At 35.7% G+C, this 1153433-nt stretch overlaps 5 protein-coding genes and 1 long non-coding RNA gene across 7 annotated transcripts; 2 read left to right on the top strand and 4 right to left on the bottom strand.

Moving 5' to 3' along the window:
• Positions 1 to 105705: 105705 nt before the first annotated feature.
• LOC141480810 (uncharacterized) lies at positions 105706 to 107021 on the bottom strand. Its single transcript, XM_074171302.1, has 3 exons — positions 106686 to 107021; positions 106405 to 106626; positions 105706 to 106345 (listed from the first exon to the last, which is right to left on the bottom strand). Exons 1-3 carry the CDS (start codon positions 106854 to 106856, stop codon positions 106118 to 106120), a joined length of 621 nt encoding a protein of 206 aa, XP_074027403.1. The 5' UTR covers positions 106857 to 107021; the 3' UTR covers positions 105706 to 106117.
• Positions 107022 to 167269: 60248 nt separating this feature from the next.
• On the bottom strand, positions 167270 to 168196 carry LOC141480853 (uncharacterized). Its single transcript, XM_074171573.1, has one exon. It carries the CDS (start codon positions 168194 to 168196, stop codon positions 167270 to 167272), a length of 927 nt encoding a protein of 308 aa, XP_074027674.1.
• Positions 168197 to 205485: 37289 nt separating this feature from the next.
• Positions 205486 to 1046968, bottom strand: side-VI (sidestep VI). 2 transcript variants are annotated; one of them, XM_074171295.1, is made up of 16 exons: positions 1046643 to 1046968; positions 718136 to 718186; positions 479669 to 479801; positions 390677 to 390882; positions 361448 to 361558; positions 343439 to 343645; positions 328791 to 328954; positions 318589 to 318733; positions 314511 to 314641; positions 260396 to 260555; positions 249575 to 249958; positions 247213 to 247425; positions 237848 to 238108; positions 230808 to 230974; positions 222477 to 222512; positions 209807 to 209927 (listed from the first exon to the last, which is right to left on the bottom strand). In XM_074171295.1, exons 1-15 carry the CDS (start codon positions 1046707 to 1046709, stop codon positions 222480 to 222482), a joined length of 2433 nt encoding a protein of 810 aa, XP_074027396.1. In that variant the 5' UTR covers positions 1046710 to 1046968; the 3' UTR covers positions 209807 to 209927; positions 222477 to 222479. The 2 variants fall into 2 exon arrangements, with proteins under 2 accessions (XP_074027395.1, XP_074027396.1); XM_074171294.1 differs by lacking the exon at positions 222477 to 222512 and having other exon boundaries at positions 205486 to 209927.
• LOC141480807 (uncharacterized) lies at positions 426102 to 427802 on the top strand. The gene is made up of 3 exons (XM_074171293.1): positions 426102 to 426472; positions 426538 to 426608; positions 426910 to 427802. The coding sequence occupies exons 1-3, from the start codon at positions 426321 to 426323 to the stop codon at positions 426996 to 426998; spliced, it is 312 nt and encodes a 103-aa protein (XP_074027394.1). The 5' UTR covers positions 426102 to 426320; the 3' UTR covers positions 426999 to 427802.
• On the bottom strand, positions 774975 to 776653 carry LOC141480806 (uncharacterized). Its single transcript, XM_074171292.1, has 2 exons — positions 776112 to 776653; positions 774975 to 776052 (listed from the first exon to the last, which is right to left on the bottom strand). Exons 1-2 carry the CDS (start codon positions 776280 to 776282, stop codon positions 775126 to 775128), a joined length of 1098 nt encoding a protein of 365 aa, XP_074027393.1. The 5' UTR covers positions 776283 to 776653; the 3' UTR covers positions 774975 to 775125.
• Positions 1046969 to 1132582: 85614 nt separating the features above from the next.
• LOC141480805 (uncharacterized) lies at positions 1132583 to 1133807 on the top strand. The gene is made up of 3 exons (XR_012464571.1): positions 1132583 to 1133371; positions 1133453 to 1133576; positions 1133672 to 1133807. It is a non-coding gene; the product is annotated as an uncharacterized lncRNA (long non-coding RNA).
• The last annotated feature ends 19626 nt before the right edge of the window (positions 1133808 to 1153433 follow it).

The raw sequence follows: 1153433 nt of genomic DNA, 5'->3' as shown, positions 1-1153433 counted from the left end.
CAGAAACACGTGTCCGCGGTTTGAACCACTTTTGGAATGTTGTTTCCACTAATTGTTTCATTTTGGATTTTTATATCAAACCCACTCGATTAAATATCTCTTTGTATTCATATCCTGGACCCGGATGTCACGCAGGTAGCTATAGCTGCCTACGTGGTCATGTTAGATGTAGCCTGAAAATTCTAGATCTTCTAACTGGAACCACAAATGTGCGGTTGGCTCCTGTTGTTGACTCCGTGCATATGTGTTGTTTCCTGCTTTCGGCAAACAAGTGTTGCCCATTTTTACACTTGGCTGCACCGCGCTGATGAGGCCAATAGCCAGAAACACGTGTCCGCGGTTTGCCCCACTTTTGGAGTGTTGTGTCCACTAATTGTTTTATTTTCGATGTTTATATCATACCCACTCGATTAAATATCTCTTTTTATATATGTATATATAAATATATATATATATATATATATATATATATATATATATATATATATATATATATATATATATATATATATATATATATATACGACAACTGGTCGTGCTGTCATCCTCTAGGCACTATTCAATCTGAACGTGTTATCCTGTTATTGTGTGTCTTGGGAATTAACGAAATAAATCAAAAACTATTTTTCAGCATTGAGGAAGAAAACAACTCAAAACTTAACTACCTGGACATAACCAACGGATATAACCACAACAAAACACAATTTCAAATGACAATATACAGGAAACCTACACAAACAAGTTCCACCATACCCGCAAGTTCAAACCATCCACCATCACAAAAAATGGCTGCATATAACGCATTCATATATAGAATGTTAAGGATGCCACTCAGCAAGGAAGCCCGGAACAAAGAACGAAAAATCCCATACCAAATAGCGAACAAAAACGGTTACACCCAAAAGACAATAGATGAATTCGAATACAGAATCAAACAAAAGATACAGAACAAGGATCAAGCCAACCCAACAGACAAAACAACATAACGATGGACAGCATTTACGTACATTGGACACCAAACTAAAAAACTAACAAACATCTTCAAGCCATTGAACATCAACATCATATACAAGCCAAACACGAAAATAACACAAAAAATAAACATCTATGAAAAAGAAGAAAACAAAAACCAAAACGTGATATACAGTATACAATGCTCGTACTGCAACAAATTCTATATCGGCCAAACCAAGAAATAACTGATCCAAAGGTACGATGAACACAAAAAGGCATACATAAACCCAATAGTATATAAATCAAACCTCGCAACACACGCCATACAGAACAAACATAACTTTCCCCCACCAGAGAACATAAAACTCATAAAACAAGTCAATAACGGAAACCGCATGGACATTTGGGAAAACTTAAACATCCATAAATTTAACAGTCAAAAATCACTTATCGAGGAACAAGTACAAATAAAAACACAAGAAGACCTTACATTCAATATATTAAACAAAACAATATACACTCCTAGAAACAATAAACCTAGAGAAAATTTAACACAAAGAATAGTACCTGATGTAATCCAAATACAGGCAAATTCACCTAAATGTCATTAGTGATCAGTTTTCCACAAATTGAAAAATGTTCAATGCTGTGAAATTGAGAAATTTTCATGAAAATATAACAATCATATCGTTTCATTTCCTGTTGTTCAGTTCATCCATAACAAATTGAAATTCAGGGCGCCTATGAACCAGCCCAGAAGGTTCGTTACGTTGTTTGTAATCTACAGTCGTGATGTATTCAATATCATTTGTCAAGAGAATCGAAGCTATAATAATTATGTTGACTGATCGAAATATACATCACTAAATTATATCCTACTGTTGATCAAGATACTCTAATATTAGTTGCGCTGTAATATATGTCACTCCTTCCAAATGGCTGACGTTGGAATAAGGATTTTGATTTGCTGACGATTTTTCCAGTTTGAATATTAATGATGAACTTTCTCATCAACCGTGTAGTGGGATTTTAATAATAAGGAAACAAGTGGAATCCAATATTTTATTGAACGGTTTTTTCGAAAATGATTCACAAAGAACAAGCTCATGAATTTAAAATATGCTCAGTGATTTTTGTCACGCTTGAATGGATGAAAGCAGGAGCAAACTGACGAAACGTACTTAATAAATGATTTGATTATGCGTGAAAGCTATTTTCCGGGTTTTTTGGTCGTGTTCGGCAGGTTTTCGTGCCTGACGCTTCGTCTACTACTGCGGTAGACATTATTAAAGGCAATGTGGTAAAGGTAGCAGTGCCTGAGTTGGTGTTCAGCTACAGCTGTCGGCAGATAATCCGCAGATATACCGTTTCTTGACTTTGGTGGCAATGCCTTTAAAAATTTGGAGGCCCTTTATTTGTGTCGTAGATACTTACTTATGTTTTTGTTGTATTGGGTAGATAGATAGGTAGAATTTATTAAGTCTTTGTGCTACATTACATAGATGGGATACGTCAAATGAAATCTTGATAGTAAATACAATAAAAAGTAAATACAAATAGTATAATATTCATATACATACATATATATATATATATATATATATATATATATATATATATATATATATATATATATAGTACATAATAAAAAATAATAAAATAAAATAAAAAATATTGTAAAGAATATTAAATATTTACGACTTCAAGTAAAAATTCATCAAGTGTATAAAAACAATTTGTCTATCAAAAATGACTAGAGTTTTTGTTTGAAGGCAATTGGTGGCAGTGTCTTCACACTGTTTGGCAATTTGTTATAAATATTCGTTCCAACACACACAGGAGACTTTTCATATTTTGTATAGAGGTGTTTTCGAGTTGTGAGCATATAGTTTCTTCTAGTACTATATTTATATACTTTCGATCGTAGGTCGGAGTGCCTTTTATTTACATGGAAATATGTCATCAGTTTCAAAATGAATATGCTTGCCACAGTTGATATTTCATTCTCTTCAAATATTCCTCTACACGACTTTTTGTAATCAAGGTTAGAAATTAATCGTAGCAGTGCCTTTTGTTTTACGAATATTCTGTCAATTTCAGTGGCTAATCCCCAGACAGCAATGTTGCAACATACTATGGAGTGGAATTTTGCGTAATAAACCGTTAGTAGAGATTTGGTATCTAGTTTACTTTTCAGTGATTTTATTAGGTAATAAGATTGGTTCAGTTTCTTAGATGTAAACTCTATGTGTTCTCTCCATGTGAAAAAGGAATTAATCATTATTCCTAAAACCTTTGTACAAGTTATTGATCTCAGAGATTCTTTGAGAAAATTTAAGGTGAAGTTATTTCGAGAAGAATATGCAAATTCAATACAAACAGTCTTATTGACATTAACAATCAATCTGTTTTCAAAACACCACTCACTGAACCCTTGCAGTACATTGTTGACTTGGGTATTCATTTCATCTGGTGTTTTGCTCGATAAGATGATAGACGTATCACCTGCATAAAGGTACACATTACCATAACTTATATTATCAGGAAGATCATTAACGTACATTAAAAATATCAGTGGACCAAGAATAGTACCCTGGAGTGTTCCTGATGTAACAGAATACTCGTCAGATAATGTATTATTCTGTTTCACTTTGAAATATCTATTAGTTAAGAAGGACACGATGAGCCTATTGATATTGCCTCTGATACCAATGTTGAAGAGTTTTTTAGAAATTATTTCAATACTCAGAGTATCGAAAGCTCCACCCAAGTCGAAAGAAAGCCCCACAACGACTTTTTTCTCATTGATTGAATCATGGATTTGTTGAAACAATTTGAGTGTTGCAGATTCCGTTGAATGATGTTTTCGAAAGCCATGTTGGCACTTGGTCATCAAGTCGGATCTTTCCAGGTAGTCATTTATCCTGCGCGATATAATCTTTTCAAAGATTTTAGAGAAGACGCTGATAATCGATATGGGGCGATGATTCTCTATGTTAGTGCAATCGCCACTTTTCAATATCGGAATCAATAGTGCGATTTTAAGAAGATCAGGATAGCCTCCAAAAGAAATACATAAGTTTATTAGGTGTGCAATTGATTCACATATAATATCAATACATTCTTTGACAAGTTCGATAGAAACCTCATCATACCCTGTACTTTTTTTATTAGATAGCGATTCCACCATATTTTTTACGTCTACCCCTGTGACTGGTAAGAAAAACATTGTTGTGTTGACATTTGGCATTGTAGTTCCCATCCCTAGATGACCTCCTTTGAAATGGATTTTAATTTTTTCATCTATGATATTCGAGAAATATTCTCCGAATGTATCTGCGACTTTTAGTTCATCAGTAATTGAATTATTATCATGATTTATAGAAATACTTTTGGTTTCATTAATTGTAGAGGGCTGTTTAATGATATGCCAAAGTGTTTTACTTTTGCTGCTGGATTCATTGACTCTTTTCATAAAATGATTGATTTTCTCCTGACGAATCTCATTTTCAACGGCTTTATTATTTATTTTATATGCATTGTTACAAATTTCAGAGTTTTCGTGTTTCCCCAAATGACTCAAGTACTTGAGGTCATCAATTCTGCGCCTCAATGATGAAAAAAGATTAATTTTTTTCATTGATCTGCTTTTGTCGTTTATATTTTGAAACTTCGGGAAATGCTGTCTCTAAGCACCAGTGAAAATGTTCCCAAAAACTACCAAAAGCTTCGTTCATATTGGCAAAGTTGACATATGCAAATTTATTGAGGAATTCCATATTACCTTTAAGAAGCGACTCAAATTCAGCTTTGGAGAGTTCATTAAATTTTCGAAATTCACGTTTTTCGTTAGATTTGATAGTATTTGTAGATGAATTGTTTACGTCTTTTGTCCAGGTAACTGTTTGTGAATAATGATCTGATATACCTAGATCAAAATTACCAAGATGCAAACTAGTCCTACAAGTGTTTGTCAGAACATAATCTATACTACTGATAGTTTCATGATTGCCTAAAGTTCCGATTCTTGTTGGTTCATCAAAAAGAGATATCAATCCATAAGTTTCGATTATGTCTTACAGCATAAATGTATCAACATTTATCGTTGAACTGTCGATATTGAAGTTACCACATATAAACACATTTTCAAACTTCTCCGTAACTATGTTCAATAGAGAGGATAGTTGCACGAGAAATAAGTTGACAATACTGTTTGGTGATCTATATAAATATATTATGGCAGTGTCCTTGCCAAATGAAATGGCAGAACATTCAAATGTCAACTCAATTGATAGGTTACATATGTAGTCTAAATTTTGACATTGTCTAAAAACCTCATTTTTTACGAGAATAGCCGTTCCTCCATGCTTATGGGTACTTCTACAGAATTTACTATCCACTTGATAGCCTTCAATTTCGATGTATTGCTTTCCATCTGCCCAATGTTCACTGAGACAGAAAGGTTGCCTTCATGTCATTCATCAGTTGCTCAATAAAATTAATTATGTTTGATATACACTGTACATTCCAATTTAAGATTTTTATATTGGAGTTATCCCTCGTGTCAAGTGATGTGAAAGTTTTCATGAAAAATCATTATTTACATTTTTCTCACAACGTTCAGTGAAAGTTTCAGACCTCTCTTCAGTTATAGGAGAATTGGACTTTACATATTGTGTGGTAGACGTTACAGATTTTTTTTACAGAAAATGAGGTACAATAGTTGTTTTCAATATACTGAATCAAACCCTTTCCTAGCAGTAACTTTCCTTTATGTTTCAATCCAAACCCATTAAATTTATAACAGTTTCTATAAATAACAGTATTGCATTCGAAAATCGGACACCGATTCAATTCCAGAGTATATATTTTTTGAAAAAGTTCCAGATTCTTTCCATAAATATATTCAATATTTTGTTTGTAGAGGTTCTGTGATAATGAGAGGTTGAGTATGCTTAATTTTCTACAAAAAATCGGTAATAAATTCTTTGTTGCATCGGTTAGGCCATCGAGTATATATAAAAATAATAATTCATGATTTTGAGTAGATTTCATTATGTGATCTATTTAATTTTTCAATGAAAATTGGTAAGATACAGTGGATAGTTGAATGATACTTCGGAAAATACTTCCGAAGTCGTCAAATAGTTCGCGATAACTTAAAAAATCTAATTATGTTATAATAGTTTTTAATCCTTTGATATAATGCTTATTTGAATCAATCTTAGGAAGGATAAAATGAATAGTGATAATATTTCAGAATCGAATAAATATTTCCAAAATTTTCACGTACACATCTTAAGCAAATATAGGCTTTCATTTGCTCAAGATGTAGAAGTTAAAATTTTAAAGATATTCATTTCACCACATATTTTTTTTTATTTTGGGAGTTGGGATAGAATATTTTTTAAAATTACCTCGTTAATAAAACTAGTTTTTCAAAAATATTCATTTCGAAGTTGAACAAGAGTCCCACTGGAAATTCTCGAAGAAATATCGATAAAATTATAAAATTTAGAAAATTAAAATTTATTTTGTAATACCCACATATGATGACGATTCTGATAGGTTACATAATAATTATTATAATATGACAATATTTATTGTGGAGTTTTCAGCTCCTGGCGAGACGATTATTGAAGAGGGGAAAAATGAATAAAATATTGAGATTCTATTCGAACTCCACAGACTCTATCCAGACCACTCTGTCAAGATAGTTGTTTCGATTATTGGAACTATTAGTGAAATGAAACCCTCTCTACTCTCGAATCTCATGATTATGTCGGCTTGCCGCACTGAGGCAAAAATCTTACTCGGATAAATGGAGAAGGCTGTCATTTTTGGTTCACTGCGCTTGCTCAGGGCAAATGAGCGTTTACGCCATGTGGTGGGGAGTGGTTGTTGGTTGATAATGCTGGCGCACCGCCGTATATGTATCGGGGCTTCGAAGAATAGGGTCCGACCAGCACATTAGGTAAAACAAATGAAATTATTTTTCATTACAGGAACAAAGTACCATATCACCAGTACCATGTTATAAATCTTGAATGAATAGTCCATATTTACTCTGTGTGAGTTTTCATCAAAATAATAATTTTGTCACAGTTGTGCATTACAATCCTTATATTATATATTGAGTTAACATAAACAATATATGAAAGTAAATAATTGCATATAATTGATATAATGAATGTAATATTCATAAATGAAATGAAATTAAAATAAATGAAGAAAAGAACATTAGATATAGATAGTAAGTTATAAAAAGTAAGTTATAAATATCAATTATATTTTTAATCAATCAACTGATGCATTTTTTCCCTAGGAGTTGGTTAAATGCATTTTTAAGTTTAGACTCGAATAAAGCAATAGACTTGAGAAGTTTGAAATAGCAGGGGATGACCCCATATAACTTCGGTGAAAAGTAAGTGAAACTTGTTTGCTCGATAGTTTTGTATATACGTAGTATTTGAAAAGAGACCATCCTATATGGCATATTATGGATGTGGATGAAGGTATCCTTTTCTCTGAGCTGACCCATTTGAAAGAATTTGATTGCCTCTCTTTGATTCATCCTGTTCATAGTATTCACCTTCTCATTTGACATTGTGGTACAATCATCAGAGTCAGTTTGTTATTCCTCCAAATTCTTGTCTTGGTATCAATGAGATAGGTTATGTCGACTTTTTATGAGCAACAGACACAAAGGAATGGAAGATACAAATCGATATTGTTTCCTATTTCATTTTCACAATTCGAATGGATATTCAAGAACGCAAATCTCATATTCTTGATGATGGTACATCATCACATCATATTCCAGAGAAACGTGAAAGTATATGGAATTCCATTTGTTGATGGCATCTATTCAATTTTGCAAACTGTGATCTTTTTGTTGGAAATTTACTGTTATAATCAACCTTGAGCTAAGATCGAGTGAATAATGAACGCCGTGGCTCTCTACAATCACATTGAAACAATATATACATGTTCCACAGCGAGGCTCCTACCATCAATATTTCAAGAAATTGGCATGTGAGCATTCACAACCCTCGAATGAAGTGAACTTGACACACTTTCTCGAAAGGAAAGCCCAACCTCGCGCTCAGCACCAAATATATAGAGCTCCGATTCGCACGCGATGAAAGGCATTTCCTGCTATTTTCTCCACACCTGGTCTTTGCCAGTGTAATAGGATTCCAATTCTGGAAGTGCTTATAAGATCGTTTGAGCCGACATGGAAATGCAATCTCGACGACTCTTGCGTCTTTGATATGCGATATTTCGCATATGTCTACATATATTTCACGCTGTCATAATTCCTTATATTTACTCAATTTCGATGTTCAACATTGTCATGCTCAGATAGTTATGGAGAAGGAGAGTATATATTCAAAACACAACTCAACGAACCTTACTCTTCAGAAATTCATATTGTTATTGGAATACCCAACACGTGCAAGGTTACGCGGAGAATGATGAGAAAGACAAAAAAAAGACGCTGTTAAATCATAACAACAGAAGATGAAAATGTGACAAGAGAAAAACTAATAACTGGAAATCATCTAATACTTACGAATATCAACAAAGAACAAGGTCGCGAAGCAATGTGCAATGAGCAGCGGACTTACTCAGATTATAAATGAACCAATCAGGATTCCTGATCGTGATGCAAAATATACTAGTCTTCTGGATCTATATCTAACAACCAATCCACAAATTCACACAGTCACCGTGAGATCTCCATTGGTCACAAATTCATTTAAGTGTTGAGTGAATCGCTGATAAATGTTAGGGAACAATCTGAGCCTCGCAAAGTTTTGGATTACAGATCAGCTAAATGGGAGGATCTTCAAGGCCATTTCCGAAATTTCTCCTAGCTAGTTGTTTGTTTCAGCTCTAAAGATTCATCTATTTGTGATTCTGAAGTCACGGAAGTTATTTTATCATCGATGGGTGCATATATTCTTTTTCCAATGAAACGAACTTTTAACGGCAAACCTTGGTTCAAAAAATATTGCAATAAAGCAGTCGCCTTCAAAAATCTGGACTACTGGCAGTGGCGCAAAAATTCCAGTGCAGAAAACCGAACCAGATTTGTGAATGCTGCAACAGCTGCAAACTTAGGATAAATGGAAGCAAAGAACTTCACAATCAGAGAATTAGGGATGAACTACTTGCCAATCCCAACGGGTCTAGGCCTTCTGGTCAGTAGCTAAAGCTGGTAATCAAAACTTCACAAAATCCACAATTCCATCACGAATACAAGCGGATGGTTCAATTTTACCAACAGCCATAGTAAAAGCAAATCTGCTAGCTGAATAATTTGTGTCCCACTCCACAGTCGATTTTCTAGGAAAAGTACCAACAACTATTCCCACACTAGAATCTACAATGCTGGAAATTACTTTTTGACAACGTCTAGTCAAGCGAATTCTAAAACAGCTCAATATCAACAAGGCGTCTGGTCCTGATGAAGTGCCTGTCTTAAAAGAAAGGAGTTTTTCTTTCTGGTTGGAAGAATTCTCGCGTTCAGCCTATTCCCAAAAAGGTCAAGAAAAATTTTCCAAATATCTATAGATCAGTCGCTTTGCTATCAGTGATATCAAAAATCACGAAGAAAACCGTAAATCACCATATCCTTGAATATTTGGAAGGCATCAACGTATTTGAAATAACGCATTCGACAAACATGGAGAGTCAAAAGCTGTAGTGCTTGAAATTTCTATGGCTTTTGACCGTGTGTGGCATAAGGGTTAGCTGTCCAAACTTCGAAGCTTATCGGATCATTTTTGTGTATGGTTCCTCCTCAACTTCCTGAAAGAGCGTTCCCTGCAAGTGGTCGTAGACGGATATCTCTCGAATAATTTTACCATCAACGCTGGTGTTCCTCAGAGATCTTCATTGTCTCCAACCCTATTTCTATTGTATATCAACGACTTATTGGGTAAAAACAGGAATCCAATATATTGCTTAGCTGACGACAGCACACTCGTTTCGTCATTCCATTTGGATTCCAGGACATTGGTGGAGGATGCACATCTTCACCGGTTGAAGGAAGTTGGATATCTTAATGAGGATAGAGAAGTAATTTCGAATTGAGGTGAAAGTAACCAGGTTCCGTTCAATACCACAATAACCCAGGCATAGGTTTTTTCCAAGAGTGTGAATTTCTCCGAGTCGGATATAATAATGTCAGGTCTGACCATTCCACTTTCTGCTTCGATAAGTTTGTTGAGTTGAAATTGACACCAATATGTCTTGGCACAATCTTGTCGCTGGAATTGCTAAAGGCGCTTCTCAAAAGCTTGAAACAGTGTTCCGAACCAGAAAACTGTATACACTTCAGCAACTTTTGATGCTTCATAAAGCTCAGATCTGACCTTTTGTTTGGAGTATTGTTCTCATGTATGAAACTCCGCCTCTGAACATACCTACCCCGAAGCTGCTGTATTCCATCCAGAGAAGAGCCATCCACCTGATTGAAGCGAGAACATCAAAACCGGATAGTCTGGAATATCGAAGAAAGATTCCCAAACAGCAAAGTTGTTTTATAATTTCATGGTGTTGCAACAGTTTTATTTTATTAGTATTTTATAATTACTTCCAAAATGCTAATTGATTGTATTAGATGATCGGTGAACACAATACAGTTGTAGGCAATAAAAGTGTTTTATAAATTTGTCATAGAAACGTTTATGAAATAAAATTAAAAAACCATTATAAAATAGTCAAGAGATTATCACAGAAACGTTTTCACAACTAACTTATTAAACTTATTTTCCTTTAAAAGTGAATTGTTATGTAGCAGTTTTATAACACTTTTCTGCGAGATTTTTATGATAGTTATAAAACTATTTCAAGATTATTTTATAACTGTTTCCTGTAGCTTTAATGAAATTATTTTATTAAAATGCTTTCAGACACAATTTTATTTTCATTACCATATTGTCACTTCAATGATGATTTCCCAACTATTTTATAGTATGGTATATTTACTACAATTCCAAAACACTAACATAACTGTTATAAAATCAAATTGCTTTTGCTAATATATATTTGCTGCCACCAAGAATAAAATGCAGCATTTAAGAACAACCAGCTGACATCGATTCCTAATCACAGCTTTGGAAAATTCTTCAAAATTTCAGTTGTATTTAGTAAGAATATTTTTGTTAAGTTATTCAAGTTGGGCACCATCGATGTCGTGATGGAAATTAGTTCTTCAGCAACTTCTAAATATTTGATTTTTATTGAATATAGGTACCCCATAAGTGAATTCAATATTTTCAAGGCATTGGGTTTTGTAACTCAACCTTATTATTCACAATTTGAAAGACTGTAAAATACAAAGGGTTTGCACTTTCAAGTTTCAGTTTTTAGTTATCTATTTAGGAAACCTGGATATTTTGTTCTGACTGAAACAGTTTCGTGTTACAACTTTAAATGATGACAAATTCAGGTACAGCAAGGTATGCTTCACAGACAGTATTCAGAATAACTAATAACTACTGTCATATAGACGGTGTCCCATAAAAGATACATAACTCTGGCTTTTTCACACTTTTTAACTTGTTTGAATGAAACTAACCCTGCTTGCTTTTTGGGTTGCATAGAATTGATAATTTTTTTCTTGTTCTGTATCGTCATTCTTCAGCATTCGTTATAATAGTTCTTCTTCAGCAATTTGGTAGGTCATCAAATGACTTTGTTCAAGTTTATACCTCATTGTAAACCAACTGGCTTCGGGCATATAATTGTGGTTTCGTATTAGCTTATCAGCATCAATTTTTGGCCATGACAATTGGTTATTATTTACCCATGACGACGGAACTATGGTGAACATATATATCTAAAACGTAGATAAAATGACTCAAATCCAGCTTCTAAAAAACAAAACTATCAACTAAAAATATAGGCCTAAATTATCAAATATCTGGTCAATTATTGAAGCTAATTAAAAGATATATTCTGACATCAAAAACTTACCCGTTATTTCCACTAAACGCACGACAAATTAAATATCAACAATATTTAATCCCCGTTCATATAGGTTATGTCTAATATAACATGTATTTAGCATTGGACAACGAATATTTATCATAAAAAAGGTAAAATGTGATAAATATAAGTAATTTATATTATAAGAGTCACCAAAGTGTCATTTATCAGCAAATATGTTGCCAACTAACTTATAAATAATCACAATAGTTGTGTAGCGACAACAGCGGAGCACACAGCGGAGCAGAAAGGCTAACAAATATTAATAGGGCCGTATTCTCAGTATTCTGTGTAAAAAAACCATCAAAATAACGGGATGCTTAGTTGTGTTTCGAAAAAATATTTCATACAGAAATGAGTTGTTAGGGTTGGATGGGAGTTCAGTTTTAGCAGCTAAACCATACAAGGTGATTCACGGAATTTAATTCATTTGGGAGTATCTAGGTTTCCGATAATTTTGTGATTTGAGCGTATGCGTTCGCGTTCAAATTCCATTGTATAGGTTCGCTACCCGCTTTCTATAATTAATTCGTGACTGTGTTCGTATCCATAGGTATTCGTTAGTGTAAATGGCTTTGATGTTGGGATGTTGACTAATTGACGTATGATTAATTTTTGTGGTGGGTTCGAATACTCTATTTGTAACAAATATTTTTTTATAATTTTTTGTTTAGTGTAAGAAGGAATAATGGTTGGTTTAAGTTAGTTTGGTTTTATTTCAGTTATTTCAGAAAATCCATCTATTAAAAAATATACGGTCGGAAATCTTAATAGTGGGTCTAGAACGGTTTGGTGTTGGGAGAAAACTCCAGTAATATGAGGTAACACTCTTACAAAATACTTCCATATTTTCAATACATTGTAACTTACGGCCAGAAAAATATTGAAAACTCATTTTTATAAGTTATAATCGATTGATACATTTTGTCAATAACTAATAATCAGTTTCTGTTGTTACTGTATTCAATTCTAATTCATCCTTAATTTTAGACACTATGATATGCATATATTAGTGTATTAATTTATACTTTCAATTTGATAATAATTCCATTGTGTGGATACTGTAATGGATTTTTCTGTTTGTATCCCGAATATGTAAATAAAAATAAATAATAACTTACTGGCGGCCATTTTGAACATTTATTGGAGGGTATATGATAGTTTTAGATTCAGTTCAAGATGCTTCAAATAGACGAAGAAATGACTTGATGTTCCATAAAAAAACTTTCTGGAAGCTTTTTGAGTCGCCCTGTATATTGGAAATACTGAGAAAACACTTTAAATTATCCCACCTAACCTAGTGCTTCAATTTTTTCTTGCGAAAATCAGGAAAAGGTTATGATACTGGTTAAAACCCGTCGTTTAGCTTTTATAATCGATAAAAGAAACTTTTTAGCCAAAACATCAAAGACAGATAATATTCATCCAAAGTATATGTGAGAAATCTTTCATTCATACTAGCACTTTTGTAGAAACGTAAAGCTTTAAAAGTAGTCCGACTCTGACCCAATACCATCACTCCCAGAACTAAGTGTTTCTCAACAGTTTTATTGGGGTAACATAGTAGCTAAAATACGTTGAAATGCTTGCTACTGATACCAATTCATTTTATAGAACGACGCCATTTCTAATGATAGCGATCCGGGATACTGAAATTAGATACTGAAATTAAAATATCACATATAGTGATATTTACAGCTGAAAAGTACATAAATATTATAACATTATATTATTTAGAATAAAGTGAGTTAAGTTTGCGACTAGAAAATTAATACGTCGACAGAGTGAATTTTTGTATAATTCATAATTTTACCGAAAACATTTATAAATGAGTGGCGCCCTTAAATTTTGCTAATAATAGGCTATATATTTGTCAATAAAATTTCATTTGCAGTAAAAATATCAATCTTCGAAACACGAACAATGTCTCTAACAGTTTTATGAGTGCAGAAGTGAAATTTTAAAATGGCTTCAACCTTTCTATTTGTTAGTTTTCAGTTGGTGACATATCCATTACATTTTCCTAGTGTCCAATACAAAATTACTTCTTGCGTCTTCAAGAAAACATTTTTAACACTTTTTTATTTTATTGTTATTGTTTTCGGCTGTATTATATTTTATAACGCCTACTTGGAACTACTAAAAAACTCTTATAAAATTGTCTTCTGATTATTTTTTAAGTATCGCTTAAATATGTTGCGAAAGTGCAGTAAGGAAAGTCTTTACAAAACTACTTTTTAAGAGCGTTAGACAAATTTTATAGTAACTGCCAAAATGTTTATAAAACTGTTTTGTAGTGTTTGTAAAAGGCCTTACAAAATATTGATAATAACTATAATGTTTCATAAAACGGTGCCAATTTCCTATTTATAGCAGTTTTGTGAACATATTGAAAACATTTCTGGGAGAAATGCAGTTTTATAATTTGTTTCTCCGAAACGTTTCCGCAACTATTATAAAATACGAAATTGCTAGTTGGGTTGGAAATTTGTCTCTCTTCTATAGATACTTTCACGGAAAGTATTCAAGTGACTTGGCACATTCGATTCTACCAAGAGCGGTACATATCAGAAAGACGCGACGGACTGGGGCTGCTATCAATTTGAGGTTCAACTCAGTACACCTCGAACTTCACTTTTAGAGAAGTTTTCCATTTGGAGAACTTCGTTCATGTGAAATAAACTTCCTGAGAACGTTTTTCCAAAAGGATTTAATCTTCAGCAATTCAAATCCAATGTAAATCACTACTTTCGCACAGGCACCGCTCTTAGAGTACTTGTTTTGTCTGTCAAAAAATGGCTAATTGAATATTCTACTGAAATGATGGCCAAAGAATCTTCCAGAAATAATAAAACAAAAATTCGAGAAAATAAAACATGAAAACTATCTAAATAATAACCTGAAGATTATCAAAATATCGGAAAAGCCCTCTTAGACACTAACGCCAGTAACTAAAGGCTTTACAAAAATATGAGGCAGATATATCAGAAAAATCAATTTTGCCTTTGTCTAAAGTTGAAGATCGTTTGTAAATCAGATTGAAGTAGATAATTTGATCGACCAATATGCCTCTAGTTTTGAAGCAAGGTCAATATATGTCTGAGAACTTTATATTACTAACTGCGATATGAATGAGAAGCGGAGATCTTAGCTTAGAGCTAGCACTGTGAGAATAAGTTATTGAACGTATAATTCGGGCAAATATGTTTCTTCACAATAAACGAAATAACTGAGCAGAACTGGAATACGTTAAAAAGAAGGTGGGGCCCACAAAATAATCATCAAAAAAGCGAGGAGTAGTTGATACTTTAAGGCATCAGTTTTAGATGATCAGAGCCTCAAGATATCACGACCCTAAAAAGAAAAGCTGGAGCCTGTTGGGCTGAGTAGATGATATATAGTCAGTGATATAAACAGACACAGGAGTCCATAGATCGTCTCTTCAAAATAGTCTCGAAAAACTTGTGCACCCATGTGGAAACTTTTATTAGCTAACGACTAACGAGGTCTTACCTTTTAGCGTGTGATTCCTTTATGTATATATTGTAAATAGAGTTTTTGTTAGAATCATAACCTGAGTAGGCAATGCGTGATTTCGATTTTGTTTTTTTTTCAATCATTTTCAATCCAAGAATTAAGTTTGTATGAGAAAAATACTATTGAGATTACCGGTCACTTGATTCACCTGGAACTTTGGTTATTAAGTTTTCTATAAATCATATAGGTATGGGTGAATATATTTGGGAAACCCAAAATCTGAATTCCTAGTTTAAGTCAAAATACCGAAACGTTTCAAATAATAAAGAAAATTGGACCATTGAGAAGAACTTGATTTGTTCCGTAGTTCATATGAAAACATTCTCCCTTAATAAATTACAGACAATTACTGTTGATTGTGAATTTCATCATAATAATTTTATATATATCATTGTTTCATGAAATATTTTTGAAAACGAAGAAGACATTGTCTTATGTAACCCGCAATGCGTGATTTTGTCTCATAATAATTCGGTGGGTTTTTCCGACTGGTACTTTTTTCAACTAATTACCGTAACGTAGTTAGTGGGATTCTGAACTGGACACGGAATCTGAAATTACCCAAATTAGGACAAACACGAAAGGTTTAGTTTACTTTTTACCTCACCTAGAGCGCGTGATAATGCAGGATCGGTGTTCCGTTTTTGTTCTCAGAAATTATTTTCAGTGTCAAGATACTTTCCAAAACTTTCACTCATTTGTTGTCTGTAAATCTTGCTGTATTAGTTCCATTCAATGTGCCAGCACGAGACACTAGGGGGACTTTGCTTTCCAATATCCCTTTGAACTTCCTAACTTCCAAAGCACCTCTTGGTATTATACTTCAATTAGCTGACAAATTAAACCAGCCGGAGTATATCTCAGAATAAATTTCACAAACTAGTTTTGAACCATATGATACATAATGAGCAGTAAACCTCTCCTATTAACTCAGGTTAGGTTATGTTAGCCCCAAAGTGAGTGAGTCTATTCGACCCTCCACCGCAAACCGCAAGGATTCATTGTGACCTCACCTATTCAGACTCGACCAAATAAATCCAGCTTCTTAACGAAGCAGATTAGTTTGTATGATGAGTGGACTTTCAGGTCAGATGGTAAGAGTACGGCTCAGCCGAACTCTAAAAACCTGATTCTGTCCCCAGCTGTGCATCCACAAAGTAAGTGCTCTTATATTTCATAATTTTTCAGGCATAAGCGACATACATTGTATTCCGACACTCCGAGTCTCTGAATATGATGATTCAAATGACGGTGACCGTTGAGAAGGTCTGTTAGACATCCTAGTTCATTCCTACTGTAGTCTGTAGTCTACTGAAGATTCTGCCAGAAGTCCATGAAGCCTAAAGCAATGCCAATGACAGATTCTGGTTCGATGAAGCTGCTTGCAGCACCATCCTTTGCGAATCAGCAGCCTCATTGCCTTCCAGGCCAGTTTGGTCAGGAATCCAAACCAGAGACAATCCATTAAGTCTTCCTATCGAGTAGAGTCACTTTTGGCAATTTTCTACCAATTTAGACGTTGCTCGATAGGAGCCAAGAGCTTCCAACGCTGATTGACTGTCCAAGAATATATTTATTGATTCGTGTATGAGGTTGGATTCTTCCAGTGTCTCCGCACACAATTGAATAGCGTAAATTTCTGTTTGAGATACAGTAGCAAAGGTTCCTAGGTAGGTTGACATTTCTGTGCTGGGTCTGTAACTGAAAAAACCTTAACCAGAACCGAAAGGTGTTTTTGATCCATCTGTAAACCAACAACTATCTGCTCTCAATATTTCCTTCATAAGGCAGTTCGTAGTTGACAGTTGGAGGCATAAAGTCAGAGGTCATTCCCAGAATGCTGTGACTCCAACCAACAGTCTGTTGCACTCTGCATTGAATTGATTTGTGCAATTGGCAAAGTGAGCAAGTCTATATGTAGTCATCTAGCATCTCTCCCCAGAAAAATGTGAAGAGAAGGTAGATCTAGAAGGATCTACATGGCCACTGACGGTGTGGTACTGATGCCACCACTGATGGCCAGACAAACCTGTCTCTCCAATTAACTTATTATGATTTCCAACGTCACATCCTTACTTATCGCAAGTTTGTTGGGACCCACTGCAGTTTTGAGACTGCAGTTTATGAGACGTTCATGTAAAGTACGTTCATTTTGTTTTCGAGTCTTTCCATGTTTTTGTAAGGCCTGTTTGAACGAATGAATCAATGAATTACATTATACAGGAATTAAATGCCTGATTATTCCTCGTTAATGATTTCCAGCGTTTGTAATTTCACTATTGCATGTGCGAGTGACACTTCTGAACCTGTTTATATGTCACAGGCTGTAAATATGGCCTAAGCCCCTGAAAACGCTGACCAGATACCTGGACTTGTGTGGTTGAAGATTTGTTGTGTATACGTGGCCTGCTGCTTATTCCGATTTCAGTTTAACAAGTGCGTTGTGCATTGATTACTGAGACTTCGAGAAAAGTTGAAAATGAGTCCGTTCCTGTGTGTATTATGACGAAGACGAAGTGAACATATTATACTTCTTGACTATGCATATGTTGGGTGAAATAAAATATATTATGACGATTATTGTTACGTATCACGCAACAAAGTTGAGGTTCACCTATAGAAAATGATGTTTTTCCTTTAGGAATGTGATTAACGTAGACATTCACTTTTTCAATGTCCCCAATTATGTCCAATAATAGTGACTATAATTTATTCTAATACTCATTGGTTGTATTGAATGATTGATATTTGAGTTCACTGAAACGTGATATTTATAATTTATTGGCTCCCCAGCCAGTTCATTTATTTATCTATTCCAGAACTTGAGATGCACTGTTTTGAACCTTTGGTGTTGTAATTAATATTTCTGGAGTTTTATTCCAACACCAAACGGTTATTTTCAACACGTGTTTCAATCACCAAGTGATCATCTCAAGAGGGAGATTGATCTTTCTCTGATCTTTCTGATAAAACTCCAGTAATACTCAGACCAAGAACTGATTATATGTTTTTTATATACCTACAAACATATCTCAACACTCTGCGATGAATTCATTTGATCATAATCTAAAACAAATAAATTGGAATCTGCAGTGGTTCTTTGCACTTCACATTTGGGGAGCTATTATTATACAGGGTGTAACTGAATAAGTGTGAAACATTTAAGGAGATGATTACTCATCGAAAAAAAGATCTTTCATATAAAGAAACTTCATTGGAGCATCCTTTGTTAAGATACATTGTTTAGGGTGAAACAGGCTATGGGAAATGAATTTTCAAATGTTAAATAAATAATAAGACAAAAAGTTACATTGGAAATACATTTTAGGGGTTGCATTTTCCACCCCTTACAACCATGGGGTAAAGCAAATAAATTTCTGGCTAAGTGTCTTTTTGGTAGTACAAAACGTCAGTAACGATGAGATTGGAACCTTCAGTGTAGAAGTTGAATAACTTTTTTCGATATCAATTGCCCTAACACCAAACTGATATTTTTGCACTCGACGAGCGTTTCGCCAACAAAGTTAGCATCCTCAGGAGAAGAAAATTGATACCTAGTCTAGTCTGGTTGATCCTTATGGGTCCACCACCAATGTTCAACGGAGAATGTATCGTTTTCGAAATACAGATTGTTGAAATTTTTCAAAACATGGTAGGTTTTTGCCATAAGTTTTTTGCAATTTTAGTTATTTTCATCAAACATATCATAGGAAAAAGTTGTTTATTCTGACGAGATTCACCACATACTTAGTATTTGTAATGTTCTCAGCAGCTTCATTTAGCGCCCTAGGCGCTAAGTAATATGCATCGATATAGTAAATTGTAAATACCTCCAGCGTTGTTGGGAAAGTGTACCTTTTTCACTTGGAAAAGGTGTGGGATTGAGGTTTTTTCATGAAAAGTACCAAAAGTTTACTGTCAAAGAAGTTAGGGCAATTTGAAATAAATAATGACAGCCTACGCAGCGCCCTCTAGATGTTACATGAAAATCAATACGAAATTATGATTTCCTACGTCAAAAAAACCGGGGTATCGAATTTCGTGCGAATAACTTATTTTTTGCAAGAGTTATTTTCAAAAAGCGAACAAAAAATTCAATTTCAACACCCCATATCTCTGAAATGAAGCATGAAGCATCAGATATAAGTTCATAAAATTGTCTCCGCAATACGTCACTTGAATAAGTTAACGTACTTATGTTACACCCTGTATATCTGTTCGGTCTATATGCGCACTGGCCCCATGCAGTGCAGGTATACAGGATTATTGGTAGTAATACGGTCTTTATAACCAGCAACTTCACTCTTGGAGTCCCATGTTGCTTTTGCGGGCTATAATTGAATAAAGGTTTTATCTGGTGTGGATCCATAGGCTCTGGTCTGGTATTTATGTCCCTGGACGAGTGGAAAAGCGAACAGCTAGTGGAGCGCGGGTGGAGTTGGTAGTGAGAACAGAGGTGTTACTTATAACAATCGACGGTGCGATATATCAATTGTTATTTTACTTTATATAGAGCTATACCATTGAAAAAGATTTGTCTAGTTGGAGTTGATGAGTTGGTTGGTTTTCTGAGATATCTTGACTATCTGCCGTGATCATCTTGTAAGATGGGAGTCAAGAAGTTTGGGTATTTTCTGTTAATAGTCTCCACTGTCCAGACTTGAAATGACCTTCAACTTTCGAAGAGTTGGCATTGATGATCGATTTCGGCGACTTAGCGTACTGGACAATATAATTATGCAGATTTCCTTTTCATCTCATCCGTTACATCTTATAGCGACATCAATGGATCAACAGAGCAAGAAATTGGGAAGCGCTACGTCCTAGATGAAATACTCCAGTTCCATCCAGCCACTAGTGCTAGACACGGTCTATTTGTACTGAATGAGAAACTGATTTTCAGTCCAATACAACCTATTACCACACACGAGTTCATAGGGAAAAATCGATATCTATAAGCAATTCAACAATTCGATAAAAACAGATGGTTAACAAGACAGTAGCACACCTTCTCAGAAAGGTAAACCAATTGGAACTACCTAGTACGAGTGTACCAATCAAGAGATAGCATAGGGCTTCAGTCCACCGTTAATGAGACTTTGGGTTACTACCTTAATCATTGCAAACACTGAGTATGCCTGCTGCAATAGCAAATGACACTACATGTATCTTTTGACCATGTTCATCTTTCTGAGTAATGATTGTTTGGGAAAGACATGAATGGACACGAGTTAATTCCGATAAACTACTGGAATGTTTTGTTACTTCTGCTCAAATATCAAGAATACCCTTCAATGCATCGTTACAACACGTAGAGTTGTTCGTTACATATCACTTACATTCAATATCCACGATTCAAAATCAAAAGGTACTCAAACAATCACTAAAACAACACAATTGAACACAACACCACTAGAAGGGAAACACCAAAAAGGAATAACAGAATCTCCAGTGGTACTGGGCTGATGGGGAATACAGCCTATTCGGAATTATTATCAGTTTCAAAAATTATTATATTTTGAATAGCCATAATGAAGGAGGGTAACTGAGAATGAAAAGTATTTCATTCGGTTCTTTGGCACTCAGTATTATAACTAAGGGCTATTTTCGATGAGTGAAAGGATAATAATGACAAATTCAAATGAGACGAATTATTGATGTTTTGAAAAAGTGATGCTGAACGTTTTGGTCAAATAATTGAATTTTTGTTGATGTCAACTCAGCGTGTGTCAGCAAGAACCCCATTTGAAGAGTCATTTCATCTTTGAAGTAATTATTTTGAAATTATGAAGATTTCTGTTTCAATTTCAAATTGAAATGAAGAAAATAAGAGAAATGAATCTTATAGACAACAAAAATATTGACAGCCGTTGAATATTTTCAAATAATTTGTGTACCAAATACACAAAGATGTTTTCATTTCTTTCTGATGTTGAAGTTTCAACAGTTTTTGAAATCATTTGTATGCAAGTATCACTATCTCCATCGATATTGTTTCAGGTTACCATGATTGGGCTAACAATTTATAGTTTAACGTTGCGGCGCCAAACAAATACGCCCCATAATAATCGGTCATTTCTCACATACTTCCGCTCTGCGCACATTTCTCAAGAAGTAGGTACCTATTTAGGATGCATCGATGCATCCAACGTCATGCAATCTACATGCAGTTATTCCTCAACAACACGATTGACGATAAATCTTTCAAGAAAATTATAATGTAGGGTGCGTACATCAAGTGCAAAAGTAATTTGTGTTTAGCATGTTGATGTTAATGAAGGATTCTGAATGAAATTATATCGCTAATAATGTTGGGTAGTTTCGTTATCGTCGTCATGCGAGTAACATGAAACATTCCTATTTATAATTGCTCAGTACTGATTCGAAACTAATTGAAGTACCCAATATATTCGCCATTAAAGTAGGAGAGTGGTCTGAAAGTTTTCGACCTAACAAAGATTCGTATTTTTTTTATTTTTCAACATACTCTCCTTTCAACTCTACACAGCTCTCCCAATGATACCACTATGTCTGTAACCCCCTCAGATAGTAAGTACTCGACGTTATTTTTTCCGCTGTCCTTCTAGTGTAATTTTTAGCCGGAAAAAGCTGGTTTCCCCTTTGCAGTCCACTGTTTGTACTGTATTTTTGTTTCGGGCGTATAATGGTGTATTCAAGTTTCTTCCACAGCAATTATTCGGCCCGAAAACTCGGATTCATTACGCATGAACTGCGCCAATAGAGCGTGAGCAACCGCGGCACCCAACGTGCGGACAGTTTTCTCACGCCTACATGTTGTTCGATATACAATTGTTTTATCTTCCGTATTCGAGTCACACACAAATTAAAAGAAATGCGAAGATAGTCCAGATAAATGTTTATTGCGACTGTTCGATACAAAGTTTTAACTTATACTACACATTTCTAAAACTACAATATCAACCTGATGATTTGGTCAACTTAGTATGGTTGGAGAACATTTTAGGGATGAAAGAACGTCATTGGTCAGAGATCTAATAGGTCTAACCAATAGATGAGGAGATTCACGAATACCAACCTTCAGTTCCTACAGCTCAAAGTATTTGCTACTGAAGCCGATTGTGAAGGCTGATTAAAGTGTAAAGAAATAGTACAGGACCAGACTTAATCTCACGGGCAATCTATTGTATTTGCCCCAAGAGGGCAAATACAATAGGATAACTCAACAATTCTACTAATTACAAATATTTCATGAGGTTTGTGATGGATTGCAGTGCAGTGCAACGAGGTGAACTGATCATTAATGGGTCCTTAAGAATTTAGAGGGATAACAATTTTAGGTATACACTCCAATAGAAATTTGAATACTGAGAATTTCTCATACTAACAATTTTAAGGCATGGGATTTTATGAATCAATCCTGTTGAAAGCGCAATATGAGGAAAATAATAAAACATGGATTGTTACAAACATGTTCTTTTGGCATGTTCATAACCTCTGCTATGTCTCTCACTTCAATTGGACAGTCATCTAGCACCATATTGTGAGCTTTGCCGATGTTTTCGTCGGTAATTGCAGTTTTTGTACACTCCAAATGTTCATTGTCTCCCAAGATTTTAAGGCCACGTTTAAATTCAGCTGCCCAAAATTTCACTGTGATAAATGATGGTACAGAGTCCATATAAACAGAATCCAACTCATCTTTAATTTATGTAGACGTAAATTTCAAAAACAGATATTCGATGACAGATCGATACTTAATTTCGTTCATTTTCATGAAAACATTCACATCAACTCAAACGACTGTTGCATAACAACTACGCGTTCAAAATAGCTGAAACCTTGGTGAGTAAAGTGGCCTACACACGTTACGATTTTTCGTACTGCATGTTTAACTGCAAATCGTAAAGAAAATCGTACGACATGCATTCCAACCATTTTTCATCCACACCTAACGACATATCGTACTGCCGAAGTTCAGATTTTATAGTTCAAAAGTGTTGGTTAAAAAGTTGTTTTGCAAGTATGTCTTCAAAAATTTCAAAAAGAAAAGCTGCTGTCCTTTTAGCTACGGTATTAATGGTAGGTGATGACGATGAACAACGAGAAGTTAAGAAAAAAAAATGGTGTAGAAAGTGGTTAATGGACAAAAAGAAATATTCTCATATGAATTTATTACAAATGTTGCAACAAGGAGAGTCTTGTGATTTTAAGAATTATTTAAGAATGGATTCTGATACTTATACGTCTTTAATGGGTTTAGTTTGCAATAAAATAACAAAACAAAACACAATCATGAGAAAGGCAATTTCTGCTGAAGAAAGATTGGTCGCTACATTAAGATATTTAGCAGCAGGATGTTCTTGTGAAGACTTTAAGTTCAGAACAGGTATTTCACCTCAAGCCCTAAGTGAGATTATATCTGAGACGTGCAAAGCTATATATCATGCACTGAAAAATGATTATTTGAAGGTAAGTATAATGAAAGAAATTCTAAATTTAAAAATTTTATATTTTACAAAATATCGTACGAACCTAAAAAAACATTATTAAAACTGAGAAAGGAAAAAAATTCTCGTCAAACTTAAAGCGAATACTTAAAATCAGGAAATAATTCAGCTTCAAAAAACAGTATAGGTACCTATTTAATAATTATCTTCTTCACAATTTGCACTATGCGGCTGAAGTGAAATATATACTGATAGATTTGATGTCAACATGTTTAACCTATCTTTAGTGATTTCATGAGGGGGTAAATCTGATTGACCGCTAATTTCTGAATACTGTTGCGATAGAAATGTTGATTCTATAGGAGTATATTTGTTATTCGTTTGACGTTGCAGCACATTCTTTGAAGGAAACTTTAGTGTGCAGTCTAATTAAAGTTTTCCCTGTGCGCCTTAAAATATGATGTGCGACCACAACTTTTCCGCAATGAGTCTCTGCTGATCATCCAATTTTTTAAATTGAAATGCAAATCTTTTTCCCGTTATATTAAACTCGTCATCTACATTTTCTTCACCGGACAAAACTTTATGAGCAGCATCATAGAGAGCCATTTTTTTTCTTCCCAGACATTATTATTTTTCTTTGTTGCAGTCCTCTTTCGGGAAACATTTTGTGGTGTTACTGAGGTAGTTGTTTGAATTCGGGACTTCAATGAGCTTTGTGAAATCTCATCAGTGGTACTGATAGGTGACAATATCTAGTTTCCTTCAGTGTAACAGTTACTCTGGAAGAAGAAATAGAAAAATTAGTAATTTATCAATAGTAAGGAATATATGAATGTAAAAATGAAAATACAAAAAATATTACGATATATTTTACATTTATTTCGCGTGTGTATATCTATGTAGCAGAAAAAAATCAGTTAGCCCTGTCTAGTTTGCATTAGTTTCATAATGGACATATTTTAGGTTCCATCAACAGAAGCTGAATGGAAAGAAGTCAGCAATGGATTCCAGAATCTTTGGCAATTTAATAACTGCTTGAGCACAATTGATGGAAAACATATAAATATAACAAAACCAGCCAACAGTGGATCATATTTCTATAACTATAAGGGAACATATAGTGTAGTTCTATTTGCTGTAGTAAATGCAAATCATGAATGTATATACGTCCATACTGGAACAAATGGTCGAGTCTCGGATGGAGGAATATGGTCCCAAACAAGTATATGTAAGCGTTTACTCGCAAAGAAGCTGAACATACCAAGCCCCACCAAATTTCCAGGAACAGATGATAAGGTACCATATGTTTTCATTGGGGATGAAGCATTTCCACTGATGGAAAATTTAATGAAACCGTACTCCCAAAAAAACATATCTTATGATGAAAAAATATTTAATTATCGTTTATGCCGAGCTCGCAGAGTTGTGGAAAATGTTTTTGGAATATTGGCTTCACGATTTCGGATATTTCTACAGCCTAGCAACTTGAGCACAGAAAATATTGATAATATAATATTGGCATGTTGTGCTTTGCATAATTTTTTGAGAAAGACATCTAAAAACAATTACATATCCGAAAAATGTGTTGATCGTGGTGATTTTACCAATAGTAGTCTAATACCGGGACAATGGAGGCAGCAAAGTAGTAGTGGCATGAGCAATTTGGAAAAAACAAAAACTACAAACTCAAATGTCCTCACAAAAACTGTAAGAGAAACTTACAAAACATTTTTTAATACTGTTACTAGAGTTTCTTTTCAAGATTGTATGGTGAAATAATAACCAAATAAATGTATGTTATAGCAATAATTAGTGGCATAATATGCTAATAAAAAATCATATTAATTACCATATCTGTTTCTCTGTTCAAATTTGATGCTTCGTCGTCGTAGTTTGATACTCCTTTTCGTCCTGTTTCACTTTCTCTAGTGAAAAGTAATAAATCATAGTACCAAAGAGAAGGCTCATAAATATCATCGGTCCCGGATCCAGTGCGTTCCGATTCATCAACCTATAATAGGTAGTTATGAATTATATAAACAAAAATTATGAAAAATTTTATATTGAACTATCATAAACTATCTTGACTTAAATACATATAAAATATCTTACCTTCTTAGGTTCACGTCTAAAAGATGTTCTTATGTTGTTTATTTTCTTTCTAATCACTTCTTGAGATTGGTTTGGAAACAACTCTTTGAATTTTGCAAATAAAACATCGTAACTTGAATTTCTTTTTATCTTATTTGCGTAATCTTTTGATTTCACATCCCACAGGCATCTGTTTTCTTTATATACAGCAATAAACTCTTCCCAGGAGATCTTATTTTTTATATACATTATAAACAATATAAAATCGTAACTACCGCAGCAATAAGCTCCACACGTTCCAACTTGTTTACAACCCCACCTCATACACGACCGTTGTTACGATATTTTATGGAAGCTCCGTACTGCGAACGATTCGACGACTGCATACTGCAAAACATCCAGTTTGCCTACACACGTTACGATTTATCGTTACTACGGCAGTACCGATGCATATCGTACTGCAAGCAGTATGAAAAATCGTAACGTGTGTAGGCCGTTTAAATGTCAACAGATGAATAACGAAATTCACTAGCTTTCATTTACGAGGGCCGTTATCTCCATGTGGAGGTCGTAAACTTTTCAGACTCCTCTCGTAAAGATGGAGGAATGGGAATAAATCGGTTTACTTCATCAACATCAGTAGTTACCTAGGTTAGGTTAGCTTAGGTCCAAAGTGAGTGGGTCTACTCGACCATCTACCGCAACCCGCAAGGGTATATTGTGGCTCACACCTATTCATACTCGCCAAATAAACCCAACTCTCCAACGAATCCGATTAGTTTCTCTGGTGAGTGGCCTTTCAGGTCAGATGGTGAGAGTACGGCTCTGTCAAACTCTAAAAACCTGATTCAATCCCCAGGGAGGCAGGTACAAAGTATATGCTCTGCTGTTTCATCGTTGATGAGGAAGTTGGATAGTCAAGGAGCAAGATTCCCACCTTTATACCCGCGATAACCTTCCCATATGATGGTTTTTGCACGTCAGCTACACCTGACGATGCGTCAGATTCAACCGTACAGGGCTTTTTCGTCTCTGGTTTTGGTGAATCATCACTTGTGCGCAAATGTTTGCTGACCTGCTCATGGGAAGTTTGTTCCTCCACCTGAGACAGATTCTGCATACACCGCCCAAGAATTTGGTGCAAGGCGGTTTCATAAGGTACCCCGCTCTTGAGGAGACGACTCAGTCGTTTCCTGGCTGCTGCACCAACCTTTCTTTAGGTTCAATTATTGGATCAGGGAGGTCAGTTGGAGTCGTAAGCTCGACATCCATCTCCTCTATAGATTCAGCGTCAGCAAGAATTTTCAAGTTTACTCTGTCCATGAAAGTCCCACGAGTAACTAGGGAAAGAAGGTCAATCACGGCAAGCTCTGCATTACCGTGACAAGGCGATGCTACGACGAGAGGGCGCCCGGTATCTCGAAGTTTCCGTAGAGACAGCTCATAGGCTCAGTGTCATTCATCCTTTCGGCATAGATACACACAGTTATGGATACATTCAGTTAGGGAATAACAGAACCACAAGTGATTCTGTTATTCCCATATCCAGTGGGACTACGTGGAAACAGGCATCCGATGGCCGGTTTGCTCCCACATCCCAAGCCAAGGCACTCGCCAGAAACAACATGCAGTGAAAGATCAACGGGGACAGCCAACTTGAGTTACTAAGGCTTTTTTCAAGTATCTGTATTACCTACATTTCCAAATATTAACCTACATATTTTCTCAATCTATATCTTTTGGGAAAAATCGAGCAAAAAACAGTTGGCATTTCGGGCTCCAGCAAGTATAACCAATTCCAAAAACTGAGCAATTTATCAATTGTCCTTTATCAAAGTGGAAAATTCATAATGTTTCAAAATCGACATTATTTACGTAAATTTTGTTGGTTAATAATGTTGTAATCCAAATAATTTATTCAAATCAGTTTAGAATCATGCAATTCACCATGACCATTCAGTAATTTCAAAACTATTGATTTCTCTGAGTTGAATACCAGCAAAATTTCAACAAATGAGAAAGTATGACTTTGTTCAAATTCAGTCACTAATTCCATATAATGCATAGAGCCACAAAAGTGTATGAAAATCACCACAGAGTCACTGTTCTGACCCACGATTGTTTTCTCGCGAGTCACGTGAATAATTACTGTACACAAGAATTTTTTATCGACTTTTCTGGGTATTTTTAACCTTCCACAATCTGAAAAATATAAAGATTATAATGGAGAACTTTATACAAGTGTAGAAAATGCAAACTTTTCAGTTTTCCCCGATAAGTTACTGCGTAAAATCAAAGTATTTCTCAAAGAGGAAAATGTTCTATTTATCGGTATTCAACAATTTTGCCTATCAAAAATATTGCTAAGAAATAATACTCATCCTTATGTTCCGGGGGCCAAAATCTGCCTCCGTCTTCAGAAATGGACACAAAATTTAAAGATATTTGCAGTTATTCCGTTTGATTATTTATTCCTCAACTTCTTCGAAAAATGTCAAAGTCGATAAAAACTGATTTTCCTCCACAAAAAATGACTTTCGTTGAATACCTACACAAGATTTATATTGAATTTTGTGATGAGATGAGTAACTGCCAAGTTGTACAGTAGAAAAGACAAGATTCATTCTGACTGTACTCTTACAAGGTTCAAAACGTTATGTAATTCCATAAGACAGTGGTGTTCATTTTAGCTAGCTAGTTAGGGCGTATGTCCGATTAGTCATTATAGGGAGGGAAAGATGATCAGATAAACTAATTGGTGGGAAAAGGGCATAAGAGCGGGTGAGTTCCAAGACAAGCGGCACAAGAAACAATAGTTTACAATATTTGCCTGGAAACAGGCCTAAATATACGGACTGATTGAGAAGAGATATTCGTGAATATTAAATTTCATGACGCTAATTGGATTAAAAAAGATTCAGACAATTGAAGGACCAACCGGGAAACCAATGCTGGGAAACCCATCATAATAATGCAGAAATAAACAACTCAAACAGAGTTCTATTACAATACTTTAATAAACTAAGCTGCCTTGCTGTATAAATTCAAGGGCTGGCAACTTCAGGCTAACTACTAGAAATTACAGAATCACAAACTAGTCCTTTGAAAATGATAAATTGGATGGCAGAGGCTTGAGTCAGAACAGTTACAACTTTTTAGATATTCAAAGGTAATGAAATAAAATATTTTTCATTCGCTTATAAGTACTTTTCATTTCTCTCTAGCATATTTTTTGTGAGGATTCCTGCATCATTTGGCGGCACCAACAAACTCAATTAAAATACCGACTGCTCTTCAGAATCTCATTTTCATTCGTTATCAAAGAACGCTGATGAAAACAAAGAAGAGTCAGGGAGTTAAAGAAATTATCTCTTTTCTATATAACATGTATTCATGAAAAGAGAAATTTTAAGTCACATAGCGTTTGGTCTTTTTGAAATCTGAGATACGAGTTTGATGTACAGTTCGAACATAAAACATCAAGATCAGACAACATTTAGGTAAAAATACATAATTTTCAGTTTTTTTTTATAAGAAAGACAATAGTGATGCATCACTTATCGTTGAAAGGATGCTACCAACTTTCATTTTCAAACAGAAGAGAAAGTCTTGTGATGAGTTTATCAATTTTTATCCAATTTCTCTTGATTTTTGTGAATCGGATTACCAGCTTTCGAGTATCTGATTGATTCCGCCGTTACTTGATAAAGATCCATAGTAATTTTATAAACTGAAACGGCACTATTTGATCTCCACAAACTTGTGTTTGGGTTTGGGTAGTTTATGAAAAAGTTTTATATTAGTTTTGTGAATTTAGAAACAAACGATAAATATCATAATTTCAAGAAAGAAGAATTCTAAACCCACTTCAGTTCATTCATATAAATGATTGAATTTATCACCATTCAGTTCCTAACAATAATGGAAAGTTCATTCACAAATTTATTATGGCTTGTTTCCAGGACAATTTCGTAAGGAGCACCTCTTTTTCTAGCCATGAGCTCACAGTTTTGTGACGCGAAATATAGATTTCACTATTTCACTATTCCTCATAAAAACATATAGGTGTCATATCAGGTAATGCAGTGGCTCACTCTAAGGAATCACGATTCTAAGAAATCATCCACTGGTTTTAATGATCGGCATTTATACTAAAACCGATAATGATTGAGAGTAGAAGTAAGCCCAGTTGACAGCAAATTGGGGGCGTGCATATTAATTTTTGAGAGGGTTAAGAATGAAAAATTCTTAGTACAATTAGTTATAATATTCATACACATTTTTTATTTATTTCATTAAAACTTTGCAATATCGTAATTTACCTAATCGTTGTAGTCATTAGGTGGGCCTTATGAAAACGGAGTAATAGTCGTGGTAATTATAGTAGGTACCAAATAAATCAACAATATTGATAAAAAACACAATATATATATATATATATATATATATATATATATATATATATATATATATATATATATATATATATATATATATATATATATATATATATATATATATAAAACTTTTTTTCACTATTGGGTTGCAGCAATTGATAAGTGAACTCTTTATAACTATTCTCAAGCTTTCGAGTAACTTAAACTCATCGTCAGGGGTACTAGAAAGTACAAATTACAAATTTTTGATAATAGAATATAATATAAATGTAAATGTACAGATTTTCGTCTAATCTTCAACCTCAGATTCGTCATTGTTGCTACCGCTATCATCAAAGTGAATTATGATTGGTTCAATATTGTGTTCAATACGGTTGTCTACGTCCCACATTTTTTGCTCCTCTTTTAAAACATGCTGCATGCATTTCTTCCAGTCTTCTGCAGAAACAGTTCGAATAGCTTCTTGTAGGTGATGTTGCACGTTCACTAATTTAAATGTTCTGTTTTCTCGTGCCACATTAATTCGCCCAGATTAATTCTATTGGGTTCAATTCGCAGTGGTATGGTGGTAACCTTAAAACTGTAATTCCACGACTTAACGCCATTTCATCCACTGCGAATTTTTTATATTTGTCTGTGTGTAATTTTGTTAGCTGAAGTAGTTTTGCCTTTAAACTATCTTTGTTATATTGGATGTTCTTATTAATTAACCATTCTTGAATTGCTGCTTTTTTCCATGATTGTTTCGGTAATGGTTCTGAATGTCGACTATGGTATGGGGCATTGTCCATGACGATGACAGACCCAAGTTCCACAAGTTGAATGATGCCTTCAAACCATTTTTCAAACACCTCCGCATTCATCTCTTCATGATAGTCGCCTGTTTTCTTAGATTTAAATATCAATTCACCATTTGGTAAAAATCCACTGTCGCTTCCTATATGCGTAACTATCAGACGACTACCTTTTCCAGATGGCTGTTTTAACCCAACTGACAAACCTACAATAAAGGCTTGTCGTGCACTTGTTATATTACCATCCTGCCATACTTTTCTGACCGTATGTCCTTGGTTAACCCATGTCTCGTCCATGAAGTACAATTTTTTTTGAGCTTCCGAAATTCGTCAATTTTTCTTAGATAATTTTTTCTCCATGCTATTATTTCTTGACGTTCAATAAGAATGCTTTTCCTGTCAACTTTTCCGTAGGTAAATTTCATTTCGTGTACAAGTTTCCTAAAAGATTCTTTACCCATTTTTGGGACCAATTCATGATCGCTAAGTGCCTCCAGAACTGTTTGTAGTGTGTGCAGCTCATTTCTGAAAAAGAAACTGTGAATAGTTCTGCGTATACTGGTTTTGGCTTCTTCATCAACTATGATTTTTTTTCGTCCGCTACTAGTTTTTGACGTTTGTAGGTCCCCATGAATTTCTGCCTCTCTTAGTATTTTGTAAATCGATGATTTTGGTACACCGGTATAATCAGAGCACATATCAACTAATTCATCTTTTGTAATTGTGGAACTTGATGATGTAGAAATGCCCGGTTGGTTATTAGGTACACACGTAGAATTACAGCACATATGCACAAAGTCATCTTTTGGTGGCTGATGATATATTTCAAGACAGTGAAATACTCGCAGTACAATTTGTTTTTCTCTTACTGACCGAGACTCCGACCGTTTTACCTTTTTCGACGTGGAAGGCCCGATCATGTCTCCCATTTTTTGAGTAGTTTGAGTACGGTGTAGAAATATAATTATGTAACGCTTAAACACTTATTAGCACTATTATTTTCACCAATTATTATCACAACACGTCGATTGCTGACTAACTTAACTGTAAAACGTACAATTCACGCTTTATAATTCACAAACCAATGATACGCTCATGGCTGCAAGTACATTAGTGAGGACTGCAACGATGAGATGGAAGTTACGGTAAAGTGACAAAGACAGAAATATCGTTGCGTACAGCGTTGCAACCAGTTGTAATAAATATCTAACACTATGCAGAAAATAATGAATTTTAACTGATCAGTAATCAGGAAATGTATAAGTATTACTCATTACAATCTCATTACTGATTTTTGTCATAAATAATACCTTTTAATCGTACTACTATTGTGTATTATCTATAATTTGCCACAACCTACAACTCTACTGCTTACTATATTTTGATTCTGCTATAAACTGATAACGTAAAATTTAGATATGACAACGCGCTTTACTCTCAATCGTTATTGGTTTTACTATAGTCACTTTGAAGGCGGGTTGGTTGTCCTTGTTTATATTTCACTGCCTGAACTACTGTGCATGCTGTTTATGACGAGTGCATTGGGTTGAGATGTGGGGGTTGAGCAAACCAGCCATCGGATGCCTGCTTTCAAGTAGTCCCGCTGGATACGAGCTGAACTTATCAGCTGTCTCTACGGAACCTACCTTGTCACGGTAATGCGGAGCTCTGCTGTGATTGACCTTTGATTGACTGATTGATTTTTATGAACAGAGTAAACTTAAAAATTCTTTTTTGACGCTGAGTCTACAGAGGGGAAGGATGTCGAGTTCACGACTCCAACTGACCTCCCTGTAAATTTAGATCAGGAGCGAGAGCTTTTCAACTCCTAATCCATTAACTGAAACTAAAAAATGTTTGGTGGTGCAGCCAGGAAACGATTGAGTCGTCTCTTCAAGAGCGGGGTAACTTATGAAACCGCCTTGCCCCAAATTCTTGCGCGGCGTACGCAGAATCTGTCTCAGGTGGAGGAACAAACCCCCATGAGCAGGTTAGCAAACGTTTACGCCCAAGTGATGATTCACCGAAACCAGAGGCGAAAAAGCCCTACACGGTTGAATCTAAGGCATCGTCAGGTATAGCGAAAATCCTTATATGGAAAGGTTGTCGCGGGTATCAAGGTGGGAATCTTGCACCCTGACTACCCGACTACCTCATTAACGATGAAACAGAACAGCATATACTTTGTGCCTGCCCTGCTGGGGACCGTATCAGGTTATTAGAGTTCGGCAGAGCCGTACTCTTAAGTAACATCTGACCTGAAAGACTACTTACCATACAAACTAATCGGCTTCGTTAAGAAGCTGGGTTTATTTGGTCGAGTGTGAATAGGTGATAGGTATGATCCACAATAAACCCTTGCGGGTTGCGAATAGACCCATTCACTTTGGACCTAACCTAACCTAACCGAACCTAACCTAACGTAATCTTACTTACCTAACTTACCTAACCTAACCTAACCTTACCTAACCTCACCTCACCTAACCTAACCCAACCTAACCTAACCTAGTCACTTTGAAACCAGCTCGTCAATATAAAGAGATAGCTCATCTTGCCGAAACTAATATTAGTTGAAAACTTATTCGAGTTCATAAATTTTCCAAATCGGTAGACAGGCAAACGTGATACTTCAGATGAACCGACTAGATCACCTGATATGACGCCTCTTGATGTGTTGAGAAAATACGTGATATCTCGAGTTTACGATACATAGATGCAATTCAGACTTAATTATTATCAGGGATTGAATGTAAACAGTTTTGAGTAAATTTGTTCACGAATTATGATATTTATAGTTTATTTGCGGATTCTCAAAACGGATTTAAACTGGTAATTACACTGGAATGGCTAGTGATGTAACACTTTCGTCTTGCCAATCAGAAGCTACTGAAAATTGAACCTTTCTACGTAAATTTTATTCGAAATCAGTTGTGAAGGAGATTTGCAGAATAATTGGCTATTCTCGAAGACAGTTGTAGCAGATGAAATTTGAACAATCCGGCAATATATTTAATCACGATGAAAATTCAGGTTGTGTAATTCATTATTCGAATAAATAGTATATTGTACAACAAATGAGAAAAACGACATATTTCTCACGAGGGCAAATCAAGCGAGTGAGAAAGATGTCATTTTCTCAAACATTGTACACTGTAATTTTCCTACGGTTGCGTTGCTTTCAAGTGATGAAAACTAAAATACATAAATAATAATACTTGTATGTCATTAACCCATTTTTGTATTTTATTTAAAATAGTAATTAACGGTTATATTTGAACAATTTTGTAGAAAAATTCCTGGTAGGTCGTTTTGTTTCAAAATGTTTTCGATAATTGAAATATTAGCTGCGGTCGAAGTTGAAGTTGATACTGACCTCCGCAGATGACCTTCGGAAACAGTGGCCAGTATATAATTCAGGAATCGGTAATTGCAAAAATTTTGCTATTTCTTTCGCCATGGTGCCAAATTCATTTATCCCCACAGGCTGTTTGGTACATTTGCTATTTTTGTAATTCAAAAAAACATGTTTCATTTGTGCATAGTAGAAGCTTCACTTATTTTTTGTTAATTTGGTCAAATTCTCATGTTACTGTGAAATTTCTAGGAACCTCAGTTTCGGTATGGGGTAATTTTATTTAAAGGCCGAATTTTCGAAGGCTGCTAGAGCAGCCTGAAATCAAAACAAAACATTCATTTTTCGATAACAATTTGAAAAATTTCAATTCATACCTTTATCAGCAAATACTTTTCATCAGGTGCATTTATTAAAAATTGTTGAATTTCTTCAGAAGTTAATGTTTTTGACTGTTTTGGAGCATATTTTTTAGATTTGCTTTTTAAAAATGTACGTAGTTACGTATTTTGATATATCAACACAGTTTATAATAATTAAGGTTTAAGGTACTCCTCAGCATCGAGTACTGAGACAATAATGTTGATGATTTCAATCTTCTTGACAACTCTCTATAAACTAACAAGGAATTTACGGGACAAGAATTTACCTTGGTTTTCATTTTCCAGTCCATAAAGTTTCTGTAAGCGATTTCATATTTTTCTCTTAAGGTGCTTGGTAGCAAATTATTGCAAACATCTATTGCTTTCTGAACAATTTCTGGAGGTGTATTTTCCAACTCTAAATCTTCGTATTCCATTATATCCAATATTTAATAATTCTAAACTGTTTATACTACAACAATCAACAATTAAAGTTTTTTCTTTGGGTCAGTTGACAGCAATAATTATGCAGTGCTTCGGTTTTGTTGTTATGGAAACGCCGACAATGGGCTACTTGGATATTGCACGCGAATCATCGGCGTAGTGTTGTCAACATGGAGAACGTGTCACATCAATCTGATATGTAACAATTCATAATTGACTTGGGTTATCGTGATAACAGTGAGAAAATATTTCTCACTGCAATGGCGGATATTTCTCACTGCGTGAGAAATCTTTCGTTTTGAACATATGAAAGCGATGTATAGCATCCGTACAAAAACATAATTACTTTATTCAAAGAGGAAAACTCAAATTGATTCTAGATACAACAGTTCATCATTGTCTTGTTTTTACTAATCACCTACCTTTCAGTTATTTGCAATGCATCACGTTTCATTTGAACGAGGTGTCCGATTGTCCTTATCGATTTCGGCATATCTTTTGTAAACTTTCAACCACCTGAAGTGTGAATGTGGTTTCTGACTTGCAGCTGGGATTTATCAGCAAATCAAGAACACTCTTGTGGACAGAATAACACTAGAAAGGCTCGGATTTTTTGAATCACTTAGTGTTTGCTGCACGAATGTGACATGTTTATGGTATATCAGTGGATTTATAGTGTTTTTGTACTTTTGAACTGAATACGATTCGTTCCATTTCCAAGAAATTTCTTTTTACTTCACTGTTTGGGTTGGTACGATCAGACCGAGTCGTTTTGAGAAATAAGAAGAACGTCTCTGTTTTCACTTCGTCATCAAAACTGATGTACTATCTGGGCTGAGAAGTCTCGAGCCTAACATATAGATGGTGCTAGTCGTATTGCATTTACCGCTTTTTCAGTTAACCTTCAGAAGTAACTATTGAAATTTCATTATATTCTACTCATGAGTTTGAGAGTTATTGTTGGAAGTACATAAATCGATGTGTACCAGAATACCCAGGAATCATAGAAGATGAGAAAGCTGGCAAGTGGGAACTAGCAGGTGAAAAATATATTTGGTAAAATATTTATTAATAGGATACTTGAATCGAACAGGTTGATATAATGGAGAATTGAGCCGCATTATTTAAGGAAATGAGGCATTGGAGCACTAGAGATGAGGAAATTGGTGTTTGTGAAATAGCAAGCAAAAAAACCTGCATGAAGAGACGCAGAGTAGTTATAATCTATCCATTTCCAATTGGAACGGCAATAAAAATAAGAGCACTACGAGGGGTGTTCATAGTCACTGCTCAGCAAATGGGCACTGGTATATACTACCAGTGCTTTTATGTTCAAAGCGTCCCTGGTACAGTCATAAACATTTCTGGCCTGTGGCCCCTAGTCGCCCAGATAGTTAGTAAACGTGCTATCAAATGTAGTTGAGAAATAAAGGCTCGGCTAGCTGGACTGGCTGAATACTAATTATTTGTCCGTTTCACAATATTTCTTCATCAGTACCGTGTGTTCATGGGGTTAGGTGAGGTAGTGAGTGGTTTTGCAAACTGATTTTTGAAAACTTTTTCTAGAGATCAATTACCCTAACACCATACTGATATGTTGCACTCGACGCGCGTTTCGCTAGCAAGGTTATTATCTTCAGGAGAAGCAAAGTGATACTGGATCTGAATACAAGGGTTAGCTGTTTATGTGCCTGAAGTTTTTTGGTCCGATGTGGACTTTGTTTGTTGAATGATATCATCCTAATTGATTTTTCGGTAATGAACTAGTGGAACCACTACCTGCAAATTAATTTGGCAACAACAGATTGAAAAGCGGACAAATTAATTTGCAGGTAGTGGTTCCACTAGTTTATTACTGAAAAATCAATTAGGATAATCATCATTTAATAAACAAAGTCCACATTGGACCAAAAAACTTCAGGTTTATAAACAGCTAACCTTGTCATTAGATTCAGTATCAATTTGCTTCTACTGAAGCTGTTAACATTGTTAGCGAAACGAGCGTCGAGGGCAAAAATATCAGTTTGGTGTTAGGGTAATTGATCTTCAGAAAATATTTTCAATTTTCACACCAAAGGTTTAAACCGATTTTTGTGAAAATCTTAGTGTTTTTAGGCACTTTCATCAATATGGCTTTCTGGAGACTTTTTGAAACAAATGATAACATTATGTGTGAGGAATCTGTCAATCGACGGGGATCCGGAATTTGAAAATATGGAATTACATGTTCAAGTTCAGCGAGTAATTTCAAATATTCATGAATGCTTGAAAAAGGAAAACTGTCACACTTCACAGAATGCTATTGTGAATAGAATATGCGAGTTAACGAAACTATCTCGTTTGTTGGCAGTTCTTCGAGTCATTAAAGTAGGGGATGTCATTGACCATGCAATGAAACAAAAACAAAGGAATAAAAAATTCGCAAACGTTGATGGTGCTACAAAAGATGTGATTCGGCGATCAATTATCATGTTAGTCATGTCGATGTTTTATGTTGGTCAAACTGGGAAAACGTTCAAATCCTGCTTGAAGGAACATAGAAATACTTTCCGGAACTGAAAAATCAATTCCACACATGCCACTCATTTGCAGAGGGCATGAGTTCAACTAATAATTCAAGACCTTCCATTACCAGAAGAAATGAGTATGGAGATTAACAAATTCAAAAACTCCCAATATCTTATGAACGATCGAACTGAACTGAAACGTTCTCTATTATTGAATTCGTCCATTTCCAGGTAAGGAAAGTTGAGTATATTTCCGTTACATCGAAAATTTAATTTATTCACATGGTAAATTAATTCATACCCGACATTTTCAGGTAGTTTCATTCATTAGAAAATAGGCATGAAAGTAGGTAATATGTAAGAGTATAAAATAAAAATAACTTTTATTTTACGCTTGAGAAAGATATTGTATAGCAAAACATGTGTCGCAGTTTTTATAAAACCCTATATAGTGAAAATCATGCAATAAAGTGTATTGATTAGTTTTGGAGCGAATATTGAAAATGCAATAAATAACCAATAAAAAACTTGTACAAACAAGAACAAGAATATTCGATGAAATTGTTGACATTCGAGTCATGTGAAATTCAAAGATGAAAATAAGCATATGAAGCTGTAGTGTTTTTCAGATTATAAAAAAAAATGAATGGCTTTCGTTATTGAAATTTCCAAGTGGTGGATTAGTGATTGATTTTCATGTGGTTTTTCTAATAGAATAAGTTATTAATTAAATCGTGATAATGTTGATAAATCAGTTTTAAGTGATTTAACTTAATACAATATTCCACCTTCCACAATCTTTTATAATGGATAATGCAGAAGGCCTAACTTTCAATTTATTATAACGAATGACTGGCTATCCTTTCCGTTGGTTATTTATAATTATCAACCAATTCGATAGTTTTGATTGGATGATCTGATAAAACAAAACTAATTGTAATATATTTCACGAGATGAAAACAAAGTTAGAACATTACTCGAATGATACAACAATTTTCAAAAATACCTTCTGACAACCCCATTGTCACCAAGTTCATTAAATGAAAGAACTGGGGATGAGCTGCTTGCCAATTCCAAAAGATCTAGATCCTTCTGGTCAGTAGCTGAATCTGCTAATCCACAATTCCACTACTAACACAAGCAGATGGTTCAATTGCAACAGCAGCAATAGAAAAAGCAAATCTACAAGCTGAACCATTTGTGTCCCATTTCTCAGTGGATTTTCAGGGAAAGGTACCAACCACTATTGGCACATTAGAATCCACAATGCCGAAAATTACTTTTCGGCAGCGTCTAGTCAGGCGAATTTTGAAACAGCTTAATATCAACAAGGCGTCTAGTCCTGATGAAGTGCCCGTCATCGTACTTAAAAAGTGCGCAAATGAACTCGCATCTGTATTTTGCACACTTCTCAACCTGTCTTACAAGAAAGGGGTATTTCTTCCTTCTTGGAAAATTGCTCGCGTTCAGCTTTTTCCAAAAAAGGCAACAAAAATCTTCCAAATAACTAATAGACAAGTCGCTTTCATATCGCAGTGATATCAAAAATCATGGAGGAAGTCGAAAACCTCCATATCCTCAAATATTTGGGAGGCTTCAACACCTTGAGCGATCTTCAATATGGCTTTCGTAAACAAAGATCAACAGGTGACCTCATATCACATGTTACACATATTTGGAATAACGCGCTTCATATTCTCGACAGTGTGTGTCATGAGGGTTTGCTGGCCAATCTCCGATGCTATGATTCGCTCTTTAGCTTTCTGAAAGAACGTTTCCTGCAAGTGTCCGTCGATGAATATCTCTTGAATACTTTCACTATCAACGCTGGTGTTCTTCAGGGATACATATTGTCTGCAACCCTCTTTTTACTATATATCAACGACTTATTGGAAGAAATCAAGAATCCACATTTCATGTGGAATCATGTGGCTACAGAAGCACATCTTCACAGGCAGCCGGAGGTTGCCGTGAAGAGGATCTCGTAGTGATTGCGAATTGGGGTGAAAGTAATTAGGTTCAATTCAATGCACAAACCTAGGCATCGATTTTCTTCAAGAAGATGAATGTCTCTGAAGCGGATATAGTAATGTAAATTCAGACAATTCCGCTTTCAGCTTCGATGAGTTTGTTGGGTGTTGAAATGGACACCAATATTTCTTGGCACAATAATGTCGCTGGAATTTCGAAGGCTGCTTCACATAAGCTCGGAACACTGTTCCGAACCAGAAAATTATAAACATCTCATCATCTTTAGATGATTTAGAAAGCTCAGATCAGACCTTCTTTAAAGTATTGTTGTCATGTATGGAGCTCTGCCCCCAAACATACCCTGAAGTTGCTGGATTCCACCCAGAAAAAAACCATCCGCCTGATTGGAGACGCTCACACATGCAACCTTGATAGCCTGGAACGTCGAAAACAGGTTGGACATTTGTCTCTCTTCTATAGATACTTTCACGGGAAGTGTTCAAGTAACTTGTCACATTTGATTTCACCAAGAGCAGTACATATCAGAAATACACGACGGACTGTGGCTGCTCATCGTTTTGAGGTTCAACTCAGTACACCTCGAACTTCACTGTTTAAGAACTCCTTCATCCGGAGAGCTGTATTGAACTTCCTGGAAACGTTTTTTCGAATAGATTTAATATCCATCGTTTAAACTCCAATGTGAATCGCTACTGTCGCAGAGGCAACGCTCTGAGATCGCCTTAAGGATTTTCCTGTAGTGCTTGTGTTTTGACTCTCTTGTAGTTGATGATCACGTATTTTTTTAATTCTAAAATGTACTTCCCTTCACCATTCTTCTGATTGAATGAATCAATCATCGTTGCCAAACGTCGAGCTCTTGCGTTTATTTATACATATCACAGGAGTAAAGAGTGTCGTTTCTCTACGACATCCTGTTCCGTTTTTTACCGTTTCCATCAGATACCTTCCATTTATCTGTCTTGAGAAGGACGTTCCACTTCGACAAGGAATAATTGACGGATTCGAGGTACAAAGTGAATTCCTAACGTGAATGATTCTTTGACGATGGTATCTGAAAGTGGAGCGTAGCTGCAGCGGTATGACATAATATCTTCGTGGATCTGAGATTTTTGAAAGACCGTGCTTTTGAATGATTACTTTCGGTAAAGAAATTGAAGAGTATTCATTATTTTTGTAGTCAATGGATTTGAAATGATTGAATTAATGGAGACAGAAAAATTAAAAAATATCTCCAAATAACAAAAAACACAAAGAGTGTGTAAATCGTTGATTTAAGAATGTTGTGGCATTTTGACTGTCATTTTCATAACATTCCACTATTGGTTGAAAGGAATGTTGACAGAATAGACTGAACAAAATCCACTTAAAAATTATGTTCGACTGAATTTTCGTTGGTATGATACAGTTTCACATGATTATTACCTGTAGCACTCATAAAAAAACATATCAAAATAGCAAGCATTAGAAGACACGGAACATGAAAATAACCGATTGAAATACATAATCTTGATATGCGACCTCTGGAAATTCTACCCAAAACTACTATTTTCGTTTTTCTATTACTTACAAAAAACATCATTATTCAAAAAACGGGGTAGAAAAAAGAAAGAATATCGTTGATTCAATAATTTTCTAACATTAGGAATATCATTTTCATAACATTACATGTACTGCTGGTTGAATGAAATATTGATACTTGACTCAACAAAATCCACTGAAAAACTATGTTCCGGTGAATTATTTCATCATGTCAAACATGTGAGATTTCAGTGAATTTTCATAATAATAAAGTCGCAGAAGATAATTATATAGCACTCATATGGAATAATGTAATATACCTAAATAACAAGCAGTGGAAGACACGGGACATAAAGAAAACTGGCTAAAACATTCATAACTTTGATGTGCGACCTCTGGACCAGAACTACTATCTCCGTTTCTCTATCACTTCCAAGAAACAACATTTTTCAAAATAGAGGGTAGAAAGAAGAAAGAATATCGTTGATTCAATAATTTTCTAACATTTTGAATGTCTTTTTCATAACATTCTATCGTTGGTTGGAAGAAATATTGATAAATTGATATTTGACTAACAAAATCCACTGAAAATCTAGGTATGTTCCAATGAGAATTTTCATCAAGTCAAACATGTGAGATTTCAGTAAATTTTAATTGGTATAATACAGTCTCACAAGATAATTACATGTAGCACTTATATGAAATAATGTGACATATCAAAATAGTAGGCTTTGGAACACTATAAACACTATAAACACCGATTAAAATACATAACCTTGATATGCGACCTGTGGAGACTACTATCTCCGTTTTTCTATCACTTCCATGAAACATCATTATTCAAAATAAGAAATAGAAACAATATCGTTGATTAAATAATTTTCTAGAATTTTCAAATGTCATTTTTATAACATTACACTGTTGGTTGAATGAAATATTGATATACGACTCAACAAAATTCACTGAAAAACTATGTTCGAGTGAACATATCAAAATAGCAAGCAGTGGAAGACACGGAACATAAAGAAAACCGGTTAAAATATATAACCTTGATATGCGACCTCTGGAGACTCCAACCAGAACTACTATTTCCGTTTTTTATCACTTCCAAGAAACGTCATTGTTCAATATAGGGGAAACAAAGAATGAAGAATAGCGAACGAAAATGTTACTAGATTTTATAATGATGGAGAAAATTTCACTTCTTTTACGATAACATATTTTAAAAACTTCAGATTGATTTGAAAATAATTTCAAGGTATGTACCAACTTGAAAAAATTTTTAATCGTATCAGAACGGGCATCACTTTCATCTGACTCATCAGGTGGGTTCTTTATTGAAAACGCATCCTTTCAATACAGTCGTCGTCTGGAAAATAACAACGTGAACTTATATAGGGACCAAATTTGAATTCTCAGAAGAAGAATACTCAATTATTTCGGTATGGAGAAAATTCAATTCTATTTCCATTTCTCAAAGTGATGTTAAGCCAAGTGAATTTTATCGAGTTAACAATTTTTATTCCCTTTGCGAGAGTTCTTCGATACAATTAGTGCGGAATAATGTAACATTTATCGATTTGAGTAGCTTCTAAATTGAATCATTCAATTTAGATGCAAAAAGCTTTTATCATTTCGTAAAGGGTGCTTCACTGACCTACATCAACTTTGTTCTCAAGTATGATGAATTCGATACTTAGGTTGAATAACACAATACAACAAAAAAATATTTTTTGAATGTTTCCTACACTAAATTAGTCAATTTCTACTAATTTTGGGGTGATAAAAACGAAAATAACAATGAAAAATTTTTATTAGCTCTGGTTTTTGAGATACACAGTACTTAATCTTAAAGAGTAGTTATACTATACATGAAAAGTGAAAGTACATAAAACAATATTGTTATGTTTCTTTTAGAATATTTTAAGTACAAAATTATTTAAAAAAACATTATTCTTAGTGTTTTGACAAATAAAAGAAGTTTGTACCACCAAATTTCAATTAAGTCCATCCGATTCATTGTAAGATCGCTGTCGTTTAGCTTGTCTTTTATAAAACACTTCTGGAGCATCCCTACACACAGACCAGCAGTAGTCTGCAAGCATTGCTTCATTCCAACGGCCCTGATATCTCTGTTCCATTAAGGCAATGTCTTGATGGAATCTTTCTCCATGTTCGTCACTCACAGCTCCACAGTTTTGTGGGAAGAAATTAAGATGAGAGTGAAGAAAATGAATTTTTAAGGACATGTTGCATCCAAGTTGGTGGTAAGCTTGAAGAAGCTCTTTAACCAATGCTGTGAAGTTATCATCTCTTTTGTTACCTAAAAACCCATGTACAACCCCCTTAAAGGCTTCCCAGGCTCTTTTATCATTTCCTGCTAAAATCATGTCAAAAGCAGGATCATTTACGATTTCACGGATTTGAGGCCCAATAAAGATGCCTTCCTTGACTTTAGCATCACTCAACCTGGGAAACTTTGCTCTCAAGTACTTAAAAGCTTGTCCTTCCTGGTCCATGGCCTTCACAAAGTTTTTCATTAGTCCCAACTTGATATGTAATGGGGGAAGGAGATCATCCTTAGGATCTACAAGAGGCTCGTAAACTACATTTTTCTCATTAGGGTTTAGGTCTCGTGTAGGCCAGTTCATTTTTTTATAGTGAGATTTTCTATCCCGACTGTCACACAGACACAAAAAACAACAGTACTTGGTGAACCCTAATTGCATTCCTAGGAGTATAGCAATGACTTTCAGATCACCACAGATGTGCCACTTGTGTTGTTCATATTTGATTGATTGGAGAAGTGTTTTCATATTTATATACGTTTCCTTCATGTGAACTGCATGACCTATAGGAATAGAGGGTAGCTGATTTCCATTATGCAGAAGTACAGCTCTTAAGCTTAGTTTTGAAGAGTCTATAAACAGTCTCCATTCAGATGGAGTGTGATCCAAATTCAAGCTGTCCATCAAACCATTAACATCAGAACAAACTACGAGGTTTTCTTTTTTCTCAAAAAAAGGAAGCAAATCTTTTTGACGCTGTCTGTACTGAGATATTTTCACATCATGTTTTAGAAGATTCCACTGTTGTAGTCTTGACCCTAACAGCTCAGCCTTTTCCTTAGACAAGCGAAGATCTCTTATAAGGTCACTCAATTCTGCTTGACTAATTCTGTGCGGATTACTAGACCTATCGCTTACCTCAAAATCAGGGTCATAGGATGTAGAAGGATGGGTTGCTCCTTCTAAACAGTCTTCATCACCTTCCTCTAAAATTTCATAGTTTTGGGGTGGAGAAGGGACTGGCAAATTGTCTGAGTGTGGTACAGGCCGAAGAGCAGATGGGAGATTAGGGTATTTAACCGTTCCTCTTTTCTTCATAGATAAACCTTGCTTAATGGGAGGAGTTAAGCAGAAATAACAGTCGTCTGTATGATTGGTAGGCTCACGCCAAACCATAGGTACTGCAAAAGCCATTGCCCGGTTTTTATTTTTCAGCCACTCTCGCAATATGACGGAACAAGAATTACAGCATATATGAGGAGCCCATGATTTATCTTGGTCCCCAACTTTCACACCAAAATAATGTTCATAGGCTGTCTTAACGATAGGTGTCATTTTACGTTTCTGAGCCTTAAATGTTATTTCACCACATATATAGTAAAAGCTATCGACAGAATTCACACACTTTCGAGGCATTTCAGATCAGCACTTAAATTGATTAAAAAATCAACTTCACACGATAATTTCAATAGCAACCACGTGCGTAAAATTGACAAACTCACATAGGTTATGTTTACTACTTAAGGACAGCTGATGAGAGGGGTGTTATGTAAACAAACATGTGTACCAACTGTTGGTGATGAAATATTTCATTTGTTGAAAACTCAATATACATATATATAATATAATGATACTATATCTTGAAAACAAGAGCTAATATATAATTTTTATGGTCACTTTCGGTTTTAACACGTGGAAATACATTAAAATCATCTAATTTCAACCCCGAAACAAAAACTTTGTTGTGTTGTGTAATTAGGAGTTCTCATAGTTATTAATGCAACTCATTCATTACTCTTACCGAACAATCGTTAGTTTCAGAGATCAAAACGTTTATGCAGACTGTATGAAGGAGACATACATACGTATGGGAAAATTAATATTTAATATTTACGCAGTAGGTTATGATAAATTTCTGCTGGACAACAACTCTTTCAATAACAACTCGCTTAGCCATATCAAATCTGAGGCTCGAATTGATATGGGCGTCCCTCAGGGCTCTGTATTGCCTGTGTTATGAATTTTTCAAGGTAAATACTCAAATTATATTTCTATTCTGATGTCATTTATGTCAATTACTTCTTAAATTAATAAAAGAAAGAGAAGTAGAAATTTCTGATATATGTTTTTATTGAAAAATATTACAAACATTTATAACTGCGGAAATGTGAAGAAATTGAATGAAGATTACAAGAGCTACAATTATATTCTTCTACATCGTCTTCTTCTGACCGGTATTGTATTTCAAAGTCCTCTTCTTTATCGTCTCCAACGACAGTGTTACGTGATTTTTGTCTTTTCTTAGTAAGCTATGGAACAGTTTAGGTGTATGCACCGAATAACATTTCAGTGGAGTCGGGTGAGAGTCTTATCATTATTATCAGACAAGAAATGCATGAGAGAACGTCAAGTGATTTTCAATAAAATAAAACATACACCTCTCTCAAAACTGAAATCACTGAATCCAATTGGCTTACTTGCCAAACTATAGGTTAGTTGGAATAAAAAAATAGATGAAGGGTATAAATAGGTCTCTATAATAGCAGTAAATATATTATAATAAAAATCATACAAAATTTAGAGCTGTCTTATGTTGGATAGAAGATAAATAGAAGTCGTTCTTCCTAGTTCCAAAAAATAGTATCTAACACTTTTATTCCTCGGGAGAATTGGAAATACAAGTCGAAATGGTAACATGAAACGCCTAAAAAGCCATTGAAAGTGTTACAGTCTGATCGAGACAAAACGTGGTATAAAACGGAATATGATTTTCGACAACTCACCTCATATGCAAAAACCCGACGCAACTCTGAGACGTTGAATACTACTATATCATAGACTTATCCTCTATTATTAAAGAGAATCCGACGATATCCAAAAAAATACTGTACCCCAAAATGAAATTCGCCGATTTGAAATGAAAATAGTGATGAATCCGTTAATAACGATATGTAATGGGCACTATTCATCCAATCTATCCAAAATCTATCCAGTGACTGTTCCGTCGACCGAAACATACGATACGGTTTTCTCCGTAGCTACTTTTTTTCCATGAGATTCGCAGACCCAGGCCACAATTGAAATCGTTCATTTCAACACATTTCAACACACATGGTCATGTGTGAGGATATTCAATATACCCTTTTATTTCAAAACATTTTAGAATTTGAATAAAACCACGTAACAACAGTTGTCGCCAGGTCTTCCACGATTTTGAAGTCAAAGGTTATGTCTTCATTGACGTCGCTCTGATATGGTAATTTAAACTTGCCCAATAGATTAGATTACCGGGAAGCTGGTCCATGGCCTGATTTACTTCGACCTTTTTAGATCTATCGTGATGCTCCTTGGTTGTTAGAGCTCATTGTTTAGCTTGATCTCTTTGATGAGACTCCATAGCCTTGACACCAACCCCTTCATATAGCTAGCAGCCTCTGGTTTCTCTTCCCCGCATCTTGCGTGTCTCAGCCTTGCTATCTCTTCGCATTTACAGAGTACATGCAGTGCGGTTTCTTCCTCTTCTTGACAGATTCTGCATTAGGTTACTTTTGTCAGACCCATGTTGCTCATATGTTTCCTGAGTCGGCTTTGTCCTGTTAGTAGACTCACCACTACCCTTATAACCTTACGGTTGTGATTTAGCAGGTCTACCGTGAATCTGGGCGATGGCTTCTTTATGAACTCTTTAGCCTGCATCATTCCTGGGAGCTTATTCCACAAATCTATCGATTAAGCATGCATTCATGAAATTATGCATGTCGTTATAGATGCTTTCGCTACCCCGCAGAAGGGTTCTGGAGGGGTTGCCCATTACACTGGACAGAAGCTAAAGGGCACTGTAACTCCGATTTTCTGCTTCCACATCGCGAACCACAACCACTCTTGCAGTTGCAGAATATTGTGTTGAGTAATTTCTCTGAAGCAGTTGCTGAAGTTGTCGTGATAGGTTCCAGAAATTCGTGTTAAGTATTGTCAAACACCATTCCTGGGATTTCAAATCATGCCCAAACCAATTTTGAACTTGATAATGAACACGATTGAAATGTTGGTGCGCTATTACAATTTTTGGTGGAATATTTGATGAATGCAAATGATTGATACTGTTCAGAGATTTTGAAGCATCACAGATTTCCAACTAGATTGGAATTTCATTCACAAAAAATCTTTGAACCGGACAATAAAATATATCCCTACTGGCTATAAATAGAAAGTTTTGTACTTCATAAGAGGGCTCCTGATTTCCAGGTGAAAAATATGTACTCAATAATAATAACAATAATAATAATAGACTTCATTTTTAGTCAATATCACCTAATCGGCGAAGTTTAGCTGTAGCTACTCTTACACTTAACCTAATATGTATTTTAAGAAGAAACAGTAACTGGATAAAAAAATATAGATTGTGTGACGGAACAAATTATTAGAAGTATACAACGAGCAATACAGTTGAAAATTAAAATTTACTTTTTCTGATCACATATTGGATTTTGCGTTTGGTTTCTTTTAGGATGTGAATTTCAAGAATTGCAAGAAATCTTTAATAATCGTGCTGTGAAAAAATACAGCAAGAAAGGAAAATGATTTTCTGAACATGGATGACGTATGACAAGGGATGTGTAGGTTTTGGTTATTTCGAAGGTTGAAATAATGGAGTTCTAGACTGCTAGAAAAGACTCGATTAATCGAAACCATTGGTTTCGTGTAGCCAAAGTTGATCGTTTTGGCCAGAAGTCCGTCATGCCAGACTCTATGAAACTCCTTGGAGACGTCTAAGAATATCGCTCCGGTGTAGTATTCTTTGCATAGGTTGAAGCCTTCCTTGGCAAAGTCTACTACCCTCAGGACTTTCAGCTCTGTCGAGTGTTCTGATCTGAAACCGAACTGTTCGTGTGGTAGTAATCCTAGTTCGTTGGTTTGATTCTCTGAACTTTTTAGGATGATACGTTCTGCCAGTTTGCTCAAGGAAGGGATTAGGCTGATTGGCCTGTGGTTATCCGGGAATAGGTCGTTCTTCTTTGGCTTCGGGATATGGATAACCTTTGCCTACTTGAACGGGTACAGGAAGTGCTGGGCACTGATATTGATACCCAACCAAAGTTGGCACGAGCTTGGGAAAATTGTTCAAATTTACGTATTCTCAAGATGAAGGGAACCTGAAGATGTTGCACATGTTGTATTTCATATTGAGCCGAATCTAAGAAAAGACCATAAACAGGGTCTTCATAATTGATGATTGGAAAGAATTATTGGGCAACCAACTCATTGCCCACCCACACAAGAGCAGGATACATTCATTTTCGTGATGAGTTGATATAAATGATATTCGATTTGTTGAAATTTCCTTTGATTTCATAAAATACTATGGGAACGAAATAACAAACTTGGCATCTGCTAATTTCACCATACATTTAAGACAATTTTGAGGATTTTTCTTTTTCACCTGGAAAAATGTCTGTGAATTCATTTGTATGTATGTAGCTTAGAGAATAATCGTTTTTACTATTCACATGAAATTGTATTTCTATGAAACAACAATATTGTTCGATTCGAATTTTCCGGTACGCCAATGTTTGAAATGGAGAGCAAAGGCAAAATATAAATTTGCACAGCAAATATCTTCAGACCTCTCAGTCAGTAATAATAAACTTTCCCGTCGGAAGTGGTACAATATGATAAAATGTGAAGATGCGGTGGTTTGTCTTTCCAATTTTAATTACATCTATGCTTTCTATATTCAGAGGTCGAGTCTACTGGGAAATTGAGAAGTCAAATAAACGAAACTAAGAGGAAACTGTGGCATCATGTTTTCTTCTCCAGAATAAACAATCTGCTGGAGTTTCGAAATGCACGCTGCCATCAGTGGTTTGGAATAAATTTGCATACATAATTGATCTTTATAACCCTTAAGCTTAATGACCCAACTTTTTCAATGAATTAATAATTCGCTTTTTGAGATTCGATATGCCCTGCGTTTTGAAATATTGCTTAAGAAAAAAATACATTTGAGTAGGTCTTGATGAAATTGTATACTTTTATACATGAAACTATGTTTATGTTTCCAAAGAATATATATGAATTCTTTTCTGATAAACATAAGCTTTTGACAAAAGTCAAAACTTTGCTACTACTAACTGAGAAATGACTGGATCTCACCTTTGAACATGCGATATCTTTCAATAATCAGACGATATATGCGGAACAAATATTTTTCAAAACATTCAGAAGTGAGTTGAGATTAAATCTGCGTCTAATACGTCGATATAAAAACATCAAATAGCTTTATATCACTAACAAACTAGCTGCCAATCGAAATGATTGTATAATTTTCTAAACTATTTTCTAATCAGCTCTTTCAAAATTAGTTATTTTTTATACTTAGCACAACATCAACACTGTGGTCACCTTGTAAAAGCCAAACACGTCTTCATTTTCAGTCATATTAACTGCCAAATCTGGCGTCAGCATTTGAACACATCGCCTTTTGACCTACAGAATCAATTTGTTACATTTTCTTCAGACGCCATTTTCCATTCCATTCAGATCTCACTTCGCCCTAGGATATCTTTTTCTATATATTTTCGATAAATTGACTTTGAGGAAGTGGACGATTATCTGATAGAAAAACATGTTTTTAGAGCTCTTCGAGGAGAAAATTACAGGGAGGTTGACAAAATTCATCAGTATAACGTTTCCAATTTCTTTTTCAATGTTACTTTCTCACACAGACTATCAGTGAAGTTAGTGCATTTTTACAGCTCAGCCATATTTCCATAACCAACACTAATGATACAAATAGTAAGAAAAAAATCAACGCTGGATAGAAGGATTGACAGGCATCACAAACGTTCAATTCGAAGCACACAAGTTATGGAAATACATTAATGGGAGAAGAAGGACATGTTTCGCAATTAATTAGTGTTGATACTCAGACACTGTATTACTGCTTTTGATACGCCTCTCATTTTTGATGAGTTGATGATTCGGAAGTGATTTTCATCAGCATGTTTTTCTGACGCATCACATGTCGTGTTTAATTAGAAATAAGAAACACTTCATTGTGAGATTTTCAATAAAAAGTTTTGGGAAAACGCAACATGTGATTCGCTATATAATGGCTTTTTCGGGCGTGTCTTCACTAACTAAAATCTACATATTCAATATTTCATATATGTTTTCGAATTTGAAGTATCTGAATTTTCAGTACCTTAATTTTACCTATCCAATCAAAGTTAAATGTCTACCTGAGTTGCAGAATGAGTCAATAAACATAAACATTAGAAAAGAAGATAAAGTGTAAAACCTTAATTAAATAAACAACCTGTGATGGATGAAATTATATGAGCTTGTGTATCAGTTACTAACCAGTTTGCACATTTGGAAAAATATATCGTAACGGGGAGTTATTTGATCATTCAGTGAATGGCTAGCATTCTTTGATCTACATATTTATTAGCATTCTGAAAGATTCATACTTTTCTCTTCTGAATGTAATACGTCATAGTCATGAATGAACACATATCCGCCTTCAATTCTTTGGGAAAACTTCTACCCGTTTGGCCAATATAAAGTTTTGGGCATGAGCCACAAGTCAACTCATATACTCCTGATCTATCAGACCCTGAAGTCTTGTCTTTATTGTTTCAAATAAATTTGCTTGAACTATTGTTTGTTCTGTAAGCCAAGCATCATTTTGTTAATAATGAGCGGTATTATTCTGCCCTTCTTAATAGCAACGCGGTATCTGCAAAAAAATCGGAAACCGAGTTATTTGTAAAGAAGGGTTCATGAGGTGTTTTACTATCACTCTACTAAGTATAAAAGCGGATCTAAAGCTATATTCAGTAGAAGTGTATATTTTAAATGACGTATGTGTCAATTTGTGAGGGATTGCTCAATCAAAAAGCGGTAAATGCACCTTCCTTAGTCATAAAGCGGTATATGCGCGAGCGCCCGGTGCAGATTCCGCGTTTTGTCTATGTACGCTGCGAATGCCGCGTTATTGCTTAGGAACGCTAATAAGTATTCGCGCCGTATAAAGGTCACAAGTTATTTCTTTCTAACTTTTATGATGTATTAGGTTATGTTGTAGAAGTATATTGAACCCGAATGATCTCATGCATGTAAGTGGAAACAACGAGTCTAGTAGTTCCTCAAATTATATATTGCACGAATTACAACCTCTGAGAGAACCAGATGAAGAAGGGTTCATGAAAATAACTAGATCTGCCACTATTTCGAATCCGAAAGTGATATCATAGCTCAACAACGCATCTGTAGCTGAACCGAAAAATAAAATTTTACCCACCAACGCCACAATGATCAGCCGTGATGAAATTTTTGGTAAGAATAGAAAGAATGTGAATGATTGTCTCAAAAATTTGATGATTAATTTTATAGATACCGCAATGGAACTTTCCCACATTCAAAAAGCAGTAACTTGCGATAGGGAAAATGCTATACCCTCGAGAACAGTTGCAAGTCGGGAATATAGAGACTTCAGATTTACCCAGTAATAATGGTGAACTTTTATGATTTTTCAGATTGCCTTCTTATGCATAATCAAATTCATTTCAGCTGGAACTTACACAAAATCTGGCACTATACGTAAACGAAAAATGTTTGAAACGGATTTAAAAACCAGAAAATCAATTGGAATGCAAAAACTAGCTGCAAATCATATGGTTTTTCCAGAATGTAACCAGATTTATAAGACAAAATGCTCCTCTTTGATATCTGAACAAGCGAGAAAAAACTTTAACCGTGAATACTGGAAAATATCCAGAAAAGAGCAAAAAACACACCTATTAAATAGCTGTCGTCGTTTCAAACCCAATCGTCGTTTGAACGAAAATTCAAGGAAACAGAACACCTTCAACTATTTCCTCAACAATGAAAGCGGTGATTCTGTTGAAGTATGCAACACATTTTTCCTCACAACTTTTGGATACAAAAAAAGTAATGACAGAGTTTTGAATATTACCCTGTCAAAAAACCGAAAAGGTCAGTTTGTAGCACTTCCTCACGGAAACCAAGGAAGAGCATCCAATAGAAAAATAGACGATACAGATATCAATGCTCATATTGAGTCCTTCAACCCCTGTATATCTCATTACCGCAAAAAACACGCTCCAAATCTCTCTGTCTCTGTTTAAAATCTGCAGATACAGAGATTATTGGTAGGTTCACCAAGATATGAAAATGTCCTATAGCGATCGCTATCATGAAGTTGGGAACCTGGTCCATGAATTGTTTTCGTAGTTTTTTGAAAAAAAATGGAGTCGGTAATATCTGCCTTGTAACTGCTGATACGTTTTTTGAAAATGTTTAGGTAAAATCCCACAATAATGTGTTTCTTCATCAACTGTTGGTCGATTCCATAACATACTGAAACAAACCATGTCAGATGGTTTTGTTTTAATCAATGACTCATATGTGACCCTGTTTACAACACGAACAATCACGAACGTTACCACCTAGCAACTAATTACATGATCATGTAATATTCGATAACAAGATTCATTACTATAACGTAATGATAACAAGCGAATAAGCTAGAGAAATGTGAAGGAATATAAATCCAAGTGAAGATTTGAGTAGGCACAGCTGTTGTAAGTTGCTCTCTGTGCCTTTATGCAACTTGAAATAGAGGGTTATTTCTAACCTTAGCTACATTATTCTGATTAGAGAAAACAGGGTTTCAGGATTTGCATATTGTTTTCTTATTGTAGTGCTGAAAATACCACTCTGATTCTCAACAAGATGCTTTAAAATCTTTCCTTTGTGTAACATTTTAGACTTGACGAAACTAATACCATTAATCATTGATGTAAGAGAAACTCAACAATCCTAAGTAAACCGATTTCAGATTGATTTTTCGTTTTACGAAATATGATGTTATGAAAAATCACTATACATTTGTTATGTGGTAAAAAACTATTGTATCTGTAGACAATTCATCGGAACTAGTTAGGCATCAAAAGTTAACAAAGGATGAGTACAATGATATATTGATGAGAATGCACAGCAAAATTGTCTCAACCTGAGAGGAGGCGCAGGTCGTGAACTTGTTAGTCAATTTTCAAAACTTGGGAGGCATAGGTCGTCAATTTGAAGGGATAATACAGATCTCTGAATCTGAAGATAAGACATAGGTTGCCTTCATCAAAGAGGAAGTTGAATAACGGAAATGGTACCAAAAACGATGATAAGAATAAATATTCATCCTGATGAACTTGAAATTAACATCAAATGTAGAATGCTAAAAAAAAAGATTTGAGATTGTGAATTTACCGTGTTTGTTGGGCCTGAATCAGGAAGGATTCTACATATGATTAATGGATGAAAGAAAAAATAGGTAACGGTTTATTCCTTTTTTTTATTAGAGACCGTTACAATTTGAATATATCAAAGTACAAGTAGCGTTATTCAGGCAAACTGTGACGTCATCATACCAGCCAGGTTGCCTCTCATCTCTCCATATGAGGCAAAGAGATCACGCAGTCAATACACCAAATTGTCACGTGGTGTCCTGTCACCGAGCGGTGAACCAATCGGAGTGTACCAAATTGTCACGTGGCATCCTCAAATTGTCACTCAACTTGCCACCTAATCAGAGCACACGCTCTGATCATGGCGGGAGATTTGAATTTTCTGTGGACACAAATGAATCAAACAGACGACCAGGTGTATACCTCAACGAGACAGACCACCCAGTCACGTGACGCGTTTTCCTCAACTTGTCACTTTTTCCGGCTCTCCACACCTTTGTGATGTCTCAGCACACGGCATTGGGGAATTAATAAATGAACTTGTTATGGTTTGACGAGTGCCACTATACTAATGAGAAATGGTGTGAGCCATACCATTCAGGAAGCAAATACTCAATTAGTTGTGAAACTAAAAGAGAACTGGCTGTACTTGCTCATGTCTAGTTTTCGATATGTAGAAAAATGAAACGGAAAAATCCAATGAAACGAAAGTTCATCTTGATGATCAAGTAATACCGACCAAGTTGAGCTTTTACGTTGTGTCACTGAAATGATAATAATTCTTAACGTGATTTTCGAGGCTGCATTTGGTTAGAAATCTGTTGAACACTTATCTGAAAGACAAAAACAATATTCATTTATTCTCTGATTTTTGTTAAATTCTATTATATACTGATGGAACAGGTACATGTAAGAACTTAACAAAAAATAAATGATGATTGCACAAAGAAACTTTCTCTCAGTTATCTGAAAGGTGCGATTTTGTTCCATCCTTTTTATAAAAGAGGACGTATGCTTCTCCACTCACAAGCGATTTTTGTGAAATTGGTGACACGTGTGAATCGTTGTATTTGTGCCACGTGGCAGATTACGGGTGTCTGCAGTAAGCTGTATAATGCCCTCTGTTAGTAGTCTCACTGTGATTTAAAAGTGCATATAGATTATAACAACAAGTAGTCACATTTTCTGCTGCAAAATTGTCCATATCCAATCCTTGTCGAGGAAATTCGACGACATCATCTTTTCAAATGTATTACTAAAATATGGGGAAACTTGTGAATTGATAGGGACTTTGTACATTTTCTCTTTCCTTCCATTTTGAACACGTCGGTTTTTCATTTCCATCCAAAGTTTCTTCTCTTGTGAATTAATCCAAGCGTGCCACAAACTCAATTGGTCGGTTTTTTGTGGTATTGGGAGAGACAAATCCCAGAAAGGATCACAGGTTACTGATGTGTATCCACAGTGTGTGCATTTCATCGTGGATTTCAATTGACCTACGAAATTATCTACAATCTTAGGGTTATGCATCTTCAAATATTTGAGCCATGACTCTTGTGCATTTCCGCTGTCGCTCAATTTTTTGTCAATCTCCGTTACATTTGGTTTAGGTTTCTAATCAATTATATTAAAGTCCTCATGTAAACCTTCTAGAAGATACCGAAGAAACTCCTGGGCACCTTGAGGGGAATCACCTATGATCGAGGAGCAAACTTTAAATGAGATTTTTTTAGGAGGCTGTATTTACTACTCTATCGAATGAATCTTCTGATTCATCCTTATTCAAATATTCCAATAACCATCTCGTATTTGATAAACATTGGATTACGCTATTCATAAAACAGGTGTGACCAATATTTTTCAAACCATTTAGCCCAAGGATTTGACTGAAGAATGCATCACTGAACAATTCGAAATATCTTTGAAACCCATATAAGAATTTTGCTGAGAGAAAATCATTTTTTCATTTGTTTTTGTTTCAATTCCATAAAGTGGTTTGTTATTACCTCTCTTATCTTCATAAAATTGGTTTTCAGGAAACATGTGAATTTCATCAAGTTTTTTGAAATCAGGAAAAGTACTGAAAAATGAAGCAGCATTTCCTCTTTGGATGGCTATGCTGATTTTTTGAATTAGAGAATTCGTGGGTTTCATGGGTTACATTTTTTCCAATTTCATTGATGAAAGATAAGGCTTCAGAGCCAAAAACACCAAAAGTTTCAACAGCTATTGGGCGAAAGATATAATTAATTCTCAAATTCTGATATTTCCGTAGTTTGGAACTTTCTCCTAAAGAGGCAGCATCACCAGCTTTCGCAGAAGTAGCAGGAAGATGGCAATTTGCTAATGTATCTATACAAGTATGAATGAATTAAAATTTTTCCCATACACAATTATCACCCAGAATACTGAACAACTGTTCAAACATTCTTTGAAAGTCTTTTTCGTGGAGGTGTTGATGGAAGTTCATGAACTTATAAGACAGTTGGGAGAAAAACTGTCCAATTTTCGATTTATCGAAATTGAATGAAAAACTGCCATACTGCCATCAAATGAATTTGTGAATTACTTGGTACGTCCTCGATATCATATGAAAAGAGTATTGCAACAAAATTGTTCAGTCTCCGATGAATCTTATCGAAGTCAGCGAGGCGTAAGAGAAAGGCTACCGAAAACTGAACTGAAAACAGTAATCTCAAGACTCATACTGTCACAAAGAAACCTGATGATGCTAGTGGGCTAATTTTCCAAATGTACTCAGAATCTTCGATCAAAACATTCACAAGTACAAGATATTCACCATCAGTTTTCGCATTTTTTTCTACAAAAGATTATTCGTAGTTGAAAGTCCTTTTTGAGTCTTCATTTGACTTACTTGTGAAGCACTGTTGAACCTTTGGTGTAGCAATGAATATTACTTGAGTTTCATCCTAACAACAAACTATTATTTCAATACTTCGATACGCGTTTCGATCACCAATTGGTCAACTTCAAGAAGAAGATTAACCTGAATATACATACAATGTTGTCCTTATTTATACCATAGATACCTCTGCTGGGTACCTGCGTCTTAATTGTCTTAAATTAAACTTGCAATGTTGCCTCATATACTACTCTTAAATTGATTTTACAATGTGCTGAATCTGATGATTGAAATATCATTTCAACAAGCTATATAGTATACTTCTAGGTATTGGTTATACCTGAATATTATTATGTTCACTTATTCCTACACTCTCAGAGGCATCTAGATACCTGTGTTGTTAACTTGTACAACTAATCTCAAACTGTAGTCTATAGGATGGTTTTGTTGCAAACTATGATGGGAGACTGCTGATTTTTCTGGTCTTCAATATTTTAGGTGTGCAAAGTCCTCCTTATATCTTATTTCAATAGATCTTTTAGTCTGTCCATGATATTTTGCATCGCAGTCCTCACATTCAATTTCGTAAATTCCATACTTTTCTGAATTCTCGACTTTGGCATTTGGATTTCGTGAAAGGCTTTTCAGTGTATGATTTGTTTTAAATACCTCCTTCATACCTAGATCCTTGGAAATTTTTCCAAAGTCATTTATGTATTGGTGGTATGGAACTGAGATATATTTATCATGGTTTTTGTCTTTTCTAAAAGTCGAGATTTTGTTCATTGTTTACCTAAACTTTTTCTTCCTCATAATAATTATCTGCAATACTCCTCGAAAAACCGTTACTGACTGACTCACACCGTTACTGACTCTCACACATGTACTAGAAAATTCAACCCAGCACGTTTGTGCTGTCCACACTGATGTGAACTGTCAGGATTATACCTCTCGGTATTTGTTTTCTTCCTGAATACATCGTATTATAGCTTTCCACATTGGCCCGTTAATACCTAAACGTCAAAAAATGGAACTTGTCCTTTATTTTCTAACTCATAAGTGAAAATATGTTATTTGAAAAAGAAACAAAGTTCTCGATATTCGATAACAGAAAATCCCAAATACATCATTCACATACCTCAGCCATATCCAAGGGAATTACTTTGACTTTTATTTGGTTTCCATTTCGAATTTGCTCATGAACAGATTTGTCACCTTTTACCTGGAAACGGTTTTGCTTCAAACACAAATTAGTCAAAGAAAATAATTCATCAATTTCGTTATTATTGAAATTTTTTTCATCCAGTAATTCCCTGAGGTATTGAAAGGTTTATGGAATTGTGACGTAAGGAAATGAAGAACTAATATCAAAGGAAATCAAAATCCTATCTTCTTGCAGAACGATGTTTTTTGTACTTTATATGAACTCTAAGTAGTTTGTGATACTAAAACCTGGTTCCGAAACACGTCTCTAGGTGTTGAAATGGCGGTTTGCTGTTGATATAAAACTCCACTAATATTCATTTGACTTGATGGAATTTGATTTAATTTTTTTTCTCACCAAATGGATCACTCCATAAGTAAATTATCTTTTCTGTTATATACTTTTGGAAAATGTTAATCAAAATAATGTGATGATTTTTCTAAAATATATTCTGAAACATGAGTTGTCAAGTTGTAATTGTTCAATTAGTAGATGCAACGTAGACCACGCAATCAAGATACTTGAATACTCGGTATTCGGGTTATATTCTGGTTCAATAAGTTAATATAACTTTGATTGAAACTCTGACATACTATAAAGTCACTTCAATGATAGAGCCACCTCAAAGCAGGGAGAGTTGTCTAGTGTATATCCAACGGACCATTTAGTCTAAGGTTTATTGCGTTTGAAACTTCGTGAAGTTAGGTAACACATGTTACATCTACTTTAAAATTAATTTATATCTTGAACTGCACTGCGCCTCTCAACCGATATAAATAGACGGTAGTTTGCAAACTTATGCGGCTTTCTAACTAATCGTTCGGTTTTGAAAATGATTTGCTTTATACAGGACAGGCTTCCTAATGTTTTCATGTTTGAGGTGAAATCCCTTCTCGTTAAACATTTTTTTCTGTAGGTATACACAGAAGAAACGTCTGTTTTTCGTTTTCAAAAAAATAAATATCATCATAATGTTTCCACAATACGTTTCTTTCAGTGCAATGAGTCCTTACTGCAGTATTTATAAATACCCTAGGATGAAATTAAATGTTAGCACTGCGATGCAAAATATTTCGGACAGACAAAAAGATCTATCAAAATAAGATATAAGAAACACTCAAAATTAGGAATACCTGAAAAATCAGCAGTCGCCCATCATATTTAGCAACAAAACCATTTCATAAACTTTAGTTCATTAGGATTAGTTAGAAAATTAACAAAAACAGGTATCTAGATGCCTATGAGACTCTAGAAATGGGTAAACATAATAATATCATGGACAATGATGGTGAACCAATACTTAATAGTATACTGTATAGCTTGTTGAAATGATATTTGAATTATTAGATTTACCTGACTATTACATAAGGACACATTGTAAAATTAATTCAAGACTAGTAGATGAGGCACTATTGGGAACTTAATTCAAGAAACTTCAGACGCAGTTACCTACAGAAGGTATCTATGGTATGAATAAGGATAACATTGTAAGTATGTTCAGTGTGATCTTCCTCTTGAAAATGACCACTTGGTTATCAAAACACGTATCGAGGTGTTGAAATAACGGTTTGGTGTTGGGAAAAAGTTCCAGTAATATTCATGTCTCAAGAGTTAATAAATATGTAAAGTTTGAGAATGGCGAGAGTGACATCAACATCATAAAAAGTATACAAAAAAAATTTATTTTTTTCTACATTTCCTGACTCAGACAGAAATTCGTCTTGCACAGGAATAATCAAAGAAGTGGTTCCAAAATAACTCACAGCGTTCAACAATATCCACATGCACTAAATTGCAGTCATATACAATGTTCTCAAATACATACTTTGAATTCAGAAATTCAGGATAATCACAGATACACACATACACACACAGACACATGTCATTCAATTTCGTTACCAATCCTTACTTTATTTATATTATACTCAACCTTGTTATGCGAACTTGCGGTAAACAACATGGGAAAAATAAAGTTCAATACGTCCCAACCTTACGACCTACCTAGCGAAGCGAACGATAAGTAACCTAGTCCACATATCTTTATAACAATAATGACAATAATAATAATAATCCAACAACATTGAAGACCTTCTTTTGTCAAATCGCGTGACTTTCGCTTTCAACAGGTCGAGTGAGCTGAAGTCGGAAACTGAGGGATTCATCATGGCCTGCCAGGTGTCATCAACACTCCAGTCTACTACAGTCACGTGATAGGTATAGAGATTCCTGGCACAAGGTGCAGGGCCTGCCGCGAGGCGTCCGAAAACTGATGTATTTGCTGTCAGCATATGAGGTCTCGCCCACTATACATCGACATAACGCGACCCTGAGAGTGCTTTATCAACCCATACGGCACTCCTACGGTATTGACGAGATACCGGTGTTGCTCCACGCTTCTGAGGATATTGAGTTCGTTGTGAGGAACGAGAAGTGTCGAATTAATTGGAACTATTGGTTTTTCATTATCTGACTCATACAAGCTTATGAGCGTGATGTAGTCCTTCTCGCGGGTTCTTCAGCTCCTGGCGAGACGAATTTCGTCCAAAAAGACAAGAAGAAACGGATAAAATATCTAGATTTCCTCTTCTAACTCCGCAGACCACTGGGTCGAAATGGTTTTTCTGATTATTAGAGTCCTTGGTGGCATGATGCCTTCTCTCAAATCTCAAAATCATACCTTTTGCCGCACTTGCCGCACATGTTCTTTCAAATTCGAGGTGTAACATAATTTTTTGTTAATTTTATTGTATCATTCATATTGCTTCTTGACTGGATGTTTTAGTAAAGAAAACCATTTTTGCTTGCATTATCTTCTCAAGTATGTTTGATGCACATCATAAATATATAATGGAATCTCAAGTCACAAACTTCCGAAGTTCTCTAGCTTCAACAAAAGTAGAAGCATCCTCATTTGAATATAGGTTATTATTTTTGAGAGAACTCATAATAACAAAATTTCCTTAACTACATTGAAAGGGAGTTTTAACTTGTTCGATAGTGTAACTAACTATCTCTTTTCGAACACAGAAACGTAACGAAGTATCACCGAAATCGAGGTGAATCGTGATGATCTGATCAGAAATATTGAGATTCATTCATTACAGTGAACAAGGACATTTTTCAACTAGCAAGTAAGCATCCCTTTTATGTTTATTAGTTATTAGTAACTACGGCGCAAGAAGAAAGTGAACACTTTGTGTTCACTGACATTTCTGTCACCAGTATGATACAAAACAATCACCCTTTCCATACACCAGAACTCCAACACTTTTCTTGACGAGCATTTCACCAATAAAATTGGCGTCTTCAGGAGATGAATTAGATAGACACTGAGTTGGCGCGAGACAAGAGTGTTGGATTATTTCATCAGTTCGGACTTCCATTGTCTAGTATATATAAATTGATTTGAAATCCCTGACAAAACTTAAAAATATTAACCAAAATTAACAATTTTACTAAACCCGTTGTTAGTTGTTGCATAGATTTTATAGCTGAAACTATCTCGTCTTTATTTCTAAAGTTGGCAAATAACGAATCAGCAGCTTCTAAAAACGCCTGTTTTATCATTTCCCCGTCTTCATAAGGTTTCTTTTTTTGTGCAATTATCTGGGACACACGGTACGATGCTTCAGTTGCAGCCTTATTTTTGTCGACTGTTTCAGTTTCTCCTTTCTGGCGGCAGAATGTAGTGGGAATGATTTTTCAAAATTAGAATGTACAGTTTTATGATGTCTCTCAATGTTTCCTTTTTTAGCAACGGAGACCGAAGTATTACATAACAAACACACATTTTTATCTTTAACTTCTGTAAAAAAGTATTGTTGAATGAATTGAATGAAAGTGGTATGTCTTTACCTTCTCACAACTGCTTGCCATAATATTATTTTTGTTGTTCTCTACTAACCCAACCGCTGGACGTTGGTTACGCGTTCAGTTTTGAACTAAGCGCAATGTCGCCGCGCCGTGCGTATTTATCCCGTTCAAAGCAATCCAGATCGTTCTCGAACACTAACGTGCTGGTCCGGCTGGTCGGTTCTAGCCGATTCTTGCTTGATGGCGTCAGCGGCAGATCGCTCACCGCAACGTTGCCGCTGTTTATGTTCGATATTATGACAATTAGATTTTTTTGTGGAATTTTCGGAAGCTTCTCTGATTTTTGCAGTTTGTATTTTTTAAATTAAGCTATGAAGATGAGGCTCCTTGTGATAAAGATGGTGTATCATATGGTCGATCAGTTACTGATGATCCCATGAACTCATGTTCTTGAGAGATATTCTCGTTAAAAGGCCAAATACCAGACACTTCAAAACCGGATTGGATGTTTATTGGTGTGAATGCTGAAGGGTTGGCTATTCCCGATATTTCGGCCACATCATAAATGGAAATGAGTTTTCCAGGGTGGCAACGAATCCAGTCGCATGCATGCTGTATTATAATATGTCTTGTATGACCCCAATACGCTTCGGTCCAGAGGCTGGAACTTGCGACTTGTGTGGGGAGGTAGCGTAAGCATAACTATTTCATTTTCTTTTGCAAAATTTATCGCCTCGATGGTTATATGGCTCTCGTGATTATCTAGGATTAGAAGCACCTTATTATTTAAAAAACAGTTCACATGTGCAACAAAGTGGTGAAGATACTGCATAAAATTGTTTTGTTGGACTAGCCGCTAGGGTGAGCAGAACCAATGGCACCAGGAGGCGCACCTTTAATAATGAAGTCCATATTATCAACTCTCGGAAATATATATAAGGGTGGCATACTGTTTCCTATGGCACTTACGCATGCAATAAGAGTAACATTAATGGCTCTCTCCCCTGAAATTGCGCTTCCAACCTGCTTCACTCCTTTACAGGCTAAAATCTTATCTGAAATCGAAAACAAAATTAATACTAGACTGAAAATTTTCTAAAGATTCCAAAAACGAGAATGTATGAAAACTACGTAAAATGTACCTGGCTCATGAACGTTTGTGTTTCCGCTTTCATCCAAATTGTAGATTTTATCAGCGGTAAACTGGTATTTTTCTATACACCCCTTAAGCTTCTCAAAAAATGTAGAAACATTGTGTTTGTTGAAGCTAGTAGACCGGGCCAAGCTTGTTGCTTGTGGTTTCCTTAAGCTTATTGTCTTTCTGCGTTTCACAAAATCCAAATACCACTGTTTTCCTGCCCGACCTTTGTTTTCCCAGGAAGCAGGAATAGATTTATTGTTTATCTTTGCAAAATCGTAGGCAAGAATCTGAAGATCTCGACGAGTAAGGCGCCATAATGCATATGAGATGCTGCAACAATATACTCGCATAAGTTTTTTTTTCAGCGTCCAAAAAATTATTTGGATAGCACAATTTTTAAAAGATTCGTAAGGCACATTTTGCCTTACGAATCATGGAAACTTCATGGAAACTGAAACAATACATTCTTAGAATTATAAAAAAGAAACAAATCAACACAGGGCTTGCACCTTGGGCCATGGTCCAATGTATAAGACAAATCAAGTCCAAGGTACAAGCCTCTTTACTTTAACAAAGAATTATCTATTTAACCTACAAAAAGTGAAAACAAATTGATGAATATTATGAAAATGATTTGTCTACATACATTACTTTAACATAAGGCATGCGACAATTTAATTCATGTACTGTAAACATTATTAGAAAACATTAAAACCCCGTCAAAATACTTACTTTCATAGGTAAGTAGAACGTGAACTCGCTCAGAAGACGAACCGTTTAACATAGATTACTGAAGTCACGCCTTTGGTGGTGGATAATATCGACTGTCAAGCAAAATTGACTGAGATTCACGCGGAACTTTTGAAATTTCAACAATGATCCAAGGTACAAGGTGGCTCAAAGTACAAGCTTCTCCCCTGATTATTGACCCACATATTCTGCAAAAACTGAATTTCAATGTACCTAGACCAACCTCTAGAGTGGTTAATCCTTTTTTACTGCCAACATTACGTAGAAATATTCTGAAACGTTCACCTCTGCATAACATGTGTGTTAAATGCAATTCTGCAAGTTGTCCACTCGACATTTTTCACTGTATCCTCTCTGAGATTGGGTCTTTTTACTTCAGCTAATTCTATATGTATTTTTTTTTATCTTATAACTTATTGTAATTGTATGGTATTGTGATTTGACCCATATCCCTGTTCTGTAATTGGGTGTAACCTGTAGAACAATGTATAAATAAATAAATAAATAAAAATCACCTGTCGATGTACAACAGTTCTGTTTCCATTCAATTCAATTTCAATTCAATTTCATTTGGAATATGTTAATATACAATTTATTAATATTATGGTTAGGACCACTAGGAGTTTGAGGAAAGCAGCCTAAGCGCAGGTGGCTTAGGCTGTCTCCCCGTGGAAGTACTTAAAAAATATATCAGGCACAAAAGTAGCAAAAGATTAAATAACTGTTGCAGTTGTATTAGTGAATAGACAGAGGAAGCTGGTATATTTTATGAGAATAAGTACCTATAATTATCTATACATCTAGGTTTACATAATATTGGAAATAGGTACACATACACTGGAAGACACATTGGAAGATTAGAAAATGTACTGAGTGATATTTCTGGGTTATTGGGTATGTTTGAATAAACTGTTTATACGGGTATTATTTACAATTATAAATTCTTTTGTATTTTTTTTATACTTTAAAAATGTAGTATTCATCTTTATTTCAAGGGGAAGCAAGTTATACAGTTTTGGAGCGAAATAGTAAACTGAACGTTGGGTATGACTTTTTTTGTAAAGGGGTATATCAATGGATAAATTATGTACATTTCTGGTGTACTTTGTATTTGCCTTAGAATAATTGATATTGTTTGAGTATATCCATATAAGACACTGGTGTGCATACAAACTTCTTATATCAAGCATATTAGTTTCAGAATAGAGTTTTTCTCTATGAAATTGTCTGTTTTTTTTTCAACATTATTTTTAAAACTGTATTCTGGAGTACCTGTACAATATTTAGCACATTCTCAAACATTCCACCCCACACTGTGATACAATATCGTATAACTGACTCAACAAGAGATTTGTAAACGATAATTAAGCTTTTTTTGTGAGTATATCCCTGAGTTCATACATTTTATAGCTAAGATGTCTAAGTCTTTTTACTATATATTGCAAATGTTCATCCCATCTCAGATGTTGGTCCATTACAACTCCTAAATACTTTAGTTTAGTTACTTTTTCAATATATGAACATTCACAAATGGTTTCAGGTTGGTGGTTGCTCAGAAGAGTGAAAGTAATAAATTTCGATTTTTCAACATTAAGGTTGAGAAGATTGTTACTTAACCAAATTTGTATTTTACCCAAACACTCTTCTGCTACTTTATATACCTGTTGCCATGTATCACCTGTACAGATAATTGCAGTATCGTCAGCATATGATATGAGGTGCCCTTTGAAATTATTTATGCGACTTAAACTATTAATATATGCTAAAAATAGTATTGGGCCTGAAACGGTACCTTGAGGTACGCCACTAGAGATTTTAGCCAGTTCACTAACATTGTTACCTATTTTGACCCGTTGGGTTCTACAAGAAAGATAATCTGTAAAAACATTATTTGCTGGTCCTTGTATTCCATATAAATTCAGTTTATTCAAGAGTGCTTCATGAGAAATTGTATCAAAGGCCTTGGCCAAATCAAGAAAAATTGCAAGACACTTTTTTGAATTGTCTAAGGCATCCGATGCTTGCTTAAATAAATCTAAAACAGCTAGTTCAGTATTACTTCCATTAATGAATCCATACTGCCTTTCTGTTAATACCTCATTTTTTTGAAAAAATTCCAGTAGGCGAATTTTGAGGGCATGCTCCAATATCTTCGCAAAATTATCTATTACAGAAATTGGTCGATAGTTGCTGGGATTGGATTTATCACCAGATTTAAAAACGGGAGTGACTATGGAATATTTCCATTGCAGTGGTATTTTGCCAGTTTTGAATATTAAATTGATTATATAGACAAGGGATCGTTCACACTAGTTGAAAAATTATTTCATACATGTATTTTGGGGACATTGTGAATTATCTAAGCCATCCCTCCCCATGCTATGACACAGGACTGAGTGCTGAGTAAGTCTAAATTAATGAATTGAAATAGTTTACAAATATTGTTATTAATTTCCAGAACCTGTTATATGAAGCTCTAGCTGATTAAATTAATTCAACAACTTCAACTCTAGTGACAAGTGAAACATCCCCAGCAGTGTTGGATAACAGTAACAGATGTTGGAAGTGCAATATAAAGTTGTAAGTATAGCAACTTCCGGTCCGCGCACGTTCTCACCGGAAGAGAGACTTTCAGTTTATCCTATCTGTCAACATACTTTAACCTTCGTCCTGGAAAAGCGGCTTCATGCGGAAAACGTGATCAGTCAACATAAGTGAATTTTATCTCGTGTCGACCGGGCCTATAATAAGCCCAGCACTCCTCAAATTGCATGCTTGTAACTCAATCTCTTGTTGACACTGAAAATTCCGAACTCAATTAGAGAATTCCATCAGGGAGTGCTTTGATCTTTGATAAATATGAAGTGGTGAGTGGAAATGATCGAGGAAGACAGAAGGAGAAGTTTCTTTGATGGGGAGAACGAATTCCAGATTTCACGGTGTGATCTTATCGTTTATTAGGAAATAGGAAGTGGGGAGGATTGAATATTTGATCTGGGAAGAAAATATTAATGTGATCCGGTGAGAGTGGTAAATAGTGGTTTTCTCAATTGATTGATGAATACATTGTGAAATACATGAAAGCGCATGAGATGGTTCTTTCCAATTTCATTAATTTTCCTTACTTTATGAGATATCTTTCCAGAGAAACTTTTTTAAGGGTATTGATATCTACTCATACGTTATAGAACATAATACATGGACACTTTGAATGAATGATAAAATATGCAATACTCCTGATGGAAGGTACGTAACGTGAGGAGAATTATGTATACCTCTTTACATCCATAGTATAGTGTCTATTATACGGGGCTTTTCATGATGAGCGTTAATTAGCCGTTTCTGACAAACTATTTAACGGATCAGCCTGAAAATTTCACAGTATGCATAAATCAATATGACCTACACCAAACATGAACTTTTATAAATGCTGATAATCTTGAACTCACTTGCACTAAAATAATCAAATTTGAAATGAAGTGGTGTGATACTATGAGGATCTTCACTCCGAGTCATATTTTCATTTGCCTCATACAGGGCCTTCAAAAAAATGCAGATACTTTGATCTCATGAAAAAATGAGTGGAACTCAATTTTTTCAAATAGAACACCCTGTATATTTCAACATTTTTGAGCTCTACATCCAATTTCAGATTGACTTTGTTCAGATAATACTATTTCTATTTTGAACCGTTTTCGAGATAAACTGTTACAAACGGAAACTGACGTGGGTTTCTTGCTCGTTTTTTTGAATCCATCACTTATTTTGGATATTCATTTTTTTTATACTTAGTAATATTTCTTCTTGATCCAGTTTTTTTAACTGTTTCAGATCAGTCAATTCGAAATTGATATGTACCTACCTTAGAAAAAGTTACAATTTGTATACATTGAGGTATTGGTCTCTAACGTACAACAGTACACATTATTATTTTTCAATAGTGTGCTTTGGAAAAATAAATGAACCAATTATTTAACGTCAGACTTCCGTTGGTGGTTTTGACTGATTGTGATAGCTACCAATTATAATTGAATAATGTCAAGATTAGGTTACAGAAAATTTCTTGAATTTAATAATAATTTATGGTGAGTGCAATAGAATTGCAAGTGTAACATGCCGAGTATTTCAAGAAAGATATCCACAACTTCCGAAGCCAAATAATAATGTGATAAATCTACTACTAAAAACTGTAGGTTGAATGGAACCTTCCGTCCAAAAATCATTTGTAAGAAAACTAAAGTGGATGATGATGACAATGGTATAACAGTTTTGAGATACTTTCATGCATTTCCAAATGCTTCTCTGCACGAGGCTGAAAGGGAGATAGGTATACCCTACGTGACAATTGGTCGAATTCTTAATAAGCATAAATGGCATCCTTATAAGTTCAACTGTGTCCAACATTTGAAAGAGACTGATTCACCTCGTAGAGTGGAATTCTTTGAATGGTTACTTGTCAAGACTCAAGAGGATGAACATTTCCTTGACAATATCATATGGACAGATGAGGCCAAGTTCACAAAAAATGCAGTTTTCAATAGACACAACAGTCATTATTGGGCCCAGAAAATCCCCATGTTGTCCACCAAAGGGGTTTTCAAGACAGATGGCAATTCAATGTATTTTGTGCCATAAAGAATGAGTCAATTTTTTATATCGAGTTTTATGATGATAATTTGTATACATCAAAATATGAAGATTCACTGAGGAATAGAATTCAAATTATTTTAAATAATAGACCAGGAAGAGAACGTGTTTGGTACCAAATGGATGGTGCTCCACCCCATAATTCTCATTCAGTCAGCGAAGCTTTAACCAAAATCTTCGAAGACAGATGGGTTGGTAATAATGGACCTTTTCGTTGGCCTCCTAGAACACCAGATGGCAATCCATTAGATTATTTCGTGTGGGGTTTCATTAAAAATATGGTTTACTCTACTCCAGTAACAAGAATAGAAGATATGAAATCGAGAGTTACAACTGCTTTCAATAGTTTGACTCCAGACTTGATCAGAAGCGCTACACATGACAATCTTTTGAAAAGATTACATGTTTTTTTAAGTAGAGGTGGAGATGTGTTTGAACATATTCTGAAATACACTGACGAATAAATTAACTCATTAATTTAGCGTTAATGAAACTATTGTTTGAAGAGAAGTTTCATTCGATGGTTGAGGAGTATTTTAATAATTATCTTTCCATTGTATTATCTGTGACTAATTGGGAAACAGCAAACAAAATCTGTTTTACAAAAATGAGTCATGAACAAGGAAACCATCTCAATTTCCATTTGAAACAGTTTATCTCGAAAACGGTTCAAAATAGAAATAGTATTATCTGAACAAAGTTAATCTAAAATTGGATGTAGAGCTCAGAAATGTTGAAATATACAGGGTGTTCCATTTGAAAAAATTGAGTTCCACTCATTTTTTCATGAGATCAAAGTATCTGCATTTTTTTGAAGACCCTGTATGAGGCGAATGGAAATATGACCCGGAGTGAAGATCCTCATAGTATCACTCCACTCCATTTCAAATTTGATCGTTTCAGTGCAAGAGAGTTCAAGATTATCAGCATTTATAAAAGTTCAAATTTGGTAAAAAAAATATCGAAATTAATTTATATCTTCCAAACGGTAATAGATTGGTTTAGGAAAATAGTATATGAATTTGTTGACAAAGTGATAATGAATCATAATATGATATTATATACGGGGTGTTTCATTCGGAAAATCAAAGAAGCCGCTACTTTATAGTAGAAGCGATAACGCCGCTTCGTCTAAAATATTTCAGGCGTGTAGGTCATATTGACTTATGCATACTGTGGGATTTTCAGGTTGATCCGTTGAATAGTTTGCCAGAAACGGCTAATTAACGCTCATCATGAAAAGCCCTGTATATCTATTATATATTCTTCAAATATGGACAAGGGAATTATATCAATTTTAATATGCTGATGATGCACCCTATATAACTATTGAATCCCACGAAAACAACGAGGCACAAATTCTCAACCAAGTAGAAAAATCATAAAAAACTGGTTCAATTATAATTATTTATTCCTTACTGATTAAAAAACACAGATTCTTGTGAGCACTACTTCCCCATCTGAGTACCACGTTAATCTTTTAGGGCTAATACTGGAAAACAAACTAAATTTTCTTCTCATGTTAAGCATCAGACAGACATGCAGACAGACAAACATTTTCATTGATCATAAAATCACTAATTTACATCGGGTTGACAGGTCATAAAACTTAAAAATTAAATTGAAAAATAACATTGCAACAGTAATAATATGTCATATAGGACAACATAGTATTGGAGGTTATTATTATAATAAATGGTAAATGTTTAAAGTGTATGAAATTTGATAGAATAAAAAGAGTTCATCAGCTCATCTCAGTTCATATTGCAAAGAGAGGAAAATTCCTGAATGTTATAAAATGTAATCGTGATCAAAAACGACTTAAGACTATTTTTTCACAAACTACACCTAAACGATTTGATCTCCACAAACGTTATTGAAAAAATATATCACAACATGTTTCGCTAAACATTAGCTTTTTCAAGTTTTCAAGGATCAAATCGTTTAGGTGAAGTTCGTGAAATTACTATGGATCTTCATCAAGTAACGGCTGAATCAATCAGAAAAAAAAGACTTGAGACTATGTTTGAATCTGGCCAGGCTTGTTATAGTTTTCAAATCGTTTGGTGAATTGTTGAAGTACTGCATACCAGCGTATGCAGAGTATTTCACCTTTTGCAATCTGAAATGATTTTTTTGTCGTGTTTGGTAGCCATGCATGTCGCTATTAAGCTCAAAGTTATTTTTATTCTTGTGAACATATGTTAATAGTTTATATAAATAGATACCTGTGAAAGGTAATAATTGCTTTGTTCTGAATAATTATCGGCAGGACTCACGATAGTCTAGTCTGAACATAGCACGGATTATTTTTTTTTGTGCCAGAAAAACTCTGTTACTGGAAGTTGCTAGCCCATAGACTGAGATGTTGTAAATAATGGTCGAGTAGACGAGGGCAAAGTAGACTGCGATTAGCCCTTCTTCGTTCAGGCAGCTTTTCAGGTTATTTATGGCAAAGTATTGTTTATTTAATTCAGAGCAAATGCTGTTAATGTATTCGTCCCAGCTGAGAGTTTCATCTAGAACTGTGCCTAAAAAATTGCACCCAGAAGGGCAATAGGCACAGAAAATGTGTGGTAGAGGTCGCTCGACGGTTACCTATCAAACGTTGAAAAGGAAACTTTCCTCCTAACATGAGTTCTAGGAAAGAGGTCAAGTGCCTGCTCACTGCTGGAGGCTAGTGAGTTTTCACCTCCATTGGCGTTGACGTCTTAGGGGCAGTGCTTCTCTAGCGGGACGCGATGCGTTAATCCATTCATGGGTACATGCAGCCTCTCATTGCGACACTGGGCAGTTCCCGCTATCTTGTGATTCCTGCCTGCTTCTGTATAGTTTCAAGCGTTTAAGGTTTCGTGGCTTGAGGTCCATCCAACGGGAACTAGTATCCGAGTCTAGTCTTGGAGGTCACCTAGGCAGACGATTGAGGTATCGGGTCCGGATTGACGAAGCTACTAGTATCCGAGCTTAGGATTTCGACCTACCACTTCTAAGCCATATGCCTACTCGATTTGGTAGGTTGTCAGGGGCAGGTGTGCGGCGTTGGCACGCTCTGGCGAAAGTCGAGCTTAGTTGGGGTGGTTGGTTCTGAGTCGAAGACAACTGATGGTCCTGCGTTTCAGTTTGATAGAAGTCTTGTGTGTAAGAGGGATGCCCCAGGTTTGGTTGCTGGAGCTGAAACTCAATGGGGCCAGATTAGTGTGGATGAAGGGGAGGTCCCCGAAGGATTTTCCGCAAATCCACCCCGCCCACACGCGACCGCAGCAATACTCACTACTATAATACCTACAAGGAAAAAGTAAAATCTGCCCTCCATTATTCAGACTTAAAAAAAACAGAGAACTCCTATAGATCTGTCAGTATGAAATATTATACTGTTTTATCACAACAATTCAAAAATAACAGCATTGTTTTCACTCCATAGATGATTATCTGGATCATGTAGTTACGATTTGCATGTGAGTAGGTATTTCTCTTTCTCATTGGGATTACTACACTTTTCTTTGGTTTCAACATGTCCATACTTCTAGTCTTTGATTATAATAGGTACCTTGTTATTTGCATATTCAACATATGAGGCGTATTTTACACTATTTCATTTTATTTATCTTACGTGATCCATATCACTATTTGGACGAATGTATGCATGTCTAATCGTTTACATGAAATAAATATTTTCACTTCTATCTCTTCATTTCGGCTTGCTGGTACTTTTCAGTATACACTACTTTTCATCGGCCGTGCATAGTCCTGAACGAATAACAATTATTATTGAGCATAAAGATATCCACCAATTGAATTATAAATAGAGCAAACTGTGTGAAATACGTATGTTATCTTCAGATGCACGTAAATAAGCCCAATTTGGGATAAAATATAATAACAATGAATCCTGCTGGAAGGACGTCCTATCTTCATTTTGTCTTTATCTTCATAGACCTTCTACTGGAATTATATCGATAGTCAACTAAAGTTCGTCTCTAAGAAACGCCTGAGCTTTTTTCGACTGATCTTTTGTATATCATACTTTCATATTCCAAGGTGATATTTGTCTAATTTTCTGCTGTGAACAGCACGAATTTATGAGAAAAACTTCTATGATATAACAATAATGAAAATGCTGATACCATCTCCATGAATTTTTCAAACTTTGCTGCAATTTGAATAATATTAAACAATATTTCATTCAACAGTTTTCTGTATAACCTTGATCAGTTTTGCAAAATTGACATTACCATAGTTTCAATGGTTCTTCCTATTTCCTGTATAATCAATGAGATTTCTTCTTCTGTATAGTTGCATAAATAGTTTTAATGCAAGAGCACTTGACTGGTGAACTGAATATTTCAGAATTGAATAGAACCCAAACTGAGCTTGTCCTATTTTCATGAATATTCGTCTTGAACCTGAACCAAATGACTATGAGATATTTCTCAACAAACCCCGATCTAGATATGAAACTCTTATTTAGATGACTTACAATTACCACTCACATTTCGACTGTATATTTTTTCGAAACGAAGGGCGATATATCAAGTGTGTTGATTATTTAACTCCTATTGCACCGAAAGTCGAAGAATTGACTGTAAGCCTTCTTAGGAAAATATTAGAGAAATATTGTTCAGATTATTTGAGATTTTCCAATGAAACTGTATATATATATATATATATATATATATATATATATATATATATATATATATATATATATATATATATATATATATATATATATATATATATATATACAATGAATGATGATCAATTCAAGATAATATCATCAGAGCGTACTTTCAAAACGAACTTTAATAGGTTTCCTGATCATTACCAGACTGAAGATTTCAATTTATATTTTTGTCGGTCGTTATTTTTCAATTTGGATAATTGGTATTCTTTCTGTCTCACATACATACATCAAAATTTCAAATATATTCGGAACGAGTTATTGTGCTGTCACTTATCCGCCATGATTTCGCGATGAACGCAACAAAGTCGACTTAAATGACTGTGAGCACGGTAGGTCTTGTAGCTCATTTTGTCTCCACCGTATCAGCAGAGAAACTTCAGCTGCCAGCTCGGCAGGTACTAATGGTGGTACTAATGACGCATTACTGAAACAGACTGAACGGAACGCATAGAATACACTACTATTTTCTGGAATACGTCTGGAGAATTGTTGAGTGTACATATTAACTGGACAGAAAGTGATGAATCAGAGGTAAGCACAGTGAAGAATGTAAAATGTAGCCTTATTTCATCAATCTCGATATTAGTTCATGTAATATAATTTTGGTTTGAATGTCTTCAACAAGCAAGAGTTTTTTAATGTAAAATAAAATAACGTTGAAAAAACTTTCAAAACAAACTTTTATTCAAGTGCCCTAAAAAGATCAAAATAAAATTTTATATTACACTAATTTGTAATTGAAATTTTGTAATTAGGTAGGCACATACTAAACTTGTGAGTAATTCACTTGTAAGTAATTCATAATGTTTGTAATTGAATAATAGTGCCGTGAATGCTTAAAATGTGAAACTTTAACCTTGAATAACTTTTTTGCACACATAGGATTTATCGGGTTTGAAATTTATTGCAGTACCTAGTTGATCTGTCAGAATATTTCTTAATTTGAATTTCATTTCATCGCGACAAGCTTTCACTATATTATAATTTCAGTTCTGTAAAGTCATAAAAGATTGTGGTTAATGTGATTCAAAATTTTATTTGATCTCTCAAGGGCACATAAATAAAAGCTTGTTTCGAAATTTTTTCTATCATTATTTTATTTTATATTTTTTAGTTTCAATCGACATTTATCGATCAATATGAATGTACATCTATAAAACGTAGAGTCCTTCAACAGAAAAACTCAAGGAACGGGAAAACTATTATTAGGATAAATTATTATTCTATAGAAGTAGGTAGGTACCTACTCCTCCGGCATACCTTATAGAAGAATTAGCTTGTTATATTTCTTAGACTATTCATTTCATTGATGGTGTCATTATTACGTGGCCAAGTCCCAGTTAATTTCGAACAGTCTAATATTTTTCACAATGCAAATGAATATGGGTTCTTACAACCATTTACTGCACCATTTATTTACTTCTTTTTAGTCAGGAAGTAGGTATTTGAAGGTAAAAGCTTGATTTAATTTTTTTTCTAGAAATATTTTTTTTTATTGAAGCCAACTCTGGATGTGGCATCTATTTCATGGTGGGCCTGCTAACTGCCTATCCTAAATAAATGCGTATACAAAATTTCGTGTCCTTGCTATTTACCGCTGAGGCGATCTCTCGTACGGAGCCGATCCTTGCAGCAGCATCAGGTCACATTTATGATTAACATGCATTGTCATGGGTTTCGAACCATCATGCAAAATTGCAGGTCAATGGAATACCGGGAAGTGGGTCAAATTAAACTTACAGGATTTGTTAACATACATACAAGTCGAGTTGAATGAAAGCTTTTGATGTTTGTCTATTCATTTCATTGATGGCGTCATTATTACTTGGCCGAGTCCTAGTTAATTTCGAACAGTCTAATATTTTTTTACAATGCAAATAAACATGGGTTCTTACAACCTCCTACACCATTTATTATCTTCTTTTTAGTGTTAGGAAGTAGGTATTTGAAGGTAAAAGCTTGATTCAGTTTATATCTGTAAATCTTTTTTTTATTGAAGCCAACCCTGGATGTGGCATCTATTGCATGGTGGGCCTGCCAACTGCCTATCATAAACAAATGCGTATACAAAATTTCGTGTCCCTGCTATTTACCGCTGAGGAGATCTCTCGTACGGAGCCGATCCTGGCAGCAGCATCAGGTCACGCCATTGTCATCGGTTTCGGACCAGCATGCAAAATTTCAGGTCAATCGAATACCTTGAAGTGGGTCAAATTAAACTTGCAAGTTTTGTTAACATACATACAACTCAAGTTAAATAAAAGCTTTTAATCTTAGTCTATTCATTTCATTGATGGCGTCTTTATTACATGGCCGAGTCCTAGTTAATTTCGAACAGTCTGATATTTTTTTACAATGCAAATAAATATGGGTTCTTACAACCTCCTACACCATTTATTGTCTTTTTTTCCGAGTTGGGAAGTTGGGAGTTGTCATCGGTTCTGGACCAGCATGCAAAATTTTAGGTCAATCGGATACCGGGAAGTGGGTCAAATTAAACTTGCAAGATTTGTTAACATACATACAGGTCAAGTTGAATAAAATAAAAAAAAAATAACTGAACTTGGTAATACTCAAAGAGAACACTCTGTAAAAATATATTTTCATGATTTTTGTGATTTTTATCAAATATTTTCAGTCAGTAACGACTCTTCTTCCCATTGCCATTTACTCTAGTGTTACTTCTTTACACGATCTACATATTTTTGTAAGCAGATAATTTTTAAATTGATTTCTTTCTTTCTTTTGTTGAAAGATACTTACAATTTTCGCATGAAGATCGAGAGGTAGAAAGCATCTTTTCCAATAACATACATACTTCAAAGAAAGTTTCATTCTAATCGGAAATTTATCGACATATCCGTATTGAAGTAAACGAATAAAAAGTCTCCTGGGGCAAAGTTGTGGAAACCGAATTATGAGGGGAAATACTTCATTAAGAAAACAAATTCAAATTTGAAAGCTTGTTTCATGAGTTAACTTCATTCAAGACCATCTAATTTCTCAGGGGAATTCTACGATCGCATTTTCTTTGGATCTACACTCGGATTCCGAATCAATTCGCCTTTTTGTGAGAGATTTGTTACTTTCTGATTACCAAACAGAAATTTTATACCTCATGATACCATCATTGGCTCTGCTCATTTTGCTAGTGGAAAGGAGAAAGTGGGAATATAAAAATCAGACAATAAGAAATCCAATTGAATATTTCATTCAATATGTGATGAACTGATCGATACGTGATGAAAACCTATGATAAACATATTCAATATAAGTATTTTCACATAGTGTTCCAAATCACATATAGTTTTTTCAGATGTGTTCGAAAGTAGTATTGATGGATATTCATCATAGTACATTGAATACCATTATATTTCGATTGTCGATAAATACGCCTGTGACAGTTGTTAAAACATGACGAAGTTTTTTTTAACTATAATATAGTTTGAAGTATCACAATAAGTTTCATGGAATACATTTTGTAACAGGATTGATTCATGAACACTTATTCAACCATCGAATGCAAGAAGCAATAAGTTACGATCAATATTTTTCTAAGTTCTTGCCTGAATCAAAAAACATTTTTTTCAAGCGGCACTGTGTATAAAAAATTAAGAAGCATAATTCAATAGCAAATAAATCAATATTCAATAATCATTGAAAAATTCAGAGACTAATATGTTAGGAACAATTCAACTCAATTTTTTTTGGCAATATTAATTGTAATGCACTATTTGGAACCTTTGGTGTAGTGATGAATATTACTGGATTTTTATCCCAACACCAAACCATTGAAACCTCTGCTAGGTACCTGCGTCTCCATTACCTTAAAATAAATTTTTTCTAAAGTAGCGTGTTGAAAATATTTTTAAGACTAATGTTAAAAGTGGACTCATTTCTCCGAAATTCAACTATTTATAGGTCATTCGAGTGCTTTCACCTATCCCTCTTCCCTCCTTCCGCTTCACTGATTTAAGCGAGAGATGACCGTTTGGCGGGAGTTGGTCGTTTTTCGCTCGATTAGAGGTTTTCATATGTTACTAAATGCGTTGTTGGACAACATATACGCGGCTTCTTTGACTTTTTTTATAAACCAGTGTCCCTCTTTGTGGATTATTTCAGCTTGAGACCACCTGATATTATGTTGATGAGTCCAAACATGTTCTGCTATTCCGGATTTGCTTGCAATTTCATGGGCATTACCAATTAATTCTTGAAGTGAAGAGGACGATGCTGTAATGCTGAAGCTAGCTGTTGGGATTATTCTTTGAGCAAAATCCTTTTTATATGAAACAGATTCATCGAAGTAACCCTCAGCTACTGTTGTAGACGTCCATCCTCCGTGCTTCTTAATATCCGTTATATTTGCTCCTGATACTGCTGGCATAGAAGCAGAAGAACTTCTGAAACAGTTTCCTGTATATTCATTTGGTTCCGGAAGGTTCAGAAACTCAGCAATGGTACTTCCCAAACGTGTTTATACAAACTGGGCTTTCACTGCATTTATAATTTTAGTATTTTAGAAAAAAACGTTGATGATTGATAACAAAATGGCGTAATGCCCTTTGTTTTTATGTATTTATTAAAATAGTCAATGTTTTTTCCAACAATACAAAAAGCACGACCTATTTTGATTTTTTATTCGGAATTGGAACAATCAATGACTTATTCATCAATTGAATGTCTATTAATAAATGTCACAGCTCCTCACGCCGGCATGCTTCATATATTCCGAAAATAGTAGCAACTTTCATCGTCAAATATTTTTCATCTGGCGCCTGAATAATAAACCTCTGGACTTGTTGAAATGTAAGAGTTTTTGATTATTTGGGTCTATATCTTTCATTTTCCGCTTTGAGAATGCTATTATCTTGAAATATTTGCTTGTAAAGATGCGTATTCACCACAAAAGCGAGCACGAGCGAACATGAGCGAACACGAGCAAACATATACAAATGCTCGCTCATGCTCGCGTGCTCGCTTTTTTTGTGAATACGCACCTTTAGATTTTAATTTTGTGAACTCCATTCTTGGAATATATAGTGCGGAAAGCGTGAATTCAGTTTCATTTTATTTGTTGAGTGGGATTTAACTGGGTTGCTAATGATCAAAGTAGAATATTTAGTTGCGTATTCACCAAAAAAGCGAGCACGAGTGAGCATGAGCGAGAATTCGTGTATATTTGCTCGACTTCAGTCATGTTCGCTCATGCTCGCTTTTTTTGGTGTATACGCACCTTAACAACAACAATTTTAACGAGCTCACTCGACTTCATTATTGAAAAAAACACAGTTGACGAGTTCCATATTTTTTATTTATCTTCTAGATAGGCTGAGAAGACGGTTTCGCTGAAATTTCCTTCGACGTTTTTAAGTCTACACCAGCTGAGAAAATTAGAATATGCGATGTCGTACAGCTGAGCCGTAACGTTACTTTTTGTCTTATCATTTGTTTACCATTTCAAAATGTATTTCCAATAGCCTGTTTCATTCTAAACAAAAAATGTCTCTCGTGTTTTTTGCATAAAATAAACCAGTTCGCAGCAAAAAAATATTTTACGAACAACTACAGAGAAACATCGTCATAAATGCGAACTGTATTCATTGTTATTCTCTAGTTAGTACCTGCATTAAACGGCAATGAACAAAACTAATACATTGATAACAAAACACACAACATGTAGAAATCATAGTAAATGTTCAATATGTCTACCTTCAGACATTACGCATGCGTCTAGACGTCGGAGCATTGAGCCACGTATTCGCTCAAATATTCCTGGATTCTCTCTCATTACCCTGCACGCATCGATGATGCGGTTTCTTGAGTCCTCTACATCGTGAACAGGAGTACGATAAACCAAATGCTGTAAATGGCCCCAAATAGAGAAATCGAGAGGATTTAGATCCGGGGATCGAGCGGGCCAGTTCTGTGGTCCTCTTTGACCTATCCACTGATTTGCATATGTTTCAGTTGAACACTGACGTGCTACTTGACTAAAATGGGCGGGAGCCCCATAATGTATGAAAAACATATTTCTTCTGACACCCAAAGGAACTCCCTCCAGCAGTACTGGATGCACTTCTCTTAAAAATTGTACGTATCCCTCACCATTTAATCAAGGAGGTAGAAAATATGGCCCAATTAAATCATCTCCAATAACTTCGAGCCACACGTTAAGAGAAAACTGTTCTTGGTGGTTAGTTTCGACAATAGCGTGAGGGTTTTCATCAGCCCATATGTGGTAATTATGAAAATTAATAATGTTGTCCCGAGAAAAACTACATTCATCTGTGAATTCTATCGTCTTCAGAAAGTCACAATTTGTTCTAATCATTTCCATCATCCAATTGCAAAATTCAAGACGGTTCGGAAAGTCTCGCGGTAGCAGTGCCTGTACTCGTTGCAGATGGTAAGGGTATAAGAGTTGTTCCTTCAAAATTCGAAATACCGTCATATAATCAACATTTATCTGGAAAGCAATCTTTCTAGTAATGGTAATAGGTTGTTCACCAATCAAATTAAGTCCTGCTTCCTCAAGCTCTGGTGTTCGTACTTCTCGATGGCGACCACAATCCTGCGTTCTTTTGTCAAATGAACCATATTCTCGTAATCGTTGATGAAGTCGAGCAAATATTCTATGTGAAGGATGCTGCCGTTGAGGATACATTTCAGCATATCTTCTAGAAGCTTCTAACCCATTCTCCTGCGACAGACCGTAAAAGTAATGCTTATCAGCCATTTCCTCATTTGTGTATGCCATTTTAATAACAAGTGAATTATTAAAGTAACAAATTAAGAACAGAACAACAACACACAATTAGTATTAATTCAATTTTGAAAATTCACAAACTGACAGAGTCATACCAATTTAATTGTCACTATCGCTAATAGCGACCTACTAGATAGATTAGTTTCGTATTTTCGCATTTATGACGATGTATCTCTGTAGTTGTTCCTAAAATAATTTTTTGCTGTGAACTGGTTTATTTTGGGCAAAAAACCCAGGAGACATTTTTTGTTAAGAATGATACATGCTATCGGAAATGAATTTTTGAATGGTAAACAAATAATAAGACGAAAAGTTACATTGAAAATACATTTCAGGGGTTGCGTTTTCCACTTCTTACAACCATGGGGTAAACCAAATGAATTTCTGGCTAAGTGTCTTTTTGGTAGTACAAAACGTCAGGTTAATTTAAATATCGTAACTTTTTTAGTGAAAAAATTGTTAGGTATATAAATTTTATGTACCCCCTTCAAGGGGCTGTATCTTAACAAGGGATGCTCCAATGAAATTTCTTCATACGAAAGATCCTATCTTTTTTTCGATGAGGAATCACGTCCCTAAATGTTTTACACTTATTTAGTTACACTCCGTATTCTAGGAGGCTGATATTCAGTTTGTGGTTTCATTTTATGTCGTAGATTTGCAATAAGAAAGGATTTTTGAATATTCCGACTGGGGCGCCAGCCGCAGGGGGAAAGAGGCGCGTTCATGAAATGAAGTAACCTTTTCATCACTGTTTCTACATGTGAATTTATATTCAGTATCAACATGTTATACCCGTGTTAGGAATCACACGTTAAAAGGTAAGACCTCGTTAATCCTTAGCTCGCACAAGTTTCGACTTCTGAGGGTTGTCGTTCGTAGGGGTGCGACAGCTGGTTAACGGAAAAACAGATTTAAAACAGATTTTAAACATTGCTCCCATGCAGAGCCGGCGCGTGTTACTAGTAATATCATATACAAAATGATTTCTCATAACTGAATATTTGAGTTAAATTTGGAATGCTCTTTCTCAGTTACTATTCACTACTATATTCAAATCAACGTGATATTATTTGCTTGATATGAGTTGTTTGAATGAATATCACACTGGTTGATTCATTCATTATCTATGATCATTGCAAAAAGCTTTTGTTTCATAATGAACTTATTTTTTATATCGGAGCTCAACTCAATTTATATCGGTAATGTTGCCCAAAAGGACATATTGCAATCAGCAATCTCAGCAATTGAAAAATAATAGTGAGGTTTCAATTACATTTTTGGGTTTGATTGGGTTTATATAAAGTGTGAAGGAAAAGAATGGAAATCTTTTAAAATTTTCCAGGTCTGGTGATGAAAAAATAAACGTTAAATTCAGTGGCGGCGCAATATCGAAATATAATTGGGCAAGGTACATTTCGCGAGGCCCTCTGGTGAAGCAAGAAGAAGGGTTTATAAACTACAAAAATCGAATAAAACAATTTTTTATTCATTGAGGAACACCAAATCTTCTACTTGTGTACTTTTTTGGAACATTAAACAACAAAATTGAAAATAAAAAAAGCGACTCAAAAGTGTTAAAAAAATAATGTCTGGGTCGCCGTATTAACACCTCAGTCAAAGTCACTGACACTGTTATTTACTCACTTTGATTAAAGAAACAAGAATTTTCTTTTTTTGCTGAACCAGATTCCAATTTTCTTGCTTTATCTCTATCTCTTTTAGTGCCTAAGCCTGACATGATTGATAAATTAGAAAGAATGCGTCAATATTGTGTCCGTAACCTGTTAACAAAATAATAATAACATTTAATGGTAATTGTCTCTCAACTTATTGTTAAGAATTGGACTAATAAGTTTAAATAAAAGTTGGATGAATATAATACATATTAATATTACTTTCTATATAATACCTACTTCAATATTTCACGCAATATATGTCCAATACAATATAATACACACAACGAAAAAAAAAGGTGGATTCTAGTAATTCCAGTGAAATAAATTATATTTAGATATACTTTTCAATCATGTAATGTTTTGTAAAGAAAACTATAAAAAATATGAGTGGAAGTATAATGAATACTTTTTACCTTATTTTTGATAAATAAAATGAACACAGATGCTATTATTTTTCTTCACGACACAATCTGAATTTCTACTTATAAAACACTTGTTATCGTTTTGAAACTATGTATACTATTAGAAATTATGCTATGGGAACATAGAGGGATATTGCGTCTGCCTGTAATACTTTTATTGGTTTTCTATTAAGGGGAAGTCCCGAAGTTTCTGACCGGGGGAATCCCCGCGATTGCCTCTAAACGCCAGGCATTGTTGCCAAACTAAATAAAAACGAATGATTAAAAACGACAAGGATGAGAATTTTTCAGATAATCATTTTGTGATTCAACGTAGTGCATCAGAAAAAGGAATATTTTCAGGAATTTTTCATTCATATGCTTTCGTGCGCCGGAGAGTTATACCTTTAGGCTGGGAATGTTCTAATGTATTATATATGAATGAACCATGAGGTGTACTTTTTGATTTTCCATACTTTTTTAAAATCATTTTCGGCTTTGAGCCGCGAGGCCCTTTGCACCGCGAGGCCGCCTCTGGTTAAATTAGATTCGACGTGAATCCCATTTTCAAGTTGATTTCAAGGTCGGCTCTATTTTTGACACATTCATCGAAAAAATAAACGAAGTAATCCACGACCAAATATGTATCCAGGTTTGAGGTTGACAAAACCCTTAGGAGCCAAATGAAGGTCAAAGTATTTTTTCGTTATGTAACAGGCGTGGAAAACAGCCTAAAAATTTACCTCAAAATAAATGGATAGGAAAACCCACTTGAAAAATGCACTCTAGAGAGAGACTTGAGAAAACTGACTATTATGCCATATTTTTATTTTTATATGAAGTGTATAGTAACATTAGACGGGAGATTACAGCAGCAGTCTTTTGCGATTTCTCCAAAGCATTTGATGTGTTAATCACGAAATTCTGCTCAGGAAACTTTATCACTATGGTATTGAAAGTATAAGTCATAGATGGTTTGCTTCTTATCTATCGGGTAGAAGTCAAAGGATTGAATATACAACAGTATCTGATGTTTCTAACATATCTATAGGAGTACCACAAGGATCAGTACTGGGACCTACCCTATTTCTACTCTATATCATTGACTTGACTACCGTTGATATTGAGGGTAAATTTACTTTATTCGCCGACGACACTAAAATATCATGGCGCAATACCAACAAAAATGATCTATATAATGCTAGTTGCTCTGATATTTCCAAACTTTCAGATTGGTGTAAGGCAGATTTATTAGCTTTCAATGTCCCAAAAACCAAAGTTTTATCCTTTAATTGCATTCTTGATAATAGTCCTCTAGCTTCGAATTCGAATGTGACTGAGAACACGTCATGCAACAAATTTCTAGGGTTATTAATTGATAATAAATTGAAATTTGAGGACCACATAATATCTCTTAACAAAAAACTTTCATCTGGATATTATGCTGTGAAAATAACTTCTAAAGAACTAGGACTAACTGCAGCTACAACTGTCTATTATTCATTAGTAGAATCACATCTACGATATGGGATCCCTTTCTGGTGGGTAAGTAATCAAACTCGACTCGAGTCGATTTTTATTCTGCCAGATTTCTCTGTAGAGCCAGGCGGCGAGATTCTTGTAGGCCCTTGTTTGTAGCAAACAAAATTTCATCACTGTATGCTCTATTCATTTTAGAAACAGTTTGTTTAGTGCATAAACATAGAACAGAACTTCCCTCTATTGTCTCTCATTACACCACACGCCAGACCCTAAAGTCTTCCCATACTTCAATTAAAAATTTTATATTGTATAATGGTCCCAAGATGTATAATCATCTTCCAAACTACCTAAAATGCGTAGTAATCTGTACTGAATTTCGAAAATCTACAAAGGATTTTCTTAGCGAGAGGCCCTATTATTGTTTGCAAGAATTTCATGACGATACCTTTTAATCATATTTTATACACATTTCTCTCTATACATTATTTTTTTATTATTATTTTTGTGTTTGTATATATGTATATATATAGTTATATATCCATATAGATATGTTATTGTGTTAATATTTGTTTATATTGCATATATATTGTATATAATCCAATGTTTTTCAGAAAATGCGACTTTCAAAATTTGTATTTTTATATTTATGGTAGGACTCTAGATATTTTTATCAATCTACTAGCTTATATTCTGATTTCATGCACTTGACTATGTTTTTTCTTTCTCAAAATGTTCACCAAATCTTTGTCAATCAGAACTTTTTTTTGGACAATGAAGCATATTTATTATTAACATTAACCTACTGTGTAGGGTGTTGAGACTGGCCTGAACGAATTGTTCCTTTAGATGATTTGATTTATAGCCAGTCTTCAAGTATGCCCACTGACTATACGTGAAAGATTTTTTTCCTTTTACGAGGAATTGGGCAAATTTGGATATGCAGTTGGTTACCTCGTTCACAGGCAGATGGAGCGACGACAAACCTGTTGTTTGTTGTAGTCTTCAGCTTAGTTCGAGGAATGATACTCTGACGGAATTCGATTTTCAATTATCGGAAATCATCGACTTTATGTTGATGATATACACTACCTTGCACTGACGAGTGGCCAAACAGCCCGAAACCGGTCTGCAAGTGTGTTCCAATAATTGAAAATCTATTGCGGCAGTTGTATTGCCAACAGCATATGCAGGAATAACTTCTGTGAAGAATCCTGCACTGACACCTGTCGGATATAATCCAACGCCCTTCGTGGTATTAGCCAGGGGAGTAGTTGTTTTCTGATAGGTGTCAGTCCATTAACCTACTGTGTAGGGTGTTGAGACTGGCCTGAACGAATTGTTCCTTTAGATGATTTGATTTATAGCCAGTCTTCAAGTATGCCCACTGACTATACGTGAAAGATTTTTTTCCTTTTACGAGGAATTGGGCAAATTTGGATATGCAGTTGGTTACCTCGTTCACAGGCAGATGGAGCGACGACAAACCTGTTGTTTGTTGTAGTCTTCAGCTTAGTTCGAGGAATGATACTCTGACGGAATTCGATTTTCAATTATCGGAAATCATCGACTTTATGTTGATGATATACACTACCTTGCACTGACGAGTGGCCAAACAGCCCGAAACCGGTCTGCAAGTGTGTTCCAATAATTGAAAATCTATTGCGGCAGTTGTATTGCCAACAGCATATGCAGGAATAACTTCTGTGAAGAATCCTGCACTGACACCTGTCGGATATAATCCAACGCCCTTCGTGGTATTAGCCAGGGGAGTAGTTGTTTTCTGATAGGTGTCAGTCCATTAACCTACTGTGTAGGGTGTTGAGACTGGCCTGAACGAATTGTTCCTTTAGATGATTTGATTTATAGCCAGTCTTCAAGTATGCCCACTGACTATACGTGAAATATTTATTATTATTATTATTATTATTATCATGAGAAAGCACCAAGAAATGAAGAGAACATGTCCACGTCGTTGATCCTGCTCAGGATATAGGTAGGATTGAGGGCCACGTCAACCCTAGACCCTAATTTTCATTTTTTGGCAATATTTTCACTGTTCTCGATACCGGTATCAAAAACAGTTGGGTTATTGTTGTTGAGTTGATCTTAAAATGACCTTGGAGGAGAAGGTCAAGGTCAAGGACCATTAGAATCCTTCATTTTCCCAGGATGCAACCTTTTGTTTTTTGCCATAGGTTCGTTTACTGTTCATGCAAACTGTTTACATACTTTATTGTTGGCAAATTTTGAATACGGCATGCCACGGACTTTTTTGGTGTTGTTTTAATCAAACATTATATTGTTGTCAATATGGGGTGGTCTAAGTTGATGGTTTCTTTCATGCTTGTACAGATTTTCTATTGGAATAGTATACAGGCTCATGATAATACTCAATTAATTAACTGAAAATTGATTTTTTCCATGTAATACGCTTTAGTTATTTCTGACGAACCCTTACAGGAGCGCCTCTGGGTAGGAGTCCAGATGTCTAGTGAAAAATTCTTCGTCTCCTCTGAAAGTTTTCGAATATTTTCCAATTTTATCGAGTTGGTGTCAAACAACATATTCAGCTCAAACAGCAATGGCCGATGCCAAGCACGTTTCATACAGTGAGATATCGGATAATTTTATTCAATAAATCTACCAGAAGAACGAATGGTGTAGTTAAATATTGAAATATGTTAGTTTCTGGACAAATTTATTGAACTCCATGAAAAGTTCTAATCTAGTTGGAATATTTTTATACTTTCATATATTTTCGGATATTTCATGACATGCGTCCACGTTGGAAGGATTATGATTGATAATTGAGTTAGAAAAGTGAAACTAAAAGGATACATTGTGAAAAATATAAATCAAGTGACATTGATTGAAGAGGACATGGAAATGGATCATAAAACTGGATGTAGTTGTAGAAATCGTTGCCACAAAATTATATCACACGAAATGGAACTGAAAACAGTTATTTTTGCTGATTACGGTGCTGTGTATTGAACCATTCAAAGGAAATTTACACGGGCAAATTATGGATTTTCAATTTCCCTAAATAAAATTACGAATCAAATTGAGTTGAAAATTATGGAAAAATAAAGAATTAAGGTAAACTAGAAATTTATTTGTGAAATTATAAAGAATTCACCTGAAATGGAAAAATTGAGAAATTTTGCCTTTTACAACTTTACAACACTGTTAGACTTCTGGACACATTTAGTAATTTGTCATTCATACATAGTCGACCTATTTTGAAACCTCTTCTGCTTTATCCTTCTGCCTCTTCTGCCTATTCAAAAATTTTGGGGTGATTATTATCTTCGTTTGGGAATGGAAGTGGTAGATTCACGAATATTGCAGAAAAATGTCCCCATTCGCCCTGTCAGGGCGTTCTGATTTCTCGAATATTTGACGCAATGTCTGTTTTCGGCTCTATTTCATTTTCATTTGATCATCCTATATAACGATTTGTACCTAGTACCAATTACGTTGTTCCAATTATCAGCTTTGGTTTTTGAATTGTAACGAAATTTGGTACACTTTGTGTTAGTTAGATTTTTGGAATTTCTTCAATTTTTTGAAAAATACCTGAACATCAATACGACAGAAATGTTTGGAGTGTGACTGTTCAACATCGTTGAAAATTTTATATTCAGGCACTGTAAAATGGCGTATTCATTCATTCATGCAGCATTTATATGTAAATTTTCTGAAAAATATTCTTATCAACATATATTCAAATCAGCTTATTATTTCTCCCTAAACTCCCTTACGTAACAGTATCATCACATAAATTCTGATAATGCTTTTTCCGAGTTAGCTTATTTTCGGAAAACTTATTTTCAGTTCTGTTATGTACATTATTTCTGATTGAAATGGGCGGTGTGATGGATTTAGAACATAAAATCTAACATATTCGGGACTGGCGGGACTATTTACAGGAAATTTGCATGAAAGAGCGAAGAGGCTGTTTTCGCAAATTTTCCGAATGACTGGAGAATTCTGATGATATATAATCATGACTTAGCCTTTATATGCGGCCATTTGCATATTTAAAACAGTCGTGTATAAGAGATGGGTTCTACAGGCCATCTTACCTCAGCGGTACTCACTAGAAAAGAAAAATTACCTATATTTTGTATTTTCTATTGCGTTATAACTTTGTAATAACGATACATATTCATAGTAGGTATGTCGATGCCAACTAAAATGAGTCAGCGCAGAAACGTAAAATCGTTCTGTGTTTGAGACTTCGCCCACTGAAGTCATATTTCGCTTCGTCAGTTGCACCACAGCCAGAAGTAAATAGTCTTGAGTCAGGTTCTTGAAGATGTTCCTTCTGTCATAATAACGTTAGGAGATGATTCAAGCGACGACAGTGACTCTCCTTCATTTTTTGAGAAAATGTAATTCAATGAATATAATAAGCATAGGGGAGAGTGGGGTCAGTTGTAACGCGGGTCAATTGTAACACAGCTCAAAATGAATGCCTAAATAGATTCAAACATCCCGCCAACGCCACTGACCGATCCGTCAGTATGCTTCTACCTACTAAAGTTATTTTATTTCGACAAAAATTGGATATTGGAAGTAAATTTGGGACTTCAACTTTAAAAGTGGACAAAACATTTAATCGGCGGTATTCGTAAAAGATTTTCAAGGAGTTGCGGAACGTGAGTATAGAGCACAGGTATGTTGAAACAAATTGACGTTAGGTTTGAATAAAATTATGTTATTTCGAGATTTTTACAATAATTGTGTCCGCGGTTTTCCACACTTTTGGAGTGTTGTGTCCACTAATTGTTTCATTTTTGATTTTTATATCATACCCAATCGATAAAATCTCTCTTTATATATATATATATATATATATATATATATATATATATATATATATATATATATATATATATATATATATATATATATAAATAAATATATATATATATATATATATATAAATATATATATATATATATATATATATATATATATATATATATATATATATATACATATATATATATATATATATATATATATATATATATATATATATATATATATATATATATATATATATATATATATATATATATATATATATATATATATATATATAGAAAAAGACAAACCTCTAGGGGTCCAACAGATGACCAAATGAAAGCAGCTATGGTTCTCGTAAGTGATAATGGTTTAAGTGTCAGGGAAGCTGCTAGATCATTAAGTATTTGTCATGTTACTTTGCATAGATATGCCAAAAAGATAAAACACGCAGGTATTGATCCAACGATGGGTTATCATCCACATAATAAGGTGTTAAATGAAGGAGATGAAGCTGTATTTTGCGAATATATACGCAGAAGTGCTGATTCTTATTTTGGTTTAACTCCTAGAGATATTCGATCACTTCTATACCAATTTGTTGTAAAGAAAAACTGCCACAATATTTCTCTTAAATGGCATGAAACCAAAATAGGTTCCAAAGACTGGTTTACCAATTTTATGAAAAAAAAATCCCACATTATCAATAAGAGCGCCTGAAGCAACAAGCCATGCCAGGGCAATTAACTTTAACAAAGGAAATGTGTACAAATTTTTTGATAATTTGTCAAATGTTATGGACAAACACCATTTCGAATCTCGAAACATATATAATGTTGATGAAACTGGGGTAACAACTGTGCAAAGGCCAAAAAAGGTAGTTGCTATGAAAGGCTGCAAACAGGTTGGTTCTATAACATCAGGAGAGAGAGGAACGTTAATTACTGTTTGTAAAGCCGTTAATGCACTGGAAAATTCAATTCCACCACTTTTCATTTTCCCAAGAAAGAAGTATAAATCTTTTTTTTAAGCGCCCCACCAGGTTCTATTGCAGCAGCGAATGGTAGTGGTTGGATGGATAATGAAACATTATTATACTTCATTAAACATTTTTCTAAGTTTTCCAAACCTCCTTTTACTAGTTTTAGATGACCAGGATTCTCATATTTACCTACCAAAGATCGACTATTGCAGGGAAAACGGGATAATGTTATTATCTTACCCCTCGCATACTTCCCATAAACTTCATCCATTAGATAGGAGCGTTTATGGGCCATTTAAGAGTTACCTAAATACTGCTATGGATGCTTGGTTGAAAAATCATCCTGGACAAACGATGACCATATACGATCTGCCAGGAATTGTAGCAAAATCACTGCCATTTGCCACAACACCTAACAATATTCGAAGCGGATTTAGAATATGTGGTATATATCCATTCAACAGAAATGTTTTTGACGAATCCGAAATTGCTCCTTGTTCAGTAACTGATCGGCCTCTAAATAGTAACGTTTCAACCCAAGAAATGGAAGCAGTAGCTTCAAGTTCAACAGCTGATATTGTTCTCACAAAAACATTTCAAAATCTGAACTGTGTAATATAGAATTGGCCATTTCCCAAGCAGGTGATAATCAGATCCTTGATAAACCAAACTTTGACGCGCACGTGAAAGCGTCCACTTCGAGGAATAGTCTGGCTCTAGATATGTCAGAAGTCGATGATGAACCCCTAGCTTCCACTTCGAAAGAAATTCAAGTGTTTAATACATCCAAGGATATATTGCTGGAAATTAGACCATATCCTAAAGCTGATTTTACCAAAAAAATCATTAAAGGTAGAAAAAAACACAAATCAGCTATTTTAACAAAAACGCCAGAAAAACAAGCTCTAGAAGAAGAATTGGCTGAAAGAAATGAATCTAAGGCACGTAAAGTAAAGAGAAACAAAGCAAACAATAAGCAAATAGAAACTTCATCCGAGGACGAAGATGACGCGTTTTGTCTCTACTCTCTGAAACCATACAGTCATGACAATAATGGAGAAGTTTGGATTGAATGCATAGATTGTAAATCATGGTGTCATGAAGAGTGTGCAGACAATGTAGATGATTTATTTTTATTGTTCAAATTGTAAAGATTAGTTGTTAGTTTTATTGTATTGTTATCAAAATATCACCAAGTTCAGTTACTTTTTTACATACATTTAACCTACTGTTTTACCTGAACATATGTTTTTTTTGTATTTTTTATTGACATTTTCTATTGCGTTACAATTTTCCCTGAAGCTGTTACAACTGACCCCCTTATGGGTACAATTGTAACATTTGACACAAATACATAATAGACCATTGTTATTAAATTCAAAAAGTGTTTGATTTCAGTTAAATACATATTTTAACCTCAATAAAGAATGCTTATTTTATCAGTAGAGCTTCGTTTGATCAAAATATAATATTTAATTTGCGAGCAAACTCGTACGTTGTCAAAATTGTTACAATTGACCCCACTCTCCCCTACAATTTTTAAAAATTCATCATAATTTGTATTGTTCCTAATGTTATTTCATTCTTACATTGTATTTTATTGTTTTATGTATCTTCTATAAACGTAAATAAATATAGGGCGTTCCATAAGAAAACATATAACATTATGGTGTCACCACATAATTACTATTTTCGAACAGTCAAGCGGCTTTGTAAGCTGTTGGCGCCTACCGAGCAACGTCTAAATTAGTAGCAAATTGCCAAAAACGACCCTCCTCAATAGGAAGACTCAACAGATTGTCTCTGGTTTAGATTCCTGGCCATACTGGCCTGGAAGGCAATGAAGCTGCTAACTCTCTTGCAAAGGAAGGTGCTGCAAGCAGCTTCATTAGACCAAAACCTGTCATTGGCATCGCTTTGGGCTTTTCCGAACAAACATTGAACACCTGATAGCAAGAAGATTTATGGACTTCTGGCAGAATTTTCCAGGATAGGTTTACTCTAAGATGTCTATTCACCCTTCGGAGCTTGATACCAAATAGTTGTTGGACTATAATAGGAATAAAACACGATGTCTATTAGGCCTTCTTACAGGTCACTGTCATTTGAATTAGCATATGCAGAGACTCGGACTGTCGGAAGACAGTGTGTGTGTCGCCTCTGTTTGGAAAATGATGAAGCAGCAGCGCACATACTTTGTGCCTGTCCCACTGAGGACCGAATCAGGTTTTTAGAGTTTGTCAGAGCCGTACTGTTACCATCTGACCTGAAAGACGTCCCACCATACAAACTAATTGGCCTTGTTGAGAAGCTGGGTTTATTTGGTCGACTGTGAATAGGTGTGCGCCACAATAAACCCTTGTGGGTTGCGATGGAAGGTCGAATAGACCCACTCACTTCTGACTCAACCTAACCTAACCTAGTGGTTCCTAAGTCTATTGTGCGACTGACAGATCTGACAGATATCCCAGACACGCCCGAGAAAGCCATCGTATGGCGAAACACGTGTTGCGTTTTTGTAAAACTATCTAGTGAAAATCACACAATAAAGTGTTTTTAGAATACACTATATATAATTATCTAAAAATATTAGATCTCATTCATTATTGAGCTCTGTTTGCCTCTACTCTTTACATGAAAAACAAGGAGAGTAATTTTCTATACTGATTGGTTTTATATTCAGATACTTTCGAGATGATCAGTTTAAGTATCAGTCAAACTTCTGGGGTCACTATATATATCGAATAATTTGAAAATTTTGAATGGTTTTTAATAGTTTCGTTAATGATCAACTTCCTTATCGAAAACATTTCCTGAATTTTTCTCTGTGGTCGAATCAGATTCAGTTTTACAAGTTAGTTTTCAAACGATTGCTATATGAATTTCTTAGGACTGGAAGTGTAGTTTTTGGAAAAGCAAATAGATCAAAACCCGTCATTGTAAATAAAGAAAATGAATACATCATTATAGCATCAATCATAGAAAACTCTCATACCAGTAAACGTGAGATCGAGAAAGATACAGGGATAAGCAGACGGAGCATTTGTAGGGTAATCAAAAATAACAAATTTCACCCGTACCGTATTCAGATGCACCAGGAATTGAATGAAATAGCCTTCCATCGACGAAACGAATTTTGTCTGAGTTTAGTGAAGATGAAAATTTTTTGGATTCCACTTTATTTTCTGATAAATCTACTTTTCATAATAAGGGCTCAGTGAGCAGACACAACTTACATTGTTATAGTGATGTGAATCCTCATTTTTTCCGCACTCTGGATTAACAGAATAGATGATCTGTTAACGTGTGGGAAGAAATAATCAATTTTTTTTTAATTTCACACGATGCCTGAGCTTCTAGATAATGTGTTGCTAAATATCAGACAACGAATGTGGTTACAATTGGATGGAGCTCCGACATATTTCAAATTCAGTATCATACGGTTTTCGAATATGTGCTCTCCCGAATAGATGGATTCGTAGAGGAGGACCACGAAATTGGCCAGCTAGATCACCAGATTTGACTCGATTTTTTCTATGGAAATACTTGAATAGTGAAGTTTACGATACTACTCCAACCACACTGGAAAATAGGAAGGAGAAAATAAGTTCTGCTTTTAGAAGAGTTTTGCCTCATATGTTATTAAATGTTGAGCAGTCTTCCGTATAGAGATTGGATCTTTGTATTCAACAGGATGGTTGTATTTTTGAGAACCAATTTCGAATTGAATACATTTGAGTTCCATATTTTGTTGTTGTTTCAGTTAAATAATAAAACAATGTATAGTCTGTTCAATGAACAGCTGTCAGAATAGGAATGTGAATGATAACTTCATTTCAGTGGGAAGTAAATATTTTCGAAGAAGTGAAGTATAACAACTGTTAATGAGAATTCTGTGAGCGAATCAAATAAATGTCGTTTCAAAGCTATCTTGATTTAATGAATGCATTGAAATTTGAAAAAGACACTATCATGAAAACCATTTAGGTAAAGTATAGGGAACTCCAAAATGGAATGAAAGATATTTGAATTTTATATTGTTCAGACCGAAAAAATACAAGGTGTTCTATTTGAAATAACTAAGTTATTTTTGTCCGAAATTATAATAAAGTAACGATGATTCTTGAACATCTTGTATAATATTGAGAACCGGTATTTTTCGAAATCAATAGTCCAAAACCTCTTTTATGAACCATGAACCATGAACCAACAAGAGTTACTAATAATAGTAGTACATTGATTGATTATGTCTTTAGCTCCTCAGCCTTAAACCAATGTTCAGTCCATGAAATTCCTAAGATTACAGATCATAATATCATCACTGTTACAATTAAATCCTGTCAGCTGCAGAAATCTGGCACTTTGAAATTATATAGGGATTTTAGTGAAACAAAACTTTTCTTTTTAAATGAAAAATTAATGAATTGCAACTGGAACTTGAACTTGAATGATACCGATACAATATATGCTAACCTTGTTAAGAACGTAAGTGAACAAGTTAATATTATTAGTCCATTAAAATCATACAAACAATATCAAAGCCAATTGCTTTGGTATGATCATGAAGTTTTTGTTGCAGCAAGGAATAGAGATGAAGCTTACAAAAAATTTAAAAATTGTAGAACTATGATTGGTGAACAGCTCAATTGGGCTATTTATAAAAGTTATAGAATCGAAGTGGTTAATCTGCTGAAAATGAAAAAAGCTAACTACTACAAACGGAAGATTTATGATTGTTCGCATGATCCAAACAAAATGTGGAAATCTTTGAAAACACTTATTGAACCCAATAATAGTCCCCTTCCTGATGTTATTGTATTTGACGCACAGAGAGTGATGTTAGACCAAGATAAAGCTGAAAGCTTCAATAATTTTTTTATTGAAAGTATTCTTTGATATTGAAGCAACAATTTCGGCTTCTGTACAATGGTCATGTGAAAATCTTGAAGTGATTGGATGCAATTTGTCCGATTTCAAACGTTTGTCACTCAAGGAATTGAAGTCAATTATTTCATGTTTGGATAACAAGTGTAACACTAATATAATGAATAACAAGGTTCTCAAGAGTATCTTTTCGGTACTAGGTCACGTACTTCTTGTCAATACTTCTCTGATAAATGGGCACTTTCCAGATCAATTAAAAATTAGTACAGTTGTTCCTGTGCCCAAAGTTTACAATGCAAATGAAGCCTTTAACTTCCGTCCCATAAACACTCTGCCTCCTTTAGAAAAAGTATTAGAGTTAGCTGCTTATAACCAAATATGCACATATATCGAAGACAACAACCTTTTGATGGAGTATCAATCAGGTTTTAGATCGCAACACTCATGTGGAACTGCTCTTCAACTCACCTTGTCTAAATGGAAACTGTCAATTGATGACAATAAATATGTAATAGCAGTATTTTTGCATTTCAAAAGAGCGTTCGAAACTATAGATATATCTATTTTGCTATCAAAATTAGAGACTATGGAATAACTGGTAGGGTGTTGCTATGGTTCAGAAGTTATTTACTCAACAGATCTCAATGTACTGAAATGAACAACGTCCTATCAAGCCAAAAAGCAATTGATACCGGGGTCCCCCAAGGGAGTGTACTTGGCCCTGTATTATCCATACTTCATTTGAATGACATGAATTTTATTAGTGACTGTGAATTCATCAACCTCTTTGCAGATGATACTCTCATTGCAGCAAGCGACTCTGATATTCGGGGAGCCATCAGATTTGGTGAGTTATAAGCCAGCTTTGTTCTGGCATAGGGTACAAACAAATTATTATTTTGACGAGTATTCACATTGCGGATACATCTATTCATCAGGAAGATTTCATTGTCATTTTTAAAAACATGTAAATACAGTTCAAATATAAACAAACAAGGCAAAGTTCGAATATTAAAATTAACGAACACATTTTTGCAGGAATCCCTAGTTGACAATCCTGTTATGATTCTCAGTATTCTTTTTTGCACTAGGAATACCTCATTCCAACGTGACGATAATCCCCAGAAACATAGGCCATATCTGAGTCTGGACTCAACTTGAGCATAATACAGTGTCAGCAACTGACTAATATTTAACACTTGTCTTAAATTTCTGAGCTGAAATGTTATCGAATTCAACTACTTCATTAAAGATTCAGAATGATTATGCCAACCTAAACATTGGTCGATATGAAGTCCCAGGAATTTGGTATTTTCGGTGCCTATCGTTACAGACTCTCCCTTCTCATTAATCTTGAAACTGATTAGTGTATAATATTTCTGTCTGTTATGGAAACGGATCAGAACAGTTTTATCAACATTCTTGAATAACTTATTTGCCGCAAACCATGAATTTAAGTTTCGAAAAACTTTAGCAAATTTCTCTTCCAGGTCAGAATCAGACCTATCCGAGACGATAATAGAAGTCTCATCAGCGTACATTATTACTTTTTCTTCCGTTATTGAGTTTGCCAAATCATTTATATAAAACAGAAACAGTATTGGGCCTAATATGGATCCTTGTGGCACCCCAAAGTCCGTAGAAATCATATTAGATCTCATTTTATCAACTTCCACAAACTGTTTTCTATGAGAGAGGTAATCTGATAACCAAGGCAGCGGAAGACCCGTATGCCATACTTGTACAGTTTATCCTTTAGACTTTGATGATCTACACAGTCGAATGCTCTGCTGAGATCACAAAATATCCCAACAGGGCAATCTCCTGCATCGAACCATTTGATTATTTCGTTACAGGATGAATGTATTGCTGTTATGTTTGATTTCTTATTTAAAAATCCATCTTGATTTCTGGCAAAGACGTTATTATTATCACAGAACAACTATATGACATCTTAAAGGTAGGTAATAAACAAAATGAATATTCTACAACATAATTCCTTTTGTCCTTTTCAGAGATTGGTGAGGCATTATTACGGTCCACATATGAAAAACATGAACACCCGGTTATCTAAATGATGTGAATTTATCCTTTGAATAAGAAATATTAGTATAACCCGCTTTAGTTCATGATTAGTCACTGTAAGATGAATATGGTTCAAGTTGACCAAGTGAAACATAAGCTACACCTTAAAAGAAATAGCATTTGATAAGGATAGAATAATGCATGGCAAAAGAAAATGCTATAATGAAATCGATCTTATATTGAATAATATAAGTTGAAACATAATCCCGCCAAAGATGAAATAAAATATAAATTTCTTTACTTTCTGCTACAAGAGATTGCAATTTCTAGCGATCCCAGCTGGAATCTTGCAGAGTTGAATAAATATTTTATTACTATCACTGAGAGAATGAGGTCCCTGAAATATTCTCAGTTAGGGCCCATTGGCGCTGGCAATATAAAAAGCAGTATGTGACATGACAATCTACGTAAAAATCCTGGAAACTTTTCTCTTATTTGCACGTATAAGTCGACGAATAGTCGCCATATCCTTAAATGACGTATGCTAAAAACGTGACGTTATTTCCCGAAGACAATGACAAATGATTGGACGTATTTCAACTTTCTCTCGGAAAACATTGTACAGATCCAGCGGTGGGTCAAACTTGAATTCGAAGGGATCACCATAATACACGTTGTCATTAGTTAACTGGATGAAATTCTTATTAGGACATTTTCATTCTCAAGTCGATCTGGTGCTAGAACAATTAGTTGTTCTCATAGTAAAAGTTGGGCAAACTAATTATAGAAATCTAGTCACTGCTGACATCAGTGAAATAAACGAATCCGATTATATTTCATCAGTTCGGACTTCCATTGTCTAATATGATATGAATTGATTTGAAATCTCTGAAAGAATCTGTAAAGAAATTAAAAAGATTAGCTGAAAGAACATCCGAATATGTAATGGGAAATATGTTAATGGCGAATAAAAGTACCCACTCTATTGATCTTGATAAATCTTTCATAATATTTTCAATATGTCACTGATACAGGAATTGTTTGAATGAGAATTATCTGAATATATGATATTTTTTTTTTAGTGACTATTCGGCATCCAATGCCTGGAAAGATAGATATGAAATCTAAGGATTTGAGAAATTGAAGCAAAATTAATGGAACATTGTCATCAAAATATCACAAATATTCGTATGAGTTATTAATTATAATTATTGTAATTTTGTACTTATGATGCACTGTTTGGAACCTTTGGTGTAGTAATGAATATTACTGGAGTTTTTTCCGAACACCAAATCGTTACGATTGGTGTACGATTTGGGGTTGGGAAAAAACTCCAGTAATATTCATTGTAATTTCGTTCAAATAATATTTGACTGAGCTCAGTTGTTAATCCAAATTCGAAACATTCATATTGAATGGAATGATGAATTAATGCACTTTGTGCTTTGAAATTAACTATGACCAAATCGTTACGATTGGTGTACGATTTGGTGTTGGGAAAAAACTCCAGTAATGTTCATTGTAATTTCGTTCAAATAATATTTGACTGAGCTCAGTTGTTAATCCAAATTCGAAACATTCATATTGAATGAAATGATGAATTAATGCACTTTGTGCTTTGAAATTAACTATGACCAAATCGTTACGATTGGTGTACGATTTGGTGTTGGGAAAAAACTCCAGTAATGTTCATTGTAATTTCGTTCAAATAATATTTGACTGAGCTCAGTTGTTAATCCAAATTCGAAACATTCATATTGAATGGAATGATGAATTAATGCACTTTGTGCTTTGAAATTAACTATGACAGATAATTCATTCCACAATCTTTACCGTAGATGTAAAGAAAACCGTTCCATAGAAAACCATACCTGAAATGTACAAGAATATGTGTATGCTCCCTGTATATTATATATAACAGCTCCTGAAACGACTATTTTTTCCAACTCCTTTTACCTATCCATATAGTTTTGGCCTTTCCTTCCCAAACTGAACATCATCAATTAGGTTTCGTCGTAATCTTGCGAAAATATCTCTGAAAGGTGATCTTCTCTCTGCATAACTCTCGTGATACAAATTGCTTGCTGCTTCTGCATTTTCCCCGGTTCGTATAAAACATACTATCATTTACCATTTTTCATAATTCTCATACTTCATTGCGAATGTGTTTGAAAATTGAACAAAAACCACTCATTGAAGAGCATATTTATTGCTTAAATCAAAATTTGACAGTAAAGATTTGCATCGTCCGAATCGTCCACAATCTACTTGATCAAAGTGTGCGTTTCAAAGTATACATGAAAAACCCACGCACCACTGAATTCTACGTGAAAAAGTTCTTTGGAAATTTTTGCATAAAATGAAAACATTTTCGACAGGAAAAAGTTGCAGCAACTTTTCGAAAATGCACATTTTCGAAAAGCATGCTGATGTGACTCAGAAACGATGATAGATATCTATATGCCGTTTTTAGCATTAGGTTTGTGATAAAATTTGACTTCCAGACATAGCCATTGGTTTTCATCTATCTGGTTTGAAAACAGGGATTTCCCTTTGAAAGTTGGCCCAGTCTGTACTCGAAACCCTCGTTATTGAATTGAATCAGATATCATTCACAAGATTGCTACACAATATGGAGTATGGAAAAAAAATCAATTTTCATGGAACACTGTCATCCTCAATGGTGGGCATCGATGTTTCGGAGTAAGACACTTGTCTTACTGCCTCTTCAGTACCAATGTGGATAACATTTCAAGATGAAACATTCAATTCATTCATAAAATTCCACATATCTTGTGGACGAATAATTTTCACACAAAAATAAATGTCGATATTCTATGTAGATATGGAAACTCGGTATTATTTCAATAACCCACTGAAACCTTATGGATAATCTGTGGGGTGAGCAGCGGAGCGTAAACACGACTTTTTTGAGAAGTTTTCCCCCTATTTACATTTCCCAACAACAGTACGTTTTCAGAATCTTCTGCCTATTTATGAATAACGTATTTGGCCCCATAATACCGAATTCAAAAACAGTCCCTTCATATAGCAGTAAACAATAGAGACTTTATTCGACAAAAAATTACTGTGTTATACTCAAGAAGAGAAATGCGCAATATTACAACCTAAGTGAAAAGGCATCAGGCAAGTGAAAAGCAAGTTTCCAAGGGACTGAACAAAAAATTTGCCACTTCAGAAATGTCGGCACTTCAGTCGACAAAGAAATATTAGATGGCTGGTACACAGGGGTCGTAAGTCATGGCCTTAATCCGTACATTCATAATATTTAGACAGGCAGAATGGCATCATGACTGGTGGGAGTTTTTTATGATATCTGTCGGCTCAAGTTTGAATTTGTACGTGTGAGAGAACAATGGAGTTTGATCTAGTAATGAGGACGAAGAACGAAATAGATAGCTCATTTATAATGGATGTTTCTCAATATCCTCACATTTCCATGCGTTCGAAAGAGTATCACAATCACAATCACAAAATTGGAATATAACAATCCCGATCTGTAATTCAGTTGCAATTCTCTACAACAAATTCATGAGAAAGTGAAAGAATAAGCTTCAATGAAGTTACAATTTTTCTAGGATTTGATTATGAAAACTTCCGGGAGGTTTCAAATGATTTTTATTTGTACTGAAATGAACAAAAAATCATCATTGATGCGGTTTGTACTAGATGAAAATTCCAGTTGTCACCTTTGCACAATACTTAAGATACCTCAATGATATTTTTTCAAAAATTCCACTATCTAAAGAAATAATTATGGTACTGAGAGCCATCACTGCCTTTTGGGTCCCTAGTGATGCATACATGAGTATTTTGAAACGAAAATCGATCTTTTTCGACTTTCATATCATCTACGGATAATTTGGAAGTTTTCTCATAGAGGCAATCTTTGCAGAAGCTTTTTGTTAGCCAGCGAGTGAAATTATGTCTCCTCAATGGATTGCAGGAGCTTGAAGTAAAACTAAACAACGTCTCACAATTTGATGCAAAGTTATATAGTAATCATCATAGTCAATCATAAGTTTACAGCCAATTTACTGCTGTAATGCCATAGGCAGTTCTTTGTTAATTTTTGGTCTCTAAATGCGAAAATGATAGTAAAACTTTCCTAACACGTGAGATTTTTGAGTTATGATTCCAAATTTGCTTTTCCCCTGAATTGGGAAATTGTTTTAAATCTAGCAACACATCGGCTCTGCCCAGTATTCGAATCTGCTTCCGTTGTATATAAGACTTGTAACGTCGCTTCCGATACTCAAAGTTTCCAGATAATACCAGAAATACAGAACCGCTATAAAAGTAGCAGGTTGACAACCGGATCATCAATATTGGTTTGACACGAGTAGTGGTGATTTAGTATTAGAGGAGCGGGGTGAGCTAACATACGAAAATTAAGAGTATTCAATTAGTGTTATCTTTGTGAATGAAATAATTTGACTCACGTAAACGCAGTATCATATATTTGAACTCGACGTACGCAACAGTACAAAAATATCCAAAGTACAGAAACGTGGCTGCGTTAATCCCACAGATATTTTTGCTATATATGTGGTCAGTTGACTCCTAAATCTCAGAAACGCCAATTGATCAAATGACCAAAGTAGCCTACCATTAGTATTTTGGATAGGTTGTTGGTGATCAAGATCGGGATTGGGCTCCTCACGTATGTTGTCAAACCTGTGAGCAAATCTGAGTTACTGGTTGAATAGCAAACGCTCTTCTATGCCTTTTGCATTCCCAATAATTTGGCGAGAAACAACAAATCATTATTACGACGGTTACTTTTGCATGACGAACGTGTCTGGTTCTTCAAGAAAGTGCAAACACAAAATTGTATATCCGGATATTCCTTCTGCAAGAAGGTCGTTTCTGTAAGGAGAAGAATTACCGGTTCCAATACCCTTCGGAACGGAAGGAAGATTTGGAAATGTATGATGACCAGGCAGCTTCCCATGATGTGCCAAAAAAAGACGGTCCTTATTTTCCCAATAGTGAAGGGACCTCCACTTGTCCAAAGAGAATGCTGAACAATGGAATTGACTAGCCCATAAAACCAAAAATCACAATATTTTGGGATCCGTAACCATGAGCTCTTCTCGTTTTTTACTATGCAGGTAAAACGTGTGTTTGTGTGAATCCAAATGGTGCGATGGAAAAATTAGGATTTGCACATAACATGGACGGATGTCGTTTGTTTATAGATTCGTCTGGAACAAGTTTGAAAGTCGTTCTATTCTATAATGGTAACAAAAGACCTTCTATTCCTCTTGCACATTTAATTGCATGAAGGAATCATACGATAGTATGTCACTTATTGTAAATGCAATAAATAATAATACGTATAAGTGGAAAATATCTGGTGACCAAAAAGTTATAGGACTATTACTAGGTCTTCAGGGCGGATTTACGAAGTTTTGCTGTTTTGTTTGCCTTTGGACCAGTAGAGCAACACAGAGCTATTGTCAAGTAAAAGGAACAACGAGATAGGTTCCACCAAGACATACTGACAATGGAGCAACGGTACCAAGGCTGATGAGATGCAGCAATGATGGGGGATTATTGTTGGTTCCTTATGAGTGAAAACAGTAAAACATATAAACGAAAGTCTACATTTTCAAAAAGTTTGGGCCTATCAATATAACATCGAGTGGTCCCAAGCTGAGATCATACACAGGGGGGAACATTGGTTCAGGCGGAAATTCAAAGAAGATGCATACATGTTGTCCAACAATGTATGCAGCCAAGCTAGCGTAGAGATATGCAACATATGGAAACCCATAATCAAGCGAAAAATGGCCATTTCACGCTAAACCGGTGAAGCGGAAAGAGGAAAGCGGAGATAAGTGAAAAGGCGGAGTTCATCTTGAGCACCTGGAGTGCACAAAGATGGTCTTCCACTCAACCTTTGGACAAACAGAAGAAAGAACAAAAGATCGCAGATAACTAATGAAAATTGAGTGAAACTATAGATATATGTGCTGATTCAAATAATCGCTTTCTAGATATTAGAGGATTTCATAAACTCAAGGAGAGAAAGGAGGAGAGTTTCATATTCTTGAAATCATTTGGAATAGCATTGTAAGTGGTCGATACATTATAGTAAAAACTTCTCTCAAGCAAGGATGATTTATGGATTGGTGGTGTTATAGTACCTTTCGATCTTATATTAAGATTGTGAACGTCAGTGCGTAACACAATCTTTCTATAAACGTAGGAGGAAGTTTGGGTAGTGATAATTCTGTGATATAAGGTGGAGCAGTGAAGTTTTCGGCGAGATTTCATTTTTAGCCACCCGGCTTCTCGTAGCTTATGACTGATGGGTTGACGCCTACGAATACCATAGATGAAACGGAGACAATAGTTTTTGATTTTCTGGATTTTTTGCATTGATGTTGCCGTAAGGCAAGAGCTATAGACTGTATCGCAATAAGTAAAAGTAGAAAGAACTAGAGACTCGCGAAGCATTTTTTTTAAATTCAAATTCAAAGTGGCTCGAGATCCAAGCAAAATTTTTAGTTTCCAGATACTTTTACGAATTCATTCCGATATATGCTTTTCGAATCGTAAGGAGTATTCTATCCAGGAATGTTATTGATAGTAACACAAACACTTTATTGGTGAAGAAGTCTGTCATTTCGCCTCCCGAACAGCATTGCCTTAGATTTGTTTGGATTCAATGAGAGAGAATGATCTTTGGATATTTTGAAAATTCTATCAAGGTCTTCGTTGATTTTCTGACAACCATTCACTATGTCTGATGGGTGGAAAGAATACATCACCTGAGTATCATCCGCATACATTTGTAGATAACAATGCGAGACAACAATTTTGAAAAATGCTGTGAAAATTACATAGAGAATTGGTCCCAAAATGGATCCCTGTGGAACCCCACATGTCAGTTCTCTTGTTTGAGAAACCCTAGTATTGCGTACAACTCGTTGCTTTCTACCACTTAGATAGCTATCAAAAAACAAAACAGATTCTCCTGAGAGTCCAATATATCTTAGAATATGTTTCAGTGCAGAATGATTTAGGGTATCGAAAGCATTCGAATAGTCTAGGAGAACTAGAACAGCAATCATTCCCGAGTCGGTTGCCTGGAAGATACGATCTGTCACATTCAGAAGGACTGTCGCGCAGCTATGTCCTTTTCTGAATCCAGATTGAGTATCCGGCAAAATATGATATGTTTTCAAGAATTCCACAAGTTGACTTTTTATACTTCTAATAATTTTGAGACAAAGGGTAAAATGCTGATTTGGTCTCAGGCTCACTGAGATCACTGACCACCTCACATTTCGGTAATGGGATCACATTAGCCAATTTCCACTGAGTTGGATATACTGAATAGTCAATGCAGAAGTTCAAGAGGTGAGAGATATATTCAATTATGAATGGACAACATAATATGATGAATCTTATGTTGAGGCCGTCAGCACCTGCAGCCGTTGTTTTTACTGCCAGTAAATACTTGAAAATGTTGTTATTCTCGATTCTGCTAAAACTCCAACTTACATCGGGACCAACAAGTCGACCACTGTAGTACTGTTCAAATTCCGAGCCTTTACCGGCAGTGGGAACTGAGTTTAGGAAAAAATCATTTATGTCATTTACATCTGAAAGATGATCTGGAATATCGTTCTTCTTTTTCTTAATATATATGTTGAGTTTTTTTAAGGTGTCCCATGCATTATTAGTATGCCTGCTTATGTCAAAACTCAAATAGGCTATTTTCTCCCTCTCTACTGATTTATTAGTGAAATTTCTAAGGTTTTTGTATTCTTCAAAATCGCGAATGTTCTTGGTTCGTTTGAATTTTTTAAGTTTTTTATCGCGTTCTCTCATGATAATTTTAATATTGCCGGTAATCCACGGTTTATGTTGTTTCCTAATGAAAGCTGTTTTGAAAGGCGCATGTAATTCCAGTAAGGTGTTCATGTTCTCGTTAAAAAAAGTTACTTTTTTGTCAATGGTATCCAAGCCATAAATATGGTGCCACGGAATTGACTGTAAATCAGTATATAATTGATCTTCATCAATATTTTTGAAGTCTCTGTACTTAATAATTTTGTTGCTTTCACTTTCACCAATCAGGTTGAGGGTAAAATGAACCAAATCATGGTCAGATATGTGTGGAACATGAAGAGAACTACAATTTGTAACTTGGCATTGATCTGAAACAATTATCAGGTCTAAAATAGAAGAGGTGTTCTGAGATATTCTTGTAGGAAAGTTAACTATCTGCTTCAACCCAGTACTCATAAATAATTCATTCAACTTCCGAACAGAAAAACTATTGAAATTTGCTAAATCCACATTGAAATCGCCCATACAGATTATTTCATCAAATTGAGGTACGACTGATATCAAACTGTTTTCAAATTCATTGAGAAAATTTGTCAGGTCAATTTAGGCGACTCATAAATACAACCCACCGCAAAACTCATGTTTTGCAACCTCACACTCACCCACAAATCCTCAATGTTGTCATTGTTGGTGAGGTTAGAAAATTTGAGAGTGTTCATTAAATAAATAGCCAACCCTCCTCCTCTGGTCCCTCCGCTCCTATCCCTTCGCACGAAATTGTACCAGGTAAACAAATATCTATAGTACGACAATTATTGTTCAGCCAAGTTTCACTGAGAGTGATGATATCAAAATCATTTGACAAAAATAAAGTTACGAAATCATTATAATGAGCGACCAATGATCTTATATTCAGATGGCAAAGATTTATTTTCATATTTCCGACCAACTTACATGCCAAAAAGGCCTATGGGAGGAAAAAAGCATATATATACATCGATATCTAATATACCAAAAATGAACTCAAAGGAAACCTATCAATCAATTATAATTATAGCAACAATAAATAGTATACAATCAATAACTTCAAATAATAACAAACACGAATAGTTTTCATTTCTTCGACCTCCCAGACGAGGTCTGGGAGGTCAATAGTCATCTCTTTGAGGAATTAGTCCAGTCATCACCCGAAGACGATTGTGGATACTAACAATCAAAACGCCGTGAAGTAACTTGTCTTGAAATGTCCTAATTTTTCATTTTTTTCATTTTTTTTTATTTTTCGTTTAATTGTTCTGTTGACGAAAAATTACATTTTCGAAAATATCTTGTTTATCAAATTTATTTTATATGATGTTACGAACAACCGTTCTTTATTACCGTTAGTGAAAACATGACCACTGAAAATCACAGAAACAGACAAGCAGAGAATTTCATATTGTGAAAGGAAGATAGAGAGGAATTAGGTTTTTTAAAATTTCAACAATCATATTGGATTTTTTTTCAATTAGCTCAAAACAATGATGATCGAAAAATACTAGTATTATTCTGAAAAAGCGTGGGCGCTAGACATACAAAATATATTGCACAAAACGCCCACGCTTTTTTCACAATAATACCAGTATTTTTCGATCGTTATTGTTTTTATTTCTGACCGGGATATTATAAGCTTATATCGTCATAGTTACGCTATCAATAAAGAGGGTCATAACTCCCTTGGAACATTATATATTTTATAATTCCCTCTACTTTTCACAAGTAAAAATAAATAGAAATGAAAACTGAACCATATTTTATTTATTCACGTCATTACAAATAATAAATGTACAATTTTGAAATGTTCCCCGAAAATTACTTCCGCCACTGGAAACAATTTCTTCTTTCGTATGGCTGGAGCTTCTGTTCACTACAGTCAGGTACCTGCCTCTTCTGATGACAAAGTAGACAACATACGCGCCGTTTTATTTCTCAATTCGATGCTATCCTCCAAATACCCCTCCGCCACCGTGGAACTTTTCCAACCTCCGTGTCTTTTTTAGTTAGTCATAGTTGCTCCTGCATTGGCTAGAGCAGTAGCAGAAGTGCGACGAAGGCAATGTCCCGTATAGGAAGATGAGTTTGGCAATCCTAAATACATTGCGATTTTGCTGGGGATTTTCCGAAACATGTTTTTTCCAATTGGCTGAGATGTACATTTATTTTGTCGGAAGCTCAAAAAAATCGTTCAATACCTTTAGGACGCAAAGACATATAAAGTCTTAATAAAGGCAAAGCGGAGAACTCTTTTTCATCCACAACTGTAAATTTCTTCGATACACCAGTTTTACTTTCCGGTACGTTCACTACCATAACGGAATCCCGGTCCTCTATATCCGATATCTTCATATTCAAAAGTACCTGACTTCTGCATCCTCCAAAATAACCCATAATCAAAACAACCTATAACAAAAAAAAAAGGAAATAAATACACACAAAAAGGAAAATAAGAAAAAAATTACCTTATGCAATAAATGAATATCATTAGGAGCGTCCTTTAGGAATCTGATAACATCTTTAGGAGATAAAACAGCAGACTTTTTCGGCTTATAACTCTTACTCTTCCGTTTCAAAAAAGCCTGTAGTTCATTGAACTTGGTGATATCACGTTTCTCATGTATAGTCACCATCGATTTTAGCATTGACCATTTAGTCCATAAAGAATTCGGACTATACGTTTCTGACTGAAACGAATAAACACAATTACTACCAAATCTACCGAAAAACATAGAAAATTCCTTACCAGTTCTTGAAAATATGCCAGAAATACAGTTTCAGTGACATCTTTTGGCATAATATTTTTCCGTGTCAGCCAGTCCAGATATATCTTGTATTCTTTTTGGTATACGGCTTCACTTTTCGATGGAATTAATGATTCTCTTGCTTGTTCAGCTTTTTTCAAAATATCCTCCATTATATTTGGGGTAGAAAACACGTTTTCACCGCAAACACAGCTTGATAACAAAGTTCTGTTTATAAACAAGTAACATAGCAACAACCTAGCAACAAGAAAACTCTACTATAATCAACGGTACCTGATTCAAATATACCGGAAGGTAATGAATTGGTACATTTTTCCGTTTCAAAAATGAACAAAATTTTATTGAAATCGGTCAGAAATAAAATTATCTATGTACCACGAGAATTGATGAGCCTCAATAACCTCAGGCAATTGCTGTCCCTCGGGCCAGAGGCCCTCGGGACGCAAACTTTGCCATCGGTAATTAAGGCCCTCCTAATTCCCTTGATACATAAATAACTATAAGCTTATTTAAAAAAACATATGTTCTTTAAAAGCGTGTTTTTCAGTTTTTTTTAAGTATATTTATTTTTAACTTGTTATTTGGAAGCGCGTGTTTTAGTTTTTTAAACTATATTCATTTATTTTGATATTCTTTTGAACAACCTATCATGAAGGTTATGTACAGCGCCATCTGCCCGCGAATAGATCAATCAATAATGCCAATAATTTTGTCAATACAGATCACGAGCTTGAAAGTTAGAAACAAACACACATACATACAAACAAACATACATGCATACATACAGGTGAAGCTAATAGCGTGAAAATAGCGTTGAGCAGAACACTCATACATAAAATCTAATGCAAAGGGTTTGATTCAACTAACTTTAGGCATAAATCAACTCATTATGACACGTCCATGATTTGGAATTCGATCGACGTCTTATCTACTGTTTACCTTCATCGCAGCGGATTCAAACTACATTTCATCACTGAAATGCTCTCATACAGATCGGGCGCGGGCCTTCTAATTATGAAAGACAACACAATTTATATGCAAAAACACTTTTCCAGAGACCATTTATAAAATAAAAATATGCAAATCTCTGAAAGTAAATATAGCTTTTTAGCAGTCTTGGCTTCATTATTTCATCTCAGACCTTCCCGGCTATAAATCAATTGTTTCATTATCAAAACACACGTTCACATTGCGGGTAGCTGGCAATCAAATTATTATTTAAGTTTCGAGATGGGATCTGGAGATAAGTAGGTGAGATGGCCTCATGATTTATCTTTTTATCGGGTGTTTTGTATTAGTGGGAAACCCACGCAGATACTGGCTTAGTGGCAGATTTGGAATGAAATGTTGAATATTATGCAGTATTTGACACAAGATAATAACTATTATGATGATTAAATTAGAGGAAACCACATTTACATATTTAGAATCTACGGTTTATAATTGTTTCAGATAATTGTCATTATCTGAGAAGATTTAGCAGGTTTGATTATTTCTAATGTTCAGGATTGAAAACAATGTTTATGGCATGCTTAAAAGTATACAGGGTGTCAATTTGAAAACTTTCTACCCTTAATATCTCCCTTCCAGTAAATGATATGAGGAATCGAAAATGTGTGATTGATGACCCGTTTACTTTATGGTAATTCATGATCACTTGAATGAAATGAATAAAAAACACTTTTGTCTTAATACCACTGGTAGATTTTATTTATACGACCGGTTTCGTGATTGACCCCATTATCAAGTATAAAACTTATACGGGTCGTATAATTAAAATCTACCAGTGGTATTTAGACAAAAGTGTTTTTTATTCATTTCATTTAAGGAATCGAAAACACAGCTCAATTTTATTGTCAGGGGGTATTTTCCAGGGCTATTTGTAGCCCTCGTGGTTCAACCCCCAAGAAGGGGTGGATGTTTCCCTTAGAATTTTGAATGACTTTCCTAACAGGCCTTTGAGCCGGCCTGTAACTAAATATCTATTCAAATCATTCATTGCGAGAAATATTTTCAAAAAAGTTAGCGCTGGAGACAGAAACTAATGAATGACCGATTGTATTCTCAATTTGGTACGTATATTTGCTATATTCAGGGTTGAAGTCTATAGTTTGTTAAAAAAACAGTCAGAAAATATTTTCACATATAGTCAGTGGGCATACTTGAAGACTGGCTATAAATCAAATTATCTAAGAACAATTCGTTCAGGCCAGTCTCAACTCTCTACACAGTAGGTTAATGGACTGACACCTATTACTACTACTCCCCTGGGTAATACCACGAAGGGCGTGGTATTACCCAGGGGTGACACTGATAGGTGTCAGTCCATTAACCTACTGTGTAGGGAGTTGAGACTGGCCTGAACGAATTGTTCTTAGATAATTTGATTTATAGCCAGTCTTCCAGTATGCCCACCGACTATATGTGAAAGTTTCCTTTCCTTATACGAGAAATTGGGCAAATTTCGGGTATGCAGTTGGTTACCTCGTTCACAGGCAGATGGGGCGACGACAAACCTGTTGTTTGTTGTATGCTTCAGCTTAGTTCGAGGAATGATACTCTGACGGATTTCGATTTTCAATTATCGGAAATCATCGACTTTATGTTGATGATATACACTACCTTGCACTGACGAGTGGCCAAACAGCCCGAAACCAGTCTGCAAGTGTGTTCCAATATTTGAAAATCTATTGCGGCAGTTGTATCGCCAACAGCATATGCGGGAATAACTTCTGTGAAGAATCCTGCACTGACACCTGTTGGATATAATCCAACGCCCTTCGTGGTACTAGCCAGGGGAGTAGTTGTTTTCTGATGGGTGTCAGTCCATTAACCTACTGTGTAGGGAGTTGAGACTGGCCTGAACGAATTGTTCTTAGATGATTTGAGTCAGAAAATAATTGCGGAATTTGAACTGAATCTGTATATATATTTATGTGAATAATTCAGGTAACTTGAGAAGACGGTATCTATTAAAAAAATCAGGTGAATTATCAATTTCATTTCGCAAAACGCCGTCCTTTCATCGGTCTCTTCAAACTTGGGAACAGAAAGAAGTGGCAGGAGGGCAAGTCTGGTGAATACGGTGGCTAAAGCATGATAACGTTGTTTTTTTGGCCAAAAAACTACGAACAAGCAATGAAAACTGAGCAGATGCCTTATTGTGATGCGAAAGCCAACAACAGATGTTTTCTTCGTATTGATTTTCGCCAGCGGCACACAATTTCAAGATAACTTGGTGTGCTTTTCCATATTTTGGCTCTTCTAGGCTCTTCCATTGGGACGATTGGACTTTGGTCCGATGTGATAACCATATAGTCATGATTCATCATGTGAATTTGGACCGCCGCTGACGTCTTTCAACAACTCCTGGGTGATACTCATACGACGGTTTTTTGTTCAAAATTCAGCAATTTTGGAACGAATTTCGCTGCCACACGATTCCTGCCAAAATTCTCGAAAAAATTGCATGGTTTGAGCCAAACGATTTACCGACATGATTCGACGATTCCCTTCAAAAATTTTCTTCACTTTCTCAACATTTTGAATGATTTTTGATTTGCTGGGGCGTCCAGGGCGAGCGTCATCATTCACATCTTCTTGAACTTTTAAACATTTTTTTTTATCAGAGTACAGTTATCGTATGCCACTGTCAACAGTGGAATACTCAATTCCATTTATTATATAAAATCATACATTGTGCGTGAGTAGTTCGGTCATTCACTATATATTCCTCAATGGTCCCAATAGACAAAATTCGTATTCAAAACGACCATATTGTGTGGGTATTTTGCATTTAACTTAGAACAAATATACCCAACTCGCCATGTTCAGACAAGTCACCCAGAACAAATTTATTTCTTACCTGTTTCAAACTTTTGGATCCGTGCAAAACAATTGGAATAGCGCCGAATTTCTTGTTTGTTACTTTGTGTGTTGCAATCAGTCCCTACCTATTTAGTGGTTCAAGATACTCCGAGTTTCCAGGGTTGTTAGCTCAGATCTAATTACCCATTTCACCACCAAACTCTGAAGTTGTTGGTGCTTTCGGATTTTTTTTCAAAGAGAAAACCATATGATAAAACATTGTATTTCGTATCATGTATCACGAAAATACAGACACTTCACTGAATTATTAATCATTGACAATGAAATGTTCGAAGGCGAAAGTTATGACATTTCTATTGATTTTTTTAAATAATATGAAAAATGTATGTGATTGGAGATGCTTTTCCAATAATCGTCTGTTACTCATTAACGAACGAAAATATTCAGAAACATCAACTTCTGTGAGCTAAGGATTAACGAGCTTAAATCTTTCAACGTGTGATTCCTAGCAGGCTAACCAACTGGCTACTCTTTGACTTGAAAACTCGTTTTTGTATTTCTAATATTTTGTTATTATTTTGAATAGAAATATTCAGATTACAAATTTTTTTCAATGTTTAACCTGAATGGAAACTTCATTTTCAGCCACCCATGTGCTGAAAACAATTTTTGGAAAACCTTCAATAGCATGTTTTCCAGAAACTATCTACTTTGATGAGATGTGGAATTGAAGTAACCTTACTATGGCAATACATTCCAGAATATGTGCAATACTGAAAAAACTATGTCTGAAATTTTTTAGTTTATTTATGAATGTTTATGAATGATGATGTTACTTCTTGTGTCCCATTTGAAATTTGTTTCGAAGATGAAACAAAACTGATGTTTTAGAAAAATTGTTCCTAGGACAATGATATTTTGATGAGGAAGTTTTCAGAAGACATTTTGAAAATAACGATATAATAAATCCAGTATACGAAAAAGTTAGTCGCATTCAAATTCCATGAGGAGAAGAATCATTATTGATTCCTATGACATTCCTAATAGGCCTTTGAGCTGGCCTGTAAAACAATATCGCCTACTATTCAAATCATTCATTGCGAGAGATATTTTCTAAAAAAGTGAGCGCTAGAGACAGAAACTAATGAATGTTCGATTGTATTCTCAATTACTGCGTACAAGTCTTTGATTCAATCATATTTTGTTATTCATACCATTCAACCAAAGTCTACATTATATTTTTATTTTTTCTTGGAATGAGTAAAATTTCTACATAACGTCATCTTTCCATAATAATATTTCATAGTGAACGGAAGTTGATTCTTGTGGAGAAAATAAGAGTTGTTCATCAATTTTTTTCGATTATTTTCATCTTCCATAATATGAAAAATATAAAAGTTGTTAGACACGTGTGGAAATACAAACATTTCAGTTGACTCCGATAAATTACTGCGCAATCCAAAGTATCTTTCACCAAGAAAAATGTTCTATTCTTCAGCAACTTGTCGTATTTAATGATTCTGATTTAGAAAAACATATTTTATATTGTATTAATACCATTAGAATCTTAAAGATATATATATATATATATATATATATATATATATATATATATATATTGAAATAAAATTTTTTTCAGCAAAAGTCTCATATTGTAATTACCTGCCATTACATAATTCTTAAATATATAATAATAATAATGTCTTTCCTTACATTCAAATGAAAATAATCCTTTAAAATATATTTAAAAAATAAAGGCTGAAGTTCAACTCGGCAACGGAGAGTACTAGGTACTCTGTTGTTCTTCCATTTGACCCTGAAAAATATATATACGTACCTATTCATATGATAAGAAAGAAATATGCATAAAAAAGTATACAACAAAATATCTATTCAGTTTTTGTTGAAAGCAGCAGTTTCCAACTATGTGAAAATAATGAATGGAAACCTACTGATCGAAAGGTTTTTGAATTGGGTTTTGAAGGTTTGGACACTTCCTGTTTTGAAATTTGGTGGAATGAAATTATATACAGTGTGTGACAACGAAAATTTAACAGAGCCGTTTTTGAATATAAACAGTAAGATTTTTAAAAAAGCTCGGACACGTCGATTTCTAAATGGAGAGGGACACCTTTCAGACTAATCAGATTGTTTGTAGCCCCGGACGCCCCCTCGGAGGGGTGCGTCCGACGACCATTATTTAGATAGGGAAAGTAGGTCGAGTGGCACTTTGTTTCAAAGGTCTTTTGAATGCCTTTACAACTCTGTTAAAAGAAAATGTTTGTAAGATTAGTTTTCGAGATAATTTGAAGTTAAAATTGCCATGTTAATAATACGTTAGACAGACCACTCGGTAACTTGTATGCCTAAATAAAAACATTTTCTAGCAGTTCTTCCTATCAGTTTTTTGTTAAATAAAATCCCTTTTTTTAAATCAATACCCACTTCTCTTCTTCCAGTTTTCATTAGTACTTCGTTCGATTATGTTGTTTAAATGGGTCGTGTATTGTTATTTGTTTAAAAATGCCTCACACTACTGCTGAAAAAGTTTCAGTTATTGCTTTATTATTTGGCAACGACCAAAATGATAATAGAACATCAATTTTATTCAACGAGCAAAACCCTGCTAAACACCTAAGCAGAAATCACATTCTGGATCTGGTCACAAAATTCAGGGAGACAGGTTCGGTTTTAAATAAGAAAAGAAATGTTCAGAGAAGGGTAGTGAATGACGATAATGCGATTGGAGAGATTGGTCAAGTCATCGCCAATCCCAGGTTAAGTACCAGAGGTTTATCAGCAATGGCCGGAATAAGCCATATGAGCGCATGGAGAATCCTTAAAAACCACAAATTCCATCCTTACAAAATTGAACTTGTTCATAAACTCAACGAAGATGATTTTGACAGAAGACAGGAGTTTTGTGAGGGCATGAGTGAGAGATTAATGCAATACCCGAGCTGCTTTATAACATCTGTTTTTCGGACGAAGGCTCATTTTATTTAAATGGTTGCGTGAACCGCCACAATTGCCGTTATTGGTCGGATGAAAACCTAAGACAATACGCAGAAATACATACCCAACATTCTCAAAGGTTGAATGTCTGCGCCGGAATATTAGGCAATCATATTATAGGTCCATTTTTCATTGATGGAAATTTAACCGGTGATTCTTATTTACAACTTCTTGAAAAGGCAATACAACCTTGTATAGTTGAAATAATTGAACAGGATCCAAGATGTCGAGATGAATTTATCCATTTTCAATAAGACGGTGCACCACCCCATTTTGCCCAGCAGTTTCGAAATTTTTTGAATAATCATTTTGAAGGACAATGGATTGGCAGAAGAGGTCCAATTGAATGGCCAGCACGATCTCCAGATTTAACACCACTGGACTACTTTTTGTGGGGATATTTAAAGTTCATGCTACACAGCCAGCAAATTTGGATGAATTACGTCGTAGAATTATTGATGAATGCCGAGCTCCTGAGATGTTGAATAATGTAAGAGCAAAATTCGAATAAAATCTTTATTGTTGCATGGAGCAAAATGGCGTACATTTTGAACATTTACTCAAAATTTCCTATGTGACACCTTATTAGGTGTTACTTTTTTTGTGTGTGCTTTAAAAACAATTATTGGGATTTATTAACCCTAAAACAGTTTTTTGAACTTTTCTGTGTCATCAGCAGTCAAGGAAATCAGCAGGTTGTATTCGTTGTGCAGGTAAGTTTTTAGTATGATTCACTTTTTTATCAGTAGCATAAAATATCCACTCCTTATAAAGGTTGCCAAAAGGCAACCTTTATAAGGAGGTGCCACTCAATTTTCCTAAAATGTAAGGGTGGTAACCAACCCCATCCCCCGAAAAAATCTCCTCGTAATAAACAAACAATTCTTTTAAACAAGGTGCCACTCGACCTACTTTCCCTATCTAAATAAGGGTCGTCGGACGCACCCCTCCGAGAGGGTGCGTACTACAAAAAATCTGATTAGTCTGAAAGGTGTCCCTCTTCAATTTTTATATTCAAAAACGGCACTGTTAAGTTTTCGTTGTTACACACTGTATTTTGAAAATCTGGTAAGTAAACGATCTCCTGAAGAGTTCAGTCTGAATTGGGGTGGGGACAATATTCCTTGATGTCTAATGTTGACATTATGAACGTCAGTGCGGAATGTTATTTTCTGATGAAGATAGGAAGGTCTTCCTTGTCAACTGAATTTTTGTGTAAACATAAACAATTCAAAGTCTTCTTGTTATTTGTGTTTTGTGACCAATTTTTCCATAGTAATGGTATCTTTCTTTCGCACTACTTAAAAAAATTTCAACCAGAATAGATGCATTTTTATCTTTGAAAAAACTACATGAATACATTTGACACTTGATTAGGACAGTGACAGTTATTGAAATTGTGAAACTGATGTATAAGTAGGCCGCGAGGGTTACGTATTATTCGAAAATAATTACCCCGATAAAATTATACCAGAATGTTGATTTTATGGCTGTCAATTTCATCGTTGTTGGAAAGAAGCATTTTATTGCTGTAAAGATCTGTTTTGATGACCTAGCCTTTATTTATTTCAACATATTTTATCAATTTGAAAGACATAATTGCTCTATCGGTTTGAGGGAAATAATCAACAAAAACCTGTATCCGATGTGTCATTGAACCAAACAAAAAAATGCAATATGCGTTGTTCAAGTTTCAAAATTTACATGGACGTTAATTTTATCGTTTAGATCTAAATGACTCCTGTCTAATACAATCGTATTACTCTGTATATACCATCTTATATACCGTCTCTTTATATGATTGAAATAATTACTGAACGATCAGAGTTAACGAGCTTAAATTGTTTTTTGCATGGTTGAAGAGTCCTGGACCTGAGGTGTATCTTACTAATTTTCTCTGCAACTACTTCGTTTGTCCTAAGTAATCAAACGAAGGACAGTACTGATCAAACACCTAAAACCTCTTTCTGTTTGTTCTTGTGTATAAGGGTTTTATTACCTTGATCCATCTCCTGATTTAGGATAATGAAATAAATGTGCATTCACCGTTTTCGACAACCAAATCCGTTTTCAGTCGTCAATTAATCAGTGTAGGTATTTATTTTATATCTATTTGCTTTATTTTCTTTGTATATCTAAAGCAGATGCTGGAATGTCAATGGAACATTTTTGAATTCAAATTAAACAAAGTGTGTGTAGGATATCATCGAATATTTGATTCGTTTGAAAGACCTATGGATGCCATTATTTGTGTATTATAACATAGTTCAAATGTACGACACGACTTCTCTGGGTGAATTGCATGCGAAACATCCAATTTTCCATGACTCTGGCTCATAAATCACGCTGAATTTGACCGACATCATTGGTTATATTGGCTTCGAGACTCGGTATGGTTTGTGCCTCGTTCGCATAAACCTGCGACTTGGGAAAACCCCAAAAGAAAAAGTATAACGGGGTCAAATCGCACGATCTCGGTGACCAGTCCACATCACCTCCACGTGAGTTGACCATGCCCTCAAAACGCTCCTGCAGAATATCCAATGTAGCATGAGCTGTGTGGCATGTATCGCCATGTTGTTGAAACCACATGTCGTTGGTGCCGGATCATCCAATTCAATCATTGACCTACGGTGCTCGCTATCGATAGTGTTAGCCTGGCTAACATCGTTCTCAAAGAAATATAGACAGATGACGCCGCCAGTTCAGAATCCACACCAAACATCGCTAAAGATGAATTTTTGATGAAAATCAGATTCATGTGCCAACTGCTCCAGATCCTATTGTCTATGGTCGTTCACTTTCGTTCACCTTTAGTTCCTGGATCAGTTGAGTTTCGCATGGGTGCACACTCTCATAGACAGCGGAATTGTTTTCGGCAGATCTTGCGTTTCGTTGACGTATATGCGACATCGATGCTATATCCATCCATTGTGATTTGGGAAAACAACTGAATGAATAACATCTAATTTGACAGATGTATTTTCAAGAAGATGACCGTCATTCATAGTCAAAATTCGAAAGTTTTTATTGGAAGATACTATGGAATACATCCAAGTTTCATAATTTTTATTCTAGTGACTGGAATAAAAATTATGAAACTTGAACACTGATGTATATTCAGTTTTTGTCCCCATCCAAAAGTCTATTAAAGATTTTTCTTTAAACGCATCTTTCATTGAGCTGTCACTTGTAAGGTCGATGAAACACTCTCTTGAGTAATCAGGAAATTTCTCCGAAAATGGATTTCTAATCCACTCATATTTAGAAAAATCTTGATTAAAATATTTATCAAAACTCGTTTGAACGGCTTCCATATGACTAGTGATATCATCAGTCACTTCTGGCTTCAGAGAAATATCATTTTCTTCCAAAACTTTAGCAAGAATAGGGAATGCAGAGAAATCCTTGTCCTGTGCTTGAGAGCGAAACAGAACCAACTTTTTCTTGAAGGATGATATTTTATCGTTGGTAGTGAACACTGTTGTACTCGGCCCTTGAAGTCCCATGTTCAAGATAGTAAGTCTATCAAAAATATCAGCCATTCTTCATCATTGAACAAGTGTTTCATGTCATGATTTTGTTCACTTAAAAACCTAAAGACTTCTGACCTCTGTTCAAATAGACGAGTTAGGATCTTGCCTCGTGACAACCATCTAACCTCGGTATGTAGGAGGAGAGTTTGATATTTTGCACCCATATCTTCACACATCAAAGAGAAAAGCCGTGAATTAAGAGTCCTGGCCTTAATAAAATTAATGACCTTCACGCTATCCGTTAAAACAGACTTAAGGTTGGCAGGCATAACCTTGGAAGCCAAAGCTTCTCGGTGAATAACGCAGTGAGTACTTTGGCATTCTGGAGCAACTTTTTTTATTCTTGCTCCTAATCCACTCAAATGACCCGACATAGCCTTTGCTCCGTCCGTGCACAAACCAACATATTTAAACCAAGATATTTCTGCTTTCATATGTACTCATTTATGACATTAAATATGTCCTCAGCTTTAGTGTTTGATTCAAGAGGTTTGCAAAATAAAAATTCTTCCTTTACTTCACTTTGAATATCAAAACGTATGAATACGAGAAGCTGCGCCATATTTTTTATGTCTGTGCTTTCATCTACTTGCAGTGCAAAATAATTACATTCGCGCAGTTGAAGTAAAAGCTGTTCTTCAATACTCGAAGACATCTCAACAATTCGCCTCTTTACTGTGTCTTTGGACAGCGGAATTTTCTCGATTTCCTTTGCTGCCTTTTCGCCTCATACTGCCTCGACCATATCCTTAGCGAACGGAAGTAAAAGTGTTTCGCCAATTGTATGAGGCTTTCCTTCTTTAGCTATTCTATAACTGGCAAGGTACGATGCTTTGACCAGTTTTTTGTCTGTATTTACAAATTTTGTCATGCAATGATTTTCTCTGTTAGACAATTCAGATTTTCTTTGAAAAAATTCAATAGGTTTGTCAACCAAATCGGGATGCTTACTAGTCTGGTGCCGCTTTAGTAAGGAAGGCTTCATGCTCTGATTTGAAAGTGTTTCTGAACATACAACACATTGTGGAATAGGATTATCGTTAATTTCTGTGCCAGGTTTTACTATAAAATCTAACTGTAAATACGCTGCATCGTACTTACGATTTGGCTGAGGTTTAATCTTCTTCTGACTGTCCTTAGAGGTGGAGGGGTTAGTCGAATATCGCTTCATTATGTCCATTGAAAACTAATGCTGAATTACTACTAAAAACTAAAACTAAACTTCACTTCATGGAACAAAATCGAAAAACAGCTAACATTGGCATCAGAATAAAACTACTGGGTGAGAAAGTAACACAAGAGAACGTGACACCAGCTCATGCCACCGTCAAAACAAAACTGATGGGGTGGGAATGGTGGGATGGTCGTGATCGTGATCATAGGTGGAGGGTGAGGAGTGGGAGAAGGAATTGAGTCACTCGGGTTGTTTGTGTAGCGCCAAGGTCAGCGTCAAACTGCCACTATTCTATGTAAAACACAGGTGGAGGAATTATATTCTTAACGCAGAAATGTTGCATCGTAACTGTGAATTTAATGTTATTCACATTCAACAGTCAATAGTTTTTATTGTGATTATTAATATATGACTGCGTACCACCCGAAATGTCCCCGCGTACCACCGGTGGTACGCCTACCACCGGTTGAGAAACCCTGTTCTAGTCAGTTAGAAATTTCGTTGTCTTACACAGAGATCTCTAACATTGCTTAGTTATCTGAATAATATTTGTTCTATTATTATTTTTGAATAAAAATCAATAAATATCATCTTTAGCATACTCCATCACAACTACTTGATTCACCTATTGATTAGTCGTGTCATAAACAGTTCTGACTTTGAATTGAGCTTTCGCAATTGAGTGCAATTTCTGGGAGTTTTTTTCAAGACAACAGCGTCTCTGGGATTCGACTGACTTGCCAATTCATTGATTTCAACAAGGTCTAGTTGCTGAACTAACAAGAAGCATCGGCAAGAGCTTTATCTGTGAGAAGTCTTACACAATTATTTGTTGGACATGAATAATCCAATGTCGGTTAGGAAACCAATTGTTTTTTGAAAGAACTTTTCAGATTCCTCTAGATTGGGACGTTCTAAAAGAGACATTTGAGAAATATGATTGGATATACATTGTTTTCAATGTGAAATGGTATGACAAGACAAGTGTGCTGTCGTTAGTGAAACAATATATTGAATTCTTTTTTTTCCAGTAAGTCGATATATAATAGAAAAAGAGGTGAAGACAATTTGGATCCTTGGTGAACATCAGCGTTGATGACGAGAGTATTCGAGAGATATTTATCGAAACTTGCAGGAAACGTCCTTTCAGGAAGCTGAATAGTCATACACAGAAATGATCTGACAAGCCATAGCATCGAAGTTTGGCCAGCAAATTCTCATGCCACACACGGTCAAAGTCCTTAGAGATATCAAGCTCATTTCAGGTTAGAGTAGAGGGCTCTCTGTCTGACAACAGGGAGATCCTCGCTGGAGTGCCACGGGGGGCCGTGCTCTCTCCGACGCTGTACTCACTTTACACCAGTGACCTTTCGAGGCATGAAAGTGTGAAGATATCCCTATTCGGCGATGATACGGCTCTCCTCTCGTCTTCCATGGGTCGGGAGCTCGGCGTTGTATACATGCGACGTGTATTGGACGACCTCGAGCGCTGGTACCTCGATTGGAAGATCCGAGTGAACCCGAATAAGACTCAGGCGATAGCATGGGAAGATTGATGTCTTCTCCGGCCAGAAAAGTGAGAATCTCTGGAAGGGAGATTGACTGGCAAGCGCGGGTAAAGTACCTCGGCCTTCTAATAGAGCGTAGGCTCATTTGGAACCCGCACATTATGTGCGTTAAGTCAAAGATCGAGGGTCGTATAGCCAGTCTGTACCCTCTGATCAACAGAAAATCAAAATCGAGTCTAAAGAACAAAATAACCATCTACAATACGATGTTCAAGCCTGTCATCATGTATGCTTCAGGCGTCTGGGGACAAGCGGCTACGTATAATATCTCCATTCTGGAGAGATTGCAAAATGAGTTAATGAGGATAATTGTAAATGCTCCTTGGTTCGTGTGGAATGAAGCCATTCGCAGAGATTTGCAGCTACCTTCCATTCAGCAGTCCAGTCAGTCGAGGAGTCGGCGAGTTTTTGATGGCGCGGAAACTTACGAAAATCCGTTAGTTAGGGAAGCTATAGATCATGCTGTAGACGACCCCTCTCCATATAGAAGGCCCCGACCCTCATGTTCCACGTTAACGGACGAATATATTTTTCATCCATCTCACCCCAGCCAGGTAGGGGTACCCCGTGAAGGGCGGAACTGATGTCTGAGGACTTCATACCACCAATATCCCCTCGTGCATGAACCCATTAGTCCTTCTTCGACAAAAATCAGCTAGAAGAGTAAGGGAGCTGGGCTTCAACCTGAACGAAATGAAGACGTTGGTCGAGTAAATATCAAGCGCAATATCTCTTGATTCACCATGTTTCTTGACTGCGTTATTCCAAATATGAAAGTCATACCACATAAATTTTGACACAGAGTAACAATCACCGTATGCCACTGTGTGTTTAAGTACTCATTTCCACTTCTCACAAAAAATTTGATGCGACTCCATTGATTCCTTTTTTTTCGATAGCAGAAAATTGCCGACCATGCAAAACACATGCGACTTGTATACCTCTCACCAATAAGTGCCCACCAATTCCATCACAATTGGCCATCATTTTCTAACTACATTTTCTTGAATGTTTCATGTTCTATACCAATTCAAGATATCTTGACCATTCGAAGGCTAATCTGTGACTCCACTAGGGTTTCTATTGATCTTGGTGTTGCCTTATGAAATAGAGTCATATATTCTATTCCAGAATTCTATATTCTATTTCATTCCATCCTAATCCCCACCTTCTCAGTGTAAATGCAACCTTACCGTTGTTTTATCTAAGAGATGCACTAAGTGAATACCATCTTTTTCTTTTCATTTTAGCTTTGATTTTGACTGCATAAATTTCAAATCATTTTCATGTTATCTGAAATTTTCCGAATATTCACTCTCATTAAAGTTTAAATTATCGATCGAATTCGAAAAGTTCTTGAAACTGGTGAAAATTTTGAACAGACCAGAAAAGTTGTGAGTTTTTTAAAATGAAGTTAGGCTCAATTGTATGACCGGATTGGTTATGAATATAGGAATCCAAATGAGAAAACTTTATAAAATCTCTGTTCATGTTTCTACAAGAACCTACATCATTATTTCAAGTAATACGTAGCACAAAATTCAATCGTTGTGAATGAATTTTCTTGTCCATTTCCAACATGGAATGCGGTATGATAAATTCATGAAATATAGTGCTTTCGTGAGATTGAGTAATACATCTTTCCCTACCGAATGCGATTTTCAATTGTTTCACTGAATTCTCGAGAAGAAATATCTGCAGTATTTATGATTCTGATAAATTCCACTAATCAATCCACTAGATAACTGAAATCTAACAACAGTCATTTGCACTAATGAAAAGGATATTACTTAGCAAAGAATATATTGAATGTGGATTTTCATTCGCGAGAAAATATCTCGAATGCTATCGGTTTTCATCATATTCAACATGAACGTCTGTGTTTCTGAAGATGGTTTACAGGTAGAGAAACTCGTGCTGCCTTACTGAACAAAAATTATTCTCTGTTGGGTTTTTATCACCTCAAACAATTTGAAAAATCTTGAAATTGTAATGGAGAACTTCGTATACTCATAGGTGTAGAAAAGGCAAACTTTCAAGTTCACCCCGACAACTTATTGCATAAAAAAAATCTTGAATATATAATATATCTATCTATCTATACTAATATAAATGTGACAGTTCTGTGAGGATGTATGGTATGTATGTTTGTGACTTTTTCACGCCTAAACGACTGAACGGATTTAAATGAAACTTCACATAAATACAGCTTATACATCAAAATAGCATATCAAAATAACGTATCCCCAAAATCCCACCAAGGTTTCATGTTATTTTGGTCATAATATAACAATAAGTATTACAGCTACCAGACTGAGTCATGGCCGGTGAAAGAAATTGTATCTGCGTAAAATTTGGGTCGATGTATGACAAAGGAAGTATCAGGAAAAAAAGGAATAGAAACTTCTGTTTGGAATTTTACGTTTACGGCTCCAATAATCTAGCAGACTGCAGGTTTCTACACATCTGCTGCACATCTTGAGGGAGGAGCTTCTCACAGGCCATGACTCAATCCGGCAGCTATAAGTAAGTCGAAAAAATTCTTGTTCTCCGTGAGCTTTCTTGGTGTGCGCTGCCTATGCCGTTAGAGTTACATGAAAATTGATACAATAGTCGTTTTGAGAATTTAATATAGATAACTTTGTCTTTTATACTAAGTTATTTGGCCGAATCATTTGAAAGTTATCACGATGAGATTACCTTGACGCGACGCGATAAGCCATTGTGCGTCGCGTCTACTGTACGACGACGGAAGATGATGCGCGGGGGTAGAGGAGCGCCGTCACTGAGCACGCGATCAGAACGCGGGCAAACTCGTGAGGGCAGACGTCGTTGACGGCTGTGTTAGTTTTGCGAATTTCTTTACAGGTAATATAATTTGATTATATTCATTACTTAGTGCAGTTATCATATTTTTTAGTTATTGTATTTTTAAAGTAAAAATATATATTACTAGCTGTTGTCCGCTCTTACATTGACGTACAGCCGAAGCTACAGAACCTAGAATTTTGAAATATGCAGGTAGGTTATTTGTATAGCGTGAATGAGCATCTAGAAAGGGAATAAGGAATTTTCACCTCCAATAATAAAAATATATTGTTACTATTTGTCACGAAACTTAATGTGACAAACCAAATTCCACGCGGGCGAAACTGCGACAACTAGTCTCATATATACATCATTATTGAACTTCATATCCACTGAGCGCATCACAGACAGATCATTCACTCTCTCTCTCTTTCTCATCCTCTATCTTCTTCTTACTATCTCTTCCTTTCTATACTCGGTTCACTATGTTTGGTTATACAGGAAAAGATATACTATTTAGTTTGCTGGCTACAACACTAGCTTGCTTAGATAGCCGTAACTGTCATTAGAATTGTATGATCTCTAAATTTAATGTATCTTCATTCATTTATTTCATTTTTAGTTTTATTTCAATTTTATTTTATTTTATTTTTTATCCTTTCGTCATAGACGACTATGTATTAATGAACTGAATAAATTTACTTACTTACGTACTTTTACTGAAACTGAAATGTCCTTCAACTTTGAAATCTCGAATAAAAATATTTCAAAGGAAAATCACATGGCTATCATCTTTCTCTTTTGGTTCGATGCCAATATTCTAAATTCATTTATCAACGCGTTTGTCCGTAATAAGGTATAATCTAACCATTGAGTAGTTTTTCCAAATACAAAAATCTAAGGAACTTATTTTGTAATTTTTCGATTCCATTTGAAATTGTGAAATGTTCTCCCAACAGAATTACTGCAGAAAATTCAACCTTAGGTTTCACTAGACTGAAATATTTATTTTTTTATAAAGTTTAGATTGTTGAAAGAATACATTTGTCTCACGAGAAACGTTTTGTATACTGAACTTTTTATAATATACTAGTTTGAAACATCTTACTTCACACATCTGTTTCAAGTACTATGAAAGATACTTCTAACATTCAAAGCGTTTATTTTCCTCTTGACTAATACATGGTTTTCCCAGATTAATGCTCAGATTTATGTTCTTGAAGTTCATTAGCTTTATTGAACACCGCTATAAATTTTCAGACTTTCCACTACACAATAACGGTTAGGTGGTCAATGAGGTTAAATAAAGTGCATTAGAGAAACCGGAAATGGAAAAGTTTAATTCCTGCGATTTGTTTTCTTTCGACGTATAGCCTCTAAGACGCATTTGAGCTTCGTGAATTAATCACCGGCCATTACTCGGAAAGTTTAGAAAATAAAAGAATCCTTCTGTCGGCGTGAATTGACTGAGATTCAGGATTCCCTCCTGAAGGCCGTATTATACACATCTCCGGCAGGACAACCACAATGAGAAGATTACGTATCTTGGCCTCATCATGGCATCTTTCTGTGAAAGTAATTGGTGCAGACTGCAATATTTTAAGACAAGGGTCAATGAGACGATGGTATACTACATTTGGATGGATTGTGACTACTCATGCAAATACCAGTTCAATAGTGAATCTATTTCTATTGGTGAATTTTTTATTTGGATGAGGTGGCGTTTTTCATTTCGATATACATAATATGAAACAGACAAGTCATTGAGCAACATCGTCTATTGAACATCTGTTTAAAAAAATCTGTTCAAAATCTGTTTTTTCGTTAATCAGCTGTCGCACCCCTATGAATGACAACCTTCAGAAGTCGAAACTTGTGTGAGTTCAAGGATAAATGAGGTCTTACCTTTCAACGTGGGATTTCTAACACGGACCCGGACCAGTCGATTTTCACGGGAAACTTTTTGCACCTATTATCATTTTTTCCACTGCCATCCCCAACGGCGTAGAACCCAAACCCCAATTTTTAAGGGTCAAGGGTCAGTTGAAAAATTGTTCATTTCTATTTTGAATGAGTTGGATACAACAGGAACAAGAACAATAGCACCATCTTGGGTATTGCGATCGTTACCACATTGCCTTCGAAAATGTCTACCCGCAGCAGTAGACGAAACTTCAGGAGTGAAAACCTGCAGATCACGGCCAGAAAACCCGAAAAAAGATTCCATACAGTCATCCTCGGCCGTGAAAGTTTATATTCTTCGGTTTTTGTTATTGTTTTCAGACTGATAACAAGTTAATATGAAAGACCTCACAAAGGAGGATGATGAAATTTGCTCACTATCTTACTTACTGAATTCCTACTCCAACATACTACATGAGCTCAAAAGTCTTGGGCCTAACAGAATCATTTGATTTCCAGTTTCATTTCTTGCTAATGATATTTTTCAATTTTTTAATTTTCAGCTTGTGTTTCAATTTTTTTGGTTGTTACTTGTATGTTATTTCTTTGTAATTTCAGTTTTTTGTTTGATGAAATTGTTATTTTTCGGTTAATCCTTTTGATTTCTTTCAGATATTTCAAATCAATTTATATTATATTAGACAATGGAAGTCCGAACGGATGAAATACACCACGAAACATTGTCAACCACCATAAAACAAATGTTTTTGTGAATTGGCTTTGCCTTTGAATAAATAAATGAATAAATAAATGAAAATTTATACAGAATCATCCTACATTGGAATAATTTGTAAGACAATGAATAGTTCGCAAGACTGAGTAGCATTACAATATATTAAAATCTAGGTCTTAACAAACAGCACCTTTATCCATTTCACGGCAAGAAAAGGTTTTGCGTTCCTCCTTCTCCATATTCTATGAAAATAATGTGGTAAACTTCTAAAGGTAGCAAGATAGCAATCAATTTCAAAATAAACTCTATATAGAGATGTGTACCTGGTAGAGGTTTGTTCTCTATTTTATTGATTAGGTCATATGAATTCTGGTTGGAAGTTACAATGGTTCAAGATGATATTGATTAGCCTTTCTGATAATTTCACTGATGTTGCAGTAACGAAGGAAACCACTTGGTCTAATTGGTCTGTTTGTGCAGTTTTATGAGTGAATATAATGTAGTCAGTTGGGGTTCATCAATGTTGATTTAAAAATTTTTCCTTTCAGTAAAAAGTATGTTTGAATTTTTCAAAAAATCTTCCACTTTTCTTTGAAAATAATTAGTTGGATGACGTTTCAGCATTTCAAAGCTTCCTGAATTCAAGAAATCAAGGGTTTCGTTGAAATAGTCGATTCGGTCAATAGCAACCACAGTGTTGCCTCTAGTCAATATAATATCATTTTATCATCATTACTGCGTATTTACTTCACAAGTTTCAATTCATTCGAAAAACTACCTTCTTTCAAAAATTCCGATTTTGTGATATGTAACGCCTGGTGTTTGTTATTAATGCTAATCAATGCCCCTCCTAATGCCATTTCTGTTTCGATGTTAGTACTATTTTCATTTCCAATGTTATATTCGAAACCTCTTTCTATCAACACATTTTCAGTGTCTGTGAACTGAACCTTCGATAAATTCATGAACCTGTCACAAAATTTATGATTCGTGAATTTGTTTCTTATAGGTAAAGGTGGCTTCTTTTCTATTAGTGAATTTAGTTTTTTCTTTTGAATGCAGTACTTTTTATGAATGATTTGATTAACTTGTTCTCTTACCTCAAAATCTAAAATATTGAATTCAATATTATGACACCTATAAAGTAATTCCGTGTCTATTACCTTTAGGTATATATTTGTGTTGTCCCTCTTGCTCCAGTTTGTCCCTCCAGTTTTCGCAATTCTTTCATCCATTTGAAATCTCTTGAAGAAGCTACTATGCTAGAGAAACATGTTGCGATATATTTTTCAAATGAAGTTTGTGAAGATCAAATCGTGAAGTGTAGTTTTTGAAAAAATAAAACCGAAAGACGAAATATACCAACGATGCCACTGAAATTTCCATTTGAACATTCAAAAATCAGAATCCTCCATTCTGAAATTCCTCAGTACATTATTTTAAGACGAATCACAAGCATTACAGGAAAATCCTTACGGCGTTCCCAGAGCGGTGCCTGTGCGAATGTAGCGATTCACATTGGATTTGAATCACTGGAGATTACATCCATTTGGAAAAACATTCTCAGAAAGTTCATCCCACATGAACGCAGTTCTCCAAATGAAAGAGTTCTTGAACAGTAAAGGTCGAAGTGTATTGAGTTGAACCTCGAAACGATGATGAGCAGCCACAGTCCGTCGCGTATTACTGATTTGTACCGTTCTTGGTGAAATCAAATGTGCAAAGTCACTCGAACACCTCCTGTGAAAGTATCTATAAAAGAGAGACAAATCTCCAACCTTTCTTCGATGTTCCAGACTATCAAGGTTGCATGTGATGGTCGCGTCTCCAATCAGGCGGATGGGTCTTCTATATATGGACTTTAGGGTATGTTTGGGGGCAGAGCTCCATACATGAGAACAATACTCCAAAAAAGGTCTGATCTGAGCTCTATAAAGCATCAATTGTTGCTGAGGTGTGTACAGTTTTCTGGTTCGGAACAGTGTTCCAAGCTTTTGAGAAGCAGCCTTTGCAATTCCAGCGACATCATTGTACCAAGACATATTGGTGTCCATTTCAACCCCCAACAAACTTATCGAAGTAGAAAGCGGAATTGTTTTACCTGACATTATTACCGATGCCTGGGTTTTTATGGCACTGAATTGAACCTTGTTACTTTCACCCCAATTCGAAATCACTTCTAGATCCTCCTGCTGCCGTTGGAATCCAGTGGAATGACGAGACAAATGTGCTGTCGTCAGCAAAGCAATATATTGTATTCTTGGTTTTTCAAATAAGTCGTTGATATACGTTAAAGAGAGGGTTGGAGACAATGTGGATCCCTGGGGAACACCAGGTGGTGAAAGTATTCGAGACGGCATACTTATCAACAAAAATGTATGATCATTGAAGAAATTCTTCATTTTCTTTCAGTAAGTCTTTTAGTAGTGTGAAATCAATTATATTGATATTGATATATTGATATATTGAAGTACAGTTTATATATTTACATGTAACATATTGTGTTTTTCAAAAGTCTCAGATCCAGTAACTTGGCCTAGATACGTTTATCTGTTCTGCCATGTACTAGATCTATAGACTTTCTAAAAAAGTGTACATGTTATGATTATAACTAAGCAGTGAGTAGAGAAAAAATTTAGTAGAAAAATTAACATGATAGATTCAATGAATTTTTTTCTTTTTTTAAAAAATAACAAATAATTATATAAGTTGCAAATGGTGAGGATTCCAAACCGTTTCAAGCATGGTCAGTTACAGAGGAGAACAGATAGTTTTTAAAGGTAAGGTTCATCTTAAATTATTATTCATTATATTATAAAATTTGTTTGAAAATTGTAGAATATGTTTTCTTTGTTTCTTTTTTGAATTGTTCTAGTTTTCGAATACATTTTAATTCAATCGGAATGCAGTTGAAGAATTTAGGGCCGAAGAAAAAGAAAGATCTTTGCGTTAAAAATTTTCTGAAAAGTTGTATACTGAGATTCAAATTACTGGTGGATCTGGTTATTCCAGTTTTTCTCTGGTTAGATGTTTCGTGTCTGATGTACATTCTTTTTAAACACTGGTGAGTAAATAACAGTTTTATATTCAAGACCTGTGATTCTTGGTATAGCATGTCAGTGGAATAGCGTTTATTTTTTTTCAGATAACTCATCATGTTTCGGAATTGAAGATTTATTCACTGAAACTTTTCATAACAGATGATGTTTCAATAATTTTTGAAGGAAAACAAAAACACAAATTTGAAAAATTATTGTTCTTTCTATGAATGTTTCAGCTTTCGTAAGAACATAAACACGTTCCATTTCTCATTGTATTTTTTATTGACCATTTTCTCTATCCATTCTCCTTCGTGAGGATTCTGATTGTTCGGTTGTTGAATTCTTCAACGTCCTTAAATCAGATTCTGCATGCATATACGATATTTATTTTTAGAATTTCGAGAAATATCTCTGATATTTCAGTTTCAGGAATGCGTAATCTATATTACGTTGAATAATGTATAGAAATCGAAGGGGAAATACAAGAGAACGTCATAGGATCTGAAAGATACACGAAGCGAAAAAAAGTAGTTGTTTACAGTCTGACAATTTTAAATGAGAAAACTTTGAATGGTATTCTGAATTGATTTATCACTCATGGAGAATGTATGTCAAAAATATCCGATGTCCTCAACAACAAAAACCATCACCAATTCAAGATGAATTTCAAGAAATCTCGAACTGAATAAAAGTGTATGTTTTTTTCAATGAATTTTTTTTTCGAAATTCTAGTTTCAAAACTCATGATTTTTACAGTAATCGTTTGGATTACGTTCTGTAAATTTCCAGAAATTATTTTCTACTCGAAATATTATCGATGAGGAAGTCTTTATATGAAATTGCTCCATATAATGGTAAAACAACAGACGATGAATTGCTAATAGACCGGGAGATGATGGAAGATTTTGGGAAGTCATTTCTCACAGTATGGGGGTTCATATACGTAATAAGTGAAAGAAAAATGATGTTCTTACCGGTATTGCGGGGGACGCAATTTCAGAATAATTAATTGAAATTGCTCGAAAATCCGGAGGTGTCAAACAAGTTCTTTCACTCAATTTCTTCAATGTATCGGTATATTAACAAAACAAAATCCGGCTTCGCTATATGCCATATTGTACTGGGATACACGTAAAGGAAGACCAAGTAGTCGTAGTAAGCGAATATGGAATGAATAAAAAATATTATACGACATAACACGTTATTTTATCATACAAGAATGTATCTACATATGACTTTGAAATTTGGTATTTACTTTACTCACATGTCCAGCTTTCGAAAAGAATTGGTGCCATACTATGAGAAATTGTTCATATAATAATAATAATAATAATAATAATTTATTTTTCCTCACATTAATGTTCTTACTAGTATGAACTATATGATTCAAATTGTAACATTATATGAAGCACTAATTAGATAACAAATGATAACAAATGAACTGAAAAAACCACAAAGTCGAAGACTTTCTGTGGTGTGCGTCTAGCCTATGGTAAATAGTATCGATTAATAGTGCATGAAGCCAATGACAATATATTTCCACCTTCAAATTTAAATTTTATAGTAAATAAGCGTGTTTAATATGCTACTGAAATAGTGGTCACTTCATACAATACTAAAAATTACAGATCAAACAAGTAATTTAACATACAATTTTCCCAACATTAGTAAACAAAAAAGATAATATATATATATATATACACATACAAACATATACATACATATACACATATATACACATACATATATAAGAAATAAGGGCAATAATAAACGTATGATAACACTTCCTATACAGTAATACAAACCTCCACAAGTTCATGAATAGTGAGTCTGTTTGAATCAGTCAAAAATTTTTTCTGTTTCTTCTTGAATCCTCTGTAAGAATGAGTTTCTTTTATTTCGACAGGAATAAAATTGAAAAATTTCGGCACCAAGTACGAAAAGCATCGCTGTCCTATAGATTTTGAAGCTAGCGGTGTTCTGAAATAATTGGACTTTTTTCTTGTTTCGTAGCAATGTTCTACTCTTTTGAAATTAGATTTTTGTTTGAATTCAGAGCAAGATACAACAAAGAAATAATGCTGGCGGATGTCAAGGATTCTAGATTCGGAGTATAACAAATCAGATGAATATCGAGAGGGTTAGTGTAGTAATATTTTCAGAAATGTTTTTTGCAGGATTTCCAACTTTTTAATGTGCTCTTTGAGTGCACTTCCCCACCTTATTATCCTATATATCAACCTGGATTCAACCAATGCATGATAAATCATTCTGAGATGTTTTTCTTCAAGAAATTTGGTGATGTACTTGAATCTGTATAAGATACTTCTCAGAATATTGCATTGTCTCAATATATGTATGTTCCATTTTAGATACTCCTAAATATTTTATAGATTCAGTCTGGTTTATTTTTAAATTATCGCTGATTTTGAGGCTACTGAATGGAGGAGTGGTATTTTCATAAAATTTTACAATTACCTAATTAAATATAATTTCAGTTAATTTCAGGATATAAAAATAACAATAAAAATTAATTGGTGCTCTGGGGCAACTTCATTGATTCCAGTGGCGCATTTGCTTTTCCAGCTGCAGGAAAACCCGGAAAACCTGCAGCACTATATCATCTGAAGATCTTGTTCTGCCAATGTCCTCTCTTTCTCATAAAACGAAATGTAGGGTATCTCCAGAGGCTCCAATGAATTCAATATATTGCCAGAACACTTCGTGACACGACTATCGTCAAAGTTAAACCAGTCCGTTTGGTCTTTGACCAAAGCGTAATAATCTCCAAATTCAACGCCAGAACCACAGTGAACAATAACTGCATGAAGATTATAATAGTAGTTTGCCAGATTGAAGTCTCCATCTATTTCGAACCTTCGAAATATTCTGGTGCTTTCGTCAGAGATTAAGTCTTGTTTGAAGATTTTCAGTGTTATTATTAAACTGATTGATGCCTCAGCTATACCTGTTTCCTTATAACAGTCAGTAAGTTTGGCTCATGTTTGGCAATATAGTCAATCCTCACTTGTTGAAAATTCCATTTTCAGATTATTCAACAATACGCTTTGCACGGACTGGTTATTAGTCACATCAGGAAACGCTAGATGAAGTTCCAGAAATTCACATACGTTTTTGCTACCTCTTGAACATTTACTACAAAGTGAACAAGTGAGGATTTTTCCAGCAAAAGATTTACAAACACAAGACGAGATAGACTGTATGAAATCATTCAATCCAGAGCGGTCAGGATTATTGATTCTACTCTTGTTTTGTCCACGAAGAGTATTCATAAAGAATTCAGAACAATCCTCTTGTTGTCCTAATGGGTATCTAGTGGACTTCAAAGACTCCAGGAAATCGGTTGGAGGGAAAGATGATATATTCCTACGGAACTGCAGCTGCATGAACAGGTGTTTGAGTTTGGTGAATGAGTAGGAATCATTGTCTTTCTTGTTCATTATTAAAACCTTGTTCTTGAATTTTCCGTCATAAACAACACTTGTAAAATGCTATTCATGTAGCAAGTGTTTCCTAAATTATCTATTCCAATTTTCTTCTTATAATTTTCAGGACAACTCTCTACTGATCCGTAAGAAAAAACATGTTTCACATAATCTGCATAGGAACTATTTTTCAAGCTGCGATCGATCCTTCCAAGTGAAGAAGGTTTTCGTAGAGGGATCGATTCGGCTCTTGCTTCATGAAGCTCTTCCATCGAAAGGGAACCAGAACCACGAGGACTGCAACCCATATATAAGTCCACTGACGGCACTGAAAAAAAAGAAGGTGTATCAATCACTTGTGAATTAGCCTTGATAGAAGACTGATAAATACCCACATATCTCGGTTTGTTTTGAAGAGATTTCAGTTCCATACTGAAATTAGGGCAATACATGATCCCATCAAAATTATGTGAAGGAAGAATAGTTCCAAGGACAGAAGCAGCATTACCACGTTGAATAGCAATACTAATTCTTTCTATCAAAAAATAGGTAGAACGGTAATCTTTCGTTGCTTGGCCTATTCTCCTTCCGAGTTCATGAACGAATAACAGAGACTCCGGGCCATAAACACCAAAAGTTTCAACCGCTACAGGATGGAACAGATAGTTACCAAGATTTGAAATTTTTTTCGTTTCAATTTTTCGCCAGACAATGCTGCGGTTCCAGCAGACTTTAAATTTCCGGCTGGATGGGAAGCCGCGACCCTGTCAACGCAAGTGGAGTCCCATACCACAGGTTTACCGTATTTCCATGGTATGAGAGACATACCATCTGATCGTTTACCATCATCTTGACTGGAACCTAAGTGTTCCAGAATTGCAGGACATCCGCTGACAACATAGCTCGTTTCAATATGTCGTTTTTATGTGATGTCGAGTTGTACGCCCTGCAATTCTCCTGCAACTCAAATCATGTGTACCTTTCTCATCAAGTATACTACCGGAAACACAAATATGAGGCACACAAATAGATGTAACCATCCTAAGTCCTACTGCTATTCTGAAAGATTTATCGTCTAATAGTGTTCCAAGAGATGCAACAGGTAAAAAAGCATTCTGCCAAGCACCCGTTTCCTTGATCATTATTGCTTTCAGACGAGCCTCATCGTATACACTTGCAGATTTCAGAAGTTTATCAGTTATAATGTTCAGAAGAGGTCAGTCCCATGCACTGTGTATTTTCATTTAATCTGTACGAGGAGCAATATTAGTTGCGGCATGTCAAAGTGATTCACCTTCAGCATAAGAAACGTCTTGGATATTGATAAATATGGAAGGAAGGATGGAATCGATGAGATCAGAAAGACTTTTGACTGATGACAGGAGAGCTGGTAAAGCTAAGGAAGAAGCCGAACGTAGCCCTAGTCCGCTAAGGTTTACAGGAAGCGTTACTTGTACGTATATCTTCCATTCTATAGACATGGAATTATAACAATTATGTTTCATAAAAAACGGCACTAGACCAAATTTTAGGGTGGAAGAAATAACTTTTCGAATTTTGAGAAATGACACATATTTGTGGGGGTATGGCGGGTATATTGGTTCATCGAAATGGTGATTTTCGTACAAGATTGATAAAAAACAATCGGTAAAAAAATCAACTTGTAAGAAATCTTCTAATATCTCTCGGTCTATAATACAATGTTTCGTGATTATGTGATATGTTGAAATGTTATTTACATGAAAGTCAAGAACAAATAGAAATGAATAATAATTGATAGATATTATTCAGAATTTCCATATTATGAAATTAATAAAACCACTGGGATGCTACTCCCAAAACGTTCCAAGGATTTTTCCGTAGTGTTTGTGTATCTTCATGAAAAGAAAACAAAAAGTTGCATCCATGACGTGATGAATCTCGGCAGTACATGTTCTCTGAGCTTCTCTATTAGCCGAGGTGTATTTGATTTAGGTTTGATCTACCAATGAACGAAAAAATAAATGAAGCGTATGAGAAAACTGCGGAAACTACTCCCCGTACAAAAAATAAATGGAGCTTAATCTACTCTTACCACAATTATTATTCACCATTGTCAATCAGAGCATAAAAAATGCTCGGTCAGTACTATATTTAAATTTTCATTAGTAGGGGCTCGTTTCGTGTTAGCAAAAAGGTGAGCTGAATCTGGCTGGTGGAAGGCCTTAATTATTGATGATCATTTCGAACGCCGTAAGCTCGTTTTAGAAATTCCTATGTAATTATCACCTTTGACAGAAAGCCGCAAACTCTCAACAGAGTATTAACTTTGAGGGTTGAATTCGGTGGGAAGAATGTTCTGCAGTTTTAACAAAATTGTTTAAGAACAAAGAGATATCTCAAAAATCTCATAAGTGTCATAGCCTCCATAATCTCATATTTGTCATTCAATATCGTAGATGGCACTTCCGAAAGAGAAGTCGTCATCCTCAGTTACATTTAGGGTGAGTGTTGATGAGGACAGCTGTCCGTTAAAGTCATGAATCACAGATGAGAAAAGTAATAATTCTAGAGTGTGAAGTTTTCGGGTTCTTCCCAAGTGATAATTTGTATGCTGCTGAGGTTTATATGAATCCAACAAAGGATATAGTGTGGTTTGCTAGTTGCCGAATGAATTTATGCAAGTCTTATTATAATCTCTCTCCAAGATTAAACAGCTTCATAGTAAGGTTTCAAGAAACTCTACATAATAAAACGATTTAGCTTTATAGCAGTATCAGCACAAACTTCGACAGATCTGGTCATCGGAACTGTCGGGAAAGTACAATGTTGCTGCAACAAATAGGTTTGCCGTTCCAATCTTACCCTACTCGTTTGGAGTAGTGAAGTGGACTCGGAGAAAGCTGTATCAACTCGATGTAGCGACTCGTAAAATGATGTATCTTAATAGGAGTTTGCATCCCAAGTCGTCCGTTCCACGGTTGTGCCTCCCGCAACAACAGGGAGGCCCTGGACTTCTGAGTTTGGAGTGTCTACAAGACAGAACAGTACTGGATATAGCCTGTAAAGTCGTCAGGAGTTCGGATCCCCTTCTCTGCATGATTCGCGACCATGAGAGATCAGAAATTGGAGCATTTCTCTTTACGGCAGCTGCCCGAGCAGCTGATGAACTTGATTTAGTTTTCGACACTGAACGAGGTGATCACAACTCTGTCACCGAGTTGGAACCCGTTCAGCAAAAAGCTCATAAAAAAGCCGCAGAGGTAACCTCACTTCTGCGGAAATACAAGGATGAGCCAATGCATGGGGTCTTCATCAATAACATGGAGACCTTGGCTCATCAAAGCGCCTGATTTTCGCTTTCCTCAGGTCGAGTGGGCTGAAGTCGGAAACTGAGGGGTTCATCATGGCTTGCCAGGATAGTGTCTTCAACACCTTAGTCTACCGCAGTCGCGTGATGGGTATAGAGGTTCCTGACACAAGGTGCAGGGCCTGCCGCGAGGCGACCGAGACCCTAATGAATTTCCAGCATAATATGCGGTCTCAGCATATATCCATCGACATAACGCGGCCCTAAGAGTGCTATATTATACCGACTACAACACACTCACGGTATTGACGAGACACCGGTATTTCCCAACGCTCCGTTAAATATTGAATCCGTTGTGGGGCAAGAGAAGTGCCGAATTTATTGGAATTATCGTCCGAAAAAAGAAGGAAAAACGGATGAAATATCGAGATTTTCTCTTCGAACTCCGCAGTCATACCGGCTTGCCGCACTGAGGCAGAAATCTTAGCCGGACAGATGCAGAAGGATGTCATTCTTGGCTCACTGCGCTCGCTCAGGGTACATAATTATTTTCGGACCCAATGATCATTTACCCCACGGTGGGGAGTGGTCGTTGGTTGATAATGCTGGCGCGCCCTCCCGAATGTACCGAGGTTTCGGGGGATAGGGCCTGTCCAGCGCAAACTACGGTTAAAAAATAATAATAATAGTAATAACAATAATCTATTCCCTTGTTAAAAAGTATTTAGTTACAATTATATGATTTCGATTTGTAAAGACGACAAGAAAATCGTTACAGAGTAAAATTTTTCTTGATAATCATTAATAATCTAAAATATAATACATACCTATATATACATTACAGTCTGAATATAAGAACTGTAATTTTGTGTCACTCAAATAATATATATTTTTAATATATCTCTTTTCCAATCTCGTTTACACCCTACAAACAACCGCGGGCTGTTAGTCGTGATATGAAATTATACATCCCCTTTCCAAATTGACTCCACCGCAAATACTTATCTCGTCATGCCCAACCGAAGTAAATTATACACATTTCACCAACTACCTTCAAGTGTGCATTCACAATGAAATTCACGCAGTAATTTTGTCTCAAAATCCAAACAAAAGGACTGTCATTCAAAATGAGAAGATGATGGCAATATCGTGTTGAAAACTTTAAGAACGCCTCAAGATGCGAACAGTTTCTCACTTCGTCAGTTTGATGAGCGTTAATTCATTATGGTGGAAACGTTAGTTGAGGTAGTAAATATATCGCATATCGCATAACTAAGCTGATATTACAATACATAAAGCCAAGAATAACCTGATTTGTTGTTTGTCTCTCATGAAATTCAGTTTCTTACTGATTGTCAGGACATTTTTACAAAAAAATACTCTTTATGAATCACTTCTGCCAATTTTTTGTGGGTTTGAGAGAAATAGACACTTTCCACTTGCAATATTGTGATGAATTCTCATTATCCATTGAAATTAATTCTAGGAGCTCATGAAAAAATATAGAAAAATGGGTAACATTTGAAAGTTTTTTAGATTTTGTTACTTCTATATAACGAATTTAACTTTTCCAAATTGGACAAAATGAGAATAACAAAGATAAAAGGTCAGTTTCAGAAAAATCGGGAGAGTATAAATTATCATACGGGTCATGTCCGATGGTTTATATAGGTCAAACTAAAAGTACGTTTAAAGCCCGCATTATCAATAATAATGATAATAATAAAAATAATGATAATAGTAATGGGGAACTATTCGTTCCCCACCTTCAGGCTCATACAAGCTAATACGCCTGATGTAGTCCTTCTCGACCACCAGACCAAAACGATATTTGTCGTGGAGTTTTCAGCTCCTGGCGAGATGAATATCGTCGAAAAAGAGGAGGAAAAAAGGATAAAATATCAAGATTTTCATTTCGAACTCCGCAGACTCTATCCAGATCACTCTGTCAAGATGCTTGTTCTGATTATTGGAGTCCTTGGTGGAATAATGTCCTCTCTACTCTCGAATCTTAAAAGTATACCGGCCTGCCGCTCTAAGACAGAAATTTTTGCCGTACAAATGCAGAAGTCTGACATTCTTGGCTCACTGTGCTTGCTCAGGGCACATGATTCTCGGAACCAATGATCACTTACCTCACGGTGTGGGGAGTGGTCATGGGTTGATAATGCTGGCGCGCCCTCCCGAATGTATCGGGGCTTCGGGGGATAGGGCCTGACCAGCGCACACTACGGTGAAAAAAAATAATAATAATGATAAATCGGCTTTATTCATTGACATAGATTGTTTGAAGAAGTAAATACAAATATAGATGAAAGGGCGAAGTTCAGCCTAGGCTGTTTTAAAACCTAATCTAGGGGATATAATGTATTATATAGAAATATAAAAATAAATAATTATGTAGTATACACTGGTAAGTGAGTATTTCATGAATCTTTGTGCAACTAAGAAAAAAGCAAAGGTAATAAATTCAAAAGTAAATATTAAAACTCCATTTAGCTTAAATTAGGTAAAATATAAAGCAAAACAAACATTATATTGTTTGATATATTTGTAAATAAAACTACGAGAAAAGCAGGCTGTCGAGTGTTTTAGAATAATAAAAGTGTGACGGTTTCGTGTCCTCGAATTATTCTGAGATTTGAAAGTTTTATATCTTTCATGAATATAATATGGCTTTTTGTAAATGAGGAATTTATGTGTATTGACAAGTAGGTGGAACTGCCAGGTTTTAGCAATAGAACTTGTAAGCGATTTACATTAGTTTATATCAAAGCAGGCTTGTAGATTATATCGCAATATGCTAATGTAGATAATATGAGGGTTTCGCAAAGTTTCAACTTCAATTTGGAGGTCATAATATCTCTACTTTGATAGAGATGACATAAGATACAGTACGAGCTACGACAAAGTGAATTTTTATGTGTGTGAAATCTCAGATCAGCATCTAGTCATAAACCCAAGTTCTTGCTTTCTGTAATTATTTGTAGTAAGTCTTGTCCAAGTTGGATTTCAATTCTTCCTTCAATTTCCCATCTTTTGTGTTTCGGGCCAAAAAGTATCAGCTAAGATTTTTTAGAATTCAATTTCAGGTTATGGGCTATAGATAGATATAGTAACTTTTTTGTATATCGCTGTTGATTTTTTCCATTGCCACCTACCAGTTACTTAGAGGAAATCGATGATATAACTGAGCGTCATCTGCATAATGATGAACTGTGCAATGATCAATTATTTTATGGAAGTCAGATATATATATATAGAGAACAGAACGGGGCCAAGGATAGAGCCCTGAGGTACTCCACAAACAACAGGTAATACACTAGAACACTTTCTATCCAGACATACTCACTGAGTCCGACTTCTAAGGAGCACAAAAATAATTATCAGGAGGGAAAAATAAATTTCACATATGCCACCCATTTAATCACAGAGGGACATGAGTTCAACCACGAATATATGCAGCTCCATTTCCAGAAGGTTCGAAACTCAACCTGTTGGAGAGTATGTAAATAAACAAATTTGAAAACTCCCAACATCTTATGAACGATCAAAATAAAATGGATAAGTCGCCATTATTGAATTGAATACAATACAATGAATAGACATAAACTGATGAAAATAAATAAGAATAATGAATTGAAAAATTATATACATAATATGGAACACATAAGAACATGATGGATTATTGAGTTCATTTTACAGGGGGTTTATTCTCACTTATAAAAGTCATATTGTGTTTTAGTAAGGTAGGCATCACAAATAATTTTTTATTTTTTTTTTTTAGATGCAAATCTTCAAGGTATTACCACCACGTATATAAATGGAGATTTCAAAATCGTGCATCATCCTTAAACTTTCCTAGGAAATAATAATGGGTTACCCAAAAATATTCATTATGAGCTGGCAAAACATTTAACAGAATTCCACATGGAAATGCATGAGCTATTGTAATTGTTGATCCATATTATGTCGATATATATATATATATATATATATATATATATATATATATATATATATATATATATATCTTCAATAATCAGAATGTCACATCCCATTCAAATGCAGATACAAAGTTTCTGGACAGCTCCGGAAGACGAATAATGTTGTCTGAAATGAAATTCATATGTCATTTCATAAGGCCTACTCAGTATATTTCATAAGCCAGCACTTTACAGAATGAATTTTCATGAATGGGATAGTTTGCGGAACGAATTATCGATGGACTTGCTCGAACAAAAATAATAAGGATAACTTTCGAGAAAAGTTCCAAAAAGCATATTGGTTACTGGAGAAAGTGTCTACAAAATTACATGTGAATTAAATCAGTTCCATCAGAACTTTCAAGGACAATATGGCCGAATGCTTTCACATCGAAAACACTAAAAACCAGAAATGGAAAATTCAATTAAGTTTATCAAACATTCGACGTCACGGTTGTTAAAAGCTCGGAAATTAGTTCTTGGAAATGAAGGAATCTCCCAAATTGAGTTGACTACTTGAAACTTTTATAAGGATTGGCCTCATTGAAGCGTATGTCATTTTCTCCTTTCAAAGGCGACAAATAACTAAGGAAAATGTGCTTCATGCAGATAACAGTGAAAGGCCATCTAGTTCTTTATTTCACTTGCAAAAATTTAACTCAAGTCAATGGTGAAACTTAAATAAACTTCAACGCGTTTCCATCTGATGTTAGTCCGTGGGGTGACAGACATTTCAAGTAAAATTCAGGAAAACGCCATTGAGTTCAATTAGGACATTTAACGGATAGAGCTCGACTGAATGCTTCGAAAAAACGGCAGTCAGAATCGTGGAATACTACTTTCTCTACTTGATGATTTTAGAAACTTATGTGGAGGACAATATTTGATGACAAACCATATCATCCGATCATTATGCTCACTTAGAAGTGAGAAACTGAAGCAAGGAATGATTTGCTCTGCATATTTGTTAACATCATTCTTGTGAAAATATAATTCATTAGATGTCACCAAATAGGAGGAAGAGAAGCGATGGGATACACTTTTCTATGAACCCAATCGTATTTCAAACTCAACCTTCCACTACTGGCGCTCATATTTTACAAACCGTTACTGGCTGCGGACTCTGATTCCGCATGCTGAAATATCCCATCTAGGTTAGATTTTTTCTGTGTATTATTGAAATAACACAAAAATATTTCAACGAAATCTTTATTTGGTTAATTTAAAACAAATATCTCATTCTAACATGGATTGGATGATAAATTTAGAAAAAAAAAGTAAAAAATTCAAAGTGATACAAAGTTAATGTTCATAACAATCTGAACAAATACAAATTATATGTTCTAAACACATAAACTTATTATATGATCGACATAAAATTCTTGTTGAACAGTTTTTCTTTCTGTCACAATAGTGGCACCGTCCTAAAATATCTAATTGCGGTTGACCAGATTCTGGAGTCCCAATACCTAATATCTCTTTTATTCTCAGAGATATAGTTTTGGGAATATTTGTTTGCATAACCCGTATATGTAGATAGTTTTCTGCAAGTTCTGATGAAATCATGTGTGAAAACTTGCGCCGCGGCACTTTTTTATCTTGATTCTGTAAATGGTATAGCACCATGGTGTTCACCTCAGATATATTCAATGAAGAATAAAAAACGGCCATCGACGAGTATTCCTCCCGCAGTTGTATGCAGCACATATAGTATCTAGTGTGTCGACACCACCTTTAGAAGAATTATAGTCGATAATCATATCTGGTTTCTCCGTTTCTGAATCAACTTCATCATCATGGGATAAGTAAGACGTTTCTATTTCTCTTCGGTATATAAGAAACAATGGTCATATTTTCATCAGAGCCAAATATACTTGTTCTTCCTGTTGGATTAGAAAATTCTGAGGGAAGTACTCTCTTATTTTTCCTCATGGTTCCCAAAATGTGATGATAGAGTGCGCATAAGTGGTACACTAGATAACCAATTATCACAGGTCAAATTTCCCCTGGAGTATCGAATTGGCTCCACAAGTCGCTGAACAACAGCTGCCGGTGAGTTATCGACAGAATAGGGATCATCTGGCTGTGTTCCAACATACACTTCCAGGTTACAAGTGTAATACAATTTTGAATTTACCATCGCGAATACTTTGAGTCCATATTTATTCGACTTGCTGGGGATATATGGCCGAAATAAACATCTTCCCCTAAATTCTTCTAGTTTTTCGTCAAATGTGACGTTTTCGAAAGGTGTTTACGCCAACTTGCAGCTTGTGACAAAGGATTGAAATATGTCCCTAACTGGAGCCAGACGAATAACTTTTTTTCTCTCGGCGCGAGTAAGCATATTGTCAAACCGCAAATTCTGCAACAAGAACTGGAAACTGGAACTTCGACATTGTAGGACGAAACACTTCTATACCTGTAGCATTATCATTCCACAAATCATCTATACAGAGGCGGCTAGATTTGAGGACTACAGCTAAATAGAGCAGACTTATCAGAGCCTGTACTTCAGCAATGTTGGTTTCTTTGCAGTTTCTCTTCCGCGTATAATTTTCTTCGAAATTTTGAATATGCTGGTTAGTATGCTCGACCTTAGTATTTCCAGACTGAAAAAATATTTCAAAAATATCTTCAAGATTCTTCATAACTTCCTTTGGCCTATGCAAATGTTTAATGATATTTTCTTTTCTGGTTTTAGAACTTGTTGGAATATGTTTTGCCCATTTGGTAATCTTAACTTTGCCAATAAAAAAGGGCATTTGCAAAGGAACTTATTCTGAATCACTATCAATATCTATTGAATCACTATCGGAAGTTTCTTGCCTGGTAGATGAATCTGTCATTTGTTCTCCTACAACGTCCTCCTTCTCATCAATATCAGAATCATCCATTATCATTTCAGTCTCGACCTCATTCTCTTCCAGGCTCTCTATCATGAGTTCGTGAAGCCTTTCCTGCTCTTTTTCGTAAGACGCCATCTGAAAAGTTGGTTAAAACAAGATGTTATACTGAAAAAAAATAATATTTTTACTCTTACTTTGAAAAGTTTTAGACAAACCGAAAATCACAAAATAAATTTATAATTGTTTGAAGCGTGTTAGGTCACTCGCCGCGGACTGTGACTCCGCAAATGAACATAACTTCTGGAGAACTATTACAAAGAATGTCATGTGCTACCCTGTGGTCTATCACGTGGTTAATGAGGAATACTCAAAGCGATGGGATCGGCAAGAGTGGGAGTTGACTGTAAATCGTAAAAATAAGAACGTGCGGAGTACCAGTCCGCGCGCCAGTTGTGGAAGGTTAACGACGATTATTTTCGCCTTCTTCCTCGTGAGATATTCGAAAGCCCAGTCAACCTTAAGCTATACTGATTTATGAATATTATTTTTATTTCATAGGAGATGAAAATGGAACTCTAAAATTCAATTCGTGATGGTGAGTACTCGGTGCTATCTTATTTGTTTCTGTTCTATATGCCTGAAACCAATTATGTAAGATCATGTTATTTCAGGGTATAAGAGGTTCCTGACACAAGGCGTCTGGAACCCTTATGAAATTGCTGTTACTATGTCCAGCATATCCGGCCTCAGCCTATATCCATCGACATAACGTGGTCCTAAGAGTGCTACATTACCACCTACACAACTTTTACGTTATTGACAAGGCACCGGTGTTACCCTACGCTCCGAATTCGTTGTGAGGAACGTTGTGCCGAATTTATTGGAACTATTCGTTTCCTATCCTCAGTTTCATAGAAACTAATAAGCCTGATATAGTCCTTCTTGTCCACCAGAGCAAGACAATATTTGTCGTGGAGTTTTTAGCTCCCAGCGAGACGAATATCTTTCGAAAAGCAAACTTCGCAGACTGTATCCAGATCATTCTGTCAAGATGGTTGGTCTGATTATTGCAGTCCTTGGTGGAATGATGACCTCTCTACTTTCCAATCTAAAATTATTACGGCTGGTCACACTAGCGCAGAAACCTCAACCTGACGAATGCAGAAGACTGTCATTCTTGGCTCACTGCGCCTACTCAAGGCACATGATTCTCGGGCCCAATGAGCACTTACTTCAAGGTGTAGAGAGTGGTCGTTGGTTGATGATTCTGGCGCGTCCTCCTAATTTTATCAGGTCTTTGGGAGATAGGGCCTGACTAGCGCAAATGAAGTGAAAGATACTAACATTTACCTTATGGTAACACAAGGGCAAGTTATTTGTTTTTGGCGACAAGACTGAACTAGATACCTCATAGCGAAAGCTCCTGAGAAGCACGTGTGATGAATCTTGTTGGGTCAAAACTTGGTTTTGTAGTGGGCTACCTTTGGAAGTCTCGTTTATCATTGATATTCGTGGTTCGTGATTTCCATCTTTCCTCAGAGAGGCTGACGCCAGTTAACTTCGTTTCATGCACATGATTTTGAAAATTTGATCAAAAAATCTTTCTTTGAATGATTTCCATTTGATGCTATAACTCTCTGATACAGTTGAGACTGAGTATTTACATATTCATAATCCTGATAGGATGAAATATTTCCTCATGTGATAACATGTGGGATTTCATATTCAATGAATCGGGTTTCCATTGGAATTAGTTTATTTACAAAACATGCGATTTTGATCTGAATTTCAGCTACCATTCTGATCAACCCTAATTGTTTTTTTTGTATTCGACTGATTGACGCAAATTTCATTTTTCTCAAAAATAAAATGCATGCAAAGGCCAATAAAGTTTTGACATTGACCTAACTTTTGTTGAAATTGAAAGAAACTCTAAAAAAACAATATACCGACTGGATAATGTTGTTGTTCACGAGAAACGACCTTTTTGAAAGTTTTCATCTTCAAAATGTAGGTTACATAAAGCTGAAAATAATATATTTATCCTGGTCCGCCGACTATATGAGCGTGTAAAATAACCTAAAGAAAAAACTGGCAATATGGTTGAATATTTTAATAGAAATGAAGCGAGAAAAGCTGAAATTGTTTTTAAATTCAATTTGTGAGTTCACTCAGTATATTGCTGGAAGCATCTAATAGTTTGCATCTTACTAGCGGGATGTTCTTTAAAAATATTCAGTCTAACAAATTTGTTTCCAGTGTTTGCATAAGATGAGAATGGAGTTGGAAGGAAAGCTTTTTCAGTTTAATCCAAATGAGGTGGAAATGAATGGCTAAACAAAAGCGGGAGAGATATTCAGCATACCGGTGAATATTTTGGTAGCTTGGCTAATAGAATATTCATATCCTTCTGAATATTCCCACGTTGTCTTTCTCTGCTTGTCATCATACGGTTCTCTCAAAGAAAAGTGCTTAAATATTCATCACATTCATTCTGACACAATTTGAGTCGACAAACTGAGACTAATCATCATAACTCTTGGAGGAATATTTCCAGAATTATATCGCTATCACTGTGAATCTTCATTTCTTCGTTATCTCTAAACAGATAGCTATACTGAATATTACTGGAGTTTTTTCCCAAACACCAAACCGTTATTTTAAAACCTCGACACGTGTTCCGATCACCGAGTGATCATCTTCAAGAGGAAGATCAAACTAATTCTATTTATGAAGTTTTCCTTATTTATACCAAAAATACCTCTTCTAGGAACCTGCCTCTTGTCTTCCATATTTTAAGTGTGCTAAATATTCCTTATATCTTAGTTCTCGTTTGTCCCTAATATGTTCCATCGCAGACCTTACATTCAATTTCATAAATTCCAGACTTTTCCGAATTTTCGACTTTGTCTTTTTGACTTCCTAAAATGATCTGTAGTGTATGACTTGTTTTGAAAACCACCTTCATACCTAGTCCCCGAAAATTTTTCCAAAGTTCTACGTGCATTGGTGGTATGGATTTGAGATATATTTATCTTGGTTTTTGTCCTTTCTAAAAGTCGAGATTTCGTTCATTCTCAACCTAAACTTCTTCTTTCTTGTTATGCCATCTACAATACCCCTCGAGAAACCGTTAGTGGCTGCCATTTCCTATATTGTAGTTTTTTTTGTGAACCTCTCATGTGTTAGAGAAAAAGTCAAAAAACGATGCACTATAAAATTCAACCCAGCACGTTTGTGTTGGTCAAGAAATGGAAATTGTTCTCCATTTTCTAACTCATACATGGAAATCTATCATTTGAAAAGGAAACAAGGTCCTCAATTTTCGATTTCTTGTTATCGAATATCGCGAAAATATCATCCACATACCTTAGCCATATCCTAGGAAAATATTTTGACTTATATTTAAATTTTTTTTGGTTTCCATTTCGAATCTGCTCATGAACATGTTTGCCAGGTAGCGGGACAAGGGGTTACCCATAGCCATATAACAGGCATCTAGATGCCTATGAGAGTGTAGAAATAAGTAAACATAATAATATTATGTTTGAAGGTGATTGACAATGTTTCGTGATGAATTTCACTAGTTCGGACTTCCATTGTCTACTATATAAAATTATTTGAAATCCCTGAAACAAGAAAAAAGAATAATTGAAAAAGAATAGTTGAAAATAACAATTATATTAAGCAACAATAAACCTGAAATGAAGTTTCAGGGATTTCAAATCATTTTATATAGTAGACAATGGAAGTCCGAACTAGTGAAAATAATAATATTATGAATAACGATGGTGGACCAATACCTAATAGTTTATAATATAGTTTATTGAAATAATATTTTATTCATCAAGTACCTATTACATAAAAAGACATTGCAAAATCAAGTAAATAAGTAAAAATTGATTTTATGTAGTTTATAATATTTCAATCATTAGATACACCCAACTATCACATAAGGACACATTGTAAAATCAATTCAAGACCAGTAGACGAGGCAAATTGTAAAATCAATTTAAGACACTCAAGACGCAGATACCTAGAAGAGGTAGATACCTGTATCTATATATCTATATACCTGTATGGTATGAATAAGGATAGCTTTGTAACTATGATTAGTTTAATTTTCCTCTTGAAGATGATCAATTGGTGATCGAGGTGTTAAAATAACGGTTTGGTGTTGGGAAAAAAACTCCAGTAATATGCATTACCATACCAAGGGTTCCAAACAATGCATCACAAGATAGCTATACTGGGTAGAATAGAATTATATCTGAGAAAATATGTGTTTCTCAGGAAACGCTGGATAGTGAACCAAACAATTGTACGCATTTGATTGCGAAAGAAAGGTCAAAAACGGATTCAGGAGTCAACTGCGGATTCCTGTTGTCTATCCTTTAGAATTGGCTGGACTGTACTCCCGAAGGATAAGTAGCCAGGAACACGTATATGTGGTCTGCACTCATTCCTATATGTGCTTGTCCAGTAGTTCCTTTTCATTTATCAATACCATATAACTCCATATTCATCAATCTTGTATTTTTTTCGAGACCTGGATGTCGCGCAGGTTGCTATAGCTGCACCCGTGACTAAGTTGGTAGTCCTTGTGATCACAAAGTCTTCCGATGATGACACGAATCCGGAATTGGCCCCTGATGGTGGAACCGTATGATTGTTTTCGACCTTTAGTTATAATTTTAAATCTTCATTACGCACGCAAAACATCCATAGGTTGAACTACATACCATTTTTACGGAAATATGCTCTTTCAACCCCAGCAATGATTGGCAAAGAAAAAGGTGTAGTGAAGAGAATCAGGGATAAAAACCTAGGTCTAATATCGTATCAGTGGCTAATTCACCAGGTAGCCTTTTGTGGTGAACTTAGTGCTCCACTGAAAGAAATGAAGTTGAATAATTTCATGAGATCTCATTCTGATTTTCAGTATCGACCTTTTAGCGTATTCTGACTTACTGCAACATAACAATGTTCGTTGGCTAAGTAAAGGTCAAGCTACTGAACGTTTCTGGCTAAATTTACAACATTTTATTGCAAAATTCAAATTTGCAGAAAGGCAGAAAGCACTTTGGGTCCATAATGAACAAGCACAATATGCTGGTTGTGGCTTTTCTAAAAGAATGAATATACAATGTGACTCATTTTTAATGGAAACACCCCCCTAAAAATTGAAGTTGTGAACCGATTTTGATTTTTTTTTGAAATGTCAAGTACTGAAAGGTCTACCTTGGGGCAAAATTTGAAATGTTTATTAAAGATTCAGGGCATACTAGGATATTTTTTCTTAGTCGAAAATCGGGATTTTCCATTAGCAATTTTTTTATTGGAAAAATCACTACACCACTAGATTCAAAGTGCCTCTAAACAGTTCTGACCAGAATTTGATGAAAAAATATTCATTATCAACAAAGTTATGACAACTCAAAAATTCGAAAACTCACACAGCTAACAGTCACAAAAATACCCTATATCAACAGATATAGCCATGAGAATATTTTTTTTATGATTTCAACAATAAAGTGCCGCCAGATGAGAAAAAACAAATAGCGTAAATATTATTAATGAAAATAACGGAATTACATTCAAGTTTTCACGCAAAATAACTCAAACTAAGACCTAATATTTCAATTTGAATCTTAGATGCCATGAAAACGATATTACAGTTTGACACTTGTGAAAGATTTAAGTGTAGTATTGTCAACAATATTCACCTTACAGTTCTTCGAATTATTTTGTGTCATGGCTGCAAGATTGAGCGTAAGAGAGAAAATTGAAATTGTACGACTTTCGGGAGATGACGTTAGAAGTGCTAGAGAGGTTTGTAGAGTATTTAATGAGAGACATCCAGATCGTCCTCGTATTAGCTGTGGTACGTTAAATTAAATAAATAAAATATTCAATGAAACTGGTGCAGTATCAAAAATGATGTTAAAAAGTAATCCTGTACAAAGACGAAACGGAAATGACAGGAATGATCAAATCATTTTAGATTATTTCGGAAATGATCCTAATGCCAGTATAAGGAATGCCACTTCAGATTTGAATATTCCACGAGAAACTATTCGGAGATGTCTCAAGGCCAAAATTTCTACACACTCTTCAAGAAGGCGACGAAGCAAGACGCCTGGAATATTGTTTATGGGCCCAAGGGGAATATTTAAACAAGATAAATTTCCTAAAAAATATTTTATATACCGACAAAGCCACTTTCACTACAAATGGAGTAGTGTCATCACAGAATTGTCACTATTGGGCAGCGGATAATCCTAACTGGGTAAAAAACTGTAAAAGCCAGTATTCCCAAAAAATTAACGTCTGGTGTGGGATATTGAACGAACGAATTATTGGTCCTTTCTTTCTTGAGGAAAACATTAATGCGCAGAGGTTTCTAGAATTTTTAAACACAGAGTTTTGGGATGCTATTCACGAGCTGCCAATCAATGAATGATCAAATTTAATTGTCCAGTTAGATGGGTGTTCAGTTCATCATGCCAGAGCTGTGAGGCAATGGCTTAACGAACATTTTCCAAACCGATGGATAGGCCATGGTAACCCGTTTATAGAGTGGCCACCCAGATCTCCAGACCTCATAGTTTTGGACTTTTTCCTCTGGGAATATCTCACACAAAAGGTTTACAAAAACCGCTCAAGAGATAGGAATGAACTTTGTGCAAAAATTTGACAGATATGTGCAGATATTAGCCCTCAAGAACTAAGGAACGTAATCAGAAACATTCGTAAGCGCTACGACACATGTATCGAAATACATGGTGGATTAGTAGAGGCTACTAGAATATGAGTTAGAATCGATTGTTGCACTAAATCAAAACATTTCAATAATTAGTTATTAGTTACGTTTATTAAAATTTTTTGCTTCATTGTTAGTTGAATTGTGTGAATGTTATTCCGTTATTTTCATTAAAAATATTTACGCTATTTGTTTTTTTTTTTTCATCTGGCGGCACTTTATTGTTGAAATCTTAAAAAAATGATATATTGTGACTGTTAGCTGTGTGAGTTTTCGAATTTTTGAGTTGTCATAACTCTGTTAATAATGAATATATTTCCATGGAAATTTGGTCACACCTATTCAGAGGCACTCTGAATCCAGTGGCGTAGTGATTTCTTCGAAAAAAAAAATCGCTAATAAAAAATCCCGATTTTCGACTAAGAAAAACTATCGTAGTATGCCCTGAAATTTTAATGAACATTTCAAATTTTGTCCCAAGGTAGACCTTTTAGTACTTGACATTTAAAAACAAGAATTATTAAAATCGATTCTCAACTTCAAATTTTAGGGGGGTGTTTCCATTAAAAATGGGTCACACTGTATATTCAAATGCGCTCAGCACAGGATTATAAGGAAATGGAAAATCAATACCTATATGATCTGATATAAAGCGAGACAATTCTTGAAAAATATCTGAGGAAGACTGCAGTGTTTGTGAATTTTCTGGCTAGCTATTGATTTGGCTACTATGTTTGACTCTCTCTCAAAAAATTTTCTGTGAACAAATAAATATCGTTTAAGATTAACGGACGCGTACCTAGAATAAACCGTATAAAAAACTGGCTCAAGACCGTTTATGTAGTTTCTCACATTAATTTTAGGTCTTGTATATTACTGGAGTTTTTTTCCCAACACCAAATCGTTATTTTCAACACTTCGACACGTGTTTCGATCACCAAATGATCATCTTCAAAGAGGAAGATTAAAACTAGAAACTGATGCGAAGCTAACATTATTAATGCTATATAGGTATCCCATACAGGTAAACCAACCTAAATTAATTTTACAATTTTGCCTTATCTATCATTTAACAATATGTTCATATAAAACAATTTTCAGCTATATAAAAATTAGGTCTTGTGTTATATATATAATTAAGAATATGATTTGAAAACAAAATGATACATAGGTAGCACTTAATTATTATCACTTCTTTTTTTCTGGACCTCGTTAAAATTTTCTCACAGTATCTAAAACTAAAACTACTTACTGACTTCTGGTTTCTACACTACCCTTATCATCAGTGGAGCATTTCTTTGCCCCTCAGGGATTCTCTGGGAACCTGTTGTCTCTTGTAAATAAAGTTATAGAATTCAGTAATGTTAAACCCGAAGAAATGAGAGAAAACGATGAATTTTATCCAATTGAACAATTTAATTCCATTAATACAGCACTTTGTTCTCAAATTGATGAACATTTTTGAACAAAAAACTGGATTTATACGCATGACGTTTTAGTTAGCAAGCCTTTCTTGCTCTAACAATTTTATGTTGGCAAGCCTGATGCGCCTTTGAACTATTCTTAATATTCCACATTCACCGATTGAAAATTCCCTAATTTTATTGGTCAATTTATATGTCAAATACTCAATTTGGTATCACTCTGTTTATACAGGATGCTTGTGCTCTAAAATTTTCTACCTAGTTTTTGAATGCTCTGTGATTTTAATTTTTGAAATCATGAGAGTACATGTACATGATCTATTCATTTTCCGACAATTCTTGAAAAAAAATCTGAAGAAGACTGCAGTGTTTGTTAAATTTCTGGCCGATCTTAAGAACGAATTAGCAACAAGATTCCAAGACTTTATAGAGATGGGCAAGCTATCACTGTTTTTTAAATCGCCATTCGTGATTTATAATGATAGATTATTTTCAAGTAGAATATTTTCGTCATGACTGGCTCAATTTAGATATTTCATTAGAATTCCAGTATTCCATCAGAAATAGAAATTTCGGCTTTCTTGAGCACTTTATGGATAATTTTAATGATTTTTCGCTGAAAAATGCATTAGTTTTTGGTTACTTCACATTGCAACTTCCAATATTTGCATTTGACAAATGGGAACTAAATTTCACAAGCTATAACTCTATTAATATTATTTGTATGTTTTTATCAGAAATGATTTTGCCGATGAAATATATATTCCCAAAAATGTAAAAAAAAATCTGTTTGAAATCTGTTTTTCCGCTAATCAGCTGGGACTTAATGATTGAAAAATTGACAATTATCGATACTATAGAAGGAAAAACTCATTTTCAATGAAACTCCATGTTCATTTATACTATCAACTCTAGAAATCACTAAAAATATCAAAATCTTGATTGTGGTTCCAGAAATTGAAGAGAAATTTATTGCCGATTGCTTGAATTTCCGGTTATTTCATTCAACCCTAATTAACGAAATTGCCTACTTATTTATATGGCTTCTAGCTATTTGAACAAATAAGTAAACCATCCCAATAAAAGTAATCTCAAGATTTATGTATTTAAATTTTTTGATTACACAAAGCCATAAATTTCAAACCGCCCTCAAAAAACATAATACGTATAATTGGCGGCATACAAAAACATTTCATCATCAGAAGAAATAAAGTTACATCGTCTCATAAAAAAGGAGTAATGGACGAACGATAGCTTATAATAAAGTGAGTTGTTTACCCCGAAGGCACTGTGATCTATGTTACCATTACAAAAATAACAGGTCTGACAATAAATAACAACTTTGGAGAAGGTCTTCATTATATATTTTTTACGCTCTTTGGTAGTTCGGTTGCTTTGAAATATGATATGTGACAGGAGTTCACATTGAACATGCGATGTTATTTTGCCTCCATTGTGAGGTATTGGATTTCTTGCACCTACTTGGATTCAACACTCGAATTTTTCAATCATAGAACAGATAAGTATATGAAAATATTTTAACAATTTGATATATTTGCTAGGATATTTTGATTTCATTGGAAAACAATTATACTCGAACTTTGAATAACAATTATAATCAAAATGATCTAGTTGGTTACTTAACTGGGGATCATAGAGAATTTGAATTCTATTCACAAGTTTCAATATTCAGGAATTATATTAATAGCTTTCGATTTCATTTATATCCTTCACCCACGACGATATCAAAAACTTCACAACGTAGATTGATGAAAATTTCTAACAATTGCAAATTTTTCATTGTAGTAGGGCTGCCAACTGAAAATTTCTGTCAGAATATTCTGTGTTTCTTCAAAACTGTAGTATAATGATATCTGTAAAGTTCAGGTTTTGATCATTATTAATTATTATTCATAACAGCCGTATCAACCTCGGTATACCCGCAAATATGGTGGTTCAGTCTGCTGCCTACAAGTGATTGGCAAATACTTTAATGTATTTTAATTTTTTGATTACACAAAGCCATAAATTTCAAACCGCCCTCAGAAAACATAATACGTATAATTGGCGGCATACAAAAACATTTCATCATCAGAAGAAATAAAGTTACATCGTCTCATCAAAAAGGAGTAATGGACGAACGATATGTTTGATGAGATCCAATCCTTGTTAACAGGATTTCTGCAATATTTTTCATGTGAGAGTTACATCTGAAAGAGCAGATAGTTGTTGGTTCACAGATGGATCAAAAACACTTTTCGGTTGTAGTGGAAAGAGCTGGATGAAATATGGAGAGGTCGATGGCTAAATGACTGCCCAAACCTATGTTGACTGTGGTAAGTTCACCAGACTCCATTTAAATAAGGTTGGATACGTTGATGAAGGATTCCAGCCTTCAGCCTTCTGAATTGGTTGACCTACAGTCCCATATCATATTGTGATCTTGAAATCTGACGCTATGTGTGGATTAGGAAGATTCAGCGAACCTTCCGCAGAGGTGCAGGCCTTCAAGCCCAGGGGTCTGTACCTTACTAGGAAGGAGAAGCTGATTTCAAGAGCAGCTTGCAAATCGCTGAGGAATTCATTGTCTGTCTAGAAGAAGACATCTCTACGACAATACGATGTCGGAGAGACTACATTTTCTTGAACGAGGGCTGATTGCGTATCTTTAAGCAAAGAAAGACATGACATCAAGATAAAAAGTATCAAAGAAATAGTTGAAAGTAATTGATATTTCTCAAATATAGTCGATGAGTTGATTGAAAAATTTGGAGAGCATCGACATTGATTCCCAACTTTTAAAATAGACAAAGTTTGAAAGTCTATATTCGTTCCACATGAACCAAAATACTACAGAGAATTGTTCGAAATTTTCGAAATGTTTGATATCAAAGTGGTTATCAAAACTGCTTGAAGGTAGGCAGTAAACAAATCTAAATAAATTAACTTAAAATGTTCAAGCCCGTCTCGTTCCTACCTACACAGTATGACGCCTACCAGAAAATATCTAATCCACTGGCTAATACCATGAACGGCATTGGATTATATCCGACAGACCATTCAACCTACTGTGTAGGTATATCCAAGACGGGCTTGAACATTTAAAGTTCATTTCTTTAGATTTGTTTACTGCCTTTTTTCAAGCATAGCCCACTGACTAATAAGAAAGTTTTTCTTCTTTATTCAGAGAAATCGGGCAAACTTCGGATATGCAGTTGGTTCGTACCTCGTCCACAAGATGGAGTGAAATTTTTGATGTTCGCTCCAACTCAAGACGAGGAATGAAATACTCTGAAAGAATTTCGATTTTCAATTATGGAATATCATTGACTTTAGGTCGATGATGGTAACTAGCTTGCACTGACGAGTGGCTTAGGAGCCCGAAACCGATCTGCAAGAGTGCCTGTTCCAAAACTGAAGGTCAACTCTTTCAGTTGTATTGCTAATTGCATATGCAGGAAATTTCCTTTGAAGATTCCTCCACTGACGCCTGTCGGATATAATCCAACGCCGTTTGTAGTATTAGCCAGTGGAGTAGTTGTTTTCTGATAGACATCAGTCCATTCAACCTACTGTGTAGGTAAATCCGAGACGGTCTTGAATATTTTAAGTTCATTGTTTTAAAGAAAAATATAGTTTTGCTGAATATGCTTCAGAATGCCACAGAATAAGTGGGAAATTTTTGGAATCATTCATACCTGTGCATGATATAGGCTTTTAGTAGTGACATAGGTCCCATTCAACTGTATGTTATTTGATTTCTCATGTAATCTGTATCTGTAGAGTAGGGAGGGTGAGTGTAAGCCCACGCACTTAGGCCACATGTGACCCATTGTACATCCTCCCAAGGAGTTGTCCTCCTAGGTCGTCGTCCATCCTGTCCTTTCCAGGAAGGTGGACAGGTCGCTGGGAGACATCTCCTTTATATCGGCAGGTGTAGGCCAAGACTCGCCGAACACACACTCTCTTATTGACGATAACTCCGGGCACTCGCACAGGACATGCCTGACAGTCTCATCTTCCTGTTCACACATCCTGCATAGAGGTGTGTCTACTAGCCCCATATTATGTAGGTGTTTCCTTAGCTGACAGTGGCCAGTCAGAAATCCTACTGTAAGGCGTAGATTTTTCCTGGTCATCGCCAGATATTTCTTCGGCGCCAGCTTCTCAGGGTCGCCCAAGGTGATCCTGGCAAGATTACATCCTTTGATTTCATCCCATCTCTTTAAAGATTGAGCATGGGTGTAACATTTGACTAGTTCCGCAATTGTCGAAGTCATCAGGCCGTGGGTGCCGCTTGGTCCTAAAATTCTTAGTCCAGCCGCTTCCTTGGCTAAAGAGTCGGCAATGCGATTACCTTTACTCTTTTCGTGCCATTTAATCCACCTCAGGATAATGTTATTATCTACCGAGGCTTTGGCTAAATCTTGGTGGCACTCTAGTGCTAGCCCTGAAGTAACACGGTGTCTGTTCAAGGCTAATAGTGCTTGTCTGCTATCAGTGCAGATTGTTATGTTTTTGCCCGAAATTCTTTTCTTGGTTATTTCTTTTGTGGCGATTGAGATACCAGCCAGTTCTATTTGGACCACGCTGGTATTTCTTTCCATTCCCCATTTGATCCTTAGGCTTAGTGATCTGGAGTACACTCCACATCCTGAACCTTCTTTGGTTTTTGAGCCATCTGTATAAATCCGTATTGCATTTGTAGCATCTGACTCTGTGTTCTGCTCAATTTGTATTTTGTAGGGTTTATTAAACACAAACCTGGGTTCAATTGCATCACTTGTTGCCTGCAGCAGAGGTTGCGCAGTAAGCGCTTCCCGCCATAGGCCCAGCCTCAATCGACCCATTCCTACTTCTAGGTTTACACCAGCCGTGTGCAATCGTACCATGGCCATTAACGCAACCTCCTTAACGAACAGATCCAGAGGGGTCAGACCCGTGATTACTTCCATTGCCGCGGTTGGTGTTGTTCTTATGGCTCCTGTGATGTTCAAACAAGCCAGTCGCTGTATTTGTATTTCTCATGTAATAATTACAAAGGAAATATTATATATACGTAGTTGCAATAACACATTTCTTCTGATCTCTTGGTGTTTGCCATTCATGTTGTGATAGAATCAAAGTTTGATGAGAAAAGTGAGCATGGTAAACAAAAAACTATCGCTTTTTGTACAACTAATTCATAATCAACCGATCGTTTGCAACCCGACCATCAGATATATTTTTACATTTGATTTTCGAATCATAACTCGTTCCTTTGTACAAATACAACATTTTTTTCTAGAAAAACAACATAAGAAATTCTCCACCGTATCTACTAAACTTTGTCTTTTACTTCTTTATATTACGACATTTTGCCGCCATCAGTTATATCCGGTTCGGTTCGCGCGACTTCCTCTCCAAAGTGAAATCAGGAAGACCAACAGAAAATCTTCCGAACAAAGCAGTAGAGAAAATTATTTTTCACGTTCACAAGCAGGGAATATCTTTACGATTTCCAATTTCACTTTGTTAGCTCTTTTCTCGAATTAGTCATGACAGGATGTATCGGTTTCATTCTTCCATTCCCTTTTATGTACTTTACTGAATATTCCGAATTTATCACCGAGCTAGATTGATTATTATTTCCCAACTAACTAGAAAGATATCACTTTCGGAAATTGAAGGATGAATGAAAGGATAAATGAAGTACTAGCGGAAAATTTTTCCTTCGGCTTGAATTCGATTTTACATTTATATAGTATTCAGCGACTTCAGTATCGATATAATCCTTAGGAACCCTAACTATAACAGGGGGTCATTGATACCATTGATACCATTGATTAGTGACTTGATTATTTCGTGTGAATTCATGTTCACTGAGGATACAACATAAGAACACACTTTTGTCTATTTTCCAGGATAGTTCTATATTTGTTTACTAGTTTCGGTTATTATACCGTTTTCAAAACTAAGTGGATTACATTCAAATCTGAATAATTTATACCTACATTGTTTATCCTATCATACATAATCTTGAACCTACATTGTCTATACCTGGAACATCGTTGAACACAACGAGGAGAGGACTATTGTTTGGATCAAGTTGTTCGTTGAGGACAATAGAATTGGGATTTTTCTGTCTTTTTCATTTTCATAGATTCCAACAGATTCATCATTTCCCTTTTTCGCATGTGTGGGGGATTTATGAATTATGTTTATCTATTTCATGTTTCGAATAAATAGGGCTTTCACAATGACCATTTCTAATCAAAACCTCCGAAGTGAAATCGCAAACTGTACACATAGCAATTAATAACAAAATACCTATTACTCTAGTTGACAACACTATATAGAAATATCAACGAAAGTCAGTCATGAATGAACTATATTCATTTTGGCTTTCTACTACTCCATCTTGATACAAAAAAAGATGAGGGAATCTTCCAAAGAAAGGAAGGAAGTAATCAATTTGAAAATGAGTAACTCTATACATGGATGTGTAGATCATGCAAAGAAGTAACTTTCTGACACTAACTGAAAGAAAGTCCCCCTGAAACAGCTACTTTCATATAAACATTGAATTACACGAAACAAAAAAATTTTTTCGAAACAAATACATCTTAAAGAGGATGATTAAACTGAAAGATTTTTCTTTCTCTGAGGAAAGAATGAACTGAAAGATTGAACTAGAAGATTAATCTTCCTCTTGAAGATGATAAATTAGTGATCGAAACACGTGTCGAGATGTTAAAATAACGATTCAGTGTTGAGAAAAACTCCAGTAATATTCATTACTTCATCAAAGGCTCGAAACCGTGCATTTCAAGTATGAATGAATAGACTAATAAACACTGTATTTTTTGTCCCATAATTTACATGAGGTTGTCTTCATTATCAACATATCTGCCATGAGCTATTATATGATCCAAGCAGATGTTGACGTTATGACTCTCTCTATTAATGCATGTTATAAACTGACATCCACAGCATGTCTATCTATCTGTATATCTGTTTGTTATAAGATCGAACTATGAAAGATGAATCGTACATCCGGTCTATTTGGGAGATATTAAGTTATAATCTGATGATTATTCGTCTATAACTGTGAAATACTCAACAGTAAAAAATCATTTGTTCGTTTTCGATTTGAATGAATATGAACTCAGTGATAGTGAGAAATTAGCCGTCATAAATTTCGACGTTCTAAACTTTTTATCATTATCAGAAATCATTTGTGTCAAAATATGGTGGAGATCAACACTACTCTCTACGATCTATGTTTCAAAATGTCGTTTTTGGTCCCAGCTAGTGGTTGTGAGAAATTCTAACCTCATTACCTTGGCGAGAGATCGAGGCGAAGAAGGAAACCAACTTTTAATTAAGATCGGGATTCCTTGTTGAGATTTCTTACGATCCAATTCCGCTTTATGCTCCTTTTCAATTTCAGATGTGAGTAAACCCTCGGAGAAAATTATAAGAAGTCCACGTGTGAAAGAACAGAAGCATAAACCAATTTGCTGTACTGCAAAAGTCACATAAGAAATATCTGACAAAGTATTCTAATTTCGATACTGATTCTGAAATAGATTTATTCTCCAAATGCAGGAATATTAATTGCAAATATTACTGACAACTTGAAAAAAAATGAAGATTTGCCATGCAATTGCATCAATCTTCATTCAAACACTCTGCTTTCAGTTGTTAGTATCGATAATCGATTCTGTATGTGCAATAAAATATCATTTTGAACTATTTCACAAACTATTTCTATAACAGATCATTACTACATTGGAACTTTTCAATACAATGGATCAGAAACAATTTTGTGTTTTGATTTTATACTGCTACTTGATGGGAAAAATACCGTTCAAGCAGAGCAATGGATTGAAAAGTATTATGAGGACTCCGCTTCATCAAGAACAATAATTGAACGTTGGTTTGCTGATGATGCAGAAAGCAGTGGACGTCCAAATGAGTCAATTTTGAGTGATCGAAAAGTGAAGTTGCATGGGTAAGCTCACAACGTATAGATATAAAAAAATGTGTTGGCTTAATATTATATGAGCATTCGACTATGAGAAATCTATGTTGCTGCGCGAGCTCACTGTTACCAGAGAACAAGAACGTCTTGATGCTTCTGAGCAGAGTCAAGCCATGGTTGAACATGAACCGAAAGTTCCTCTTCGATATGTAGAAATGTATGAAACATGGATCCATCACTTCACTTCGGAATCGAAACGATTGTCATATGAATGTAGAGAAACTGGTGAACCTCGTTCAAAGCGCCCAAAAGCACAACAATCAACTGGAAAGGTTATGGCTTCAGTATTTTGGGATGTGCCTAGTGTAATATTCATCGACTACCTTGAGAAGGGAAATATTATCAATAGTGTATATTACATACCGTTATTGGGGCATTCGGAGGCCGAAATTGCAAAGAAACGACCGCATATGTCGAAGAAAACAATTGTATTTCATCAAGTCATCGTACCATATCACAAGTCAATCAAAACAATGGCAAAACTACATGAATTGAACTTCTAATTGCTCGTACATCCAAAATATTCGACAGATTTAGTACACAGCTACTACTGGCTGTTCGAAGACCTCAAAAAAGGCTCATCGATAACATATTTCGTATTCAAAAAACAAGCCAAAGAAACCATGGTATGGCAAAACACGAATTGCGTTTTTGTAAAATCGTTCAGTGAAAATCTCACGAAAAATTGTTTTTTGTGAGTTAACGTTGTGTAACGTTAGTTATGGATTTTCATAAAGTATCGGCCAATTCCATCATATATTTTAAGAAATTACGGTTGAATGAAAAAAGTAATCGCTGAAACTGAGGCCAATTTTGAAGCAAAAAATAAATCGTTCTACAAATGTGGTATTAAATATTAGGGCAGCACTGAAATGATTGTGTGGCTCTTGATGAAAGTTACATTGATGATATTTTTGAACATGAAATAATGATAAAAAACTTTCAAAAGACGCTTTTATTCAAGTGCCCCGAAAAGATCAAAATAAAATTTTAAATCACATCAACCACATTTATTTATGACTTCACAGAATTGAAATCATAATAAAAGCTTGTCGCGATAATTTCAATTTGTAATTGAAATTTTGTAATCAGGTAGGCACCTACTGAACTTGTAAGCAATTCATAATATTTGTAATCGAATAAAAGTGCCGTGAATGCTCAAAATGTGGAACTTTACCCTTGAATAACTTTTTCGCACACATAGGATTTATCGGGTTTGAAACTCATTGCAGTACCTAGTTGATCTGTCAGAATGTTTCTTAATTTGAATTTCATCTGACTGAATATGTATAAATTTCTTCTAGGCATCGCGACAATCTTTTATTATATCATAATTTCAGTTCTGTAAAGTATAGTTATAGATCACTACAAAAGTCCATCTATGAAACGGAGAGTTTTATAGATGGTTCAACAGAAAACTTAAGGAACAGGGATACAACAAACTATATTCTATACTCCTCCGGCATACCTTATAGAAAAATTAGCTTGTTATATTTCTTAGTCTATTCATTTCATTGATGGCGTCATTATTACGTGGCCAATTCCCAGTTAATTTGGAACAGTCTAATATTTCTTTACAATGCAAATAAATATGGGTTCTTACAACCTACTACACATTTATTGTCGAGAAGTAGGTATTTAAAGTTGAAAGATTGATTTGATTTTTTTTCTAGAAATATATTTTCTTTATTGAAGTCAACCCTGAATGTGGCATATATTTCATGGTGGGCCAACAACTGTCTATCTTAAACAAATGCGTATACAACATTTCGTGTCCCTGCTAGTTACCGCTGGAGATCTCTCGTACGGAGCCTATCCTGGCAGCTGCAACAGGTAACGTTTATGATCAACATGCATTTTTATCGGTTCTGGACCAGCATGCAAAACTTCAGATCAATCGGATACCGGGAAGTGGGTCAAATTAAACTTGCAAGATTTGTTAACATACATACGAGTCAAGTTAAATAAAAGCTTTTTAAAAAAAAGCGTTTCCATCCTCAGACCCGGGATTTTTCAGCTCATTTGTATATGTTATATATTCATACTCCTATGTTGGTGGGCTGTCTGAAATCTCAAAAACTACAAAAATGTCTGAAATTGACTTATGACAAATAACATTTCGAGCATTCTCAAAGACCGACTAGTTGATGACAACTTTTGATTAGTGTATGTGTATGTATGTCTATTGTTTATACACAGAGTTTCATATGTACAAACAAATATTTTCACACAGCAATTGTTGTTCATGAGGAGAGCTTGCTCATGCGTCTATTTGGTGAAAAAAACAAACATTTTTGTAATTTTTGCCTTTCACTTGGGATTTTCTGCCGGAAGATATACTAGAAGTATCGGAGAAAAAATATTGTTTTGGGTTCAGTTAATTTGAATTTTTTAGATGATGATTTTTTAGGACATATAAATATATTGAAGTTGGTCCACTTACCATAACTGAAATGTAGAATCTCTCATTATTCCCTGCAAATCTAGTACGATTAGGAACGTTATGTAAAACAGGAGCCTTATGAAAAGACAAAAAATGACATGTGAAGTGAAGAAACATAGTAAATTCCTCTACAGTATCGAAGGAAAAATAAATAGGTAAAAGTATTGTTAGTCAGAAGCGTAATAATAGTGCTTCTACCAGTAGAAAAATACGACAGTGGAAGGAAAAACAAAGAAGGCCTGGAACGCAAGAAATTGCAAAAAACACGATTTCTTATTTTCCGCCAAAACTTAGAAATAGTAGACATTGGGGGCTCCGCCAAATTATCGAATGAAGTAAATCAATGAATCGGAAACGATTCTTTCAATTTCCCAATAAAGATGGAAGTGGTTCAAGATTATTTTCAGCTGTAATAAGACCTAATTCGAAGACAAAAAACCTCCTCATGAGCCGGCGCTCACAGCATGTTAGGAATCACACGTTAAAATCTAAGACCTCTTTAGCTCGCACAAGTTTTTCAACTTCTGAGAGTTGTCGTTCGTATGGGGGCGATAGCTGATTAACGGAAAAACATATTCTGAACAGAACAGATAGAATTAAAATGACTTGGAGATTCATGGCGACTGAGACGGGAGCAAGAGGGGCCTCCATGATTGAGGTAAAAGAAAAAGATCACGACACGGGTATAGATAAAACGATCAAATCAATATCACGGATGAATAGTATTAAAGAAATAGTAGGGCAAAAAATAAAAAGAGATCGTATGAGCGAGTGAAGGTGAGAAGAGGAAAGCGGAGAAAACGAAAAAAACGGATTCCACTCAAATCTCCAATCTTTCCTGAATGTTCCAGACTATCATGACTTCAATTGATGCTCGGGTCTTCAATCAGGCAGACAGCTTTTTCTTGGATGGAATCCAGTAGTTACGGGGTATGCTTATGGGCGGAGTTCCATAGATGAGAACAATACTTCAATGAAGGTCTGATCTGAGCTTTATAAAGCATCAAAAGTTGCTGAGGTGTGTATAGTTTACTGGTTAGGATCAGTGTTCCGAGCTTATGAGAAGCTGCCTATGCAATTCCAGCGACATGATTGTGCCAAGACATAATGGTGTCTATTTCAACCCCCAAGAAACTCATCGAAGCAGAAAACGGAATTGTCTGTCCTGACATTATTATATCTGCTTCGGGAACATTTATCTTTTTGAAGAAAACCAATTCCTGGGTGTTCTTCGTGGATTCGAACTGAACCAGATTACTTTCAACCCAATTCGGAATCACCTCTAGATCTCATCACCTCTCCTGCTGCCGGTGAAGATGTGCTGCTCATCTTCGCCACTTTTAGACTTTAGTAGACTTCATTTTGGAAATCCTAATATACAATATATAGTTATGCATATATATGAATAATTTATATACGTATATAATTTTACAGTACGTCATGTATTATAATTTGATATATTTTAATAATAACTTTTTGAATACTTTTAAAGAATTTACATGTGTTATTTCATCAGGCAACTTATTGAGCTTCAAATAACAATGAATTCATTTCACTTTTATAGTTTGTTCGGGATATATAAAATGAATTACATGTCGTTGAGTGGAAGAATAGGGCTTTGCTAAACTCCGCTACGAAAAATAATGACAATTTATTATTATTATTATTATGTTCTTGTGTTATATGAATGAATGTCACTATTTCGAACTGAATATCTGCTAAGATAGGCTGATTGTATCCCACTCGTAATTTTGAATATAAAAATCATGCTCAAATAATACAGTCTTTTATGTACCGGCTGCCACTGTAGAGTATTCAACATAGATTCAATAGAGGTATACTGGTTGCATCTCAAAATAATTCTCATACCTCGATTTTGTAGTTTCTGCAACTGTCCCAATTGATTTTGCTTGAATAGATACATCAGTGAGGCACAGTAGTCAAAGTGTGGCCTTATTACGCAGTTATAACATGTTAGTCTAGCAAAGGTTGATAAAGATTTTGGAACTCTAGAGAAAAAATACATTTTATCACATATTTTTCTTATGGTATATTCAGCATGCTTATTCAAATTCAAATGATTGTGAGGTACTCAATGTCATTAACAGTTTTGAGTTGATTATTGAATATGGTGATATTAACGTCGCGTCGTTAGTATCAATCTTTCTTTGATTCGAATTTGTTGTATCAATCATTGACTTAGATTTGTTGATATTCAATTTGAGTTCATTCACTTGTAGATATAATTTAATGTTCTTTAAAGATATATTGATATTTTGTAGAACTTCTTTTAAAACACAGTTTTCCGTATATACGTGAGATACAAAAAAGTCTCATAAATAGTTTTCGTGGGTTAATATGTTTGAAATAAACCATCAATGAACCTGTCTTGAATGAGTGTGTGATTTACCAAAGTCAAAAGAGTTTCATAAAAAAATATGACGTTATTTGGGTTCAAATCAGGAGGAAGTTATGATGAGATTTGTCACAGAAATTATCCTGCTCAATCGAATGAATTGAGGAAATTTTCGAAACGAATATTCAGGAAAATATCCGAATAAATAAAATCAACTTTCGAAAGAAAGTATATTAATCAAATACCTCTACGTCATTCACAATAAGTGAAACCTATTCCAACCCAAATGACCTCTCAGAACGGAGTTTTTCTTCGTGAACCAAATCTTTACTGTGATTATCCCGAACACAACACTGATGATATCAATTAATTTCGGTTGTAGAAAATGGGAACTGTAATAACAATAAGTGGAGTTCGTCGTCTCGAAAACAAAGCGGCGGCCTAAAAAATGTTGACTATCAGCTAGAGAAAGTGATGAAAACAAAACTGAGCACTGGATTAAATTGAGAGAGTCATTCCTTCTTGGCTGCAGGATATGGTCCGCATTAGTCAAAATGACGACGGTGTAAGCTTAGCTACTATGTACAACCATCTGAACGAAAACGGGGTTCTCGTTTGAGATGGATTGAGATTATCATGTCTATCATGAACTAATCAGTAGTTGCCCTCTCCAGAATTTTCCTTCTCTAACGAAAGCAAACTTTTTGATGATGATATGAAATAGTGGTGTGTGAGAAAACAAAGTACATAACTAATACGACGCGTAGTAGCATCAGTGAATAGTGAACGTTTGAATCTGTTTTGACAACTCACATCATGTCACTATATTATTATTTCAAAACTTCAATTTTTTTATTGATGCACTGATAATCTCTTGACTGGAAGCAATATTCATACTCTCAATATCCGATAGCTTATCTTCGAAATTTTTTCTGACATTCTCAAAGCTCCGTGTACCTGAAATAAGTCAAATGTGGCGAGCGAAAAGGAAAAGTATTTACTTGCTAGTGAAGTATCCATCTACTGAGTAAACCGATGAGAATGAAATGTTGTAATGCCATAAAAAAACAGAGTTTGCAATACACATTACAGTGTTATCCACAATTTCGCGAGCGACTAGATCAAATTTTTCACCACGAACCCGGAATGCAATGCGACTGCAAAATATTGTGAATCAATTCATTGAAGATGAAGAAGAAGTTTTTTCGAGCTACTTCCTGTTCAGGTCCCAAACAAATTCACTGGATTCATAACGATCCTTCTAGATCTACCTCCTCTCCATATTTTTCTGAAAAGAGGGGCTAGATGTACTGCATTCAGACTTGTGTACATTGGCAATTGCACAAATCAATTTAATGCAGAGTGAAACATACACTGTTGCCACTGGAAGTCACAGCATTCTGGAAAGGACCTCTAACTTTATGCCTCCAACTGTCAACTACGCCTTATAAAGTACTAATCCCGAGTAGAGAGGACTGGATTCTCCGGGAGAAGGAAATATTCAGAGTAGATTGTTGTGGGTTAACAGATGGATCGGAAACACCTTTCGGTTCTGGCGCAGGTTTTTTTAGTCGCAGACCCAGAACAAAGATATCTACCTGCCTAGGAACTCATGAGACTGTATTTCAAGCGGAAATTTACGTAATTGAATTGTGTGCGGAGAGATTGGATAAATCCAACACCACACACAAGTCAATGAATATAATCTCGGACAGTCAAGCGACATTGGTAGCTCTTTGCTCCTACCAAGCAACGTTTGAATTGGTAGCAAATTGCCAAAAACGACTCTCCTCGACAGGAAGACTTAACAAATTGTCTCTGGTCTGGATTCCTGACCATACTGACCTAGAAGGCAATGCAGCTGTTGACTCCCTTGCAAAGGAGGGTGCTGCAAGCAGCTTCATCGGACCAGAAATTGTCAATGGAATCACTTCAGGCTTTGCCAAACAAACTTTGAATATCTGGATGACAAAAAGATTCCTGGACTTCTGGTAGAACCTTTCAGGATTCGCTCACTCCAAGACGTTAGACTACAGTAGGAATGAACTACGATGTCTAAGGCCTTCTTACAGGTCTCTGTCATTTGAATCATCATTTGCAGAGACTTGGACTGTCAAAAGGCAGTGTGTCGCCTCTGTTTGGAAAATGATGAAACAGCAGAGCATATACTTCGTGCCTGCCCCGCTGGGGACCGAGTCAGGTTTTTAAAGTTCGGCAGAGCCGTACTCTTACCCTCTCACCATCTGACCTGAAAGACCACTCACCATATAAACTAATCGTCTTCGTTAAGGAGCTGGGTTTATTTGGCCAGTGTGAATAGGTGTGAGCCACAAGAAACCCTTTCGGGTTACGGTGGAGAGTCGAATAGACCCACTTACTTCAGAGTTTTTTTTTCGTATGGGGTGGAAACCTTCATGGGCACCGGCTGCTTATGTTCTATCACATGCCGGTAGTGGCGGACTTTTACCGCCTCAAACCACCCCGTGCCACTTCTGTACTCGGAAATCTCATGATGATATTCATCAAGTACAGACGACGACTGTCTACTCTGGGTTATCCCTATCTCTCTCATGTTTCCTCTTCTCATTTTCCTTTTTCTTCATCACTTGCCGTAAGAAGTAGGCCCAACTTTTCCATTTCCTTTGCTTTTCCACCATGTTTGGTATTAGATTATGTGCGGTGATTCGCACATTCCAATCAGATTCCAGTTTTCTTCTGTCTTCCAACCACCTGTTACAGTAGAAGAGAGTGTGAGCCGGGTCGTTTCTTTGTTGGCATTAAATACATCGCTCATCGGCGGTCTTTTCTATTTTAGATGTGAAGCTGCGGGAGCTTCCGTGGCTGGAAAGAGTGACGAAGTAGTCGACGTCTTTAAAAAGACATTTCATCCAACTTCCTATATCGGGGATCAGTCTCTTTGTCCATTGAGCTGTCATATAATTTTCGTCCCATGTCCTCTACCATTCTCGTATAGTTTCCTGCCACTTCTTCTTTTTTATTCCTGCAGTGGTCTCTTCCCTGTTATTTATCCTTCATCTTTGTTCTTTTACTAAAATATCGACGGGTGGGATACTGGTGATGACACATATAGCCTGCTGGGAGACTGTTCTGTATGCTGAGGCGACCCTCAGTAACATCTCTCTCTCTGTGTCGCCAGAAGCATGTTTTTGTATTTATCTACGGCTGTCACTCGTTCCCAGACTGGAACCGCATACAGAAGTATGGATTGTACAACACCATACAGAAGACGTCTTTTTTGGGTCTTCGGACCCCTGATGTTGAGCAGTAGTTTTGTTAGTGCTGCCGTCTGTCTATCGGCTTTTGCACACGTACGTCTGACATGTTCGTTCCATATGAGTTTGTCGTCAAGCCATAGTATTTGACGTATTTCCTGGGTGTGATCGTAGTGTTTGGATTTGGAATTTGACGTTTCCTGGGTCCTCTATTTTTTGTTTTCTGAGGTGCTATATCCAGTCTACGATCTTTTCAATGGCTAGATTACCGTTACTGATAAGGTTTTCCTTCTTTTTGGATTCCACCACAAGGGCCAGGTCATCCCCGTATGCCATTGTGTATGTATGCCTTTCGGTAGGGTGAGTTTCAGGACACTATATTATCCATAGTACCGGTCCAAGAACTAATCCTTGAGGAACCCTTGCGACATTTTCCGTATCTGCTTTTCTACCAGCAATTTCTTCACTGTTAGATAGCTCTCGATTAGGGCGACCAGAGAGTCTCTCAACAATAAGGTGCCACTTTGCTGTATTGACATCTATCAAGACTACCACTGCCCATGTCTCAGTTCCCTCCTTGAGTTTCTCTACGACCTACTTTATCACCGCGATAGTTGATTTCCCTGATATGAATCCAAATTGATTTGGAGGTAACCCTCGTTTCGTTTCCAGTTCCGCTTCTAATCGACTCTTCAAGGTGTGTTCGTAAAGTTTACCCAGAACATTCAAAAGACAGATCGGTCTGTATTCAATTTTTGCCTCTATTGATCCCCCCTTCGGTATTAGGACCACTTTGCATTCTTCCATCTAGGTGGGAAGGTGCTTTCTGCCATCATTCCATTGAGCACTCTCAAGATCTTCTCTGGAATTGTGTTTACCGACATGCGCATTGCCTCTGGGAAGATCCCATCAGGGCCTGGGGATTTTCTGAGCTCAATTTTCTCACCTGCCCTTTGAATTTTTTCAGATGTAATCGGGGAAGCCTCCTCAGATGGATGATCATCTTAATCGATCTTCTCATAGAATGGAAATAGGTTTTCGACGATTTCCAGTTTTCCTCCAAGGTGTAATTCTTAAGGTGATTTTCTGTGCTTTAGACCCTCCGTTACTATTTTGTAACCTTTTCCCCATGGGTCCTCCTCGAGTCATTCACACAATAGATTCCATTGTTCTTTTTGACCTTCATTAATGGCCCTTCTTAGTGTTCTCCTCGTCTCTTTGTACCGTCGTTCCAATTCCATGATTACGCCCTGTTCTCTTTGCCGGCTACGGGCCCGTGTTAGAACTCTTTTAAACCGATAACATTCCTGCCACAGAGCAGAGATTTGGTCATTCCACCAGCACGATTGTAATCTGCCGCCTTCGGGTGTTTCGTGCTCCATAGCTACTGCTTGTGCTGATCTCATTGCTGTCACAAGTTGGTCCACGTCTTCTATCCCTTCCTCCAATATTTCCAGAGCATTTGTGATGACTCTCTTATCTATATAGTGCACCGGATGCCAATCAGTTTTTGTAGAATGTTTTTCTACGTCTATGATGTAGAAGATATACCTGTGCAGAATCATACTCTCATTCACGGACACTTGCCAGTCGAAGACTTTGGATGCCATTCCTTCCGAAGACAAAGTGACATCTATGTATGAAGCCTGTCTTCCTCTGACGAATGTCGGGGTATTTTCTGTGTTCTGCACTGCTAGGTTCAGAGAATTCATCCACTCGGCAATGTATTCCCCTCTGGATTCGGTATACTCGGAAATCCAGAATGTAGACTTCGCATTGAGATCACCGGCTATAATGAAGTTGGTATTTCTATCGGCTTTCTGCATTACTTCGTCTATATATGCCTTGAATTGCTGGCTGGTAATGTTTTGAGATATGTAGCAGTTGAATAACGCCCATTTGCCGAAGTTCATCTCCGAGTATCCGGCCCCACTAGTGTGTTTCATTATGCCAATCTTTCTGTTCCTGCATAGTGTGGCTGTGTCATTGGTAGCGTCTCTGATCCTAACCATACTCAGATTGTGCTCCTGAACCAGGACAATATCGGCTTTTCTTTCTTCTGCTACCTTCATGAGTAGGTGGTGCGCGTTTCTTCTCCTGGATTATGCTTAGACGGGTTATTTTCTCAGCACGATGGTGGGGGGGCATCCTTATGCTTTGTCACTAAAGATACTTCTGAGGAGTTCTATGGAGTCGATGGTTGCGTCATCATCCGAGCTATCTTGTCTTCTGTTATGTGGTGGTTCCGACTGGGAGTCTTCTACCTCTTCCAGTTCTGTTTCCTCTCTTGTTTCTGACGTGTGTGATGTGGGGGCCTCATTTGGTCACCATCTGCTTCTTCCATGTCCGTCGTTCTTTTTATCAAGTCTCTCATGGAATCCTTTTTTTCCTTTCTCTCAGTCGTGCTCTTTTTAGAGCTTCCTTAAATGCTGGGCATTTATTCGTTCCAAGTCCATGGCCCTCTATCTCGCATACCGGGCAGTATTCCATGTTTTCGCAATCATTTGCGTTATGTTCACTTTGGCCGCAATTTTCCTTTGTATGATTATACGCCTAGCATTTTGTTCATCGGTTGACTCTCAACCTCTTCTCCCCCTGCATCCGACAATTCCAATTCTTATGTCTTTTTCATCTAAGACTGCCTCAGCCATTTGTTGGTGGAGTACCAAAGCGACTCCCTCGTCTTACAAATAGCCTCTATAATCTCTTTTTTGTCGTGTCGGCTGACATGCCTCTCACATGGATAGTTTCGGTGGGTTGTCCCAGTTTTTAGGTCCTTAGCCTTCCGTCTTCTTTCAGTGTAGCACTTTTGGTCTCTAAAGTGCTTGTGTCCTTATCTAGTGTTAAAAGAAGCTTTCCCTCTTTCTTACTTACTTTTCGCCGTCGGGTTGGTTTTCACTTTGTCTTTCACCGTTTCCAGTATTTCTCTATAGCTTATCCCCTTTTCAGTAATGATGACGGCGTAGATTGGTCTGTCATCTTTGGCCTCAGATGTGTTGTTCTCTGTTGTTAATATTTTAAATTTTGTATGGAATTTATGAAAAATAGCTTACTCTTGTACCGTCATATCTTCTTTGTGGTGCATACTTAACTTTCTGTGTTGTATTGTCTCCTCTCTCAATCCTCTCAGCTTCTCCCATATCTCTTCCTCAGTGCCATTGTGAATGATTCTGACAACTTTTCTCTTCGTGCATTCCCCTGAGACCCTTACTGTTGCAGATTGTTCGATGATCTTTATTCCTTCGGTGAGGTTCCGGGAACTTATCCCTAAATTGCCTTTGTATGCTTTCCTCCATTTGGGGGTCTTTCGATTCTACAATGGCCACTTTTACTGTGTCGTTATCTGTGTGTAGAGGATTTCCCACCACCATCTTTGTGTTGGTAAAATACTTTCATTTCATTTCAGGTGTTTCAAGTTACTATATTCTCTGTAGTCCGTTATGGGTTCAAGATGTGTCAAGCTGGGGTCTGTTTCCTTACTATCATTTCCGGTTGCCTCGTAATCCATGTCCAATATTTGTTGCAGTTCTTTTGTCATCATTTGTGTGGTACCTCTTTAATTGTCTGCTATACTTTTAATTTTTTTGAGGTCGTTAGGGTCCTCTCTCAATTCGCGACTAAGGTCCCTTGACGCTAAATCCGGCTGTTTTGTCAATTCGCGCATTTTGTTCAATTGCCATTTAGTTCCCCTTTTTTTATCACTCTGTTCGATCTCCGGAGTTTCTGTGTCTGTCCTAGTTTGGTCTATCTTCCTTTTTTTGATAGACATTCCCTTATCCTCGTCCCAGGTTAGATCTACTGTTGCGACATTTGTATACATGCCTGATGTGTCTTTCCGAAAAGACCACCCTACTGTATTTCAAGATTCATCTATGGACTTGCCAGCCGTTTGGGATGACATTTCAATCTGCCTCGTCGCTTTATCAAGCTTGTTTGTTCGTGAACCCATGATGTTCGCCGAGATACTTCCTGTCGAGTTTTTTCTCGGACTTGTTCTTAGGCCAACCATTTTTGGTATGGTAAGTTTTGTCGGTTTTTTATTTCTTTCCGCCGACTGCGGTTTCATCAAAGCTGGGTTTACTTGTTTTTTATTGGTTTGCATTTGTGTTCCCACGAGCAGCTAGGGAATTATCAGTCAGCCCCTGCAGAGCCCCGCGGGTTGTCCGGTCCGGCGGGCATCGCTCTCGACACACTTACTCACCCCTGAGCCATGCATCCCTTCGGCACGATGGACTTACATCTTAGGATAATACCTTAGACCTAACCTAACCTAACTTTCTCTCTGAGAGTTAAATTCTACTACATTTTCCACGATGATCACAATATTATTGTAAATAGTGACGGCTTTCTTGCTTTTGTTGGTATTGTTGCACTTGCTATTGCGCAACCGAAACGATCCTTTACGACAACAGAGACGTTCAGGACAATGGTTGGACACTGATGAGCCGCCCAGTCACTGCCCAAAGACCCACTAAAAAAGTCTATGGTTATTGTATAATGGTCAGTGGCTGGTGTGAGTCCCTATAACTTTTTGAAACTGTACCAAATCATCACAGCAGAGTCCTACCGTAGGGAAATCGCAGGGAAAGTTTTTTTTATCGATGTCAAATCAATAACTGATCATTCTCAAAGAAGGAGACAACAAAACTGTCCATTCTGTTATGCACATACATTTGATTACTTTGTATTGTGGAAATGGTGTTGAATGGATACTCCTTCCATCTACCGTCGTTATTATCTTCATTATTAATCATTTCTGAAAAATATTTCATGTTCAACATGTGTTTCAGTCAATGCCTTGTATCCACCTTCAACATTAGACAACTCCAGTTTAACGCAAACAGTTTTGACGGCGTCCTATTTCAGTGCAGAGGATTTTGAGGGTTTTCAATGCTTTTTAGTATTCTCCCAACGTGTCCTTCAAACCTCAATATTTTATCTACCGATTGGATTGATGAAAGAGTTACAGAAAATCAGTCGTCAGCATATGTCAGCACACAATTTCAGATATCCATCGTCTAGTTGCCAAACTAGATCTGAAAATTCATTGATATTGTTCTGTACAGACAGTGTCACAATTTTAAATGGAAACTATTGGAGGAATCACCCTGAAAAAAGTCTAATAAATCATCGCTGGCCTTGGTAGAACCCAATTCAATAAACCGAATAAATAACGAACAATCACCATCTGACTCCAGATTAAAAAACGTCATAAATTCAGAAAATGAATTCCCCTCTACGTCCGAGCGCCATACCTCAATGAGAAGAGTTATATATATTTCAAGCATGTCGTGGAGATGATACACTGCAGCCGTAAATCATCGCAGGCCTGGATCTTTCTTAGCCCTCACACGGACTCGTTGAGCTCAGGAGCCCGAGCACGAGCAGGAACTGAATTATCGTGCAGCCTACTGCGATCTACTTTAATGCCTTCTGAGCACCAACAATAAACATGTGCTCGTAAAGATGATGAATTATATGGAATAGTCGTTGGAATTATTAACTTCATTGAACTTTATTGCATCTTTCTCCAAGAAACGTTGACTGCTTTTAATAGGAAACTTCAAACTCAAAATGTGTTTAGAAAAATCTAAACAACTTTTGATTGAAGTGCGATTTCTCAGGAAAGATTAACTATCGTAGAATTAGATTTCGGATTTCTACTCATGCATCATTATTTTTTCAGGATGAAATGATAGATTCTTGTAGAACTCCAATTGTTATCGGGAAAATGTTCTCATGTTCACCAGAAGGTGGAAAAATCTATTGAGATAAGATATTTGTTGACCTTTGAAAATTACAAAAATGTTTATGAGATAAATTCAGAACATAATTGTGTAGGTACGTCAAGACTGAGGTGTAGTAACATAAAAATGTTTATAATATTTGTAAAACTATGTGTGAATAGAAGTAGTGAATTCTGTAAAGATGAGATAATCCTAGAAACTAGGCGTTGTGTGAGGTAGTACGTTAAACAGACAGTACTATATGGTACTCAATATTTAGTGGTTCAATTTTTTTGTAGTGAATGTTATTCAACCACCGGTATGAAGTTATATAGTTCAATTGGCAGATAGACAGTCTGCTTCATTGTTTAAGTGTAGTTCACCCGAGGTAGTCTATACAATTCTTTATTACAGGTATTGTACTTGTGAATTTCACTCTCCGTAGTGTTGGCATTTTTTTTGTGTATCCACAAGATGGCTTCTGTGATATATAGATATATATATATATATCTATATATATATATATATATATATATATATATATATATATATATATATATACATGGAAGTGTTAAAATTTCCATTTTGATAAACAATGGTTTGGCATGTTCCCTTGATCCAGCCTTAGCCATAGTTCCAACCATTTTTTTTATTTATCAATAACCCCATATCAAAATCACTTCAGCTGATAATATTTCTCTGAGATTTCTAAATAAAAATTGACTTCTGGGAATTTTTTTTTGCAATTCCTGAATGTGTTCTTTCCAGTTCAGGTTGGAATCCATGTGAAATCCTAGTATTTTGACTGATGAATCACTTGCTGTATTTTTTCAGAAAGTTATTTCTTCGGTTCTGTATTTATCCAAGAATAAAATATTTGTTGAAATAAGCTTCACCTTATGACAGTGTCTCACCTGAAATTCTATCGATCTCTTCTAAAATCCTGCTTATGATTAAGAAAGTTGAGTCGTATGCGTACATAAATACATCTTCAGTGTCTAAGAAGGTTGGCAGATCATTCATATAGATTATAAACAACAGTGGCCCCAGGACTGTAATGATTGTTTCAATGAGTCGAAGAGCTGGTACATGTATCCGGTATTTATGGAGCTTTTCTAATAGGATGCCATGTGAGAAACTGTCGAAGGCTTTCGACAAGTCGCATAGGATTGCACGTGTATGTATTCCTACGTCTAGATTTTTTGATATCGGGTGAACTATCTCACTAACAGCTTGTGAAGGTAGGTATTGTGGTTTATTTGGATAGGGGGCATTTAGTTACAGTGATTTGTCAACAACATTGACATAATTCAGAATAGGTGAGAAAAAGAAATGATCAGTCGAGGAAGAGCTGTGTATTAGATTTTGACAATTTCTAAAGATGAAGGCAGATTAAGTATTGTATAACTTGTTTGTTCTTTTTTAACAGGCAAAATATTTGAATTCAACAAGGTACTGAATAATATAACTTCTTTCTTCGTGAAAAATACCTTGAATTTACGCAGAAACTTAACCGGGGTAAACTCAAAAGGTTGCCCCTTCTACACGTATCTGAAGCCCCATTACAATTTTTATATTTTTTGTATTGTAGACATGCCCAAAGGATGTCCATGGAAAATTGATTTTCCACCACAAAATCTACTCCCGTTTAATAATCAAAAGATAGTTATGCATCATGTAATCAAATGATTTTGATATGGTGCTCATAGCCGTGAATAATTATAGATTTTCGTTGATTGCTTCTACGATTTTTCTATGACAGAAATACGTGATTTTGTTCTTGCCTATTTTCTCTATAACTATAATATTCATTGGTTATCAATGTGACTTCAATGTTTATTCAAAACATTCAAAGAACTGACATGGGTTCGAATGGGTTCAATTCTTCATCATTTGCGAGTTCAAATCAATCTGGAGAAAAATGTTATATTTATTGAAAAAACAGCATCAAACTGAAGCTGAATAATGAGGAATGAATTTGGCAGCCTTCACGTTTGATCGTATTTATCACCACTGTGGGAGTTTTTCAGCAATATAGTCAATTTCATTAGCATAGAAAACATCAGCCTCCAAAAATATAGCGGTGCGGAAAAAAGAACCAAAATCCTTTTTCATAGCACGTCAACAAAATGAAACTGACCTACATAAAAATGTCAGCCTCCGAAAATATAGCGGTACGGAGAAACACTGATGAAAAAGTAATTTTCATATGTAAACATACCCCTTCTTACCCAGTGGGGGCTCCTCAGTTGGAATATCAAAAAATCCGTCATTATTGCACATCTACAATATGAAACAAACCTACATACAAAATTTCAGCCTCTGGAATTATAGCGGTACAGAGAAACAGTGATGAAAATGTAATTTTTATATGTAAATGCTCCCCTTCTCACCCAGTAGGGGCGTTCCAGTTGAAATATTTGAAAATCCTTTCTTATTGTACATCTACAACATGAAACGAACCTACATACAGAATTTCAGCCTTCGAAAATATAGCAGTACGGAGAAACAGTGATGAAAAAGTAATTTTCATATGTAAACGTACCCCTTCTCACGCAGTGGGGGCTCATCAGTTGGAATATAAAAAAACTCGTCGTTATTGCACATCTTCAACATAAAACAAACCTACAAACCTGAAAATATAGCGGTACGGAGAAAAAGTGATGAAAATGTAATTTTCATATGTAAATGAACCCCTTCTTACACAATGGGGGCGCTCTAGTTGAAATATTGAGGAATTCTTTGTTACTGCACGTCTACAACATAAAATGAATCTACATACAAAGTTTCAGCCTTCGAAAATATAGCGGTACGGGGAAACAGTGATGAAAAGGTAATGTTTATATGTGAATGCGCCTCTTTCCTTCCAAGGGGAAGATCGCCAGTTGAAATACTTGAAAATAATTTCTTAGTGCACATCTACAACGTAAAACGGACACCCACATATAAAATTTCATCCTCCGAAAATATAGCGGTACGGAGAACCAGTGATGAAAAAGTAATTTTTATATGTAAACGTACCCCTTCTTACCCAGTGTGGGCTCATCAGTTGGAATATCAAAAAATCCGTCATTATTGCACATCTTCAACACAAAAAAACCTACATACAAAATTTCAGCCTCTGAAAATATAGCGGTACGGAGGAACAGTGATGAAAATGTAATTTTCATATGTATATGCAACCCTTTCATTGTTAGGGGAGGATCTCCAGAGGAAATATCCGAAAATGGTTTCTTGGTGCATATGTACAACATGAAACGAACCTAAATACAAAATTTCATATTCCGAAAATATAGCGGCACGGAGAAATAGTGATGAACAGGTAATTTCCATATGAAAACGCACCCCTTCTCACCCAGTGGGGCCGCTCCAGTTGGAATATTTGAAAATACTTCCTTATTGCACCTCCTGGGGAGGATCTCCAGTTGAAATATCTGAAAATGATTTCTTGGTGCATATGTACAACATGAAACGAACCTAAATACAGAATTTCAGCCTCCGAAAATATAAAGGTATGGAGAAACAGTGATGAAAAGGTAATTACCAAAGGAGGATCTCCAGTTGAAGAGTTTGAAAATAATTTCTTAGTGTACATCTACAACATAAAACGACCGGAGGCACCGGTTGACCTGAAGTGATGCTGTGACCGCGCGCTCTCCGCCCTCTATCTCGAAAACGGTTCACCGTATAGAAAACTTTTACAAACAAAATTTGTAGAGAATTTTGTATTCTAGAATATTGATAATAAATACAAATAGCAAAAAACCCATAGGAAATGAGATATTTCCAAAAAAAGCGCAAAAAAACGATTTTTGTGACCTTTGACCTTGAAATTTAATAGTTGCTTACACCCTACCATATGTAGGTTTTAAGACAACTTTTAGGGTGTCAATATACAAGTATTTACAGACTTACAGCTGGGTATCTCGAATTCCGAGATTCTCACCTAATTTAAGCTTAAATGACTGGATTATAATGTTGAAATCAAAATGAAAAAACCTAAAATGATTTGAATTCGTAACAAGGAAAAAATTGGAATATGAATTCCTAATATCATGGGCATAGAGTAGCGTTTAATTTTTTGAAAAACTATCGATTGCACTGCCTTCATCTTTCGTTGCTTTGCTGAATTTACTTTGATGGTATTATTTGAGGTAATTCCTGATCTGAACTGAAAAAAGAATCATACTTATCGTTGGATGCGTGGACTCTACATTAGAGATCTCTGGGATCTGTGAACGGGTTTCCTCTGGAAAATAAAAAGTCGTTTGGACAGGTTTGGATGTATTCATCCTTCAGTAAAAAAATACTTTAATATATTGTTGCTTTAATATAGATTGATAACAGGGATGAGGGACCACTTTGTATTTTTGTATTGTTGTTCCAGGTGAGTGATGAGACGTATGGAGCATCCATTTGGTATTTTTCAATTTAATTTTTTTCCTTGATGTATAATTTAACCTTTATATGAATTGTTTTGTTGAAGACAACACCGTTATATTATTAAGATAGAATACGAAGTTGCATACTATAACGTTGTTTGCATTTTTGGGAACTTTATGTCCAGCGAAACACAGAATTTCTACAGACACTGACCTAAAAATGAATTTCTGAAAATATTTATACTGTAGATAGAGTCCAAAGTAAAATTTTTTCAAATCAAACTCATTTTTAGTGACACAGATTACTTTTCTGCGATTATACCCTCCCACTACGACAGCCACCTTTCTATTACCTAACATACAATACGAACTGATGATCATGTATCATTTTGAAGAAACTACCTATAGAAACAAAAAAGAAAATATAAAACCACTACGTCTCATTTCAGTTTGACCATTTCTTACCAGCAAAACTGAACTCCATCACCAATTTGGCCCAAAGAGATAGAAACTGAACATATAACAGTTTCGATTTTTCCAACGGAAATTATAAATTTCTGCTATAACGTAAATATTATTATGGTGGACTAAGTGAGTTATTTGTCTTTCTCAAGATTTTCACAGACCTACAATACATAATAGATGCCATACATTGACATGAATAATTATATTCCCATGTAGTTTTGTTAGTTGATGTACATTTCATCTTCTAGTGAGAGAAAGTCACAACCAGTTGTCCAATAATAAAAAGTTTTCTCCTTGAGAGTTTAACTTTAGTTTCCAGACTTCCTACACGTCTGTAGTTTGATACTTAACCAAAAGATGGCGGCGTACTTCATTTTGAATTAAAATTTCAGTCCTTAGACAACGTTTCAGTAATCTTGGACTCCCCGAAAATTTGCGTTAGCACAATGATATCATCATCAAGTATTTGTTTCATTATTTCGTTCTCAAGTATATGTCCATCATTGTATTCAAAAAGAGCATTTATTCTTTCCTGAATACTAGCAGAATGATACATCAAAAGACACTTCAATTCAGTTTGGAATTTCAGTTTCCTACTAACTTCTATTGATTTTTATAGGTTCTGTTTTCATTTTCTTCCGCTAGAGGTGTTTATCAAAACAATAATGAGAACTTTGTGCATAGACTAAAAGAAGGATGACATGAGTTGGATCAATAAATTTAACTACGACTCCTCCTTCATAGATGGCAGGACATGTACGAAACGGAGCATCACATCCAGAAGTCGAGTGTGATATATAAATATTACTGTGCAAATTTCCGAAAATAATTTATCTGAAAAATTTTTTTATTAAACTTTCACTAGAAGCAAACTATGGCAGATATAACAGACTGTTCTTTATTATGATACACTATCCTGAAATATACGGACATTATGGTGGAAATGAAGCATAACTAAATACATAGAATCAGCTTTCCTACATCAATTCTATAGCAAAGGCTGCTTCTGAAAAGCTTTGAACACTGTTCCGAACCAGAAAACTGTATACACTTCAGCAACTTTTGATGCTTCATAAAGCTCAGATCTGACCTTTTGTTTGGAGTATTGTTCTCATGAATGGATCTCCGCCCACAAACCTACCCTGAAGTTGCTGGATTCCATCCAGAAAAGAGCCATCTGCCTAATTGGAGACGCGCAACCTTGATAGCCTGGAACATCGAAGAAATGTTGGAGATTTGTCTCTCTTCTGTAAATACTTTCACGGAAAGTGTTCAAGTCATTTGGCAAATTTGATTCGACCAAGAGCGGTACATATCAGAAATACGCGACGGACTGTGGCTGCTCATAGTTTTGAGGTACAACTCGGTACACCTCGAACTTCACTGTTTAAGAACACTTTCATCTGGAGAACTGCATTTATGTGGAATAAACTTCCTGAGAACGTTTTTTCAAATGGATTTATTCTTCAGCGATTCAAATCAAATGTGAATCGCTACTTTCGCACAGGCACCGCTATGAAAGCGCCTCAAGATTTTTTCTGTAGTGCTTGTGTTTTGTTTTAAAAAAAATTATTTATAGCGATTCATTGTTTCTTGAAAGATAGTCCCTTGAGTAATCCTGTCATTTAAAAAATTGAGGAGAATGTAAGTATTTCCTACAAATTAGTCAGAATCAGTCGAGTCCTTGAATTACTGAAGAGGAATTCTATGTACAAATTATATATTAATGTAACATGAATGAATGAGTGACATTTTGAAACTACTTCGTGAAGAGTAAATTATTTTATTCAGGCATCCATTCAGATTTCAGGAACTCATTTTCGTAATGAAAATTCTTTGTTATATCATCATTATTCGTGACTGAGAAGAATTGATAACAAACTGATGGTGAAATGAACACATAATGTTCTTTAGGAGAAGTGCAGATATAATTGTGAAAAAAAAAGATTATTCAGTAAAAACCGCTGTTCTACAACAATTTTTCACGTTTTAACCAAATTAACTAAAAGAAATATTGCCCAAAAATAGTATAACATTCATGAAAGATAAATGATTTCTATACAATTATTATGTGACACCTCTAAACTTACTACATTACGAGTAGTAAATGACATGAATGAAATAAAGTAATACCAAGGAAAGCATGTTATTTTTGTCACTATTATTTACAATGATTTATTATTTTCACCTATCCGATTCTGTTTTTATGAGGTAGAATTCCTCCATATTTGTGTGTTAATGAAAAATCATTCGAAAAAAAATAAGATTTATTATGATGTAGGGCTTCATTTAGATGAATAATATCGACAAATATCACTTCATCTCTCATTGACATTCAGATGGACAATGATTATAATTCAAGGGAAATAAAGCATTACTCCTCCTGATACATAACTGAACTTTTTATACTCTATTCGGGAATACGAACGAAGCTGTGCAATATGTAATCCTGTTTCGGTTTTTTCGTCTTTTCTCTCTGATCCTTCTAGCGTATGAAGACTTACCTTTTAGATTTCCAAAATCGGATGAAAATGTATTGATTTTCACGCTTCTTTTTCGTGAGTATTTGAAGTTTAGAAATATACAAGTTTACAGTTTTCTACTTAATCAACCTTGGAATTCATTGAAGATGTCTAGATGGAGTGTATCGTACCTATTGCATTGTTATTTCTGTTTCAATTTGAAATGTAGCTGTGTGCCGAATGGATTATTATGGTTTTACTTTTTACCTAAGCGTGTTCGTTTTCGAACGGAATAGAAAGTTTGATATAAGTATAAATTCCTTGAAATGGTTCAATGTATACCAGTAGCAGCCCAGTTCGAAGTCAACTGATTATTATCTGGAAATACACCGAAATTAGCATCTTTTATGAAATATAAATCCTGAATTTCATTGCTATTTACTACTATCTTATTCCAGAAAATGGAAAACGTAAGTATTGGAAAAAAGAAAAAATATTACCTTTTCAATTTGGAAAAGCAGATTCCGTACAGTTTTCACATACACACATATGAAAAAGCCGAATCGACCAATGATTTTACATGCATTCCGTCAAAATTTGATTGAATGTGTATCTTAATCGGTTTGTGAACTGGATCTGTTGATTTTATTTCTGATCAATGATCATATGGAACTTTCAGTTTGATTTCAGTTGTGTTTCTGCTTGAGTTTTGCTCGTTCCAGCCGTCTGCTGCCATAGAGTGAAAGAATAGTGCTTAACCAACAATGCAAACTGTGCGAATTTTTTTTCTGAACGTCTTTCGAAAAAATAGAGTTAGTGCCAACAATTGATTTTCTCCTGTCATGGAAAGTAGTTTGCTCGAGTTTTCTTACAAACATTCTGTCACAGAACCCTTGAAACTCTGCATTGATTATAAAAAGCGGTTTCTTATTTTTCATATCTATTATTCCATGAATACAGTCCAATTTTCCATTTCAAATTTCAAGCATGCATACCAATATGTTGTTTTTCAAAGGATACTTCATATGGTAATACGTATGAACTCAGCAGGTGATTGATGCACTGCGTCCAATTTTGTAAACTGATTGGAAACTGAGAGTTCCAGGAGTTTCTAACCTTCCTACAGGAAACAAGTTACTCTCATGAATATACGTGGTTTAGCAAAGGTTTCAAGTCTTCCATTCACCAAAAATGGAAGTCAGTTGAACATTTAACTGGTCGACTCGATCCAGATTGAGTTGTGTCAGCATACAAATTATATGCTCGAAATTCGAAGACGTTGAGAAAGAAAGTAATCGGCGTGCTTGTAGAGATGGTAGTCAGTTGGCAGGAGATCTGAGGAGAATGAAGGGTAAAGGAGAATTTCAACGCTCAATTTGTTTAATTTTCAGACAGTGATTAGTGAAACATGCGGACGCGTATTGTCGTGGAGCAGGATTGGACCTCTTCTGCTGCTGACGCAGCAGCTCAACAGATTTTCTCACAATTGCACTCTGCTGTGATGGTTTGACCCTGTTGCAGAAAGTTATAGTGAATCACACCTACCACAGACCACCATAAAGTAACCATGTTCTTTCTATCCAACCACTGTTCGGAACATCTTTTGTTGTCATAGAAAATCCACGCTTTGTCACTCGTGACGATCCGAATCATAGAAGGATCGTTTCGGTTGCGCAAATGCAGATAAGGAAAGACCTCAAAACGTGACAGTTTCTGTTGATCATTTGAATCGGGAGGCACCTGATTTTCTAGGTTAGTGACCTTCTCATTACGTTTGAAACCTTCAAAAACCACATGAGAGCTAACTTTTGGTGTTCTCGTCTACATCAGAGTCCTCAAAGTTTCCTGAATTACTAATGGACGACGAGTCCGCTCCAGGGCTCGTCCTCGAGGCTAAAATATCCGAAACGAAATTTAGCAAACCAACCTCGATTGGCGCAAAACATAAAAATTTGGAAAGAAAATCACAGTGAAAAGAGTACAAAATCCTTCATCGAGCAGCATATACCACGATACATTGAAATAAATATTTCTTGAGATATCGTGCTACGTATACACATGACATCAAAATGGACGAAACTTTTGAAATAACCAAATAATTCCCAGGTTGACAAAGAAATGACGAACAAGAAGACTAAGGCTGAACAGTATGAAAAACAGTATGAATAACGAATTATTAATTGTTGAAAAATTATAGACAGTAGAAGAGGATAGTCAAATCTGAATGAGAGATTATTGTACCAACTCGTGAAAAATAAAGTATCATCAATATGATAATGTTGACTTTTCTCTCTCTAGAATAACCTTCAGAGATACTTCAATATCCGACATGATGAGTAAAATGTAAAGTTTTACAGAAACACCGAACATGATACACATGAAACGTCGAGTTTCATCAAACAATGATGTTGTTTGGAATGAGATGTTACGAGTGATACTGAGATGAAGAAGCTAGATATACCAAAATAACTTGAGTTGTAGAAACTGAAGAGTTGAGCGAGTGCAGTTTTTACAATCATGACAGTTTCCTAAAGACAAAATGGTAAAGGTTTTCGTGGCCAAGGTTTTCACTGTCACTATTTTCCGGGTTTGAAGCGATGTTTTTTTGAATTTTTTCCTGACGTTTCGCTAACGTGAGCAGCTAGCTTTCTCAGAGGTTTCTACCTGCCGTCATACTGTTTGCTATTCTTGAACTTCGTTGAATGGGATTCCATATTCGATTAAGATCCACAACTTCTTCTTTTCTGTTGAAACTATCTGTTTGTTTGTGGATTTCTATTGCCTTTCGTACCAGTAGTCTATAGTATCTCTCGTCTCGGAGCAATGAGTTCCGTATTTTAAAACAGAATCTTGTGATTTCGTTCACTGAGGACGTGTTCTGCCACAGCTGACTTTTTCGTTTGGCCTACTTAGTAGTTTCTTTCATGCTCCTTCAGCTTTGTGATGGTTACATTGTATATCTTCCCACAAAGGCATAGAAAAAAAAAACTGTGAACCCCAATCGAATGCGGAATCCCATTCTAAGAAGATCAAGAATAGCAAACAGCATGAGGGCAGGTAGAAAAGAATCAACAAACGTTATTGATAATTGACCAAGTGCAGGTACAGGTGTTATCACATCACACTAACCGAATCAACCTGAACATGCTTTTCGTGATTTGCCTCAGAGAGGTCCAGGTATTAGCATACTAAACTACCTGAGGAGTGAACATAAATACGTGTTACGCAGCCGTAATATCCAGTCGTCAGGAAAAAACTCCAAAAATCGACGGTCTTGAAACCCGGACATTAGTGACACTAAAATTCTCTCACGGTCTTTTTTTCCGACTTCTGCCTCCCTTGCAAATCTACAACTATTTGTCATACATTCGTTGAGGCGATCGGGCGTATTCAGCTCACTCCAAATTGAAATACTTCAAAACCACGCGATCCCGTAGCTTGCCGATTCATGTAGGTATGCAATCTCCTGTCGCCCCTATTAACGCCACTTCAACAAACTACAAAGAAAGGGAGGCGCCGCCATACACGTCCCTGTTCTGGTCTCTCCCTGTTTCTGGGTTTGATGGGCACTACTGGTTTGAAGCAACACGTTGAGAGGAGAAATGCATCCCGCAACATGAGGCAATCGGATTATTCGATAGCATCACTCTTGACTATCGAATTCACACTCTTTCCTTTGGTTTCAGAATTCCGATGGGGTGCTATCGCTGAAGGGTACTTGAAACAGAGGAATTTCCTGTGACGTCAATCCAGTTATATCAGATCTTTGAGAGAGATGTTTATCAAGGATGGTTGAGTGGTGAAGTGGAGGGTGGGCGGGAGAAAGCTTTGTGATTATTGAAAATATCTGAAAGTTTTGCTTGCTCATAGACAGTTCATGTCACACTTTCAAAATAGAACAAATGATGAGGAATCTACATTTGGATTATGTGGAACTTACTCAGCTATAAGTGCGGCAGAACTGAATATGAGATGAACATTGTAATAATGGATTGTTTTCGGTTTATAAAAATTGAATAGATAGGATAGTTATCAGCTGCAGGTCTGTAGTGTTGTCATATTGAAAATTTTTGTATTATTCCTGACTAATTCAGAAAAATAATTCAGAATATGAGGCTGAGTTGTGTTTACATTCCTCATGACACCATGTTTACATTATTCTAATTTAATCAGCCACTTTGTTTCTTTTCTTAATAACATATTTTCATCAATAAAATTCAGGGATGAGTTAGAAAATAAGGGACAACTTCCATTTCTTGACGTTTTGATAATGAGGAGCCAATATGGAAGGCTAGAATACGATGTATATAGGAAGGAAACAAGCAACGTACAGGTATATTTCTGACAGTTCACATCACTGTTTAAAATCTGTTTAAAATCTGTTTCTCCGTTAACCAGCTGTCGCACCCCTAAGAACGACAACCCTCAGAAGTCTAAACTTGTGCGAGCTAAGGATTAACGAGGTCTTACCTTTTAACGTGTGATTCCTAACACGGGTTGGACGGTAGCAAGTGAAGATCGATCGTTCAGACTAGGGATTGAACCACCGACCAACACGGCAGTCAATTCGAGTGAATGAACAAAGCACCCACGCCGAACCGCTTGGCTACCGACTGACTGTGGTCAGCAAAAACGTGCTGGGCTGAAATAACAGTCAATAACGGTTTCTCAAGGGGCTTTGTAGATGATATAATAAGAAAGAATAACTTCAGGTTAAGAATGAACGAAATCTCGACTTTTGAAACAACGAAAATAACGAAAACCAAAATAAATATATCTCAGTTTCATACCACCAATACAGTTTAGGAAGATTCAAAAGGAACTAGGTACGAAGGTGGTTTTTACAAAAAGTCTACAGAGCCTTTTAGGAAATCCAAAAGACAAAGTCGAGAATTCGAAAAAGTCTGAAATTTACGAAATTTAATGTGAGGATTGTGATGCAAAATATTATGGACAGACAAAAAGATCGATTGAAATGAGATATAAGTATACATAGCACACCTAAAATGTCAGAAAAATCAGCAGTCGCCCATCATATTCTGCAACAAAACTGTTCCATAGATTTCAGTAAGATTAATTGGACATTTAACAAAAACAGGCATCTAGATGCTTACAAGGGTGCAGAAATAAGTAAACATAATGATATTATGAATAACGATGGTGGACCAATACTTTATAGTACACCATATAGCTTGTTGAAATAATTATTAGAATCACCTGACTACTACATGAGGACACATTGTAAAATTAATTTCCTCCAGAGGATCATCACTTGGTGATCGAAACACCTGTCGAGGTGTTGAAATAACGGTTTGATGTTGGAATGAAACTCCAGTAATATTTAACCAGCCACAAATTCAGTTTGTTTTTTATTTGAAAAGTTGCGATAAATGTTTATAGTCTATTAATCTATTAATTGGAATGATATTGGAGAAATCCTTCAGTCCTTTTTTTAGAACCTTTCAGGTAATATCATTAGTAGAGAAGTGATACAGGTAGGTAAGGTCGGTATGTGAATGAATGCTAATGGAACGTGTAATTAAAGTGCATACAAATCCATGAAATGGTAAATAATAACAGGGATGTTACACGGAAGTTGACACTTGTTAGTGGTTCACATAGTATACCAAGAAATGAAAGGAATATATTAATAGCTCAATTCTGAGAAAATAGTTTTTATCATTATTATATTAATATTCTAGATACACGCTGTTGAAATTGAACTTAACTGCTTGTATTGTAGTTATGGACGAGTTTGACCAGATCATTCTTATTTTTATATTGTCTGATATTGCTTTTTTTGAAATATAGATGCCTGACGTCTAGTACACCCAATTCTTCATATAAACGTTCACTTGAAAATTTTGAAATTTTGGATAACATCAGTTTGAAGAAACGCTTTTGAATAACGCTGAGTGGCTGTAGGTAAGTTTCAGATATTTCTCCCCAGTCTAGAAGAGCGTAGCTCAGGTGAATTTCTACTAAACTGTAATATATTTTTCATTCTGTTTCAGATCAAGAATGTCATTTAATTGCTGGAATTTATGGAGAATAAAGCGAAGCTTTTCGAGGACCAAATTCACATGATGATCCCATCGCATATGTGTATCTATCATAATTCCAAGGTATTTGATGGTATTTACAGAAGATACTCGTAGGTTACTTGGCAAAATGAGTAGTTGAAAATTTGGCAAGGTAGTTTCATATGTGGTAAAGGGTGGAGAGAACGTTTTATCAGTCAATATCGTAGTTAGTGATCCGATTAGTAGTTAGTGATCCGATGTCGAAAAATGTTTTTATTAAAGAAATATCTACTTCCACAGAGTTTTTCAGACTGGTCCAGTCTTGTTCTTTATGAAGAAATACCGTATCATCCGCAAAGCTAATTATTTTTCCTTCAGACTGTATTGAAAATTATCCATTAACATAAATCGAGAAAAGAATAGGCCCTAGCACTGTACCCTGAGGCACACCCTAAACTTACTGTCGACTCCATTAATTTTAACACATTGTTGGTAGCTTTTGATAAGTTCTAGACAATGGGGAAAGTTCCTCAATTTGGGTTATTACAGCAAATGCAAGTTTGAACAAAATGAAGTTGAGTTTAATTCATGAGTTTTTCAAATCCACTTCGAAAAGTATTCAAATTGATGTCTCAAATGTTGGGTTTTAATTTTAAAAGGGATTTGTTTCTAATTCACATACTGGCAACATCGCCTATATTAAGTTGAAATAATTTATACGTACCTAGATATTCTACTTTGCCACCAATTGGGGCAAAATATAGATTATAGTTTAATACCACCTCCACAAGCCACATAAACAACAGTTGTTTTGTTAAAAAATGAATATTACTGGAGTTTTTTCCCAACACCAAATCGTTATTTTTACACCTCGACACGTGTTTCGATCACCAAGTGATCATCTTCAAGAGGAAGATCTTCCTCTTGAAGATGTTGGGAAAAAACTCCAGTAATATTCATTACTACACCAAAGGTTCCAAACAGTACATCATAAGTTGTTTTGTTATTTATTTATATAGAGAAAGATAGGTTAGGTGCACAAAATGTCATATGTCACAGAATGCCTCGGAACTCGGAAGATAAGTGAACAGAACAGCACGCCTCTGAAATATGTCATCTTTGTTTGTCTCACACAGGTAACAGATTCATTGTCCTTTATTAGCTATAATCGATGTTGCCAAACAGTGAAATAGAAATGAATCCCTTTAAATGTTGAATGCATTATTTCATTCCTCTTTTTCGAGTATTCAAATATTTTTTTAAAAGAAATGGTTGAAATGATAAGTTTGAAATGCGTTGTTTTAGAGCTCTTTTATGAAAACTACTTGATTTTCGTCAGGAGGAACATTCCTCAATATCCGGTACCCCATTATTTTCTAATAGTTCCACTTGCTAATTTTACTTGCGGGTAATACGAATCAGTATGACCGATATTGCTGGCACTAAAAATATTTTCAAGTTGAAAATCTATCATCCTTTGAGATTTTAGGTGACCATATGAGAAATGTTATGTCGAACAACCCAATCTTTATTGTTTTGCCTTGAAGATTCACTTCGAAAATAGTTAACATTTGTTCATTCTGAATGGCAACTTGAGGGCAGATGCAGATGAGTGTGCAGAAAAAAATATAATAGAAATTGTTTCAATTGAATAGGTACAGTTTAAATATTACTTCACAATTTACACATCACTAACATTAACAGCTAACAGCTGTTCCGGCACCCTGTGTCTGAGGGAGTTATAAACTAACCTAGGTATTTTTTTCCAAGACAAAACACAATCCCTACAGAAAAATCCTTAAGGCGCTCTAAGAGCGGTGCCTGTGCGAAAGAAGCGATTCAGGATGGATGTGAATTACTGGAGATAACATTCATTTGGACAAACGTTCTTAGGACGATGAGCAGTCACAGTCTGTCGCCTAATTCTGATATGTAGGTACCGCTCTTAGTGGAATCAAATGTGCCGAGTCATTTGAACACTTCTCTTGAAATTATTTATACAAGAGGTTCAATTATGGAAAATCCGTTGAGCCCTTTCCTTGAGGAAATCTTCATGGGAAACCTAGTAAAGTCGATCGTTGAACATCCTTTATTCAAATATTTTTTGTAATGGCATAGATATATGGATGACGAAACTATAGACCATTCGCTTTGCCGTCAGTGGTTTTTTGAAAAATCATGAAAAAAACCATAAAATATCATATTGAGCGATCATCAATATTGCTTTCGGGAACAAAGATCAACATTAGATCTTCTATTGTCTACCCATATTTGAAATAACGAGAAACATGGAGAGTCAAGAGCTGTTGCCCTTGATATTTCTAAGGCATTTGACAGTGTGTGGCATGACGGTTTGCTAGCCAAACTTCGTTCGAATCATTTTTGTTTATGAATCTTCAACATCCTCAAAGAACGTTCCCTGCAAGTGGCCGTCGATGGATATATCTTGAATACTTTCACCATCAACGCTGGTATCCCCAGGGATCCACATTGTCTCCAACCCTATATATCAATGACTTATTGGAAAATACCAAGAATCCCATATATCGTTTTGCTGAGGACAGCACACCTGTCTCGTCAGTTCATTTGGATTTGAGGACATCGGCTTCGGATGCACATCTTCACCGCCAGCAGGAGGTTGCATATCTCAATGAAGATTAGGAAGTGATTTCGAATTGGAGTCAAAGGAACCAGGTTCAGTTCAATGCTACAAAAACCCAGTCATCGGTTTTCTCCAAAAAGATGAATATCTCCCACCGCATATAATAATGTCAGGACAGACAATTCCGCTCTCTGCTTCGATGAGTTTGTTGGGTGTTAAAATGGAGTCAAATAAGCCTTGGCACAATTATGTCACTGAAATTGCAAAGGCTACTTCTTAAAACCTTGGAACACTGTTCCGAAGCAGAAAACAGTACACACTTCAAAAAAAAATTATACTTCATGAAGTTCAGATCAGACCATCTGTGGAGTATTATTGGTCTCATACATGGAGCTCCGACCCTAAGCATGTCCTGAAGCTGCTGGATTCCATCTGAAAAAGAGCCACTTTCCTGATTGAAGACGCGAACATCTTTTGAAACCTTGATAGTCTAGATTCTAGAACATCGAAGTAAAGTTGGAGATTTCTGTCTCTTCCATAGATACTTCCACGGGAAGTGTTCAAGTAACTTGACACATTTGATTCTACCAAGAGCGGTACATATCAGAACTGTGTCTGCTAATTGTCTTGAGGTTCAACTCAGTGTACCTCGAAATTCACTGTTCAAGAACTCTTTCATTTGGAGAACTACGTTTTTGTGGAATGAACTTCCTGGATACCTTTTTCCAAATGGAGTTAATCCCCAGCTATTCAAATCCAATGTGAATCGCTACTTTCGCACAGGCACGGTTCTTAGAGTGCCATAAGGATTTTTCTGTAGTGCTTGTGTTTTTTCTGGAAATTTGGGAAATTATAGACTCAAGTAAAATCATTGCATAATTGATGAATCTATCTATATGATATAATTGTAGAACTTTGCCAGGATGGATGTATGTATATATGTTTGTGGCTCTTTACGCCTAAACGACTGAAAGGATTTAGCTCAAACTTTACATAAATACAGCTTATACACGAGAATAACATATAGGATACCATTTACGAAGGTTTTGGTCATGATATAACGATGAGTATGGAGTGAGTCGAAAAAATTTTTGCTCCCTGAGAGCTATCTTGGCTTACGCTGCCTATACCGTTGGAGTTACAGAAGATAATGTATCGTCAGATTGTTTTTCCCAAACAGTTCTGAATGAAAGTCCGCGGTAGCCTATATCTTCTACCTTTTATGTGGTAACCACTTTTCTACAATGCACATTCAAGAATATTTGTCAAATTCTCAATAAAATTGATACAGTTATCGTTTTAAGTATTTAATATAGATGAACTTCGTTTTGTACAGTAATTGATTTTCATGGATCGTATAAAAGTTAGCACGATAAGATTGCTTGACTCAACGCAGTATGCCATTATGCGTCGCATCTTCTATAAGACGACGGAGGATGATGCAAGGGGGTAGAGGGGTGGTCTAAGCAACGATGCGTCAACGCCGAGAATGCGACCCGAACGCGGGCAAACGCATAAGGGCAGAAGTCGTTGACGGTTATGTTGGTTTCGCGAATTTCTTTATAGGTAACATAATTCGAGATTTGAAGCTATTCATAACTCAGTAAAGTTGTTGTATTTTTTCAGTTACTGTATTTTTGAAGTGAAAATATTCATTAGTAGCTGTTGCTCACTTTTATATCAACGTTCAGTCGAAGCTACTGAACCTAGAAACTTGTATAGCGTTAATGAGCAACAAGAAACGGAATAAGGAATTTCCACTTCCAAAGAGGAAAAATAAGGGTTCAAAGATTGTATTGAATTTCGTCAGTTTTGATGTTGAAAACCTGAAGTGTTGGGTTGATGAAAAAATATTGTAACTACTTGTTTGAAGTGGTCTGTCACGAAACTCAATGTGACAAACCAAATTCTACGCGGGCGAAGCCGCGGTCATCAACTAGTAATGTATATATGAGGAGAGACCTAAAGGGGTGACGAAAATATAGTTTCGTTCCGCTTTAACCAATCTGTTACAAATGACGCGGCAGTATGGTGTCACTGGAATAACAAACACGTAATTCGATATGCGGTAAAGCTATCACAAATTATCTCTCGGTTCGTAATCCCTGATAATCTGGTCTTAAAAGCCCCGTATAACTGTCAATTTCTAGAGAATAAAGCCATCACTCCCCTCGAACATAATAATCGCACACTATTCTGATTGACGACATTCATACACAGCCTAGTTGATTATTGCGTGTTCCGCATCGATCAAATGGAAATCCATCTCCAATCTCTATACTACCGACCCGTTTCGAATCGTCACGGTACCGTGGAAATTATCAGAACGCATTCCGATAATTTCCACCCTGCTTTCCTATATCACACCGAGCTGAACACTAATTATACACTCGAATTGAAATTATTAAGCCAGCAACTTTGGAAACTCTGCACCAACTAGCTTGCATATTTGCGCATACAATTATTGGGGTGTTAAGAGCCGTGTTTAACGTGGTTAACAAAAATTTGCATTTCAATTTGGGATTCACGGCAAGAGGGGATGTCGACAGTCATCTTCATGATTGTTTTGATTGAGAGAGTGAGCGGAGGAGATGTTACCAGGTTGGATCCCGGCGCAATGAATGTGCCATATTAGTACAGAAAGGCCTCATTTCTATTTTGTAGTTTGGAGTTAAAAAGTATTCTTCGTTTGGAGTCTCTAAAAATTACAGAGCCATCGCATTGTTGATAACACACTACAAGGCAGTAATTATATGATCTGCTGTTCCATCGTTAATGATGTAGTCGGATAGTCAAGGTGCGAGATTCTCACCTTGATACCCCCGACAACCTTTCCATATGAAGGGTTTTGTTGCACGTTGGCTACACCTGAAGATTCCTCAGATTCAACCGTGCAGGGCTTTTTCGCCTCTGGTTTTGGTGAATCGTCACTTGAGCACAAACGTTTGCTAACCAGCTCGTGGGGGGTTTGTTCCTCCATCTGAGACAGATTGCGCGAACGCCGTTCAAGAATTTGGTGCAAGGCGGTTTCATAAGGTACTCCGTCGGATCGACCAAACGACATTAATTTCTGCTTTTCATTGTGGGAAATAATTTGCGACTGATCTTCCAAGTCGAAGGTGCCTGATGGTTTTACTTCAACTCTCTGCGCGGCATTAGCTGGGTGGGTTGTTTGTTTTTTCGTTGGGTATCTGCCACACGTACCTACTAAGTCGTAGGTCTGCATGGAAGGAAAGGGGCAACCCTGAGCATCTTACAATTCACCTCTCCGGATGGGAAACTTTTTTTTCGAAAAGTTTCAATGAAGTTTAACATCGGCCCTTGTTTGTGCTTTAGATTTAACTCAAGATGATGCGGCCAACTGCGACCCATTGACGTTCAGTGTTTGTCAAATTCAACTTTTTTTTGAAAAAAATGGAATTTAACAAAAAGTTACTTGAAAAAGTTATGTCTTCGGCAATTTTATATCCATATGCCAAATTTTATGCAACTAGGATGAAGTTAACGTTTTGCTTATTTTTGACAGATATCCCCTTTATTTTAAAAAACAAGTTTGGTTAATTGTCATCAATTCATGTATACATTACAAACTCATCATGGAGTTTAACTTTTCTGATACATTTTTACTTATACGGACATTTGTAGAGAGAAATTGAAAATTTGCTATGAAAATTTTAACATGACTGGTGCAAAGTTTCAATCACTTGGCCATTTTCTTAAACAAACCTTTGATTTCGAAAAAGCAGAGGCAACCAAAAAAAAGTGGAAATAATTTCGAAGGTACTATTATTATTATTATGAATTTTAAACAACAATAATATTATAGAAAATACAAATTGGTACAAAAAATTACTTATTGATCTAAATGAGGTTGTCAAACACGTATAGCCTACATTGCGGTATGTCGTCCTCCACGTTCAATACAAATTATGGTCCTTCTACTGACATCTGTAACTGCATTTTTAATAAATCGGGGATTTATATTTGCACAGCACTCGCGAATGGTATTTTCCAGATGTTGTATATCAGTAAATGGTCTACTTCGGTACACTTTTTGTTTCAGGTAACCACACAAGAAAAAGTCTAAAGGCGTCAAGTCGGGTGATTTAAGTGGCCAATAATGTTCCCAGTTACGTCCAATAACTTTGCCTCTGAACGTTTGTTGGAGGGACTGTTTTACAGCAAACGTGTGATGTATTGGTACGCCATCAAGCTGATACCATAGGTCGTATTTAATATTTAAAGGCATATTATCTAAAACTTCACTAACCTCATTGCTCAAAAGGTTGAGATGACCGACGGATGATACATTTTCCCTAAAGAAAAATGGCCCAATTATTTGGTCGTTAAGTATCCCACACCATACATTAGTTTTAAAGGAATACTGATCACCACATTCAACTGTGAAATTGGGATTTTCTTGGGCCCACCATCGGCAATTTTGAGAACTTACTGTTTGTTCCATTTGAAGAGAACGTTGCCTCATCTGTCCATAAAATTTAATACGGAAACTTTTTCTTCTCTCTCTCCTTGAAATCAAAATGAAAACCCCAAACGGACATCAAAATCTTGTTCTTTTAATGTGTTAATAAATTTTGGCTTGCAAGGCCAAAATTTATTCTTCAATAAAATTTTTCTAACACTTTCTCTCTTGTAATCGGTATTTTTTATAATATCGGTTATGTTCGTTTGCCCGTGTTCAATAACTTTCAAACAAATGTTAAGTTGGGCCTCCTCATCATATTCACTTGGAGTGTGCTTTTTCTTAAATTGATTTGCTATGGATCCTGTTTCTCTGAATTTCGACATTATCCTTGACACAGAAGTATGTTGAAAATTGTTTCCTGGATGCCGTTCATTAAAAATGTTAGCTACTTGGTGTATTCTCACCACATATTAAAACTATTTCTATTCTTTCCTGAAGAGACAACATTGTTGCAATAATAACTGTTAAAAATTTGACAAGTAAATCAACAACTTGACACTACTATAGCATGCAGTTCGTTTGTCAAGACCTACTTAAGAATTTTATTTAACGTGATTAAGCATCCTTAGATTATAAATAATCTGTAATTGTAATTTCAACTCTAGTAACTTCATCAATATCAACTTCATTAATATTAACTTCATTTGTTTAAGAAAATGGCGAAGTGATTGAAACTTTGCACCAGTCATGTTAAAATTTATAGCACATTTTTAATTTCTCTCTAAAAATGTCCGTATGAGTAAAAATTTATCAGAAAAGGTAAACTTCACAATGAGTTTGTTATGTATATATGAATTGATGACAATTAACCGAACTTGTTTTTTAAAATAAAGGGGATATCTGTCAAAAATAAGCAAAACGTTAACTTTATCCTAGTTGCATAAAATTTGGCATATGGATATAAAATTGCCGTAGACACAACTTTTTCAAGTAACTTTTTGTTGAATTCTATCTAAAAATACACTTTTTCAATTTTTTTCAAAAAAAAAGTTGAATTCGACAGTTGGTAGTACTGTCATCTTCTAGGCACTCCTCAAACTGTTTGAGGAGTGCCTAGAAGTGCAAATGAGTGCAAATGGAACCTCTGATTTTTGTATAACCTGTGCATGAAGATTTATTTTTTGTTGAATAAATATCTACTTACTACTTGAAATAATGAGAGACCGTTAATCTATCTATACATCATCATTTTCGATACTAAGAAAGAAGAGAATCCGGCCAGTTTCATGATAGTTCTGATATTTTCATGAGACACATGACTTTTTTTTATCAATCACGCATGTAACGAGAACGAAAAATGTATTTCAATAACATCTTGTGCATATTCTCGAATGAGATCTTCCTGAGTCACACGTTTCTCTATTTGTTATACTATCCAGAGGAAAACGTATTTCCATTCTAAATGAGTAGACTTTGACAGTGCATTATCGATTGATACTTCCTTTGTCAGTGAATATACTGTTTCTGATTCACATCTTTTCGAATAAACGTCCTATCGCGAATCTTTGGAAATAAAAAGAAATTGATTTTTGAGACTGTCAGGCTGAAAGGTCCATCGGGAAATTTTATTTACATCAGTATTCGACGAAAATATCTTGTTACCAGAGGTAGAATATCAAATAATGAATAAATGAGTAGGTATCAACTGGGTACCTATAGTTTGAAAGTATATTGGGTGAAAAATTTGTTGAGTGGAATTTCGCGGTTTGTAGTCGTTTTTATTGCACGGATTCGTTTTCCATTTTAGAATACAACGGAAAACAAGACATGATATGAAGTTGAGTGTGAAAGGAACACTAATACTGTATGATGTTACCACATGAGACGTATATTTCAGATAATAATATAGACATTTTATCGATAATAATAATAATAATAATAATGATTTATCATTTACCATAACATAAAATATTCTTTGGATCACATACCGAGGTAAATAAATGGATTATGCTAGGTCTTAAAACCAATTCTTCCACATGAACCAAAATGAGAATAAATAAACATTCTAGCTATAGTTACACCAGTATATAAATAGAAGTCAAATATAATTAAGGAAATATTCTAAAAAAAATCTTGTTTCATTGCTTCCCAAACGAATGCTTTTTTCATTTTTTTGAATGGATGGATTGCCGTAGAGAAATCGGGAGAGAAATCCAGGAGATTGCCGTGAAGAGATATCTGGTAGGTAAATGACGTTTCATAAATTTCTTTATTGTGTGCAGGAATATAAATCATATTTTGTCTCCGAAGACTGACGTTATTCACATCTGTCCTGTATACAATTTTTCTATATAAATATTCAGGATTTTTGAATTTCATTATTTTATAGTTAAAAGTGAGAGCGTGTAATTTGCGTCTGTTATACAAACTCAACTATCCCGCGTCTTTCAGCTTTTGGGAAATTTTTTCTCTCCTCCTAATGTGATACATTATTCGAAGACAACAATTTTGAACTTTTTGGATTCGACGTATATCACTACAATCTATACCTACATGAACCATACACAATGTCACAGTGATTGAAATGGGACAATATCATAGTATCGCTCAACATTTTCTTCACTTCCAAACTCAAATACAGTCTCTGAGATATACCAACTCCAACGACGCGTAGGCCGTTCGAAGTTTTTCCGTAACATGTAATTTGGAATCTATGAGTAAACCTTAATTTTTGCAGCTATCTCTGAGAGTCAGCATATCAGCCCTCAAGATTATCTGCATTTCACTCAAAGCTTCATATTTCTGACTATCTCTACCGAATAATACAGCAGAAGATTTATTAGAAATCGTAACTCATGAATGAAATGTGTGTATTTTCTATAATGTTATCCAATTTGGTACTGAAGAGCCTTAGGGCAAGTGCCTTATGACGGAACATCGATGTATACCATATAAGTGCAAATTGTTATCATTCATTTAAAGTAGAACTCATGTGAATGATATCTGATTTTTATTCCACAACGAATGTTTGAAATACAAACTGAGTAGAGAAAAGTATCTTCTGTATAATTCAGTGTTCATATAGAAGTATTTGTTTCGAAAGAATTATTTTCTTTCGTGTAATTCAATGTTTATATGAAAGTAGCTGTTTCAGGAGGACTTTCTTTCATATTGTGTCTGAAAGTTACTTCTTTGCATGATCTACACATTCATGTATAGAGTTTCAAATTGATTACTTTCTTCCTTTCTTTGGAAGATTCTCTCATCCCTTTTTTGTATCAGGATGGAGTAGTAGAAAGTCAAAAACTTTCTTGCCCAAAAAGTATTCACTCCTAAAAATGTTACCCCTTCAATTCAAATAAGATTTATTAAAACTTATAGATGAAATATTATCATTGGAAAGATTAAGGAGGATTATACAGGTATACGATGTATATACATGTGGTCCCAGTACACTAACTTTCGGAACCCCTTGGTGAATCACTATGCTATTAGCTATTTCGTTCTTTATTTCAATAGTCCACTTGACATTGAAGGAGAAGACCTGAAGGTACTCACTCTGTCTGAAAAAGTAGGTTTTCATATATCATCACTTATATATCCGGAAGCGGTAATATTTCACGAGTGTTCCTGAAATTGCAGACACGACCAGATCGAAATTTTTTAGGAAAATTATCCTCAACCACGCTAGTTAGTGGCGTATCTCGCATAGAATATCTTATATAATGGACATCGGCTTCAAGGTAGACAATCGGACAACGACATAGCAGGCAGTGAACGATCATGATATAGATGGAAGCTAAATTTTCTGGATAAGGTTGAATCGATTGAATTTAACGTTAACGGTGTATTATCATCTGAATCTAATCCTCCTTGATCTTTTTCCTTCTTTCAGGCTGTAGTTTCTTTTTAGGCCTTTGAAGTTAAATAGGTACACGGAGTGTGAAATTTATTTTATCAATGAGCACCGACTCTTTTCTCTGCTCGATGTTCGTTACTATCGAAATGTATATATAGGTTGTCCCAGTCTCTCATAAATGAACCGTTACACACTTTTATAGTGAAAATCATACAATAAACTGGATTAATAGGTTTCAAGTTAGTAACTGTGAGGCGGGTTGGCTGTCCTTGTTCATCTTTCACTGCCTGAATCACTGTGCATGCTGTTTTCGGCGAGTGCATTGACTTGGGATGTGGGGGTTAAGCAAACCGGCCATGGGATGCCTGCTCCCACGTAGCCCCACTAGATACGGAAATGACAGAATCACTTGTGGTTCTGTTATTCCCTAAAAGAATGGCATCCCAACGATGGCATAATTCTAAGGTGTGTGTATCCGTGTCGAAAGGATGAATGACACTGAGCCTATCAGCTGTCCCTACGGAACCTTCGAGATACCGGGCGCCCTCTCGTCGTAGTATCGCCTTGTCACAGTAATGCGGGGCTCTGCCGTGATTGACCTACTTTCCCTAGCTACTCGTGGAACCTTTATGGACAGAGTAAACTCAAAAGTTCTTTCTCACGCTGAGTCTATAGAGGAGATGGGTGTCGAGCTTACGACTCCAACTGACCTCCCTGTAAACTTAGATCAGAAACGAGTCTACAGAGAAGATGAATGTCGAGTTCACGACTCCAACTGATCTTCCTGTAAAATTTAATCCAGGAGCGAGTCTACAGAGGAGATGGATGTCGAGTTTATGACTCCAACTGACCTTCCTGTAAATTTAGTTCAGGAGCGAGTCTACGGTAGTGATGGATGTCGAGTTTACGACTCCAATGGACCTCTCTGTGAATCTAGTTCAGGAGCGAGTCTACAGAAGAGATGGATGTCGAGTTTAAGGCTCCAACTGACCTCCCTGTACATATAATTCAGGGGCGAGTTTACAGAGGAGGTGGATGTCGAGTTTACGACTCCAACTAACCTCTCTGTGAATTTAATTCAGGAGCGAGTCTACAGAGGAGATGGTTGTCGAGTTTACGACTCCAACTGACCTCCCTGTGAATTTAATTCGGGGGCTAGTCTACAGAGGAGATGGATGTCGAGTTAACGACTCCAACTGACCTCCCTCTAAAATTAATTCAGGAGCGAGTCTACAGAGGAGATGGATGTCGAGTTTACGTCTCTAATTGACCTCCCTGTGAATTTAGTTCAGGAGCGAGAGCTACGGAGTACGCAGAATCTGTCTCAGGTGGGGGAACTAACCCCCATGAGCAGGTTAGCAAACATTTGCGCTCAAGTGAGGTCTCACCAAAACCAGAGGCAAAAAGCCCTGCACGGCTGAATCTAAGGCATCGTCAGGTGTAGCTGACGTGCAACTTGACTATCCGACTACCTCATTATCAGAGCATATACTTTGTGCCTGCCCCGCTGGGGACCGAATCAGGTCTTCAGAGTTCGGCAGAGCCGTACTCTTACCATCTGACCTGAAAGACCACTCATCATACAAACTTATCGGCTTCGTTAAGAAGCTGGGTTTATGTGGCTGAGTAAGAATAGGTGTGAGCCACAATAAACCCTTGGCTTCATTCATCAACATGATCTTCATCAAGAGCCACTCAATCATTTCTGCGCCGCTTGAACAGAACGATTCATTTTTTGCTTCAAAATAACCTCTTCATTTGAGCATCGGTGAGTATCTGTTAGAGGTCTGCAAATAGCCAGTAGTGGCAGGCAGCCAAATCTGGCGAATACAGTGGATATAGGAGCAATTCAAAATTCAATTCATGTAGTTTTGCCATTATTTTAATTGACTTGGGACACGGTGCATTGTCTTGATGAAACTATTTTTTTTTTTATATTTGGGGTCGTTTTTTCACAATTTCGGTTTTCAAATGCTTCACTAACGCTATATAATATAATATTTCCCTTTTCGAAGTAGTCAATGAATATTACACCACGCACATCCCAAAATACCGAGGCCGTAACCTTTCCAGCAGATTTTTGTGCTTTTGGGCGGTTTGGACGAGTTTCGTCAGTTGCTCTACACTCAAATGACGATAGTTTCGATTCCGGAGTGGAGTGATATATTCATGTTTCAGCCATCATACATCGACGCAAAAATGTTTGAACATGGCCTAACACTGCTCAGAATCATCAAGATGTTCTTGTTTTTGGTCAACAGTGGGCTCGCGTGGCACGCACTTTGAACATAGCTTTCTCATAGTCAATAGCTCATGCAGTATAAAGTCAACACATTTTTTGAGTACTCTTACAACTCTCTACAGAAAACTCTAACAACTTCACTTTCCGATCATTCAAAATGTTCTTGTGAATTTTTTTATCACTTCTGGTGTTACTGCCTCATTTGGACGTCCACTGCGTTCTGCCTCATCGGTGTCTCTACGACCACGTTTAAGGTCAGTAAACCAACGTTTAATTGTTGTTTCTGATGAAGACGAGTCCTTATAACACTTTCAAGGCATTGCTTTGCTTGAACGGTATTTTTTCCCATCAAGAAGCAGTGTGAAATTATAACACGAAAATGTTTTTGATTCATTGTTTTGAAAACAACAAAATTACTGTCACTCTTACGACAGTAACTCACAATCTCATGAGCAGAATATTATGTAATTTCAACAGCTGAAGGTTAGTACTATCTGAAAAAGTGATGAATACTATAAGACTAGCGCCACCTATGTGTTAGGCCCGAAACTTTTCCGCCCATGCAATTTGTTGGCCATATATCAATAAAATATATTTTGAAAACTTATATTAGTAACACATACCCCAACGTTTCAATGTATTGAATTACGATTGACAAAAATATATGAAATAATTCAAAATCCTGTAAACAAAATTATGACAGGAATTGACTTTCTCAAGAAAACCTCTATTACATGGTTCATCCCATTTCATCTCTGCTATCTATTATTCTGGATCTGACAACATTGCGTGTCTACTTGAAGTTTTCCGCTCCTTGATGCTCTTCTTCAAGCTGAACTCCATTCATTTGAATGCACATGCAATGCCAATGAATTTAAATTTCGTTTTTGCTCGCTTTTCAGTTTTAAATGGAAAATGTTTGAAACTAACGACGAGTCCGTGAATATATCTCAGTAAGAGTTGCAGGCGTCTCGAATGGGTGATGAAAATGCGGATTTTTTCAACAACTCAGTCAAAATATCGATGAAACTAATGCGGATTGGGTTTGTATCTCTGCGATATATTGAAGAAAAAACATATTTTATAGCAAAGAAATTGACGGATGTAGTTGTCATAATGAAGGAAAGGGAATTGAAACTTTATATGTTTTTTACATTTACAAACTTTCAAACATTAAACTAACAATGGTTCATTAAATTGGCCTATATATAGCACCCCTGTAGGTACTTGGCTTGATTGAGTACCTGAATTTACAATTTACAATGCGGATGTACTAATTTGAAAACTGGTGAGTAAACTAAATCGATTTTATCCTTCATCAGGTTACATCCTCCGGTGGTGCCTTTTTCAGAAAATCGACTGTGGAGTGGGATGCAAATTGTTCAGTTTTTGGACCCAAGTCCCATTTGGCACGTTTAATTGACACTCGATATACCCATAAATTGAATATTTCAGTTTACAGAATAATCAAGTTATGCCAAATATCAACAACGCCATTCAGTTAGATTATCTTTTGCGAAATGAGGGAGTTTTTAACAAGATGGGGCTTCTCCTTGTCGAGTGGTACCAATGCGACAGTTCTTGGATGATAACTTTCGGAATTGCTGGATTGAAAGAAGAGGTTCTACAAAAAGCCACCAAGATATCCCGATTTGACTTGGGGATTATTGAAAACAGAAGGCTATGAGTCGCGGCCAAATACCGTAGATGAATTTACGAAAAAAATTACTAGGTGCTGTAGGCTACTATCACCTGAAAATTTTCAGAATGTAAGGGAGGAAACAAAGCTTCTTCATATTATATGTGTGTGGATTGTGCTCTATTCGAACATTCGATGGAGTCAATTTTTTGTTCGGTTTCATTTTCCAGTGAAATTCAATACACACCCAAAACAGTATATTATTTTTTTCTGTAACATTTCTTTTCGTTGATGTGTCAAATCTTTTACAGGATTGAAATAGGTTTCAAATGGAGTGTTTCACGTTTTTCTACTGTCCTAATATCGAATGATTTTCTCAGGATGGCTCGTTTCAATTCATTGTATGTAGGTTCGTATTATGTTGTAGATGTGCAATAGGAAAACATTTTTAAATTTTCCAACTGAGGCACCAGTCGCGGGGAAAAAAAGCTCGTTCATACAATGAAGTTACCTTCACATCACTGTTTGTCCATACCCGTATATTATCGAGGGCTGAAATTTTGTACGTAGGTTCGTTTTATACAGAGTGTTTCAAATTCGATCCTCACCATTGGAATCTCGGAAACTATGAGAGATACGAAGATGGTTGAATTGGGGCAAAGTTGCGCATTTACCTGACTAACAATATACCGTTGAAAAAGTTCTGAAATTCGTAGTATATCCGGAGATATCTGGAAAAAACAGAAATTGCCACGTTTTTCCTGCTACTTAATGATGTTTTCAGATTTGCTACCCGACGTTTGGTCTTCTGTCCTCCATCATCAACAATATTTTTTCTTATGGGCGCTACATTGGATTATTTCAGTTTTGAATAGCACCAAATTATACTTTTTCATTGATGTATCATAAGTTATCATTCTTTTTCGAAAAATTGAAGATATTGAAAAATTTTTTTATCATAATAGGCTTTGACTTTTATGTTTCTAAATGGCTTTCACGAATGAAGAAAAAAGAGATATGATACAAATTTATTACAAATACGATAGAAACAGTGTTAGGACATCGGAAATGTATTTAAACTTGTATCCCGAAAGACGACAACAAAATCGAACAATGTTCAAGTTATTGGATCGAAATTTTACCGAGTTTGGTTCGTTTGAAAAGCCAATGAAAAAATACGGAGACATAATCAACAATCAAAATTTGAAAAATGAGGTTTGTATGAGGTAAGTTAGACATTGTGTCCTCATCAATGAAAATGGAACTTTGAACAAATAACAATAATCAACTCAAATATAAAGATAAAAGTAAATCACAGAAAATGCTCAAAATGCTGGCCTTATTCATGATAACACAACGGTGCCCTTCTTCGAATATTATTCACTGCACGATTGATTTCCCTCCTCCTCAATCTTCCGAACTCTCTAATTATGCTGAGTTGAAGGTTCCCAATATTTTGATGTTTCCTCTGACCATAAACTCTATTTTTCAGTTTACCCCATAAGAATGTATCCATAACACTCAAGTCTGGAGACCTTGCTGGCCACCTCACCGGCCATTATTCCCTATCCATTTGTCACTAAACCTTTCAGTCAGGTAGTGTACGGTGGAGCACCATCATGTTGAAACCAGATGTTGTTATAGTTACCCAAAGGTAGATCACCTAAATAGTCTTCGAAAATTGACATTAAAAATTGGTGATGAGTTTCTCCACTCAGAATTCCGTCAAATGAATGAGGACCCAAAATTCTATCTTTCTAAATTCCTGCTCACACATTAATACCAAATCGCACTTAAGGTCGAATTTTTCGGAAATGCCTGGGGTTGTTTAGGCTCCAAATTTGTTCGTTATTTCGTTTGAATATCCCACAATTCGTAAAAGTCCTTTCATCTGTCTGAATTACATTTTCCAGGCAAACAGGAAAATCACATCTTCTTATTAGCCAATTACAAAATTCTAATCGCCTTTCGGGATCATCTGGATGCAATTTTTGAGATACGTGTAGTTTGTAACATTTTAAACAGCTTTTGTTGAGGTGTCTCCAAACACTTGTATGACAATTAGGCATTTCGGAGGAAATTTCACGTGTAGGTTTCCCCGGGCTCGTGTCATCTGCGAATTATTAATTATTATTGAAAAGGACACAATATCTAAATTACCTCATTATACCTCATTTATTAGCTTCACCTGTATGTATGTATGTATGTATGACTGTTTGTATGCATGTTTGTGTGTAACTCCCAAGATCGGGATCTGTATTGACAGAATTATCGGCATTATTGCTTGATTTATTCGCAGGCAGATGGCGCTGTTCGTAATCTAATTGAAATTTCTAGATCTATTCGTAGGCAGAAGGCGCTGTACGCAACTATCAATTATTGCAATCACATCAAATCAAAATGTACTTTATTGTTGAAGATCTCATTGACAAAGTGCTATTATTCTAAGAAATATAAGATACACAACTTAAAAGATATTGTCAAAAATAAAATATCATTGTCAAAGTGTTATTATTTTGAAGAATATAAGTTATACAAATTGAAAGTAGTATTTGAACATTTGGTGATTTCAGCATTTTGGGGTGAAAAAGTAGTCAGAAAGTTTAAATATATATGCTACATATTGGAATAAATAATAATAATAATAATGAATATTCTCATGCAACACATAAATGTAAGTATGGGAATATAAAAACTATAAAGCAAAAAAATATAAAAGTGAATGGATAGAAGACAACAGTAAGAATCAACTTCGCTTGAGCTATTCGCGGCAGATGGCGCTATACGTAACCTCCTTGATAGGTTGTTCAAAAGAAAATCAAAATAAAAAACATATTTGAAGAATTATAAGCGTTAGCGAAATTTTGTACCATAGATGAAATATTTAAATATTTTCGATTACCCGTGATTCAGTACAGAAAAAAGTTTTGAACGAAATGGAAGATACATTTTAAAATCTAATCCGATTATTTGAAAGCAAACCAGAATATGGATTTCAACAATGAAACATTTATCGTTAATTGTAGACCTAAAAAATTCAGTTACTTATTGAAAAATAAAATTATTCACTGAAAAAATATTTTGAATGAAATTTCAAATCAAAACATCACGACTGAATTGTTTTTTGAAATTATTACTGCAAATTTTCTCTTCATTTCGAAACAAATTTTACAACTGTCCGCCCTCTGTTGGAGACTTACTAAGACCTCAAACCAATGCTCAAACTTTATTATGTTGTTTGAGAGGAATTTTACGTCGTCTTCGCGCACCGTCTGTTGAAGATTTATAATACTAGTGACTAGAACTTGAAAAAAGTAATTTTGACAATAAATTGGACTAAAAAGTGAAAAATAAATATAGTTTGAAAAAACTAAGAAACACGCTTTTGAAAAACATCGAATTAAAAAGTTAAAATTATTTTTTTTAAATAAGCTTAAAACAATAACAAACGACAAATAAATACTAGTATTATTGTAAAAAAGCGTGGGCGCTTTGTGCCATATTTTTGTATATCAAGCGCACGTCGCTTTTCTCACAATAATACTATTATTGTTTTGAGCTTGTTAAAAAAAATATTTTTAACTTTTCAGTTCAATATTCCTCAAAAGCGTGTTTTTCAGTTTCTATAAACTATATTTATTTTTCTCGACATTTCAAATGAACAAAACTTGGTGAGATTTTGATCCAGTAACTTAAACATAGTTCGATGTGGTTGTCGTCTTTCGGGATCCAAGTTTAAATACATTTTCGACGTCTTTACACTGTTTCTATCGTATTTTTTATTAAATTTGTATCATATAACTTTTTTCTTCATTCGTGAAAGCCATTTTTCGAAAAAAATTCAATAACTTGTACAATAACAAAATGCCATTTAGAGTAAGAAATTGAATGTCACATTTAGGATCATCAAAGTCAAAGCCTATTATGATAAAAATTAATATTTTTCGATGTCTCTAATTTTTCGAAAAAGAATGATAACTTATGATACATCATTGAGAAGGTGAAATCTGATTTCATTCAAAACAGGCGATATATATGTCGTCAGAAAAAATAAATTTGATGATGGTGGCCGGAAGACGAGACGTCGGATAGCAAATCTGAAAACACCATTATGTAGCAGGGAAAAAGTGGCAACGTGGAAGTGCAACTTATTTTCGAATCCTTCGAAAAATAAAGCCAGAAAAAAATAAAAACCATTTTCCGAAATTTCTGTTTTTTCCAGATGTTTCCGGATATACTCCGAATTTGAGAATTTTCTCAACGGCATCTTGTTTGTCAGGTGAATGCGCAACTTTGCTCCGATTTAATCATCTTTGTATCTCTCATAGTTTCCGAGATCCCAATGGTGATGATCGAATTTGAAACACCCTGTATTGAAGATGTGCAATAGGAAAGCATATTTGAATATTCCCAGTGGGGCGCCAGCCGCGAAGTAAAAAGAAGAGTTCATGAAACAAAATTATATTTTCATCAATGTCCCTCCATGCTTTCAAATTTCCCGTGGGTAAATTTATATTTAGAATCAGCATTGCACCCGTGCGGAGCCGAGGCGGTTCGCTAGTACACTATATACTTGAACTCAAAATAAAAGACAAACGCAGCATAAACACTTTATTATTATATTATGTTCACAGTTGTTACATAGTTCTTATAGAGTCATAGTTGGAGATTTAAAACACTAAATTTTATAGAATTATTCAATGATTTCCATCACTTCTTTCCTTTCAATGAAAGTTCATGGTCACATATATTGGAAATAACAATATTTGAAGATGTGTATATACATTTTATACATAATTGTGCTAACTACTGTATGTATCAAGACAGACCAGTTACTGTGTGAATCGTTAAATTTGAAATATTACATAATGATTGTTTAGCGATATTTCCATATCAATTATATCAAATACTTGGTAGTGTCAATAACATATACTGACTTCCCTCTATAGTCTACGAGTTTCCAGTGAATTATTTTCACAAGGTAACTGATGTGATTTGACAGCCAACTGATTTATATAATATGTTCTCTCGTTCATCCGGATAAAAAATTATATAATTTTTACAAAAATCTTACACTGACATTTACACTATTATTACTGTTACATGTAAGTTTTGTTAAATATACACTCTTTACTACAGGAACGTTGATCAGAATTTGAAAGCGAACATCGTCAAAGTTCAGACAAAATATTTTTCAGAATTTTGGAAACAAAATGATTGTTGCTGAACAAAAATATCACATGAAAAATGTATTTGAGTTTGGGAAAAGTTTGTATTGGGTAATACCCTTGGAAGATATGTATGCTTATATTTAGGTCATGTCAACGTATGTCTCCAGTATTTATAATTTTACTGAAGGGAAATTTTGAAAAATATTCGGAAGGAAAACGGACATTCATAAAAAATCGAAATGTAAAACAGTGATTGAAAAAACATTGAAGCATCTTCTCGAGTTATCAGTATAGATATGAATATTATTCCACAGATATGTTGAATGATATTTTAGAAGATGATTCCAAAAAGAGTACGAAGATATAATTCAAAAATACGTATATTGTCATTGATTAGTTACACCTATTTTTTTAATATCAGGGGGTATAACCTATTCGTAAATTTTACACTTATTCATCTCTATGTACAAATTCAAACTATGTTTATATAATGTATCACATACAAACGAGTATAAAAATTGGTTTATGACAGATGTTAATAAGTCATGGACTGAAATTTCAGGTGAACTTAGTGATTACATCGAAGGTGCACAAATCAGCTACTTTTGAGTTAACTATTTGAGGTTATATACATATAACTTTCATTTCCAATTCCAAAACCTATGTTACTGAATCATGTTCAAAAGCTTTTCATTTTCATTTACGTACGAATTTCTTGAAGGGATATCGGATTGATCCGAAATGAAAGCACGAACCATATGAATACCTGTTCAACTGTTTCAATTTCACAAATTGTGAATGGAATATGAATATGACCCGAAATTACCGTTAAACGAATCAGAAACCCCAAAATTGAAGCTGTGACTATGATTTTCAGTATTTTTCTGGTAGATGCAGATTCAATATAATGACCCAGGGCAACATAAGAGAATTTTGTATCAAGTGGGCCAAATTGGACATTTCCAAAGAGAAACTCATATTTTCAAAATGGATAAAAGAGAACTGATGGCTGTGCCTGAGGGGAAAATTTTATGGCGAATACAATGGTGGAAACCGCATGTCGATGATTATTATCGTTATCAAGTTATAGCATGTTTTTCGAAAATGTGCATTTTCGAAAAGTTGCTACAACTTTTTCCCTGGCGAAAATTTCTTGTTTCTATACATAATATAATAATAATATGTATTTATTCACTTTCTCAAGATTGTTCACAGTAAATATACATGTACATATAGAAATGAACAGTGAACAAATAAAGTACATCTTACGAGGCAAAATGATATGCCTGTGTGTAAGGAATGAGAATACTGAATCTGACATTGAATGAGATTCATGCTTCTAATTAAGTACTGAGATATAAATTCAAAATAGCTACATTTAAAAAGAATATGAATAAATAAAACCAATAAATCTATTGAAATGAGTACTAGATATAGATAAGAATATAAGTTTAAACTGGACATATTCAAACATAATATGAAGAATCGACATAAACTAATGTATTGAATGGATACTAAGTATGGATAAAAACATAACTTTGAATTGGACACATTTGGACATAATATAAATAAATCAAACAATCAATGGATATAGAGATTTCAATAATGAAGATTCCAGACTACAAACAAATCAATACACAATATATATCCACAATCGTGGAAGTAAGTATTTAAATTTATATTTGTCTATGTATCTCTGCTCGTGGTATATTCTTAACGAATAATTTAATCTTTCTCATAAATTTTTTGAGATTTGTTTCGCATCTTAAATTTTCAGGAAGAAAACTGTAAAGTTTGGTCCTAAATACCGGAAGGATTTCTGCCCAACTGATTTGAGCATTAATGGTATGACGATACTATGATTTCGACGTGTAGCATATTTATGGTGATGAGTAGTAAATTCTTTTTTGTTTTTATGCTGTACAGTAGTAATATTTATAAAAAACAGCTGCCTGAGACCAAATATTCCAGATTTTGAATAAAGTAGATCGCTAGGATAGTCGTAACCTTTCCATAGGATAAATGGTAGTATTTTCAAAGCACTTTTTTACGTATAATTCATTGGTGTAAAAAACTCATTTTTTCAAAAGATATATCGATAGTTATTTTTTTAATGTGACAACCTGTATATTCCTGCATAGTTCAACAGAGTTTGAAATAAACTTTCCGAAAATGTAGCACACTTGATGTTTCATTGAAGTGATCATTGAAATACAGAGCTTTTAGATTTTTTCATGTAGACTTTGAAAGGTAGTTTCTTGTTTCGTCACCTAGGGAAATTTTACCTGTTATAACCCATTTAATTCTTGTTTCGTCAACTGTAAAATATACCTGCTTGAGGTGTTCTTGTTTCGTCACCTGATCTTTGCACCTGTGCTATGTTAGGTAGTTCCAGTTCCAGTAGTTTCGGAGCCTATTCAATTCAAACAAAAAATCAAATCTCTCCTCTTTATAATATTAGTGTGAATTATTGAATAATATAATATTATTGAAAAAGAATTTAGGTTTACGGACTTTTATGGCCCTAGTAGTCCCAGTTGACGAATGCGGAATAAATTATTACCTGCGAAAAGGTCAAAAAGGTACAGGTGACGAAACAAGAAATTTTGGGGCAGGTGACGAATCACGAATTGACGAAATAAGAATGAATTCTTTGAAACGCACACCTTCATCAAGTAGGCTTTGGACGATGCGGCGATAAAACGGAATGCATATCTTTACTGGTAGCTGTAAAATTTTGATTTGAGCAGTAAAGGCGCTCTTCAATTAGTGATTGTCGTTCAATTTTCAAACACATTTTCTGTGAATTATGAGAATTATGAAAAATGGGATATAATAAAAATTCTGTTTTAGACAAAACGGGAAAATGCAGAAGCAGCAAGCAATTTGTATCACGAGAAGTATCCAGAGAGGAGACAACCTTTCAGAGACATTTTCGCAAAATTGCGACACAATCTAATTGATGGTGCTCAATTTGAAAAACAAAGGTTAGAATCATATGAATCAAATAGGGATAAGGAGTTCGAAGACATAGTCGTTTTAGGAGATGTTAAGATAATCCCAAAACGTCAACGCGAAATTTGAAAATATCAACAGTCCCACCAAGAACTGACACTAATTCAAGCCACACAGGACCATAGGAGTTCATCAACAACTCAGAGCAGGAGATTTTGAACGACGCATGGCTTTTTGCCAGTAGTTGCCTGGAAAGTTCTAACCAAGTATATGATTTTTCGTTGAATTGTATTTGGACAGACAAAACTTATGTGAGCATTACCGGTATTTTCAACTATTACAATTCTTATTCTTGGTAACAAGAAAATCCTAATTCTATTGTGGAGCAGAGAAGTCAAGGAAGATTTGGATTCAGTGTGTTGGCAGATGTTTTCAGGGGTGAAATTATCGGCCCGTTTATCTATGATGGAACTCTCACTCTCAGAGGTATTCATAAATTTCAAGGCAGTATATTGAACTCCTTGTTGATGAATTGTCACTAATTGAGCTCAGAAAATATATTTTTACCGGGATGGGGCTTAGCTTCATAATACTGCAATTGTTAGAAACCAAGGACCCAACCATTGGCCGGCAATGTCGCCGGACCCAACATCTATGGACTTTTACCTTTGGGGAAGGTTGGAAGATCTTATTTTTGAATTGCCGACCAATTCTAGTTACGAATTGGAAGCGGCAGTAGAACAAAATTTTGCTTCTCTCACTCCTATTGAAGTAACCCCTTCCGCAAAAAGCCTTTAGAAAAGGTGTCGCCTGTGTGTAGAAGAGCTGGTTTGTTACTCATCCTCATTATTATCATTGTAGAAGTTTAATTTATCAGTAGTAGATATAGTATAGTTCAATTGAAACTATGCGTTTTAATTAATCACTGCTGTGAAAAGCTGAACAATTTCTTTCTGTTTCATCTTTGTGTCGTCAAAAGCTTACTTGATCGAAGTGTGCGTTTCAAAGTCTACATGAAAAAACTTAGAAGTTCTGCATCCCAAAGATGACTCCTGCAAAACATCAAGTGTGCTACTTTATTGGAAATATAGTTTTGAGATCTATTGGAATATGCAGGAATATACAGGTTGTCCCAGTGAAAAAATAGTTTTTCATCATCAAGTTGGTCATGAAATTTGACTTTCAGACACCAGTTTTCATCTGCCCAGTTTGATAACAGGAGTTTTCTTTTAAAAGTGTCCGATTTGGCTCTCTCTTTACGCAACCCTTTGTGTGACTAGATCACAGTTTCAATTTTTTTATAAAGCAAACGTTGTTGTCTATTTCAGGTGACTTGAAACAGTTCATGTTTTTCTTAATTCCACGTATCATATCCAAGATACCATCCTTGCACTATTCAGTTTTCAATAAACCATATTCTGAACTCAGTGGAGTGCATAATGAAATACTCTCCCACTTTGTCCCATAAATAAGCCGAAACCTCTTAATCTTCCGAGACCGTACTCACCAGAGACTCTCTCATACAACACACTCAACTTCAGTATATTCAAAAGAAATATCTCGTAGGACACTTTATACACAACTTTCCTGTTGACAGCCCATCAGTGGCGTCCGGACCGTTACTACTTCTCTGTGGTAGATACCTTTGGAAGGAGGAAAAACTGCAGAAGCAGGTGAAACGATGGGCGAAGGTTTTGTAGCTGGGGGCCTCCGATTGTGGTCAATTTGGGCGTAAATCGTAGGGTCGTCTCTGTTGCGGAGTGTGCCGAACTGGTTACCTCCATTCCTAATAGTGTCGAGAGTGTTGGGGCGAGTTAGTGCAAGTTCGGCATATGTGACTTCGTTGCCAACCTGAAAAAAATTAATATTCCTCTTGAAAAAGGTGTCACTACAATACCAATTATATCATGACCTGAAGATGATTCTCGGTATCTCAAATGTGTAGAGTTGAGTGTTTGAATTATGATAACCACATTTTGAAATAGATGAAAACTCTTGACATGAACACATTTTACTGAAAAGCGAGTGAAAATGTCTCACGAATACAATCTACTGATCTGTTGCCATTTTTGTAAATGTTTCAAATGATTTCGATGTTTCATGATTGGTAGTCAATGGTTTCGGAATGCGGTTCACTTTTTGAGATATTACAATTTGCCATAGAATAACTTTGGAACTACTTGACTCTATGACAAGTTGATGAATTTTAGTCTAAAAAAATACTGTTTTTTCAATCTACTAAAAACAATTTTCTCATACTGTCTCTTGACCAGCTTTTAATCAGAAAGAATAATGAAAATTTGATTAACAAAATACACTTCTGCAGACATTGCTTTTGTTCTGGCGTGAAAAAACTGTTTACGAAAGTCATACTATCCAAACAACAATTCGTTCAGGCTATTCTCAAATAACATACACTGTAGGTTAATGGAATGATACCTATCAGAAAACAACTACTCCCCTGGCTCATACCATGAAGATCGTTGGATTGACAAAAACGACTCTCCTCCATAGGAAGACTCAACAGATTGTCTCTCGTCTGGATTCCTAGCCATACTGGCCTGGAAGGCAATGAGGCTGCTGAAACCCTTGCAAAGGAGGGTGCTGCAAGCAGCTTCATCAGACCAGAACCTGTCATTGGCATCGCTTTAGGCTTTGCCAAACAAAGATTGAACACCTGGATGGCGAGAAGATGTATGGACTCCTGGCAGAAGGATTGGCTCACTCCAAGGCATTTATTCACCCTTCGAACCTTCATACCAATCATTTGTTGAACTACAGTACGGATGAACTACGATGTCTCACAGGTCACTGTCATTTGAATCATCATATGCAGAGACTCAGACTGTCGGAAGACAGTGTGTGTCGCCCCTGTTTGGAAAATGATGAAACAGCAGAGCATATACTTTGTGCCTGCCCCGGTGGGGAATTAGTCAGGTTTTCAGATTTTGGCAGAGCCGTACTCTTACCATCTGACTTGAAATACCACTCACCATACAAACTAATCGGCTTCGTTAAGAAACTAGGTTTATTTGGTCGAGTGTGAAAAGAGGTGAGCCACAATAAACCGTTGAGGGTTGCGGTGGAGGGTCGAATAGACCCACTCATTTTGGAACTAACCTAACCTGATCTACATCCGACCTACAGTGTAGGTAACTTGAGACTGGTCTGAACGAATTGTTCTTTTTGGTAATTTGATTTACAGCCAGTCTTCAAGTATGCCCACTGACTATATGTGAAAATATGATGCACTGTTTGGAACCTTTGGTGGAGTAATGAATATTACTGGAGTTTTTTCCCAACACCAAATCGTTATTTTTAACACCTTTACACGTGTTTCGATCACCAAGTGATCATCTTCAAAGAGGAAGATTAAAACTAAGGACTAGCGCGAGCTAATCCTATTTATGCTATACAGATGGTTTACCTGTATAGCATAAATATGATTAGCTTGCACTAGTCCTTAGTTTTAATCTTTCTCTTTGAAGATGATCAATTGGTGATCGAAACACGTGTCGAGGTATTGAAAATAACGATTTGGTGTTGGGAAAAAAACTCCAGTAATATTATATGTGGAAAGTTTTCTTTACTTATATGAGGAATTGGGCAAATTTCGGATATGCCCATTCAACTTGTGATGTTTTTGAAAGATTAATTCGATACCAGAGTTTCAAAGTTGGTTTTTTAGCAGATTTTTATGATAATGATTCCTTTCAAACTATTAGTATTCATTCCATGCAGAATATTAGTATTATCAGCAGGAGAATAAAAGTATTTATTGTCTTTTTATCATATATATGTACATTGCCAGATGCACCTGATTGATAGATATGCCTCAGTATTGAACTCTGAGGTGTACTCCAGAGACTGTTTTTGATGTTGTAGTTGTATAATTTCTTGTGGTTTATTTTTTGTGGATAGGTACACGGTGAACTTGGGCCAATTATAACAAATTTTTTTTGAAGAAAATGTGTAACAGCATTCAAATAAAATGAAAAAATCTCACAAAAATCACTATAATCAGGAGTAGGATAAACTAATCTGAAAGTAGAACTTATATATATTCACCACACTTTGATATCTGGAAAATGAAGATATTGTAACCATTTTCTTCTAGTTTTCGATTGTTTGATCTGGGGGTATACGAACATATTATTGTACTCCCAGATCAAACAATCAGATATAAAAAAATGTGTAAGTTCGACATATTTTGGTGAAAGAACAGTGACGATTGCATGGTTTTCACAAATAAAACAACGTGAGTGTTGCAGTTAGGCCAAATGTCAGGTTATCAAATTTTTTTTCAATGCCGAAGATGAAGCGAATAAGATGGAGAAATCTGGAGTTCATAAGCTTAAGTGTTCGGAGTGTAATAGTGTATATGTGAGACAATGTGGTCGAAACTTCTCAAAACGGTGTGCTGAACATGAAAGGTCCTTCAGACTAGGTTAAAATGATTCGCATTTCCAAACCAGTCTTCGGAATGCAACCATAAGCTTCTGAATCTGAACGATACGAAAATTTTGCACTATGTGGGGAAGAGTTGGAAACTCAACTATTAGGAATCTTTGGAAATTTATAAATGTAAGCATATTGGATGTAACCTACAAAATGACTAAATTGACCTGTTTAACTCATCAGTTTCGCCAGCTTAGCGTACCCACATTGTCACAGGTAAACAAAACTCAGGTGATAATGTCATTAAGGACCGTCTGTTATTACCGACTCTGGTGGTAAGGGTATAATATGAAGGTGTACATTGTTGACCATTTCATTTTATTGTATTGTATTGTATTGTATTGGAAATGCCCTTGTAGGACGAAACTGCAATAATGGTAGTTACTTTGAGGGTAACTGTCAATGTTTCATAATGACTTCCATTAGTTCGGACTTCCATTATTGAATATTACATAAAATTTGAAATCCGTGAAAGAAGTAATGAAAAGAAGATTTTAAAACAATAGCTGAAAATAACAATTATATTGAACAAAGATACCCTGAAATGAAAGAAATAATAGTGAAATAAAATACAAATCAAAATGGAATGTTGAACGGAAAATTGAAAATTACTCAAAGACGATTGTGGATAACAACAATTAAAACGTCGTGAAGTAACTTGGCTGGAAAACTCTTGATTTTTTTTTTATTTCTTTATGATTTTATTTCTTAATTTTTTCAACAATTAATTGTTTCAATTGTTTCAATTTTACATGTATTTTATTTCACTTTTATTTCATTTCAGGTTTTTTTTGCTCAATATAATAGTTATTTTTAGCTACGCTTTTTAATTCTTCTTTATTATTAGTCTGACCTGATGGAAGTCAACGGTAGTTACAAATACAAATGGTACAAAAACAGAAAATTCCTATTTTTTATGATGATTTCCTACCACGCAGAAATGGCTGCATTCATCAATTTATTAATAATTGAAAGACTGTCAACCCGTATGCGGAGATGCAAGAAAAGTTGAACTTATATTAATCCATATTATCAGTAAGCTGTTTTAATACAGTTAATGTCAGCTACTGGCTTATTAAAAAGTCAACGCTTCTGACTGACAGTGCATTTCAGGTCAATGATAGTGCGCTCCATTATTCACTCTCGAGTGCTCACCTCAGTCATGAAAATGAATGTACTTTCTCCGCTAAACGACCACCTCGCTTAAAAATTTAATCGTTTCCTCTTCAGCCCCGTAGTTGTTTTGCATAAATTTTCACTAAAAGTTTGCCATATTCATTGCATGTACACTTTAAGCGAACCTCATTCATTCTGTATTCATGTTTTTAACGTATTACATCATAACAGTTGCATGACACAGTTCAAAGATTGCGTGGAGTAAATTATTTGATGGTAGAAATGGGATTGTTTCCGATTCGTATCCCGTATGAGGGAAGACTGACTGCCGCGAGACAAATATTTCTTGTAGAAAATAAAATACTTTTCAGTTGAAGTGTTAAAAGCTGATCGAAAATTGGAAACGTCAACCGTTCAAACGTCTATTTTTGGGAAAGCTTTCAGAGAAAAACTCATGGACATGACTAAATGAATGCTCGTAAAGATCAATATACACCACAGGGAAAAATCAGATTCTGGAAACTGAATATTGAAGTAACTGTCGAAACTATTTGAGTAATTTTGTACACTGGAAAATTAAAATGTGACTTGAATCATCCTCAATGTAATTTAGAATTACAGGAAGATTATTTTGAAGTCGAAAGTGACCGTTCTTCATCTTATTGATTGAAAAATTGCTTCAAGCAAATTTCCAGGGTTGTTAGAATATTTTTTTGGGATTTATTTCATCAAAAATATACATAAAACCTATCTATCGATTTGTTTGAAGGTGGTGAATGTTTCATTTTATTGGTTCGGACTTCCATTGTCTACTATGATATAAATTGATTTGAAATCCCTGAAAGAATCTGTAAAAAATTAAAAAAGATTAGCTGAAAAATTACAATTATATCAAGCAAAAAAAACCTGAAATAACAATGAAATAAGCAAAAATAAAGAAAAATTTGAACTATTTACACGAGATAAAAATTAAAAAATTATTAACAAGAAATGAAAATTGAAAGATTCCAAACCAAGTTATTTCACGACGTTTCGATTGTTAGTATCCATAATCTTCGGGTGATAACTGGACTCATTCCTTCGAGATATGACTATAGGTCATTCGAGTGCTTTCACCCAACCCCTATTCCCTCTCACAGCTTCATCGGTTTCAGTGGGAGATGACCGTTTGACGAGAGTTGGTCGTATTCCGCTTGATAAGAGGTATCCATATGTTGCGTATCTCTAGGCTAGCTTGGCTAAATGCGTTGTTGGATAACATATATGCGGCTTCTTCAAATTTTCTCCTAAGCCATTGTTCCTTCTTGTAAATGATTTTTCAGCTTGAGTCCACTTGATGTTTTGTAAATGAGTCCAAACATGCTCTGCTTTTCTGACTTGGTGCTTTCTCCTCGCTGTGTGTGTTTCTTGTGCTCGGCAGTGCGAACTGCCGATGTATGATTCTCCACACTCGCAGGGTATCCGGTAAATGCAATTCTGGGAATCACAGTCCGCGTTTCGTGGCCTGGTTTTCGTGAGGCACTTTCACCGGTTATAGCCAATATATATCTGGAGTGGTTTGAAACTCTGGCAATTGAAGAAGCCCACAAAAAGCCCCGAGTCTGGTTGAAATACGTAGACGACACCTTCATAATATGGAACCATAGAAATACTGAAATAGACGCCTTCCTGAAACACATCAACAGCGTGAGACCTTCCAATAATTTCACAATGGAGAAGGAATTCCATGAAGAATTGCCATTCTCAGACGTATTGGTGAAGAGGACCGACGCTAAATGGGAAACATCTGTATATCGAAAACTCACTCACACGTGACAGTATCTGAACAAGGAATCCAACCACTATCAATCGAATGAGAGAGGAATCATCAATACCGTGTTTTCGGGCTTTTTAATACAAAGTAAGATCTCGGAAAGGAACTAGGCATAATCAAAAATGACCTTCAACGGAATGGTTACTCCAAAGTGATGGTGGAACAGGCTTCAGCTAAAAGACAGCCAGAACTCTACAAGGAAGAGGAGCCGTTCACAACTAGTACTTATACTTCTCTACATCAGAAGATTGTCGGGAAGGATAAGAAGGATTGGGTGCAAGTATAACATGAAAACCTGCTTCAGATCTGGGAACACTATCCGTAGCAGTCTCACGAAATCCAGGCTCCAAACGTGGACAGCTATTCCAAGAATTGCATTTACCGTATACCCTGCGAGTGCGGAGAATCATACATCGGTGAAACTGGAAGGCCATTGAAAGTTCTCATTCCCGAACACAAGAAATACACACAGCGAAAAGAAACCAGCAAACCCGGAAAAGCAGAGCATATTTGGACTCATCAATGTAACAACAAGTGGGCTCAAGCTGAAATCATCCACAAGGAGGAACACTTGCTCAGGAGAAAACATTGGTTCAGGAGAGAATTCAAAGAAGCCGCTTATATGTTGTCCAACAACGCATTTAGCCAGGCTAGCGTAGAGATGCGCAACATGGGAACCTCTAATCAAGCGGAACACGACCAACTCTCGCTAAACGGTCAGCTCCTGCTAAAACCGATGAAGCCGTGAGAGGTAAGAGGGGATGGTGAAAGCACTCGAATGACCTATAGCCTCGGAGGAATGAATCCAGGTATCACCCTGAGACTATTGTGGATACTAACAATCGAAACGTCATGAAGTAACTAGGTTTGCAGTACTTTAATTTTTAATTTTCATTTCTTGTTAATATTTTTTTAATTTTTTTCCCGTGTGAATAGTTCATTTTTTTATTATTTGGTTGTTGCTTGTTTTTTATTCCATTGCAATTTCAGTTTTTTCTCTTAATATAATTGTTTCTTTTCTCAGCTAATCTTTTTAATTTTTCACAGATTCTTTAAGGGAATTCGAATCAATTCATATCATATTAGACAATGAAAGTCCGAACAAATGAAATGTTATCTATCGATGTTCTCATAATCAAATAATTCATAATAGAATGTAACTTCTTTCAGTGATAATAAGAACATTGTGGCATCGGGATCATTTTCAGACGCATTGCAACTGTTGTAAAAGACAATCAACCAAACTTCATAACATTCTCGACCCTAATTTCCTCAATCTTGTAATATATTGATTATATTTTCATACTCCTGTATAGATTCATCCTTTACCAACTGGTTCCTGCGTCCTACTTCCGAAACACCCAGAGCGACTTCTCGAACGTTCAAACTTTTACCATCCATTCTTGTCGAAACTTCCTTACTACATTGCAGGCGATACAAAATTATTCAGAGAATAATTACACGTCAAGTAGAAAAATTTCTATTACATCCCCCTGACAATAACTCAACTGACGACGTCGGACTCGATATACATTTATTTGAAATCGGGTGACCCAACACACTCGCACGTCGATCCCTTGGGACGGTATGAATATTTCAAGAGCACCTTTTCCTAACACACAGAATTTGTCAGTATGAAAAAGTCCCTGAGATCTGATCGATGGAGTTCACAGCAACGGAATACTGTAGTTTTCTAAGAAATTCTTCCTTCGCGAGTTTTTCTATTAGAAGTCACTTATGAAAAATTCACCTCTTCTAGGAATGTTAATATTGATTCGTCTTCAGTATACACTGATATGGGTTTATCGAATGTTTCAAAATCAATTCGTATTGTTGAATAAGTACAAACTAGCCTGAAAGTAAATTACTATCCTATCAGTAAATAGCTCAGACAGTCAAACTCATTGAAGCAATCGGTACTGGAAGCCTGGAAACACTGATAATGATTTCTTGAAAGTGGTTTCATGCTGAATTTCATAAGTTCGGACTTTTATTTTTTCAATATGATTCTACTGTGATTTGGAATTTTGTGGGAATTGATCGATTTCCTCTTGATTGCTGGTTTCCATTTGTTGCATACAGTGCATTTCTTTAATGTGTCCCCTTTTATTTTTTGAACAGGTCAACTGAAAAAATTGCGGTAATGAAATTGATGCATGAGTACTTTATTTTGAAGTGAAATTGATAGATGAAACTCTCAAGATGGCGAGTGGGCGTCATCTGGGAAAAAAATTTGAAAATAAAGGGGGGTCTTGTGACACATCATTTCAAAGTTCCTGACGAATACTTCACAACACTAGGATATGAAGTCAATCTCTTCAATTACTACAAAATGGCGAAACATTTAGTAATTTCTTGAAGACAAACACATTATTATCGATATTTCTAGAAATATTCCTTTTTATCTGCCATATGGCAATTCCAACAATCCTATAATTGGAGTGACACCAACTCAGGAATATTGGGAAACCATATTGTAGGATCTATATTCATTGATCAAAATTCAACAGAACTGTATTTGAATATGCTGGAAACTACTGTTGACTCCTCTCAACACTGAAATCGTCGAAGCGAATCCTAATTAATTCGATATGGATATTGTATTCCAACAAGATGGCGCACCACCACGTTACTCCAGACAAGTAAGAAACTATTTGGATACTACTTTTCGTGGTCGTTGGATTGGCCGTCGAAATCCTACTGAATGAACAGTCCGCTCGCCAGAAATGACACCTTTGGAGTTTTTTTTTTCATGGGGCTAGTTGAAGAAGAAGGTGTATGAAACTGAACCTACTTCAATATTGGATATACGGCGGAGAATAATAGATATTTGTAGAGCTTGACATTGACTCAAAGTCTTCAACTAATACAATGTTGTACCTTAAGACAGCAGGATCTTCTTGTATATACTTGACGAGTAAGTATATCTACAATATTGAAAGAATTAAAGAATTTAAAGTTCAATCTGAAATTAAAATGAATATCATTGAATGTTACTTACTGCAGGTATCGCACTGATGATGGCATAACAGCCGGAAGCGCTTTACAATTTACAAATAATTTTTTTTTTACACGAAATACGATTCCTTTTCTGATTTATCAATCACGTGTATGCAGTTTCAACAAATCTCAAATTAATTTAGGCCACTTGAGACGCAGTTACCCAAAACAGGTACCCATCTATAGTATAAATAGGGATAACTTTGTAAGTATGATTGGTTTGATTTTCCTCTTGAAAATGATCACTTGGTGATCGAAACACGTATAGAGGTGATACAATAGGTGTTGGAAAAAAACTCCAGTAATATAATTCTTGAAGTATATCCATAAAAATCAAATCTTGGTTTATTGTAATTTATTGCACCAATATTGAAATAGTCAGAAGAATTGGACCTTGTCTAGCCAAAATTGTGGTATACCTGGTGAATTATCTATTTGAAATGTATCTCTTTCCGTAAATTTGAAGATTGGAATGGCCACCCCAATCCATAGAAAGGGAGACCCCTGCATGATTAACAATTACATACCTATAACGGTACATTGAATAATCTGTAATGTCAATGAAATATTTGTTCATAGCAAAATGCCTTGTTTTACTAAAAAATATGGTATTATTGGTGAGTACCAAAACTCAGCTATAGTATTTCCAATACCAATTGGAACAGTAAAGAGAAGGAATTCCCGCCTCGACATAGGCGTCGGCATATTATTTTTCAGTGGTAGTTTTTCAGTTACTCATTCTTACAATCATAGCAATTGATCACCCCATGAAAAAGTTATCTAAACTGAATTTTTCCACCATGGGTAATTATGAAAAACTTCGAAATTCAAGGTAGTTGATTTCCGAGTCGAAATCTCTAAAATACAATGAAAACACAAATAATCACACCGAATTCTCGTCAAACATATATTTACAAAATGATAGAGGCCAACAAAATTGCTAGAAAAATCAAAATGTTTCTTCTCTATATTCGGATGAGGTGGAATCATCATCGGGTTGAATAACGATCGGATTTATGGAACTTTGCACATAATATTTGTTCTCTTCTTTTATAACGTGGGCCACACAGTTCTTCCACACATCACTATTGCCTACTTCATTCACCACTCGCTTCATATTGTCAAGCACCACAGCATTTAAAGTCGGTGACTGACTACATTTCCGCAAGTTTTCTTTCATTGTGGCCCAAACCATTTTAATAGGAATGAAGACACAATAGTATGGAGGCAAACGTAAGAGAATATGGCCACGTGTTTCACACATCGAATCAATAATATACTGTAACTAATTAAAGAATTAACTGTCTTGAACAAATTTATTTTTAACAATATTTCACTATCACAACTAATTTATATACAACACTCAGCAACTAACGCTTAATTTATCTTCACAGTGTTCGAATTCTTTCTTTAAACGCACGATTCACTTCTTTGATACAGACTCACTCCCTCTAGGAGCGGGAGGCCGGCTTTATATAGCGGCAACGATCACTGCAGATCTCTCTCGTCGTTTCAGCACTCATCTAGAATTTTCGTTGAGGTTCGTCGATCGCATTCTTTTCGCGGTGAGTCATATGTTTGGTGTCTGAGATAACGGTCAGGGCCGGCTTCAGATTCATTACAATACTTTTTCTGAAATTACGTTGTTTTATGGTCGCCACTAATACCTTTTTCGTTGGAATCTTTTCGGGTATTTCCATGTCATGATTTCGCATGAAATCAACACTATCTGCTTTTTTTGTGTTATTGTTTGGTATTGCAGTCAATAACCGAGAATGAAACGAAGCGTTATCCATAACAATAACCAAGTTTGGAGGAATCTTTGGGAGAAGCTGCTCACTGAACCAGGTTTCGAATAAAGCCGCAGTCATATCTTCGTAGTAATCAGCAGACGAATCTTTAATATTTTTGGCCGACAGAAGCAAAACGTTAGGTACGAAACCACTTTCATTCCCGGCATAAAAAATTATAACACGTTTTCCCCTTGAAGCAGGTGTGTTCAAAGCACAATACTTGGTTTCGTCTACTCAGCCATATTTGACAACATCATGGGTATCAAACCAAGTTTCGTCGAGGTAGATTATATGTCTGATGGATTCTCGGTAGCTTTTCATGCGCCTCAAATGTTCTTGTCGAAGTTGAACAATGCGTGTCGATTCCATTATGACCATTAAATTGTTCATTTTTTTATATTTGAAACCACAAGACAATAAGACACCTCGTAGAGTTTCTAAAGATTTGTAATAGTAATCGGGATAGTCCAGTAATTTATACCAAATCATTTCCAAGGTTGGTACTTCATTTGGGTATATACCACAAATTGTTCGCTGAATCACATCTTTTGGAGCACCATCAACGTTTGCGAATTTTTTATTCCTTTGTTTTCGTTTCATTGCATGGTCAATGACATCACCTATTTCAATGACTCGAAGAACTGTAGAACGAGATATTTTCGTTAACTCGTATATTCTATTCACAATAGCATTCTGTGAAGTGTGACGTTTTCCTTCTTCAAGCATTCATGAATATTTAAAATTACTTGCTTGAACTTGAACATGTAAGTCCTTATTTTCAAATTCCGGATCCCTGACAATTGACACAGATTCCTCACCCGTAATGTCATCATTTGTTTCAAAAGGTCTCCAGCAAGTCATAATATAATGATGAAAGTACCGAAAAACACTGAGGTTTTACAAAAATCGGCTTAAACGATGAGATTGGAACCTTTGTTGTAGAAGTTGAAAACTTTTTCTAGAGATCAATTATCCTGACACCAAACGGATATTTTTGCACTCGACGCGCGTTTCGCTAACAAAGTTAGCATCTTTATGAGGAGCAAATTGTTACTGAATCTGAAGACAAGGGTTAGCTGTTCATATACCTAAAGTATTTTGGTCCGATGTGGACTTTGTTTGTTAAATGATGATTATCCTAATTGATTTTTCGGTAATTAACTAGTGGAACCATTACCTGCAAATAAATTTGTCCGCTTTTTGATCCATTGTTAACAAATTCATTTGCAGGTATTGGTTCCACTAGTTAATTACCGAAAAATCAATTAGAATAATCATCATTTAACAAACAAAGTCCACATCGGACCAAAAAACTGTAGGTATATGAACAGCTAACCCTTGTCTTCAGATTCAGTATCAATTTGATTCTCCTGAAGATGCTAACTTTGTTAGCGAATCGCGCGTCGAGTGCAAAAATATGTATTTGGTGTTAGGGTAATTGATCTCTAGAAAAAGTTTTCAAAAATTGGTTTGCAAAATCACTCATTACCTCACCTAACCCCACGAAAACACGGCACTGATTAAGAAATATTGGGAAACGGACAAAAAAATTAGTATTCAGCCAGTCCAGCTAGTTTTATTCCTCAACTACATTTGATAGCACGTTCACTAACTATCTGGACGACTAGGGGACACAGGCAAGGTATGTTTATGACTGTACCAGGAACCCTTCGAACATAAAAGCACTGGTAGTATATACATTTCCCATTTGCCGGGCAGTGATTTTGAACACCCCTCGTAGTGCTTTTATTTTTATTGCCGTTCCAATTGGGAATAGATAGACTATACTACCCTTTTTGATTTTATTGAAGAATTCAAATCCTAATGAATTATTTTACACTTGTAAAACAAATAGAAAATATCGAAAGCAATATCAGATTTGTAGTTTCGGAGTTAAATTCCTCCATTTGTCAAAAACACTCCGCCGATTCACAAATAGAAAAATTAAAGCGTCCCACTTGCGTCGCACTCGAAACCATTTAAACGATGACCATTAACCAAATTGAGATATACCGCGGTTTGTTCAGAATAAATACAGACAAATAAAAAAGAATCATTAGTATTTCAAGAGCTCCGCCATTTAAAGCGAATAGCATTCTTGTAAATTGCAGTTGACAAAATGATCGAAATGAAATGCAAAAGCGGAGAGAAACTGAGAAAGTGCATTTCAACTGCTTGGCAACGTGAGATCAAAGCTCATAAAAGCCATGCGACACTTACAAATTAAAATATATTTGATAGTGGTGTGTAACGTTCCTGAAAGAAAACATAATTATTCACATATTCATGGAAAATGTTCTGGTGTGTCAATAGTGAAATAACTATACGTTAGAGAATTTTTTTTTGAAGTTCGAATCTCAGAAACATAAATGTGCATCAAAAGCTGATGCGTACTATAAAAGAGAAAAGTTGAATTGCATGTATAACTATGATACAAAAACTTATGTTTTATAAACTGTCACTCCTCAATTCCACGAATTGTTTCAGTCGATTGAGAATTCTCAGATATATACAACTGATTTTTGTAATGGTAGACAGAAAGGAATCGAATGAAGCATATCCAATGAGTTTATCTATATAAAAAACTGAGTGAAAAATCACTTTCCATTTCTCTCAGCTTTCAGTGTTAGCAGTGAATTTGAAGATATCAGAGCCCAAAATTCAAAAATCGTCGTTTCCATATGTCATCGATCTCACCAGTTGTAATAGATCGTGTAACAGATACAACAATTGAACCCTTCCATTTTCAAAAAAAACAAACTTATGTATCACATAATTTTTCACTCACCCAGGAAATTCGAAGAAATCTCTATTCGTATCATTCTATCAATAGAAGTTCTTGGTCGAAAACTTTTGCTACTTTTGAACTTTACAATTCGTTCCGGGTTGAATACGGAAAGAAATATTTTCCAAACAAAAGCAAAATGCTGTCAATCTATTTGGATTTTTGAACCTAATGATCATATATCAGATAACCATTTTGCGATGGTGACATATCATATGGAAATATCAATGCATCGGGTACAGTGCTGAGGCGCAAATCCTTCCCAGAAAAATTATGATGATGTGTATATTTTTAGTATACGTTGCGTGCAGAAGGGCTTTGTCAGATTCATCACTGCTATATTATCAAAGAATATCGAAAGTAAAATGATATTTATGGAGTTTTCAGCTCCAATATTTATTTTCATAATAACAGTTGTTCTGATTCTGAGAATTTCTCAACGGGTATTATTTTAAGCTCACTGCTCCACTTATTTTATTCATTTATTTATTTATTCAAGATTTGGGATACAAACAGGTAAACACCCATAGAAGTATCCACTGACAGCAGTGCTCAAAGAGATACACCATGCCAACAGATACAAGAAAAAATAAAAATAAATGAATTGATACATTTCGTATATACTAACCAATTATTCATTATTTCTGCTATGTGATAAATATATATTCTTCTCATAGTTATTTTGAAGGAACTCAACGTTATAGAGAAAACATTTACGTTACTACAATATTTGTTGAGAGAATCACACATTTTAGTATTAGGGGAGTTTTTGCCCAAATTCATATTGAAATGAGGAACGTGATAGAAAATCATTAATACTAGATTGGGTTAGTCATAACAATTTGTTCTAATTTTACAAATAAAAACTAAGTCGGTTATTATTCTTCGTGTTCTAGAAGCTGTATTTTGTAGCGAGATCGAATTTCGCTAATGCTAAGTGTTACATAAGTCTTCGTTATTTTGAAATGCAAAAACCTTACAAATCTGTTCTGGACTCTCTCTAATCGTGATTTATGTGTATTATAATGTGGGCACCATATGACACATCTGAAATTAGGTTTACTAAAAACGAATGCATAAGTAAATAGATTTGATTGCTGCCTCTTTGTTGTATAATCCAAATGGGGATCGATAGTCATGCTTGTATCAAAATAGATTCCAAGATCTATAACTTGGTCTACTCTATTACTAATATTATTGCCCAGGGAGTATTCAAAATGTATTGGTATGTTGTTTCTGCAAAAAGATATTCATGCACATTCATTAATATTGAGTTATAATTCATTGACGTAACAGTATTCTAAAAAAGCATTGAGATTTTCCTGAATCTTAGAGCAATCTCTAAATGTCGTTACTTTTCTGGAGATTTTCGAATCATCAGCATATAATAGTACTTGTGAATGCTTAAAGCAATCTTTCAAATCATTTATAAATACTAAAAACATTAATGGATCCAAATGTGAACCTTGAGGGACTCCTGAGGTTACCACAAATGTGGAATATGTTTAAAAATTTGGTACCGACATGATTTCTGGCACTTAATTTAGTATACCTTCCTGGACGAAATTTCATTAATTTTTTTTCTCAGCACTGTACCCCAAAAATCAGAACCTTGTGGTGAGTGTGAAATTTTTCTCAGGTGGACTGAAACAGATTCAAAGCGGACAACTTATGATTCGAATAAATGACATTAGATCAAAAACTAGTATTAATTGATAGTGTTGCCTCCAAGACAAGTTATTTTCATCTCTTATATCGTCTTGTTCCGTCTCGAATATGATAAAAGATTTCGCTATTGGAAAATAGAGTTTGGACATCTCGATCAAGATAAGACAGTTCTCACTCGACAAAAGAGGGTGAGAGGAGTCAAGAAAAAAGTAACATCATGAAAAATATCCGCTTCATGTTTTAAGCACAGCTCGTGTGAATAAATTTTATTTTTATTCTAAAGAAATGAATTTTAAACGTTCAAGCCAGTCTCCCAAATACTTACACGATGGTTGAATGGACTGACACGCCTGTCAGAAAACAACTGGCTAATACCACGAAGGGCGTTGGATTATATCCGACAGGCGTCAGTGCAGGAACTTTCACAGAAAATTTTCTTCATATGCAATTGGCAATACAACTGAAAGAGTCGACTTTTAATTTTGGAACGGGTACACTTGAAGACTGATGTCGGGCTCATTAGCCACTCATCAGTGCAAGATAGTGACCATCATCAACCTAAAGTCAATGATATTTCATAATTGGAAATCGGAATTCATTCAGAGTATTTCATTCCTCTTCCTAAGTTGGAGCGAAACAACAAAATGTCACTCCATCTAGTGGACAAGGTACTAACCAACTACATATCCAGATACATCGAAACAACAAAGGCTTCATATGGATACACATTGATTGTTGAATAAAGGTAGATAGTTATCAATTGTAGTAAAGTAAAATACTTGTTTGCTTTTGGATTTTGAAAAATTATCAAGTTTTTGAAATAGTTTCATCTTCAAGGTTTTGATATCAGAGGAATATTTGGCTACTCATGCATTTCAAATGCAATATGGAGAAATACATTCAAAAAAACATCCAGTTCAAGAAAGCAAAAAATCTTCACTGTCAGAAGCAAAAATTTCAATAAGAATCCGTTTTAATTTGTATCAGGTCAGAACGTTCAGAAATGAAGTCAACAATGCACAAAATGAGAGAACTATTTCTATCCCGAATTTCATATACACCCTTCAGGATTTTTGTGGTATTTTATATTTTTCAAGAGAATTTTTCGAAAAATACGAATGAAGCAATTGGACTCAATGGCAGAAAACTATGTTCGAAATGCTCAACATTCGCCACTTATTGAAGAAAAATGGTTTTCAAAGATTCGAAAGTCGACTGAATGAAATGAATGGTCACAAGTAAAGTAGTTATTCAGGGGTTTCTTAGAGTTTTGGATAATAATCATCCGATGGTTTGATAGTTCTGACATTGATTCAGTACGTTTAGTTCACTGTTCCCATTCCCATCTGAATGTATCGCATTTTTGTTACTGCAAGACAACAATATGTCTTCTGCAGAAAAGAAGTAATAATTATGTCGACTTATAGTTTTCAGATAATCCCCTAGAATACTTCAACACTATTGATTCCTGATAAACCCTGATGAACCTGATAAACTCTCTTGCGAGTAATCTGTTAATCAATCATCAACATTACTTTCCATTCTAACATCTGCCTATTTAGTGAAAGTGATTACTTCAATATCTGGAAAGATAGATGTGAGCATATATATGTAGCATATTTGTCATGATTATTGACGTTTTTTAAAGCACTTATTGATGATTACAAAACGGTTTTTCATAACAGCTTTCCCATTTTTCCCATTAAAGCCTGTCATTTCTAGAACTTTCTCCATACGTGCTAGTGTAATAATAGTTCCAGAATTTGATGATTGAGGAGACTAATCATTTTGAAGAGACGAATAGAGTTCGAAAAAGAATGACCTCAATGATTTTTCAACGTTTTTCAAACCATCGTTTCATTGCATTTATTATGTTATTACTTTTCTCAAATTATTCATTGACAGAAATACAATCGGAACTTGGTAAAGTAACTTGAGTAGGCCCTATATTGAAACATACCTTTTCATTATTTTTCTTTAGATAATCAACGTTTCACCCACTGGTACTAATACTTTTCGAAAGAAATTACTGGGATAAAGACCAGCAAGTTTGAGGTGCTTTGATGTGCTTTAGAAAGTGGGCATATAAATTTCACCCTGTTTCATTTTATAAAATACGCTTATGAAGTTGAAGGATATTTTAGATGCTGGGGATATTGTATTGATAACGACTGAAGTATTGATGTGATTTTTTCCAAATTCTTACGAAAACGGTTTGCAAATTTGAACTTTCGAACTGTTTTTGATAGATGAACCACAAATAATTTGCTCCTTCAGAATTTATATATTACCTTTCAATTTTGTTCCACTGTCGCCCACCTATTTGATTACATATGCATGAATCCTGGAAATCTCGTGGGAATAGATCTCTATTACGTAATCATGGTGGTTGTTTTTGTTAGGTACACGAAACCGAGTTTCTCAGAATTTAAATTAATTCTGTCTACCAACGTTAGAGTGAGCTTTGCATACCTTACTATTTGTAACAAGTTTAGTAGTGCAAATCAATCCGCTTAGAAAATTAGAGAGTTATGTTTGATTCATCGTCAAGTTGAGAGAAAACAAAACTCGTTTCCTCCACATTTGCCACTTCAAGGTAATAGATACGATGGGGGACTATTTTCATTTCGGGAACTGGCAACACTGATATCAATAGGTTAATTTTGGCAACACCATAATAAAGTTTGACATTTTTCAGCATAAACGTACTCACAACGTTCTAAATGTTTTGTTTTCAACGAGTCAAAAAAAATCAATTCGATAAAAAAACGTGAATTTCAAGACAAGGTTTTTGTTGGATTATTTTTCACAACTTTCGACGTGGATTATCCCAAAAAGAATAAGTGGATGAACTCAGTTCTTTATATGGCCATGAAGCACAATCAAAAACCACAGTATATCGCTGGTTTAGTGAATTCAATCGTGGTCATAGTTCGGTCGCAGATGAATTCTGTGAAGGTCGTCCAAAATCGGTGGTTGTGCTACAAAACATCGGTGAAGTGCATGAACAGATAATGTATGATCGTCATGTGGTATATTTTGAGATAGAGGTATCCTATCACACAATTGGACGATCTAACATCACGTTCCCTCAACGGTGAGGGCATTCCATTTGGAACGGAGGTGAGATATCTTGGCATTGGCCATGATAAAAAACCCACCTGGAACGCTCACTTGGAAAAAATTTCACACAAAGCCAGACTGTTCCAATGGACATGTCGAAAAATTTATGGTAAATTTTGGGGTTCAGGTCATGAACAAATCTATTGGATTTATGTGATCATTGATCACTTATGGTGCAATTTCCTGGTGGCCAAAGATTTTACAGAAAACGGCCTAGGCCAAGTTCTCTGGCTTACAGAGACAGGCTTGTCTGGCCATCAGTGGTCTCATCAGTACCACACCGTCAGCGGCCATAGATCTACCTCCTCTCCACATTTTTCTGGAGAAAGGCTAGATCTAGATGGACTGCATATAGACATTGCCAACTGCACAAATCAATTTAATGCAGAGTGCAACAGACTGTTGGTTGATACTGGAATCACAGCATTCTGGAAATGACTATTGACTTTATGCCTCCAACTGTCAGCTACGAACTGCCTTATGAAGTACTGTTTCCTAGTAGAGAGGATTGGATTCTCCGGTAGAAGGAAATATTAAGTGCAGATAGTTGTTGGTTCACAGATGGTTTAAAAACACCTTCCGATTATGGTGCAGGTGTTTTCAGTCGCAGGTCCACGACAGAGATATCAACCTGCCTAGGAACCTATGCGACTGTATACTCTCGGACAGTCGAGCCGCGTTGAAAGCTCTTGACTGCCACCGAGCAATGTTCAAATTGGTAGCAAATTGCCGAAAACGACTCTCCTCGATATGATGACTCAACAGGTTGTCTTTGGTATGGATTCCTGATCATACTGGCTTGGAAGACAATGTGGCTGCTCACTCTTTTGCAAAGGAGGGTGCTGCAAGCACCGATTATTTACTATAGATTGAACGATATACCATCATATGCCCCAAATAAAAATACAGTTCAATTAGTGGACTACAAAGAAGGAACTGGTCCTAAAGAAGCAAAAACTGGTTTTACCAGCTAGGAAAGTGATCTCGACTGTTTTTTGACATAGTCATAGGTTATTTCATTCGATTATCTTCAAACATGAGGAATCATTACAGGAGCATACTAAGCAGCATTATTCGAAAAGCTGACGGCAGAATTTGCGGGAAAATGGCCACATTTGTAGAAGAAAATCCTGTTTCACACCTCACCAGTTGCCATGGCTAAAATCTACGAACTACAATTCAAAGTGCTTGACTATGCGCCTAACGTACCAGATCTAGCCCAAGCGACTTCTGTTTATTTTCTCATCTAGAAAGTACACTCGAAGGGCAGACATTTTTGTCAAATGAAGACGAAATCATTTTCGTGAACAATTATTCTGCAGAGAAAAAGCAGAGTACTATTTGGACGGGTTACAGACATGGGATCATCGCTGGAAGGATTGTGTAGAGGTAAAAGGAGACTACAGATATAGAGAAAAAAAAACGATGAAAATGTCTTCCATCTTTGTTAGATTTGAAACGTTTCAGACCACACTCATATTCCCCAGTTTTATGAATAGTTCCCAAAAAGTTGAACAATATTGAGACGTCTGAAGATATTTTTGTATAGCGAAACACGTGTCACGGTTTCAAGTGGAAATCTCACATTTTTCAATACGTTATAGTGGATTTCCATCAAGTATCATGTTCTATCATATTTTAAAATCATATGTGTAATATAGTGTTCCTGAAAGTAACATTATAATTGCCTTTACACAAAAGCAGGGCTGTCCAAGCTACATGCCTTCGCGGGCTAATTGAATTTACACCAGAAGCTGGAGGACTGCAGGAACAAAAAACTGTTTTCAAAAATAAATTCGTGTATTGGTTCATAATTCATCTTTGGCAATCATAACGATATCAACGTCAACATTCGTTTTTGCCAGACGCATTGCATGAAGACATGATTTATCTGACAATGAAGACCTATACTTAGATTTTATAAAGTTCACGGTTGAATACGCACTTTCACATAAATAAGTGCAGCCCATCATCGATCCCATTTTCAAGCCAAAATCTGTTAGTTTGGGAAAACGATCACCAAGGATCTTAAAATAATCCATTCCAATTTCTGTTCTGGCTTGTAAAAGGGCAGAAAGTCACAATACAGGAACATATTTGAAACACACCGTATTTCTTCTTATTCTCAGTCACAACAATTTTTCTTGATTCATCGACATGTATTTCATATTTTTCTTCGTGTAAAATGGTATAATGACGTTCAACATTATATTCTTTACTCACAGACAAAACTTGTATATAAATCATACACTGAATGTTGTCATTATTATTGCAAATAAAATAGTCAAATTCCCACTTCTCATTAAATACACGATGTTCATCACCTAATTTTCGCTTTTTCGTAGACATAATGGAGTTAGTTGATTATATTTCTTAAAACTGCAACTTATTATAATGTGTAAAATTCAAAGCTGTAGGTACACAGTGGCAGTACGAAACTAGTGACAGCACAAGATCAACTAATACGGGTACCAACAAATACTCAGTCTACAAAAACAAAATACTTTCTGGGGATTTCCCCAATAATAGTAAAAGATAGCTTCACTTTCAAAGAATAACATATGAATGGAATGTTAAAAGAATAAAGTTAAATAAATTATGCCAAATATTGATCATATATTTAGACAAAAATTCTATTATCTATACTATTTATGCCCAAAAGTATTTTCTGATTACTATACACTTTAAAATATGCATCACAGCCGGGTTCTGGACAGCCCTGAAAGAATTCAACATAGTGCTTGTATCCGAAAATACGACCCAGATAATCCACAGCAAAAACCAACCACGTGGCAAAACAACCCCGGGGTCTCTGCAGATATCGGAAGGTATGCGAGACTAGGTATACGATAGTTGAACAATTTTAACAACTACTATGATACGGGTCTGCCTTCGTCATCGCCCGCCAAATTCCACTTTCTCGAACTCCAGTCGAAAGTCCTCCCTTCAACTTTGCTCAAAATCGAGAAACTTACGTGTTGCGGTATGTAATTCCTGTCCCGAGCCATGTAGGCCTCTTGAAGTGCTCCGGGGCTTTGCTGGTGCGGGGTGACAGGGGTTGCCGTCTCGTATTCAGCAGGAGCGGTCACTGAATTATTCAGACCCGGAGTTTGCACGGCCGAACCCAACTGGTAGTCGGAATCTGCAAAAAAATTATTAAATCGTCCATTATTAACGTACTCGCTGGAAGGGCGACTTGGGAGAAAATTATTTCAAATCGGACTCTGAAGGCAACGCAGAGTCAGATATAATTGTGAATGGAAATGGCTGTTCAGAGGGACATAAACTGACTTTCCAGTATGAATATAACATTAAAGTGGAAATCTTTAAAATTATAAGGGTTTTTAGTATCATACAGAATTCATATATAAGAACGCTTTTCAATAATAAAGCAATGAATGAAAACTGCGGAAAAAGAAGTATGAATCCTACAATTAATAATAATAATAATAATTGATTCGCTCATAATTTTCAGTAACAATAATAGCAAATGAAATAGAAGACCCTTAAAAGGTGAAAACTCGTGCGTGGGCATGCTATTAAAACATGAGTCTGATCTATAAAATGTAATAATAAAGTAAAAATTCAGAAATATAGGCATTCAAGTTGAATGTACTTTAGAGTTTTCTGTGTCTATGTATTGTCAGGGACCAATTTGTATTAAAATTGTTTTCTAAATTTCTCTTTAAAAAGCTTCGAGAATTAGTTCGGGGAGCTGGTTTAAAATCCATATCTTCTTCAACTCCTTCCTAAATAGAAAACGAAAATTAAGTGTTTATTTCATTTGGGATTTTTCTGTAAATTATCGGCCAGAGATAAGAGAGAAATCTTTGGTTTTTTGTAGTTCAAACTTTTGGTACTCTGGTTGTTTGGTTTTTCAGTCGTTGTTCAGTTTTTCAGTATTTGGGGCAGTTCATACTTGTGTTGGTGATGGTGAGATGCAAGATTAAGGAAGTACATTTGATGGATTGTAAATAGCTCAGATTGTTGGAAGAGTTTATCTGACGGAAATCTGTAACTTTAATTGAGCATTAACTTTATCTGCCATTTTTGTGTCACTTCTAGGCTTTCAATTTTAGTTATTTATGTATCAAGGGAATTAGGAGGGCCTTAATTACCGATGGCAAAGTTTGCGTCCCGAGGGCCTCTGGCCCGAGGGACAGCAATTGCCTGAGGTTATTGAGGCTCATTAATTCCCGTGGTACATAGATAATTTTATTTCTGACCGATTTCAATAAAATTTTGTTCATTTTTGAAACGGAAAAATGTACCAATTCATTACCTTCCCGGTATATTTGAATCAGGTACCGTTGATTATAGTAGAGTTTTCTTGTTGCTAGGTTGTTGCTATGTTATTTTTACTTGTGAAAGGTACAGGGAATTATAAAATCTATAATGTCCCAAGGGAGTTATGACCCTCTTTATTGATAGCGTAACTATGACGATATAAGCTTATAATATCCCGGTCAGAAATGAAATCATTAATTATCCCACCCCAAATAAGTATGCCATAGTTTAAATGTGTTTGGACTAGGCTTGCATAAAGTATGTTCATTTGTTTCGACTTGAATAATTTTTGAATTTTGAATTTTAAATCTGAATTTGAATCTGAATTTTGTCATCAATGATCTCAATTTTCTTGTTACGTATTCAGCGTGTTCCTGACATCTAAGATTTTGGTCTATAATGAGGCCTAGATATTTTATATGTTCTCTCCTTTCGATGTCAATGAAATTGCCGTTTATATTGACTGTGATTTTGATATATGTGGGTGAGTTGTTGTTATGAATTGAAAAGGCAATAAAGTAGGTCTTAGAAAAGTTTACTGTTATTAGCCTACTATTGAACCAAATAAATGAAGTTTCCAATTCCCTTTCGACGATAAATATCACGAAATAGGAGGGCGGTGTCGTCGGCAAAGCTGATGATATTCGCTTCCACATCTATATTGTAGAGACTATTGATTTGAATATTGAATGTAATAGGTCCAAGCACCGTTCCTTGGGGCACTCCACACTCAATAACTTGATCTCTACTGATCTCTACGATAAGTAACTAGTGAGAAGTTTCAATGGTTCACCTCTGAAACCTTTATTTTCTAATTCTCAGTAATTTGTGGTGACAGACTGTCGAATGCCTTTGCCAAGTCAACGAAGACACATAATGAGGTTTCTCCTATATCCAGCCTCAATTTTTTTTTTTGTCAAATGAACCATTGTATATTGTGTTGACTTGGCTTGGCGAAATTCATACTGATTATCCGAGAGTATCTCCAAAAACATTTTCTCAAACTGAAAACATACAAATGTTCATGAGGACTCCTTGATTCCTGGGACAGGATTCAATATCTCAACTATTGGAGAATCCAGAAAACCTATACGTGATTTTTTCAAAAAAGAAGGTGAATGTTCAAATTTCTCGAGCTACGTACATTCGATTAGCAATTTTTCGATTTTTTATGTTGGTACACTAATCCCGAACATATGTTTCAGCTGTTTAGCATGTTTAGTTTGTTGGTGGGAGGCATCAAAGTCAGAAGTGTTTTGACTGTTCCAGGATTTTCTGCTATCGAAAAAAACAGATACAAGAATCTGCATCAAATTACTCTGAGTCGAAAAATGTTCACGAAAGCTCGAGGAGATGCACGCCCTGGACGTCCTGGTCGCACCAGTACATCAAAATTTGATGAAAATGTTCAAAATGTGAAGGAAATTGTTATGGAGAGTCGTCGAATCACTATTTTCAGAGAAGTTGCTGAGAATGTTAGCAGATGAGTTAGTTCATGCCACGCAATTTTTTCAAAAATTTTGGACATGAAGCATGTGGCAGCGTAGTTCGTTCCATAGTTGCTGAATTTTGGCCAAAGAAACTGTCGCATTAGCATCGTTCAGGAACTGTTGAATGACATCAACGACGATACATATTTGCTCAAAAGAGACATTACTGATGACAAATCATGGGTGATTTCATAAACTACAACATGTCGTGATATATTTTTCAAATGAAGTTTGTGGAGATCAAACTATTGTGAGTTGTAGTTTATGAAATTACTATCGATCTTCATCAAGTACGGTCGTACGGTCAATAAGAAGTAATATCCTGAAGTGAAAGCCGCTTGCGAGAAGTCCGCCATTGTGGAAAACCAATTTATGGCTTTCGCATCACGATAATGAACCTGCTCACCCGTCACTGCTTGATCGTGATTTTTTGGACAAAGAACAACACCGTTACTATGAAGCAGCCAATGTATTCACTAGATTTGGTCCCCTGCGACTTTTTTCTGTTCCCGAGATTGAAGAGACTCATGAAAAGACGGTGTATTGTGACGATTGAGGATATACAAACATAATCGCTGGGAGAACTCAAGGACGTACCAAGAAGTGCAGAACTGTTTTGAAGAATGGAAAAAACGCTGGTACAAATTCATTATATCTGATGGATAAATGAATATTTTTTATACAAAATTTATCTCACCTAATTTTTTGAACAGCCCTCGTATGTCAGCCCTTAGCCAACCAAAATCTCTAGTGGAAACCAAAAAATGCTGTGATGTGATGAAGGAAAACAAATCAATGGACTCAATTATTTCTGGTGGATACGAGTTTTGTCCGGAAAAAAAATAAATCATTGAAAGATTCTGCTACCTGATATCTTCAAACATGAAATGAATAACTACTTTCAAGAAAAGTATATCAGATAGATTCGAAATGAAATATTCCGAATGATGTTCAGGTATGTATAGAAAATTTCACAAGATAAAAAATGATAACTTTCTAAATGGAGAAAATGAACTGTAACACAGAACGTACATTATTTTGCAGAGATCAGTTATTTGTTCAATCTTATTTGATACGAGTACTTGATTTGTACAGTCAGAAAAATATTTAGATGAAATGAAAACCTTCACAATTTGAATGAAAAAGGGTATATTTCAAGGGGAGATTAATTTTTGTGAGACAAAGGTTTGGTTCTCTATTTCTTCATCTTCATGCAAAAAAATTGGTAATTTTTCAAATAAATTGATTTCAAAATAAACTATATATGTTCAGGTATAAAGAAAAAATCTGAAAATTCGACAAGATGAAAAATTTTAACTTTCTAAATGAAGCAAATGAACTGTAACACATAACATAAATTATTTTGCAGAAACCAATTATTTGTTCAATCTTATCTGATATGAGCACTTGGTTTATACAGTCAGAAAGATATTTAGATGAAATGAAAACCTTCACAATTTGAATGAGAAAAGGTATGTTTCAAGGGTAGATTGAAAAAAATTGGGAATTTTTTAAAGAAATTGATTTTAAAATGAACTATATACAAAGATGTGTAAATCATGCAGAAGAGTTACTTTCAGATACCAATTGACAAAAAAACCTACTCTCATTTGAACTTTGAATTATACAAAAACACTTTTTTGTATCCAGTTTGCACTCCAAACATACGTCATGTAATCGAAAACGATATTATTCACAGGATTGCTGAAATTCGGGTTTTTTTCTTTCATACACTATATTGTGTAGCAATCCTGTGAATATCATACTCAATTCCTTAACGAATGTTCTAAGTACAAACTGGATGGGAAAAGTTGTATTTTGTATGACTCAATGTTCGTATAAACATAGTTGTTTCGAAAGTATATTTCCTTTTGTGTGAGTCGATGTTTATAATATAAGAGTAGTTGTTTCAGAGGGGCTTTTTCTTTCAGTTTGTGTCTGAAAGTTACTTCTTTGCATGATCTATGGGTACACATATTTGTTGAAAGTACATTTTGAAGTCATTTGCTTTGATCTTTCTTTGCAATATTTCCATACTTTTCCTGTAGAAGTGGAGAGGTAAAAACCAAAACATTTTTTTTAGATTTTGTTCTGCATACCGAACTGTCTCAGCCAAAGGAGTTCACAATTCAATGAGAGTTCCTCTCATTGGATTTCTTATTTAGAAAAGGCAGAGAAAGTACAAGGTTATAGCTAAACTAGTGGCTGGGGAGCACCTAACGGCGAGATCGCAATCCAACTAAAAGGGTGAAAAATTTGACAGATGAACCCCTGATTTTATCCCAAATATCCAAATTTGATCCAATGGGCCATACGCAGAAGTAGTAAATGATCCTACTCAAGTCATTCCCAACAAATAAAGCCTCAGAAAATATTTCTAAATACGGGAATCCCGAAATTTTTCATATGTGGCTGATGAGACGACGCCAAACATATTTCATTTCTCTGTCCTGAATAGAAAACAATCAGAAAATAATATGTGGATATAACATGTTGAACTGGCTACAGATAGCACGTGAGCTCTCATTTCGAATAAGCAATAATGAACGCATGAGTTGATTGAAATATAATTGAGAAAGGAAAAGGGGAAGACCAACCATCACATATGTAAAAATTAGATGGAAAACTGAAAACCTCAACACCTTTTTTTGAAGTAATGAGCAAACCGTTCAATAACAGTTAAGATTGTTTTTTTAAATCTATTTCGAATGATTTTATCAATCCCCAAACATGAAAAAAGTGTTTTTGAATAATTTCAAAATTTTATTTCGATTTCAGAAAGTTTTCACATCAGTTGTGAACATCATAACTGTTATTTTTTGAATTTCACTAGTTCGGACTTCCATTGTCCGAACCATTGAAATGACTAGCTGGAAATAACAATGATATTAAGCAAAATAAACCTGAAATGAAATAATACTTTCACTTATTTTCACCATTTTCCGCTTCACTGGTTCCGTGGGAGATGACCGTTTGGCGGGAGTTGGTCATTTTTCGCTTGATGATGGGTTTCCATGTGTTGCGTATTTTTACGCTGGCTTGGCTAAATACGTTGTTGGACAACATGTAAGCAGCTTCCTTGAATTTTCTCCTAAACCAATGTTCCTCTCTGTGCAAGATCTCAGCTTAGGACCACTCGATGGTCTGCTATTCCTGATTTGCTGGTTTCCCCTCGCTGTGTGTGTTTCTTGTGCTCGGCAATGCGAACATTTAATGGCCTCTTAGTTTCATCAATATAGGATTTTCCGCACTCACAGGGTATCCGGTAAATTGGTTCCAAGTAAAACATCAGAACCTGTTTCAGATCCGGTAACACTATCTGTAGCAGCCTCACGAAAACCAGGCCACCAAACGTGGACTGCGATTCCAAGAATTGCATTTACCGGATACCCTGTGAGTGCGGAAAATCCTATATTGGTGAAACTAAGAGGCCATTGATTGTTCGCATTGCCGAGCACAAGAAACACACACAGCGAGGGGAAACCAGCAAATCAGGAATAGCAGACCATGTTTGGACCCATCAACACAACATCGAGTGATCCCAAGCTGAGATCTTGCACAGAGAGGAACATTGGTTTAGAAGAAAATTCAAGGAAGCCGCTTACATGTTGTCCAATAACGTATTCAGCCAAGCCAGCGTAGAAATACGCAACATATGGAAACCCATCATCAAGCGAAAAATGGCCAACTCCCGCCAAACGGTCATCTCCCACGGAACTAGTGAAGCGGAAAATGGAAAGCAAGGATAAGTGAAAGTACTCGAACGACCTATAAATAGTCATCTCTCGGAGGAATCAGTCCAGTCATCACCCGCAGACGATTGTAGATACTAACAATCGAAACGTCGTGAACTAACGTGACTTGAAATCTCTCAGCTTTTTATTTTTATTTTCTTTTTACATTTCTTCATTTTCATTTATTTTTGTTCATTTGTTCTATTTTATTTCACTATTATTTCTTTTCAGGTTTATTTTGCTTAATATGATTGTTATTTTCAGCTATTCATTTTTAATTCTTCTTTTTTAGTTGTTTCAGGGATTTCAAATCATTTTATATAGTAGACAATGGAAATAGTGAAATTCATCATGAAACATTGTCAATCACCTTCAAAAAAATGTTATTTTTTAATGAAAATCAGTTGTGCGAAATCATAATAATTGAAAGAAAAACTGGACTAATCAATCAAGTAATTCTTAACTATAACGACAAAATACCAAAAATACTACAATCCACCCCACCTTTGTTACTCGGGATGACGTCCGGATTCTTGTCATCCTTCTCGAAGAGGTCTTCAGATTCCGAACGTAGTGGCAGCGTCACTTTCTCTTTGACTGGCAGGAATCCTGGCCTGAGGGCCTGAGAACCTTCCCTCCGGGCCGCTCTGATCTTGAGAGCTCCTAGAATGATGACGGTAACGAGAAGGAGGGCCGTCACGATGCCGACCAGAATTCCAAGGATTGGGGCGATTTCGATTTGATCTCTGGTGCCGAGGGAAAGGACTGGAAACAATGATTTACCAAATAATATATCTCAGAAACATATAGGGTGTTTCAAATTCGATCTAATTCCGATTTTGGTTTGATAACTAGAACATAGTTCGATGTGGTTATCGCCTTTTGAGATACAAGTATGAATAAATTTCCGATGTCCTAACACTGTTTCTATCGTATGTGTAATAAATTTGTATCATATATCTTCTTTCTTCAATTATGAAAGCCATTTTTCGCCAAAAATTCAATGACTCGTGCAATAAAAAAATGTCATTGAGTGTAACAAATTGAAAGTCAAATTTAGAAACATCATAGTCAAAGCCTATTATGGCCGAGACCGGCCTATATCCAGTTCAGTTGTTGAATTCATTCAGGAACTAAACTGAACTTCGCCCTTTATTTTTAAAAATTTTCTGTCGATGTATTTTCTCAATCTTGATTTTATTATTAATTCTTTGAAAATAATAAAGATGACTATTATTTTTTTACAGCGAAGTATGCGCTGATCAGGTCCTATCCCCCGAAGCCCCGATACCAATGACCACTCCCCACAACGAGGTGTCCGAGAATCATGTGCCCTGAGCAAGCGCAGTGAGCCAAGAATGACAGCCTTCTGTATCTGTCCGGCTAAGATTTTTGCCTTAGTGCGGCAGGCCAGTATGATTTTAAGATTCGAGAGTAGAGAGGGCATCATTCCACCAAGAACACCAATAATCAGAACAACCATCTTGACAGAGTGGTCTGGATGGAGTCTGCAGAGTTCGAAGAGAAAATCTCGATATTTTTATCCGTTTCTCCTCCTCTTTTCGGACGATACTCGTCTCGCCAGGAGCTGAGAACTACACGACAAATGAAGACGCTTATTATTATTATTATTATCACTATTTTTCACCGTAGTGTGTGCTGGTCAGGCCCTATCACCCGAAGCTCTAATACATTTGGGATCGCGCGCCAGTATTATCAACCAACGACCACTCCCCACGCAGTGGGGTAAGTGATCATTGGGTCCAAGGATCATATTTCCTAAGCAAGCGCAGAGAGCCAAGAATGACAGCCATCTGCACCTGTCCGGCTAAGGTTTCTGCCATACTGCGGCAAGCCGGTAATATTTGAGAGTAGAGAGGACATCATTCCACCAAGGACTCCAACAATCGGAAAAACCATCTTGACAGAGTAGTCCGGATAGAGTCTGCGGAGTTCAAAGAGTAAATCTCGATATTTTATTCGTTTTCCTCCTCTTTTCGGACGAATATCGAGCTGAAAACTCCACGACAAATATCGTCTCATATGAGCCTGAGGGTGGGGAACGAATAGTTCCAATGAATATGGCACTTCTCGTTTCCCACAACGGATTCAATATCACCCGGAGCGTAGGGCAACACCGATGTCTCGTCAATACCGTAAGAGTGCCGTAGATAGTAATAAAGCACACTTAGGGCTATTAGCATATCCAGCATATGCTGTACATACTGATAGCAAGTGCATTAGGGTTTCGGGCGCCTTGCGGCAGGCCCTGCGCCTTGTGTCAGGAACCTATATACCCATCATGTGACTGCGGTAGACTGAGGTGTTGAAGACACAATCCTGGCAAACCATGGTGAACCCCCTCAGTTTACGACTTCAGCCCACTCGACCTGAGAAAAGCGAAAGTCAGGCACTTTGATAAGCCAAAGTCTTCAATGTTATTGAAGAAGACCCCATGCATTGGCTTATCCTTGTGTTTCCTCAGAAGTAAGGTGATCTCTGCGGCTTTTATTTGAGCTTTTTGCTGAACGGGATCCAACTCGGTGACAGAGTTGTAACTACCTCGTTCAGTGTCGAAAACTAAACCGAGTTCATCAGCTGCTAGAGCAGCTGCCCTGAAGATAAATGCTCCAATTCCTGATCTTTCATGGTCGCGGACCATGCATATAAGGGGATACGAACCCCTGACGACTCTACAGGCTATATCCAGTACCATTCTGTCATGTAAACACTGCAAACTCAAAAGTCAACGACCTCCCTATTGCAGGGGGCAGTTCAACCGTGGAATGGACGATTAGAGATGCAAACTCCTATAGAGATGCATCATTTTTCGGGTCTTCACGTCAAGTTGATACAACTCTTCCCGAGTCCACTTCACCACTCCAAACGAGTAGAGTAAGATTGGAACGGCAAGCATATTTTTTGCAGCAACTTTGTTCATCTCCGACAGTTCCGATGACCAGATCTGTCAAAGTTTGCGCTGATACTTGCCGCGGAGAGAGATCCTAACTGCTGTTACCTTTTGTGAGTGGCGATGTTCCACCCCGAGGTAAGTATACGTCCGGCATCCAAATGTTGTAGGATGCTTCCACCTACGAGTTGCACATCCTCTCCGTAGTCTCCGCATCGTCCTCTTTTGAGATGGATCATTGCACATTTGTATATTCCACATTTCATACTCATAGCATGCGTGTTCTCTTCCACCACCCTCGAGGACTGATGGAGATTCTTTCCTCCAGAGGCATAAAGTTTAGGATCGTCCATATAAAACAAATGGGTGACCTTGTGCCTCCGATTTCCAGGGGTGCCACAGTTATATCCTCGAGTATTTCTGAGAGCAACGGATGATGGCAATAGTGAGATGCAGAAAAGAAGGGGACTGAGGGAATCACCCTGAAATACACCCCTTCTGAAAGTGACCCACCCTGTTTGGACTCTTGCCCGACCAAATGTTATGGTGAAGCGAGTTGGCCAAAGTGGTATCAGTTGTTCATTGCATCTCACTATTTTGTCGGGTACCACAAGGCATCTGAACAAATGCAAGATGAGCTCATGCGATATTGTATCAAATGCCTTACGGTAATCGATCCAGGCCATAGAGAGGTTGAGCTAATATTGTATCGAGTCCTGCGTTACACATCTATCGATGAGCAGATTCTCTTTACATCCAGCGACTCCTCTCTTCAACCCTCTCCGTTCGAACACTTGGTCAACTTCGGTGAGTATTCGTGTGTATAAGATGCTTGTAAACAACTCATAACACGAATTCAAGCGTTATTATTATTGTTATAATTATTATTTTTTTACAGCAGTGGCGCTGGTCAGGCCCTATGTTCCGAAGCCCCGATACATTCGGTAGGGTGCGCCAGCATTATCAACCAACGACTACTCCCCACGCCGTGGGGTAAGTGATCATTGAGGCCGAGAATCATGTACCTTGAGCAAGCGCAGTATGTTGGACATACTGACAGCAAGTACATTAGGATTTCGAACGCCTCGCAGCAGGCCTTGCACGCGATTGCGGTAAATTGAAGTGTTGAATACATCACCCTGGCCGGCCATAATGAATCACTCAGTTTTCGAATTCAGCTCACCCGACCTGAAGAAAGCGAAAGTCGGGCGATTTGATAAGGTCTTTGATGTTGTTGAAGAAGAAGCCATGCATTGTCTTATCCTAGTGTTGTCGCAGAGGTGAAGTGATCTCTATGGCTTTCAAATGAGCCTTTTCCTGAATGGCTTCCAACTTAATGACAGAGTTGTGAACACCTCGTTCAGGATCGAAAACTGAAACGAGTACACCAGCTGGCAGGGCAGCTGCCGTATGGAAAAAATGCTCCAATGCCTGCTCTCTTACGGTCACGGAACATACAGAGGAGAGAATCCGAACTCCTGACGACATAACGAGCTCCATCCAGTACCAATCTGTCATGTAGATACTCCAAACTTAAAAATCCCTACTGTCGGGGGAAGGAAAACTGTGCAACGGACGATCACTTTCTGCAATAGATTTTCTTGTACCAAGATCAACATCTGAAAATAATACCACTTTTTTGTGGAAAAAAACTCAAATCAAATCATAGTTAGAGTCACCGGTGGATTTGTTGTACAGTACTGTAAACCAGCTGCCTATTTTATGTGATATATTTTGTTGTAGTATGTGCGAGCTCAACAATTAATATCTTATCCAATTGTGATTATGAATAATCATCAATGATTCATATTTAATTTTCATTTGATTTTTTGTTTTATATGGAATGCAGTTCTAATCGTAACATAGTGAAGTAGTGCAATAATTTGTACGATAAAATTATTCATTACTGCTCTATAAATATAAATCTGTTGGACAGTAAACGCTTTTATTATTATTATCATTATTACGGATTGAAAATTGAATTTGATTTGGGAATATGGAATAAACCGATTCAATCCTGATTCCACGAATAATAATTATGACTCTTGTTTCAAGAAACTCACATTCCTGATTTTTTATCCATGGTAGGTACAATGGAACGGCTTTTATTATCCCAGTGAAAATGAACAAAAACCTGAATTTTTCAATGTATCGTAAAAGTCAATTGGAACCGATAACAGTAAAATCTCTAATGCTGACGTACCCTAATGGAAACGAATAAAATGGACGGATTTACCTGTTTGTTTTTCTGAAATAGACTACTCAAGAGAGATCAACTAATTTTATATCAGGATTCGAACTTGATGCATATAAGAGGAAAGAAAAACATTTCATATTTCAAGTTGAATTGATATACAATTCCACAATATATAATAATGCTTCTAAGATTAGAAGGACCAGTACGAAAATCATAAAGGAGTGAGTAAAATGAATTAGTCGAAGTTTGGTATTGAACGATTATTGTGTTGAATCTGTGAAGTTTTCGCCGAAAAAGCTTACTTAAACTAGATAATTTTTTCCGGTCCATATGAGAAATTGAAATTGTTGCTGGTTTATCGGAGACGAAACATCATATTGGAATCTCTAAACGCTATCTTGTGTGAAAAGTGACACTGAGAAAGGATTCTTGAATGACATTAGAAAAAAAAACTGAACGAAATTGGCAGTTTTTTTTTTGAAAATCTCCGGAACTGAACCGAATTCCTTTTTTTTAAACTTTATTCAAATGAGCTATGAGAATTTTAAAACCATCATAGAATACAGCGTGTTTCATTTGAAAAAACTGACTTGTGTTTGATTGATGACTTATTTATTTTGTAGAAATTAATGAAGAAAAGAGAATTGGAATATTTTATGTTTTTTTACCACTTTTATTTGTAACTAACGTTACTTCAGTTTCGTCCTATAAGGACATTTCCAAACTTATACATTAGGTTTGATAATAGATTAAATGCCTCACTTATGAATGGGGTAAAAATCTTTTTTCAAAATCAACTGGCAGTTCAAACGAAAGAAAAAAAAAATCAGTTTTATTATATCGGTATAGACAAATTTTCATTCAGTTTAACAAACTATCAATTTTATAGTATAGTATTTTTACTCAATTGATTGTGAAAGAGCTATAGCCTACTCAGAAACAAGTGAAAATTCAAAAATATTGAGAGCAACTTCGTAATAACTTTGGTGCTCGTGTTTATACAGGGTACTCCATATTCGATGGTCTATCAGACGTCTCTACAGAACAAGAAAAAAATGAGAGTTTAAAATTTTGGTTACCAATGTAAATAATTGTGATCTATCGTTTGAAAATATTTTCATCACCGCAATGTTGCCACATCTACATGTAACAGACATCAACTTGTAAATTTCAAATAAAATACTCTATATATTATATCATTTTTGAATTATGCATCAAAATCCAAATTCCTTTTATGGAACATGTTGTATACTCTTTCATCGTTTTTGAAATAATAATTATTTTGTAATTTTTTTGGCGAAAACATGGCATTTTTAATATTTAATATCGCATGAATTAACTGATACTCGAACTCAACTTCTGGTAACGTTGAGATAAGATATGGTGGTTGTTAATTCAGAAAGAAACTCAAATTTTATTTTACACAGATGGAATACCCTGTATATTATTCAATTTTTGAATTGAGCCAACCAACGTGAACAACTTTGATCTACTATATCCTTTACCTACCTCTCACCGTTTATGAGATATGAACTATTATAAAAAAATTGTTTCTATGCAAGCATAAAATTTCCAATACAATAAAAAATCAAGTGCATAATCCACACATCCTTGAAATTTCAGCGTAGGTCTCAGGCCTTCAAAAATTCACTCCTTTAATACATATGGTGAAACTTTTTCTATGTCCAATCATCTACTCGAATATCAAAAGAGTTTCAATAATAATTATAATGATAATAATAATAATAATAATAATAATAATGGGATAAGCCAATGCATGGGGTCTTCTTCAATAATATTGAAGACCTTGGCTTATCAAAGCGCCTGACGTTCGCTTTTCTCAGGTCGAGTGGGCTGAAGTCGGAAACTGAGGGGTTCATCATGGCTTGCCAGGATGGTGTCTTTAACACCTTAGTCTACCGCAGTCGCGTGATGGGTATAGAGGTTCCTGACACAAGGTGCAGGGCCTGCCGCGAGGCGCCCGAGACCCTAATGCACTTGCTATCAGCATGTCCAGCATATGCGGTCTCGGCCTATATCCATAGACATAACGCGGCCCTAAGGGTGCTATATTATCATCTACGGCACTCCTACGGTATTGACGAGACACCGGTGTTGCCCTACGCTCCGGGGGATATTGAATCCGTTGTGGGGAACGAGAAGTGCCGAATTTATTGGAACTATTCGTTCCCCACCCTCAGGCTCATACAAGCTAATAAGCCTGATGTAGTTCTTCTCGACCACCAGATCAAGACGATATTTGTCGTGGAGTTTTCAGCTCCTGGCGAGACGAATATCGTCAGAAAAGAGGAGGAAAAACGGATAAAATATCGAGATTTTCTCTTCGAACTCCGCAGACTCTATCCAGATCACTCTGTCAAGATGGTCGTTCTGATTGTTGGAGTCCTTGGTGGAATGATGTCTTCTCTACTCTCGAATCTCAAAATCATACCGGCTTGCCGCATTAAGGCAGAAATCTTAGCCGCACAGATGCAGAAGGCTGTCATTCTTGGCTCACTGCGTTTGCTCAGGGCACATGATTCTCGGACCCAATGATCACTTACCCCACGGTGTGGGGAGTGGTCATTGGTTGATTATGCTGGCGCGCCCTCCCGAATGTATCGGGGCTTCGGGGGATAGGGCCTGACCAGCGCACACTACGGTGAAAAAAAAAAAAAAAAAAAATAATAATGATATAGGTCTTTATTCCCATAATGATACATTAAATAAACGGGAAAGGCTGAAGATCAGTTGGTTGCACCAAAAGATGCAACCTCTGTTTTTCATCTTAAGCCACATTAATTTTGAATTTCACAACCGAATTTCGGCAAGGAAATTGGTGTGTCATGATCTAAGTCTGATTTTAAAAACAAAATAATGGATTTGACAATAACTTGTTCGAAACTAATCAATACTGTTTTTTGTATGATTTTCACTATAAATGGTTTTACAAAAACCGCTACACGCGATTCGCTATATAATAGCTTCCTAGAGCGTAAAATGTCCGACTGTCATATTGAAGCAGTGACTCCGGTGACTGGTGATATGGAAAATGAAATAAACATTTTAGGATATTATTATGCTCATCCTCATGCATCAGTATCTAGTGCTGTGATTGATTTGGAAATATATCGAATTTCTGTATGGAGAATTTTACAAAAACATAATATGCACGATCATAAATTAATTAGGCTGCAAGCTTTGCATAAAGATGATCCACCAAAACGGGTAGAATTTTACGAAATGGCACTAACATGGACATACGAAGATCCAAACTTTTTGAAAAAAATTATACGGACTGATGAATCACAATTTTAACGTGAGGGAATATTCAATTGTCGAAATAATCACTCCTGAGCAAAGGGATTCCAAAAAAAAATCAGTTTTAATGTTTTTTGTATGCTCATGGATGATAAAGTTTTTATTTGCATATTATGTTGAAAAGTTGAATTTCGAAAAATATTTAGATATTCTGAGATCGACTGTGGGTGATTTTTTGGACAAATTGCCCCTGAACTTGTCTCGGAATTGTTAGTATTAGTTGAATGGAGCTCCTGGACATTGCACACGTGAAGTGAGTAGAGAACTAACCGATATGTTTGAACATCGGTGGATATGTCGTTTGGGTCCTTGGATTTGACCGCTTCAATCACCGGATCTGCCTCCCCTAGATCTTCTCGTCTGTGAAAAAATCAAAGAGAAGGTATATAGAACACCTTTCAATACGAAACAGGAACTGAAAGATTGGGTTAGATGTGTCTTCGAGGAAATCAAGGCGTCGGAAATCCGCAGAGCCACGACTGATCATGTAATAACATCAATCCATCAATGTTCACAAGTAAATGGTCAGCATTTCAAGAACCTGAGCTACTGAATTTTTGTCTTATCAGTGTCAAATGTCAAATAATTGCGAAGCTAGTTTCACAATATTATCTCTTGTTTTCTAGTGTAAAATTATTTTTGTTATCAATTTAATTTTGAAAAGTGTTCGTTCTTGTGTCGAAATAGTAATGTTTGTCATACACCCACTATGAAATTTCATTTATGTATTCCATTAAACCTTTCTGAACTAATGAAAAGTCATTATTCATTATTCGATATGTTCAATAATACATTTTTCCCGAATTTTGTATCTGAAATGTTATACTTGTATAGAAGAAAAAAAATTATAGAATAATTCATACCTCATAAACGGTTAGAGGTATAGGACACAGTTGTATAGGTATAGGACATAGTTGAAGATTGAAATAATATACAGGGTGTTCCATTTGAAAAAAAATTAGTTATGGTCGTTTATCGAAGATACAAATTGAGACATAACAACCACCATATCTTATCTCAATGTTGCCAGAAGTTGAGTTTGATGTATCAGTTAATTTATGCGATATTAAATATTAAACATACCATTGAAAACATGTTTAACAAAAGTAATTTGGATTTTGATGCAGAATTCAAAAATGATATAATATATAAGGTGTTCCATTTGAAATTTCCAAGTTGAAGTCTGTTATATATAGATGTGGCAAAATTTCGGTCATCAAACGATAGATCACCACTATTTACATCGGTAACCAAAATTTAAAACTCTCATCTTTTTTTGTTCTCCAGATACGTCTAATAGATCATCGAATATATAATACCCTGTTTATGCAAAACATTTCATACTAGACTGAATGCACCGTTTTTTCCGGTCACACCCTTTATAAATTCTTATAGAAGCAGCCCTCTCTGCAAAAAAGGAAAGCAAAATAAAGACTCTACCTGTTTGTTTTTCAGCGATGTTCAGCGTGAATCCCTCCAATGAGACCTGTTCGCTCCTTCCTTTGGTGTTGGCCCCGTACACAACCATCTTGAGTGTTTTTCCCGGATCGAGTCCACTCACGATAAATACTGGAAACTTGGCAGAAACGTTCGCCAGCTGAACACCCGTGCTCGAATCGTATACTTCCAGCAGGAAGTATTGGGGCTGGCCTCCTACAACGAGAGAAAAAAGTGAATAACGGAGTTCGGAACTCGTACTTATTCGGCGGTTAAGTGGTGGAACAAATTGGGAATGGCCGAGCTGAAGTTTATGCAGACAGGATGGGTCTGGAGCTGAGGTATCCTTTTTATTTTTATGGGTTTGTTAAGGTGGGATAACTTAATTTGGATGGATTCAATAGGAGTTATCGTAGTGGGGTTGACTACAAAACTTTCAGAAGTGACCAATGGGTGTTATTTTTAAATAGAGGTTATTCAAAAGACAGTAAAATGTATTGGGATGTGACTTACTAGGTCACAAAAAAGCTTTCGACTGATCATGTTCATTAGTGATTGCGTGAGAACGAATGACTATACCTAAAACTAGTTTGATTTTGCAGAGGGATTGAAAAACGAGTACATACTCAAGCTGACGACGTTTACATTGGCATATGAAATTTGCTGTCATTGAAGAAGAAATTATCCACACGTGATGAATTCTAAACTTTTTACTACCACAGATCTATCTGATTAAAATCTGTTTTTCCATTAACCAGCTGTCGCTCAACGACAACCCTCAGAAATTGAAACGAGGTCTTACCTTTCAACGTGTGATTTCGAACACCTAAATATACCACCACTTACAAACGATAGTGGCAATCTCCACAAAATTTTCTAGTAGCATAGAAAGTAGAGTAGGATTTCGAGTCAGAGCCTTTTAAATTTATTACACAGTAGTTTCTGACTTCAATTCTTTCCGTTAATGATTGATTCATGAAATAAAATTGTGTAAATGTTCCATCTGGAAGTTTCGTAATAAACTATATTAAACAATTCCAATTCACGTGCTTGTATACTCATCATTTAGTTGAATGGATGTTTTAATGTAATAGTAAAGATTTCGATGAGAAATTCATATAGAAAACTGAGCGAAAAACAACTGAAGAATAAAAAATCATTGGAAAAAACCGGGAAGAGGATTCGGCAAGTGATTTGAACGGTATTTATTCAATGAATGATTGATTTGAATTCACATCTATTCAAAATATTTCAGAATATGTTCGGAAAATCATAAATTGGGACTATCATTGAAATTATTCATATTTTTTTTCGTTCGGAAGCAGATATGCATGAAGTCGTAATTTTTCCAATTCATGTATGAAGTTGCATCAATTCATTGGATAGTCAGCGACTGCGGTAATATAGTATACACTAAATGGCATTTGAATATTTTTGATGACACTGATATCAGCGAAGTGAGGCAGCAGATACTTCGTGAATTCTATTATTTAGTGTTTCACTGCCAATTTTATATAAAAAACATCACATAGGAGTTCATCACTTCTTCTGGTCTAATTTTTGAGGCACATGACTGAGGGAAGTTTAAAATGGATGCAGAACAAAATCTTCGTTTTTCGGATGAAGGTTAAATAAAACCTACTGAAAAATAATATTTTATTTACTTTTTATTCATTCTAGTGTCGAATGAAATCTAATTAAAATATTATCATTCCGTTGTTACATTAATTTTCAGTATGAAATATTTATTCAAGTTTATAGGTTAGTTACAGACATTGTGATTTTTTCCACATCTCAGTTGTTATTGATGGCGAACGATTCACAAATGTTACCCCAATAATCAATATTATAAATGAAGATTCATTGCAGGAAAACATAGAAAGAAGTCCATACTCAAAGTGATAGATACATAATTGTGTATGTTGTTTATTTAGTCTCCTTCTCCAGAATGTGGGAGCGAGGTGGGCCTAGAAATACTTCTGTGGCTGCTGAAGGTATGGCGCTGATAGCATTGGAGGTAGCCAGGCAGGCTTCTCTCTATAAACCAGAGACCTTTGTATGGACCGTTTGCGTTGAAACTTTGGTCTGAGTTTTGCCATACTTGATTGGAAATGGTTCTGACTAGGGCCAAAATATGCTTCATTTACACTTTCAAGCTCTGTTACATTATTTGTGTTGAATACAATATTATTGAACTCGTGAAAATGATATTGGATGTTTTTTCACATGGAAATACGAGAAATACCTTTAACAAACACATTTGCTCAGAAACCATCTATACATTGAACGAATTCTGATACAATCATTCAAGAAGACTATGGAAAAGGCTCACAATTCATGTAAATTGTGACAGTAACGTACATACCATCAAATCCTTCCGTACACTCCACTTCTAAAGACTCGTTCGTCATATTTACGATAGAACAATTATGTGGAGGATCTGGCTTTCCTGCAGGAATGATATGGTAAATACAAGGCTCCTGTTGTCTGCCTGCTAAGTTATTGGCCCAGCACATCACAGTACCGTAGTCCATTTCGTTAATGGGAGTGTATGTGAGAGTTGAAACGAACCGATGAAGTCCCGACTTGAACCTAGTAGAGGGAACTTCATTTGCTTCAGCTGAGTTGTTGAACAGCCACTTGAAACTATCAGGAGGAGGGTAGGATTCAACCTCACAGAGAACTTTGGCTTTCTCCATCTTGGCAACGCCATAAACACGTTTCTGGTCTGAGCGACATATTGGTTTATCTGCAAAAAAGAAAAAGAGAATATGTTTACTATCTGAATTGTAGTGGAATATTTTAGTGAAAACAATATATGTTGATCTAAAGTGATACTCAATATTCAATGTACCTATATCATTTAAGTTTAGATACAGACATAAAACACATGGATTAGCTATCATATACAAGTGTTGCGGTTTTGTAAACCGTTTTGTAATCATCATAAAATTGATGATGATGAATTGAATGGAAGTATAACTGTGGTGGTTGTCTTTCCTTGCTGGAATCGTTCAACTCTGAAATGGATAACCAGCAGGGCCATTGGTAACACAACAAAAAAAATTTTACACAAATCAACAAACGATAAAAACAAACTTCTATTATAAACATCACAAAGGAAACGGATATATGATAGAGAACAACGATAAATAAAAATATGGTAATGAAGAGTTGAGGCTGTCAATAAAAATAACAGAAGATGAGTGTTTTTTACAGAAAAACAAAGAGTTAAAAAATGAAAAATATTTGAGTTCCACTTCGAAAAGAAGAAGTAAATTTTTTTTTGACTGCTTCACATTCCATCTGATCTCTTACAAACGACACAAGGCATTATTTGTAAACACAATCTTCTTTCTTCAAATCAATCTGCTGAAATTTTGTTATCAAATTAGTTTGATGTTCTGAATATCAACTGTTTCTAATTTCGAAATATCATTGATGAGAAGGGTTTTGAAGTAGCGACCCCATTTAGCTCCATAAGCCAACGCACATTTTCTACTGAAATTTCCTGGTTTTTCGAAATAGCCGTAATTGTTGAAGAAAGAAATAAACTGTTCAGATTGGCTCTACTGAAATGCTGCTGAATGGCAAAATCTTCGAATTCACTTCAGACTTGTATCTCGAACTTGTTTCAACTGTGAGGATCTATCAATCTTCTTGTTGGAAAACCAATAGAGTTCAGATCAGTGACTCCCAAAATGGTCCAGATGGACCCCCAGGGGTCCACGAGAGACTTGACAGGGGTCTACGTTGTTGTGAGTTGACAATTCGTAAGCGGTTATCCAAGAAAATGTATCTGGTTTCGATAATGAAGAACTGAATTGTTGGCTTGCCTTCACTTATAATTGTAGGCAGATGCTATTTTCAGAAGCTCTCGAATGTCACATGTAAAAACTTGCAAATTGTATATTCAGTGCAACGTGTCGAGACTTGCAAAGCACCATCGCTGCCGCCGCCGTCCGCAAGGCTCGCTCAGACGTACAACGAGAACTAAATACAACTTACGTGTGTACTTGCAATCTTTCATGAACTTGTTTGATTCTTTACCAATATAATAATAATAATAATAATAATGTGTCTTTATTCTGTCAATCTAGGATACATATAATCATATGCTTTTGTTGAGCAGGGACCGTACACTGAATCAGCAAAATTCAGGGTAGACAAAACCAACAAGAAATTTTCTTACAAAACCAACAAAAATAATGTTAATAATATTAACATTATTTTTGTTGCTTTTGTAAGAAAATTTCTATTTCCATAAATATTCTTAAGAGTTCCATAAGCCTTTTGAATAAGTTTTTTCACATGTGTTTCGAATTTTGAATTACTTTCGAGAAAAAGTCCCAGACTTTTCGCTTGATCTACAATGGACAGGTCCTTGTAAAGTATTTTTATTTTTATTTTGTCATCAATCTTCTGCCTGACATTTTTTGGCCCAAATATCAGAACATTTGACTTTTTTGGGATGTTACCTAAAAATGATCAGTTGCAGTTTCAACAAAATTATTGATGTTTTTATTAACTAGTGCAGAAGCCTTGTCAACTTCTTCAGGTTTGGGAAAGATATAGATCTGTGTGTCGTCTGCGTATTAATGAGAAGAGCAATTTCCAAGGGAGTTGACGAGCTGGCTGGTATAAATAGAAGAGACAAGTGGACCTAGGATTGAACCTTGTGGCACTCTCGACTTCAGTTCTAGGAAATTCGACTTATAGGCTGCTACTGTCATACTCTGATATCTTCCCCTCAAATAATTATTGAAGAATTCAACACTATCTGCAGATGTTCCTATATGTTTCATGGTTTGATATTCGAACCATCACATTCAATTGCATTGGTTTTTATTTCAATATGGTCTATATTTCATTTCCAACACACCAAATGGGGAGTTCTAAATAAAATAAGTGAGAATTTTGCTTGGTTTCTTGTGCTGTGAATAGATGTCATCCAAAGTTGGATGGAATAACTTTTTTGGTATAAAAACTTCACTTTTTCAACATCCAATCACAGTTCGATCAATTAATTCATCAACTGATCAATTCCCACTTCTTATTCGTAATCTATGATAACAAAAAGTTTGGTAACCTTAAGTTTAGATTTTGGACAGAAAGTGCAAGGGAAAAAAGTTTCATACCTCAATAAAGATCCCAAAATCATTTTGGCTAAAGAGATAATAACCAGTCGAATATAATATATTGTTGTGTCGAATTGGATTCTTATATATCTTGTCATGATCACGATACTGATATCAGAGGCAACTTTCCAAGAAACTAACACCAATTTGAAAATTGTATTAACCAAAGAATATTTGAACGTTTCATAACGTTCGTTAGACGTTAGATTCGAATGTCATTTATGTCACACGAACAAAGTTCATTAGTTCAACATATTTCGAAGCTGTTAAATTTTGATGAAAAAAAATCGGTGTAAGAATACAGAGAGAAGGTTAGAGACTAGTGTCTTTTTTTAAAAAGTTTGTTCGACTCAATAAGCCCGCGTAATTTTACTATTCGTGAGTAGAGAGTCTCTCAACAGGGACTTTCTAACTCTGACAATTGATAATGGCCATCTTGTTAAAGCTACATCTGTCAAATCAGTTGTCATTTATTCAGTCTGTTTTTTCCAAATCAACATTCAAAAACCAGGGCCAATGATGAAATTGTATGAAAATGGATATCGTAGTTGAGCAACGTACTGCACGCTTCGTCAATTTTATCGTCCTACCGAGATGACTATTCGCAGGGTGGTGGATAAATTTGTGTCTACTGGTTCCGTAAACGAGAGATCAACACCCTTACGCCGACGAAACGCAAGATCTGCTGAAAACATCGCGGCTGTCTGTGAGAGTCTGCAGGAGAATCCAAGGCAATCGAGGCACCCGCACAAAATTCAACTGATCAGAAACTGATGGTGAACGACCATTGATGAAGACGTGTGTTCGCTGGCAACTGACCCTGATTCCCATAAAAAATTATCTTTAGCGACGAGACCCATTTCTAAATGAATAGGTACGTAAACAAATGGAATTGCCGAATTTGGAACGATACCAGAAGCGTTCGAAGCTTTTCGAAAAAGTCACTGGTTGATGTGGATTTTGGGCTGGCGGAGTAATCGACGTTGGCCAGGCCATCACTATAGGTCAATGATTACCAACTTCTTCAGGAGTAAATTGGATGGTCTGGACACCAAATACATGTTGTTTCAACAGGACAGCGCAACGTGCCAAACAGCTCATGCCACATTGAATATCCTGCACGTGCAATTTGAGGGCAAGATCATCTCACGTGGAGGTGATGTGAACTGGCCACCGAGATTGTGCGATTTGAACCAGTCATACTTTCCTATTCTTGTTTTCTAAGTCACAGGTGTAAACGAATAAACCACAAACCATGGCTGTCCCCTATGCCAACCAAACTAGAGTGATTATTTAGCTGGTATCTTTTTGGCTGTTTTTGACAGATCACGCGTAAATCGTGTCTTGGTAATTGTCAAACTTATACAGTTTGGTCGCTAATTCAGCCATGAATCGACTCACGAATGAACAACGCTTGCAAATTATTGAATTTTATTATAAAAATTCATGCTTGGTGAAGAAAATGCATCGTGCACTTCTTCCAATCTATGGTCAGTTTCGTCGGCCTACTGAAGGAGCTATTCGGAAGCTTGTGACTAAATTTCGAACCCACTTTACATTATTGGAAATCAAACTACCAATACGCATACATGAAGTGAAAAATATTGCGGCTGTATACACCAGTGTTCGTGATGACCGTGAACTGTCGATTCGGCGCCGTTCACAGCAATTGGACCTCTGTTACTCCACTACGTGGAACATTTTGCGGAAGGATTTGGGTGCAAATCTGGTCGAATGGATACGTTAACAAGCAAAACTGCCACATCTGGAGTGAAGAACAGCCACAAGCATTGCAAGAGCTACTGATGCACCACGAAAAAGTCACTGTTTGTTGTGGATTATGGTTCGGTGGCATCATCGCGCCTTACTTCTCCAAACGCGACAATGCCCGGAACGATACTGTGAATGGCGAGTGCTACCGTGTGATGACTGACGACTTTTTGTTGCCCAAAATGGAAGAATTGGACATGCCTGACAAGTGGTTTCAACAAGACGGTGCGACATGCCACACGGCACGCGAAACAATGGCCCAATTAAGAGCCGCCTTCGGTGAATAGTTTATCTCACGTTTGGGGCCCGTCAATTGGCCGCCTAGATCGTGTGATCTTGTGAAGTCATGTTAAGGCTCATGGATAAACCAGCAATGACTGAAGTTCTGGAAGCCAATATTGAAGCATTTATACGTGAAATATCGGTCGATATGTAGAGAGAGTGTGCCAAAATTGGATCTTGCGCTTGGGCCATCCAAAACGGAACCACGGACACTATTTGCATGAAATCATCTTCAAATATTATTATATATATATTATTGATCTTGCTATCGATTCCAATAAAGGTTTAATAAATTTTTAAATTTTTTTGTGTTGTTTCGAAAATCAAATCCTATACCTCTTTAAAAAATCACCCGTTATTGTTATCGGTTAAATCAACCTGATTTACTCTCCAGAGTCATGGAAAATTGAACTTTTCGGATGCGCCCCACCCACAGGAAACTTGGCGGATATGTTGCATACATAATGGCATCAATAGGTCTTTCAAACGAATAAAAAATGTTGATGATATCTGAGACACAATTTGTTTTATTCAAAATCAAAGATAGAAAGCGGTTGATGAGAGATCCTATACAAAGCAAATTACAGGTTTCCATCTCTCTGGTTTGAATTCATTCATCTTGAACCGCACTTCTCGAAAACTTTCAGAAAAAGGCATCTTCGTGGAATGCTTTTTTGAAATTGCTTTTTTTGGTAGGTTTATCCAACAGTGATATGATCCGAACGTGAAAGATTCACTGCAGAAGATTCACCAAAATCTCCTTGCAGTGTTTGAGTATCCAAAAAAAAATTGAGAGAGTTCCTTCAATCAGCAAGTCCTGAACTACATTTCTCTATTGAAGCCTGGAAATATATCTACTTCATCATCATCCATTAGACTTCAATCGATCTCAGTGACTATTCATTTTTTTGTATGGCATACACTACTAAATTAACCTGTATAAATCCTCATGGAGTCTGTTCTGTAATATGATGCAGACAAATATAATGAAATTACGACAATACAACTCACAGATGAATGAAATGAGAAACTAAGCAATGCAATGTTTTGAAAAGAGCTCTGTTCCATGAAGGAATCTTGATTGTTTGTGTTTTCTTTGTTCATATTCTTTGAAATTTTAATTGCGAAACATCAACAAGGAATGAACAAATCCAGTCTAATTCAAAAATTCCACTGCCGTAACTCTTCTGTAGGAAAGTGAATATATATTCATATTTATTGTATATGAAGTTGAAAAAATTACAAAAAAAAATGATGTTACCATTGTCAATTCATTATAAGAAATCTCTTGGATCTGTACAAAACGACATGTTTATAAAAACTGAATGAAATATTTCGAGTCTAATTACCTGATTATTCTAATCAATGGTTCGTGAATGTAAATAATTATATTGAACCCCTGAATTTACCTATTGATTGTTGCACATATGAAAAATGTGGCTCATCGGAAAGAGTATATTTTCATTATTTATTTCTATAAGATCACCTATATCTCCGAAGATGAGTAAAAACGAATATTTTTTCATTGATCCACGTTTCACTTGCCTCCCCTCCATCGACTTGAAATGAATGGAAATTCGTTCATTCTACACTTGGAGAAGAGCAGACTTCGAAACGTAAAAATTTCGGTTGATCATTTAAGTCATGAGGCACCCACTTTTTGAACTTTCTGAACTCTCCAATGCGTTTTAAACAATCAAAAACCGCATAGGAGCTGATGACTAGTTCTTCAGTCATCCAACGCACTGTTTATAATAGGTCACTCTCCACCAGAGTCCTCAAATCCCCGTCCTAGATTACTGTATGTCAACCTCTACGGGGCTCATCTTCGAGGCAAAAATTCTGAAAGAAAATTTCGCAGACCTGGTTGCTTTCTTTTAGCTGTTTTGGCAGCGCCTTGGTTCAATTTGAATTTTTAGAGCAAATTGGTCAAAAATCGTTCAATATCATATTGTAGTAGGCTGAAAAGAGATTGTTTTTCAATCGGAAATTCACGCTATTGAATCCAACCTCATACACAAGTCAATCAATATATGGTCGGACAGTCAAGCGGCGTTGGAAGGTTTTGGCTCCTACCAAGCAATGTCTAAATTTGGTAGCAAATTGCCAAAAACAACTGTTCTCGACAGGAAGACAAATTTTCTCCGGTCTAGATTCCTGGCCATACTGGCCTGGAAGGCAATGAGGCTGCTGACTCCCTTGCATAAAGGATGTTGTAAGCAGCTTCATCGGACCAGAACCTCTCATTGTCATCGCTTTAGGCTTTGTTAAGGATTGAACGCCCGACTGGCAGGATTGGCTCACTCCAAGGTGTTTATTCACCCTTCGAAGCTCTTGATACCAAAAATTTGTTAGAATACAGTAGAAATGAACTACGATGTAGGTCACGGTCATCTGATCACTTATGGCACAATTGCCTGGTGGCCGAAATCTTTACAAAAAACGGCTCAGGCAAATATCTCTGGCTTACAGAAACATGCTTGTCTGGTCATCAGTGGTGCCATCAGTACCACACCATCAGCAACTATAGAGATTTTTATCAACTACCGTCAAACAAACTAGATCCTTCTAGATCCATCTCCTCTCCACATTTTTCTGGAGGAAGGGGCTAATGGACTGCATATAGACTTGTGCACTTCGCCAATTGCACAAATCAATTCAATGCAGAGTGCAACAGATTGTTGGATGACACTGGAAGTCACAGCATTCTGGAAATTACTTCTGACTGACTCCAACTGTCAACTATAAACTGCCTTATAAAGTATTATTTCCGAGTAGAGAAGACTAGATTCTGCGGGAGAAGGAAATATCAAGAGCAGAAAGTTGTTGATTCACAGATGGATCAAAAACATCTTCCGGTTATGGTGCAGGTGTTTTCAGTCGCAGACCCAGGACAAAGTTATCTACCTGCCTAGGAACTTATGCGACTGTATTCCAAGCGGAAATTTACGCTATTGAATTGTGTCCGGAGATATTGGATGAATCCAACGTCACTCACAAATCAATAAAAATATTTTTGGACAGTCAAATGGCGTTGGAAGCTCCTGGCTCAAAGCGAGAAACGCCTTAATTGGTGGCACATTGCCCAAAACGACTCTCATCGATAGGAAAACTCAACAGATTGTATCTGGTCTAGATTCCTGGCCATACTGGCCTGGAAGGCAATGAAGCTGCTGACTCTCTTGCAAAGGAGGGTGCTGCAAGCGGCTTCATTGGACCAGAACCTGGTTGGAGGCATGAAGTCAGAGGTCATTTCCAGAATGCTGTGACTGACCAACAGTCTGTTGCACTCTGCATTGAATTGATTTGTGCAATTGGCAATGTGCAAAGTCTGTATGCAGTCCATCTAGCATCTTTCTCCAGAAAACTGTGAAGAGGAGGTAGATCTAGAAGGATCTCCATGGCTGCAGACGGTGTGGTACTGATGGCACCATTGATAGCCAGACAAGCCTGTCTCTGTAAGCCAGAGAGCTCCGCTTGGGCCGTTTTCTGTAAAGCCTTCGGCCACCAAGCAATTGCACCATACGTGATCATTGGTCTGACAATCATCATATAAATCCAATAGATTTGTTTGGGACCTAAACCCCAAGTTTTACCACAAATCCTTCGACATGTCAATAGAGACAGTCTGGCTTTATGTGAAACTTTCTCTTAGTCAGCGTTCCAGGTGAGTCTTTTATCCGTTCCAAATGGAATGACCCCAACATTGAGGGTAAGTGGCGTTAGATCGTCCAATTTCCTTCTCTTGGTGAAGGGGATTAACACAGTTTTGCTGTGGTTGACAGACATCTGCTCCCTCGAGCATCAACTTTGAACAACGTCCAACGCGCTTTGGAGAATATTACAAGCTACCCTTCTCGACGTGAACCTTGCCAGGATGACAGGGTCATCTGCATAAGCTTGCAGAGCAACTTTTTTTCTGTCGAGGGCAGACTATCCACCAGGAGCGACTACAGAAGGGAAGATAGTACCCCACCATGCATTCTATACCCTGTCTAGCCAGAGACAATCCTATAGATTTAGGTAGTGCATCGTCAAATGCTCCTTCAATATCAAGAAATACAGCAACCGTAATCTCCTTGTTGTCAAGGGATTGGGAGATTTTCTCAACGAGGTTGTTAAATGCTGAATCTTTCGATTTGCTGGTTTGATAAGCATACTGGTGGTTATTCAGTGGGGATGCATATAATGCTACCCTCCTGATATGTCCGTCCAGTATCCTCTCAAGTCCTTTCAGCAGGAAGGATGTAAGGCTGACTGGTCGTACCCATTTGGGGTGTGGGTCTCTTCGGCCCACTTTAGGTATATATACCACTCTTGCTGCCAACCAATTGGGTGGTATATGGTTCCACGCCAGAAAAGCTATAAACAATTTTGTGAGAATGGGTAAAATTATTTCCAGTCCGTTTTGAAGAAGATCTGAAAATATACCATCCTCTCCGGGAGATTTGAAGGGCTGAAAAGACTTGATAGCCCTTTCAACTGCTGGTGTTGTGATATCCTTTTTTGCGACGTCCCAGTCGTTCTTTTTTGGGCATTTAGTGCCCTCGAAGATGAGCGGTCTGTTGTTATCAAGAGTCTGATTTCCAGGAAAGTGGTTTTCTATCAAAAGCTCCAACATTTCTTTACTAGAGGTCGTGAATTTTCCATCGGGTCGTTTAAGCGACCCAATTTCAGCAGTGGGCTCTCTAGAGAGAATCTTGTGAATTCTCGCGCTGGGAGGTGAATCAGAGACACTCTCACATAACTTCCTCCAAGACTCCCGTTTTGCCTTTCTAATTTTCTTGATGTATGACGTTAAAGTGTTTTATAAAGCTCCCAGTTATCTGACTCTTTAGCTCGATTGAATAGTCGTCGAACTCATTTTCTTTTATTTTCAAGGCTTTTGTTCCACCAAGAAGAATTGCGGTCATCCCTTTTGACCCTCAGTGGACAGTTCTCATGATAGGATGAGATATGGATGAACTGTCGAAACAAGCTAATATAAAGATATCTTTCTTGCATATTAGTTCAACAACCAATCGAAAAAGGAAGAGAACATACAATATCTTCGATTGCTCTAAAATCATTGTTATGTAGATGAAATAATTGTAATAAATTGATGAATGTAGCCGTTGCTACTTGAAGAAAAGAGAATTGAAACCCCCTATGTTTTTACCACTTATATTGTATAAGTTTGAAAATGTCCTTATAGGACTTTTTCAGAATTGAACACTTTTGAAAATGTCCTTATAGGACGAAACTGCAGTAAAGTTAATTGCAAATAAAAGTGGTAAGAAACATAGAAAGTTTCAATTCTATTTTCTTCATTATGGAATAACTCTAATCTTTAAAACTAACATATCAGCTCCATATGTAATAATACCTTCAGTAGGCCTCTCTGAGAATTTATAAGACATGTTCGACCTTGAAAAGCCAGCGCAAAAATCGTGTTTTCTTCTACATCAATCAAAATTTAATCGAAAGTCAATAACTCACGAAGTAATACGGAACCAACGGTTTCATAACATTTGATTGATTATATCTTCAATACATCACATGAAGTTATTGAATAGATTACTTCGGAAGAATTTTTTGTTAATCACAAGTACGTAAGTACAGAAGAACGTTCGTAGACACTTGACTCATCGTTATTAAAGATCCGTTCGACACGTGTCATTTTTCTACTGCATCTAGTTCAACTATCTGATGAAAATCACATCAGATCATTCTCCAGACTATTTAAAAGATATCACTCTCCTTGGATTTTTAAATATCTCATCAAGAACCTCGGACTCCTCAATTGTCTGGGGACCGACACATATATTCTGAAAAGGTATTTTCATGAATATTTCAGTTGATATACTAGTCACCGATGACCAGGGATAACATTTCAACCGAAATTGTATGTTTTACACACACTCCCCTTTTTTTAAAAAAGTTTCTCTGCGGAAAAAATCAATTTATTTCTCCGAGCCTATCCCCGATGTCTAATAAAACCTCCTTCGTGAACTTACACATAATTTTCAGATCCACGACGTTGCTGTCTCCATCTCCTTCTACGTTCGAAGCCACACATGAGTAATTTCCTGCTTGACTCCGGGTCACACCTTGCAAAGCCAATGCTGTCGTGCTCATTATTACACCTCCCTTCTGGTTGGCCTGCATCACTTGACCCTGCAAAAAATTCCATTTATCAAATAAATTGTTTTTTTTGTGATCTCGAGATTGGAGTCTCCGCCAAGGATAAAGCATGATGGTGAGGAATTGTCCCTGTTCATATACTTGTGAGGTGTGATTAGTGAAGTGTGAAGGGATATCCTTTGAATGTCATTTAGTAAAATATTGGGTTTTTCATATAACCGATTGAGGGGGAGGGGTGAAATTGGTGTTTTGGCATTTTCCGATATCAATTAATATTGGAACGAGTGCGCAATGACGTTTGAGTCATTGGACGTGAAAAAGGTGAATATATTATAATAGTATTTATTGGCCATTCAATTTGAAATACACAATAATCTTAGTTAATGACAAATAAATATAGTTCCCACAGAAGGATTAACCTGTGCGTGGGCTGAATGATTTTAATATACAATAGATTATAATGAATGAAATATAAAAATAAAGTTTTTTTCAGTATGAACACAAAAAAAGCACTAAAAGACCACTAGAAAAATTATATACAGATATCACATTGAAATTATACAGTGTCACACATAAAGTCCGCATAAAATGGGATTTTTTTTGTTCATCTCTTCAAGCAACTTCTGATATCTCCATTAGGTTGTGCTTTGGAAATGATGCCAAATGACATGTATATGACCGATCAAGTGATTTTTCCTCCCTATCCAATTTGACATTTTTTCAAAAAAATGTTCAGAAAAGCAGTTATTGCTCGAAATTTCGAAAATCGGTGAAGAGAAAAGATGAGTGTTTTTTCATTTCTCACCCATATACCAATTTTTAGCTCTCTAGTACAAATTTAGTTTTTTTAGAGTTTATCGAAAATTTAACATTTGCCGATTTCTCAACTTTAGCCAAACCTCAACTAAGTTAGTGCTTTATGCCTAACTTATCTTTCCAACGCAATTTCATTACCAATTGCAATTCTGAATACAACTTATTTCGCAAAAATTTGAAACACCAAAAAGTAGAAATAAAGTGAAATATTTATCTGTTTTTAAAAACTGTAACAACTTTGCATCATTTTTGGCATAATTTTTTATGGTGATTTGAATTTTTGCGAAATAAGTTGTATTTAGAATTGCGATTGGTAATAAAAATGCATTGGGAAGATAAGTTAGGCATAAAGCACTAACTTTGTTGAGGTTTGGCAAAATTTGAGAAATCGGCAAATGTCAAATTTTCGAAAAACTGTAAAAAAACTAAATTTGTACTAGAGATTTGAAAATTGGTATATGGGTAGAAAATGAAAAAAACTCATCTTTTCTCATTACCTATTTTCGAAATTTCGAGCAATAATTGCTTTTCTGAACATTTTTTGGAAAAAATGTCAAATTTGACAGGGAAAAAAAATAACTTGATCAGTCATATGCATGTCATTTGGCATCATTTTTAAAGCACAACCTAATGGAGATATCAAAAGTTGCTTGAAAAGATGAACAAAAAAATCCCATTTGATGCGGACTTTATGTGTGACACTGTATATAGTTAATATTAATAAAAACATTTAGGTTATATAATAAAACAATCGCAATAGGTACATTACATCGAACATCACTCAAACATCAATCAAACAAATACCCTATTTTCTAAAAATGAAACGAACGAAGAAACCATGGAGAAGTTGACCTACAGATTTTACAACTCTATTCACATACATCTTCTACAGACATTTATACATTGTAGTAATATGTTTTTTTACATCAACATCTGTGCTCTAGACATACCGGAGATCCAAGCTTTAAGCTCATTTTTGAACACTATAATGCCTACAATAGTTTTGTTACGTGCTGGAATAAGATTATACAGCCGAGGAGCTAAGTAAGTATAACACTTTTGTAAAGTATTTTCCTCTGATTTTGGTACATAGGTTGATTTCCTTTTGTGTAGAGTTGCATAATGGTGTTCAATTTCTCTAAGTTAATGTTTATTTTTGTATTGCATTATAACAGTTTTGAAGAAGTAAAGTTGCCTTATGTACGAAGTCAATGTTTCCTTGAATAGCGCTTCTGTGAGGTAAGTTCTTGTTTTATTTGCTATGATTTTCAGAGGTAATTTTTGAATTTCTTTCAGGATTTCTATGTGAGAATTACTTGCTGTTCCTCAGGCAACTATCCCGTAGGAGAGGTGAGTTTTAAACAAGGTATAGTAGCATGAGCATTTGAGCTATATCTAGGTAGGATATCATGTATTTCAATCTATATGTAACACTACGTAATTTTTTCACCAAATAGTCAATATGTGCCTCCCATTTCAAATCATCATCTATATATTGTTATAAAATGACTCAAAAACAACAATGTGTAGAGATATTCACAACATCATAGAAAAGTTCAGATACAGAAGAACAGAGAGTACATGTATTGAAATTCACCGACTTGGCAGGAAACAAATACAAAAAAGTGAGAAATTTAAATTTCAAAATTTGTGCACCAAATTTCAAGTTTCAAAAACAGGTAACCGACATAGGTTATAAATAAATGTCAGATGAAATCAAATTGACATCTGTTATGAAGAATTGGAAAAAACATAATAAACTAATCGTAATTATTTAGGAATGATGAAAAATTCAAAAATTATTGTTGTGAACCATTTCCTTAGATACGGACATCAAGTGATGATTTTGAAGAATATTTATATTTAGACATAGGTGAGGTTAACCATTTCTATATAACATTTTCAGGTAAAAATGTATCTGAATTTAAGAACGATTGTGAAAATCATAGAATAGATAATTTTTCTAATATTGAAGTTGACTATTTGAAGTTATGAAAATTGAGAAGTGGTAACTAAGGAAAGTAAGAGATTTTCAACTTTTTTGTCAACAAGCGGTTTCTTCTCAAGGCGACGTAGGTGAACGCCACGTGAATTTTCTGTCTCCAGAAATTTAAAAAAATATACAGAAAAGTTATAAATAGAACATAATTGTGTTGTATACGGATAATTAAAAGTTAATATAACATGGACCAATGTGATGAGCCCAGTTTCAGTGAAATTTCCACGAATAAGGCTCTGAAGTTTGGAAAACTCACACCAATATTGAAGAAAAACCAGGTATTTGTCGATTCCACTTCTAGTAAAATATATGCATATATAAAAGAAATTGTCCAATAATGAAATAACAGGACAATCAAAACAAACTTTGAATCCAGAAATTACGTTTGCAAACGAATCACAGTGACCCTGGATAATCAACTGACATTTTACAGACAAAGAGTGCGTTCGGATATTCACAATAAATTAGTTCGGTGTAGGTTTAGAACATTTTTAGAATTAGGTAATTTTCTCGTTTGGTAATTTATATATTTTTGAACTCAACATTTTTAAATTTATTATTGAATTGTTCTACATTTTATGAAATCAGTTGTGTCTTTTTCAAATTTCTTCACAGGAACATTTGCAAGTAAGGTCAAATTTGGGTAAGTAATCGTTGTGTTTGTGCCTGAATCTACCTGAGGTGTTGAGAAAAATCTCTATACACTGAGTTATAGGATTTAAACTCAACATAAAAGTATAGCCGAATCAAAATTTTCATTTGAAAATAACGAAAATAATAATAACTAGAAATATATTTTTTCAAAATCCACATTACCATATTAACATCATATAATAATACCAAGATACTTTATTTTATTTACTGAAGAAATAGTGAGATTCACATTACCATATATTATGAGTAGTGGTTTGAAACTTGGTAAATTGCTAGCATGAGATGTAAAGGTACTGTAAAATGTTTTGGCCATATTATCACTCAGTAGTTCACTTCAAAACCATTGAATTACAGCTTTGAAATTTTCTTCGACTTTTTCTTTCAGACAGCTCCACGTTTCCGATTTGTAAATGACTACTGTATCATCTGTGAAGCTTATTATGACCCCCTTCACTTTCAGCATAAAAATATCGTGTAAGTAGGTATTAAAAAGCATTGGACCCAGGACTGTACCTTGAGGTACACCATATTGTACTATTCGATATTCACTGGAGATAACTATAGAGGAGTTGGTGGGATGTTCCTCTAAATCCAATACTCTCAAGTACCTCTAGAAGTTGATCATGGCTAACTGTATTATACTGCATTATAAGACAGATTATCATAATGATCTATAGGTATTTCTGATAAAAATTGTCATAAATTCCGCTTTCTTTGAGTAGAACTGTAGACATGAAATAATTAGAAATAGTGTAGGAAGATTAATTTTCTTAAGTTTCTTGACTTTAATAAACTACAATGGTCGCCGAAAAAACAAATCAAATCAAATCATGTTTATTTTCAGAGACTCTACATCATGGAAGAAGTTAATTATACTGAAATATAGAAATGTGAACAGTTGAGTTTGAACACTAATACTATTCAATATGGAAGTTGAGAATATGAATACATAATAATATAAAATTGAAAATAAAATTGATAATATAACAATTGAAAATAGGACAATCGAAACTGTCGCAATCAAGTGATCAATATTTCCAAACCATCCTGGAGGTATTCATTGAGGAAATAAAATTAATTGTCGTGTAACAGTTTTTCAATTTTTTTGTAAAGAAATGCAGGTTTGATAGCTGTTCTAGTGAGATAGGCAGATTGTTGAATTATTCGATGGGCTTAATTGGAGGGCCATTTGCTGCTTCCATCAATTTATGGTGGGGAATAATAAAATTATAGTTGAATTTTAAAGCATATCCTGTAGCATTCCAAAGATTATTTTTCAATTGAAATTTTTTGAGATGTGTTTTGACATAAACAACAGAATTGAACATATATCGGGTAATTCTCAAAGGTGGGATTGGGGATTGTATATCATAGTTCAATTTACAACTTTTGACATATTTACTTGCTTTGCCGTATTTTCGGTTTGACTGGAAATGACTCCGATTTCAATGTTTAAGTGGGACATCATATATATTTTTATTTATTTTGATCGAGAATGCCGTGGATCGTGTAAATAGCTTCATTATTCATCAAATAACATGAGAAAACTACAATTTTGAGCATTATAACTCCACATTCTTTTCAAAAATTATTTCACAATCGGAAATATGAATTTTTCCAGTTCTTACGGATAATTTGATGACACACACTATCACACACTAAACACTTTTCTGAAGTATATTAAGAGCCCAAAATCTTTCATAACCTCCACAACGGAAAAGAAAGATTACAAATGAGTGAAAGACATCTGTATACCGAAAACCCACTCTAACCACCATCAATCTACCAGAAAAGGAATCATCAAGACACTGGTAAATCGTGCTTTGGGGCTCAGTTATACCAGGAAAGATTTTCAACAGAATTTCATGTTCTAATGCATATTATTATTCATATTTCACCTATTCATTCCAATTTTATTCGTTATTTCTAATTTTATTGCGACCATTTCAGATTTAGATTTGTTATATAAATAATAACGCTTTTCAGGATAGAAGTTTTTCCTTGAATACTTCCTAAAGTAATTTCATAATTTTCTCACATTAAAGAACATCCTTCATGTAATCCTTTTGCATTTTCAATTCCTATCGGGACCTGCGGAGAATCAATATCAGGGAATTTGGAAAAACTAAAACATATGCAAATTATGTAAAAGTTTAAGTGACAGAAACCACGAAATTTACAGGAAGGAATTGAAGAATTGAAAATTCGATATTGAAGGAGGAGATGAATCTACTCCATTATTGGCTCTAACCCGTGGATTAAAGTTGAGATAGTTTGATCGGATTTCCTCGATCTCCGAACCTGGCAGCTGTATTCATCTGCAGACGAGGTAACCGAGAATAATCGTGAGTAAATCCTGCATAATTCAAACCAGAATTCATTGGTTCTCATTGAAACGAGTTCCGCACACGTTATTATTCCAATTTGGTTCGGCAGTTAATTGGCGGATCGATTAATTGTTAATAGCTCCGGGTTTTCGCATCCACTGTGAAACTATTTCAAGGCTAATTGAATCATTACGTTTGCAAAAACAGGTTCCTGGGCAATTTGATGAATTAATTCGTTACCGATTTTATAGAGTGAATGCAGTTGGTTATAGAATAGGAAAACATTCAAAAATTTTTTCGATCGATATGTTTTGATTATAACTCATTCAGTTTCTTTTCATTTAGTTTCCTTTTTATTTGTTCAATTACATAAATATACATTTTGTAATTGGTTTTATCAAAGCTATTCAGTGGAATGATCACAAAAGGCACTGAGTTTTATTATGAATATTTCTCAATGAATAAACAATATTATTGAACACCAATATTTATTAGTTAAATTAGAAGTTGAAAATAGGGCTAACATACTCAACATATAAATGCATTCAGGAACAATAATATATTGAGAACAAATGTTTTCGTTACCTGTTCATCAGTTATGCTTTTGTAAAGGATGTTTTCAATCTGAAAATTGATATGAAAACCGTGACGTTTTTTTAATGAATATTCCAAATTTTGTTTTTTGAAATTTTGTATACAGTGACGATGAATGATACTATTCACATTCCATCATAACTAAACATAAGTACGGCTTTCTGAATAAATTATGTAATGAAAATGCTGTTATGGACCTTGTTGAGGAGGCTGCCGATGCATTGGACAAGTCGAGGAAATGTTCCACCATATTTTTGGATTTGGTCAAAGCATTTGACACCGTATCCCATAGTCTACTAATAGAAAAATTATATACATATGGAGTGCAAGATAAGACACTAGATGTCTTGCAGAATTATTCAACAAATAGATAACAAAGAGTTAAAATTGATGAACAGTTGAGTACCCCACAATAAGTTACTATTGGCGTTCCTCAGGGAACTGTTCTTGGACCAGTTCTCTTTCTAACTTACATAAACAGTATAACAGAAATAACCGACTTCTGTGGTCACCTCATCTGCTATGCTGATGACACAGCTATTGTATACACAGACGGCCTTCAAAAGATTAAAACATGGCTTGATTATAATCTACTGACTTTGAATGTTAATAAGACAAAATTCATGACAGTTTTTTTGCAAAACACTGATCAGCCACACAGAACAAAACTGAAAATAAAAAGTTTGAGATGCGACTCACATCAACCATGTACATGTGATATAATAGAAAAGACGTCAACTATCAAATACTTGGGTGTTATGCTGGACCATCATTTCAGGTGGGATGAACACATAAGTCAAGTCACATAAAGACTGAGAAATATTATTTTCACCTTCTATAACCTACGAGATATTCTAGAAAGGAAGAATTTGAGAATGTGTTATACATCTTTAGCTGAGTCGGTAATACTCTCCAATTTATTATATAACATATAATATGAAAACTTTTTGTTGTGTTTTCTATAGTCATAAGGATTCATTCAAATTGGGGGAATATGCACAATACAAGCATATTTTATGCTTAGGTGTAATTCTCGACTTTTTAATGAATTCAAAATAGCACATAAAATAGTTATTCATGTAATCTATTATTTAACTGAATTTAACTGAATATTTAATTGAATGTTAACTGAATGAATGAAATGAAATTGGAATTGGCACATTCACTACAATAGTTAGCATCCCCAGTAGGACTAGTACTCTATTATTCCACTTCACAATGGAATAATAGAAAAATCAGAATTTTGCGAAAGTTGTGTATTTGGGCAAAGGAACTGTGGTTATTATTGAGTATTTTGGCGAAGGTATTGTTTTTCCCTCTGTCTTATTTGAGCGTGTGTTTCAGAAAAGTATTGGAAGTGAGAAAATGTGTTCTTTACTTTATGTTTTCAATTCAGGGAATTGAAGTAACGGATCTATTGGTGACTTATAATTATGGATGAAAACATGTCATTTCGTACTGAAAATTGCGTAAAATTTTTACTTCATGAGATATAAAGTAGTGATATTTGAAAATGTTCACTTAATTGTAAATATATTTCGCGACTTTTTAGATTGTTCGATGCAGTCTAATATAATTTAGATATCTTTGGCTCGTGATTTTGATATTTGCAACAAAGCCCTGATAACGTTAAGATTCATTAAAAGATATGTGTGATTGATGACTTGTTTATTTCGTGGTAATTCATGAACACTTTATTGAAATGAATAAAAACGCTTTTGTTTACTTACCACGAGTTGATTGTATTTAAACAATCATGTTTAAAACTCACTTTTACACTTTTACTTTCGATAATGGCTCCAACCTGAAACCAGTCGTATAAATAAAAACAACTGGTAGTAACTAGACAAAAGTGCATTTATTCATTTCATTACAAAAAAAAATTGAACATCTAATGTCAATGTAATCAAAACATTGTTGTTAACATTGGTTGATATCACAGTTGTTATAGGAGTTGTGAGGAAATATTGGAAACAAAGCAAGAACGTTTCAATAAATTTGTTAATCAGAAAATAAACCTACTTTTTCAACATCTCTCACATCACTTCCATTCGTCTAAATTTAAAAGTTCAATTCGAGATAATGTAATGAACTTTTTTTTCATTTCTTCGAGAAACAATACATTATATTCCTTGATTACGATTTGTAACTTATTTTGTATTTGTATTTCCATTTCCATCATATTTTCTGATGTATTGTGTCGTTTGGAATGATATGATATTCTTCAGGTATCGATAAAATGAATGAATAAGATAGTAAAGTTGAGGGAATCAACTGAGAAATCGCTTCAAAAAGATTTAATTTCTTAAAAGCACTCGAGATCAACGTAAGAAAGCAATCCAATAATTTACAGATATTAATACAATCAACCCCACATAGTCTAATCTCGCAGATATTTCTCAGTCATCCAGCATGAGGATCATGCTGAAATTATTCAAGTAGATCACCTGCAGACCGCAGTTTCGAAGTCCCAGGAAAAGTACTTGGGTCATATATCAATGGATTAGTCAGAGAAGTTGTTTGTAATTCAGCGTAGCTTTGAAAATTATTGAAGTATACAAAGTATTCCATTTAGAAAGCAAAATTCTTCATGCATAATTTCACAATTGACTTTTTTTAAATATTTTAAAATCATAAATCTTATATATTTGAAGGCCACAAAAATTTTCAGATAGATAACGCTGATCGTCTAATATATCACTGATTTCGGCAGCTTTTTCTTCGAATAAAATAGGAGCTGAAAACTCTACAACTATTGTGTTAATTATGTGACACCTGTAGATCCGACTGCGGAAACTGAAGTTTTTGAAAGTACATTTACTGGTAGTAACCAACTATGTTCTACTGGAGTTGGATAATTTTAAAAATGCTACCAAAAGTCGATATTCGAAGCCAAAGTAGATATTTATACAATGAAATGAAGGTTTGAGAATACCGAATACCAATTTTAATTGAATTTAATGATGCAAAAAATTTCCACTTCTATTTGTTATATTGAATTTTGAATAAGTAATGAGAAGAAATCTACAACATTTTTATTTTTCAGAATACAGCAAGAGCCGAATCGATACCTTTAAGAAATCGTTCATCACTTGGAAGGATCGATTGCAGCTTGAGAAATGGTTTTTATGCAGATTCTGTGGAACATGTTCTTCCTTACGAATCAGTAGAGAGTTGTCCTGAAAATCTTTATTGAATTGGATTAGATAATTTAGGAAACACTTGCTACATAAATAGCATTTTATAAGTGTTGTTCATGACGAAGAATTCCAAGAACTAGGTTTTAACGATGAACGAGAACGAGAATATTTCCTTCTTATTCACCAAATTCAAACACCTGTTCATGCAGCTGCAGTTTCGTGAGAATATATTATTATCTTTTCCACCAACTAATTTCCTGAAGTCTTTGAAGTCCACTAGATACTCTTTAGGACAATAAGAGGATCGTTGCAAATTTTTGGTGTTCTTGTAGAATACTCTTCGTGAGCAAAAAAATAGAAGAATCAATACTGCTGTGGTTTTGGATTGAATGATTCCATATAGTCTATCTCGTCGTCTTCTGTTTGTAGATCTTCTGCTGGACAATCCCTCACTAGTGTACTTCGTAGTAAATGTTAAAGATATAGCAAAAATGTATGAGTATTTCTGTGACTAGCGTTTCCTACTATGACTAATAACCGTTCCGTACAAAGCTTATTGTTAAATTATATGAAAATGGAAATTTCAACAGGTGATGATCGATTGTATTGCCGAACATGCGCCAAACTGAGTAACTATTATAAGAAAACAAGTATAGCTGAGGCACCAGTCGATATAAACATGACTCAACCTCTGACGAAAGCACCAACCTCTTACAAAGGTTCGAAATAAATGAACAATCCAATCTAGCGAACCACTATCATAATCTGCATACAGTCATTGTTCACTGTGGTTCTGGCGTTAAATCTGGACATTATTACGCCTTGGTCAAAGACGAAACGGACTGGTTTAAGTATGACGAGAGTAGTGTCACGAAGTGTTCTGGCGATGTATTGAATTCATTGGAGCCTCTTGAGACACTTTTCATTTTGTTTTATGAAAGAAAGGACATTGGCAGATCAAGATTTTGAAATGATGTTGTGCTGAAGGTTTTTCCGGGTTTTCCTGCAGCTGAAAAAGCAGATGCGCCACTGGAATCAATGAAGTCGCTTCGGAGCGCCAGTTAATTTTTGATGTTGTTTTATAATTTCATGATTTGTATTCAAGAGGTGTTAAAATGTGTTTTCAGAGAAATATTTCGTGAATAGAAAACAAGTAATGTGCTATATGGAATTCCATTGAATTATGGATTTGTACACGTTTTGCCAGGTTAAACTTGTTGTACACGAGACCTTTCCATTGAAAATGTACCATGATCATCATTAAACAAATTACATTGACATAACGGACATTTTCAGAATACATAAATTGACAAATAAATTACAATTCAATCCACCATGTTGACTTACTATAGAAGAGAAGAGAAGGTTACTTCTTTTCAGTCTCACAAGCCATATTTCAAAGGAAGAAGAAAAACTGTCAAGTTTGCGACGAAAACACCTAAGAGCTCATGTACGTGACAAGGGAAATAACAGTAAGAGTTTGTCACTCACTCCAATTATTACATCTGGCACAGACCCAAGCTAATAATTTCTCGGAAAAGCAATTTGAGCTTTTGTTTGCACTAATCATTTATCATATCTCTGTATCGTGGCGAAGGAAATTGTATAATCCACGATATACAGTAACAACGTCGTTAGTTTCACACACGCTAGAATATTGCTTTCGAGTCTCACACACTGAGAAATCGTGAGCAATATTTGTGTCAGATAACCAAAGCTTTTCGGCTAATTAGCATAAAGTTTGTTGAAAGTTTATTTTCCAATGTGATTCTCACGAGAAAAAGTTTCAATTCCATAAGAAAACAATATTTAGTCAAGTACAAGAATGAAGTGTAAATAGATACATATGTCATATCTTCATTTTTCTATTAATTTTGAAAATTCAAAATGGGCATTCCTTTACAGAACAATCACCTTGGTTGAATTCCCAGTACTTTTCTTCAATCCCCTACTCTAATGGTTTCAGAATCGAATTACCCAAACATCAAATTCAAAGCAGATCATTGCTTCCACTTCTATATTATCACTAATGGCACTTTCTGTTGAAAGCTTCATTCTCTCAGGTTCGTTCTACTGATACATCTCAAATGAATTGAAAATTATTGTTTGAGTATGTTCGAAAAAATATCTCTTGACAGAGATTATCTGTAGAGTAACAAAATACTAGTAGCCTTCCCGATCTAACATACCGAATTTGACATTGATTACTTGATAATACAAACCCTGTAGTGTCGTGAGAAATAGTTGGGAAGGTTTTACTCACCAAAGACCAAGTACTAGGTCCCCTCAAAGTTTTCCATATAATGAAAAATACAGTGTCAATTCCATTCAGACATACCGTGCTTCTGGAAGGTTACATCCGTTGATGAAATATGCAAGATGCAATCCACTCACACAGGACAGTATCTGAAACAGGAATCCAACCACCATCGATTGACCAAGAGGGGAGTCATCAAGACTCTACTAGACCGGGCTTTCAAACTCTGTAATACATAAAAGGTTTCAAAAAGAAACTGGTCATCATCAAAAATGACCTTCAACGCAATGGTTACTCCAAAGTGATGAGGGAACAGGCTTGAGCTAGTAGACATCAAGAGCTCCACGAGGAAGAGAAGCCGCCACAACCATTACTTGTACCTCCCTGCATCAGAGAATTGTCGGAAAGGATGAGATGGATTGGGTCCATGTATATCGTCAGAACCTGCTTCAGATCTGGAAACACTATCCGTAGCAGCCTCACAAAAACCAGGCCACCAAAAGCGGACTGCGATTCCAAGAATTGCATTCACCGGATACCCTGCGAGTGCAGAGAATCATACACCGGTGAAACTAAGAGGCCATTGAAAGTTCGCATTGCAGAGCACAAGAAACACACACAGCGAGGAGAAACCAGCAAATCTGGGATAGCAGAGCATGTGTGGACTCATCAACATAACATCAAGGAGGCTCAAGCTGAAATCATCCACAAGGAAGTACACTGGTTCACGAGAAAATTCAAAGAAGCCGCATAAATGTTGTCCAACGATGCATTTAGCCGAGCTAGTATAGGGATAAACAACATATGGAAACCTCTAATCAAGTGAAACACGACCAACTCATGCCAAACGGTCATCTTCCGCTAAAACCGATGGAGCGGAGAGAGAGAAGAGGGGATAGGTGAAAGCACTCGAATGAGCTATAAATAGTCATCTTTCAGAGCAATTACTTCAGTCATCACCTGCAGTCGATTGTGGATACCATCAATCGAAACGTCGTGAAGTGACTTGGTTTAAAAACTTATAAAGTTTCAATTTCCATTTCTGGTTAATATTTTTTTTATTTCGTCTTTTGTTGATAGTTCAATTTTTTTAAATTTGGTTGTTGCTTGTATCTTATTCCATTGTAATTTTAGTGTTTTTTGCTTGATATAATTGTTATTTTTCAGCTAATCTTTTTTAATTTTTTACAGATTCATTCAGAAATTTCAAATCAATTTATACCATAGTAGACTATACAGATGGCTCAAAAACCAAAGAAGGCTCAGGATGTGGAGTCTACTCCAGATCACTAAGCCTGAGGATTAAGTGTGGAATGGGAAAAAATACCAGCGTGGTCCAAACAGAACTGACTGGTATCTCAATCGCCACAAAAGAAATAACCAAGAAAATAATTTCCAAAAACATAATAAACTGCACTGATAGCAGACAAGCACTATTAGCCTTGAACAGACAGCGTGTTACTTCAGGGTTAGCACTAGAGTGCCACCAAGATTTAGCCAAAGCCTTGGTAGATAATAACATTATCCTAAGGTGGGTTAAAGGGCACGACAGGAGTAAAGGTAATCTAATTGCCGACTCTTCAGCCAAGGAAGCGGCTGGACTAAGGATTTTAGGACCCCGTGGCACCCACGGCCTGATGACTTCGACAATTGCGGAACTAGTCAAATGTTACACCCATGCTCAATCTTTAAAGAGATGGGATGAAATCAAAGGATGTAACCTTGTCAAGATCACCTTGGGCGACCATGGGAAGCTGGCGCCGAAGAAATATCTGGCGATGACCAGGAAAAATCTACGCCTTACAGTAGGATTTCTGACTGGCCACTGTCAGGTAAGGAAACACCTACATAATATGGGGCTAGTGGACACACCTCTATGCAGGATGTGTGAACAGGAAGATGAGACTGTCAGGCATGTCCTGTGCGAGTGCCCGGAGTTATCGTTAATAAGAGAGTGTGTGTGTTCGGCGAGTCTTGGCCTACACCGGCCGATATAAAGGAGATGTCTCCCAGCGGCCTGTCCACCTTCCTGGAAAGGACAGAATGGACGATGACCTAGCAGGACAACTCCTCGGGAGGATGTATAATGGGTCACATGTGGCCTAAGTGCTTGGGCTTACACTCACCCTCCCTACTCTACAGATACAGATACCATAGTAGACTATGAAAGTCCGAAATTATGAAATTCATGATGTTCCTATTGAATTCTCTGATCTATCATTATAAGATTTCATGGATGTTATATATTAATAATAATAATAATCGTCTTCATTATTTCCAAATATATACAAAAAAATAAAAAATACTGATAGATCAAGATCTTCAGATGATGTGGTGCTGCAGGTTTTTCCGGGTTTTCCTGCAGCTGAAAAAGCAAATGCGCCACTGGAATCAATGGAGTCGCCCCGGAGCGCCAATTAATTTTTATTGTTGTTTTCATTTTATTTTCATCGTTGTTAATAAACTGATAACTATCTCAGATATTTTTTAAAATAAAGGAGGAATTCAATTTTTGTTAAGTGTTAGACACCATCAAAAATATTCTTTCACTTGACCCAAAAAACAAAGATGAGTTCTAATTTGATCCAATATGTTAATTACTCATTGCGAATGCATTCCTCAATGAAAATTATCTATTCCAGAATTCAATTGTAGAATGGAAGGGAAAAAAGAAAATTAACTATTATTTCAACTTGGAATTATGTCCTCTGGTGTTCGTCATCATTGATTATTGCCATACACATCGCATATGACTTACGGTGACCTCTATAGATATGTTTACGTACGTACGTACTCGAAAATTGAACCAGATCGATGAAGTGTATCTTCCATCAAAATATAAATGCTTCATGAGTTATTTTATGTGAAATTTCAGAAAAAAAGGATTCATTTTTGACAATGCAGAAAATGAGTATTGAAGTTATCTTTGACTTTTTCAACATTATGTTTTTTTTAAGTTCTGAGGGAATTGAATTGCAAAGGCTATTTAATTGTTAAGTGAACGAGCGTGTGAAAATTATTGTCGCAAACGAAAGAACACTCAATAATCCTCTATTTCTAATATTTATGTTGTGTATATCAGTACGATAAATAATTTCACGATGAAGACACCTTGGTTTTTTATTGACAATAACGTTATAACATAGATTAGCAAAATGTAGCTTCCTTCTGTTCTCCATAGTCAGCCATCTAATTTTGCCTAGTTTATGCGAAATTCTTTGCCGTTTTCGTACTCCGAAAATCAGACGTAGACATGAATTCTGAACTCTCTGAATTTTGTTTTCATATTGTAAAGTTGAATCAAGTCCATACAGAACATCCGTGTGATTGAATAATAACAAAACTAGTGTTTCACTAAGTATCTTTTTTATTTTCATTGAAAAAAATGTCGGTTTCCATGAATCAACTTGATGTCAGAATAAGCATGCTGTTTCAACATTTTGATATGCATTTCTACGCCTAGATTTTTTGTTCCATCAACTAACATTATTTGCTCATGATTCACATCAATATTAATATCCACAGTTGAAGTTTGTATATGACATTCACCTCCAAACGGCATTACTTTAAATATTTTTGTATTGAGAAGCAGGCAGTGATAATTGGCATAACTGGTAAAATTCCTAAAATCCTCTTTTATAACTACATATACATTTTCCAGTTTTTGAGACTTGAAACTATAGTATAGCTGAGTATCGTCAGCGTAGAGTTCCACAATGCAATTTCGGATTTTGGAAAGAATATGTGAACTGTATATGGAGAACAATCACAACACAACAAAAAAATATTTCTTGAATGTTTCCTACACTAAATTAGTCAATTTATACTAATTTTGGGGTGATAAAAACGAAAATAACAATGAAAAATTTTTATTAGCTCTGGTTTTTGAGATACACAGTACTTAATCTTAAAGAGTAGTTATACTATACGTGAAAAGTGAAAGTACATAAAACAATATTGTTATGTTTCTTTTAGAATGTTTTAAGTACAAAATCAATAAAAAAAACATTATTCTTAGTGTTTTGACAAATAAAAGAAGTTTGTACCACCAAATTTCAATTAAGTCCATCCGATTCATTGTAAGATCGCTGTCGTTTAGCTTGTCTTTTATAAAACACTTCTGGAGCATCCCTACACACAGACCAGCAGTAGTCTGCAAGCATTGCTTCATTCCAACGGCCCTGATATCTCTGTTCCATTAAGGCAATGTCTTGATGGAATCTTTCTCCATGTTCGTCACTCACAGCTCCACAGTTTTGTGGGAAGAAATTAAGATGAGAGTGAAGAAAATGAATTTTCAAGGACATGTTGCATCCAAGTTGGTGGTAAGCTTGAAGAAGCTCTTTAACCAATGCTGTGAAGTTATCATCTCTTTTGTTACCTAAAAACCCATGTACAACCCCCTTAAAGGCTTCCCAGGCTCTTTTTTCATTTCCTGTTAAAATCATGTCAAAAGCAGGATCATTTACGATTTCACGGATTTGAGGCCCAATAAAGATACCTTCCTTGACTTTAGCATCACTCAACCTGGGAAACTTTGCTCTCAAGTACTTAAAAGCTTGTCCTTCCTGGTCCATGGCCTTCACAAAGTTTTTCATTAGTCCCAACTCGTAAACTACATTTTTCTCATTAGGGTTTAGGTCTCGTGTAGGCCAGTTCATTTTTTATAGTGAGATTTTCTATCCCGACTGTCCCACAGACACAAAAAACAACAGTACTTGGTGAACCCTAATTGCATTCCTAGGAGTATAGCAATGACTTTCAGATCACCACAGATGTGCCACTTGTGTTGTTCATATTTGATTGATTGGAGAAGTGATTTTATATTTATATACGTTTCCTTCATGTGAACTGCATGACCTATAGGAATAGAGGGTAGCTGATTTCCATTATGCAGAAGTACAGCTTTCAAGCTTAGTTTTGAAGAGTCTTTAAACAGTCTCCAAATTCAAGCAGTGATCCAAATTCAAGCAGTCCATCAAACTATTAACATCAGAACAAACTACGAGGTTTTCTTTTTTCTCAAAAAAAGGAAGCAAATCTTTTAGACGCTGTCTGTACTGAGATATTTTCACATCATGTTTTAGAAGATTCCACTGTTGTAGTCTTGACCCTAACAGCTCAGCCTTTTCCTTAGACAAGCGAAGATCTCTTATAAGGTCACTCAACTCTGCTTGACTAATTCTGTGCGGATCACTAGACCTATCGCCTACCTCAAAATCAGGGTCATAGGATGTAGAAGGATGGGTTGCTCCTTCTAAACAGTCTTCATCACCTTCCTCTAAAATTTCATAGTTTTGGTGTGGAGAAGGGACTGGCAAATTGCTGAGTGTGGTACAGGCCGAAGAGCAGATGGGAGATTAGGGTATTTAACCATTCCTCTTTTCTTCATAGATAAACCTTGCTTAATGGGAGGAGTTAAGCAGAAATAACAGTCGTCTGTATGATTGGTAGGCTCACGCCAAACCATAGGTACTGCAAAAGCCATTGCCCGGTTTTTATTTTCCAGCCACTCTCGCAATATGACGAAACAAGAATTACAACATATATGAGGAGCCCATGATTTATCTTGGTCCCCAACTTACACACCAAAATAATGTTCATAGGCTGTCTTAACGATAGGTGTCATTTTACGTTTCTGAGCCTTAAATGTTATTTCACCACATATATAGCAAAAGCTATCGACAGAATTCACACACTTTCGAGGCATTTCAGATCAGCACTTAAATTAATTTAAAAATCAACTTCACACGATAATTTCAATAGCAACCACGTGCGTACAATTGACAAACTCACATAGGTTATGTTTACTACTTAAGAACAGCTGATGAGAGGGGTGTTATGTAAATAAACATGTGTACCAACTGTTGGTGATGAAATATTTCATTTGTTGAAAACTCAATATACATATATATAATATAATGATACTATATCTTGAAAACAAGAGCTAATATATAATTTTTATGGTCACTTTCGGTTTTAACACGTGGAAATACATTAAAATCATCTAATTTCAACCCCGAAACAAAAACTTTGTTGTGTTGTATAATGGATCCTTGTGGGACCCTAGATCTCAGACATATAATCCGAGCAGACACCATTCATACATACCTGATGTTTTCGATTTTTGAGATAATTTTCTATACCATTATAACGATAACAATTTCTATGACACAAAACATTTTCCCAAAATACCCTTCTTTATCTCACGCTCCAATCAAATTAGGAAGTATCCTCTGAATGGAACATTGTTTCAATATATTGGCCTAATACTGAAGAGCTCTCTGGTATTCCTGTATCAACAGTCGTATATTTGTTCAGCTGTAGGGGATATAGGCGACAGTTGAGTGTCACTAAAAAGGTTGTCCGCAGTTCAATAAAATGTCTTTGTGAGATATACTGCTCCGGAAGCTATTCAATTCCAGAGGCGTATATTACTTCTGGAAAAAGGAAAACTTCCGTTCAATGAGAAATTATGAATGTGTACATTGAATCGTATGTTCTTTCAGGATCTTTATGGAAACTGATTGATCGTCGTTCATATATTTAGAATCCATCAGTTGAATAACAAGTGACAACTTCTGTTGAAGAAAAATTCATATGTGTAGTATGAATCTGTCCAATGGAGAGAATGTGTTAGTTCAACTTCATGGAATGTGCTGCATTATTTATAAGTGATCCCATATTATAAATGAAAGTTTGAAACAATTACCATATAGAAAAACAAAAATTTGATCAACTTCGGAACAACTACGTATAATCATCTAGATTTCGATTATATAACGCTGATGACGGCCATAACGACAATTGTTTGAAGAATAAGTACTTCAAAATTTTTGGCAAATGCAGTGTGTCAACAAAAACTTCATGATTCCCTAACTTTTTGAATTCAATCACTTTTTCTCGTATTTCAAATTTTTAGCGTTGGCATTTTTCAATGTTCGAACAACCAGTTGATTTGCTTTCTCACAAACTATACTTAACGATTCGATTTTCAAAAACTAGTAAATACACGCCCGAAGAAGCCATCGTTTGGCGAAACTTTTTGTGAAACTAAACCGCTTGTTTTAATTATGAGCTGTCAGACAATTTCACGCATATTTTGCATATAGTATGATTTTCAAATCGATTCATTTTTGAACAAAGAATTTTATTGGTTCAACTAGCTGGGCAATATTCTTTATTGCAATAAAACACGTTTTTTTTATGTTTTGAACTGTCAAAATACAATGAATACAGCCTCCTATGTTTGATACTCAATGACGCTGGTTATGAATTCCATACCATTAAAGCGCGCATAACCCACATCATTAAAAACCTAACCTAACTTTCTACCACTTGTAGTTACTCAAAACTTTTGTAAAATTGAAGAATATACTATTTTATATCTTGAAATGGTATTTCCATATAACTACAATTAGTAAAAATTACCAATTTGACGGCCTAAATAATTGCTGCCAAAGCTATGACGCGCTGTGAATCTTTTCCACCATAATTCGGTGTGGTTTTTTTTTACCAAATACCATGCGAGGTCAAATTGATATCCAAAAATTTCTTCTCGCTCATGAATATTTTTAGAGATTTCAAAATATTTATGAACTCGAAAAAGTTTCATGACCTCTAGAGGTATTACTAGTGAAAATTCAACATTTTAGGAACGAACTTCGCTTCCGAAAAAAATGCATGTCATGAACCTACCGATATGCCAATATCCTCAGCAATTCCTCTAATAGTGACGCAGTGATAATGTCGCGGTAGAACGTGAAAAAACAGCATATATACAATTTATTTTGAACAAAAATGACATGGAGAAATCTTGCATATTGAGGTGTTACCACAAAATCATCCTCGCAAACCAACAGCCTGCCAATTGAACTACGTAGACCTGAAGAAATCAATGACTATTTTCTAAACGTGACTGGACATTCAATAGTAAATGATGATACTCTTTCATTCTACAATAATGATAAATTGAACGCTCCTATGACTTTTTCCCTCACCGATATATGTGATGATGATTTTTTGACTGCTATCAAAGAAATACAATCTAATGCTCTAGGTATTGACAATATAAATATCAAGATGATTTATCTAGTGATACACTGTATTGATGGAGTTTAAACATATTTTCAACGAGTTCTTTAGACAGGTTTTTTTCCAGATGTTTGGAAGGTTGCTGATATAATTCCAATTCCGAAAAAGAATGCACACGTTCAGTGACCTACGCCCTATCTAAAATATTCGAGAAAAATGTTTCCCGTCAAATAAGAGCTTTTCTTGAAAAAAATCGAATACTCCCGTACGAGCAGTCTGGATTTCGCAAAAAACACGGAACACAGACTGCCCTCTTGAAAGTAATCGACGATCTTGCGTGATTCAAAGATCAATCAAAAGATCAAAGTAAAGCTTTCGATTTAGTAAATTTCGATTTACTCATAAGCAAGCTCAAGTTCATAGGATTCGATGACATTTCTCTTAAATGGATGACCAGCTATCTCACAGGAGCACAGAGGGTCAAACTGGATGATTACTCATGGTCATCCCTGAAAGAAACAATCTCAGGTGTACCGCAGGGAAGTAATTAAGGACCCTTGATGTTTTCAGTCTTTATATTTGATTACCCCACTTTTTTATCACATTGTCGAGTACATCTATATGCAGATGATATACAGTTATATTTGTCTTCTCATAACACCGATACATTCTTATCACATTGTCAAGTACATCTATACGCAGATGATATACAGTTATATTTGTCTTCTCATAACACCGATACAGAAAGTTGCGTGGCCAATATAAACATAGATTTGCACAAAACATTCCTATACTCGGAGAATCATGGACTGAAAATCAATCCAAATAAAACTTTGGCTTCATGCATAGGGTCTCAAACACAAATAGTAGAAACTCAGTGTAGCTTTAGGCTCACTCTCGATAACACATGCATTGACTGGGTAGACAGTGCCAAAAATCTTGGCGTAACCATAGATAGCTCTTTGTCTTTCCACGAACATGTGACAAACATTTTCAAAGTATCATTCTTCAAACTCAAATCGCTATATGAATTCAAGTATCAGTTATCAGAAGAAATGAAACTCAGGTTACTTGGAACTCTTATTTAACCCCATATCGAGTATTGTTGTTCGGTGTATTACAATTTTTTGCCGCAATATAACAAACAGAAGTTACAACGTATACAAAATGCTTGCATGCGATTCGTATGCTGTATACCATATGGTGAACATGTCACCCCATTTTTGTTCAAAATGAAGGGGCTGAATGTGAGGTACTGAGTCCAATATCTGATAAAAATGTTTTTGTTCAAGTTGCTTCAAACTAAGACACATAGTTATTTATATAGTTTATTAAGCAGGCATTCTGACATACATATGATCAATTTGGGAATTAACTTATTCAAAATACCTAGGCACCGTACTTCCAAATTTCAAGGATGTTTTTCTTATATAGCTCCTTTTTATCTGAATGAAATTTTACCCCTTTTATATCATAGTATTCATCAATTTGAGAAAGAAATAAAATCACAGATGCTTACTGGTCGGTGCTAATTTAAATAATTTCATATTCAATATATGGTAGTGCAATGAAATTGTAAAAGTGACCAAAATAATGTTAAGAATATTAGGCGTTATTAGCAACTATTCAATAATAATAATAATAATCGTCTTTATTGTTACATACAAATATTTAAATAAATTAGAGAGCGAGTTGCTGACATAAAGGCGAAGTTCAACTTAGTTAGCACAAGGTGCTACTGAGTTGTTCTTCTGAGTTTATGTATTATTTTTTCTCTTCTCTATTATTGTTATGATAGTAAATAAGTATGTTCATAATTATTTTCTTATACTCACTGTATAATTTTTGGGAGCGGTGGAAGATAGCCTTTGGCTAACCCTTTCCCTTTCATGTATAAATGTATTTTTATGCATTATAAACGATATTATTATTATTATTTATTTTTTCCGTAATGTGCGTTGGTCAGGCCCTATACCCCGAAGCCCCGATACATTTGGGAGGGTGCGCCAGCTTTATCAACCAATGACCCCTCCTCAAACCGTAGGGTAAGTGATCATTGGGTCCGAGAATCATATGCACTGAGCAAGCGCAGTGAGCCAAGAATGACAGCCTTTTACATCTATGCGGCTGAGACTTCTGCCTTAGTGTGGCAAGCTGGCATGATTTTAAGATTCGAGAGTAGAGAGGACCAATAATCAGAACAACCATCTTGACAGAGTGATCTGCATAGAGTCTGCGGAGTTCGAAGAAAAAATATCGATATTCAATTCGTTTTTCTCCTCTTTCCTTACGATATTCGTCTCGCCAGGAGCTGAAAACTCCACGACAAATATCGTTTTTCAGTGGTGGTCGAGAAGGACCACATCAGGCTTATTAGCTGGTATGAGCCTGAGGGTGGGGAACGAATAGTTCCAATAAATTCGGCACTTCTCGTTCCCCACAACGGATTCTATATCCGCCGGAGGGTAGGGCAACACCGGTGTCTGGTCAATACCGTGAGAGTTCCGTAGATGATAATATAGCATTCTTAGGGCCGCGTTATGTCGATGGATATAGATCGAGATCGCATATGCTGGACATGCTGATAGCAAGTGCATTAGGGTCTCGTGCGCCTCGCGGCAGGCCCTGCCTGCCTGTGTCAGGAACCTCTATACCCATCACGCGACTGCGGTAGACTAAGGTGTTGAAGACACCATCCTGGCAAGCCATGATGAACCCCTCAGTTTTCGACTTAAGCCCACTCAACCTGAGAAAAGCGAAGGTCAGGCGCTTTGATAAGCCAAGGTCTCCAATGTTATTGAAGAAGACCCCATGCATTGGCTTATCGTTGTGTTTCCGCAGAAGTAAGATGATCTCTGCGGCTTTTATCTAAGCTTTTTGCTGAACAGGTTCCAAATCGGTGACAGAGTTGCGGTTACCTCGTTCAGTGTCGAAAACTATACCGAGTTCATCAGCTGCTCGGGCAGCTGCCCTGGAGAGATATACTCCAATTCCTGCTCTCTCATGGTAACGAACCATGCAGAGAAGGGGATCCGAACTCCTTATTATTATTATCATTATCATTATTATCATTTGATGATTCTCCTTAACAATTTTCTTCACTTTCTCAACTTTTCCGTCGCTTGTTGATCTGCTGGGGCTTCCTGGGCGAGCGTCGGCATTCACATCTTCTCGACCTTCTGCGAAAAGCTTGTGTTCCATCAAAGTACAATCATCATATGCCACATTTCAAGTGTTTTGAATACTCAATTCCATTTATTTCACAAAATTTTATACAAATTCTTTGATCCATTTTTCCATTTTTATGCCTCTCACCAATAAACTGAACATGCCTTACAGCTGACACTGTGAACATATATTCAAGGCGAGTTTACCAACAAAAAAAAATTACTGATCGAATGTATGTAGCACGCGAAATTTCGGCATTCACCTCAATTTTTGAACAGCCACGTATATTCATATTCGTTTCTTAGTGAAAACTACGGAAACACAAGGACGTAATCTTAACTGGGAAGGATCTGAGGATGAGTCAGTTGTTTATTATATCCAAGAGGAAACACAACAACGGCATTTAGTAATTACAAGTGAATGTCTGGACGTGTCTGGAGTTCCTGGCATTCCGAAGTTTCAAGAGTAGGTGTGGCAGAACTCGTGCATACCAACTTGTATACACAGCTCTTGACACAGAGAAATGGACACATTCATTCGACGCTATTAAAGCACTATGAGACATCAGGAATTTCATCCAATTGTTTCTTTGTCAGGCCTCAAACAGTGGCGGTGCTTTCGAAAATTTCTGAAATAAATTTGTAGTAGTAGACAGTATCGTGAAACTACTTCAGTTCCTATATCTGAATTCAATTTTTTTGAAATTAGGGAATGAAGCAGTTAAAGCAGACATGTTGAAAATCTGTGACATGTTGAAAATCTGTCTACATTTTGCTATTGGCACTTGATGTGGGCTATCAGAATATGGCCATGAACCTTTTATAAGGTGTAATCTGACTTGGGTCACCCCCATCTTTGAATTTTCAAATACGGACCTGTATTTTTTGGATCGTCGACGTTCACTTCATATTGATGAATTGAATTTTATTTTATATTTCGGGATATTTCGGTAATATTTGATTATAATTGGGTGAATTATTCCCTTTTAAATTACGGCCCTGGAAATTGGTTGACCTAATTGAATGAAAACACAATAGTAACTTTCACGTCTCCCTATGTACCGTAGAGTTTTTAAGGATTCTTTTTTTCATTTTTGGGCACCTATTCATATTTTTTCCATTGCTCTGAATAGATCCCTAAAACACGCAACTTTGCCACAATTTAACCAACACTCTGTTTCTTATCGTTTACGAAATTCCCATGTACAAAAACGAATTTGAATAGCCCTGTGTATTCCAAAATACAGCATTTACTTTTGTTACGTAGTTTCTCTAACATGGAATTTAAATATAACAGTGAATTTCTTGGTGAATTGGAATTATCTACGATTATTTCTATCAAAAAGCTCATAGCATAGTTGGCTTCACATTTTTCGAAATAAATATCATTGTTGGTGCACTTCGTATCATAATCATTATATTCTCGTGATTTCTATACCACCCTGCAATCTCTACTCGAATCGATTTCATTTCTTTTGCTTTGCTTTGATTTGAGAGCATTCCATTCTTTCCCTACAATTGTTACATCTCCTCTTCGTTGAACATGAGGACTTCTGCAAGCGTCCTAGTTTTTCACAAATGCAACGTTCCTCATTAGAAAATTTCGTTTGATAGATGGTTCATTTGAACCATCTATCATCATCTATCGAACTTCTGTAATAACGTTTCTAACATTGAATATCTATCCAGACAATCGTGTTATTCTCTCTGCCATTCCTTTCTGAAATATTTGTTGGCCCTCCCTAAGTTTTCTCAAATAACTTGGCAATTTTGCAATGGAAATTCGATAACAAAATTTTCTTGGAGAGCTAAAACTATAGGGAATCGAAAAACGTATTCACGAATAACGTATGAACGTATTTGAAAAATATAACTTTGGTTGGCCACGTATTTATATACGTATTCATAACTTTAGTTGGCCACGCTTGGCTGAATCACCCAGTATGTGAGAAAATAATTTTATAAAATATTATTTATCGATATCACTGCAAAAAAATTGAGCAGTTCGAAAAATTATTTCTTCGGCTAGCAATGGACCGAGGGAATCTTGTTGACTCACCCTGTATATCAGAGTGCAAATCTAATTGTTTCTTTGTTTTATACAAGTTATTTGTAGGCTTCTTGTAGTTTAATATGAATATGAAATTCAGAGTTTTGTACTGAAGTTTTTTAATTGGTTTCAATGAAGGATTTGTTGCCATCCTTCATACCGATATTAGATATTGAATTTTGGAACATACTAATGGAAAATGTATTGACTTAAGATATTTTAGGGGTAGAACGGTAGGTAGGTAGGTAGGTGAGTGGGTCTATTCGAGACTCCACCGCAACCCACAAGGGTTTATTATGGCTCACACCTATTCACAATCGGCCAAATAAACCCAGCTTTTTGAAGTAGCCGATTAGTTTTTATGGTGAGTGGTCTTTCAGGTCAGATGGTGAGAGTACGGATCTGTCGAAATTAAAAAAACCTGACTTGGTCTCCAGCGGAGTAGGCACAAAGTATATGCTCTGCTGTTTCATCATTTTCCAGACAGAGGCGACACACACTGTCTTCCGACAGTCTGAATCTCTGCATATGATGAATCAAATGACAGTGACTTGTGAAAAGGCATGTTAGACATCGTAGTTCATCCCTACTGTAGTCCAACAACTGTTTGGAATCAAGCTTCGAAGGGTGAATGAACGCCTTGGAGTGAGTCAATCCTGGAAGATTTTGCCAGGAGCCCGTGAATCTTCTTACCATCCAGGTGTTCAGTTTTTGTTTGGCAAAGCCCAAAGCAATGCCAATGACAGTTTCAGGTTCAATGAAGCCGCTTGCAGCACCCTCCTTTGCAAGAAAGTCAGCAGCTTCATTGCCTTCCAGGCCAGTATGGCCAGGAATCCAGACCAGAGACAATCTGTTAAGTCTTCCTATCGTGGAGAGTCGTTTTTGGTAGTTTGCTACCAATTTAGACGTTGCTCGGTAGAAGCCAAGAGCTTCCAACGCCGCTTGACTGTTCGAGAATGTTTTTATTGACTTTTGAGTGAGGTTGGATTTATCCAATATCTCCGCACACAATTCAATAGCGTAAATTTCCGCTTGAAATACAGTCGCATAAGTTCCTAGGCAGGTAGATAACTCTGTCCTGAATCTGCGACCGAGAAGACTGACACCAGAACCGGAACCGGTGTTTTTGATCCATCTGTGAACCAACAACTATCTGCTCTTAATATTTCCTTCTCCCGAAGGATTCAGTCCTCTCTACTCGTCAATGGTACTTTATGAGGGAGTTCGTAGTTGAGAGTTGGAGGCATAAAGTCAGAGGTCATTTCCAGAATGCTGTGACTTTTGTGAGTCATGGACACCCAAAAGTATTTTCAGAAGAATATACCACATATCCAATAAGGAACCCATAAAAACAGTACAGTGAACTTCAATCTTGGAATATATTCCATGAAGAAGGTGATAAAAATCGTAATAAACCCACGAAGAGACTTGAAAGAAATGAACAAGTCAGACGCCTACTTCTGTTTCAAAGAAATATTCTTTCAATGATAATGTCACCGTGAATCAAATATCCTATATATAGAATGCACCATTCTATAGAAAAGATTGAATTATTGGGAATTGAACAATGAGATTTTCTCTAGTTTCAATCTGTGATATCTTGTGATGCATGCAGTGAATTCTACGAGTTATCTGAACCCACTTCCAGTCAAATTAGACCAAAAAATATCAGTAAAGATACCTAGCAGGAAAAGCTTAACATCAATCGGAAATACAGTCATCAAAAAGTTTATCTATTACACGCAATAACTGGCTGTAATACGACATATGCATTTTACAGGAGGGGTAAAATAACAGTTTTCAAAATGTTTGAAAAACAAAATCAAGTTCAATGTGCTGAATTTAAAAAAATAGTGATTCAACTCGACAAGAAATTATCACTAACGGCATTCACTTTTTTTTTTCTATCTACGGAGCTCCTAAAAAACTACCTGCTTATTAATATAGATATGCATGTTTCGTTAAAAATACCAAAAGTAAAAAACAAGTAAAATTACCTTGTCTTCCCCCAACCTCAGTTGCTGCTCATCAACTTTTTTTTCGGGTATATTACCAAGTTCAAGTGTGGCTTGGTTATCAGCTAGACCTTACAGACTGGGATTGGGAGTTGGTTAACAATTCATTAGAACCAGTCTAAACTTTACTACCCCCTGCGCCAGAAAAACTGCTGAACATAATTTTTTGCAACTGCAAAAAGGAGTGCAGTCTAAATATGCTTGCAAAATAGCTGGACTGTTTTGTTCTCTGGCATGTACACATTGTCAAGGCCGGTCGTGCTCTAATATTAAATCACCAACAGTGGAGGATCCGTTTGATTCCAATGAGGCGACATGCGATACATCGCTATTAACGCAGTTTACAAGTACTCAGAATGAAGATGAAGAAAAACAAGATGAACAATAACAAGAAGATCAAGAAGGAGAACAAGAAAAATAATTCAAAAGTTACGACTCGGAAGATTGAATATCACAATTTTTTTTTAACTTAAATTGCTTTCATCTTTTCCATCTCTGCTAATATTCATTATTTTGCAATAGTTTCAAATTGAACAGGATCACAACTGACCCGTGGAATAGGCCTACTGGGGAAACCACGTTGAAAAAACGCACTAAGGCGTGGCGTGGAAACATGTGCATATTATGACGATTACAATTTTGACAACTTTTTCAATCGTTATATCTCAAAAACGGTGGAGCGCAGGAAAAAAGGTATTGATACATTTTTGTAGACAATTTTATGATCTACAATTTTTGTCCACACTATTTTAATGATTAAACTCACCGTTTTGCTGAAAATCATTTCAATATTATTCTCCACTCCAAGCTTTCTCATTCCACTATCTTACATGACTATTCGACACCCTTTTTCGAAAGCCACAGTTCTCTGAGAAATATAAGGGTGAATGAATTTGTAAGTCGTTCCGTTTCCGAGATGAAATCACTTTAGCCTTTTCGACTTCCATCACTCATTTCATTACATTCACCTTGTCCGAGAGCATTCTCGTAATTAAAACAAATTACCAAGTGATTAAAATTAGGGGGACAGTTTTGAAGAACTCAAACGAATGGAACATCTTCCAACTGAGTTTGCCCTTGTACTTCTAGAAGACAGACAACAGAAAGTAATGTGACAAGTTTGTGCCAGCCACTGTTTCAGATTGCGTCATTCCCGAAATTACAGTTGGCAGAACTTCCTTACGGCGAAACTTCGTTTATTAATTGTAGTTTCTGGCCTCTCTTATATGAGTGTGCTGTGGCTTCTTGAAGCTGGGAGATGACGTGAAACATATTTGTAGAAGAATTATTATTACAAGAGTTATAATATAACGAGTTGTACCACTGAGTGCAAACAATGCAGTCGAAATATGGGTACTGAAATTGCATCAGATAAGGACGCACAAGCTGTTTACTGAATAATGTTTTTTTTGAAATGGTGAAAGTTGTATTTAATGATTAATATTGAAATGATAGATATATAGGTGGATAGATATATAGGTGATATTTTCTTTAAATGTATATGTAAATGCCCTATAGTTCTTAAAGTTACTTTGAGTGTTTCACACAAACACTGCCTAGGGCATAACTACGTATCGAAGTAATGCGAGAGCGGTTTCCTGTACGTATTGCTGAGCAACGGGGGAGGGGTTTTAGTTGGTAGGAATCCGGCACAGAGTCTATGAAGATTTTCCCTTCTCCTCCTTCAAAAAAAAAATTGATAGATAGATATAATTTATCTTGCTTCAATGAATGGAAGAAAGTTAAGCTTGTGCTTTAGAGAAAAGGCAATGAACCTCTTGAAGATAATCCTTCGTCATATAGACCGATATGCTTACTGGAATCAGAAGGTGAACTATATAAGCACTTCGTGGTTACACGTCTCAATGAAGAACTGATACGTACCGGAAGACTATCAGATCACCAATTTGTATTTCGAAAAGGAAGACAAACTGTTGACGCGATCAATATGGTAGTAAATACTGCAGCTCAACAAGAACTAGGCGCGTTGATCACTCTAGACGTAAAATATGTCTTCAATAGTGCATTGTGGCAGGTGATACTGGAGTCACATAGGGTAAGGGAATCAATGAGAGCATGATTATCATAATGACATCCTATCTATCGAAAAGGGGGATTCATTCTTCTGGAAACAAAGGAAGCGACAAAACTTGTTAGCATCAATAGCGGCATGCCTCAGTTCTTGACCCTACTTTGTGGAATGTTTCATACGATGGTCTATTTTCGATAAAAATGCTCGACTGAGTCAAACTGTTCGGCTTTGCTGATTATGTGACGATGATCGTTGCAGAAAAAAAAAAGAACTTTCAATAAACACTGCAAATAGAGCACTATTTCTGGTGGCAGACTGGATGGAAAGTATACTTTTTAGTTTAGCTTCAGAAAAAACCGAAGCAGTATTGCTCACTGAAAGGAGAAAACTGAGACCAATTACTTTTGATCTGCGAAGCACAGAGATAGTACTGAGCAAAGCTGTTAAGTATCCTGGGGTATGGCTTGACACGAAATTCATCTTTGCCGAACACGTAACCCAAAGTATCCTCAAGGCAGAAAAAACAGTTTTTGCGCTGGCAAATCTGATGCCCAATGTTGGGGGTCCTAGGTCTACCAAGAGGAAGATTTTGTCTGGAGTAGTACATTCCCAGATTTTGTATGGTTCACCATCATGGCACACAATAACGCAAAACAAAAAATTTGTTCAAAAACTCACCGGCCTACAAAGGAAATTAACAATTAGAACATGTAGTGCATATAGAACTATATCTGCAGAAGCAGCATGTGTTATTACTGGAATTCCACCGAGAGAGCTCCAAGTCATCGAGAGAAAAAAGGAATATGCCGGCATTTCCAAGGGAATCGAATAGCGGTCAATACGGTAGATGGACACACCGATTAATGCCTCCAGTAGAGAGTTGGTTGAATCGAACCTACGGAGAGGTGGATTATTACCTCATCTAAGCACTGTCGGGGCGTGGTTGTTTCTGTAGGTACCTATATAACCGCAGAAGAGCAGAATCTCCAGATTGTCTTTACTGCAATGCGGACGGCAACGTAGAACACACCCTTTTTGTCTATATAAGATGGGCAAATGCGAGACTTCTGTATGCACGTGGAAGAAATACCATATTCAATGCCAAAAATATGATGGCAAGTCTCTTACGTAGCGAAGAGACTTGGAACGAAACCTATAGAACGATAAGACAAATCATCAAAACTAAGGAAAGAGAGCAGGTGACGAGAAACTCGAGTAATAAGCTCAAGAAAACTTGAGATCAGTCGGAGCACAAATCGATGACTAAATGTGATAGTTAGCTGCCAATATAGTCCGTGATAATAACTGTGATATTTGTTCTTAATGTATATGTAAACGTCTTATAGTTTTTAAATCAACTTTTACTGTTTTACTCAAACACTGCCTAGAGCATACGTATAGAAGTAACTCGAGAGCGGTTTCCGGTACGTATTGCTGAGCAACGGGGGAGGGGTTTCAGTCAGTAGGAATCCGGCACAGAGTATATGAAGATTCCCCCTCCTCCTCCTTCTTCAATACAAAAAAGAAGATAGATATAATTCATTCATTCTTAGTGATACATTAAATATTTGGAATACGCAAATGATATATTGACCTGATCTTGACTCCTTAGTTTCACATCAACATTAGCCAATTAGACAAGGTAACAGTCAATACATGATAAAATAATATAATGAATAGTAAATATTCACAACTTCAAGTAAAAATCCGTCCACTGTATAGAAGCCATTCGTCTATAAAAATCATTAAAGTTTTTGTTTGAAGGCAATTGGTGGCAGTGTCTTTAAAATGTTTGACAACTCAATAGAAATACTCGTTCCAACGAACACAGGAGACTTTTCATATTTTAAATAGATATGTTTTCGAGTTGTGAGCATAATGATTCTTCTAGTATTATAATTATGTACTTTCGATCGTAGGTAAAAATGTCTTATATTCTCATGAATGTATGTCAAAAGTTTCAAAATGAATATGCTTGCCACAGTTGATATTTTACTCTCTTCAAATATTTCCCAATTTGACGTTTTAAAATCTGTTTGAAATCTGTTTTTCCGTTAACCAGCTGTCGCACCCCTACGAACGACAACTCTCAGAAGTCTGAACTTGTGCGAGCTAAGGATTAACGAGGTCTTACCTTTTAACGTGTGATTCCTAACACGGGTTGGACGATGGCAAATGGAGATCGATCGTTCAGACTAGGGCTTGAACCACCGACCAATACGGCAGTCAATTCGAGTGAGTGAACAAATCACCCACGCCGAACCGCTTGGCTACCGACCGACCGTGTAATTAAGGTTAAAAATTAACCTCAACAGTGCCTTTTGTTTCGAAAATATCCTGCCAATTTGAGTGGCTAACTCTCAGACAGCAATGTCACAACATTCTATGGAGTGAAATTTTGCTTATTTAGTATACCGTTAGTAGAGAATAGTTAACTTTTTAGTGATTTTAGTAGGTAATACGAACTTTATACAAGTTGTTGAACTCAGAGATTCATAGAGAAAATTTTAAGTGAAGTTATGTAGACTTCGAGGAGAATATGCAAATTCAATACAAACTGTCTCATTTGAATTAACGATTATTTTGTTTTCGAAACACCACAAATTGAATTTTTGCAAAACAATGTTGATTTAGATATTCATTTCACCCGGTGTTCTTCTCGATAAAATGATAGACGTATCATCTGCATAAAGGTACACTTTACCATAACTTATGTCATCAGGAAGATCATTGACATAGAGTAAAAATATCAACGGACCAAGAATACTACCCTGTGGTGTTCCTGTTGTAACAGAATACTCATCAGATGATGTATTGTTTTGTTTCATCTTAAAATATCTGGTATTCAAGAAAGACACAATGAGCCTATTAATATTGCCTCTGATACCAATGTTGAAGAGTTTTTCTGAAATTATTTCAATACTCAGGGTACCTATCAAAAGCTCTACTCAAGTCGAACAGGAGTCCCTCAACTACTTTTTTCTCGTTGATTGAATCGTGGACTTGTTGAATCAATTTGAGTGCTGCTGTTTCCGTTGAATGATGTTTTCGAACGTCATGTTGGCACTTGTTCATCAAGTTTAATATTTTCAAGTAACCATTTATTCTGGGCGATATAATCTATTCAGAAGATTTTAGCGGAGACGCTGATAATCGATATGGGGTGATGATTCCCGTTGTTTGTTCAGTCGCCACCTTTCGATACCGGAATCAATAGTGCGATTTTAAAAAGATCAGGGTAGACTCCAGAAGAAATACATAAGTTTATTACGTACGCAATTGGTTCAGACATAATATCAATACTCTCTTTGACAAGTTCGATAGAAACCTCATCATACCGCATTAGTTGAAAATACTATTCCGACTATCAATTGTTTCAAGAGTTTTGTCCGTTTTCGTATGTTCTTTGCGGGTCCTCAATGTCGGAAAATCCCTTCTTCGACATTATTTATTGATATATGGAAATATGAATGAAAAATTAGAATTGAGGAACTGCTACAAATCATCTCTACAACTTGATTGGTGAACAAAGAGACGATAATATATTGAATGTGATAGGAAGTAGTAGTATTTTTATTGGATTGATTCTACACCAAAGTTTTCAATTGAACCCCAGAAAGTTGGCAGCAAAACTTTTAGTTTGTTCAGTTTCAGCTATTGAGAATGTTTAGTTAGAATTGTTTTGCGTTCTCGGAGAATTTCTACTATCGGAAAAAAATGGATCAGAAATTTCCATTATATTTTGAGTAGAAAATGGAATCATGTTCTCAAAAATACAGAAAATATTGACATTGGCATACAGGGATCGTACTCTGTCAGGAAAATGTTTACAAATGATACAAGCTTTTTACAGAAGTTCGAAAAGATGTCAACGACGACGCTGGCTCTGAACCCCTAGCACATCAAAAACATATGAAGATATTGAGAAAGTAATGAAAATTTACTCCAATAATTCTTTTGGAAACCACGGGACATATTTCGGTGTATCGGCGTGTATTTCCAAAGCTCTAGAATATCAGATATATTCCTCACAGTCGTAGGGGGTTGTAGCCCCCTACGACTCTAAAGTGACACCAGGTCACTATTAGAGAAGCTGCTAAAGATGACAACATACAGAATGGTTCATTACATCTGATTTCTCGAAAATTTTTGGCATGGACCGTGTGCCAGCGAAGTTCGTTCCAAAACTGCTGAATATTGACCAAAAAAACCAGCGCATGAGCGTCACTCAAGAATTGTTGAATGACGTCAACGGTGATCCAGATTTGCTCAAAAGGGCCGTAACTGTTGGCAGTATGGTCGAAACCAAAGTTCAATCGTCCCAATGGAAGAGCCCAGAAGAGCCAAGACCAAAGAAAACACGTCAAGTTCGATCAAATATCTAGGTTTTGGTCACTTTTTCTTTCTTTTACTGTGGTGTAGTGCATCAGGAGAGAAGCTACGAAAAGCGTATTGCTTCTCGCCGCTCGCGAGAAGCAATACGAGAAGGTCAATCAAATTGGGTCGACTGGAAGTTCCAATTGAAGATTCAACTACATGTGTGTGAAGAAATACAAGCTGTGGAAGGTACGTTTCGGAAACCTGAAGAAATAGCTCCAGGGGAATCAGGGGACCAGAAAGCTGCTCATAGTGGACAGTAAGCAGTTTATAATAAGCTAGAGTATACTGCCCAAAATCTAATAGTCTGTAATTTGAGCTCTCAAACAAGACAGTTGGTTATTATGTGTAATTCCGCTCAGGAGATGTGGAATAAGTAACATAGTGTTTTCGAACAACGAACAGAGCAGAGATAGGATCGACTGTTTGATGCATTTTTTGGCGTGAAAGTGAAAGATCCTTCAGATAGTGTGGCAAAGCATATGACAAAATTAGAAAAACTTCAGGTAGAATTACCACATAAAACTTGGAAGGAAGATAGAATAAAATTATCTGAATCACTTTTCATAAATAGAGTTTTAAATACCATGCCTCCTGATTACTTCGTATTCATGACTGCCTGAGAATCTGCTTCTAAATCCCAAAGAAACTCCACTCCAGAAATCCTACAATCAAAAAAATAGGAAATCATGGATTTGTTTTGGTTGTGGACAGAAAGGACATTTGAAAAAAGAATGTAAAAAACAGAGATTTAGGAAGAACAAATGTTAAGAAAGACAGCGCTTTCATAGAATCAACATATCAGTATGATAATATTGAACAGCGTGAAGTATGGATTGCCGATTCCGGAGCAACTCAGCACATGACAATGCATCGAATGGTTTTCTCAATCTGTGTTAGTTGGTAACGGTCACCACATGGAGGCTATAGGAAAGGGGGATATCGATGTTGATATGTGTGTTGATGGAGAGTGATCTCAAAATTACCTAAAAGACGTTTGGTTTGTACCAGAGGTGGAAAGAAATTTGTTTTCTATTTCTTCTGCGCTCGATAAGGGGATGACTTCATCTTTCAACAAATATGGTTGTAGCATATTTGAAAATAATGCCGAAGTGGCATTGGCAGAAAGACAAAATGGTCTTTACTATATGAATATGCGTGTTGTTTCACCTGAAGTTGACGCACAAGCTAACATATCTGTTAATGATAAACTCCAATTGTGGCATGAACGTCTGGGCCACCAAAACAAAAAATATGTTCAGAATTTTTTGAATAAACGTGGAATTCATGTAGAAGTCGATAGTGAGTTATGTGAAGCTTGTATGTTTGGTGAACAACATAGACTGAGCTTCGAAAAACGTAATGAAAGACCCCAGAAAGTAGGTCAAGTGATACATGCTGATGTATGTGGTCCAATGCATGTAACGCCTCATGGAGGTGCCCGCTATTATGTGTTATTCAAGGATGATTTCTCCAAATACAGAACAGTCTATTTTTTGAAGGAAAAGTCCGAAGTGAAGTTCAAGATAAAAATTTTTCTAGTAGTAGCCAGAAGTATGGGCCACACTGTACAAGAATTTTTTACTGATGGTGGACTAGAATTTGATAACCATGACGTGAAAGAATTGTTGGGCAAAGCTGGCCATATACAACAGAGCAAAATTGAGGCGCAGAACGTGAAAATCGCACAATAGTGGAATCTGCCAGAACCATGCTACATGCTGAGAATCTTCCAGAGAAGCTGTGGGCAGAATTAGTAAATACAGCTGTATACATATCGAACAGAAGTGGTCCTACCTCCATTGATGGAAAATCTCCGATTGAGTTGTGGACAGGAAAAGACAGTAATGTAGAACATCTCAAGGTCTTTGGGACTGACTGTTTTGTCCTCATACCCAAGGAGAAGAGAAGAAAATTTGCTAAGAAAAGCATTACAGGATCTTTAGTGGGATATATTGGTAATGAGGATGGTTATCGAATCTGGGTCCCAGAAAAGAATGACGTTATCTTGAGTAGAGATGTCATTTTCAAAAATGAGAACATTGAAATATGTCTGAAAAGTCAACCAGATTATGAAGTTGTCGATCAGCAAACAGAAATTCAATTTAAAAAGAAAGATATCACTGACACTGAAGCACAAAGTAGTACGGAAGAGCTAAGAGAGTCAAGTGATATATCTCCTGTAGGTGACGAACAGATTTGTCAGCAGTGGGAGAAAATTCCAAACGAGAAGGATTGAGAGACAAATCAAAACCATCAAAACCAACTTATTTTGATGCTTACGCTATGATTTCGGAGGCTTATGATGTTCCAGAAAACTATGATCAATATCCATGATTATGGAAAATTGCCATGGATGAAGAAATGAAATCTTCAGAAGAAAATCAAACCTGCGAGAAAGTTGATCTTCCTCCATCAATGAAAACAATCTCAAATCGACGGATTTCCCGAATAAAAGAATCTTCTCAAGGTACATCAACTGAGTTGAAAGCAAGATTAGTTGCAAAGAGATATTCTCAAAAGGCTGGGAAAAATTATGATAAAACTTTCGCTCCTATAGCCAGATTCGACACCATTAGAACAGTTCTTGCAGTGGCAGCCAGAGAAAATATGCATTTATCTCAGTTTGATAAAACGGCATTTCTCAATGGTTTGCTTAACAAAAAAACCTACGTAAAACAACCACATGGTTTCGATGATAGAACTGCTCGAGTTTTCAAATTGCCGAAGCCGATATAATGACAAAACCTTTACCAAAATGTCAGTTTGAATATTTGAGGGATGCACTGGGTGTTGCAGATGAAGAATTTAGTTCAAGGGGAATTGTTGAGGAATGAACAAGAATTTGATCTACATCACCATGTATTAGGTTTTGTTTCATTGATAAAAAAAGTTGTTGATAGAGTTGTCACTGTCCAGTTAGTTGAATTAATTTTTTCTAAGATTTGTATATTTATTTTCATTAAAGTTGTTTACTGTTGAATAATCCTGTGTTCGACCTAACACTCAACGAATCCAACACCCTTTGTGGTGTCAGCCAGGAAAGTAGTTGTTTTCTGATGGGTGTCAGTCCATTAATCTACAGTGTTGGGAGTTGAGACTGGCCTAAACGAATCATTCCTTTACATTATTTTAGTAAACAAGTAATTTTTTCTTGATCAAGTAATGAATAGAGAACAGTAAAAAATATTGATGGTATTTTAATCATGCATATTATTATTTTCAGTTCTGTTAGTTCTGAATGTCTTATTTCATAATGCTGACTGTTTTTATTATTATTCTGTAAAGTTGGAACTATCGGCGTTTTCAACATGAACGTTATGAACAAACATTGCATTTTCAACAATGCTCTAAATTCTACGAAAAAGGATATTCACACTATTTTCAACGAAAAACCATTTTCTCAATAAAAAGTAGACTACTCAAGCTTTCACATTTTATCGAACATTATCGTACTTCTTTTAAATAATGCTGTGAGTTTTTCAGGAAATCTCTGAAGTTTTATGTTTGTTGTTCGCGGAAGTTTCTTCTGGAAAGTTTGAAACTTCATCAGTTCGGTTGGCTACAGGCGCACATTCTTATCGAAGAATTTCCAGTTCAACCTGTTCTTTCATTTGGAATGAATTCGCCAATCAGGTTATAGTGGAACAGCGTGGGAAAAACTCACTTCTACTGGAAGAGAATAATCAAGGAGAAATTCGAAGCTTCCTTCGACAAAATAGTCTCTTCATGGCTGAAAGCACTGGTATTATTGGGTCAGATGAAAGGGAAATTTCACTTTTACTGTATACTGATATGTCAGTAATAAATTGCCAAATATATATATTCTCTGATTCATTTGAGGTAGTTTCCTAACTTCCATATTCTGAAAGATATCAATGAATAACTTCATTCAGGTGTAGATAAGACAACCATTCCGATGAGTTACTGCGTAAATTCAAAGTATTTTATACAAACATTTCTCAATAGATGTTGAAATTTGCACTTGCAACATAGGTAGAAGGTTTTTCTTCACAAATTTTTAACTTTTCAGATTGTGAATGGTGAAAAAAACCCAAAATGAATTTTGTTCAATATTTTTCAGAGATTGAATTGGTTTTAGATGCAGGTGCACTGATGCAGAATAGCCAATGACTCATCAAATGTAATTCTTCCGTGATTCCGTGATTCCATGTTAGGAATCACACGTTAAAAGGTAAGACCTCGTTATTCCTTAGCCCGCACAACTTTCTCAACTCCTGAGAGTTGACGTTCGTATGGGAGCGACAGCTGATTACCGGAAAAACATATTTCAAACAGACAGAAATTCATATTTATTTTCCTCTGCTCATAGAAAATATCAACAAAATGTTTGCTTGAGGAGTTGAATTGTGAAAACCATGCAATAAGATTCTCTTTCAAATGCATATTTTGAAAAATGTCAAACAAATCAGTAGGGTCCAAAAACTATACGTGTCTGTCGTTTGCTGCCGCAAATTCGACTGAAATCTGAAATATGTCTCTATATGAGATCATATAAGACTTATTGTACTGAATAATATTAATGTTACTATTATTTTCAGTGAGTACTACAATAAAATCGATTTCTACAAGCTGCTTTCATTTAACTTCTGATTGAGCAGAAATTTAGATTGGATGACAACGCAAGGTTAGCTAAGTGACGTCATTCTACATCTAACATGACGTACCATCAAGATGTCAGACTGATATGAGTATCTATGTAATGAAAAGGTCTGCTGAAAACAATACGGAAAATAGCACGACGTCACTCCCAATCTGATATGGTGGACGGCGAAAAATAACGCATTAGTTTTTGATGCACCGTCATGATGTGGATATTGGATGAAACCGTTTTTTGAAAAGAGTAAAAACAATGAATTGACGTTCCTCTGGATACAATATGGTAGATCAGTAAACATGGGGGACCAGTTTTTCATGTTCCCCCATTATACTGGAATCGAAGACAAAGGTTTGCTATAGATTATACGAAAAATAAATGGTGTCACTGTAAGTCTGACATGGCGGACTCTTCAAATACAATGTATCCTTTCAAATCACGCCCTGAAGAAAATCACGTCGGCGCCACTGATAGCCATAAACCAATTGTGATGTAGCTTAGAGCGCGCGAATGTTCGATGTTCGCTGCCGTTCTAGATGTGGAGAGAATAATGATACCGGCTTCGATAGAATTCCGAGGAATTTTCCAGCGCCTCCGATTGCCAAATATAAACGCGATCCACTCGCCTATCGAGACAGTCAAGTGGAAATGACAACGCGGTACGCGGAGCGATTTTATAAGGCGATATACATTTGAATACTAGTTGATATTTTAGTTGAAGTATTTGTTGTATTCAAAGTGAAATGAAGTTATGTTTGGGTATTGTTCATTGTAGTCAATTACACTGGTCAACACTGTTTTTGTCACATGAACTTGGTGGTCTTTTTGTTTTTGTTGGCGTACCCTCATTATAAATATATAATTATTTTGTTTCAATTACATCCAGTTGCTTTGTGACAGCCATATATTTATTTCTGATCTTATATACGTGTATTTGTTTGAATAAAGTCATGTCATTTAGGCGGTTGTACAAATATTGCATCACCTAACATACATTTTATTTTTGTTGGGTAAATCGCAAATATGCCACGAAAGTGTTCTAATAACCCCCAACAGATTCTGTTAAGTGTGTAGAGAATTAACTTTTACAAATCAGCATAGAAATCCACCCCATGAATTGAACAGTACTATTTAGACTATTTTGGATTTCCTGTGCAGCATCAAGATGAATCCTGGGTCCCACATGCATGTTGTGTAACGTGTGTGAGACTCCAATTAGGTTGGGCTAAACAAGAACCTAGACATTTGCCATTTGGCAAACATAGTGCCGAAGCCTCCAAATCGACCAGAAAGTCGGGATTTCAGTCCGGAACTTGTTCTAAATTCGTATGAGGAATATGAAGATAGTAACCCAAGTTATGAATCGCAAATTTTGAAAGAACCGCACTAATTGACACAAATTCATTAAAACGATTCATTACGTGTTTTGAATCTATCTTAAAAACAGGCCAAGCTTTTGGGGTCTTTAATTTCTCCTGACACGAAAGTTCCTTATTTTCGACATCGTGACGTCGAAATGAAACCTTACTTTTCTTAACCAAATGATTCAGTTTAGAGTAATACATTTTCCACTGTGATGAATTCATTAAATTTTAAATTTGATCCAAGTCACTGTCGATTGTTCATTGACTCCTCAAAAACTTGTTTGAAAGCAGTGTTGCTGCATAACGGAAACGAACTCCCTTCAGGGTCTGTTGCTCGTGGTTCTGATATGAAAGTGACTTAGGAAAATATAGGATTTCTACTTGAAAAAATTGAATACAGTGAACAAGCTTGGAAAATTTGTAACGATTTCTAAGTTATTTCACTTCTGCTTGGACTATAACTAGGTAACACAATTGTTATGAGCCTTCAGTGAATCCTGATGACATACTTCCACCACCGTTGCACATAAAGCTGGGTCTGATAAAAATGCAAAGATGGCAGTGGATTTTTATATTTGAAAGAGAAATTCCCCAAACTTAGTGACGCAAATACAAGAACTATACAGTGCTAGTCAAAAGTCCCCTCCCCCCCTCGTATCTTTGGAACGGGTATACTTATAATAATGAAATTTGGAGGGTGGAAATAAACGGATGTAAGCTTCTTAACTGGTCATAACAGGTGACGCAATAGTCATAAATGACGTCACAAGGCCACTGTGACCAAAAATTTTAAATGGGACCCTATGGCAAGTGACAGCTCGTTTGAAAGGTATTGAAAATACCTATTCAGTTATACCAATTTTGTTTGGGTTTCGGCTGATTTTGATTGATAAATTGAAGAAATACGAAAATTATTGTTTCGCATTTAATTAATAAAGATTTTAAAGTACGCCTCTGGTTCATTGTCAAAAAGGTTGACTTGTTTGAATTATCTACTTGTCAAAAGTGTTTATACCTTGAAAATTTACCTAAGCTATTGTTTAACGAGACGTTTAAGTGTTTACATAGGCAAAATGGTACGTACTGTAGCCGACAAAGTAGCAGCTATCTTAATAATTGGTGAATGTAGAAACAATTTCCATGCAGCGGAACGACTGTTTAATGAGAGGTACCCCGATCGCCCTATATCGAGGGTTTATTTGAGGGAGCTTCTTCGGAAGTTTGAAGCATCAGGTAGTGTTCAAGATGCCAAACGATCTGGTCGACCAACAATTAGTGATGACAAAAAAATTGACATACTTGGAGAAATGGTAGTGAACCCTACTTCTTCCACAACCCAATTTGCGTCTATCTGTGAAGTCAGTCAAAGGACAGTACATAGGGTGTTGGCTAAAAACAAATTTCATTCATACAAATTAAAAATGGTGCACCAACTTTCAGATGATGACCCCGACCGAAGACTAGAATTCTGTGAAACTATGTCTGATAAAATGAACCAACAACCAGGCTACATACAGACAATTTGTTTTAGTGACGAAAGTACTTTCTTTTTCAATGGAAATGTTAACACTCAAAATGTGAGGTATTGGAGTGACACAAATCCTCACATCTTTCGTGAAAAACATACTCAATTTCCAGAAAAAGTAAATGTTTGGGCAGGTATTTTGGGAAACCACATAGTTGGGCCTCTTTTTCTCAATGCTAACTTAACCGGTGAATTGTATCTGGAGATGTTACAAACTGATATTGAGGCGTTAATTCTTGAAATTCTAGAAGATAATCCAGATGAATTCGACAACTTGGAAATAACGTTTCAACAAGATGGTGCTCCTGCACACTATTACGGTGCAGTAAGACGTTACCTAGATGAAGAATATCGTGGTAGATGGATTGGACGACGAGGTTCGATCGAATGGCCAGCTCGGTCACCGGACCTTACACCATTAGATTTTTTTCTATGGGGGTACTTGAAATCTAAGGTTTACGCTACAGCACCTGACAATATTGCCATTCTGAAACAACGAATTGTTGAAGAATGTAGGACAATTTCCGCTGACACACTGGGACGAGTACGACAAGAGTTTAGCAATAGGATGCATTACTGCCAGGAAGTAGATGGATGACATTTTGAACACTTATTATAAGAACTGGTTCTTAAATCTTTATTAATTAAATGCGAAACTATAATTTTCGTATTTCTTCAATTTATCAATCAAAATCAGCCGAAACCCAAACAAAATTGTTATGACTGAATAGGTATTTTCAATACCTTTCAAACGAGCTGTCACTTGCCATAGGGTCCCATTTAAAATTTTTGGTCACAGTGGCCTTGTGACGTCATTTATGACTATTGCGTCACCTGTTATGACCAGTTAAGAAGCCTACATCCGTTTATTTCCACCCTCCAAATTTCATTATTAGAAGTATACCCGTTCAAAAGATACGAGGGTGGGAGGGGACTTTTGACTAGCACTGTATAATAAAGGATAAGAGATTTGAAAGAAAACTAAATGATCATGTAAGTGTGGTTCAAAATTTCCTAGGAAATCATAAAGCGGAAAACTACAAAGACTTAATACATAAACTTATAATGTCATATAAAGCTTTGGGGTATATTATGTCCTTGAAGTACATATTTTGGACTCTCATCTGGACTTATTTCCCGAAAATTTGGGTGCAGTGACTGACGAACAATGAGGGAGGTTCAATCAGGACATTTCCCTAATGGAGAAGCGTTATCACGGGAAATGGGGGCCAGGAATTATTGCTGGAGACATTGAAGGGTCCTGCCAGAAGCCAAATATTCACGAACATTATAAGTATTTATTGTACAAAAAGCAATAATTTCTCTAAGTGTAAATGATTTTTGTATCTTATAACATATGTCAAAAAATATGATGTGTCAATTTTTTTCATTGATACCTTATTGGTCGGTGGACCTAGTAGATTCAAAATTTAATACAAGTTTTCATGTGACAGAAAATAATTGAAATTTTGTTGACTAGTGTTATTGGTCAACTCCCCGGGAAAAACGTTACATTTGGTGTTGGAAGTGGAAAAATTGACTAGAAATTGTCTGTTTCATGGTGAAAACAAAAAGTATGAAATATGAATTCAGAAGTACGAATATTAGCGATGGAAATGAATCATCAGGACATGAATTCTATACTATACTGATATAAATGTGAAGGTTTGTGAGGATGGATGCATGAATCTATGTTTGGGGCTCTTTCATGCCTTAACGACTGAACGGATTTAGATGAAACTTCACATAAATACAGCTCATACATCAGAATAACATATATGCTATGATTTACGAAGGTTTCGTGTGATTTTGCTCATAATATAACGATAAGTATTGAGTAAGTTGTAAGTGTTCCCTTGGCGGGCGCTATCTATACCTTTGGAGTTACAAGAAGATAATGTACCGTGAGATTGTTTATCTTAAATAAACAATTCATACAATTGTCATTTGAAATGTTTGATATAGAGAAACTCTGTCTTTTACACTGGGTAATTTAGAGAAATCGTTCAAAAGTTATCAAGATAAGATTAACTTGACGCAACACAGTAAGCCATTACGCGTCGCGTCCAGTGTGAGACGACGATGGACGATGCGCGGGGGTAGAGGGACAGTTTAGGCAATGAAGCGTCATCTCCGAACGCGGAGATGAGATGACACGAACGCGGGCAGACGCATAACGGTGGACATCTTTGACGATTGTGTTAGTTTTGCGAATTTTTTTATAGGTAACATAATTCAATTGTCGAAGCTATTTATTACATAGTGCAGTTGGCATATTTTTTCAGTAACTATATTTATAAAGTGAAAATATGAATTACTAGCTGTTGACCGCTCTTATATTAACTTACAGCCGAAGCTACTGAACCTAGAATCTTGAAATATGCAGGTAGGTTCTTTGTATAGCGTAAATAAAGATAAAGAAAGAGAATCAGGCATTTCCACCCACAAAAAGGAGAATAGGGATTCAAAGTTTGTATTGAATTCCACCAGTATTGAAATTGGACACCTAAAGTTTTGGGTTCTTGAGAAAATATTGTAACTATTTGTTAGAAATTATCTTCCACGAAGAAACCTAATGTGAAAAACCCAATTCTACGCTGGCAAAGCCGCGAGTAACAACCAGTCAATAATATGTAGTGAAAAAATGATATGGAACAATAGATTGAATGTCAATAAAATTGAAAAAAATTGTGGTATTGGAAATGAAAAATTAAAAAGAGAAATAGTTGTTACAGAAGAAGTATCATAGTTGCCTTCTGGTAATGAAAACTGTCATCATTTCCATCAGCATATTCATTCATATACAGTATTTCATGTTTTATAATTACTTCTATTTCAACAAGAATTTCAACCTATTTAACGTTGATGAAACGACAAAATAATACTTTTTCAAAAATGTTTCATATTTCGGTTGAAAATTTCGGTTAAACAATATCAGTTTCAATAGATTTGATTTCAACAAAGTGACAAAATTCATATAACTTTTATACTGATTTAAATGAAAAAACATTTTTGATGCTCGAAATTCACATTCAATTCGTTCTGATCGTATTTCGTATTGATGTGCCGGTTTGATGTTGTATTGAATAATTGTGAGCGTGGAATCGTTAGCTATTCTGTACAGTTGCTCCTCCAATTTACTAATCGGGCAATTTGGCTGCGGATTCAAAGGCAGAACGTTTTATCTAATTACTTTTAAGAAATCGAGATTTCCTTATAATATCGTCATTTACGCCAAGCATATTCCAAATGCGAGACTGAATGCTCCCCTCTAATTAACTTAATTAAAAGTGAGATGGTGGTTGCAGAACAATAGACTGGGGAACTGAAATATGCTATTTAAATACCGAACAGGATTGTCTTGCTGGAAGAAGAACGTAAAACTTTCAAGAATAATGTACTTGAATTAAAAGAGAAATTAAGAACAGAATGAAATAGTAATGTGAGAGGGATTTATGAAATAATTTAAGAATTTTTGAGACAATATTTTACTTTTCTGAAATCATTATTTTCGATCATTGGACATGATTTATATATAGATATACTCGTACTGATCTGAGCTACTGACTTTTCTCTAAAAATAATGAAACACCTTTGTGTTGACAATCCACGATGAAAAGGTACTGAAAATACTGAAAATAATCTATGTTCAACTATTTGTACTCTAAGGTAGAACAACTTCTGTAGTAGAATGAATCCGAAACACTATACTGCTCCCAAATATCAGAACTGGTATACTTTTTTTTCATCCACCAAGTTCGCTTCTTCAGGAGATGAAATTGACTGTCGGTCTACTTGTGAAGCTGTGATGTAGTCAAGGTGTTATTCATGTATTCTTAGAAATTTTCCAATTCAATGGGGGAATAATTTGAGAGCCAAATACTCAATTTTTTTCAGTGATCCAATGAATATATTGAGAACGCTTTTGTGATGCACTGTTTGGAGCCTCTGGTGAAGTAATTGATATTACTGGACCTCGACACGTGTTTCGATCACCAAGTAATCATCTTCAAGAGCAAGATCAAACTATTTGATCACCAAGTGATCACCTTCAAGAGGATGATCAAACTGTTTGATCTTCCTCTTCAAATTCAAATATACTTCATTGTCTGAAGAATAAATTCTCATTGACAAAGCCTTGTGCGAAATATAAATAACATAAACATGAAATAACAAAAGTATCACAAAAGTAAAATCACTAAAAGTAAGTGATAACATGAACTGAAAAGAGGCATGTAAATAATAACAAACGTTCAGGATATAAGAACATGGTCAATAAAATTGAATGAATCAATTTTAACTAAATTGAATCAAATCAATAAAATACCGTAGATATCACAGTTAGTCTTCTCAATTGAATTCATCTTAGTAGAATTCTGCTAAGATATAATAAGGTCTCACAGAAAGCAAGTCTTTCAAGTCTTTCTTAAGAGCTCTAAGGTCATTTATGGTTCTCATAGCTTGAGGGAGATGATTGAACATTTGTAAATAATGTTGTAAATAATGGAATCTTTGACTTGGGTCGAAGAAGGCAGCAGAAATTCAAAGCTAAATCTTTGCCTGGTTTGATACATTGGCGGGTCCAAATTGTTAAACAATACCCTATTTTTGAAGAGAAGGCAGATTGTCCCATATATAAATAATGAGACCACATTTAGGTTTCTGTTAATGGCAAAAAGAGGCCGACAAGAGTCCCTAGGCTTGGCTTTGCATATGCATCGTATTGCATGTTTTTGTATTAGTAATACTGATTGGTGGCATGTGGTGGAACATGCACCCCAAAAGAAAATACCATAACGAATATGGGATTTAAAAAGGGAATGATAAACCATTCTAGCTTCTGCAGATCCAAGCTCAAATGCAGTTCCTCGTATTGCATAACATCCAGAAGGAGAGCTTCGAAGTTGATACGTTGTCAATTTGAATATTATTTAGATGTACGGCTGGACTCTGGAAACGATAGGACTCTACTTTTGTTTTTGATAAATTCAAACTCAAGATATTTGAGTTAAACCAGTCTTTCACTTTCGTGATGTCATTCTCAATAAGTTCATACAACGTATGGTTGTTAGGAGCATGCCATAAAATTGTAGTATCATCAGCAAATAAAGTAAATTTTCCTTTGATGTTTATGGACGATAGGTCATTAATGTATATTAAGAATAAAAGTGTGCCCAGTACCGAACCTTGTGGGACGTCGCAAGTAATTTTACCTTCATTTGAGTATGAAGTGGTTTTGACCATCTGGGTGCGATCTGCTAAGTATGACTCAAACCACTTGAGACTTATTCCAGTTGAAGATGATCACTTGGTGATCGAAACACGTGTCAAGATGTTGTAATGATGGTTTGTATTTGGGAAAAAACTCCAGTGATATTCACATTGAAAACGGTTCATTATCGGTATTATTATCGGTATTATTATCAGTATTAACATATTACATGAACTCACATTAGAAATGAATTATGCCAGGTACCTAAGAATGTGAATATATATGGGGTGTTACATTTGAAATGAGGAAGTTGGCACTGATTTCCGGCATAACCGGAAGTGTTGGAAAAAGCTTTTATTTCCATTTGATATGGAAAAAATTTTCATTTGCTAATTTTCAGGATATGAATCCTATTATTTTTCAAAATACGGCTATCAGACGGTCATTGCAATATACCCTGCAAGTAATTGGTGCTCTGAATGTCGATTTTTGCTGAACTCTTTTAATTACTGATTCCAATTGAGCTTGTATTATTGTGTTGGTTGATTCATCTTGCATATACTTGTTTTTATATAATTGTTTTTTCAAGTATAATTTTTGTAAGATTGATTTGAAAAACAGCTTATGTTGATAATCCGCCTGTTCATTACATTTATTTTCATTATTTGTGTAAACATTCAGAAGAATGAAGTCGATTCATTGTTATTATTATTATGTTTCACCGTAGTATGCGCTGTTCAGGCCCTATTCCAGAATCCCCGATTCATTTGGGAGGGCGCGCCAGCATTATCAACCAACGACCACTCCTTACACCGTGGGGTAAGTGATCATTGGGTACGAGAATCATGTGCCCTGAGCAAGCGCAATGAGCCAAGAATGACAGCCTTGTGCATCTGTCCGGCTGAGATTGCTGTCTTAGTGCGGCAAGCCGGTATGATTTTAAGATTCGAGAGTAGAGAGGGCATCATTCCACCAAGGACTCCGATAATCAGAACCAATATCTTGACAAAGTAGTCTGCATAGAGTTCGAAGAGGAAATCTCGATATTTTCTTTCGGAAAATATTCGTCTTGCCAGTTGCTGAAAACTCCACGACAAATATCGTCTTACTCTGGTGGTCTTGCTCTACATCAGGCGTATCAACTTGTATTAGCCTGAGGGTGGAGAACGGATAGTTCTAACAAATTTGGCACTTCTCATTCCCCACAACCGATTCAATATCCCCTGGAGCGTAGGGCAACACCGGTGTCTCTTCAATAACGTGAGGGTGAGGTAGATGGTAATATACTACTCTAAGGGCCGCGTTATGTCGATGGATATAGGCCGAGACCGCCTATGCTGAACATGCTGACAACAAGTGCATTAGGGTCTCGGACGCCTCGCGGCAGGCCCTGCACCTTGTGGTGAAGACACCATCCTAGCAAGCCATGATGGACCCCTCAGTTTCCGACTTCAGCCCACTTGACCTCAGGAAAGCGAAACTCATGCACTTTGATAAGCCAAGGTCTTCACTGTTATTGAAGAATACCCCATGCATTGGCTTATTCTTATGTTTCTCCAAAAGTGAGGTGATATCTGCGGCTTTTATATGATTTTTTTGCTGAACTGGTTCCAACTCGGTGACAGAGTTGTGATTACCTCTCTCACTGTCGAAAACCAAAACCGAGTTCATCAGCAGCTGTTTATTATTATTATATGCATATATGTATACAAATCGAAGATTTTTGGGAAAAAACTATTGAGGCTATGTCGAAGATATTTTTAGGGTTTCTTGGTCTTTGTTTGCGGGTTTTTACTAGGTTTCGTTTACAACTGGGATATACACCATCAAATGCTATCGGTTTTATATTACCATAGATGGGCGTTTCTTCATTCCTTGAATTGGATAATCTGACCAAGATTTGAGTCAGGTTTTCCCTCAACATCCAGTATTTCATTAATTTTAATCGGCTCAACAGATTTGAATCCGGTTTTCCCTTAACAATCAATGTTTCATTCATTTCAGTCGGTGCATGAATCAAGTCAAATAATTAGAAAAAATTATAAAAATACCGTTCAAATGCTTGAAAATCCTTTAAAAACCGAAAACTGAATTTAGCTGAAATTTATTTCCATATAGATATGTTATGAAATATTGCAAATGCATTTTCATGAAGTTTGAAATTTATTATTTCATGAATGACACAGAAACTTGAAAAATGAATGAGTTTTGGGAAAATTCAAACGAATATTCTACTTGCTTCGACTATAATGATCTGTATCATCGAATCTAAGATATCTTTCGCATAAATTATTATGTGAAATATCCATAGAATATTTCGATCAATCGCCAGTGTAATAGTTACGAAGCCATCAAGTCTCAATGCTGTTTCACTTTCCTCCATATAAAGTTCATTACATTAGCTACATTCATTACATTAGCTACATTTTAATACTGGAGTTGAACTGGAGTGGAGTGTCTATCAAACCTATTAAGAGTTTTGAATGGATCAATAAACGAATGAAAAATGTGAGTATACTTTATGATTCTGAAAATAACGAACTGATATTATATTTAAGTTGAATTGTTTTCTAATGTAGAGAGAAAAATAACCATTATATATGCCTGTGGTTACTTTGATCAGTACTTATTCGAAAGTTCAGACACAATTCATTCTGCATGATCCCAGCATCATTTTCAAAAAAATTGAGAGATGATGATAAAACTACGGTTACTGAAATGTTTCTGCTTTTGAAGCTGTCGTCTGTTGCAATTTCTGCCTGACGTTAGAGGTACTTTCAACCTTAACGAAGATTCCAGCCACTTGCGCCAGCGAAAAGACGCACAAAATTCCAACAGACTATGGAAACCACATACAGTTACTGTAACTAGCGTTTTCTACTGCCAATAATGATTTTTTTGATAATATTATAATTGAAAATTATTTCGCGAACAACAATCACAAATGATGTACCCGAGACGGTATCGAAGTTGTACTTCTTTCACTCTGTCCCTAAAATACAAACTATCAAAGAGTGGAGAAATTCACTGGAGTTAACTATAGATGACAATATATCTCAAGGGCCGGAAAGTCCCGGGCCTGAGAAAGGCAACGCATTTTTTTCTGTTCAGAAATGACTTTATGACATCGTGACCATCAAGAGCCACACAATCATTTCAGCTCCGCTCCAACATTCCGTTACCGCTTTTGAGGAACGCTTTTGAATCAAAATATGCTTCGATTCCAGCAATAAGTTCTTCATTCTGGTATGCGAACAGCCACTAGTCGCTGAGGGCCAAATCTGACGAATATGGTGGATGTGGGATCAATTCGAATTTCACAGTGCGTTTTCTTAATGAATTTTTTTTGCCATGTTCTTTGCAATTTCGGCTTTGCACTAAATAAAGTGTTGGAAATGGCTCCCTTCGGCTTCAATACAACCGTCTAGCCACCGCATCATTGAATTTCGCACTCTTCTGAAAATACCATGAATAATAATAATAATCAAGGGTTGCCTTGGAAAACGAACGCAGCATTTCATAAACAACTTGACAGTTGTTGTCAACTTCATAAACTTTTAATTTATAATTGTTATAAAAAGTGTGTTTAGTGGTTATTTTTCGAACCATTTTTGTAAAACATGGTTCAATTTACTAACAGTGAAATGGCATATATGCATTTTTGTTATGGAATGGCTCACAGAAACTCGAATTCCGCAAGACGCATTTACCATGAAAGATTTTCTCAGCGTGAAATGCCTAATAGAAGAACTTTTGTACCTCTCCATGCACGGCTTTCTGAGACAGGCAGCTTTAAAAGATCGACGATTGTCATTGGGAGGTCTGCAGCGATACGAATGGTATTCGGAAAATAGCTGAGGAACTGAATATTACCCTTGTAACAGTGTGGCAGATTTTAAGAGCCCAGCAGCTATATCCCTATCACATGCAACGTGTGCAAGCTCTATTGCCCAGAGATTTGCCTGTAAGACTAGCTTTTTCTAATTGGTTACGCGGTAAAATAAGAATAAATCCAGGTTTTCTAAGTCGATATTGTTTACAGATGGAGCTTGTTTTTCTCGCAATTCAATTATTAACTTCCACAACAATCACATTTGGGATGGAAACAATCCACACGCCTTGATAGAAAATGATTTTCAAGAACAGTTTTCTTTCAATATTTGGGTTGGAATTGTCGGTGACCATCTCATTGGGCCTCACTTCCTTCCACCTAGACTTGATGGAGGAGAATATCGAAGATTTTTAGAATTTGTTCCACCTGGACTTTCAGAAGAAATTCCAGTAATGGAAATATTCCGTATGTGGTACATGCACGATGGTGTTCCACCACACTTTATTGTAGTGGCACGGCAATTTTTGGATGAAAATCACCATAATCGCTGGATTGGGAGAGCAGGCCCACACCCATGGCTACCTCGCTCGCCCGAAATGAGTCCCTTAGATTAATTTCTTTGGGCACACCTTGAAGCGTTGATATACAAAACTGCTATTCATAGTGAAGAGGATGTACGGAATAAAATCATTATTTCATGTGATATAATAAAAAATACGCCAGGTATTTTCAGAAGAGTGCGAAATTCAATGATGCGGCGGCTAGACGGTTGTATTGAAGCCAAAGGACGCCATTTCCAACACCTAATTTAGTGCAATTCGTTCGTCTAGATGTTGATGTTATTTAATATTTGTTGTTATTGTTACATAATTAGTAATGAAAAATTGTAAAAATGATAATTTCTGGAAGAAACATTTGATTCCCCATGTTATTCCTTGTGTGGTCCAGGGATATGCAATTAGGTCGACTTTTTTTCCTAAAAACTAAGCAAGATACGAAAAAATTCAGGAGACAAAAAATTTGTATTTTGAATCGCTCAATCCAAAGAAATGATAAAAATTGCATAAAAGTCAGTGGCGTACATTTTTAAGTCGGTTTTTTGTATTGAAGTGTATAATTTTTAAAATTCTTGCAAAGCGCTTTCGACTTTCGTCATAATCAGTGCTCACCTGAAAGTAAGTGATCTAGTTGAAAAGGGAATTTAGTGATAATTGAAGTTGTAAAATTTTTTAAGGTTAAGAAATTTGGAAAAATAGTTTGAGATTACTTACTTGTCAGGCAACAGGAAGTATCAAATTAGGTAAATTGCACATTTGTAATATTTGACTTATATAAAACAAAATAGGCTTATAGCCAAGAAAATACATTTTTGGATTGAGGCCATGTGGTTCAGTCAAAGTATCATATGAAGAAGGACAACTTGAGACAGAATGTGTCAAGTGTTATGTTAAAACAATTGTACCTACTTGAGGAGTTATCCATCATGGATTTGATTGGATATGTAGATGAAAAATATTGAATAAATTGTATTAATAAAATGTGATTGATTAATAATTCATAATCCTCTTATGAAGGGTAAGGAAATCTCTGTTTAAGTTTACTAGAATATTCGGACAATGATCATTGTTGGAAAGTTTTTCAGAAATCTCCAACTCTTCAAACAAGTCAAGTCTAAGGAAATTTTTATTATCTATTTCATGTGATATTTTGGACATTCTATTGGGACTAAAGTTGTGATTGTGAAATTTCATGTGGTGGCTAAAAACAGATTTGTCGGGTTTTTTTGAATGTTCATTATTACGAGGAAAAAAAGGTCTACAGGTTCTACCAATGTAAGATGTTCTGATGTTCTGATTGTTCGGCATCTTACATTGGTTGAACATGTAGACTTCTTTTTACTCGTATTAATGAACATTTAACAAAACCCGAAAAATCTGCTTTTGGCCACCACATGAAATTTCACAATCACAACTTTAGTCCCAATAGACTTGACTCATTTGAAGAGTTAGAGATTTCTAATGAACTTTCCAACAATTATCATTGTTCGAATACTCTAGTAAACTTAAACAGAGATTTCCTTCCCCTTCATAAGAGGATTATGAATTATCAATTAATCACAGTTTATTAATATAATTTATTCAATATTTTTCCTCTACATATTCAATCAAATCCATAATGGATCCCTCCTCAAGTTGGTACCATTATTTTAACATGACACTTGAAACATTCTGTCTCAAGTTGTCCTTCTTCATATGATTCTTTGCCTGAACCACATGGCCTCAATCCAAAAATGTATTTTCTTGGCTATAAGCCTATTTTGTTTTATATGAGTCAAATATTACAAATGTGCAATTTACTTAATTTGATACTTCCTGTTGCCTGACAAGTAAGTAATCTCAAACAATTTTTTCAAATTTCTTAACCTTAAAAAATTTCACAACTTCAATTATCACTAAATTCCCTTTTCAACTAGATCACTTACTTCCAAGTGAACACTGATGATGACGAAAGTCGAAAGCGCTTTGCAAGAATTTTAAAAATTATACACTTCAATACAAAAAACCTCTTCGATTCATTACCTTTTTTTTATTTTAACACCCTGTATCTTGAAAACGAAGTATTTGCAGACCCATGTTCATATAAATATTCCGCCTCAAAATTACTTAAAGAATCGTCTGTTAAATTTATGGTACATACTTAATTAACACCCTGTATAGTTCTTAAATCTACAATTTCTGTTGGAAAATGTTCAATAATAACTTGAAATATTCTTTTTCTCTTTTTATCAAGCCAGAAGATATTTCAAATTTTTACTGAAGTTCAAAATTTGCGTAAAATTTGCTTATGAAAAAATAAATCAACCAATATTTCCGCTGGGACATGATTTCAATTCATTGAGCAGAGCAGAGTTGGGACGAATAACTATGAACTACTTTTTTTAAGATGAAGCCGAAGATAAAATCATCTTCAGGAAACTACACGTTTTTTTTCAGTAGAAGGTCCGAATTACTTAATTTTTATGGACATGGATAGACAAAACGGTGAATGGTTTTCTACACTGAAAACTTCAGCTTATCAAAGTACCTCATCTTCGTTTTCCTCAGATCGAATGGGTTGAAGTCGATAAAATTTTGGAAACCTCAGTCACATGATGGGTATAGAAGTTCCTGACTCCAGGTGCAGGGCCTGCTGCGAAGAGCCTGACACCATATTGCAGATGCTTGCTATATATTTTTCACATTGAGGGCGCCATTTGATCATTCACGAGATGATCTAAATGGAATGGACAGATATAGTTTTGTTTCGAAAGATATCATGGGATATCATGATGACAACAACATGGGAATACATTTCTGGATATTTAGTTGAATTTATAGCAAGAAAATTAAAATATACTTTTGAATTTTCATCACATATCTTGGGAACATTATTTCAAGTATGAAATTTTTAATATACGCAACTCTTTCTTGATTGACTATTCAATTGTAAGGAGATTCCAGAAGAGACAGAAAATAGCCAAGCTCTATACAGTTCCAAATCAAATTTTCAATTTTGAATTAGTAAACATCCTCGCTCCCCATCAATTATCAACACACAACAAACGGAAACTTTCAAAAGTTGGGCAACCAAAAAATCAACTAACATGGACGAGAATATAGTATTGAGAGTCGGATTCCTAGTCGCTCATTAAAACGAGCTGTTTTCGTTTTCTAGATCATCAAATACCGAACGAAATTAAAATTTGGTTTCTTCATCCGTTTCTTGAAATATGAAAGTGAGTATTATTTCGTTATATGAGGAAAGTTCAATATTTGAAAAAGGATTCATATATTTTTTTTCCTCGCCAGTCACAAAATAAGCCCTGCTCAACAAGCAAATTATTCACCCTCGAGTTGGGAAATCAATATATCCACACACTAATTGGATCTGCCCGAAACTGGCGAAACGAGAAAAAAAGGAAGTGAAAAGACTTACGTTGTGCTTCCATAGAACTTTGTATGCCCAGGGGTTGGCGTTCACTTTGCATTCAAAATAAACATCGTCTCCCTCTTCGATGTCCTCGGGATTCAGGTTGGAGCCCAAGGACAGGTGGAGAATGGGCACATCTGAAAACACAAAAGCTTCAATCCTCTTTCCAGAGATTATCCGCCGTTTTGCGGCAATCACCCCGTGGCTTGATTTTATATTGCTGTTTACGGATGTATGATTGTTCGAAAGCGCCCGGGATTTCGTCTACCAAATGGTCTTTTTACGTTCGACGAGATTGTTTTTTGAATTGTGATTTAATGAAACTGAAAGATAAGGCAGGTTTGAGTTGTTATATATCTTCGAAAGGATGCCACTGATGAAAATGAAAATTATTAATAGACATTTTATGATTCCATCATTGACACTTTTCAAATTCGTCAATCCATCAAATGACATATCTTTGTCAATCATTACATTTTGTGAACAGCTTTTGGGAATATAAGATAATCAAAAGAAAATATAGCTCCAACACAAGTCAAAGAAATGAAGCTGTTTGCAATAAACATCACAGGAGCCATGAGAACAACATCAACTGCGGCAATGAAATTAATCACGGGTCTGACCCCTCTGGATATGTACGTTAAGGAGGTTGCGTTAATGGCCATGGTACGATTGCGCACGGCTGGTGTGAACCTCGAAGTAGGAATGGGTCAACTGAGGCTGGGCCTATGGCGGGAAGCCCTTACTGCGCAACCTCTGTAGCAGGCAACAAGAGATGCAATTGAACCCAGGTTTGTGTTCAATAAACCCTACAAAATACAAATCAAGCAGAACACAGAGTTAGATGCTACAAATGCAATATGGATTCATACAGACGTCTCAAAAACCAAAGAAGGCTCAGGATGTGGAGTGTACTCCAGATCACTAAGCCTAAGGATTGAGTGGGGAATGGGATGAAATACCAGCGTGGTCCAAACAGAACTGGCTGGTATCTCAATCACTACAAAAGAAATAACCAAGAAAGGACTTTCTGGCAAAAACATAGCAATCTGCAATGATAGCAGACAAGCACTATTAGACTTGAACAGACAGCATGTTACCTCAGGGCTAGTACTAGAGTGCCACCAAGATTTAGCTGAAGCCTCGGTAGATAATAACATTGTCCTGAGGTGGGTTAAAGGGCACGACAGGAGTGAAGCTAATCACATTGCCGACTCTTTGGCCAAGGAAGCGGCTGGACTGAGAATTTCAGGACCCAGTGGCACCCACGGCCTGATTACTTCGACAATTGCGGAACTGCTCCATCCTTGAAGAAAGGAGATGGAATCAAAGGATGTAATCTTGACAAGATCACCTTGGGCGACCCTGAGAAGCTGGCGCCGAAGAAATATCTGGCGATGACCAGGAAAAATCTACGCCTTACAGTAGGATTTATGACTGGCCACTGTCAGCTACGGAAACACCTACATAATATGGGGCTAGTGGACACACCTCTATGCAGGATGTGTGAACAGGAAGATGAGACTGTCAGGCATGTCCTGTGCGAGTGCCCGGAGTTATCGTCAATGAGAGAGTGTGTGTTCGGCGAGTCTTGGCCTACACCTGCCGATATAAAGGAGATGTCTCCAGCGACCTGTCCACTTTCCTGAAAAGAACAGTTTGGACGATGACCTAGGAGGACAACTCCTCGAGAGGATGTACAATGGTTCACATGTGGCCTAAGTGCGTGAGCTTAGACTCACCCTCCCTACTCTACAGATACAGATACAGAAAGCTGTTTGCAATTGAGGTCTGGTCCACAAGTGAATGTTTTTGGTGTTGAAAACTATTATAAATTTGATTTTCTTCATTGAATATATAATATATAAAGGGAAATGATAACATGTACAGCTAACCATTCAACTCCGTATTTCCGTGACTTACAACAAACATGGCAGTTCCTAATCCTAATACCCATATCTAGTTGTCATCAAAAGTATAATACATAACATCTCTCCGTTCAAGTTTGATTACTTACATAATTCAAAGTCTTGAAATTTTGATGTTATTTCAATCCTTCTTTTAGACTTTCTAGGGATGGCGGAAATAGAAGTTGAGGGTGATTTTGTTTCCAGCTCTGTTTTACTTTCATCCAGTCATGACACACTTATAATTAGTGTGTTCCGACCTGAAGAATTTACCGTTTCTCAAAAGTGGACTGTCATTTGTCTCATAGGCCCTAGGAGATGTATGAACTTTCTTTATTCCACCTTTCTCCCGAACTTTTTCTCTTCTGTAATAGTCATCATCCTGTTCATTTATAGTAGGCCAAAAGACTTTTGCTCTTCTAGTGTAATAACATTTTGGTTTTTCATGTGCTGATATTCTCTTTCCTTTCAGTGATATTTAGCATCAGCTCACTTTTCAAAATGGGCAGTTTCATTCTGAGTCTGAGTCATTCAGTATAATTTGTGATGAAGATTTGTTTAATTGATTGAGGGGTGTATTTCAGTATTCAATTAGCATCACATAAATATACGTACGCTGTACCTTAGCCTTCCTCAACATGTTTTTCGCAATCTGGATGGCTCGTTCCGCTTAACCTTTTGATTGCGGGTATACTGGAGACCTTATTGTTGATTGTATATCCTATTCTTTGACAAATAAATGAAACTGATTAATAACTATTGAACGGCATACTATCTGAAACCAGTGCTTCTGGTATACCGTTTCTAGCAAATATTTCGTTCAGTCTTCCCTTCCAATTTCTTGATTACTAACCAGTTCAAGAAATGATCTATTACTACAAAATAATTCACACCTATGAATCACAATACATCAGTTGCAATATCCTCTCAAGCTCCATCAGAAACTTCGTATGTTCCTTTTTTTTATTTCATTTCGAAATTTGTTACAAATTTCAAAACTTGCAACTTCATTTTTATACTCTTTGTTATTCTTGGCTGAAATATGCAATGCCTTGTTATTATTTTATTATTTTTTTCGTTCCCTAATGCTTCATGTGAATCCTCCAACATTATAGTCCTCAGATTCGAAGCTACCACTAATTTGTGATCAAGAAACAAAACATTGTACCCAATTGATATTCATTCTCTCATATTCCAGTATGAACTAGCAGGCCTTTTGACATAATGTCTATAACGTGGCAATTCATTTCTTTTGCAGAATTGGATCTTCATTGGTCTGTTTTTGAAAATCCCGTTTCCACTCTTCTGTAATTGCTGACTTTTTGGCAATGAAATTTACGACATTTTGAAGTTCAGGGTCTTCCCTCACTGGATTCAATGAATAAGCCCTCGGCAACGTATCGGCAATATACATGCATTCCCCAATAATGTAGTTTATTTTCAGCATCATCCTCCGTAGTCTATTCGTGAGAGTACCAATTTCTTTTTCAAGAATATTTTCGAGAGATTTGTGGTCTGGTCGACCTTCTGAAGGACGCTGAGTATTGAATTTTTTTTCCATTGTCCGTTCATTTCATAGCCATAAAAGACAGTTATAAATTCCATTTATTGGAATGAAAAACACTATAGATTCCTGGGCTTTCAAATTGGAAAATGGATGTAGTTTTAACTTTCTTCAATAACAACCTCAACATATTCAAAATACCTCATTAAAAACAGCTTTCTGTAGAAAAACATATGAGTATTATGAAATGACTATCACTGATTGGTTTCGTCTGTTTCGTATTGAATTGTAGAGCATTCGCAATAAAAATCGAATCAAACAATTAAGAGTCATATTTGTGAAATTTCGAAAGAAAAATATTTCGATAAACATATTCACGAATAGTTCAAAATCAATACACAATTAAATTTTTTGAATTATTGATAAACCTACTAATTCAATGAAGTAATATCAATGAAAATATTCATCACTGATTTTGAATAATTTCAAAAGACCCCATCGCCCCCAGTTGATATAAAATCACTCGACGTGAAAGGAAAGGAACGACAAAAAAGAGCTCAATTGTTAATAGAACAGAGGAGTTACGAGGAAGGCGTAGCAAACAAAGAAATCCCCTTCGAGACATCTTATAATTAACAATGTAGCGCTTTTTATATTCATTGGAAGAACTTACAGAAAACGTTCAATTTCACGCTATGTTCTTCTACACCGTTCTGGACCAGGTGATTAGATGCTCTGCACGTAAGCGTTCGTCCATTGTCTAGTCTTGTGGGGATGAATGAGATCTTTGACATGGTCGAGTTTCCATCTGGGGAGTCCTGCAAAGAGATTGTAATGATCAAATTACGATATTTTCGTGACATGTATTATGAACATGAGCGACTGACTTTCTAGCTCGTTGATATAACAATGGAAGTGTGTTTTTATGACTATTGAAGAATAACTGTTTCGAGTTGGATGATAAAATCTAGTAGGCAATCTTTTTTCAAACCAAGAACAGTTGAGATACATTATTCAACACTGACGGTGCCCATCAAAGATCAGGGAAGTTGTACTTTAATTAGTTTCATTCACAAATGAACCTTGAGGACTTGCTGACTCCAAAATATGTGTTTCGAATGGTTTTCGGGTTTTGCCATGGCCCTCGTTGGTAATGATATCCAAACGTTTCGACTGCAACTGCGACAGTCATCTTCAGTGTCATGGTCGAAGTACTCTTCTTGATACGTACGTTTGCAGATCATAACCATAGAAGATCATGGCAAAACCGGGAAACTATCCAAAAAATAGTCTCAAACAACTAACTTGATCACTGAACTGACAGTTCATTCAAAAAATATGATTCCTAACAAAATACAAGAAGAAAAACATAGACTCGGAAAGTGGACACTATCACATTAGAAATTTGTGATGTGGCGAAGAAACTGTTCTTTTCAATCTAAACAGCTGAATAAAAGTAGTTGAAAACAAATTTTGTTTCAGTTTGAAGGTGATTGACAATGTTTCATGATGAATTTCATTGGTTTGGACTTTCATTGTTTGATTTATAAAATGGTTTTGAAATCCCTGAAAGAAATAATAAAAAAAGAAGAATTGAAGATGCATAGCTGAAATTAACAATTATATTCATATTCAAAAAAAAAAACAAATCCTGAAATGAAAGTAACTTAAAATACAAGTAAAAATAGAACAGTTGAACAAAAAATGATAATAGAAAGTTAAAAAATTACAAGCCAATTTATTTCACGACGTTTCGATTGTCAGAATCCACAATCGTCTTCGGGTGATGATTGGACTAATTCCTTCGAGAGATGATTATTTATGGATAATTCAAGTACTTTCACTCATCTGCTCTTTCTTTTTTCCGCTTCACCGGTTAAGTGGGAGATTACTGTTTGATGTGAGTTGGCCATTTTTCGCTTGATGATGGATTTCCATATGTGGCGTATTTCTACGCTGGCTTGGCTGAATTTATTGTTTAACAACATGTATGCAACTTCTTTGAATTTCCTTCCATACCAATATTTCTCTCTGTGTATGATCTGAGCTTAGGACCACTCGATGTTATGTTGATGGGTCCAAACATGCTGTGCTATTTCTGATTTGCTGGTTTTCCCTTGCTGTGTGTGTTTCTAGTGCTCAGTAATGCGAATATTCAATGGCCTCTTAGTTTCACCAATATAGGGTTTTTCACACTCACAGGGTATCCAGTGAATGCAATTCTTGGAATCGCAGTCCGCCTTTGGTGGCTTGGTTTTTGTTAGGCAGCTACGGATAGTGTTTCCTCATCAGAAGCAGGTTCTCATATTGTACTTGGATCAAATTCTTTTTACCCTTTTCGATAATCCTTTGATGTAGGAAAGTGCAAGCACTGGTAGTAACGGCTTCTATTTCTTGCGAGGCTCCTGCTGTCTTTTAGCCAGAGTCTGTTCCACCATCGCTTTGGAGTAGCCATTTTGTTGAAGATAATTTTTGATGATGTCAGGTTCCTTCTCGAGACCTTTCTTTGTATTAAAGAGCCTGAAAGCAAGATATAATAGCAATGGTTGGATTTGTGGTTCAGATACTGTCTCGTGTGAATGGGTTTTTGGTATACAGATTTTTCCTACTTAGTGTCGGTCCTCTTCACCAATACGTCTAAGAATACGTCTCCATTCTCCATTGTGAAAATTATGGAAGGTCTTACGATGCTGATCTGTTTCAGGAAGGCGTCCAGTTCAGTTTTTCCATGGTTCCATATTATGAATGAACTCAACATATCTCAACCAGATTCGAAGCTTCTTGTGGGCTTCTTTAATGGCCAGAGTTCCAAATCACTTCATATATATGTTGGCTATGACTAGTGGAAGTGTATATTAAGCAAATTTTTTTTGCTCAATATGAAATTCTTATTTTCAACTATTCATTTTCGATTCTCCTTTTTTTATTAGTTTTGTCAGGAATTTTGAATCATTTTGTATGATATCAGACAATGAAAGTCCGAACTAATGAAATTCAAACTCGGTTTTGTCACAATAATTTGAAATAAGCTTGGTAGAGCACTTTTTGAACTCAGCGCTGAGATACCAAATGACAGATTGCAAATGAAATGTAATAAGTGAAAAAAATTATGTTGAACAGTTTCATTGAAGTAAAAAAGAAACAACATCATCAGATCACTCTCCTCAGTAATCTACGATGTGGATTATTCGAGAAAGTGATAAAATCATTAGGCGTAGTGTAACCTGAGTAAATACGTGAATACAACACCCAACGATTTTATTATTCCATCATCTCATCAATACTGTGGATTGCTGAGGAGAGTGGTATGATGACTGCTACACGGAAACCATCCAAATTATTTTTTAGTTTTCAGTACATTATCTACATCATTATTCACACCTCTTTTTTCGATGAAACCGTTCAACATAATTTTTTTACTCATTTCATTTTCAAACTTTTGGTTTCTAATTTTGATACTCAATTATGGAATTGGCCGCGGTGGTAGTGCGCCCGACTCACGATCGGAAGGCCGTGGGTTCCATTTCCGCCTCGGCCAGATATTTTTCTCGAGAGAATTTATCTGGTTGAGGCTGGGATAATTCTGCAACCGTGTTAGGAATCACACGTTAAAAGGTATGACCTCGTTAGTCCTTAGCTCGCACAAATTTCTCAACTTCTGAGAGTTGTCGTTCGTATGGAAGCGACAGCGTGAATAACGGAAAAACAGGCTGACAGACAGAATTCTCCTCATTGCTCTCTATCTCATGAACCTGCAGAATCTACTCGTCTGTTTTCAGCATTCATACTGTTAACACCGTTGTCAGAACTTATAGAAATTGTAAATTCGAATTCAATAAATCCTTTCAGAGAAAAACTTCAGACAGTCTTTGATTTCATTCATCATGAAATGTCAGAAATCTGTGCAGAACTCATGGCTAACTCCTTGTGGAACACCCTCAAATTCAAAAGAAATTCTTCGGTGGACTTTTCGATGGACTTTTACTCTTGCTGTAAAATTTATTTTTTAAACAGGGATAAATGATCATCATCATTCATCACGGTACAACAAAAATAGTGGTTGGTCAATGCTCTCGAATGCATAACATCGAATCCATGGAAGAGCAAGTATATGGTTTCACGGAGTTTGAAAACATCAAATATTAAAAAAAATATATATTCACCCATTTTTTGAGATAAAACTTGCATATTAATTTTTTCTAAGGATAAAACATAAGCACTACAGGAAAATATTCAAGGCGCACTAACAGCGGTGCCTGTGTGAATGTAGTGATTCACATTGGATTAGAATCGCTTTTCGGAAAAACGTTCTCAGGAAGTTTATCCCACATGAACGCATTTCTCCAAATGGAAGAGTTCTCAAACAGCGAATTTCGAGGTATACTGAGTTGAACTTCGGAACGACGAGCAGCTACAGTCCGTCGCGTATTTCTCATATATACCGCTCTTAGTGGAATCAAATGTGCCAAATCACTTGAACACTTCCCGTGAAAGTATCTATGGAAGAGAGACAAATCTCCAACCTTCTTTCGATGTTCCAGACAATCAAGGTTGCAAGTGATGTTTGCGTCTTTAATCAGGCAGATGGCTCCTTTCTGGATGGAATCCAGCAGTTTCAGGTTATGCTTTGTGGCGGAGCTCCATAGATGAGAACAATATGTCATAGAAGGTCTGATCTGAGCTTTATAAAGCATCAAAATTGTGTATATAGTTTTCTGGTTTGGAGAAGTTTCACTAGCTTTCGAGAAGCAACTTTTGTAATTCCAGCGACATGTTTGTACTAAGACATGTTGGTGTCCATTTCAACCAGAAGCAGAAAATGGAATTGTCTGAACTGACGTAAATGTATCCGGTTCGGAGACATTTATTTTTTGGAGAAAATTTATGGCTGGGATTTTGTGTCATTGAATTGCACCTGGTTAGTTTCACTCCAATTCGAAATCACTTCTAGATCCTCATTAAGATATGCAACCTCCTGCTGCCGGAGAAGATGTGCATCCATCGCCGATGTCCTAGGATCCAAATGGAACGACGAAACAAGTGTGCTGTTGTCAGCAAAGCAATACATTTCATTCTTGGTTTTTCCCAGTAAGTCGTTGATATAAAACAGAGAGGGGTTGTTCCGTTAATAACTGACTATTTAATATTACAACGATGAAAATAAAAACAACAACAATAGAAATTAATTGGCGCTCCGTGGCGACTTCATTGATTCCAGTGGCGCATTTGCTTTTTCAGCTGCAGGAGAACCCGGAAAAACCTGCAGCACCACATCATCTGAAGATTTTGATCTGCCAATGTCCTCTCTCTCATAAAACAAAATGTATGGTGTCTCCAGAGGCTCCAATAGCTTCAATACATCGCCAGAACACTTCGTGACACGACTATCGTCAAACTTAAACCAGTCCCTTTCGTCTTTGACCAAGGCGTAATAATGACCAAATTCAACGCCAGAACCACATTGAACAATGACTGCATGAATATTATAATAGTGGTCTGCTAGATCGAAGTAATCTTCTATTTCGAACCGTCCGTTAACCGGCCGTTACTTGTTGAAGATCCATAGTAATTCCATAAACTACAACTCACGGTTGTATTTTTTTTGAAATTTGAAATTTGAAAACTATATCACGACATGTATCGCTAACAGAGTAGCTTCTTCAACTGTGATTTGAATGCATATTCAAATATTCATATCACTATTGAAGAAGCTACGACATGTTTCTCTAACACAGTAACTTCTTGTACAGTGATTTGAATATTTGAATATGTATTGAAATCACTGTTGAAGAAGCTACTGTGTTAGCGAAACATGTCGTGATATTTTTTTCAAATGAGATTTGTAGAGGTCAAATCGTGAGTTGTAGTTTATGAAAAAATATGTATTACGCAATGGTGAAGCTCATAGAGTTTATTTTTGTCTATCACAACTGGTTTCAATTCATGAAAATAAACTTTAAAACAAAACTTTCTATTGAATTTATAATTTCAATGAATATTGCAATTCAAAAAGTGATCACGTGAATGGTGGTTCGTCAATACTAAAACTATTATTGTTCATCAATAATGGAAATATGAATATTTTTGAATAGCATTGAATATTTCTCTCCTGAAATTTTAATAATAACAAACAATGCTTTCGCAAACATGAATTCATATACAGATACATTATTCGAGAGTGATTGTTATTACGAAGTGTCGCATACGTAGTAGTATATTTTGTATCACAATATTATGATCACAAAGAAAACATTCTGCCACTGTTATGACTATCCGAAGATTCGTTTCGGTTTGTCAATTGGAACAGAAAAAACATCTCCGAAGCGGTTCAAAAAAATATGAAATGATGAATATCTATAGAGTGTATTTCTTTAATGTCCCCCCACTTTAATTTTTTGAACGGGTCGACTCAAAAAATTAAAATTTGGGATAATGAAATCAATGTATGAATACTTCATTTTAAAGAGCAATTGACAGATGTAACTTTCAAAGTGGCGACTGGGCGCCATCTGGAAAAAAAATCAAATAAAAAGGGAGGTTTTGTGATACATCTTTTCAAAGCTCCTGACAAATACTTCAGAACCATAGAATATAAAGTCAATATCTTCAACTACTACGGAATGGCGGAACTTCTAATAATTGCCTCAATACATTGACATTCAATTACATAATATGAGGTAATAAGCTCAAGATCAGTAAGAAGACACTCAAAATGGTTTACTTGAACTTCTTGACCTACGAACAGCCTATCCGATATTTCACACCTAACATTTTTCGAAAACAGTAACGTCAATATCTCTACAAATATTTATGATTCTCTGCCGTATATCCAATATTGAATTAGGTTCAGTTTCGTACATCTCTTGCTTCAGATAGTCCCATAAAAAAGTCCAAAGGTGTCAAATCTGGCGAGCGGACTGGCCATTCTGTAGGACCTAGACGGCCAATCCAACGACCGGGAAAAGTAGTATCCTAATAATTTCTTACTTGTCTGGAGTAATGTGATGGTGATCCATCTTGTTGGAATACAATATCCATATCGAATTCATTTGGATTTGCTTTGATGATTTCAGTGATGAGAAGGTCAACAGTAGTTTCCAGCATATTAATTCACAGTTCCCCTTTTGAATTTTTATCAATAAATAGAGGTTCTACAATATGGTTTCACAATATTCCTTCCCAAATGTGATTTTTTCTAGATATTGAGTATGTGTTTCCCGGAAAATGTGAGGGTTGGTGTCAGTCCAATAATGGGAATTTTGTCTGTGAACATTGTCGTTTGAACAAAATGTATATTCGTCACTAAAACAAATATTGTGGAGATAGGTAGCATGCCTTGCATTGTTTCCGTCATAATTTCGCAGAATTCTGTTCTTCAGTTAATTGGTGTACCATTTTAATTTTGTATGGATGATACTTATTCCTCTCCAAAAGTCTCCAGATAGTAGAAGGAGACACCACAAATATTCGCGACGGAATGAGTTGACTGTTCAGGATTTACTACCATCTCACCAATTATTTGCACTAGCTATTCTTCCGGAATGGACGGATGACCTGGGGGCTTTTTGTTATGTACACTATCGGTAGTTGTGTATTTGGACAAATTATTATTTCATTCTCCCAAATTTAAATTTTTTGGGTTGACCCGTTCAAAGAATAAAAGGGGGGATATTAAAGAAATGCAGTGTATATTGAGAGATTATTGAAAAGCGTACTATTATTACCAATAAAATAACACGATGTGCGATTCATCAGCAAATAACAGTTCATATCAGTTGAGGTTTGGTTTTCGAAAAACCTTTTGAGAAATGTATTTTGCTCGAAACTCTCCGTTTCAAATTACAGGTAGACTGGATATGAAAAGGAAAATTCATCTGAGAATGAAATAATGCAAGTTTCAGAGTTTCGTCTTTTTCATCGGTAATTTAGGCAATAACTCAGAACATTCAGATTCCACAAAAAATGACAAGACCCATGTTTAACCATAGAACAAAAAAGTGTGCCAGTATCAAATGATGGGCAGGCGAAGATCTAAGAATACCCTTCACGCTGTGGTTAATGGAAGATTTGTGAATCCGTTTTTAACGATCTGTTGATTGCAATCGTGAACAATTAATTCATCGTGAAAAATTCTGATTTCCTTGGTAGGGTTCACGTTTTGGTAATATGAATAGCGAAAAGACCATGAGTTCATGAGAAGTGAGACAAATTCTTTTTCAGCAGAAATCTGTACCTATTGGTAGGGAAATTGATGTCAAATCCGAATATATGTATGAAAGTTTTTTCGTTTTATTGGGTATCAGTCTTCTTGAGGGCTAAAGATAGAACACTTCATCTTGTATTCCAAACTTTCGTAAAATTTCATATTCTTTCTCAAGAATATCTCCAACAATTAAAATGGAAGCAAATAATGAATGAAAACAAGTATGAAAGACATTCATCAAAGTTAGATTATTGAGAAAAAATTGGCATTTACAAAACAAATAAAATTTTACAGATGAAATATAGCAAAAAGATAGTTGAGAAGATTGATTCGTCACAGCACCCAATTCAATTGAAATATAATTCTGCTCAATTTTTGCATTTGAAATTTTTCATTCAAACTATTTCGTGTTTCACTAATATGACTATTTCAAGAAACAATATTTTAATTTTGTTGTGTTCCACTGCTGATTTTTTTATTATCATATATGAAAATCCTCATATGAAAATAACAAAACAAAAAATTGCTTTTTGAAATGGTACATATTAGTAAAACTTCACATATAGCATACTTGAAGACTAGCTGTTAATCAAATTATCCAAATGAACAATTCCTTCAGGTCAGTCTCAACACACCTACACTGTAGATTCATGAACTGATACCTAAAAGAAAACAACTAATCCCCTGGTTGATAACACGACGGGCGTTGGATTATATCAAACAGGTGTCAGTGCAGGGTTCTTCACAGAAATAATTCCTGTATATGCTGTTGGCGATACAACTGCCGGTTTCAAATTTTAATTATTGAAACGGGCACACCTGCAGACCGGTTTTGGGCTATTTGGCCTCTCGTAAGTGCAAGGTAATGTCCATCATCAACATGAGATCAATGATTTTTTATAAATAAAAATCGAATTATGTTCAGAGTATCATTTCTCGAACCAGGCTTAAGCGAACGACAAGCAATATATTTGCCATCGCCCCATCTGCCCGTAAACGAGGTAACCAACCGCATATCCGAATCGCCCAATTCCTTGTATAAGGAATAAAACTCCACATATAGTAAGGTGGAATAAGTACTCGAAGACTGGCTTGATCTAATCCAACGCCCTTCGTGATGTTAGCCAATGGAGTAGTTATTATTCGATAGGTGTCAGACCATTAACCAGTGAAGGTGAGGTGAACCTGGCCTGAAAAAATTTAGATGATTTGATATTAGTGAAAGACATATTAGTTTGAATAAAAATCTGGAATACAAAATTTGGGAGAAATTTTCAATTATAATTTCAGTTTTTAATAACTTGCCAAAAACTAAATTGAAATATTTTCTTATTACTCAGTGGGCTATGCTTGAAGACTGGCAGTTAACAAATCTAAAGAAATGAACTTTAAATGTGAAGAAATTTTCTGTGAAGATTTGTGAAGATGTAGCCAGGGAAGTAGTTGTTTTCTGATAGCCGTCAGTCCATTTAAGCTACTGTGTAGGTATATTCGAGACTGGCTTGACCATTTGAAGTACATTTGTTTAGATTTGTTGACTGCCAGTCTTCAAGCATAGCCCACTGACTAATAAGAAGGTTTTTCTTCATCATTCAGGGGAATTGGGCAAATTACGGATATGCAGTTGGTTAGTACCTCGTCCACTAGATGGAGTGACATTTTCTTGTTTCGCTCCAACTGAGGGAGAGGAATGAAATACCCTGAAAGAATTCCGATTCGCAATTATGGAATATCATTGACTTTAGGTCGATGATGGTCACTATCTTGCACTGATGAATGGCCAATGAGCTCGAAACCGGCCTGCAAGTGTGCCCGTTACAAAATTGAAGGTCGACTCTTTCAGTTTTATTGCCAATTGCATATGCAGGAAATTTTCTATGAAGATTCCTGCACTGACGCCTGTCGGATATATTCCAACGCCCTCCGTGGTATTAGTCAGGGAAGTAATTGTTTTCTGATAGGCGTCAGTCCATTCAACCTACTGTGTAGGTATATTCGAGACTGGATCGAACGTTTAAAGTTCATTTCTTTAGATAAATTGAAATAAATATCAGAGAATAATAGATTAGAAATATATTTTTTTGATCACTACAAAAAGTACATGGGAAAAAATATGTTCAATCAATTTTTTCGGCTGCTGTGACAAATCATTCTATTTCATAGATTTTTTGGACTGTCAAATTTTATATGTTCCGTAAATTCCAATTTTTTTCTCATCATTCTAACTTTGATGAGTCTCTTTTATTTTATTCAGTTATCGGTTGCTTCAATTTTTAATATTGTAGACGTAAATGTATTGAAGTAGACGATGTAGATGTATTGATGTAAATCAAGAAAGGTTAATGCAGTCAAGTTGCTGGAAAATAATTCCATGAAAATCAAAAAATAAATAGATAAGTACCACTTTGATCACTCCATATTGATTTCAATTAAGAACCACCGATAAACAGCTGTTTCATCCTATAGGGCATCATCAGTACCGTCAGTATATACATGTATATTTAGCATCAGCTGGAAATTAATCGTACAAAATAATATATATGACTTGTCGAATGATTTCACGATTCTTTCTTTTGAATCATGAATCTACTTAAAATACTGAAGATATACAAGATGAATTGTCTCGCCTGAAAATAATCCGTTGTTTTGATTTTGATCTTTAGAAAGCTCACCGTTTGCGAAATATTATATTTAGGTGGTTGAAGCTCTTTTCCGTCCATAATCCATGATATTTTTGCAGGGGGCCTGGAACCCACTGTTTGGCATGGTATTTCGTACTCTCTATCTGCAGAAAACGGATTATTGCTGCTTAAAATTTCCACCGTCAAAGGACGAACTGAAATAAAAAGTACACATTGTTAATGATGTGAAAATTACAGATCTTGGAAATGTCGAATTCTCAGATTATATAGGAATTCAAGGAATTATAACTAATTTTTCGATAATGTATCAAAATGTCATTCCATAATTTGGTTTCAAGGATTATTTTGCATAAATTCTTTTTCGAAATATCTTTGAAGGAGCGAGAATTGTTAAAGGCTTCTTGAATTTGTACTTTTAATGAATGGTGAAAATTAATCAATGCCAATTTCTGAGAAAGTGAAATTTATGTTTTCATTTCGTGTTCTGATTGATTTCCGAGAAACAATATTGATTTCTTCATGGGGAGAAAAATAACTTTTTCATATGAAATAGATTCGTGTTAATACAAATCGTTTTCTATTTTAAGCGGGAAATATCATTACTCTTTGTGGGTCCATTAATAACAGGTTGTACAGTTAATCGCATTCATCAAATTTATTCCGTAACTAGAAATACAACTACATGCTTCCTACTGCGAATACAATTCATAATTGTTTCAGTTGTTATAACCGCTTTGTTTCGGAAGTGTTTATAAATTGACATTCGAACTATTCAAATCACTATTTAAGAAGTTGTTGAAGATATCGGTATATTAATTTAAGAAAAAATTTGTTTAAAATCTGTTTTTCCGTTAATCAACTGTTGGCTCATGCCATGTGGTTCTTCCGTAAATTTTTGGCATGAAGCGTGTGGCAACGAAGTTCGTTCAAAAATTAACGATTTTTACCAAAAAAAAAAACACAATCAAATGAGTATCGGTCAGGAATTGTTGAACAATGTCAACGGCGATCCTGATTTGCTTGAAAGCGTCATAACTGATGACGCAACATGGGTATATGGTTATGACTTGGAAAACCAAAGTCCAATTGTACCAATGAAAGAGCCAAGACCAAAAAACACGCCAAGTTCGATGGGATGTCAAGGTTTTGCTCACTGTTTTCTCTAACCACCGTCGCGTATAGTGCATCAGGAGTTGTTGCCACATGATCGTACGGACAAGAAGTCTCTTGTAAAAATAATTACAAAAACGTCCGGTATTGTGGAAAAACAATTCATTGTTTCATTGATTCATAGCACCAGCAAAAAGATTAGAGCAAAATAACTATTAGCAAACGACCGTCACGTATCAATGACAATGTTGTTCAATATTGTTTACCCCCCAAAGAGACAAGTGTAGGTATAAGTTCAACGGCTTCAGGAGCTTAGGCCATATTTACTGCCTGTCACAGTTGTCACAGTGCGACTCAGTTCTGGTAGAGACAATGGATAGATGAAGAGTGTCCTCTCTTATCGCATTCCCAACATGCGCTTTTTAAACCGTCTTGTAATAATAAAAGTGTTCAACAAAAGTCGGACGGCTCACTAATGATCCACGAATACTTACGAATATTAGCATTGATCTGAATTCAGAATATAAAAATTCGAGCACACATCCTTGACGCGAAAGTTGGGGGCAGAATATTTGAGTAATCTAAAATGGCCTGACTTCAAAATTATCAAGTATGCATACATTTCTAAAAAAACACCTATTGTCTATGTCTGTGAGATGAACGCTTCGATAAAATGATGTGAGTTCGGTAGTTCTGGAATCTTTGACTATACTGAGTGCTATCCAAGTTCGAAATATGCATACAGAAAATGTCATCTGGTCTGTTTTTCAACAATGACAAAGAAAATAATTCGAATTGCTGAACATCAAAAAAATTTGTACCGAAGATTCAATTATTTTCTTGTTTGAAGTGAGACTTTTGAGCGAGTCAAATGATTTTAAAAATATGTTTGAATGAAATTCATTTCCTAGTTCATCCAATTAGAAGCATTTGGAATAGAAGTACTTCATTCAGATGGAACAATATTTTCTATAGAGATATATTCCATCACTGAATTCAGAAATGAAAGAAATGATGCACGAAGTTAAACCTTCAATGAGATCCTTTTTTTGTAATGATTTTGATGGAATTATTTCGTTGATAACAACTTTTAGAAATGTCCATGAAACTAACGTGGTTATTTGACTCACTCTTGACATCCCTCATTTATTTGGAATGTTTCTGAAGTCAATTGTAGAATGCATGAATGGTCTTGAAATGATGATTTGAAGTTTCTCAAGAAGGGACTCGACGCACTGCTGTCTTGATTGAATCTCTCCTGCACTATCGTGGGATAATAGCCCGAAACTGGTCTGCATGTGATCACTCGCTTGATTTCAGTGAATTCCTGCTGCTAGGCAAACGAGACGCATTTTCGAAAATTTCCTCTGTGAGGAGAGTTGTATACATTCCTAATGTCCATCGTGGTATTTGATGGAGGAGTATTCGATTTTCGGCAGGCATTCACCGGATCCTACGGAGTAGATACGTTGGGAATGGTAAATGTTTCGAATTTCAATTTCTCTGTTCAAGAGTTTGTACTAGGAAAAAAAAATTATCAATCGAAAGTTTTGTACATGCAGTCAAGGTACAATGAGGAAATCTTAGTAGTGGACCAGACTGACGAAAATTAATACCTTAAAACCAGTCTGTAGGTGATCATATGATTTTTTTTTTCAATGAGGTACTATTGTTTGATAAATAACAGGTAGATAAATAACTGTTTTTCGGTTAGTATTCATCAGATCCTATTGTGTTTTGAAGTTGAGAGAGGTGAATGTTTCAGATTTTTATTTTGAAATATTTTTTTCATATTTATGTCTCTCCTCGAAACAGTCATAAGACTGATTTCAATTTCTATAGACAACTGTATTCCTAAAATAATTCTCATCCTCGTCTGAACTACTCCATACCTAATCGAATCGTATTTTCTATAGTCTCATATCACCTAATTTCAATGTCATCAATGATGATCAAATTATGAATTAACAAAAAAAATATGGAAACTCTCATTTCTGGGCAGCAACAACATTTCAATGATATTTTTCTGTTGCTGAAGTTGATTCATTGCTTCTTTTCGTGATGGAAAATGTTGAGCTCGATCATTGGCAGTTCATGGAAAGCAAATTACGTTCTCGTGATGTTAGAGTACTTGTTTTTGTTTCTTCTTCTACTAATTCTGTTGCAGTTCCGGAACCTTTTTCTCAAGTATCATCATTTTTTTAATCTCACAGATTTTTGTATCAATAACTCAATCGTGTAATCTAGGAAAAATTAAATGAATCTCTGTCACCGCATAATATCATCCATTTTCAACTTCGAAATATAGGAATTTGAAGGCAGTGATTTGCAAATTCTAATTGTGAGCAAACGAAAGAAAAATATATAGTTTTCAATGTCGACATATTTGTGAATGATTCACAATTACAGATCACGAACCCGAAATTTCTCAAACCAGAGGAAATGTTATTTATATTCTCAACAAAAAGGTTAGGGTTAGATAATCGTACATTAGAATTCCTGAAACTTTTGTTTTCTCACAAACTGAGAGTGCTTCAATCAAACGTTACAACTTAATGCATTTTTATATAATGTAGAGCTTATTATCAGAGCACCTACTTTCCACAAAGTTGAAAAATTCATGACGCAGTGTCCTGACAGAAGTATGAAGTTTCATAACATACGAAAATAGTTATTTGTCAAGTCAATATTGAATACTAAATATAACAGAGGAACAATATTTGAATCTAGCGATACTCTTGATGTAGAAAAATGAAGAGGAAATTGATATGTAACTGAAATCAAATCTTCAATAATTATCAATTTGAATTTAGATATAACACAGAGATCTTAGGAAATCATTAGAACCTTGTTTACGTGCCTAATCCATATAAAATTTGTGAAAATTGGAAGATCCACTCAGTTAGAATTATACTTCAACAATAGCAATATAAAAACCATAATGAGCAGTAACACGTCTTGATGATGCTATCCGGGATATTACCGAAACGTCTACCTTTGCAGAACTTCTGAAAATTATTGTTATCAGGTGAAATGGGGTAACTATTTCAGGAAACTCGAACCCAAAAAATATACATTATGTACAAAAACTCATTTATAAATAGCCCACCTGCTTTGAAAGTTCTCTGATGTGAGAACTTTCAAGCGAAACAGAGTTATATCGAAAAAATAATTCAACTTTTTATCCACTCCATTTTTCATCCATTATAGCAGAACAGAAAGACAACTCAGCCGAATCGAGGAACACAAAATATTCAAAAACCGGTAAAAAGCCGCGGGTTTAGCCTAATACCCACGTTAATTTAGTTTTAGCAAAATGAAATTACAACTTAAGCCCTTCTGGCACAGCTTTTGTGGAGTGGTCGTCGGACTGCCTAAGATTTGCATATTCATGAGTTAAAGTTAGACCATAACTCGTATGAGAATTGTGATAGTCAGCCACCGTTTGATAGAGGTATTCGAATGAATTTTTTACATTGGGAATGGTTTATTACTTTCTTCATTATAACTTATAACAAGAGGTTTGTGGCTGTATCCTCAATCATTCTCATATGAAATGATAATCTTAAAACCATTATCAGAAAATTTCAAATCGCTGTATATCGTATTTATTCAGAAAGTGCGGCTTGGTAAGTTTATTCTACAAAAACAATGGTCCTCAAATGGGACATATTTTGAAAAGTGAGGAACGAGATGTAGTGACTGTCCACTTCTACATTTTCATGCAACAATGTGATAAACTTCTGGAGGAAGGAAAGAAGTTCAAAATTAACTCCCTACAAAGATTTGAAGATAATGCGATTATTTCTTCTATAGGAAGTTTCCTACATTTGTATATGAAGATGGATGGGTAGAAAGCCAAAAACCTCTTTTTCAATTCTGTGAATATGATACAGTTTTTGATAAGTATATACACTGGAAATTGGAATTTATCGCCCTAAAAAGAAACGTACCTACTATGAAAACATTTTGATGCTGTTCATCATTTTCAAAACGAAAAATGAAACGTTTTTGACGTATACAAAAAATATTTGCCGTATTGCCTTTTACATTCGATTTTTTTCTATTTTAGGGGTGTGAAAAACTCATAAATGACTTTTCACAGCCGTTGTGGACCAAACATTTGAAGTAGCATTGGTCATACTTCAGTGTGATAAATAGTTACTTCATTACTAAAACAATAGGCGGCGTATATTCATTCATTCATTCTGAAGATGATACAAAGCACAATTTCATGCATTCACGATTTCATTCATCTTGTATTGACTATTGAAAAATGTACGTGAAAAGCAAATTATCTGATTTTAATATTTTCAACGCTTTTAACAAACCAAACAAATTATGTCTCTTTGGGAGATTTCACCAGTTGCAATTTGAGCTTTTTTACAAATTAATTCCTGAAAATTCTGGTATAGCAAGGATGGGTTAGGTTAGGTTCAAAGTGAGTGGATCTATTCGACCCTCTACCATAACCCGCAAGGGTTTATTGTAGCTCACACTTATTCACACTCACCAAATAAACATTTTAACATTAGTTTGTATGGTGGGTGGTCTTTCATGTCAAATGGTAAGAATACGGCTCTGCCGAACTCTAAAAACCTGATTCGGTCCCCAGTACGGCAGGCACAAAATATGTGCTCTGCTATCTCATCATTTTTCAAACAGAGGCGATACACTGTCTTCCGACAGTCCGAGTCTCTGCATATGACGATTCAAATGACACTGACCTGTGAGAAGGCCTGTTAGACATCGTAGTTCATCCCTAGTGTAGTCCAGCGACTATTTGGTATCAAGCTTCGAAGGGTTAATAAACGCTTTGGAGTGAGCCTGAAAAATTCTGCCAGAAATTCATAAATCTTCTTGATATCTAGGTGTTCAATCATTGTTTGGCAAAGCCAAAAGCGATGCAAATGATAGGTTCTGGTACGATGAAACTGCTTGCAGCACCCTCCTTTAGAAGGGAGTCAGGTGGTTCCACTTGAGTAGTAGATTGGTCGGCCAACTCACTTATGTCTCGCTTGCGTTATATATATATATATATATATATATATATATATATATATATATATATATATATATATATATATATATATATATATATATATATATATATATAAATTGATAAGTACTTTTTGATCATTTCCATATTGATTTCAAATTATCAATTTAAGAGCCACCGGTAAACAGCTGTTTCAGCCTATTGGGCATCGTCAGTACCGGGCAGGCGGTCCTCGATTGAAGACAAAATGAGAAAAACCAAGAAATACTTGATAAAAATAGCTGCGTAAACGCAAGCGAAACATAAGAGGAACCACCTGAATTGAAATCAATATGGAAATGATCAATATCAACCAACAGTCTGTTGCACTCTGCAATGAATTGATTAGTGTGAAATTGACAATGTGCACAAGTTTATATGTAGTTCATCTAGCCTCTCTCACCAGAAAAATGTGGAGATGAGGTAGATCTAGGAGTATCTCAGTTATAGCAAACCCCACTAAGTTATTCAATTCAATTCAATTTAATTCAGTTTATTGTCCCAAAAACAATAAATGCTTATAATTAGGGACTATAACTAACTTCTAAGTATATGCAGTCAGATATGAAGAAAGTACAAGTTGAGAACGAATTCAAGTGTAATAGAAAATAATGCAAAACATGAAATTCCACAAATTGTTTTTTTTTTGCAATTGATATTATAAATTCTGTAATGGAATAGTGCTTCCCTATTCTCTCTGGAATCAAAATGAATACAATGATTCCATCGTGATATATCAACTTTTTTTCCAAAATTTGTTTGTATTTTGATTTTTGATAGTAATTTGGTTTGTCTTGTGGCACGATTGTAAATATGTCCATTTCAGAGAGAATTCAAATTAGATTTTTTTGTACAATTCCAAATAGAATGAATGAAACAGCTGATTTTGAGTTTATAGAGGGAAGTCAAGTCCAATGAATAGTTTGCTTTATATAACTATAACTACCCCCGAAAAACAGAATTTAGCCATCAACGATGGATACGATATTCGTCATTTTCTCTTTCATTGATCTTAGAGAAAACTGGATTGAACCACTATTTTTGTTCAATCCCACCAACGCCATTTTACTCACAATAAGAAAACTTTTTTTTCTTATGCGCTTTCTCAAGAGATAAGTTACAAATTCATGTGCTCTCTCAAGAGACATATTGCTAATTAATTTTTCCCACCGTAGGAAAAGCAGTGATTCAAAGGCACATTTTATAATTCTCCAAAAATAGTAAGGACAAAACATTACATATAATTCAAAATGTATTTTTGTTACTCAGTGACGGTCAATTCGTGAATTATCAACACAATATTAGTCTAATCAACAAGTTCAAAAACATGAAAAATAGAGATAGAGGTCTTAACAATATGAGCGATAGCTCATTCGATTCGGAATCATCTCTAGAAAAATGTTTCTGATGGATTTTGGTGCAGATGAAAAATTGAAATTGTTATTAACAAAATAAGATAAAAAAATGGTATTCAGTTTTTCGTTAATAACTTACAAAATATTGATATTTGAGCAATTTTGAGAAAAGTTCGTTAAAGAGGAGGAAATTTCCCATAAAAAAGTTTTGACTCACGAAACTCTATCTCCATTATTTATAATTTTAATTTGACGATGAAAATAGGGTTCCGCACGGCTGTTGCGGCATGCGCGCACTGCCGCTAAAGAGAGTTTATCAAAAGAAATAATTTTTTCATTACATAAAATGTCATTTTAAAAATTTGAAAAAAATCTAGTATCTTCTTAACACTTGAATGAATCGAGTCCCGTAGAAAAAAAAGTTTTATCACCATTTTTCAAAAAGTTATTCAATAACACAACAAAGTTTTTGTTTCGGGGTTGAAATTAGATGATTTTAATGTATTTCCACGTGTTAAAACCAAAAGTGACCATAAAAATTATATATTAGATCTTGTTTTCAAGATATAGTATCATTATATTATATATATATATATATATATATATATATATATATATATATATATATATATATATATATATATATATATATATATGTATATTGAGTTTTCAACAAATGAAATATTTCATCACCAACAGTTGGTACACATGTTTGTTTACATAACACCCCTCTCATCAGCTGTACTTAAGTAGTAAACATAACCTGAAACATGATCTGAAATGCCTCGAAAGTGTGTGAATTCTGTCGATAGCTTTTGCTATATATGTGGTAAAATCTCAGAACAACGTGGGGGGAGATTTGAGTTTTCTGTGGACAAATAATTGAAGCACACTGACAATCAGGATCAGGTGTATCCCTTAACGAGACAGACCTCCCAGTCACGTTGCGCGCGTACGTCAGCCCATCTTTTGGCTCAACAGATTTTTGTTTCGCCACAGCCATGACGTCATGAAAAAAGTTTTCGTTGGAGAATTGGACGCAGGTGGTTGCCGTGATAGACTTGATATTAGTCTCGACACCACCGTTAGATATTTAAAGTAATTGCAAACTGTTGATAGTGATGGTTTGTCGTTGGTCATTGCTTTTCGAATCGTTTTTACATTTGAATTGTAATTATGATCCCTGTTCAGTTGATGAAACATATTGTAGCTCTTTTTAGATAGGCAAAATTAATAAATACGAAAAGTTACTGAAATAAAATATTTTCTACATTCAGTCACACTCATTAGAAAACTTTTTTTGAAAATCAAAACAAAACTGTTCATCTCATATCTATTGAAACAGTTGAAGGTAGGAAGTTAATTTCAAGTAATTTGCAATCGACGTATTATATACTACAAAAGTTTTTAATATAGTCTTTGACCCTGTCGCTGTCGCCCTTATACGAACGATAACTCTCAAAAGTCGAAACTTTTGCGAGCTTAGAACTAACGGGGTCTTACCTTTCAACGTGTGATTCGTAACATACTTGAAATCGAATCAACTAAGATGAAAATAGACTTTCGTATTCTTTGAGAACTTGTTATATTGTTATCAAAATACCTAGACAATTCAAACTAGATTATTTGGAGATATGATCACTATTAGTTTTTGTTAGAAAATCATGAACTACATTATTTTTATACGAATATTGGTATTGGATCATTTCCTGGGGTGAAATTTCAGCGATTTCACCAACTGAATGGGTGAAGCATATTGTGCAAAATTTCGTCAGCTCCCTCCCCTCTCAGACTGCACCGTCATGCTAAAAAGAAATCGAAAGTCCACAAATATCTTCAGGATTTTCATAAAACATTCCAGCAAAACAAAAAATGTTGATTACCCTTTTTTTTCGTAATATTCCTCCTAACAATTTGTATAAACATTTTCAATTTTTGTCAGTGTGAGGGAATTTAACACTTCAATTCTGTCTTGTAGTGGTTCTGCAAAATTAAAGAGGGTAATTTTATTCCCACCCCTGGTGAGGTGGGAAGAAAATCAGATTTCTACATCCGGCTGAATTTATAGTTCGACCAGAAGGCCTTCTAGGCAATATGCACGGGAACCATTATTCAAGTTATTAACGGATTTCGTGAGTTCGGAGTTCACTGAAACAGAATCATGCCGCTAGTTTGACTAATTCGCTCCAAATATATACTGCGATTTCTCGGGTGGGATTCAACCCCGAATTTTCCGGTACCTCGTACTTTAAATTGAGTTTTATTTAAGTCAATTTGACTTTGTGATGTATCTCCATGATCTTCGATTCGATTATTTGATGTGGTGAAAGGACTAGTGACTTGATCTTAACGAGAAACTTCAAGTATGGTATTTGAAGGATATATTATGAAATTGCTGCTTTCGTGTATTTTTATTATAAAATAAATCATTAGTTCATCGTGTTAATCTGTAAATTGATGAAAACTAATTTGGTCTATTGAAGTTTCTCAACAAACCCCAAGATAATTTTTATCACAGTTGAACAAGTTCGGAAAAATCTCAAAGTTGAACAACAAAAATATTGGAAACAGGCTAGATTTTATTTTGTATACTTCCATTGAAACTTAGTCGAAAAGAGTCGAATAGGTTTTTCAATCATAGGCAAAATCTGAGTCTGTGACAATCTATTCGAGATGAAAACATCAACTTTGATTCAGTATTGAGGGTACTCTTTTACATATAACTGATATTTTTCTGAAAAACTCGTCTTTGTTGAGAAATATCTAGATGAAAGACGATTCAAAAAACATTCAAGGCTTTGATATATTGCTTTCAGTTTTTGATCATCAAGTAAAAGTCAGTGTTCAACTGAAATATAGAAAATGGTTCTTCAGAATTTCCTTGTCACACTATTTGCAATTAATGTCTTTGAGATAGTTCAAATGAAATCAAATGATATATGTTTGTGAAAAAATGTTTTCGCTTTCTACTTCTCAATCATTATAAAAAAAAATGAATGTGGAATCTTCCAAAGGAAAGAAGAAAGGAAACAATCAATTTCAAATAGGTAACTCTATACAAAGATGTGTAGATTATGCAAAGAAATAACTTTCAGAGACAATTTGAACATTGAATTACACCAAAAAAAAATTCTTTCGAAAGAAATACTTTTTTATGAACACTGAATCATACAAAACACTTTTCTCTATTCGGATTTCATTTACAGGATTGCTACACAATATAGTAAATGAAAGAGGTAAAATTTCCCTTACACTTAACATTGTCATCCTCGCTGGTAGAGATCTTGATGTTTCGCCGCAAAACACTTACTTTATTGGCTCTTCAGCACTAAATCTAGATAACAATTATAAGAAAAAACACTCAATTTAATCATGAAATTATGACATTATGCCAAGAATGAGTTTATTATACTCATGTCACCTATGACATGAGTGTGACAGTGTTCCATGTGAGTGAAAGTTCAGCTCGTTCATTTACTACATTGTGTAGCAATCCTGTGAATGATATCTGATTCAATTCCACAACGAAGGTTTGGAATACAAAATGAATAGATGAAAGTGTTCTTTGTATAATTCAGTATTCATATACAAGTATTTGTTTCGAAAGTATTGTTCTTTCGTGTAATTCACTGTTTATATGAAAATAGCTGTTTCGAAAGGATCTTTATTCCAGTTTGTGTTTGAAAGTTACTTCTTCGCATGATCCTCATAATTTGATTACTTTCTTCCTTTCTTCAGAAGATTCTCGCAATAATTTTTTTGTATAAAGAAGGAGAAGTAGAAAAAAATTGTTTTTTCACAATAATTGATCTCTCCTGAAAATATACCCCATTCAATTTTTGAACGCAAAAGAAAACAGCATATCTTGCCTACTGGATTATACAATGATATAGGAAATTCCTTTTTCGTGAAGTAAATCAGTTTGATCTTCTTCTTGAAGATGATCATTTGATGATCAAAACACGTATCGGAGTGTTAAAATAACGGTTTGGTGTTAGGAAAAAACTACAGTAATATTCATTACTACAGCAAAGGTTCCAAATAGTGCATCACGAGAAAATTAGAATTTTTCATTGACCTTTTTCGGGTCTTTCTACCTTCCACAATCTGAAAGAACTGAAAATTGTAATGAAAAACGTCATACAGATAAACAGGCTAATTTTTCAGTTCATCTTGATATTTTTTTTTGGATTGATTCGGCCTTTACTTGATGAATATTCATGGTAATTTCACAAACTTCATGTAACTATTTGATCTCCACAAACTTCATTTTTCGAATGTAGAGTTTGTGAAGATCAAATCGTTGGGTGTAGTTTGCGAAATCATCTTGTTAACTTACTGCGTATTTTCAAATTGTTACACAGAAAAAAATGTTTCATTTATGAATGTTTGTTGTATTGAATGATTTCGACTATTTGTACTGAGAAATTGTACCGATACTTATCCTAACCGAAATGGAAAATGAATGGCCGCACTTCATTGATTCCCATAACCTTTGGAGGAAAAAAAACAATCCTTCAATTCAAACTCCTCCTACAAATCATGTATGTATGATATTCAGAAATCTCAAGATTTTGATCGAAACTGAGTCAAATGAGACATCTTCAATTCGAATGGAAACGTTATTCTGAATCTCAATGAAATGTAGTCATTTACGTACCCGATTATCATATTCGAACATCGTGATATCAAACAGAAGTTCTTGCTGAAATTCTTTTTTTTTCATGCTTGATGTTTTGTGCTTACATCGATGCATTCAACTAAGAATATTCAAGAGAATAGGCAATCTCCATGAATCCCACTCCACTCAAGAATTTTCTCAGATAAATGACCATTTTTTAAACACGAACTTTGTTATTTTTGAGAAGAACCAACCGAGCAGACAGCAATAGAAAAAAAATAATGAAAAAAATTATGGCTAACGGTCTTAGTGATAATGTACTCTAAACTGAAAAATAATTCGGAAGGTCCTAGGTAGCAGTCATCTCATCACGCTCCTCAGCAAATCACGGTATTGATCAGACGAAAAAATAATACAATCGTTGGGCGTAATGTAACCTGAGTAAGTATGTGAATACTGCGCCCAACGATTCTATTATTTTTTTATCTGAACGATACCGTAGATTGCTGATGAGAGTGGAGTCATGACTGCTACCTAGGACCTTTCGTATTATTTTTCTTGCCATTATGAATTCGCATCTTTTTCAAAGTGTACTACTATTCTAATAGTCATGCCCTGTCATTTGATACCCATACTGTGGAAATGTGTGATTCATCATCTTGTAGTTGTGCAAATCTTGAATTTACATCTTATTATTACTATTCTTGTAGTCAATCACTGTCATTTCATCAGTTCAGAGGTCCATTGTCTAATATGATATAAATTGATTGGAAATACCTGAAAGAATCTATATAAAATTCAAAAGGATCAGCTGAAAAATAACAACTATATTAAGCAAAACAACTGAAATTAAAATGAAATAAAATACAAGCAATAACTAAAAAAATCAAAAAACTATCAACACGAGATGAAAATCAAAACATTTTAAACAAGAAATCAAAATTTAAAAAATTAAAAGGTTCCAAACCAAGTTACTTCACGAGGTTCCGATTGTAAGTATCCACAATCGTCATCTGTTAACGGAGGACATGGGGGCCTCATTCGACAGAGTGTCGGGCCTTCTATATCGTGAGAGGTCGCCCACAGCATGATCCATAGTTTCTCTAACTAACGAATTATCATGAGTTTTTGCGCAATCAAAAACTCGCTGGTTTCTCGACTGGAAGGACTGTCACATGGAGGGCAGCTGCAAATCTCTGCGGATGGCTTAATTCCGCACGAACCATGGAGCATTCTCAATCAATCTTATTAACTTGTTATGTAATATCTCCAGATTGGAGATATTAAAACGGAGCCGCTTGTCCCCAGACGCCAGAAGCATACATGATGACAGGCTTGAACATCGTGTTATACATGATCTGTTGATCAGAGGTTACAGACTAGCTATCCGGTCCTCGATCCTTGTTCTAACAGATATAATGTGTGGGTTCCAAGTGAGCCTGCGGTCTATTATTAAAAGGTCAAGGTACTTTACCCGCGCTTGCCAGTTGATCTCCCTTCCAGAGACCCTCACTTTCCTAGGAGAAGAAGATCTAACTATTTATAGGTAATTCTCTCTCTCCGCTTCACCAGTGTTTTTCCTTGTGGATCATTTCAGCTTGACCCCACTTGATGTTATGTTGATGAGTCCAAACGTGCTCTGCTATTCCTGATTTGCTAGTTTCTTCTCGCTGTGTGTGTTTCTTATGCTCGGCAATGCGAACTTCCAATGGCCTCTTAGTTTCATCGATGTATGATTTTTTAATTTTCATTTCTAGATAATAATCTTTTAATTTTCATCTCGAGTTAATGGTTTTTTAATTTTTTTGTTGTTGCTTTTTGCTTGATATAGTTGTTATTTCTCAGCTAATCCTTTATAATTTTTTATAGATGTTTTTAGGTATTTCAAATGATTAGATAATGAAAGTCCGAACTGATGAAATGCTACACGAAACATTGTCAACTACTACATCTTTTTCAAAGTGTACTTTTATTCTAATAGTCAATACTTGTCGTTTGATACCCATATTGAGGTATTTGTGAAACAATATGTAATTTACCATTTTGTAGCTAGGACCATCTTGGATTAACAATGATATAGAAATTATTTAAATATATTGTCATCAAAACTTAATGCGTGTACCAACTATCTGTTTAATCTGTGAACAGGAAGAAGGTAGAACTTCATTTACTGAATTTGAAAAAAAAGCAAGCAGGAAAGAAAATAAAACAGTTGAATAAAAACAATTCGTCTGTAGAACGAGTGGTTGCTGGTTGCCCTCATGGTATTGATAATAAACAATGTTTTCGTTGAAAAATTAAAATTTATCAATGCAATATTAGGGTCATGTGATATTACTATTGATAAATAAAAACGTTGACAATGAAATTTTGCCATTCTAGGGTTGATACTGTGATCATGGTAACGAGCTTTTTAAAGATTCGAACTCGCTGAAGCGTACTTCGAATAGGGGAAAAAAATTCTGAAAGGCGTTAAAATGGATGAGGAATTCCAACTGTTACGAACTCTTCAAAATCCTTTGAACTGAGTTTACTCACACCACTGGATACTCACAATATATCTCGATTGACGTTGTAGCGGACACCGGTTGACTGATATTGTTGTTCGATGCCTGGCATGTGAATGCTGCATGTTGATCGGACCTCTGCAGTCCGCGGATGATCAGCTTGTTGGATCGAACGTTCGGAAAGCCGTATTGGGTTCCAGTGGATTCGATGAGTCTTCCCTCGCGCCACCACTTTATTACCGGCTCAGGTTTTCCTGCAACAAATTATGGATGTTATATAGCTTTGATGTCACATATACGTTTCCGGACTGGCATGTCCGGTGAAATTATTCACCGGTATGTATGTTGATCAGAGTGAGGATATTTTGACGTTTGTATGTCTATTGGCGTCTATCATGTGGAATTTCGGAATGATGAAATTAGAGACGCAAACTAACCTGAATTATGTTTACTTGTTATGCAGTGAAAGAATGAATGAGCGTATATTTTCTGCAAACCATCATGAAGACAAGATAAATAATATTTCCACCTCCTCGTATGTCTCTGAAACTGTTTCAAATTATTTTGTTCTTCTCCCCACTGATAGAAATGAGATCAAAGAGGTTATCAAAGAGCTGAAAACAAAAAAGTCGACTGGAATCGACAGAACGTGTTCTGAAACACTGAAATCCATCTCTAATATGGAGGAACCTTTGGCATTAATTTTTAACAAATTTATGGAAAATGGTCTCTGATCAACAGCTTTCAAAAAAACCATAATAACCCTATCATTTGAAAAAGGCTATGAGACAGACTTCATCAACTACCGACCCATATCACTCTCTACAAACCTGAAGAAAGTATTCGAAAAGGTCATGCTCCTAATAAGAATAAACAGTACCTATGCATTTCCATTAACTTGTTGGAAGCATTCGACACAGTTGACCACAACCTTTTACTGAGAACACTAAAAAATATTTGTATAAGAAGTGAAGATCTGAACTTGTTCAAGAGCTATCTTGCCAATGGAATTCAGTGTGAAAATTGATGGCATTTTGAGTGATATATAAGAAATTGTAATAGGAGTCCCCCAAATTACAGTTCTGGGTCCACTTCCATTCAACATATATGCTAATGGACTATATTTCATCAGGAGCCGAGGTGAAATATTGGGCTTCGCAGCCATTTTTTACAAGGCAAATAGCTGGGAGCAACTGGAACATGTAGTTGAATCGGATCTGGTCTTGATCAAAAATTGGCTTGAACATCGATTATTGACTGTGAATCTGAAAAAAACTCACTATATACCTTTCAGTTGCAATAATTCCAGCAAACCTTGTTTTTCATAACTGAAAATTGATCCATATGTTATACTTTCCGAAGCTGAAGTGGAATACTTAGTAGAATAATAATAGATCCACATCTTAAATGGGATACTCATATTCAGTATATTTATAATGAGTTGCGTTGCATATTTTTTAAATTTGAATTTTTGGTAACAATATTTACGAACTCTAACCTCAAAATGGTGTACCATGCACTTGTAGCGAGTCACCTGAGCTACGGAATTGCTTGTTGGGAAGGAACCAACCATACGCACCTTCGCCCTCTTGAGGTGCTCCAAAACAGGTTCCTTAAATCAATATTGTCCAAACCGCCTTATTATTCAACTGAAATTCTGTTCAACGGAGGAATGTGGGTGGAAATAGAAATGTAGGAAATAAGCAGTCTTGTGTATGGGCTCCTCAATTCATTCTGTTACTTTAGTAATTATGCAATTAGAATGTATTTTTGACTTCCAAGGTCTGAAAAAATTCACATGAAAAGGTATCATTTTCAGTACTCTTTGGTGAAAAGACTATTGTGTGATGTGACTTGACTCTGATATCAATTTTTTTTTCAATAGCAACGGCAGTCTCGTGATACCTCAATCGATAAGTCTTTCAGTTCTTTATCTAAGAATCATACTATTTTTGAAATTCAGCAAAGTCAATATGAATTTCCAAAGTTATTGAAGCGTCTCTCCAGTTTTACACAAATAACGTTCAAAATATTTAAACTTGGGGTGAAATACAAACGGAGTTTGTATTGAAATTATATTCATCTTTCATTGACAGAATATGAAAACACTAAATGGAGAAAAATGAAAGTCCTTTCAAATCATATATCACAAGATATCGCTTTTTCTCAAAACGACAAGTTGATAATTTCCTTTTGGCGATGAGTGATGTCACACATTGAGTCCACCGAAAGCTATAGTAAACATAATTCCATACTGAAGTTGTAATGGTAATAGCCGAAATATTCGAAGTATTCAAAAAATATTTAGGTAAGGAACAAATGATGCACCTTCTTCTTTTTCAGTGCAGGCAATGGACATATGTCATTCTTGCCTCCCAAATGTTGGCTACAGTCCTCGTGGTTTTGGTTCCCTTTCAGTGGAAAAGAGCTCCATGAAGCAAGAGCCAAATCGATCCCTCTACGGAATACTTCATTATTTGGAAAGATCGATTGCAGCTTGAGCAATGGTTCTGATGCAGATTCTGTCGAACATTATTTTCCTTACGAATCAGTAGAGACAGTTATTCTGAAAATTTTGCCATGAAAATTGGATGAGATAATTTAGGAAACACTTGCTACATGAATAGAATTCCACAAGTCTTGTTCATGACGGACAATTTCAAGAACGAGGTTTTAATGGTGAACGAGAACGGGCATGTTTTCTACTTATTCACCAAACTCAAACACCTGTTCATGCAGCTGCAGTTTCGTAAGAATGTATCATCTTTCGCATCAACCGATTTTCTAGAACCTTTGAAGTCCATTAGATATTCATTAGGACAACAAGAGGATTGTTTCGAATATGACTCCTAATATGACTGATAACCAGTCCGTGCAGAGCGTATTGTTGAATCGTCTGAAAATAGAACTTTTAACGGGTGATGATCAGCTGTATTGCCAAACATGCGCCAAACTAACTGACTGCTATGAGAAAACAAGTATAGCTGAGGCACCAGTCAATCTAATAATAACACTGATGACCTTCAAATATGACTCAACCTCTGACGGAAGCACCAATTTCTAAAGAAGATTCGAAATAAATGAACACTTCAATCGAACATGTGGTTCTGGCGTTGAATTTGGTCATTATTATGCAATAGTCAGAGACGAAACGGATTGGTTCAAGTTTGATGATAGTCGTGTCACAAAAAAATATTCTAGCAATATCTTGAATTTATTGGAGTCTCTGAAGACACTACATTTTATTCTACGAAAGAGGGGACATTGGCAGTTCAAGATCTTTAGATGATTTGGTGCTGCAGGTTTATTCATTTTGATGATTCACCGATGACCGGTAATTTCTAGTTCATAGGTTGTATTTATGTTGATTCCGGTAGTCCGCTTCTCTTGTTGATGCGTTGCTATTGGCCGAAGTGTTATTACCTGTTAATGTACATTGCATTGTACTGTTGCTACGTCAGCATCTTTCAGTATGGAATTACAAATCCGGTTAAACGTTGCCGCCTCTTCTTTTCTGTTGTAGTTTTCTGTATGTTTATGGATTTCTATGGCTTCCCGTACAAGCCGACTGTGATATTCAAGATCGAGGGCAAGTAGTTTCACAACTTCAAACAGTATCGTGTGATCTTCTTTATTAAGCGCGTGTTCCGCTACTGCCGATCTGTCTATTTGACCTAATCTACAGTTTATCCGATGTTCATTCAGCCTTGTACCCATGGATCTTTCGGTGGTACCGATATGAACTTTTCCGCAGGTGCATGGTATAAGATATACCCCTGTATCTGATAGTGAATCTTTTTTGTCTTTCGCAGATCCACGCTCGTGGAGAAAAGTATTGCAGTTCTCAGGTTTGTTTTGGTTGTACTCTACGCCAAAGTTTCCAGTTCTACATTCCATTGCGGAAGCGGCAAAGTGGAAGGGGAAGGATTTTTCGCTGTTCTACTCGACCGTCATTTATCTAAATAATTAAATAACTCATTTGAAAACTTCATGAACTAATAATAATAATAATAACCGACAACAGGGAGATCGAGGACTTTTGAGTTTGGAGTGTCTACATGACAGAATGGTACTGGATACAGCCTGTAAAGTCGTCAGGAGTTCGGATCCCCTTCTCTGCATGGTCCGTGACCATGAGAGAGCAGGAATTGGAGCATTTCTCCTTAGGGCAACTGCTCGAGCAGCTGATGAACTCGGTATAGTTTTCGACTCTGAACGAGGTGACTACAACTCTGTCACCGAGTTGGAACCCGTTCAGCAAAAAGCTCAGATAAAAGCCGCAAAGATCACCTTACTTCTGCGGAGACACAGGGATAAGCCGATGCATGGGGTCTTCTTCAATAACATTGAAGACCTTGGCTTATTAAAGCGCCTGACGTTCGCTTTTCTCAGGTCGAGTGGGCTGAAGTCGGAAACTGAGGGGTTCATCATGGCTTGCCAGGATGGTGTCTTCAACACCTTAGTCTACCGCAGTCGCGTGACGGGTATAGAGGTCCCTGACACAAGGTGCAGGGCCTGCCGCAAGGCGCCCGAGACCCTAATGCACTTGCTATCAGCATGTCCAGCGTACGCGGTCTCGGCCTATATCCATCGACATAACGCGGCCCTAAGAGTGCTATATTACCATCCACGGCACCCTTACGGTATTGACGAGACACCGATGTTGCCCTACGCTCCGGGGGATATTGAATCCGTTGTGGGGAACGAGAAGTGCCGAATTTATTGGAACTAATCGTTCCCCACCCTCAGGCTCATACAAGCTAATAAGCCTGATGTAGTCCTTCTCGACCACCAGACCAAAACGATGTTTGTCGTGGAGTTTTCAGCTTCTGGCGAGACGAATATCGTCAAAAAAGAGGAAGAAAAACGGATAAAATATCGAGATTTTCTCTTCGAACTCCGCAGACTCTATCCAGATCACTCTGTCAAGATGGTCGTTTTGATTATTGGAGTCCTTGGTGGAATAATGTCTTCTCTACTCTAGATTCTCAAAATTATACCGGCTTGCCGCACTAAGGCAGAAATCTTAGCCGCACAGATGCAGAAGGCTGTCATTCTTGGCTCACTGCGTTTGCTCAGGGCACATGATTCTCGGACCCAATGATCACTTACCCCACGGTGTGGGGGAGTGGTCATTGGTTGATTATGCTGGCGCGCCCTCCCGAATGTATCGGGGCTTCGGGGGATAGGGCCTGACCAGCGCACACTACGGTGAAAAAAAAATTATAATAATAAAAAAAAAATAATGATAATACATATGCTTTATTGTTCTTATTGACGAAGCTTTGGTGAACATTTTGAGAAAGGAAAAACATAGTCCAGTGCATGAATACAAAATATAAGCTAGTAGATTGATAAAAATATCATAACATTAAATAGTCGTAAGAAAAGTGCAAAGAATCACCAAAAACTCACAATATACTGCTTTACAGCAGGATTGATGATAAATAGATGTGCTGTTTTCTAAAAATGCTCTGAAACCGTTTCTTAAGAGTGGTCAATAAATATTGAATGAATTTCCTAATGCTCGTTGATAATTTTGACCTTTCCCAATATGTATAAAAATTCATATGCTGAGGTTCCAACTTTGCTCCGGTCACCGTACTGAGGCAAAATGCTTGATGCGCATATATATATATATATATATATATATCTATATATCTATATATATACATATATACCCACACACACCAACCGCTACCTACGAGCAGCATCACACCACCACCCTACCCAGCTACAATCCGTAGCCAACACGTTAATATCCCGCAGTTTCCGCCTAATAGAACCAACAAACAGGGCAACAGAATTGGGGGAGACAACAAAGGCTCTGCGACAAAATGGCTGTGGACAACAATATATCGGTCAGACCAACAGACGTATATCTGCCAGAACCCAGGAGCACAAAAACTCGATAAGAACTAAACAAACCTCCTCTGCCCTCTTTCAACACCATCTACAAACATGTCACAAGATTGATTTTGAGTCCACAAAATAGATAGCACAGGTGCAAAACACAAGAATTCGACAAATCAGGGAAGCTATCGAAATCGAAAAGCAAGGCCTCATCAATAAAAGGGATGACTCACTAAACATCCCAAGGATTTGGAAAACAATAATTAAAAACAACCACAAAGACAACCACAAATTGATAATGAACCATCGCAGGTAGGAGAACCGCCAGAAGCCATTAACAACCCTCAGGTAGGAAAACAGGTAGGAGAACTACCAAAATCCATCAACAACCCTCAGGTGGAAAAACAGGTAACAAATCCATACAACTTACGCAAGCGAAACCGTATAAAAACACCACAAGAAGAACCTAACATCAGTTACACCTCTCGAAGCGAAGCAGTAACTCGTCTTGATAATGCCATCTGAGATGATGGCGAAACGTCGACTATCGAATAGTACACAACGGATGAACACCCGGAAAAACAACACATCATATATATATATATATATATATATATATATATATATATATATATATATATATATATATATATATATATTCATAATGTTATTTAAGTATACACCACCATGTTCGCTGCTAATTACTCTCCAGCACAAATGAATAATATTGCCAAACCCTTCACCACCATTTTACTTTGAATTAAAAGTGAACTCCTTTGAAACAAACCGAATACAAAGTTATTACATGGTATTGTTGAATACCGCAAATAAAAATAACCTTATTCCAGCCGCCTTTGTGAAGGAGAATAAAGCGTCAGTCACCGTATTCCGCTCGAATCTACCCTTATGTCTACTAGGCCGTTTTGCATTCCAAAGAGAACAGAAGTGATTCCCCGTTCCACCCTTTTTTATTTGTTTTTCTATTCTCTGTTACATGTGAAGACCGTTTTGCAAGAGTTTTAGAGCCATTTATCTCCTTCTCTCAACTCAGACCGTGTCGTTTTCCAATAAAAAACATTCAATTTCTTTCTATTGAATCGATAAATATCTCTAATGGAAAAATGGTGGCCGAACTGGAAACGGAGTTTTTTTTCAGATCGTTTGTCGCAGAGTAGGCTTGTTGAGAACGAACAGATACAATTTCAATCCAGCTAAATGATGTCAAGATGACAGTGAACTTCGAACTTCAATATAAAACTGAGAAAATCCAGAGCTGAGGGAAAAAATGTACCTATTTGGAAAAAATCAGAGTTTGAAGAACTTCAATAAATGATGCCTTTCGAATAATGTATTATTGCTATTTGGAAATAATTAGAGTTCACAGAACTTCAATAAAAAATATATTTTCCTGAATATATTATTGCTATTTGAAGTTTCATGAAAATTTCTAGAAACAAGGAAAAAAATGTCGGTTTTCTAAATTCCTTACGAAAACTACGAAGTTACAAAATCAATTCAAAATTTGTTACGGAAATAAACAACGAATCAGTTGACTTGGTATAGACATTAAGGTACATGAAAGAAAAAACAAACCTTTCTTATCAAACATCAGAAAAACCTGAGCGGAAAATAAATATTTTTCATAAACTACACCTTACGAAACATATCGTGATATATTTCGCAAATAAATTTTGTGGAGATCAAATCGTGAGGTCTTGTTTATAAAATTACCATTGATCTTCATCACGCAACGGCTGAATCAATCAGAAAAAAAAGGAAGAGAATTAGATGATGGTGGAATAAAAAATAGAGTTGAAAAAATAGAAAACAAGTTTTCAGCAAAGTCTTCTGCATCTTGTTACCGAAATAGTAGTATTTTGTGGTACTTTTTATCACACCATTTATCTGTTTGACTTCACCATTGGTTCAATACTTATAGTAGGACTCAAGAATTTGATCGTCCTTGCAATTACGTGCTGAATTTTTGGAAAGTAATGTAATTATAGCTCCCAATCAAATATGTATGATTTTCATATTCAGTTTTAGGGGGTGTACATGGAAATTATGGTGAAGTGAAATCAATAACCCGAGTGTTTGCCAATATTTCATGTGAAGCTTCCATAAATTCAGATATTATTCATTACTGAATTATTTTGTAATCAAACGTCATACAAAAAATTGAATAGGAAATTAGGAAAACTTTTCATTTTCGGAAAAGTTACCTATAAATGCAAAGGTGTTGAAGTATTCTCCAGGCTTCATGACATTATTTTTCAGAATGAAAGTGTTTATTTGATTCCTCAAGTGTCCATGATAACCATGATAAATTTCATTAGCTCGGACTTCCATTGTCTGATATTATATAAAATGATTTGAAATCCCTGAAAGAACTAAAAAAGAAGAATTAAAAATGAATAGCTGAAAATAACAATTATATTAAGAAAAAACAACCTGAAATGAAATGATAGTGAATTCAAATACAAGTAAAAATAGAACATTGTAGAAGATTGTTGATATCCACAATTGTCTTCGGGTGGAAGACTGGACTGATTCCTTCGAGAGATAACTATTTATGGGTCATTCACTTATCTCTGCTTTCCTTTTTTCGCTTCATTGGTTTAGTGGGAGACGACTGTTTGGCGGGAGTTGGCCATTTTTCGCTTGATGATGGGTTTCCATATGTTGCGTTTATCTACGCTAACTTGGCTGAATACGTAGTTGTACAACATGTATGCGGCTTCTTTGGATTTTCTCCTAAACCAATGTTTCTCTCTCTGAATGATCTCAGCTTGGGACCACTCGAAGTTATGTTGATGGGTCCAATGTAATATCTTATTTTTTTTATTTGTATTTCTTTAATTTTTGTTCAATTGTTCTATTTTCACTTGTATTTCATTTCACTATCATTTCATTTAAGGTTTTTTTTTCCTAATATAATTGTTATTTTCAGCTATTCATTTTTAACTCTTCTATTTCAGTTCTTTCAGGGATTCCAAATCATTTTGTATAATATCGTACAATGGAAGTCCGAACTAATGAAATTCATCATGAAACATTGCCAATCACCTTCAAACAAACAAACACTTATGATTCGTCGCCTTTCTCGTCATTCAACAATTCTTGAGCTCGTATGACGGTTTTTTGGTCAAAATTCTGCTATTTTGGAACAAAATTCACTTTCACATGCTTTATTTTCATCAGTTATTGATGTGTTGGAGCCTCCAGGATGAGCGTTGTCATTCACATCTTCTCGAGCTTTTCTGAACATCTTATTTCACTTGTAAACATTTTGGACTCAAGGGTACAATCACCGTATGCCACTGTTAACAGTTCAAGTATTTTTGAGTACTCAATTTCGATTTTTACACAAACTTTGATGCAAAGTTTCGGATCCGTTTATTTAGATAGCAGAAAATCGCTGAATACGAAAAAAACTTCTAACTTTTATGCCTCTCACCAACAAACTAAAGGAACTTAGAAGCTGAAACTGTAAAAATATGTTTTGAACGAGTGTGTCTACATAAAAAAATGCATATCAACCTTATTTTTTCAACATCCCACGTACACATCTTTATTTGAAATGGTTGAACCAAGTCGTATAATTATTAGCATTTTAATTACGATAATCACGAAATCAATTCAATATAATTGAAAAAGGAATAATTTTTTTAAGGGTTTGGTGTCAGAGAAAAGTTTTGTTGACTTTCGACCTCTTCATCATCAAACAGAAAATAAAAAACTTTTGAAGAAAGAAAGAAAGTGGTTGAACAAGTTGATGAAACTTTTCAAAAAATATATAGGTCATGCACTGAAGTTTCTTTCAGATGCAAGCTGGAAAAAAAAGATAATTCGAAACAACTAATTTTATACATATGAAATGAGTTATGCGGAAATCAGTTTTATCATTTACTATAAAATCTTAATATATGTAATGGAATTGGAATAGTATTGATAGTGACGTCATAACTTACATGAAAAACTTTCAGTTCGCGTCGTATATTTCCCAGCTTTCTTGTGAAAATATTTTTCATCAGCACTTTTGTATATAATTTTCATATCTTTAAAAAACTACGACTTTATGTCACCGGAAGAGACGCATCCACTCTTATCACAATATTTCCAAAAAAAAAAAAACTTCCATAGGGATAGTTCATTCAATCCCAGTCTTGAGAATTTTATTAAATCTGAAGAGAATCATTTGTTTGCAAAATATTATATTGTTTCTACGAAAAACACTTTTCGTTTTCGACTTTTCCATCATTATACAGGAAATAAAAACTTTCGATATGGACAAGTAGAAAGCCATATAATTTAATAGGTTACCTCAAAAAATGAGCATATATACTTCTGTAGATATGAATCTTTTATTACCAAAAATGATGAAAAAAGAATTTTTCAGAATGTGAAATGATTTACTGAACACACATATCCAATAACAAGAAAAGGATGATTCAAAATTAGTGAATGTAGAGTTAACATAATAAATCTCAGAGCAATGAAGTATATCCAATGTAAAATGACGCAAGATGTAACAACAAAACAGAAAGTAAAAAGGCCCATTAGAGTCACATAACTTATTCACGCTGACGTCCTTGTTTCTCCGGATAAGTCCTGGAGGAGTAAGACACGATGTTCTTCGCCGAAGCGCACAATAAGACCCGGCGAACACGCGGGATTTTCGGATTAAAAGCCAAAACAGCGACGAGAGGCGTAATGGGGCGTGAACCATATTTTACCAACTAAAGACTCGACCTCCGGCTCTTTCAACAAACTGACTCTACTAGAAAATCGGACCATCACTGCGGCTATAAAATTAATGCTCTTTCGACCAGGATTTATGCACTCCGAATGACCGACCTTGATGGACCGAAAACTTCTGAAATGAGATTCGCGAAATTAATTGAGGAACCTTATATTCGTTAGCTCGCTCTCTGTAATAAAACTTAATTCCGAATTGATGTACATACATTGAGCTTGAGGTTTGAAGGGCTTTCAACATACTCATTACAAAACACACAACAATATGAAAGATTTGTTGCTTATGTTTCATGATGAATTTCATTAGTTCGGACTTCCATAGTCTGATAATATATAAAATGAGTTGAAATCCCTGGAAGAACTAATAAAAAAAGAAGAATCAAAAATGAATACGTGAAAACTATTATATTAGACGAAAAAAATCAAAAATGAAATGATAGTGAAATAAAATACAAGTAGAAATAGAACAATTGAACAAGAATAAAAAGAGATTCCAAGCCAAGTTACTTCACGACGTTTCGATTGTTAGTATCCACAATCGTCTTCGGGTGATGACTGGACTAATTCCTCGGAGAGATGACTATGTATGAGTCATTCGGGTATTTTCACTTATCTCCGCTTTCTTTTTTTCCACTTCACCGGTTTAGTGGGAGATGACCGTTTGGTGCGAGTTGGCCATTTTTCGCTCAGTTATAGGTTTTCATATGTTGCGTATCTCTACGCCAGCTTGGCTGAATACATTTTTGGACAACATGATATGCGGCTTCATTGAATTTTCTCCTGAACCAATGTTCCTCTTTGTGTATGATCTCAGCTTGGGACCACTCCGGTTTTTTTTTTATTAATTAACTAGTTTATTTATATAATAATATTTCTGAGAACAGCTTAGTTGAATAACAGGATCAATTTGTTTCAAAACTATTGTTTTTTTTGCCGACGTTTCGAATTCGATTGAATTCTTTTTCAGGCCCGGAAAGTAGTTTCTTCGTGTTAACATTCTACCAGAAAATTGAATCAATAATTCGGCTCTTCAGAACTGGGTCCATTCATTCCAAAAGATCGGCCATGATGACTTTAAAACTTCTAATTTGAGATTCGTAATATTAATTGAGGAACTACAATGCTGTTAGCTTGCTTGATTAACGTGTCGCATGTTCTACATAGAGTAAGACATTCCCGACTCACAACTGTTTCTGAATAATTACAACTTGTTTACGGTCGACAATAGAGATCCTGGAGGAATAGGAAATCGTGATGAGCATAACGTAATAAGTTGTGTAGATATACATCAATGTTCTACATAGGATTAATTTCAGTCGAGTATATCTACGTATTATAGTCCGTTTTGTACATGAACAAAGAAAGTTTATGACGGTTGGTTCATCCGTTTTTCAGTTGTGTGATACCTGCTCTCCTAAAAGAAATTCGCCTTTTGGAACCGCACAATATTTTATTTTAGTTTGCTATCGACGCCTAGAAATAAAATATAGACCACTTAGTTAATACCTGTTCAATGTACCTTTGAGTTCAAACATAAAATGTAATGTATTAGTCGCTCGTCCGCTTGTCCACTAGATGGAGTGATACTTTGAAAGAATTTCGATTTTCATTTATGGGATATCATTGACTTTAGGCCGATGCTCGTTCCAAAATTGAAGGTCGACTCTTTCTGTTGTATCGCCAATTGCATATGCAGGAGTAGTTGTTTTCTGATAGGCTTCAGTCCTGTCAACCTACTGTGTAGGTATATCCGAGACTGGCTTGAACATTTAAAGTTCATTTCTTTAGATTTGTAATGTAATACAACATGTAATACATTATCACTGAAACAGTATGTCGGTTGGCCATAAATCAAGCCATGCCTGTGTACAACTCAAAAGAAATATATAAAAGACAACACCTATAGATGTAAATAGTCGGTTAATCGAAGGAGAAGAGAGTTACTTGTAGTAATTGCATTAGGCTTTAGCGTACTTTTTTGGTCTAAAACAGTTATACAGGCTAACGATGAAAAACATCCAGAAAATGTTATCCAATTTCTATGATTTTTGATTTGCTGTCTAATAATAATAGTAAAGAAGTTGTAATACACACCAGGTTTTCACACTCATGAAGAGGGTGAAAAACTGATTTGTTATCATTTGAATGTTATTGAATTGTAAAAAATAAATCTTTTTCTCGAACTGTTGGAAGACATCACTCGAAGGAAAAGAAATTTTACCTAGGTTTGATTGAATTAGATCCAAAGTGACTGGGTCTGACTCTCCTTTGCAACCTGTGTGAGTTTATTATAGCTCACATCACTCCAAGTTTTGCTAAATGAGGCCAGCTTTTCGAAGAAGCTGAACAGCTCATTTGGTGAGTGATCTTTCAAGTGAGATGGCAATGTAACTCTGACATACTCTAACAACCTGATTCGGTCTCCAATAGGGCAGGCACAAAGTAGAAAAGTACAATTCAGTTTATTTTCCAAACAGAGGTGGCAGCACAATCTTCCAACTTCACAAGTCACTGCAGAAAATGATTCAAACGACAGTGACTTGTACGTAGGCAAGAAGAGACTGAAGTTGGTGTAATTTTCCAGAAGTCTGAAACACTTCTTGCAAATATGAATTTTGGAAGTATACCTGAAGATTGATTCCGATGTGTTATTTTGTATCAATACTCAATACAATGTTATATTTATCACATGTAACTGAAGAACATATATTTCTGATAATCTCAGCCGTCTTGTGAGGTGAGGAAAATTATTTGAATCTATCTATATCTATACTATTATAAATTCAAAAGTTTGTGAGGATGGATGTATGTATCTATGTATGTGGGTTTGTGGCTGAACGCCTTAACGACTGAACGGATTCAGATGAAATTTCACATCAGCTTATACATCAGAATATCATGTGTATGGGTTACAATAATAACATAATATAACGAAGAGTATTGAGTTATGTAGGAATAATTTCTGCTCCCTGAGAGCTATTTGGACTTCCGCTGCCTATACCTTTGGTGTTACATTCGGGTAATGAACCTTAAGGTTATTCATCTTGAATAGTCCTAAATAAAAGTCTGGGATATCATATATCTACCTCTTATGTGGTAGACACTATATGCAAAATACTCCGCCAGAGATACAATTGAATTTGATACTTTTTTAGCAATGCACATTTCAGAATATCTGTCAAATTCTTATAAAAATGATACAATCATCGTTGTAAATATTCAATACAGATAAACTCAGTCTTTTACATTAAGTAATTTGGAAGAATCGTAATTGTCACAATGAGATTAACTTGACGCAAGGTGAGTATGCGTTGCGTTTACTGTAAGACGACAGGCGAAGATGCGTGAGGGAAGGGGGGCGGTCTAAGCAATGAAGCACCATCACAGAGAACGCGACCCAAACGCGGGCAGACGCTTGAGGGCAGACGTCGTTGAAGGTTGTGTTAGTTATCGAAGATATTTATTACTTAGCGCAGTAGGCATATGTTTTCAGTTACTGTATTTTTGAAGTAAAAATATGAATTACTAGTTGTTGCCTGCGGTTATATCAAAGTACAGCCGAAGCTACTGAATCGAGAATCTTGATATATTTAGGTAGGTTCTTTGCAAAGCGAAACTAAGCATAAATGAAGAGAATCAGAAACTTCCACCCCTCAATAGGGAAAATAGGGGTTCAAATTTTGTATTGAATTTCGAAATTTTTTAAGTTGAAAACCTGAAGTTTTGTGTTGATGAAAAAATATTGTAACTATTTGATTGGGAAGGTCTCTCACGAAACATAATGTGACAAACCAAATTCTAGGCGGGCGAAGCCGCGGGCAACAACTAGTTCCACCAAAAATATGTGAGAGCCGTAATTTTTAGGAAAAAAGTTTTTGATATGCTTGATACGTAACCCTGAAATTTCAAAGTTTTTGATATGCTTGATACGTAACCCTGAAATTTCACTGTTCCAAAAGTTATTCTATTGAGGTCGTTGAAAAACTTTCATCAAAGTTGATTCAGAAATTCCTCAATCAATTTCACTTCTCCATCTTTGAATATCGTTTCAAACTACATGAACGTATATCGGCTCATATTTTTCTCGCACGTTTATATAAGGCATATAGTTGATTCATCCAACATGATGAAACTCGTTTTTTTTCTGATTGATTCGGCCATTCCTTGATGAAGATCCATCGATTCGAAATAATGTTTGTATTATGTGGTATATCGTAAATATGGAGAATATGGATATTTATTTCAGTATTCACGTACTCGAGAAATATTTAAAGAAGAAGGAGAACAAGCAAATTGCCATTCAAAATACGTTTTCGGTGATACAGACATATGTTTTAATAATCTGAAAACGCCATCTATGTTCATGTCAAAAAACTTGCCGGAACATTTTAATCGCAGATTTTTATGGTCATCTTTTTTAAGCTCTGTGGAACTCATATAAAAGTTTCGAGATCGCAACTCCGTAGCTGCGTTCTCTCCCAGTTTTTCATTATCTAAAATGCCTGCTGGAAAATTTGTTTCTGATATACACACATGGTCTTCTACCGGTAAATATATTTCGAACAAGTAATCATTCTGCTTAGTGGGATTTTCAGCTTTTTCAACTTAGTGACTTGTTTTGATAATATTGACATGTATTATAGTTTCACATCTTTTTCGACACGGCCATCAACAAAAGTGGGTTTTAACCCCCAATTTCACAATTACCAATATTACTTCTGCAGCTTTCCCTTAAAGATGATAATGAATTATATTTCACTCGAAGATTCTCACGGACAAAATATGATGAGCTGTGGGTTTGATCCCCACAATGATTATTTTTGCAACGTTCCGGTAGTCTTATTTGCCATCTTCTGGTGATGTCTGGTTCTGAACTCTCTGCGCGTCATTCAAAAACGACCTAGTTGTATGCACAAAAGGGGTGAGGCGCAAAGATTATCAACAACATGAAGATCTGTCTTATCACCCCACAAAATCAAAAAATCAATTTGCCAGAATATGGCAAATTGGACTTTGCCGAACCGTCGTGGAAATAATCTCTTTGAGGCTCAAAAATCCAGAACACGAAAGCCGGAAACACGAATTTACGAATTCCGGCTATTTGATAACGAGACTGCGCGCCTAGAGGGCGCCCCAGAGAGGTGGGGAAAAAACGAGTAGTGCGTTAGGTATCTGCAAATCTTCTCTATTCACGTACCAAAACACGTTCCCGTCACTATTATAGAATTTGTGCAGTAGCGGTTTGAAACGAACGTGCTCTTTCTTGTGCCAAAAACCATGTGTGAAGAAAAACAGGAGCAACCTATCAATCTCAAATTTCTCGATAAATTGAAAGAAAAAATCCGACTGAGTGCTATAAATTGTTGCTAGAAGCCTATGGAGACAATTCCCTATTTCGCGCGCCTATTTTTGAGTGGTGTAAGTACTTCAGTGAGGTCTGAGAGAACACTGAAGATGACCTGCGTCCAGGTAGTCCTGTCAAAGTTTCAACTCCAGAAACTGTAACCAAAAAAAAATCAACCAAATTGGGCATGCAGATATGAACGTGGATTTTTCAATACGATGTTGAAATAAAGTGGCAATCGATGCATTGGAAGACGCCTGAATCGCTCAGAATCAAAACAGCAAGGATTTCCAAATTCAAGGCAATGTTGATCGTCTTTTTTCGATATTAACGGTATGGTGATAACTGAATTGGTTCCAGAGGGTCAAACTGTCAACCAGACTTACTATTTGTCAGTTTTGGCAACAGTGCGAAAACGAGTTCGTAAGAAACGGACCGAGTTGTGGAAGAACAACTCGTGGATTTTGCACCAGAACAGCGCACTTGCCGGTAACACGCTAGCTTTGAAGCGATATTTGGACGATAAACGCACTTCAGTGCTCGAACACAAGCCGTTTTCCCCAGATTTAGCACTGTGCGACTTTTTTGTATCCGAAGATAAAATCTGCTTTGTAAGGGACACGATTTGAGCCAATGGAAGCGGTAAAGGCCTAAAGGCCCTCACTGCTTCGGTCAATGGAAAAAAACGTACAGAAACGTATTGAAGGGGAGCATTCGAATTTATAATAATTTTGATTATGAAACCTTTTTTTGTAATCAGTCTCGTTACCATAGAATATGGAGTCCCTCAAGAAACGGTATTGGGGCTTCTCTCATTCAATATCTACTTGAATGATTTGTTCAGGGTCAATTCAGAGGGTACCATTATTAGATTTTATGATGATACAGCTGTAATATATCGCGCTGATACTTGAAAAGAATTGAAAGACAAGGTTGTGGGAGATTTCATGAATATTATAAGTTGATTTAGGAGCAGGTTGCTGACGATCAATACAAAAAAAACTTTCACTCATTTCAACAACTTGCCAAATTTACCTTCGTTAGAATTCTATAATGACTATGACATACTGACTATAAATATGAAAGAACATATAAAATATTTTGGAATGATGATAGATATAAATTTAAGGTGGAATGAGCACGCAGAATATGTTGCGAATGAAATAAGGTTCCTACTGAACAAATTCTGGTTTTCCAAAAAGATTTTTGATATAGCACAGCTACGAACATTATATTTCAGTCTCGTACAGTTACATCAACTAAGTAATAATTGTGTGGGGAGGTATTACTGATAATCATCTCAGGGTTATCAATGTCACTCAAAAATTTCTCATCAAAATTATTGTCAATAGAGTATATACCACCTATACATCTGAAACACTTTTCACAGAATCTAAATTTTTCACATGTAGACATCTATACTCTCTAAGTTTTGCAATGTATCCTAGAAGATATGAAAAAAAAATTGTTTATGGATCATTTGTACAATATAAAATTCAAACAAAAAACCTCTAAGATTCCTAATGTAAGCACATCTCGAAGTCAAAGACTTCTCACATACTTGTGCCCTATTGCCTATGAATGAGTTTCATTTGAAATAAAGTCTATTGAAAGTGATAACAGATAAAAAAACTGAAATTATGGCTATAACTAATGTAACAATAGGTAAGATACATGAAATATTGTTCTTACAAGTAAGAATGTAAATATTCACAAGTATAAATGGAAATAATTTCACAATGCATGATCTACACCTGCTTCATATGTATATTTGAACTATTATTCATATGTTTCAATCCACATTTGTCATTATTGTTCATCATGTTCACCGTATTATGTTCTGTTGCATTCTTTCTGAACAAGGCCTCACCTTATAGAATAGACAGCAACTCTACAAATGTGCAGTCATCAAGGATCATATTAAGAACAGAAAATTGAATGACATATAAACATATAACTTTCAATTACTTTATGTATATGGTGTATGAATGATGAATGTTATGACCGATAGTTTAGATTGTTATGTTGTTTTTTTACTGGTTCATGTTCATGACATTTTTATAACATGACAATAATATAAAATTATAAATTTTTTGCATACCTTCACTCACTATACAGGTCAACGTCATGTCGCCACCTTCTTCATATGGACCAGCTATCGATGGGACCTCTTTTCCCCTCTCATCTATGATTTTGGGTTTCTGGGGAGGAGCTGTAAATAAAAAAAATATGAAAACGAAATTTTTCTTCAATATTCACAAAACATCCATATATTTATATAATGATCTTTGACAGTACTATCAAGAATGGGAAAGAAACATTGATGAAAATACTGACGTCATGATACTGGAGAATCATATCATTAAAAAGAAATGATCTGAGGATTACACCATATCATATGAATTTCAAGACTATATGAATTATGTTCAAAAAATTATTGTTCAAATTTCACGCGCTACGTATATTCGATTACTGATTTTTTCATTTTTTCATGTTGGTATATGGTCACAGTTCAAGCTGTTCAGCATTTTGAATTTGTTGTTGAGAGGCATAAAAGTTGAAAGTGTTTTGCGTGTTCGGCAATTTTTTGCTATCGGTGATTGTAACCTGAGGTAGAAAAATATTACCAAGTGGTACAAGCTTTCATAAGTGGGTTGAAGGTAACGACAGGAGTAAAGGTAATCGCATTGCCGACTCTTTAGCGGCTGGACTGAGAATTTTAGGACCCAGTGGCACCTACTGCCTGATGACTGCGAGAATTGCGGAACTAGTCAAACGTCACTCCCATGCTCAATCCCTAAAGAGATCACCCTGGGCGACCCTGGAAAGCTGGCGCCAAAGAAATCTCTGGCGATGACTGGTCACTGTCAACTCAAGAAACACCTCCATAATATGGGGCTAGTCGACACACCTCTATGCATGATGTGTGAACAGGAGGATGAAACTGTCAGGCATGTCCCATACGAATGTCCGGAGTCATCGTCAATAAGAGAGTCTGTGTTTGGCGAGTCTTGGCCTACACCTGTCGATATACAAGAGATGTCTCCCATTGACCTGTCCACCTTTCTGGAAACGATAGGATGGACGATGACCTAGAAGGACAACTCCTTGGAAGGATGTACAATGCGTCACATGTGGCCTAAATGCTGTGAGCCTACACTCACCCTCCTTACTCTTCAGATACAGATTCAAGCTTTTCATAAAAGGTTGAGGATCGTCGAATCACTATTAGAGTAGTTGCTGAGGATGACTCATTTCTCGCAATTGTTTTGGAAATTTCGAGTTACAACTGGTGACGAATTACGGGTATGGTATTGTTATGGTTATGCTATCGAAACCAATGTCCATTCGTCCCAATGGAAGAACTCAGGAGAGCCAAAACCTAAGAAGTACGTCAAGTTCGATCAAATGTCATGGCTTTTTCACTGTTTCCTTCGATTACCTTGAATCTTGCAAATCGGCTCAGTTCGTAGTTACATCTGGGGTACCACAAGGTTCTAATCTTGGACCTCTTTCATTTTTTATTTTTAATGATAACTTGGCAACCTCTTTGAGTATTCCTAGCCTACTATTTGCAGATGACCTGAAACTTTATTATAAAATCGACAACATTACTGACTGCCAAAGTACACAACATGAATTAGATATGATCAAACTTTAGTGTAATAATCGTCTACAACTGAACGTATTCAAATGTAAAATAATATCATTTGAAACGAAAAAGCGAACTTTAATGTACGATTATTCAATCAACAAATCTACAATCAACGGCGCGGCGTACATGAGATAAAAGATTAGAGCGAAATCTATCACAGGTGAGCATTTTTTGAGATCTGCGAATATCTAGTAGTCGCTGGAAGCCAAATCTGGTGAATACTGTTGATGTGAGCAATTAGAAGTGTTACGTAATATTTGTTTCTTATTATGTAATAGCAAGCAGATCCAAATATATAAATTATCCACGATACAATAATGACCCAATAAAACTCAAAATTTGGCAAATGGATATATTGACATATTTTCACACAGGTTTTGGCAATGTGCAAGGAAAACCGTAACTAATAAATAATAGCCAACCACGGAGGGGGGTCGTGCACGACAGAGAAAACTGGACAGGGTGTTTTAGAAAAAGAAAACTACCCTGCTAACCTCCTGTACAACGAGGGGGAAAACTTATTCTACAGTTAGAAATTTATGAAGAAAAATTTGACCGGAAGACATGATATTGGAAATGTGAAATGTGAAGATATTCGTATAAAAAATAATATATATTCAATTTTCACTCAAAAGGAAAGTCCTTAATGCCGCTATGCGGTACTTAGCCTCGATTCTAAAGGGCCAGTTGTAATACGGCACTATTGCGCTGCTCCATCGAAGAAGAGGATGAAAACCCATATGTCATTTCCTCATTTACTTGTCCCCAAATAACTGTTCATATAATAATATCGGGTTTTAACTGGGTGGTACACAAAGTTATTGAAAAAAAAAGCCTGAAATCAAATTATTGTTGGATTCCTCGTATTATGGGATATATTGTTGTCCTGTGATGACACAAGGAAAAATACTTGAAACCCCACCTCCGATTATCGAACCCTAATAATTCGAAGACGTTTTCATATACAGTTGGAAAAAACTGATATAAATATCCTCCGAAGAGATAAAAGAACGGAATTCTCAACCTTCCAAATCAGCACTATTACGAATCCGTTTCTGTGAACATGTGAATTACAACCGCTAATAGCGTTTACGAAAATCCTTAAGTTACATTCACAGTTCGAGTATCATTGTCAATTTCCAACTGAAACTGATTAAGATACCTTGGTCAAGGACCAACAAAGTTTCTAATTTTTCCGTTAGTGGCAGCAGCTATAGGGTGGTTGTTTATGATCTCGATATGAGCTTTTAGTAGATGGGACAGCGACAATAATTAGGTACCTTTTACGGATAACGTAACAGAAATTCAATTCATATAGTTTTGTCATTGTTTTATTCGACTTGTGACACGATGCGATCGTTTCTTTGCAATTTCGGCCTTCAAACGCTTCAATAACGCTCATGCAATATGAAGCCAAAACTTTCTTTTGATATCTTCACAATGTCAACTAAACCATGCAACTTCATTTTTCGATCATTCAAAACGATTTGGTGGATTTTTTGTTTTCTGGTGTTACCCATTTGGACTCCGCTACGTTCTGCATCATCGGTATCTCTACGACTACGTTTGAAGTCAGCAAACCAACGTTTCATTGTTGTTTCTGATGAAGTGGAGTCCTTTTAACACTTTTCAAGCCATTGATTTGCACTTGAACGGTATTTTTTTTCCATCAAGAAGCAGTGTTAAATTAAAACACGAAATTGTTTTAAAAAATAGTGTCACTATTAGCAAAATAAATCACATACATCTGAGTTGAATATCATGAAATTTCAACAGCTTTCTTTTGAAGGTTAGTACTGACTGGATAAGCGGTGAATGTAATAAAGCGCCATCTATGTGTTCGTCCGACGCTTTTCAGTCCATGCAGTAGAGTATTATTGTAACAGACAAATGATTTGTTCATAAAACATCATAATTATTTGGCACTTATAAATTGATATTCACAACATTTCTAACTTTTCCAATATACTTTTGATGAAAAAAGAATATCAACAAATCATTCCAAGTCACATGTGGAACGCCACTGTTTGTCAGGACTGTCCGGCAAATATATGCCTCTGCGGTAAACCATTTGGAAAGTGGAGGTTTTATCGGAGTGCAGGGAATAGGAAATAAGACTCGTTTTATAAAGCGGTAACCTAAATAAATGGAAACATGGAAGCAATTTCAGTCAAAGTAAGTTCTAGGTCATGTAATGAGTTTTCCCTTCCAATTGAGGGAAAACGAAAATGAAATTTCCTATTCATGCAGAGCGAGATTAGTTTGGTATGAAAGACAATCAATCGAAAGAAATGAAATATTGATCCACTTGCTCATTTGGAATTGGATAAAATTCAGTTCGATTCGTTGGGATATTTGCAGTCGAAGACCTACTTGAGGATATTTCATTGGAATAGATTCTCCAAATGATTATTGAAATAGAAAATTCTGTATTTTCCATGAGCTCCACATTAATTAGAAATGTGATGTTTTTTTTACAAAAAAAATCATTGATTTGAATATATTCATTTATTCAACAGTGCTTTTTATATTCCTTATAAACTCATTTTCAAATCTGGTTCAGTAACAGGGATTGGAACCTCCATAGCTGTTTTAGGGCCTTCACTTCATATGGAGATGATTCCACCAGTTTAGAGTGAATCTATTTCCTTCAATCAATTTTCTCCGTTCTTCAAGACAATAATAATAATAACACATATATTCATTTCTGAAAAATAATCCCAAAAATATAGAAAAACAGAAGTAACGTCAAAAGTAAGATTAGATTTTATCAGACAGTATAGCTCAGGTATTGAGCAATAGTTTATGATTCTATATTCAGTAGATTCTTATGAATTCCCTTTTTGAATTCACCATGTTCATTCATTTGTTTGATGCTATTGGGGAGTTTGTTGAACATTCTCATGCATTGATAGAATGGACTCCTTTCTGTAACAGTTAGTCTATGTTTTGGGTAAACATAGTTAAAATTTCTAGGGTTATATACATTTCATGGTGGACTATTTGTAAAAAGATGTTTGTTTCTAATAAGGATTAACAAGAGTTCCTGTATATAGACCACTATAAGTGTAAGTATTTTAAAACTACTGAATTTGCCTCTACATGATTCTCTTGAGTTCAGTTTCAGCATAGTTATCAAGGCTCTTTTTTGTACAATACAAATTTTTTCTGCATTTCTACCACCTTCATAAAAATTCCCATACCTACAAAGAGATTCAAAATTTGAATGATAGACCATTCAGATTACATCTGAGTCAACATACTAACCAATAACTCTCATTGAATACAACACTGAGTTCAACTTTTGACAGACATTTTGAATATGACTGTTGAAACTCAGCTCTCTATGTGTAGTCATAAGAAATCGCACTCATTTTCTATTTTGAGTGAAATATTCGTCAGCTGAATTAATTGAGATAAGTCAAATCCTGCATGGTTTGTTTTGAAAATTACAGTTTTGGTCTTATTGTCATTCAATAAAAGTGTGTTTCTCCTGAACCACTCATCTGCCTCACAGATGCTTTCTTCCGTTATGGATATCAGACCGGGATAGTCTACTGCATGGACCAGCAAGTTTGTGTCTTCCGCATAATTTGTCATTTTGCAAATTCCCCCACGAATCCCCTTCAGGTTATTTAGAAAAATAGTAAACTTCATTGGGCCAACTGTACTGCCTTGTGGCACCCCAGTATCAATTGATTTTATGTCTGATTCAGTTTTGATTCCTTTCTTGTTGATTAACACCATTTGTTTCTACGGTAATTTAAGTCATTTCAGCGCAGGGCCACGTATGCCATATCATTCCAGCTTTCGTAGAAGAACTGTGTGGTTCAAACAATCAAAAGCTTTTGACAGGTCTAGGAATAATCCCAATGCTGAATCATTGTTCTCAAGTTGTAACAAGATATTTTGAATGAACTGAAAAATTGCTGTGATTTCCCTTTCTTTGTTTGAAGGTGATTGACAATGTTTCATGATGAATTTCACTAGTTCGGACTTCCATTGTCTACTATGTAGAATGATATGAAATCCCTGAAACAACTAAAAAAGGATTGAAAATGAATAGCTGAAAATAACAATTATAGTAACCAAAATAAACCTGAAATGAAATAATAGTGAAATAAAATACAAGTAAAAATAGAACAATTAAATGAATAAAAATGAAGAAATGAGAAAAGAAAATAAAAATAAAAAGTGGAGAGATTTCAAGTCACGTTAGTTCACAACGTTTCGATTGTTAGTATCTACAATCATCTTCGGGTGATGACTGGACTGATTCCTCCGAGACATGACTATTTATAGGTCGTTCAAGTACTTTCACTTATCCCCGCTTTGCATTTTCCGCTTCACTGGTTCCGTGGGAGATGACCGTTTTAGCGGGAGTTGGCCATTTTTCGCTTGATGATGGGTTTCCATATGTTGCGTATTTCTACACTGACTTGGCTGAATACGTTGTTGGGCAACATGTATGCGGCTTCCTTGAATTTTCTCCTGAACCAATGTTTCTCTCTGTGCAAGATCTCAGCTTGGGACCACTCGATGTTGTGTTGGTGGGTCCAAACATGGTCTGCTATTCCTGATTTGCTGGTTTCCACTCGCTGTGTGTGTTTCTTGTGCTCGGCAATGCGAACATTCAATGGCATCTTAGTTTCACCAATATAGGATTTTCCGCACTCACAGGGTATCCGGTAAATGCAATTCTTGGAATCGCAGTCCGCGTTTGGTGGCCTGGTTTTCGTGAAGCTGCTACGGATAGTGTTACCGGATCTGAAGCAGGTTCTGATGTTGTACTTGGAACCAATTCTTTTTATCCTCTCCGATAATCCTCTGATGCAGGGAAGTGCAAGCACTGGTTGTGACAAGCACTGTGGTTCCTTGCGAGGCTCCTGCTGTCTTCTAGCCAAAGTTTTTTCTACCATCGCTTTGGAGTAACCATTCCGTTGAAGATCATTTTTGATGATGTCTAGTTTCTTCTCGAGACCTTCCTTCGTATTACAGAGCCCAAAAGCACGGTCTAATAGAGTCTTGATGATTCCTCTTTTAGTCGATTGATGGTGGTTGGATTCGTAGTTCAGATACTGTCCCGTATGAGTGGGTTTTTGGTATACAGATGTTTCCCACTTAGTGTCAGTCTTCTTCACCAAAACGTCTAAGAATGGCAATTCGTCATGGATCTCCTTCTCCATTGTGAAATTTTACATAGTAGACAATGGAAGTCCGAACTAGTGAAATTCATTTCCCTTTCTGATAATCCATGTTGCCACTTACTAATAAGATCACACTGCCTGAAGAAATTCATCACCCGTTTGCAAAATACAGCTTTAAAAATTTTTGAGAATGAAGACAGTTGACTAATTTATCCAAAGTTTCGTAGTTCAGAGGGATCCTCCTTTTTCAATATGGATTTGACTAATGCTAGCTTGAGTGAGTCAGGTAAAACTCTGTATCTTAGGGAATTGTTCACAATACCTATATACAATCGGATCTATCATTTCTTCTATACATAATTTAATAATTGCAAAGGAAACTCCATCATGTCCACTACTCATCTTACTTTAATTTTTTTTTAACAATTTACAAAATTTTATTTGCATTTGTTGGTGTAAGCAGTATTGATTTGTCATTTGATTTTATTTTGTGTGAACACTTTTCATCCTGTTGTTGCTTCAATGAGTTGGAGACTGCACTTATCAAGAAGTTCTTATAGTCGTTTGCTACAGATTTTGCATCTTTGTCGGACAGAATACCTTCTTGCCTCATATTTCAGTTAATATCACTCATGCAATGCAATATTGCATAATTGCTGAAGATATTGTTTTATAATTTTTTGATAAGTCACCAAAGTGTGTCTTGGCTACATCGATTCATCAATTGTTTGTATGTTTCAAAAGGTTGCACAAAGACATAGCGACAGTAATCCTTCCTCGTTAACGAGTCTGTAAATCACAAAATTGCTGCTTTTACTAGATTGGTCTTAATTCTCTGTTTCGCTACCAGCATTTCGTGAATTGGGAGCAATCCAATCGGTGGAGCACACAAATAACAGATAATCTCAAATAAACAGGACTCCTATTTTACCAGAAGCTGAATGAATCACATGATTGTATTTTCGGAAACACTCCACCAAAAACGGAGTATTTAACTGGTAACTGGTAACGGAGTGTAAAAAAAATCTAATATATGTGCGTTTTGAATGTTACATGCAAGTTCCTTCCATTTATTGGTACTGTTTTCCAGAAAACAGTCACAATATCCGATAAAATAACTTTCAATTCTCATTAATAGTGATGAGGGAAAATCAAATAATTGCATTCAATACATTAGTATTGTGGTGACCTAACAAAAAGATGCATTTCCTTCGAGAAGTTTCGTGAACTTATCTTTTGACTGCCATTTTGATCGTTTACTTCAAAAATCAAAGTGGCTCAGAAATGAAACTTCGAGAAAGTTGATAACATCCGTAAATTACTGATTATTTTATGCGGTGATTCAAAAATGAGCAAATCAATATAAAACGCCTGAACGTAAAAAAATCGAAACAGAAGGAGCTGGAAGCATTAAGAAGATGATCATTTGAAAATTCCAGCAATGTGCATCTTCGTTGATTTATCCAAAGCTTTTGATACCGTCAGTCATACAAAACTACTGAGAAAATTAGAGAACTGCGGAATACGTGGGAAAGCTTACGACATTTTCGAAAGCTTTCTATGTGTCCGAGAACAGAGAGTTAGTATCGATGGAATTATAAATTATCCCAGAATTGTTACTTATGGTGTTCCGCAAGGAACGGTTCTAGGACCAATCCTGTTTACAATATATTTGAATGAACTATTGCAGATACCAAAAAAAGGTAAAATTTTCAGCTTTGCTGACGATACGGCTGTCTTGTATACCGACTCTTCATGGAACCAATTGAAAATGCCTACAGAAAAAGATTTCATTAAGATCGAAAAATGGTTCTGCACAATAAACTCACGATCAATTTCGAAAAAACCAAATATTTGCCTTTCACATCATACTGCAGTACATTACCCAATATGGGACCCCTAAATATAGGAAACAATAATCACATACCTGGAGGCGAGTCAATAAAATATCTAGGTATCCATTTAGAGACACATTTTTGATGGCACCTACATATGAAAGAAATAATCAGAAAGTTAAGAAGTACACTTTCTAAATTCAATAACTTAAAAAACTTTCTTGGCATTCAACATTTGAAAACGTTGTACTTCGCACTTGTCCAATCCCAACTATCCTATGGTATAATAGGTTGGGGAGGAGTAAATGATTGTTATCTTAGGAATCTAAATGTCATAAAGAAATGGATACTGAAGATTATATTTAATAGAAAAAAACTCATCCAACTGCTGCCTTATTTAAAGAAGAGAATGTATGTGATATTCGACAACTTTTTTGTATGAGCATACTCAGTAATGTAAAAAAAAACATCAAAATAAAACCAATCATCCACTTCTACAATACTAGGAAAAAGGCAAACTCTTTAAATGCACCACGATGTGACAAAATCATAGGACAAAGAAATGCAACATATCTCGGACCACGCTTATATCAAATATTACCAGAAAAAATCAAAAATATCAACAGTTCTCACATGTTTGAGAGATAAGTAAAGAAATTCATTCTGAATACCGAAAGAGCTTTCTTTTCTGATTTTGGTAATCAAACTATTTCAAACAGCAATTTAACTTAAGTATTTGTTGAGCAGACGAAAATAACTATGTATTCTGTCTGAAACTACTGTCTCTGTTAATAAGGTTATTGAATAATTCATCATTCATTATCTTTCAATGTTAGATTAAGTATTTATACAGATAATTACAATGTATCCTTATCACGAAGCTATAGATTTCTATGGCTTCTGTGATTATCTTGTTTATCTATGTAATGTATATCAGTGTATGCGATAATAAACATATTATTATTATTATTATTAATTAGAATAGTTCATCACTATGCAGCATTCATATCAACCTATTGAAGTTCTCGGACTGTAGTCCATATAGAAATATGAAATTTTCGTTACTTAAAAAATATTTATAGATTTTTACAGGACAATAAACCTATTAGAAACCTGACGGAATATTGTTCAGTATTATTATTGAATGAAAGATATTTTGATTAACTTCTGCATGTGCCCGATATTGATTTTGTATCTATATATCTCCATTATAGTCTATACGAACTTGTTTGTATGAAGCTTCAATTTTTTTTTCTCTCCATTATTAAACATTGTTCATTTGTATTTACTGTTCATTTGTTTTTGTTTGACCCACTAGAAAGATTCCATCTGAACACCCAGAGATGTTTGATTACACAGAAATTACTCTTTGAGTAACAAAAAAATTCATAAATATCAATGCTGTGAAATTGCACTGACATAACCTGTACCAGTACCGTGTTAAAAGGTAAGACCTCGTTAGTCCTTAGCTCGCACAAGTTTCTCAACTGCTAAAAGTTGTCGTTCGTATGGGGGCGACAGCTGATTAACGGAAAAACAGATTTTTTTCTTCAAACCTAAAAGTGAACTCCTGATCAGAAGATTTATAAGTACATTGCCGTTACTACGTGGTAAGGTGTTTACCACTTTTATTTGTAACTATCGTTACTGCAGTTTCGTCCTATATGAAAATTTCTGAAGTAATACAATAAAACTGAAAATGAATAATGTTAGCCCTTATATATATATATATATATATATATATATATATATATATATATATATATATATATATATATATATATATATATATATATATATATATATATATATAAAACTGAACACCACTGTAGGTAACAACAGATGTACTTAACTCATTTGAATACCTGAATTTTGTTCACCTGTGACAATGTGGGTACGCTTATTTGAAAACCGATAAGCTGGCAAGATCATATCCACAATACTTATACTGATGAATTTACAAGGATTCCAAATAATCGATATATGATGAAATTGATCGAAACGTATTCAAAGAACACTTTATTGTGTGATTTTCAGTAAACAGTTTCACAAAAATGCAACCCGTGTTTCGCCAAACAATGGCGGACGTGTCTTTACTTACGCCTGAAGAAGCCATGCGTTCCAAATAGTTGAGTTCCCAACCTTTGCTTGCGTAGTGGAAAATTTCCTTATAGTTTAGATTCGGGAACTTGTGATTGCATCGGAAGGAATGTTTTTGAAACGTCGTATCATTTTCATCTAGACTGAAAGACCTTTCATGTTCAGCATACTGCCTTGAGAAATTTCGGCCACATTGCCCATAAACAGTATTACACTCCGGACACTTGAGTTCATAAACTCCAGGTTCCTTCATCTAGTCAACTTCATCTTTGGCATCAGAAAGGAAAGTAGATAAGCTGACATGTGGTCTGAATGCCACTTCCACATTGTTTTTTCTGAAAACACCCGCAATTTTCTGTGTTCTTTACCAAAATATGTTAGAATTACAAATTTTTTAATTTCTGATTGTTTGATCGGAAGGTGAAATAATCTGTACTTGAATTTGAGGCTTTGTTTTCTGACCAACTTCTGGATTGTGTCTATGTTGAAACCATTATTACGTCCTATCTGTATAATTGTTTCAATTTCCCTATCTAGATAGTGCTAATAAAAACAACAATGTTCTGAATCGTCACATAGATATTTATAATTCTCCAATCATCAATAATATTAGCAGAAATTTTCCAAATGCCGCTTGATACATCTTTCTACCAACCAATGCAACTTTTTCAGTATTTAAGGAAATGACATTATATACCTAGGTTAGTTTATAACTCGCTCAGAAGATGACACAGCGTGTCGAAACAAGTGTAAGCATTTGATGGTAATGTTGTGTGGAATGTAAACTGTTATTTTCACTCTTCTCATCCAATTAAAATTAATTTACACATATTAGAAGCCGAAACTGTAGAACTTATTCCATTCACCAGTATCTCATTTTTTTTCGTTAACCAGCTATCGCACCCCTACGAACTACAACCGTCAGAAGTAGAAATTTGTTGGAGCTAAGGACTACCGTGGTCTTACCTTTTAACGTATAATTCTTAACACAAGTTGGACGATAGCAAGTGAAAATAGAGCGTTCAGCCTGCGGCTTAAGCTATCGACTCACAAATCGGATGGAATTCTGATATAAAATTATTCCCTGATCAATCATTGCTAATGTTGATTTTCAATAGCTCCTGCAATTTTCAGTGTGTCTAATTATCTTATTCATTTATATATTGCATCTATATAACAATTATTTTTTATATTCCTAATTGTGGAAAAATTATTTTCACCTATATTTGAAAAACTTATTATGTGTTGTATACAATCGACTTTTTTCTTTTGGTTTCTATAACTATTTATTATTGCTTTGTCTACGAGATATTCATCTTTCGACAACAAAGTATACTTTATTATTGTATTGCCGAATTGTATCATTTAATGCTATTAAGGCTGGAAAGCAAGTAATTGAGAGTGGAGTTCCTCAAGGATCAGTTTTGGGCCCGAGTCTATTTCTTATTTATATTAACGACCTCACCTACTTAGACATCAATGGTGAAATTACTATTTTTGCAGATGATACATCGATTCTATGGCACAACAAAAGCTCCTTAGAGCTTAACTACCACATAAGCATAGATATAGAAAAAGTTAAGATTTGGTGTGATTCCAATCTTCTAGCTTTCAATATAAGCAAAACAAATATCATCACATTCAAGTGCGACTTAGATGATGTTTATTTGGACAAGGAACACATCTCCGTTTCAACGGATAATACATTTCTGGGAACTTTGATTGATAATAAATTGAAGTTTGGTAACCATATTACAAAATTATGCAATCGATTAGCTTCAGGTTGTTTTGCGGTTCGTGTCGTTGCTAATAAGTTGAGTTTGGGTATAGCGAAGAACGTATACTACGCACTAATAGAATCACATCTTCTTTATGGAATCTGCTTCTGGGGCGCTTGTGCTCAGTATTTATTTCAAAGAGTATTCTCTCTCCAAAAAAAGGCAATTAGATACCTATGTAGTTCTGTTTACCGTGACTCCTGTCGTCCTTTGTTTATGCAACATGAAGTTCTGACATCGGTTTGTATCTACATTTTGGAAATGGCTTACCTCATACACAAGAAATACCAAGCTATAATTATTTCTGACTCAACCTATAACACTCGCTCCTCTCACTTGATCTCGCTTCCAATTCCCTCCTCAACCTTAACTCGGAACTCTTTAATTTTTGAGGGCAAGAAAATTTTCAATCACCTTCCCCTAACCTTGCGTGTCATCAAAAGCGAAGTCAAGTTCAGAAAATCTGTAAAAACGCTCATAGTTGGGAGGGCCTACTATACCCTGGAAGAACACTTTCAGGATTCTTTTTGCTGAAATCTCTCTTTGGCGGCGGTCAAATAACGTATGCCTAACTCTTTATATATTTAGAGATAGTAATTTCATGTACAAAATGTTTTTTTTCGGCATGTTATTTTATTCATTTATTTGACACATCGTACTTTTGTTGTTCAATTCATTTTGCTTAGTGGTGTAAATCTTGTTGCTTATGTATATGAATTTATGTTCGCTTAGTGTGAAGTGTGTGTGAATTCATGTGTATTTATGATCTCCTAGCTAACTGTATATTTGTGATGTTATCATTGTGACTTTATGCTTTATCATGAGAATTATTATTCTTGGACAATAGAGTATATTTTGATTTGATTTGATTTAATATTATTATTTTTATCGGCCGATTGACTGAGTCGAACCCAGCTACCGAGCGAACGAGAGGTTCCAAGTGTTTGATGATTCCCATACAATTTCACTCATTCTAGGTGGAATATCAAGTCCATATGAGCATTGCTGAATAACTGTCTGTCGAATATTATTCAATACTCCGAGCGGTATTAGCCGGAGAAGTAGTTATTTTCCGGCAGGCATTTACCATATTCTACTGTAGGTATCGGTACGTTGTGAGAGATGAATGATCGAAAACATATTTATTTCCTTACAATTATGAATTTGTTTAACAAAATTGCTTCTTTTTTCAATAATGTCTACCCTATCACTAGCAACATAAAGGGCGTGTCTGTATTCGTAATGACATACCACGCCTATCAAAACATCTTCCGAGAATACATTCACTGAACGTGGTTCTGAGTTAGATTAAATATTTCAGTCCTGCCCTATATTCCCGACTCGGGCTATATCTTTCGGGGTGAGATTTGGGTCGCAGGACTAGGCCCTCAGGGATTTGCGGGAGTAGGTTATTGTTCTATTCAACCGAACGCATTATATTGGTCCTTGCAACGGAGTGACTATAAATTTCGCCTTGACTTTTAGCTGAACTGAGTGAATGTCGATTAGATGAAATCGGCTCTTGAAGGTTTCATTTCGAATTTGAGTTGACATTATTATAAGAAGCGATGAATGTCAGTTTTCTTCTTCTCCAGATGTTCCAGTGTGTTGAATATCACTGCAGAGAATCATACTTTGAGGTGATATTTTCTCCAAAAAAGTATGTACATGCCTTCTGAAGACTTTCATAGGATTGCAGTTAGTTGGCGATAAACACCAACCAAATGATTCAAGTCAGCTTGTGTATTGATTTTTTGCAGAGATTTAGTTATTCAAACTTTAAAAAGATATTTATGGATATTACTGAAACACCAAACCGTTATTTTTAACACCTAGACACGTGTTAATATCACCAAGCGATCATCTTCAGGAGAAAAATTGAATTCAATTTGCATACAATGTTCTTATTAGTCAGTGGGCTATGGCAGTAAACAAATCTAAAGAAATGAACTTCAACCGTTCATCAAGCCAGTCTCGAATATACCTACACGGTAAGTTGAATAGACTGACACCTATCAGAAAACGACTATTCCCCTAGCTAGTACCACGAACGGTGTTGGATTATATTAAACAGGCGTCAGTGCAGGAATCTTCGTAGAAAATTTCCTGCATATGCAATTGGCAATACAACTGAAAGAGTCGACCTTCAATTTTGGAACGGGCATACTTGCAGACCGGTTTAGGGCTCAGTAGCCACTCATCAGTGCAAGATAGTGGCCATGATCGACCTAAAGTCAATGATATTCCATAATTGAAAATCGAAATTCTTTCAGAGTGTTTAATTTCTCTTCCTAAGTTGGAGCGAACAACAAAATGTCACTCCATCTAGTGGACGAGGTACTAACCAACTGCATATTCAAAATTTGCCCGAATCCTCTGAATAAGGAAGAAAAACGTTGTTATTAGTCAGTGGGCTATGCTTGAAGACTGACAGTAAAAAAAATTTAAGAAATGAACTTCAAACGTTCAAGCCAGTCTCGAATATACATAGACAGTAGGTAGAATGGACTGAAGCCTATCAGAAAACAACTACTTCCCGATTTCCAATTATGGAATATAATTGATTTTAGGTCGATGATGGCCACTATCATGCATTGCTGTTTAAAGTTCATTTCTTCAGATTTTTTTACATACGATGTTGTCGTTATTCAAACCATAGATATCTCTACTAGTTACCAGTAAGACAATGCTGTAGATGGTGATAAAGTACTTATAGGGCCGCGTTATGTCGATAGATACAGGCTGAGACCACATTTGCTGGACGTGCTCTTAATGCCTGCTTTCTCATAGTCTAGGACCATGCAGAGCAGGAGATCCAAACTCCTGAGGACTTCACAGGCTCCATCCAGTACCATTCTGTCATATAGACACTCCAAACTCGAAAGATAAAAACCTCCCTCTTAGCTGGGGAATACAACCCTGGAAAGAACAATTTAGGGTGCAAATATTTATGGAGGTGCAACAATTGAGAGTCTTCACGTCGAGACCAAATCTGTTGAAGTTTGTGCTGATACTAGATGCGGAGAGGTTCTTTACCGCTGTTACCTCTTGTGAATGTCAGTTTTCTACCTCAAAGTGGGTATATGTTCCGTCGACATCCAGATGATATAGGACGCTTCCATCTAAGAGTTGCATATCCTTTCCGCAGATCCCGCATCTTCTTTTTTTGAGATGGACCGTTGCACATTTGTATATACCGATTTTCACAGCAATAGGCGTATACCCTTACACCACCTTCAAAGATTGATTATTATCATTATTTCCATCAGAACTGAAGTTGAGAATAATTGCATTACAGTAATTATTTCTATCATCACTATCACTCATTCAGTTGAAGTAACAAAAAAAAAAATCCTGGAACTGGAAAAACATGTTGCCGCATTTTAAACAATTTCAATGAGCCTGGATATATCAGTGAAAAACTAATGCGATAAATGTTATTGAAATCTTTCATCTCACTTTCTCAGTATAAATACCAAGCCATTACGGCTTTGACATACCTCTGAAAGCTTCTAGAAACTCTCCGAAACGATTTTCAAATTTTCAAATTGAGAGTTCCTCTTTCACTCTGAATATTTCATAAGAAAAGTTTTCCTCGACTATGCTCCTCACTTATATGATGACAGATTTACTGCTCCATTTCGGAATTTGTTTGGGGATGCCTGTGCCCCTACATTATTCAGGCGTTTAATTAAAACTTTCAGACTTTTTCAGTTTACAGTCAAAAATTAATAAAGTTGAAGATAATCTTCGGTACTCCCTACTGTAAACATAACTCATGAATAATAATGAGTGGAAAAGTAATACAAAAGTGAAATGAGGAGATACTTGGATAATCTGCGGTGCAGGACTTGCTTAGCAAAAGGAAAGGTTAGGCGGCGGTTGTAGATATAATCAAATTATTTTTGTCCTCAGTTCTGTATCCATTTCCATCAATAACATTGAAGAAGTAGCTGTGAGTGAGATTTTCAATTTCGTTATTCTACAGAGTGTTTATCTTAATTTTCAATTTGAAAAAAAATGTTTTATGCTGAAATAGATTTCTTGAAACATGTACTAAGGGAATATTGACATCTGCCTCTTATATTCTTTTGGATTCGATTTTGTAAGTTGTTGTTTTCAGACCATACTCTATTGCCCAATTTTAATAAACGGGTATATCGAAATAGCGTTTTGTGATGACGAAAAAGAAACTTCTGTAAACAAGTTGGTAAGATAAATTACAGAAATGAGTATGGTATAAGCACAGACTGACTCAAGAGGCCGTGGGAGCACGTGACGAAATTATTATCTGTCAAAGATATTTTCATCTCTCTTCTTGCTTTACTCTCTCTAGCCAAATTAATCAAAGACGCACGTCCCTGCTGACGGGTAGCGGAAGTAAGCACTCGAAATAAGTGCGACGAGAATAAAGTTCAGCATTTCTTATTGAATGCCCACATTCGCCTGTTCATCACTTGGCAACGCTGCGCTGGTTTCATTTGTTTCTCATTGGCGGGGCCAAAGATGGCAGTGGCTGTGTACGTTAAAATTTCCAAACTTATTTTGGGTTTCTCTTGTTTGCAGTTGAGTTTGTTATTCCAAAGAATGTAGCTTTGTAAAAAAGATTAGATTTCTATTTTTCATCAGAATAGGTTTGTGAAAATAGTATATTTGATGCATTTTATGCTTGGCCATACTTCTAGAATAACTATTTATGTAGAGAGTTACAAAAAGTTTAATTTTGTGTAACGAGCGCGAGTAGCGCAAGTTACAAAAAATGAAATCCTTTCGTGTTACATACAATATTTTTTCTAATTTCATTGAAACATTGTTTTCATTATTCTTCAATGATAATGTATTGAATCTACAAATATTTTCACTAATCAAGGATGCTATTCATCACATAACTTGTCACTTTGGCGTCTTCTATACATTCATTTTGCTCCATTTACTTTGAGTGATTTCATAGAGGCAGAAGAGGTAGAGTAATGACTGATTAGAGTTCTGAATGGAAATTTGTTCTTGTGTTGTATGATTTCCGAGTTGGAAATTATGATAAAATCACTGAACCGAGACAAAAATTAGCGAATGAAATAAAATATATTTATAAAAGGCACATTCGGTAATCATTTGCAAAAAATAAAACATGTTGTGATTGTTTACGAGAAGTGAGGCGTTTTGTTTTCGTTAATTCCATAAATATATTTTTTATATCATTCGGTAGCAAGGTTCAATCATTTTTCCTTACTTTTCAACTTGGAAATCACTCAAAGCAAGTACGAATTCTGATTCAAGACAAGATCCAGTAATTTCCTGTCTTTTTTTACATTTCAAAATCACTCGAAACGAGTTGAATAAATTTATAGAAAACGTCAAATCGACAAGTTATGTGATAAACATAATTAATTAGTGGAAATAACCTGTGAGTAATACTCAAAGAGAGTTTCATTGAAAACAATAAAATATATCTAGACTGAGCTAAAAGTAAAATAACTCACATTTCTATGAAACATATATTTTATTGAATTTCATTAGTTCGGAATTCCATTGTCCGATATTATATAAAATTATTTGATATCCCTGAAAGAACTAAAAAAAATGAACAATGGAAGAACAAGAATAAAAATGAATACCTGAAAAAACAATTATATTAGGCAGAAAAAACCTGAAATTAAATAAAAGTAAAATGAAATACAAGAGAAAAGGAAACAAATTGAACAAAAATATTAAAATAAAATTAAAAAGTTAAGAGATTCCGAGCCAAGTTATTTCATGACGTTTCGATTGTTAGTATCAACAATCGTGATTACTGATCGATCCATAAAAAAACGTTCCGCTCAGACCGATCATCAGCTCCAGAGACTCGGCTACGCAAAACTTTTCTAGATTTTTACTCCCCATACAACCATTACAAGGAGAAACATCATCTTCTGTGAAGAATTCAAGGGATTTTGTCGAACTACTAGGGGCAATTGAAGTCACACATGAAGACCAACTAATCATACGGTAGAAAAAGCACTCATACAGAGAAAGCTATCCGAAGACGGGGACCTGAAAGACAGAATGAATTTACCTATAGAAGTAATTATGGAATTGCTAGGATGCTGTGTACGAAACTGTTATTTCCAATTGAAGGATGAATCCTCCACACAAGATGAGGGACTACCAATGAAATCGCCACTTCCACCAGTCATAGCCAACATATATATGGAGTGGTTCGAAACTCTGGCCATTGAAGAAGCCCACAAGAAACCTCGTGTCTGGTTGAAATACGTTGATGACACCTTCATAATATGGAACCATGGGAATACTGAACTAGATGCCTTCCTGAAACACAACAACAGCCTAAGACATTCCATCACTTTCACGATGGAGAAGGAAGCCCACAACGAATTGCCATTCTTAGACGTATTGTTGAATAGGTCCGACACTAAGTGGGAAACATCTGTATACCGAAAACCCACTCACACGGGACAGTATCTGAACCATGAATTCAACCATCATCAATCAACTGAAAGAGGAATCATCAAAACTCCATTAGATCGTGATTTCTGACTTTGTATTACGAAGGAAGGTCTCGAAAAGGAACTAGACATCATCTGAAATGATCTTCAACGAAATGGCTACTCAAAAGCGATGATGGAACAGACTTTTGCTGTTAGGAATCACACGTTGAAAGGTACCACCTCGTTAGTCTTTAGTTCGCACAAGTTTCGACTTCTGAGGGTTGTCGTTCATAGGGTGCGATAGCTGGTTAACGGAAAAACATATTTTGAACAATTGAATAGAACTGGCCGATACTTGATGAAAATCCATATTTAAAAAACTAATAAATAGAGTTTATTCTATGATTTTCACTATAAGGGTTTTACAAAAACTGCGACACGCAGTTATGCAAACAGTTATGCTTGAAGACGCTATTGTATAGCAAAACACGTGTCGCGTTTTTTGTAAAACACTTATAGTGAAAATCATAGAATAAACTCTATTTATTAGTTTTTTATATTTTGAACATATATGTTTTTTATATTCTAAGACATATTATCAAAATGTAGTCACTGAGAAATTCATTTTAATGATACTGGGAATTTTAAATGAAAAATTCAATTGATTTGTTGATTTTCCCTCTTTCTATTGTTCATATCCACTCTGTTGGCCGTCGATTTATTTTGTATTTCCTTATCATTCACTCCCTGTCAATTTTATTGGGATATTTACTCCGGTCACATTCTACTAGAAAATAAAGTATTCCCTTGCCATCATTTTCTCCAGATTGGATAGAATATTTACTTACCCTTGATATAAACGGCCAAGCGACTCAGAGAACCCGAAACTTTTCCTACTCCGGAGAGTGAGTGCCGAAACTTTCTTTTAATTGATCCTTTTACCCGTGAATAAACCGAGTTATCTCCACCCACCAACTTGGATGAACAGTCTCCAGAAGGAATGTGAAAATAATATCTCTTCCGAATATTTGAACAAAATTGAAATTCGAGTCGCATGTTACGGACGGGTATCGCTTACCGGACTTTTTATTTTCCATTAAAAATTTGGATATCATTTGAGGCAGAAGAAGTTGAAGATCATACTGGAATACACTTGGAAATTGAATGAATAATTTCTCCATCTGCATGTATCAGAAAATTATACTGAGTCTCAGATTCCATAGCCATCGTCTGTAATCGGGTAAGTTTGAAATCTATTGGTGAATCACAAAATATGGGATAGGAACCAAATTCCAGTAAACATACAGTCATATGTGTAGAAGAAATTGAGTAGGGTAGACTGTCTAACAGTGAACTGTGTCCCACAATGGATCAGTCAAGTACAACTGCGCAGTTGCTTACATTAAACTCAAAACGATTGCCGTGGTTGAAGTGTCTACCATCGGACTACCATTCAACCTATTAGTATCGCTCGAACATTTGATAGAGTAGGTTCTATAACGGATAAAGTGCTTTGCCCAGGTACGTAAAAAAAAATTCTTTCAATATTTTTGTGTCAGTTAGATAACCACACCTTGTAAACATGATTTTGAGATCTCATATGGATAATAGTTTCATGTAGGACATTATTCCTAATCATCAAATGTTTTTGTACCTTCTGTCCAACAGTGAACTAAGGGTTCGCTGTGTACCACTGGACTTCTGTAATTGTTATTGACGTTTTTATTTTTTTGCAAAATGGCTCGCAGAAAAATGCCTCGTAAAATAGGGGCTCACATAGAAGAAAACATGAGGATAGCTCTTGAGCTCATAGCCAGCGAAGAAACGATTCGAGAGGCAGCTAAACGTAGAGAACTTCCTCACGCAACCCTAAGGAGATATTATTGGAGAACAAAAAATGCACGCGAAGGTCATAATGTCAGGATTCTTCCCAACTATGACGTAAATAAGATTTTTAATGTGGAACAAGAAGAAGCATTGAAGAAATATTTGAAAAATTGTGCTTATCTTTTCTACGGCTTAACAAATAAAGATTATTGCAAATTAGCGTACGAGACGGCAATTATCAATAAAAGACATATTCCAGAGTCCTGCAAAAAAAATAGCAGGTCTCGAATGGCTTCGATCCTTTCGGGATCGTCATCCAGATGTATGTCTTACAAAAAAGGGTTTTTTCTTCTTGTTGGAAGATTGCTCGCGTTCGGCCTATTCTCGAAAAGGGCAAGAAAAATCTTCCAAATAACTATAAACCACTCGATTTGCCATCAGTGATATCAAAAATCATAGAGAAAGTCGTAAACCACCATATCCATAAATGTTTGTAAGGCTTGAACATCTTGAGCGATCATCAATATGACTTCCGGAAACAAAGATCAACAGGCGACGTTCTTTCGTAGTCACCCATATTTAGAATAACGTAATCGATACACATGGAGAATCAAGAGCTGTTGCGCTTTTGACCGTGTGTGGCATGAGAGTTTGCTAGCCAAACTTCGATGCTATGGCTTGTCGGATCATGGATGTGTTATTGATGACTTGTTTACATTATGGTGATACATGATCACTTAAATGAAATTAATAAAAACACTTCTGTCTAAATACCACTGCTAGATTTTATTCATACGAATGGGATGGGTTGACCCCATTATCATTACACTTGACAGTGGGGTCAAAATTATACATTGAATGAGTTAATGTATGAGTTTGAAAATGTCCTTATTGGACTAAACTGGATTAAGTCAGTTACAAATAGAAGTTGTGAAAAACAGAAAGTTTCATTTCCCTTTTCTTCATTATGATTTCCTACCACGTAGTAACGACTACTTCAATCAATTTATTTGAAGATTTAATTGTTGATTGATATCAGTTTACTTGAAAATAGTTTCATAAACCGAAACCGGTCGTAATTAGACAGAAGTTATTTTCCCTATTCAATATGAATATCTACAAAATACAGAATGATCGAACAAATATATTTTTCTGGAGAGAGGGGCTAGATGGACTGCATATAGGCTCGTGCACATTTCCAGTTGCACAAATCAATTCAAAGCAACAGACTGTTGGTTGACAATGGAAGTCACAGCATTCTGTAAATGACCTCTAACTTTATGCCTCCAACTGTCAACTACGAACCGCCTTATAAAGTACTGTTCCCAAGTAGAAAGGACTAGATCCTCCGGTAGAAGGAAATATTAAGAGTAGATAGTTGGTTCACAAATAGATCAAAAACATATTCCGGTTCTGGTGCAGGTGTATTCAGTTGCAGATGCAGGACAGATATATCAACCTGTCTAGGAATTTATGTGAATGTAATTCAAGCGGAAATTTACGCTATTGAATTGTGTGCAAAGAGATTGGAAGAATACTCGGAAAGATTGGAAGAATATTCAAGGACAGTCAAGGGGCCAGTCATGCCCTCAAATCACTCGTGCAGAACATCTAATGTAGAATCTCTTGGCACCTACCGAGCAACGTCTAAATTGGTAGCAAATTGCCAAAAAACTACTCTCCTCGATAGTGAGACTTAACAGATTATCTCTGGTCTGGATTCTTAGCCATACTGCCCTGGAAGGCAATAAGACTGCTGACTCCCTTGCAAAGGAGGGTGCTGCAAGCAGCTTCATCGGATCAGAACCTGTCATTGGCATCGCTTTGAGCTTTGCCAAACAAAGATTGAGGGCCTGGATGGTAAGAAGATTCATGGACTTCTGGCAGAATCTTCCAGGTTTGGCTCACTCCAAGGCGTTGATTCACCCTTCGAAGCTTGATACCAAACAGTTGTTGGACTACAGAAGAGATATCTAACAGACCTTCTACAGGTCCTGTAGACCTGTAGACCTGTGACCTACAGGTCACTGTCATCTGAATCATCATATGCAGAGACTCGGTCTGTCGGAAGATAGTGTGTGTCGCCTCTGTTTAGAAAATTATGAAACAGCAGAGTACATACTTTGTGCCTGCCCTGCTGGGGACCAAATCATATTTTTTAAGTTCGGCAGAGCCGTACTCTCACCATCTGACTTGGAAGACTACTCACCAAACAAATTAATCGGCTTCGTTAAGGAGATGGGTTTATTTGGTCGAGTGTGAGCCACGATAAAACCTTGCGAGTTGCGGTGGAGGTTAAACCTAACCTAACTGGAACGGTAGTGAAGTAATAATAGGCTTCGCGAAAGGAATGCCCAATCGAGATGAGGGAAAGATTTATGGAGAGTAGTCCGTCGAAAAGTCAATTGTTTAATATATTATATTGATGAAATAGTATACTTTGAGTGATTTCAGTAAATTGGAAGCATCATTTTTTAAATCATTTTCGATTTGCTGTACTGTTTTATTTGTAGCTCAGATCTTTCTTGTTTTTTGACGAAGTATGAACTGACTAAAGAAACATTTCAAATATATAGATTGCGTACCGAATTTAATGATTTCTTCGCGTTAATTCATACAATACCCAAAACCAGAGTAATTTACATAGAAGTACAAACTAGTATTATGATTTCAATCCCGTTTGTGAATTTCAAATTAGTAATAATATACGTTTAGGGAAATTTTCCGGGATTTGCATTTGGTGCCCAACGTACCTAACATATTTTCTACGCAATTTTGTTTACTTAGTCTATTTGTTTTCCTTGTTTATGTCCTGGAATTATATTTTCATTGTTGTGTGAAATACGTTCGATTGCTAAGTTGTTTTCAAGAAAAACGTTTCATGTCCGTACTTCTGATAGATTATCTTGAACAAAATAAATATAAGAGTGAATTGGTAATTGTCGGTGCCAAAATATTCATATCAGACTTGGAATGTTAACCGTTGAAACAAACCGAAGGTCCTCCGACAAGAATATTGGAAATGGAAATGTGGAGTTCAAATACAGCATTGGTATCGCTAGTGACAATCACAGCTATAGATAACTGTGTGGAAGCTATTTTTGTGGTTAGTTGGCCACGTCTTTTGGTTTTGAATACTATCGTTTTACTATCACTGCGGCAGACATTATCAAAGGCAATGAAGCAGAATGTTATGGTTTGTCCTCAGAACAAATGTAGGCTCTTTCATTGAGCGTTTCCTATCTTTTAATTTGAACAAAACAAAGTGTGTGTGGAATATCACGTTAGTGAACTCAAATACATTTACCACATTGCGAGTCCTCTCGATAGAACGATTATGGCGACCGTAAATTGGGGAAGCGCGCGGTACATTGGCATAATACAACACCCGTTTTTTTAAGGAGAAAACGCGAGCACTACAGAAAAATCCATATGGCTCTCTCAGAGCGGTGCATGTAAGAAACTAGCGATTCAAATTGGATTTGAATCGGTGGAGATCAAATCTATTTGGAAAAACGTTCTCAGGAAGTTCATTCCACATAAACACAGTTCTCTAGATGAAAGAGTTCTTGGACAGTAAAGTATAAGGTGTACTGAGTTGATCCTCAAAAAAATGAGCAGCCTCAGACCATCGCGTATTTCTGATATGTACCGCTCTTGGTTAAATCAAACGTGCCAAGTCACTTGAACACCTCCCGTGAAAGTATCTATAGAAGAGAAACAAATCTCCAACCTTTCTTCCGGGCTATCAAGATTGCCCAATCAGGCCCATGGCTCTTTTCTGGATGAAATCCAGCAACTTCAGAATATGTTTGGGGGCAGAGCTCCATACATAACAACAATACCCCAAAGATGTTCTGATCTGAGCTTTATAAAGCATCAAAAGTTGCTGAGGTGTGAACAGTTTTCTGCTTCGGAACAGTGTTCCAAGTTGTGCCAAGACATATTGGTGCAGAAAGCGAAATTTTCTGACCCGATATTATTATATCCTGTTCAGAGACATTTATCTTTTTGGAGGTAATAGATTTCATTATTCGCGGCTTTCTTTGAATGCTATATCAGCAAAACAGACTGAACGAATGATAACTAATTTTACAGATGTAGCTTCATATAGATGACCGTTATCATTCGTCGAAGTTCAGAAGTCCAGGTTGAAAGACTTTATTGGTTTGTCTTTTCGGTTTCATTTTTCAGTGTTGCGCGTGGCTTCATTTCTATCGGTTGAATTGAATCAACTTACTCAAACACAATTTGTTGTTTTCTACTTTTTTCTCAGTTGCAGTTGTTTCTTCAGTCTCTTCGTACATATTCCACAAGTTCTGATTTACATCGTGGCTAATTTTGTAGTACCAATGAACACAGACAGGTATTCGATATTTGAAACGAGCAGCGCTCAAGTTGAAAAACCTCCTTTGGAAGGCTTGTTCAGTTCTCAGTCGTCTATGAGATGCGTCAATTTTACTAGGCCGGACGATTTTGGTATGCCGGGGTTCAAACATTCAACTATATGTATTGTCAGTGTCACTATTGGGCCGTGAAAACCTTGAATATTTGTATTGTGATAGCATTTCACAATTGAATTATAGTTATTATAATTAAGGTTTCTGAGACCAGATCTAGACTTATTAGAGCAGTATCAAACTGAAATGCTCATTTTCATTTCAATAAAATGTACAAAAATCAAAATGAGTATTACTTCGAATTTTGAAGCTTGAAGTTTCAGTAACGAAAAATGATAACATTTAGAGTACACCAAACAGATTTTCTTCATCTTTTCTTCCTGCACGAAATAGGTGAATGCAATTGTGAACTCTGACCACATTTTTTGTTGATCATTCCAGAGCACCTGAATAGCTGGATTTTTGATGATCCAGACATCGGATCACTTTCAAAATTCAATGTAGAGCATATTCAGACATTCTTCACCCAACTAAAATATTTTTAACGATGCGATGTTGCCACTTATATTATAAAGTAGTAGCAAATAGAACACCCTGAATTTAATATTATTTTTGAAATCTACAACAATTACCCGACATTTTTTGCTGATATTTTCCTATACTCATCTGTTTCCGTTTTCAAAATATGAAATAATTTCAATTCATCTCTTCGGAAATCATGACCTCTGAAAATGCTGATTCGGATACTTTCCGTTTATCTTTCTACATATCCTGCTGATAATTTCATCACACTGCCCAAAAATAAAGGAAAAATTGATGAGAACTTGGTTCGAATAGTCTTGTTCTATCGTTTTGAAGGTTTTTGGAATACCTGAAGTAATAAAAATGTCAATATTATTGGAAGAATGTCACAACGTTACTGTCAGACAGTAATCATGGCCTACTTGCAAAATACCGAATGGAAATAACTTGACCAGTTAGGTATATGCATGATACATAGACAAAAAGCAAATTGAAACAGCTTTCTGAATTTGTGATAATATACAGTTTCATTTTGAAATAATAATCAACTTCCAGTAACTCTTTCAAGCAAACAAAAAAACTGTATTTTTTTACCACCCTGTATTGAAGTAACAGATATTACGCTGAAATATGGAAATCCTTTAAGTATCACCTAATCCCAAATCAAATTTTGGTACCATAGTATTTCTTAACTCAAAGATAGCATTTTTAGAAGTCATAATTTCCGAAAAAACAAATTGAAATTTGGTTCATTATTAGAACGGTAACAAATAGGTATTGAAAAGAATTGAATGAAGTTGTCATTCATACATTGTTGATTTCAAAAATTATATTATACAGAGTGTAACTGAATAAGTGTAAAACATTCAAGAAGGTGATTCCTAATCGAAAAAAAAAGGATCTTTCATATAAAGAAACTTCATTGCAGCATCCTTTAAAGGGGGTACATGAAATTTGTATGAAACTTTTTTTCACAAGCACGGAAAAAGTTACAATATTGAAATCAACCTGACATTTTGTACTACCAAAAACCACTCAGCCAGTAATTTATTTGGTTTACCCCATGGTTGTAAGGGGTGGAAAACGCAAACCCTAAAACTTATTTCCAATGTAACTTTTGTCTTATCATTTGTTTAACATTTAAAAATTTATTTTCTATAGCCTGTTTCATTCTTAACAAAAGATGTCTGTTGGGTTTTTGCCCAAAATGAACCAGTTCGCAGCAAAAAATTGTTTGAGGAACAACTACAGAGATACATCGTCATAAAATATGCGAACTGGATATATTGTTATTTTGTAGTTAGTACCTGCATTGAACGATTGAAGGGTAATGGACAAAACTAATTTATTAATAACAAAACAAACAACATGTAGAAATCATAGTAAATGTTCAATATGTCTACCTTCAGACATTACGCATGCGTCTAGATATCGGCGCATTGAGCCACGTATTCGCTTAAATATTCCTGGAGTCTCTCTGATCGGTGATGCGATTTCTTAAGTCCTCTACATCGCGAACAGGAGTACGATAAACCAAATACTGTAAATGACCTCAAATAGAGAAATTGAGAGGATTGAGATCCGCGGATCGAGCGGGCCAGTTCTGTGGTCCTTCTCGACCTATCTACTGATTTGCATATGTTTTAGTAAAATGCTGAAGTTCTACTTGACTAAAATGGGCGGGAGCCCCATCATGCATAAAAAACACATCCCTTCTGACGCCCAAAGGAACTTCCTTCAGCAGTACTGGATGCACTTCTCTTAAAAACTAAACGTATGCCTCACCAATTAATCGAGGAGGTAGAAAATGAGGCCCAATTATATCATCCCCAATAACTCCGAGCAACACGTTAAAATTAATAATCTTGTCCCGAGAAAAACATCATTCGTCTGTAAATTCTATCGTTTCTATAAAGTCAAAATTTCTTCTAATCATTTCCAGCATCCAATTGCAAAATTCAAGACGGTTCGGAAAGTCTCACGGTAACAGTGCCTGCACTCGTTGCAGATGATAACGGTATAAGAGTTGTTCCTTTAAAATTCGAAATACCGTCATATGATCATTTAGCTGGAAAGCTATCTTTCTTGTACTGGTAGTAGGTTGTTCTTCAATCAAATTAAGTACTGCTTCCTCAAGATGTGGTGTTCGTACATCTGGATGGCGACCGCAATACTGCGTTCTTTCGTCGAATGAACCATATTCTCGCAATCGTTGATGAAGTCGAGCAAATATTCTATGTGAAGGATGCTGCCGTTGGGGATACATTTCAGAATATCTTCTAGAAGCTTCTAATCCATTCCCCTGCGACAGACCGTAAACGTAATGCATATCAGCCATTTCCACATTTGTGGTATCCTATTTTAATAACAAGTGAATTATTAAAGTAACAAATCAAGACACACAATTAGTATTAATTCAATTTCGAAAATTCACAAACTGATAGCGTCATACAAATTTAATTGTCACTGTCGCTAATAGCGACCTACTAGATAGATTAGTTTCGTATTTTCGCATTTATAACAATGTATCTCTATAGTTGTTCCTGAAATAATTTTTTGCTGCGAACTGATTTATTTTGGGCAAAAAACCTAAGAAACATTTTTCGTTAATAATGAAACAGGCTTTCGGAAATGAATTTTTAAATGGTAAACAAATAATAAGACAAAAAGTTACATCGGAATTAAATTTTTGGGGTGGCGTTTTCCACCCCTTACAACTATGAGGATCACCCTGGGTAACCCTGGAAAGTAGGCACCGAAGAAATATCTGGCGATGACCAGGAAAAACCTACGCTCAACAGTAGGATTTCTAACTGGCCACTGTCAACTGAGGAAACACTTCCATATTATGGGGCTAGTAGACACACCTCTATGCAGGATGTGTGAACAGAAAGATGAAACTGTCAGGCATGTCTTATGCGAGTGTCCGGAGTTACCGTCAATAAGAGAGTGTGTGTTCGGCGAGTCATGGCCTACACCTACCGATATAAAAGAGATGTCTCATAGTGATCTGTCCACCTTCCTGGAAAGGACAGGATGGACGATGACCTAGGAGGACAACTCTTCGGGAGGATGTACATATGTGGCCTAAGTGCTGTGGGCCTACACTCACCCTCCTACTCTACAGATACAGATAGGTATGGAAAAATATCGAATGAAGTTGTCATGTATTTATTGTCGATTACTAAAATGATATTATATACGGGGTGTTCCTTTTGAAAAATTAAAGTTGCTATTACTTTCTAAAGAAAGTGGTAACACCGCATTTTCGAAAATATTTTAGCTGAGTAGAGAAGTACGAATATGTTCTTCATTGGATTTTCAAAGTGATCCGTTGTCTGGTCCACAAGAAACGTTCAATGTGAATCAGCCTGTATATTGGCATCAATAGTTAACCCGTTAAAATAAACTGATATTTGCTGTAGCTACTAGAATGAAAATACACAAGTAAAGGTAATCCCGAAATGTCGAAAGGAAGAGTTAAGGAGGGTACTTATCACGAAAGTTTCTCGTTTTTAAATAGTTTTTTTCTTGTAATGGTCATGGAGAGAAACAACATCAGTTAATTCTGTGAGTGAATACATCGTAATTGATTCTTCCTCGCACATCTTGAAATAAAATAAATCATATCCACTTACCAATAACGGTCAACGTGACTCTAGAATTCTTGGTAGGCGATCTCAAATAATCAACCCTACACCGATATTCACCCTCGTCCTTTTCGCTCACGTTGTCGATACTGAGGGTAGACGGCTCTGTCATCGTCCTGAAAAACGCCCTCGCTTCCAAACCAGGATCCTGCCAATGTTTCGCGAGGCTTGCGTGTCCACCTCTAGTGTCGTAACTGTAACAATAACAAAACTAGAGGGTCGTTCTCGGTTAGGGTACAAGAGGGTGTGATATGAACTGACGTTTGGTATTGTTTTGTTGGAAGGCCAGGGAAGGACTGAAGATTTTTTTTGGTGAACCGTCAGCAAAACATACTTCTGTCTTTACTGTGTCATTATGTATACATTTTTTTTATTCGTGACTGTTTCGGATTGAATAATAATGAACTTTTTTCCATATTTGTCATTTTAACAATTTCATCATTACAGATTATATCATCCTGTACAGAAATTATTTAAATGCTTGTAGTGCATATTTCTGCACGAGAAAAGGTAGTTTGATTTTTGGAGAGTTTCAAACTGTCTGAGGATTTGAAAAGTTTGTTTTTTTTTGTACCTATAAAAACATTGGCGAATAAATAGTATTTGGGTATGTTGAGTAAATTTGAGATGTACTATTTTCATTCTTTATTTTTTACATCATTTATTTTTCGATTTATATGTATACTAGTTGAGACACATTGAGATTAGTGAGAAACCATTTTAAACAATTTGTTACAATATTTTTTATCAACCAAAAACTTCAGGTTTCCAACTTCTGAACTGACGAAATTCAATACAATTTTTAAAATACTATTTGTCCCCCTTAGGCGTGGAAATTCCTGATTCCTTTTCTTGATTCTTATTGGAGCTATACAAAGAACATACCTACGAATTTAAAAATTTTAGGTTCAGTAACATCGGCTGTACGTTAATATAAGAGTACCCACTCATACAAAACTGAATAGCATCAACAAATAACAACTGAAAGGATTAGAATGAAATACATTGGTAATCCTACTAATCCAACTCCTACAAATATAATAAATGCGTAAAGTTTATGAAAATCAATGTATGTGATATACAGTGTCACCATTAAAGTACGCACCATATGGGAAACTTTTTTTTCGAAAAGTTTCAATGAAGTTTAACTTTGGGATTTGTTTGTGCTTTGAATTAAACTTGAGATGATGCGGCCAACTGCGACCCACTGACATTCAATGTTTGTCAAATTCAACTTTTTTTTTGAAAAAAATTGAAAAAGTGCATTTCTTGATCGAATTTAACAAAAAGTTACTTGAAAAAGTTGTGTCAACGGCAACTTTATATCCATATGCCAAATTTTATGCAACTAGGATGAAGTTAACGTTTTGCTTATTTTTGACAGATATCTCCTTTATTTTAAAAAACAAGTTCGGTTAATTGTCATCAATTCATGTATACATAACAAACTCATCATGGAGTTCAATTTTTCTGATAAATTTCCACTTATACGGACATTTTTAGAGAGAAATTGAAAATGTGCTATAAACATTTTAAAAAAATAGCCAAGTGATAGAAACTTTGCACCAGTCATGTTAAAATTTTTATAGCAAATTTTTAATTTCTCTTTAAAAATGTCCGTATAAGTGAAAATGTATCAGAAAAGTTGAACTCCATGATGAGTTTGTTATGTATACATGAATTGATGACAATTAAACGAACTTGTTTTTTAAAATAAAAGGGATATCTGTCAAAAATAAGCAAAATGTTAACTTTATCCTAGTTGCATTCAATTTGGCACATGGATAAAAATTTGCCGTAAATAAAACTTTTTCAAGTAACTTTTTGTTAAATTCGATCTAGAAATGCACTTTTTCAATTTCATTTTTTTTAAGTTGAATTTGATAAACACTGAACGTCAGTGGGTCGTAGTTGGCCGCATCATTTTCAGTTGAATTTGAAGCATAAACAAGTGCCGAAGTTAAACTTCATTGAAATTTTTCGAAAAAAAGTTTCCCATATGGTGCGCACTTTAATGGTGACACTGTATGTATTTACGTTTTTACTTTTCCACGCCTAAAGGTGCGTATTCACAAAAGCGAGCACGAGCGAACAAGAGTGAACGAGCATTCTGCATCAATAATCGTCTGGTGAGTACGGGCTAGCGAGCGAGCGAACGTATGCTTGTTCGCGTTCAGAAAAGATTGAGAAAAGAAAATACTTGTTCGCTGTCGTTAAGTATGAACGAGATTTCAATCTTCAAAACTCGTTTTTTACATGAGTTTACAAAACATAAGCAAACACGAGCAAACATACATGATTGCTCGCTCATGCTCGCTTTTTTGGTGAATACGCACCTTAAGGCTGCACCTATATTGAATCCGTATTTCTCCCGACCCGATATGGGACGATCATCGGACGTTTTAAAGTAGGTGCCTTCATTGGAAAGGGTAGTCCGATACGACAATAAACGATCACTACCGATTACTAACCGACGAGTAATCAAATCATAAGTGTATGTTTTTCAGTCCGATCTTTCATTTCGACGGAGTGGTATAATAATGAATAATAAAATTGATAAAGAGTTTTTTATAATTCTTGTGAGAGATGAGCCTCGTTTATGGGACCAGGATTACCAAAATAGTGATATTAAGCCTAAGCTATGGAAGGTTATTGGGGACCAATTACTGATAAAAGGGCTGATGCATGATCTGAAGTTAGACTGGCCAGTTATGTCGTTATGCCTTCAAGAATATAGTTAAACGTCCTTGAATTTATCCGGGTAGTTTCTTATAAGTAGGGAAGTTTTGAAAAATTCCTCTTCAGATTTATCTTCATTAAACTGATGCACCCATACCTTTTTCTTACGTCTCCTATTAAGGAGAAAATTTTTTTCTTGTATAAGCCAACACAAAAAATTACTCATAATTACCCCCAAAACATAAATTTAACTGTTAACCTATCGGGTCGAACTGAGTCCAGTGTAGGCAGTTACAACGGACTGCATCGGATCGTTGGCGTCTGATGGTCGTCCCACATCGGGTCGGGAGAAATACGGATTCAATATAGGTGCAGCCTTAACAGCTCAACAGATTTAAATGTAAGTTGTACATAGGGTAGGTTCTCACGGTAGCGCGGGTAAAACCTATTCATTGACTGACACCCTTCGAATCTACTGAACCTAGAATCTTGAAATATGCAGGTAGGTTTTTTGTATAGCGTAAATGAGTATCAAGAGAGGAAACTTCCACGCCCAAGGGGACAAAGATTATATTGAATTTTGTCAGTTTTGAAGTTGGAAACATGAAGTTTTGGGTTAATGAAAAACTTCGTTTAAAATGGTCGGTCGAAAAACTTAATGTGACAAACCAAATTCTACGCTGGCGAAGCCGCGGCAACAGGTAGTAATTTATATTTTCACTTCAAATATATAATAGCTGAATAAATATGCCAACTGCACTAAGTAATGAGAGGTCTTTACTTTGAGAGGTCTAAAAATGGATTGAAATCGTGAAGCTGGCCGTGTTACATTGAAGTTGATTTGTTCAAGAATTTAGGACAGTCAACTCTCTCATTCACTAACTTGAATAAATATATGAGCGACGCACATTTTCTGCGATGCTCTAAACTAAAAAGTGTCAAACGTTTATATATGACATAATTACTGATACCTCTCTCAGGGTAAGAACCATCTATTCTGTTCTTTGAACTCTTCCAATGGCTATGTTATGAATCTCATAGAATGGACTCCAGACGATACTTGCATATTCTATCTTCGAACGTTCGTAGGTGAAATACAACAGCTTCATGACTTTAATATTATGAAAGTTTCTGACAGATTCTGAATCTGTGAAATATGTCTACCAAATGTTAATTTATGATCGAATATTACCCCTAGGTCTTTGATATCATTTCATCTCAGCAGATCTGAATCCTGCATTACATACGGGAATTTATAAACTTCTTTTTTTCGACTATAACTCACTACTTCACATTTTCCACATTGGGTTTCAATTTATTATTGCTACAGCAAGCAACAAGAAATTCTAATTGAGATTGAAGATTTACACAATCACCTACTTCCTTAATTAAAGAAAATAATTTCAAGTCATCCGCGAAGCATAACCGCTCACAAGCTAAACTTTACATAAGTAATTAATAAACAATAAAAACAAAAGAGGACCTAGGTTGGATCCCTGAGGCACACCTGAAGAAGCTATGTATGTTCTAGATTTATAACCGTTTTATGAGACGAATTGTTTTCTACATGTCTGATAGGATTGCATCAGCTGACAGGCAGTATTCGAAAAATCAAAACCCATCAGTTTATTGAGCAAGATACCATGATCAGTTGCAGTTTAGTTGAGAGCATATTTTGTTATGAAGCACAATATTATTTTTGTTGTGTGTCGACATTTATGGAAAATGTTATGAATTCACTTCAAGATGTTTCCAGAACAAGCTTGCCATAATTTAGCAATTGTGAGATTTTCATAAGACCCTTCTTAACTTCATCGAATAGATCATGTGAGTTTTCATTAGTGAAGAAAATTGCTGTATCATCAGCGTATGGAGCTAGATTTCCTTGGAAATCTTCAATGTTTTCTATCTAGTTGATATACACAAGAGAAAGAATTGGGCTTCGAACTGTTCTCTGCGGTACACCTGTCGTTATTTCAAATGATGTGCTAAAAATGTGATCAACTTCCATTCTCTGAAGACACAATATAATGTTTTTCGATATGTCATACCTTATCTTCTCATTTTGTTTGAAAAATTGTTAGGACTCGGTATCGAATATGATGAACGAATAACTTTTTCAACAAACAACCAATTGATATCTTTTTTGATACAAATGAATCCCGATAATGAAGTTGAAGAAGAAGAGTGTTCCCATTCATTGTGGAATTGAGCAGCAAGAAACAAAACCCCTTTCCATTCGGCACATACAATATTCCTCATATCGGATCACGGATTTCTGGAATCATTTTCACAAGGCCCAAAATTTAATTTATCTGATGCAGCACCATTAACTGTACGTATGCGGCGAAAAGCGAAGAGAGAAAACGAGCCGTGGAAATTATGTCCGTAAAACATAATGGAATTAATAATCTCGGATGCAGCAGTTACTGAACTGTGGAATCACTTAATTTGAAACATATTCTCCGTCGACATTTCCTGATGTTTTTGTTTAGTGCTCGGTCTGGAAAGTGAGTTTACTCGACTATATTCATGCGGTGTATCGATTATTACTCACGAAATTCAGTTATTCAATTATTGATTTAGTTATGTAGTATCACAGAAGAGAGACATGGCTAATAAATGAGATGTTGAGATGTTTCCATGCAAACAATTTATGTGCAGGAAAATCTAACCATAAAAAGGGTCGCTATATACGAGTACACAACAGATCTCTAGGCCGCAATCTTGCTCACCAAAAGAGTTAGTAATATGTTGAAACTGCGTATAACAACAGTTTTTTGCAAATATATGCTGAACAGTATCGAAATAACTGCAAGTATGACACTCTGGACGATTTCGGCTTATTGTACAGAACACTACATGGGCTGGAAAGTCTAGGGCCTAACACATAGATGTCGCTAGTTTTATTGCATTCACCGCTTCTTCAGTTAATACTAACCCCTAGAAGGAAGCTGTTGAAAGTTCGTGTTATTCTACTGTCAAGTTTGTGAGTTATTGGGCTGAGAGTGACACTACTTCTGTTATTTTCAAAACAATGAGAAACATCAAAGCTTGGATTGCTGACTTCAAACGTAGTCGTAGGTACAGCGATGATGCAGAACGCAGTGGACTTTCAAATGAGGCAGTAACACCAGGAATCATAAAAATAATTCACAAGTGCCAGGCGAGCTCATTGCTGCCAAAAACAAGAACGTGGTGATGATTCCAAGCAGTGTTTGGCCATGTTAGAACAAAACAAACCGGAATTTTTGCGTCGATATGTGACAGTGGATGAAATATGGATTCATCACTTCATTCCGAAATCAAAACAATCGTCATCTGAGTGGAGAGCAACTGGTGAACCTCGTCTAAAGCGTCCGAAAGCACAACAATCAGCTGGAAAGGTTATGGCATTGGTATTTTGGGATATGCGTGGTGTATTCGCCAGATTTGGCTCCCATCGACTACTGGCTGTTCGCAGACCTCTAAAAAATGGTCAACGATAAGAAATTTTGCTCGAATGAAGAGGTTATTGCTAAAACTGAAACCTGTTTCGAAGCAAAATAAAATATAAATTTCATTCCGAAATCAAAACAATCGTCATCTGAGTGGAGAGCAACTGGTGAACCTCGTCTAAAGCGTCCGAAAGCACAACAATCAGCTGGAAAGGTTATGGCATTGGTATTTTGGGATATGCGTGGTGTATTCGCCAGATTTGGCTCCCATCGACTACTGGCTGTTCGCAGACCTCTAAAAAATGGTCAACGATAAGAAATTTTGCTCGAATGAAGAGGTTATTGCTAAAACTGAAACCTGTTTCGAAGCAAAATATAAATCGTTCTACAAAAGTGGTATTGGAATATTAGAGCGGCGTTGGAATGATTGAGTGACTCTTAATGGGGATTATGTTGATGAATAAATCTAAGTTTTAATTTCTAGCCCATGTGTTATGCTCGTCTAGAAGAAGTAGTAACAAATCTCAGAGGCCTCTTAAATACCTCAAAGAAGCAGAGTCGGAGTAGTGTTAATGGGTACAGAGAGCTGAAACGACCTAGAAAGTACTGACGTAATACACATTTATGCAATTATGAAGCCTTCAAAGGAACAAAAACAAAAGATAACACGAAAGTATTGAGGTTACCTCAAGTCCAAAGTAAATGGGTCTATTCGATCCTCCACCCGCAAGGATTGATTGTGGCTCACACTCGACCAAAAAAAACACATCTCCTCAACGAAGCCGATTCTTTTATATGGTGAGTGGTCTTTCAGGTCAGATGGCAGGAGTACGGCTTCAAAATCTTGGTTCGGGCCCCAGCGGGGCAGGCACAAAGTATGTGCTCTGTTGTTCCATCATTTTCCAAACGGAGGCGACACACACTGTCTTCCGACAGTCCGAATCTCTGCATATGATGATTCAAATGACAGTGACCTGTAGGAAGGCCTGTTGGATATCGTAGTTATTCCCTACAGTGGTCCAACAACTGTTTAGTATCAAGCTTCGAAGGGTGAATAAACGACTTGTAGTGAGCCAATCCTGGAATATTCTGCCAGAAGTCCATAAATCTTCTTGCCATCAATTTTTGATTGGCAAATTCTAAAGCAATGCCAATGACAAATTTTGGTCCAATGAAGCTGTTTGCAGCACCCTCTTTCGCAAGGCTAGCATGGCAAGGAATCCAGACCAGAGACAATCTGTTGAGTCTATCTACCGAGGAGAGTAATTTTTGGCAATTTGCTACCAATTTACACGTTGTTCGGTAGGAACCAAGAGCTTCTAACGCCGCTTGACTGTCCGAGAATATTTTAATCAAATTGTGTATGAGGTTGGATTCTTTCAATCTCTCCGCACACGATTCCATAGCGTAAATTTTCGCTTAAAATAGAGTTGCATAGGTTCCTAGGCAGGTTGATATCTCTGTCCTGGGTTTGCGACTGAAAACACCTGCACCGGAACCGAAAGGTGTTTTTATCCATGTGTGAACCAACAACTCTCAGCTCTAAATATTTCCTTCTCCCAGAGGATCCACTTCTCTTTACTCGGGAACTGTTCTTCATAAGACAGTTCGTAGTTGACACTTGAAGGCATAAATTCAGAGATCATTTCCAGAATTATGTGACTTCCAGTGTCAACCAACAGTCTGTTGCACTTTGCATTACATTGAAGTATAGAGACTTCACGAAGTACCACAAATAATCAAACCTATAACAATCATTTTTGGTTAGATGGTCAAAGTTGAAACAGGCGTTCGAAACTAGTAAACTAAAAAACTGCAAATGCTTGTTTATTCGAGAGAAACGATAAGAAATGCATCAACTACATCATAGGAATCAATTAAGTTGTCAATTTTTGACCGAAGGGAAAGACCTTCGGTGAAAATTTAACAAAATATCGGTCATATGATGATGTCTTCGAGAGACATATGCTGATAGATGAGAATAGTTCCAAGGAACGATTGCGTGCATGACGAGATGATCATAGAAATGACGCATAAATTATATATATGATCGTCTTTTCGGAAACGTTTGTTACTGCCTCACACGAGAGGCAGCAAGGGTTTTGTATTTTTACCAGAACTTCGGCATATTATAGGCACTTGTTCTGAATATATTCAGGTACTATTATGACTCCCACTTTGGGGTATGTGTTTGTGGAGTTGCTTCCGAACTTTGTCTGCCGGTGGCACAGCGATACATCCTACTGAATCAATTGCAAGCAGAGCTTGTGACTAGCTGGAATTAATATCGTTTCAACAGGATATTAAGACGGTTTTCTCCATCTGAAATGACGCAGTCGGCACTGATACTGGTTTCACTCATTCAGGCTATCATACACTCATTGAAATTGGGATCAGTTTCATGTTTGAAAATCAGTTATCAAAACTAGTTATAGCTTGTTTCATCAGCATTCAGACTAACATTTTTCATGGGACTTGACTGAAAGAATAGGTAGCACTGAGTGGTCTTCATGGTTCATGGTTCATGGTTGTATCGTTCCTGATTCATTGCAGGAATACATCAGAGGTGAAACCTACTGAAAGATCGATATTCTCAGAAAGTTATCTACGACGGTCATCAAATGATTCTGAGAATACTCGAAAAGAGTGCACCCCTCTGCGAAAATCGGCAGTAAATATGGTTTTACAAAATGTTAACACAGTTTCTAATAACGACTCTGCTCCGATTATTCTTCTTATATGAATTCCAGATACTGGTGTTCAGACTTATTCGTCACGTTTTTCAAGTAACATCTAACTTTGTATTCGATTCATTGAAATAGCTGCTGTTTTCGCGCTTATGAGCTTTTTAATCAACACGCTGAAACGTTTGGAATATTATCGATATTTAACAGATCTCATTTGTTCTATTTCCTCTATTTCAATAAACTTTATTCAGCGAACTGAAATAAAATATTTTCATTTCACGAGAATTTGAATCAAAGCTATATATAACATGAAAATCAGATAAAACAATAACAGGGGTAATTGAATTCATGTGTATCATGTTTCGTGATTTATGTTTGTCGAAATAGAACAAACACATCAATATTGCTATCTGAACATTACACAAGGGATTCAGGTATAAACAGGTTCACGAAAGGGTATCTTTTATAGTGTATGTAGGAAATCCGTCAATGTTTCAAAACTAGTTTCTGATTATTTTTATATATTCTGCTAGGGATTTTTTCCATGGAGAACATGAATTTGAGTTTTCGGGTTTTCCAGACTTTCCAACCGCAAAAAGTTCTCATATATTTGCCTCTTTTTGATATTCATGAAAATCATCTCATAAACTAAAATGGACGTTTCGACCAAACCAACTGAACGGTATTTTGATAGTATTTTTCAAAACAAATATTTAACCTGATTCTTTGAAAAGATATAACCCTCTCATTCAAGAACTGACAGAAAGATGTTAGAGTATAACATCATGACCTTCATTCCTAATGCGGAGAAGAAGAAATATGGTAGTACGTGGCAACAGTGGTATGAAAATAAATGATTACCCTCAATGACTTTCCTTCAAATTCTCTGAAATCCTACGAGAAAAAAGCATGTCAAAAAATAACTATGTTTTACTGAACAAAGCTTCCGTAAGTGGTTAGTTACAGAGCCAAGCTCCGACTACCAAAAAATTCGTTTTCAGTCTTCAACAGCAGTTTTCACTGCAAGACAGATAGCTGTATACCAGAGCCTAGAAATAACAAATTCATGATGAAACACCAGACAACTCAGTTTCGACCCATCATAGGTTTCATCAGTAGTGCTGAGCTGAGTCAAAAATGCATTTCTGGATTCAGCTGTCTTCGAAGGACAAGGAGTGAGGACGATGCCACTTACGAAGAAGTCATCAATGGTATCTACATAGAACTTCATTCTCGAATGTCAAAAATAAACGAGGCTTCCACTTATTCAGGCACACAATATCAAGTAATTAAAGAATGTTGCAGATCCATATTAGCTACTATTCTATCTCTAGAAACCATATACACATTGATGTCAGTTTGATTTTGAACTTCCTTACATTTATTCAAGAAAGACCATTGGTGTTTATAGTGGAACCATCTTCTATATAGAAATTACTTGGGACTTCATACTCACGAGATCAGATTATCAATTAATTGTTATGCTCATGAGTATAAATATAGGTGTTCATCATCTGATTTTTTCATTCGTCCATGACTTCTTGATTTTTCATTGTTAACAGTTTCATTGTTGACAGAAAACTGAGATAAAATGGATCCCTTACTCAAAGTTAATTTTTCTCAGTTGGTCATTCTCTCAACACTAAAGACAAACTGGCTTTGGTAGGCTTGAAACCATACTGAAATAGTTAACACAAAACTAATTTTCCTAATTTGTCAAGGAGTAGTGTTATTGAATCCATTTCATGTAAATTCAAACCTGTCCATTTCGGGCAGGATAATCTTAAATGGTTTCAGTGTTCAACGTCTCCGTATCCATTTGTGTAATATATATATATATATATATATATATATATATATATATATATATATATATATATATATATATATATATATATATATATATCGGTTTGGTGTTGGGATAAAACTCCAGTAATATTCATTACTACACCAACGCTTCCAAACAGTGCATTGAAGTACATTTTGAACCTAGTTGGATGAACTGAGTTCAAAATTAACCCATTATTTTGAATATTACTGGAGTTTTATCCCAACACCAAACCGTTATTTTTAACACCTCGACACGTGTTTCCATCACCAAGTGATCTCCCTCTTGATCTTCCTCTCAATCTTTATCTTCGATCACATCATAAATACGTAAATAGGAAAAAAAGTACAAAACGGGTGTACCAAAAAACATAAGTTTAACTAATTTGAACTTGTCATTTATCCCTCACGCTGAAAATCTAGTAAACACTTTACAGTTCAAAGGATATAGAAGAATATTTAGGCCGAACGAAGAATACTGGATATACAATATTTTACAGAGCAATTGATAGATATGATATTCCAGCCGTGATACAGTCGTTGGAAAACAAGGAAACTGAGGATATATATTGAATAAGTGTCTATGTTGTTAAGAAGTTTGGTCATTTATTGTTGGAAATTTAATTGGGAATATCATTAATAGCCCTTTAAATAAAGGATGTTTCCCCTCAATGCTTAAGTTGGCAAGAATCTCCCGAATCTATAAAAAAGGAACCCCAGAACTACCTCAAAACTTCAGGCAAATATTAATCATGCCTTGCTTTTCAGAAATATTTGAAACTATTCTTCATAATCAACTAGTTAATTACTTCGATAAGAACAAAATCCTGAGTCATCAGCAGTATGGTTTGAGGAAAAATATGTCCATTTTGGAAGCTGTCAAGTCATTAACTCGTGCCATAGAAACCAGTTTTGAAAGGAACGAAAAATTTTTGGGAATCTTCACAGACTTGAGTGCAGCTTTTGATTGTGTTGATCATGATTGAGTACTACGGAATAAGAGGAGTAGTACTCAAGCTAATCAAATCCTACTTGTCCAATCGATTTCAAGTAGTTTGTATTGAAAATCAGAGAAGCACTCCTCAGACAATGAGTAGAAGAATTCCTCAGGGATCAATATTGGGCCCCTTTCTCTGCATTATTTATATTAACGATTTGCCAAATATGTTCACCTCAAATATCGAGACAATTATGTATGCTGATGACATCACATTTGGCATGAGTATCAATAAATGGGAGTGTCCGGCTACAATCCTTAGGGAAGTTATGGAACAAGCAAAAACCTGGTTCTTGATAAACAAGCTCATACTCAATGAAAAAAAAAGTCTCATTTTCGAATCCAGAATATCCTACAAAGTAGAAAACGACCTAGACATGCTGCACACCAAATTTTTGGGTATAGATGTAGACGTCAGGTTACTATGGAACATACAAATATATATACAATTTGCAATAGACTAAATAGTGCAGTATTTGCTATGGGGAAAGTTAAAGAACGTATTAACCAACTCGCTGCAATAACTACTTATTATGCACTGTTCTAATCTATTATTAGATATGGCTTCACTGTCTGGAGCTCGGCAGCTCAGTTTCATTCAAATGTTATATTCGTCATTCAGAAGAGGGCTGTCAGATCTATTATAGGAGCTAATTTTGAAGACTTCTGCAAACCAATCTTTAAGACGTTGAGAATAATGACACTTTATTCTGTGATAATTTTTGTAAAGTTGGTATATGTCAAAGAAAACATTAGTAGTTACTCTGTTATGTCCAATATACACGGTAATAATACTAGAAATGAAGATAATTTGATTATACTTCAAACCCGGTTGCGAAAAATGCACGATACTATTGATATTAAAATGTACAATGCCCTACCTCTCACAGAACGTTCTATGAACGTTACTAAATTCAAAAAACATTAAAAGACATTACTTACAGAAATTCCCTATATGGTATTCCCTGGAACATAGAGCAAAGGTGCCTTGCACGATTGTATTATTATTATTATTATTTTTATTGTACTGTTAAGTATCTTCTGAAAATTTTATACTTTCTTTTTTGAGCATATGTTAATTTTGTGACATGTTCTGAAGCTGTAGCTTTGTTATGAACCAAATGAAAATTTTAATTCAAATTTGACTTGGTGATTTACGTATTAAAATACCGGTTTGGTGTTGAGATGAAACTCCAGTACCTAATATCCACTACTACAGCAAAGATTCCAAAAAGTGCATCACAAGTTCATTATTTTGTACCTAATTGCTTTCTTTCTTCATTCAAAAGTTTTCCACATTACTTTTGTATGAAGATGGAGAAGTAAAATGGCAAAAAACTTTTTTTCACAAAACCTGATTTCGTTTGAAAAATATACCTCTTCCAATTGAAACTTATAAGACTTTCTTGGTATTCGTGCAGCATTGAAAGAAGTTCACTGGTATATAGCAATCTATGAAGAGCATATTATGCACTCAATACCTTAATCTAATCAAAACTTTGATAACCACCAAATCCACCAAACCAACTACCACTTGGGTGTTTGTCTTATTAATATCGTCAAATTGCGATTTAAATTACATGGACTCGCTTCCGAGGATGACCAATATCATTAATTAACACCCTAAGCGTAAACATATATATTTGGGCTGACATCCGACTTGTCATGTCTGTCAAATTATATATCCAGGTGACAACGATATTTGTTTAATTCTAACGTTGGATATTAATCATGTGGTAACACAATGGATTTCTACAGTTGAAGTACTTTGAAATGTAAAGCATGGATAATGTTCGGTATGAAACAAAGTTATTCATCCTGTTTCTTCGATATTGTGTGAAATTATAATAACTTGAAAATCAGAAGAAAGGTGAAAATTGTACACGAAACACGTTTCACTTTGATAATTGAACATGATGAGGAAGTTTGCATCATAAAATTATTGTTGATGAACGAAACGAAAGAAACAAAGGAACTTCCAATATTTGAAATCTAGACAAAAAGTTATTATTCACATCAATGTTTATTTCAGATAGAAAACATTTGAAGAATATTTCAAACAATGTCACTTTCACTCTATCAGCGGGATGAGATTCAACCCCTCGATTTTGAAATTGATAACTTATGCTTTATATTTGAAGCGATAGATATCGAGGAAAAGATTCATAAAGAAAGTCTATCAAAGAAAAACTTCACCATTTTTTTCATTTTTCAAACAAATTTTTGATTGCATTTGAAATGTTTTCATTCACAACTTCATAGCAGGAATGCGATGCTTGTAAATGAAAAATTATTGTAGTTTTTAGAAGTAGAAATGATAAATAATTCATTTTCCATTCAAATATGAAGAAATGAATTTCAAATGTTCAAGCCAGTCTCGGATATACCGACACAGTAGGTTGAATGGACTGACGCCTATCAGAAAACAACTACTCCTCTGGCTGATACCACGAACGACGTTGGATTATATCCGACAGCCGTCAGAGCATGAATCTTCGCAGGAAATTTCCTGCATATGCAATTGGCAATACAACTGAAAGAGTCGTCCTTCAATTTTGGAACGGGCACACTTGCAGAGTGGTTTCAAGTTCCTCAGCCACTCATCAGTGCAAGATAGTGGCCATCATCGACCTAAAGTCAATGATATTCCATAATTGAAAATCGACATTCTTTCAGAGTATTTCATTCCTCGTCCCAAGTTGGAGCGAACAACACAATTGTCACTTCATCTAGTGAACGAGGTACTATCCAACTGCATATCCGAAATGTGTCCGATTTCTCTGAATAAGAAAGACACACTTTCTTAGTAGGCATCTGATAGGCGTCAAAACCCAGAGAGGACACGTTTGAGAGAATTCGAGCACACGGCAAGCGATCTACTTAACGCACTGAACAGGGATGACCCCAGATTCCGAGAGAGGGAGAAACACAGGAGGCCAACGAAGCAGAACCAAAAACCACCCTCGAGAGTCGCTATCAGGCGGCTCCGGTAAGTATGAAAATTTCCAAACCAGACTTCAAATTCATCTCATTTTCAGTTCCAGTGAGAACCAACACTTGCTCGCGACTAAAGACACTTATCTCCGGTTAGTTTTTGGGGACCCCATGCAAAAATTCAGTTAGGAAAGACATGATAAAACTATACAACAGATTAGAAAGTGAAAAAACCTAGAGGCTGACTTTCGACCAAAGAAGATCAGATGTCAATCTTGCTGAAGTGCCCATCAGTAAGTTTAGGGCCGCTCCTCGGAAGCGGTCTTCAAAATTAAATATTTGGGTGTAATTGTAGATAATAGAATGTTTTTTAAGGAACATGCTTCATATATTATTAAAACAATAACATTCAAAATTTATTACTTAAGTAGGCAATCTAAGCACTTAAACCAATGGTCGCTTTTACTTTTGTATAATAGCTTGATTTTACCTCATTTTACTTATTGTGGAACCATGTTGTACTTACTAAACCAAAATGAAATTGGAAGACTTCAGAAACTTCAAAATAGAGGAATGAGAGTAATATTATCTTGTGATAGAAGAACACATATAACATTAATGTTGAATACATTAAAATGTTTATCAGTAAAAAATTACTTTCGTTATTTAGCATTAATATTTATTTTTAAAATTAAAACTGGTGATGTTCCTGTATAACTACATGACAAATTAAAGTATAACTTTGAATATCATGAATACAATACAAGAAGTCGCAATAACTTTCATATACGTCAGACTAGTAATGTCAATTCAAATAATACAGTTTTCATTAAAGGAGTTCAAGCATTCAACGAACTACCGGAGGATATTAAGAATGCTACCTCTCTAAATATATTTAAAAGAAAATTAAAAGTGCACCTTTTAGACCTACAAAGTGTTTAGTATAGGAACCTGCCAATACAGTTTTTTTTTCTTTTTTTTATTTTATTTATTGTGCTGTTTTTATTTATATGTTTCAATATACATGATTTTAAATTTTAAATTTTAATTGTGACATTTAAATTTTTAACCTAGATTAAGACTAATATTGTAACTGTATTAGCTTGTGCTAAATAAACGATACATAATTACTGGAGCCCTAAACCGGTCTGCAAGTGTGCCCGTTCCAAAATTGAAGATCGAATTTTTCAGTTGTATTGCCAATTGCATATGCAGAAAATTTTCTGTGAAGATTCCTGCACTGACTCCTGTCGGATATAATCCAACGCCGTTCGTGGTATTACTCAGAGGAATAGTTCATTTCTGATAGGCGTTAGTCCATTCAACCGACTGTATAATGAAATAAAAGTTTGAAATACCCAATTAAATTTTATTAATAACCCAAATATATGACAAACAATTTGATGAGTATATACAATAAGTAACGAAGTACCCATGAATTTTTTAATACTGATCAGTTTTGAAATTGTTTGGTCTCCAATCAGTTCGATGATACCATTTTATAGTAGTAATGTAATATAATGAAAATAGGAAAATGATTATTTTTTAATCAGATGATACTCATATATAAAATAACTTCAGAGCATACTCAAAACTAGGTGAATCTGACCTCAATAATCTTCACAAGTGGGTATAATGTTATTCGTTCATCTGAATGAAAGCTCAGACGGAATATAGAATCAGAAATGATTAAAATAAACTGGACTAGACAACACATGGGCTCAAAACTGAATGGGCTCAGCAACTGAACATCTCAGCGACTGAAGGGTGTTCAGCAACACGATGATCCGTCGAAATCTGCTGCCTTCCGCATTGAAAAATTGAAATTCGGGAACCAGAAGGCTCCAAAAGTACATCTCAAAACAGAGACCCTTTCAACTCCAGAGGGATTTTAAATCACAATTGGTTTTCAAACGAATGAACAGATGGAATACTGCTTGTGCCTGATAGACATATCATCAAACACCAGAAGTAGAGCAGATTAATACGAGGTCTAATCCTCTCAACAGATATTGCACATGTCTTCATTTTTCCACAATCTCGAAAAAACGGCAATCTTCAAAGCTTTTTTGTTGAACAACAAAAACTTACAAGAACTGTAGAACCTTCAACTTCAGTGTGAAACTTTGCCTACCGCACAAAAGTATAAATATCCGTCTCTCTTCAATACATGACAGAATGAGAGGGCAATGAACATGGCATACTAGTGTAAGGTTGTAAACAGGTGAAGCTCGCAACATTGATTGTACGGGATTGGATGATTTCATGTTGACGCAAGAGCTGATAACGGGACAGAGAATTGTTGTCAACTGGATTGGGTTAAATCATCTAATGTTAATGTACTGACACCTATCAGAAAACAACTACTCCCCTGGCTAATACCACGGAGGGTGTTGGATTATATCGGTCAGGTGTCAGTGCAGGACTCTCCACTGAAGATATTCCTGCATATGCTATTGGCGATACAACTGCCGCAATAGATTTTCAATTATCGGAACACACTTGCAGACCGGTTTCGGGCTGTTTGGCTACTCGTCAGACTCGTCAGTGCACTGACGTATAAAGAGTATTGTCGAGTTTTGAAAATAGTAATATTAATTGGCGAATTTAACTATTTCTTTGGGCAGTTTATTGAAAATCTTCAGACACAAATATTCAGGATATTCCACAGATACAAAAAAAATTCAATGAGGATTGTGAAAATTAGCATGATTACTCGTTTCATAATTAGGGTCTTGGTGGATTCTAGTTAACTTATTTCTATTTGCAAATACGTATAGATACATTTCTGAAATGAAAATCAGTGCTAAAATTTTTGATTCATTGGAAAAATTTGCTTGGAGTATCGTAAATTATTTCCAAAATCGGGAGGCTACTCAAGAATATTTTGTTACCTTGTTCACGTAACAGAATATTCTTGAGATTTCGAAACATAAAACATAATGAGTTTAATTTTGAGATCAAGTTGGTACAATGTTCGTTCCAGTTTGAACCAACGTCAATAGTAATTCCAAGAAATTCAAGGCTCGATCAAGATTTGATCAGTTTTCATTGTTGAAGCTTTGCATTGTTTTTGGTAGTTGTGGAAACGAATTATACATGATTTTTATACCGAACTAACACTGAATATAGTTCACCGAAATGAATGTTTCTATAAGGAAAAACTTTCAGGCAGTATTTCTCCAGAAAGTTCAGTTTCACACTCAATGAATCGGTATAGTTATCTCACTGATTTTCCATCATTACAATCATGAACTCGTTTTCCCTCTGTTCGGAAATGTTATATTCTTTCCGAATCCCTTGGCGAAACAATTCTCTCAAACATCGGGGCCTTTTATTCGGTCACTTTTCTTTGCGAACTTCAGAAACTCCCGATGAAACTTTCACAGAAATTGGATTATATTTTGCAGTAGGTATTACAATTTCTCTAACAATTCTTTGTTGGCAAAAGTTTGCCACAAAGAGTGTTATAGGTATTAAATTGTTTCGCAAAAGTTACGCGGATGAGTTTCGTGAAAAGGCATGATCTGTTTCATCATATCGGACAAGTTAATGGATTCGAAAAGTGGTTTTGTTCCATCATGAATATATTCAAGAGTTCTCGGGCTACTGAAAACTGCTACAGATTCCACAATAAAAATGAGGTTGAAGGAATTGCAGAAGTAACAAGTTTTCGTTGATAGGCGTAGCAAAACGTCTGAAAATAGAGGGTCTTCAATTAAATGATTACTATCTTTAAATTTGACTCAGAGTGTTTGTGAGATATCATCACTATTTTTCATCCATATAAAAAACCTATGGATACCATTATGTGTGAAATATAACAAATGTGGGTGGAGCACATTCGAAATGTCCAATTTTTCATGACTCTGGCGCATAAATCAAGCCGAGTTTGACCAATGGCACAGGTTTTTTTGGCACTGCTTGGGTTCGTGACTTATTGGCATACATAAGAAACATGGTTAAGTCCCACAAGAAAAAGTCTAACAGAGTCAAATCGAACGATCCTAGGTTCAGTTCATATCACCTCTACGTAAGATGGCCAAACCTTCAAATCGCCCGTGCGGAATATCCAATGTGGCATGAGCTGTGTGGCACGTTGTACCGCCTTGCTAAAACCACATATCATTGGTGTAGTGTTCACCGTCGACAATGATGGCCTGGCCAACGTCTTTCTCAAAGAAATATGGACCGATGATATCGCCAGCCCAAAATTCTCACCAGAGAGTGACTTTGTGGGAATGTATTGGTCGCTCTTGGATCTCAGGTGGATTGATATCGTCCCAAATTCTACATTTTTGTTTGTTAATGTACCCATTCATCCAGAAACGGGCCCATCGCTGAAGACTGCTCCGAAGTCAGGCAATACACATCGTTGTCTGTGGTCATTTAACTTCAGTTTCTGGGTCGGTTGAATTATATACGGGTTCAAGCTATGTCACGATGCAAATTTTGCCAAATTGTGGTCTGCGAAAGGTCAAATTATTGTGAGCGACGCATAATTGATTACTTCGGAATCTCCTACACACTCTCACATACATCGGCAATGAAATCTGTAGTATTCAGAAAGTTCCCAGAATGAAACATTTCAATAGGGTTTTGTTTCTGTAGAGTAGGGAGGGTAAGTGCAGCACTTGGGTCACATGTGATCCATTGGACATCCTCCCGAAGAGTTGTCCTTCTAGGTCATCATCCATCCTGTGCTTTTGGGGAAGGTGGACAGGTCACTAGAAGACATTTTCTCTATATTCGCAGGTGCAGTTGTTTTTGTTGTTTCTGTTTTTGTGTTTGTTTCATTCATGGGTGTTCTTCATGGGTTATGAAAGTGCAGCGAGAGTTTGTAAAAACGATGATGCCAAAACGATGAGAACAAAAACAAGACGAATCAAAAAAACTGAATGAAAACAATAGCAAATTTTTTGGATGCTTTTCGTGTAATGCAGCAGAACAAAATCAGAACAGGGACTATCACTTAAATAACTGAAGACATCACGAAAACAATAATAAGTAATAATGGTTGGAATCTACTCACTCCTCATCGTAAAACTGCTTGAAAAACTGTATATTGTGGTCTAACCAAAATTGAGTATATTCTCAAACTGATCCCTGAATTCACCGCGATAGATGAGAGGAAAAACCGCACCCAAATGGGTTGAGCCGTTTTTTCGATTCGGGTATAGACAAACGGATAAACAGTCAGCGACCAATTAAACATTCACCATGAGTACTGGTGGATGGTTGAAATCTACCCAATCCTCATCGTAAAACTGCTTGAATAATTGAATATTATGCTCTAACCCCAATTAAGTATATTCTCAAACTGATCCCTAAATTCATCGACATATTGACCAGCATGCTGCTCAAATCGGCTATTAGATCATTGTAAGCAGCAGAGTTCACGTGGGTTGGGCCTACCTATCGGGCACGTTCCCAGGTGGCGGATAGGGAAACGGCCAGGGGACTGAAGGTCCTATCCGGGAAGTCAATGTGGCCTTACGGACAGGGTCTCTTGACTCCTGTTCCGTGGCAGAAATGAGTACGGTGAGGGGAACTAAAACTTCCCAGAAGTCTTTGCAAAACATGCTACCGTGGACCAGCCTACCCAGTCTGAGCTGTGAGGAATCGTGCCGACAGCTGAATGGCCGCAGGGTGATATGCGGTTACGAAAGATCCCTTTGGAGAAATGGGCGAAACTTCATTATAATCAGCCTACCTTCGGTAATGCGGGGCTCTGCCAGAGGTGACCAACTCTTTCCCTGCTAAGGAAACATACATGAATGAAACAAAAACTAATCTCGAGGCTGAACAGAAGTGCTCACCTCAATCTGAGACGGTGGCTGGGGATGAACAGAAATGTACATCCCAATCTACCAATCTACCGCTTGGAATGAGGCTGGACATAGCAGATCACCTCGTGATGTAATACAAAGGCCAAGTCGTAAGTGCATTTCCGGCGCCGAGGCCAAAAAATGAAAGAGAGCAAAGGAGGCAGGAGTGGCAGCAACTATAAGCGCACCCTCCTCCTTCCCCACTCCACCTCCAACAGGAAAGAAACTTCCTGTGGCGGGCGCCAAGAGATCCGCCCTGAATAAAGGCAAGGAACCGGCTGTCCCTGCAGAAAAGCCCCCTCACTTGTTCACCTCCACGGAGGAAACCCCAAGAAGGTTGAAGAAGCCGCGCAAGGACAGTAATGTTGCTGCACCTTCCGAAACAATCACAAAGGCCACCGTGAGACCCTTCGAGGTTGCCAAAGAGAGTGTGTGTTCGGCGAGTCTAGGCCTACACCTGCCAATATGAAGAAGATGTATCTTAGCCCAGATATGCCCAATGTCCTACATGTAGTACACCTCAAACTCGTCAAATCTTGTCTGAACTCAGAATAAAACGATCTAGTATTGTTGTCCTCCCGTTAGTGTACTGTTGCCTTCTGTGCATGACGTTAAGATATTAGTAGGAAGACTAATAATTGAAAGTGGGAAGAAATTATAATTTCTGGAATTCTCGAAATGGCTGAGTACGGTGTAAACTTCGCAAGGTGAGTAATCATTTTCTGATTTTGGATGAATGTAAAATAATAATTTTCTCGTTTTCACTTAGTTGGAAGGTATATCTAATATCCAACATACAGTTGAAAAATCATGTCATCTTAGTATTTTTGTTCTACGCATGTGAATATATGTGACCTATATTTAGGACAATGGGAACATACTATACCATTATGATTTTTTAGGGGATTTTCTCTGCATGAAGCTTTGGCAACGATAGAAGATGATGACTTGCAAGCAGATACACTAATCCTGTTCCCATCCAATAATGCTTGTGGCAATATCGCCGATGAAGATTCTGGAGAGGAGGACAACATCGAAAAAAGTTTACAATTATGTGAGAGAAGATATTCAGAATAATAATGATTTATTTGAAAAGTCTCAAAGTGAGAATGCAAGCGAACATACCCCTTTTCAGTTATTTTCGCTCTTCTTTGGTGAAACGATTTTTCGAGACATCACTGAAGAAACAAATAGGTATGCATCTCAGAAAAATAGGTCCATTCGGATAGATAGTAGCGAAATGAAAAGTTTCATTGGAGTCCTTATTCTGAGTGGCTATGTTCCACTTCCCAGAAGGAGAATGTTTTGGGAACGAGCACAAGATACTAATAGTACTTTAGTTTCCCAAGCAATATCTAGGAACAAATTTGAATACATTCTCTCAAATATTCATTTTCAGGATAACAATATTTTGGATCAATCAGACAAGTTTGCCAAAATCAGACCTCTCTTTACGTATCTGAAAGGAAAGTTTCTAGAAAATGCTTACATTGAACAGGACCATAGCGTTGATGAAGCTATGGTTCCCTATACTGGCAGACATGGCTGTAAACAGTATATCCACGGAAAGCCAATTCGATATGGTTAAAAGTTATGGGTCGGAACCACTCGACGGGGATATATAAATTGGTTCGAGCCCTATCAAGGTGCTGCTACAAATATCAGCAAAATATATAACGAGTTGGGTGTTGGAACTTCAGTGGTACTCGAATATGCTGATACTATACAATCAAAATGGAAAGATTTGAAATTTCATCTATTTTTCGATAATTTTTTCACGTCTATACCCTTGTTAGAGCATCTTACTTTGAATAAACTATATGGTAGTGGAACAATACGTGAAAATCGTATTCCAAGTAGTATTTTGGGTAGCTTCAAAGTGCTAAAAAAAACTCCACGAGGAACTTATGATTACAATAAAATTACTGATCAAAATATAGTATTTGTCAAGTGGAATGACAATAACATTGTTACATTTACTTCCAATGCGGTTGGAGTGAACCCTTTACACACCACTAGACGATACTCCCAGAAATAAAAAAAGTTTATTCAAGTTGATCAACCTCATGTCGTCCAAATGTATAATAAAAGTATGGGCGGAGTTGATCGTTCTGATCAAAACATAAGTTTATATCGGACATCTGTGAGAGACAAAAAATGGTACTTTCCTTTAGTAACCCATTGCGTAGACATGGCAGAACACGATGCGTGGCAATTATACAAAAACTCTGGAGGAGTTATGGATCAGCTGTTCTTCAGAAGGAGTATTGCCAATACTCTACTCACCCAAAATAAAAAGGAATTCACCTACCAGAGAGGACATTGTTCAAAAAATATGTGTTTGGAGTTGCGCTTTGATCGAATGGACCATTTGGTTATACCCCAAGGAAAATAAACACGATGTGGTTCTTGCCACCAAAAAACTACCACTAGGTGTCGAAAGTGTGACATTGGTTTGCATGTTAGATGTTTTGTAGCCTACCATACTAAATTAATTTTTATTGTCCTAAACATTTGTAGTATAACTTCTGCCCATTGTCCTATATATAGTACACCCTGTAAAAGAAAGAACCTTCCAAAGGAAGGAAGGAAGTAATCAATTTGAAAATAAGTAACGCTATACATGGATGTGTAGATCATGCAAAGAAGTAACTTTCAGATTTGGAAGATTCTCTCATCCATTTTTTTGTATCAGATGAAGTAGTAGAAAGCCAAAAACTTTTTTTCCCAAAAATTAATCACTCCTAAAAATATAACCCCTTTCAACCCTGTAAAACTTTTTTAGATTTTTTCTTTTTTTTTTTTCAAAAACCAAAATTTATATACAGTTTTTTATTCTGAATCAGAAATAATATAGAAATGCCTCGTGATTGGCCCCAAAATTATTTGGGCATATCTGGGTTAGTGACCTGTCCACCTTCCTGGAAAAGACAGGATGGACGATCACCGCGGAGGGGAACTCCTCGGGAGGATGTACAATGGGTCACATGTGGCCTGGTACTACACTCACCCTCCCTACTCTACAGATACAGAAGCAGCAGAGTTGGGATGTCTTCAAAGAAAACAGTACAAGGATCTCAAATGTATTTACTTTGTAGACAAATTTGTTGCTTTCCCCCTGTCAGTACAAGCATCAAAATATTTCTGATACTTATTTACTGTTATGAAGATGAATCTTCAAAAATTAACATTTTTGCTTGCCAAGAAATGACTTCTGTAACAATTCTAGCTCTTAAAATTCAATGTGACGTGTACTTCGAATCTAACTTCTTCGAAAATAGTTTTTGCCTGCTATTGAATGATACGAAAATTGAGTCCGTCTACCACTACAAGGGCAGCATTTTCTCTTTGTGGGGATGGAACTGTAAGGTAAAATTCTTTTTTTAACACGAAATAGATCATAATGATGTATCTATCCTATTTTTCGAATTATATTTGTGAGGAGGCCATTGATGATGGAAAGTTTTCAAGTTGACACCTCACACAATATAAATCGGTCAGCTTCACTAAACAATATGTTTCCATCAGAATGTCACCATTTGAAATCATTTTCAACTTGTTAGGTAACAATCGCGAATGCTCAATTCACTTTCAGAGAATATACCGAAAATTGATTGATTCCAATAGTCAATTGTTCATTCATTTCGGAATGGAAATCGTGCATGTGTGCTAGGTGAAATCATCCTCTAGGGTGGAATGATTTCAAAATGTGAGAGTTGGAGCAGATAATATGTTTCAGTGTTTTTGTGCTTTTTATATGCAAATGAAGGTCGCATAGGCATTATCATTCCAGGCATGGTTTGCAGAAATTATTTCGAATGACGGACCACATTAATTTATTTCACCGCATAAATATTTACAACACGTTTTCACCCTTGTGTTACAAATTTGTCAAAGCTAATCAGATCTGCATTCTTCCCATAAAAAATTCGAGAGTGTCAAAGCAATAATACTTACTATCTCTCAATACTCATTCTGTTCAAACATGGGAAATAGACCAAATTTATGGATACAGGGTGTTTATTAAACATGCGTCAAAAAATTGAGGGACTATTACTTGGACTATTCTGAGGATATTCTTTACTGTGATGAACGTTAACGGATGAATAGCTTTCTCATCCATCCCACCCCAGCCAGGTAGGGGTATCCCATGAAGGGCGGTACTGATGTCTGAGGACTTCATGCCGCCATACCATCAGTCATGTACCCATTGGTCCTTTTCGAGACCAATAATCAGCCGAAAGGGTAAGGGAGCTGGACTCCAAGCCTGAAAGATACGAAGATGATTTTCCACTTCCATGAAGGTTTTGGGATATTTTAATACCTCGTCATTCGCTCAATTCCCGTTCACTGATAAACAACTATACAAGGATATATTCAAACGCGTTAATTATATTCGAACGCATATTCGAATCCCCTAAGGATTCTGTGCTCTGAGGGAATGGTGACATGATCACTTTGGTTCCATGAATGTCTTGTTGTCGGGATTCATTCTTTTTGTGAGACTTTTGGTAGCCATTGGCTAATTTTGGAATTTATATCCAAACCTCTCGGTTTTTCGGATTAACAAGGTAAAACATCTTTTATAAGAATAGAAAATTGTTTTATTCTTGGCATTTGGATGCTGGTAAAACATTCAACTCACATGTTGGATTCACTAGAACGTAATCTTAGTGATTTGAATCTTGACTTATCGGGGCAAAAGTAAACTTAGAGGCCACACGACACCAAAGGTGAGTTGGCATCGTCCTAGACCTCACTTCCAGTGAACCGTTTCCATCTAATATGAAGTATTTCATTTTAGGCCTTCTTTTATCTGGATGCCATTTAGTGATAGGACGCTTTGTTTTGAAGTTACGGAGCAGAAAAAAATTTAGACAGTATCAATTATTTCAATTTAAAAATTATTAACGTAGGGATATAAAGGTATAGCGTACTACACTGGACCTACTAAGTAATGAAAACCCAAACGATTACATTGGTACCTATTAACATTCTCGGACAGTCAAGAGGCCAGTTATGCCCTCAAATCACTCGTGCAGAATATCCAATGTGGAATCTCTTGGTTCCTACCGAACAACATCTGAATTGGTAGCAAATTGCCAAAAACGACTCTCCTCGATAGGAAGACTCAACAGATTGTCTCTGGTCTGGATTCCTAGCCATACTGCCATGGTAGGCAAGACTGCTGACTTCTTTGCAAAGGTGGGTGCTGCAAGCAGCTTCATCGGACCAGAACCGGGATTGGCTCACTCCAAAGTGTTTATACACCCTTCGAAGCTTGATATCAAACAGTTGTTGGACTAGAGTAGGGAAGAACTACGAAGTCTAACAGGCCTTCTCACAGCTCACTGTCATTTGAATCATTATATGCAGAGACTTGGACGTTCAGAACGTTCGGAAGAATAGGTGAGAAGGCCTTCGAATCAAACATAACAACAAAACAAGATAACTTAGCTTCGGACATATTTGAAGGCTATGAGGTTATGTCATCTGCAGATCACTAACTTGGTTGAATGGGACTAGCATGTCAAATCATCTACAAAAACAATTCGTTCAGGCCTACCAGAAAATAACTACCACGAAGGGCGTTGGAGTATATACACTGAATTCATTCCTGCATATGCTTTGGGCGGTACAACTGTCGGAATCGGTTTTCAATTATTGGAACACACTTGTAGACCGGTTTTGGGACGTTTGGCCACTCTCCAGTGCAAGGTAGTGTCTATCATCAACATACAGTCGATGGTTTCCTATAATTGATAATAATCAAATTCCTTCAGATTATCATTTCCCGAACTAGGCTGGAGCAAACGGTAAATAACATATTCATCATTGCTTCAACTGCCTGTTAGCAGGGTGACCAACCGCATATCCGAATTTGTTCATATTCCTTGTATAAAAAACTGTACATCAAATAAATGGGCATACTTAAAGACTGACTATAAATCAAATTATCTACAAAAACATTTCGTTCACGCTAGTCTCAACTTAGCTACACTGAAGGTTGGTGGACTGACATCTATCAGAAAACTACTACTCTCATGGCTAATACCAGGTAGGGCGCTGGATCATATTTGTAAGGGAGTTTGCACCAGATAGTATTGGGAGTATAACAGGAAAGTTAGTGTTTAACATACTCAACATGTATTTAAAAACCATCATGAATTCGGAATAATTATAGAATGGGTCTCATTGTGTCTCATAAATATCAAAAAACCATCACATGACCGATTTTTTATTCCTCCGTTCCAGGGGTTAATTGCACACACGAGAAAGGTCGTGATATAACAAACTAATTTTTTCAATAGTTGATGCAACTTTATTTAATTAACTCATATTATTTGTGAAATTATAAGACAGCAATAAAAATTATTGGGCGCTCCGGGGCGACTTCATTGATTTCAATGGCGCATTTGCTTTTTCAGCTACAGGAAAACCTGGAAAAACCTGCAACACCACATCATCTGAAGATCTTGATCTGCCAATGTCCTCTCTCTCATAAAATGAAATGTAGGGTGTCTTCAGAGGCTACCATAAATTCAATACATCGCCAAAATACTTCGTGACATAACTATAGTCAAACTCAAACCAGCTTTCGATTAGGCTAGCAACATCACCTATTTCCCTGAATACTACTAGATGTATCAAATTGAATTAGAGTACGTGGATATTTCTTCTCCTTTGATTGCAATCATTTAAATTTCTTCATTCTAATGTGGACAAAAAATTTAATAATTCACGTCACTGTCATTTCCCGCAGTATGATAATCCCGAAAATAAGAGAAGGGAAAAAGCGGGTTATCACCCTCATCCGCATATCGTCTGGACTTATTTCATTTTGTAAATTTCGGGAGGTCACCACAAATAAAAATTGATGGTTTTATCAACACAACACACATCCAGTGCTACCCTATCCTTTCTCTCTACATTCCTGTTTACGACCGAAATTCAACCCTAACCCAGTTATTCCGAACTGTCCTGCTTTACCTGCGAATATCCAATTTAACACGCCTTTCCCAAACAATACATCAAGCAGATGCGAAAGAGTTATATTGCGTCCGGTCGACTAGCAGTTATCCACGTGTATCTGCGACCCCTTGAGGGTAATTATCGCAGCTCAGGCCGAAGCCAATTCACGAGACATGGGACAGTGCTACTGACAGAGCTGTGGTGCTTTGAAAGCATTGCATTTCATACTCACTTATTATTCAGAATGTTTGTATTGGTTCTTTGTTCGGTACAGTTTGCCAGTGCGCAGAAATCAAAATTTGCTCTGCTTCATTTAGAACAGTTCTGTTATGTTCACAAAGTCTTTTGGTTATTTATAAACTAATTCGGAACTATTCCAGAACTGTAATTATGGGTGAGAACTTCGGAGAGGCGACTGACTAGAACTTCCACCAACTGGTTCTGCCGTGGTCTCCTTAGATCACAATCTTCAAAAGCTTCAACTGCAGCAGCGGCAGTCATCTTCAGTGGCGTGGTCGAAGTACTCATCTTCACGTATCAACTGGTACCTCACTTCATTTTAGAAAAATAACAAAAAGAATGGTATAAAATCAGTTCAAAATTGCAGATTATAATAGTGTAACGAATCTAAAGCCGCACCGACAAGTACGTCAGCTGACTCATGGATCAAACACATGACATCACCGCGAAAGAATGCCGACGGGAATCGCCGGTAAAATTCTAGTACCGAACCGACTACAGAATTTTAGAGAGGACCGTTACCGATATAAGCACGTCTTCCCGACCCAAGAGGGAAGTTCAGAAAGTGAATCAAGCGGCTAAACAAGGAATTCAAATAGTGAAAATAAATAAGGGGTTAGTTGCTAAGTGTTGTAATGAATAAATTACTTTGTGATTGGTGAAATATTGTTGAAAATGAATTTATTTAACACAGTTAGATCATTAATTTGTCACAATGGTATATTGTAAGTGAGAAAATTATTGTTTTTTGTGAAGGATTCGATTTGTTACTTTTTTTTGGGCATATAATCTCTCACAATCTTTCTTCAGTGGTCGACGTTTCGGGAAACACAATTTGGATTCGAATATTTTGAAGTAAATTTTAGGTTTTGAAAACGGATAAGAATTTTTTCTGGAACGTCGATCATTGAAGAAAGATTGTGGAAGGATATATACCTAAAAAACAGTGAGAAGTTTGGTTCGGTCACTTTGCGTATATGTTTGAAATTTCTTTCCGCGTTATCGTCATAAATTCTTGAGTTCGAAGGGTTCTTCATGTATGACTTTGTCATTATCATTATCTCCATCTAATATTATATTTTATTGTACGCCAAATGTATTGTGATATATGCCTGTAAATAAGTTAGGACTTCATCATCTTTATTTCTCTCCACACATCTCTCTTGAATATACTGAAGCTTCTGTTTTTCGATTTTCTATAATGCATCTAATGCGTTTCGCTATGCAAGTTAGCATTATCAGGAAATGACTGAGAATTATAGTTCATATCATCTTTTCGGAAGGTTCAAAACCTCCCTCGCCACTCGACTCTAATCATGAATGACATGACACGACAACAATGATGTTAAAGGTGTCCCCTCTAAAACGCCAATTTGCTGAATGATCGCGAAATTAATCTTTTCAATGGTAAATTCCAAATTATTCATTTTCAAAATACAGTGAAATCAAAATTCGAGAATGAAATATGTTTACAACTTTGTCGATGATTTTCACTTCTTGCGTTGGTAGATACTCGTTACTGCCACCTAGGAACTAATCACGTATACGAATACTTCAGTTCAACTAAACTGAATGTAGAAGCCTTATTCTCAGAGTTTATATAGAAATCATCAACAAGGGATGTGGCCGAGTTGATGCTCTCCACACATCCAAGGCCATATGACATGGCGCAAGCTTCATGTCATGAATCGAGGAGAGAGTCAAGCGCCAAGGTCGAAAGTCACGTTCAAGGTCATATGACTTGCACATTAGCCTAAGGTCGTCTGACGTCATTCAATGTCGAAGTTGAGTGGTGAGAGAGGTTCAGATCCATCATCAGCACCCTACTTTCGATTATGCTAACTTGGTTAGAGACGACTGAAACTACTAGTTCCAACCAGTAACTAACTTGGTTAGAGATGATACAAGCAGTTAATCGGGTAATCCATCATAGTCATGATAGAAGACGATGAATTCAAACTCAATATAGAAATCTACTAACGAAATAACAATTATACAAAAATTCATAAGTTAATATACGATCTGGTAAATATCCATCAGGAAACCTGCATGGAAGTGTCGGATTTAATCGAAGGTCCATCGTGATATAAGCCAGGAAAATAGCTGTTTCCGCTAAGAATTTAACATATTCTTTCTTCTCTGTAGAAATGTTGGGAGAGGCGAATATCTCGAATTTACATTTCAAAATATTTATTTCATTAGTAAACATTGATTACTTGAAAAATAAACAGCAATACATGTCGTTGGTGAATTATTTCATCTATAAATGACACTTGGTCAAACTACTATATTTATTTTTTTTGTATATCCAAGAAAATAATTTTGAAATCTTTGGAAAAGAGTACGAATATGAATAACAAGAATAATAATTCCCCGAGAGAATTTCTGTGGTGAAATTGGATCCTTTTCATATCAAACTGTATATTACAGCAATGATTAATTTGTTTGAATGAAAAAATCCACCATTCCTGCTCTAGGCTCGGGAATACGTTCATTCATGTGTTCAGATGCTGTGACAAATGTTCCACAAAACAAATAATGAAAACTCCAATTTCGCCCCAGCAATTATTCATTGCAGATTTCGTTGCAGTGCTACAAAATATCGAATGATATTCACGTCAGTAAAATGTTGGAAATGGATTGTGGTGTCCTACTTCTTGGAGGCTGAGGGAATTCAAACGATATTTCTTCGAATGATTAGAAATGTATAGAGCTGTAATGATTTTTGAACTATCAGTGAACTGACTGACTTTTGATGAACATTGTAATTATTATAGTCGAAGTAAATGGTATTGTGCACACTCAAAGTTTTCGGTACCCCCAAAGGCCAAAAAAACCAGTACATAGAAATGAACCGGCTGCGAAATAGTCCATGTGGACTGAAAATTTGGCAGTTTGTATTAGATAATTTTTATTAACCGAGTTTTATGATCGGCTGAAGAGTCACGAAATTAAATTTGAAGTCACGTCATGGTGACGAATAGATATGGGAAATGCGTTGATGGTTATCGCCGTCGTGTTCAGTTCAGGAACTGATCGCGATTTGGGTGTTGAAATTCGACATTGGTGCAGTTATACTAAAAGTTTTTTTTCATTCGTTTGAAATTTGGCATCTATTGACAAGTACTAATAGTGATAACGAGTGTGATAACAACGCAGACTTTTTACAGTGTACTGATTCCAATAGCGATGGTAAACAATGCGAAAAAGAGATATCAGTAAATAAGATTCGGTGGCATTTGAATATTGAAAAACATAGAGTATGTTTCAATGTATATAAGAATCTGAATCACAAGTTTGGTTTTGAGGGAAACAAACTATCACAAGCAATATCAGATTTGACCAAAATTCCTTTCTCACCTTTTTGTTAAATAGTCAAAAATAAACCTTATAATTTTAAGACGCGATGTGATACAGTATTACCAAAACCTTTAGATGTTCACCCAATAAAATCATTGAAAAACACAGTATACGACTGTTACGAAAGCAATGAGATTCCTAAAACTGAATTCATAAGGAAAAAATTGAATGCATAGAACAAATAACTAAATATGAACAAGAACAACGGCAAATTTTCTGATTGGACGAAACTTGTTATGACACTCACGACACAGTTACGAAAGGGTGGACTGAATGGCTCGAGAATGTGTACGCCTAACATGCCTGCAAACAAGGCATCGCGACTAATCATTGTGCATTACGGAGGAAGTGAAGGATGGGTTCCGAATTCTTTGAAATTATGTGGAAAAAACTTGAGGACTGCAATGTTGACTATCATAAGAACTTGGAAGCTGATATTTTCGAGGAAGGCCAACAAGTCAACTTACTGATAAACAGCGCATTATTTGTGAAAAGTAAAGTGACTTTACGCAGTTATTCATTGGGGTGAACTAGAACATTGCCTTCTCCACATCTTTTCGACATTCCCCATTGAAATTTCAATTTTTGATTTTATGACTTGTTTTGGGAAGGTAAACCCTTGGTAATGTTATAATGTGACGCATAACGGCGCCAGTATGTCTAGCTTTCCTTTCTCCTCACTCTAACACATAGCGCTAGCCGTATGTCGGATAAATATTCTCTCCCCTCTCTTCGCATGACTCAGTGTTCAGTGTGCTATCGACATATATTGTTGACAGTGAGTATATAACGTAAAGCTATCAGCACTTTTGAAAGTGATTATGAAAAATCTGATGGAACAAGCAGAAGATGATATCTGAAGGAAAAGATAGTTTGATAATATATTTCGATTTATCTATAACAAGCATTCAAAAAGTCTACCGTCGCCGGGTCTATATTTCGAATTTCTACAGTGCGACCTATTTTTAATGGAAACACCCCTCTAAAATTTGAAGTTGTAAATCGATTTTAATTTTTTTTTTCAAATGTCAAGTACTTAAAAGTTCTACCTTGGGACAAAATTTGAAATGTTCATTGAAGTTTCAGGGCATACTACGATATTTTTTCTTAGTCGAAAATCGGGATTTTTTATTTATTGAAAATATCACTACGCCACTGGATTCAGAGTGCCTCTAAATAGTTTTGACAATTCAAAAATTCGAAAACTCACACAGTTAACAATCACAATATTTCATTTTTTTATGATTTCAACAATAAAGTGCCGCCAGATAAAAAAAATACCGTGAATATTTTTAATGAAAATAACAGAATTACATTCACACAATTCAACTAACAATGAAGCAAACAATTTTAATAAACATAACCAATAACTAATTATTGAAATGTTTCGGTTCAGTGCAACAATTAATTCTAACTCATATTCTAGTAGCCTCTACTAATCCACCATGTATTTCGATACATGTGTCGTAGCGCTTACGAATGTTTCTGATTACATTCCTTAGTTCTTGAGGGCTAATATCTGCACATACCTGTCGAATTCTTGAACAAAGTTCATTTCTATCTGTTGAGCGGTTTTTGTAAACTTTTTGTGTGAGAAGTCCCCAGAGAAAAAAGTCCAAAACTGTGACGTCTGGAGATCTGGATGGCCACTCTATAAACGGACTACCACGGCCTATACATCGGTTTGGAAAATGTTCGTTGAGCCATTGCCTCACAGATCTGGCATAATGAACTGAACACCCATCTAACTGGAAAATTTAATTTGATCGTTCATTGATTGGCAGCTCGTGAATAGCATCCCAAAACTGTGTTTAGAAATTCTAGAAACCTCTGCGCATTAATGTTTTCCTCAAAAAAGAAAGGAACAATAATTCGTTCGTTCAATATCCCACACCAGACTTTGATTTTTTGGGAATACTAGCTTTTACAGTTTATTAGCCAGTTAGGATTATCCGCTGCTCAATAGCGACAATTCTGTGATGACACTACTCCATTTGTAGTGAAAGTGGCTTCGTCGGTATATAAAATATATTTTAGGAAATTTCTTTTGTTTAAATATTCCCCTTGGGCCCATAAACAATATTCCAGGCGTCTTGCTTCGTCACCTTCTTGAAGTGTATGCAAAAATTTTGGCTTGAAAGGTTTGATATTCTTCGCCTTCAGACATCTCCGAATAGTTTCTCGTAGAATATTCAAATCTAAAGTGGCATTCCTTATACTGGCACTAGGATTATTTCCGAAATAATCTCAAATTATTTGATCATTCCTGTCATTCCTGTTTCGTCTTTGTACAGGATTACTTTTCAACATCATTTTTGATACTGCACCAGTTTTATTGAATATTTTATTTATTTTATTTACCGTACCGCAGCTAATATGAGGACGATCTGGAAGTCTCTCATTAAATACTCTACAAACCTCTCTAGCACTTCTAACGTCATCTCTCGAAAGGCGTACAATTTCAATTTTCTCTCTTACGCTCAATCTTGCAGCCATGATACAAAATAATTCGAAGAACTTTAAGGTGAATATTGTTGACAATAGTACACTTAAATCTTTCACAACTAAGATTTACATTGAAATATTAGGTCTTAGTTTTAGTTAATTTGCGTGAAAACTTGAATGTAATTCCGTTATTTTCATTAAAAATATTTACGCTATTTGTTTTTTGTTCATCTGGCGGCACTTCATAGTTGAAATGATAAAAAAAATATTCTCATGGCTATATCTGTTGATATAGGGTGTTTTTTGTAACTGTTAGCTGTGTGAGTTTTCGAATTTTTGAGTTGTCATAACTTTGTTAATAATGAATATTTTTTAATGAAATTTCAGTCACACCTGTTTATAGGAACTCTGAATCCAGTGGCTTAGTGATTTTTTTCAATAAAAAAATCGCTAATGGAAAATCCCGATTTTCAACTAAGAAAAAATATCGTAGTATGCCCTGAAACTTTAATGAACATTTCAAATGTTGTCCCAAGGTAGACCTTTCAGTACTTGACATTTCAAAAAAAAATTATTAAAATCGGTTCACAACTTCAAATTTTAGGGGGGTGTTTCCATTAAAAATGGGTCACACTGTATATATTTTTCTTCTGATTGTGTACTATGAGATTTCCGACAAAGACTGATAAAAAACAAATTATACAAAATGCGAACTCCATTTATTTCTGCAGGGTCACAGTACAATTCGTAACGAATACGTAACGAACTATTGAACGAATATCAACAACTATTCCGAAAAACATCAACTAGACGCACTAAATCATTTCGAAATTTAACGAGGAGGTCACCGATATAAATCATCGGAGATGAGCCAACACCCCGACTGTTCTCAAATAAATAGCCTGCATAAGTCAAGTCAGGGCCAGCAGAAGTAGTGAAGATAACGGCCGAATTATTCCACGCCGTTTTCGCAGTAAGAACAATCCCAAACAGTTGTACCAACTGCATCCTCCATCGTAATCGTAATTATGCAAAATAAACCTACATTTGCATATTTGAGGATGGCTTCGAAGATGTTAAATTTTAACCTACGGAGACCGACTTGTCTGGCGTTGACAATGTTTTGTTCTGGATGATGTTACCTTTGTCAATGTTCTATGTTGTATTCCAAATCAGTAAAATTGACTTTATTTGGGAAGATTACTATCGACAAAACAATGAGTAATTTAAAAATATGTTATTGATATTTCTGCCATCTCAACAACTCTTTATTTGTTCTTTTCATCACACAAAGAAATGCGTTATATTCATTAAAAAGTTTCTCCAATTCAGGGGGTGTTGTCAGAAGACAATCTGAGCAGAAGTTTCTCATTTATGGTTGTTCACCACCCAGGTTTTTGAAGTCTAGGGGGCTTGTGAAAAAAAAGATAAAGATCAGAAGGAAGTGTTCAGTATAACCCACACAGCACTAGATATTCATGGAATATTCCCTGTATATCATAAAACGAACGTATATATTCCAAATATTCATAGAATATTCTTGGAATATATACATGCCTTTAGAATATTCATAGAATATGCTTGAATGAATATGGCAGGATTATTCCCGAAAGAATGTGCATAGAATGTCTATAAATGGATTATTCTCCCTTGAATATTCTAAGAATATTGTCGATCGAATATACCATATGATATATTCTTAGAATATATCCCCACGGTATATTTTGGAATATTCTATACAATGGAATTTTGAATTATCTTATAATAACGTATCCAAAAATTCAATATTATTAAAAACAAAAATATTTGAAGATCTTAATCGAATGCATAACCTAATGTATATAACCCTGATAGTGTTAACCAGTTTTTGAACTCAACGCAAAGATTCTGGATGAATTGCTCCAACAGCAACTGTTGGAAACGACAAAAAAATTTGAATGGGCCAATAAATGAACCAGTTGCATCAATAAATTGATTAATTCTCATCCTATTTGTATTTTTGTATTTGAATTTATTTAATTACAAAGCGAAAAATCCTGGAAACAGAGAAATGGGGAAGTGAATAATTGGAGTAAACGTTTCTCATTGGTCAATTGAAGTGTAGCGCGCGACAGTCGAATAAGCTCTGTGAAAGCGGCTGTCCCTTAATGCATGGTACATTTGCGTTTGCGTTAAATTCGACATTTGATTCAACATGGCGGTTGACGTGGCAGGTTCGCGTGTGTAATGCAAGGTGTGTTGGTGTTATTATCAAAGTATAATTCTGTCACGTTCAGTGTACCATTTATAATTTGGGGTTGTCCAATTTGCAGTACAGCGAATAGTTTGATTTTGGATCTTCAAACAGGAGAGTTGCATCTATTCAGTCTTCAAGAAAAGTAAGTAAAATGCAAAAGAATCGATAGTAAAGTCATGGTGATTAACCTACTATACCTCATTTTAGGTTCGAGGAGAGTTGGTGTGTGGGATTTGTTGGTTTGACTAAGTACAGTTGTGTATCTTCAATAGAGAAAAGTAAGTGAATAACACATTTTTTTGTATCATTTGTTTTCATGATTTTTATCACTCGTTTTCAAGATAGTATCAATTTTCCCAAAAGGAAACAGAGTGGTACCTGGTACAGGCAGGTGCGCCAAGGAACTGAAAACGTAATGATTACTTTTCAACAAGACAATGCAAGTTGCTCTTCAAGTCATAAAATGTTGTAAATGTTCATGAGTAACCTCAGCGAAAAATATCTATTTGATTTTTATTCCAATTTTATTGTGCCACTTTCAAATAGTGATAATGAACGTTGATGTACATTTTGTTCCAGGTATTACTATTGAAACACTGGCTGATGCATTGTTGGACAAATATAAGGAAAACTATTCTGGTGAGCAAAGTTTGAATAACTTTAAGTAAGTGAAACTCATTGAAGAACCCATCATACTACTCATTTTAAATACTTCATTTGTGGGTTTATTTTTCTAAGTGAGAAACCTAACCTAACCTATTTCTTGATGTAATACACTTTTTCTTTTTCAATGAAATGATATATTTATTATTTTTTAATTAGTGCTGATGAATTCACAGAGTTGTTATTTTAGTATATTTTTTAGTATACATTTGTTTGAGAGTAGGAATATCCTAATTTGAATACATTTCTAATATTTGTAATATGACAGTATTCAGGAATATTTTATTCAGTGAATAAATATTTTGAATTAGATTTTTTATTTTTAATATTGGTTGAAACGTCAAATATTTCAGTGTATATTGTTTTTAAAATATATTTGTTTATGAATATTATGTGTTTTATTACTTGTGTGAATCTTGTATCAAAATGCAATATATACATGCCTAATAGCGGTTACTCGTCACATTCTTGGAATATTCCAAATATTCCTAGAATATTCATAAAATATATTTAAAGAATATTCTATGGTGTTTCTCTATTGTATATTCCTACAATAAACTAAGAATATCCTAAATATTTTATGAATATTCCTCGGGTTCTATTCCTGGAATATTCTTAATAGAATATACCTTAGATATTCTAAGAATATTATAAGATATTCCAAGAATATTCCCAAGGAATATTCTTAGAATATATCAAAGGTTCGCCAGGAGCACTTCCAGGGAATATTCTCCAGAAGATATATATATCCATGGCATATTCATAGCATAATACAATATCCTTAAATGTATATTCATAAAATATACCTGGAATATCTATTGCTATGTGGGAATTTATCGATATGAAAATGATGGTAATATATCTGTTGATATATGCATGCAGAATCGAATAGTGAACATATAGTCATAAGTCTCAGTTATTAAAGGTAATCAGGTGCTAAGATTTGATGTCTAAAGGAAGAATACCAGACATATTATTGGTAGATGTGAAATATCTTGTCCATAGGCTTCCCATGTTCACACACACACACACACACATACACTGTCTTCCGACAGTTCGAGTCCCTGCATATGATGATTCAAATGACAGTGACCTGTAAGAGAGCCTGTTAGACATCGTAGTTCATCCCTACTGTAGTCCAACAACTCATCAAGCTTCGAAGAGTGAATGAACGCCTTGGAGTGAGCCAATCCTGGAAGATTCTGCCAGAAGTTCATAAATCTTCTTGCCATCCAGGTTTTAAATCTTTGTTTGGCAAAGCCTAAAGCAATGCCAATGACATGTTCTGGTCTGATGAAGCTACTTGCAGCACCCTCCTTTGTAAGGGAGTCAGCAGCCTCATTGCCTTCCAGGTCAGTATGGCCAGGAATCTAGACCAGAAAAATATGTTAAGTCCTCCTATCAAGAAGAGTCGTCAATAGCGTGAATTTCCGCTTGGAATACAGTCGCAGGGGCTCCTAGGCAGTTTGATATATCTGTCCTAGATCTGCGACTGAAAACACCTGCACCAGAACCGAAAGGTGTTTTTGATCCATTTGTGAACCAAAAACTATCTGCTCTTAATATTCACTTCTCCCAGAGGATTCAGTCCTCTTTATAAGGCAGTTCACAGTTTACAATTGGAGGCATAAAGTCAGAGGTTATTTCCAGAATGCTGTGACTTTCAGTCTCAACCAACAGTCTGTTGCACTCTGTATCAAAATGATTTGTGAAATTGGCAATGTGCACAAGTCTATATGCAGTCGAACTAGCCTCTCTCTTAATAATAATAATAACATTTATTGTGCAAAAACAAGTTTTATACACAAAGAGAAAGGGGTTAGCCGGAGGCTATCTTCCACCCGTTCCATAATTAAGAAAAAAAAGCATACAGTAAGACTATGAGTAACAGTAACAATAGACAAAAAAATAATACAAAAAACTATTATGGAGATAATGTAAAAGATTACAATCATTTTTCAACATCTAAGAAATGAATTTACAAAGTTTTTTTTAAATTGATATATAGACAAATGATTATAAGGTAATAAATTATTCAGATACTTAGGTCCAAAGTAAGAAAAACATCCCTCAAATTTGGTGGTAACATGATATGGAATGGCTAATGTATTTTTTCTTAAATTGATAGAATGAGTATCAGATCGCTTTGTAATTAATCTGAACAAGTAATTAGGAGTTTTGCTTTCCAATAGTTTATATAAGAATACAGATATGAGATAACGAATTCTAAACTCAATATTCAGCTGATCTAATTTCAATAAATATGGAGTTACTTGATCACGGTATAGTTTATGCAGCACACAAATCTCATACAAGCATTTTGTATGCGTTGAAGTTTTTGTTTATTATAGTCTGGCAAGCAGTTGTAATACACTGAGCAGCAATACTCAATATGGAGGTAAATTAATGATTGAACTAATTTCAGTTTTGTTTCTTGAGAGAGTTGGAACTTGAACTTGTATAAGGATTTCAGTTTAAAAAGGCAAGTTTTGTAAATGTGTTTAACGTGCTCGTTGAAAGAGAGAGTGTTATCGAAATATACACCTGAATTTTTTGCTGAATTCACCCAGTCAATCGGTTCATTGTCAAGAAAACGATGGAAATTTGTTCAAACTTCATTTCTTTGTAGATCAGATCCCAAACAGAGGGCTACTGTTCTATTTGGATTTATTCGAAGGCCATTATTTTTGAAAAATAGAAGTGTATTTTCTAAATCTAAGTTCATCCTGGTGATAGCATGGTGAATATTATCAGATTGACTTGACAGATATAATTGAAAATTATCAGCATATAAATGTACGTCGCACTGGGATAACGTGGCAGAAAAGTCAAAGATGAAAAGAGAGAACATTAATGGACCCATTATTGTGATATACCAGAAGAAGTTTCCTGAAGAGATGAGCATAATTGATCATTATCCAGTATAACCCGTTGAGCCCTTCCTGTGAGATAGCTTCTCACCCAAACTAAAGAACTGCATTCAAACCCAATGTATTTTAGTTCAGTCAGCAATAGTTTGAAGTTTACCAGATCGAATGCTTTACTTTGATCAAGAATAATCAAAAATGAGACCATCGATTTGTCCCGAGAAGTAGTGATATCATTGATAACCTTCAACAGAGCAGTGTTGGTACCGTGTTTCTGTCGGAATCCAGATTGCACTTCTGGAAGTATGTTAGCTGTATCCAAATATACTTTGATTTGTTGTGTTATTATTTCACCAAAAATTTTTGAGAATGCCGGCAAAATATTTATTGGACGTAACTCGTTGAAACAGGTGGCTATAGGTATTTTGGAAGTGGGTAAAATATTAGCAATTTTTCAAAGATCAGGAAAAATGCCTTGCCTCAGAGACTCATTAAAAATATATTTTACTTCATCTATGCAATGTGAAATAATAAATGAAATCATTTTAATATTGATATTATCGATACCGAAAGCATTTGATTTCATTTTATTGAAAATTGGGAAATTGTGTGAAAATTCAGAAAATTGTGGTCCAAAACCACAAATCTTTCAACATGTTCATATAGTTAGTCTGGCTTCATGTAAAACTTCTTCCAAGTGAGCGTTTCAAGTGAATTTTTTCTACATTCTATTCAAGATATAGAAAAAAATGTTTGATCAAAGTTGCAGGGAACCTAATAATTCACAATATACATTATGAATACAAATAGCAGAAAACCCATAGTAAAAGAGATATTTGCAATGAATATGAAAAAATCGATTTTTTGTCCGTTGAATTTGGAATATCTTCAGTCGCAAACACCCTACGATAAATAGGGTTTGAGACATATTTCAGGGTGCCAAACTCAAGATTTTTACAAGTTCATAGCTGACTATCTCTTATTCTGAGGGGAAATCCCTGATATTCCTGGTATAATAAAGCTCATTTCCAAGAGCATATCAAGGAAATGAACTGAATTGTAACCCTGAAAAATTGATATATTCTGAAAATGAAGGAAATTAATATATTTTATAAAGTCGTTGCGGAGAAAATGAATGAGACTCAAACTGCTTTTGAATTATTGTGTTGTCAAAACTTTCATACTTCAGCGTAAACCATTATAAACGTCACAGATTTGGCAGCTGAAAGACTGTTTGAAATATTCAGTGTATACGAGAGAAAGGAGGTGTTAGCGGTTTTTAAAACCTTATTTCGGCATTGTACACATCTGTTGTATATTTGATTTTATTTGACGAGTGGGGTAGCATTTTGAACTGAATAACTTCATTATGTAAACATGCTGAATGGTGGAGCATCTAGTGGAGCATCTAGTTTTCACGTTCAGTAGTTTAGTTTACCATAAACATTTTTCAATTTGTTAGATATTCGATCGTATTCCTTTATACTAGATATAACAATAAAAATAATATGTCGTCATCACCCACACCCACAGTATAATTGAAAAGACAAAAAGAGGAAAAGGAGGCTGTTTTCTACTCAGCCTGAAAATAGAAATGAATAAACAATAACAAATAAAGACCATTTGACTGTGATGATAAAATCAAAAAATGTATATTACCTACTGAAGTTTTTCTCAACACCAAACCGATCACTTGGTGATCAAAGCACGTGTCGATGTGTTGAAATAACGGTTTGGTGTTGGGAAAAAACTCCAGTAATATTCATTACTGCACCAAAGGTTCCAAACAGTACATCACAAATCAAAACATGTGTTTATGCAACCGCTGTAAAAAATTCGTGTTTGTATCACCGACATCGGGAACGGACAAGAGACTAGACATTCGAGTAAGTCTATAGTATTTTTTCAAAGTTTTCATTTGTATATGATCGAAACTCACAGGGAAATCGATTATAATGTTTGGGTGCATTATTGGTGCATCCAAACATGATGAGAGTACGAGATATCAAACTTCATGTGTGTTGGTGAGTAGATGAAGTGTTCTAAATTTCTCAACTTTTAACCACTCTGATTCTTGTATGGCTGAGGATATATGGTCATTTTACCGGATACCAAATAAAACACGTACTCAAAGAGTATCCGAATGTCATGAAGAAGGTCCATAAATACTGTTGCAATAATACACTTTCGACACGATCAGTGACTCACATAGTCTATGTTTCAAATTCATGTTGAGCAAATCACGATTTGGAAACAGTTGCTTGAAGACGTTATGAAGTTTGGTTCAGATAACTGACATGTTCAGTGGAGCAAAGTCCTGGATCAAAACACAATCCTTAATTTTTCATCTCGGTCATGGAGGAAAGTATTTCATTCTCGATGCGGACAAAAAAATGGATTCAGTAAGCTCTCTCTTCTTCTTGATCTAAACATCATTATTGCAGATCTATTATGATTGAACTTGAGCCTATGGGCTGTGAAAATGTCTAAGATGGCTTGAGAAACGTAATTCACATATGACAGAGCGGATGAAGAATTGAAATACAGAAATATAACTTAGTGTCGCCGGCTTGGTAATGAACATTGCCTTTTTCACAAACGAATGAAAATCACACATATAGAAGCTCAATAACAAGGGTCTAAGGACAAAACCTTGTGGCACTCCCTTTGATACCCGTAGAGCAATCGATAAAACTCCATCCACAACAACTCTTTGAGTACGATTTTTTAGATAGTTTTCTAAGAGTCAAACTACTTTTCGAGGACACTAAAGTAGACACGTTTGTTACACAATATCTCGTGAACGAAAGTGTTGAAGGCCTTACCAGTAGTAATGAACAGATCAGATTCTACAACTTTGAAGAGGTCAGTAGTTAACAGAAGAGCCATGGTAGTACTATACTGAGGTCTGAATCCTGATTGAACGGTTGTTGTGATATGATTTTCATCGACATAAATATTGATTTTATCATGTATCAGCCCCGTAGAAAATTTTTGAACTCTCTGAATTTTGTTAAGTTGAAGGAGCAATTCCGGATTATTCTTCAGTTGACATGTCAAATGAATTCCGCTAACCCAAAAGGCATCAGAATTACAACTCGCTGACTCTTTCCTGAAAATCAAGTCGACCGTCGTAAACGTCTGTGTTCGACCGTCCTGTGTCTGACTAATGGCGAATTGTTTATTTGCCAAGTTATATCTGGCGAAGAACATCTTCCAATCTCCCGCCATTACTGCTTATAACGATCGTGACCGCGTGTCGGTTATTGCTTTCTTTGGTTCCCAGTTCACTTTTATGTGTTGTATTAGAGAAGTTGTCTAAATGGAGTTTAGAACAGCCAGCGCGGCAGAATCGGTCTGAAATTGATAGCAATCATCGGGCATCGGTGATGCCGAATGGTTTTAGTGGATTCTTCTAATGGTCGTCGGTCTTTATAGTTATCGCCAGGCTGGTTTTGCTTTCACCTTCGCTAACTCCCATTGGCATTTTGGACAGAGTTTGAGATGGTGAGAATTCCATTAATATGAACAGAATTAGGTCGTAAATCTAACTGAAACAAGTTTCCGATCAAAATATTATACAAGTGGCAGTAATTCACGGTAATTTCCTTGGATTGCATAGAAGTTAAGCTTCTGAAATTTCGTGACAAGTAATATTTGGAACATGGAAAATGTGTACTGAAACTTCCTATGGTTTTATACCACTTGTATTTGTAACTAACGTTACTGCAGTTTCTTCGTACAAGGACATTTTCAAACGATCACAATGAACTTGAATTTTCAATAATGTAAATCCTTATATACCTACCTATACATTCCCTGTTGGTAACACCAGACGTTTCTTAATGCCTTCCTGAATTTTGTTTACGTGTGAGAATATGGGTCAATTTGGTTGTTAAATCATATCCACAACCTTCATGTTCCTGGATTTTCAAGGATTCCGAATAACTGAGTTTCCAACCCTTACCTGCAAAGTGCAAAATTTCCGAGTCATTTAGATTCGAAAATTTGTAGTTTAATTCCAAAGAACGTTTAGAAAATGTCGAATCATGTCGACGAGGTAAGTCGAGTACCGGATATTTTCTTCTCTGTGACAATTGATCCTTCTATACTCTGTCCATTCAAGCTACGGAGTGCTCCGAAACATTGTCATGCATAGTGCACGTGATCACCCAGACACGGCTGCTTGTACATAGTCGACCGAACTTCTATGAATATTTTAGTACTATTCAGCTGGGTATAGGAACATATTCCAGGTGGGGTGTAGGGATACAAATTAGCAGTTTCTTCAACCATGTCAGTACTCAACATTTAAAACTTCAAAATACCGTATATGTACACACCACGGGCACTGAAACGTAATCAACCATTCCGACACTGTAATAATAAATTCTGCCAGCCGATTGCAGTTGAATCTGATTGGCCAGCGTGAGGAAACTTGTTTATTCTACCCAGTAGATGACAATGTACGTAGTGATCGTGCTTCGATCACGCATCTATCTTTATTTGTGTTACGTTATTTGTTGGATGGATATAGTTTAGGTATGTCCAAGGCTCAGAGAGTGGAAATGTGTTTGAACTCGTGGAATTATGGCATGATTTAGACAAATCTGAAACATCTTGAACAATTCAAAATCCTTCTTAGCGTGTCAACCGTGCGTCAGAGTTATAGTTATTTTTATTTTATAAAAAAATTCCCACATATCATAGGAAAATATAACATTAAAACAAGAAAAAACCATATATTTTGAAGATATCAGACTTTTGATGCACTGTTTGGAAACTTTGGTGTAGTAATGAATATTACTGGAGTTTTTTCCCAACACCAAATCGCTATTTCCAACACCTCGACACGTGTTTCGATCACCAAGTGATCATCTTCATGAGGAAGATTAAACTAGAAACTATCGCGAAGCTAACGCTATTTATGCTATATAGATATACCCTACAGGTAAACCTTACTGGTGTACCACCCATACTGGTATACCCCCCTGAATTAATTATACAATTTGTTTCGTATCTACCACCCATACATTTCGTACGAAATCGAATGTAGGGACTGCGATGCAAAATATTATGGACAGACAAAAAGATCTATTAAAGTAAGATATCGATCGGGTGTTCAAGAAGAGGCGTTACAAGTCTCATATACAGCGAAAGCAGATTTGAATACTGGGCAGAGCCGCTGTGTTGCCAGATTTCAAACAAGTTCTTCAATTTAGGGTAAAGCAAATTTTGAATGTCGTGTTCATTACATTTTTGTGAAAAAAATCATAACTTGAAAATTTTACGTGGTAAGAAATTTCCACTATTATTTTCGCATTTAGGGACCAAAAATCAAAAAAGAACTGCCTTTGGCATTACAGTTGTAAATTAGCTGTATACTAGTTCCATCTTTCAAGGACTAATTAACATGTTTTTCACTCGAGTTGTATCATTTTTGTCTTGTTGCAGAAATTGACATAGAGGAAGGAAATCCCCGTGAGTTTGTGAGGTATCTCGAAATGGGGATAAACTTCTTATTACTAATAAATATGCTTTTAATCTCCGGTTTAACATCCGGATTAACGTAGCCGTACCACGCCGTTGAAACTAATCAAAGCTTAATCTTCATTAAGCACGCTCTTGTTTGTACATTTTGGAAGTTTACGACTAATTTTCAGGAGTAGCTGAGAGACATTTCCTAGAACATTTCTGAGTATATTTTTTTATTGAGGATTGATTGAACGTCTGAAAACTGTAATCTCTTGAATATTTTAAACTGAACTGAATATATTTGAGTGGGTGGGTTTCTAGTTCCTAATTGATAGTGAGCATAAAATATGCAATATAAAATTTTTGAATTTCATAAAAGAGGTCGTTGGAGCTTTTATAGAGTTATCGAAAGTACATTCAATACTTTCAGGAAGACATTCGTTCTAACATCATGAAATCTGAAATACACATACAACTAAGTATCAGTTCTATATTATGGTTGTAATGACAGACAGGATTCGATGATCATAATTTTGGATTAATTTGAATTAAAAAAGAACAAAGTGAAAATGAAACACACACGTATATATATATATATATATATATATACGATGTGTTGTTTTTCCGGGTCTTCATCCGTTGTGTACTATTCGATAGTCGACGTTTCGCCATCATCCCAGATGGCATTATCAAGACGAGTTACTGCTTTGCTTCGAGTAACTGATGTCAGGTTCTTCTTGTGGTGTTTTTATATGGTTTCGCTTGCGTAAGTTGTATGGATTTGTTACCTGTTTTTCTACCTGAGGGTTGTTGATGGCTTTTGGTAGTTCTCCTACCTGTTTTTCTACCTGAGGGTTGTTAATGGCTTCTGGCGGTTCTCCTACCTGCGATGGTTCGTTATCAATTTGTGGTTGTCTTTGGTGGTTGTTTTTAATTATTGTTTTCCAAATCCTTGGGATGTTTAGTGAGCCATCCCTTTTGTTGATGAAGCCTTGCTTTTCGATTTCGAAAAGCAAGGCCTGAGTCTATGGAAAAATTGAATAAGATAATTCACGCTGTAGTGTGAATACTCTTATGGTTCGTTCATGAACTTTTTTCAGGAGGTTTCGGACAACTAACATGAGCTCAAATGAGAAAAAACAGTATAGAAATCGCATCACAAGGAAAACTCCCGCGTGAGCTTCGGCAGGAAGCGAAACACCATAGACGAAGTCTAGAGCGAAAATCTGTTGCGAGGAGAGCTACCCGTTAACACCAGCGGGGGTGCCTCTCACTATTCAATCCAATCGTGGGACCGTATGGCGGCATGTCTTCTGCCGTCTTGTTAGGCTCAACGAAACAGTCATCCTCTGCCACCGTGGACCAGCCTACCCAAGTGTAACGAATTGCCGACAGCTAGGCTCTGCCAGAGGTGACAAACACTACCCTTGCTACTTGTGGAAACACACATGAATAAAACAAAACAAGAACAGGAACAACAAAAAAAAACAATTGCTGGACAGAAGTACCCCAGCAGTGACTGGGGATGAACAGAAATGTCCACCCCAATCTACCGCTTGGAATGAGGTTGGACATAGCAGATCACCCCCAACAGCGGGAACCGGCTGCCCCTGCAGGAAAGCTCCCTCACTTGAGCACCTACACGGAGGGAACCCCAAGAAGGTTGAAGAAGCCACGCAATGACAGTAATATCGCTGTACCTTCCAAAAGCTTCGCAGAGGCCACCTTAAGGTTGCCAAAGAGAGTGTGTGTTCGGCGAGTCTTGGCCTACATCTGCCAATATAAAGAAGATGTCTTCTAGTGACCTGTTCACCTTCCTGGAAAGGACAGCATGGACGATGACGTAGGAGGACAACTCCTCAGGAGGATGTACAGTGGGTTACATGTGGCCTAAGTGTGAGTCTACACTTACCCTTCCTACTCTACAGATACCAGATACCGGAACAGTCATGATGCTGTCATTCCCTTATTCTCTATACCTATCGCTCTTCCTTTCCTAACCCTACTCTTGTATGTGAGAGAATAACTGTTTTACAAGCGTTTTAGTTTTTTTAGTGTTGTAAACCAAATAGACAAATGAAGAATTTTGGAGTTTGGGTAGCTGTACTTTTTGTAACGCTACTGCCGATGTCTAAACAACGTGAAGCACAGGTATTATGCAACTATTTTAATTAATATTTATCCAATATTATTGTGTATCGAAGTTCATTGCAGGTGTTATTTGTTGGTGATTGGTGTATTACAATGTGAGGATGGGAAAAAAAAAATGATGATACAGTAGACCAAATTTTTCGAAGAAAGTGAATATGGTTAAATCGAAGTTTTGGATCTTGGCTGAAAAACCATTGCGGGTTGCGGTGGAGGGTCGAATAGCTCCACTCACTTTGGACCTAACCTAACCTAATATATTCAAAACTTTCAGAGGTTTACAGATATATTTTCTTTCCAATGTACTCGTGATGTACTTATGATGCACTATTTGGAACCTTTGGTGTAGTAATGAATATTACTGGAGTTTTATCTCAACACCAAACCGTTATTTTCAACACCTCGACACGTGTTTCGATCACCAAGTGATCATCTTCAAGAGTTTAATCTTCCTCTTGAAGATGATCACTTGGTGATCGAAACACGTGTCAAGGTATTGAAAATAAAGATTTGGTGTTGGGAAAAAATTCTAGTGATATTAAAAAAATTTAAATAAGATTTATTTTTCGAATATTTGCAGATTTCAGTGAATCGTTTACCCACAAACATTGATAATGAAATCATAGTCATTGGGTATTTATATTGAAATTTGTTCATTAATTCATTTCGAATGTATTTTGGTACAATAGTTGGAGAGAGGCTTCTTATATTATTCAACAACAATGTGACCGAAAGCAATAAATCTCCTATATGACCACAATTAGTTTACTGCAATCAGGTTCATTCAATTGACTATCACAGGATTCGCCATACATATAACGTGTTGAATGATACAATTAACTCCAACATCCAATACTCCAAAGTGGAGAACGAATTCGAAATGGACTAGAGTATTCATTGCATAGTAACCTATCCAATTTCATCATGAGTGGTTTCATTATAAAATTGAAACAATATTGAGAACTGAGTTGATTTAATTCACTGATGCGATTACTATCATTTCTTTTTTTATTTGTATCTGTTCTAATCGAAGAACAAATATTCGAATGACAAAATTAAGTAGAGTGTTTCGTTTTTAAGAATATTTCTTATCAAATTACATTCAACAGTCATTCTCAATGAACAGTTAAAGTCACATCATATTGTCTATAATTTTGATCATTTAATAGAATATGTTGGTGCATTTTTATGAAATTTTTGGTATTATTATTTAGTAGTATTTCCTTGGAAAAAATTATATGGTTTACACTTTTCTTAAGCCATTTTTTTTCCAACCTTGGTCTACTGTACTAAGCTATAACTAAGCTATATCTGAAACTTTTAAGCTCATATCTATAATTTTTTTCAATCATTTGATTTTGTAACAATAGAAGGTCTGTATTTTTTCGCTATTTATGAATAAATATTATTATTATTATTATTTTCACCAAAGCGTGCGCTGGTCAGGCCCTATTCCCCGAAGCCCCGATACATTCGGGAGGGCGCGCCAGCATTATCAACCAATTACCACTCCTCACACCGTGGGGTAAGTGATCATTGGGTCCGAGAATCATGTGCACTGAGCAAGCGCAGTGAGCAAAGAATGACAGCCTTCTGCATCTGTGCAGCTAAGATTTCTGCCTTAGTGCGGCAAGCTGGTATGATTTTAAGATTCGAGTAGAGATGACATCATTCCACCAAGGACTCCAATAATCAGAACAACCAAAGTGATCTGGATAGGGTCTGCGGAGTTCGAAGAGTATATCTCGTTTCTCCTTCTCTTTTCTGACGGTATTCGTCTCGCCAGGAGCTGAAAACTTCACGACAAATATCGTTTTGCTCTGGTGGTCGAGAAGGACTATATCAGGCTTATCAGCTTGTATGAGCCTGAGGGTGGGGAACGAATAGTTCCAATAAATTCGGCACTTCTCGTTCACCACAACGGATTCAATATCCCCTGGAGCGTAGGGCAACACCGGTGTCTCGTCAATACCGTAAGAGTGCCGTAGATGATAATATAGCACTCTCAGGGCCGCGTTATGTCGATGGATATAGCCCGAGACCGCATATGCTGGACATGCTGATAGCAAGTGCATAAGGGTCTCGGGCGCCTCGCGGCAGGCCCTGCACCTTGTGTCAGGAACCTCTATACTCATCACGCGATTGCGATAGACTAAGGTGTTGGAAACACCATCCTGGCAAGCCATGATGAACCCCTCAGTTTCCGACTTTAGCCCACTCGATCTGAGAAAAGCGAGCATCAGGCGCTTTGATAAGCCAAGGTCCCAATGTTATTGAAGAAGACCCCATGCATTGGCTTATCATTGTGTTTCCGCAGAAGTGAGGTGATTTCTGTGGCTTTTATCTGAGCTTTTTGTTGAACGGGTTCCAACTCGGTGACAGAGTTGTGGTCACCTCGTTCAGAGTCGAAAACTATACCCAGTTCATAAGCTGCTCGGGCAGCTGCCCTAAGTAGAAATGCTCCAATTCCTGCTCTCTCATGGTCACGGACCATGCAGAGAAGGGGATCCGAACTCCTGACGACTTTACAGGCTGCATCCAGTACCATTCTGTCATGTAGACACTCCAAACTCAAAAGTCCACGGCCTCCCTGTAGTCGGGGGAAGTACAACCGTGGGACAGACGATTTGGGATGCAAACTCTTATAGAGATGCATCATCGTCGAGTTGATACAGCTCCTTCCGAGTCCACTTCACTACTCCAAACGGCAAGCATATTTGTGGCAACAACTTTGTTCTTCCCCGATGATCAGATCTGTCGAAGTTTGTGCTGATACTTGCCGCGGAGAGAGTTCTTCACTGCTGTTACCTCTTGTGAGTGGCGTTGTTCCACCCCGGGGTAAGTATACGTCTCTTCGGCATCCAGATGTTGTAGGATGCTTCTATTTACGAGCTGCAATCCTCTCCGTAGTCCCCGCAGCGTCCTCTTTCGAGATGGACCATTGCACATTTGTCTATCCCGAATTTCATACCGATAGCATGCGTATACTCTTCCAGCACCCTCAAGGACTGATGGAGATCCTTCTCTCCAGAGGCATATAGTTTAAGATCATTATTAATATTATCATTATTATTATTATATTCATAGTGATTGAAGTGGATTTATACTCAACAAGAAATATCAGTGCGGATAACAATGTTTCATGATGGTGAAATTTTCACTCCTTCATTCAGTATATTGTGTAGGAATCCTGTGAAGGATTTCTGATTCAATTCCATAATAAATGTTTGGAATACAAACTGAGTAGAGAAAAGTGTTTTTTTATAATTAGGTGTTCATATAAGAGTATTTGTTTCAGAAATATTTTTCTTTCGTGTAATTTAATGTTTATATGAAAGTAACTATTTCAGGAAGGCTTTTTCTTTCAGTTTGTGTCTGAGAGTTACTTTTTTGCATAATCTATACATTTATCAAGAAGTACTTTTTTTTAAATTGATTGTTTCCTTCCTTTCTTTGAAAGATTCCCATATTTTTTGTATCGAGATGGGTTAGTAAAGAGCCTCAAACTTTTTTTTCAAAAATTGATTCCTCCAAAAACTTTCAATTTAAAAAAATAATTTTGCAATAACATTTCTAGAAAATCATATTGCATTATGATGTTCATTCGAATTTTCATATTTTGAGATTATTATTTATTACGCAGTTCGTCATTTCATTCGATAAACATGAATGCTCTTTGCTCGTTTTGATAAATGAAAATTTGTTTTTCACCATTCTATACCAATGAATATTTTTATTGCATTCAAACATTTTCATTTCACCATTGATATAACTAATTAATAAGTTCCAATCACGGTCATATTTGGTGATTATTGTTTATTCATGAAATTGAAAATAATCTAGTGTCTTTTTTTATTGATATTCAGAAATATATAAATTCAGATCCATACAAGTAGTTACCAATAGTGTCGAGATATAGAAGGACATAGTTGACTATTTTGAAACTTCAGTATCTATCCATTACAAAATAGTTCAGAACCTAGGTGTATCACTATTCCTGTGTGTATATAATGTTGCCGGTCAAAAATTTTCCTGAAACCAATAGCAAGATAATAATAATAATAATAATAATAATAATAATAATAATAATAATAATAATAATAATAATAATCTGGCCATCTGGCCAGAGTTTTCAACTTATGGCTGGACGGAGAGCAGCCGATTCCGGATTGGTTTGTCGAGGGGCGGACCGTTCTCATCCCCAAAAGCGGAGATTTGTCGATTCCTAAGAATTACAAACCGATAACATGCTTGAATTCGTGTTATAAGTTGTTTACAAGCATCTTATACACACGAATACTCACCGCAGTTGACCGAGTGTTCGAACGGATATATGAGCAGAGAGGGTCGAAGAGAGGAGTCGCTGGATGTAAAGAGAACCTGCTCATCGATAGATGTGTAACGCAGGACTCGATACAATATAAGCGCAACCTCTCTATGGCCTGGATCGATTACCGTAAGGCATTTGATACAATTTCGCATGAGCTCATCTTGCATTTGCTCAGATGCCTTGCGGTACCCGACAACATAGTGAGATGCATTGAACAACTGATACCACTTTGGCGAACTCGCTTCACCATAACATCTGGTCAAGCAAGAGTCCAAACAGGGTGGGTCACTTTCAGAAGGGGTGTATTTCAGGGTGATTCCCTCAGTCCCCTTCTATTCTGCATCTCACTATTGCCATTATCCGTTGCGCTCAGAAACAATCGAGGGTATAACTGTGGCACCCCCGGAAACCGGAGGCACAAGGTCACCCATCTGTTTTATATGGATGATCTTAAACTTTATGCTTCTAGAGAGAAGGATCTCCATCAGTCCTTGAGAGTGGTGGAAGAGTACACGCATGCTATCGGTATGAAATTCGGGATAGACAAATGTGCAATGGTTCATCTCAAAAGAGGACGATGCGGGGACTACGGAGAGGATGTGCAGCTCGTAGATGGAAGCATCCTACACCATCTGGATGCCGGAGAGACGTATACTTACCTCGGGGTGGAACAACGCCACTCACAAGAGGTAACTGCAGTGATAAACTCTCTCCGCGGCAAGTATCAGCACAAACTTCGACAGATCTGGTCATTGGAGCTGTCGGGGAAGAACAAAGTTGCTGCAACAAATATGCTTGCCGTTCCAATCCTACTCTACTCGTTTGGAGTAGTGAAGTGGACTCGGGAGGAGCTGTATCAACTCGACGTGAGGACTCGAAAAATGATGCATCTCTATAGGAGTTTGCATCCCAAATCGTCCGTTCCACGGTTGTACTTCCCCCGACAACAGGGAGGTCGTGGACTTTTGAGTTTGGAGTGTCTACATGACAGAATGGTACTGGATACAGCCTGTAAAGTCGTCAGGAGTTCGGATCCCCTTCTCTGCATGGTCCGTGACCATGAGAGAGCAGGAATTGGAGCATTTCTCCTTAGGGCAGCTGCTCGAGCAGCTGATGAACTCGGTATAGTTTTCGACTCTGAACGAGGTGACTACAACTCTGTCACCGAGTTGGAACCCGTTCAGCAAAAAGCTCAGATAAAAGCCGCAGAGATCACCTTACTTCTGCGGAGACACAGGGATAAGCCAATGCATGGGGTCTTCTTCAATAATATGGAAGACCTTGGCTTATCAAAGCGCCTGACGTTTGCTTTTCTCAGGTCGAGTGGGCTGAAGTCGGAAACTGAGGGGTTCATCATGGCTTGCCAGGATGGTGTCTTCAACACCTTAGTCTACCGCAGTCGCCTGATGGGTATAGAGGTTCCTGACACAAGGTGCAGGGCTTGCCGCGAGGCGCCCGAGACCCTAATGCACTTGCTATCCGCATGTTCAGCATATGCGGTCTCGGCCTATATCCATCGACATAATGCGGCCCTAAGAGTGCTATATTACCATCTACGGCACTCTTACGGTATTGATGAGACACCGGTGTTGCCCTACGCTCCGGGGGATATTGAATCCGTTGTGGGGAACGAGAAGTGCCGAATTTATTGGAACTATTCGTTCCCCACCCTCAGGCTCATACAAGCTAATAAGCCTGATGTAGTCCTTCTCGACCACCAGACCAAAACGATATTTGTCGTGGAGTTTTCAGCTCCTGGCGAGACGAATATCGTCAGAAGAGAGGAGGAAAAACGGATAAAATATCGAGATTTTCTCTTCGAACTCAGCAGACTCTATCCAGATCACCCTGTCAAGATGGTCGTTCTGATTATTGGAGTCCTTGGTGGAATGATGTCTTCTCTACTCTCGAATCTCAAAATCATACCGGCTTGCCGCACTAAGGCAGAAATCTTAGCCGCACAGATGCAGAAGGCTGTCATTCTTGGCTCCCTGCGTTTGCTAAGGGCACATGATTCTCGGACCCAATGATCACTTACCCCACGGTGTGGGGAGTGGTCATTGGTTGATTATGCTGGCGCGCCCTCCCGAATGTATCGGGGCTTCGGGGGATAGGGCCTGACCAGCGCACACTACGGTGAAAAAATAATAATAATAATAATAATAATGTTCATTTAAAAAAAATATAAAAAGATGAAAGATGAACATATAACAAGCACACAAAGAAACATGAGAAGTCACTGAAGCTCATAGAGCTTGTGCGTGACATTTATTGAGTTTACAAATCTATATAAAAATACAATTTAAAATTATAAAAAAATACAATTTAAAATTAAAAATTTTTTTCTGAATGATTGCGGCTATGATGAAGTGAATGAATACACTTGAAGTAGTTTCTGGATGAATATCGGAATATAACTGCCTGAGTGCTGAAATTATCAAGATCGGTTCAGTGATGTCAATTTTGAGGAATTTGTTTTTATCGGGAAATATGTCAGAATTAGGGAAAATTGAAAACTCGGTTGGATAAAATCAATTTCGAGAAGTTTTCATGAAAATGATAAATTCAGTTCCTTTTTCCTTATAATTCATACAAGTTAATATTTGGTTTGATGTATGTTACTCGTAAGTTAGCGTAGTAGTTTTGAGTCTACGAGATCGTTGAAAACTTTTCTATCTGTACACTTCAACCACTTTTTCACATGGAGTTTGTAGGATGTATACGATTCAACCTTTTTTATATCATCAGGAAGTAGATTTTAAACTTTTGATGCTGAAAATTCCACTGAACTTTGACCGATAGTTTTTCTACATGTCGTTTCATTGATATATCTACTTTTTGTTCTTGTGTTGTGATGATGTTCAATTGATATGATATGATAACTGGGAATATATTAATGCGAGATATAATGTTTTCAAGTTCTCTGTACTCAAAAAGTCAGCGAGATATCTGAATTTGATAAGCAATCCCCTTAACTTACTTTTACATGATTAACATGATCAGAATACTGAATAAATCAGTGCCGCTGTTTACTCCCAGCTTCAAAGAAATTGTATATCATTCCCCAAACATATTTTTTTCTTCATGTATCCAAATGTTGTTAGTACCTACGGAAATATGTATAAGTGAATGTATGAATTTTTCAAGTCCGAATTGATGGAATTTTATCCAAACCAAAAGTACAACAAAACGGAACTCCTCAAGGCGCCAATCTGAGTGCAACACTTTTCTCAATTGCCATAAATGGACTAATTCAAAAATGTCAACTACCAGTTAAAGCAATGCTCTATGCCGATGATTTGGTGGTATATGCAAGGGGGAAAATGTATTATCAATTCGTAACCTTCTTCAGAAAGTACTGGACAATATCAAGCTATGGCACAAGAAAACTGGACTTCAATTCTCAATCGAGAAAACCAAAGTCATCCATTTTTTTTTAAAAAAGAAATTACCTCCACCCTGTTTTGAAACTGAATAATATCCCTATTGAATACATAGAGGAGAAACGCTTCTTAGAAATGACTTTCGATCGCAAAGTAGGTACTGATTTCAACATCTGTATCAAGCTCACTAACACAAAATTTTCATTATAATTAGCGTGAATTAATAGTTTTCATACTATTTTCAATATTTCACACTACCACTGGATTGTAATGTGAATGCTATTCTTTGGGAAAGATGCTACATTGAAATGTAATTCATAAACTCCATGAATATTAGATGAGAAAATGTAAATCTTGTGAAGTTTCCACTGCAAGGATCTATATCATGATACAATGTATCTTCATCGGATCGAATACTTCATGAACTATAGTAAACTTCAGATGAATCACTTACAAGCAAAACATTTTATCCTTCCCAGATTTACCCACCCAACTTCCAGATAGTGTACCAAGAGCACTTTGTTTTAATTGGGTAAAATGAAGGAACATGATCTTGGGTGTTATGGCGCTCTGGAAGGGACTTCCTTAGAGATTATATGCCTTTTCCCTCATCCCTTATACATTACCCTGACCATCAGTTCTCAGCTAAGGGAAAATAATGCATGCAATAGAACATGAAAAATATATTCAATTTGCTATAGGCTATTGATTCATGTGATGGTTTCTTGGAAATATCTGAAAGCATGTGCTACTTGAAGTAGTTGTGGGCCTAGGTTGATAGTATTTTGTGAAAACTCACTCTTGGGAATTTTGTCAAATCCAAACAAAACATTTTTATTCCAATTTCACTAGTTTGGACTTCCATTGTTTACTATATAAAATGATTTGAAATCCCTGAAACAACTAAAAAAAGAGAATTAAAAATTAATAGCTGAAAATAACAATTATATTGAGCAAAAATAACCTGAAATGGAAGAATAGTGAAAAAAAATACAAGTAACAATATAACGATTGAACAAAAAATATAAAATAAAGTATAGAAATTATAGAAAAATAAAATTAAAATAAAAATTAAAAATTAAGAGATTCCAAGCCACGTTAGTTCACGACGTTTTGATTGTTAGTACCTACAGTCGTCTTCGGGTGATGATGAGAGTCATCACACTAATTTTTTCGTTGTACGAAGTTATATATATACATTTTCAAGGATAGCTTTCCAAATTTCTGCTACTTCAGTTGTTCCGTTTGTGTTTACGCAGTTATTTTAATCAAATACTTTTCTTGGTTATTCACATTATTCAATTTAGGACCACCTGCTCGGTACTGACGATTCCCAATAAGCTGAAACAGTTGTCTACCGATGGCTCTTGAATTGAAATCAGTATGGGAATGATAGGAATAGTACTCATCCATTTATATATATTTTGTGTATACATTCAGAGTACATCCTTTTGGGAAGTGAAATTTCCTAAAATAGTGGAGACATTCTTATGATCACAATGGTACAACGTAATTATACAAGAACTGATCTGAAACGAAATCAATTATGATTTTCCAAACTCTTTCAAAATATAATAACGTATCTCATTTATCCCTTTAATTAGTTATCGATTTGAGAAATATACATTGTATGTCATGAAGTTTTTTTTATCAAAATATCTCAGAAGACAAATTGAAATAATGTCAGCAATGAGATCAATGAGAGACTTGACAAAGCGTTTTCTTGTTGATTTATTGAATCGGAAAATCACCAAACTCAAACACTGTTCATGCAGCTACAGTTTCGTAAGAATGTATCATCTTTCCTCACCAACAGATTTTCTGGAGTCTTTGAAGTCCACTAGATACTGGTTAGGACAACGAGAGGATTATTCCGAATTCTTGAGATTTTTATTGAATACTCTTCGTGAGCAAAACAATAGCAGAATCAATACTCCTGACCGCTCTGGATTGAATGATTTCCTACTGTCTATCTCGTCTTGTATTTGTAAAATTTTTGCTTGAAAAATCCTCACTTGTTTACTTTGTAGTAAATGTTCAATAGGTAGCAGAAACTAATGTGAATTTCTGGAACTTCAACCAGCGTTTCCTAATATGACTAATAACCAGTCCGTGCAAAGCTTGTTGTAGAATCATCCGAAAATATAACTTTTAACAGGTGATGATCGACTGTATTGCCAAACGTGCGCCAAACTAACTGACTGTTATAAGGAAACAAGTATAGCTGAGGCACCAGTCAATCTAACAATAACACTGATGATCTTCAAACATGACTCAACCTCTGACGTAAGCACCAAACTCATACTAAGGTTCGAAATAGATGAACACTTCAATCTAGCAGACCACTATTGTAATATTCATGCAGGCATTGTTTATTACGCCTTGGTCGAAAACGAAAGTTTGACGATAGTCGTGTCACGAAGTATTCTGGCGATAATTGAATTTATTGGAGCATCTGGAGACACCTCACATTTTGTTTGATGAGAGACAGGACATTGGCAGATCAAGATCTTCAGATGATGTGGTGCTGCAGGTTTTTCCGGGTTTTCCTACAGCTGAAAAAGCAAATGTGCCACTGGAATCAATGAAGTCGCCCCGGAGAGCCAATTAATGTTTATTGTTGTTTTATAATCTCATGATTTATAATGAAGAATTAAAAACCATTTTTAGTATGTTGATGACATATTCAACTATGTCTGCGAATTGATTACTTTGATCACATCGATCTGTAACCGCCACCCTAAATGATGAAACTTCTCAATAATCTGACACGAAATGAAATACGGAATACCTCACATTCAACCCTAATTAGCATTAACCAATTTGCATCACTCTTGATTTACTATTCGTCTTTCACACTTCCATTCATGAAATAATATGGCACATAAAATGTGCCGCTGATGTGGGATTTGTGCCAGAATTATGTCGGAATCTAGTTTAAATTATCCAAGCAGCGAATACGGGTTCATACTGAATTCGATTAGGTTACAGGATTCAAATTTCATACGGCGTAACTTGCGTCAACGACAGAGTCCACTTGAACTTATCTGCTCGTTATATGACGGGGTAGAATATACTTGGGGAAATATAGAAGAGCCAATTCAGCCCAACATTTCAGCGAAAATGCGAAATGAATGATTCAGTTGGAAAATATTATAAAATATTTTGTAATAATAGGAATCGCATGTTGAAAGTTAAGACCTCGGTAATCATCAGCTTGCACAATTTTTGACTTTCAAGGTTTCTCGTTGGTAGGGAAGGCGACAGGTGATTAACGAAAAAACAGATTTCAACAAATATACTGTATAAAAAAACTTTGCAAAGATAATTATGTGTCGAATGAAGTTTGAGATTAGTCGAGATCATCACAGATATCTATCTGTTTGTTTGAAACGTGTCGATTCAAAATGAATAATTGTTTCACTTAGACGCGTGGTGCATCGGTGTCTTATTATAGCAGGGGAGCCCACAATGCAAAATGGGGATTTACTCGAGCGTCATTGGGACATATTAGGTTGCAAAGCTTAGATGATAAGAAGAAAAAAATGTTATATAATATATACCCTTTCGTCGGTGGGGAGCGCGACATATTTTCTAAGAGTGTGTTAAGTGCAATAAAAAAAAAGTATCATTCAGCAATCTGACGATTTCGATCTGACGCAAACTTGAGGCCATTATTATTATGTGCGAAAAAAATTCGCCATTTTGAAATACTCAAGCGCTTCGTCAGATTAAGATATACACTTTATGTTTTAGACGTGCTCATACTCTGACAATTTTATCAAGAGGGATTCGCTTATTCTGACAAAAACGATATATTTTTTAAGTAGAATACTTGTATTTATAAGAAAATAATTAAAAAAAATGCTTATAAAACTTTAATTTTTATAAGGAATTTATTAATTGATGATGAAAAGAGATATTGAACTTTTTATGTTTTTTACCACTTTTATTTGTAACTAGCGTCACTGCAGTTTCATCCTCTAATGAAATTTTCAAGCTTATACAATATATAAGGACATTTTCAAACTATTAGTATGTATAAGTTTGAAAATGTCCCTATAAGATGAAACTGCAGTAACGTTAGTTACAAATAATAGTGTTTTAAACATAGAAAGTTCAATTTCTCTTTTCTTCATTATGATTTCCTACCACGCAGTAACGGCTACATCCATCAATCAAATTGATCAACATCTTCATCTTCATCACGAACGAGTCTCTGTGATCAGCTGTGATGACGTCATGGCAACAGAATTCAGAGTGGTGACGGAGTAAGAGAGTAATATATAGCGAAAAAAAGAATAGAGAAAAGGGGGATAGAAACTCGGAGAGGGAAATATAGGTATTACACAGCTGCATGCATTAAACTTTATCGACGAATTTTTGTTATTTCGGCTGGCGGAAATCGTCAGATTATATATTTTTCGAGTTTCACTGGTTCGGATTTCCATTGTCTACTATATGAAATGATTTGAAATTCAGGGATTTCAAATTATTTTATATAGTAGACAATGGAAGTCCGAACCAGTGAAACTCATCATGAAACAATCACCTTCAAACAAACGTATATATTTTCGTTATCCTTGAATCATTTCCTTAAAAAAAAAAAATAGCCACGCTCGAAAATGTCGAAATGACGTTATTTTTTTACAACTTTGCTCGCCCTTCCCTTTCTTTACGTCGTTCTCATATTGTCATATTACTGGAATATACACTTTTCAGCAGGTAATTAACTTACTCTACCTTAATCTGACGCTCTCGAGAATTTCCGATGAGCAATTTTTTTTTACTAATCTGATCCTTTATCCCTCACAGGCTCATATTTGGTGGAGATACTTAACCGGGTACAAGGTACCTATTCCCCTGTATATTGATCTGTCGCGCGCAGATTCATTTGAGTATATATATGAATTGAAAGATATTCCAACATCACTTCAATATTTTAACACAAGAACACTCAGTATTCAGAATTCCATCTTTTAATATTTCAAGTTCATAGACATCGAAATTGATCCGATCACAGAATATAAAACAATCTCCAAATACGCAAACTTGGCACAGATTGCATGCTGTGCATTTTACCTCAGTACAGTGACCGGATCAAAGTCGCAATGTCAGCGTATAATTCTTTATAAATATTGAGGAAGGTCAAGATCATCAACAGACAGTATTCAGTATTCATTTTAGTATCGATTAATTATCAGCAATGCAGCACATCTCCTTCTCTTCGATCCTGCTGGGTGGCAGTATAATGTAAGTTTTTTTTTGTTTTAATGTATTATTTTTATTAACATTTCAGTGTGAGTTTATTTTTTCTGTTTCTTCACAATAAATATTTGATTATGTTTCAAATGAGTTCTTTCATCATTTTGGATAAATGAATGAATGGGTGAAACAGCAAATAAAACTCCTCTCGTTAATAGCCAAGCGAGAACTGAGTTGCGACAGTATCACCAAACTTCATCATATCGGAATTATGACGACCAAATATTTTCTATTCACAAATTGTGATGGACTCCATAAAAATGGAAGAGCCGAAAATATGTTTGAATGTGGTTGACTTTGTTTCTTGGGAAATATTCGAGGTTCATTCATCACCCAAAAATGATGTGGGTACTAATAATCGAAACGTTGTGAGGTGGATATATCGAGTGAAAAGTGCACATCCGCTCTTTCCGTGATATAATTCATCACCCTGTGTAGTAATAACATTCATATAAATTTTTCTGTGAGGTGTCGAAAGTTTGATTAATTCGTTAGCAATATCATTATTTTATATACTATATACAACTATTCAATGAGTTGATCGATGCAGCCGTTACTACGTGGTAGGAGACCATCACGATCGATATCTGTTATGGACTTTCCTGATCGAAAGTACCATACTTGTTCATACCTGTAGGGTGTTGCCAATTGCATAAATCAATTCAATGCAGAGTGCAATAGACTGTTGATTGACACTAGAACTCACAGCATTCTGGATATGACCTCTGACTTTATGCCTCCAACTATCCACTACGAACTGCCTTATAAAGTACTATTCCCGAGTAGAGGGATCTAGATCCTCCCGAAGAAGGAAATATTAAGAGCAGATAGTTGTTGCTTCACAGATCGATCGAAAACACCTTTTGGTTCTGGTGCAGGTGTATTCAGTCGCAGACCCAAGTCTGAGATATCGACCTCCTAGGGACCTATGCGACTATTTCAAACGGAAATTCACGCTATTGAATTGTGAGTGGAGGATTGGAAGAATCTTACCTCATAGACAAGTCAATAAAAATCATCTGGGACAGTCAAGCGGCGTTGGAAGCTCTTGGCTCCTACCAAGCAACGTCTAAACTGGTAGCGAATCACCAAAAACGTCTCTCCTCGATAGGAAGACTCAACAGATTGTCTCCGGTCTGGATTCCGGGCCATACTGATCTGAAAGGCAATGGAGCTGCTGATTCTCTTGCAAAGGAGGGTACAGCAAGCAGCTTTTTCGGACCATAACCTGTCATTGGCATCGCTTTAGGCTTTGCCAAACAAAGATTGAGTACCCGGATGACAAGAAGATTTATGGACTTCTGGCAGAATCTTCCAGGATTGGCTCACTCCAAGGCGTTTATTCACCCTTCGAAGCTTGATATCAAACAGTTTTAGGACTACAGTAGGGATGAACTACGATGTCTAACAGGCTTTCTTACAGGTCACTGTCATTTGAATCATAATATGCAGAGACTCGGATTGTCGGAAGATAGTGTGTGTTGCCCCAGTTCAGAAAATGATAAAACAGCAGAGCACATACTTTGTGCCTGCCTGATATTCACTAATTCATGAATAATTTCAAATGGGTGCAGTCATAAAGTTATTGATGGTGGAATAACTTGGCTTGAAATCTTTTAATTTTATTTTTTTTTATTGTTCAATTTTTAATTGTTGCTTGTATTTAATATAATTGTTATTGGCACCAAATTTTTTCAACAGTTCACGTTTGATAACTCAGAGATATTTCGAAATCATTTGCATGTTTATATTCATGAATAACATTCAAGCCAATTGTCAAACATATCAAGTTTCAATTCACTTTTGATCCTTTTAGAGTGAAAATCTATAGATGAAATTATTGGATCAGTGTGCTTTTATGTAACGTAATAGATTATGACAGTTTCTGTTATAAAATTATCAATTTAGTGAGAATTAATAACCCTTTCAAAATTTTTTTTTTTGAAAATCGAGACAAAACTATATTTTACTTACATTGTGAAATACAATGATTCCTTTTGAGAACCTGTCAATAAAACGTACGAATCTCATTATATGAAGAAAATATTTTTTCGTTCTATTGAGGTCCTTCCTCATTACACTCGAGAAAATGTTATACCGAGGAGCGCAAATGAGTTTTCCAGACATTGTTCGTTAGGTGAAAAAGAAAAACTCGACCATTTCCAATCAATTCCTGCCTAAAATCCCTCCAACATAATCCACTTATTTCGCTTTCTCTGCCACTCATTTTTATTTCCGCCATCTAATTCGTTTAGCAAGTTGTGGTGCCTCGTTAGAGATGGAAGTTTTTAGACGTGCTTCTAATTTCCCGCAAAAATTGCGTAGCATCAGCTAGTGTATTAATCAGAGGGGGCTAATTAGCAGTAGTGATGTATGCTGAGAGATAATTTTTGTTTGTTTTCTTAATTGATAAACTCACTTGAATTCTCAAGAAGCTGCATCAAAATATGTAATAAATTGGTGCGGAGGTTGACATGCCCACTTTCGAAAGTATAGTAATGCTGAACTATCAGATAAATATTATTCTGGTTGTATCTATGATCATACGAAATATATTGACAATGAGTGTACAACTTATACAGGCCGTTTCTTTTATCATGTGGTAACATTGGTATATTCTAAACTGTAACAGATACGAAGACAATTCAATAGGCAAAAAGGTAACTGTCATCGGGAACAATAAGAAAATTTACGCCTTTTTCGAGTTATACGAGGAAAACCAGCAACGCAGTTTTTCGTTTTTTTTTTCGAATGGAATTTTTATTTCGGAGAATATAAAAAAATGGAAAAATAAATTGTTATTTTATTCGAAATGTGCACTATGACAATGTAATAATTAATATTCGATGAAACTTTTCGTGTCAACATGGACACCGTCACCTTTTTTTAATAATGACCTGTCGTTTTTATTACAGATATTGATGAAGCACTGAATTTACAATCCAAGAGTATATCACAATTGATATCTTGTAGCGTGTCATTTGGAATAACCATCATCATCAATGACAACAATCAAACAGAAAAACAATTTATTTTATCATGAACTTTCAGGAAAAGTGAAACCAATACGGAAAATCAAAGGTACATGACAATGACAATCTACATTAAATGCTCGAATTGACGGCCTCTTTGTTGAATGCACATGGGTTGTCGGTTCAGACAATTTTTGTGGCAATTTTCTAGCATAAAAGGTGTAATACTAATACACGCATCTCATATTTTTTGTTTGAGATAGTGAAAAGCTGTATTTGGTGTTGAAAAAACTTCATCCTCTTTGTATCCCCAGACAAAAAATCTAAAGCAGTAAGATCTAGGGATCGAGCTGGCCAGTTGATTGGTCCATTGTTTCCAATCCATTTTCTTGGAAATATTGCATTTAAATGTTCCTATTGCTGCATCATGGGGAGGAGCGCCGAAAATATTGTATTTCATGGCGTGGATATTCAGTGACAATTCAACTTTGCTTATCCTGTTGCATGTATATTTGTTCTTTTTCAAAATAGTTCTGATGGATTTTACAGAAATATCTATTTCGTGGACAATTTCTCGTAAAAAACAATCTTGATTAACATAATTTTTGTAACTGGCCAATCCTTAATTGAAAATCAAAGATATTTCCACTGTATACATTCATCTGTAGTAATATTTGCTTACCCATAACATTTATTTGTTTCCTCATACTTTCAGTAACCACACATTTTCCTTTTTGTCAAATGCACAGTAGTCCCTTAATTTTTTTTCTAATCGTCTAAACATTTGTATATACGGACAACGAACATTCGGGTACAGCTGAACGAACATATCTCTTGTCAAAAGAGGATTTCTATTTGATTTTGCATAACTTAATAGCATATCAGTCCTTCCATCATTTGAATACATCTTTGATTAATTTTTCCTGCCATAGATACCAAACAAAGCCTACGCGTTTAAGATGGTTAATGAATTAAGATATTATTTGATCACACTAGATTATTCAACAATCGAATTTTGACGAAAAACTGATATTTTAGTTACTTCCAGGATTGAGAATTAAGAAAATATTAGGTACAAATTATAATTGATTGAGGAGGAATAAGCCTCAAAAGAAAGATTATAACAATAGAAAAATTATAGAAAATCGGAAAAGTACGAATTTTCATTGTGATAGGGTACCTACCGGCGAATTTATTGGGTTGTCAGAACTATATTTTGAAAAAATCGAAACAGAAGCAGTAACGACAGAACCGTGATTTGAAATTGTTGTCAATATCAATATCTGCAATAGGTAAAAAGACAGCTCCGTATTTAAAAAAAATTGATGGTGGCCATGTTGACACGAAATGTTTTATCGAACATTTATTATTATAGAATAACATTTTTTTAAACATTTTTTATATTCTCCGAAATAACAATTCCATTCGAAAAAAACGAAAAACAGCATTTTTGGTTTGGTTTCGAGAAGGCCAAGAGTCCCCGTAAATTTTCTTTGACCATTGTATTGTACCCAATGACAGTAACCTTTTTTCTCATTTAATCGTTCTTCGTGTCTGTTACAGTTTAGAATATAGCAATGTCACCACATGATAAAAAGCGGCCTGTATTATAGCAAGACTTTAATGTAGTCGGGTTGGGACAGTATCCGGTTGGATTGGCTTGAATGGTCCACTCCTGCTGCTAATCGCACTTTGAATGGTGAGACCTCTTTAATCTCTACTTTTCACAAATGAAGACCCTTGAGGGTTGTTATTCGTAAGGAGCAACAGCTGGTTGATGAAAAAACAGATTCAATTCAAGTTATTCAATGTTGGTACAGTTGTTTCGAACGAATATTCACAGTTTCAGCTATTCAATATGTTAAGTTTGTTGATAAAAGGCATGAAAGTCAGGGGTGTTTTGCGTGTTTGGCGATTTTTAGCTATCGAAAAAAAAATGATCAATGAATTTGCATCAAATTTTGTGTTAAAGTTGGATTTTAGTGATCGAAACACTTAAATTGTTGACAGTGGCATATAGTGATCATGCTCTGAGCCAGAAAAATGTTTACTAGTGGTATAAGCTTTCCACAGAAGCTCAACAACCGATGAGAATGTTGAGAAAGTGAAGGAAATTATTATGGAAAATCGTTGAATCACTATTAGGGAAGTTGCTGAGGATGTACTAAAAAGGTATATCAGCACTGATTCGAGAATTGGAAAAAAACTCTGGCAGAAGTGTATCATGTCTTACGGGGATTACTTTGGAGGGGTCAAAATAGAAACTAGTTAGGTTAGATGAATAATCGTTTAGTCTTCTATATACTCATTTCATGTAACAAGACTGGAATGAGAAGTATGTCTGAAGGAAAAACTTTGAATCGAGTATAGATAACAACCACACTCATTTTCATAAACAAGCGACTTAAAAAAAGAATTTCCACGCCTCTAGGACAAACTCATTCCAGTGTTATCATTCAGAGGTGAAAGTGGATTCCTACACAACAGCGCCCCTGGAATTTCATGATAGATATAAAAGGAATTGTTGCGACGAAAATGACGCACCGAGTGAAGGCAATTCTCCCTCAGGGAAATCTGGGGTAGACCGCGTTGTATCAGCTAATCTGCAACAGGCCACATTCTGATGGCTTTCGTTGTTCTTTATCAACGTTACACCACTGACTGGATTCCGCCCGAAATCAAGTTATTATTCATTCCGCTACCTTGGAAAGTGAGTGGAAATTGCTGTCTCGCGCATCATCGTGAATCAGACAATTTTTATCAGGTTTTTGTCAGAAATGCATTGGGATGGAGATGAATTTCCCGAAGCAAGTAATAGGCAAGGTGGATTATTCTGACACAGCGATAATATATAGAAGTCTTGAAGATCATTATCATGATAAGAGCATTATTTATTCATGTTTTTTGCACTATATTGACAAGATGTGGAAATGTGTCTATGTGTTATGAGTTCAAGGAGCGTGGGTTTAACAAATTTGCCAGTCTTAAATTTGTACAATAGTTCAATATTTTCAAGATGCAAAATATATTCTTTCTTATTTCTGAAGGGTAGTAGTTGGTCAGTCTCAATAAGTTATTCTTCTTTTTATTCTCTTTTCATCCCTCTCTTACTACTTCATTCATTCACACACGTTGATAATAATAATAATAACAATATTTATTTTCCATTAGACACAGATAACATGTATTGGAATCGTCAAAGTACACATGACACAGGTTGAGCAACACCGTTGTTATCAGAACAACAACAACAATATTGAAATAAAATAAAATACAGCACAGGTACACTCACATATTACGAATCGTAAAATTCTTGCAAATTAAAAAAAACATTTCTCGATTAAATAATTCTTCAACACGTTACTGAATTTTATTGAGGTTTTTTATATATTTTAGACACCTAGGGAGTGTCACCTCACAAACCACAAGAGGAGACTAAATCATCTGTCGGTAACAAATAAGACAGATGGGTATTCGCGGCTAAGCTAAACAGTGGAGACGGGAGTGGATTAAACAACTTAGCAAATTTCAAATAGATCTTAATGGGCGCCAGGTAAATTTAATCCTCCAGATACCCTAAATAACCCACAATATCAATAACTCACCAATTAATATTGGAAATAAAAGATGAAGATCCCCAATATGATTTATTCAGTAACCCTAACTTACATGGTTTAACCGACAACGCTTCTAAGACAACAATGCGATATTCACACTACTACGCGATGTTCCAATGTCAATACAAGAGCGCGGTGTATATAACCACAAATATAAATAAACAAATTCTATATCAAACAGGTATCAAGAAACAGAAGGACAAACAATTATTTAAATAACTCAGTATATCACAAATATTCGAATAAATCAATTATAACTTGCGTGCTCCTTTTGGGCCACCCGGTATATGGTGTTAGGCTACCCCGTAATTCGACGGAGGTGGATCACCCTGTAGTACAGCGGAGATGGATCACCCTGTAGCACCACCAAGATAGATCACCCTGTAGGGCACAACAAGCTGGACCAGTAATGGATCACCAAATAAGACCCAAGAAGATAAATAAAAAAAACCCTACGAAAGAAAATTCTCAATCAGAATCAGATAAAAACAAGGTGAGATTCAACCCCCATTCAATAGGGTCTAGTTGACTAATCGATACGCCTGGTATATTGGGTGCCCTGTATAACCATATAACCCGTAAAAAAAATCAAGAAAATTGAATGAGTGTTGAGACCTCTCTTTAAAACTAATATTCAGTTGAATTATAACGATGGAATCAAAAATTACTGAAATAATCAAAAACACATTTAATGGTTGAAATCTTACCCTTGCCAAGGGGTTTTCTATACGTTTCTTCGTGTGCGGTGCTCTGCACGAAAGTCATACTGGGACTTGATGAGTGACTAAGGGCCTTCTGTTTCTTATGAATCTAGAGACGAGAAACGAATGTTGTAGAATTGAAGAGATGATATCATAGCTAAGACCACATTAGAGATGCGATAGTAACTCAGATTTCGGAAATCCTTCCACTTGGCACAATGAGTTCGGTAATCACCACAAATCCTCAAAAGAGATTGAGTTTCAGACTGCAAATATCCACACCAAAATGACCAATCAGTCTTCCACTATACAATACTGACTTGTAGAAATAATCCCCGTGAAGGATGGCACAAATACAACTATATATATCTTACAAATCAGTCTGATGGTACACTTGAACTCTCAACCAAGCTCATCGAAGGTCAAGAGACTGCCACATCCGACAGCTAACCAGTTGTTGCCACAGTGCGTCCAATCTACACTACAAGCACCAAGGGGGCGCTATGCACAACATCGTAAATCTATCAATTCCTCCACAGCCACTCGAGACATCATCAACAAGTGCATGACCCATCAAAACTCCTTCTCAAAGCAATGCAACCCTAAAACAACCCTAAAACAACCCTCACCCGTGAACAACTGTAGAACTAGTTCGGTGTAGGTCGTCGGAACGACACTACGAAACTTCGGCAGATGTCGATCAACAGCTGTCTCTTAACCTTGTTATTGAATGTTTACAAAAATATTGACTCCAACCTATTTTCAACTATTTACCGATGCGATGGAATAGAAACATATAAGGTAAGTCGCCACATCATTCCCATTCAGTACGAATATTTGAACATTCATATTAGGCAGAATATTTACCGAAAAAATTCAGAAACCCAGAGCAAACTAATATTGTTTTTCAGGCGATATGGCTCTAATATGTAGTAATCCTTCTGGAAGTGATGAATAACAATTTATGCAAGAAATATTCTTGGAAAGGTATAGAGAATAAGGCAGACAACGGCTGAAAAAAATGATAGGTGAAGGGTTTTCTATGGAACGGAAGATTCCCATTATTATGATGTTAAATGAATAAAATCAACTTGTAACTGAATTACATTGTTAACATCCTCTGAATGAAGATCTTAAAAGGCAAGGTAGTGTTTTGAAAGGTCTTATACGAGCAGTTTTGATCTAGTGCTGAATTGAAACGTAACAGGAGCTTATTGAAAATAGTAAGACCTACCACTGATGAACAATTTAGTGTTGTTTTATATTGACGAAACGGAACGTTTTTGTCTAGTGTCCATATTATGAATACTTCAGGCATGCATCTATAGTTATCCCCAGAAATGATGCATCATCTGAACTGTTGAGTGTTTGATCATTAATTTGAAATTGTACTTTTTCGCTCTGTCTTTGACGATTGTGAAATCTCACCAACTGAGTTTTTTTCAACATTGGGATACAATGAATTGTTTCCGCACCAATTCATATCTGACTTCAGAGTACTTTCACACTTCTCGAACAGAAGATGATCCACATCATCAAGGATGTGTCATCAGCCTACATCGTTACGAATTGATTTGTGATGAAGTTATCGATTTCATTTATTCAAAGAAGGAATGATATAGGACCTAGCACAGATCCTTGTGGTACACCCATCGTAACGTTCGAGCGCTCAGAATCAAAGGTAGTAGCGGTAGACTCGCTATGATATTTCAAGCTAACAAACTGCTGTCTTTTCTTCAGGAACGATCAGACCAGTCATGGGCAACACCTCGTATACTATACGAATAAAGCTTTGACATGAGTTGATATTGATTGACACAGTCGAAAGCCCTGCTGAGGTCACAGAATATGCCAATAGAGCATTCTCCTGATTCCAGAAACATTGTAACTGTTTCGATAAATGAAATTGTTGCAGTGTTTTTAAAAGGTGAAACCTCGTTAATCCTTAGCTCGCACAAGTTTCGAATTCTGAGGGTTCTTGTTCGTAGGGGTGCGACAGCTGATTTACGAAAAAATAGAAAACAGATATTTGAACAGATTTTTTGATTTACTTCTCCTTTTGTTGCAATTTCTTGTTAACTTACTGAATCATCGAAAAATTCACCTATAGTGCCGCAGCCAAATGGTTAAAATAGCCGTTTTATCAAACAGCTAGCTCTTTGACTAAACAACGCCATTTAATCACACGGTTCGCTTTTTAATTGAATATTTGAGACGCTTAAAACGTTCAACTTTACAGCTGATTCAAAAGCCGCCGTCTAATTGAATTATCGCTGAACGTTCACCACCGTGGCCCTAGGTGCATTTTGTTTTCAAGAGCTAGGTATTTACATATAACAAGGAACGTATTAACCTAGAGCTAGAAGAAAATATCAAAACAATTTTCCAGAAGCCTCATCCGGTTCCATTTGCTTCTCGGGGAAAGGTGGAGACAGAATTGTAAAAATTAAGAGAAGATATAATTGAGGAAGTGGACAATTCTAATCGGGGAATGTCATTGGTACCTGTTATGAGGGCAAATGATAGAGACATTTGGATTTGTGCCAATTACAAAATGACGATATGCATATATTTTAAAGATTTCAACCACCCCTTACCTAGAATAGATGAAATTTTTGTAGCTTTACAAGTCATCTTAGTTAATTTGCCATTTAATCAGTTGGCTGAGCGTCGTCTAGCTGTAGCATTGAACGTTGCAGTCAACAAGTCGGCCAAACAATGTATAGCCATGTGATTGAATGGCGTTGTTCAGTCAACGACTATTTTAACCAGTTGGCTGCGACATATACACATTTTTGTCTTTTCTAGTTGTTTCTCAATTTTTTTCGTTTTTCTTTTTTTATTTTTCCCTTTCCTTTTTTTTGTTATGTATACATATGGAAGTCATATTTCACGAGGTCCTATGAATAACAAAATATCATTACAGAGGGTTTTCCTTTTATTTATAATACGTGAAATTATTGAGAGAATTCCGTACCTGAAATTATCAGTATTCAGTTTGAATGGTACTTCCAAATTATTCAGTTCTAATAATTCAAACCTCCTTATGAAATGGGTCTAAGACAATTAAAAGCAGCGCATGAGTTGATTAGGGTCTTTCGTTAAGCGCCTACTATCTGTAATATTGAATGACATAAACTGTGTGTGAGATATCATGGAAATGTTTTATTCATTTGAGAGACTAATTGATGCCATTATGTGTGGAATATAATATCGTTTAAATGTCCACTACGGTTTCACTGGGTTGAGCGCATACCAAACGTCCAATTTTCCATGACTATGGCGCATGAATCAGGCTAAATTTGACCGACAGTATGGATTATGTTGGCTTTGACGACAGCTGTGGTTTGTGTTTTCTTCGCATATACTTGCGAGTTGAGAAAACTCCACAACGAAAAGTCTAACCGGGTCAAATCGTCAATTTACATTACCTGCATGTGAAATGACCAAATCACTCATGCAGAGTATCCAATATGGCATGAGCTGTGTGGAATGTAGCGCCTTCCTGTTGAGACAACATGTTGTTGGTGTCTAGATCATCCAATTCAAGCTAGAAGAAGTTGGTAATCATCGATCTATAGTGCTCGCCGTTGACATTGATGGCCTAGGCAACGTCGATCTCGAAGAAATATGGGCAAGATGACGCCGCCAGCCTAAAATCCAGACCAAACAGTGACTTTTTTTCTGGGTGCATTGGACGCTCTTGGATCTCATGTGTATTGATATCGTTCCAAATTCGACAATTCTGTTTGTTCACGTACCCATTCGTCCAGTAATGGGCCTCGTAGCTGAAGATGAAAATCACCCCTGTTTGTGCATATTCGTGGATCTAGCAAAAAATTTTAATACAGTGTGTCGTCAGAAACTCCTGAAATCCATTGAAAGTGCAGGTTTGAAAGGCAATATATATAAACTGATGAAATATTATCTAGAAAGAAGAAAGCAATGCGTGAAAATTGACGGCAGACTCAGTCACTTTGAAACTGTGGAATTTGGAGTCTCACAAAGTACAATACTGGGCCCTATTTTATCCATCATATACCTAAATGATTCATACAATGCCAAGACAGAAGGCCACTTAATCAGCTTCGCGGATGACACCGCAATTTTCTATTATGGTGAAAATTGGGAACAGATGTTTGGCAGAGTTGAGGAAGATTTTCTCAACAATGGTTCGACTCAAAATTACTCACGATTGATTTCGATAAGACAAAATGTCTTCCGTTTTCAATAATCAAAACCAATTTTCCAGATATTTCACATCCATCAATCACCGACAATAATAACACCTTCACTATACCCATAATCAAAAACATAAAATACTTGGGAGTCTACTTAGATGGTCATATGAAATGGGACACTCACATAAAAAAGCTCCCTTTCAAATTGAGAAGCCTCATAGTAAAATTCAAACTCATCAAGAAATTTCTTGGAGTAAGATACTTGAGAATTTTATACTTCGCACTGGGGAGGTGCCTACAATAATCAAATGAACGGACTCAACGTTCTCCAGAAATGGATAGATAGATAGATAGATAGATAGATTTATTTATTCGTGTATACAATAAAAACATGTCTACATTTATCATTAAACACAAAACAAAACGAATGCTACAGAAAAAACAAAAAAATATATATGAAAAAATAAATAAAAAATCAATACTCACACACATGCACTTCCATTTAGCAAAAATTCTTCCACAGAATAGAAACAATGATAAACTTAATATTTGCGCATTTGATTTTTAAATGTTTTTAAAGCAATGAAATTTTTATGTTTTTGTGGAAGGGCGTTAAACATTTTAAAACCTACATACAAATAAGAATTATGAGATTTGGTTAGTCTGAAGAGTGGAAGACGCAGATCACTACCACCTCTGGTGGTACTGTACCTATGTACATGGCAGTTTGAGGTTACCTCATTCGCCAAAATTTTGCTCCCAACATAAAGGAGGCACTCCAATATATAACAACAACTAATACTAATAATATACTCGAAAGATCGATTATATTCCAGTAATGGAATTTATCAACTAGCAAGTTTTAGATACCAAACAATTATTTTTGAACGTCTTGATAGTGAAGCAGTAAAAAGAAGTAACTATAAATTTTCATGTGCATGTATATATAAGTATACAATTCAGTTCCCAGTGATGTGAAAATAATCAACTCGCTGAGATTATTCTAGAAAGAACTGAAAAATTGGATTTTATATCTTCTTAGATCACTCACCCATCAACTGATCGATATAAAGTATAATTTCTGAAATACTACAATGGGACCAAAAGACTGTTCCATAAAGGTCTTCGTTTTCATTGTAGACTAAGTTTTCTTCAATGAAAAAGTATCGATACTATAAATCTCAAATAGCTTGATTTATATATGTGTATGTGTATATGTATACGATAATTGATCTTTCGTCAACACGTATACACCTTTATTCTTTATTATTTACTATCATTATTTTCTTTCATTGTTCCACGACAAACATATGTTTTTGTGGATTATCACTCATATTTATTCATTTATATTTCATATCATGATATAATACTGTGTAAATTACGTACAAAAATATCATCAAAACCATTTACCTACCTGCTTAAATTATTATGCATTATATAATTAACTGTTATTTGTTCTAGTGAATAAATATATTATTATTACCAACAACAACTCATTTGACTGATATAGCTTCAACAAGATAGCCGTTATCAATTGTTAAAGTTTGGAAGATCCTCTTGAAAGAGCTTATATATGGAAACAGAAATATTTGGAATTTTTATGATAACGTGCAAAATGGTTCAATATCTAAAATGTAAATATGCCGCACACGACTCTACCTCCTATATTAGTCATTGAAATTAGTGTTTTCTCTTCAATGGCCAGTTCCAATTCCTGGTCTTAGCTTTCATCTCGATAACTATTATCTGCTCAAAAAAGTCATCAATATGTGTTTGTCCTTCTTCAGTGTACTAAAAAGAATGAGGTAATAGTTTCATTCTACTTTTCAAGAAGATAAAATCTGATATTTTCTGATAAACCATATCATCAATCATTCTAAAATTTGAGTTGACTGCTTCGGTACGGTAAACGGAATTCATTGAAGCGATCAGGTCGACATACAACTTGACAAGGTGTTTCTCTGGTTGTATTCGCCATCGAAGTACAATAGGATAGCGGTCTCCTGTACAGGAGTGCTAAGCAATTTCCACAATTCATGTCAATCTTAATCAGTTGAAGTAGTCAACATGAAATCCATTTAAAGACGGCAATATCCATGAGTCGGAAGTAGTAAAAAGTTTTCAGCTCCTGTTATGTCTTATCCAATAAACTCGCTTCAGAACCGTAGACGAAATTTCATTATGAAATTTCCGCCATTGACAAACTTTTATTACATCTTGAAACAATGTCAACTGATATCAGTAAACCAATAAAATGGTATGTTTCAAGAAATCCCTTATGAAATTTCTGCTCTGCGGATGGTGACATCCGCTGTAAACGTTCATACTTAAAGCCATAATAAAATTTATGTGGATTTTATTGCTTCCATTATAAGAGAAATTCCGATGTGAATACAGTACAACAAAATTTTCTGAACAAGATATGTGGAAAAACATTGGAACAAACCTTATAATTTTTTATATCCAATGTCAAACTAATATTCCATAAGTACTGGAAAGGGAGTTAACATTAAAGAATATTTTCAACTCTTTATCACGTATCACGTTACCCACTCAAAAGAAATTGGGAAAAAATAACTTGCGAATGAGAAAAACCAGAGCATTAAATTCATTATAAATACTTGATACTCCGAGCTTAACGAAAATAAAAGTTTTGATAACGTCAAATGAAACCAAGTACGAAAATATTTTTTTTTTATCAACCTCATTTCAGTTGATAGACAAAACTCACGGAAGTGAGAATACTTTTCAAGAGCAAACCATTCAATTCACCTCTAATTGTACTCTTTGTAAATTATATACTGTCCTAAATTAATTCCTCGCCAAGAATATCCATTAGATTCAAGCGATATTATACATCCAAACACACCTCGTGAAATTATCGTTATATTATTCACCCTCATTACCACGATCTGGAAAGGTCGTTTCGCTCTAGTCCAGCATTATATTTCTGAAATTAGTGAGTGACCGATAGCAATAGCTGGGAGGAGAAAAAAATAATTACCATTGTAGATGTTCTCTGAGTGTTTGTCTTTCATTTAAGAGCTGACGAAAAATGGATTTGCCAAGAAATCATTGATTTGATATTTTCAGAAAAAGTGGTGTATCATCCTTGACCTCAGCCTTCAACCCTCAACCTTAACACTTATCAATAATCTGCAACTCCCGACCTCACCCTCTCACTAACTCCACTTTTTTCACCAAACATTCCTCAAATCGATGATCCATACCCAAATCATAGACCACACTTGAATCGACTATCCATTGAACCAACGTTGATGATTCATCTCTATTCCCGGCTTCGACAAGTCACAGTTGACAAGTCAGCACTGATGTGATGACAGTTGACAACTTAAGCGTACCGACCGCAGTTAACAACTGATATGTGCACTGATTTAACGACATTCGACATCCCTGGCGGATAGAAAGCTGACAATTGACACGTGTCATCATCACTCAGTAACAATTGGCGCCTGTGGGGCAATATCCCAACAAGTGACAGTTGTCAAGTGACAGATGACAAGTTTCAGATGATAAGTGATACTTGACAAATGATAGATGGCAAGTGAGACCCATTGAAGTGGAGCAGTAATAGGTTTAGGACATAGACTCAATGAGCTTCACTGAGGATTGAGCTCCACTGTCAACTTTAACACCCAACCCTCAATCTCAACCCTCAACTCTCGACCTCATCCTCCCACTTACTCCCTTGTCAACATCAGCCACACCCCACCTTTTTCACCAAACACGCCTCAAATCGAAAATCCATACCCAAATTATAGACCACAATTGAATCAATTATCCATGGAAACAACGTTGATGACTCATCTCTATTCCCGCCTTCGACAAGTCACAGTTGACAAGTCAGTACTAATTTGACGATAGTTGACAACTCAAGCGCGCCGACCGCACTGAATAACTGACAATGGCACTGATTCAACGATATTTAACATCTCTGGCGGAAAAACAACTGACAATTAACAAGTGGCGCAATCTTCCGACAAGTTACAGTTTTATACTTGATACTGGGGTCAAACCCGAAGCTGGTCATATAAATAAAATTTACCAGTGGTATTTAGACAAAAGTGTTTTTTATTCATTTCATTTAGGTAATAAGTATATGACTAGTTATGGATGACAAGTGACAGTTGACAAGTGATAGATGGCAAATGAGTCCCATTAAGGTGGAGCAGTAATGGGATTAGGACGGAGACTCAATGGGAATCACTGAGGATTGAGCTCCATTGTCAACTTTAGCCCCCAACCCTCAACCTCAACCTTCACCATTATTCCTCATCCCTCGATCTCAACCTCTCACTAACTCTCAGCCACACCCTACTTTTTTTACCAAACACATACGAAAATACATACTCAAATCATAGACCACCCTTGAATCGAGTATCCATTGAACCAGCTTCGATGAGTCACAGTTGACAAGTTAGCACTGATTTGACGACAGTTGACAACTTAAGCGTGCCGACCGCAGTTAACAACTAACATGAGCACTGATTTAATGACATTTGGCATTCCTGGCGGATATACAACTGACAATTGACAAGTAACATCATTACTCAGTAACATTTGGCGTCTGTGGCGCAATCTTCCGACAAGTGACAATTGTCAAGTGACATATGAGAAGTGACAGATGCCTAGTTATGGATGACAAGTGACAGTTGACAAGTGATAGATGGCAAGTGAGCCTCGTCAAGGATGAGCAGTTATGGGTGTATGTCGAAAACCTACTGGGCTTCACTGGGGGTTAAGCTCCACTGACAAGTATTTGCCATAGAAGGTCAACTGTTGGTCGCTTTTTGAGTGGCGAATAGAAACTTTTCAGAAAAATACTTATGTCTCTTATAATAATATCGCTGTTCTCATTTCATCAATATATGATTTGTTTTTTCAGAGGAGTGGCACTAAAATCAATGAATTTACTATATATAACATCGAATACCTTTGTATTGGTTCAATATCATCATTTTTGACAACCACCGGTGACAAAAAGTATTTTATGTTGAAGAAAATATTCGTTGAGGGAGAATACAGAATTCAATATTGAAATAGCATTCCATATCGAAGTTTCATTAAAAAAAACATTCATTATGCATTTGTACGGTAATACCGGGAGCGGAACAGTATCAATCGCCTACAGAAATTATTGATTATCTTGCTTGAAGTTCCAGCAAAAAAGACTATATGAATTTATGTTGATATTTTTCTTCTGATAAATTTCCTTGAATATTTGCTATTTTCAAATTGAAGAGATCCGTAATGTGTACTAGAACGAAAGTGAGTCATGAGAAAATATACAGTTCCGCTACTTCTTGTATAGACAAGTTTTCGGTATGGTTCGGTATGAATGATGAAAAATGGGGTTGTATGCAGAAAAGTGAATCCATTATAAACAATGAAAAAATAATTAGATGATAGCCAGCTCCAGACACCGACGCTTAATCAAGAGTCTGCCTTCTACTGAACTCTTTTGTCATATTCTCGCTATGATTCTGACAGGGAAACTGTCTTCCTTAACGGAGGCGAAATTCAATTCTGTCAGTGTAGGAAAGCTCAGCAAAGTAGAAAGAGAGAGAGAGAGAGAAAGACAACACTCAACAATAGGACCGACACCATACATTATTCATACTCCTAAATAAATACACCACGAGATAGATATCATCGTCTAGGCGGATTATTACCCCTCAGCAATTTGCGCTACAACAGCTAGTTGGGATCTATTGTTGTACCTGTATTACTCTATACCAGCTTGGAATTAGTGTCATCGTTATACGTTCCGTAGTTGACACGATCATCAAGGGCATTGTAGTCCTCGCTTTTCCATTCCTGTCTGTTATACAGGAGAAATACAAGAGGTTACTGTCACAATTATAGGGCATAGGAGAAAAGCTCAAATGAACTCAGAATAGTTCAAACGGACGCATTTCGAACGAGTTCATACATAAATTTAATTCTATAGTTGGATGAACAAATGATTGATTGCTATGAGCAAGGAAGAAGATGCACTGAGATACAGAGTTATTCTAATTCGGAATTATGTACGGGGATGTCGCTAGCGATAAAACTATTTTACCGCTTAGTTCATCAAAAAGGTCAAATTGTGGAAAAGTGTCTCATGTTTGGCTACTATTTAATGATGATGAAAGACTTATTATTCAGTTAACTAGTTGAGTGATCCAATAATTTTTCGGATAAAGGGATTGTTTGGGCAACAGGGTAATTTTTTTCTTGAAAAACCAATTGTATTCTTGCCGACGTTTCGAGCTTTCTTCAGGGATCTGAAACAATGAGTTTTCATAAATATACCTTTCACAAAACTCATACGATTGTTATCGTTTCAATTTCACAGGAAATAATGGGTTCTTAATTGAATTACTCACCTAAGAGTAGTTTTTCCATGTTGGAAATAATACTATTTTGAAAACCATTAGACATATCAGATACCTATTCAGAAAATAAAAATGAAAAACAACAAATTTTCGAGTTAACATCAACACAAAACGACATGAAACAAACGAATGGCTTTATCTGTGATTCTGATAAGATGGAGTCTGTTTTTTAATCAATGGCAGAAAGAAAAACAATGAAAAAAATGTGAATTATTCAGGTATTTCACGTATCAAATTGAAATAAGCAGTATTAAGGCCATCTACATCTCTTCTAGTGTTAACACTATCGAATTTGAGGAAAGTATTTTTGATAAATATGGTTAATTATCTAGAACAGTTGGATTATCAAAATCGGAAATGTGTCCATATTCTTTTTCATGTTCAACGAGAGCTGTGGAGTTTTGCATATTCAGTTTCTTAGAGTCTCTCATGTGTTCTGAAACCCCTGTTCTAAGATACCGCCCGCTTCGACCAACATAGCATTTGTGACAGCTTTTACAGTTCAATTTTTCACAATATTGGATTGTATTTCTTGCGGTGTTTCAGTTTTTTGTTTCAAGAAAAAATGCTTTCCAACTGTATTTCAATTTGAAAAAGTTACTTTTATTTCTTCGGTACTAGGTTGCATTCCAAGTCCGGTGTTGTGGATAAACAATACTCGGCTTCTACATAACCCACTTGTCATTGCTTGTTCGTGAGTTTTTGAATAAAAATGATGATGAAGTCATGCTTTAGCCACCGTATAAACCAGATTCGACCCCCTGCGACTTACTCATGTTCCCAAGATTGAAGAGACCCATGGAAGGATGGTGTTTTGCGACGATTGAGGGCATGAAATCTAAACGCTAAGAGACCTCAAGGACATAACAAAAAGTGCATTTCAGGACTGATTCAAAGATAGGAAAAAACGCTAACACAAGTGTATTATATCTGAGGAAGAATGTTTTGAAGAAAATGGAGGAAATGAAAAATCACTTTATTTTCTGAACACCGCATTGAAACAGTTTTATCATCAAATTCTCCGGCGGTATAGAATTTCAAGTTTGAAAACCATTCATTTCCATTTTTAAATTGAACTCGTGTATTTGTTATAGTTTTGAAAACAAATGATTGATATGACTGTCAAAAGAATACACAGAAATTTCTCGGTTGTTTTTTGGAAGGCAATGTGACTTTACTCGTTAAGATCTGAAGATAATGAGAACAGTTACATATAATTATATTTTTCAAGTTGAATCAGAATATTTTCTCATATTTTTCCCAATAAACGAATTTTTGGTGAAGAATCTTTGCCGCCTGGTTCCGTTTTGCGTTTCATCAATGACAGCAACCGATTTTTTGAATGACAATTATTTGATAATCTTCGACATCCGTATGCCGTCCGATAATCTTTTATGGTTTTCAGTTTATGTTCTCGTACATACCGACATGAATTTATATACTTGAAATGGTATTTATATACTTGAAATATAGTTCAATGTATCACGTTGAGCCCCCAATTCTAACCTGTTAGAATGTTAAAACTGAAACCCAATGAAAAGTTGACCACCTTCGCTTTCACCAAATTTATGAAATATTAGGCTACCTTTTGCTAAGATTTGCTTTTTACACGCTTTATATTAGCTTCACCTGTATGTATGTATGTTTAATTGTTTGTAACTCTCAAGTTCGGGATCTGTATTTGACAAAATTATCGACATTATTGCTTGATCTATTCGCGGGAAGATGGCGCTGTACGTAACTTCCTTCATATAATTCGAACTCACTTTACATGGGCTTGGTAGCTGATTTTCAGGCCTCCTCTCCGGAATCAGAAAATATCAATGGTCATTTTTCTAAACAATATACGGCTGATTGATCCCAAAGTTAGGATAAAATAAATATAGTTCAAAAAGACTTGAAAACACGCTTTTATAGCATACGAAACTAAAAAATGAAAAATAAATATAGTTTAAAAAACTAAAAAACACGCTTTTATAATATCAAACTAAAAAGTTGAAAATATTTTTTTTTTAAATAAGCTCAAAACGATAACGAACCAAAAATATTAGTATTATTATAAAAAAAGAGTGGGCGCTTTGTGTCATATTTTTTGCATATCAAGCGCTCGTCGCTTTTTTCACAATGAAACTAGTATTTTTTGTTCGTTATTGTTTTAAACTTATTAAAAAAAATTAACTTTCCAGTTCGATGTTTTTTAAAAGCGTGTTTTTGAGCTTTATAAACTATATTTATTTGCTGTTGATTTTATGCTTCGCACTCCGTTTCCATTTGCTACTTTTCATTTCATCCCAATCGATGGAATCTTTGGAAAGAAATAGTGGAAAAAAATTATTATTGTTTGTCAAATGTGTTAATACTATTGAGGTGGGTCGGTGGCTGGTTGGGTTGGCGAAAGTATTTTGTTCCGCTCATTTAATCGACCGTTATGTGAAACGCTGGTTCGAGCAGCAAAGCTAGATAATTTTTTCTCACTGCCCGTCGTCCAACCCGTGCTAGGTATTGCACGTTGGAAGGTCATACCACGTTAATCTTAAGGTCACACAAGTTTCGACTTTTGAGGGTTGCCGTTCGAAGGAGGGTGGTAGCTGGTTACCAGAGGAACTGATTTGTACAGATGTCATCAGTGATGTTTTTTTGGTATGGAAAATTCTGAATATCCTATGAATCCCAGCTGAATATCAAGAAAATTCTATTTTATGATTAACTGTACAATATTTTTTCATCTGTACTTTGACATTGATTTTTCGCGATGTATCTACTTTATAATAAGAGCTCAAAGAATATATGGGAAGATGAAGCCAACGAAAGGCATTTGCAAGAAATGTTATCACAGTCGGTCAATGTCAAATCCGACCTGGCATGACATCGTAGATTTATATTGCGGTACAACAGGCGGCCGTGTTCGTGATCGGAGAACTTGAAACTCTGATGAAATATTCAGAAGTGGTTTTCTCCCAATATGCTTTTTGATGATTTTGGTAAGAAGACATGTGACTAATTTATTCAATGTTTTTCTTTTTGAGTATTCTCTCAATAACTCACGATATCAAATTGAGGTAATACGCTCTTCTTCGATTTTCATTCAAAATACATATACACAGGGTGTTTATTAATCATTCAGCAAAAATTCAAGGGTCTAATCCTTGGACTATTCTAAGGATATTTTGTCCTTTGCTGATTTTTGATAGGAGCTTTGTTTCGAAGATGCGGAGCGAAAAAAATTTCGACAATAACAATTCATTACCAAAAATTACATGTGATGTTTCTCAATCTACAAGAACTGTTAAAAATGATCATTTTCCGCTCGGATGCAAGAATGCAATCTCCTCCTCATCGACTCCTGAACCCTTTCAAAGACATACAATTCAAGTTGAGTGTCTTCAGCCGTCTGTAGTAATCGGAATGTTGTTGATAGGTACTATCTGAATATGTTACCTATATCATCCTTAGAATAGTCCAAAGAATAGTCTCTTAATTTTTCGCCGCATGTTCAATAAACACCCCATATGATGGAATTGGCCGATACTCGATGGAAATTCATGAAATATTCAAGTGACACTTTATTGTGAGATTTTCACTGGACAGTTCATAAAACCACAACACTATACAATAGCAGTATGAATACTCTCAACAAATACGTTTAACGATTTTTCACAGTTTTGTAAACCGTCCTGTGAAAATCTTACAATAACTCGTTATTTGAATATGCTGACATTTTTACAAGGAGAACAGTTACGAGAAACTATCATTTAAACTTCATTATTACATCACTCATTGATAAGCAAGTCAATTTCTAATCATTTTTATAACGTTCGAATGCAATTTTCCGAAACTATTGATAAATAGTGAAATGGAGTAGCATTGTTAGGAATTTGTGATGCACTGTTTGTCACTTTTGGTGTAGTGATGAATATTACTGGAATTTTTTTTCCAACACCAAACCGTTGTTTCAACACCTCGACACGTGTTTCGATCATCAAGTGATCATCTTCAAAAGGAAGATCAAACAGTTTGATTTTCCTTTTGAAGATGATCACTTGGAGATCGAAACACGTGTTGAAATGGTGAAACCACGGTTTGTTATTGGGAAATACGAACTAGACATCTTCCTGAAGCACATTAACAACGTGAGTCCTTCCATCACTTCAACAATGGAGAAAGAAAGCCACAACGAATTGCCATTCTTAGACGTACTGGTGAAGAGGACCGACACTAAATGAGAAACATCTGTATATCGAAAACTGATTCACACAGGACAACATCTGAACCAGGGATCCAACCACCATCAATCGACTAAAAGAGAAATCACTAAGACTCTTCTAGACCGTGCTTTAATACGAAGGAAGGTCTCGACAAAGAACTAATTATGCATCATCAAAAATGACCTTCAACGCAATGATTACTCCAAAGTGATGGTGAAACAGACTTTAGCTAGAAGACAGCTATAGCTCCACAAGGAAGAGAAGCCGCCACAACCAGCACTTGTACTTTCCTACATCGGAAGATTGTCGAAAAGGATTAGAAGGTTTGTGTACAAGTATAACATCAGAAACTGCTTCAGATCTGGGAACACTATTCGTAGCATCCTCACAAAAACCAGGCCACCAAACCCGGACTGCGATTCCAAGAATTGCATTCACCGGATACCCTGCGAGTGCTGAGAATCATACATCGGTGAAACTAAGAAGCCCTTGAAAGTTCGCATTGCCGAGCATAAGAAATACACACAGCGTGGAGAAACCAGCAAATCAGGAGTAGCAGAGTATGTTTGGGGGCTCCATGAAATCATTCGCAAGGAAGAACTCTGGTTTAGGAGAAAATTCACAGAAGCCGCATATATGTTGTCCAACAACGCATTCAGCCAAGCAGGCGTAGAGATACACAACATATGGAAACCTCTTATCAAGCGGAAAACGACCAACTACTGCTAAACGGTCAGCTTCCACTAAAACCGAGGAAGCGGAGAGAGGGAAGAGGTGATAGATAAAAGCATTCGAATGACCTATGAATAGTCAGATCTCGGAGGAATGAATCTAGTTATCACCCGAAGACGATTTGGATACTATCAATCGAAACGTCTTGAAGTAACTTGGTTTGAAATATTTTGATTTTGGATTTTCATTTCTTGTTAATACTTTTTTAATTTTCATCTGTTCAAAAAAATCTGTTTTAAATCTGTTTTTTCCTTAACCAGCTGTCGCAACCCTACGAACGACAACCCTAAGAAGTCGAAACTTGTGCGAGCTAAGGATTACCAAGGTCTTACCTTTTAACGTGTGATTCCTCACACCTGTTAAAATTTTATTTAAATTTTTCTGTTGTTTGTATTTTAGTTCATTGTAATTTCAGTGTTTTTTGCTTGAAATAATTGTTATTTTTCAGCTGATCTTTTCAATTTTTCACATATTTTTTTAGGGATTTCAAATCAGTTTATATATTATTAAACAATGGAAATCCGAACTCTTGAAATGCACAAAGAAACATTGTCAACCACCTTCAAACAAATCGAATCACGGTAGTATCATGAATGTCCGAACTAATTCATATATTTTTATGAACAACTATCAGACATGAACACAAAATTGTGAATATTTTTCTCTTCACACTGACAGTTGGGATATATCCGAATTCATGGCTATTTACCGTCGATCAGTTCCATCCTTTCCTTCCGCTATTCATCAAAATTCATCGACGACTCCCCACACAAATTCGCCAATATCAACCCGAGCACACCTCAATAATTCAGCTCAACTACATTTTTCCTTACGACCGTCGTAAAAAAGACCATACCATAACAAAATCTTCGTCATTCCCGATGCATATTAGCCGTAATCTCTGATCATAAACCATCACAGCTTCACATGACATACGGGAATATAACGATTTTAAATCCCCGCCACGCAAGATGAATACAGATATGGAAAAAGGACTATTAAATGCCAGACTTATTTTTCATCCAAACTTATTTTTCATAAGGGCGTCGTCGTTTTATTTTCGCGGAATATTTGATTAATGACGTGCTTTCAATTTTTTTCACGCCTCGGTACGCCGGTGTCGTTGAAAAAGTAGGCAGTTTTTTCCACGCATGGTTTCTGTTTGGGATATGCTGAAGTTTATGCCGCGATACGGTCCATTGGGCTTCTATTGGAATATTAGGTTTGAAAAATGAACAAAGCTTCCACAATTAGGTGATAACAAAAGGGATTTCACGATGAGTTTGCAATACAGAATATTTCATTTTTCATCATACCGTTTTTCTGGCGCGAAAGAACCGAAGTCTTTTTCGTCACTTTTTAGATCTTCGCGACATTCGATTCAATGAGGAAAGTGAGTCGAAGAATTCCAGTGTTCTGGCAGTGAAACGCGAAAAAGTGCAAGATACGTCTTTCAAGTTTCTTCACCACACGTAATATCACTAATGCATGTCCCTGATTGAAATTGAAGTGGTTTGAGACGTGAATCAACGACCCAGAAACCTTTTTGTCTGGTATCTTTATATTATTTAGCTTTTATGTCACCACATCTTGTAATTGGTCGTCTGTTTTGCTGTTCTCAACCTACTCAACACTAAATGAAAAACTGACCTCCCAAAAACCTAGAGAGAATATACCTGAAAATATTGGTTGGAGAGATACCTGAATGATTGTATTCTGAAATCTTGAGATTTCAGAATACAATCTGCTTTTTATATTTCAGGATAAGAGAACGAAATCAAATATTAATAATCAAAAATCAGTTTATTGTTTCTCACACTATTCCCTATGAAGATCTATACAATTTTGCATGCGTTTGAACCAATTGTCGAAACACTTTTGCCACTCTGATTAAGGTATCTACAAAACATGCATTCTGAATGCAGCAACCGCTTCTTCAGGTGTCAGAAAACGTTGACCTCTCAATTTTTTTTCACGTACGGGAATGAAAAGAAGTCATTCGGTGCCAAGTCAGGACTATACGGCGGATGACTCATCAAATCGATATTACCGGAGTTTTTTCCCAACACCAAATCGTTATTTTTACACCTCGACACGTGTTTCGATCACCAAGTGATCATCTTCATGAGGAAGATAAAACTAATAACTACTCAAAACTAAAGCTACTTATACTAATCAGGTACATCATACAGGTACGTAATCAGTAATACCACCCATACAAGTGTACCACCCGAAATCAATTTTACAATTGGCCTTTCTATTATTCACAATATGTCCTTATGTATGTTTAAATGTTACAGCTATATATAGAACAATTTTCAGCTATATAAAATTAGTTTCACAATATTGCCTATCTAAATATATTTACAATGTGTCTTTTTGTAGTAATCAGTAAACCCAATAACAAGCTATATAGTATGCTATTTGGTATTGGTCCGTTATCGTTATTCATAATATTATTATGTTTACTTACTTCCACACTCTCATAGGCATCTAGTTGCCTGTTGTTATTAACTTGTCTAACTAATCTTAAAGAACTGAAGTCTATGAAATGATTTTGTTGCAAAATATGATGTGCAACTGCTGATTTTTCAGGTCTTCCATATTTTAAGTGTGTTATATGTTCTTTATATCTCACTTTAATAGATCTTTTTGTCTGTCCATAATATTTTGCATCGCAGTCCTTACATTCAATTTCGTAAATTCCAGACTTTTCCGAATTCTCGACTTTGTTTTTTGGACTTCCCAAAAGGTTCTGCAGAGTATGACTTGTTTCTAAAACCACCTTCATACCTAGTTCCTTGAAAATCTTTCCAAAGTTCTCCGTATACTGGTGGTCATACACTGCAGAACCTTTTGGGAAGTCTAAAAGACAAAGTCGAGAATTCGGAAAAGTCTGGAATTTACGAAATTGAATGTAAGGACCACTTGTATGAGTGGTATTACTGATTACCTACCTGTATGATGTACCTGATTAGTATAAGTAGCTTTAGTTTTGAGTAGTTATTAGTTTTATCTTCCTCTTGAAGATGATCACTTGATGATCGAAACACGTGTCGAGGTATGAAAATAACGATTTGGTGTTGGGAAAAAACTCCGGTAATATTCATTACTACACCAAAGGTTCCAAACAGTATATCACAAGTACATCAAATCGATGTTATGGGTGCTCAAATATGCAGTTGTTTGAGCCGATGTGTAAGAGCTCGCATTGTCGTGGTGAAGAGTGATCCGTTTTCGGCGGTTGGTTTTCCTAATTTATGAGAAGACAACTGGCAAAACAAATGGTTATGTACCATTGACTGTTCTGCGTTGTTCTAGTGATACGGTGTCGACATATCCAGTTTTTCCGAAAAAACAGACGACCATTTGCTTGGAAGTGCTTCGTGCGCGAACAACTTTTGTTGGATTTGGCTCGTTTTGAAACACCCATATAGGCGACTGCTGTTTATTTTCGAGCTCATACGCATAAATCCACGATTCATCACCTGTCACGATGTCATAGAAGTGTTTCGAAGAACCGCGATCGTATTTTTTGAGTATTTCCTTCGGCCAATCGACACGAGCCTTTTTTTGAGCGATTGACAAATTGTGTGGGGTCCAACGCGAACAAATTCTTTTGACAGTCAAATGTTTATGCAATATTGAATGAATGCTGGTCCACTAATGCCTAAGGTTGTCTCAATCTCACGATCGGTCACATGACGATCTTGCAATATCAATTCGCGCACAGCATCAATGGTTTTCGGAAAAACAAGCGATTTTGGATGACCTTACCTAAATTCGTCTTGGAGTGAACTACGATCACGATTGAATTCACCATACAATCGATAAACACTGATCCTTGATGGAGCTTCATCGCCAAAAAATGAATTGAGTTCATCCATACACTGTTGCTGAGTTAATCCACGTCAAAAGTTGTAAAAAATGATCACACGAAAATGTTCACAATTTAATTCCATTTTTGGGCCGAGATTAATCTTTTTAGTTACTGTAAACAACACACATAGCGCGCGTATGTCAAAATTTTCTGAGTACGTATAAACTCAAAAATGTCCAACTTTGCGATAGAGCTGTCATTTGCCAGACTGACTAGGCTCTCCTAGTACCGATTTTCTGGGCACTTTCACCAATGGCGGGTTCGCGCATACTTCTCGCGCGATTTAGGTGACGTGGCTACGTTTTGGCGCTTTTTGTTGAATTTCTCTTGGTGTTTGTGTATTTCTGTGGCTTCTGATATATTGTAACTGACTAATGATTCGACCTTGCTAGCCTCTCGCTATTTTAGAACAGGATTTTGTGTTCCCCGTCGGACAGAGCATGTTTAGCGACTGCAGACTTCTTGGTCTGTCCCAATTAGTAACCCCACTTGTGCTTACTAGGCGAGTATCAATGCTTCGTTTCCTCTAACCGACACAGAAATCACCACATTTGCTTGGAATCCTGCAACCTTCTGCTGATTAGGGTGGATCTCTGCTGTCTTTTGCTGAACTCAGATACTCCTTCATTTTCTTCGTTGGTTTGAAGACGGTGCTAACTTTCTCCTCCTTCAGAATTTTCCGGATTTGATCAGTGACCCGTTCTATGTATGGCAGACAGACAGGTCTTTGGGGTCGATCTTCACTTGTTTCTCTTCTCCTCCCTTCTACGCGTAGCGCGGATTATGTCTTTTCTGTCGTAGCCGGCCGCTTGAAACACAAGGTTTTAGTTCATCGTCGACATACCTTTCTTCACATATTCTCAAAGCTCTGTTTGCTAGGGAATTGCTGACGGTTCGTTTCTGTTTCAGAAGATGGTTGGATCCATTACGTAGGTATCGACCTATGTGTGTTTTCTACTTGTATACCTTATGGTTCTGTTGCCTACCTTTCTTGATGATTATAAAATCAAGAAATGGGATTCGGAGGTTTTCCTCCGAAAGGATGGAAGCTATTTAAGGAGTTCTGAAGTTTTTCTTTTCCATGGCTTCAAACAACGAACGTGTCATTTACTTACCCCAACTGGTGCTTCGGTCCAAAACAGAAACGAACCGTCATAAACACCCTAGTGAACAGAGCTTCGAGAATATGTGAAGAAAGGTACGTCTTCGACCAAATAAAACACCTAACAACTATCCTATAAGCGAACGACTACGACAGAAACGATATAATCCGTGCTATGCGTCCAAGGAAAAATTCTAAAAAAGGAGAAAACTAACACCGTCTTCAAACCAACGAATAAAATATGGTAGTGTCTAAGATCAGCAGAAAATAGTAGAGATCCACTCAACTCAGCGGAAGTTTACAGAATTCCATGTTACTGTAAAGTCTATATCGGTCAGACGAAAAGAAGCATTGGTAGCCGCCTAGCCTAGTAGAGTTGCCGATTGGAACAGACCAAGAAGTCTGCAGTTGCTGAACATGCACTGTCCGATGGAGAACACAATTCCTTTCCGAAAATACAGATAGAAATACACAAACACCAAGAGAACTTCGTCAGAAAGGATGAGAGAACATATCCACCAAAGATCTGGTTAGGTTAGGTCCAAAGTGAGTGGCTCTAATCGACCCTTCACCGCAACACGCGAGGGCTTATTGTGACTCACATTTATTCACTCTCGACCAAATAAACCCAGCTGTTTAACGAAGCCAGTAAGTTTGTATGGTGAGTGATATTTCAGGTAAGGTGGTAAGAGTACTGCTCTGCCGAACTCTAAAATCCTGCCCCCAGTAGGTCAGACACAAAGTATGTGCTCTGTTGTTTCATTATTTCACGAACAGAGGTTACACACAATGTTACAATGAGTTACGGAGACATTTATCTTTCACCCCAATTCGAAGTCACTTCTGAAGACTCATTGAGATATGCAACCTTCTGCTGCTGATGAAGATGTGCATCTGTAGTCGATGTCTTGGAATCTAAATGAAATGACGAGACAAGTGTGCTGTTGTCAGCAAAGCAATATATAGGATTCTTGGTTTTCTCCAATAAATAGGTCGTAAGGAATAAAAAGTTTTGTGGAAATCAGACAAAAGTTATTTTTTTAATCGTTCATTCAATAATCCATAACTTATTTCAGTATCACTTCATTGTGAGATATTCACTGGACAGTTTACAAAACCGTAACATGTGTTTCACTACACACCAACTTCCTCAATCATTTTCATTCCTATGAGGGTGCTCTATAGATTCCTCAAGCTTTTTAATACATATAAATATGCTTGAGGATGTTATTCTATAGATAAACACGTATTGCGGTTTTGTAAACTGTCTAGGGTGTAGTGAAAATCTCACAATAAAGTTTCACTTGAGTATCTGGAAGAACGAAAGATCTATAAAAACTAGATAAAAATACTTTTATTCAACCATTCTGGGTACGATTTATGATCTACCACTTCAGATGGTCAAAAAAGTCTCACCTGTAGATGGGCGTATGTTCATCCTGATACCAAACGACCAGTATGACGGAGTCGTTGGGCGCAGAAGCTGTCAAGTCGCACGGCAGCAGTGCCGTTCCTCTAACAATGGCCTGGACGTGAGCTACAACACCACCTGAAACATAAATTAAACTCTTTTAAAAACGTTAACTTTGCAGCCGCTGTGCATTATTCAATATGAGGCTGATAGCTGAGGCATTAGAGTAATTTATAATGGAAAACGTGGAAATTGGTATATTGGGAAATGAAAGAGCTTTGTTGTTGCAATATATCAGCGATGGAATTTTTGAGAGAACAAATTTGTTTCTAGCGGAGCTTCGCTCTAATTTGAATCGGCTAGGGTGGAAGTAATTTGGGAAACGTCCATTAGGATCTACGCTAGAAACAGAGATCGTTATTCAGAAGGACATGATCAGGCGTTCGGATAAATTTATCCTCAGCATTGATCAGATTGGTACATGGAGTGAATTACCAAAAATTCAACCCAAATTATTAATTCGATAGAGAACAGTGTAACAGGTAATACAGAAGAGAAATACTTGACACGCAACTTCAATTCATCAAAAATACATAACACTAAAGAAAACAATAACAATAATTCATTTTCTGTCGGAGGTTATGGGGCAATTCCAAAAATCCACAATATACCGTAAATATAACAAATAGGATTCTCATATTTGTATGTCAGGGGTAAAACTGATCGAAAACGTATTTAATCATGTGAAGTTATTTGATGAAATAAGATGATCTCTATCATATGCAACTTTTGTAAAGTGTTTGAGATGCTTTTCGAGAAGACATGACATGTTGTCATGTCAGCAACATGTCAACATGGTTTCATGAAAGGACGTTCAACCACCACGAATCTCAATCACTCAATGTATTGCAGAGGGTATTGATTGTCAGTCTCAGACTGGTGTCATCTACACTGATTTTTCTAAAGCGTTCGACAGACTTGACCATAGTATCCTGCTCAACAAGCTTTCGACTTTTGGGTTATCCAATGAATCAATGAACCTCTTCAAATCGTATTTTTACAATCGTAGACAGTATGTCCAACTCAATGGCCTCAAGTCTATCGAATATATAGCCATATCTGGTGTATTACAAGGATCAAATCTAGGACCCCTACTATTCAATATGTTCATTAATGATGATGACTTGGAACTCTATCACAATTTACCATGTTCTAATGATTGCGAACGTCTCGCCCTGAATTTAAATCGCGTTGCTACATGGTGTCCAGAGAATAACCTATCTCTCAACATATCCAAATGTAATGTAATGTCTTGCTCACTGAAAACCAACCTGAATTCACACAACTACGTCATAAACAATCAATAAACATATTGACACTACTCTAACAGCAGCTTATCGCTTGTATGGATCCTTAGTTAGAAATACAAAAGACTTCGAAAAAGCTTCAACATCGAAATTACTTTATTTCACTTTTGTTCGATCTAGGCTGGAATATGCATCTGTCGTGTGGAGTCCCTACTTTCAGGTTCATATATATCAACTAGAAGTCCTACATAGGCGCTTCCTAAAATATATGTCTTTCAAACTTGAAGGCACGTATCCTACTGTAGGAATACTCTATCATGAATTGTAGTAACTCACAATTTTTGTAGTCTCGAGGTAGGGCGTAAATATTATTAACAGCATCACCTGCTGTCAACTGTTACATCTGTTGAATTTTTGGGTTCCTAGACGGTCATCTAGGAATAGTGTCACATTTTATCTCAACACTACGCGTTCAAATATAATGAAAAAATCTCCGATTTATACAATATGCGATACCTCTAATTCTGTTAGTCATGTCCTAGATATATTCAACTGCCAGATTATACAAATCAAAAGACATTTCTTAGCTAACTGACAGTTCTGTTTTTATTTTTTATTTCTATATAGATTCACAAATTATATTATGTAAGTACCATTATATTATGTAAATGCCACTGTTAGTCCCTATTCTGTAATTGGGTTCATCCTGTAGAATAGTGTATGAAATAAATGAATAAATAAATGAAATGAAATTTGAAATCACCAAGTTATCACACATTCTGTGTGACAAATGAAATTCAACAAACCACACAATCATTCAAAAATGTTGACAGGATCTCTGATATATTTTTGTTCATCAGAACTTTGAATTCAAGATTCAGTTCTAACCTGAATATAACAATAATCACACTCAAAGGTTCATATCTGAAAAAAACAACACTTCATGTATAACAAGAAAATCATATTTTCCTACTGGTGCCATTATTCAGATAAGACCCCGAATACGAGTAATAAGGATTTTTGGTTTTATGGTCCGTTATGCTAGAGCAGGAGTTCCCAACCTTTTTTCACTTGCGTACCACTTGACTTTTTGAGAAATATGGGCGTACCACCAGACCTAAATATTTCAATAAACGTAAAATATTTACTCTTCTAAAAATGTTCAAAGGCTTTTTTAAGTAAATTCCTGAGGAAACTTAACATTTAATTTTGATTGTCAAGTTGGCGTGAATTCGGTCAAAATGTTGAAGACAACAAATTTCTAAATTGTCGACGTTTCGAAACTTTATTGTTTCATCTTCAGGACTCTGATTAAAATGGAAATTAACAAAGCAGTTCTGTTAGAAACAAAGTAAATTATGTAATATAATAATCGTTAAAAAATAATAAACGTTTCGAACACTCTACAAAAAACAGCGTTGATGAGTACTTACATTTAGGGCAGCTCTCCGAGTTGAAGGGTGAAGTGAATAATTTCGACATAAAATATAAATACGTACACAGGTTCCTGAAAGGCGGTGACACAAACACGAAGGAATTAACAATCTGACCTGTCTGTAAATCATTCTTTATAATTCAAAAAAACACATGAGAGAAATGAGAATTGTATTTGGAAAAAGTAGTCGGTTAGTGATTCCAAAGCTAGTTATTGTTTGATTTTTTCTATTAGATTGAAATATGAGGTGTATAAGTTTTCAATATCCAACCTTTTGTTAACGCATTTTGTTCCATGTTTAGTTATTTCAATCATTTCGTTCAGGAGTCTTTTTTTTAGTATCGTCTGTTGTCCTATAATACTGACTGACTCAAAATCAAGAGTATGAAGGGACGATTTGCAATGTTCTGCAAGGCTAGAAGGATTCTTCATTGTTTTTAGCGGGTTGTGTATATTTTTACAATCCCTGCTATGTTCAGTAATTCTTTGTTTGAGATACCTGCCTGTTTGATATTTAATGGTTAGATATTTGTTTATTTATAACATGCTTTGGCTGCCTTCTCTCCTAACACGGCCTGAACCATATCCACAACGGCCGGCAGTAAAAGCGCCCCACCTATTGTGTGAGGCTTTCCATCTTTTGCAATTCTTAAACTATCAAGGTATGACGCCTTTATCAAGTCTGTATCAGTATTGACAAACTTCGTCAAACATTGGGTTCCTTTCTTAAAAAAATTTGATTTTCTTTTAAAAAATTCAATGGGTTTTTTAGCACAATCCTTTGAAGTAGAAGAGGACGTTAGAAATTGTTTCATAGTTCACTTTCCTTATACGAAATCAGAATTAATGATTACAACACCCTCAACGAACCTGTAATGCCAAGTGAAAGTAAAAGACAATCCTTGTAAAGACCAACAGGTAAAAAATGAAACACCCTTTGTCTACCAATTATACTATCTGAAGGGTACAGGGGAAAAATCGGCTAAGTCACTTTTTGTTACATTCGATCTAGAGGCATTTTTAAGGTTATATTCACTTTTGTGAGGACATGTGCTGGTAGATTGATGAACTATTAAGGTATGTTGACTTGTCAAAAGGTTTTACGTGTGTACGCTCATGCGTAATAAAAAAAATATGCCCAACGCACTAATTTTTGGAAAATATGATAATGAAACCCTGACTTAGCTTGTTTTCCCCACAATATTACTCGCAGATCGGGCCAATTTCGTCTATATATGCTGATTATTTATCAGGTACGTTAATTCATAAATAATATTATCACACAATTTGTTACAAAGTATATTTAAAGAAATGTTTAATGTGAACAATGTAATTGAATTTATTTTTAGCTTGACGGTGTGGAATATTTTCAAAATAGTCTTGCGCTATGGGCCCACAAAACTTTTTTAGGCACTGGAGGTCAGCATATTTTTCGGCAGATATTGGCAGCATCCCTAAAAGTTGAATATAATGAAAAACAGAATAATTTTTGCAACTATCTTGTTACCTTCGTAACTTGGTTCAGGCAATATGAATTCGTTCCCATTCAGACGTCGCTGCACGCGCTTCTGCTTCTTCTCCGTTAATATAGCTGTTTCCCACATTCCATTGAATGAGCATCGATACCTCATAAGTCGTGGATGTTCCTTTGTAATCTCCAGTTCCCTTATTGGCCGAGTGGGGAAAGGGCATTTTTTCTTTTGATAAAGAGCAGTTAATTGCTGGGACCACTGGCGGAAAATTGTTTGATTTTGTTCATTAATTTTTACGACAACGAATGGTGACGGCTTGCATCTAGATGACTGCAGTAGTTCACACATTTCTTCAAGTGTCTCTACTCTGGCCTTAGTGTTTATAAGGCCCATGTTTTCGTCATTTTCCATGTACGAATGTCCCCTGATCGGAAAGGTAACTTTTACGTAATCAAGACGTTTCTGATACTGAAAGACATGATGTAAAAATCGGAAAACGGTGTAGTTCTTGTTTTGCCCTCCGCACGAATCGCAAAATATTTCTAGTTTCCCAACCTGTGGATCCAGTTGGTTATAGAGGAAGTTGAAGAGTAAAGAACAGATATCATCACTGCCCTTTTTTCCAATACTTTCTGGGTATACGTAAAACACACTTTCGGATGTAGAGAGTGTGTGTGTATATTAAAAAGATATATCGAAAGTTGGCGCTTATAATGAATATCATTTGTTGAAATGTTAGGCAATGGAAATTTTTTTCCAAAGTCCATGCATATGGACTCCCGACTTTTGTCTTTACGGCTGGCGAATTTAGACCTCTCCTTACGGTTGAAAAATTCTTGCGCTCTCGCCTTGTGAACCATATTTTCTGTATTTGAATTACGAATCTCAGTAGATGTTTTTAAGCGTTTTTGTTCGTCTGCAACATTTGTACTAGACAGTTCATGTTCCAGGCTTTTAATTTTTGATAAGTACTGGTCACAAGTACTACACGTGTCAGTTCGTGGGTAACCAAATGAGATATTGAAGTTGCCATTGAATATAGTACGGTAACTTTCGTAAGATATTGTTGAACAATCTGGGTGAAGCTGCTTGAACATTCCAAACATTTTTTTGAGGTTCAAGTCCTCAGGTAAGTAAGTTTTCCTCGAATCGGCCAAACTGTAGTGACTAGTTCGTTCTTTGAATGATGCAATGTGCTGGTTAACGAGCTCAGTTGTTTTCTGCGATAATTTGTTAGGTCTATTAGTATGGCACCCTCTACGATCTTTGGGAGGCACACTAGTATACTTCAAAGCTTTTACAAGATATTCAACCTTACCTTTCGTAATTCCATGCAAAGCAATGAATTCTTGTCTGCAAATAGTTTGCTCTGTGATAGCATTATCAATGGTGTATCTCACTTTGTACGCAACTGCACAATCTCTCAGAGATGCTTCCTCTTCAGGTTTACGAGGCTGTCTTTGTGCAACTGGTAAAATACTCATCAATCCGCATAGATGAGAATTTTGGACGCTAACAGACTGAAGGCTATTGAAATGCTTTATTATATTTTGTTTGGCTACGACTGGAATTATTTCCGCGCACTTAAATCTCTTGCAGTTACATTCTTTCCCGATTTCATGCGTTTGTAAACGTAACTTCTTACTAACCTCTGTCAACCTTCCATGTTTCGGTCTCTTTTTTGAAGTTTTCGGTATATTGGTACTAAATTCAATATCAATGTTATCAGTATTTTCCATTCTTAAATGAATTCAAGGCACTCAAACTAAAGTAATTCAGAATATTATTGAACCCTTTGTTGTTCGAACAGGTTGGAACTCGACTGCCGATCCTGAGTGTCGTATCGCGATACGTAGACGTGACTTAGCCGATTCTTTTTCTGTACCGCATGGACTTAGCCTGTTTTTCCCCTGCATGGGTTATTTTTGGTCGTTTGTTACAGCAGACTAAACCGCTGTTTGATTTACTGAAACGAAAGATCTTTTGATGGGTTACAATCTGCGCGCTCTATCTCAAAATTCGCAAATGACTGACTTAGCCGGTTTTTCCCCTGTACCCTTCATCTGGGGATTCCTAGCTAAAATTCCTCTAAAGTGTTTTATTGTTTTATTACCTAGGAATTATAAAGTCCAATATACTAGAAAAACAAAGATGTCAGGTCGTTCACTGGGTTATGGGTAATTGGTTCTTCTAGCGACCCGTGAGCTGAGTCATGTTTGCTATTAACAGCATGTTGCTCATATCACTAACACGTACTACTTGAAACGTTTCCGTGGTACGCGTATCACTGGTTGGGAACCCCTGTGCTAGAGTATTATCCCGAATTTGAGTAACACGTACCATCTGAAACGTTTCCGCGTACCACTGGTGGTACGCGTACCACTGGTTGGGAACCCCTGTGCTAGAGTATCATCCCGAATTTGAGTAACACGTACCACCTGAAACGTTTCCGCGTACCACTGGTGGTACGCGTACCACTGGTTGGGAACCCCTGTGCTAGAGTATCATCCCGAATTTGAGTAACACGTACCACCTGAAACGTTTCCGCGTACCACTGGTGGTACGCATACCACTGGTTGGGAACCCCTGAGCTAGAGTATTATCCTGAATTTGAGTAACACGTACCACCTGAAACGTTTCCGCGTACCACTGGTGGTACGCGTACCACTGGTTGGGAACCCCTGTGCTAGAGTATTATCCCAAATTTGAGGAACACGTACCACCTGAAACGTTTCCGCGTACCACTGGTTGGGAACCCCTGTGCTAGAGTATTATCCCGAATTTGAGTTATGGGTAACATCTAGCATGTCTATTACTTTCTAAATTCAAACCGATTGTAAATATACATGGACAAAAAAATTGATAGATATTGAGAAATTATCATTTTATGAGCTATTTGATGCTTTTTTATTTTACAGTCAGTCGAGTTTCCAATACAATAACATTGATAACATGAACTGGAGAAAAAACAACCCATGTCTGATGAAAAACAACGCATCGAAATAAAAACAGAAGCACAAAGGTTTCCTGGATATTTTTCTAGAATTAATTCATTCGCTTTCCCTTCGGGATATTATGATAATGATGGCGCCTTTCTTCGAATGAATCTTTATAAAAACTCCATATCGTCTCGGGACTTCTTGGCATTTCATTTCGCACCTCTTTGTGTATCCACCCTTTTAATTGGAGATGTTTACTTTGCAAAAATATTTATTCAGAGGGTCTTTTTCTGGCTGACTTGAATTCCCACTTGAATAGTCTGTAAATATGAAAAATAACTCGAGTTTCGCCTAAGGGATAAAATTTTATGAGAATAATACAGTGGATGATCTTGATGATCTCATTCGTTTTGAGTCCTCTCTAACCCATAATTTTGTTTCATCTCGATTCACAAATGAATTACTGAGGAAAAATTTTACTGCTGAAAGCAACTTCATCACTTTCAACTTCTAGTTTGAGGAAATGTTTTTGTTAGTAACATCTTGATCAATTCCTACAAAACGAAATATCATCTGTTAAAACATAATCTTGGTTCTGAGAAAAATCCCAAATTAAATATTGGATTTTTTTTATGTGAGAAATGTGTGATATATTTATGAGTTTCTACAATTGTTGAAATGAATTCGAGACTTTTTAGTTCCAACGAAATCAAATATACATATAACATTAAAAATTGGAAAATACCTATCACTAATGAAAGAATAAAATAATTCATTAAAACCAAAAAAAATATCAATTTCAATAAAAATTTAAACGAGAAATTCTGTAAGATTCCAGACGCTGAACTCTACGTAACTCTACGCAACCTTATTTAGATAGAAAAATATCGCTTTTCCTGTAGAACAGCAAATAAGGAATTCGCGTTCCCTGGGGTTTCAATACGTCTTCATTTTGCACGGTCTATTGGATTGTATTTCAAAATCATCGTGTTATTGAAAACATCGCTTTCAATCATGAGTATCGCGATTGTTAATTGCGATTGTTTTGAATCATCATCTAAATCATTTGAATCATATTTTGTAGGCTTCAACATCTTGAGCGATCATCAATATGGCTCTCGGAAACAAAGATTAACATGCTACCGTCTATCGTATGACATCCATATTTGGAATAACGCAATCGAGAAACATGGAGAATCGAGAGCTGTTGCGCTTGATGCCTTTGATCGTGTGTAGCATCAAGGTGGCTACACAGACACACCTGCAAGCTTGTCCAGCATGCTTGTTCAATAATTTTGTACAAGCACGCGTGAATGTCTGTAGGGAAATGTAGTACATCAACACAACATCGAGTGGTCCCAAGCTGAGATCTTGCACAGAGAGGAACATTGGTTCAGGAGAAAATTTAAGGAAGCCGCATACATGTTGTCCAACAACGTATTCAGCCAGGCCAGCGTAGATATACGAAACATATGGAAACCCATCATCAAACGAAAAATGACCAAATCCCGCCAAAACGGTCATCTCTCACGGAATCAGTGAAGCGGAAAATGGAAAGTAGAGAAAGTGAAAGTATTTCAACGGCCTATAAAATAGTCATCTCTCGGAGGAATCAGTCCAGTCATCACCCGAAGACGATTGTAGATACCAACAATCGAAACGTCGTGAACTAACGTGACTTGAAATCTCTACACTTTTTTATTTTTTTATTATTTTTTTTTCCTTTAATTTTTATTTATTCAATTATTATATTTTTTACTTGTAGGTTATTTCACTATCATTTCATTTCAGGTTTATTGTTGCTTATTATAATTGTTATTTTCAACTATTCTTTTTTAATTATTCTTTTTTACTTGTTTCAGGGATTTCAAATCATTTTATATAGTAGACAATGGAAGTCTGAACTAGTGAAATACAAGCTTTGTAATTGTACAAGCAGCTTGAGGATTGATTTGATTTTAATTATGCATGCTTGAATTAGGCGCGCCTGCGCAAGCAAAACGGTACGTGTGTACCCAAGAGTTTCAAGTTTGCACAAGTTGGCGTAGGCGTCCATTGTGTTGTGTGGTAATTATCGTGACTGGTTGTATGTAGGTAGAAGTTGAGTTTTCGTCATGAGTAGTGATCTCAAAAAAGGCTAATCGTGAATTACTGGAAGATTTTTTTCGAGCATACCAATATCATCCATGTCTTTGGCACGTTAAATCCAAAGATTATCATAACAAAGCAAAGAGAGATGCAGCATACAATATATTAGTAGAAAAATATAAGTTAATTGATGCTAATGCTGATAAGGATACAGTTGTTAAAAATATAAACTCCTTCCGCACCAACTATGGAAGAGAAAAGAAAAAAGTTGAAGATGCGGATCACTCTGGAATGGGTACAGATGAACGTTATGAGCCCATACTTTGGTACATTTCATACGAGATCAAGAGACACCTAGAAAATCAGTATCTAACTTGAATGAGACAGAGGTGAGTTTTTTTATTTATACATATAAGTAGTAAGTCACATAAATAGAATTAGTCATTAGTTATACATTACATCTTTATTCATTTGTATAAAACGTCAAGACATACTTAACATACAATATTTTATTAATATATAAATTTGTTTTGCCAAAGTACTGCTCCTTCACTGGAAAAGTAATTCATGAATTCTTCTCTAACTTGTTTAGCATTAAATAGCTGATTCACAAATTTATAATTTGAATCTGCTATGGCAAGTAGAACTAAACTATGTATGTCTTTGTTATTAAAAAGAAATGATCCACTGTTGGCTGGAGGAATTATATCGATGTTTTCCATCGAGGCTGCCAAGACAATGAGGAAAATTCCATTTCTTTTCGAAATCCTTTACTATAGCCATCCAGTCGTTTTCAGTTTGTGGAACCTGGAGAAAAAATATAACTACAGAAAAACAGCGATATGTTGTACAAAATAACTCTTTTTCACTTTTGCTACTTATTTTACGTTAAGTGGGCTTATCAATTACCCTACTTTACATCAATTTGCCATTACGTAACGGTTCAGTTCAGCTTGGTTCTATTCACCATTGAAGATGAAGGTCGAATATCTAATTGAAGAAAGCCCGGGGTAGTATTCATCATCCAAGCCTGGATCATTGGTTGGAAAATAAGTTCACCTAAGAGCGCAATCACTCCCCAACTTGGACATTCAGTCGAAGTGATTACGTAGCGAGTATTTTGGATGCTTCGTTCGAACGCCTAGGCCTACCCTGCTACACGGTCACTCTCGACAAGACAACATCCTCCTACGAAGCTGTAACCAGGGTGGAAAACAATAACTATCACAATTGAGCTGTATTGTTATTCATACTGTTTTTCTGGCTAAAACTAAATCAATCAAATCAATCACCTATATAAGGGATCTCCAAACTACGGCCCGCGGGCCAAATCCGGCCCGCCAGTGTCATCAATCCTGCCCGCGACAGCTAATGATTTACTGTCATCAATCTGGCCCGCGACAGCCAATGATTACCTAATTGTTGGTACTATTGCTGTGATAAGTTGAAGAAGAAAACACAGAATGATAATTACTTGGTTTTATTTACTTGCAAGGTAAAACTAAACGACAGAAATGATGAATCACTGAACCATTCTAACACCTTTCCATCAATCTGTAAAAAAAAATATGTTTTTCCGGTAATCAGCTGTCGACATTCTTTGTGTAATTAATCTTGGAAAACGTTTTCTCACACAAGTAAGTAGTACCAAAAACAGAAAACAACCCACGAGCAAATTTATGCAAATTATCAAATTGTTCCAGTGGAAGACTCATGAAATTCCAATAAAGATGAATTTTGATATTTGTTCTTAAGCATATCACTGCACCGTAAATCAATAATTTCCATTTGGACTTCCGGAGCCAGGCTTTCAATGTCAGAATCAAAAGGAATTTGAAAAAGCTCAATTTCATTCACAATGACATCAAAATCTGAAAAACGAGTATCAAAATTCAGGTATCTTCAAAGCACTCAAAGTTTCGATTGCAAAATTGACGGGAAATCCAGTCTCTGTAGTGTGGCTGAATATTTCACATGTTTCAAAATGTGTGAAACATTTTTTACGTAATTGCGATTGAAATAGTATTATTTTTTTCCTGAAGGATTTGATAGTGGTGTATAAATCAGAGATAAGCTGATTTTCTCCTTGCAATCTCAAATTCAGTTCGTTCATATGATTTGTCAAATCGACATAGAAAGCTAACTTCCACATCCATTCACTATTTTCTAAATCGGCAAAAGGGCGCTGCATTTAAAAAAATTTCGATCTCTGCTCAAAGTTCAAAAAAGCGCTTAAGGAATTTTCCGCAACTAAGCCAGCGTACGGCAGTACGATATGGTAAATCATTTTCTCCAATCTGTTGAATAAACTCGCAGAATTGTCGGTGATTCAGCCCAGTGGATCTGATAAAGTTAACAACTGATATGACTGGTTTTAGAATTTCAGACATATACAAACATTTTTCGCACAAGGACTGTTGATGAATGATACAATGTAAGAGTAATGGTTTCGAACCACCATCATTTTCTAAAGCCTTTGACACAAGTGCAAACACTCCTTTATTTTTACCATACATATTTTTTCCTCCATCAGTTGTTATAGATTTCAAATTTCTCCATCAAAAGTTCTTTTTATTAATGGCATTTTCAACTCTCTCAAAAATATCTGCCCCAGTTGTCGTGCCGTGAATACTATCAATATCAAGAAGTTCTTCATACACTTTATAGCTTTTATCTACTCCGCGAATAAAAATCAACATCAACGCTAGAGAAAACCACTCATGATGTCCATTTTTGTTAGACATTTGAGATGATATATTTTTTGAGATGTCTTGCACCCTCCGAGCCACGGTGTTTGCTGAAAAACTGACATTTTTAAATAAATTTACCATTTCGTGGCATACTTCTTCGGCTACTGCAATCAAGCATTCTTTTATCATTTCTCCATCGGTGAATGATTTGCCACGTTTTCCGATTTCAAGAGCCACACAAAAGCTGGCGCGAGTTGCAGACTCTTGTTCAGTATTCGCTTTGGTAAACAAAGATTGCTGCGATTTGAGTCCGCGTTTCAAAGCTTCAAATTTTTCCTTCCGTGAACTTCCTGTATACTTGGAGTAACTTTCAAGATGTTTCGATTCATAGTGTCGTTTAATGTTATAGTCTTTGAGAACAGCTATGGTTTCATTACACATTAATCATAGCGCCTTATTACTGGACTCAATCAGAAAATACTGAATGTTCCATTTTTCTTGGAACGTTCTGTATTCACTGTCGATTTTTCGCTTCTTTTCCATACTAACAAATCACACATAAAAACAATAAGTCAAATCAAAATACTTTTATTGACGGGTGCTCCTTTATTTCACAAGACAGTTTCGCTTCCTTCGCCTTTCCTACGCAGACTAACTCGCAGTTGCACCGCTAGCCTTTTTATATGCAAATATTACTGCCATCTCGAGGTGATCGGAATACACTAGCTAGAACCAGAACTTTCTTGAACCAACGCGGTAATTCCAAATATTTAATTACGCCTAATGCCACCTAGCGGGTAGCTGAAAAAGATAGTACATAGTACCACTACTTGCCACTAGATGTTGTAAAGTGTCACAATACTCAATAATAATTGAAATACAAAAAAAGCGTACGCACTCTGCGACTATCCTAGTGTAGAAATATAGATAATAGCAGAAATTGGCCCTTAGAACAAACTGAAAAAATAATTATGGCCCGAAGGCTTCAGAGTTTGGAGACCCCTGATCTATATCATGTCCTATTATATACTTACTTTTGTGAACTTTTGGTATCGATACCTTGAGGGGACTCCTTAGTTGATATAAACGATATCGATTACCTCTGGCTATTTGTGCGAATAACGTTGAAATAGAGAGCTAGAGCTTGATTAATTTTGTTGTCCTATTTTCACACCGAAACATAACCGAAGTGTACATTTTTAACGTTGGAAATTATACAATTCCCGACAATCACTCATCATAGTGTTTGAATCGTAATCTACCCACTCCTTGAGAGATTTTCTTCGAATACTCAGTGTAATGGAAGTTTGAGAAGGTAGAAAATAGTACGAATAATCATACAATAACACTTTTTTTATTGTTTATTCACCCGCAGCAGAAGGTTGCATATATTAATGAGGAACTAGAAGTGATTTCGAATTGGACTGAATGTAACCAGGTTGATTGACACCAACATATCATTATATAACAGACAACTGGATGAATACCAAACATCATTGACAAGGAAAGCGAAAATTGAAAATGTTTATGGGTTGAAAGTAAACCGTTTGATAGTTAAATATTGAATCAACGACACAACTGAATGAAAATAAATAAACCAAGGCTCAAATGTTGTTTCAGAAATGAAAGGACCGATACCTTTTGAATGAATAGAAAAAGCATACTCCCTTCTTTTGCGAGAGCAAAACTACGAAACTGAAAGCCATAACGTTCTAGTCGATTGACTGAACGACAGTATCTGATTACTTCATGATCACTTGTCTCCGCTGTAACGATTCCACGTAATCGCACCTTCTCTCATAAGTTTATCATATTTCTGATGCTCATCATCAGATACTGAAGCAATCAATATTACACGAAACAACAATATCCTCTGCTACAACCATATAGTCAACAGCAGGGACTTCCGAACTTTGATAATTGATAACGGCCATCTTGTTGAAGGTATAACTGTCAAAGTAGTTGTCATTTATTCAGTCTGTTTTGCCAAATCACCATGGACGAATATACAACACATACCAATGATAATATTATATTATTGAACGAGCGTATAATGATGGCTATTATTCACGAGGTTTACGGCCACGAGCTACAGGCAGTGGCCTAAATCACCGGGTGAATAATAACCATTATATACGAGTAGGATACTATACAGGTCTGATAATTTTTTTTGGAGTTTTGTAACAAAATTCAACACAAAATATCAAAACACTGAGAAATCTACACACACAAATTGTAATGTTGACAGTACTGTCCGACCGAAAGTTCGGTTTCGGTTTCAGTCGAATTTCGTCAAAAAAACGGGTTTTGGTATAGTTTCGGTATCGGCGGCAAACCTGCCGAAACTACGACCGTAACCGAAAATACATTTGGGAGTTTTCGCGCTGTGGTCGGCCATGTTAGGCACGTTGAATTTCAAAAAAGCGACAAAGATATTTTGCCGCGTACACGTACCTAATTATGACGTGACTTACTTTGTGATTTACTTCGTTCATTACATAAATATTAGGTACCTATTGTGATATTAGATAACAATTCAAATAAGTATTTTATGATTAATATTTTTATAAAACCATTAATAATATTTAAAAGAAGAATATACACGTACTCAAATTAACACCTCACCTATTTTGAGTATTTTTAAGGTGCACTTGATATGTTTTCTTAAATAAGGGGTTGTTATCTTGATTTGTTGATTATCAATAAGTAAAGATGTCGAAAATTGCATAACGTTGTGATATGAAGATAAAAAATGAAGACTTACTGATTATATCAATGTATTCTTTATTATTTCCTCAAAACATAATACTTGAAAGGAAGTTTCGGTTTCGGTTTTGGCCGAAACTGGGACCGTTGCCGAAATTCGGTTTCGGTCGTAAAAACCAGTTTCGGTCGTAAAAACCAGTTTCGGTTGGACACTAGTTGAAAGGTTTGAGTCGAAAAATATTGTATGTTGAGAAACAGATATGACACACACAATCAAAGTGGCTGATAGCTTCGTGTAGATGCCTCTTGCCTTCTAACAAGGGTCTCAGGATCGAATCAGGTCTAGGAAAATGTACTATTTGAATTTTTGGTTTCCCCGACAAAATTTTAAAAACGAATTGTTTGTAACAAGACAAGATTATATTATAGCTGAATCAAGGAAGCTTCTCAAAGCAGTGAAAAATGACACATTATCTACTGCCGTGAGTAATGGGTATTATTAAAGTGGAGCAAACAGATGTGTAATGAGTACATGATACAATAGTCATGGATAAAATTGTTTTGGCAATATGAGTGTTCTGTTCGGGCAACGTACCGCGCGCTTGGCCTATTTTATGGTCGCCATAATCGTCCTATCGAGAGAACCATTCGCAATGTGGTGGTCTATACCCGTAGAAAATTCAACTGACCAAGGATCTGAAGGTGAACGACCATAAAGTATGACGTGTGTTCAATGAATGATTAGGATCAGTTGCCAATTCATTGGCAACTGATCCTAATCTCCATTGGAAAATCATCTTCAGCGACGAGGCCTATTTCCGGATGAATGGGTAAGTGAATAAACAAAATTGTCGAATTTGGAACGATATCAATATACATAAGATTCAAGAGCATGAAATGCATCAAGGAAAAGTCACGGTTTGGTGTGCATTTTGAGCTGGGGCGTCATCGGTCTATATTTCTTTGAGAATGAAGTTAGCCAGGCTATAACTGGCGACAGCGAGAACTATAGGTTACCACCTTCTGTCGTCCTGAATTTGAAGATCTGGACACCAATGACATGTGCTTTCAACAGGATGGCGCTAAGTGCCACACAGCTCGTGCCACATTGGATAACCTACACGAGCGATTTGAGGACATTGTCATATCACGTGAAGGTGATTTGAATTGCTCGCCGTTAGATTTTTCCTTGTGGGGTTTTCTTGAGTCACATATTTATTTGAATTAGCCTCAAACCACAGCCGTCCTCAAAGCCAACACAACATATATGTCATCGGTCAAATCATCCTTATTTATGCACCAGAGTCACGGAAAATTGGACGTTTCGCTCCACCTGGAGAAACCGTGGCATCAATGGCATCAAATTTTTTTAAATTTGGAGATATGGAGCGCTCATGGAAAGAAGCATGACAGCTACTAGTTAAAGTTGATTATACAATTGAATGATCTATGCCACTTTTTATTCCATTTCAATCAATAATATGTATGCTTAATTTTCTGCAGAGAATAATGATAAACCTCTTTACAATTCTGCTATTTTCCAAAAAACTTTTCTCCAGTTGTATTTCTGAGTATGAATTATTCAAATAACTAATCGATTGGTGTATTACTCATATATCTACGGTATATCTGGAACGCTTTAGTTCCATCATTATTATCTGCCAAATCAACTGGAAGAACAAACTGTTCAAGCCAGTTTCGAATTACCTACACTGTAGGTAAATCTATCAGTAACCAACTATTCCTGTGGCTTATAACATGAAGGGAGTTGGATTATATCCAACATGCTGTTGGCGATAAAACTGCTGAAATCTATTTTCAATCATAGAAACGGGCACACTTGGAGACCGGTTTCGACCATTTGGCCTCTCAACCTTGAGTTGCTGATATTCCATATTCAAAAATCAATATGTTAGATCCAAAGTGAGTGGGTCTATTCGACCCTCCACCGCAACTCGCAAGGGTTCATTGTGGCTCACACCTATTCACATTCGACCAAATAAACCCAGCTTCTTAACGAAGTCAATTAGTTATTATGATGAGTGGTATTTCAGGTCAGATGGTAAGTGTACGGCTCTGCCGAACTCTAAAAACCTAATTCGGTTCCCAGCGGGGCAGGCACAAAGTATGTGCTCTGCTGTTTCATTATTTTCCAAACAGAGGCGACACACACTGTCTTCCGACAGTTCGAATCTCTGCAAATGATGATTCAAATGACAGTGACCTGTGAAAAGGCTTATTTGACATCGTAGTTCATCTTTACTGTAGTCCAACAACTGTTTGATATCATGCTTCGAAAGGTCAATAAACGCCTTGGAGTGAGCCAATTCTGGAAGATTCTGCCAGTAGTCCATCTTTGTTTAGCAAAGCCTAAAGCAATGACCGGTTCTGAAAAAACTGGCCTGAACAAACTGTCCTTTCAGTCAATTTGATTTACATCCAGTATGCCCACTGAATACATGTGAAAATTATTATATGCATCAATAACAACTTTATCGTTGATGTCATATTCGTTATGTAATCATTCAATGTATTGTTGTTATAATTAATAATACGTGAAAAAAATTGAAAACAGTCACACGTCAAAAGTTTTGAAATTTCAAATAGTATAGGGTAAAATTTCAGAGAAATCGAATGCTTTTTCTGAGATCTTCCGAGAAAAAGACTTTTTTTTCGGCTATACAATTTTTAATATCACTGATAAAAATGTACATGTGATGGATAAAATGCATTTTGAGTAAAATAACAATTTGAACTCGGCCCAGAATACATCATTAATATTATGTCTTATCGTATGATTCAACAGCGACGGAGGAATATGTGGTATCTTTGTTTAAAAGAAGCTTCGAGAGATTCGTCTGACGTTCATTAATCTTGACTAGATTGCGGTAAAGTGATTTGTCATTTGTTTCTGTTGAACGTCGAGTGCAATAAATCATGATACGGTTGATTATTTTTTAACGTTGCAAGACGAAACCCATTTAAGATTTCAGTTGGCTGGTGATAGGAGTGGATTTTTTTTCAAATAGGTGACTATATCAGAGTTGAATTTCGATTGGTCAACTTCGAAAACAGTACATTTCCCAGATAAAAATAAACATAGGTACTACAGGAAGATATTTCATACTTTCAGCAGAATGGCTCCTTCATTATGTTCTTTCCGTTCAAAAATTGAACAAGATACAAAAACGAATATTTCGAAATTGATTTACTGTTGTAACAACAAATTTAACAAAATTAAATAATTTCAGCGATGCACATTTTTTGCATTATTATAATTTCTTGTAAATTTCACTGTAGTGAATTTTCAAAGTGCATTCCTCCTTGTTCAAGATACATTTCAGCATGTTCAACTGTTTCTCTCATTACGTTTCGTGACATTCAGGCTTCTAACTGTCTGTAGAATTTTTTCTACTGACATTTCAAAAGTGGCTGAGGGTGTTGCATAGTAGACTCTTTCTTCAACATATCTCCAAATGAGGAAATCTAGCACAGTCAAATCCGAACAGGACCAGTAGTTGTAGTAACTTGATTATTAAAATGTTCTATTAGGTAATCAAGAACGTTTTTGGTATCATGCGGGAGTGCTCCATCTTGTTGGAAGTAAATTTGCCGTGGAACTGGTAAAGGTAAACTATTGAGATGACCCTTGATGTCATTTTGAAGAACACCCAAGTACCTTTCTCATGTTAACTGATCTTGAAACAATAATCAATTTATACAAAACTTTCTCAGAATTCAGATTGCTTTCGTTAAATGACCTACGTAAAATTATAATTTCCTTGGATAATAAGTGCAGTATACATGAAATCCTCAACTTCAAAATATTGAAACAAGTTTTTGAGACTATCGGTCACGTTATATTGCACCTTATCAACACCTCTCTTGAAACTGGCGAAATACCAGAAAGATTGAAAAGTAGTACTATTGTTCCTATACCCCAAATTCCTCATACTATTAAATGTGAAGAATTCAGGCCAATCAACACTTTACCTCCGATTGAGAAGGTACTTGAAACAGCAGTATATAACCAACTAATAGAATATGTGGAAAAAAACGACATTTTAATCAACAATCAATCGGGTTTTCGCAAATTGCATTCGTGTGAGTCATCAGTGCAACTATCTCTAAACAAATTTAAATCTGAGCTGAATAATAATAAGTTTGTTGTAGTCGTGTTCCTTGACCTCAAAAGAGCATTTGAGACCATTGATAGGTCTATACTACTAGCCATATTGAATATATATATATATATATATATATATATATATATATATATATATATATATATATATATATATATATATATATATATATATATATATATATATATATATATATATGGAATTGAGGGCAAAGTGTATAATTGGTTATCTAATTACTTGACCAACAGAAAACAACGGGTAAGAGTTGAAGACATGTTCTCTTGTGAAATTGACAATTACGTTGGAGTTCCCCAGGGTAGTGTTCTGGGACCCCTTCTATTTATACTATATTTAAACGACATGCCATTGTTTGTCGACTGTGAATTTATGAACTTTTTTGCTGATGATACTAAAAATAAATAATACTCTAGCAAGTGTCAAGAAGTATGTAAAAATTAATAAACTCAAGCTGAATGTGATGAAAAGTAAAGTGATGATAATCACCACCAAGTTTAAATACCGCCAAATAAACTCTAAAACTATAAATCTCAACATTGATGATGACAAAATTGAAATACTGAATTCAACTAAATATCTGGGATTCCAGATAGATAACACTCTATCGTTTGATGAACATTTTGAGTATATTCATAAAAAATTTCAAAGAAATTATTCTTTTTTTCTAGAATTGCCAATAATCTTTCAACGGAGTCAAGTATCACAGTTTACAAGTCAATTGTTCAGCCGCACTTCGACTATTGTTCCTCTATCCTATATCTATTCAATCAGAATAAATTGTCTCAACTCCAAAAACTTCAGAATCGTGGTATGAGAATCATTTTGAAGTGCCGTAGAGATACTCTTATCACTATTATGCTCAATGTTTTAAATTGGCAATCCATTTCCCAAAGACTGCTATACTTCACAATGATCTTCGTATACAAAATATTGAACAATTTAGGACCATCTTATTTTAATCAGTATATTGTCTTTCATCACGATATTCACCACCACTTCACTCGAAACAATAATAACTTATATATCAACAGAATAAAAAACAAAAATACTATGAACTCATTGTTTTTCAAGGGTTTTGATCGGTTCAACAAATTACCTAATGCAATTAAAAATAGCCCATCTCTGAACATGTTCAAAAATGAACTGAAGAAATTTGTTTTAAATGAACAAATATGATATGTATTATGTCTTTGTTACCTATAGCTGTAATTTGTATAATTCCATTCATCTAATGTTCGTTATATATTTCAAATAATTATGTAATTTATCTTTCTACATGTTGCATTGAAATTTTTCGAATGTATAAAGTTGCTCTTTTTGTAGTAATGTCTTTAAAAATATTTTATTGAACTTATGTTTGTCATACATTTAAGTCATTTCTAGATGTAACATAGACCTTTTTTTATTTCTACCATTCTAGTTGATTTGTATAATTTTAGGATATCCTATTAAAATAAAGATCTATCTATCTATCTAAAATGTCCCAATTATTCTGTTTCCAACGATACTAGGCCAGACACTGACGCTGAGCGTTTCTTGAATTACCCTCTCTCATTGCATGTTGATTTTGTTGATGTCAGTAATATGAACTACGTTGATATTTGTCAATTATTTCATTTGATATTTATTCCAGGAGTGACACACTCCTCACTATCCTTTGAAAAATAATTCATATACGTGAAGATATTTTTAGGAATGTTTGAAAACTTGCATAAAAAATCAAACAGAAAATTTAGGAATAACATTTCAAACTGAGAAATGTTACACGTTTGCTCTTCCTTTGTCTGAAAAATCATTGACAGATTTAATTTTTTTTCGAGAATATAATACAAGCACTATATAAAAATCCTTGAGGCTCTCTTAGAACAGTGGCTGGATTTGAATAGCTAGAGTTTAAGTTCATTTGGAGAAACGTTGTCAGGAAGTTTATTCCACATAAACACAGTTCTCCAAATGGAAGAGTTTTTGAACAGTGAAGTTTGAGGTGTACTGAGTTGAACCTCAAAATAATAAGTAACCACAATTCGTTGCGTATTTCTGATATGTACTGCTCTTGGTAAAATCGAATATGTAAAGTCACTTGAACAGTTTCCGTGAGAGTATCTATAGAAGAGAGGCAAGTCTCCAAGTGATATTCGCGTCTCCAATCAGGCGAATGGCTCTTTTCTGGATGAACAGCTTCAGAGTATGCTCAAGGGCGGAGCTCCATACATGAGAACAATACTCCAAAGAAGGTCTGATTTGGCCTTTATCAACATCAAAAATTGCCAAGGTATGTACAGTTTCCTAGTTCGGAACAGTGTTCCGAACTTTTGAGGAGCAGCTTCTGCAATTTCAGTGACATGATTGTGCCATGATATATTTGTGTAAATTTCACTTCCCAACAAACTTAGCGAAGCAGAAAGCGTAATTATCTGTACTGACATGCGGTTCAGAGACATGTCAGACATCAGAAAACCGATGCCTAGATTTTTGTGGCATTGAATTGAACCTGGTTACTTTCACCTCAATTCAAAATCACTTCTAGATCCTTATTGAGATATGCAACCTCCTGCTGCCAGTGAAGATGAGCCTCCGCAGTCGATTTCCTGGAATACAAATAGAGTGACGAGAGGTTGCTGTCGTCAGCATGTCAATAATTTTGATTCTAAGTTTTTTCCAATGAGTCATTAATATACAATGGACAGAGGGTTGAGGACGATATGGATTCAAGAAAAAACTTAGCGTTGATGGTAGAAGTATTCGAGAGATATTCATCGACGGCCACTTACAAACTTATCGAAGCAGAAAGCGGAATTGTCTGTCATGACATAATTATATGCGGTTCGGAGACATTTATCTTTATGGAGAAACCCAATTCTCGGGTTTTTGTGGCATTGGAAACAATATGGATCCCTGGGAATGACCAGCGTTGATGGTAAAACTATTCGAGAGATATCCATCGATGGCCACTTGCAGGGAACGTTCTTTCAGGAAGCTGAAGAGCCATACACAAAAATTATTCGACGAGTCATATCATCGAAGTTTGGCCCGCAAAACCTTATGCCACACACGGTCGAAGGCTTCAGAAATATCAAGTGCGACAGCTCGTTCTCCATGTTTCTCGATTGCATTATTTAAAATATGGGTGACATACAATAGAAGGTCGCCTGTTGATCTTTGAAATCTATGAGAAATGAATATTTGAAGATAAATATATTATGGAATATTCGAAATACTTGAAGCGAATATAATAAATAAAATTTGAGAGAAAATATCTTTGACAACACTTATTTTTTATGCATTGTTGAGTAAATAAAATAATAGGAGGGTTCGTGACTGGATAAAATCCAAAGCAAGCACTGTTCCAGAATTGTAATACTCTTCCCAACGCGAGTTTCAACAACCGATTTGGCGTCTTCAGGAGATGTAGTAGGTAACTTCATATCCTGCTTGTGCTTGTTCTAATTTTTTTACACGACAGAGGTCCCAGTTCTGCCTTTAGTGCACAAAATATTTGATGGATGTAGCCATCACTACGTGAAGAATGAGAAATACTACTACCTATGTTTGTTTGAAGGTGATTGACAATGTTTCGTAGTGTATTTCATTAGTTCGGACTTCTATTGTCTAATATAATATAAATTTTTCAGAAATTCTTTGAGGTATTTCAAATCAATTCATATTATATTAGACAATGGGAGTCCGAACTGATGATAAGACTTCCTATGTTTCTATAGCACTTGGATTTGTCCCCAACGTAACTGAAGTTTCATCCTACAAGAACATTTTCATATGTTTGTATTTGTTTGAAAATGTCTGTATAGGACGAAACTACAGTAACGATAGTTACTAATATAAGTGATATAAAATCGTAAAAAGTTTCAATTATCATTTTTCATGATGATCGCCTACCACGAAGTTTTCAGTTTTACACATAAAATATTCCTTACATGCAAACAATCGAAATGGAAGAGAAAGAGATATGAATTGATAAAAATATAAATGACATGAATAAAGAAAAAGGTGCAAAAATTAATGTGAGAAACCAAGCTACTTCATGACGTTTCGAATGGTAGTACCAACAATCATGGTCTTCTTCTTGATAAACTGTTTGACATGGGCGTCCGTGGTCCAAGTCTGAAATGGATTGAAACCTATTTAACTGGTCGTACACAGGTTGTTAAAGTTAGGCTTCAGACTGGGTCATTTTCCTCTGAATCTCGAAACGTTGTTACAGGTGTGCCCCAAGGTACTGTTTTGGGGCCTACACTATTTATTTTATTTGTTAATGACCTTTCAAAAATTAATCATCCACAGTGCTCTATACAATTTGATGATGACACATCTTTTACTGTCAGTAGTTCAGAATGTGAAACATTGTCGGTAAGAGCAAATGATGCTGTATCCAACATGCAAAATTATTGTTCTAAGAATGGCTTGATTCTAAATAATCTTGAAACCAACACCATTCTCTTAACAATTCAGAAAACTGATTGTAGTGTATTGGTTAGGTCTGAGATTAAAAGTATTGAACAGGTAAATTATACAAAATTTTTAGGAGTTTTTATTGATTCCCAACTCAATTCGAATCATCATGTTGTTTCATACTGAAGAAATTAGCGAAACAATGTTTCGTTATATGGAATCTGCGTAATTTTGTGTCTATTGAAATTCTTAAAAGTTACTATTATGCATATGTTAACTCTGCCCTCAATTACTGTATTATTTGTTTTGGCGACTGCAATAGAATCAGTGACTTATTAATTTTCCAGAAAAAGATTATTAGAACAATTTGTTTTAAAAAACCACTCGATTCCTGTAAACCACTATTTGCAAAGTTGAATATATTAACTGTTACTTGCATGTATATCCTTAATTGCGTAATCTACGTTGAATCAAATTGTTTCAGAACAGAGATGATACATGTCTTCTTTCGGGCTTCACCCTGAGAAAAAACTATAACATTTTGATTCCTAGTCATAAGTTAGCCAAGGTAACTAATGGACCTCATATCATGTCAATAAAACTGTATAACAAGCTCACAATATCCATTAAAAAATAACAAGTGTAAAGCTCTTTGAACAAAAAGTTCGGAAACTATTATGTGAAAAGGTATTTTATTCGCTTGATGAATTTTTTCAGTCTGATTTGGAATTTTAAATTTAAATTTTTGTATCCCTTTTATGGTCTAAATGTTATATAATATGTCTTATAATTATGTTGTTTTATGATTGTGACCTCATTGTAATTGAACTGAGTTATGTGACTTTTTCCATGCCTTCCCTAAGTCTACGGAAATAAAGATTTTTTGATTTTGATTTTTGATTTTGAATCATCATCGGGAGATTACTTCTTTCAAACTATTGTTGAATTTTGTACTCATATTGAATGTAGGAGATGAAATGAGATTCCATTAGATATGAGTGTATCGAATATCTTTATGATGTATTCGTAAAAAAAATTTGAGTATTCGTATATAATTTGGATCCGTTCAATGGAATACCACAAAACCGTACATGATTTGCTCTTTATATGATAAATGTGTTTTCATACTGTCCATTCTATTTCAGTGAAAACCATCAGAGCACATATAAAGTAAGAATTGCTGATCAGTGTCATAAAGTTGAAGACAAATAGGTAAATTTCAAAATCTCCAGTCGAATCAGCAACTTGATGCGATGATAATTCAAATTCAACTGTTTGACGGTTATCAAGTTTCATGGTTCAACATTCGCTTTCGATATCGCTATTTTGAATAAATAATTCAAATATAATTGACTCAAAACTTCTTACTAAAGAGTTTACTTCGAACGTATCTTCGCTAAAACATATACCCTATTCACTATTGAAGGAAATCATATTGTTTCAATATTCACTGATGTTCATTACATTGGATTACTCCTTATATCATCCGCAGAAAATGTTTAAATGTGATCAGCTCCCATTCTTGAAAATGAACTCCGCCGACTGCATTGTACAGAAAAATTCCCAATTCCCACCTACCCAGTAGAGATCAAGCACGCCGTTATAACACAGAAAATATGATTACTGTTATTATTATAGTTATTGTTACTACGTATTTCCTTGCCTCCACAGATCTACACCCGACATATTTCAACAAGATATACTATCGTTTATTTTCACCCTCACGTGTGAAATATGCATGTAGTTGAAATAAAAATTGGCTTTCATGGAGCACAAAAATAAATTGTGTAACGTATTCCCCAATTTTGTATTCGTTTCACGTCTTGAGAATACGAATACACTTTATGCAGAACTCAACATGGAAACTGACGAATATGGATATGAGACAGCTGAAAAACTCAATTGGTTGATGGTAAATGAGCTAATAGATAGAATATGAAATCACGATCTCAGTTCTTGGGTAGCAGGTGAATTTTGAAGATTATTAATTCTTGGCAATATATAAAACAGTTTTAATAATAGTAAGTGGTAAACCTCTTATTGCTCATATAATTATTGTTATTGTTACTAATTTTCATAGACTCCAGTGAATTCAATCTCAATAAATTGGTGGATGTAACCATTACCACGTGGTAGAAGATCATTCTGTGAAATGAAAAATAAAACTTTCTATGAGTTTCATTAGTTTAGACTTCCATTGTCTAATATGATATAGAATGATCTGAAATCCCAGAGAGAATCAATGACATTAAAATGGAAAGCTCAAAGTAACAATTATAATATCAAGCATAAAAACCCTGAAATGAAATAACAATGAAATAAATTAAAAACAACAATTCAAAAAATTCAAAGATTCCAAGCCAAGTTACTTCGCGACGTTTCGACTGGTAATATTCACAACCGTCTTCGGGTGATGACTGGATACTAGAAATTCTAACGTCGTGAAGCAATTTGACTTGAAATATTTTGATTCTCATTTATTTTATTCAATTGTTCAATTTACAATTGTTTTTTGTATTTCATTTTATTGTTATTCCATTTCAGGGTTATTTGCTCAATATAATTGTTACTTTCAGCTATCCATTTTGATTTTATTGATCATAATGAAATTCATCATAAAACTTTGTCAACCACCTTGATATTTATATTCAAATATGTATTTGTATTCAATCAATTAATCAGAATGTACTTCATTGTCGAAGATGAAATCTCATTGACAAAGTTACTATATTAGGAAATATAAAGTTCACAACTTAAGAGATACTGTCGAAAAATATATCTCATTGTCGAAGTGTTACTATTTTAAAGAATATAAGTTATACAAATTGAAAGTAGTACGTGGTACCAGTCGAGGTACCAGTCGAAATGATGGAACTGCAGCATTGTCTGGCGAGAAATAGAAAATAAAACAACGTGGCAATGCTGCTTCGGTCCTTGGAACTATTCCTCCTTCACATAATTTTGATGAGATCATGCATTGCCCTAACTTCAGTACGGAACTGAAATCTTTATGAAACAAGCCGAGATATATGCATATCCATCAGTCTCCTATCAAGCTTAATTCACAAGTGATTGATCCAACTTCTATGACGGAAGTAAGAAACTTTTTAGAAGGTTCAAAATAGATAAACATTCCAAACTAGCAGACCACTTTTATAATATTCATGCAGTCATTGTTCACTGTGGTTCTGGCGTTGAATTTGGTCATTATTACGCCTTGGTCAAAGACGAAACGGACTGGTTTAGGTTTGACGATAGTCGTGTCACGAAGTGTTCTGGCGATGTATTGAATCTATTGGAACCTCTGGAGACACCCTACATTTTGTTATATAAGAGAGAGGACATTGGTAAATCAAGATCTTCAGATGATGTGGTGCTGCAGGTTGTTCCGGAATTTTCTGCAGCTGAAGAAGCAAATATGCCACTGGAATCATTGAAGTCGCCCCGAAGCGCCAATTAATTTTTATTGTTGTTATTATTTTTATCGTTGGTTCAATAAATTTTTACAAATCAATATAATCGGGATTTTGGGTTATGCGTTCAGACATGATCTCACAAAACTGCAGCGTACTATCTGGGTCGTCTTCTGTTAATTGATGCAAAACTTTCAATTCATATATATATGACATTTCTGTTTCCATAATATTTTTTTACAGTGGTCGTAGATACGCCACAATCCGAGGCTACCTTCCTTGTCGTACGTTGCGGAATATTAATAACAGCTGCCAGAACGTCAATTTACGGTACTTCTGAAATGAATTTTCTTCCAGATTCTTTTTCTCTCATTAAGCAGCCGGTCCTTTGAAATTCATTGACCAATTTCCTCAAGTAGGTACGAGATATTGGATTATTTGGGAAGCGCTCATTAAATATTCCTTCTGCTTCATGGTAATTATGCCTAGCTTCAGCGTAAATTGAAATTGCATTGGTTTTTTCTTCTGAAGGACGGAACGAAACATATTATATAAACAAATTATAAAGAAATGTTGGAACTGGAACGAAATGGAGTTGAAATTATTCTGCATTCATTATTTAATTACAGTAGAGTCTCTTCTCTCGCTTTCCCGTCTCTTCTCGCGCTCTCCCGTTTTTCCTTCCCCCCCCTCTCTCTCATGTTTTTTCTCTTTCCCTCCCCCTCCCGTATTTTCTCTTTCTCCCTTCCGTCTTTTCTCTCCCTCCCTTCCTCCCGTCTTTTTTCTCCCTCCCTCCCCCTCCTGTATTTTCTCTCTCTCTTCCTCCCTCCCGTCTTTTCTCTCTCTCTCTCTCTCTCTCCCCCGTCTTTTCTCTCTCTCTCTCGCTCTCTCTCTCTATCTCTATTATACTACTAAATTATAATTTATTTGTTAAATATTTGAAGCATATTTCAAACTCTCGTTAGATTGAAACGGCATAACCGATTTTCACAAACAAAGCGGTTTTTGGTAGAGAATTGGAATGCCTTCAAAACCAGGACTACTTGATCCTTCTTCTCTCAGAAATAAAGTTAATGGTGCCCTCTTGACACCCTGTACATATATTGAAACCCACAGCTTTGACCGGAAACAAGCAAATAAGAGTGGGAAATTCAAATATTAACATTCTTACATTGAAATGCATCAAAATACGAAAAACTGATAACCGATATAGGTTAGAAAAAAATGTCAGATGAAATTAAATTAACATCTGTGATGGAAAAACGAAAAAGGTATGATAAACTAATTGTTATTATTTAGGAATGATGTAAAATTCAAAATTTATTATTGTGAATAACTTCCTTAGAAACCACCTTTATTTGCAACTAACGTTACTGCAGTTTTATCGTACTAGGATATTCCATTGAACATTGTCTTATAGGAAAAAACTGCAGTAATGTTAGTTGTAAAAAAAAGTAATATTAAAACATAGAAAGTTTCAATTCTCATTTTTCATTATTTACTCATGCTACATATAGATGCATATGAAAATAAACCTATTTCGTTGATATTCTCTAATTATTCATGCAATGATTGTAACATTTTTCATGTATATTTTACAAATAGTAGGAATAAATTCCTTTTGATTTGATTTGATGATAACTGAAATATCAATTTGATAACAGATAATCTCATCAAGTGAAAAGTTTTTATATGAAATTACAGATATCTGTTTGTTGAATAGTGAATGCATATTTGTGGAATATCGGGTAAACTGGAATTTTGGCATTCGTTTTGGAAACTGACTCTTGATATAGTGAAGTTCCTGAAGATGAAGTTATACTAGAAGAAGTTACTCTAGAAAGGTAACGTTGAATATGATGATGGAGAGACTGGAACACAGATGAAAAAAGATTCACCTGTAGATGGAAATATCTACTCAGACGATGACTCAGATTGAGATAAAGTGACTTGAATCAAACTGAGAGTTTTTTGACACATAAATATACTATACAGAAGATTATTATTTTCAAAACAAATGATTCAGACTATTTGAAAGATGATAAAGGAAACGAAAGCGATGAAGAACTTGAAGTTGAGAGGTTTGATCTTGAATAGAATATCATTTCCTTCCAAGGATTTTTATGTTACAATTTCTGCTACAGCTTTTCAATTTCTAGTTTCTGCTCATATGTAATATATAATATTTCAATATTTCTCTTCCTTTTCCTACTAAAACAAAATTTCTCCACTGGTACTTTCTCCCTTTCAATTCTCACTGAAGCTTTCTTCACTTTATCGGAGTAATGCTCCTTCTGTCACTCTCCATTGTATATTTTGCTGTGATTCTCGCTTTTGTTTGGTATAAGTATACCATCAGTTGAATGTACAAATTAAATACTTATTGTTAATATTATTTTTTCCTTACCTAGCTGTGAAATACTTTTCTTTAGTCACCTATGCTCCACTTTCACTCAGTAGTAACTTTTAAATGTTTCAAATACGTCATAATTCTAGAAATGTATTTCGAAGCTGACACAAGTGAAGGAAACGTTCCAGCCAACATTAAAGACAGAGATGATATTCTCATCATGCATTGTATAATCCAATTCACACAACTCGAATGAAAAATTGTTATTCACTGATCACTCAAGAAGAACATAGTAGTCGAACACTATCTACAACCAAGAAGGGATTCATGTTGAAAGCGCTCAGAGACAATAAATCCGAACGATCATTCCGAAAGAACCATTCCGTAAACTTATTTTCCACCCTATGAAAGATTTTTATATCCGCGCTCCAACTTTCCAGGATAAAAAATTTCCGAAGTAATAAAATTTCGTAACGCGTAACATTGGCTGCGAGGAAGTGAAGACACGAGAGAAAATTTAATATTTTCTCGAGTGAATATCTCGTAAAGATATTATTACAGAAGGAAGTTGTTCAGGTGAAGGAAAAATCAATCTTCCTCCTGAAGCCCAAAAAACAATTCATAAGGAGTTATTTCCAATTATGGTTTGTTTACAGGTTTTCAACTTTATTGGAATGAAGAGCTTTATGAGGAATTCTCCGTTTCATATTTCTCGGAAAACGTGAATAACAATGAAAGAAAAGAGAACTCTTGGGGGAAAATTATATGAAACTCATACGGTAATGATCAGGAAAAAGGAAACCATTTAATATTTCGGAGGGCATCAGGGGTTGGGGATGGGTCGAGAGATTCTTTGTTCCATATGCGGAATATTACTAGGTGAAGCCAGAAAGTGGCTGGTTGATAGGCGTAGGTGTACTCATTGAATCAATCGCTACAGGATCAATTCCTACCCTGAAAAAGTGGGTGTTTGGTGCATATCGTCTGATCCGTACTAGAATTGAACATTCAAGTTTGTGACTTCGATGATCTTGCAAGTGTTTGACCTTCACGAGTTACTTATATCCCTTATATTTCATATCATGTTGGGACAAACATTATTTCACACGATGCCTTCTTATGTACGGGGGTGGTCTGAAAAGTTTTTGACGTCAACATGAAGATAGCAGCACTGGTAAATTAAACTTAGTTCATTTAGTTGTTTATCTATTGACAGTTACTCACCAAAGTTTCAGCCATTTTGGATGAGCAGTTGTTATGTAACAATGTGAGAGTTTTTATGAAAATGAACAAAATCGAGTATCAAGCTGTCATTTGTTTTTGAAAGGCAATACACCTAAGCAAATCAAAGGTTAGTTGTATTTTGTGTATTGGGACTCTGCGCCATCATTAGGCATGGAGGAATTTTGGGCAGCTGAATTTAAACGTGGTCGTAAGGGCTTGTGAGGCGTTGGACGTTTGAAACGTCCAAAAACTGTAACTACAGGTGGGAACATCGCCAAAGTTCACCAAATGATGCTAAACGACCGGCGAACTGAAGCGAGGAAGATAACAGAGGTTGTGATAATGCTAAATGATTGTGTTTGTCACATTAAATCAACATTCAGGCATGAGAAAGCTGTCCGCGCATTTGGATGTCACGTTTGCACATTTTAGACCAAAAATTTGTTCAGATGAACATTACCAACGCTCCGTTGGCGTAGTTTAGGCAATAAATCTAAGTTTTGGCGCCGGTTAATTACCGTAGATAGAAATCACATGTTGAAAGGTAAGATCTCGTTAGTCCTTATCTCCCACAAGTTTCAACTTATGAGGGTTGCGATAGCTGGTTAATGATGAAACATATTCTAAACATTTTTTTTTAAAACCTGGGTACATCATTATACACGCGAAATAAAAACAGTCCAAACAGTGGACTGCAAAGGGGGCACCGGGTTAAAAAAACAACTGTTTCTTCGGCTGGAAAAGTGATGATGACTGTTTTTGGAATACACATGAAGTTTCTTCAATCCATTATCTTCACAAAGGTAAATCAACACAGGAGCATACCACGCATAATTACTTGACGAGATGAAGGCAGAACTTTCGCAGAAAAAAAATCTCTTCCATCGAAACAACTTACCGCTTCACACATCAGTGGTTGTCAAGGCGGAAATCAGCGAATTACAGTTTGAACTGGTTGACCATCTACCTCACTAACCAGATTTAGCCTCATGTGAATTTTTTTTTGTCTCCTCATCTGAAAATTGTGCTCGTTTGACGAAGATTTTCGTCAAATGGAGAGTCAATCACCTTCGTGAACAATTATTTTGCGGAGAATAACGTCAAGTTCTATTTTGACGGGATACAGAAATGGGAGCATCGCTGGGAGTAGTGTGTGAAGTTGAAAGAAGAGTATTTTGGAAAACAGAAAAAAGAAACTGAAAATATGTCTTGTATCTTTGTCGGAAACTTTACAGACCTCCCTCGTATAACACCACCTTTCGTGAGTTCTTTTTCACTCGTTTGGCAATTGTTTATCATCAATTACCATTGTACCATTGAGTTGTTGAAGAAGAGCCAGTAAAGTGTCGAAAGCTTGAACATAATAAAAGAATATATTTTTCTTGTTTTTTACTGCAATACCTGCTCCAATCCTATGCTGTTTCTCAACTTAGCCAGTCAAACTAAGCTCTCCAACAGCAATACGTATACTTTCATAACAACAGGTATTCCAATATTTTGGTAAGATTCATTATCATCATCAGGAACTAGCTACAAATTTATTATATATGTAAAAAAATGTATAATTGGTACTGAAGGAATAACTTACTGTAAGTGAGGTCAGATGTGTTCGAAATGGTTTTTACTGAACAGCACATGTCAGAAGATAACTTTTTTAATTGATGTATTTGATAATTCCACAGATGAAAACGAAGCACGTGGATGGCATCATGTTACTTTGATGAAATTTGAAGTATGACGGACTGTCAGTCACAGAACTCGAAAATCGTGAAAGGAGAAAATTGAAATTGGAAAATGAAACGCCTAAACAAAAGTGTCATTAGAATTAAATGCTGAATCGAAGATTATCTGATTGGAATAAAATGAAGGTGGTAATGGAAAAACTTCCATTAATATGAGCATGATTCATGTTGTTAGTATACTTCTGAACATTCTGTCAGTTTGCCCTAAAATGTTTAGAAATATCCTTACCTCCATTAGTTTTCCGCACGTCCGCAAAATGTAGTCGTTTTAGAAGCAAATATGATTTTTTATATGTAATCAGTTTGTTACCGATCTGATTAGGTAATATACATGTTTGTATTGATATATGTCTAAAATATACATTCAATGTAACAAATCCTTGAATCGAATAAGTGTTGCCATTTATGTTTCGGGATTTGGCAACCCTAGTGTTGCAATCTGGCAGCTATCAAAAAGTTGGATATTTTTTAGCATATACGTAGGTACTCAGAACGTTTCGACATACCCGCGCTATTTGTGTTGTTTACAGTAACTTAAAAGATTAATTTCGGCCCGAAAATGAAATTGAATCGTGAACATTTCAACGTGGATTAACTCAGCAACATTGCATAGATGAACTCAATTAAATATTTGGCGATGAAGCTCCATCAAGGACCAGTGTTTATCGATGGTATGGTGAATTCAACCGTGATCGTAGTTCACTCCAAGACGAATTCCGTGAAGGTCGTCCAAAATCAGTTGTTGTTCCGAAAACCATTGATACTGTGCGCGAACTGATATTGCAAGATCGTCATGTGACCTATCGTGAGATTAGGACCTTAGGCATCAGTTGAAACATCATACATTCAATATTGCATGAACATTTGACTATCAAAAAAATTTATTCGCGTTGGATCCTACACAATTTGTCAATTGCTCAAAAAAAGGCTCGTGTCGATTGATAGAACAAAATGCGCAAAAAATACGATCGCTTTGCTTCGAAACACGTCTATGACATCGTGGATTTACGCGTACGAGCCCGAAAGTAAACAGCATTGGACTGTGTGGTTGTTTCTAGATGAGCCAAATCCAAATCCAAACAAAAGTTGTTCGCGCACGAAGCACTTTCAAGCAAATGGTCGCCTGTTTTTTCGGAATAACTGGACATGTTGCAACTGTACCACTAGAATAACGCAGAACAGTCAATTTGAGTGGTATACAACCATTTGTTTGCCAGTTGTCTTCCAAGAAATGAGGAAAACCAACCGCCGAAGACGGATCACTCTTCACCACGACAATGCGAGCTCTCACACATCGGTTCAAACAACTGCGATTTGATGAGTCATCCTGACTTGGCACCGAATGACTTCTTTTTATTCCCGCACGTAAAAAACAAACTGAGAGGTCAACGTTTTTCGACAGCTGAAGAAGCGGTTGCTGCATTCAGAATGCATGTTTTGGAGAAACCTCGTGGCAAAAGTGCTTCGACAATTGGTTCAAACGCATGCAAAAGTGTATAGATCTTCATGGAGAATATTTTGAAAAACAATAAAGTGATTTTCAATGATTAATATTTGTTTTTGTTCTCTAATCCCTAAATATAAAAGGAAACCCTACCGAATTTCTTTCCCTATGTTCATATTATTTTGATTCAAATTGGTAGAGTTTTTATACAATTCTTATATATTTTAATATCAAATAAACCAGAATTAATGAATGGAATTGATGAACTGAATATTTCTGATTTTGTTTTAAGTCAATATGTACATTCTGAATGGAAAATTCGGTAGTTTTGCTTCAAAGAGGTACGTTTTGCTATATGTAGAAGATATGTTTTTTCAACCGAATCGAAATTAATATGAATCACTTTTTTGTGTACATTTCGAAGCTTCACTTGTCAAATTCATCAAAATGGATGTTCAGTTAAGGCAACGTACCGCGCTATTCGCCCATGTTACGGTCGTCATAATTGTCCTACCGAGAGGACTGTTTGCAATGTGGTGAATAAATTTGAGTTCACCAGTTCAGTAAACAATCAACCAACGCCCGTATGTCTACGAAAGACAAGATCTGCCACAAACATCGCTGCTATCTGTGAGAGTGTGCAGGAGAATCAAAGGCAGTTGATTTCACGTCACTCACAAGAACTCGGCATTTCACAGGCCTTTCGCAGACCATGTTCAAATGTCTGCCATAGCGGACATTTGGACATGGTCAATGTTTGCTCCACACATACATTATGGCATCAATAGGTCTTCCAAACATATAAAGAAAAATCGATGATATCTCATAAACACTTTATTTCATTCAAATTTAAAAATAGGAAGCACTTAATGAAAGACCCTATATTAGCGCACCTGTCAATTATTCACATAGAACTATTTACCATCAGTTTTTTCTGCATTTCATAGCAGAAAATCACGCCCGGTAGATATCGGACACCTTTCCGCAGTAAATTCTTTTTTAAATTGCTTCCTAGATAAATTCCGCAGATTTGGGTCAGCAAATCCTTCGTGTCCGTTCACGGACAAACGAATGCGGTTGTAACGCCTTGTAAATCACAAAATAGAGAGATTTCAGTTCCGTACAAACCGGCATCTTTCTATTATTCAAGATTACTGTCCTGTGAATTGCTGTTTTCTGAAAAGAGCCATCCATAAAATCATGTGAAGTCACTAACAGTTTCGTGGAAATTGAAATTTGTTTTAGGAAAAAGTGTGAAAGGACTCACATATAAAGCTATCCATAACGATTGAAAGAGTTCTCATTGCGAAAAGTTGAAATGTTTCTCTACTTCCTTTTACATTTCTGTGATTTTTCTGTTCCTTCGTTTTCGAGTTCTGTTCAAAAATCGACTAGAAATCAAATATAGTAAGGAACTGATGAAAGCAGTCAAAGACACATTTATTTTTTCAATAGAAGGCACAATGATAAAATATATCATTTGCAGAGTAGCATACTTTCTAGTTTATTCTTCCATTCAACCCCAAAAACATCCCACTACAAAATCTGTTCGCCAGTATCGATTTGAAGAAAACTGTCTCAATTATGAATAATTTTTTTATCGATTCTTTTATATCGATATTTTTGATCAGAGATATATTTAATTATCTTCATTAGGAAATGTGTTATAATTAGATTTTGCAATTTCAAAGAGGATAATTATGCATTTTGCAAACTTCAAAATCAACAACGTTTCGGTCCTTATGAAATAGCGAATCAATCATAGTTGACTAGATTCATTACTAGCTATCTTCAAGGCCAATTACAGATTAGCAAATTCATAACTTAATAGTTGTGTTTCAATTATATTCAATAGCAGGCAAGCCTGCTATTTGTTCTCATAAGTCTAATGTAATCGCAAAATGAACTACCAAATGGTAGTTCATTTTGAAATATATAGTTTGTAAAGAAGAACAAGAATAAAAACATGGACTTGTCAAGTGTAAACTTGTGCGACCCACCAGATTATTTCGATGCGACAACCAAATTGAAAATTTCATCAAGTGATAACAGAACGACAGTGGTTAGATTACACTGTACTTGTATAGCATGGTTCTGTATGTATAGAGTTACATCTGAAATTAGTTGCTTCATTCCTTTCTTTGGATGATCCCCACATTTTTTTGTATCAAAATGGAATAGTAGAAAGCCATAAACTTAGTCACTCCTAAAAATATAACCCTTTCAATTCAAATGAGATTCTTTTTGTCTGGGACAATGTTGTAATAATAGGTCCATAAATGCTCCTTTCTCATTTATTTATTTTCTGAAATGAATTTTAGCAGCGCTGTCACCAGATGCAGATTTCTCCGCATCAAATTTTGAATATTAAGACAGGTCCGAAAAAGCTGTAGGGTTCGTGCCGATCGCACGAAGGCCGGTCTTTTGGCAACCTAACTACACCGTGTACCTTTTGTAGATGGTTTTCCTTCTAGGTTCCACTCCAGAGGCACGAGACTAATACTTAAGGCTAAAGGCCTTTTAAGTATCCTGAAATGGTGCGGGACTTACTCAAGTAGTGAGCCATTGAATGGTTGGAATGATTCTGCAACCGTGTTAGGAATCACACGTTAAAAGGTAAGACCTCATTAGTCCTTAGCTCGCACAAGTTTCTTAACTTCTGAGAGTTGTTGTTCGTATGAGGGCAGCAGCTGATTAACGGAAAAACATATTTTTTTTAAACAGATTGAAACAACAAGAAGCTTCAGATTAGGCTTATATTACAGAAGAAATAACTGTGTAAGCAAAAATATAACATGAAAATCCAACAAAACAATAAAAAAAAAAGTTCGAAAAGTACGATCAAAATTTTACATGAAAGCACGTCTCAAATAGCTGATTGTCAAACAAAAATTATCTCTTTATCAACTTGTGAAATGTTATATTTCTCCAATAAGGTAGGATTCTAACTTACACGAAAACAATTACTCTATTCGAGTTTTGCGGAAATTCTGAAATTATCATTTGAAATTGTCTGGCTTCAAACCTGTGCGTACTAATCGCTATTACACATGTGAGAGGGGTGTAGTGTAATTTGTTGCCCTTTTTATATCGTCCCAAAGACGCAACAACAATAAGACAATATTTCAAAATTAAAATGGCAATTATTACAAAACTAAAATGGCAATTAGTACAAAATTAAAATGGCATCCTCTCTTTCTCTATACCGACAAAGGGGTTAGTAAAAAAAATACAAATCGACCCACAATACTATGCCGGGTTCTGACCTCTCTCTCTGGTACGGTATCCGTGTAAAATACACAACCGTTGTAAGTGCCACCAAACGCAACAACATAATTAACTCACTACCCGCAATTTACCGGAATTCCACTACCGAAAAAAAAACTTTTTTCGGACAGCCCCTTTTTTCGCGACCCTCTTCCGCAACTGACTTTCGCAACTCCCTTTCGCGACTCTCCCAAATCAACTATCCCAAATCAACTATCGATCGCGAAGGAATCTTTTCGCAACTGACTTTTCAACTGACTTTTCTAACTTCTCTATAGAAATTCACTTTCGCGACCTACTTAACGCAACTCACTTCCGCAACTCCCCCAACTGACCGATCGCCACCGTGCCCATTAATCGACTCCCTAGTATCCTCAAGTCCGAAAATTTGTTCCTAATCCTCCTCCCTTGTACCGTCCCCTAATTGGTCTGATCTTTGTTTATCATTCCCGAATTTTTCCATAACCCTTCCTACTCAAGACCTATATCTTCTTTTTTCAAAATCATTGGTCAATTTGTATTTCAAATAAATTTTCGGACCCACCTATTCAGATATGGCCGAACTTCCTGTCCACGGAGCTGAAATGCAAACTCTTAACTTGCATTTTTCGCGTTCCCAGTATTATGTCTGACCGATAAAAACATAATATTGCCGTCAAGGTTCAACAATCATAACTTAAATTCAACGCTTACTCTGTTGAAAAAGTATTGATACCGAAAAACCGAGTGACCCACCCCGATCTTTATGAATGAAATTATATTTTTCGTTAACTATCGCAATGGCAGTTATTACAATGTCATCGATGGCATAAGTCATTCCGTGACACAAAAATCGTAATTTATAAATGAATTGTGTATTTTTCTCATAATGTTATTAAGATTGATACTGAAAAGTACTGAAGAGAAGTGTCTTACAGCCAAACATCGATGTCTACCAGTGAGGATGACAGTATTCCATGTGAGTGGAATTTTTACCTTTCATTTAGTATACTGTGTAGAAACCCCGTAAATAATATCTGCTTTAATTCCATAATGAATGTTTGGAATAAAAACGGCGTAGAGAAAAGTGTTTTTTGTATAATTAAGTGTACATATAGAAGTATTTGTTTCTAATGAACTGTTTTCGTGTAATTCAATGTTCATATAAAAGTAGCTATTTCAGGAGGGCTTTTCCTTTCAGTTTGTGTCTGAAACTTATTTTTTTGACTGATCTACACATCTATGTACAGAGTTACATCTAAAATTGGTTGCTTCCTTCCTTTCTTTGGAAGATTTCCACATTTTTTCGTGAATCAAGATGTGGTAGTAGAAAGACAAAAACTTCTTTCACAAAAAATTTGTCACTCCTAAAAATATAATCCTTTCAATTCAAACGAGATTCTTTTTGGCTGGGACGATGTCATCAATGGCATAAATAGATCAAAGTCATTCCGTGACACAAAAATCGTAATTTATAAATGAATTTTGTATTTTTTCTTATAATGACATCAAGATTGGTACTGAAGAGCCCTAAAGCAACAGTCTTATGGCGAATCATTGATGTCTACCAGTGAGGAAGACAGTGTTCCATGTAAGTGAAATTTTTACCTTTTATTTGGTTCACTGTGTTGAAACCCCGTGAATGATATCGATTCAATTCCGTAATGAATATTTGGAATACAAACGGCGTAGAGAAAAGTTTTTTTTGTATAATTCAGTGCACATATGGAAGTATTTGTATGGAATGAAATGTTTTTGTGTAATTCAATGTTTATATGAAAGTAGCTGTTTCAGGAGGGCTTTTCCTTCCAGTTTGTGTCTGAAAGTTACTTCTTTGCATGATCTACACATATATGTATAGAGTTACATCTAAAATTGATTGCTTCCTTCCTTTGGAAGATTCCCACATTTTTTTGTGTATTAAGATGAGGTAGTTGAAAGACAAAAACTTTTTTCCCAAAAAATTTGTCACTCCTAAATATATAACCCTTTCAATTCAATTGGAATACATTTTGAAAATTGTGGAAAACCGACAAAAAAACGAAGAGATCAATAAAATGGTGTTTTGAATGAAATGCGTACTTGATCTCTTGATATCATTCAGATAGGTGCTGATAAGATAATGACAAGTTTCTCTGTCCGGAGATTCGAAATCCACCATTGAGTATGGAACACTGTCCCACGTATGTGGAATTTCATTTCGTTATTCTTTCGTATGCTATATTGTGTAGTGTCTCCATGAATAATATCTCAATCTATTCCATAACAAATGTTTGGAGTACAGACTGAATGAAAAGTGATTTTCATATAATTCAATGTCAATATGAAAGTAGTTATTACTAAAGCGCTTTTTCTTACATGTCATTCAATGTTGATATGGAAGTAATTGTTTCGAAAGGACTTTTTTACAATTTATGAAAGTTTTCCACAATTTTAAAAAGACGGAATAGTGAAAATCAAAATGCTTTCTTTCACTCTTTCTAAAAATACCTTTTATGATTTGAACAATAGGAGCAACATGCAACATCATCATTTCGTCACCAATTCTGTTAATTTGTCTTCAAATTATTTCTTCGTGATCCCAAGTTTGATGATTATCAACATCACATTCAATTGCGTCGACTATTTTATTGATTCCCAACTCAAAAGAACTTGAAAGAAAGCGAAGTGTTTCAGTGGTGCCATTTTCTCTGACTCGTCGAGAAGACGAAATCAATGATATATTTCTCCAACAAATCACATTTTTCCGACTTCTAGGAAGCGGAAACTCATTAAACTAAAGTGGGTTCTCTGAATGAGATTGAAATGGTGTAATCCAGGTATGAAAGTCGAATACACCACGTCTCTGACAGCGATCGGTTCTAAGAAAGAGCATTCTGGAAACGCCTTTCAACCGGTTTATGACCTTCTCGTGTCCACCCACCACTTTCCAGGATAAAAGCACAGCAGGATGTGGTGAAAACCACATGTACTGAACGGGTCAGCCTACTGTTTTGATTACTGAAATTCACCGTTCGAAGCAGAAACAGAATTGATCTCATAGTTGAATAAAATTGCTGAGCAGGAACTAGGATATAAAAGTGATCCAGGTAGCAAGTTAAAATGAGGATTTAATCATTTTGACTCAACGTTACTGAAACGTTGTTTGAACTGTTACCGATCGTTTTTCAAAGTTCGTAAATGAGCAATAATTCAACTGCTCATAGTACAGAATATCACTGAATATTCAATCACATAACTATAGTTCGATGAAAATCCATAACATATTCAAGAAACACTTCATTTTGAGATGTTCACTCAACAGTTTTACAAAAACACAACGTGTTTTGCTAAACAATAGCTTCTTCAGGCGTGTCTTTGCTTTACTATAGATATTCAGTGGTTACAACCAGGTTTGTTTGAAGGTGATTGACAATTATGTATTATGTAGAGTAGGGAAGGTGAGTGTAGACTCACAGCACTTAGTCCACATGTGACCCATTGTACATCCTCCCGAGGAGTTGTCCTCCTAGGTCATAGTCCATCCTGTCCTTTCCAGGGAGATGAACAGGTCACTAGGAGAAATCTCCCAGTGACAGGTGTAGGTCAAGACTCGCTGAACACACACTCTCTTTGGCAACCTTGAAGTGTCTCACGTTGACCTCCGTGAAGGTTTCGGAAGCTGCTGCGATATTACTATGGTTGCGCGGCTTCTTCAACCTTCTTGGGGTTCCCTGCGTGGAGGTGGAGCTTTCCTGTAGGGGCAGCCGGTTTCTTGCCTTCATTCAAGGCGGAGCTCTTTGCGCCCTCCGCAGGAAGTGCCCTTGTTGTTGAAGGTGATCTTCTTTATCCAGTCTCATTTCAAGGGGTAGATTGGGGTGGACATTTCTGTTTATCCCCAGCCACCACCTTAGATTGAGGTGAGCACTTCTGTCCAGCATCGGGATTGGTTTTTGTTGTTTCTGTTGTTTCATTCATGTGTGTTCCCTCGAGTAGAAAGGGAAGAGTTGGTCATCTCTGGCAGAGTCTGATTACAATGAGGTTTCGCCCAGTTCGCCAAGGGCGCATATCTCTCTTTCTATCTTCCCTTATACCTTCCTCTCAACTACCGTTCTCCTCGCCCGATCACACTTTTCGTAACGCTCTCGTCACGCATTCACCAGCTTACTACCCAAGTCAAGTGCGCGTTGAAAACTTTCACTTCAAAATGCGACTATTTCAGTTCAACTGAATTGTCATGCCTATGCTGGAGGTAGAAACATTTTTCCTAGTCTCCCGGACAATTCGCTTTTTTCTCACGCACCTCCTCACAAAACATTCAAATGAGTTTCCGTCCCTCCGCCACCTCAAGTGCCGTAAACTCCCTACTTCACACTCGAGACCACGAGTGCTCTAAAATACAAGGAAAGATTTACATTTTCCTAAGTAACGTTGTGTGTAAGTATCGGAAATCGTAACTCTCTTGTTTTATTTCTCTTCGCTGCGCCTCTGCCAGCAGCTTCGGAGGTGAGAATATAAATGGATATACGATCTACGTCATAAAATATATTTGACGGTTCATGGTATAACTAAAATAACTTTGATAAGGCAACTAGTATTATTCCTGAATATAATTTTCAAGTATCGATGAAAATCAAACTGTAATCACGTATATTCGCGGATAAAAATTATTTCCATAGTGATAGTTCTTTGATTCTATTGAGAAGAATATGTTCTGAAGAGTTTTCGTTATATAATAATATCATCTTGGAATTTGCCAACCGATATGCCGACATCCTTAGCAACTTATCTAATAGTGATCCCTTTCGCCTCGGAGGTCAAATACTTAGGTGTGACTTTCGATCACAGGCTCACGTGGAACTTCCACATCCAAAAAACAGCACAGCCAGAATGGCCCTGGTAATCTGCAGGAGAATGTGCGGGAAAATCTAGGAGCTGAACATAAAAATGACACTCTGGTTATATTAGTGGGATCCATGATAACATACTGTGTAATGACTTGGTGGACAAGAACAAAGCAATCGGGTACGGCTAGGCTAATAGGCGGCATACAAAGGCTGGCGTGCCTAAGTGACGCGGGAGCCATGAAAATGACCCCAACTGCAGCAATTGAGGTCCTACTTGGACTTCCACCACTGCACGTCTACATACAAAGAGAAGCTCGACTGGTGATACACAGGCTGATGCAGGGACAAACCCCAATCAGCCAGTCACACGGTGACTGTGCAATGAATTGAAGGCAGATCCAATACTAGGAATGTCCGTGGATAACACAGTTCCGCGGTATAACTTTCAGAAAGATTTCTAAATCATCATACCAAGTAGAGAGGAATGGCAAAAACGGCTCACCGGTAAAAGCGGAAGAAACTTGGTATACATACAGATGGCTCAAACACCCAAGAAGGAGTGTGAGCCGGTATATACGGAGGCAGAGCAAAGACGAGAATCGCATCCAGCCTCGGACATAATGCAACTTGTGTTTCAGGCAGAAGTACCGGCCATCAGACACTGTATAGGGAAAATGAGCAGGCAGAAGGTAACAAATAAAATCATTGCCATTTTCTCTGACAGCAATTAATGTACTCAGCTCATTCCAAGTCTTAAACAGTAAAACAAAAATCTCAAAGTGAAGAACATTATCTTGATTTAAAGAAATCTTGCTCTCCTATATTCATGAAGAAATATTTTTCCAAACTGAGAAACATATTCTCCCAAGATAAATTTAAATCATTGTTACAAATGGACTGAATAAACGCTTCTTTTAAGTAAAAAAAATATTCCGCCAAGACTGTGCATACATTTCAATAGAAATAATCACATCAGCTAAAGAAAAGTGAGTATGCATTCTTTATTCTGAGCAAAATTAATCTCGAAGTAAAACTGTTTTGGGTTTTGGAAGAATATGTTTACTTGGAACATTATTTAAATGTCTCCGTATGAGAAATTAACTGTTTTCCTTTGAAAAGAAGCATTTTTCAATAGAATGCTTTGTATAAACCAAATAAACTCATTTACTTCATCAGAGATGAACTTATGCTTCTGTTTATAAACTGTCCCTCTCATTTGGATGTATTTAGTCACTTGAATCCAAAGTATCTCATCTGTAATATGAACAGCTATAAGTGGTAAGGAAATAAACTAAATAATACATTACATATTATGATTGGTTCATTTGAAGAAATTGCAAATCATAAATATTGTCCTGAAAAAGCATGTGATAAAAAACGAAACGTAATAGAGAACTAAATTATCCGCACACTTTTGAGAGATCATACAGTTATACAAATGACATAAAATAAATGAATATTCAATAAGAAAACATATTCTTGACAAATTGCGAATTAACAAATGAAATAAAATCGAAGCCTATAAACAACATTACAGACAAGAAAATGAATAAATTCATTAGTAATTATACACAAATGAAGTTTTTAAAACTAGATGCCATTCTGGTAAATAACATTAAAAAATCACTATCGTCGATCAAGTTCTGCATTCTGCTTTTGTTTATCCACAATTGCCGAAACATCACTTGGATTCTGAAACGAAAGAAGAAATTAGCACATCATTTTTAGCCACTATTTCAGATATATAGAAAGGTAAAAATATGAAAACAGCAGCCACTTAATCAAAACAATTTTTTTTTCAATAAAACACTCTTTAAGTGGGTTTATTTCGTTAACCAACCAAATTGTTGTTCGCATGCGAATGATAACCCTCAAACTTTTAAACTTGTTTGAGGTCTTATTATTTAACATACGATTTCTAGCAAGTTGAAAGGTGCTCAAACATTATTTGATCAGAAATGAATAATCAATTCAAAAGACGTATCTCAAATCCCTTTGAAGTGGACAGAAGTCTATACAGAAAAATTGCCTTTCAAAATAATAATTCTGGAACCGTTATAGAAATTCAAAGTGTCGTGTAAGTATTATTAGAGGATGAATGAAAAATGTACAATGTTTCATTAAAAAAAATGTAACTCATGATCATACAAACTTAAAGGAATATGATTCGCTATTTAAATAACAGCATTCACTTGTTTTCACGTTTTTGGAAATTCATATTTCATCTCTAGTGAGTTTGGTAATATTTCTACCTATATCTTACATTCCTAAAGGAAATCTATCAAATAATTTCAAGCTGAGTAGGGTATATTCAATTTGTTCCCAATGAATAACGTAAAAACATTTCTGAAGTGATTACAGAAAGCAAAGACGTTTCAGAATTCAACAAATATTTACATGTTGAAATCAGAAAGTGGCTGTCACATATAGAAGTTTTTATACGTACTGGTGCCTATTTTGGTGTTTTTTGTATTATAATTCATTGTCGAAACTATAAGTACCTCTATCTTTCAATAAAAAATGAATTCGGTCTAAGAGAAAATCAAATTTTTTTTAGAGAAAATGCTCTTATTTGAAACAAGATAAAATGTATGTTCAAAACAAGAGATTGACAAATTTGAATCAACGTGGAGGATTTTTCAGTTTGAAATAATATGTGTGAAAAATTACGGATCATTGGTTATAATGTTCGCAAAATGAGGGCAAAATTAAGAGTTGCCGTCAAAGTTTACTACTTTCTCTTCGTTACTACGTATACAACAAGGTACTTACTGATATAGCAGAGTTTTTCCAATTATAATACTTACCCATGAAAATATCTTTCAACTGTGCAAGACCCCAGTCTTGTAAAATCTGTTCCATTATGGTAGATACAAAATAATCGAAAAGAACACTTCCTCCTCAAAATCGCAACACACCAACATCACTTTCCAACACATTCTGGCGAGTACGCGATGCTTACAACGGAATTCCCCGCTCCCCTCTCACTTGAGAGGGTCATAGAAAGACCAGAGCACCACAGTTTTTTTAAAACTGAAATGAATGAAATACTTCTTTAACAGAAATCTTGTTCATTCTATACAAAATTCCTGTTATTTTCAGTCGATCATAATATAGTTTTATATGTAGATTTACAAAACTCTTGTTATTAACGAATTGAGTTATTTGAAGGAATACAGTATTAAATTCAAACAAACACTATGTGTTCAGATCAATTGATATTGCTCTCCATTTGAAACAGTTTGTTTCTCTGTTTGAATAGGTGGTAGACTTTGAGATGATATTATATTTTCTTGATTCAAAATAGTTCATCTTTGCAATAATATAATCAAACGAATGATGTCGTTGAAAGGCCAAGAAATTTGATTTCTTTGTTGAAAAAAGTGTGATTTTCTGGTGGCGATGTTGGCATGAAGAAATAGTTTTTCCAATAGAGATAAGAATTTCAAAGCAACCTATGATCTTCTTTTGAAAAAATACTTTTAACTATGTATCAAGACTAGTGGGAAGCTGTCTGAGAGCACTCAAGGAGCTAAGTACCCAAAATAGGGTTACTATAACTTGGGTACCCGAACATGAGGATCACAAAGGCAATGAGGAGGCCGATGTTCTTGAAGGCGCATCCAAGGCTATGAGTGGCCCAGAACCTTCTGCGGGGTAGGAAAAGCATGTATAAAGACATCCATAAATTCATGGATGCCAGCCGAATCGATAAATTGGTGAAATAAGCTCCCAGGAATGAGACAGGCGAAAACGTTCATGAAGAAACCCTCACCAAGATTCACGGAAGACCTGCTGAAACACAACCGTGAGGTTGTGAGAGCAGTGGTGGGGCTACTAACGGGGCATAGCCGGCTCAGGAAACGTATGAACAACATGGGTCTCACAGAAGAAACCCAATACAGGTTCTGTCAAGACGAGGAAGAAACTGCACTGAATGTGCTCTGTGAATGCGAAGCGATAGCAAGGCTGAGACACGCAAGATGCAGGACAAAAAAACCAGAGGCCGCCAGCTATATGAAGGGGTCATTGTCGAAGTATAGAGTCTCATCAAAGAGATTAAGCTAGACAATGAGCTCTAAGAAGCAAAGAGCTTCACAATAGATCTGGACAGGTCGCAGTGAAGCAAATTATGGGTTAGGTTCCGATAATCCAATCTAACTCATCTAATAGTCATTCGATGATTTTCCATAAAAATTTTCTTCACTCTCTCAATATTTTCATCGGTTTTTGTGAAAAGCCTATACCACTTGTAAGAAATGTTTTGACTCAGAGTACAATCAACGTATGCCACTTTCAACTCTTCAGTGTTTTTGAGCACTCAATTTCAGTTTCACACACAATCTGATGCAAATTTATTGATCCATTTCTATCGATAGCAGAAAATCGCTGAATACGCAAAATACTTCTAACTTGTACCAACATAAAAAAATCACAATGGAATGTTCATCGCTCGCGAAATTGGAACAATTACCCTGTTTTTCGAAGAGTCCACGTATTGATTGGATTCTAATAGTCAAACGTACTCTGAAAACTGAATAGGTATTGATCGATTTCTCCATTCCAAACTACTGAGAAAACTCCACATATGAAGTAAACATAGTGAAACACCCACTATGTTTATTTTCAGCGAATCATTCAGACAGTTTTACTTCACACTCATTCTTATCCAGAATTTATCTAGGATAGATGATGAGCTAAAATACTGTAGCGAAGAATGCGGTTCTTCACATAAATATTATACAACCCTGTTGAAAGGTCCATCAAATACGGTTCTTAAACTTTTATTATATAGACGTTTCATTTACATATTATATGATGTACCTACTATTTTCACAGAAATTCATTTTTGAAGTTCTTCTCTGTCGACGCAGACCTTAATTTTTTTGTGATATTGTGAATCAACATTTTGAAGTTCAGAAATAATCGGACGAATGATTATTCATTTGTAAAGATACGTGATGGAATTGGCTGATGCTTAATGAAAATCTGTCGATAATAAAGTAACACTTTATTATCGACAGTTTACAAAAATCACAACACGTGTTTCGTACTACAATAACTTCTTTAGGCGTATCCATACGAACTGTAAACGAAATTATTTGGAAACATTGATAACTTTCTATACAAAAACTATTATCGGAACAGTTTCTATCGTCTTTTAAATATGCTGGAAATTTATGAGTATTATCGAAATCATATTAAAACACTTTTTATGATACTCAGTTTGTTCTCCAAACATTCGTTTTGTTCAGGAAATAAGTATGTATATGAAAAATGATTCGAAACTTTCTATGTTTTTATACCACTTGTATTTGTAATGAACGTTACTGCAGTTTCGTCCTACGATGACATATTCAAACGAATTCAATGAAGTTTATACAATAAAGTTTATTGTTTTTATTCATTTGAAAACGTTCTTGTAGGACTATACTAGTTTTATTACGAAAACAACAAATTAAACAGGAATATTTTCAAACGAATATAGTAAAAAACATTTTCGAACGGAAATGTACTACAAGGACTTTATCAAGCGAATAGAATGAAGTTTACACAGTGAAATTTATTGTATTCGTTTGAAAATGTTCTTGTAGGACTAAACTACAGTAATGTTTGTTACAAATATAACAAATAAAATTGACATTTTCGAACAAATACAATTAATAAAGGACATGTTTGAACGAAAATGTCCTACAAGGACATTTTCGAACAGACACAAAAAGTTCATAGAATAAAGTTCATTGTATTCATTTGAAAATGTTCTTGTACGACGAAACTACAGTAATGTAGTACAGTAATGTTTGTTACAAATACAATGAATAAAACAGGGACATTTTTAACACATTTTTACAATATTGAATTCGTTTGAAAATGTTCGTGTAGGATGAAACCTCAGTAACGTTTGTTACAAATACAACTAGTAAAATAGAACATTTTCAAACGGATTGTATTTATTTTGAAACGTTCTTGTAGAACGAAATAACAGTAATATTTGTTACAAATACAACGAAAAAAAACAGGGACATTTTCATACGAATCCAATAAAGTTTTTTGTATTAGTTTGAAAATATTTTTGTAGGACTAAACGACAGAAATGTTTCTTACAAATACAACAAATAAAACAGGGAAATTTTCAAACGAATTCAATAAATTTTATTCTTTTCGTTTGTAAATGTCCTTGTTGGACGAAACTGCAGTAACGTTACCAATACAAGTGGTATAAAAACAGACAAATTCAATTATCATTATGATAATATCCTATTATATAGCAACAGCTATAGGGAAGACCTATCCAAAATTATATATCTGAACGGCAATCTATACATATCTGTAATTATACACAATAGAATTGTCAAATCATGTAACTCATCTGAAAAATAACCATATCAAAACAAAAACACTTTCAATTACGGTTTAACCCCGGGCACGGTCCAAAACTGTATACTGTATTCGATTTTGTCTCAACATTCACACCATACACTTAGTGCACAAAAAATCGTCATTATCATCGGAATCATAACCTGAACAACCTCCATTGGCCAAACATCACAGAAAATACACTTTTCCAACCCACATCCATGAGACTTTGATCATATTTCCCAGGGCAGTACAGGCAAAGATCTTCAGTATCTCCAGTTTTACTACAAAAAAACGTTGCCTCTCAACAGAACTGAAGTAGCTTCTTGATCAGCTGAAAAAGTTGGCTTGAATCGTTCTGACCCTTTTTGTGTTGACACTGTTAGGTCATTATTCTGTATATATTCATTAACACGATTTTGTACCGTGTTTTTGGCGCGCTGAAGACTTGAGGTATCCAAGAGTTCCTTCGGTCACGCTCATTACGGCCTTTTTCATTTGTTCGATATCCCAATCATGTTTAGTAGTCGTCATTGAATAATTGCGCAGAATTTTGGATCTGTACACAAAAGAAAAAAGTTAGCATGCCGATGTATAACCGTATACTAAATGATTTTACCCCATACGGTTCTGCCCCAAGGTAACCTCAAACGAACATTTGCTCACCATAACAAACACAGATAAATTCAGATAAAACAAACACTGAATAAAATAGAAGCACAAACAATGATATCTTCAATTGCGGACTTACACTGAAATACACTAACAGTAGGTACACACTTGAAGTGGCTATATTGAAGAAACCGCACCCGAAAATACGATAAAATTGTTCAACTTTGCAACGAACATGGCGGCACCAACACGTTCTCGTCAACAATTGGCTCTCATTGGAAGATCACAACGACAGAAATTTGAGCGCGAAATTCAAACAACCAACAAATACGATTTAACCCCGGTATACGGTTCCCCTGTCTACCAGTCTGATAATTATGTATATTGTGTGAGATACATTCTTCAGATATATTCTACAATTCCGTAGACAAATTAAGAAAGAGTATTTCACCTTGGAAATGTCGAAGTAAACGTGACATTGAAAAATTTATCAACTTTCATGTCGTAGTCACTAAATATTGACATCAATATGTTATAACCCCTCGGCAAGGTAATTTTTGACACAAACACTGGTTACAGTTATATTTTATTTCACGAATGAAACTTTCTACAAAGCCATTGATCAAATAACCCTGGAGCAGAAACTCGAATAAATATTGATGTTTGTGGTGATCGAAAGGGCGTTTGAGTAACTTTCACGAGACTTTGTTCTACACCAATTTTGGGTCTGAATTGATGCGTTGATGTGATGGCAGTCCCAGTTATATTCTTTTCTTCATTTATTTTTTTCCTCATCACTTTCCTTACTCTCTGTATTCCATGAATACAGAGTATCTTGGTATCATCACAAACGAGTGAGACTTGCAAAAACTAGTTGTTGTTTTACTTCAAATTAAGATTTTTATAGCTTTGATTTGGATCACATTCAAACGAAAATCATCTTAATTGGATCGACAGTAATGCATATTGACATGAAAAATTCAAGACTTTTTTGAAAATCTTAAAATATTATCTGAAAAAGAGAAGAATACGCAGGCCGAATATATTCCAAACTGAAGCAGCAGTGTCATGGAATATGATCTCATCAGATTTTCCCGGTACGAGGACGATACATTTTTTTTGTGGCATTTTGCGGAACAAGAATCAGGCAAGGTATTTTGTATATCAACTTTTACAGAATACAATTTGGTTCACCAAAGAAACAAAAACTATACTGAAAGAAAAAGAAAGATGTCGAAAATTGGAATCGCCGTCGGGTTTTTATAATAACAATTTTATGGAATTGAGAAGAAAACTGAAATATATACCACAATAAAATTGAGGAAAATATAAATAATAATATAAAAGAGTTTTGGAATTTTGTGACTACAAAAAAAAAACTAATACAAAATTGAACAGTTTTGTTTATAATAATGAATCTGTTAGTGAAGAAGAAACAGTTAATGCAAATTTTTTCTCGTTAGTTTTTTGTTCATAACCAGTTACATACAATTTGGATGTCAATAGTAATGATAATACAGGTTTATGTAATGAAACATTCACTTTGCAGTCAATAAACTAAACTGATTTCAATGAAGCACTGAGAAAATTGAAACTTAAAAAATCAGCAGGTACAGATGATATACCCGCATACATTCTGTGAGGGTGCGGTGAATGGTTGAAAGTCCCATTGATACACATTTTCAATTCAATTATCAAATCTCATTCATTTCCGACTATGTGGAAAACGTCCATAACAATACCTTTACATAAATTTGGCAATGAAATAGATGTTGAGAACTATAGAGCTATTGCCATCATGTGTGCATCAGCAAAATTATTTGAACACATTTGACTCATGAAGCATGGCATGAAGCATGGTTTCATGAGTCAAAGATCAATTAACACGAACTTATTAGTATTCAGTAATGAATCTTTCAACACTATAGAATATAGATCACAATTGGACACTGTGTTCACAGATTTCCATAAAGCATTCGATCAGGTTCATCATCATGTACTCTTGGAAAAGATAAGCAGATATGGATTGTCAAGCAATTTCTAAGAATTGATAAAAATCATCTACAAGAAAGATAATTCATTGTCAGATACGATGGAAATATATCTGGGAAATTTTTGGCCAATTCGAGTGTTCCTCTAGGTTCGAATTTAGGACCACTTCTATGCATACTCTCCATAAACGATTTACCCTCTCATCTTCAATTTTCAGATTGCTTACTTTTTGCTGACGATTTGAAGTTATTCAAACAAGTGAAAACAGTTCGGGATTGTATTGGGCTCCAGAGGGATATTGATTCTATTATGGAATGGAGTCAGAAGAATAAATTATACTTCAATTTGAAAAAATGTTCGGTGCTCTCAATAACTCGTCTGAAAGAACCAATTACTTTTGCGTATCAAATGAATGGAAAGGTTTTAGAAAGATCTTGGAGTAACTCATAATTCACAATTCTCATTTTCCAGTCATATAAAAAAAAAATGTGAAATTTGCCAATAGAATTCTGGGTTTTGTGATCAGGCGGGCATCATGCTTTTCGAGTGGTATACATACGATTAAGCTACTATATTATTCTTTAGTAAGGCCAAAACTAGAATTTGCTTCTATTATTTGGTACGGGGAATATCGAAAGCGTCTATATGAATTGGAAAAGGTCCAGAACAAATTACTGAGACATTTATACTTGAAACAGTATCATGTGTGGCCTGATTATAATACCATAAGAACATATCAGTTGAGATCGGAACTTAAAATATTATCTCTGGAACAACGAAGGAGCTTGAACTGTATGATATTTCTGCACAAAATAATAAATAATAAAATTAACTCTTCAGAAATTCTTAATGCGATTCCATTCAACATTCCTCCTCGTCGTACACGTTCTACCTTCATGTTCAATATATCAAGAATAGGAAATCTAGCAAGGGCACCACTGGTTTACATTCTCAAATTAGCTAATAATTTCAACACTCTGATTGATTTAGACTGGACCTCACCCCCAGCATTTTATCGTAAAAATGTTCTAGACTGCATATTGGATACAAGTATTTGAGTCTCTTTGAAACATATTGAATACAAGTATTTGAGACTCTTTTTCCACATCTCCACAATTTTGGACTCGGTTCATCTCCTACAATTCTGGGCATTGACTCATAGATAGTAAGTATGATATAGACAATGTTTTTATGTAAATATTTGTAATTAACTTTATTTATCCAAGTAATTAGGCTGAAATATCCTGTTTGGGTAATAAATAAATAAATAAATGTTCATAGCATTCAACAATACCAGTGACGAATCGCCTGAAATCTATCAGTTGGAAGTTTGAATCGAAATTGAAGAATGTTGTAACATCGAAAAAAAAAACGGTTGATCATGATAACAAATTCGAAATTATCAACCAGTGAGAGAGGTTTGACAGGCTCAACTTATTCAATCAAACATTCAAAAATGTCCTCGTGGGGGATACGCGCGACTAGCAGCAATAAAATATAACCCAATAATGAGCACTTATTTATTCACTTCAATATACAGACGTTGTGACTGTTTACATTAGCATAAAAGTTACAATAATGATAGCCGTTAAGGCTGTATGGGACGGTAATAAATTTCGAGGAATGTTCAATGTCACCTAAATCAATTTACTAGAATCTTGATAAAATCAATAACTCAATAACAACATATGTGGAAATTAGTTACCGATTTCATTTCAAAACGATCGTTCAGTAGCGGTGTTTCGTGGGTTGGAAAGTCGCTGTGATATTACGAGGTAGTTTTATGATTGTGCTCAAAATTCCTGATTAATCGGTAATTGATTACAGGTATACTATTCCCATCGGCCAATTCATTTCGAAGTTTTTCCATATATAAAGAATCTTTCCAAAATATAGAAGGCCGAAAAACTCCTCACAATTTTTTCCAGAATTTGACATAAGTACATACTCAACTCTGCAGAATTCTCCAGATACAATATTTTCTTCAAATGTTTCGAGTGAGTGTTGGAGTTCAAGATAAAAAAAATATATTACATGTCATTTATATATGAATGCTACATGAATAGCATTCTACAAGTGGTGTTGTTGATGACGAAGAATTTCAAGAACGAGCTTTTAATGATGAACGAGAACGAGAATGTTTCCTACTTATTCACCAAACTCAAACACCTGTCTATGCAGCTGCAGTTTCGTAAAAATGTATCATCTTTTCCTCCAGTATAGCTGAGGTATCAGTCAATCTAATAATAACACTGATGATCTTCAAACATGACTCAACCTCTGACGGAAGCACCAAACTCTTACGAAGGTTCGAAACAGATGAACACTTCAATCTAGCAGACCATTACTATAATCTTCATGCAGTCATTGTTCACTGTGGCTCTGGCGTTGAATCTGGACATTATTACGCCTCGGTCAAAGACGAAACGGACTGGTTTAAGTTTGACGATAGTCGTGTCACGAAGTATTCTGGCGATGTATTGAATCTATTGGAGCCTCTGGAGACACCCTACATTTCGTTTTATGAGAGAGAACATCAAGATCTTCAGATGATGTGGTGCTGCTGGTTTTCCTGTAGCTGAAAAAGCAAATGCCCCACTGGAATCAATGAAGTCGCGCCGGAGCGCCAATTAATTGTTGTTGTTATATAATTTCATGATTCGAATTTTGAAGACTATCTCGATATTAACGAAAAACTAATAACACTTCAGATACTTGCCATGATTTTCAAACATTCAATAATTCACGAAATTTGTGTCGTGAATATCCCACAAATCCGTCATGATTGAAACAAGACTCTGGCAAACGAAATGATAGGAATGAATGGATTTCTGATTATGTTGAAAATTTTTGTGAAAATTTGACAGTTTTGAAAGGTCTGTTGTCACATCTGAAACTACATTTGTCTTAAAATTTCGGATCCTCAGAAACTTTTATCGAATCAAATTCGTCTAGCTCCTGAAATTGGAATATGGATTGACTTTACTCGTTTCATATGTTTGCTATTTGAACCGATCTTTTCAATCTACTCACGAACACTCCATAGCAATCGAAGTAACAATGTCATCTTTATCAAACCTATGTTCTCTCATTGTCCTCTATGCGATTGCTCCAACTCCTTTCCCAATAATAAAAAAGAAATCTGTTTTTCCGTTAACCAGCTGTCGCACCCCTACGAACGACGACCCTCAGAAGTCGAAACTTGTGCGAGCTAAGGATTAACGAGGTCTTACCTTTTAACGTGTGATTCCTAACACGGATTGGACGATAGCAAGTGAAGATCGATCGTTCAGACTAGGGCTTGAACCACCGACCAACACGGCAGTCAATTCGAGTGAGTGAACAAATCACCCACGCCGAACCGCTTGGCTACCGACCGACCTGATGATCAACGCTCATTGATAATTGACGAACAATACCCTCGGTAGTGAACATTCCACAAATAATTCGGCCCAAAACGATGTGAGATCCCACCTTAAAGCATCGGTTCATCTTCTCGAAGCAGCATACATTGAGTATTTTTTGTTTGAAATTGAAATAATGAATGATTTACATTTCTTGTATCCATAAATGTTATTTCCATTGCCAGCAATGGTTTATTCTGCGGGAAGATTATCGATAACTGAACTCCATCTTGAAAACGGTAGGAGCACTAATATTTCAGCATAGCTATTTGATAACCAAAACACGAATAAGTATGTTGACACCGAATACGTTGATAAACTCATGGCCAGATTTACGTAGAACTATTGACGCAAATAAAAAAATGAAACCCCTCATATGAGAGAGTGAAATACAGAGCTGTAAAAGTTTCTGTTCTGAGCTCCGTCAATATTGGTTTTATAATAAATATCACTATAGTTTCTGTCACATACTCTACAACCAATGAAATGATTTCAATATCCAATTAAGTTTGCTTGTATATTCTGAAAAACCACTGAAAAAAATTCAGTTATACAGACTGCTAATATAGACAGTTACAGGTGATGAATCGTTTCATCCACAACAGAGAGTTACTACAACTGATTCGTTCAAAATCAGCCCTAAGTCACACTTTGATGTGAACTCGAATTTTGGTATGTTCAGTAGAGAGCACTAATATTATAAGTACTCGTATTCATTTTTGAATGTTGCCTCAGTGTGTAACTGCTTATACAAGATGCATAAATATGTGCAATATTCATCCAACAATGTTCAAGTGATATGTTTTCTTTCGATGGAACTGACAGAATAGTTCAGTAATCCCGACTGATGTTGTCCTTTAATTGAATAGTTGAAGACACATTGTGAGAATCTATACTTCTTGAGTCTGAGATGTGCACTCAGAGAAACATTTCAAATATTCCAACTAATGCTTCCCACGTGGAGGCAAAAGTGGAACGATGCTATGGCTTGTAGGATCATTATTGTGTATGACTCTTCAGCTTCCTGAAAAAACATTTCCTGCAAGTGGCCGTCGATGGATATCTCTCGAATACTTCCACTATCAACGCTGGTGTTCCACAGGGATCCATATCGTCTTCAACCCTGTTTTTACTGTATACCAACGACTTATTGGAAAAAACCAAGAATCCAATATATTGCTTTGCTGACGACCGCACACTTGATTGGATTGGATTCCAAGACATCGGTTACGGAGGAACATCTTCACAGGCAGCAGGAGGTTGCATATCCTAATGAGGATATGCTACTGGAAGTTGTTTCGAATTGGAGTTAAAGTAACCAGGTTCCATTCAGTGCCACAAAAACCCATGCATCGGTTTTCTCCAAGAAGACAAATGTCTCCGAACCGGATACAATAATATCAGGTCAGACAATTCCGCTTTCTGCTTCAATAAGTTTGTTAGGTGTTAAAATGGACATTAATATGTCTCGTTACAATCATGTCGCTGAAATTGCGAAGGCTGCTTCTTAAAAGCTTGGAACACTGGCTCCAGAAAAGAGCCATTCGCCTGATTGCAGACGTGAACAGCACGTGCAATTTTGATAGTCTGGAACATCGAAGGAAGGTTGGATATTTTTCTCTCTTCTATCTATACTTTTACAGGAAGTGTTCAAGTGACTTGGTTCATTTGATTCCACCAAGAGCGATACATATCAGAAATACGGAATGTGGCTGCTCAAAGTCTTGCGGTTCAACTTAGTACACCTTGAACTTCACTGTTTAAGAACTGTTCCATCTAGAGAACTGCGTTCATGTAGAATAAACTTCCTGAAAACGTTTTTCCAAATGGATTCAATCTCCAGCTATTCAAATTCATTGTGAATCGCTACTTTCGCACAGGCACCGCTCTGATATCACCTTAAGAATTTTCTTGTAGTGTTTGTGTTTCGTCCTTGAAAACGAAACAAAAATGAAAATTACTCGTTCGTCACTGTTTCTCCGTACCGCTATATTTTTGGATGCTGACATTTTGGATGTAGCTTCTTTTTATGTTGTAGATGTGCAATAGGAAGGGAAAAGGCGCGTTCGTAAAATAAAGTCACGTTTTCATCAAGGTTTCTCCTTGCCCTTAAATTCAGGTGGACAAATTTATATTTAGTGTCAGCATTGCAACCATGCGGAGCAGGGTCGGTTCGCTAATTTCACATATAAAGTTTCGTGAAACGGTGAGCCTGAAGAAACAGTGTTGGTATTCAGCGAACTCGTAATGTGAATGCAATAGAATTCAGTACTATACAACCTACAGTAAACGTATAATCTTCAATGGACTGTAGAGACCATCTTCAGCATTTCAAAGAGAAGTTAATAATGATGTTATGTGGTAGGAAGATTTCAGCAGTATTATCAACGAAAACATTATACTCTGTTCATATGAGCAATGGAGTACTCCAAAATATTATCAAGCATAATGCAAATAATCTCACAGACAAGGCTGCTTGTACAGAGTCGCACTAAGGAATGACCCAATTTTTTGAATATGATGCGGCTGAGTATAGAACAATTTTTCAGGTGGAGTGTAGGGACACAAATTAACAGTTTCTTCATCCGTATCATACGTAACTGACTATCCCGACATTATAAAAATGAATTTCACCAGCCGATTTCAGTTGTATCTGATTGGCCACTGTGAAGAGGCTTGTTTATTTTAACCAATAGATGAAAATCCGCGTGGTCATCATGCTTTGATCACTCATCTATCTTTGTTTGGGTTACTCTGTTTGATGAATAGAGATAGTTCAGGGTATTACGACCTTAATTTTTGTTTGGACCACATAATATTTGAATTTCACTTCGGACTTCCATTGTCTACTATATGAAATGATTTGAAATCCCTGAAACAACTAAACGAGAAGAATTAAAAATGAATAGCTGAAAATAACAATTATATTGAGCAAAATAAACCTGAAATGAAATAATAGTGAAATAAAATACAAGTTAAAATAGAAACAATTGAATAAATAAAACTAAAGGAATAAAAAAAGAAAATGAAAATAAAAAGTGGAGAGATTCCAAGTCACGATAGTTCACAACGTTTCGATTGTTAGTATCTACAATCGTATTCGGGTGATGACTGGACAGATTCCTCCGAGAGATGACCTATAAATATAGGTCGTTCGAGTACTTTCACTTATTCCTTATTTCAATTTTCCGCTTCAGTGGTTCCGTGGAAGATGACCGTTTTGGCGGGAGTTGGCCATTTTTCGCTTGATGATGGGTTTCCATATGTTGCGTATTTCTACGCTGCCTTGACTGAATACGTTGTTGGTCAACATATATGCGGCTTCCTTGAATTTTCTCCCAAACCAATGTTCCTCTCTGTGCAAGATCTCAGCTTGGGACCACTCGATGTTGTGTTGATGGGTCCAAACATGGTCTGCTATTCCTGATTTGCTGGTTTCCCCTCGCTGTGTGTGTTTCTTGTGCTCGGCAATGCGAACATTCAATGGCCTCTTAGTTTCACCAATATAGGATTTTCCGCACTCACAGGGTATCCGGTAAATGCAATTCTTGGAATCGCAGTCCGCGGTCTAATAGAGTCTTGATGATTCCTCTTTTAGTCGATTGATGGTGGTTGGATTCGTGGTACAGATACTGTCCTGTATGAGCGGGTTTTCGGTATACAGATGTTTCCCACTTAGTGTCGGTCCTCTTCACCAAAACGTCTAAGAATGGAAATTCGTTGTGAATTTCCTTCTCCATTGTGAAAGTGATGGAAGGTCTCACGCTGTTGATGTGTTTCAGGAAGGCGTCTAGTTCAGTATTCCCATGGTTCCATATTATGAAGGTGTCGCCAACATATCTCAACCAGACTCGAGGTTCCTTTTGGGTTTCTTCAATGGCCGAACTAGTGAAATTCATCATGAAATATTGTCAATCACCTTCAAACACACATAATATTTGTTGAAACTGAGAAAATATACAAAAATATCCAATAATACTCCAAACGAATGTAAAAATTTTGCGGTATAGATCATTTCACTTCACCTGACAGGAAATTTCATCAGGAGAATTGAAAAAGTGTGATTTTTTTTCCAATAACCAGTTTGGCTTCAGAGCCAAATGCATCTTTATCGGATGTCGTTACCAGGTTGATAGAAATGGTTAATAATTCAATTGATAAAAAAATCCACAGATTCGTATTTTTATCGATCTGGCAAAGGCATTCGACACTGTTGATCATGCTAAACTATTGGTAGATATTGGAATTGGAGGTGTTGCTCATGATCTTTCACAAATCCATCAAAGCAATAGAACACAGTGTATTCACATTGCTGAGTTCGTAGGTGATAACCATCCAATACAATATGATCTGCCACAAGGTATGATCCTAGGACCAAACCTCTATAACCCATATGTAAATGTTGTTTTCATACAGAAGTTAATAATAAGAGTAAGAGGAGTTGATTTTTTCAATTATTTTTTTCAACTAACTTATCCGCAAATGTCAAATCGGTTAACTCTTTTTAAGAGAAAGGAACTTGAAAATCTTCACACTCTCTCTATGAAATATTGTCAAAATCATTCAAATGTGAGAAAATTATGATCATCAGATCCATTGAAAGTAATATTTTTTCCGGTAACAGTGAAAAATTGTAGAAACGATGTTGAAAATTAATTTGACCAGATCGAATAAGAAAATTTAACGGTTTATATATTCCAGAAATAAGAAGTTATCAGATATATTTTCCCTGAATTCAGAATAATTCAGTCGTTGTTTTATCATCATTGATCGAACATCTAGTCGTTGCTTTACTGAGAGTCCGTTTCAAAGCATGAATTTATAATTTTTTTCTGACATTGGCATGTCTTTTCGAGGAACTGTGAGAAAATTGATAACAGCGAATGTTTATAAATGATATATCTGTTGGTGTCTAGGAATTCTACGACTTTCTAAACCGTAGGAATTCAACCTGAAATTTAAATTTTGTTCAATAATTCAAGCTTACGATGTTCGTTTTGTGGATGTCTCATTCGAGATTTTATTGCATCGGATGGCAAACATTCTGTTCCAATGAAAAATGTATTCGACATAAACTAAACCAGTGACGTTCTGCTCCTTACAAATAGGTATGTTCAGAAATGAACATCGATATAAATTTACAAAATTTAATTACAATTAACTGATCAGATGATGACAGAAATAGTTCCAACACACATCTTAATTAGATCTGAATTGACGATATAAAGAGCTAAAACATTCAGACAATGGTAATGTAAGGAGATGAAAGCACTTTTTCTTGTAATTGGAAAACTATTTCGTTTGTCTTTCAACTTTAAAATCGTGAAAAACTCAAGTTGAGTTGAAACTTTTATAACGAGATATTTCTTCAATTGACTGAAACCCAAATCCATCAACACTGGCAATGAGATAACAAATTATTCAAAATTGAAAGATCTCTGCGGTCTTCGAGCTACTCAGATTCGAGGTCGCATAGTTGATTTTCGCCCTGAAAGGGTATATCTCATTTCAATGAAGTTCGTCACCCTCAGTTACTGTTTCAATGGAGTCGAGAGATCCTTAGGAAATACGATCACACTATTTGAAGGAAAGTGAAGGGCTGAGGTGGGTGATATCACCTTGTTATACCACATTTGTGCGATAACCTTTGTGGGTTCAGCAGGCATTGAAATTCATGGAACTTGATACAGATAGTTGCTTCGGAACTTCGTGACAAGAGTGGATGTAGTCACAATTATATCATTCAGATCTGGATAGAAGAGAAATTATCATTTGAGAAGTTTTTCCCTAGCAGGTCAATGATTTGTAGTATCGTTTATGAGAAATTCCATTCTATTCGAAAAAATTAATTGCTATAAAATGAATAGTAAAGATTCCCATATTTCTTTCACTTCAGTTTCAACTTTTCTTTGAATATGGTTGACGATGTTTCATGGTGAATTTCATTAGTTCAAGACTTTTCAATTATTAGTATCCACAATCGTATTCGGGTTATGACTGGACTATTTCATTTGAGCGTTTTCAACTATCCCCTCTTTTCTCTCTCAGCTCCACCGGTTCAGCGGGTGTTGACCGTTTGGCGAAGGTTGACCGTTTTTCGCTTGATTACATGTTTCCAAATTTTGGTAATACTGACTTTCATTTCCCTCTTAGTTTCACCGATATGCGATTTGCCGCACTCAATCCTTGGAATCGCAGTCTGCGTTAAATGGCCTGATTTTCGTGAAGCTGCTACGGATGGTGTTTCCGGATCTGAAGCAGATTCTGATGTTTTATTTGAACTCTATTCTTTTTTCCTTTTCGACTGTCCCCTGACGTGGGAAGTAGAAGCACTGGTTGTGTCAGCTTCCTTGCAAAGCTCTTGCTGTCTTCTAGCCAAAGTATTTTCCACAATCAATTTACAGTAACTATTCCGTTGATTTTTTTAATGATGCCCAGTTCCTTCTCGAGGCCGGCCTTCGTATTACAGAGTCCTAAAACCCGATCTACTAGAGTCTTGATGATTCCTCTTCTGGTTGATTGATGGTGGTTGGATTCGTAATTCAGTTTCAACTGTGGCAGAAGAGAGGTTGATTTTCTGTAAAAGTCATATTTTTAAGAAAATATTGATACACAAAATAGATATTTCAAATCTTCATTTCTCCTACATATCTTCGGATTCGGGTAAATTCCTGTCGGATAACAACTATTCCCCTGGTTAATACCACGCTGGATATTGAATTATATCCGACATACATTCATACAAGATACCCCACAGAGGTAAGGCTTCAGACACGAAGTGATCTCTGTTGGAACAATGAAAATACATTTCTTGTTTGTATGTTTTTCTCACACATCTCCTCAACATCAACTGTCACATTTCACTGCATCTTATTTACTTCAACCTGATATATATTTTACAAGTCTATGCATATATGATTCGTTATTCTATTGTTCTCCTAATAGCTGAATATATAAAAGATTTCGATTTGAACGTTATTTTCAAAACAATGTTTCACAATCATCCGCTAGATTAAGTATAAATTATTTCACTACTTCTTTATTTCGAAAAATCAACTGAACTGTTTTGGATAATTTGGATTGTAGATGTTTTTGTCATGATGGTGACAATGTTTCACAGATACGAAATTAGAAATAAAGTAAAAACGTTGAGCCATAATCATTTCATAAACTACAAACTTCAGTAGCTTTTTCTTCTGAGACATCACAAAACTGTGATATTAGAAGATTTTATCTCACATTGAAGTCTGTTTTTTATTGGAAAAGCAAATCTTTATCTTTTTGATCACCAACTTCATCTGACTACTGTTTTTATTGAATCCTACACCCCACATTTCTTGAATTGTTTCGAACAAAGATCTTAATTCATTGAGCACTGGTAGAGAGAAAACAATAAACCTAAGAACCTGTTTCACAAACTAATAGGAACGGTACGATTGTACTTTGATATTGGTACACCAATATCAATCATGCCCTGAAGGTAATAATGCCGGCCGCCTCTGGTAGCCATAAATCAAATGTGACGTAGATAAGAGCGCACGCGAATGTTCGATGTTCGCTGCCGTTCTAGATGTAGTGAGAATGATGACATCGGCTTCGATGGAATTCCGAGGAATTATCCAGCGCCTTCGAGTGCCAAATATAAACGCGATCCACTCGCCTATCAAGACTGTCAAGTGGAAGTGACAGTGCGTACGCGAAGCGATCCAATCAGGCGACAGACGACTGAATAATAGTGGAAGTTTTAGTGTTATGTAGTAATGAAAGTGACATGAAGTTGCGTCTGATTATTGTTCAGTGTATTCAATTATTGATTAACCCACGGGGATGAACGTAACAATATCTTTAGTTGAGAAGCGGATTCTCTATATATCATCTATATATTTTTGTGAAATTTCCATATTTTGAATTGGTTCAGAACATAAAACGTTTTCCGTTTCACATCGTTACTGACATAATGGAAAATAAGGACATCCAAAGCATACTTGAGTGAAACATCATTACAAAATCGCAAAACGATTCCGCAATATAGAAGTAGTAGATATGCCTGAAAAAAATTGTGAAAAATTTAACTGAGGTGCTACTTGAAACAAGAATTTTCGTCAAGTTTCAGTTGCATCACACAACCGAAGCACACTAAATTGTTTACAAATTTTGATGCAAACTGTTTGAATCTAGATGAATAGATCATTCCATCTTGTGGGTTGGATTTGTATGATTATGTATTTGGAGTTGGCATTACGTCTTTGAAGTCGAATTGTATTTAAACTAATACATTGTCGTCTATTTCTCAAGAAAAGAAGAGAAAACGGTTAGGTAATAATGAAGGGGAACAATAAATAAAGAGAGATATCAAAGGAATTCAATAATATCCTCGAAGTTTCATAAGCTTGATGAAATGTGACACACACTTTCAAAAGTTTTCGCCAAGTGGGGAAAAAGAGCTCCCTTGTGTTTTTCTATCGTGAAACTCATTGTTACAGGGAAGACTAGTGATAAAACTTCGGTAATTATAATTATTCATTTCTCAGCTTGATACGCTATTACAGACACTCAGAACTACGACCACCAGAGCACGGTACTATATATTATGTCTGGTAGGACGGTAGCCACTCGTGTTGACGTGAGTGGTTTGCCCTATTCACTCAATCGACCTCTGTGTGAACCGGAGGTTGGAGCCGCGAGGCCTGACGATCGATTTCTATTTCCTGTCGTCCAACTCGTGTCAGGAATCACACGTTGGAAAGTAAGGCCTCTTTAGTCCTTAGCTCGCACAAATTTCGAATTTTGAGATTTGTCCTTCACAGGGGGGGGGGGCGACAGCTGATTAATAGAAAAACATATTTGGAACATATTTCAAAAATCTTCATTTCAAACTCATCTGGTTTTTACCAACTACCACAACAAGCCATCTGTATATTTGTAATTTGGAGTTCAACTTATCAGAGCTCTGCTGTAATTATCAAGTGACACGGGTTCAAATTTAAAGGGCTGTCATGAAGTCTTTCAATTTCAGCCGCTTCCAAACTTCTACGTTTATGAACAAAAAGTGTAACACGAGAACCTTCTGTGAGTTCTCGAAGGTTTATTGCTGTTTTGTGAAATCATCTGATGCTTTACAAGAATTATCTCTTCAACATTCTCACAAGAACTTGATCTTGCAAACTCTACAAAAACTTTCAATAGTGAATTTCTAAAATTGTTTGTTGCACTGCTCAATTTTTTTCCACTTTCTAATGATTTTTTCAAAAGACATTCCGTGATTGGAAGAGATTTCTTGGCCAACTCATTTGAACGAGGATATTCAGCACTAACTGTGACAAAATTCCAGTTGCAGACAAATTTGCTAAATATTTCACTGCTATATGAAACATTTTCAGTAACAAAAATGTCTGGGGAACCAAACCATGCAGAAATGTGCCCAATTTCAAGAATTACAGCCTGAGCACTTCATTTTTGATTGGTAAAATCTCAAGCCAGTTTGAGTACCTATGCATATATGAATATATCGTATCCTGAATACCCAAAGCGTAAGTGTAGATGAATGAGCAGATTTGTACTGGTAGATCTACCACGACTGAATCCATGTTGCTTATTTATGATTATATGTCTACAATCCTATGATAGCTTTTTGTTATTAGATTACCTTACCATTTGGGTAATTCAGATTGATTGCAAACTGCTCGATAATTTTTAATGTCATTATGTGACCCACAGAATTGAACCATACTAAAAAAGTTGAGGTTTTATATTTTTTTGGGGAACATAGTTGTCCATAACAGAATAAAGAACATTGTAAAAATTTGTAACTGTAATATTTGAATCATCATTCAGTATTTTGTGGCCTTGTAATCACCATTTATGAAGTCATAGAATTATTTATATTTTAGATATTAGTTTGTATCATTTTTCAAATCGAGACAAACGACTGAGTTGATGTAATGTATTTTGAAAAATTGGGTTGGATGGTAGATTTTACAGAAATCGCTAGTTTGCAGCCAATTTCTCTTAAAGAACAATCTTGATTAGAAATATTTTGTTATTGACTACTGTAATGCGAACATTTCCCAAAAGGAAAAATACAAATGTTTATTGTGTTTGGGGGATCTCCTTATGGAAATTATTGGGTAATGCATGAGGTATGCCTATAGTTGAATAACTTTTCAAGAAATGAAAACAATTTACAATAGAACTAATGACAGGATCATAATTAAAAATTATTGTCAGTGATGATGCGTAACCAGGTTGGAACACTGGTTTGAGAGTTGAAGGAAGCTGCAAATATGTCCGACGACGCATTCAGCCTGGCTAACATAGAGATTCGCATCATATGTTAACCTGAAATGAAGCAGAAAACAGTCAACTCCTGCTAATCCGATTAAGCGGAGAGAGGAAAAAGGGGTCAGACGATTGTGGATATTAACAATCGAAACCTCGTGAAGAAACTTTTGAAATCTTTTTTAATTATCTATTATTTTCTTAGTTTTCTGCCTGTTTTCATTTTGTGATTTTATTTGTTCTTTCATAGATTTCGAATCAATGTCGAATCATATTGGATAATAAAAGTCCGAACTGATTAAATTCACTATGAAACATTGTCAACCACCTTCAAACAAATGTAAAAAGCACCATGAAAATATTCAGCTGACGGTTTACAGAAGTATGAAAAACTGCAGGTTGAGTTTTTTCATTGACAGCATATATGAAGGCCATTAACGAAGTTGAAACTATAGTAAAACAGAGGTTTTTAGGGTTTTCAAAAGCTTAATTATGTTTTTTTTCACCAACAACCATTCAATGTTCAAGTCATTAAAAATTGACTCGAATACACATCCAAGATCGATTAATTTCTGAAGGTAGGACCAAAATGTCAACTTTATATCCCCAGTCCTCATTCCACTCGAGTGATAGTGAATGCATTTCCACAAATGTCCTCGAATCACTTCAGGGATGCCACTTGAATTGATATATTGCTGGATATTGCCCAGATCAATAGAACCATTCATTTCAATGGAAATTGAATATTGACCTGGGAGGTAATTCGTCAGTGTGTGTATGAGGCGATCAATCAAATGGAAATACAGTTACATACCACATATTCAATGGATGAGCAGATCATTTCTGGAGTTTTTCAAAATTTCATAATATAATAATGATAATCGTGAAAAATCTGGAGTGTGATCAGTACACATGAGTTTCGAGAATGAATATCCACAACACTTTTGTTTTTGAGAATCCGTGAAAACTCAATACCCTCGAAAAAATACATTTCGAAATCCGTAAATAAAATAGCGTTCAAAATTGCTCTTCACCTTCAACAAGTGAAATCCAAGGAAGAACGATGGAAATCGAGAAGTATGAAATTTATGAAAAAATCTGTGATAACTTCCCTAAAAGGTCAGAGCATGAACAATTTCATTAACCAGTCCAATATTGCCCAATTTACTTCAAATTGGAGAATTATTTCATAAATTTATTATGGGAGGCACAAACTTCTGGATTTATTATAGAGTGATTATGGTCGATTGGTTAGAGACTCTCTTCATATTACCGCTTCTACGAATGCGAGTCCAATTCCTGTTCTGAATGATTTCCACAGACGAACAGTGTTGCAAAAGAAAGGTCATGTAAAGTAGCTTCTCATATTGTTCAGGTTTTTATGTCAACAAAATGATATTGTGGGATATAATATTGGATAGATGATAGTAAATGATCCTGTGGAGATGATTTTGTTTTCGATTTTGTCTTCCTTCATTCTGCATTGTTTTGGATAGCCCATGTGTATCAAACACATTCAATTTCCAGGATATGCATCTACTCCTTACAAGCTACGTTCACAAAGTAAACTGAATTTTAATTTTTCCCAAAAAAAATATTCAACTTCTATTTTGTCTATTTCTAAGTATTCCTTCCCAGATATGAGACTCTTATTCCAGCTTTCTTTACAATCCTCGAAGCAGTTCTGATAAATATGCGTTTTTTGGTGGTATGTCCTTGAGCTATCTCAGCGATTCAGTTTGTATCTGCTCAATCGTCGCAAAACGCCGTCTCTTCGTAGATCTCTTCAATTTTTACAACAGAAAAATGTCGCAGGGTGCCAAAATCGGTGAATACGCTGGATGAGGCATGGTTTTGGTGTTGATTTTGGCCAAAAACTTACGAACAAGCAATGACGATTGAACAGATGTATTATTTTGATGCAAACACTTTGAATTGTTTTTCCACAGTACCGGACGTTCATTACCAGCGAATCTGAATCGCCGTTGACGTCATTCAACAATTCTAGAGCGACGCTCATACAACGGTTTTCTTGGTAAAAATTCAGCAATTTTGAAACGAACTTCGATGAAAAATTATTGACTGCGTGAAAAAAAATATAGGCAACATTCAAATTTATCCTCTCGCACCTGTCCAATTTTCTTGACTTTTTCAATCAGAGAAAGTACATTTCTCTCAGATCTGCCAAAATTCATCTCAAGCATTTTAAGGATTATAGGAATATCACTCGGCGAAATTATTAAGGTTTTCACAGTTTCCCTAGTTCTTCCTTTAAGTGCCTTATCAAGATAAACAAATTTTTCTTCATCTGAGAAACAAAACTGCTCAGAAGATCTTTTGAACTCAGCAATGAAAATAGGCCAATCAGTTAGTTTCCGTGAGAGATATGGAAGGTCGCTTGGTCTTTGTCTCATCAGTGATGTATTTTTTGTATTTGCAGTATTTTCTATACATTTTCTAGCGATGTCAAGAACAATATATTTGTTTCGACCTCCACCAAAGGAGAAAGAATAACATGTAAAATAACGCTGATTGCTTTTTCCACTTGATTCTGATTTATATTTTATGTACTGTTCATCAACGTTCAAACATTTTACAGCATAACTACAATTCCTGGCATCTTCAACCAAATGATTCATGAAATCTGGATCTTAGTACAAATCCTGAAATGGTATAGACTTGGTAACACTCTCTGTTGTACTTTTTTGGATTATTTTATTCTGAATTTCAATTTCTTCTAGAACATTTTCTTTTCTTTTTTCAATAGCTTTCAATCTTTCTTGTGTTTCTTGCTCATCTGATTCTTTCTGCTGTTGATTGAGTTTCAGTTCCAAGTTTAGCTTCAAAATACTTGATTTCGCAGAATTGGCTCTCCTTTTTTTGATTTCATTCCATTAAAGGGATTGTTGGATAAAAACTGAATCTTATACAAATCTTCAGCAATTCACTGGTTTCAGCAGAAATTCTCAATATTGAATTGTCTTAAAACAAGTGATTGATCTGTCAAAATAAAATGATAAACTTATATATAGTGTCTTCAACAATATTGTCGGTGAATGTCGGTGAAAAAATGAAACCTGATGAAGAAACGCATAGTTTGTGATATAAACGTAAAAATATGTTTCACTATATCATCACAAGTACTTCTTCATAATAAATAGATTGAAAATATGTACATTCATCTTTGAAAATAGCTGATATTGATAAATGGGTTATCACATATTTACGCCAACTCATAATGAATTCAATGGATGGATGTTGATGGACATTTTCCATATGAGAATTAATAAATTGTGATCAATTATGAACTAGTTCTATATTGCTCAATGAAACATATCAGATATTCATTATGTACATATTTGAAACCAGGATTCCAGCTATTTGCTGGCATATTCATACAGTTGCTGTAGTGTATTTAGAATACATGTCTTTATTGTCCTAAACGTGAACATCAACAAACCAAAATAAATCCAGTATTCCCCATCATGGAAAAGTATGGCAAAACAATTCGAATCAGCAGAACTATTCAATCCCAAATTACAAAATAAACATGAAGCGTACTTCAGCAACAGGAGTAAAAACTAAATAACCAACTCAGCATCGTCATCCGGAAAATGTATTTCGTAAAATTTACAGTTGATTCAATTTCCTGCAGACATAAAGCAAATAACTGACTTCCACATATTTACGATTGAGTTTGTTATGAGAGTAGAGAAAGTTTTTAATTTCAATTAAATATATTATTGTAATGAAAACATGCTTCTGAGTAAGGTTGTTGTTTGTTATTCTATGTATTTAGCTGTGGTTACTACTAACTAGTGATTAAAAGTCAGCATTTCATCCGTTCGGACTTCCATTGTCTACTATAATATGAATTGGTTTGAAATGCCTGAAAGAATCTATAAAAAAATTTGAAAAGATTAGCTGAAAAATAACAATTATAATAATGAAAAAAAACTGAAATTACAATGAGATAAAATACAAGCAACAATCAAAAAAATGAACTATCAACACGAGATGAAAATTGAAAATCCTTAACAAGAAATCAAAATTAAAAGATTCCAAGCTAAGTTACTTCACGACGTTTCGATTGTCAGTATCCACGATCGTCTTGGGATGATAACTGGACCTATTTATAGGTCATAAGAGTGCTTTCACCTATCCCCTTTTTCCTCTTTCCGCTTCATCGGTTTCAGCGGGAGCTGACGGTTTGGCGGGAGTTGCTCGTGTTCCGCTTGATTATAGGTGTTCATATATTGCGTATCTCCACGCTAGCTTGGCTAAATGCATTGTTGCAATTCTTCTCATCATTTCCGATAATCCTCTGATGTAGAAAAGTGCAAGCACTGGTTGTGACGACTTTTCCTCTTTGAGAGGCTCCTGCTGTTTTTCACCCAAAGTCTGTTCCACCTGGTGTTCAAGTTGCACAAAAATCGATACAGTATGTGGTGCATTCTTCATGAACTGACTTTGGACTAGATAAAAATTATATCTAGCGAACCAAAACTTTCTTTTCCCAAAAATTAATCAATACTAAAAATATACCTATCAATTTAAACAAGATTCCTATGGCAGGAATTCAATCAAATAAGCGAAAGAATGTCATTACATATTGTCATCGATGGCATGAGTGAATTCAACTCACTCGTGACATAAAATCGTGATTTTATGAATGAATTAAGTGTTTCACCATATAATGATATCCAAATTGGTGCTGAAGAGGCAATAAAGTGAGTGTTTCATTCCGGAACATCGGATGTCCATCACTGGGGATGACAGTGTTCCATGTTAGTGAATTTTTACCGCTTTCATATTGTGTAGCGATCCTGTGAACGATATCTGATTCAATTTCATAAGGAATGTTTGGAATACAAACTGAATAGAGAAAAGTGTTTTTTGTATAATTCATTGTTCACATAAAAAGAGTTGTTTCGAAAATATTTTCCTTTCGTGGTGTTCAACGTTTATATAAAAGTAGCTATTTGGAGAGGGTTTTCTCTTTCAGTTTGTGTCTGGAAGTAACATTTTTGCATGATGAACACATATTTGCATGGCGTTGATTTTTTGAAATTCATTACTTTTTTCCCCTCTTCTGGAATATTCCCGCCTTTTTTCATAAATATAGAGGAAATAATCTCACCTAAAATCATATCCATTTCGATTTGAATAAAATTATACTAATCCAAGAAATTCCTCCCCTATAATCTACATCCTTCGATGTTCACATTTGTCACGTGACATGTCCTCTGACACTTCAGCCTCTAAAACTGAGAGAAGGTAGGCACAAAATGCGAAGTCTTATAAATCGGGAACAAATTCTTTTACACATATCACACATGTCGCAACGGTGATTCACATCTAGAATGAAAGAAGGTCGGACATAGGCGTATCTACAGATCCATAGTTTCAAAGAGAATTCGTAAGTCTCATCAAAACTACAAGCAAAAAGCTGTGCCCAGGAAAGTATAATGACTGAAAAAATTATTAAAGATTTTCAGCAAGTCAAACTTTGATATTGACCATCCAGTGAGGAATTGTCCTCGGGCTTAATTTATTTGCAGGGAAAAACCGGAAACAATTGTTTATTCGGCAGTCGATGTCGAAGCTGATAAAACAAAAAGTCGTCATTGACACACTGACGAAACACAAGCACTACCGGAAAATCCTTAAGGCGCTCTACGAGCGGTGCCTCTACGTAAGTAGTGACTCACATTGGATGTGAACCGCTGGAGATTGAATCCATTTGGAAAAACGTTCTCAGGAAGTTTATTCCACATAAACACAGTTCTTCAGATGAAAAATTTCTTCAACAGTTAAGTTCGAGGTGTACCTCAAAACGATGAGCAGTCACAGTCCGTTGCGTATTTCTGATATGTACCGCTCGTTGTAGAATCAAATGCGGCAAGACACCTTCCGTAAAATAATTTATGAAAGAGACAAATCTCCAATCTTTCTTCGATGTTCCAAACTATCAAGGTTGCAAGTGATGTTCTTTAATATCCGTCATTTGAGCCTTCTGTCGATCTCACACATGAATTGTTCGTAGGAGAGTTCTAAATCCTATTCATGTGAGTACTGATGAATGAGTTCATCTCATAGATTCATAGGCAAACATATTTGTTCGTGTTATATTCCACTTAGTCACATCAAAATGTAACTCTATAATTCTTTTGTATGATTTATATATACATAATGCCAAATGCATAACATATTGTAGCGGTTTAAATTTCTGAATTCAGAAGAATCAGTAGAGCCGCCCTGTTGGTTCGTTATTTTATCAGCATATTGCTGGGATGGTGGGTTGTCTAGTAAGCAGGGGTAAATAAAACCGAGGAGATTTTCACGGTAAGTATTTAAAAACGATTCAGATTAGTATCTATCGTAAAGCCAACACAGAAGCAAGGTTCTAGCAAGGAACTGTCCGAAACCTAAAAACATCTAAGGTCAGTCAAATTAATCAATTCAATATTTTCATTTACTATTCTTGAAATATCGGTGTAGAATGCCTTAACACATGTTTTCAAGTTTTTTGGACAAGAATAATAAGATCACCTATGAAAGATTCACGTCGAGCACTGTCAGACCTTTTATTAATTTTTTTGTGTAAAAAATAGCTTTCAAGGCATTTTTATCTGGTAATGGGAGAAATTCTTCGGAAAAGCTATAGTTGCATCATACACATCATTCTTCGAGATATAAGGAGACACTCTAGAAAGTACTAACGGAGAGTATATAAGAAAAAATATCAAAAATGATGATAACCCGTGAGTAGAAGCCCTGATATTGTTGATATATTTTGGAGCGGTCTGAGTACTGAAATCTACAGTTCATTTCTGAAATTAGAGAATAGTTTTGAGCATTTTCCTTTTCTCTGTGCATTTAAGACAGCTGTTGTCGTGAGTAATAATTATCGAATTTGATTGAAGATAATCGAAAAGTAAATTCTGGATAAATTGAGATTCAGGCAGTTAATTTTAACCGCTCATTTGTTCCCTCATTTTTAATTCACGTAAAGGTCTATCTCTGTCAGTTTAATACTCGAATCTTTTGATTCGATATTGTTCCGAAGTAAGAGTTCTCCAGTAGTTAGTAATATCGTGATCAAAACGGCATATAGCGGCGTATTAATATCTTTACTGTGAACACTTTTTTGTATTAAGTATTGGTTCTTTAAACTTGATGAAGATATATTTGCCAGTTTTTTTACATTATTCCGTTGCAAATAACATATGAAAATCTATTTTTGATTTATTACACAGTCGGTAGTGAAGTTCGTAGATATTCAATAATAACAATAATAATTGATTTTATTGCCAGAAAATCACAACATATACATATAGATACCTATACATATGATAACGTGAAAGAAAAGTAGATATATATACATACATTCTCTCTCACCGACGACGAAACACACGTACTCAGTAGAGGTTTCAATTTTGCCATCACACCAAAAACAGTCCCAAATGAGGAAATAATCTCCAGTTTGGAAGCCACCTTACAAGACATGCCACCAGAGACCGCAGAGGATATACGACATGAAGTTGCACATGTCCTAAAAACACGAAAACCACCCAAATCCAACTTACTTCAGAATTTGAAAAATAACAAGAACATCATAATAACACCGGCAGACAAAGGCAATGCGACAGTAGTCATGAATACCACTGACTATCAGAAAAAGATGATGAACATCCTCCAAGACGGTTCTTATAAACCATCAGCCAGAGACCCGACGACATATTTAGAGAAAACCACAAAGGCCAAAATCCAGTCTTTCAAGCTAGGTCGGGAAATCGAGCAGAAAACCATACCTCGGGAAAAGTCCAGCAAATGCCCGAAGTTGTATGGTGTTCCAAAAATTCACAAGACGGACGTTCCACTAAGACCAATAGTGAGTGCCATCAACTCACCGACACAAAAGCTAGAGAAATACTTATCCAAAATCATGCAACCAAAGACGGAGCTGGCAGAATCTTATGTGAGAAACTCAGAGCACTTGGTGGATATCATTAAAAACATCAAACTAAACGACACCGACATCCTTGCCAGCCTAGACATAAAATCCCTCTACCCGAGTATACCCATAAACGAAGCCCTAGCCACCATTAGAACTGATCATAGTTTTCCGCAACATATCACGGATCTAGCAGAGCACTGCCTTAAAAACACCTATTTCATATTTGACAACCAGATCTATAAACAGGTAGAGGGAGCTCCGATGGGTTCCCCCCTATCGCCCGTGATCGCAAACCTGTTCATGATGCACTTCGAGAAAGAAGCACTTAACAACGCCCGCCTCAAACCAACCCTGTGGAAAAGATATATAGACGACATATTCATCATCTGGCTCCACGGAAAACAAGAACTATACCGGTTTGTGACCTAATGAACAACATCCATCCCCGCATCCAGTTCACTACCGAAAGAGAGGAGAACAGGAAAGGTAGCTCCTAGACCTACTCATAACACGAAAACCAACTGGCAACTTGGGTTATACAGTTTACCGAAAACCCACACACACCAACCGCTACCTACAAGCAACATCACACCACCACCCTACCCAGCTACAATCCGTAGCCAACACGTTAATATCCCGCAGTTTCCGCCTAACAGAACCAACAAACAGGGCAACAGAATTGGGGGAGACAACAAAGGCTCTGCGACAAAATGGCTACGGACCAAAGATCATTCAAAAGGCCATCGACAGACAAAGAAGAACCAACAAAACATCCACTAGATCGACAGAAGACTCTCCACACGACAGACAATCTGTGACACTACCTTATATCAAAGGTGTGACCGACAAAATCGGGAGAATACTAAGACGTAAAAACATTCGGACAACCTACAAACCACACAAAACGATATCCAGTTGGCTGTCCAGACCGAAAGAGAGAATTTCCCTAGAAAACCAAGGAGTATATAGCATCACATGCGAGGACTGTGGACAACAATATATCGGTCAGACCAACAGACGTATATCTGCCAGAACCCAGGAGCACAAAAACTCGATAAGAACAAAACAAACCTCCTCTGCCCTCTTTCAACACCATCTACAAAACCCAAGAATACGACAAATCAGGGAAGCTATCGAAATCGAAAAGCAAGGCCTCATCAACAAAAGGGATGACTCACTAAACATCCCAAGGATTTGGAAAACAATAATTAAAAACAACCACCAAAGAAAAACAGGTAACAAACCCATACAACTTACGCAAGCGAAACCATATAAAAACACCACAAGAAGAACCTGACATCAGTTACACCTCTCGAAGCGAAGCAGTAACTCGTCTTGATAATGCCATCTGAGATGATGGCGAAACGTTGACTATCGAATAGTACACAACGGATGAACACCCGGAAAAACAACACATCATATACATACATATATATATATACACATATATATAACATTTACATTTCTGACAAGAGGCAGATTTCGTGCTTTCTCAACATGAGTTGAGAAGCAGCGCTCTTCCACTCAACCTGCAAATTACTTCCAACATAGGGTTATAATGATCACATCTTATCAGATTTCTACTTTAGTAGAAATGAATCCCTGGATAATCAACTAATGAAAAAAGAAAATGAAAATATGAAAAATAAATAAAGTTTTCTAACTATCCTATTGGAAATATTTAAATTTTTTTGTGGCACTTGCAAATATATATCGACACAGACAAGTAATGATAATTATATTGTTCAAAGTTACATGGATGATATCAGCACAGTAATAATTATTCATGAAATTGGAGGTTTAAACCATCAAGTAAAATCAGTTTCAGTTTTTTCCGAAAAGAATAGATTGACATATATTTTATTTCTTTCTATATATCAATTCAATATAAATTCCAAGCTTGAAGCTTCGTTGTTGACTTTTTGGTTATTTCTCCATTCCCTTTTCTGTTGAATCCGTTCAACTGGCACCCCAGGGCTTACTTTTTTCCATCTATTTCGACTGTAAAAAAACATATTTTCCTTACCCACGTCCAGCCCCGACAATAATCGACTAGCCTGGGCCGAACTACTTTTTGTTAATTACAATAAATACCAAGGTAGGTTATAATATGTACGCTACTGAGCCGAGTGAAAATACGAGAGTAAGTAGGATTTTCGATTTCTGAAAACTGTCTTGGATTTTATACCACGAAAACAGACATACGTGAGATGATAAAAATCGGAGATGATGCATGAAATGTACATCGCTTTCGTCAACATACATTTGGTCATACTACTATCAGGAAAAAATTGTGTACCTCTTCCGAATCATTGCAAAAATTCAATTTCGATACTGCTCGGTTCAAAATGGAATTTTGTTCTAATCATGTTCAATAATCTACCTGTCGAATTGAATAGATTGAATATTCCATATTGACTTTTTCATTTGATATTCATGCCCATAGAATTTTCGATTGCCAATTGTTGAGAAGGTTCATACGACTATATGATTTTCTTGCTCGTCAGTAGGAGAAAAAAAATTCGCTAACAGAATATTGTTCTCAGTTATGAAGAGCCATCCGTAACCATCAAATTGAATATATAAAAGGTTAGTCCATGTTGAACAGTTGGTTGAAGGAATCTTCACTTCAACTTGTACTATTGTTGTGATCGGAGTTTATTCACCATTACTTGAGTAACCTTTACTAACTAATAAAACATGATGATAACAATTATACAAAACAACTTTATTCTAATAGATAGCACAAAATAATCATCTCGTGTAGATGAATGAAAAGAAAAAAAATTAACCTAAGTACTCATAATATAAAAATGAACACAACTCCATTTCACCTTCCATTCCTTTACTTCTTGACACACTCTAGAGTACTCGATAAACCACATAAATCAATCTCTCAAATTCCCATAATATTGTAGAATATTTTTATGTTTCGGTACATAATAGCTTCTTCCTCAAGCGATCTCATACTGCCTGAATTCTATCTAATTTTTGCTTCATACAATAACAGTTTGGATCATATGACATTTCACCCAATTGATGACGAAAAATTTCACCTGGGTTCGGGTGAAAACTAATTGAAAATTCATACATCTTAAATGAAAATCTGAAAAACTGATTGGATAGGCATTCAATAAACAATATAATAACCAATACTCACAGTAGAAAACAGCTTCAAAAGAAGCAAAGTATTCAATTTTAGTTGGTTATTCAGTAATTTTTCAAAATTCATATATCTATTAATTTCTAAGCATTCCAAAATATTGAGTGTCAAACTTTCCTCTTTCAACTGCTCGTCTGTTGAAGAATGATTTGCAAATGTCAAAATGGTTTTTACATTTCACAAGCTACTTCTATGTTTTCTTATTCTTCGGGTCTGCGAAAACAAACCATCTACTAGGTATATCGCACTTCTAGAAACAAAAATGAGTGTCATAGGACATGGACATACTTTGGTGAACCCATTTATATCATAGGCAAACCTTACCTGTGGATATTAATTATCAATATAAATAATGAGCAAATAATGTTGTTAGTTGATGAAAGAAAAAATCTAGGCGTAGTTATGAATTCTGACTGGAGGTTCGGAAAGCATCAAAGTGATTAATGGAAACCGACATCTCTTTCCAATAAACATAAAAAAATACTCTGTGAAACACTGGTTTTGTCATTATTCAATCAAGCGGATGCTCTGTATGGACCTGATTCAACTGTACAATATAAAAACAAAATTTAGAGAGTTCAGAACTAATGTTTACGTCTGATTTTTAGACTACGAAGACGGCCAAGAATTTCGCATAAACTAGAAGAAATTAAATGGCTGAATATAAAAAACAGAAGAAAAATACATTTTGTTAGTTTGACAATTACGCTAAGACATAGGTCTTAGCGTTATTGTCAATAAAAACCTGGGCATCTTCATCGTAAAATTATCTATCGCACTGATATACACAACATAAGCATTTGAACTATAGGATTAATGAGTGTTCCTTTTTTTCGACAGAAATTCCTTCTCAATTCCTTCAGAAAAATTGAAAAATTTTCAAACTCATCTTTTGCAATGTCAGAAATAAATACTTCATTTCTGAAATTTCACATAAAACAACATAAGTATTCAGCTTTTGACGGAAGATACAGTTTATTAATCAGGTTGAATTTTCAAGTTTCATTTACTTTCTGAACTGTCGATACTCGTGTTTTGAGGGTACACAGGTACGTGAACATGATTATAGGAGTCATCGTGAATCATATGCAATATATATAGCAATAGTTAATGGCGACGAACACGAAAGGACAAAATTCCAAGTTGAAATAATAGTTAATTTTCTTTTTTCCTCTGATGGTATCTAACACCTAACAAGAATAAACTTTGCCCTTTATTTTCAAAAATATCCAGGATAGTTATCAATATTTTTTGTTCTTTTTTTGTATATATTCATTTGAAAATAATGAAGACGATTTTTTCAACCGTAGTTTGCGCAGATCAGGCCCTATTCCCCGAAGCCCCGATACATTCGGTAGGGCGCGCCAGAATTATCAACCAACGACCACTCCTCACAACATGGGGTGAGTGATCATTGGGTCCGAGAATCATGTGCCCTGAGCAAGCGCAGTGAGACAAGAATGACATCCTTCTGCATCTGTACGGGTAATATTTCTACCTTAGTGCGGCAAGCCTGTATGATTTTGAGATTCGAGAGTAGAGAGGGCATCATTCCACCAAGGACTCCAATAATCAGAACAACCATCTTGACAGAGTGGTCTGAATAGAGTCTGCGGAGTTCGAAGAGAAAATCTCGATATTTTATGCGTTTTTCCCCCTCTTTTCGGACGATATTCTTCTCGCCAGGAGCTGAAAACTCCACGACATGTATCGTTTTGCTCTGGTGATCGAGAAGGACTACATCAGGCTTATCAGCTTGTATGAGCCTGAGGGTGGGGAACGAAGGATTCCAAAATATTCGGCACTTTTCGTTCCCCACAACGGATTCAATATCCCCCTGAGCGTAGGGCAACACAGGTGTCTCGTCAATACCGTAAGAGTGCCGTAGATGGTAATATGTCTACTCTGAGGGCTGCGTTATATCGATGGATAAAGGTTGGCACCGCATATGCTGGACATGCTGATAGCAAGTGCATTAGGGTCTCGGGCGCCTCGCGGCAGGCCCTGTAGCTTGAGTCAGGAACTTCTTAACCATTCACGCGACTGCGGTAGACAAAGGTGTTGAAGACACCATCCTGGCAAGCTATGATGAACCCCTCAGTTTCCGACGTGTTTGCTTTGTAGTAAATGTTCAAGAGGTAGCGAAAACTTATGTGAATTTGTGGAACTTCATCTGGCGTTTCCTAATATGACTAATAACCAGTCCGTGCAAAGCTCATCTTTGAATCATCTGAAAATGTAATTTTTAACAGGTGATGATAGTACAAGTATAGATGAGGCCCCAGTCAATCTAATAATAACACTGATGCTCTTCAAACAAGACTCAACCTCTGACGGAAGCGAGAAACTCTTTCGAAGTTTCGAAATAGATGAACATTTCAATCTAGCAGACCACTACTATAATATTCATGCAGTCATTGTTCACTGTGGTTCTAGCGTTGAATTTGGTCATAATTACACCATGGTCAAAGACGAAACGGACTGGTTTAAGTTTGACAATAGTCGTGTCACGAAGTGTTCTGGCGATGTATTGAATCTATTGAAGCCTCTGGAGACACCCTACATTTTGTTTTATGAGAGAGGACATTGGCAGAGCAAGATCTTCAGATGATGTGGTGCTGCAGGTTTTTCCGGGTTTTCCTGCAGGTGAAAAAGCAAATGTGCCACTGGAATCAATGAAGTCGCCCCGGAGCGCCAATTGATTTTTATTGTTGTCTTTATTTTTATTGTTGTTTTATAATTTAACAATTATCATATTTGTTGGTGATGAATTGTTATTGTCAAAATTATTTTTCACTCTTCATCTTTGAAATAAAGCACTCTATCGAAACTCTTCAGAGGGCAAAATATCCTTAGAAGAGTCCAAGGAGTAATCCCTCAAATTCATGTTGAATATATACCCTGTATACACTCGATTAATTTTTCATATTCTGATAAAGTTAGCATTTCTTCAAATGAATTGATGGATGTTGCCAGTCGTACGTGGTAGGAGACAATGAGAAATAAAACTTTCTACACGTGGGATAAGAACATAAAAAGTTTCTATCTTCATTTTTCATTACCAGTTCATCATTATCAGTTTGAATTCTCCAGTGTCTATAATATCACAAAATTATTGTAAGTCTCGAAGGTTCATGGAAATCTATAAACCTGTCACCTACCTTGAAAATTGTTGATCTTTGTTGAGGTGCTCAAATTATATATATGAAAGTTATGAAAACCTATTCATCATTCATAAGGAACGTGCTATTGATCAATAGACAACGCTTAGTTGTTGCTAGCGACTTCGATCGCGTGGACTTGAGGTTTCCAGAGTATGTGAAAACAACATTTTTCCATGTATTAACCTATTTATGATCCATAAAAAATCGTTTCATAAACTACAAATACAGTTAACCAAAGTTAAAGCTGGATCGTCTGAATAATATATTTTTTTTGAATGTTTGATATGATTCTTTGAATTAACATAACTTTTTGAATTCATGAACCTCTTGAAATAAATCATTGACAGAATATCAGTTTTCCACGTTAGATTTATTACTGAAAACCGCATCTGAATCGGCTGAGCCGTTTTTGAGATTGGCGCACGCAAACTCATGGACATTCAGACAAACATACAGCGTTAACATTTATAACATAGGGTTACTTTCTCCGAGAGTCACAAATTTTGAGTTCAGTATAAAGTAGAGGGTATCTAATTCATCGTTTGATCTGCCAGGAATGATCGCTGTTATCATTTATTATAACAATGAGATCGGTAGAGGAAAACTTCCCGGAGATTAATTAATCTTAAATTAAATATGATATCCGACACTCCATTCATAAGATTAGTTTCAAAGTTTATTGGAAAAGTCTCCTTGGAGTTCGTTGGGTAATATTTCATACACCTTATAGTTACTTTATCAAGAAAATATTGTTTTACACTATCTGATATCTTTTATATTTTTTGATCAGTATCTATTTCATACCTGTTAGAGAAAATAACCTGACTATACTTTTGTTTGAAGGTGATTGACAATGTTTCATGATGAATTTCACTAGTTTGGACTTCCATTGTCTGATATGTAAAATGATTTGAAATCCCCAAAGCAACTGAAAAAGAAATATTAAAAATAAAAATAAATAGCTGAAAAAAAACAATTATATTAGCAAAAATAACGTGAAATGAAATGATAGTGGAATAAAATACAAGTAAAATTAAAGCGTTTGAACAAAAAAATACAAATAAATATAAATGAAAGTTAAGAGATTCCAAGCCACGTTAGTTCACAACGTTTCGATTGTTAGTATCTACAATCTTCTTCGGGTGATGACCGTACAAATAACTCGTATTATTGTATTAGTTCAAGAATGTCCACATAGGACGAAACTGCAGTAACGTTAGTTACAATTAAGAGTGGTAAAAAACATAGAAATTTTCATTTCTCTTTTCGTAATGTATTATTCGATGAAAACATAGTAGTGAGTGCTTTGACATTATTATTTTCAGTTCTGACACACTTTGGTACTCAGGTAAAACAATTTTCTTCCAACATTGACGAATATTTGATCATACGTTATTATTTTCCCAAAATCTGCTCTTTATCCAGTCATTTAAGCTTAAATTAGGTAAGAATTTCGGAATTTGAGATATCCAGCTGTAAGACCGTAAATACTTGTATATTGATACCCTAAAAGTTATCTTGAAACCTACATATGGTAGGGTGTACGCAACTATTAAATTTCAAGGTCAAAGGTCACAAAAATCGGTTTTTTGCGCTTTTTTTTGTAAATATCTCATTTCCTATGGGTTTTTTGCTATTTGTATTCATGATCAATATTGTAGAATACAAAATTCTCTACAAATTTTTTTGAAGAAATTTTTCATATGGTTAACCGTTTTCGAGATAGAGGGCGGAGAGCGTGCGGTCACAGGAGCACTTCAGATTAACGGGTGCCTCCTGTCTCCGGTCGAAAACGCGCAATATATAGTTGATGAACTATCGATATATCAATGATAATAAATATTTGTCAATTTTCATTAACTATTATATTGAATTCCATAATTTTCTCCATGCATTAAATCTATATCTATTCAATAATACTGATAACCGTTTCCTAAAATTAAAAAATAATTAAGGGACGGATATTCAGACTACAATAATAACCTAAAAGCTATGGAGCAGCAGAGAAGAACTGCTGCACTTTCAAAAACGTATGAAGTCTGTTTCGATGAAACAATGGTTGTACCAGTTACTCAATAAAAATTCTTTTCAAATCGAAATAACAAAGACATGCTCATCAATATGTTAATTGAAAATTACAAGCTGCAAATATTACTACTAAACAAGCCAAAGATGATGCGGATGTCCTTATTGTTGAAACTGCAATTGAAGAATCAAAGTCTGAAAAAACTGCAGTTATAATAGGACAAGATATTGATTTCCTTGTCATTTTAATTGGGCGTACACTGTCTTACGGACAGATTTTTTTTTTTTAAAGTTGGGAAAAGAAATGTAAAAACGGAGAAATACCCACAGGAAGTTTTGATAATTATCCTCATTCCAGAAAACATTTTATTTCTGCACCCATTAAGTGTCTGTGACACAACTTCTGCACTTTTTAAAAAGGAAAAAACTCATTTTTAAAAGTTTTTGAGAAACTGAAAAATTTGGATGAACTAGCTGCAGCATCTGAGGAAGAAAATTGTTCGTCTCAGAGATTATTAGAGACTGGAACTCAAACCTTATTGGCAGTCTATAATGCTCCGAAATCTGTGAAAAGTATTAATCATCTTCGTTATATGCATTACGTCAAGTCTACAAAACTAAATAAACCTGTGCAGCTTTCAAATATTCCACCAACAAGTACAGCTGCTCATCGATATTTCAAACGTGTATATTATCAAGTTCAAACTTGGTTAGGGCATGATTTGGAACTCAAAGTACAGGGTTGGGCAATGCGAAACAATTTTCAGGAGCCTATCATGACAATTTTACCACCTGCTCTAGGAGATTTGCCAAATACAATTTTCTGCAACTGCAAGAGTGGTTGTGGTTCGCGATGCTGATGCAGGAAAGCGGGCTTGCAATGCTCTTCAGCTTTTGGCTAATGTAATGGACAAGCTTGTCTCAATGCTCTACCATATCAGAGCGACATTAACGAAGATGGAACCTTTGACCCTGAAATCATGGAAGGACTTCAGACAAATGTCGTTGAAGACGATAATGAAGACCAGTTTTGAATATACCAGTAACTGAAAGACGACGATAGAGAGGAAGAAAATGATTAAAATTATAAATTGTAGTTTTGTACCCCTTTTTTTTTTCACTTTCAATAAAAATAAATGTATTGAATGATATATTTCAATAAAAAGATTATTTCATATTTTATTTGTTTTTTTTATCATGTGAGAAGTTATTAATTAGGTTCAAATTCAAATATAATTCCAATATTTTCATTAACAATTCTGTAATTGCATGGGCAGGTAAGTGTTGTTAAATGAATCAATACTGAATGAAAAGTGGATAAATTAGGAAAAAAATGATAAAATATAATATAATAGTTTGTAAAAATTGACAAATATTTATAATCATCGATTTATCGATAGTTCATCAACTATATATGGCGCGTTTTCGACCGGAAGCACCGGTTGAACTGAAATGATCATGTGACCGCGCGCTCTCCGCCCTCTATCTCGAAAACGGTTCACCGTATGTAAATAAAAAAAAAGAAATTGTGGAAAATTATTATTTCTACAAAATTGATAATGAATACAAATAGCAAAAAACCCATAGGAAATGAGATATTTACAAAAATAGCGCAAAAACCGATTTTTGTGACCTTTGACCTTGAAATTTAATAGTTGCGTACACCCTACCATATGTATGTTTCGAAACATTTTCAGGGTGTCAATATATAAGTATTTACAGACTTACAGCTGGGTATTTCGAATTCCGAGGTGAACTTACTATAATGACTGAACTATCTAGAATGGAAAACTTTTAGGTATCTATTGTGAAATATATGCATTTTCAGCTGAATGAAAAATAAAGTTTCTGAGATAACATCAGCATAGCAATATAGTGAATCTCTGGTCCTCTGTGCTGAGTCATTGATCCATAATAAAAAAAAAACTGTTGGAGTCAGAATGTATCCGAAATCACCAGCGTTGATGGTTAAAATCTATGGAGTCTTATAGAAAACGTCTGTGAGAAAGCTGTAAAACTAATGAAACAAAACAAACTGGCAAGCAATTATATCGGAAATTCATTACTGAATTCTGATGCAAGTCAAGGAAAAATGACATATTGAGCGTCTCTACGGCGCTTTTCATTGACATTATTCAAAAAATGAATCAGTTGGTAGCTGATTGGTTGGTGAGCTTTACTCATAAAAGCATATTCATTGTAATTATATTGAGTTACTCACTTGGTGGTTTGCTTGCAAACTGATGAATCCCTTATATTGATTTCATTTTGTTCTAAAAAACGTACGTACATCTCTGAATATTAATTTCTAAACTGAAAAAACAAATAGATGATTAATACTATATACTGCCAGTCGGAAAAGTCTGAATGAATGAAAATGTATTCTGAAATTGAGTGACTGTGACAGGCTGATGTTTTTTATGTTGATAGATCTCTGTTGATTCGATTTGCTAATTAATCATCATATATCAAAACATACATTGTCGACAATAATATAATGAATGCTCACAATATGATCAGTTTACAATCGAAACCCATCAGAATACGAGTATCATTAGAAATTACACAGTCAGGAGAAAAAAAAAACAAATTTTCATTATGAATGCCTGTTAACTCGCGTCGTAACTTGATGGGTGGCTTGTTTGGTACGCTTTAGGCGAGTGTCAATCATCCGACCTATGCTATAAATTACAAGTCAATACTTAGTTGATGTTCCGCTCATACAAGTGTTGATATCCGACGCTTTCCATATGGATAAATCATCCAATCATATAACTAGAAATGAACTTCCCGCCAGATACAAGAATTTTTCTGGTCTGTTTGTCAAACAACAGCAACTTTACTAGTTGATCAATTTGCATCCTACTTCATATAATCATTATCATCCATCTTATCGTTCATCCCACAATGCCACATATTATGTTTTTGACAGTGTATGATTAAGCGAATACTGAAACAGCTTGACAACAAACAATCCTGATCCTTATGAAGTACTCACCGCCTCATTTGGAAAATGCGCAGATTGTATGTAGACTCTTCAACTTGTGTGGTGAAAAAAAGAATTTTCAAAAAATTACTGTTCGAATTTAAATCATTTCTGTCAGAAAGTATATCATACGAGTAAGCCATCCCTTACTCTTGCATTCTTCAGAAGACATTGGCGTCCGAGGAAATTTACTGAAATAATTCGAAAGTTATCTCTCAAAGAGAAAGCAAGTAGTAAGAATTGACAACATATTGAGTACCGAAGAAAATTCCGAGTATGGTGTACCACAAGGAACCGTTCTAGGTCCAATTCTTTTCAGTATATATAAATGGTTTATTTGCGCTAGAGAGTGGTTGTGATATTATAGAATTTGCTGATAACACAGCCATATTATATGAAGACGAGAGCTGGATTTCTCTTAAGGAAAAAGCAGAAAAAGGCTTTAGTCGTATTAAAACCTGGTTAGAACACAAACTCCTTACAGTAAATTCAGAAAAAACGAATGACATGACATTCACGTGCAACAAATCAAAACACATTCCCTTTAATAATTTAGAGGTCAACATTCAAGGTCCACCCATCAAAATTCAACCAGTAAAAAAAATCAAATATTTGGGTGTCTTCTTTGATTGTCGTTTGAAGTGGAATCACCATATCACGTATATTATTGAAATACTACAGACAATACTATACAGATTCAAATATTTGAAAAATATACTGAAATATGACAAGCTGAAAACTTTGTATTAAGCCTTGGAAGAAAGTCATTTGAGATATGGTATTTTGGGATGGGACGACGCACTAAGAACGCACCTTAAGCCTCTGGAAACCATTCAAAAAGATTTCTGAGAATAATGCTATCAAAAAACAACAGATATCCTTCAAACCAGCTTTTTAATGAAAGCTATATCCTTGATTCAAGGCAATTGTACTATCTGAAAACTGGTTTGATAAATCATACTTCTCGGAATCAGGCACAGCTACCTACTCACCATCACGAAACTCGCCAGAAAAATCAACATATAGTTCCTCATTGCACCTAAAGTATATAATTCTATTCCCAAATTGATAACCGACATCAAAAACATTTTCATTCTCAAGAAAGAATTTGAAAAATACATTCTGAAAATGCCTAGAATAGTGGTCACTGAAATAATCGAAAATTGAAAGCCTTTCAGATACTGATGTATCACTGTTAGCAAACAGGTATATAGATTATTGATAAATTGTATTGAACTGAACTGTTTGAAAGTTTGATATTCGCTAAGTTGGAAATTCTGTTACTGTATTATACTATCTGTTTTCATATTTTTATTTTAAGGAAAATGAAAATTGAACACCATTTTGAATACTATGTCTCACTCTTATCAAGCATTATCAATATATTATATCAAACAGAACTGGTTGAAAGCTAAATAATTTTGGACTGTGTCTTTGTATTGTATTATAGTGTTTGTTTTTTCATTTTATTTTATTTCAAGTATAATAACAAATTATAATAACTGTACATTTTCAATTACATTTACGATTTAATATGTTCATAGTCGCATACCTTTATATGTTATTCATTCTATGTTTTTGTTTAGCTATTTCAATGTATATATGTATATGCCCATCCACACTAAATTTATATCTCGAAAGAAGTATTCACTTACTTATCGAGCATCTCGTTATTTATTTGAACTTTCAATTTGTACTTCTCATTTGTATTTGTATTTGGATCTTAAATGAATAACATATATTATATATTATTATTATATACTATACAGTGTAGTACATTCAAAATGAAGATACCCTTGTATCTTCTTATGCCCTCGATAGAAGAAAAGTAGATCTGCAAGCTTATGTAGATGATCTTGTCCTCTTGGCAGGTCCACGTTGGAAAGGGTAGCTTGTAATATCCTCCAAAGCAAGTTGAACGTTGTTCACAGTTGGTGTCTGTGGGTGCAGATGTCTGTCTACCTTAGCAAAACTGTGAGAATCCCCTTCACCCGAAAAAAAATGAACCATCTGACGCCACTTTCCCTCAATGGTGAGGGAGGTCCCAAACAAATCCATTGGATTCATGTGATGATTGTCAGACTAATGATCACTTATGGTGCAATTGCCTGGTGGCCGAAGGCTTTACAGAAAACGGTCTAGGCGAAGCTCTCTGACTTTCAGAGACAGGCTTGTCTGGCCATCAGTGGTGTCATCAGTACCGCACTGTCAGCGGTCATGTAGGTCCTTTCAGATGTACCTCCTCTTCACATTTTTCTGGAGAGAGAGGCATATATACTTGTGTACATTGCCAATTGCACGAATCAATTCAATGCAGAGTGCAACAGGCTGTTGGTTGACACTGGAAGTCATAGCTCTTGGCTCCTAGCAAGTAACGTCTGAATTGGTAGCAAATTGCACAAAACGACCAAACGACCCTCCTCGATAGGAAGACTTGACAGATTGCCCCTGATAGGGATTTCTGGCCAGACGAGCCTGGAAGGCAATGAGGCTGCTGACTTCCTTGCAAAGGAAGGTGCTGCAAGCAGCTTCATCGGGATTGAACCTGTCATTGGCATCGCTTTAGGATTTGCCAAACAGAGACTGACCATTTGGATGGCAAGATGTATGGACTCCTGGCAGAATCTTCCAGGATTGGCTCAATCCAAGGCGTTTATTCACCCTTCAAAACTTGATACCGAACAGTAGTTGGACTACATTAGGAATGAACTACGATATTTAACAGGCCTTCTTTTAGGTCACTGTCATTTGAATCATCATATACAGAGACTCGGACTGTCGGAAGACAATGTGTGTCGCCTCTGTTTGGAAAATGATGAAACAGCGGAGCACATACTTTGTGCCTGCCTCGCTGGGGACCGTATCAGATTTCAAGAATTCGGTGTAGCCGTACTCTTTCCATCTGACCTGAAAGACCACTCACCATACAAACTAATCGGCTTCGTTTAGGACCTGGGTTAATTTGGTCGAGTGTGGATAGATGTCAGCCACAATAAACTCTCGCGGGTTGCGGTGGAGGGTCGGATAGACCCACTCACTTTGGACGTAACCTAACCAAACCCCTGTATCTTAGTCATTTTGAAAGTAGATATTTGATTTTTGGTACAGTCATTTACATTTATGAGCCGCAATTATGGCAATACTCAGACCGAGTGACAGCTTACTGCGTTTCGCAGAAATCGATTTTGTCACTACATACCAAATTTCAACACAAAATTCATTCAAATTTATTGTTTTGGAATTTCAAATAAAAAGCCACAGAGACATCGGTCGAAATTAAAGAAAAATTATTGAAGTGAATTCAACAATAAATTAAATAAAAACTAGTATTGAAAGTCAGTTCCAAATATTGTCTCTCTCAAATTGCTCGCACTCAATTCTGATACATTTTTCAATTCTTTTTCTGTTATTATTGCCCATCCTCCTGGAATATTCATTTCACGGCCGGCTTGGCGTATTCGCTCACAAAGTTCATGTAGATTTAATAGCTTAGACTTAATGGCTCAGACTCAATGGCTTGGACTTCTCCAGAAGTGGAAACATATTGAATTATGTCAGGAGAGCGAGGAGGCCATTGATCATATGGGCTATTTTCACCAATCTAACTTAATGGAAAATGTTTGTTCAACCACTCTCAAACCATCCTAGTATTATGAACAAAAGCTCCATCCAGGTAAAAGTGCATCTCTCATCGCACACTGAGGGGTAGATTTTTCAATGATTTTCCATGATTTATCATCAAAAAAACTCAAGAGTGGTTCAACGTTCATGATATTTCTGAAGAAAAAAGTGCAATTATACGGACGCCTAAAATGTCACGTCATGCATTAACTTTTTTTACTAGCCCTTATAGTTTATAACCCAGTGGTGATTTTCAGTAGACCAGTATCTGCAATTTCAAGCCGATACTATTCCATTGGTACTGAACGTAGCCTCATCAGTGAAAAAATTTTTTTTCAGGAAATGTCTATCAGCTGAAAAATTTCTTTTGTCCCATAAGCACTAACCTAATCTGTTCGAAATCTGTTTTTCCGTTGATCAGCTGTCGCCCCCATACGAGCGACAACTCTCAGAAGTTGAGAGACTTGTGCGACCTAAGGACTAACGGGGTCTTACCTTTTAACGTGGGATTCCTAACACGGTTTAAATTTGTCACCTTCCTACAATGTGTGCAAGAACGTCGGTTTGAAAAGTTTGATTTTATGACGAACGAGACATCTTCTGATTTTTCTGTACTTAAGTTCAATTGCCCAGACTTTTCATGCAACCTAATATGGGGATTAGCACGATTTGAAGCTAAGATATTATCATGGTACCTTTGAAATCGATGTGTATTGTCAATAACTCAATAATTGTTTGATACACTTTCTGTTTGAGTAAGAAGTTAATTCACGGAGGCTGCCATTCCATGTTGAATACGATTTCCTATTCAATTCTAGAGCAAGTTTTCTGATTCTTTTAGCACCATCACCACATAATCTAATCATTCCAATTTGTTTCATGGCTCAATACGTTCAATGGGTATTTTGTTATGATGTATTTACTTTGAAGTTGACATTTGGAGTATGAGTAATTCATTTGTTCTCATGACACTGTAGCCCAGATTGAAATTTGTTGAAACACAAATCATGAGACTGCTTGAAACATTCGAAATGATGATTTTCCATTTAAAATTGGGCAAATTCGCAACCAATCATATTCAACAGGAAATTGAAAAATTCCTCATAATTGAAGACAGGCTAGTGAGGGAGACTGAATTCGTATAACTTTCATTTGATAAAATTATAATTTTTAGTTTCAATACATTCCTTTCAGTAATTTTGAAACTGACAATTGAGTGCTCGTTTCCTCAGTTTGCGAAGGATAAAAATATGATTTTCTATTGAATCTCTGCTCGATATTATCACGATGAACTTCGTGTATAAAATAAAGCTCAAATTGCAATCTTCATGTCGGAAGCCACTTTCGGCATCCCTCCGAGGAACTGATTTAAATAATTTCAACTTTCATACATACCATCAGATTAGAAATACCATCAATAACGAGAACTATCTTGGGTTCCCCTGGAATATATGCAAATTTGTTACTTAAATATTCACACAGCTACGCCACGTGACTTTGCCATTAGCAGTGCCACACCAGGGAGGTCATCAATATTGCATGAGGTCGAATATTGTACTCGAGATCCCGCAAATTGTTTTTCATTCTCCTCGACCTCGGAATATGGTCTTAATGAATTTTTACCGTGATAAAGATTCGAAACGAGAGGTGGTTTGCACCACAGGTTTTGTGATACCTGACATCAATGAATGAGAATATGCATTGTTTTCGGTTCGAACATACAGCTGGTTTGAATAATTACTTTCAAACTTTATTTTTGTTAGAAAAAATCTCTTGTTCCGTTAACCAGCTGTCGCCCCCCTACGAACAAGAACTCACAAAAGTCGGAACTTATGTGAGCTAAGCACTAACGAGGTCTTACTTTTTAACGTATGATTTCTCACACTTACACTTAATTTTAAACGGCTTTTTGATGAAAAAAAGTACCGTTCAAGCGAAGTAAAGGCTTGCAAAGGCTATGGGGACTCCGCTCCACCAGAAACAGAAAAAGAAACAGTCAAGCGACGTTGGAAGCTTGACCCAGGTGTGAAACAAAATTCAATTCGTTTGCCAGTATCAGAAAAAGATGTGCGTCATTCTACCAATCTCAATTAGGTCAGGATTTGGATTGGAGAAGACAACTATAGGGTTTTATATTCGTTATCAGATAACGAGGGTTGAAAATTAAATGCAACCGTTATTTTTTCTCAAGAATATAATAGTTCATTCCGAAATATATCAGATACTCAGTATGTCTTTCGCAGTGTGTCTCTGTGGCTTTGGTTAGGAAACTGCTGGTTGAATTGATTCAAACTAATATGAGAAGAGCTTTCAATGATATAGATTCTGATCAGAAACTCACCTTTGTGAGTATGGAGCTGTTTCAACTGCTAGTCGCTTCTTAATGAGACAAACGAAAGGATACAGAGATATGAGAGTAATGATCAAGCTCTTCTTTTCTTATATGAGTTCCAAACCTGAATATGGGAAGATAATTTGGTATTTCACTTACAATACTCATATACATCATAATGAACGTGTTCAAAGAACATTTTCGACATTTTTGTCATATCGCATCACAGGAACTTTCTTGTTCATTCTGATCTCCCGATCCTATTTCATATAATATTATTTAATACATGAAAACTATTTTTGCCTTTATATTTCTTTTACATTTCTGTTACATACCTCATGTGTTCCACGCCTACAAAAAATTATTTTCACCTATCACATATGCATAAAACATTTTATTGTTAGAATAGTGAATCAAATTTTGATCTCAGAGTTTCGGAAAATATAATGTATTACAATTTTAACTTGGTGTATAGCATGTGTGATATTAACGGAAGTTTCTCGAACGGACCTCATTATTGAAGACTTTTTATTTTATTGCGATTCCATTTATAATATGACAATTGAATCTGATTTCAGCATTTTCATCATTGCCTTTTCTAAATGGATGTATACGGTAACATGTTAGATATGAATTATAATTTAGGCGTGTTGGCTGTCCTTGTTCATCTTCCACTGCCTGAACCACTGTACATGCTGTTTTTGGCGAGTACATTGGCTTGGGATGTAGGGGTTGAGCAAGCCGGCCATCGTAGCCACGTAGCCCAGCTGGATATGGGAATGAAAGAATCATATGTGATTGTGTTATTCCCTAACGGAATGGCATTCGAACGATAGCTTAATCCTTAGGTGTATGTATCCGTGCCGAGAGTATGAATGATACTGAGCCTACCAGCTATCTATACGGAACCTTCGAGATATCGGGCGCCCTCTCGTCGTAGCATCGCCTTGTCACGGTAATGCGGGGCTCTGCCGTGATTGACCTTCTTTCCCTACCTACTCGTGGGAATTTCATGACGCTGTAAATTTAGATCAGAAGCGAGTCTACAGAGGAGATGGATGTCGAGCTCACGATTCCAACTAACCTCCCTGTAAATTTAGATCAGGAGCGAGAGCTTCTCAACTCTCCACCTCCTGATCCAATAACTGAACTGAAAAAAAGGTTTGGTCGTGCAGCTAGGAAACGGCTGAGTCGTCTCCTCAAGAGTGGGGTACTTTATGAAACCGCCTTGCACCGAATTCTTGAGTGGCGTACACAGAATCTGTCCCAGGTGGAGGAACAGACTCCCCATAAGCAGGTTAGCAAACGTTTGCTCTCAAGTGATGATTCACCAAAACCAGAGGTGAAAAAGCCCTGCACGGTGAAATCTAAGGCATTGTCAAGTGTTGCTGACGTGCAAAAACCCCCATATGGAAAGGTTGTCGCGGGTATCAAGGTGAGAATCTTGCACATAGACTATCTGACTACCTCATCAACGATGAAACAGAAGAGCATATACTTTGTGCCTGCCCCGCTGGGGACCGAATCAGGTTTTTAGTGTTCGGCAGAACCGTACTCTCACCATCTGACCTGAAAGACCACTCATCATACAAACTAATCAGCTCCGTTGAGGAGCTGAGTTTATTTGGTCGATTGTGAATAGGTATGAGTCACAATAAACCCTTGCGGGTTGCGGTGGAGGGTCGAATAGACCCACACACTTTTGACCTAACCTAATCCAGATATGAAGTAAGAGAACTCACTGTTTTGTCAATACTTGATGAAATGAGCGTCGGGAAAAGTTTTGCAGTTCTGTCATGATGAAAGATTTCTACAAAAATGATTCTTCATATTTCCATTTACTAATTTTTTAAATTACCATGAGAAGTGCTCGTAAGGCTTGGCAATATTTACAGTTTGTTAAAAATGTTTTCAGCTGAGGAAGTGTTTTGTCGAATTCAATTGTTTTCTTCACTTTCCGTGAAACTATTCCTAACCCCAAATTTTTCTGTACTGCATAATTTCACTAGCATTTTGGTTCACACTATCCTGTTTCAATAAACTTCACTAATTTTCTTGTTTGATTCAATTTTAAATATATTAGAAAATTTGTCTTGTTATTATTCTTGGACGTTCGTGAACTTTCCACCCGAAAGTAAACTTCTGTGCTATGCTGACACCGCTTCCCTTCCACCATATCACTTCATCTTCCAGGGTCAGCCAGAACTAAATGGCCATTAAAATTCCTAAATGGACGTTTTTTCATTAAGATAAGCGAAATTAAATTATTTGATTGCAGGGTCTTCATGGAAGTCGGGAATGAATCCTATAATTCAAGCGGCATCAAGTGGAAAATGCATGATACTATCAAGATTGCATTCGAGTTCAGTAATTTGTACTAGCGAATATGGAAATGAGGGTTCAGGAAGCGACATGTTATGTTCAATTACAAGAAATACAGTTAATATTACATTTTTCATATGATGAAGTGTAAGATTGAATTAACGTTTTTGCATTCGAGTAAAAACAACTCATTTCATAATTTTGTAACAACTCTCGAAACAACTACTCCTATATGAACATTCAGAATGAGTGTCTCATGTGAATCAAATTTTATATCCCTCATATGAATCCTGTAATTCAAGCGAGTTCAAGTGAAAAATGCATGATACTATCAATATTGCATTCGAGTTCAGTAATTTGTACTAGCGAATATGGACTTCTCCTATCATGAAAAATTACAGTTCACCATTGATGAAGAAGACATATATCGTAGCGTTCCCTTCTTAGATACGAATATTATCAGAAGAGAGGACAACAAATTGATCACTAGCTGGTAAACCAAATCTAGTGCTTCAGGAAGGTTTCTTACACTATGAATCTTTCCACCAAAGACATTTTTCCAACAAAGACAAAAAATAAACTTAGTGCTAGGTATGAAAAACATGTTGATTAAAACAAGTCACATTTCATTACACAATGTCAATCTCAAAAAACTTTTACAACTTGTCACTAACAGTGGTTACCCAGAAAAACTCTTATATAAATTAATCTTCAATAGGTCATCCATAGATATTGATCCTCTCAGGAACCATAAAGATAATTCTAATAATCAGTCAATACAACAGAATCTTTACCTTTCATTACCTCACATTCAATCATTGATTCATAAATTTAAAAACATTTTTTCTAAAATCATTCAACATCAATATAGCATATAAAAATCGACTCACATTGAACAATATTTTTTCAAAATTGAAAGACAAAGATCCAATTTTAGATAATTCAAAAGTAATCTACTGCATACCTTTCACACAATGTGATAAAAAGTATATTGGCCAAACCTGGCCAACCTGTGCTCTAGCTCAACATACGATTGAACTAGACCACAAACCTGATCATGTTAATGTAACTATCTTAGAACATGAATCCAATTCAAAAAAGAGAACTTTCTTTGAAATGACAAAGATTTTCAAAGAACCAAATTCAATCAATTATAGAACTGACATAAATCATCTTAGCACAATTTACTCATATCTACTAAGTCGCCCTCTACAAGGGACTTCTAACAATTGATATAACCCTTCCAAAGATGATATAATATTGGCAACCCCAGATACTTGGTTTTTTTATATTTTTTATTTTTATCTCTCATTGTACGTTGGCAATAAGGTGAAAATAATCACTGTCGATAATTTCATTACTGTCAACTTCACATCATAGCCTCTATGAGAGACCATGATTTAATAAATACGGTGTGTATTTCGAATAATTCAATCGATCATTACATAATATAAAGTTTTCATTTCCATGTTGTTTTTTGCCAAGAGTGTTTGTCGGTTGGGAAATGGTATGTTTACAAATCGCGGCAAGTGAAAGGAAGTGTCACACATTTTACAGTTTGTTAAATGAATATTAAAATGTATCATCAATTCATTGTAGAGTTCCTGATGAAGAGCCAATAAATACTCGAAAGCTAGAACAGAAAAAAGAGTTCACTTATTTTACCATCCCCTTATTGACTTATAAAAGATTCTTCAAAGATATAGATGAATACATAAATACACACATACATATAAAATATTCATTTACTGCACGTTGATATACTCTTTCAAAGAGCATCATAAGGCCAAGTGTGTGTCTTTATCTTTTATATTTTTTAGTTCTTGTCTGAAAGTAGAATAGGGTATGCCGAAATAGTTCAAATCTATTTTGTTTGCATTCCTTACCATTGTTGATAAAGGGCTGTGGAATCCATAGATACGGTAGTGGTGTTTATTATGAAATGTGTCATTTGACCTAGTACCAGAGGTATTAATTTTAAAATCAATGTGGGACAAAAGATCTAGGGAATAAACTTCACCAGCTAGCAACTTGAACAATTCTTCTGTTCACCAGAGTAGTTATATTCAATTGATTGCTTTCTTCTTTATTTTGGGATATTTGTACATTTTTTGTATCAAGGTGGAGTAGTAGAAAGTCAAAAACTTTCTTTCACAAAAATTGATCACTCCTTAAAATATAACCCTTCCAATTTAAACAAGATTTCTTTCGGCTGGGATTCAATCAAATAAGTGAATGAATGTCATTACGATGATATAAGTAGATCAAAGTTATTCCGTGCTATAAAAATCGTAATTTGTGAATGAATGGAATGTTTTTTCTCATGATGTTATTCAGAGTGGTACTGGAAAACATCAAAACAAGTGTTTTGCGGCGATACATGGATATCTACCAGTGAATATGACAGTGTTCCATGTAAGTGAAATTTTTACCTTTCATTCAGTGAAAATCGTGTGATTAATAGCTGACTTAGCTCCATAACGAATATTTGAAACACAAACTGTGTAGAGAAAATTGTTTATTGTATAATTCAGTGTTCATATAAAAGTATTCGAAAGTTTCAATTTTTTTTTCTTCTTTCGTGTAATTCAATGTATATATGAAAGTAGCTGTTTCAGGAGGGTTTTTCCTTTCAGTTTGTGTCTGAAAGTTGCTTCTTTGCATGATCTACACATCTATGTATAGAGTTACTTCTTTTGAAATTGATTGGTTCTTTCCTTTCCTTGGAAGTTTCCCACATTTTTTTGGTAGAAAGCCAAAATCTTTCTATCCAAAATTACTAGTAATTATATTTTTCAATTTGAATTTCCAACATTCTCAACTACGAGTTTCTTGAATTCACATATAGATTCAGTAATAGTAGCAGCATATGTTATGAATTCATGAACAATATTTGTCGTATACAGCAATGTTCATTATCTTCGGGTTACAGATATAATTCACAACATAATCTAGTCGCTACTGAGATATATTCAATCTAATATTGATTTCGGTGAATCGGTACAGTTCCCAAGGCAGACGTTTGAAATTCTCCCAGGATGCTTCGCGCTACACCACTGTAACCAATATCTTGAATTCACTCTCCAGAATTAACAATGAAAAATTGTTCACCGATATAGACCCTCCATTTCAGCTGTCTTTTTCACCTGCTCTATTTCTTTCTCGAGAAAAGAAACACATCAGACTTTATCGGAACGTCTGACCTAGTTGCCGGTTGCCAAATATGATTTACATATTTTTCAAATATGAAACTGCGTTCCGAACTGAGGAGCTCTTTGGAAGTGTTACAGTTCGTGCATCTGGAATGTGTTGCCACCTGAAAATGAACAGAGGGGAATTCTTCCTCTCGATAAAGTTGTGCACATACAAAGGAGCGAATGCCGAGGGTAACTACTAGGCTTATCTCTCACTGATATGTTTCGAAGTTGAAATTTCATAAGATTGTTAGGAAAACCGAAAAAATCTGAGTATGAAGGAATACAAAATTAGATCATATTAGATTGAAAATTTAGATCAGTAATTGAATGAGTTCAAATATGGAAACCTGAAAAATGCTGAAAAAGTGAGCCGAGGCAGAAATACTACCAATTCATTGAAGAGAAAACGAACAAAGCCAAATGCGTGGAACTGAAAGAATATCAATGTGGAACCCAATAGTCCAGGCAGCTTGTGTTTTTTTTGCGGAAAGTTTTGCAAGAGTTTTGAAAATTGGTTCTGAATAGTATTTTGGGCTGCTGAAAACGAATCTGAAGTTTTTAGTTAGCTTTTGGGTTTTTGCGAATAACTCGAAAACTACCCAATTGGTGAAGAAAGGCCATCTATACGAAAAGATAGAGAATAAAGTTTTTTACATCTTATGTCCATGAAGTTTTTTCTACGGTCAACCGTTGAGCCACGGAAGAACGCTAAAAGTGCATTCCTATCTCTTTGAAATTATGGCAACCATTATCTACAATCCTTATGAAGTGATGGCAACTATTATCTACAATCCTTACTGATTTCTCTGTTTGCCCTTTTTCCAAGATGTTCGGGGACTACGAAAATAATTCTAGCCCATCCTGATAAATTACCTCCCTCAAAAAAAATTTGGGATAGAACCAAGTGGAAATAAAATTCAGTCAGCATCTAAGAGTACTTGTAACAAGACATACCGTCTTACCACGTATCACAAAATTCAGTTCATCGTTTGAAACACCGTAGAAACATCTTGTTGCAAGACATACCGCCTTACCTGATATCGTTAACAATACCAATCTCGTCTAAGTTTTGCACCACACATTTATTTTGTTTGAAGGTGGTTGACAATGTTTCATGGTGTATTTCATCAGTTCGGACTTCCATTGCATTGTCTAATATAATATAAATTGATTTGAAAACCCTGAAAAAAACAATTAAAAAATTATTAAGATCAACCGATAATAACAATTTTATTGAATGAAAAACTGAAATTACACAGAAATAACATACGAGCAACAACCAAACAAGTAAAAATTGAAATATTAATGAAAGCTGAAAAAAATAAAAATTATTATCATTAACAGAAATGAAAAATTTAAATATTTCAAACTAAGTTATGTCATGACGTTTCGATTGTTAGTATCCACAATCGTGGATACTAGTTATCACCCGAAGACGATTGTGGATACTAACAATCGAAACGTCGTGATATAGCTTGGTTTGAAATCTTATAATTTTTATTTTTCATTATTTCATCATTTCAAAAATGAAAAATTTAGATCAAAAGATTTCAAACCAAGTTACGTCACGACGTTTCGATTGTTAGTATCCACAATTGTGGACACTAGTTATCACCCGAAGACGATTGTGGATACTAACAATCGAAACGTCGTGACATAACTGGGTCTTTTAATTTTTATTTTTCATTTTTGTTGATATTAATAATTTTTAATTTTTATTTTGTGCAGCTTTCATTATTATTAAATTTTTTGTTTGTTTGGTTGTTGCTTGTATGTTATTTCTTTGTAATTTCAGTTTTTCCTTTGATAAAATTGTTATTTTCGGTTAATCTTATTGATATTCCAATTATTTTTTCAGGGTTTTCAAATCAATTTATATTATATTAAACAATGGAAGTCCGAACTGATGAAATACACATTTATTTTGTTTTTACATGCATTATATTAGCTTCACCTATATGTATGTATGTTTGCTTGCTTGTAACTCCCAAGTTCGGGATCTGTATTGACAAAATTATCGACATTATTATTGCTTGATCTATTCGCGGGCAGATGGCGCTGTATGTAACCTCCTTGATATTTTTTGTTTTATTCGCGGGCAGATGGCGTGGTACGTAATCTACTTGATAGGTTGTTCAGAAAAAGAGTGTTGGCGAAATTTTGTACTACAGATGAAATAAAGTTTTGAAAAAAACGAAAGAAACATTTTAAAATCGTATTCGATTATTTGAAAGCAAACCAGAATATGGATTTCGACAATGAAAAGTTATCGTAAAATGTACACCTAAAAACTTGAGTTACTTAAAAATCGAAAAATTTGAATCGAGGTGCTTGACATAACAAATCAAAATATTGATTTGAGAAATAAATATAGTTCAAAATACTAAAAAACACGCTTCCAAAGAACATTGAACTGAAAAGTTGAGAATATTTTTTTAATGAGCTTAAAACAATGATCGAAAAATACCAGTATTATTTTGAAAAAAGCGTGGGCGCTTTGTGCCATATTTTTTTTATTTCTAGCGCCCACGCTTTTCTCACAATAATACTAGTATTTTTTGTTGTTTTATTGTTTCAAGCATATTTAAAAAAAATATTTTTAACTTTTCAGTTAAATGTTCTTGGAAAGCGTGTTTTCCAGTTTTTCAAACTATATTTATTGCATATTGAGGCTTATATTATAAACTCATAGTAAATAAAATATTGATTGGATATCAATTTATCTGGCCAAAAACTATTGGTGAAAACTAATTACTTTCTTATATTGTAAAATTTGGATTGAATTAATAAATAAAAAACAGAAATATAGGACAATCGTCGAATGCATAGCATGCTCGATTGAAAAATTATGGGTTTCTCTTGATTGAAAATCTGTATCGTTATGAAAAATCTGTATCATAATGGATCTCATTATGAAACGGATCATGGGCACATAATTGTATTATTATAATATGGGTGTAGGGAGACGTTATAAATATTTCTACTTCCATTAACATCGATCAATAACGATATAAAATGTTTTCATTTCAAACAACTGAAATCAATAACACATTTCCCTGTAATGAGTACCTCTTTCAGTAATGCACTCACAAAGAAAACCAATTACCATAGAAATAATACTAATTGGATAATACCTAGCGAGGTTAATCCATTCGACATCTGATTCTATTTTGTTCGGAAAGTATTCCGATTGAAAGCTCGCACTTCAGAACCACTAATCTTGAAACTTGATACTTTTGTGTCATGTCTACTGAAGCATCGACACTTGTTTGGAATCATATAACCATCTGTCGGTTTCCCAAGTCACGGAATCTGTTTCTATAGTTAGGCAAACTCATTCAACGAATTTGCAATCGTCTACAGACATTTTACGTTGCAAAATGTTTCATCAAGAAGGGGACCCTTAGGGACCGTATTAATCTCAGTTTGAGAAAAAAAATACAAAAATTATTATTTTAACAACAAATTTTCATGACTTGATGAGGTCAGTTAGCGTGATAATAGTGATTAAAAAATAATAGTAATAATCTCTATTCATAATTGATGAACGAAAAATACCTGTGCGTTTTTACACGCCCGACAGAAGTGATAACTTCAACCAATCTAAGTTGAACTATTCCATATTAAAATTGGTTCATTTTCAGACAAGACACAAGCACTACAGGAAAATCCTTAAGCCGCTCTCAGAGCAGTGTCTGTACAAGAATACCCATTCACATTGTATTTGAATCGCTGAAGGATAAATCTATTTGGAAAAACGTTATCAGGAAGTTTATTCCACATTCACGCAGTTCTCAAGATGGAAGTGTTCTTGAATAGTGAAGTTTGAGGTGTACTGAGTTGAACCTCAAATCGATGAGCAGGCACAGTCCGTCGCGTATTTCTGATATGTACCGCTCTTGGTGGAATTGAATGTGCCAAATTGTGGCCAAATTGTATCATTTAATGGTAGAGAGTCTGGAAAGCAGTCTGAGAGTGGAGTTCCTCAAGGATCAGTTTTGGGCCCGACTCTATTTCTTATTTATATTAACGACCTCACCACATCAATGGTGAAATTACTATTTTTGCAGATGATACATCGATTCTATGGCACAACAAAAGCTCTTCAGAGCTTAACTACCACATAAGCATAGATATAGAAAAAGTTAAGAATTGGTGTGATTCCAATCTTCTAACTTTCAATATAAGCAAAACAAATATCATAACATTCAAAGGCGACTTAGATGATGTTTATTTGGACAAGGAACAAATCTCCATTTCTACGGATAATAAATTTCTGGGGCTTCTGATTGATAATAAATTGAAGTTTGGTAACCATATTACAAAACTATGCAATCGATTAGCTTCAGGTTGCTTTGCGGTTCGTGTCGTTGCTAATGAGTTGAATTTGGGTATAGCGAAGAACGTATACTACGCACTAATAGAATCTCATCTTCGTTATGGAATCTGCTTCTGGGGCGCTTGTGCTCAGTAATTATTTCAAAGAGTATTCTCTCTCCAAAAAAGGGCAATTAGATACCTATGTAGTTCTGATTACCGTGAATCCTGTCGTCCCTTGTTTATGCAACATGGAGTTCTGACATTGGTTTGTGTGAGTGATATGTTTAGTGTAAATTGATTGAAATATGACGATGTTATTTTGAGAAATAAGTGCGGATGTTCCTCAATCCCTCATTTCAATGGTACGATATGATATGATGGATACGATGTAATTCCCAAATGAATACATTATTTGCCTCAAGTATTTCATGCACATTGAATTGTTTTTCACAACATTCAATTCGAATTGATATCTTAGGAGCTATCGCAAAATTGAAACTATCGTGCGGCTTGACAAACCGATGCAAGGCTTAGTTTTACATAGTGAATAACTTCGAAGATTGAAATAGTATTTTTTGTTTTGATTTGTCTCTGTATAGATGGGTAGCTACCTATTTCAAAATCCAAATTGATATTTGTGAACATACTTTTTTGTGATTGAATCAAAGGGCACCGTTATTAGTAAGAATGAAATGATAAAATTCAAATCATGAAAGAGATCAGCGGAAGTTGCTATCTTTGGTGCACAATGTTCCAGAACATTCCACAACATTAGAGATATTTCGGGATATTCTCGAACGTTCCAGACTATCAGAATATTCCACAACAATCAGAATTTTTTAGAGAAACCATGGAATAGTTTCGAATTCCCTTCTGGAAATTTCTCGAGAGAAAATTTCTAGCTATTATTTCTCAATGAGCACGTCCTCCAGGTTAAAGACGCCACTTTCTCAACGAATATGGGGATAGAGATCTACTTCACTATATGGTTAGATCGTTATGAAACCATAGATTCATAATGATCTGTAATGTTCCAGGATTTTCCTGAAGGTTTCTGACTTATCCCGACCATGCGAAAATATTTTAATATGTTCTGGAATGCTTTCGAATATTCTCGAATTTACATAAGCACCACCTTGGGGTGAAAACGGTCATCTTTTAATGGACAAGCTTATGTCACGGTATGACAGAAAAGAAATTCAGGAATATACATTCATCTTCCCATATGGAGCCGTATCGGCTTTCCATGTTCCTTACATATCGTACCCCAAACTCGTGAAAGTTATTATCTTGGAAATTGTGCAGTGTTCAATGCCATTCGTCTGTATTTCAAAACGAGATCACATCTTCCTGAAACTGCACATTTACTTATTCCGGGACACCTAAACATCGACCATAACCCAGGTGATTCCATTCAGAAAAGTTGTAAACCGGAAGTAAACTCCGAATAAAACTTCCAATAAGTGGCGATAAAGAACGGCATTAGCAGAAACCATGTGCTTCCATTTAATGTGCTGTTAGAAGGCGAATTTGTAGCTTCGACTCAGACTAAATCTGTTCACCATTTATTGGTTGGGAAAATTCATGTTTGTTATACGTTTTCCGTAATTGCCAGGATAAGCAGCCGCTGTGATTTTTTTCTGAAAAATAGCGGTGTCGATAGCCGGCTGCAAAGCCGTATCTACGACGAGCGTTACAACGGACGGTCGGCTCTCCATTTGCATATATTATGGCTTCTATAATGAAAACTAATTTGGAGCATGCGATATGGGAGTGATTTTAATTATGAACGGAAGTGAGTGAATTCGCTCTGAAAGCCGCAATTCCGAACAATATTTAACCAATTCATAATGATTATTTTGTTAATTGGGAGATGACAATCGGTTTCAATTTGGGACCATAATGAATTCAGTACACATCAATCAACTGAACCAATGAAACGGAAGAATAAAAATTGAATAGCTTTCATATCAACTGATATTCTGCTATATGAAAAAGTTTGGCACTCAATGGTTCTGGTGTTTGTTCTTAAATATGATATTCTTCAGGATCACCTTTAATAATTCAATAAATTGTTGAATGAAGCCGTAGCCGTTACTATGTGTTAGGGAATCATCACGAAAAATGAGTAATGAACCTTACTATATGTTCACTTCTGCTGAAAATTTGATTGAGCTGCAACAAAAAAAAAATCAGAATTATACAGAATTGACAATTTGATCCAAGGTGACAAAACCAGCAGGCAGGTATTCGACAAGGATCAAAGTGAATTATTTTTAGACCATTTGCAAACAAAGCAGGTTTTTGAAACAATGAATTCCCGTTAGTCCTCAGCTCGCAGAAATTTCCACTTTTGAGAATTTTCGTTCGTAAGGGTGCGACTGCTGATTAACAGAAAGACGTTTTTTAAATAGTTCAACAATATAAATAATAACGATGCTCCAGAAGCTCCTGAAGAATAGGGGTAGACAAAAAAACTACTCAATCAATCACAAGAATACAATACAAAGCTTTGTTCTGAACATTTTCCTTCAGGAACATATGTTCTTCAAACAAATAATCGATTGAAGTGTAACTCCCATATCTATCATTTCTCTCAGCTGCTAAGTTCCGTCATCATTATATCTATCAAAAAAAACTTCAACGTTGGTGCTATAATTATTATAAAATGTTGTAGACAGATCAGATATAAGGAACACTCAGCACATCTAAAGTATGAAAGAGCAGAAAAATCAGCAGTCGCCCATCTTGTTTTGCAACAAAAAATTTCATAGATTTCAGTTCATCAAGATTAGTTATACAAGTCAACAACAGGCATGTTGATGCCTATGAGAGCTTAGAAATTAGTCAACATAATGAAAGTATTATGAGTAACGATGGCGGACCAATACTTAATGGTTTTTTATATAGCTTATATAAATGATATTAATGAGATTTACCTGATTAGTAGATAAGGCAACATTGTGAAATTGATTTTTAAGACAATAAAGAAGCAGATATATGTGTGGTATAAATAAGGACAACATTGTATGTATATTTAGTTTAATCTTCCTCTTGAATATCGTCACTTGATGATTGTAACACATGTCGAGGTGTTAAAAAAGCGGTTTGCTGTTGGAATAGACTTCCAGAAATATTCTATGATAATTATGTGAATAGCTGATGTCATGTTTTCAAAAAACGCCAGGAAGAAGTGAATGTTCTATATGAATATTAAACATATCGTTCGAATTATACGAAATATCAAGTGCCAAGTTCAGAGTGTTTCTGATTTCAAATTATATGAAAATAACAATATATTAAAGAAGAAATTATAACAAATCATGAAATTATGAAACAAAAACCAAAATTACCACACAGCACAACATCATCTGAAGATCTTGATCCGCCAATGTCCTCTCTTTCATAAAACAAATTGTTGGGTGTCACCAGAGACTCCAGTTAATTCAATGATGACCAGATTCAACGCCAGAACAGTTACTGCATAAGGACTGTAATAGTGGTCTGCTAGATTGAAGTGTTCATTTATTTTGAACCTTCTTGAGAGTTTGGTGCTTCCGTCAGAGGTTGAGTCATGTTTGAAGATCATCAGTGTTATTATTGAGTCGACGGGTGGCTCAGCCATACTTGTTATTTTATAATAGTCAGCTACTTTGGCGCATATTTGGCCATACAGTTAATCATCACCCGTTAAAAGTTTCATTTTCAGATGATTGAACAATATGCTATGCACGGACTGGTTATCAGTCATATTAGGAAACGTTAGTTGAAGTTTAATTTACTTCAAAGTGAATAATTGAGAATTTTTTCCAACAAAAGATCTACAAACAGAAGACGAAGTAGACTGAATAAATCAATCCAGAGCGGTCGTGAGTGTTGATTCTGCTTTTTTTTGCTCACGAACAGTATTCAACAAGAATTCCAAGATTTTGGAGCAATCCTCTTGTCCTAAGGACTATCCAGTGTACTTCAAAGTCTCCAGGAAAAACATCAAAATTGGAACTATTTTTGAGGACTCCCGTTGAATACGTATTAGTTGATGATGAACGTTCAGGTAAACAAGCACTTGAAAATAACTCAATAAATCTTGCTCTCCTACAGTCACACACCATAGGACGGAGACGATCCGAACCCTTGACGAATCCACAGGATGTTTCGAAAATCATTGTGCTATGGATCGGCTTCGATGTCATAAGTGCTTCGATGTCATAAGTCCACTACTGCCTCTTGTCGGGAGACAGACGATTACGCATATAAACTTCTAATCGTTCATTATTATTTTTCACCCTATCAGCATCATTATAACTATGTATATTTTCAAGTGTGGAATGGTATCAGTAATGCTACTCTTACTTCTATGATTCTCTGCACTAATGACAACCTAGTTATTGATCGGTTTTGGTAATTACCGAATTTCCACGTTTGTCGAAAAAACGTATCCGTGAGTTCATGCTTCGAATATAATCCATTCTATCAGAATCGCGTGCCAACATTTGCGTGCCTCAAATGACTTCAAACTGCTTCACAGTCGAGTTGGAATGTTCACAGTTCACCAGTGGCGCAACCATTAATTTGACTGAAAAATGTTCGGCAATCACCCTGCTCATTGATTAACGAATGACTTACCCCATTGTGGGTAATTCGAATAGAAAAAAACCTGAAATTTGGAAAAATCAATATTTCTTATTAGTAAATGACAACCACTTAGGCACTGTCAATTATATTTTGTAATTCATGGCCATCTAGTCTGTTGTATATCAGCTTTCCTCTTTTCAGTATGTTTTCAAACAACAGTCGTTGTAATTACATGACACCGAGCAATTTCCAATGGAAATATCTGCGTTGTTTCACCTCCGAATGATTTTTCAATGAAGGTAGTTGTTTATTATGCAGTGTCTCCATATTTGCGAGCAATAATAAGGCTGGTAAAGTTTCTGTCCTATTGATGTATTTCGAATTTTACGCATGCTTATAGTTTGATTTCCCAAAACTGCAATGGATCAGCTCAGTAACATTGCTTGATGTGGAGGGATTCAAAACGTCATAATGCAAGTCTGTTGAAGAGACTGTAGCCGGTTGGTCACAGTCGTTCTTTATGTGGAACAATGGTTTCAATCCGACGGTCGAACGATCGATTTCAACGGCGTGTTGTCTAATCCGTGCTAAGAATCGCATATCGAAAACAATCCTCAACTTGCACAAGGTACGACTGAACAGGGTTGTAGTTCGTAAGAGAGCGACAATTGTGGATAGTTTCATACCTATGCGAGCATCATAGAGCCAGCTGTCCCGGTAACTGAAGTGCTGACTCTACAATTGGTTTTAATTACCAGAATGTGCCTAAATCTGAAAATATAGGGTTTCTCATCTTCAAATTCAAATGACGGGGTCGAATCGCATAGTCTCGGTGGACAATTCACATCACCTTCTCGTGAGATGACCATCCCCTCATATCGCTTGTGCAGAATATCCAATGTGGCATGAGCTGTATGGCATAAGCGCTACAGAAAAATTCTTAAGGCACTCTAAGAGCGGTTAGAATCGCTGGATATTGCTTCCATTTGGAAAAACGTCCTCAAGAAGTTCATTCCACATAAACCCAGTTCTCCAAATGAAGGAGTTCTCAAACAGTGGAGTTCGACGTGTACTGAGTTAAACCTCAAAACGATGAGCAGCCACAGACCTTCACGTATTTTTGATATGTACCGCACTCTTGCCGGAATCGAATGTGCCAAGTCACTTGAACCCTCTCAAATTTCCAACCTTTCCTCGATGTTCCAGACTATCAAAGTTGCAAGTGATGTTCGCGTCTTCAGTCAGGCGGATGGCTCCCTTCTGGATGGAATCCAGCAGCTTCAGGATATGCTTAGGTACGGAGTACCATACTCCGGAGAAAGTCTGATCTGAGCACCGTTCTGTAGAGAACACATGTCGTTGGTGTCCATCGTTGTCATCGTTGGTCTGGCCAACGTCGTTCTCAAAAAAAATATGGACCGATGAGGCTCTTGGATCTCATGTGGATTTGTATCTTTCCAAATTCGACAACTTTGTTTGTTCATGTACCCATTCCTAAAGAAATGATCCTCATTGCTAAACGTGAGGTCATTTCTAGGGTCACTTGCCAACTGCTTCAGATCACATTCAGCGAATACACATCGTTGTGTATGGTCTTTTACCTCCAGTTCCTAGGTAAGTTGTATTTTGTACGGGCGCAGGACCAAGTCACGATGAGGAATTCGCCAAGTTGTGGTCTGCTAAAGGCCGAGTTTCCATGAGCGACGCGGAATCGACTGCCTTCGATTCTCCTGCAAATTATTACAGACAGCGGCGATGTTTTTGGTACATCTAGGATTTCGTTGACGTACGGGTGTTGGTCAATCGTTCACTGAATCAGTGGACTCGAATTCATTCACATATTATGGTAGGACAATAATGGCGACCATAAAATGGGCGAAGCGCACGGTACGTTGCCCGAGCAGAACACCCATTCTGATTAAACAATTTCATTATTTGCACGTGTTGTTGAATGCCATATCCATCCATATATGGATGGTAGATCTGAGGAGAACCGTCTCTGTGTGTGATAAAGTGTCCGTTAGGTGTGCTGAATAAGGGTGGCGCTAGAATAGAATAGATAAATGAAAAAGATTGAAAGAATTGATGCAATCGAAGTTTCATAATCAATTGTTTGATTATCATTTCTTAATGCTTGATCATTTTAATATTTAGGACGTGATACATTAATCAAATGCGGGAAATATCGTTGCAAAAGAAGAGAACAGAAGTTCTCAAAGAGCAAATTAATAAAAGTATATTTTACAAATGTCACGTTCAAAATAGATGTAGAAATATTAGTAAATATAGATGTAGGAATGTGTTAATGATCAATGAAAACTATATTGCTTACAATTCATTACAATGTATTATAACAGTAAGCACTACAAAATTACAAAAACACGTTTCACCACAGCAATAATTTTGGGTTATATTGACGAAATTTGCTTGGACTACTTAAAAATGTGAGGTCTTGTATATTAAACTGTCACTTACCACTCTATAATAATAATAATAATAATAATAATACGGTATTGACGAGACACCGGTGTTGCCCTACGCTCCGGGGGATATTGAATCCGTTGTGGGGAACGAGAAGTGCCGAATTTATTGGAACTATTCGTTCCCCACCCTCAGGCTCATACAAGCTAATAAGCCTGATGTAGTCCTTCTCGACCACCAGACCAAAACGATATTTGTCGTGGAGTTTTCAGCTCCTGGCGAGACGAATATCGTCAGAAAAGAGGAGGAAAAACGGATAAAATATCGAGATTTTCTCTTCGAACCCGCAGACTCTATCCAGATCACTCTGTCAAGATGGTGGTTCTGATTATTGGAGTCCTTGGTGAAATGATGTCTTCTCTACTCTCGAATCTCAAAATCATACCGGCTTGCTGCACTAAGGCAGAAATCTTAGCCGCACAGATGCAGAAGGCTGTCATTCTTGGCTCACTGCGTTTGCTCAGGGCACATGATTCTCGGACCCAATGATCACTTACCACACGGTGTGGGGAGTGGTCATTGGTTGATTATGCTGGCGCGCCCTCCCGAATGTATCGGGGCTTCGGAGGATAGGGCCTGACCAGCGCACACTACGGTGAAAAAAAAATAATAATAATATGATTTTATTTCCTTGAGACAGTATAGGCTGTATGAAAAAAGTCAAAGGAAGGGTTTCATACAAAGTGCATCAACAAACGAATAGCAAACACCGCATAAAAAACATACAAACGGTAATACACAACACATAATCAAAAGCAAATAAGTACATAAATAAATGAGAATGAAGAAAATTCTCTCAGAAGTGATGTTCTAAAAACTGTTCAATGGAGTAAAAACAATTCTGCACCAGAAAATCTTTCAGATTTCGTTTGAAAATGAAAATTGAGCTACTATTTTTTTCGGGATCGAATTAAATATTTCTGGAGCCCTGAAGTTTGGGGCATTTTGAGTCATTCTAAGTTTTGTTAAAGGCACTATAAATTTATTTTTGTGTCTAGTGTTATACCCATGTTCAGAATCAATCTGGGGGAATGTATCTTATTTCTTATACACATACACAATTCTAAAATATAAAGTGAGGTAAGGTTAATATCTCCAGGTCTTTGCAGGAGATTCGATAGCTCAAACCCAACATTGAACGTATGATACGTTTTTGTGCTATAAAAACACAAGACAATGAGGACGGTGTTGCCCAGAAGCTCAAGCCATATCATAGTCTACTTTCTATCTGTGCATAATAGAGTTGCAACAACTGATCAGGATTCAGAATTTTTTTTTATATTCCTAAATTGAAAGGCAACTGTGTGGAGTTTGGAAACAAGATCCTCACAGTGAGTTTTCCATTTGAGTTGGTTAGCAATATTCAATCCCAGAAATTTCATTCTTGTGACATTCGTGGAGATCATAGGAAAACCAAATGAGATATATTCACAGGTTCTTTGCTGGATATGAAATCTAAGACATTTCGTTTTATCAATATTCAGAAAGAGTCATTGAATATTTTAAATTTTCCAATTCAGCATACATCAATCAGTTAACAACTGTTTATTTCATATCATATCCTGTGCCTGGGCTGGCGCCATTCTGTACGGTTTGAAATGTTATTTACTGCTGAAAGTTGGACACCCATATGAGACGATTCTCCTCTACCTTCCATATATCCTTGTGAATTTAGCAAAACATGAATAAATGATAACTGACTTGACACATACAGTTTCAACAAGGTGGCCGTTATCAATTGTTGCAATTTGGAAGTCCCTGTTGAAAGAAAACACCTGCATATTTTCGACGCCGGGTTTCCCACTATAAAGTGGTAAAACAACATTGACTCCATGAATCTGTTCGCACGAGAATGAGCAAACATCACTTTTGCCCATTACCATACCACACCTTTTTTACTGTCACTGCCACCCCAAACTAATGGACATCAGTCGTCGACTCCGAACAGGAAGACTTGACGAATGTGTTCGGCTCAAATTTCCGCACCTCAAGCAATACAGCGATTTGCGTAATTTAATTTCAGGCTACCACGAAATGAATTAAAGAGAAATTTATTCCAGGCACGTGAATTAATCATATCGGATCTTGATCTACACCGCGGAGGTCCCTGTCGAATGAAAAAGATTATCTGTTTTATCGATTTCGAGTATTCCAGTTCGTGAAATTTCAATGTTTGATGATGAAGCTTTCGAATTCGAATATATCGTTATGATACATAGTGTATTTTCTACAGAATTTTTTTTCAGACATACAAAAAAGTCGCAAATTTGATTTGCAATTCGCTATTTTGAACGGCTCACAATTCCGTACAAACCTCCGAAAATCTAGAAAATATCTGGATATATAAATATATACATGTGTATCTGTATCTGTTGAGTAGGTAGGGTGAGTGTAGACTTACAGTAATTAGGCCACATATGAACCATTGTACATCCTCCCGAACAGTTGTCCTCCTAGGTCATCGTCCATCCTGTCCTTTCCAAATAGGTGGACAGGTCTCTGTGTATCTCCTTTGTATTGGCAGGTGTAGGCCAATACTCGCCGAACACACACTCTTTGGCAACCTTGAAGTGCCTCACGGTGGCATCCGCGAAGGTTTTGGAAGGTGCAGGGATATTACTGTCAGTGCGCGGCATATTCAACCTTCTTGGGGTTTCTCCTGTGGAGGTACACAAGTGAGGGAGCTTTCCTTCAGGGGCAGCCGGTTCTTTGCCTTTATTCAAGGCGGAGTTCTTGGTGCCCGCCGCAGACACACTGGTGGAGGAGGAGGTGATTTGCTAAGTCCAGGCTCATTCCAAGCAGTTGATTTGGGTAGACATTTCTGTTCTTCCCCAGCCACCGCCTCAGATTGAGGTGAGCACTTCTGTCCAGCTTCGAGATTGGTTTTTGTTCTTGTTGTTTCTAATTTCATATTGTTTCATTCATGTGTGTTCTCACGAGTAGCAAGGGAAGAGTTGGCCACCTCTGGCAGAGTCCCGCATTATCAGAGGTAGGCTGATCATAATGAGGTTTCGCCCAGTTCCCCAATGGGATCGTTCGTGACCGCATATCACTCTGCGGCCATTCAGCTGTCGGCATGAATCCTTACACTTCAACTTGGGTAGTCTGGTCCACGGTGGCATGTTTTTCGAAGGCTTTTGGGGAGTTTCAGTTCCTCTCACCCCCACTTATTTCTGCCACTGTCCAGGAATCCGGCGACCCCGCCCGTGAGGCCACATTGGCTTCCCGGACAGGGCCACCAGTCCCCTGGCCATTTCCCCATCCACCACCTGGGGACGCGCCCGATAGGTTACCCAATCCACGGGACATAATGTTGTGTATTTCTTTCTGTTTTATAGTGGGTCAATGAAATATAATTCAATCAGAATTACGTCTAAGGAATCAATACGCGACTGATGAAAACCTTATATGTGATCTATTGATAGAATACAAAAATATAGTCTTCCACAGTTAGAGTCAAGATTGAAGAGAACAAAATCGATTGAATACTGATCCACCATTGAAATTACGTGAGCATTTAACATAAATTCCAGTACCTTTCGTATACTCACAATTCGGTCGGAACAATCAAATCAGTATCAAAGGTTCTACCGGTTAGAAAGTTATTGAAGTGATTGGAAATATGGTAGTCGGTTGGCGAGAGGTCTGGAGAGTATGGTGGGTGGGGCAGTAGTTCGACGCTCGATTCGTTCAATTTTTGGACGGAGATTTGTGAAAGAAGGGAGTTGTCGTGGAGCAGGATTGGACCTCTTCTGTTGACAGTAGGATGTTCAGCAACCAGAATTAGTCTTACGAATAATCTTCTTTAGTTATAATAGATGCCGCCATCGATGATTTTTCATACACTGCTTCACACTATCTCGATAACCTGAGAATGTGGTGCTGTGACATTTTTCTCAGATAGGCTCAAAATGGATGATAGCATCTCACAGCATCTGTATCTTTCATACCTGAGAGTACTCTCCAGATAGAATCAAGGGGTTCAGGTATTGGAAGCGAACTATTTTGCGCCGTAATATGTTTTACCGTAAAAATGGGGTGTTCTATCGCGAGTGGCGGACAGTTTATATCACTTTGGCCAACCCCATTCAGGTGGTAGGTGCATTTTGAGCATTTCCATCAGTCCTGAGGGTTTTATCGTTCTACCTCGAATATTACGGAAGATACGGGGGTGTTTCCATGAGAAGTGAGACACACTGTATACCACGACACAGTAAAATTATTAATAAATGAGATAGAACATAGCAGAATAGCAGAAGGTATTGTAATTCGAACTTTTTGTATCAGGAAAACATTAGTTATCGCTGGAACATCTATCTATTGTAATGACAAATTAAAGATAAAATGTTCATAATGATCATTAAATCCAATATCTACAATATCGAAGATTGCGATTGTATTACGACAATAGAAGGCTAAACAATGCTGATTATAATCATAAATTGCAGAAACCATTACAGTACCAACGTTTTTTCACCTAAATTAGTAATTGACTGTCTGTTAGTACTTTTTCCAATATTTGTACATCATTTTTCCAGAAATAAAGGTAAGAAACCAACATAAAAAATTTGTTGAATGAATTATTACTTTATTCATTTATATATTCCATCATGTTATCTACAAAATACATTATGACACTACCAATGATATGGTTTTTAGTAGAATACAAAATGTGTCAGCTAAGTGTGTCAGTGTAGGCTCGTGCATTGGAGAACAGGGGAGGCTAAAGTCATGAAGACTATATACACAAAGAAAAGCCCGCCGGAGACGCAAAAATTTTTATGTTTTTGCACGCTTTGCATAATACTAAAGTTAGGGCATGGGCATGACAATGCGTGAAAAGTGCATGAGGAGTTATGGACTTTGGACTTTATTTTAGTTTGTAAACCATTTAAATGGCCGGCCATGACCGCAGCCCCATCATAGGTTTTTGCAATTATATTTTGCCTATAATTATAGGTGTCACACATACGAATTGAAAAATTAAACAAATCGTCAGCTGTGCGCCAAGATGAAACATCACATGAAAACCCATAAAACGTTCTATCAAATTACCATCTTTGACAATATCTAAAAAAGATTGAAAGTTGTGATGTACAGGTGATATAGGTAGTTTCATCAATTTCCCATGCAAAAAAAGAAACACTTTCAATCTCCTTGCTTATATTTTCCTTGATAATATATGCCACACGGTCTATAAGTTCATTTTGGATGGTTTTTGTGGTGCCAGAAAAAACGCCACTGTTTCAAAAAGTGCAAAATTGTAAATCATATTTGCCTCATAACATTAAAAGTTCCTTGTAATTGCCGCGATTAATCGAATCTTCGGTTTCATCCTGTCCACGGAAAGCTAATTCTTGTGAACCCAAATAAATCGTAATATCGATAAATCTTTTTGAATTCAACCGATTTTCCCTAACCTGATTATTGGAAGAAATTATGGCCTCTTTTTGAGCTGTATCTGAAGCTGTTGCTAAATTTTGTTTGCTAAACAATTTTAATTCACAGGATGAAAATATATGCTCCTTAGATTTAAAATGTCTTTCTACAGAATAAGGTGAATTTTTTAATTCGGAGTATCCTATTTTAGACCACGTTTGTTATTCGGTTTGTACGGAAAATAAAACACAGGGCCGATAAAAAAGTTTTTCTCGTTTAATAGAGCCGGTTAACCAATCGCATTTATCGTACCAACTGATATTAAATCTCCGATTTTGTCGATTATCTGACGTTTTAATTGAAATCAAATTTGTTTGAGGCCATCCCAGAGTTTTAATAATGTAAAATTTATTATCATAAGATTAAGACTTGAAATTATTTGTCAGCAACCAATCGACTATATCGTCAGATTTTTTAATTCCGTCCAACTCAGCCATAATAAATGAAAAAAAACTTACCGAAACGTGAAAACCTGAAAACACCTTGAAATTGAAAGAAAGCACTTTAAAAACACAATAAAAATATTACCACAAAGCACTGCTTTAATACAATATTGCCGTTGTTATACACAAATAACAAATATTATCAAGAAACACTAAAACGATTCAACGAAATATTTTTCAGTTCCGGTCCGTCTCGGCATCCCGTCAGAATAATTAAATACGTAGTGAGTGATATATTTTTTCGGGCGTATTATGTATTCATACTAAAAATTAATGGTAAAGTAATGATAACCAAGCATTTTTAGAAAAAAAATTTCATAATTATTTGTCAATATCTTTCAATTTATTGCGATGAATAGCCTCAAATTTTATGGGGGAGGCTAAGCCTCCCTTGTCTCTGACGAGCCGCCGCTGAAGTAGATGTATGCGTAAAAAAATATTGTATGCATGAAATATGTAAAGATGAAAAGATAATACACCTATAGATATCGATATAGATATCGAACGCTCGTCGGAGAGTAAAGATGAATAATTTTAATTTATTTTTGGTTATAAACTACATGTTTATCAATTAGAAATTGCGAACCCCAAGTATTCTTTTACCGAATAAAAATTTAAATTCACCAAGAACAGTTTCATCTTCCTTTCAAAAGGAATGAGATCGAGATTCCCTTCATTCACGTGGTAACCTATTGTACATATGCAACTTCAGGGAATTGCGTTATGAGATGGCAAGTTTATATTTAGGAAGCCCCATATGGTCTGATTTCCTGATTGAATAATCGCGGAAATCGTTATTTCTGTCAATTTCAGTTTTCCTTGTATTCATTTCGAGAAGACTATGATAGATATAGATAAAAGGAAGACATAAAGTTCTGAGCTTCTGGAAGAGTTTTTGGCATAAGGCATTATACGAGGCATCAGTCATCAAACGTATAGCATGTTTTTGTAGACAAAAAACTCTAACAAAGTGAGGTGAGTTTCCCCATGAAATAATTCTGTAATTCAAATCAGCGTGGATAAATGCGTGATATGAAGATAGGAGGGTAGAAGAATATAATGAATTTTTGAGACCTCTCAACAGAAAAAGCTGAGTGGATAGTTTTTTCGATAATATATCAATATGGGTTTGCCAACTCAAGTCATCGACAAGGGTCAGACCGAGCAGCTTGACAGATTCCAATCCACATAACTTTTTGTTTTTGGAGAAGATAATTTCGTAGTTCTGTAGAGTTCACTACGTTGGATACGAATTGAAGAAAATATATTTCAAAAAGAAGTAATGATGATCAATATATTGTCACATTGAAGTCAATAGCTACTATATTATTGAGTTTTGTTAGTGAAATCACTCGCTGAGAATCGATTCCTCCGGACTTCCAAAAGTTTAGTGTGACTCTAGTCAAGTTCTTGTACAGGAGTCACATTTATTGATATTTACTCGAGGCCACATGTTAAAAGTTAAAACTACATTTTCTTTCACGGCTGGCGTCAAACCGCTGCGCTGGCGAAAACCATCCAAAACAATACATTCACTTAGCTACATGTGTCTTCCGTAAGACTTCTGACGTTACCTTCTCGTGAAGAGTAGGGAATTTGTCAAACAATAATGAATGTGACCATATTGTCAAGACGGTTTTATGTATTTGTGAAATTCCGTAATGATTAGATTCAAGTCGAGAAACAGTTACCAAGAAAGACAGCGTCATTAATTGAGAAAATTACTGGAGTCTTTCAAACTGGTTTGTTCTTCCTCTTGAAGATGATCACTTGGTGATCGAAATACTTATAGAATAGTTAAAATAATGGTTTCGTGTTCGGAAAAAACTCCAGTAATATTCATTACTACACCTGAGTTTCCAAACAGTCCATCACAAAAATCAATATGTATCCATGAAATTTATCTCATATTTTTCATCTTTCGAACAAAAATGTCAAGAAATTTCAACTACTTACTTCATTGTTTCAATCAATTGATGAATGTAGCCGTTACCACGTGGTAGGAAATCAAAATGAAAAATAAGAACTTGAATTTTTTATGTTTTTTACCACTTTTATTTGTAACTAACGTTACTGCAGTTTTTTTCTATAAGGACATATTCAAACTTATACATTAAATGTATACACTTATACATTGAATGTATACGTTTGAAAATGTCCTCATAGGACGAAACTGGAGAAACGTTAGTTACAAATGAAAGTGGTAAAAAACATAGAAAGTTTCATTTCTCATTTCTTGCTTCATTGTATTTTCAGATACTAACTCACCAACCTCAATACTCTATATACTGTCAGGTCATAATGTATTGGATTCAACATATTGTGAAATATTTTTAAATCAGAATTTTTTCAACTTGTGAGTACATATGGTATTACTATCATTGAGTTCATAAATTAATTTCTATCGGTGGCGTAGAATATGTTGACTGATTAGAAACAATCTAACATCTAATACTAGGAGAGACCATACAGAAATTATTTCGCATATAAACAGCAGAAGACCGGTGTTAATTGTTTCATGACATTGCATATACATTAAATTCCGAAATCTTCATAAAAATTATATTTTTATTAGCATAGGTACATAGCGAATTTTGTATGTAATGAATCGTAACTTTACTTCACTTGAAAACAGAATTTACTTTAAAAATATTTCAAAACGTATCAGAATACGAGCATCACAATATTTGTTAACGATTCAGAGTATGGTCATTATATTTTGTATGAGTATGAGTTTCTGAAAGTGCTAGATAATTTACAATACTGAGTCAGAGATGGCTCGAGTTATATACATTCAATATATAAGTTAGCGAAAGATATAGTTTTATTCATTGGTTTTCACTTGTCTTTCACAATTATAATTTTTTTAGGACCTGTGCGGGAGTAGTGATTCACGTTGAAGATTAATTTTATTTGAAAAAACCTTAGCAGAAAGTTAATTGCACATGAACGTAGTTTTCCAATTGAAAGAGTCCTCAAACAGTGAATTCGAGGTGTACTGAGTTGAAACTCAAAACGATGAGTAGCCACAATCCGTCACGAATCTCTAATATGTATCGCTCTTGGTAGAATCAAATGTGCCACGTTACTTGAACACCTCCCGTGAAAATATCCATGAAAGAGAGACAAATCTTTGGCCTCTATTCGATTTTCCAGACTATCAAGGTTGCAACTGATGTTCGTGTTTCTAATCAGGCTCTTTTCTGCATGAAAACCAGCGGCTTTTCGGTATGCTCAGGATCGGAGCTTCATACATGCAAACAATATTCCAAACCAAAGAAGGTCTGCTCTGAACTTAAAAAGCGTCAAAAGTTGCTGAGGTGTGTACAGTTTTCTGGTTCAGAATAGTGTTTTGAGTTTTTGAAAAGCAGCCTTTACATTTCCAGCGATATGATGATACCAAAACATATTGGTGTCTATTTCAAACGCCAATAAACTCATCGAAGAAGGAAGCAGAATTGTCTGTCCTGGCATTATCTTCTTGGCGAATACTTCTACCCCAATTCCAAATCACCTCTAAATCCTCATTGAGATATGCAACCACCTTCTACCGGAGAAGATGCGCATCCGCAGCCGATGTTCTGGAATTCAAATGGAATGACGAGACAAGTATGCTGTCGTCAGCTAAGCAATATATTGAATTCTTATTTTTTTTCAATGAGTCGATGATGAACAGTGAAAAAAGTGATAATATGGATCCCCTTAGAACACCAATGTTTATGGTAGAAGTATTCGAGAGATATCCATCGACCGACGGTCACTTGTAGGATATCAACAAGCCTGAGCATGAAAGTTTGGCCAGCAAACAGTCATGCCACACACGGTCGAAGTCCTTAGAAAAATTAAACGCAACAGCTATTGACTCCACATGTTTCTCCACATGTTGCGTTATTCCAAATATCGATGACATTCCATAGAAGGTCGCTGGTTGATCTTTATTTGGGGTCCCAGCATTTTCTCTCGTTGACAGGAGAGATCGCTTCGGCGCATTTCAAAGTTAGTCTGAATGAAGAGTGGAAATCATTGCCAGGATATAAAAAATTGACGGGGTATCTGTATCTGTAGAGTAGGGAGGGTGAGTGTAAGCCCACGCACTCAGGCCACATGTGACCCATTGTACATCCTCCCAAAGAGTTGTCCTCCTAGGTCATCGTCCATCCTGTCCTTTCTAGGAAGGTGGACAGGTCGCTAGGAGACATCTCCTTTATATCGGCAGGTGTAGGCCAAGACTCGCCGAATAGATACTTTCTCATTGACAATAACTCCGGGCACTCACACAGGACATGCCTGACAGTCTCATCTTCCTCTTCACACATCCTGCATAGAGGTGTGTCCACTAGCCCCATATTATGGAGGTGTTTCCTTAGTTGACAGTGGCCAGTCAGAAATCCTACTGTAAGGCGTAGATTTTTCCTGGTGATCGCCAGATATTTCTTCGGCGCCAGCTTCCCAGGGTCGCCCAAGGGGATCCTGGCAAGATTACATTCTTTGATTCCATCCCATCTCTTTAAGGATTGAGCATGGGTGTAACATTTGACTAGTTCTGCAATTGTCGAAGTCATCAGACCGTGAGTGCCAATGGGTCCTAAAATTCTTAGGATAACCGCTTCCTTGGCTAAAGAGTCGGCAAAGCGATTACCTTTACTCCTGTCGTGCCCTTTAACCCACCTCAGGATAATGTCATTATCTACCGAGGCTTTGGCTAAATCTTGGTGGCAATCTAGTACTAGCCCTGAGGTAATACGCTGTCTGTTCAAGGCTAATAGTGCTTGTCTGCTATCAGTCCAGATTGTTATGTTTTTGCCAGAAATTTCTTTTTTGGTTATTTCTTTTGTGGCGATTGAGATACCAGCCAGTTCTGTTTGGACCACGCTGGTATTTCTTCCTATTCCCCACTCGATCCTTACGCTTAGTGATTTGGAGTACACTCCACATCCTGAGCCTTCTTTGGTTTTTGAGCCGTCTGCATATATCCGTATTGCATTTGTAGCATCTGACTCTGCGTTCTGCTTAATTTGTATTTTGTAGGGTTTATTAAACACAAACCTGGGTTCAATCGCATCACTTGTTGCCTGCAGCAGAGGTTGCACAGAAAGCGCTCACGTCATAGGCCCAGCCTCAATTGACCCATTCCTTCTTCGAGGTTTACACCAGCCGTGCGTAATCGTAGCATAGCCATTAACGCAACCTCTTTAACGTATAGATCCAGAGGGGTCCAGCGACCCGTGATTAATTTCATTGCCGCGGTTGGTGTTGTTCTCATGACTCCTGTGATGTTTGAACAAGCTAGTTGCTGTATTTGATATACTTTTTGGATGGCCGTTGTTTGTAGAACGTTTGGTCCCCCATGCAATGGCTCCATACGTTAACATAGGACTTATTATTGCAGTGTAGTGTGTTCCTTACACCATGTTTCTATTAATTTGAGCCCATCCTGCGCTCTATCGCACAATGTGTTTACAAATTTGCCAGTCTGCAAGATGACTATGTCATCTGCGTATGTAATTGTGTAGAATTCCATTTTTGTTAAGATGATTAATTAGGGTATCCAGAACTATGTTCCAGAGAAGGGGTGATAAGACCCCTCCCTGTGGAAATCCTCTCATGACCCCTCATTGACGGGGTTTGTTGAGATCCAATTGGGAAACTGTTTTATCTCCAGAGTAATTCGGCCCCCTAGGAGCACCATTATGCAATTCCTCTTTATATTCCCACCCTTGAAACTAGAAATAGCTGCACAACGGCTGCCTAAGCCGTTGAAATTATATCTCACCGGGTGATGCCGGGTGGGACCAGCATCTATCATCTACAATAATTCAAAAACAAAACCTTTCCGTAGTGAAACAACAATCTAACCCGACCTGGATCAATCCGTCACGTATCTTTCAACTGACCAAATATTCATCAGTTATTTTATTTTCAATACATTCTAGGTGGAAAACAAGGCCAGTCGATATTTGTTCCATACTTTAATAGTAGTTGCGTGTGAACCAATTCAGTATTTTGTGTTTCCTACGACGTTAACCGTGTAATTCATAATTTATAAGAACACAAAGAAATTAGAGCTAGGGCGATTCTAATGTTTCCAAAAGTGTTTAAGTGGCATATGGTTTTAGGTATGACATTATAATCGATTCATCAAAAGTTATAGTTCAAAAGTTTTAGTTTACTGTGACTGGAGTGACTAGAATGGCTAATACCAAACTGAATTTTGAATAATATCCGACAGAGATTTATACGAAAGGTTACAGAGGGTATTGAGGGTAGTTTGTAATATCATCCAAAGCACAATGAATGTTGTTCACAGTTGGTGCCTGAGAGAGCAGATGCCTATCTACTCCAGCAAAACTGTAATGATCCCCTTCACCAGAAGGAGAAAAGCAGACGATATAACACCTCTTTCTTTCAATGGTGAGGTCATTCCATTTGGAACGGGTGTGAAATATCTTGGTATCGTCCTGGATTAAAAACTCACCTGGAACGCTCACTTGGAAAAAGTTCCACACAAAGCCAGACTGTCCCTATGAATATGTCGAAGGATTTGTGGTGAAACTTGGGGCTTAGGTCCCAAACAAATCCATTGGATTTATGTGATGATTGTCAGACCAATGATGGTGCAATTGCCTGTTGGCCGAAGGCTTTACAGAAAACGGCCCAGGCAAAGCTCTCTGGCTTACAGAAACAGGCTTGTCTGGCCATCAGTGATGCCATCAGTAGCACACTGTCAGCTGCCATGGAGATCCTTCTAGATCTACCTCCTCTCCACAATTTTCTGAAGAGAGATGCTAGTTCGACTGCATATAGACTTGTGCACATTGCCAATTCCACAAAACAATTTGATGCAGAGTGCAACAGACTGTTGGATGACACTGGAAGTCACAGCATTCTGGAAATGATCTCCGACTTTATGCCTCAACTGTTAACTATGAACTGCCTAACAAAATACTGTTGAATAGAACTGGCCGATATAATTGATGAAAATCCATATTATAAAACTAATTAATACAGTTTATTGTATGATTTTGTGACCCAAGACACAAGTCAATAAAAATATTCACAGTCAAGCGGTGTTGAAAGCTCGTGGCTCCTACTGAACAACAGCTAAATTGGTAGCAAATTGCCAAAAACGGCTCTCCTCGATAGAAAGAATTACCAGATTGTCTCTGGTTTCGATTCCTGGCTAGCTGCATTAGACCAGAACCTGTCATTGGCATCGCTATAAGCTTTGCCAAAAAAAGATTGTACACCTGGATGACAAGAAGATTCATAGTCTTCTGACAGAATCTTTCAGGATTGGCTCACTCCAAGGCAATTATTCACCCTTCGAAGGTTGTTACTAAACAGTTTTTGGAGTATAAAAGAAGTGAAATACAATGTCTAACAGGCCTTCACACAGCTCATTGTCATTTGAATCATCATATGCAGAGGCTCGGACTGTCAGATGACAGTGTATGTCGCCTCTGTTTGGAAAATGATGAAGCAGCAGAGCACATACTCTGTGCCTGCCCTGCTGGAGACCGAATAAGGTTCATAGAGTTTGTCAGAGACGTTTTCTAATCATATGACATGAAAAACCACTCAGCATACAAACTAATCGGCTTCGTTAAGAAGCTGGGTTTATTTGGTTGAGTGTGAACCACAATAAAACCTCGCGGGTTTCAGTGGTTTTTCCTTTTATAATTGCTCCGTTGGCAAACGTCTAGCTCTTTCAAATGTGATTTTCATTAATGAGTTTTAGATTGTTCGTAGGCAATTGTTGGTATTTGTTAATGCTACTCCACACACAACAATACAATATCTAAGTATAGATTCTGCCAAGGAATTATATGAAATCAATATATTTTTTGAGGGAGTATACCCCCAAAGGTGTAGAATTTGATCATGAGAAGTCTCATCCTTTTTATATCTTGGTAAATGTTGGTCAATAACTACGCCCAGATATTTCAAGGACGTTGTTTTTTTTATTTTTGGGCAGTTGAATGTCATATTCTTAGTGCAGTTGGCATGTGTATTCTGAGTTTGTTGGTAGGGGGTTGGTTATCAGACTTTAATTGAAAGCATACAAATTTTGTATTGTTCATATTAAGACTCAGTAGGTTATTGTTGAACCAGATTTCCATCTACTGTAGGATTTCCCCAGCTCGATTATAGATATTGTGTCAACTGTCATCTCTGAATATTAGCGCTGTTCCATCAGCGTAACGAATGATACGGCTATTGAAATGTTGTATTTGGGACATAGCAGTAATGTATAAAAGGGAAATAATTGGGCCCAAAACTGTTCCCTGAGGTACACCAATGGATATATTTGACGACCCACTGAGTTGGTTCCAATTTTACCATTTTGTATCCGTTGGGACAAATAGTCCCGCAATAAGTCCAATGCATGGCCTCGAATTCTGTATGTAGAGAGTTTCTTCAATAGAATCTCATATGAGACTATACAAAAAGCCTTTGCTAAATCAATACAGAGCTCAAGAAGTTCACTTTTTGACAAGAAAGGTGAATTTTAGTGAAAACTTTTTCATATAAAACTATCTTCAAACATTCATCATTATGATCTATCAAAGATTACAGCCCGAGATATAGTGAGTCAACCTCAGAAATTGAAAAGAAAGCATTACGAATATTATAAATTAAAATGATACCAAACGTTTATGATACGTTATCTCATGTCGAAAGTTTTTGTTTTGAAATTTTATTCTGATTTAATTTTCATTAGGCTAACAACTCACCTATTTTGGACGAGAATAAATGGTACTCACCTGAAAAAAAAGAAAGTTATTTTAAAATTTTTTTCTATTTTATTATCTCATTATCATAATGAAATTCAACAATATATCACTATTGGATGTTATATGTTATATGCTATATGGTGTATATCATATGTTATATTTATATGCTATATGTTTGTGACCGTGAACATATACCGTTTTCGGTCCCGAAGTCATAGTTTGAGATAGGAACAAACCTTGTGGATCTGAACAGAAATATTGATCCCATTCAGTTATTTCACACATTCTCCAGCTGAAAACTCATCATGATTTCGAGGCAATGGCGCATGTCCAGCTAACCCATTTAGCAATTTACAAAAAATCTCACATATCTATCGACTCATTTGCCTCTATCTATCCCGCGCGTACATTACATAAAATTAGTGTGTTTTCCAACATGAAACGGATCGATATGTTATATATGTGTCATATTTTATAGGCATGTAACGTGATAACCTTGCTTTCATTTTCTCTTCCTGGATAATTCTGTGAATTCAACGATGACATAATTAATTTGAAAATTATGAAAGTCATATAAACACGCAATACGTATTTTGACACCATGCTATTTTTCCACAAGAAAATTGACTTGAAACTGACTTTTTTGGAGAACATGAGAATCATTTCCTGTCGTAGTGTTGGGGTGCCAGATAGATCATTTATATCATCGACAGCGCATATAACTTACTTTCTAGTGTTGACGCCCCTTTTCGTCATCACAAGGTTCACCATCTTTTGCTAATTATATTTGAGTCTTAAAAAATGTTCCGAACATTGGGACATAAATACAATAATCACCCTGTATATCAGTGGCACGATTTTCGAAGGAATGTAGTGAAACCACCGTGGCACTAAGCAATTAACTAGGCCTAAACAATAAGCAACAACAATTTCAATATGTAGTAATTTCCAATACAATGAACATTTCTGTCGGCATTACGTGTCTAATTGTAACTACAATTTAACTGTGTTTCATTGAAGCGAATCCGAAGGTCGGCTGTTCATTTGAAACTGTGAATTACTTGAATGGCAAAAGGATATTGGACAGTGTTCCACGAAAATCAGACACATCCTTCTTTTCTAATTCTATCAGAAAAAAAATTATTGAATTTCACAACATATACAGGGCTATTCAAATTCGTTTCTGTACATGGGTATCTCGTAAACGAGATATATAGGAAAAACCAAAAAATCCCAAATCATTTTTTTTCCAATATCTTCTTTATTCGCAGACATATTGGCAATCTGTCCATATTTTGCTATCGGCACTTAATGTGGGCTATCAGAATATACTCATGAATCTGTTATACAGGGTGTGGGCCACCCTCATCTTCGAATTTTTAAATACGGACCTGTATTTTTTGTTGTAGTTTTTGTGTCTTCGACGTTCACTTCATACTGAGAAATTAAATTCAAATCTAGAATTTGAGAAGTTTCCATAAAATTTGATTATAATTGTGTAAATTATTATTTTAAATTACGGCCCTGGAAATTAGTTGACTGAGTTGAATGAAAACACAATAGCAACTTTCACGTCTCCCTATGTACAGTAGAGTTTTTCGAGAGTCTTTTTTTGATTTTTAAGTATCTTTCAATATTTTTTTCCATTGCTCTGAGCGTTTTCTACAATGAACTTCGAATAAGAAAACCTTTTATGATTATCTGAAACATATCAACATCGAAAATATATTAAATGTGTTTCAATAAGCAAAAAAAAAATAATAGCAATAATAACATCCGAAACGAATACTATGATTCCTGCATCTGCATCGCGAACCACAACCACTCTTGCAGTTGCAGAAAATTGTATTTAGCAAATCTTCTGGAGTAGGTGGTAAAATTGTCATGATAGGCTCCAGAAAATCGTTTCGCATCGCCCAACCCCATACCTGGGGTTCCAAATTCTGTCCTAACCAAGTTTGAACTTGATAATATACACTGCTGAAATGTTGATGAGCAGCTGCACTTGTTGGTGAAATATTTGAAAGCTGCACAGGTTTATTAAGTTTTGTAGACTTGACGTAATGCATATAACGAAGATGATCGAAAGTTTTCACAGATTTCGGAGCATTATAGACTGCCAATAAGGTTTGAGTTCCACTCTCTAATAAAATCTCTGGGCCGAACAATTTTTTTCCTCAAATGCTGCAGCTAGTTCATCCAAATTTGTCAGTTTCTCAAAAACTTTTAAAAATGACTTTTTTCCTTTTTCAAAAAGCGCAGAAGTTGTGTCACAGCCACTTAATGCGTGCAGAAATAAAATATGTTTTTTAGAATGAGGATAATTATCAAAACTTTTAGTCGAGTAAATCTCCGTTTTTACAATACCTTTCCCAACTTTTTTAAAGAAAATTTCTTGTTCGTAAGACAATGTACGCCCAATTAAAATAACAAGTAAATCAATATCTTGTCCTATTATAACTGCAGTTTTTTTAGACTTTGATTCTTCAATTGCAGTTTCAACAATAAGAACATCCGCATCATCTCTGGCTTGTTTAGTAGTAATATTTGCAGCTTGTAATTTTTCAATTGACATATTAATGAACTTATCTTTGTTATTTCGATTTGATAAGAATTTTTCTTGAGTAACTGGTACAACCATTGTTTCATCGAAACAAACTTCATAAGTTTTTGAAAGTGCAGCAGGTCTCTGCTGCTCCATAGCTTTTACGTTCTTACTGTAGTCTGAATATCCGTCAAATACAACAATTATTTTGGAACTGTAATGCCTTTCTAAATAATTCATGTATTTATCAAAAATAATAGAAAAAGTATCTTCTCTGCTCCATACAATATGAATAGATATAGATTTGATGCATGAAGAAAATAATAGTTGATAAAAATTGACAAATATTCATAATCATTGATTTATCTATAGTTCATCAACTATATATGGCGCGTTTTCGACCGGAGGCACCGGTTGACCTGAAGTGATGCTGTGACCGCGCGCTCTCCGCCCTCTATCTCGAAAACGGTTCACCGTATAAAAAAATTTTTCAAACAAAATTTGTAAAGAATTTTGTACTCTATAATATTGATAATGAATATAAATAGCAAAAAACCCATAGGAAATGAGATATTTTCAAAAAAAGCGCAAAAAACCGATTTTTGTGAACTTTGATCTTGAAATTTAATAGTTGCTCACACCCTACCATATGTAGCTTTTGAGACAACTTTGAGGGTGTCAATATACAAGTATTTACAGACTTACAGCTGGGTATCTCGAATTCCGAGATTCTTACCTAATTTAAGCTCAAATAACTGGATTCACCTTTTTACACAATTATTGATACTGATTAATAACTTCTTCCAGTTGTTTACCAATATTATCGCAAATAACTCAATTTCAACTCTGATACGAGTGCGATTTCTTCGTTTTAATGACTGTCTATTGGATTTTTTTCAAACTCCTTCTATCTTTTCTTCTCAACATAAATGACTAACTTTCAAACGACATCGTGATCCCCATGGAAAATCCCATAATATCTCACCTGATATCATTCAAAAGAGTCATTTCCCCCGTAGAGAGGTGCCTGATTCCCAACAATATCACTATCTAATATCCAATATTATTACAAGGGTACAATGCAGCTTAATGTGCGCTCCACTACGAAATGTATAATTCAAATTCGCTGTATTTGTTCAGGTAAAACAACCCTTTATGATTATGCGAGTTAGTTCTCTCGTTGTAATAATGTGAGTCCTATGTAAGATGCGGAGGTAGCATATGGTGGGTAGATTCAATTTAGAAATGGCTGATGTAAGAAGCAATTTGGATTATTGCTGGAACTACGACTCACCCAATAAGATCATAATGAAGTAACGTAGATGGTTTTCTTTCTGCCGAATGGCCGAGAATCAAAATCGTTACAGTTGATATAATTTTGAGACATTATGTAATTTCGTTTTTTATTCAACTGACTCTCTCCTGTGCATGAAATTTTCACAAATAATGTCCTATCGATTTCATTTTTCTTCATTTATTCGAAGCAAAAATCTTTTCAACTAGATGAAAGTCCATTGGAAAAGTTTATCATATAATTGTGCGTTATTATTCACATATTATTATTCTTCCACTTTGAAGTCATCCCACAGAGAGCAGTGCACTACTGTAATAATTTTTTTTTCTAATTTACCTACATACTTACTACATGGATCAATAAGTCCGGAGACTAACCCAGAGATGGCGCTCTTATTAAACCAGTAACCACGTCTTTCTAGAGTACTAACCTTTGCTTAAAACGTTTCGAAATTTTAAGTCGATCGGACCAGAAACAGCTGAGTTATCGAGGTTAGAGTAAAGTCGTTTTGTAGTTTGTTTAAAAAATGGAAAAAACCGAGTTTCGTGTTCTGATAAAACATTGTTTTTTAATGGGTAAAAACACCGTGCAAGCGAAAGAATGGATTGAAAAATGTTACCCGGACTCTTGTCCATCAAAAGCAACGATTTGTCGGTGGTTTGCCGAGTTTAAACGTGGTCGTACCGACACAAATGACGCAGAACGCTCGGGTAAACCTGTGGAAGCTGTTACACCGGAAAATGTGAGTGAAGTGACAAAAATTGTAATGAAAGATCGTAAAGTGAAGCTCCGTGAGATTGCTGAGATGACACAGATATCATATGGAAGTGTATTTACTATCCTTCATGAAAAATTGAGCATGAAAAAGGTTTTTTCTAAGTGGGTGCCGCGATTGCTTTCGATGGAACAAAAACAGCAACGAGTCGATGATTCAGAAAGCTGTTTATCGCTATTTACTCGCAACAAAAAAGATTTCTTGCGTCGTTACGTGACCATGGACGAAACATGGATACATCACTACACTCCAGAGTCAAAGCGGCAGTCATCTGAGTGGCGCACAGCTGGCGAAAGCCGTCCGAAACGTCCGAAAACGCAGCAGTCAGCTGGCAAAGTGATGGCGTCAGTTTTTTGGGATACGCATGGCGTGATTTTCATTGACTACCTCGAAAAAGGTAAATCGATCAACAGTGATTATTATATTGACTTACTGGTACGTTTGAAGGAGAAAATCGCAAAAAAACGACCGCACATGCAGAGAAAAAAAATCCTTTTTCACCAAGACAATGCAACTTGCCACACGTCGATGAAAACAATGGCAAAATTAAACGAATTGGGCTTTGATCTGCTTCCCCACCCCCCATACTCACCAGATTTAGCCCCCAGTGACTACTGGCTCTTTGCTGATCTTAAAAAAATGCTCCAGGGAAAAAGATTTGGCTCAAATGAGGAGGTCATCGCTGAAACTGAAACTTATTTTGAAGCGAAAGATACATTTTTTTATAAACATGGTATTGAAAAATTGGAAAAGCGTTGGAACCATTGTATCACCCTAAAAGGAGATTATGTTGATGAATAAAAAAAAATTTTGTAAAAAAAATGTTGTTTTCATTGTTAGTCTCGGGATCTATTGATTGTTATATGATGCAGTGGACTGTTAATTCTGTGAATGCTGCCTTTAATGGAACCACTGTTAGTGCCTATCACCCTGAGTATATTTACTTGTATAGTCAGTTTTGAAACTACAATTGAGAGCAGGTGAAATTAAATAAAAGTCATATTTGTAAAAAATCAGAGTTTTTTTTCAAGACAAAACACAAGCACTATAGAAAAATTCTTAAGGGGCTCTCAGAGCGCTGCCTGTGCGAAAGTGGCGATCAACATTGAATTAGAATCGCTAGAGATTGAATCCACTTGGATTCAGAAAGTTCATTCCACATAAACGCAGATCTCCAGATGAAAGTAAAGTTCGAGCTGTACTGTGTTGAACCTCGAAACGACGAGCAGCTCGTCCACAGTTCGTCGCGTATTTCTAAGATGTACCGTTCTTGGTGTAATATGTGCCAAGTCACTTGAACACTTCCCGTGAAAGTATCTGTAGAAGAGAGACAAATCTCCAACCTTTATTCGATGTTCCAGGCTATCAAGGTTGCACGTGATGTTCGCGTCTCCAGTCAGGCGAATAGATCTTTTCCGGATGGAATTCAGCAACTTCAGGGTATGTTTGGGGGCATAGCTCCATACATAAGAACAATACTTCAAAGAAGGTCTGATCTGAGCTTTATGAAGCTCCAAAAATTGCTGAAGTGTGTTCAGTTTTCTGGTTCGGAACAGTGTTCCAAGCTTTTGAGAAGCAGCCTTTGCAATTCCAGCGACGTGATTGTGCCAAGATATATTGGTGTCCATTTTAACTCAAACAAACCTATCGAACCAGAAAGCGAAATTGTCTGACCTAAAATTATCATATCCGGTACAGAGACATTTATCCTATTGAAAAAAAACCGATGCCTGGGTTTTTGTGGCATTGAATCGAACCTGCTTACTTTCACCCCAATTCGAAATCACTTCTGGATCCTCATTGAGATATGCAACGTCCTGCTTCATCTCATTATGAAGTATTCATAATCACGAATAAAAAATGGAATTTTTAACTGGCCACGTTGTTACTTGTTTGAATAGACTGCAAATGACATTGATGCTTCCTTATATAGCCTCCTTCAGAATGAAAGACTAATGACCACATTTGTCTATTCAACAAAATAAAAATATGCAGTACAGAACTGAGAAATATTTATTTTCACATCACCGCTATCCGAAACAGCGATTGAATTTTCATTTGTCGAAATTTATTTTTTATGGATGCGCAATAACTTGTCTTTCCCAAATAAAAAATTCCATCTCCATTTCAATTTCGAAAATTTCTAAGTTCAATGTTATTCGAAAATGTCTGCCTGTTTTCTTTGGGATTTCGAAAGATTTCTCTATTATTCTTGGTGAGTATCATCAAAAAATATGAGTATTCTGAAATGATGATAGTATCTCTATAATATTGGATCGTAACCCAGAAATGACTATTAGTTATTGCCTGAGAATCCCTACTTCAGTTTCGTATAACTCAGTTGTTATTATTTGGAAAACAAAGTTTCCGTTTTATGATTATCACAGTGGTCGTCGCGTTGTTATTCGAGGAACTGGAACAAACGTATCCTCAATAATTGTGTCTCAGCATTAAGAAGCTTATGACGAGGAATCAGGAGTTGCAGAGAAGTTAGCAAATATTGCACTATATCTACACAGAAATCATCTGTATTACTGTGAATCTGTATCAAGTGTATTACTGATTTTGAACGGCTAATCATTATCGAATTTTTGTGATTCACTATTATGTTAGATGTAGGATAAGATGTTCAACGGTGAATCAATTTTTGGTATGTCAGTTATTGAGCTGTTTTGGAAAGTGGTAGAAAAAATGTGTCAATCGGACATGAAGATGTATTACTTTCATATATCGTTAACAAAATAATTAATTTTTCACAAATGAACGAATTGTTCCTTTAGATGATTTCAAATAATTATTCCTGCATCAAATGAAGCGTATTTTGTTTTCCTTCTGAATTTTATTCGATCCAAACTGAACACGAAGGCAAAAAAAAGGTCAGGCAAAGGTCTGTTCCATTCAATATATTCAAATTACTTGTCATGTATTCAATATACGTGATTGGTTGATTCAACTTGAAATTTTCACTGAAATTTTGTTTCAGAATATATTCATCGAATATTTCAAAGAAAATTCATACTAACTTGAGGAATTTTATTTATTATGATGAGGTGAAGAAATGATGAATTTCATGTCTTGTACATCAACTCCGATATATCAGGTTTCAGGAGGTTTTCAGGAAAAAATAGAAAGGGAAATTAAAATCATTAGACAGATAGGAAGTGATAATGATTAGAAAACAGACAATATCCAGGAGTTATTCAGAAAACAAAGCTTCGAATTTACGTTCAGACTAATATACCTCCAGATCAAATAATCAGAAACCAAGGAATTCTTAATTTCAACATATTTTGGTGAAAGAACAAATACAATATTGGGATTTTCCAAAAGAAACAATGTTTGAGTAGCATTCAGGCCACATGTCAGGTTATCTGATTTTTTCGACGCCAAAGATGAAGTGGACAAGATGGAAAAAGCTGGAGTCCATAAGCCTAAGTGTTCTTCAGACTAGGTAAAAATGATTCGACGTTTTTGAACAATTCCTTGGAAGGCAACCTAAACGGTACGGAAATTTTGCACTGACCAAGCAACGATTGGAAACTCAATTCGAGATCCTTGGAAATTCATAAACATAAGCATTGCTGAGGTAACCTACCACATGACCTAAGCGATCTGGTCTACTCGCTGGTATTCAGATAAGCGTACCCACCTTGCCACAGGTGAACAAAATTCAGGTAATGAAGTCATTGAGGACTTTCTTTTATTACCTATAGTGATGTATACGTACGAGTATATGAGGGTTAACATTGTTGATTATTTCAGTTCATTTCATTTGTTTTGAAATGTTCTTGTAGGACGAAACTGCAGTAAGGGTAGTTTATAAATATGGATGGTATTAAAACATAGAGGTTGTATTCCTCATTTTTCATGATTTTTTTCAGAAAGTACTTTCTACAATCATACTTTTATAAAATACACATTTCATCTTTGACTGTTTCATATCAATAACTTTTTTTTTGGTATCTTGGGAGCTGTCTAACTTGTCCGTTTAGTCCATGTCTCCAGAAAACCAGCCTCTTGGGCGTATTGCGTTCATTTTCCCATGTTTTCATTACACTCATTTCATCAGTCTCGTTCCCTGTACCTGTTTGTACAGGTTCCATGTTGAATGTTCGTCATATTCTTCTGGACGTCATTTTGTACGTCCATATATTGCCTGCCTCCTGTGATTCAGTGCCCCACATTCGCATAAGATGTGTAGAACTGTATCTATTCCTTCACTGTATAATCTGCAGCTGGGGTCTCCGTTGTACAGCCCCATTTTATTCAGGTGTCCTCCAAGCGGACAATGATCGGTTAGTAACCCTGTAACTATTCTGAGCCGGTCCCTACTATATTGAAGTAGTTCTTCGGTTCTTTTCTCGGATGGTTCTATAATGGAGGTTCTACTGTGTTTGTTGCCAGGTACTTTTGTCCAGTACTCTGTGTACTTCTTATTTGTCCATGTCCTGAACTGGTTTCGTATCAATGATTTTGGTACCCCCAGAACTGATTCAGGACCTATATATGAAGTTTATGATCCGCGTCTAGCGCGTTCATCAGCTTTATCATTACCTGTGATTCCTGAATGCCCTGGCACCCAGTACAAAGTTAATTTGTGCCTGTTTGCAAGTTCATTCAGTTCTTCATGGCATTTCCACTCCAGTTTTGATGTCACCTTCGAGTTCGTCAGAGCCCCTAGTGCGCTCTTGCTGTCTGTAAAAATATTGATCTGCTCATTTCTTTGTGGTCTCAATTTAATAAGACTTGCACACTGCAAGATAGTATACACTTCCGCCTGAAAGACGAATGTGTATAGTCCTAGCGGATAGCTGTAGTTTAAATTTCTATCTGCTCGATATATTCCAGCTCCCGTTTCATGTTTGGTTTTTGATTCATCTGTATAACAGGTGTTTTTTTCAAACAATGTTTTCGAGATGACTGATGGTCTTCCACTCTTCACGGCTTATGATTTTGGCCGTGAAGTTTAAGTTAAAGGTGTACTTCAGTGTCATTTGGTCTGTGCAAATATTCAATATGTACTTCTCCACTTGTTCCGAGATTTCTGTTCGGTCCGATCTTTTGTAGTTCGGTGAGTTTTCCAGTCAGAATTGGCCCATCCTGGCCTCCCCCATTATCACAAAGTGTAAAGGAGGTAGATTCAGAAGTGTCTCCAATGCAGCTGTTGGAGTAGTTCTAATCGCTCCCGTCATTCACAAACATGCAAGTCTTTGCATCTTGCCTAGTTTGTTGATGCAGTGGCCTGTTTCTTTTTTGGCCACCAGACTAGAGATGCGTATGTTATCATGGGTTTAACCACCATCGCGTATAGCCAATATACCATGTCTGGTTTTAGCCCCCATGTTTTTCCATAGGTGCGTCTGGCGAGCATCAGTGCTACCTCCGCTTTCCTCTTTATCCTGTCCAAGTGTTGGTTCCAGGTCATGCATCCCTTCACTACATTATTGTATTTAATCTATACTAAGATGACTAAGTCGTCTGCATAGCCCAGTGCTTCATACCCATTGTGGTCCAAAAGACATAATAGCTCGTCCATTACAAGGTTCCATAGCAGAGGGAATAGAACCCCCCCATAGGACAGCCCCTTACTACCCGTGCCACGACTGTTTCCCCCATAATGGTTGTATATACCAATCTTCCCCTAAGCATGCAGTCTATCCACCTACAACTTGTCTTGTCGATTCATCTTCTCCTCGATGCCTGGATGATTGATTCTAACGACGTATTATCAAATGTGCCCTCAATGTTCAAGAAAGCAGCTGAAAGTACTTCCCTGTTTTTTTTAAGTATGTTCTACTTTTTCTGTCACCCGACATAGAGCCATTTCTGTTGACATACCTGACCAATATGCATATTGGTCTCGATTTAATGGTCTGATAGCCAGTAATACGTTCCTAATATGCCTGTCAAGTAGTTTTTATATCGTTTTCAACGCAAATGACATGAGATTGATTGGTCTCAAAGTCTTCGCCGAGTCCTGTCCGACTATAAGTATTTACATGAAACTGCTATATTTTTGTTCGAAGAAAAATGTTCTGTGAGAACCAGGCTTTCACCGCCGGAATCACGATCAGAAAGTACAGAATCCGGGCTAGTATGTGGTGATGGAATGAAATTTGTAGTGGCAAACGTTTCGTCTACTACTGAGACATATAATTGTAATTCCATTTGATTGACTAGGAGATATACGGTATTGAATGGACCCATATTGTGATACATATTCCATTAAAATTTCAGAACCACCCAATATAAACTCAAACAACTTGTTATTTTTGAGAAAAATATTTTTGGAGAGAATCGATAGACAGATGCATGACAGATCGATGGCAGAATGCACCCTATTGAAAAACACTTTTTTGGTGAATCATATATTTTTTATATACTCTGTATACAAGTGTACATTTATCATTACGTTTAAAATACAACTTTCATCAACCACTTATTTTATTAGAGAAATTTTCTTGTATGTCTTTTCTAGGAAAACCATGAGGAACGCCTTTGCTCTCACAGCATATTCTTTGGCGTTTTGCGTAGAAACTCATTATTTTGACGTCGGCTCTCCGTTGTTTGTTCTTTCTAGCGATCTGACCACTGTTTGTCTTCACACCCACGTTTGAGGAAAATACTTGTACGAAAAAGTAAACACAGTTAGCGCCGATTCCATTTTCCGGACACACAAGAAAGTATATTCTGAAACAGAATTTTGTGTACATCAGATTTCGAATTTTCATGAATAAATAGAGATTGGAACGAAAACAAAACTCTCATTGGTTCTCGATGAAAAATCAAATACGAACGATCTACATAGGAAAACACCGGCGGGTCAGAGTGACTATACTAGATTTATTTACAAGGTACTTCAAATACTCATTCTGAAGCATAGATAACCTGGAAGACTACTATGATGCAAAACCATTTCAATCGTGAATTCATCATAGCAGATCAGACTATGAAAATAATATCTGCGATACGATGAAACAAAAAATATCCTGTTGAATTCTGTTTAATTCCACATTGTTCAATTCTCACAAAGTGATAAAATAATTCAAGGCGATGCCGCCAAAACAGAATTTCACTGCGATAGAACTTTTCTTTCGAACAGCGACAAAATTGACAGTCATTAGGGAAATAATAATTTGTTTGAATTGAAAGAGTTATGAATGAAATGAATGTTTTATTATGATCTTATCCAGATTCAGTACTGCAGAGCTGATAAGGCAAGTTTCTTACGGCGAAACATCGTATGTCTGACAGTGAGGATGACAGTGTTCAATGTAAGTGAAATTTTTGCCTATAATTTAGTATTTGTGTAGATATCCTCTGCATGACTTTATTTCCGAATGCCATATGGATGATCGTTCAATATGGTGAAACCTTCCAATAATTTGAGAATACAGCTTTCTTCATGATTTTTGATAGCAAAGCGACTGGTTTAGTCATTTGGAAAATTTTTCTTGCCCTTTTTGGGAATAGGCTGAACGCGAGCAAGCTTTCAACAAAAAGGAAAACCCCCTTTTATATAAGACAGGTTAAGAATTTTGCAAAATACTAGTGCGAGTCAATTTGCGCACCTTTTAAGGATGATGGCGGGCACTCCATCAGGACCAGACGCCTTTCTGATATTGATCTGTTTCAAAATTCGTCTGACTGAACGTTTTCGAAAAGTAGTTTCAGGCATTGTGGATTCTAGTGTGGGAATACTGGCTGATGCCTTTCCCAGAAAGTCGACTATGGAGTGGGACGCAATTTGTTCAGCTAGTAGATTTGCTTGCTGTGGCTGTTCACCTTCCTGGAAAGGACAGGATGGACGATGACCCAGGAGGACAACTACTCGGGAGGATGTACAATGGGTCACATGTGGCCTAAGTACTGTGAGCCTACACTTCCCTACTCTACAGATACAGAGATATAATTGAACTGACCGATACTTGATGAAAATCCATTACAATGTATTCAATAAAACACTCCAATGTGAGAGTTTCGCTAGAAAGTTCACAGAACCACTTACTTTATAGCAGCGTAGCCCACGATGCCAAATGGGGATTTACTCGAGCGTCATTGAGACATATCAGGTTGCAAAACTTAGATGAAAAGAAGAAAAAATGTTATATAATATATACCTTTTCATCGGTGGGGAAAGCGGCTATAGATTTTTAAATATGTAAAATAATACTGTTGCATGGACATACTCGAGCGGATCAGATATTGATAGCATCACTGTTCTACGTATTTTTAATAATGTTGGTATGTTAATCTGATCGTTTGCATGATGTGGGTGGTTTAACGTAAAGGTTAAAAGTGAAAAGAAAAAAGAATCAATTGAGCGCGTCAGATTTTCTGAGGTTTGAAATACTCAAGCGCGTCAGATTGAGATGGTTCATCTATATGTTTTAGACGTGCAGTCTCATAATCTGACGATTATCTAGAGGGGTTCGGTTAATCTGACAAAAACAATATTTTTTAAATTTTTTTTTTCAATCCATTGAACTTAATTCATTGAAAAGCTCAGGAAATAGCATGCAAATAAAAAAGTGTATGTTTATTAAGTAGAATAATCAATTAATGAAGAAAATAGAAATGAAACTTTCTATCTTTTTTGCCACTTTTATTTGTTACTGCAGTTTCGTTCTATAAGGACGTTTTCAAACTTATTTATTATATAAGTTTGAAAATGTCCTTATATATTGTATAATTTTGAAAATGTCCTTATAGGACGAAACCGCAGTAACGTTAGTTACAAATAAAAGTGATAAAAAACATAGAAAGTTTAATTTCTCTTTTCTTTATTCTGATTTCCTACCACGTAGTAACGGCTACATCCATCAATTAATTGATTAATTAATCATCATCTTCATCACGAACGAGTCTCTGTGATCAGCTGTGATGGCATCATGGCAACAGAATTCAGAGTGGGGACGGAGTGACAGAGTAATAGATAGAGAAAAAGTGAATAGAGAATAGAGGAATAGAAACTCGGAGAGGGAAATATAGGTATCACACAGCTGCACGCATTAAACTTTATCGACGAATTTTTGTTATTTCGACTTGCGGAAATCGTCAGATTATATATTTTTCGTTATCCTTGAATTATTTCCTTCAGAAAAAAAAATAGCTGCGCTCGAGAATGTCAAAATGACGTTATTTTTTACAGTTTTGCTGCCCTTCCTACTCTTTACGTCACTCTCAAATTTTCAAATTTATTGGAATATACACGTTTTAGCAGGTAATCAACTCACCCTACCTCAATCTGATGCGCTCGAGAATTTCTGAAGATCAATTTTTTTTACTGATCTGATCCTTTATCCTTCACAGGCGGCCTTATATATGGGGCTCATATTTGTTGGAGGTACTTAACCGGGTACAAGGTATCCCCCTGTATATTAATCTGCCGCGCTTTAGTAAATCCCGAAATCTTCGCTTGGGCTCCCTCTCATATTATTACATTCACAATTTCCAATAAGTGTTTTTTGAATAATTTTGCACCTTGGAAGTTTTTAAAAACTCAAAACCCTACTTTGCAAACTTCAAGCATATATAAAAGGTTTTTTTGATTTGTTTGTTTTCCTGTATCGTTGAGAAACGCTTTTTGAACAATAATTTCATGTATGCAAGTTAATAACTTGTTTTGATAGAGTTTCGTTTCATATAGCGCTAAATAAATAATAGAAATGAATAATTCCCAAAAAAGTGATGATGGAATTATCAGTTTGATTGTTTACAGAGATTGAATGAATAACTGAATGAAATGAAGGCGAAAATTTGAATTTATTGGAAGATTTACACTCCAAAATATTTTTTATATACACTGGCGATGAAGCCTTAAAAAATTGATTTTTTGGATTTTTTGTCGAAGGAAGATATATTTTCTACTCATTTCCACCGGATAAACAGTGATAAAAAATGTGTAGTTTCGAACCAAATGCAGCAAACTGATTTGAAAAACAAATATATGCATTGTACTGACGTTGGGCAACGATACTATTCGTTTCTTTTCTTCTAGTTATTCCTTATTTGAGAGTAACAGGAAGACAATGAAATGAAAAAAATACTGTTTATTTTTCCCATGGCATCGTATCACGTTTCGAAATTCCATTTGTAATATATTTCACGCAAGAAATTCTGTAGTACTTCTGTTTCATAATATCCAGTGCCAATTGATTTCATCACAATTTTTGTCAACAGCAGTCTCCACCAGAAGTTTGTGAAAACTTTTCCGTGTCAACTTTGCACTTTAGCTGGGGTTGTTGGATAGGTCATTCACGCGACGCCTGCTCTCTATACGACTGAGTTGTTTGCACATAATTACGGAAACGCAGTTCGTTAGGGGAGATGGAACTGCGGGAAGGGGAGGAGGTTTAATTAGGCCGTAATTTGCGAGTCTCCCTGTTTCGGAAGTGGAGTTGGTCACACGTTTTGGTTCATCATTTCGGTAACTGGAATGGTTGGTAAGTCATCTTATTTGTTTGTTACAGGGGGTGTTGACAGCCGGTATTTGTTTTGTTCCTGAAGAAATTATCAAATTTTGTAGACAAATAGAAAAGATTATTACGAATAGCACTTGGTGAAGTGCTCCAGATAGATATAATTTTTAATAAATGTGTGCAAGCTTTTTCCGATTTTTTTTTGGCAGTGTTCTGAAGGGTTTTACGCCTGAAGTTCCATCTACAACTGCGTTGGACATTATCATCTTTTGTGAAGAATCCAAGGCAGTTTGTCGATCTTTCAGAGTCAATCGAAGTCACAGAGCAGAATCAACTAACAGTTTCGTCGTGGAAAGCCTCTACACCAACCGTCCTGTCGAAGAAGCACTTCACATTATACAGAGGAAGATGGGAATATGAAAGGTGGAACTAACTCACCGATACAAGTAATACTGGAATTACTAGGATGCTATGTACGAAACTGTTACTTCCAACTGAAGGACGTATTCTTTACGCAAGATGAGGGACTGCCAATGGGATCGTCACTGTCACCGGGTATAGTCAACATAATATATATGAAATGGTTTGAAACTCTGGCCATTGAAGAAGCCCACAAGAAGCCCCAAGTCTGTTTGAGATACGAGGGTAACACCTTCATAATATGGACCGATGGGAATGCAGAACTAGACACCATCCTGAAATTCACAATTAATTGCCATCCTTAGATGTATTGGTGAAGAGGACCGACACTAAATGCGAAACATCTTTATACCAAAAATCCACTTGAAACAGGAATCCAACTACCATCAATCAACCAAGAGAGAAGTCATTGAGATTCTAGTAGACCGTGAGGCTTGGGCAGCTCACTGAACCCTGCGTTTTTCATGGAAGAACAACGGGCCTTAGAACAAGCAGCAAGATAACACGTTTGTGGTATGGCAAGATGGTGAAGAGATACCAAATAATTTTCTATTACATTTAAAATCCCTCGACGCAAAAATCCAATTCACAATGGAACGAGAAACCAGAAGGACTCTAGACTTCTTGAACGTCCTACTGAAGAGACATGAAGATGGTACACTGGACCACAGATTGCTGAGAAAACAAATACACACATACATGTACCTTATCAAAAACTATAACCACCGGCCAGAAGAAAAAAGAGGGGCAATTGAAACGATAGTTAAAAGAGCTCGACGTATCTGTGAAACTCAAAGTCTTTCTAAAGAACTCAGTCACCTGGAAAATGCTTTCGAAAGAAATGGGTACAGCGAATGATAACTCAAGCAGGCCATACGAGAGAGAAAGCCAAAGTAACCCCAGCTAGGCAGGTCAAAGGAAAAGCTTTCCTCTCCTATGTTTGAAATGTTACGGGCGGATTGGAACAATATTAGAGGAACACGACGTAAAACCAAATTTAGGCCAGAGCAAACTATCAGAAAAAGTCTAAGGTGAGCTGAGAACTCCAGGGAACATTTAGCAAGACGCGGAGTAAACCGGATCCTTTGTAGCTGCAGGTCGGTCCACATTGAAACCCTTCTCTCTGGATACAAGAGGAATCGTCGAATGGAACAAATCGACAAATCATCTGTTGCTGAACATGCTCTCGTCAAAGAAGAAACTCACATTATCCCATTCGAAGATACAGTAATACCCGATTGAACTCAGAATTACTATTCAAGAGTATATAGAAAGGTCAAAGAAATTCAAAATCACAGTTATAATTTCGATAGAAAATAAAAAGGAAATCAACATCAACAAAATTTGGTTACTCGTTCTGCATTGATCAGTTTTCGAGATATATTTCGAAGTATATCAGGACCACAGGATCAACAATTTTTAATTTTTCACTGATCTGAAACCTCTGTCCAACAAAGAAATACTTCATTGTGAGATTTTCCCTTAACAGTTTTACAAAAACGCAACACGTGTTTCGCTATACAATAGCTTCTTCAGGCGTGTCTTTTTTCACTGTTCTTACTGTTTTACTGTTTTCATTGTGGGAAAGATACGCCTGAAGAAGCCGTTGTGTAGCGAAACAAGTTTTGGGTTTTCATGGAACAGTTTATTAAAAATCTCACAATGAAGTGAGAGTTTCTGGAATACATTATGGATTTTCATCAAGTATCGACCGTCCCCATCACAATTGTTCAAAAGCTTGAAATCATTGGATAACTTTTTTCACTGAAAAATCTAAAAATAACGGTTCATCAAAACTCATTATGAAAAGATCTCATCTCCTCTTCAAAATGTTTTCTGAACAACTCTTCCACTATGAACAATGGATATCCTCCTTTTTGCCGCTAATTTTTTTCCAATATTATATTTTGTCGTGTGTCAATGTCAAGTCTCGAAATTTTTCGCTATGTCGGGATATTTTCATTCTTGTCTTGAAATATTTTCTGTTAGGTACACATCTTCAACCATTTTTTTTTTAAGTTTCACAGTCCGCTTTTCATTCATTCATTTTCCACTTTGAAACGACACAATCAAGGAAAATCAAAAGTATATTGAGGGTTGTGATATTCGAAATGCTACTGAAAGATTTTTTAACAAACTGGAGAGTCGGCCTCCACCCCTTTATGGAATAATTACATAGCTATTATGTCAGGACTTCATTTACGTCGCTCTTGGTATTGTAATAGAATATTTAATTGCTCCACTGAAAGGGGCATTTTTCAATTACGAATTCTTCAATTATGAAACAGTTTTGAGAAGTATACAGAGTGTTTCAGGACGTGCACTACTCAAGACCGGTTCTGGATACAAAATCGTTAATTCCAGTGGTAATTGAAATCAAATCCAGAATATATTCCTCATGTAAAAATTGAAAACAAAAGCCAAAATAGTTTTCATATGATCGAGGGGCCCATATCCAAAACAAAATGCTTATATTTGATGTAACATATAGAGAGTTTGAGTAAAAAAGTTCTGCCTTTCTACTTGTCGATCTTCATAAAAAAAAAAATCTTCCAGAGAAAGAAAGAAAGCAAATAATTCCAGCAAATAGCGAATAATTCCAAACAAGTAAATACTAGATACAAACTCAGATGGAAAGCCCTCTCGAAACAATTATTTTCATAAGAACATTGAATTAAATGAAAAAAAAATACTTTCGAAGAAAATGCTTTCATATAAATATCAAATAATACAGAAAACACTTCTTTCTATTCAGTTTGTGATTCAACAATTCCTTATGTAATTGAATAAGATATCATTCACAGAATTTCTACACAATATGCTGAATGGAAAGTAGAAATTTCACTTACATGGAATATTGTCATTCTTAATGGCGGACATCGATGTTTCGGAATGAAACATTTGTCTTATTGCTTCCGCAGTACTTAAATGTACTCATGTCATCGATGACAGTACATAATGACATCCATTCTTTATGTAATGCGGTTTGAATAGAAAAGGATATATTTTTGGGAGAGAACAATTTTTGGAAAAGAAAGGTTTTGACTTTTATCTCATCCATCTTATGCAAAAAATTCAACTTCATTGAAGTAGTTTCGATAAAAATATGATATTATTATTTTCGATCAATTGTATGTTTCATTTGGAGTAATCCGTTAAAAAATCTCTAGTAAGTCGAATTGCATGCCAGCTGAAGATTAACGAGGCCTTACTTTCTATCGTATGATTTCAAGCAAGGTATAGAAAATAGACAGTAAAAATTCATCGTCCGACCTTTCTGCTCGAACCACCGTTCCACTGAAAGTTGATTGATTGAGTGGAACAAACTACTTACGCTTATCTAACCGCCTCTCATTGATGATGACCTCACTACCCAAAGTTGAGTCAAAAAAATTATTCGTTCGACAATTTTCAATGGTAATTTTTATTCAGATAATGATGAATTTCTCTAGTAATTTACGGACACATTGTATATACAATGCAGTCCAAGTTGAATCTTAAAGAAAAAAAAAATTTTTTCAGGGTTCATTCGATTAGGAATGAACTCTAGCAACTTTTTGAAAAATTTCAAAATTTCAAAAGGGGCTCGTAAAAATTGCAATTTGCAAATATTGAAGATATCTGAAATTTGGAAAAATATCCTAAAAGAGAAAAAAAATTACTGAAAAAAAGTTTCAACTTCCAGAACCCTATCACCAATATTTATAGATTTAATTTAGAGGCAGGAATGCTAAAAGTGGGCGATGCATGTCCCGCCCGCACTGACCAATACGAATCTTTCAACAATAAAAATTTCAACTCACTAAATATCATTATCAAGAAAAAAAATCCACATACCTTCTAGATACATAAGAACCCTGATAATTTTCAAACTGAAAACGTCAAGTTTTATTTACTTCTCGAAGCTTTCCTTGAAATCCTTCAAAAAAGATTCTTGTTGAAAAAATTGTAAAAAGTTGATTTTCACATTTGTTATTGATAATCAAAGATTTTAAAAAGTGAAAAATTCAGTTAGAGTAATGTTTTTTTTTCAATATTCGAATTTATTCGTATTCTTATTATTTGAAATTATATAAAAATGATTTTTGATAATTCTTAGTTCTATCTGTTTGAAAACATGTTATAAAGAAATATATTGTTTACAAGATATTTGAAATTATTTTTAGGGATTTTTGTTAGTGATGAATATTATGATTTTTAGATATTTAGTAGCAAAAAAATTGATAATCAACAAATGCGTTTTTAAGCAATGAAAAAAAATTTTAACAAAAGATTTGTTTTCAAAAATTATAATATTCATCAGTGATGAAAATCTCCTCAAAAAATTTCAAATATCTTCTAAACAATACATTTCTTTATAACAATTTTTTTAAACAAATTTTCATGTAACTTAAAATAGTAAAAATACGAATAAATTTGGATAATAAAAAAAAATTCATTTCTTCAATTGAATTTTTCACTTTTCAACGTCTTTGATTATTAATAACAAAGTGGAGATTCCAAATTTTTCTATTTCTCCAACGGAAATATTTTTGAACGCTTTCAAGAAAAGCTCTAAGAAGTGAACAAAATTTGGGGTTTTTACTTTAAAAATTATTAAGTCTCTTATGTCAATTTGAAACTTGTAAAAATTAGTTAGTTAACTAAAGTTTATCTAATATACTAATCACGGGAAGAAACCAAACCCCCCTTTTCATTGTTTATAACTTTTGCATTTTTTGAGCCCCTCTTGAAAATTTTGAAAAGTTGTTACAGGTCATTCCGAATCTAATGATCCCTAGATCATATTCTTCGATGTCCTTGTACAAAAGTTTCAAAAAAAAGATCATGTGACCCAGACTAATTGGGTGCCCATCAATATTGGCATAGACGGTAAAAATAAGAAGAATATATTTATTGAAATAGATAATCCCTATACACAATATTATATAAAACATATTACTAACAAAGAAATTGAAAATAATTATATAAAAAAAACTTAAAATATAGATATAATTCAAAATTAAAAATGAAAGGTTTCAGTTTGAAAAATAACGACATATGCTATAAAAAATACATTGCAATATAGGTGCAGCTCCAATACAATGATAAAAAGCAGAAAACAACATACAAATACTATGTTTAATAATATTATCTCATCAAGTATTATTCTATCTAGCATTATGGATGGATTTCAATAACTGTTTTTTAAAAATACTCAATGATGGACTACATTCAACTTCATTTGGCAAGTTATTGTATGCATCAAACTCTTTGAAAAATAAAGAATTAATGGCACTTCTCCTATTTGTTCTGCATAAATGCAAATCAGTATGATTTCTTGTGGCATATTTGTGCACTTCTTAATTTAAAATAACAAATTCAGTAAAATATGAAGGTGATAAGTTATTCAGAATTGTATATATAAATATCATAGTCAAGCAATACAACCGTAAAGAAACTGGTGGCCACTGCAAAGTTTGTAACATAATTCCGATTTCAGTGAATCTATCCACTTTTAGAACAATTCGCATAACGCAATTTTGAAGTTTTTGTGATTGAGGTGTTTGAATTAGATTTAACAAGAAAATAATAGTAATCAAAATGTGGTTGGATAATCGCAATGTACACAGTAATTTTAGACTGAGTGGATAAATTACCAGAAATTCTTGGGAAGAAATATAGTTTTTTAGATATGTTTTCACATATATAATCGATATGATTGCGAAAAAGTAATAAATTATCTAACTGGAATCCAAGATATTTGATACATGACACAATTTAATGTTTTCATTGTCGATTTGTAGATTTATTTCATTTAAATCAAGGTTGTTCCATTTATATTTTGTTGTAATAATCATTCCTTTAGTTTTCATGTTATTCAGTTTCAATTTATTTGCCATGAGATGCTCATTTACATCCTTCAATGCCGCTTTCATTTAGTCAATAGCTTTATCTAAGCTTGTATCGTAGCATGCCAATAGTGTATCATCTGTAAATAAATTTATAAAATCAACATTCATGAACAAGTTTATGTCATTTAAGTATAAGATGAAAAGTAGATGTCCTAATACGCTACCCTGAAGCACAACTATATGTATATCTAGTTCCTATGATATATTATGTTGAACTCTGACTTTTTGCTTTCTATGGGATAAATAGTCAGATAATCATTGGTAAACATCACCATCAATGCCATAACCTTTGGATTTCATTAGAAGAATATTACGATCGTTTCAAAAGCCCTCTTCATATCAAGAAAAACAGCTACTACAAATTAATTGTAATAAGAAGACCGATAGCTCAGCCATGTCACTTCTGCAGCAAAATTCATCCATTTTGAAAGTTAATAAATTTGAAATAGTCTATATACACCTGGGAATATCACGTTTTCCACTTGAAGTTATTGATAATTGAATGCAGGTCTACATAAAGCGTAACTTCGAAATTTTATGAGATGTTCTGCATTAATCCCCCAGTGAACCCTTCAAGATCCAGAATACATTATGAATTCAAGCTTGATATTGAACTAGCAAACTGCACTCTATAGTTTATTCTCTTCTTTCCCAGATGCATTGCTTTTGTAACAGCTTCAACTTCATAGAGTTAGTGAAGCCAACTTTCAACAGCATTCGTGGGGATTGTCCGCTTCAATTGAATTAAATATGTCTTATTAGTCTTTCATCTTGGCGTTCGAGTTTGTGTTTTTGTTTGTTCCACTCGTATGAATTTCAAATGTAAACTGCGGCGTTTCAATTACCAACAAGCGGAGTTTTCGGTTCTCTAATTCATTAGCGTCATTCTTGACGAGAGCTCGGGAGTTATCAAGTTTCATTAAACAGATTAACACGAGTTCTAAACCCCAGTGAAACGGACTGGAAACATCACGTGGATTAGTCAAAATGTTGAATGATGTGATTTCTCTCATTCCAAATGGAATTAGTGACGATATTGAGATGAGCAAAATCGAAATGTTATCAATGTTGCTTTCCTGAATTAATGAAAGTATATTCAAATAAAAGCGAATAGTATTAGTGACGTGAATAGTCTCGCCTTCTCTCCAAATTTCGAATGAGGCAGGATATCAGAATATGAGAATATGAATCATTTTTAGTACTTTTTGATGGAAACGCCATTAGTGTGAGATTACTTTTTGACGAAAGCGCGATACAGCATTTCTCTAAAAAAAAAGTTTTTATGTGACATTTTATATGGAATATAATATTTCAAATCTCTATGCAATGACCTTCATTTCTTTCATTTCGAAAACCGCTGGATACGAGAATGACAGAATCACTTGTGGTTCAAGTTATAAAACCGCCTTGCACCAAATTCTTGAGCGGCGTATGCATAATCTGTCTCGTGTGGAGAAAAAAATCCCCCATGAGAAGGTTAGCTAACGTTTGCGTTCAAGTTATAAAACCGCCTTGCACCAAATTCTTGAGCGGCGTATGCAGAATCCGTCTCGGGTGGAGGAAAAAATCCTCCATGAGAAGGTTAGCTAACGTTTGCGCTCAAGTTACAAAACTGCCTTGCACCAAATTCTTGAGCGGCATCTGTCTCGTGTGGCGGAAAAAATCCCCCATGAGTAGATTACCTAACGTTTACGTTCAAGTTATAAAACCGCCTTGCACCAAATTCTTGAGCGGCGTATGCAGAATCTGTCTCGGGTGGAGGAAAAAATCCCCCATGAGAAGGTTAGCTAACGTTTGCGTTCAAGTTATAAAACCACCTTGCACCAAATTCTTGAGCGGCGTATGCAGAATCTGTCTCGGGTGGAGGAAAAAATCCCCCATGAGTAGGTTAGCTAACGTTTGCGTTCAAGTTATAAAACCGCCTTGCACCAAATTCTTGAGCGGCGTATGCAGAATCTGTGTCGGGTGGAGAAAAAAATCCTCCATGAGCAGGTTAGCTAATGTTTGCGTTCAAGTTATATAACCGCCTTGCACCAAATTCTTGAGCGGCGTATGCAGAATCTATCTCGGGTAGAGGAAAAAATCCCCCATGAGTAGGTTAGCTAACGTTTGCGTTCAAGTTATAAAACCGCCTTGCACCAAATTCTTGAGCGGCGTATGCAGAATCTATCTCGGGTGGCGGAAAAAATCCCCCATGAGTAGGTTAGCTAACGTTTGCGTTCAAGTTATAAAACCGCCTTGCACCAAATCCTTGAGCGGCGAATGCATAATCTGTCTCGTGTGGAGAAAAAAATCCCCCATGAGAAGGTTAGCTAACGTTTGCGTTCAAGTTATAAAACCGCCTTGCACCAAATTCTTGAGCGGCGTATGCAGAATCTGTCTCGGGTGGAGGAAAAAATCCCCCATGAGAAGGTTAGCTAACGTTTGCGTTCAAGTTATAAAACCACCTTGCACCAAATTCTTGAGCGGCGTATGCAGAATCTGTCTCGGGTGGAGGAAAAAATCCCCCATGAGTAGGTTAGCTAACGTTTGCGTTCAAGTTATAAAACCGCCTTGCACCAAATTCTTGAGCGGCGTATGCAGAATCTATCTCGGGTAGAGGAAAAAATCCCCCATGAGTAGGTTAGCTAACGTTTGCGTTCAAGTTATAAAACCGCCTTGCACCAAATTCTTGAGCGGCGTATGCAGAATCTATCTCGGGTGGCGGAAAAAATCCCCCATGAGTAGGTTAGCTAACGTTTGCGTTCAAGTTATAAAACCGCCTTGCACCAAATCCTTGAGCGGCGAATGCATAATCTGTCTCGGGTGGAGGAAAAAATCCCCCATGAGAAGGTTAGCTAACGTTTGCGTTCAAGTTATAAAACCACCTTGCACCAAATTCTTGAGCGGCGTATGCAGAATCTGTCTCGGGTGGAGGAAAAAATCCCCCATGAGTAGGTTAGCTAACGTTTGCGTTCAAGTTATAAAACCGCCTTGCACCAAATTCTTGAGCGGCGTATGCAGAATCTGTGTCGGGTGGAGAAAAAAATCCTCCATGAGCAGGTTAGCTAATGTTTGCGTTCAAGTTATATAACCGCCTTGCACCAAATTCTTGAGCGGCGTATGCAGAATCTATCTCGGGTAGAGGAAAAAATCCCCCATGAGTAGGTTAGCTAACGTTTGCGTTCAAGTTATAAAACCGCCTTGCACCAAATTCTTGAGCGGCGTATGCAGAATCTATCTCGGGTGGCGGAAAAAATCCCCCATGAGTAGGTTAGCTAACGTTTGCGTTCAAGTTATAAAACCGCCTTGCACCAAATCCTTGAGCGGCGAATGCATAATCTGTCTCGTGTGGAGAAAAAAATCCCCCATGAGAAGGTTAGCTAACGTTTGCGTTCAAGTTATAAAACCGCCTTGCACCAAATTCTTGAGCGGCGTATGCAGAATCTGTCTCGGGTGGAGGAAAAAATCCCCCATGAGAAGGTTAGCTAACGTTTGCGTTCAAGTTATAAAACCACCTTGCACCAAATTCTTGAGCGGCGTATGCAGAATCTGTCTCGGGTGGAGGAAAAAATCCCCCATGAGTAGGTTAGCTAACGTTTGCGTTCAAGTTATAAAACCGCCTTGCACCAAATTCTTGAGCGGCGTATGCAGAATCTGTGTCGGGTGGAGAAAAAAATCCTCCATGAGCAGGTTAGCTAATGTTTGCGTTCAAGTTATATAACCGCCTTGCACCAAATTCTTGAGCGGCGTATGCAGAATCTATCTCGGGTAGAGGAAAAAATCCCCCATGAGTAGGTTAGCTAACGTTTGCGTTCAAGTTATAAAACCGCCTTGCACCAAATTCTTGAGCGGCGTATGCAGAATCTATCTCGGGTGGCGGAAAAAATCCCCCATGAGTAGGTTAGCTAACGTTTGCGTTCAAGTTATAAAACCGCCTTGCACCAAATCCTTGAGCGGCGAATGCATAATCTGTCTCGTGTGGAGAAAAAAATCTCCCATGAGAAGGTTAGCTAACGTTCGCGTTCAAGTTATAAAACCGCCTTGCACCAAATTCTTGAGCGGCGTATGCAGAATCTATCTCGGGTAGAGGAAAAAATCCCCCATGAGTAGGTTAGCTAACGTTTGCGTTCAAGCCAACTACGTCCCAGCCGAACCTATTTGCTTCCCCCTGAGCCTGTTAGAGTCTATTTTGTTACACAGTACTCTTCGAAAATGAACTCTGTGACCGGACAAAAAAAGAATATCAGTTGACGTTTAGTTGCATACCTAACCGTGATAGACAAAATGATCAATACAAACAATATGGCTTTTGGTGTTGATAGGTATTCTGATTTTTATTAATTTAAAAGCGCTAGTGTAGACTGCTCAGAAGAATCCCAGATTTGTGGAACTATAAAATAGGAATTCAAATAATTGAAATTGTAAAAAAAGTTTTCTTTTTGTTGAGAATGTGTCACAATTTATATGAAATGACAAGTGGAAAAACAAAACGTCACAATATTATCATCTCTAAATGAAATTAATAATAAAATCAATATTGGGTGAATTCAAACTTCATATCTCTGTGAATCATCACATGTCTCCAACTCTATATGGCAACCCTTTGGTTCTTTTTGATCAACTCTATCAAACCTTGATTATAATTACCGCTTCACATCTCTTGGTGAGAAACGTTGATATCTCCCACACCCTTTTCCTGTTCAAATCCGCCTCTCGTATGTAAACCCATCACGCCACATCATATCATTCTGATTCAAGTAAATGCGAAATATCCAAAACAGCACGAGAGGGAAACATTTCAGTAACACATAGTGATTACGCTGAATTCGCTAGAGAAATGGAAACCGGGTAGGCGGTCAGTCCGTCGGACACGTTAACAAAGAAGTCAGAATGGCACGTTCAGTACAACAACTCGCCAGAGGATAGCCGCTGCTGCCCGGTTTTCCATTGAGGTGACCGTCTGTCGTTAGCAGGATATGTTTGCCGATGGCAGCAAGTCAAATTGCTCGGGGCAGCCAGGTGATAGGACACTGCGATACGGGAATGTCAGGATAGGAATTGTAGTTTCCATTCAATGAATAATTCGAGAAAAAAAAATTTCATGATGAAAGTGCCTGAAACTTTGAAATAACTTTTCATGAGAATGCTAACTAAAGTTTATCATATTTATTAATACTTATGATGTACTCTTTGGAACCTTTGGTGTAGTAATGAATATCACTGGAGTTTTTTCCCAACACCAAATCGTTATTTTCACACCTCGACACGTGTTTCGATCGATCATTTTCAAGAGGAAGATAAAACTAGAAACTTCTCAAAACTGAAGTTATTTATGCTATTCAGGTACATCATACAGGTAGGTAATCAGTAATACCACTCATACAAGTGTACCACCCTAAATTTATTTCACAATTGTCCTTTCTATTTACAATATATAGAACAATTTTCAGTTATATAAAGTTAGTTTCACAATATTGCCTATCTAAATATATTTACATGTGTCTTTTTGTAGTAATCAGTAAACTCAACAATATTACTTCAACAAGCTATATAGTATGCTATTTGGTATTGGTCCGTTATCGTTATTCATAATATTATTATGTTTACTTATCTCTACACTCTCGTAGGCATCTAGTTGCCTATTGTTAACTTGTCTGACTAATCTTGAAGAACTGAAGTCTATGGAATGGTTTTGTTGCAAAATATGATGGGCGACTGCTGATTTTTCAGGCAGCAGACCATACCACCAATATACGAAGAACTTTCTAAATATTTTCAAGGAACTAGGTATGAAGGTGGTTTTTAAAAAAAGTCATACACTGCAGAGCCTTTTGGGTCCAAAAAACAAAGTCGAGAATTCGGAAAAGTCTGGAATTTACGAAATTGAATGTAAGGACTGCTATGCAAAATATTATGGACAGACAAGATGTATTGAAGTGAGATATAAGAAACACATAGCCCACTTGAAATATGGAAATCCTGAAAAATCAGCAGTCGCCCATTGTCCAGGAACCGGTTACCAAAGATGATTGCAGAAGTAAAAGACGTCCTAAAGAAATGCGACAACATACTTACCCCTCAACTGAAACGGAAGTTACAAGTTTCCAACCCAACGGTTTCGAAACTATATTGCCTCCCAAAAATTCATAAACCGGGAAAATCAATGCGCCCCATCGTGTCAGCTATTGGAACTCCTACCTACCAAATAGCGAAGTGGCTCACTAAGGAATTTGAAACCCTGTCTATTGCGGAAAAAACTCTTTAGAGTTCATACAACATACAAAAAAATATGGTTTTGCAAGAAGGTGAGATTTTGGTTTCTTTTGATGTTAGTTCCTTATTTCTTAGCGTCCCAATTCCACAGAAGTTGCAATACCACAGAGAATTACTAGAGAAAAATAATTTCAATAACAACGAAATCGATGAATTCGTTTCTTTTACCAATTTGTGTATGAAAAAAAATCGTTTCCAGGTAGAAGGTTGCTTTTATGAACAACAGGAAGGAACGGCCATGGGAAATCCCTTGTCCCCCTACCTGGCAGACCTGTTCATGAGCAGATGCGAAATGGAAACTAAAGAAAAGTCAAAGTACTTTCCTAGGATTTGGCTAATGTATGTGGGTGATATTTTCGCGGTATTCGATATCAAAAAATCGAATATCGAGGACTTTGTTTCCTTTTTAAATAATAGATGTCCATCAATAAAATTCACGTATGAATTAGAAAATAAGGGACAACTACCATTTCTTGACGTTTTGGTAATGAAGAGCAAAGATGGAGGGTTAGGATACGCTATATTCAGAAAAGAAACAAGCACGTACAGTTATATTCCTGACAGTTCACTTCACTGTGGACAGCACAAACGTGCTGGGTTGAATTTTTTGGTGCATCGTCTTTTGACTTTCCCTCTAACACATGATAGGTTCACAAAAGAAAAACGTATAATACAGGAAGTAGCAGCCAGTAACAGTTTCCCGAGGGGTATTGTAGATGACATAATTAGGAAAAAGAAGTTTAGGTTGAGAATGAACGAAATCTCGACTTTCAGAAAAGACAAAAATCAAGATAAATACATCTTAGTTCCATACCACCAATATACGAGGAACTTTGGAAAGATTTTCAAGGAACTAGTTATGAAGGAGGTTTTTAAAACATGTCATACACTGCAGAGCCTTTTGGGAAGTCCAAAAGAATTCGGAAAAGTCTGGAATTCACGAAATTGAATGTAAGGACTGCGATGCAAAATGTTATGGACAGAAAAAAAAACAATTGAAGTGAGATATGAGGAACACATAGCACACTTAAAATATGGAAGACCTGATAAATCAGCAGTCGCCCTTCATATTTTGCAACAAAACCATTCCATAGACTTCAGTTCTTTGAGATTAGGAAACTAGATGCCTATGAGAGTGTTGAGATAAGTAAACATAATAATATTATAAATAACGATAATGGACCAATACCAAATAGCATACTATATAGCTTGTTGAAATAATATTGTTGAGTTTACTGATACTACAAAAAGACACATGTAAATATATTTAGATACGCAATATTGTGAAACTTACTTTATATAGGTGAAAATTGTTCTGTATGTAGCTGTAACATTCGAACATACATAAGGACATATTGTAAAATAATAGAAAGGCCAATTGTAAAATTAATTTAGGGTGGTACACTTGTATGGGTGGTATAACTGATTACCTACCTATATGATGTGCCTGAATAGCATACATAGGTTCAGTTTTGAGAAGGTTCTAGTGTTATCTTCCTCTTGAAGATGATCACTTGGTGATCGAAACACGTGTCGAGGTGTAAAAATAACGATTTTGTGTTGGGAAAAAACTCCAGTAATATTCATATTTATTAATGACACAATTCAATCATGTAGTTCCTCTCAAAAAACCATAATTTATGCCAACCATACAAATCATATGATAGCACAAGATAATCTTGGCAAAAGTATTCATCTGAGTAATGAATGTGCTAAGAAATCCTTTCAGAGGTGCCTGAATGATGATTTGATTTCAAATGTTTCCAAAACATACCTCATGCTTTTCCGATAGAAAAATATCAGCTGTGATGCAAGATCCCTTGTTGAAATGAATCATAGGACAATTGAACCAGTATCGAACATGAAATTTCTGGATGTAACAATTGATGAGAAACTGAAAAAAAATCTGATACGGACATTGAGTAGTATCAATTTTATTATTAGACAACTGTATCCACAGAGGTTCTCAGAATGGCATATAATGATCTAGTGTCGTCGGCACTGACATATGACTCCATCGAATATTAAGGCAGGATTTTCATCTACAGGTATTTACCCGTTTATTCCGGACGCAATCCCTGAAAAACCGTTTGCTCCTAGTACATTGTCACATTTGGATCAGCCTGAGGGTGACAACAATACGCTGTTACCTTAACAAGAAAATGAAATAATTTCATTATTTTTCACTTCGGGTACTCAACGGATAAAAAAAAGGTGGCGGTCACTTACCCCCGATGAAGCTACTAGCTTCAGTTCGTCAGAATTTACTGCTCATGATTCAGGTCATGATGAAATTATAGAGTCGGAAAAGAAAAATCACCACCAGATGCAGCAACAATAAAAGCTAACACACCTTGAAAACCTGCTAATAACAGCCGAGCTCAAGTTGCTTCTTCAAAAACATCCCCTGACATTTTTTAAAAAAACGTCCAAGGGAATCCAATCTCAGAAGTTGGTTAAAAGGAAAACACAAACATCCTGAACGCTAAAAAATAAAGAATCCTGGTTCTGTAAGCTATGTGCTGAAGACCGACATCACAAGACAAGCTAACAATTTTTTTGTGTCCATATTGCGTGAAGAATGAATGAATGTAGTTATATAATGTTCAGAGGTTGAATACTCATAAGTCAATAAATAAATGTTTTTGTGATTTTTTTTATTTCAGTAATAAAATAGCACTATAGCTATCCTTACCCTAATATATAGGTAGGTGGCCATATTGCCAACCCTAGCTTGGTAATATGACCAGAAAATGTTTAATATCAGTGGAGCTTTCAGATTAGAGCACAAAATGCTTTAGCATGGCCATATCACCTACATGTACCTTATATATATATTCTACTATCATAACACACGGATAGGTACCTGCATGCACCACCAAACCATTATCCTAGTCAGAAGGAAAAAGTCATCTGTACTTCAACTGAACGGGATCCAAGAATATGTAAACCAGAGTGTCTATAGGAAGAAATGAAACATCTTTGAGTGATCTTGAGATGGAATGGATGCAATTCACCTAAAATCAACAAGATCATGTATCTGAAGAATTCCATGGTTCAAAACGAAGAGGATGCTCAGATGGTTGCACGTGCGTATCAACTATACCTACATCCCTATCAGCAGCAGCGGGGAATATCGTATACTGAGGGATGGTACACATCGGAACTACCAAAAGATCAATGGAACAAGACTGGAGGAGCATGAAAAAAAATGCAGACGAGAGCAAATAAAAAGTCGGATGTGGCGAAACACGCAATCAATGAAGGAAAGCACAGAATTCTGTTTAGAAACACGAAACACATTATCTTCAACCAGGCATACCATAGCTGACTGGTAGAGGAGGCAATAGATATCCACAAACACATGGATGAACTCTTCAAAAAAAAGAAGCTCTGAACCTCAACCGAATGTGAAATCCCATTCTAAGAAGTTCAAAAATAACAAACATCAAGACGACAGGTAGAATTGGGTTATTGACAATTTACTCAATCCAGCTGCAGTAATTGGCACACCAAACTAGCTGAATCAACACAAATAAGATATGACTTGTATATGTCATAATTGATTATGCAGGAAAATTACCAAAAAAAGTATTTATTATCTAAGATGGGTTTAAACTGACAGCTTCATGTGTAAATAGTGTATTGAAAAACTATCCCTTTACCTAAAAAACTGGCTAAGCCAGTGCAATATGGTATCTCGCCGAGTGAAAGTCAGCATCTACCTTGAATCTATAATTCTGCCTGATACAGAAACTATTTCGTGATGGAAACATGATAACTAGTTGCAATATTCGAATGGGATAGATATTCCCCACAACGTGGTGGCCGATAGACTAATTTTCAATTGATTTTCCAAACGATTCACAAGTGAATCGTATTAATAATATCCGATATCTCAATGAGATTGTAATAATAACAAATATGGTATAAGCGATTAATTATATATTTATTTAATAGTGACGTTATTCATGGGCTTCCATTTTATTGAAGTAATAAATAATGTTATTTCACATCATTAATTTATTTCCTCTGGACATTATATTGGAATACAGTTAGCTTAATTAGAATCGATTACTTATTATAAATTTTCTGTTCAATTTTGTCGATGAAATACTGAATTCATTCAATTGCTGTCGCTATGTGCATAGATAACTTGTAATGGATAGAAGATAGAAAGAGACAAAGTTGACTAATATCAAGAGCTGAAGTTGCAGTTGCAGAAAGAAGCTATCCGCCTGATTGGACACGCGAACATCACGTGCAACCTCGATAGCCTGGAACATCGAAGATAGGTTGGAGATTTGTCTCTCTTATATAGATACTTTCACGGGAAGTGTTCAAGTGACTTGGCACATTTGATTCCACCTAGAGCGGTACATATCAGAAATACGCGACGGCCTATGGCTGCTCATCGATTTGAGGTTCAACTCAGTACACCTCGAACTTCACTGTTCAAGATTTCGTTCATCTGGACAACTGCGTTTATGTGAAATAAACTTCCTAGGAGAGTTTTTCCAAACGTGATATCAAACCAGCCTAAATGTTTAGTGGATTCACGAGACCACACCAGCAATGAATATCAACAAATAATATTCACAATATTTTTGATGTCTGAGAGCTATTTCAGCAGTTGCTATATTTTCGTATATGTTATTAGGTACTAGTGAGAATTTCAATGGCCTTTCAAAAGATATCTTAGAGTACCTATATGTTTCCTTATTCCATTTGAAATAATAAAGATAAATACCACTCTCGGTTGACGAAATCGATGTGTTAACACGTCCCCTTGAAACAAAAGCTTATAAGTCCGTGAATAAAGCCAGGACTATTCTTGGAGAGCTGCACTATATAACGAATAATTAATTCATGACTATTTTCGTACTTCCCGAATAGGTGTTATATGTTACTGTCATCAAGATATATCCTTTCACCTCTGACTGAATATTTTTCATGTGAGAGAACTAGTAATTCTACTCAGTCTAGAACAACAAAACATTCATACTTCTAAACTTATCTAAACAAATAATGAGTTTTCGTTTTAATCAGTACTACAATTGTTCACTTCAGCTTATAAGTACCTACTTTATACATTGTCTTGACGACGTATGCAAATTTTTTCTGTACGCAAATGTGAATTATAATCGTCACGTTAAATAAAATCATTGCGAAATATGAAGTGAATGAAAATGACTCTTTCGTGATTTTGAATTATTCATTTTGAACGAAAGTTATTTTATGTGAAGGAAAATCAAGAACCATCATCGTTCGACTTCAGATTGTTCTTAGGTCATCTGTAGTGTATTCAATTCAATATTTTTTATGCAACACATATGAATTATGTCTACTTCAATTCCACAACGAGTGTTTGGATTACAATTTGAATGGGAAGAAGTGACTTTCCCGAGTTTATATGAAAGTAGTTGTTCCCAAAAGATATTTTTCTTTCACGTTATTCAGTTTTCTTGTGAAAGTTGTGTTTCGAAAGGTTTCTATGTATCTGAAAGAAATGTTTGTGTATGATTTACATATCTCTATTGAGGATGGACTTCCGAAGATATAAGAACTGGACATTTCGATTTCTAAAAATCTCAATAACATTTCAGAATATTCGAGAGTATTCGAAAGCATCCTAAAACATTTCGTAACACAAAAAAGTATTCTAGACTATTGTGGAACAATCCACAATAAATGAATAGTCCATTTTATGTATCCAGTATCTTGGAAACTAAAATCAACATATTAGATTTTTCTATTATGGGTTTCGGAAATATGTACCTTCTTCTCTCAAGAACTGCGTTGGGGTCATATCATTACCTCGTGTCTCACACCATATCTCACACGCATATTTTCGATTCTACACCATGATAGCCGCAATGAGGATCTGGAGGTTAGATGATATTCTGAACAGAAATGCTGATAGTCATGAAAAGTTCCCCGATCGAAGCATGAACATATACCCAAAATTAATTTTGTTGTGAAAAAGTGTGGGGTGCTAAATATTCATTGGAATTAATGTTTGTTCAAGGGGTGTTTGCCAGATTGGCAAACAACTCCTAATTTTTTTTGTAAATAGATTTATTCTGATTTCAGATTTATCAAAAGTCATCAGTTAACATCAAGCCACAGGACTCGTTTTGGATGTTGAATACAATCTTCAATTAGTTTCGAATTATTTTCCATATTTTTGCTTGTGTTATAATAATGTTAATAATGTTAATAATGATAATAATATAGCATTTATTGCCTAACAGAAACCATTTACAAGGTAAAGGAGAGCAGATACAATATAATAAAAAGTATAGTAAAATTGTTACAAAAAACAAAAGATGACATGGATACAACAAAAAATTAAAGAAAATAAAAGATTACATGTATGATTGATTCCCAAATTGCTTAAAGATGTGCTCGATATCTATTTCTCAATTCACTCTTACTGCAGTTAAAAATATCACACATATTGGACAATTTGTTAGCATTTGAACACATCACATTAACTGGTGCTTTAGTTTGCTTCGTTTGAGTCCTTTTGCACATTTGATCAGTCCAATCTCGGCACATGAAAATAGATTGGTAATAATAGTCAAGATAAACGTCAACTTCACCATTCGATAGCTCATGTAGAAATATTATGGATGCTTGATTTCTGCGCTTTTCTAAAGGTACGAAATCGAATCTGCGAAGTATATTCATATATTCAGATCCTCTTGAAGAATAAACTTCATCAACCTTGAAGCATAGAAATTTCAAAAACTGTTTAAGACTTTCTGATAGTTACTGAGTATCAATTGTGAATGGGATTCCATTTGAATTGAAGAGGTTATATTTTTAGGAGTGATTTATTTTTGGGAAAAAAGTTTTTGGCTTTTTACTACTCCATCTTGATACTAAAAAAAAAGAATGAGGAAATCTTCCAAAGAAAGGAAGGAAGCAATCGATTTGAAAATAAGTAACTCTATACATGGATGTGTAGATCATGCAAAGAAGTAACTTTCAGACACAAACTGAAAGAAAGTCCTCCTGAAACAGCTACTTCCATATAAACATTGAATTACACGAAAGAAAAAAAATTCTTTCGAAAAAAATATTTCTATATGAACACTGAATTATACAGAAGATACTTTTCTGTACTCAGTTTGTATTTCAAACATTCTTTGTGTAATAAAAATCAGATATCATTCACATGAGTTCTACATTAAATGAATGGTTACAAATTGCACTTACATGGAACACTGTCACCCTCACTGGTATACATCGATGTTTCGCCTTAAGACACTTTCCCTAAGGCTCTTCAGTACCAAATTGGATAATATTATAGAAAATACACACAATTCATTCATGAATTACGATTTTTTATTAATTAATTCCATATTAATGATCCATATTCTAGTTTAGATTTTACTAGACTGAAGAAAACAGTTGAGAGTGCAGTGATATATTTGAAGTTCCTACAATTTCTGAAGACGAGACCATATATACGATATGATGATTCAGTACTTTCATTTATAGTCAAATATAAGCTGATTGTCGAAGTGAACCCCCAACCCTCTAATTTCATCAATATGTTCAAGAATTGTAATAATAATTGTGTATGAGTAAAAACAGTTTTGGATTTTTTAGTGGAAGTCAAGACTTCACATTTAGAAATATTCAAGAATCGGTAAGTTTTCCAACACCAGTCATGTAAAGAGTTAATTTGTTTCTGTAGTATAATACAATCATCCAAATTATAAACAGAAACATATAATTCAATCTACAAACAATAATTTATTGCAATCTAATGTTTAGCAAAGATTATTGACGAATATCTAGAATAACAATGGCCTCAAGTTGGACCCTTCGGGGACTCCACTGGTTGAAATATAGTTCAGTGAGCATATTCTATGTATGAGACATACTGTTTTCTATCATTCGAATATGAGTTCGAAACATTAAAAAAAATATTATTGAAACCCGAACAAGTCATTTTCTTTAGGAGTATTTTTTGGTTTATTCTGTCGAAAGCTTTGGAGAAATCAGTATACACCATATAAACCTGCCCTCTTCGGTCTGATGCTTGTTTTTTTAGTTTTCTAGGCTATTATTCAGTTTTCACTTTGGATTGCTATTTCAAGCCCATTTGTTTAAATATTAAATATATACGCATGTATAGAGAGTGTAGTTGTCTTACTTGCTCTCACTCAGAGACTGTGTGAGGAAATAATTTAATCCTAGCGATCCTGATCAGAATAATAAGAGATAAGCTTATGAAATTATTGTATTGACATCGATTCTCGATAAGTGTACAAAGCTTAAAATACATCTGTCCGTTTGAAGTTAGTCAAAAACGAGTACAAAGTTGTCGGTTACAAACAAACATACCTGTGAAGTTAATATAAGCCTCCTTGAATATAAGGAGTCGGTTACAAACAAACATACAAGTGGAGCTGATATAAGCGTGTACAAAATAGAAATCATTAAGAAATTTTCGGTTTTTCCTGTATATCTTCGGAATAAAAAGTCAATGAGTAATTTGAAATACAGAATTTTCTCGCAATTAAACTATTCTATTATGTGACTTCTATTACGTGCCTCCCATGCACGGATTTGAATTTGTTAAAAGCTCTATACATGTGTCCCTCTCACTCATGAACAAACGATGGCCACCAGGCCATCGTTTCGAATCATAAATTCGAAAGCCTTCACACTTCCAATATAACTTGTGACTACTTGGGAGTGAAATGTAGTTACGCTTTGCAACACCAATTTCAATCAAGGTGGATTAAACGTTCACCTTATAGTGTCGAACATATTATGTGGGTCTCCAATGACAAATTTCAGATTCACCATTCAGTAAGTTCAGCGTAATCCACCACATCAAAGCCTGATACGCAGCAAATAGAATTTGTAGAATTTGTAACCCATTGAATAGTTGAAGAATTTATATTTCGATCGAGGCCTTTCAAGAGACAGATAGGACAGGAATGTGGTAAATAATCAAAGTTTTAATAGGTTTCGGTTGGAGTTTTTGTTGTTGAAACAGGAGTTGTTTCAATATGACTTTAATCGGAAAAGTTTGTCATTACAGAAAGCGATAGGTAAGCATAAGAAGTTGATGAGTTTCGGAAGTGGGTACTTGATGGTAATTCCGAGTTACGAATGAATTCCGTTATTTCGAAGCGAGCAGAAAGTTCACGGAAGAGGAAATACTCGAATAGTCTGATCATGCCTTTGGATGGAGTTTGAATGAATAGGATAATTGTATTTGGTCAAAGTGAAACAAAAAGATTGAACTTCGTTGAAAGAAGGATCTGTTAAACTTCCAATAACTGAAGAGAGTAATTATAATAATACCGATTCAGATAGATAAATAGATTTATCAAAGCTTTCAATTTAAACGATTGCTAACTCAAGTCACAAAAAGGATAACATCAACAGCACAAATGTCTCTTAATATTAATATAAATGAAATCACGTGGTATAGCTGAGTATAATGACTATATAAAAATGAGATGAATATAGATAATTGGGTATGATGTAATATTAAAGTTACTAGGAAGTTTTTATTCAATACAAACTGAGAAAGGTTATATGTCCATGAATTTTTCTAATGAATATGGTTCGAAGTCACAAAACAGATCGAGAACAAGTTTGTCCTGACCGATCTTCTTTGCTAATAATCAAGGATAAATGGTTGTAAAATTTAATTGATGCGTAATGCGGCCCATGCTCTGTATTTTTCAATTAATATTTAGGAACAATATAATTGGATTTATGTCTGGTGGAATCCTCATGCCTATATTTGTCTTCTTCAAAATTCAATTTGTTCTCATGTACAGAAAGTAGACAAACATGAATATATATATAGAATATACAGTGAACATTTTGTTACCCTTGAAAGTACCACGACATATGTCTGTGAAATTCATATTGAACATTGTTTTCAAGATTCGTTTTTGCGTTATGAAAATACATTCTACTTGTGTACACCCTCCCCATACTAATATTCCATATTTCAGCAGAGGATAAACAGTCCCATAATATGCCAATTTCAGTGCATCAATTTTCAAGTGAATTCTCAACATTACGAGATAGTTAATATGTACCTTATATATTATATATATATATATATATATATATAAATACAAAAAACTGACAACCGATATAGGTTAGAAAGAAATGTCAGATAAAATTAAATTAACATCTGTGATAAAAAACGAAGGCATGATAAACTAATTGTTATTATTTAGGAATGATGTGAAATTCAAAATTTATCATTGTGAATAACTTCCTTAGAAACTGACATGAAGTGATGCTTATGAAAAATATTTATATTTACATAAAAGTGAGGTCAACTATTTTTGTACGAAACTATAAAATGAAAATGTATCTAAATTTGAGAGCCAATGTGAAAATTGTAGAATAGATAATTTTCCTGAAAAAGAATTTGAAAATTTGTATATGTGAAAATTGATAGATGGTAACTAGGGGAACGAGATAGATTTTCGATTGTTTTATCAACAATAGGATTCTTTTTGAGGCACGCTGAAAATTTTCTCTCCGTAAAATTTGAATTATATAAAGTACATGAATTAGGAATTAAACTGAATAGTAGTGAATACTGATTAGCAATAATAAAGTCAGTGAAAAAAACCTACCTGTCCAGCCAAGTCGAGTAAGAAATCCACGAGTTCCAGCTTCACAGAAATATCACACGTTACACACACCAGCGTTGGAGGAAAGTAAGGTATTTATTTAAACCATTTATAAACAATATATGCATATATTATTGAAAAGATCTACGAACTGAATAAGGCAATAACAATTACTTGAAATCAAATCCAGAAATTGGACTCTGCCGAATTACAGTGACCTGCAATTCATAAACTGACAATTACCACATTTGTTCGGTGTTTCTATATTGAATAGTTCGTTGTTTGGTGTAGATTTAGGACTTTTTTAGAATTAAGGAATTTCTCTTTTGGCAATTGACAATTTATATATTTCTGAATGAAACATATTTTTACTTTTACAATCGATTTTTGTATTTTTTCCTGACGTTTCGCTGGCTCGAGTGGCTAGCTTCATCTAAGTTTATCTCAGATGACTGGGTATTTTGACGGCGTTAAGCATAATAATGTTGATACAGGATTGGTATGTTACTTACTATACCTGGAATTGGTTAAATTATTGTCAATATCATTCGCTGACATTTTTCTACCAGCCGTCATTTTGTCACGTATAATGATTCCCGGATTTCTGATAGTTAGGAAAGCAAAACAAAGTAAGTCGCTTTTTCAGTAATTTCAAATTGACATAATCATTTCAAATAACCACGAATATATAATAAATGAATAGAAATGATGGAATGAATGGAAATGTATAAAATAATATACCAAGTGGGAACAAAATTCTTTGAGCAATCTTCTTGCTGTCAAAATTAGAAATAATAGGAACTCTACCATTTCAATTCATTATAAGAAAAAAAAATTAAGTTTACATTATATAATTTGAGGAAACCAATGAATGAAACCATAAATGTAAAAATTTTTTTTTGAGAAAATATTGGTCGATAATCCGATACAATAAAATATGATGCGATATAAGTATGTACTTTCCACGATTGTTTGTCCAAGAGTATTTCGAAAAGTTTGTTTTTTTAATTTCCCGAAAATAAATGGAAAAAGTCAGAAATGTATTCAAGTCAGCTTTGGTTGCATCAATCAATGGAAATACTTTTCTATTCTATTTCCCTTCAAACATACTTTTCTATTAATATTTTTGAGATTGTTAATAGCATTGAATTTTGCACATAATTGATAGAAATTGAACTTCAATGTGCAATATTGAATAAATATGTCCTCTCTCAGTTATGCAACCATTTTTTTGTATTACTTTCAGAAGAAAAAATTATCTAGTGGTTCACAATTAGATTGTCTACCAAAAAATAATTGTGTATTCAATCAAGGAGAAATTCTAAGCAAATGAGATACATCTTGCACATCAAGATACTACCAATTGCCATTTATTGCAAAATAAATAGATATTTTGGAAGTGTGTAGCGTCATGAAATAACACATCGTTTTGTTGTAAATCATCCCCTGAAAAAAATAACGCCAAACACCGCTGGTCTTTGTCAATCGATTATAATTTGGCCAAGGTAGCGCTCAACTTGACTAGCATTTCTCGATTATTCTAGGTGTCGCGTTACTTCAAAAGACTTCCAGGGACTTTCCTATCAGCTTCCAGAGACTTCCATTACCATATATAAACACTACCAACAGGCATATCGAGAAATTCAGTTGAAAGTCCGGTACGAAGTGATATAATAAGGCGATATATATATTTGAATATTAGTCTAAAGTTTTGTGTTGTATTTTCAGTGTAGTAGTGAAATAAAGCTGAGTATAATTGTTCATTGTAGTCAATTATTGGCAAACCATTGGAGAAAATGTCACAGAATGAATGATATTTGATCCAATTTCATAACGGATGATTGGATTACAAACTGATTAGAAACGGGCAATTTTTGTATAATTCAATGTTCATGTGAAGATAGATGTTTAGGAAGTGCATTTTTCTTTGGTGTAATTGAATGTTCATGTGAAAATGATTGTTCAGGAGGAGTTTTTTCCTTCGGTTTGCAAATATCTGGGAGTAACTTTCATGCATGATGTACACATCATTGTGAAGAGTTCATTTCAGACTCAATTGCTTTCTTCCTCCATTCGGAAACTTTCCACATCATTTGTATAGACATAAATAAGTGGACAGTCGAAAACTTTCCTCTTCTAAAAATATATCCCTTTGAATCTGAAATTAAAAAGTATGTACAAATTCTTTTCATCACCAGCGAGCAGCCCTCCTCGCAACACATTTCAGATATATCCAAGAGGCTAATGTGAACGGAAGAATGACATCAAAGATTTTGTCTTCTACTGTTGGTCGGTAGCCAGGCGATCCGACGTGGGTGCTTTGTTCACTCACTCGAAGTGACTGCCGTGTTCGTCACTGGTTCAAGCTCCTCGTTAGGAATCACACGTTAAAAGGTAAGACCTCATCAATCCTTAGCTCGCACAAGTTTTGACTTCTGAGGGTTGATTAACGGAAAAACAGATTCTGAACTGTTAGGTCCCAAGAAGGACTGATAATATAGCATCATAATTTTTGATAATGAGAGTTGCGTGACAGTTACATCAGAGTTTGACTCAAATTATTCAGTTTTCACACTTCTGTTCCACTCCATTTCCGTAGTATTACACAACTGTTGATTAGGATGAAGATCATTATTACCAGATTGATAACAAAATCGAACTGAAATACCCCATCAATCTCCAGAGGAATTAATATTCCAATTGCACCTAGAATAAAGAAATTATTCTCACCCGAGGTATCACATAATTTCTATAACATTTAACCGGTATGTCCGATATCCAGTTCTGATTATATCCAGTCAATCACGATCGTTCCTAAACAATGATTCGGACTTAATCTAATATAGTTCGCGTACCGGAATCCATCGGACACTAAGTAGACAATTTATGATGGCATTGTGTGTAGGCTTTCATGGCATGTATAAACTCCCCTGTTGACAATACTTGGTTTCCACGGGCATGTTAATAATGCATTAGCCTCTGGTCGAGTTGGTATCGAAACTAGAACATCAGTTGTTGCACTTGGGCTCAGAGTTAAGTCACCGTAAAACAGCTATCATAACAAAGAACTACGGCAATGTTACATTGGTGAAAATATGAATATATGGAAACCAGTAGGCAATCTTTTTGAAAAGTAAATCCAATACCTTCGATATCAGGGATATTGATTAGGTAGTACAAATGAACTCATTAGCAAATCCAATCCTATTGTATTATGTTGTTATTGTTCCTGATAATGATCATCATCCTATAATCACCCATTCTCTATCTGTAATCATTATATCGATTTCTGAGCTTTCTGAACAATATTTTCAAGCATTTTGACTCATTCTGTGGCCGTTCTCTTAAGAAGGTGGGCGACACTAGACTCCTCTGATCTATGGAACCAAATACTTTGATTTTATCGTTGTCTTACCTTTCAGATTGTCCCACATTTTTTGGAGTGTTCGGACAGTTTTGAAAGCCACTTTTGAAATGAATTTTTCGAAAATTCAAGCCAATAGATTCATTTATTTCGATTCACATGGAAAAATTATAAATTTTGAGTCACCATCTTTCTGAAAATTCCAAGGTATGCGAAACCATTCTCTATATTCCGTTTTCTAATCAACTTATTTACTATGTATGGAGAATACCTGTTACATTCAGCTATATTTTCTCGATAACTTTTCCCTCGATATCTAATTTTTTTGCTCACGGGAGCACACTATAAGCAATGAAATGTAGTCCCTCCATTTTTGTTGTGGACAATGGATGAGCTGTTAGAGAAATATCTGAAAATGCTGAGCTTCTTTCTATTTACATCAAATTCAAAACCCTTGTCGGCGTTCGTTATAACTTAAACATCCAGAAATTTAGGCTGTTCGTAATTCTGAATTTCATATGTGAATTGAGTATCTGGGAACCTGTTATTGAAAATAAAAACAAAATTCCCTACCTCACACCTATTTTTGTCGAAATTTGCAAATATATCATGTGTGATGAAGAAGACTGACAATTTATAGTTCCATAAGATTCGAAATACACCAATAGACTGGTCCTGATTTTCGGAATATTGAACGTGGAAACTGCTTTCAAAACGATTCATGCACTTGAACAAGTACCAGGCAACCAGTAAAACTGATCGACTATAATTGAAAGTACTAAAAGAAAGTCGTTTTTTGCGGAGGAAATCTAAAATTTCCATCGACCTTCCACTAGTTATTTTCACTTTCTCCAATCAGAAGGGGAGATTAAAACGGAGTAGGTATTTCATACAGCTACAGACAGTAAAAAACTTTTCAGTTAACCTCGATTTTATCTGTGGTAAGTAATCTAACTGCTAGGGACTTCCAGCGCATGGGTGATCTCAAAAAACACTGTATTCTGAAGAGTGGGTCTATAGGCAACAGATTATGAAGATACCAGAAGATGAAGATACTTGAGAAGTCCAAGAGGTGGAACTTGCATCTTGGGTGCTTATTTAGGAGGTGATTCCCCACAGTGGTGGACTCAATGCTTCAGTGGAAAAGTAACGAGCGAGTTATCATACCTGATATGTATGGCTTTCCGTGGAAGCGACATCCCAGACTGTTTCAATTTTGTGACAAATCGCTCTCAAAAAGGTTGATGAGAATGAGGCAACACATGGATACTTCATGTATCTTTTTCGAACTGAACAAAACCTATCTTCTGTTGAATGTGGATGAATATCTTTATTGATGAAGACTCATCAGCAGTTTGTTTATCATGCATCAATAATTGCAAATTCAACAGACTTTTGATTGATTTTTGGAATCATTTGTACTCAAATGTCCCACTCGCAGAAAGAATAAACGAAATCAAATTCTGGGCCAAAAGATTATTCCTTCCTTCAGAATGATCAGAAAATATTATCAATGCTCAGGTGGATTCAAAAATCAATGCTTGACAATACAATTCATCAAAAAATAGCAATGATTTGTATGAGTCTCGGCTTCTCCAAAGTTGATGAGTGCAATTACAGACTACAGGTTTCGTTCTCTGATGATGTTTTCAAACAGTTCACTGATGACAAAAACATTTCATTATGAATTAAGTTAGATCCTTTCAGATCATAAAACAAGTTTATTACTAATCCGAAGTTCAGAAAGAAAGTAACTGATTGCGAACGAGCTATTCCTACAAATTTAAAAAAACTTTCGAATAGATTAACAATATGAACGATGAAAGATCATTTCAGAATCGTTTCCTCACTCGTTTCTTGGTCTAGAGTAATAAAGCGGCACGTGTGCCCAGTTGGAATGAGAAGCTCTTGATTTGCTGAGGCAAAGGCGCAGATCGGTTCTTGATTCCCCATAGAATTCAAGTGATATGGAAGGTAACCAAAGTAAAAGCTCTCAGTCGTACGCCATCTACAGACATTTCCAGAAATACTCAGTTACACCGAGATATGAGGCACTTCAAGAATATCAATAAAACAAGGGGTACTGTTTAGTTGAGAGTATAAATCGGATTTTGCATTCCCACCCTTGAAATTAATGGACTGAAATACTGATTTATCACTATGTAACATGAAATGTCTTCAGATTATGAAAACAACGCATTACCACTCAAGCCAATTCACTCATAATATCCCTCCTTGTTATTGAATTCTAAATTATTGAATGTAGTACAAATGATCGAAGTGAACGAAAGCCACAATGGTGGAATGCAGACATTTCAAAATATAACTATCGTCGTCGTAGTAAACGCACATAACACTGATGATGTTTACCGCAGTAGCAGATGAAACGTTGGGTACTTTAAGTTCCATTTGACCACAACCCACAAGGCCTGATTCCGTTTTTTCAATCGTAACTAAGGCTGTGAAATCCTATGTTCTTATATTGTAGTCCAAATGTTTGCACTAAAATCTTCGTTGTCTAATAATAAGAGTCTTAAGCAGGATTAACACCAGTTTCATCATGAAATTCTAAATTTGATAGCATTACATTATCCCAACGCAAATATTTTTTTCTTTCATTTATGACACGGATACATATATTTTCTAACCAATTTTCAATTTTCTGAATGAGTCATATCCAAAATAATATAATTCCATCGAACAAAAAATATACTAGATGGTTCATTTTGATCATCACTTCGAAAACATCGTGATGAGACTTACTAACTTTTGAATTCACAAAAACCAATATTTTCCAAAGAATATACAATCAATTCTGTTGGAGCAAACGTAGTCGCATTATAAATATTGTGTTGATATGGTGTTTTGGTGTGTCTCAACGTTAATCCCTCATTCACGACGTTTAAAGCAAACGTTGTGCTTGCTGACCGAGAGGTGTTTTTTTTCATTTAGATCCCGGCTAGATAAGATTGAACGTGTTCTGGTAGAAGTAAATGGGGTTGTATTGATGGAGGTGGTTTAAACTAGTATATGTATGAGGGTGAAACACTTTTTTCTTTCCTTTTGAGTTCTTTTGAACTGAACGCAATGCAATCACTTCTGAAATATTTTTCAAAAAAGATACGGATGGGAAATATTGTAAATCTAGTGATTTCTAATCGATTCATGAGAAAACTTGAGAGGTCCTTTCATTTTATTACTGATTTTTCGGTTATGGTAGAATTATACATATCTACTTGTTTATTTCAGATATATTTTCATCGATTAGAATTTCTTATCGAGAATTAAAGCTACCACAATTTGATACGAAAGTTTTGAAGTAAATTTCAGGTTTTTTCCGAAACATCGATCGCTAAAGAATGCTAGGTATAAATATTTGAATATTTCAATTTTAAGCAAAATATATGAATACGACAAGTACCTGACTAATTGGACTTTCCAAGAGTTTATATTACGCAGTTTTTAGGGTGAACTTTTCAGTTTGTCCTTTATTACACTAGCGCAGATTCACTATTGATTTAGCTTTCATTTTTTCACATTGCAGAAAGTTGTAAACAAAAAAAACAGTGGAAAGTATTGAGTCCTTTACAAAAAAAATCTTTCGAAGAATATCACTCACTTATTCCATTGACACCAAGTCAATGATATGATATATTTTTAGAATCATAATCTTTATTCAATGAAACTGATGGAATTATACATTCAGATTATTTATCTTACTTACAATAATCAAACAGCTGGAAATACTAACATTTTTCATATTCAAAATAATAAACTGTCTTATTGGTTTCACATAAGTGGAAAGTTCAATATGAATCAAACCGTTTACTTCATTTAGTGAAGTACATTATGAAGAAGATGCTGATGAAAATAAAATGAACTCTCACTTCTCCAAAACTTTGCAAAACAACTTGACCATTCAAATCATGAATTTTATTATGATATCACTTTTGTACATGTTCCCCACACAAAACGAAAGATTTCAGTGAATCATGAAAACCGTTTGCATAATCATTTATTACATTTGATATTCCATCTTCTCTTAATGAAATGAATTTTGTTGACTTCAACGCGAAGCGTCATTAATAGGTATCTATTGATATACTGCAGAGTGAATTTGAATGATTGTGTAAATGTTTGAATATTCAATACTTGATTCTGAAATAATTGGTTCAGAAAGTGTTTCTGGAATAAGGTATCCACCACTTGGAAAAAGAAAATAATGGAAGATTTGTTAGGAATCTGTAATCCAATTCGAATTGCAAATGACAAACTATCCTAATTAACAGATTTTATTTATTATATCATTGTAAGGATGATTTTCGTGGAAGGTTAATATTGAAAAAAAATTGTCTCTTTATTTTTTTCGAAATGAGATCGTGGCGGAGAAAATTCGTTGATGCCTATGTCAAGAATTCAAAAAGTACTAAAAATTTGCGTAGGCAGTCGTTTGAAATATTTGAAGTATTATTGTTTCGTGTCACTTTTATTTGTTACTAAATTTATTGAAGTTTTGTCCTATAAGGACATTCTCAAACTTATATAATTTCGAAAATGTCCTTATAGAAAGAAACTGCAGTAGATTTAGTTACAAATAAAAGTGGTAAAAAAAAGAAATTTTCATGTCTCATTTTTCATGATAGTCTCCTACCACCTAATAACTGCTACATCAATCATATTATCATTGATATATCTGAAAGTAGATATCTACACCGACATTTAAAAACAAACAGTCCTTTAACTGAAAACATTGTTGCTACTCTAACAACAACTACAACAATTGTTTACATCCGAATGGATACGACTTCAATTATCGGTTCAAACATTGGATTTCTTGAATTCTGATATCATGTGGTTTGTTGACATACTATTCAATAACTTTTCATCGACTTCCAAGCAAATATACAATTTATCACTTGTGAATCAATCATCCCAATTCAGGACTTTTATATTTCACGAACTTCATGTACACAATGATAACTGACAGTAGCTTACTGTTATGTTATGCAAGCCACACAGATATATGATTGAGAATTTCTATTTCGAGCGATTTACCAATGAGTGTAGTGAAATGAACAAAATCAAAGAAAGTTCATTGCACAAATTATATATGCTGAGCGGTTTCCAATTTTCTTCTGACTAGGTGTTTGTTTCAACTCTGATCGATCAACATGTATTCCAGAAGTTATCGACGTAACTCATAATGAAAGCAAGCAGTGTCATAATGGAAGCAAGCATATATTTCCTTTTCTGTTGAACCACGGCTCGATGAAATCTGCAAGAAACCTTCAGGGACGAAACTCAAGCACTACGAGAAAAAACTCAAGGCGTTCTTAGAGCGGTGCCTGTGTGGAAGTTGCGACTCACGTTGGATTTGAATCGCTGGAGATCAAATTATATTTTTAAAAACATTCTCAGGAATCCGAATTGATACGTCTTTGATATGTTTCAAATGTTTATCATTTCAATGTCTTCTATCTTTGAAAACATAGAAAACCTGGAGCCTCATAGCATTCAGGCTTTCCACGGTGTTTGGATTTTTTTTTCAGGGATATAGAGGAAATAGAGTATCGTAACGGGTGATTTTTCAAGAGGTATAGGATTAGATTTTCAAAACAACACAAAAAATTTGAAAAAATTGATGAAATCTTCATTAGAATCGATAGAACGATCAATATAATTCAATGCTTTAAGAAGATTTCATGCAAATGCTGTCCGCGGCTCCGCTTTAGATGGCCCATGCGCAAGGTCCAATTTAGACACACTCTCTCTAACATATCGACAGGTATTTCAAGTATAAATGCTTCAATATTGGCTTTCAGAGCGTCAGTCGTTGCTGGTTTATACCTGTAGACATGAGCGTTAACATGACTCTACAAGAAATTATCCAAAGGCGTTAAATTACACGATCTAGGCGGCCACTCGAGGAACGCCAAACGTGAGATAAACTGTTCACCGAAGGCGGTTCTTAATTGGGCCCCCGTGTCATGTGGCATGTGGCACCGCCTTGTTGAAACCACATGTCATGCATGTCCAATTCTTCCATTGTGGGCAACAAAAAGTCATCAATCATCACACGGTAGCGGACGCCATTCACAGTAACCTTCCGGCCATTGTCGTCTTTGAAGAAGTACGGCCCGATGATGCCACCGACCCATAATCCACACCAAACAGTGACTTTCTCGGGATGCGTCGGTAGTTCTTGCAATGCTTGTAGCTGGTCTTCACTACAGATGCCGCAATTTTGCTTGTTAACGTATTCATTCAACCAAAAATGAGCTGAACACAATTTTTCGATTATAATTATAATGGATCTTCCTCCAACTTTGCCAGCGCCCATTCACCAAATGTTAGACATTGTGGTAGGTCGTGTAGTTTCAATTCTTACACTAGCTGTATCTTATAAGTTTTAACACCCAAATCCTTCCGCAAAATTTTCCATGTAGTGGAGTAACGACAGCGAATCGACATTTCACGGTCATCACGAACACTGGCAAATACAGCCGCAATATTTTCTTCGGTCCTCACTCTACCTATGCGTGTTGGTGGTTTATTGTCCAATAATGTAAACTGGGTTCGGAATTCAGTCGAAAGCTTCCGAATAGCTCCCTCAGTAGGCCTACGAAACTGCCCATGAATTGAAAGTAGTGCACGATTCACCTTCTTCACAAAGCATGAATTTTGATAATAAAATTCAATAATTCGCAAGCGTAAGTCGATTCATGGTTAAATTATAGACCAAACTGAACAAGTTTGACAATGACACAAGACACGATTCACGCGTGATCTGTCAAAACAGTATTGCCAAGAAGATATCAGCAAAAAAGCAATCACTCATTACTTCTCCTGATCCATTGGGAAATCGAAGACGTTTTCATGTTGTCGGCAAGTGCTCAAAAATGTACGACAACAGTTTGAAAATAACTTGTTATTATTATGTGGAGGCTGACGGAAAATATTTCCATAATGTACTCGATCAATACGATAAGTTATTGAGTGGGGAAGTATTTGAGAAAATACTGAAGAGATCGATATCGACAGATCTCAATATGTGGCAAAATATAGTTACTCAGTTGATTTATAGGTTCGAAGAAAGTCAATTGAGAGACTGAATGCAGAGAGAATAAAAGAGTGATATCAAAGTACAGCTCTCTGTATGAGAGCAAGAGAGAGAGATAAAGAGAACTCCCAAGTCTCTTCCTAGATTTGATAAGCTGTACAGTAGAATAAAGTATGCAGTGAGATGAATTTCGTTACTGAATGAAGAATTTTTTGTAAAATACCTGATCACAATCGTTTTTCACTTCAATTTTCCCATTCTTCAACTTACCCCGAAGATCATACTCAATAATCCAGTCATCTCAGTGAGGTATTTTGAGGTATCTAGCTATAAACTAGTATGAAGTTTCACTTTGACATTCTCAAAATTGTCTCAAAACCAACATATTATAGGGTGTAAACGACTATTGAAATCTGAGGTTTAGGTTCGCAAAAATGAATTTTGTGCATATTTTTTGGCAATAACTCTTTCACTACTTATGAGTTTGGATTATTCACAATTTTTGTTTCAGAAATGTTCTTGAACGTTGAATCATTACCGATATAGAGGGCGGAGAGCGTGCGGTTAGAGCGTCAATTGGTAGTCCCGGTCTAAAACACGCCATATGAATTTAATCAATCATCGATTGATAGAGTAGACTTGATATATTGAGCATAACGAAGATAATCGATAGTGTCCACAGATTTTGGAGCATTATTGACTGCCAACAAAATTTTAATTCCATTCTCAAGTGACCTTTCAATAGATATATATTCATTCACGAAAAAAAATCAATGGATATAATGTATTATTAATAAAAAAAACCATTCTGTATTTGTCAATAATGAATTAACTTTATATGACGTGTTTTTGACCTGGACCATCGATTGATCTCAAATCATGTTCTGACCGCGCGCTCTTTATTTTGAAAACGATTCATCGTATAAAAAAATTCAAAACCAAAGTAGTAGGAAATAAGATCCACTACAGCATTGATGATTGACACAAATAGCAATAGGAAACGAGATATTTGCACAAAATGTGACAAAAATCGATATTTGTGACATTTATCCTTGGATTTCAATAATAGCGTACACCTTGAAATATGAAGGTTCTGAGACAACTTCTAGAATGTCAAAATACAAGTTTATACGAGTTCATAGCTGGGTATCTCAAATTCCGAAATATCCACCTAATTTTGACTAAGATGACTGGTGTACGACATAAAATTATAAGTTACATAAAGGTAGCCCTGCAAGTTTTCCAGAACCCTCATTTTGGACTACTCCATAAATACAAATTACATTTTATGTAATACTCGATCTAACTCATCTCTGAATATTCCGCTATATTCATTCATCACTCTGAAGGACTGGAAATGGTAAGTTCAGCGAAATGGCATTTTCCACCGTCTCGGAAAAACTATCCCAGAATCTCAATTAAAAGCACCACATACACACATATGGCGAGGCAAAACTCTCCGGGCTGGAATATAAACTCAGCTAATCATGATGTTCACTGAACTCACAGTTGACGCTGGCAAGGTTGGTGTTTCTGGAAGTAACGTAGATGTTTATCCATCCGCCAGTATGAATATTAATGCTTTGGGATTAGCCGCACAGATGAGTTATGGCCCTGGAGAAGATACCACTCACTCCGCGCCTTACTTTATCAAGTTTTTTTCTCCCCACTTTCAGTCGAACGACGGAAAAGGGAATGTAAAAGTGCTAATTTGCGTAGAGAGTTCTCCCCGTTGAAGGGCATTAAAGTTTGATGGCGTGTGTTTGGGAACTCTTCCGATGCGAGGATATAATAACCGTTACGTAAATTACCCAAAAAATAACAAAGTGAGCAGGGCTTTACTTAGTAATATTACTTCGGGAGATACGTTCATGATGCAAAAACTATTTTATTAACTGGAAAATTATCAACGGAAAAATGTTTCGGAGATACGTTCATGATGCAAAAACTACTTTATTCACTGGAAAATTATCAACGGAAAAATGTTTCTGAAATTTTCGATTCATATCAATAATATAAATGCTTTATAAAAAACATTTCGAACATTTCGAATAAAATTCCACCTTCCACTTTTTTCACCACTGAATTTGAAATTATAGATGATTTCTTTTCTTCAATTCAACAACACTCTTTCTTTGCTTTTTTTTAATACTCGTTCATTATTGATATGTCATTTATTTGAAAATTTTCTTTCGAATGGTTATTCATTTTATTCATATCGTTGATTTTTGTCATATTATTTCCACCTCATCTTTCAACTCACCCCAATACGATCCAGACATCCAGCGCAGACTTCAATTTCGAATTTACAACTTTAAACTCGAAATTTCGACTTTGAACACAAAATTTTTGAATAAGTCAAATAACTTCGAGAATTATCACGAAATTTCGACTTCAATTTCAAAAGTTCGACATCAAACCAAAATCTCGAAATTTTGACTTTGAACTCGAAAATCGACTTCAATATCGAAATAACGAAATATCGAAATTACGACTTTAACCTCGAAATTTCGATTTTGAACCCATCATTATTCCTACTTTATACTCGGAATTCCAAAATTAATCCCATACTTTGAATAATTCCAGAATTTTGGATACTTTCACCATAATATGTAAATTGAAATCATAAGCTCGCTATCTGCCGTACGGAGTAGACGTGTTTGTATGTAGAGTTGACAATTTATACATTTTATCAGAACCTGTGTGAAAAATAATCAAATTTTTCATAACACAGGGCATTATACAGCATTCTGCAGACACCCGTGTACTGGAGCGTGGCACAAATACAACGATTTACAAGTCTCACCAATGTCACCAAAATCGCTTGTGAGTCGAGGAATAGGCCCTACTTTATGAAAACAAAATGAAACAAAATTGCACCATTGATATAACTGGGGGAAAATTTCTTTGTGGAATTATTATTTGCACAATAAATGTCTTTGTTAATTGAAAAAAATAAGTTTATTTCATTCTATTATTTCAAATGGCAAACATGAGATAAATCAAAAAAGGCGATGATGAACTGCTCTCAACATTTAAATCATCAGTCACCAATGTGTGCAGCTCAGAAGTATTCATTAATACTTTGTGCAACTCAATTTCGAAAATTATAGTAGAAAAATTTGAAGGGAAAATTAATTCACTGAAAAAAGAAAATGAAAATCTTCACTCTTTACTGAAGAAACAAAGTGAAACGATTAGTGCAATGATGAAAAATCAAGAAAATTTCGAACAATCTTTAACTTTCGGAGTGAACTAATTAGTTTGCCCTCTACTACACTTCAGCAGAATCTCTATTGATTTAGCTTTTATTTTTTCAGATTCTGGAAGGTTATAATCCCCAAAAAACAGGATGAAATAATTTGTCCTTCATAAAAAAATGTTGTTTGAAGAATTAACCCGAAATTATTGGATATATCCTGTAATTTTTAGTTAAAAATTTAAATTTCTAGTTTCAAGTCTTAATTTCGAGTTGGAAGTGAAAATTCCAAGTTCAAAGTTGAAGTTTTGAATACTCTGCTACATTTTCAACATTAGAAAAACACTATTCGATTTCCATAGGAATTTTAATGGATTATTCTACATTGTGAAAGGTTCAGTAGAAGATTCAGTTGACTGTAATTCCATCAGCAGATCAGCTTCTATGAAACCCAGTATTCCCGGACTTCTGTTGGAGTATATGCACAAATGACTCTTCTAACGAACGAGTTTTGTGCTATTGTGTAGTTATTATTACTTGAATTAAAGGGGTTATATTTTTAGGAGTGATTAATTTTTGGGAAAGAAAGTTTTTGACTTTTTACTACTCCATCTTGATACAAAAAAAGGGATGAGGGAATCTTCCAAAGAAAGGAAGGAAGTAATCAATTTGAAAATAAGTAGCTCTATACATGGATGTGTAGATCATGCAAAGAAGTAACATTCAGACACAAACTGAAAGAAAGTCCTCCTGAAACAGCTACTTCCATATAAAGATTAAATTACACGAAAGTTACTTCTTTGCATGATCTACACATCCATGTATAGAGTTACTTATTTTCAAATTCATTACTTTCTTCCTTTCTTTGGAAGATTCCTTCATCCCTTTTTTTGTATAAAGATGGAGTAGTAAAACACCAAAAACTTTCTTTCCCAATTATTATTACTATTATTGAAAAACCCGCATTGTTGATTTATCAAACTTCCGATTACTCAATTGCTCATTTTCATGGAATGGTTCTTGTCATTCATTAGGAGTGCATTGCCACATGATTGAGTTCCATGCTTCAAACCAACGTATCATATTAAACATAATGACTATAATACTGTCACAGGTCATATATCGCTACGAAAGCCGCACTTTGAAAGTCCAAACTTTGTTGAGGGCGAGCCAACGCGACCACTTCTTGCAGTTATGTTTTTATTCGAGATTGTCTTTACTACCTAAAGTTTGTCGGGTTATCTAACTGAATCTGGGAAGTTGAGGAAAAGATGATGAAAACCGAACCGCAACGTTGGTTTACTATGAGGGGCATTTTTTGCAAGTAAATCATATTCACATTCCAGTCTTTCCTCGATCAATGTTCATATTCGATATTTGCTGTTCTGAAAAGTTCGGAGAATTATTGGTTGAGGGTGAATATTCAGAAAAAATTATCTGAAAGAAAGAAAAGATAGTGTTGCGTTTCAACATCCACAAACAATTTCATCATTTGTAAATAGCCTTTCTTCCTGATGAAATGGATTTACTGCGCAAAGTATTGTTTCAAATAAATATTGTGCAGCAAATATACTTCGAAAAAAACTATTTTTCTGATGCATATGAAGCATACCAGGCTAGATACTGAATACTGAATGATTCGTATAAATTCATTGTGAGTTCAGTTAACAATAATAGTTGTCGTTTTTTTACTTTGATTCATTTGTTTTCGAAATGATAAAAAATATTTGAAACGAAATCACCGGTTTTCGAATAAAACAGTTCACTGTTCCAATTTCCGGAATCCACTTGTTGGGCTCATTCCAAAAATGTATCCTGGCCTGTCATGAACACCCCCTGTTGTCGTAGACTGTACGACAACTGGAGGTTTGGATAATAATGAACAAAAATATAACCTCCTATCGAATAGCAGGATTCAATTTCTGACCATGATACGGAGAAATCGCAACATGAGCAGACCTTGCTCTTCCATCCAACCAAAACGTTTCGGTTGAGCAAAAGTAAGGAACATACCTCGAAACGTGATATTTTCTGTCCATCGTTCAAATTAAGGGGCACTTTTCCAGCTGTTTGATATTCCAAAAACGTTTTAAACTATGAAAAACCGCATAGGAGCTGCCGCTTAGTTCTGCCGCGTACCGTTCGTGATGGGTCAGACTCCACTAGGGTTCTCAAATCCTCATCCCTAACTACTGCGGGGCTCACATTCGAAGCTAACATCCACGGAAAGAAATTTTGCAAACCAACGTCGAATAGTGCATTCATTAACACCATCATTGCCGAATACCTGGTTGATTTCTCGGGCTGTTTCGGCAGCACTATTTTGGATTCTTGGTTGTTTTCTATAGTTCGTTGATATATATATATATATATATATATATATATATATATATATATATATATATATATATATATATATATATATAGCTGCGCAAGACTGATTACTGATCAGGAAAACCAACTGGCAACTTGGGTTATACAGTTCACCGAAAACCCACACACACCAACCGCTACCTACAAGCAGCATCACACCACCCCCCTACCCAGCTACAATCCGTAGCCAACACGTTGATATCCCGCAGTTTCCGCCTAACAGAACCAACAAACAGGGCAACAGAATTGAGGGAGACAACAAAGGCTCTGCGACAAAATGGCTACGGACCAAAGATCATTCAAAAGGCCATCGACAGACAAAGAAGAACCAAAAAAACATCTACTAGATCGACAGAAGACTCTCCACACGGCAGACAGTCTGTGACACTACCTTATGTCAAAGGTGTGACCGACAAAATCTGAAGAATACTAAGACGTAAAAACATCCGGACAACCTACCAACCGCACAAAACGATATCCAGTTGGCTGCCCAGACCGAAAGAGAGAATTTCCCTAGAAAACCAAGGAGTATATAGCATCACATGCGAGGACTGTGGTCAACAATATATCGGTCAGATCAACAGACGTATATCTGCCAGAACTCAGGAGCACAAAAACTCGATAAGAACAAAACAAACCTCCTCTGCCCTCTTTCAACACCATCTACAAACAGGTCACAAGATTAATTTTGAGTCCACAAACACAGGTCCACACAGGTCCACAAGCACAGGTGAAATATATATATATATATATATATATATATATATATATATATATATATATATATATTTCAAAAACTACACCTCACGATTCGATCGATCCCCACAAACTTAATTTGAAAAAATATAATCACAACATGTTTCGCTAGCACTGTTGTTTTCTCAAGTGCATGAATACGTATTTATACACTTGAGAAAGCTACAGCACTACGAAACATGTTGTGATTACATTTTTCCAAATAAAGTTTGTGAAAATCAAATCGTGAGGGGTAGTTTTTTAAATTACTATGGAACTTCATCGAGTAACGGAGGATATATCTTTTTCATTTCAAATTTTATTTGGGCTCTGTCTCTCTGTTGGTTGAGTGGAATAGCTTTGAGCTAGACTTCGCTCAACAGTCTATGTATGAACCATTTATGTACAATTCTCGAGTAACAATAAAAAAGGGTTCATTATAATTATTATATACAATTATACACATTTTAGTAATGAGCTGATAAGAGGCAAAAAATTCGAATTCAGAAGAGGAAAGAACAGCATCAATATATAGAGTACATTTTTTTCCATCGGTATATAATATGTATTACGATATGGAATTACAGAAACACGTGACTTCAAAACAGACAAAACTTCTGGAACAACCAAATATTACAAATTCTTACCGGTTAGTTTCGAGCAGGCAACAATGCGAAAATTACAAGTCATTCGTACACTGATGAATGCAAAATAATCGTGTTACAGGAATGAAATGGTATTGCCTATTGTGTCAACAATAAACTAATTGAAACACACACACTATTAACCAAAAAATTGAATTCTACGGGAACTAAAATAATACAAATAACAATTTCATCGGTAACGATATATTTTCAGACAAAGCAAAGTATTGTTTGAATACGAATGTTGATTGGCAAAACATCTATTATTGGTCGGATAAAATCAACACGAAATGCAAAAATACTGTATACAATTATCACAAATCAATATTGTGTGAGCTGGTTTTGTGTGAAATACGGTTATAAGTTCCGACAGGGTCATTGGTTTTGGATTTTTTACAAAATACAATAATAACTGGTTTGACTGAACGTTTTCTCACTTTGGATACTTCAGACCATAGAAACTGATTTGAACAAGATGGCACACCAACACATTTCGCGTGTATAAGTTCATAGACAGAAACGAGTTCAAACTGAGCGTCTATATTCCTGACGAATACTTTTGGCCAGATAATTGTTAGACCGACTTTCATCGAGTTTTAAAAATATACCCAAGTGACCTATTTAGAATATATAGTCAAGCTTCATTGATCGTCCAAATTCCCTAGGTTAGTTATCTTCGAGTCCAAGATGACATAAGATGACACTAATCATTCAAAGCGTACTCATTTAGTTACTGATGACTTCTCCGTATTTCGTTACGAGACTCACGTTCTAGTATACTTATCTTCATCTACCTTTCAAAAGTTTTTGATCAACAAAAAAAGTCAAACTCCGCACTTGTGGAACTGTGTATATTGGAACCACGGAAAATCGATGAGGATGTCACGTTCATTTCTGATCTGTGTGATTGTTCAATGATACCCTACCTCACTATTATTGTATATTGATCAAATTGCACATTGTATGTATATGTATGTAATTTCGAAACTTGGGGATCTATACACGAGTAGATCACCATCTAAGGTGAGATCATTATATCATATACGACATCAAAAAACTCCAAACTCAAATATTAAAAGAAGTTACTTGATCATGAACATTTGAGGACATGAATATTACTAAAGTTTTTTCCCAACACCTAAAACTCAGTTTCAATGTTCCTCTTTGAAGATGATCACTTGGTGATCGAAACACGTGTCGAGGTGTTAAAAATAACGATTTGGTGTTGGGAAAAAACTCCAGTAATATTCATTACTACACGGAAGGTTCCAAACAGTGTATCATAAATTTGAAGACATATCATTCAGAAATCATGTCTCAGATTGATCTACGGTATTCGCAAATATAATCCAATATCTCGAAAGTTAAGATCCGCAAAATGGTTAAAAATGCAACAATGTCAAAAAATTTATGTTCTCATTTAAACTCATGCAGTGATCAATAAACGATATCTCCCATATCTTTACAATAAAATAAAATATAGGACAGATATCCATACCCTTAATTTACGTCATAGGGGTCATATCTCGCTTCCGAAGAAGCTTTACCCACAATGTCTTCAAGCTTCATGATGTGATCTACCCATCACTTCGTACTGTGAAACTATATTCCATGACAAAATTAGAGACAGTATCTTGGCCAAAAATGAATAACCCAATGTTTCCACAGATAATATATATTCATTTATACTTCAACATTTTCAAAAAATTTCAAATTCATCAGTCATTCACGTTACGAAATTCTGGAGTGGAATGAGTTGTAAGAACTTATCATAAATTGTTAGTTATTCAGGAGTAGTTCTTGGGAATAATATTAGGAAAAAACTATAGATAACCATCTGATGATCTTTTCAGTGAAATAAAAGTAATTGACTTGAAACATTTTCATGGCCTCAAAGTCAGCTTGAAATATCATTCAATAAAAAATCAGTCAACTCATCGTTATAGTATCCGCCCAAAAAATCATCTTGTACCCTTCGTGTCAAATTGTTTTCGAAAAACATCTAAAAGTTTAATTATTGACATTATCGAAAAAAAACAATGATTATTCAAAATTTTATCTGGTTCGTTTAAGTTATTGTACTATGTTTATATCGTATTATGTTTGTGGTCTAAATATGTATATTGAACGTCCAGGTGTGTAAGCAAATGTGTGAAGTTTATATGTGTTTTTGGGAAATTTGAAATTTGTTTTGACTTTTGTCAGATTTTTCTATATCTTATTACGCCTTGGTCACAGAATAATCGGACTGGTTTAAGTTTGACGATAGTCGTGTCACGAAGTGTTCTGGCGATGCATTGAATTTAATGGAGCCTTTGGAGACACCCTACAGAGGACATTGTTATATCAAGATCTTCAGATGATGTGGTGCTGCAGGTTTTTCCGGGTTTTTCTGCAGCTGAAAAAGCAAATGCGCCACAGGAATCAATGAAGTCGCCCCGGAGAACCAATTAATTTTTATTGTTGTTTTTATTTTATTTTTATCGTTGTTTTAATAAAATGATGTATTCTTATCAATATTTTGCCTATTTTTATCTTTGTTTTGAAAATGATGTTAAGTTACTTATCGATTATGTGTTATTTATTCACCCATTAATCATGAATAAATCACAAATCCGGTACAACTTTCTTTAACTATTTTGTGTTTTCGTTTCGTGGTTGCAGAGATTCGATCTATAAATGAATTGAACATTGATATAGAGTTCATATTATATAATGTATTTTTTATCGACCTTATTTGGGTAATTGTTACCTTCCACAATCTGAAAAAATATAAAAATTATAATGGAGAACTTTATACAAGTGTAGAAGGGCAAACTTTTTAGTTTACCCCGATAAGTTACTGCGTAAAAATCAAAGTATTTTTCTCAGAGAAATATCTTCTATTCATCAGTAACTTGTCGTATTTAACAATTTTGCCTATCAAAAAAATTATTAAGAAATAATACTTATCTTTTACGTTTCGGAGGCCAAAAACTGCCTCCGTCTTCAGAAATGGAAGAAAAACTCGAATACATTTGCAGTTATTCCTTTTTTCATAGCTCAATTCTTTACTTCTTCGACAGATGTCAAAGAAGTTGTGAATTATGAAATTATGTCAATGTTGTTGATTGACAACTGAAACATTCGATGTAATACAAAGTACTGTCCGATATCAGTTTGTTGCCATTTCGCCACTATCCAAAGTTTTCTTCAAGATGGGTAGCCAATTACGGTCTATTTCTAAGGAGCTATTCGAGATACAATTTCCTCCAGATATGAGAATATACGCTGATCCTTTTAGCTTACGTCTCTTAGAATGAGGCTCATTGGTAATCTTTCTTGTCCTATTCCATTCCACCCGATGTTCACCGTCTGATTTTAAAATGTGTCCTGATAATTTTAATCCTGTCAATTGTCTATTTTTCATATAATCTCGATGTTCATTCTCACGCATTTTCAATGGTCTTGAGGTTTCAGCAATGTAACTTTTACCACAAGAATAAGGTATTTTATAAATACAATTTTTTGTTTTTTCTTCAGTGTTGTTGGGTTTTGTATGTGTGAGTATAGATCTCAGTGTATTTTTTGATTTGAAAGTAGGTCTAACATCATATCTATTTCCAATAAGTCTTATTTTTTCAGATAGTCTTGGAATGTAAGGTATAACGTTAGTTGTATCTCCCATCTTAAGTAACATATATATGGAGTATTTTGAAGAATCTTTTGTTGAAACTTATCAGAATGGTTCCAAAGTTTGGTGGAGATACGTTGACGATATTTTTGCTGTTTGGAATAGAAACAATGATGACCTGAATATTTTTTTGAATTATATCAACGAGCGGGATCCGACAATAAAATTCACAATAGAGATTGAACAAGATGGTCGACTCCCTTTCCTTGATGTAATGTTGGAGAAGTCATCAGATCAATTTGATACAAATGTTCATCGGAAGAAAACACATACAAATAGATATCTCCACTATACATCAAATCATCAAGCGAGTGTTAAAAAAGGTATAATAAATTGCCTTCACAAAAGAGCTAAAACTATATGCAATTCAACTGAAAATCTCAATAAAGGAATATCATTAATTAAATCTGTTTTGGAAGATAACGCTAATCCAGATTCTTTCATAAATTCAACGATAAATTCAATAGAAAATAAAGAGTCAATTAAAAACCGAACGAACATACAAACAGCTTCACAAATTCAACAATATCCAACTAAACAATTACCGACTCAACATCCACCGACACCTTTTACAACTAACGTTATACCTTACTTTTCAAGACTATCTGAAAAAATAAGACGAATTGAAAATAGATATGATGTTAGAACTACTTTCAAAACAAAAAATACACTGAGATCTATACTCACACATACGAAACCCAACAACACTGAAGAAAAAACAAAAAATTGTATTTATAAAATACCTTGTTCTTGTGCTAAAAGTTACATTGGTGAAACCTCAAGACGATTGAAAGTGCGTGAGAATGAACATCGAGATTATATAAAAAATAGACAATTGACAGGATCAAAATTATCAGAACACATTTTAAAATCAGACGGTGAACATCGGGTGGAATGGAATAGGACAAGAAAGATTACCAATGAGCCTCATTCTAAAAGATGTAAGTTAAAAGAATCAGCGTATATTCTCATGTCTGGAGAGAATTGTATCTCGTATAGCTCCTTAGAAATAGACCGTACTTGACTACCCATCTTGAAGAAAACTTTGGATAGTGGCGAAATGGCAACAAACTGATATCGGAGAGTACCTTGTATTACATCGAATGTTTCAGTTGTCAATCAACAACATTGACATAATTTCATAATTCAAAACTTCTTTGACATCTGTCAAAGAAGTAAAGAAATAAGCTATCAAAAAAGGAATAACTGCGAATATATTCGAATTTGTCATCCATTTCTGAAGACGCAGGCAGATTTTGGCCTCCGAAACGTAAAAGTTTTATTTCTTAATAATTTTTTTGATAGGCAAAATTGTTAAGTACGACAAGTTACTGATAAACAGAAGATTTTTCTTTGTGAAAAATACTTTGATTTTTACGCAGTAAGTTATCGGGGTAAACTAAAAAGTATGCTCTTCTACACTTGTATAAAGTTCTCCATTATAATTTTTATATTTTTTCAGATTGTGGAAGGTAACAATTACCCAAAAAAGGTCGATAAAGAACTGATTTTTTTCTCCACAAAAAATGACTTTCGTTGAATATATAATGTATATTATACGAATATGAACTGTCAAGGTGAGAATTAGAAAATTACGCCTCAGGCCCAATTCACTCTGAGATGATAATCCGTGTCATGAAGTACTCCAAAAACTTAAGTATAAATTCATCGATACTTTATATTTGTCGAGAATGAAAGAAATCAATATCCGCCGTAATACAAGCCAGTTGAAGGAGTCCAGTAAGTATTCTTTTAAAAATTTCGAGTTATTTTCGAAAATGTTATGTATTCTTCGTCAAAAACAACACGTCATCTCACAATGATTCAATAACCACAAATTCGTATACCTACGAAGTCCATGATTCAAATTAAAATTATCATGTATCGACGTGACTTGAATCAACGATGAATTCTTGGCCGACACATACGCATCTTCCACTCAATGGTACTGGTAGATCGGTTTTTATTTTCCACTCCAGTTAGTCTCACCTGGATATCTAGATTTACATTTTTTTCTTATTTATTACTGAGATAAAATGACCTTTCAGCCAATTCATTCTGTTTCATGAAAGAAAGAAACACTAAGATATGTGCATACAAATTATTATGACTCCAGGTTTTGCTTTTCCCGCTGCGAAACTGAGCACTAGTTGAAACAATTTGTATGCTGGAAACTTCAATAAATATGTATACAAGAGAATGAGAAACGCTGAAACTGATAGTATAACAGTAAGTCTGCGGGGATATAATTAGATTCAGTTCGTCGTAACGGTTTCAATAAATTTGTCGAGCAGTGTCTGAAGATTGTATCGAGGAAAAATACATACGTACTAGAAAATGAATATTTCGAAATATTCATCTCTTTCAATCACCTACACCGTAGGTTCTCGAAAATGTCTGCTGAAAAACAATTAATACCATGCCGGATATTGAATTATATTCGACATACATAAAAACATGGACATGGATAAAAAGTTTTTTGAGTAAACGTAATGATCGTGTCACTATTGGTAACCATATGTCACCGTGCAATGATTATTCTGAAGTAGGTGTTCCTCAGGGTTCGGTTCTAGGACCTACCTTATTTGTACTTTATATCAACGACATTGTGAAGATATGTGATAGCTCAATCAATGTTTACGCTGATGATACATCAGTTATTGTATCAGATAGGGATGGATATTGTATACGTCAGAAATGTAAAAAAAATTCCTTTGATATGGCTCAGTGATTTAGAGCAAACTCGCTTCATCTCAATACTGATAAAACAAAATGTATACGCTTTCACAATAGACGAAAAGAAGATAGTGTAGTTGATTTCGGAGACTTAAAGTCAGTTGATAAGATATAGACGAACATATTTCCTGGGGAGAACCCTGTAAAATCTTAATCAATAAATTGCATTTTGTTTCCTATCAATTACGTAATTTGAGATCAGTTATGTCTAATGATCAGTTGCTGATGCTCTACTATGTCCAAGTGGACTCCAGACTTCGATATGCCATGTCCCCCTGGGGAAGGTCTGCGAGAGCAGACCTTTTGTTGCACAAAAAAAAATACTCCGAGTAATGTTTAGTGTATCCTCTCGACAAAGCTCCGTTGATGTATTCAAAACATGTAAAATCATGACGCTACCATCCCTCTTTATCTTTGAAGTTTGTGTGTATATATTTAGTAACTATAACAGTTTTTCAACCAGATCTAGCATTCATAAACATGACACAAGAATAAAAAATTAGCTGAATATACCCTTTTCTAGGATCGAATTATCCAAAAACTCTCCAAACTCACTAGGTCTTTTATTAATTAATAATTTGCCAGACTATTTAAGAGAGAGTCGAATCTTAACATGTTTTTAAAAATGTCTTAAACATTTTTCAATTGAAAGATGCTTTTATAAAGTCGATCAGGCAGTATTTGTAAATCCTTCATGATTTGTCTGTTATTTGTGTATTTGGGTGAATATATGTATATATGCGTATGAATGTATATATGTCTGTATATGTATACATGTTTTACACAATTATTCTATACCATAGATGAACGACTATAATACCTGCAAATTTGCTGTTTTGTTATATACAATTTAACTGAATGTTATCATGTTCTTTTAATTTTAGATAAACGACTACTCCTATACAATACTTGTATTGACCTTCTGAAGAATAAAGAATTATTATTATTATTATTATTATATTAATGTAAGATACCTCACAGAGTTTATTCTCGCAGGACCATGACGAAACTATTCAAGATCACCTACAGACTGGTTTCGAGGTATTACCTCTCATCAGTGCAGGGAAGATCCGACCCAAACAGTGAAGACGAAACCTTCGTCTGAGAGACAGTTTGTTAACTAGTAACAGCTCCACCCCCCTGCAAGCATGCATCAGAAGCTACGGTGTAGGAAGTTGGAGAGAGATGGATATTTCAAAATTCAGTTCAGAAATAATTATTCCTCAGTAAGATATGTCAAATGTCAAAAAAAAGTTTTCAGAGTAATCTCTCAATAGGATTGATGAACAAAACTAATACACCCAAAGCGATTTCTATGAGATTTATTCCACATAACTGATTATATTTGAAAAAGATTCGAAGAAAAACACTCATTTGATCACGAATATTCATGAAATTAAAATAGTGAGAGTATGAGACCGAACAATAATTCGTTAGGCTTCTTCGAAAGTAAAGGCCATTCGAAAGTGAAGAACTTCATAAAGTAATTTTCGAAGATACAATATGAAATTTGATGATATATACGAACTCTTTTCAGAGTTCTGCTTTTAACTGGTAGTTTAGATTACCTTGTAACGTAGATAATGATTGATGAATATTACTGAAGTTTTTCCCAACATCAAACCGTTATTTCAACACTTCGACACTTGTTTCGATCACCAAGAGAAAGATCTGATCTTCCTCTTGAAGATGATCACTTGGTGATCAAAATACGTGTCGAGGTGTTGAAATAACGGTTTGGTGTTGGAAAAAACTCCAGTAATATTCATTACTATACCAAAGGTTCCAAACAGTGCATCACAAGTAGATAATGATTGTTGAAGTCACAAAATGGGCTTTAACGATCAAAACCACATTGTAATGTACTGAGAAATTAATATTTGCCCGAAGAGAGGTCTTTCTTCGACTACCTTCCACCAGACGAATCACATATTTTATATATAGTCTAAATTTCATGTACTACCGAAGCTACTGAAACATTGTTCTCAACTGTTCTGCACACTTTCTTGAGAGGAACAAAAAAGGATCCATGAACATTTTCAGTTTTGGAATTTTTCGAACACATTTTTCTGAATTTTCAATCTGGCTCACTTTCAGTGGGTTCCCGAAACAATTGACGGAAGCATTTTCCAACAACAGATATTTGTCGATATTTGTAACCATCTTTCTATCTCTAAATAGAAAGTTAGGGTCTCCTCGAAAGAAAAGTGTTTTTCCGGAATATTTCCGAAAAATTCCTCAAAAACTATCGGCGACGAAAAAATTCACGAAAATGTACAGATGAGTTGGTTACAATTTTTCTGTAGCTCCAAATGAAGATGAATCTAGGAAAGTCTAATTTTATTCGAAACTCCGAAACTACTACAGATATCAAAATTTTTCATCGGACCATGTTTGTGCGCCCTAGACGTTTTATGCAGAAAAATTATTACATTTCTTCAAATTGAGGATAAACATGAAGGTATTTCGATAGTAAATACATGAATTCGCCTGAGACCACAAAATGAGTGTGTAACTGAAGTCGGAAGGTAGTGGTGATTCGGATTTCGGGAAAAATGAGCCAATTAGGTATATGTTCAAATCGCCAAGTCCATATTTCTTTGGTTGTATGAACGCCTAAATTCATAGAACTGACAAACAGAACTGACAACCCGATTTTCCATATTATCGAATGTTACGGGAAGTCTAACCAAATAAACATAAGGAAATCATAATTGAACGAGTAGTAATCCATAATTGTGATCCAGGATGTATAAATCTCTGAAGAAGCTAGCCACTTGCGCCAGCGAAACGTCAGAAAGGAATCAAAAAATTCCACAGCCTTCGAACCCGAACAATAGTGACACTAAAAGAGAAACAGTCTATATTTCTTGTGGTGGAATGTCTTGGTAATCCAACAAAACAACCAACTGTATAATCATCAAAAGTTGATCAAGCCTCATATAAACTTCAATAACAATAATAAAGTAAACAGAAGGAGTTCTGCAAACAGCACTCAAATTTCTATTTGTACAACTCAACTGATTTAAGTTCCGTCTGGCATTGTGCACCATACGGAAAATTTCATGTTTGTACTCACATTAAATAAGACGTTCGGTTTGGATTGTATCCTTTGAATTCACAGTATTTGGGATTGGTCACGAACTTGAAACTTGGCAACATTTGTGAAACGATTCCAATCTACCTGTGTCAGCTTGTTTATCAGCTGTTAATCACGGTGTACACGGTGTGCAGAATATTTTCTGTCATTGTGTAGTGTTCAATTTGAATGATAACGATATGCATGACATGAGAATTATAAAATTATAAATGATATTCTCCAAGTGTTTGAACCCATATCTCACACACCAGTCACAGCGAAACCACTGGGATATCATATATTTGTCTGATTTCTGTTCAAAGCCAAATGAATGATTCTACCAAGAAGTCGTACTCACATCTTCCACCTTTACAAAATACTATCAATAAACTTGTTCACGTGGTCACTTGTCACTTTATCTCGGATCGCTTTGAACGAATCTGCCTGATATCTGAAACGGGCCATGATATATAATAATAATAATAATAAATCGGCTTTATTGATAATACAAAAAAAACAATACAAAGATATATTTGAAAATGAAAATAGGTTACAGGAGATTCTGGTACTCCTTGGCGAAGTCTAGCTCAAATCTACTCTAACTCAAACATAATGCACGGAAACATACAAAAATAAAAGCAATTAACAGTGATGGTACCACGAAATGAAAACCGTAAATAAAATAATGATTTGTGATTATCTTCCAAAGATAGTTGATAATTAATTTAATTTAATTGATCTGTTGTTTAAAAAGCAAAAGTTGACATTACTGACTATCATAGATACAATTTTTATATTTGTATTTGAATTTCCTGATATTGAATCTCTTCAATTGCTCAGACAATGAATTATAGAGTTTTACAGCACCAAAAAGAAATGATCTCTGAAACTGTGCAGTGCCATGTTGTGGCATAGTTAATTTGTTTTTATGTCTAATGTTTCTTGAGTGAATATTTTCACGCAGAATTAGTTTTTGTATTGAAAGAGGAGAATGGGGAAGGGTGATCAATTTATGGACAAAACAACCCAAATGATGAATCATACGGTTTTTCATATTAAGCCAGCGGGAGTTTTTAATGGCTTCAGAAATTGAATCATACTTCCATAAATTAGGCGGCAACAAGAATTTTGCACTTTTTGTATTCTTTTTTTATCTGAATCATATAAGTATGTCCCATATATGAAGTCACAGTAGTTGGAATGGCTTAGCGCCCAACAAAAAATCGATAAGTGTGCTGAGGCACACTTATCGATTTTAAAGTGCATGTATAATTGTATGTCATCAGCATACTCCTGTATTTTACATTCTTGATGGACGAGATAATGTCAGTAGTATAAATGATGAACAATAAAGGTCCCAAAAAGGAACCCTGTGGTACTCCTGATAGAATATCAAGAGGTAAGGAGTGATGACCATCAACAACAACTTTTTGAGATCGACCAAGTAAATAAGACCAGATGAGAAATAAGGCAACACTATCAAAACTATAATATTTGAGTTTCATGCAAATCAGCTCATGATTGATGGTATCGAATGCTTTCGAAAAATCTACTAGTACCAGAGTGCTAATCATTCCCTTATCAAATCCCTCAACAATGTCTTGTGTAACAGTAGCAAGAGCTGTAGCCGTGCTAAAACCCTGCCTAAAACCACATTGCGATGGTGATAACAGATTATTGGTATTGAAATATTCATTAATTTGTAAATAAATAACTCTTTCAAAAATTTTACTCATGGTTGGAAGTATACTGATAATTCTGAGATCAGAATAACTAGCTGGATCATTATTCTTGGGAATGGGTTTCTCAATGGCCATTTTCCACAAGTCTGGAAAATATGAACGTTCAAAACAACAATTGAAGATATGTGTAATATATTTATCTATAAACGGGCTACAAAGTTTCAACATTCTGATTCAAATATTATCAACCCCTGAAGCTTGACTTTTAATATCATTCAGGATTTCATGAATAGCTTCTTCAGTAGCGAATCGAAATGAGAATCTTGCCTGATTAAATAATTATTGCTATAAAATTCAATATTTTCATCACAATTATTAGAAACATTTTGTACGAATTGGGCAAAATAGTTGTTTATTTCATCTGGATTCGAGAGGTGATCGGGTAATGAATATTGTTTTTTTGAACCAACATTGAGGTTAGAAAGAGCATTCCAGGTTTTGCGTGGTATTTTTTCAGAACAAACAGACTTGAGATATGTCCTTTTTTCAGTTCTAACTATTGACAAGGTATAATTTCTCAATTCTTTATACCTCATACGATCATTAACAGATTTAGTTTTTTTTTTATTTTTGAAAGGCTTTATCACGTTCTTTCATAAGAAGTCTGAGATTTTGAGTGAGCCAAGGAGCGGGTGGTTTGGTAATTCTAACTTTTTTAAGAGGGGCGTGTCTGTCAAAAGTAGATATTAAAAATGAATTGAAATTGTAAAATTTAATATCAATATCATTTTCTCTTATAATTTCGAACCACGGCAACTGGTATAAATCTGATAAAAAAGTATGCAAAGTGAAATTGTCGAAACAGCGGTATGTTACAAGTTTGGGTTCTATTTTTAATTTCTTTGTTAAATATTCAACGTAAACTAGCCTGTGATCTGAAATGCCTTGGGATGATAAAGTACCAGATCTTACAACATAATTATTATTACTAACGAAAATCGGGTCGATGAGCGTGCTAGAAACGTTTGTCATTCTAGTAGGCTCATTAAGAATTTGTTCTAAATTGTAACATTCAAAGCAGTTTGAAAAGGTCAAAGTTGAAGTCTCCCATGCATATCACATCATCAGAAACAGGACAAACAGCGGATAAAATATTATCAAGGTCACCAATCATGCTCAAAAAATTAGTATTTGGAGGCCTATAAAATACTCCTAAGGCCAGACTCCTACATCCAAGTTTCACGTCAATAAAGATGAATTCAAGAGATTCTTCAACCACAAAATCAAAAGTTATTTTGTTGTACTTCAAATCATTTCTAAGATAAATTCCGACACCCCCACCTCTCCCTTTTCTATCCTCACGTATGAACTTGTAACCATAAATTTGAATCAAGTTAGAATCAAACTGATCGGTCAGCCACGTTTCAGAGACCATTATACAATGTCAAATTTGTTCTCATGTATAAGTACGATGAGGTCATTGAAGCCTGTAAAAATTGATTCAGATGAGCAATTTTCATAACGGAAACGTTAAATTTCAAATACAGGAAAAGCAGATTGTGTACTCATTAATTATATCCATGATATAAGTATTGAAAATATAGAAATACGGCAAATATTTTTTTAATAAAACTGTTTGAGAGGAAAAACGGATGAAATAGATCGGTAATGTACAAAGATTCTTGAAATGTGAGAGATATTATAATTTATCATTAGTAACAGATCAAACAAAGAATCAATTATATATACTACTTTCGAACCTCAAAACCTTCTAGTATCTTTTACGCGCTCCTCGAATTCTTTCGACTGAATTTGCTTGAGTATTTTGCCTGAGTTTTGTTTATCATTAGGTAAATATAATCATCAACACTCATGGGGAAATAGTTTCACGTATATTCATTGCGATTATATCATAAAAAAATTCAGGTGAATACTGTTTCATATTGTTGTCTTCTAATTTCTGTCCCTTTCTTCAGAATGTGAACGTCACATCTTCTATAACATTCTTCCTCAAACTCGTGCCTGATTAAAAAAATAGTTTGGTCGATCTTTCAGGATGTCCTCTTCGAGTTTAAAGATGAAAACCGTTCTACTCCATGACGCATTCATCCATAATTTCGGCTATCCGTCTATTCACTTGTTTTTCAACAGTTGTAGTCTATACGAAGTCAATCCGAACAGCTAAATAAAAGACTAATATACCGGGTCTAATAAATTTACTAGCTGATACCATATAAAACCCCCACATAAAAATAACGATGAGGTAAAAAACTTATACCACGCCGGCCATGTCATACAAAGAAACTGCCGACGTTCGGTAACTATTAAGTTTTTCTGTCATTCGAATCGACTTCGTATTTATCATACGCTATTCATGAATTACACAATCAGATCATCATTAACTTAAAATAGTCATTGAGATGGCTTACAATTGACATCTCAAAATCAGGTTTCCTAACTATTCTTATTCACATCAGATGGCATGCTGAGATATTCTAATTTAAAAAACTTCTTCACCGCAGTGACTATTTCATTTGATGGCATGTTATGTCCATGCAGGGTATTGAAGAGTGGTAAGGACAGCAGTGGAGTCCACTTAAGAGTCCTAAGTGGATTACAAAATTCAGACTCACCGAAAATACTGGAGAATATCATAGAGTTATTCATCACTATAAGAAAGATAAGGACCTTAGAATACTGAGCTGCAGACCTCTCTATGTCATTTTGTACCTCAAGTAGGTACTCTGGAAATGATTAATTCGTGCAATAGCCCAAACTTCTCCTTGATAGATTATGAATTCTATTCAGTCCATAGCCCTTTCCAATACCAAGCTTGAAATCAAGATAAAAAAAAATCTGGAGTCAAGAGCATTAAAAGTCCATATGAGTCATTGAATCAACGAAAACTCTCAGTTCTTCTGAGAGTTATTTTGAGAGACCTATTCATTTTCTGGCGTCAGTGATCTGAATAATTTTTTCAGAATTGAAGACTTCATGTTCTTTCTTCTCCTCTGCAGGTTACCCCGATTTCTCACAACTCTAACAAAGTTTTTTTTAGAAAGATTTTCCCACTATTTTCCTACATCCATTGTGCGTTCATTGCCGTTTTTTCCTTATTCTTCCTATTTCTCAGTGTTAGTATATTTATTCGGGTTTTCAGGCCGTCGTAGTTTGGAACTACATCCTAATGTTTCGCTAGCAAGAGTGGCTGGCTTCTTCAGAGGTTTATTCATCTGGATGATTCACAGTTGACTTACTATCAAGATGAATAAACCTCTGAAGAAGACACTCGTGGTGGCGAAACGTTAGAATACAGTTCCAAACTGCGACGGCCTTCAAACCCGAATGAAAATAATAACACTGAAAATCTCGGCCGCTAAATCTTCAACCAATTAATTTTTCTATTTCTCTTTCATGTCATAAAGACATTTTATTGCTGACAACTGCCTTTTTGACAAGGAACCGTACGAACAGAGACTGCAATAACGTCTACATTGAATTGTTCGATGAAAACGAATAAAGGTGCAAAGTCCTTCGAAAAATTAATCAATGGATTCCGCACGAGAGAAAATTATCTACACGCACTAGCGTGAAGAAATTGCTTGTTTTCTAAACATGTCCACGATTATAATTCAAAGAAGAAATGTAACGAAAGCGGAAAGACTGTCCCGATCAAATTGAATGAAATTATACTATAAGTACTGCAATAAGTAGGTATTATTATTGGTGGGAATAGTGCTTGTTTTAAACTTCTTTGACAGAGCATTTCACAGAGCAAATATTTTTCATTTTATAGCTTATAACGAAATGATGAAATAATTGAAAGGATTTCAATTTTTCTAGGAAACTAACGACCTTGTTGAATTACTCTCAAAAATGAAATTTCTTTACGAAGCAGAAGCTTTCATTATTTTCAAAACTAGATAATTTCTCTTGGAAAGAGAAGAGTTTCTCATTAAATATTTGTAGGAAATATCAGAGAGAGTGGAAGCCATTTGTAAACGCATTATTTTTTAAAACATCTGCACTCATTTGAATAAAAAATATCAATACTAATATAGATGTGGAAGTTTGTGAGGATGGATGTATGTATGTTTGTGGCTCTTTCACGCCTGAACGACTGAACGGATTCAGATGGAACTTCACATCAAAATAACATATATGCTACAATTAACAATAGTTTTGTGTGATTTCGGCCATGCAGATAATATACCGTATGATTTTTCATCTTTAATAGTCAAAATAAAAGTCCGCGATAGCATATATCCAACTTTTATGTGGTAGCCACTGTATGCAAAATACTGAGTCGTAAATACAATTCAGTTGGATACTTTCTCTACAATGCATATTTCAGAATATAAAAATTGATACAATTGTCTTTTCAAGTATTTAAGATAGATTAACCGTTTTTCACACTAAGTAATTCAGACGCATCATTTGAAAGTTATCAGGATAAGATTAACTTGAAGCAATGCAGTGAGCCATTACGCGTTGCATGTACTGTAAGACGACGGGGAACGATTAGCGAGAGTAGAGGGGCGATCTGAGCAATGAAGCGCCATCGCCGAGAACGCAACCCAAACGCAGGTAGTCGCGTGAGGGTGAATAATGTTGACAGTTGTGTTAGTTCTGCGAATTTAGTTATTGGTTATATAATTAGATTTTTGAAGCAAATAAGACAATTAATTGGTAAGAAAAGAATATGTTGTAGAATCAGACTTTGATACAATAAAAAGCTGGCTTGAATATAAGCTATCAACCATAAATTTAGAGGAAACCCAGTATATGCCATTCAGCTCCAGTAGCACGAACAAACCACTCTTTTTCTGTATAGATCTAGGCAGTCAACACTTGATTCGTTCTGAAAATTGAAGTATTTAGGGGTCATTATTGATTCACATTTTGAATGGAATGAGCTTATAGACTTCATTTGCAGAAAGCTGCGAAGTATTCTACACAAATTCAAAACCTTGAGAGAAATATTCTCCACCCACCACCTGAAAATTCTTCACCTCGCACTAGTAGAAAGTCATTCACGCTATGGGATAGCATGCTGGGACAGAGCATTTAAAACACACCTTCGTCCTCTTGAAGTACTACAAAACAAGTTTCTAAAACTGATACATTCGAAAAGTTCACGCTATGCTACAGACGATTTGCTTCGTGAAGCCGGTGTTTTCGACATTCGCCAATTCTTTTATTTCAATGTAATTTCAACGTATCGCCAGAAGAAAAGTTATCTTCCACCGTCACACAATTATAACACCCGAAAAAAAATTATCATGTAATTCCATTAACACGAAAATCACTTTTACAGCATACATATACTCACCTAGCTCCAAAATTATTCAATACTCTTTCCAGTATAATGAAAAACATTAATATATTTCACCACTTCAAAAAGTCTTTGAGGCAATTTATATGCAGACAGCCAAGACAAATGATTTCTGATTTTGTTGACATAAAAAATTATTTCAAATAAAATTTTTATCAATGTAAAAAATGTGTGAAAAAACAAAATAGTTATGAGTTTACAATAGAACCTCATATTATATATTAGTACATCAGGATGGTCCATTTTACCCTATTTATTCGATATAATTTCTAACACACCGCTCATAACATTTGTGTCATTTAAATGTCATACAAACAATCTTATACCACTCACACGCATCAACCATTGTATTAATTTATAGTTACATATTTATATGCGTGTGTGGGAATGATTTGTAAATATTTATTTTTAGATTTAGACAATTGTCAGTCAGTATGTTTATTATTTATAAGTTTTATTTTTCTCGAAACAAGTGTGAAAAACACTTATCGAGTACTCATTTATTCACCTTTATCTTCTTACTTCATTGTTCTATATTCTTCTTTCCTACGTGAATAAATATTATTATTATTATTATATTATTAATTACTCAGTGCAGTTGACATTTTTTTCCAGTTAATGTATTCTTGAGGTAAAAATATGAATTGATAGCTGTTGCTCGTTCATACATTAACGTATAGTCAAATAAACTGAACCTATAGTCCGTTCATAATTTGTCGATAGCACAAAATGAGGGCCCAAGTCATAAAACGGTTGTAAAACTCGTAAAATCATAGGCGGAGGTTCCTGAGGTGTTTATTCATTAAATATAAAGCTTCAGTTTATATTCGAAACTTGCCTTGAAAGGGTGAAGTTGCTACGAACGAAAATAATTTTTGGTTTAGTACATTTTTTAATCGCATTTAATTTACGGCTCGTTGGTGTTTCGGCGTCTACGGCAGTAATTAACGTCTCTAATATTTATTTTGCGAATTTTGTGCAGTGCGTGAGTAACTTTTTTTCATATTCCTACAAACATATACGTACCTTTCGTTCCTGCTTGTTTTGTTTGATTGCTTGCGATGGCTTCGTCATCATTATCAACATCATCAAGTTTTACACCGGTACTGTTGCGTACAGTCAGTAAGTCTGTCTATTCACCAAGAAAGAAGACTATTGTTTTGAACGTTCACGATGCTCTGGTTTCTCAGAATTCCACAAACACTGTTCAGAACATAATCAAGAGTTGTGCCAACATGACGGCCGTAGGGGAGTCAACAATATATAGGTTCCTATCAGAAAGAAAAAAAAAAAGGTATAGCTAACCCAAATACAAACGAATACTTAAAGAGGGGGAGAAAACCTATTGAAATTGATGAATTTGCCAAAAATGGTATTCGAAGGAAAATTCACGAATTTTTTTACAAAAAAAAAATACCCAACTCAAACAAAATTCTACAAGAAGTTAGAGACGACCCGGATTTGCCTCATGTCGGACGAACCAAATTGTGGCAAGTTTTAAAAGAATTAAATTTCCGGTGGCAGAAATCAGACCGAAAATCACTTTTGATTGACCGGGAAGAGATAATATGTTGAAGAAGAAAGTATCTAAGATCTATACGAAAATTTCGGGCTGAAGGAAGGCCAATTTACTATCAGGACGAAACGTGGGTAAACGCAGGTCATACTCTCACAAAAATTTGGACAGATAAAAATATATCAAGCTCCAGGCAAGCCTTTATGGAAGGTTGGTCTACTGGTATTTCCCCACCCTCTGGTAAAGGCAGTAGGTTAATAGTCTCTCACATTGGCAGTGAAAAAGGATTTGCTAAGCATGGTTTGTTGGAATTTGAATCCAAAAGCACAAAAGACTATCACGAGGAGATGACAGCTGATGTTTTTGAAGAGTATTTTGAGCAGATGATTGAACATATACCACCAAACTCAATTATAGTATTAGATAATGCACCTTATCATTCACGACTAGTTGAAAGACTTCCAACGACTGCGTGGAAGAAACAGGATATCATTGACTGGCTGCGAAATAAGTCCCTGCCTTACGAAGATGGAATGGTTAAAGCAGAACTTTTAAAAATTGCCCGGCAACACAAATCTAAGTTTAAGAAATACGTAGTTGACAAAATGGCGGAAAGACGAAATATCACAGTCCTTAGACTTCCACCCTACCACTGCGAATTAAATCCAATTGAACTCATTTGGGCACAAATGAAAAGCTATGTGGCTAGAAAAAATACGTCATATAAAATACAAGCTGTACGTGAATTGTTATATGAGTCTTTACAACATATTACAGAACAAAATTGGCGAGATGCAGTAAGACATGCAATAGAAGAAGAACAAAAAATGTGGGATCTTGACAATATAATTGATGCGACTGTAGAGACACAACCGCTAATTATTAACCTGCAAGACGACTCGGATTCCGAAGATGATCCTGTTTATTTTGAATTTGAATAGTTTTGTAAGTAATCGTAGTTTATATCATTTAAAAATAGGTATTAATTAAATAAATGTATCTTTTACAAATTGCAAGTAACTTATTATTTTTGAATGAAATAAAGAAATTTTTTTAAAATAAAAATACAGTTTACAGTACCTACAGTTTAAGAATATTAATATATTTATTTATTTGAAGTAACTAATGTTTTAATCATATACTCTACGACACTGGGCACTCATTTCCACTCAAAATACCTACATAATCGGATTAAAAGTTTTATAGTTGTATTGTATTTCTTCAGATACAAGGTGGGTTAGTCGAAAACATCTTAAACTGCCTGTTTTAGTTTGGTTTTTGTTATTATATCATATTAGCTGTCCTCTCTGTATTTCAGTTCTCTAATGAGGGTCAAACTTGCAGTGAGCTATCAACAAATTATGAACGGACTATAGAATCTGCGAATATGCAGGTAGGTTCTTTATATAGCGTGAATAGGCATCAAGAAAAAAATTCAAAATTTACATTCGCAAATGGAAAAAAGAGGAGTTCAAAAATTGTATTGAGTTTCGTCAGTTTTGAAGTTGGAAACCTGAAGTTTTGAGCTGATAAAAAAATATTGTAACTATTGTGAGATAAGAAATATAAATAATCCAACCAGTACTCTGCCATATGACAAAATATGAAAACGTGCCTCAGTTTAGTCATTTCATAACCTTGCACTTTGTACAGTTCATCATTTGATCATCGTATTATGAAGACTCGAAGCAAGATTCATTTCTATATAGAACCTCACAGGAAAATCCTATATGGTACCGCGAATAATTCCAATTTCTCGAAGCAACACCGCTGTAAAATTGATTTAAAGCCCAGGCGGGAGACCCACAAATTTTCCGCAATGATGAACATTGTTCGTGCGCTACCCGAGGACTTTAATTTCCAATTTTGCTTCTCAGATTCTGCATAAATTAACTACTGAATTTAATAAGCTCATAGGAAAATAAACAGCATTTGTGTCGGCGCTCTATTGTTTGTTTTCGGATTTCTGCCAGCCATGAGAATGGGAACCCATTTTCCTCTAAGATTATGGACCCTAATGTACTATATTTATGTATAGTGATTTGGTTTTGTACGAACAGATACGGGAAATAGTATCACGTTATTCTGAGGGTATTGTTAGATTTCATCTGGGTGGAGTTTTCAGCGCTGTTAGGAGAGTGAAAATGAAATTGAAATGCCTTTATTCTCGGGTTAGGTTGGATAAGTGGAACAAAGTACTACCGGATCCTGATTCGCTGAATGTTTCACTTGGTGAGTTCTTGTGACGGTTCAATCAGAATTTTTTTTTTGAGTTTTTCAGAAATACATTCTGAAAATTATTCATAAAATGTTGTGAAGGTTTCCTTCCTTCAATACGGAAATCAAATGATCCTTGAAAGAAGAACATGAAAGAACAAGTGAATTAGAAATAAAATGAATATCAAAACTACCGAGAGTAACCATACTGACTATTTTTAAAATTCAACATTTTTCATCTTCATTATATAATTGTTTTTTTTTTTATTTCACGCATTCATGATCCAACACCAGCAGCGGTATTTCAACCCACTAGAGATCCCATCAGTGAGTCTAGGCTGGACTTGATTTGCTGGACACATTTAACCTAGAAAGACGAGTAAGAGTAAGTGCAAGTAAGTGCAATTACATTTCCCTTAACCAACATGGATGGTATCAATCCTCGAATATGTGAGATTAACAATGCTCCACAAAATGGTCAAGTTTCGTCCTTTGTTCATCACTCCAGCTTTCACTGAAATTCAACTCGTTGAACTCAGAGCCCAAAAACAAAGCATTAATGACTCAACACCAGCAATGTTTCAACCCGTCATGAGTCTTTTCAGTGGTGGAAGGCTGATTCACAAATGCATTGCTGAACATATCTGACCTGAAAGGACAATTCTAATTAGGTGACATTACCTTGGCGAGCCTTGTCCATTTCTGATGTTAGAAAGTTAATTGTCGGTCCCAAAGATATCGTCTTCATAAGATGAAATGTCGTTGTCCCTAACCACTCAGGCATGTTTTTTGAAGAAAGCATTGCACTCACGAAAGGTGGAAACAGAGCTGGATTGTGTTGGCTTTGCAACTGTTCGCTTTGGGGAGTTTCGATCCCTTAGCATAGTTATCACATCTAGCTGGCAATTAGATGAAAATATTATATATGTTTGATGACTTCAGTTCCTCAATCTCGCCGACTTGCAAATTCAGATCTGACATAAAGATGTAAAAGCGAAATTCCTCCCTTGTTACGGCGGCAACTGAATGTTTTTATATAAAAAGGGGCATGTAGATCTTATCAGCCAGGCTTCAAGTATGCCCACTGACTATATGTGAGAAGTTTTCGTTTCTCATACAAGGAATTGGGTAAATTTCGGATATGCGGTTCGTTACCCCGTTCACACTCAGATGGGGCTATGATCAACCTGTTGTTTGTTGTCCGCTTCAGCCTAGTTCAAGGAGTTCGATTTTCAATTATCGAAAAGTATCAACTTTGAGTTGATGATAGACACTACCTTGCAGTGACGAGTGGCCAAACAGCCCGTGTGTTCCAATAGTTGAGAATTCATAGCGGCATTTGTATCGCCAACAGCATATGCAGGAATAACTTCAGTGAAGAATCTTGCGCTGACACCGGTCGGATTTGATTCAACGCCTTTCGTGGTATTATTCAGGAAAGTAGTTGTTTTAGGATAGGTGTTAGTTCATTAACCTACTGTGTAGGGAGTTGAGACTGGCCTGAATGGATTATTCCTATAGACACCGTATAGAAATAAACACAAGTTCACTCTCCGCCATATTTGGGTCAAGATTCCCCACCTCGAATTTTATGTTCAGCGAACCTACTGCGCAACCTACTGAATCTGATGGGTTTACCAAGCAAGCCAAGTATTCATTATGTAAGACTGAAGGAATGAACATATAAATAAAATCATAAAATAAATTGTTATAGACCAAATATATGCAGACTTTTTTTATGAAATTAATTTGGCGAAATTAAACTTTACGAATAGTATATGCCTCAAAAATAATGATATGAAATGAAAATCGCAGTTCCACTGGAAATCCACAAAGGAAAATAATTGTTGAACCGCATTTTTTATGTTTGTATCTATAGGAAAAAAATTACTTCCACTGAAATCTCTGCAAAACCAAAGTATCAAATGTATATTCAATAACCTTTTTTGCAGCCTACTGTTGCATACTTTTTCACCGATACATCCACATCAATACTGGTTATGAAAAGTATTCTGATTGAAGCTGTTAGGCAATTATCAAAAATTTGATTATGAGTTGGGGGTATCATTTCAGATTCAGGTTTTAATTTTTATATACTTGCCAGAAAATATGTCAAAGTGACTGTAGAGCTGCCATATTTCTTTGTTGATGAAAAAACAAATATTTGACTTTTTTGATACTCTCCTCATCTGCTGAATAGTAGTAGAAACCATTTTTTCGATGACTTTTTGAAATTTGATGAATTTACACAAACATGAGTTATCTTGGACAACTTTACAACTTTAATAAGGAAAAGCAATATAGACTAGAACCCAAACTAACTCATTCTCATTTATTTTTAACTAACTTTCAAATGATGAAAGTTAAATTAGCAAGTCAAGTTTTCAGTTATTCAGTAACTACAGTAATACATACTAATGCCAGTTCCAATCAGATACCATCAGCAGCAATAGGAACGGGTACATTAATTGAAAAAATGGATAACGGGTGTGTGATATTTTGAATTCGAATCGATTTGACGACGTCAAAAATTTCAATAAACATTTTTTCGAAACATCAAAACAAATTGATTTTCTGAAAGAAATAAAAATAATTCCCAGCAAATTAACTGTAATATCAAAAAAAAGGAAAAACACGACTGGGCAAATTTTTATATGCCTCCAGATTCATTTTAACGAAGTATCATTCATCTTAGGACAGAATTTTCTTATTATTTTTATAATTTAGGTGTCACTGATCCCATAGGCAACCAGCTCAAAACAATGTTGTCAAAGTCAAAATTTCTCACCCTTGTAATAATTTTCCTCAGGATTATTTATTTTCCCTTTTTACAAGTGTAAGAATTTATTATACTTTGAAATTTGCCAATAGTAATTTGAAAACAAATGTTAAAAAAACAAAAACTCATCATTCTGAAAAACCTTAAAAATATGTAGATTTGCATAAGTTTTTGTTGTATAATCTCTCTTTGTTTATGAACAAATTCAAAAACTCTCAATATCTTATGGATCATCAAACTCAATTGAATAATTCGCCATTATTGAATCTGTTCATTTCCAAGTAAAAATAGTTAGGTATATTTACTGTAGTTTTGAAAAAATTTATTGATATAGTTGGTGAATTCATACCTGATCGTTCACAGTATAAAATGGTTGTAATTTGGTTTACACTTGAGAAAGCTATCGTTTAGCGAAACACGTGTCGCGGTTTTTGTAAAACCCCCCATAATGAAAATCATGCAATAAACTGTATTTCTTAGTTCAAATATGGATTTTCATCAAGTATCGGTCAGTTCTATTCAATTCATTTTCCTTTGGATGTAGGTATGACTTCAGTGAGGAATCCTGCACTGGCACCTGTCGGATATAATCCAAAGCCCTTCGTGGTATTAGCCAGGGAAGTATTTATTTTCTGATAGGTGCCCTAGAAGAGTTGTTCCTTCAGATGATTTCATCTGTAGCCAGTCTTCAAGTATTCCCACTGACTATATGTGAAAACATTATCTCGTAGTTTTTCTTCTGTATATCAGTTAGCCTATTTCAATAGACTGGTCAATTGATCAAATTTCCCTTATAAGGAATAAAGTTCAGGATGGGGCTGGGTAAAATCAATTTTCGTGAAGTTATAAAAATGGCATTCAACATTTTTCAAGTCGTAATCTCCATTTCAACTTTCGCTTGAACTTTTCTTGCTCAGTACCAACAGAGTCAATCGCTTCAAGAATACAGTATTCCGAAATCACGTAAATTTTATGTCACCTTCCCTTAGCATTTCCAATATCGAAAGTGAAGAATAACGGTCATGGTAGTTTCATTCTTGTTTCATAAACTACACCTCGCAATGTTATTTACATTTTTACTATATATTCTCATAAAAGTTTTCTAGTAATAATAAGTCAGTCATCTAAGAGGAAATTTGGGCAAATTTTTAGTTATGTACATCTCATCAGTTGATTGAAACAGAAAAGGTGATTGATAGTGAATTTACTATGTGTTGAAAAGAAAGATATACCACTTGTATGTGTCATAATAATGAATTGCAAAATTATTTTTTCTACTCCCGTACGAGAAATAGTACTTTTACACACCGTTCACGAATCGTAAAATGTAATTTCACGCCCTTGTGCGTGAAATTATTTTTACGCCCTAGGGCGTGAAATAAACCCATAAGAATAACATGGTTCATTCAAGTGTTTTTATTACCAGTGCGTGAAATATACTCATAAGAAATACATTTTAGTCTGTCCATAAGACCTAATACATGAATATTTCGCTGATAGGCGGCCTAAGTGCATCTTTTGCTTAAGAGCAGCAATAACTCATAAATAAACTGTCAAAATAGCTTGATCATTATTGTTGTGAGCTCATTGTTGAGAGTTAATTATTAATATTTTAACATTATATTATAATGGATTCTGATCATTCAGATATACGAAGTACCCCGCCGGATGTTATGGATGCAGCCAATGAGGCTAGTAAGACTTTATTACCCCAAAAATCATTGAGCGTGTATGAAAGTACGTATGAGAAATTCATGGCATGGAGGAAAACAAAGAATATCAATTCATTTTCTGAAAACGTAATATTGGCATATTTGTCAGAATTATCCAAGAACTTTAAGGCAGCAACACTTTGGAGTAATTTGTCAATGCTAAAAAGTACCATCAGCATTAAAAAAAACATAAATATTGACAATCCTAAGGTACGTGTTTTTTTAAAAAGGAAGAGTGAGGGATACGTTCCCAAAAAATCCAGAGTTTTGGGGAAAGAATAAATACTGAAGTTTATACAAGAAGCTCCTGACGAAAAATTTTTATTGACCAAGGTAAGTTTAATGTCTCACGGTAGTATTAAATAAATAGAAAATAATATCTATAAATAAAGTAGATCCTAATAAGTATAGTTGGCTAAATCAGATATATTATCTAAAACTATGTTAATGTGATATCTAACTATGATCTTCTAAATTATTTCAAATTGGGCGTTGAGAATCGCGTTTTCACACATATATTTGTAAATACGAATCGTTCAGCTGTAGTGCGTCGGCCTCGCGCGCCCAAGGACCTGGGTTCGATTTCTGACAGCCATGATCTTTTTTTAGTTTCTATATTGTCATTTCTTCTTCTTTTAGGCTTTACTAATATTTGGACTTGCTGGAGCTCTTAGAAGAGATGAACTGTATAAACTGAAATTAGATGATATTGAAGATTTAGGTACAATACTCATAGTAAAAGTCCATGATACAAAAACCAAAGTCTCAAGAAAATTCACCATCACGGAACATCTTGAATTATACCGAAAATATACGGCACTCCGTCCGCAAAAATACGCAGAAAAAAAATTATTTATTAATTATCAAGGTGGAAAATGTACCTGCCAGATCGTTGGTATGAATAAAATTGGTAAAGTTTCTTCGGTAATCGCAAAATACCTGAATTTACCTCATGCTGAACAATATACAGGCCACTGTTTTAGGCGGTCATCCGCCACGTTATTAGTAGAAGCTGGAGGCGATTTGCTTACCTTAAAAAAACATGGAGGTTGGAAATCCTCTGCAGTGGCAGAGCATTATATAAAAAATTCAATTACTCAGAAAACTGATGTGGCAAATAAAATTTCATCGCCTCTAAATCAAATTTCCTCAGCCCCTATCGCCACTACTTCTATCATCTCAACTTCCAAGTCAAGAAACACACTAATAGAAAAATCAAATGCTGCAGGTGTAAGTTTTGCAATGGTCACAGGTTCCAATATTACTATTAATAATCATTATTATTCCACATCAGAATGAAAACCAAAAATAATAATCTCAGTATAAGAATTAATTGTTAATTTTATAATATAGGTACTTACTAATTATTCTGAAATTCAATAAAGCTCTTTAAACTAATGGTGCTTAATTTTCTCTGTATGGTCGTAGAAAAAGTATAGTGTGCAACATGTGCGTGAAGCCTTTTGTGCGCTTGTGAAAAAAAGTCGATTTCACGCACTTGTTACACAATATACTATTTTATGGCATCAGGTACGAGATCCACAAGATTCCATATTTCATTCCTGTCTTGTGTTCAAAAGAATATTCTCAATATCAGGATTCATTCAACTGTTGTGGAACCAATCATGTGCGTAAACATTCAAAACAAAGTTACACATACAGAGAACATTTCACGAACTTATTCGCTGATACAAACCGATAATAAAATATAGAACTTCCAGCATCCTCGAACAGCTTTTTATGTAACTTTCATCTTGATGTTTGTTTTGTCGAATATATGCTTTGTGGGAAAGTTGGAAATCCCGAAGGAAATCAAAAATTATTTATTGAATACGTTTCAGCCCCATACCATTGATTTAGATTGAATTTCAGAGAGTGCAAATTTCATAAAGTGTGCTAATTATATTCCAATAACTATCAGTAAAACAACTAATGGAAGTTTGTTTGAGTTATACAATTGAAAGTTGAGTTATATTAGGTGGGTTGAAGAGTTCGTATGCTAACAAATAGACGGCGCTACTAATATTGAATTCATATGATTTTTCGTTAACCCTAACCTTTAGAGGACACGTGGTAAGTATTCTACAGCTGTGAAATAAAACAATTTTGAGTAAACCAACTTTCGTTAGTTTCAAGAAAATACATAAAAAATAATTTCGTGTATTAATATAACATTGCTTTTGTCGGAAAAAAGTACCGTTGAATGTTAAGTTTGGCTTGATAAACATTATCAACCGTTGAGAAGTGGTTTGTTGAGTTTCAACCGAGGACGATGCATACAGTGGAATAGGCTGTTACCGACGAAAATATCAAAAAAGTACACAAAATAATTTTGGATGATCGCAAAGTGAAGTTTATAGTTTATCAAGATAGCTGAGGCGCTGTAGATATGAAAAAAAACGTTATGGACATATTGTGCACAAATATTTGGGTATGCGAAAGCTCTGTCCAAAGCGGGTGCCGCGCGAGCTCACAATCGATGAAAAACAACAACAAATTGATGATACTGAGCAGTGTTTGAAGCTGTTCCATAATAAAATACTCAAATTCATACGTCTGTTTTTGTAGAGTGGATGGAAAATGACTACATCATTCTACACAATAGAAATTTCATAAAGAGACAGATAAAAAGGAAAGAAATTTTCACGTTTTCCCTGTGGGTTTACCAATAATTGACTACAGTGTATAATAATCAACTAACTTTATTTCACTGTTAAAAACACTCTAACTGAAATTTCAACTAATATTCGAATGTCTATCGCCTTATTAGATCACTTCGTACCGCACTGTCACTTGAACTCCACTATATCGATATGCTAGCGAGTAGCTTTTGTAACTCGTAATCTAAGAAACTCAAAATGGAATTCGATGAAATTCGCTAGAATTCCATCTGAATGTCGAGAAAATTACAACAACCGCGAAACGTCGGCCAAGCTGCAACAAGCAACTTTTTTATCAATATATTTTTTCTTGAGGTTTTAGCATACTTGCTTCTTAGAGGCCTCATAGCCCACCTGAATTCATCAAGCAATTGTTTTTTCCCTTTGGTTTTCCTTCAAATTTTTCTATGAAATAATCTGCGTCTGATACTTCTTGGCAGTTTTCATCCATATCGTTTTCAATATCATGTATCTCAATTTCATTATCGTCATCACAGTTCTCATTTTCTTCTATTTCCTCTGCGTCAGATCCAGAAGATTCACCTTGACTTTGTAAGTTATTATCGGTTTCCTCCAGAAGTCTATAAATCTCTTCACTGCTCATTTGAGCAATATTCAATGTTTTTCTGGAGCTATAAATGACGTCTACTTTAGCTTCTGATTACTACACAAAGCTACAGTCAAAATCATAACCAAAAACGTGGATTTATACACAAAAATAGATGAAATACCTGATGATAAAATTACTTACATCTTTAGGCGCACGGTTTACGCAGTACGCCACTTTCGACACAGTTCAACAAAATTTCAAAAATTATAAAGACCAACACATGTAGCTCACTCAGCATGAAATAGTTAACTAAAGTAATGACAGGCAAAAGGTTAGGTGAAAGCTTTTTCTTATATGCCACGATGTTGCCAAATTACAAGTAATTTCAAGCCACTGGCGTACTGTGTACGCCAGAGCGCCTAGCCAAGGGTTGAAGGGGGTTATAACTGTAGTGAATCCTCGACCATGAGGGACTTGGAAATTTTTAACTACCTTGTATCTGTACCTAGCATGGTAGTTGTTTCATAATAACTGCTCCATTGTTGACAATTGTCTGTTATACCATTTGAATATACAAATATATAAAATCAGCAAAAAAGGGTTCATGGTTAGTTTGAACGGCCTTAAATTATGTAACTTATTCATTATATCTTTTGTAATGCACTGTTTGAAACCTGTGGTTTAATAAAGAGTATGAATGTAGTTCTATCCCAACATTAAACCGTTATTTTCAACAACTCGACACGTGATCACCTTCAAGAGGAAGACTAAACTTTACTGTTTGGAACCTTTATGTAGTAATGAATATCACTGGAGTGTTAACCCAACACCAGACCGTTATTTTTAACACCTCGATACGTGTTTAGATCACCAAGAGATCATCTAAATACACTCTTGCATCCAACAATGCAAGTAGTCGTTTCTGATAGGTGTCAGTCAATTAACCTACTGTGTAGGGAGTTAAGACTGGCCTGAACAAATTGTTCCTTCGGATGATTTAACTGAGTGATTTATCAAATATCAGTTCAAGTCAACATTTACTGAGTTATTTCATCTTTTCACACCATAATCTACGTAAGGTAGCCTCCAAACGACAACATAACATTCAGTGTCATAAAGTTCCTACAAATGTTTGTTAACCAAAGTACATACTCCAAATGAATTCTCTCTAACGCTTTGTATTAGAAACAGTTTTCTGTACATGATCTATCTCTGCGAGATTAACCTCTGTTGGACTCAATTCAATATCCAGCGTGGTATTAGCCGGGAAAGTAGTTGTTTTCAGGCAGTGTATAGGTGTATAGTTTACCCAGTGTATAGGTAGTTGGGAGGGGTGAATATTTCGAAATTTTATTACGAACTCTTTATATTTTTACTTTCATCTCTTCACATATCTGTGAAGAATTTCGAATTATATAAATATATTTCTCCAAAGTTTTCCACTCAGTATTTTTTATTTGTAACTCATATTTTGTTGTAATAATAACGTTTATTTTGCATGGTCTGTTCGATAAAAACTGTTTTATTTGGTTATTAGTGAAGTTAATTCAACTGTTACATTGTTACCTTAAACTTGACAAGGTATAAACAGATGTTATCAAATTATTTTTATTTATGGTTCACCAAACATAATTTTCTTTTGTTTCATAATTTTAATGGAGACTGACAATATTTACGGAACAAATTTTGGGATTTGGCATAATGGCGTTGGGAAATCTTACGGAGTATTTCCCTGAGGATTATCCCTTGTACTGTACTGTCTTCGCCCTCGTTATTTCCAACGTCGTAGTTGGAATGAAAATGAGCAATAATGGATGGAAATATTTCTCAAATGATCTTTACACTTCTAGGACTCAAACGTGACCAGACTATTCCAAAAATTGAAAAATTATCTCAGATCAAAGTCATTTCATGATACTTTTCCACAGGCACCGCTCTTAGAGCGCCTTAAAGTTTTTCCTATTGTGCTTGTGTTTTGTCTTAAATAAATAATAGAAAACCACGTCAAGTGATGAATTTTGTGAAAAAATAATAAATATTGTGTTGAAATGATACTGTCTTAGATTCTTGAGGAATTTAATCGAAGAAAAATGTAAATCCAAAATTGAATATATGGCTGTAGGCAGATGAGAACAGTTTTTTATTCCTAATAAACATAAAATGAAATAATTAAGATGTGACCTGACTCCAGATAAACAACCCTATATAACTGTCAATTGTGATGTCTTTCGGATATATATTGATATCTATCGTGGCATTAGCCAGGAAATAAGTTATTTTTTGGTAAGGAGTTCATGATCCAATTGGATCAGGTGAATATCACGAATATTATTCACGAAAAACAATTCAACATCACTACTTGGTTTTGAAAACCAAGAGTTATTAATGTTTCTCCAGAAATTGAGTCAGCGGGATTTTTTTCCACCCATTTCTAGTGAATAACCATATGGTTTGTTAATTGGAAATATCTAATGATATTCATGATTTTGAAGTGCAAACCCCAGAAAAACTGTATCATTTCCAATATTGTGTGACAAATTAATAAATTAACTGTCTCAAACAAATTTTTTCAACAATATTTCACCAATCGCAAACTAATTTAACAGCAACACTTACCAACTAATGCTTGATTTATCTTCACTATTTGAATTTCCTGTTTAGCCGCTCGATTCACTTTCTGAACTGCTCTCTTGGGTCGGGAAGACGTGCTTTTATGGGTAACGGTCCTTTCTAGAAATATGTAGTCGGTTCGGTACTAGAATTTTACCCGACTGCATTCTTTCGCGGTGATGTCATGTGTTTGTTCCATAATTCGGCCGGCGTACTGGTCAGGGACGGCTTCAGATTCGTTACAATTGGACATCTCATTTCGAAAAATATATTAATATTTATAAGTTATAATATTTCTTCCAACCTTCCAGTTCACATATCCTGACGATGCAATGAGACAGCCAAATTATATCCAATTATGATAAAACTGACTCACTCCATAAATATACCCATATCAAATGAATATCATTTTCACTTCATGACATATCAAAACCCATTTGAACAAAAACTTTGAGGGTATCCATTATATATTCGATAGAATTTGTTGATTTGTTGAAAATTGAAATAGTTAAAAAAATTAAATCATAGTTGGTTTTGTCAAAAGTTTGTTGCAATTTCAGTAATTTGTATTTCGAAAACGAATGATTTTTGATGAACATTTTATAAAAAAAAAAAGTTGTTCATTTTGACGAGATTCACCGCATACTCAGTTTTTGTAATGTTCTCAGCAACTTCACTTAGCGCCCTAGGAGCCAAATAATATGCATCGATATAGAAAATTGTGAATATCTCGAAAACTATCACCTTCAGCGTTTTTGGGGAGGTGTACATTTCTTACTTGGAAAAGTTGTGAGAGCTACGTTTTTTCATGAAAAGTATCAAAAGTTTACTGTCGAAATTTGAAATAAACGACAGCGTACGCAGCAGCGACCTCTAGATGCTACATGGAAATTAATACAGAATTATGATTTCTTGCGTCAAACACAAACGGGTACCAAATTTTGTGCAAGTTATTTTTGAAAAACGAACAAAAAAAATATAATTTCAACACCCTCTATCTCTGGAACGAAGCATTTACGTACATCTCAGGAATAACATAGGTACTTATGTTACACTCTGTACACTCTGTACACCCTGATGACATTTTAGTGTTTTGTGAATAGTTTTGAAGTGGGTGGGTTGGCTGTCTATAGAGGCGAGTTACTCTTTGATTATATACTAGGGGAAGGGCTGTCTGTAATTTATGAGGACTCGGAACCAACTTTTCTCATTAGTATTAGGCAAGAGATATTAGACTTAACCATCAGCTCACATTCTCTGAGCAAGATACACCATTGGTCTGTATCTACTGAACCTTCTCGTTCAGACCATAGATATATTCTTTTCAATATGGAAACAGGTCTAAGATCAGTAGTGGAATATCGTTACTCAAAATCTACTGATTGGAGTGGGTATAAAAACTCCTCCCAATCGTACTTTCATTACTATTCACAGTTGTAATGATGTGGATATAGCAGCGGAGCAATTTCGCGAAGAAGTGATCTCATCCTATCATAAGAACTGTCCACTGAGGATTGAACGAGATAATCATAACTCTTCTTGGTGGAGCAAAAGCCTTGAACTGTAAAGTATTATTTTCACCATACCCTATTAATATATTATATCAATTTATTGGTGAGTTATTGAGAAATATTTCATATTTCAAACTATTATTTCTGATCGACAAAGTATCTTCTCATCATCAAGTTCCATCGTCCATACATTTCATCAATCCTGAATGCAATTACCTGTGAATTTTTCAAACCTTTCCATTGAATGAGGCCGAGAGAATGGAAAATGATAATTGCTCTAACGAGAAAATTATTCCGGAAAAAAGAAAAAGCAGCTTTATTCTCTTCAGGCCTACTTCGATATTTATTGCAGGAGTATAACGAGGGTGAACTGCTGTGTCCGCGACTTTCTGAAAAATTTGTTCGTTATGCAAATGAGGTAGAAATGTTCAACAAGGGATATCCAGGCGTCATTTATTTCAAGAACTTTCTTCAAATAAGGTATAAAGTATTCCATCATCCATGTAATATGACAAAACTGGGCATATTATACGAACAATCATACGGAAAATAAATTATATATCACTTTCGTCTTGAGCAATTTTCAATTGCAGATATTGAAGAATTTTCAAAAAATAATTAGTTTTCTTTGCGAATTGGAAAAGTACTGATATTGGTTGAATTTTTTATCGTGAGAAAGGTGATAGTAAAGGAAACAATTTTCAGCCTCATGATTCATCAATAGATTGAGAATTATTTGATTCATTTTATATGCACACATGTGACGTGATGTGATGCATCATTAAAATGGTAATTTTATCAGAAATTCATCCATGTGACTGTTGACTAACGCACCCTCTTGAGGGAAAACAATGTCATCAAGTAGGTGGGTAATTCCAGAAATATTTTAAAATGTCAGGCAGTGTCTCGAGACTAACTACTTATAGTCAGGAATGGTCAGTGGCGGCGTAAGGCATTGGTGGTGTGAACCACCACCCTTGGCGCCACGGTGCAAAGAGCCTTGTGCCTCGAAGCCGAAAAAAAAAAGTTCAATAGTACACATGTTTTTTTATAATCAATTCTTTAGGAAATTCTCAATCCAAAGATATTCCGCTGTTTAGCACACGAAATAATATGAATGAAAATTTCATGAAAATACTCATTTTTCTGATAAACATTTCATTTCAAAACATTTTCATCTTTGTCGTTTCTGATCATTCGTTTTCATTCAGTACGGCAACATTACTTGGTATTGAGCTGCTATCGCGGGTAATCCTCGGTCAGAGACCTCGGGATTTCCTCGTAATACACAGCCAATCAAAGAAACGCGTTCAGACGCAAAAAAAATTTCAAAAAAGTGTTTGATGTGAGAATGAATAATAGTGTTTTATAGTTTCAAAACGACAACACGTGTTTGATAAAATGGAAATTCGAATTGTGTCGTGACGAAAAAAAACTGAATCTTTCATCAGTTCGGACTTCCATTGTCTAATATAATATAAATTTATTTGAAATCTCTGAAAAAAAAATGAAAATATTAACCGAAAATAATAATTTTACTAAACTAATAAGTGTAATTACAACGAAATAACATACAAGCAACAACCAAAAAAATGAAAAAAAATATTAATAAAAGCTGAAAATTAAAAAGAAATCAAAAAACATTATTACCAAAAAAAGAAAAAAAATTAAGATTCCAAACCAAGTTATGTCTCGACGTTTCGATTGTTAGTATCCACAATTGTCTTCGGGTAATAACAGGACTTATTCCTTCAAGATCTGACTATTTATAGGTCATTCGAGTGCTTTCACCTGTCTCCTCTTCCCTCTCACCGCTTCAATGGTTTTAGCGTTTGGTGGCCTGGTTTTCGTGAGGCTGCTACGGATGGTGTTCCCAGATCTGAAGCAGGTCATGGTGTTATACTTGGACCCAATCTATCTTATCCTTTCCGATAATCCTCTGATGTAGGGAAGTACAAGTACTGGTTGTGACGGCTTCTCTCCGTTGTGGAGCTCTTGCTGTCTTCTAGCTAAGGTCTCTTCTACCATGACTCTGGAGTAACCATTCCGTTGAAGGTCATTTTTGATTATGCCTAGTTTCTTTGTATTACAGAGCCTGAAAGCATGGTCTAGTAGAGTCTTGATGATTCCTCTCAATTGATTGATGGTGGTTGAATTTCTGGTTCAGATACTGTCCTGTGTGGGTGAATTCTCGATATATAGATGTTTCCCATTCAGTGTCGGTCCTCTTGACCAATACGTCTATGAAAGGCAATTCATTGTGGACTCCCTTCTCCTTTGTGGAAGTGATGGAAGGACTCACGTTGTTGATGTGCTTAAGGAAAGTATCTAGTTCTGCATTCCCATGGTTCCATATTATGAAGGTGTCGTTAACGTATCTCAACCAGACTCGCCGCTTCTTATGGGCTTCTTCATTGGCCAGAGTTTCGAACCACTCCATATATATATATATATATATATATATATATATATATATTGGCTATAACGGGTGGAAGTGGCGATACCATTGGCAGTCCCTCATCTTGCGTGAAGAATTCGTCCTTCAGGTGCTTCAGGTGGAAGTAGCAGTTTCGTACACATTATCCTAGTAATTCCATGACTACTTGTATTGGTAGGTTTGTTCTATCTTTCAGGTCCCCATCTTCGGATAGTTTCTTCTGTATAATTTGAAGTGCTGTAGAGACTTTCCACGTCCAAACTGATCAGTCGATCCTGCTCTTTGACTTCGACTTCCCCTAGTAGCTAAACGAAATGCCTTGAATTTTTCACGAAAAATGATGTTTTACCTTGCAGTGGTTCGATTATAGATAGTATAAATCTGGACAAGTTCTGAGTGGCTGAATCTCTGATTCCACCAAACGCGGTACATATCAGAAATACGCGACGCTGTTCATCGTTTTGAGGTTCGACTCAGTACTCCTCGAACTTCACTTCACTTCAAAAACCCAAGCAAAACAGTTTATAATTTTATTCGAAAGAATAACATCAATCAGTTTTTGAAAAAAAAATGAGGCCCTTGAAACCCAAAAATTGAACACTGTAATATTTGTGGTGGTATTTTGATTATGAATCCACTCTGTAAGACTATCTTTCTAAAAATAAAGATCCGGAGTCGTCCCAAGCACGTACCCAACAATTCGCTAATAAAGAAAGCCCTCTCCGATATTTTTCGTGCGTTAAATAATAAATTCCATCCGCTACCTTCGGCAAGTTTATCTAAAGCTGGCCGGTTTTAACGATCGCTCAGGATAGAGAAGTTCCGATATAATTTTCAGGATATTTTAGTATGTGTGTCACGGCACTAGGGGGCACGCAGTCCGCACCGTTTTGCATAATGACTTACGGGCCCCGGAAAATCCGCGGAATTTGCTAAACGTTTATTCAAATGATCCGACTCTCCGTGGAATTTGTCTTGTGCGAGTTATATCTGCTATCGAATACAGAACCGAGGTTGAATGATCGTTATTCGATTCACTGGTTGAAAATGAAATTTTTTATTTGATTTCAATTTCTTAGAGTGGTTTTTCTACTTGGATATCATTGGATTTTTGTTCACGTATGAATACGTCGCCAAGCGAGCAGGGTGTGCAAACAGCTAATTATAATAAATTAAAGAAAAGGGAAATAATCGATCTCATAGTGAATGAAGTTTTATCATATAGTTTTTCTGATAATATTATTTTACAAAATCTCCTTGTTAATCTATCGAGTGGTATTGACTCAAGTGAAAACTCAGACTTTGATAATAAATCATCCGTGCGTTGTTCGAAATCGGAATGCCCGATTACCGTGAGTAAATCTCAACAAGTCTATCGCTAACTGAATCTTTTTGAAAAACTCTCTGACCAGATGATCAAAAGACCAGGAGAAAATCATTTTCCTACTGAAAAAGCAAATAATCGATTATGATCATTTTGCCAACAATTAGACCATCAACGCTCCTATTGAATCGGACAAAAAAATGCGCAAACCAAGCATCAACTCGGAACAAAACTAGGTGCTTCTTTTTAACCCAAGCCATATACAAAGTCTGATATCCAGAAAAACTGCGAAGCGATTGACCAAGTTCCCAAGTCATCTGCTAATAAACCAGGTAATATTTCCGAAATTTCAATTAATGGATCCAATAAGAAACCTAATATGATGACAGAAGGCATTTCAAATGAAGCAGAGTTGGAATGGCTTTATGTTGGAAAAGTGGAAGGACTGGTTGATAATTAAGTGATGCAGGAATAATTTCTGGATCAAAATTTCAAGTGTTACAAGTTGAACACCGAAGGAAAAAACAGGGCGTTCAAATTAGGTGTTTCCAAAATAACATAGGAATTGCGTGACTATCTGCATTTTCCAAAATATTCGAGGAAAATTATCAATGAAGACTCCTTTTTTTTTGCAAGAAGTATAAAATCATCCCAGACTGTTAATATGGCTTCCAAATTGTCAAATCCACTCAGGATCTCACGATGAATTTAGTCAATGAAGTCATTTCTAATCTCGATAGAGGTGAAAAAACGATGAGTGTTCTATTCGACTTGTCACGAGCTTTCGACACTGTTCATTACGATTTACTATTGAATAAGCTGTTTTCTCTTGGAATTTTTGGCTCATCTCTGGATTGGTTGAGATCTTATGGATTGCAGAACGCAAACTGTGAGGGTTTAACTGGAAGCTGGGATCTAGAACCTGTATCGTTCCCACCGGTGTTCCCCTGGGTAGCGTCCTAGGACCTATGCTCTTTCTTTTATTCGTACATGACCTCAACGACAGTACTCTTCAACATTGTACAATGCAACTTGCCGAAGATTTTTTGTTCACTCTGAAGTCGTCGGATTATTAGGGACTGTCGTGTTAGGCCAATCAAACAGTTGCTAATATGCAAAAATATTTTTCACAAAATGGTCTCTTTCTCAGCAGCTCTTACTCACAATTACTGGTGTGTTCAGTTTCTCTGGGCACATTGAATACTCAGTATCTGAATGTTATAGAGAAATGAGCTTTATCTTAAGATATAGCCGTGAATTCAATCACGATACTTGTTTGTTACTCTTTAACTCCATTGTTCGTTCTAAGCTGGGATATGGTTGTGTCATTTGGAATCCAAAGACCTTTTTATATTCTGAAATTATAGAAAAACTCCAGAAACGATTATTAAGAACACTTTTCTTCAGGAAACACAATGTTTGATCTTTATTTATATCGTATTCTAGCCAATTACAACATTTTAACATGCAACCATTGAAAGACCGTCGCCAGTCCTCGGTAGTGATTTTTGTTTTTAACATTCTTAGAAAACTGAAAGTACCTGAAATTCTCTGTACTATTGATTTCATTGCATCTGACGTAAGACTAAGAAGAAGAGACAATCTATTTCGTATCTCAAACAATTTGTCTCCTCTTCAACAATGTCTCGAAACAGTTAACAAAATGGCGAGGAACTGTGAACTGGATATATTCAGTATTACAGAGGGACAACTCCTCCGAATGCTCAAATGTGTCTGAATTTTTTTACAGTCATTTTATCATTTACTGTTTCATATTGTAATATTTTAAATCGATTTTAACTGTATCAATGGTACTCAATGAATACTATATGTGAGGAACTTTTGAAAAAACTGTACATCATGTAAGTGGAAACCATTATATTCTATTCAATTGTAGAAGCTAATACAATCGTCTCTTCATTAAATGAGAACGATCGCAATGTTCTGGTCAAAATAAATGGCAAGTCAATACAACAAACTCCATCTGTAAATTTTTTAGGTTTGAACAGTGATGCTCAACTCTCTTGGAACAAATACATTGATTATATTTTGAGTAAACTGTCGAAACATTGCTTTGTAATTCGTAATCTCCCTAATTTTGATCCACTAAATATATTGAAGAGCTATTATTATGCTTATATTCAAGCTTCACCCAGTTATTATCTGATCAACTTTGGTAATTGTACAAGAATGAACGAATTACTAATAGATCATAAAAAGATAGTGAGAACAATGTGTTTCAAAAAATATGATTACTCATATAGAGAACTATTTACCGATTTGGATATTTTAACCATTATTTCACTTTATATATTATGTCAAAACTCATCTCGACAAATTTCAATTGAGAGATAATCTTCGATTCACCACAGAATATAAGTTAGGATCCAACTATAATTTTATTGTTCTCCACCATAAATTGATGAAAGCAGCAAACGGCCCTCTAATTATGCCTATCAAATTATTCAACAAACAATATATCTCTCTTAAACAGCTATCAAACCTGCATTCCTTCGAAAAAATTTAAAAAAACTGTAACATGACAGTATATTATTTGTTGAGGCATTGCTTCTATTCTGTCGATGACTTCAGAACACATTTTTGTGGTTACATACAAGTCACTACTTCATGATGTGATTCTTATGTGAATTTTAACTTGTAAATGTTATGTAAATTTTAACTTGTGAATTTCAAATGTAAAGACAAACATGACTTGCTACAAACATATTGTTTTATGTAATGTAGTCAAATAAATATTATTATTATCATTATTATTTCATTCCCTCGATGAATACTTCCAGGCTGATTTGAAAATATTGATCATTTGATTGTAACAGTTTCAATTGTCCTATTTTCAATATTATATTATTATGCATTTATATTCTCAACATCCATATTTTTTTTGTAGCATTGATACAATACATTTATATTTTGATAATAATTAAACATTCAACTTGATGATACATAACGTTAAAATGAACAGTTCAAAAATAACTTCACAAAAAGCTCAAAGGTGGGAACTCGTTTCCTCCTTTTCATAAAAGAGGATGTATGCATCTCCACTCACAAGCGATTTTGGTGAAATTGGTGACACTTGTGAATCACTGATAAGGATGTCTGCAGAATGCTGTATAATGTCCTCTGTAGGTAGACCCACTGTGATTCGAAAGTGTGTAGATTATAGCGACAAGGAGTCACATCATCTGCTGCATAATTGTTCATAATATGAACAGATATTATCTACTCCATCTAGAGAAAATTCGATGGCAACATTAAACTTGCCTCTAAATCTTCTGAATTTGTCTGTTAGGAAAATTTTTTTAAATGGATAAATACAATATGGGCAAACTTATGGATCGATAGAGATATTCAATATAGATAGATAAATCCATAAATTCAATAGTATTAGAGTTGAAACTCAACTGTTATGTTTTTTCATATCTTCACAACAGTATATCATATATATATATATATATATATATATATATATATATATATATATATATATATATATATATATACCAGCGAATCAACGCTGGTGTTCCATCCATATTGTCTCCAACCCTCTATTTAATGTATATCAACGGCTTTTTTAATGAAATCAAGACTCCAATATATTGCTTTGCTGACGACAGCACACTTGTCTCATCATTCCATTTGAATTCCAGGACATCGGATACGAAGGCATATCTTCAACGATAGCAGACGATTGCATATCTTAATGACGATCTAGAAGTGATTTCGAATTGGAGTGGAAGTTATCAGGTTCAGTTTAATGCCACAAAAACTCAGGCATCCGTTTTCTCCAAGAAAATAATTGTCTCCGAACCAGATATAATGATATCAGGTCAGACAATTTCGCTTTCAGCTTCGATAAGTTTGTTGGGCAGTTAAAACGGATACCAATATGTCTCGACACAATCATGTCGCTAGAATGGCAAAGGCTTCTCCTCAAAAGCTTGGAACACTTTTCCGAACCAGAAAACTGTACACATCTCAGCAACTTTTGATGCTTATAAAGCTCAGATCGAACCTACTTTGGATAATTAATTTCCTGTATGGAGCTCTGCCCCCAAACATACCCTGAAGTTGCTGGATTCCAACCAGAAGAGAGCAACTCGCCTGATGGGAGACGCGAACATCACGTGCAACCTTGATAGCCTGGAACATTTAAGAAAGGTTGGAGATTTATCTCTCTTCTATAGATACTTTCACGGGAAGTGTTCAACTGACTTGGCACATTTGATTCCACCAAGAGCGGCACATATCAGAAATACGCGACAGACTGTTGCTACTCATCGTTTTGAGGTTCAACCCAATATACCTCGAACTTCACTCTTTAATAACTTTTTCATCTAGAGAACTGCGTTTATGTGGAATAAACTTCCTGAGAAGATTTTTCCAAATAGATTTGATCTTTATCTATTCGAGTCCAATGTGAATAATTTTTTCTGCACAGGCACTGCTCTGAGAGCGCCTTAAGGATTTTCTTATGATGCGTGTGTTTTGTCCTTTGAAAAAAACATTGAAGCCTTACAAACAACTGTTTCCTGCTCAACATGTTCATGGGTTTATTGGCGTTGGAAGAAAAAAGTTAAATTATTTGGAATCCCATATGATTATTTGACTAGATATGACATTAGAACCAATATATTAAATTTTTCTTTTGTTCCATAATCCAAAAAGTCACGTGACTTGTTTCCGTTAATATCCCAATTCTCAATCTCGTTTTCTTTCTCGGCGTGAGTGCTGATGCAGAAACCATCTGAACTACGTGAAAAACCTATAAAGCCCCCCTCAGGCAATGAACAGACACACATATAATAGCAATCGGAAAAAAATCAGGATGAGTTTTATCCCTCTGCAACAACGCTCAATTCCATATTGAAGAGAAATTTTCAGCATGCAATCAAATTTATATTGAGCTACCGAGAGCTTTTCACTCGCTTCGAAAAAAGGTTAACCAAGCTGCAATTTGGATGATTCGTCTTAGGTAAAGTTCAGCAATTCCAGTGCCTGGAGCCGCCGGAATCAATTTACATCTCGTTATTCTTCTGTCTCTTTTGCCACACCGCCACCAGCCACTCTGATTTCATGAACTTAAAGCGGATTCAGGGTGAATAATACGAGGGAAATTTCTGAGAAGGATTCACTGGGTGTCTAACAGGGCCCCTAAGCGGTACACTTCTTGCGGAGGGAGTGAATTAAGGATGCCTTGCCTCAAACGAGGTATTTTCCCACTCAACTGAGTTACTATCATCTTGAGAAAATGTTGAAAATTCCGTTACTGGGTGTCGGAAATTTCAGGTGAAGATTTTGCAAGTTGAAAAACTCTACATAGGCGCCATTGTTAACTTAAAAATAAGACTCTCACTGTGATTGACATGCGGGAAACGGAAAACTACTGGGTTGACATATTTCTATTCTAGTGGAAAACTCTGCATTCGATGTTGTTGATGACAAAAAAAAAAAAATCAAACAGAAAATCAAATGGCAATGCTTTTTCAAATTTTGAAATATTATTCGGTAATATTCATTAGCCTCCTGAATTTCCCAACCTCACCCCCTTGGATTTTTGTTGTGTTATTTCAGAAATTATATTCATAAAAAATGTAACTTTCAGTATTTTGTGATTGAGTCCAGTAATGAGGCGCTATGTTTAATTAGTAATGAAACAATAGCCGTTCTCAACATTAAACGACAATATGAATCGAAATATTTTCAAAGTCACTCTAAGTATACAGGAAGTTTGCGGAAGGAAAAATTTGAAGCTTTGAAACGCGGACTTAAATCACAGCAATCTTTGTTTACCAAAGCGGAAAACGTGAAAACCATTCACCGATGGAGAAATTATGAAAGAATGCTTGATTGCAGTAGCCGAAGAAATATGCCCCGAAAAGGTTAATTCATTTAAAAGTGTCAGTTTGTCAGCAAACACCGTGGCTCGGAGGGTGCAAGACATCGCAGAAAATATATCATCTCAACTGTCTGACAAAAATGGACATCATGAGTGGTTTTCTCTAGCATTGGATAAGTCAACGGATGTGTCAGATACTGCTCAGGTGTTGATTTTTATTCGCGGAGTAGATAAAAGCTATGAATTATGAAGAACTTCTTGATATTGATAGTATTCACGGCACGACAACTGGGGCAGATATTTTTAAATGAGTTGAAAATGCCATTAATAAAAAGAACCTTCGATGGAGAAATTTGAAATGTATAACAACTGATGGAGGCACAAATATGTATGATGAAAATAAAAGAGTGGTTGCACTTGTGTCAAAGGCTGTAGAAAATGGTGGTGGTTCAAAACCATTAGTCTTACATTGTATCATTCACCAACGGTCCTTGTGCGGAAAATGTTTGGATATGTCTGAAGTTCTAAAACCAGTCCTATCAGTTGTTAACTTCATCAGATCCACTGGGCTGAATCACCGACAATTCCGCGAGTTTATTGAACAGATTGGAGAAAATGATTTACCATATCATACTGCCGTACGCTGACTTAGTTGCGGAAAAATCCTTAAGCGCTTTTTTGAACTTCGAGCAGAAATCGATATTTTTTTAAATGAGAAGCAGCGCCCTTTTGCCGATTCAGAAAATAGTGAATGGATGTGGAAGTCAGGCTTCTATGTCGATTTGACAAATCATATGAACGAACTGAATTTGAGATTGCAAGGAGAAAATCAGCTTCTCCCTGATTTATACACCAATATCAAATCCTTCAGGCAAAAAATAATACTATTTCAATCGCAATTACGTAAAAAATGTTTCACACATTTCGAAACATGTGAAATATTCAGCCACACTACAGAGACTGAATTTCCCGTCAATTTGGCAATCGAAACTTTGAGTGCTTTGAAGGTAAATTTTGATACTCGTTTTTCAGATTTTGATGTCATTGCGAATGAAATTAAGCTTTTTCAAAATCCTTTTGATTCCGACATTAAAACCCTGGCTTCGGAAGTCCAAATGGAAATTATTGATTTACGGTGCAGTGATATGCTTAAGAACAAATATCAAAATTCATCTTTGTTGGAATTTTATGAGAGTCTTCCACTGGAACAATTTGATAATTTGCATAAATTTGCTCGTGGGTCGTTTTCTGTTTTTGGTACTACTTACTTGTGTGAGAAAACGTTTTTCAAGATGAAGTACACAAAGAATTTTACAGATCTCAATTAACCGATGAGCATCTTGAATCTCTTTTGATAATTGGTACAAGTAAAATTGATCCACAACTACAAAGTATTGTCGGTGGAAAATCACAATTACATGAATCTCATTAGTGTTTTTGTTTCACTGTGATTCATTTCAATTATTTGTTAGTTATTGATATGCTTCAACTTAGATACTTAAGTTAAGTTTCCTTTGTCATCATTTCTGTCGTTAAGTTTCACCTTGCAATTAATTAAAACCGAGTAATTATCATTGTATGTTTTCTTCTTCAACTTATCACAGCAATAGTAACAACAATTAGGTAATCATTGGCTGTCGCGGGCCAGATTGATGACAGTAAATCATTGGCTGTCGCGGGACGGATTGATGACACTGGCAGGCTGGATTTGGCCCGTGGGCCGTAGTTTGGAGACTCCTGTATTAATAGATACAATATGAAGTATACAATGAATTAAATTATACAATAAAACGTATATTTTGAAAGTGTCACAAACATAATCAAGTCAGGCATAAATAAATAGCATGAACAGAATGGAACATTTCAGAGAAGCGATGTGTTAAGTGCTTGAGTCAGTTGCTTTGTTGTGACGAGAAACTCGTCTGTGGAGTAAAAGCAGTGTTCAAGAATATATTTTTTGTGCTTTTTTTGAACTTATCGAAAGATAGTGATTTGATTCTCTCCAGCAAGCAGTTATATAGATTGATATTCAGAGAATTATGTTGAGATTTGGATAATCTATACCTTGGAGTTTTTAATAACTTAGCATACCTAGCATTATGGTCATGTATATCTGACTGGGTTTGTAACTGGTTGATTTTTGTGTGTATTTCTAATAAGGAATTGTAGATATATAATGAAGTTAAAGGCATGATGCCAAACTTTATAAAGTGTGGGTGACAATGTTTTCTATATCCAACTCCAGCTAAAATTCTTACTGCTTTTTTTTTTGTTGTTGAAAGATGGTTATTGCACGAGTGGCATTTTCCCATGAAATTATTCCATTGTTCATCTGCGAATGAAACAGAGAGAAATATGTCATTCTCAGAGTATTAGGTTGAATTGCTTTTTTAAACTGCCTCAAAAGAAATAGAGTACTTGCTAATTTATTACAGAGCTGTTCTATGTGATTCCACCATGTGATTTTGTTATCAATAACAATTCCGAGTTTGACAGTATTTCCCATTTGTACGTTCATATTAGAGGAGAAGGTTACTTTTTGGAATTTGCTTGCGTTCAACTTGAGTTTGTTTGCAGTAAACTGATTTTCAGCACGTTTTTCAATGTTATGAGAAGAGGAAGTGAGTTCCATACGGTTTTTACCAGTACTCATCAAAGTAGTGTCGTCTGCGAATAGAACACTTTTATTGGGTGATAGGAAGTTGCATAGGTCATTTATATAAATCTGTTTAAAAATCTGTTTAAAATCTGTTTAAAATCTGTTTTTCCGTTAACCAGCTGTCGTACCCCTACGAACGACAACCCTCAGAAGTCGAAACTTGTGCGAGCTAAGGATTAACGAGGTCTTGCCTTTTAACGTGTGATTCCTAACACGAGTTGGACGGTAGCAAGTGAAGATCGATCGTTCAGACTAGGGCAGGAACCACCGACCAACACGGCAGTCAATTCGAGTGAGTGAACAAAGCACCCACGCCGAACCGCTTGGCTACCGATTGACAAATAAGAATGGCCCAAGCACTGACCCCTGTGGGACACCATGTTTTATAGGTTGAAAGTCCGAGTTCCTTTGGTTAACAGTATCACATTGTTTTCTATTTTGTAAATATGCACTGAATAACTTCAATGCCCCCCTCTAATACCGTAATATTTGAGTTTCAAAATGAATATCTCATGAGAGACACAGTCAAATGCCTTCGACAAGTCACAGAGTGTAGTACACCTTGTTCCAGACCCTCAACTATGCCTTCCAATATATTAAGAATTGCAAGAGTTGTAGAGCGATTTTTCCGAAACCCATACAATGCATTATCAAAAAATTGTTTTTTTTCCAAAATATTCCACTAGTCTATTTTTCAGAATTATCACGATGATTTCAGCAAATATGGAAATAATGGATATTGGTCTATAATTGTAAATTTCTGTAATATCTCCCTTTTTATGAATCGGAATAACTGGTAAATTTGAAACTATCTGGAAAAATGCCTTCACTGAAGATCAAATTGATCATTGATGTTAATGGCGTAAGAATTATATCTGATGTTTGTCTTATGATATGGCAATTTAAATCATGTGTATCTACCGATTTCGAATTGTTTAATGCAATAATTGCATCAAGAACCTCATAGCTTGTGACTCCCCTTAGGAAAAAAGAATTGCATGGCACAGGAAAATGTTTGTATTGGATCAAGTCGTCTGGTATATTGGATAAATGGTTTATTATTATTTTCAGCAACACTTGTGAAGTGAGCGTTGAAAGAGGTTTCACATATTGGAGTTTCAGGGGTACTTTTAGTTTTCCTATTCAACTCATAATTTATAATTTGTCAACTAGCTTTTGATTTGTTTTCTGATGTACTGATATTCATCAAAACAATTGTGATCAGATCAAAAAATTATGAAGATCATGAACTCAACAAATGTTTCTGGAATATGAAGTTGAAAACAAAAGACTGCTATAAACGTTGTACTTGTCAAAAAACTTGTAATTGTGTCAACAAGAGTGGCACTAATGAACCAAACAATCAAAAGAAGCCAAAAACAAGTCGAACGACAACAAAGAAAACAGCAAAAGGCAGCAAATCAAAACCGACGGCCGACCAACACCGGGACACATCACGTAATTCATTAGAGGAAGATAATTAGCGATATCGCTGCCATAATTCGAAGCGGAGCTACAAGGGAAAATGTGAGTGTATTCCGGATGTAGGGCCGGTGTCATATCGAAATCCTATCAAGGGGTGGCAAAATGTTATGGCGTCGGTTCAACGTTCGACTCGATCTCGTCAAACTACTGGACCGACATGACCGGGATTCAGTGAGAAATAACAATTTGACAGTGTCGGAGATGTATCAGATTTGAAGGAAGTCTTTTTCAGATAATATCCATGGTTAATGAAATATAAATGTGATACTTACATGACGTTTTTTTAGCTATTCTCAATATTGCTCGGTTAAATTCGATAAAAGTTCTTTATTTTAGGAAATCAAAATAATCTCTTCTCAGATCAAAAATATCAATAGTTGTTCTAGAAATCTAGAACTGTTGAATTTCATTAATGTGTTCTGCCTCTTCTATTTCTAATGATATAGAAAAAACGTAGAAAAACTTTAAATACTATTTCATATTCATAATACTCTGAAATAAACCAATTTGCAATGCGACGATTCATTGATAAGAATTCATTCGTTCATTCATTCATTCCGTCCAAAAATCATTCGTAAGAAGACTAAAGTGGATGATGATGACAATGGTATAACAGTTTTGGGATACTTTCATGCATTTCCAAATGCTTCTCTGCACGAGGCTGAAAGAGAGATAGGTATACCCTACGAGACAATTTGTCGAATTCTTGATAAGCATAAATGGCATCCCTATAAGTTCTACTGTGTCCAACATTTGAAAGAGATTGATTTACCTCGTAGAGTTGAATTCTTCGAATGGTTACTTGTCAAGACTCAAGAGGATGAACATTTTCTTGACAATATCATATGGACAGATGAGACACAACAGTCATTATTGGGCGACAGAAAATCCTCATGTTGTACGCCAAAAGTGGTTTCATGAAAGATGGCAATTCAATGTATTTTGTGCCATAAAGAATGAGTCAATTTTTTATATCGAGTTTTATGATGATAATTTGAATACATCAAAATATGAAGATTCACTGAGGAATGGAATTCGAATGATTTTAAATAATAGACCAGGAAGAGAACGTGTATGGAACCAAATGGATGGTGCTCCACCCCATAATTCTCATTCAGTCAGCAAAGCTTTAACCGAAATCTTCGAAGACAAATCGATTGGTAATAATGGACCTTTTCATTGGCCTCCTAGAACACCATATGGCAATTCATTAGATTATTCCGTGTGGGGTTCCATTAAAAATATGGTTTACTCTACTCATATAACAACAATAGAAGATATGAAATCGAGAGTTATAACTGCTTTCAATAGTTTGACTCCAAACTTGATCAGAAGCTCTACACACGACAATCTTTTGTAGAGATTACATGTTCGTTCAAGTAGAGGTGTAGATGTGTTTAAAAATGATCTGAAATACACTGACGATTAAATCAACTCATTAATTTATGGGTTTATTATTTTCAGTTCGTGTTTCAGTGTTAACAAAACTATTGTTTAAAGAGAAGTTTTATTCGATGGTTGAAGAGTATTTTGATAATTATCTTTCCATTGTATCATCTGTGACTAATTGAGAAACATCAAACGAAATCTGTTTTACAAAAATGAGTGATGAACAAGGAAACCATGTCAATTTCCGTTTGAAACATTTTATCTCGAAAACGGTTCAAAATAGAAAAAGTATTATCTGGACAAAGTTAATCTAAAATTGGATGTAGAGCTCAAAAATGTTGAAATATACAGGGTGTTCCATTTGAAAAAATTGACTCCCATTAATTTTTTCATGAGATCAAAGTATCTGCATTTTTTGAAGACCCTGTATGAGGAAAATGAAAATATGACTCGGAGTGAAGATCCTCATAGTATCACTCCACTCCATTTCAAATTTGATCGTTTAAGTGCAAGAGAGTTCAATATTATCAGCATTTATAAAAGTTCATGTTTGGTAAAAAAAATATCGAAATTAGTTAAACGGTAATGGATAGGTATAGGATAATAGTATATGAATTTGTTGACAAAGTGATGATGAATCATAATATGATATTATATACGGGGTGTTCTATTTGAAAAATCAAAGAAGCCGCTACTTTATAGTAGAAGCTTCAACGCCGAATCGTCCAAAATATTTTAGGCGTGTAGGTCATATTGACTTATGCATACTGTGGAATTTTCAGGTTGATCCGTTGAATAGTTTGTCAGAAACGACTAATTAACGCTCTTCATGAAAAGCCCTGTATATATGCTTATGTTTATGATGACTGATGGAAATTTGCAGCTTTTTCAATAAAACCTGATGTTCTTTGAGCAATAAAGCATATCATTGTTATTATTATTATTAGGTATTTGATACACATAATTTTCGTCTTTCACACTTTACAGCTCGAAGTAATATCTTAGCGGTTCGTTTAACTAACGCTCAAAAAATGAATTCAGTAAGCCTTCAATGGTAGTTTCAATACCACTTTCTCTAACTGATACAATGAAGATTGAAATTCTCAGTTTTTTTTTATCAGGTGCTGAACAGTAAATATTTGATTGAATCAATACATCGGCATTACACAAAAACTTTCTGAAAACCCTGAATGGCAAAATGGAAATCCACCAACTGCGAAGCACCGAAAAGTATTTTGTTATTTGCCAACCCAGTGGAATTGGAAAATATAGGTAGTCGAGAATTCTACCAAATGAAAGCGAGCGAGCCCGTCACGGTTTTTTGGTCAGAACGGTGGTTTACCCGCGAACAATTTGTGGTCTCGTTTGATGGCGCCAATGAATTTTGTTCGAGCATTCCGCTATATTACCATAAAAATAAAATAAAATGAAATGAAAAATCTCAAATCGATGAACAAAAAGGTTAACAATGCCATTCGCGCAATCTTACCAATATTTCACAGATTTCTCGAAAGCTTTCGATAAAGTTGATCATATCATATTGTTTTCAAAACTCAACAAATTTGGTATCAACCATGGTTTAATCAATAATTGCCTCCAGAATCGTAACTTTGTAGTCAGATATAATGGTATTTACTCTGATCCCTAAGAAATCAAATCGGGTGTCCCACAGGGGTCAAACTTGGGGCCTTTGCTGTTTGTTTTATTCATCAATGATCTAACATTATGTTTGCATTTTTCTAAAGGGCTTCTTTTTGCAGATGATTTCAAATGCTTTAAAGAAATTCAAACCATCAGAGATTGTGTTGCACTACAAAAAGACATTGATAGAATATATTATTGGACCACAGAAAATGAATTATACTTCAATATTGATAAATGTAATATTTTTACCTTTTCTTTGCGAAAAAACCCAATTGAATTTAATAACAAACTTGGAGATACTTTCCTCAACAGAAAAAATGAAGTGAAAGATCTTGGGATTATTTATAATCACACTTTGTCATCCTCGAAACATTTTGATGAAATTTGTGAAAGGGCTAACAAAATGTTGGGATTTATTATAAGATCTGGCTATTCGTTTGTGAACAATTATAAGACAACGAGTATAGTTGAGGCACCAGTCAATCTAATAATAACACTGTTATTTTTCGAAATTACGCAACCTCTGACGGAAACATCAAACTCTTACGAAGGTTTGAAATGGATGATGACTTCAATATAGCAGACTAATGATTGGTCGGTAGCCGGTCGGTTCGACGTGGGTGCTTTGTTGACTCACTCGAATCGGCCGCCCTGGTGGTCGATGGTTCAAGCCCCAGGCTGAACGATCGATTTTCACTTGCTATCGTTCAACTCGTGTTACGAATCACACGTTAAAAGGTGAGATTTCGTTAATCCTCAGCTCACACAAGTTTCTACTTCTGAAGGTTGTCGTTCAAATGGCTTTCTCGAATTCCAGTTAACATCAGAAATGAGAAGGAGATATATAAATGAAGCTGTGAGATGTGACAAGAAGTATTTTGGTCAAACTGAACGAGATACTCAAGCTCGTGTCAAAGAACATGCTACACCCGTCAAATTTCGTAGACCCGTAGAGTATATTGTCAGACTGGTTTGAGTTTGACGATAGTCGTGTTACTAAATATTCTGGTGATATCTTGAATCTATTGGAGCATCTGGAGAGATGAAAAAAGGCAGATCAAGATCTTCAGATGATGTGGTATGTGTATCTGTAGAGTAGGGAGGGTGAGTGTAGGCCCACGCACTTAGGCCACATGTGACCCATTGTACATCCTCCCGAGGAGTTGTCCTCCTAGGTCATCGTCCATCCTGTTCTTTCCAGGACGGTGGACAGGCCACTAGGAGATATCTCCTTTATATCGGCAGGTGTTGGCCAAGACTCGCCGAACACACAGTCTCTTATTGACGATAACTCCGCATAGGACATGCCTGATAGTTTCATCTTTCTGTTCACACTGTGTATGGAGGTTTGTCTACTAGCCCCATATTATGGAGGTGTTTCCTCAGTTGACAGTGGCCAGTCAAAAATCCTACTATTAAGCGTAAGTTTTTCCTCGTCATCGCCAGATATTTCTTCGGCGCCAGCTTCCCAGGGTCGCCCAGAGTGATCCTGGTAAGACTGCATCCTTTAATTTCATCCCATCTCTTTAGGGATTGATCATGGGTGTGACGTTTGGCTAGTTCCGCAATTGTCGAAGTCATCAGGCCGTAGATGTCACTGAGTCCTGAAATTGTTAGTCCAGCCTAGTAGTAGATTACAGCCGGTTCTGGGCCTCCCCCCACAACTATGACGTTATAATTGCTTTTTTTTGTTGTTGTTTAGTAATATCAAGGCGATGTGACCTTGAAGGGTCTGGTGCATGGATCGTTTTGTGTGTATGTGTGTGTGAGACATAGTGGCGTAATAACATTTGATTGGTGTATGTGTGTGAGAATGCACGGTACAGGGTTTTATCATGTGCTTGTCTATTTACAAGCATACGTCTGCATACGTTAAAGATCCTTCAAGTAATGATTGTTTCATCGGTGTGAGCCCACCAAGTTAGTAGTGGTGTGACGTCACAGCAACAACCGTTCTACGGTAAGAGAGCAAGATGTTCACTCCACGACGTGTGGCTGAGTAATGCGTATTCATCGGTGTGCCCTCACCTCTCTCGATGCAGTAAAGGCTGTGACGTAACGCATCGCTCTAAAGGAGGAATATTTGTTCTGCAAGTCTTCGCCCACTACTACTCGCGACGAAGACGTATTTCAAACGCTATAAGAGTTTATTGAGGAAAATGGCCTGGACTGGTTAATGCTGGTTGGTGTTTGTACAGATGGGGCGCCTTTCATGATGGGCATCCGTTCTGGATTTCAAGCACTCGTGAAACAAGTTGCTCCTCAAGTTTTCGACTATTATTGCTTGATACACCGTCACGCTTTGGCTGTGAAGACGCTTTCACCAGATTTGCTACATACGTTGAGTCTCATAGTGAAAATTGTTAATCACATCCGAGGCAGCGCTATGAACTCAAGATTAGAAGAGCATTTAATGCTTTTTTGTACCATACAGAGGTACATTGGTTATCAAGAGGAAAAGTTCTAAGTAGGGTTTACGAACTACGAGAAGAAATTAAATTGTTTTTTGAAAATCAGAGAACACAAAAAAAAAGAATATTTTGCAAAAATCAAAGACCAAACATTTGTAGCAAAGATGGCGTACCTTGCTAATTTTTCAGTGAAATTATCAGTCTGAATATTTCACTGCAATTGGAACTTTACCAACGTAGAGTGCAAGCTGGCGATGTATCAATGTTTAAGTGAGCAAAATCATGTTTGAAAATTCCGTGGTTTAACATTCAACTGCTGTTATAGACTCACTAAAGCAATATTTTCCAAACATGGATAGTCGTGAGTCCTACTCCTGGATTTCAAGACCATTTTCTACTTGCGTCGATATTTTCCAGGGTGGAGATGTGTCAGCAAAAGAAGAGTTTCTTGTACTACGGGAGGATAACTCATTGAAAGTTGATTTTCAAAATAATGAACTCGGCACATTTTGACGAAAAGCAGCTGGTTTTTCGACTCTTGTTACATTAAAAATAAAAGATAGAAACCGTCTGAATGTGGAGCATGACATGAGATGCGCCTTGAGTGAAACCGAACCTAATATTGTTGAACTTGCGAATGCAGAGCAATATCAACCTTCACACTAGTTAAGTCCGAGATTTATATATTATTAGTTATCTAAACGTGCAATTTCTTACCTATTGAAGATATTTTTGTTCGAATTTGTGTGGTTGAATTATTTCAAATTAGCTAGGGGTAAACTCAATTCCCATAGTTATTCACAGGGGTAGTGGCATTGAAAAGGTTAGGAACCACTGATCTAGATGATATTAATTCCTAACTCGTTTATGTTTTCAAAGAAGTCATTAGCTTCTGGTTCTTTATTTGTCTCAAAATTTTCAAAGTCATACATTTTTACATTAAACATTTTCAACATATTAGAACACGAAATGAAATTCATACAAAATCAAAATTCCTTTGAATGCTGAATCGTACCATCATCAAGTTCTGTAGCAACTCCAGCGATGATTTATTCCTGTGTTCATTTTCAAAAACACTGTGAATAGAAAATGCCGTTGTTATCCTTCCTCACCAAAAAATACCCTAAATTTACCCCAAAAATTCTTCTTATTTAAATTTTTTTTTTATAAAGGGAAAAATCCTCAAGTTGGCGAGAGAGGAGAAGCCTGCCTTCGGCTGACGTATGCGTGGGAGAATGGGAAGTCAGACAAACTGGCACCGTTACGCATTAGATAATGAAGCGGTTCACCCTCTTAAAAGAAATTTTCACTACAAAAATCATTCCGGAAGCAAGAGAGGAGGATCTGAAGTGAATGAGAAAATGAACTGCGGAAATCTTTCTTCCTATATTTCAATTTCCACTCCTCTGCCTGAAAAGTTAGCAAGCTCGATGGAGAATTTTCATTAAGTGTTATGTGTGACATGAAGTGGAGGTAATTTGAAAAAATTGCTTTGAAATATGAACTGAACTTTGAAGAAAGTGTCTATTAGTGGATAATTTATCATTAAGTATCTCATTGAATGGGACAAAAACTGTTTAATGAAATATTTATTCCATCCTCAACTGTGTTAGATGATTTTAATTTCGAGAACTGAATACTAGCATACACAATTTGTCAAATATAGAGAGAGTGTGTGAGAATCGGATACTGAGTAGGGTTAATTAGGAATGTAAAATGAAACTGATCCTGAAATTTTTGTAATTCTACATTTTGACTAATCAAATGAGTGTGTGTGTATGTGATATATTTTTGTCAATTATTCTACATAATAGAGTAATAGACAAACAGGCGTGTGATATTTTTGGGTTATAAATAAAATTGACTGATTGACTTGATCGTTACTTAATGAAGATACATAGTAATTTCACCTACTATACCTAACTATAAGTGAACTTCATTTTCGAAAATATCACCACATGTTTCGCTATTACAGTAGATTTTTTAGTAGTTAATAACTTACCTCTTACCACGTAATACCTGACCAGGTACATATTCAATCATAATTACGTTGAGCATATATTATTTCTACATCTAGTCAACTTTTATATGCCTCGAGTAGTCATTTATAATTACCTGGAGCATAAGTTACTTCTGAGTTCAATAATGATATGTTTTGAATTTTTGAATACATTAATATCCAATATTTTCAAATGATTCAGCTTTGAACCTCCATTTTCTATCAACAAAATTTCAAAATCTTTTCTGAAAGATTATTTGAATATGTTGAACTTGTTCCCTTATCTACATAGCTCGTATGATGTTCCTGGATGTGATTATTGAAATTTTTGCCGGTTTGAGACAAGTACCACAATTTAATTTATATACTCCGGAAGTTGGATGTTTCGTCTTTATTATTTTTGACTAGATTCCCTACGTATTACCTGTTCTATATACAATACAATACAAAATAGAATATTTGTATTATTGAAGGCTGATCTGTACAATTCCTTGAATAATTTTCATTATTCAGTCGATTTTGTCTGTCTGTTGAAAAACATTGCAAAAAAATGTTCAGCTGGAAATATTTTCCCGAAATGGCAGAAAATTAACTTGAATTAGTTTGGGGCTTGGGGTTCCATCAGGTTCTCATCAGCATCCTGATGTTTTGAACAATGTCAATAAAATGTTTTTCATTCAGCATTATATTATTTTGTGTCACTACATCTGAAATTTTTTTCTTTCATAATAAATAGTGGATGGGAAAGAAAGTTTTTGGCTTTCTTCTACTCCATCTTGATACAAAAAAATGTGGGAATTTTCCATGCATAGAGTTATTTATTTTGAAATTGATTACTTTCTTCTTTTCTTTGGAAGTTTTTCACATTTTTTTTTTAATTAAGATGGAGTAGTAGAAAGCCAAAAATATAAGCCTTTTGATTCAAATAATGAATATTCATTGATAACCATTTTTTAATTGTGCGTTCAGTAGATCATGATATATAATAACGTGAAATTAAAAAAAGTCCGGTTGTTTTCATTGAGTTGAATGACAAAATAATAAACTTTTTCATTACATACATCTGACTTAAGATGACAACTACAAAAAAAGTGACTCCAAGCACTGCTGCCAAATGTAACACGATTTTCAATACATCTTCATTTTCTCTTTTACTCATAGTCATATCAATGATTTCTTCAGCCGAAAAGTCTCTGTGGAAATTTTCACTCATTGTTGTATGGTCGTTCTTCAAGGCGTATGTAGCGACAACATAATAACGGGTCTACGAAATTTGACGGTTGTAGCATGTTTTTTGACACGAGCTTGAGTATCTCGTTCAGTTTGACCAAAATACTTCTTGTCACATCTCACAGCTTCATTCATATATCTCCTTCTCATTTCTGGTGTTAACTGGAATTTGAGAAAGCCCTTTTGAGAGCTTTCAATGTTCAGTTTTTTCAAAATGCAATCCAATTCTTAGTGTATCTTGGTTTATAAGAAACAAAAATAAATTCAGGTCTCTTGTCCTATCAAAAAGTTGAAAGTTTACGAATATGCTCTTAAAACTTACTTTTCCTGATAAACTTATTTACTGTATTCGAAAAATATCCAATGCTTTCAGCTATGTTTCTGATAACACTTACCTTAATACAGTAGAGTGATAATCAAACAGAAGTTGGCAGCTTATTTTGAGATTCTTATTCCATGATTCTCAATTTGGTTTTCGAAAAAACAACTCGACTACTCGTGCAGTTATGAGTGTTGTAAGAGATATAGTTGAGGCGATGGACAAAGGACATCATGCATCAGTAATCCTATGTGATTTGTCGAAAGCTTTCGACTGTGTCTCTCATGATATCCTTCTTCGGAAGCTGAGTTATTATGGACCGAGAGGAGTTGCTCTAAAGCTTTTTGAATCTCACCTTAAAAATCGCTATCAGAGTTGAAATGGTGTCCCACAGGGTTCGGTCCTTGGACCGTAAATGTTTATCATTTACATTAATGATTTGCGCCAATTCCTGTTGCCGGAAAAGTGAACTTTGTTTGCTGATGATAATACTCTGACTACCACTCACTATGACTATCAGCAACTAGCGATGTTATCACTGGCGTTACAAGAAAAAGCGAAATATTGGTTTCAGGCTAATAAGCTACAACTTAATGATAGTAAAACCCAGAATATCACATTTTCTACAAATAATTCTCTCATGGAGGAAAATAACGTTAAATTATTGGGAATAACTATTGATAACAGACTTGGCTGGAATTGTCATATTGAACAACTTAGACATGAACTTTCTAGTACGCTATTTTTACTTCGGCAACTGAAAATATATGTTAATCATGATACACTGAAAAGTACCTACTTTGCACTTTTTCATGCTCGTATGACTTACGGTATCATGATATGGGGTAACTCCTCAATGTCACTGCAAATCTTTCGACAACAAAAAAAGCCCTGAGAATAATTTCAAATTGTAATAGCAGAGAACATTGTCGTCCTTTATCTGTTCGCCTCAAAATGTTATCGCCACCTTCCTTATACATATGAGACTCTTACAGAAATACATAGACGAACAAGAAATTTGGTAACACAATCTCAAGTACATTCCTATGATAGAAGACGATAAGATTATATCAGAACTCCCAGGTACAGGCTAACAGTCTCTCAAAAAAATTCACCAGACTATCATGTGTATAATATATTTCCATTTGATATCAAGTCACTCAATATAATTTCCTTTAGAAAAAAATAAAAAGATTTCTCTTGCAGCACTGTTCCTATTCAGTGGTTGAGTTTAAAGAATATATGCAACATCCTGAAGTGTCTTTTTGAACACTCCTTTCAGATCCCATTCGCTCGACTCTGTTTTCTCAGAAGTGCTCTGATGAATATCATCACTATTTAATTTTTTATATCAGGATGATCATAAATATATTCAACGTGGCAATCTTTATTTACCGCTAGCATGTCTTTCTAGGTATTTTTAATATATTTTTAATATATCTTCATGTAATTTTAATCTAACTGACTTGCTATAAATATACTTTTGTATATAACATAGTTAAATAAATATTCTATTCTATTATATTGCTTTTCACGCAGAGAGAACGTAAAAAAATTATGGAAAACAGTGTTCTTCCGTCATTTTCCATTTATTTTCATAAGTGATACATTTGAATCAAACATCGCATCCCCATATTCATCTTCTCATATAACAAGAAAAAGCCCTGCTGAACTTCACTGCTTCTCATCATGAAACTTTGTGAAACTAAATATCTACTGAAATTTTTTCCCAGATTTTTCCCAGATCTATGTAAATAGCCAACCCATGGCTTCATATTCGGAGCTTTTGCAACGTCAGATTTTTATTGCAGTAGCAATATACTTTCCTCAATCAAGATTTCATTATAGATAGCGTAAATTTTAATATTGGATTCAATTTCATTTTGACGGTTCGGGGTATCATAAAATGAGAGCGCATAAATTTCCCAGTAATAATTGCTTTTCTTTTCCGGTTCATTCGACTTCTTTCCCGGAGAATCACAATGAATACTGTTTCGTAACGACTGACACAGAAGTCACAGAGGGTATATTGAGTTTCAAGAATATCTTTCGTTAAACGGATACCAAATATTCCTTTGTATTTTGAGGAAGCATATCTCTGGAAGAAAGGAGGGTAGTGATACGACAGCCTCTCACTTTTTCTCTTACTACTTTAAAATTACTGAAAAATTGGATTGACATGTGATGAGTGGCCTAGTGGATACAAACATCGGTTATATTTGTTCATTTATATGAATTTTCCACATTTTGTAAAATATAATGAAATTTTGAAGGTGATAGAGATAACACCCCCCTACAATCTCACAAAACATTCAAGTTAACTTCGAGCTAATTATGAAGGTTATGAGAAATTGTCAGTTTGAGAATAATCAATATGAGAATTTTATTAGTTTGGACTCACATTGTCTAATATGATTTTAAATATCTGAAATATTTTTTAGGACACAACACAAGCACTACAGGAAAATCCTTAAGGCGCTTCCAAAGCGGTGCCTGTGCGAAAGTAGGGAGTCACATTGGATTTAAATCACTAGAGATTGAATCCATTTGGAAAAATGTTCTCATAAAGTTTATTTCACATAAACGCAGATGACCGTTTTGGCGGGAGTTGGCCATTTTTCGCTTGATGATGGGTTTCCATATGTTGTGTATTTCTACGCTGGCTTGGCTGAATACGTTGTTGGACAACATGTATGCGGCTTCCTTGAATTTTCTCCCAAACCAATGTTACTCTCTGTGCAAGATCTCAGCTTGGGACCACTCGATGTTGTGTTGATGGGTCCAAACATGGTCTGCTATTCCTGATTTGCTGGTTTCTCCTCGCTGTGTGTGTTTCTTGTGCTCGGCAATGCGAACATTCAATGGCCTCTTAGTTTCACCGATATAGGATTTTCCGCACTCACAAGGTATCCGGTAAATGCAATTCTTGGAATCGCAGTCCGCTTTTGGTGGTTTGGTGCAGCCATGAAGTTGAGATCTTACTTCCATTCGAAATAACGGTACTGAATCGAGTAGCAAAATTTCAATCCTTGAATAAAACCATCGTGATAAGTGTGAACATAATTTTCCTCCGGGATTTGGGAAGTTCAGAATTATATAATGAATCATTATATGAAACTTAACAGTTCCACATATGTTCTAAATTTCGAATTTTGTGTATCTTCTGGTCCTTATACTACAATTAGAAATCACTTCACGACCGTGCTATTCAAACTCATCATCAACTTTCCTGCTTGATTTATCTTACCCGAATCTATTCTTCATTCACTTCAGGGAAAAATATTCAAAAATATGCAGGTGTGAATCATTCGGTATATCATAGTTGAAGCTTCATTAACTTCGTGCGCAGTATGGATAAATCGTTTCATCAAATATTACTGCTACCTTCGTTCCAATTCATTAATTACAATTCGTAAAGCTAGCCCCAAGGTGGAAATATCGAACATCATTTTAATTTTCCATTTTTTCGCGCGTCGCGTATCGGAAATTGAAACATCGAACATGTATCATCATGAATAATTGATAGAGGGAAATATTTTTGCGAGTCTGAAGGATTTTTATTTTTATTTCGAAGTTCTATTGATGTGATACCCAGTTTTAAACACGAATGGAGCACCGTTCTGATGAATATCATTAAATGAGTTGAACGGAATACGGACTAGTTCTTCATTAGTAAAAATAGGTGGCATTCACTCACTCTAGTACGAGTACAATAATGAAAACTGGCAGATACTTTTTCTGACAGTGATTCGTAGATATTTATAGGATTTATTATTGCGATATAATTACTTGAGAATCCATACATGACATTCAATATAATCAAACATCAACTAAAATGATAATATTTATGTCTAGTGGAAAAATGTATATCGAAATTTTTATGTTTTGATTTGAAGTCGTGAGTTTTTTGGAAGGAAATAACTTTGACTTGTATTCGACTCGAAGACTTTCATTTCACAAAAACATTTCAGTTTTTCTGGCATACATAGTAATATTAATTTAAATATTGTAAGGAAAATAAATTAAAATCTCAAGCTTCGATTGCAAAAAAACGTATCTTCATCTCTAAGCTAGGTAGGTAGGTAGGCCGGACCAATAAACCCAGTTTCTTAACGAGGGCGATTAGTTTGTATGGTGAGTGTACTTTTAGGTCAGATGGTGAGAATACGGATCTGCCGAACTCACTGATTCGGTCCCCAGCGGGGCAAGTCTCTGCATGTGATGATTCAAATGACAGTGACCTGTAAGAAGACCTGTAAGACATCGAAGTTCATTTCTACTGTAGTCCAAAAACTGTTTGGAATCAAGCTTTGAGGGGTGAATAAACGCCTTGGAGTGAGCCAATCCTGGAAGATTCTGCCAGAAGTCCATAACTCTTCTTGCCAACCAGGTGTTCAGTGTTTGTTTGGCAAAGCCCAAAGCGATGCCAATGACAGATTTTGGTCCAATGAAGCCGCTTGCAGCACCCTCCTTCGCAAGAGAGTCAGCAGCTTCATTGCCTTCCAGGCCAGTATGGCCAGGAATCCAGACAATCTGTTTAGACTTCCTATCAAGAAGACTCTTTTTTGGCAGTTTGCTACCAATTTAGACGTTGCTCGGTAGGAGCCAAGAGCTTCCAACGCCGCTTGACTGTCCGAGAATATTTTTATTGACTTGTGAGTGAGGTTGGATTCATCCAATCTCTCCGCACACTATTCAATAACGTGAATTTCCGCTTGAAATACAGTCGCATAAGTTCCTAGGCAGCTAGATAACTCTGTCCTGGGTCTGCGACTGAAAACACCTGCACCAGAACCGGAAGGTGTTTTTGATCCATCTGTGAACCAACAACTATCAGCTTCTAATATCTCCTTCTCCCGCAGGTTCCAGTCCTTTCTACTCGGGAATGGTACTTTATGAGGCAGTCCGTAGTTGACAGTTGGTGGTATAAAGTCAGAGGTCATTTCCAGAATGCTGTGACTTCCAATGTCAACCAACAGTCTGTTGCACTCTGTATATCAATGATCTCGTAGCTAACTGGATTCAAATCTCGCAGGTGGCTTGACAATTCTACTGCATCTGGTAACAATTTTCTTCGAACCGACATTACCATCTGCCTTCGAACCCATATCTTCATCAAAATCAGTTAACTTGGAGACGTTTATTTGCTTGAAAGAAATGCTTATATCCTGCAACCTATTCGTGTCTACATTATCAGGAATTTCCAGAGAGTGAAGCCTTCAAAATGGTCTAATAGTTTATCTGTTTCTTGTTTTGATTCAAGCAATCGTAGCTAATGGTGAGAGAGACTGGTGAGACTAGTGAAAGAGCTCCTCAGACGAATCGGAAAGAAATCCTCACGATTATTTTTGATTGTGAGGCAGTCGTGAATAGTCGGTCATCAACTTATGTCGCAGAAAATGAGGATTTGTCACCTTTGAATCCCTCAATGTTTATTCAAGACATTCACGGAAGTGAAACCCTCGAGTTGTTACTTATGTACAGAAATCATCTGATATCACGTCAAAATTACTGGCAAAAACTATGAGATGGTATCAGAACATGATTCAGAAAAGAATACATTGCAGAATTGGTGCACTATGGTCATAGAATATCCGGAAACCTCAAAGTCTGAGATATAGTTTACATTGTTTCTGATAACATCAAACGAATAAACTGGCCTAGGAGGGATACTGAAGATGATTCCTGGTGGAGACGAGATAGCTAGGGTTTCTCGAATCAAAACTAAATACGGGAAAATCATTGACCATTTCGATTTACGGAACTGTCCCCAGGAACCAATCCAGTTTTTAACGTTGCCATCAAACTTTTTCAGTTCAAGCCTGGAAAGTCGATACTTTTTTCTAGCGTCTCCAGTGGACTTGTTGAAAACACTATTCCAATCTTCTTGAGACGCCTTATTGATTTCAACATCGCATATGGATCGGTGATTTATGATTTAGTCTTTGAAGAGCTCTTCATCGGTAGGATTGCTCGATAATATTTGTTCTGTGATGGGCCCCTTCACAGGCAGATGGTGCGATGACAAACCTGATAATAGACGCTACATTGCAGTGACGAGTGCCAAGCAGCCCGAAACCGGTCTGCAAGTGTGTTCCAATAATACCTGAAAAGTTGTATCGTTAACAGCATACCTATGTAGAAAGAACTTAAGTGGAGAATCCTGCACTGACACCTGTCGGATATAATCCAACGCCCTTCGTGGTATTAGCCAAGATATTAGTTGTTTTCTGATAGGTGTCAGTGCATTAACCTACAATGTAGGGAGTTAAGACTGTCCTGAACGAATTGTTTCTTTAGATGATTCAATCCAGAGTTTAATCTCAGTCACCTCAGCCTTTACTATGTTATGAGGATAGAAAATGTAGTTCTGGGATAGACCATTGATTTTAGTTGTCTATTTTTTTTTTATTACGGTTTGGACAGAAGAGGCAGATATATATATATATAAAACGAGCTTCGAACATTTCTCCGATTGAATATATTCCAATTTTGGAAAATAGATTTCGAAATCTAAGACTCTACAAGCCTCAATAGTTTCTGATTTAGGTTATGTATGAAAATAAACTCGGACCGTGTTGATAGTTCAGAAAAGTACGAATTGCGACAAATGAGTTTGGAAGTAAGATACTTGCCTCTTCTTGGGCTCTATCAAGCAGAGTATATTAACGTGTGAATTTAAAATTCCACTCTGGGTGAACTACAGCTACACAACTACAACTACCTAATCATCTTCCAACAAAATATGATTGAACTCTTCATTGACCATAACCTCGAACAATCAATTGATATTGATTATTTCTTTCTGGAAGGAACAGTTCACAGTTCCAAATACTTTCTCCATAGTAGCCCAACAAAAATATGCTAGTCACATGCCCAGCCTGCTCAATTTTTCATTTCGTGAATTATAGTTTGTCTCTGTCTTTGCGATTGATTGTCGTTAGTATATATCTGAATACATTATAGAGCAGTCATAAAGAAAATAACTCTTAAAAGATATCGACAGGTTTGATTCATTGTATCTGGCGCAATCAATAACCCATAATAATATATCAGTCAGGCTGTAATACAGAGGTTGGTAGGATGAACTGAGCCTTTTTTCATATATCACGCCAACACACAATATTCTCTTCCGGTATTTCATCGTCCGATACAAACACGACTACACGAAGAATGGATATACTTACGGTTAGTCTGGTATTCACCCAGCTGACTGGCATAGTGATTGATGATTTTGCCTGAAACAAAATTGTAATGTAATGTTAGCCCATTGCAAGGCTGCCTCATCGATGAAGCTCATATGGGTTTATTGTTTTACCGCGTTGATAGAACGTCACAGAATGAAGATTAAGTATCAGTTATCACTCGGATCGATATTAATTCGGAAATGAAATCATGCATAATATATATGTTACGGGAAATCTTAGACGACGGAGTGTACCCAGGTCCAACCTGGTTGACTCAAGCTTTTTTGGTAAAGTCCAAATAATGAGTAAAATATATTTTAATTCGGGCTTTGTCCAGTTTAGGTCGCGACGCACTTATATAGGTTAGGTAAGTTTAGGTTCAGCAACTGTTTCAATTTAACTTTTAAATATTCTCAAGGTTAGGTTATTTAAGTTATATTCCAGTTGTGCTATTGAACATTCTTACTTACATTATAGCTTCATTAACAGAAGTGCGCCGGAACCTAAACTAGACAATCCCCTCTTCCAGTATAATTGCAAAACAAATTGTGCTATAAAAAGTATTCATGCGAAGCTGCCGAAAAATTTTGCAATTCAAAATGCCACAGTTGCCACAAATGCCAATTCAAATACCATTGATAATACTAATAATGTTTCTTGGCAATCTCAAAATACAAAATACGATGGACATTACGTTACATCAGAAAATAAACAAGGGCAGGATGAATTCCACTAAAACTGATTTGGTTGTGCTTGAAAGGGTTTCCGGTTCTTGTATTGCTAACAGGTGTGATAGTTGCATGGGTATAGACATTAAAAACTAATTTATGATAAGAGTGATTTTTTTAGTAAAATCGTATAGCTACTTTGATCAGTACCAATTTGTGAAATAATTGTCATACAAAATTTTAATATGTTTATGAAAGTTTAAAATGTCCTTTGATTTTAATTTCATTAATAAACTAGATTGATTATTAGTCAGTTTAGTCAGTTCACTTATTATTGGGACTTCACATCAGAAAGCTTGGATAATAGATAGATAGATAGATTTTATTTGACTACGTTATGTAAAAAAAACATTTGTAGCAAGTCATGTCATTCATTATACAATGTGAAACTAGGAAGACTGTGTCAGTTTATAATATAAATTCCTTCATAATGTGAATTATATTAATAAATCATACATATAGGTATGCCCACGTACTCGCACACACATACAGACTGAAATATATATAAATAAAATACAAATTACCTAAACGCACGTGCAGTATTGCCGAAGGCAATATTTAAAATAGAGAAAAATGCTTCATATATATAATTTCAATAAGTGGGTCCTGCATATCAACGTACAGTGTTCTATATATCCATGTGAGGCAAATTCTTCCACAGAGTAGAAACAATTATTAAGAAGGTAACATTTTTTTTTTGAAATTCTGTAGTGAAGCCCTAATGGAGGGGAGTTGTTTTTTGATTTTGTCAGTCGAGAAGACTATGTTTTCATGAGATTAGATGAACGGGTGTTGTAGGTTAGGGACTCTGACATTAGTATAAAATTGCTTTTGTTTTTGTGAATATCTATCATAGAATAGTATATGAACAAATACGGTAATGACATTATTCCATATTTAACAAACAAGGGTTTGCAGTGATCATTAAAATTTCCTCCCAATATTATTCTGACATTTTTTTTGTAGTGTAAAAATTTGGTTGGCGGTGGATGCGTTCCCCCAGAGGATCATACCATATGTTAGGTGGGAGTGCACCAGTGGATAGTAACTAGAGAGCAGTGTGTCAATGTTCAACAACTTTTTATTTGTAACAGGAAAATATAACTGGATATTTTTGAGCTTACCTGATACACATGTTCCAACCAGTTGAGTTTATCATCTGTAATTACACCCAGTAATTTCGCGTGGTTTCCATTTGCCACCTGGTTGTTTGTCGAAATCGTCAGATGTTGGGTTTTCTCTCTATTCAGTTTTAGGTTGTTGGAACTGTACCACGTTTCGTGTTTGTTTTCTGCCTCTTCCATAGTAGTATTTAGGCTAAAAGTATCCTTGTCAAAGTTAACTAAAGTAGCGTCGTCTGCAAACAGAGTTATAGTTTTTTGAAAAAGGTAGACGAACAGGTCGTTTATGTATATAATGAACAGTAATGGACCCAAAATTGAACTCTGTGGTACACCATGCTTCACTGTTCTAAATTCTGATAGCTCATCATCCACATTAACGCACTGTTTTCTGCCAACTGAATATGATCTCAGCAGCTGGAGTGGGGGACTTCTAATGCCATAGTATTCGAGTTTTTTCTCTAGACTATTGTGTGAGACACAGTCGAAGGCCTTGCTGAGATCGCACATTCTGATTCCCGCATGTTCACCAAGCTCAAGGCCCTCTACAATGTTCTGTACAATCATTCAGATAGCATCAATTGTTGAACAACTGCTCCTGAATCCGAACTGATTTTCGTGTAGTAGAAAATATTTCTCGAAATATTTAATTATTCTTTGTTTCAAAATTATCTCTATGATTTTGGAAAACACTGGAACTAACGAAATAGGTCTGTAGTTATCAAGTAATTTTTTGTTGCCTTCCTAAACTTCCGGAAAATTCAGACGTTGGGATATTTTTTGGCAAGGACGGTGCTTGCCGCGATGACTGTGGATCTTGTGGAGATGTTTGAGTTACCATTGGAATTGAAATTCGAAGTGGAGACAGCTGAGGTGTTAAATGAAGGGATTCTTGGACATCCATTTGCAAGGTTTCTGCTAATGGAGGATTGGACGTCTCGAAGATCGGAACGAAAGATTCTACCGTGTCATTGTCAACATCCATTTCAGTCGTTTCAGCTGCACTGAAGTCCACATTAGTGGAAATGTCAGGGTTGAACAGATATATTCCTGTTTTGTTGAATCCATTCATACTATTCAGTGGAACTGCTGCTTTCAGATAGGCCTCTGTAAAAATTTTCGTTATTTGGAACACTGTCGCTACTCTCCCAGGATTGTTATTCATCCACTTCTTCAACGCTTGGTTATGATGTATCCTGCTTAGAGGATACATGACTCCGACGTCGAAGGGTTGGAGTTTGTGGGTGCAATGAGGCGGCAGGCATAGAATAGTGACGTGATTATCCCTGGCTTTTGATACCACATTCAAATTTTTTGTGTGAGATAGGTGACCATCCAATATCAAAAGAGCCGAATCTTCTGCTGTCGGTTTGGAATAAATTATGAAGTGATCAAACTACAGAGAAAACACATCTAGTTTCATTCAACCAAATGGATTTTATGCACATAGACCGCCTGGAAGTGCGCCATCCATCAATTCTATTTTCATTCGGACTCTGCGGAAGATTAACATTGGAGGAACAAAAGTTCCAGAAGCTGAGGTACAAATCACTGCCGTCGTTGTTTCACCTCTCTCAACTGAAGTCACTCGCACCATCTGTTTACGGCCTGTTTGTGCAAACACTCTCGAGTTTTTTGTTGGAACAGTGCATAAACTCGTCTCGTCAATATCCGATGGTTAGAAAATATTGTTATTCTTGCAAATTTTTCAAAGTCGAAAAAAATTTACCCACCACAGGCTTATTAGAAGCTCGCGCTCGAGCAGAAGACATTGATTCTGGGGCACGCATCGTAATGTCCGGATGTCTACGTCTAATTCCACGAAGCCAGGAATCATTTTGAACACACAGAAAGGGATCCTTCGCCCCAAACACCAAATTCCAACATATCGATCAAAACATAACCTTCAAATACCGCGTGTGGTGATCGAACATTGCTTGAATATTAGCTGACTGCTATCAATACCCGGATATAAAAAAAGATTTCAATAAACAAGAACATGTAAAAAGTAATGAAAGTTCAAAAACATGCTTACCTTAAATCAGAGTCACACTTTTCGATTATTTTTTAATTAAAATACGCCAAGCGCTCGCACCGCCATGACACTTGGAGAGGCGACTGGCAGGGGTGCGAGAAACATGTTTCATGTGCATTTCGATACATGACAGTAGTTGTCTCTGATTTACGGCGGGGGATCATTTGACCTACAGGGATCGTACTACCTCACCTTCCCCTACCTGTCTACCTTCAGAATCAAGTGATTAATTGTTCATTCAAATTAGCACATTCAAGCGTTTATTTCTATCCGATATTCGGAAACATAGAAAGTTGTGGAATTGACCGCAGTGGTAGTGCGCCCGACTCACGATCGGAAGACCGTGGGTTTGATTCCCGCCTCGACCAGATATTTTTCTTGAGATAATTTATCTGGTTGAAGCTGGGATGATTCTGCAACCGTGTTAGGAATCACACGTTGAAAGGTAAGACCTCGTTAGTCCTTAGCTCGCACAAGTTTCTCAACTTCTGAGAGTTGTCGTTCGTATGGGGGCGACAGCTAATTAACGGAAAAACAGATTTTGAAACATAACAGAGATGAACAATTTATCAGTTGTTTTCGAGTATATTAGCTACGGTCTGCAGGTTTTTATACCTGACTTTTCGTCTGCTATTGCGGCAGATATTACTAAAGAGGATACTGCAAAGATCTACCTTGCTACTACCGTTGCTGTATCGCCTCTGATAATTTCTGAAAACTGATGCACCTGAAGACAAAATACTGACCAAAACAAAGTTTCTAGTTCGGTAAATTCAATAACACTTAACCATGCTTCTAGGAAATATTCTTGAATCGACAATAACTTCTTAAATAATAAACATCCATCACGTTATACTTCAAACTTCATTTGAATCATTTTCACAGATGTGAACTTCCCAACTCCAACTGAGGAATTGTTTTTTTCACATAGCTTGAAATGGAAGGGTTAAAAAGATTAAAGAGATAGAAAAATGGTAGATATTAAGGCAGTAACTAACATAAAACAAAATTTGTATCGACAACCGAAAGCACTGATTCAGTTGTTCAATTCATATTTATTTAAAAGGCTTCATGAATATTCAGTATTCACGGAAGTTTCGAAAGTTGCATGCCAATCACGTCGTCTTGCTGTAATCAAGACGCTAATGATACACCATTTCAAAAGACTTTGTGGAACTTTCTTCGATGATGAATGGAATGACTTTATTTGTAATTTAATCAAAACATAATTGTTCAAGTCGGTGTTTCAGGAATATGAGTTTTGAGTTTCTCTCAACTTTTTGCCGAAATCATGATTCGCTAAGAAGCACAAAGAGAAAATTTTTGAAGTTCCTTTCACACTCAAAAAGTATAAATACATATTTTGGTTTCATTTTCTGGGTATAAATGACTTTCCATAAAATGGATTCACATGAAAAATTCAATGATAGAGTTGTCAAAACTATTATGGGAAAATGAAAATTCACAATTTTTCAAGAAAACGGCTAAAAAACCAACAACCTGCGTTTGTTACTTTGAATACTGTGTTTCAACTCGATAGTAGATATCTGCTTTTACTGAAAAATAAGATAATTGGTACAGAAATATAATGAAATTTCATAGATTAGAGAATCCGGGATGTGATTCGAACTTTTACACATCCACTGTAAATTATTCTCCTGAATGAACAGTCTGTTTTATATGAGGTGAATTTCAATTTGTTTTATTATAAAATTGAAAACAATTGAAAGTTATTTGCAAAAAAATGTCTATACCTCAGCCGAATATTATCAAGAAAAATAAATAAAATTTCGGTCGTTCCTTAGTGTGACTCTGTACAAGCAGCCTTGTCTGGGAGTTCACGTGCTCTATATATGATAATGTTTTGGAGCACTCCTTTGCTTAGATGGACGGTGTATAGATTCATCTTGATGACCATCAGAATAATGGATCACTACTCAAATAGATCAATTTATAACAAAGAATAGATGTTTCTGGACGAGAGCGGTAGTAATTAGCATAGTGTTGAGATTCGTTCATTTTGCCAAATGTTCTACAGTCATTATTCAAGTATAAACAACTGACAAACGTTCATTGAAATGTGGCCAAATATCTTGTCGGATATATTTCAGTTTGGTAATATCCTGAACAAATTTCTAAGGATTGAAATATTTTTGCATCTCCGTGATATGGATATGAATAGGATCGTTTTTACCATAAACTATATTTCAATCCAAGGTTCGGTAAATGCACACAAAAGCACGCAAATGCAATTTCTCACCAGGGCCGCAATGAGGACAAAATATTATTGCAATGTTTTCAACTTGAGAATTTTGAAAATATGAATTTGCAATTCCTTGATAAAAACGGAAATGGGAAATATATATTGAAAATATTACACAAAGTATATTATACAAGGTATATAATCATTCTGATGATTTAAAATGAAAAATAAAACTTGAAATGTTTGCTATGTTTATGAACGTTGTAAATACCATCGCGTGCGGTATATTGTCTTTGGATAGTTTTCGAATTACTCTGATATGTGAATGTGTTTGTTGGTCCTTATGGTTCAATGCAGCATCTTTAACTTTGATATGGAAGGAATACAAATATTTATATTGCGTTAAGATTATATTGTTTACTTTTGCCAGTCTAGTTCGTCAGAAACCGTGTCACTATTTTTGCTTCACTTTTTGCTGCACGTGATCAATGCATTTTACCCACTTTTCTAACTTGACGGTGGCTGTCGCATCATGAAAGATGATTCTAATGTCAGTTAATTTAAACGTAGTATTATGGTTCGCATTGGTTTTTTTACATTAGTTCAAAATAACTCAATGAGATTAGGTTTGCAGTAATATTGTGGAATCTTCATAATAATTTAATTTCGAGCTTTTCAGCATTCTCTGAAAATTCTCTGAAATTTGAAATTTCAGTAGAATTGAATCAATGAAATATTGAAAATTGTTGGACCGTAGTATTCGAATCAATTGATGGATGAAAAAATTTAAAAAAATTGAGATCATCCCAAATTCATTCCAATATTCACTTCCCTTGTAAAACTGCCATAGACGTGGACTTGAGACATGAGATGGAGAGATATTCATAAACTTCATTTCATTTTTCTTCAAAGAGGCGACGTAATCATTATTCGTATATTTTTTTCAAATTACCAATATATATTGAATACTCGAAACCGATCAAGGATGAATTTTTCAATAACGTCATACTGATGAAAAGCTAAACATCAAAGAACCAAAAGTCTGAATTATGACAAGTTCAAAGTGAAACGGAATGTAATTACATCACGAAGTAACTAGCTCAGATGAGGAGATGTTCAATTAAAATCGTTGTATTTTCCAGGAATCGGGTGACCGAACAAAGTAATTTGACATCAAATGAATTCAGGATGGAATACATTCCTGTCCAAAGGAGAATATTCGGAAATTTCGACAACTTTTTCAACGTGAAATATATTCAACCATCAATATGTTGCTTCTACAGAAGCAACATATTGATAAGAAAATAATGATAAGAATGATGAGAAAATATATATTTGTAAATGAAATTTCCAAACATTCATCTCTCCCAACATATCTACACAGTAGGTTCTGGTAATTGCCTGCCGATAAACATCTACTTTTCAAGCTGATACCACGCTTGACATTTATAGAGGTTAGTCTTGCAGATGTTTTTCGTCCATCAAGCAGCAGGATCATGCTAAAATCAATTGAGTAGATAATCTACAGTTCCGTAATGAGAAATAATTTCTCCTGAGTCTCACGAAAAAATCACAGCCACAGGTGATTTTCCCCCCATTTTATCATAACACTGTTCAGTAAATCTTAATGTATGGAAATCTAGGATGAGGAGGGGTCATAGTACAACTGTACAACCGCTTATGGTACTACAGAAACGATTTCTCGAAATTATCTATAATTCGAATTTTCGTTTCCCATCGGCACAAATATTCCAATATTGTGATCTGATGAGTTTGAGATATCTTTATTTCAAACAATTATTATTATTTATATTTCACAATAGAAATAAGGTCGAAAACCATCAACATGGATATAAAACCCAACTGAAAGTGAGTAACCTAGATATACCGAAAATGAACAAAGCTATTGGACAAAGATCAATTACATACATTGTATCCAAATTATTCAACCTTCTTCCAGATCATATGAAAACGGAATATGTGTTTGAGTTTTTCAAAATTTTACTGATCAAATGGCTCAAAAATGAAAATATAACATTACTATAAACAAATTCTTCCGAATTAATGTATCAATTTTTATATATATTTTTCATCCCTACCTAGCATTTTGAATACTTTTATTTTAAGTTTTATATTTTATATTGTAACATTCATATTTTATATGTTTATACATTTGAATTTTTACGTTTTATTTGTTTTACATTATGTACACTTTTGGTGATTTTATACTTTTAGATTTTATATTCAATGTGTCTTTCTTTTAGGAAAAGATAATATCGACATTATCAATACTATTTATGATAATTATAATTATTATAAGCACTAAAATGTTTTGCCCGAGTAACTCAAAATATATCTTGACCATCTTCAAAGGAAATAATTTCGATATTGATGTTTCGCAGACAAGTTTTCCAAAAACTCAAGTGAATCATCAATACCTATGTTTCCTCAGATAAAAATTCAATAATAAGACTCGCTTTGACAAATCTTTCCTTATATCTATACTGATCGCCAATTTTTTTCTATTGTATGCTTTCATATGAACATATAATTTAGTGATTAATAAACTACTACTACTACTACTACTATTGTATTGGTCTGTACACAGTAGTTGAATAAGAAATTTTGCCTCGCATATTGAAAACTTCACAAGCAATATCATTCAACTAATTTAGAGACGTATGAAATACATCAACTTCTACATAAATCATCCTACAAAATTGATTGAAGCCAATTTTGAAAGATCGGGTTCAGTTGCAAGTGCACACTAACTTCCATGTACCTATAGGTAATATTTATGGGAGAAAAATAAAGGAATGGTATGTTGCCAGCATTAAATTATATTTATGGCTCTCCAAACGAACACTTCGACGTTGTTATCACCATTCACAAACAGAAGGTTGAATTAATATCATTTTTGGTGTGTTCGCAATGAAATATATCAGTGTTTCGAAATTTCTGGAAAGTAAAACATTTTTGGTAATCATAACTAATCTCATTTGTGATATTTTTACATTGTAACAAAATAAACAGCAGAGATAACATTCGTGAAAGGAGAAATTAGTCCTGTAATGACTTGGCTTTCACTGGGTCCTCAGTGAAAAAATCTGGTACTTTCTTCATTCATTCATCACCCACCCGTGATGATCCCACCTATCGTCACCACTTGTAATTAGACATCGACTGTACCGGGCAGGCGGTACTCGAAAGAAGACAGAATGTGATAGCCAAGAAAACTAATTATTGAAAACAACTGCGTTAACGCAAGCAAGATTTAAGTGGAACCACCTATTGGTGTGACACCCAAGTCAACTCGCCATGTTTTTATAATAATAATAATGATAATGGTCTTTATTGGGTAAAATACAATATACATCCAGAAGGCGAAGTTCAAAACTGCAGTGTAAAGCACCACAGGTTTATTTCACCACTTAACCTCCACAGCCAGCTACGAGAACTGGCAACAAAATATAACAAATACAAATAAAAACAAAAAAAAATAGAAAAATAATACATTATACATCTGATCAATCAGCATTCCAATAACAACAGAGAAAAAAATATATACATATGGATAAACTATTGAGTATTTAAGTTTGTTTACCTAGTAGTTCAGTTTTCAATTTTTGCCTAAAAATATCTATTTTGAAATGTTTCAAATGAGAGGGAAGTTTAATGTAAACGTTGCATACCTGATACGTAAATGACCTTTTGAAAAATTCATGAGTGTGTATCGGAGGAGTTAATAACCCTTTATGCCTTACATTCAAGTTGTGTACGTCAGTCCGAAAAGTAATTTTATTATATAGATAGGTCGGAATTTTATTGCAGATAACCTTATGATAGAAACACGCTAAGTGTAACGACCTTCGGTTATCCATATTGAGCCAACAAGTTTCTGGCAGCTTTGATGAGATTCTGTTCCTTCTACGTACCCCATGAATAAGGCGAAGGCAAGAGTTTCGAATATTTTGGAGTCTTTTCTTGTTCCTGATTGTGAGGCTTGGTACATAGAGTACATCTGCATAGTTCAAAGATAAAAGAACGAGACTGTCATATAGAGTAATTTTTGTGTTTTTAAGGAGGAATTTTCGATTTCCGTAAATCAGCTTGAGTGTGAGGTGAGCTTTCTGGATTAGTTTATTCACATGGAAATCAAATAGGAGATCACTGTCTATAGTAACTCCAAGATTATTTGCTTCCTTCAAAATTTCCAATACATTAGAACCTATACTAATATTTATACGATATTTGGATCATTAATTTCGACTTAGATGTATAATTCATCAAGCACATATTTTCAGCAAGTGATGAGAATGTGTCGAGATCATGACTGATCTGCCTATTACCGTTATTTACTCTGTGTGGTTCAAAAAAATAATAGATTTGGGTGTCATCGGCATAACGATGTACCCCGCAATACTGAAGGCATTTCACTAATTGACTGGTGTATATCGTAAATAGGAGAGGGCCAAGGATTGGTCCCTGTGGAAGGCCTGTTTTTAAATTCGAAGGCGTGGAATGTACTCCATCAAGAAAAACTTCCTGGCGTCTATTGTGTAGACAGTTTCGAAAGAAAACAACTGAATCATCTGACAAGCCAATTTAGTGTAAGATCGACAACAACAGCTCATGATTGATGGTGTCAAATGCCCTGCTGAAATCTAGAAGCGCCAGGACGGTACATTGATTTTGATCACTCGCATTGGAAATATCATCGGTTACCTTCAGTAGAGCTGTAGTACAGCTGTGAGCGACTGTACTGTTGGTAGTAATTCATTACTATCTAAGCGAAGCTGTTGTTTTATAATTCTTTCTATTATTTTAGAGCAAGCTGTTGGTCTACAGATCTTTAAGTTCTACTGGATTATTGTTTTTTTGGTATTGGAGATACCAATGCCGCTTTCCACATAGCCGGGAAAACGTTCTTTTTTATACAAAAGTTGATGATATGCCTCAAATAAAAAAGAATTAAAGGACAACAAAATGAGATTATTTTTATACTGAGCCCATCACATCCGATGAATTTTTTTTTATTGAAGATATTGTTCGTGATATGCACATATCATCCACAGTGTCAATGTTGATGGTTTGATCAATAGTACTTATCTATTTATCTTTTGATTTCCATGGAATTATTCTCCAGCAGTTCGACTACATTAACCTTTCTCGATTCCATACCATTTCTCGAAACATGTGGGTTCGTTTTCCAATGGTATTCCAGGTTAGTTTCCCAAATTTCTGCTACCGCAGTTACCGATTCATTGGTCAAGCCACCAACACTGTCATAAAAACTTGGCAAGTTGATTTGGGTGTCACACCAATAGATGATTATTTTTATGTCTCGCTTACATTTACGCAGATATTTTCATTAAACACTTTTTTCGACTAATCACATTTTGTCTTCAATCGAGGACCACCTGCCTGGTACTAACAACGCTTTGAATTTGTCTGTAATTGGGTTACATCATATAATATCCGTTTGAATGTTAGATCTTGTTGTGTAGAGATTTGTCTTTTCTTAATGGTTTGAGTATAGCCATGGAGATGAAAGCATAGTCTGCTATCGACAGCGCTCACATATAATGATAAGAAGTTATTAAAGCTTCAAATCCTTTTTGTAAACAAGTTCAAATTTCAAAACATTGAAAATGAAGGAAAACTAGTTGCATCCATTAAAATATGATACATTTACTGAACACAATTTTGTTGTGAGAACTATTTATATGTGAAATTCAAGCAATCGATATTTTTTCGAAATGAATAATTGTACCATTTTCTTTTTTTTCGAACTCAATTACTTTCTTCCTTTTTTTGGAAATGTTCTATATTTCTTTGAATAAAGATAAAGAAGTAGAAAGTCTAAATTTGTTTTTCTGAAAAGTGATTTTATTTATCTCATCCACACTGTGGGTGATGAACACCCACCAAATTAGTGGGCACTGAATTATCAGAAATAACTGTCGAGTCCCAGACCTTGCAGGTGATATACTTGAATCATTTCAGCATGGTCCTGCTGCTAGATAAACAAGAAACGTCTACGAGACTAGCCTTTGTGAGAAATCTTGCATAAATATCTGTTGGATAAAATTCAATATTCAGCGTGTTATTAGCCGGCAAAGTAGTTGTTTTTCGACAGACGTTTACCATACGTACTGTGTAGGTAGTTGGGAGATATTATTATTTCAAAATGTATTTTATGTCTCATGTTCTAGAGTTTTATGTTTTAAGTGTTTTTAGGGTTGTGGGCCGATCATAGCATTCACGGGCTCCTCATTGCCCTTGTGACACCCATGTCCAGGTACCTGAGCTAGAAGGGCCCTATTTTGGGTACTTAGTTTCTTGAGTGCGCTCAGACAGCTTTCCACCAGTCTTGAAAAGACTTGGAATGAGCTGAGCGATTTAATTGTCGCCTGGCTGTCGGAGATGTTCATCGATGTTTAGTCACTTTCTGAATAGAAAGCATGGCTAATAGTCGCCAAATTTCAACATATCCAGCAGAAGACGTTCTGCTGAGCACCAAACAGCACTACCTTGATAGGATACGAATGCTAGTACCTGCTAAAAAGTCACTAGTACAGCAAGCGAGAAGAGAAACTATAACGAAGCGAAAATCTTGAGTCCCGCGATTGACCATCTCGCTTATTCCATGCTGTAGATATTTCGCCGACTCCTGATCAAGAGAAAGTACATTTATGGACACCAGCTGCCACTCAATCTAGATACTCCAGCCTTAGCGCAGTTTGTAGATTACAGTAGAGATATTTGAAAAGCATTGGCTCAATGTACTGCTCTTGTGGGTTCTAAGAATGTTGCTGCTCCAGACCCAGAGGGGCTGAACATTTCTCGCTGGATAAACCTACTGAGCACCCACCGCCACCTGGCTAGGATTTTTAAATGATGGCTTGACGGACAACATCTGATTTCAGATTGGTTTGTCGAGGAGCGGACTGTTTTGATCTTCAAGAACAAAGATTGTTGATTTCTAAGAATTACAGACCACAACATGCTCGAACTGATGTTATAAGATGTTTATGATCATCTTATATACATGCAAATTCTCCATAGCTGACCAAGTATTTAAACCGATATACGATATGACAGGATAATTCAGTTACCACATCTGTAGTGAAATATACATTACTGTCGCTGTAATTAGACCACTACTTACTATCAATTCAGGAGGTAACATTCTCCCCCCACCTCCATCGCAACATCTTGGTATCGACCCATTGATGTCGTGATCGAGATATATATATATATATATATATATATATATATATATATATATATATATATATATATATATATATATATATATATATATATATATATATCACAATCAATTTGGATTAACCTGTATATGTTATCTGTTTTTTCATCGTTTCTGAAGTACTAGGAATCGCACGTTGAAAGGTGAAACCAGGAAGCTGAATGATAATCATGCAATAATTTTGGCAATTTCAATAGGCATAATTTGTAATTGTTGCTATTCTTTTGAAACAAATAATCCTACTCTCGACAAACCAATACTACCCAAACATAACTTTTCGTTCTCAAACATCAAGAAACCAAAACGAAAAATGAATATTTTTCAGTTGAATCTTTTTCGATATTACTAAAATTCTATTTCTCCCAAAAATAAATCCACCAAACGAAAACCACAAGCTTTACTATATAAGAAGTGGGTTTTTAGATTTGGGTCCATTTAGTATTCCACACAATAGACTGAAATTCATATCCCGTTCGCGGAATTTTTGAAGATCAATCGCGAAAACTCTTTAAAGATTCTGGATGTGTACTTTATGTTATCACCGGAACATAAATGTAGAACGGTGTCTGGAATCCCGAATACGGATACGGTTATGACAATTCATAATTCGTTCTTGTAGTAATTTTCGGAAATGCTCATAATATTTAAGATACTTTACAGATCATGTATAAGAAACAGAATTTTATACAAAGATGTGTAGATCTTGCAAAGAAGTAACTTTCAGAACTGGAAAATTTAAAAAAATTAATTTTCATTTAAACATTCAATTACATGAAATAAAAATATTTCCGAAAGAAATACTTTTATATGAACGTCGAATCATATGAAAATACTTTTCTCCATTCCGTTTGTTTTCCAAACATTCGTAATGGAATCGAGTCAGATATCATTCACAAGATTTCTACACGATATAATAAATGAAAGAAGTAAAATTTCGCTCACTTGTAACACTGTCATCCACAGTGGTAGACATACGATGTTTTCTCGTAAGACACCTGTCTCAGGGCTCTACATCACCAATCTGGATAATATCAGAAGAAAAAACACACAATTCAATATTGAAATTCCAATTTTACGAGTTTCGATTTTATGAATGAAGCTAAGTGTCTTACGGCGAAACATAGCTTTTGCTACAATGCTACAAACACTGTTCCGTGTCTGGAGATTCATCAATCAGGGGAAAGTGCAGAAAAGAATAAAGAACTCACTCAAATTGAATAGACACTCAAATTGAACAAACACCCGAATATTGATTTTTATTTCAATAAAGTGTTTCTGTTGTAACATAATTCACATGAATTTCAATGGTTCGGACTTCCATTGTCTAATACTATATAAAATGATTTGAAATCCCTGAAAGAACTAATATAAAAGGAGAATTTGAAATGGATAGCTGAAAATAACAATTATATTAAGCAAAAAAAACCTGAAATGAAAAGATAGTGAAATAAAATACAAGTAAAAATGGAACAATTGAACAAAAAGAAATATCAAAAAATAAAAATAAAAAATAAAGAGGTAAGAGATTCCAAGCCAAGTTGCTTCACGATGTTTCGATTGTTAGTATCCACAATCATCTTCGGGTGATGACAGAACTGATTCCTTAAAGACATGACTATTTATAGGTCATTCCAGTACTTTTACTTATCTCCGCTTTCCTTTTTCCGCCTTACCGGTTTAGTGGGAGATGACTGTTTGGCGGGAGTTGGCCATTTTTCGCTTGATTATGAATTTCCATATGTTGCGTATCTCTACGCTAGCTTGGCTGTTATTGGACGAAATGTATGCGGCTTCTTTGAATTCCCTCCTAAACCAATGTTTCTCCCTGTGTATGATCTCAGTTTGGGACCACTCGATATCATATTGATGGGTCCAAAAATGCTCTGCTATTCCTGATTTGCTGGTTTCCCCCTAGCTGTGTGTGTTTCTTATACTCGGAAATGCGAACTTCAATGGCCTCTTAGTTTCACCAATATAGGATTTTCCGCACTTACAGGATATCCAATTCTTTGAGTCGCAGTCCGCGTTCGGTGGCCTGGTTTTCGTGAGGCTGCTACGGATAGTGTTTCATGATCTGAAGCAGGTTCTGATGTTGTACTTGGATCCAATTCTTCTTATCCTTTCAGATAATCCTCTGATGAAGGGAAGTGCAAGCACTGATTGTGACGGCTTCTCTTCCTTGCGAGTTTCCTGCTGTCTTTCAGTTGAAGTCTGTTCCGAAGTTCGAACTTGAAATTCATCACAAAACATTGTCACCTTCAAACAGATAATTCACATGTATGTATATTGTATACCATCTTGCTTTCATCATGTAATATGTAATGAACAGACTTTCTTAGAGTGGGTAAATTTGAAACTCCTGAATAACAATGGGAACAATTGTTTATTCGAACCGAAAGCGAATTAGGAAATATATGGCCCCGTGTAACCAAATACCGTTTTCTGGAAAACTAGTCACTAACAAAAGTGTTATCGACATTGTCGCGTCCCCAATCGAACAGCTCGACTGTCGGAGCGGCGTTATATCCCCCTTTTAGCATATATTTTTAGAAGAGAATTTAATTCCCATTGTTACTCGTTTCTATAACGTCGTAACACACTTCTTCGCGTCAAAAATTGTTTATGAGTTATGATTACATAGCCCGCATTTTATATAACGGCGCGATAGAATTGGATCTTCTAGATAAGTGAGCATGCGGAATTTCCAAGTGAAACACTGTCAATAATAGGGGAGCCCAAGCGGGGATTTCGGGATTTACTAAAGCGCGGCAGATTGATATACAGGGGGATACCTTGTACCCGGTTAAGTACCTCCACCAATTATGAGCCCCATATATAAGGCCGCCTGTGAGGAATAAAGGATCAGATTAGTAAACAAAATTGATCAACAGAAATTCTCGAGCGCGTCAGATTAAGGTAGGGTGAGTTGATTACATGCTAAAAAGTGTATATTCCAGTAATCTGACAATTTGAGAATGGTGTAAAGAAAGGGGAGGGCAGCAAAGTTGTAAAAAAATAACGTCTTCGACATTCCCGAGCGTAGCTGATTTTTTTTTAATTTTGAAGGAAATAATTCAAGGAAAACGAAAAATAAATAATCTGACCATTTTCGAAAACCTAAATAACAAAAATTCATCGATAAAGTTTAATGCGTGCAGCTGTATGATATCTATATTTCCCTATCCGCGTTTCTATTCCTCTTTCACTTTTTTCTGTCTCTATAAGTCTCTCGCTCCGTCCCAACTCTGAATTCTGTTGCCATGACGCTATCACAGCTGATCCACAGAGACTCGTTCGGGATGAAGATGATGATTAATTAATGAATTGATTTTGAAAAATTGAATTTTTTGAGCTTTTTTTTAATTATTTTCTAATAATGTATGTTTTTCAAGTATTCCACTTGAAAAACATACACTTATTTATTTGCATGCTATTTCCTGAGCTTTTCAGATTTTTGTCAGGTTAGGCGAATCCCTCTAGATATTCGTCAGATTATGAGACATCACGTCTATAACATAAAAATGAACGATATACCTATATCTCAATTTGACGCGTTTGAGTATTTCAAAATGGCGAATTTTTTTGTGCATTATAATAATGGCCGCGAGTTTGCGTCAGATCGAAATCGTCAGATTATTGAATGAGAGCTTTTTTTCTGTTGCACTCAACACAAGAACTTTGAAAAGATTTTCAAGGAACAAGTTATGAAGGTGGTTTTTGAAACAAGTCTCACATTACATAGCATTTTAGGAAATCCAAAAGACAAAGGCGAGAATTCGGAAATGTCTGGAATTTAAGAAATTGAATATGAGGACTGCGATGCAAAATATTATGAACAGGAAAAAAAAATATCAAAATGAGATATAAGGAACACTTAGCACACTTAAAATATGGAAGACGTGAAAAATCAGTTGCCCATCATAATTTACAACAAAACTTTTCCATAAACTTCAGTTCAGTAAGATTAGTTGGACAAGTTAACAACAACAGGCATCTAGATGCCTGTGAGAGTGTAGAAATGAGTAAACATAATAATATTTTCAATGACGATGGACCAATAGCATATAGTAAACTATATAGCTTGTTAAATTAATATTTTATCCAATAGATTTACTTAACTTTCACATAAGGACAAATTGAATTAATTTTATATAGCTTATAGTACCTATGTCAATTATTGGATTCACCAAACTATCACATATTGTAAAATTAATTTAATATTAGTAGATAAAGCAATATTGTGAACTTAATTTTATATAGCTTATAATATTTCATTTCTTAGATTTACCTGTCTATTACATAATGACACATTGCAAAATTAACTCAAGATTAGTAGATAAGGCAATATTGTGAAATTAATTTAAGACACTCTAGATGCAGGTACCTAGAACAGGAATCTATGGTATAAATGAGGATAGCTTTGTATATATGAATACTTTGATCTTCCTCTTGAAGATAATCAGTTGGTGATCGAAACACGTGTCGAGGTGTTCAAAATAACGGTTTGGTGTTGGGGAAAAAATTATGTTATTACGCCTGAGAAACGGTTTTTTAGCGCTAAAATAAGTCGGTGAATTGAAGTAAACTCTCTTTCTCTCTCGCTTTCTATATATATGTAGTGTTTATAATGTAACCAGCAAGCACATGATATTTTTTATTATGTAAAACGTTTGTTTGAAAGTGATTGACAATGTTTCATGATCAATTTCATCAGTTCGGACTTTCATTTTCTGATATTGAATAAAATGATTTGAGAAATCCCTGAAATAACTAAAAAGAAGAATTGAAAACTCAAAGAAGAAGAATAAAAATGAATAGCTGAAAAACAATTATATCAAGCAGAAACCTCAAATGAAATATAGTGAAGTGAATGAAACAAATTGAAAAAAAATATAAATAAAATAAAAATCAAAAAGTTGAGAGATTCCAAGCCAAGTTAATTCACGACGTTTCGATTGTTAGTATCCACAAACGTCTTCGGGTGATGACTGGACCGATCCCTTCGAGAGCTGACTATTTATAGGTCATTTGAAAAGTTTCACTTATCCCTGCTTTCCTTTTTCCGCTTCACTGGTTTAGTGGAAGATGACCTTTGTCGGGAGTTGGCCATTTTTCGCTTGATTATGGGTTTCCATTTATGTTGTGTACCTCTACGCTAGCTTGGCTGAATACATTGTTGGATAACATGTATGCAGCTTCTTTGAATTCCTTCCTAAACCAATGTTCTTCTTTGTGTATGATCTCAGCTTGGGACCATTCGATGTTATGTTGTTGGGTCCAAACATGGTCTGCTATTCCTGATTTGCTGGTTTCCCCTCGCTGTGTGTGTTTCTTGTGCTCGTCAATGCGAACATTCAATGGCCTCTTAGTTTCACCAATATAGGATTTCCCGCACTCACAGGGTATCTGGTAAATGCAATTCCTGGAATAGCAGTTTTCGTTTGGTGGCCTGGTTTTCGAGAGGCTGCTAAGGACAGTGTTTTCGGATCTGAAGTAGGTTCTGATGTTGTACTTGGATCCAATTCTTCGTATCTTTTCCGATAATCCTCTGATGTAGGAATGTGCAAGCACTGGTTGTGACGGCTTCTCTTCCTTTTGGGGCTCCTGCTGTCTTTTAGCCAAAGTCTGTTCCACCATCGCTTTGGAGTAGCGATTTCGTTGAAGATCATTTTTGATGATGTCTAGTTCCTTCTCGAGATCTTCCTTCGTGTTATAGAGCCCGAAAGCACGGTCTAATAGAGTCTTGATTATTCCTCTTCTAGTTGATTGATGGTGGTTGGATTCGCGGTTCAGATACTGTCCCGTGTGAGTGAGTTTTCGGTATACAGATGTTTCCCACTTAGTGTCGGTTCTCTTCACCAATACGTCTAAGAATGGCAATTCGTTGTGGTCTTCCTTCTCCATTATGAAAGTGATGGAAGGTCTTACGCTGTTGATGTGTTTCAGGAAGGCGTCCAGTTCAGTTTTCCCATGGTTCCATATTATGAAGGTATCATCAACGTATCTCAACCAGACACGAGGTTTCTTGTGGGCTTCTTCAATGGCCAGAGTTTCAAACCACTCCATTTATATGTTGGCTATGACTGGTGAAAGTGGCGAGCCCATTGAAAGTCCCTCATCTCATGTAAAGAATTCGTCCTTCAGTTGGAAATAACAGTTTCGTACACAGACAATGGAAGTCCGAACTAATGAATTTGATGTAAAACGTAGCTCAAAAATGATGATATCATATAAATAACATTCGCTCACATTATCATACTGATAAAGTAGAAAATGTATCATCTTCAAACTCCGATGACAATGTGGGTGTCCCGCAAGGCTCTATTTTAAGCCTTATACTATTTTTTCTCTGCAATAATGAAATCAGTACAATACATTTCAGGATACAATTTACATTATATGCTGATGATATATCATTGATTATTTCCAACAAATCTAACGATATCTCAAAAAATCAGTGCGAATCTATATTAGAGTCTTTGATGAAGTGGTTTTGGTCAAAAAAAAAAGGAAATTCCTAGGTATTGAACTAGATAAAAATCTCAAGTTCAAAACACATAGCGAATCATTAATAGGTTCGTTCCAACCAGCGTCAGAAACAGTTTCTGACAGTCAGGATTCTGCGCAGTAATGTGATTGCGTTCCAACGTGAGTTTCCAACCATTAGTAAACTATCAGTTTTCTGTTCCATCCAAGATTCAAACCTGTTCGAAATCTATCAGAATGGTTTGAGGATTATCTTCTAACCATCAATCTGACGCATGCGTATTCCGTATTACTGTTTCTGTTTTATGTTCATGCAACTTACAAACAACCTAACCTGCAAAAATTGTTATAAAATAAATTATGTATTTGCTGGCGCAGGAAAAATTGACTGTATTATTCATTTTTGTAATATATTTTTTGGTCTATAGAAATAGGAAGGAATCCCAAATAATTATAACACACATAACATCAATACAAGACAAAAGAACCACTTGCGTATACCTTTTGCCAGATTTAATATTACCAGTTCTTCGCCAAACTGTGACCGAATTTTTGTGTACGTAATTTACTTATTTCTAATATATACTCATTAGTTTGTAAGTTTTATAGTTGTGTAGTATCTGTGACTATCCCTATACAATGTATGTTGTCAATTATGGAAAATGATTGATTGATTGAATATACATAAAATATCAAGTAATAACCTAAGCTTTTTCCAATTTCAGTATTGAATAGTTCAACTTAGATTAGTCTAAGTTATCACTTCTGTCGGGCGTCACGAGACGCACACGTTTTTTTATTTCTGAACACCATTCACGAGATATATCAGCTTCGTCTAGTATTCATTTGCCCACTGTTCAGGTACTCACGTAACTGTGTATATGCTCCTCGTGATTTAAAATTCAGAACCATCACGCTTGGCCTATAAAATTCAATTTCAGTAACAAACGGGTCTAACTTTGAACACAATTTTCGGCCCTAAATTCCATATCACTCGACATGAAATACTTTTGAATACCACAATAATTTTCATGTATATTTCAAAATTGAATTCTTTTCCATATTTATGGAACGTACGTTCGCGATTGCAGCGATAGGCATATGTCAGTTCTACATAAGAAACTTTCGATTTTTCCACATGGTTTGTATCGATGTGGTATATATAATTCATTAAGAGGGTACGACGGAAAGAGCAGATTTAATTATTCAATTGGATTTGGCTTATACAGGTTGATTTTGTTATAACTTCATTCAATTATTATTATCATTCTGTATAATTTTATAATTTTTACCAACTTTTCTATAAAATTTAATTTAAATCGAAGAGAAAATAATTTTGCGTGACGTCCACTTTCATCGCCTTGAGAAGAATATTTTGTTGATAAAAAAGTTGAAAATCTTCCACTTTCCTTAGTTACTATCTATTGATTTTTGTAACTACAAATTTCTAACTTTGATACCTCAAAAACTATTTTCTCTACCAGTTTGCTATTTACTTTAAAATTTAGATACATATTTCCTTAACATTCATGTAAATAGATGTTTAATCTCACTTATGACTAAATATATAAATTTTTCATAAGCATCATTTCATGCCCGTAACTAAGGACACGGTTCACAACAATAAATTTCAAACTTATCATCATTTCTAACTATTTTCAACAATTTTATGATGTGTTTTCATAAAGGGACATAGAAGGGACATAGAAGGGGACATAGAAGGGACAACTCTGCCGGTTGTCCCTTCTATGAAAATCAATAAATCTTGGTACACGTATATATATATATATATATATATATATATATATATATATATATATATATGCTATATATGCCTGGGAATGCTGGGTCTTCTAATTGACACAACTTCACAAATGTGCAGTTGGCTCCTGTTGGTGACACCGTGCATATGTGATGTTTTTTTTTTCCATTTTTGGTAACCAGTTGTTGTCCACCTTTGCAATTGGCTGCACCGCGCTGATGAGGCCAATAGCCAGAAACACGTGTCCGCGGTTTGCCTCCATATTTCTTGAGTGTCATGTCCACGAATTTCCTCCTTTTGATTTATATCATACACACTCAATAATATCTATATCTCTGTATCTATATCCTGGACCCGGAAGTCACGCAGGTAGCTATAGCTGCCTACGTGGTGATGTAAGATGATGCCTGGGAATGCTGGGTCTTCTAATTGAAACCACAAATGTGCAGTTGGCTCCTGTTGGTGACACCGTGCATATGTGATGTTTTTTTTTCCATTTTTGGTAACCAGTTGTTGTCCACCTTTGCAATTGGCTGCACCGCGCTGATGAGGCCCTGTATCTATATATAATATATATATATATATATATATATATATATATATATATATATATATATATATATATTAAATTTTCCAAAATTTAATATATATATATATATATATAACAGAATAATTAGTGACTGGATAAACTATAAATCGGTTCGATTCAATTCAACCTCACGAATTGAACTGATTTATATATATATATATATATATATATATATATATATATATATATATATATATATATATATATATATATATATATATATATATATATATATATATATATATATATATATATATATATATATAAATGGCGTGTGTCTTCGAGAGGAAGATGAACCTGATCTTCCTCTCGAAGATGATCACTTGGTGATCGAAACACGTGTCTAGGTGTTGAAATAATGGTTTGGTATTGGGGAAAAACTCCAGTAATATTCATTACTACACCAAAGGTTCCAAACAGTGCATCAAAGTGAATCTTCACCGTAGATGTCTGAATATTTGTGAGGACTTTCCAAAAAATATAAATAATATCGAAAATCAGGAAACTATTGTTGTTGAAATCAACAGAGTTTTATATAGACATGAACGGTAATTTGTTATATAATAGTATAATCGTGTGACTCTACAAAAATTAGACACCCTCACGGAATCAATGGCTTTCAGGTCTCGTTACTCCATTATTCGAGGGTGCGAAGGAACTCTGATATTGGATGGAATTAATCAGTGGCATACTTCGAATTTTAATTTCATATCCCAACCGCCCCAGGCTCATGATTAAAAATACAATATTCACAAAGTGAAGTAACTCCGTGGCATCAAAGTGGAAATTGAGTTTATCGTCGTAATTGCTTCAACAATACATAATTTATCTAAACCATTGTTAGCTTCAAGAAGAGGAGTCGAGTATTAATTTGGTCCTCTTAGTAATGAAGCATACCCGGCAATAACGAACAATATTGAGAGACGAGAGCGACTGCATGCCAAGATGCATTTCAGGCGTCATTCATTCTCTTAGATGATAATATTGCGAAGAGATCGATATTGCGAAAAAAAAATATAAAGTTGTTAGCCTTTTTGAACTCTTCAGGGGATAGTTAGAAAATATGGAACATTAAAAGATTTTCCCTTGGATTTGGCTTGATGTTACTACCTAAGATTTACTTAATGTCTTGAATCTCAAAAGTTGTTGGCCACAGAAAAGGGTTTTAAGTGCCCAGTTTGAAACTGTTGAAACTAGACACTGGTAGCTCAGTGGGACAGATCGGTGGGTACGTTAAGCTTGGTGAAAAGACTGAGTTCAAACAAGGATAAATAATTATGTTTAATCATCTCAAAAATACCAAGTGACAATCACTATTCAAATGTTCCTAATAATATATATATATATATATATATATATATATATATATATATATATATATATATATATATATATATATATACAAATAGAGATTTTATCGAGTGTACATGATAATATATATATTTTATATATATATATATATATATATATATATTTCTATACACATATATATATATATATATATATATATATATATATATATATATATATATATATATATATATATATATATATATATATATATATATATATATATATATATATATATATATATATATATCTGTTTAAATCTGTTTAAAATCTGTTTTTTCCGTTAACCAGCTGTCGCACCCCTACGAACGACAACCCTCAGAAGTCGAAACTTGTGCGAGCTAAGGATTAACGAGGTCTTACCTTTTAACGTGTGATTCCTAACACGGGTTGTCGGTAGCAAGTGAAGATCGATCGTTCAGACTAGGGCTTGAACCACCGACCAGCACGGCAGTCAATTCGAGTGAGTGAACAAAGCACCCACACCGAACCGCTTGGCTACCGACTGACTATATATATATATATATATATATATAGAAACAGAAGTTAATATCGGACATAGCACTCATGAAAGTGGCAAACCATAGACACGTGTTTCGGGCTTTTGGCCCATCATCAGTATGGTGCAGCCAAGTGTGAGGATGGGCAACACTTGGTTACCAAAAGATAGAAATACAAATGCACGGAGCCACCAACAGGAGCCAACCGCACATTTGTGGTTTCAGTTGATAGATCTCGTGTTTCTATATCAAGACACTCAATAACTTTCATATTTGTATAATTTCCTGGACCCGGATGTCACGCAGGTAGCTATAGCTGCCTCCGTGGTGATTTTGATAGTTTTCTTGTGAATATATATATATATATATATATATATATATATATATATATATATATATATATATATATATATATATATAATCTATCATCTTAGCTCTCTGATGATGACAATAAATATTGGAAATATAATGTTATAAGAGTACACTTGCGCTTCGCTGCTATCCCAAATAACTCCAAGGAATTGTTCGTAACTAGTCAGCAAAGACTACCTCTCTCTCTCTCTTCAGACAGGATATATATATATATATATATACCACCGCGGCCAATTCCATATTGGTGAAGAATAACTTCAACTTCAAAATGAATAGTTACTGACAAAATACTGATACAATAGCTACCTGAATAACATAGATCAAAGTCAATGAAACTAAATGTGACATAATAAGGATAATTATACCGCAGTGCACTTTGGCTTTCAATGAACTGGTCTATATTCGGTTCTATATTTAATGATGATATTGTAATGAGGTGAATTGAATGAAAGGTGGCTACTAATAGATTGCCATGAATACTGGCAAATTGGAAATTGAAATATTGGTTATATTCTTCAATACATGTGGTTACATGGAACGGACTCACCGGGATTGATGAAATATGCTCTCAGCTACACGGTGTGGTCACGTTTATATACAAGAAAAATATTCTTCCAGCTCGAAGGACTCCTCAGGTTTGTATACAGGGCAACAGTGGTGTCTTTAACGAAACAGTTCTGCTGGTGTCTCCTCAGCTGCGAAGCATCCGGAAAGTATAAATTGGCCTCAGATGGCAGAAACTGTAGGGACTCTAGAGCTTAAGCATATGAAAGAAGCCTCAGAAGAAACTCCAGGTGGTTACAACTAAACCTCTGACACGAAGAAGATAGCTCATTGTATTGTATTCCTTTTTCTTTACTCAAAAAGATGTAATACCTGTGTTGTTGTGCGGGTTCTCTATGAGAATTTACAGTACCTGTCACGTGATTTTCAGCCACTTTTAATACCTCAGAAGAGACTGACACCAATCCAAAAATAGAAGAACTCCTCTTAATCCCAACACTAGTGGAAGATGGAATCTCAAACTATGTACAATGAGAAAAAGATCTCTGGCTTTCTTTTGCCACCGAGCTGGACCTCTGCTGGTTTCCAAAAACATGGTCGTCGAAAAAGTCCTGGTGGGCAGCACACCCGGAATCATCACAGATCACCTCTTATATGGTGGGAGCCATTCGAACATGCACTCAGTATATGATATTAAACATCCCAAAATAATGGAAACAGCACTCAATTTCGATGTAATACGATAATAATTGAATTTCTAACAGAAGTTTATTCCAAATAATTGATGACAGTTCAAAATCGTTGTTTTGAATTGAAACAACAATTCTTTGAATTTTGACATGCACAGATTGAGCTGCCGGAAGTAACCCTGACGTTTCTGGAAAAGGACACAACATAACATAATGAGGAAGCAGTATCAACACTGTCATCACACCAAGAGGATAATTTTTAGCGACCTTGACATACAAATACCTCACCTAATATCAGGATACCAAAACGAAAAAATATATCATGTCGACCCAAAACCAAATGAATTAATATAAAACATCAATGATGATTGGCCCAATGAAACAAATCATTAAAGTACGTAGTCGCCGCGGTACTATCCAAAATTGTATTTTCTTGCAGTATTTTCGTAACGTCGAAAACAAAGTAAGATATTCTTTTTTTTCTTTCGATAGTTCATTTATCGAAATCAGTGGGAAATAATACATTGAAGAAAATTACAAAAGCAATAAATCCAATGAAACTGAATTGTTTTCTTGACGAAAATAATTTTTGCGAATAATGTTTGTGTTAAGTTGAAAGATTCAACTCTGCTCTATCGTTTTTGCCCTGATTCAAAGAATACACAAAAAACTAGAGTGAATTTTCACTTGCTCAGTTATCTACAAAAACTCTCTAGAAATTGTGAGCGTTTCAAGCTTTGAAAAAAAAATACAGCTTTAAAAAAAAATACAAAACTATGAATAAGAGTCATTAGTGTATTTTCATTAGTATGTGGCTTTTTTGAATGTTATTTTTAGGCCGCTCTCCCGGCTCTACCAAGAAGAAAGTCCAGTAGCCTATAGAAGACCCATAATAGGACCCCTTGGACCAAAAAAAATCAAACTCCGATATAATTCAACACAAGAGTTCGCATTGAAACGTCAAAAGTTTTTTTCGAAACTAACAAAACTGTTGTGTGTACATTTGATTTTTATAAACCGTTCGTTCAGATTTTGAATGCTATCACATACTGTAGAACAGTGATAATAGTGACTGATAATTTGTTTTTTTTCTGAGTACTCATTTTGTTCATGCAAGGTCTCGATTGGGAGTTTCTGACCACGAAATCACATCAGTGTTGAATGAATTACCAATGGAAGATGGGGAACAATTTAAGTCGCGCAAGGTTTGGCATTACCTACAGATCTGCTGGGTGGGAGGATCTTCAAGACCATTTCCGAAATTTCCCTTGACTAAATGTTTGTTCCAGCTCTAATAATCCATGAACTTGTGTTTCTGAAGTCACGGAAGTTATTCTATCATCCATTGATGCATTTTTCTTTTTCAATGAAACGAACTTCTAAGGGCACATCTCCAACAAAGATTGCGAGCAAGCTATCGCCCCAAAAATCTCCCCTACCGGCAGTGGCGCGAAAATCTCAGGGCAAAAAACCAAACTAGGTTTATTGATGCTCGCAACAGCTACGAATATAACAAAGAACTTCACAATTAGAGATTCAGGAATGAACTCCTTGCCAATCCCAACAGGTCTAGCTCCTTCTGGTCGGTAGCTGGAGCTGTTAGTCAAAACTTCACATGATCATCAATCCCACCACCAACACATGTGTATGATTCAATTGCAACAACAGCCATAGATGGAGCAAATCTGCTAGCTAAACAATTTGCGTCCCACTCCACAGTCGATTTTCTGGAGAAGGAACCACCCACTATCCGGTTGAAAAATATGTAGAAGAGCTGCTACGTTTGTTTGTGGTATGAAGGGTTGCTGGCCAAACTTCAATGCTATGCAAAGTGGACATCGATGGATATCTCTCGAATAATTTCACCATCAACGCTGGTGTTCCCCAGAGATCAATATTGTCTTCAACCCTTTCTCTATTCAAAATCAATGACTCATGTAAAGGTGTTCAAGAATTGATGTGATAGTAACCAGATTGAATTCAATGCCACGAATACTCAGGCATAGGTTTTCTCCAAAAAGATAAATATCTCCGAAGCAGATATATGTATGTCAGGACATACCATTCCACTTTCCGCTTCGATAAGTTTCTTGGTGATTGAAATGGACACAAATATTTTTTTGTACAATCATGTCGCTGAAACTGCAGAGGCTACTTCTCAAAAGCTTGAAACACTGTTCCGAACTATACAGATCTCAGTCGCTTTGGATTTTTTATAAAGCTCAAATCAGACCTAATTTGAAGTGTTGTTCTAATGTATGGAGCTCCGCCCATGAGCATACTTTGAACCGGCTGGATTACATCCAGAAAGGTGCCATTTGCCAGAAGGGGGATGCAAACATCACTTGCAACCTCGATAGTCTGGAGAACATCGAAGAAAGGTTGGAGATTCGTCTCTTTCTTGTAGAACATTTCACGGGAGATGTTCAAGTGTTCAAGAACTGTTTAGTTTGGAGAACTGCGTATATGTGGAATAAACTTTCTGAGAACGTTTTTCCAGCGAATCAAATCCTACTTGATTCGCTACTTTCGGACGCGTATCGCTCTTAGAGCCCCTCAGTAATTTTTCTGTAATGCTTGGGTTTTGTTTTTTTTTAATATTATGTGATATCAGGAAATTCTCAATCATATTTTTCAAACCCTAATAGACAAGTTTGCAAATTCACTTTCTGAAGACCTCAGTGTGATTGTTATGATATATACACAAACTTTCGAGACACAGAAATTGAATCCATTTCGAATACAGTCAATGAGCTATAATTGTAAATTCATTTAACTAGTTTAGTGATTCAAAAAATTTTCTAAAAGAGGTTAGTTGGGTAACAGGATCAACTTTTTCTTGAGAAAACAATTGTTTTCTTGTCGACGTACCGAGTTTAATTGAATTTTTCTTAAGGGCTCGAAAAGTAGGTTTTCGTGTTGATAATATTATTATTTCAGGAACGATGAGACATATTAGATACATATTGAAAAAATAAACACTGCAACAAGCAAATTTCTGAGAAAACACCAACACAAAACGACACGATTTTTTTAAATATGTATCTAATATGTCCACTTTTAGAGCCCTGAAGAAGAATTTAGTTAAATTCGAAGCGTCTGCAAGAAAAAATTCGTTTTTTTTTAAGAAAAAATTGATCCTGTTACCCAGTCAACCTTTTTTCAGGAGAATTGTAAATATTCGATATTGAAAATTCTAACAGTGGAAAGCTGACTATACAGTATTATCCCCAAAGTATGCACCATATGGGAAACAAAATACAGTACAACACACGTAATATACGAGGAGCCTTCAAATATATAGTAGATGACCATAACTTCAAATCTAGATGTATTTTTCAACGCTAAACAACTTGATAAATTATACGACTCGCACCCATCGTAGATGCCAATTTTCTGGTACTAAGCACACTATCAAGTGCAAGCTGTTTCAATACTGGTACTTCTATAGTCATAGTACTGCTTTGTTATCCTGTCCTGTTCATTTCGAAGTTATGTCCAATAATTTGTAATCAATTCTAACTCACTCATCTCACAATATACGAATTTGACTCTTTTGGCGAACAAAAACCCTACTTTTTTCGATTAAATTCATCTCCATCATTCAAATTGACAAAAACGGTTTTTATTCATAATCGATCTGATTTTGCAAGTTTCGGAAAACGTAACACTGGCATTTTAATGCTCTATATATTTTCTGAAAGATTCAAATATTTCTCAGAAGTGAAACATTGGTGGATATGAACTCAGAATCTCTTTTCAATGTGCTACCACTCCACTTTCAAAAAATAGAGATTCGAAAAGAAGGTTTAAAATTTGTTTATGGTTCCAAGGCAACACTTGTCTTCGTCACAAACAAATTTTATATGTTCTGATTTACGATAAATTTTCAATGACCCAGATCTGTATTTCATACATTTTCATTTTCAGAATTCTTCAAAAGTGAGGTATTTCCAATTTTCAGTGAATATCATTACAACCTGATTCACTGCTCTGGCAAAAATTCTCATTTCTTCGCTATAAGTCGTTATTTTTTTCTCCTTCCTAATGGCTTCCGTTTTGCGATATCGAAATCATATCTCGTGATCTCCTTCGCAATATTCCCGACTCCTTTGACCGAAGGCAGAGCACAAAGACTTTTTGCGCTGCACTCTGCGATATTGTGTTCCTTGAAAAGTTGTCCAACTTGGATGGACGAATTTATTTCCAATAGCTATAAAGGGTTCCATCCCATCGCCTTTGGCGGCACCTGGACTGACATAATGGAATAAAAAACGACAATGCGGAGGAGTCGAATGAAGGGCAGAGAAAGGGTTACTTGAAATGATACGTTACTGGGAATATTTGAAGTCGTGGATGAAATGTGAGGAAGACAGATTACTATACATCGATATCGATTCTTTGGGAAAATATGAGTAGTTGTAATCCCTCCCGACAGTGTCGACAAGTTGCGGTAGTTGTATGAGTATACCAAACTCATTACCAATTTTCAACTAGCTTTCAAATGGAGCATTCTTGTCAATTACCAGAAGTTCAATTTCACTGTCTAACCTCAACAACTACATTGAGCATATATTCTAATCAACAAGTTCAAAAACATGAAAAATAGAGATAAAGGTCCTAAAAATATGAGCGATAGCTCATTCGATTCGGAATCACCTCTAGAATAATGTTTTTGGTGCAGGTAAAAAATTGCAATTGTAATTAACAAAATAAGATAAAAAAAATGGTATTCAGTTTTTCGTTAATAACCCAAAAAATATTAATATTTGAGCAATTTTGAAAAAAGCTACCCAAAGAGGAGGAAATTTCCGATAAAAAAAGTCTCGACTTCCGAAACTCTATCTCCATTGTTTATAATATTGATTTGACGTTGAAAATAGGGTTCCGCGCGACTATTACGGCATGCGCGTCCTGCCGCTAAAGAGAGTTTATCAAAAAGAATAATTTTTTTATAACATAAAATGTCTTTTTAAAATAATGGGATAAAAGGTATGAATGATTGGCCTATAAATTTTAAACCTCCTGGAACGTCATAATAATATATATATATATATATATATATATATATATATATATATATATATATATATATATATATATATTATTATGAAGTATATAGGTATAATATACTTCATACGATCCAGCGATAAAAGTTCATGAAAATTTATTAATTTGTTGATTATGATTTTTTATAACTGTTGCAAAATTAGAATATCTGAAAATTGTTGTCTGTTTTCACATTAAAAATGGCAGTTATTAACATAGGATATGAATTATTTTACGTAATTTGTTTATTGAATTGTTTCAAACAAATAGAGAAATTCTATATTTTTGAGAAAGTTTTTTGCTATTTTGTTGACTAGAGATAAATATGGTATAGAAAAATGTTTTCTTAATTTCAATTTTTATTTGTTTAAAATTGATTTATTTATATTTCGATTGTTCAAATAATTAGTTAAGAAATAATTTTGCTTTCAAAAATCATAGTTTACACTTTTAAATAGTTTGACAAAAATTTTTTTTCATTTATTATTCACCTAATTGTTCATTAGTTTAACAATTTGTCATAAAAAATATTGACCAACGTTATATTTCTTTTCTGAAGCAGAAAAAAATTATGAAAACAGCTATATATTATATATCATATATACATATGATTATTATAATAAATAAAAAGAAATGTTCATGTCACATTTTTATATAGCTGTTTTTATAATTTTTTTTGTGAAGCGGAAAAAAATATTTGTTTATAACAGATTATTAAACTAATAAACAATGATGAATAGAAAAAAAAATCGTCAAACTATTTAAAAGTGTAAATTATGATTTTCAAAAGCAAATTCATTTCTTGACTAATTATTTAAACAATCGAAATATAAATAAATCGATTTTGAACAATTGAAAATTAAAAATAGGAAAAACATTTTTTTTAAATCATAATTATCTCTAGACAACAAAATGGCAAAAAAAATTTTTCAAAAATATTGAATTTCTCTATTTGTTCAAAACAATTTAATAAACAAATTACGTAAAACATTCATATCCTATGTTAATAACTGCCATTGTTCAATGTGAAAACAGAAATGGCCAATTATCAATTGAAAAAAACATTTTTATCAAAAAATTTCAGATATTTCAATTTAACAAATTAATAAATTTTTATGAACTTTTATCGCAGTATCGTAGGAAGTATATACATATATCAAAAGGGCTTCACGAAGTTTAAAATTTATAATACCAATTATTTATACCTTTTATCCCATTATTTATACCAACGGAGATTGTAAAAAAAAATGTTGGTTAACAATTGAATAACTTTTTGATAAATAGTGATAAAATTCTTTTTTCTACGGGACTCGATTCATTCAAGTGTTAAGAAGATACTAGATTTTTTTCACATTTTTGAAATGACATTTTATGTTACAAAAAAATTATTTCTTTTGATAAACTCCCATTAGCGGCAGCGCGCTTCTGCCGTAACAGCCGCGCGGATCCCTATTTGAAAAAAAATCTGTTTGAAATCTGTTTTCCCGTTAATCAGCTGCCGCCCCTATACGAACGACAACTCTCAGAAGTTAAGAAACTTGTGCGAGCTAAGGACTAAGGAAGTCTTACCTTTTAACGTCAATTTCGTCAATTTCCGACTCACAAAAGTTTTTTTTTCAGGGTTCTTGTTTGTATCGAGACTATAACATGATAGTTACATTCATGTAAAGGACTAACAAATGAATATTTTGATGGTACGAGGTTAGTTTCACGATTACCATCCTATGCATTCACGATCCCATACAGCATGACAATATAGAAAATTAATCAATTCCATGAACACCTCAACGTAATTTATCACCTTCGCAAAGAAAGGTTATTTTTCCAAAAGAAATTTTTTGTGTTTTTCTGTTATATATTTCAAAACCTTTGGTTAGTCGAAATACCAGCCGTAATCAATATCTAAATTTTCAATGGCCTCGCGAAAACTTTTATACAAGACTCTCGTGCTTTGGTTTTCAGTTTTCCAAGATTCTCATGTGCACCTACAAGTGGGAGCAAATCTGCCCCAGAAATAACAATTTTATCCAAAACTCAGTCTACCGAAATGATTGCCAGTAGAAATATAAATCAGAAACATCAATTGGGGATTACGGCGAAACGACAAACGGTTGTGTTGACGTTAGTGAAAGAAGAGTTTTGAGAGCTTAGGACAACCTCTTTTTGGAATAAAAATTTGCTACAATTATGATATCTCCCATACAACAAGATCCAACAAAGAAATAAGAAAAATGAATCGGGAGTTACGCAAAAACTCACAACAGATGGTGCCACAGGTGTCAAGAATGATGACACGCTACAGCAAACTGCAGTCCTGGGTGTCAATTGCTCTAGGGCACATCCAGCTAATAGCACAGATTGCCCTGTACATAGGAGAAAAGTCACAGAGTTGATTAGAATTCGCAAATCGACCCGGAAAATTTATACCAGCTCTGCCGCCTGAAAATAAACTTGGGGAAGGAACTTCCTATGAATACAACAGCCTTCTAATCAAAATATAGAGTAAAACCTTGCAGGGCAGCTCACCATCCCCAGGATGGGCAATATCTCAACCAACCAAGGACGCAGCCAGCTAGAGGGCTGTACCTAAATTCCCCCTAATGGAGGGGGCGCGTTAGCGCAACACCACAGACGCACAGGGCCTCTTGAGAAATGAACGACCTTTTCAATTAGTGGTATTATGAAATGCGGGTATCGATGTTTGAGCTCTCTTCATGACAGTTGACATTATTCTTATGTTTATGTATTTCTATGGCCCCTCTGAATAAATTCGAATAGTAACCTCTGGCTCAATCAAGAACTTGCGTGCGATGGATGGCACGCAAGTTCGTAGTTATTTTCCAGGTTCGTTGGCCATGATCTAAAGGTTTTCATCTCTGAAGTTTCGTCCCGAGCACTTCGACCATTGCCTAATCGCTTTCGTTCTTGTCTACCGCAGTAGCAGACAAAATGCCCGGTATAAAAACCAGCAGACGACGGCTCATACACTCGAAAACATTGGACAATCTGTTTCTTGAATAACTTTGAAAAATACAAACTATAATTGTTCCTTAAACAAACATAAATATTTGACAAGTTTGAAAGAACGGTACAGAGGCCATAAATGAAGTCAATCGTATAGATCAATACATAGTTTATCATCGCATTTTTTGCGCTGTTTTTTTTTGTATGATATTTTCTCAGGATCTCTGGTTGACGACTTGTGTAGTGTGTCCTCAGCTTCCTGAGGACACACTACAAAAACACACCGAAACTAGTCCACAATAAAGAAATATCGTGGAAAATAGACAAATGTGTGTTTTTGTTGTGTATCCTCAATTTTTCAAGAGGCTCACATGGACTTTAGGGACCTTCATACTAATTAGCGTATGAGCTGAGGCTGGAGACGCTAGTTTTCGTACAAAAAATGATTTATTCCGTTTTCTGTTGATCTGAGATACTCACAAATACCGTGAGGAGCGCTTCCCATTGCCCCTTCCTATTGGTTTTTTTTTATTCCTTTCCCTTCGTGGGGAGACTTGGAATTCGATAAAATACGAAATATACGTAATATCGGAATGGAGTATTTCTGATTTGGATTTATTTCACTCATTCAATCGAGCGATAGGTGGAATGGTGGTTCGATCCATGAGGCCTAACGATCGATTTGCACTGCCTATCGTCCAACCCTTGCTAGGAGTCGCACATGGGAAGGTAAGACTTCAATAATCCTCAGCTTGTACAAGTTTCGACTTTCGAAGTCTCTCATTAGTAGAAGAGTGAAAGCTGTTTGAACGAAAAACAGATTTTCCCAGATTTTCCCACAGAATATTTCCTTCAGCATGAGTAAAATTGTAAAACTGTCCAGTTTATGAGAAAATTGGGAATCGTTATCCAGTTGAATGAAAAAAAGTGACAATAATGACCTGACTCCTCATTTCACAATTTTCCTTGATTTCCCCATTTTCCCAATTTTTTTTTTTTGATAGAATTATCAATAAATCATTGAGGACACAACTATGCACTTCCAGAAACTGATATGAAAAATCTATTACTGTCTTATCCGAACAAAACTAGTTTGACAGCTTTGGTATATTCTCCAATAAAACAACTTGATTTCTCATTTTGATGCTATCATCCCACTTTTTTTCTATTTTTCGCATTTTTCAATGGAATTATCACTAAATTATTGGAAAAACAACTAACCACTTTCAGAAACTAATGTGGAAAATCAGTTACTGTCTTTTCCGATCACAACTAGTTTGAAGTATTTGGTATATTCTCCGGCAAAAAAGAAAAATGAAGCGGATGATGGAGATAGATGTAGCATACAATATTCTATTCTAACTGTATACAAACACAGCAGTGACAATGGAACGGAAAACAGGGGAAATTCACTGGATTGCTCTTCATATTTCATAGTCGTTATTTCACCCGCATGGTTTTGATGAATGTACGAGAACGTGTGAAAATTGCCATTAAACACAAAACGCTTACATACGTGAACAGTAATATATTGATATTACAAAGTACATTGTAAATATCAATGTCAGAACACTGTTCATGGAGTATGGTGGATATATTTTGTTGCCAATAAATGAGATGGTGTGTGCTGTACTATTCGAGCAATGTGATGAATTTGGAATTCGATGAAAATAACAATACCAAATACATTGCCCTGTCATGAATTTTTGAGAAATATAACCACAATAAACTGAATACAAAAAACACGTTCCAACACGCTCAACTAACATAAATCACATAAAAATGATTTATTTTCGAATAGAATATCTACAGCCTCCAGGGATTTATTTTATTGGGAAAAAAACATTGGATTTGAATCGTTGGAGATTGAATTCATCCAGAAAAACGTTCTAAAGAAGTTCATCACACATCAACGCAGCTCTACAAATGAGTCACTTCTCAAACAGTGAAGTTGGATGTGTACTGAGTTGAGCCTTAAAACAACGAGCAGCCACAGTCCGTCGCGTATTTCTGATATGTTGGTGGAATCAAATGGAATCAAATGTGCTGAGTCACTTGAATACTTCCCATAAAAGTATCTGTAGAAGAGAGACAAATCCCCAACCTTTCGTCGATGTTCCAGACTATCAAGGTTGCAAGTGATATTCGCGTCTCTAATCAGGCGAATTGCGCATTTCTGGATGGAATCCAGCAGCTTCAGGTTACGCTCAGGAGCGGAGCTCCATACATATATAAACAATACTCTGAAAAAAGTCTGATCTGAGCTTTTTAGATCATCAAAAGATGCTGAGGTGTGTTCAGTTTTCTGGTTCGGAACAGTGTTTCAAAGATTGTCCATTTCAATCCCCAACAAACTTATCGAAGCAGGAAGTGAAATTGTCTGACCTGACATTATAATATCCGGTTCGGAGACATTTATCTTTTTGGACAAAAATTGATGCCTAGGTAATGAGATAGTCGGATAGTCAAAGTGCAAGATTCATATCTTGATACCCGCGAGAACCTTCCTATATCAGGGTTGTTGCACATCATCTAAACCTGACAAAGGCTTAGATTCACTCGTGCAGGGCTTTTTCGCCTCTGGTTTTGGTGAATCATCACTTTGGCGCAAACGTTTGCTAATAACCTGCTCATGAAGGGTTTGTTCCTTCACCTGAGACAGATTCTGCGTACGCCGCTCAAGACTTTGATGCAAGGCGTTTTCATAAGTTACCCCGCTCTTGAGGAGACTACTCTGTCATTTACTGGCTGCACCACCAAACCTTTCATGTTCAGTTATTGGATCAGGAGTTGGAAAGTTGAGAAGCTCTCGCTTCTCAACTCTCCAGTTGGAGTCATAAGCTCGACATCCATCTCTTGTGTAGACTCGCTCCTGATCTATTAGTAAGTGGCTACAACAAACTTCCTTCAGAACTTAGCTATTGGGCAACTTCAAAAAACATGCGGAATGAAATGGTTTTAAAGAGATCGCTTTCTATAAATTTGTAGATTTATCCACTTTGCTGATATAGCCACTGTTGATCAAAAGGACAAAATGTACAAGCTGAGGTCACTAACGGATTACTTCAAAAATTAATTAATGGTACAGTTTGTACCGGAGCCAACCTTATCATATGATGAATCGATGATTCATCCGTAGAAAACCAATATTATTTGGTGCCTGAACAAGCCAAGCGGATATTTGTAAATTTGAAACCCATAAGAAGAGTTGAGATTTGATAATTTGGTCCATTTTCTGATATCAATCCCAAACATTAAAAGAAGATGCGCCGGAGATAATTGCGACAGCAGAGGACGTGAAATATACTGCATGTGTGACTCTGGGTTGTGAATTGAATCATTTGAAGATGTTCTTCCTACCAAATGAATGTAAAAACCAAAAAAAAAAGTTTACTCAGCAAATCGTCTAGTGGTACCAAAACGAAACACCCTCAAAACTCTCAATCAATTAGAAATTTCCACATAAAGTACCTTTTACTGTTCATTAAATCCCTATTTGAGCCAACTATAATGAATGTGATCCATGAAAACAAATTTTTTGTTTTCCAGGTGCTAATGACTTTCATTGAAGTTCTCATCCAGTATCTTGGTTTCTTTCGCTTTCGCTCCTTTTGCTCAAAAGTTTCGACTGCAAAAAAATCGCAAGTCGTTAAAAAACATGGTCTAGAGAAAGAATGATGAAAACAGTTCGTGTAGTGGAAACGATAGAAAACATTCTACTAAAAAATACGCGAATAGTTTTTGTCTGTTTGATGGCATTCGAATTTGTTTTCGGAACTGATACAGGTGTATCAGTTCCGAAAACACCAGCATTTCATGCTTGCGATTTCGTGAACTGTCTAGGGAAACTAGTGAACTGACGCCTGTCGGGTATAATCCAACACCCTTCGTGATATTAGCCAGGGGAGTAGATGTTTTCTGATGGACGTCAGTCCATTCAACCTAATGTGTAGGTATATTCGAGACTGGCTCTCACGTTTAAAGTTCATCTCTTTAAATTTGTTCACTGCCAGTCTTCAAACATAGCCCACTGACTAGTAGGGAATTCATTCATTCTTCATAAGTATGTCTCATTTTTATTTCTGTAGCAACAATTTCAATGAAGTATTCCTGGATGAAACCCTTATTTTATTTCGGGCCCTCCGGTCGTTTTTGTAGAATCTTATACCCATTTTTATTTCAATTCATCAATCTTCTACAAATTCTAATCTTATTATATCCCAATCCACCCATAGAGTTTGAATTAATTCCCGCCAACACTGCTAATTCAATCAACTTGACAGTAACCTGTACGGAACACGATGGGGTTCTAGTTAATTATTTTAGGTGATGCTCCATCGAAAGTGAATTTAATAAGATGTAGATATGGTTTACCTTAATCAACATAAATTACAACATAATTCCTGCTGCCGAGTTCTCTGAATATGAGCGAATACGATTAATCATAATTTTCAGCCATTCTGATGATTCGCTAACTATTTATGAAGTTGAGATGTAGTTATTGACCTGAAACCTGAACCTTGTTGTAGTGTTGGCACGACATAGGTGTATATGGTGATGGTTAACATAATAATGGTATGATCCCAGAAATGTGCCGTTCTTAGTGTATATCACATTATATACTTGCTTTCACAGATTTAAGTTAGGAAAAAAACAAAATTGAAAAAATATTGGAGAGGACAAAAGCCGGGCTAGTAGGCCATGCAGCTAACTATCAATAAATGTTTTTATGGACACGTTGTTCCAGCATGTAACCAAAAGCAGAGTTGACATTAAATATTTGACCGCATCAGTATCTGATGAATATAAATAACTCCGCAGGTTAAGTTGAACTGAATTATAAAAGCAAACCCATGTAATATTTTGATTGATTGGTTCACGAACGTGAAGATAGAACAAACTTCAGGAAGGTGTCTAGTTCTGTATTCCCTTAGTTCAATATTATGGAGGTGTCGTCAACGTATCTATGGAACCATAGGAATACAGAACTAAAAACTTTCCTGAAGCACAACAATAACGTGAGTCCTTCCATCACAATTCCACAACGAATTGCCATTCTCATCAATCGACTAAGAGAGAAATCATCAAGATACTAGTAGATCGTACTTTTGGGCTCTTTAATACAAAGGAAGGTATCGACAAGGAACTAGACATCATCAAAAATGACCTTCAACGAAACGGTTACTCCAAAATGATGGTGGAACAGACTTTGGCTGGAAGAGCAAGAGTCTCATAGGGAAGAGAAACTGCCACAACCAGTACTTGTACTTCCCTACATCAGAGGATTGTTGGATAGGATAAGAAGAATTGAGTCCAAGTATAACATCAGAATCTGTTTCAGATCTGGGAACACTATCCGTAGCAGCCTCACGAAAACCAGGTCACCAAACGCGGACTGCGATTCCAAGAATTGCACATAACGGATACCCTGCGAGTGCGAAGAATCATACGGTGGTGGAACTAAGAGATCATCTACAGTTCCCATTGCTGAGCACAAGAAACATACACAGCAAGGAGAAACCAACAAATCAGGAATAGCAGAGCATGTTTAGACTCATCAACATAACATCAAGGGAGCTCAAGCCGAAATCATCCACAAAGATGAACACTGGTTCAGAAGAAAAAAATTCAAAGAAGCCGCATGTATGTTTTCCAAAACCGCATGTAGCCAAGCTAGCGTAGAGATACGCATCATATGGAAACGTATAATCATGTGGAACACGACCAACTCCCGCCAAACGGTCAGTTGCCGCTAAAACCGATAAAGTGAAAAGAAGGAGGAGGGGATAGGTGAAAGCTATCGAATGACCTATAAATAGTCAGATCTCCGAGGAATATGTCCACTGTGTCCTTCTGACAATCGCCATTTGAATGGATGAGGGAGCCAGGCTCCAACCTGTTTGAAATCAGGATGGCTTTCGACAAATAAGACCAGTTATCACCCGAAGACGATTGTGTATACTAACAATCTGAACGTCGTGAAGTGAATTGGCTTGAAATCTTCAATTTTTTTTCCAATTTCCATTTCTTGTTAATAATTTTCAAGTGGAGATTATTTCATTTGAATTCCTTACTATGATTTATCGAAGTTAGGATATCTTTCCATCAGTTAGTTTCAATGAATTCATCTATTTTCTTAGTAGGCCTTTTGTAATAATTATTGCGAAATACATATATGGAGATTGATTATTGGAACAAAATACCTTAATTTTCATTCGGGTTGGAATCGTGATTATAGATACTCTGACCAATTTCTTGGTGAAAATTGATAACACTTCCCATGATAATTCAATTCAATATATATTTGTCTATGACAGAAGGAAACAATGTAAATACATAAAAGTTATAGACCACATAATCCTAGAAGAACTAATGGAAGGTACGGCTACCGGAACAAGCTTGTATAATATCCAGCAAAAAATAGTTATTGAAATCCTATATAACCAGACATACCAACTTTGCATCGTAGGACATTCGTGGTTTCAACTGAACTGTTACTAGTGTTGGAAGCAAGATCTAGAAACCTAATTGAAAATTTTGCAGTCCATAATAAACTCTGGGTATGATACCCTCGATCTTTTTTTATCATAATTTTTATAAATGAACTTTAAATCACTTTGAGGTTAACTAGCGATGTCTGGAAGGTATCACACCATAATATTATACATTAACGTATCATGGAGCTAGCTAAGCCATTATACACCATCAGTATCATTTCCCTGTTCATTATATAAAATTCCTAGATTCATCCACATAGTCTTATTACTACTAGTGTTGTTTACGCAAAGTGTTCATTCCAGCAAAGAGACTGGTCCACTGACTCCCTTAGGTATTTTATTGTGTCCGTTTTCTGTATGGGAGCACAACTACAATCTGGAAAATTTGCACAAGTTTTTTTGTGAATTTTCATAATGTTTTCAGCCGGTTGGCCTCTAGTTGTTGAAGTAAAACATTCAGTTTCCTTGTCATTGACACTCAATGAATTAGAGCTCAATCAGTTGAAAATGATTGTGATGCCCTTTCCAGTCTGAGTGTAAACTTCTTCCTACGTTCATCTCCAACAAAAATAGTAGCTGTGTCACCAGCAAATGAAGTTAATTCACTATTGAAATCGGAAATTTTGGAGATGTTAATCATTATACAGAAAAAATGAGATGGGTCTCAATACAGTTCCTTAGGGCACGCCTCTGGTAACTACTAGTGGGTCGCTGACCGTGACAATTTGTGCTCAATTTGTCAGATAGTTTTCAAATATGTCTAAAGCAACATCTATGTCATACGTTGAAGGAGTATATTATGATCGACTGTATCAAATGCCTTAGCCAAATCCAAAAAGACAGAAGAAAAAAATTGAAAAGAAAAGAAAACAAAATTTATTGCCCAACAGAAAAATCCATCTACAGGACAATATATAATATAACTCTACGTTGCTCCAAGGAAGGCAGACCGATTCTTTGATGTAGTTGGTCAGTTTCTCTAGCAGGGTACACTCCATCAATTCTAATTGCAAAAAACTTCAGAAAATTCCTTTGCACGTTTTCCAAGGTTTCCTTTTGTACATTATAGAGAGGATACCAAATCAAAGTACCATACTAGAACTTGAGAGAACGAGAGATGTATAAAGTATGGTTAATACGGTAATATTGATGACTGATTTACAGTTGCGCAGAACAAAACCAAGCATTTTTCTAGCCGATGCCGCGACAGTATTGGTGTGGCCAACAAATGTCAACTTGCTGTCTAACGTCACCCCTAGATCTATGACAGCTTCTTCGCGAAGGAGTATTTCATCCTTGAAAGTATTAAAATACTCAATAATAATGGAAATACGTGTAAAGGACCATACTTTGCACTTTTTACCTCAGTTAGGCAATTTTCTTGATTTCGGAAAAAGTTAACAGTTTCAAAACTGCTTTTTCAGTTGATCTGTTTTCCAGAAAAACATATTGTGATTCTGGAAAAATATTGTTATTTTCGCAAAATAGTATAACTCTTCCGTCAGTGCACTGACGCCTGTCGGATATAATCCAACGCCCTTCGTGGTATTAGCCAGGGGAGTAGTTGTTTTCTGATAGCCATCAGTCCATTAAACCTACTGTGTAGGTATATAAAGACTGGCTTGAACGTTTCAAGTTCATTTGCTTTAGATTTTCCGAATAATTTAAGAAAGTTATTATTCAGAGTTATGGGTCGAAAGTTTGTTAATAATTTTTCATTATAAGACTCCAAAATCGATATTGTGATTCAGTCTTTGAAAGTCTTGGGTTTTTTTTCCACAGACAATATTAAGTTCGAACTGAGGCATATGCGTTCTATAAAATACGTGTGGATCATTTTGATAAGGAACACAGAGATCTCATCGAGATCAAGAAAAGTAAAATTTTTTATTACGGAAATCTGTTCAAATGCGTTTTGAAACTCGTTTCGCAACAGTTTAGTTCCATCAGTCATCAGTAACTGATGATGCTACATGTAGCAGAATTCGTTTTGAATTAAATTAATTGTAGAAATTCTATAATTGTAATCATGGATAGCACGATACTTCGTCCAAATAAGTGATATATTTGAGCTGTTACTGATTATCGAGTCATCAGCTGAAACAGTTTGAAGAAAGTTCAACAAAATACATAGTTTTTCATCAACAGATCGTCATGTTGACAAATGATTGACGTCACCAAAATTTAGTTATTCACGTAGAATCCTCTAATTGAATACTATTACAAGAAATAAAAATCCATTTGAAATTTTTGAATCCGCGTACAATGAAAACAATATAAAGAAATCTTCTTTCATATTCATCTCATTCAACAGGATCATTATTTTCAAGAGGACGCTGTAAATTCAACAATGCTGAAATATCATCACGATTAATATCCTCTACAAAGATCCGCTAACCTGCTGCAGAGTATTTCAGCTTTCAGGTAGAGAAAGTTTAACCAATTATCATTCAATTAAAATGACATTTCGCATGATCCCGTTGAATACTTAAAAATAATTAATTCTCCTTGTGAGAGTCTGAAAATTGAGGACTATTGAACCGCTTCAGGTTACGTAACCCCACTGGTAGAAAAGAACGATAATGAAAAGAACGGCAAAGGCTTTTGTCTGGGAAGGCGACGAGAGGGCGAAGGCATTATTCGAAACTGTCGGGGATATCTTCAGGGTATTTTCATTGAAATGGAGGTTGACATCGACTCCACCGCTTACCATACTCCGGGATCAGACTTGACTTCCGAAATATAGTTTGGCGTTTTAATAGAATAGGGGTTGTTTCCGTTCTCAATAGTCACATTCTGGTAACGTGGAAAGATTATTTTTGATAAATCAGTTACATTGTGGAATATGATTCTCTGAGAGCAACGTAACTAGTTCGTAAGGTCATTGAATGAAAATATATTCTACTATTTTTGCCTTCTTGCCAGGAAACGATCTTAACTTCAGTAGGATATGATATTGAAAAATAATATTTTCAAAATGAAATAACTGAAAATCATTTCGTAAGTATGAATTGAGGTTAAAAGAATTTCTGCACGATTCAAAGATGCTCCTGTCAATTAACCTTTTTCCTGAAGTACGAAAAATCACTCACTAGCAGCGCTAGTAGTTCGGTAGGGACAAACACTGCCTAATCCTCATATGAACATATGGTAAAGTACAATTAAAAAGGAATCTTCTTGATAGGAGAAAATGTTCCTGGAGCAAAACTAAAATTTGCAACTGTGAAGGATAACAATGTTGTTACATTAAAACGTTGGCTTGCATGCCGTAATTTAAAAGTAACTGAAAAAAAAAGAATTGATAGACATGTTAGTATACAGACTCTAGTTGAAGAGTAGCGGTGGATTCAAACTATAATAATAATAATAATAATAAGGCAAAAGGAATTTAAAATAATTATGAATTTCAGATTTATTTCCGAGTGAAATATGAATCAAATATAGATGGTAATGAAATAAATTCATTTAAATATAATTCAATAAACGATTGAGGTTATATCTCATTCTAATCGATGGTGATCAACTATGGAAAATTTACTATTCATTTCATGTTTAGAGCATACATATGAATATTCATTTATTTTTTGCACTGTTGAATCCACTCTCCTCGAAGAATGTATCCATTTTTTACATCTAACCTCATTAATATGAGGTTCTATAAATGGTATAAAAAACACGTTTTCTTCCGGATATCGATTATTCGACGTACAATCCGCAAAACAGCAATACTTTGTTGGCATTATACTAGCACAAAATAATTTTTTATATCAGATTTATATTTTTGAATAATAAATTAATATTACGTAAATAACACTGTTTTACATGTGAATAGTTTATGTTTGCCCCTACTACTGGTGCTGCCTCTCGTGACACGTTTGCTGTACTATTCTCAGAAAAAATGCTCATTCATGATCAACTTTTTTCAAAACTATGCATTGAAGATCTATCGAACTAGAGCATATCACATGTATACAAATGAAATGAATTTCAAAGTGTTATTCACTCATGCTATTCTAGGAAATGCAAAACTGGTACTTTTTTGAATGATCAATTATAATAACCCGATTATTAAAAATTAAGTAATCCATGCCGAGTCTAAATTTCCTCTTATTTGAAAAAATGGTAAGAATGTGTTAGAAATCACACGTTGAAAGGTAATACCTCGTTAATCCTTATCTCGCACAAGTTTCGACTTCTGACTTTTAAACAGAGATGTCACATCAGTTTTGAATTAGGCCAATTATTCAACGCAAAATTGGAAAATTGAAAGGAAAGAGATTGATTTTTGAAAGACATTTTATTTTGAAATTATTTGCTCTTTTTCTGTCTTTGGAAGTTTTTTTTATAAAAATGGAGAAGTAGAAAGCCAAAACCTCTTCTTCCTAAAATCAACAAATCTTTGTGAAATTTGACTTTTTTTTCACACTTTTCCCACTTTTTTCTCCAAAATTTTCCAATTTCATAACGGTAACCTTGAGGAAACTTCATCATTCTGAATATTTTCTCGTCTCGATACTTCATATTGTGTTCATAAATCGACAAAAGTCCATAAGTCCATGACCCACAATTCAGTTTAAGATGAAATTACTCTTTAATGATGAGTAAATTATTGTTCATTCCAGCTGGAATTATAAGAGGAACACTAGGCCCCTTCATCTTTACCTTTACGTTCATCTTCACCTTTACCTCCACCTTTGTCTTTACCCTTACCCTTACTTTTACTATTACCCTTACCCTTACCATTACATTCACTTTCACCTTCACCTTTTCCTCAACATTTGAATTACCTTTTACATTTAACTTTACTAGGCTTAGAACTCTTGTTCTATTGTTGAATCTTCTTCATTTTTGTAATAGCGAACACAAAACTGAATAAGTCAATAGTTTGGATCCAATGAATATATAAACAAACTACTTTAGTAGAGCATTTTTCTAATGAATATTCAGTAGTTCGACTAATAAAAAGAAAAACCAAATGATGCCCACTCATGTTATTTCATTTTGGAGTTCTTATCGATATCAATCGGAAGATTGAATTTCAATTCAGATTTCTTATTGACCAGAGGGTACAGACGCCTGATTCGACCCTTGATCTTTCTCTTCACGAATTCGATGTGCGGGTTCCAGGTGAGACCACGGTCTATTAGAAGACTGATATACTCTACCCACGCTTGCCAATCCATATCTCTTCCAGAGATCCTCACTTTTCTGGCAAGAGAAGCCATCGTTCTTCCTATGGTTATCGCCTGAGTCTTGTCCAGGTTCACTCGGATCTTCCATTTGAGGTACCAGCACTCGAGGTCTTCCAATGCACTTGGCATGTAGACGATCCTTAGTTTCCAAGCTACCGACCCATGGAAGATGAGAGGAAAACCGTATCATCGGTGAGAGACACATTCACTCGCTCAGACCTCGGAAGATCGCTGATATAAAGCGAGTATAGCGAGGGAGAGAGCACAGCTCCCTGTTGGCCTCGAGGCAGGTCGAACGTGAGTAATTTGTGAAGAAGGCCTTCGTACCATACACGGTTGAAGGCCTTCGAGAAGGCTGATAGGACAACATGAACTTTACGAATATTGTTCAGTTCTTCGATGGTATTTTCGACCAGTCGCAGAGCCTGTAACTCGGTGGAGTGTTCTCACTCCTGAAGCCAAATTTTTCGTTAGGCAGACCATTTCCATTGTGGTTCAACCTGAAGTTTCAGAAGGTCTTTAGCTTCATAGACATGCTTCTGGTCACTGCTCAGTAAGAAAAGAACCATTGGCATTGGTTTGTTGTAGCGCTTCATACGAATCTCTAGCTTCGAGTTCCTCACGAACATCCTGAGTTGCCAGATGTTCTGTCACGCCCCTGAGAATGGCATGGATTTGCTATCCCTCGGGGAGCAAATAAGTGTTGTGAGGAATTTTTTCCTTCACCAAAAGTCTAAACAGCCGACGATAGTCGTCAGAAGTCTCAGGCTGGACTTTTATACCATCATGCAAATTGACAGCCTAGGAAAACTCGATGTTCTTCTTGGCTGCCAGAAGGGGTACCCATTTCTCCTTCTGACAGACAACAATAAGTGAATTTTGGCCTTTGAGGCCGACGGGTGATTGTTTTGTTTGAGAGGGGCGAGGGAAACAGGCTCCTCGTCATGTGCAGATTTGACTGTACTTCCGGAATTTTCGGAAGCACTGTGTTTGGACACTTTCTGATTTGTGTTCATTTCGACAATACTGTCGTTATCGCTAGGTGCGGCCGACTCATTTACCCGATTTTGGGAAAAACATCAGAAACAAGCTTGAGCAAAATGAACGAAAAGAAATGATATACTCAAACGTATTCACTGAAAACGATTATAGTCTGCTCACCACAACAAACGCACATACTACTTTGAGCCAGAAACACTGCAGTAACGCTGCTGATCATCAACCAGAAAATAATCAAAATCGCACAGGCACGTCAGCACTTCTTCGCTGCTGGCAATAGAAAATGAAAAAAAATTGATAAATTTGAAAATTATCTTTTTAGATTGGAAGATGATGTGTAGATGGCAACATGTAAGCTGCAGTAAGTGAAAAGAAAAATAGTATCATAACTTAAAATGAAGTTTTGAATCCCAATAGAAAACAAATAATCATTTCTCTTTTGAAAACACATTCTGAACAATTATAAGAAAATAGATAACATTTTTTCCAACCATCAACCCTATCACGAAAAGTGAAAGTGGAACCTCTGGCGTGAAATGAATCCAAACCAAGTACTTTTCACTATCGCCAGAAATGCAATACTATCCTTGACGTGCATTCCACCAACCAAGTAACCAAGTTGGCATCTTCAGGAGATAAAGAAAAGTGGTTGTTCTGGTTCTACATTATATAAACGCAAAATGAATAAATTCTTATAACATCGATATCGATTTATTATCGATGAGTTGGAATGATTTTTTACATTTTTTCATCGCCGAACAATTCCATATAAAGAAAATCCTAATGTCAGATAGCAAACAGTTGAAGCTGAAGCTTAAGTTTTCATATGGGTTTACGGGCCGGCAGCAATTAAATTATGAAACATCTGTTGATCTCATTTGAAATTGCAGCTGAGAAATTCCAGTTGATGATACAAGAGTGACTAAGTCTTCCTTTTATATCTTGACCTTTTGATTGTTTCAATTGTGAATGTCTGGCTTGTTTAGGTTGATTGGTAAACATCATGATGGAATTTGATTAGTTTCGGGAAATGTGTCGATACCTAAGGTGGAGAAGTCGCAAAAATAGCAAATTTCAGTTACATATGATATTTCAAAACGTTTATTGAAATTAACTGGCCGATACTTGATGAAAATCCATATGAAAACTCATTAATACAGTTTATTGTATCATTTCCACTCAAGTGGAGATCATACAATGAGCTGTATTGATGAGTTTTAAAATTGTTTTACTGATATATTCCATCGTGAAATCTACCCAGTTTTCATCTGCAGAAATAATGCAAAAACATTCAACGAAAGTCATTTTTGTGAAGGAAAAATCAGTTTTTTATCGACCATTTTTGGGTATTTGTTACCTTCCACAATCTGAAAAATATAAAAATTATAGTGGAGAACTTTATACAAGTGTAGAAGGGCAAACTTTTAAGTTTACCCCGATAAGTTACTGCGTAAAAATCAAAGTATTTTTCACAAAGAAAAATCTTTTATTTATCAGTAACTTGTCGTATTTAACAATTTTGCCAATCTAAAAAATCATTTAGAAATAATACTTATCTTTTACGTTTCGGAGGCCAAAATCTGCCTCCGTCTTCAGAAATGGATAAAAAATTTGAATATATTCGCAGTTATTCCTTTTTTGATATCTTATTTCATTACTTCTTCGACAGATGTCAAAGAAGTTTTGAAATATGAAATTATGTCAATGTTGTTAATTGATAACTGAAACATTCGATGTAATACAAGGTACTCTTCTATATCAGTTTGTTACCATTTCGCCACTATCCAAAATTTTCTTCAAGATGGGTAGCCAAGTACGGTCTATTTCTAAGGAGCTATTCGAGATACAATTCTCTCCAGACATGAGAATATACGCTGATTCATTTAGCTTACGTCTCTTAGAATGAGGCTCATTGATAATCATTCTTGTCCTATTCCATTCCACCCGATGTTCACCGTCTGATTTTAAAATGTGTTCTGATAATTTTGATCCTGTCAATTGTCTATTTTTTATATAATCTCGATGTTCATTCTCACGCACTTTCAATGGTCTTGAGGTTTCACCAATGTAACTTTTACCACAAGAACAAGGTATTTTATAAATACAATTTTTTGTTTTTTCTTCAGTGTTGTTGGGTTTTGTATGTGTGAGTATAGATCTCAGTGTATTTTTTGTTTTGAAAGTAGTTCTAACATCATACCTATTTCCAATTCGTCTTATTTTTTCAGATAGTCTTGGAATGTAAGGTATAACGTTAGTTGTGAAAGGTGTCGGTGGATGTTGAGTCGGTAATTGTTTAGTTGGATGTTGTTGAATTTGTGAAGCTGTTTGTAAGTTCGTTTGATTTTTAATTGACTATTACATTTATCGTTGAATATATGAACGAATCTGGATAAGCGTTATCTTTCAAAACAGATTTAATTGATGATATTTCTTTATTGAGATTCTCAGTTGAATTGCATATCGTTTAAGCTCTTTTGTAAAGGCAATTTATTATACCTTTCTTAACACTTGCATGATGATTTGATGTATAGTGAAGATATCTATTTGTATGTGTTTTCTTCCGATAAACATTTGTATCAAATTGATCTGATGACTTCTCTAACATTACATCAAGGAAAGGGAGTCGACCATCTTGTTCAATCTCTATTGTGAATTTTATTGTCGGCTCCCGCTCGTTGATATAACTCAGAAAAGCATTCAGGTCATCATGGTTTCTATTCCAAACAGCAAAGATATCGTCAACGTATCTCCACCAAACTTTGGGACCATTCTGATAAGTTTCGACAAAAGATTCTTCAAAATACTCCATATATATGTTACTTGAGATGGGAGATAAAGGGGAACCCATAGCCATGCCAAATTCTTGTTGATAGATATCATCTCCATATTGAAAATAGGTTTTGTCTATACATAATCTTGAAAGTTCTAATATAGAATTAACATCCAACTTCTTTCGATGTTTTAAAGTTTAGTCATTTTCCAACCTGGATTTGACAATTTGAAGAGTTTTATCAACAGGAACATTTGTGAAAAGACTTTCAACATCAAAGCTCATCAGAAAATCACCATCACTTAGTGTTATGTCTTTAAGTTTATCTATGATATGGGTTGTATTTTTTAGGAGACTATTACTAAACTATTAATTGGTTTCAAAATTTCCAAAAGGTATCTTGCTAATTTCTGACAGGGAGATGCAATGGAACTTACAATTGGTCTTGAAGGAACATGAGGTTTATGTATTTTTGGAAATTAGTTGACTGCGTTCTGTTTTGGTTAGCATGTCTTTATGTTTAGCCAATGTTCTATAAATTTTTTGTTCAATTGATTTTGTTGGATCATTCTTTAGTTTTTTGTAAACGTTTTTTGTTATATTATGCGTTCGGTATGTTGCAAATATGTTTTGGTTTATCGAAGGACAGTCATAGAAACTATTAAAATGAACTGATGACCTTTCCGATCAACATTTTTGAATAATACAATACAGTACAATGAAGTTTTTCACAATCAAAATGTTTCTTTTTTCATTGCTCTATCATTCTTGAACACCTGACTACGACCAATATTATAAAAACTTTTCATAAAACACTCACTCTCATACGTTGAATGTCACGAAAACTTTAAATGCAACACGAAGTTTGAAAACTGATATTGTTATTCTCAATGACCTCTTTGACCAATTCACTGGTGGACTAGATATTTATACTTCCACTTTTCAGGAAATATCTGTTTGTAGAATGCACGATAAAATACTTGCTATTACTTCATCCTCACCAATATCAACAGACGTTTCAAAACCAAATTTTTTTCAATCGTTTTCTTTCACAACGTCGCTTTGTCCAACTTTCTCTCCAAGACTGAATCATCCATTCAAGTTCTCCATATACTGAGTAAGGCATTTTATTTTGTATGTGGATTGTACAAAATCTCCTCTGAACGAGGAGAGATAATGCGCGGATGTTATGTTTGGGATTAATTTAGTTAAATCTATCGTGAATATGAACATATCATCTCAGTCGACACGTAAGGTTTAATGCATTATCTCAATTTTCCAAGACGATGAGAGTTGAGTGGTATTGAGGGAAAGATGTTCCAAACCAACATGAGGAACATTAATTTTACAAATGAAAACGCTTGAGGAAGCTATTGTATAGCGAAACATGTGTTGCAGTTTAGTGAAATGTCCAGAATGAATAAATCACAATGAAGTGTTTCTTGAATGAATTCTGATCATATTTGTTTCGAGAGAAATAACTTCAGTAGGCTCCTCAAAAAATAAATCCAAATTTCTATGTGAATTTTCAATCAGATAGGATCCGGATACAAAATCATTGTATCCCTTGACAGTGCAGAAGAAACTTCAGTGAGTACGATTACCCTCAGGATAGTAGACCCCCACCCCTTTTACATTTAACAACTGAACATATTCATTTGTGACAAATCAGAGTGCAACACAAAAATTTTGTGTGAAGATTCATTGCCATGTATAGATGAGTTGAAATGTTTGTAGCGCAACACACAGATGGCGCTACTAGTATTGAATCCGATTTATAGATTACTCAAACGTCCAAAAGATACGTGTACGAATTTCTCAGCTGTCGGACTAATAGTTTGTGGGATAGAATATTTTGAGTGAAGCATGTTTTGTTATTTTGAAGAGAATGGTTGAAAAAAAATTTCGTGTGTTGATAAAGCATTGTTTTTTGGCAAAGCTTGGCTTGATAAACATTATCCGGACTCAGCACCAAAAAAACGAGTCATTGAGAAGTGGTTTGCTAGGTTTCAACGAGGTGGAATAAGCATCAGGAACACATCGAAAAAGTTCACCAAATATTTTTGGATAACCGCAAAGTAATGTTGATCAAGAAAGCTGAGGGTCTGAGGATATCAAAGGAATATTTTGAACAAATCGTCAATGAATACTTATCTACTATCTTAAAGAAGAGAAAAACATCAACAGCGACTATTACATAACGTTATAGGAGCGTTTGAAGAAACGCGAAAATCAGCTATATTGGAAGAAAAAGAAGGTGCTGACTATTATTTTCATTGTTGCATACAATAAATCTATAAATGAATCACCAAAAAAATTACCTATGACTAAGAAATGTTGATAAAAATCACAAAAATGTCAAGTTTATATGTGAATTGGAGAATTTTTTATGTATAGTCTCAGTTTGTCCTTGTCTCAGGTTCAGAAATGAATTTATGTAGACGAAGTACCAGTTCTTTCAAATATATTTCACATATCATCACCACGGGCAGAACAAAGACGACTTAATTACATTCATTATGTCACCTTATCGAGGGTGCATTAAGTATCAGCCAGTTTCATCCAATATCGCATTGATAATAAAAAGCGATACTCCATGATGTCCAGTGAAGAACATGAAGATTTTCAATTCACATGTAAAAACATGTAATTGTGATGAATCCACATTTACATTATTATTATTATTATTCTTGATACAGTGTTGGGAATCACACTCTGAAAGGTAAGACCTTGTCAATCCTTAGCAGAAGTTTCGACTTCTGAGGGTTGTCTTTCTTTGGGCCCGTTTGTGAGGACAAGAGAATTGTATATTTCAAAAAAGAATCGATGAGATTTTCAAAAAATATCAGTTCTCTAGCTGACTATGCTTTAAGAAATGAAATGTATCACCAGACAGCTTTTGCAGAGATTTCGGTGGAATTCCAAACTACTTCATTCGATCTTATGATCATCCCGTATTTGGGCATCTATTAGCTCACTACGTGGACACTGAGGTTGAAAGCCGTACAAAAACCGATGGAGTAATTTCCATAGAAGTCCTACACTTACTTTGATTTCTCGTTCTACTCGAGAAGGAATTAACCTTGTGAACTTCTTACGAGAAGTAGATAATTGACTTTACACTTCCTTGATTTGAGTGAGAAAATATTTCAGTATCAATAGAATATATCTCTTACTAGGTGACCTGGCAAATGTTGTTTTGCTACATAATTTTTTTTTTCATCAGAACAATTACATTTTCTAAATATCATCTATTTCGTCGAGTCGAATTTTTTCGAAAAACTACATGAAAATATTTGTTACATTTAGCATTGCGGCATGTATTCACAATATCGCGTTTACTCAAGTTTTCATCATCAATGAAGCATTTGCGATGTTTTGAATCTCAATTCCATTACGGATTTGTCGGGAAAGATCTTCTCGATCGCGGCATTGTTAATAATAATATCGTCACAATAAGATTTATATTATGATAATTCTTGCACAAATACGTAACCGGTCAATTTTGTTATACTTTAAAACAATTCACAAACAAAGATAACATCACGTGTCAGTTGCGTTCTGTTATAAACAAATGAACTAACCGTCACTATTATCAATAATGTTTTGCCTCTTTCATTGCTATCATTTTCATTGATGAAATTTCAAATTTCAATACATATTATCCTTTTCCCGGCGAAGACAAATCCAAAATATATAAAAATTGATCCAGCCATTCTCGAGCTTTTTCATATTTTTTTTATTTTTTATTTATAGAATATCATATCTCCCCAACCTGCTAACGAAGTGGTATAAGTGACAGTAATATCACCCGTTGGCATGGCTGGAGAGCAGACTCTCATCATGCCACCAATGGAGTCAATCAGAACACGCAGGGCGCTCCACAGGAGTAGGTCCCTGAGGTCACAAGAACTGGCTTGTTTTGATGCGGATGTTCATAGTGTTCTAACAGAAGAGGCTAACATCTGGCAAATCAACACCGCCGTGTATAGCGTCGTCCAATCGCTTTCCGAATCGGAAGGACGAAATCCCGGCCTTGCGGTTCGGAAGATTGAACGGCGTGTACACAACATGGAGGCTGAGATCACGTCGGCGAGACAACACGCGTCTCGTTTCCAATGTGTGATGGATAATAGGGCGGCCAATAAACCTTTCACGCCCGCAGTGCGGCGAATAGCCACAAAGCGTGCTGCTGACCATCAAACAGCACTGCCTTGATAGGATACAAGTGCTAGTGGCTGCTAAGAAGTCACTGGTGAGGCGAGCGAGAAGTATCGCGGAAAACCTCAGGTTCCGCGAGAAACCTTCTCGCTTATTTCAAGAGCCTCCACGTGTTGTGGATAATCTGTCGATCACTGATCAGATGGCATCCTCCTAGATGGATATCTATAAACAACCGCAGCCACTCTACTTAGACACTCCCGCCCTAGCGCAGTTCGAAGATTTCAACATAGAGCTTCGAAAGCCTGAGCTCAATGAACTGCGCAACCCAATAACCCCGAAGAGCCCTTGTGGGATCCAAGAACTTTGCTGCTCCAGGCCCGGATGGGCTGAACACTTATTAGTGGAGAAAAATACCAAGCACTCACCGCCATCTGGCCAGAGTTTTCATCTCATGGCTGGATGGAGAGCAGCCGATTCCGGATTGGTTTGTTGAGGGGCGGAAATTCGTCGATTCCTAAGAATTACAGGCCGATAACATGCTTGAATTCGTGTTATAATTTGTTTACGAGCATCTTATACACACGAATACTCACCGCAGTCAACCGAGTGTTCGAACGGATATATGAGCAGGGAGGGTCGTAGAGAGGAGTCGCTTGATGTAAAGAGAACCTGCTCATCGATAGATGTGTAAAGCAGGACTCGATACAATGTAACTGTAACCTCACTATGACCTGGATCGATTACCGTAAGGCATTTGATACAATTTCGCATGAGCTCATCTTGCACTTGCTCAGATGCCTTGCAGTACCCGACAAAATAGTGAGATGCATTCAACAACTGATAACAGTTTGGCGAACTCGCTTCACCATAACATCTGGTCAAGGAAGAGTCCAAACAGGGGGGGTCACTTTCAGAAGGGGCGTATTTCAGAGTGATTTTCTCAGTCCCCTTCTCTTCTGCATCTCACTATTGCCACTGTCCGTTGCGCTCAGAAATGCTCGAGGGTAGAACTGTGGCACCCCCGGACACCGGAGGCACAAGGTCACCCATTTGTTTTATATGGATGATCTTGAACTTTATGCTTCTGGAGGGAAGGATCTCCATTAGTCCTTGAGGGTGGTGGAAGAGTACACGCATGCTATCGGTATGAAATTCAGGATAGAGAAATGTGCAATGGTCCATCTCAAAAGAGGACGTTGCGGAGTTTACGGCGAGGATTTGCAGCTCGTAGATAGAAGCACCCTACTTCATTTGGATGCCGGAGAGACGTATACTCACCTCGGGGTAAAACATCGTCACTCACAAGAGGTAACAGCAGTGAAAAACTCTCTCCGCAGCAAGTATCAGCACAAACTTCGACAGATCTGTTCATCGGAACTGTCGGGATAACAAAGTTGCAGCAACAAATATGCTTGCCGTTCCAATCTTACTCTACTCGTTTGGAGTAGTGAAGTGGACTCGGGAGGAGCTGTATCAACTCGACGTAAAGACTTGGAAAATGATGCATCTCTATAGGAGTTTGCATCCCAAATCGTCCGTTCCCCGGTTGTACTTCCCCCGACAACAGGGAGGCCGTGGACTTTTGAGTTTGTAGTGTCTACATGACAGAATGGTACTGGATACAGCCTGTGAAGTTGTTAGGAGATCATATCCCCTTCTTGGCATGGTCCGTGACCATGAGAGAGCAGAAATTGGAGCATTTCTCTTCAGAACAGCTGCCCCAGCAGCTGATGAACTCGGTAAAGTTTTCGTCCCTGAACCAGGTGACCACAACTCTGTCATCGATTTGAAATCCGTTCAGCAAAAAGTTCAGATTGAAGCCGCAGAGATCACATGGGGTCTTCTTCAATAACATTGGAGAGCTTAGCTTATCAAAGCGCCTGACGTTCGCTTTTCTCAGGTCGAGTGGGCTAAAGTCGGAAACTGAGGGGTTCATCATGGCTTGCCAGGATGGTGTCTTCAATACCTCAGTCTACCGCAGTAGCGTGATGGCTATAGAGGTTCCTGACACAAAATGCAGGGCCTGTCGCGAGGCGCCCAAGACCCTAATGCACTTGCAATCAGCATGTTCAGCATATGTGGTCTAGGCCTATATCCATCGACTTAACGCGGCCCTAAGAGTGCTATGTAGTCCTTCTCGACCACCAAAGCAAAACGATATTTGTTGTTGAGTTTTCAGCTCCTGGCGAGACGAATATCGTCAGAAAAGAGGAGGAAAAACGGATAAAATATCGATATTTTCTCTTTGAACTCCACAGACTCTATCCAGATCACTCTGTCAAGATGGTTGTTCTGATTATTGGAGTCCTTGGTGAAATGATGTCCTCTCTACTCTCGAATCTGACCAGCGCACACTACGGTGAAAAAAAAGTAATAACTGTATTCACTTAACAGATGGCTGTACAAAATACAAAATATAAATACGTTTTGAAATAAGTATTACCTTCATGAAAAAAGCAGTAAACGATAAACACCCCACATACATGAAATTTAATTCAAATAGGTATATGAAGATTATAATGAAATTTCAATATAGTAATATGATAAAAAAGCAATGAGGAAGGAGAATTTCTTCTGCGGAATATGTAATAAACTCAGTCGTGAAAGTTGTGTAAAATTCAGGTAAGTGTATGAATTCCTTGTTCAGCAATTGTACAAAATATTTGCTATGTTTCAGTATATATAACCTCAGCTTTTTTTGAACAAATGCTTATTATTCATTTGTTTATTGTTTCGGGTACCGAATTACAAAAATTCAACAATGAAAAGTATGAACGAGGTTCAAAATGATAAATAATCAGTATGAACCTCGTTCATACTGATTATTTATTCCCCTTCAAATGAGTTCAGAAATTCATATATTTATCTGAAACACGAGTACCTATTTGCGAAAACTGAACTTTCACTGTGTTATATCGTGACCGAAATCAGAATAACAGTAGTGAAGTCGACGATATCACATGAATTCAAAGACGGCGTGAATCAGCGTACGTATTCGACTAGAAAAGGAAAACAGTAATTGAAAAGTTTACGATGTCATAAGCCTCTCACCACGGCGAGGTAATAAAATCCTTGTAAACGAGTCCCGCGAACGCATTCCCGAAAATTCGTTCGCTCCCCACGCTAATAATAAAGTTTTGTTTTCCGCTCACTAGATTACAGTCTTACCAACATGATAATGCCCGTATCTTATCGCGAAGAGCCCAAAAAATATGGCCATGTCGAGATAATAATCAAGATTAGGCGTGGGTGTGAGAGAAATCCCTCCGAGGGATGGATAAATTCAAAGAGTAAGCCTAACAGATCGTAAATTTTGCAACCTCCCCTCACTAAGGACCAAATCCACTTCGGTTAGTTGCTTACCGGTCAGGTGAAGTCAGATGCGTAGGAGTAAGAAAAAAATTGTTGGGAATTATTTAGAATTCGATTATTTTGTCACACTCATCTCTGAGAATTTATTTCTCATTTAATATTTCGACAAAAATAGTCAAGAATTAAATTTTCATTAAGTGACTATTTGATGACTACTGTATGTGATGAAACTGTTTGATACGATGATTCTGATGAAGTTGCTGTGGATATTAATAACTTTTATTTCTGACCGGGATATTATAAGCTTATATCGTCATAGTTACGCTATCAATAAAGAGGGTCATAACTCCCTTGGGACATTATAGATTTTATAATTCCCTCTACCTTTCACAAGTAAAAATAAATAGAAATGAAAACTGAACCATATTTTATTTATTCACGTCATTACAAATAATAAATGTACAATTTTGAAATGTTCCGTGAAAATTACTTCCGCCACTGGAAACAATTTCTTCTTTTGTATGGCTGGAGCTTCTGTTCACTACAGTCGAGGTACCTGCCTCTTCTGATGACAAAGTAGACAACATACGCGCCGTTTTATTTCTCAATTCGATGCTATCCTCCAAATACCCCTCCGCCACCGTGGAACTTTTCCAACCTCCGTGTCTTTTTAAGTTAGTCATAGTTGCTCCTGCATTGGCTAGAGCAGTAGCAGAAGTGCGACGAAGGCAATGTCCCGTATAGGAAGATGAGTTTGGCAATCCTAAATACATTGCGATTTTGCTGGGGATTTTCCCAAACATGTTTTTTCCAATTGGCTGAGATGTACATTTATTTTGTCGGAAGCTCAAAAAAAATCGTTCAATACCTTTAGGACGCAAAGACATATAAAGTCTTAATAAAGGCAAAGCGGAGAACTCTTTTTCATCCACAACTGTAAATTTCTTCGATACACCAGTTTTACTTTCCGGTACGTTCACTACCATAACGGAATCCCGGTCCTCTATATCCGATATCTTCATATTCAAAAGTTTCTGACTTCTGCATCCTCCAAAATAACCCATAATCAAAACAACTATAACAAAAAAAAAGGAAATAAATACACACAAAAAGGAAAATAAGAAAAAAATTACCTTATGCAATAAATGAATATCATTAGGAGCGTCCTTTAGGAATCTGATAACATCTTTAGGAGATAAAACACCAGACTTTTTCGGCTTATAACTCTTACTCTTCCGTTTCAAAAAAGCCTGTAGTTCATTGAACTTGGTGATATCTCGTTTCTCTTGTATAGTCACCATCGATTTTAGCATTGACCATTTAGTCCATAAAGAATTCGGACTATACGTTTCTGACTGAAACGAATAAACACAATTACTACCAAATCTACCGAAAAACATAGAAAATTCCTTACCAGTTCTTGAAAATATGCCAGAAATACAGTTTCAGTGACATCTTTTGGCATAACATTTTTCCGTGTCAGCCAGTCCAGATATATCTTGTATTCTTTTTGGTATACGGCTTCACTTTTCGATGGAATTAATGATTCTCTTGCTTGTTCAGCTTTTTTCAAAATATCCTCCATTATATTTGGGGTAGAAAACACGTTTTCACCGCAAACACAGCTTGATAACAAAGTTCTGTTTATAAACAAGTAACATAGCAACAACCTAGCAACAAGAAAACTCTACTATAATCAACGGTACCTGATTCAAATATACCGGGAAGGTAATGAATTGGTACATTTTTCCGTTTCAAAAATGAACAAAATTTTATTGAAATCGGTCAGAAATAAAATTATCTATGTACCACGGGAATTAATGAGCCTTAATAACCTCAGGCAATTGCTGTCCCTCGGGCCAGAGGCCCTCGGGACGCAAACTTTGCCATCGGTAATTAAGGCCCTCCTAATTCCCTTGATACATAAATAACTATTTCATAGATGCGCCCAGACAACTGACAGAAAATATATTTAATGATGAATTTTCTCTACCTCAAAATGACTTCAATTGTTACAGTATGTTTCTGAACCCTTTCTATGAGGAAGAATTGTCCACTCTGTTGAATTCTCGATTGAAAAACAGAAAATCTGCTAGGCTGGATGAAGTTTCGGGATTTGTGTTGTTGAGAGTACTGAAAGTAATCATAGAGCCTTTGACAATTTCAGTTGATATGTCTTTCAAAAATGGAGCTTTTTCACAAAGCATCAAAACGGAAAAAGTTGTACCCCTTTTCAAAAAAGAATTATTGTCCATTAAATGTGCCATATAGTCTCGCAAACGTTTTTGAATATGCATTCTTAGATAGACACAATTTAGATGAGGATGAATGCCCTGTTGCAATATTCTGTGACTTGAGTAAGTCCTTCGATTGTGTGAACCATCAGAAATTGAGGAAGATATTGGAGAGTTATGAATGACATAAGAGGTATACTATTAAACTGGATTTCATCCTTTTTAACGAAGAAAAACAAATAGTAACGCCCCAGTTTCAACATAATAGCCAAATTGGAACCATACGCTCGGATAGTAGGTAAATCGAAATGGGCGTTCCACAGGGATCGATCTTGGATCCATTCCAATTCATGTTGTGTGTGAATCATCTTGATGCGATACTTGGTACTGCTGATTATACTGCGTATGCATTGTTTCTGTCTTCTACGCATAATGAATACCTACGGAAAAGTTCATGCAGTTTCATCATTTTTCAATAGTAGGAACCTATTTTTCAACATTCATAAAACTGCTCTTGCTGTCTTCTAGCTGAAGTCTGTTGCACCATCACTTTGGAGTAACCATTCCGTTGAAGAGCATTTTTGATGACCTTTTTGAGACCTTTCTTTGTATTACAGAGCCCAAAAGTACGGTCCAATAGAGTCTTGATGATTACTTTCTCATTCGATTGATGGTGGTTGGATTTCTGGTTCAGATACTGTCCCGTGTGAGTGGGTTTTTGGTGAACAGATGTTTCCCACTTAGTGGCGGCCCTCTTCACTATACGTCTAAGAATGGCAATTCGTTGGGGATTTGAACACAACAACAATGTGGACATCAACAACGTAGATGTCCTTCAGGAAGGTGTCTAGTTCTGCATTTCCGTGGTTCAAGATTATGAAGTTGTAATCAACGTATCTCAACCAGACTGGAAGCTTCTTGTACGCTGCTTTTATAGCCAGAGTTTCAAACCACTTCATATATATATATATATATATATTGGCTATAACCGGTGAACGTGACGATCCCATCTTGCGTACAGAATTCATCCTTCAGTTGGAAGTAGCAGTTTCGCACACAACATCCTATTAATTCTATGATTACTTGTATCGGTAAGTCTGTTCTATCTTTCAGGTCCCCGTCTTCGGATATCTTCCTCTGTATGATTTGAAGTGCTTCTTTGACAGGAACGTTGGCGTAGAGGCTTTTCACGTCGAAATTGATCAGTTAATCTTGCTTTTCGACTTCGATTGCTCCTATTATTATTTCCTTGCAGTGGTAGTAAAAAACTGGACAAGTTTTGAGTTGCCGAATCTCTGGAGCTAATGGTCGATCTGAGCGGAATTTCCTTCTTGTGGATTTTGGGTAGTCCATACAAGTGAGGGGGCTTACTGTGGTGCGGTGTTAGCGTTGATCCCTCTTTCTCCGAAAAAAAGGAGAACACCACAGAGCATTGTCAACCACACAAACAAATAAGATCATTAATAACCGACGATCGTGTCCAGAAACAGTGACTTCCGTTCAATGTTTTTCAGCAATGAATAGAATGAATAGATTATTATCCACTTATGGCTTTTCCTGTTTCTTTAAAAGTTTGTTACATATTTTTGTATTAGAATGGAGAAATAGAAAACCCATTGTCGGCTGATGAGTAATATGTTCTAAGCACTATTACCTCAGTGAATGTTAGCCTGATTTTCACCATGATGTTGGGTCCCTACAGGATTCTGATTGTTGTGTTTGGAGTTATGAATATATTATTATTCGGTAGGTATATGTGCTGCTTGAAAATCTGTAGTTCACATATGAAATGACGATCTTCCAGATACCCCGTATACTGAGAGAAAGCAGAACAATAGTATCACATGACAGAAGTGACAAATGTCATATACGAAATTATGTGAATGCATTTTGTTTCTCTCTTAAGATAATCGTAATTCTATTTGTTATTTCTGATTGATCATTGTGTTTTTCATGAAATTCAATACATAAGTATTACATGCTGTCAGTAGATAATGAAGCTGAAAATAAAATAATAATAATAAAAATAATAAAAATAATAATCGTTTACAATATTTCATTATTCAATATTTATTTTAGTTCTATTCAAAACTAAATTGAATGTGGAGTAGTACTCACCTTCACGATTATACTTTCTACAAACAACGCATCAAAATGAATATGACAATAATGAAAAGACTAAACTATTCTACTCATTTATTGAACGTATGATTATTCCGAAATTGTAGGTTATGAATCGTCAAACGTTTGACCATTCTCAAATAGCTTTGTAGGTTGAGCGATTTCTGTAACAACGAAATCGATAATGGAACCCAAGAACATTTCAGTTGCAATTTTGATGTCATTGTCGATTGAAAATTATATGTTACTAATTGTCAATCGCAACCTGACAAAAACATAGTATCTTCTTTATTTAACGAAAGCCATTTTTTTGTGGGAAAAATCAGAGTCCCCATCAAACTTCTCAATTTTAATGTTTTGGAAGCTAAAATCTGTCTTTGTCTTCAGAATTGAAAACAATTTTCTTCGACATCAACAAATAGTGAAGATTAGTGAAGATTTTTCCAATTCTGAAGACGGTGACATATTTCAGCTTCCGAAACGTTAACATTGTGAAAAGTGAAAATTATCTTTGTATTTTTCATACATTCACATCTGAATCGAGCTGACAAATTCTCATCTGAATTTCCCATCATTGTTATTCTTCGTTTCACTTTCATTTTCCAATCAAACAGTAACTCATTCCATTATCCTCATAAAAACACAAGAAAGTCTACCCGAAACTAAAATATCTACTTCAATTTGGTTATATTTTCGAAAATATGTCATAAATCTTTCCGGTGTTACTCTACTGGATAAAAACGTTGGTGGGTAGATGAAAATAGTCCTCTCAGGACACATTAAGGTAATCCGTAACGGATATTACATTTTTCCGAGGATATAAAATTGATTCGAAATGAAGCCTTGAGTCACCGATATTTATTTCGGTCCTGTGATTTCATCTTATATACGTTTCGAATAGAAAATAAATGTTGAGGTAGCATTTGAATGAGTTCCATACATATATATGTACTGGAAATTTCCATGAACTGTGTTCCCAACTAGCAATTTTATATTTCATAGTGGTTGTGGAAACTTTTCTGAGAAACAAATTATAAAACTGAATTTGTCCCAGAAATGTTTTCAATGTGTTTATAAAACAGCTATAAATATGAAACTGGCACCGTTTTATAAAACATTATAGTCTTTTGCAGTATTTTGTAAGGCCTTTTACAAACACAAACACAGTTTTATAAACATTTCGACAGTTACAATAAAATAATTTAAATACAATTTTATAACAGTTTTTTAGTAATTCCAATTAAGCTTTATAAAATTTAATGCATTTTAAAACGATAACGATAAAATAAAAAAGTGTTCAGAATGTGTTGAAGGCGCAAGAAATAATTTTGTATTGGACACTAGGAAAATATTATAGATATGTCACCAACTAAACACTAACAAATCGAAACGATGGAGCCATTTTAATAATTTCACTTTTGTACTTATAAAACTGTTACAGACATTGTTTATGCTTCAAAGATTGATATTTTAACTGCGAATGAGATTTTATTCACAAATATATAGCCTTTTATTAGTAAAGTTTAAGAGCGCCAATCTTTTCTTGAAATTTTCGGAAAAAATTACTAATTATACAAAAATTCACTCTGTTGATGTTATAATTTTCTAGTCGCAAATTAACTTTGTTCTAAATATTATAATCATATAATATCTATATACTTTCCATCTGTAAATATCACTATATATGCAGTAATTCATATTTTCAACTATTCTAATGGCAGTATTCCGAATTGCTACCATTTTAAAATGGTTGGTATCAATAGCAAGAGTTTCAATGTGTTTTAGTTTCTATGTTACCACTATAAAACTGTTAAGAAACACTTAGTTCTAGGAGTGATGGTATTACGACAGAGTTGGACTTCTTTTAAAGACAGGATTTCTCACGTATTGTTTGGATAAACATTATCTGTCGGGATGTTTTGGCTAAGAAGCTTCTTCCATCCTTCATAAAGGCTAAATTTCGAAGAAGTGTTGAGCTAATGATTTGAGTGTATATAAACATGGTGCTCCACCATGGAGCACCATGTTCATATACGGATTTTAATCATCAACAACTGATTCTGTTTTTAGCAAGAACAAAATTGAAGCACTAGGTAACGTGAGTCGTAGTCTAAAACGAACCACTTTTCCTAATTTTTTTCCAATGAGCAATATCACACGACGTTATTAGGTATATATTTATTGGGACGCTAGTCAAATGAAACTGACAAATTATACTTCATTACACGACCTCTAAAATTAATATCAGCTGGTTCTTCTTGAATCCTGCATTTTATTCTTGGCGACAGCAAATTTATATAAGCGGAAGCAATTTGATTTTATAACAGTTATTTTATTGTTTTGGAATTGTAGTAAATATATCATACTATGAAATAGTTGGGAAACTATTATCAAAGTGATAATATAGTAATGAAAACAAAACTGTGTTTGAAAGCATTTCACTGAAATAATTTTATTAAAGCTACAGGAAGCAGTTATAAAATAATTTCGAAATGGTTTTATAAAGAGCATAAAAACCTCGCAGAAAAGTGCTATAAACTGCTAAGAAACAATATACTCTTACAGGAAAATAAATTAATTGTGAAAACGTTTCTGTGATAATTTCGTGATTATTTTATAACGGATTTTTAATTTTATTTTATAAACGTTTCTATGACAAATTTATAAAACAATTCTATTGCTTACAACTCTATTATGTTCACGACTCGTCTAATATAATCAATTAGCATTTTGGAAGTAATTATAAAATACCAACAAAATAAAAAACTATTGCAGAACCATGAAATTATGAAACAATTTTGCTGGTTGAGTTGTATGTGATTTTATTTCATTGTTTAATATCTATTCATTGGATTCAATTTGAATAAAAAAATATACAAAGATATAGCTTGAAGCTACATCTGTCAAATCAGTTGTCATTTATTCAGCCTGTTTTTCCAATTCTCTATAGACGCATGTAGCACTCAACAACACGTACAAATAATATACTCGTTTCATCAAAATGGGTGTTCTGTTCGGGCAACGTACCGCACATTTCGCCTATTTTTCATTCGCCATAATCGTTCTATCGGGAGGACTGTTCGCAATGTAGTGAATGAATTTGTGGATATATTTGAGGCTACTGGTTCAGCAAAAAATCAAACAACACCCTTTAGTCGACGAATCGCAAGATCTGCCAAAATGATCGCCACTGTCTATGAGAGTATGCAGGATAATCCGAGGTAGTTAATTTCTTGTCGCTCAAAAGAATTCAGCCTTTCGCAGATCACTACTTGGCGAATTTTGCATCGTAGCTTGGGCTTGCTCCAGAACAAAAGTCAACTGACACAGAAAGTAAAAGTAAATGACCATAGACAACGACGTGTGTTCACTGAATGGGCTTTGAGCCAATCAGCAACCTACCCCGATTTTCATTAAAAAGTCATCATGAGCAATGAGGTTCATTTCTGGATGAATTGGTACGTGAACAAACAAAATTGTCGAATTTGGAACGATAAATATCCACATGAGATCCAGGAGTGTACAATGCATCCTGAAAAAAATCACTGTTTGGTGTGGATTTTGGGCTGGTGGCATCACCGGTTCCTATTTCTTTGAGAACAATAATGGCAGGCCATCACTGTCAACGACGAGCGCTATTGGTCGTTGATCACCAACTTCTTTTGGTGTGAATTGAATGATGTGGACACCAACGATATGCCATATTTTATGAATGAAAACTAGCCATATTACTTCACTTCTATTGAGTCTATGGACTCCAGAAACACACATTTCGACTCAAAACTTGTTTTTGTATCAGAAGACTACCTTTTATATTCGTGAAAAAACATCTGAAAAATTGGTTGAAAATCGAGGAATATTGTCTTTTAGCGGAGGAATCATGAAATGAAAGTTAGTCAGAATCAATCAATATCTTTCCGGACTTATTTTCAAAGAAACAGTCTTCACACCAGAAAGCAGTGGTGTCCACCTCCAGGGAAGAAGCAACTGTCGGTGTAGAGTCTGCTTTGAAGTACAAGGAGTAGAATATAAATACACATTTTTGGGCAAATCGATACTTCAATGATCGAAATACTATTAAATTCAATAACGAGTGAGGGGTAGCGGAGAAGTGGCGCAGTGCTAGAGCGCCCGACTCACGATCGACATCCCACATATGAGTGCACCAACCCAAAGGAAGAACCTGCATAGTACGTCAACTGCACAAGCAACCACGCAGTCAACAATGAATACTGCATAGTCTAGCAAGAAAAACTGAATGAATTAGAGCTCGGAAGAGAAGCAATATGTCCCAATGTTACTGTATAATTTCTCTTAGAGTAGTTGTCTGTCTGTTTCGCATATTGGATGGATTATATCAAGGTCATTGTTCTGCAAAATTCGCAACTAGGTACGTTTCTCGATGTCTCGTCAACTTCAAATATCGCTCCGCATCAGTCACCGACAATTAGTTGCCAAATCAAATTAGGTGTAATATTTCGTGAATGGGACAAAGAAGTTCAACAATGGTATGAATTATATTGACCGGTAGCCTAGATCCTTTCCAACATTTTAAAATTCTTATCAGTGGTAAAAGGTTTCAGGCAGGAGCACAGTATATTTAGTGAGTGTGAAAATACGAGTTCTGCTGGATTATTTTTCATTACTATTACCCACAATTGGAGATTGAATTGCCGTGTTCCATTTTTAACAACTAGTGTTGTGACCTAAGTTGTATTCTTGAGTATTCTAGAGACATTGTGTTATCTCTATCTTCTATGCCTTTTTCGTATTATGCCGTTGGATAACGTAATAAAGAAATTTCTGAAATTCGAAAGCCTGACAGTTTCGCTACTTCCTGGAAGTTGGGAAAGAGCAGTTTCAACTTCCCAGGTTGCAGTCAAAAAGGGAAGAAAGCTTACGAATCGGATGTGTACCACCATTATTTCTTTAATTATTGCCTTTTTCTTCTGACACCCAATTTCGTCATCTGCCAAGTTATTTGTAGTTATTTTCAAGCTGACTTGTTTAAATATATAAATAAATTAAACTTGTTTCAACCCCTAGTACGTACAGGGCTAGGTATAAGTATATTAGAAAGTGAGTTTGTAAAGTCACGTAATATAGACGTTCTCTGTCTCTCTTCAAAGAAAAAGGTTGCATTAATTGAACTACTTAGGAAATACGAACCACCCGTCTCCACTGAGCTAACCAGTGCTCTACGCTACCTCAAATACTGGCTTGTGGTGGAGCACTATAAAATTTTGATACGATTTCACCCTTCAGAGTAACAACTAATAAAACTCTCACACATTATATAAAGACTCTTTCTGAGCCAGGAAAAAGCCAGTAACACTAAATTTACTCCAGCTCCGGCCCTACGAAATAATGAGTGGCTTGGGGGTAATCCACTTCAGGAAAAATTTGTTGCACATACCCGAACAGATTCAGCCCACTGCGAAAATGTTACTGGCACTCAAGCAGACAGGAAAACAAGAACAAGTCATGTAGGGAAGGCAACAACCACATGTTGATGAAGGGTAACCTTCCATACTCACAACGACTCCTTGGGCAATGAGAGGAATTACCAGGACCCTTCAGCGATGGTGGAGCAGGGAAGAGGGATATCTCAGGCTTTCGAGAAATTGAACACTTCAATAAATATGGAAGAGATGTTGAGGTCGATCGCTGGAAGGTACTACAGGACCTCTTGAGAAATGAAGAGCCGTTGTGGAATTTCTCCAGAACATCAGTAATTACAATTCATGAAAAAGTGTATACATGCATGTTTTGGAGAGGCGAGACAAACGCATCTCCAAAGACGCCTTCCAAAAATCCGATAATCCCAACAAACGAATGTTCTGACCAGGTTTTGTGGTATGCACCTTTTCCGGGAGTTTATGTCTTAAACTTGAACGTGAGCGAGTAAGGACTTTGATGGATCTGAATACCAATCCCATATCGATTGACACATAAGCCTGAGGCAGTAGGTGTCAGAAAGAAGCACAGGTACTCGCAAGTCTGCAGATCTAATGTCAAGATATCACTAACAACGTGACAGACGCGCTGAATTTTCCTCCTTTTCGATGAGGTCGTGAAGCCTCATCTTGTCCTAGGGGTTTCCGTCTTTTCATAACAATCCCTTGGAGTATTATGACATTCAAATTTCAAATGAAATGTACATATCAATAAAAAAATCAAAACTTTTGATTTTATCTCTCGATCGGATGGTCGTGAGTTCGATCTCCACCACCTCCTTAGAATAATTTATTGAGTTGAAGTTGAGATCATTCTGGAACTTTATATGGTTGACAAACTGCAAATAGCCATGATGCTTCCTACGAGGTTTGGAGAGTTATTATTATTGCCTACCCAAAATACGAGGCTAATGACCAAAGTATTCAATGTCGTTGACACTCATAAAAAGCAACGATGGAGTAATAGTGGAGATCAGGCGGGTTGGCTGTCTTTGTTCATCTTGCTCTGCCTGAACCACTGTCCATGCTGTTTTCGGCGAGTGTATTGTCTTGGGATGTGGAGGTTGAGCAAACCGGCCATCGGATGCCTGTTTCCACGTAGCCCCCCTCTGGATACGGGAATGACTTGTTGTTCTGTTATTCCCTAACTGAATGACATCCCAACGATGGCCTGATCCTAAGGTGTGTGTATCCGTGCTGAGATAATGGATGACACTGAACCTATCAGCTGTCTTTACGGAACCTTCGGGATACCGGGCGCCCTCTCGTCGAAGCATCGCCTTGTCACGGTAATGCGGGGCTCTTCCGTGATTGACCTTCTTTCCCTAGCTACTCGTAGGACTTTTATGGACAGAGTAAACTTAAAAATTCTTCCTGACGCTGAGTCTATAGAGGAGATGGATGTCGAGCTTACGACTCCAACCGACCTTCCTGTAAATTCAGTTCGGGAGCGAGTCTACAGAGGAGATTGATGTCGAGTTCACGACTCAAACTGACCTCCATGTAAATTCAGTTCAGGAGCGAGTGTACAGAGGAGATGGATGTCGAGTTTACGACTTCAACTGATCTCCCTGTAAATTCCCCAACTCCTGATCCAACAACTGAACCTTAAAAAAAGGTTTGTTGGTGCAGCCAGGAAACGACTGAGTCGTCTCTTCAAGAGCGCGGTACCTTATAAAACCGCCTTGCACCAAATTCTTGAGCGGCGTACGCAGAATCTGTCTCATGAGCAGGTTAGCAAACGTTTGCGCTCAAGTAATGATTGTCCAAAAGCAGAGGCGAAAAAGTCCTGCACGACTGAATCTAAGGCATCGTCAGGTGTAGTTGACGTGCAAAAACCCTCCTATGGGAAGGTTGTCGTGAGTATCAAGATGGGAATCTTGACTATACGACCACCTTATTAACAAAGCATATACTGTGTGCCTACTCCGCTGGGGACCGAATCTGGTATTAAGAGTTCGGCAGAGCCGTACACTTACCATCCGACCTGGAAGATAACTCACCATACAAACTAATTGGCTTCGTTAAGAAGCTGGGTTTCTTTGGTCGAGTGTGAATAACCTAACCCAACCTAACCTGATAGTGGAGATCACACTATAATCAAGATCATTCTCAAAATCTAGAGATTTGGGGAGTGGTAACCTGATTAATGTCTCCAAAATCACTTCAACGGAAAAAAAATAAAATAGGTGAAATTTTTTTTGAGAGTTCTGAAAAATGTACAGATAATTCCTTTTTTGATCTGAAAATTGTAGTTCCTGAAATATCAAAGGAGAGGTTATATTTGAAACTCAGTTAACTGGACAAACTTCGATGCTGTGGCATATCGGATCATTTTCGTGTATGGCTCTCCAGCTTCCTGAAAGAACATTCCCTGCAAGTGACCATCGGTGGACATCTCTTGAATACTTTCACATCAACGCTGGTGTTTCCCAAAGATTCGTATTGTTTCCAAACTTTTTTATTGTATATCAATGACTAATGGGAAAAAAACAAAAATTCAATTTATTGCTTTGCTGACGACAGCACACTTGTCTCATCATTCCAGGACATCGGCTGCGGATACACATCTTCACCGACAATAGGAGGTTGTATATCCTAATAAGGAACTAGAGGTTATTTTAAATTGGGATGAGAAAAACCAGATTCAATTCAATGGCACGAAATCCCAGGCATCGCTTTTCTGCAGGAAGATGAATGTTTCCACAATGTCGGGAGAGACAATTCCGTGTTCTGCTTCCATAAGTTTGTTGGTGGATGAAATGTACACCAACAAGTCGTGGTACCATCATGTCGTTGGAATTGGGAAGGCTGCTTGTCAAAAGCTTGGAAAAAAAGTGAATCTTTTTCTTGAAGATGATCACTTGGTGATCAAAAGACGTGTCGAGGTGTTGAAAATAGCGGTTTGGTGTTTGGATTGAAGTACATCAATATCCATTACTACACCAAAGATTCCAAACAGTACATCACAACTTCACATGTATAATTTTATAGAAACCAAAACATCGGATGGAAACATTCATAATGAAAATAAACCAACTGGCCAACACTGCATGCATGCAGAAATCAGTTGTTGCGTTAAAACGCCATTATCGCCCCCTAATAAAATGGAAAATTGTGATGCGGCTGGTTGAGCTTAACAGTATAGCTTTCCGGTTAATAAACTTTTCAGCGTGACAAAGACGTCGTATCGAATACAAGAATGAAGCCGTCATTTCTGCTACGATCGAAAACCGAACACATTTCCAGCGAGATTGACAGAACCAGCGGCACTAAACAGACAGCCAGTCAATATCCTGTCAAATTTCCTCCATCCTGCAAAACGTGCTGCGAAATAAATATTGCATTACCCCAAACTCGCGAGCTCTCCGATTTATTACCTTCATTAATCATTCACTTTTTTGTTGAACTCGTTTATAGGAGGTGTTGATGTTTTTGCCATCGATTCTTGTAAAATGATGAACTTCATTTATTCATAGTATCTAACTCTGACCTTGTGATACATAAACTCATCAAAATGGTGTATAGGAATACAGATGGAAGTATCGTGATTTAAAGAGGAAATTATTTTCTGATAGGACATAGATTGTGTTGATTATTTCTTGGACATTTCTTATCACATTCATCATATCGGCTTCTCTTTCTCGATTTGAAATAAAAATTTTCTGAGATTTTACTTGGAAATTGTATTTAGTACAATTTTTGCTACACGAGTAGGTATAATTTACTATTATTGTGGAAAGGCAACATCACGATCGTAAACTACATGCGCGAGCTTATATTTCTACTTCTTATAATTCATTGAGAATTGTTTGATTTCCTTTCCATTACATCCCCTGAACATAATGTTTGGTTTTTTGTATTCTTCATTATTCAGTCTTGTAAAGTGTCCAACTTTCTTTATTTTCCGAATTTCCCTAATATATGAGGATAATATTGAATTTCAATACATTGATGGATGTAGCCGTTACCACGTGGTAGGAAATCATAATGAAGAAAAGGGAAATGAAACTCTCTGTCTTTTACCACTTTCATTTGTAACTAACGATACTGCATCGTATCATACGGACATTTTTAAACTTATACAAAAAGGAAAGTAGTTGAAAATTATGAAAAATTCTCTGTAAATTACTATTTTGAAATAAACATTTTCGTTATCATTTCTTCGAGCATTGTTTCAGATCTTCGCTATATATGATATGATTGTTCGGAGTAAGTAATCTGAGAATGTTTCGAAACGGTTGAGTCTAAAATTTCATCATAGTTCCTACTTCAAAAACATGTGAAATTGTGTGGGTATATTTGGAGCGGTTCGGAAATTATGCCAAAAATAAGATTTCAACATTGGTCTTCCTGATTGAAAACTGATTTGTAATAGTCTTTCTTGATATATGGTATCTCAAAAATGTAAGTTTTTAATTTTTTTCATTATTGAATGATAGTTCAATCGGCAACTTTTATTCAAATACTTGGTGAATCGAAACTGACAAAAAAGTGTTGGATCTTTCGTGACTACTATTCTTGAAAGTATGGAATTGATCCATATCTAGAGGTTCAAGTGAGATGAAGCACTTCACTTTTGACATATGAAAATAACAGAAATATACAAAATTCATTATATTATATATATTGATTATTTCATTGTATTTATATGTTATTTCCACTACTGTTTTTCAAAAAGTCATCTGTGATTGATGAATCACAAAAAATATCATTTCCAAGGATCACACCCAAATTTTCTCAATAGGTTTATTGTTGTAATTCAATATCTCAACAATCTGTTTAGTTTTTTGTGTCATGAATATAGAAAAATGAATGAACGGATGAATGAAATGATTGCATGAGACATATTTCCCTGGAAATGGTTCAATTATTTGAATATTCTTCACGAAATTAAAGACGGAAAATGTATTTTTGGACCAAATGTATGAAAGTTATACAAATCATGGAATTATGAAACAACAAAAATTGATTGGCGCTCCGGAGCAACTTCATTGATTCCAGCGGCGCATTTGCTTTTTCAGCTGCAGGAAACCCCAGGAAAATCTGCAGCTGAAGATCTTGATTTGCCAATGTGCTGCAATTCTGGAACCGTTAGTTACCAGTTGAGATGCTGGTGAACGACCAGATGGTATGTCTCTCATACCGTGGAAATACGGTGAACCTGTGGTATGGGACTTCATTTGCGTTGACACGGTCGCGGCTTCCCATCTAGCCGAAAGTTTGATTGTCTGGCGAAAAATTAAAACGAAAGAAATACCAAAATCTTGGTAACAACTATCTGTACCATCCAGTAGCGGTTGAAACTTTTGGTGTTTATGGCCCGGAGTCTCTGTTATTCATTCATAAACTCGAAAGGTGAATAGGCCAGGCAACAAAAGATTACCGTTCTACCTCTTCTTTGATAGAAATAATTAGTATTGCTATTCAACGTTTTAACGCTGCTTCGGTCCTTGAAACTCTTCCTCCTTCATATAATTTTGATGAGATCAAGCATTGCCCTAATTCCAACACAGAACTAAAATCTCTTCGAAACAAGCCCAGATATGTGTATATTCACCAGTGTCCTATCTACGTTAATTCGCAAGTGATTGATCCACTTTCTTCTTTTTCAGTGAGGTCAGTGGACTTAGGGAATTCTTGCCCCCTCCCCCAAATATGAGCTGCAGTCCTCGACCTTCCGGTTACCTTTCAGTGAAAGAGCTTCATGAAGCAAGAGCAGAATCGATCCTCCTACGAAACCTTTCACCACTTGGAAGGATCGATTGCAGCTGGAGAAATGGCTCTGATACAGATTCTGTCAAACATGTTTTTCCTTATGAAACAGTAGACAGTTCTTCCGAAAATCTTGCGGACAAAATTGTATTAGATAATTAAGGAAACACTCGCTACATTTTACAAGTGTTATGACGGAGAATTTCAAGAAGCAAGTTTTAACGATGAACGAGAACTAGAATGTTTCATACTTTTTCACCAAAATCAAACCACTGTTCATACAGTTGCAGTTTCATAGCATGTATCATCTCTCCCACCAAGCGATTTTCTGGAGTCTTTGAAGTCCATAAGGTACTTGTTAGGACAACAAGAGGATTGCTCCGAATTCTTGAGGTACTCGTTGAATACTCTTTCGTGAGCAAAACAATAGCGGAATCAATACTTCTGGCCACTCTGGAATGGATGATTCCATACAGTCTATGTCGTCTTGTGTTTGTAGATCTTTTGCTGAAAAAATCCTCACTTGTTTACTTTGTAGTAAATGTTCAAGAAGTATCAAAAACGAATGAGATTTTCTGGAACTTCAACTAGCGTTTCCTAATATAATTATTGATAACCAGTCTGTGCAAAGCTTATTGTAAAATCATTTGAAAATGGAACTTTTAACGGCTGATGATCAACTGTATTGCCAAACTAACTGGCTATTACAAGGAAACAAGTATAGCTGAGGCTCCAGTCAACCTAATAATAACACTGATGATCTTCAAACATGACTCAACCTCTGACGGAAGCACCAAATACTGACGAAGGTTCGAAATAGATAAACACTTCAATTCAGCAGACCACTATTATAATCCTCATGCAGTCATTATTCACTGTGGTTTTGGCGTTGAATTTGACCATTATTACGCATTGGTCAATGACGAAACAGACTGGTTCAAATTTGACGATAGTCGTATCAGTTCTGGCGATGTCTTGAATTCATTAGAGCATGGGGGAGAACATTGGCAAATCAAGATCTTCAGATGATGTCGAAATCAAAAATCAGGTAGTTGTTTTCGAATAGATTTTTTTCAGTCTCTATCTGATAGAAATTTCTCCGAATGCTCTACATATCTCCAGAGAAAGTTATTGTTGGAATTATTCTCTTTCTACTTTTTTCAATAATTTTCTCACGTTTTCTGTCCAATGATGAAGAATGTTCGGAAGATTTTTATCAAAATAATTTTTTCATGAAATTTTTGAAGTATTTTTCAGTTATTTGTGAGTATTTTCAGTGAAGCTTCTTTTTAGTTCCATCTAATTTCATTTATGAAGATGATAAATAACGGAATTTGATTTTTCTTAGACACCAAATACACTTTTAATTTGCAATTATTGTTTCAGAACATTTGTGAACTCTCAATTTGACATAAAAACAGCTGCTAATCAAAATCTGTTCAAAATCTGTTTTTCCGTTAACCAGCTGTCGCACCCCTACAAATGCCTCAGAAATCGAAACTTGTGCGAGCTAAGGATTAAGGAGGTCTTACCCTTTAACGTTTGATTTCTAACACGAATGAATGAATTGAATCCTTTGGAAATGTTCAGACTGATGATAACCTGATTTAAAATTCAGAGAAAAACCGCAATGACTAAACTTCAATTGGTTTGTGAGGAGTAAAAAGTTTTTTGGCTGGTCGGTAATGTATTTCACAAACTCAATATATTCAAAGTTGATGAAACATCTATATAGGGTATAGTTAATCTGAACTGTCTGCTGATCTACTGGAAACGTTTTCCTTCAATAATGTGAACAATCCAACAAAATCAGGCTTTCAATTTCGCCAATAAATTTTATCGGTACTCTTCTGAAATCAAAATTATTTTCAACATTCAGTCTGACACATATTTTGCAATTCCGTTATCGAAAAAATAATTCTTTTTGGAACTTGCCGATTTCCAATTTCCGAAATCATCTTTTCTCACGGAACTAGTAAATGACACCCTGAGAAAGACTGCAATTTTAGTTATATTTTCTTTTCACGTTGCGTCCAGTCATTCTCGAATAAATTGAATGAAAAATGCCAGCAGAATACTCCAATATAAAAGGTATTATTTCTGTAAGTGTGCTTTTTGTTTTGAAAGCAAATACTTTATATAGTGAATTTATGACAGCTCGATGCCGCAATGAAAATATTTTAATATTCAAAATGCAAATTATATGAAGTGGTCCTGGGACTCAAGTATATTATACACTGTCCTGATGAAATTATTTACCATAAATGAAATGCTCGACAAAAATTTGTTGGAATGTTCATAGATCTGTCGTTATATAAATATTTTCATTTTTGTATGTCCTACTTCTCTTTTTGCGTATATTCTGTAAGAAGTCATACACAGTGAAACAATTCACTATATTGAAACCTGGCATTCTGCAGCAGAATAGTACTTGATTTCGTTTTTGAAATGATACTCCTTTTGGTGCTTTAGGAAAAAATTATGAGAATCAATTTTTACGATGCGCACGCATACCGTCACGAAAAACCGATAGTCTGAAGTTTGCTTTTCCTTCTTCTTCTTCTTCTCCAATTCATATGGCTGTTGCTTCTCAGGGGAGTGTATTTGGCCAGACTCCTCCTGTCTATATTGAACAGAGGGGGTGGATCTCTCCAGCTCAAGGCAATGCTGCCAACGTAAATTTTCTCACTTATTTTTTTTTATGAAAACACCTCATTTTTCCACTGGAGAACTGCGTTTATATGGAATAAACTTCCTGAGAAGGTTTTACTGAAAGAATTTAATCTCCAGCTATTCAAATTCATTGTTAATCGTCACTTTCGCACAGGCACCGCTTTGAGAGCACCTTGAAGATTCGTCTGTAGTGCTTGTGTTTTGTCCTCAAAAAAAAAAACACATTCACACTGACGACTTCGTCGAAACCATCAACATCCAGCCTGGTTACTAACGTAGGGGCTCGTCAGCCTCTTCAAAATGACTTTCACTTCAATATTCATCCGAACACGACTTCCACGTGCCATCTCAGAACGGTCGTCTGTTGTGATCGGAGAGGAAGTCCCTGAAGTTGGCTAGTCAACATTTCAGTTTTTCCAAAATATTCATCAACAGTGTGAAAATAATGACTTCTACTTCTTTTTGCATGAGAAATGACAACTGAATGCACGATATTTGAGTGTTTTGTATCAGTCCGAATGAAATATATATAAATATACATAACCATATATTTTTTAAATAATATATCATGGTGAGTGATATACATCAACAATTTATTAATTTGAAGATAATTTACTGTGTGTGTGATAAAATTAGTTTTTACATACTACTTTCACTACTTGAATTGAGGGGTTGTATTTTTAGGAGTGATTAATTTTTGGGAAAGAAAGTTTTTGGCTTTCTACTACTCCATCTTGATACGAAAAAATGTGGGAATTTTCCACAGAAAGGAAGTAATCGATTTAAAAATAAGTAACTCTATACATGAATGTGTAGATCATGCAAAGAAGCAACTTTCAGATACAAACTGGAAGAAAACACTCCTGAAACAGCTACTTTCATATAAACATTGAATTACACGAAAGAAAAAAAATTCTTTCGAAACTAATACTTCTATATGAACACTGAATAATACAGAAAATAATTTTCTCTACTCAGTTTGTATTCCAAACATTCGTTATAGAATAAAATCAGATATCATTCACAGGAGTTCTACTTTAAATGAATGTTACCAGCGGCTGACTAAGACTCCGAAGTATTACCTTCAACATAGTAGTCAGTACATATATCACTGGAACTGTCTGCCGCAATAGCGAACGAAACGTTTGATGGTTCAATTTTCATTCGACAACGGCTTACCAACTCGGATTTCGTTCCCTCTGATCATAATTGTCAGAGCTGGACCTTCTATAATTCGTCAACCATTGTGTTTTAAATTTATTCTTTTCCTGAACCTCCATCTACTTTTCAATTTCATTCATATCGTCGAATTCTAAACCATTATTGATATGTTTGAGATCATGCGCCCTCCCAGACCAACACACATCAATGCCAATGAGTATACGGTTCCATTTGCACACTTTGTTTCACCAATGAGCAGAATTTCCTCTCATTATCATGATCCCCAATCGGACGGGGAATCCCAAGTTTTGACTTCAGATTCGTGTTCTGCTTAATATATTGAATGTTCTGAATAAATATGAAAAGTATTTTTTAATATTTCCTGTGTGATATCCGAACATATACCGGTTTCTCTTCTTTAACGATCAAAATATTTGAAAGTATCTCATATTTCACCAATACTCTAGTACACGTAACAAAACGGAGCTTATGTCATCGATGACATCGTAATGACATTCATGTAAATACTTCCATTACATTTCTACTTTTACACTATATCCACATAAAGAATTTATGCGAATAAGTCATAGCTAATACGTAAAAACTTACGTTGATATGGTATATTAAGTTTCACTTAACTCCTACGTAAAGTTGTTATTTCAATTTTACGTTCGCCGTGTTGGTTGTAACATCCAGACACATGTGACTTTTTGACAGATGAGAATTTTTCGAGTCTATGTGGAGTTCTGTGGGAGAGGCTAGAGTTTTTTAGACATTGTTATCATGTGATACGTTGAGATTTGTGTTTTTGTTAATGGGTATTTTTCACAAAAAAAAACTGTGTAGGCAGAGTTTGGTCAGGAAATTTTGGGTTTTTAAGGATGCTTTTTCCAGTTGATGATTCCCAGTTTTTCTGCGAGCGAGTATTATATTTGTTCATATTCACTCACCGAAATTATATAAAATATATTTACATAAATTATTTAACAATGACATCAATGTTACATAAAAATCAGGTTGTATTTGTGGCAGACATTTCGTTAAAACAGGGATGTAAGTTTCACGTAACATAGTTACATAACATGTCTTATCAATTATATAACATCAATGTCAATTTTACATAATTGTGATTGCTGGGTATTTCCTTCCTGAACTGATAAATGAAATAATTCTGATCATCAGAAAGTAAAGATAATGATTGGGAACAAAAACTTTCACCTTAGTGAAAATCCAATTCTTCTGTGACCTCTTGTGTTTCAAATATTCATTTGAATCAATAATAACAGTCCATTTTGTCCATTGTATCGTGAAATAGGGTAAAAGAATAGTTCTCTAGTAAACTGCTTCTATTTCCACTGATGTTCGTCATGCGCGCTTTTATACATATTTCAGAATTTGTATGCATATTTGAACAATGCGTATTGCCCGAGTGGCCATTTTATTATTATGATAGCACGCAACACGGTCATGGCCAACTATTCACTCACGCGACTTTGCGACATAACAAAACCTGAAAATGGGAGTTCGTGGAAAACACGAATTGCTGGAGCTGGTAATTTTCAAAGGCAGCGAAATGTTGGAGATGAACTATTGTATGTGTAGGAAAAGCATATATACAGTATACTCGTAATAACATTGCATTGCATAATTATGATCTGAGTAACGCTTCTTTTAACTTAATGAATCTTGTAGAGATCATTAATAATGAAGTTCAAATAATTTATAGGGAATATCTCCATTCAAATGCCGATTGTTTTCAACAATGGGTATGAGGTAACATAAAGTTCTAATGCACTAATTACCTTAAAGGTACACTCCGTACAGTCAAATGAACCAATAATATCTTCAATGGTTGTAAGTGAAAGTGATGACATTACTCCATTTATGGATTCCACAGAAATCCGAATGTCAGAGGAAAACGACGCTTCCAAAGTCAATTCATTACATATTCCAGCTTTTACATCCAACCATCAAGGAGGTTCGTTCTGTCCTTCAGTGCAGCGTTTCCTGCCGAATACATCGCTGGACTGTCCTTGGAAGGATGATGTTATCATCTTCACTTACTCAGGCTTATATTCAAGGTCAGATGGGTCCATCGAGTCAAAAAGTCGTTTCTGATTAACATATATTCAAATTTCGGCATTTAAGTGACCAGAGCAGTGATGTAGCGAAGAGGGGGTCCGGACCCCCCGAAATTTTAAGATATATTGAAAAATAAATTAGGCATGGAGCAGGTGAAAAAAAGTTATCACTACTCTCGTCTACAAACATTGAATTATCATGCCGTTGTTGGTTTATTTTTTCCAAAAGTGAAAATAGGAGATTACTGATGTGAATAAGAACATCATTTTGTTAAATTCATTTATGTAATGCTAAACATTATAAATATATTTTGAATATTGCTCCACACTGTTGTTTCTCTAGCCCTACTCACCTATTTGAAAAAGTCTGAAGCTCTGGACAAACTTCAACACTAAATTTATGTTCATTTGGATAAAACACAATTACTTTGCTTCTTCATGAAAAAATCAAAATATTGAAAAATCATTCGAACTATGAAGTTTTTTAGATTATGACTAGTGTTAAAGTTGGTTAAAGATTCTCTATTTAGTACCCTCGGTCGGTAGTTAAGCGGTTCGGCGTGGGTGCTTTGTTCACTCACTCAAATTGACTGCCGTGTTGGTCAGTGGTTCAAGCCCTAGTCTGAACGATCGATCTTCACTTGCTATCGTCCAACTCGTGTTACGAATCACACAGCTCGCACAAGTTTCGACTTCTGAGGGTTGTCGTTCGTAGGGGTGCGACATCTGGTTAACGGAAAAACAGATTTTAAACAGATTTTTTAAACCCCCTCCCCGAATGAAGTTTCTGGATATGCTACTGAACCAGATTTTTACATATGTGTCCTGGCTTCAAGCAAGAAAGTTAGTTGAATGGAGAAATATAATCTATAATCTTTCGGTGACCGTTGGTAGGTTGTGGAGATACAAAAATCTTGTGGATTTTAATGCTATTCGATTGTATGAAACCTTTCAAAGCAATATCTTTTATGAAACCGACAAAATTGTTAGTAATCAAAAAATACAGTACCCTCTTACGAAAGGAGCATGGTAGAATTTTAGCTCAAGCGATAATATCTCTAAATATCAGGAAAACACCGTTTGTTCAATGGTTTTTCTAAATGTTTTTAAAACTGTTTTTCTTTTAAAGGTACATTTCAGATTAGCAAATGAGAGATGAGATGTGAGGAAATCAAAAGTAACTAATGATAATTTATATTTTGATAAAAGAAATAAAAATAATGTGTGCAACATACACAAAAGTTCCTTTCAGATACTAACTGAACATCAAATATCGAACTACACGAAAGAAAAAACTTCAGAAACAACTACTTTCATATTAGCATCCACTGATAGAAAAAATACTTTCTCCCATTCATTTTGCACCCCAAATATTCATTATAGAATTGTAGACATATTTGTACAGAGTTTGATATTTACCTAACTGCTTCCTTCCTTTCTTCAGAAGTTTCCTACATTTTTTGTATGAAGATAGGAAAGTTTTTTTGAGGACGAAACACAAGCACTACAAGAAAATCCGTGGGTTGCTCCAAGAGCGGTGCCTGTGCGAAAGTAGCGACTACATTGGATTTGAATCGCCGGAGATCAAATCCATTTGGAAAAACGTTATCAGGAAGTTTATTCCACATAAATGCCGTTCTCCAATTGAAAGAGTTCTTTAACAGTGAAGTTCGAGGTGTACTGAGTTAAAACTCAAAACGATGAGCAACTACAGTCCACCTCGAAAATGATATAGATTTCAGTGAAATTTTATATCAATGCTCTTTCATGTTTTCCTGTGATTGATATCTATTTCAACTCCATTACAATTTTTTGGAGTGGACGTTGAATTGGAAAATGTGATTTTTGTATTCATGTGAATAGATTTTTTTCCAACATAATCAATTCGTTTTGCTTGGTTTTTGGGTTTTCTCTGGTAACAATCTCCAAACGTTTCAACTGCAACTGCGGCAGTCATCTTCGGTGGCGTGGTCGAAGAACTCTTCTTGATGTATCAAATGATACAGTTGAAATAATAAAGAGAGATTCGAGAGCTGGGACTTCTTTTGGCACCCACTCTTTCTTTGAATTCCCTCTATTTTTATAGATTTTGAGATATATGTAAGAAAGGAAGAAGAACAGTTTAATCTTCCTCTTGAAGATGATCACTTGGTGATCAAAACACGTGTCTAACTGTTGAAATAACGGTTTGGTGTTAAGAAAAACTCCAGTGAAAGTCAATACTACACCAAAGGTTCCAAACAGTGCCTACTATATAGCTTGTTGAAATAATATTTTTTCATAAGATTCACATGACTCATACCTGTACCTGTACTTGTACCTGTGTATGAACCTGGAATATTAATAATCTTGCTGCCTGTTGTCATTCTGTTGGTTATTCTCGAATTCCTTAAAATAGGGTTCCATATTCGGTTGAGGTTCACCACTTCTTCTTTTCTGTTGAAATTCTCCGTGTGTTTGTAGATCTCTATTGCCTTCCGTACCAGTCGGTTATAGTATCCCTGGTTGGGGGCAATTAGTTCTGTGTTTTCAAACAAGATTGTTTGCACGCGCATATCTACCGTTTATCCCTAGGGTCACGGACAAAATTGGAAAACTACTGGATAAACACGACATCGAAACAGTCTTCAAACCCACGTGGAAGATACAACAAAGCCTCAGGTCGGCTAAAGACAAAAGAGACCCATTATCAGCAGCAGGGGTCTATCGCATACCGTGCACTTGTGGGAAGGTATATATCGGAACCACCAAACGATCCATGGGAACAAGACTAAAAGAGCATAAAATAAACTGCAGACTAGGCCAAGCAGACAAGTCAGCTGTGGCAGAACACGCACTAAGTGAAGGAGACCACACAATTTTTTTTGAAAACACAGAACTAATTGCGCCCAACCAGGGATACTATCACCGACTGGTACGGGAGGCAATAGAGATACATAAACACACGAAGAATTTCAACAGAAAAGAAGAAGTGGTGAACCTCAACTGAATATAGAATCCCATTTTAAGGAATTCGAGAATAACCAACAGAATGACAACAGGCAGCAAGATTGTTAATGTTCCAGGTTCAAGTACAGGTACAAGTGCAGGGACGAGTACAGGTACAAATACAACTGAATACCTGACAAGGCATAAATACGCTTTACGAAGTCTTGAAGTTAGTCATCCGACAGAAAGCCATGATGGTTAAACCTATGAAGAAGCTAGCCATTCGCGCCAGCAAAACGTCAGAAAGAAATTCCAAATATCCACGGCTTTCAAACTCGAAAAATAATGACATATTGTAAAATTAATTTTGGACAATTAAGATGCAGGTACCCAGTAGAGATATATATGATATAAATTGGGAAAATATTGTTGTGGAATTGGCCGAGGTGGTAGTGCGCCCGACTCACGATCGGAAGGCTGTGGGTTCGATTCTCACCTCGACCAGATATTTTTCTAGTGAGAATTCATCTGGTTGAAGCTGGGATGATTCTGCAACCGTGTTAGGAATCACCCGTTAAAAAGTAAGACCTCTTTAGTCCTTAGCTCGCACAAGTTTCTCAACTTCTGAGAGTTGTCGTTCGTATGGGGGCGACAGCTGATTAACTTAAAAACAGATTTTAAACAGATTGTATGTAATTTAGTTTATTCTTCCTCTTGAAGATGATCACTTGTTAATCGAAACACATATCAAGGTGTTGAAGATAACGGTTCGGTGTTGGGATAGAATTCCAATTATATACATGTTTCTTGAATGATGATAAAATTATTAATGAGTTTTTACCTAAATTCATTATTCATTGGATGAATAGAAGGTCATACGATTCAACTCGTTATTATATGAAGCCGATAATTAAATTTTGTGTATTTTTCAAATAACTGACCACACTGCATTTTATTTTCACCAGTTGGAAATTGTGCCCTATATCGGACTAATCTAATTTGATATTTATTTAGACTCAATACAGAGACTACTGTTTAATTAATTTCATTTACATATAAATAAATTGAATATTTTTCACACATAAACAATTATTGATGCGAGGTGCGAGCCATATTGAATAATCCTGCGGCATTCGATAATTGAAAACTAACACGAACAGTTCATGTCTGAATGATTCTGGAACCGGAATGAATCGTTTCATCGATATATTAGAGTTCATCTGGTAATATGGTTGACATTATGTGTAAATTATACTTCATCAGTTGAGAATTATGGGCATTTGTCTAGATGCTATGGTCTGTGTTTGGATGAATGCTTGATGTTCCTTCTTCAACTTGTCAACTTTATCATTGAGTGGATCTGAGAAACGTCGATTCATTGACTTTGATGAAAAACTATTACGAAAGATATTAAAATATTAGTATATTACGAAAGATATAATGTAAATAGGGAATACGTGGCTGTTCAAGAAAAGAGGTGAATGCTCAAATTTCACGGACTACATGCATTTAATCAGTAATTTTTTTCAACACACTTTTATCAGCTTCACTTGTATGTATGTATGTTTGTTTGTTTGTGACTCTTCTTTTCATTTCATATTTTTCCCGTTTGAATGCTCGGGATCTGTATTTGTCAGAATTATCGACATTATTGCTTGATCTATTTGCGGGCAGATGGCGCTGTACGTAACCCCCTTGATATAATTCGAACTCACTTTACATGTATTTCTCGATTTGAAAGAAGTATTTTTTTATTAACACGCGCATGCTGCCTTATTTGTAACCCTTTTTTGCGCGCCTGCTGCCTTGGGCTTGGTAGCTGATTTTCAGGCTCCCTCTCCGGAATCGGAAAATATCAATGGTCATTTTTTCAAACTGATTGATTCCAAAGTTTAGATAAAATAAATATAGTTTAAAAAGAGTGAAAAACACGCTTTTATATCAAACGAAGTAGAAAAATGAAAAAAAAATAGTTCAAAAAAACTAAAAAACGCGCTTTTGAAGAACATCGAACAAAAAAGTTAGAAATATTTTTTTAATAAGCCTCGAACAATAACGAACGAAAACTACTAGTATTATCGTGAAAGTGGAAAAAGCGTGGGCGCTTTGTGCCATATTTTTCGTATATCAAGAGCCCGTCGGTTTTTCCACAATAATACTAGTATTTTTCGTTCGTTATTGTTTTAAGCTTATAAAAAAAATATTTTTCACTTTTTAGTTCGATGTTGTTTGAAATCGTGTTTTTCAGTTTCTTAAACTACATTTATTTTTCATTTTTTAGTTTCGTTTCGATACATATCAGCGACCCTGTATATTTTCAGTATTCAATAGAAATATTCAAATCAAATGAATCAATTATCATGGATATGAAAATTTATCTCCCTCCTGCGCAAAAAGTTTGAAGAATTGAACTTGAAAATACTGTTAGATACCCGTGTTCTCAACAATATTATCATATCCTATAAAAATGATTCAGGATGAATATGAGGAATGATATCTCTTTGATTCACTTCTCCATGTATTTCGGAATATGAAATGATGTTTTTTTCAGAAACTCAAGTTAATTTGCTTTCTGCTGCAGTGTACCATTATTCTATTAATGTTTTTTTTTTTCATTTTTTCATATTGGTTTTCAGCATGTTTCGTTTGTTTGTGAGAGGCATAAAAGTCAGGAAGATATTTTATATTCGGCGATTTTCTGCTATGGAAAAAAATAACAGTTGAAATTTTGACAGTAGCATACGATGATTGTACTCTGAGTCACGAAACTGTTCACGAGTGGTACAAATTTCGTACAGAAGGTTGAGAAAATGTGAATGACGACGCTCGCTCTAGGTACTCGCCCTCGACGCCCCAGCACATCAAAAATCGAGAAAAATGTTGAGAAAATAAAGAAAATTATTATGGAGAACCATCGATGAATAGAAAATCATTTTTCGGAAAAAATTAAAATTCAAATCTTTTTATGAACAGGATAGTGTGACAATCATGAATATGAAAATATAAAATTTCCTGCATACCGTTTTTGAAAAAATTAAGTGGATTCGACTCATAATTCCTTTTTTCATTAAGAAATAATCATGGCATTTTTATGACTACTCAAACTTCACTCGTTTTAACTTTTAGGTCATCTGTACAATCTTATTTTGCCTAGTTGAGTTTGAATTCGATATTGTCTTCATTTTGTATTTGTCTCATTTCACAATAACGAATACCTACCAGGTGAAGCTACAATTGGTGTTTCTGTTTTTGTGAATTGAATAGTTTGTACGTACTACCAAAAAGGAAATAGTGCTAGAGCTGCTGACCGTATGTTTAATGATAATCATCCAGGAAGTAATGTACAATACATATACGTTGCGGAATTATACAACAAATTTATGTAAACTGGATCTGTTAACAATAAAAAGCATAACCTTTCAGGAGTTGTCAACGATGAAGCTATTTGAATTGCATTTTAGGGCACGTTGGACTAATAAAAAACACGCAATCTCTCAGTATGTTATCTCGAGAATCAGGAATCAGTCGTACAAATATTTTCAGGATCCTTCATGAGTACAAATTTCATCCATATAAGATTAGACTAGTTTGTGAACTGAACGAAGATGAATTGAATAGACGTATCGCGTTTTGTGAAAGTCTCACTGAACGGATCAAATTGTATCAGAATTTCTTGTAAAAAATTTGTATTTCGGATGAATGTGCGTTATGTTTGAATTAAGAGGTGAATCGTCAAAATTGTCGATAGTGGAGTGATACGAATCCTCATTTATACCGTCAAGTTCATACCCAACGACCTCAAAAATTGAATGTTTGGGCAGGAATTTCAGGTGACCACATTATAGGACTTTTTTTATCGATAATGATTTGACTAGTGATAAATATTTGGATATGTTGGAGAATCGAATTATACCGTGCATCAATAATGCAATTGAAGAGGATATAAATTTATTCGAGAACTAAATAGTTTTTCAGCAGGATGGTGCACCTCCACAGCTCCAGTGCGAAAATTTTTGGATGATCATTTTCTCGATCGCTGAATTTTCGGAAGAGGTCCTACAGAATAGCCGCTAAGGTCTCTGGATCTCACTCCTGTAGACTTCTTCCTATGGAGTCATTCGAAGTCTGAAGTATAGGAGATAGAATCGACAACATTAGAAGATTTGAGAGAGAATACCATGAGGCATTGCAGATAAATAATTTCCGAAATTCTCAACCATGTGAGGGCGACAATTGAAGCTCATTTGTATCATCAATATACCGGAGTAGTGGAATTATTTAAAATCACTGATGGGAAAAATCAATGAATATTTTATTTGAAGTTCAAATGAATGATTTGAACCAAATTTATTTCAATTTGATATCCGAAATTCGAACTGGAGTTTAGTTCAATCTATATCTATTTTTTTTCAACAACCTTAACACTCACAACCTTCTACTCAACACCTTTGAAATATTCAATGAATTTTACTACGTTGAAGTTTCTCAATCTGCTTCCCAGAAATCATAAATTTGCAGTAGTTACTCAATAAGGCGTATCTATGTCAAAACTTCAAATGATATAGTCCGTGCTTGGAATCGCACGTTGAAAGAAGAAGACCCCGTTAACCTCGTTATTTTCCAGTTGCTAGCTCGCACAAGTTGAGACTTCTGTGGATTGTAGTTCGTAAGGAAGCGAGATATGGTGGAAGGAAAACAAATAAGCACATACGGGTATATCATTCAGTGGGAACAACGAAAAGGGAAAAATTGTCCATCGACACCATTTTGTATGGATATTCGAAAAATTTTCTCCATCTCTCTCTCCCACGCTAATTTTCATAGCCGTTGCTTGTCATTGCGTATTTGTTATTATTTTAAGTACGATGGGTATTACCTACCTACCGTTACAATTTGTTCCCTATTTCCTGGTATGTTATCCCGTATCTGCCTTGAAGTTCCGTTTCGGTAAAGTTCATAATGTAGTTTTTATCAAAAACCCACACGAAACCGCCTAAACAGTTTCGCTCAAGAGGTCACATGACAAATTTGGGCTTGAAATATCCACTTTGTTTCTCGAACTAGACAATAAAATATTGTGCTTCGCCTTCGTCAGGAACCAATTTGTCACTTGGCGGAGCGTCGGAAATATCCAATAGATCCTATACCAGAGTCACATTATTATCCTGTTTATATCGGATTGACGTTTATGTTTTTTGTATTTTGGCAACGCAGGAGAGAAATTCGTTCCGTGATTACACCTCTTCATATATTGATGGATGTATTGTGTGAGAAAAACATTTTTCTCAGCATATTTCAAAAAACTTTTATTATGTTGTGGAAACAATTTGGAAAGTTCTGCCTGATTTGACGTGAACATTCATTCTGATTGCTGTTATGGATTCTCATTTTATAAAAATCCTAACTTATAATAATGATAAAGAATAACTGACGTCAGCATGTCCAGCATATGCGGTCCCAGGCTATATACGTCTATATAATGCGGCCCTAAGAGTGATATATTATCACCTACGGTACTTTCACGGTATTGACGAGACACCGGTGCTGCCCTTCGCTCCGGGAGATATTGTATCGGTTGTGGAAAACGAAAAGTGCCAAATCTATTGGAACTATCAATTTTCCAGTTTCAGGCTCATGCAAGCTAATACGCCTGATGTAGTTTTTTCCGACCACCAGAGCAGGACGATATTTGTCGTCCGAAAAGAGGAGGAGAAGCAAAAGAAATATTTAAATTTTCTCTTCGAATCACGCAGACTATGTCCAGATGGTTGTTCTGATTATTGGAGTCTTCGGTGGACTCGAAAAGTGGGGTTGATGAGCTCTCTGTTCTTCTGAGGTCAAAACATCATTATTGCAAATGTATTAGAATTGAACTTGGAGTTTTGGGCTGTGAAAATGTTAAAGATGGCTTCAAGATATTTATCAATATATGGCTGAACAGATGTAAATCACAAGGTGTATAAGAGAAATATAACTGCGTGTCGTCTGCATAATGATGTATATCGCATTTCTTCACAAACAGATGAAAATCACAGATAAACAAGCTAAAAAGCAAGGGCCAAGTTATAGATCCTTGTGGCGCCTCCATTCATACCAGTAGAGCATCTGATACAACTTCATTCACTACAACACTTGGAGTACGGTTCATCAGATAATTTTCTAAGAATAATATTGCTTTTCAAGAAAAAACAAAGAAGACAAGTTTGTCACGTAATCCCGTAAGGCCGTCGAAGGCCTTGCTATAATCCAGGAGTACTGAACATGTCAAATTGTCATCACCTACAACTTCAAAGAGAGCTTTCAACAGAGCCGTGGTGGTACTATGCCAAGGTCTGTGTCCTGAATGAACAGATGTTATGATATGATTTCAATTAATATAATTATCAATCTGATTTTTCAGTTTCAAATCCACTACTTTAGAGAGATACGGGAGAATTGTAATTGGTCTCGAGTCAGAGCGTAGAGTAAGTGAGTTACACTAAGCCAGAGAAATAACCAAACCATTCTTCCAAATTGGTAGTTGGTAACTATAATAGAGTTCATGAGGGATATCACTTCTCAACTCCAAGCATTGATGCGTCTTGATTTCAACGATTTTATTATTATTACTGAAACTGTCAAAAAATATCAGCTAGGCATGTTTGACTGATAGAATAGTTGATCTCTGACTTTAATTCCATACATTATTGAAAATATTATGCTATGATATAATGAATAATCTATTGATACATTGGATGACTAGAACATTATTTCGAGAAAATTCTCAAAATCTTTCATGATGTTGTGGAAGCAATTTAGAAAATTTGGCTTTATTTGACGTGAATATTTTTCAAAGTTTTGTTTGGGAATACAATTTTTGAAGTTCCATCTCCTTTTGGAGATTTCATTATTACAACTGAAAATGTCGAAAATTATTTCGAGTCACATTATTCGCTCAGCTTCGTCTTCGTAGCTTTTATTGATATTTTCAACAACACAAATTGTTTCGACGAACTTTTGTAGGTTATTAATGAACGGAAACTTCTACTATGATGAAAATTGTGTATTCGTCAATATATTTTAATAATTCCAAGAAATTCTAGGCTTTTTGGTCCTGAGGTGTTTTCCAATTTAGATAGGTCTTACTAAATTTAAACTATAAACGAGTAGTGAAATACTTTTTTTTACGACTCGAAAAAAAAAGAATTACAATAAATCAACTACTTGTGATGCACTGAAGTTTTTCCTAACACCAAACCGTTATTTCAACACCTCGACACGTGTTTTCATAACCAAGTGATCATCCTCAAGAGGAAGATGAAACTGGTGATTAAAACACGTGTCAAAGTGTTAAAAATTACCGATTTGGTGTTAGGATTGAACTCCAGTAATATTCATTACTACCCCAAAGGTTCCAAACAGTGTATCACAAGAAAGAATGAGTGTTGCAAATTATATTGTTGAAATATCTTCCGTTTGTGACACAAAATCAAACCAAATTCACTCTTTAGTCATAAAAAACAAAGAGTACTTGAATTGAGTCGAATATGATATATTTCTATGATTCACTCATATATTGGACCTATTCACTTGACTAGCTCACGGTTGAGACTGTTTATAAGAATATTTTCTCAACCCACTTATCTCTATTCTGAAGTCACCAAAGCTAGAAATATTCCAGGGTCATTTGTGAAATGTTTTTTTTTTCTAGAAACGATTGACTGATTTATAAATTGCATTATAGAGAAAGCTCGAGTTAATTTGCTTTCTGCTGTAGGGTTCCATTATCACAAGGAAATGCTATTATTTAATTAGTGAAGATGAAATATAGAACCAAGATGAAATTATTTTCAGGTTTACGACTTTCGCAAAACGAGTTCTCATACATTACATCTATTCATTCACTGCTATGACTGCTTTTACGGCTCATTAACTAATAACGGCTTATCAACTGATTATATTGAAATCGGAAAGTGAATTGGTTATAACAGTTTTCGAAATGATGGATTTGAACAAGAAGAATTAGATCCACATTTCTGAATGCAGTGCTCCAATAGACTTTCGTTTGGATAGTACTGAAAGCAGAATCATTGCTCCACTTGAGAAAACAAAACAATTTCATGGCGTTACCACCACTAGTCGAAATGCCTTCGTTGTTTCGGTTAATTTTTGATGTTTTCTGAACAGATAAGGTTACATTGGAAGCAGATGCAATAGTCAAAGAGACATTCGCATACGATTTTTGTATCAAATATCCTCAAAACGCGAATGTCGGTAGTTATTATATCGTCAATGTTGGAATATTTTGCACTTGGCTACACATTAATCACACTATCAAAAACTGTAATCAATTACCACTTTTTCATGGATATCGTTCGCGATATCTCGCAGTAGCCACCTCAGACCTACAATTCATAGTGCAGCAGATACGTCCAAGACAATCTTCTTGTTGTGCCCATTATATTCAATTTATTTCCGTTTTTATGCCCCACTAGTTTCCATGCTTCCATATTTTTGTACCTTCACCTGGCAGAAGTCAATCAATCAGAATGAAGTCCTGGCATTGCTGAAAGAGGATATTTCTGTCTATACCTCATTTCTCACTCTACGTTGATCACTATGAAAACCAACTCCATAATTGAACAAAAAAGGAAAGTACTTGTTGACGTATAGTTCACCTTACTGTGGAATTAAAAAAAAACAATATGGACTTTGAATAGGTGTTAGCATTCTGAATATGATTCATTTGAAGTAATGCTGCAGACAGCTCAGGAAAATATCAGGTCTGTGGAAATATAATATAGAAATTTGTATAATAGAAATGTTGGACTCTACATATTGAAATTGGCAAAAAGATTCTTTTGCAAACAGTATAAAATGAAAAGTAAAAGATGAAATTTCACAACGTATATATAAAGACACATTTTCATCATTATCATTATGCCTGATTCACTTACCCCACACCGTGGGGTGAGGGATCATTGGGTCTAAAAATGTGTGCGCTGTGGAAGCGCTGAGGCAAACATGACACCTTTCTGCATTTGTCTGACTGAAATGTCTGCCTTAGTGCGGCAAGCTGACATTCTCTCAAGATTTGAGAGGAGACATGTAATTATTCCACCACTATTTTCATTATTATTGATGAATGTGTTTTCCAATATCCCAGAACCTCATGAAATTTGGTTAGCATAACCAGATAAAATTATCAAGTGCCAAGACGTCGAAATATAAACGGAAATTGAGTAATAGTTTCTTATGTTCTTCTTATTTGACTGTAATTTCTTGTTCGAGTTCATCAACAGGCTCCCAATCTTCAGATATCTACCAAATTATTCATGGAGAAACGACTTGAAGCCAATTTTTCAGGAACAAATAGAATGTTGTACACAATTAACAACAAAACGGCATCCATCCGTTATAATTAATTCGACCCATTGGCAAACTACTGGCAAATCTCTCACAAATACTGACTTGAATTCGCGCAGTTACAGTTACCATTGACATATCGTGAGAGAGTGAACGTTTGATGAATGAGGGTACTTCTAAGCTCCTTCCCAAAAAAATATCAAAGTGGATTGGGAGATCAAAATGAAAACTGATACTGGTGATGTTAATGTGAACCGAAAAATTAATTCTCTTCCTTCCCTTTGGAAAATCAAACAGTTTCAACTCATTTTGAAAGGGATTGTTCGATGTTACAAAGACGAAATGCTGGAAACCATCGAAACAATCGTTATTCGCAAAAATCAGAACATCTCGATGCTTGGAGAGATACAGTAGAGTCAGTCTACTTACTTTCCTGAAATCTACTTCATCTCCTACTTGGTTGTTGAAACGCGCATCGAGAAAAGTGTTTTCCGTATTTGAAAACAGTCCTTCTTCTGAATTTATTCCACACCAGAAGTTCTAGCTCTAGCTAGCTATCTAGCTATCAGGTGACAACCTGATAGCTATATATCACAGGTGACAACTTTCGTGTGTTTTATGTGGAAAGTTACAATGATAATTTCCAATATGTATATAACTATTGAGAAATAGACAAACGACATAATCTATAAGATAATAGAGGCAATATCACTCAAGAAAGTCGACCACGTTTCAGTAGTTCACTTTTTCAGTGAAAAAGAAAAATTCAAATGAAAAATATTTGTGCATTGATTGTGGGGCACCTGATGCATGACAGTCAGATATATTTGAATACATTCCCGTCTACAGCGTGAACATCTCATTTCTAACATGTGTCATTATTTATCAAGACCTGAGTAACTCCACAAATATTTTACTGAATTCAGTTTGCAGAGTTTACGTTAAATGTCAGTTATTAATGTTACATTCCTTCATGTTCATCTCTGTCAGGCAATTTATTTTGAACTATATCGCAATTATTTATCGTTGTGATGAATGAACGGCATGGAACATCAAACCTAGATGTCATTTTTTGACATTTGACAGTTACTTTACTCTCTTACCACATTCACAGATAAAGCACTATCCAGGAACAGCATCTATAGATATTGAGAAATATAAACCAAAATTTGGTGGTGAGATGTTAATTATTACTGATTATTGACGATTCGTGTTTTATATCTACTTCTAGATTAATTCCGTGACCTCAACATCTCTTTTTCTCAAACAGTTTTTGAAATATTTGGAAATGTGAACTATTTGATATGAAAGTGAAATTTGCTTAACTTTTATCACAAATAATTTTCTCAGTACTATGTGATGAATTTCAGTTTCTGTGATAATTTTAGGAAAGAATCAGCGTCAACATTAAAAAAGGATATCATGATTTGTAAAATATTCATACTTAAACTGCACGAAAGGATACTTTAACATACTATAGAGTTAAATGGTTCGAATATAAGATTTCCAACTCCCATTAGGATTTGAAAATTCCTTGAAGTGGAAATGAACAAAATATAGATCGAGCTAGTATTATTCTCCAAAATGAAAATTCTCCATCTCTTTCGAATCAATTTTCAATAGATTTTGACGGCACTGCAGCCACAGAGGCGATTTCCTATATGTTCCGTATTTGGAACTGAGAAATATTACAAAGTACTGGGAAAGTTATTCAAAGAGAAGGTCCGGCAAACGCAATTTTCATCTGAAAATCAGATAATATGAGAGTTTGTGAAATTGGGATAGTCAATCTGTATCTCTGTATCTGTAGAGTAGGGGGGTGAGTGTAAGCCCACAGCACTTAGGCCACATGTGACCCATTGTACATCCTCCCGAGGAGTTGTCTTTCTAGGTCATCGTCCATTCTGTCCTTTCCAGGAAGATGAATAGGTCACTGAGAGACATCTCCTTTATATGGCAGGTGTAAGCCGAACACACACTCTCTTATTGACGATAACTCCGGACATTCTCATAGGACATGCCTGACAGTTTCATCTTCCTGTGTCCACTGGCCCCATATTGTGAAGGGGTTTCCTCAGTTGACAGTGGCCAGTCAGAAATCCTACTGTTAAGCGTGGATTTTTCCTGATCATCGCCAGATATTTCTTCGACGCCAGCTTCCCAGGGTCGCCATGGGTGATCCTGGCAAGAAATGAGCATGGGTGTGACGTTTGGCTAATTCCGCAATTGTCGAAGTCATCAGGCCGTAGGTGCCTCTGGGTCTTAAAATTCTTCAGTCCAGTCGCTTCCTTGGCTAAAGAGTCGGCAATGCGATTACCTTCACTCCTGTCGTGCCCTTTAACTCACCTCAAGATAATGTTATTATCTACCGAGGCTTTGGGTAAATTTTGATGGCACTCTTGTACTAGTCCTGAGGTAATACGTTGAATAACAAGGCTAATTGGGCTTGTCTGCTGTCAGTGCAGATTGTTATGGTTTTGCCAGAAATTTTCCTTTCTTGTGCCGACTGAGATATCAACCAGGTCTGTTTGGACCACGCTGGTATTTTTTCTCATTCCCCACTTAACCCTTAGGCTTTGTGATCTGGAGTACACTTCACAACCTGAGCCTTCTTTGGTTTTTGAGCCTTCTGTATATATGCGTATTGCATTTGTAGCATCTGACTCTGTGTTCTATTTTATTCGTATTTTGTAGGGTTCATTAAACACTAACCTGGGTTCAATTGCATCACTGGTTGCATGTAGCAGAGGCTGCGCAGTATGCACTTCTCGCCATAGGCTCAGGCTCAATTGATCCATTGCTACTTCGAGGTTTACACCAGCCCTGCGCAATCGTAATATTGTCATTAACGCAACCTCCTCAACGTACAGGTCCAGAGGGGTCAGACAGAAATATGAATTTGCAATTAAATATCAGTTGGCATATTAGTTTTCACCCACTTTCCATGTGAATATGCCCTGAAACTATTTTGGGTATGTTATTCCCAAGATCTTATATTGATGAAATTCAAAAATGTACGGATTCTCATTTTTCACCATATCAGTCTACGCATTTCCCGGAGAACCATCCTATCTCCAACAGCACATAAGTAGCAGTGCTCAAAAACTTCGATACCCAGCATCGTCGGATATAATTTATCTTTCACCATTTCAGTGGATGATTCATTTCAACAAAATATTCATTAATATACTGAAATGGCCCTACTCTGAAATCATTTAACCAGAAAGGAAACGAAGCAAATCGGTCTTCAACAGAAACTCGTAAACAGAAGAGTCTATAAATCTACAATGAGTAAATTAATGATTGAAAATATTGATGATGAAGCTAACTAAGATGTAATTTAACCCATTTTACTTCCTAATTGAAATTTCAGGAAATAATGGCTGCCTTGAAAAATGAGTAATTCGGAACTGCTAATGAGATTTTTTATATTCGAGGAAGTTGATTCATTACTGCCAAAAATCAATTTTCTCCAACGTAAAGTATGCATAACGTTATTTTCATTTAATATTATCTGGAAAAGTCTAATTTATACTCGTGGCCTCAAATATACATATTACCACAGCCTCAAAATTAATACAAGAAGTCATATACGGGGACTGTTCAAAAGTGATGAAAGTGATGAGTCTGGGTAATTATTGCTTTTGTTGGGGACTGCTTATGAATGATAATAATGCACACCATCATTGTTTTTGCCGTATAGATTAGCAATTCGATTGGTATAATGAGTGAAGTTATACTTGTTGGATATTTTCCTTACAAGCCCATTGATAACGTTGGTTCATGAAGATTCTAGTTGAAATCAGAAAAACCCAGAAATAAATGGATTGTTTTGTATGGCTGAGCTCTAAGTATTGGGTGGTCTGAAAACTCCAAAGACTAATACACAGACTTTTATGAATTTTAGTTAACTCTAACCTTCATAGGATACGTTTACAAATACAGCAAATGGACTATTAGTTTGCTGGATAGGAGTGATTTTGAGTGAAGCGACTTTCATTGCTTTTAAGAAAATTGATGAGAAAGTATTTCATGTGTTAATTAGGCATTGCTTTTGGCGAAATATTAGAGTGGAGGAACAAAAATTCGTACCCAGCACAAAATTGGTTCAATCATAAAATTATTTCAGACAAAAACTTCAGATCAGATAATTTTCTATGAAAATTTTTGAATTACTTCCTTCGTAAGAGCCACCATTTCTGAGATATGCGGATTCAAAAAATTGAAAGAGTTGTAATCATCATAATAGCGCGTTCGGTATCTGTAGAGTCTGGAGGGCGAGTGTAGACCCACAAAACTTAGGCCACATGTGACCCATTGTACATCCTCTCGAGGAATTGTCCTCCTAGCTCATCGTCCATCCTTTCCTTTCCAGGAAGGTGGACATCTCCTTTATATTGGCAGGTGTACGCCAAGACTCGCCGAACACACACTCTCTTTGGCAACCTTGAGGTGTCTCACGGTAGTCTCCGCGAAAGTTGAGAAATGTGCAGCGACAATACTATCGTTGCGCGGCTTCTTCAACCTTTTTGGGGTTCCCTCCGTGGATGTGCACAAGTGAGGGAGCTTTCCTGCAGAGGCAGCCGGTTTCTTGCCTTTATTCAAGGAAAGCTCTTGGCGCTCGCCGCAGGAAGTGCCCTTGCTGGAGGTGGAGTGGGGGAGGAATAGTTGCTGCCACTCCTGTCTCCTTTGTTCTCCTTCTCCTTTTGGCCTCGGCGCCGCAAATGCTCTTACGACTTGGCCTTTGTTTTATGTCTCGTGGTGATCTACTATATCCAGCCTCATTCCAAGCGGAAGATTGGGGTGGACATTTCTGTTCATCACCAGTTGAGTTTATTTCATTCATGTGTATTCCCACGAGTAGCAAGGGAAGAGTTGGTCACCTGTGGCAGAGCCCTGCATTACCAGTTTCAGTTCCCCTGACCCTACTCATTTTTGCCACTGACCAGAAATCCGGCGACCCCGTCCGTAAGGCCACATTGGGTTTCCTGACGGGGCCTCCAGTCCTCTGGCCGTTTCCCTATCCACCACCTGGGGACGCGCCCCATTGGTAGCCCAACCCACGGGATAATAGCGCGTTTCTCAACAACTTGAGTTAAGCGGTGTAAATTGAAAAATGAATTAGGGAACTCCATTCGTCTTATTCATAATACATCTGTTCCCTCTTGTTTTTTTTTCTCATTTTTCTTCTTCATTATCCTGGGTGCAAGTAAATTACCTCAATAGTCATACATTGTATGTATTCTCGTTGGTATCAACCGAGTCCTCAACTGTTGGTGAGTCAACATTGGGGTGACCGGCCTTCACGATTTGTACACGATTTGAATGAAACAGTCCAACTATTTTGAAACCACATTCATCCCTGTATCATCTTTCACAGTTGAAAACATTGTGTTCAGCAGTTTTTCCGGTTCTGATTCTAATATATTGTCGACCAACTTCCAACCCCAGCCTTTTAGGCCTAGCTATGGAATGGTTTCGTTGCAAAATGTGATGGGCGACTGCTGATTTCTCAAGTCTTTCATATTTTGAGTTTTTCTCAAGTGTGTCAAGTGTTCCTTATATCTTTGTGCTTTCAGCACATTCAAAATATGGAATACCTGAAAAATCAGCAGTCGCCCATCATGTTTTGCAAGAAAACCATTCCATAGACTTCAGTTCATCAAGATTAGTTAGACAAGTTAACAACAGGCATCTAGATACCTATGAGAGTATAGAAATTAGTAAATATAATAATATTATGAATAACGATGGTATACAAATTTATAATAATATACTATGTAGCTTGTTGAAATGATATTTCAATTGTTAGATTCAAATGAATATCACATAAGGACACATTTTAAACTTAATTTAGGACTACAAGTTAAAGCAATACAGTGAAATTGATTTTATATAGCTCATAGTAGAATAGGCAATATTGTGAAATTATTTCTAGACATTTCAGACGCAGGTACCTAGATGAGGTATCTATGGTATAAATGAGGATAGCTTTGTGAGTATGATTAGTTTGATCTTTCTCTTGAAGATGATCACTTGGTGATCGAAACATGTGTCGAGGTGTTACAATAACGGTTCGCTGTTGGAAAAAACTCCAGTAATATTCAGTATCTTCGACATGTTTTGCGATTATTCAGTTCGAAATAATTCTTAACCGAGTTTTTTCATTCATTTTGCTACAATGCATCAAAAAATCCATTCCGTTTTTCATGGAAATTCGAGTTGTCGATTATAAATAGGTGAAAAGGGATGAACTGTCTTCCATACAATTCAAATCCATGCGTGAAATGATTCTATTATGATATATAATACTCACAAATTGGTATTTTGAAAAATGTAATGGAAACGAGTTTTGTATGATGATTCAATAGCTGATAGTTATTCAAAAAATAAACTCATTACGGAATTATTCGAAATAGACATTCAAAAAATCAATTTGGAATGATGATTACTTGAGAATAATTATATGTAGGGTGATCCTTTCTAGTTCAGCCCAAAAATATTCGGATGTGCATTGCATAATGCGAGTGAAAAATTGAAAAAAAAAAAAGATGATCAGTAAAATATTGAATTTCATCGAAACAGAAGTGATATTTCCGAATATCATTTTTATTGCTGGGATAATTATATTTTTCTTCTGGTTTGATATGGAGCTTTTAAGTCTTTGGTCAGATTTCAATCATGAAATCCGGCCAACTGCAATTGTTATAATAATAATAATAATAATAATAATAATAATAATAATAATAATAATATTTATTCACCATTTTTTATACACTTGGGTATATATGGTAAGTCAGTTGTACTACAGGCTAGTAAAGATAAAAAGAGTTGGAGATTGAACACAGAATCACATCTAAATATACACATATACACATATATACACATACATATATGCACACATATACAAGTAAGCATAGATGCCCTCAAATTAATAAACATTTCACATCATTCACATAATTCAATCTAAATAAAATTTCATCCACTGTGAATTTGATTGTTTATGAGATTGTCAATTAAAAAATCTTGGTAACTGTAATAGCCTCTTTCTAAAAGCATAGTTTTAACATAATCATGGAATACCTTGTCACTTGTGATTTTTTTAACTTCATTTGGCAGCTTATTGAAGCACGTAATGGCATTATACTGAGGGGATTTTTTATAGCTTGTCATGAGATGCTGAGGGATTTTTAGAAGATCACCGTTTCTTGTATTATGACAGTGATCTGAAGCAGTCTTATCATATAATTTATTGTTTTGCCTAACAAATGAAATACATTTAAAAATGAAGACGGAAGGGGCTGTCAATATTTTTTTGTCTATAAAGACTGGGTGGCAGCTATCCCGGAAATCCATATTGAAGATTAGCCTTATGATGCGTTTTTGTGCTATGAAGACTCTGGAAAAATCCCTTGCTCTACCCTAAGCCATAATATTAAGACTTATATGAGGGTAGGCCATGGCATAATATATGCTGAGTAAGGCAGTTTTATCCAAACAGGATTTCAGCTGTTTAATGGCATAATATGCTCTATTCAACTTAGCACATATATAGTCCACCTGCCTTTCCCAATTTAGATTGGCGTCTAGGAACGTCCCTAAAAATTTCATTTCTTCAGAAGTTTTAATGTCATAACTAGAGTGTCGACCAATTGGAATATTTCTTCTGAAGTGAAAGTTAACACTGATTGATTTAGAAGTATTTAGAATGAGCTTATTTCTTTGGCACCAGGTACTGAACTGATCAATAATATGTTCAGATTTGCAGATGAGTTGCTCAGCATTATTGCCTGCTATGGTTATCGTTGTATCATCAGCAAACATTGTGACGTAGCCTCCCTTTATATGTTGAGGAAGATCATTAACATAGGGAAGAAACAGTAGAGGTTCTAGAACAGAGCCCTGTGGCACCCCGAGTTTTACCGTCTTTGACTCAGATGTAACTCCATTGCAGATTACAACCATTTCTCTGTTTGTCATATAGGATTGTATCCAATTTATTATATTTCGTGGAAACCCGAACAATGACAGTTTTTTTATGAGAAATTCCGCGCATACTGTATCAAACGCTTTTGATAGATCGAAAAATAGTGAGATCACATAATTTTTTTTTATATCAATCTCTGTGTAAATATAATTCTGAAGATGATAGGAAGCTGTTTCTATAGATTTATTTTTCCTGAAACCATGCTGAGACATACATAACAGCCTATTTGATTCCAAATGATCCATAACCCTACGTGCTACAACTTTTTCAAATAATTTAGATATCGAGCATAACAAAGATATTTGCCTATAGTTGTCCCTTTCTGTGGGGTTTCCTTTTTTATATACAGGTATAACGAGTGATTTTTTCAGAACTTCTGGAAAGTATCCTTAACTACTCTATAACAGAAAAGGCTGTACTAACATCAATGTTCTTCACCTGGGAGCGGCTGTTAGAATAACTCTTCTGGATGAAGTGGTGAGAGATCTCAGAAATGAAAGCCCATAAAAATGAGTGTATGTTCCTTCCAAACATATGTATGACTCTGAGCGCGCAATAACTCTGACTCTGAGTGTGACTAACAGTGACACTGTTAATGTGTGGATCTGACATGACCGACCTTTTGTAAGCCACTCTTGGACCACGGACCATGAAGTACTTGGAGAATCCGACCCTGAGGATTCGAGTCAAGAACAAGATCTCTTCAATTCTTCAACTCTTGATCCTGATAACGAAATATAGGAGACTGGGTACTGCAGCCAAGTAGCAACTCATCGTCTCCTCAAGAGCAGGATAACTTCTGAATCTACTCAATAGTTCGTACTGGAACCTCTGGCGTGAAATAAATATTTCGAAAACACTTTTCCAATACCAGAACAAAAATTACGGTCTCTCGACTTGCGTTCCGCCAACCACGTTAGCGTCCTCAGGAGATCAATATGAGTCATGATGATCTCCTGAGGACGCTAACCTGGTTAGCGAAACGCAAGTCGAGAGACCTCAATTTTTGTTTCGGTGTTGCGAAAGTGTTCTCAATAGACTATGGATTCGCCTTGCATCAAATTCTTTAGCAACAGAAGTGGAATCTCTATCAGGAGAGGAAACAAGCATTCATTATGCAGGTTAGCAAGAGTTCTCTGCTCAAACTTCACTCCAACAAGAGGCAGAAAAGCCCTGAATGTCTGATGTATTCCAAGGTATGACTGATTTTCAAATTCCTTCATGCAACGAGATTGTTGCGCATTGAATCTCATACCTGGGATATCCGTCAACCTCAATCGAGATCAGTTAACTTCAATGACTGCTGGTGAGACTCCAGAAGCTGGTATACAGGGGAGATTCCGGAGCCGTATATTCCGGTTGAATGTACTGTGACCGCCTTCGAATCGGATCAGGAATTCAGCCTTTGGTAGACTCTTGACGAAAGACCTGAAAAATCACTCACCTAAATAAGTAAACGGCTTTGTTGAAAAGTCGGGTTTGGATAGGTGCAAGCCTTCTGTGCTGCAGTGAAGGGTCGACGCTGGACTTACCTTACCTACATCAGGAATGGTTTGAAAAAATTTCAAAATAATTCAGGTACTGAGGTTCACAGAAATATTTGAAAAAATTGACGTTTTCCAATGAAATTTTAGCCAGTTATATTTTTCACAATTGTTTCTCTTGGAGGGTGAGTGCCGAAAAGAAAGAATACAAACAACTGATTCGATATGCAAAGTTCCACTTCCAATAGTCGATTCGGTCGGTAGCCAGGCGGTTCGACGTGGGTGCTTTGTTCACTCAGTCAATCGGTCGATATGCTCCAGGCCGCTCGATTTTCATTTGCTATCATCCAACCCGTGTTTGTACAAGTTTCGACTTCTGAGGGTTGTCGTTCGTAGGGGTGCGATAGCTCGTTAACGAAAAAAGAAATATTTTTTTAACATATAGAAATGCATGTAATGAGCAAATGTGAGTTTTTTCTGAAATCTGAATGAAATGAATCAGCACAAGTGTCGACCACCATCTTTATAACTACCATGAAATTTCTAGTGACAACTGCTAATAATATTTTCAAAAGGAATGAAAATGCACAAATCGTCAGCAACGGAGTCAATCTTATGATTAGTCAATTACACTGATTAGTTTGTAGAAATATAACCAACAATACATTTCGCAACTCGGATAAGTGGCACTTTGAATTTTTCGGTATGCGGAACATTAGACAAAGTCAACCCAATTCGAGATTGAACTTTATAATTACAAAATTGTCTATACGCAGCCAATTCGAACAGCCTACCACAGGAATGATGTATCGGGTCTGATAAATTCACTAGTCAATACCCAATGAAACGTCCGATGTAAAAATAATGGTTGGACCTCGTATGAATACCACGCCCCCCATGCCGTACAAAAAAACTATCAACGTTGGGTAACTATTTAGTTTTTATGCCATTATAATTGACTTCTTATATAATGCAACGAATATGAAGCCACCCCTGACCGATATGTCGGCCAACGAACAAACACATGACATCATGGAAAATGAGATGCAGTCGGCAACTTCTGGTTGAACTATAGTTGAGTACCGAAATGACTAAAGGATTCTAGAACGATAGTTACCGATATATAAGGCCGGCTTCTCGTCCCAAGAGAGCAGTTGAGTTGAGAAAGTGAATCGAGCGGTTGAACAAAGAATTCAAATAGTGGAAATAAATCAAGCGTTGGTTGCTAAGTGCTGAATATAAATCAGTTGGTGATAGTGAAATATTGTTGGAAATAAATTTGTTTAGTTTCAGACAGTTAATTATTTAATTTGTTACAATACTATTCTGTGAAATATGAATTGCCTGCCTGAACAAAAGGATTTGTGAAGTATAAACGAATTGAAACTCAGTTGAATTTTCAGTAGACACCGTACTATGAACAAAGTAAATGTTCAAACGGTTCAAAAATCAGAGAAATTGCCGACACACTTCCATATATTGAGTGGTGCACACGATCATCCAAATAAGAGATCTCTCTGATTAAACGCAAACATTGACTGTCTTGTCTTCATTTTTCGCTTGCAAGAGATGGGAATGTTTCATGAAAATGTTCCGTGTTTCAACGAATATTTTGTTGATGATGCATGTACATCATCACAACTGATGTGACCTGAATCCCATTCAGTAACTTCAAAATGAAATGAAAAATAACAGGTCACAAATAGGTGTATTTTTATTCGAATCAGATGAACGAATACGACAAAATCCTTTTCAAGGAATGTGAAAGTTGATATAGAACGAATTGATATCAATAAGTGATACAAAAATTAATTGTCCGGTCCAACTACTGATGATAGTAAAATGATCGTTGACTTATAAATTTCATGCACTGATGCATAATGAATAAATATTGAGAGATAAACTGAATTTGAACATATTGAGTTCATAATAGGCTGACCCTTTCCAAACTCGTAATTGTTGGGTACAATATAATTCCCCAACTTGAAATCCATAACGAATGTCACATGTAGTATACCCTCATAAACTATGTACTCTCTGGTTTTGGTGCACAATTATTCTTTCACTTTCTTTGCGAATATCATGTGCCAAGGTGAAATGGAAGACTATATTTGAATGAAAAATGTTGAAGAAAGGAAACTGCTAGCTTCGTCAAAAAATCGAATTTTCTTTTCATCTCAACAAAGAACAACCTCTCCTACCGATTTTCTCTCATTGAACTGTACAAAAACGTAAATTAACTTCGATATACTTTAGATTCCGATACGTCACCAGAAAGATCAACAACAACAACAACGCAACCGCCCCCTAGACGCCGCGCGACGACCCTAGAAGGATCTCAAGGAAGAAGCTCCTGTTTTTCCCAGGAGTCCCGGAAAATATCCAGGAGTGCTTCCAGGATATCCTTGATGAGTTTTCGCTGGCTATCAGATAGTGGAGAGCCCACAACCTGGAGAAAACCAAAAAAGTTCTACCATTCCCCCATTACCTTCCAGGCCTACCCGAACCTGAGCACATCCACGAACTACCAGCACTAATACCCGGACCACTTTATACAACTCCATCAAGAAACAAGAACCGCAGTGCCTAAGGAACACGAGGAAACCCACTTATCCGACTAACATACGATAAGGGCATTGTACCCATCGAAACCAATCATCAATATCTAGAAATGAGCTATTATAATCCATTTCGCTTGATTAAGTTATATAGGCATTAACAAAATTAAATTACATCAAACAAAGAGTCGAAGGAATATAACTGTTGCTAACTTCATAAAACAACAATAAAATTAATTGGCGCTCGGGAGCGACTTCATTGATTCCAGTGGTGCATTTGCTTTTTCAGCTGCAGAAAAACCCGAAAAAGTCTGCAGCACCACTTTATCTGAAGATCTTGATCTGCCAATGTCCTTTCTCTTATGAAACAGAATGTAGGGTATCTCCAGAGGTTTCAATGAATTCAATTCATCGCCAGAACACTTCGTGACACGACTTTCGTTAAACTTAAACCAGTCCGTTTGGTCATTGACCAAGGCGTAATAATGACCAAATTCAACGGAATAACCACAGTGAACAATGACTGTATTAATATTATAATAGTGGTCTGCTGGATTGAAGTGTTCATCTATTTCGAACCGAAAAAGTTTGGTGCTTCCGTCAGAGGTTGAGTCATGTTTGAAGGTCACCATTAATGAAATAAACGTATTTGGATTTTAATTTCAACACAGAAAAGCCTAATCGAATTGTTTCAGTTGTGAATGATTTCTCAGTTTTCTAGGAAGATACATTTCTCAACGTGGAGGAAACTGTTAGGCGCATATGAACATTGATGTGATATTTGCACTAGCTCCTTCAAGTATATTCATTATTTTAAATAATCAGTAATCGAAACTTTTCGTTTCAATAATTTTTTTTCTTCATCGAATTAATTAATGTTAGTATAATCTCGCCATTGTTGTGTGAACAGTTCAGAGTAGTTGTAAAACAATGCAATATTGCGATCCAGACTGAACTATTGTTAACGAATAGGATCCATAGAGCTAGCTCCCCCTCTTGAATTGTCAAGCATTCAATCGATGGAATTACTCTACGAATACAAGCCCGCACTAACAGATACGGTCGGGTTAACAGATGCAAACGCTTTTTGCCAGCCAAATCTGACCTGAACAATTACATTTTGGATCTGTGCGGTTGGATTTGCTCGTTCAGAATACTCATTTCGTTCAAGTATGTGATTTTGATTCACTTTTGATTTCGTGAAACATGTAATATGATTCAATAATAGTAGAAGTGTGCGAAAACCTGCATTGAAACGTTGAAAAAAGTTATGGGAACTATTCATTCAACTGGTTAAAGAATGTTTCCTGTGTAAGTATGATTTCTGGCGGAGCAAAATCCTGCAAGTGGCATGATTTATCCAGAACTGATTTTTTCAACGTATTTCGCGAAAAATTATTCCAAATTTCAATTGAAAATGTTATATTATTGATATACAGGTGGACTGAAATTAATTTTTCAAAAAACTACTTTTTGTGATAACTTGAAGTAGCGAAACATCGTCAGTTTGACTTCTAGAGACACATTTCAGGAAAGAAGTTCATGCAATAAAATTCTGTCCTTCGAGTCCCTTGAAACGTTGAAAAAAGTCATAAGAACTATTCATTCAACTGATTAAGGAATGTTTTCTGTGTATTGAGTATTATTTCTGGCGGAGGAGCGTAGCAAAATCCTGCAAGTGGCATGATTTATCCAGAACTGATTTTTTCAACGTATTTCACGAAAAACTATTTTGAATTTTAATTGAAAATATTTTATTATCATTATCGAGGTGGACTGATATTTACTTTTCAGGAAACTCTTTTTGTGATAACTTGAACTAGCGAAACATCATCAGTTTGACGTTCTAGACGCATTTCAGGGATGAAGGTCATGCTATAAAATTTTGTTCTTCGTGTGCTTCGAAACGTTCAGAAAAGTCATGGAAACTATTCATTCAACTGGTTACTGAATGATTTCTGTGTATTAAGTATTATTTCTGGCGGAGGAGCGTAGCAAAATCCTGCAAGTGGCATGATTTATCCAAAACTTAGTTTTTCAACGTGTTTCAAGAAAAATCATTCCAAATTTTATATGAAAATATTCTCTCATTAATATCCAGGTGGACTTAAATTCATTTTTCAGGAAACTCCTTTTTGTGATAACTTGAACTAGGGAAACATCGTTAGTTTGACATTCTAGACGCATTTCAAGAAGGAAATTTATGCAATAAAATTTTGTCCTTCGAGTCCCAACATTTTTCACTTCTGAAACGTAACAATGATTTTTTTATTGTTCCACCTGCAAACTGGCACGCAAACAATATGCAAACGTGTTTTTTCCACATGATAATGCAAAATTTTCGGGTTGTACTTCATAATTATCCAGATAAGGTGCCTATTCAGATAAACATTTATACACAGACTCAAATCACACAAAAATTAATAAAAATATACATATCGAACACATTGAAAATGATTAGTTAATAATTTATATCTATTTGGAAAGTTATCGCGCTTCAACAACACCGATTTGTTTTTCCCAACACCAAACCGTTATTTTGAACACTTCGACACCTGTTTCGATCACCAAGTGATCATCATCAAGAGGAAGATCAAACTAATCATCTTAGAAGAGGTATCTATGGTATTTATACCATAGATACCTCTTCTAGGTACCTGCGTCTTAAAAGTCTTAAATCAATTTCACAATATTGCCTTATCTACTATGAGATATGAGATATATATATGATATATATATATATATATATATATATATATATATATATATATATATATATATATATATATATATATATATATATATATATATAATTGATTTCACTTAAATAAATTAATTTTACAATGTGTCCTTATATAATAGTCAGGTGAAACATCATTTTAGCAAGCTATACAATATATTATTAGGTATTGGTCCACCATGGTTATTCATAATATTATTATATTTAATTATTTCTACACTCTCATAGGTATCTAGATGCCTGTTGTTGTTGTTAACTTGTCTAACTAATAATAGGGGAGCCCATGCTGGGATTTTGGAATTTATTAAAGCGGGGCAGATTAATATACAGAGGGATACCTTGTACCCGGTTAAGTACCTCCACCAAATATGAGCACCATTTTTAAGGCCGTCTGTGAGTGATAAAGGATCAGATTAGTAAAAAAAAATTGATCTTCAGAAATTCTTGAGCGCGTCAGATTGGTGTAGGGTGAGTTAATTACCTGATAAAAAGTGTATATTCCGGTAATCTAACACTTTAAGACTGACACTCACTCCGTCCCCACTCTGAATTCTGTTGCCATGACGCCATCACAGCTGATCACAGAGACTCGTTCGTGATGAAGATGATGATTCATTAATCAATTATTTGATGGATGTAGCCGTTACTACGTGGTAGGAAATCATAATGAAGAAAAGAGAAATTAAACTTTCTATGTTTTTTACCACTTTTATTTCTAACTAACGGTACTGCAGTTCCATCCTATAAGGACATTTTCAAACTTGTATATATTGTATAAGTTTGAAAATGTCCTTATAGGACGAAACTGCAGTAACGTTAGTTACTGTAGTTACATTTCTCTTTTCTTCATTAACTAATCAATTGACTATAAAAATTTTTTTTCGGCATATTTTAAAAAACTATTTTCTAATTTTCTAGTATTCTACTTGAAAAATATACACTTATTTATTTGCATGCCATTTCCTGAGCTCTTCAATTAATTAGGTTTAATGAATTGAAAAAAAAAATGTTTTTGTCAGATTAAGCGAATCCCTCTAGATAATCGTCAAATTATGAGACAGCACGTCTAAAATATAAAGATGAACCGTATGTATCTCAATCTGACGCGCTTGAGTCTTTCAAAATGACGAATTTTTTCTGCACATTCAAATAATGGCCGCGAGTTTGCGTCAGATCGAAATCATCACTTTTAACCCTTACGTACAACCACCCACATCATGCAAACGATCAGTTCAACATACCAACATTAATGAAAATACGTAGGACATTGATGCTATCAATATCTGACGCGCTCGAGTATGTCCACGCAACAGTATTTTTTTACATATTCAAAAATCTATAGCTGCTTTCCCACCGATGAAAAGATATATATTATATGACATATTTTTCTTCTTTTCATCCAAGCTTTGCAACTTTTGCGTCTCAATGACGCTCGATTAAATCCCCATTTTGCATCGTGGGCTCCCCTTTTATAATCTAAATGAACTGAAATCTATTCAGTGGTTTTGTTTCAGAGTATGATGGGCGGCTGCTGATTTTTCAGGTCTTCCACATTTTGAGTGTGCTGAGTGTTCCTTATAATCTCATTTCAATAGATCTTTTCGTCTGTCCATAATATTTTGCATCACCAAAGGTTCCAAACAATGCATCACAAACATCAATTTGATTTCAATTTTGAAACTTCCGGAATTCGAGTTTTTCACTCGTGCTGGTAATATTTTAAATGAATCCAATTTCAAAGAATTTTTGACTGACATAACCATTCTATGTATCAGTCCCTTGGGTAGATCCCTCGACTCAGTGGGATAGTTATGTCCCATAAATTTGGTATCTTGATAAGCTTTTTGTTGTAATGTAAAAGAGTGAAATATTTCAGTTTCTCTTTTTTCTGCATAAAAAATATGTTTTTATTGTATTATTTTACGTCTAAATATGGTTCAATGCTAAATTCACCCAGAAATTGCCAATTTAGCACTCAGAAACTATATAGACATTTATTGTATTCATACGAACAGCTAACTTGCTTGACTTTCTTCGTATACACCGAAAGGAAACTGCTGAAAAATTTAATTATAACTAACCTAGCTTTCGATGAATTGAATAACAATCATTCAGTCTCTCATAGGATAATTTTTTCACTTGCTGATAAGAACATCCGTGATTTTGTGACTCCTAATTCGAATTCAACCTTCCTTATGAATTTTTAAATGCTAAACTACATACATGGGAATCGAATCCTGATTACTAAAAATATCTAGTCACATTCAAAAGGTTGAAAGTGGTGAATGATACTTCTGAACGGGAAGTCGTTTTCACTGAGAAACTCAATAAAGTTTCAATTCAGAATGAAAATGAAAAGCAGAACATTGACACCATTGACCAACATTATACTATAAAATGGCTCTGAGCCATTGTATTACGTGTATTTTGAACGGAAAATCATAGTATGCTTTGTATTGAAATTGTGGACTCAAATTCCAATATAACACTGAATTATATGTTTTTAAAGAAACAGGTGACCTGCAGAAAATATCAAAATTGGATGATTGTTATGTACCCTGTGTTCATAGGTCAACAGTTACAATACCTTCAATCCAATTGAGATCCAGCTGTTCTTAACTCATCTCAAGAAAAGATTCGAATTCTCATCGTACACGATATACTATCGTCACCATCTCTATCTTTTATGCTACCAGGTCACTGCATACATCCCAGAAAGGACGAAAGGATATTCGTCGCGTCGAGGCGTGCATGATGGTGAGATCCGCCATCTTGATAAAGTCAAATAGCACCGGCGGGACAGATAAATAGTAAATAGAGCTTGAACACTGGCCGCTTCACATCTCGCAAATAGCTGCCATAAATATCTAGCCAGCTTTGCTAATACAAGATTCCTGCTTTCTTTTGTTCTTCCTCTCCTCCACATCTCCTTTCGTCTTTTCCATGATCACGTTTGGACTTTTTATTATTTAGGGATGACAATGTAACTTTTTCAATTCGGACTAGGGAATCTTGTTATTCATCAAATTTTATGAGAGGATTTTCATCGCATGCTATTCGGGAAATTTGAATAAGAGATACAATTCTTTTCACGGGATCAACGACTCGAAGGAAGTTTGATTTACTGCGCGGAATCACGTTATCTTCTTTGAGGAACTTACTCCTCAGATTCGATATCCAATGTAGTATATTAACTATACAGTGATACTCAGAAACAGAATATGATGAAATGGTTGGGGCTTTTGCGGCCGTGGTTTTCAGTATTACTATTTTTCTGGTTTGAAGGCCGTGGATTTTTGAATTTTTTTCCGTTTTTACAATTCTTCTTCAGATGTTCATACATCTTGAGTTAATATCTTCGATCACTTGATATTATCGGTGCGCAACTCTTCCGGTAGTTTGGTGTACTAATACCTCTACCCGCCTTAGGTAAATATCTTAAAGCCTGTTTATGTTGATTCAGGTAGTCCGGTGTGATAATACCTGCACTGTAAACTGTCAATAACATCTATTGACCTTTTTCTACCTGGTTTCATGCGGCTTGTTATTCTTGAACAACTAAGAATTGAATTCCATATTCGATTATGTTTGCAGCTTCTTCTTTTCTGTTGAAATCCGTATGACCGTGAATTTTTACTGCCTCCCGTACTAGTCGGCTATGGTATCCCTAATCGGGGATAATAAGTTTCGTGTTTTCAAACAGAATTCTGTAGTTTCCTTCACTGGGTGCGTGTTCTGTCACAGTCAACTCAACCGTTTGGCTCAGTCCGCAGTTTCTTCCATGCTCCTTCAACCTTGTTCTCATGGATCTTCTGGTGATTCCGATGTATACTTTCCCATAAGTGCACGGTATGTGATAAACCCCCGCTGTTGATGATCGGTCCATTTTGTCTTCAGCCGACCTGAGGCTTTGGGTTTAAAAATTGCTTCAATGTTGTATTTTCTAATCCTGATAATGACCCTAGGGATATAAGTTAGATTCGCGTTTGCAACTATCTCAGACTTCTCCTGGTTTCGAGCCGTAGAACTCTTCAGTTTCATGGCTCTGTTAATCTCAAGTACACTGTATCCATTCGATCTGAAGGTCACCGTTCTTCTTCTAGGTGCTCTGGTCCACATACTCTTGGAGTCCGTTCCTTTAGGGTGAAGATGACTCCTGTCTTTTGACTAGGATGTTGGTGCGACAGGTACCTGCACGCACTATCGACCCACCATCCTAGCCAAAAGAGAGGAAAGAGAGGAGTTATCTTCAGTTTGATGGAACGGGCTCGGAAAATATATGAAACATGTGTCGATATTTGTTACACTGAGAGCAGAAAATGTTGTTCAGAGGAAGACGATTCTATTCACGCTAATCGAAAACCTTTTGCTTACTCGCTATATTCCATAGTACGCGAAAGAATATATACTTCTAGCAATTGTGATTTCACATTAGGTCACTAATTGAGTTATATTGTAGTTCCCGATATAATCATGGGGTTCACACAGGAATTGGGTTACGGTTGAAGTTGCTACAGAAATGGGTAGTTAATGGGTCAGTGACTTGCAGATTGAATAAGTCGACTGAGTGGATTGATAGGTATCGGGGACTTTAAATAAATGTCTCTAGCGAAACGTAACATTGCTCACAAAAAACAGTGAATGGTAATAATCAAAATTGACTATTTTCTTGGTGGTTGTCAACAGGATTTCATCCCAGCATGCAGAGTACCTATCGAGACGGTGGATATTCTATGTTGATATTATTGTTATTCATGCCTTTCAAACTCAAAATTTTAGAAGAATTTGAAAGGTGTTTCCGCCTTTTCCACTCTCCACTGCAACACGTCGAAGTAACTTGCACCTTTTCTAGTTAATCAGCAAGCAACACGAGCGATGATTTGAAATTATTCGAGAAAGAGCCAGTGGTGTTCAATTGTGAGAAATAATTTCCAAAAAGCAGGGTTGCCATGAGCAGAAGCTCACTGTCCACCCATAACATCTTCGTTTGTTTGTTGAAAAATATCTGAAAATGAACACGTTTTGAAATTAACGTTGCAGTTGATACTGTTGTTCGTTTTGGTTAGTTTTCATGAAAAAAACTTTTTCTGTAGGTAATCTCCTGAGTTGATTTCAATCACCGGATGTATGATCCTCTGAAGAAGCTAGTGCCAGCGCACCGTCAGGAAGGAATTCCAAACACCGACGACCTTCAAACCCGAGAAATTGTGGGACTGGTATTCTGTGAGGATTTTTCAAAAATCCTCACAGGATTTCCTGAGGAAAAGGTCGATATGGGATACCCCATAATAGGATACATTCGATCAGTTGGGGCACGAAAAGAAAATTACCAATTTTTATGAAGTATACAAAAAATAATTAAATTGGTGCGTTGCCCAATATTTCTATTCGAATACTAATGCTGCCAATATAGATACACAGCCATCATTCAAGTGACTATTGAAATGATCGATTTTTTCATTCGGGCAATCTTTCGGGATTATTTGCAATCTTGTCGCTTGAACCTCTTCGGCGCTCTGCGATCTAAATCTGTCAATGGGATTAGAGGTCAAATGTTTTCATCAACTTATTTATTCAACAATTTTCGTTCTTGAAATTTGATGTGGGATATGTCGAGGATAGAAGCATTATAGGAAATCTGCCACAAAACGAATGTTGCGTTTTTTTCTCTTTCGATTCTGAGTATGCATTATGTATGCAGTGTAGTAGTTGGATGCATTTCGAATCATTGAAAGTCGACATAATAAATAATCAACATTTCGTTCATTGACAAAATTGTTGAAGCTCTATCGGACGAAGTTTTAAGTGTCACTATTTTTAGGGTTTAAATGCCATCGTTTTTCGGATTTTCTTCCTGACGTTTCGCTGAGCAAGTGACTAGCTTTTTCAGAGGTTTATTCATCTTAGAATCAGTTTCTACCACTGGGTATTACGATCGCAGGGTATAGTGATCGTTGCCATGAAATTGAGTACCATTCAGACTTGGCACCTTTCTTCGATGAAAGATTGGATGAGTGTTTCTTTGTGAATGGATCGGTAGAGAAGGGACAGTGTGGCCCACAGCATCACCTGATTCAGGGTCGTTAGGATTTTTATGGAAACAGTAATGTTTTGAGCAGAATCTTTAATAATCAATCACTATTGTTCAACTAAAAAATTCGGTAACTAAGATTTCCGTGTTATTTATTCTCATTGACCTATATCAAAAAAGTATGATCAGAAATGATTTTTTTCCACTGAAAATACTTTTCAAAAATAATGAATTCAACAAATATTGATAATTATCAACTTGTCAGTATCTCATAACATCATTTCTCGATAACCACGCATTCATTTGGATTACATTAGTATTACTGTGAAGAACCAAGTGAGTTTTCGAATGAGAAATATAGTTGAAAAAACTGAAAAACACGCTTTTGAAGAACATCGAACTGAAAAGTCAAAAATATTTTTTATAAGCTTAAAACAATAACGAAAGAAAAATACTACTACTATTGTGAAAAAAAGCGAAAAGTAACAAATTAAGAACAGAAAAACAACACACAATTAGTATTAATTCAATTTTGGAAATTCACAAACTGACAGCGTCATACCAATTCAATTGTCACTATCACTAATAGCAACCTACTAGATAGATAAGTTTCGTATTTTCGCATTTATGACGATGTATCTCTGTAGTTGTTCGTAAAATAATGTTTTGCTGCGAACTCGTTTATTTTGGGCAAAAAACCCAGGAGACATTTTTTGGTTAGAATGAAACAGGCTATCGGAAATACATTTTTAGATGGTATACAAATGATAAGACAAAAAGTTACATTGGAAATAAATTTTACGGGTTGCGTTTTCCATCCCTTACAACCATGACGTAAACCAAATAAATTTCTGGCTGAGAGTCTTTTTGATAGTACAAAACGTCAAGTTAATTTCAATATTGTAACTTTTTTAGTGCTTGTGAAAAAAATTGTTATACAAATTTTATGTACCCCCTTCACGGGGCTGTATCTCAACAAGATATGCTCCAATGAAGTTTATTTATATGAAAGATCCTATCTTTTTGTCGATGAGGAATCACCTCCTTAAATATTTTACACTCATTCAGTTACACCCTGTATATCAACGAGGTTACGTACAGCGCCATCTGCCTGCCAATAGATCAAGCAATAATGTCGATATATTACGGAGGTTATGTTCAGCGCCATCTGCCCGCGAAAAGATCAAGCAATAATGTCGATAATTCTGTCAAATACCGATCCCGAGCTTGAGAGTTACATACAGGTGAAGCTAATAAAAGTGTCTTAAAAAAATACTTTTTCAAATGAAGAAAATACATGTGAAGTGAGTTCGAATTATATCAAGGAAATTACGTAATGTCGATAATTCTGTCAATTACAGATACCGATATGAAATGAATAGGAGAGTTACACACAAACAAACGTACATACAGGTGAAGCTAATATAAAGCGTGTGATAAAAGTCGCTAACTTTCTTCTCGAAACCGATGAAAAATCTTCAATTGGAGGTGTTATGATTTTTTTTATCGAAACGAAACAATCAGTATGGAGCTAGTTCAATATGTTTTTTGAAGTGAAACGATGAAAAACCTTTTTTAAGTTTTTTCATATAAGTACTCACTTTGGAATATTATGATTCAATATTTTTATTAAGTACAAATCTCTCCCTCTCTCATGAAACTATTTTTCCAATTTGATGATGATCGATAAAATATATTTTATTTCAAACATTTCTGAGTACTTAGTCTGAGTACTATAGTTTGCCAATGAATGTTGAACAATTCTGCGTTACAAAAGTATAATTTGTTAACGGGCACTTCAACAAGGGACGAGAAATGTTTAATGATATTCGAAGGGGGATACTGCACATACAATAAAAATTCATGAGGAATATCTATCCATAATTATATTCAAGTGTTGAGTTCTTTCGTCATTGAATTTCCATCGATTTCTTTCGGGATGTCAAAACCGTACAAGTAGTAAGTGGTTGGGAAAATCGGAAATGCTGCATCTAAATCGAAAATTTGAATGGGAATTGATGCCTATCTATATGAAACCCATACGAAATAGAAGAATGGATGTTCTCCAAACATATTCTTGGGAAGCGGCATATATAAATATTTGATCATCGCTTTGATACTTCCCTCTTCATGAAACGGAATTTATTAACTTCGTTTGTGATGGGCTCATAGCCATAAGGTGTTAGGTGAAAAGAGCAGACTGAAGATGGGTTTTCCTCACAGTATTTACTGTTTTGAAGTATTAGTTTGGAGCAATTGATACAGTTTCGAATTTCAAGATCAGCTGCCGACACAGTATGTGCCAACTGTATATGTTCATTAAACTTCGATCGAAACTGAAGAGAATATCATTCAACAACAGCTTATTGACGATCTTCAATGATAGAATACTTGGAGAAAATGAATAGAGAACATTTGGGATCACAGATCAAAAATCTCATAATCTAGTTACGATGTAATGAAATTGGTCGATGTTTGAGAGAAATCTATAACGCATTCCACAACGACTAAGTTTTACCCAATTAATGCTTCATATAATATAATAATTTGAACCATATGACCTTTTACCTACTTGAGTAGGTGATTTGTGAAGTGAAAATCTCATAATGAAGTGTCACTTCATGGTAGAGTATGGTATCTGTCTGTATCTGTAAAGTAGGGAGAGTGGACAACTCGCGAGGAGTTGTCCTCCTAGGTCATCGTCCATCCTGTCCTTTCCAGGAAGGTGGACAGGTCACTAGGAGACATTTTCTTTATATCCGCAGGTGTAGGTCAAGACTAGCCGAATACACAGTTTCCTGTTCACACATCCTGCATAGAGGTGTGTCCAAAAGCCCCATATTATGGAAGTGTTTCCTCAGTTGACAGTGGCCAGTCAGAAATCTCACTGTTGAGCGTAGATTTTGCCTGATCATCACCAGATATTTCTTCAGCGACAGCTTTCGAGGGTGATCCTGGCAAGATTTCATTCTTTGATTCTATCCCATCTCTTTAGGGAGCATAGTTGTAACGTTTGGCTAGTTCCGCAATTGTCGAAATTATCAGGCCGTAGGTGCCACTGGTATAACTGATCAACACTTGATGAATACATAAGAACTACAGAAAAATCCTTGAGGCGCTTTGAAAGCGGTGCCTGTGCGAAAATAGCTATTCACGTTGGATTTGAATCGCTGGAGATTAAATTCATTTGGAAAAAAGATATCAGGTACTTCATTCCAAGTTACGCGCAGTTCTTCAGATGAAAGAGTTCAAGGTGTACTAAGTTGAACCTCAAAACGATGAGTAGCCACAGTCCGTTGCGTATTTCTGATATGTACCACTCTCGGTGAATCAAATGTATCAAGTGACTTGAACACCTACCGCGAAAGTATCTATAAAAAAGAGACGGATTTCTAACCTTGTTACGATTTTCCAGACTATCAAGGTTGCAAGTAATACTGTTGGTTCTTTTTTGGATGGAATTCAGCAGCTCCAGGTTATGCTTAGGGGTGGAGCTCCATGCATGTGAACGATACTCCACATATGGTCTGATCTGAGCTTTATTAAGCATCAAAAGTTGCTGAGGATTATACAGTTTTTTGGTTCGGAACAGTTTTCCAAGATTTTGAGAAGCAGAAATGCAATTTCAGCGACATGATTATGCCTCGACAAATTGGTCTCCATTTTAACCCCCAACAAACTCGTCGAAGCGGAAAGCGGAAATGTCTGTCCTAACTTCATTATGTACGTTTCTGAAACATTGATATTTTCGAAGAAAACCGATGCCTGGGTTTATGTGGCATTGAATTGAACCTGGTTACTTTCACCCTAATTCGAAATCACTAGTGAATCCTTATCAAAATACGCAACCTCCTGCTGCCGGTGAAGATGTGAATCCGCGGCAGATGCCCAGGAATCCAAATGGAATAACGAGACAATTGATGTAGTCAGCAAAACAGTAAATCGGATCTTTGGTGTTTTCCAATGAGTCTTTGAGATACAATAAACGTATTAAAAAACATACTTCAATGTGAGATTTCCTCTTGAAAGTTTACAAAAGCCAACACGTATTTCGCTATATCATAGTATATCTGAACTATTGAATTTGAAACACATTGAAAACACAAATATCGTCAATTTTTAACGAACACAAGACGCTTCTTCAGTACTTAATCAAGTTGTGAACATCAGGCTAGATAAATTCATCGTTGAAATAACACATTCTTTAATTTATTATCATTATTTAATTGCGTTGTGATATTTTTGTGTCTGCCCAAAAACGAGGTTGTTGTATTCATATTATTTCTCACCCAAAATGATGTATTACTTTACGATGACATGAATCGATATAGATACAATGAATTGATTAGTCTGAAGCTGAAATACATTGCCATCAGATATCAAGGCTATACGTTTTTTTTATGCATATTTGATATCAGGGTAGCATTTAATGTAACTTTTGACGTATATGTTGACAAGTTTGAACTCTTTATATGTGTTGCAATCCTTTCCACACTATATTGATATTCATCAGACATTCGGTTCTATTATAACCCCAATTGTGAATGAATTTTCGACATGACAAAAAGTATATTTTTGACAAGTGTTTTGAAAATGATGATAATAAATAGGCTTCATTCATTGGCATATATTGTTCATAAAGAAGAGGTAGATACAAAAATTAATGAAAGGGTGAAATTCAGCCGTGGCTGTTTGCAACTTAACCTAGGGTTAAGGGTTATAGGGGTTATAGAAATATAAAAATAATTACCTAGCATACATTAATGAGCGGGTGATTCATGAATATTCGTAAAACAAAGAAAAAAAAACAAAGGCTATTAATTTCAAAGTAGATATTGAAAATCTTTCTAGCTTAAATAATGTAAAATATATAGCAAAACATACACAAAAGTGAGACAAAAGGAAATCCATATGAGCAAGGCATAACATGAATATATTATCCATCCAGAGGACTTCAGATATGTTTTCAACTTTTTCTTGAGATTATATATTGGGTAGTGAATAAATTCACTGTACAGAGCATTATATTGTTTGAGAGAGTTGTAAGTGGAACTACGAGTAAAGCAGGCTGTGGAGTGTATTGGAATAGTAAAAGTGTGACGGTTTCGTGTCCTCGAGATTTAAATGTTTTATATTTTTCATAAATTTAATTTGGCTTTTGTAAATGAGGAATTTATGTGTCTTGACAAGTAGGTGGAGCTGTCAGCTTTTATCAATCGGTAACCAACCTGACTCATCGAAATTGGGGAATATATGGCCGAATTTTCGCACACCATAAGAAAGACGAAAGCAATTGTTTTGTATATTTTGTGAGCGATTAACATCAAATTTTATCAAAGCAGGCCCGTAGATTATATCGCAATATGCTGATCTAGACAATATGAAGGTTCCGCAAAGTTTCAGCTTCAATTTGGAAGTCATAGAGTTGACGTAGATACTGTACGAGCTACGACAAAGTGAATTTTTATGTCACAAACATCCAGCCACAAACCCAAATTCTTGCTTTCTGTAATTATTTGTCGTAGGTCTTGTCCAGGTTTGATTTGAATTTTTCCTTCAGTTTCTCACCTTTTGTGTTTGGGCCAAAAAGTATCACTGAGATTTTTTAGAATTCAATTTCAATTGTCATCTGCCTGTTACTTGGAGGAAATCGATGATACAACTGAGTGTCATCGGCATAATGATGAACTGCGCAATGATCAATTATTTTATGGAAGTCAGATACATCGTGTGACACAGACTTATGGTACACCCCCCTTTTTTCCTTTATTCTTTCACCTATTCTTACGGAACTGATAATATTGATTATGCTTACAAAGAGGCACTTTCTGACGTAATTCGAGATTTTTTTCAACTTCCGGTTTTTCCGGAAATCTTATCAACGTTTAATTTTCAAATAGAACACCCTGTATATTATTACATTTACGAAATCTACACAATTTTCTGAATCCAATGATACCTCATACTTGATATTTTAATTGTTAAGACGCTCGGTTTATTTTTCGATCTAGAGGGGCAAGAACGTGAAAAGAATTAATATTATTTCAATTAAGTCAACACAACGAATCAACATCATTGTATGGAATGAAACTCAGATACGCATTTTCTCATATTGTAATTCATTTAATAAATAAAACTTTTTTAAAATACACAAATGAATCATAACAGCTGTTCGAAAGGTAGACAACTTATTTCTGTTAGAAATCCGATTGATAACAATGTGTTCAGTAACTAACAAACAATGTCAGTTTATAGAAATGTCAAAAGTTGTTTGTAATTCATAACCACCTCATTAACTGACCTTTATTAAATTGCGAAAATACTTAATAATTTTCATGGCTCTCTAGATCGAAAAATAAACCGAGCGTCTTAACACTTAAAATATCAAGTATGGGGTATAATTGGATTCAGAAAATTGTGTAGATTTAAAAAATGTAATAGTATTCAGTGTGTTCTATTTGAGAATTAAACGTTGATAAGATTTCCGGAAAAACCGGAAGTTGAAAAAAATCTCAAATTACGTCAAAAAGTGCCTCTTTGTAAGCATAATCAATATCAATAGTTCCGTAAAAATAGGTGAAAGAATAAAGAAAGAAAGGGTGGTGTACCATAAATCTGTGTCACACGGTATATAGAGAAAATGGAATGGAGCCAAGGATAGAGCCCTGAGGTGCTCCATAGTCAACAGGTAAAGCATTAGAACTGACTGACTGAGTCCGATTTCTGAGGTAACTTTTCGATAGATCTACAGTCCCTTCACTAAAACCAAAAAATTACATTTTCCTACAAAGAATCATGTGGTCTAATGTATCTAATGCTTTACTATGGCAGTAACTTCATTATTATCAGTTGCTTTGAATACATTTTGGTTGATGTTGACAAGAGCGGTGATATAGTTTTTCTCCTAACTGTTTCAAAAAGGGTTCACTGTAAGATTAGAATTCACCTGCTGGAATGTTGTTTTTCACTAATCAATATTGCAGCGACTGGTGGAGAACAGACAGCGTATATCTACAACTTTATCATTACAGTTTTTGACTGGATATTCAAATGGATCAAACGAATTTTGTGTCTTTCTGATACAATTTGCATTACTGTTCGAATAAAAAGCAATGGAAAATCAGCTCTTTCAAAAAATTCAAATGCTCCAGCATCTATCAGCCCATTCCATCCATTCAATTTGAATTCCAATTAGATATACACAATTCAATTCGCCAATTTAACGTTCTTAACGAGTCGAGCAGGATCTCCAGGAACAAAATTCTTTGTGGGGAAGACTTATCGTAATGACACTCACAAATGAAAATAACGACCAAGAAGACAGTCGCAGAGCAAAATGTAAAATTGTCTCATTAGGAAAGGAATTATGGAATGAATAATAGAAACACCGTCGCTGCTATACAGGATTTGCCCAAGGAGGAAAAGGATTCACCATCACAAACAATTAATCTTGCTGGGAAAAAAGTTGATACTAAAGATGGTTGAAGACGAATTATTCCACTGAAGAGATAAATGATTATGTTGAAAAAGACTAAGGGATTGTTCGTGATGACTGAATAATAATGAAACAAAATAGAATGTTTGTTAAATAGGTGATATAAAGTAATATTCCATATGGGTTTTTTTAAACTTAAGGAGAAAACAAGATTCTTCGGTTTCATAAAGACGTGTTTCACATGCAGTATATATATATATATATATATATATATATATATATATATATATATATATATATATATATATATATATATATATATATATATATACTTATCAGACTAGTCAAAATCTTAAAACTAAGGCTAAAAATTCAAACTAATCCCAAATATGAATGTAAAACATTATAAAAGACGAAAACTCTACGATATATATACACTTATACACACATATAATATTTAGATTACAATAATCATGTCGCCAGTTATTCATTCAGAGAATAGAATGCGCCGTTACAGAGAAATGAATGTAGCTTAGTCTTAAATTTACCCGTCTTGTTTGGTTCGGAGCATAACTCCAAGTATTTGTTGTAGCATTTTATTTGTTGGTATTTATGAGATTTCTGTCCAATAGTCAATCTAGAAAGTGGTTGATAGATTTTGTTCAAATGTTTTGTATAATAGTCGTGGATGTCACGATTCTTGGGAATATTGTGTTTTTGTTGTGTGAAATCTATAATTAGTTTGAAAATGTGAAGACTGGGTAGGGTCAGGATTCTTGTTTTCCTGAACAATTCTTTACAGGATGCAGTAGGTGACGTTCCCATCATGCATCTCATTATTTTTTTCTGTATAATAAATGCATCATTCAGATTACTAGATGACCCCCAAAAAATGAGACCATATGACAGTATGCTTTCTGCATGTGCAAAATATACCATTTTCAAGACATCAAAACTGACTGTGTTACGTAATTGCCTCATTGAGAAGCAGATACTGCTTAGTTTGACTACCACATTATTAATATGTTCTTTCCAGGTCATCTTATGGTCCACTGTGACTCCTAGGAATTTTATCGATTCAGCAATTGTTTGGTAGTTCATTGTTATTGTTAGAGTATTATCAAAGCTGTCATTCTTGGGTAAGAATATCATAAAGTGAGTTTTTTCTGCATTAACAGATAATCCGTTATTGTGACAGTAATTATAGAATGCCTGTGCACTTACATCAGCTCTGGCAGAACACTCTTGTGCTGTTGAGTTCCTCAAGCAGAAGTTTGTGTCGTCTGCATATACATTTTCTAAATCTGATTGTCTGACTGAGTGAGTCAGGTCATTCATAAACACTATGAACAACAGTGGGCCAAGTACTGAACCCTGTGGTACCCCCTGTGTGACAAATTGTTTATCAGATACATTATTATTCAGTACTACGGCTTGCCTTCTTCCGTCAAGATAGGAGCGCAGCCAGTCGTTGCCTATTCCTCTAATTCCCAGATACTCCAGTTTATCAAGGAGTAGTTTATGATCTACCATGTCGAACGCCCTACTTAAATCAAAATAGAGTGCAATAGGAGTTTCTTTTTCATTCCATGTGTCATAGATAAAATAAGTGAGTTGAGCTATAGCAGTAGTTGTAGATTGCATATTCAAACTTTGACCAAGACCTTCGGAAGATATTTGTCCTCCGTTTTCCAAAATAGCTTTTATGTTTCAAGTTGTACTATGATTTTTTTTCAAACCATATTTCAGATTCTAATAACCTTTCGAAAAAAAAGCTTCTTTATTTTCTCCATCAATCAATGGAATGCCAATATATGAGACATTAGGAACTTTCACTGTATCAGTAATGAAGTTATTCATGTTGTTCCAACTATTTACGAGAAAAAACATTCTATTCTACAAATGATTGATTTCAGTGGAACATTATAGCCTACGATTTTTCTTGATGGTTGAAACCTTTCAACCTGTACGTTAATTTGTAGTCATTATTAGATACAGAGAGACGATGCAATCTCATCTCAACTTTTCTCTCATCAGGCTAGCCGCACACTTGTAACTTTTCAGTTTGAATGGATAAATAATCTGGTCGGTTGAATATGTGTTCTATGCGCCGGCAATAATTGAGTCTTCAAGAAAATCCGATCGTGTTACTTGCCGCAACCAAAGAATAGCCTGTGTTCTCATATGAAATAATTTTTTATATTTGTAATTGAAAAGTTGTTCGAATGAAGTTGCCAATGTACAGCTAGCACTAGGTCATCAAAATGAAATTTTATAATACATTTACTATTTTATGTAATGTGTAATGCAAAAGGTAACGGAACGTAGAAAACAAAAAGGAACTATGTATGTCAACTGAATAGATGTTCAAAATGTTCACCGCGAACGTCTGGGCGACATCCTAACCTCAAATAAATTTCTCTTTTGACATTATTTAACATATCAGGCGTGACAGACCTAATCGCAAGCGTCATTCGTTCTTTTGAGTCATTCAAATCTGGAGGTTTAAGTTTGTACACATTGCTCTTAACACATCCCCATAAAAAGAAATCTAATGATGAAAGATCAGGTGATCGCGCTGGCCATTCAATCGAGGTATTGCCAGAAATTAACTTGGTGATGTGATGGTGTTGCATACTGCTGAAAACATATCGTATTCACTGGAACTTGAGGATTTTCTGAATCAGGTTACAAATTTAATAAACTTGAAAATGACATCATTTTGATGTAGTGCCAAATAATTATCGCCATTCAAGTTGCCCCCAATGAAAAATTAACCAATGATATGGTTTTCTACAATCCCTGCCCAAACCTTAATCTCTTGAGGGTATTGCGTGTGATCTTCTCTCATCCAGTGAGGATTTTCCGTTGACCAGTAGCGGCAATTTTGCCGATTAGCATGAGCGTTAAAAGACAAAGTACACTCATCAGAATACATAACGTCTTCTAATTTCATGATATTGTTATTCAACATGTCCATCATTTGATCACAAAAATAAGTTCCTTTATTGAAATCGATTTCCTTGAGCTCCTGAGTAAGTATCATTTTATAGGGGCGGGTTTTATTTTCTTCTAATATGTTTACTATTGATGTATGGCTAACACTGAATGAAGTGGATGCCTGTCTACTCGATTTATGTGGGTTTTCCAGCATAAAATCTAATTTGAGATCATCACTCTTTGCATAGGCATCTGCTTTTTTTATCTGCTCCACATGACCAAGCTCGCTAAACTGCTTCTCTATTTTGCTTATTGTTCCTTGAGAGCAGTGTTTTAGAAAATTTCTCATGAAATAGGTGAGCTACTTCCTGTTGTGTTCTGATTTCATCTCCGTAATCAATCGTCTGTGAAACTATTATTTTATTCATTTCCGATAATCTTATTGTGAAATTATAAAACAACGATGGAAATAAAAACAACAATGAAAATTAATTGGCGCTCCGGGGCGACTTTATCGATTCCAGTGGCGCATTTGCTTTTTCAGCTGCAGGAAAACCCGGAAAAAACCTGCAGCACTACATCATCTGAAGATCTTGATCTGCCAATGTCCTCTCTCTCTCAACAAAAAATGTAGGGTGTCTCCAGAGGCCCAATAGATTCAATACATCGCCAGAACACTTCGTGACACGACTATCTTCAAAACTATACCAGTCCGGTAATCTAACCATTTGTCAGACTTGAAGTTAACAAACTTTAAACTCAAATTGAAATACTTACAAATAATGTTGTAACTTACAAAACAAGTTGACAAGGCGTTTTAAACTAACGTTGACACGGATATTATTTACCGTTTTTCAAAAGATACCATCTAAAAAGAACATTGCTATGGTTTTTACTTACTTTCTTATTATCAATACCTCAACAATGAAATTAGTTGTTTGAATTAGTATATTGCAGTGAGTTTTGAGTGTATTTTATCGAATTTCGGTAACCACATGATTTTAATTAATTTTCTCTTAATTGTTGCAATAAACTTGAAAGCGACAGAGAGATTAGAGAATGGAGATACCTTTTGAAAGATATATCACAAGCCTCTACTTCCCATATAAAAAATTGGAGGTGTACCTGTCATTCGACTGGGTTTAAAGGTAGGGGTAGCATTTTTTCGTTGAAGTATGTTAAATTATAATTTGAATTAGACGTGTTTCGGAATTTCTTGATATGTACCCTAACCGAAATAATGAATGTATTTCATTTATCAAGGATATTATAACTTAATTGAAAAATGGTAAGGATCTCTTCGAAACATATTTCTATCAAATTCGATTGAGTCACTCTGTTTCGTAATTTCAGTATGACAGTATATTCAATTCAACAAATCCAATTTTTCTTGGTGCATATAAGGACTTGCTCAATACGTTATTCAATGCACATCGATTGGAAATGAATCATAGCCCATAGCTTTGAGTTCTTTTCTATGATTTGGAGCGTCGAAATACGACGTTGGTATTTACAATGCATCGAGATATGATTCATGAAAACAATGAAATGTTTCACATTGCAAATTCTGTGAAGGTAGGGATGATACATGAATTCGTTATGAAAATACGTGAGTTATCATTCTGCTCGGTGAAAATGCAGGGGGTGTCCATTACTTGATAGATTATTCGACTGAATTGAATGGTACAATTTTTCTATAATCAGTTTGATGATTTTCTAACAGCAACGGTATTTTTAATCAAGATTCCTAACATAATAATAGTTCCACCATCATTTATCATGTATCTGAAATAATAATTTTGTTACTTGCTGTTGATAGCTGACAGCGGGATGAGGCTGTTGTGGATGAATTATTAAAAATAACTTTTTTTGATGAAAAATTCCTTTCTCATTTCATTTCCCTACTTTGGATCGACTTCGATTTATTTTTTTGTAATGAGCACACTCTTGCATTTTCTTTAAGTCAGGAACACGTGTCTGCTCATGATATATTTTCAAAGTGCCTCTTTCATGATTTCTCCCTATTTTTTATTTATACATTTACTCACTAAATCATCATCTGTATCATATACTGGACCCGGACGTCACGCAGGTAGCTAAAGCTGCCTCCATGGCGACTTTAGTGAAACCTCTAACCCGAGGCGATCTGCCAACGCCACCAGTAACTGGTTTGTTTCAGATGGACTTCTCCTCAACGAGGGTGGAAATCGAAATATTGTAATTTTCACAAATACAAATTTCACCTTGGGTAAAAGTGGGATCCATCCAAAAAAAAATCTGTATTGCGAAAATAGGTACACGTTTGATATCTAATAATAACTTTAGGTATCACATTATCGCCCACTTTATATGATCTTGAAATTATGCCACTTCCTTTAGTTTTTATATATGAAATATTGAAATTCATAACAGTAGTTGAAACAACTTTTTACAATCGCAACACCATGAATATCCAACGAAATCAGGAAATAAGATGAGAACTGAAGAATTCAAACTAAGCACCTCACAGAAAAATTAAATGACTTTGAAATCATATAATAAATCACCATGTCACATAAAACATATCAGTTTCTACTGTTTCAAGCAAAAACTGAAGTCATTTTTATTGAATCACTTTTTTCATTCCACAGATGAATGTATCTTATGTAACGGTTGAACGTTACATTATTCCTAATAGCTGAATTCATCATTCATATGAGCCCACTATCTAATGATAGTGGATTCGTTCAGTAAATCAATAATGACGATTTCGTACATACCAGAGCATCTTGCGGAAGATAGCTAAACCGTTAACCAAATCTACAACACTTATATTTTTACAGAACGCAATATCAAGTTCTGGTAAGTAGGAATGAATAAAATACGCTTAAGCAAATTCAATTTTTCTCTAGGGAAGAAGGGCTCGCTCTCTCCCGTCGGACCATCGTATGAGCAACATTGATTAGATGATTGATCGCTTGAATTATATCACGATGTTTTAAATATCTTGACATAATCTTCCTTTTCCGACATTTCAAAAGTGTTCGTTGTTTGAACAAGAATCTTAGGTACGTGAAAGAAGAGTTTCTTGAATTATTTGTTACCTCAACTTAATATTTTTCTGGGTATTTGAAAAAGGCGATATGCATGGTTTCATGCAATCGATATCTGGGTTGATCTTTGTAATCCTTCAGTATTTGAGTGGTTATCTCTTCCGTTCATGAATGTTTTCAAGTTATTTATCGTGAGGAACATATCAATTTAGTTTTCACAATTTCATGAAGCGAAAATTTCTGATTTCTAAGAATATGACTGCGTCTCTATGTTCACAGCATTTGGTTGGTTGACAAATGAAATTCCAAAAGGATCTAGAGGCTGAAGGCTGTTCCTGCTTGGAAAATATATATTAGAAAGGCAGCAAGCCACATGGTTTCCTGTATATCAAGGTTGGAGATACTTCTGGGTGAGTATTATCACACACATTTTTCTTTAATTTCAAAAATCAATAATTGTGTGTTTGATCTCACCTAGAGTCACTTTTTTAAACCGCTAGGTCCAGTGGCAATTTTCTTAAAAGTTGGAATTTCATATCTTTTTTGCAAATTATGAAATTAGTGTCTCACCTTTATCTTATCTTCATCTCACATCCCCCTGTATTATCTTCACCTTTGGAAATATTCAATTAATTTGAATGAAATTTCATCCACTTAAAACTTGGATTACTTAGAATTTCCGAAGATATATTTGATTATCTCTTTTTTGGAACCCTCAATCTCGTTAGCAAATGTTTTCATTCATGGAATACAATTTTCTTTGCTTTAATATTATTTCGCTCCAATTTACTTGTATTGTTAACATTTTGTATACATAAACAGTTTCGATCATACATACTTGTGTGTATACATTCATTGATGAACCTTAGTCACAACGCTTGTTAAAATATTGCTGTAGAACAGTTGTTCAAGATTTTTGATATCAGAATTCATATGTTCAATTTTACTCCTCTGTATTCAATATATTCATCAATTGTATATTCGCTGAAAGACTTCAGTTACGTTGGACATCCAAGGTTCAAGTGTAGTGTACATGTATCTGGTCTAATGTGTCATTAGTTGATATCGTTTTCATGATACCACTACCATTGGTGAGCCATACCTGAGCTGTTGACCAAGGTATAGTCTCTAGGGAATAAAAGAGTGAATATGGAAGCCTTATTGTGATCCCCAGCCAATCGACTGGTCTTCAAATCCAAGCTGCGTTTCCAAGAAATACAAGGGTGAAGATAGAATCCCTAGTGTGATCCCCAACCAATTGACTGGTCATCAAGTCCACGCTCCGTTTCCAAAGAAAACAAGGGTGAATAAAGAAGCCGTACTCATTGAACTCTGACAGATTCCCAAGACAACCTATACCGAACCAGGGTGCAGTTAACCACCGTAACAGGTAGTATATATTCAATTGTATTTATATACAATCAATTGTTATAGAATCCCATATTATTTTTATTATATTCCATATACATTTGATTGGTGTTTTATTGTTTTGTTCAAAATAGAAGGCAATTACCGTTATATATATTTAAATGAAGTTTGAATTTTTATTTTTTTTCTAAAAACAAAAAATTCTGGCGTCCAGCCAAATCTCAATTTCAAAATCCTTGCTTGACACCTAATACAAAACTAAAACTGTCAAGTCAGTCCAAAGAACACCACTCCAATCTCCATTGCACTAGCTTGGTAAATCTGCAGTAATTATTATGTTACACTTATACAACATAGATAATTCTTGTGACTTTGAGTGGGTAGATTAGTTTAGGTCGAAAGCAAGTGGGACTATTTGACCTCCACCACAACCCGCAAGGGTTAATTGTGGCTCAAACCTATTCGAACTCGACCAAGTAAACCTAGCTTCTCAACGAAGCCGATTAGTTCAGATGGTGAGTAATCTTACAGGTGAGATGGTAAAAGTGTGGTTCTATCAACACCTCAGAACCTGATTCGATCCGCAGGAGGGCAGGCACAAAGTATATACTCTCATGGGACAGTCACTGTCTTTCGACAGTCCGAGTCTCTGCATATGATGATTCAAATGACAGTGACCTGTGAGGAGGCCTGTTAGACATCGGAGTCCATTCCTACCGTAGTCCAATAAATGTTTGGTTTCAAGCTTCGAAAGATCTATGAAGCGTTTGGAGTGAGGAAGATTTTACCAGAAGACTTCTTGCCATGCAAGTATTCAATGTTTGTTTGGCAAAATCTAAAGCAAAGCCAATGACAGATTCTGCTCCGACGAAGCCACTTACAGCCACTCTCCTTCGCAAGATAGTCAGCAGCCTCATTGCTTTCCAGGCGGGTATGACTAGGAGTCCAGACAAGAGACAATTTGTTAAGTCCTTCTATTGAGGAGAGCCGTTTTCAGCAATCTGCTATCAACTTAGGCGTTGTTCGATAGGAGCCAAAAACTTCCAATGGCCCTTAACTGTCCAAAAAAAAATTATTGACTTGCGTTTGAGGTCGGATTCTTCCAATCTATCCGCACACAATTCAATTGCATAGATTTCCGCTTGAAATACAGTCGCATAGGTCCTTAGGCAGGAGCCTGAAAGTGTTTTTGATCCATCTGTGAACCAACAACCATCTGCTCTTAATATATACATCTCCCGAAGTATCTAATCCTCTCCACTCGGGAAAAGTAGTGTATTGTATTTGTTATTGCATATATTGTTCTGTTATACAAACATTGAGATAGAGTTCAATTTGTTTAAATGAGGATATATTTTGTTTTGATTTATTACATATATTTGTTCGAATGTATTACGTTGCCAATAATATTGACTAATATGTGTGAGTGATGACTTGTTTATTTCATAGTAATTCATGATCACTTCAATAAATTTGAATAAAAACACTTTTGGCTAATTATCACAGCGGTAATTAGACAATAGTATTTTTATTCATTTCTTTATAGTAATATTGAATAGCCTATGATATTGAATAGTAGCATCTCGTGTTTTTTCATCAGTAGACGTTTCAGGTCTTCGAATAGTGATTCAATTATAGATTCCCTCCAACAATATTCTAACACTGAAACTGATTCAACAGCGCAAAATACTAGACCCTCACAAACAATCCAGTCAGTTGGAAACGAACACATTTTCACATATGTATGTAGTACCTCAACAAAATTTTCATTTTTTAGGGCTATTATTTTCATCTACACATGTACTGATACTCCTAAAAGTATCAAATGGAAAACTGACAGACATATATCATATATCAACAACATACACGATTCTTTATAGAAATCTATTATAGAATACAATACAGGGGTGAATATGTAAATGATATATTTGGTTTCCACGAAACATTTTGTGTTATTTTCCAGTTCGATATGGCACAATACGTGCCATATCTAATATTTATGCCGTTCTTCAGTGAAATATTTTTGTGGAATGGGAATTATTTCATATTTGGGAATTCATAAACTGATATTATGAATGTTGGGTTCACGAATTTCAAATAACTGAGATATGTGTGGTGCGGTAACGATATCAAATAAGATTGAATTGTGTATGAGATATGTATAAGAGAATGCCATCTGATATGATAAAAAGTTTATGGAATTTGCTCAGATGAGATATAATTGGAACATTGTGACATCATAACAATCATTTATTCAGCTGGTAAAACCGCTATCACTAGACTAAACACTAGGCTTCAAGAGGAAGATCATTTGGTGATCGAAACACGTGTCGAAGTGTTAAACTAACGGTTTGGTGTTGGGAAGAAACTCCAGTAATATACACAGTAAACTGAGTGCAGACAAATTCAATAAGACATCCGGATGAAAGAAGTGGACAAATATCTGTCCAAACCCTAATTAATGAAGAATCAACAAATTCACTCAGGCGGGCTATCCGTATAAAAAAACAAAAAGATAAAACGTTCAGTTCCATAGCAGAGTCTGCTATGGAAAGCGCTCGCATATGATAATTAGAAGTTATTGAAGCTTCAAATCTCAAAGCAATGATATAGATTCAGCCTATTCCGAAGAGTATGGCAGCTAGCACTGTGAAACGAGAATTTCATATTCAAAATTTATATAATATGTAAACGTGACTTTCGAATGTTAAATGAAATATAATGATCATCATAAGATTTCTCGAAAAAATATTAATCAGTTCCAGACTCTGGTCGAAATGAATTTTTCCACCTGTGTATCTACAACTAGACAACAAACATATTTGTCTATTGGCAATGATTTCACAATTGCACATATACAAATGCCAACTGTTCACAGAAGAAACCATCGATTATTTTTTTGTGAAAAACAGTTCTAGTATCTCGTCGATTGTATCAATTGTGGATTCAATTGACTGGTCTGAAGTTTGCAGCTAATTTTCCATATAGCAATCCCTAATAATTCATTTCGAAGGACGCCTAGGAATCTGGAATCTGGCGACAGAATTTCGAAACTAATTACATATTGTTTCAGAAACTGAATTTCAATTGACGCATTGTCCTTTCGTGTCACAATACAATACGTGGAAACGATTCCATAGCATATCCTGACAGATTTCACGCGCACACATGCCATTTCGAGTATTTCGATTCAACATCAACATTCTCGCATCCATTGTTTCCAGGTTTTCCATTTCGAGGTCATGGAAAAAGATGTAAATGTCACTGCCGTTTGTTAAGAGGTCCGGAACGATTCAATTCCACGTTTTGTTCCGGCGACTTGTTATTAACAGTTGGTTGGAAAAAGCGTAACTGGATGATTAATTTTCAGTCAACGTTTCATGCCGGTGCATGCGTAACTTTGAAATATAATCTATGTTTATCCATTTCTCCCGGGGAAATTGTCAGGCGAAGTTGATATTTAGTTAGTATTTCTGGTATGGATAAGGTTTTCACATTATTTTTGTTAGAAAGAGATGTTTTCACATATTCGTTAATTAAAAATGTTGGAACCCGTTTCTGCTTCAACCTTCTTCAAGATATTTCAAGTGAAAGTACAAAAACAGCACAGATGAATGAAACCTTTTTGTCGCAATGAAAATAATAAATTACTGAAAATCAAAAATATTCGAATCCTAACAAAACGGCATTATCCAGCATACAATTCCTTCAAAAAATCAGATAATACTAATCATTTCTGATTGTTCATTTCCTTCAAAGTATACCTATTTCTGAGGGGACGTGAGAATACCCCTCCGGCTGAGGTATTTCCTATGGAGGTAACAGAGTTTCTCATTGATGCTTCATCATAAAGTGTGTCTATCAGGGCCAAAAATTGTACGATTCTCAGTCCATTCGGTTCACTAACAAAACCTTCGAACTACTCTTTTCGTTGAAATCCTTGTCACGGTAATGCGGAACACTGCCGTGATAATAATAATAATATCTTACTCTACTCCTTTGGAGTAGTGAAGTGGACTCGGGAGGAGCTGTATCAACTCGACGTTAGGACCCGAATAATGATGCATCTCTATTGGAGTTTGCATCCCAAATCGTCCGTTCCACGGTTGTACTTCCCCCGACAACAGGGAGGTCGTGGACTTTTGAGTTTGGAGTGTCTACATGACAGAATGGTGCTGGATACAGCCTGTAAAGTCGTCATTCCATAACGAATGTTTGGAATACAAACTGAGTAAAAAAAAGTATCTTCTGTATAATTCAGTGTTCATGTCAAAGTATTTGTTTCGAAAGATTTTTTTTCGTGTAATTCAATGTTTATATGAAAGTAGCTGTTTCAGGAGGGCTTTCTTCCAGTTTGTGTCTAAAAGTTGCTTCTTTGCATGATCTACACATCCATGTATAGAGTTTCTTATATTCAAATTGATTACTTCCTTCTTTTCTTTGGAAGATTCCCACATTTTTTTTCTATCCAGATGGAGTAGGAGAAAGCCAAAACTTTCTTTCCCAAAAATTAATCACTCCTAAAAATATAACCCCGTCATTGCGTATGAGTCTTTTGTATCATCAGGTATAGGTGCCTTGCAGATGCCCTCATGTGAAAAAAATCGTTGCGAACATCAAGGTAGAAATCTTGCACCTTGAACAACGAAAATCTCATCAACAACAAATCATCTGGAAAATATTCCAAAACATGCCTCAGAGCCGAAAACCCTAGGCATGCCTTGCTAATTCATAGTAATGATTGGTCTCTTCATTCCACATGTTCAGTTTTGCTGGTATAAGTATCTCATTCACTTTTTGTCTGATTGATTTGGCCGTTACTTGATAAAAATCCATAGTAATTTCATAGACTACCCTTACAATTTGATCTTCACAAACCCTATTTGAGAAATATATTACCATATGGTTCTTCTTCAATAGTGAATTGAATACTACGCTAATATTTATATACTACAGGTAAGTACCATTGAGACTACTTCCATCAAATCACCTAAACCTCTACAAATTTTATATATTTGAGGAACCTCTTAATTTATGATTACCTGAAGCATATCACCTCACCTTTATATCAATAATAATACTTTCCTTATAGAAAAAAAACTACTTCAATATAGGTGATCTATTCAAATCCACTTGGCGATTCATTAGAATATTTGAATTTTTAAGTTCCAAATGATTCAGTTTCAAACCTTTATTTTCTTTGTGTAAAATTTTGAACTCTTCATTTAAGATTTCTTTTCTAAAAGATGATTTGGATATGTTGAACTTGTTTTCTTATTTACATAGTTCATATGATGTTCCTTGATTCGGTTCCTATATGTTCTGTCAGTTTGACGAATATATACTTCAGGACACGTTCCACACTTTGACTTATATACTACTGATATCTCGAATTTGGCTGTTTTGTCTATATTATTTTCAACTAACGTTCTCAACGTATTACTTGTTCTATATTCCATTTCAATATCTCGCTTTCGAGATTCGAAACGTTTTTTCTATTGACAAATTAGATAATAAGAATCGAAATTATAAAGTTTTAATGTATTTTGGGCAAAACATTGAAAAATTGGCTTCATTTTTGAGGAAACAAGATATTAAAATTGCATACAGAACATGTAATACGCTGGGAGAGTAAGTTAAAAATAATAAAGACAAAACATCCAAATTCGAGAAATTAGTAGTATATAAATCAAAGTGTTGAACGTATCCAATAGTATGTATCGGTCAAACTGGCAGAACATTTGGAAATGGACTCCAGGAACATTAAATAAGCTATGTGAATGAAAACATATTCAACATTATCAAATCATCTTTTAGAAGAAAAGTATATCTTTAACGAAGAGGTCGAAATTTCACACATAGAAAATGAAGGTTTGAAACTGAATCATTTGAAAGCAATAGAAATCAATAAACTCAAATATTCAAACACTCTAATGAATGACCAACTAGATTTGAACAGATCACCATTATTCAACTTGTTTTCTTAAAAAAACCGAGGAAGCAACATTATTGATGTAGAAGTGAGGTAATATGCTTCAAGTACCTAATCATAATTGAAGAGGTACCTCAGATATATAATGGTTGTAAAACTTTAGGTAATTTTATGGGGTTGGTCTCAATTATAGTTACCTGTAGTATATAAATATAAGCGTGAGGAGCAACTGTAGTATTCAAATCACTGTTGAAGTAGCTACTGAGTTAGCAAAAAATATCGTGAAACATTCCTCAAATGAAGTTTGTGGAGATCAAATCGTGAGGTGTGGTTTATAAAATTATCTTATTCATATTTTATTATTGTAATATTGGTATGAACCAACTTCAGAAAAATCGAATGAGTACGTGTATTTCAAAAGCTTTATTCCATTTTTGTGAACAGTTATTCAAATCTGAGAAATTCAATATTCACATTATTTATTTTTATACTCATTAAGGTGACGAATAAAATGTGACTGCGAGAAAATAAATACATTTCTGAACGATGAAGATTGAAAAATAATGATTCCATCGGTTTCCTCAGATCCACCCTGGAAGTCAACCCGAATGGAGTATAGTCGAATATTACGACCCTTCACAGCAAATTCAATCAATATTCAATCAGCAATCTGATACCCGAAAAAGTCACATCATTAAAGACTCTTTTCCAATTCCTGGCCAAAAAATATCCAAATTTATTTAGTTATTGGATACACCCTCCGAATTTCTTGTCCTTCATCGACATGGGTTGTCACAGCTTCGTTTAAAGGAGCAATGGCGGGTAGGCATTTTGGAAAAAAATTAACACCTGCAACTAATTATTTCTTCTCCATTTATATATACGAAATATTTTTGAAATATCAGCGATATACAGGGAGTAACTGAATAAGTGTAAAACATTAAAGGACATGATTCCTCATCGGAAAAAAGATAGGATTCTCCATATAAAGAAACTTCATTGGAGCATCCATTGTTAAGATACAGCCACTCAAAGGGGATACATAAAATTTGTATAACAATTTTTTTTAAAAGCACTGAAAAAGTTACAATATTTAAATCAACCCGACGTTTTGTACTACCAAAAAGACACTCAGCCAGTAATTTATTTGGTTTACCCCATGGTTGTAAGGGGTGGAAAACGCAACCCCTGAAATTAATTTCCAATGTAACTTTTTGTCTTATTATTTGTTTACCATTCGAAAATTTATTTCCGATAGCCTGTTTCATTCTAAACAAAAAATGTCTTTTGTGTTTTTTGCCCAAAATGAACCAGTTCGCAGCAAAAAATTATTTTACGAACAACTACAGAGATACATCGTCATGAATGCGAACTGGATTTATTGTTATTTTGTAGTTAGTACCTGCATTAAACGATTAAAAGGTAATGAAATTTTTGAAATAACAAAACACACAACATGTAGAAATCTTAGTAAATGTTCAATATGTCTACTTTCAGACATTACGCATGCGTCTAGACGTCGGCGCATTGAGCCACGTATTCGCTCAAATATTCCTGGAGTCTCTCAGATTACCCTGCACGCATCGGTGATGCGGTTTTTTAAGTCCTCTACATCGCGAACAGGAGTACGATACGCCAAATGCTGTAAATGGCCCCAAATAGAGAAATCGGTAGGATTGAGATCCGGAGATCGAGCGTGCCAGTTCTGTGGTCTTCCTCGACCTATCCGCTGATTTGCATATGTTTCAGTTAGATGCTGACTTGCTACTTGACTAATATGGGCGGGAGCCCCATCATGCATAAAACATATCCCTTCTGACGCCCAAAGGAACTTCCTCCACCAGTACTGGATGCACTTCTCTTAAAAATTGAACGTATGCCTCACCATCCAATCGAGGAGGTAGAAAATGAGTCCAAATTAAATCATCCCCAATAACTCCGAGCCACACGTTGAGAGAAAAGTGTTCTTGATGGTTAGTTTCGACAATAGCGTGAGGGTTTTCATCAGCTCATATGTGGTAATTATGAAAATTAATAATCTTGTTTCGAGAAAAACTACATTCGTCTGTGAATTCTATCGTCTTCAGAGAGTCACAATTTCTTCTAATCATTTCCAGCATCCAATTGCAAAATTCAAGACGGTCCGGAAAGTCTCGCGGTAACAGTGCTTGTTCCCGTTGTAGATGGTAAGGGTTTAAGAGTTGTTCCTTTAAAATTCGAAATACCGTCATATGATCAACATTTAGCTGGAAAGCAATCTTTCTAGTACTGGTAGTAGGTTGGTCTTCAATCAAATAAGTACTGCTTCCTCAAGCTGTGGTGTTCGTACTTCTCGATGGCGACCACAATCATGCGTTCTTTTATCGAATGAACCATATGAACCATATTCCATGTGGAGGATGCTGCCGTTGAGGATACATTTCAGCATATCTTCTAGAAGCTCCTAACCCATTTCCCTGCGACAGACCTTAAACGTAATGCATATCAGCCATTTCCTCATTTGTGTATGCCATTTTGAAAACAAGTGAATTATTAAAGTAACAAATCAAGAACAGAACAACAACACACAATTAGTATCAATTCAATTTCGAAAATTCATAAACTGGCAGAGTCATACCAATTTAATTGTCACTATCGCTAATAGCGACCTACTAGATGGATTAGATTCGTATTTTCGCATTTATGACGATGTATCTCTGTAGTTGTTCGTTTAATAATTTTTTGCTGTGAACTGGTTCATTTTGGGCAAAAAACCCAAGAGACATTTTTTGTTGAGAATAAAACGAGCTATTGGAAATGAATTTTTAAATGGTGAACAAATAATGAGACAAAAAGTTACATTGGAAATAAATTTTAGGGGTTGCGCTTTCCACCCCTTACAACCATGAGGTAAACCAAATAAACTTCTGGCTGAGTGTCTTTTTGATAGTATAAAACGTCAGGTCAATTTCAATATTGTAACTCTTTTAGTGCTTGTGAAAAAAATTGTTATACAAATTTTATGTATCCCCTTCAAGGGGCTGTATCTTAACAAGGGATGCTCCAATGAAATTTCTTTATATGAAAGTTCCTATCTTTTTTTCGATGAGGAATCACCTTTTTGAATGTTTTACACTTATTTAGTTACACCCTGTAGATAGAGTGAAGATTGACGACTCCAATTGCATAAAAGATTCTTTAGGAAAATGCCTAGTACCTAGGTCCAAGTATCCATCAAAGTAAGGTAGCTGGTTGGTCAGCGTGAGCGGTTGATTCTACTCATTCTAACAACCGCTGTATGAACTTTGAAACTTCTACTGCATGTCATCCCATCTGTGATCGAAATCGCATGTTGAAATATAACACCACCGTAATCCTCAGCTCCCGTTGGTATTCATTTGTATGAAGTCGATAGCCGGTTAACGAAAAAACACATATCAACACTTTCAATAAACATTTTCAGCAGCGATTACCAAGCTTTGAGGTGACCATTTTATGTTAGACTAGTGACACGTCCAATCTTCGCACGTGTTGCATAAAATTCATGCCTACACTATTTTTTGTCATTTGTCATATTATTCCATCATATTATACAGGTACCTGAAGCATGTGATCTTGAAAATTTTACGGCTTGAAGTTTTGCCTCAAGAAATCTCTGAAACAATACAGAAAGTCCGAGAGTATTCGGGAGCATTCTACAAAATTTCACTTTCCGAAGTTCCTACCGAATTTATGAAATAATTGTTCGAAACTTCATAATCTACAAGACGAACTCTGCCTATTTGAAAACATCCGGGAACATTCTGGAACACTGTGAATCTGTATCTGTAGAACAGGGAGGGTGAGTGTAGTCCCACAGTACTTACGCCACATGTGACCCATTACATCCTCCGGAGGAGTTGTCTTCCTAGGTCATCGTCCATCCTGTCCTTTCCAGGAAGGTGGACAGATAACCAGGAGACATCTCCTTCATATTGGCAGGTGTAGGCCAAGACTCGCCAAACACACTCTCTTTGGCAACTTTGAGGTGTCTCACGGAGGCCTTCGCGAAGGTTTCGTAAGGTGCAGCGACATTACTGTCGCTGTTTTGTCCTCTTTGTATTTGGTATAGGATCATGCCATACTTTCAAATTCTAAAATCATATTCATAACACCAGAGTACGAATTTTCAATTGAAATATTTGTTTCGGAAACTTGAAAACCAAAAATTTATTTTCAAATCATTTATTTTTACAATTTGCCAATTAATGATTCTGGTGTAATTTTGAATTGTTATAGATTGCAGGAACCTTCAATCTCCCAAAACTCTGACCTATGAGGTTTTGGTTTATTCAACTACTTCACCTGAAATCAAATTAACAGATGTTTGATAATAGATGACAAAAAATGTATATATATATTATTTATCAATTTTCTAATCAAGTAGATATTCAGTTATCTATTCAGAACAGAATCAATTCGTGGCCATTGTGAAAGGTCACTGTTATTTTGAATATGTAATTTTTCCTTTCCCTCAAATATGAAAACAGATTCACAGTGCAGTGATTTCAATGAAGAACCTGAAGAAGCTCTGAATAATCAATGTGGATGAACTCAGCAGATTATCACTTGTATGAAAGGTTACTGCCTTTCCGATGTTCGTTACATTGGGTTTGGGACTGTCGATTAACGTCACACAAAAAAGGCAGACTCAATTGAAAGTAGATTAATGGTTGATTAAAATGCCTACTCTCCCAAGAGCTAACGTTTTTCATCGAAAGTGGAAGGAAAGGTCAGTTGAAAATGTAGTTTTTTCAAACAGAGATAGTCTAAAGCAGAATGATAATGAAGAAGTGACTTCCATTAGGTTGTATGAGGTTTTATTTTTCTCAGCGAAAAATTTATATCAGATAGGTGAGTAATTCATAACCACTTGTTGAGAGTAGTTACATGAGAGAGAGGAAATATCATTGGGAAACGTATAAAAATAATAACAATAGAAAGTTCAGTATAATGTTGTATGATAATGTATAATGTTGTCAAATTCAAAGCAAGTAACATGACTTGGCTTGTGAAATTCAAATTTGAGCCACTTATTCATTTCACCAGATATAATTTTACATATCAATCAATTATTTTTCGAATGACGATGAAAACTTTTTGATTTTTCCCTTAAGTGCTACACTTGACCATAGCTCAACCATCATCATCACGGATAATACTAGATTTTATTATTTGACTTTGACAGTAATGTCTTCTGTCAAATAATTCACCAAGATGGCTGCATCGTTATTTTGAGAGACCGGTTCTCATTGATCATCAATTGAATTCTCAGTTGAACACTTAGCGAATTTGATTTTGTTTAGCTAGACTTGAAGTGAAACGATAATGGATTTTTGATAACTTTTATGAGAACTTTGTGTAACTGAACATCACTCTCGAGTGATATTGTTCACTATTTTATACTCATAGATAGATAGATAGATATTTATTGACTACGTTACATGAAAGAGATTTCAAAATGATCATACCAAGTAGAGAGGACTGGAAAAACGTCCCAGCGGTAAAAGCGGAACATACTTGGTGTACAATGGCTCAAAGCCCCAAGGAGGAGTGGGAGCCGGTATTTTCGAAGGCAGAGCAAAGACGAGAATCGCACTCAGCCTCGGACGTAATGCAACTGTGTTCCAGACAGAAGTAGCGGCCATCTAACACTGTATGGAGGAAGTAAACAGGTTTGGTCACGAATGAAACCGATGCCATTTTCTCAGACAGTCAGGCGGCAATTAAAGTGCTCAGCTCATTTCAAGTCGTCTCAAGGCTAGTGGGAAGCTGTCTGAGAGCACTCAACGAGCTAAGTATCTAATATAGGGTCACTCTAGATAAGATACCCGGATATGTGGGTCACAAGGGTGATGAGGAACCCTTCTGCGGGATAGCAAAATCATGTATAAAGACATCCATTAACTTATGGATGCAAGTCGAATGGATAGATTGGTGGAATAAGCTCCCAGGAATGAGGCAGGCGGAAGAGTTCATGAAGAAACCATCGACCAGATTCACGGAAGACCTGCTAAACCACAACCGTGAGATTGTTAGGGTAATGGAGAGTCTACTGACGGGGCATAGCCGGCTTAGGAGACGTATGAGCAATATGGGTCTGACAGAAGAAACCCAATGCAGGTTCTGTCAAGAAGAGGAAGAAACCGAACTGCATGTGCTATGTGAATACGAAGCGATAGCAAGGCTGAGACACGCAAGATGCGGTGAAGAAAAACCGGAGGCTGCCAGCTATATGAAGGGTTCAGTGTCAAGGCTATGGGGTCTCATCAAAGAGATCAATGAGCTCTAATAACCAATCAGCATCACAATAGATTTGAAAAGGTTGCAATGAATCAGACCACGGGCTAGTTCCCCGACAATCTAATCTAATCTATTTCTCACTTTTGAAAAACACTACACACACACACACTCATACGACACACACATGCTCACGATGAACGTCTTGGTGAAAGATATATCGAGTTATTGGTCACTCGGTATAAAAATGAATCCACCGTATTTTTCCAACCAAATTCATAACTGTTCGAAAAGTTACCGACTTGAAACAGTTGGCCATCATCTCACATATCTAAAGTTAGACGGACCAAAGAAGATCCAATAAATCCCGTCGCCTCCATTGAGAGGATATATTAACTTCATAAATGAAATTCTCCGGGGAATATATTAATTATATCATTAGTTTATTATCCCGGGTGTTAGAATGAAATATCGTTTAATCATAATGATATCTGAGGGACCACATTGTGCTTGGTGCGCCGTATAATTTCCAGCTTAATTGTGCCAAAGAGGTGGATATGAGTTACAGTTATGGATTGTTTTCCAATAATTTGAGTTGAATATTTCCATAGGTGACATTTTGTTGTTTATATGGGTTCACGCCCTGAATATTTTTGACTCAATGAAATGAGTGAGTTATTGATTGTTATCCAATGATAGTCTAGGATCTCAATATAAAACAATCTTCACCTAGCAGGTTAATGGATTGAAAGTATTTTATATCAAATTGAATATGTCAATAAATATATTGCAAATGGGTTGACTGGAAAATTTCAGTCCAGAATATGATTCAATAATAACCATTTCAATGGTTTGATTAATAAACAAATTCCAAGTAAGAAGCCTATAGAATATGCAAACGTTAATTTCACTATATTTTTCCCGTCACAACTCTTGGGTCTGATTAAGGAGTTGAAGTTAAGTTGAATGAATATTTCATTTCATTTCAAACACTATGGTATAGGGTTGTATGCGGTTGTCGAGTTTCAAAAAGTGAAATATTGCTGCGAGTGAATACGTGCGACAGAGAGGTCCCAGCAAACTATAGAAACGATAGAAGAGGACACAGCTGTGTGTAGTTCGTCCACTTAATGGAAGAAAGTGCGTATGATGATTGTCCGTAAAAATAAAAAGATGGAGATAGGCTCGTAAATGGTAAATAGCATCATTTTGTGGTAGCTTATCGCTATTGTAATAATTGAAAAAAATGCCACCATTTATTGTTGTTAAAAAATGGCTAAACATTGTTTTTTGTGTAATTTGGATGATGTTGTAATTCATTTTGATGATGGAACTTTCGAAAACTGTTCATCAAAGTTAGCTAAAATCTTTGAATATAATGTTGTTGAGCCAACCAGTACGTCACTTGAATTATTACGTCACGTGTTATAATAAAATGACTGTTTTGAATAAAAAGTATATTATATATTTTTTTTATTCCATGATAAATGTTTGCTGTATTTGATTCCATTTTTTCTGCTGATGAATCAGTATTATATATGTATCACTATTACCTTTTTATTCACTGAAGATGTATGTTTAAATGTCATATAACACACATATATAATTGATTTATCAAAAAAAATATTCAAAAAGCATTCTTCTATTTTGATACTTTGTTTTCTTTTCTAATATCAGGCTACTTTATAAAATGATGCACAGTATTTACGAGTCTATCGTTATCCTCTTCATTTTCATTAACAAATAGCATGCGCAATCTTTTTCATTCTAGACTTATGTTTGTAATGAAATGACCTTTATTCAACTTAACTTCAATTCAATAACCAGATCAGTGCAGATTACTAGTATCGATTTACCTGTTTATACCTACCTTCGCAAAAGTTATGACGGGAATAAATTAGTCAACCCACCGTTTGCGTATACGCATAAGCTTCATTTTCACTTATATATTCATATTTGTGAAGTATATAACTTTACAACATATTTTCAATGTGTACATTATACTATATTGTGCTGTCCTTTTAAAATTAAATGTAACAAAAAGTTTTTTATTGATATATATATATACCACGTCTCTATGACTATTTTTAATATATAACATGCTGTAAACTTATTGTAAAACAGTCAAATAAATCTATCTATCTATCTATCTATCTATACTGGCTGCAGTATCAATTTGAATCGATATGATCGAACTGTTCAGTTATGGATAACAAGAAGGCATCTCTATGTGTCTTCATAGACCTGTCAAAGGCATTTGACACAGTTAGCCACCGACTCCTTCTTAAATCACTTGAAAACATAGGTATAAGAGGAATAACACTGAAGCTGTTTCAGAGTTACCTGCTAAACAGAAAGCAATGCGTAAAAATTGGAAACCACAAAAGTCAATACAAGAATATAGAATATGGTGTGCCTCAGGGAACTACCCTGGGCCCAATTCTTTTCAATATTTACCTTATTGACTTATTCTCAGTACCAACAATAGGAAAAATTTTCACATATGCTGATGACACAGCCATTTTTTATGAGGACACTACCTGGTCTTCCCTGAAAAATAAAGTAGAGATTGATCTCAGAAATATCAGAAAATGGTTTTCACATAAACTCCTCACAATAAATTTCAGCAAAACGTACTACCTACCAATTTATGCTTCTGCGCGCTCCTCACCATCTTTTACTTCCCTCAATGTGTCCAGCTTGTTTAATATCACACCTGTTAAACAGTTTAAATATCTCGAGATTGTTATAGATGACCAACTCAAATGGGAATCCCATATAATCTATGTAATAAAAAAACTCCAATTTCTAATGCACCGTTTCAAGGTCCTAAGAGACATTTTAGACAACAAAACACTCAAAACGTTATATTTCGCTCTCATCCAAACGCATATAACTTACGGGATACTGGCATGGGGATCAGCTGGAAAGACTACTATGAATAAACTGATAATAACACAAAAAAGAATCCTTAAAATAATTTTCAAAAAAAAAGGAATCACCCAACAGATGTTCTTTATCACGAAACAAATATATTTGATCCCGTGCAGCTCTTCTTTCTGCTTACTAATATAAAATGCTTCAAATCAAAACAAAAACACCCCAGGATAGAACACGAATACAACACTCGAACAAAACAACTTAACTTCAAAATCCCGTTTATGAACAAAGTTGTAGGACAAAAAAGCTACAGCTACCTCAGCCTCAAATTTTTTAATTCGCTACCCAATCAAATAAAAAGTTCAAAAAACCAAAATGAATTCAAAAAACAATTAAATGACTACATTACCAGTTTGCCACGTACAGAGATACATAAAATAGTGTATTGATAATATTTCTGTGTCTATACATATATAGTTATTAACCTCAAATAGTGTTCGGTTATTATATAAATATATGTTTAAATCGAAATACAAACTGACCATATGTATGTGTATATGTGTGTATATATATATATATATATATATATATATATATATATATATATATATATATATATAAATAGTCATAGAGACGTGGTATATATATATATATATATATATATATATATATATATATATATATATATATATCAATGAAAAACTTTTTGTTACATTTAATTTTAAAAGGACAGCACAATATAGTATGATGTACACATTGAAAATATGTTGTAAAGTAACATACTTCACAAATATGAATATATAAGTGAAAATTTATTGTTCAATATATTAATCAATTGTCAATATATTAATATATTGTCTCATGAGATCCTATCGAGAATCTGACAGTCAACTCCACGGAAGAGTAAAAATAAGTCAACATTTGAGATAATTCACGAATCCAAAATTATTGAATAGTTCCAGATGAAATTATTCTAGAGCCATATTTTAGTTCATTAATGAGCCCCTCTTTTTTGTGACGACCCTGTAAGTCCCGCCGTGAATGATTCACCATGATTGTTCTGATGAACAAACACATATTGAGTCTTCAATAAACTCGGAAGTGAATATGAACACACTGAATATTTCAAATATGGAAATGTATGTGTGAGAGAAACCGAATTCTGCAACTACCGTTCTGAAAATCACAGAGAAACCATAATTTGTAATCCGTTTTGGAAGTGAGGGGAATTGCTGAAATGATCTGGTAGTGAAATGCTTGCTAGGTAAAATCAAATTCGAGTGCCAATACTTTAATAACCTATTCGATAGTCTGTAATATCTAAGCAAGGTTGGATATTTGTCTCTCTTCTATGGATACTTTTACGGTACATATCAGAAATACGCGACAGATTGTGGCTGCTCATCGTTTTGTGGTTCAACTTAGTTTGAGAACTTTTCCATTTGGAGAACTGCGATTATGTGGAATAAACATTATTCCAAATGGATTTGATCTTCAGCGATCCAAATGCAATGTGCATCGCTACTTCCGCGCAAGCACCGATCTTAGACCGACTGAAGGATTTTCCTGTAGTGCTAGACTTTCCTACTCATCGTATGAGTATACTGGAAACGTTAGAAGTATTTGCCTTTTTTTGACAAAAAGGTAGCAGTGTGTCTTTTTTTATCCAATCGCACTAGAAAGGTCATTAAAAAATCAATATTGTCTTGAGGACAAAACGCAAGCACTACAGAGAAATTATCAAGATACTCTAAGAGCGGTGCCTGTGTGAAAGTAGCGATCAGGCTGTATTTGAATCGCTAGAGATTGAATTCATTCGGCAGAACGTTTCCAGGAAGAATGGAAGTTGTACTTCTAAACGAGCAGCAGCCACAGTCCTTCGCGTTTTGGTGTCCCGCCATTGGTGGCATCAAATGTGACAAGTCATTTGAACACTTCCCGTAAAAGTATATATTATGAAAGAAAAACAAATCTCCAACCTTTCTGCGATGTTCTAGACTATGGAGGTTGCAAGTGATTTTGGTGTCTCTAATCAGGTAGATGGCTCTTTTCTGGATGGAATCCAGCTTATCAGAAGGTCTGATCTGGCTTTATGAAGCATAAAAGGTTGCTGGGGTGTGTACAGTTTTCTAGTTAGGAACAATGTTCCAAGCTTTTGAGAAACAGCTTTTGCAATTCCAGCGGTATGATTGTGCCGAAACTTATTGGTGTCCATTTTAAACCTCAACAAACTTATCGAGGCAGATATATACATTATATATCCTTTCACGAATGATTCATCCAGAAAATTCCCCATGCAGTTGCGAAACTATTTATTCAACAATATATCAGTGAATAGTAGTAAATGAAAAGATAATTTTTTTGTACAAATTGTTTTGTTACGTCGCAACAAAATCTTTCCCGAGTATATATCGTCACCTGTGCAGTATATAGACTATCGAGCAAAACAGTGTTTTCACCATACGAACGGCATCACAGATGGGAAAACGTGAATAGAGGACTCATGCGGAAGATGAAACAGAAAGTATAATTGAAACGCGAGGAGGCGACACATTGTCAGATGTCGTCCATGAACGGGTTGCACACTGGAAATCAACGATTGTCACCGCTTTGCGGAAAGTTCGATGACACTCGAAGTGGAAAGAGAGAAACGAAGGGTTGCAATTGATAACGACCGGGTGAATGAAAAAAATCTGAATTTGATTCTTCTGGAGACATACAAACCTATTGTTTTCCGGTTGTGCATATAAATGACACAAATGTGCTGAATTTGAATGAAACTATCATTTTCGTGAAACCAGAATCGTAACATAAATTTGTACCATTTCTGATAAGGAATTTTTTCTAGAAAATTATTATTTTTGGTCTGTCTGTATCACAAGAATATTATTCTAATGCTTTTCCCGATGAATAACGATGAAGGTGATTTTGGCGAGAAATTGGGTTATTGAAAGAAAATAGGTGAATCAATGTTTGATAATAATCTTTGCAGTAAACGTCTTTGCATCTTACCTCCAGAAAACAATGCACTTTTCACATCATAGGATATCTCAATAGAACATATATAAGGTTGTTTCAAAAGTTTCGTCCATATTATTGTCATATGATTTTGTAGCTTCATATCTCAGTCTAGTGTGTCGTGGTACATACTGTTCGAAAGAAAAAACAGAAAATTCGCTGTCCCACATTTTATTGAGAAAATCAACAATAGTACCATCAATGGCAACACAATCAATGGATAAAGTGTTCAAAATGACCTCCATCTAATTCCATACAATAATAGAGTCTACGTTCGAACGCGTTCCTTACATTAATGAAGATGTCAGAAGTCAGATATCGGGATTCCCGAATAATTCTCTGTCGCAGGTCTTCTATATTTGAATAAATTATTAAATTAGTAGTGAACGTTTTGGAATGAACGACACTGTCAGTTTTTCTGCACTGGTAGTTTTTGTGTAATCTAGTTGTCGCAGAACAAAAAGTATATACTTGGCCACTGTCACCTCTTCACGAATTATTATTCAGTCATCCTTGTTCACTGTTTTCCACTGGTTTATTCTACTGAAAAAAAAAGAAATTGCTGTAAACCTCTAATCGAAATAATGAATGTGCTAAAGTTGCTGCAAGAATTTATAAGACACTTGATGGATAAGTTGCGAACTTCAGGTTCTGTTCACAACAGAAAACATGAAGTATCCCGTCCTGTCAGAAATGACGGAGTTGAAGTTGCTGTTTTAGAACATGTACGAATTGATAATTGACAATCTATCAGTCAAGTAGCTAGAGCGTCTGGTGTAGCAGATACTAGTGTTTTTCGGATTTTGAAAGCCTACAAATCCCATCCTTTCAAAATAAGGCTAGTTGAGGAAATAAACGTAGTTGATCCTGATCGTCGACTCCAGTTTTGTTTTCCGCAAGAAATTGACAAATTACCTGAACCTTTCATCCAATACATGTTTTTCAGATGAAAGTTCTTTCATGTTGAATGGTGAAGTGAATAGACATAATTGTCGTTACTGGATGTGAATCTTCATTTGGTGATGGAAATACATTCACAAACTCCACAAAAATTGAATGTCTAGGTCGGCATTCTTGGTAATCATATTGCTGAAACATTCTTCATTGAAGTTAGATAGATAGATAGATAGATAGGTAGATGGATAGATATATAGTTCTTTATTTCCAACAGCTATAAGTACACCCAATAACAGGAAATATATAAACTGGATAAATGTAAATATAAAAAAAAGTTTTGAATATGATAGAAATGTACATTCACATGTATGTGTTAGCAGGATTAGATACTACAAAAGAGAAAAACAATGTTACATTTTGTAAGTAAATGTCATAATACAATTTATTACAATAGATAATGGAGATATATCAATGTCACATGAACCACATATCAGATTGAAATTATTGCAAATGATTGAAACAGGCGATCTCTTTAATATGTCTGTTCTAGCACGATCACCTTTGCGTGCCTACTATTTAGTCGAGGTACAGTAAACGGAATTTTTGCTAGCAGGAAAGGTTGTGACAAGGGAATAATACGATCCTTAACTGAAAAACTTGGTATTTGATCTGGACCCACGATCAATTTATTCTTGAGCTATTTGGATGCTTGAATAACATGATTTTCTGTAATGCTATTGAAACTGATGATGGGAAAATTGGCATATTTTTCCGGTAAATTGGTAACACATACTCAAATCTATTACAAAACTGTGTAGTTACTATAATCATACAAAATTTGGAAAATGATGATAATTTAGCAGAAAATTAAATATCATTTCAGCAGGATGGTGCACCTCACATTTCAATGTTCGGGTGAGACAGTTTTTGGACGACTGCGTTGGATCGGCAGGAAGGGTCCAGTGGAGTGGCCAGCTAGATCACCTGATCTCACACCGATATACTTTTTTCTGTATGGACACCTGAAGTCGAAAGTGTAGCCTACTGAGCCTACAAATCAAGAAGACCTGCGACAATTAATTGTTCGGGAATGCGATTACTGACTCCGGACATCTTGAATAATGTACGAAATGCTCTTGAGAGTGGACTGTATCATTGTATGGAAATAGGTTTATTTTGAACAACTCATCCGTTGATTTCGTTTCCACTAATATTATTTTTTGTTGATTTCTCACTAACGAATTAACCAATTTCCCAAAAAAATACAAAAAAAAATAGAGGGGTAGTTGTTGACCGCAGGGCAGTGAAGTTTCGAGTATGATTTTTGTATCAGAATAAGTCCCCCTAGAAATAAAAATTGACGTGTTCTTTGCAATTTTCGATTACACATCTGTTTCTGACTTACAGGCGGGGTCAAGTTTTCGTTGGAACGCCATGGGTAAATTGTTGAACTGGATTGATATTATATAGGCACTTCTTAGGCTCAGTTCACAATATTCATTGCCAGTCTGACCGATCGATTTTCACTTGCTATCATCCAACCCGTATTAGGAATCACACATTAAAAGGTGGGACCTCGTTAATACTCAGATTGCACAAATTGCGACTTGTGAGGGTTGTCGTTCTTGGGAGTGTGACAGCTGGTTAACGGAAAAATAGATTTTAATCAGAAATAGTTCGAAAATATATCATTAATACAATTATAAGTATAAAATGAGAGTTATATGCCACAATGTGTTTCATTTCATTTTGATTCACCTGAAAGACATTCGATGTTTTCAAACTCCTAACACGACTGGTAATAATAAATCCAGCATGGATGAATATTTTCAAACTCTAGATAGGTTCAATTTAGAACTATTACTAGTGAATTATTTACTCTAACTGAAGTTGAATTTAAACTATAACAAGAGACAATTTCAAACTCTAACTAGATTAGTTGAACTCAAGCTCAACTGTAACATTAACAGTGACTGAATTGAAAATGCAAACTCTATAAAGAGTAGAGTTACTCTAAATTCATCAATCGTTTCAACACCAAGCAAGAGGCTGAAAGACACGACACTGTGTATCATCTGAAGACGATGGTGATACCCGAACGAGTGGCGGAATATTTTACTTGATTCATGAACTTTTTGTTTTTTTTATCATCTCTATTTTCATTCATTTGTTCATATATTAACAACATTTAACTTATTTTACAACCTATTTATTCAGTAACTTTTTTATATCATAATAATTTTTCATTTAATTTGTCTGATTTTCTGTTCAACTATAATTCATAACATAATTTGTTTTTCATCCCATTTATTTTTTCGTTTTTTCATACTCTGAAAATCACGAAAAAGTTCTCGATACAAAAAGAGTCATAATAGAATTGTCGAAATACTATATCCCATGAATTCGTTGATCGGACTTGTCCAGATAAAATTTCCGATTATCTAATACCCTAATCACAAAAAGTTGTCCTCTGAAAACGGTCTACGATAACAGCAATCCTAAAATATTTTTTTTTTATGAAAACATGAGAAAAATGAGAGACTTTCTCTCGATATTAAATACAATTTTGGAGAGTTCGAATGATATTTTCTTCGAAAATTTGTATAATAATTTTAAATTGAGATACAATCAAGTGATAAAAAAACAGAGCTGAAGTTGATAATGAAACCTGACGATTTAGTTAAAACATGCTGGAATTTGATTAACACGGAAAGCAATAGAGGTTAAAAAAGATAACGAAAGATGTGACTTCTGACGAGATTGATGATTTTTTTATCAATATCGCAAGTGTTATTAAGTGCACTACCGAATTGCAATCAGAATGCAAGACACTCCTTTTTTCTCCAACCAATAACTGAAAGTGAAGTTCTTGAGGCCATTCTGAAACTGAAAAATTCATCTAGCTCTGATATGTACCAAATGACGAGCAAAATAATGAAAAGTACTTGTTTTTTTCTTCTAGAACCTTCGACTATTCTCTTTAATCATTGTGTCTCCAATGGAGAATTCCTTGATGAATTCAAGCTAGCTAAAGTGATACCTATATTTGAATAAGGTGACAAAAATACTATTGACAACTACCTTCCATTATCGATAATACTAACTTTTGGTAAAATTTTTGGAATCATTCTGAAAAGCCGTTTAATGTCGTCCTTTACTATGCACAAAACGCTACATGAAGGTCAGTTCGGCTTCAGACAGAACTGTTCCGCTGTTAAAACGATACAAAGACTTGTGACTTTCATAATCGAGGATTTTGAGGCGGATCGACATACGGTGGTGTCTATGTGTTACTTGAGCAAAGCCTCCTATTGTATTTTTGACACAGTACTATTAGACAAACTATATTTTTACGGTATTCGCGGTACTGCATGGAAATTATTCAAATCGTTCTTGAATGGTAGGAGACAAGCTGTTTTTATAACAATAGCAATTCTGAAATCGAGAACATTTATATTGGGGTAACTCAAGGTTCTATCCTAGGCCCACTTTCATTCATTGTCTATATAAATGACATATTTCATTACATGTCTCCAATCAAATGTATCAGTTATGCAGATGATTGCTTCCTTTATGCTTCTGGCAAGAAACTTGATCACTTGGAATGAACTTCACATGATAATTTTAGAAAAGCTGAAACATGGTTCGTTCCTAATTGCTTGAAACTCAATAAAAGCAGAACTCAAAATACTGCTTTTTCAACCAACAATACGATTGCCAACAAATCAGAAGTTAAACTACTTGGAGTTGTTATGGACGACAAATTGAAATGGTCAGCGCATATTGTGCACCTAAGTAAAGAATTAAACTCAACTCTCTTCATATTACGGAAATTGAGCAGATTTGATATCCTGGCAGTTTTGAAAACAGCCTTCTTTGGTTTATTTCATTCTCATATTAATTCCGGTGTAACTCTACGCTGAAGACTCTGTGAAAATTTTTAGACTCTGGAAACGAGCTTTACGAATGATATCTGAATCCAAATCCAAATATATATGTAAATATATATGTAAATATATATATATATATATATATATATATATATATATATATATATATATATATATATATAAATCAAATTCCATAATGAAAACATATTTCCTGAAGTATCCGCTGCACACTAAACATTTTGTATAATTCAACCTGTTTATTTCTCCTGGACAGCCCGAATGCACGTTTATTCACCAAATTCCCATTAACCCGTTCTACACTCTAGATGTCACACATTTTCTGACACTTTATAAAAATAGCAGCATTCACGCAAAACACGTTGCCATTAAATTGCTTTTTGAAAAGCTAATGTTCAGCGAGAAACCTCGTTAAAATGAATTCAACAGCAGCTCTACATTGTGCACAGATGTTTTTTTATATGTTATTCATACTTGTATAGCAAAACTTTTGCCGAAGGGATAATTTATCATTTGGAAATTCGGTGATTTCAACCTATTGGAAGGAGAATTTAGAAAGGCAGAACTTTAGTTTATATGAGCTAGGTTGTTATTAGAGGCATTTGAGGCATTATAAATTTTCGTTCATTTGAGAAATCATTCAGAAGTTAAGATTATTAAATGTGGCGGTAATTGAGTAACTTTCAGTAAACATTTTTTTACTGTATCCGTGGAAAAACTTGTGAGTTACATATCGAAAATTATGGAGGGTATCATAATGACTTTTCCCAAGTACTAGTAGAGGAGACTGTGGGAGATCGACCTTAAGTCATCAGATAACTTGATAAGACATATTTTTTATCGAATATAATGTATTAGCAAACATGCATATGATAACTTGCCTATCAAAAAGTGTTCATAGCTACATTTATTTGAATTAATTTTGATTAATATTTCTATCACCCTCACCATTTTCATAACCAAATGAATTTCATCCCAACTGATAGCTTTTAACACACAGACTATGAAAATAACTGGAGTTTTTTTCAACACCAAACCTTTATTTTAACACTTCAGCAGGTGTTCCGATCACCGAGTGATCATTTTCATGAGGAAGATCAAACTAATCAATTCAGCAATCTGCCAGATCCACATTTTACTGTTCCATCTCGGTGATTAGGTCTTTTCATTTCAGCTAATTCTGTAGGTATCATTTTCACCTTATTACTTATTGTAAATGTATTGTATTGTGATTTGACTTATATCCCTGTTCAGCAATTGGGTGTAACCTGTAGAGCAGTGTATGAATGAATAAATAAATACAATACGTAGCTATGGGAACAATCGGTGAATATTACCTGAAAAATTAACTCCACTGGGCCTTGAAATTTTTATCTATCTATTGTGGAGCCAACACTAAACTAGGTAATGCACAGTCCTTTTCATCAGACAGATGCAACAAATTTTTGTCTTCTGGATAATGTGGTAAGCATGTACTGAATAAAAATTTGGGTATACAAAACGTGTATTAAATAGTACACAGCATGTCATATTATAAGTGAGATCAAATATGAAACGTCACAAAATATAAAATATATGGGAAACAAGGTCCTTTATATCAGACAGAAGCAAACAATCCTTGTCTTTTGGAAAATTGGGTGAGCATGTACTCAATCAAATACATAACATGTATAAAATAGTACACAGCATGACATATTATGAGTGAGATGGAATAAAAATCGTGACAAAATATATGGAAAAGGAGGATTTTGGCTTCATACCTCTTGTTGATTTTTTTAAATTTCTTCTTCCTCTCATTCTTCGAAAGATAACCACACATTTTTATCTTCCCCTGAAATTTGTTTACTGTTATGACTACAACTATCGAATATGTGTGGAGTAGCTTATGGACTTTGTCTGCTGGTGGCGAGGTAATTTGTCTATCGAATCAACTGCAAGCGGAGCATATGACTATCCTCTAGAAATATTGTTTGTTCAGTCCAGAAAGCTTGTTTATTGGAAAAATGTTACTCCAGACACACCCAATTTGGTAACACAAACTCCATCCCAATAGTCGCCTTCTTCAGAGTTATCAGAGTTATAATGTCTATAGAGTCCCTTGTTGAGATCAAATGTTTTTGAGCTGCCTGAGGGCCTCTGTCATCAACCACATACTCTTTCCAGAATAGCTAATGAAAGTCATCGATGACGGTCCCAATGAGGGCAGTCACGTCGGACCACCTTTCACTTCTTGCAAAATTACAGCTTAACGTCCATATTCCCCAATTTCCTGATACTATGTCCTACAAAAATCACAGATAAACCTACATAGTATACTTCCGAAATCAAATCAACCAAAACCCTCACCTCAAGGATATGATTTCCTCAAAGAACACCAGTCAAATTGACATACAGATTGAAAGGATTGCTGACCACCCTTATAAACACTGAAAAACATGATAAACCTCAACTATTTACCCATGAAGTATCACTGATCAGCAGAAAACCTTAATTATACAGATTTTCAGATGCACAAGGAACTTTGTCCTAACATGAAAGTGGAACAGATGGAATAGCAATCTGAAACAAGATGAAAGTCTCAACAAAAAATACTAAGAACTGTCAGACACCCAGTGATCAACGGTTGCGTTATTTTCTAAACAACGGAGAAAGCAGAAGCCTTCCGTAATGGCGTAGAAACAATTTTCAAATTACCAACAAGTGATCATTTACCGATGCAGATTTTCCGACCGTATCATGCTCAAACCCAATTGCTCACTTAGATCTTTATCTAGCGAAGAAGACATCCTTAACGCGATCTATTCTGATAGCAGTACCTCCCTTACACCAAATCCTATAATTTTTCCCGATACCATCCTTCCTCATTTCAGTTACATCTTGAATAATTGAATGAAACTGGGCGGTACTTGATGAAAATCCTTAATAAAAAACTAATTAATAGTTTATTGTATGATTTGCACCATAAAGTGTTTGGCAAAAACCACGACACGTGTTTCGCTACACAATAGCTTCCTCAAGCATAAACTGAGCGTTACTTCTGAATGACAACCATTTTATATGTATGATTGTCATTTAGAAGTAACTCTCAGTTCAAGCTTGAGGAAGCTATTGCCTAGCGAAACACCTGTCGCGGTTTTTGTAAAACCCTTATAGTAAAAATCATACAATGAATTCTATTAATTTGTTTTTTACATTTTGAATGCCTGCCTCAAACTAGCATACTTTCCTATCGCCTGGCAAACATCATTAGGCGAAATTGAATCAAAGGATGCAATCTTGCCAGATTGTAACTGTAGGATTTCTGACTGGCCACGTCAACTAAAAAAAACACCTCCGTAATATGGGGCTAGTGGACACACAATGCAGGATGTGTGAACAGGAAGATGAAACTGTCCTATGCGAGTGTCCGGAGTTATCGTCGATAAGAGAGTGTGAGTTCAGCGAGTCTTGGCCTACACCTGCCGATATAAAGGAAGTATCTCCCAGTGACCTGTCCACCTTCCTAGAAAGGACAGGATGGACGAGGACCTAGGTGGACAGCTCCTCGAGAGGATGTACAACGGGTCACATATGGCCTAAGTGATATGGGCCTACACTCATCTTCCCTACTCTACAGATACAGAACACCATTAGGTTTCTTCGACTCACAACCAAAACAATGATTTGAAAAACAATTATGATTTTGATTGACAAAATTCAAAGGTTCGTGATGATAACTTCATCGAATTCAATAAATTATAATCGAAATGTACTATGTTAACTATGTTTCTCCGATCTTCCGTGAACAAATCAATTCATAAATTTCGTCTGTCTAGCGAAATGTCATCGTTTGAAATTCTAGTTCATGTTATAAACAACGGACAAACAAAATCAAAACGTATTCTCCAATAAATTTGTGCATGGAAAGCAATATTATTCAGAAAGGCAAGTGGGACGACAAGACATTTTATTGAAACGTTATCGTTTTTCACTTGGAAAACACTTCAGAGAAAACACAGGTTTATGGTTCTTATATGCGTCATAAATATTGGTATTATTTTTTATTCCGTAACTTTTCTGTATTGTGTTACTTGATATTCAGAACGAACGATGCAAAGGGACTTATATAAACTTTATTGGATTTTCCCAAATGACTCAACTCGAATAACTTTTCGTCGGGCTGATATACAAGTGCAGAATGTTAGATGAAAAAATCTGGAACTTTCAGATCGATGGATGTGAAATGAAAAGTTTATCATGACCAATCAGTTTTTGGGAAAGAGAGATTTTGGCTTTCTTCTTCTCCATCTTCATACAAGAAATGTGGGAATCTTCAAAAGGAAGAAAGCAAGCAAGCAATCAATTTCAAGAAATAGGTTCCGTACAAAGACATGAAAATCAAGCAAAAAATAACTTTTAGATACAAATTGGAAAGAATTCCCCTCTCAAAACAGTTACTTTTATATAAACTTTGAATAACACGAAAGAAAAATGTTTTCGAAACAACAACTTTTATATGAACACTGAATTATACAAAAATACTTTTCTCTATTCAGTTCGTATTCCAAACTTTCTTCATGGAAGTGAATCAGATATTCTTCACAGGATTGCTACACGATATAATAAATGAAAGAGGTCAAATTCCACTCATATGGAACACTGTCATCTCCACTAATTACCTCGATAACATTAATAATAATAATAATTGTCTTTATTATTTTCAAATGAATATATAGGAAAAAACAGAACATAGTGATAACTCTCCTAGATATTATTTTAGATGTGTGTTAGACACCATCGAAAATATTCTTCCATTATGAGATGAAGCTCTGAATTCATACATAACATTACGAGCCATGTCACAAATGAGTTGAATCTACTCATGTCATCTACATCGAAAAAACTTCGTTTTTTTCTTCTAGTTTGTGTCTGAATGTTACTTCTTCGCATCTCTGTATTGGGTAAATTTTTTAAATTGATTGGTTTCTTCCTTCCTTTGGAAGATTTTTCGCATGGAGAAGTAGAAAGCCAAAACCATTCAGTCCCAAAAATTATTCTCTGTTGAAAATATATCCCTTGAAATTTAAACGTAGAATTATTATTGTCAGCTGAACCATTACTTCTCACTTCTGACTAAAGGAATAAAAATTAGAGACTCACTAGTATTGCTGGTAGTAGTGAGTTTGTTCTTCATAGCAAAGAAGTCATTGACTCATCTGAATGAAAACTGTCACTTTTGACAATCCCACATTTGAATTTCAGTTTGGTAAGGCTGATAGCTGATGGTAAATATTTTGTTCATCGTGTTTCGATTATTTCATAAATCAAACCACTTGTACATTACAATGGCCAATGACATTTGTTGGGTCACCTGAATATTCACCACCAACAAAAGAATGAAAAAAAAAAAGAAAAATGTTATATGGAAGATAACGAAAAATGACTACTACATGTTCATACTTCCTTATTCCATATACTATATAACGAATACAAGAGTTTTGAACACGTTGTACTCTGGACCAAGTTTCGTAGTCAAGCATGATCATTGCTTCCAAATACTAGTGCTACTAATTTTTTCAGACTGAGCACAAGGGAATGCTGCTTGGCAACGTTTGATATAGTTTCTAAGTCATTGTTCAACTTTCTAGCAGCGTTGTTCAGGTCATCAACTTCGAAAGGGGGGTATAGCTGAATGTCATCAACATACATGTGTATTTTACAATGTTCAACATGTTTATGAAATTGACTAGTATGAAGTTTAAAAAAAGTGGTCCCAGAACTGAGCCCTGAGGTACTCCCAAGATGACATTTCTAGCTGCAGATAATTGATTTCCCAATTCAACGCTTTGTGTACGATTGTTGAGATATGATTGACAAAGCTGAAGCGATTCCGTACAGACTCCACTTGTTTTCAAGATCTTCAGAAACTTCAGTAACTGGGTTACCTCAGTGAAACCTCAATTAATATTTGTATATAAAATTCTTTGAAAATATATAATACAGTGCTCAAGTGAATGACAGGTGTGAAAATTTCAATTCTAAGTATTCATATTCGTCTTCTGATGATGAATTAATTGTTTTTCAGAAAAATATGTCAATAACCTTTTTAGGATCGCACAATATTTCATTTCTCACTGAACTGCAATCGATTTCCTTGATTGATTCAAGGTTTCCACACCTTTAGGATTTGTAGTTGTTTATTACATAAGCTGCTCCATTGGGCTCTCACTCAAAGCAGTGCTTTAACTCCTGTATTGGTGGAAGATTTGATTATGGCCCTAATCCACAACTTCACCTTAGTGATCATAGCTTTTAGCGCTTGGTGGCTTTGGTATACTCAGTTTCATCTCTTCGTATTGTATCCATTTCTTGTTTCACGAGAAAAGTCTACTATTGAAATTTGAAATATGTGTTTCTTTACCTTTTCAGTCATTGGGTTCTGTTATATTCCAACCAATGTCTGTTGTGATAACTTTTTACAGTACACATTCAGTGGAGTATCCTTTCGGTTTTCTGTTTTGACATTCTTTGGAATCACAAAAACTCAACGCGTGATAAATTGGGGTTTCAATTATAGGTCAATTGACAGTGGTTGAATTCTTAATTCAAATGCTGCTCGTATGGTATCTTCGAAGGTCTCAACCTGCCTACTCACAACCGTCGACTGTCGGTCCTGGTCCGGTCATAGTAAAAATCAACCACTACTTTCATTCAAAAAGTTCTCGATGACCTCGAAACGAAGTGCAGAGCCAATTCTGTTCTTTTATCATAGGCGTGCGCTGATATAAAAACGGAATTTAAGGATATAGAAGATTTTGTGGTAAGTTACTCATAACCAACTACAACAAATGAAAACAATAATGATAACAGCGAATAAACTGAACACAATATAAATTTTCGACCGTTTATTACAACTAATCCGATGCCCGTGGACCTTCGAATCCTTCGATACTACAGCACTGAACGCGTTGGATGAGAATCCCGTCCTAAGAGCGGTTGAGGTCCCTGGCAACTCGAGCGGATCACGTGCTATGAGAGCCTACTGGTTGTATTATTCTACTGTGGTCTGGTATTCATGCTCCTGGACGAGTGAAGGGTCGGACCGGGATTGCGAGCGATGGTGAAATTGTTAGAAGAAACGAGGTTATGGTTACAGAAGCGAGGTCTGCAGTGTTGTGAATCATATCGTTTGTTGAGGCAGTTGGGAAGTTTTTTTAAATTCAATAGCTTTTTGGGTCATTCTGGCCTGGAGACCTTTTTTGGTCGCAATGATTTTGAATCTCATTTTGATGCCTGTTTCACGATGATGTCTAAAGGAAAATGAGGCTGGATCTAATTTACGGACAGCAAGCTCATGTTCATAGCCTCTCTTGGAAACTCTCCTGTTGGTCTGGTCGATGTGAATACTGGAGCTGGTGGTTATTTCTTATATGCTCTGTGCTTTTTTGGTATTGTGGCTAGTGTTCGTGGAGAATTGGAAAATTCATTGCTGGCTGTGAATATTGTTCTCATATCGTGCCTCTCTAGAATTCGGCTCACTTTTTCGTTAACTCCCTGAAATCAGTGGTCCGTCTGTTCATCGGGCTCATTAGGATGTTGGGTATGGATTTGCTGAAGTTGGGTGGATCTTTGGATTTTAGATTTGGGATAGAGAATCTTTTGTGGCTGTCCAGCAAAGATCTAGACGAACTCAAATCCACCGGGTTTGGAATGTTTTTCATTCATTCCCCGATGATAGCAGCAGCAATTTACAAATTCTACTTCTACATTTCCAAATGTTTCTGGTGTAATTTATATTCGCGAGTTCTGAAATGAACTCCTCAAACTTCAGATGCCACATTTTCCCTCTAAAATATGTAGAGGCGTCACAGCAGGTGATTTATCAGTTGGTTTACCAGTTCGTATGAACGATAAACCTGGATAATTTTTTTTGGCAGTCAAAACACAAGCAGTACAGGAAAATTGTCAAGGCGAATGGATCCATTTGGAAAAACGTTCTCAGAAAGTGCATTCCGCATAAACGCAGATCTCCAAATGGAAGAGTTCTCATACAGTGAAGTTCGAAATTGAACCTCAAAACGATGAGCAACCATAGTCCGCCGCGTATTTCTGTTATATACCTCTCTTGGTGGAATCAAATGTGCCAAGTCACTTTTACATTTCCCGTGAAAGTATCTATGAAAGTGTGACGAATCTCCGACCTTTCTTCGAAGTTACAGACTATCAAGGCTGTTTCAAGCAGTTTCAGGGGTCAGCTCCATACATGTGAACAATACTCCAAAGAAGGTCTGCTCTATAAAGCATCAAAAGTTGCTGAGGTGTATACAATTTTCTGGTGCGGAACAGTGTTGCAAGATTTTCAAGAGCAGCCTATCCAATTCCAGCGACATGATTGTGACATAACATATTGGTGTTCATTTTGACCCCCAACAAACTTATCGAAGCAGAAAGTGGAACTGTTTATCCTGACATTATTGAATTTGGTTCGGAGGCATTCACCCTTTTGAAAAAAAAACAATGCCTGGATTTGTGTGGCATTGAAGTGAACCTGCTTACTTTCAACCCAATTCGAAATCAATGGTAGATCCTCATTAAGTTCCACCTCTCACATTTCCTTACCTGTTCTATCGATCTAAAATATTTTCAGCATTGCGGCGTTGCCACTTCTATCAAAAAGTCCTAGTAATTATATTTTTTAAATGGAACACCCCGTATATTAATACATTTTTGGAATCGCACTAGTATTTTATAACTTTTTTGTCGATAGTGTCCTATACCTATCTCTATCTGTTTTCGAGATAAAAAATAAATTGTGCTAAATATGGTCAAAAACATAGCCTTAATTGAAATTAAGTCGGTAGCCAAGCGGTTCAGCATGGGTGATTTGTTCACTCACTCGAATCAGTGTGTTGGTCGGTGGTTCAAGCCCTAGTCTGAACGATCGATCGTCACTTGCTATCGTCCAACCCGTGTTAGGAATCACACTTTAAAAGGTAAGACCTCGTTAATCCTTAGCTCGCATAAGTTTCGACTTCTGAGGGTTGTCGTTCGTAGGGGTGCGACAGCTGGTTAACGGAAAAACAGATTTTAAACAGATTTTTTTTTTAAACATCAGTACTCTCAATTCATAGAAAGTTGATATTTTGATGATAGTTTGGACGAATTTGATACATTCAAATAACACCAAGATATCGACTCCATATCATACAGGGCGTGCTAAAATTACTATTATTTCCATTGTGCATAAAAGTAGTCGAAAATTCATTTTTTCAAATGAAACCCCCTGTATATCACTCGATAAATTGAAAGATGGTGAAAAATGCTTCAAGATGATGTATCATGTCCCTATACCTAAATCGTCAAGTTTCCTTAATAAAGCTGTTTTTGTGGAAAAATAGTTATTCACGTTTTACCTACAAGTGTTGAAAGTGGCATTTTATTTTGTGAGTGAGGATTATTGCAAAACGAGCATCAGCAAGTGGAGCAAACTCACGAGCAAAATAAAATCACTTTTAACAAATGTATCATACAAATTTTTTTGTATAACGTTACTGATGATAATAAAAAAAAATATAGGGTCTATGGGATTTGAACACACGATCTTTGGATTACAAGGCATATTTTACAACTACATACGCCAACTCACGTTATTTTAAGGAGGATTATTGGTTAGTCATGAAGGACTTTCTACAGTTGGACTGAATACTACTTCGTCATCGTCAGTAACTTCACAGGGATTTAATATTACCGATAGCACGAACTGCATTGTGAACTTTAATGAATGATTTTTTGGTAGGTGTTCTGATTAAAGTGTTTCTATCAAAGAGATTTTCAGTAACAGTTGTACAAAAAATAATTTTTAAAGAATTTGATTTCTAGGTGGCCGTGGAAATATCAAACTTATGACAGTTTGGTGACTTTTATAAGTAATTGATAAATGGTTATTGACGGTGTTTCAAAAAACCGCCAAAAATGAATGCAAATATTGATTATTCAAACGAAGTTCTTATGAAATTATTTATTATACACGGACAGTGTGATCAAATTATTGCCAGAACTTGTAGAAAATTCAATCAAATATATCCTGAATTAACACCAATGAACGAGAGGAAGTTTATAAGATGATTTCCTTAACTATGGCTCCATGTTAAAAGCGCCTTCAACATTACCAAAACCTGTTACTCCAAATGAGAACAATACTGTTAACGTTTTGGCATATTTTTATGCATATCCAGAAAAATTCAGGTGTATCACATGCTTCAGTACAACGAATTTTGGAAAATCACGGAATGCATCCGTATAAATTTACCAAAGTTCAAGCTCTAAAAGCAGAAGACTTCGAACGTAGAATGCATTTCTGTGAATCCCTTTTGATTCATACACAGGAAGATCGGGAATTTTTGTCAAAAATAATTTGGAGCTACGAATCAAAATTTACGAGGGATGGTATTTTCAATAGAAGAAATAAACATTTTTGGGCTGATCATAATCCTCATGTTACAAAAGAAATGGGTTTTCAAGAAAAATTTGACCTGAATGTTTTCTGTATTCTGAAGAACAATGGAATTAGCTTTTTCATTTATGACCACACACACTCCAAATATTGAGGACGACTATAACCGATTTTCTTAAATTTGCCTTTAGAGGAATATAGGAATTCGTGAATTCAACTGGACAGAGCGCCAGCTCATTCCACCCAGGAAGTTTCCAGGAAACTTGACGAACTCTTCGACGATCGTTGGTTTAGGCGTTTAGGGCCGTGGGATTGGCCACCGAGATCACCCGATCTCACGCCACTTGACTTTTTTATGTGGTGTTTTAAAAGAAAGGGTATACAATACTCCAGTGCCTACCAAAGAAGAATTGCGACGGCGAATAGTGCGGAGTATTGAAGATCTGGATCCCCAGGAAATTGAAAAAGCAACCACAAGTCGCGTACAAAAAAACATTTTAAAGTGTTCAGAATGTAATGGACAACATTTTCAGCATTTATTGTAAAAATGTGATATTTTGTTTACAATTTTGTTATTTTGAATCATCCTATTCTGTTATTGTCTGTACTTTCACATGTTTTAGCCCACAAAATCTTACTTTTTACTTAGAAATGACTGATTTTTGGTACAGTTGTTCCCTGGAAACTTTGAGCCATAGTTAAGGAAATTATTTTGTAACCTTACAAACTTCCTCTCGTTCATTGGTGTTAATTCAGGATACATTTGGTTGAATTTTTTACACGTTCTGATAATGATTTGATCACTTTGTTCATGTATATAATAAATAATTTCATAAGAACTTCGTTTGAATAATCGATATTTGCATTTATTTTGGAAGATGATTCGAAACACCGTCGGTAACTCTTTGAAAATTCTAAAAAAAAAATAATGTTTCTAGAAGAAGGGACTTTATTGAGAAAACTTGACGATTTAGGTATAGGGACATGATATATCATCTTGAAGCATTTTTCACCACCTTTCAATTTACCGAGTAATATACAGGGGTTTTCATTTGAAAAAATGAACTTTTGACTACTTTTATGCACAATGGAATTATTAGTAATTTTAGCACGCCCTGTATGATATGGAGTCGATTTCTTGGTGTTATTTGAATATTTTGAGTTTGTCTAAAGTATCATCAAAATATCAACTTTTCATGAATTGAGAGTACTGATGTACTTAATTTCAATTAGGGCTATGTTTTGGACCATATTTAGCACAATTTATTTTTTATCTCGAAAACAGATAGTGATAGGTATAGGATATCATTGACAATAAAGTATTGAAATACCAGAGTGATTCAAAAAATGTATTAATATACGGGGTGTTCCATTCAAAAAATAAAGTTGCTAGGACTTTTTGATGGAAGTGGCAACGCCGCAATGATGAAAATATTTTAGATCGATAGAACAAGTGAGGAAATGTGAGAGGTGAAATTTTCAGAAAAATCATGCCTACCATCGACCGTGAGTCACGCTGTATACAATTAAAAGAGGGTTGGAGACAATATGAATTCATGGGGATTACCAGCATCGATGGTAGAAGAATTCGAGAGATATCCGTCGCGGTCACTTGCAGGGAACGTTCCTCAAGGAAGCTGGAGAGCCATAGACAAAAATGTAGCCATACACAATCGCACAATCAAATTTTACCATACACATATTATGATGAAACCAGTGTTAAGGTGGTCTGGAAAAACGTTTAGAGCGTTTTTTTCATGTTATGTAATAGTTAGTGAAATCGCCATTATCTTTCAGTCGTCCAAATTCATAACTGTTGAACCTTCTTCCCATATCGACAATTGATTAAATCGCCAATAAAATCCACCCTCTCAAGAAAATCTGGTTTTGTTTCAATATCTTTCCTCCAGAGAATTCAGGATCGAAGCACAAGTCCGAATTACATTCATCTGTCACATACCGCCACGATTATCCAAGCGAGACCCGCTCGTGATTTATGTCCCAGTCATTTCTGAAGTTGGTATTTTCTGATGGAAAAGCCGAAGAATGGCCAGGAATTGCAGGCATTTTTTGTTTTCAGTCATTGCGGTCACGTTTCATATATAAAAGGCTATACTTAACTTTTCAATTTACTGACTTTCCATTTATTTCTGTGGGAACGAAGTCTTCCAGCTGTACCCGGAGAGCATAGTTCAACAAACAGTGATGTATCATTCTCATTCAAATTTTGTTTTCTGGTCTGACACACATATTGAAGAGATGTGAAGTCACGGGATCACAAAAAAAATTGATGGTTACATCGTCCACCAGTTTGAATATCTTAGGAATACGAGTTTGTGCTATACCGGTATTATAAATGTGAAAGTTTGTGAGGACGGATGAATGTATGTACCTATGTTTGTGACTCTTCCACGCCTAAACGACTGAACGGATTAGTATGAAACTTCACATAAATACAGCTTATACTTCAGAATAACATACAAGCTACAATTTACTAAAATTCTATGTGATTTCCGTCAAAACATAACGATAAGTATCAGTTGAGTCGGAAAAATTCTAGTTCCCTGAGAGCTATCTTGGCGTGCGCTGTCTATACCGTTGGAGTTACATACAGATAATGTACTGTAAAATTGTTTATTTCGAATAGTTCTAAATAAAAGTCAGCATATATCTACCTCTTTATGTGGTAGCCACTATATGAAAGATACCGAGTTATGAATATGATTAAATTTGATCATTTTTTCACATTGCAAATTTCAGTCGGAATATCTGTCAAATTTTCATAAAAATTGATGAAATTTGAGTCGTTCAAAAGTTATCACAATAATACTAACTTGACGCAACGCAGTAAGCCATTGCGCGTCGCGTCTACTGTAAAATGACGGGGGAAGATGCGTGGGGTTAGAGGAGCGGTCCAAGCGATGAAGCGCCATCGCCGTGAACGCGAAGCGAACGCGGGTAGACGCGTGAGGGTAGACGTCGTTGACGGTTGTTAGTTTTGCGAAATTTATTTATAGGTAACATAATTCGATTTTCGAATTTCGATTTACAACTTTGGCTTCTACAAGTTTCTTACATAACGTCAAAATTTATGTGAGAAATTCAAATAACCACGTGTTTTGATTTTTTTTTTATCTTTTTTAAAAACGAAGTTTCCAAAAAAATTTGGTAAAAACTCACGTTTTAATTGAGTCGAAATGAGGCTTAGAAATTTATATTTCGAATCAAATAAATTACAGTGTATTTGGGACATAAAAAGGTATGTTTTCACCAAATTTCGTAAAAATTTCGTAATTCATTTTTCCTTTCATCATGTTCCCCTCCTTTTTCGATGGGTTTCATCCGATTATTATTTTTTTTTCACTTTTTACCATTTTTGAAGGTCTAATTTTCTGCATGATTGATTTGTGAATGCGTATGATTAGAATCACCAATGGAATTGATTGAAGAATCAAAAATAATAACACAACATTATTTTGATAGACCATTGAAACTTTTCATGAATTCAAGGCAGGTTCTTCTGTTTCTTCTGTAGAGAAATATTACCAATAATGAAGTTTGTCAGCAATGATTTACATTAAACATAAAACCAAAACACATTTACAAAGTCCACAATATATTCAGTTGGTGTTTGATAACTATGTTGAACAATCACATTGTATTCAACTGTCACGGTTCATGAATAAATGCAACTACCCTGAATGGATATAATGAAACACCATTCAAAAAATCCACCCCTTATTTCTGTACTGCATTATTCCTAATTCAATTACGACACTGTCCATGCACTCAACTTTTTTACGAACCATTATTACAAGAGTATTAAAATACCACCGAAAAGTGCACATAATAGGGCGTAAAGCCGCTATAATTCACCACCCCACGTCAAAACCACCCTTCATACAAGAATGTTAACCCCCTAAGGATCTATTTCCGCTGGTGGCATAACCCGCCACCGACCGTTAAACGAAGGGGGGTTTTTCCTAGAGAATATGACAGACGCCGCACGGCAATATATCTTTGGACGTCGAGGCATTGTCTGAAAGTCAAATTTCGAGGTTTATCGTGTCATAAACTTTTTGCCGGAATCCTAATGCATTAACGTGTTCATGTCCCGCGGGGAGAGATGACGTGTTTCGGCGTTATTATATCAACGGTTGATTGTTTACTTCATCTTGACACCCCTAAGAGAGCAAACATCTCAATATACAATGTTGTTTGATAGGAAATGTCCCTTATAGAAACTATAGGGTCTTTCAATAAGCGCATCCTAAATTCAGATTTAAATGAAAAACAAAATGTGCGAGATATCATCGACAATTTTTATTCGTTTGTGAGACTTAATAATACCATGTGTGTGAAATATAACATTGTTCAAATATACGCCACGGCTTCTCTAGGTGGAGTGCATCTGACACGTTCAATTTTCCATGACTGGTGGATAAATCAGGCTGAATTTGACCGATAGCATGGAGGACCACTGTGGTTTGTGGGTTATTCACATACATCCGCAATTCAAGCAAACCTCACACGGAGAAGTCAAACGGGATCAAATCAGACGATATCGGTGGCCAATTCACATCATCTCTACGTGAGATGACCATGCCCTCGAATCGCTTGAGGAGACTATCCAATGTGGCATGAGCTGTGTGGCACGTAGCGCTGTCCTATTAAACCACATATAGTTGTTGGTGTCTATAGCATCCAACTCAGGCCAGAAGAAGTTGGTAGTTGTTTAGAAGTGAATCTAATCTGTTTTTCTGCCGTGTGAAACATAATTTTTCCTTCGGTTGTTTCCACAGTGACTTGGAAAAACCGGAATGAAATCAACAATAATTATACTATGATTTCAAAGGGCAATGGAGTAGTGTCGAAAATTAACTCACATTTTCGTTGTATTATGTTTGCTTTATTCTGTGTTCTGATTCAATTATTAACGTATGGGTTGAAATTGTTTTTTCAATAAGTATAATATTTTACAAAAAAATATACTTAAAGTAACTTTGTGTGACAATCAATTCATTATTTTTGGCCGAGTGTTTATGCAGAGAAATATTTCAAAAAGAGAGAAAGAGAAAAAGTTAATTTCACTGTCAAGACATTGAAAATCTCACATTTTTATCGATAAATATTACTAAATATGACGTTCAATGGAAAGGAAAGTCAAAAAATAATACAAAAATTACATTCCACATGACAAACTACAGTGAATGCTCGAATTGACGACCTCATTGTTGAATGCACATTAGTTGTCTGTCCATACAATTTTTCGAAAAATGTTTCTAGCATGATGCAATAGGATGCATCTCTTATTATTTATTCTAGATGGTCGATATCTGTACAAGCTATCAAAAAAACTGAATCCTTAATATATCTCTGAACAAAAAACCTATAGAAGTGAGATCTGGGAATCGAGCTGAACATGTAATTGGTCGATTGTTTCCAATCCTTTTTATTGGTAATATTGTATCTGAATATTCCCTTACTATTGCTGTATTATGGAAAGGGTAACCTTCTGGTTAAAAAAATATTTTCGTGGCGAATGTTCAGAAGCAATTCATCATCGTCTTGAATCAATCCATCCATCAGTCGAAACTGTGAAAAACTTAATTTGGTAGTTTTTAATTGTATCGCGTTCAGACAGATAAATGCGACGAAGAAATGTTTGATGATATAAGTGACTATGACGATGTGCAGTAAGTAGGTGAATGAATTTTTTTCTAGAATTATTTCGTATTCGAAAAACATACCTATTTTGATGTGAGATTTGAACTCGATAGTTAGATAGAACCGCGACACGTGTATTTGATAGCATATTCGGGTTTCACAAGATGCCTGGAGATGCAATTGTATAGCGAAACACGTGTCGCGGTTTTGTATATTCTCAAGTGGAAAACACATTTCGAAGTGTGCAAAACAGACTTGATTCTTTGGCATTGAAGTAGCTCACAACGCATCAATGGAAGATTGATTTTGAAAATTATTTTTTTCTCTTCGAAAGACCTTTCGAACAAGTTATCGACAAGTTATCAATATTGTACTCGAGTCTAATGAGCCAAAAGTCGATGCTGTCGATATAAAAAAAATGAAACAAAATGGAAGTGTATGATAGAACTGACCGATATTTGATGAAAATCCCTTATAACGTGTTCAAAAAATACACTTTGATGCAAGATTTCCATACAAATCTCGAATTGAAGTTTTTTTTTGAATGCTTTAAAATATAAGAGTATATATGTGACCATATATCATCAGTAGTGATCAATATTCCCAATAAATATCATCAAGTTTTTCTCAACTTTGAACCTCTATGAATATTGGACATATCAATTTATTTTTTCTGTTCAAATCAGTTACAAACAGTATTGAGCACATTCACAAAATCGTTTTAGTATCATATATGAGATTTTTGTGAATAATTAGTCTTTGAAGCTTTGGAATCAAACATGATGAATTGTGTTTAGCCTGAAAATAATGATATTCATCTCGTTTTGATTCAACCTTTGCATATATATGTTATCTACACAAAATTATACGGCTTGGTAAATGAAACAAAACGAATTCCATTCGTGCATTCGATTCATTTTCGAACATGTAGTAATGCTTGGACAAATGGAAATGCTATGTAAAAGTGAGGATTATCGCATTGAAATATTAGTAGAACGCCGCTTTTATTGGAAAAGTGTTGAAAATTTTGTGTATTCTGATTTGTGGTTATTGCGGCAAGTGGAATGAATTCATGTAGTGATTTTTCAATTTCCATCGATAGAGTTTGAATTTTGGTGCATTAATTAGTTCACCGTGAAAACATTGCTGATCACTTGCAATGATTTGCAGAATCTTGAAATCGCTTCGATTATTAGAACGGTTCTTGTTACAGATTTAGGTATTTGGGAGATAGTTTGGGTATAAAACACCTCAAAATAGTATACTATCCTTTGGTTCCTTCAATATTGTCCCATATGATGGGGAGGTGTGAGTGACTTTTACCTCAAGAACTCAAGAGTCTATCATTGGCCCATTACTTTGTATTATATATACTGCAGATATTTTAAATGGAATAAAAAACTGTGAAGTTCAAGCTCTTGCAGATAATACACAAATTTATCTCAGTTTTTTTTATTGATTCGGCTGTTACTTGATGAAGATCCATAGTTATTTCAAAAACTACACCTCACGATTTGATCGTCAGAAACTTTATTTTGAAAATTATATCACATGTTTCGCTGGCACAGTTGCTTTTTCGAATGATTTATACTTCAAGTTGTTCTTACATTATTATTTATGTGTATACTACACGTAACCATGATTGAGACTACCTCCAATAAATTGCCTAAACCTCTACCTAAGGTACCTGTTCAATTATGATCACCTGAAGCATATTACCTCACATCTACATCAATAATAATTTTTTCTGGGTTTTTAAGAAAACAAGTTCAATAATGGTGATCTATTCAAATCCAGAAATGTTCATCGATAATCTAGAGAAGTCGAACTTTAAACATCTTCTGACTAAAAATTTCTTGTATTGACATAGATATGTCGATGACGTTTTGGTATGTTTTACAGTTACTACGAGGAATTAGATAATTTTCATAGGGATATCAACTAAATTCATGAGAACATTAAATTCACTATTGAAATAGAAGCAAACAACTCAATCAATTTCTTGGACTTAACAATTAGTAGAAGGAACAACAAACATGATTTTTCAATTTATCACAAACCGTCCTATACGGATATTACTATATATTACGATTCTACCCATCCTTATCAACACAAAGTAGCAGCTTATAATAGCATGATTACCAGATTAGTCGATGTTCCTCTTTCAATAGATGATTTTTCAATGAAGAACTTAATATCATCAAGCGAATTGCGGATAACAATGGGTTTAAAGATGAATTAACTAACAAAATACTTGCCAAGAAAGTCTACGCAAAAACGATTCGAGACTTTTTTCCTATTGATAAGGTAGATAATCAAAATTATAGAGCTTAAACATATTTTGGACAACCAACGGAAAAAGTGGCTTCATTTTTGAAGAAACGATATATTAAAATTGCATATAGAACAAGTTTTACGTTGGGAGAGTTAGTTAAAAATAATGAAGACAAAACAACCACATTCAAAAAATCAGAAGTAAATGACTTAAAGTGCGGAACGTGCCCTAAGGTATATATTGGTCAAACGGGCAGGACATTCAAGAATCGAACCCAGAATCATCATACAAGCTATATAAATGAGATAACAAATTGAACATATTCAAATGATCTTCTAGAAGAAAATAATATATTTGATGAAGAGTTCGAACCTTAGCACATAGAAAATAAAGGTTTGAGTCATTTGAAAGCAATGGAAATTAATAAACTCAAAAATTAAAACATTCTGATGAATGGCCAACTGGATTTGAATAATAGATCATCATTATTGAACTTGTTTTTTCAAAAACCGAGCAAGAATTATTATTGATGTAGAGTTTTAGGTAATTTTATTGAGGTAGTTTCAATTATGGTTACCTGTAGCATATAAATATCGATGTAAGAACAATTTGAAGTATAAATCACTTGAAAAAGTTACTGTGCTAGCGAAACATGTGATATATTTTTCAAAATAAAGTTTGTGAAGATCAAATCGTGAGGTGTAGTTTTTGGAATTTTCTTACTAAAAATTTCGAGTCTGCAGAAGAAATGATGAACAATGAATTGAATAAAATCAAGGTAGCATCAGAAGAACACAACTTGGAACTCAATTCTCAAAAATCCATAAAAATTATTCATGCCTAAACCGTGTTCAATCATGTTGAAATTGAGATGAAATTTTGCTACAATATTTTTTCAACCTATAAGATAATATGGACGAGCTAGAGAATTTTAACCGCGGTGAGTTAAATGTACATGTGTAATAACCACTTTATGAATATTTCCCCTTCTGTAACACACAAATCCAAACTACTCTATATTAAGTCGGAAAAAAAAAGATAATCATATGAAAGGTAACTCCTCCAATGGAGGAGAGTAGGGAACGTCGCACGCGACGCGAAAAATGCGTTGCTAGGAAAACAAGGCTTTTTGAGCTGATTGACGTGCTAGAGTTCGAACTATGGATTGATGTATTTTCAATATCATTTGAGTTTTCACATGAAAATTTCCATACAATATCTTATTCATGGTAATTTGTAAGTATACACTCATTTCACCTTGTGCAAATTTTGAAACCAATGTAATCAATCCAATAACTGTTAGTGTTTGAAATTGATTTCGATGAATTCTTTAAGGCTTTCGCGGCCGATATTTTTAGTGTTACTGTCTTCATTTGGGTGTGAAGACCGTCGTAGTTTGGCATTGCATCCTAACGTTTCACAAGCACGAGTGGCTGGCTCCTTCATACGTTCATTCATCCTGACGATCCACCGATGATATTCACTGAGTGATATTGTCGGACTCTTCACGGCATGCCTCACGAGAAGATACTTCCGAATGAAAGAAGATTTTTATGAGCAATTAGACGACGTAGCGATAGGAAGTCCACTTAGATCAGTGATAGACAACTTCTTCATGGAGCAATTTGAGGAGAAGGCAATCGATACTTTCGATTTTAAACCAACAATTTGGTTACGATACTTGGATGACACCTTCGTCATCTGGAGACATGAGTAGAACAGACTGAACCTATCAAGACCACATAAATGCTCAACATCCTAACATCAAGTTCACCATGGACAGCATGGAGGAACAACAGATAGTTTCTCTAGATGTATTCGTCGAAAGGCATGGCAAACGACTGACACATGAAGTGTACCGAAAACCGACACATACGGACAGATATCTGCATGCACTTTCGAACCACCATCCAAGTGTCAAAAGTGGGTAATTATCAACATCCTGCTGGAACCTACCCGTATAATATGTGAATCGGAACACCTGCAAAAAGAATTGGAGCATCTTTGGCTTTAAGATCGAATAGATACAGTGTATCCGAGAACAATAAGGCCATGAAACTGAAGACGCCCACAAGTGAAAATAGAAATGAATCTCAAACGGTTGCACGTGCATTTCTTCCATACATCTCTAGGGTTACAAACAGAATTGGAAAAATCGTAGAGAAGCACAAAATGAAAAAGTGTTCAAGCCCACCCAGAAACATAGCCTTAGATCTGCGAAAGACAAATGAGAAAAGAGCGGTGAATCATCAAGATGGGTAAACCTCTGAAGAAGCCAGCACCTCGTGCTGACGAAAGGTTACGATGCAGTTACAAACAACGACGGCCTTCAAACCTGAATGGAGATAGTAACACTGAAAATGAGATTTGAAGAGTTATGTTGATTGAGAGTTATTTAATTTTGGTAATATTTTCTTTTGGTTTCTTTCATGAGTTAATTCAGTTTATCACGATGTTTTTTGAAGTTATTCACGTTCTCTTGGGCGGGGTTATGTTTCATAACAATGAACAATCGGTATTTTTGATTAATAGAGGGTACTATACCTTTTGTTATCCACTCTTTCTTTTTAATATCAGATCTTTTGTATTTGATTGTTGAAGAACATTCTTGTATATATTTTTGCATTAAATTTATGAAAAAAACTCACGGCACGTTCAGGATCATTGTGATCAAAAATTTCGGACCAGTTTTTATCTCGATCGTGAGAAACTAATCACATTTTATTGAGATATTGTTTTGTTGAAAGTGTATTTTGAATTTGTCTTTTTTTTTCAGGCAAACAGATTTGTGGTACTATAGGGTGATGATCGGTAACACCCATCTCCATCACAACTGGTATACAGAAACTTTCATCAATAGTATTTTTCAAAAATATATGATCAATATATGTTTTGAATTTTCTATTATTTCTTATGTACGTATTAATTGTTGACAAATATCCATGTGCTCCTATTACATTTAGGTAATCTTGTACTTGTTCATTGTTGCTCAGAATATTGATATTAGTATCGCCCACTATGATATGAATATTAGTTTTTGGACAGTGCCGCAAATATTCGTCAAGTTTTCCATTAAAAACATTGATACTTGTTGAAGGTGATCTATATATTCCTGTAATCAAGTTACTTTCATCAGCAAATTTGGTTTGGATTTCTACAGCCTTGGTTTCACCTATATTTATTATGTTATATTTCAATTTAGCGTTTCCTCATTATTAATGAGGTCATATCCTACAATACAATGAGGAAAAATATCTTGGCTAACCCAAGTTTCTGTTAGCACTATGAAATTAAATTCATTTGCTATTTTACCCAAGATAATTTTCAGTTCATCCAAATTTTTTGATATACTTCGTATGTTTGTATGTATTATGTTGAGACTGATGTTTGATCTGTTCAGTAGATCATTAAGATTGGAAATAGTTCTGGCCAATGGAATTCATTTGGAAACCTTTGACATATGTATTCATTACTTTCTATTAGCGTTTCACTTTGTACTGTACAGTTTTGTGAACAAACTAGATCTTACCGGTATTCTCTTTTCTACAGAAAAACATAAACAGAATTTAACTTTTCTCCAATGTGATGAGCCATCAAAATCATATCAAGAACAAATCATACCAAATTATTTCATCAAACTCTTTGGTGCCTACCCGGTACGGTTTGTGTTGGTTTGACGATATTATCCTTCTGAAAGCTTAATTAGTAAACCATTATCAATGATCTCACTTACATATTCAACATTTTTTATTTCGTAACGACAGAAATGAGAAACTGAAATTTGTTTTGCATCCAAGATAATCCGTCAATCCACATTACATCCTCTGAAGCAACTATTCACTCGGCCAATATGAACTCGAATACGATATCGACAAACTGACATACTCATCCATCTTGAACATCGAAATTACTAGCCTAGTTTCGGAGGTATCCTGAACAATTTCCGTCATATCATCGCCTGAGCCATGAGAATTAGTTCACTCGATAGCATAGCAATCTATCTTTGCACTAGCAGATTACAAGCGGAAGTAGATAGTGTGCGGTGAAAAGCTTGATCACTGTCTTTGAGCGGTTCAATACGCGTCGTATTGATGAAGAAAGTGGCTCTGACCATTAACAGAATGAACGTCTTTTGTGGTGTATTGTTTTTTACTACAAGTAGGAGGGGGTGAAGGAGTAGGGATCGAAGATTGAAAAATATTATTAATCTGATTGAGTCTAGTGTTCAGTCAAGGGGATATAAATTTGATACAGGTCCTATCAACAGAATGCAGAAGACTGAAACATTTGGAATATTTTGAAATTGATTGCTATCTTCCTTTCTTCGGAAGTTTTTTTGTATCAAGATAAATTGACAGAAAGACAAAAACTATTTTCCGAAAAAAGTGGAGGATATTCAGATCATGTTAACTTGACAGCTGGTGAACCCAGGGAACTATTCTAGGCCCCCTATTTTCTATAATTCATACAGCTGATATATTAATAGGAAAACGAGGAAAAATAATTACGAATTAAAATTATTCAGACTGTATCTGACTAAAATACAATAATGAATATAAACAATAATTAGTGATAAGAACTCACTTGATAAACTTCATTACCGACAGCAATGACTTTCTATATATTAGTATATGAAATACTCGTAACTTAATCACTAGCTCTGATCAGGAAATATATTTTGCGATATATTTCAAGGATCATTTCAAGAAATATCGATATTAATGTGTAATGTGAACTGACTTCATATTCTAGTGTTGTGAAGTATTCCTCAGGAGCTTCAAAATGATGTGTTGAAAGACCCCCCTTTCCATTTATTTTTTCACCAGATGACGCCCATTCGCCATTCTTGAAGTTTCATTTGTCAATTTCTCTTCAAAATGAAGTATTCATGCAATAATTTCATTATCCCAAATTTTTATTTTTTGAGTAGACCGCCCTCCATAAAATAAAATGGGGGGACCTTAAAGAAATGCACTGTATATTGTAACACATGGGTCTGTCAGATGGCCTGCAAGATCACCCGACTTAACCTCTTAAGACTTCTTTTAGGTCCTTGCAGGTTATCGCGGAAGTTAATATGCAACAATGAAACAACTTTTTCCGTTTGATGAACTGTGATTGTTAGTTAGTTACTGAATACATTGTTGAAGATTGTATTGATAGCAGATATAAGTTGAAAATGCCTTTTCATGAATACATTCGTCGTACTAAATTTTGAATAAATGACTAAATAAACGAGGGGTGTATCATTTAAGTTCAAATTCCGTTCTTCAAGACGCTTGAAGTAATTTCCCTCCCGACATTATCTTACGGGATATAGTTTCGAGTAAAATTGGTGATCACATTAGATGTAATTTGTCGACAATTTTCTATGAATACGCTGCATATACCCTTTCATTTTCCTGTTATATACTTGTTACACTTTCAACTTATTTCTGTTATCAATACGATCTCCAACAATGTTTTCAGTAACTTATTAACAATAACATTTCATTGGAACGCCAAAAGTTGTTTTATTATTATATAGCAACTTTGCCGATAATTAAGGAGGACTTTAAAGCGGTCTACAAAGGTTAAGTTGACCCATTGATAGTTGGCCACTTGACAGAACATGTGTTCCAATCCATTATTCAAATATTAACTATGGACTATCATCGGATATAGGAAATTCTGTACATTTCAAAAATGTAATAGTATAAAGGGTGTTTTATTTGAATCAAACATTGATTTCATTTCTGGCCAACCGAAAGTTGGAAAAAATCTCTCTTTATGAGCATATTCAATATACAGAGTAGTCCAACGAAAATTATGCACCTTGCTTTTCTCCTTTTTTTGTAACAACGCAAAAATGCTCGGACAGGTCGATTTTGCTTTTGAGGGGGTCACATTTTAGATGTATTTTCCTACCTGTGCCTTCAACCCCCTAGCGAGGGTGAGTAACAACCCTAAAATTTTAAATGGAAGGTGGGGTCGAGTGATATATCATTTGAAAGGGCACAAAATTCTCTTTCTAACGATAACTAATTTGTTGTATTTGACTCAAACATGTAGGTATTATGAAGAAAAACAACTACAACCCAGTACTTTGAAATGTGTAATTGACTTAGTAGAATCCTACTTCAGCAAGTGCTGAAAATGTGACCCATTTGCTCCCATACAATAATACAGATTTTGTTCAAATATATTCCTAACATTCTGTAGCATATCAGGTGTTATACTTCTGCACTCTGCTGTAATTCGTTGGCGAAGATCTTCTATGGACTCGGGCTACGTAGCAAAACATTTATTTTTCAAGTGTCTTCTAAGGAAAAAGTCTAAAGGCGATAAATCAGGTGACCTGGCAGGCCATTCGATGGGGCCTCTCCTTTCAATCCACCGTCCAGGAAACCGGTCATCTAAAAAATCTCTTACCGGAGAGGAGATGCTCCATCTTTCTGGAAATGAAGCCGATCATCATTATGATTTTGGTCATTTTCAATTATTTCTGTTATGAGAGGATCAATTGTATCTTCAAGCATATTCAGGTAGACCTCACCAGTTAATTTCCCAGGAATAAAAAGTGGCCCTACGATATGACTACCTAATATGCCACACCAGACATTGATTTCTTGAGGGTACTCAAGACCTCTCGGAATAAGTGTGGGTTACTGTCATCCCAGTAACGGCAATTATGCCTATTCACAGAATTTGTCAAAAAAAATGTACTCTCATCGGAAAAGCACGTGTTGAATGATAGGCGCGGATCATCAATTAGTAGCTGGCTCAGTTGTTCACAAAATTGCAGCCTTCTATCAGGATCATCTTCATTGAGTTCCTGTACTAATTTAATTTTGTACGGATGAAATTTATAGGCTTTCAATATCAATATTATGGATGAACGGGAGACACCTGAGGCTGCAGCAAGCTGACGGGTACTTTGAGTATGATCCAATTCAACATGTCCCAAAACAGCGACTTCCACTGCTTCATTTCTGATCGGTGTTTCACATTACAGACAGATCCGGTATCGACAAACTTTTAGACTAACTTGGCAACGTACGAATCATTCACATTTTTCCCGGGATGACTGTTAGTAAAGACGCGAGCAGTGAGTCTAGCACAACTATTATGTTGATAATAAAGTTTAACAATTTCAACTCGTTCAGGAATGGAATGAACCATTTTTACAGTAAAGTTGAAATAATTTCAAAAGCAACCAAACTTAATCAATGAACGTTTGCCTAAATTCTTTTTGTACATTTATCTGCTGTTGTTATTTGAACCAAAAAACGCACGAGGGAAATCGAGGAATGTAGTAGTGATAAAAATGCCGTTTTTTCCGCATTTTCATTAACACCAAAAATATCGAGTAAATGTTCTTGCTTTTTTTATAACTATTCAAGTAAATACAACAAATTAGGTAACATTGGAAAGAGATCGTTATTAATATGCGACAGAGCATATGTAAACTCGCCTGGTGAAAAAGAGAAATATAACTGCGTGTAGTCTGCATAGTGATGTATATTGCATTTTTTCACAGACAGATAAAAGTCACAAATATACAAGCTAAAAAGCAAGGGCCCAAGGATAGATCCTTGTGGCACTCCCTTCAATACCGGCAGAGCATCTGAAATAACTTCATCCACAACAACTCTTAGAGTACGATTCTTCAGATAGTTTTCTAAGAGGGACACTGCTTTCCGAGAAAAACCGAAGTAGACAAGTTTGTCACACAATATCACATGATCTAGAGTGTCAAATGCCTTGCTGTAATCTAGAAGTATTAAACAGGTCAAATTTTGTTCATCTGCAGCTTGAAAAATATCGTCAGTAATTGACAGAAGAGCCGTGGTGGTACTATGCTGAGGTCTGAATCCTGATTGTACAGATGTTATAATATGATTTTCATTGACGTACTCATTAATCTGATTTTTCAGAATCGATTCCACTACTTTAGAGAGATACTGTAGAATTGTAATTGGTCTTAGGTCAGAAAGGACAGTAGCTGAGTTACACTTAGCCAGAGGGATAACCAATCCATCCTTCCAAAATTTTGGACTTTACTATAAATGAAACTTCTTTGAAATTATTCCTTCAACAATTTGAATTTTCCCTTTTCGAAATCATTTCATTTCACTCATTCATCCTTTAAAAAATGCCATTTTCTTTTCATAAGACATTGGTTCTTAGATAATTCCATCAGAGATAAAACGCCTTCCAGACGCCACGTGACCGCCTTTTGTTGGTAGCGCTACAGCATGTAATCACTATAAATGCGGCGGTAGTTTCTTCATTGAGAGCTGGTCTTTTGATTAAAGTCCATTATTTTATGGTTTTTACTTGGAGAACATATTAACGTCTTCCGTTCTTTACGTCCCGCTATATTGCCTAGCACACGACCGGGGAAAAATATAAAATGGCGAGTTATTGTTAATTTCAAACTACGCCGAAGTGAATTTCTGTCAGTTACCTATATCAAAAAGTAGCTCTCTTAGGGAGGTGGAAATCGGGATAACTCCCAGGAGTGCGAAAAAATGTTTTGCAAGTTAATGAAATGAATAAAAACACTTTGGTGTAATTTCCACTAGTTACCTATTTTATTTTTACGACCTGTTTCGGGTTTCACCCCATTATCAGGTATAAAACTAACATGTGAAATCTGAAAACTCCTTTATATCGGGTATGTTTGGTTGAATGAATAAGGGTTTAAACTATAAAATTCAACACTGAAGATTATAGGGGTTGTGGAACTTATAAATTCAAAAGTGTAGACCTACATAAAACTAGTTGTTCGTTAAGGGGTGTACATTTCGGGTTTTTAATTGATTTGTTAATTTCCGTGGCTTCCAATAATTTTTTTTTTCTTTTTACATATGTGTAGGATTCTGACGTTATCTTTATTTATCTTGTATTTTGATTCTTATAGATGATCATATATTGTAAATTTTATGTCAAACAGACATATTTGTGTTGCAAGTGTTCATTTAGAGTAGTTTTATAATTTCACGAAATGCTTTGCTATGAGTGAACTATCAATAAACAAAACGGGATCAATTATTGTCCCAAACCGACTCTTTTTGGACATTATATTACCATTGTACAAAAATAATCATTATGACATTATGACATAGTGCTTCGGACAAACTTTCCTCACCTCATTCAAAAATCTAGAAAAAAATCAATTGAACTAAGTCAAGAATGTCTGTTTGCTATTATTCGTAGTTTACTCCCTCGAACAAATATTTAATCGTTCAACTTTTTCCTCATGCAGTGAGTCCATTAAATGAAAATTTGGTAATATACCCGTAAAAGATGTTGATGAGCAGCCGCTGAGGTTGGAGGAAATCAAGCTGATTGCACTTGTTTTATATTTCGAGTATTTTTAACGAACATGCATAAAGAATAAATTGATGGATGTAGCCGTTACTACGTGGTAGGAAATCATAATGAAGGAAAGAGAAATGAAACTTCTATATTTTTAGCACTTTTATTCAGTTGTTGACAAAATGTCTCCAGCAGCAGTCAACTTCAAATGTTGTTCAATCAGATCTTTTATTCATTATGTGTGTATTAACTGCCATAGTATCTATCACAAACACTGTTCACCTCGTTTTAGAAATAAAATCAGGATGATTAAAGAAAATCAGATTATTTGTTGCGAAGAAAATGTTGACTGTTCGGATAGTGTTTCCCCTCTGGTGGATAACCAAGAGCTCGAAACTACTCTCTTAGAACTTAGTTTGGAGAATGAAAAAAAACCAAGTACATTCAGAGATTACAACATCAAAATAAGTTATTCCTAGATGATGTTTTCTCGGCCGAAGAGGAAATGAATAGTACGATTGAATCGCATGAAATAAAAATAGAAGAATTGAATGCCCACATTGAAGAACTGAAGAAAAAAAATATCGATGAAAACCACAACAGATAAGATTACTACAAATACTGGAGTACAACCTGAAACAACATACAAAATGTGTTCATCAACAAACACTGAAGCTATCTCATGTACAGAGATATCAGAGTCAAACCAAATCTACTATACAGGATGTCCTAATATACAAGAAGCGTCAAAAACTAATCATTCTGCAGTTTCAATCTTCCTCTTTGAAGATGATCACTTGGTGATCGAAACACGTGTCGAGGTGTTGAAAATAACGATTTGGTGTTGGGAAAAAAACTCCAGTAATATTCATTACTACACCAAAGGTTCCAAACAGTGCATCATAATTCTGCAGGTGTTAAGGAATTAGAAGTCAAGACACAAGCCAGGGATACAAGTCATATCTATAGTAATAGAAGGAATAAAATTCTGTTACTCTGTGATGAAGTCGGATTGGCAAAATTATTAGTCAATTTTCCGTGCAGACTGTTATCAAACCTGGAGCGTTATTTCAATATGTGATTCAAGATATTGTCAATCTATCAAAAAAATGTTGTCTTAGTGATTATATAATAGTTTTGGCAGGATCAAATAATATTGAGGTCAGTAAATACCCTTCTCTTAAAAAAATTATTAACATATTGAAACTTTGCTGTAACACTAATATTATTATATCATCTGTACCGTATGTAAAAAAGAATAGCATTAATGACTGGATCTATAAATTTAATTCAAAACTTTATGAATATATTACAAAATTGAATTGGTTTGCAGAAGGCGAAATATCTTTTTTGAAGATCAATTCTGTTCAGGGATATAAGCTTAGTAATCACGTTATTCCAAAAAATATTTTTAATTACTGCCTACTGCGGATTGTCAGTACTAAAATACAGAGTGTTGCTTAACTATGGTACGGAAATTTAGAGGGTGATTAGTTTTGAGAAAGGAAGTTTGTATGAACATATGTCCGGAGTTGTTCCGCTTCTGACATACACGGCGTTGAAATTAAAAAAAAACGGTATTTAAAAAACGTTGATCTTGAGCAAAAATTTCGAGGCAGTAGAGCATGGACCCGCTGATATGGTTAAAGGAGGTTTGCTTTTAGAACTGTCTATATGTATTTTGGGCTGACTTCTAATTGCATTGCAATTTTCCTTTTACTATTTGAAGGATCTTCTTTAGTCGCATCAAATCTTTTCCTATTTCAGACATTGTTACAGTTTCTGGTCTTCCACCACCTGCATTTTTATTGAAACTCCCAGTTTCACATAATCCTGCATGTAGAGTTCTAATTGTTTCAGCACATGGAATCACTCTGTTAAAATATCTATCCTGATAAATTCTTCATGCTCCTTTCGCATTTCCATTTGCCAATCTATAAATAAAGTGAATGTCAGCCATTTCAGCGTTGATAAAATTATTCATGATGGAATCACTGCTAATTGACAACTCTGACTTTCACTGATATGACAACACTATCACTGTAGGCTGGTCTCCGAAGCAGTTGTTCATGATATGCAGAGTGGCTTCAATTTTTAATCAACACGCTTTTATTAGCTTCACCTGTATGTATGTATGTATGTATATATGTATGTATGTGTGTATGTTTGTTTGTAACTCCAGAATTATTGACATTATTGCTTGATTTATTCGCGAGCAGATGACGTTGTACGTAACCCCCTTGATATAATTCGAACTTACTTTACATGTCTGCATTTGAAAAAAGTATATTATTATCACGCTTTTATTAGTTTCACCTGTATGTATGTATGTTTGTTTGTTTGTTTGTTTGTAACTCTTAAGCTCGGGATCTGTATTTGACAGAATTATCGACATTATTGCTTGATCTATTCGCGGGCAGATGACTCTGTACGTAACCTCTTTGATATAATTCGAACTCACTTTACATGTTTTTCTTCATTTGAAAAAGTATTTTTTTATAACATGCGCGCCTGCTGCCTTATTTGTAACCTTTCCTTGCGCTCCTACTGCCTTGGGCTTGGTAGCTGATTTTCAGGATCCCTCTCCAGAATCGGAAAATATCAATGGTCATTTTTCTAAACAATATACGGCTGATTGATCCCAAAGTTTAGATGAAATTAATATAGTTCAAACAAACTTAAAAATACGCTTTTAAAAAACATCGAAGTCGCCCGTCGCTTTTTTTACAATAAGACCAACATTATTCGTTCGTTATTGTTTTAAGCTTACTCAAAAAAATATTTTCAACTTCTTATTTTGATGTTCTTTCAGAGCGTGTTTTTTTAAATTATATTCATATATCTCGAGAATGAAGCTAGATATGAAAAAAGTTGTATTTTTAGTTGATCAGTCTGAAAAAATAGAATCTACAACAAGTCAGTCACGTACTTTTTTTCCTAATATCCATGGCTGTAGTGTCCACTTAGGTTGCCTTGGACCTACTAATTCCAATCTAGTTAAGGCTAAATAATCGGTATAAGGATATTTATGATATTTTATAGATTCCGTTTTGCATTTCAAACTTCAGAGTCCTGTATTTCGATAACGAAGCAACCTTGGTCATATTTTCACTTAATGTTTTTTCTTTAAACAACCTAATGAATCATCCTCACAAGTTTCGTACCGTAGTTATAAAACACCCTATATAATAGGGAGACAGTAACATCAAACTAGTGACATGTTTCTATACGAACGAAAATACTCAGTATTGACACGTATTTTGTTTATTTCAAAGATCTGAATGGAAAACAATCTTTTTCGAATGATTCCCTCATAATTATGAATCGTTACTGAAATGCCGTGTTTAACGGTGCAAAAAATTTGGCATGTATATTTTTGTTTCGTTCCTAACGTTAGTCTCAGTGGAAAGATCTCATTTATTTTCAATCTCCATTCGGGTGGAATTTTCGACGTGAATCGACCCGGTGAATTATTCAGGTTAGGTAAACATGGTAAACGGGTCGAGGAAGGTATTTGGTGTATTTGTCCGCAACAGCTTTTCACAATAGTCCGACGATTCTATCTCGATTACTCTGGAGATTTTAGGGGATTATGCGAGGTTTTACAAGTAAATCCAAAACAGGATGTGGAAATTCCTTATTGGCTTGTTGAATCTCCGGATCTATTATCAGTCAACAAACTGGCAGAAAGGGAAAGGAAACAGAACATAAATGCATAAATTTATTTATTTATTTATTATCAAATATTTCACTTGTTGAAAGGTACAATGGAAAAAAAGATGAAAAAACATATCTTTCAATATTCAATAACAAGGAAAACGTCATCTTAAAAAAAGAAAAATACTTTAGGTATTTACAAATGATTTGCCAAATGAACAAGAAACACAAATAACATGGAATTGAAAAAGTTTTCTAATATAAATATTTTGATATATTTATATTAGAAAACTGCTTTTATATTTACGTCTAATTTGTTGAAAATTTTCCGAGATAAAGATGACTTTTCTGGTATGTCTGATAAGGTAGATAATCAAAATTATAGAGCTTCAACGTATTTTGGACAACCAACGGAAAAAGTGTCTTCATTTTTGAGGAAACGAGATATTAAAATTACATATAGAACAAGTAATACGTTGAGAAAGGTAGTTGAAAATAATAAAGACATTCAAATTCGAGAAATCAGGAGTATAAAGATTGAAGTGTGGAACGTGTCCTAAGGTAAATATTGGTCAAACGAGCAGAACATTTGGGAATCGAATTCAGGAACATCATACGGGCTATGTAAATAAAAAAACAAATTCAACATATTCAAATCATCTAGAAAGAAATCATTTTTTTAACGTAGAGTTCAAAATTTTGCACATAGAAAATAAAGGTTTGAAACTGAATCATTTAGAAGCAATGGAAATTAAAAAACCTAAAAATTCAAACATTCTAATGAATAACCAACTGGATTTGAATAGATTACCATTACTGAACTTGTTTTCTTAAAATCGGAGAAAGAATTTTTATTGATGTAGATGTGAGGTAATATGCTTCAGGTAATCATAATTCACCAGGTAGCTTAGGTAGAGATTCAGGTAATTTTCTAGAGGTAGTCTCAATTATGGTTACCTGTAGTGTTCAAATATTAATGTAAGAGTAATTTGAAGTATTCATACACTTGAGAAAGCTATTGTGCTAGCGATATTGTGATTATATTTTTTCAAATGAAGTTTGTGGAGATCAAATCGTGAGGTGTAGTTTTTGAAATTATTGATTTTCATTAAGTAACGGGTCCGAGTATTCATAAACACCATTATCGATATTTCACCAATTTATTCAGTATGTGTTTCTACTGAAATGAATCAATATTCTCTCACGTTATGAATATTTCATTATGAATGAAACACATTTTGGTAAAAGTCAGCAATATTCTTCATTTTCATTTCCACTTGAATATTCATTTCTAACTGGAATGATTGTTTTATTGTTATATCAACACATTTATGGAGATTTAGATGATGATTTCAACCTTGAATTCCACATTTTGAATTGGTAAAGCACATTTAAGATGAGGAAATCGTACGACCGATCTAAGAGTAGCCGTTTATCAGCGGTTGTAAAAGAGACAAATTAATTTATAACGGATTCTCCCGATGATAATTCGCTACATTTAACAATACCAGACCATTGAGCATTGTCTACAAATCTTGTTCGATTTCAGTGTTACGAACGAAACAGCATCAATTTCCCATAACTATGTTAGAGTTTGGGATTAATTTAACGATCTATCATGACTAATTGTACAATTTATCGAAACGATAGGTTGAATTTGTTTCAGAGATGACTATGTAGTGACTCACTGAGGGATAATATCCATTATCTCATACTGTTGTGATAATATTAACATGGTTTCTCATTGACTTTTTTGGGTACTTCCACATTCCAAGGAGACTATTGGAAAACAATGATTACGTCCACAGGAAATTACTTCTGTTCAGTATTAATATGTTCTGGTAACTGATCATAACTATATTTTCAATTATGATTCCTTACAAAGAAATTGTCAGTCGGAGAGGGTCCCGCTAGATTCAAAAGTTTTTTAACCATTGGAGTTTGTCAGATAATCACTCATGCAAAATACTGAGCCATTAATACAATTAAATTGGATATTGTTTTCACAAAGCACATTTTAGAATATCTGTTATTTTAACCCAAAACTTTAGGTTTCCAACTTCAAAACTGATGGAATTCAAAATGATCTTTATACACCTATTTTTCCCACTTGGGGGGTGAAGACTCCTGATTCCCTCTATTTATGCTTATTCACGCTAAACAAAGAACCTACCTGCATCTTTCAAGATTCTAGGTTCAGTAGCTTCGGTTGTACGTTAATATGAGAGTGTCAGTGAAGCAAAAGATACTTACTTATATAGTACTAGCTGTTCCCCACTGCTTTACCTGCGTTACCGTTAAAACCTACCCTATATGTTATTTCAGGTCATGATCTATATACCAACTTACATTTGAATCTGTTGAGCTGTGAAAAGCTAAAAAACGTAAATACGTACATTACATTCATCCGCTCAAACTTTACGCATTTATAATATCAGTAGGAGATAATCTTGAAATATTCAGGCAGGGTCTTTGTATAGCGTGAATAAGCATCAAGGAAGTGAATCAGGAATTTCCATCCCCAATTTCGTCAGCTATGAAGTTGGAAACCTGAAGTTTTAGGTTGATAAAAAAATATTGTAACTATTTCTTTGAAATGATCTGTCACGAAACCTAATAAAAGTGCATTTTATACTTTTTTCAAGTATGTTTATGACTCACTTGATGAAGGAAAGTATGTTGGTGCTCTTTTCTTTGACCTATCGAAAGCTTTTGACATTATTGACCACGATATTGTTTGCAGTAAACTATATGCAATGGGTTTCAGAGGTATCTTTCTACAGTGGCTCGGGTCGTACTTTACTCAAAGGAAAATACATGTTAAAATTGATAACTGTCACTCTCAATCGTATGGCATAGACCTAGGAGTTCCTCAAGGCTCTATTTTGGGACCACTCATTTTTTTACTATACATCAATGATATGCCGAATTATATAAGCACGAATTGTATTGTCTTATATGCGGATGATACAACTTTAGCAATTGATGGTGATAGCTCCGAAGAACTTCAAGAAAAGTTCAACGTATTGTCGTTTGAATTCAGAACCTGGTGCAGAAAAAAATCATTAGTTGTGAATTCAAGCAAAACAGTGGTGATGCAATTTTACTATAGAAGTATTAAAAAAATTAGACCACTTGTGGTCGTGGTAGGAAAAGAGATTATTGCATCATCAGACAAAACCAAATTTCTTGGTACGGTCATAGATAGCAACATGTCGTGGGAGTCAAGTATAGCTCAAGTGAATAAAAAAGTCAATTCAAGGTACTATGCTATCAGATAATTGAGAAGTTGGAATGATTCTGCAACCGTGTTAGGAATTACACGTTAAAAAGTAAGACCTCATTAGTTCTTAGCTCGCACAAGTTTCTCAACTTCTGAGAGTTGTCGTTCGTATGGGGGCGCAGCTGATTAACGGAAAAACAGATTTTAGTTTTTTTTTTAGATCGGTATTCAACAGAAAACAGCTCCTAAATGTTTGTAACAATACAACAGTGAAATTGTCTAAATGAAAAATTCATTCAGACCAGTCAGAACTCACACTGTAGCTTGTTGAACTACATCGAGGAACAACTACTCACCTGGCTGAAACCACGAAGGATGTTGAATTAAATCGGACAGGACAGAAGTCATTTCTGCATATGCTTTTTGCGACACAACTGCCGGAATCAATTTTTAATTATTGGAACGGGCATACTTGCAGACTGGTCTATTTGGCCTCTCGTCAGTGCAAGATACTATCCTACATCAACACGAAGTCGATCATTTGCTACAATTGAAAATCGAATCCTTTCAGAGTATTATTCAGAGTATCACTGTAGGTTAATGGACTGACACCTATCAGACAACAACTATCCAAAATTGGAATCGATTTTCGAATTGATTTCTCAGATAATTTGATTGTCAGCCAGTCTTCAAGTATGCAATATTCACCGTTATGAAATTTTCAATAAACCCCGATATGTTGATCAGGCTAAATCTATAAAGTGGCCAAAAAATCATCAAAAATGTGTGTTTTTTTTGTTAAACTCAAAACTATTTTCAATATTTCAAAAATGTTTCGGGTTTTCAATATTTGAAATGAACATTTCAAATATTGATGATGTTGATTTTATCTACCTAACTCAAGAGGTGAAATTCTGCTATTGATTAAGGTGAGTTGATATACATTAAATGCAATTTTGGTCAATCACTTATCTGACTACATCAATCATGAATGAATAAATCATTCGTATAGTTCATCCACCAAAATCGAAGTAGTAAATTAGACAATACCAAAAAAAATATCTAATAATCTAGCGATAACGTTCGAGTACTTCAACAAATTGATGATAGTACATACAATTTTTGTTCGTTAAAAGTTACTTCATCTACCAAACAAAGTAATAAAGTTATCGATTCCGAACTGAATAATTTAGTTGTGAATCGAGGCCTTGCTTCACAAATGAAATATATCCTGTATATTTGAACTTATCTTAATTGAAAAAGTTCGACATAATCGATGGTAAACATTCGAACAGTATTGTGATCGCTGAATAATACTCTGAACGTTGACGGAAATTGGTTTTAATCGTTTGACCAAACCTACCCAAAGGTTTTAATTATCAGTTACTGTCATTGTTTAGAAATTCAATGCGAAAGATTTTTCCACATTCGAAATAAGTTAATGATTGAGGGTCGGCGAATATAGTTATTCGCTGTGGAATGACTGAGGATATACAGGGTGTAACTAAATAAGTGTAAAACATTCAAGGAGGTGATTCCTCATCGAAAAAAACATAGGATCTTTGATATAAAGAAATTTCATTGGAGCTTCCCTTGTTAAGATACAGTCCCTTAAAGGGGTACGTAAAATTTTGTATTCCAATTTATTTCACAAGCAATAAAAAAGTTACAATATTGAAATCAACCTGAAGTTTTGTACTACCAAAAAGACACTTAGCCAGAAATTTATTTGGTTTACCCCATGGTTGTAAGGGGTGGAAAACGCAACCCCTAACATTTATTTCCAATGTAACTTTTTGTCTTATTATTTGTTCACCATTTAAAAATTGATTTCCGGTAGCCTGTTTTATTCTAAACATAAATGTCTGTTGGGTTTTTCCCAAAATAGACCAGTTCGCAGCAAAACATTATTTTAGGAACAACTACAGAGATACATCGTCATAAATGCGAAAATACGAAACTAATCTATCTAGTAGGTCGCTATTAGCGATAGTGACAATAAATTGGTATGACGCTGTCAGTTTATGAATTTTCGAAATTGAATTAATACTAATTGTGTGTTGTTGTTCTGTTTTTAATTTGTTACTTTAATAATTCACTTGTTATTTAAATGGAATACACAAATGAGGAAATGACTGATATGCATTACGTTTACGGTCTGTCGCAGGGGAAAGGGTTAGAAGCTTCTAGAAGATGCTGAAATGTATCCTCAACGGCAGCATCCTTCACATAGAATATTTGCCCGACTTCATCAACGATTACGAGAATATGGTTCATTCGACAGAAGGACGCAGGATTGTGGTCGCCATCGAGAAGTACGAACACCACAGCTTGAGGAAGCAGTACTTAATTTGATTGAATAACAACCTACTACCAGTACTAGAAAGATTGCTTCCCAGCTAAATGTTGATCATATGACGGTATTTTGAATTTTGAAGGAACAACTCTTATACCCTCACCATCTGCAACGAGTACAGGCACTGTTACCGCGAGACTTTCCGAATCGTCTTGAATTTTGCAATTGGATGCTGGAAATGATTAGAAGAAATTGTGACTTTCTAAAGACGATAGAATTCACAGACAAATGTAGTTTTTCTAATTACCACATATGGGCTGATGGAAACCCTCATGCTATTGTCGAAACTAACCATCAAGAACAATTTTCTCTTAACGTGTGGCTCGGAGTTATTGGGGATGATTTGATTGGGCCTCATTATCTATCTCCTCGATTAAATGGTGAGTCATACGTTCAATTTTTAAGAGAAGTGCATCCAGTACTGTTGGAGGAAGTTCGTTTGGGCGTCAGAAGGGTTATGTTTTTCATGCATGATGGGGCTTCCGCCCATTTTAGTCAAGTAGCACGTCAGCATTCAACTGAAACATATGCAAATCAATGGATAGGTCGAAGAGGACCACAGAACTGGCCCGCTCGATCCCCGGATCTCAATCCTCTTGATTTCTCTATTTGGGGCCATTTACAGCATTTGGTTAATCGTACTCTTGTTCGCGATGTAGAGGACTTAAGAAACCGCATCATCGAAGCGTGCAGGGTAATCAGAGAGACTTCAGGAATATTTGAGCTAATACGTGGCTCAATGCGCCGACGTCTAGACGCATGCGTAATATCTGAAGGTAGACATATTGAACATTCACTATGATTTCTACATGTTGTGTGTTTTGTTATTAATAAATTAGTTTTGTTTATTACCCTTTAATCGTTCAATGCAGATACTAACTACAACATAACAATAAATCCAGTGCGCATTTATGACGATGTATCTTTGTAATTGTTCGTAAAATAATTTTTTGCTGGGAACTAGTTTATTTTGTGAAAAAAACCCAAGAGACCTTTTTTTGTTTAGAATGAAACATGCTATCGGAAATAAATTTTTAAATGGTAAAGAAATAATGAAACATAAAGTAACATTGAAAATTAATTTAAGGAGTTGCGTTTTCCACCCCTTACAACCATGGGGTAAACCAAATAAATTTCTAAGTGTCTTTTTGGTAGTACAAAACGTCAGGTTAATTTCAATATTGTAACTTTTGAAAAAAATGGTATGTGATTGTGAAAAAAATTGTTATACAAATTTTATGTACCCCCGTCAACGGGCTGTATCTTAACAAGGGATGCTCCAAAGATTCTATCTTTTTTTCGATGAGGAATCACCTCCTTAAATGTTATACACTTATTCAGTTACACCCTGTATATTCAACAGCCAAAAACGGTGAAGTACGTCGAGTGCATATTAAAAAAATTATATCCTTTGAAAAATATTCGCTGAGAAGGAATCTATGTTTCTTGGTGTTCTTTTTTGTAATTTACTACAATGGTCCCAGAAATACCCGGCCTGACCTAGAGATCACGGTAGTCTTTTGGGAAACTCCACTGAATCCAAAAGGAAACAATCTATAAAGCATATGTTTCGAATTTGAAGACGCTGCGTTGTTTGGTATTTGCTTGGTAGCCATCTATAGCGAACGTTTTAGTTTTATTTGAAAGGTCTCAGTCCAAACTATATAAAAGCTTAACTGGATTCTACTATGAGTGAGTCTGCTCCTTCGTTAACAAGAGTGAAATATTGGGTAGCAGAGTTCAAACGAGGCCGTACGCGCTGCCAAGACGAGCATCGCAGAGGTCGACCAAATGAGATGGCTCCAGAAACGGTGAAGAAAATTCACAATGATCGTCAAATGAAAGTGCATGATCTAGCGGTACATCGTATATTATCTGAAAACTTGAACATGAGAAAGCTGTGTACAAGATGGGTGCCGCGTTTGCTCAAAGCGAACATAGTTTCGTGATGAAGTTTCAATTGAGTGTTCAGCAAACTTTCACAGCAACAAAGCCGAATTTTTGCGCGAGTCATAACTATGGATGTAACACTTCACACCAGAAAAAAAACAATTAAAACAGTGGACTCAAAACGGAGAACCGGTTACAAAGAAGGCGGAGACCATTTCATCTGCAGGTATTGGTGTTTTAGATGCGCCTGGGATTATTTTCATCGACTATCTTGAAAAAGTTAAAAGTATCAACGGCGAGTATTATGCGAACTTATTGCAACATTTGCGTGAAAAAATCAAGCAAACACGACCGCAGTTGTCCAAGAATAAATATAGTTTAAAATAACTAAAAAACACACTTTTGAAGAACATCGAACTGAAAAGTTAAATTCATACAACTAGGTATGCAAAATTCTTCAATCTCCCATTTGCGATTATTGAAGATGTTCGCCAAAATTTTGATTCAAAATTTGCTAAACTTTTCCAGAATGCACAGAATATGCTCTGTACTGTGAACGAAGAAATTGAAATTCCGGGAATAACGTCACGCTAAGAGCACAGGACAAACTACAACACAAAAGATCCTGAAACTTATTTCAGAATTACTATAACGAATCCACTTTTGGATGATTTCATTGATCAGCTTCAGTTGAGATTCCAAAAACATAAAGCCACATTATCATCTATTAACATTTTAATTCCTTCTGTGTGTTGCAAAGAACAAATCAATAACAAATATCAAGAAAATTCCATTGAGCTCTTTGAAAATAATTCAGAGTGGGACTTTGTGAAATCTGAATTAGACATGTGGCGAATAAAATGGCTGGAAGAATCTGAACTAGATCGACACCAACATGTGCTATAGAAGCTCTCGGAGAATGCAACCAGTCCTTATTTCCAAACATTTACAAACTTTCAAAGATCTTGGCGGCACTGCCCATTTCTACAGGTACCCCTGAATGGACTTTCTCTTCTCTGAAACGCCTCAAAACTCATTTGAGAAACTCCACAAGCCAGGAACGACTGAACGGTTTGGCGTTAATCCACCGTAGAATTGATATCGACACCGAGGAGGTAATTGATTTGTTCGCTGCAAAGAAAGCTAGAAAAATGAATTCAATGTTGTAAAAAGATGTTAATGTTTCTGTAATGGTTTTCAAATAAATATGTATGATCATGTTACACCATTTTCTTTCTTTCGATATTTTTATATTTCATGGTTTTCTACTGTTCCACCAAACCAAACCCCCCGAAATTGTTGTATAGGTACGGCCTTGGGAAGCCCCATTCTGTTAGTATTCAACAAGCACTATTGTTATATCTACCACAAAGACAACAAACTAACTCACAAGTCAAGTGAATCCTTTATCTGTATACCTGACCCCACTGAAGACACTTCATTTGGAATCCTTTCATGACTACGAAAATAACCTAAATCAAAGCGTATAATAACAGTATGAGAAATTGAGAATCAAAGAAATAATGATATCACGACTATGTCAGAAAGGCAATGAGAACGCCGAATCCTCTTAACAATCTACTCGAGACAACGAATCGTCTTGCGAAGAAAAACGAAGAAAATTATAATCCTTCAGTCGAAACTGAAATTCAAATCCTTTTCAAAAGAACTGATATTTCCGTCTGCTGTATGATTCGTTTTTCAATAGGTGTATAGCCCTCTCGAGTTGGTTACGGAATTCGAAAGTTGCTTCACTTGAGAAAGGAGTGGTTCACAATCAAATAAGTCATCTATGAGGTTCTGTGAAATATTATAAGGAAGATCATCATCTCAACAGTTTGGAAATTATGGAAATAACTTTCTTTTCACAATGGTGATGAGTTTTCGTGAATGAGATTGGATTTTATGAAAAAAATTGTTCAAATAGATATTTCCCTCCCGAGAAAAATGTATTTCAGTAATCAAACAATCGATTTTAATGGAATTCATCTCAACATTTCAAATCATTGCTCGAAGCCAAGTCACGCAATAATCCCTCTACGATTATGACAAATATATTATAAATACATCAATGCATTGAAATGAAAAATGGGTTGTTTGAGTATTCCTGGAACTTCATTAGTAAAATTCAAATTATTTATTTTAAAAAAAAAATCGCAAAAGTAGAAAATATGCAATACTAGACGTTACAGATTGACATCAATCGCTGAAAACGATCAAAATCGTGTTTTCTGAAAACCCTAATTTTCACTCTGTGAAACATAACACTGTATTTCATCAGTTCGGACTTCCATTGTCTAATATAATATAAATTGATTTAAAATCCCTGAAAGAATCTGTAAAAAAATTAAAAAGATTAACCGAAACAAAAACAAAAAACTTCGGTAGGTAACTGGAATTATTCCTCCGATATCTGACTATTTATAGGTCATTCGAGTGCTTTCATCTATCCCCTCTTCCCTCTCTCCGCTTCATTGCTTTAAGCGGGAGATGACCGTTTGGCGGGAGTTGGTCGTTTTTCGTATGATTAGAGGTATCCATGTATTATGTATCTCTACGCTAGCTTGACTGAATGCGTTGTTGGACAAGATATAGGCGGCTTCTTTGATTTTTCTCCTAAAACAGTGTTCCTCTTTGTGGATGATTTCAGCTTCAGTTCACTTGATGTTGTGTTGATGAGTCCAATGCTCTGCTATCTCGGATTTGCTGGTTTCTCCTCGCTGTGTGTGTTTCTTGTGCTCAGCAATGCGAACTTTCAATGGCCTCTTAGTTTCACCGATGTATGATTCTCCGCACTCACAGGGTATCCGGTAAATGCAATTCTTGGAATCGCAGTCCGCGTTTGGTGGCCTGTCGGTGGTGGTATGTCGAGACCTTCCTTTGTGTTACAAAGCCCGAAAGCACGTTCTAGTAGAGTCTTGATGATTCCTCTCTTTGTCAATTGATGGTGGTTGAATTTCTGATTCAGATACTGTTCTGTGTGAGTGGTTTTGCGATATACACATGTTTCCCATTTAGTGTTTAGTAAAATATACCACGAAACATTGTCAACCACCTTCAATCATAACAATGTAGTTTATTCAGAGTTGTTCATTAAATTCAAGACTTGACTTTTAATTTGTAGATAGATTATCTTAATTCGATCCCTAAATTGAACTGAAGAATGAATGTCAAGTATTTCACGTCTCTGATTAATATAAATGGAGAAACTAACTAGCTCGTAGCTATCAACAAACGTATTCTTTCTTCGGTGTTTTTTTCTTGGGAATTCTTCATCACACTTTTCAGAATGGAATCTAATGTTCTGTTCTATCATCAAGAGCGATGCAGTAAAATTTGCTAGTCTCCTTGCTAGTCTGTGAATCCTTGCTAGTCTGTGAAAGGAGTTTGTATTAACGTTTGTTTGAATGTGGTTGACAATGTTTCGTAGTGTATTTCATCAGTTCGGACTTCCATTGTCTAATTTAATATAAATTGATTTGAAATCTCTAAAATAAATAAAAAGATTAACCAAAAATAATAATTTTATTAAAACAAAAAACTGAAATTACAAGGAAATAACATACAAGCTACAACCATAAAATAAAAAATTGAAATATTATTGAAAGCTGAAAATTAAAAAATATTATTAACAAAAATGAAAAATAAAAATAAGAATTAAAAGATTCCAAACCAAGTTACGTCACTACGTTTCGATTGTTTGTATCCAAAATCGTCTTCGGGTGATAACTGATGAAATAGTTTGTTGTTCCAAAAGTTTTGTCGTTTTGATGTCATGTGTTTTTATAGCTCTATATCTCGATGAATATGCATTCTACTGTTTTTTGGTGTATACTGATCGATGGGGATTTTTGTACTTAATAGCCATTTTTAGCAAATTCAAATCAAGCCAAAGCGATGCCGAAACTGTCAGAAAAATGAACAGAGTATTGGGATTTGATAGTGTAAATGAAAGCACTGTTTGACGTTGGTTTGCGTAATTCCGTTCCACGGATTTTAGCTTCAGGATACTGACGTTACAGAATCTTGAGAAATATCTGAAAGTTGTGGGAAAACAATCATCAACTGAACATAGTCAGTTATTTGTATTCATAAAAACAAATAATAGTATCAAGTTTTAGGTTCAACCGAATATAAATACAAAATAGCGTCGAATTGTACTATCAAATCGTCCCAATTATTTCATTTCTTATATCATTTCAAACAAGTACAAGTTTCTCATATTCACTGTAAGAGTCTATGATCAACTTTAACTGAGTATTATTCGCCGTATAGAAAGTTATGACTTCTGAATCATCCCCCGAAAATAGTAACGCTGGCCGCCGCTGGTCGTCGTCAATTGACTGTGACTTGACCAAGGTCGCGCTCAACTCGATTTGCGCTTCTCGATTGGTCTAGATGTCTTCCCTATCGGCTTCTAGAGACTTCCATTACGATATATAAATACTACCACCAGGTAGATGAGAAAGTCTAGTTGGAAGTGCGGTACAGGTTCTGAGCGACCAAGTTGAAATGTGATGCTTTCTCCTATCTCAATTGCTTTATTGTACCATGAAATAACTTTTGGTCCTCCGTATAATTCTCTCATTCTTATCGTGATTTCTGTTTACTGCCATCTTCATAATTTGACAAATGTCTGTTGGAATGAATTCTAGATTAGTGTCTTGGTATATACGGAAGTAGTTGTTTTCCGGCGAGCACTGATCACTGAGCACTGGATGTTGCAATTCCAATTTAAAGTATCAATTTCCTCAAAATACACGTATCTCTTCTTTGCACACACATCAGACAGACTTTGAATTTAATGGGAAAATTGTTGACAATTCATTATTGTTTATTAGTTTGTATGTATTGAGATGTGTGTGGCTTACGTAGTGAAGTAAGAAGAAAATATTTCTGTTTTTTCCAAATACCGACTTGAACGAAACATTTTGACATGATCAGATTTGAATTTGTCACGATAGATCATTTTTGGAAGACATCCATCTATTTTCCATCCAATATTCCGTCGACGAATTCGAAAAATATTATCCTGTGGAAGGAAACACGTGATCTACCACAACTTACGTGACCTCAAATATGAAACATTTATCGATCGCGTATTCTCAACACACCTTGGCTGGTATTAGGATATAGACGGGGAAATATTCAGCTTTGAGTGAGTTAAAACTTGAAAAAGAGTTTCGTATCCCTCAGCAGAGGATATATAATATGACTTTACTCGAGAGTATAGTAATACAAAGATGCACTGACATATAATTAGCATAAACCAGTTCCGTGGATGAACAAAACATTGCAATACCTCAACAACGAAGAATAATTTGTCAGAAGTGTCAGCGCCTAATTTACAATAAAAATTCAAACAACAATTGCGAAATGAAATTAGAAAAATAGAATACCGACCAAAAAAATGAAAATAAAAAAAAAAAATTACAATTTTCCGAAGTCGAAACGCTTAACAAGAAAATCATCCTTTTTGGGCCCCTTCACATGTGGGGGATGGGAGCTGACTTTTATGGCAGGAAGCGATCGACAACACAAACCAGAGAACAAGTTATGACCCCTCAAATTTTGAAAAGGCAAATTGAATATTTCAAAATTTGGGATGTCGACACCTTCTGCTGATAGGCTGCTCAGTTTGATACGGGAGGGAGTGAGTAAGTTCAACACAGGTATGTATGTATAGCCCTCCTCTGCTGCAGGCAACCAGCGATGCAATTGAACCCAGGTGTGGGTTTGATAAACACTACAAAATATTTAACAAAACACAAAGCCAAATGCTACAAATGCAATACGCATATATACAGACGGCTCAAAAACCAAAGAAGGATAAGCCAAAGGATTATGTAGGGAGTGGGAAAAAATACCAGCGTGGTTCAAACAGAACTGCCTGGTATCTCAATCCCCACAAAAGAAATAACCAGGAAAGGGATTTCTTGCAAAATCATAACTATCTGCATTGACAGCAGACAAGCCCTAGTAGCCTTCAACAGACAACATGTTAGCTCAGGGCTAGTACTAGAGTGACACTAAGATCCAGCCAAAGCCTGGGTAGATAATATCATTATCTTGAGGTGGGTTAAAGGGCACGACAGAAGTAAAGGCAATCGCATTGCCAAGGAAGCGGCTGGACTAAGAATTTTAGGACCCAGTGGCACCTACGGCCTAATGACTTCGACAATTGCGGAACCAACCAAACGTCACACCCATGCTCAATCCCTAAAGAGATGAGATGGAATCGAAGGATGCACTGAAATGGAATGGATGACCCAGAAGGACAACTTCTCTGGAGGATGTAGAATGGGTCATATGTACTTTCACATCCGATGTGGTATAATACTCACCTGATGTGAATTTCATTACATGATAATTTGTGTGAATATACTAATCAGATTCATAATACTTGTAGAATCATGTGAGTTATTTATGAAATTATCGAATCGAAATTTCAATGATGTGTGAATTTTACTGTATGAAATTACAATAAAAATGTAAATTTACTGATGAAATTTCATTGTAAAGGGTCTAATTTCAAAAGTACATATGAACACTCCTGTGAATAGTCGAATCATCAACATCATTTGATTAAATCATTTTGAGAATCATTTTTGAGTTCAATATAATTGAAAATTATCATGTTATAGTTTGAATCATTTTAATGATATAAAAAAAAATGCCTTGACGGAACAAGACAGCAGAGAATGCGTTTGAAATAAACAATATTCTACGTCAATATAACATTTTTTTTTATTTTGTTCGTCCGTTCTGACTTCTGGGTGTATTTTTATAAAATACCTTTTCACGAATTTCATGGTTGAGGATATGAGTACAGAGATACTTTGAGTTCAAAGTAAAGGGACAAGGCTCATCGACTATTTTCCGTACATAATACATTACAGTTAGGAGATTACTAGATGATCAAATGTTCAATGTTGCAGGTCCGGACTTGTGTTGTGTTTTGTTACTAAGTGTTAACAAATTTGAAAACTATGAAGAAATTGAATAAAATATAGAAATATCAATAATACTAATTATAATTATATTGGAAACAATAGGACCCAGGAGTTAGGATGAAATTATTGAGAAGAAATAATTACAAAGGATGAGAAAGAAATAAAAGAAGGGTATGAAACTCAAAAAAATGAGAACGCAAATTTGTGAAGGAAACAAATACTGTGACCAGAAATAAAAATAAATCAATTAATGGGTTCAACAATGATTGCTCTGATTTCTATATCAAATGAATGAAAATATGTATATTGTTGCTTCTGGTATCAAGACAGTGAAAATAGAAAAAAAATGTATTTACCCAAAGAAGCATCAAATTACACGATTATCATGAATAAGTACAATGCAGAATGAAAATTTTGAAGATCTTCAGATGATGTGCTGCTGCAGGTTTTTTTGGGTTTTCTTGTAGCTGAAAAAGCAAATGCGATACTGGAATCAATGAAGTCGCCCCGAAGCGTCAATTAATTTTTGTTGTTTCACAATTCAATGATTTGTATTACTTTCTTCTTAGATGAACAAATAATAAACTGATATTCAATGGTTTTCTTCCTTTTATTTTCTGAATATCTGGTAATTTCGTGGATGCATATCATTTTTTATGTTCGATAATGAAATTCTTAAAATATTAGTGAATGAAACACTATCAAATATATAATTATTGTGTAATTTCTGACCAATAACTTTCAGTGTACATTCTTACATGAGTAGGTACTTCATTGCCAGAAATTGTTCATGAAATAATTACTGGTGGTGAAAGGAAGAAGTTTCGAAAAGCTGACTTCCAGAAATATTTTCCAAGATAAATAAATTTCATTTCGAATGAAGATGAATCAAGTTATACTGATGAGAGAATCAATTGAAATACTCTGCGCACTCACATTCGAGAGTCTTAGTTTCAGATAACACGAAACATGTGTGACCAGTGACTGAATATGTTCATGTTCAATTAGGTAATGGATGAAGAAGCAGAAGTTGCCATTCTTTCGTGACAGTCGATCCATCGGTTGTTGAAACTTCTTTTGAAGCACCCCGTGAAACAGTGTTTCACGAAAAAGTGTTCAAGCACATGCACTGTTCAATTGTTTCAAGACAATTTGACTCGAAACGTAATTCAGATGGTTGACGAAACCACGTTTCAAAACATTGCCCAACGAATCTGATCAATGTTTTGACCAATGTGCGGTACCCCGTGTGGTCAGTCTGAACACACGTTTGTTCTTCAAAAGTAACAGTCGAAATAAAAATTCAGTAGCAATTTCTCCAGCGAAAATTGCCCTCATTTCACGAAATCTCTTTTTAGAACTGCCGAAATAATATAGATGAAAGAAAACTCATCCACCCACGGATCAATAAATTTTGTGGTTTGATTTGTTGGCGTCTTTGTCGACCTCACTTCCTCGTTTGTGAGTTATGGCTTCATCCTCAGTCAGCGATGGGGTAAAAAGGTCTGATATTATTATCTGCCCCATATAACTTCATCAGGCTAGTGAAGTTGCCGAAACAAAGACGTTCAAACGCAATTTACAACGATTGGCAGGCATAATACGGCTAACATCTTCGAGTTCGCACTGCTTGGCGATGGTTTGTTAGGGGAGTTTGTTGAAGTTTCGAAGAAAGTTTACGATATAATAGGTGTACGTTGGAGGTGAATAGGAAGACTGTAAATGAGAACTTGTATCCGATTGTTATATCCAAACTATAACTATCAAATTGAAACTGACGGCCTAACAATAAAACTTTAGGGTTTCGGCGAACCTATAAATAGGGTGGATTCATCATTTCGGAAAAAATTATGTGCTGTGTTCCAGATCAATTGACTTTGAAATTTCAAGGATGAAAATATATATATCCTAAGAATATGAAAGTTGAGCAAATGTAGAAATAATATATGCCCTAGGTAATTATAACTGAGTATGTACCTGTATAGGTACTTCTCACCAGTGATTACGTGGAGAATATGAAAGTTAGAGAAAAGAATCAGTTTTCAATATATTATTCACTACGTAAAACGTACTGTAATAGCGAAACATGTCATGATACTTTTGGAAATGAAGTTCGTGAAGATCAACTCATTTCGGGTGTAGTTTGTAAAATTACTATGGATCTTCATCAAGTAACGGCCAAGTCAATCAGAAAAATAGAATATAATCAGTCTGTGTAGATCGAAGGCAGAATATTCGCAAACGTTTATATTTCTCTTCATCATTTTGGACATCTTTCACACACTTGTGATGCACTGTTTGGAACCTTTGTGTAGTAATTTATTTTATTTATTTATTTATTTACATCCAACAGGCCAAGGCCCAATGAAAGGAGTATACAATAATAGAGCAGGTAACTATTTCTAGACAAATGTAAGTAAAAGTGAACATTTTGATTTTCAGCTAGGATCTAATCTATACAAACTATTTCTGAATTGATTCAGGGTAGAAAAAAATAAATCTATAGAGTATTTATTGACAGTTCGGCACATAGAGGTTACCGGGCTGTAGAAATGGTGCAGAGAATTGGGTACATTAATGCGAAATGTGATATTTGATCTGGACGTATACCGAGATACATTAAAATTAATTCGGGACAGTAAAGTTGGTGAGTCAATGGGACCATTGATCAGTTTATAGATGAAAATGTTATCTGCAAATTCTCGTTTTCTCATCAATGTTACAAAATTGAATTCAGTCAGAATTCAGTCATAGTTTTTAACCGGATAGTTTCCATGTTTCTTATGATACGCAAACTTGAGGAATTTCTTCTGAACACCTTCAAAAGTTTCAATGTATTTTGTTTGATTAGGATTCCAGACAGAACTACAATACTCTAGTTTACTACGTACCAAACTATAGTAAACTGAACGAATACATTCAAATGATCTAAACTCTTTGCAGTTTCTTATAACAAATCCCTGCGACTTAGAAGCTCTCTGAACAATATTTTTAATGTGCGCATTGAATGTAAGTTCATTATCGAATAAGATTCCTAAGTCGAGAGTATCATTAACTCTTGGTAAGTCGGTATTATCAATTATATAATTGAACTGGTATGGATTTAATATACGAGCATAAGTCAAAATTTTACACTTTCCAACATTTAGAAAAAGTTAATTTTCACAACACCACTTTTGGAGGGAATTCAAATCCCTCTGAAGCAACATACAATCAGACGAATCCCGTATTTCTCTGAAAAGCTTTAAACCATCAGCAAAGATTAGCTCTGTTGATTGAATCGAAGCGCATATGTCATCTATGAAAAGTTAAAATAACAGCGGAACCCCCGACTGTGCGAAAAATACATTCGATTTTTCACCTTCATACTCGACATATAGACTACGATGATTCAAATACGATCTGAGTGGATTTTGTATTTTTGAGGAAATATCATATGCATCCAACTTCAATATTAATTTTTGGTGGGAAACCTTATGAAATGCTTTGCTGAAATCTATATAGATTACATCAATTTGACATTTATCATCCAAAGAGTTGGATATGAATTGAGTAAATGTGCAGAGATTCGACATAGTTCCCCTCATTTTCATGAAGCCATGTTGAAATTCTGATATCGAATTTCCACATGGGCATGAATCGGATCGAATAAATTACTTTCAAAAAGTTTGGAAAATACAGAGATTAGTGCAATCGGTCGATAGTTAGAGATTTCTGATTTATTTCCTGATTTGTGTACCTCACCAATCCGTGATACTTTCCACTCCTCTGGATAAACCTGTTTTTTCAGTATGAACAGTACTGAAGTTTTTCCCCAACAACAAACCGTTATTCTAACACCTCGACACGTATCAAGGCGTTGAAATAACGGTTTGGTATTGGGAAAAACTCCAGTAATATTAATATCTGAAACATGAAATTGCTGTAGCAACTCACATTGAAATATCTGTAATATTTTCCAAAATATTTAGGAAAGATGTGGTGGAACATTTTTGTCAAAATTCAAGTCACTAACATCATATTTTATATCAAACCAAATCATATAACGAAGTTATGTAGTTCCGTCGGAATGAAAGAAATATTATATTCAACAAGTTATTTATAATTTATTGGTTCCAACAAAAGCTCACTTTCTGAAATTCAAATTCAGGAAAAGCTACTGAAGTTTCGCAATTTGATATGAAATACATTGCAAGAACTAAGAAAACCATTTTGAAGAGGCGTATTATTTGCTTGTCTGGGAATTATTTTCTTTTTCAAATATTTATAAGCATATGTACAATGAAGGAATGATAAAATCCACGGAAACCAACAAAAAAGTAAATTCAATAAAAGTCAACAAATAAATGCCGTACAATTCCAGACGCTGACCCTTGACTAACCGAAACAACCTCATCCTCCTATAGGGACATAATTTAGTTCGGATCGTATCGATACATCTGGGGAACAACATATAAGGAACTCGCGATCCCTGAGGTCACAGCACGTATTTCTACTGTACAGTCTTGACCGAAGAATCTTTGTACCTCAACTAGCAGTGTAGTGGTATTCGAGTGTGAGGCATCGGTCACGTAGTGTCTTTGGCTGGGCTTCTCACCGTCGTGGTACACAACGTCAAAGAGCTTGTACTGCTTCTCTTGTGGAAACTATGTTTTCGACGGTAGAAGTGTGGAATCAATTCTCAAGTCGAGTCCAAAACTACAAAGCCTTGATGATCTTCGGGCAACCGCCATGGCGGTAATCAAAAAACTTCAGATTCAATATGAGGATAATGGGAAGTTAGCAGGGCATAACTTCTGTTTTAAAATCTGTTTTTCCGTTAATCAACTGTCGCCCCCAAACTAACGAAAACTCTCAGAAGTTGAGAAAATTGTGCGAGCTAAGAACTAACGAGGTCTTACCTTTCAATGTGTGATTTCTGAAACGGCCTAACTTGTCCCCATGCTTTCACCTGCTCCATTAGTTTTCGACTGAGTTGGCCCCTCTAATATATTCTTGGAGAGCAGTACCTCAATCGCTTCCCTGACAGTCTTAACTTCCTCAATGTTGAGTGGAAGCATGAGAAGAGGCTGGATATTCTCAGTAATGTGGTCTCCGGCACTATGTAAGCTAGGAAACTTCATTCACTGAAGTGGGTTGAAATGAACGTCAGAGCGTTATGGTTTACCCCTATTTCTGACATGGTCAGTTGAATAAAACACAAATCTTCAGTTATTTTCATATGTTTCAGATTATCTAGGTTGCTTGTTGAATTTGTGACTACAAAAGTAGCTATTCCCAGTTTGAATACAACATTCTCAAGGTATAATCTCCGTAGTGGAACTCCTCATGTGTGAGCAATATTTCAAAAAAACATTCGAACTTTCTGTATATGTATCTGTAGAGCAGGGAGGGTGAGTGTAGACCTTCAGCACTTAGACCACATGTGATCCATTGTACATCCTCCCGAGGAGTTGTCCTCCTATGTCATCGTCCATTCTATCCTTTCCAGGAAGGTGGACAGGTCACTGGGAGACATCTCTTTTATATCGGTAGGTGTAGGCCAAGACTCGCCGAACACAAACTTTCTTATTGACGATAACTCCGGACACTCGCATAGGACATGCCTGACAGTTTCATCTTCCGATTCACACATCCTGCATAGCGGTGTGTCCACTAGCCCCATATTATGGAGGTGTTTCCTTAATTGACAGTGACCAATCAAAAATCCTACTGTTAAGCTTAGATTTTCCTGGTTATCACCAGATATTTCTTCGGCGCCAGCTTTCCAGGGTTGCCCAGCAGAGGTTGCGCAGAAAGCACTTCTCGCTATAGACTCAGCCTCAATTGACCCATTCCTACTTCAAGGTTCACACCAACCATGCGCAATCATAACATGGCCATTAACGCAACATCCTCAACGTACAGGTCTAGAGGGGTCAGGCCAGTAATTGATTCCATTGCCGCGGTTGGTGTTGTTCTCATGGCTCCTGTGATGTATAAACAAGGCAATTGCTGTATTGAATATAATTTTCGGATGGCCGTTGCTCATAGAACTTTCGGTCCTCATGCAAAGGCTCCGTACGTTAGCATAGGTCTTATTAATGCAGTGTAGATCCAGGTGACCACACGGGGTGTGGTCCCACCGTCTTCCGACATTGCTCTTAGGCCACACATGCTTTTTTTGCTCTACTCTGTAGGTGAGAGCTCTATGTTATGTTAGCTTCCTTTCGAGGATAGTTACCAAGATATTTCACTCCTCCAGAGAAGTTTAGTTTGCTTTTGGAGATTTCGGGGGGTTTCAAGTCCAATAAACTTATTTTCCTGGTGAAAAGGATAATCTCAGTCTTCTTGGGATTGATCGGCAGCGAGTGTTTCTTACCCCATTTTCCTATCAAGTTGAGCCCATCCTGCGCTCTATTGCACATTGTGTTCACAAATTCGATACTAATTGCTCTACTAGAGAGCATCTTGAGTATCCATTCTTCTACTACCAAAGGTACATTCCTGGATTGTAGTTACTGGGTAATGGTTGTTTGAATCCAGCATTCTCAAGGTATATGCTCCGTAGTGTAGCTCCTCATTGAAGAGCAATATTTTAAAAAAACATTCAAAGTTTGTTGAGCATAGGAATTTGCTGAGGTGTGTATAACTTTCTAGCTGAAAGAAAATGTTCAAAGTTAATTTTTTATACCAGTGTCGTGATAGTGACAGAACACTTTCGTGATCAACAAGTTCGTATATCAAATTGTTTTTTCTCTGCAACTTCCACTTCACGATAGCGATAAGGGAGATATCGTCAATTTCACTTACTAAAGCTTGCCCTTTAAGCAAAATTGAGTCCAGAAATTCATTTGTTGGTCAGTCTTGCACTACTGATGAGATCTGGTGGGTTGGAACAGCGTTGCCCGGTATTGAATCATGAATGCGTTGTGGTCGGGCTCTAGTTTACAACTAGTCTACCTTGCAGTAGGAGACAGAGTTAGCGGTAAAAGCAAAAGCATGGCTTTGCAACTGATCGCCTTGTAGGGTGACTGAGTTCTTCGAAGATCAAGTTCTCGGTCGACCTGGTAGATGGCGTCTTCGTAAGGGGAGATATCGTCGATCTTACTCACTCAGGCTTGTCCTTCAAGAAAAGTTCAGTTCAAAAATGTATTTGTATCTCAGCTATTACTGTCTGGTGTTGGATTATAAATGCGTTGCATTTCTTATTCATTTCGTACCTAGTTTGACTTGCACAACAGAACACGAATCTCATCGGTGGTCGATGTCGAAGCTTGGCGTTGCAACTGACCGCCTGGGGAGCCTTGTCCATCTATGATATTCAGAGATTGCTAATAGATGGCGTATTCGTGAGAAAGGATTTTATTGACTTCACTTGCTCAGGGTTTTACTTCAAGGCCAGTTGAGTACAGCATCACATTTTTGGTTCAGCTTGGCAGCAGCTAGTGGGTCATAACAGCTGGTATTGAATTATAGTTGCATTGCATGTGGGATCGAATTTAAAACCAGTTTTCCTTGCAGTGGAAGCTGCAATGAAGAATAGAGAACGAATCTCGTCGTAGGTCGAAGTTGAACCTTGGTGTTGCAACTGATCGCCTTAAGGAGCCTCGTTCATCTTAGATATTCGAGAATTGAGTTCGTTGTCGATCCCCTAGATGACGTATTTGTAAGGAGAGGTATCGTCGACCTTACTAAGTAAGGAATATTCATTTTCAGACCATTTCCTTGTTGATGGTTTGCTTATTCATTATATTATTGACAAACATGAAATTTTGAAAAATTATTTCGTAAGGTTGTTCATCAATCCACGAAGTTGAAGACTCCAGAACATTTACAGAGATGAATTTGAAAGCTTCGATGCATATTTTCTTGGATAAGCCTATAAAAATGTTCTGCTACAACAGATATTCAATAATAGGTCAAGCATGTATGTAATAATGATCATAGATATGGAATGAATTCACGGAATCGATATGAATCTGAGAATCCATTTGGGTGATCAGCTTTTCATAACGGGAATTATTTATAAGCCTTTTCGCGAGATGACAGAACTTTTACAGTACATCATTGAGAATTTTCAAAATGTGAGTGGGTGAATACTCAGATATATTAGATGATAGTTTTTTTATAAAATTAATAATCGTAAAAGTAGACAACGGTGCTGTCTAAACGGTTGTCTTCATTGACATGATCGCATTCACGAAACCTGTGTCTGTCATAGAATCTGTTAATTGAAGTTATAATATCTTTTTTTCATGAAAAAGCTTCAAGCAAATAGCAAAAAGTATTCCGTCTACCAAAACACAAATCACTATGATGACTGTGTCGAGGAGACATACATAGGCATGTCCGTCGTGATATTACTCAAAAATCTAGTTTTTCTAGAAATACAATGAAATGAATCAGAATGCAAAATCAATTCGTTAGTTCGTTCGATTTTTTTCAATTCTCATCAAGTTATTTATTTTTAGAGGGACATTTCCTCTTTCAATGATTTATTGTCACAACCCAATACTCGTTTTGTTCATTTCAAGAGGATTTTTCGCTGTTTTACGCGACCCTCATTCATACAAATAAAGAAAGAAATATTCATTATAAAAAGTAACAAAAATACGCGCAAGAATAATTCAACATTGGATAGTTAAGAGAAAAATCAACAAAATCTCGCATTATACTGCTACCCAGCAGGATCGATGAAAAAGAGTTGTGCTGCATTCTAAAAATTCTCTAGAACCGTTTCTGAAGGGTGATTAATGAATACTGAATGAATTTCTCAGTACTCGTTGATGATCTTGACCTCTCTCAATATTTATAAATATTCATATGCTGAGGTTGCAACTTTGCTAGGTCACCGTACTAAGGCAGAATGCTTAATGCGCGTCCGTGCAAGTTTGGAGATTATTTGTTTGGAGATTATTTTATATTTCTATATCCTGTAATCGTATCAATTTTGATGTCTATGAACTTGGAATATTAAAAGATGGAATTGTAAATATTGAGTGTTTTTGTTTTGGAATATTGAAGTGGTGGTTGGAACATCTCTCAATTCATGTATTCACTTGATTGGCTTTCAATTATTTCATGACAATTTTTCATATTTGACACTATAAATGATCAGTTTCATCCTTTGGCATGAATTATGCTCGAAAAAACTCTGAATTGTTTGTGGATTACCAGTATTTTTGGCAATATACCAGATTACACTTCTTATATTTCAACTGCTAGTAACAGCCAAAAGGAACAATATAATCGAAAGCGAAAAAAAAAATTTGATTTATCTCCTATCGACGAAAAGTCATAAGTGAAATCCACAATCGCCACCTCGGCCCAAAACGACAACGACAAAGATAATATCCCGGAATGAATAATACTTCGCAATAAATGTAGTGCACGCAAGAAGCGGCCCACATTATGAACATGCAGAAGTTCATTTGAGTTACGCCTGGCTTGGGGCGTTACTTCCGTTTCAGTCCTTACATGACCAGATAAATGTCTTCCCACAAAAGGCAATGATGATTTACGTTGGGTACATGGATAGCCGAATGCGAAGTCAGAATTCACTGAATTCAGTTACGAATCCTCATTATATTTTGGATGATGTAGAAGCGGAATTGTTAGGCTTTTACAAATAATTCTGAACGTCGTTTCGGTATTCGTGGAAATTGCTGGAATTGAGAAGTTTTGCACTGTTCATGAGCATGATTCGCATTCGATATTGATTTTACTTTTCATGAGAAACTGATTTTCAATGCATCATTGTTATATATGAATGGAGGTAAAGCTCAGTTATATAATTTTCAAAATGTATGGAAATCATGTAGTGAGTCGAGTGTCAAGAGTAAACATATAATATATCAACACTTAGGTAGAACTTCTTTATAGAAAATTCAGAAGAAAAATCTGCCAAAACTCAACGATTTATTACATTACACAATTTATCAGAAGTCTGAAGAGTATATCCAGGAGAGAGAGAGAGAGAGAAAATCACGAGAAAATTATCATTTCGAAATGGAATCTCAGAATATTAGTCTCTCCCAACGTACCTACATAGTTGGTTGTGGTAAATGTCTCAAAGAACAACTTCCCGGATTTTGAATTGAATCTGACAGACATTTCGCGAGATACTTTGAATAGGTTAGTCTCACAGATATTTGTCGTTCATCCGTTGGCAGGATCATGCCGAAGTCAGTCGAGTAGGCTATTTTCGAGGGGTTACCTCTCGTCAATGCAGGAAAGATCCGACCCAAACAGTAGTGTACTTGCAGCTCGATTAATCCCAACACGACTCGACTGTATGTATGAAACCTTCGTCTAAGAGGAAGATTGTCAACTAGTAACAGCTCCATTTTGAACGCCAATTGGGGCGGTCGATGGGACTCGATACAGTTTCCTGACTTGTTTGATTTCTGATCGGTACATGAGATGTGTCTTCCCCGCTTGGGACTTTGTACACGAGATGGAGTTGTAACTAGTTATTCTTTCTCTCAGACGAAAATTTCATATGTATACCGGAGCGGATTGTTGAAATCAATCGAGTCCCAAGCACTTTGCTGTCTGGGTAGTATCTTTCCTGTACTGACGAGAGGTAATACCTCGAAATCGCGGTCTGCAGGTGATCTTCTTGAATAATTTCAGAATGGTCCTACTGCTGTATGAACGATGAACATCTTTGGGATATATTACAAAAATGTCTGCCGTATATAATATAATTCAATAATTACCTTATAAACAATATAATAATATATTCAAGTTATTTCACTCGAAGGATACTGATTGAGTTGTTTCAGCACTAAGAAATGATAAAAGTAGCTGTAGAACGATTCTTTCATTTTGTTGTCATCTTGAATCGTTACAATGAACATGTAAATTCCATTTGTGAAGGTTTCTCTCAGAATAAAATTATTTTCGAAGAGCCAAAAAATAATTATTTTCTATAGTGTCATGCTGTATTTTTATTTCATGAAAACACTGTTTGTTTCTCAGAAATACTATATTATGATCAAATTACATATTTTGTTCTCATTTATCTAGGCAGGTGAATTTCAAGACAATATGTTATGTTGTATGAATTGTGAAATGTAATACGTTGATGGAATTGATTTCATTCAATACATTTGTTTTTCTCATCAGAGCATATTTTTTGTTATCACTGGCTATATTCCCCGTCTGTTCATTTCATTGAACGGGTCGTTGTTGGCCCCTATAACATTCGACCACGACCAATTTTTCAGAACTGTTATGGTAGACATTTTATTTTCCAACATTCCAATCTTTTTTCAACTTGAATTCTTCTTCCACTTCATATCCACATCATGAGATGCACAAAAGGAAAGTCTACCATCGATTAGAACAAAATCCGCTCTGTTAGCTCGTGGTCGAATAGAACCCGAAGTACCCGAAGAAACATTTCATCTTCTACTGCGGATACCATCAGCGGTTTATGTGTTGACTGTGAGGATGAAGGTTATATCTTGAAGGCTCAGCCTCGACTGACTGACGAGCTACATGTTCACTTATATTTATAATTTCCGAGGATGATGGTGAACATGGTGATGGGGCTGTTGGTGGGGATGGTGAACGGTGGAAATGGCGAGGTGACCATGCAAATGCTAGACTGTTCTGATTACTATTACTAGTTTGTTCAAATGCCTGTACGTTTTTGACAAGAAACCCACTGGTGAGATGTCGGTCAAAAGTTGTTTTCTAGTTCATTCTTAGCCTGCTTGTGTTTTGCATACCACGTTCTCTCGACCCGTATATCTTTTCCTTCTCTATGAGAATTGTTGGGGTGCTTATAGATCTCAACGGCCTTCCTATAAAGTCGTACGTTTCTCCGTATTTTATTGCGTGGTCTTACAAGGATGTGATTGATAATAATATGGCTTTCATTGTTAGTCCTCAGAAAAGAATATCTGCAATGATATATCATGGCGGACATTATTCTTCCATGCAACTGCAAAAAACTGTAGGTACTCTACTATTAGAAAAATAGTCATCACATAAAACTGAATATGTATTATGCAATTATATTATTTTTTGAACCAGACAACTAAGATAAAGAGCTATAGTGGTTACAACAGTAATATGTATAGGACGAGTTATTTATAAAAATGGAAGATTCGAAAAGTATCTTGAAAATTTCAGTAGACTTCTTGAAGTACGTTGAAACATTCTGAAAACAAAATTGAATTTCTAAAAGGATTTCGATAGCAGATATTTTCTCATTTTCTTGAACTCTTCAATTGTGAGAGATTTGTATTCTAGAGGAATCCGATTGTATAGCCAGTCAATATGACTAGAGAAACAGTGGAGTTTCATGTTCAGGTAATGATAGTGCATTTTGGAATCTTGAATTCACAGATTCACAGAATGTCACAAATTAGTTCTCAATGATATTTTCTCCAAAAGGTGAGAGGGTGTTTCTGTTGTGATGATCTTATGGAGTGGAGCTTGTGCCTGGCCTCCATGTTCAACCAACATAAATTCCTGAACAGTTATGGAATGTGTTTTCGTTTTCTAGCACTCGTGATTGACTTAATACCAGAGTTTTGAAGTCTTAGAGAAAATCGTTTCCAAATTTGCATAATCACGCCCCAGAATTTAGGCGACACAAACTGAAAATTGTTGTTCAGAAAAAACCCAAGATCTTGGTTATGTATTTCAGGGTATTTGTATTCCATTTACTTTGATATCAATTGATTCTGAACAGAAATTCCTGACTGTTATTCCACCAAATGGCAAAACATCCGTTTTGATGTGTTAACGGTTTGTTGATTTGCTGTAAAGCATGATTTAACAGATTCTCTCCATACGCCAAGTATAATTGCGTTTCATTTCAGTTGCAAGGAGTATTAGCTACGATTGTGCTCGTGTTGCATTTGACAGTTCCGATGTGAACTGAGCCATATGAACAGGAAATTCTCTTTTGACCTCGGTCGATCTGTACCTACTAGACTGTACTTCCCAATTTCTCCTTTCGGCATATGAAGCAAGTTTGACTTCTCGCGCTGTGAACCTTTGGCATGTAGAACTTGGACTAGATGACGACGTTCTTTCTCAAGAAGACGAGTTTCACGAATCTCAGTGACATGATGAAAAAATGTTCTCATCATAGCACCTCTTCAGTCGTGGACAGTAGTTTGAGTGTCAAAACATCGACCGTAATGAGTATGAGTAGATTTGCAATAAACTGTATGACTTAGTTTCTGAAATGGTATCTTCTCTCCATTCATCAATTTCATCCATACAAAGATGGATGGAGTTAATCTGGAGTAGAAACAGTTCTCTAGTCCCGTGACTCCAAATAATAGTATCCTCATCAAATAGCAGGTGGGTATTGATATATTTCTACTCAAAAACTTTCATGTTGCAACCACAGTGCTCGGAGGACTCACCATGGTGACTCCATTCGTTTTTTTCTGAAAACTTTCATTTTTTCGAGAGAATATGGTGGTGTTGAGAACATAGTCGACAAGTGATCTGATGTCCCCTAGAAATATTTGTTTGATCTGTTGCAACGTCTCTTCGACTGCTTTTATGGTGAAAAGATGAAACTAACGAGAATATCATTTATAATAATAATTTACTTTATTCAGTATTTAATATTACATAATAGGCGAAGTTAAGCTATTAGCTACTCTTACACTTAACCTAATATGCATTATATGAAAAAAAAATTAAAATCACTGGACCAAATAAAAATAGATTATGTGATGAAACAAATTGTTTCAGGAGTATACAACAAGATCATAGTTTAATGTATACATTTGATTCTTATGATCACATATTGAATTTTGCTTTTAGTTTCTGTTCGAGTGTGGATTTTGAGAATTGCATGAGATCTTTAGTAATCGTATTATGAAAAAATACAGCAAGAAAGGAAAATGATTTTCTGAACATGGCTGACGAATGATGAGCAATGTGTAGGTTTTCGTTAGTTCGAAAGTTGAAAGATGGAGCTCTAACCTCTTTGTCAATTTATTGAAGAGAGAAACAGGTATTTTAGATTTCAGTACTGAATAGGTGATATTGCAGTAGTTATATTTCCTGAGAACGGACACTGATACCCAACCAAGGTTGGCACGAGCTTAGGAAATATGTTCAAATTTACGTATTCCCAAAATGAAGCGAACACAAGAATTTTGCACACGTTGTATTTTGTATTTATTAGCAGAATCCAAGAAGGGACCATAGACAGGGTCTCCATAGTTGATTTTCGAAAGGATAAGCGATTGTGAAAAAAGCTTTTTTGTGCTAAAGGACAAGCTATGTCTATATGGATAAAGAACTTAGAGAGTGGCAAAGGATTTGATCATAAGCTGTTTTACATGTTCGTTGAATTTTAAATCTTGATCGAAAGTGATTCCTAAGCCTTGAGGTACTCCTGATCTAATTCTTTCAAGGGATGAACTTCTATCATCAACAAGTACCTTTTGATATCTGTACATATCTGTACACCGTACATATATTGTTGGTATTGCAGCTTGTAGTTTGAATTCAATATTTAATTGTATCAGCTCAATTTGATTAGGAAGTTCTTCCCCTCAAATTCCGGTAGATTTTGTAATGTTAGCAAAGTAGATCACTTTCTAATTTCATGCATCCGATGTAGTGGTGGTAATATTGAAAAAATATACAAATATATATTTGGAATTTTCATCAGCGTATTACTATTCTTCGATAATGTATGTATTTAGCTGATTATCGAATACTCTCGTATTCGCATATTTGCAGTACATATATACCCACACCTGCGCTACTGAACTTTGGAAAATAAGTATTTGAATAAATAAAGGAATTCATCCAAAATTTGGAGCGCATTACGACTCTTTTCCTTGTGCAAACATCGACATATGGTGAGTTCGCAAAATAATCCATTCTGCTTCCCTGTTTTCCGCATTAATTTATATTCAAACATACTCCAAACGAAGCCACATTAAACAAGCACAACTAAAAGCTGTTGCGTAGGTTGTTTCATACTGGGATTTGGATACTATGTAATTTCAGTTATTTGGAACGATATGGTCAATTCTGGTTACTGATACAGAAGGTCGACAAGGACTTCCATATCTAATTGAAACTGATTGGATTGCTCCTATGCGATAGCCATACATATCAACTTTCAAATTTCAGACGAATATTTCTTGATAATCACCCTTCAATAATTCGAAAATATACCACCCTCTATATTTCAGCCCATATAGTAAATATGAAAATTTGTGATGCATTGTTTGGAACCTTTGATGTAGTAATGAATATTACTGGAGTTTTTCCCTACACCAAACCGTTATTTCAACACTTCGATACGTGTTTCGATCACCAAGTGATCATCTTGAGGTTTTTCAGGATCGGCACCGATAAGACCCATAGCTACTGATAGTCTGAATTCTTTCAAACTTAGGTTTTTTTCTTCTGCACTGACTCTTTTTTTGAAAAGGAGAAATGCGTTTACAACAGTCAGATCGACAAAATGCCAAAAAATCCGGTGCTACCATTTTTTTTAGATTTCCTATCGATCTCATAACATGACTTGTACATATCGCTTGAGTCTACGAAGCCCATATTCTTTGAATTGAAGGGGTTATATTTTTAGGAGTGATTAATTTTTGGGAAAGAAAGGTTTTGGCTTTCTACTACTCCATCTGATACAAAAAAAAAGAGAGAATCTTCCAAAGAAAGGATGGAAGTAATCAATTTGAAAATAAGTAACTCTATACATGGATGTGTAGATCATGCAAAGAAGTAACATTCAGACACAAACTGGAAGAAAGTCCTCCTGAAACAGCTACTTTCATATAAACATTGAATTACACGAAAGAAAAAAAATTCTTTCGAAACAAATACTTCTATATGAACACTGAATTATACAGAAGATACTTTTCTCTACTCAGTTTGTATATCAAACATTTGTTGTGGAATAAAATTCAGATATCATTCACATGAGTTCTACTTTGAATGAATGGTAATAAATTGTACTTACATGGAACACTGTCACCCTCACTAGTATACACCGATGTTTCGCCTCAAGACACTTGCCCTAAGGAAATTCAAGCAAAACATGTTAAGCGTAAAATCACTTGAGTCAGACTTATGTGATTTTTCACTTGAGAATAGGTAGTATAAAGCTACATAAGTGTGACTCATGTTATTATACCCACCGTTATCATAACATTTCAAGTAATGTGTATATACGCAATCATTTTCAATCTATTTATGTTTCGTGTTTGACTTATGTCATTTTACACAGTCATGCATCTGCAGTTTGTTATTGTCGACGAATATGACGAAAATGCCCATATTTTGACTTATGTGCTTATTCCCACCATACACAGAAATACTTTCAGTGATACAAATCTGAATTGAACCTTTGAATGTTGTTGAATCGTGCAAGTGTGATGAACAGAAGTTGTTTCATTTGTGTTGCGGTTTCTGCATGGACTAACATATTTCAAACTGAATTCTATGGCAGATGACATTGCCATGTCTTTTGTCTCTTTTTTTGTATCTACCACATGGTTTTATACCGGTATTTATATTTTAATAATTGTCCCCCAGTGAGAAATCAGTGACTTGTCTTATTGTACGAGTACTGACATCTATTGCTTTCATGAGTTTGACGTCTCTCATGACACGGGTATCCCCAACACCAATACGTTTTTCAACTTGTGAATTTCAATTTCATTACTATCATTTGGACCTTTTTGTAGGTCTTTCCTGAAGATGATACATGTTTGAACTTTTGTTATTGTCTAGTCTAGGACAAAACACAAGCTCTACAGGAACATTTTTAAGACGCGCTAAGAGCGGTACCTGTGCAAAAGTAGCGATTCACATCAGATGTGAATCGCTGGAGATTAAATCCATTTGGAAAAACGTTCTCGAAACGTTGATCTCGCCTGAACGCAGTTCAATAAATGGAAGAATTTTCAAACACTGAAGTTCGAGGTGTACCGAGTTGCACCTCGAATCAACGAGCAGTCACAGTCCGTTGCGTATTTCTGATGTGAACCGCTCTTGGTGGAATTGAATGTGACAAGTCACTTGAACACTTCCCGTGAAAGTATCTATAGAAGAGAGAAAAATCTCCAATTTTTCTTCTATGTTCCAGGTTGCAAGGGATGTTTGCTCTCCAATTAGGCGGATGAGTCTTTTCTAGATGGAATCCAGCGACTTCAGACTTCGATAATACTAATTGAATCACAGTCACATATATAATTGATATGCTGAATGGAATTCATAATTTTACAAATATACACAAGTAGATACGGTTTTAGAACATGGATACATTTCAATTTGCATTTTTGAGGTCTATCAAACAGTGTATTTCATTTCTTGGTTCCACTTTGATCCATTTGTTGGCTTCCCGCTTAAATAGGGACAGTGAATTGAGATTCTTAATTTCAGTTGGAATTTTATTGAATAGATTAGGAGCAAGAAAAACATAACATCTCTGTCCAATAGTTTCAGTCATCTTAGGTACTGTCAAGGCTTCTTTCTTGTATCGGGTGTTGTATATATGACGTACGTGTTTGCTTGATGAAATATATTTTCTTTGGTATACTAAGAGTGTGAGTAAAAAAGTTTGGCGTATATCAAGAAACCCTGATTCGCTATAGAGGTCATCATCAAGAATAGTCAATATTCATGGATATGGTTTTTTACGGCTTTTTTCGTGATTTTTGATATTACTGATAACAAAGCGTCCGGTCTGTAGTCATTTGGAAAATTTTTCTTGCCTTTTTCGGGAATAGGCTGGACGCGAACAATCTTCCAACAAGATAAAAAAATCCTCTCTTGTAAGACTGGTTGAAAAGTCTGCCGCATACTGATGCGAGTTCATTTCCGCACTCTTGAGTACGAATGTTAACGTTTCATCTTCATTCCAGATGGAATTGTCAAGACAAGAATATAAAAAACGTTCTTTCTTACCATTTTTACCGTTCTGTATGACAGTCTGTTGCTAGCCTTACCTGTAACAAAGAGAAAATTGTAAGTACAGATGAATCCTCCACGAAACTTTCATGACAAGAATGCTATTCAAAATCAATCAAAGAATCACAATAGATAAGATGATAACGGTTGTCCACTAGTGATCAAAGTTCTTCCCAAACAAATTTTTTATCACTTAGGGAAAAGAATGTGATTTTCGAAAAAATGGGAATCACCGTGAAGAGATTCTTCAATATATCACTCGCACAAACTCACTTGATTTAGTGTCGAAAATATTTTTGGGGTTATTTCGGCGTTAGTCTGTAGGTTCTCATACCTAATTCACATAAACCTACAGACCACAGTCAAAACACTCGGTCAAGAAATTTTGCATTCTCTGATACTTTACATTGGGATATTGTTTGAGAATTCATTTTCCAATTGCAAAATGACATGACATCAACTGTTGATTTTTTCGACACTAAATATCGTTGGTTCCCCAACTCACGTTCTAGATTGTAAAACTCACCGTGACTCATCGATATATTGATGATATGGGATGACGGTTTTACAATGAATGGGCCGTTAGTTTCCATCAGTTTTATTGAGATGCATTCAACTTCGATTGCACTGGTATTTTTCATCAAACTCATTACGTCTTAGACTCTGACATAACCCCCCTCCGACTGATTCGGTGACGAAGCTAGCAACGTTAGTACACACTTACAATTTCATTTATGTTTATTTAATTGAAGATGACCCCCGTATGTCCTTTCCATATACATATTCAAAATAATTTTTGCATAGGTTATAACCACCTGATCGTTATTTTCCAGTTTCATACAAAAGTTGAGCCTTATGAATATTTGCGTAGATTTGCTACTTGGTTTTTTCACATTTACTGGTCTCCTTTCAGGTGAAAAAACAAATTATTGCTTTAAATATTCATTAAATTGCCTGGAACTTACAAATTAACAGTGAAGTCATTAGGATGTAGTGTGATTTAAACATCCATTTTTGTATGTTCAATTGTGTTTTTTTTTCAGGACAAAATAAAAGTACTTTAAAAAATCCTTGAAGCGCTCTAAAATCGGTGCCTGTGCGAAAGTAGCGATTCACATTAGATTTGAATCGCTGAAGATTCAATTCATTTGAAAAATGTGCCAAGTCACTTGAACACTTCCCGTGAAAGAATCTATTGGAGAGTGATCAAACTTTCTTTGGTGTCCCAGACTATCAAGGTTACAAGTGATGTTCGAGTCTCCAATTAGGCGTATTGTTCTTTTCTGGATGAAATCCAGCAGCTTTAGGGTATAATTAGGAGCGGAGCTCTATATACGAGAACAATTTGTCAAAGAAAAACTGATCTCAGCTTAATAAAACATCAAACGTTGCTGGGGTGTGTACATTTTTCTCAGGTTCGAAACCGTGTTCCAAGCTTCTGAGAAGCAGCCTTTGCAGTGACATGATTTTGTCCATTTTAACCCCCAACAAACTTATCGAAGCAGAAAGCAGAGTTACCTGTCCTGACATTATTATATCCGGTTTGGAGACATTTATCTTCTTGGAGAAAACCCATGCCTGGGTTCTTGTGACATTGTATTGAACCTGGTTGCTTCCACACCAATTCGAAATCACTTCTAGATCCTCTTTAAGATATGCAACCTCCTGCTGTTGGTAAATATATGCATCTGCAGCCGATGTCCAGGAATGTGAATGAAATGACGAGACAAGTGTGCTGTAGGTTTTTCACAATAATTCGTTATACAATATCAAGAGGGTTGGAAACAATATGGATCCCTGGATAACAACAGCGTTGATAGTTAAAGTATTCGAGAGATGCCAATCGATGGCAACTTGCAGAAAACGTTCTTCAGGAAGCTGGAGATCCATACAAGAAAGTGATACGACAAGCCATAGCATCGACGTTTGACCAACAAACCCACATGCCATTCACGAAAGTCTCCTTTCAGTGTGGAGTTGAAGCAGCAAATTTCAACAACTGTTATAAATAATGAACGGATAACATAGTGTTCCTCATTTTCTTTCTTCTTTCTTTCTTCTATGATTAGTAAGTGCCACTAAAATAGACGTTCAATGCAAAGCGATAAAAAATCATCTGTAGTACAATCGTTATACTCTAAATCAACAGACAATCGCAGTGTCATTTCCTCTGGAATATGAAGTGATTCAATTTTCCGTTTCAGGCAACACGTTCTTTAATTTAAATGAAAGGAAGGAATCATCGACCTCAGAAATAACAGCTTCCAAATTGGATATTTTGGAGAAAAAGTCTTGAAATTTCCTTCTCATTCCGAGTTTTATCCAGACCAGGTTTGACAAAAAATCTAAGAGTAAATTGGCAAGTTCGCAAACTTTCCTCCTGGGGATCATTATGATCGACGTTATTACGTAGTGAATTCTCGTTCGTCTTGTCTTTAATACGTTTCTTGAATTGAGGATCTCTGTTTGGTTTTCCTGGACTGAAAAAACTCTTCGACTGGAGTGATTCATCAAAATGGCAATAATCAATAACAAGATACACAAGATCCCAGGCAGTTGTTTATGATCCTCCAATAAATTATAGTGAAGAACACATTGAAATAAAATTCATTCAATTCCTAGTTTGGGAAACTAAAATAATCTCTCTGCATTTCGAAAATATCAGTGGTTGCTTAACCAAAAACTAGAATGGTTGAATTTCGTCTTTGGCTCTACCGCGTTAATTTAGAATGATATAAAAAAGGTCAATTTGCAATGCGACGTTTCGTTTATTATCTTTCGTCATCAACTTCATTCTCCAAATACAGACCTCTATTTTGATCTAATTTTGTAGCCACTGTAATGAGAAATATAGCTATGTATTACAATACATGTGTTTCCCGACGTTTTCCCTATTATCGCTATATGATCAAGCAATTTCCGGTCAGAGGTACCTCAAGAAAGTTGGATTGACGTGTCCATTGTAGTTCTGGTCGGACGTATTGAAGTGCTCCTCAGTTGAATTATGTTTCCAGTGGGTTATATTTTACTTTATATAGTGTGTTAGTTATCCAATGCTTCAGAATACAACTAGAAATCAAGTTGCACAACACACGCTAAAGAAGCAATTTGGGTAAAATTAATCAATCACACATGAAACAAAACTCAAAATATTGGTGTACTAAAGGAGTAGGAGCATGAAGATATGAGTCGGTCGTGTGACGATATATACAATCTCCTACAAGAAATTAAACAGGACATTAATGTGATTCGTAGTGTCATCGCCGAATTGAAGTCGAATAATACCTTTGGTATAGTAATGAATATTACGGGAATTTTTTCTCAATGCCAAACCGTTATTTTAATACCTCGACATGTGTATCGATCACCAAGTGATCATCTTCAAGAGGAAGATCAAACTGATCTTCCCCACTTTTCCAGCCGAAAAAACAGTTGTTTTAGAGCCGGTTCTCCTTTGCAGTCCACTGTATAGATCGCATTTTTGTTTCGAGCGTTCAATGATGCATCTAAGTTTCATCTTCAGTAATTAACCGGCGCCAAAACTTGGATTTATTGTGCCTAAACTGCACCAACCGGGCGGTGGCAATGTTCATTCGAAAACTTTTTTTCTCTAAAGTGAGCAAACGCGGCACCAAATATGCGGACAGCTCTCTCATGCCTAAATGTTGATTAAATATGTGACAAACATTTTCTTTTGGCATTATCATACTGTCTGCTATCTCTCTCACTTGAATTCGGCGGTTTTCTAGCACTATTTGGTGATCTTGGGCGATATTTTCGTAGATAAATGCAGTTTTTCGACGTCCCAAACGTTCATTGTTCCCCAAGCTCTCGCGGCCACGTTCAAATTCAGCTGCGCAAAATTTCACTGTGAAAAATTATTATGCAGAACCCCCGAAAACAAATAATTATCGACAGCTCGACACTCGATTATGTCCATTTTCATAAGAACTCTCACATCAAGTCAGTCAAATGACTGTTTCATAACAGCTGCACGTCCACAATAGCTGAAACGTTGGTGAATAACTGTCAACAGATGAACAACAGAATTCACTATCTTTCAATTACGAGTGCAGCTGTCTTCATGTTGATGTCGGAAACTTTTCCGATCACCCTCGTATCTACCTACCATCCGTTTTAGGATGCTGATCTGTTCCAGATGAGATCTAATAAAAATCAGTGGCATCCTGACAAAATCTTTATTTTAGTTTATGAACAGCTGCCGGAGCGACAATACCATGTTTTAAAAAAGAAAGAACAAAAAAGAAAAAATGCATGAAGGTATAAATAGAGACCACGAAGATACAAATTAGACAAATAAATTTCAGTGAATGTGTATTATTCTCGGTTATTGTGTGTTTCTCATAATCAAATAATTTGGTTGAAGTATAAATAGCATTTGGGCACGTAATAAAAGGAGAATTTTTTGTGCAACTATCTCAGTTCAGCCTCAATACAAATTCCATTTTGAGTCCATTACCTCACAAGCGAAACGAACTATTTAATGCCGATTCATCAGACTGAGATGACTGCTTCTCTCTGAAATTCAAATAATTGCATTAGATAGTATGGCTCGTACAAATGTCTGTAAATCCGCTCTTCAAATTAGATTCTTTATAAATTGTTTCCATTTATCTCCGCTTGGATTCCCTCTCGTCATTCTTTTAATAAACATTAGGTTGGAGGAAAATTAATTCAACGTTTCGTCGCCGTTCGCAACAAATTCCTACAGAGGAGCTCCTTTTATGTTGCCAAATGACGCTTTCATTCGGCGAAATGGATGCACTTAGGAAATGTGTATCCGCTTTTCAGTTTTGTATATGGACATGGAAAGGATGATTGAAATGGATTTTCAGATCGATGGTGGAAACTTTATGCAAATTGCCGGGATATATTTGAACGTTGACTGGTATATTCAAAGAATGAAGGGAACTGATTATTGTCGACTCTTTGAAGTCTGCTGAATAACTCAACTTTGAGGTAATAACTTTCAGAATAATCTGTTGTTCACTACTGGATATTGTACTTTTCGACGGCGTCTTATTTTATGAATACTGAAACAACACAACATCAACAAAGCTTTGTCAAAACTATTATCCTGGTTTTTCAGACGTGGTCTGCAAGTTTTTAAGCCTGGTTCAGTCACCTACTTCAGTAGACATCATCAAAGGCGATAGGGTAACGGTTGAATTGCTTGAGTAGTTCTCAACACCGAAACTACAAAGGTATCTTAGTTTTCATCAGCTTGAAAATTGTTCCCTTACCTTTTTGACTGAGGTTCGCTAGGAGGACGAATGCTTCAAAACTAAAGGTGTTTAGTGGCGACATAAAAGTCAATGACCTCTATGCCGCTCTGGCCTTGTGTACCCCTGACTGGGGTATTTGATGAAAAAACTGTTCATTTTAACAGGCGTCGTGGGGCCTTCATTCATCTTAGCGACGGGCCTTCAGAAACGGGTAGGGTCGTCTATAGTGTAATCTACAGCTTCCCTAACTAATGGGTTATCGTCAGTTTCCACTGACTCGAGAACTCTCTGATTTCTCAACTGAATGGACTGCTGTAAATTCAACAGCTTCAAATCTCTGCGGATGACTTCATTCTGCACATTCTGCACCAGCATACTAAGAATTTTACTTTGCCATCTTTCCAGATAGGAGAGATTTGACGGAGCGGTTTGTCCCTAAACGCCTGAAGCATAAGGTTTCAATACCTTATTTCTAAGGTTGAGCTTTGAATGTCTGTTGACCAGAGGATACAGTCTGGCTATCTTCGACTGAACCTTGCTCTTGATGTTATCAATATGATTTGTCCAGGTGAGTCGGCAATCTATCCACAGGCCTATGTACTTGACTAGCGGTTGTCATTCGATCTCCCAGCCTGAGATTGTGACTTTTGTGTCTGGAGAAATGTTACGTCTCCCTAAATCTATCGCCTAAGTTTTATCTGGGTTCACTCTAATCTTCCAGTCGAGGTACCAGCGTTCAAGGTTGAGGGGAACCAAAACTCCCCAAAAGCCTTTGCGAAACATGTCACCGAGGACCAGACTACCCGAGCTAAGGTGCGAGGAATCGTTCCGACAGCTGAATGACCGCAGGGTGATATGTGGTTACGATCGATCTCCTGGGGGAACCGGGCGATACCTCATTGTAATCAGCCTTCCTTGTAATGACACACCTCATGGTTGTCAAAGATAGTGTGTGTTTGGTGAGTCTTGGCCTTCACCTGCCGATACGATGACCTAGGAGGACAAATTCTCGGGAATATGTACGATTGGTCACGGTGCTGTGGGTCTACACTCACCCTCCCTACTCCACAGATACAGATGTTCCCCTGACTGTCATTTTTATCCTATGTACAAAATCATACTGTTTTAGGTTTGAAGCAACAAATGATGGATATAAAAGAATATTCAGTATTGAAACTAATCATTTATATATTTCAAAACAATAGATCATGCAGTACCCGCCTATGGAAATAGTGACGGGACAGCGTGACTTATATATATATCTATATATATATATATATATATATATATATATATATATATATATATTATCTAAGCATTAGTCACTGGGATGACTGGGACAGTGCCGATTACATTATGTTGTAGGATAGGAAATGTAGTATTGATTCATTACCGTTTGTGACTTGAAGTAGAAGAGTCGTTAATATATCGTTATACTGTGAATACGCGTATGATTCCGTAACCTTGTCCAATCTACTACATCAGAAGTGGTGAACAGTGTGAATAGTGTGGTGTCATGTCAAAACCCGGAAAGAAATCGAAGAGGCGTTTGTCCCCAACCAACAGCAGTCCATCCAGATCCTCCTCCAGCTCCAGTGGAGAGGATCGTAACCGAAAACGGAAGAGGATGTCAGTGAGAGCGAGAAAGTCTCCAATGGAATCGAGTTGACATCGGAAAGAGTCGAGAAAACGCAGGAGTCAAACTGTAAATGTAGCTAGTTCAAGCTCTAGTATTGTTCTTTCGAGTGCAGTGCCTGAGTTTGATCCACTGGAGATAGAAGTGTCCGATTGGATCGATATTATCCAACATAATTCAAGTATATATGGTTGGTCTGATAGTTTCATAGTTTATCAAGTAGTAAATTAATTGAAGGGACAGCTAAAACATGGTGTGAAAGTTACATACAGTGTGAATTAGGGTGGTCTCAGAATACGTGGGTGGAATGGAAACAATAACTAAGTTCTACATTTCAATGGTTAAGAAACGCTTACGAGCTATTTATGGAAGTGGCTAATCATAAGCCAACAGAAAAATTACTGGTTTTAAAAAAATGAAAGGATTTGTGAAAAAATACATAAATGCATGTTTACATTTTCTCTACCGTAAAGAAAATAGTACTAAGAAGTTTGGATTTTTGCATTCCATGCCCAAGTATGCGAGACCACAATACACCCCACACTTGGATCATTTGGGACCATTTGTGGAAACTACAATGGGAAATAAGTATATACTTGCAATTGTGGACGGATTCTCAAAATTCACATATTTGAAAGTGGTTTCCAACACCACTACCAAATGTATCCTAGTGACATTGAGCGAGATATGTACAATTTTCGGAAATCCGAAAAGAATAATAACAGATATGGGAAAAATATTTGTTTCCAATGAATTTAAGCAATATCTCGAACGTAAAGGTATCAGGTTACACACCATAGCAGTTGGTCTCCCAGGAGGAAATGGCCAAGCGGAGAGAATAAACAAAACCATACTAGACGCTTTGGCGACTTCAGGGCAAGTATAAATGGCAATGAATGGGATTCCAAAGTGGCAACAGTTCAACAAGGCATTCATAGCATGAAACACCGCATTACACAAAATACGCCAGCCGAGCTTCTATTTGGATTCCCACTGAAAATGGATGGTGATATCCACGATGACGCTGAAGGGAGGGAGGTGGACGTCACTGCGATAAGAGCTGAAATGGCGCAACGATTGGAAAATAATAGAGGCAAACAAAATGCCTTCAATAAAAAATGGAATCTACCAAAAGTTTTCGATATTGGCGACTTGGTCTTGACCAAAGTCATAAGCAACCCTGCAACTGGTGAAAGTACAAAGCTATTACCTAAATTTAGAGATCCATTCAAAGTGATGAAGGTCCTTCCGAATTACCGTTATAAGGTGAAGGAGCATATATACACCAACAGAGCTAACCGCCCATACGAAGGTGTGGTGGCAGCAAAATGAGCCCTTGATGGTAAAAACGAGCCCTTGATGGCAAAACGAGCCCTCGATGGCAGAATGAGCCCTCGATGGCAAAACCATTCCAGGATGGCAGAATGAGCCCTTGATGGCATAACGAGCCCTTGATGGCAAAACGGGCCCATGAGGGTAAAATCAGCCTTTGATGGCGAAATCAAATGTGGATGGTATATCAGTAATTAAATATTTGCCCCTTCTTTTTACAGGTGTCCATAGACATTGGGTTGTTGGGAATAACAACGGGTCAGGATGGCCGTGCAGTACCCGCCCCATGGAAATAGTGACGGAGCAGCGTGACTTATATATTATCTAAGCATTAGTCACTGGGATGACTGGGACAGTGCCGATTACGATATGTTATAGGATAGGAAATGTATTATTAATTCATTACCGTTTGTGACTTGGAGTAGAATAGTCGTTAATATATCGTTATACTGTGAATACGCGTATGATTCCGTAACCTTGTCCAATCTACTACAATCATATGAGAGGATTCAAGAACATGTATCAATTTCAGTTGAAACTTGCTGGTAGGAAATTTGACTAATGACCATTTATCCGAAATATCAATGATTGATCAGAGCAGAGCAATAGTATCTTTGAAGGTGGTTCGAGAGCAATCGTAGTCAATAGTCGGTGAAATTTTGGTAACTCTAAACCAACCCTGTCATTCCAGTGACACAAAAAGAAATATTTCGAATCCCAATATGTGTATTCATTCAATTGGAAGGAGTAAATTTTCAAACATGATTTCTCTGAACTGATCCATATAGATAGTTTGTTATTCGCAAGGAATATGTGAATAAAGCAAACACACACCAAGTGAAAGCAGAACCGGCTTTTAGGAGATCGTTCATCGATACAAAACTTGGTAGCGGTTTTGCACGAGGGGTAATATATTTTTTTCACAATTGAAAGTAATGAGAGAGAGCGTGCTTGTAGATATGATGAATATATGATATTTCTCAATATTGATTTCTTCGAAGGTTTTTATAATAATACATGTAGATTTATCATGTATGTATGTCTCGAGTATATTGAGACGTATATGTAACTACCCACAGTATAAAATATTATATGATGCGGACTTAAATATGCCTCCCTTTCCCAACTTTTGAAAAGGGACATATATAATGAACGTAAAGTATCATTCTGAATACTATTTTGATAAAAATATCTCATATACGTCCCACAACCGCAGTATATTTCAGGGCTAATAGTTAGAATTAGTTTTCTTATCGAAAAAACCCCATTGATCCATAATGTGATGAATTAATTTGTGAAAAAAACTTTATTAATATCACGAATTGAATGTTGAACATTTCAAACATCTTTTGAAATGAACGAGAGTGAGTGTTGAATACAATTTTCTTGAAATTATAACATATATTTTGCGTATCCTAATAACAAATATATAACTAGTAATAATTCAGAAATGGCTGATCCGATTTGCAAAAATAAAGGAGAATTGGATGATGAATTGAAATACCTATTTCTGAAATTGTTAACATTCTTTCGCGAAAATGTAAACATAGGAATTCATCAGTTTACTGATTAGGTGGACGATTCATGGTAATACACTAACTCGGTGGTAACTGGATCTTCCTAAATTGGTTCTGAGATCTTCCTGTATAAGTTGTTTTATTACACGAAAAAGCTTGCTGTCAAGCAATATATGAATATTCACTCAATGATAATGATAATCCATTATAACGTAGGTAATCACAATACAGTAGATTCCAACGACCGTCAATTATTTGTTCATTCAAACTTAAAACGGGATTTACAACGTTATGATTGGGCTGAATTTTATAATATAGTAGATGTTAACCATTTAGATACATATTTTGTAGGAATTCTAATTGAATATATTGAAAAAAGTCAAAAATAAGGAACATTAAAAGATGTTTGGGCTGAATTTTATAATATAGTAGATGTTAACCATTCAGCTACATATTTTGTAGGAACTCTAACTGAATATATTGGAAAAAACTCAAAAATAAGGAACATTAAAGATGTTTGAGGCCGCGAAAACCATGGATTAGTACAGGATTGATCACTTCCATTAACAAAAAAAAATGATTTGTATAAAAGACACATTAGAAATCCGGACAACAGTTTTTTAAAAAAAGAATATTTAAGATACCGAAATATTATTAACAAACTAATAACCAAAACTAAAAACGACTACTTTCAGAAACAACTCTCAGAGAATAATGATAACCAAAAAAAATTGTGGAAGATAATAAAGCAAATAAATAAAACCCAAAAAAGTAAACAACAAATTAAAGAAATAATCACTGAAAATGGCATGCGAATAAATGATCGAAATGCAATATGTACTGAATTAAATGAATATTTTGGGAAAGTAGGCCAGCATCTTGCGGAAAATATTTGTATTCCCACTTCTCCTCTACCTAAACGTAAAAGTTTTGAATTCGTTTGTTCTAGAAGAAGTTAGTGAGAAAGAATTAAAAGATATTGTAATGTCCTTGAAATCCAAAAAAACTCTCGGTGTTGACTCAATTGCAGCTGAAACTCTCCAAAAAATTGTGAGAGATATCAAAGCCATTGACATCTTTAATAAATAGTATATATCGAAAAGGTGCATTCCCTACAGCATTCAAACTGGCAGTTATAACGCCACTATTTAAAAAGGGAGACAGGACGAAAATGTTAAATTACAGACCAATATCATTAATAACTATTCTTACCAAAATTGTAGAAAAAAGTTTAAAGCAACGACTAACAAAATATTTTGATAAATATAATTTAATATCAAATGAACAATTTGGTTTCAGACCGAACAAAAGTTCTACTGATGCTATAGAGCAGCTTACTGGAAATCTTTACAAAGCAGTAGATGAAGGAAAAGCAGCACTTTGTGTATTCCTAGATCTTGCAAAGTCCTCCGATACTATTAGTCACAAACAATAATTGTTTATGTTAGATGCACTGGAAGACTTAGGAATACGTGGCAAGACCTTAATTCTATTTCGAAGTTATCTTCAAGTTAGAACGCACGTTACTAATGTGAATGGGGTAATCAAGCATATGTTAATTATGGGGTTCCACAAGACACTATATTAGGTCCTATATTGTCTTCAGTGTATATGAATGACATACTGAATATTCAAACTGCAAGCAAACTTTTCAGTTATGCTGATGATACTGTCATACTGTATACCGCGCATAATTGGACTGACCTCAAAAGTACAACCGAAATCGAACTCAGGAAGATATTCAATATAATGTGTCACAAATCGCTCACAATTAATTTCGATAAAACTGTCTTCATACCCTTTTGTTGTTACAAAAATAATTTTCCATGTTATGATGAAATTAAAGTTCGAATAAGCGAAAGTGAAATGAAAGTAATAAAAAAAAACTAACCATATAAAATATCTTGGTGTCATTATAGATTCACACTCAAAATGGAATTACCATGCCAACGCCCTGACAAACGTACTTAGGACACTACTGTATGATTTCAAATACTATTCTATGTATATCCCAGCTGAAATCAGTTTATTACGCTCTGGTACAATCGCGCCTAGAATATGCAATTCTAGGATGGGATGGTATTGCTTTTTGTCATTTAAATAAAGTTGAAGTACTTCAAAAAAAATTTTGAAAATTATTTACGGTAAAACAAGTACTTACCCATCTAATGATCTCTTTGAAGAATCCAAAATATTTAGTGTAAGACAATTGTATTTATACAGTTTACTTCAATATTTATATAAAAACACAGGTAAGCTTTAACCTATTACTAACCCTTATGAAACAAGAAGTATCCAACACGCAAAAATTGAAACAACCTTTCGCTCAAGATCTCTTGGCCAAAAAAGTCATATTTATTTGAGTATAAAATTATTCAATTATCTTCTTGATGATTTCTGATAAAACATATATAAGAATCCTCAACTCTGAACAACTATTTAAGAAATATTTTAAAAATTTCATTCACAATATGAAAAGAGAGAACGCACATTGTCTTGTAGAAAATACAATGAACTCATTATTAGAAATGTGATTTTTCATAGTACCCTACAAACTTCAATGATTATAATTTTATTGTAACACCTCAATTTATTACCAGTTTGTCATAAATAACAAGAAATCAAATGCTCAAAGTATGCCCGAAATATTTGTTACCCATTCGCAACTGTAGAAGTTTTTATGGGTTTCAGATATTTATTGGTTGAACACACTGATACCAGAATCTATATATAATTTTTGTTTGACTGTATAATTTTTGATCAGCGAAATTTTCAATTACGTATGAAAACTATTTTCATATTGCTATGTATTTTTTTATAAAATAAACCAACTCGATTAACGAATATACTAAACCCCTCACGCCCATGTACAAGGGTCTACCTTCAATGGGTGATTCTCCCTCTTTATTTGACAATTAACTTATTATATTGATATAAATTCCATTGTGAATTTTGTACATTGATCAAATAAAGTTCATTATTATTATTATTATTACCAAAACTAATGAACAGTGATCATATATCTGAATATAACATTATGTAACCCACTTGAAATGATTTTTGATAACTATCCCAAAATATTCTGATGTATTTCCGAATCATATTATCAAGTGGGTTCTCGGTAGATCTGTTTGAAAGAATCTGTTTTCCGTTAACCCTCTGTCACACTCCTATGAACGACAACCCTCAGAAGTCTAAACTTATGCGAGCTAAGGACTAACGAGGTCTTACCTTTTCACGTGTGATTCCTAACACGGGTTAGACCATAGCAAGTGAAAATCGATCGTTCAGCCTGAGGCTTGAACCAGCGACCAACACAGCGGTCGATTTGAGTGAATGAACAAAGCACCCACGTCGAACCCATAGGCTACCGTCCGTTAAATAGCTATCATAACAGAATGAGTATTGTATAAGTTCATGAATATCAGCGATATCAACTCAATTCGATTTCCATTACCCTTCCGATTCAAAAACTCACACACAGGTCTGAAAGCGGCGAGTACGAGCCCTTGTGAATGAAATAAAGGTATAAATCAAACCGATGGTTGATTTCGCATCCCTAGATATTCCAGGAAGCAGCGGATTGTCTTGGGAGCAGACGAAAATTCAGATATATTTACATTTCCCGAATCACCAACTTCGTAGCAGCCGTATCGTAGCCATATGATGAATGTGCTTCCGCGTAGTCAAAGCGAACTCCTCGCTTTATGAAAAAAGTAATTTTGTAGAACACGTGATATTTCATTATTCATGCTAAGTTCAATTAGGAGACTCATTTGTTGCGTTTCCAATTTGAACGAATTTAGTAGCGCTCGTACCAGGATATATATTACACTGAGCTTGTTTTTTCCCATAAAATGAAAGAGGGATATTAGAAGTGATAGGAACTAATGAGACAATCCAATTCAAAATGGAAAATCTGAGAATTTGTATAATACATTCGAGAAAACACACACAGAATTAATTATCTTTTTGATCACTTTTCTGTTGTTTACGCATTCAAGTTCGTTATATCTAGAAAATGCACCTAATAACATTCTCTACGCATTATCTGAAAGAAGGAAAAAAGTTTATGGTGATTTGTGAGAGAACTGGAATCGAAATAATAATTGTACAGGAAACTGGTATGGCGCAGAAGAGGGTTGTTTCTTCGTCATATTCAGTGAGTTTATCTGAAATATTCAGACTTTGGACGTAGTAAGTCACTTTGAACTTGTGATCGGGACGAAATATCAAGGTCGGTTGAAATTCACTTGAAACTCATAAGTATTTGTTCACAAGGAAAATAATAGTATAGTATTACTCTTTCACGACAGGACCTGACCTCTTTTCCCCAAAAAGTAATCTCTCTCAAAAATATACCCTTTCAATTCAAACAAGATTCCTAAGGCTGGTATTCGATCAAATAAGGGAATGAATGTCATTACGTACTTTCATCGACGACATGAGTAGATTCTACTCTCTCAATCAATCAATATACTTTATTATCCAAGAATAGATTTTCTTATTGACAAAGCTTTCTATTATCTAAAGTCAGTACATAATCAAATTTGACAAATAGTATTCTTTATACCACAGGTACAAGTACACAAATTTTCACAACACAAAAAGTGAGCATCATCGTAGAAAAAAATTATTTGCATAGCTTATTATAATCTAAAATGAATTTATGTATAAATAAATTTGTAGAAAGTACCTAAAATAATTTGCAAAGACAAAAATTTATCATAATACAAGAAAGTGAGCATCATCGTGAAAGTCCTGTAGGGTATAATAGGATTTGGGCAAAAGTTTTTTTTTAACTTTTTTTCGAAAAATATGGTGCATGGAGATTTCTCTCAAACAGGGTGGCAAATTGTTATATATATTTTTACTCTCATACATTATTGATTTTTTCGTTAATTATAGGGGGGGGATGTGGGGAGCACACGAAAGTTTTTCTCGTTATTTGACGAGTATTATAGCTTGTTCGAGTGCGCTCCGTATCAGAGACGTTGGACTTGGGCTTATACTCCAAACATAGAGTTCCAAGTATAAAAATGGAAGTTAAAGTCAAAATTCTGTGTTTTATAAATAACGGTTTACAATGCTCGGTGTATTTGGCTCTGGACATGAATCTGACTGCTCGTTTCTGCAGGACGAAAACAGAATCGAACAATTGCTTGCTGCAATAACCCCAAAATGTAATACCATATCGCCGATGTGATTCGATTAGAGAAAAGTATGTCACTTCACTCATTGGTAGACCTAGTTTCTCAGACACAACTCTCACTGCAAAGCAGCCCGATGCCAGTTTCCTTTTGAGACTTTGGATGTGAATATGAAATTTCAGATTACTATCAATTTCAATGCCAAGAAATTTGGTACAGAGTTTATTTTCAATGGTTGTAGTGTCAAATATAAGCGGTTCATGAATGTATTTGAAGGTCAGAAGGCTAGTTTTTTCTGCATTGAAGCAGAGATGGTTTGAGTCGCACCGGTGTTTTACCTTCTTCAAATCATCTTCCATTTTTGATTTTAGTAACTCAAAATTTGACTCCTTCCACATCAGTGTCGTGTTATCAGCAAACATTATAAACTGGCCCTGTATATTAATACTGGCTGAGTCATTTATATATGATACGAATAATATCGGCCCAAGGACTGAACCTTGTGGAACGCCACTCCTGATATTTCGTAATTTGGAGTTGAAGTTGTTCTCTTTCATTCTCACAAGTTGCTTCCTGTTAGAGAGGTATGACTCGAACCATTTGTAGCTTACATCTCTAAATCCATAACACTGAAGCTTTTGGAGCAGTACCCAGTGATTGACGCAGTCAAAGGCTTTCGACAAATCGTAGAACACTGCCCCAACTGCTGCGCCCTCATTCATCCCTAGATATACCTTTTCCAAAAAGTAGAAAATGGCATCATTTGTGGTTTTTTTTTTCGGTCAGGAATACAAATTGGTCCTTATTTTAGATGTTTTGGTCTTGCAAAAACTGCAGCATCTTTTTTTTGATCTTACTAGACCTTGGAAAGAACAGATAATGAAGAAATTGGACGGACGTTCGACGGATCTGCAGTTTCCACCTTTGTGAACTGGAATGATAACTGGTGTTTTTAGGCATGATGGAAACACATCACTGTCAAATGAAATATTTACAGCTTTGGGTAAGGTTATCAAGGGTCCTTCAGATATACTTTTCAATATACTCAAAGGAATGTCGTCAATACCAGTACTTTTATATTTTTCATTTCACGGAATATTTCTCGTAACTCAGTGCCACTGGTGGGGTGTAAGAGGAAGGTTTCAGTCACAAGTATGTCTTGCATATAACACATTGGATCTAACCCTGTTGAATTTGAGGTCAATGAAGCTGCAATAGTGCAATAATAGTTGTTCAACATAAAATAAAATGATTACATGAAATTAATCAAGTGCTTTATCTCATATTGTTATCTAGATTTGGTGCTGAAGAGGCAATTAGGCAAGTGTTTTATGCCGAAACATCGGATGTCCACCATTGAGAATAACAGTGTTCCATGTAAGTGAATATTCACTTCTTCCATTCACTATATTGTGTAGCAATTCTGTGAATGATATCTGGTTCAATTCCATAAGAAATGTTTGGAATACAAACTGAATAGGAAAAAGTGATTTTTGTATAATTCAGTTTTCATATGAAAGAATTCGTTTCCAAAGTATTTTTCTTTCGTGTTTATCATTGTTTATATGAAAGTAGCTATTCCGAAAGGATTTTTCTTCTAGTTCGAGTGTAAAGTTACTTCTTTGCAATATCTTCACATCTTTGTATTGAGGTGAATTTTTGAAAGTGATTGCTTCTTTCTTCTTTTGGAAGATTCTCAAATTTTTGAAGATGAAGAAAAAGAAAGTCAAAACTTTTTTATCCCAAAAATTATTCTCCCCTCAATCTATATCCCTTCATTTCAGACATGACCAACTTCACATTTTCAATTGAAACCGAAAATTTTGTGATAACTCGTTCATGGATCTTCCAATTCCATTCACCACTGGTCCACTTTCGGAAATCGGACCGGCCTTTCTTAAATACTCAGTAGTTTCATATCCTCCTATAGAATCTGCAAACAAACAATGAATATCATAATTCAAAGAAGTCATTATTTTTTCTGACGTTAATGAAGTCATTTCATTTATTTGATTTCATCTTAGGAATATCATGTCATACTATTTATAAACAATATACCTACAAGTGTGAGTATTAAAAATAAATGATCACTCAAAATTTATTATGGCATTACTTGAATGGCAAAAATATGTATGGAACGTACGATACCAAAGGTAAACGAAGATATCATTATAGTCAATCAACAATATTCAAGAAATTATATGAAGCAGAAATCAAAATGGGTCTTTAGTTACTTGACTATTTGAATTTGTTTTCAATCAGTTGAGCTTGATATTTCTAAGGCCTTTGAATGTGTGTGACATAAGGATTTGCTGGCCAAACTTCGAAGCTATAGCTTATCATTTTTGTGTATGGCTCTTCAGCTTCATGGAAGAACATTCCCTGCAAGTGGTCGTCGATGGATATTTCTCGAATACTTTCACCATCAATGCTGGTGTTCCCCAGGGATCCATCCCTGGGGAACACCAACCCACTTTTTATTGTTCATCAACGACTTCTTGGACAAAAAACAAGAATCCAATATACTGCTTTGCTGACGACAGCACACTTGTCTCGTCATTTCATTTGGTTTCCAGGACAGCGGCACATCTTCACCGGCAGCAGTAGGTCGCATATCTTAATGAGGATCTAGAAGTGATTTCGAATTGGGGTGAAAGTAACCAGGTTGAATTCAATTCCAAAAAAACCCAGGAATCAGTTTTCTCCAAGAATATAAATGTCTCCAAACCGGAAATAATAATAACAGGATAGATAACCCCGCTTTCTGTTTCGATGAGTTTCTTGGGGGTTAAAATGGACACCAATATATCTTTTCACCATCATGTCGCTGGAATTGCAAAGGCTCCTTTTCAAAAGCTTGGAACACTGTTTCGAACCAGAAAACTGTACACACCTCAGCAAGTTTTGATGCTTAATAAAGCTCAAATCAGATCTTTTTCGGAGTAGGTTTTTCATGTATGGAGCTCCGCCGCTTACTGTACTCTGAAGTTGCTGGATTCCATCTTGGAAAAAGCCATTCGCACGATTGGAGACGCGAACATCTCTTGCAACCTTGATAACCTGGAACATCGAAGAAAGGTTGGAGATTTGTCTCTCTTCTATAGATACTTTCACGGGAAGTGTTCAAGTGACTTGGCACATTTGATTCCACCAAGAGCGGTACATATAAGAAGTACGCGACGGACTGTGGCTGCTCATCGTTTAAGAACTCTTCCTTCTGAAAAACTGCGTTTGCGTGAAATAAACTTCCTGAGAACGTTTTTCCAGATGAATTTGATCTCTACCGATTCAAATCAAATGTGAATCGCTACTTTCGCACAGTCACCGATCTGACAGTGCCTTAAGGATTTTTCTTTGGTGCTTGTGTTTTTTCATTGAAAAAAAATTCAGAATTGGCTACAGTGTATATCATTTCTGTATTTGAACGAAAAAATATTTCAGAAAATTCACGAACTTTCTTCCTAATGTCATAATTTGGTTTGCAGGTTGATTAAGATATTGAAGTTACGTATTCCGAAACTCAACTCATCAAAAACTCATCACACTTCCATTACACATTATAATTATTTATTTGTTCAAGCCAAAGTCGACCATGCAGTCTGTAAATATACAAACTTTAGAGTAAATGACAATATCGTTACATAAATAGTTGATCACGACATCGATTTTCATTTATGTAAAATTGTCCAGTTACGTAATTCCAAAGCTAATCTGTAGAGAATTTGAATAAGGGATTCAGATACTAAAATGGATATTTACGAATCGGCACAGAATAATTCATTCCATCTGTTGAAAGAGTTGACTACATCGCTGGCATCACTTTTGTGTATCGTGTTTTCTATGTAAACGTTATGACTATTCATGATAAACCAAGGTAATCTAATCACAATTTATATTTCAACTAACAAGTGATTTGGATACAGTTCGGATAGTTGAAAATATAAATATAGAAGTTTTGAACGAATATTTCACGCTACACGAGAAGTTCTGATGTGTACTTTTTGCAATGTCCTTGAGCTTTGTCAACAATACGGTTTTTATCTTCACAATCGTCGCAAGACACTGTCCTTTTTTTCATGGGATCCATCAATTTTGGGAACAGAGAAAGCGGTACAAATCTGGGGAATACAGTGGTTGAGACAAGATTACGGTGTTGTTTTTAGCTAAAAAAATACAAACAAGCAATGACGAGCGGGGAGGTTCATTATCGTGATGCAAAATCCATGAATTGTTTCCCCATAATACAAGACATTTTATTAGTATTGCTTCTCACAAGTGAAGCATATCTCGCTTTGCTGACGACAGCACACTCGTCTCTTCATTTCATTTTTATTCCAGGTCTTCGGCTGCGATGCACATCTTCACCACCAGCAGGAAGATGCATATCTTAATGAGGATCTGGAATTGATTTCGAAATGGGGTGAAAGTAACCAGGTTCAATTCAATGCCACGAAAACACAGGCATCGGTTTTCTCCAGAAAGATAAATGTCGAAAAAGTAGGGAAAAGTTGGGAAATTTTGGGCCATGAAGATAGAAAAATATAATAGTGAAAAAATGAATGAAATAAAAAAAATGAAAATGAGAGAAAAGAAAATGAGAGGTAATAAGAAAAGGAGAGGTAATAAGAAAAGGGAAAGAACCAGGAGAAGGTTGGGATGTCCCAACATGCATAAATTTAAGGGAATTCTGAGTTGTTTGAAATCTTCAAAAAAGTTTAATTTCTCCCTAGTAAGAAAACAGTCCTAAACAGTCCACAAATTTTGAAGTGACAATTTTACAAAATTCCCAACTTTTCGCTGTTTTTTCGACTCGGAAAAGTTGGGAAATTTCGGGCCGTGAAGATAAAACAAATAATAGTAGAAAACAATAAGCACAATATCATTTAAGTGTTGTTTCCTTTCATTTATATTGAATATTCCTATACATGGTGGATATGGTGAAGACCAAGGACCTTGGTCCAAAGTACAATAATTTCCATTATTATTTTTATAATTCGCAAATTTTTTTTTGTTTGTGCATACCCTAACGGGCATAAGCATTCAGCCAATCTTTGGATAGCTAAGTGAGATAATTAATATATTATAGTAGTAACTAATCCTTTGGCTTTCATTCCTTTCAAAGGTGGTAAATTTTGCTGGTGGGGTTGGGAAAATTTGGATTCTCTCCCCCCCTTGTTTAGAATTAGTGTAATCAGTTCTTAATTTCTCATGGAATAAGATTGTTTCAAAACCAAAGAATCATTTTTCAGTCCTTTAATTCTGAAATATTTTCGTCCACCGTCTTTTGTCCGTGTAGGGTATCGAAATGCAGAGGTCAGAAGGGGCGGCAAAATTTGAATAGCCTACTGGCGGCAAATGTGTTAATCCGCCACTGGGTGGTTGAAATGGATACCAATATGTCTAGGCAATATGTCTGTATGGAGTTTCACCTCCAAGCATATACTGAAGCTGCTGGATTCCATCCAGAAAAGAGTCATCTGACTGATTGTAGACGTGAACATCACTCGCAACCTTGATAGTCTGGAACATCGAAAAAAGGTTGGAGATTTGTCTCTCTTCTATAGATACTTCCGCGACAAACTGTGGCTGTTCATCGCTATGTGGAATGAACTTCCTGAGAACGTTTTCCCAAATGGATTCTATCTCCAGTGATTCAAATCCAATGTGAATCGCTACTTTCGCACATGCACCGCTCTAATAACGAACTTTGCTGCCATGGACCTAATTGCCAAAATTTACGAAAAACTTGCATGACATGAGCAACCGATATGCCGACACCCTCAACAACTTCTCTGAAAGTGATTCGATGATTCTTCATTATCCATTTTCTTTCCAGTATTTCTATCGGCTGTTGATGTGCTGGAGAGTCCAGGGTGAACGTCGTTTTTCACGATTGCCTGACACGCTAACCATTTCCAACTTTTATGCCTCTCACCAACAAACTGAACATGCTACACAGCTGATACTGTAAATCTATGTTCATCAACATAAAAAAAAAAAAAATAAAACTCGCTAATCGAATGTACATAGCCCCCAAAATTTGAATAATAATCTTAATTTTTGAACTGTTCACGTATTCATCTGAATAATAATAATATTTATTTGCATAACAAAATATTACAGATATAATAATAGCACAGGATTGCAAACAAATATCGTTGACACTCAATAAGTGAAACACTTGTTTTGAGTAACAAATCAAATTGAAAGTCTTAAAATTTAAAAATCTCTTTTCATTACACTAAAATATAATATAATGAAAATCTTTCAATTTGAAAATAAAATAATAACACACTAAAATATAACATAATAATAAAATTATTTCAATTCAAAAAAGGAATAGATATTGGACATTTCACAGTTAGATCACAAAAGTTCTAAATATCCTTATTTTCAATGAAATGAGCAATTTTTTGCCTTGTTTGGCTGAAAAGTTTCAAGGACTTTTTGATTATAATATAATATAAAAATATAATAATATTCTTTATTCAGTAGAACACAGGATAACAAAATAAAATGAAACCTATCAAATACGCTACAACATTTCCTATGCAAACTGAAAAGGCGGAGTTCATCTTGAGCACCTGGAATGCACAGAGATGGTCTTCCACTCAACCTTTGGACAAACAGAAGAAAAGAACAAAAGATCGCAGATAACTAATGAAAATTGAGTGAAACTATAGATATATGTGCTGATTCAAATAACCGCTCTCTAGATATTGGAGGATTTCATAAACTCAAACAATTTTTTTCGAAAGGAGGAAAGATTCATATTCTTAAAATCATTTGAAATAGCATTGTAAGTGGGCGATACATTATAGGAAAAACTCCTCTCAAACAATAATGATTTATGGATTGGTGGTGTTATGGTACCTTTCGATCTTATATTGAGATTGTGAACGTCAGCGAAGATCACAATCTTTCTATAAAGATAGGAGGGGGTTTGAGTAGTGATTATTTTGTGATGCAGTTGATGGATAGTGTATCACTTCTAGTTAAAAACTTGAAAAGACCAAATAAGTTCAATAATGGGCACCCTGGGCGCCATTGGTATGAGGGATTTCTTCAAAGGCATCCTGAAATTTCGCAGAGAATGGCCCAAAATCTAACCGCTTCTCGAGCAGCAGTAACCAAAATCAAAATTCAAAACTGGTTTGGAGAAATTAGCGATTACTTCACTTCATCAAATATCGATATCCGTGACCCAGAGAGAATATTCAATTCTGACGAGTCTGCATTTTTTTTATCGCCAAAAGGAAATTCTGTGCTAGCAAAGAAGGGAAGTAAAACCGTATATGACCGATCGGGAAATGACAAAGAATGCCTTACTGTACTAATAACAGGTGATGCAGCAGGCCAGTTGGCACCTCCCATGGTAATGTATCCCTATGAAAGGATACCGAAGCACATCGCAATGCAAATTCCTTCTGGTTGGGGAGAAGGTAAATCAGAAACGGGTTGGATGACATCTGAGTCATTTTTTGAATATATAACAAATATATTTTTCCCATGGCTCGTATCGAAAAAGCTCGAATTTCCTATTTTATTATATGTAGATGGCCATAAGTCCCACATAACATTTCCGTTGAGTGATTTTTGTAGAAAAAAAGGGATTATTTTAATCAGTTTGCTCCCAAATTCAACTCACATCTTACAGCCCTTAGATGTGGGCCTCTTTAAAGCTCTGAAAAATAGCTGGAAAAACAAGATAAGGAATTATCGAACTCAAAACAACTTCAAAACTTTAAACAGAGAATATTTTGCTCCCGTTCTCAAAACCGCTCTTGATGATATGAAAAATTTAAAAACAATATTCGAAAATGCCTTCAAAGTGTGTGGATTGCATCCATTTGATATTGAAAATGTTGATTTATCAAAGGTTTTGCAAAGCACGATAATCCCTGAAAACGAAACCAACCAGCCAACAGAGAATTCTGATATAGTGAAGAATTTGAGATTTTTAGAGCAACACATTGAAAAGGAAACAGTCCAAAAATTTTATCTTCTGAGGGGTGCTAATTGGACTGGAAATGTTGAAGACAAAACTTTGTATAGTGTTTGGAAGCAAATTTTCATAAAGTCTGGTTTGAGTTTTCCTATATAAGAAGAATCGGGTGAAAATATAATAATTGAAGTAAAGGATGGTATATATTTAGAAGAGGATTGGGACAACATGATATTAAATTTGGCAGGAGATATAAACATGACAATGACCGAAGATCATGAGACTAATAATGATATTCCAGACTTGCAAACAACTGATTACAATGATGATGATCAATTCGCTTATGATGGAATCGAACATAACATTCAAGAGGCCTCAGAAAAAACAGAAAAGAGCCGAAACCCACAGAATCTTGGCAGCAAGGCCGAAATCCGTATCCTTCAGAACATTTCAATTGTCACAGAAGGAAACGACATTGCAGATGAAATATTTAGCGGAGTGAATGATGATTCAAAAGGAATCAATAATGATGATATAGAAAAGAAGAAAAATGTTACCACAGATGGAGAAAAGGAGAAAACTATAGCTGAAATTAACATGCAGGAAGAACAGAACACAATTAAAAATGAGATATTTAAAAACAAAGAAGACATTGCCGAAGGTAAGGTGACTGAAAAGGCTATAGTTGAAAGCACACCAGAGAAAGAAATACTTGAAAACAACATTGAGGAGAAAAATGGGTCCTTAGTTACCACACAATTTCATACAGGGGATAGGATCATATTAAATGATATTCAGGTTACACCAGAAGATAAAAAAGGCAATCAAGTAACCTTACGAAAAACAGAAGAAACTGAACGCAAGTCTCCAGAAAACGTTACAAATACTATTTTTCCAGAAATAGTTATCCCTTCACCATTCAAGAAAGCCTTATTTTGGCCAGAAGCAACGACATCTAAAAAGCCTGTAAAAAACAAGAAAGAAAAAATACCTTCAGTAACAACTTCTGATGCATGGAAGGAATATTATTTGAAAAAAGAGGGCAAAAAGGAGAAGCAAATGGAAGAGAAAGAAAATAGAAAACGAAAGAGAGAAGAGAAGAAGAACACCCCTAAACCGAAGAATACTAGACGTCAGTTGCATATTAAGAAGAATAATAATGAATCAAGTTGCATAGATAGACCAAATGAAAATGAAAAGGCTTCCACTAGCGGAGATTGTAGAAAAAGTAACTTCAGCGTCGACGATTTCGTTATTGTTAACTATGAAGGTAAATATTATCCTGGAGTCATAAAAAATATTGCAGACGGTAAAGCTTTCATCAGCACAATGACTACTAGCAGTCTGAGACAATGGAAGTGGCCAGAAGGAAAAGATGAGATTTGGTATGAATTCCATGAAATCATTGAGAAAATCAAGAAACCTAAACAAGTAAACAAAAGAGGGTTCTTTGAAGTGGAAGAGGTTAACAAATATTCACAAGGAATTTTGGAATAACTTCTTTTCATAATCTGTTATATGTAACTAATGCTCTGTGTTGAATTACTTTTTTCTTCTGATAAACGGATAAGTATAATATTTCATTATTAACTCTCTGTCTGATTTATGCACCTCAACATGTCGAATTCGAAGGCACTGTCGAACTTGTGTACAGTTCAATGTCGAATATTTGGACAAAGACAAAATTTGCCTGTCGGCATTGCAGTCATATGTAGAACATTTTTAAAAATTGCATTCTATGTTTATTTTCTTCAATATTTCCATATTTCTGGTGGAATTTCATCAGAAAGGACACATATTTCTTGATTGTGTGGACTGTTGAAGCAGCTATGCCTACATCTTGAAGTAAATGACTCGAATGTACTGCTATCTTCCTTAAAGTGTCTGATTTATGGACATTTACCTTACCTCCGGAACTGTATTGAATAATTTCGGCGCTAAATGATTACAAGGGCGCTGGACAATCGACTTATGCGTCCGTGGAACAATATGGTTGTTTCTTTACGGGTATCGTAGGAATAAGTTGGTAGTCGGAAGCATCTGTTTTTATGAAATGTAGTTATAGTGCTGTAGTAGAAGAGCTGTCGAAAATATGAGCCTCAGAGAATGAAGCTTGGGTAGAGAAGCGAGTAGGCTTAAATGAAACCAATTTCAAAAATCTACTTTGCAACACTTCCAGTGGACGAATATGGGCGTGAAAGGCTGCTATCCAACAGACAATTCCATAGCGTAAGTCACTTTCAACCAGGGCATGATAGAGAGTTTTCAGCTGAGTTGTTTTTGAAATATTTTTGAGAAATTTGAATGTATAGAGGATGAAGCGCAGCTTATTGCATAACTGATATATATGAGAATTCCATCTGAGGTGTGAGTCTATAACGGCACCAAAGTGTTTTGTTTTAGTTTCAGGTTTGATTGTATGTTGGCCCACATCCAAGTATGAGAATGATGGTTTTATTGAATTGTTGCAAGTAAATGGCAAATAATGGGTTTTTTCCAGTTTTATTGTCAATCGCCTGTATTGTTACCAGTTTTTTATTGATTGAATATCTTTCTCTGCCTCATTCTTCAGTTCTGACCAGTTATTGGCTTCATAAAAAATAGCTGTGTTATCTGCAAAGCCTGAGATTTTGCCTTTACTGTCCAGCGAAAAAATTCCATTGACATAGATATTGAACAGAATTGGTCCCAATACTGTACCTTATGGAACACCTATCCTAATGTTTTGTGAGTCGCTTAAAACATCATCAATTTTCACTATCTGTGTTCTATTAGAAAGATAACTTTTGAATAACTCAAAGGCATTTCTCCGTATTCCCATATTCTCAAGTGTTTCTAGAAGCAGTTTATGATCTAAAGCTTTCGACAGGTCGATGAAAACACATAGGCATTGTTTATTCTCATTCAGTGCGGATACTTTAGACGTCAGAGCCAATATCGCGTCTTGGGTGGATATATTTTCCTTATATCCATACTGATTTTCAGATATCAATTTATATTCAGAAACGTAAGTCGTAAGTCTTTTCTTGAGTATCTTTTCGAATATTATGAACAGATGGATGATGAGTGATATTGGTCTATAATTTGTTATTGAAGTATCATCACCTTTTTTGAGGATTGGGACTACAATTGACCGTTTGAAAGATGATGCCAAGTTCCTGTTTGAATACATGAATTGAATATGTGTGCTAGTGGTCCTGAAATGAACGGTGAGATGATGCACTTCAGAATTTCAGAGTTGATATTATCAATACCAGTGGACTTTTTATTCTTCAATTCAAAAATGGTTTTGTTAATTTCATCTTCTTCAGTCGGAAAAAGAACAAATGTATTATTCGTGGTAGTTTTATGCCATATATAATTTTGATTTCTTTTTATTTTGTTGTATACTGTGTTGAATTCGTTTGTGATGTCACTTTTTTTAGTGAGTATGCTTCCTGTTCCAGTTTTAAGTGTTGTAATTGATGGTTTTTTCTATTTGTATTGCTGATTTCTTGAATTACGTTCCACAACTGTTTAGTATCTGAGGGATTTGAATTTATTTGATTTTGTTATAGTCACATTCAGTTTTACGTATCAAGTTAGTTAGTTTGTTTTGACATTTTCTAAGTTTGTTTTTCAGTTCTATATTATTAGAATCTTTTCTCGCTTTTTTTGAGTAGTTCGTTTTTTGAGTTAATTGACTACACCAGATCGGCAGGTATCCAGGGAGTGATTTTTGTGTCTTTTTTTTTTCCATCTGTCTGTCTGTTTAAAATCTGTTTTTACGTTAATCAGCTGTCGCCCCCGTACAAACAACAACTCTCAGAAGTTGAGAAACTTGTGCGAGCTAGGGACTAACGAGATCTTACCTTTCATCGTGTGATTCCTAACACGGTTGCAAAATCATCCCATCTTCAACCAGATAAATTCTCTCGAGAAAAATATCTGGTCGAGGCAGGAATCAACCGTACATTGATTTACAGTATCAATGACAGTATCAATGAAGTTATCTGTTGAAATATTAGGTTCTTGTGTACCGAGTACGTTATTCCAAGTTATATTACACATTTTTTTTTCAGTTTTGTGTAGTCGACGCGTTGTACATATTTTTTCCTTTCACTCTCATTGTTATTTTGTTTTGGTTCCAAAACTATTTGTAGGGCTGTTGTGAAGTGGTCTGTCATACCACTTTGAATGATCAATGGTAGTAATCTTTCAGTATTGATGTTGAATTGATGTTGAATATAAGTAATGCAAACGTTTCTGAGACATTGCTATGGAAGCTTTGACAATGCATGGTTGAACATTGATACTCAAACTCCATTTTTCGACATTCAAAATGGAAAGTCTATCAATCAGTACCATGCCATTCAACTTTCAAACTAGGGGTTGCCGCATTTCTGATGTGAAAAAGTAGAGAATATCTGAAGGGGCATTCAAATTCATTTATTCATTTATTTTTCCTGAATTTCCATCAAATCCATAAATGACTTCAGAATGGCAATAAATTTCGTAGCCCGTCCATGATAGAGGGGTAGCGAGAAATTATTCTTTTCAAATTGTTTTAAATATGTCTAAGGATATCAAAATTTCGAAGGGTTGCGTTCATTCCATCAGACACGCAAAGCAGTCATCAACGTTTTTCTACTACAAACCGATAATGAATGTGATAAATCATGAATGAGGAATAGACCCGACAGATTCCAGACCACATGAAATTTTCAATCAAATCACGTCATAGAGAGTATTACGACAACATCGAGTATTAACTTCCATTTCCGTCTGATTCTTTCAAATCCTCTCGACCTCGCGTAAGCGGTCTATATTGGCATTAGGAGAAGCAGAAAAAGCTGATAGAGCGCCGCGAGGAGTATCCAAGATATATTTTCGTCTGTAAGAGTACACCCCCGGGAGTGTTTATTGTCTCCGTCGTGAATTAATCGATGGTCTCGTAATTGAATTGTTTGACAAATACCCTCAGAAAACCAATTTTCTAATATCCTGTGGACCGCCTTGCAGAAAGTGTACCTTTTTGACGTGTTTTTAAAATAACTGGAATGATGGTAATTGAACTAAGTACATGACAAGGCTATTACTTTCGGCGAGATGTTTTCATAAAAAGTTTTGAGCTCCAGCTTGAGATGGCATTCGCATTATTCAAGAAACAAACAGTAGATACGTTGATTGAAAATAGTGAAAATAGTCAATTTGCATTGAATATTTGAGGAATGAAAGAGGATGAAAGATGATTATAGAATAATGGCAAAAATATAATTTCGATGGAAAAGAACGACATGAACAATTCAGGATGTTTTTTCTGGAAGGTGCATTGGTTTTTTGGCTACAGAAATAAAACTGAGGAAACCCCTATGCAAATCCTCAACGAATAAATCTGTCTTCATCTTCCTGTATGTCATACATCTTCTTCTACTTACAACATTGCTGTAGAATCTGGATTTATTGAAAAAGTAATATAAGGTCTTCCAAACTTTGAAAATTGATAACGGTCGTCTTGTTGGAGCTGAATCTGTCAAATTATCAAATTAATTGTCATTCATTCAGTCTGTTCAGCCAAATCAGCATGAATAGATATAGCATTCTACAACACAGCATGTGATTTTTCCATTTCAAATTACTACAATGGTTACACCTAAGTATTTGATTTCTTTCTCAGGTAATATTGAGAAACTTTTGTTTTGTGAAGTAACGATTTCAAGAATGTCAAAATGCGGTCTGCCTTCATTATTGCAACTTGTAGATAGGTGATTGTTTTTTTTTCAAATTAATATATATATATATATATATATATATATATATATATATATATATATTGAACAGAATAGGTCCCAGGACACTACCTTGAGGCACACCATATTCAATAGTTCCGTCCTGACTGAGGACATCGTCTACCTTCACGATCTGCCATTTATATGCGATAAAGCTTTCAAAAACTTTAAGGTTTTCATTCCTGATAGCAATGTCTTCTATGTTTGCAGAAGTAGGACGTGACTCACAGTGTCGAAAGCTTTTGATAGGACTATGAAAATACATAAACAGGACTTGTTCTCATTCAAAGCATTATTTATTATCGTGGTTAGGGCCAAGATTGCATCTTTTGTTAACTTGTTTTCTTGAAAACCAAACTGCTCGGCAGATAAAATTTTATATTTTTCAGTTTACATAGTTAACCTTTTCTTTATTAATTTCTCGGAAATGTTTGATAAATGCGTTAATAATGATATGGGTCTGTAATTATCTACCTTTGTTTCATCTCCCTTTATATGAAGTGGTATTATGATAGAGTTTTTAAAGGCTGACGGCCATACACTATTTTCAATGAATTTATTGAGTATGTGAGATAATGGTTTCATAATGAAATCCCCAATAAATTTGAAAGTTTCAGTTCTATCTCTGTTAATTCCAACTGATTTTTCATCCTTCAAAGCTTTCAATATAGTAATCAGTTCGTTTTCATTCGCAGGAAATGGAATCAGTTAGAATTGTTTTTGAAGCATTTCAACTTCATCAAATTAAGACCTCCGTAGAAATATCAATTTTCATTTGCATTTCGAAATTAGTCAATCGAAACCTTCTTCACTGCTATGTTGAAGACCACCAGAATATACTACCAAGATGCACAGACTGACACGATGGAGAGTCAGTTTAAGCTTAACGTTGACGACGATGACGACATCGACTGCGATATGCTGTTGGAAGACCGAATCCTCAGAGAGGATGACCATGATGATATCCGTTCAGCTTCTGTGGAAGAGCTGAAGGGATACATCAGGGCCGCAAAGGCCAAGAAAGCTCCGGGGGACAACTTACTGATCATTATAAACAGTTCGTTAGCCATCAGATACTTCCCCAGAGGGTAGAAGCATGCGATCGTCGTCATGATCCCAAAACAGGGTCAGAACCCGCTGTTCCCACAGAACTATCGCCCGATCAGTCTACTCTCGTATCCATGAGCTAAATACAAATAAGAAACTACACATAGTACTATTAGACACCTCGAAGGCCTTTGGCCGAGTAGGACACGAAGGCCTTCTGCACAAATTGGACGCGTTCGACCTGCCCGGGGCCTGATCCAGTGGATTGGGTCTTTCCTGGAAAACAAAACATTCCAGGTTAGAATAGAGGGCTCTCTGTCTGACAACAGAGAAATCCTCGCCGGAGTGCCACAGGGGAATGTGCTCTTTCCGACGCTGTATTCTCTTTACACCAGTGACCTTTCAAGGTCTGAGCGTGTGGAGATATCCCTGTACGGCTCTGCTCTCGTCTCCCATAGGTCGGGAGCTCGGCGTGCATGCAACGTGCATTGGACGACCTCGAGCGCTGGCACCTCGATTGAAAGATCCGAGTAAACCCGGACAAGACTCAGGCTATAACCATGGGAAGATTGCTATCATTCCCGGCCCGAAAAGTGAAGTGAAAGGAAGATTGACTGGCAAGCGCGGGTAAAGTACCTCGGCCTTCTAATAGACCGTAGGCTCACTTGGAACCCGCACATTATGTGCGTCAAATCAAAGATCGAGGGTCGGATTGCAAGTCTGTACCCTCTGATCAACAGAAAATCTAAAATGAGTTTGGAGAACAAAATTACCATCTGCAATACGATGTTCAAGCCTGTCATCATGTATGCTTCAGGCGTCTGGGGACAAGCGGCGAAATATAATATCTCCATTCTGGAGGTATTGCATAATAAGTTAATGAGGATGATTATGAATGCTCCTTGGTTCGTGCGGAATGAAGCCATCCGCAGAGATTTGAAGTTGCCTTCCATTCGGCAGTCCATTCAGCCGAAGAATCGGCGAGTTTTCGAAGGTGCGGAAACTTACGAAAATCCGTTAGTTGGGGAAACTATAGATTATGCTGTAAACGACCCCTCCCGATATAGAAGGCTTCGACACTCTGTCCCCCGTTGAAGGACGAACATATTTTTCATCCATCCCACCACAGCCAGGTAGGGGTACCCCGTGAAGGGCGGCACTGATGTTTGAGGACTTCATACCGTCATCCCCTCAGTCATGAACTCATTTGTCCTTCTTCGACAGAAATCAGCCGAAAGGGTAAGGGAGCTGGGCTCCAACCTGAATGACATCAAGACGACGTGCAGTAAGATGCACAGATCCACCATTTCAGCTGTGAAGTTGTTCGTTTCTTCCAATAACAATATTGAAACACAACTTCTTACAACTGACAGGACGAGAAAGGTTTCGAAGAGGAAAAATTTAGGATCGCAACGTTATCTTCTGTGTTTCTTTTCTTTATGTGAATGTATAAGATCCAGTCACGAGGCGGTAAGGTTTTGGAGCGAGATAGATTCGAACTCGAAGCAGTGGAGATTGGAACTGTACGGCCCGTTGAAAGCGAGAAAACTTGATCATACCGCTTGCAAGTGTGTAACAGTATCTTTCTATCTCTCACGGATCAGTTTCAAAAAGAAAAAAAATCAAGTTTCGTAGTAGGAATGTCGTCCCATTTTTCCTCTCACTTTTGTCATTTGCTAGTAACCAAAGTCTAGAGCAACAGAAACGGAATTCGCATCAGAAGGTAAAACTATTTCAATTTTCTCCTGAGCAAGTGCTGAACATAACCTGAATCTACAGAAGTGATCGAATTCGACTGAACACGGCAGCTGTTTTCTCTGTAACATCGGATCAAAAGCAGAAACTTTTCAGTTTTCCAACTCTTGTAAAAACCTCAGAGATGGGAAAGTTGACACCCAACAACCAATGTCTCATTGAAATATACCCCCTTTGATTTCAGGTTCTCTACATTGACAGAAATTTATCATGATTGAAAACCTTTGGGATGATTATTCTTCACCAGGAAATTCAGATCCTGGCAGTAGAACAAGTATTCTGTGCCTACTTTGCCACGGCCCAGATCATGTTAACACATTCGGAAGAGTCATACTATTTTCAGCTGACCTCAAACATCACTCACCAGATAAATAAATTGGCTTCATCAAGAAGTTGAATAGGGGTGAGCAACAATAAAGAGCGCCCGTACACGAGCCACATTTTGCGGTCGGATCGACCACACAATTGCAGTCGCGTTCCAGCGAACTCAAGCCGCCCATAAGAAATACTGTACTCTGCGTATACGGGCGTTCACAAAAGTCAAAACGGGCTTCTGTATCAACTTGCTGCTGATCTCCGCCGAAATGTCATCGAGGCATCCGCGTACACTAACCACAAACTTGCAGTCGTACCCAACCGCGTACATATTGGTCTCACAGCATTCAATTTTCGATGTCAGTTTCCTCAACTGCAAGTGCGGTTTATATGACCGCAAGTCAACCACAAAAATGTGGTTGGGACAACTGCAAATATGTGGTCCGTGTACGGTCGGACAAACTCTCATGAGGTGGAGTGGAGGGTCGAATAGAACCTCTCACTTCTGACCAACCTAAATACCTATCATGTGCGGGTACTAGCGAGTTCCTCACAAAGGAAGAAAGTTCCGTAGTAAGAGAGACTCGAACTCCGAGCAAGATGAGCATCTTAAAGCCTAAGCAACATAATATTCCTCTTGGAAAATGCTGAAGTTTCGCAACAAAACCTGTTTCGTTTCTTTCACTATCATTGTCCAAAATATGTTATAGAGAATTGCATTTGTTTTTAAAAAACAAATAATGACCTTTTATAGCGAAATATCAAATTGTCCACGGCAAAGATTGAAAAACATTTTTTTTTTTCACTAGAAAGACATACATTGAAAAATATATTGAGTAGAAATTGATTCGTTCATGATGATATTTTCATTCAATGAAAAATGAAATGAAGTACAAATTTTTTCGAAAAAATGAAAGAGCAATACTTCAGTTCTGAAAAATGAGCAATAACCATGAGCAATGCTTATTTTTAATGATTTCATTCTTGAAAATCAGTACTTCCACCAATAAGTGAAAAAAGCTGTTATTGGAATATTTGGAAAAAAAAGCCTTTTTCAACAATTCAATTCAATTTGAAAAGTGAAAGAAAGTTTTCAATTCAGGAAATTACACTTTTTGAGTTTTTTCAAATTATTAAAACCTATTACTCAACTGAACATAAGAAATGAACAAATTACAGAAAAAAATTATTTGCAACGTTCATTCAATGATGAATGAACCTTTCATTCCTCAATATTTATATTAACTGAATTGGATGTTTAAAAAAAAAAAAGATTTGAGAATCATTTTCTATTCAGCAATATCATCTACTCTGAAGTGAAATGATGAATATTGTTGGTAGAGTTTCTGTAGTTGAAAATTTTTCTTTGACCTTTTTATATATTTGCAAAGCATCTCTAAATATTTGCAAGAAACGGAATTTTTGCAGTTTTTTTGCGGGGAGTTCAAATTTCACAAAAACTTCCTTAATGCCATTCCAAATAAGAGGTGAAGGCCAATAAAACATCGTTGAAAAGAAACTTATTGCTTGAACCATTCATGTGTTCAGTTCAGATTTTGTTTTTTTGTCAATGAATGGTTTTTCAATGGTTGTCCTAATTCCATCTCAACTTCACGTAGATCAATAAGCAGGTTTTATCAACCATTTACACTTTCTACGATCTGGAAAAATCAAAATATTATTTTCAGATCATGGAAAGTGAAAATACGTCAGAATTTCGATGAGAAACTTATTTTCTCCATAAAAAAATTCTACGAAAATTTTAAAAAACAATGAAATACGAAGAAACCTTTCATTTCGAATGTATAGAAAAATATAATAACTGAGAAGAAATGGTAGTTTAATTTTTTGGAATGAACATTACATTCATACCCATTACATTCATAACCACTATATTACAGAAATTTTTTGTTTTGTTTCTCTTTCTGGTTCGAAAGCAAATAAATATTTATTTAAAGGTTATTCATCGCTATCAAAAACGATACAGGGTTGGATAGAGATCTAAACAACCTATCGAATAGGATGTCACTCAACAATTAATTTTTTAGATGAGGGTTGCGAAAAGGGGTTGATTTTTACCTGGAAAAATGTTCGCTTCAGAACTGAAGCTAACGTATAACACGTTTTTTTACAGTTTCAGTATCAACTGACCTATTCAGGGTGGTTTCAACTAGAATACACTATATTATCTCAAAATGTAGAGCAAAATAATGATGATTGACGATGAATATATTTAACGGTGCATCTAAAATATACGTAGTGCAGTCAATGTCAGATTCGAACTTTTAGAATCTCTCGTAAATATTTTATTGCATTTTGCACACCATTATCCAACTGAATATATTAATTTATTATTTGTATAACTTCATCCAACCTTTTTTTTCACTAGTTCGGACTTCCATTGTCTACTATATAAAATGATTTGAAATCCCTGAAACAAGTAAAAAAGAATAATTAAAAAAGGATAGTTGAAAATAACAATTATATTAAGCAACAATAAACCTGAAATGAAATGATGGTGAAATAACCTACAAGTAAAAATATAATAATTGAATAATTAAAAATTAAAGGAATGCAAAAAGAAAATAATAAAAAATAAAAAAGTGTCGAGATTCCAAGTCACGTTAGTTCACGACGTTTCGATTGTTGGTATCTACAATCGTCTTCGGGTGATGACTGGACTGATTCCTCCGAGAGATGACTATTTTATAGGTCGTTGAAATACTTTCACTTTCTCTACTTTCCATTTTCCGCTTCACTGATTCCGTGAGAGATGACCGATTTGGCGGGAGTTGGTCATTTTCCGTTTGATGATGGGTTTCCATATGTTTCGTATATCTACGCTTGCCTGGCTGAATACGTTGTTGGACAACATGTATGCGGCTTCCTTAAATTTTCTCCTAAACCAATGTTTCTCTCTGTGCAAGATCTCAGCTTGGGACTACTCGATGTTGTGTTGATGGGTCCAAACATGGTCTGCTATTCCTGATTTGCTGGTTTCTCCTCGCTGTGTGTGCTTCTTGTGCTCAGCAATGCGAACATTCAATGGCCTTTTAGTTTCACCAATATAGAATTTTCCGCACTCACAGGGTATCCGGTAAATGCAATTCTTGGAATCACAGTCCGCGTTTGGGGGCCTGGTTTTCGTGAGGCTGCTACGGATAGTGTTACCGGATCTGAAACAGGTTCTAATGTTGTACTTGGAACCAATTCTTCTTATCCTCTCCGATAATCCTCTGATGTAGCATTCCTTCAATTTTTAATTATTCAATTATTATATTTTTACTTGTAGGTTATTTCACTATCATTTCATTTCAGGTTTATTGTTGCTTAATATAATTGTTATTTTCAACTATCCTTTTTTAATTATTCTTTTTTACTTGTTTCAGGGATTTCAAATCATTTTATATAGTAGACAATGGAAGTCCGAACTAGTGAAATTCATCACGAAACATTGTCAATCACCTTCAAACATTCATCCAACCTTGTTGTTTCAACAGAATCAATTGAAGTATTTTCATAAATGTTGTGATACTCAAAAATACTATCCCGCATTCTATCTACTAAAGTGAATTCAATTCTGGGATATACTAGATATTCATTAACCCACATTATAATACATTTCGCTTGTACTTTTTTATGTTCATTACAATACGCTCTCGAAATCCGTCTTAAATTTATCGTCTTCCTCTTCTTATGTAATTCACATCGCTTTTGCCTGCGACGACACATTTTTCTATTCTCTCTTTGTGTCGGAAATATTTCAGTCGCGTAAGGCAGAAAAAAACGAAAAAAAATCGCGAAATGAAGTGACTGCAGAAATTTGAGGCCGTTGTGGTCATTTTTGTCTGTACTTGAATATAGGTAGATATAGTTTGAACATCTTTGGTAATTAGATATTGGAAGATATACAAGCAGTGGAAAGTTTGAAGTGATTTGGGATAAAACTGTTCCACCTATTTCACCATCATTTACGAAAATCATTGAAACTCACACAGGACATGATAATAATTATAATTATTTTTGTGAACATTACTGGAGTTTTTTCCCAACACGAAACCGTTGTTTCATCACCTCGACACGTGTTTCGATCAAACAGTTTGATTTTCCTCTTGAAGATGATCCCTTGGTGATCGAAACACGTGTTGAGGTGTTGAAATAACGGTTTGGTGTTGGGAAAAAACCCCGGTAATATTCATTACTACACCAATGGTTCCAAACAGTGCATCACAAATTTTTTTGTGACTTTTAGAATCATACAGCACCACTGACAAGAATGAAAAATAATCCGGTCAATCTAGACATTGGAAGGTACATTAATTTACAATAAGCTGTAAACGCGTGTAATTGTTCAAAACATAGTTTAAAATAATATTTCGAAATTCCGAATGATTGCGATGCCTGCAAAAAAATGTATTCGAGGTTAAAGGGCAATAATCTCAAGAAAAATAGTTTTTTCGCGATTATCAGGAGAACGGTGAGATTTATCATGAAATAACTTCAAATAAAAATCGTAGATCATAAAATTCTCTACAAAAAATATATCGATTCTTTTTTTCTTAGAGCCACCGTTTCTGAGATACGATGAGTCAAGAAGTTGTGAAAGTTGTAATCGTCATTATATGCACACGTTTCCACGCCACCTATGAGGTAGTGTACTTAGCGCGTTTTTTTCAACGTGGTTTCCCCAGTAGGCCTATTCCACATGTCTGTTGTGATCCTGTCAAATTGAAAACTTGCATAATGAAATATATTAGGAAGGATTGGAAATTATAAAAGCGATTGAAATTTAAAAAATGTAAAAATTTATTCATCTGAGTCATAACTTCCAAATACTTCTTCTTGTCGTTCTTCTTTTTGGTCTTCTTCTTCTTCTTGACGTTCATCCTGAGTGTAGGTAAACTGAGTGATATATCGCATGTTTCCTCGTTGGTATCAAATGAATCCTCCACTATTGGTGATTCAGCATCAGAACATAACTGGTGTTGACAATGTGTACATGCCAGAGAACACAACAGTCCAACTTTTTTACAACCACATTTAGCGCTGCATCCCTCTTTACATTTGCAAAAAATTGTGTTCAGCAGTTTTCCGGCGCAGGTGGGAGTAAAGTCTGAATAGGTTCTAATGCATTGTCGACCAAATTCCAGTCTTTTGGGTCTAGCTGATAACTAAGCCACACTTGAACTTGGTAATATACCCGGAAAAGATGTTGATGAGCAGCAACTGAGGTTGCTGCTGGTTTCTTATTTTAAGTATTTTTTACGAAACATGCATATCGATATTTATCTGAGCAGGTGGTTTTTTCGGAGCTTTGTACATAGAAAAAAGAAACTGAATCCCGTTGGTGATAATTTCTTGTTGAGTCGAATTCCTTTTTTTGAAAACTTCAACACATTGAAGTAAATCTTGTTTTTCAAACATTTTAAAGACTGTTGCTTTACCCCTCCTGTAAAATGCAGACGTCGTATCACAGCCAATTATTGCGTGTAAAAATAGTACATGATTTTGACTCTTTGCAAAAGTAGATAAACTTTTTGACGAATATTTTTCGGTTTGACTTTGAGCTTTTCCTGGTTTTAGAAAGAAAATAGTTTTTTCAGGTAGAGTTCGAGCAGTAAGAAGTACGAGTAAGTCTACACCTTCACCAATAACAATAGTTGTATTTATCAAATTAAATTGCTCTGTAGCTGTTTTAATAATCAGTATGTCGGCATCGTTATTAGCCTGTTTAACCAATATATTTTCACCAGTAAACGTATCCTTCAACATTGAAATGAACCAAGATTTGTTGTGAGTATTTGCAAGAAATTTCTGTTGACTGGTAGGAACTGCCATAAGTTCATCAAATAAAATATCGGAAGATGAAGATCTTGCTAAAGTTCGACGACATTGTTCTGCAGCTTTAATATTTCTCCTGCAATCATCATAACAATCGAATACGACCGTAATTCTGGCACCGAAATATCTACGTACATACTGAACGTATTCATCTAGAATAATGCTAAATATTTCTTCACTATCCCACACAACACGATGTAGTCAGTATCCACCGTCAATGATGTATGTCGTATTAGTATAGTTAATTTCATAATTGACCTTTTGGAAACAAACGTGTTTTACGCATCCCGAAGTCATCAAACAACGATAAAGGAAGCCAATTCATCTTCAGAGATGTATATACGTGGCATACTTATGTATACAATGACGATTACAACTTTTACAACTTTTTGACTCGTCATATCTCAGAAACGAAATTGAATGTCGACTATTTTAGTTGTATTACCAATTGCATATGAAGGATATTTTTTGTGAAGATTCCTGCATTGACGCTGTCGGATATAATCCAACGCCGTTCGTGGTATTAGCCAGTGGAGTAGTTGTTTTCTGATAGGCGTCAGTCCATTCAACTCACTGTGTGGGTATATCTGAGACGGGCTTGAACATTCAAAGTTAATTTCTTTAGACTATACCATTTTCTCTATTCAGTTTGTATTCCAAACATTCATTATGGAATTGAATCAGGTATAATTCATAGGATTACTTTGCTGTAAGACACTTTCTTATTGACTCTTCAGTACCAAATTTGTAAAACATGGGTTAGTTTACTCATGTAATCGATGACATTACCTAATGACATTCAAAGGCTCATTCGATTGAATCCCAGCCAAAAGAATCATGTTTAAAATGAAAGGGGTATATTTCCAGGTATATTTTCGGAAAAAAAGTTTTGGCTTTCTACTTCCTCATCTCTATACAAGAAAATGTAGGAATCTTTCAGAGACAGAAAGGAAGGAATCAATTTCAAAAAGATAACTCACTATAAAGATGTGTAGGTAACATTTTTCATAGGATAATCAACAAGAATAGAATTGAAGTTCAAACGCATTATTTGGCACTGCCTCTCCTAGTCGGTAGGTATTATTTATCCAATAAATTCAAATTTATTGATGAATGAAGAATTATTTCTGATGCAAAGGGCAAGATTCATTTCTAGGAAATTCAAGAAAGAGGTTTTATTTTTTCTATCATGAATATCAACTCAACTCGCTATGACTTCACTGAATTCCAAAACGATTTCTTTCACATTTGTCATATTCATGACCTTATTTATTTAACGTTTATTCAAATTCATTCCAATGGAATCGGTCTGGGAGAACAACTAACCCATTCGTCATAGAAGCTGTTAATATATGTATATTAATTTTAGTTACTGTGTACCGAATATAAATGTGTGTCTATCTGCCGTCCTGGTTGACTGCCAGATTTATTTAACTGTTTGTATGCTGTCATTGTAAATTATAGGGAATTGCATAAATTGTGCGTGATATTGAATCCGATCATCTATATGAAATCAGCGGTGAACATTCTTGGATAAACTGAATCCAATGACTGCACCTGATGAAATATGACATACAAAATCCACATTTACTTGTAAAATAACTATTTCAATGAAATAAAACAGAATAGAAGATTTTTTGTGAGTTAACGAAAGTCAATTCTCCATTGGGAGATCTGCTCTATTCAAAATAATAATTTTTCATTTTGAAACCCTTCATAACCTACTGGATAATTTTGATAGTATTTCAGGTAACCCATGTTTTGAAGAAACTTTAGATGAATGAAAGTATCACGATAGTTACTTATTTTGAAACTGAAGCCCAATGAAACATGAGTATGACAATCGATAGTAGATAAGTGACAAAAATTTTTATTCGTAAAGTTTCATGTGAAGTTCTTTCAGATCTCTCCTGTAACGAAATCCTTAACGTTTTTTTTTTAATTGTTTTTGTCAATATTCTGGAATCCAATCATTTCTGAAACGTATCATTTATATAGTTCATTTGAAAAACAAATCATTGGAATTTTTTTGTTTGGCTTTTGTTTTCTGCCTGCCTTGGGCCCTCATTTCGATTTTCAACACATCATCATCTTCACTGAGATCGATTTCAGGTATCCTCATAATCATTTTGCTGATCAGCTAGTTGTTACTGATAGTCTAATTCCTACTTTTTTCTATCTAAATATGAATTCGGCAACTGATTTGTAGAATATCGCCAAAATTTTATCTCAGTGAAGCTGATGCTATAGAAAATGCCTTAAAAAACGGTTCAGTGAAAGGAGACATAACGTCACCAGATATATGAAATGGGGGATGGCTAGGAATCGCCATCAGTTTTAGACCCCGAACAATGATCATACTATAATCTGTAATCAAAACGTGTTTCATCACTCAGTAACTTCTGCAGTTGAGCAGGTTCGAATTCCTAGTGTGTGAATATCATGATGTATGATTTGATATATGAAGATATATGGTTTTTCTGGCGCTGGATAACTAGAAACTATATTTCTCAATGTTTTAACACAATCTGCTTGAAATTTTCCTGGAAACAGTTGTTTATTGTACTGCTACTAGATGAAGATTGATTTTTTTTATTTTTGAGACTAAGATTTACTAATTGATAAAATTTCACAGAAACTCATTCACAATCAAGAATAACTTCTTAAATCAGACGGATAGTTATTATATTCTTTCAATACTATTTCTGATCTGGAATTTTTTGTTTCATTTTGAGACATATGTATGTATTTACCAAGTGGTGACGGTGAGGATAGAAAGTCGAGTTTGTTTTCGTTACGATACATAGTTCAATGATTTTGGAATTCTATATCGAAGTACAGGCATTTTATGTAGTTCGTTTTTGAAATATCATATTTTCACAATGATTTTTCATTTCCTTATAAAATATTTGGCAAATATTTCTAACTGAAAATAAAACCTAAATCCAAAGCCTTTTACTCGAGTATGTATATACTATTGAGGATGACAGTATTCCGTGTAGGTGAAATTTCACCTCTTTCATATATTATATTGTGTAGCAATCCTGTGAATGATATCTGATTCGATTCCATAACGAATATTTGGATTACATACTGAATATGAGAAATTATTTTTTGCATGATTCAATGTTCCAATGAAAGTAGTTGTTTGAAAAGGGTTTTTCGTTTGTTTGTTTTCCATAATCTCCAAAATTTTTATATTTCGTTCATGGCATATTTTGGAATACTAAGATCACAATGTTACTAAAGTATTATTATTAATGAATCTTCTACTAGGTAACACTTTGAGCATCATAACTCACATTTCTTTCATTTTATCGACGAAACGCTGAAGTCAACTCAGTTGACTAGAGACTAATTGGTTCATACATTCTGGCGACAAACTGATGGGGGAATTATTATTACTCTTGGCAGTTCAAAAGGAAGCCAGGATCTTAGTGGAAAGCGGTGAAGTTATAAAGTGGATTGTGGTAGCAGAACAGAGCGAAGGTAGTGACAGGGACCCCACAATGAGTTTTGAATGAATTTACAATGTGTCTACAGAGCAGGGAGAAACTGGATAATCATGTTACACATTTCCGTCATAGCATCAATAGATCACAAATCATTGAATTATCTCTGGTAATATCCCATTCATCATTCTCATTCTGAAAGTTACATAGAAAATATGTCACGTGTTCAATTGTTATATGTTTGGCCTTGAATAACGGAACTCATTTCATCTGATTCGAATGAATAAAAAACTTTGCATTCGAATATAGCTATGTTTCAAATGATTTCTAGAAATGCCTAATTCAATCCAAATTATTATTGAAAATCATGAGGAATGATAATGAGATCGATGGGGGAAAATGATCAAATTATGTTCTAGGAAAATTGGAAAAAATATATATGTATTTTTTTGTGTGAACATCAACATGGAATACTGAATACCAAAATAATAGGAATTCTTTGAATTCTTGGTTCAAGTTCCAATCTATGTGATCTGAATTCAACTCACAAAACACAAGCACCACAGTTAAATCCTTAAGGCGCCTGTGGAAATTAGCGATGCACATAGGATTTGAATTGCTGGAGATTGAATCCATTCAGAAAAACGTTGGTGAAATCAGATGTGACAAGTCGCACTTGAACACCTCCCGTGAAAGTACACACATCGGAAAAGTCTAAGGATATTTTTAAAAATGGCAATAATTTTTTTTTTAATCGCTTTAGGGAAAAAAATGGCTCATCTTTGGCACCCCGAAAAAAAATCATAATACAAAAAAAAATTGAAATCAGTACAAAGTATGGCCTCCACGCTGGTTTATTACGGCCCTACATTTATCGTGCATCGACAAAATGAGATTGTCAATGTCTTGTTGAGGTACATTTGCTCATTCAGCGATTAAAAGCTCTCTCAATTGAAACGTTGTGTGAATGTTCCCCATATGCGGAGTAATTCTTCGTTGAAGCATGTTCCACATATGCTCAATGGGATTCAGGTCCGGTGATTGTGCTGGCCATGGCAATACATCAACTCCTTCGTTGGTGAGCCACTCAGTCACTAGACGCGCGACATGTGGACGAGCATTATCGTGCATTAGGTGGAAGTTTTCACCAACAGTACCAGCAAACGGACGGACGATAGGTAGAAGAATGGTGTCGAGGTACTGTCGAGCTGTGAGGGAGCGATTTGGAAAAACGAGATCGGTTCTGCCACCGATCATGATTCCGCCCCATGGCATTACTGTACCACCTCTGTATGTGTGGACTTCCTGGACGTGTCTCAAACGTTCATTATTTCCAGGTTGTCTCCACAGTCTTACTCGACGAGAATCTGGATGAAATTTAAATTTGGATTCGTCTGTGAACAAAACTGTGGCCCAATCATTTGCATCCCAGTTTTGATGTTCTTGACACCACTCTAATCTTCTACCGCGATTGCCTCTCGACAAAGGTGGACATCTAAGTGGCCTTCTGTTGTGGAGATCTGCTTCATGCAGTCGATTTCTGACAGTATCACGACCAATGGTTACCTGGTGCGTCTGCTGCAACACGTTAACCAACTCAGGTGCTGTGATTGTCGGTTGTCTTCTTGCGGTTAAGACCAAAAATCGGTCTTGAACTGCAGTTGTAGCGCGTCCTTGCCCTGGATGTTGTTCGGCTGGACTGCCAGTTTTACGAAAACGCCGCCACAATCGACTGATAACACTTTGGGAGACCCCCAAGCGAAGAGCTACATCATTTTGTCGCATGCCACCTTGAAGAAGCCCTACAACTCTATTCATCTCAGCCAATGGTGAGTGATGGCGTTCCATGTTAAAGCACAATATTTCCAGTTTAATTGCTGAGCAAGAACTGCATAGAATGTACAAACTCGACACTTTCAGATTATTCATTTTAGCCGAAAACCTACAGTTTGTAAAAAACTTGATAAAAGATTAGTTACCGTTTTTGCAGGCTTTGTTCAACCCATAGAAATATACAGGGTGGTCGAGTGTACCAATTCAATCGAAATTGAACGACATCATGCATTTATTTTTATGATATTTAGTATGTTATAAAAATATCCCTAGACTTTTCCGATGTGTGTATTGATGGAAGAGAGACAAATCTCCAATCTTTTTTCGATATTCCAGGCTATCAAGACGGCACGTGATGTTCGCGTCTCCAAATAGGCGGATGGTTCTTTTCTGGATGAAATCCAGCAATTACGTAAGAAAAATACTTCAAAGAAGGTCTGATCTGAGCTTCATAAAGCATCAAAAGTTGCTGCGGTGTGCCAAGACATATTGGTCCATAATGAACTTATCGGAGCATGGAGCGAAATTATCTGACCTGACATTATTATTTCCAGTTCGTAGACATTTATCTTCTTGGAGAAAACCGATGCCTGGGTTTCTATTGCATTGAACTGAACCTGGTTAAGTTCACCCCAATTCGACATTACTTCTCGATCCTTATTGAGATATGCAACCTCCTGCTGCCAGTGAAGATGTGCCTCCGACGCCTATGTCCTGGAATCCAAATGGAATGATGAGACAAATGTGCTGTCGTCATCTGAGCAATATATTAGATTCTTGTTTTTTTTCAATAAGCCGTTGATATACAATAAAAAGAAGGTTAGAGATGATATGGATCCCTGGGGAACACCAGCGTTGATGATGAAAGTATTCCAGAACCTATTTCCATATTTGATATTGATAATAAATGATTACACAGGAAATCCTTTGAAGTTGGTCCCTTTCAACCCGAAGTATTGCATTGCATTTCATTGCAGTGTTTCAGAAAAGTCTTATTTGTAAACGCTAATCCATGCATAATGAAATGATGAAGTTGCTTCAACTCTAAAATTAATCTCTGAAGTCGATTCAGTTATAGGCAAACTAGATATCATATCACTATTCATCACGAACACCAAAAGTAAAAATGTTTTTCTCGAATATATCTTTTTTAATGCATTTCGAATATCCTTAAAAAAGAGTGTAGCAGGGTTCTTTCTCCAATTTTCTCGCCGATCCCAACCCTTAATCAAGTGAAAATGATTGGACCCGGCCCTGTCCGAACAAAAGACTAATGACTGTCGCACCCGCAAAATTGCTTCATAATTTTCCCTGGTAACCTTTCCGCTATCAATTCCGACAGCAAACCCAGTTCGGAGGTGCTATACTTCAATAACTTTGCTTTATGGTCTCCACAATTGGATAAAAAACTGTTGTGCTACAGAGAGACTGGGAAAATTAAAATATGAAGTTCAAAATCATATTCCAAACGGAGTTTTTCATGTTCGAGTAATGAAACCATTTATTTATCTTGGTCTTCAATTATTCAAAATAATTTTGGTTCATTTCATCAAGATATGACTTATATTGATTCAATCTGAGTAATCAGTCATTTCGAGTATGGCTTCAAGTATGATCGTTTTCTTCGATATGTTTACCAAAACATCAGACATCTGTTGAACACACAGATATTGTGAATGATGATTATGTTATTACACAAATATTTTGTTTCCATGTACGTTCCAGAGATAATTGAATGAATGACAGAAAAACAGAATCAGAAATAATATTGTAAGCATTGAGATTGTTCATTCGTATACAACGTATGTATACGCTCGTATCTTCAGGGACATCCTACATATTATAATTTCACCTTCAACAGGACTGGTCAACCTCATATTTGAGATAGGTGTTTTTCCTGACGCTTTCAAATATGCGAAAGTAATTCCAGTCTTCAAGAAGGGGGACCCATGTTCACTGGACAATTACAGGCCCATATCTATCATCTGTATTTTTTCCAAAGTCGTTGAATTAATAATGAAAAAGCGTCTGAATGATTACTTCGAGAACAACAACTTCTTTTCTCAGGGTCAATATGGGTTTCGCATCTTTTCTACATCTCTAGCTGTCTTTGATGTTGTGGGATCTATTGTTGAAGAATTCGAAAAGGGTGTGCACACTCCATAACATTTTTTGACTTGTCTATGGCTTTTGATTGTGTATCACAAAGTATACTTCTTGAAAAATTGTATTATTATGGAGTTGTCACTCATAGAATCATACCTTTCAAATAGGTATCAGGTGGTTTCGTGTAATGGTGTTACATCAAATTTTGAACCTACGGAGCACGGAGGTCCCCAAGGTTCAATACTTGGGCCCCTGCTCTTTGTTATTTATGTTAATGACATATGTAATTTCATATCTCTCTATAAGGCCATTCCCTATGCAGATGATACAACTTTGATATATAGCGATCAATCATCATCTAACATTCCACAAGTAATGAAAGAAGTTGAAAATCATGCCAACACTTGGTTTCTAGCAAATAAATTGAAGTTGAATAGTGACAAAACTCAAAATCTTGAATTCACCACTGTAAGTTCAGCAAACAAAAGTGTAAAATTACTTGGCAATACTCTCGAAAGTACTTTATCTTGGCACCAACGTACAGATCTTTTCGCAAATGAACTATCTGGTGCAATTTTTATTCTTCGTCAACTGCAAAACATCACAAACGGTGAGATTCTAAAAATGACGTACTTTGCATTATTCCACTCACACATCAGCTACGGTGTTTTTCTTTGGGGGAACTCCCCTGGTTCGATGAGAATTTTCAAACTACAGAAGAATACTGTAAGAATACTGGCAAGTGCGGATTTCCGGGAGCACTGTAGACCATTATTCAAAAATTTACGTATCATGCCGTTGCCAATATTATATATTTATGAGACGCTACTGGAAATCAGAAAAAATGCTCATTTGCTAGAGAAACAGTCTGACATACACCAACACTTCACTAAAAATGCGGACAAGGTAAGAACATGCCGTTATCGTTTTCAACACAATTCAAAAATGAATTCTGTTGATCACAATCTTTTCATCTCTCAGCCAAATAACTTTTAACAGCTTAGTAAATATCACCAAATTCAAAAAAGCTATCAAGGAAATGCTACTCAGCCAATGTTTTTACTCAGTCTCGGAATACTACGATCATTTTAGTACAGTTCACGTCAGCTATATCTACTCGAGATGAAACTTACTCACCGGTATCAATTGTACTGTGGTAGGTTGTAAATACCCCTATTATCATAGGCGAATACGTAGGTACGTAGGTAACCCCTGTGTTGCTAAATATTTTTATATTTTTACAATTTACTTACTTGTTTTATATGTTTATTTAAGAAAGCCTATTCACTTGACTTGCTACAAACATGAAAATGTAACGTAGTTAATAAACTATTCTATTCTATTCTATTCTATTCTATTCTATTCTATCCTATTCTATTCCATTCCATTCCATTCCATTCCATTCCATTCCATTCCATTCCATTCCATTCCATTCCATTCCATTCCATTCCATTCCATTCCATTCCATTCCATTCCATTCCATTCCATTCCATTCCATTCCATTCCATTCCATTCCATTCCATTCCATTCCATTCCATTCCATTCCATTCCATTCCATTCCATTCCATTCCATTCCATTCCATTCCATTCCATTCCATTCCATTCCATTCCATTCCATTCCATTCCATTCCATTCCATTCCATTCCATTCCATTCCATTCCATTCCAATCCATTCCATTCCATTCCATTCTATTCTATTCCATTCTATTCTATTCTATTCTATTCTATTCTATAGTGTGTTATCGAGATGACGATTTATTGGGCCTGAGTTTTTCATCAGTGAGAAAAATACGGCGCAATGATGAACTACCATTTACTATTCGAAATTATATCTTTTGCCTTCTGCCTTTGCTTTGCAAGTAAAGTTTTGAAATGCATTGAAGTTAATAGAGCTCAATAGATATTCAATATAGCAGAGCACAAGCACCACAGGAAGATCCTTGAGGCGCTCTAAGGGCGGTGCTTGTGTGAAAATACCGATTCAGTTTGGATTTGAATTGATTGATTTCATTTGGAAAAACGTTCTTGGGAAATTTATTCCACTCACACGCATTTCTCCAAATGAAAGAGTTCCTGAGTGGTGAAGTGCGAGATATAGTGAATTGAACCTCAAAAAGGTGAGCAGCTACAGTCCGTCGCGTATTTCTGATGTGTACTGGTTTTGGTGGAATCGAATGTGCCAAGTCACTTGAACACTTCCCGTAGACGTATCTATAGAAGAAAGACAATTCTCCAACCTTCCTCCGATGTTCCAGACTATCAAGGTTGCAAGTGATGTTCGCATCAAAAATTCCTGAAGTGTGTACAGTTTTCTGGTTCGAAACAGTGCTCTCAGCTTTTGAGAGGCGGACTTTGCAATTTCAGCGATATGATTGCGCCAAGATATATTGGTGTCCATTGGTGTCTTTTTAGAGAAAATCAATGCCTGGGTCTTAGTGATTGAATTGAACCTGATAATTTCATCACAATGCGAAATCACTTCTAGATCCTCCACTTCTGGAACCTCCTGCTGCCGGTGAAGATGTGTATCTGTAGCCGATGTTCTGGAATGCAAATGGAATGACGAGACAAGTGTGCTGTCGTCAGCAGAACAAAATATTAGACTCTTCGTTTTTCCCAATGAGTCGCTGATATACAATAAAAGGAAAGTTTTTGAGACGATATGGATCCCTGGGGAACACTTGCGTTGATTGTGAAGGTATCCGGGAGATATCCTTGGACGGTCACTTGCAGGAGAAAACAGCATTCTATTACAAAAAATATCATGAAATATTAGATTTTCCTTCAACAGCAAAGTGAAAACAAGTGAAATACGTGAAATAGTCACTTGCAACATTGACCAATCAGCACGTAGATATGAGAGATCACGGTAGTTGTCAGAGCCTTAAAGGAGTGGACGTACTCAGCAGTGAGCAGTAGAAGTTCAAAACAGCTTCTATCTCAGAATTATAATTAGTTATTTTCGAAACAATGAGTCATTGGTTCCAGAACTACTCCAAAATGTATCAATTTCTGTAGGAACTTTTGATGAATAATCATTTCTTCTCAAACTACTAGCTATGTTCCTACGAACAGGTATTTTGTTCTTCGATTTTTTGTTGGTCTTCACTGCAAAATGAAAGAACTAGATGGGTTAAATGAAAAGAAAAAAATTCAAGAGTGAACAACGTGAAATTTAAGGAAAAAAAATCTGTTCAAAATCTGTTTTTTCGTTATGCAGCTGTCGCACCCCTACGAATGACAACCTTCAGAAGTCAAAACTTGTGCGAGCTAAGGATTAACGAGGTCTTACCTTTTAACATGTGATTCCTAACACGAGTTGGACTATAGCAAGTGGAAATAAATATGCTGATAATGAGAAACGCCGTGAATGAAATACATATCAAACTTTGGGAACTGGAAATGTTCAAAGAAGAAGAAAGGATACAGGATATCAGTGAATATCAGATCAGTGAGTCAGTGGATATCAGAAGAAGTGGACCGACAGATGAGCAAAAAAGACGACGGAAGTGATAACATTGACAGAGCGAATCAGGACCCTCATGACGGCAATAGCGGTACGCTAGCACAATCGACTCGTAGCGATACGCAACTACAAGCCACTCCACCCCCTTTCACCAAGAGGAGACCTTTCAAAACCACCAACAATAGTGCTTTGAGACGCGAATCCGTAAACAGGAATCTCCACGGAATTATTACGCAAAAAGATCATCTATACCGAAGTCAAACCAGATATGAATGGAATCCACATCCATACGACTGGAATGAAAGGTTTCTACTTTCGACAAAAACCGCATGAAATTCCACATCTACTCTGTTATTCTATAATGCCAGAAATATCGGAGAATACGATAGTAGGATATATCGCACACAACTCAAGAGAACATGGGTTCACCGTTCTAGAATGTGATCAAATTACATCAAGAAGAACAAAGGAAAACCTGCCCCTTTATTGAGTGGAAGTTTTTCGTGTAGAGGAGGTTAACGAGTACTTTGACTTGATTATACGAACCAAATGGCAGTAACAACACAGAGGCGTCATTTTGTAGCTACACAGCTACTAGTTCAGCTACCTACAGAAGTTCAACAGTCCATTGCATGGAAAGCTGCTGAAATGCGTGAGCTTATAGAAGGTACGATCCACAGAAGAGAAAACCAGACAATACAGCAACCGAAAGAGGGCACCCACAAGACCCTGGTCTCAGGAAAAGTCTCCACCAAGTGACTCCTAGAAGCAAGAGTTCCTCAAAACCAACCTAATCCTACTCACACTTCTTCGGTGTATACGGCAGACATACCCAAGCTATTGAATAACCTCAACAAATCGGCCCTTTCTGCGGATGACAAAGCTCCGCTGGCCAGATCCACCAAAAACAGGCTTGTCACAGGATACCTGGAAATACAAGCAAACAGATTAGAAAAGTCGACTACTCTTCGGAATATTAGCATCAACTACAGAAAGATGACGAAGCAAGATACCTGATTGTTGTCACCATAGACAAGAGACTAAAGTTACTCAACACGACTTGTTTCCCAACTTCGGACACAGAATTAACATAAATCCCCAAGTAAAACCGCTATTTTTTGTAGAAGTCATATTTTCCTCGAATCCTGTGCAAAAATTTCAATAATTATATTATTTTCATTGAATACACAAGTGATCTCATTTATCAATTCCTTCTGATGAAAACTATCCGAAAAATAATACTGCTACGTTTTCCTCTGTGGTTTGACCAACAATTGACGACACCGAATGATCAAACTTAATTTCACTCTAAATACAACAAACACTTCAAGTAAAACTTCAACTATTATACGAATGTCTATCGCCTTACTAGATCGCATGGCGTACCGCACTGTAACTTCCACTTGACAGTGTCGATATGCTCGTCGCTAGCGATAATATATCGTAATCAAATGCGGTAAAAAATTCGCCGGAATTCCACCGAAGACGGTAGTATTATTCTTGCTTTATCTAGAGCGACAGCTAACAGCGTACATTCGCGCGCTCTTAGCTACGTCACATTTAGTTCATGCCTACCAGTGGCGGCCGGCGTTATTTTCCTTAGGGCATGATTAGATTCAAGCAAAAAAAAATGTGTATATTTCAGTTGTTCAATCACCTTCAGATAGTAACTTGCAGACTCAAGTTATTGTAGAACATTGATATGTTGGTGGTATGAAATATTTTTTAAAAATCATGCCTTCATTTCTCTTTATGACTGAAGGGTAATTATTTTTGTTCAAATTTCAATCAATCAGAAGTTACGTACAAGAGCTGAAACTCTCATGGTTGGAGAATCAGGTGAAGTAATACTTTTTGAAGAAACTATGAATTGCATTCTCACAATGTGATTTGAAAAACTGATAAAAACTTGATTGAACTGGGATACGATTGTTTTATAGCATTAACTACGAAGAACAAAAGTGTAAATTGTTCTCAGATGTATACCTACTGAATGGGCAATTCAGTCCTAGATGATTAAACCAGCTGAAAGGTGATTGACAGGCATTGAAGTAAATCATTTTTAAACCATTTGCAAACAGAGGCGCATTTTATTCACCTCGCAAAAAGGGGTAGGTGTATTAACAATAAACAACTAATTCCTATCGAGTATATACCGGCTGATTTCAATTGGAGAAGAATTGAAATGTCATTCTGTATATTTCTGAGAATGCTACACACCTCAGGCTGTTACTACTAACAGGGGTTTCAGCATAACCAGAGATTTGAAATTGTAAAGTAGGAAAAAGAAAATCCAATACCTCCTGCAAAAATAAATTTTCAGAAAAGTAACTATTCGAAACAAATAAAAAAACTTGCAGCTATTTTCCAGAACGTTTTATCTGAGGTAGTCCCTGAACATATAATTTATTGAAGTATAATCTATATATCAACGATTTCTGCCATATGCCATAATTCAATCATGATTATATTATGTGGATAATGTATTCATTTGATGAAAACCAGGCGCATAGCATTTTTGTAATAAATTTCAGGCATAGTGTTTCAAACAATAGAAATAATTACGTTCCAAATAATAGTGAAGCGAAAATTAGAAATGAAAAATCATCAAAATATAAGCTATGTTCGAGAAACTCTGAAGATTGCCGGTTCGAAGTATTCCTTGACACGACTATAAACTGAAAAGTTTTCGTTTGAATTACTTTTATAATTAAGTGGTACAGTGAAATGAAAGTATAAGTTGACTGCCCAATAAGACATGTAGGCCACGAAATATCAAACGTTCAAATGTGCCTATATGGTTAAAAAATTCGAATGATAGTTTCTCGAATTCATTTATCTTTCACAGACAGTGTACCAAAGTTTCAACAAGAACTCATCATGCTTGTCATGAAAACAATGGCAATATCTCCCAAACGCCTAATTTCATTGTAGCATTCAGTAATTCAACTTCACGATCTGAAGAATCCAACAAAAACTCTATAATGAATGCTTTTTTGGAAATAATATAATTGAGGAATTTTATCGCGCTCCACAAGTGCGCTTCATTAAAGTCCTGATTTGGAAAGTATGGTCCTCTAGCTGGTGCGACTGATGATTTATTACCCAGGGTTTTGGCTTCTTCCAGTAAATTATAGAAAGACTAGCGACTAACTTTGCACCAAATGAAGCTTTATTCGAAATATAAACCGGTATATTCACATACTGTGGAATAATTATATCGGTTGACTTGAATGGTAGTTTTCTTTGTTGATTCATAGGAGTTTAGAATGTAGGAATGTATTGATCAAATTGGTCTGATATTGTTTCAATATGCCCTCACCTTATATTCAAGCAACTGATAGTTTCGTAATGGAATGCAAAAAACGAGCAACACTTGCGAATGTTATGAATGATGAAAAATACTGACAGAATTTTGCCAGTGAAAAATCTTTTGCAGATTTTTTATTGCGTGATTTGTGAACAGAAGAAAGCAGGATACAGCACATACCTACGGGGTCAACAACAGGAGCTAACCGCACATTTGTGGTTCCAGTTATCCTGCTTTCGGCAAACAAGTGTTGCCCATCTTTACACTTGGCTGCACCGCGCTGATGAGGCCAATAGCCAGAAACACGTGTCCGCGGTTTGCCCCCCTTGTTGGAGTGTTATGTCCACTATTTGTTACATTTTTTTTTGTATCATACACACTGATAAAATGTCTCTCTGTATATATATATATATATATATATATATATTTATATATATATATATATATATATATATATATATATATATATATATATATATAGCTTCAAAAACACTTCACTAAATTTCTTCGAAGGCTTCTGATAATTCCTATTCCATATTCTCTGTTTCACTATCACTGTCGTCATTTAAATCAATAATGAATTTATTTCCACCATTAATATGGAAGTGTCCAATCTCCATATAGTCTTTTTCGAATGAAATGGCTTCTTTATTCCTTCTTCTTTCACTAGCTCTATTACGTTCTTATCGAATTTTGGAAAATTATTTTAACGCCTGATGCTTTGTTTCAATTAGAAAACACAAAAATAGGGGGGAAGTCTCAGTATGGTGTGTCCATACATTTCAGCAATACTCTCAAGGGCTCACACTTTTTCAAATGTTTTTGTCTGTGAAACTTCAAGTAGTTGGTTTTGGTATAGCTATCTTCAAAATATAAATTGCCATCCATTAAAAAACTTTGTATTTCATCTTTTCTCGAATTTTTATTCGGTACTTTGATGAACTGTCACCAATAATAGGAAGAGTTGTCAAGAACTATTACACTATTTGCATACAAACTTGGGATCATTGTGTTTTCAAACCATTTCTCAAAAATATTAGCTTTCATTGCAGTCCTCAAGTTTTTTTCACATAATTTCAAAGAATTCAGAACCCATTTTTCACTACCTACGCAAAGCACAATGATTAGTTGCGATCCTCTGTTTGCAGGCATGTCAGACGTACACATTCTCGAACCATCAGTCCACCCTTTCGTAACTGTGTGGTGAGTCCAACTAAAAAATGTGTTGTTGTTCTTGTCTATATTTAGTTATCTGTTCTAAGTATTTGTTTCGCAATTCCAATATCCTTCTGCTTTTCATAACTGCTTGAAGTTTGTTTATTATTTTAAATCTAAATCCTAGTTTCCTCATACAATTCTGAAGAGTTTTGTCACAGCAGCTCACGTTATGGCCGGAAGTGTTCAATTTCTTCCTTATGTAAGTATCTCATTGCTTTTGTAACAGTCGTATATTGTTTTTCTCAATGATTTTATTAGATCAACATCTGAAGGTTTTGGTAATCCCGTATTACATCGCGTCTTGCATTCATATGGTTTGTAGATTCTTATATACATTGAAACATACTCTCTGTGTTTCAATATTCAAATTCATCCGAATCTTATTCACTGGTGTCTCTTTTTCGCATTTTTCACCGTCGCTATTTGAATCACTACACAGGAAAAAGTGTCGGCGTTGTTATCACACTCGTTATTACTATTAGTATTTGTCCAAGGACGCCACATTTTGAACAGACAACAAATATTTTAAGTAATTATAACTGCACCAATATTGAAATTCAACACTCAAATCGCGATCAGTTCCTGAATTGAACATCAATAACAAGACTCTCATAACCATCCTCGCATTCTATTCATCACTGTAACATGACTTCAGATTTAATTTTATGACTCTTCAACCAATCATAGAACTCGGTTAGTAAAAATCATCCAAAACGAACCGCCAAGTCTACGTTCCACGTGGACTAGTTGGCAACGGCTTTATTTCTCTGTATTGGTTTTTTTGGCCTTTGAGATCGCCGACAGTTTTAACTATGCACAATACCGGTTGGTTATACAACGGTTTGAAAGTTGAGCACAATTTTCAAGATGATATAACGAATATCAGTTTACTCTTCTTCTAATCTAGTCCTGAAGATATATAGAAGAAAACTAAGTTCGACAACATACTTTGTGGACTGCTGAATTATTCCCTTATTGAGATCAGGATATAGAGCAAGCCACGAGTGTAAAACAAACCATCGACCGGATGAACCTAGAAACATTGCCGCAAATCCTTGGTGTCCTAGGCCGTAGATTCCTGAATGGTAGTCTGTGAAACGACAGGGTTCCGCAGACTACCACTACCGCAGACTATCGAATAATGCCCCCAAATATCTATAATAGAATTCAGAATAGAAATCAGATGGAGTGTGTTTAGAAAATGTTAAAAAACACTTCACTGAATGAGTGAAAACAGTAATCTGAAGGTACGAATATCCATGTTCATTTTCTGTTTCACAAAATCATAAATCGCCAGCAACATCAAAAAAATACTAATCTGAAGAATCTTTTGTGATGGAATGACCGATGATTGATGAAAATTCATAACGAACATTTGATAAATTTCATAACGACATTTTGACTAAATAGTTTGCAAAAATGCGACACGTGTTTTACTATGCAATAGTTCCTTCACTTCAGATGTTTCCAACAGTTTTCAATATTCCAGTATAAAACACGTCAAATTATTATTCATATCGGCCGTCCCAGTTGGACACGTGGTCTGCTCCGAATCGGGTAACATATTTTCGTTACTATTTTTGTGAAGAGAATATATGGCGTCATATGTCCCTGAGGGAAGTAGACTTTCTAACTTATTCAGTCATGGACGGGTAGCCCTTGCAAACTTAGGGAATTCTTTGGGGAGAATGTGTTTGGTGTCGGTTTGTTTAAAATATACTTTTTTTTACCTGAGACGGAGTTTTTTATCGTTGCAATTCAGAAATACGTTTTTTCCACCATGCGTTATATGTACCATTTAGTTCAATGTTTGGTGAAAAAAATTTGAAAAATCCAATAGAATGAGAGTTTTCACTTAGCAATTCATGTTTTTGTTATTGATATTCATGAATTTCATGATCAAGGTGAACTAACTATTAAGACATTGAGTTTGTTTGATGACCATCGATTCGGAGCATTCGCTTACACTTACACATTCTATTATTCATTTATACTCCTACAGGTTAGACCCAACTACAGAACAGGGATATAAGTCAAATCACAATACAATACAATCACAATAAGTTATAAGATAAAAACAATATATATAGAATCAGCTGAAGAAAAATAATCTCAGAAATGGAACAGTAAAAAATGTCGAGCGGACAACTTGCAGAATTGGATTTGACACACATGTTATGCAGAGGTGAACGTTTCAGAATATTTGTACGTGGTGTTGGAAGATAAAAAAGATTTAACCACTCTAGAGGTTGGTCTAGGTACATTGAAATTCAGTTTTTGCAAAATATGTGGTCAATATTTGAATTAATAATCAGTTAAAAGAAAAATTGTGGAGTGACAATCACGGCGGCAACTCGAGCTATTCATAGCATGTCTAGCTAACAATGCTTCATGAGAATATCCAATTGGTGGATAGATATTGTCTGATCCATAGGGGAAGTTTTAGGAAACGACGTTTTACTGATTCAACTTTCTCTGTATACAACTGATGAAATGGATTCCAGATTATGGATGCATATTCTAATTTTCATCTGACGGAAGCATAGTATAAGGTTTTCGATGTAGATGGATACGCGAAATCACTGGAGATTCGAGCAATAAATTTATACGTTTTGTTTGCAGCAGACAGAATGGCTTCAATGTGTGGTACGAAGGAAAGTTTTGTGTCAAAGGTAAAATACCTAGATTGGTGAATGTGAGAGGTCGTTGAAGTGGAATATCGTTTATTAAATTTTGATATGAAAATGGACGATTCGTCAGTGTGTACATTATTACACTTACTCGCGTTTAAAGAAAAATTATTGCGAAAACACCATTGCTCAACACGTTTCAGATTGAGGGAGAGTCGAAGACAGTCCTCGATGCCACTGATCTCACAATATAATTTCAGGTCATCCGCGTATATCAAACAGTTGATGTCAATGACCTCAACTATGTCGTTTATGAATGCGTTAAAGAGAAGTGGACCTAGGTTGCTTCCTTGTGGAACACCCGAGGTAGCTGTATATTCCACGGACTTGAAGCCATTGATTATAACATACTGGCGCCTGTCAGTGAAGTATGACATATAAAAAGTTGGATCAGGGTCAGAGAAAAGCCGTAGCTGTATATTTCTATAGCAGTAGTCCGTGATCAAGTCTGTCAAACGCCTTAGAGAAGTCTGTATATACGACAACAGTTTGGGATCTCCTGTCAATGGTTTCAGAGATATATTGGGTAACATTGAAACGGTGGGTGATTGTCGAGCGACCTTTTATAAAACCATGTTGAATGGTGTAATTTGATTGCTCAACTGTGGATATAACCTGCTATAGATGAAGATTTCGAAAACTTTGGCGAAATTGCATATTATTGATACAGGCCTATATTAACCGACATCAAACTTGTCCCCTTTTTTATGAATTGGCCGAACTTTAGATTATTTCCATAGATCTGGGATGGTACTAGTTTTGATGAAGATATTTATTAATATTGTCACAAAACGAGCCAAATCATATGCATAAGTTCTGACAATCAGTGCAGGGATGCTGTCGGGACCTTTTGTTCATGTCCACAATGGACTTACCAAGATTCTATCATTCGAATAAATGCCTCAATTGTATTTCTGGCATATGAAGTGTCTTTCAACAGGGACTTCCTAACTTTGACAATTGATAACGAACATTGATTACTTCCTTCCTTTCTTTGGAAGATTCTCTCATCCATTTTTTGTATCAGATGGAGTAGTAGAAAGCCAAAACCTTTCTTTTCCAAAAATCAATCACTCCTAAAAATATAACCCATTCAAATCAAATATTTTGATATATTTTTCAGTTGCCATTGTCAGTTCACTATGATTCATTTCAAGCAGTAAATGTTTCAATTATCCATTCCGTCATGACTTTGAAGTATATCTTAGAGTAGAGCCTAAAAGCCTAAAAAGAGCCTAAAAAGCCGTATGTTAAAAAAAATCATTTTCTGTGGAATTGCTAACCTATCACACAAATATAACTCAAAAAGTTAAAATAAGTCAAGTTTAAAGCAACGAATTTATTGTTGAGACTGAAGTACTACAAGGGACATTACAAGGCCCAATACTGTTCCTCATTCATAAAAACCATTTGTCAAAAATCAGAGACTTCAAGAGACACCTTATTTATTATGCCGACGATACCGCTTTGATCTTCACAGGTAAAAATTGAAGTGAAGTCAAAAGTTTTGCAGAAAGTGATTTGGAGACGGTGTCGACAGCTGAATGGCCGCAGGGTGATATGTGGTTACGAACGATCCCCTTGGGGAATTGGGCGAAACCTCATTATAATCAGCCTACCTCTGGTAATGCGGGGCTCTGCCAGAGGTGACCAACTCTTTCCTTGCTACTCGTGGAAACCCACATGAATGAAACAAACACAAAAACAGAAACAACAAAAACCAATCCCGAGGCTGGACAGAAGTGCTCACCTCAATCTGAGGCAGTAGCTGGGGATGAACAGAAATGTCCTCCCCAATCCACCGCTTGGAATGAGGCTATACATAGCAGCACCTCGTGATGTAATAATAGGGCGCCGATGCCAAAAGATGAAAGAGAGCGAAGGAGGCAGGAATGGCAGCAACTATACGTGCTCCCTCATCCTCCCTCACCCCACCTTCAACAGCAAGTGCACTTTTTTGCGCCGAGCGCCAAGAGCTCCGCCTTGAATAAAGGCAAGGAACCGGCTACCTCTGCAGGAGAGCTTCCTCAGTTGTGCACCTCCACAGTGGCAACCCCAAGAAGGTTCAAGAAGCCACGCAACGACAGTAATGTCGTTGCACCTTCCAAAACCTTCGCGGAGGCCACCGTGAGACACCTCAAGGTTACCAAAGAGAGTGTTTGTTCGGCGAGTCTTGGGCTACACCTGCCAATATGAAGGAGATGTGTCCTAGTGACCTGTCCACCTTCCTGGAAAGGGCAGGATGGTCGATGACCTAGGAGGACTTCTCGGGAGGATGTACAATGGGTCACATGTGACCTGAGTGCTGTGGGTGTTTACTCATCTTCCCTATTCTATAGATACAGATGTTTATTCAAAATAACACGTTTGACCAGGTCATAAATGAATTTTGTTGATTAGAATCTTTTCTGCCAAATGACTTTAAAGAGCTTAGTATCACCAAATTCAAAAAAGCCATCAAGGAAATGCTACTCAACCAATGTTTTTACTCAGTTTCGGAATACTACGATCATTTTAGGACAGTTCACATCAGCTATTTCAACTCGAGATCAAACATACTCACCGATAACAATTGTACTGTGGTATTTTGTAAATACCCCTATTATCATAGGTGAATATTTATTTGTTTATATATGTACGTAGGCAACACGTGCGTTACTTAATATTTTTACAATATCACAATTTACTTCTTTGTTTTATATGTTTATTCAAGTAAGGCACTTGACTTGCTACAAACATGAAAATGTAACGTAGTTAATGAACTATTCTATTATTGTATTCTATTCTAACAGTAGAATAACCAGATCAAAATCCACTCAATTACCCAAAGACCGTTCTTTTATTTCGCACCTAAATTATACAATGCCCTTCCAGTTGAACTGAAATCTACAATGAAGCATCCCAAAAAACTCGATGTTCTGTTTTAATAAACTGTCTTTTCCCTCCTCTCGTCTTTTTTGCTTTCTTTCTGTCTGTTTACTCTGAAACACTCGTTGTAATCAACATTTATTGTACGAGATTGTACAGTTGAGATTGGGTCATAGCACAGGCATTTAATGCCTGTGTTCTTACCGGTATTCTTCGCTAATAATTTATAATAGTTAATAACTGTACAATACACTGAATAAATTGAAATTGAATTTTTCTTGTGTCGCTTGAAATTCTGTGAATATTTGAATCAATATGAATTCACCTCAACAATTAGTTGTTAATATTTACGGTTTTTGGTGTGATGTAAAACGAACTATCGCTCATATCATTTAGAGCTTTATTGAGCACAAATTACAACTTGTGAACTATGACTTATCCAAAAAAGAAATATTTGTCAACGTGGAATATCCATTTTTCATTCGATTCTAATTCATTTTCATAGATTTACACAATCAATAATGCGATATTGGACAATCACTGTTGACACGAGCAGAATAAATAAACTATATCAATTTTTTTAATTCATATTTGAGTTGCGTTACCGACAGGTCTGCCAATAAATATTGAATTGAAAATACAGTCAACACGGTTTCATGGATTGAATCTATTATCCACTAGCCAATAGCCGTCAACTATTATAAACTTAAAGGACCGCTTCGAGATTGGATTGATAGAATTTCTATTAAACTTTGACAGTGAGGGAAAAGGTGAGTACAAAAGTATTTTCTTTATTATTTGTAAACCTGGAATGTATGTAGCATATCTCAATAGTCACCATTAATTGTTAGATAAACTAGCAATGAATCTTCTTCCTTTGTGTTCAATATCTACAAGTGAAAGTGAAAATGTAAACAAATGAAGTGTTTATCGAAATTATCACGGATTTTTATCAAGTATCGGGTAATTCTGTGGCATTTATACTAACTCTAATATTATAAATGTGAAAGTTTGTGAGAACGGATGAATGTATGTATGACTTTGGTTCTTTCACGCCTAAACGACTGAACGAATTGAGATGAAACTTTACATAAATACAGCTTATACATCAGAATAACACAAAGGCTGAAATTCATCAAGGCTTTGTGTAATATGGGTCATAATATAACGATAAGTATTAGGAAAGTCGGAAAAATTCTTGCTCCATGAGAGCTACCTTGGCGTGAGCTGCCTATACCGTTGGAGTTACATGGAGATAATGTACCGCAAGATTGTTCATCTTGAATAGTTCTGAATAAAAGTCCGTGATAGCATATATCTACCTCTCATGTGGTAGCCACTATATGCAAAATACTGAGCCATAAATATAATTGAATTGAATACTTTATTACAACGCACATTTCAGAATATTTGTCTCATTCTTATGAAAATTGATACAATTGTCGTTTTGAATATTTGTTATAGATAAAATTTTTCTTCTACACTAAGTAATTTGGCCGACTCGTTTGAAAGTGATCACGATAAGGTTAACTTGACGCAACGCAGTAAGCCATTACGCGTCGCGTGTACTGTAAGATGACGGGGACGGTGGGCGGGACCAGGGGGACGGTCTAAACAATGAAGCGTAATTGCCAGGAACGCGAGCCGAACGCGGGCAGACGCTTGGGGTCGAACATCGTTGACGGTTGTGTTAGTTTTTCGATTTATTTTATAGGTTACATAATTCGATTCTCGAAGCTATTCATTACTTAGTGCAGTCGGCATAGTTTTTAGTAGGTGTATTCCTGAAATAATTATTAAAATTACTAGCTTTTGCCCGTGAAGAATTAGGTTTGTCATATCAAGTTTCGTGACAAACAATTTTAAATAGCCCAAAACTTCAGGTTACCAACTTCAAAATTGACGAAATTCAATACACTCTGTAAACCCCTAATTTCTCCGTTCGAGGTGGAAATTCCTGATTCCCTTTTTTTGATGCATTTATGCTATACAAAGAACCTACCTGCCCAATGAAAATTTCTAGAATTAGTAGCTTCGGCTGTACGTTAACATAATAGTGTCAGTCAATGAATATGTATAATACTAGCTGGTCCCCGCTGTTTTACTTGCGTTACCGTTAGGACCTACCCTACGATTTCAGGGAGTTCGTTTCAAGAATAGAACATCGGATTTTAAGTACATGAATCATGGTGTACCCCAAGGATCTGTCCTGGGGGCCACTTTTATTCATTATTTATGTTAATGAGCTAAGCAACTTCATAACTCCTTCCAAAAGTGTTCTTTTTGCCGATGATACGTCATTTATATGTTCTAGTCCAGATAACCACGTTTTATTAGATCGATCTGAAAAAATTGAAGAGAAAGTTGAAACATGGTTTAGAGCCCACAATCTGAAACTTAATGATGACAAGTCTCAGAGGCTACTCGTAACGACCCGTCGGTGTGAACAACAAGACCAGAATGTGAAGCTTCTTGGTGTTACTTTAGACTCTAAACTGAAATGGAATGCTCATATAGATCGATTAAAACATAAACTGTCGAGTATATTATTTCTTCTGCGACAGCTCTGGCATATTTCAAACTACGAAACTTTGAGAAAAGTTTATTTCTGACTGTTTCAGTCTCATATGGATCACGCCATTTTACTGTGGGGAAAATCCTCGGCTGCTTATGTAATTTTCATCCAATAAAAAAAGTCAATAAGAATATTAGGTAATCTTTAGAAATACCTGTAGACCTCTATCCATCAAACTCAGAAGCATGATTCTTTCATCCCTATACATTTACAATTCACTCCTTGAAATACACAAAACATCGTCCAACGTCACTACACATGCTGACATTCACCATCATGACACTAGAAACTCTGACAATATCAGACTTCCTAGATATAAGCTTTCTATTTCACAAAAAAATTCTTTAGATTTTAGTCTCTACGATGCACTGCCTCATCAAATCAAAACAATAAGTACTTGGAAGATATTCAAGGTGTGACCTTTAGCCTCTGAGAACATACTTACCGTTTATGTACTGTTTGTTCAACTGTTTCTCATAATTTTCTTATATTTTTGTGTGTTTACGTACTGTGATATTTTGTTCTTACTTTTGAAAGTGTATTAGTGTATTACTAAATAGTTTACTTGATATTTTTTGAGACCAAATGACTTGCTATGAAAATGCATATGTGTATGATATAGTCAAATAAACTGTATATCTATGTATCTACCCTATGTGTTATTCCAGGTCTTGATCCATTTATATACCAACTTACATTTGAATCCATTGAGCTGCTTTAGCGTGAAAAAGTAAAAAACGTAAATACATACATTATATTCATCTATCCTCACAAACGCATTTATAATATTAGTAGAAGTAGGATCAGTAGGATTACCAATGTATTTCATTCTGATCCTTTCAGCGTTTTTTTGCTGATGCTGTTCAATATTGTATAAGTGGGTACCTATTGATTGACTGACACCCTTATATTAACATACAGCCGAAGCTACTCAACCTAGAATCTTGAAATATGCAGGGTGGTTCTTTGTATAGCGAAAATGAGCATCATGAAGGGGAATCAGGAATTTCACCCTCCCCCAAGGGGGAAAATAGGGGGTTCAAAGACTGTATTAAAGTTTTTCAGTTCTGAAGTTGGAAACTTGAAGTTTTGGATTGAAAAAAAAATTGTAACTATTCGTTCCAAATGGTCTGTTACGAAACTCAATGTGAGAAACCAAATTCTAGGTGGGCGAAACCGCGGGTATGTTATGAATGTGTTTATATTTATGTTAAAATCCACGTGTATTATATTATGTTGTACCTAGAAAAATCATATTACAATCTGGAATTATATCTTCCTTTACGAAACAAGTGCTATGCACTTTAGTCATATTAGATTTCATATAAAGCTATATTTATACAATGTGTAACAACGAAAACTTAACAGAGCCGTTTTTGAATATAAAAAATAAGATTTTTAAAAACAGCTCGGACACGTCGATTTTTAATTGAAGGGGGCACCTTTCAGACTAATCAGATTTTTTGTAGTACACACCCCCTCGGAGGGGTGCGTCCGAACAAAATCTTGATTGTTGCATGGAGCAAAATGGCGCACATTTTGAACATTTACTCTAAATTTCCTTTGTGAGTTACCCTTATTAGGTGTTACTTTTTTTGTGTGTACTTTAAAAACAATTATTGGGATTTATTAACCCTAAAACAGTTTTTCAAACTTTTCTGTGTCATCAGCATTCAAGGAAATCAGCAGGTTGTATTCGTTGTGTAGGTAAGTTTTTAGTATGATTCACTTTCTTATCAGAAGCATAAAATATCCACGTCAAAAGGCAACCTTCATAAGGAAGTGCCACACAATTTACCTTAAATGAAAAAGTGGTAACCAACCCCATCCCCCGAAAAAAATTCCTCATAATAAAGAAATAATTCTTACTTTTTTACGAAATCAAATGAACACGTATCAGCAGGTTTTCATAAAAAGCAATAATTTATTTTTTTCATGAAAGTTCTGAGCGTAAATTGTACCTTAAAAACAATTTGATTTATTTTAAAAAGAGTTGAACTCAATAAAAATACCTTTAATTCTTCAAATTATCTCGAAAACAAATCGTTACAAAATTTTCTTTTAACAGAGATGTAAAGGTATTCAAAAGACCTTTAAAACAAGGTGCCACTCGACCTACTTTTCCTATCTAAATAAGGGTCGTCGAACGCACCCCTCCGAGGGGGTGCGCACTACAAAAAAATCTTATTAGTGTGAAAGGTGTCCCCCTTCAATTAAAAATTGACGTGTCCGAGCTTTTTTTATAATCTTACTTTTTATATTCAAAAACGGCTCTGTTAAGTTTTCGTTGTTACACACTGTATATTTATCTCTGTGAATAAATTCATTGTCATCATTGATTCATACTGATGGAAAACAGTTTAATATGATAAATATACGAGCATTCAATAAAGCACGAAAACACAAAAAACGAAGCATCCTGATAGGCTGATGCTAATAATATTTGAAGAGAAAAAAAATTAACAACAAAAAATAATTGAGAAGGAATAGAATAGTGTGCTCATCATGGAAAAATGAATGCGAGTTGATGACGAATGAAGAGAAATTCTTTCTGGTAAAATATTTTCCAGCATTACAGACGGCAATTTAATAACGGCCCAAATTAATTGATTTTCATTCCGGAAAAAATGTGGAATATTCATTTGAACTCTTTTATTTTCTTCGAACTTTCGCATAGAAATATAACTTGTGATGTGAATATTAACGTGAAATTACACTTCAACATAATTTAACAATAACACTTACATTTTTCATCAACTGTTTTTATCACCTGTAGTAAAATAATAAGAATCAAAAGTAAACTGCTTAATATAATGTTTTATTTGAAATATTCCGCAACCACAACCAATACGTATTAAACTTATTCTCTGCCATCGACCATGCCAAACGCTGTCCCATCTTACTCATCGCCTGCTAGCCTTTTTTCTGTTATCAGTTCGTACTCGCGCTCAGCTACTTTTTATCCTTTGATATCCATTAGCGTAACAGGCAACTCTCCCAGAGGGTAGACACACGGAGTCGATCTCCTAACATTCGGCCATCCTACCGTTCAGCCTGTCCTCAGGCGAACTCTCAGCAGTTTCATCTATAAGAAGAGAAAAATATTTAATTTCATAGAATACCACAAGTTTCCTCAGTTTTTTTTTTGAGCTTTGTACTTATAATTTACCCATCCTATAAGTGATTGAGACTTGTACACATATCGTACCCATCTCGACAGCCACACATACCCATATATGTGATTGAGCCTTGTACGTATATTGTACCCATCTCAACAGTCACACATCCCTATGTGTGATTGAGCCTTGTACATATATTGTACCTATCTCAACAGTCACACATTCTCATATGTGATTGAGCCTTGTACATATATTGTACCCATCTCAACAGTCACACACACACACCTACATGTGATTGAGCCTTGTACATATATTGTACCCATCTCAACAGTCACACATTCTCATATGTGATTGAGCCTTGCACATATATTGTACCCATCTCAACAGTCACACACACACACCTACATGTGATTGAGCCTTGTACATATATTGTACCCATCTCAACAGTCACACATTCTCATATGTGATTGAGCCTTGTACATATATTGTACCCATCTCAACAGTCACACATCCTCATATGTGATTGAGCCTTGTACATATATTGTACCCATCTCAACAGTCACACATTCTCATATGTGATTGAGCCTTGCACATATATTGTACCCATCTCAACAGTCACACATTCTCATATGATGACCACTGAAAATGTCTCACCTTTCAGAATTATCCATGGTTTCATTTTGTCTACAGCAGTCACTGTCTTTAATCTTCTGAAATTCTCTCTCATATCTTGAACTTCATATCGGTCATTGAATAGAACCTTAGTGACTTTAAATGGACCTTTGTACTTTGGTAGAAGCTTTTTACTGGAACCGGTACTTGGAGAATCTGTTATCAACACCATTACCACATCATCTACCGAATATACCTTGGCTTTCGCCCTCCTGCGATCATACCTTTCTTTCTGATCCTGTTGATCCTTTGCTAGTCTTTTCTGAACCCTTTTCCTCAATAAAGGTAACTCAGCTCGTCCTAAGTCCTGCTGTACTTCTCTTAAAATTTTGCTCTCCGCCATAGTTTTACCCCTACAACCTGTCAAGGCTTCCATAGGGGACATATCTATTGCTTTATTATACGTGGAGTTTATAGCACTCTGCACCTGTTTAATAAAGCTGTCCCACTTGCTTTCGGGGGCACCAGCCGCAGTACAACGTAAAGCATTCAAAATAGTTCTGTTATATCGCTCACATTGTCCATTTGCACGTGGAGTAGCTACAGCATTAAGAATATGTTTAATCCCGTAGGTACTACAAAATGTTGCAAAAGTCTTTGAAGTAAAAGCTGATCCTCGATCCGAAATTATTCTGACCGGTACTCCAAAAATGTGTATTATATCCAGCAAAACTTTTACAGCCAATTTCGTGGTAGTATCTCTTACAGCTTCGACGAAACAGAACTTTGTGAACCCATCTACGACTACAAATATATATTTGTTTTTCTTACTGCTGATTACAAATGGTCCTATGTGATCTATATGTAGTGTATGGAATGGGATTGGAGCCTTTACAATCGGATGTAGCATGCCTTCTTCTTTTCCGCTTTTCTGTTTGTAGTAGAGGCAATTCAAACAAGCATTGACATATTTTTTTACAAACCTTCGCATGCCAGCAAACCAATAATTTTCATTGATTTTTTTCAACGTTTTCTCTAATCTAAAATGCCCACAATCATCATGACAAAGTTTGCAAATTTGCCATCGTGAAGACTTAGGAACAACCCACAAAGCTTTTCCATTTGCCATCCTTCTGTAGATTTTGTCGTCCTTCAACAAATACATATCAAAATATTGCTTAGTGTCTCTATTGATAACCCCCTTTTGTAGTATACTTCTAACTATCTTCAACTGATCATCTTGCAATTGAGCAGCAAGAATCCAATCACCTTCGGTAACGTCGATACTCATGATATCAATATAATTTTCAACCGGAGCGCGGCTAAGTGCATCGACGTGCTCCATCTTCGATCCAGGTCGATGGATAACCTCAAAATCGAACTCCTGAACCTGTAACCACCATCTTCCGACTCTAGGTACGAGATCCCTTTTTGCGAATGCAGATCGAAGTGCATTACAATCTGTGACAACTTTAAACTGAATACCAATCAAATATACTCGAAACTTTTGAAAGGCTAGTACAACTGCCAAAGTTTCAAGTTCATAGGAATGATAATGTTTCTGTTCAGGGCTCGTTTGTTTGCTAAAATAGGCAACTACCCTGGACTTCCCGTCTTTCTGCTGCAACAACATGGCACCAAAACCTACAGAACTTGCATCTGTATGCAGTTCCGTCTGCAGCGTTGGATCGAAGATAGACAATATTGGCCGGGTCGTTAATGCCACCTTGACGTCCTTGAAAGCTGTTTCTTGTTCGTCCGACCACAGAAATGGTGTACCTTTCCTAAGTAGTCGTGTAAGAGGTGCCACAACTTTGGCATAGTCTTTAATGTACTTTCTGAAGTATCCTGATAGGCCTAGAAATTGACGAATTTCTCTAACGTTTTTGGGAGATCTCATGTTTTTAACGGCCATCACTTTCTGCTCACCTGGCCTAACTCCATCATAACTAATCTCTTGTCCTAAATAATTTAAGTTACTTTGAAAAAAACTGCATTTACTCAACTTCAGTGTTAGGTTAGCTTCTCGTAAATCACTTAGTACATCTCTTAACCTTTCGATTCCCTGTTCAACACTAATGGAAGGTATTATCAAGTCATCTATGTATGCAAACACCGTTTTATTAAGTCGATTTTTCAACACAGTATTTATCAATTTTTGAAAAACGGACGGCGAATTAGTGAGCCCGAACGGCATTCTCAAAAACTCATAGTGTGAAAATGGCGTAATAAAAGCAGTCTTTTCGATTGAGTCTTCTGCCATTGGTATTTGATAAAAACCCGAGGCCAAATCTAAAGCCGTATAGTATTTATTTCCTCCCAACATATCTATCTGATCGTCTATGAGCGGCAAAGGATACTTGTCCTTAATAGTAACAGAGTTTAAGCGTCGATAATCTATACATAACCTATAATCACCTGTTTTCTTTTTTACCATAAGAACTGGGCTAGCGTATGCAGAACTAGACTCCCTGATAATGTCATTATCAAGAAGTTCCCGCAATAACCCATTGAGTATATCCTTTTCTTGAATTGACATACGATAAGGATTATAGACAATTGGTTCTTCGGATTTGCATCTAATGTGCATCTGAATGATATTAGTTTTTCCAAGGTCCTTCAACGTAAACGCTATTCTATCTCTGAAAGTTTTCAATAATTCAAAGCAAAGCGACTTTTCAGAACAAGTTACATCGCCGATTTTTATCGTGCTTTCATCTAGTACGGATATTGGAGCTATTGATTTAATTTCACAACAGGTTGAAGAGGAAATTCGTCTAAGGACGATGGAATCCCCAATTTTAACGATGGCAATATCTGCATTATTCAAATAATCGCAGCCGATAATGACATCATATTGCAGCAATTTGTCTTCAACAATATATACATTTACTTGGAATGAAACTTCATCTACACTCAAATCTATATGAACAAATTCATCACATAACATCATATTACCCATAAAGCAGCGCAAAACTATACCTTCACGCATTTTTTGTAGGGTCAGCTTAAGTTTTCCAGCTATAGATTTTTTTATCAAAGTGCACGAACTACCTGTATCAATTAAACAATTCTTCAAAGCACAATTATTTATATACGCAGTTTTCAAAAACACATTTGAATTCTTGGACTTAGTAGAATTTACATCTTCGCTTTTTGTTTCATTTCGACTCAAACAGTGTTGATGTGAATGTCCAGCTCTTTTACAAACTGAACATCTAACTAATGGTTTTGGACAATTTCTCATTAAATGATTACCCTTGCAGTTATAACAACGTATGGCTTTCACAAAGTTTTTATTCAATTCTCCTCTGCTATTTTTTTGAAAACTCCGCATATTTTTTTTATCATCAAAATAAGAACTCTTCGATGTACCGGGCATATCACGGCGAAATGATTTGTTATATATACTTGTAGTAGGCCCTATACTATTTGCATTGTCCAGGTAATTAGCCAGATGTCCTATAGACGTAAACTTAGCTGCCCTAGCGGAAAGTTTAATGTGTTCATTTCCTATACCTTCAATAATCGAATCAATGATATTCGTCTCGTTGATATCTAAATTCAGTTTTTTAATTTTGGCAAGTTTTTCGAAACAATAATCACTCAGTTTTTGTCCCTTCTCATGTGAATAGTTTGCAGCTTCAATAAACAATTTTCCGAATTTAACATCACTAGGAAAAGTTTCGATAAGAGATGATTTCATATTCTCCCACAAAGAAAACTCTTCTATTAAAGAGTCGTACCATTTCCTCGCATTCCCACGTAATCTGCTAGTTGCCAATTTTACAGTTAACATATTGTCCCACTGATATATATTTTTCAGTTTATCAACTTTCCCTACCCAACTCACAGAGTCAATGACTTGGCATGCCGGATCGAATTCGGGAATCAACGATTCATCAATACTCAGACTACTATAAATGTTTCTACTCACGGTTTTTCTGTTCAATTTTCTTTGAGTTGTTTTCAACTTTTTTTTTAACCTCCTTACTTCCGACGAAGAATCACTGGATGATGATGATGTGGAAATACGTCGGTTCCTTTTTTTTGATTTTCCTTTCGGCATTGTAAATTTTCGGCCTCTAACAGCTTTGTTACCTTCTCTCACGTAGATCACTATCCCACTTCTGACTTGTAGTAAAATAATAAGAATCAAAAGTAAACTGATTAATATAATGTTTTATTTGAAATATTCCGCAACCACAACCAATACGTATTAAACTTATTCTCTGCCATCGACCATGCCAAACGCTGTCCCATCTTACTCATCGCCTGCTAGCCTTTTTTCCGTTATCAGTTCGTACTCGCGCTCAGCTACTTTTTATCCTTTGATATCCATTAGCGTAACAGGCAACTCTCCCAGAGGGTAGACACACGGAGTCGATCTCCTAACACACCTTCATATATTTCGTTATGAATGGGTGAATATTTATAGTAATTCTGTAGAACATGGGAGGTCAATCGAATGTTGATTCTTGGATTCAATCGAGCAGGTACCTTATAGAATTCTGATGCAATTTTTCTTGTTTCTTTGATAATTAAATTCACAAGAGAAATCAAATATCAGTTTGATTATACAGGCATGTATCCAGAAAATTATTGAAAAATTCATTCACATTCTTGGAATCAAATTCTTCAATATAATCATTTCTTTTTTTTCTAATTCAAAAGAAATTGTGTATAGAGTAATAATGGAAAATAAAAACTCAGGAATGTTATCTTGGAGAAGTAATGGAAGATCATCAAATAAACAATTAATTACCTGAAAAATCTGTGAGAATACTTCATTGACACATTTAGAGAGTTGTAATTTACTTTGGACGACGTCTATAAAAATTTGTTGGTTGACCAACCGCTTACCGATCACTATACGTAATGTTGTGATGATGATATTCGAGTGTATAGAAGTTCTTGTTCTTTATGATGAATTGAAGAGTGAAATCTAAAAATGTCCACCACAAAACCAAGTACAAGCACTCTTCATTTTACAATACTGAATACATGAATACAAAAATAAACACCAGTACAAAATGTTACTCCTCATCGATATACATTTTTGAATTATGCATACAACGGCACTAATGACTCATCAGGTATCTAAAGTGGACGAACCTAATACATATAAACATTTCATATTTGAATATATACGGATGCTCATACAACGGAAATGCCAATCATGGGAGGCTAATGTATGGAAAATAATCCCTACAATTCCATTTCTCTGAACAATGGAATATTATTGTGTGCACCTACATAAATCTAATCAATTTTAAATCAAAACACTTTCTGTGCTTATTCATTGCCATTAATTGTATTTGTCTGGAATCCATTCCCCAATCATTTGGAAATGAATTATCTTTATCATTCAGTTCCACAACAGTATTCCAAAATTTTTATGGACTTTTTACAAAATCAACTAGCACGTCATATACGCCTCATAAAAACGAAACAATATTTTGAAATGTAGTCAATTTTTGTAAAGGGTATAGAGTAATTCATCTTCAAATTTTTTGGTACTCTCACCTTCCACAATCTTACAAAAATAAAAATTGTAACAGAGAACATTTCTGACTTTTTTCGATTGTAGAAGGTGAAAAAATTGCCTCGATTCCAAAATCATTACCTCTTAGTTCGCTGATGATGACAGTAATCATTGTCGAAATACGGAAATATTTAGATAACACTTGGATTTTCGCTACTAACCCAACTAATTCCAACGGATCTGCATCACATTTTCTATTATTATTATAAACATAATCATGTAAGATACGTTTTTTGTGTTTCATTCAACTTTCACAAACAAAATCCAAAACATCATAAATCATTTTCACGCTATTATAGTCGCTATTAACTTCATTCAATATCAATTTTATTTTCTATCGTTTCCAGTGTTATATGATCCCCATGGAATATTATTCTGACAAAATTATTTAGTGGATATTGTTGATTTCGAAGGATATTAATCAATTTTTAATATATCGCGTGCCAATTAAATGCAACTGAACTGTATTGTGAAAAAATGATTAGTTTGTTTTCAGAGAAAATTCAATGTGGAGTTTTTTATAAATCGATATGATAATTGACCAAAAAAAAATAGTAGAGAAGCGAAATGTTTTCGTCCCTTCTTCTATTGAAATAGGAAACAGATAAAATCAGTTTTTGAATCGACAACGTTTGAATTTTCATATATGGGAGGTGAATATTTTCTTAAGTTTAAACTACAGTGTTAATCAAATTATCTAAGAACAATTCATTCAGGCCAGTCTCAACTCCCTACATAGTAGGTTAATGGACTGACACTCATCAGAAAACAACTACTTCCCTGGCTAATACCACGATGGGCGTTGGATTATATCCGACAGGTGTCAGTGCAGGATTCATCACAGAAGTTATTCCTGCATATGATGTTGGCAGGAATAATTACACCTAGATGGGAAAAAACTATAGGACAAAAAAATTATTCTTATCTGGGGCCGCGCCTTTACCAAATCATACCAGAAACAATAAAGAATAATCACAGTTCAAAAATGTCAAAGAAAAACATAAGAGGTTGGATATTTGACATAGGAAGAAATATTTTCGAAGATTTTGTGAATCAAAATATTCCCAGATAGTATGTAATTACATTATAATCTGCAGGCACAATGTGTGTGTGTACACGTGTGCGTACGCATATATACCCGTTTATATGTGTGTGTATATGTATAAATGTCTATAAGTTGTTCCTGCACCTATATGTTTATATGACTATTCGTGTGCATATGTATATGAGTATTTGTAGTGTTGTTATATATGTACTAGAACTGGAATTTGTTACCTGAAGAGACTTAAAATATTGCACCCGATTAAGACTTCTACCATATATTGACTTAAGTCAATTGTGACAAAATTTTATAATATACTTGTGTATGTAAATATGTATATGTGTGTATGTATATGTACATGTGTATATGTATGTATATATAAATGAATTATCGAAATGTCAGAACATATCCATGCTGATATTTGTTAATGATTGTATATAATAATTGCTGCTTCATGTATTTTTCTGTTTTATTTTTTATCATTATTAGCTTCAGCATGGCCATAACACATACAAGCAATATTCAAATTGCTTCCGTGTTGCCGCTGTCTATTCACATTTGTACTTTATTATGTAAAACTTTTCTTTTTTTCTGCGAATAAACATTATTATACACAAAATAATCAATAAAAGATTTCAATAATAAATTATCTTTCCTTACATTATCGTATCATAATACAATAAATTTAAGTAATATCCCAAGAATTTATTTTCTTGAACGTTTTCTGTTCATCTCATTCTGACGAATGTGTCAAAAAGGTGTTTTTTCCCAACTAAATTGAGATGAATTTTCTGATCTGTATCCAAAACATTCAATGTTCATTCGAAATGAAGTTCATTGTTCATTGATCTATTAACGAACTGATAAAATAAATCACTGTTTCCTCCTTTCGAAATTAGTTATTTTTTTCACTCATTCACTCATTCGTTCATTCTATTCGTTTTCTTCTCTTGTGAAAAACGAATATAGTTAGGTTACTATATAAAATATGGAAAACTCTGAAAAAAATCGGGCCTCCGAATTTCCTTCCAAGTAGGATATAATTGAAATTTCTCCAGGATTTCGTTTGACTATCCTTTTGAAACCTGAAAGGAATTGTGCGTTTCAGGGAACTCGATCCCTATAAGCATGTTTGCGAGATCGTGTTACCTCTATCAGATAATGAATTCCCGTCAATTTCATCTTCATGTGGATTTTATCAAGTTAACTCCAATGTGACTTTAGTAAAGCGAAAATTTACCTTTGATATTTCTATATAACGGTAAATTATGAAATGTGTCTGATTCAGAACTCGAACTCCATTCGCAAAGTTTTCTGAAATATGAAATTATATTATGAAGATGAAAGAAGGGAGCCTTCGGAAATTATATACGAAGTATGTTGAAAAAAAAGGCGAATTTTCATTTTCTTCAAAAAATATTTATTTCCTAATCAATTTCTATTTTGACCTCTTCAAAGTAGTCTTCCGTAGTTTATAGAATGGAGAAAATACTTTTTTCTAATTTCTACTGAGTTTATCATTTGTTATGAAGGGTTTCAGTTTGTTAGACCATATCCAGGGAAAACAACATGTATGAATTCCCAAGATCCAGATAAGTACACTTCGATAAAAATTCATACAGAAGTCAATCCCACCAGACCAGTCGTATCCTACGAGTGAGTAGTCAAAATTCTTGAATTTCAAGTTCAAAGAGCTAACAAAATCCACCCCAGCAAACACCGTTATGAATTCCATAGAAATAGCCGATGAGCTGACTGATATCAACAATCAATAACATTAAATTGGTGTCATTTGAAGTGAAAAACATGTTTCCAAATGTTCCAACAAATGAATACCTTCCTCTGCTGAAAGATATAGTGAATAAACAGAATACAAATCCATATATCGCTAGGGAACTATACAATCTCTTTAATATCTATCTTGAATAGAACTATTTCAAATACAATACAAACTTTTACCTGCAAATAGCCTGCCAATTGGGTCACCGTGGAGTACCTTGTTAGCAGATATTTTTATGCACCACTTAGAAAATACGATACCTTATCACAGAAATATATTTTATTCCGGTTTAGATATGCGGATGATATCTTCGTGGGTGGAAGAGACAGATAAACCAATTCTTGAATTACCCTCAACAATCTCCACGATAAAACAGAAGTCACGGTCGGAATGGAAAAAAACAACATCATTAACTTTCTGGATCTCACTACTATGAAAATCAATAATGAAATGAAACTTAACATCTATAGGAAAAACACTTTCACGGACTGTACCATCAATATGGATTATTTCAGTCCATTATCACATAAATCATCGGCATTCAGATCAATGATATACAGATCAATTATAATTCTGTCATTGGAGAAGGCTTTTTGAGGAGAAATGAAGATCATAAAGCGCATAACATATAACAACCATATCCCAGCCAACTTAATTGAGAAAGAGATATCCAATAGAAACAAAAAATTGATCATGAACGAACTATACCCCAATCACAAAGAACCTAAACAAGGTAAGAAATATGATAGCATAAGCTATTTGGAAAAGTTCTTCAAAAATATAACCAACTATTTTTCAAAACCCAACATAATTACATCATCCACTGATAATATTATTTTAGGGAACATCCTATTCAATGCAAAACCCAAAAGGCATAAGTGAAAGAATCAGGCACATATAGACAAGAATGACGTGAATGCTCAGCAGCTCAAGCAGGCCAGACAGATCATGTTAGGTTAGATCAAAAGTAAGTGGGCCAATTCGAGCCTCCACCACAACCCGCAAGGGTTCATTGTGGCTCATACCTATTCGAACTCGACCAAATAAACCCAGTTTCTCGACGAAGCAGATTAGTTGATATGGTGAACTATCTTTGAAGTCAGATGGTAGAAGTGTGGTTGTACCAAACTCTGAAAACCTGATTCGGTCTGCAGCGGGGACCAAATCAGGTTTTCGAAATCATGTCTTACATTGGTGTAGAGGCTGAGGACAATGTCTACCACGCGGACGACTCGGGTTCGAATCTCATAAATATTAACTTTTTTAGGATAACGTGACAAGGAGGCCTGAGGGGCGAGTCTCAAGGGAGCCGAGGGGCAGAGTACTAAGGGGGCCGATAGGTGAGGGGGAGTACTAAGGGTTCCACGCTTGAATCTCTCTGATACTCATTCCATCCTGTGTCGATGACGTCACACGTTTCCCCTATTCCTGTTTGAACAAAAAATTGCAAACATTTTAGCTCCATAAGAAAATACATGGAATTTTGCGCTCGTGGTCTCTTTGTTCATCTACTCAGGCACGTAGTATATGCACTGCTGTTTCATCATTTTCCAAACAAACAACACATACTATCTTCCGACAGTCCGAGTCTCTGCATATGATGATTCAGACGACAGTGACCTGTAAGGAGATCTGTTAGACATCGTAGTTCATTTCTACTGTAGTCCAACAACTGTTTGGTTTCAAGTTTTAAAGGGTGAATGAACGTCTTGGAGTGAGACAATCATGGAAGATTTTACTAGAAGTCTTCAAATCTTATTGTCATCCAGGTGTCCAATGTTTGTTTGGCAAAACCTGAGGCAATGTCGATGACAGGTTCTGATCCGATGAAGCTACTTGCAGCACCCTCCTTTACAAGGAGTCAACAGACTGATTGCCTTTCAAGCTACTGTGGCCGAGAATGCAGACATGAGACAATTTGTTCAGTCTTCCTTTTGAGGAGAGTCATTTTTGGCAATTTGCTACCAACTCAGACGTTGCTCGGTAGCAACCCAGAGCTTCCAACGCCGCTTGACTGTCCGAGAAAATGGTCATTGACTTGTGTGTGAAGTTGGATTTTACCAATCTCTTCGTATACAATTCAATAGCATAGATTTCCGCTTGAAAAAGAGTCGCATAATTCCCTAGACTGGGTTAGCAACTGAAAACACCTGCACCAGAGCCCGAAGGTGTGTGAACCAACAGCTATCTGCTCTTGAACTTCTCTCTCCCAGAGGATCCAATCCTCTCTACTCGGAAAAAGTTTTATATATGGCAGTTCGTAGTTGAAAGTTAAAGGCAAAATGGCAGAGGTCATTTCCAGAATACTATGACTTCCAATGTTAGGCAACAGTCTAGAGTACTCTGCATTAGATTGATTGCTTCATGTAATTGGCGATATGCAAAAGTCTATATGCAGGCCAGACAAGCAGAAATTTCAACATAGGATACCAGGACCATGTATTATGCGGTGAAAAATCAGCTATATATGTTCGTCTCCAAAAAACAAACCACATAATTGATAAAGAAACCCTAATTTCGAAACGTTCAGTGATCAACTAGAACTATGCAGCTCTTCCCTCTTGAATTTATGAGTTTTGACAACAACTTTAGGATCCATTGGTAATTGACGAGTAGTTTTTCGGGAATCAACAGTGATTTATTATAGTAAGTATTTACTCTATACTACATTCGATATGAATTTCTACAAAATAAATAGATCATCAATCGAACAAGTCTTCCTTGTGTCAGAGTTTCCTTCAATTTTCGAAGCAGTTCTAATACGCCATGCTTTTATGGGTCTCTACAGTCGCAGGGGGCCGAATTTGGTGCTGAGGCATAATAACAGTGTTGTTTTAGACCAAAAAATTACGAACAAGTAATTACGAGTGAGCGAGTTGCTTCGCGACGCAAAAGCCAGGACTTTTCTACAAAACCGGATGTTTTCTTCGTATTGCTTCTCGCAAACGGCACATAACATCAAGGTGATATTATTCATTGACCCTACGACCATGTGGAAAAAAGTCCTGGTACACTACGCCACAGTATTTGCAGAAAACAGTGAGCAAAACCTCGACATTTGATTTTGGCCTCTCGAAAGAATTTCGGTCACCAGTGGCATCATTCAAAAATTACTGTTTTTTGGTCAAAATCCAGGAATTTTGAAACGAACTTTGCTGGCACACTTTTCATGGCCAAAGTTTCCGAAAAAATTGCGAGGCATGAGCCAACTGATATGCCGACATCCTCAGTAACTTCTCTAATTGTGATTCGACAATTCTCCAAAACAATTTTATTCTCTTCTTCAACATTTTCATCGGTTGTAAATGTGCTGAGGCGTCGAGCACATAATGCCTCTCACCATCAAAATAAACTTGCTAAACAGCAGACACTGTGAATATATGAAGACGAATGAACCAATATACAAAAATGAAAACATCGCTCATCGCATGTACGTAGTCCGCGAAATATGAACATTCACCTTATTTTTCGAACAGACCTCGTATGCTATTTCAAAAATTATGTAATTCATATATCGGATCTTTTGACGTCAGTTCAAATCTGCTCATGAATAGATCAGCTATGAAAAGGGACAATACGTTTTTCATTGTTTGTATTCATTGTATATATATATATATATATATATATATATATATATATATATATATATATATATATATATATATATATATATATAATATATATATATATATATATATATATATATATATATATATATATATATATATATATATATATATAGAATAGTAGTTTTTCGGGGATTCGGTCTGACATCTAACATCACCACGTAGGATGCCTGGGAATGCTGGGTCTTCTAATTGAAACCACAAATGTGCGGTTGGCTCCTGTTGGTGACACCGTGTATATGTGATGTTTTTTTCCATTTTTGGTAACCAGTTGTTGTCCACCTTTGCAATTGGCTGCACCGCGCTGATGAGGCCAATAGCCAGAAACACGTGTCCGTGGTTTGCCTCTATATTTCTTGAGTGTCATGTCCACGATTTTCTCCTTTTGATTTATATATATATATATATATATATATATATATATATATATATATAAATCGATTTAATTCGTGAGGTTGCAGTCAATAGCTGGGCTGTTACAAAGAAAACTCTTTGTTATATGTCAAGCTTTCGGTATATTTCACACCTTCGTCAGGACAACTACAATAATAAGATTTTATATCTTGTAAAAAATATATAAATATGGAGAACTTACTAACGTGAGAATAAAATATAAAATGGTTCAAAAACAGATAGAAAAACATTAATAAATGACAGTTGATAAAAATTTTGGCTGACAATATCAAGTGGGAAAATTCTGAATGATACTCGAATTACTAGATTTTTTATTTTATTTATCATATTTCAGTAGGTACGTGTAAATTTTGCTAAGACTATCAATATCAGTTCGTTTATTCATTGAATGTTCTTCGTTATTAATATGTATCATTTCCAAAAATATTCTTTTCGTTGTATTGGTTTCTCTATCCAAAATATTTGGATTTTCAAAATTCATTTTATGATCCTCCGAATTAGGTAACATGTTCTGTTAATGCACAAGAATTAACATTTCGTCTACAGTCGCTCTTATGGGAAGTGATGCGACTACTTAGAGGTCTAGATGTTTGTCCTCACGAATTAAATCGATTTATAGTTAATCCAGTCACTAATTATTCTGTTATATATATATATATATATATATATATATATATATATATATATATCATCAGTTCACTCTGATGATTTATTGAGGTAATTCGAAGTATTTTCCACTGAAGATATTTGTCGTATTCAGTATTTTTTCTGTGCGAAATGAATTGAAAATTCACTCATAAAAACTCAACAGAAGTGTGCAGGACTATCTAGAATACAATATGATTGAATCCTATTCCTGTTCCACTTCCATTCTGTGCAAAAATTGTGACTACTAAATTTCTATTATATATTTGATGTTTGGTAATAATCAAGAACGCATCTGATTTTCGTTAAAATTCAAGTTCCTTTGACGAATTGTAGCGATAATGTATTGCTCCACTCAGAAAGTCAGAAACGAGTTCAAATGTATCACAAATATATAAACACACTCGAAGGCCTGTATATGCCAACCATGCAGAAGCTTCAGAGAAAATAATTTTCAAATAACTTCCTCACCGATTAGCCATGACATGAGAAAAACTTACTTTTCAGATGAATTCATAATTATCTGAAGTGAAACATTATGTCCTTATGTGAGAAATACTCAGCATCGGCAGTTTTCGAACACATTGATGAAATGAATGACTAGGCAATATTTCCGGAACTTTGCATTTGTTATGAGGTATTATACCAATTATTCGACCATTACCTGAAATAATATCGAATTCAATTTGCAACCACCGTTTATTCAAACTACCGTACATTCAGCATAGACAAACCCGTGTGTGTTGATAAAAACGTCGTTTATATTCACCGGAAATATTACAGAAACATGTTCGTTGATAATTATTGTCATATCTCTTGGTCTCATTGCATGTCGACATTGATATATATGGTATTGCTGAGATCAGAAGATACCATGAAAATAAAAAAAATATTCCTCAGAAATTAAACTTCCCATATCATATGGACACAAACGTCTATGTAAGTTTTCCAAAGTGTTTGAGAAAGTATCGAGAACCCAATGTCAGAAAAAAGAAATGAAATTCATTTCCTAATATGACTGATAACCAGTCAGTGCGAAGCTTAATTGTTGAATCATCTGAAAATAGAACTTTCAACAGGTGATGACTGATGTATTTCCAAACATGCGCCAAACTAACTGACTATTATAAGAAAACAAGTATCGCTGAGGCACCAGTCAATCCAATAATAACACTGATGCTTTTCAAACATGACTCAACCTCTGACGAAAGCACCTATATCTTTGTAAGGTTCGAAATAGATGAACACTTCAATCTAGCAGACCACCATTATCATCTTCATGCAGTCATTGTTCACTGTGGTTCTGGCGTTGAATCTGGTCATTATTACGCATCGGTCAAAGACCAAAGCGACTGGTTTAAGTTTGACGATAGTCGCGTCACTAAGTGTTCTGGTGATGTCTTCAATTTATTGGAGCCTCTTGAGACACCCTACATTTTATTTTATACCAGAGAGGACATTGGCAGATCAACTTCGATAGTTTCAAATAACAAGAGGAAATCCATCAATGACTTTGCTAAAACAAGGAAACCACGACAAAATCTAAAGGAAGGAGCAGAATATACATGATCAAAATTTCATTGCACCTTTCAATACTCACGAAAATGTACTGTTAGTAAATGCATCAGTTCTACATCAATTCCGAAAAAAATGAAGCCTAAATGAAAACATATTTTTTCTATTCGTATAGACAACCAAATATCTCATATCTAGTTTTTTTTTAGGAGAGGAATAATAGTTCATACCAATAATTGACCTCCAGTATGGGTCTCTCTTATAAGAAACCGAACTCAAAACTGATTTTATGGCGTTCAAAATCAAGAGAGTTCGAGTAAATAACAGTATACAAAGAAGATAATCTCAATTTGAATGAACACGCGTTCTCTAGAATCAATCTTGATGCTCCAGAAACTGAATGAGTACAAAATGATCCATGTGTGATTGACGAAGAAACATAAGAACTTCCCATACAACTTTCTGAATATCCCAGGTGTAACAGAAAAGATGAACCTCAACTTCTGGATAGAATACCAAACGAATAGAACAGTAATGAAACATATAATACATGGACTGGAAAGTCTCGGGCCCAACACATAGATGGCGCTAGTCTTATTGCATTCACCATTTTTTCTGTTAGTACTAACCTCAAAAGGAATCCTGTTGATATTTAATGTAATTCTTTTGAAAAATTTGTAAATTACTGTTCTAAGAGTGGTACTATCTCTGTGTTTCCAAAGTGTCACATGGACTCCGTTTCTTAGGAAACGATAATCAAACGGTGGTTTGCTGACTTCAAACGTGTTTGTAGGGACACCGGCGATGCAGAATGCAGTGAATGTCCAAATGAGGCGGTAATACCAGAAAACAAAAAAAAAACATGAAATTGTTTTGAATCAGAAAGTTCTGTTGGAAGTAAGTGCTGCGCGAGCTCACTGTTGACCAAAAACAAGAACTTCTTGATGATTCTGAGCTATTTTTGGTCACGTTTAAACATAACAAACCAGAATTTTTGCGTTTTGTGACAATCGATTAAACTTGGATCCATCACTCCACTTCGGAATCAAAAAGGTCGTCATCTGAGTGGAGAGCAACTGGTGAACTTCATCCAAAGCGCCCGAAATCACAACAATTGGCTGGAAAGTTTATGTCCTAGGTATTTTGGGATGTCTGTGGTATTATATTCATGAACTATCTTGAGAGTGTAAATACCATTAACAACGAATATTATATAGCGTTATTGGAGTGTTTGAAGTCCAACATTGACGAAAAGCGAACCTATTTCAGAAAATATGGAGAACTGCTTCATTGAGACAATGCACAGCGTCACAAATTAATGGAAACGATAGCAAAATACACGAAATGTGCTTCGAATTGCTACTACTACTATTACTACTACTGGCTGTTCGCAGACCTCAAAAAAATGCTCACCGGTAAAAAACTTCGCTCGAATAAAGAGGTTATTGCTGAAACTGAGACTTATTTTGGGGCAAAAGATAAATTGTTGTTCGTTAAAGAAAACGATTTCTTTCTCTCTCTCTCTCTCATATAATAGATAGATAGATAGATAAATATACTTTATTTTCCAAGAATGAATTCTCATTGACAAAGTGAGATGAAAAATGTAAATATATGTGTATATACATAAAACATAAATAAGTAAAACAATGAGTTAAAACGTATGTAAAACGTATGGTTAATACATAATATTGTTGAGATTATCTTGGCAGAACACTGAGGATATTTACAATTTTTCATAATAATATCCCTGCAGGTTATAATAAGCTTTCATAAACAGTATATTTTTGACCGACTCCCTGAAACGTCTCTGCTCTATTATATCCCTAACTACCTGTGCTAAATGGTTAGACATTTTTTCCCTTCGTACATGTTGAGTGTTTTGTTAGAGTCAATCTGAGTTTTGGCAGGTGGATATTATTTCTACTGTTCTGTCTTGTGTTACGGATTCTATGTGTATCTAGAGAATCAGTGTTATATCTTATATATGAATCAGGCAAACAACTTCGAGAATGAAGATGCTGAATAGAGTGAGGATTCGTGAGGATAAACGAAAAGATGTCTACAACTATACCTATGGTGTGCCCCACATAACAACCAGAAAGATCTCTTTTGCAACACGAAGACCTGATTCAAAAGTTGTTCACTACAGAATCCCCAAAACGAAATGCTATACCTCAGATCAGATTCTACTAGGGCAAAGTAAGTCGATCTATCAGTAAATATATCAAGTTCATTGAAGACAATTCTGACAGCCAATCTTGTTCATAAAGTTGTGAGATGTTTGTTGAATTTTAACTTATTGTCAATATGCAGACCAAGGAATTTAGTGCGAGTCGTTTCTTCTATCTTCCTAGCATCTAATAGCAAGTTGTCATAGCTAAATTTGAAGTTTACAATTTTGGTCTTGTCTACGTTGAAGAAGAGTAAATTAGAATCACACCACTGTTTGACTTCCATTCAACTATTTTTTCACATGTCAAAAACAAATACAAAGTGATTCTTATTTAAAATAAAACTCAACATTCTCCCCCCTGTATTCAAACAATGAAATAGTTTTGAATACTTCCTTCTAATAATTGAATTGGACACAGCTTGGCAACAGGGTGGCGATAAATATTGTCTAGAATCTTGATATCTACGACTCTTACTCTTCCATCTTTACCGGGGTGTACGTCAACAATTTTTCCTAATGGCCAATTGTTTCTTGGTAGCTCATTATCCATGAGTACGACAATATCACCCTTTGCTACATTTTTCTTTTCTTGAAACCATTTGCATCTCTTTGTGAGTGTGGGTATATATTCCCGTATCCAACGATTCCAGAAATGTTCTGCAAGTTGCGGTGAAAACTGCCAACGTTTCTTCAAATCGTAGTTGATTTCATTTGCATCAAAAGTTATAGGTGGCTTTGCTATGCTAGATGTACCTATGAGGAAATGATTTGGTGTAGGACTTTCGAAATCCTCTCCATCGGAAGATACATATGTCAGAGGTCTACTGTTTACTATATGTTCCACTTCTGCTAGCACAGTTAAAATAACTTCTTGCTTGGGTGCTTTTTCGTTCAGAATCTTTTTCAGTCCATTTCCCACCGATCGTACCATGCGCTCCCATATTCCACCCATATGTGGGCTTGCTGGTGGAATAAACTTCCAATCAATTTCCTGAGATACCATCTTCCTCTTGATTGAATCTTCGTCTAAATTTCTGATTATCTCCTTCAATTCTCGGTTTGCTGAAGTAAGATTTCAACCATTGTCGCTCCAAATTGATATAGGATTCACTTCGAATGAATGTTCTTTCCTTATTGTTATTGCCAATCTGGAACCCATTACAGCGGCTTGAAGTTCCAAACGTGGAATTGTTATTGGCTTTAGAGGTACTACTTGCGTTCTTGCCATCACCAAAGAGACTTGAATGTTTTCGTTTTTCTGAAATCTGAAATAACCTACTGCCGAAAACGCTTGCTCACTCCCGTCACAGAAGATGTGAAGCTGTAAATTGAAATCATAAATGATGTTCAATGCATAACACCTAGGTATCTTGAGATCTTCAATTTTTGCAAATACATCAATCCATTTCTTATTCTTTTTATTTAAAATAAAACTCAACAGTATCTTCGACGAAAATTGTAAATGACCCTTCAATATCGACTGTAGCAAGATCGTTGATGTATAATAGAAATAAAATGGGCCCTAGAACAGATCTCTGAGGCACTTCGCAATCTATAGTCGAAATTTCCGAAAACGCGTTATTGACTTTCGTCAGCTGGGATCTAACTTTTAGGTACGATTTGAACCATTCAAGACATGTCCCTCTTATGTCATAACACTGCATTTTTTATAAGTATATCATGATTAACACAGTCAAAGGCTTTCGAAAAATCGCAGAAAACTGTCGAAATTGCTTCCCCCTCATTCAGATTCAAGTATATTTTTTCCAAAAACGAGAAGATTGCATCATTAGTGTTTTGAGAGCTTTGGAAGCCAAATTGACATTCATTCAATATCTTACCTTTTGATAAAAATCTTAACTAGCTTTTCGATTCATTTCGATGATGATAGTTGATAATAACGAGATAGGTCTGAAGTGCTCAAGTATAGATGAGTATAGATGTCCTTTTAGGTACGTGTGGCAGATACCAGAAGGAAAAACAGCAATTTTCCCAACAAATGTCGCAGCTGTGCAACATCTTCCATTCGAAAGATTCGTCGCAAGTAACTTTCTATATATGAAAAGCTCAAATTGATTCTATTTGGTCGGGACGACCACCAATAGATCTGTACCTCAGTACCTGAAGGATCATTTCACACGAAGAGAACTGTCTGAATATCCGGAACAAACAAAATCAATTTCACCTAATCATAAGCTCTATCTGCAGTTGATTCAGAAGAAAGTACCACTGTGCTACCTGCAGACAAAGTCTTGAAGCATACTCCGTGGTGGGAGTCGGAATGCTAAAAAATATTCTGGAGAGGTGCATATGATATGCCCAAGTTCTGGTGAAAACATTTATGAACTCTGGAATTCAAGAAAAATTAAGAATTGACAATGGCACTGCATTTAATAACAAGACAGCTGAACAATTCTCGATTAACATAAAACTTCAATCTACCTGGGAAATGTGACTGAAATACTATCAAATGGAATTAGGAATTCAAAGGATTATGCCATTATTGGATATAATAATTGTAACCAGAGCACGACGAAAAGTAGATGTATTTTTACTACTCGCTTTATATTAGCTTCACCTGTATGTATGTATGTTCATTTGTTTGTTTGTAATTCTAAGGCTCGGGACCTGTATTTCACAAAATTATCGACATTATTGCTTGATTTGAAAAAGGGGGTTGGTTGGGTAACAGGATCATTTTTTTTTATAAAAACAATTGTATTCTTGCCGACGTTTCGAATTTAATTAAATTCTTCTTGATATTGCTTGATCTATTCGTGGGCAGATGTCGTTGTAGATAACCTCCTTAATATATCCACATTATTGCTTGATCTGTTCGCGGGCAGATGGCGCTGAACGTAACCTCCTTGATATATCGACATTATTGCTTGATCTATTCGTGGGCAGATGGCGCTGTATATAACCTCCTTGATATAATTTCAACTCACTTTACATGTATTTTTTCATTTGAAAAAAGTTTTTTTTTATTAACACGCGCCTGCTGCCTTATTTGTAACCCTTCTTTGCGCGCCAGCTGTCTTTGGCTTGATAGCTGATTTTCCGATTTCCTCTCCGGAATATACGGCTGATTGATCCCAAAGTTTAGATAAACTAAACAATAAAAAACATGCTTTCATAGCATACGAAACTAAAAAATGAAAAATGAATATAGTTAAAGAAACTAAAGAACGAGCTTTTGAAGAACATCGAACTGAAAATTAGAAAATATTTTTGCGCTTTGTGCCATATTTTTTGTACATCAAGTGCCCGTAGAATTTTTCACAATAATACTAGTATTTTCCGTTTGTTATTGTTTTAAGCTTATTTAAAAAATTATTTTTGACATTTCAGTTCGATGTTCTTTGAAACCGTATTTTTTAGTTCTTTAAACTATATTTATTTTCATGCAAAACTGCATATCGGCGAGTATATTGCTGATTTGAAATGTTCAATGCCCTCATGTGATTTGACAAATGAAAAGGAAACCGACCAATACAAAGTTCGATCAGACCAAATTTCGACAAAATGTTCAAGATCAAAATATTTCATTCTAATCATCATCTTCGACCGAATCGTAAGATAATTGGAATAGCCGACTGTTAGTTATAACACAACTTATAAAAGCCTTTTATCGCTCAATTAATTACGGCTTATAATTTATCTAATTACCAATTAGGATAAATGGCCATGTAATCCATTACCGACTAATGTCAGAAGACACCGTGGGGAAGTCTCATGTAATATGTATATTTCGTCGTTTCATTATCGATTCGTTCTATGTGATATGTTTGAAAATGTATATTAAAAGATATATCTAGTGAATAAAAATTACGATACTCACTGAGTAAGTTGAAATTTCCAGTAATAATGCGTCCTTAGGACTAATTGGCTCACTTTTTTGTACGATAAAATGTATATATCAAATCTGGTGTGATGTTACACAACAGTAACACCATTAGCGCAGTTATGCAAACGAAAGAGTTCTCAACCAGTGAAGTTCGAAGTGCATTGGGTTGAATTTTAAAACGATAAGCAGCCACAGTCTGTCGCGTATTTCTGATATGTACCTCTCTTGGTGAAATCAAATGTGCCATTTTAGCATCTCTGATGAAAGTATCTATGAAAGAGAAACAAATCTCCAACCTTTCTTCGATGTTTTAGACTATCAACGTTGCAAGTGCTGTTCCTGTGTTCAAACAAGAGGATGGTTTTTTCTGGATCAGATTCAGAAGCTTCAGGATATGCTTAGGGGCGGAGCTTTATTCAAGAACAATACTCCAAAAAGGTCTGAACTGAGCTTCATAAAGGATCAAAAGTTGCTGAGGTATGTACAGTTTTATGGTTGGGAATAGTGTTTCAAGCTTCAGGGAAGCAGCCTTTGCAGTTTCAGCGACATAATTGTGACAAGACATATTGCTGTCTATTTCAACCCCCAACAAACTTTTCATTTTATCCGGTTCGGTGACATTTATCTCTTTGGAGACAACAGATGCCTTGGTTTTCGTGACATTGAATTGAACTGACACCTCAATTTGAAATTACTTCTAGATCCTCATTAAGATATGCAACCTCCTGCTGCTGGCGAAGATGTGCACCCGCAGCCGATGTCCTGGAATCCAAATAGAATGACGAGTCAGGTGTGCTGTCGTCAGCAAAGCAGTACAACGGATTCTTAGTTTCTTTCAATAAGTCGTTGATATACAATAAAAAAAGGTTTGGGACAATATTAATCCATGGAGAACACCAGCGTTGATGGTGAAAGTATTTATTTGAAAATATTCATTTGGAAAACTGCGTTCATGTGGAAAGAACTTCCTGAGGAAGTTTCTCCAGATGTATTCAATTTGTAGCGACTCAAATCCAACGTGAATCGCAAAATTTGCACAGGCACCACTCTCAGAGCGTCACGATGACTGATGCTTAGCAAGTGCCCTATTGATATTTTCTGCGGTTTCAGAAGGGCATTTGACTGTGACGATCATCAAATTGGAAAATTTTCAGTACTGATCTCTTGACCTGAATTAAATATTTTCCCTTCAATAACAAATACAATTTGAACCTCAGCAATATCAACAAGAAAACTTTTTGGCAAAATATCTTTATCAGCTCCATAATTACTTTACGCACTGGTTTTTCTTTTTATTACATCTGCTCGTTTTTTCTGATGCCATATCCTGTTTTATTGATTGGTAACATTGATTAGAACAAAACGATGAGATTTCCCGAAAATATAACCCTTTCAATTCAATCAGAAAAATGTTCATCTATCCCAACTATAGTGAACTTTTCAAAGAATTCAATGTTATGTTATCGACTGAAATTTGTATCTCAGTTTTCAATAATCAATATACAGGGTTATATTTTTGGGAATTGGCTTTTCCTTTTCTGATTTCCTAGTTCTTCAGAAAGAAGCTAAGATAGGACCTGGCGCCCACATTTTTGTACGACCATCTCCTCTACGAGCGTAGCCGCGAGCATTCAGGGATTTCGAGCGTCGGTCCCCGAGACAAACCTTGTAACATTTTTTTCTTCCCCTTTTCAACTGGGGCTTGAGACTAGTTACAAATGGCGACCAACGTGGAGCCAGTGATAGTTTAGTGACATCCAGTACTATTATTTTTTTGGTAATTTTAATTTTTTTTTATTAGAATTTTCATATTGTGGTTTCATAGTGTTGTTGGACTCGTGTTTTCGTGGTAATTTTAGTATTGCAACTGTTAATATTGTTGTGTAAACTGTATTTTACAAACAATTCGGAAATCCATGATTTAAACACTAGGAGTAAAGCAACTGAGAGTAAAGTTCCCTCGCAAAGTGTTTAATCACTCATATGTTTCATAATGTGTGTTGGGAATCACACGTTAAATGGTAAGACCTTGTTAACCCTTAGTTCGCACAACTTTCGACTTCTGAGGGTTTTCGTTCGTAAGGGTGCGACAGCTGGTTAACGGAAAAACAGATTTTTTTTTAAACAGATAATGTTATAATGGAATTTTCAATGAATTCCCTCTGAAAATAAAATCTTATTCCTTGGCAGCACTTTCAGGTTTATTCACATTTTTCGTCCACCAAATTAATTATTCTATGAATGAATTTTGTCTGTATCGTTTATTCGTAATATGTCATCGGGTTGAGAATAAGTTTGAGTGGAAAATAAATCAACGTTTTCGTGAAGACTGAATGAAAACAAGCGTACCACACATATTCTAAAGAGAATTTGTGTCCAAAAAATAATTTCATTTCTTTCATACCCAAAAGGAGATATTAAGGAAAATATTCTGGACAATCACATTTCTATTGAAGTATACCGAGTGATACTCTAAGGTGGCTCACCCCTATAACTTTATATTATTGGACACAGAAAAACGAAACTTGGGGGTCAATTTACATTTTATGACATATTTCCTTGCTTTGTCGTACTTCCGGTTTGACCGGAAATGACCGCAATTTTAGATTTTTGAATGGAACAACCTATATATTTTTAGTTATTTCGATCGAGAATGACATTCTTAATCCAGCAATACCCACCTGTCAACATTTGACAAATAAAATCATGTTTATTCCAATGTCTATTTTTTCATCTAGAATGCCATGGATCGTGTAAATCGCTTCATTCTGGATCAAGTAACATGAGAAAACTACGACTTTGAGGCGTATGATTGACTTCACAGTCGTTTTAAGAATTACTTCACAATCGCAAATATGAATTTTTTCAGTTAACCTGATTTTTTTCAAATGGAAAGGGGTTGGCTTGTCGGCTTTTTGTAAAAGACCATTTTCTTACGAATAATTTGATACCACACACTTCCACTTAATTTTCTCTATTTTTCTGAATAATTGCAAGAAACGATCATACCTTATAACAAATAATACGTATTCGGTATACTTATGCACTAAGTTCTGTTATCCGTGACAAACAATTGGAACTGTTGTTGAGACTACCTTAACAAATAGGCTAATGAATATGCTGTCGCTTTTAAAAATTTATTTGTTGCTAATTTACGGAGAAACAAAAAAGAATGCAACTGAGGCAGCTTGAATTTATGCTCAAAGGTTCCGTAATCGTCGCCATCCCACTTGGCATTATTTTCCAAAGCTGGAGAGAAAATTGCTAAGTGAACCGGAAGAAAATGCCAATAACTTCATAGTCAGTGAAGAAAAAGAAGTCGACGTGTTGGCCGACGTCCGTCCAGAGAATTATTCACAAATAATTATCGATCATTCAAGTACGAAGTATACCAACATCTTCACGATAACGATCACAACCGAAGATTGACTTATTGCAACTGGTTTTTGACTAATTACAGAGAAGATGTACGTTTTCCATTTAAAATTATTTATTCAGATGAATTCCGATTCACCAACTTGAGTATGTTCAATAGGAATAATAAAAGGTACTGGTCTCAAACAAATTTACATCTGATGCAAAAAGGAAATTTTCAAGAGCGATTTGGTTTCAATTACTGGATGGGTATTATCGGAGGAAAACTTTTGGGGCCAATAATTTTCGACGGACAACTGGCTGCGGAAAAATATCTACAGTTCTTTAGAAATCAAATTATTGATATCATTGAAGATTTGCCAATGGCTAATCAAATTGATATCTATTTTCAACAAGATGGACCGCCACCTCACAATTTTCAAGTCGTAAGAGAACATCTGAATGACACCTTCCCAGAAAAGTGGATTGGCACTTATGGACCTATTCAGTGGCCTGCGAGGTACATTCTTGAGTTGTCATATTTTTACATCAATGTACATAAATGATCTTATTCCGCTAGATTTTTTTCTCTGGGGAACAATTGAAAATTAGTTTTATCTGTTTTACATCGGCTACTCGTGAAGAACTAGAGCATAAAGTAAGGGTGTCATTCCTGAACATTATTGAGGAATAGCTAATCAATGTGATGCGCGCAACAAATGAAAACGTTGAACTTTCCCGTGATCAAGGAGGAGGCCATTTTGAAAATGTATAACCTTAATGGGCTAATTTGCGATTTTCTTGCGATTATTTAGAAAAATAGAGAAAATAACTAAATTATATGGCATCAAATTATTGGTATGGAAATGATATTTCACAAAAAGCCGACTAGCCACCACCTTTCCATTTGAAAAAATCAAGTTAACTGGAAAAATTTATATTTGCGACAATGAAATAATTCTTGAAACGACTCTGAACTCATAAGCCTCAAAGTCATAGTTTTCCCATATTACTTGATCAAGAATGAAGCAATTCACACGATACATGGTATTCTAGATTAAAAAATAAAAATTGAGATAAAAATATTTTATTAGTCAAAATTCAACATGTGAAGTATTTACGATGTACTTTTTGGGAACCTTTGGTGTATTAATGAATAATACTAGAGATTTTCCCAACAAAAAATCGTAATTTTTAACACCTCCACACGTGTTTCAATCACGTGTCATCTTCAAGGGGAAGATAAAACTGAAAACTTCGCGAAAGTAAGGCTATTTATGCTATACAGATATATCATTCAGGTAAACCATACAGGTATACCAACCTAAATCAATTTTACAATTGGCCTTATCTATTATTTTACAATATGTTGTTTTTATTTTATTTTTATCGTTGTTTTAATAATACAATGCAATATGTCCTTATGTAATGTTTGAATGTTATAGTTAAATATAAAACATTTTCAGCTATATAAAAATTATTATATTGCCTATCTGAATATATTTACAATGCGTCCTTATGTAGTAATCAGTTTACCAAACAATATTATTTTAACAAGCTGTATAGTATGCTATTTGGTATTGGTCCGTCATCGTTATTCATAATATTATTATGTTTACTCATTTCTACACTCTCATAGGCATCTAGTTACCTGTTGTTGTTAACTTGTCTAACTAATCTTAATGAACGGAAGTCTATGGAATGGTTTTGTTGCAAAATATGATGGGCGACTGCTGATTTTTCAGATCTTCCATATTTTAAGTGTGCTATGTGTTCCTTACATCTCACTTTAATAGATCTTTTTGTCTGTCCATAATATTTCCGAATTCTCGACTTTGTCTTTTGGACTCACTAAGGAATTTGGAACCTTGTCTATTACAGAAACAGGTTTTAGTATGAAAAACTCTTTAGAGTTCATACAACATACAAAAAACATGGTTATGCAAGAAGGTGAGATTTTGGTTTCTTTTGATGTTAGTTCCTTATTCTCAATTTCACAGACCACCTTGCAATACCTCAGGAAATTACTAGAGAAAAATAATTTCAATAGTAACGACATCGATGAATTCGTTCCTCTTACTAATTTGTGTATGAAACAAAATCGGTTTCAGGTAGAAGGTTGCTTTAATGAACAACAGGAAGAAACGGCCATGGGAAAGCCCTTGTCACCCTACCTGGGTGACAGCAGATTCGAAATGGAAACCAAAGAAAAGTCAAAGTATTTTTCTAGGATTTGGCTAAGGTATGTGGATGATATTTTCGCGATATTCGATACCAAAAAATCGAGTTTTGAGGACTTGTTTCCTTTTTAAATAATAGATGTCCATCAATAAAATTCACGTATGACTTAGAAAATAAGGGATAACTACAATTTCTTGACGTTTCGGTATTGAGGAGCCAATATGGACGGTTGGAATACGATATATTTGGAAAAGAAACAAGCACGTACAGGTATATTCTTGACAGTTCACATCACTGTGGACAGCACAAACGTGCTGGGTTGAGTTTTTTTGGGCATCGTCTTTTGACTTTTCCTCTAACAAGTGATAGGTTCTTAAAAGAAAAAAGTACAATACAGAAAGTATCAGCCACTAACGGTTTCTCGAGGGGTATTGTAGATGACATCATGAGGAAGAAGAAGTTTAGGTTAAGAATGAACGAAATCTCGACTTTCAGAAAGGACAAAAACCAAGATAAATACATCTCAGTTCCATATCACCAATATACGAAGAACTTTGGAAAGATTTTCAAGGAACTAGGTATGAAAGTGGTTTTTAAAACAAGTCATACATTACAGAGCACTTTGAAAAATCCAAAATACAAAGTCGAGAATTCGGAAAAGTCTGGAATTTACGAAATTGAATGTAAGGACTGCGATGCAAAATATTATGGACAGACAAGAAGATCTATTGAAGTGAGGTATAAGGAACACATAGCACACTTAAAATATGGAAGACCTAAAAAAATCAGCAGTAGCCCATCATATTTTGCAACAAAACCATTCCATAAGCTTCAGTTCATTGAGATTAGTTAGACAAGTTAACAACAACAGGCAACTAGATGCCTATGAGGTTGTAGAAACAAGTAAACATAATAATATCATGAATAACGATGATGGACCAATACCAAATAGCATACTATATAGTTTGTTAAAATAATATTATTGGGTTTACTACGTACGTACGTTTACTACGTAAGGACACATTGCAAATAAATTTAGATAGGCAATATTGTGAAATAAATTTTATATAGCTGAAAATTGTGTTATATATAGCTATAATATTCAAAAATCACATAAGGACATATCGTAGAATAATAGTTGAGGCTAATTGTAAAATTAATTCAGGGTGGTATACCTGAATGGGTGGTATACCTGTATGATTCACCTGTATGATATATCTGTATAGCATAAATAGCTTTAGTTTCGCGAAGTTTTCAGTTTTATCTTCCTCCTGAAGATGATCACTTGATGATCGAAACACGTATCGAGGTGTTAAAAATAACGATTTGGTGTTGGGAAAAAATTTCCAGTAATACTAATGTGAAGTATTGTTGGATTCATTTGAAAATCGTAAGTTGGGGTCATTTCCGGTCAAACCGGAAGTACGGCAAAGTAAGTAAATATGTCAAAAAACGTTTATTGATCTGTAATACACAACCTCCAAATTTCGTTTATCTATCCAATGATGAAAAAGTTATAGGGGTGAGCCACCGTAGAGAATCACCCGGTATTCCTCGCAGAATGAATGTATCGCCAAGCACAACAATTCTGAAGTAATATTTCCTCTCCGGGAAAATAAAGTGCATCAATATTCGTAATAACATTGCACGTGAAATGTATTCCAGAAACTCATGTCATAGCAACGCATTTCTTTCGACGTTCACAAAAGAAACAAAAGTGCCATTGAAATTTATGCATTCTCCAGATACTGCCATTCTTTCCAATATTTCTTGAACAAATGATTGCTTTATTGCAATCGTAGAATTTATGCAGCATCTCTAGGTTTCATTGAAGCTAAGAGGAAATTGGAATATATTGTATTCTCATATATTTTCATCTTGCGAAGACAATGTTTTATTCCGCACATTTTTGTAAAGTCGCATGAAATGAAACCCTCGAAGAAGGCCATTAATTCCGAAGCAAAATTTCCCTATTATAATGATTAATGGATGAATTCGCAGTCATCTAATAAATGGAAATGCAAATTATGCTTTCTAATGTAGCCAGTATCGGATCAAATTTAGGGGTGTGTTGGTAATTTTCAAGATATTGCGTGACACAAAATTTATCAACAGAGAGGAAATGGCTTATGTTACATACAGTAGTGACATTTTTTGCAATCGCCATTAATGACTGATGTGATGTTGGTAGATTCTTACAACAAGATGGTTATTAGAAAATAATTGGAAAAAATATATGTTTTCGTCAAATATGAACTTTTGTAAGTTTGTGTTCTTTGATATCTGATGATATCGAAATATCATCTACTCAATGTTGACCGTTTCACTGAAATTCAAATGATGTTCCATCTTTCTCTTCAGAAACTAGCTTTCGGTAGAACCATTGGTGACAATTATTAGTTTGGTTGTGAATCTGAATCAAATGATACAAAAACAAATCTAACAGGATGAAAAAGACCTCTCTTCAAAAATGATACGGACATTGTCAACAAATAATGGTTATCGGGGAAACATGCATATATATTCAATAGCTCTGAAATATTCGTTTTGTCCTTCTGTTCAGCTTCTGGAGTCACGGAAGTTATTCCGTCATCAATGGATGCATATATTATTGCGAGTAAGCTCTCCCCTAAAAAAAATCTCGCCTACCGGCAGTGGCGCAAAAATCCCAGTGCCGAAAACCAAACTAGGTTTGTTAATGCTCGCAACAGCTGCAAACCACCATATCGCTAAGTATTCAAAAGGCTTCAACATCTTGAGCGATCTTCAATATGACTTTCGGAAACGAAGGTCAATATGCGATCTTCTATCGTATGTCACCCATATTTGGAATCACGCAAACATGGAGTCAAGAGTTGTTGCGCTTGATATTTCTGACATGAGAGTTTGTTGGCCAAACTTCGATGCTATGGCTTGTCGAATCATTTTTGTGATTCTTTTCTCAAGCGTCCTGAAAGAACGATTCCTGCAAGTGGCTGTTAATATATTATCTCAGTACTGTTCAACGCTGGTGTTTCCAGAGGATCCACATTGTCTCCATTCACATTTTTGTTCGAGTTGAGGTGAAAGTAACCAGGTTCGATTCAATGCCACAAAAACCCAGTCATCGATTTTTTCCAAAAAGATAAATGTCTCCGAACCGAATATAATAACGTAAGGTCAGACAGTTCTGCTTCGATAAGTTTGTTGGGGATTGAAAAGAACTCCAATATATCCTGGCACAATCATGTCGCTGATATTGCAAAAACTGCTTCTTAAAAGCTTGGAAGACTGTTCCAAACCAGAAAACTGTACAAACCTCAGCACTTTTTGATGCTTCATACAGCTCAGATCAGACCTTCTTTGAAGTATTGGTAACATGTATGGAGCCCCACCCCTAAGAATACCCTGAAGCTGCTGGATTTCATTCAGGAAAGAGACATTCGCCTAATTGGAGACACGAATATCACTTGCAACGTTGATAGTCTGGAACATCAAAGAAGATTGGAGATTTGTCTCTCTTTCATAGATATTTTCACGGGAAGTGTTCAAGTGACTTGGCACATTTGATTCCACCAAGAGCGAGTACATATCAGAAATACGCGACTGACTGTAGCTACTCATCATTTTGAGGATCAACTCTCGAACTTCACTGTTCAAAATCTCTTCCATTCAGATACCTGAGTTTATGTGGAAAAACACTTTCTGACAACGAGTTTGATCTCCAGCGATTCAAATCCAACGTGACTGGCTACTTTCGCACAAGCATCGATCTTAGAGCAACATAATGATGATCCTGTATGATCCTGTGTGATCTTCATGAAAATTTCATATCCGAGAAAGGAGTAAGTTCAAATTAGATTATTGATAGTTTCAAAATATATCTTGTATTATTTTATATTTCATTCACCAGTCAGTGAAATTGTCAACTGAGACTCTCAAATATTCGTCTTACCTATTGATAGACAAGACTAATTGTGAAATTAATTTAAGACACCGAAGGTGTGGTATACCTGTATGTGTGGTACATCTGTATGGTGGAAGGTCATCCTCATTTCCTTCAGGTTTGGAGGCCAGCTCCCCTACCCTTTCGGCTGATTATTGGTCTCAAGAAGGACCAATGGGTTCATGACTGATTTGTAGACGGCATGAAGTCCTTGGACATCAGTGCCGCCCTTCACGGGATACCCCTACCTGGCTGGGGTGGGATGGATGAAAAAGTTGTTCATCCGTTAACGAGAAACATGAGGGCCTCATTCGACAGAGTGTCGGAGCCTTCTATATCGGGAGGGGTCGTCTACAGCAAAATCTGTGGCTTCCCTAACTAACGGCATCTGTATGGTATACCTGTATAGTATAAAAAATATGGTTAGCCTATCAAGTTTTTCCAGTTCTTTCTCTTGAAGATGATCTCTTGATGATGAAGGTGTTGAAAATAACAATTTGGTGTTGGGAAAAAACTACAGTAATATTCAAACAATGATTGAATGAAATAAACATTACTTTTATTAAGGGATACACCAAGCCACAACCAACAATTTGGAGATTGTGAGTTGGCAAATTAGGTATACAAAAATGTGAAGACTCCATATTGAGGTATTAATAACAATAAAATAATTTTCCGCATATCAAGACAGCAAGACTATTTTATACCTAGTCAAGTTGGTGAAACATTGACCTGCTCTTCCAAACTATTCAGAGTGTTGCAGCTTCGTTGTGTAAAAAACTCTTTTGGTTGGATATATTCTTCTTGAATGAGTTCATTTATATTTACTTTTCGAACAGTAAGAAATAATTGAGAATTATCAGTCTAGAAAATTCTTCACAATTTATTCTATAACTCTATCAGCAATTATAGTACTTGGAAGCACGTCACTACAATAACACGCAAATGAGAGACACTTATCGTAATGCTCCAAAAACATATCGATATCAGGAATAACAAAATCAACAAAATGGAATTGAAAAATAGAAAAAGCAACACTAGAACATAGTTTCAAATCATGTAGAAATGAGTTGAAATATTCTGAAACATCGTTGTGATAATTAGTATGACTATATGAGGACACGACAACTTAATATGCAATGAAAAGCCGCCTGTTTTGAGTTCTCTACGAAACTCAATGTGTAATTGCTAGATGGTTAATTGCATGAGTAGTTCAACTGAACATCTCACAGAACGCATCTTCTTGAAAGTAACAATTGAAAAATATTTCTATATTCCAGTTCGTCTCCTGATTTTGTAACGTTACTTTAATCTTTTTTCGATTTTCAGCCAGAGAGCGGTACATGTGCCCAGATGGAATGACTAGCTCTCGATTTATGGAGACTAGGGCTCAGGTTGGTTTTTGATTTTTTATATGAACTCATACATAAGTGATGAGTTACCAAATTAAAAGGTCTTATTTGGGCGCCATTTACAGAAGTTTCAGAATTACTGCCAACTTAGTTACACCGGGATAGGAGATACCTCAAGAATACCAATTACACAAGGAATGCAATTCACTTGAGAGTTTCGATCGGGTTTTGCATCTCCAACTGTGAAATGAATTAATTATTAAATATACTGAATCAGTATCAAAAATAAATGGTCAATCAGTATCGAGAATGAATGGTCACTGTGTAAAAAAATGTCAATGTTATAAAATTTTCTATCCTCCTCAATAGAAAACTTAACATGTACAATAGTAGGAGAGCTAGTGAACCCTCCGATTAACGGTCTTCCTGTAAGGCTAGAAATTTGTACAGTGATGAGTCATAGCACGCCAAGACCAACACCCATGACCTGGCAGGCATTTGCCATGCACGGTATCAGCCCTTTTATTTCTTAAAATGTCAAATACATAAGATAAAAAAACTTACTTCTGTAAGTTTCAAAATTTAATATCATTCAGTTTATTTCTTGATAATCATGGATAAAAATTAACATGTGATTAGATTAAGCAAATGTACCTACCAGGTGAATCGAAAGGTGCACAGTTTAGGAGGTAAAATAAACTTTCTTCTGTAAAGTTAAAATTAAAGTATGTGTTCGAGTAAGTCGTTTAACATAAATGTGTTCGAACAGGCGGTTCTGCACAGCATAAGACCTTGACAGGCCAGGGGAAAGATGCTAAGGGCGTTCGAGTAAGAGGCGTAACGTAAATGCATATAGTGTGAGTGACATTACATAAAATTAAATATTATGGATGCAATATATTTCATTAATTGTTGTGTAATCTACATTATTTTGTACAACAATTATCATCATCCTCCGACACTTCTTCACTACTACTTCTTTCATCATCATCCGACTCTTCAATATTGTTTTCCTCCTCTGAAAAGAAAATGAATATTTCAATGAATTATTATTGACATCAAGAATTGAATATCGCGCTCAATTACATAGGACTCTATATTGAATCTTATTAAATCAAATAACTGTATGTTACCTGAAATGAATTCTTCAGTTTCAGTTGACTGAGATTCTGCAGTATCAGCATTAGCAGGATCTTGTAACATTATGTTGTATTTAGAAGAATAAACCGTACCCCCCTCAAACCAATTGAAATGGTAGTGGTCATCGATTCAGTTTCACCCGTTATTTTCAGGGGTAAGACACATTGGTTCCTTCAAATGACTATCCAGCCAGATATTTGCAATATATGGCTGGATAGTCTCTTAATAATTGTTGTTCAAATTTGCGTTGGCACGGAGGAAGATTTGAGGAAGAAGATTTGATGAATCATAACTTATTATTTTTTTTCATAAATAAGTTGATATTCTTTGTATCATATGTGGCAAGGAACTTCTCATAACGTGCGTCATTCAATCTGTCACATTTTGAACCGTACATTTGGCACACAAATTTCTCAAGTATCGAAAAAATCTCTTCTCTACTATTTCTGCACTTCCTACTTGATGTGAATTGTACAGTTTTTTCGTCAGTTTCTACGTTACAAATTACTTAAACCACGTGTTCGGATTCCATCCTGCACACTATTAACTGAACTGTTAATATAAAAAACAACAATACACCAAAATAACCACACAATTATTAATAATATTAAATTTAAATTTCGAACTCAAAAATAACGGAAAATATGAAGATTAGTAATTCGTAGCACTACTATATAATACGTCTGCACACATAAAAAACGTTGCCACAACTGACAAATTCTTCTCTTAAAATTCTTGAACAGAGCAGGTATACGACCCTTCTCATTAGATAAACGGTCTCACTCACACTATATGCATTTACGTTACGCCTTTTACTCGCACACCCTTAACATCTTTCTCCTCGCCTGTCAAGGTCTCATGCTGTTCAGAACCGCCTGCCATTGTACACATTTATTTTAAATGACTTACTCAAACACATACTTCAATTTCCACTTTATTGAAGAAAGTTTATTTTATTCCCTAACTGTGCACCTTTCGATTCACCTGGTAAGTACTTTTGCTTACTCTAATCGCCTGTCAATTTTTTTCCATAATTATCAAGAAATAAACTAAACGATATTGAATTTTGAAACTTTCAGAAGTAAGTTTTTTCATCTTATTTATTTGACATTTCAAAAAATAAAAGGGCAAATGCCTGCCAATTCATGAGTGTTGGCCTTAGCGTGCTATGACTCATCACTGTACAAATTTCTAGCCTTACAGGAAGACCGTTAGTCGAAAGGTTCACTAGCTCTTGAACTACAAGGTCTTACCATCAAGGAAACTCAAGACTTTTGTTTTACACTCCCCCAAAAATACTCCTCTTGAGTTCCGGAACTCCGGTAGTCTCCATCAGTAGCAATCAGACCTATATTTTACAGTGCAGCCAAATACGTCCAAGAGGATCTGCTCCTTGTGTCCAAGTTATTCAATTTATTCCTGTATATATGCTTTTAGTGATTCCTATACTTTTATTGGCTCTTATGCTTCTTATGATCAAATCCTTCTTTGTATTGTGCGGTTTAACCTCTATGATTCTTTATGACCTATGATCTCTCGACGATTTTGCCCAACAGAACTATAATACAGAAAAAATGTTGCAATGAATTCTAATGACTTTACGGTCAGTTAAAATAAACAATTTCAAAATATTATTTTCAACAATTGGGTAAAGAAATCACACGTTAAAAGGTAAGACCTCGTTAATCCTTAGCTCGCACAAGTTTCGACTTCTGAGGGTTGTCGTTCGTAGGGGTGCAACAGCTGGTTAACGGAAAACAGATTTTAAACAGATTTTTAAATATCTCAACAGTTGAAAGTTATTCTGATGGTACAGAAGAAACCTTTTCAAAACATCATTGACAGAATCTTTTCAACGCTCAGGCAATTCTACCATCCGTTATGTTAGTCCCTTCAGTCATATACTCAAAGCCTACTGATTCTAAGCGCGACATTACTGAAAGTAGATATCTCTTTCTGTACCTCAATTCTCACTCTACTCTACACTACACTATGGAAATTAATTCTATAGCTACCTTACACGTTCAATAATAATGTCGTCAGGTGACATCAATAATGAACGAGTGAAGGTAAGATACTGGAAAGATCGCAAGTTTTGAAGTGGTAATGGAGCCTATATGTAACAATAGTACAATACTCAGTTAATAATGATCTTGTTAGGCGAGGTTATTATCATTTAGTCATTACTCAGTTAAGTACTTCATTGCGCAAATATATAGGGTGCGCGGTCTACATGAAGAACTCAACAGGAAAGACCCAAGATCTCGAGAGAGAGAGAGAGAGAGAGAGAGAGAGAGAGAGACAAACACAGGAGGCCAACGAAGCAAAACCACCCCCGAGAGTCGCTATCAGGCGGCTCCGGTAAGTATAAAAACTTTTGAAACAGATTTCACACTCACTTTTTTTGCAGATCACTGAAAAACACTCATTCGCGATCTAAAGACATTCGTATCCGGTTAGTTTTTGAAGGGCACATGCAATAATCACATTCAAGTAAACTCACGATTCAACAAAATACTAGATTAGAAAGTAAAAGCATCTGAAGGCTGGCTTTCAACCGCAGTAGGTCAGATGTCAGTCTTGCTGAAGTGCTTATCAGTAGGTTGAGGTTCACTCATTAGAGTGGCATGGGGTGCGCATACAGGCTGATTCACGGTGGATAGCACATTAGACGTTTCTGGTGAACCAGACAACGGATCACTTTGAAAATTTAATGGAGGGCATATCCGGACATTCTCTAACCAACTAAAGTATTTTCGACAATGCGGTGTTGCCGCTTCTATTAGAAAGCAGTAGCAACTTTGATTTTTCGAATGGAACACTCTGTATATAATATTATTTTTGGAATCTCCAACAATTGCCCGACAACTTTTATTGATATTTCCCTATACCTATCTGTTACCGTTTTCGAAATAAAAATTAATTTCAATTTTTTTCTTCGAAAATCATGACTTCTAAAAATGCCGATACCTTTTAGTTAAGAAGTACTATGATATCGAAATTTGGTTTGGAGTTAGGTGATACTTGGACACTTCCCACACGTCAGCCTAATCTCCGTTACTTCAATACAGAGTGGTAAAAAAATACAGTTTTTTCGTTTGCTTGAAAAAGTTGCTGAAATTTGATTATTTTAAATGAAACACCCTGTATATTATTGGAAATTCGCAAAGCTGCTGAAATTTGCTTCCTTTCTATGTATATCATACCTATACCTAACTAGTCAAGTTTCGGACTTATGAACATTTATTTGTGAAAATGTCCCTTCAGATTGGTATTTCCATTCGGTATTTGGTAAGCAGGCCATGATTACTATTTGACAGTAGCGTTGTGACATTCTCCTAATAATATCGACATTTTCGTCATTTCAGAAGTTGCAAATACCTTCAAAACGATGGAACGAAACTATTCAAACGAAGTTCTTATGAATTTGTTTATTATTTTTGGACAGTGTGACAAAATTATCAGCAGAACATGTAGAAAGTTCAATGAAATGTATCCGAATCTACCGCCAATGAACCTCAAGAAATTTATACGAATTCAGAACAATTTCAATGCATTTGGATCAACTTTGAAAGCACCAAGAAACTTGCCTCGACCCGTAACTTTCGAAGACAACTAGATTAATGTCTTAGCATATTTTCACGCATTTCCCGAGTCATCGATAAGAAGTGCTGAAGAAGATTTGGGTATAAAATATTCATCGGTTCAAAGAATCTTGCGAAGACATAAAATGCATGATTATAAATTCACCAAAATTCAAGCAATGAAGCCTCAAGATCCTCAACAGAGAGTAGAATTTTGTGAAATGTTGTTGACACGCATTCAAGAAGATCCACTTTTTTTAAATAAAATTATTTGGACTGATGAATCGAAATTTTCGAGAGAAGGGATTTTCAATAGAAAAAATCGTCATTATTGGTCCAGTGAAAATCCTCACGTCACAAAAGAAGCCGGATTTCAAGAAAAATTCAGTCATTAACATCCAGAAGCTACCTGAATATTTTGGAGAATACTGTAGACAGTTTCGTGGATAATCTGCCACTCGAAGATTATCGAAACTGTTGGTACCAACTAGACGGAGCTTCTGCACATTGCACAAGAGAAGTGAGCGCAGAACTGGATAGACTATTTGACGATCGGTGGATGAGGCGCTTGGGACCATGGAATTGGCCAGCGAGATCACCCGATCTTAATCCATTAGGTTTTTATTTGTGGGGAATGTTTGAAGAAAAAGTTTACAAAATACCCGTGCGTTCGAGAGATGAATTGTTAGAAAGGATTGCCCAAACATTTGAAGATTTGGATCCCAATGAAATCAGATCTGCCACCACGAAAGCAGTCAACACCCGCATTTTAAAGTGCTTGGAAGTGAACGGCCAGCGATTCGAACATATTTTGAAATATTCCACATGATTGTTTTACTTTTTTATAATTATTCATATCAATATTTCCAATTTCAAGTTTCTTGGTGCTTTTTTAAAGTTTATCCATACATATTGAAATTTCTTGAGGTTCGTGGGCGGTAGATTCGGATACATTTCATTGAACTTTCTACATGTTCTGCTGATAATTTTGTCACACTGTCCAAAAATAATAAACAAATTCATAAGAACTTCGTTTGAATAGTTTTGTTCCATCGTTTTGAAGGTATTTGCAACTTCTGAAGTGACGAAAATGTCGATATTATCAGGAGAATGTCAAAACGCTACTGTCAAATAGTAATTATGGCCTGCTTACCAAATACCGAATGGAAATACCATTCTGAAGGGACATTTTCACAAATAAATGTTTATAAGTCCGAAACTTGACTAGTTAGGTATAGGTATGATATACATAGAAAGAAAGCAAATTTTAGCAGCTTTCCGAATTTTCAATAATATACAGGGTGTTCCATTTAAAATAATCAAATTTCAGCAACTTTTTCAAGCAAACGAAAAAACTGTATTTTTTTACCACCCTGTATTGAAGTAACGGAGATTAGGCTGACGTGCGGGAAGTGTATAAATATCACCTAACTCAAAACCAAATTTCGATATCATACTACTTTTTAACTAAAAGATATCGGCATTTTTAGAAGTCATGATTTTCGAAGAAAAAAATTTAAATTAATTTTTATTTCGAAAACGGTAACAGATAGGTATAGGGAAATATCAATAAAAGTTGTCGGGCAATTGTTGGAGATTCCAAAAATAATATTATATACAGAGTGTTCCATTTGAAAAATCAAAGTTGCTACTGCTTTCTAATAGAAGCGGCAACACCGCATTGTCGAAAATATTTTAGTTGGCTAGAGAATGTCCGAATATGCCCTCAAATGAATTTTCAAAGTGATCCGTTGTCTGGTTCACCAGAAACGTCTAATGTGCCATCCACCGTGAATCAGCCTGTATATACCGGGTGTCCCAGAGCTTTTAGGCCAGCAGATATCTCAGTCACCTGCAGAAAAAAATTGAAAAAAAATATGTATATCATAGAAGACCACCAGCACTTTCATGTAGCAGAGCAAAATCCACTATTAACTGGACTGATCGAATTGTTCTGCATTGTAGACACCAGAAAAAGTGGACGCTACGCAGAAGAAGAGGCGATAAAATGTTAGAACTTTTTGTGCTTCCTTTCATTCCTCTGATATCTGGATGACACATTGCCATCAGTCGTGATATTGTTGTTGTTTATCAAAATGCCTTTTACCTTCACTCCCAACGAATACGTTGATATGCTTTTAATTTTTGGTGAATGCCGAAAGAATAAACGTGCTGCGGAGAGGCTGTATGGGCAGCGCTTTCCTGATCGTCGACAACCAGGTCGTAATACGTTTTCGTATGTAGAAAATACCATGCGAACGGGATCATTTCCAGGAAAAACAGATCAAGTACATCCTACTCCCGTGCGAACTGAGGAAAATTGCATAAATGTGTTGGCCTACGCCGAAGCACATCCTCATTTTTCGGTTCGTGCATTGGCGTTAGAGATTGGGATCAGTAAGTCATCTGTGCAAAGAATTTTCAAACAGTACAATTATCATCCCTTCAAAATTCATTTACACCAAGGACTCAGACCTACCGATTTCGAAAGACGAACGGCATTCATTGCTCACTTTCTAGTTTTAGTCCATGACAATCCAAACATCCTCAATCAAATCTTGTGGAGTGACGAATCCCGCTTCCATAATAATGGTACTGTTAATCGACATAACATGCACTATTGGTCACAGGACAACTCTCACTGGATTAGAGAAACCAATTTCCAAACAATGTGGGGTGTGAACGTGTGGTGTGGTTTACATAATGGACGACTCATCGGTCCCCATTTTTTCCAAGACACTTTGATGGGCCACCGATATTTACATTTCTTGGAAAATTGTTTACCTGCCCTTCTGGAAGATATTCCACTTGAAGAACGACAACAAATGTGGTGGCAACAAGATGGTGCTCCTGCACATAACCATAATGTAGTTACTACATTCCTCAATGATACTTTTCGAGACCGTTGGATTGGAAATAGTGGACTGTGCGATGGCCTGCACGTTCTCCAGATCTCACGCCACTGGACTTTTTCCTGTGGGGATATCTGAAACGAGTTGCCTTCGAAACACAACCAATGAATATTGACGATTTAACCCAAAAAATTTTAGAGGCTTGTCATACCGTTACTCCGGAAATGATTAGGGCTTCCTGTACTCGCGCGCTGATTCGGCGACTTGAAGCATGTGTGGCAAGTGCTGGCCAACATTTTGAACATTTTCTGTAGTATCATGTATCAAAATACAGATGACCTTAAACATTAATATTTCATTTGTGTTTTTATTTTCTATGATTCTGCATGTCATTCTACCTACCATAATACATCATTGACCGAGAAATGAAAAAGACTGTAAGTTGAACCAAAACAAACATGGGCGTGCCATTCGAAAAACAAAAGTTAGGGGTGGTTTCTTGGGGGTTGTTTACCAGGGGGTGGATTTTGCTATGCTGCATGAAAGTGCTTGTGTTCTCCTATGATACATATTTTTGTTTTAATTTTTGAGAGATATCTGCTGGCCTAAAAGCTCTGGGACACCCGGTATAGGTGCTTCACAGATTTCAAGAACAGCTGTATTCATTGAAGCCGGTGACATTGCAACTGAAAACTTCAATGCCTCAAAGCAATGGCGTTAAAGCCAATCTTCAATAATAATAAAAATAATAATAATATCTTCATTCACTCAGATTGATCTTCATATTCACAGCAGTAGAACTACAAATGAAAAAGAGGAAAACGTCAATGCACAATATTGAAAAAAAATTACACTTTACTAAAATTCATCAACCGGTAAACTGTTCGGCATAACCATATTTGTTCGTGTTAGAATTGGTTGGACCATTAGTAATAATTTATCACTAACTTTTAAGTGTCACTTTATTTCAGTAAGACTAAATGTGAATAATCTTCCCGATTTGTTAAGCATTCCTTCGACCAGTAACGACGTTCAACAGAACAGTTCATACCTGATGCAATAATTATAGCTAAACATGCTTTTTATTAACAATCGTAATCGATAGAAACACAAGTCTATATGATTTCTACGCCACTCGAAACATAATAGTGATAAAAAAATAATGTCAGTAATAATGACAGGGAATGACAGGACAATTTTTAGTAAAGATATTTCTGTAATGATCTGCTGTAATGACATTATTACTGAACCGGTAAGGTACTTATTTGACTGGCTCCTTCATTACGATATTGAACATCTTTTGCTTGTCGTTTGAATTGAATATTTGGGTGAAATACCTCAGATACACATTAGAAGTCAGCAATGGAGGGGAATAGGAGCATCAAATTCCCAATGTGTGCCTTTCTTTCCCACATTTAAAGGATATTTTCAAACAATAATATCTCTATCTCCCGTGTGTGTCTGAGGTAATCTCCTAAATATTCAATTCAAACGGAGAGCAACAATAACTTGTGAGAAAGCCTAAAATTATCGCAAGTTCGACATTTTCTAAAAAAAATGGATTTCGATTGGAGCTACTGATTGAAACAAATAACACAAAAAAATTGCTTCCATTATGTGTGCACAGGTAGCCAACCACAATATTTAATTCAATGAAGCAGCAAACAATTGATCGATAACGTAATGAAAAAAATATTGCATGATTGGAAATTCCAAAGAGTTTCCACTAGTTTGAAATGAATAACAAATGGAAAGTCGGTCCACAAAAGCCTAAAACTAGTCTGATATTCTCAAAATAATTTATTCTCGCCCATAGTTGAAGAATATTCATGAGGTAATCACCCAAATATTCATTTCGAAAAAGGGGAAAATGTTCAATACGGTGATGAAAAAGTCTGAAATTAGCCTGAAACTTTAAAAAAATTCAAATACTCCAAAAAGTGTGGAATTTAGATTTGGTTCTGCCAGCTTAACGGCAAAGCTAGCAGAACTCACAATTTTGTTGAAAACAATACATTGACACATGGATCATAGGGCTGAAAATTCTCAATATATTTCTTCCCACTGGCAAAAAAATATTCAATATCGTATTGAAAAAGCCAAATCTGAAATTATGAAAAGTTCAAATTGCACAAATCGGAAAAATTTCAATCTAGTTCTGCCAGTCTAACGAAAATGCTAGCAAAATCCATAGGTTTTAAAGAAGGGCAACGCTCAGAAAATCGGAAATAGGAGACCTAGAATCATGTGGTGGGGTTCTACTAGGTGAGTCTGCTACTTCAACAGAGGTTCAACGTTGAGCTTTGGAGAGTCAGCTCAGTATCCCAGAGGCCTTCAACAACAAGAAGGGTATATTGAATCCTTTCCAGCTGTGAAAAAGGAGTATGAGTACCAGACTTTCTGAACACAAGACAAATTATCGCCTGGAATGAAGCCAAGCCCACCAACATTGAATGGAATCGGAGATCCATACTAATAATGTGGAATTATATGTTCTGATGATAGTTGAAAATATCGTCAGTTCTCTCATTGTCTCCAATAACGTCCTGATGGAATGTTGACCATAAAAACGCAATTATGATTTGAAAAAATATTGAATATTGAAAATATTCCTACTTCAACAGAGGTTCAACGTTGAGCTGTAGAGAGTCAGCTCAGTATACCAGAGACCTTCAACAGCAAGAATGGTATATTGGATCCTTTCTAGCTGTGAAAAAGGAGTATGGGTACCCGACTTTCTGAACACAAGACAAATTATCGCCTGGAATGAAGCCAAGCCTACCAACATTGAATAGAATCGGAGATCCATACTGATAATGTGGTAGTATATGTTCTGATGTTAGTTGAAAACATCGTCAATTATCTCATTGTCTCCAATAACGTCCTGATGGAATATTGAGCATAAAAATGCAATTATGATTTAAAAAAATGTAAAAATACAAAGTGAGTCTGCTATTTCAACAGAGTTTCAACGTTGAGCTGTGGAGAGTCAGCTCAGTATCCCAGAGACCTTCAACAGCAAGAATGGTATATTGGATCCTTTCTAGCTGTGAAAAAGGAGTATGGGTACCCGACTTTCTGAACACAAGACAAATTATCGCCTGGAATGAAGCCAAGCCAACCAACATTGAATGGAATCGAAGATCCATACTAATAATGTGGAATTATATGTCCTGATGATAGTTGAAGACATCGTCAGTTGTCTCATTGTCTCCAATAACGTCCTGATGAAATGTTGACCATTAAAACGAAATTATAATTTAAAAAAATGTAAAAATAAAAAGTGAGTCTGCTATTCCAACAGAGGTTCAACGTTGAGCTGTGGAGAGTCAGCTCTGTATCCCAGAAGCCTTCAACAGCAAGAAGGGTATATTGGATTCTTTCTAGCTGTGAAAAAGAAGTTCGTGTACCCGACTTTCTGAACACAAGGCAAATTATTGCCTGAAATGAAGCCAATCTCACGAACATTGAATGGAATCGGAGATCCATACTAATAATGTGGTAGTATATATTCTGATGATAGTTGAAACACATCGTCAATTATCGCATTGTCTCCAATAACGTCCTGATGGAATGTTGACCATAAAAATGCAATTATGATTTAAAAAATGTAAAAATACAAAGTGAGTCTGCTATTTCAACAGAGGTTCAACGTTGAGCTGTGGAAAGTCAGCTCAGTATTCCAGAAGCCTTCAACAGCAAGAAGGGTATATTGGATTCTTTCTAGCTGTGAAAAAGGAGTTCGTGTACCCGACTTTCTGAACACAAGGCAAATTATTGCCTGGAATGAAGCCAATCTCACGAACATTGAATGGAATCGGAGATCCATACTAATAATGTGGTGGTATATGTTCTGTTGATGGTTGAAACACATCGTTTGTTGCCTCATTGCCTCCAACAACGTACTGATGAAATGTTGACCATAAAAAAGAAATTATTATTTGGAAACATGTAAAAATTCAAAGTGAGTCTATTAGTTTGACAGAGGTACAATGTTGAGCTGGAGAAATGACGTCAAAATGATAGTCAGACCAGACCAGTAAAACAATTAGAGAGAGTCCAAAGTGAGCTCAGTATCCCAGAGGCCTTCAGTAGCGAGAAGGATGTATTGGATCCCTTCTAGCTGTGAAAAAAGAGTTTGGGTACCCGACTTTCTGAACAAAAGACAAATTATCGCCAGGAATGAAGTCAAGCCCACCAACATTGAATGGAATCAGAGGTCCATACTAATAAAATGGTAGTATATATTCTGATGATGGTTAAAACACATCGTCAGTTGTCTCATTGTCTCCAATAACGTCCTGATGAAATGTTGAGCATAAACACCTTCTGACCATAGGTAACAAATCCCGAAAATAGGCGGCTGTAAAAATTCACTCTCTTCATCTCAGATTTTTTGGAAAACTATATTTTTGAATAGACATTCAAAACACTGGAAGTGAAATTAGTTTTGCACAATCCTCATTCTTTCACATTTTAGTGTTACAGAGAGAGCAATAACAAAAACAAAGGAAAATATCGTTAACAGTGCCTTCCATTTCATCGAGAAATTCTGCTGAGATAAATTGACGTTATAACGAAAGTATATTGCAAGATATATAACCGTTAATGTGGGAGCTATTTGGGGCAATCCTTGGTTGGCCAGGAAAAGCATTACAATTATTGTATCGAAATTACGGAGGAAAAACAATTCCACGGCAAATTTGAAACAGTCACGTGAAATACGGAAACAAGAACAAACGAAATTGAGTCATCAGTGAGTAAAAGCCAACAAAAGATTTTCATGGTCGTTATCATTCTACAAAGGGTTCATACGAATGATTACCAGAAATCAAAATATGGAAATCAGTTGATTTGTGAGGATGAATGAATATATTTGTTTTTATCACCGTTTCTATTTCGAAGAAAAACGTTTCGTTTTTTTTGCTTTGTATACATTAATTGAAATATATGAAAAAAGTGAACAAGATACTTTACTTTCTGATAATTCACCTTTCATTTCATCACTTCCCATCGGGAAAAATAATGGAAATAGCAGAATATTTTTTGACTACAGCAATATATCAATGCTTGATTCTATTAACATTCAGTTAATTTTTTTTTCTGGTGAGATAGAAGTATTCTTTGAATGTTCATTTCAAGCCAGAGGGGCCAAATACTCCTCATCAAACCAGAGTTTGAGTTGAAGGGTTCCCGAAATATGTTCAAGAAATTATAAAATTCAGAAATCTGGTTCCCATTTACTACTACATATTGTAGTAAGCGACGAAGCATGTTTTGTATTCATCGCGTAGATGAAAAACCAACATACTGAATTTGTCGTATATGATAACAGAAATATATATTTCACATTCAGACCCAATTTCGACATTATTTTCCGTCTTCTTTCCTAGAAAGAAATTATCTAGTAGTTTCCTTGATTTTCTTGTGGCGATATAGGCATCATATTCAACAGTACATCGTGAAAATTCCGCTCATTGACTCACCGTATGTTTCATCATATGAAGGCTCCTTTGGCTTCTTCAGGCTTGTCTAACACTGATACAACCGATGAAAAAACGAAAAACCTCGTTAATCTTACACAAATTTTTATAGCTGATTGACAAAAAATCAATTATGATATATTCTCAACTCGATAAAAGGAAGTACAGAAAACGAAAGGATAACACAGTTTCACATAATGAAACCACGAGGAAAAAGAAGAGCACGAAATGTATTGAGAAAACGATCAGTTATGCATTGCAATAATGTCAACTTGTTATTGATTTTTAACTGTTTGCAAAGATACAAACATCTTTTCAGAAACGTTATTTCACTAAGCCATTATGGTATCTGAAATTATGACGTCCATAATATTCTTGCTTTTCCATGCAAGCCTGTTCGAAAGTGAGCCAAAACTAGTTCAAATTTTCTTAATCGTCAAAATATAACAACATGTTACAGTTCATCCGTTTCACGAACAAATAGTGTATGGTGAGAAGTTGTGATTGGGCGATCAATAGGGAACAATTTAATTTTTTGAGATCATTCCCAGATTATTTCAGAACTACATGAATCATCGAAAAGGTTGAACAACTACAGCTTGTCGATTCGAAAACATCTAAATTCGTATAAGTGTTTGAGTTTTCACGATATTCAAGTGTTCATGTACAACATTGAAATATTTTTTCTTGTCCTGCTTGTGTCATATGTTTTTTGAGAAAACTATAAGCTAGTTGGAGTTTCCTCTCATTCGGTTTGAACGGTGAGAATACATGATGAACGTTGATGAACATCAAACTACAAGTAATCATGAATTGTATTCTCTATGGATAGTACTCCTATAGGGACATTCAGATAGGTCAACCTATCAATTCAGTTACCTATCAAGTGACAGTTATTCATAATGAAAATTTGATCTGTCCCAAGAATTTTGATAGTTTCGTCATCAATTCACCTCTTGATGAATTATGGATTATGAGTTATGGATGTACCGTATAAGTTATCTTCAATACCCCTATAGTACCATAGCACTATATACTACTATATACTACTATAGTAGTATATAGTATACACTAATGAAACTGATAGGTTTATTTGAATCTGAATCTCTTTGGGACAAGTTACTATATATTCGAAATTGAAACTTGACATTATTGATGAGGTATCATTAAACTTCATGGTTTAGGGTAGTGAAATATCTTCTCTCATGAGAAAAAGCCATTGGGTTACATTCAAAAATGAATCATTTCAAACCAAAAAATTCTGCTTCAGACTATTGAATACATAAGGTAATGTTACCAGTTATTGATGCTTGACACCCATTGGCTTAGCAGCTAAAATAAGGAAAATATCCGTATTCGATTAGAATCCACATACTTCTTTGTTTCCCTTGACCATTTGTCAACATTGAATCAGTTGTTGCTCTGCAAAGTGACGCAATTTCGATTCAATGAAGTGATTTGTTCAGAGATGTTGTCATTGTTGTGCGAGCTCAAAACAGAATTTAGGATGGGTGGTGTTCAAACAAATTCACAGTGTTTTGATTTATTTGTTACTGTTAGGATTTGGATCGTAACTGAACTACCCTGTTACTAAAACAGGACGGAAATAGATATGTTGGGAATTGACTGGGAGATTTGACAGAGGACACTGATCTCCTCATCTATCCGTTGTCTTGAACAGAACTATGGCACACTGTCACAACTGTCACAGTTAGTAAATATGGCCTAGGCTCCTGAAGCCGTTGACCATATTCCTAGACTTTTCTGGCTGAGGGTTTGTTGTGTATACGTGGTCTGCTGCTCATTCTGATTTCCATGAGCCAAAGTGCCACGTTAAGAGTTACGACGATTGCTTTTGCAGTACGATCATTTCAAATATATTGATTACTCCTCCAGTATGGCAAAATGGGCTATAGAATATTCTCAAAGGTTATTTGTCGGTATGGATTTTGTTCGCATAAAGCAATATTCACCAGTGTTTGCTGAATAGCATCAATTTTAGGAATTCATTTATCAATTACCGACTAAATTTATTGTATTTTCAAAGTTCACCCATATTAGTTAGGCTCCAAACAATCATCAAAAAAAATTGGTTGCGGCTTTGAAGACAGTCAAGTAAGGGGTATCAGTTGCTGCAGTTGCACAAAAATTCAATATTCCCTGAATAACATTATTATATGAAGTAAAGGAAGAGGATGAGGAGGAACCAATATGAGTGCAATATATTTCTGGGCCCTCCAAAATATATTATTCTCTGTCGGAAATTCAATATTTTAATAGCGTGGAACGGATAATTGAAGAAGCTAATAAGAAAAATCAACAATGGCAGACCTGATCCAAAATAAAACAAGGTATTTCCACAAAGAAATTCAGAAATCACAGAATGAGTCAGCAAAATTTTAACATTGGCTAGAGAAGATGTAACAGAACAGCGAATCCGTATTTGGTTCGAGGAGATTGAAGATTATTTGATCGCAAAAAATTTTTCCATATCGCAAATCAACCGAACTGCATATTTAACGCAGATGAAACTGCATTTCTCTACAGCCTAAAAAGGATAAAGTCCTAACAGAAAAGGGGAAGAAGAATGGGAGTTGATGCTATAGAGAATATTACTGTGTTGATTAATATCAATGCTGCACGTCGAATTGGTCAAAAATTCCATATGTTATCATATTCGAAGCTTAGCAAAAGTGCCATCAGAAAAAATGGAGTGCGGTGCCTTTGCGAAAATAGTGATTCATATTGAATTTGAATGGCTGAAGATTAAACCCCTTTGGAAAAACTTTCTCAAGAAGTTTATTTCACCTAAACGCCGTTCTCCAAATGAAAGACTTCCTTAACAGTGAAGTTCGTGGTGTACTGAGTTGAACACCATAACGATGAGCAGCCACAGTCCGTTAGAATATCTGATATGTACCGGTCTTAGTGGAATCAAATGTGCCAAGTCACTTGAACACTTCCCGTGAAAGTATCTATAGAAGATAAATAAATCTCCAACCTTTCGTCGGTGTTCCAGACAAGGTTGCAGGTGATGTTTGCGTCTCTTATCAGGCGGATGGCTCTTTTTTGGATGGAATCCAGCAGCCTCTGGGTATGTATGAAATGAATAATAAATTGTAAAAAACAAAACAGAACTCAGATTCGAGAAAAGAAGACAGCTGAAAAATTTAGTGGAGAAAAGAATTATTTCGGAAGTTCAGAAGTAGAATGAAAGGAATTTGGCAATAGTGTGAAACGAAAGATATTTGTGAAGGATAATACGTCTGTTTTTGTGAAATCAACACTGTTGATACATTCACTATAAGTGATTACATACTTGTTGGGTTTTTTGAAGGAAAGACAAAATCAATATAATATCGATGTACGGAGAAGAAAATGGAATAAATGTGTATCAAAGTTTTGAATAACGAAGAAAGTGAATGTAGAATTGATGACAATGAGATTTTAGTAATGAAGAAGTGCGGTTTAGTGGTTAATTTGTCTTCTTCCGAGATTTTAACAACTAGAGACAGATTGAGATTCGAAACCACAGGATGTATGTGAAGATTGTCATTAAAGTTTGAGTAAATTGAAATCATTAGTTTGTAGATCCCAAATTTCCCTATTAATGTTCAACTACTCACTGGTTTGATTCATTATGCCAATAACTAGGATGTCAAGGAATTGAATTTTGTCAGAGTTACCCTGTCAATCATTAGTCACTAAAGTTGTTTTTTGCAACATGATAATCGCAATGGTCCATTGGAGTTTCCGAACTTCTTCTCGTTAAAAATCAATTCAGAAGCAGTTCTGATTTGCTGATATTTCTTCATGAGTTTACTTTAACTGCGCGACTCTTTCAGTAATCGAGATGCTTGGCGGTACAGATGACTTTTTGTTGAAATGAAAAAAGTCTATTTTTGACTCACTGAAATTTTTCAGAGCCATCAGAGCAATTTAATCTGAGAACACTCGTGAAATTGAGTTTTGAATTTTCATGGTAGGTATTTCAATTGATGAAAAAGAGTATATTCGCTATCGAAACGAACTGTTGAAGTTTTTCAATGAAAATTTCAATGAGGATTCGCCATGAGAAGTTTCTTGTTGAAAATGTTCTCCAATTCCACTGAAAAATTCAAAAATTTCGTGTTAGAACGATATTTTTCCAAAGAGATATCTTCTTTCGAACCTACCATTTTTTAAACCACTCACAATCTCTATAAATTCATTGTTGATTCACAAAAAATTTCAGATAATCCCTTATAATCCCTATCAATTCCTCGTTAATTGAAAAAAAATATGAATTCTGAGGAACAGATGATAGTTTTTGGGTATATTGAATAAACCTTTCTGTACTCATTCAAAATATTCCAGGTATGAGTGACAGATCATACAATTTCACAGATTGACAGAACTACGTCTCGGCAAGTTTTCATTGCACAAAAAAATTATCAAGTGCATCATGAATGTGCCTAGTGCCGAGAGCTGTAACAGTTTTTTCAGCAAATATGAAATCTTAACACTTCCATCGTTATATATTTTTTTAATGTGACTCTATATTTTCAAGAATAGAGATAGTTTTGTGAAGAATTCTGATGTACATCAAGTAAATACTCGTTCACAAAATCACTTATTCCATATTTATATCAATTTGTAAAACTGGAGTACAATTCTGCTCCCCTATTGACAATGGCTTACCGTGCATTTAATAAATTGCCAAATGAATTGAAAAACTGTTCTTCGTAATTGACTTTCAAAAAGAAACTCAAGAAATTACTTGTCACAAGATATTTTCATTCAACAGATGAATTATTTTCAGAAGTTGTCGCATAAGAATATTGTCATCATTTTTTCTGTTATATTTCACGTATACCGGGTGTCCCACATTTTATGTGACAGGCAATATCTGGTTTGTTGAAGGAGATACACAAAAATTTTTCATACAAAAGTTTTAGGAGTTCATGGTAGCTATATTTTGATATAATTTTTAAATATACAGGGTGTTTTGTGTAGGTGCTACAGACCAAAATTCCATTTTTTGAAATATAATGCCCTGTATATCATTATATATTCAGATGCTACGTTAAATTCTGATATCATTTCATGTTTGGTTTTTGAAATTCGGTTACGGCGTTGTTGAGTTATTGCACTTTTCCTTAAATATAAAGTTTCAAAAAAACTAATTTACTCGTACACGAATCCAGTCTATATCTTTTATTAAATTGAACTAGACTACTACTGAATACAAACCATTATTCTCACCTCTACGATACGATATCGATATCAGTTGAATATAATATTGAAATTCTTGAGAATGTGACTAACTTGAGGGTGAATTGCTTTATATTGCACAATTTCATCAAGTAGCTTATGCTTGTTGATGCCATAGTAACAAATGTTGTTGAATTGTATCTACTTGTCAGTTCGATTCAGTGATTCTTTGCAAAACAGTAACTGTGTTCTTTGTGCGAAAACTCCAGTATGCCTTTCGCGTTTAGTCCAAGTGATTGCATTGATATGTTATTAATTTTTGGGGACTGTCAGAAAAACTGCCATCAAGCACAACGTCTATACCAAGAACGTTTTCCAGACAGACCCATTCCGTCACGAATGACTTTTTCGAGAGTTGTAGAAAAATTGCGAACTGGGTCATTTCCTTCTACTATAAAGCATCGTCATCATACGAGATCTGTTAGAACTGAAGATTTAGAGATCAATGGATTGCGATATTTACATTTTCTAGAAAATGATTTGATGATATTATAAGAGCGACTTGTACGAGAGAAGTGATTCGACGTTTCGAAGCCTGTATAATATCTAATAGGCATCACTTTGAACAATTTTTATGACGTATTTCTAGGTACCTACCATTCTTATGAAATGATTTATCAAGTTATATTATTTACATTGTTATTAATTAAAGATTTGTTTTCGAATACACCTCTTTCAATTTCGCAATTGTTTCATATTCAAAATGATTCCTGACTGAATTCCACAACTCAAAATTGAAACCATTACTTCGAACACCCAAAATTTTGACTAATTTTCATGTGATCTGATGCAGAGAGAATAATTGTATGAGATATTTTTAAGAATAATAGTCGTTCTCAAGACTTTACATTTTAAGCAGTAACTCAACAACGCCGTAACCGAATTTCAAAAACCAAACATGAAATGATATCAGAATTCAACGTAGCATCTGAATATGTAATGATATACAGGGCGTTCTATTTTAAAAAATGGAATTTCGGTCTGTAGCACCTACACCAAACACCCTGTATATTTGAAAATTATATCAAAATATAGCTCTCATGAACTCCTAAAACTTTTGTATGAAACATTTTTGTGTATCTCCTTCAACAAACCAGATATTGCCTGTCACATAAAATGTGGGACACCCGGTATAACATTTTTATATGTTTAGAATGTTCAACGGCGAGGCTTGGTTTAAATCTACCTTGTATGCGTATGCTTTTTTTTTCTAGGCTTGACTATTCCAATTCAATATTTTGTCTCTTGGGAAATAAATTATTATTATTATTATTGATATAGAAAATAAAATTTTACTTTTCACGAATCAGAATGAAATTGAAATTATTCTTGACCGACGTTGAACACCTGGATGTGGAATTCAGTCATCGTAACAAACATGTAATATCGGAGATGAATTGCCTTATCCCAACCTCTGACCTACCAGAAGTTTCAACAAAAATTTTCATGACTCCCAAGGAATTCAAATAACCTCTAGTTAGTTGGTGACTGTCTTTTTTGGAACTACGCAATACTCCATGAGGATTTGTTGTTTCAGCTTTCCATGATTTAAGGATGGAATCTACCAAATAATATGTACCTTGTGAATAAGCTGCTAAAGCTCCTCTACTCATGATTAAAGCAACTAACAGGCAAATCACTCCCATGGTAGTCAAAAACTGAGTCACACATAAACACAAACACTGAAAAATACCAACACAGTACACAAAACTCCGCAAAAATCCTTCGAAAAGTTCCAAAAAGTCAGCTTTGACGGAAGCGCGCGCCGAAAAATAACTCGCTAGAACGTTTGACACCTTTCAGATCGTCTAATGACAGTTGAGCGTCGGAAAGAGTGGGCGGGTCCAGAGATGGACCGGTGAGAGGGCCTCGTCTATGTGTCCTACCGCTGCTGTGTGTTTCGTGTCGCGCGTGCTACTGAGCTGCGAGCCGCTTCGAAATGTTAAAAGCTTGCGCGGCGCGCCGCGAAGGACCCCACTCCGAATCCTGTCCTGAAGTTCTCTATCAAACCTGCATCCTTTTCAGCCAGGATAATTTCAGGTTATTAATAATTCTTTCTATTTAATTACGAAGCGAACGGGGTGCCGTGTTCGGCTCTTTAATTCTTTATGGCGATGAAGTGATACGAGGCTTTGTTGATCTGTTTATGTATTCATGACGTTGTTCTGTAATGAAATGGGCCCGACTTCATAGATTTCTCGATATGTTCCACAAGGATCGGAAACTATTTGGAGGGAAAATCGTTCTTCGAACCGAAGAGGTGTTACGTTTATGTTACTGGTAGATCCGAATCAGAAGTGACCTTCACCCATGTCATTGATCGATGGAAATGGTGGAAGAAGATGGAATGGTCCCAGAAGAAACCAGACCAAAAAAAAAAACAATTTTGGAAAAAAATGTATTCATTTTTCAACATAACAGCTCTAATATACTTTTTCTAGCGACTTCCAATAAGTTCGACACCGTTTTCATAGTTAGAGCTGTCTTGCTGCTCAAAATAGCCATCAACTGTCAACATCACTTCTTCATCGTTGGAAAATCTTTGACCACTGAGCCATTTTTTCATGTTTGGGAATAGAAAATAATCAGTTGGCAATTCAAATTTCAACTCGTTAATTTTGGTCATTGCGATGATGGATTTGTGAGCTGGTGCAATATCTTGGTGAAACAACACTTTTTTCAACTGCAGCATTTCTGCTTAATGTATTCACTGGAACGTTGCGATAATTTCGCATAACACTCGCTGAAAGATCTTTTTCAAGATAGTCAATGAAGGGGTTCGGGTGCCAAACAAATCCATTGGATTCATATGATTGTCAGACCAATATTTACTTATGTTGCAATTGCCTGGTAGCCAAGAGCTTTACAGAAAACGGCCCAGGCGAAGCTCTCTGGCTTACAGAGACAGGCTTGTCTAGCCATCAGTAGTGCCATCAGTACCAGAGCGTCAGCGGCCATGGAGATCCTTCTGGATCTTCCTCCTCTCCACATTTTTCTGGAGAGAGGGGCTTGATGGACTGCATATAGATTTGTTGTGCACATTGCCAATTGCACAAATTAATTCAATTCAGAGTGCAACAGACTGTTGGTTGACACTGGAAGTCACAGCATTCTGGAAATGATCTTTGACTTTATGCCTCCAACTGTCAACTACGAACTGCTTGAAAAGTACTGTTTTCGAGTAGAGAGGACTTGATCCTCCAGGAGAAAGAAATATTGAGACCAGATAGTTGTTGGTTCACAGATGAATCGAAAACACCTACCAATTTTGGTGTAAGTGTTTTCAGACCCAGAACAGAGATAACAACCTGCCTAGGAACCTATGTGATTGTATTTCAAGCAAAAATTTACGCTATTGAATTGAGTGCGGAGAGTTTGGAAGAATCCAACCTCGTACACAAGTCAATAAAAATATTCTTGGACAATCAAGCTGTGTTGAAACCTCTTGGTTCTTACCGAGCAACGTCTAAATTAGTAGCAAATTGCCAAAAACGAATCTCCTCGATAGGAAAACGTAACAGATTGTCTCTGGTCTGGACTCATGGCCATGCTGGCCTGGAAGGCAATGAGGCTGTGGACTCCCTTGCAAAGGAGGGTGCTGCAAGCAGCTTCATCGGACCAAAATCTGTCATTGGCATGGCATTTAGCCTTCGCCAAACAAAGATTGAACACCTGGATGGCAAGAAGATTTATGGACTTCTGGCAGAATCTTCCAGGATTGGTTCACTCCAAGGCGTTTATTCACCATTCGAAGCTTGATACCAAACAGTTGTTGCACTACAGTTGCACTGCGATGTCTAACAGGCCTTCTCACAGGTCACTGTCATTTGAATCATCATATGCAGAGACTCGGACTGTCGGAAGACAGTTTGTGTCGCCTCTGTTTGAAAAATTATGAAACAGCACAGCATATACTTTGTGGCTGCCCCGCTGGGACCATGCTGGGAGATGTTTTTAAAGTTCAGCAGAGCCGTACTCTCACCATCTGACTGACCACTGTCCACTCATCATACAAACTAATCGGCTACGTTGAAAACCTGGGTTTATTTGGTCGAGTGTGAATAGGTGTGAGCCACAATAAACCCTTGCGGGTTGCAGCGGAGGGTCGAATAGACTCACTCACTTTGGATCTAATCTAACCTAACCTAGTCAATGAAAATTACGCCTCGCGCATCCCAAAAAACCGATGACAGGACCTTGCCTGCAGGTCCACTGTTCTGATTGTTCTTTTGTTTCGGATGTTATGTGATGGACTCATGTTTCATCCATGGGTATGAAACGTCGCAAGAGTTCTACATTGTTGCTGTGAATCTGTTTTTGCTCGAGTGTGAGCAAACGCGGCACCCATCTGGCACACAGATTTTTGATATTCAAATTTCCTCGTTTAAACTCTGCTACCCAATATTTTACTAATGTAAACGAAGGAGCATACTCACCCAGTGTAGAATCCAGTTCAGCTTTCATATTGGTTGGGCTGAAGCCTTCTAAATAAAATTATTGTTTCTCATAACGATAACCAATTTTCTTCATTTCTACGAATTCACCAAAAAAATAATAAAGAACGCAGCGTCTTCAAACTTGATACATATGCTTTGTAAATTGTGTACTTTCTGATACAGTGAAATTTCCCAAACAAATACCGTCATGTCTAGGTCAGGCCGAATACTTTTGGGACCACTCTCGTATATAAAATCAAAATCAAACGCGAATGGGTTGATTGAAAAAATCCAATTTTCTCCATTTCCACGAATTCACCGAAAACGTTTACTATTAATGGCTGCCAAAAAAATAATAAACAATTCAGCGTCTTCAAACTTGAAACATATGCTTTGTAGATTGTGTACTTTCTGATATAGTGATATTTCCCAAACAAATACCGTCATGTCTAGGTCAGGCCGAATACTTGTAGGACCACTTTCGTATATAAAATCAAACGCGAATGGGTTGATTGAAAAAATCCTGACCTCAATGTGGATAATTAGAAATTCAAAAATGACTTCTTTGGAAAATATTTCTTCAATAAAGAAATCTTACATCAATCAAAAATATGGGGCTCTCAGAATATACAAATGTTGGGTCGGATATTTTTCCCGGCGTTATAATTAGATTCACTGGTATGAACAGATTAGTCAATATTCGTAATTCACACCTACATGTTTGATACATGAATGATATTATAGCAAAATAAATGCTCTCTATCTTTGCTAACACGATGATATGGCGTTGTCTGTGAAAAATTTGTCCTGATTGACGACGTGCTCCAAATAGTAAAATTTTTATACGAGAAGAGACCGAGTGGTCTGCCCCGTACGATAGAAGAGGACGCAGCATTGCAGCTGCGCGCGATGCGTCGCTCAGATAAAAGTGAGTATGCATGCTTTCTGTTCGTCTCATTGAAAAGTAGACACTAGAGTACTCAGTATTATTTTGGAGCATTCGACGTTGAGACTTGCTATTGGAAATAGCATTAATATAGCAATAATAATAATATTTGTCAGTATTGTCGTGATATAAAATTATATTATGTTTGACTTTGATGACTCTGTGATTGATTTCAAAGCTGAATGAAGTGGCACTTGATGTATTATACCTCATGTAATGAAAATGTGACTGCTTTGAGAAAAAAAGGATAATTTTCCATAAAGTAATACCATATCTAGTTGCTGCTTATAGTTTATGAATTCAACTAGAATACTTTTTGAGTTTCCAAGAAGAATTGAATCATTCTGCAAAGTTCACAAATGTACTTGTTATTCATATCGAAGTGAGATATCCTTTTCTGGTACTGGCGTAGACCTTCCTGAACCACACTTCTCACAATACTTAGCTTGAGTGGCAGCCTTTAATCCTCGTTATTTTGCTTTTCGTTTACGATACCGAAATATGATATTCACAAAAGTTGCTTGGTAATCGATTTTGACTCGATCGATTTGTCAGAATTCAGTCCAAAATTCGGATTTTTTTTTTGTAATTTTTGAACTCAAGTCCGTTTTTCAATAGATGGTTTTGGGTTTTGCATAAAAAGCCACAGAAATGATGAAATAGTCGCAATCAATGATGAGAATATACTGGAATAACTAAAATTGAAGACTATCAGTTTGTGTGAAAGGTCTAAGCAAATCATTTTAAGTAAAGAAAAATCAGACGATGTCTCTTTCTCGGTCGTCATGAAATTTAACGATTTAAGCTGAAATTCTTGCACACATTGAAATGAGATGACGAATATAAATGATTAGATTACTGCTATAGGGCTCAAGGAATTTTTTTGAAGAATATGAATTTTCTGCGAAGAATTTTGTTCACTGATGATGTTACATTCACTACCAACGGTATAAATATTACAGAAGTTTTATCCCAACATCAAACCGTTATTTTAACACTTCGACACCACCAAGTGATCATCTTCAAGATGAAGTTTAACGGTTTGGTGTTGGGATAAAACTCCAGTACTATTAATTCACATTCTGAAGATAATCATCTATTTTTTATTTTTTACTTTTCTGTTCTTGAACTAGGAGTGTTAAACTTCCATATAAAAAGCATCTTCTCCCGAATATGAATACTGAACTGTAGGGTAATCGTATACGAAAATTATTTCATAATTTTTGATGAAAAAACACTTGAAAACCTATTTCTGTTCAATCGGAAATGAACCAAAGTCAAGAATTTCCAATGAAACCACCGAGATCATTTGATAGAACTGAAATTATTTCCCCAACTATATCAACTAAATGACCATTTCCTTTCAAAACCGTGACGAATTAGCCATTCTCTCCAAATTCGATATGTATACAGTATGACGACATCAATCGCAATACTGTCAGACAACCTGGGGTAGTGATGAACGGGATTTGTTCAGATTTTGAATGTTAATTAAAAAATTGAAGTATTCGACCAAATGACTCACTATTTACTATTTTTTCAGTCCTATTTCTCAAGTCATTTATCTTGAAAATCGAAATTGCAACTCTTCAACTGCAATACAAAACACCAAGAAGTTGAGTTTTTCACTAGTGAGAGAATGGTATTTACTGTCAAAATAAAGCCACTCGTGGGACTTTTATGGACAGAGTAAACTTAAAAGTTTTTTCTGACGCTGAGTCTATAGGGGAGATGGATGTCGAGCTTACGACTTCACCGACCTCCCTGTAAATTGAGATCAGGAGCGAGAGCTTCTAAACTCTTCAACTCCTGATCTAATAACTGAACCTAAAAAAAAATTAGTGGTGCAGTCAGGAAACGACTGAGTCGTCTCCTCAAGAGTGGGGTACCTTATGAAACCGCCTTGCACCCATGAGCAGGTTAGCAAACGTTTGCGCTCAAGTGACGATTCACCAAAATCAGAGGTGAAAAAGCCCTGCACGGTTAATCTAAGGCATCGTCAGTAGTAGCTGACGTGCAAAAACCCTCATATGGGAAGGTTGTCGCGGGTATCAAGGTGGGAATCTTGCACCTTGACCATCCGACTACTTTATCAACGATGAAACAGCGGAGCATATACTTTGTGCCTGCCCCGCTGGGGATCGAATCAGGCAGAGCTGTAGTGACCATCTGACCTGAAAGACCACTAACCATACAAACTAAGCGGCTTCGTTAAGTAGCTGGCTTTATTTGGTCGAGTGTGAATAGGTGTGAGCTACAATAAACCCTTGCGGGTTGAGGTGAAGGGTCAAATATTCCCACTCACTTTGGACCTAACCTTACACCGAAGGTTCCAAACAGTACACCACAAATACCAATGGAATAGTATCTGCTCAAAATTGCAGATACTGGTCCACTGAAAATTCCCACTGGGTTATTCACTATGAGTACCAATACTCTCGAGAATATGCATGGTGTGGTATTTTAGGCGACAGAATAATTGGACTGTTTTTCTTGAGTAATACCATCAACGTTGAACGACTCTTGAATTTGTTTGATGATGAATTTTGGAAGTTATTGCAAGTCTACCCCTCAATGTGCGACAAGAGATATACTTCCGTTTATAATTCTTGGATGGTTCGAGAGTGGTTAAACGAACATTTTCCATTACGTTGGATTGGTAGAAATAGCCTGTATAAACAATGGCGTCCTTGCTCTCCTGACATAACTCCAAAGGATTTTTACTTATTCAAATCGAATTGAGGTCAATGAAATCATCAAGAATTTGCTCCCTATTTTACAGGATAGACATTGAATATAATCGAGAAAGAACAGCTTGTTTGATAAAACCATCACAAAGTAACAAGCACTAAAACTTTATAACAGTTTCACTGCGAAATTTTTCAGTGGACAAAGAATGACTCTACCCGCTTCGAGAACTGAATAAGAGGAATAACTAAACGATTTTACGCCATATATATTGGATAGTTTTTCCTGCAACAAACATTTGACACAGAATTTGTTCTAATGTCATGCTTCTTCACTGAGAAAATTCACAGTAATGAAAAAGGCAACAGCATAATATTTTACTGGAAACTTTTGGAAACAGTTATTAAAACTTGTACCCGCGAGTTTGTGATGCATGAAATAAAGTGAGGACCATTTGTCGCAATGCCACCCGTGTGTACTTCGGTATACCTAATCGGGAATAATCAAACGAATTGGGGTTGGACCCCGATTGTGACACCCTCGGTTAAAGGGACTTACAAATCAGCTTTTAATGAAGGTCAGGAAATAATCACTGCATGTAATTTATCTACCAAGTGCCCAGTGGAATATAATTTATAGAGTTGAATAATCGATTTTTTTTCATAAGAAACAGATCATTCATTTCCTAAGAAAAAAACTTTCTGTAGTCTCCTCAATAACTGTATAGGAATCTACAAATCTTCAGGATCGGAAAGTGATATTTGCGAAAAAAGCTGTGATGAGACGGAGCTGCTAGAATCACAATATCCCATATAAACACGGATTATCTAAGAGAAAAATCGATACATCATACCTACACTTATGTGATTTCTAACACATATATATTCCTAAACATATTTCAAAAATATTTTTTCACACCTCCATCTAGAAAAATGTTCAATAGAAAAAATTGCTTGCTAGTACTTTCCCTATTCAAATTCTGAGGGTAATAGTCACTAAGAGCAGGAAAGAGGTATGGTAGAAAGGGGTCCGCCCTAAATTTGAAATTCATCAGTTTTTAAATTGATTTCTCAACAAAAGTGTCGCAAAGATATTCGAGCTGTTTTGTTTTGGTGGCGTACAATGTACAATGTGTTTCTCACTATTAATTCCTTTCAACTGTTTAATATCGTTTCCTTCTTCAACTTAGCCATCTGAATATTTTTGGTCCAGTACTTTCAGTAGTTCATTCATCTCTCCTTAGATTTGGCAATACATTTTGTCGATGATAAAACTCAAATTTCTTCAGTCAGTGTTTTTCTGTGAAATTCATTTTTGATTCAGTTCCCAATTGAAGATTTTTACAGCGTTAATTACTTCATTAATGCTCTCCATTAAAACCAACATCCATGTGCTCACTATGTCTCTCATTCATAACTGACGTTATTTAAATTTTAATTGTACTATTTTTAGATACACAGCTGCTCGTGAATAAATGTTGTGGTGAGTGAAACCGACACAAGTTGATTGACATCACTGAGAGTGTATCAAACTAGGTTTCAAAAATAGACATCAATTTAACTTCATGAACATTATCAAGGTATGTCGTTCAGTTTTCCACACACAATAATGGATTTCTTTCTCCTTCTCAGGACGTTTGGACAACTGAGATCAATCGTGATATGAAATGAAACAATATTTCAACATTCTCGAACTGACTCATCTTGATATAAACAGAAAAATCGAAATCCACCTCGGATTACGTCTGCATTATCATAAGGAAATAAACTTGGTCTCTGAAAAAAATTTGAATCTGAAATTGCTCTATTCTTTCGAATATTCAAAAAATCGTTTTCAAAGGCAAAAATTGTATTTTTCATGACGATGGATATTATTACTGATATTTTATCACACCATCGTTTTCAAATCGACGTTATAAATTATTCTAATACAAATCTATTTCAAACAACAATCAGTTCTTCTATATTTTGAACAAGAACGCGGTATCTTTTTCAAATCATCTAGAAATACAATTTGTTCAGGCCAGTCTCATTTTACCTGCACTATAGGTTTATGGATGGACACCTATCAGAAAACAACTATTCCCCCGGCTATTAGCAAGAAGGACATTGGATTATACCCGACGGGTGTCAGTGCAGGATTCTTCACTGAAGTTATTCCTGCATATACTGTTGGTGATACAACAGACGGACGAGTGGCCAAACAATCCGAAACCGGTCTGCAAGTGTGTTCCAATAATTGAAAATCTATTCCGGCAGTTGTATCGACCACAGCTTATGCAGGAATAACTTCAGTGAAAAATCCTGCACTGATATCTGTCGGATATAATCCAATACCCTTCGTAGTATTAGCCAGGGGGTATTTGTTTTCTGATAGGTGTCAGTCCATGAATCTATAGTGTAGGTACGATGGGAGTGGTCTGAAGTTACCGCTGGTAACACTTATTGAAACACACATGACAGAATGGTACTGGATATAGCCTGTAAAGTCGTCAAGAGTTCGGATCCCCTTTTCTGCATGGTCCGTGATCATGAGAGAGCAGGAATTGGAGCATTTATCTTTAGGGTTGCTGCCCGAGCAGCTGATGAACTAGGTTTAGTTTTCGACACTGAACGAGGTAACCAAAACTCTGTCACCGAGTTGGAACCCGTTCAGCTGAAAGCTCATACGAAAGCCGCAGAGATCATCCCACTTCTGCGGAAACACAAGGATAAGCCAATGTATGGGGTCTTCTTCAATAACATTGGAGACCTTGGCTTATCAAAGCGCCTGACTTTCGCTTTCCTCAGGTCGAGTGGGCTGAAGTCGGAGACTGAGGGGTTCATCATGGCTTGCCAGAATGGTGTCTTTAACACTTGAGTCTACCGAAGTCGCGTGATGGGTATAGAGGTTCCTGACACAAGGTTTAGGGCCTGCCGCGAGGCGCCTGAGATCCTAATGCACTTGCTATCAGCATGTCCAGCATATGCGGTCTCGGCCTTTATCCATCGACAAAACGCGGCTTTAAGAGTGCTATATTACCATCTACGGCACTCTTACGGTATTGACGAGACACCGGTGTTGCCTTATGCTCCTGAGGATATTGAATCCGTTGTGGGGAACGAGAAGTGCAGAATTTATTGGAACTATTCGTTCCCCACCCTCAGGCGCATACAAGCTAATAATCCTGATGTAGTCCTTTTCGACCATCAGAGCAAAACAATATTTGTCGTGGAGTTTTCAGCTCCTGGCGAGACGAATATCGTCCGAAAAGAGGGGGAAAAACGGATAAAATATCGAGATTTTCTCTTCGAACTCCGCAGACTCTATCCAGACCACTCTGTCAAAATGGTTGTTCTGATTATTGGAGTCCTTGGTGGAATGATGCCCTTCCTACTCTCAAATCTTAAAATCATACCGGCCTGCCGCAATAAGGCAGAAATATTAGTCGGACAGATGCAGAAGGCTGTCATTCTTGGCTCACTGCGCTTGCTCGGAGCACATGATTCTCGGACCGAATGATTACTTACCCTACGGTGTGGGGAGTGGTTGTTAATTGATAATGCTGACGCGCCCTCCCGAATGTATGGGGGCTTCGGGGGATAGGGCCTGATCAGCCCACACTATGGTGAAAAAAAATACGATGATTGGTATTTCTAGTTCAAACTATATTATTTTCAGTGAAGTCAAATTCATCACTGAAAATTCGAAAGACATACGAATGGAATAACTCGAACATTACATCAAGTTGTTTCAAAAAGTTTATCCGTTTTTATGAGGTAACTTCAAAGTTGTAATATATCATACTTTTTCACTTCTGCCAACGTAACACAAGTCGAATAATTTGAGAAGATGGTAGTTAGTTGACGAGATGTTTGAAGAGTATGGTCGGCAAAGCAGAACTTTGCCGGACATCTTCTGTTGAGAAGTGTCTGCTGCTGCTGACGCAACTTTTGGTACATTTGGCGATTTCCTCACAAAATGACCGTGCTGTGATGTTTTAGGCCGGTTGCAGAAAGTTGAAATTATTCACACTCGCCGCTGACCTGAAATAGCCATAGTTTTTTTTCGGTGTCCAACCACTGTCCTAAACATTTCCTATTGTCATAGAGGATACACTTTTCATCACATGTGACGGGATCCAAAAAGGATTGTTTTGGTTGCGCAAAAGCAAATAACAGACTTCCAAACGTGATAATTCCTGTCGTTCGTTCAAATTGTGGGGCACTCAAATTTCAAGTTTTTTGACCTCTTCACCAGGGTCCTCAAATCCTCGTCCTGGATTATTGTAGGTGTCGATCACTTTGGGTCCCATGTCCGAAACTAAATTTTGCAAACCAACGTTAAACAGGGCGTTCAATGATAGTATCAGTTCCAAACGCCTGGTTATTTTTCCGATTTGTTTCGACAGCGCTTTGGTTCAATTTGAGTTTGTAGGGGAAAATTGTCCGAAAATCGCTAAACGACATCACATAATGAGCTGAAAAGGGGCAAAAACTAATATTTGGAAAAAATGAACAGCATCGATGTATAGACTACAAAATTTTCTATCGATCAGTATATACCTCGACACAGTAAATTGAATATTTATTGAGATATCCGGTCAATCTAGACATTGCAAGGTACATAAATTTACAACAAGCTGCAAACACGTGTAATTGTTCAAAACATAGTTAAAAATATGATTTTAAAATTTCGAATGATTGCGATGCCTGGAAAAAAATGTATTCGAGGTCAAAAGTCAAAAATCTCGAAAAAAATTGTTTTTTCGCGATTTTCAGGAAAACTGTAAGTTTTATCATAAAATAACCCCAGATAAAAATTGTAGACCATAGAATTCTCTACAAAATATATCGATACTTTTTTTTCTTAGAGCCACCGTTTCTGAGACACGACGAGTCAAAAAGTTGTAAAAGTTGTAATCGTCATTATATGCAGACGTTTCCACGCCACCTATGAGGTAGCGTACTTAGCGCGTTTTTTTAACGTGGTTTCTCCAGTAGGCCTATTCCACATGTCTGTTGTGATTCTGTCAAATTGAAAACTTGCATAATAAAATATATTAGGAAGGGTTGGAAATTATAAAAGCGATTGAAATTAAAAAAGAGTAAAAATTCATTCATCTGAGTCATAACCTTCAAATACTTCTTCTTGTCGTTCTTCTTCTTGGTCTTCTTATTCTTCTTGATCTTCTTCTTCTTGATGTTCATCCTGGGTGTAGGTAAACTGCGTAAAGAGTGATTTATCGCATGTTTCCTCGTTAGTATCGAATGAATCCTCCACTATTGGTGATTCAGCATTAGAACATGACTGGCCTTGACAATGTATACATGCCAGAGAACACAACAGTCCAACTTTCTCACAACCACATTCAGCGCTGCATCCCTTTTTACAGTTGCGAAAAATTGTGTTCAGCAGTTTTTCTGGCGCAGATGGGAGTAAAGTCTGAATAGGTTCTGTTCTTGAATTAAGAGTGTCAAACTTCCATATGAAAAGCATCTTCTCCCGATTGAAATTAAAAAAGAGTAAAAATTCATTCATCTGAGTCATAACCTTCAAATACTTCTTCTTGTCGTTCTTCTTCTTGGTCTTCTCATTCTTCTTGATCCTCTTCTTCTTCTTGATGTTCATCCTGGGTGTAGGTAAACTGCGTCAAGAGTGATTTATCGCATGTTTCCTCGTTGGTATCGAATGAATCCTCCACTATTGGTGATTCAGCATTAGAACATGACTGGCCTTGACAATGTGTACATGCCAGAGAACACAACAGTCCAACTTTCTTACAACCACATTTAGCGCTGCATCCCTTTTTACAGTTGCGAAAAATTGTGTTCAGCAGTTTTTCCGGCGCAGGTGGGAGTAAAGTCTGAATAGGTTCTAATGAATTGTCGACCAACTTCCAACCCCAGTCTTTTGGGTCTAGCTGATAACCAAGCCACAATTGAACTTGGTAATATACCCGGAAAAGATGTTGATGAGCAGCAACTGAGGTTGGAGGAAGACAAGCTAATTGTACCTGTTTCTTATTTTTAGAGTTTTTTACGAAACATGCATATCGATACTTATCTGAGCAGGTGGTTTTTTTCGGAGCTATGTACATAGAAAGAAGAAACTGAATCCCGTTGGTGATAATTTCTTCTTGAGTCGAATTACTTTTTTTGAAAACTTCAGCACATTGAACTGAATCTTGTTTTTCATTTTAAAGACTGTTGCTTTAGCCCTCCTGTAAAATGCAGATGTCGTATCACAGCCAGTTATTGCGTGTAAAAATACTAGATGCACACAATCGAACTGGGAGACAGATGTTGGCTCAAGGTTACACTAGCGTACAAATTAAAGGACTGGATGTCATTCTACCTGATATTCTTATATTTATACTTATGTTTACCAATAGAAAATATTTTTACTCCAATTACAACTTCAGAGATGTATATACGTGGCATACTTATGCATATAATGACGATTACAACTTTTACAACTTTTTGACTCATCGTATCTCAGAAACGGTGGCTCTTAGAAAAAAAAATATTGATACATTTTTTGTTGCGAATTTTATATTCTTCAATTTTTATCTGAGGTTATGATAAAAGTCACCGTTTCCTGAAAATCATAAATCATTTTTTTTCGAGATTTTTGACCTTTGACTTCGAATACATTTTTTTCCAGGCATCACAATCATTCAGAATTTTAAAATTTTATTCCCAACTATGTTTTGAACAATTATACGCATTTACAGCTTGTTGTAAATTTATGTACCTTCACTCTTATTTTTTAGTCTAATTTGACCGGATACATATGGAGCTAAAAAAACATGACATTAAAACATACGGTTTGTCAGGTGATTTTCATGGGTCAAATAAAACATAAAATTCGTTTTGAAATAATACAAAAACATAACAAATGACACTTCCTACATAAACTCGCTAATAAGAGGTCTCATCATATTTCGAACAAAAATAAACGACATATTTTTAACGACATAATAAAATGTCTTTGAAGCGAGATAGAGTTGCATATAGTTAGGACGAAATTTAAGGTGAACAAATATTTTCTTTGTGAAGTTCAAGTCAAACACAAGTAGAGCGGGAGGCGCATCATCCTTTTTAGAGGAACTTCTGTACTCGAAGTTTGTTTACTTTTCATTTGCATTGACAGAACCGTACTCAATTATGCGTTGCATCTGCATATAATTTGGCGGAGTTAGGTGGAATATAGGTATATTTCTTCTTCCATCCATTTGGGAAATATGATCTCACGGGAATCTGTTTCACTACACTTTTATATTTTATTTCTCCATATTGACAAATCGAAAACATATGGAAATTGAGTTGGAAGAACTCATCTATGGAACTCATACTACAATATTGATAATCCGTTTCAGTAACATAAATTAGTGAAATTGAAAGGGGTATCCTTTTAGGAAAGAATAATTTTTGAGAAAGACAGGTTTCAACTTTTTACTTCTCCATCTTAATTTTGAATTCAATTGCCAAAACCTTTTTTTTACAAAAAATTGATCAGTTATATATGAAAACTATATATTCAATTTTTTCCATGATTTTGTGCTGCAAATGTGTATGAAAAATAGATATCTCTTTCATTTAATTTTACCTTACCTCGAGTATATTTCCAGAGAAATACATGGTCATTCATCTCATATTTTATGGAATTCTTTCAGCATTATAGTCCAAGATTCGAAGCCATTTTCAGAAAAGGATTAGTAATAGGTAAATCTTTACGGGCAGCTTCATTTTGACAAGACGGCCAAATCTGCTTTCTACGGAAACCCTTCCTTGCAAGTGGTCGTCGATGGATTTCTCTCGAATACTTTCACCATCAATGCTGGTGTTCCCCAGGGACCCATATTGTCTCCAACCCTCAGTATATCGTATATCAACGACTCATTGAAAAACACCAAGAATCCAATATATTGCTTTACTGACGACAGAACATTTATCTCGTCATTCCATTTTAGATTCCAGGACATCGACTACGAAGGCACATCTTCACCGGTAGCAGGTTCGAATATCTTGATGAAGATCTAGAAGTGATTTCGAATTGGGGTGGAAGTAACCAGGTACAATTCGGATATAATAATGTCAGGTCAGAAAATTTCGCTTTCTGCTTCGATAAGTTTGTTGGGAGTTGGAATGGACACCGATATGTCTCTGAACAATCATGTCGCTGAAATTACAAAGGCTGCTTCTCAGAAGTTTGGAACACTGTTCCGAACCAGAAAATTGTAAACACTTCGCCAACTTTTGATTGTTCTCATGTTTGGAGATCTGCCCACAAACATACCTTGAAGTTGCGGGATTCCATCCAGAAAAGAGCCATTCGCCTGATTAGAGACGCGAACATCACGTGTAACCTTGATAGCCTGGAACATCGAAGAAAGGTTGGAGATTTGTTTCTCTTCTATAGATACTTTCACGGGGAGTGTTCAAGTGATTTGGCACATTTGATTCCATCAAGAGCGGTACATATCAGAAATACTCAACGGACTGTGGCTGCTCATCATTTTGAGGTTCAACTCAGTACACCTCAAACTTCATTGTTCAAGAACTCTTCCATCTGAAAAACTGCGTTCATGTGGAATGAACTTCCCGAGAACCTTTTTCCAGATGGATTCAATCTCCAGCGATTCAATGCCAATGTGAATCGCTACTTTCGCACAGGTACCGCTCTGAGAGGCCATAGAAATTTTTTTATATATAGCTGTTTTCATAATTTTTTCTGCTTCAGAAAAAAAGATATCGTTGGTCAATATTGGTTATAACAAATTGTTAAACTAATAAACAATTGAATAATAAATGAAATTTTTTTTGCCAAACTATTTAAAAGTGTAAATTATGATTTTCAAAAGCAAAATTATTTCTCAACTAATTATATAAACAATCGAAATATAAAAAAATCGATTTTAAACAATTGAAATTGAGAATTTTTTTTTTAAATCATAATTACAAAATAACAAAAAAAAAAATTCAAAAATATTTAATTTCTCTATTTGTTTAAAACAATTGAATAAACAAATTACGTGGAAAATTCATATCCTATGTTGATAACTGCCATTGTTTAATGTGAAAACAGACAGCTGAATATCAATTGAAAAAAAAATGTTTATCAACAATTTTTCAATTGTTATAAAAAATCATAATTAACAAATTAATAAATTTTTATGAACTTTCATAGCAGGATCGTATGAAGTATATACATCAAAAGGGCTCCACGAAGTTTAAAATTCATAGGCCAATTATTTATACTTTTCATCCCATCATTTATGCCAACGGAGATGGCGAAAAAATTTGTAAGTAACAATTGAATAACTTTTTTTGAAAAATGGCGATGAAACTTTTTTTTCTACGGGACTCGATTCATTCAAGTGTTGAGAAGATAATAGTTTCTTCAAATTTTCAAGATAACATTTCATGTTATGAAAAAATTATTTCTTTTGATAAACTCTTTTTAGCTGCAGCGCGCGCATGCCGTAACAGCCGCGCTGAACCCTATTTTTAACGTCAAATTAAAATTATAAATAATGGAGATAGAGTTTCGGGATCAGGAATTTTTATCGTAAATTTTCTCCTCTTCAACGAGCACTTTTCAAAATTGCCTATATATTGATATTTTTTGAGTTATTGATGAAAAACTAAATACCATTTTTTTCAAACTTATTTTGTTAATAACAATTGCAATTTCTTACCTGCATCAAAAACATTTTTCTAGAGGTGATTTCGAATAGAATGAGCTATCGCTCATATTTGTAGGACCTTTATCTCTATTTTTCATGCGTTCACGTTTAAAGTCAGCAAACTAACGTTCAATTGTTTCTTCTGAAGGAGCGGAGTCTTCATAACACTTTTCGAACCATTGTTTTGCTTGGTATTTTTCCCATCATGAAGCAGTGTGAAATTAAAACACGATATTGTATTTAATAATATGTTTATATATTTAAAATATGTTTTTTTCAACGCACCCCTACGAACAAGTCGAAACTTGTGCGAGCTAAGGACTAACTACCTTTCAACATGTCATTTCTAACACAGGTTGGACGATAGCAAGTAAAAATCAGCCTGCGGCTTGAACCACCGATTCACACATCGGTCGATTGATTGAGTGTACAAAGCACCCACATCGTACCACCCAGCTAACACTAGATCCATTGTTTTGGAAATAACAGAAGTAGTGTCACTATTATCACAATGACTCATAAACTTATGGGTAGAATATCATGAAATTTCAACAGCTTAATTTTGAAGTTTGGTACTAACTGAAAAAGCAGTGAATGCATCTATGTGTTAGGCCAGAGGCTTTCAGCCCATTTGAGATGTTCAATAATGGTGAATGAAATAACTCACGACGTTTTTATTCAAATTATATCAATGAAGTTTCTTGACAATAAACAGAAATTCAATGCAATAAATTGTGAAAGTTCGTAGAAATTTGGTAATTTCAATGTGAAATATCTATGAAGCTAAATGGTTAATACAGGGCAAATTTTCATATATTGGATAGAACTGACCGTTAGTTCATGAAAATCATAATAAAACAAATTGATATAATTCATAGCAAGGAAAATTTTGCAAAAACCAAGACACTTGTTCCGTTATAAAATAACTTCCTGTATCGCGGTTTTTGTAAAACCTTCCCAGTGAAAGTTTTATTGTTTAGAAAACATCGATAAATCCTAAATGAATTTTCTATTCTTCTACACAGTTTCATCCAATATAACCAAAATTTACCGCGAATGATAGAGTAGAAGTTGTATGATAGGTAGCTAAGAAAAACCCAGCGAAGACACAAACCTTATTTTTCAAAAAAAAAGAGAATGACTGCCACTTCGCAAAAAGATATAATAAAAGATATCTTACACCAAACGAACATCGGTTTGTAGAAACGGCAACTAAACATCAACAGACTAAACTTGTGGAACTTGTTGAACAGATTGATACATGGAAATTGGTTGTCTATCTCGAACGATGTGATTGAAATAAAGTAATCGTTCACAAAAAATTTGAGAAATCTTGACAACTCGAAAAAATCAATGTGTTTTGTTGACAGCGAAAGAGTTCAGGCATACGGAGAATGCTAAAAAACTGAGGTCCATTCCAAAATGACTGATTGCAGTTGGAGATTGACGTTAAGTTCTGTATGATTTGGTATTATTTCTAGATGGAAAAAAGTTCGAATGATGCAAACGAATGTCAATTAGAGCCATCAAAAGCACAAATCGATTGAATATGTTAGTGGTCTTGCCTATATCTATAAATGTTGTCGACATTGTTCGGAATGTAGAAAGATAGTGGAGGAGAGTAGCTCTAATTGGATAATTTCCAACAACCTTATCAGACATTGATTGAGAAAGGTCGAGTTTCAATTCCGAAACATCTCCAAAACTAAACTTAAACTTCGTGGTGATATTTATCAAATTACACAAATTCTGTTATGCTCAAAGTCTACGAATTTATGTGTATGCTTTAATATACGAGGTCTTTTCAAAACATGAGGTTAATGTTCAAATTTTGCGGGCTACATACATTTCATTTGCATTTTTGTTAAATTTTCATATGTTGTTAAACTCGTCTCGAACATATGTTGACATGAATATAGGGTTTTCCGTGGTCTTTCTTAATGTTTCAACTGCAACTGCAGCAGTAATCTTCAGTTTTTTTGAAGGAGTTTGACAAAGTTTCGTGGTGTATTTCATCAGTTCGGACTTTCATTGTCTAATATAAATTGATTTGAAAACCCTGAAAGAACGTGTAAAAATTAATAAGATCAACCGTAAATAACAATTTTATTAAACAAAAAACTGAAATTACTAATAAATAACAACCAAACAAATAAAAATTGAAATATTAATAAAAGCCGAAGATAATAAAAATTAAAAATTATTATTAACAAAAAATTAAAAATTTAAAGATTTCAAACCAAGTTATGTCACGACATTTCAATTGTTAGTATCCACAATCGTCTTCGGGTTATAACTAGTTTATAGGTCGCTCGAGTGCTTTCACCTATCCCCCATCACTCTTTCCGCTTCATTGGTTTTTAGCGGGAGATGACCGTTTTGAGGGAATTGGTCGTTTTTTGCTTGATAAAAGGTTTTCATATGTTACGTATCTCTACGCTAGCTTGGCTAAATGCGTTGTTGCATAACGTATACGCGGCTCCTTTGAATGTTCTCCTGAACCACTGTTCCTCCTTGTGGACGAATTCAGCTTGAGCCCACTTGATGTTATGTTGATGAGTCCAATCATGCGCTGCTATTCTGGATTTGCTGGTTTCTCCTCGCTGTGTGTGTTTCTTGTACTCAGCAATGCGAACTTTCAATGGACTCTCAGTATCACCGATGTATGATTCTCAGCAATTCTTGGAATCGCAGTTTTCATGAGGCTGCTACGGATAGTGTTTCCAGATCTGAAACAGGTCCTGATGTTATACTCGGACCGAATCCTTCTTATCCTTTCCGATAATCCTCTGATGTAGGGAAGTATAAGTACTGGTTGCGGCGCCTTCTCTTCTTTGTGAAGCTCTTGCTGTCTTCTAGCTAAAGTCTGTTCTACCATCACTCTAGAGTAATCATTCCATTGCAGGTCATTTTTGAGGATGCCTAGTTCCTTTTCGAGACCTTCCTTTGTATTACAGAGCCCGAAAGCACGGTCTAGAAGAGAGAGAAGATTCCTCTCTCAGTCAATTGATGGTGATTGGATTTCTGGTTCTGATACTGTCCTGTGTGAGTGGGTTTTCGATATAAAGATGTTTCCCATTTAGTGTCGGTCCTCTTCACCAATACGTCTAAGAAAGGCAATTCGTTGTGAACTTTTTTCTCCATTGTCGAAGTGATGTGAGGACTTTCGTTGTTGATGTGCTTTAGGGAAGTGTCTAGCAGAACCATTCCCATGGTTCCATATTATGAAGGTGTCGTCTAGGTATCTCAACCAGACTCGGAGCTTTTTGTGGGCTTCTTTCATGGCCAGAGTTTCAAACCAGTCCATATAAATATTGGCTATAACCGGTGGAAGTGGCGATCCCATTGGCAGTCCCTCATCTTGCGTAAAGAATTCGTCTTTCAGTTGGAAGTAGGAGTTTCGTACACAGCATCCTAGTAATTCCATGTCTACTTGTAACGATAAATTTGTTCTATCTTTCAGGACCCCATCTTCGGATAGCTTCTTCTGTATGATTTGAAGTGCTTATTCGACAGGAACGTTGGTGTAGAGGCTTTTCACGTCGAAACTGATCAGTTGATCCTACTCTTTGACTTCGATTTCTCCTACTAGTTCAACAAAATGCCTTGAATTTTTCACAAAAGATGATGTTTTATTTTGCAGTGGTTTAATCATTCGTAGTAAAAAACCTGGACTGAGTGACTGAATCTCTGGAGCTAATGATCGGTCTGAGCGGAACATCTTTTTTGTGGATTTTGGGTAGTCCATCACAAGTGAGGGGGCTTACTGTGGTGCGGTGTTAGCGATGCTCTCTCTTTATCCGAAAAATAGACTTGGTGTTTTTTCAAAGTCTGGTACAACTTCCTTTCAATTGATGCTGTAGGGTCTCTTACGATCTTCGTGTATTCTCCTTTGTGAAGCACCTCTTCGACCTTCTGTTCGTAGAGATCAATATCCATCACAACAGTAGCGTTTCCCTTATCTGCAGGTGAGATCTTGATGATCTGATGATCTGATAAAATACACCACGAAACATTATCAAGCACTTTCAAACAAACTATTTACATGTCTACATTTTATGAGTACCTCTAGAGTAGCAAAGTGACCTCTACTTCAAGTAGGCGCACCCGAAAGGGGCGGTGGGGAATGCCCTCCGCCATATTAGCGGGTTGATCCTCACCCAGAAACATAAACTTCATTAAAAATTACTAGGTAATGTACCTCCTGCCGCCAAGGCTTGTGCTGACCATTACATGGTTTTGATATTCAGGTCGTTCAAATGAAAACATAGCTGTCAATGTGTTGTTAAGCTAGATACTCGTGGAAAAAGTTCATGAGGAAACCAGGACAGAATGTATGTTAGCGTATAGGTTGGCTCATGTCATGCAATTTTCTCGAAAATTTTGGGCGTGAAGCGTGCTGCAACGAAATTCGTTGCAAAATTGCTGAATTTTGCCAAAAAAAAACCGTTGCATGAACATCACTCAGGAATTGTTGAATGACGTCAAGGGTGAACCAGATTTGCTCAAAAGTATATGTTTATGACATCGAAACCAAACTGCAATCGTCCCAATGGAAAAGTCCAGGAGAGCCAAGAACAAAAAAACACACCAAGTTCGATGAATTGTTAAGGGTTCTGCTCACTGTTTTCTTTGATTACCGTGGCAAAGTGCATCAGGTGTTCTTGCCACATAGTCGTACGGTCAATAAGAGTATTATTTTGAACGTTTGTTTGAAGGTGATTGACAATGTTTCATGATGGATTTCCTTAGTTCGGACTTCCATTGTTTGATATCATGTAAAATGATTTATTTGAAATCCATGAAAAACTGAAAAAAAGAAGAAAGTAAAAATCGAAGAAGAAGAATTAAAATGAAGAGCTGAGGAAAAACAATTATATAAGGCAAAAGACCTGAAATGAAATAATGGGGAAATGAAATACAAGTGAAAATGGAACAAATTGAACAAAAAAATTAAAGAAAATTAAAAAGTTACGACATTCCAAGCCGAGTTAATTCACGACGTTTTTATTGTTAGCAACCACAATCGTCTTTAAGTGATGACTGGACAGATTTCTCCGTGAGATAATTTTTTATGATGTCTAGTTCCTTTTCGAGACCTTCCTTTGTATTACAGAGTCCAAAAGCACGGTCTAATAGAGTCTTGATGATTCCTCTTTCAGTCGATTGATGGTGGTTGAATTCGTGGTTCAGATACTGTCCCGTATGAGTGGGTTTTCGGTATACAGATGTTTCCCACTTAGTGTCGGCCCTCTTCACCAATACGTCTAAGAATGGCAGTTCGTTGTGGGCTTCTTTTTCCATTGTAGAAGTGATGGAAGGTCTCACGCTGTTGATGTGTTTCAGGAAGGCGTTCAGGCGTTACATATTATGAAGTTGTCATCAACGTATCTCAACTAGACACGAGATTTTTTGTGGGTTTCTTCAATGGCCAGAGTTTCAAACCACTCCATATATATGTTGACTATGACTGGTGAAAGTGGCGATCCCATTGGCAGTTCCTCATCTCTTGTAAAAAATTCGTCCTTCAGTTGGAAATAACAGTTCCGTACACAGCATCCTCCCATTCCATAATCACTTCTATAAGTAAATTCGATGTATCTTCGGATAGCTTCGTCTGTATGATTGGAAATGCATCTTGGTATAAAGGCTTCCCACGTCGAAACTGATTAGGTGTGACTTCAATGCCCGTAGTAGTTCGACAAAATGCCTCGATGTCTTCACAAAAGACGTTGTTTGTCTTTGTAATGGTTGCATCATGGGGAGTAAAAATCTGGACAAGTTTTGTGTAGCCGAATCTCTGGAGCTGATGATCGGTCTGAGCGGAACGTCCTTCTTATGGATATTGGGTAGTCCATACAAGTGAGGGGGCTTACTGAGGTGCGGTGTTAGCGATGATCTCTCCTTGTCCCAAAAATAGACTTGATATTTTTTCAAAATCTGGAACAACTTTCTTTCAATTGATGCAGTAGGGTCCCGTACGATCTTCGTGTCCCTTCGTTTCTTCTGAAGAACCTCTTCGATCTTCTGTTCGTAGAGAACAGTGTCCATCACCACAATATCGTTTCCTTTATCTGCAGGTAGTTATGCGCCGCTTGCGAGGAGCAATACAAAAAAATCGTCCAGTAAGTTGGAAAACTATTCATGGCTTCTGTATCACCATAATGCCCCTGCTCAATCGTTATTGCTTGGTCGTGATTTTTTTTTAACCAAAAACGAAACCGGAATCATGCCTCAGCCACCGTTTTCTCCTGATTTGCATACCTGCGATTTTTTGTGTTCCCATAATTGAAGAGACTCATGAGAGCATGGTGTTTTGCGACGATAGAGAAAGCTGAATGTGACAAAATAGAAACAGATAAATAAGTAAACGTTTTTTTAGAGAAATTAAAGTTCACTTTGTTGGTTGAACAGACATCGAATCAACCATAATATTTCCGAATAACTCTATTTAGAAACGACAAAACATTCCTGGAGAGAAATCATATTTCAATCGATAAGTGTACCGCAGCGTGCTTCCAATGAAACATTTTTGTGGACACAAAACCCTTGCCAATTTCGATTTGCACAGTCGACACTTCAAATATGGTTCATTGGCCTTTGAAACGAACCTACCGAATGAAATAGTATCGCTTATCAGTTCCATGGTCGACACAATCCGCAATGATCATTTATCACAAACGGAATGTGTAAGATAGATCGATTGTCTCTATTCTGAAGTGGCAACCGCTCATCGTTCACATGTATGCGCGATTCTGATTTCTTTCTAGAATTCTCCTTTTCAGTGATTTATCGCCTTCGCGGTCATTCACGGGGTATTGTGTGTGTCTGTGTGAGGGAGTTACTGTTAGAGGTAGAAATGCAGACAGGAATGACGGATTGAAAATCATTCATAGCGCATCTGGAAATGGTACTTTGAAATGGACGGAATTTGTATCTTGATTTGTATTTAGAGAAATCTTGATTTTTTCTGCTCGAATGGATATACAGGGTGTCCATATAAAATTCCTCGAGAAAATATCTGGGAAATGAATATCTATATTTCGTGAAAGCTGATGATTTTGATGTCAAAGGATCCTCTTATTTACGTAGAAATCCATTGGAACCTTTTCTACAATCCATTTCTGTTAGGATGAAATGAAACTAAGATGAAAAACAAAGGTTGTATCTTTTGATGCAACCAACTTATCTTCAGCCTTTCCCGTTTCAGTAAATGTTCACACTTATTCATTGCATAATTCTGGGAATAAAGACCTATTATAATTTTTTTGCAGTACTGTGCGCTGGTCAGTCCCTATCCCCCGAAGCCCCGATACATTCGGGAGGGCGCGGCAGCATATCAACCAACGACCACCCTACACCGTGGGGTAAGTGACCATTGGGTTGCAAAGGTTGCATCTTTTCATGCAACCAACTGATCATCAGCCTTTCCCGTTTCAGTAAATGTTCACACTTATTTATTGTATCATTCTGGAAATAAAGACCTATTATAATTTTTTTTTACCGTAGTGTGCGCTGGTCAGGCCCTATCCCACGAAGCCCCGATACATTCGATAGGGCGCGCCAGCATTATCAACCAATGACCACTCCTCACACCGTGGGGTAAGTGATCATTGGGTCCAAGAATCATGTACCCTGAGCAAGCGCAGTGAGCCAAGAATGACAGCCCTCTGCATCTTGCGGGTAAGATTTCTGCCTTAGTGCGGCAAGCCGGTATGATTTTAAGATTCGAGAGTAGAGAGGACATCATTCTACCAAGGACTCCAATAATCAGAACAACCATCTTGACCGAGTGATCTGGATAGAGTCTGCGGAGTTCGAAGAGAAAAAATTCGGCACTTCTCGTTACCCACAACAGATTCAATATCCCCCGAAGCTCAGGAAAACACCGGTGACTCGTCAATACCGTAAGAGTACCGTAGATGGTAATATATCACTCTTAGGGCCGCGTTATGTCGATGGATGTAGGCCGAGACCGCATAAACTTGACATGATGATAGAAAGTGCGTTAGGGTTTCGGGCGCCTCGCGGCAGGCCCTGCACCTTGTGTCAGGAACCTCCACACCCATCACGCGACTGCGGTAGACTAAGGTGTTGTAGACACCATCCTGGCAAGCCATGATGAACCCCTCAGTTTCCGACTTCAGTCCACTCGACCTGAGAAAAGCGAATTTTAGGCGCTTTGATAAGCCAAGGTCTCCAATGTTGTTGAAGACCCCATGCATTGGCTTATCCTTGTGTTTCCGCAGAAGTGAGGTGATCTCTGCGGCTTTCATCTGAGCTTTTTGCTGAACGGGTTCCAACTCGATGACAGAGTTGTGGTCACCTCTTTCAATGTCAAAAACTATACCGGGTTCATCAGCTGCTCGGGCAGTTGCCCTAAAATGAAATGCTCCAATTCCTGCTCTCTCATGGTCACGGACCATGCAGAGAAGGGAATCCGAACTCCTGACGACTTCACAGGCTGTATCCAGTATCCGTGTAGACAAACTCAATAGTCCACGGCCTCCCTGTTGTCGGGGAAAGTACAACCGTGGAACGGACGATTTGGGATGCAAACTACTATAGAGATGCATCATTTTTCGGGTCATCACGTCGAATTGATACAGCTCCTCCCGAGTCCACTTCACTACTCTGAACGAGTAGAGTAAGATTGGAACGGCAAGCATATTTTTTGCGGCAACTTTGTTCTTTCCCGGCAGTTTCTATGACCAGTACTGTTGAAGTTTGTTCTGATACCTGCCGCGGAGATAGTTTTTCACTGCTGTTACCTCTTGTGAGTGGCGTTGTTCCACCCCGAGGTGAGTATATGTCTCTCCGGCATCCAGATGGTGTAGGATGCTTCCATCTATGAGCTGCACATCCTCTCCGTAGTCTCCGCATTGTCCTCTTTCGAGATGGACCATTGCACATTTGTCTATCCCGAATTTCATACCGATAGCATTCGTATACTCTTCCACCACCCTCAAGGACTGATGGAGATCCTTCTCTCCAGAGGCATAAGGTTTGAGATCACCCATATAAAACAGATGGGCGATCTTGTGCCTCCGGTTTTCGGGGGTGCCACAGTTATACCCTCAACGGATGATGGCAATAGTGAGATGCAGAAGAGAAGGGAACTGAGGGAATCACTCTGAAATACACCTCTTCTGAAAGTAACCTACCCTGTTTGTACTCTTGCTAGATCAGATGTTATGGTGAAACGAGTTAGCCAAAGTGGTATCAGTTGTTCAATGCATCTCACTATGTTGTAGGGTACCTCAATGCATCTAAGCAAATGCAAGATGAGCACATGCGAAATTGAAACAAATAAATGCCTTACGGTAGTCGATCCAGGCCATAGAGAGGTTACGCTCATATTGTATTATTATTATAATTATTATTATTATTAAAAGTGTCATCCAAATATTGGGTTACTAATCTATTACCATGCGGGGGTGTCCCATATTGTTCAAACCATATACCCATCGAATTTGTATAGGTAAATTCTCCAAGAGATTCGGCAACACATGTTGGAAGAAATCCAAATCGAAAAAATGATACTCCATCAAATAACCATCAATGATTCCACACCAAAACAATAACCCCCACACAGACTGAAATCTCGTTTCTTGCATCCAATGAGGGTTCACATCAGATCAATAGTGACAATTATGTTTGTTTATTATACCGTTGTTATAAGAACGGTTTTCAACACTCCATAATATTTTGTTCGGAAACTGATCATCATCATGAAAACGTGTGGACAACCATGCAATGAAGTTCAATCTTCTATCAACATCTCCTGAATATAGCTATTAAATATAAAACATGAAGATTATTACCTGAATGTAGTCCTTGAACCAGATGTATTTTGTATGGATGGTGATCATCTTGAAGATGCTCACCTGATGATCGAAACACGTGTCGAGGTATTAATAAACCGGTTTGGTGTTGGGATAAAATTCCAGTAATATTCATGATTGAGTTATGATCAAGTGGTAGATCAAATCAGTTATTTTGAATTATTGATTTGAACTAATTTGATTTGTCAGCTCTGAGATTACGATTAATTTCCCAAATGTTAAAAAGTCTATATGTATTTGTTTTTGATGCCATCCACTTCCAGGAATTCCTGAAATTCATCCCTCCATTCAAACAACAGTAAATGAATGAATGACTATATATTGAAACGGTTTTGTGAAGATACGCTCACCATATTGATCGGGGGTTCAACGAGCGACAACTTCCAACAATAAATGCAGAGGCAAATAAATAACCTGTGAGCGGTAGGAGCCAGATTCATGTCTGGTCAAGAAGCAATTAGATCAGATACCCTGATGAATAATGACACTAATGGAATAATTACAGGCCTTGTAGTTGTGCATTTAACAATGACATGGTGTTCAATTATTACACGAACAAGTTGAACACGATATGCCAGTTACTTGAGAAACAGCTTTGGGAGTTAGATTCGTGAGATAATACCGACGCAACTCAGCATTAGAAAATTTCCCACTTCCGCTTTACGTGATTATGTTCAAAAGAATAATGAAATGTATTTTCTTTATTTGCCTTTCAATTCAACACTTTCTGATTGCAAAAAATCCCTATATATTCTTTTACACAGCCAGTCGTGCTGGCCCTTGCTTCATTTATGCAGGGTACAACGCGATTACTTTTGGTAAGTTGCATTTTGGAAAACAATTAGAATTCATTTCCTGAAAATTGGCAATAATGAGTTTTCCAATATGCTTCATCGAATGAAAATAAGGACGTTTTTCCAACACGTCGACATGATATCACTTGTGCTGTAAATAACAATTCCATGGAGGGAGTTAATGAACACCTGGAAGTTAGTAGAAATGTGTTCGATTATATTTTTTTAAATAGTTTTCATATTCTGTTTGGAAAGCAGGGCAATATTTTTGAATTTTCGCTCTTTCATGAAATATATAGAATAAAAATTCTTTTCATTATCCATTCATCTTAAATCCTGTTTCAACTTGAAACGACGGCAGATTCATAGCTATGAAGAACTTTTTGCTACTTTTCAAAATGAAGTTTTTGTAACAAAGTGCTACTTTGCGCAACGGAAGCTGAAATATTTAGGACATATCACCGAGAAGGAAAACAGACCACTGGAGAAACATGCTCTGTCGATTCGGGATTATCCGAGGCCGAAGAACTTGAAGCAATTAAAAGGATTCGTTGGAGTCGTGGGGTCGCTCAGGTAGTTCATACCCAGGCTTGCAGAGCTGGAAGGGGCTTTGACGGACCTTATGCGGACGAAGCGCCTCAAGAACGGCAAGATCCAGTGGACTGCACTTGCTGAGGAAGCCTTCGTGAAGATCAAGGAAGCTACGTCCGATCCGTTGGTGTTAGCATGCCCTGATATGTAATTACCGTTCATAGTGCAAATAGATGCCTCAGGAATAGGAACGGCGGCCGTACTATACCAAGAGGTGGACGGAATAAGGAAAGTGATCAGCTATGCCAGAGCGAAGCTGAAGGGGGCTGAACTCAACTACCATGTTAATAAAGCAGAATGCTTGACTCTCGTGTAGGCTATTAAGCTTCATAGGCATTACTTGGAGGATAGGCCTTCCATATTAAAGACTGATTCCAAGGCTCTAAATTGGCTAGACAAGCAAGGCAAAAGTGATTCGTTGCATGTCCCGGGGAAAGAGAACCATCTGGCTGATTATCTTTCGCGAAACCCGAGGGGCGGGCATGGCGAGAACTTGACTGCTGACGTAGAGGGAAAGGGGTTACTTTCGATGAAGGTAGAGTTACCGCTAGCACCGAAGGTGTGTAACGTGGAGGGCCCGTTTGAGGTGGCATGCAGGATTCAGCGCATGAATGAGGACAGGCAGAGACTGGTAGAGGAAAGGACAGAGCTTGATACCCAAGAATTCGTGACGAACGCTGAGAGGTAGTTGCGGGAGCAGTGAACGTGCTCTTTTACAGAAGACTTCAAGAGCGAGACCTGATATACCTCTCTGAAGATTTGAGAGAAGGCATGGTTAGCTATTACCATGAGCATCCAACCTTTGCTCATCCCGGTCAAGACAAGACGCCAGATTACGAAGTCAAGACGACATGAGATCCATGCGCCGTTGAGACCACGCGTCGTAGAACGACGTACTATCTAGGTGGACGTACTTGGACCCTCTTCGCAGGGAAACGAGTCAATGTTAATATACCTGCTTTTCTTATAAGATAAACTGAAATATCTTGTGAACGGTTGATTTTGTATTTGAGGAATATGAAATTCCTTTCAGAATTTCGAAACTACCCTGAAATATATGTTGTTTTATTTGTAAAAACTGACTTTCAGCCCATTTTCATATCTTCTGGATTCCGACACGTGGACTAGTTTGCTGCCGGTTCATTCCTATGTATCAGTTTTTTTGGCCTTTGGGAATGCAGCCAACTACAAGGGAGCAAAATGTCGTTCACTTTGACTATACATGTTGGTATTTGAGTAATTTTATCACTGACATACAAATATGAAGATAATAGCAAACCGGTTTCGGCTGAAGATTCTCTTCGTTACATTTTTACTAACTTAATTTCAACCTTACTTCCGTAATTGATAACATATTCGCATTTCGCACCACCCATACGCAACTAGAGCTAGGGGGTTGTTGATAGCGAATCCTCACCGAACTTCCCTCTATCAGAAGAGTCACCTATACCTCAGGCCCAAATTATATAACAAGCTAAATGTTTCTATCAAGGACTCAATGAACATCTGCATTTTCAAAAGACAATTGAAAAAATATCTCATTGAAAGAAACTGCTACACCGTTGACGAGTTTCAATAGTTACTCTCGATAACAAAAATTGTTGAGTACCTTTATAGGTACAGTTAAGTGTCTGTCATGTTTTGTTGTTTTATATTTCTATATATACTTGTTTTCAGTTATACATGGACGTCTTCCTTGATACTGTATGTGAATGTTTATTGTAATGATTTCATAATGTTCAACAAGTGAAATGAATATTATTATCATTACTATTATTATTATTATCATTATTAAGTAATGATTGTGGAGTTTCTGATGAAGAGATAATAAACGCCTCAAGAGCTCAAAAGAAAAGAGCTCTCCTACATTATTTCTCAACTCAGCTTGAAAATTTATAGTTTGTTATGTTTGTTATGTCTGTCACATTCAACCCATGTATCGATATAGAATCCATCCAGAAATTCGTGATCATACCTCGTACCTACCTATCAACTTACCATAATCATGCAGGCAGCACAAAACAGCATCCAAAAAGCAGCCAAATACGTTTCGTTATTCCAATGGTTGTCGAATGCATCACATCAAACCAAAAAATGTAAAAACGTTCAATTTTCCGGCGTCATAAAAACATTGAGATACTACCTAACCCATTACGATAAACAACTGAAACTCATCAGCGCGATACCCACCACCCACCCAACCCCTGACCTTAATAGAGATAGATCGAAGAGCGGTGTTGTACACGTTATTGTATAATTCCTGTTCACCTGTCTATACGGGACCGACAAGGTGCCAGAATGCATATGCTATACTGTTGATTAAAGAGGGCGCTATTAACGCCATCGATCTTGGCGACATGACTAATTCTAGGCAGTAGACGGGTCTTCTATTAGAAAGCCTCAAGGGTTACAGCTGTGTCCACATTTATAGGATACGGCACACGATTTTTAGATAATAACAGATAGCTTAATGTAGAATTGATGAGTTCATATATAATGAATGGGAAATTGGAAATTGTTCACTTAAATTACGTGGCGTGTGTTGAACTCCCAATTTGGAGATTTTGTGGCTGAACTGAAGTAGAGTCGATGTTATCATGAGAAGTAATTTGAACGTTTGTTTGAAGGTGACAATGTTTCGTGATGAGTTTCACTAGTTCGAACTTCCATTGCCAAATATATAAAATGATATTAAATTCCTCAAGCACCTGGAAAAAAAATGGATAGCTGATAATAACAATTATATTAAGCAAACAAATCTGAAATTAGATAATAGTGAAATAAAATACAAGTAAAAATAAAACAATTGAACAAAAATAAAAAGTAATAATAAAAAAATTAAAATAAAAAAACTAAGAATAAAAATAAAAAGTTAAGAGATTCCAAGCCAAGTTAGTTCACGACGTTTCGATTGTTAGTATCCGCAATCGTCTTCGGGTGATGACTGGACTGATTCCTCCGAGAGATGACTATTTATTGGTCGTTCGAGTACTTTCATTCATCCCTGCTTTCCATTTTTCAGCTTCACTGGTTTAGTGGGAGATGACCTTTTGGCGGGAGTTGGCCATTTTTCGCTTGATGATGGGTTTCCATATGTTGCGTAACTCTACGCTAGCTTGGCTGAATACGTTGTTGGACAACATGTATGCAGCTTCCTTGAATTTTCTCCTAAACCAATGTTCCTCTCTGTGTATGATGTCAGCTTGGGACCACTCAATGTTATGTTGATGGGTCCAAGCATGGTCAGCTATTCCTGATTTGCTGGTTTCCCCTCGCTGTGTGTGTTTCTTGTGCTCGGCAATGCGAACATTCAATGGCCTCTTAGTTTCACCAATATAGGATTTTCCGCACTGACAGGGTATCCGGTAAATGCAATTCTTGGAATCGAAGTCCGCGTTTGGTGGCCTGGTTTTCTTGAGGCCGCTACGGATAGTGTTACCGGATCTGAAGCAGGTTCTAATGTTGTACTTTGAACCAATTCTTCTTATTATTTCCGATAATCCTCTGATGTAGGGAAGTGCAAGCACTGGTTGTGACGGCCTCTTTTGCTTGCGAAGCTTCTGCTATCTTTCAGCCAAACTCTTTTCTACCATCGCTTTGGAGTAGCCATTCCGTTGAAGATCATTTTTGGTGATGTTCAGTTCCTTCTCTAGACCTTCCTTCGTATTACAGAGCCCGAAAGCACGGTCTAATAGAGTCTTGATCATTCATATTTTAGTCGATTGATGGTGTTTGGATTCGTGGTTCAGATACTGTCTCGTGTGAGTCGGTTTTCGGTATACAGATGCTTCCCACTTAGTGTCGGTCCTCTTCACCAAAACGTCTAAGAATGGCAATTCGTTGTGGATTTCCTTCTCCATTGTGGAAGTGATGGTAGGTCTCACGCTGTTGATGTGTTTCAGGAAAGCGTCTAGTTCAGTATTCCCATGGTTCCATATTATATGTGCCTACTTTGGAAATAATTACTGCAGTGGAATCCACCAGTTCCCTTATTGACCAGACCGAGGCAAAAGAATTCAGATGGAAAATCAGAGGACAGCTATGTCAAGAACCAGTTCCAACATCAAACATCAGCAATGAAGAACGTAGAGCTCTGAATGGCTTACGTAGAGACAACACCATCAATATCCAGCGAATCATCATCAAGCGGAAAATGGCCAACTCCCGCCAAACGGGCATCTTCCACTGAACCAGTGAAGCAGAAAAATGGAGTGCAGGGCTAAGTGAAAGTACTCGAACGACCAATAAATAGTCATCTCTCGGAGGAATCAGTCGAGTCATCACCCGAAGACGATTGTAGTTACTAACAATCGAAACGTCGTGAGCTAACTTGACTTGAAATCTCTTGACTTTTTATTTTTATTTTTATTTCTTCATTTTTATTTTTTATTTTCGTTCAATTGTTCTATTTCTACTTGTATTTTATTTCACTATTATTTCATTTCAGGTTTTTTTGCTTAATATATTGTTATTTTCAGCTATCCATTTTCAATTCATCTTTTTTAGGTGTTTCAGGGATTTCAAATCATTTCGTATATTAGACACTGAAAGTCCGAACTAGTGAAATTCAAGTAATTTGAAGTTACATACGCCTCGCCGCTTTCGTGTTACACAAAAAATACTCTTACTTTTTCCATTTGTACTTTCTTTGTAGACATAGATCTCTACCTAGGTAAGTGCCAATTGTTTATATTCCTCTGAAGTATTTTGCAGGTTCTGAAGTTTCATAGTTGATACTTTTTTACCGCTTACCATTCACGTCATACTCCAATAGATTGCCTAATATTGTACAACTCAATATCAACAATAATTAGGTACTATATAACTGAAACTGACTCAGTAAGATATCTAGAGGTAACAATTGATAGACACCTTCGTTGGGACTTACCAATGAAAGGAACAGTAAGAAAGATGAGAGGTTCACTTTTTAAATTCCAATATCTCAGAAACTTCCTAGACATGAAACACTATATTCTGCACTTGTTCAGTCTCAATTATCGTACGGGATAATTGGATGGGGAGAAGTTAAAGATTGTTATTTGGTGAATCTTCATACAATTAAAAAGTGAATTTTGAAAATAATACTTCACAAAGGCCGAACATACCCAAGACAGTGTTTTCAAAGACACACAGGTCCCTAATGTGAGACAATTATTCTGTATGAGTATTATAAATAATATTCAAAAAGGTAATATTCAGATAATCCTAGCTGAACGCTCCTATCACACAAGAAACAGCGATAACTTTGTGATCGCCCCTCGTTGTGAGAAAACGATTGGACAGAGAAATGCATGCTACTAAGGACCACGAATTTATCAGATGATACCCGATGTAGTCAAAGACAATCATAATAACAGAAGTTTCAAGAAAAAAGTAACAAAATGGATATTGCTCACTAAAATATAATTTTTACATGAACTGGTTAAACAAAATTGCCCCCCTATAAACTCTACCCTCAGAAAAAAAAATTGAAAAACACACAAGACAAACGAATTTCAGTAGATAATATAGCGGCTATTTTCAGAACCTTCCATGTAACATAATTTCTTTACTTAAGCTATTGTTCTTATCATTTTGCACTATTTTATTTCATTTTATACTAGTTAACACTGTTTTCCTAAACATTGGTCATTTTATCACATACAAAATGTAATTTGCGTTCAACCATCAAAAACTATTGTCGCTGAGCTACTGTAAATATCAGCCCGATAGTATATAAGCACCATTTTATAATTCGGACTTTTAATAATTTTAAACAATAATTTTATATTACTTCTTGAGATGAATGTTGAACTGTTGAATGTATAAGTTTGAAAATGTTCTTGTAGGACAAAACTGCAGTAAAGTTAGTTACAAATAAAAGTGATAAAATGATAGAAAGTTTCAATTATCTTTCCTTCATTATGATTTCCTACCACGTAGTAACTACTACATCCATCAGTTTAATTTTTTATTATTCACTGATATGGCTATATCACGTAAAAAGAAACACCCGTTCGACGATGCTCCTTCTGTGATGCGGTTGTTCATTTACTCCTTTTTAATATTTGAGAATTATGTATTCCTTTTATCGATTCCAGTGGCGTTTTCAGTGCTTTTTCAGCTACATTAAGTGAATAATCAATATTATTATTATTACTATTATTATTGTTAATTCGACTATGAGATTTTAAAATCATTCAGAAAACAATGAATGTGAGTACCTCAAAATAGAATTTTTTTTTGAAAGCAGTAAGTTGAGTTTTATTTCATGTATAATGTTCAAAGAAAATTTCAAATCATGGATAATTAGGAAGTAGACAGTTTTTATAATATACATTAGCAGGACTCTGATAATTATGAAACAAATTTGCAACTGTGCAACTTTCTGTGATTCACCATTAAGCCAGAGTAACTCCCTTAATTTTGTGTAGCCTTATCTTATGAAAAAGATTTTTTTTTAGAGACAAAGAGTCTTAATATTCAAAGGATTCTCAAATTGTTTCCTTACTCCGAAGGCTTGATTCCATGCCCATTCATACATAGTGAGAGTATTCTTTTGAATACATTTTCTTGGGGGACTCTAGATTTTCTACTGTTTTTTTGGATTTATAACCTTTCACAGTCTGAAAAATGAAAGCTGAATATATAGAGATTCTTCTGGAGAGTAGTTGAGGGCAAACTGAAAAGAAGTTTGATAAAGAGTGATAAAGATAAGAGTGATAAAGTACTCTTATTTTGAAAAATCTCGGGAAATGTTATCCAAAAAGGATTTTCAGCATCAAAAATACATTTAGATTCGAAGTCATAGCTATCAAAGTGAAGTTTTATTTTTTACCATTTTTTTTTTAAATGGGAACTTCAAAAAAAAATTGCTAATACGATAAATAGCGGTCAATTTATTTGAAGGATAAAATAATTTTCAATGTTTTTGGTACAAAGTCAATTTTATTTTTTGTTAAGACCGAAAGTTACTCAAAATTATACAGTATTGTTGAAAGAACTTGATATTCAATAATATCGAATCTCAAAACATCAAAATAAAATAGATGTTTCGGAACAAACATCTCAATTTTCTGGAGGTTTTCTTGTCAAAAAAAATAATAATGTCCAGAAATTCAATGAGTTTGTTCCAAAATGCCTATTTTATTTTGATATTTTGTGATTTGAATCGAATATCATATTCTTGTTACAATACTGTTTGATTTTGGGTAGTTTTCGGTCTCAACAAAAAATAAAAATAACTTTGCTACACCAAAAACTTAATTTTTTTTCAATTTGTAGGCATAATTTATGAAAATACGACAAGTAACTGACTAATTAGACATTCCAGTACTTTATATTACGCAGCAATATTGATTTAGCTCTTATTTTTTTCCAGATTAAGGAAGGTTATAAACCCAAAAAAAAATTGGAAAATGGTAAGAGTATTTCTGCTACCTAAATACAAAAAATTTGTTTCATTTATTTATTCCCACAGATTCGCATTTCAATTGCTCTGCCATACGAAATATCGTTGCTAATTATGTTGATAACTTCATTCAAGTCAGCTGAAGGTTGTTATTTTGCTCAATTAATACTCTATTGCAAATACCTACGAACTAACATGTAGTTGATATAGAATTCGACTTACTTGTCCATTCATTTTCACGTAATTAGAATGCAATTTGCTCTACAAGTTACCTGAAACTTTATTGTTTCTAGTTTCTGATGTTTTCGTCACAATTTTGAACAGTCAAAACTTTGTCTCTCTTCCGTAATTCCGAGCGCTTCTGATACACAGCATCTATTATTCCTGCGGTGTGTTACATTGTAAACAATTGCCTGTCAGCGTAGCTGTTCTTATTTACACACGCTCCCATGTAATGTAATATCTACCTACGTAGCTGAAATGCGACATAATGAATACTACCTTAGTTAATGTAGACATTGATATGGTCACGAATATGTCTTCATTCATTGAAATAATATTTGAAATAAAATTCAACTATAGGAATAATATCTTAGTAATATTGATAATGAATCGTATTATCATAAGGTTTCGTCAAGCTTCGACACTTCAGTACATGTACATGGACGAAATTGAAGAAAAAAATCACTTGTGGTCTTGATTAACGCCATCAAACCCGAAACAATGATATTCAAATGTTTTAGTGGTTGTCTGTGCCAGTTTGTGCGCTCAAGTGGTGAGTACGAGTATGGTAAGGCATTTAAATACTCGGGGTTTGACTGCGAATTGGTTCGACAATGAAAAAGTTATGTCAATTTGTAGAATTACGTAAAAATAACGTTTAGTTGGCTTGGGTTACTCTTTTATTCAATACTAGCTTTTATCTGTGGCTTCGCTCGCATTTATGCTATTGAATAAGTGTCAGTGTCAAATGAATCAATAAGAGAACTATATTTTATTGCTAGGCCAGGATTATGAATTTTCAAATATCATTACTTACAATGAAGTTTCCAAAATTCAAAATATGCTACCTATTGAAATTTATTGAATTGCAACACCATAGTAACAAATATAAATAATTTTCAATTCTCACAATTCATATCTGAAGATAAAATCAAAAACCTAACCTAAATAACCTAACCTAACCTAACCTAACCTGAAGCGGCGTTTCTGCTGCTCTCACAACACTTTGTCGCTGTACTTGCTGTTGTCTTCTCAGCTCAGCTTCTAACCTAACCTAACCTAAAAATGACAGAAGAAAATAACAGTGAATAGAGAAAAAATCCAAACAGTTGACACTATAGTCAATTGGATGGATTGTAAAGGATTGGATATTGTCGTGACTGTCAATAATACAGTGCGACGGTATTACGGTACTAAGGGTTGGAACTTCATTACTGGAATGCTAGATGACGTTAAAGTAGCTAGATTTTGAGATTTTTTCTTACAAACAATTTTTTTATCTCACATAAAAAATAAATTTTACGATGAAAAGTATCCTATGTTACTTCTTATACCTCCAAGAACATGTGCACAAAATTTCATGATAATCGGTTGAGTAGTTTCCGTGTGAAACCATAACAAACAAAGTTACATTCGCATTTATAATATTGAGTAGGGAAGTAGGGATTTCTATTATAACGTAATAAATTTTACAATCAATTTTTGGATAACGATTTTCTCATGAATCAAAAATTTGCGAACACACGAGAAATCGAAAAAACTCAAAAACAGAAGTACACAAGATTGAAGTCACGGGCAACAAAATACATTGAAATTTTTGGTTATTCATCCATGAAGAAATTATTATTTCTTTTCGATTGTAGAGGTTTATATTTCATTTCAATTTTGTAGAAGATTATATAAAATTGGGATAATAATGCTTCTCTTTATTTATGGAAATACTTCGCTCACTGTATTTTTATTTCTCTACGGATAAAAGTAAAATAGGAATCCTTCAAAGAAAGGAAGAAAAAATCTACAACAGAGTACACCACACAGTACAACTCCATATTCTCTCGTATATGGAGTTGTACTGTGTTCTTATGATTAAAAAAGTGATTTTCGTGTAATTTAACTTTCATTTGACAGTAGATGTTTCGATAATACTTGTTTCTTTTGTCTAAATCAATGGTTATGCGGCACGAGTTTCGCTATACAATACCTCACTCAAGCGAATAATAATAAGTTCATCATCATAAGTTCATCATTAGACCGTGCTTTTGGCCTCTGTACAATACAAAGGAAGGTCTCGAGAAGGAACTAGACATCATCAAAAATGATCTTCAGCGGAATGGATACTCCAAAGCGATGGTAGAAAAGACTTTGGCTAAAAGACAGCAGGAGCCTCGCAAGGAAGAGAAGCCGTCACAACCAGTGCTTGCACTTCCCTACATCGGAGGATTATCGGAGAGGATAAGAAGAATTGGTTCCAAGTACAACATTAGAACCTGTTTCAGATCTGGTAACACTATCCGTAGCAGCCTCACGAAAACCAGGCCCCCAAACGCGGACTGCGATTCCAAGAATTGCATTTACCGGATACCCTGTGAGTGCGGAAAATCCTATATTGGTGAAACTAAGAGGCCATTGAATGTTCGCATTGCCGAGCACAAGAAGCACACACAGCGAGGAGAAACCGGCAAATCAGGAATAGCAGACCATGTTTGGACCCATCAACACAACATCGAGTGGTCCCAAGCTGAGATCTTGCACAGAGAGGAACATTGGTTCAAGAGAAAATTTAAGGAAGCCGCATACATGTTGTCCAACAACGTATTCAGCCAGGCCAGCGTAGATATACGAAACATATGGAAACCCATCATCAAACGGAAAATGACCAACTCCCGCCAAATCGGTCATCTCTCACGGAATCAGTGAAGCGGAAAATGGAAAGTAGAGAAAGTGAAAGTATTTCAACGACCTATAAAATAGTCATCTCTCGGAGGAATCAGTCCAGTCATCACCCGAAGACGATTGTAGATACCAACAATCGAAACGTCGTGAACTAACGTGACTTGGAATCTCTACACTTTTTTATTTTTTATTATTTTCTTTTTGCATTCCTTCAATTTCTATTTATTCAATTATTATATTTTTACTTGTAGGTTATTTCACTATCATTGCATTTCAGGTTTATTGTTGCTTAATATAATTGTTATTTTCAACTATTCTTTTTTAATTATTCTTTTTTACTTGTTTCGGGGATTTCAAATCATTTTATATAGTAGACAATGGAAGTCCGAACTAGTGAAATTTGACAACTATTTAATACTCTAACGTATTTTCTATTCGTATGGCTACTTTCTCATGAATGAATCGATCTGAAAGGGGCAGTTATGAATTTATCAACGATATGAATGAATCAAATGCGGTAATTATACTTAACTTTTCTTACCTGGAAATGAACAGATTCAATAATGGCGAATTATTCAGTTTAGCTTGATCGCTCATGAGAAATTGAGAGTTTGTGACTTTGTTCATTTCCATGCTCTGTCAATACCCTAGTAAAAAAAAGAAAATATAAGACTTTCTTTTTGGTCCCTTGGGAGCTGCCTAACTTGTCCATTTAGTCCAAGTCTCCAGAAAACACTGCAGCCTCTTGGGCGTATTACGTTTACTTTCAAATCTTCTCATGACACCCATTCCATCAGTCTAGTTCCCTGTATTAGTTTGTACAGGTTTCGTGTTGGATGTTCGTCATATTCTTTTGGGCGTAATTTTGTACGTCCATATATTGCCTGCCTCCTGTGATTCAGTGCCTCACATTCGCATAAGATGTGTAGAGCTCTTTCTATCCCTTCGTTGCATAATATGCAGCTGAGGCCTGCGTTGTACAGCCCCATTTCATTCAGGTGTCCTCCAAGAGGAAAATGACCGGTTAGTTACCCTGTAATTATTCTGAGCCGTTCCTTACTACATTGAAGTAGTTCTTCGGTTCTTTTCTCGAACGGTTCTCTAATGAAGGTTCTACTGTGTTTGTTGTCAGGTACTTTTGTCCAGTACTATGTGTGCTTCTTATTGGTCCAATGATCGTACCAATGATTTTGGTACCCCCAGAGCTGGTTCCGGGCCTATATATGAAGTTGATGATCCACGTCTAGCGCATTCATCAGCTTTATCATTTCCTGTGATTCCTGAATGCCCTGGCACCCAGACTTGCTTATAGTTTGTTCGTTACAGAATTAATTCCAATGATTCAATGAAATTTTCTACTCATTCTGCAAAAGCATCAAAATGGAAACCCACTTGGTCCCATGCTAGCAAATCGTCCCATGGACAATTCAGAGAGAAAAATACTCAGTAACCCACTGGTTAAAAGTTTAGTGTATTGGTATAAACATGTGGATGATATCCTGGTATGTTTCACAGGAATGAACAGACAATTGACTGAGCTCTTGAATTCCATCAATTCTCTCCACCCTTTCATCACATTTACCATGGAGATGTAAAAGGACGACTCCATAAATTTTTTGGACTCGACGATAGCGAAAGTTAAAAAGAAACATGATTTCTCAATTTATCCGTAATAAAGATATTATCATCATTCATATTTCGTCCACCCACCCGTATCAGCACAAAGTAGCAGCATTCAACCGTATTATCACAGACTTACAAATATTTACTTTTTTGTCAAATGCGAATTTCAATAAAGAACTGAACATTATAAAACAAATGGCCGTCAACAATGATTACAACAGCAGTCTAATACATTCTCTCTTATCAAAAAAGTTATACAGCCAAGCTTTGAAGGAAGTTTGCCTAATTCGAAGAGATGGAGATCAAAGTTACAGAACCTTAACCTACTTAGGCCAACCCACTGAGAATATTTCAAATTTTCTGCACAACAAAGTTGTAAATCTTGCTTCAAAAACCAACAACAACTTGGGCATGCACATTAAGAATAATAATAATGAAAGTTCCCTTTCAGAAAAATTGGGAAGGTATAAATTATCATGTGGGTCATGTCCGATGTTTTAAATAGGTCAAACTGGAAGAACGTTCAAAGCCCGAATGAAGAAAACAGAAATAATTTCCAGAATGAAAAATTAAACTCTACATATGCCACTCATTCAATCACAGAGGGACATGAGTTCAACCATGAATACAAGCCCCTCCATTTGCAGGAGAAAGGTTTGAAACTTAATCTTTTGAAGACTATGGTAATAAACAAGTTCAAAATCTCTCAATATTTTATGAACGATCAAATCAAACTGGATAATTCGCCATTATGGAATCTGTTTCTTTTCAGGTAAGAAAAGGTAAATATTATTACGATATTTTTGGAAATATAATTTATTCATATAGCTAATGAATTGATACCTGACCTTTTCAGGTAGATTCATTCATTAGAAAGTAGGCATACAAGTAGAAAATGTGTTACAATATAAAATGCTTGTAATTCAGAAGTGAATTATTATTTCACACTTGAGAAAGCTATTGTGTAGCGAAACACGAATCGCGGTTTTTGTAAAACCCTCCATGGTAAAAATCATACGATAAACTGTATTGATTAAAATCTTTAAAAAAAAAGGAACTGTTTAAAATCTGTTTTTCCGTTAATCAGCTAGATTATCTATCAGATAGATAGATAGACAGTTCTTCATTTTCAAAGGGTGTACACCCAATTACAAGAAATGTTGAAGAAGATATACTGAAAAAAATTAAACTCAATTCACATATTACATATTCAATTGACAAAATTAAAATTGATACAAATAATATGAATGAAATGATATAATTGGATTCAAATGACATATTGTAAATGAAAAACAAAAAACTTTAAATGAAAATTTCAGTATGGATTTCCATCAAGTATCGGTCAGTTATATTCAATTTTTTCATTTCAGTTTATATCTTAAACTTCTTTGTGTGAGCTACATATATTCGGGACAGTTTTAAAAATGAAATGGTTGAAAGGCTTTCGCGGCCGAGGTAGTCAATGTCAGTATTTTTCGGGTTCGAAGGACTGAACTCAGTCATCGTATGACTGAGTCATCGAATATCAATCCAGGCTTCTGCCATACAGTGGCTTCTTCGCCAGACGAAGCAATTTATGACGTGTTGCGTTTTTTGTAAAACCAAGAAAATCTTACAATGAAGTGTTTCTTGAATACGTTATAGATTTTCAACAAGTATCGGCCGATTCCATCGAATGTCATTTGTTTTCCTTTTCTTTTCTAATGGATGTCAAATCTTTAAACGCTTTCCTGGAATGTAAGAGCATTGATGAAAATTTTGGTTGATATTGAATGGAGTGCATTTCAATTCGTGTTGACACGACTCTCTTTCCGAAGATATAGGCTTTGTAGAATATCAGAAATCCCGTCACTTGAATTGAACCGTAGGTTGTGACAAATTTTCTATGGAAATGTCAGTACGCTATTATCCTATGAAACATTTCATAATAATCACCTACAATAACCTTGATTTAAGTACGAAAAGAGTTGTATTAATCCTAGCTATCACAATACTTTTTCTAATCGCTTCAGTGAAACATTTGAGTTTTATCGTAATTTACAACTTCCTCTTTACGCCAGGATTTCCAAAATTCCGAATAACCCAATAATGAATCATAACATTCTCCCTCTGAACATAAAGATACCTACTATATGGACAATAGCCCTTCGTGATTATAATACCATCCTGAACCATTATCCCAAGAATGATATTTCTGCAATGCACCTAAGAAGAGATTTTTCTGAAGTGGCCTCCAAGTATGCGAACTACTCCCACATATACACGCATGCATCTAAAACCAGTGAAAGTGTAGGGGCTGCGGTGATCACAGATCATGCAAACTACAGTTATCGACTACCAACAGAAACTAGTATATATACGGGAGAACTATTCGCCATAGCCAAAGCTCTTGCACACTGCAGGAAACAGGAAAGATGCCGTCGTCTTCACCGATTCACTAAGAGCTATACAAAATTTACAATAACTATATCCCAGAAATTTCCTCCTCATGTGTATCAAACTAGAACTGGGAAAACTAACTGAAATGGGAGAACGTATTAAAATTGTTTGGGTTCCTTCGCACCTGGGAATTGTTGGCAACGAAACTGCGGAAAAATTACCTAGAGAGATTAGCTCAAACCCACACAGTCTTTCAACTCACTGTGTACCACATGAAGATTTGAACTATGAAATACGACAACAAACAATAAATACATGGAGGGAACGATGGCAAGATCTGGAGAATAATCACCAGCTCAAAACAATCAATCCTAGCTTGAACTTCCAAAATTACCTATCACTCTCTCGTAAACATCAGACAATTCTAACCGGTCTCAGGATTGGCCACACAAGGTATACCCACCAGCATCTACTGAAGGAAGAAAACCCCAGAAGATGTATTTCCGGTGATGAAGAATTAGATGTGAAACATATCATCAAGGTGTGTCCTGACTACAGAGATGAGAGATTGTCAACACGATTTCCTGTAGAACTCATTGATGCCTTGAATCCAGATAAATTTGAGATTTTACTAAAGTATCTAATATCTATAAATATTGTACATCTAGAATATGATTGTGATGTGAATCAAATTGTACTACACCGCCAATAACCTTTGTATTTGATGCGGTTATATCAAATACAAAAAAACAGTGCTTTCCAAAAGCATTTGTCGATGTGAAGAGGAAACTTTCATTACGAATTATTATACTAGTAAAACTAATCAAAGATTTCGATATTAAATAGTACAGTATTCAATTCTCTTCTCATTTTTTCTCATTTTTTCAAGGTTCAGTATCATACCATCGTTCGTGAATAATCAATGGAAAAACTATTTAGGACACTATAAATCAATCAAATTTATTTCTTCAAGGCAATATAATATTGAAGAACAATCAGGTTGGTTGGGTGTATAAGAGATACATACAGGGCTTTCAACTACGATTCTATTTGGAGCTTCGTATTGATCACTGATTGAAGTTTGTTGAAATTCTTACTCTTTCTGGTAAATGAGTCAGATAAATAAACCAAATGGATTTCATTATTTCATTTCGTAAATAGAAAAATTCTATTTCTATAAAACGATGCTCGAATATTCTGAAAATGATAAAGTTTCTAATGATTCTACCAGTATCAATTTTGATAATTGCAGAGCAGTTTTATTACATTAAATACGAATGTAATTATGAATGAGAGTTTCAAACTAAAAGAGCTCATTAGGAAAATGTAATATATGATATCAGATTGGTTTGGGAGATAAAATGTAAATTGTGAGTGAGATATAGGGCAGTAATGAATGGGTATATTGTTTTTTATTCACTCACAAGAGGCATTTATTATAGTATTTCTGACTGGCTCCTGTCAACTCCAGATTATGGGGCTAGTGAAAACACCTCTATGCAGGTTGTGTGAACAGAAAGATTAAACTGTCAGGCATGTCTTATGCGAGGGTCAGGAGTTTTCGTCAATAAGAGAGTGTGTGTTTGGCAAGTCTTGGCCTACACCTGCCGATATAAAGGAGATGTCTCCTGGTGACCTGTCCACCTTCCTGGAAAGGACAGGGTGGACGATGACTTCAAAAGGCAATGTGGCTTTTGAACTGAAAACACTGACTGTGAAATGAGCACTTTACTTAGCAAACAATTCTATATTCGATGAATTATGTCATCTTCAAATCCTTCTCCCCTGTTTCGTGAAATCCCATTCAATATTTCATTGATTCTGGAACTCACACATGATGATGTATCAATTGAAAGTTATAGTATCTACAGAAGTTTCGATCTCTCAACCTTCTAAAATGGAATAAATGAATACTTCAAAGTATTTGTGAATTTTAATTTTGTTTTTCTTTTTGAAAAAGAATCATTCATGTATTTGTTAATAACAATTAAGAGTGGTGGAATTATGTAATGAGATACTAGTTGAAAAAATAATACATGAATGGTTCTAGAAAACTCAATAAGTTTGTTTCAAAAACTACACCTCACGATTTGATTTCCACAAACTCTCCACCAAGTTCGTGGAAATCAAATCGTGAGGTGTAGTTTTTGAAATTACTATGGATCTTCATCAAGTAACGGCCGAATCAATCAGAAAAAAAATACAATAAAGTTCAACCCTCATTGAATCAAATTCAAAATTTCTTTGGAATTGGTGGTGGAGATTGGTGTGAGTCTATCAAAATATGTATCTTGAATTATTGAATATCAAAAATTGAATACTGTAGATGAAAATTCCTATATCACAGCCTCAGAAGAGAGTGAAATTTCTCATTTATCCTCAAGGAGCCGGAGGCGCCATCAGACTACCCTAAATTATACAGGATTTTCCAATACGTACAATTGATAACGGCCATCTTGTTGAAGTTACATCTGGCAAATCAGTTGTCATTTATTCCAACATCAACACCAACATCCGTACGTCCACAAAACGCAAGATCACCGAAAACATCGCCGCTGTCTGTGAGAGTGCGCAGGATAATCCCAGGCAGTAGATTTTGCTTAGCTCACAAGAACTCGGCCTGTCGCAGACCACAACTTAGCGAATTTTACATCGTGAATTTAAAAATCAAATGACCCAGAAACTGGCGGTGAACGATCCTAGACAGCGACGTGTGTTCGCTGAATGGTCTCTGGAGCAGTTGGCAACTAATAACGATTTTCATCGACAAATCATCCTCAGCGATTAGGCCCATTTTCAGATAAATTAGTACGTGAACAAACAAAATTGTCGAATTTGAGACGATATCAATCCACATAAGATCCAAGAGCGTTCAATGCATCCCAAAAAAATCACTGTTTGGTGTAGATTTTGGGCTGGCGGCGTCATTAGTCCATGATTACCCACATCTTTTGGCCTGAAGTGGATGATCTGGACACCAACGACATGTGGTTTCGACAGGATGGTGCTATGTGCCACACAGCTCATGCCATCTTGGATATTCTGCACGAGTGATTTGGAGGCATGATCATCTCACGTAGAGGTGATGTGAACTGGCCACCAATTTCGTAAGATTTTACCCTGTTGGACTTATTCTTGTAGAGTCTTCTACAGTCGCAGGTGTATGCGAATGAGTCACAAAGCCAACATAACCCATGCCATCGGTCAAATTCAGCCTGATTTATGCGCCAGAGTCACGGAAAATTGGACGTTTCGGATGCGCTACACCCAGAGGAGTTATGGCGAACATTTGAACGATGTTAAATACCACATATAATGGCATCAGTAGGTCTTTGAAACGAATGAAAAATTTCGATGATATATTACACACACTTTGTTTTATTCGAATTCAAAGATAGAAAGAGCTTGAAGATAGACCCTATACATCAATGTATAGTCACCGTATAGAAGTGAACACAAGTAAGTTCACTCTCCGCCATATTTAGGTCAAGATTCCCCACCTCGAATTTTAGGCGCGGCTGACCTACAGCGCGACGATTGAATCTGAGGCGTTTACCAAGCAATATGGATTTTCATCAAGTATGGGCCAGTCCTATTCAATTAATTTTCATTCGGATTATTTATTTTCCCTTTTCACAAGGATAAGAATTTATTAGACTTTGAAATTTGACGATAAAAGTTTGAAAACAAATTTAAAATAAAATCAAAAACTCAACATTTTGGAAAATCTTTGGAATAGATTAGCATAAGTTTTTGATCTTAATTGTACAATCTTACTTAAAAAAATATATGTTTATTTCACCACATTGTCTTACTTTTTATCAATTCCTTAACAGTTTACAATCATATGAGATATTTATTGTGAACTCCTCGTAGCAATGATGAAGTCAGATCATGGTCACATATTTTTTGATCGAACCTCATGCAGAGGTTCGAGCCTTCACCCTCTTTCCCCGTCACATGCCAGCAAAAAAAAATGTCAACCCGATACATCAAAGACGCCGATCGGGAGTGAATTTACTTGTGTTTACTTCTATACGGTGGTATGGTGAACTATCGGACCTTTTGTAAAGTAAATCCCTCTCAATTGACTGGATTATTAACTTCCATTTACCGCTAGTCAGGAAAGATTAGTGATAATTACATTAAAGCAAGGTTCCCGTATTTCCCCTCCTCTTTTTTGCAGATTTGAAACCCCCCGTTATGAATCGATCGTCACCTGGGCCCGTGTACAAGAAAACAGCCATCATGCATAATTCCTGTAATCAATCACTCTCTATTGAGAGTATCGGCCGCGTATATGGTCCAATACCTTCGCAAAGTTATATAGTGTTTCCGTAGTGTGAAAAAATGTACACTCCATCAATCAAAATGAAAGAGAATATTGTATCGATATTTCGGGATGAAGACGAAGATGAACCAAAGTGCTCGAATCCGATTAATGTGACATTCGAAAGCTACGAAAGTGAGTAATGAATTGGTTACAGGGTGTAGATTCGTGAATAACTATATAACTTTCAACTAGGTTTTCAAAATAAAATTCTATTCCAATTGGAATGAGTATTTTTTTAGTTGGGTTTAGTATTCGAGAAAAAATATTTCAGGCTCTTAGACTTCATCTTCATAGAGAAAATCGTGAGAAATTTCCTAAGAGAGAGAAAAAGCAAATCAATTTAGAATGAACTATTCACAAAGATGTGTAGGACATGCATATGAGGTACTTTCAGATACAAATTAAAAAAAACCCTCTTAAAAAATTCGTTTCATATAAACGTCGAATTACACGAAAGAAAGTGTACTTTTGAAACCACTAGTCATATATGAACACTGCATTGTGGGAATTTCACTTTTTCCTATTTAGTTTGAACCTCGAACATTCGTTATGGAATTGAATCAGATATTATTCATAGGAATGCTACACAATGAAGGAGTTGCGATACAAAATTTCGAATTCACCCATAAAGTGTTTGATGACAGTGTTTCATGTGTGGAAATTTCCATATCGGAACACTTTGATGTACCATATTGTTAAGTATTCCTATGAATGATATACGATTCGATTCTAACGGGTCTTCCAACAGGGACATCCGAACTTTGACAACAGAAAACGGCTATCTTGTTGAAGCTACATCTGTCAAATTAGTTCTCATTATCTCAGTCTGTTTTGCCAAATCACTAAAAACGTGCACATGATAAAATTGTTTTATCACAATGGGTGTTCTGTTCGTACCGCGCGCTTTGTCAATTTTACGGTCACCAAATCGTACTACCGAGAGGACTATTTGCAATTTGGTGGATAATTTTGAGTCCACCGGTTCAGCAAATGATCGATCAATACCCGCACGTCGACAATACACAAAATCTGATGAGAGCATCACCGTTGTGTATGAGAGTGTCCAGAAGAATCCAAGGCAATCGATTTTGCGTCGCTCACAAGAACTTGGCCTGTCGCAGACCACAACTTGGCAAATTTCGCATCGTGATTTGGACCTGAACCCGTTCATAATTCAACTGACCCAGGAACTAAAGGTAAATCTTTTGTTTGCTGACTGAGCTATAAAGCAGTTGGTAACTGATCCTGAGAAAACGCCTTGTGAAAAACCTTACTCAACGTATTTTTTTAGTACAAACTGATGAGAGAGAAGTGATTCTCATATAATTCAATGATTATATTGTAACGCTCTTTACGCGTTACGGATCACTTTGACGCCGAGTTCAGGTCACGGGTTGCCTCGGGCGCCAGCTTTCGGCGTGGTGTGCTCCACGTACTCCGGGCAGCGTCAGTGAAGAAATGTAATACAACAGAGGTCAATATGGTATTGACTAAATCAACTGTAGCCAGCACGGCAGGCTTTAATTGCCGTCCTGGGTTCGAATCCTGGGTACCTGCTGCTTTTAGTTAGAAGTGAAATGAAACAAATAAATTTAACGTTATCAAATTTATTTCAACACATCAATACAGGTATCAAGAAAAATCAATCTATTACTATTTTTACAAGCAGATGAAAGCGGACAAAGATTACGCATTCATCATGCCAAGCATCGACAGACGGGTAGGAGACTACGGCAAACGGTGCTAAGCTCATTCAAAGCTCTTATATGAGGCTTCGTGATTCTCAGTTCAAAACAGATAACTAGTATACGGTGGTATCAACTTGAGGGGTGTTTGGCACACGGCCCCCAACAAATTATAACAACAATATAATGGTACATCCGGTATAATAATTATTCAGAATGTAAAATAAAATCAGTTTACGGTATTCGGTATACGTCAACAATATCAATATGAAAGGTGTTCAGCTCACGGCCTTCTTCAAATTAAAATATGAAGGGTGTTCAGCACACGGCCTTCTCCAAAATAAAATAATCAACACATAGAATATAATTGACCACTCGGTATCAAGGGTGTTTTCACACGACCTTCAATATAAAACAGTCAGTTATTTGTCGAAATATCAAACAAACTGAGAAACACTACTTTTCATCCAATTACTTTCTTTGTCAACCGGTTTGCTTTTATTTACTGGAGCTCAGACTCGAACGGAGCTGGAACTGGAACTGAGTCTCAGACTAAACCCAACTGCCTTGGTCGATGGTCATCGCCGTTTATGTCAGGCTGGAGCCTTGCTCCCTTACCCTTTGGGCTGATTTTCATCAGAGGGACGAATGGGTCACCACCCTTCGCGGTGTACCCCTACCTGGCTGGGGTGAGATGGATGAAGATATTATTCATCTGTTAACGGAGGACATAGGGGCTTCATTCGACAGAGTGTCGGGGCCTTCTATATCGAGAGGGGTCGTCTACAGCGTAATCTATAGCTTCCCTGACTAACGGATTGTCGTGAGTTTCAGCGTAATCTAAAACTCGCCGATTCCTCGACTGGATGGACTGCTGAATGGAAGGCAGCTTCAAATCTCTGCGGTTGGCTTCATTCCGCACGAACCACGGAGCATTCACAATCATCCGTAGAATTTTTTGTAAGGTCTCTAGGATGTAGATGTTAGTCGGAGCCGTTTGTCCCCAAACGCCTGAAGCGTACATGATGACAGACTTGAACATCGTGTTATAGATCGTGATTTTATTCTTCAGGCTTACCTTGGACTTTCTGTTAATCAAAGGGTACAGGCTTGCCACCCTACCCTGGATCTTTGCCTTCACGCTTAACAGGTGCGGGTTCCAGGTGAGACTACGGTCTATTAGAAGACCGAGGTACTTGACCTGCGTCTGCCAGTCAATCTCCCTTCCAGAGATACTCACTTTCATAGCCGGAGAAGATGTCGTTCTCCCTATGGTTATCACCTGAGTAACAGCCTTGGTAGATGCTCTCGAGATTATTTAAAATAAAGTTCTACGCGGTGTCCGGTAATGTAAGAGTTGTGCCCTCCATCGGTGGTACGGTGTATCAACAAATAACGTATGATTTTCAAATCTCATATTGGCGACCTGGGATTTCTATCGCGATAGAGTGGCAATAAGTTTTCTCCCTAGATATAATACACTCCTGCCAGCGTTTTCACAGATCCACGAAGCAGTTTTGACATGAACTTTTTGATATGCCACTCAGCTCTCTCAGATGTCCATGGATCTCCTCAATATTGGGAAAAGAAAAAATTCGCAGGTGGCTGCAGAATACGGTAGCTGAGGCATAATTAGGGTGTTGTTTTTGGTAATAAATCACGAACAAGTAATGACGAGTGAGCAGATGCAAAAACCATTAACTGATTTTTTTTACAATACCAGACATTTTCTTTGTATTGCTTTTTGCAAACGGCACATAATCACATGATAATATTGACCGTACAGCCAGGTCACAAGCAGTCCAGATACAATATGCCACGATAATCGAAGGGAACAGTGTGCGAAACTTTGACATATGATCGAACTTGACGTGTTTTTTTTTTGGTCTTGGCTCCATTGCAACGATTGAACTTTGGTTTTGATGTTATAACCATATACTCATGATTCGTCACTATTTATGACCTTTCTGGGCAAATCTTGATCGCCGTTAATGTCATTCAACAATTTCTGAGCGATGCTCATGCGACGGTTTTCTGGTCAAAAATCAGACTTCAAAATTCAAAATTTGAATGAATCTTGATGCCTGGATTAGAAATAGTTAACAAGTAAAAACTCACTCTCCAGCTAGAATCTACTATTGAATAAGTAGTAGAAAAAACTAAGCACTGGAACATATGCTGTATTTCCTTATATTTCAGTGTTTTTATGCAAAACGATTGTTTTGAAAGCATACAGTGTACAAAAATTGAACGTCGGTTTGATACATAGAGACATTGTTCTTTGATCTTCCTCTTAAAGATGATCACTTGGTGATCGAAATACGTGTCGAGGTATTGAAATAACGGTTTGGTGTTGGAATAAAACTTCAGTAATATTCATTTAATCTATAGTAGTATAGTCATAGTAAAATTCGCATAATTTCTGAAGACATTCTTCCATCGTGTGAAACATTTCTGCTATTCTACTTTTGTTTTATATTCCCACAAAAAATGAAAATGAAAGAATTGCCCTAGTTCATATCTTCGAATTTCATATTTTTCCACTTCGAATGTTTGAATCCTCATTGCATCATGTCATTGTCATTTTGCAAAATATCAAGTCTCATAATATTTTCTGAAGAAAAAAATATTCCTTGCGGAAATAATATTAACTTTTCGCCTTACATTCACATACTTACAAACACACGTTTTGTATTTCACAACGTTGACAGTAATAGATAATGAATTAAAATTCTACTAATCAAGAGACCACTAATTGGCAAACTAATCGAACAACGAAAGGTAAATGTACCTCCCATTCAAAATTAAAAGTTCAATCTTGTTCAGTCCCCTAACTTCGCTAATTAATGAAGACCTCAGTCGAATGAATCTCTCGTCCATTATTCATCCCAACAAACTGTTTGATCAGGCGGCAACATTTAAACTTGGAAATAATTTTACTGATCGATTCGACCGCTTTGATACTTATTTCTTGTGATTATAAGGACCTGTAAAATTCATATTTTTGTTGCAGATTTTTGAAATGGATATATACCAATATATTTATTTCATCAGTTCGGACATCCATTGTCTAATGTAATATAAATAGATTTGAAATCCCAGAAAGAATCTGTAGAAAATGAAAAAGATTAACCGAAAAATAACAATTTTTAATAAACAAAAAACTGGAAATCACAAAGAAATAACATACAAGCAACAACCAACAAAATGAAAAAATTAAAAAATTTAAAGCTGAAAATGAAAAAAAAATATTAACTAGAAATGAAAATCGAAAATTAAAGGATTCCAAACCAAGTTACGTCACGACGTTTCGATTGTATCCACAATCGTCTTCAGGTGATAACTGGACTTATTCCTCCGAAATCCGACTATTTATAGGTCATTCAAGTGCTTCCACCTATTCTCTCTTCCCTATCTCAGCTTTATTGGTTTTAGCGGGAGATGACTGTTTGGCTGGAGTTGGTCGTTTCCCGCTCGATTAAGAGGTTTCCATATGTTACGTATCTCTACCCTAGCTTAGCTAAATGCGTTGTTGGACAACATATACGCGGCTTCTTTGAATTTTCTCCTAAACCTGTGTTCCTCCTTGTGAATGATTTCAGCTTGAGCCCACTTGATGTTATGTTGATGAGTCCAAATATGCTCTGCTATTCCGAATTTGCTAGTTTCTCCTCGCTGTGTGTGTTTCTTGTGCTCAGATGTTTCCCATTCAGTGTCGGTCCTCTTCGCCAATACGTCTAAGAAAGGCAATTCGTTGTGGACTTCCTTCTCCATTGTGATGTGCTTCAGAAAAGTGTTTAGTTCTGCATTCCCATAGTTACATATTATAAAGGTGTCGTCCACGTATCTCAACCAGATTCGAGGCTTCTTGTGGGCTTTTTCAATGGAAACTACTAAGATCTATTATATTGAGCAATAAAACCGTGAAATGAAATTTCAATGGAATGAAAATAAGCAGAAAATTCAAAATTGAAAAAAAAAACATCAAAAAATGCACATGCTTGAAGATCCGCCTAGACACGGAGAATACCCACAACCGTAGGTGAGAAAATTTGTTGAGAAAACAATGCGTAAATGAAGTATCTCATTGACATTGAGGAATCAGTATTACGGAGAAGTCTAACCTTTGCTAATATCTGTGTCCACTTTGGAGATAATTTCTGAAGTGGAATCCACCAGTTCCCTCAATAATCAGAGCGAAGTAGATTAATTCAGATGGAAAATCAGAGAACAGCTGAATCGAGAACCAGCTTCAACATCTAACATTAGCGATGAAGAACAAAGATCTATGAACGGCCTACGAAGAGATAACAACATCAATGTCCTACCTGCAGATGTGGGTAACACTTCTGTTGTGATGAATATCGATCTCTACGAACACAAGATCGAAGATTTTCTTCAGAAGGGGCAATACACAAAGATTGTTCGGGAACCCACTGCATCAATTGGAAGACAGTTATACCAGAAGAGAAGAGATCTCCACAGTAAACTCCCTCACCTGTATGGACTACTCAAAATACACAAGAAGGGTGTTAGGCTCAGACCGATCATCAGTTCCACAGATACAGCTACTCAAAACTAGATGATCACTTCGAAATATACAATCACTACAAGAAAAAACTTGTTGTGATGATTCAAGGAAGTTTTTCGAATTACTAGAGGCAATCGCAATCACGGAGCAAGATCAATTGATCAGTTCCGACGTGGAAAGTCTCCACACCAACGTTTCTGTCGAAGAAGCACTTCAAATCATACAGAGGAAGCTATCCAAAGACGTGGACCTGAAAGGACGTATGAACTTACCTTACCATAGAGTCACTATGATGCTGTGAATAGAAGTGCTGTTTTCAACTGACAGTCAATGGAATCGTCACTTTCACCAGTGTAAGCCAACTTATGGAGTGGCTTGAAACTCTGGACATTGAAGAAGCCCCGAGTCTGATTGAGATCTGTTGTCGACACCTTCATGGTATAGAACCATGGAAATACAGAACTAGACACCTTTCTGAAGCACATCTACAGCATGAAACCTTACATCACTTTTCACAAAGACATATTGACATTCTTGGACATATTGGTGAAGAAGACCGACACTAGGTGGGAAACATCTGTATAACGAAAATCTCACCCGAGACAGTATCTGAATCACGAATCGAACTATCATCAATCTACCAAAATAGGAATCGTCAAGATTCTAATGGATCATTCCTTTGGGCTCTATAACGAGAAAGAATGTCTCGAGAAGGAACTAGACATCATCAAAAATGATCTTCAATGGAATGGCTTCTCCAAAGCGATGGTGGAACAGACTTTGGTTGAAAGACAGCAGGAGCCTCGCGGGGAAGAGAAGCCGTCACAACTAGTGCTTGCACTCCCCTACATCGGAGGATTATCGAAAAAGATAACAAGAATTGGGTTCTAGTACAACATCAGAACCTGCCTCAGACTCGGAAACACTTTCCGTAGCAGCCTCACGGAAACCAGGCCACCAAACGTGGACTGCGATTCGAAAAAGTGTATTTACTGGATACCTTGTAAGTGCGAAAAATCCTATATAGATGAAAGTAACAGACCATCAGAAGTACGCATTGCCGAGCGAGAAGAAACATCTGGAATAGCAGATCATGTTTGAACTCATTAACACAACATCAAGTAGTCCCGAGCTGAGATTATCCAAAGGGAGGATCATTGCTTCAAGAAAAAGTTCGAAGAAGCTGCATATATGATATTCTAACGAGGTTTTCATCCATGTTAGAGATTTGAAATGAACGGAAACCTATAATCAAACAGAAAAACGGTCAACTCCCGCTGAACCGGTAATGCAAAAAGAAGAAAGAGATGAAAGGTGAAAGCATAAGGAAGACCTATAATCAGTCATCTCTCGGAGAATCATCTGAAGACGATTGTGGATACTAATAATCGAAACGTCGTGAACTCCACAGATTTCTACACGAACTTGGAAGCTAATTTTTACAAATCAGATTCATTAAATTTGAATAAAATTGACTATCATATATTGCCGCATAGAAGTTCATTGATATAGTTCTCATTTCGTAACTTTTTGAAGTTCAATACAGACAGAATTACAGGTCAACAATGATTATTTTTTTTATTATATAACTATTCGAAATGCTTTCCATATTACCTCATGGATACTCATGGATACTCCTTGATCTATTAAATAATTTGAAACTGATTGATGCCATATCATTATTTTAATTGTAGACTCATGAAAGCTACTCCATAAAAATATATAAAGACTAGCCGGCTTTGGTTCCTTTGAATAATGGATTTTGATTTCGAAAATGGAACTGAATCAGGGTGGTCTATATTCCATTCTGACATATGAGTGCGTAGACAAATTGGGTGCGGTATTTTCTAAATATTTCACAGCTGGAGACTTTGGACAGCCCATGAGGAAAAATTGTGAGGATAAATGATGAATTAGCACTGATCCCTAATTCATGGATTGCAGTTTGAATTAGTATTTGCGATCGCACGGCATCTGCACGATTTTTAGATATTCATGATATTGATTTTTTATTTGAAATAACAAATTAAATATCATTTATCGACCTCCACTGGGTATTTCCATCTACCACAGACTCAAAAATATGAAAATTTTAATGAACAACTTTATACACATTTATTGTTAGAACTTCTTAGAAAACAACATATACACAAGATCTTTACTTACAGATACAGTACCCAACAACAAAGAGAAATAAACAAAAATTGGCATTTATGAGATATCTTGTTTTTGTAGTTAGAAGTTATATTGGTGAATCGTTGAAACCATGGAAAGTGCATGAGAATAAACATCGAAATTATTCAGAAATGGACAATCAACAGAATCAAAATTTTGTGATGCACTGTTTGGAACCTTTAGTGTAGTAATGGAGTTTTATCCCAACACCAAACCAGTATCTTGACACTTCGACACGTGTTTCGTGTTGACATAAAACTCCTGTATTATTCAGGATCAAAATTGTCCAAACATATTTTGAAGTCAGACGGTGAACATCAAGTCGAATGAAACAAGACGAGAATGATCACCACTGAACTCCACTCTGAAAGATATAACATGAAATAATCAGCATATATTCTTATATCTGATTAACTCCTTAGAAATCAATCGTACTTGGCTACTCGTCTTGAAGAAAAATATGGACGGTGGCGAAATACCAACAGACTGATATCAGCGAACACCTTGTACTACATCAAATGTTTCAGAAGTCCATTAACAATATTGACATATTCCAATTTTCTGAACTTCTTTGGAATATGTCGGGGAAGTTTATGAATGAAGAGAATTAGCGAAGAAAAACCTGCTTATAGACTTAGATTTTTTACAATTCTGAAGACGGAGGCAATTTTAGCAGACGAAAGGTTAGGATAAGTACCTATCTGTACGATTTCTTATGTCTTTTTTCACACGCTTTATATTAGCTTCACCTGTTGTATGTGTCGCAGATAGTTCATTTTCTGAATTTGTTATACTTTTTTCTGTACACATTGTATTCTCTCTAACAAGAGTTGTCAAATAACTGTCAGTTGATATATAATTGATAAGTCAATGTATTGAACGGTTTTTGAATATATTTGAGTTTGTTGAGTACTTTCATAGTTTTCGATCCATATTTCTTCCTACATTTGACGTATTCAGTCACCGGTAGGTAAATTTCGAATATTTAACAGTATGAATGTTTGTATGTTTGTTTGTCTGTTCTTTCCCGTTTGAATGCTTGATCTACTTACGGACAGATGGCACTGTAAGTAACCTCTCGACATTATTGCTTGATCTATTCGCGGGCAGATGACGCTGTTCGTAACCTTGTTGATATATCGGCATTATTGCTTGATCTCTTTGCAATGTACCTAACCTCCTTGATATAATTCGAACACACTTTTCATGCATTTCTTCATTTGAAATAAGTATTTTTTTTATTACCACGCGCGCCTGCTGCCTTATTTGTAGCCCCCCTTTGCGCGCCTGCTACCTTGGGCTTGGTGGCTGATTTTCAGGCTTCCTCACTGGAATCGGAAAATATCAATGATAATTTTTCTGAACAATATACGGCTGATTGATTCAAAAGTTTAGATGAAATGAATATAGTTTTACAATACTGAAAAACACGCTTTTATAGCATACGAAACTGAAAAATGAAAAATAAATATAGTTTAAAAAACGGAAAAACACGCTTTGAAAGAACATCGAACTGAAAAGTTGAAAATATTTTTTAAATAACCTCAAAACAATAACGATCGAAAAATACTAGTATTATTGTGAAAAAAGCATGGGCGCTTTGTGTCATATTTTTTGTATATCAAGCGCCCGTTGATTTTTTCACAATAATACTAACATTTTTCATTCGTTATTGTTTTAAGCTTATTTAAAAAAAAATTCAACTTTTCAGTTCGATGTTCTTTAAAAGCGTGTTTTTTAGTTTAGTTGATAGGTAGAATCAATGAATGCAATAAGTTACTTATCATGTTATTCTTTATGAAAAATACTCTGATTCACGCAGTAACTTTTCGGAGTAAACTCAAAAGTTTATCCTTCCTACAAGTATATGAAGTATTTCTCCACAAAAACTAATTTCGTTAGGTATAATAGATGAGGACTGCATATCTTCAACACATTTTATCACACATAAAAACATAAATGGGGAGGTTTTCATCCTGCACATATATGACGGTAGTCATCTGCTAAGAGTGATACTACTTTTGTTATTTTCATAACAATGGATCAATAACAATTTCGTGTTTCAATTTTACTGGTTCATGAAGGAAAAAAATACCGTTCAAGTAAAGCAATGGCTTGAAAAGTGTTACAAGGACTCCGCTTCATCAGAAACAACAATTGAACATTGGTTTGCTGACTTCAAACGTGGTTGTAGAGACACCGATGATGCAGAACGCAGTGGACGTCCAAATGGGGCAGTAACATCAGAAAACATTGAAAAAATCCACAAAATCTTTTTGAATCATTGAATAGTGAAGTTGCGTAAGTTATCTGACATTGTAAAGATATCGAAGAAACGTGTTGGCTTTTTATTGCATGCATTGCATGAGAAAGGTCTGTTCAAAGTGGGTGCCGCGCAAATTCACTGTTGAACAGAAACAAGAAAGTCTTGATAATTCTAAGCAGTGTTTGGCTATGTTTGAACATGACAAACCGGAAGTTTTGCGTCGATATGTGACAATGGATGATACATGGATCCATGAGTTCATTTCGGAATCAAAACGATCATCATCTGAGTGAAGAGCAACTGGTGAACCTCGTCCAAAGCGCCCAAAACCACAACAATTGGCTGAGAAAGTTATGGCCTCGATACTTTAGGATGTGCGTGGCGTAAGTGAAATAGAATCGACAGTGAATATTATATGGCGAAATTGGAGCGTTTGAAGGCCGAAACTGTGGAAAATTGACCACATTTGAAGAAAAAGAAAGTACTGTTTCATCAAGACAATGTACAGTGTCATGAATCGATGAAAACAATCGCAAATTTTCTTGAAATGGGCTTCTAATTGCTCCGTCATATAATATATTCGCCAGATTTGGCTCCAAGCTACTAACGGCTGTTCGCAGACCTTTGAAAAATGCTCATCTGTAAGAAATTTCGCCCGAATGAAGAAGTTACAGCTGAAACTGGACGCTATTTTGAGGCAAGAGATAAATCGTTTTACAAAAGTGGTATTGAAATGTCAGAACTGCGCTGGAATAAATGTGAACGAAAAAAAAATGCGTTTTCTTTCTCAGGCACGGGGGTTTTTAGCCCAAGTTAACACAAGCATCGAGCCGGTAAAGGTTTTTCAGCGATCTGTCGCACGCCTCACACCATTTTTGGTTTACCTCTGTCATCGTAACGGTATATTGGAGATCAACATGTACACAACTAAATTCATTATCATTCCTATGGAAATACAAACCTAAATAACAGATACGACCATAAATCGTTCAGATTCGTACGTGTACTTTCCTTACACAGTACACATTCCACCAATCTTTCAACATCTTGCTAACAGAAATCATATTAAAAAGATGCTGCTGACCAAAGAAATACTCCCGATTCCCTTCTTCTCCAGGTGATCATTACCCTCATCCACATTTTTTTCAGAACCCTCATCTGCTTTTTCAACTTTCATGGCTCTAATATTCACTCCACCAGAAACCACACCTTTTCGCAACGTTGTGAGCCTCTCTTTCCTCGTCACCTGCAGAAACGGTAAAGATTTTTCAGAAATCATGTCAGTGTACTATGAAGTGAAGATATTGCTGATATCACTGAGTGAGGTTCAACATCGTGAGTCGATTTATTCAGCCAATATATCTTAAAGTTAGCCCTTCGAAGAAAAACCAAAACCTCCATGAACCAGCCGATGTGGCCCTGAAAAATAGATATAATGAGTTTCATTCATGATGGATTGTTTCGCTAGCAATAAATAAATGGAAAATCGAATCTGAGGATTCATACAAATTGTCGTCATGTTTGAACGGTTACCTCTAATAGTTTCCCAGTGGCCATCAGCTGCTACTTTCAAAACCATCTACTGATGGAGGTCATACCCGTATCTATGTAACCGAATACTGAGTCAATACCAGAAAATTAATTATAGTCTATAAATCTTGCTCCTACTGACGAACGTAATAAGAAAAACAACTTGTTAATTATACGATCATTTCGTCGGTAGGTACATCGTGTTTTGAGTAGATGATTTGTATTCCAAATTGAAAAAGATATTGAACGTGCAATTTGGGATGGGCACATTAATCATGGATTTCAGTAAATGTAGAATCCGTGAGAATTCCTGTATAATATTAAGGTAGTAATGGTCACAAAGCAAGCAAATGACCTCGATAGTTGCAGACACGTGACTTTTCATTTATACTCATTGGTTGAATATTATTTTCAAACCTTCGGTACAGTTGACGATATTCATACAATGCCACCCAAATATTTCCACCGAATGGAATATTCTCATTCATTTGTTAGACATTTGTTTATCAATGAGTAGATGAGAGTATAGGTGAATGATGTTTTAAAAATCTGTTCAGATAATAAAACAGAGTTTGGTAGTAGCTAGATGGATTTGAAATTACGTAGGGTGAATGTTAGTCAATCTCAGAAGAAGAACAAATTGAAACCATTCATACCAGAATTTTCCAACACTCTCAAACGAGGTAATCAGAAATGTTCAGAATGTTGCTCAAGGGCATAGATTGAGTACATCTATCACATGTATTTTCGAAGGATGTGTCATTCGAAAATAGAGCTGATTCCACAACAAATGGAGTGATGTCATCACAAAATTGTGGCTTTTTGGACTATTGACTATTACCACACTTTCCGAAACTTTCAAAATTTGAATTATCGTAGGAAATTCAATTGCAACAAAAAAATACCTATGCATCGTGATGACAACCTAGCTCTATCTGATGTTCTATGGGCCTTTATTCAACAAAAAGTCCAGAAATCACTACCAAGGAGTGAGCTGTGCACAATGATTCAGAAAGCTTGTACTGCAGAGTAAGCCACAGTGTTTGTGAATTATAAGTTTATTTTTTGCGTGTTCGTAGACATTTCATTTGAATACAATTCCAGTGATTATTATTTCGAAACCAGGAAACTCGGAATTTTTCTGATTTTACATTGGGCGGCATAGTTTTTAAAATGCCTCTAGTTATTTTTTTTCTGATTGATTCGGCCGTTACCTACTTGATGATGAAGATCCATAGTAATGTCCTAAACGACACCTCATGATTTGATCTTCACAAACTCTATTTTCAAAAATATATTACATGTTTTTCTATCACAGTAGCTTTTACGCAGAAGCTACGTGATATTTTTTTGGAAAATAAAGTTTGTGAAAATCAAATCGTGAGGTGAGGTTTGAGAAAAGTTTTCCAGTTATAATTTTTTGAATAATGGACAGATTTTCATGAAATTCTTGACAGAAATATAATAAAACCTACTTCATCAAATAGGCTTATCGGATTTCCGACATATTTTCCGAATGTTATTCCATTATAAAATTTTAGTGACGAAAGTATTTTAACCGTTTCAAAATGGGTGAATCCAGTATGAGGCTTTGCACCGTGCTCAATTTGTGAACAGCAGTAGCTTGCTAGGTTGAAATATTATTGAGCATAGCCGATATATCATGTCTGGTTACGATCTCCAAGTATTTCCATGATTTTTATATCCGCTTTTCATTTCAGCCTCCTAAATGTCTAAAAAAAGTTCATCTAAAAATTGGCGAGCAACTGGAAAAAGTTCATCAATTCGCATACTGTTTCAACCAATCACCGGAGACCGAAAAAAAAACAGACAAAAAGACAACTTATATTCATAGAATTCATACTGTGAGATGCTGTATTATTGTACAAATCTCAGTGAGAAAAAAAAATAATGTACCTACTCCAAATTGTGGAGGAAATTGAAAAGTTCGTAACAGATCAGAGGCACCCTAATGATTTCGAATCAATTGTGTATTATATATTCATAACTCACGGTGTGCAAGCGACTGTGCGATTCTCTTCTCACTGGTTTGGCGTTGCTTCAGTTAACATAACCTGTGTTTTGGTAAATGAATAATTTTTTTATAATAATTCAAAACAGAATATGTCGAACAGTGATAATTGAGAAAGTGAAAGTGAGCAGCCTTCTGCAAAGGAAGCAAAATCACACTACGACACACTGTCGAGTCATCAGTAAGTTGATTATGTTTTTATTATTTTATAATTGAAGTGTGCATTCATCTGTGCATCATGCCCGCATATATTTGGTTTGTCTCAAGGGTCAGTAAATTTGGAATCTACTCTTTTGGTACAATTTGTTAGGGCCAGTCTCAGTTCCCTACACTGTAGGATGATGAACTGACACCTATCAGAAAACAACTACTCCCCTGGCTAATACCACGAAGGACGTTGGATTATATTCGAGAGGTGTCAGTGCAGGATTCTTTACTGGACTTATTCCTGCATATGCTGTTGGCGATACAACTGCCGCAATATATTTTCAATTATTGGAACACACTTGCAGACCGGTTTCGGACTATTTGGCCACTCGTCAGTGCGAGATAGTGTCTATCATCAACATGGAGTCGATGATTTCCGATAATTGAAAATCAAATTCCTTATGAGTATAACTCTTCGCACTAGGCTGCAGCGGACAGCAAAGAACAGATTTGTCATCGCCCCATCTGCCTGTGAACGAGGTAACCAACCGCATATTCGAAATTTGCCTAACTCCTCGTATAAGGAAAAAAACTTGGCATATAGTCAGTGGGCATACTTGAAGACTAGCCTATAAATCAAATCATCTAAAGGAACAATTTGTTCAGGCCAGTCCGAACTCCCTACACTTTATGTTAATGGACTGACACCTATCAGAAAATAACTACACCCCTGGCTAATCATCAACTTCAAGTTCCAATGATTGAAAGTCGAATTCCTTCAGAGCATCATTCCTCGGAATAGGTTACAACGTACAACAAACAACAGATGTGTCATCACTCCATAATACTCTGAAGAAATTTGATTTTCAATTTTCGGAAATCATCGACTTTGTGTTGATGATAGACACTACCTTGCACTGACGAGTGGCTGAACAACCCTGAACCGGTCTGCAAATGTGTTCCATTAATTGAAAATATATTGCTACAGTTGTAACGCCAACAGCATAAGCAAGAATAACTTCAGTGATGAATCCTGCACTGACACCTGTCTGGTCCAACGCCCTTCGTGGTATCAGCCAGGGGAGTAGTTGTTTTCTGAAAGATTTAAGTCCATTAACCTACAGTGTAAGTAAATTGAGACTAGTCTGAACAAATTGTTCCTTTAGATGATTTGATTATTAGCCAGTCTTCAAGTATGCCCACTGACTATATGTGAAGATTAAAATTCACACAATTTCAATAACTAATTTTGTATCGTATTTCAAAATCAGCTGATGGCCAGTAGCGCACGAATGTGTTTCTTATTCGTTATTAATAGGAAACAAAAAATCAATCGATTGAATAATTTTCTTATGATGGTCATATTTAGGAATATATTGTAGATGGTCATATTTAGTAATATATTGGAATAACTATCTAAGATTTTTGAGTTGACTAGTATATTAAAGCCGAATTAAAAATTATTCATGTAAATTTCAATTACATATTTTTTTATGAATGTTTCAGTACCCAACAATCATCACAGTGGTCCTCAAATATTATTATTGATGTTTCACAACTGCCAGGCGTCCCGTGACGGCTCACATTTCATTTGTTAACTTCTGCATCGAAGTGTTACTAGATGATAGAACTACCCAATTTTGTCCATTAAAGCGTATATGTAGGTACAGTGTCATCCCCGAAGTAGGCACCATATGGGAAACTTCTTTATTAAGGCTTTTTCGACAAAGAGTTTGTGTATCCCCCAAAACTGAATATGTACTAACGAAGTACAGTAAAACACACGTAATATACGAGGAGCCTTCAAATATTTGATTTTGAGATAGGGGTAAAGTACTCTTATTTTGAAAAATTTCGGGAAATATTATTCAGAAAAGTTGTTCAGCATTCAAAAATACACACATCGGAAAAGTCTAGGGATATTTTTAAAAATGGCAATAATTTTTTTTTAGATCGCTTTAGGAAAAAAAAGTTGACGGGAGATTATTAAACGAATGTAACTCACAACAAAATTTATTAAATGGTCAAAAATACTGAGTGCGTATATAAGCAAAACTAAAAAAAAATATGGCTCTTCTTTGGCACCTCGAAAAAAAAAATTGGAATCAGTACAAAGTATGGCCTCCACGCTGGTTTATTTCGGCCCTACATCTATCGTGCATCGACAAAATGAGATTGTCAATGTCTTGTTAAGGTACATTTGCCCATTCACCGATTGAAAGCTCTCTCAATTGAATCGTTGTGTGAATGTTCCCCATATGCGGAGTAATTCTTCGTTGAAGCATGTCCCACACATGCTCGATGGGATTCAGGTCCGGTGATTGTGCTGGCCATGGCAATACATCAACTCCTTCGTTGGTGAGCCAGTCAGGTACTAGACGCGCGACATGTTTATGAGCATTATCGTGCATTAGGTGGAAGTTTTCACCAACAGCACCAGAAAACGGACGGACGATAGGTAGGAAAATGGTGTCGAGGTACTGTAGAGCTTTGAGGGAGCGATTTGGAAAAACGAGATCGGTTCTGCCGCCGATCATGATTCCGCCCCATAGCATTACTGTATCACCAATGTATGTGTGGACTTCCTGGACGTGTCTCAAAAGTTCATTATTTCCAGGTCGTCTCCACAGTCTTACTCGACGAGAATCTGGATGAAATCCAAATCTGGATTCGTCTGTAAACAAAACTGTGGCCCAATCATTTGCATCCCAGTTTTGATGTTCTTGACACCAATCTAATCTTCTAACGTGATTGCCTCTCGACAAAGGTTGACATCTAAGTGGCCTTCTGTTGTGGAGGCCTGCTTCATGCAGTCGATTTCTGACAGTATCACGACCAATGGTTACCTGGTGCTAAAACGATAAATAGATAGCATTCTGCATACAATGTTTCATTTCGAATGCCTGCAATATTACAAATTCACAACTATGGTGTTGACCACGGTGAACTTTTTTGAAAAGAAGTTTTTGGTGCAACGTTATTTTTATTTTTTGTTAACGTCGAAAACTACTCAAAATTATACAGTACTGTAACAAAAACTTAATATTCAATAATATCAAATCACAAAACATCAAAATAAAATAGGTATTTTGGAACAAAATCATTGATTTTCCGTCTATTTATCGTTTTAGCAAATTTTTCTTTTTGTAGTCCCTATTAAAAAAAATACATGAAAAAATAAAACTTCACTTAGATGACCATGACTTCAAATCTAGATGTATTCTCAAATGCTGAATAACATTTCTGAATAAGATATTTTTGAATAAATGTACTTCACTCGTGTCTCAAATCAAATATTTGAAGGCTCCTCGTATATTATGTGTGTTTTACTGTATTTTGTTGGTGGATGTTTAGTTTAAGGGGATGCACAAACTTTGATAAAAAATAACATTACGTCGAAAAACCCTCAATAAATAAGTTTCCCATAAGGTACATACTTTGAGGATGATACTGTATAATTGCCACAAAAACTACTCTGCAAAGAGTGTCTCATGGTGGTAAAGGAAAGTCTACTAGTATGGGGTAGTTTTTTTCAAAATACCATATTAAAAAAACGGCGGTAGTTTCAAGCATTATTTCCATCTTTCCATGGTTTGTTGAATATACTATCAAGCATTTAATAAGAAACGTGTTTTCAAAAAAGCAGACAACAATATGCAGAATTTAAAAAAAGTGCACTACCCCATATTAGGGGCATATGATATCCTAATATGGGGTACATATGTTCGCAATATGGGGTACCAAATTTGATATGTAAAATTTGGAAATAAGTAAAATTATTTTGTTTTTTTTTGATAAATATTCATTTATGGAAATGCAGAAAGTATTTCTAATGAAAAGTTTCGTCCCTTATGAACGAAAAAAAAATTCTCATGTAGAAAGAACATACAACAAATCGTTTAGAAATGCGAAAGTGACCAATATACGGATTTCTTTCACAATTAGAACATTCAACATGAGCCCCTTTGGCATCTTCTTCAAAATTTGCTACCTGCTGGTCATCTGAATCTTGGATAGCAGATTGCGTTTGTTTGCTGGCCGTTTGTTCAGCAACTGACTGTTTCTTTTTCTTTTGGGTTTGTTAAATTTTTTCTGCTGACTTGGTTTTGAATCATTAATTTTTCTTTTGACGACCGAATTTGGAAGTGATTTTTTTTCTATGCTGACCTATAATTTCTCTTTGTATGGAGTGCTAGTTAAAACGGCAGCTTTTACACATTTTCTACTCTTTTTTTTTAATAATAACTTTTTAAGCAGTTGGAACAGGCATCAAATTTGCAGGAGTAATCTGTTTCTCAGGGGTAACCTGTCTCTCAGCGGTTTGCTCTCTTGGAGGGCTAACTTGTCTTTCAGGGATTTTTTCTTTTGGCTCGTTGATATCTAATTGTTCTTCCTCTACTGCGTCTTCCTTTACTTTTCCTTAATTCATTGATTATGTTTCTACTCTTCCTTCATTAATCGCTTCTTGTATTTCTGTCACAAAATCATATTCTTTGAATACATTTCTATCAGGAGGAAACATTCCAGTTTTTCTGGTTCCATCCCAGTTTTGATTCATGTTTTCCAGAAGTAGATCATACAAATAAAGTTATCTTAAACATCACAGTTTTTCCATAAACTACGCCAAATTCTATATTGAATGATATCATTAAATTTTCAAGAACTTACCTTTAAATTTCCTCAAATATCTAAAATTCAACAGTCACCAGAAATTTTTATTCATACACAAAATTACCATAACCTAAATCATCGAAACGCAACACGAGTTTGCTCCAAAACGTGAATGAGCGCTTTCTAGGAACTCGGTGGTTCGGTGTTCACAATAGGTGTCGGAACAAGTACTTGTTTAAAATTAAACTACCCCATATTAGCCGCTACCCCCATATTAGTCGACTTTCCTCTACATTGCAATTTTCAAATTCAAATATTTGGAAAAATCCATTTGTGTGGACTATAACTTCATATGCAACTAATTAATTAAAGTATTCCGTTTTTTTCCATTCCTTCGTCAATAAACCAATTTCTACACCCCTTATCAAAAGGCCCTGTACAGGTCCCCGCCTTTCCACCAAAAAGATAAATTATATGAGCAAACTGGTGTTTGCTCTTCAGTTATCAATGACGTGGAGGGCAATTTTACGCCGTTGGCTCCCCTAATGAATCGCCTTTGCGGTTATCCGACTTCTGTATCACCTCATCATCATAGCTTCTTCAATGTACGGGAAATCTTCGTGAAATTTGAAAAGATTTCAATTGAGGTTTATTTACGAAGATATCGACTTGCAAAAACAGATCAGTTGATTCAAAATTTGAATCGCAGTCCGGGCAAGTGTTAAATTCAAGAGCGATAGTCAACGAGTTGAATACGGGCGATAATCAGAGAAGTAACTAAAGTACCTACAGTTCAAGATGGATTATGAATTATTGTTTTTTTTTTGGAATAAATTCAATACGAGTTGAATTTTACTCATTGAAGTTATCAGACTCAATCAAGCGTATTACTGGTCATTTTAGAACAATTGAAATATGTCACAATATTTTCGTTTATTCGATTACTGACATATTAACGTCCATATATTGGAAATCAGAATCAGTTCAACAATGAAACGAATTTGAACTTTGCCACAACAAAAACGAACTTTTTGGAGGTGTATTTGTTTCCTTTTTCTGGTAACAGACCATTGCGGGTATTTTCTGTGCAAGATATAACATTGAAGTCTCGTACTGATCATAATTATCATATTTGAATCATAAATAGATTTGGAAAAGCTGAATACACTCAATTGAATTGATGAATCGAAGAGGTTTTTTGTATTAAAGTGTATAATTTTTAAAATTTTTGCAAAGCGCATTCGACTTTCGTCATCATCAGTGCTCACTTGTCAGGCAACAGAAAGTATCAAAATAAGTACATGGCACATTTGTAATATTTGACTTATATAAAACAAAATAGGCTTATAGCCAAGAAAATACATTTTTGTATTGAGGCCATTTGGTTCAGTCGAAGTATACTTTGATGATCTTCAACGGAATGGCTATTCCAAAGCGATGATAGAGGAACCTTTGGCTAAAAGACAGTAGGAGCCTCGCAAGGAAGAGAAGCCGTCACAACCAGTGCTTGCACTTCCCTACATCAGAGGATTATCGGAGAGGATAAAAAGAATTGGTTCCAAGTACAACATCAGAACCTGCTTCAGATCCGGTAACACTATCCGTAGCAGCCTCACGAAAACCAGGGCATCAAACGCGGACTGCGATTCCAAGAATTGCATTTACCGGATACCCTGTGAGTGCGGAAAATCCTATATTGGTGAAACTAAGAGGCCATTGAATGTTCGCATTGACGAACACAAGAAACACACACAGCGAGGGGAAACCCGCAAATCAGGAATAGCAGACCATGTTTGGACCCATCAACATAACATCGAGTGGTTAGCGTAGAAATACGCAACATATGGAAACCCATCATCAAGCGAAAAATGGCCAACTCCCGCCAAAACGGTTATCCCCCACGGAACCAGTGAAGTGGAAAATGGAAAGCGGGGATAAGTGAAAGTACTCGAACGACCTATAAATAGTCATCTCTCGGAGGAATCAGTCCAGTCATCACCCGAAGACGATTGTAGATACTAACAATCGAAACGTCGTAAACTAACGTTACTTGGCATATCTCCACTTTTAATTTTCATTTCCTTTTTTCATTTCTTTATTTTTACTTATTCAATTGATCTATTTCTACTTGTATTTTATTTAACTATTATTTCATTTCAGGTTTATTTTGCTTGATATAATTGTTATTTTCAGCAATTCATTTTTAATTCTTTTTCATTAGTTGTTTCAGGAATTTCAAATCATTTTATATAGTAGACAATGGAAGTCCTAACTAGTGAGATTCGAAAAATTTTAAAAATTGAGAAAAAGTCGAGTGACAGTAAAGAGTTCAAATTTCAAGCAAGAGTGTAAAATCGAAAACTGAACAACTTTCATTCGTGGCATTCTTGAAAATTCACTGGGGAAAAAACTGTTTTCTTTAAGGGTTTAAGAAAAAATATCAAATTTGATGGATTCAGAGTAACACATGACAAGAGAAAAGAGGCTGTTTTCCACTAATTTCTCGAAGACAAACTAACTGCGAAATCAAATATTCATTATATCTTTGTTTAAAGATGGTTGACAATGTTTCGTGGTATATTTCATCTGTTCCGACTTCCATTGTCTAATATGATATAAATTGATTTGAAATCCCTGAAAGAATCTGTGAAAAATTGAAAATATTAGCTTAAATAACAAATAAAAACAATTTCATTGAGCAAAAAACTGGAAGAACAATGAAATAACATACAAGAAACAACAAAAAAATAAAAAAAAAATTAACTATCAAACACTGGTTGAAAAATTAAAAAAATATTAACAAGAAATGAAAATTAAAAATATTTAATTGAAAGATTCCAAATCAAGTTGCTTCACGACGTTTCTATTGTTAGTATCCACAATCGTCTCCGGGTAATAACTTCGGGTGATCGGGAATTTCAAATCAATTTATATTATACTAGCTTTTACCCGCACCTTCCCTCGCAGGTGACAGAAGGAAATAACAATAAATATAGAAACATTCCAAACAGCTGAAACTATAGTCAATTGGATTGGATAGGATTGGATATTGTCGTGACTGTGAATAATACAGTGCGACTGTATTACGGTACTAAGGGTTGAAACTTCATTTCTGGAATTTTTTTTGACAAACAATTTTTTCATCTTACATTTTTTTTTCAATAAAAAGTATCCTTTATTACTTCTAATACCTTCAAGAACATGTGTACAAAATTTTATGATGATAGGTTGAGTAGTTTTCGTATGAAACCATAACAAAAAAACTACCATTCGCATTTATAATATCAATAGGGATAGGAATTAGAAAATGGAAGTTCGAAGAGATGAAATGCATTCATTATATCTATTAGGAATTACACATTGGAGGGTGAGACCTCGTTAGTCCTAACCTCCTACAAGTTTTGGCTTCTGAGGGTTGTCGTTCGTAAGGGTGCGACAGCTGATCAACTGAAAAACATATTCTTAACATATTTCAACAAAGAATACTTCCATATGTCGCGAACTTTATGTATGATACTGTATGTATATACTTGTGATGCACTGTTCGTAATCTTTGTTGTGGTGATGAATATAACTGGAATTTTATCCCAACATCAAACCGTCATTTTAACACCTGTACACATGTTTTGATCATTAAGTGATCATCTTCAAGAGGAAGATTGGACTGTTCAATGTTCCTCTTGAAGATGATATTTACAGTAAGTGGAGATGATTTGAATATCCTCTGTAGATATGTTGTAATCTTTCTCTTATCAAAACCACAAACAATACTCAGTATGACAAGATAAAAAGCAAATCACACATTTTCCACTTACATCATAAATTATGGAATAATTCAACAAAGGAATTTCAATCCACTCGTAGGTCGGAAAGTGTTGAAGATTCACTTGAATATTCACGGTTTCTCATTATCCACATTATAATTGCCCAGAACAAATCCAACTCAATTTCCAAATTACCGTAGAATATATGCAAACGCTCCTTAATTTCAGAGTACATGCTGCTACTTACTACTTAGTTGAAGTTAAAATTGTCGGTATTACAAAGTTCGGCAAGTACATCAATACTGCAACTAATAGGCTCTAATAAATACTTAGAAAGTCACTCAGGTAATCAAATTATTGAAAAAAATATTCGGTTGATTATTGATGTTGGGTAACGCTTTTGAGACTCAAATCGCAACTCAGTAATGCCCCTGAGTGCTATGATTCAATGAAACGTTTTTTGGATTTATTTCAAGACAATCGATAACTTTCAATAATTGATATCCTGAATATCACGCAGCTGTCGTTGTGGTATTCCAGAAGTTTCTTATGAAGTCAAACTTTCATTCCGAATCCAATGCCCAAATAATTTTATCATACAGTTATATCAACGGCTATAAAACTGTTTCTAATGTATACTTATTTCCGGTAATTAAAAAAAAATAGTTCATCACATCTGTTTAAATCTGTTTATCTGTTCATCTGTTCATCACATGGAACAAGACACCTGTTAGAAAGTTAATATTCAGAGGGCAACTGGATAAAACATTAGGGACAAGAACTCAGCTGCAGGCATGCGACAAAGGATATGTCGTGAAGCAATCATGCATTGCCGTTTCTGCAACATGGAGTTCCATCTTATCACTCCTCAACATACCGTACAACCTCAAAAACAAAACTCAGCACGTGATAATTCGGGTATAATGACAAAGGCAGGCGGGATAGCACAGGTATAATTGGACAAACTGGGAGCACTGGGAGCAACCCCAGTAAATGTTTCCAAATATGGTGATGGGGGCAGAAAGTGTTTTTCTGTCAACAAATTTGGTCAACATCAATGCTTACATCGCCTTTCTTTTTTTCTATAATCTTCCTACATGTTGGTTCCAGAATAGCCTTGGATCTAGTGTCACTCCCAGATACTAATCCCCCCGACAGTTTCATCTCTATATCCCAAAATTCAGAAGTCCTAAACCCTCTGTTCGGGTCTTCTTGGTGAATGCTGCTATGGTGGATTCCACTGCGGTTTTCTTCAGCGTTTCTTCATTGGTTCATTCAGTTATAATAATCAGAGGTCGATGCAAGCGTCTCTTCACTATATATTTATATTTGCCCAAAACTAAGACGACTGAGTCATCTGCCTATCCCAGTACATTGTGTCTCCATGTTCATTATGGTCCAGAAGTTATAGTAGCTCCTCCATCACAAAATAACAGTGGGGACAGTCCCCAACTGACTTCAACTAACTTAGTAGATTTAGTTAGTTCAATGAGGCCGCTGAGACAATTTTCAAAAATGGATATGATAATCTTTACGATTTCAAGGATATTCAGAATAACCAATATAACATTCCTGGTAACACACCTACATTCATTTTGCATATGAATTTAGTAGCCTAACTGAACATCATCATCAAACTGACAAAGTTGAAAATACCCATTTTTTGTAACCGCCAACTTTGAAGTTGTAAATGGCTTAATTGTATACTTAAACTTTCGACAGAAATTGCAAAGTGGAAGGTCCGCGTTGAATATCATATCACATACATGTTTCAAAGGAACGCTAGTATGAGCGATAATAACAAACTTGACTGTCAAAGAGAATCGTTTATGGAGCTAGAATGACCAACTTATGATGATTAGCACATCAGGTTAATTGAACACGAAAAAGGTACAAAAGTGATACAAGTGTTACAAATATGCCTGAAATGAATATTTCATTGACAAAAATGTATGTGATACATATTGTGAGTTTTAGTTTCCGTACGATGTTTATTGCTTGCAATAATGAAAGATTATTATATTCAAAAGTAATACTTTTTTTTCACGATAATAACCTAATATTGACATGAACATTGTGAATCATTATGAAACTCCAACAGGCTCCATAACACGCGGACACGTGTTTTTGGCTATCGACCTCATCTAGCAACTTTTGATTCATCACCACAGATATGTCATGATTCAATAATATATCTTCGAGACTAATGCTTCATTTCGATCAACTCATAGCAATTCCTGTTACACTATAGAACAATATTTCAAAAACAATACGAATATTACCTTCACGGTAGATTTAAGTTGTCCAATATCTTTTCCTCGCTAAGGAACAGAATAACGATCGTGAATCATATCTCAGCATACAACACCACCGTATTCGAAACACGTAACATCAACATTATTTTGGAGTTTTATATTTAGGAGTATGGTCGACGTGGATTCGTTATATTGGCGAATTCAACCCATGAAAGATTGTGGTTTCATAAATAATGATGATATGTATAACAATACCACAAAAATTTATTTCTGTGAATGAGAAATGTATTAAATATCATTATCATTTGACGAATTCTTCAGTAATTTCACCTTCCATAATATAGAAGAAATATTAATGTAGTTACTATAGACGAGTGAGTAGGAATTAAAATTGTTAGTTCACTACTGTGTCACTCACTGCCTTAGAATACGTTTAAATTGAAGTTGAGGTTGCTGGACATCACCTTACAACAAACTTACCTCAACAAGAGAAGACATCAGTGAAAAACTCCCTCTGCGGCAAGTATCAGCATAAACTCCGATCCGGTCATCGGAATACGCCTGAAGTTTCGATCTCAATCTACTCTGTTGTAGTAGTGAAGAGGACCCGAGAGGAGCTGTATCAACCCGACGTTAATACCCGTTAAATGGTCTCTATAATAGTTCACATCCCAATCATCCGTTTCAGAGTGATACTTCCATTGACAATAGGGAGGCCGTAGACTTTTGAATTTGGAGTGTCTACATGACGATATGGTACTGAATTTCGGATCCTCTTCTCTGCCTGATCGACGATCATAATAGAGCAGAAATTGAAACAATTTTCAAGGCAGCTGTCACCAAATTGGTACCTGTTCAGCAGATGCCTCACATCAAAGTCGCAGAGATCTGTGGCAACACAAGGATGAGTCGATGCATGGGGTCATCTTCAATATACATGACGAGACACCAGCGTTGTCCTACGTTCCAGGGGTTTGTTAAACTTTGTTATTTTCAAGCAACCATCAATTGATAACACCAGTTATCCTATGGATTTCATCATGCTGGCTGCTCTCACGGTATTGCTGAATAACAATTTTTTTACCAAAAATGGAAATTTATAGATGAAATTCTGGTATCTGGTGCTTATACAGTTGACAGCATTATTATTTTCAGGTCGCTTACACAGAAACAATGTAGTATCTATTTGCATGTCGTCTGACATTGTTCTATCCCATTCATGTTAATTGATACTCGTCATTATTTCTTCATCACTTTCAGTTTCTTTCAGCAGTTGTGTTGATTTTGGTAATTTTAATCATTGAAACTACAGTTTCCAAGTTTTTCTGTAGGGTTCCTTTCTTTTTTTTTGGGTTTATCTCAGTACATCTAATCGATCAACTGTAGCTGCCATTTTTGCACTCTCTTTTACCTGTTCGCAATTTTCTCTATCTGCTTCTCGCTGTCTGGAGGGGTCTCTGGAATTTAGTTCAACTTCATCTTGTTTCTTAATTTTTCATTTTTCGTGATGTTTTTGTAGTCAGAACAAATACATGACTGGTTTTCTTGTCCAGCAATCTGTTAGCCTTTGATGTTCCTTTGTTACCGACGAATATATATTTATTGGCTTCATCAATTTTATGTATGACAAGTATCCTAATTCCTTTTCCTCCGTAATGTGAAGGATGTATTTTCATTATTTTCTCTGGTTGATAAATAATTTCGTACAAAAAATTGTCCAGTTCTGCATCTGACAATATGCAACGAGCCATTTCAATTAGGAATTGGGCTCTCTTTCTGCTGCATCATTCTGGTGTAGAGCGCAGAAAGCTGTAACTTGATACGTTCTCACTTGACAAATTGTCTCATGTTCCTATTTGTCAATTATTCTTCTCGGTTTGTACGAAATTTCTGTGGTTTTAGGTTGAAATTATTTTCAACTTGTTTCGAGTATTCCTCTATTCTGTAACGAATATTCATTCCAGGAGGTGATTGTGTATGAAACGATTGAAATCATCTATCAATGTCATAATGAACTTTTCATGGCCGGGAATAACTCACTGCATATGTCCACATACATCTGATTGTACTAAGTCTGATATTTTTGTTTTTTTTTAACCTTTGGAAAAAGTTTTTTTTTTAATTTTTCTACGTATACAGCAGTCACAACTCAACTGTTCTCGACATTCTTCGAGTTCCACCACTCCAATGTTGCAACAATGCATTAATTCACTGTAAACTTTATCCCATACAGATTCTTCCCGAATTCTGCAGCAGCATATGCTATATTTTTCTCAACTTGTAGGTACTATCTGCAAGTTCGAATTTTGAATTATCTTCCTAATTACAATGAAAATATTTTAGCTTTTTTTTTGGTTCTCCCGAAGAAATTTTTCTCTCTTTGTTTTTTCTGATGTCTAATACTGTCTTTAAATGATCATAACTGTCTAGTACACTACTTAGCAAGAGTGCAACCATAAAATTCTCTCCCAATTTTTCACCCAAATTTGTGAGTTGATGAACATAATCGAACATTATTGGAGTTCAGTTCCAAGTAGTATATCCAGAAAGGTGAACTTATTGTTTCAATCCATCTTTGTAGTAAACTAAACTTTCTAGGAATGTCAAATAACGGTGTCAAGTCCGTCAAGTGTATGAGACCAAATGATGAAAATGTCGGTCGTCGACATATCTCAGCCATGATTTGAGTTTCTTCGATGCATTGTTCAGAGTCTTGGTTCCGAAATGGCCTATGAATAGATCAGATATGACAGGTGATAATGTGATACCCATGGGAGTACCTTCTATGTATATGAAGTTTGTTGTTGGAGCTGAATTATGCGTTTGTCAAGCAAAGGTCTAAGAGTTCCATAGGTCATCATTCATGACTTATATTTTCATGAAGAGCTCTCCACGGGAATCTCAAATATAGAGAAATACATTTGTTCAAATAATCATTTCATAATGAAATAAAATTTCCTTTCAATTTAGTTTCCTTCGAAAACGTGGACAGTTGATTGAATACGTTTTTGACATTATTTTTGAAATTACTGCTGAATGGCTCGGTATATACACTCTACCATTACATATTTTCCGTATATATGTATGAAATTTATCACTTTTTTTTCTGATTGATTCGGCCATCACTTGATGAAGATCCATAGTAATTTCAAAAACTACACCTTACGATTTCATCTCCACAAATTTTATTTGAAAAATATAATCACAAGATGTTTCGCTAGCAGAGTAGCTTTCTCAAGTGTATGAATACTTTATATTGTTCTTACATTAATATTCATATACTACAGGTAACCATAATTGAGACTTCTTCCAAAAAATTACCTGAAACTCTACCTCAGGTACCTGTTGAATTATGATTACCTGAAGCATATTACCTCACATCTACATCAATAATCATTCTTTCTTGGATTTTGAGAAAACAAGTTCAATAATGGTGATCTATTCGAATCTCATTGCTTTCAAATGGTTCATTTTCAAACTTTAATTTTCTATGTGCAAAATTTCGAACTCTTCGTTAAAGATATGATTTTCTGCTAGAAGATGATTGGAAAATGTTGAATTTGTAGCTCGTATGATGGCCTCGGATTCGATTCCGAAATGTTCTACCAGTTTGACCAATGCATACCTTAGGGCAAGTTCCACACTTTAATTTATATACTCCTGCTTTCTCGAATTTGGATGTATTTTCTTTATCATTTTTAACTAACTTTCCCAACATACTACTTGTTCTATATGCAATTTGGATATCTCGTTTCCTCAAAAATCAAGCCACTCAATTATGGTTACTTGTAGTATATGAATATTGATGTAAGAACAACTTGTATTCATACACTTGAGGAAGCTACTGTGCTAGCGAAACATGTTGTGATTATATTTTTCAAATAAATTTTGAGGAGATCAAATCGTGAGGTATATTTTTTTGAAAATTTATCACTTCATTGGAAACACTTTGATGGGCAACACTTTTACTCGAAACCCTGTATATGTACTTGTGATGCACTGTTTGGAACCCTTGATGTAGTAATGAATATTACTGGAGTTTTTTCTCAACACCAAACCGTTATTTCAACACCTCAACTCGTATTTTGATCACCAAGTGATCATCTTCAATAGGAAGATCTTCCTCTCTAAGATATACAGAGTATTACTCCAATAATACCCTGTATATGGAAAATATGTTCAGAAATGTCAATGCAGTAATATCTGAAACTTCCATGCTGAACATTTTCTAATGACTTTATTCCCTTATCTCAACCTCCTAATAAAAGATCTATGTGCCTATTTTTGTATGTTTTCAGTTACACAGCTTTCTGTGAGCGAAAAACACAGTATTCCTTGAAACCTTCAATAACTTGTCATAATTAATCAAGTTGCATGAAACTCCTGATTTTGACATCTCAGTCGAAACATTATTTCATGATATGCGGAGTTTCAGAGTGATACCGTTCCACAACTTTTCGATAAGAATTTATTTCTTCCCTTCGTCATTGGGGTATTTTGTGAACTGATCCGCTATGAGAGAATTTCTCCAATTATATGTTTGCAAACTTTGTTTTGTACAAGTTGTTATGCCCTCACATTGAGCCTTTGGCAACTCAACAACCAAGTATTCTGTACACAACTCTGAACGAATTCTTCATTCCTTCAGAATGATGAAACTCCAGTTCAACTGAGCAAATCTGTGTTGAATAGCTAGTATTGAAGATTGCATAACAATATTACATTCGATTTATTTCACGCTAGCTGAACAATTTCCGTCCCACTCCACAGTTGATTTTCTGGGAAAGGCACAACCCACTATTTCCACATTAGAATTCACAATGTCGTAAATTACTTCTTGACAACGTCTAGTCAGGCGAATTTTGAAACAGCTCCTAATATCAATTATGCGTCTTGTCCTGTTGAAGGACCCGTCATCGTACTTGAAAAGTGCGCAAATGAACTCTCACCAGTATTTTTCAGATTTCTCAACCTGTCTTACAAAGAAGAGGTTTTTCTCTCTCGTTGAATAATTGCACGCGTTCAACCTATCCCCGAAGAGGGTCGGAAAACTTTTCCAGGTAACTATAGACCAGTCGCTTCGCTATTAGTGATATCAAAAATCATGGAAGAAGCCGTAAACCACCATATCATTGGATAGTTGAAAGAATATTTGAGCAATCATCAATATGGCTTTCAGAAACTAGCATGTCACCCATATTTGGAATAACGCAATCGAGAACATAAAAAGTCAAAAACTAATGCGCTTTATATTTATAAAGCCTTAAGCCCTGTTTTCCTAGCGACGCATTTTTCGCGTCGCGTGCGACGTGTTACGCTCAGCTAAATACGTCACTTACTCCTCCATAAAGATTCAATAGGACTGTTTTCCTAAAGAGCGCAACACATTCCACGCTGACGTGTGCGCTCAACGTGTTAGACCGACTACTTGGAGAGGAGTCTATTCGGTTTTACGCTGCGCAATAGTCAGGTTTTGTCGGTCTCGGAACGTTTATTTTGTTGTGTGTAGTGTTTGTGATTTGACTGAAATGGGGAAAAACTGCGTTTTTCGGCTGATGAACACGAATTTCTGATAGAGCATTTTATATGATTTAAAAGACCCATAACTTAAAAACAACGTGAAGGAAGATCTGATCTGGAATAAAGCCGGAAAAGTCCTCAAGAGAGAAGGTGTGTTTATTTATTTTCTTATTTCTGAAACAACAAAATTGTATTTCATTCAGAAACAAATGAGATTTTTTTAACGAAATATAGCAAATTGGGTTCTGCTTCCTCTTCAATCCTTCTCATGAAATATATTTTTTGATTCAATAATAAAATTCTTATTGAAGAATTCATTCTTTTGCGATATCCTGACTTGGAAGTTTCATTCATGAAAATTAGAAAATCCATTTTTAGAACTCACAATTCAATAACAAATAGTAGAAGTGGTTCTCTAGGAGATGGATGAGCCCAACCTGCGAGAATTTCTAGAAAAAGGATACGTAGTTGGACATGTTGTCAGAGCTACCGTTCCAAGAATTATTTATCACTTATACAATCATTGTAATGTTTATTTGACATTCTCAAATCTGAAAGACGCGAAAGTTATTATTTAAAAAGTAACAAGTTGTTTGAATTGGTTTTTTAAATTTCATTCATCATTCTTATAATAAATTAAAAATCTGAAATATTAGTTGTTAAATTAAAAACTTCATTAAAAATTTTCTGTGATTCTCATTTATTATTGCAATATTATATGTAAATGTATGATTGTGAATACATAATAATAATAATAATTGTCTTAATCGTTTCCCAGCTGTAGTAACATACAATTGTTTAAATACAGATCTAGTTGCTGATGTAACAAAAGGCGAAGTTCAACTTAGAACAAGTGCTACTGAGTTGTTCTTCCACTCAACCTCATATATCTAATACGTTTTAAAAACATCAAATTTTAACGTTATATATGAGGTCGTGCGAAATGAGGTATGACGAAATTTTGATAAAAGCGACTTCAAAACTAGTAAAATTGGAACAAAGTTACCGACAGCACATAGCAGAAAAAGAAAAGGTTCGTGAAATAAAAAAGGAAGAGAAAGCCAATCCTGACAGCTTAAAGGTATGTGCTGTTTTTGATTTGCAGCAGGTTATTTTTTTCCAATTACTAATGAAAGCAAACTCTTTTATCGTCGAAGACTGGCAAACTATAACTTCACTATCTATGAAGTTAAAACTAAAGACTGCCACTGTTTTCTATGGAACGAAGGACTGAGTAAACGTAGCTCGAGCGAAATTTCGACATGTTTATATTTATACCTAAAACAAATTGACTCCAAGGGTATAACTACTGTCTCTTTATTTTCCGATGGATGTAGTGGACAGAATAAAAATTCCATCGTCGGTGCGATGCTTTTGTATGCAGTTGCCACTTTAAAAAATAAACAGTCCATCTCCTTAAGATTTTTTGAAGCATACCACGGCCAGAGTGAGGGAGATTCGGCTCATAGTACAATAGATCATGCTATTAAAAAATCTGGAGACTTGTTTGTACCATCTCAGTTAGCACCAGTCCTAAAACTGGCAGGAAGAAAAAATCCATATGTTGTGCAGTCTTCAACTTCGACAGACTTTTTAAATTTTAAGAAGCTATCCAATGACCTACAAATACTAGCGGTTAGAAAGGATGATGAAGGAGGTATAATTGATTGGAAACAAATACATAAGGTCATGGTTCAGAAAGGTAGCAACGATAAGATTTATTTTAAGAATAGTCATCTGCAGAATAACTACCGATATATAACTTTGAAACGAACTGCAAGAAACAATATCAAATCTGAGACACCCTTCCTCAATCCCGATTTACCCAAAATATCAATTGCAAAATACAATGACTTGAGGGCACTGTGTAGTGGAACAACTCCCATCATTAAACTACCAGAACATGTTTCTTTTTACGAGCAGTTGCCACAATAACGTTTTTGTACTGTTTTTTTCAAACATGTAGGTTAAGTTTGTTTAATTTTTGTTTAAGTTTAGTAAAATAAAAAAAAATATATTTGCTTCTTTGTTGAGTTGAATACATTGTTACATTTCCTCAGTTTTAGTTACTTTAACCTGTTGGCATTTGTTTTTCTGAAATAAATGTTAATTTTATTAGTTTTTGGTAGAAATATTGTATATCAACTTGAAGCAGCTTCAAAAATTTTAAATAAAGGGTATTTTCATCATCTTTATACCGACGGTCAGTCGGTAGCCAAGCGGTTCGGCGTGGGTGATTTGTTCACTCACTCGAATTGACTGCCGTGTTGGTCGGTGGTTCAAGCCCTAGTCTGAACGATCGATCTTCACTTGCTATCGTCCAACCCGTGTTAGGAATCACACGTTAAAAGGTAAGACCTCGTTAATCCTTAGCTCGCACAAGTTTCGACTTCTGAGGGTTGTCGTTCGTAGGGGTGCGACAGCTGGTTAACGGAAAAACAGATTTTTTTTAAAACAGACAGATTATGAATTTTGATAAAAGGCGTAACTAAGTTTTATGCTTCTAATAAATTATTTTCGAATAAGACGAAAGGGCGTGTCTCTTCTAAGGGCAGTTTCATCCCTTTTGGTGAAACTAGAAATACTAAGGTTTTACTCTACGTTATATATTGGCATTGCAGCAATATTTTTTGTTATTAATATTCTCAAAGCGGTTTTAAAGTAGGCAAAAACACAGGTGGAAGTTAATAAAAATCTTTAAGCTGCCATTACTCAAATCTTGAAATTTTGAGATACGCCTCTTCGTTTTGTTAACGACGAATTGTACAATTAATTATAATTTCAAATAATTTTCAAGCGTATTTCCAATGTTCAATTTTCTACTTCTAGTTATTAATTAACAAAAGTTTCTGTGAATATCTTTCAAATTAGAGAACTGTTCTCATTATTTATCTAGGTGTTTTTTTATCATTATTTACCAAGGGTGAGAAATATTAATTCTCGTTAGGGGAATAGAGTAGATAAAAGCAATTTATCAGGTCAATAGTGAAAAATGATATGTACTACTCGACAATTCATTTCTTTTTATTTTGTCTTTAGAAAGATAGGTAATCACTCATTTCAAAATTGAAATTTTTGGCTAGGAACATAATTTTGTTCGTGTAAATTTTATTCAGTCATTATTATGTACTAGCTACAGTATTCGACTTCGCTCAGGAAGTTGATGTGAGATTGTGTACTAGTGATAGTGAAATGAAATGATGAACTTTGGAGGGTTGTCGTTCGAGTGCTGCTTGAAGGAAAAACGGATTTTATCAGCTTGTGAAATTCTTGGGAAACATGTATTTTCAAACGAAAACGTGTACTTTCTTCAAGGATCGAGAATACAGAGCTACCTCGATGTTTTATTTTATATTTGCGACCATTGAGAAGTTTTCGTTGATAGCTTTAGCAATATTTTGACGAAAAAGAAGAATTCGCACAAAATATAAATAAAATTAGTTCAGATTACTTATTTCTACATTAACTTGATTAACACACGAATCACTTATGGATTGTGTAGGTTAGGTTCACCTTCACCGCAACACGCAAGAGTTTATTGTGGCTTACACCTATTCACACTCGATCAAATGAACCCAGCTTCTTGAAGAAGCCAATTAATTTGTATATTGAGTGGTATTTCAGGTCAGATGGTGAGAGTACGGCTCTGTCGAACTCTAAACCTGATTAGGTCCTCAGCGGGGCAGGCACAAAGTATATGCTCTGCTGTTTTATCGAATTTTCGGAAGTCAGATAGTCAAGATGCAAGATTCCCACCTTGATACCCGCGACAACGTTTCCATATGAGAGTTTTTGCACGTCAGCTACACCTGACAATGCCTCAGATTCAACCGTGCAGGGGTTTTTCGCCTCTGGTTTTGGTAAAGCATCACTTGAGCGCGAACGTTTGCTAACCTGCTCATGGGTGGTTTGTTCCTCCACCTGAGACAGATTCTGCGTACGCCGCTCAAGAATTTGGTGCAAGGCGGTTTCATAAGCTACCCCGCGCTTAAGGAGACGACTCAGTCTTTTCCTGGCTGCACCACCAAACCTTTTATTTCAGGTTCAGTTATTAAATCAGGAGTTGGAGTCGTAAGCTTGACATCCATCTTCTCTGTAGACTCGCTCCTGATCTGAATTTACAGTAGACTCAGCGTCAGGAAGAATTTTTGAGTTTACTCTATTCATAAAAGTTCCACGAGTAGGTATGGAAATAAGGTTCAATCACAGCAGAGCCCCGCATTACCGTGACAAGGCGATGCTACGGCGAGAGGGCGTCCGGTATCTCGAAGGTTCCGTAGAGACAGCTGATAGGCTCAGTATCATTCATCCTCTCGGCACGGATACACACACCTTAGGATCAAGTCATCATTGGTATGCCATTCAGTTAGGGAATAACAGAACCAAAAGTGATTCTGTCATTCCCGTATCCAGGTATCTAGGTGGAAGCATGCATCTGATGGCCGATTTGCTCAACCCACACATCCCAAGCCATTGCAATCACCAAAAACAGCATGCACAGTGATTCAGGCAGTGAAAGATGAACAAGAACAGCCAATGTGCCATGGGATGTGTAATTGCAGAAATCAGTTGCAATATTTCGGGTCATGAATGTGTAACGTTTCATTCGATAGAAATTACTGGGTATTGAAAATTTGGTATTTTTTTTTTTCATTTCAGCTGAATTTTCACGTAGTTTATTCCATATCATTTCTGTTCTTCCAATAGTCATACGAATGATTGAAAATGAAGTATCGATCAAAAAATAAAAAAAATGACGAAATTCATGAGCATTTTCATTGGACGTTCATAAATACGAAACATGATGAAATAAATAACCGACAATTAAACCTATAACGTACATCGTCTCGAAATTACCAAATTTGCATGAGAAGGGACAAGTTATTGAGTGAGCAAATTATATTTCTAATTAATTAGAACTGGAAGCGAGCTGCGAGCATTTGTCATTGAGAACACTTCTAATGATGCTGACAATTAACGAAATAAATGGCACTGACTGAAAAGAGAAAAGCTTTAATAAATTCTTGCGCCGAGGTGTACGCATGATTAAACCTGAAATTTTCTTTCGGGGAAAATTTACGAGGATTAGATATGCGCGTCGCTGAAATGCACTTTAACAACTCCGTAACGATTTTTTCGACAAATGGAGTTTTCTTCTGAACTTGTTGATATTAGAGAATTGTTGAATTAGTTTCGTTACTTTCATGAACAGCATAGAAAATTCGATTCGGTTATGGTCGTTGACTGGTATTCAACTTCTGGTATTCTCGAAGAGTTGGTATTGATTTGACAGATTTAGATCGATGCGTATTGTGGTAAATAAAGAAATCAAATGTCTTAAAGAAATTCATTTCCAACAATATTTAAACAATCACAAACTAATTTATTTACTACAATACTTAGTAACTAACGCATAATTAATTTCCACTATTTGAATTTCTTGTTTAGCCGCTCGATTCACTTTCTAAAATTGCCCTCTTGGGCTTATATCGGTGAAGATCCATTCGAGAATTCTGTAGATGGTTCGGTACTGGACTAGAATTTTGTCGGCAGTTCCAGACTGCATTTTTTCGAGGTGAGGTCATGTGTTTGTTCGATGAGTCGTTTGGCGTACCGGTCAGGGGCGGCTTCAGTTTCGTTACAATACGATAAAAATTGATTGCTGTCTGTTTGACTGTTTATCTATACGCTTGTGCGCACTCATCTCAAAAACAACTTTTCAGTGCGGTTTTCAGAAATATGTTGTGATGAACTTCATATAAATGTTCATTTTTCATAGCGGTGCAGTGATGATTAGGAGTTCCAATATGTAAATAACTCCGCCAAGATATTTGTAATACTAACGTTGAACCTGCGAAAATCTTGAGAATAATTAGACGACATTTTCCATTTAATGCTGTCTAAAAAGTGAGCACACCACCAGAATCATCCATTTTGAATCCATTCAAGGACTGTTCACAAAATCATCCATTTTTTATGTAAATATAGGGAGTGAAATATATCTATTTGCTTGCATTCATGAAGAGTAGCAAAAATATTATAAACGTCAATTCCATTGACATAAGGATGCATACAGGAAAGAGATATAACACGTATTTATTTTTCAACAAATTTCAAGTTTTGAAGTATATTCATAATGGTCACCCCAACCGTTTTTTAATTGATTTCAACAATGAATTTCAAACCCAAACCGCGTTTGGTTCTGAATATCATTGATGGAAAAATAAATTGATTACATAACATTTTGTGCGACTGAATCGTTACTTTCATCAAAACGAGTAAAAACGCATCACCGATTGCGAAACTTTTTTGAAATATCCCAAAGTCGTTATTGAAGATTTCATCAAACCCTCTTGGTATCCGCTACTCAAGTCAGTTTTCGAGCATAATAAAAAAAAACTGGGACAGCTGCAATTTCTTGCGAATATTCTAGAACCGTGGAATCCTGCGAAGGAACATTTCTGTGTTTTCACTATATTCTGCAATCCAAATAAAGATAAGGTAGTGATAATCGGGCAAATCAATTCATACCACAATCATTGCAAAACGTTATCGATGAATTCCGGAGTGATGTATTCAATTCTCGGTTTGCTTATTTTCTGAGGGAATATTCCCCACAATACGGATGTTTGGAGAACTGAGCCAGGCAAGGTGTTTATCTCCTTGATGCTGTACTAACTGTGATGCAAAACAATCCTCGGTCTCACAGGAAATAAATAATGGATGTGTTTTTTGCTTACAAAATATCGCAAACAATAATAATGGGGGCGAGTTGCTTGACAATTGAAATAATACGTTAGCGTTGGGCTTGAACAATTGACTGATCGGCGCAGGACAACAACCAGTGTACTGGTCTCTGAAGTGAAAATTGTATGCAATATCATAATTTTTTCATCCAATTTTTCATTGTTGAGTCCTCATGATATGTGATACTAACTGTTTCTTTTTTATTGACAAGGTCTCGCCCCATGCAAACGATTGTGAAATATGTTTTCATTGCCAAAAATGACTCTCCTCAATGAAAAAACTCGAAATATCGTTTCTGCTCTGGATTCCTGGCCATACTAGCCTGGAAGGCAATGCTACTACTGACGTCCTTGCAAAGGAGGGTGTTGCAAGCAGCTTCATCGGACCAGAACCTGTCATTGGCATCACTTTAGGATTCGTCAAACAAATATTGAATACTTGAATGACACGAAGAATAATGGACTTCTGGCTAAATCTTCCAGGATTGGTTCATCCTTTGAAGCTTGAAACCGAACAGTTTTTGGACTACAGTAGGTATGAACTAAATCAGACTACATTCAGATGACAGTGACCTATGAGAAGGCCTGTAAAAAGCCTTCTCATAGGTCACTGTCGTTCGAATCATCATATACAGAGACTCAGACTGTCGGAAAAAAGTGTGTGTTGTCTTTGTTTGGAGAATGATGAAACAGAAGAACACATAATTTGTATCAGCCCCGCTAGAGACTGAATCAGGTTTTCAGAGTTTGGCAGAGCCGCACTCAAACCATCTGACTTGAAAGCTGTACTCATTTGGTCGTGTGTAAATAGTTGTGAGCCACAATAAACCCTTGCGAGTTACGATGGAGGGTGGACTAGACCGACTCACTTTTGTCCTAACCTGATAGCTGTCACATGTAATTGAATCATAACTGATCATTATATGCCTGTTTTTGTATTCGCTTGTTTGTCTGTGCGTTTGTGCGCGTTAATCTCAAAAACACGGATTTTCCTGATGTTTGATAATTTCACACTGTATTAAATTGGTTCAACTGAAGTTCACATGATAGAAGTCGCGGTCAACATATATCCAATATATATTCAATTGTTATTCGTTGGAAGCGGAACTGCAGCCTATATGAAACAAAAATATTGGTTCGTATGAGGTATTTGTAGACCCAATACTAGCAGATTCATCCGAAGACTCCTAAAGAAACCTTTTTAAAGTGCACGAACAAAACCTTCATTTGTATATCTCATAGGAGTCCCTAGCATAGGAAATGAGCCAGTTATGACGAAAATGATTTTGGTTCATCGACAACGAAAAAATATGAAAATCTTTTCCAAGCATCACTTACACCGCCATGATTACAATTCATTTCATTTATATACCTGTAATATGCTCTTGATGTTTGACGGGTTCAAAGTACTTGGTTTTGGGAAAATTTGAGCTAAAAATGAAAAATATTCATGAAATTTTCACGATTAAATGAAGTGAACTTTGAAGTAGTAATGATCATTTTTACTTCCGATGGGGGTCATTATCACCTTTTTGTCTTTGCCGAAATAAATAGCAATCAATATAATTTTCTTCATAATTTTCGCTTACTTTTGTTGTGAGGGATTTTCGTAGAGAACAAGATTGGAGGTTTATTGCTGAAAACAGGAACATTTCTATGAATATACCTCAAGAATGAATTGTTTTCGGATCAATTCAAGTTGAACCATTCAACTTTGATTTTTTTTTCTCTGTAAGCTGGATTTCTACTGAAAACAATGGTATCCCACAATAAACTTACTTTTCCAATTCTCGCGTACATTTCGAAACATGTGCACATCTGTCAAAAATCTGTCACCCTCAGGTAATTTCGAATTAGAGATTGACCACCCTTGTTTCACCAATTATTACAAGACGCGAACAGAAGGATTTGACAGTGTCTTCAATCCAGCTGTTTGGTAGTTTTCATTGCTCCTGCTATTCCCAAACATGCAAGTTTTTGCACCTTGCTTGATTCGTCAATAGCAGCAGTTGGTGTTATCTGTGGCCTTCAGACCATAGCTGCATAAGTTATCAAGGGTTCAACCACCAAGGTATTGAGCCATTACATCTTGTCTGGTTTCGCCCCCTGAATCTCTCCATAATTGATTCTGGCCAGCACCAGTACTACCTCTGCCTTCCTTTTCAATCTTTCTTCAATCTTTCTCCTTCAATCTTCTTTCTTTTTAGATGTTGGTTTCAGGTCAGTCTGGTATCTTATATAACTCTCAGATATTTGACCTCCCTCAACAGCTATATCTCTCCACTTCGAAGTTTACGAGGTCTTAGGCCCTTTTTCTGGCTCCTCTAGGTAAATGCTCCAGTGGTCGATTCTGTTGGGCCCATCTTGTTATGATTTTTGAGCCTGCAGCATGCTTTTCCTCACTATATTATTTTATTTGCCATAGACTAGAATAACTAAGTCATCTGTATATCTCAATATTTTGTATTCATTTTGGTCTAAGAGACGTATTAGCTCGTTCTTTACAAACTTCCCCATAACATTGAAGAAGAAATTTTGCCTTTAGGACAGTCCCTTGCAACCCATGCCACTGTTTTCCCATAACGGTCGTATAAAACAAAATGTGTGTTAGATAACACCGGAATTTTTTAATCGTTTGAAAGACATAAAGATGGCATCACGTATAATAATAATAATAATAATAATAATAATATTTATTGGCAAAAATACATTGTTCAATGATACAAATTGTACGAGTCAATTTCCAAATAAATATAGAATTCCCACAGAAGGATATACCTGTGCGTGGGGTCTGCAGAAATTTGAATACTAATGAATACAATTTAAAATATAAAGTGGTATGAGTAAATAAATAAAAGGTAAGACGTTTTAAAATTATATCAGACATATTATTTTAATTATATCATCAATCTTCTTGTATGAATATGTGAATCAGTTTCTATGCATGTCACTATGATAGTAAACATTTTTCATATCAACGTGTTGGTGTATCTGAAGCCTTGGCAAGCCTAAGACCCAGGTTTTGAGTTTGTTCTTAAATGAATTATCACTCCTGATATTTTTTATATGATGTGGGACGAGATTATATAACCGAGGAGCTAGGTATGGGTAAGACCTTTGAAGGATGTTTTTCCTTGAATTCGGGACATATGAATTATTTTTTTGTCGAGTTTCATATTGGTGTTCTATTATCCTTAATTCATGTCTATTATTATGTTGTCTTATTATAGTTTTGAGAAAGTAGAGTTGTCTTATGTCTAGAATTGATGTTTCTTTATATAATGAGTCGGTCGGGTAAGTTCTTTTTTTGAGGTGGATAATTTTCAATACTGATTTTTGTGTTTGTTCTAGGTGTTTCAGAAAAGTTGTGTTTGCTGCTCCCCAAGCAATTATTCCGTATGTAAGGTGGGTTTCGAACAATGCATAGTATAGCATTCGCATCTGGGCTGTTTGTAGGTATGGTCTCACGTATTTTAATCTATATGCAACAAATCGTAGTTTTTTGACTAAGTAATCAATATGTGCATCCCATTTTAGATGTGCGTCAATATATATACCAAGGTATTTCAATTTATCCACTGATGAAACGGAAAGTTCTACGTCATCGTATTTTATTAAAAGTGATTTGAAATCTGGTAGATTCTTGGCATACGAAGTGAAGGTAATGTAAAATGTTTTGGATATATTTATACTCAATAATTTACTTTCGAACCATTTAATTATTATTTTGAAATTTTTTTCTGCTTTTTGTTTCAGAGAATTCCAGGATTCCGATTGAAAAATGATTGCAGTGTCGTCAGCAAAGCTGATTATATCACCTTCCACATTCAGTGAGAACATATCGTTCAGGTAGATGTTAAAAAGTAGCGGACCCAAAACGGTTCCCTGAGGTACGCCGTACTCAACAGTATGGAATGAAACATCATTCGAAAGTCCGCCACGGCTTCTCTGAGTGGAGCGCATCCGAAACGGCAAATTTTCCATGAATATGGCGCATAAATCAGGCTGAATTTGACTGATGGCATGGGTTATGTTGGATTTAAAGACCGCTGTGGTTTGTGGCTCATTAACATACACCTGCGACTTCAGAAAACCCCACAAGGAAAAGTCTAACGGTGTCAAATCGCATGATCTCGCTGGCCAGTTCACATCACCTCCACGTGAGATGAATATGGCCTCAAATCGCTTGTGCAGAATATCCAATGTGCTGTGTGGAACGTAGGGCCGTCCTGTTGAAACCATATGTCGTTGGTGTTCAGATCATACAGTTCAGGTCAAAACAAGTTGGTAATCATCGACCTACGAGTATAGTGCTCGCCACTGACAGTCATGTCCTGGCCAATGTCGTTCTCAAAAAAATATGAACCAAACGCCGTCAGTCCAAAATCCATACCAATCAGTGACTTTTTCGGAATGCATTGGAGGCTTTTAGAAGTCATGTGGATCGGTATCGTCCCAAAAATTTGATAATATTTTTTGTTCACGTAACCATTCATCCAGAAATGGGGGTCAACGCTGAAGATTATTTTTGCGATGACAATGAGAGTCACTTTCCCATCCAGCGAATACACATCGTTATTTATGGTGGTTTAATTGTTGAATTGAATTTTGTTTGGGTGCAGGCCTGAGTCACAGGCGTTGATTGATCGTTCTTTGAACCAGTAGACTCAAATTCATCCACCACATTCAGAATAGTCCTCTCGATAGGACGATTATGGCGACCGCAAAATTGGCGAAGCGCGCGGTACGTTGCCCGAACAGAACACCCAATTCAATCAAGATAATGTATTATTTGCACGTGTTCTTGAATGCTTCATCTGTTTATGGGGATTTGGCAAAAAAACTTGATAAATTATATTGAATTTGACAGTTGTTAAAGTTCGGTAGTCCAGTTGAAAGCATACAGTCATTCCACCTGAAGTTTCTACTCTCAAATGATCGATTCTAGGAGAGAACTATCGATTGCACTCTCAATATCCAGAAAAGTAGTTCAAAACAGGTTTTTGATATCAAAAACATATTTTCCTTCTTCCATGACCTGGCACAGAGCAATCTCTGTTCACACATCTGACCTATACGCATATTCGTCTGTCACACAGAGCTCTTTATATGTATTTCAAGTAGTTTTTTCAATGTTTTGAATCTATACTGTATATAGTTCTGATAACAATTCACTTTTCGAATTGTGATTCAAAAACTTTTTCTGATATTTATGATGTCCACAATCAAAATTTGTTTGTGTATCAATGAAAATTGAGTAAACAGCAACAATAAGTAACCTCAGCAAATTCATTTCGTTCATTTATTCAATTTCAGGTACCTTATAATTACAATAGTACGAACACCCCCTAGCAAAAACCTATCGTTCGTGTAACAACGCTGTAAAACTCAGCAGTCCTGAAATAATCTGACGCTCAGGAGATGTCTCCTGAAAGCGTATACTTGTCGAGACGCTTACGACGTTTCACTTTAATTGTTCGATAATGAAAGCAGGTATCCAGATGAATATTTTGCATAAACAACTTGTTTGAGTTTCGGCAAGATAGCTGTTCCTTGTGTTGAGTGTGTGGAATTGTTTTTTCTTATTTGCTTCTGCGATGAATTTCTCCGAGAAGATTAAGTTTTCTTGTGTTTCCACACTACCTGAATACATAAGCAAGCGTCCTTAATCGCGCATTTCTCTTTCCATTCATTTGATTTAAATAATTCACGTTCGAAGTTCTGAACGCGGACGGAAAGTTCCTTTTGACTTTTTGTAGAAATTGTTGAAGTACGAGTTCAGAAATTTGCTAGATAGAGTTCTTTGAATATCAGAGAGGGATATTGGAAATCATATTGAAATGAAGTTTGTTATAGTTTTCCTAACTTAATCTCATTTCTCAGATGAAATTTTCGGTGGCGGTTTAACTTCAGTAGGGACGGTAGATAATATACAAGGGGTTCTATTTATATTTCGAGAATAACAAATAATAATGAAAATTTTCTAAATTAAATTGATTTAATTGATGATCAATATACTTTTGCATTCATTCAAATCATTTGTCAGAGCAGTTTATCCATTCCTCTTGAGACACTCCAAATCATGGTTTTTGAACACTCCAACTGCTTCTTCGGCGCTCGTAAATCGTTGACCAGGAAATTTACCTGTGATATTTGGAAACATTAAGAAGTCATTGGGTGCCTAATCAGGACTATATGGAGATGAGTGATCAATCCGGTGTTTTGACTGCTCAAAAAATTACCTATTTGAGACGATATGTGTGAGAGCTCGCAATGTCATGATGGAAAATGATTTGTCTTTGGTGGTTAGTTTTACAAATTTCTCCGAATACTTCCTATAAATAAATGGTCATGTGCCACTCACATTTGACCGTTCTACGTTGCTCTAGCGGAAAACTGGCCACATGACCCATTCGACCGAAGAAACAGGTGACCATTTGCTTCACTGTGCTTTTTTCAAGAACAACTTTTATTGGATTTAGCTCGGTTGATTGCTGTTTTGTTTCCAGCTCATATGGATACATCCATGATTCGTCACCTATCACGATTTTATACACATCTTTTGGAGCACCATGGTCGAAATTTTCAATCTCTCTTTAAAGATTGATAAATTTTGTGGCATAAAAACCGATTTTACATTTCATCAGTTCGGACATCCATTGTCTAATATGATATGAATTGATTTGAAATCCCTGAAAGAAAATATATAAAATTAAAAAGATTAGCTGAAAAATAACAATTACATTGAGCCTAAATACAATGGAATGAAACACAAGCAACAATTAAAAATTAAAAAAATTTAACTATTAACACAACAACAAAGTTACGATTATTAGTATCCACAATCGTTCGAGTGATAACTTCCGATATCTAACTATTCATAGATCATTCGAGTGCTTTCATCTATACCCTCTTCCCTGTCCATGCTTCTTCGGTTTTAGTAGAAGCTGACCGTTCAGCAGGAGTTGGTCGTGTTCTGCTTGATTATAGGTTACCATATGTTGCGTATCTCTACGCTAGCTTGGCTAAATGCGTTGTTGGACAACATATATACGGATTCTTTGAATTTTCTTCGAAACCAGTGTTTCTCAATGTGGATGATTTCTAGTACAAAGATGCTCTGCGATTTGTGATTTACTGGTTTCTCCTCGCTGTGTGTGTTTCTTGTGCTCGGCTTGGATACGATTTTGTTGCACCTCTCCACCTCTGCACAAAAGCTGAGGTGAGTTTCTTCTTTGGTAAGCTTGATGAGCCTTGGTAACACACACAGCGAGGAGAAACAAGCAAATCAGGAAAGCAAAGCATCTGTCTTCTCTGTCTGTTCAAAATATGTTTTTATCTCAATCAGCTGTCGCCCCCATACGAACGACAACTCTCAGAAGTTGGGTAACTTGTGCGAGCTAAGGACTAACGAGGTCTTACCATACAACGTGTGATTTCTAACACGGTTGCAGAATCATTCCAGCTTCAACCAGATACATTCTCTCGAGAAAAATATCTGGTCTAGGCGGGAATCGAACCCACGGTCTTCCGATCGTGAGTCGGGCGCCCTACCACCGCGGCCAATTCCACAACACGTTTGTACTCATCAACATAACAACGCATTTAGCCAAGCTAGCGAAGAGATACGCAATATATGGAAACGTATAATCAAGCGGTACACGACCAACTTCCGCAAAACGGTCTGCTTCCACTAAAATTGATGAAGCAGGGACAGGGAAGAGGGTACAGATAAAAATGTACTATGCTCTCATACTCACATATTTACATATTTCTTATAATATTGTCCTATGGGGAAGTACGGCCAACGCTCGCAGAGTTTTCATCAGTCAAAAAAGACCAATTCGTCTAATCTTTGGCTCAGATTACCGAATGACGTGTAGGAATCATTTTAAGTTTAAATTACTGACAGTACCATCGATCTACATTTATAAAACAGTAACATATGTTAAACTCAACATCAAGAGCTTCTCAAAAAATTCTGACTTCATGACTATGCTACGAGGCATGGTGACCTATTTAGAAGTAGGTATAAAGCATCGTACATCACTTTACGAAACGGTCAGCTCCCGCTAAAACCGATAAAGCGTGGAGAGAAAAGAGGAGATAGGTGGAAGCACTCAAATGACCAATAAATAGTCAGATCTCAGAGAAATAAGAACAGTTATCACCCGTAGACGATCGTGTAAACTGACACTCGGAACGTCGTGAAGTAACTGGACTTGGAACTTTTTTATTATCAATTTTTGTTTGTTAATAATTTTTAGTTTTCATCTAGTGTTACTAGTTCAATTTCTCGTTGATTGTTGCTTATATTTAATTTCATTGTAATTTCAGTTTTTTTGGTTGATATAATTGTTATTTTTCAGCTAATCTTTTTAAGTTTCTATAGATTTCTTCAGGGATTTCAAATAAATTTATTTATTTATACACTGTCCTACAGGTTACGCCCGACTACATAACAGAGATGGAACAGTAAAAAATGTCGAACTGACAACTGGCAGAATTGCATTTGACACACATGTTATGCAGAGGTGAACGTTTCAGAATACGTGGTGTTTGCAGATAAAAAGGATTAACCACTCTAGAGGTTGGTCTAGGTACATTGAAATTAAATTTTTGCAGAATATATGGGTCAATAATCAAATTATTCAGTTCAGTTTGAAAAAAATTGTGAAGTGACAATCATGACGGCAACTCAAGCTATTCATAGCATGTCTAGCTAACAATGCATCATGAGGAAATCCAATTGGTGGATTGAAGAGAGAAGTTTTAGGAAACGACGTTATAGTGATTCAACTTTCTCCGTATACAACTGATGAGATGAATTCCAGATTATGGATGCATATTCTAATTTTGATCTGACGAAAGCATTGTATATGGTTTTCGATGTAGATGGATCCGAGAAATCTCTGGAGATTCGTGCAATGAATCCATACATTTTGTTTGCAGCAGACAGAGTGGCTTCAATGTATGGTATGAAGGAAAGTTTTGTGTCGAAGGTAACACCTAGATCGGTGGATATGAGAGGCCGTGAAAGTGGAATCTAGTTTATTGAATATCGATATGAAAATGGACGATTTTTTAGTGTGTACGTCATTACATCACATTTACTCTAATTTAAAGAAAGAGTGTTGCGAAAACACCGTTGCTCAACATGTTTCAAATATCATATTAGATAATGGAAGTTCTAACTAACGAAATGCACCACGAAACATTGTCTACAACCTTCAAACAAATCGATTTTGGATGGCCTTCACGGAATTTGTCGACAATCGAACTACGACCACGATTCAATTTACTATACGAACAATATACTGAGGTTTTTGATGATGCTTCATCGCCATACGAAGAACTGAGTCCATCGACACATTCTTGTGACAATTCACGTTACATTTTGTGAGAAATAATCCAAAGATAACATTCTCTTGAAATTTCCACATATTGGTCGAATTGATTTTCTTAACTCACTGTGAACAAAGCAAATATCACTTGTTCATGAAAGGTTGTGAGTACGTTCATGCTAAAAAATGCCAAACTTCATATGGTATCGCCACATTTTGCCTATTTATATTAGTGTGTTGGTTCTCGGAATGTTAATAGTCCCCCAACGTGACAAGAATGCTCATACCTGATTTCAACATCAAAACTTTTGGAAAAAATTTACATCCTCTTCGTTTTGTCATGTTCAGTTTTCTTTTCGTTTTTTTTTTGTTTTTTGAATAATTTTTATGTCTATAAGAAACGTATAAGATTCACAACTTACGTTGAAATGATTTTCACAATGTTTTTTTTGTGAAGTAATAATATGAATAATAATATCATATATTTCAATGATCAATAAACATAATTTCGTGCAACAGGTACATAGAAAGCCTTATCCGAATTTCTCGAGGGAGTTTTACTGGCAAAACATTCATATGTTTGAATGAATAACTACTGTGAGTAGGGTGCTAATGCCGACTGAACGCCTCCCCCCACCCCTTTTGACCTTGAGACGTCACACGACCTTGAATGACGTCACCTAACCTTGAACGTCGTACACGTAGTATGAGCTTGAATGCGGTGTTTGACCTTGAGTGTGGGGTTTGACCTTGACGTTCGACACTTCGACTACCTTGAGCTTGCTCCATGGCATTGAATGTTGACCTTGAATGAAATCGTGACGTGTACAGAATATAACCTTGAACAGTGGGCGTTCGGCGTTGTCCACTCCCTTGTTGGTAATTCCTATATAAGTTCAGAATATCGTATGACGTCACCTAACCTTGAACGTCGTACACATAGTATGAGATTGAATGCGGTGTTTGACCTTGAGTGTGGGGTTTGACCTTGACGTTCGACACTTCGACTACCTTGAGCTTGCTCCATGGCATTGAATGTTGACCTTGAATGAAATCGTGACGTGTACAGAATATACAGTGGGATTAGGCGTTGCGGTGTTTGACCTTGAGTGTGGGGTTTGACATTGACGTTCGTCACTTCGACTACCTTGAGCTTGCTCTGTGGCATTGAATGTTGACCTTGTAGCTCTCATTTGGGTTATGGTGGGGGGGAGGAGTTGGGCTTTTATAAGGAGTGTGGTGTGAACGTTTCACTCATTTCAAATTCTCCTTATCGTACGGTATATATTTCTATATACAAGATGTATTCGTGCGTTGATTGTAAAAAAGTTTCACTCGTAGTGACAACCTACGTCGTCATCAGCGGGATTCCTGCACACCCGCAAATGGTGATGGACCTCCAACATCGAAGAGGCAACGGTTGACACCCCCAGCACTTCCAACACTGCAAACATGCGTTTGCTGCAATTTGACTATTGCAAGCGATCAGATGAATGTACATCGGAGGACGTTGCAGCACAGAACAAATGCATGTGTTCAATATGGGGAAGGTGTGAAAATTGTCAATACAGCTTTCAAGTGTCGAATTGTGAGCTACCGAGTGGACAGTGAAAACCACCACATGGATTACCCAACATTCTTCAATGAAATTAAGCAGAAAGTAGTGAAACTACTCGAAGAAGTGTTGGATATCCATAAATGCATGAAAGTGAACATGGAAGTGTTTGGGCGGTACAGTCTGCAAACTAAGGATCTTTCAGACATCAAATCATTTAATAGTCCCAATGAAGTAATTGATCAATCGAATGATTTGGATGTGGTTTATAGCAGTTTTGCAGATAGTTTAACTGTTAAAGCAGCGGAATTTCAAGATCGGGATTCAGGTATGTGATCTAGTCAAAATGTTGATGATGATGGACTTATAGAGAAAACCTATATTTTCAGGTTGGACCATTGAGAAAATTTTGTACTTGGAGGTGAATATCAACAAGTATAGCCCCTTCGGAGGGTCTTCATACATCAAATTGCCAAGGTTCATCGAATTGAAGAAAAGTGTGGTGAATGTTCTTAATCAAGATCAGTGCTGCTTTGCGTGGGCTGTGACTTCAGCTTTATACCCTGCCAGTCAGAAACTTAATGAAATTTCATCATATCCCCACTTCTCAACCGTCTTGAATGTAGCAGGTATGGAATTTCCAGTTAAGTTGAAAGATATTCCTAAGTTTGAGGTTATGAACGATTGCTCTATCAATGTTTATGGGTTGGAAAATGTTTTTAAAAATGGTAGAATTGAATATGAAGTTGTGGGTCCGTTACACTATTCTAAACGTAGATTAAATAGTCATGTTAATCTGTTGATTATTACAGATGATTCTGGTAATAGTCATTATTGTTGGATTAAGGATTTATCGAGACTAGTATCATCACAAATATCTGCCCGTGGTCATAAAAAGTATTTTTGTGATGGTTGTTTATTGTACTTTGATAATGAACGAACTTTATTGCGACATCAGTTGAATGATTGTAATCACATATCGACAACGACACCATCCACAAATTTCAGGATTGATAAATTTGGTAAAAGGGTACCTGAGAATATTTTGAAATTTGAAAATATCGAGAAACAGTTGAGGGTTCCATTCGTTGTATATGCTGATTTCGAATCTATTCTGAAACCAGTGCATACTAATGAGCCAAATCCTGCTAACTCTTATACAAATCGAACATATCTTCATGAACCATATGCTTTTTCTTACCTCATAAAGTGCTCTTTTGATGATTCTATATCTAAATTTGTACTATATAGAGGTGCTGATGCAGCTAAAGTGTTTGTGTCAAACTTGGAGGCTGATGTCACCAATATTTATCACAAATATTTGAAGAAAGTCATTCCAATGAGTCCATTGACTGATGAGGAAGAGCATGATTTCAATATTGCCGCCACATGTGGTATATGTGGAGAACCATTTGGTGATGGTGATATTAAGGTGCGTGACCACTGCCATCTAACGGGGAAAAAAAGAAATGGAGCTGCACATAGTATTTGTAACCTCAATTTCAAATTGCCCAACTTTATACCCATAATTTTTCATAATCTCAGTGGGTATGACTGTCATTTGTTCATAAAAGAGTTATGCACAAACAAAACAAAAGTTGATGTCATTGCTCAAACTAAAGAAAAGTATGTTTCCTTCACGAAACATATAATTATGGAGAGAATAGTAGATCACAATGGAGTGACGAAAAATAAGTTTTTGAAATTAAGGTTCATCGATAGTTTTAAATTTATGGCTGCTTCCCTTCAAGAGTTAGGTGACAATTTAGATGAAAAACATTTTGTGGAAACAAGAAAATATTTTCCGGAACAGGATAAATTCAAACTTATGAGGCAGAAAGGTGTTTTTCCGTACAGTTTTATCGATTCTTTAGATAAATTAAATTATTCTAGTATACCATCAAAGGTGGACTTTTATGATAAATTAAATGAAAAACATGTTTCTGATGAGGATTATGATAGAGTAAAGCAGGTATGGAACACATTCAATTTTCAAGATTTGGGTGAATATTCTGACATATACCTAAAATCTGATGTTCTACTGTTGTGCGATATTTTTGAAAATTTTAGAAATATGAGTTTAGATACATATAAATTGGATCCTGCTCACTATTTCACTTCTCCAGGTCTTTCTTGGGATGCTATGTTGAAGTATACGGGTGTCAACTTGGAATTATTAACTGATATCGATATGGTGCATTTTCTCCAAAACGGTATACGTGGTGGTGTAAGCCAGTGTTCGGAGAGAAAGCATATTGCAAACAATCAGTTTCTTCCAAATTATAATCCCGAAGAACCTTCATCTTTCATAATGTATTTGGATGCAACAAATCTGTATGGTCATAGCATGTCTCAATCATTACCTTTTGGTGGGTTCACTTGGTTGACCGCCAGTGAAATATGTCAGTTGGATATCAATAGTATTCCAGATGATAGCCCCCAAGGATACATACTTGAAGTAGATGTGCATTATCCTGTCGAGTTACACGATCTACATTCGGATTTACCATTTTTGGTTGAAAGTATTATACCACCTGGTTCAAAGTCCAAAATACCCAAACTTATTCCTAATTTGAATGATAAAAAGAAATATATCGTTCATTATAGGAATTTGAAACAAGCGGTCCGTAATGGTTTGATGGTGATGAAAACTCATAGAATTCTCAGATTCAATCAGTCACCGTGGCTGAAAAAATATATCGATTTAAATACAAATTTGAGAAATAAGGCTACCAATAAGTTTGAGAAGGGTTACTTCAAATTGAATATAAATTCCATATTTGGCAAAACGATGGAAAATGTAAACAATAGAGGAGACATTCGAATTGTCACACATTGGGAATCCATAAGAAGAGGTATGGGTGCCAATGCTTTGATAGCTCGTCCCAATTTCAAAACATTATCCATATTTTCGGAAGACTTTGTCGTCATACATATGGATAAAGTTAAGGTTTGTTATAATAAACCATTGTATTTGGGGTTCAGTATATTGGATATGTCGAAAACAGTCATTTATGATTTTTTCTATGATGTCATCAAAAAACATTACGGACCACAAGCTTCTCTTCTCTATACCGATACGGATTCTTTGATACTGAAAATAATGACGGATAATTTTTATAATTTTATGATTGCAAATGTTGACAAATTTGACACTTCTAACTATAGGTTGGGTAATAAATTCAATGTGCCAGTTAGCAAATCGGTGATTGGAAATATGAAGGATGAACTTCCGAGTGATCCCATCATCAGTTTCCATGGCACCGGTGCGAAAGCATATCATGTACAAAGTGTGTCTGATGAAATAAAGAAAGCAAAAGGTATTAAAAAATCCGTTATAAAAAATCAAATTTCAATTGAAGATTACATTAGGATTGTTGAAACAGGCGGTATAATATTTAGAAAGATGAATGTATTCAGGAGTGATTTACATGATATTTACACGTTGATGTGCAATAAAGTCGCGCTATCACATAATGATGATAAGCGATTCATCATTCCTAATACCACCAAGACATTACCTTGGGGCCACAACGATATTGAATTCTATCAGACAAGTTCCGAACAAAATTTAAGAATTCTTTTGAATGTACTGAAAGATGAAAACAGTATAAGTGACAAGAAATTAAATTTACTCATTGCCTTATTGGAAGAGCAATCGAGTAATTGAATTTTTTCACTCATTACCTGGTTTGTTCAACAAATTGTAAAATTCATACTTGTCGAATATTTCAAACGAATTATCCTACCCCACTTCCACCCCCACTCCCATTCCCACCCGAAGTGGTAGGGAGCATACGGCTATAAAACATGAGGAGGAGGCCACAGTTCATCATTCGATTGCAGTCTTCCTTCGAAAGAAGCAGCCAACCTGAGATACCTGCCAGCCAACTTAGTTGAAAATTCCTAGCAGCTTGATGTAAGTACACACTTCCATACTATTTATATTATATTGTCTAATATTTTCATTTTCTCTTTCTAGAATCATGTCTTTTCTGAGGAATGCTCTGATGACCCCGATTACCACTCTCAGTGAGAGACAGTTGGAGGATGTAGAGCGGAGGAGGGTGGTTGTCCTACAGGACATCATGGTACAACCACCAGCTGCAACACCAGCTGCAGCTCCCATTCCACCACCGGGGATGACTTCCACCCAGGAAGTGGCGGCTCCCATTCCACCACCGGGGATGACTTCCACCCAGGAAGTGGCGGCTCCTGACTTGAAGTTCTTTTTCGAGGACTTCAAACCAACCCCCGAGGAGGAGGAGATTGACCCCCCACCAACTTTGTCGACATTCAGTGGACCAACTTCTTCGTCAGCACCCCAAATTGAAGATTTACTGAATGTCTACAACCCGGACCTGGACGAGTCTCTGGCGGATTTATCGCATCTTCAAAGCTTCTTATCGCCCATCGAACCATTATCCCCCATCGATTCAGGGGATGAGTTCGAGAAACCGGTGAAGAGGGCCAAGAAGATGAAGAAGTCCGCACCTGTGAAGAAGTCCGCACCTGTGAAGAAGTCCGCACCTGTGAAGGCATCCAAAGCCAAAGGTGGGAGGGGTGGTAAGTTGAGTGCTTTTCGCAAAAAGTGTGAAAAGAACTCACCTTACGGTGGTTGGCCTACAGCACCCCTTCCAGTGATGGAGGTGCAGAACTTGGTGGAAGTCGTCGCCCAGGTCCATCGGGATGCGTCACCCCCTCCAGCCACCCCCCAGGTCCATCGGAATGCGTCACCCCCTCCAGTCACCCCCCAGGTACGTGTTGAGCATTCCGAACAAGAGGTTGGCCCGGAAAATGTCCTTTCACAGACTGTGGTAGAGGGTAATAAACTCAAAGAGTCTATTACCTATGCACAGTCTGTGAAAAAGAGATATTTGAGGGAAAAGAAGGTTGTGGATGGTTCTGATTCCAGAAAAAGGGCCTTGATGGCGGATATTTCCACCATCGAGGCCCAGAAACTGGAATTAGAGAAGCGACTCTCTTTGCTTAGGGCGAAACTTCAAGAAGAAGATTCGCAACAAGGAAAGAGTTTGGCTTACATCCAAAAATATGGACCTCTTGTTCAGGAATGGGATGCCATGTGCCAGGGGTTCCTTAATACCTAACCCCTTTTGTAAATATATTTTTGTTTAGTTTAAGTTAGATGTATGTTTAGAATAAAAAAATTGTAATTTTAGGAATATAATAAAAACTTGCATGTTAATTTTAAGGTTATGAATGTTATGAATGAAAAAATAAAATAAGGAATATTGGAGTGCATATCTATTTTGGTTGTTGCACACAAAATACTGCGTGGTTGGGGCAGTATTTATTCCTTCATTCTAGTCATTTTCTAGTCACATGTAGTATATAGAATAAAATTAGTTAAATAGAATAATTGTATAGAATTTCCATCATTTGAAAGTGTGTGAATTGTAAAATAGTTATTTTTTCTAGAGAATAAATAAAGGTGATTCTAGTAATGCTCTGAGTATAATTCCAAAACCTTTTGACACTTCTCTCATCATTACTTCTCTCAACATTATTCAAACAAATTTCATTTATGTGAATGTGTAAAAATGAAATCATGAATCTAATGAATATTATATTGGATTTATTCCCCAATTCTCACATCAATACTTGAATAAATAACCTAGTGGGTCTTTATTTTTCACATATTCCCCTTCCCTTACTCTACCCCACTTTCTTCAAATCATATAAATAAGATTGTATTCTCAATATTCTTCAACTTGTTCGTTCATCATGAATCAAGCAACACCAATTATTCGGGAAGCTGATTCCACCAGTGAACCTCATTTTGCCCCACCAGAGAATTGGTCCTATGGTGACATTCAAGTTGCTGTAGTTGATTCAACATCTCCCGATGATGAATTCGATGGGTATTCAGATACAACAATAGAGCTGAATGAAGAACAAGATGTAACCTCAGACGAAGATGAGTTTGAACATGATGAATTTGCCAGCCCAGAACTTGTGGATCAACTGTGGCTTGAAGATCATCAAATCGCTCCACCAAATATCATCGTGGTGGTTGATTCTCCCGAACCTGACATCATCATTATAGATGATGATGATGATGATCAGGTAGGTTAGGTTAGGTTTTCCTCGGAGTGCACATAGTACCTGGTTGGTGCACACGGAATGCTGCGTGGGTGGGGCAGCATTCAACCTAACCACTCTATTTGGTAGTAGTGAAAAAAATAGGGCTATATCGGTACACCCTTGCGGTGAAACGTTAGTTGTTTCGCTATAAAATGAACTAATTAGAAAATGGAAACAGTTAATCATTATCTTTGAATATCTTTGGAACATTATTTCAATAATGTTGATAAAAATTCGTATCATAAAGAAATTTCAAGCAATGTATATTCGGATAAGTAACGAAGGGAAAGGTTGTATAGGCGATCGCGAAGCGATCGCTCAGCAGGCCGCTTCGCGGCCTGGGGCGCTCAACATCCACCACTTGCATCCGGGGCGCGTTTTTTGCGACCCCCACCTCCCCCCCACTCCGCCTCCCACTATACCCCCTCCTGTGCAAGAGTATAAATGTAGGAGTTCCTCAATGTAATCTTCAGTTGAGTAGCTATCGTCAGCATGTCAACATACCAGGAAGCCGATTCCACGACCGGACCCCAGGCGGAAGAACCTACAGCGCCACTCCCGGATCTTCAGTTGGAGGATTCCGATATGGAGAATCCAGATATGGAGGCCGATTCAACCACCACGCCTCATCACCCTTCCACATCTTCGGTCCAGGTACTGCATGTGACCAGTACCGAAGACCACTCCGAAGACTCTTGCAGCTCGGATGATGATGATGACGATCTCTGGGACGACGACGCATTTGCGGAGGAAATGGCGTTTTCTGAGGGTTCGGTGATGTGGCAGTACTTCCCCCGACCCGATGACAGCGACGACGACGACGACTTGTAATCCTTTCCTTTTTTTTCCCTATTTTTTTCCCTATTTCACCCATCCTTTATCCTTCCTCGGAGTACACATTTTGTTTGGTTGGTGTACACGAGACACTGCGTGGTTGGGGCAGTGTCTACCTCCCTCTCTCCTTTCCACCTTTGAAATAAATATTCTGAATTACAATACCAATTACTCTTATTGACTACTCTGAATAAACACCCCTCGAATTTGAAATATTGTCTTATGAAAATTATATTTCCAAATCTTGACATGAATTCTGCAATTGTTCAGATAAGAGAGAGCTAGTATGTTATCAAACAGATTCAAATCCACTCGGACGCTTAAACAATCATTTTTCAATGTGATTTATTTTACAAAGATAAGATATTCAGAGAACTTACATATTCTATAACACATTTGTGCATACCTCATATGTTGATGGATGTACATTTTAGAGGTATATCCATATATTACAAACTACTCTTCGTATGATTATGTGACACTCAAAATATTCTATTTCTTTGACTGAGTGATCAATCTTATTATTAGATATCTACACTTTGTTTGTAGCTCTGAAAAGAGCTGTATTTTTGTTGACCCGAAAGTCCACGGTAACTGCTCCGCAGATGGGGTGTTGTTGCAATCTCATTATGAGATATCTACTCTTTGTTTAAATAATGTAGCCCTGAAAAGGGCTGTTTTTTTTTTGTTGACCCGAAGGTCCACGGTTACATCTCCAGAGGTGGGGTGTTGTTACATATGATACAGACGGCTATTCTCCTAAAGTTGGTCAAAGGCCTATCACATGCTTTACACCATGTTTGCCCCATCTCCATGAAGCGGGCGGTGTAATGAATGTCGACGTGCTCATAATACCCTCCATTGTTATTCCGCACAGAATAAAAGCGGAAGCAACACCAACACAACTTCTCTATTTCACCGTCAATCGTTTTGATCCTGACATGGCTATCCGTTACACAATACAAATCTAACGGATCATCCAATGTCTCAGTGATATTCAACCACTCAACATTGCCAATAACTACTCCGCTGTCGTCAGTCTCGTGAGTCGAATCTGTTGCGATACCTTCATCTTCTTCTTCAACAAGACCTTCTTCATCATCATCAATGTCTAAATCCCCAACACCTTGCTCAATTGCCTCATCGTCTTCGATATTTAAGCCACCTTCTGCACCTTGCTCATTCACCTCATACTGCATATCTCCACCATCATTTTCTTCGTCAACACCCACTATCTGTCCAACGTCTTCAAACTCTTCCACCAGCTCATGGTTATTAATATCTCTCTGAGATAATAATGCTAACACAGCAGCTCTCTGGGCAGACATATTAATGTATTCTTGTGGTGATACTTGAATACTGACTGAAGTTTACAATCACTCACCGATTTTTATATGATTTTTGACAGTGGTGGTGGTAGCTCCCTCCACTCTACCCCACTCTTCACGGTACCTGTTTATAAGAGGGAAACATGGGAGCGTGAGAGTGTAGTTAAATTCATCGATTGAATATTTGTACATCTATCAGTGAATATGTCTTTCCCTAAAGAGTGGGATACAAAACCGACAATACGCGGCTTTCCAATCAAAATTGGCAAACATATAGTGTGTTACAACTGCCATGGGTATTGGCCTGAAACATATATCAACCCATGTACCGGCCTGTGTCGTAGATGTGTTGTGGCAAGGAATCCAGACCCACTTCGGAAGAGGATAAATGGTTCAACTCTAGAAGTAAGTGACTACCGCCAGCAGTGCAGAGAATGTTCGAAAGAGATTATGTGTAATAATATGGGCATTTCAAGGAATATATGCATAAATTGTGTAGCGACTTGCGATACATTAGTCCAGCGATGTCTACAATGTGGTGAATATAGTGTGGATTGTTGGAACAATTTATGCAGTGCTTGTAGAAATGATTGGCAATTGTGTGAGAATGTCGGCCAATTTCACCCCAACAGAGATGTCCACTTTCGAGAGTGCTGGTGTCTAACCCATGAAGAGCGGATAGAGAGACGGAGGATTCATGGAAATCTTATGCTAACATACACATCTTGAAGTGATTTCAATATGTTGAATTTATGAAAAATAAAACCAATAGTTTACATATTACTTGCATCATTTCTAAGGTTATTATTCTATTTAGTTTTTAATAAATAAAACAATTTTAATACACTATTTTTTTATTTTTTATCTAATATTGAGTACAATCATGATAATGTCATTACACTAAAGAATTTTCATCGATCCATGAGTTGTGATCTTCAGAGAACCCCAGCCACTTTACATAGAGGCGATGTCCTTTTCTTTTTAAAACTCGCTCCACCAAATACGTATTGGGATCTTTCGTTTTATTCAACTCCAGCCCATAAAAACAGCCTTTGATTGGTTGCCCATTCACATCTTCTAATGCATAAGTTATAGGTTCTGTATTATTAACTTTCACAACTTTGAATATTTCAGCTGTAAAATTTGCTGTATAACCTTTATCGAATGCATTTTTATATTTGCTGATTCGAACACTATCCCCAATTTTAAACGTTTTTTTTTTACGTTTCACATGTGGACTCTTAGATTCGGCATACATTGACAATTTAGTAGACTGTTTCACATCTGCAGGTTTCATACCAATCGTACGATGAACTTTGTTGTTATACTGACGAGTAATTCTAGGAAGAATGTTCAACCACTTGTAATGACCTTGAAGTGAAAACTCCTTATAAAGCCAACTCTTCAATGTTCTGATTACTCGTTCTGCAATTGCAGCTTTTTTTGTGCTGAATGTTGAGTAATGATTGATGCTGTGTTTCTTCATTAACGATGAGAATTTCGAATTATAGAACTCAGTACCATGATCAGATTGTAAATTTTTTGGAGTATATTTAGCATCTTTCAACACGCTTGCCATAGCTGCAGTAACTGAATCACCAGTTTTATTCTTCAACGGCCTTGACCATACAAACTTTGAATAACAGTTGATAACTATAAGGATGTACCTACATCCCTCATTTTCTTTAGAATATGGTTGCATTTCCATCAAATCCATCTGCCACAAGTCAGAAAAACCCTTTATTATTGTCTTCCGACGGGGGAAATTTCGACGCGCCGGCTTGTGTATTTCTTTCACAACCTGCCATTTTGCATTACTCATATTACTGCTCTAAGACTTCTTCAAGATGATAAAATTGAGGAATCACTTTTCTACTGTTCAGGTGCAAGTGTAACGATTGACTATTGAACTTCAATGACTCGCTCAGTAAAAGTATCAACCAACTTAGCTATTACGTCAGTTCGCTTTTCCACATTACTCAATTGATCAGCTAATGCAGAAGTGATGAGTGCATTTTTGTCAATGATTATTTGCACCTCATTATGTTTTGAATCAATATGTTTTCCGATGTTACGTAGCGTTGATGCAATGAATTCTTGGAAATACTTCAGAGTTGTCTCATTGACTTTTCTAATATGATCGTCAACATATCCTTTAGTAACAGAATCTTTACTGTCTACAGGTTCACCAACATTTTGAAACCGCTTATTCTGAATATCATAATCACCATTTGGTGTGAGAATGAATCCAACACCAGATCTTCCAACTATTGGTTTACTAACACCACCTCTTCTACGACCAAATTTATCAATTGTGGTATGCATAGTTAGATCGTTTGTGATCGACTGAGCCAGTTTCACACATCATATTCATGATATTGCGATCAATAGACTAATCCTTCTTCACGTAATTCCTCAATTATGGCTAATATTTCATTATCATGTCCGGTATGTCCAGCCAGTCGTGAACTCCAAAGTAGTCGAAGGCGATCAATCAATTCTTCGAGTTCATTCCAATAAACATAATCTGTATGCTTATTTCTGATATATTTTTTCTGGGTGGGTATTTTGATCATGCCAGCACCTTCTCTACTAGGGTTTCCATTGGATAATAATGGTAGGATTATTTCTCTATATTTCTTCCAATTATTCGATAGAAGACCTTGTTTTCTCTCATTGTATTTATATGCAGCCTTTGTTAATTTGAGTATATCACCATATGTGGTCATATCGGAAGAGGGGATATTTCTCGATGGTACTTTCATGAATATCAAGTTATATAGTTTTGGAGTGCCCTGATAAGAGCCAATAGTTTTACCATTTTTCATAAACACAATTTTCTCATCGATAAATTCCACATCAGCTACTCCCATTTGTAAATTTCCCGTTTCAGTGTTCATGTGTACTCCAAAGACTGTATCGTAAGAGGGATTTCCTGATAGTAACTTTTTTATATGCTTTTGTACTTCATCACCATCATCGAATACATTAGGTGATTGTGAATCTAAAGTTGTCAATTGAGAGGTTTGAAGATCCTTCGAGGAAGCCCCTTCAAATTTCGGTTTCCACTCACTTTCAATTATAGTTTTGGCTGTTAATGGTGTAGCAGGCTTTGTTTTCTGCATCACTTGATTCATTTGAGATGCTCCTTCAGTATTGGCAGATATTACTTTCAAAGGTGTTATTATTGGCTCATAGATCCTCTCGAGTGCTGATTGATCACCTAGACGACTACTTTTGATATAATTGAATTTCTTCCGAACGGCATCCGTTGCTTCAATTAACTTTCTTTTTAAACATATTTCATCATCATTTTTTCCCTCCATAATTCACTCCAAGAATTTGTATAATGAAGTGTTATCTCCACTATCTAGCACTCAAGTGATTCAATTCTTCAAGAACGTCAAGGATATATGAAAGCGTCGAATCCTTTTCGATAACGTCCATTTACCACTTCTCGATCCTTATCAATTACTAAAAATCCATATTTATCTTCCCAACATCTCGCACACATATCTTGAAATTGCTTATATGTTACATCTGGTGATACATGGTCGGAAAAAATATGATTGAGATTCATATCATCTTGTTTGAACATTACGATAAAATTTGCATTATCTCGTATCAATTGTTTCGGAACTCGTGAATATGTTTGGGCTAAATAGAAACAATCCACATTTTTATGACGACCCATACTGAAATATGATCGTATAACATCCTGTTTCTCGCACATAACATCATCAAAAATGAATATCGAATCAGGTTTGGCGTCTGAAGGCTCTACTATTTCACCTGCATTATTGGCAAAAGTGTAAAAACCCAACCCTTCGATTGGAGATAATACTTCACGTAAATACTCGTATTTAGGTTGATAAAGAGACTTTGAATAAAGATAAACATTTGCGAATCGTAATCCTAGAGGATGCGTTAGCAAAGAAATCATAACATTTGTCTTGCCACAGTTAGAAGGTCCAATAATCAGGCCGCGAATAGAAAGTGGAAGTAAAGATCCGTGACGTTGTTTGACACCGCTTCCCGATCCACCACCCACTTTTTCATCGAAATTATCGATGGAAAATTGCTGCTTCTGCTTCAATATGCGCATTGTATGACAGTTGGAGACTATATAAGCAGGGTTCCACATCGATTCCTTTATTTAAATAGGGGTTATGAGTCGATGCAGATCTACTGAATTGCATTCAAATAAAACTGGTAGAGGATTGATCAATTCCCTCATCAATAATCTACCATTTGAATTACACTTACCTGGCTATCAGTATTGCGGTCCGGGCACCAAATTGCAGAAAAGATTGTTGAGAGGTGATTCGGGTGTCAATCAGCTGGATTTTGCA

This window comes from Leptinotarsa decemlineata, unplaced genomic scaffold (genome assembly GCF_025532065.1).
Source record: "Leptinotarsa decemlineata unplaced genomic scaffold, Ldec_3_MD MMD2_tig00000010_RagTag_RagTag, whole genome shotgun sequence".
Lineage (NCBI taxonomy): Eukaryota > Metazoa > Arthropoda > Insecta > Coleoptera > Chrysomelidae > Leptinotarsa > Leptinotarsa decemlineata.
The sequence above is the reverse complement of the archived record's forward strand: the minus strand, read 5'-3'. Positions and strand labels throughout refer to the sequence as shown.

Coding starts and splice junctions, on each gene's coding strand:
- LOC141480810 (XM_074171302.1), bottom strand. CDS start 106,856: ATGGAGGATATTTTGAAAAAAGCTGAACAAGCAAGAGAATCATTAATT. Junction 106,627..106,685: donor TGGCATATTTTCAAGAACTG/GTAAGGAATTTT, acceptor TATTCGTTTCAG/TCAGAAACGTATAGTCCGAA. Junction 106,346..106,404: donor ATATTCATTTATTGCATAAG/GTAATTTTTTTC, acceptor TTTTTGTTATAG/GTTGTTTTGATTATGGGTTA.
- LOC141480853 (XM_074171573.1), bottom strand. CDS start 168,196: ATGAAGGTAGCAGAAGAAAGAAAAGCCGATATTGTCCTGGTTCAGGAG.
- LOC141480807 (XM_074171293.1), top strand. CDS start 426,321: ATGCAAGGTGTGTTGGTGTTATTATCAAAGTATAATTCTGTCACGTTC. Junction 426,473..426,537: donor CTATTCAGTCTTCAAGAAAA/GTAAGTAAAATG, acceptor ACCTCATTTTAG/GTTCGAGGAGAGTTGGTGTG. Junction 426,609..426,909: donor TGTATCTTCAATAGAGAAAA/GTAAGTGAATAA, acceptor ATTTTGTTCCAG/GTATTACTATTGAAACACTG.
- LOC141480806 (XM_074171292.1), bottom strand. CDS start 776,282: ATGGAGGATATTTTGAAAAAAGCTGAACAAGCAAGAGAATCATTAATT. Junction 776,053..776,111: donor TGGCATATTTTCAAGAACTG/GTAAGGAATTTT, acceptor TATTCGTTTCAG/TCAGAAACGTATAGTCCGAA.
- side-VI (XM_074171294.1), bottom strand. CDS start 1,046,709: ATGGGAGTGATTTGCCTGTTAGTTGCTTTAATCATGAGTAGAGGAGCT. Junction 249,959..260,395: donor CGTGGATCTGAAAATTATGT/GTAAGTTCACGA, acceptor TCTTTTTTGCAG/ATAAACCAATATGTCGCTCA. Junction 230,975..237,847: donor CGTCATCCCGAGTAACAAAG/GTGGGGTGGATT, acceptor ATTTTTTTGCAG/ATTCCGACTACCAGTTGGGT.